Raw genomic sequence first — 1,040,241 nt, 5'->3', positions numbered from 1 at the left:
GCTTCCCATTGGATTATTTCCACCATAAAACTCATGAATCGCTGACATGGAGGGAAATAGGTTCACTTTGCCCCACATACTTACTAAGAAATTATGACCCAATGAGTCTGGGCTGAAATTTTCTTTCCTGTTCTGCAACAACCATATTCCTAACATGTATCTATAAAACATGGCTTTGGTTTAATAGTTTCAACGAAACACGTGATGCCACTTTCAAACTATTTCAAACAATGTTTTCCTCAAATAAATTATTTAAATAGTAGCACATGCAGCAAATGAGTGCGTTCCTCAAAATGGGTTTCACTTGGTTAAGGAAAATGAATGTAGGATCGGTCATACTTAGACGTTCCTGATAAGTTAGGTACTTACTTTTCACTCGAAGCAAAGAAGGTAACAGAAATAATGACCCCATGTCTTCACGTCCAAGTCTGATAGTCCATTGTCTTCAGATCTTCACAGGATAGAGAAAAGAATCCCTGTATCTATCAGGTCCATGACCATTTGAAATTCTGACTCTGCAATGAGCAGTGCTCCAAACTGCTTCATGTTGTAAAGAAATTGCATTAAGTGAGCTGCCTCAGTTGCTAGTGTGCTTGTCATGCAAGCATGCACACGTGAGTTTCTTCATTCCCCGCACTAATGTTACAATAGGGTACAAGAAATACCTGTGATTTCCGCATTGAGGAGTCCGTGACCACAGAGGATTCATGGAGCTTACTAACCAGCCTGTTGGGCTGCATTGCCAAGCTCTAAGTTTTCTGACAACTCTGTCTCAGAAAATAACGTGGAGTGTGACTGAGAAAGGCATTAAGCATTGACTTCTGACTTCCTTGTGCCTGTATACCCACATAAAGGAGCAAACCTGAAAAGATAAACATGAGAGCAAACACACCACACATACACACGCACACACAAAGGAGCAAACCCATAAAGATAAACAGGAGAGCACACACACATACACACATACAGAGGAGCATACCCATACAGATAAACATGAGAGCATGCATACACACACACACACACACACATAGAGAAGCAAACCCATACAGATAAACATGAGAGCATGCGCACATACATACACACACACACACACACACACACACACTTGGACTGTCTATAATTTGCTATGTCAGTAATTAATTAGTGAATAGTTCCAGCATAGAAAAAAGATAAGAGAACTAGAAAACTAGAAAGCAAACATTTTTAACGTTCTTTACCATGTTCTAAATCTAATCTCCATTTACAAACCCCAGTTCTTTTCAGACATGCATTCCTTTCTTGTCATCTACTACCACACCACCTGAACACTGAGTCTAACCTAACCTCTGACAACCTTCCTGTGCTCTGGGTATCTAAATCTGTTGCTTGCATCTCGTTTACACTGTTCTATAGACCATGGTTAGGCTAAGAACGTTTTATAGAAAGTTTGCTGCATTTCTTTCCATGTGCTCCTTTTAGCCACTGCATTTTCATTTACTAGTGCTATATTGCTATTCTATTCTTTTGCAGAGCAAAAATGCTCAGAGAATTCCTCAATGAGCATTTCCTCTGCTATTAAAAATGAATAAACATCAACCCGGTTCATATGCAGCCCTTGCAAAGCTTGAGAACACAGACCTCACAAACAACTCAGGAAATTCAGGTCATCTGCTCCATATGGTTGTAAGTAGCACCATGTAGAAGCAGGGAAGGTCTTGGGACACAAAAGGAAATTACTTACTATATCAGGAAACATTCACATTTTATTTTACCATTAAATATGAGTGGTAAACAATATTTTACTGGAAGTATGAATACAATTTTTCAGAAATATTTGCCATGGTTACTCTCTTTGCTAGGATATATGAGAGGCCAAGCTCATCTATAAAAAGGGACTTAGTTTGGCTATCTTGAAAACTGAAATTTACAACTCCAATTCTGCATTCCCTAGAGGCTCTGGATGGAATGGGAAGAAGGAAGTGCGGGGCTGCTGCTGACAGGGGTATATTGTCTCTGTGCATTTGTTGCCTGCCTTACATTCAGCCAATTTAATAATTTTGTTTTGTCCAGTTCTCTAATGGAAGGGAGGCTTTGAAATTTTCATAAAATAAAAGCTATTTTCCTAAGTCATTTTCAAATCATTGTTATTACCAATATCAATTAATAAAGTATCTTCAGGTTTGAAAGTGGTTGATTCCCTCACAACAAATTTTAACCAAATAAAATCTAAATGTAGGTAAATTTTTTCTCTTACTGCAATTTCACACACACACACACACACATACACACACACACACACACACACACACACACACATTGTGGATTGGTGGTACACACCTTTAATCCCAGCATTTGGGAGGCAGAGCCAGGCAGATGTCAGTGAGTTCAAGGCCAGCCTGGTTTACAAAGTGAGTTCTAGGACAGTTAGGACTGTTACATAGAGAAACCCTGTCACAAAAACAAAAACAAACAAGCAAAGCGATTCCATGCCATGCAGGCACAATTATTCCTGTGTTGTAAAGCTAACATGGTTTGGGTTTCACTTGTGTTTTCTGTGTTATTCACAGTGTTCCTGAGCAAAAACCTGGTTGTTTTCTTGAAATATCTTCCCAGTACCTCATATAATGCTACAATATAATTCACATGTGAGAAGATTAATAAACATTGATGCTCTCTTTACTTAAAACTGTACCCATAACCTGGGGTAAAACTGAAATTATCTCACTATTAGCAAAATTTCAAGATACTAATTACTAGCTAATCCAAAATTGAAAGAGGTACTATACAAAGCATGAGTGAGAGAAATTCTCTCCGATGAGCACCGAAATCCTTGATTACGCCCACAGAAGTCTATGTAGATGTGCAAAGCTGGAAGATGACCTCACAGGGAAGAAATCCTGCACAGAGCAGTGGTGATAAGTTGCCCACGGACAGAGCAGATGGCCCTTTCCTTTTCAAGCCTGGGGCAGCCCTGATCGTTCATGCTTTGAAGCTTGTTCGTCTCAGAAGACTTCTGATCATCCTATCTGCCACCAGCAAGGCCATGAGCTTCATTCATGAAGTAACTGCACTCAGTAGGCCGGAGAACACATTCCCTAACAGGAATCAGAAGTATTCCCACACTCACACTGGGTACCAGTGGAAGGCAATGACAACGAGGGCAGCATCACAGATGACGAAAGGGAAGAATCACGGGAAGTCCTAAGAAGCCCTTAGCTTTGACCTTTGCCTGATGAAAACAAGGCAGATGGGAGTATGACATTAGCAACACCCAACAAACCTGTTCCTGCCTCCTCCCTCCTGCTTCATAAGAGGTGAAAACCACAGAGCCATTTTAAAGCAAAGCTAATCCCTAGCAGACAACAATCTGTCTCTCTTGCTCTTTCTCTAACTTCCTTCCCCCAACTTTCTTCACCCCAACTTTCTTCAGCCCAGCTTTCTCCCCCAACTTCCTTCCCCCAACTTCCTTTTTCCAACTTTTTTCCCTCAACTCTCTTCCTCCAACTTCCTTCCTCCAACTTCCTTCCTCCAACTTCCTTCTCTCAACTTCCTTCATCCAACTTCCTTCCCTCAACTTCTTTCATCCAACTTCCTTCCCCCAACTTCCTTCCTCCAACTTCCTTCCCTCAACTTCCTTCCCTCAACTTCTTTCATCCAACTTCCTTCCCCCAACTTCCTTCCTCCAACTTCCTTCCCTCAACTTCCTTCTTCCAACTTCCTTCCTCCAACTTCCTTTCTTCCAATTCCCTTCCCCTCAAAACTGTCCCCAGAGAAACTGGAAAAATAGAAATTTCTAGAAATGGAGAAAATTTAACTTTTATAAACTTTATTTTTAACCATAAATACTGATACATTTTCAAAGAGAGAATAGTTTTTATAGCTATTGTGACAAAAGAAATTTTATTATTTAGAAAATAAAATGTCTAAAATCCACAGGTCAAGAAAGAAAGGGAGAGGGCTCTCCAGAGAGGAGATGCACAGAAGGAAAAGATGTTCTCTTTTGCTGTTGCAGTTTCTGTGTTTCTACAATATGACCTCATACAATGTGCAAATAGGGAAAATTAAATTCTTACAGAAATAGTTGACAATTTTAAGATCCAATGCTTAAACTTTGAGTAGGATAAATACCATACACTTTGATTTCCCAAATAACTGTAACATCCATAACAATTTATTCAAAAGTCCAAAAAGTATATACAATTATGTAAACTTGTCTAACATGAAATTGCTACTTTGGACATCTAGAGGACTGTATTAGTTCACTTATTTACTTATTTACTTTTTTTTCTCACTTAAAAAGAAAATTGTTTTGCAAATGGTTTACACGGCTAGCAGTGTGGGAAAGGTGAAGAGGTCTAATAGAATTTTCTTTTCTATTTCAGCATTTTCAAAAGGCTCAAAAGGAAATTAGACCAATCCAGAAATTCGTTCTTTCTCTCCAACTTTTCCTTTTCCCATATGAACAAAACCGGGAAGTGCCCAGAGCCATCAGGGAATGTTTCCACTGTGTGGGAGAAACATCTGCAGAGAGCTTGGCTTGGCGGACCACCACCAGAAGAAGACCAGAGGAAGCGTGAGGGGGCGGAGGCGGCAGACAATGAAAAGAAAAACTGGGCGCTGTTTGGGACCAAACATCCTGACTAGCTGCCTAACCTTCCGTTTACCTTTTGCATTATATAAAATGCGTAAGCATCCTAGCATGCATATTAAAGACAATCTTAGAATGGCGACAGAATAAAATCGAGGCCATGTTTTAGGATCTGTTCCTTCTGCGAGCGTGGGAAATGTTGGGCTGTGCAAGTCACACTTTACAAAGCCATACCCGGTGGTTAATATGAGCTTTCCTCCCTGGTTGTTCCCTGCAGCCATTTGTAAACGTGGCTATGGGGAAGACCAGGAGCTGCAAGCCTCCTGTCAACCCAGAGGGAAGCACAAGGACGATGGGGATAAACTCATTACAAAACATCAGGAACCCATGGGGTCCTGGAAATGCAAATGATTATCATTAGAAAGTAATATGCTACTACTGAAGAAACAGTTGAAGGAATAATGTGGTTTGCCAAACAATCCTACAATCTGCATTCAATCAAAACTGACCAAAAATGCTTGCAAGGATCCTTTGTGTTGTCTGGAGCCAAATGCTTTCTGGAACTCATGAAGAAAGCTTTGCACAGTGGCCTCTGAACAACAGAATATTATTGAAACAATAACCAGCCTTAGAGTTGACTTAGGGGAGCCAGTTCCAAGAGTTAGAGAGGAGGGAGGTGTATTCATATACCTGTCAAATGCACGTGGGCTTTGCACTGGTCTATAGAACCATGGCCCTCGCCATTCTGCAAAGTGCACAGCTCACGTAAGAAGTGATTTAAAATTAAGTGCGCAGATTTTCCAAAATCACATGAGCCTGATCTACACATAGAAGACTAGACAAAAAGGAAAAGGCTACCATGAACTTTTGGAACCTCCATAATTAACTTTTGATTTTGGACCAATTCAATAAGTCTCTTATGCACAATGGTAATGAAATTCTATTAACCTTACTCTCATAGAAAACAAGAGGTAAGGGCTTTGTAGATTACAGTTTGCACTGTTCACCTTCAGTTCAGAGCCTTAGTGAACCAGGCTTTGTCTCCAAGCCTAAAAGAAAGAAAAAGTGCCAAAAACTCTTTACAGCTAGTTAGCTGTATTAAATTTCAGGCACTCCACTTTTCTTTTTTCCTTATAATTCATTCCTGGCGTTCATGAGCAGCAACACTTTCTTAGGATGCTGGTTAGCAGGTCGAATTGCTTGCCACTGAACTGCACCTCGCTGACATCATCCACTAAAGAATTGCTACAGAGAATAAGTAATCCAAGTGCACGTTGTAGAAAATGTTGAAAGTACTCAGGAGTCTGTGGGTTCATTATTGACTGACAGAAGAAACAGTTGTAGTAGGTATCTTTTCCAAAATTCCATAATATTCAAATAAAATCAAGGCCAAGTGAGTTTGCTGACAATATCATTCATTTAAATATAAATATACATAAAACAATGACCTTAGACTTTCTAATTTAAATGTATCATACAATTAGCTCATATTTTTCTAAAAGAGAGACTAGTAAGATTAGTTAAAATTAATATATAAACACAAGGAAGAATTGAATAATAACAGTAAAAATGATACCCTGCCTGAGCACAGCGCATAAAAATATTTAATATATATACAAAAGAAATGTATTTTATGACTTTTTAGCCTTATAGAAACATATTTTTGTTATATTGTAGAGCAAGTTTTAAACAATGAATTTCTAGTTTACTTTCAATTCTAGCCTTAAATAGGAGAAAACGTGTTCATAAAATAAAAACAATTCTTTATTGCTTTGTTGTAGCTCAAATAATTTATCTAAATATCGGGCCCTCCCTCCCTCCCACCCCCTTTCCTTCGTGCCCCTATTTCTTTGCCTCCTTTGTTTCTTACTTTTCTTTCCTTCCCTCCCTTCTCCTTGTCTCTTTTCCTTTCAGCTCCTCTTTCTCCGAGTCTGTGATTCTGTTAGTCCTTTCTCTTTTTTTCCTGAGTGATACACCCTTTGGATTTCTTTTAACGTTTTAGAATTTCTATCCCAAAGTGGTACATAGTATTTGAAAAAAAAATAATAAACTCTTTGATACAAGGTATAGGATACTTTTAAGCTCATTCAGATTTGTGGGTGATGAGAATTAAATTTGAATATTGTTTTCACAGGAAATATTTCTAACAATACTTTTAAGCAGTTTATTAAAACTTGCTGGTGTTTTCTGCTTGGTTTAAAATGTGCTTAGAAATATCCACCACCTTGTGGGAAATGACTTCCACAGGAGCAGCTCTCCCATCTTTTGAGCTTAATAAGAAGGGACTGTGGAATCCCAGTTGCTTGTTGAAGGAGTAAAAAGAATCTATTTATGTAAATCTTCATTTGGGTATAACTGCTGAATGCTACAAGGAATAGTTTGATTTACTTTCATTGCAGTGCGGTCGGAAAATGGTTAATAGAATTTGTGGAGTGAATACTGTCAGTTCCTCAAATAGTCCATGGATCCCCAAATCACCCATTGCATTTCTCGAGGAGCCATTAACTCTATCTCACAGTTCAGGAAATTGGGCCTCACGGGGGATAGGGGAGCTATCTGAAAGTCTTATATTTGTTAAGTGTAAGAATCCGAAGGAAACCTACAGTGTGTGAATTTAGCATCTCCATACACTGAGCAGCACCCACAACCGCCAGCAGCAAAGGAGGGTGTTTACAGAAGAATGCTGTGGGTAAGAGCGTCCTATTGAGAGCCCCATGGAATCAAGGCTGTTTGTGTTGGAAAGAGAAGCTCCAGAATATTCTGACAGGGGATCCAAAGTAAATAGGAACTGGCAAGGCTCAAACATACATTTTGTTTGCTTTTGTATTTCTGAATCACAGTGCACAGTGGGCGCTAGTGAACGCATCTACTTGGTCGTCTTCCAATTGTGTGGGTTTTGAAACTGAGAAATAATTATTTTCTCTAAACTCAAAATTAAGCAAAAAACCCAAATATATGAAGATGGTAAATTACATACATGCACACTATCACACTAAATTGACTTACTGGATATTTGGGCAAAAGAGGTATCTTCTCCAGTTATTTGTCAAGTTTCTCCATGATAAAAATGCCTGAAAATCATTTGCCCTTTCAAACAGTTGTTAGAGCATACCACTATGCTATTAAACATAAATACGCTGTTATTGCAACCTCCATATCCAAGCCTTTTAAATCTGAAATGAAATCTTTCATCCACCAAGACGCCAGACTCCATTCCCCCAGGTTTCTAACCTGGCAATACCGTTTGTTTTCTGTATTGTGACTGTTGTTACTCTACCTTTTGCAAGTAGAACCCCACGACACCCTCCCCCTGTTAACTCAGTTTTATTATAGTTTCGAGAGTTTTCCATGTAACACGCGTCACCACCTCCTTCCCTATTGAGTCTGAATAATGAAACCTGCTGCATATTCTTCTCTATTTTGTTTGTCCTTTCGTTCAGCGACAAGCATTTGCGCTATTTCTACGAGTGGCCCGCATGAGTAATGCTGCTAGAAACGCGTGCAATACATTGAGATAGAATATAATGATCATAAATTTCACCAGGAAGTGGAAATAATGAGACTAACTACAAGTTATTGAATCAAAAACAGTAGAACTGAAATCAGAAGAGGATCCTTGTCTCGAAGGCGAGAATGTTTAGTGGGTGGGGATTTTTTGTTTGTTTCTTTTATGTATTCTGTCTTATGTATATAAATGGAAAAACTTATTTAAGGAAAGTAAGATACAAAGCAAAGGGGTTCATGAAAAAGAAATGATTAGATCTAGCCTTCCCTTTGTTAACTCTAATGGTAAGCTATTTTGTTTATTTTTGGCATTGTGTCAGTGGCATAAACTGCACCTCATTAAAAATGATGTCTGTAAGATTTTTGGAGAGAACAGATGGTTTCTTTCATCTGCAAAAGTAATCTGGATCCAACAGAACTGATTTAAAATCCTGGTTTTTCTACCGTGATTTTCAGAGTATTTTATAGGCTTTATCTTTCCATGAAGTGATTCATAGACACTGTCAGAGTCCACCTGCCCAGGTTCTGTGGTGCCAGGTTCAGGAGACTGGGAGGGGCCACTCTGGTAATCAGGCAGTGCTAAGGAATTAGAAACAGAATATTTCTGAAACTGGGCGAAGAAGACTCCACTTATGTTTGGATAGGTAGTGTCCAGCAGGTTTGGTCTGAAGCTTCTCATTTTAGTAGCATTAAGGGCACTTAGGGGTTGGTGAGAGCTCAGAGTGTAAAGGTATTTGCTCTGAAGGCTGACAACTTCAGTCAAATCCCAGGGACTAACCCAGTGGGAGAGAGCTAGCTCTAACTCCAAGTCACGTTGCCTATTGACCTCCACAGGCACGGGGTGGCATGTGTGTGTGCAGACACACACGGACATAAAATAAGGAGTGGTGGTGGGTTTTGCAGGTGCCTTGCAAGGGTTATGAACTTTACAGCTACAAAACTAGTAAAGTTTGGAGATTTAATGTACAGTAGTTTGATCGTAGCTAACATATTATTCAGTGTATTTTTCTTAGACAAACTTTTATCTATGGACTTGGCAACACATGCGTGTAGCAACCCATGACATTATAGTATGGAGTTGCCCCACACATGACTGTGTATGTAGCTATGTACCATAGGAATGTGTGGGTTAGCGTGATGGTGACAATCACCACACCACATGTCTCTATCATCACACAACACATTGTAAAGTGATCCTATTTGCTTATACTGATTTATTTGTTAAAATAAGTAGAGCCGTGCATAGCAAAGAGGGGCTTTCCAGAAAATCCGCCTTACCTATTCACTCCCTTTAGTCAGCATAACCAGCTTACACAAGTATGTGAACAGCTCCCACTGCAAACAGTACATGGTTTGTGTTTTTAAAACTGTTCTCCTTGCATGAGAAAAGAAATAAAGACGATTAAAGTCTCCATTACACTGAAAGATGGATTAAAAGGCTTCTTCTGTTTCCCTTTTTGATACTGACATCTATTGGAAAGCAGAAGAATATGTTTGTAGTTAAAAGGAAAATAAAAACGAAAGTGGAAAACCAACAACTTGAAAAATCATGAACGTAAACATAACAAATTAACTGTTTACATACCAATCTCTACTTGCTTAAAAATACATTTGCAACCTTGTGAAATATCTTGCCAAGCCAGTAGCTCCCCATATCCCCGGATGAAGAGATGCCTTTAAAATTTGACTACTGCAAATCAGGTTATGTGTTAGGCAAAGCCATTATTATGAAAACTAACAAGACATTAAAGATTTCTTTTTTCCGCTAGAACTTTTGTTGATGTAAAAAAATATCAAATGAGTGGTAAGAATAGTACTTTTCTTAAATTTTACTTTATTTTTATTTTATTTTACTTTTTTGATTAACTGTTAGGCTTAACATTGTGTAAGCACACGTGGCAAGATGACTTACTCTAAAATCCCAAGACTCAGGGCACAGCATCAGGGGATGGCTCTGGGTTCTAAACTACTTGGCACGGTTCAGACCATTTAGTCCTGCGCAAACAAAAATTAATAAAACAATATATGAGCAATTATAAATATGAATAATATAAAGAAAAAAGTGATAATTATTTCATATCTTTCCCGATATATTCCTATGTCTAAATATATATATATATACATACATACATATATGTATGTATATATATATTTATAGTGTGTATGAGAGAGGGAAATATACATTTTAAAATACAAATTTCCATGTCAGTGTCGAGTGACTGTTTGATTCTGAATTAAAGTGTCTTAAATTAGTAGAAAAAAATTAAAATACAAATTCAATATTTTTTAACAATATATTGATAATAGTTTACCTTCTTCCAACTCCTCACGAATCCTCTGCTCTTCCTACGTTTTTTGATATTTTCCATTGTAGCTTTTATTATTCACTCTTTTTCTGTAAATTTAATAATTTGAATATTATGCATGATGTGGAAATTCTCTTATGGTTCAGCTAGTTAGTGTGATGTGTGCTGATTGTACCTCAATAAGCATCTCCTTCTTTAAGTTAGGGAAATCTGGTTTTTGGGGTTTTTTTTTTTTGAGACAATGTTTCTCTGTAGCTTTGGTGCCTTTCCTAGAACTAGCTTTTGTAAACCAGGCTGGCCTCGAACTCACAGAGATCCGCCTGCCTCTGCCTCCTGAGTGCTGGGATAAAAGGCATGTGCCACCACTGCCCGGCTTAGGGAAATCTTCTATGATTTGTTGAAAATATTTTCTGTGCCTTTGACCTGGATTATGGTAGTTGAGACAAAGGAATCAAGGACACTTTCCCAAGGTCTCATTTTTAATTTTACATACTATCTGGTTTCTATTTAGTATGCTGCATAAGAAAACTTATAAAATAAAATCCATATAATCTGTCTTAAATTTTCATCAAATCAGAGTAATATTTGTTTTCTGAAAACTTCATAGAGCCAAAGAAAAGACTCTGACTCTCTAAAAGGAATGGTAATTATCTGGATGTCTTCACAGCAGCTACTATGAAAGTCAGCTCTCAACCAGGGATACTATTTTCAATGCACTGGCAAAACTACTAGTGTAGAATTAACTATCAACTAAACTCTTTCAAGGATAAAGGGAAATTTTAAAAGACCAATTTCTTTCTATTCTGTCCACAAAACCAATCTCTCTTTCACAGTCCTTTGGAACATTTATTTTATTTTATGTACTAAAATGTTGCTTAATTCCATAGCCAAAAATCAAAGCAATTAAAATCAATTGGTACAGAATATGGGAAAATAGACGTGAACACAAGCATTCCGCCACTAACAAGTCTTCCCTAGAGTAAACAGTAAGGTGTAGACTTTAGACAAAAGGAGATTAATCTCAGATAGAAGGATCAAGGCATAAGAAGAAATTGTTAGCAAACCTGTAAATTGTATTTAGAAGAGAATCATCATTACCTGTATTAAAAACACGATCAAAGCTAGTAGTTAGTGATTCATCTGAGTGCTAGGGCTCTCAGAGCAACTTTGATACATCAAGCAAAATTTCATTGCATTGCCGTGTTGAGAAACCCTAATCTTACTTGATTGCAGAATACTCTAAAACTGGTAGGTAAATTTGATGTTATATGGGTACCACATATTGAATAAGAGTAAAACCAGTAATTCTTATTCAGACACAGGTGCAAGAAAAACCATATCTCAATGTTGTTTGTGTCATTATAACATTCAGGTCTTGACTGAGAGTTCTGTAAATATGGCTACATCAGACATTACAGGGTTTCTCTTAGTCTCAGTCCTTTCTGATGACATAGAATTTCTTGTTTATAGCTAGGCATTCCTAGCATAGCTTATGTTTTTCACTTGCCCTAGTAGGTGGTTGTCACTCTGATACATGGTTCTTACCCAGGAAATAACATAAAAATGTAAAGATTATAATTTTCCAAAGAACCTCTGAAATGAATAAGTAAGCTATTGATTGACTATTTCTACTTCCTCAAGGCTGGACTAGGACTGTGGTATGAGCCTCCTTGAAACCTGGAAAGGAAGAAAGACCAAGCAACAAAAGACAGAGCCTTGACTTCATACTGCAGACGGTCCACTCCATTTCAGGGATATGGACTTTAAAAAAGATAGAAAGAAGCCGGGCGGTGGTGGCACACGCCTTTAATCCCAGCACTCGGGAGGCAGAGGCAGGCGGATCTCTGTGAGTTCGAGGCCAGCCTGGTCTACAAGAGCTAGTTCCAGGACAGGCACCAAAGCCACAGAGAAACCCTGTCTCGAAAAACCAAAAAAAAAAAAAAGATAGAAAGAATATTGTGTGTCTGCTCACAACTATCCTAGTCTATAAAGCAAAAAAAACCATATGTCTATAATATAAATAAATAAGACATAAAGGCAATTCAACAAAATGTATTGCAAAGACTAAATATTTACAGTCAAAATGCAACAGCTATTTGTATTGCTGTTAATGTTGCAGAGATTTTTCAAGGGTTAAGTTTCTCTCTTAGAAAGTCTTCAGGGAATGTTTTGTAGAGCAACACGTTCATCTGTGTTCTCCAGATAGAAAGTGTGGACCATTAAGAATAGGATTTTTTGTATCCTGACAAAAAGGATAGATCATGTAAAGTATGGGTATTGAGTTTGAATATAAATTTATGGAGACTCAGAACCTAGACAGATAACATACATAACTATTTAATTTTTAACACAGAGAACTAAGTCAGAAAATACAACAGCACTGTTTTCTTTGTCTAGAGAAAATCATTTTGTTAGACTGTATATAGATAAGCCTAGAAAATGATTGCACTGTATAATACTTTTGTTTTTATATAAAGTACCTAATTTGATCTTCTCTTAGGAACTCATTTGAGAACATATCAATTGAGCCACATGCTGGGCTTGACACTTAGTATGTAAGTCATTTGCCTTGTCTGTTTCACTTTCTAACATGACAAAGACCTATTTTTAAATCTATATATGTACACTTTGAAAACATACTGACTTATGATGATACCATAAACTAATATCAGTGGGTTGGTATTTTTTATTGTTTGTAATTTTCTTGAGACACTAGAGACTTAAACCTTTCTGGACAAGTGCCTCCTCCCCTCCATCAAAAGCCCACAATGAAAACATGTAGTGTTGAAATTTATTGGAAAAATTGGCAGAATACTGAAGAATTCAATATTTACATGTAAAGAGAAATGATAATTCTATTCGTAACATCCTCCAGCTATTTGATCACAAAAGGCTGTCAACATAAGGCCACTTTTAGATCCAAAAGTACTTGTCATAGAACTCTAAATATTTTATTATGAAGAAGATGGGGAGGAGTGGGGTGAAATGCTGTCAACCTGGCATGAGATGGCTGATGGACACATGAATTCACAACCATGGTTACTTACAACATGCCTGCAAAAATGAAGACAGTCAAAAACTCCAGCCTCGTTGGTTTAGGGATTCACAGATTCTTCCCACAGCTGAGAAGGTACCAGCAACTGATGGCTTCTGGGGGAGAAGAGTTATTATTGTTGAGGGGTGTGGCCACTGGCAAAGTACATTGTCTTTGCACTGGTGGAGAACCTCATACTCATGTTTATGGGCAGCACTAATTTGAGTTTATGGTTAAAACAATATGTAGATAAAGATTATATAAACAGGGAATGAACTTGAAAGAGATATGTGATGGGTAGTCCAGGAAAAGATGGGAAGGGGATTTGATTAAGCCTGTTTAAGAACAAGGTATATTGTATATGTGTATGAAACTTGTGAAGGATAAATACAAAGTAAAAGAAAAAGGGAATAAAAATAACAGTTCTAAGGTTTACAAGAAAAGAAACACTATAAGCAGTGTGAATGTATAAACATAGGAATGCAAGTTTCCTGAAAACATCACAGATATTTAAAATTCTGCAAACTGTCTGACAAGAACTTTATGAGAAGTTGGAAAGTTGCATGTGGAGACTAAAATTATTTTGAGCTATTTTTAGTGTTCTTACTACCTGATTATCACCTACTTCTATATCTGATCTATGATCTTCTGTTAATTCCAGGTAAACGTTTTATTGTATTCTTAGGATAGTATTAGCTTCTACAAATCAGGAGCTAAGAATACATTAAATAGCTTCTAAAATAATAGCAGAGATATCCATGCTTTTCTGCAACCTACCTACCTACAATCTGCACCAATATATTTGGCACATCTATTGACTTATGTCTTCTTTTTTCCCATTGTGAATATAAAGACATATTTAAGCCACTTCCATGGAGGAAGATGTAATTTGTATCAATTTGAATATTTGCTTCCAGTCTACAGTCACTGGTTATTTCTTGGAATAAGTTAACTCTTGCTTTCTGTGAAATTAGATCTGTGTTTTGAATTGCTATTTTGGAAATAGGGTATGGGACCTCAAAGATGATTCACTCTCACCAGAGGAAATTATGCATGTTGGAACTAGGTACCCACTGGGTTTGATTATCAACGTTTCCTCTTGGGATTAATGATGCGAGAGTTCTTTCTGTGGCCCAGATCTGCCCTTCAGTTTGATCAGTGGTTCATCAGTTTAGACTGTTGGGTATCTTCTTACCTGTTTCATTAGAGTATTTATCAAAACCTTCTGTAGTCTGTAGCTTTATTCTTTTGCCATTCCTCCAAGATCTATCTAGTTTGATGGACTTTCATCTGCCTCATTTCTCCTTGTTATTTCAGCCTTGCTCTTTTTAACTTTGAAAGCCTAGGTGTCCTCAATCATACAGATACTGATATGAGTCACTTTTCCTCCATCCCATCACAGTAGAAATACCAGAGAGAACTCCATAGAACATCCACAGCCTCACAGGGATGCCCAGGAAAACAATCTGTGTTTCCTTGTTGGAGTTAATCTTATTTTCTCTGCTAGGAAAAAAGGCATATATTTGATCAGTCAGTCGTGAGCACATTCATGTCCCCACATATGTACAGGATAAATTGTGACAAGATTGGGAGGGAACTACTCCCATGGAGTCCAAAGAAATCTGAGTCAAAAATCAAACCCCACCAGCACTCATGGAAGATTGCAATGTCCAGGAAAGAAAACATATTAACAAAGAAAAGGAAATTCAAAGGAAAAATTTGCCATATATTTCTAGATGGTTTTGATAATTTAAATTAATTCAAGTTATAAGCACTTGGAAAATGGGGAATGTTTGATATTTCTAAATTTTAGAGATATGTTAAAGTAAAAATAATAGGCAATAAAACTAAAGATGATAAGTAAGTAACTTAATCAGAATATGAAAGCATCTAATAGAAATTATCAATTTAAGAAAATTAAGTTCCGAAAATTCTAGAAAATTTTTAAGAAATATTCAAGAAAAGGAAGTTAAATAAGAAGTTTGAGAGCAGGGCAATAGTGGGCACACCTTTAATCTCAGCACTTAGAAGGTAGAGGCAGGTGGATCTCTCAGTTTGAGGCCAGCCTGGTAAACAGAGAGTTCCAGGACAGCCAGGGCTACACAATAAACCTTGTCTTGGAAAAAATTAATTTAGAGGTTGTTCTACAGTGATGATGGATTCTGAAGGACTGAATATTTCTCCATTCTTTCTTCCTGTCTGTCCTTCTCTGACAATACTCCTACTGTTTTACTCTTCCTCTACCTTCTCCAGAAATCCCCAAGAGAAGAAAAAGACTCTATGTTAAAGAAACTATTATTAAGGTTTCTTTTAAAACCATGTAGAAGAGGAGAAGAAATCTGGTGAAATTCACACTCCTCAGACAAAACCAGAGTTTTCTGACTTCTATTAATTAATTAGTAGTAGCATGTTCTTACTTACTAAGCTTTCTTCATAAAAGGGTATTATATTAGCCTATCTGCACTGTCAGACTTACCAGTCAATCTTTTCTACGTTCATTTGATCCCATTCCATATGAAGATTATACTCTGTGTCTGTGAGAAGCAAATGTCTCACCTTGATTCTCAAGGGTACACTCTGAATTTATAATTGTATTATTAATTCTTTGTTTCTTGCTAGTCTGTGTCTACATTAATTGTTGATTTCACATATTTCTTTACATATTGTTTCTATTTGTTGGTCTACTTGTTGGCCTATCTTTGAGCTTTAATGTTCTTATTTGTATGTATCTAAAACACATATTTTTGTCTTTTAGTTGTTTTTGTTTTGTTTTGTTTCTGCTTTTCATCTCTTAGGAAGAGGTTTGTCAAGGCTACTATCACAGATCCATCATGCCTAAAATACAAACATGAAAGTAATAGTTATCAAACTGGCTTATGACTAAAAAGAAAATGTAAAAATGGAACAAAACAAAAGGACATATTAAAATCTGGGCAAAAATGAGGAGGAAATTGAATTAAAACAATGACAAAAATTAGTTTTAGAGTTTGATAAAATACTAGAGTGATCTTAATTTATTTCACCTATTATAAATTTTTATGGTAAATTTTATTCCATTTACATACCAACTACAATTTTACCCAGGAGATCTTAACTATTTCCCTTTCTTTGGGCTCTCCATGTATATCCTTCTTACCATCCTCCATTTTACATAGCTTTTCTGCAGTTGTGGATTGTAGCCTGTTGATCCTTGGTTTTACATCTAGTATTCACTTGTCAGTAAGTACATACTGTATTTGTATTTCTGAATCTAGGCTACTTAAATTCAGGATGTTTTTTTTTTCCTAGTTTCATTCATTTGCCTGCAAATTTCAAGATTTGATTTTTTTTCTGTTTCATTGTGTAAATGTATCACGTTTTCATTATCCATTCTTTGGTTGAGGGGCAACTAGGTTTCTTCCAGGTTCTGGGTTTTATGAATAATGTTGCTATTAACATAGCTGAGCAAATATCCTTGTGGTATGATTGTGTATCCTTTGGGTATATGCCCAAGATGGGTCTTGAGGTAGATTGATTCCCATTTTTTTCTGAGAAACTGACATACTAATTTCCAAAGTAGCTGTACAAGTTTGCACTCGCACCAGTAGTGGAAGAACGCTCCCCTACTCCACAGCCTCTCAAGGCTAAACTAGAATCAATATTTTTGATCTTGGCCATTCTGACAGTTATAAGATGGTATCTCAGAGTTGTTTGGATTTGTATTTTCCTGAAGGATAGGACATTGAACAATTCCTTAAGTGCCTTTCAGCTATTTGAGATTTCTCTGTTGAGAATTCTCTTTATTGCTGTACCCCATTTTAATTTGATTATTTGGTTTTTGATGTCTGATGTGGGAGGTCCTTCTTTCTATGTGCTGCTTTTATTAGCTAATGAATAAAGAAACTGCCTTGGCCTGTTGATAAGGCAGATCTTAGGTAGGAGGGGAATACTAAACTGAATGCTGGGAGAAATAAAGGCAGAGTCAGAGAGAAGGCATGTAGCCCCCTCAGGAGACAGACACTGGGAACTTCACCCAGTAAGCTACAGCCGTGTGGTGATACAGAGATTAATGGAGATGGGTTAAATTAAGATGTAAGAATTAGCAAATAAAAAGCTAGAGCTAATGGGCCAAAGAGTAATTTAATTAATACAGTTCCTGTATTAATTAAATTATTATTATTATGTATTATGTATTAATTAATTAATTCAGGGCCAAGCGGCCTGAACAATCAAGCAGCCTTCCTCCCAACAGATGTCTAATTTCTTGAGTTCTTTCTATATTTTGGATATCAGTTCTCTGTCAGATGTGGGGTTGGTTAAGATCTTTTCCCATTCTTTAGGCTGCCATTTTGTCTTATTGAACTTGTTTTTTCCTTACAGAAGCTTCTCAAGTTCAAGAGGTCCTCTCAGTGTCTGTGTTACTGGTGTCATATTTATGAAGTGCTCCCCTGTGGCATTGTGCTCATGGTTACTTCCCACTTTCTTTTCTGTGATGTTCAGTGTGATTGGTTTTATGTTGAGGTCTTTGATCCACTAGGATTTCAGTTTTGTGCAACGTGATAGATATAGATCTATGTGCATCCTTCTTCATATTGACATCCTGTTATGCCAGCATTATTTATTCAAGATGCTTTCTTTTCTCCATTGTACAGTGTTGCCTTCATTGTCGAAAATCAAAACTTTGTAAGTGGGTGGATTAATGTCAGTGTCTTCAATTTGATTTCTTGGTACACATGTTTGGTTTTATGACATTATCAGGGTGTTTCTATTACTATAGCTCTATTGTAGAGCTTGAAGTCAGGGATTATGATGCCCCCAGAGTTCCTTTATTGTACAGGATTATTTTAGCTATCCTGTAATTTTTTAGTTTTTTTCATATGAAATTGAATATTGTTCTTTTGAGGTCTTTGAGGATTTATGCTGTAATTCTTATGAAGATTGCATTGAATCTATAGATTGTTTTTTTTTTGGTAAGATGTGTTTACCCAACCTATCTAAGAGCATGGGAGATCATTCCATTTTCTAATACCTTCTTCAATTTCTTTCTTCCAACACTTAAAGTTTTTGTCATACAGGTCTTTCACTTATTTTGTTAGAATTACTCCAAGATATTTTATATTATATATGGTTATTGTAAAGGGAATGCTTCTCTGATTTTTCTCAGCTTGTTTATCATTTCTAGATACAAGGATTACTATTTTTAATTAATATTTTATCTTACCACATTGCTGAATGTGTTTATCAGCTGTAAGTGTTTCCTGGTAGAATTTTTCAGGTTACGTAAGATGGGAGAGAGAGAGAGAGAGAGAGAGAGAGAGAGAGAGAGAGAGAGAGAGAGAGAGAGAGAGAGAGAGAGAGAGAGAGCCGCCATGGATCCACCAGAGACAGACACTGGGACGTTTACCTGGCAAGACACTGCCACATGGCGATACACAGATTAATAGAAATGGGTTAAATTAAAATGTAAGAATTAGCCAATAAGAAACTAGAGCTAATGGGACAAGCAGTGATTTAATTAATACAGTTTCTGTGTGGTTATTTCAGGGCTAAGCTAGCCAGGCAGCCAGGATGAATAAGTGGCCAGGCTCTCCTTGCAACACACTTATGTACACTATCATGTCATCTGCAAATAGCAATCCTTTGACTTCTTTCTTTCTGATTTGTATCTCCTTGATCTCCCTTGTAATCTTATTTGTCTAGCTAGAACCTTAAGCACTATATTGAATAGATATGGAGGGAGTGGACAGCCTTGTCTTGTTTCTGATTCTCTTGGAATCCCTTAGAATTTTTCTCCATTTAATCTGGTGTTGGTTGGCAGCTTAGTGTACACTGCCTTTATTATGCTTAGGTATGTTTCTTGTATACCTGATCTTTCCAAATATTTATCATGAGGGGGTATTGGATTTGTCAAAGGATTTTTTTTTTAGCATCTAATGAGATGGTCTTGTGGATGTTTTTTATTTCACTTTGTTTACATGGTAGATTACATTGATAGATTTTAGTACGTTGAACCATCCCTGCATCTCTAGGATGAAGCCTACTGGATCATAAGTGGATTTTTTAAATGTGTTTTTGGATTTGTTTTGAGATTACTGCTTTTGTTATTACTGCTTGCTTACCCAGACCCCTACTCTATATCTGCAAAATTTCAGATGTTTTTCTACCCTCACAAAAGAATCCTTTTATTATTCAGTAAGATTTAGATTTAAACAATTCTAGTTATGGACTGACAAAAACAAAGGTGTTAGCTCATCATAAAGGAACACCATTTCAAAGACACCTCTTCTTTATTTACAAAGTTCACATAACATAAATAAAATCTTATTAAATAAGAGGTGAGACAGTCAATGGTTTCAAACAATCAGGTTTGGGGGATGTTATTGATACTGAAATTATTAAGTTATCAATCTCTAGATACAATGATCAATCTGTTGTAGCTGTTTTTATTTTCCTTCACAGCACAACACATCCTGATGAATGTCTGCTTTTTAAATACAGTTGAATTCACTGCTACTTCAAACCTAACCACCCTAATAAACCACAATTTACAGCGAGCAACTTGATACACTCAAAATTGTCAAAGATGAAATCTCTCCATAAGGCATAGTTGACTGTGGGAAGACCAGTGGCACACACTCAGACTTCTCCCTACCTCAGAATGATTTTAACTCTATTGAGTTATTTTCAGGATATTCAAAGATTTGGGCTTGACAGTATTTACTGCTCAGAACCTACCCTTTGCAATAGCAGCAGAATCCATTGTGTTTTGTCAATTGGTCATAGAGCTATAGGTACTGGACAAAGAATTTTAAGACAGGCTGAGTTTTCTACATATATCCATATTTAAAAATATGTTTATTCAAACATAGAACATACAGAGAAAATATTATTGAAGAATTAGAGAAGACTTCTGGCCTAAAAGACACAATCTTATGAATGTATGCTCCAATTAAAGACTCTTCACAGTATACCTCGGTACAATCAGTTAGTGTATTACTTACTAGCCTTATTGTTGGCAAATATTTGAGCAAAGCAATATAAGGAAATCGGGGTTTGTACTGGCTTACACATTAGGATACAATCTATTGTGTTGGGGAAGTCACGGCACTTGGGGCTTATTGCAGCTGCTCTCACTGTATCTGCTGCCAGGAACAGACACTGCTGAACGGAATTACTCATTTCCCTTTCTTCATTTTATTTAGTCCAGGACTCCAGGCCATGGAATGCTGCCACCCATATTTAGGATCAATTTTCTCACTTCAATTAATCTAATCTAGTAAATCCACCAAGACATGCCCAAAGCTTGTTGTCATGGTAATCCTAAATCCCATCAGATTGATAATCAAGACTAACCATCGCAGACAGGATTGGAAAAATAGTAAATAACGCTCATATTTTCCTAATAGGAGGTAGATAGGCTGTATTACAAAATGACTCCTATTGGAGTCCCATTTTCTTTTGGACTGTAAAATCGAATAGCATTGAGTTATGGACATAAAAATTTGTAGAACCACATTTCTCACAAATTTCATCTCTTGTCTTTACCCCTATCATTAATAATATTTGGCATATAGTGAAAGGGTAATTTTATTGAGAAAAAAACTTGAAATGGTATCGTTATTATCTAATTTCCTCTATAATGCCACCATTTGTTTTCCAAACCTATAATCTGATCTAATACCAAAATAATAAGATAAATGAAATTATTCATCACAATATAAGTCACAATTATTTAGATGTTAGAAACCAATATTTTCTAAAGTTAGAACTAGCTACTCCATGTGAAGTTATAGCTCAAAAATAAATTTAATGGGAAAAGGGAGTTAAAAAGAGTGAATCACGTCAAATACTCCAAGCATCACTTTTCCATGGAGTGTAAGTGATTATAGACACAGGAAGGAAGCCAGTCAGTCTAGTGAAAGACTGTAATGACATGCACAGATGATAATTTCATTAATTAGGAAGCCTATTTTCCTTGTCTTCTTATTCCATAGGTTATGAATTATTCTTTGGGCTTAATGATTCTATCATTTCTAAATGAAAATTGTATGTCAAGTCTCGAGGGTGGGAAGAAAGAGAACTCAGACTTGAATTTTGGTAGTTGATAACAGTATAATTCAGGGACTTTTCTAAATAACTTTACCAAGTATTTCCCTCTCTTGAAGTCTAAATTTCTGCCCACCTATTTTTAATTTAATCACATCCTAACACTGAACCATCTCATTGCTTTCATGTGCACAAAACATAATGCTTAGCAGAGAGGTGTGAACTGAGATTTCCTGAAAAATTCATATCTACATTGAAGATTCTGCACCCTAATTGATCAACTGGCAGTTCCCTATTTCAGTGAGTTGGAAAGTTATAGATTGAAAGCCAAATTTATCTTGGGCTCTGTTTGGTGCCCTTAACAGTCATTTATCACCCACCTCTGCATCTGATCTAACATCCCTTTGGCTTTTAGGTAGAACCTGTGGGATATCTTTGTAATCGATCATCAACTTTCCCCAAACAAAAAGCTAAAAATTGCATTACTTAAATCTTCATCAAACAAGAGTTCTCATGGCTTGGCTGTTATCCATGGCCCTCATCAATGTGTTTGATACATCCATTGATTCATTACTGTCATTGACCTATGAATAAAAAGTTCCCGCAATGACTTTTATAATGTGATATGTCAGTCAAACTACCTGAATCTGTGTTCTTTGCATGTGGTCACTCATGGTAGAAGTCATAATAAACTCTCTTAGTTCTTGGATGTGAAGATTGTGTATTGCATCCACAAAAGTAGCTACACAGATAAAACATGGAAATAATTATGAATAGGTATGGGAGATGAAAATATGCACTAACCTTGTGAGTTGGCAGTCATATTTTAGAGAATTTATAAACAAAATCCAAGTTAAAATTACAGATCATCTGGAGGTGCATGGGATATTATTTCTGCATGGCAGTACATTTGTACTTTATTATTTTATTTTATTTTTTATTGATTTTATTGAGATACAATTTTTTCTCTGCTTCCCTCCCTTCTTCTCCCCTTCCCTTCTACCCTCTCCCATGGTCCCCATGCTCCTAATTTACTCAGGAGATCTTGTCTTTTTCTACTTCCCATGTAGTTTAGATCCATATACGTCTCTCTCTTAGGGACCTCATTGTTGTCTAGGTTCTCTGGGATTGTGAATTGTAGGCTTTTTTTTGCTTTATGTCTAAAAGCCACTTATGAATAAGGACATAAGGTATTTGTCCTTTTTTCTTGTATTTGTGCTTGGATTGCATGTATGATTATGTTTACATTATATTTGGGGTGATTGGGAAGACTTGTAGTTTTTATGTCTTCTGGCACCTGCTTTTATTTTCCCCTTCTTCTAATGTTTTAATTGATTTTTCTGTCTGCTTGTTATGTTTTATATCTACTTGCACTGTTGTACACTAATTGTTATTTCTACCTCAACAGAATGACCTCTGTGTCACTGCCATGATCTAAAACTACAATGGCATTTTCTGCAGGGGCTAAGGAATGTACTTGTAGTTAAGAGTTGGCTGCCTTTCCAGAGACTAGGATTTGTAGCACTCTGGCCATTTACAGCTATAATGCCAGTTCCAGGAGATCCAATTTCCTCTGGCCCCTGTGGGTACCTGACACACAACTAGTTCACAGATTACATGACTACATGTTTAATGCATGTAAAGAAAGAATCCATACATACAAAACTAAGATAAAATTTGAAATATTTTCCTATGTGTTTATATCTAAAATAGTTTTCTACAACTCAAAAACCTATTTCTCAAATGCTATCTACTATTATTCCTTTCTCCACTTCTTCTTCATTTTGTTACTTAAATACTAATTACTCCCTTTGCTTTTGTAAAGAAAAAAGAATCTAAGAATTGCATCTTCAAAATAGTACTCTGGCACCATTCTCTCTGAAGTAACAGGGGTACAAGTGAAATGCAAATAGTTTTCCACAGATAAGAAAATTCTAGATTGACATTGAATAAGTCAGGTTATCACCAGTGCATCCCCTCTCTAAAAAGTGCCAGAAAACACAATTTCTAGTAAATGATATAAAAGCATACACAAGCAATCAAATAAAATAGGAAAGGCAGCTGGGGAGGAGCTGTAAACACTTAGAACACACATCTATTCCAATAGACATATTAAACAAAACAAAGAAACACAAAGAAAGAACAACAAAGAAACAACACACTACCACCCATTCTTATCCTTCGTCTCCCTTTTATGGTAAGCCAAAACACAGAGAAAGCTAAATGTCTGAGAAAGAATTTAGAGTCCTACTTTTAAAATAATCAATGGCTACATAGAAAACTCAATCAAACAGTGAGTGAACTTAAGAAATATATTTCAAACCTTGACAAAAGTCTCTCCCCAGTCAACCCAGGTAGCAAATTAGAGAAGAAAATTCAGTGAATGATGGAAACACTGAGAAATAACTACTAGACAATTATAAAAATTAAAGAAGAAAGTCAATAAAATGTATTAGAGAGCCCCAACAGCAGATAAGACAATGCAAAAAATAAACTTCAGGGGCAGAAGACAGAGTGGAGATAACAATACTTCAGACATTTGTAAATTTTGATGAAATCAAGGAGCATGATAAATAAATACTTTCAATACATCTGAGACATATTCAAGAGTCTATGTACTAGAAGAATGAGCTGAAATAAAATCAAAAAAAGCAGGCATTATGTAATGGAATTACAGCAGAGATTTTAATAATGCACCTTGTAATAAACATTGGGTCACTGGAGAAATCAGAAAGGAAGATTAAAATAGCCTAAAAACAGATGTGAATGGCATCATTCCCCATCGGGCATGCTGGACTACAGCTACAGTTGTCCTAAGAAGAAAATTTATAGCTGTAAGAACTTGCAGAAAGGAAGACCTCAAATTAGAAAATTAATGATGTACTTTATGTCTTCTGAACAATAAAGCATAGATGACAAGAAATAAAAAAGACTGGGAGAGATTAATGAGGCAGAAACTAAAGCAAAGTACACAGAGTCTATCAAAGAATTGCTTCTTCAAAATAGGTGACAAGGTTGGTGAACCTTTAACCAAAGTAACAAAAAGAAAGGGAAAACCCAATTAAAATTAAAAATGAAGCGAGATTGTTATAACAGACCCCAGTAAAATTTAGAAGACCACGACAAAAAACTATAAAACTTTATTTTACAAAGCTTGATAAACTTGCTGAATAAAGAGAACTTCTGGAATCCTGTACTGAGAGAACTGACACTGAAAATATCGTGGCTGAATTATCAAAGGTCATCTATGTGTTCAGAATAAACCCCATCAAAATTCCCATCACCTTCCCATTTATCTTCTCTAGGATCACGAATTATAGGCTCCATGTCCTTTATTTATTGCTAGAAACCAATTATGAGTGAGTACATCCCATGTTCATCTTTTTGGGTCTGGGTTACCTCACTCAGAATAGTGTTTTTTATTTCCATCCATTTGCATGCAAAATTCAAGATGTCATTGTTTTTTATCGCTGAGTAGTACTCTAATATGTATATATTCCACACTTTCTTCATCCATTCTTCCACTGAAGGGCATCTAGGTTGAAATGGCCAGATCCTATAGCCATACTGATGAAAATCTTGCGTATCACCATAGAACCTTCATCTGGCGATGGATGGAGATAGAGACAGAGCCCCACATTGGAGCACCGGACTGAGCTCCCAAGGTCCAAATGAGGACCAGAAGGAGGGAGAACATGAACAAGGAAGTCAGGTCCAGGAGGGGTGCACCCACCCACAGAGATGGTGGGGCTGATCTAATCGGAGCTCACCAAGGCAAGCTCGACTGGGATTGAAAAAGCACGGGATAAAACCGGACTCCCTGAACATGGCGGACAATGAGGGCTGCTGAGAAGCCAAGGACAATGGCATTGGATTTTGATCCTACTACATATACTGGCTTTGCGGGGGGGGGGGGGAGGAGGGCTAGCCTGTTTGGATGCTCACCTTCCTAGACCTGGACTTCCCACAGGGCAGGGAACCCTTACTGCTCTTTGGACTGGAGAGGAAGGGAGAAGGGAGTGGGGGAGAGGGAGGGAAATGGGAGGTGGGGAGGAGGCGGGGAGGAGGTGGGGAGGAGGGGGAAATTTTTATAAAAAAAAATAAAAAAATTCCAATCACATTCTTTGTAAAATTAACTTATTTCATTTAAAAATTTCAAATTATATTTTGATCATATTATTTTCCCTCTCTTAACGTCTCCCAAATTCTTTGCTCTTCCCTACTCATCCAACTTCAGGTTCACTTAAAAAAAATAAAACCAAGTTATGCAAAAATTATCAAAACTTAAAAAAGCCCACTCAAAACATGTTGTTCATTTTCTGCTTGCTAATTTCTCCTTGTCATGTGGTCTGCACTTGAGTGTAGTTGATATACCCAATGGCGTTTTATTAAAAAAAAATCCATTTTCCACTTCCCATAAGCTATTAATTGCAAGCATTTTATTTTGATTATTCGAGGTAGAAAACAGCATCAACTTACCCTTCTCAGTGATGGAATATTGTCTGGTTTGAACCTGTATAGGCCTTCTGCATGTGATCCCATTCTGGGAGTTCAAATGTGCATCAGTCCTATAATGTTGGGAGGATCCTCTTTCCTTGGTGTCTTAGTCAGGTTTCCTATTGCTTTGTTGAAACACCAGGACCAAGAGCAACCTCGGCAGAAAGGAGTTTATTTGGGTTACATATCCTGAATTATAGTCTGCTGAGAAAGCAAAGGCAAGAGCTCAAACTGGGCAGGAACTTGCGGACAGGAACTGATACTGAGACCCTGAAGGCATATTGCTTACTGGTTTGTTCCTCATGGCTGCCTCAGTCTTCCTTTTTGTAGAACCCAAGACTACCATCCCAGAGGGTCCCACCCACAATGGGCTGGGCCCTTCCATATCTTCATAAACTAATTAAGAAGAATTTCTACAGGTCAGTCTTATGGAGGCATTTTTTCAGTTGAGGGTCTAACCACTCAGATGACTAAAACAAGCTTGCACAAAACTAGCAAGCATACTTGGAAACATCCATCGCCTCTGGCTCTTAGAATACTTCTCTCCTTTCCCCATAGATCTCCAAGCCTTGATGGGTGGGATTTGAAAAAGTTGTTCCATTTAGTCCTGAGTGCTCCAAAGATTCTAATTCTCTACATATTGTCTAATTATGGGTCTCTGTGGTAATTATCATTTACTGTAAGAAGAAGATTCTCTGGTAAGAAATGAGACATGTTTTGAACTATGGGTATAACAATATATCCTTAAGAGTCATTTTATAGCTATGTTCTTTTATAACAGCATAATTAGCAGGTTTTTCACTAGGACCCGTAAGTTATCTAGTCTCAAGTTCTTACCCAATTTAGCAGGGTCATATATGGGCTCTATATCATGGTGAGAGCATTAAATATAACAAAAAATGGTGATTATTCTCAGAATAATTCTGCCACTCTTGCTCTAGTATATATTCCAGGGAGGTCGCTGTTTTAGGTCACAGAATTTGTAGGTGAATGGCATTGATGATAATTGCTTTTTTCATCCAAGAGCATCCCAAGTACCTTTGGACCATGAATGCTATTCAGTAGGGATAAAGGTTCTAGATGAGCACAAGCTTTATTTCTTTATTTTCAATGACATAAGTAAGTGGTCTTTTTAGCTCAAGGGCCTTATCATCAGGTTGTGGAGAGTAACCAATAGCCTTAGCAAGAAGCTGTGATATTTGTGGGCCATATGGGACCTGGTTAGCTAACAACTCAACAAGTTGTAGCCTATTTCTCTCATAGGGAGCTTTGCTTAGTGGCATAAGCTGTCTAGTCAGAATTTCAAAACAGCCTACAACTGATGAGTGGATAATGTAACTTTGCTACATATCCTATTACTGTCTGTACTCTGCCTCTTTAAAGACTTTGTTTTATTTTTTTTCTGTATTCTTTTTCTTCTCTCGACCATGCCTACATATATTTATTCAACACTATGACCCATTTAGAGATCTTTTCTTCTGATTCTGTTTTACTGTGTATCTGTAATTCTTTACTGTCTAGGAGCACTTCTTAAAATGCTAAGTGCTTCTTAAAAACTTAAGCTGCACCATTGCTAGGGGAAATACAGAACTTCCTTCTTGCCCCACTCAGCCTAGTTTCTCCAAGAGCAATGCACAGTGCCCTATCTCTAGGCACAAAGCTGGTCCATGTTGCCAACAAGCAAACTATAGCACATTGCTAACAAACCCCATTCAAATGCTCAGTCTCCTGAAAGAGCCAGGGGTCATGCTGGCAGCACGGCCCAGAAAACTGGCATTTCAAAACAGTGTGGCTATTTTTCTGTTGCTGCTAAGTTAGGAAAATCTCTCTTAAAGGAGCTGAGGCACACTGCCAGCAAATAGCAAGAAGCTGTGTTAAAATCTGTATTTTTGTGTCTAGAATTCCTTTTCAAACTCTCTCAGGTTTTAAGTGGATTTTAGTTGTTGTTCCAACCACCTAGAAACAAAATAATCACACAGAAACTGTATTATTTAAATCACTGCTTGGCCCATTAGCTCTAGGATCTTATTAGCTAACTCTTACATATTAATTTAACCAATTTCTATTAATCTATATATCATTATGTGGCTGTGGCTTAATTGCTAAAGTTCCAGCATCTGTCTCTGGTGGGGATACATGGCTTCTCTTCACTCTGCCTCCTTTCTCCCAGCATTAAGCTTAGATTTCTCTGCCTACCTCTGCACAGGCCCAAAGCAGTCCTTTATTAACCAATTGTATTCCCAGCATACAGAGTGGAATCCTTTCTAGATTGTTATTCTTTCTTCTTTAGGCATCCAAATTTCCCGGGTTGCTTGACTTTTGAAGATGAGCATTTTCTTGTAAAGACAAGAACAGAACCCTGTCCCAACCATTATGATGTTTTCTTAACACTTGTATGATTGTCACCTCTGAGTATGAGCTGTCATTTCTCTTTCTCAAGAGGTTTATTTTTTCAAAATAAATCTTTATTAATTTTCATGGTATCCGTAGCTTTTCTTCTCCTGTGGAAACAAGAAAAAAAAACCCATTCTTTAATGTAGCACATCTCCTGGTTTCCATTGTGAGGTAAACACATTCTGAAAATACACCGGCTGATTTAATTCAGAAGTTTTTTTCTTTTATCCAATGTCTCTCTGCTACTGTTGTTCCTTTCTCATTAGCGTTAGAAAATTCAAGGTTGCTGGGTAGTTTTGCTGCATGTCTTTAATCCCAGCACTTGGGAGGCAGAGACAGGTAGGCCTTCATGAGTTTGAGGCCAGTCTGATCTACAAGAGCTAGTTCCAAGAACGTTAGGACTGCTATACAGAGAAACTGTCTCAAAATAATTCATAGTTAATAAAGAATTATGAGATCTCTTTCTGGGGGTACTTTCCATCCCTTTCTGTTTGTTTAGCATATCTTTTATAGCTCAGTTTGATCTTTCTATAACTGTAGGATTGTTTAGTATACCTGCATTACTCTTTATATTATAATAAGTAAAAACTGTTTCATTTTCTTAGAAGCATATGCTGGACCTTTTTCTGTTTCTATTTGTGCAGATATACCCATGATGGTCATAACTACTAATAAATGCTTGATTACAGAATCCACCTTTTCTGAGCTCAGGGCATGCCCATTAAAAACCTGAATAAGTGTTAATAGTATGGTGTACATATTTAGTTTTCCAAATTCTACAAAGTGGAACATATCTATCTGCCAAATGTTATTCCTTTGAGTACCATTTGGGTTACTCCCTGCAGGTAACAGTATTTGATTATGGAAAGAGCAAGTAGGACATCTCTTTCTAATCTCCTTAACTTGTTGTCATGTAATAGAAAACCTTTCTTTAAACCTTTGCTATTGAAATGATGTTTCTTATGAAATTCGGAGGCTTTCAGGGCTCTTCCAATCAATAATCAATCAATTTCTGCATTACCTTGAAATAGTGAACCTGGAAGATCCATAGGATATGTATTATTTATATGGAACAAATTCTTTTCTTGATCATGTCATGAACCTTAATGAATAATGAAGTAAATTCTTTAACATCTGGCATAAATTTAGGGGTTTTGATATTCAAGACAACTCTTTCTGCATATAGCAAATCAGTAACTATATTGAGTGGTTCTTTAAAATCCCTTAATACCACAAGAATAGATATAACTCTGCATTTTGGACAGAATTTAAAGGGCTTTGTTCTACTTTACATAATTCTTCTGATGTGTAACCTGCCTTTCCTCCTTTCTTTGGATCAGTGTAGAAAGTACAGCTTCCAGTTCTTGGTTTGTCATGTATAATTTGGTGAAGAATCCAAGTAGTTCTCTTTATAAGGTTAATTCTATCACCTTGGGGATAATTACTATTAATTTCTCCCAAAAATTAGCACAAGTTCTTTGCCATGGTTCATTGTTTTTCCATATTTTTATAATTTCATCAGTATTAAAAAGCACTATAATCTCTGCTGGGTCTATACCTTCTAGTTGATGAAGGCTCAATTTTCCTTTTATAATTAATTCAGAGATTTTTTTTTCCACATAAGTGTAAAATTTTTTTAAGTGTTTTACTTAGTTTACATGGAAATAAGATCCATTCTAAGATAATCTCTTCCCTCTGCATTAAAATTACTGTATGGGATATTCTGGAAGGCAGTACAAATGGAATACAATTCAGATTTGGATTCACCCTATCTACATGTCCCTCTGTAATTTCTCTTCAATGACCATTAATTATTTTTCCATTTCAGCTGTTGAGTCCCTGGGGCTATTTAAGTCTTTGTCACCAAGTTCCCACTCCATCCTCTCCTCGCATTTCCTCCATGCACCCTCCCATCTCATCCCCATTCAATCCTGAGAGATGATAAGGTACATTGCCTTGTGGAAGGTCAAAGGCCCTCACTACTATATCTAGGGTGAGCAAAGTATACATCCAAAGAGAATAGGATCCCAAAAAGCCAGTAAAAGCAGTGGGGATGAATCCCAGTACCACTGTCAGTGGCCTCTCAGTCTGCCCCAGCCATGCGACTGTCAAACATATTCAGAGGGACTAGTTTGGTCCTATGCTTGTTTCTTCCCAGTCTGGCTGGAGTTGGTGAGCTCCAATTAGCTCAGGTAAACTGTTTCAGTGGGTGAAGCCAACATGGTCTTGACCTCTTTGCTCATATTCTCATTCCTTCCACTCAACTGGACTTTGGGAGCTCAGTCCAGTGCTCCAATGTGGGTCTCTGCCTCTGTTTCTGTCAGTTGCCGGATGAAGGATCTATGGTGATATTTAACATAGTTGAGCAAATGCTTTTGTACTATGATTGAGCATCTTTTCTGTATGTGTCCAAGAGTGGTATTGCTGGATCCTGAAGTAAGTTGATTCCCAGTTTTCTGAGAAACCACCATACTGATTTCCAAAGTATTTCCAGCAGCGATGGATGAGTGTTCCCCTTACTCTACATTCTCTCCAGCATAGCTATCATTATTGTTTTTTATCTTAGCCATTCTGACAGGCATAAGATGGTATCTCAAAGTTGTTTTGATTTGCCTTTTCCTGATAACTAAACATATTGAACATTTCCTTAAATATCATTTGGCTATTTGAGATTCTTCTGTTGAGAATACAGAATTTTGTACCCCATTTTTAAATTGGATTATTTAGAATTTTAATGTCTAATTTCTTGAGTTCTTTATGTATTTTGGAGATCAGTACTTTGTCTGATGTGGGGTTGGTAAACATCTTTTCCCATTCAATAGGCTGCCTTTTTGTCTTATTGACTGTGCCCTTTGCTTTACAGAAGCTTCTCAGGTTCAGAAGGTCCCATTTATTTATTAGTGCTCTCAGTGTCTGTGCTACTGGGGTTATATTTAGGAAGTGGTCTCCTGTGCCCATGGATTGAAGACTATTTCCCACTTTGTCTTCTATCATGTTCAGTGTGGTCAGATTTATATTGAGGTCTTTTGTCTATTTGGTCTTGAGTTTTGTGCATGGCAATAGATATGGATCTATTTTCATTCTTCTACATTTTGACATCCAGTTATGCTAGAACCATTTGCTACATTTACTGAAGATGCTTTCTTTTTTCAATTTTATAATTTCCTTGATCTTTTGTGTTAAGAATTTGTTAGATTTAATGTTTCCTTTGACAAATGAGTATTTCCACTATAGTATCTTAAGCACCTGAGGTTCTTTCTTCTATCTCTTGTATTTTGTTGCTTATACTTGTCTCTGTAGTTCCTGTTCATTTACCCAGATTTTCCATATCCAGAATACCCTTGGTTTATGTTGGTCCCCTCCGTATTATTGCAAGCTCTCAGCTCTTAGATGGGGTATGGTTAGTAGCTTGGGATGTTTAGTGCATGGGCTTTGGTTTGGGAAGAGCCTAGCTACAGGATAATCTCTGGTGGCTGGCTAGAAAAGCAATGGGAGTTAGGGGAGGGGTTTGGAGTTCTGTCCCACTGTGAGGTCCTATAGAGTGGGGTGTCCCACTGTGTGGCTGTTCACTCAACTTTTAAGTCTACTCAATATTGGAGCAAGCTGTGTTTCAGAGTTCCACTGAGGAGTGCTTTATAAGTTTCCTAATTCATGTATGTGAGATACATAGTCATTTATATGAGTGATATTTGAAATGTGAAATTTGGCACTACTAATGTTTTAAAGAACTAAGTTAAAATTTTCAAGGTATCCGTCAAGAAGGTGTCTTAGAAAGTCAATGTTTCTGCAGCCAAGATTGACAAGACAACTTGTGCTTGAACCCTGAAAAGAAAGTGCCAGCTCACACGGGTGTTCTCTCTCTCTCTCTCTCTCTCTCTCTCTCTCTCTCTCTCTCTCTCTCTCTCTCTCTTTCTCTCCCTCCCTCTCTCTCTCTCACACACACACTATACACACACACACACACACACACACACACACACACACATATATATATATATATATATATATATATATATATATGAACTAAATCAGAGTACCAGCTCACACAGGTGTTCTCTCACTTCTGGTCACTCACGTGTGAACACACACACACACGTGTGTGTGTGTGTAAGAACTAAATCAGAGTACCAGTTCACACGGGTGTTCTCTTACCTTGGTCCCTCGTGTGTAAACACACAGATACACAGAGACCACAGACAGACAGATAGGCAGACACACACACACACACAGATACTATAAATGTAAGAACTAAATCAATTTATAATCTCTAAGAATTTACTTATACGTTCCTATATTGCATTCTATTTATTTTATTACTTATAAGCTCCATGAGTGTTTTGTTATTCCTCACACATATTTAAATTTCTGTCAGTCAATTTTATAGAGTTGATTGCTATTTTGCCCTTTCAACCTATAAATTATCTGTGGTAAGGTAAATATTGAAGCATTGATATTTATGTAATGGCTCCTTCTGTTCTTTCCTTCTTAATTGAAACCTGATTATATGCAAACTCATGCCTCAGGAAATCAAGTTACTATAAATGCTTTCTGGTTGATTTATGATTCCTCGGTTTTACAGAGAGTATACTTCTCATGTGGATAATTGGAATTTACTTTATAGCATTAAGCTTGATAAACACTTATTCAACAGCTCAAAATGCACACTATATTTGGAATGCAATGATTAAGCCTTAGCTTGCCCAAATGGTACAGTAAAATCCAATTACATGCTGTGTCTTTCACTCTGTTTAAATCATTTGGGAGGTCACTAAGACATTGGCTTATACAACATCTACTTTGTCCTTACTGCGCACTATCAGTTTTGCCGAGATATTTTTACCCAAAGAGTGAATAAAACAGAATGCCTATCTTTGGGACTTCATAGGAAATTGGTTCAGAATAAATAACAATAAATCCAGATGAGGGTTTTAATAATAGATATCCTGAAAATGGAAATAAGAGATTTTCATTCAATAGGGAAAGGTAATTCTGCTTTGGCTGGGACTGTAAGGCAAGGAATGAAGGAACTTGGGAGTTGAGGAAGAATTAAAATGAACGTAGCATTTGCAGGGTAAGAAGGAAAAGGACCTTAGAGGCCAACCTCTAACATAAGCAGAATGTCAAAACTATGTTGGGAACCAAGACTGAAGAGACTAGAGTTGTCAGAAAACAGAGAATAAAAAGCATAAAGCCTCTGTTTGCTTTGATCTTTCTTGCACCATTGCTTACTGTCTTCCCTCCTCAACTTTATCATATACAGACATGCACTCTCTTGTAGACACGTTCACATCATATACAGTCGCATGCTCCCCTGCAGACACATTCGCATCATATACAGATATATGCTGCCCAAATACTTTCAATCACAACATTCACCTGATTCAGAACACTTACTATCCCATTTTCACATGCTATTTTATAATAGTAAAACTACTTTTTTTTTTAGCTTGAACTACATCTGAGTATAAACTAATATTTGTTCCAAAGCGTCATCTTTAGTAATATCCTACTAAATACCCTTTTATATAAAAAAATAAGTTTTTACACTCTTCAAATTTTTCGGTCTGTTTGTTGCCTTGGCTTTTACGTGCCACCTCAAACGTACTGCACATATCTTTCCCCACCACTTTCAAAATATCCAAGTCCCGTTCCTCAAAAGCAGTCCAAAATCCCAGAGAAATGTTTTCTCCTTCACAGAAATTCTGTAAAACTCACTAAGTCCAAATACAGCTTCTTATACTTTTTCTTTTAAAATAAGATTTATTATTTTTATTTTATCTGGATGGGCGTTTTGCCTACCTGTGTATACCACACGCATGCAATTCCTATAGTGGCCAGGAGAGGGCAGGCCGATGTGAGCTGTAATGCAGGTTCTAGGACTCCAACCTGGGTCCTCCAGAATCTCAGCCCGTGCATTTATGCACTAAGTCACTGCTCTAGCTCCAGCGTACGTTTTCAAAGTAGAAAATTAAGAGCAGGGAAGAGGCAAAAACAAAAGAGAAATCTTCAAAGGTAAAGAACATAAGTCATCAAATGAAAAACATCTGTGGGCTTACTAGTAAAGTCTATAAAGCTAATTCTTCCAGTTGATGGTCTTGGTGGGCTGCCTGTGTATAGAGGACTATAAATGTTGAGGTCTTGGCTACAGAGTTCATTCAAGTCTAACCACGATGATGCCCTGAGACCTGGTTTGAAAATACAAAGTACGAATATGTCTTGGTGTATGCAGTTCAGTGGTATAATAGTAGGCTTGCATAACCAGGAGGACATAGGATAAATCCTGGGGAGAAAACCTTGCCTGTACTTTGAATTTTCTGAGTAACATATATAGAATGAAAATTAACCTTTTCTAGAAATAAGGCAAATTTCTAGAGAGCTAATGGACAAGAAAAATCACAAGCTCTGCATAGTTGAAAGCTATACAAAAAGCACATATCAATGGGAAATAATTTTCAGCCCACGACTTCATATCCAGTTGGCATAATTGGTAAGTGTAGAATATTAATAAATAAATCACCTCCAAGACTTGCAAAATCAAAGAATGTTTAAATTTCGTGGATTCTGTATGGTTGGTGTTTTCTGAAGATGTAATTTATCAAGCCAAGGAGTTAAACCAGAGGTGAGGGAGGCATGAAACACTCAAAACAGAGGCCTTACAGAGCAATTCCACTCTTCCAAGGTAACTCTAGTTTGTGTGAAATTGAGAAAGAAGATAACCAGCATGGTACTATCATGAAAGCACATTGATAAAAATACATATTTTGGACTATATATTGAGACACATAGTCATAACCATGGTACTTTTAGAAGTAGGGGAAGAAAGAAGCCAAATTCATGGAGAGACGACTTTAAAAATTGCAGAATATTTTATGTGTTGCTTAACTACATTACTTCTAAAGAAAAGCTCTGTATTTGTTACCTGTGTGAGTCTATTTTTGAATACTTAAGAATTTTCTACAAAGCCATGATATGGGGATATTTAATTTACTACAGCAATTGTTTTACTTGGGAAGAAAAATGTCTCTTAATATTGATGCTAGAAATCTAGAGAAATTATGGGAGTGGAGCCCTAGAACACCTGGGCAGGTCAGCGATTCTGCTCTGTTTTCATTTCTCTCTGCAACCTATTTGCACAGTGAGTCTTCAAAGTCTTTGTGAAATTCTCTGAACTGCTACACTGATTTTTTTAAAGGCAAACATATGGTCATTCCCACTAAGATAAACAATCTTTGATTATTGATATAAATTAGTAGGCTTTCTGTTAGTATAAGGAATCCTAAATAAATCAACGCATGAAAAAATAGTTTATGTAGGGATCATGGCTTCTGAGAGGTGCACTCCAGGCTCAGCTGGGAAGGCGGTATATCACAGCAGAAGTATATGGCACAGCAGGGGGCTGTCATGTGGCCACAGCAATATGAAAGAATCTAGATCCCCACTATCAGCTTTGAGCGCTGACCACTTCATGACCTGAAGCCCTTCCAAAAAAAACGCACCTCTTAAAGCTTGCAATACAAGTAGAGCCATTGATCAGAGCTCAAGACTTGAGCACATGATGGAAACATGCCAGATTCAGATGTCACTGCTTGCTATTTTCTTGAATAATTAAAAATCCACTTACACAAAGAGATCTTACTTCTTATTTGTATTTGAATTTTTATAATTTTATGATATAGTAAACATGAAACATTCACTGGAAATATCTGAACTTCGTTCATATGTAAACTAAAGTTTTCCACTATTGATTTAGTTAGATTGAATTCCCTAATCATGCTACGTTGGTTCTCAAGGATAGATATCTGCAGTGTTTCACAGAAAATGTTTCAATTACTTTCCAGGGCGGTTTGAATGAGAATGCCCCAATAGGATCATATATTTGAGTTCTTGTTTCCCAGTTGCAGGACTGTTTTGGGGGAGGGATTAGAAGGTGGGTGGTATTTGAGGTTTTCCAAGCCCAGACCAGGTCTGGCACCACCTGCCTAACTTGTGTGATGCTACCCACAATGGCGATCATGGGCTGAAACTGTAAGCAAGCATTCCAAACAAAGATTTTCTTTCATAAATGCCTTGGCCATGGTGTCTCTTGATAGCATCCGGAGAGGAATTAAGACAGTTTTTTTCCCCTCCACTTTCAAAAAAATCTGCCCCTTAGACAAAATAAAAACCTTTGGAGATTATTATTATATGCTCTTGACTGCTCTTCTCATCTTCCTCCTACACTCACATTCCCCGTTCCAGCAGAGGACTGTCATCTGTGAGTCTACCCCTAATAAATAACCTTTTACTATACTCAATTCTGAGCTAGTGTGGGATTTCTTTTTTAGAGTCCTTCATGTCAGTGGTAATGTTGTGGAATCTCAACCAGAAAGCTGGATCCCGACCCACACTAACTGAAAGATGATGAATATGCATTGTTTAAACTCACTATCTGTGTGGATCTGATTTTTAGACTTAGTAGAAAACAGGTAAAGCAAGTATAATTTTCTTAGAAATCTAGCTGCTTATCTGCCTTAGCTATGTACATTTGGGAAACCGTTGAATATGTACATTCATCCCCAACAATATTAAAAATTGCTTATACACATGTGGTAGCTTAGATAACTATAGGCCACATAGGGTCATATATTTGAGTGCTTAGTCTCCAGGGAGTAGCATTAATTGAGAAGGATTGGGAAGTCTGGCTTTGCTAGAGTATGTGTGACCCTGCTGGGGGAAGTGTGTCTCTGGGGCTTGGGTTTGAGGGAGGTTTCAAAAACCCAAGTCTCTGTCAGTGACTCTCCCTGCTGCCTGTGGCTCGTGATGTGGAGCTGTCAGCTACTTTACCAGCATCATGTCTGCCTGCCTTCCACCATGATCCTTACCGCAATAATAATGGACAAAACCTTTGAAACTGTAAGCCCCAAGTAAATATTTATTTTATAAGTGTTGCTGCAGACATGGTGTCTCTTCACAGAAAGAGAACAACACTGACACAGACAGAAGTTAGTGCCAGGAAGTGTGATATTGCTGTGATCAACCTGATACCTGACCCTGATCACCTTTTTTTTTTTTTTTTTTTTTTTTTTTTTTGAGGATTGTGGGTAGATTTTGAAACTTTGGGCTAGAAAAACCACTGAATATTAAGATCTCAGTAGAGCATTCTGTAGAAGCTCAGAAAATAAGAATGTTGAGAGCAGTGGAAAAATGGAGGCCTGCCTGGTTTCACAGGGAAGCAAGTAATCAACTGGGCGATTCGTATGAACAATCTGTGGTGTCTGCTCAGGTTGAGCTGGAGTCAGCCCCCAGCTAGTTCCTTGGGCAGCTGAGGAGAGGGAGCCCGAAAAGGCCAGTTCCTATAGCCACACTGATGAATTTCTTGCATATCACCATAGAACCTCCACCTGGCTATAGATGAAGAAAATGACTGAGCCCCACATTGGAGCACCGGACTGAGCTCCCAAGGTCCTGATGAGGAGCAGAAGGAGAGAGAACATGAGAAAGAAAGTCAGGACCGTGAGGGGTGTGTTCACCCATGGAGATGGTGGGACAGAACTAACGGGAGATCACCAACTCCAGTTGGAATGGGACTGATGGAACATGCGACCAAACCAGACTCTCTGAATGTGGCCGACGGTGGGGGCTGACTGAGAAGCCAAGGACAATGGTGATTCTTCTGCATGGACGGGCTCTGTCGGAGCCTTTTCAGCTTGGTTTCCTGGACCTGGGGGGAGTTGGGAGGACCTTGGTCTTAACATAGAGTAGGGAACCCTGATGGCTCCTTGGCCTGGAGAGGGAAGGGGAGTATGGGTGGAGGGGAGGAGATGGAAATTTTTTTTTTTTTTTGGTTTTTCGAGACAGGGTTTCTCTGTAGCTTTGGAGCCTGTCCTGGAACTAGCTCTTGTAGACCAGGCTGGTCTTGAACTCACAGAGATCCGCCTGCCTCTGCCTCCCGAGTGCTGGGATTAAAGGCATGCGCCACCGCCGCCCGGCGAGATGAAAATTTTTAAATATAAAAAAAAAAAAACCAAAAAAATAAAAAAATAAAAAAAAGAAACCTGAGGGCAGGGGTCGTACCCTTTAATCTTTGCACTTGGGAAGCAGAGACTTGGGGAGCTCTTTGAGTTCAAGGCCAGCCTGGAGCTCGAGTACAGTCAGGGCTATATAGAGAAATCCTAGGTTTGTGGTGGTAGTGCACTTCTTTAATCCTAGCAGTTGGAGGCAGAGGCAGGCAGAATCTCAGTGAGCTCAAGATCAGGTTAGTCTGCAAAGAGAGTTCCAGGATAGTCAAAGTTATTATATAGAGAAACTCTGTCTTGAAAATCCAAAGATTAATAGATAGGAGAGAGAGAGAGAGAGAGAGAGAGAGAGAGAGAGAGAGAGAGAGAGAGAGAGAGAGAGAGAGAGAGAGAGAGAGGGAGGGAGGGAGGGAGGGAGGGAGGGAGGGAGGGAGGGAGGGAGGGAGAGAGATAAAAGAAGGATAAAAGAAGAGACTTGAAGCACTAAAGTAAAACCTTTGCTTTCCTGGGACCGTGGATGCTAGCCAGCTAGGCCTGAAGAATAAGCTGTGGAAAGGAAGATACCAGCATCTTTAAGGTAAAGTCTTCTGGGAAGTGTTTCCTCAGGGTCAGGCACAGGAGCTGTGTTCCAGAAGTGGCCAAGGTTGTACCTCCTGTTGGCAGCCAAGCTTAGAAGAGCCACCCAGCTGGGTCTAGTTGTGAAGGCATGAAAAGCAGCTGAAGCTTGGCACTGTGAGAGCGCAACAGAGGCCACTGGGGAAGGAGCATCCTTCATAGCCACTGAAACTGCAGGACTGAAGGGATCATGGAGTTAATTTGAGGCTTGACATCATGAAAAGAACCTATGAGAGACTATTGATGGAAGTGCAGCCTTATTGCAGCAGAAGACTCCAGGACATTGAAGATGCCAGAAACATGAAATAGTCGCCAAGGGCATCAGAAGGTATAGAGTAGAGCCTGAACAAGCTTAGAAGACAAGCTGTGTATACTGGAGAGGACAGAACCAAACAAAAGACATCATGGAGGAGCCCAGAGATCATAAGTGAATCTCAGATACTGGACTTTGAATTATTTACACTGTTGTGGTATGGTTTTGCTTTATTCAGATTGGGACTGTGCCCTGGTTCTTCCCTCTTGAAATAAGAAAGTATTAAGCTTACTTTTGATTTTATGGGAACCCACGGTTGAGAGATTTTGAATTTTTAAAAGAGATTTTGAATTTTAAAAAAGACTTTATATTTTTATAGATTAAGTTTTTAAAGTCTTTGAATTGGTAAAGAACGAGAAAAATTTGTTTATAAAATCTTTTATATTGGTGGTATTTATTAATCTGAGGTCTAAGGATAAAGAATTAAAAAGGGAAACATTGTGCCTTAAAAAGTATTGCATATCAAGCTAACAAGAGGTCAGTCTTGGTGGCAGACAGGAGCTTATGCAGAGGACATGAAGGAGTGCTGCCTACTGGCTTGCTCAGTCTGCTTTCTTATAGGACCTAGGACCCCCAGCGATGGCACTAGCGCAATAATCTGGGCCCTCCCTCAGCAATCACTATTTAAGAAAATGCTCCACAGCCTGTCTACAACCTGATCTTGCTAAAGTGTATTATTAATTGTGATGGCCTATTTTGCGGAGGACTACCCATGTCCTGGTGTTTCTGAGTGGTTAGGGCCCACCTCCTCTATACTGCTAACCCTCTCTACGTCCTAAGATTTGAGAGTTGTGAAGATAATCATGCCAAGAAGAACAGCTGCTGCTGCTGCTGCTGCTGCTGCTGCTGCTGCATTCTCTTTCTTCATTGTGTCCTCAGTCTCTTTCTCGTGCCAATTGTCTTGGTTCTCTGTGCCCCACCTGAGCATCTGAGCATTGCTGCAGAAGCTTCCACAATAGGAAGAGCTGCTTCTGTTCTAAAATTACAGCGACAGCTCCTAATAGGCTTGCGGTGCTGCTTGTCAGTCATTCCCTTGCATTCTAATTCTCCCACTCCACTGCGGGATGATTTTACACCTACTTCTACCTCTTCAAACCTGCTCAAAACACTAAAGAGCTAATTTGTCACAAAACAATAGGGTCAAGAGATACATTACACAGGAATACCCAACTTCCCACACGTTTTAATCACCACATTGACTGTTTAAGTGGGGGAAATAATAGTTCTATCAAGGTATCAATGCTAAACTACATGTTAGGGCTCTTCTGGCACTAACTCTCATGTTCCCAAACACTGGGTCTTCTCCTTGTGCATGTTTCCTTCCCAACGATCAGTAAGTCTTTAGATGTGATCACCCTTACTAAGAGCTAAATGAACTCTAATAATGCTTGACGAAAAAGGAAATCTTAGTGAGGAAAAAAGAAAACAAATCTTTTTTGTCTGCGGTCTGTGATTGCTTCTCTATTTCATAGCTTTCTCTCATTAAAGGTTGTCCTTTCTACTGCCTCACTTTCTGTTCTATTTTTGACTCACTTCAGTTGATCTCTGGTCACAATCACTTCCCCAAGATTGCTTTTATTAAGGTCAACAGTTACCTCTGTGTTGTCAAGTTCACTTCCCAGGGCTTGGATTACATGACTTAGAGACAATTTTCTCTGTGTGTGTGGTAAGTGACAATTGCCCTTTAAAGCTGCCTTCTTTTAGATTCTATTACAGCACACTCCAGTCTGTCCTTTTATCTTCCAGACAGTCTCCTTTACTGATTGTTCCTTCCTCTATTCATTTATACTTAGAACATGTACCATATTGTTCCTTGTTCCAGAGTCAGGCCTTTACTGAGACAGAGAAGTACACTGAGTATTTCCCAAGCCTACAACTTAGTGCCATATGGCAATCAGCATTATTTGTTGAATGAATAGACATTTGTTTTTCTACTTGTCAATTTCTGTCATGGGCTGTGGTTTCAATTCTGCAACTGCTGAGAAATTTTAATATGATAAACACTAAGGTCAGTGAACACAATAAATGGAAGGTGGACCAGGTACTAGGGTTCAGACTGGTGTTTCGTGTTTCAGACCCAAGCTCACCGACCGACACCTTCTCTAAGATACTGCCATCGGCAATTGTATCTAAGAAGACTTCTAGCTCAAGTCACATCCAATTATTTTGTCCCAGTGCCTTTATACTCTTTAGTGGATATTACATGATTGCTGTTTCTTTTCCTCCACTCTATCTGTCTCTTGTGAACTCAGTTAAGACTTTCTGGGGAAGGCTGAATTCACCCTTGGTGTACAGTTTCATCCTCTTGACTCTGTCTTTGTCTCCTCTATGTCTTTCTCTCTCTCTCTCTCTTTTTCAAACTTATTTTTTATCTTCATAAACTCCTCTTCTTTCAAAAACAAGCTAAAAAGAACTGAATTCCAACTCTTAGAACACTGTATATAAGAGAAAAATGTTGCATATAAATATTAACAGACAGTTGTTCAATGAATACATGAATACTGAACATTAATTGCTTTTATTCTATGGAAAACAAAAACCACCAGGGCTGCCTACCTGTAATTTTGATTTGATGTCCTTCAGGGTTGTAAATCTCTTGCTGCATTGTATCTTCTACATGTTCCTTGAAATACAACCCTCTTTTCTTCTGTCATTCTGGGAGACTGGCCTGGAATGTAGCACCAGCAAGTACCTTATTGTTTGTTTTATGGTAATATTTGCCTAATTGGAAATATTACCAATTAAATATGGAAATATTAATTGAAAATAAATATACCGAAGGGTATATTGTGAGAAGGGTGAGCTCATGAGTTTTATTCCTACAAATCCTTCTCTGTGGACTAATTCTGGGCTCATTGTATTTCCTCAATTCAGAGTTCCTCTCTTAGAAGCCCCCCCCATAAATGTTCTTTTTTATTGCTATTTTTATAGTCTGTGCCTCAGTAGGATTTTTTTATCAAGTCATTCTCCAACTATCCAGTTTTGAATATATATATATATTCTACATTTTTCTAGAATTTCAAGATAAATGTAAAATTTTCTCCACGTGATCCCTTTCTATTCTCATCTGCATTGTGTATTATAGTCCAGTGCTAGTGACACTCAATTGTCTCCACATGTCCACACCACGGCTTCCATATCACTGATAGGAAACATCTTGTCGATTTGCACATTGTTAGAGAGAGAGCTAAATGGGTTGGCAGCTGCAGGTGTACTGTTCAAGAATTCCCAGAACTTTTCCCAGCTCTGGAGCTCAGGGTGTCTGAGGTGTATCTTCTCACCTCACACTCTGGGCTCTGACCCCTTTGTAAACTGTTCAGCCATGATTTGCCCTCTTACACACTGCTATACTCACTAGTGACAAAAAGTACTTTACAGTCAAATGGACCTCCAAATTTGGTATGAAAGCAGCATCTAAGCCAAGATTCCAATTAGGCTGAGAAAATAAATGTCTGACTATTGTGACCTCAGTTTTTCTTCAAGGAATCTTGACCCATCAACAAAAAATGACAGGGAAAGACAGACTTGATGCAAAATAATAGAAATATTGGCACTGGAAGACTAAGAGGTTTTAAAGCATAATAATTTTTATCTTTTGAAATTGATTTATATAAATCAAGGTTGTATGTTCAAAGAAGGTGATGATTCCAACTTTTAGAACATGATAATGGGGACCATTGTTCTCTTATGCTTCCATTCTGAGATGCACAGATACCCACACCCATGCATACATAAATGTACATATTTAGACATACAGAGACAAATACAAACACACACATGAACATTCACAGAAACACACAAATGCATATACATGCTTGATGCGTACTACTGAGTTAAATTTATTTCCTTGATAACAATGTACTTTCTCACCTATTTACTCTCAAATTAATACTTTAAATAAAAATTTTTCTAGTGTAAAGTCAATGGCCAAGGATACTTGTTCAATTAGCTATGTAAATTTTGAAGTGGATTATTAAGGCTGTAACCTTTTAACTTTTCAGTTCTTGTCAAATGGTTTCTAGAGCTAATCTGTTCTGGGAAGAGACAGAGAAAGAGTGGAATGGGAGTAGAGGAAGGTATTGAAGTATGATAACAACAGTAGTGAAAATGATGTTTCAGGAAACATAAAGCATGGTTTTTAAGGACTTCACTACATCCAGGGAAAATTATGGAAGGTATTTTTAAATTTTAAGGTAATCTTAATTTTAAACACAATAGAAGGGAGATAAAATAACAATTGAGATTCCTTGAAATGCAATTATCAGAATAAACTGGAAAATCATTGCCCTCAACAAGTCCATGTGGTCAAAAACTAATTTTAAATGCATTCTGTACTATTATAAATACTGTATGTGTCGCTTGGTTTTATTTTCAATAAGCTAACATTAAAATTGCAAACAAGGAAATCATTGTGTGTAGCATTTCACAATCTCCTATTCCTAGAACATATGTGCTAGACCTCTCTTCTTATCCAAGGCAGCTTTTGTGATTCTTATTTTAAATGGCACCTTGGGGACAACTCCTGCATGGCTGATACACGTAGATAATATCTGGCCTTCAATATGCGCTATGTGCCTTTGATTTGCCTGACAAGTGATAACAAGGTGGTATTGAGTTTAGTGCAGACACTATCACTAAATGAACATTTGCAGGACTTGACTGTGGTTATTGTCGCACAAGAACACAATTCCGACTCAATATCCTGTCTAGCAAGCAACCTCTAACAGATGCTTACAAAGAAGGAAACACCACCCATAATGCAGTTGGATGGATATACAACTTTATACCTCTGAGGGGAAACACTTCATTCTGGTCCCAGAGGGTGGGACACTCATATTCTGTTTGTATTCCTGTGAGAACTGATGTCTTAAAAATGTGTTAGTGTGGGATTTTCAGAAGGATAAAATTCAACTTTAAATAAAATATTAAATTGGTCGAAATGAATTATTTTCTGTATTCCATAAAATATGGAGTGCCAGATTCCTTCCTATATTTATTAATTTCTTCACATTATACATATGCACAAATAAATCATCTGATAAAATATGTAGTAGAAATAAAATCAGCTTGTGAGAAAAAAAAACATACATATAATTGAACAATGGGCAGGTAATGTCTAACAATCACATATCTACAACTAATTTAAGAAGCCAATATCAAGTTTATCAGCAGTTGATCAGGAATTAAAACCCGACTCCCATATCAGTAACAGCCAAAGTATTGACTTTTTAGAAAACTTCCAGTTCACCAATCTTGTCCTTTCCACGTCAAACTCACATTCAGGGTCAACTATGGGAAGCCGCTTAGGATTCTCTTGCTGTGAAGAGATACCATGGCTGTAGAAATGCTTATGACAGCAAACATTGAACTGGGACTGACTTCCTGTTTCAGAGGTGAAGCCCATTATTGTCATGGTGGGAAACATGGTGGCAGGCAGGCAGAAATGGGACAAGAGAAGTGGCTGAGAGTTCTACATCTTGATCCACAGACAGCAGAAGCAGACTGCTCTCCTAGGCCATACCTGCTCTAATAAGGTCATACCCCTGAATAGTGCCCCTCCCTATGACCAAGCATCCAGATGCAAGTCTATGTGGACTACTCCTATTCAAACCACCACAGAAGCCACATGCACTGCCCACATCAACACAGAAGGGGCTCAGTTTCTAGCCACTCTGCCTCCATCGTCCGCTCTCCATGACCTCCAATTACTCAGGCCTCGGACCTTTACCGTTTCTACTCTGAAGTTTCTGATCCTTGGAACTGCCTGGAAGAATCTGCCAAGTATGATAATGATTGACATTTTAGTTATAGCAAGTTATAAATAAATAGTCTCAATGTTATAAACATCTTACATATATTACTGTGCTGATATGGAACATTATTATTGTTTCTATGTGAGAAATCCATGTGAAGAATTTGTTGTTTTGTGGAAATATAGTTAGTATAATCTAAACCAGCACCCAAATCCAATTTCAACATGCTCATAACTATGCTATGTTATGCTACCCATGTCTCATCTAAAGGAGGGTTGTGTGCGCTGAGTTCCTGGCTCCACATCTCACCAAATACCTAAACCTAGTACTAATAATTCTGGAATCTAAACAACTTTATCCCTAGGAACCTCAGCTGAGATTCTGCCTTCCTGAGACATACCTGGAGTCAGGTCTATGGTGCATTTTCTTGTTTGATGAAGGATGTGATCTCACTGTTGGTAGTGCTAACCCCTGGGCTAGTGGTCCTTTATGCTATAAGAAAGCAGGCTGAGGCATCCATAGATTGCAAGTCAGTAAACAGCACTCATCCATAGTCTTGCATAAGCTCTTGTCTCCAGGTTTTGCCCTGTTTGAGTTTCTGCCCTGATTCCCTCAAGGATGAACTCTGTTATAGACAGAGAATAAGCCAAAATAAATATTTTCTTCCTTGAGATGTTTTGGATCATGGAGCTTTAAGGTACACAGCAGTAGAAACCTTAGTTGAGGCAGCCACCCAGCTGGCCTGTGCGTATCCACGTCAGCTGGATTTCATATCTCTTTCAAGATTTACTCCTGATTTTCTTGTTCATCTATAATACAGTCTTGGCTACTCAAGCAGTGATTGTTGATTTATTTATTATACCTGTTTTCTCTAAGAGAGCAAAATATATTCCTATTATCTGAAAGAAAATCACAAGACAACAATCATTATTTCCATAGAATTCTTAATAGAAACATTGCCAAATAAGAAATGGATCATAGCTGAGCAATCCATAGATGAGACTGAGGCCGAAGGAAATGTGGGAGAAAGCTAAAACAGGCCATTTCGGGTTTCCCCTTTTGTTATGTATTCCTTATGGCAAAGTCTATCCTGGCTTAGCAATAAGCTAAGAGCCTGCATTAATAGTTTAACCAGGTACTTAACTTGGTTGCATGTCAGTCCACAAACAGCTTGCTGGAATCTGTTCAGTGCCTCTTCTCAGCCAGTCTAGAAGCAGGGCACAGTAGGAGGAAAAGAGAGATACAGTTCTAGCCCCTATGCTCTGAGGACAAACTCAGGCACTTGGTTACATAGCAATCTTCCCAAGTCAGCAAGAAATTACTAAATGTGCTTTCAAAGAAATACATAATATAGAATGCTATCTTTATGGATTGTAGTCAAGAAAAGTCTAGTCTTATAAATGGAAGGATCTTATTCTGGTTATGATGAGAAATAGTCCCAGTAGATGGTTTCCAGACTAGCTGACTTTCTGGAGCTCTCCCCATTCTCCCCAAAAGACCTAACCTTTTATGTATTCCAGTAGCATTTTGTAATTTAACAAGTGATTGTGATGTTGTGTCATCATGACTGAGTTTCATGCTCCTTCTGTCTTTCAGGGACTTTTCATTATGTTCTTCTGGGCAATGGTTTCATTGTTATTGGCTCATATAAGGATTCAACTTCTACCAGAACTATAGGCTTTTTATAAGACACTGTTCTTAAGAACAGCCATTGAACATCCAAATATAGTAGCAGACAATAATATTATTTGGACAGCATTCTGAGAAGTGCTTCATAGTTCCTAAGTCTGAGGTAAAATTGGACAAAAATCCCAAGGATTGTGAAAAATAATTATCTTTAGACATATAACGAATGCCATTTGAAATACAATAAAAATTGACAAGACGTCAGCCCCAGTTTAGATCTCCTTTCAAAATTAGGACAGGAGATTGTGCCAGTGAACCGAATGTTTTTAAAATATAAAAATTCTTTATTGATTCAGCTAAGGGACTAAGCAAAGAAACACTGCAAATTGCTTCAGTTTCTTCTAGATTTACCTGTATCACGAATCATGCTTGGCTTAACACAGCACAGTACGTTGGTGGGAAATTCTATGGCCATGATTGACAATGTAAATGTCAAATTAAAAAAAAAATCTGGCTACATATTGCACAGAAAAGACCATAACGACAGAAACATTATGGCTACCACAGAGCTAAATGGCTCTGGTGAAAAGGCAGCGTGGGGAAAAACTAACGGGCCGCAAAGAGCAAAGCACAATGCAGTCAGCTGTTTTGCTGGTGGGAGATTAGGTTGTTTGGGATTTTATTATTATTTTTTGCCTGTCTTTTAGTGCCCTTCATCACATATAGGAGATAACACCTGCTCAGTTGGCCTCAGCCTTTTCTTCACTCATGTCGCTTTTCCTAAGTGTCCAACAAAAACACAGTGAAAACCATCAACTTCTAAGAGCATTCAGACTGTGCTATAAGTTACTGACTTGAGAAATCTCACAATACCTGTTTTTGTCATTGATACAGGTTTAATGGAAAAGGTATAAAAACAACCTAGATTAAAGAACTATCCTAACAGTGATGACATACACACTACTTCATCAGATATATAATTTTTTGGCTACTCATATTACGACTTCTCTGTGATACGTGAAATTTTCAATGCTTCATTAAAATCTAAATTTACTAAGTACAACTGTAGTGTGGGCTGCGGGCAGGCCTACTTTTCATCCCACCCGGCTCCTGGCCACCAGCTAGCTTTACACCCAAAATAACAACACACAGACTGTATTCTTTTAAACACTGCCTGGCCCATTATTTTCAGCCTTTTACTCACATCTTGACTAACCCATATCGAATAATCTGTGTAACACCACAAAGTGTTGTCTTACCAAGAAAGATTCAGCATGTCTGTCCTGGTGGCTGGCTCCATCACATCTCGTTGTAGAGGCAGGGCAATTGTCTGAGCCATCTACCTCACTTCCTTCTTCCTATTCTGTCTACTCCGCCCACCTATTTTCTAACCTATTAGGCCAAGCAGTTTTCTTTATTAGTTAACCAATGAAATCAACAGATTGATAGAAGACCCGCTTCCATCATACAACAAGAAATAAGATTATCATCTAGTTGGATATTAAGCATAAGGTGCAAACTCAACCTTACCCCATTATTACTAATTTATTTCTACATTTTTAGTTAAATTAGGAAATTTCAGGTGGAATACTGACCTTGAGGACTCACTGAAGTATGAGAATATCAGTTGCCTCACAGATCTGTTGTGAGAGCCAGTAGTGCAATATGTTATAAACACTGTACATTTTGAAGTTCTATGTAAATAGCAGAAGTTATATGATAATTTATTGATATGAAATATTCTCAAAGATTATATCTGCTAACTATAATTCTAGAAATTTAGGATTAAAAACCTAAATAAATAAATAAATTCTCAGACTTTACCTGCTTCTTCTCTAATTTAGTAAACAAATGTTAAAGATTAAAAACCAAATTGTGTTTTATGTTAGAAAACAGAGTTTCCATAGATAGCTTACAAGGACTGGTATAGGCACAAGACTCCAAAGACTAAGTTTTCAGCACAAAGAAGATTTATTTGCCTCTGAGAGACAAAGGGCAGGGACTAAGAGACAATGTCGGGAAATAGCAGAAAAGGGAAAAGACGAAATGAACCACAAAGACAACAAGCAGGGCCGCGACTAAGGACTGCCTCTGGATCGAGAGGAAACAAATAGAGCCCATGGGCAAGCCATCATTTTATCATCATCATTTATGCCCCAGCAATGCTTAAGCATGCATGGGCAGCCCAGTTATCCCCAGCTGTTTCTATCCTGGGCAGTTCTAGGTGCTTGCATTTTTGTCATACCCAAGGTTCCATAGTCTTCTTTTATGCTCTCTATCCAGTGCCTTTTTTGGGGGAGGGGGCTTTCTCTTTACCTTGTCCAATGAACACCTCCAAGCATTGCTATCTTTGAGTATCTGATATCATCCATTCTCATAACATGGCTAAAGTATCTTTAGCACCATTGCTGTATCCTGTAGTTTACTTCCTTCTGTAGATGGAGATGTTTCTTAATATCATCTTTGCACAGGCTATCTCTTCACGTGATGCCTAGTGTCCTCCTGGGACATGCCATCTCAAACACATTTCAGCTGCTGTTCTGAGGAGTGATTTGTTGTCCTGGTTTCAATGTTGTAAAAAAGGCAGCTCAAGACAAGCATCTCATATACTTAAGTATATGAGGCATAGGCAAATGGCAGTTTATAAAGGGAAAAAAAAGAAACCCTGTGTTAGGATGATTTGGTTGGTTTTGATTGGGTATGCACATCAGGGTAGCTAAAAAGGAGGTTCTGATTTCTGGGCTTCCGTACTTTGATAGCTAGAACTAAATGGTCAGACTCAGAGGGAGGAACTGGAGAAATAAAGGAACAGAACAGCCAGCTTTAGGACTGTAATGTAACAGGTTAGCAAAGCAGAGGGAATGGGGGAGCAGCCAGGCCTGCAAGAGCCATGGTTGCCATGTTGGGGCTTGATGAAAACCTTCACAAATAATGAGCACAGCAGGTAAGTGTTGGGAGCAATGAGACCCCAGATCTTGAATTTCTTGTAATCCCCTGATCTGAGTACCTACAGCTGCTCTGAGCACAAGACCTTCAGGAGTTCCTGATGGCAGGAGAGTGGTTTCTGGTGGGTTTGGCTGGGGTGTGGCTATCTCTATATAATTTGCCCCTGAACACAATAAAGGGGGCATTCTTGGGGAATTCAAGGATGACCTGTGTCACTGTCTCTCTGTCTGTGTGTGTCTGTGAATTTTAACCTCCTGCCCCTTGCCTGAAGCTCAGGAACTGGGTAATCATGCATAGAGTGCAGACACGGGGGCGCAGTGCATGGCAGGTAAGAGCAGAGACCCTGGGCATGAGAGTCAAGTCAAGAATGACATCATTGAGTAGGCTTGTATCTTGCTAAACTTTAGGGTTCTTAAAGTTGGTTCTCAGTATACTTAGGGAAAGGGCACATCCTATCCAATTCCCTGAAGCAAGAGCATGACTAATATGTTCTAGAAATGACAAATGGGGCAGCCTGACTGCAGACCTGAGAATGTTAACGGTGTTAATGATACATGGCTGGAGTCAGAAGGTCCCAGAGGGCCAGATCACATAGTGCCCTGTGGTGATCATAAAAATTCTATTTGTCATCAGCGAAATGCTTGGGAAAGAATGGTCTTGTCGTAGATGAGCTTAAGAGACACTGTGATTACTTAGGGTAGGACAGAAGTAAGGAGGACAATGAGCTGGGTGACAGACATGTTGATGACTCCTGTCAGAAGGAAGGCTATCTTTGCAAATTTTACTACAAATATAAAGGAAGGATGGTTATTTTGAGAGAGTGGAAGCACTGGAAAGGGTGGGAATAAGTGGCAGGCAGACTGGAAATGTAGCTGCACGCAGTGAGTCAATATTTTGAGGTCACAAACTGAGAAGAGATGAGTAGATTAGGAGCTTACACTGCAAAAGAGGATTTTGAGCCCAACACTTGCAGGTACTGATGTGGATGAACAGTTAAATGATTGAATTTGTCTTTTGGGAGACAAATTTGAGCAGGAAATGCTCACTTGCTGCCGTGTGTACACAGACAAAACTTAAAGCTAGGCCTCCTGATAAGACCAAGGAGATGGTGAGTGCAGACAGGGGAGTAGCTGGGAACAAGGCTGAGCCTGTGGGAAATAGGTAGGAAGGAACTGAGTCACTGGCAAAGCATTGGAGAGAACAAGTACATAGGAAGGAATTTGTTAGAATACGGTAAAAGTGATAACCCGGATGACAAAAGGAGATCAGATAGAGACAGAGAAGGAGGAAAGGGAGAAGGAGGGAGTAAAGCAAGGAAGAAGGGAGAAAGGGAGAATAGAGTAAGAACTGTATGATCTTAGTCACTTCAGATTGCTACAACAAGATATCATTGAGTACTCAAAATTACATGTATTTAATTCTCACAGTTCTGAATGCAGGGAAGTCCAATGCTGAAGAGCCAACTGAATTATAACCCAGTGAAGTCCAGTTTCTGTGGCTTGCAGTTGACATGTTTTGGCTTACCGACTTGAGAGAGAGTTCTGCTCTCTTTTGATTCATATCAGGACATTAATTTTACTAGGGAGCAACACTCTAAGATCTCATTTTAAACTAACCCTCTCCCTGCAAAGTCCTACTTGCCTTTATACTAAGAATTGAAATTTTAACATAAATTATGAGAAGACTTAATCATCCCATTCAGAATACACTAACATAAATTTAAGCAGAAAGAGTAATAATTTAGAGTCAAATACTGCTATATACCATGCATGACAAGTTCAAAGGACTGAGTATTGGATTCATCATAATTTAGAAATACTGGTGACTTCAGAATTTACTTTCAATAGAAAGATGTGATTTATAGACAATGTGAGATAGATGACTGAAGACAGGGACTGTGACCTTGCACAGAGCTCCAGAAGGAAATACAAAAGATAAACACAGAAGACAGAAAAAAGGGAAATATGTCACTTGGTTAGGGGCTGGATGAGTAGCTAGACACTTAGGAAAATGATCTAGTAAAAAGTTAATGTTCAAACATATGCATGAAAGGATGGCACAGCTGGAATCTTCTAAAGAAAGGGACCCAGAAGGCCTAGTGCAGAAGAGGACAGGCTGAGCAGGCAGGAGCTTGTATGATTTATATCTGGCAAAGGTGTAAGATAGCCTTTGGAAGACATGGTTTGAAGGTTGGTGGGTGGGAGATGGGAAAGTGGGCAAGTTTTCTTCTGCAAGGTAGGTAGGTAGATAGATAGATAGATAGATAGATGATAGGTGATAGATGATAGATAGGTGATTATAGATAGATAGATAGATGATAGATAGATAGATGATAGATAGATGATATATAGATAGATGATAGATAGATAGATGATAGATGATATATAGATAGATGATAGATAGATAGATAGATAGATAGATAGATAGATAGATAGATAGATGGTAGATAGATGGCAGATAGATGGCAGATAGATGGTAGATAGATGACAGACAGACAGACGGCTGTTACTGAAGCTGGGATAGAAAGTACCTTTCCAGATTATGTCTTGTTTGTTTGTTTATCTGTTTATGTGTTTGTTTTTTAGTTTTGTGACGCATGTGTGTGTTTTTTGTGTGTGTGTGTGTGTGTGTGTGTGTGTGTGTGTGTGTACAAAAATGCCATCAAGCCTAGGTAGAGTTCAAAGGAAAGCACTGGGGATTCAACTCTATCTTTTACCATGTGGGTTCCAGCAACACCTTTTCCTCAATAGCCTTAGTACACTGAGCCATGTTGTGGGCCCAGAAAAGACCTTTGAAAGAAAAGTTATAAAATATAGAATATAGAAACCCGTATGATTGGCTGGGAACAGGAAATATATCATAACTATGTAACACCAGTCAAAAGACTGTGATTTTTCTCTGGTCATATTATGTGGCATTTTTGCAGATTGTCCCATATCAGTCAAGGTGGTATCATAAAATAAAGGTGTACAAAGATTGAGGAGGTATAGAAGTTGTTTACGATAGCTGATGTTTAGAGCTAAGGAAATCAATGAGGCATCAGAAGATCAAGGTTAAAAGTTAATACAATAAAAATTCAACACTACAGAAATTAGGAGTACTTTGTCTGCATTAGTGTGCCTACTATTTTTATTAGTCCGTTTGACTTAAATATATATATATATATATATATATATATATCAGTTTTAACTTTCTCCACTATATAGTCTTTTTTTTCCAAAAAAAGTTTTTATACAATCCTAAATATATAGGTATAAATTTTGGGCATTAACTTATAATAATTTATAAAAATTATTGAAAATTTTAAGACACCGTTATTCTTGATAGTTTAGAACATTTATATAATGATTTTAGCATTTTTCAACCCCACCCATCTCTGTTTTATTCAACTGAAGACAATTATGTTCCTCTCCCAAAATTCATCAGTGCACCTGGGGATGGTGGGGCTTAAAGGGCACATGCAATGGTGCTTATGTCCTGACTTCCCTCTCCCTTAGATGTTTCCTGAGAGCGGGAGAGGGTGATCTTCTGCCCCATGCAGGGCTGAGCCCAAGGCTACCACATAGTATCATTATCAGCTCCCCAATCAAGTATACATTCTACATTCACTACTACCTGCTGCAGTAAGGAACTTCTCATATGAAGACTGGATACAACACTACTCTATGGCCTTAAGCATAAATATATAGGTGTTTTGATGACATAATAATTTAGCAAAATGATAGTAGTCATATTTTTAAGACAAATGTCAACTGAAGAAGGATGATACCAAGGGCCATGCCAACATGGACAGGGAAAGCCTACAGGCCCTCAACCCTAACGAAAGAACGATAGACATCTGAGGGAGGCTGGGTGCAGAAGCTGTTATCTTCTCCATAGAAGAGCACACTAATCGATTGTCCAGTGCCAAACGGTCAGAGCTCAAAACTAAAAAATAAAGTAATAAACCAAAACAACAGCAACAAAACAAACAAGAGCAGTAGGAAAAAGCAGTTTATCTAGATGGTCTGTCAAGAGCCGTAACCGCGGGATTTTGAGCAGGCTTATGGAATCAAGCACAAGTCCCCTCCAGTAGTGCAGGCCTCAAATCCAAGTAGAAAGTGATTTGTCAACCCCACAAGAGCCATGCCTCTGTTATCCTAGAAGACACAGCTCACCTAACAGATTGTTCTTGTGGCTTGTGAGATTCCCAGTTAGGTAAGACCACTGATGACTTTTCTGCACCGGTAGCTAACATAGAATCATCTGGCACTAGGAACACACCCCAGGAGGGACAGTGCTCCTAACTCAGCTCCAGCTTCATTTCTCTGTGTCCGATGGTAAAAGTATTGTTATCCTCAGCATAGTGCCTTTCCAACAAGCTCTGGTGTGAAGTCCAGAGGGTGCCCACAGCTGGTATTGTGGGAGCGGAGGGAATTTATGCAATTTCTTGGGGTAGATTTAATTTTCTATTTATTAAATATAAGTGAAAACTAATAAAGTAGATCCTTTTTTACTTTTTACATTAAATATTAAACATTTTCTGACTTTTTGATTCTGCAGAATATAGAATATTTATTCATTTTACTCTGTGGATCAAACTTTTATTTTATATTCATCAATATTGTGAACATTTTCCGTATAACTGTTTAGTAGCAAATATCAGAAATCTGTTTATTATTTCACAATTTTTTTGAAATTCATGTCTCTAAGAAAAAAAACCTATAGAATGATTGCTTATTAGACTCAAATCAGAAATTCAAAAGGTAAACTTTAAAATTCAAACATCCTAACACAGTCCAATCAAAAGATAGACTAATTTGACATATGCTAAAAATGGTAGCGGAAAAGATATTAACATATTAAGAAGATAGACTACATAGCCATGTCATTCTTGATGACCAGATCTCAATGCCACTATCTTAGCTGGGATTACTTTTGCTCTGATGAACCGCCCAAAGCAAGTTGAGGAGGAAATCGTTTATTAGGCTTACATTTCCAGTAGTCATGATTGAAGCAAATCAGGTCAGGAACTCACACAGGGCAGGAACTGAGAAACAGGAGCTGATGAGGAGTCCGTGGAGGAGTGCTGCTCACTGGCTTGCTCAGCATGGTCTGTTCAGCTTGTTTTGTTTTAGAGCACAGGCTCACCAGTCCCTGGGATGGCACCACCCACAATGACCACCACTCTCCCATTACTCACTGATTAAGAAATGCCCTTCAGCTGGATCGTATGGAGGCATTTTGTCTGTTAAGCCTCCTTCCTTTCAGATAACACCAGTCCGTTTCAAATTCGCAAAAGAAAAGCTGACATAGCCACATATTTCCACATATTTCAAATCAATGACTAATTTATTCATAAGATTAATACTCAAATATGTAAAAGGTGAAATTCCTAATTTACATTGGATTCAAGATTTAGTTTAATACAATGAGAGAATTATATGTTTTGTTTAGTGTCAATTCTATTTTTTTTTTACTTTCAAACTTTATTTGTTAATATTTCTGAGGTTTATATTGGGCCAATCTTGGTACTGATACATGTACACAGCATATAAACTTATTTTTTCTCAGAAATGTTGAATATGTCTACTGCCTGTTAACCCTGTGCAACTAAGCATCTCTCCTATCAGAGATAACCTTCTAAGTCAAGGTTCCATATAATCCAAAGGGGGATATTCGATTTGCAAAATAGCTGTACATAATGGCGATAGTAAAGATAGTTCTGCATGTTTTTTTTTTTCTTTTGTGTATCATAGATACCCACACCCTTTCATGGCTTATTCATTGCTCTTTTAGCAGGTGGGAGGAATCCGTTGACATTCACGTCAATCAATATTGTGTTCAATCATGTCCACATAAAGGTCAAAAGAGTAAAAAAAATAGCTTTGGCACCTTTCAAATGGCAGCAGAATCACTTTGTAAACTCTGAAAAAAATGCTGGAATTTTGGCTTTGTCTCAGACCTAAGCTGCAGTATCTGTAGTGAAATAATGGTGCTGGACTTCTCTCTGAGTTCCAGCTTTTCTGGTGACATGTGTAAGAAGTCAAGACTGTAAACTAATAGCTTGGAGAAAATACTTGTTTATCTAGTTAGACCAAGCAGTGCTTCCTTCAGAAGAAATAATCAGAGGTTAGCCAAAGCAAATTACAGTCATTATTTCCCTGGTACCTTAATTCAGAGTGCCTTTTGTAGCAGATACAAGAGAACAGTATTATATATGATGGAAACAATTTTTATCAAAAGCCAAAATAATTATGACATCTTGTTGTTTATTAGGAAAGAAAACTGATGCACCATGTGACAGAGCATACATTGAGGAAAAACATCATTCCTTTTTCTAGTCACCATCAATCAGTTACCAGTAACTCCTCAGCTCGGGGAGGTACTTCCTCATCATCTCCCCCTTTTAACTTTGCCTTTGTCCAGTCTGATCTTTGGCAGATATGATGCATTCTGAAACAACTGCTGGGATTATTAAGTTCAGTTTTCTTGGGTGTGAAGAAAGCAGGGTTTTTTATTTTTGTAATTATCTCCTTCCTCTGTAGTTATCAAGCATTGTTCAATGTGTACTTCCTGTTTTCTATGATGATCTCTTGGCCTTAGGGAGAGTACGTCCTTGTGTTAAATCAATATCTACTGATAAAATCTATAATGAGAGCTGAGCAATAGACTAATTTGTAGATATAGCAATAAATAATTATTAGCTGGTTTAATACTGTGTTCATTTAGCTGAATACTAGCATTAGGTTCTTCTGTTGAGCCTATGACATGTAGCCATGAGTTCCCTGATAACGATACCAAGAATGGGCTCATTTCTGTGAGGTGGACCTCACATCCAATCAAATAGTGGTGGTTACTGCTATGATATTTTGCCAGTGATACACCATGAGCATATCTTGCTGCCCTGCTAGTTGTAGCTCAATATTCACAGTGGGTAAGGTTAATTATTACTTTCTTCCTTCAGTAGTGTACACAGCACCTTCCAGCACTGTGAAAGCTAGCCAATAGGGATAAAGGTTCAGGGGGACTACAAGCTTGAACTATCCATGCTCTGTGACTGAAATGTCAGCAATAGGTCTTACAATCAAGGGTTGAATGGCAAGCAAGAACAATGGAAATAACCTGTAATGTTTGGATATCTTTGGGAACCCTTCTGATCAACAACTCAAAGTCAACTATTCTTGGCACTGGGCTTTTTAGGTGATAATTCATGGTATTTAGGATTATTGTTCCTTATTATATGATAATTCAATTTAAACTCATTTTTATATGTGTATTTTATTTTAGGAGGCTTCTTCAGTAGTGCATTTCTTTATGGCTTTTCCAAATGATTTTAGTATAAGTTATCCCTCCCTATACTCCCTCCTCTGCCCTGCCATCTCATTCTCTATCCCATTTTATCCATCCTGTTTTATTATTCCTCATTTTCTCTTTATGTATCCGACATTCTATCTCAATATATGAAATACCATGAAGTCCTCTGCTGGTGGAGGGTAACAGTGGGGATCAGGGGTCCATATCTGAAGTCTTTTCAGTATCTTTGCAATGACTTCTCAAAAATTAAAAATGTTTAATATCTATGATAACTGATGTTTTAATCTTTAATTCAAAGTTGCTAAAAAGAGGTTCTCTAATGATTCCTTCTAGTATTTTCACAATTTTCGGTCTGACATTACATTCTATAAGACATTTGAGCCAAGTGCGTGAATATAAATGAACTTCAGTTTTACTGTATAATAATTTATTGGATCTTCTTTTTCACAATATTTCCAGTATAATTTTTCTAAAGGTTTCTGTAGTAGTTTTCATAAATATATATGCTAACTATAACCAAAGTCACATTTATATCTTAATTTTGAAAATGTAAAACTCTTACTTTTCCTTAGTTAAATTGATGGTGATATTCAACACAATCCTTATTTGGAGTAGGAGGACAATATGCCCTTGTCCTTTCTGCCATCTGGAAGAGAAAAATCAGCCCCAACATTACACACAGCACATTAGTTGTCAGAGTGTCCTAGGTGCTATGAAGCTGAGAAAATTTCTAATATTTCCTAAATTGAGCGAGAGAGACATACAGATGGAGAGAAAGAGAGGGAACAGGAATATTTAAATGCTGTAGTTTTGTCTTTGCTCTGTCTATTAAAATGATGCATGAGTTTTCTCCTGTAGAAAATAACATTTCTCAAGATGAATTGAACATTGAAGCTGAACTTTCCTCACATTTCTATGACAGGAAGAATTTCTTGTAAATATTATCTTTATCATATCTTTCTATTTGTAGTTTAATTTACTATTTATGGCATGAATATTTATGTGCATAAACATTTATGTACCCTTATATATGAGGGATATTTTGCTGTAGCTTTCTTTCCTGCCTGTCTTCCTTCCTTCTCTTTATTTGTTTCTTTCTTTATTCATTCTTCACTCCTTCTTTCTTTTTCTTCCTTCCTTCCTTCTCCCTTTTCTTTCTTTCTTTCTTTCTTTCTTTCTTTTTCTTTCTTTCTTCCCTTCTTCTTTTAAATATCTATGTCAAGTTTTAGCTTTCAATTTAATAATGACTTTACTAGAAGATTCAGGAAGTTTCTTCCATATTCTGTTCACTGCAAGGTTTTCCTGTAACCACCATTTCATCTTCAAAACTTTATTGGAATTTGCCAGTAGTACTTTCCGAACACATATCTTAGAGTTTTTAGGACTGTAAAACATGAATTAAAAATATTTACTAGGCTTGTGATTTCACTTTCCAGGTCATTTATTTCCTTTTGAAACAATTTCGATTAGATAGTATTGAGGTTTTTCCCTATTAATCTGTTATTAGTTTATTAAAATAAATTATTCATAGAACTTCCTTTTTATCTTTTTAACATTGCTCTATGAGAGTTTAACTTCTATTGCTGATGTTGACATTTTATGTGATTGTTTATTTTTTGATTAACATGGCTGAATTAATATTATTTTTCTTTTAAAAAGCAACATTTTTTTTCTGGTTCTAATGTAACGGTATTTGTTCTTTTAAAAATTACTTGCTTTATCTTGCTGTTTGGATTTGGAATTTAATTTTTTCTTGTTTAGACAAATACTACCAGAGCAGAAGTCTGCCAATTCACACACCAGGAAGCAAATCATTTTAAAGTAATCACTGAAAGTGCAGATCAGGAGAATTTCACATTCTCACTGCTACCTTTCCAGACTAATGAACACTGGCAGAAGGAGATTGATACTCAGTACTGGACGCTTCTGTGGTGCAAATACAATACATGGACACCTTGCTCCATTTCTACTAGGGACTAAGATCTTGTTGACACAGTACATCACAGTCACCAACAATAGTAGTGGAGTGAATTTATTTACTTATTTTGTAGAATGTAGTATTTCTCAGATTTCTAAACTAGACCAAAAATGGTGTGTGTGTGTGTGTGTGTGTGTGTGTGTGTGTGTGTGTGTGTGTTTGTGTAGATAGATAGATAGATGCAGATGGAGGGAGGATTACTAGAATGATTTCTAAGCTGCAGTCCATCTAATTTAGCAATGACTACCTATGAACAGAAATTTCGTGAATCAAGAAGTTGTTCAATCCACCAGACTGAAAGTCTTAGCTGGTCTTCAGTGTTCACTGGAATCCTGAAGTAGTCACTAATGCCAGTGAAAGAATGGTCTTGCTGGCAAGGAAAGAGCTAGTAGACAAAAAACAAGAGCTTCTTCTGATTTAATTAATACAGTTTCTGTGTGATCATTTTGGGTCTGGGCAACTGGGAACAAACAAGCAGTCTCTGCCAACAAATTGGCATGCCAATGTGTGTCAGTTAAATCCACATAAAACCTGAGAAATCTTGGAAAGGAATTCTAGATGAAAAAAAAAAAAAACAGAGTTAAGCATGGTTTCTTGGTAGCTGGCATTTTGTTTTTTTGGATGGCCTCTGTTTGTTGGCAGTGAACAGAGGTGCCATGGCCCTTTAAAATGGTCTTTCTGATTCAACATTAGCAGAAAAAAAAACACATGGTTTTAAAATGGCAGCTTCCTGGTTCATGCTAGTTGCACAAACATATTTTAGGAGGCCAAATTTTTAAAAATTTAAATCAGGTCTGTGAGCAATGTGTGAAGTTGGAGCTAGGGCAATGGGGGTCTGTCTAGAGTAATTTGAATGAGGGATGAAGACATTTTGAATGTAGATAACACTGCAACACTAATTCAGACAAAAATTTGAGAGCAGGGGAGCAGGGGGTAGTAGGAATGGGAGAAAGGGGGTTGAGGAGAACTTGAGGGAATGGGATTGTTGAGAAGGAGGAAGAACAGATATGAGAGCAAGGAAAGAGATATCTTGATTAAGGGAGCCATTATGGGGTTAGCAAGAAACTTGGCTCTAAAATATGCCCAAGACCCCACAGGGATGACCCCAGCTAAGACCCTAAGCAATAGAGGAGAGGGTGTCTGAACTGGCCTTGCCCTGTAGTCAGACTGATGATTATCTTAAATATCACCATAGAACCTTCATCCAGCAACTGATGGAAACAGAGGCAGAGACCCATATCGGAGCACTGGACTGAGCTCCCAAGATCCAGTTGAAGAGTGGAAGGAGTGAGAATATGAGCAAGGAATTCAAGACCATGAGGGGTTCAGCCACTGAGACAGTTTGCTTGAGCTAATGGGAGCTCACCAATGCCAACAGGACTGGGAGTGAACGAGCATGGGAACAACCAAGACCTGTAAAGGGGGTTGACAGTTGGGGCAGACTAAGGGGCCACTGATAGTGACACTGGAATGTGCCTCTACTGCATACCCGGGCTTCGTGGGACCTATTCTCTTTGGATGTAAACCTTGCTCAACGTAGATGTAGTAGGGAGGGCTGTGGACTTTCCACAGCGTGTGGTGCATGGCGCTCCCTTAGGGTTGGAGGGGTGGAGTGGGAGGGTCTGTGTAGGGAGAGGGAGGGGACTGAGAGAAGGGGAGGGAATGGGAATTTTTAAGTAATAATAAAAAAAGAAAAAGTAGGTGGAACACCAGCATTTTTCTCTTTCTAGTACCTGCTGTGCACACAATATTACCAATCATTCAAACTTCTACTGCTGTGAGCCCCCCCATGATGGTCTGTGTCTCCCCAAATTGTGAGTCAAAATAAGCCCTCTTTCTTTAAGTTGGTGTTGTCAAGACTTTTTATTAATACATGGATATTTATTTTGATTACTGCTTGTCAGAGAAACTCCTAAGACTTGCTCAGCTTGGCACATTTGGATGGCATCTTGCTATTACACAATCTCTATGTTTTAATTCCAAGTTTATTTTTCATTCAAATTATAATGGATACTTGCAATGAAAAGCATAGGTTCAGAGTCAGCCATAGAAGGGAACTTTACAGGAATAAAAACAAACAATATTCACACCATTTGCTCATCTGAATAATTTGCAGCATTGTCTTGGATCTTCTACTACTGTGACAGAACACAGTGACCAAAAGCAATTTTGGTAAGAAGAGGTTTATTCATCTTGAAACTCTCAGCTCATTGTCCTTAACTGAGAGAACTCAGAACAGGAAATCAAACTGGGCAGGAATCTGGAGACAGGAACTGAAGAAGAGGCTGTGGAGGAGTCCTGTTTACTGACTTGCATCACCTGACGTGCTAAGCCTACCTTCTTATAACATCCAGGACCACAAGGCCAGGGGTAGGACCACCCTCAGTCAGCTGGGCACTCCAACATCAATCATTAATCAAGAAAATGTACCACAGGTTTGTCTACGGACCAATCTTATGGGGGATATTTTCTCTATTGTTGTAAGGAGGCCGCTTGTTTGTTTCCCAGCCACCCGGCAGCTCAGCCCCAAAATAATCACAGAGAGTTTATACTATTTAAAACACTGCTTGGCCAATTAGCTCTACCTTCTTCTTGGCTAACACATTGCTCTGCAAGCAGGCCTACCACTGAGCTCACTGAGGGACAGACATGACTTAAAACTTTATTGACCTTCCCACCTCTTACCCAGATGCCACAGGTAAGTTAGTTTTCAATATTTCATGTAGGTTCTGATTTATAATTCATGCTGGTTCTGATTTAGTAATCACCAATCCACAAGTCTATTGAAATGGCTAATGTTCTATTTAAGAAAAAAAATAATGAAAAATATAACATATGTGCTTTAAGCAGAGGATAAGCGACCTTTCCCAAGACAGTTGTACCATCCAATAAAACAGTTTACATTTTGAAATGTGATTTTGTTTTTGTAACTCAAGTCAATTTCCCACTAACTATACATAGAGATTTCTACTTCTGTTGGCTAAATCTTGGAATGAGCTCCTCATCAGTTTCAGTTTGAAGGGCACTATACCTAACTAGTAAATCATAAGTGTTTTGACAACTGACCATTACAAATGGTTGTCTGGAAATGCACCTGCTATATCACAAAAGACACATAGACAAGGAGTGAGGTTTTGAAGCAATGCTGCCCTGAGCTCTCGGGTAATAGGAGCTAATGTTTGTCAACCCAGAATTATAGATTTAGGGCTGAGAACTCGAGGTGAGTCTTCCAAAGCCAGACACCTGTAGCTGCTTGCTCAGAAGACCGTTTCTCTGGCCCTGCAGTGTCAGAGGCCCTGCAAAAGCAGTCAATGTTCTAACTCTGCAAAGTCTGTACCCTCACCTCCCAGCCCTTATTGGATTCCCGATACTCTCCCAGAGCCTAGAGACTGCAGTTCCACCCCCTTGTTTCAGCTTCCAACCTCAGTCCTTCCCATACCATAGTCTCCACTCAAGCTGTCCTAATGATTACAGCTCTAGGCATTCCTGGGAGTTGATAGTCTCAGAAGTCACACTCCAGATGGCTAAAGTCAGCTCAGCTCACTTTATATCCATAATAATGACTGGCAGCAGGTAGGAAGAGACCATATATGAAAGGTTTTTATTGAGGCCTAGGGTTACAGTACAAGGGAAGTGGTAAGCGGGAGAGAGAACACCTGGACTAACCTGAAGACAAGAAAAACAGGCTGTTTATGTATCCAGAATGGTATGTAGCTTATTTGAGTTAAACCTCTAATCTACTACTTGTAGAGTTTTTCTCTGAGTTGTTAATAGTTAACACCCCCATCAATGACTGAGTAAGACCGATTGCAATAAGGGTAGTGCCTTCTTCAAGAACTTGAGAAGAGGTCATATAAAGGTCACTAAAATTTGTTTTCATGGCCTACATGAGGTATTGTCAATACCATGCAAGGGTTGTTCTTTTCTCTTTAACAAATTTAAGTTCACCTTTTGGGCTACTTGAACATATGGCTTAAACACGAAAGAATAGAGAATGTGACTTATGAATAAGTCACAAATGAATGCATATTAGTTGGCAGCAGACAGCAGAAATTAGGGTAAGATGTTTGAGCCATTAGGGGCACTTCATGTTAACTTAGAACTTGTATATCCCCTAGAGTATTGCTGAGTTTATATTTTAGGCTAAAGGGAAATATGAACAGTTTTTTAATTTAAAATTTACTCTTGAAAAGTAATAATCTTGGATAATTAGAAATGTATCATCTCTACTAAGACTCATGGGCTGAAGAGTCAAGTTAAGAAAGAGGAAGGATGAGTAGGTGTAAATCAAAATGATGATTATGAAAATGATGCTGACGATAGTAATTCCAGTGTTGATGAGGAAATGGCATCACTGCTTCCACTGATGCTGATTGCAGGTGTTATCTTTGAACACTTAATGTTTGATAGGTACCATGAAAATTTTGTTACATAAACTATATAAAGTAATTCCTCTGAAATTCCTTTAAGATCAGGCCTTTTTAATTTTTTTCTTTGAAAGAAGAGGAAATTCATCCATAAAAAGTGAAAAGCAGAGTAATTTAATATTCAAGGTAACAGAAAGTGAAAGTTGAAGATGAAAAAGTTTTAAATAAATTTGTGTGGATTCTTCTTTAGGGTTGCCCCAATTTTTCACATCTCAATAAATATCCAGGAACTAGAAAAGTTTACTGGGTAGTGTGAGATAAGTAAAATTAGGGGAGAATTCTGGATTTGATCTTGATATTCTTACTTAGAAGAAAGGATAATACAATTACTATTGTCACTGAGAATGATGCTGGGGTGGTAGCTATTGGTAGTTATTAGGAAATTATCAGATGTGTGGAAAAAGGACTATAGTGAAATATGAACTAAAATATATTTTGGTTTCTCTTCCTAGAGAGATACATAATTTTTTAGAAGAAAATTATTTTACAAATTCCTTTAGCAGGGCCAGGTATTGACTATTATTACACTGAATGGAAAAATTTAGTGGTTCTTGCTAACGTTTTTGTCAGCATTATCTAAAGACGTTTTTAACTTTTGCTAATTTAATACATTAAAATATATCTAAGTAATTTTAAGCATTGATGTATGGGTAAAATAGAAGATTAAGGATGAAATGTTGTCAAAGTCAAACATACAGTTTCAAAAGATATATATCTTGAAAATATTTCAGAGTACAATGTAATGATTTACATTATATCAAAAATTCTACCAGAAACAAAGAGCCTATGTTGTTTCTAATCTCACTTCAAACCCACACCAACTATTCAATAGACAAACTACACTTGCATCATTTTTGATTTTTACAACTTTATTAGATCTCCAAGTATGCCCAGGTAGTCTGGGTTCCCAATTCTATAACTCCTTGTATGGCATCATGTTTCCAGTCAAAAATAAATACATAAATAAATAAATAGAATCATTTATAAAAACCACATAAGTCTTTAATTTGCTAAGCAGTATTGGTAGGATTAAAGCCGTGGCTTTGACGGCTAGATCCAGCCCATTCCTTAGCTTTTTGAAACCCCAGCCTCAGGTTTTGCTGGGTATAGTAATCTGATGTGGCATCTGTGATCTCTTAGAGTCTGTAGAACATCTTTCCAATCACTTCTGGCTTTTAGAGTATCCATTGACAAGTCAAATATTACACTAACAATTATGTGCTTATATGTTTGTTGCTAGGAGGCCATATGTTACTTGAGCTTTTTCTTTTGACGCTTTTATATTTTTATTTGTTTTGTACATATAGTGTTTGGATTATCATGTGCTGAGGGGAATTTCTTTTATGGCACAGTCTATTTGGTGTTCTGTATGATTTTTGTACTTTGATATGTACCTTCTTTTTTAGGTTAGGGGAATTTTCTTCCATGGTTTTATTAAAAATATTTTCTGTGCTTTTGGTCTGGGCTTCTTTTTACTACTGTGTTTCTGTTATTCTTAAACTTGGTATTTTCATGGTTTTTCAAATTTTCTCTATGTTTTATAGCAGGATTTTTTTTAGATTTAATATTATCTTTGGTTGTGGTATCTATTTCTTCTATATGTCCATTGTGTCTGGGACTCTTACTTCCGTCTCATGTATGGCTTGCCTCTGAGTTTCTTGTTTGAGTTCCTAATGTTTCCGCTTTCAGATATCCCTCCTTTTGAAACTTCTTTATCGATTCTACATCTGCTTTCAGGCTCAAACTGCCTTATTCATTTCTGTTCCCTGGCTGTGCTTTTATAGATTTCTTTATTTCTTCACTTTCTCTTTAAGAGTCATTATTGAATTTCATAAACACTATTTTTAAGGTCTTTTCTTGTGTTTCTGTGACATTGCAATTCTCAGGGTCTAATGTAGTAGGGTTTTTTAATTCTAATGAAGATATATTGTCCTCATTGCTACTGTGATTTTATGCTGGAGTAGACCATCTAAATTTGGAGCTTTTGTAATTCTAGATACTGATATCTTGTCTTGTCTTCTTAGATGGGGTTTTGTTTCTTGATTTCTGTTGTTCTCTCTGGTTCTTAGGAGGATGTGGTGGTTTTTTATTGCCTAGTTGGGAATTCTTCTTATATTCTATTCTATGTTGCCACTGACTGTTCCTTTTAAAATGTATTTCTAGGTATTGGCAGCTGACATGTATGAATGGGTTGGGATTGGGGGACTAATGGAGTCCACAGAATCGAGGAAGCAAGGTGTTCCACTAGGGTCTGCTTAGTTCCCTGGAATAGATGTAGAGAATGAGGAAAGGCCACAGAAGGTCGTCCTCTACAGAGCTGGGGACGGAACTGACAGATTGAATTTGGAGGAAAGGAAAGAAAGTGAAAATGTATGGTTTGCCTTCCTGTTGTGCTGCCTTTTTTGCTTCTCTGACAGGTTTGTCTGGAGGTTTCCCAGGAATTGCCTGTTACAAGAGTTGGGGGCTGGGATGAGTGGTGGGGAACACTGGAGAGGAAATCTCCCTGAACTATTGAAGATAGTAGTAGAGAGGTGAGGTAGGCAACAACAGTTTCTCTGCTACAGAATTGGGATGACAGGTGAGTGAACTTAACAGTGAGAGGAAAAATGAAGATGTGCAGTTAGCTCACCTGCTTCCTTGGCCTGAGTGGTCTCCCAGTTTCCCGAGAATGCCTTCTGCGGTTAGTGTCTGGGGTACAATGATGAGTGGGGGAGAGATCTCTGTGATCAGAGACAGGGAATGAAGGGACACTGTGACAGATGGTCTGCTACAGAGTTGAGGATGAGTTAGTTGGGTGATTGGATGTGGAGGAGTGGAAGGAGAGGTAAATATCTGCAGTTAGCATAAATGCAAGTTTTCTTATAACTAAACATGTTTAAGCATTTGCATTTGTCAAATTGCATAATGGTTATGGTGTAAAATACTAAATGCAGTGTTTCTCTCACCATTTCATCAAGGTAAATGCTTAAAGGAATTCATAACTGACATTACGAACTTCTGTAGGAAGAAGAGTACCTTTGAGGAATTGTTCAATTTGAGCAATGTGGAAAGAAGAAGAGGAAGAGGAGGGTGAGAAGGAGGAGGGGGAACATAAAGAGGAATATGTAGATCATTTTTTACTTTATTTTGGCTTTTTGGGGGGCCCACCACCCAGACTCCAAATAAATCAGAGATGGAGGTTTATTATTACTTAAGAATTCCCAGCCTTAGTTTGGCTTATTTCTTGACAGATTTTTCTTAATTTAAATTATCCTATCTACTTTTGCCGGTGAACATTTTTTCCTTTTCACTTCTGTATATCTTACTTTCCCTCTTACTCAGTGGCTTGCTGTATATTGCTGTATAGCTAGTGCCTGGTCCCTGACATCCTTCCCTTCCTTCTTGATCTCCCGTTTTCTCCTATTTATTCTTTCTGCCTGCCAGTGATGCCTATCCTTTCTCCTGCCTTGCTATTCAATGTTCAGCTCTGTATTAGAGCAATCAGGTGTTTCAAACAGGTAAAGTAACACAGCTTTACGAAGTTAAACAAATGCAGCATAAAATAATGCAGGACATCTTTGCATCATTAAACAAATGTTCCACATCACAAGCAAATGTAACATCTTAAAATATTCTACAAGAAGAAGAAGAAGAAGAAGGAGGAGGAGGAGGAGGAGGAGGAGGAGGAGGAGGAGGAGGAGGAGGAGGAGGGAGGAGGAGGAGGAGGAGGAGGAGGAGGGAGAAGGAGAAGGAGAAGGAGAAGGAGAAGGAGAAGGAGAGGGAGAAGAAGAAGAAGAAGAAGAAGAAGAAGAAGAAGAAGAAGAAGAAGAAGAAGAAGAAGAAGAAGAAGAAGAAGAAGAAGAAGAAGAAGAAGAAGAAGAAGAAGAAGAAGAAGAAGGAGAAGAAGAAGAATTCTGGTTGAGGAGAAGGAGTAGGATAAGAAGAAGGAAGAGGATAGGAGAAGGAATAGGAGAAGGAGGAGGAGAAGAGTGACCAGTGTATCCCTCTGAGTTGAATAATGACATTCAGTCCGCATAGAAGTTATAAGGTAAACCAGTTAAAAAGGAAAGCAAATCTTAGCCTAAACAGACAGCTAATGAAATACTAAAAGCTTGGCCCTGGAAACATATTTTGAAACAAGTACTATACAAGCTTGTTGAAGACTTGCAGTTCATTGATCTGTTTGTGCAGGTCCCTTAAAGCCATACCTCTTTCATTGCAAAATTATAAATGGAAAACACATTGGAGTCATAAGCAAGTACCCCTCAAGTAGTATCAGAGTCAGCAGTGCCATCAATAACATCCAAGTGTCTTCTGATTGATCAAAAGTAATTAAATATCTAATCAAATACTCATTTCTTCTCTAATGTTTATGCCACATCCAATGTTGATTGTCAGTAATTTTCTCTGAACAAATAGAGCCACATGTTTTACTGATGACATCACTGAACATCTTATTCACAAGTAATTTATCTGTGTCCAAGCAAAGTAAACAAAGAGGAACTGGGCAATTAAGGAAAGAACTTGTTTGGAATTAGTCAGATCCTATCAAGATATTTTCTCAATAATACCATTGACTCTCCATTTCCAGATTCTGTAAGTAAAACATAAAGTTAATACTTCTTTATTTTTGTATAGTATATGATCCTGTGTTTGAAAAGAGATCTCTTTATGGTGTTTTATTATTTGAGAACTTAATACATATTTATAATATATTTGGGGCATAAATATCCTTATTTCTCCACTCCAACTTGCCCCAGATAACTCCTTCAACATATCCCCTTTCCAACTCCATTTTCTATAGTTTTTCTTTTTTTATATTACACTGAGTCCAGTTAGTACTACCCATATACACAAAGGTGTGTAGTTATGCACAGGAGAATTATTGTCCCTTATCCTGAAGCCACTCACTGCCATCAGCTCCCTAGCTAAGGGCAGAACATTGTGAGCCCATCTCTGCCCCATGTTAGATTCTGACTGCTTGACTTTATACAAATCTGTGCATATAGCCACAGCAGTTTAGAGTTCACGAATGCAACAACTATAGCATGTCTGGAAACAGCATTTAAGGAGAAATTTTCATAAAGTATAGGAGAGTAGACATTGGTATGGAGACTTATAGGAGAAAACTGGTCACATTCAATACATATATGGTATTTAAGGGGGCTATATAAGAAAAACATCTCTGTGAGTCTGAATATGATACCTCCTGGTTCTCAACTAAGAGACAAACCTTTTGGCACAGCTGTGAAGGCTTCTTCTTCTGACTCTGCTAACTGAATTTGGAATGTTCACCCTAAGGGTGGATGGCGTCTTCTGTTGTTCTGGATATGGGAAGGTCACCAGTGGAAAGTCTTTGATGTTTACCCATTTGCCTCTGCATCTCACTGACAAGTCCATTACCCTGCAGCGAATATTCTCTCTGCAGTTGTCGCCCTCTAATGATGTGAGAACCAAGCTTCTCGGGCTTCGCACTGCAGACTGACCAGTGGCCTCAGGATTCCCCTAGGCCTTCAGATAGACACTGGGACTGCAGAGGCACCCAGCTTCACTGACTGAGCAACTGCTGTCTCAGTCTCTCCAGTGAGAACATCTTTCATCGCTAGACTATACAGAAAAGATTGTGTCAGGAAGTCTAGTGAATCTCACTTCGATAGAACTAATTCTATTCTTGATGCTTTTCTAGGAAACTCTAATGCCCATGTAAACACATGAAGAAGTCTGCCAGTTGGACTTCTTTTCCATATGCCTTGCTCTCTCTCTTATTTTTAATGCACGTTGTTCTGAAAAAAAAAGAAAGCTTCCTTATCCTGAAACTGTATTTTATGCAAATGTGTATTAATGACATTTTTCTATAGATAATACAATGAAGATTTTTTCCCCAGTGGCACAATATTGTATTTCAGCTTAATAAGCTAATTTTCCTTCACAAACAAATATGTTGTTTCTGTATCTCCTTTAACATTTTCCAATTTGTGAATTAGATGATCCACTTAACAATCACAAGTTTTTTATATTTTGGTTATTTTTATTCTTTTTCTCATGTACCATTTGATTTAATTCTTTGGTATGTAGCATATACATATGTACATGCCCATGTGAGTACATATATGCATTAGGATGCATGTCTATGTGTAGGAGAGAAGTTGATGTCATATGTCTTTTTCTATTGTTTTCTACCTTATATTATGAGATATGATTGTTCACTGAATCTGCAGCTTGCCAACTGGGCAGCACTAACTAGCCAGAGTGCTCAAGGAAGCCTCCTGTTTCTACCTCCTCAGCTCTAGGATTACAGGCACTGACATCTGGATTGTAATGCTGTTCCTGGAGATTCAAACCCAGATCCTCATGTTAGTGTGGTAAGCACTTCACTGAGCTCTTAAACCCTATGCTTGTTTTAACAATCTCTGTAGTATTTTATTTCACACTAATAATTTAATAATTTTTCTATACTAATAATTATTACCTTACATATTCTTTATTTTCATCTTTTATAATAATTTCAACACCCATATTTTCAGAGGTTTATACACCTTCATACTGTAACTTAGAGAATGAAAAAGAAGAAAAGGAAAAGCAGTATCTTAGTGCTAGCACAATTTGTCCTGCTTTTTTTCTTGTGCGTTTCATAGAAAACACAAATGATCATGATTTTTCTCTTCCAGTTTGCAAACCTTCACTATCATTTTTCTCAGAATGAATAACCCTAGATAGAATTATTCTGCTTTTCCATATTAATTTTCCTTTATCAGAAAAAAGAAAGCAAAATGCCAACTTCCATCAGTGACTCTTTTCCTGGTGAGGAATTAGGATTTTTTCTCTACATTGATTGCTGAGATAGCTAATTCTTCACTTTATATTAAAAGGCATTGATACAGTATTCTAAACATTGATGTGTTGGTTGAATGACAGCCATGCCAGTGTAGTTCTTATAGTATAAGTTATTGCTGGTTTCTTTTCACTGAGTATTAGTACATGTGTTATACATATATAAATAAATATATAACATCAAATTGACATTTTCTCATTAACAGTTTATTTCTTGCACAGATTTTCTTCTTTTGCCAGGAATAACATCAGTTTAGACCTTATTCTCAGACTTTACCAATAGTCTCTCATAAATATAATATGCATGTATTCAATGCATTAATGAGTATTTAATGTATGCCTACATTCTAAATGATCTTCGGACATTTTCATTCTTCATCTTTTCTCTAGTATTCCATAATTGTAAAAAATTAAACTTGCTGTGTTGGGAAGATTGTTGTCATGTTCTCAAAGCCATTGCTCTTGACTTCAGACTTTAACGTGAGGAATGAAACATAACGTAAAGCCTGCAGTGCTGAAAAAAACTTTTCAATATTTCAAAGTGAAATAAACCAATAACTTCACATCAGAAATTTAAACCAATATTTGATGATCCTTTTTCCAGGTCCACATTACTGTCTTTGGAAGGCTCAAGAAATTACTACTTTTCCTATTTCTTGTTTTCTTCACAGGACAATTACAATACTGCATGCGCAAAAACCAGAGGCCCCTCTAAAATGGCATTTAGAAATATAAATCTACACTTTCCATGATTGAATAAGTCTGACTATTTCCTCCTCCTGAACAGAGACTGTAATGCATTCCTGGTGTGCTCTGTAGCAAACCGGATCAACATCACACATGGAATATATTTGTAAAGAGACAGACAGAATTATGTCATACCCGGAGGGGAAAGGCCTACATTTGCTATATTAATCATATTTTTGTGACTAGACTAAGTGAAGTACAGAGTTGGCTATTAAACTCAGAGTGACTTCGTCCTCAATCTCCAATTTGAGGTTGCAGATCTGGTGACAAGTCTGTTCATGGGTTATTGCATAAGTAAGGTTAATAACGTCCAATACTAGCTTACTAGCTCAGGGGTATAGAAAGTAATTTTATGTGGTTGTAATTTGTGTGTGTGTGTGTGTGTGTGTGTGTGTGTGAGAGAGAGAGAGAGAGAGAGAGAGAGAGAGAGAGAGAGAGAGAGAGAGAGGAGAGAGAGAGTTCTAAAAAATTGTGATGTTTTGGTGTTACTGATTTTTTTTTTTTTTTTTTTTTTAGTTTTTTCGAGACAGGGTTTCTCTGCAGCTTTAGAGCCTGTCCTGGAGCTAGCCCTTGTAGACCAGGCTGGTCTTGAACTCACAGAGATCCGCCTGCCTCTACCTCCCGAGTGCTGGGATTAAAGGCATGTGCCACCACCGCCCGGCTTGGTGTTACTGATTTTTGTAGAAAAAAGTAGAATATATACTTTTCTACAAATAGAAATTTTATTATTTTGTAAAAAATATAATTTCTTTTATTTTACTTTATTTTCTAATTGTTTTATTGAGCTATATATTTTTCTCTGTTCCTATCCCTTTCTCCCACCTCTCCTTCTAACCTCTCCCATAATGCCTACGCTCTCAATTTTCTCTGAAGATCTTATCTTTTTCTACTTTCCATGTAGACTAGATCCATGTATGTCTCTCTTAGGGTCGTCTTTGCAGTCTAGGTTCTCTGGGGTTGTGAATGGTAGTCTGTTTTTTCTTTGATTCATTTCTAAAGCCAATATGAGTGAGTGCATACTGTATTTGTCTTTCTGGGTCTAGGTTACCTCACTCAATATGATGTTTTCTACATCCATCTATTTGCCCACAAATTTCAAGATGTAATTACTTTATTTCTTCTTTGTAATACTCCATTGTATGAATGTACCACATTTTTTTCTTATCCATTCTTTGGTCAAGGGGCATTTAGGTTGCTTCCAGGTTCTGACTATGACAAACAATGCTTCTATGAACATAATTGAGCACATGTCCTTTTGGTATGATTGAGCATCCTTTGGATATATATCCAAAAGTGGTATTGCTAGTTTTTGAGGTAGGTTGTTTATTAATTTTCAGAGAACTTTCCCTACTGATATCCAAAGAGTTTGTACCAGTTTGCACTCCAGCCAGCAATGGAGAAGTGTTCCCTTTACCCCCCCCCCCCATCCTCTCCAGCATAAGTTGTCATCAGTGGTTTTGATTCTGGCAATTCTTACAGATGTAAGATGGGATCTTAGAGATGCTTTGATTTGCATTTTTCTGCTGTCTAAGAATGTTGAGCATTTCCTTAAGTGTCTTTCAGCCATTTTAGGTTCTTCTGTTAAGATTTGTCTGTTTAGGTCTGTACCCCATTTTTTATTGGATTATTTGTTCTTTTGATGAGAAGTTTCTTAAGTTCTTTGTAATTTCTAAATCATAGATTTAGAGTTTTTACATTAGAAAAAAATGTTGGTATTAAGTCTACTGGGATTGGAGGGATGTAATAATGTAAAGGTTTCAAGTGTCTTATTTAAAATAAGAAATTATTGTTCCTGTAATTTAATAAAATTAGAAAGCATTATTTTTGATATTTGATAACTTAGTAGCTTTGGACATAACTTATCATCACATTAGAAATGAGCAAGATTTGCTGGGGTGGGTTTAATCCCAACACCCAGGTAATAGAGGCAGGAAGATCTCTGTGAGTCTGAGGCCAGAGTAGTATACAGTGCAAGTTTTAGGGCAGCAAGCGCTATACAGAGAAACCCTGTTTCAAAACAAACAGAAAACAAAAACCAAAAAAATTAGTAAGATTTAAAATCTGAAGTTTACTGAAGGCTTTTGGATGAATGAAATCATTTAATATATTTAAATTTTAAAATTGGTATAATAGCATGCATATACCATATGGAATATATTAATATAAGAATAAAGAGTATATATAATTATTTAGAGTAACTAAAAACATAAAAAATTAACAAATAAAAAAAATTTATTTATGAGGGTAAAATGTAGCAGTACTATTTATAGAATTGACTTTGATTTTCTATGTATTATTCATTAATATTTGCAGACAACTCAGTCTTAAATACTGTGGGAGAGTACCATTATTGATAACAATGGATTATTGTGATCAACATCATAAGCACTACACTAAAAGAATTAATTTCTACTTATTATTTTAGAATAATAATTCTTTCCATAACCTGTTGTTAATCCTCTAAAATGTTAGAAAAACCATGAATAAGGAGTGGTGGGAGACTTCCTATGATGAAGTAGCTAATTTCCTAAATGATATCTCGTGGGAAAGTATTCACACATGTCTGTCAGTGTCAATGTTGGTGGGGGGGAGTATGCAGGGTTGAGTGGAGCCTGTATTTTCCTTTAAATAAGAGAAGATAGAATTGAGAGCCATTTTTAACTTTTCTACCTAGGCATTTAATATACTAAAGAAATAATAATGCATTTTGGAGTTTAAATGCCACAATTTTATTCAGCAAAAGACATGATGATGATACTTCCATTTCTGCACTAAATGGCTGCCATGTATATAGAAAGCATTATAGAACTCTGAACCAAGAGACATAAATAAAAACATCTGCAGAGAAGTTTTGGAAGAGACTAATATTCTTGCCAGTAACAAGTAAAAGTAAAATATGTTTTGTTGGATGTTTTTGCTACACATGAAGCTTTGGCAGTCATTTGAGAACTTGAGTAGAGGAGGCATAGGAGTATAATTCAATATCTACATAGACAGAGGAAAACCACAGACAACATGAGTACTTATGGTATAACTTACTTCGTCAGCCAGTCATTCTGCCTCTCTTTTTATCATGAAATATTGAAATTCTATGTTGCCCAGTTATTTGTCTTTGACTCTTCCTTTACTTGAATAATAGTTATACTGTTACCTAATACATGAAGACAAGTGCTTGCAGGAGACATTCTATTACATTTGAGATGAACCTGGGAAAACTGAAAATCTGTCACTGGTACAGGTCTCAAAATAACCAGCATGCTTATGTCAATGCACAGCAAACATATTTAAAGTTAAGGCATGAGAATAGCTTTGATAAATTTATTTACCTCTCTTTCCAATCATTATTTTCCAGTGAATGTTCCGAGCTCCAGAAATATTAAATTAGTTGATTAAAGTGCCCACGTTTTCTATATTTAGTGTCGTATTAATACATTTGCTTTTATTTCTATTTCAGTTTTCATTCCATTATACTACATGTTTTCTAGAATTATAGAAATCAAGTCAAATATCTGATTTTAATTAGCACTTTAAAAGTCTTGTTATGCAGCTGACCTTTCTAAAACCTGTGGTATTTATAAATCGTCCAGATTAATTCCCAGACGTGGCTGAACAGTTGGTGCGAGTGAGTCACTGTCCATGGTACCATGACAGTGGCAGAAAAATAACTGCCCAATTATTATTTAACCTTTAAATTTGATAGTGAAAAATTATGTTCACATGGTATCGCTTAACTGTAAATTCATATTCTGAGTCTTGTCTACCTGTCAGTGAGTGTACGGACCATGCTTCCTCGTTGGTCTAGCTCAGTATCAACTTAACTTGTCAGATTCCCCGCTACATTTATCTCACTAGCAAAGAGACGAAGATTTTTCCTTCTTGAACACACTTTTCTCTTAATAACATTTCTTCCTCCATTTCCTTCCTTTTGGACAAAGTTCAAAAGCATCATCTGTAGCTGTTACTACTGACTTCTTTCCTACTAGTCCTTTTGTAATGCACTCTAGCTGAGCCTTACATCCAATCTATGCACCAAAGATGTTTACACTGTGAAATAGAATTCTAGTTCTCAGAATCTGTTTAATTTTTACCTATTAATAGCACTTCAGTAAACATAGGAATTATTAAGCACTTATCAGTGTTTAAACTTTGGTTAAAAAACTAAAATATTTTCTGGCTTATACAGCAAATATCTCAATTATTCATAAATCAGGTTGACCAGTTGCCCTTTACTTCCACTTGTTTTCTACATCCCAATCTTTTCTTCTCACAGCTCAGCCACCACAATTCTCAATGTGTTCTGTGCCTTCTATAAATACTGTCTGCATGCTGATTTAGTATAGCAGTACTGCAGAGGTAAGCTTTCAGATTCTTGTCTTCTGTTGGTAGTGACCACTTGATGATCTCACTTATTCTTATTATAATAAGTATCATTTTTTCCTAAATTTCACATGTGTACGTTCGGGTAGTACCTCTCTTGTAAACCTCAGGTTTCTACATATAACTGTCATTTAGTTTGGACAATAAGTAATCATGTTTAAAAATCATCTTAACATGTTTTCCACCCACCTTTACTACTTCAGTTGATGAAGATTCCATCCTTAATAATGATCAACTTCTTCATAGTCAAAATCAGTTCTTATCTAACTTATTGTTATAAGCTTTTAATATTCCTGATCTTCTTTTCTTTTTTTGAAAACAAGTTTTCAACAGAGTAGCCAGTGTGAATCTTGTAGAATGTAAATATAACAGGTTGTAAGCATTCCTGAAAACCCATCATAAACTTAGCATCCCATCATAGACAGCCACGATTTGTTGAGGACAGCAAGGCAGCACATGGTCTTGTCCTCCCCACTGCAGTCACATTAGTCCTCTATATGCTACCACAGTCAGTGCTTCTTGAGATTCCTGAAATAAGGGCAGCATGCTATCACTTGCAAGTTTAATTCCAGCTCCTTCTTCCTCAATTGCTCTTTTCCCAAGCTATCTGTGCGCTTCCTCTACCTACCTATCATATGGATTAAAACACCTTCTTCTCTCAAGGATAAACAAATTAGTAAAAAAAGTTAGTTTCACAGGTGGCAATATGATCCTAAGTTGACCATTCAATTAAAGACCCATTGAACCGTTACCAAAACCTCCAAATACATTTTCAGGATATTTGAATCATTCACCATAAGCTTTTTCTCATGGTACCTGGTGTGGGAGAATTGTCAGTATTCTGTCAATTATATTTTAAATAAACGCTGATTGGCTGATAGCCAGGCAGGAAGTATAGGTGGGAAAACAAGACAAGAAGTAGAGGTGGGGCAATGAGAACAGAAGTATTCTGGGGAAAAGGAAGCTCTTTCTGCAGTCCTGCCCACACCACCGAAGAAGCAGGATATGATCTGCCCCACTGAAAAAGGTACTGAGCCATGTGGCTAACATAGATAAGAATAATGGGTTAATATAAGCTACAAGAGCTAATAAGAAGCCTGGGCTAATGACCAATCAGTTTATGTCCAATGCAGACTCTCTGTGTTATTTCTTTGGGACTTGCCAGCTGTGGGAACTGGGCAGGACAGAAACCCCAACAAGCAGGCCCTCATGCTACAAGTAGCATCAGAGAACAGCTCTCTTTGGGATTCTGTTTGTCTCAACTTACTTAAAACTTTGGTATTGGCTTTTATTTATACAAGTTGATAGAAGAAAAATCTCCTCCACTAATTACAAATTAAAAGACTAAGTAAAATTGAAGTCACTTGACTTTTGAATGATAAAATTATGAAGGATTCATCTTTTAATTAATTAATTTTCAAATATCTACAATTTATCATATGAAGACTGTTTATAACAGGGTCCAGACAAATGGCATAGCATTGAGAGTTCTTACCACTCTTGCATAGGAACAGAGTTTATTCCAGCACCCATATCACAACCACAAGTAACTTCAGCTCCCGGGGATCCACTGCCCTCTTTAGGACCCAGGAAGTGCCCTTCCACATACACACTCATAACTAAACAAAAAAATACTTTAACGTGCATCAAAAGAATTTTTATAGAACCTGGAATGGTGGTTAACATTTACAGTCATTGTGACAGAGGCAATACAGGATTACAGAGTGAATTCCAGGCTAGCCTGGGCTCAGTCTGTGGTGAAAAGAAAGGGAAAGAGAGATGGGGAACACTTATATATCATTTAATGTCCTTTTCAATAAAAAATAAAGTTCAATTAACTTTAGACATTTTATTAGCTTTTTAAAGGTTTTTAAAGCCAAGATAAATTTTTATATACTTTTAATACATATACTTTTAATTTTTCTTCTTATTCTTATAAATCCTGGACTTCCTTGTTGAAATGCACTTTAATGTCATATAGATCCACAGAAATTAACTATTTTACCAAGGAATCTTGAGTCCCTCTGACATAATTTTCCCCTCCATTTTCAATTCTGAATAAGTTTCAGCTATAGATCTGTTTCTTCAGAATTTGAACAAAAATCATGTATAATATTTTATTCTGTAGAAATCTTTATGACATTTTTAACAATTCAGTAAATCAGAAACATCCTATTCTGGTGTGGCCTTCATGGATCCAATGAAGACTTGAGGCAATAAGGGAACTTTTAAGATTATAGTTATACCATAAAGAAGGAGATACATGTTTGGTCATTTTAGAAACTTTAAACGCCTTCAACTAACACAGTTTATTAATCCATGGCAAATTTGACTGTGGTTACTCAACATATCTCTTATGATAAGCATATTAACCCCTGCCCTCTACTGCTTTTGTCCAATTACATAGTGGACATTTTCATTTAATTCCTAAAATGAGCAATTTAAATTTCATTATTTTTAATATGTTTATTTTTATTGTGTGAATGATTTGGATGGTTGTATTCATATACTTTTTAACATTTGTGCCTGGTCCTGGTGGGGGTGCAAAAGAGAGTATCAGATCTCTTGGAACTTGAGTTATAGTTGGCTGCCATGTAGGGTGGGAATCAAACCTGGGTCCTCTGCAATAGAAGCTAGTACTCTGAACCACCTCTCCAGACCCCTGAGATGAATATTTCAAATTGAAAGAAAAATAAAGCAGAACATAAAGGAAAGAAATTTAAATTTTAAAATGGTTTCTATGGTACATGAAAGGAACAAGAGGGAAATAATGTGTTCACGTGGATTTTTATAAAAAAAAATGCCAGGAAACATTTGTAGATAAAAGTGTTTTTCCAAACCCTATCACAATTTTCTCTAGGTACAATTAACAGAAGTTTTCAGCATTCCCGCTTTCTTTGATACATCATCTTTGAAAAAAGCAATTATGTGCCAAATAAATGATCATGACCATGAACCGGATGACTGTGGCTTAATTATCCTGCCACAATTTATTTTGACACTTCATTCTACACTTGCCTGTTCTGCAGCCTCTTAACCTTCCTACTTCAATTTGTCTAAGTGGGTGAAGGCAAAATGTTTCCACCTGAAGAGACAATCCTGAAATGAAATGAAGCACTAGACACATGATACCATCAAGTAAATCCAACTCCTACCCGTTAAATTGCCTCAGTCTAAATGTGAAGAGGACAGAAGCTTGCTACAAAATAACAAATCAGGAAAGTCAGATTGAAAAATAAGCCCCATTAACCTTGCCACAGAAAGAAAATGGCTTCATTATGGGGACAAGATATTTATCACTGCACTGAAAATATCTACTTCTGTTTGGTTTCCTTGTCTATTCTCACCAGTACCAAAAAAAAAAAAAAAAAAGAAAAAAAAAAAAAAAAGAAAAAAATCTTGTTTTGATCCAAAGAACTGCATGTATTCATTTCACAACAACATATTTATTGAGGTCTGCTGAGACGGGTAATATTTCCAGCACCCTGTTGCATTGCTATACTATTTCTATGGGCAAGGAGTAAGTCACTGAGTGGAAACCCACAGTTTGTGAATGCTTCAATACCCATCACACCTGCATGTAAAATGTATCTTGTTTTATTTTCCCTTTGTTCTCCTCTTGCTTTTCTTATATTGATTGAGGGACACATTGTTATAGGAAATTGCTCTTGTCATTTCAGTTCTTATGTGCAGGAGTGTTCAGATACACTATTTTCAAGAAAAGTTATAGAACAAAATGACAGAGGAAGATTTGAAATTTGAGCCAAGCATCCTTCATGTGGCTTCTGAGTTATGGAAATGTATTCATTCCAAGTAGCTGCACTGGAATTCTTTCTCTGAAAAAAATAGAGAAGAAAACAGATAGAGTTAATTTGCTGAATTCAACATTTGCAATTTACCTTATGCTGACTGAATAAGGACACTACTAACATGGATTATTTCATTTAAATTTTTTGAAATTGAAACTTTGTGTTTTCAAGATTGCACCAAATCCCCTTTCCTGCTCTCCTCTAAGTTCTATATCCTCGAACCCTGTGCTCTTGAGCAACTAGAATCTTCAAGTCACAAGAGTGATGTTCTGTGAAGTTTCCTTTAAAATCAGTTTCTTGATACCTTTTGGTTTGTTTGTTTTTCTTTGATTTTCAAGACAGGGTTTATCTGGGCAGCTCTGCATGCCCTGAAGTTCACTATGTAGGCCAGGCTTAAGGCTAGCCTTGAGATTTACCTGCCTCTGCCTCTGCAGTGCTGGGATTAAAGGCATGTGCCACCACCACCAGGCTGATCTTTTTTGTGCATATACCCTGTTCTTTTCAGTCATGCTAAGTTTCTTACAAAACTTTAAATGCACAGACAATTTCTAGTCAGTAAGGTTCTTAAACATTCTGGTGTATGTAGGCCAGAGCACCGAAAGACTAGAGATTGCTAGATTAAAACTGAGAGACAAAAGCAGTCACCATGTGATGGTTATTTCTGCTCCACCATATTCATTGATTTTTCTCCCCTGAGTAATAAATAGAATGCATCTCTATCTACAAAGCATATCTTGTCTATATATGTGATAGTGTGTTATTAAAAGACTATTGAAAATAAATAATGATATTCAGCATTATGGCAGAATGTATATTGAAAATACATGAGAATCTCTTCTCATCATTTCGTGTGCTATAAAAATGAACATATACTTGTTATACTAGTAAGAGACAATATTTCTTACTAATACTCCTATCTGTAAATATATATTTTTTCTATGTGTATATTTACTTATAATATTTTCTTCAATGCCTTATGCATACATTATTGTTCATAAGTGATAATTAAAATGTATTTGTATATAAAAGTTAAAATAATATAAAGTATAAACAATAAAATGAAATAAAGTTTGTGCAACATACTAGTGTTGTTTAGGGCATATTTACAGATGCAGATGTAATTATCTTCTGTTGTAGTAGGGCCACTTGTTTGTTCCCAGCTGCTTAGTCCTGAAATAACCACACAGAAACTATATTAGTTGCAATACTGTTTGGCCAGTATCTTAAGCATATTTCTGGCTAACTCTTATATCTTAATTTAACTCATTTCCATTAATCTGTATATCTCCACGAGGCTGTGGCTTACAGGCAAAGTTTCAGCATGTCTGTCTCTGGAGGCAGCTCCATGGCTTTTCCCTGACTCTGCCTCTTTTCTCCCAGCATTCAGTTTAGTTTTCCCCACCTAACTCTACTCTACCCTATCAAGCCAAGCCAGTTTCTATATTAACCAATGGTATTCACAATATGCAGAGGGAAATCCCACATCATTATTCAGTGAATATAACTGTAACTGTGGCACTTGAAGCATAAGGGATGAAATATTTATACCGTGTGTATTTGGCACAAATCATACTTGTCTGAATCACCAGTTACTAACTTAAAAAATGGCTTATTTCCTACTATGTTTATTCATTTATTTAACTATAGTTTACCAAACCCTCATCTTCATTTTTGAATTCTATCTAAACAGTGATAGTCAAAATCAAACATAAATAATGTATTGCTTGAAATTGTGAATCGGGTTTCTTTTGACATTCCTGTTTTGAGAGCCACACACCTGCAGTCTCAGTAGCTTGCTGTCTTCTGTGGGCCAGCAGTGCAGTGAGCTGAACTGAACTTGATTATATTGACTGGAATCTGGACACCAAGCTACATGGGCTAAGGAAGGCTTTTCTTATCTGTTTGGTTCTCTGATTGACAAACTTGACTGTGCTCATAATATACAATAAAAACTGCCAACTCTTTTTTAATCCTCTGCTTCTGAAACAATTGTTATGCAGTGACTAAATAAGTAATAAATCTATATTTATTTGAAAAACATGGGGATAGGGATAGACAATGTACAGTCATGAAATAATCTCACACAGGCCCTGAATACACTGGATCTCATCAAGTAAGAAACTCCTCCATGGCCAGGTCTGCTGTATCTTTTTCTCTCCAACAATCTCATAAACTGATTCAGTGTATTCAAACCTCCATAGAGATGATCAAATTTACAATCTGATATAGAAAAAACTAAGGTAGCAAAAATAAAGACAGCACATATGGCAAGGTTGTGCCACTGCCCTCTAAAATTACGCTTGTGTTTCCGATACTGCCAAAACAGTTTAGAAAGTTTAAGCCATACACCAAAATTGAGGAGAGAGAAAGAAAGGAAGAAAGAAAGAAAGGAAGGAAGGAAGGAAGGAAGGAAGGAAGGAGGAGGAGGAATAGGAGGAGAAGGAGGAAGAGAAGGAAGGAAGGAAGGAAGGAAGGAAGGAAGGAAGGAAGGAAGGAAGGAAGAGAAGGAAGGAAGGAAGGAAGGAAGGAAGGAAGGAGGGAGGGAAGGAAGGAAGGAAGGAAGGAAGGAAGGAAGGAAGGAGGAGGAGGAATAGGAGGAGAAGGAGGAAGAGAAGGAAGGAAGGAAGGAAGGAAGGAAGGAAGGAAGGAAGGAAGGAAGAGAAGGAAGGAGGGAGGGAGGGAGGGAGGGAAGAAAGGAAGGAAGGAAGGAGGGAGGGAAGGAAGGAAGGAAGGAAGGAAGGCAGGAAGGAAGGAAGGAAGGAGGGAGGGAGGGAAGGAAGGAAGGAAGGAAGGAAGGAAGGAAGGAAGGAAGGAAGGAAGGAGGGCGGGCGGGCGGGAGGGAGGGAAGGAAGGAAGGAAGGAAGGAAGGAAGGAAGGAAGGAAGGAAGGAAGGAAGGAAGGAAGGAGGGAGGGAGGGAAGGAAGGAAGGAGGGAAGGAAGGAAGGAAGGAAGGCAGGAAGGAAGGAAGGAAGGAAGGAAGGAGGGAAGGAAGGAAGGAAGGAAGGAAGGAAGGAAGGAAGGAAGGAAGGAAGGCAGGCAGGCAGGCACGATACTGAAGTGACTGTGTTCCTTGGGTCTTCTGATTTAACCCTTCGTGGTTACCTTGCAGAACACAAAAGCCAAACAATGGTAAGCTGGGGTTCATTATGTCTTCATAGATTCCATGTTTTGTATTTTCACTCTGTCTATTACATACCTCATTTGTAGTCTACATTTTTCCCTTTGTCCAGATTTCCCATAGGATTGGCTTTCCTTCTCTGGCTCCTTCTTACTCAATGGTCAAGTTGAATAACTTAGCAGTGAGCTCTGACTCTAGCCCGCATGACAAAGCACTTTGGTCTCCAGTATTTTAGTGTTGTCGCAAACAATAAGAAGAAAGCACTGTCATCCACCTTTCTCACAGGACGTATTGCTTTCCTATAAATACCTTGGTATTCCAGAAAATACATCGCAGTGTGGAAATGAAACATATATATGAAAATTAACTCGCAACTACATGCACCATACTTCTATTGTTTTAACCTTTCAAATAAAAATATAGATATTTTTAAATCCTTTTTTCTCAATTTTTCAAATGCTCTTCATTGATCCATTTTCATTCTGATTCCTCATTAAGAAACTTCAACACTCATGAAAACTTAAGTTTGTTTGGAGGGACTGCAGACATTGCTTGGTATCAAATTACAATGAGATACTTTATTTGAAGAAGCAATTTAAAGGCAAAGTCCACCTAGTCATGGTCTGAGACTGGTTTCAGGAATTTTGGCCAGAGAAATTCCACAGAGGCGCCTGAGCCATGCTTCCTGGCTGTGCCTTACATCACCTTTTCTGACTCTATAGCCAAGAGCTTTAAGAGTTGGATGTTGATTGCCAGTATGATACTAATAAAATGTTAAGCCCTCAGATTTCTAAACCAGACATATTTGCAAAATGACATTGAACTTACTTCTCTTCCTGTATCAGCTATTCATCCTACACTCCTGAGGAGCTATGCATGACTTCATTCAGTATGGTCTATGCTTTAGGCTTAACAATTCAGGAATATTCATCAAGATTTGCCATTAATCAGTTAAAGATGTTCATAAACAAAGCCAATGAATAATTCATGTAAATTTGAGTAAGTGTGCTTCTAATGATGAATAATCATGAACTGATCTGGAATTTGTTAATGACTTATGAATATGTATCTCTAGATGGTACTCCTGTACAATTCACAATTCCATGAAAACTCCTTCCTTTTCCATTGCATCCTGTACATTCGCTGAAGATGCCTCTGGGACCTGTAAGTATCTTTGCTAGAGGTTTAAATGCAGTAAAATTTGTGGAAATGATGTCATCTGCAGACCTTGCTAAACCACTAAAGATACCTATTTATTTCCATAATCTCATTCTAATGGGTTTTTCTCAGGTAAGATTGTCTTTCAACATTTGATCTCCTTACCTATGACAGGAAGATTGCTATGCAAAACCCACTGAGAGAATGGGGGAAAAATTGAGAACTGAATGCCGGAAATAACATTTTCCTTATGCAGTCCCTAATCTTATGCCAGGTGCAGGATGGGCTGTTTCACCATGAATGTCTCAGTGTGCCCTCTGGCCACTTGCAAATTGGAAATTCCACAGTGACTATGGCCTGAGTATTTGTCTGAGAAGAGACACGTCAGTCCGGGGCTGTCATCAACTGGCCCTTTTCAGTATGAGGAGAATTAGCAAACAACCTTTTCTGAAAGCTGCGCGTCTTCCAAGTGCTTGGCAATCATTTAGCAACTAATCCGGTGAGGGAGGTCGGAGCTCTGCTTGGATTTTCACATGAAGAATTCCACACAGATGTGAAACAGTTTCTAAAAAGGTCATAGAGCAGCGAGTAGGGGGGCAATAAAAATAACAAGAGACAGACCCGAGAAAAATTAGGGGACAAAAAAATCTGTGTTGTTTGCTGCCCACCTGGATGATCTTTCCTAGGGCTTCCCATAAGAACACAATCCCTGTGGTTCACTGTGCTTTTGGAACGATTCTAAACCCTTCCATATTGCAGCGCATTTTCTCTTCAGTATTGTGCTAAAAAAATTAGTACTCTCATTTCCCCTGTTGCACAAAGAAGCTGCAGAACACATCGTTAAATCAGTTTTCCAGGATACAGCCAATGGGTGAGAGAATTGGGGCACACAAAACATTTATTATGGGTCCACGCTGCCTCTCTGAGCCCTGAATGTCCCTGCTGTTTCTTGTTTTCCTGAACCTGATCACCCCATCTTAATGTTCTCACCTAGCAATTATCTACAATGTACGTTTCTGATGACTCTACCCAACACAATTTGTTTTGTATCCAGTGACTTGCTGTTTTTTTTTGTTCTATAGGTAATGACTAAATTATACTTATTTAAAGGACCTGTATTAGCACAAGACACCCCAAGACCAAATTCTCAGCACAAAGGAGATTCTTTTGCCACCGCAGGAGAAAGGACTGAGAGAAAAGACCAATAAAAGGGAAAGAAGATGAGGGAGAGAGTCAAAGAAACAAGAGATAGGTGGAGGGGTATTAGTCCCAGTGGTGGGCCCACAGGAGAATGGAAGCGTATAAAGACAAGAGGGAAACCCCATGTGAGGATGGGGTTTTTCATTTTGATTTGGCCTGTTAGTTACGGTGGCCAAATGGGGGCTTTTAATTGCTGGACTTCAATACTTTTATAACTGGACATTGGTAGTCAGCCTCAGAAAGAGGAAGTAACCAAATATGGGAATAGACCTTGTAATATAACAGCTTTAACAAGGAAGAGGGACAGGGGAAGGGAGGATGAGGCCTACCGGAGCTGTGTTTGCCATACTGTGGCCTGCTAGAGTCCCTTCAATTACAGTGAGCCTGAATTTGATCACTAGAATTATTTTTTAAGAAAAGTCTGTCAAAGATATTTTTAAATATCATCTAAACTAACTCATATCACTTCCAACTAAAGACCTCCCTTACAGAGAAATACAGCGTTTTATGCCACTGTTTTCTGAAGATCTTGAAAATCACCAGCTCCCTCACAGAAGTAGCAAGCCTGTGCTAGTATTGCAAGAAAGGGCTCACAATAACACTGCACAGATGGTAAGGATTAGGATGGGATCAGTCAAAGCAGATCACATCTTTGTCTAGACATTTATCCACTGTACCATGATGCCTTCCCAAGTACAACACGATCTTCTACGAGTGTTAATCCGAATCTCTGTGAGCTAGTATATTCCACTGATGTCACACATTGAGTAGTTAAAATCCTCAATTTATTAGGAAAATTAAGGATTGCTATGAAGTCAGTTCCAGTTCGTAAAAACCACTGCATTTGTGGAACTAAAGAGGAGATCCGTGCAGTGTTATGTTCTCGAGTTTGGCCCTGTGGTCAAACTGTTTGCAGTGTTCCTTTTTAAACTAGAGTTTTCAGTACAGTTTGCACAATTTAAAACAAAAACCTTCACAAAGCCCACCTCACTCACTTCATTAAAAAGGTGATAGTACTTGAATAAACAAAAACAATATACAGATATTAATAGGCAAGAGGAATTAAATCTAGAGTTTCTCTTCAAAAGGCTACAACTGGACAATGATAAATAAAAAATGCAACAAAGAAACAAATCAAAGTGTATTTAAGGGTATAAACCAGAATAAAGTTATTGAAATGACAATGTTGAAATTACCCAAAATTTGCGTGGTCCCAGAAACTTTTATATCTCTATGTAGGATTAAGATTTTCATGCTAGTTCTTACTCTAAATGCCTATTAAATTACATGGAATATGCTTTCTACTTTTTTCCTTTTATTGAAAATAGGTTGGTTTCTCACATAATATATCCTGATTACAGTTTCCCCTTCCTCCAAGCTTTCCACTTACTCCCACATCCCCTCTATTCCATATCCACTCCCCTTTCTGTCTCTAATTCAAAAAGAACAAGATTCAAAGAGAAACAAACATACATGACAGAATAAAATATAATAAGATAAAGTAAAAACTATTGCATCATGGGGGTGACAAAACACATAATAGGAAAAAATGACAAGGAAATGGCACAAAACTCAGGAACCCACTCATTAGCACCCTCGGGAATCCCGTGAAAGAATAATCTAGAGGCTATAATATATACATCGAGGACTTGGTGCAGACTCAGGGAGACCTGTGCATACTGTCTCAGTCTCTGTGAGTTCGCAGGAGTTTTGATCATGTTGATATCGAGAACCTTGTTCCCTTGTCCTCTATCCCCTCTGTCTCTTAAACTCTTTCCACCTTCTCTTCTGCAAGATTCCCTAAACCCTCAGGGGAAGGACTTGGTGGAGACATCCCATTAAGTGATACTCATATTAAGCTCTTACTCTGCATAATGTCTGGCTGGGAGTTGCTGGGTATTTTCCTATCTGCTGCAGGAGGAAGTTTCTCTGGTGATGGCTGAGCAAGGCATTGATCTATGGAATCATTTTAGTAATATTTGGTTTTACACTAAGCTGTTGGGCTATCCCATCTCTGATTCTTAGCCACTCAAGCAAGGGTCTGGTGTGGGTTTCATTGCAGAATCAGACATTAATTTGTTGCCCCCACAAGCTTTCTCCCACCATTGTCCTAGGATATTTTGCTGTAAGACACCACTGTAATTCAAAGGTTAGACTCTGAAAAGAGGGGAATCTCAAGTGCTTTTATAAGATGCAGGTGTGGGGCATTTTCTTGATTACAGATTGATGGTGGAGGATGAAGCCCATTGTTTATGGTGCTATACTTGGGCTAGTGGTCCTAGGTTCTATAAGAAAGCAGTGTCAGCAAGCCTCGAGGAACAAGCCAGTAAACAGCACTCCAACCCCAACCCATGGCCTCTGTGTCAGCTCTTGCAACAAGAAACCTGCTGTTTGAGTTCCTACCCTGACTTTTTTTTTTTTTTTCAGTGATGGACTAGCGTGTGAAGTAGTAGCCAAATTTACCTTTCCTCCTCATGTTTTCTCTGGTCATGGGTTTCACTGAAGCAATAAAAACCCTAACTAAGACTTTTTAGTACTATGATTGTGGGGTATTGCTGAGACAGAACCACCAATCATGTTTTGGGGAGGCTTGGGGAAGGATTTTGGAACTTTGGGCCAGAAAGCCACTGACCGTTGCAATTTTAGTATCCTTTTCTGTAGGAGCTGGGGAGATGACAATGCTGAGTGCTGTGCTGATGCTGGAGGCTTGGATTCTGATGTTTCAGAAGGAAGCAGATACTCTGCTGGGATATTCTATTTGAGAATCCTTGCTTCTGGATAGGAGGGCTAAGGAATTGGCTGTGATTCAAGGAAACTTGAACCACTAAAGAGAAACCTTTGCTTTACTGGGACAAAGATCCCTGACAGCTGAGGCTGAAGAATCAACTGCAATTAAGGAGCAATTGGCGCCATTGAGCTAAAGTCTTTTGCAAAGTGTTTCATCCAGGTCAACCCAAAGAAGCTGTGCTCTAGAAGTGGCCAAGGTTGTATCTCCTATTGGGAGCTGAACTTGGGTAGTGTAAGAGTCACCCGAGTGGGACTGGTTTTGAGGTCATGAAGTGGTGTCTGAGAAGAGCTAAAGCTTGTCACTGTGTGACAAGTCAGGAGTCCCCAAAGAAAGCCAAGAGGGGCCTGATGAAAGTGTAGCTTAGCTGCAGCAAAAAGACCCTCCCTCAAGCATTTTGGAGATGCCTGTAAAATGGAATGGGTACCAAGTGGAGCCAAGCATGAGCCTAGAAGACAGTCTGCGTGCTGCAGAGGAGAGAACCATGGAAGTGACAAAAGCCCTTTAATGGAGACCAACGAATCGTGAGTGAATTCTGGATAACTATACATTAAGATATTTACACTTTTGGAGCTTGGTTGTGCTTTGTTTAGGTTGTGACTGTGTGCCTGGCTATTCCTTCTTGAATTAAGAAAGTATTTAACTTATTCTTTATTTTCTAGAAGCCCACACTTGATATACTGAATTTTAAAAGAGATTTTAAGTTTTAAAACATATTTGGATTTTTAAAGAGACTGAATTTTAAAGTGTTTGAATTTATAAAGAATGAGAAGATTGTACAACTTTTTATCTTGTGATGTTGATGTTAATGTCTGATACTTGAAATGAACAAGAGAGGTAAAGCTATGGTTTAACAGTGATATGTTTGTATGTCAAGCTGACAAAGAATCAGTTGTCCTGGCTAGTTTTGTGTCAACTCGGCATTAATTAGAGATTAGAGTGATCAGAAAGGAGGGAAGATCATTGAAAAAATGCCTCCAACTCTACAGTCTGGGTGCTGCTTTGTCAAATTACTATTCTTTGTCCTAGAGGAGTTTCTCAGTTTCATGAGATGAGATGAGATGCCATTTATTAATTGTTGTTCTTAGTGCCTATGCTAATAATGTTCTGTTCAGAAAGAATTTTCTCTGCTGATGAGGCTATTCCTCACTTTCTCTTCTATCAGAATATCTGATTCAATGTTGAGTGAAGCGTTTGGTTCATTTGGAGGTGAGACGTGCAGAGTGATGTGTATGGACCTCTTTGGATTCTTCTGTGCATAGGTATCTGGTTTGAACACCACCATTTATTGAATATGGTTTTTTCCAGTATATATTTCTTGTTCCTTTATCAAAAAGTCAGGTGTCAAATAGGTATGTGGACTTACATCTGGAGTTTCAATTTGAGTCCATTGATCAAAGTCTCTGGTTTTGTGCCAGTACCATGCTGTTTTATTTATTTATTTATTTATCTATTTATTTATTTATTTTTATTGAACTCTACATTTTTCTCTGCTCCCCTCCCTCTCTTTCCACTCTCCTTCAACCCTCCTCCAAGGTCCTCAAGCTCCCCATTTACTCAGGACATCTTGTCTTTTTCTACTTTCCATGTAGATTAGATCTATGTATGTCTCTCCTAGTGTCCTCGTGTTGTCTAGGTTCTCTGAGATTGTGATTTGTGGGCTTATTATTTGTTTGTTTGTTTTCTGTTTAAAATCCACTCATGTATGAGTACATGTGGTAATTGTCTTTCTAGGTCTGGGTTAATTCACTCAAAATGATGTTTTCTAGCTCTATCCATTTGCCTGCAAAATTCAAGATATTATTATTTTCTGTTATGTAGTACTCCATTGTGTAAATGTACCAAATTTTCCTTATCCATTCTTCGATCAAAGGGCATTTAGATTGTTTCCAGGTTCTGGCTATGACAAACAAAGCTGCTATAAACATACTTGAACACATGTCCTTGTGGCACAATTGAGCATCATTTGGATATATACCCAAAAGTGGTATTACTGGGTCTTGAGGTAGGTTGTTTACTAATTTTCTGAGAAATTGCCATACTGACATCCACAGCAGCTGTACCAGCTTGCATTCCCACCAGCACTGCAGGAGTGTTCCCTTTACCCCAAATCCTCTCCAATATAAGCTGTCATCAGGTGTAACACTATAATGTCTATTTTTCCAAATAATGCATGTATTTAAATTAGATGCCTTAAATATACTGACTGTCTTCGCCTTTCATATTCCCCTAAGTAGTTAGTGTTCTGGTGGAAGTTCCACCTCAAGCCCGTTCCTCCATCTCTCTCCAAACCCTGCTGCATCTCAAAAAGCATGCCAATAATGAGCCTTCTCTTGAGATACACAACGCCACTCCCACAGGGAATTTAAACTGCTCCCCCCCCAAAAAAAAAACAGACATGTGGTATTCCAGTCTCTTTTCTGTCTCCCCTCTGGGGGACTGGAAACTCATCTGTGAGTATTGTATCCATTAAACCCGGGCTTTTTTTCTAATTTGGTTTGATTTTGTCTGATTTGGATTGCTACATCTGCCAAGAGGCTTATCAAAGTATAGAAACTTTTCAGTTTGGAGAAAAATGAAATAAATGGGAGATGATCAAATACTCATTTATGTTGTTAGGAAAGTAAAGAGTTGAAGTATAGATTTTTTTTAATAGAGTGTGAATTCATAAGCAATACCCTTTCTTCCTTGTTAAGGATCCAGTGATGGGATTGTAGAGATTGTCAGTGGCACTGGCTACTCTTCCAGAGGACTCTGGTTCCATTCCTGGTACTCCCATGGCAACTTACAACAATCCATGTGTGCTGTTCCGGGAGATCTGAGTTCCTCTTCTGACCTCTGCAGGCTTTAGGCTCACATATGGTACACATGGGAGATCTGAATTCCTCTTCTGACCTCTGCAGGCTTCAGGCTCACATATGTTACACATCCATGTGGACAGGTCAGCACACTCACACTAATAAAAAGTACAATAAATAATAAAGAACTCTGAAAAGTGATTTACATTTCCAATAAGACTTTAAAGCATGTAACTAGGATGCCTTGTTAACTTGCAGTGAAGAAGACACTTTGACCATGGCAACGACTATAAAGGAAAACATGGAATTGGGACAGACTTACAGTTCAGAGGTTTAGTCCATTGTCCTCATAGCAGAAAGTACAGTGGCATGGAGGCAGGCATGGTGCTGGAAAATGTGCTGAGGTTTCTACATCCGATCAGCAGGTAGCAGCCAGAGAGCTGGAGTAAGATTCTGAAACCCAAAGTGCAGCCCCTGGTCACACACTTCCTGCAACAAAACCACAATGTTTGTAAACATTTGTAAAATGCACAAGGCCATGTATTTTACTGGTTACACTCGGTATGGACCAAGCATTCAAACACATGACTCTATGGGTTCCATTCCTATTCAGACCTCCATAATGCACTTTCTTTGCCATCGTGAGTGACCATTTTTCTTATAAACCCCAGATTCCTCAACTATAAAAGATATTATCACTAAATATCTACCTGCATACTATATAGTCATTGCTTTGTAATGTTTCAGAATTCATTATCAACTACTTTATACAAGATGATGATTTAGCTCACAGAATTTTCTTTCATTTCTTTCATTTGAGAACTCTGTATTTTCTATAGTGAGCTTCAGAAAACTTATCATCCCATTTTCTCATTAAATGAAAATTCAGTGTTTAAGTTTTTTATGGATTTGCCAATACTACCCTGTTGAGCCACTTATAGAACAATCACACTTTATTTTTAAACTGATGGGTCAGTGAGATAAAATGGCTTCACAACTAAAAGTGTTTGCTGCCAAGAAAGATAATGGGAGTTCAATTCTTGGAACCCACATGGTGCAAGTAAAAGAACAAATCTCACAAGTGAATTTCTGACCTCTACACATTTTCTTGCATATACACACATACATATCCACACACACACACATGCACACCACAAATATACAAATTCTCTCTCATGGCAATAACAATATTTTCAAACAATATGGCTAAATAGCTCATGAATACATTCTGGAATGTCTACTTCTCCCCCAGAAACATCTCTTCTGAACCTCTCTTCTCATCCTTGTTCCATCTGAACAAGTAGTTCACAAAGCCTACTGTGTGTCTTTCTTCAAACCTCACCCTTCCTTTAGCACACTGTGAATTTCCTCTCCCTTTCTTCTCTGCTTGATCTGCTTGTTTCGATTTTGTTATCTTTCTCTGTCGCACTTACTCCTCAAATATATACCACATACTCTCAAAGAACATGAGTTTAGTGCTTAGCAGCCTTATGTGACAGAGTGAAATTACTTCATCATTTCTTGGCATTAGACACAATATGCAAAACAATTCAGATATATTATTTACATAAAAGTAAGATTTGGACAGTTCTCTTTCGTTGGTACAACATTGTTTTATTTTGCTGTTCATTTTAGCGAGAGACTCTCAATGCAGACCAAAGTAATGGCACTTAGAGTACCTTCTAGTATTAATATTAGTGAATCTAGTCTCATATTAGCTTTCCGTTTAGAAAAATTCCCACCTTTATTTTCCAAGTAATTTTAATGAAATTAAGAGCAGTTTAATTGGATTCCCTGAAGACATCTGTTAAGTTAATCGTGAATGTTTCTTTCTCTGGGGTTATTTGGTTCTAACGTAGTGACTTTATAGTGAAAATTATTCTTTCATTACTAGTACTTTCATGTGTTTTCATAACTGTAACGAAGACATGTCAGATTATTTATGAGGAAAAAACACTTATTCTGCTCACCATTTTGGACTTCAAAGTTTAGAAAGCATGGCACTGGTTTTGACAGTCAAGTTAAGAGAGCCATACAGATGGTAGATGGTGAAGCAAAGCAGAAGGCAAACCATGTGTCAAGAGAGGAAGTGGAGACAGTGGGTTATCCAAACATACCACCAACAAGCTTCTTGACAAAAAATTACTAGAAAACCCCAGAATAACCACGGTCAAGGGCTCAGCTCCAGTGAGCCAATGTCACTCCTAAATACCCTATCATCACCTCACTAGTACCAATATAGGAAGAAGGACAAAGAAGATGCTTGCATGACACCCAAAGTATATCCAAGCTACCCCAAACAAGATCCATTTGTGTCCACCACAACACTTGCTGCAAACACTTAACAATGAAACAAGAGCACAATACCTGTATCTACCTTGTCATTCCTATATAGTTTTTTTGTTTGTTTGTTTGTTTTTTCGAGACAGGGTTTCCCTGTAGTTTCTAGAGCCTGTCCTGGAACTAGCTCTTGTAGACCAGGCTGGCCTCGAACTCAGAGATCTGCCTGCCTCTGCCTCCTGAGTGCTGGGATTAAAGGCGTGCGCCACCACCGCCCAGCTCCTATATAGTTTTTGAAACTCACACATGCTTACACATTATTATCTTAATCCACACATATGGGCCAAACAAAAGGAATAGTAACAGTACTGAATCGAAATAACCGACAATGATTGTGACTTATTAAATAGTTTTTTTTTTCTCTCTCTCTCTCTTATGTACATTCTTGGAGCATTTTAATTCAAAGCTTCCAAAGGTGAGGATATTAATAAAACACATAGAGATGTTATAGAGACTAAATGGCCAAATCTGTGAAGACAAAGAAGTTCTAGGAGCTGAAGAAATGGCTACGTAGGTAATGTTCTTGTTGTGCAAACCAGAGGCCTGACATACACCCTCCAGCAAGGCCACAGTTCTTCCAACATGGTCACAGCTCCTAACCATTTCCAAAACATTCCAATAACTGTGACCACACATTCACACATGTAAGCCTATGAGGGCCATTCTCATTCAAACCATCACAGCTGTTGGATATTACGCTGGTTTAGTAAAGTAGTGATTGTAAGTTCTCCCCCAGTGCCCACGATTTCACAAGTGCCAGGTAGTTAGCTAGGTTTCTCTGGTACAAGGCATCGATTCAATCTTATAAAGAATATTAAAAAGGATGACACTAATTACCATGTCAAAGTGGGTTGGCAAAAGCCCATGAGGCCTCAATCCTACAAAGAATTCCAGGAAACTAAGTCATGATGAAAATGGGGGGAAATAGTCTTCCCCATGGAAGACCATGCCTATTGGTTGTCTCATACCAAATGATCAGCCCTGAAAACATACGTACAAGTAACATTATATAAATTGAGCAGATTATATCGAGGTATATTTGTTTATACATAATATATGCATTCAATAACAATTAATGAAAAAGAGGCCATGAATTTGAAAGAGAGCAAGGAAGGTTACATTGGACTTTGTGACAGGAGGAAAGGAAAGAGGGAAAAATTTTATATATATATATATATATATATATATATATATATATATATATATATATATATATCAAATAGTCCCTAAAAATAGTCTTATTTCTGTTTTGAAAAGTAAGAAATCAGGCTGAGAAAGTACTGGAGGGTAGGTTAGTTAGGAGCAATGCCTCATGGTCTCTGCTTCAGTATCTTCTTCCATTCATGATGTGAGATCTTGCCTTGGTGCCTTTCAATAATGGGATGTAATCTCAAAGCCAATTTAATCCTTTCGTACCCACGTTGTGCTTATCACAGCAGCAGGACACAAACTAGGACCGTATTGCATTTTGAAAATATTGCATTTTACTCTTTCTAGTGGCATAGTCACAGTAAAGGAGGTGAGTCCTTTTTAGATGAGCATTGGCTTGTTAAATCTGATCTTATTTCAGGTGTCTCTTTTTGTTCATTTTCTGACAGATTATCTGTTATGCTCATATCGATGAATTAATTTTATATTTCAGTTTTCTGTATAGTATATATTTACAATAAGCTATTACTGTGCTCTCACTCTCCCATTTCCCAGTATTTTTTTCAAACAAAAAATTATTAAAAGAGAAGTCCTATCCATTCATACATATATGTGGGTATGTCCTACTCATATATATCATACTCTATTATTTTCTAAATTATATTATTCTCTAATGTATTGAAAAATGAAATGTTTTAGACAAGTTTTTTCATATATTAAATTTTTTTTCCTAGGGGATAGGCAACTTATAATTTTATTCTCACTGCATATTCTTTCTTTGATTTTTAGGGACAGGGATTTTATGTGTATTCACCCTAACTGTCCTGGAACTCACTCTGTATACCAGGCTGGACTTAAACTCACAGAGATCTTCCTGCCTCTGCCACTCAAGTGCTGGGATTAAGACATGTGCTACCACTGTCCAACTCCCACAGCATTTTTAAATCAATGACTTTTCATTTAATTCTAATTTTTATGGTTGTATGCATAGGTGTCTATCAAATGAAAAATATTCTAGTGATTCACTACAGGAGAACATATGCAGCTATTATTAAGTAAAAGTTTATTGGGATTTATGACCATGGTTTATGTCAACTACACAGGATTGACTCCTAGAATAAGGATGCTAAATTTCCACTAAGAAAGTCATCTAAGTAGACTCTTAGGTCTTTATGCACATATTCATACATATTTCACCACTGAAAATACTAGTGAGGGAATGGTGAGAAGGATAAAGTGGACTGATTTTATGAAATGAGTCAATAACTTTTGGAGAATATGATTTAATATAAAATATATTATATGAATTTCCTCAAATAATTAATTAAAACATTTGACTGTGAAGTCCTTCAGCATATGTGTTGCTTTTATCAGCTAATGAATAAAGAATATATACTTCGGCCTGTGATAAGGCAGAGTAGAGGTAGGTGGGAAACAAACGGAATTCTGGGAGGAAGAAGGCGGAGTCAGTGAGATGGTATGTTGCTGCCTGAGGAGAAAGAAGCCAGAACTTTGCCTGGTAAGCCACAGCCATGTGGCAATACACATTAATAGAAATTTGTTAATTTAAGATGTAAGAGCTAGCTAGAAAGACATTTAAGCTATTGGCCAATTAGCATTGTTCTATGAGGTTGCTTGTTTGTTCCCAGCTACTCAGACTCTCAAAATAACTTCACAAAAACTGTATTAATTAAATCACTGCTTTACCTAGCTTAACTCTAGCTTCTTATTGGCTAGCTTTTACATATTAATTTAACCCATCTCCATTAATCTGTGTATTACCAAGAGGCTGTGGCTTACCAGGTAAAGTTCTGGCATCTGTTTCTGGCTGGGCTACAGGGCTTCTCACTGGCTCCACCTTCTTTCTTCCAGTATTCATTTTAGTTTTTTCTATTCTACCCTGTGTAGGCCCAAGACAGTCATAGAGAGGGGAATCCCACATCACAGTATTGCAACTAATACAATTTCTGTGTGTTTATTTCAGGTCTGGGCAGCTAAGAAATGAATGAGCAACCTCTGCCAACAAATATTGTAAAATACCTTAAATGAAAAGTCATAATTAAATGAAATAATTTGCTCAGAACTGGAAGTGAGAACAAAGCATGGTAGAGAAATTCTGTCTCTAGTCTCATTATGATATTATTTTTGCAATTTTATTAAACTAAAGAGCTAAGATTTTCTGTTGATAGCAGTGAAGTAATTATACAACTGCTTTTTCTTTTCTTTGACTATTTTATGACTAGCAATTGAAGAACAAAATTAAATGTTTCTTTGAATTAATTTTCAAACTAAGTAAATACCTTAGTAGACATCTTTATTGCTTTATTTGCATAACTGGAAGTTTAATTTCAGTTAAGATATGTTCTCTGATGTACTAAAAGCCTTTCCCCCTGTGTTTTTGTATTAGATTCTAGGAGAAAAATATCATAAAAAATCTCAACATAAAGGTCTAGAGTGTATTGTGTAATAATCTAATCTAATATTTCTTATAATATAAAATTGCATTCATTTAAATTATGACAACTTCATCATCTTGAAAAAAGTATCCTTCCAGACGAAACTATGCACACACACACTCACACACACACACACACATACACGTGCGCATGCACGCACAGATGTGCATACATCTGCATTTAACTAGGAATTAGTTGAGTATGCCATGTGAGTCTCATTTAGTTTTTCAAAATTTTATATGCAAAGCATAAAACAGACCTGAGAATAGATTGCAATAATGACAGTCAATTTACCTATTTAAGTTGACTGAATTCAATTGGTTACATGGAGAAAACCATAACAAGATCATAATGCAAAGGACATATCTTCAGTTCATGTTTCAACCAAGAGAGAAACGTGATGTGAGAAATGGGTGATTTCTCTGGAAGTGATCAATGACAGCTGCTATCACTTGTCTTTAGAAGAGGTCACTGTGTCTCCTTATCAGCTTGTTTGCATTTGAGCCTCTAGGAAAGATGAAAATTTTTTTAACTTTTTGATATCTGTACTCTAAAATATCTGTGATAGTGCTCTGCCAGGAAGAAAGTTGTAAATGCCCAAGTGATTATGCCAATTTTGATATCTGTCATAAAGAAAACATTTTTGCATAGTTCATTCTGACATTTCTGACAGAATGAATAAAGGTTCTACCTTAGATTCTGTCCTTATTGCTGTGATAACATAGGTTTGACACAAACAACATAAAATAGAAGGGGTTTGTTTTGGCTTTTCTGGGGACAATATATCCTGACAGGGAAGCTGAGGCAACAGGACTTTGAAACAGCTGCTTATATTACATCCACAATCAGAGGAACAGAGAGCAAGCATTGCATGAACATTGATCCTTACTTTCTATTCTCCATTATGTCCTACAGGATATCTGGCCAGAGTATCATCCCACTCAGAATTATTATGAGTCTTTTCACATCAGTTATCATAATCAAGATAATCCTCCATAGATAAGTACAGAAAAGCCCATTTTTCTAGCTGATTCTAGAATCTGTCAATTTGACAATGGACACTAACCATACCATCACAAGAAGTTTTATCTGGTTAGCAATCAGGTCAACATATTTGAAATACTTTTAGATCATTGTGCCTTCATTCTGTAAATCTCTAAACAAGAAAATCCTAAATCTAAAAATGACTTCAGAAAATTTTAAGACTTTAGATCACACCAATTTCTTTGACATACTGTAACAAATTTTCATTTGTGTTCTGCAGAGTCAGTGAACAGAAATTGTCAGTCAGATGTGAACAATAGTGTCACTTCTGACCACTGCAAGTGAGTTTAAGAATACCTTCAAGTGTATCTGAGAGACTGGGTGCTCCTACCATTTCATGGTTCCACATCAGGCAACTCTTAGATGTATTGGGTACTTTTATTCCTCATTATTCTCTGAATACTGATTTAAATACAACAGAAAAATGAACATTAAACTTTTCTTACATGGAATTATACCATGAAACAGTATAACATATGCCCCAAAACTTGCTTTGCTCATTAAAAACAAAAAAAAGATTTTATTAATTCTGTATGTTGAGCTCTTAACATTCTTTTTCTGCATCAAGACAATATAAAATAAATATAAATTTCTTAATACTAAAATTGAGACATTAAATTACTTTTTTCATGATAGATATGTTTTTAAATACTGAAAAATTTGATTCTGATATATTTTTATGTATACAAGATGAACATATGTCAAAATTGTTTAATACATTGATGAAAGGATTTGTAAGATGTAGAAGTAGTCAACAATGTGATTTTTATAAGAATTTTATATGTTAGGATATTTTCCTTTTATACATATAAAATTAATAACGCCTCATAGAATAATAAAATCAGAGAGATCCTTCAGGCCTTTTTCTTTCTAGGAAATAGAAATCTTCAAGGCACCATGCTACTTCCTGGTTTAAGCTTTAATCACAAGTAAATAGAATTATCAGCCTCTGGAAATAGCTGAGCACAATTGTGAAAGAACATTACACATTTTTACTTTCTTATAAATTTTGGATCATTTTTATAGCTTCTCCATTTTTATATTCTATGAAGATGATTTGAATGCACAAAAAGCATTTTTTAAGATAAGGGAGAGATGAATTTACCATATATTTACAATGTATTCTTAGTTTTGGGGGCAAGGGTAGTGCCCTCCCCCTGAATTTATTTGTGAAAAGAGCCCCCAAAGGCGACGTTAGAGAGCGGGCCCTGAAGATGATGAATTGGTTATGGTCAGAAAGCTTTGGTGAATGTGATTTGTGTCCTGATGAGATAGATACTCTAGTGAGAGAGCCTCATTGATTTCAGCTTATGACATAGCAAGAAGACACCTGAGAGTCCAGAGTCGATCTTCAATCAGGCCCTGAGTCTGCTTGCACCTTGGTCTTGAGCTTCTCAGTCTCAGTGCTATGAGAAGTAATATTAATTTTCTTTTTTTTTTTTTTTTTGGTAAATCACTCCATCTCTGGTTTTTTGTTAAATTGGCCCCAAAACATAGTAAATCATGAAACACATAATTAGGAGCCATCACTAAATTTTTACCAGAGAAATAAGTCTGTGAAGAAATTCTTAGAAGAATTTTCACTCTTGATATTTATAATTTATTCGTTGATTTTCTCAGAAATTCATTTATTTATCCTGCAGTGCCATTGAATCCAGAGCCCTCAATATGCTTCACAGACTTTATTTTGACACTGATTTTGCCACTGATTTAACCCACAGATAACCTTACATTATTTTATCTAAATTTTTTATGTAAAAATACTGTCAGAATTCCAAACAAAGAAAGTCTTTCTTATAACTTGAGAAAATTTTGATCACATTGTGGTGTGTACAGGTTGCTACAGTCTGTGGTATCTCAAAAAGCCATGTTAACATCTGTTCCATTGAGACCTAGCATTGAGGATCAGTGTTGATGACTGTTAGTTTATCTGAGAGACTTTGATCAACGTTGGTGCTATGTATAGGTGTGTCTTCTGGTGTGGGTTTGCCATATTATGAAATTAGAAACATTCTCAATTTAATAGTCAAGGTACCATCTTGGAAGTCATGATCACTTTTCCTAATGATTGCTGAGTTAAAGGAAAACAGTGTTTGCAAATAATTATATTTGATTTATTAAAGAGAATTATTGAATTGGGTTGTTTGCTTCTGAAGTATGAGGTAACAAAGGAGCCTGATAACTTGAGAATTAGACTAGATAAAAGAGAGAACAAACAACAGAACACAGAACATGAAAATTAAATCACCATTATTGCAAATAGACACAATTTGATTTCCCTAATTAGTTTAGTCAGTCTAGTGTGACTATTTTTTTCTCTTATACAGGTCACCTGTCTGTTTTTAATCAAGTTTTCTGTCTCTAGTTTGACAAAGACCTTGAGTGTCTAGCCTCAGTCTGCGGGACATCATAACAGTTTGGATAATATTCACTTTGAGCTTTAAAGTAGTATACAAGTGTGATCCTTCAAGTTTCCACAGTTTACACTTTGGATACGTTGTTGTCCACAAGGCTGTGAGCAAATAAAACATAGCTTTCTTTATGCTGGCCAAAAATTTCTCAGTAAGATAACCTTCAGTTAGATCTAAGGTACAGGAGAGAACATCTACAGATAATATTGCATGGGTGTGGTTGATGTGTTCTATAGCCAAAGACCTCAGTATAAAGAGAGCGTTATTTATTGCATAGAGTAAATGACTAGATTTTTGCTTTTTTTTCTTTTTAGAGACAGGTCTTTCTACATTGCCTTGAACTTACTTTATATACCAGGCTGTCCTGAAACTTACAGAGACATCCCTGCCTGTCTCCACAGTGCTGGAATTAGGCATGCACACATGACACAATTGATTTACTAAGAGTTGTACCAGTGTCACCCCTGGGAAAATAGTAAGGACAAAGAACTATGGAAAATTTTGTGAGCTTTCCAATCTATTCAGGAAAACATAGAATTTCTACAATGTTCACACTGTAGAAATTCAGTTCACTCTCAAGTTACTTGAATAAAAGTACTAATTTTATGATATCTTTTTGTATTATATCTTTTGCACTAACGTGGTGCTAATTAAAAAATGGAAATTATATTAATCTAAACTTTTTCAAAGTATTCTTTTGACAAAGTGAAAAGGGCTGTTTGATTCTCCAGAAATATTTGAGAAACATAAATTTTATCTTCCAAGGCATAAATTTAGTGTCTGATTTGGTAGATGTATAAATTTAGTGTCTGATTTGGTAGATGACAACATATAAAAGATTGGAAGAGAATATTTGGCTATTTAGTTAAATATAAGGATATCTTTATAGAATTGGTCAATACGGCAAAATGATGTAGAAAATATACACAAAGCAAGAAATGGAATTGTTTGGAACTTCTGCTGTTTCTATTATGGAAAAAAATGTTTCTTCACTGTTTCAAACTCAAGAACATGATGAATGAAATGAAAGCAATTAATTATTCAGTTGTCCTCATAGATGTTGTATACTCAGCTACCTTGCCAAAGCCTTTTAACATTCCTTGTTAATAAAAGAAAAAAAAATTGGGCTGAAACAGTGAGTTAATGACTAAGAGCATTAGCTGATTTTCTAAAAGACCCTGGTTCAATTACAAGCTCCTACATGGTAGCTCCATAATCTGTTATCTCAACTCCAGGGGATCCAGTGCCTCCACAGAACTTTTAGTGGTACACAGACATTCATGGAGGCAAAACATTCTCAAACACACATAAAAACCAGAACAATAAAATATCAGAAATTTTTAATTAATGGACGGGCTCTGTGGGAGCCTTCTCAGCTTGGTCGATCACCTTCCTGGACCTGGGGGGAGTTGGGAGGACCTTGGTCTTAGCATAGAGTGGGGAACCCTGATGGCTCCTTGGCCTTGAGAGGGAGGGAGGGGAGGTATGGGTGGAGGGGAGGGGAGGGAAGGGGGAGAAGGAGGGGAGAGAAAGGGGAGAAGGAGGGGAGGGAGGGGGGAGGAGGAGGGAAGGAGATGGAAATTTTTAAATATAAAAAAAAATAAACCATGAGAAAAAAAAAAAAATTCTAATTCTAATGAATTCTAATTCATTAATAAAGGTACATAGACTCAAAGATTATTGAATTGGAAAACAAGATCTACCTTTCTACTGCATCCAGGAAATTTATCCCACCTCAGGGTGAAAGAATGGAAAAAGATATTTCAAGTAAATGGTCCAAAAAGCAATCAGGTGTATTTATTTTGATATCTGACCAAATAAGCTTCACACCAAAACTAATCCAAAGAAATGAGAAAGGACAGTACTTTCTCATTAAAGAAAAAAGATCAGCAAGCGATATTACAACCGGGCAGCGATGGCACATGCCTTTAATCCCAGTACTTGGGAAGCAGAGGCAGGCAGATATCTGTGAGTTCAAGACCAGCCTGATCTAGAAGAGCTAGTTCCAGGACAGGCTCCAAAGCTACAGAGAAACCCTGTCTAGAAAAAAACAAAAAAAAAAAGATGATATTACAATTCTAAACATGTGTGCACCAAATACCAGGGCACTGAATATAGTATAAGAAACACCACTATAGCTTACATCACATGCTGAAAATAACACAATGATAGTGAATGACTTCAGTACCCAACTCTTGCAAATTAATAAGTCATTGAAACAACTAAACAGAGACATACTACAGTTAAACAATGCCATAAATCAAATGGACCTAACAGATATCAACAGAGTATTCTACCAAAACACTAAAGAATATACATTCTTCTCAGTAGTCAATGGAACTTTATTAAAAATTGACCATCAATTAATATGAAAAATGTCTCAAAGTACATTTTTAAAGAATAATTTAAATTGCATGCTATAGCCAATATGGCCACAATAGAATAAAGCTAGATACCAACAGTAGAACCATAAGAAAGTATATAAATTCATTAAACCTGAAGAACTCACTTGTGATTGAAAACTTGGTCAAGGCAGAAATCAAGAAAGAAATTCACGACTTTCTATAACTGAATAAAAATAAAAATGCAACATATGCAAACCCCTGGGACACAGAAATAGCAAAGGCATGCTCAAGAGTTTAAGGGGCTGCTCATAGCCCTAGATTCTACAAGAACAAAAAAAATTCCTGGAGAAATCACTTAAATAACTTAATGACACACTCAGAGACTCTTAAGAAAAGAAAGAAAATAAGAGATAATACCCAAAGGGAGTGGAGGGAAAGAAATAAACTCTAGACTGGAATCAGTGAAACAGAAACAAAGGAATCAAGAGAAATTGCAATGAATCAATGCAACGAACGGTTGGTTTTTTGGGAAAATCAACAAGTTTGACAAAGTTTTATCCAAATTAACCAAAAGATGCACAGAAAAATCAGTTTACTTAGGGTAAACAAGTAGAAATTTCATTCAACTTGACACAGAATGCAGACACTCTCTATCATATTGAATAATCAATCCAGGAAGTAAAAATAAATAGAGGTTTATTTGTGTTATGGTTTGAATGCATCTCCCAAAATTTCCTGTACAATGCTGTGAAATCAGCTTGGAGGAGGAGGGATTATGATGAACTAACTTCTGTCTGTGTAATGTCTACCGCCATGTAGAGATCAGAGGGAACGTGTGGGATTTGGACATTTTCTCCTGCCATGTGGATTCTATGGTTCCTCAAGATGTCACACTTGTTCAGTACCTTTACCCATGGTAATCCTCTCCACTCCATTAATTCCTGAAATACCGGAGTACTTTAGTTTCAAGGTTTAAGATGCTTTTGTTCATCTAAGCACTCTTCAAGCCTCTAAAATTTTATTTACTAGTCTCCATAAATAAATAAAAACAACGTTTCTTCTCTTTAAAAAAATCATGATGTAGCTTATTGACTAACTCCAAGGAGTATATTACAAACTTACTTTAGGAGTTACATACAGGTTTTTCCTTTTAACAAATACAGATATAGCTGTGTTTGTAGACTTGCTTCTACTGAGTGACAAGTTAAGAAAAATTGCAGAATGGGCAGGCCGTGTAGCCCAATGGCTAAGCACATGTGTTCCTTGTACAAGGCCCTGAATTTAATTTCCAATACTAAACATTAATTTCACTCCAGGCAATAACCTTACTGACACTGATCTTAAGCTAGTTCTCTCTTTTATAGAGGGTACAGAATGTTCTCCACATTGCACTGAATTCTCCAGTAACAGAGAACACATGCACAATAGACACAAAAATAACCAACAATCAAATGTCCTTCAAGTAAAAAAAAAAGCACAGAGCCAGCCACATCATCATCTCCATGGTGACTGTCACAGGTTCAGATCGTAGCATTAAATCTGAACAAGAACCCAAGTAAATCTAAATTGAGAGGTATAGGCTGCAATTAGGACTATTTCTAAGAATCTGAAAGATTTATAACCAATTAGTGAGGAAATCAAGAATATAGTAAAGCTGATTCCAAAGCCCTCATAAGCTGTGTGCTTCTAGCAAGAGAAGAAGGAAGGCAGAATTAGGAGTAAGATCAATAGGTGAGGATTTGATTAACTAAACTATTATTCCAGTGGCTGTCCTACATGACAAAAATCAAAACATATGAAAAAAATATAACCTTGGGACTATTCTTTTCTATCTACTAGAAATTTACAAATTAATATGTAAAACCATGGTGTCTGCGCTACAGCAAATTACTAAATATGAAGTATAAGTCAAATACATAGTTCAGGGACTGGAAATGAAGTGGTACTGAAAAGGTAAATGGTGACATCAGATATGGAATATGCTGTCTCCTAGCATGTTTCTGTTCTGTTCCTTAAGGGCTCCTCATTATGATTGTCAGAGACATCTTCCTGCCCACTGTTTCTCTGCACATCCATGCTCCAGAATATCACATGGGTTCTCACAGTGTGCAGCCTAATGATGTCACATTGTTGCAGATATGTTATAACCTGTAGACTTATTATGTTGTATGGAGAGGGCCCTTTGTTGTCCCGGCTGCCTGGCTAGCTTACACCCGAAATAACCACGTAGAAACTGTATTAATTAAATTACTGCTTGTCCCATTAGCTCTAGTCTCTTAATGGCTAACTCTCACATCATATTTAACACATTTTTTATTAATCTGTATATCACCACAAGGTCGTGGCTTACTGGGAAAGATTCAGCATGTCTGACTTGCTTGCTCCATGACGGCTTTCTCTGACTCTGTTTTCTTCTTCCTAGAATTCAATTCTCTGTCTTCTCTGCCTACCTAAGTTCCACCCTATCAACTAGGCCAAGGCAGTTTCTTTATTCATTAACTAGTGAAAGCAACATATAGACAGAAGGAGTTCCTACACCATTATTAGTTCACTAAAATGCCCTACTAGGTTTAAATGTTTCTCATCATGTCCTAATATACTCCTCAGTTCTTAAAACTAAGATATTATGCCTAATATACATGGACAGTTTTAAAGCCAATTGTTTTCATTCATAAAAGGAAAAATCAGGAATATGAATAGATTTAATTTTTTGATAGTGATAAGGTAAATAAAGGCATGTCTTAGACTCTACTATGTGCCACATTCTACTTAGACATCTTCCTCAGTGGTGACTAGTGGGCAAATTCTTAATAAAGAATAATGTTTGAACCATATTCATACTCTCAAGGTAATGAAAAGAAAGCATATTTCTGTTTGCCAGGATTCTTCAGGGTTATGTGCACTCCCTCAAATAATAAACTTACTTCCTCATTCCAGTAAGAGAAGCTAGGGCTAAGTCATAAACCATTAGATTCTAGACATCCTACCTGGTGGCTTTCAGAAGCCCAAAAAGGTCTAGGTAATTTGAGGTTGTATATAGTTTCTTGACCTTAAAAAAGAAGTTTTGAGTGTTAGAAAAATATGTGAGATATAGAGTTAAAGAATTTTGGAAAATAAAAATTAATAAAATAATTTAGCAAACTATTATAAAAATCTTATGAAAAAACAAAACCTCCTAGATTTATCATCTCTAGTTCAATAAATATATTTGGATGTATGCAGTTATGATTTCAATCATACTTCAACATTTTTGAATTTCATTTTGTGAATAAGATTGTTTTTTTGTATGTCTATGTATGTCTCTCTTAGTGTCCTCATTGTTGTTTAAGTAATCTGGGATTCATACATAGATCTAATCTACACAGAAAATAGAGAAAGACAAGATCTCCTGAGTAAATTGGGAGCATGGGGACCTTGAGGAAGGGTTGAACGGGAGGGGAGAGGCAGGGAAGGGAGCAGAAAAAAAATGTAGAGCTCAATAAAAATCAAAGAAAAAGATTGTTTTATGTTTAGCCCTATTATCCTACAGAAAGAAAATAACCTTAACATAAAACATGGATTTTCATATCGTGTCCAGAGAATTAAATTAGCACAGTTATTTTCAACTTTTAGTATAAAAGTTGGCCTTTAGTGTTTCCAAAAACTGGGGAACTTCTAAATCGCTGTGACTTTTAAAGTTTTTCCTGTAAATTATGCACACGTTTCTTTCATGCCAGAGTGTATAATACAATAGTCTTCAGTTAAAATGTGCAAACTCTTGCCAAGTCATCAGGCTGTCCTCTAAACTGTTGGATGAGGATGATGCCGGTTCTCTGAGCCACTGACCTCCATCTTTAATGCCTCTGCTGATGTGAGATTAGACCTCCCATGCCAGGTGTTTTCCATTGCAGAAATCTATTATACTCCTAATTGGATTTCTACAAGCCTGTTTCCATTTGTTCTTCCAATTCTATCAAATAAATCCCAACATAAGTTCTAAATTTGAATAAAAATAATTTCCCTAAAAAGCTCTGCAGGAGCCTTCAAGTAATACAAACTGCAACCCATGCATCAACGTACACCTTTCGGCTTCTTTTTGTGATCTTTCATCCTCAATAAGCCCATTGCTGGATGCTGAATGTAGAGATAGAATTGTACAAACATTTCTGACTTTTAATATCGGTAACTTTACCTGGTAGAGCCAGAGACGTTATTTATTGTGGTTTAAATAAAGGTAGAAATGTGTGGGACATTCCCTATTTGTTCGTGGATTAGAAAAATAACATATATAATGTATATAACCTTTGAGTTGACACATTTAAATAAAAATGCAGCCACTTCATGCATGCTTGGGAACCTAGAGCTGACTGCTGCTTGGTGGACAAGTACCAGCATGCTCTCTCAGTACACAGCAAGCTGACTAAGCAATGATCATCAATAAGCATGACAAAGATTTGTTTTATTTATGTAACAGCAAATATTAACACTAATCTCTATTACTTCTAATCTTTATGGACATTATTTCCCATGTTCTTTGTTATAAGCTCAACATCTTTGTTACTATTAATGCATTCTTATGTCCTTAGGGTAAGGTGAAAAAGAAAGAGATCAAGGATTTTAAAGTGACTCTTTTGAGACTTAACAAAGTGAATGACTACTACCTATGAATATGCTTTTAGTTTCCTGAATAAACGTTGTAGACTTGGGAAAGCAGGATGACTCACTGGGCTAAGGTCCCTACGTCCAAAGCCAATGTCATGAGTTCACTCCCCAGACCAACGCCCTTGATGGAAGGAGAGAACCAAAAGAGCCAAACTGTCTAACTTTTCCCCATGACATCCACACAGATCACACACATGATTTACATGTAATAATAAAATTACATAAGGGAAATTTATCTCTTGGCAACTTTAGTATTTATGACTGAAAATGGAACTGTTGTCTGGATATTCCGGGCCACTATCTACTATGATATAAAATACATTGCCTGCTTAAATAAATGAGAATAGAAATTTTATTCTTCTTTTCATCCTCACACAGTGCATTTTATAAAATAAAAAATTATTGATTATTCTTTGTACAAGTACATTCTAGATCACTCTGAAAATATGCAGCAATTGTACTGCACAGCTGAACTTCACAGCAAAACAAATGGTATCTATTCGTAAAGCTACCTAAGGACAGGTCATAGCAACTAACTCTTGACATGTTTCATTGTGTAGGAATATAGGTGTTCTTTATATGAAGATAAGTTTCCAGTTACAAGACTTTCACTGAGATAGAACAATTGTAATAATTATAGCCTTAATAGTCAGATATATATTTTAATACATATGTAATTAAAGTTAATACTTTCTTTAAAAATATTAACAATCTCAGTGTTATTTGCTCACCATCCTCCTTCTCCTTCTATATTGACCTTCTTCCCTTCTTTCTAGTCATTCCATTTCCAATTTCTCATAACCTGTATTCCTGCTATTCTACTGCCAAAACTCATTCTCTATAGACCCTTTATATCAGTGGTTCTGAACATGTGGTTTGTAAACCCTTTGGGGATTGAATGACACTTTCACAGCAGTAGCCTAAGACCATTCATCAAATATTTACATTATGATTCATAATGGAAGCAAAATTACAGTTATAAGTATCAATGAAACCAATTTTATCAACGGGAGTCATGACAACATGAGGAACTGTAGTAAAAGGCCACATCAATAGGAAGGTTGAGAACCATTGCTCTTTACTTTCCTGGGTTTTGTGATTACTCCATGCTTTGACCTGAAAGTGAGGCAAAGTGGTCAGCCTTGAAGCCATATAACACCCACTACAGAGAGAGACTCAGCAGGTTGTATTTACATATATTTATACATGTGTACACACACATGCAAACACATACATTAAAAAAAGAGCCTGTCTACTTAAGAATGAGAGACTTGAGAGGGTTCAAGCAAGGGTAGCTGGAGGGGGCTAGACTGAGAAAAGGTAGAAGAAAAAGTAGTGTAATTTCCTTTCAACTAAATGTATGTAAATGCCAGGAGGTAGTAGCTTACACCTTTAATCTCAGCACTCAGGAAGCAGAGGCAGGGGGATCTCTGCGAGTTCAAGGCCAGCCTGGTCTGCAAGAGTTGTTTCCAGTACAGCTAGGACTGTCTACAGAGAAACCCTGTAATATATACATATATATATATATATATATATATATATATATATATATTAATATATACATACATATGTATTAAAAACAGTAAAATATTGCTAAGTAATAGATTAATTTTATTTCTCATATGAAATATACAAAATGTTTTAGCATTTTGTTATAAATTTAAGAATACAAATCCTCTATTCTGTATGGTAATTGTATGTGTAATCTCTATAATTGTTAACCCTTTGAATAAAGTGTGTTTCTTTTCAAAATACTCCAACCTTGACACCCTATAGCTTTTTTTTTTTTATTTTTGGTTTTTCGAGACAGAGTTTCTCTGTGGCTTTGGAGCCTGTCCTGGAACTAGCTCTTGTAGACCAGGCTGGCCTCGAACTCAGAGATCCGCCTGCCTCTGCCTCCTGAGTGCTGGGATTAAAGGCGTGCGCCACCACCGCCCGGCCTCATTTTTTATTTTTTATTGCTTATATTTCCATTTTCTGATCTCAGCTTTATTTTTCCCTTAACTATTTCTTTTTTTTTCTTGGCTTTATTTAAGGGGTTTTAGCATTTTTAATTTATTAAAGGCTTTCTTTAATAAATATTTATTTCCTTTAATTCTTGTTATTCTTTTCCTTTATCTGTTTAAGGGATTTAGTCATTTCCCCTTTAAGGTCCTCTGTCCTCTTCATTAAATTGGTTTTAAGTTCTTTTTCATGTGTTTCACCTGTATAGCAATATTCAAGGCTTGCATTAGTAGGAGAAATGGGTGCAGCTAGTGACATATTGCCTTGGCTATTTATAATTATCTTCTTATACTGTGTCCAGGAATCTGTGTTTAGAGTAATTATAGGTCTAGGTACAAATACTTCAGTTTGTTTTTGTTGGGTAAGTGTTTTTTCCTTTATTTCTCTTTCCATTATAGTCTTCTGACCAGTTTGGCCTCTGGTTGTGTAGAAAGATGTCTCCACCTGAATCGGGGGTTGGGGCATGAGGAGAAATGGGAAGGCTGGGGATAGTATCTCTTGATATGGGATGTCCTTCTGTATATGTGTTGCTTTTATTGGTTGATGAATGAAGCTGGTTTTGGTCAATGAAAGAGTCAGAGGGATGCCATATAACCACTAAAGGTGTCACATGCCGCACCAATAAGTCACAACCTTGTAGCAATAAGCAGATTAATAGAATGGGCTAATTTAATAGCTAGCCAATAAGAAGCCCAAGACATTAACCAAACAATTGTAACAGATAATAAGTATCAGAGTGGTTGTTTCATAAGCAGCTTCAAGAATAGGTGGGTGGAGAATAACCAGTCCAGGGGGACCAGCAGAACAGAGATTACTTCTAGCTAAAGCCTCTGATTGAACAGGTGGACTCTGCCCCAGCTGGAGGCTAGAACATGATGCTAAGGGGGGACTTGGGCTTCTCTTAGAAGTTTTGATATGCACCCTTTTATTTTCAATATAATAAGCAGATGTTACTTTGATGAAAAAAAGAGCTGTGTGTCATACTTCCTGTGTGGAAAGAGTAATGCAAAATTAGTGAGAAGAGCAGTCATGAATTCTTCAAAGTTTTCAAAGCTCTGAAATTAGTGAAGGTCTGGCCTCTGACATTAGGCACTGTGTTTGTCAGCACTTGGTAATTCTTCAGTAAAAATATCTTCTCACTGAGACAAAAATAGTATCAGCTCTACAAACCTCCACTTATGGCAGTGATAATAGCTATTCTTGTCACAAAAAAAAAGAACATCAGAGCCACTTTGGGATCTCGTGGCTGAGATTGAAATCGAGTGACATCATTTCAAGCTCTGCCCATCAATGTCAGCAGAAAGTAACAGTGTTGGCTATGCAGGAGACAAATAGAAAAGCATCTGAGTTGATGAAACATGTATAAACCCAAGAAAGCATCAAAACATTAGGGACAGAGTAACAGGCTCATTATGAGGAACACCATCAGAATTTCCGAGGTACAGAAAATCCTCAGTTCACCTGCTGTCTCAGTGAAAATGTATGGACGAGGCATCATCGGCATTAGACCCAGCGCCACAGAAGAGAAAGTGAGAGTATTGGTCAGACTTTAACTATAAGTTCCTTAGTGCTGGTAACTTAAGTGTTGCATTTGGAAGAGTAAAACATGCAACCTTTAAATAGACCCAAAGCCACAGCCAGCATCTGAACAGCGGTGAAATGCAGGTCTGCTGTGTACATTCACAGCTTCTGTCTGAGGCTGCAGTCATGACCTGAGATAAGGGAAAGTGTGAAACACAGTTTTGCAGCAAACAAACGGGGGTTGGGGGGAACATTTGAATGCAAGTGAGAACATCAACCTGACTCGTAGAAGCTGAAGGCTGATACAACGGATCTGAGAACCTGTTTGCTTCCATCAAAAAGGGGATTATCTCATAAAAAGTAGCTCAAGAAAGTATCGGTTGAGGTTTGACTTGGATACAGACATCTCAGTAAAGTAAGGAGAGAAAGAAAGTCGTAATAGACAAAATTTGGTTAATTTGGAGTTTGAAGTACACCTTTTCTAAAGGCCTCTGTGCTGTATGTAACCTAAGGTATAAAAGAGGGTCAGGGCAGTTCCTGTCCAGGGTCTCAGTACTCTCTCTCTCTCTCTCTCTCTCTCTCTCTCTCTCTCTCTCTCTCTCTCTCTCTCTCTCTCTCTCTCTCTCTCTTTCTTTCTCTCTCTCTCTTGACGGAGTTTCTCTGTGGAACAATTCTGAATGTTCTGGAACTCACTCTAAATATCAAACTGGGCTCAAACTCACAGCTGCATCTGTCTCGCAAGTGCTGGGATTACAGGTGTGCACCACTACTGCTGATTTAAAAAGCTTCCAAGTTTCTCTAGGTAATTTAATATATCTTATGATTGTAATATAACTTGTTCAAAACCCTCTTCATTCCCAAGGGGGAAAAAAGAACACATGGATTTGGCAGAGCTGATGTAATGTTTTCTTGCCTAAATCCAATGCACATCATATTTTCTTGTGCTTGCATTGTACTTATATTGTATGCTAAAATTTTCTTTACTCGTGTGCTTCACATATCCTATTAAGTTTGTGGCTAGGCCAAATTTAAAGTTATTAATAGATAAAATATTTAATAGTCTAAGCTATTGATTGCTTCCTCATTTTTCCCTTTCTTTCTTTCATTACACACTGGGTGTGGCCTTAGGAAAGAACACCATGTTTTGAAAGATGAACTGCAAGTGATCAATATGTTCTTCCCTTTTGTTTGAAATAATCAGTATAAGAAAGAATACAGCTCAGCAACAAAGAGAATTCTGATAGACAGCACCTTCCAACTGTCTCTCACAAACACAGACATACATGGTGACCCATTAAAATTAATCAGAAGCTGAGAGCTACGAAGATTTTGGGCTGCATTTCCTAGTGCTCACATATCTTGTAGTCTTATTTAAGACACAAGAAACATTTTTCTGCAGCAGTTTGAGGGGTTAGAAGTCTTGATGATGAGAAAAATATCAATTGCATGGTATAAACAGAGGAGCCGAAATTGTCACCCTGAACAAAACCATCCCTCCACATTCTTACATACTAAATGCATGGGCACTTAGCCCTACCACTAAGCCCTGCCCCTCCATGCTGTACCATTAAGTCCTCCAGCATATTCATTTAACCCAAGGCTCAGATGCAGTCCTTATGTTTGTGTTTGTTTTGTAACTATAGCATGGCTCTTTTCATTTCCTCATCTCTAAATACGTGATTATTTCTCCTCAATGACCAATGTCATTTTATATTAAATCTAGAAATATAATTTTTGATTTTTTTAAATTATTTAACTACTATACTTCATTTGTTTTCCATACTTTTTTTTTCTTAACATTAATCTATTTATTACCACACAAATTCCTGCTAAGAATTCATCTGGAATGTTCCTGAATGTCACCATAAAGTGAAGAATCAGTCTGTGAGAGGTAGATTGGATAATCAATTGTGCATGGTGATCCATTTTTCTTGTATTGTTTGAAAATTCTTGGATAACATGGAAATTAAGCCTGATACATAAAACATGTTCATAAAATCCAGAAACATTAAACCTTATAAAGAAAGAAATCCCTGCCCTTTCTCACAGCAAGGATGGCTTCGGGGCCATTGTCATTTGCCACCTTGAACAAAGACTGCCACTTCACAGGGCTACACACTAAGTCCATAGCCACCTAGCTTTACACAAAGCCCTGTTCCCCTACAACCATACTAATAAGTCAGCTACAGAAGGAAAATACTGCATGATTGCAGTTATAAAGGGTGTATTTAAACAGTCGAGCTCAGAGACACTAAGAATACTAGTGGCTGCTAAGAACTGACAGAGAGAAAATGGGCAACAGGTGAAAAGTTTGTTTCTAAACAAGGATAAGTCTTACAGCTCTGCCTTATAAGAGTCTGCCTATACAGAACAGTGCTGACTGAGGTTTCTGTCCTGCCAGGTCCCACAGCCATTCAGTCCCCCCAAAAAACACACAAGGGTTTTCTCTCCCCATCTCCCCTTGGCCCTGTCTCTCCCCACCCTCAAGTTCCCAATTTTTGCCCAGCGATCGTGTCTACTTCCAATATCCAGGAGGATTACTATATGTTTTTCTTTGGGTTCACCTTCTTATTATCTTCTCAAGGATCCCGAATTATAGGCTCGATGTCCTTTAATTATGGCTAGAAACCGATTATGAGTGAGTACATCCCATGTTCATCTTTTTGGGTCTGGGTTACCTCACTCAGAATAGTGTTTTCTATTTCCATCCATTAGCATGCAAAATTCAAGATGTCATTGTTTTTTACCGCTGAGTAGTATTATAACATGTATATATTCCACAGTTTCTTCATCTATTCTTCCACTGAAGGGCATCTAGGTTGTTTCCAGGATCTGGCTATTACAAATAATGCTGCTATGAACATAGTTGAGCAAATGCTTTTGTATTATGATTGGGCATCTCTTGGGTAGATTCCCAATAGTGGAATTGCTGGGTCCGGGGTAGGTTGATCCCGAATTTCCTGAGAAACCGCCACACTGCTTTCTAAAGTGGTTGCACAAGTGTGCATTCCCACCAGCAATGGATGAGGGTACCCCTTACCCCACAACCTCTCCAGCAAAGGTTATCATTGGGCTTTGATTCTTCTGCATGGACGGGCTCTGTGGGAGCCTTCTCAGCTGGCTTGATCACCTTCCTGGACCTGGGGGAGCTGGGAGGACCTTGGCCTTATAATAGAGTAGGGAACCCTGATGCCTCCTTGGCGTGGAGAGGGAGGGAGAGGGAGTATGGGTGGAGGGGAGGGGAGGAAAGGGGGAGGAGGAAGGGAGGAGATGGAAATATTTAAATATAAAAAAATAAACCATATAAAAAAAGAAATGTTCAGCCTTTCCTGAAAAAAAAAAAATAAAATGTATAGTAAAAAAATTTAAATAAAAGAAGTGAAGAAAAAAAACCACACAAAGGTCTACATTAATCATAAATTGAATGGCCTATTAACACAAATGTCTTATTAACTCTTACTTCCTACATTAACCCATAGTTATTGTATGCGTCAGCCACGTGGATTGGTACCTTTTTTCAGCAAGGCTTTCTCATCTTGCTTCCTCTGCATCTGGGTTACAACTGCAGACTGAGCCTTTCCTCTTCCCAGAATCCTTCGGTTCTTGTCACCCCACCTTTATTTCCTGCCTGGCTACTGGTCAATCAGCATTTTATTAAAGCAATACAAGTGACAAATCTTTACAAAATAAAAGACTATTGTCCCACAGCAGAACGGTGTGCTATTTAGTGCTTAAATTTTTAAGAGAATAGCTATCACATCAAGTATTCTTACTAAAAATGAAATAAATCAAGAGACCCAAAAGTATTTGGATGAGATGGGCATGTCAATCACGTTTAAACTAGTGATGTTTTAATGGCATCACTGTGTGTCCAAACTCATGAGATTCTAAAAGTTAATTATGAGCAGGTTTTCAGAGGGGTGTGGATCTAGAAAAGGATGGTGGTTTGTATAAAGACTACCCTTGAGAACAGAGAGAATACATTTACATTTGGACATCGAAGGTAAACCTATTTATACTCAACCTTATATGTAATGTGTCTACTAAAATTATAGATGTCTCAAAGCCTAAATCTGTAGGACTTCCAGCAATCATTACAGGCATGAATGCTTAAAAATTAGTGTGGTATGGAATAAGTTCAATTCAATCAGGAGCTTGTATTATGAAGCACAAAAAGTCATCAGGTCCTTTTACCCTTTCTCTTATATAAATTCTTGTAGCATATTTTGGGTTCCTATATAGGTCAACTTTTTGATTTTTAGTTCAATTTGGATTATTTTTTGTTTTTGTTTTTCTCTCTAAAACCAAGTCTCTTTCTCTCCTGCCTCCTTCCTTCAGTCTCTTTCTCTGCCATTTTTGTCTTTTTTCCTTCCAATTTTGTTTTTTGTTTGTTATCATATCAATTACTGTATATATGCACATATACATGTGTGTGTGTGTGTGTGCGTGTGTGCAAGTTCGTACATGTGTTTTGGTGTTTAAGGAGTCCTCTCTACATTGCTATGATTCATGTGTTTCCTATTTCAGAGACTTATATGTCACTATCTCTTGGCTTAGTGGTTCCTCCAAAGGTTATGGGTTGCCTTATTGGATTTAAGCATTAAACACACAACTCATGCACGAGCTAATGCCTTTGCTGTTTCATAGTTGCATATTAAGTTGAAAGCATTGAGTGCCACCACTTTTAAGGTGAGAGTTCATAATATCGCAAAAAGCACAAAATAGACCTGGCAATCTTGCTGGATGCTTTCACATTATGATGCCATGTAAACACGAAACATAAATATGCAATGGAGTGTTCTGAACAAGGAGTGTAAATATACTAGTTGGTGGGTTTTTGTTTGTTTGTTTCTTTACCACTTGTTGGTGTATTATTTAGTGTTACTAATTACTGTCATAAAACATAACAACCAAAGCAACTTGGGAAGAAAGTATTTATTTGGCTTACATTTTGATATCACTCTTCATCATCATCAAAGGAAGGCAGGAAAATAATTCAAACATGATAGGAACCTGGAGGCAGGAGCTGATGCAGATGTCAAGAAGGCGAGCTATTTACTGTCTTGCTTCTCATGGCTTGCTCAACCTGCTTTATTATAGAACTTAGGAGCACCAGCCCAGGGATGACACTACCCACCATGGCCTGGGCTCTCGCCCATCAAACACTAATTAAGAAAATACCCTACAGACTTGCCTACAGCCTGATCTTATCGATGCAGTTTAACAAGGCTCCCTACGCTCTGATGAGTGTGCCTTGTGTTATGTTGACAGAAAATTAACCAGCACAGTGGGGCTAGATATTTTTAGATTCTGGACCTGTTCTTTTTTCGTAGAATTAAAATGAAATCTCATAAAGATTACAAGCTATCAGAAAAGTTTATTCAAAACAAACAGTATAAATAACAAAGAAATATATTATCAAGCATGACAGTAGTGAAGAAGAAATGACACCTGGTAGTGTACAGATAATTGATGGAGGAGAGTTATCTATGTTTCTTTCATTGGTTAATTAATAAAGAAAACTGTTTTGGCCCTTTAAGAGACAGACAGAACAGAATTGTGGGAACAAGGAAGTAGAGTTGGGGAGACGCTTCAGGCAGTCTCCAGAGTGAGTCTCCATGCTGCTCCTCTCCGAGATGGACGCAGGTTAAGATCTCTCCTGGTAAGCCACACCTCGTGGTGCTACCCAGATTACTAAATATGGGTTAAAGGAAGATGTGAGAATTAGCCAATAAGAGGCTGAAACTATGGGCCAGGCAGTGTTTTAAAAGAATACAGTTTCCGTGTAATTATTTCGGGTGTAAAGCTAGCCGGCAGCCGGGTGGCGGGACTCAGCCCCGCCACTTCACACTACAGATAATATCCGTGGCAATTTACTAGTCATGTGTACCCAGAGACTTTGAGAGGAGGACACTGTCTGACATAGCAGGCAACACAGGCTTTACCCTGAGAACAGGATGTATTAGCAGGAGTGTGGGCGTAAGGAAAAGGAAACCTGCTATTCAGAAAGAAATGGGAATTATGCCTGTGTCTTTGTTGCAGGGCCTCTACAAAAGTGAGAGTGGGAGTATCGTTAGACCACTCAGGGTATCCTTTCTCTAGATGTCATAGAAGAGTAGAAGAGTGGATTTAATTTTAGACCTCACACCACAGGTGGAGTCTAATCATGTTGCTGAATATATTTGAAAGTACTATTGTAAGTCTTGTTAACATTTAAATTCACCGCTTCCTCTCAAAAACAAGTTGCTTTATATTAAAATTTGTATTAAATTTGAAAATCATAATCTGATAGAGGATGTGTGTCTAGACTATATCAAGATACAATTCATTATATGAAGATAAACTTGCAAATGAATAAAGAGTTTGAATAAGCATTACTTAAAAACAAGGGCTAGAAAATATTGTTTTATATGCACAAGAAAAATATCCTAAATGGAAGGTACATTTTATTCATCAGGTAAGTGCAAACAAAACCACACTGAGGTATTAATTCACAAAATGTACAGTGACTGACATCAAAATCCCAAAGGATTAGAAGGATAAATAGAAGCATTTGCAGTTTGATTCTTTGTATATTATTGAAGCCAGTACCCAAATTAGAGCCACACATGGCTGCTAAAAGAACCATCATTCAAAGCAATGAAATGATGTAGACATCCAATTATCTAACAGTTTATGAGTGGTTATATTCAGCATTGGATATCCATGCAATGAGATCATATTTTTTAATAAGAAGAATGAAGAACTAATACATGTTACCACAGAGATGGACCTTGCAAATGCCACGAAGAGTGTTATAAAGCCATTGTTCTTATTTATGCAGAATATTTTGAAGAAAGAAGTCTATATAATTGAGTTCTTGATGGTTTGGAAATAAACAGAAAGTGGCTTTTGCTGGTTCTAGAATTTCCTTGGTGGAGTACTTTTCTAATTTTATTGTAGTTAAGATTTCCTATTTTATGAACACAATAAAAATGAATTGATTTCATAGTTGAAATGAGTATATTGTGTGGCATGCTATGCATTAATAAAGCTGTTATATTAAGCAAAAATAAACATCTTCCTAGGGATCTGGAGAAATGGCTCATCAGTTAGGAATTCTTACTGTTCTTACAGAGGGCCAGAACTTTGTACTCAGAACCCACTTCAGGCAGCTCACTACCATTGATAAATCAGCTCCAGAGGTCCTGACATCCTCTTCTGGACTCTATGGGCACTTGCATGATGACACAAACACACACTTTTAAATAATTTAAAGCAAAATAAATCTTAAAAATATAAAAGTAAATATCTTTCTAGAAATAATATGTAAAGAACTTCATTGTTTCACCAAAGAACATGTTCTATAATTGCTTTGCAAAATATTTCTGAAGGTAGGAAAAAACCAATACTTTCTTGGTTTATTTTATAAATTCAATGTAACATTAGTATCAAAAACAATACACACTGAAAAAGAAGCTACAGCCCAATAGTTTTACATAAATGCTAAAAATTCCTTTAAAAATCCCAAATGGCTGGGAATGATTGTATGCAACTTTTATCCCAATACTTGAGCAGAGTTTTTGAGTCTGAGGACAGTCTATTATACATAGCAAATTACAGGCCAGATAGGGCTACATAGTGAGATCCTGTCTTCAAAATGCCCAAATTATGAAAAACATATATTAAATAAAAAATAGTATTTATTTCAGAAGTAAACACACAGATTTTTTTGGTCAAAAGTTTGCTTCAAGCATTACTGGAATGAAAATAACATGAATTCAGCAGTTTTATTAATGGCTACAGAGCAAATATTTGATAAATTTAGTAGTAAAACATGACTTTAGCAAAAAAAGCTTAATATTTTCAATATAGCACAGCATAGCTGTAAGTCTTAAAACTTCTTTCTTAGATCAGAAAAACCACCAAGATGCAGTCTCCTCCTGACAGCCACTTTTCTAAGAGTATGGATTAGTTCAATTAAACCAAAATGTAACATATGTTGCATAATGATACTAAAAGTGAAAATTGTCCAGTTATAAGTAGTAAAGCTTTATGAATTGAAAATCTAAAACAAAATCAGCCCATAACATTGTTGACCTGTTTATTAATTGAGATTATTAGACAGAAAGTGTATATAAGATTCTGTTGTAGTTCCAGACAATGCAACTAGTAGAAAATTATTTCAAGTGAATGTATTGAAATTACTATCAAAACAATAATTGTTTGAGCATGACTATAAAATACATGTGCAATTAAAAGTTTACAATTTATTATTGAAAGAATTAAAAGCCTAACTATGATGAGAGATACATTAAGTAATATTAGGTTAGAATGCTAATATTAATAGTATAACATAAGGATGTCGTTTTTCCTCAAATCTTTCTGTATTTTATAAAATTCACGCCAAAAAGGTTGGTTGACTACTTTACCAGGGATGTAAAAGATCAACCTAGAAATTATCTAAAACTGTAAAGACAGAATGATGACTGATTTACTTAGGTCCATTCTACTGCCTTACTTTCAAGTCCCTGTCCTCTTAGGCAGTGCTGCACTTCTACAAGCCCAATGCTTGTTTCTGTGATTTTCAGCAACAGAACACCTACATTTCACTTAAGATTCTGCACTACTTATGATAGCCTAGCAAAAACTAAAGACACCAATTAACTCTCAGAGAAATAAGTTAAGAATTTATTGGACTACTCATTATCAGACCCAAGGAAAGTTATGTCCTGTAGCACAGTAATAAAAGCCAGAGTCAGATATTGGGGTTCAACCTGCAAAGCAGAAAAGCAAAACAGCCAAGCCACTAGAGAAGTCTTACCTCCACCAAGGCTGGGTGACCACAGACTAAGACCACTATGCAGGCTAAACAGACTAAGCAGGCCAAAAAGATTGAGCCTCTCTCTCCTCCCATTTTATATTCCTTCTAGTGCTGGAATTGAAGGTGTATGAATCCCTAGTATTGGAATTAAAGGTGTGAGCCACCACTACTTGGATCTGTTTCTGCATTGATCTTTTGTAGCCCAGGGTAGCCTTGAACTCACAGAGATCCATCTGACTCTGTCTCCCAAATCCTGGGATTAAAGGTGTGTATCACCATTACTTGGCCTCTAGTGGCTTTAGCTTTTCCTCTGGTCTTGAGGAAAGATTTATTTATCAATACACAAATAATGTACCATTACAGTATTAATTTCCTGCATGATGTTGATTCCTTGAATGTGTCATAAGAACTATAAAGTCACTCCTATCTTTGCATTCCATTGAGTTACCAATTGTTCATTTATCTTGGTTCCCCTCTAACACTGACCAGTTAAGTTTATATTTCCCATTAGCTCTTTGATGATTTTGGATTCTGTGTCTCTGAAATAATTTTAGAGCACAAGTACAGATATATTTTGTTAATGTTTATATTTGGCATTTCATTGGGTTTTTCAAGAGGAATAAAAATACATGAATTTTTAATTTCTTATCTTGACCAAGATCTGCCATAACTCTGCTGGTGTTGCCTTTCAGTATAGACTATTCTCATGATTTTTAGAATCTTAAGGAGACTTATGTTGACCCACTGATGACTAAGTCAAAAGAATAAGAGAAAAAGCAAAATATCTAAAAATTTTAAAAATCATCTGTAATTCTAGTTATTTGTGAGTATAAGCATGATGCTATTTGGAAGTTTAGTTATTGTCTAATGAAATTTAGTAGCATTTTATATTTTCTAAAAGGATTGTATAGAACAAAGCCTTTGTTAAGAAATCAATAATCTATATACCTATTGATTTAAGTTCTAGGATGTGTTATTAATATAAGCAGATAAATGTGAGCAGGTTTTGAACACTGAGAAATAAATTTATGCCTTTTATGAATTGGGTTCTTATTCAGCTGGTAGCAAAGCTTCCATAAAATTAAATGTCTGAAAGAAATTAAAGGCCTGAAAGATTTTAATAGCAAATAGTCAACTTTCCATGTATTTATTACTGCTATTCCTCATTCTTGCTTTCTTGGCACTAAATAGCCTAGCCTGAGAGTGTATTGAATTGGGTAGCTTTGACGCAAATGGAAAATTGACATATTGTTTGTGAAAGGGAGCAGAGCAGTTATTAAAAAAACTATTGGACTGCCGTTCTTGTTAAATATAAACCCATACATGTCTTTTTCATGTGATATATTCTTGGCTCTCCATATCCACTTCTACTGACCTAATACAGACCAGTTTCCTTCCTGGACCCTTAGAAGACCTTCTTGCTCTGTTTATAGTCACCCTACCCTCATCCAGTTACTTTTCAGACAGGAGTCAGACAGTCAAATACTATGCAAAATAAATGTGCCATTTCCCTGGCCTAAAGATAATATCTTGTAATGTTCTGAATTCTTTTGCTCTCACTATTCCGCCAATTCTGATTCTCCTTTGGAATTTCATTTCATTTTCCCAGTCCCAAGGGATTTATTGGTAAATATGAGTTGGAAAATGTTATATATCTTATCTCTTCTATACAGCAGAATAAATAACTGTGCATAGGTGCCCATCAATAGTGCTGAACAGGACCCAGTTTTATCCACCCCTATTCATATACCTAGTCATGGGCACATGACTTATAGTCAATCAGTTTTTCTGGCTTGAACCGTATACTGATCTGCAGCTCAGTAGCGCTGATATGGGTGTTCTCCATAGCTACAAAGGAAGTTCATAATCTTGAAACAGAATCCTCTCTGTGTGAAACAGTCAAAAATTTTACTCATCTGGCCACGATCTTTATCATCTGACTTGGCAGCTGTGAGGATTCACTCAAGGTTGGCCTTGTAAGAGAAAGCTGTGGGGTCAGTGGTGCTTGTCTTTTAAACAAGTCTTCTACTGAGACAAGATCCTAATGTATTTTGCCAGCAACCACAGAAGTGAATTCGTTCCACTTCAACCAAAGGTCAGAAGTTCAAGCCTATCCTTGCTCCTTTAATGTTATGACAGGAGGATTGACCCAGGACTGGCTGCCTACAGGATGCTTGGCCTAAGGTGTGGTCACTGCATGTCCTGCCTAAACATTAATAGTTACTTGATGTCTCAGGTATTGAAGGGGTAATTACTCTGCTTGTTCCTTGTACCATGGTAAAGCAGTCCATTGCCTTCTCTTCCCCTTCTGGATTGGGGTGCACTAAACATATGAAAATAAAAAGTATTTTTTCAGTATTCACTGAGTTGCCCTCCCAATTCTATCCTGCGATTCTGTCTATTCTTTTGTATCTCTGTTTTTTTACCTGCCATTTCTTAATTCTCATGCTTACCTCAAGCATACTCTGGGTGGGATCCGGCTGATGCTATTGCCTAGATGTGGGATATGGCATATTTTTAATTTTTTTCACATAATGTTTTCTTTGCTTAAAACTCAACTACCTTTATTGAAGACGTATTCAACCAGTTAGCTAAAAATAACCACACCAGCTCAAAACAACAGATATAATTTAATAATTGAAAATGGGGAAACTCATGCAACCGGAGTACAAGTTCCAATGTCCAAACAGGTCAGGGGAACACAGTGCACAGAAAGTGAGCTCACTTGGATCTCCAGGTTTTCTTCCCTGGGGACAAGGTCACCACACCCAAGCAAAATGTGATTGGCTGAGCTTCCCCGTCATTTTATCAGCATTATAAGCAGATTATCATAGTGCTTATAGTCCACTTTATAAAGTGAGTTGACCATGTGCAGTTCCCAAGTACCTGTGATAACACTGATGAGTAACTTGAGAAATAATCCTGACCCTAATGCAACTACAGTCCAGGGACAAAAGTCAACATTCATCAGGTACTTGTGCAAGTTCACCCATGAACAGCATGTGTTACAAGAACATGTGATAAGCACATTATACAGAGTCGTCATCTAAGAAATAAGTCAGAGAAATTGCTCCGAAAGAATGCCGATAACTGAGCCGTGAATGAATTATCAGGTCATGAGACAAAGTGAAGAGAACAGTAGCAAAAGGACTGGAAATAAAAACATGGATTAAAATTCCTGAAAAAAGTTTGCTTTATATCCTAAACCATGCCTAGGTGTCTCTGCCCTCCGCCTGATCTCTTCTGTCTCTCAGTTAAGTTTCTATGTTAGGGCTGATTCCTGTTTGTTGCTTGGGAGGATGGATAGCTTCATGCAGACAGTGTCTGGAGTATAAAGTCCAGAAAAGAACACGAATGACCCTGACAGGTGACCACTTGGACATCATTGTTGGCTAGACAATGCTCACTGCTGTGACGCAGGGTCAATGTCTGTTAGCAGACTATAGCGCACAGGGAACAACTGTTCTAGACACCCACCCATGGTCATGAGAGTCCTCAACAATGCTTAAGCCTTCAAACAACCCACTGATTTTAGACTCATGCTTGGTTCTTCCGGACTACTACTCAGTTTGAAAGACTTTTTCAAATACTTAGAGAAAGGACACATTAAAGTAAAACACTAAAATCCATTCAAAAGTAGACTAATGTAAGCATTTTAAAATTATTTTCAAGTATGGTTTTCCACAGAAAGGTGTTATAAAAAGAACACTTGAAATCACATTAGAATTGAGAAGCATTTTACAACCACTAGAGAAAGAGGCAGTTTTAGGCTAGACTTTCTCAGTTGAGTCTTTTTCTACATGCACTCATAAAACAAAAACTAGTCACACTAATGTTTCCATTTATATTGCAAATTGCAGTTTCACCCATGAAATCCTTTAACATATGGTAAATTCTTCCATGGGGAAAATATTGAATTGATTATGGAAATTATCCACTATCCTCAATGCAATATAATATGGATAAAAATCTGAATAAAGAAGATAAATTGTTTATGGTTAAATGAACAGTTCTAGCTAGACACAGTAGGCATTAATTATGCTAGGTGCCAATCTACATTACTTGTCATAATAAATTTCAGAGAATAGATAGCATTTGCTTTATGCATTCAAAATCCCTAGGTCTCATTCAAGAGCACAAAAAATCCAAGATATCTATAGAAATATATTTTTCTACCATACTAAAACTGCATAGCTATAATTTCATACTTTTATTTTTTGAGATTATAATATAATTACATTTATCACAAATCTTTACTTCCTCCAAACCCTCTATTATATTTCTCTTTGCTCTGTTTCAGATTCATGGCCTCTTATTCTATTGTTATTGAATACATATATGTATAGGTATAGGTATGTACATATGTATTCTTAAATCTAACCTCTCTCTGAATGGTGTTACACATATACATTAGTGTTCATTAATGGGGTTGTGCTCTATCACTCTGCATTTTGATAGGTTGTGTTTCTCTGTAGTTGTCTCCATCTGTTGCAAAAAGAAGTTTCTTCTTTGAGACGTGAGGACTACTCTTACCTGAGGGTATAAAGTCAAAGACTTAGGCTGTTAGGGATTATGCTAGTTCAGTACAGTCATGATTGCAGGTTCCTCTCTAATATCCATTAATTTGTTAGCACTGATGTTAAGTTTCTAGAACCCTTTGTTGACTGGATCTTAAGTCCAATTAGAGAGTTGTTGATAACTGACGTGGTATGGATGGTACCCTCAGGATTACTGTTTCATCATGGCCATTGATGTGGTTCAAAACCTTCATAGGACTGTTGGTTGCCTCCTTTCTTTGGCATATGCCTTCTGGTATCATTCAAATCAGTTCTTAGGGATAGTACATTCATGTCTGTTCTGGCTCAGGGGTCTTAGGCCCTGTTTCTAATGCGCATGATGTCTTCAGCAATAGGAACTTAGCTTCCACCTCTGGGGGTGGAGAAGTAAGAAGGGCAGCAACCATAGACTATATGTATTGGGAGTCTCTTGCACACCCCTAGGCAGTCACTCAAAAAAAAGGGGTTTCTCATGCCTGGTATTGTTTTTTTGTTGTTGTTTTTGTTTTTGTTTTTGTTTTGTTGTTGTTTTTAACGTGTTCATTGACTCTTGTTGGGTAGCATTTTAAACTCAGGTGAGAAAAGTTCATTAAAACTATGTATTTATATTTCTATTCAGAAGTGCATATATTATAGAGTTTTAGGATAAATCGTTAATGATGCGATTTTTGATTTTTTTTTCTGGCATCCTTGTTATTTTATACTCCTCCTATACAGGCTTCCTTCCCACTTCCTCAGTGCCTCCCCTTTCTGATATCACCTATCAGATTACTTGTATCCTGTAATTCCTTGTGTCCCCCTTGTGTTTTTACTTCCTTCCCAGTTCTAAGACACCCATTCTATCTCACATTTCTCTGATCAACTGCCCCCATTAGTTCCTTTCTCTATTTCTCCCAGTGCCCTTAGGTTGGCAAAGACCCCATTTTAATTTCCTGGCTTCTGCTGTCAGTCCAGTCTTAGTACTCAAAACTAGTCACCTCCAATGAGAGATATCACGCAATGTTTGCCATTCTGTGCCTGGCTTACCTCACTCAATATGATCTTTTCTAGTTACACCCATTTACTAGCAAAGTTCATGATTTCAGGGGTTTCTTTTTCAGCAGTATAATACTTCCCTTAATGAAAGTATCCCAACACAAATTAGTAGAGCACTTAATCTATGTTCTGAGCTGTTCTGTACAATCTGGATATGTTAATAAATTATGTGAATGTTTCTGAACTCTTAGATATTATGTTCTTGAAGATTCCAGTATTTATATAGAAATTTCAAAACGATTTTCCAGTGATTAGAGCACTTGGCATACCATATCTATCTATTAATCCCCAGCAAATTTTCTATTGCCTTATAGAAGAAATCAGCTCAGTGCCTCATTGGGAAGACAATACAAAATGTGTTGTATGGTACACCATCTTTCTCAGAATGCAATTAGCAAAATTCATAGACATCAGCAAATACAACAAAATACTTACTTCTTGAGTTAATTGAAAATGGCTGAGATTGCTGTACAGAAACTGAACAACTAACTTTCTTTGTGGAGAAAAGTTAGAATGGAGCAAAATGCCTGCAGTGGCCATGTCAGAGGAGCAGCAGGTGGCAATTGAAGTTCAAGGTGTCAGGAGGATGGGTGAATCTCAGAAAAGTAAGCTCCACCCCAAGACCACAGACTCCCCAGTGTCTTTTGTTTCTTCTGTCCATTTACATGTTTGTTGCTGCTTGCTTTCTCTGAGATCTGGCATGGTGTGAATGGTTGTGGGGAAATACCTATTGCCTGTCATGTAGTGTGTTTATCTCATGCAGACATCCCATTCTACTGAGCAATTTTACCTGTGGATTATTATGAAGATGATTTCTTCCTAAGATGTACTGTCTAATTGATGATAATAATAATAATAATAGTTGGAAATTTATTTATCAAAATACAAATAATATACCACTACAATTAGTTTTAAAATCTTGATGATTAAAAATATAAGCAAAGAAGTGTTACACAGCTAGAACACATGAGTTAATGTTGAGGAGCCATACAGTCTGGCTTAGGTTAATGATTAAGAAAAAAAAAAAATTGTGTCCCAGTAGCCCAGCTAGTTTAAATTCTTTATCCTCAGTGTTGGAAGATGCACTCACAAGTTTCAGAGAGCATTGTAGCTGAAGAAAAACTTTGAAAATAATTTAAACTAAGATGTATTGTTAAATAGCTTTGAGGTAAAAATCCCAAGAAGACAATCTAAAGTTTTAGGAAGGCATGTAGTTGAATGCAGAGCTCGTTAAGGTCAGGGAACGAGAACAAAGTAGCCCAATTATCATTGGGTGACATACCTTTCTTGCTATGATTGGTTGATGACCAAAGGTTATGATGAATTCCTTATACACATTTCTGCCCTCTGTCTCCTGCTGTAAAAAAAAAAAAAAAAAAAAAAAAAAAAAAAAAAAAAAAAAAAAAAAAAACTATTGATGAGTGCATGTGTATGCTAAAGATTTAAAATACATCTTAATGATTTTTATTATAGATAAAAGTTTAGGTTTGTGATTCCTTTAAGATTCCTTGTAAGATTACCTTTCAAGGTAATAATAAGTAATTGGCCCTTTCTTTGTTACTGTAAAATCCAGCCTGCCAGTAAAAGACCTGACTGAGAAGGACATTTTGCTTGCCCACAAAGTTAATGTATAACAAATTGCTTGGGTATGGCTGTACATTCGTTCTTGCGATAATATTTTTCCCCTGTAATACGTAAAGTCTTTAAACATGTAAGGGATATGGAAAACATGCTGGTTTTTTTTTTTACTGTTAATTTTGTAATCACTGTAAACATTCATTTAGAAAACAGAATGTAACTACATTATAATTTCTATATTGATTGAAAAACTTTGTTGGGGTATATAATTTGTAGGGAAAAAATATACATTAGAAAGAACACAGAAGAATAGACAATAAAAAAAAAGAAACCACCAAGAGAATGTGTTATTGTCTTTTTCTGTAATCCCCTCAGCTAGAAAAGCCTCTGCGGATTCCCTTTGAGCCCTCTACTGCTGAAGGCTGGCTCCCCCAGGCAGCCGTAATAAAACTAAAGCTGTCATATTGCTTGTAAAACAGGACTACAACTAGGAATTAAAGGCAAGTTGCAAGTATTTCCAACATGAGGTTTTAAAAGATGCTTAGCTCCAAATTTTTGAGTGAAACATTTTTTGTCCTCTGACATCACTCGGCAGTACATACTGAGAGTGCATGCAGCAGACACTCATCATTCTCGGTGGTTGCTGGGGAAGGGAGGGAGTGTCCTGATTGTCTCATTAGGAACACAAGTTTTCCACCACCCTTCTCTCCCATCTACCATGCTGGGAAGTAAAAGGACAGAACGTGCCGAAAATAGTGAATTGCAGAGCTTTTGTCTCTTACTAGATGATCTCTTAGAAAATAGAAGGGTTAAACCAAAATTACACATCCCTCTGAAAATCCAGTTAAAAGATTCTAAATTTTGTATAGTTTCTAGCATTTTATGAATGTATAGACACACACATATGCATTTTAAATTTATTTGATATTTTGAAAAGCAGTCAGAATAATTTCACTGATTTGTTTTCTCCATGTTTAATAATATACATATTTTAGTTATTACTATTGCTTTTTTTCTTAACATTTTTTATTTTGTCTAGTGTCCTTATTTATTTTTAGAACTTAATATATAAACTTAAAATTCAGTTCTACAAGAAAAGAAAAATGAATGAGCATTCTGGAGTGGATAGCAAAGAAAGGACAATCATGTTTTAATGCTTCTCAAATATTAAAATTTGCAAAAATTGAATTTCACTGCCTTAGCTTATAAAGTTTCATACATTGTGATAAATTATGAAAGATGAAAAATCATAGTATATACATGGATTTTGAAGAGGTAATATGAAATTAGAGGTATGGTTTTGTGGGGGAGAGAACTTGCTATGAAATAATGAAGTCCTGAGTACAAATTCCCAGTATTCACATCAAAAGTTGCACTTAGCTAAGTGGAGGCTTGTAACCCCAGACATGTATGGGGTAGAAATAGGCAGATTACTGAGCTGGCTTGCAGCCAGTCTAACCCTGGTTTCCGTGAGAGAATAGTCTCAAGATCATATGGTGTCACCTTCCACTGGCCCCCACATATGTGCACACAATACACACTCACATATAACAAATATATATTTATAAATATATATATATATATATATATATATTGCAAAAAAAGAGAGAAGAAAAACATAAAGAGAAGAAAAATGTAACTAATTAGTAAAAATCTAGAGGTCAATATATTAGTAATATATTAAGTGGTAGTAATATATTAAGTAATATATTAAATGTTAATAACATTTAAATATTGAATACTGAATTTTTTAAATACAGTAAAAATTGATCAAAACAATAGAACCTAGTGCAATTTTCATATGTCTGCTGTCAGTTTTGCCTATCAGTGCTAATGCACTAGATACAACCTGTGTTGGGCTTGAGAGTGTCATGGATTCCATGCATCAAACTCAGTATGTCGTTATTTTGTTTAGTACCATAATTTTCATCTCACGTGCTGTCTTCTGAGATCCTATTTCCCACTGATGTTTGCATTTAGTTCACTTCCCACCACCTTCTCTCTGAGACTCAGCATTTGGTTTGTTCAGCTGCTCCATCAAAGCATTCTACCACATTAGCAAAGATTGAATGATAAGTACAGAAAAGTAAATCTTAATGGTTAGCTGTAGATATCCTATATGTTTCTTGGCATGGTCCATGGACCCCACACAATGTTCTGTAAGAACTGACATCTTCTGCTGTCTCACTGAGTCTCAGTCTCCTCTGTCATGGAAAACCCAATCTTCTTGAACATTTGATACTAAGTGTTTTCTGTTTTAAGGCATCTATATGGTGTAGTATAGCTTTCTCAATGTTCCTTTTATCATATCATTTTTAGGTGCATACAATAACTGATATGAGAATGGGCAGGATGCATGTCATTTCCAGGCCTGGTTGAATAATTCATTTAGAAGTTTATTGCTTTAGAAACATGTCATCCATTAAAAAACCCTGGGCATAGAAATAGAGACAGAATGCATTTCTTTTAAAATCAAAGTACTTTAGAATTCAGTCTCTTTCCTAGAGCTGTTTGACAGTGGGAAAATTTGTCTGGATTTGAAATGCTTTATTAAATTCTGAGACTGCACTTGAAGAAGGAAAGATAGACACAAAAATAATTATTTTGTAGTGTATGATAACCATGCAGGTGAACAAAATATAACTATGGATTACTAGAAGCACGTTATTTATATTGATTTCCCTATCTTAAATAGATGGTTATGTGCTCATTTTACTTTATTATTTTAAATGTGAAAAATAAAAAAACCTACAAAATGGAAATTTGTTCACAGAAATCTAACCATCCTGAGAACTGTTAGGATTTTTTGTTATTTCACTGTAGAGTATGAACATTGATGAATGTGTTTATTTTAGAATTATTTGGTTCCTTCCAAATACGTTAGAATTAAATCCAATTAAGTAATATGTGAAGTATTGCATCACCATTATCCCTACTATCCATTGGGTTCCATTTTACTTCTGTGAATAATTTCAATTTTCTTTCCCATCCGTAGCCCCCTACTTTCTTCCCTATGTTTTATACCGTTTTCCACAGCACAAGCTGTCAACTTCTATTTCACTTAGACAGCCAACATTCCTGCGTTGATGGTGGTGTTGGTGTTCTACTGGCTAAGGCTCCGTCTCTTGTGTCTGTGAAAGTTCTTTCGGGAGATTAACCAGAGAAGATATAATCCCAAGCCATGACAAACTGATGGGAAACCTCTTCAGGGTCTATAAAATGTAATCAGAGAAATGCCTTTCCATAAGTAATTCTTAATATTTTCATTACTCTGTTGGACTTGTTGACTGGTCCTCCCGTTGGAGCTCAACATTCTCCAGATGGTGCCTCATGTACGCTGATCCAGTACTTCACCGAATGAGGACCGCGTTACTCATGTAATAAAGAAACAGTTCTGTTAATTTCTGGTCCGTAGCAGAAGCAATCATAAGACTGCATACTACAGCATTACTCAATGTTCATTTACTCTTCCTGCTCAGTGCCATTGAAAGTGGGGAAGACTGAAAGAAGAACAAAGGATTTTCCATGTTGCATACCAGAGTCGAGGGAGAGCTAAACAAGCTATAGGTTTTAGCTTACTCTCTGCTTTCCATTGAAATAGAAACTCTTCTAAAAGAGCAAACTAGGAAATACATTCTCTCACATGTACAGTTCTGGGCTTATGATTGCCTTTAAATGATGGTTATGGTGAGAAAATAGATGTACAAATATATATTCTCCTCAACAGGAGGGAAGCCATGGATGGTGCTGTAACCTGTTTAAGGGCCCATGGTTCAGAAGATCATAGGCACTAGTGGAAGAGCTCACTAGTACTATTTTACTAAATGGGCATGTTATCAATGTATCTCCTAATAGTTTCATTAATACCTATAGATTAGTGCTACTTGTTGCAGCCTGAGAAGAGCTGCTAGCACTGCACCCAGAATGGAGAAAAGAACTTCTCCAAAGCAGTGAGGATTTTGGAGAAATTTCCTATCTATCTAGAGGGGAAAGACATACACAATCTGAGGGTCAGGCTTTTTTTATTTCTTTCTCTTCTTTTCCATTTCCTATTCTCTAGCTCTAATTCTCTCCAATCTTTAGTTCCAATTCTCTTGTTCTAATTTTTTCTTAATTCTCTCTTCACATAGGTTGTATACACATTTAACAAAAACTTTAGGCATTAAAAATACAAAGCTATTCATCATGGTCATAATGTATTACTTGAATAAATGATAAGGAGCAGAGCCATTTATCACAGCAATTCATAGGCAGGGGTGAAGAGTGTTGGGTATTTCAGCATTCTTTGACAAGGACTGGCATTAAAAAATACCACAAGTTTCAAGGCACATTTTCTTATCCTTCATGTTGGCTAAGAGCACAGGGAGGGAAGCTTGAAACTCTGATTCAAGGCTGCTTGGCCAAACCCTCTTCTTGGCCCTGGATGTCTGCGAAACTTTTCCCATGTAAAGCTCTCTCTGAACTTGATTAACTGATTGCTTGTTATTCTTGTTACCCATATAAATTTTAGTACTTAAACATAAACAGTTACTTAGCTGAGCCTTGAATTTTGCATCATATACTGAGGTTAGAAGTTGGTTCAGAGTGTTAATTGCTAAGGAATTTAGTAGGGACTAACCAATGGTCTGTTATTAGCAGGGCCTAGCTAAAGAAACTAGCAAGTGATCTTGGTCCCTCTATGTCTAAAAGACCTTGATTTAATAGACCAGACATTGACATCTCTGTTCCTGAGCATTATGTGTGAAAAGTCTAACTCATGACCCATACTCAGAGATTCTCTCTCTAGCTAATTTGCCCTGTCAGTTTAGCTGAGAACAGGTTTTTAAGTTTCTCAACATTTTGTGGAACAAATGCTGAATTATGAGGGCTTGTTTTATTCACCATGATTGCACAATGAGTAATCATTCTTCTGTTAGGACACAGGAACAATGGTGCCCCCAAAGTGAGAAACACACAGCCAAGGTTGTGGGACAAATTCCATGGCTATTTAAGGTGGCAGGGGATGGGGCAAGATCAGGGCATCATCGCATAAGAGTTACAGACAGAAACAGACAGCCTTGTTGAATGAGTTTAGCCTTCATTAGATAATGTTTCTGTCAGGTGGGTTGACTTTATAAATATCAGCTGTCATCTACTGCATATCTTGATGGACCCTGACAGCTCCTCTCAACTCTGAACAGAGAAGCTCACACTAATCTATTATCCCATCCAATTTAACTCCCCCTTTTAAAGTGATCCCTGAGCTTACATAATTTTCTTCCAACCCCCAACCCTATAACAATTATAATCAACCCTAAATGATGTCCCTAACCCTAGGACAAACTTTACTGGGAGAGGGGACATTGTTTTCTAGAATTACTTCCAGCTGTCATGGAGGTGATGCTCTTTCTATGGGATTCTGTAAAAGTAAAATGATGGTAGGGGTTTTCTGAGGCTCCTATTTGGAGTTCTGGCCAGAACATTGTAAAAACGTGCACCATTTCAACTAACAAAGTTGGAACCATCTTGAGCAGCTGGTACCCAAAACGGGTCTTATAGTAGCGCTATCAACATCATGGCTTCATATCAACCAGGTGGAGTTGTTGTGAGGCCCCATCTTCCTGGAAACTTCAAAGAGTACTGCAGAAAAATTCATGGCTCATTGAAGAAAACTTAAACATTATTTATACAGACATATATTCAATGAAAGGTATGATAGAGACAAAAATATGTATGAAGAAAATTAAAAGTTTTTTTTAATTCTTTTTTCTCTCTCCATGAGACAGAAATTCTGAATTTTTATTTTAACAACATGCTTGTATTTAGAGAACGATGGAGCCTTTGTACAACTCCAAAACCAACTTGTCAGCTCTACATATTCATGTGTGTGTGTGTGTATGTATGTATGTATGTATGTATGTATGTTTTGATTACCTGTCCTTATAAGTCATATTCTTTTTCATAATGATATTTATTGGATATTTTTCCCTATGTCAGCATCCAATCATCCAGGGTCTCTTGAATTTTTGAAGATGTGTATTTTCCTGTAAATACAGGATCAGAACCCTGCCCCAACCCTATACGTTTTCCTTACCACCTATATGGTTACCACCTCTGTGGATGAGCCATCATTTCTCTTTTGCAAGAGATTTCTCTTTTTCAAACCAAATCTTTATTAATTTTGATGATATCCATAACTTCTTCTTTGTTGAAACAAGAGCAAAACTCCTTCCCCAACATAGTACATCTCCTGGCTTCCACTGTGCTGTCAACACATCCTTGAAATACACCAGCAGAGTTAATTCAGAAGACTTTTCTATTATCCAATGTCTCTCTGCTGCTGTTGTCCCTTTCTCATTAATGTTAAGAAAATTCAAGGTCAATAAAGCATTATGTAATCTATTTCTTGGGGTATTTTCCATCTCTTTCTGTTTGTTTAACATATCCTTTATAGTTCCATTTGGGTTTTATATAACTGCCTGACCTGTAGGATCATATGGTATACCTGTAATATGTTTTATATTATAATAAGCAAAAAACTTTCATTTTCTTAGAGACATATGCTGAACCATTATCTGTCTGTATTTGTGCAGGTATACCCATGATGGCCATAACTTCTAATAAGTGTGTGATTACTGAATCAGCCTTTTTTGAGCTCAAAACAGTTGCCCATTTAAAACCTGAATAAGTGTCAATGGTGTGGTGTTTGTATTTTAATTTTTTTAAATTCTGCAAAGTAGAATACATCCATCTGCCAGATTTCATTCCTTTGGGTTAGTCCCTGCAGATAGTGGTGTTTGGTTACAGAAAGAGCAAGTAGGCATCTTTTTATAATTTCCTTAGCTTGTTGCCATGTAATGGAAAACTCTTTCTTTAAACCTTTGCTATTGACATGATGTTTCCTATGAAATTCTGAGGCCTTCAACACATTTCCAATCAGTAATCAATCAATTTCTGCATTACCTTGTGTGTGACCTGTGAACATGCAAGCAAGATAAAACTCCCATGAAGAGGGGGAAAACGTAAGAAGTCCTATCCCTATCTAAAGAGCTATTGCCAATTAATAGCTTAAACTGCTGGGTGGTGGTGGTGCACACCTTTAATTCCAGCACTTAGGAGGCAGAGGCAGAGGCAGGTGAATCTCTGTGAGTTCAAGGCCAACCTGGGGAACCTTGGGGCTCCCCTTCCCCCCAAAAAACGTTTCTGTTACTACTCTGTAAAAAGAGTTCCAGGATAGCCAAGGCTATTACACCCTATCTCAAAGAACAACAACAAATTAGCTTAAGGGACAGGGATATGTCGTTACCTTTAGGAGTGTGCCTTTTAAGAAAGTATGGTAAATAGACCGTACTCTGGTGGAAGACCATACACAGATGGGCAGCATAAATTGTACTTATTATTTTATAAAGGACAGGGCACAAAACTGGATGGGTAGGTAAGTGGAGATAGTCTTAGAGAGTTGGGGGTTGAACATGGCTAAAATATAGTAAAATTTGTTTTAAAAATAGACAAAAATTAATTTAAATGATTTTAGCAACTCTTAAATTGACTCAATGGATTATTTAAACTTTAAAAAGAAGTATGGATGTCAAGGGAGAGGAGGATGATAGGAAGAATATGATAGAAGGAGTCTGGTCGGGTAAAAGTGAGGATTATCTGGAGTGGATATGATCAATGTATATATTTTAAAATAATTAAAAGATGTATATCAAGCCGGGCGGTGGTGGTGCACGCCTTTAATCCCAGCACTCGGGAGGCAGAGGCAGGCGGATCTCTGAGTTCGAGGCCAGCCTGGTCTACAAGAGCTAGTTCCAGGACAAGCTCTAGAAACCACAGGGAAACCCTGTCTCGAAAAACCAAAAAAAAAAGATGTATATCATATATACATATATATGTGTATATTTAGATATGTATATACACACACACACACACACACACACACACACACACACACATAGTTGGAGGAAGCCACTTGTTGGTTCCTGGCTGCCCAGACTCCCAAAATAATCACACAAAACTGTATTATTTACATCACTGCCTGGTCCATTAGCCCTAGCTTCTTATTCGCTAACTCATATATTAATTTAATCCATCTCCATTAATCTGTGTATTGCCATATGGCAGTGGCTTACCAGCAAAGTTTCAGCATGTTTGTCTCTGGTGAAGGCACCACAGCTTCTCTCCAACTCCCCCCTCTTTCTCTCAGCACTCTCTTCAGTTTTCCCCACCTAGCTCTTTTTGCCCTGCTCTGTTGTAGTCTCAAAGCAGTCCTTTATTAACCAATGGTATTTACAGCATAAAGAGGGGAATCCCATATCACCTTACCTTTTCTGCTTAAATAAAAAGAAGGTTTTAACTGTAACATAGTAAAATTACATATAACAAAACAGTTATCAAGCAAGAATTACAGTTACAATATTTATTTCTACTTTATCCTTTATCATAACTAAGAAAAACTATAAATTTAACTTCTTCACCTCCATCAAAGACTCCAGAAAGCTATGATATTACCTAAGTAAAGAGGAAGTCCATTTTAAGCAAATTCTAAAACTCTATAATTGATAGAGCCATCTTGCTACCTGGACAGTCACCCAAAGTTCTTCTGTAACATCGGGGCATCCATCTTTATCTCCTCCTAACCCATAGTATTTGGCAGACTTTTCCACGAAGCAGGAAATTTCAAAGACAGTTCCACTTATATCAGCAGTTTGTCAGTCACTTTCTTCTGTGTCCTGTAGAATGTCTAGCAGAGTCTTTCATAAAGCAGGAACCCCGAAAGATTGTCTCACCTTTAGGCAAGTTCAGCAGTCATTTCTCTGCGGGCTTCATGTCCAGTTCATCAAGCAGTCCAGTCAAGAGTAATTTCTTGCCCAAATGGCTAAACAACTTCATAAAGAAGCTCTTCGATGCCCATCTTTCTCTTGAAGTAAATTGGTGCTGCCAGGAACAGATATGTCTCACTGTCATAAAAAGTCTTAATTTTTTTTTTTTTTTTGGTTTTTCAAGACAGGGCTTCTCTGTAGATTTGGAGCCTGTCCTGGAACTAGCTCTTGTAGACCAGGCTGGTCTCAAACTCACACAGATCTGCCTGCCTCTGACTCCTGAGGGCTGGGATTAAAGGCGTGCACCACCACCACCTGGAAAATTCTTAAAAATTTTAAATGCCCTATTTTGAAAGTCTTTGAAAGATTTGAACATTATATAGCTAACTGAAATATAATTCTGTACATCTATAAAAGCTAACATAACTACAAACTTGACTACTATAGATGATTTTCTATTAACTTATATTTCTTAATTTGCATTACATTTTAAGTGAGCTGTACAAAACAATACCTTAATCCAGACTCTCCATAAATTTTATATTTTTATGTGGCTTATTCCTTCTTTACTCCTTTTAATCTATGACTACCTGTACTCTGTCTCTTTAAAGACTTTACCTTTTTTGAAAAAAAAAACATTTGCTTCCTTAAAAACTGTCTATATTCTTTTTCTTCTCTCTCCCAAGCTTATGTACATTTATCTAACACTGTGACCCATTTAGAGATCTTTTATGTCTGAATCTGCACTACTGTGTATCTGTAATTCTTTACTGCGCTTCTTAAAATCCTAAGCACTTCTTTAAAAAATTTAAGTGGCACCATTGCTAGGGAAAATAAGGTATTTTCTGCTTGCCTCACTTAGTCCAGCATGGCATAACTGCTCCCTGCCTCTGAGAGCCATGCACAGTGCCCCATCTCTAGACACACAGCCATTCCATGTTGCTACCAAGCAAGCCATAGAACATTGGTCACAAAACCCATTCAAATGTTCAGTCTCCTGAAAGCCAGAGGTTGTGCTGGCAGCATGAGCCAAAGAGCCAGCATTTCAAAATGCTTTTTTTCTGCTATAGCTGAGTAAGGAAAACTTCTCTTATATGAGCTGTGGCATGCCACCAGCAAACAGCAAGAAGCTGTGCTAAATTCTGTAATTTTTTGTCTAGAATTCTGTATTAAACCCTCTCAGGTTTTAAGTGGATTTTAGTTGGTCATGTGGGCACCAGTTTGTTGGATGAGGCTGCTTGTTGGTTCCTGGCTACACAAACTCCCAAAAATAATAACACAACAACCTTATTATTTAAATCACTACTTAACCCATTGGCTCTGGCTTCTTATTGGCTAACTCTTGCATTAATGTAACTACCCTGTGTGGGAAATTATAATCTGTGTAGAGCATGTTTACACTTTTTTATGAAGGACTAGATTTATTCCTTTAGGTGTTTAGATTATATATTTAATTACTTAGTAATATAAGTATCTCAGATGTGATCCATTTAGGCCATAAAAATCTATAATTGTTCATCTGTTCTCATTCGAATTATTTTAATTTGAAACTGTTCTGAAATAGCTGACATCTAATGTATATGTTAAAAATTACCTGACTAATTGGCTCATTAAATACCTCTTAAGTTCAGCTTTGGGCTTCAAATGATCACTTGTGCATTTAATTGAGATTAAACATCAATTAATCACCAGCTGCCTAACTTACTTGTTTTTCAATCTTCATTTTGCTGGGTTTCTTTCAAACATCACCTTCTTTGTTTCTCACTACCCTCTGGTGGATGCTGCTGTCTAGCTTGTTTCTTAAGTCCTTCTCCAGCAAGTCCATCTCCCTATGTATGGGTCCACACAGGGGCCACACGTATTAGTTATCCCCTTCCCTGGGCACCTGTCATTCTAAATCAGATATAATTACATTGAGACTCATGAAATTCAATTTTCATCTTAGAGTACTAAGTCTGTGTGAATTTTGATAATAAACATAACTCCAGCTATATTATATTTATATTTTTTATGTAGGCAAGAAACCAGAAACAAGATCACAATGCTTTGTCTGAAATAGAAAGCAAATGTTTTTAGATCATGTGACAGTGAGTGTAAATAGAATATATCATTTTTATATATCATGAGTTTAAAACTAAAAGAGGTATAATATTTTGTGTTAAAGTTTGTTAATTGGTTAATAAAAAAGCAGATACTGGTATTGAAGAGATGATTCAGTACTTAAGGGCATGTACTACTTACAGAGGACTCAAGTTTAGTTTCCAGCACCCACATTGCAGAGCTCACAGCTGCATGGATCTGACTTCCTCTTCTGGACATGTGAGCACCTACACTTATATACATACATGCCGACACATAATTAAAATTACAAAATAAATCTTAAAAAAACAAGTTGTTAAATATATCATAAATGTTTAAATTATTGCCCAGGTTTTCTTGAAACATTTAAACTTTTGATATGGTTTTTATTCAATTGACTCTTGGTATGAGAAACGAAAAGGGAAAATGATGTGGGAAGTCCTTGGTATATATGTTGTCTTCATTGATTAATGAACAAAGAAGCTGCTTTTGGCCAATGGCTTAACAGAATATAGCCAGGCTGGAAGAGATAAATAGAGAGAGTGTAAGCAGGGAGAAGTCATGTAGCTGCCACTGGAGACAGACACCTATGATAGGGCCTGACAAATTTGGTGTCATTATTTCAGGTCAGGGCTACAGAAAATGAACTAGTCTCTCTGCCAACAAATTGCTGCAAATGTGGTCAACTCAATCCATTTAAAAACCTGAGAGAGCTTGAAAAGGAATTCTACACACACACACACACACACACACACACACACACACAGACAAAACAGAGTTTAGGCAGCAACTTGCTCTGTTTGCTGGCAAGCTGCAGCTTCTTTAAGACAGGTCTTCTTGATTCAGCCTGAGCAAGGAAGGCTGCAAAGCTTCTTTAGGAACAAGCTTTCTGGTTCGCCAGCACAAATGACTCTGACTCTTTCAGGAGATCTGGATACAGAGCATTTGAATGGGTTTTGTGAGCATCATGTTACAAACTACTTAATGGTGTGACATAGATCCACTGTATACCTGGAACTGGGGCAGTGTGCATGGCTCATAGAGTCAGTAAACATGCTTCCACCGTATAGAATTGGGCAGAGTCAAAAGAAAAATCAGCCTTAGTCTTAGCCACACTTCTTAGCAATTTAGGAATTCAGTCCTGGTCAGAATAGGACTACAGATATACAATAAAGACAAAATCAGATGAAAAAGACCTCTAGATGGGTCACGGTGAGTTTTTTAAAAAAAATCTATGTAGTGGAGAGAGAGAGAGAGAGAGAGAGAGAGAGAGAGAGAGAGAGAGGAGAATAAACAATTATAAAAGAGTACAGACAGTCATAGGTTGAAGGATTAAAGATAATAAAATCATTATCAAACTTGTAGAAAAAGTAAGAGTAAGAAAAACAAGCCACATAAAATGGACTATACACAGTGTCTGAATTATATAGACTATTATGCTTTCTTTTAATTTTTTATTGTGAAGGAGTTAAGTACAGAGAGACTTTTTTGTATGTTTGCTAAACTAAACCAACATATACATTTTAAAGGTATCTTGACTTCAAAATTTGCATCTAAGAATTTGTTGCTTTGGAAAAAAATCTGCTTTTGTGTCCACAGAAGATGAGAACCTGTGAATTCCTTCACAAAAATTTCAAATGGAGGTAAGGTGTACTAATTCCTTTTAAGACATGAAGAAATTTAAAGAGCATCTGTTTAATGATTTATAAGAAGGCATAAAGTAGAGAATAACTCTAACAGAACCAGTCACCAAGTGCTATGATGTCTCATGCAGAGCACTCCCCATTCCCACAAGAAATACCTTCATCCACATTAATTGTGAGAAGGGAAACAGTAAGAAATATTGAGAAAGTACAGCAGTATGTTTCACACTAAACTTTAATACAGATGAGCTATCATTAATACTATTAAAAATGTATTTCAAGTCTAATAGATTATGGTTAATTTAATTCAGAAAGATATTTTACTCAATTTCTCTTAATTCACTGCAGTCATTTAATTTGAAAAAGTGCATTAACTGAACCAAAAACAAAAGAATAAGTTATTCCATGAAATTTAGAACATCTGCAACTAGGTGCAATTTATGCATGCTTTTCTGCTTGACTATTAAAGAAAACAAATATAATCCTGCTAGAAAAATGTGTAGGAAAATTGAGTAAATTAAATTTGACTTACATTTTTGTATAAGGCTATATTTTTCTTCATAACTAAGATGCTAATTTTAGACTTAATTAGGCCAGAATCTGAACATGTTCTATATCCATAAGTTACCGAATGGTAAACCTTTAGTACCAACTCCCAGTGGTTATTCATCTTTGTCATTCCTTGGTATAAAAATGGTCTAAGAAAAAATGTTAATATAGGTCAATCATTTTAGTAGGCACACAACCTCCTTTCCTTGGTTTCTGTGCTCAACTTTCTATCTGTTTTGGTGTCTTTACAGTCTGGTTGCCATTCAAAATCCATTTAACCTAAATTGCAATCTCTAGTATGGTGAGGGCATAGTTGAAAATAAGATCTATTAATTGGTGGGCTTCCTTTTTCTTTTGAGTTCCACTCTGTGATTTCTATGATGAATCAATACATATGATTAGAATTGCTGTAAGGCTACTCAAATTTTTGTACCTCTGTCTGTATCTTGAAATACCTTCTAACAGTCGAAACCCTCACTTGACTTTCATAGCTTTAAAACAATAGTCTTTGTACCATGATTTGGTTTCAAGCAGAAAGCTCTTAGATTAAAGGTGTCCCCTAGAGCTGAACCACACCACAACTGGAAACAGGTTTTCCCTGTAAATAATACAATCTCAGGGTTCAGAGTGTGATCAAATATCCTGCAACAATCCTAATTCCCACTGAGGGTTGTTTGCATGTGCCTATGTGGGTGCAAGTGTGTGTGTTCAAATGAGAAAAGGTAAGCTAAGAAAATCTCTAAGGAAGAAGGAAAACACTTTAAGGCATTGTAAGTTTTTAAGTATGGGGTGAAAAAATAATAATGATATAATAATAATTCAGAGGGCATCATTTAAGCTACAGTACTCCTACTTAGACAGGGAGATCTAAAATCTAAAAGGTAGTAGTTTAGTTAGATGAAAGTATTCAACGAGTAACCATGACCCCCATGTTCTTAGAAGGAAGAATGACAGTCTTTTCAAACAAAATATTTTTAAAGGACATCACAACTCTGAATCTCTTCTCCTCCCATCCTCTGACCCCCCCCCCAAATGCACAGCACTTCATGTCAAGGAGAGATAAAGTTTCCTTTTGGTGCTCTGAAGAAACTATACCTTTATTTCCCATCATGCATGAAATACTTTAAAAGCAAATAAAACAACAAAATAAATCATCCATGCTAACTTAGGATTTCTGCCTCTCCTTGAAACAGTTTTATGGAAGTGAAACCAGATGGAACATTGTTTTCAAGGAGAAATGGGAAGGCTTCATGGGTATTCTTCAGAAACATATACACAGACGTGGGCGTGATTGTCTCTTGGTTCTTTTCTCCTTGGAAATGAAAGAAAGTTATGACTGAAAGGTCTGGGTTATAGCAGGCCTTCCTGTGGCCATACTGGGCATACGAGAGTGTCTCAAGAAGCTTGGAAACAGCAGTGCAAAGGTGGCCATCATTCACGAATGACAGCACCTCTATGCATGACTCCATTAAATATCAGCTGTTGCCATTCTCCCTGGGAAAAGAGGCTGACTGGCCTGACTTTGCATGTCGTTGTATGGCTCGGTTCTCAGAAGAACCTTAATAAATATTCAAGTAGAAGTTTTAAAATCATCCAGTGCTGCAGTTAAGTAAATACCTAAGAGAAAATATTGTGTATGTTCTTCAAAAATGTAGTGGGTACAAGGACATATATGACGATAGACATATTTTTACACATTCAGCCATCATCACTGCTATTTGCATATTTAGGTGGTTTAAATCATATTTCTGGTGCCTTTGATGTCCTTCAACTCAAAAAAATAAGCTGTTCTTCGATTGCCTTCTGGTTATTGTGGAAATGACTTACCTGTGGGACTTTTGCAGCCAACCATCGGATTGTTTCTAAGAAATCCCAGCCTGTAACATAGAACCAGACAGGAGGCAAAGGGGAAGAGCTGGGATTGAGTGTCTTGCAGCTCTTGTGGGCAGTGCCCTGGTGTGGGGAATGCTGAGATGTGAAAATGATTCTTCTTTCTGGAAGGCAACTGGCATGAAATTAGTGCTGTTCCTGGCACAGCTACTTGGTAATGGTGGCACTTCCTCTGTCTTCTGACTGTCAGTCATGTCCTTTATAATGTGGGGGTGGTAACTGCATGTGCCAGGTGAATTTTAATGATTAATCCCTTTTTAATCCCTTTTAAATGATAAGGGATTGTGCAAATAGTTGTTAGATAGTCATACTATAGTTATAATATATTAAGGATATGAAAGACAACAAGAATGCCACATTTCATACAACTTATTTTTTCTCCCCTGAGCATCTTTTTGGGTCATATTCTTCAACTGATATATGAAAAGGTAGAGATAGTTCTGTATGCACAAAATTGACAGTACCATCTCCATCTTCTTTCATTGGCCTGTGCGGGCAAACACCATATAGGTTAAGAGGATATGGGAAAACTCAGACTTTTGACAAGGAGAAGGATCCCATTGGGGAGTTTTGAATTTGAACTGACTTATTACCTTTAAGTGCATAAATTTCTTCTTTTTGGTATACATTTAAAATATGAACTCTTACTGCTCCTTACATAATAAACAGACATGTATGAACACTAAACATAGTTTGCTAAGGGCAGCTAGCACCTACCATTTAATCACCTAGAAATATTACTTGACATTTGTGCTCTCTTTTGTACCACTGACAACTTAAAATAGAATAATGACCCTCAGGTGCTGAAAGTGTATAAAATGCCAAGGAGGAGAACTTACAGTTTGTTTTAGAGAGGCTGTTCCAGGTCTAAAGAATAATTGAGGTTTGATGCCCCAGGCAGCCTGCTGATGAAAATGTTTTAAGACATGAGCGTTGCGGAAAGAGCTAAGTTCTCTGAGTAAGACCAGGCGTGTTTTTAAGAAAAGTGTGCAGATGCATCAGTGGGGTATGCACTATGTCACCTTTGGGGCTACAGCCACTCCAGTCCTCAGAAGAGTTCCCCATCGACTCCCAGTTTCCTCGCAGTGTCAGAAAGCAGGGGAATTCATTTTGCCTTCTCTTTTCACCAGTTTCCTTATTAGTATATCCCATGGCGACAGCGTGATCTTTGCATAGCGTTTGATAATCATAATAAATAAGGGGATCGAGGGGATTCGAATTGGAAAGGAAGAAGTTACACTTTCGTTATTTGCAGAAGATATGATAGTGTACATAAGCAACCCCAAAAACTCCACCACCAAAGAATTTTAAATGTTGATTTATGACCTTCTTTGTTCTGTTTCTATAAAAATGCCTTAAAATTGTTACCTTGTTGTAATTTGGAATTTGTGGTAGCCTGAATCTGTTGTGGTACCACATGAGTACTAGAATAAACTATACTTCATCCCCTTAGAGGTGAGAATTGTTTTTTTGTTGTTGTTGTTGTTGATAAATAATATGTTGATAAATGTTACTATCTGTACTGATGAGAAACAGAAACATTCAGAACTTTTATTAAACAAATTCTACTATAACATCTTCCAACTTGTAAAAGCTTATGACTACTTGGAAAGATTTAAAATGGAAATACTACTACACAGTACTAAACATATCTATGAGGAGAAGTGGACTTCATATTTCTACATCTCCTCTACCCCCTGACACTCACCTTCCTCTTGAGTTCCGGATTTGTATCCCACTGATCCTATGACATTTGTCACATATCTAAAACCCACTGGGGCCTGCCAGGTTTAATATACTCAGAAGATCCTCTAGTTCTTTCATAGTTTCCTGTCTCCAGAATGGCACCATTATGAACCATGCTGCACCATGACTTTCTGCTCATTACAATTTAATTTATCAGTAACTTTCAGATTTTTCAAGTGTAGAAAGAAAATATCTTTTTATCATGTCTTCAGGACCACTTAAAATCTTTACATCAGTTTCATTTTCTTCTATGTATCAACCCAGATGAGAATAATTTCTGCTTTACACTTTTTCCCTCTTAAACTATACCCATCAGCATAGAAGAATTACTTGATGACAGTAAAAAAAAAATCAACAGAAGCAAAATTAATTTATCCATAAAATCTTTCTGGAACTTTCATTGCAATTACAATAAATGCCATTTTCAAGGCACTAACCCTTGATAGCATTACTCTTTTAGCTTTGTCCCCTTGATAGCATTGGCCTTGAGTCATATTAGAATCCACTTGAACATTGGAGAAGCCAAGCTCTTGTCTATCTCAGAATGATGACATTTACTTCTTTCTAGAGGACTTGAATAGTTAGTTTTGTTTTCTTTTTTCATTCCATATTTTAGCCCAAGTGTCAACTCGGACAAGCATTACCTGAATGTTCTTTCCTCCCCACACCCCGCATCTCCCCCATTTGTTCAGACATGGTCTTATTATAAGAGCCAGGTGTTGCATTTACCTTTCCTGTGGAGACATGAACAAATAAAAGAACAGATCAAAGAGAAACAAATGAGTGTGTTGGGCTTGTTTAAATAATACAGCAAATGGATAGTTACAGGACCACGACTGAGCCGGCAAACAGCCTTATCGCTGCAAAACCCATTCCCTCCTGGATGACTGCCTTGTGGACGCTGTACCATGCAATCCCTTTAAAAATCAGCCTCTGCTTCCTGTATACTGGGATGTCTCCCAAGATCCCTTGCATCTGGGGGAGAGGATAATAGCTGGAATTTTAGGAGAGGCTCTCTTGATTGTTCCCAGGGGGTTCAATTGTTTCATTATCATCAACCCAGCTGTCATTCTATTGATCTGTTCTAGTTTCCATGGTTATGGAGATGGGGTCTTGGGAAGGAAAACTCCATCATATTATATATGGAATTAAAACAACAACAAAATCAAACCAAAACAAAGCTGCCATAAGGTCCTATGCTGTCCTGAAATTTGCTATATATCTCTGACTGTCTTTGAACTTTTGATTTGCCTGCCCTTATTAGTATTCTATAGTTTTAATGTGGTTTTACTCATTTTTTTTACAATGTCTGACACATAATACTTTAAAAATATGCATATTTGAGGCAAGTCGTTTGAAAAAGAAACAAATTTCTCACGAATATGTCAGTATTTTATGAAAACTCTGAAGTTCTAGATATATGAATCATCTTTATTTATTTATTTATTTATTTATTATACAATATATGCCTTCAGGCCAGAAGAAGGCACCCGACCTCATTACAGATGGTTGTGAGCCACCATGTGGTTGCAGGGAATTGAACTCAGGACCTTTGGGATAGCAGACAATGCTCTTAACCACTGAGCCATCTCTCCAGCCCTATCTGAATCATCTTGACCTGGCTACACTGGACAGTACCAATGGTCTTCTGCCTTTTGAACCAGCCCAACAACTTCTTCTTTCAGTTTCTCCACAGTTATAGTTCTGCCGTTGTCTTCTTGTTACCAGGGAAATAAAGGTTCTCTCTAATAGTTTCTTCGTCTCATGAATAAGACAATTTGTAAGCTCAACGAGAATTTATTAACATCTGAGGGAAAAGCAGCACACTGACAAGCTCTGAGTCTCAGCAGCTGTCCAGAACAGGGGTAGAGAGAAGCAGAAGAGGAAAGGCATGGTTTTTGTAGCGGAGGTTATCAAGCAGCAGTGTGGCAGAAAGTGTGGCTGGGGAGTAGAGCTTCAGAGGATGAGAAAGGGGGCCCAGAGTGTCAGGGACATCAGCCCAGGCTTTGGTCAGTATTCAAAGAAGGAAAATTAAGCTTTCCTGAGTCAGGACTCAGACAAGTAGGCAAACCTGTGTGCAGAGGTTCCAAGGCGCCGCCTGCTGGAAGCTCCATAGAGGCTGCACCAAGAGAGGGCTTCTGGGAAGGAAAAGGCACATTATCTCACTAGGGAGATAGTGGCCTCCTAGCGTGTTTACAAGTGACTTAGATTTCTAAGGGATGGGGGTGGGAAGATTCTGGGCCAAGTAAAAACTACTCCAAAAAGACACATATGCCTCACAGCCCAGCTATCATATTATTTAAAAGTAGATCCCGAAGAAACAGGAATTTCCCTGGAATCTCACTGCTCCCCCAGATGACGCCCCAAACAGATGACACCCCATTCTAAGTTACTCTCTTTTGTATAAAACTGGCTTTTCAGTCTGTGTCTTGCCCTAGGAAACTTCCTTTTCCAAGTTGCTGTTGATTTAATTGTAAGAAAGGTTAACTGGCTCCTGGGTGACTCAGAAGCTGTACTATCTGCCAGGCACCATCCATATATCACAAGCTATTAAGATGTACTAGGAATGACAAAGGAGCCATTCTCTAAGTTTATTGGGGGAGACTTGAAACTCTGGGGGAGGGTACATGGAACATTAAAATCATATCAGAGAAAGCACAACCAAGAACTTATTAGCCAGCCACACAAGACACTGAAATGGATGGCATAGTCCCATAGCATTATTTCATTTGATGCCTGGTGCATGTATGAGGCAAGGATCAGATTTGGTTCTGTCCCCAGCGTCCATTCAGCCTACTACTCAACAGCCTGCCTATCTGCTTGTCCAACAGTCTGGACCTGAACCTGACCCATTTCCTGCTCTCCTGGACCTACCTGCCTCAGACTTAATACCTTGAATTCTGCATCTCTGCTCTCAAAAAACCTGATATCAACAGTTTCCAGCAGCATCTTCCCCCTGATGCCAATCTGACTTCTTCTCAGATCATATTTGAAGTCTTGAGAGCCCTGCCACGGCCTCCTTAACTTGCATTCTTGTGTGTGTGTGTGTGTGTGTGTGTGTGTGTGTGTGTTGTGTTGTAAAATTGTGTGATATGAGTGCTGATATTAATAAATAAGATAGGAATAAAGGAGCCAACGTTCACCTGAACCAAGCTACTATGATAGCTGGAATTTATGACGAATGGCAGTCATTAAACCTGCTGAACCTTCTGAATTTGCCTACTAAATTCTGACACTGTAGTAAGAAAGTGCATGTTTGTTGGTTTGGAGAGTATCTGGACAGGTACACTGAGACAAGGGAGACTTATCTCAGGGGAGAGATGTCACATGATTCTGACCACTTTTCCAACTACCTCACAGGTGAGGGACTGCAGCCCAGGCAATGACAGGGTAGTGGCTGGTGGGGCCACACGTGCAGAGGGACTTCTCAGATCTTCATATCCTTCACCTTCTGTCTCAATTTCAGTATCATTTTAGGAAACCCCCCAAAAGACAGATTAAGAGGTCACTGGATTTCTTTGTTCTCCTTCCAAGTTTTCTCATATTGAATAAATAAATCTGCCTTTTCTGCTGTTAAATTGGCTCCTTAATTGGCTTACTGGCGATAGATGGTCAAACCTGGGAAAAGAAATCAGTATTTGTTGACAAGGGAATGCTTGTAGACTTGTGGTTGAGAAGTCCACCAACACAGAACTCACTTCTCTGCCATAGCTGCTCCCCGAGAATTCACAACAGAATTAACAGCAATCACTTAGCATGGCAGAAGTTCTCACCTTCAGGTATTAACGTAGGACTGCGATTCTATGAAGTGAGCTATAGTATTTCAGAGAAATCTTGGGGAAATTTGCAAGCATATTTGCGAGCTACTCCTGTTCAGCACTTGCTGGTTCATAGTCGCTCAATACATTGCCTTCTCCATAACCCTGAGCAGCAGATGCTGAGACGGGAGCTTGCAACTGTCCCCCAGTCTCTAAGTGAGACAGAGTTTATCTTCCATCCTTGGTACCATGTTCACCTCCAACATCACATCTGACAGCTGTTCTAGAAATGTTGAATATTTTAAACACGGGGGGACTCACGCTTCTGAGCCATATTTTTAAAAAGTAAGAAGATTCCAAGCTTTCTTGGACTGAACTTTGTAATAATCTTGCTCTAACAGACTGAAATTTTTTTCCAAGAATCTGACACTCTTTCTATGTTATATGTTCCTGGCCACCTCTCTTACAATCCAGGCCTGAATGAATGAGGTTTTTAGAGTGACACAAATTTAATGACTGTTTCCTATTTTCTTAAGACCAGCCTTTGTTTCTGAAAGCTGAAAGTTGGATGTGTTTCAATACACCAGTCTTAGGAGAATCATTTCCGTGTACACATAGATATCTGAGAAACATGTCTCACCTGTTTCTCAGATGTGACTGCCACTGAGAATCCCACAACTATTTACATTTTGTTTTAATGAGAAAATAAACCGAGAGCAGCCAAGAGCACGCTCATGACACACACACACACACACACACACACACACACACACTGCCTGAATCCAAGCATAATGAACTGCCCTCAGTTGCCACGCATTGCAGTTCTATGCAGGCAAAATATCCAGTATGGTTTTGGCTCCAGGTGGGGAGGGAATGGTATAGAGGACAAATTAGTAAAACAAACTCATAATGAAGTAGGCAATCTCAAGCAATGCCCCTCACTACCTGGCAAAGTGAGCAAGTTTTCTTATACAAATGACGGGGAATCAGTCCTGTGAAGTCAAAAACTAAGAACGATGAGTTATTTGCTCTTTGGGGTGAATACCTTCAAAATCTGTACATGTAGGCTGGGTATGGTGCCATACACCTTTAATCCCAGCACCCAGGAGGCAGAGGCAGGTAAATCTCTGAGTTCAAGGCCAATCTTATCTATGGAGGGAGTTACAGAATGGTCAGGTCACACAGAGAAACCCTGGTCTCGAAAAACAAAGCAAAATGAAACAAAATCTGTACATGGAACACACTTCACAGAAACAAACAAGCAAATATATCCCACTTTGGTAAATTAACCATAGATAATGAGCAAGAAAAGGACACTCGATTCTGTGCAGTCTAGACACAGAGAGCCTGCCCTCTTTTCATAGCTTTCCAGGAGCTCTGAGTCTTGGAGGGAGCCAGGGTTCAGGCTCTCAGTCATGCAGTGAGCCAGGGTTTGAGAAGGACAGAAGCACCAGGAGAGCCTTCAGAAGAGACACGTTGCTAGATGGAATTAATAGAAATCTTCCTCATAAGGAAATTAGTAGAGAAGGAACGATCTGTTATAGCAAACATTCAATCAAAGAGAATAAAAACCATAAAGAAAAATGTAGACTGAAGACTGCCATCTCACAGTACTGACTTAGGAAAATGGCTTAGTAGGGTTGCAAAATGAAGAGAAAGCAAAGACCTTGCTGAGAATAACCAATTCTAACAACGAACTCATGCAAATTAGTTTTGCAATGTTTAAATTTGCTGTATGATTCAAGGACAAAGTACAACACACATTAAATTCTCTTAATGTATTTTTAGCTATAGGCGAGAGCACTGAAAGATAACATTTCATGACAGTGGTTCGGGAATATGAGAAAACGATTTGCACAGTGAGTATGGATGTGTTTAAAGGATGCAGTCCAGGGAAAGCTTGTTGTAATTAAACGAAACGGCCACCAGGGGGAGGAAGGGAATGATTATCAAAGCCCGTTGTCCAGGCAGCTCTCCAACTCAAGAACATTGGATTCCATAGGAAATGGCTCAGTTTTTTATTTTATATTTTAAATGTTCTTCTTCGGCTGGTGGATCATTGTCACCCTGCAGTCATTATGGGATTTTTTTCCCAAAATTTATTTTCTCTGCTTTTTCGGCAGGTTTTCAGTTCTGTAAATCCATCCTGCGGTTGAGCTGCAATGTCACATTCAAGCAAGATCCAGCAGGGATGCATTTTCATACAGGGTTTCAAAAACATTGCACATTGATTTACAGGAGAGCCTCTCACCACCACGCTGACGGTAGCTCCCGAAGCACCATGGCTAGGAAAGGGGATAAAATTAGAAGAGGAGGAGACTCGCTTCTTAGGGAAGCTTTAGCGACTATTTAATGACTCAGAAAGAAACTGGAAAACCAGGCAGGTCAGCACAATAGAATGTAATTAGCAAATGCAATTAGCATCAGTATGTAAATCCCTCCCCCTTGACATTCTTTGTATTGCCTAGGCAACCCAGGCAGCCTGCTCCTTCCCCACTCCCTCCCCTTTTCAGCTGACTTCACCCTCCTTGGAATTGGTATTAACCAGGTTGCACCTGGATGAACTTGGGTGGGCGAGGAGAACCAGGGCAACGAAGGAAGTGTGCCGAGAATGCAAACCTGGGTAGTGCGGCTAGTACTTTTAAGTGTTGATGGTTCACACACGTATAGGGATAATAACGTTCATGCCTGTGTGAGGAAACCTTATGTTTTCTTGTGACCATCAGCTGACGTAAAATGGATTTTCTCATTTGCACATAGTACAACCTTTGGCAGATGAATAGAAGCACACCAAACCCGAGCGCTCTGCTACAGGCTCTCAGCACAGACATCTAAATCTTCATTAGAGGCAGCGTGTTGTGAAGCAAGCAATATTCCAACTCGTTTTTAAGTACCCAGTATCCAGGGGGAAAAAAGGTAGGGGGGAAAGCACATCCACGCATGTCATTTTCACCTCCCTTTCCCTGCTACAGTTCTCCCTGTGCCCCCAAACTCCAAGCTCCTTTTCTAATTCATGACCTCTTCTATAATTATTGATTCCTCCTACACACACAGAGTAGTTACATCCAAATGAGAAGTGAGGATGAAAGACGACTCCTTTTTTAATTGTGTTTATTTTTTAGTTGCCTATGGGTATGTTCACCTGAGTGAGGGACCATGGAGGCCAGAGGGCTCAAATCTTGAGGCACTGAAGTTACAGGCAGCAGAGAGCCTCGAAATGCTATAACTCCAGATCTTTTAATATGTTGTAATAGTTTTTATATTATTAATCAGAAACTTAATACTGTCTCACAGTGCCTGTGTAAGACACTAGTGGATTTTTTTTTTATTTTTGATATAACCAAGGGCTGGGGTGATGGCTCACTTGATAAAAGTGTTTGATACACATGCATGAGAACCTGAGTTCAATACACAGCCCAGCGAAAAGGGAAAAAAGTGTTAATACCAAAGATGTGAGGGAAAAGACCACTGACCCAAATCATCTTTGTCAAATTAATTTTAGCAATTAATTTTTTATCCATGTGCACATGGATACGGGGTGCCTCCCCGTAAGGTGTGGTTTGAAGGGTCAGCATTGGGCAAGAGGAGAACTTTTTATAGCTCAGGGGTAGGTAAGGAGTTTCCACAGGGGGATTTGGTGGGAAATAAATGGGATTATAGAAATGGAACATAAACTTAACAAGTTAGTCGTAATGACTTTCTTAAACAAAGACATGAAGGAAGGGGGGTCATAACAAGTAACGGTGGTCATAATAATCTTTAGAAACAAAGACATGGCTGCCATGCCTTGGGACAGGCAGTACAGAATGATTCATAGTTAAGTTTACAGGTACAGCACGACCCAATCCTTGAGATACAGAAGTTTATCATAGAAAGGAATGGAATTAGTTTCGCTTTATTATAAGATTCTCTTCAAGTGAAAGAGGAAGGAAGACCAGTTCATCAAAAGGAAAGCAAAATAAAATAAAAAAGGCGGGCCATAGAGTTTCCTGAGTATATTCCCAGACATGGAAATGGGGGGGAGGGATCCATGGAGCTGACCATCCAGTCTAGGCGAATAGCAAGCTCTAAAGTCAGTGAGAGCCACTGCCTCAAAGATAACAGAATGTGATAGAGGAAGACATTTAACACCTATCTTTCTGTTCTTGTTCATAGACAGGCGGGTGGGCGTGCGTGCACACACACAACTACATACGCACAGTCACAGCAGATATGAAAATAGCTAGACACAGGCACAATTCACATATGAAATTTGGGGCAGATAAAATCATTGCTGTAGCAGCATCCTGCTTGCACTTTTGTAGTTATTTGCATTTCCACCCTGAGTGATAGCTATAGGTTTCTTGGGGAAGGTCCTAGGTGTAGCCGTACTGCAACTTAGAACACGTTGCAGGGTCCTTCACAAACTGTGGTGTGTCTTGTCATCACAAGAAAACTAGGTCTCATAAACACAGACTAGAAGACCATAGATTAATCTCTTCAACTTTTTCAGATATTTTTCCTTAATAGGACTTTTTTTTTTTTTTGGCAAAGAACTCAATATCAAACATTGCCCACTTCAGTGTTAAACCTCGTCATCCTCATTGCAGACCCTACGAGGAAAAGAGATAGTTTTATGGAGTTCCACGAGATTCACTGACACCAGAAATCCTTCCACTGAACCCCAGGAATAGGAGTCTTTCCCTGAGCTATATTCAGATTGTAAACAATTAAATACCAAAGGGGGGGGGGGAGGAAATGCAAGTTTGAACATTTTATTCAGGAAAAGAATTTGGTTTTCCATCTCAGCTGACCAGTGTGTCACCTGACCAAGCATAGGCAGAGTCTGAAAGAAGGGAATTTGACCTGAGAAGCAGTCAACTTCTTGTCTCTGTGATAGACAGCTGCAGCACAGTTTAAGGAAAGGAAAGGCAAACTTAGGCTAGTGGTTATAAAGATTTCAGTCCCCTGTCCCTGAAATCTATTACCTGCTCATATTAACAGAGAAATTTTCTTCTCAAAAGAACCCTTTGAAATATTTTTATTGTATTCTTTTTAGGCAGGAAATCAGAGAAATAGATACAATCAGTCAAGTATTATTTATCAGAATAAATCTTCATATTATCCTTCTGCCTCTTATTCTTGAAACGCTAAGTCTCTCACTTCAGAGCACACAGGAGTCAGGGAGAGGAGAAGCAGAGGATAGGATATATCTTTCCTGGGCAGACTCTCTAGTGACTGACTTCCTCTAACTAGGCCCCATCTCCTCGTCCTCATTGCCCCATACCAGAATCATATTAAAATCTAGCAAAAGATAAATCCACCCCTTAGGTGAGAGCTCTCAGGTTTCAATCATTTCCCAAAAGCTAAGAACTAAGCCACAGTGTTGTAGGAGATGCTTGTTCATTTCCAGTCATCCCAGAATCCCGAAATAATTACACAGAAACCTTATTATTTAAATCACTGCTTGACTCATTCGCTCTAGCTTCTTATTGGCTAACGCTAACATCTTAATTTAGCCCATCTCCATTAATCTGTACATCACCACAAGGTCATGGCCTACCAGCAAAGTTACAGCGGGTCTGTCTCCCACAGTGGCTCCATGGCTTCTCCTTGACTCCGCCTTCTTCCTCCCAGTATTCAGCTTAGTTTTCCCCATCTAGCTAAGTTCTGCCCTGCTATAGGTCTAAAAGAAGTTTCTTTATTCATTAATGATAATCAGAAAAGATAGAGGGTATTCCACATCACCACAGGACTCTCTCCTTCCTTTCTTCCATCTCTCCTTCCTTCCTTCTTTCCTTCTTCCCTTCCCCTCTTACTATACCCCAGCACACACACATACATATGCACAAAAAGCCATCTATTTGGGTTAAATTGTAAGGAAGTATTAGCTTGCCTAAGAGCTGAATATTACTACCAAATAGAATGAAATAGGTATGGAACTATGGAATTATTTAAAAAAAAAAACTGAAAATGATGTTACTTACACCTAAAAGAAAATGCTTACTCAAAAATCTCAAAATTTAAGAAAATGCTATTTGTTAGTCTAAAGCCCTAGGAGATAAGTCATTCAGGGTGAGAAGCAATCAGAGGGGTGGTTAGAGAGGCAGTATGGAATGGCACCTTCCTCACCCTTCATTAATGCCCAGGTTTAAGTTTCATAGCAAAGAAAACAATAACACTTATTCACCTGATGTTTATATAATCGAAGGGTTTTCGGAATGAACCCTACAGACCCAGGTTAAACAGAATCTCTGTGAGTAGTGACGAATTGTGGACAACCATATAGAAATGCTATTGCACAAGAAAGGAGACAAGATTGAACATTACAGACTGAAAGGAAAATTCAGGAAGTCCTATCTGCTTTAACTCCTCTCAGGGTTTCTATTTGACTGGGCTTTTTCTAGGATGATCTACTGTCAAATGGGATAGGTCTGAAAGTTTTTTATGGGCAGATTTTACCCAAAATGGTGGAGTAAGAAAGGGTGATATGGTGTGATATTCCTAGGCCTTATGCAGGGCTTCACGGGACATTACTAGCTACTATGCTTCCTGTGGGGCAAAGAGAATTCTAATTTCTACAACCATATTAGAGAAGAAAGAGAGTCAGGAGACAGGCCATTCCAATGTCCTTCACAAAACTCGGCATGCCAAAGTGTCTATCTTTGGAGTTATCACTTTTGGAGCCCTGGATAATTAAAGTCAGAGTTCCTCATTGCTACACTCATCTGCCAGCTTCACATTGTTGGCTTCATTCCTTGGCTTTGTCGCCTGTGAACACAGCTTGATCTTGTGTTTCCAAGAATCACAACTTCAAGTTACAACACACAGTGTCCCAGAGTAAGGGCAGATGGCAGTGTAGAAAGAGTGTATCACCTTCTCTTGTAAAGTCAGGGCTCTTCCTGGATGCCATGTCATCTAATATGATGCTCACCTTCCAGAATTACTGGCCAGGAGAATGTCACTACCTCAAGTGTGATAGAATGACCAAGAAGTGGTTTATCTTGAAGGAATACACAACTATAGGACAGAAAAGTTTCTGTCAGCAAGGAAGAAGTAATAAATCTCAGGTATTATTATTTGCACAGGGATATATTCAGGCAGTGAGCATGCTCCAGAGACAACCTAAGAAATTAATTGGAAACTATCTTCTCTATCCTTACTCTTGCCTTTTACTCATGGACCATGAGTAATGTATTGGTAAACTCACTTCATTTTCCTATGGGTTTTCTAAGAGAGAATGTGGTAATTAAGAGACCATGGTGCTCAGAGTTATGGGGGACAACTGGAAATTGCAATGTCATCACAACTATATTTAAACTCACGAGGGAGGAAGACCCTGGAATCAGGAGACAGGGCCCCAGTATTTCCCAGGGATTGTGATTCTCTAATGATGAAATCTTTCCCTGAAAAATAGGCAGAAGGGGTTGCCATCCAACCCTGATGGTGGAATTGAAGTTTTTTACCATGGGCAGGTCACGTCATCTTTCTAGGTCACACTGTCTTCCCATTGTAAAGGTAAATGGAATCCTCCCAGTTATCTGAGCTTGACTTGAGAAGCAAGAAGTAGGCAACTCACTCTAAGATACTGAAGTTCAAGTATAAAAATACCACACACACACACACACACACACACACACGCATACACAAAATGCCAAAATTGTTTTCAAAAAAGTATAGGAGCCAGCAAGATGGCTAAATAGATAGTGTTGATAACATAAACATGATGACCTGATTTTGATCTTTACAACCAACATAGAAGAAAGAACAGGTGCCCCTGACCGCCTCACTTGTGCTGCAGCACACATGTCCACATAAACGCACACACACACACACACATACACACACACAGAGAGAGAGAGAGAGAACAAGAGAGAAACACACAATAATAATACATAAAATGAAAGAACAATTTTATTTTAGAAATTATTACAGAAGTATTTTAAAGCACTACAAGTCATAAATTGTATGAATGTATGGTAGTCCTGATACTGATTGTCTAAAAGTGTTTGTTTACAAATACAATAGTAAGGATGATGCATTTTCGAAAGTTTGAAAAAATTGTGATGTTTTCTTCTCTCTAGAGATGATTATCCTGTTGTTTTATGTAACCAAATTGCAAACTATCCTTTTGAAAAGATAAAGTTAATTAAAACCAAAGTCATAAACCCCTATGCTTCAAGAATTAGAAAACACCACAGCCCGTGAGAAGCATGACAAGATCCAAGTCCATAACATAACAATCAGTGCATGCAGTGGCATTCATTTCACAAATCGCTTACAGAGGGAAAGTTGCTGTGGCCAGGAGCAGTCTGCAGTGAGTCATTTTAAATACAAGACATTTTTATTCTTCTGTTGAAAATAGCCAATTTTAAATTGACTGAGATGATCTGAGATGTTGTCTTGATCATTCTCTAGGCTGGTTCTGTTAATTCTTTTGGCTACTTTTTCTTTCATCTCTCTCTATATATAATTATATATACACTAGGAGTAGTATATCATTCTAGGCACACATTTATGCACTGCAGATAGAGCTGTAAACAAGACCTTAGGTTTCAGAAAATTATCTACTCGTATTAATTTTTTATATATTAAATGGAATAATTTAGAAAGAAGTAGAATGTTTCGTGTGTTAAAGACAATCATGAAGTGAGCATTAAGCTTCCTGTGTTCAGATCCAGTAAATCTGCCCTTCCTCCTCCTTTCGCCGTCTGTAGACTTTCCTAGCTCTGATGAACTGTGTGGAATTTTAGACATCCTTTCATAAAGGGAAGACATTTTCAATGGCGTCAAGATTTTTTTCCTTTTTATCTCAATGACTCCAGGGATCACAGTTTGAGGTAAGCAAGGACTCAGACACATTCTTGGGAATAGTTCAGCTGAGGACTTCTACGTAAATAGACCCAACAATGGTGACTCTCAAAGTAATGTTAATCCCCTAGAAAAGAAGCTGACCTGATATTGTAATTATGTCCTAGTATGATAATGTCGAAGGCATTAGATCTACTTTAGGACTGAGAAACCAAGGACAATAGCAATGAACATGAACCCTACAGCATGGACGGGCTCACTGTGAGCCTTGTCAGTTTGGTTGCTCACCTTCCTGGACTTAGGGGGAGCTGGGAGGACCTTGGACTTAACATAGTGAAGGGAACCCTGATGGCTCTTTGTCTTTGGAGAGGGGTGGGGTGGGGGTATGGGTGAAAGGGAGGGGAGGGAAGGGGGAGGAGATGGAAATCTTGAATAAAAAAATGAGAAAAAAAAATTCACAGCTACACTTATTGTGAAAGTACAACTTGGTATACCTACATCAACACATTATTTTTAACTAACTTGTAAATTATCATCACAGCAATATGTGCCTTATGTAGCAGGATCAGGTAATGCAGCAGATGTCTCAAAATGCAGGGATTCTTTGAGATATTGTAAACTAGGTTATTAGCAAATTAACACACTCAAAACAGAGCAGTAACAACAAATATAAAAATATTTTTACCTTTGCCTTTCTAAGAAAATATTATCAAGATTTTTCATCTTAAAAAGATATATCTCATACATGAGCTGTGAGAATGCTTCTCTTTACAGTAACAAGTTACTCTTTGTAAATTCGGCTATGGAGACAAAAGCATCCTGCCCATAGTCCTGATTAACTCCCCAGGCTCTGTGAGGCCAATGACATCATAAAATCAGATGCCTACTGAAATTGTAGGATGTCAGCAGAGAATGGAACTTGAACAGAACTAAGTGAACATCTGGTTCTGGAGATAAGTCAAATGGGATTCTACCTATGCACCATCTATTTAAAGACTCTGGGGGCCAGAGAATAAATAATCGCCACAGTCTGTGAGACAAGAGACAGAGGCTACATAACAAGTGTGTGTCTCTATCCTCAAGCACAATATGCTGTTTTCCAACCTGACGTTTGCCTCACAGGGTCTTCCATAACATCCCATTTCTCACACCTTACTAAGAAATGTGTTTTACTTTAAAAATCATTTTAAATCTCTGCGAAGTATCATTTTACACTTACCCATTTAACATTTTTATTTGTGGTAAAACACAGAGACAAAACAAGAAAAAGTGATGCCCAAAATGTACGCATGTATTAAAGTGTATTAGAGCATATCAACTAGACTTTCTCATTAGGAAATAATTTACTACCTAGTCATTTGGTTCACAATTATACCATGATTCTTCAGAGTCTCTTGTCTTCTTCATGAAGTAATAGGCATCATCTTTATGAACCTGTAAACTACACTGCAGCAGCAAATATGCTGTTTAAGAGTAATGTGTATGTAATATTTAGAAACTGAATGAAGCAATAAAGAAAGTATAAAACTATCATACGTCACTGATTTATGTTTTATTAACTCGAATAAATCAAATGGCAACTGTTTTGTGTGAAAATCTAATATGTTGGTAGCTTCTGAACCGATACTGGATACACATCCACAAGGAACCTTTTAAAACTGCCCCTCCTTCTATGAAAAAGCAATTGCATACTCGATAGAAATTATTTAATGGCTGCTGCTTTTGCTATGCCACTTGTTTCAGACAGCTCTGCGCCAATTTTGAGGAAGCAAAAGAACAAAATTAGAGCTGAGCTGTTATGCCCTCGACAAAATAATAAGCAGGAACCCCATAAGCAAGGGAGAGATCTCAGAGACACAAGCTATCTAGTACAGAACTCACTTTTTCTGCATCACAGTGTAACCCAGTGCAATATTTCAAAAAAGTGACATGGACATATTTCAATTTTATTTTTCTAAATAATTATTTAACATTGTTAATAATGTCAGCCAAAAAGAAAAACAGCTAATATACGAGGGCGTGCCAAAGTGGATGAGCAAAACTCCATGAGAGTAGATACTGAAGCAGGCTGCCTCAGGACCAATGCAGCAGCATCTCAAGTGGCTAGCGGTTGCTGGGGTCACAGAAGAGCACTTCCTCAGTACTTACTCCCCAGCAAAGAGGAAGCACTCTACAGGTTCATGCTTCAGTTAGGGGAAACGCTAAGGAGCCTTGACGGTACATCCCAATACTCAGCTAAGTCCACCCATTTGCTCTCTCTGCTTATCCTGTTCTTCACACCGTGTCTGTGTCTGTTTCTCTCTGTTTCTCCCTCTCTCTCTCTTTCTCTCTCTCTTCCTTTCTCTCCCTCTTTTTACTCTCTCCTTTCTCTGTCTCCTAACTCCTCTCTGAAGAGCTTTAGCCAATACATCAACTCTCACTAAGTGTCTATCTCAGATTCAACCTCCTCGAGTGCCTGACCTTGACATCGGCATCCATCTTAATTAATTATATTTCAAGACTGCATGCATCATGACAGGAAATTGGAAATGCTATGCATTTGTTCATTACTTTATCATCATTTTATTAAAACATTGCCCATTTGTCTCAAATTTCCTCCAACTTTCCCTTTATTTCCAACTATATTTTTGATCAAATTCTGATCACATCAGGAGTACAGGAAACTGAGAATTTTTTCCTAGATGATAAAAATCATGATTTAATAAGGACAACGAAATTTGAAAGGTCACTGAATCCAATTCTAGATCTAGTTTCAAAAGCCAACAGACTATGAAAATTCTATTCAGTCCTCCAAATTAGCATTAGTCATCCCAATTCTTGACATTGCTGCCTGACAGAACACCCAGATTTATATTCCCAGACCTTGAGCCACTAGAAGATTAAATTTAGAAGAAATAAATTAAGATTTATTTCAGGAACATTACCTAATATTAATTACATACAAATGGTATGTTTTTCTCTGCTGCATATGAGCATGAATAAAACAAATAGTTTAACTAGGTATTGGTTAGATGGTGGCTGAGCTGAACTGATGGGTCCAAACTTGGATAAGTCACATGCTCTGTGGCAGAGTGGACAGGGCTGCACAGCTTGGCCCTGTGGGACTCCACTTATTTCCCTAGCAGGCTTCAGGTTTGCATCATAGAATGACCTTAGCCCAGAGGCTCAAGATGCCCATACTTTGTTAACTAAACACAAAATTAGAGAAGTTTTACTTTTGCCCATACCATCAACAAAAGTAGTCACAGGTCACCAAAATTGAAAAGGAAGTTTAAGGGACTCCCCCTCTTCAAAAGAACATTAAGGCCTTCATGACCATAATTTGGACAGGAATATGATATATTTAGGAAAGAATTTTAAATTTTATTTTGGCAACTTACATCAACCTTGGTTTTGAAGATAAACCAGATTGTTGAATAAGATTGTTTTAAGACAAGCTAGTTTTCTTCTGTTTAGTATTATTAATGCAAAGACATTTTAATTAAGCCTTAGAATCATGTTATGGATTGTAGAAAGGAAGCGGCGGGGCTGTGTCCCGCCACCCGGCCGCCTGCTAGCTTTACACCCGAAATAATTACACGGAAACTGTATTCTTTTAAAACACTGCCTGGCCCATAGTTTCAGCCTCTTATTGGCTAATTCTCACATCTTCCTTTAACCCATATTTAGTAATCTGTGTAGCACCATGAGGTGTGGCTTACCAGGAGAGATCTTAACCTGCATCCATCTCAGAGAGGAGAAGCATGGAGACTCACTATGGCGACTGCCTGAAGCGTCTCCCCAACTCTGCTTCCTTTTTCCCACAATTCTGTTCTGTCTACTCCGCCTACCTAATTTTCTGTCTCTTAAAGGGCCAAGGCAGTATCTTTATTAATAATGAAAGTAACACATAGACACTCCTCCATCAATGGATTAAGGCAGACATTAAAACAAAGTAATATATTTAAATGATTAAACTATTAGGCTCTTTTTAAAAATCTCTAAGTTATTAATGAAAACATCAATGTCATGTTCAACATTCTAAAACCCAGGAATTGAGAGTTACTGGTTTGTAAGCAAGTCATTTAGTTAAATAATCTTTTTATGAACTATGCAATTGAAACTATATTACAACTGAAGAATTTTAAGTTGAAAGTCACTGTTTCTTTAGGTAATTATTGTTGAGAGTTCATGGGTACAGCTTCTGCATCATATATGTAAGGTATTATCTTATGTCACACATCCTGGTTCTCTAATTCTTTCAGCCTCTCTTTCTCTTCTGTGAAGTTCTCTGAGCAATCAAGTTGACATGCAAACATGGATGAGGAAATCTCATGGAACCCCAACCCTAGATGAGAACTTTAGTCAATTAAAGGCTGCAGTGAAAGGGAGACTCAGTCCTCTCTAAGAACAAGCTCTGTCATAGATAATCCAATTCCAGTTCCTCAGCCTTAAATGCAGAAATGGGCTGAGGACATAGACTGCAAAAAGGGAAAGGGAAATGAATGCTAGTGTTCATTATCGTCTCTGTTTCTTGAAGAAGATTGCAAGAGGAACATTTTCTTTTAAGAGTTGCATAGCTAAGAGTCTTCGCTGGGTTCATTCTTGTATATTCTTAGGAGTTCCCCCCCTCTGTGTCAGGTTTGACCCTGAAATGCCCCTCCCATTCCAGTTGTTGTTGTTGTTTTTTTTTTTTTTTTTTTTTTTTTTTTTTTTTTTTTTTTTTTGGTTTTTCGAGACAGGGTTTCTCTGTGGCTTTGGAGCCTGTCCTGGAACTAGCTCTTGTAGACCAGGCTGGTCTCGAACTCACAGAGATCCGCCTGCCTCTGCCTCCCAAGTGCTGGGATTAAAGGCGTGCGCCACCACCGCCCGGCTCCAGTTGTTGTTTTTAATACTCTCCCCCTCCATCTATTTTAGCTACAAATATTCTCCATCCCTCTGGTCACAAGGACCTGGTTTTCTCCACTCACGTGTTCCCAAAGCAGCTTATAAAATAACTACTCAGAGGCTTAATATTAATTACACACTCTTTGGCCTATTAGCTCAGGCTTCTTGTAAACTAACTCTCATATCTTAAATTAACCCATTTTTACTATTTTATATTTTACTACAAAGCTTGCTGTTTGTTACTTCACATTTTGCTTCTTGGGCAGCTACATGTCATCTGCCTGACTTCACCTTCTTTTTCCCTCCATTCAATTCAGTTTTCATGCCTACCTATATTCTGCTCTGCCATAGGCCCAAAGCAGCATCTTTATTAACCAGTGGTAATAAAAAATATTCACAGCATAAAAAGGGGAATCCTTCATACAGAGGGGAATACCTCATTAATCTGTCCCCCAACCCAATCCCTCAATTTTCCACCCTCATCCCAACCCCCAGTTCAACCAGGAGATTTGTTGTATTTCTCTTCCCAGGGAGATCCATGCACCTTTTCCTTGGGTCCTACGTAGCCTGAACTTGCCATCTCCTGTGATCAGATTGTTGACTATGGCAGTTGTCATCAAAGCCTTCAATCCGTTGACTGATGGAAACAAATTCAGAGACCCATAACCAAACTTTAGGACAAGCTCTGGGAATCCTGCTGAAGAGAAAGAGAAAGAATTGTAGGAGCCAGGTGTGTCAAGGACATCACAAGAAAGCACACAGAAACAACCTAACTAACATGGCTTAGTTAGGAACTCACAGCCTTAATCAGTATCCATGGATCCTATATGGGACTGGCATAAGTCCTCTACATATCTGTGACAGTTGTATAGCTTGGTCTACTTGTGGGACACCTAACAATGGGAGCAGGGACTGTCCCTCATGCCTTAGATGGCTCCTGAGAACCTACTCCTCTCCTCGTACTGATTGTCTTGCATAGCTTTAATACAAATGGAGGTGCTTAGTCTTACTGTAACATGATATGCCATACTTTGGTGACAACTGTAGGAAGCCTGCCCCCTTTCTGAACCAAAACAGAGGGGGCGTAGATGGGGAAATCAGGGGAGAAAGGGGTGAGGAAATAGGAGGAGAGGAGGGAAGAAAAACTGAAAGTGCAGTCAGGATGTACAATAACTAACTAACTAAATGAATAAGGTTTTCATTTCATTTATTATTTATTTATTTATTTATTTATTTATTTATTTATTTATTTTTAGATTCCATGGTGCACATGTGAAGGTCAGAAGAAACTTGCAGTATTCAAAGCTGAGACATTAAAAATTCAGAAGTGTACATGAATGTATATGTGTGTAGGGGTGTGTGGGAGTGTGCTGCAAATATAATAATTATAGAAGGGGTCATGAATTAGAAAGATTCCCCTCTGTATGATTCCCCTCTGTATGCTGTGAAAACCATTGGTTAATAAAGGAACTGGCTTGACCTATAGCAAGGTAGAACTTAGGCAGGGAAAGCTAGGCTAAATGCTGAGAGAAGGAAGGTGGAGGCACAAGAAGCCATAGAGCTGTTGCTGGAGACGTGCTGAGACTTTACTGGTAGGCACCGACCTTGTAATGATGCAGAGATTAATGGAGATGGGTTAAATTAAGATGTAAGGGTTAGCCAATAAGAAGCTAGAGCTAATGGGCCAAGCAGTGACTTAAATAATAGAGTTCCTGTGTGATATTTTGGGGATGAGCAGCTGGGAACTAACAAGCAGTCTCTCTCCAAATCCCCCCAACACGGGGGCAAGGAATTGGGTTGAAAAGATGTGAGCTACAAGGTCTGCTACCAGGAAAGGGTGTGCCAACCTTGACCAGCCACAGCAACAGAAGTATTTATTCAGAATATTCCAGTAAGAACCCTTAAAGATTCATACATATGCCTTTAAAATACCCTTTATGAATGTTACCTTGAACAAGGACTTAAAAAGCCTGGGCTGTCAAAGTAATTGGAAAGTCTTTGATATTTTTCTTAAAAACTGACCTTTTTCTTTTCAGAGCAGAAGGCAGGAGAAAATACAAAACGATGCACTAGAGTGAGACCAATGTTCCTTTCCCTAGAAGCCTTTGAGCCATTTGACTGTCTTGGGTTTGGAAAGGGAGAATAAGTTTGAATGGAGTTTGAGACTAGGGCTCTGATTTTTGGCAGGAAGGTGCATCGAAGACACCGAACGAGTCATGACCAAAACGAAGTTGAAGTGTCTTACAGGCAATGAGATTTGCATGATGTGCAACGTGGGGGTGGGAAGGTTAAATAGCTGCTTCAGGTACAGGCACTTTCTGAACACATGCCCCTATGATGTAGCCCACACAGCGAAACAACTAATTTCTAAGATGTGGGATGGAAACACTGAGCTTTAAGATCAGAGCTTCCCTAAGAGAAATGCATGGATTGCCCAGGGAGGGGAACTAGATGAGATCTCCTGGGTAAACCGGGGTTGCTTGGGGCAGGAGAGGGGAGGGGACTGGGAATCAAAACATGAGGAAATGGGATGGCTGAGTTGGGGGTTGGATGGAGTGAGAGAGAAATGAAAGAGATATCTTGATATAGGAAGCCATTATTGGGTTAGGGAGAAACCTAGTGCTAGGGAAATTCCCAGGAATTCACAAGGATGACCCCAACTTGTATGTTTATGAATGTAAATGTAAGCTGCAAATAAATATCAAAGGTCTATTACTAAAATAGAGAGTTTGCATTTATCTGGTACAGTTTATCAAATTATTAGTCAAAGCACATATAATTATGTTTTAAATTATCCTTGGTCTATCAAATATTTTTAACACAGGAAGTTAAACTGTTTGGTCCTTTGCTATCTGCTAGCCATGGAAAAAAAAATTAGTCTACCTTCTGTAAAGCACCTCAAAATGTATAATGAAGAAAATCCTGTAATTAAAGTCACCTGCCACTGAAAGGACACACATCTGGCTTGCATTGGGAGTAGTCTGGAGCAGCAGGAGCGGGGGCACCTCATTGGATGACTGCACCTGCTCATCTTGGGTGGCTTCTCCTGTCAGAGTGCTTCTGCTGACCAGGCTTCTAGAGCCTGTACTGAGGTCCTGAAATTCTGGATGTCTTCAGAGATGAAAATCCTTTTCACCTAATGGGCAAGATCCTGGCTGGGCCTGGCTGACTCCACCTCACGCATACTTGCAAGCCTGTAAATACCATCTGCACTTAACTATGATGCATGAGGCAAAGCCTTCAGGGACCATCCCTCCGAATCATCTCACTGACTCACACTGGTGAGAAAGCCTTTCATTTGTGCAACTACAGTCTCTGATCAAAAATTGACCAAAAAAATCTAACTTGAAGAAATGCTTTTACATGAAAACATAAAGTCAGTTTTTTTTTTTTTTATAAATGAGATGTATGCAATGGCCAGGGCTGTAAAATGATGTCTAAAAACACTACCACATGAACACCCATCAACGCTGGAACCAGGGCATTTGCTTCACCCAGGGACAAGTCAGCACGGGAAGATCACAGGGAATGTAGAGGAACGCTCCTTCATGGCTAAACTGAAGAAGGAGCTTCAAAATAAGAGGGGGAAAATAATATGAACTATGTCTGGAAATATGCTAGTGCAAAGGTAAGTCAGCAACATATCTGAACTCATGTGTACACACACACACACACACACACACACACACACACACAGTACGTGGTGCTTGACATAGCATCGAAGTCAATCTCTTGATTCTCAGAAAAGCAAGAATAAGGATTATCCATGTCTGAAAATGGTCATTAACCTCTACGGATATCAGCAACCATAGCACACATCTCTAGCCAAATGACAAGTTGTCTTGTTTACAAACCTAAGTGTAATGAGCTCAGTTATTTTACAATGTATGTTTTTCACCGTCGGATCTTTGGCAGGAGAAAATGGCAGGGTCTTGACTGCCATGGGTGTCACAGGGGCTGTTGACAGAAGCAGGGTCACTAGACTCTATATAATAGAGGTGCCATAATTTCTTGGTTCCTACGTCAAATTTCCCAGTCTTTCTTGGGTCATAAGCCAGCACATCAAAAAATCAGAAAGGGTACTGACTGCTTCTTGATACAGGGCAGAGATAAACCTGGGCCTGTGTCATAATCTACTGGAGAAAGATGTGGCTAATTCTATCTTCAGACTCTCTAATGTTGTCACGTTTAAGACTCTTCAGGTGTTTGAGAACTATAGGATCATTTAAATATGCAGGAACGGGAGTAACAGATTGTCCAAACAGTGCTTCTTCCCATAGGCTGTGTAACTCAGTGAACTGTTGCCATTTCCACCCCTTTTGTCATGTCCACAATAAAAGACAGGACTTGAAGCCAGTGCCATTGGCCAAACTTCCATCTGCCATATTGTCCTTATGTGGTCTGCCTGGTGTATTGCTCATCTGCACGTTTTTATAAGTTTGATATCTTTATCTACGAGAAATTCCTTGAGTAATAAACTTTGTGAACCCCCTACATCACAGAGATCCAGAATATATAAGGCAATGTCACCTGTGTCCCTACATGCTGAGGTCACAGTACATGATTATGCTGGGATACCTTGTATCTGAAATTTTGTGAGTTTCAGACATTATCTCTCAAAACATGTGCTTCAATACTGAGAATTCCAACACTGGATTCATTAAAAGATACATTCAGTAGAAGCTTCGTCTGCCTAATAGAGCAGATAACTAGTTTAATGGGAAGGCCTAATGAACTTCTCAAAGAACTTTTACTTAAATTACAAAATAACTTTCTGGTTCCTCCAGTATTCTCTATCTTGCCCAAGAATTTTAAATCTCAAGGCTCTTTGGCTGACGCATGTCTCACAGAGATGTCACAAATATCCTCCTATTATATTTCCTACATTTAAAATGTATGTTCGGATGGGGCTACCTCACATATATGATCATAAAAGTTTATTACATATTTGGCCTATTAATAGTATGTCCTCCTGGGGATTTTACATTCTCTTTCCACTCTGTAAGCTACTATATCAGAAGTAAGGCAAGGATTCCTTTGGACCCATTAAGCAAGGATTTTCTCATGGTCTTGAATCTTGATCACCTGATATAGGAGCCATTTGAGATGAATCATTATCCAATCAAAATACCTTCTTCAATATTTAGGTTATAAGATGTATGTGGCTGATCCAGAGTTGCCTTGTAGGTCCTTTTCAGTAAACTAAAGTTACATTTAAAGGCCATTATATAGACATGATGGGCTATCAAGATATGAGGCAGAAAGCTCCACTTAACAAACGAAATAGAAGTAACATTCTGAGATAGTAATGAAGTTGACACTGTGTCCCTTAATGAGAGGAAGAGATAATGTTTGCTTAGTAAGCAAAATGCAGGATAATCAACACCGAAGAGCAGAGTCCTATCAAACTCAGCTGTGCACAAGCTGCTGGCTAATGGTTTTGCTATTGTTATACTGGACGCTCCTAACACTTTGCAGTGCAGAGGCTGCAAAGTTCCCGTGTCAGCCTTTGTTTCTGCATTGCAAACACACACCCTCACATTCCAGGGAATCTGGCAAGACCTTGCAACTAAAGGACCTCTCTGGGAAGCCAGTAATCGTAACAAGGGATTGTTCAGCTAAATTCATGGGGCTGTCCACAGGCTAGCACTGGTCTCCAGCCATGGGTGTTTTCCTCAGTAAATAATATAGCGTGTCACTGATGAGAAGAATCTTCCTCAGATCACATGGCTTGAATCCATTGCAGCAGGTGCTCTCTTATCACCCCTCTGAACAAAATCTTAGATAGTAGAGAGCTTTCAGGTTCAGCCACACATAAGTTATGCTTTGATTGTGTCACTGGGACTCTGAGCCATATTGTGCCTCTTTGGATCTGGTCATTGGTCAAATTAAAACAATACCAGAAATGCCAATGTCTCTTTTCTAAACTGTGCACCACATAAATCTTGACTTAAAAAAGAAACAAGAAAAAACACTAAACAGTCAAAAGTTTCTAGGCTCAGTTTTGCTATCAACATTTTCAAGAGGCTCAGTATCAGTAAAATACCTATAAACAGGACCCATACCAACTCTAATGTACATAGGCTTTCAAAGCTTTTCTGAGGGTCTGGGTGTGTGGCTCATCCAGTTAAGCACTTGCCTGGCATACGCAAGCCTGCAAACAAGGCCGGACTGTGCACAGCTGAACCACAGCACTGGGAAGACTGAGACAGTAGGATCAGAACTTTTAAGGGCATGTTCAGCTACTTACTGAGTTTGAAGCCAGCCTAAACTACATGAGAGCCCATTCTCAGCATTCTCCACATATGAAAAAAATATCACAGCTGTAAATTATGGCTACATGGACCTGAACAAGGGCGTTGCCTTGGAGACAACATCACTTCAGGTAATACCACACCACAGCAAGGTCTCACAATGAAAGATGTCTTTGTCTTCTGTTCTAGAGACAACTTCACTGCAAACCCTGTAACCACTCCAAAGTCAGCATCCTGGTGTCTCTTCTCTGATGCTTACAATTGGGGCAAAGGCATTGTTACCATGTTGGCTTTGATAGCAGGGATTTCTATTATCCTTTGCTGACTAAAAGAACATAGAAGGACTGTTACTTTCTGTGCTATTCTGAAAACTGAGGAACCTTAGCACACTGAATACTGGACCTCACACTTCTAAACTTTCTCCTACTCTTCCATTCATCTTGTCAATACCAACTTCTCCCCTTGTCTCCGACTGTGACAAAAACATATAGTTCTCCATGCTGAATACAGACAATGTGAGCAATCTTTATATAAGTCTAAATCAACTGTCTGTTCAAATCCTTCAACACTCAGCTTAGCACAAGGTATACAGCCACATAAGATCATGCTCCTCGAATCTCGTCACACTGAACATACTTAACAGCTTATCCGGAATGTTGCCTTTCTCGTTAACCATCAAGTATGCAGGTCATGTGGTTACAGGCGGGGTCTCCAAGGCACTTCATGCTTCTATGTGTTTGCTTCTTCTTTTCTCTGCATGTTCTGGGGAATGTGCCCTCTATTTTCCAAAACATTCCACTGGGGTTTGACCCTTAATTTTCTATATAATTGAACTTAAAACCAATGCCAAAACAACAGGGAGGTCAATACACACAGCTGTTTGTTGTGGTGGTGGGCTGATGTCGTCAGCTGTCTCCCTATTCTGAGATTATTCGTACTGCATCCTAATTTACCGCCCACCTGTACCTTGAACTTTATGCCTGCGCTGTTCCCTGGAACCACAAGTAGAGCAGTCCCTGTATCCACAGCCTGCAAACCACAAATAGCTTAGTCTCCAGGGGGAGATGGAACCTAGACAACTTTATTTCCTCCCCTTCTACTGCCTTGTGTTCCAGCGTGTACATTCCTGTGTGGCTACACATGACTGCCCGCTCTGTTTAACAGTTTCGTTATCTGTGTCTCTGTCAGTATTCCATGTCCTACTATAGGATGATTTCTCTTTACCCTTTACAAATGTTGGGCTAAGTTCTACTGTAAAGCAATTAGAAAAATGTCGTAGCCCTACCTGAATTTTCTAAACTGTTAGATTAGTCACAACTTGAAAGAATCACATTGTTAAAGAAAAGAAAGATAATATGACATTTCTACTTCAAAACATTCAAGTAACCTAAATGTCAAAAAAGGTTACGTTTCTTAGACATTGATTTATCAAATTTTTTTACCTTAGTATTTTACATTTTATTCTTGTTTAAATATGTCTTATCTGCTTCTTCAAACCTCATTATCTTTTTCCTTTTTTTTCTTACTCCTTTGGGAGTGTCTAGATGTGATGTATGTACGGACGGTACTGCATGTGTGGAAGTCAGAGGACAGCTTTCAATTTTTCCTTCTATTTTAAGGCTTGGGACTTGACCTGAGGTCCTCATGTTTGCATAGCAACCACATCTACTGAGGAATTGAGACCCATTTCCAGCACTTCCTCAATAGTTTTGTGAACTGAATTATTAACAGGAGATGGAATATAAACAATTTAATTGAAATAACTGAAAATTTCAATTAAATACTGAATTTTAAAATTAATTTTCTAGCTAAGGTTGGTAGTACTCCCCTAACCCCAGGTCCCAGGAGACAAGGACAGGAGAGCTCTGTGAGTCAGAGGTTAGCATGGTTGACACAGTGAGTTATAGATCAGCAAGAGCTGCAGAGTGAGATCCTGTCTCAAAGAAATTAGTTTCCTAGTCAGTGACACCTCAGTGTTTTTGTGCATAATGTAACTGCTTCCTGGATTCCTGGCCATTCAACAAAGATTGACTTCATAGCAGAAATTCTAACCACTCAGACTTCTAGAATGTGAGCTTAGAAATGTCCTCAGTTACTTCTAGCCTTGCATATTGGGAAGGGTTTTGTGTAGAGTATCATAAGCAATTTAGGGAAATACTGGTTAATTAATGAGACAGGACAGTCTGAGAAAAAGTCATGGAAAATAAGAATCAAAATATACTTACGAGTTTGTGCTGTTACTGAAGAGTAGGATATTTTCCTAGATTTTGTGAAGCTGGAATTTTAATATTCAGTATTGGAGACAGTTGACAGGGAAATTCTGGGAATAGGGGCAAGCATATAACTAGAAAAAAATTCATTTTCCTAATATAAAGAAGGTGGTTATATATTTATAATAAAAGACTTAGTGGCATTGGTATTTCTGAACCTCTGTATGTGGAGAGGGACTTGCGTGCACCAACAGTGCAGTGTATCTGCACATTTGCATGATCATGCTTGTGCACGAGTGGAGGTATTGCTGATCCTCTAGAGAGGACTTGCGTGCACCAACAGTGCAGTGTATCTGCACGTTTGTATGATCATGCTTGTGCATGAGTGGAGGTATTGCAGATCCCCTGGAGAGGACTTGCGTGCATCAGCAGTGCAATGTATCTGCACTTTTGCATGAACATGCTTACGCATGTGTGGAGGCTGGAGGTCAATGTCCGGTATCTTTTCATTCACTCTGCACCTCATTTTTTGAGACAAGTTTTTTGGTAGTACTTCTTGTTGAATATGCAGCTCATTGATTCAGCTAGCTTGGGTGACCAGCAGGCTCCAGGGATGCACATTATTCCACCTCCTTGGGATCACAGATGTTCACTACTAAACCTGGCATTTATATTGTCCTGGGGATACAGATATGGATTCTTGTGCTTGTGGAGAAAGCACTTCCATAGCAAAGCCCTTTCCTCAACACTCTGATTTTTTTGTTTTGACTTAGTTTTTACATTTATTTATTTTTCACCAGCAAAGATATTTAACCATGGATTTCACTTTCACTTTTCTGGATGGTATGCTTTTCCCTTAATAAATGTTTCCTAATACAAAAAAAAAATGTAACCAAAACAAACATCTGTTCCTCACAACATAGAAAAGCCTCATTGGATGTGACTAAAAATGTACATTGCAGAGTGAGCATGACAGTTGAGAAGCCCATCCTTGCTGACAGGACTTTGTGATGTGGTTTACCAAACTGAAATGTGGTAAAAATCCACTAGTCTAGAGACATGACCACAGGTATCATCCTTCAGTTCAACATGTTAGAATCTCATTTATAACATATGAGGAAAGCTTTTCAAAATGTTGTGGTACACACCTTTTATCCCAGCACTCCAGAGGCAGAAACAGGTCTGTCTCTGAGAACTCAAGGCCATCCTTGTCTACACAGCAACTTCCATGACAACCAGAGATACATAACAGAGAGATCATGTCTCAGCAGGAGAAGATGGAGGGGAAGAAAGAGGAGGAGGAGGAAAGAAAGTGAAAAAGACAGGAGACAGGAAGGAAGGAGGGAAGGAAGGAAGGAAGGCATTCAACACTGCCATTGAGGTAGCTGAGAGTGTTCAGTACTGAGATAGCCAAGGTGTTAGATCCTGGTGTGTTAGCTTCAAGTAGCATTGAACTAAGTCTGTGTACTACACAGCAATTTGTCGATTAATCAATCTTAAAGAATCATTCTTATATGACATAGATTATCTAACATATGCTTTACAGATATGAACTGTAACCATGTTTGCCAGTTAGTTATATAATACACCCTCCCTCTCCTTTTTGCTCTCTCTCTCCCCACCCTCCCACTTATGTGTGTCTATGTGTTGTGTCTCTCTACAATGGCACTGCTATAAGGAATTCGAAGCAGTTGTAACTTATATTGCAAGGAAATGTTCTAAGCCCTGCTCTCTAGAAATCAGTAACAGTACTCCACACTCTCACCCAAGTTCTCATAACAAAAGACAAAATGTCTTTAGATATTGTCAGTCTCTTCTTGGAGGTGTAGTCCTCTACAGTTGTGGAGCACCAGTGAACAGTAGTCATTTTAAAGGGAGACTGTGAAAGGTTTCATAATGGCAAGACACAATTGGAACAATGAATTAAAAGCTCAGTTTACTAAAGACTATGAAAACATGTCTTTGTTTGTGAAGGGGTAAGGTAATGACGTGCTGCAAGTGCCATTCTTAAATGTTGTCAGTTACCCAAGCCCATGGTTAACACACTGGTAAAACAGACTGTGTGGTCTTTAATTTTTTATTCTCATCCAGTCTTCTTCTGCATCATATACATGCAGAATTGTAGTTTATTAAAGGTCTTGGAACAGAAGAAATGGCTCAATAGTAAAGAGCACTTGCTGCTCTTGCATAGAACTGAAGATGATTCCAAGCATCTAAGTGAGGCAACTCACAACCACCTGTAACTCTGGTTTCTGGGAATCTGATGTCTCTCTCTGGCCTCTCTAAGTATCCATATACATGAACATATATCACATGCAGACACCAGATGCAAATAAATTGAAAAATAAAATAAAATCATTTCAAAGAAATCTTGCCTAAATCACATAATCTGTATACTACTTTACATAACTTAGATTCAGGAGACAAAACAATTTATTGCGTTCTTGTTACTGCTTTTCTAAGTTTGTATTTCATTCTTTTGCTGTGTTCACTCAGAGGTATGCCATGCAGATTTGGAGTTCTAGAATAGTGAAGCATCCATCTTCAGCCTACAGGACCATAATGTCAGTCAAAACTTTCAGTGAGGCAGGAAATTTGATGATCTCTTTTGCCTTGTACTAGCAAATTCAACAGTTGCTTTCTTCTATGTCCTGCATAGTGGCTGACAGTTCCTTCCATGAAGCAGGAACCTTTAGGCAATTTCAGCAGTCATTTTTCTATGGGTCCTGCATGTCCAGTTCATATAGCATAACATCAAGCAGTCCAGGCGAGAGCAGTTTCTTGTCCAAATATCTAGCAAACTCCATAAGGAGCCTCTTTCATGTCTATCATCCTCTTGAAATAGATTGGTGCTGCCAGGAGCAGATGAGTCTCCTTGTCATGCAAACTCCTAAGTTCTTAAAACATTTTAAATGCCATTTTCTGTAGATCTTTGAAGTATTGAAGATTATCTGTGTAACTGAAATATATCACTATATATCAAGAAAATCCAACATAACTGCAAGTTTGACTATTATAAATGACTACCTATTAAACTAAAAATTTTAATTATACATTACGTTTTAAATGAACTGTCTAAACATAATACTTTAAACCAAACAAAAATATACATAACAAAATTGACCTTAAATTTGTATCAATAGACTAAGATCCATACCAAAGCAGAGTATTCATCTCTATATTATATCTTCCTTATTTTTTTAAAAAGAGATTGACTGTGACTATTAATGATTTATATCCAATCCCTTTTAAATGAAAATAAACATTTATAAATGATCATTTGGGCAAATTTGGGCATAGTTTTCTCCAAACTGCTTCATGCTTTTTGTTGGGCAAAGTATCTTCAGGGTTCATGGAGAACTTTCAAGGAGTCTTGTTCCATCAAACCACATTAGCTTGCAAGGAATCCACAGGTTCACATTTTCTGTGGTAACTAAAATAGAGGCTCTTTTCAAAAGCAACATATCTTTAGACCCAAATTTTGAAATCAAGATGCTTTTAAAGTACACATGTTGGATTATATTAGCAACCCCCAGAATCAAATATTTCTCTGTACTTAGCTTATTCACAGTCAAAAAATTTAAAGAAAACAGTAATATACATAATTCTGACTTTCTGTGTATACTCCATCTTTACACGCCTTTTTTTTACTCCTTTAATCTATGACTGTCTGTTTTCTCTCTCTAAAGACTTTGCTTTATTTTTTAAAACTGTTTACTTCCTTTTATAACTGTCTATATTCTTTTCCTCTCTCTATGTTCATTTATCCAACACTGTGACCATTTAGAGTTCTTTTCCTTTTGAATTTGTCTTTATTTCATATCTGCAATAATTTTCTGACCAGGGACCCTTTTAAAATGGTAAGCAGCTTGGTTGCCTGGATGCTGGCTCTGCTTTTCTCAGCTTTCAATAAGGCAGACGTAGTTCCTGCCAGCTCTGGGACTGCCAAATGGAAGCTTTCCCTACCACCTCAACTCTGGGTAGTCCCATGCTACATATAATCCCGTTTTATCTGAGGAAAACTAAATTTGCCATGCAATACACTGTGCGACCTGGAAATATCTCTGTGTATGGTGGTGGGAATCTTCCGTGCTCTGCTGCCTGTGCACTTCTAGCACACCTGATCCTGCAGCCTGCCCAGGTGGGGAGCAGTGAGCTGCGGGTATGGTCTCAGCTACTTTCATCCCGACCCTGAGTGATCACACAGGTATCTGGACCTGAAGTGGGCAGTGGGCGTCAGCCCCAAACATTCATTAGGCACCATTCTGTAGGCAGAGGCTGCTTTTCGGTTCCCAGTTGCCCAGACCTAAAATAATCACACAGAAAACTATATTAATTGCAACACTGCTTGGCCAATGCCTCTAGTGCATTTCTGTTATTTTGTATTTTGTCACGAGGTTCATGGTTTACCAGTAGGTTCTGGCTGGTGGCTAGGTATCTTTCTCCTTTGGCAGCTACATGCATCTCTCTGACTCTGCCTTCTTTCTCCTCTATCTCTGCTTGGAAATCCTGCCTTGCTCTATTCTGCACTGCCATAGGCCCAAAACAGCTTCTTTATTAACCAATGGTAATAAAACATATTCACAGCATACAGAGGGGAATCTCACATCACTTCCTTCTTTTCTTCTTTTAATAACCCAGATCCAATTAGTATTATTCATAATCCCCTATGTGGATGGTGTCATTCACTGGTTCATGATCAGTCTACTTTGGGCCACACCACTTAAGAAAATAAAGTTTTTCATTTTTAATTTTTTTCCTAGCAAGTTCAGATATGTCATAGTTTGGTATTAAAAGAACTGGTTTTTAAATTAATCGCTTAAAGTATATAAACAAAGACCATATTTCTCTTCCATTCTTGAAGTGCTGGTGACATAATAAAATGGGGGATGCCTCCCGGAGAGATTCTGCCAGTGTTTTTTCATTGTTTATCATGATGCTGGCATGCACACCCAGAGTAAGTGGCAACTGAACCAAAGAGTACAGAATATTTGGCACTTCAGTAATAGCCTTCGGCATAAAGAGCGGTGACAGGAAGCATTTGCCTAAGTTGTGTAGGATGGAATCTAGCATGTGGAGCTATCACCGCAATATCATTCTAGAAGTCAAAAAATATTTAAAAGCATTTAGAAATAATTAAAATCAGCTCTTGTTGACAGGAAAACTTCAGTATTTGGCAAAGGGACTTGAGATTAAAATTCTCCTTTGCAACCAGGTAACCATGTTAACCATGATCTTTTGGCCATGCTCACCAGTAACTACATCATCGCTCCAGACACATGTGCCATACCCGCATTTCTAGATATATCTCTCCATCAATTAATCTAATGTCTCTGGCATTGTCTCCCATTCACTAGCAAATTAAATCACATATTTTACAGTGTTTCAAAAAGTATAATGCACCAGGAATCAGTGTTGACTATTTTTTTTTCTTTCAGATAAATCACCACACTGATTCCCATGAAGTCCACAGACACCACCGACACTATGACAGCATTATGACAGGGACTAGTTTTGGAAGCTGCCCAGTTGAAGGAAACGTCATCTGTATTTCTGAATAAAAAATGAGACACATAGGACCAGTGCTTTCATACCTACATTATTACATGAATGGAGAAGGAGAGTGAATCACCCCTGGGCAGAGAAACACCTCATGCTAATGCATCTCTTAAGTAAGACTTGGATAATTGAAGAAAGTACACTGGCGTTTTTTGGTCAGATAGGAATGAAAGTCTTGTTCTATCTTCATGATACAATGGGCTGCTTAGGCAGATAAACAGCTTTCCACAGCTTGTTTATGTGTGCTTTGTGTTTATGACCTACCACTCAGTGAGAGCCATAGCAGTTTACCTATGCAACCAAGCTCCAGAATCTACCGCAAGGTTCTTATGGGAAACAACATTTGATTCACTCTTTGTATTTTTAGTGCATTGCATAATTTTTAATTTTCAGCCTTTTAAGATAAAAGTGAGTCATCCGCTTGTACTGTTCCATTTTTAATTAAACAAGGACTTAAAGACTTTTTATAACTTTAAAAATAATTCTAATCTCAGGTGTTTTCTGCCCCTTCCTCTCAGGGATGTGGGAAGACTCTCCTAGTCTCCCCAACTCCGTTTATTTGCACATGAACTCTGCCAATATTCTTGGATCTCTTATGTTCCATGTTGTATGTGCTGAAGTTTGTACAGTAGCACGTCAGCCTTCTGACATTTGCTGTGTAAAGAACGGTATCACCCTATAATATGACACAGAGCAGTTGACAAGTGGCAATTTTCCCAGTTATATTTGCCTTTTGTTGGAGCTGAGGCAAACCTGGAACTCTCCTGGAATCCCTTCCTTGGAGTCTTTGCTGGGTCATAATGTAAATCACCTGTTTCCGTCCCAGCTTTCTAATCCTCCTTTGAGAAATTAAGAGATGACTACAGTCATATATGGATATAGGTTAGAATCACGACCATGGTACTTGAATCCTTTTCAACTTAGTAGCCCCATAAACATAATGTAAAGGTGATTTTCTTTCCTTCAAAATATATAAGTTGGCATTAGAGATACTGAAAGAAAACTATTCTTTCTGAAGAGTAAATTATTTTTGGTAGATTATCTAATACAAAAAGTCAAATATCTTTTCAGTTTTGGACAAATATACCCATAACAACTGAGAAAAAAATGTAAAATAAAAATTGGAGGACAGTTTAAATTCTTCCAGTCACTAATTAAATTAGGTACCTTACTATTCAATCCATGTTAGACTCTGTCATTCTGTTTTAAGACTCATCTAGGCCGGGCGATGGTGGCGCACGCCTTTAATCCCAGCACTCGGGAGGCAGAGGCAGGCGGATCTCTGTGAGTTTGAGACCAGCCTGGTCTACAAGAGCTAGTTCCAGGACAGGCTCTAACGCTGTAGAGAAACCCTGTCTCGAAAAACCAAAAAAAAAAAAAAAAAAAAAAAAAAGACTCATCTAGGCATAATGTGGCTATTTATTTCAATTAAACAGTATTTCTCATACCCTACCATCTATAAAAAGAGAAAAGTTTAATTTCTGTGAAGAATATTTTAAAAACATCTAAAGAGAATTTTCAGAAAAGGTTAAATATGAATAAGCATAGGTACAAACAAGGAAAAAAATAGTCAAATGTCTGCTGGCTATGTTGGAGCTTCAAGAAGGTTTCCGGACTTAGATTTTCAGAGAAAACATTTAAAAATCAATTACAGAGACATTTGTTTTTCTGAGGCATACTTTCCTTACAAGTCATAGCTTCAACACTAAAATAAGCCTTTAAGAGACCACATTGCATATCACACACACACACACACACACACACACACACACACACACACACACGCACATGCACACATGTGCATACACCAAATGCCTTTATTACCACCCACCTACCTATTTTGTAACCTCTATTATAAGTAATATTAATGATTAGAGTATGTATTTTAGAATGGCCTTGGCGATAGCTATGCCCCAATATGAAATGGCCTGAAGCGATGTCCCCCGAGTTGCATTGGAATTCTATTCAGGATACTGTAATGGGCAAGTTTAGACGTTGCTCTGAATTTAACAAGTAAATACATGAAAACTGGTCTATCCTGGGATCCCAACATGTACTAATGCATGTGCTGAGCTTAGTGTTAATGGCTGATTCTGTTCGTTCATGCTTTTCTCCCCAGTAAGCCTAATTGGCATCGGAAGTGTTTATTTTAAACCCGGTGGACTCTTTTAAACAGTAAATAATATGGAATATTGGCCAGCTATTTTTCTCAACTACAAATCTTGAACTAAATAATCATTTAAAAGTTACTATATTTAACACCCACAAAGAGTTCAATGTCTTGTAGTTAAAGTTTCCTGCCAAAAACCCACCACAAGCTCTGTGTGTCTCTTCCACAGGAGTGTAAAGGATGTAGGCGATGTGGATGAGCCCCTCCTGACCCTACTAATACCCCAGAGCTCAGGGAATCTAGGGGCACCTAGAAGTCTACTTATTTATGGTAATTGTTCTTTTGATGAGCACAGGCATTCTCCCACCTCTGAAATACACAGGTCCTATTTGCTTGCTATCACCATCTGTCAGAGTACATTTGAGCTGAACAAAGCCGCAAAAAGACTAATCCCACCTGCAGATGCTGTGCCACCGAGAAATTAATCCCAACAAAGAGAATCATCACAGGGCGAGCAAAGGCACAGTGCTCTTTTGATTGTGGCATAATGGTTTACCTCACTTGACTCCCTGGGAAAAGGAAAGAAATTTCTGATTATTTTCCAAGCAAATCTACATCTGAAACTGCACTGTAGGACCTTGCATAAAAAGAGTTGAAAATTCTTGTAGTATCTCCCCTCCCTTTTTCTAGCATTTGCTGTCTCTCTGAACTCCAGTCATGCCTAGTGTCCGTAGCCAGAGGGGATGGCAAACTTAACCTTTGAGAAGAAGGTCTCAGAAATGCTCTCTCTGTTCTTGGGCTCCAGACTGACACTGTCGTAAAAACAAGAGACACATGAAACCAGAACCTCTGTGTAGAGGCAAAGGCCAGGAAAACAGCCAAGCTGGAGGAGAGTACCCGGAAGTGTGAAGGCTATTCACCTGCCTTGCCTTTGTGGTTGATGAATTGACGGTGTTTCTAGGACGAGTCGTAACCTGCTTGCCTTCTTCTCCTGGAAGTCATTCATTCAACTTTCTCTTGAGCTATTAAGCTTTTATTTTCCTCTATACAGTGAGCCCACAGTTGTTGGTCATGATAGTTTTATGACTACCTTACCATTTCTCATTACCCTGTGCTATTTTTTTCAGCCTCTGTCATTAGTTGAACCTGCCCTGTTTGTTTGATACATTGTTCCTTTTCCTCCGAGGAGCCTGAATTGAGGGAGCAATGAACTGAGGGAGCAAAGGCGATTCAAGGATGCTTTCCTCTTGCCTAAGGGGTGGAAAGCAGGCTGAGATGCATGTGGAGGGTTAATCACCGGCAGCAACAACTAATTTTTACAAAATGCTATGATGTTTGATTAACAAATGAAAGAGTGAATGATTAAAGTCACACTGTGGAATTTATTTAAATTAATTGGACCCAGATTGTATCACATAATGATCTATTTCTTGCTTCCTCGACTTTCACTTGAAGTCAGCCCAGATTTTCCTAAAGCTAGAGGGTATTTGTCATAATTCCCCTCTCCCTAGGCACACACAGGCTAGAAAGAGATCACCGGCTCTGTTTGCAAGATCTGAAAATATTAAATGACTATTCCCCTACCTTTATTTTATGATACAAGAGGCTTGAGAGATTTCTGGTGTACCATTAGGGTTTAACATTTGGTATCTCTGGACTCATTACCTGCTGCTCTGAGGCTGTTTTGTAAGCTGTTTTATAAACAGCATGAAGCCAGGCAGGACAATTAACACTCAAAGTAATTTTTACAAACTGGAAAACGCATCAAGAGAAACAGCAAAAACTGTACAAAAATTACTGGAATCCTTTGTATTCAGAATTTTCAAAAATGCTAGTACCTACTAACACTCAAAGCAATAGTTTTAATACTAAAACAAAGCATACCATGGTACTTGCTTAATACAAATGTAAGGTAAATGTGATAAAAGAATGAAATTTCATGTACTTTAATAACCATAAACGTTGACCACAATCCAAGAGACATAATAAAATTTGCTTTCCCTTGGATAGAAGCAGCTCATTTGTTCCATGATTTGCTTGAGTAAAGCACTTACTGCTCACCATGGAAAATGTTTCAGTCAAAGACAAGGAAGCTGTCTCATTAAACTGGCTAAAAATTTTCTGCAGTGGGTCTTAGGGCTTAATGACAATTTGAACCCCTGGTAAGTCTAACTTCTGATTATCAGATAAAGTTCTCAAGAATTGAAGTTCTTAAAGTAGAAGTCCAAGAAGATGAGTCAGAAAATAAAAACAGCAACAAAAAACAAAAACAAGCAAACAAACAAAAAATGTAACACTCTTGACATTTCCTATCTTCAAGACAGAACCAAGGATATTTTCCCACTAAGAGTTTTTCTGAGAACTTTAAAATGTCATCCTTAAAACCTGCAGAAATTCGTGAATTATCTTCTCCATGGACACAGAAATGGCAGACGTAGCTTGATTCAAGTACTCACAAATTTCACTCAAGCTGGGCATAGTGACATACCCCCATTATCCCATCATTTGAAGGCCTAGGGAGAAAGATCACAAGCTCAAAACTAATCTGGACTGAAGAGCAAGATCCTATCTCAAAAGAAGAAACAATTCAAATAGAATATCTAAAAGCCTAAGGAAGTCATGTAAATTATTGCTCATGTGGGACCATGGTGAGTCCTGTTTGCTCTCAAAGAGTCCGTGCCCAGTTCTCAGTGCCCACGTGGTGCCCTCACAACTGCCTATAACTCCAGCCCCAGGAAATTGGACACCTTCCTCTGCCCTCTGCAGGTACTACACATACATCATACACAGATATACATGCAGGCAAAACACCCACACATATAAAATAAAATGCATATTTAAAATATTGCTCCCATTATGTATCAGGTTTTCTTTTGGACCACCAACCAGTTCCCAAATCATGTCAAAGAGACTTGGTATTAGTTATGAATGCCCAGCCTTATCTTAGGTTTGTCCCACTAGGTCTTATAATGTAACCTGTTTCTCTTCATCTATATTATACTTCGTGGTTTTCTTTTTTTAACCTTTCTTTCATCTGTGTTTCCTACTTTCATTGCTTGCTCTGTGTCTGTCTGCCTGTCTGGCCCCAGGAATCTCCCTCTCTTTCTTCCTCAATGATTTCCCCAAGGTTATATTCCTTCTCCTACTTACTCTGTCTGCCTGCCAGTCACATCTATCTCTTTCCTGCCTATTGGCTGTTCAGCTTTTTATTAGATCAATCAGGTGCCTTAGGCAGGCAAGGGGAAACAGTAACACACGTTTACATAATTAAACAAATGCAGCATAAACAAATGTAATTCACCCTTTCATAGCTAAAGTAAAATATTCCAAAGTACCATTCTATTTGATACTTTTTCGCTGAAAACAGGCTTAGAGTTTCTAGTGGAAAATGACTATAAGAAAATGGAAGTTTGTTTGCATTATTCTTATACTTGGTTACTATTTTAAAAAAGGAAAAAAAGATCAAATATGCAACATACAAAACAAATAGAAAGATAATTGTAGAGATGTCCATTGCTCCTTATTCCCTGTGCATTAAGCAGAGGAGGGCAGAAGTATTTTACAGTGGACAGTCCCAGCTGTGTGGAGAGATTACACTGTCACATCCTCTCTTCTTTACGTGCTGGCTGTGGATGTAGACAAAGCTCACAGTCCCCACTGGATGTTAGAATGGGATGAGGCTTTTGACCTCAGCTGTTTCTGCTCCACTCTCCCCTCTGGCTCTTTATGTCTTGTGATGTAATGGTTATCTCGGTAAATCCTTGCAGAAGAATTCATTAGTATAATAAACTTTCCTGGCTTTCTAGCATTTTAAACATGATTGCTTTCCAATAGGGTAAATTCAAGTTTCTTAAACCCCATTATTTAAAAAAAAAATCTAAAATTAAGTCAATCTAAAGGTCAGTTTTGGTTTTAATTACAGCAGCCATTCTTTAGAAAGCCGAGCTTGTGCTCTTAACGTGAGAGAATGCTTGTGACAGAGATGAAACGGCGTTTGTTTACATTATATAGGAGTTATTTTAATCCTTTTAGATTTTGTTCTCGCACACGGAGTAATTTTTCCTTTAAAAAAAAAAAGTGTTCTCAGCTTCCAGGTGAAAAATCAAATCTGTAGCAGACAGCTGAAGCTCCAGTCTAAAACTCAGTGTTAAAATTAATTCCGGGGCTTGAGTCAGCCACAGGGATCAGAAACACCACTGGATTGATTCATTTCAAATAATTGGCTCAATTTGGCAAAAGTTTAGAGTGAACAAAATGTGTCAGAATCTGCAGTGCAAAGCACAGTTTCTGCAAAATGGTCCCTTTTCAGGACAAATCTGGAGTCAAATATCAAGACTGCTCCTCCACGCAGTTTCTAAATGTTCAAAAATGGAAATTTTTGGTCATATATTTTAGTGAAATTCTTCTGTTAATGGGAGAATGCATTTTTGTCTCCTCTGATTCTAATTGCCTTCCCAGCATCTCTTGATTTTAATTGACAAGAAAGTAAGAAAGGAAGGAAGAAAGGCAGAAAGAGAGAGAGAGAGAGAGAGAGAGAGAGAGAGAGAGAGAGAGAGAGAGAGAAAGAAAGAAAATAGAAAGATAATTAGAGTGCTTGAGGATATTGTGGAATGGAGCCAAACAAAAATTCCAACTGTATTGGTCACCAGCCAGTCTGTTTCAGTGGAAGATACACAAGCTGGCAACAGACATCATCTAGTGAGTGTCTTCTTCAAAACACCAGCCGTGTCAGCCTTATTAAGCTCTTTCTTGAATAAGGAATATGATGACAACCCATTGCAATTTGCCTGTGGGGATTGCTAAAATTTATCTAGTAAGCATTTTCTATGTGATTTGGTATGTGTGGCATGGTGGTGACACATTAGAAAGCCTTTTAAGACCAAATCCTTCCAGCAAGGGTGTGCCCACTTGGGAGGCAATTTTAAAATTGCAATTGAATTTTACTTGTCATTTGTAGAAAACAGGAGGGAGCTGTCAGCATGGAAGGCCATACTAAAATGTTTCCAGAGGAAAGAGACTAAGGCCACCCCATAAGAATTGGTGAGGCAATAGCAGTGTTGGCAGAAATATGGAAGCTTGTGATGATGGGGACATTATAATCAAAAGAGGAACTGGGAATGGCTGTTGTGATATGTTTATATATAAGTTAGAAAAAGATTTCAGTACCTACATCTACTGCCAGATTGTGGAGAACATGGCAGGGTTGCATGTGATGTTGGATGAGAGACCATTTTTATGACATTTTATATTTTTCTTTATGTCGGGTCTACATAAACTTATCAAACCATGCCTAGTACAAATAACATCGCTCTGTTATATTCCATTTCTGTGACAAAAATAAATCACCACTTTTGTGTAATCAAGCGATAAATATTTTTATGCAGCTTATTTGTTTTATTTAATGTTTATTTTAATTTTTGGAGGAAATTTTTAAAAAATCATGCCATAAATAGTGCTCAAGTTTCTGTAAGCAATCTTCACAAGTTGTCTTTAAACAATAAATTCTTTCTACATGGCCTAAGTTTTTCATTTAAAATGGTGTTTTGAGCTGTAATTTACCATGATGCGTATCAGTCTGAACTCATATTTGAGGACTGAGTTTCACTACCTTCTTCCAACTGTTGCCTATATGCTTATTAGAATATATTTATTCTCACATATTACTGTCTCTTAAGTAGCTTCCACACTAACCCCAACAACTCTAAACTTACACAAATTCCTGCCGGGAAAGCTAAAAGTGTGGAATATGTGGATTCTGCTTCCCTAAAACCGGCTTAGCTCTCTGCAGACTCAATACTTACTTCCTAGTCCTCTCCATTTCCATTGCTCTGAAAAGAACAAACCTAATTATTAAAAAGGACGTGGCCTGAAACCACCCCTTCCTTTGCTATGCTACCCACTGCTTACAACCAACCAATCCATAGTCTCATTCTATGCATATATTGTCGGTGTCTTCCGGGTTGTAGCCATACTGAGATCACGTGATCCTTTTTGTTTGTCTAGGGTCTCTCACTTGCAACTAAAAGAATCTGAGTGCAAAAACAGCAAATCTTCAGCATGACAGATTTGTCTCAAAAAAGTATACTGCTTGGCTCCTATTTTATTTAATAAGTAATAATTTCTTGTTTATCTTTGCTACATCTTTGCCATTAAAAATCTCTTAAAAATGAAAATAAATTCTTTTCATTTCTTTGTAGATTAATTAGCTTCTATTTACCTAATTACATCTGAATTAGAACAAATGTCAATATTGTTTACATAAGATGCAAGTGTGTTTTTTTTTCTGATCTTGGCTAACCTGTATAAAAAAACTTACTCCTGTATTGCACTATTTATTCAAAATGCTTATAATTCTTCAAAATATCTTGTAGTTTTGTCAGTCTATGCCTCAACACTATATTCTCTTTGCCTTATTCTTATTTATAATCAATCACATTAATTTTCTCAAGTATTTATGAGGTATTTCATCCCAAATAAAATCTCTTCCTCAAATTTTTAGTTTTCTCCAAATATTTATTATTTTGTTGTTTAAATGTATCTTTATTAGAACAAATATTCATATGTGGGTATAATATACATTTATAATTTTATTTTTTAGCTTTGTGTCTCGCTGATTTTACTAAGTAGTATTCCAAGGCAATTATCCATTTCTGACACTGTTAAAACAGGAAGCAGAAGCTCAGACACAGATGCAGGAATCCCCTGCTGTTTTAATGATCTACAAATGTCCTCTGAACAAAAAGGATTGCAGGATTCCATTTGAGGAGCAAATGAAGTCCTGAGTGATGTATGTTATCAGTATAGATATGCCAAAGAACAATGCCTCAGGCCCATGGGAGTTACAAAGTGTTTGCCAGGTTGATCTCAGAGGGATGTCTAGTCTGAGTAAGGTTATTCATTGTATGTCCAGAAAATGTCCCCCAAAGCTTTCTCCCTTGGATGTTTAGAGTCTGAAGATGGCTCCCGTATAGGGACTGCTCCTACTGAGATTAGCTAAACCTGTCTCTTTGTTTATCTGTATGTAGTATTACTGCTTTCTTGTCCAGTTGTGTACCATCAAGCACATGTCCTTGTCCAGCTGTGTACCATCAAGAACACTTCCTTGTCCAGGTATGTACCATCAAGCACATGTCCTTGTCCAGCTGTGTACCATCAAGCACATGTCCTTGTCCAGCTGTATACCATCAAGCACACACTGTTGTCCAGCTAGGTACCATCAAGTACACATGCTTATCTAGCTGGGGGCAATAATGCCATCTCCCAGTTCAACTGCATACAGTAAACCTGCTAAGCTTCAGGAAGACTATAGTTTCCCATTTAATGAGCCCAGAGAACCAGATCACAGCTCTTTTTCTGTCCATTTATTTGTGTGTGCTGGTCCTTTATGCCCTCACTGCCCTCAGTCAGGGTTCTGGATCCTATCTGGGAAAGAAAACAGCATTACTCTCAAGTTCATAAACTGTGTCAATCTGAACAGGCAGGTCAGGTTCATAAATTTTCTCAGTTCTAGACATGAAAATTCATGGGTTTTGAGACTGAGATTACAAAAATATGTAAGTACATTGTCTGGCATTATAGCAAATACAAGTGGTTGTGTGCTCACACCATGGACAAACAATATTCTTAGTCTGTTATTTTTTGTTTTGGTGTTATCAGGAGATAAATTCTTTATTCTATGTAATTTAATACCCTATTACCCCATGTACAGGAGAGACTAGGGCTTAGGTTCAAAAGAGCTAGAAATTTTAATCTGTTCTTATCTTCTATTTAAAAGGGAGACATGGCAGAATAAACAGTTTTTATAGGAGAAACAATTCAGACTATAGATTGTTTGATAAAGCAAATTTGTGATCCCATCAGATAAACATGAAAGAACAATTGCCTTTCATGTAGAATTATGTATAGAGAAAGAACAGATGGAGTTTCGTCTCAGCTTAGCTTAGAAGCAGTGATGAGCTGGGTCCACTCACTGGAAACTCCCCTCCATACACTCTTCTTCACAGTGAAATGTCCTTACTGTAGCTCTATAATTTTGTTCCATGTTATATTTGAGACACATCAGACAAAGAAAAACAAGTGCATCTTGACCACTTGACAAAAATCACTGAGCCAGGGCCATTGAGAATAATCCTAAATGATTATATTTTAAAGTGTACAAGGTTTGCTTTTTATGAACCTTGGGTTCTACAGGGGAATATATTAGTAAAGATATATTTGGAAATTAATATTCTACCACCATACATTTCATTATTAATCTAACATAAACTTCATGCATGTAAATATTCAAAACAATGCAACCAAAGAGAAAATATTTTCAAAATACAGTAAAATTTAAGAAAAAGATGAAACAAAACAAATAAAAGCAAACTAGTGGATGTTGGTCAAAGAAAAAAAATGAAAGAATAAGAAAAGAGGCTAGAAAAAGTAAACTTTTGACTAGAATACATTTCAAAAAAATTTCATTGTCATTGATCGTAGGTATCAGGCATTGTCACGGTCCAGCCTCAATGGGGTTCACACATTCCAGGGTAGGGGCTTGTGGATTAGAAAAAATAAGTAGGAGGAACAGAGATATGAAAGAAAAACAGAGACAAAGAATAGAACCAGAAGGGTTCCAGTGAATACTGAATACATCCACATTTATGTTCTGTATGCTTCTATACACCAATCCAAAAGGGGGTTGGGAGGAAGAAGGCAAAGACTGATTTAACATGACACAAAGGACAAACAGAACAATTACTTCCTTCAGTATCTGAGACATCAAACCACTATTTCCTGAGTTAAATATTCTGATATTTTAGGCAGGACATGCAGTGACTACACCATAGACCAAGTATCCTGTAGGCAGCCACTCTCTGAGTCAAACCCCTTGTCTTACCCTTGAAGAAGCAAGAATAGGCTTGAATTCTTTGACAATGTGGAGAGGATCCACCTCTACAGAACATCTTAATATCCAGAACAGGAAGTAACCACACCCTAGGTCAGGATATCTTGTAGCCACTCCTTAAGTCAGACTTCTCATCTGACTTTGAAAGAGCAAGGGTAGGCTTTTAAGCTCTCTGACCTTCAGTCAAGGTGGAGCGGATCCATTTTGGTTGGCCCCCATAAGCATTTCAAGTCAAAACTTACAGTAAGATTAACATCACAAAGAGTGGAGCCTCTGGAATATACATGAGTCCAAGAAACTGCAATATTATAAACCTCTAAATTGGGATGCCTATGTTTATCTGTGTTTGTTCTGAGCTATTCTGTCTGAGATTCTAGGTAATGAAACATTTGTCAAGGACTCAAAGTGGCTTGACGTGACAGGCAAGAGGAATTGTGATAAGTTATAAAATCATGTAGAAAAGATAAATAGATTAATATTGCTATATAAAGAAATCCTATTGGCTTTAGGATGGATGCAGTGTCCTGTTGTGTGACCCTGGAAAATGAATCCCACAGATGGATGAAATGAATCACATGAAGTTTGGAGGGAAATTATTAATATCATTGCCAATCTCTTCCCTTATTAGATTTATTCCGACTTCATTATGTAAGACGCTTTTGTGGGATCATGTTCCTCAAATGGCAATATGTAGGTGTTTATTTATTTTCTACTTATTTTTGTCTTTCCTATAGTAATTCATAACAATATTTGTAAAATGTATGTTATTTGAAAAGGAAAAATTCTTATGTTAGTCTCAGAAAATACCCTGAAAATTAAGTCAGAAGTTTGTTTAAAGATGTAGTATATACAAACAGTTTTGATCCATTCTAAAATAACTTAAGACAAGTGCTGGTTTCTGTAATAACTGCAGTATATAAAAGTCTGAAGGTTAGGAATGCTCATGACCTTTCCAGAGGAACAGAGTTTAATATACAACATCCATATCAGGTGGCTCACAACTGCCTGTCCCTCCAGTTCCAGAGGATCCTACACTCCATTTATGGCTTTCACAGACACATGCACACACTCAGGCATACACATACACAGATACAGACGCATACACACACAGATACATAAGTGATATACATATCTTTTTAAAGAGTCTAAATTACAAATTAAACTGGAGAGTCATTAAAAAATATCATAGGCTGTAACTTTTTGTCTTTATACCAGCATTCTAATATATCATATAGTTTTCAAGCACTATCTTAAAGAGCAATGTAATAATGTACAAAGTTACTGAAATACTTTCAGTGCACAATATTCGAAAAGTTTTCCACATGGACCTTCAGAACTTATAGGAACAACTGAGGAAAATTTAAAGAAGTACGGTCTTCCTTAACATCAGGGAAGGTAAGGGATGAGGGGCTGGAGAAGAATTGGATTCAAAAAAAAAAAAAAAAAAAAAAAAAAAAGCAGCTTAAAGCTTCCAAAGGATAATTTCTGCAAGCAGTCTTCCAAAGTGCTTGTTATGAATTGGTTAAATAAAACTAGAATAGCTGCTCAGAGCCACAAATCTCAAGTAAACTGATGACAAAAATCGTGTTTTTGTAGCTTTTTTTCTGGTACAAAGTAAACAAAACGTCAACAGGTAAACTTATGGTCACAGATGTGGCTACCTATCTCCCATCTCGAACACCATGAGTGTTGAGCCACTCCACATTGTCACTTATTGAAAAGTTAATTTAGCAATAACTGAATGTGGTTAATTATTTCTTCCCCAGTTGACCTAAGTAGGGAAAGCACAGTTGTCATGCCCAAACATATTTCAGCCTGTCCAGGATGTCCTTCTAATGCCTATGTCAATCAAAGCCTCAGTGGACAACCTTGACACAGCTGGTTCCAGCTCTTGCCCAGGTTTTCATCTTCCAAGCTGTGATAGCCTCTTTTTACTTTGTTCTTTAAGATCTCTTTTGGTCTTTCTATTGTGAGGTGTTTTGATAAGAATGTGACACTCATAAGACTTGCCTAAATTGAAAGCTTGAATCAGGGCCAGAGACAGTGACAACCTGAACAGAATTGGCCATAATGAAGCCAACAATTTGGATAGAGAAGATGCACAGGAAGAAAAGGGTGGACACTTGAATTTGGCATTTCATTTTGATCCATGGACAAGAAAAGGGACATGTCTCTTGCAGTGTCTTTGGCCAAAAAACAAGGTAAGCTAGTTGCTAGTCAAACTTTCTGAGCTAGCAGGATTTCACCCCAGCCTTTGACTCCTGAGTCTTATTAATAAGTAAAATGATAGAGACTCAAGACCACAGGACAAGAAGACCTTCCAGGCTGAGGGTTCAGTGACCAGTGGGGCACTGACTTGGGGACCACGGGGGCACTAATGTTAATAAAATATTTGTAGATTCATGTGCACCTGCTAAGCTGACAGAAAAAAAACTTAATTTCTTGACCATCTTTGGCTCTTTTCCTAGGAAGGTGCCCTGACCTTATCTGCATCATCCAACCCAAATTATAGTCTCTTATATTTGTATTTAGAAAGCAAATTGGTCTCTAAGAAGCAGAGACAGGTAGATCTCCAACTTGTAGATCACACTTGTGGAAACAAATTTCCAGTGCTAAATTTTGTCTTCACTGTGATAAATATAGCCAAAAAAATGATCAGTTTGTGGAGAAGTTGTGAAGGGAAAAGTAAAAATCAATTCACTTTGCCTAAAAAAAATTCTGGATCATTTCTTAGTCAAATGACAAATATATATGTATACTTATTGACAAATTTTTATTCCCATAGTTATTTTCATATACAGTGGGAAATATTTTGGGTAAATAGCTTTAAAGTGAGGGGAAAGGTTAGAGCAAACTACTTTTCTTTCTCAATAAAAACAAATGCTATGCTGCATAGTTTTCCATTTCCCCCCAAGGAAGCACGACCTTTGCCTCTCCAGACCTAGAATGTTTAACTGCTCAGTTTACCAGTGCCATCTCCTAGTCTGACATGGAGCAGCTATTTAGCTAGCAGGACACCAGGGTGGTTACTAGGTTACAGATGAGTCATGCTGTCCTCAGCGAACTCAAGGGCTGTGACAACCCAATCAGTTTCCTCCTCCAAATCCCTTATTAAAAAAATATTTACTTCAAGAGCTAGAGCTGGAGGTGCAACATGGTTGTAGATCATGAGCGGAACACTCACAAGCTTGTGCTCCATATGTACAGTGTTCAGTCCACTGCAAAACAAGAAAGAGGGACAGAATAATGAAGGAAGGAAGGAAACTGAATCATAATGGCGGTCAGAATTCGAAAAAGCAATTAACTCATCTCTCAACACAAATAACCTAAAATAAGCCTTTCTCTCTCTCTTCCTCTCCCCCCTCTCTCACTCGCACACACACACACACACACACACACACACACACAACACATACAATGGTTTTCAAAAACCTATAAACATCTTATGTGTAATAAAATTCCTAATCTTGGTTTAAAATCAGTCTGTCTAGACCATTAGTTTTTATATAAACTAAAAACATGTAAATGAAATAAAGCTATAAAATACTTTAAAACTTAACACTAAGTATATTGATTTTATGGAAAAAACTACAACATTTTACTGAAAGCCATAAGATGTAAGCAGATCTGAAAATATTCAATCCTGCAAAGTGAGAAGATGTGTTGGTAAAGCTCTCGGGCTTCAGCTAGCTCTCCCTCTTGTTGATCTATAGTCAGTGAAATCCCAAATACAAGAAATTACAAAAGCAACATCAATGACTACTCAACCCCATCAGAAGGATGAATTATAAGAATTTCTACAATGGAACTGCGGGATTATGTGGTCAGATTTGTCTTTTGTTTCTGGTACCAATCTAGATGAATTGCTCAGTTAGCTTTGGGAAATTCTTTATGCATAGACCTTAAACCTTTCTAAAATTTCCTACTCCAGTTGTCAGTTTTCCATATGGATGAGCAAGGCTCCAAGAACAGGAAGAGATCACATCCTAGCTGCATCCAGCCATGGGCCCACTAGGTACCAGGATGCTGACCTGTGGAATGCAGTTATTTTCAGTGTGAGAATATGCATAAAATGGTTAAGAATGCGCATAATACTTCTGTGTATATAAATAATGACACTAGAAAGAATAAGACAATGGAAATATTGGCTAATTAAGGAAGTCATCCTGGGGCATCTGGTTACAAAACTAATTTATAATGGAAAAAATCAGTTATGGTTGGCTTAAATTACTGAAAATGAAATTTCTTGAAGCATATATTTCCTTCTTCCTTCCTTTCTTCACTTTTATTTTCCTTTTTGGTAATTTGTGACAGACAATGGTGTGAGAATGTGTGTGGGTGTACATAGAAAGACATCTATGCTTAAAGTGCGGAGAGGTGATGGATTTACCCAGTCAGGAAACCTAGCCCAATGCTATATGAACAGTTTCTTCCACCACCATGCTTTATGTAAATTATCTCAACAAGAGAGACAGTCCTCATGAGAGCAGGACAACTTTCTTAAGGTCCTCTCAGCTGCATGGAAGACGTCAACTGCTCAAAGGGAAGAGATACATACCATTTCTTGGATGCTACAGGTCTGGGCAATAATCTGAAGGATGCCAGATATGACTGGATGATTTAACTCCTTTGAGTGGATGCAGCCATAATTGTTTAAATAATAGAAGGAAAACATAGATCTTCTTTAAGGCCTTCTTACTAATTCATCTAAGGTCTGAGGAGAAAGCTCAGCAAGTAAAGTGCTTGTCTTCTAAGAATGATGACTGCTTTTTATCTCCACAATGAAAATCTAAAAACCCAGGCATGCTGCTGCCCACTTGCCATCTCAGGGCAGGGCACACAGATTCAGATGAGTCCTTGAGTCTCCCTGACCAGTCAGTCTGCCTTTGTTGTGAATACATGTTCTACAAGAGATGCTGTTGCAAAAAGAGAAGAAGGGATGTATGGATGTAAGGTGGCTGAAAAATGATCTGAAGCTGACCTCTGGCCTCTGTGTATTTACATGCTTCTTCACACACAGAAGCACATACACATATATACACACTTATGTATATGAAAGTATTGCCTTCAAATTATGTCTGGAACATAACAAATTTTACAGTGAAACACTGCATGCACATAATTATTAACTAAGTTTTATTTTGTACAAATAATTGTAAAGGAATACTTTTGAAGTATATGTTTTAGTAGGCTACAAAGTTGGAATTATAATTTACATTTTACTGTATGTTTATATTTTACTTACATGTGTCCATTAAAATTTCATAAAATAAACTATTGACTGTCTATTAATTGTCAATTATGTAATGATAGCCAACACATATATTAAGTTTGGAGCAAAGATTTAAAGTCTGCAATATAGACAGATAAGAACACAGTCTAATACAGTCTGTCAATTTTATGAAAAATAAGTGATTACAATGGAAAATGTATTATGATATGGAATATAAAGATTGGTTTAAATTCTTACATGATAATATTTACTTGGGAAATACATGCATATAGCACTGTTAGTTTTTCTAGACACTTTTCTGATAAGTCTTTCTTAACATTCCTGGTTAGAATTAATTTCAGTCATTTTCAAATACTTTTTTAAACAATAAGATCACATTTTATCCTATGATATATTTGCTTATACAAAAGATGACTCCAAAACTCAATCATATTATATTTCCCTATCATGGCAACACAACATAGATCTTTACATAGATTGATGTAACATTCTAAGTCTCTCTTCTTGGAATAGATTGTAGCTGGAGGGCTTTTCCCCATCTCTCTTGGTTCTAAGTCTCTCTTCTTGGAATAGATTGTAGCTGAAGGGCTTTTCTCCATCTCTCTTGGTTCCACTGGACCAGTTTCTCTCCACCCGTGAGATTTCTCTTGCTAGTTCCTGCAGCCCCTTATGAAATAACTACTCTAAGGCTTATTATCAGTTACAATTGTTTGACCAATGTCTTAGGCCTCCTACTGGCTAGCTCTAACTACTAAATTAACCCATTTCTCTAAACCTGTGATTTACTGGTGCCGCACACTACTCCCTTGGCAGCTACATAGCATCTCTTCGACTCCACCTACTCTTACTCTGTATCTTTGTTAGGACTTCCTGCCTAGCTTTACTCTGCTAAGCCATTGGCCAAAACAGCTTTATTCATCAACCAATAAAAGCAAATACATATACAGAAGGATATCCCACATCATCTCCCCTATTCTTCCTAATTAAAAAGGTTTTCATTTTAAAAAAGCAAAATTGCACATAACAGAGCAGTTGTCAACAAAGAATTATAGTTACAACATTCAGTCTATTTGTATTTAACAAATTAAAGAAAATACTCTATTATCTATTCTATTTTTGTGAGTGTAAAGTTTATATCTAATGTATCTTTTATCATAAATCTAAGGAAAACTATAATTATAACTACCTACTCTTTAGCTCCATCTAAGACACCAGAAGGATACAATATTATATAAGTAAATTGAAAGTAAATTGCAAGAAACTTCCAAAATTTTAGATATGACAGAGACCACAGATATTTATAGAAAACTCCAGAATTAGTCCTTTGACCTCCACATATTTGCTGTCTTAATGGTGTCTGCACTCACACACAATGCAACATACACACATGAACACAATAATAAAATAAAATATGTATATATTTTATTCATATCTTCTTTTATTTTATAGTAAACACATAAAGAATTATTGGTTCTTTTTATTACATGATATCCAAAAGCAAATGTACATCTATATGTTCTGTCATCATAAAACACAAGAAATAACATTCTTGCCTAAGCATTTGCAGCCTCCTGAGAGTCTCCTTTCATCGTTGTTGCTAATGGTTTATTCTCAGTTCAGTTGCTGCAGTCATTACTCAGCGTGCATATGGAGTCACACTGCTCTATGGCGAGCTCTATTTATAGCTTCCTTTGACAGAGTGCTCAGAATTGTGGCATTGCTTAGAAAGCTCTGCATGCTGTTTCTTTTTGTTTGTATCCTCATCTCATTTTTCTCTACTTGACTGTTAATGAAGAACTCTTACAGGGTTCTGCATCTCTGAGCTCACAGGCCCAAATGGTCTCTGTCTCCACCAAGAGACTATCCTTCAGGTCAAACCATAAGCATCAGTTGTCAAATTATTACAATTTGGATTCTTAGCATAAGATGAACAATTCAGAATGGGGGTGGGGAAGTCAGATGTGCAGTCACCATTGTTCATTGTGCATGAAACATGCTTTCTTGTCATTCCACATCTGAATAAATTCTGGAACTCATAATGCTTACAAGAAAACAATTCTCAAATTAGAGCAGAATTAAAATTGCATATAGGACATTCAGTAAAATGAAAACAATGGGCCGCACCAGGGTTATCTTATTTAGCAAGTCTGAAGCATAAATGAAGCGTTTGGATTCCTTATCAGTTTCCAGGTGAAGATGCTTCGGTGGGTCCAGGGACCACACTTGAAGAATCGGTGCTTTCAAGAATTTCACAGCAGAATTATGGGAGTTGGACTTAGACATGGGCAAATGTTAGAAACTATGAAGTAATTTCTGCTACCATTCAAGTTTGAGATGCTGTTTGCTGGGCCACATGTTGCCATCTCTTAGACCATTGAGTGTTGTTTAACTGGCTCATTAAAGTTACTAAGTGGCTATTTGATTATTTACCTCGTTTATATTTCTTTTATAAAGCTTTTAGTTTCATGAGAACAAGAATATTTTTAACACTTTTCTAAACTTCATGCAAAGATAGACATAAAAGGAATTTTTTGAGACAAGGTTCTCACTATATAACCTGGGGTGGACTGGAACTACACATACCAGGCCGGCCTTGAACTGACAGATATCCATCCACTTGCTTTTGACTCCCAAGATCTGAGATTACTGGCATGTGTCACCATGTCAGTCTTGGTAAACTTTCTTTTTTAGAATCACTGAAATCATAGAATATAAAAGAGGATGAATTTGTGAATTCGGAAGATTCAAATATTTAGTGTTCACAGATTACGTCCTTGTTAGACTTAGGCAGTCATTTTGTTGAAATAGGCGGGAGGTAGAATGGTGAAAACTGATTGAATGAGTGGAAAGTAGAGACAATAACTCAAGGCAAATTTCAAGGTCAAGTAATCCACAAGGCAACAAATAATGATGTTTGGAATTAAGTTTTCTTCTTGAAGGCAGTAATTTCATCTATGGTATGTACTGAATATAGGACTAGAAATGACATATACATTGAAACTATTGGCAAAACTATACTATGAGGTACTTATGCTATAGGAATGAAACTAAAGGCAGAAATAGGTTGACCTTGAAGGAATGAAAAGCTGTTTATTATTGGAACACACAGGCTGCAAGAGTCTTCAGTGCCAAGGTGAACTAATAATGTATAGATGAAAATGAAAAAAATTAGTTTCCAAAAGAGTTAGTTTTCTCTTTCACAATACTATGGTACCAAGAATTGGAGATAAAACCGCATATTTTTATATTTAATGAACTTCATTTTTATTAGTTTCATGTCTGTGAACATAAAGTCCCCACATACTCATTTGGCTCTTCTTCCCTCAAGTTCTGTGTCATCTGTATAGCCTGTTAGCATGGTACATTCCTCATAGATGATCAGATAACATTAACATTGCTGCATTATAAACCGAAGCACATGGTGCATCATGAAGTTTGCTCCGTGTTGTTCATTCTATGGGTTTTGACAGATGTATGATGACTCATATCTAGCATTACGATGTCTTATAGAATAGCTTTACTGTTCTAAAAATTCTCCGTTTCACCTACTCATCATCCTTCCCCCACCCCACCCTTAAGCATCTGGCATCCACTGTTATTTTCATTGTTTCCATAGTTTTGCCTTTTCTAGAATCCCATACAAATTGAATCATACAGTATGTGGCCTTTTTCTGATTGGTCTCTTTCTCTTGGCAATATGTTAATTTAAGGTTCTTCCATCATTTCGCATTTGAAATCTCATTTATTTTTGCCATAGCTTATCTATTTACCTTCCTAAGCACAAGAAATTTATTTCCAAGTATTGGCAACTGTGAATGAAGGGGCCATAAGCGGTTGTATATAATTTCTGAGTAGGGTAGAATTGGGGAGTACAGAAGACGTGTAACTTTTGTAAAGATTCACAGTCTTCAGAGAAGTTCATAACTCACTGGGTAACCTTCATGGTTTATTGTACCTAAAAAACAATCTCAGCTATTGTGAGAAAACATGTCTATAAAGCTATAGAATATACATCGTCTGGTGCTATCCTTTATTTCAGCCATTCACTGAGGTTATAGAATACATGCCTGTTGAGAGAGGGGTTAATAAGGAATCCAGACAAATCTTCACATCTTACACACACACACACACACACACACACACACCTCTTCAGTATTATTTGCTCATTTTAAGATATTAACATGTAAATTTGGAAAGATATTTTTATTCAAAGAGCATTATTTATATTCACTAATAATTATATAATTACCACACATTGACTATCAAGTTCTTAGTATTATCTCATTACTTTAATATAAGGGTTCCTGGTTAATATATAGATACATTCAATACATGTTTTACCGAGTTAAAGGAAAACAATCTTCAGAATCAAGTATACATGTTAACAATAATTCAACAAGAAAAGAATGGATGCCAGAAATATAAATTAATTAGAAGATTCATAAGAGAGCAGTTTTGTTTTTCCCATTTCTATATAAAGGACTTTGTTTTACAAGCAAAGTAACAAATGGCTTAAAACAATCTGCTTGTTGCTAGGCTCTTACATACCTAAACAGACCCTATGCTTTTTAAGTTTAAGCATGACAAACTGGAATGTTATAAAGATGCTTAGTGAAGTAAGAAGATGACTCATGACAAAAATGAGAGTGTCTCGTCCTTGGCACAAGCCCTTGATATTGTATATAACAGACATAACTTTGCCTTTTAGATTTCTTCCTCTCAACCTTTAAAGCAACAGCCTTATCATTACAATTGATCTTACACACACACACACACACACACACACACACTCAAACTCACACTAAATAAAAAATAAAATGTTTAAAACTGCATCACAAAAAGATGTCCTGTATTATAGATTATTATGCCTCTTATAAATAAATAAAATGTTTGTGAAATATGTTTTGATTATTCTGCCTGTCTGTTTTATATATATATATATACTTAAGCAATTATTTGAGTCATACAATCCATTTACTATAATGAAGGCAAATTTTCAATAAAAGATTTGGTTTAAAAGCAGGAGGCACATGGCTGATGGTGGAGGCTGACCGAGAAGCCAAGGACAATGGCGATGGGCTTGGTCTCTACGACAAGGACGGGCTCTGTGTGAGCCTTGTCAGTTTGGTTGCTCACCTTCCTGGACCTGGAGGGAGTTGGGAGGACCTTGGACTCAACATAGTATAGAGAACCCTGATGGCTCTTTGGCCTGGAGAGGGAGGAAGTGGGAGTATGGGTGGAGGGGAGGGGAGGGAAGGGGGAGGAGGAGGGGAGGAGATGGCAATTTTTAATAAAAAATAAATAAACTGGGAAAAAAAACTACAAGACAGAAATCACAAAGTAACTGAGAAATTAGCTTCATGATTACAAAAACTGAAATCAGAAAGGAAAGCTACAGTGGATGGCTGTATGCAATCGATGTAAGAAACGTATGGCTAAAACTGAAAAAAAAAAGCAGGAGGCATCAGAAAATGCAAACACCATGTACATTAAATGAGAAGGGAGCTTAAAACTGAAATTTCTGAATATCTGTGAGCTATTCCTGTTTCATTGTTTAGCAGCTGAGTTGGGGTAGTCACACCCACTTCACAGTTCCCATGCAAGGATGGAAGACAGACGAGTCTGATGCTCCTGCATGTGTATGAATGCCATTTGGAACTGCTGATGGAATAGTGTTATTGAATTATATTACATTTTTAAATGTACAATTTTAAATGTGGTTTTGCAATTTATATGTGGTATTTGTTTGTATTGTGTGGGGTGGGAAGTCAGTTATAACTGAAGATTCCTGTCATCTGGTTGTAGAGAAATGATGCTAGTATAAACGTGAGTAGAGCATTCACCTAAATAAGATCGTATTTAGGAAATAGAATCCATCAATTTTTCATTTATTGCATGCCCCTACACCCTGTCCATTGGTCTGTCTTTGCCATAAAATGTTGTTGGAGATCCCTTAGAAATAAGATAAATACTAATCAAGCTACACTGAGACTTGTCTCACCCTGATCAGATAAAAGTCATAAAGATAAGCAACAACATAAAACAAACAACAAGAGAGAGAAGGAATGTGTAGTTCTGTGAGTAGGGAGGTGGAGATGATCTAGGAGGAGATGAAGAATGGGAAATAATATAATCAAGTATATTGCATACAAATTAATTAAAAAGAACAAGTTTTAGTGACTGTGGGAGGAAGAAACCCTTATGTGTTGCAGGTGAGAATATAAAATAATACAAAAACTAAGGAAATCAAAGTGGAAGTCCCTTCAGAAAAATAAAAATATTGCTATTATATGAGCTAGCTACATCCTTGTTAGGTGAATATCCAAAAGAGATTAAGTTAGCATTTAAAAGAGAGACTTGGTAACTCATGTTTATTGTAGTACTATTTGCCATTTCTAGGTTATATAGTCACCCTAGCTATCTATGGACAGAAGAAAGGATACAAAAAAGTGTGTGTGTGTGTGTGTGTGTGTGTGTGTGTGTGTGTGCCAGAAATTGAATTTTCAGTCAAAAGGAAGATGAAATTATAGAATGTAATTTGCTGGAAAATGGATAGAACTGGAGACCATCATGTTATGTGAACTAAACCATACTCAGTAAAACAAATATCACAAATGTCTCATCACAAAATCTACACAAAATTAAAAACAAAAGTATCACTTAAAAGAAGAAAGTGGGGGCCACTTTGGAAGAGGAATGAGACGAGTGGGGAGTGAGGACAAGAGAGAATAATGAAGGTCTTGTGATCTGAATAAAATGGGCCTCCAAAACCCCTTAGTGCCGCCACTACTAGGGGTTGTGGCCTGATTGGAGTAGGTAGAACTTTGTAGGAGGAAATGTGTCTCTGGAGGTGGTCTTTGAGATCTCAGATGTGTAAGCCTCTGTCAAGTTCTCTCTTACTGCTGCCTACCAATCCAGAAGTGGAACTCTCAGTCCTTTTTAGAGCAATTTCTTCCTGCATGCAGCCATGTTTCTGCCATGATGGCAATGGATTAAACTTCTAAACTGTAAGCCAGCCCCCATTAAATGCTTTTCTATGTAAGATTTGTCATCGTCATATTATCTCTTCATAGCAATAGAAACTGTAACTAAGACAAGGGTGTAAATAGGAATAGAGTATAATTTATACACGCATGATGGTGTTTTGGCTACTTTTCTATTACTCTGATAAGACACTATGACATAGAAAATTTATAAAATAAGTTTTATTTTTGTCTCATGGTTTCAGAGAGTTAGTCTATAACCATCATGGCCAGATCATGGCAGGCAGTCATGGCACCGGAGTGGTAGCTGGGCGTTCCCATCTTGAGACACAATTAATTACAATACAGAGAAATCTAACTTGGAATGACGCCAGTCTTTTGAAACCTCAAAGCCCACACTCAGTGACATGTTTCATCCAAGTAGACCACACCTGCTTTTCCTAAACACTTCCAACAACTTGGGACCAAGTATTCAAATGCATAAGTCCATGAGAGTCATTATCATTCAAACTATCACGCAAAGTGATAATATTATCACTTTCTATCATTTCTTTAATTTATATAAGAAATAAGAAAAAGAAAGAAAAATCTGTTATAAGAAAAGATTAAAATCCACTTAAAATGTTAAGTAGGTTATTTTAAAAAAGAGAGTATATAACCCATAGAGAAGACTATAAAATAAACTGAGGAAAATAAACAGAATATACATACCATTTTAATAACTCATAATTTTAATAGATAGTATTTTAAATATCATGCTTGGAGTTGAGAACATTTTACTTAGCAGTATCTCATCATATACAAAATATTTAATGGATATTAAATTTGTTGTATATGCAATGAAAATATTTAACTTCTTAGCAGTTTGTAATATTAGATTAAATATTTACCCCATGAATTTCAAGATTTTGGCTATAGGTAATTACTAGAAGGGAAAACTAAAGAAGGATGTTGTAAGTTGCTGTTGTAAGCTGTTGACTTGATATATTGCTGTTTGACACTGCCTTGTCGTTCTGTCTTTGTGTTAGCCTGTACCCCAGGTCTTTAAAATAACCTTTAGCTCATCAGTTCAGTATATAATTTTAATTGAATTTAAGAATTTAATACTTGTGTAGATATTTTCATGTTTCTGGCTGATACAATTGCCATAGGCTACTTATTGAAAATGCTCATCTGTGTTAGAAACACCAGGCTGGCTAATAATTGAGTGCAATTTTGTCAATGTTTTTCATAAGACTGCCTGAAGGTGGCTTTGTCATGTGCTTCATGGCATATGGTTGGGAAATTGCCCACTGAACATCAGAGAAATTCAATATCAAAGCGCTAGATAGGAATATTCAGTCACTGCTTTTAGGTCCCTGTAATTAGATTGTTCTAGGACTGATCTGTAAGCTGGCTCTCAGGACAGCTCTGAGGTATGGTTCCTCACATGTCTCTCTGATGGCTGGAACACAGTCTCCTTCCCTTCTCTGCCAGTCTAGAAGAGAAGCGAAAGAAACCAGGTTTCATTCCTCCTTCTCCTTTCTCATTTGGACTAGAGGGAAAACTTCTGTTTGGGTTCAGAAGACAATTTGTTCCTGGCAATTAGGCACAGGACATTAGCCACTAAAGACATTCACAACTCAGAATCAAATGAATTTAACAAAACCAGCTTGATTAAACTTGTTTTTTGTCTATATAAGTTTTTCTTTAAATATTGGGTTGTGTTAGCAAAAAAAAGGGGTGGAGCACAATAGGCACACAATGGGAAATCAGGACAAGCCTTTTTCTTGTATGTTCTAAAGTGTTTCCATATTATCATCTTTACTTTTATTTCCTTTTGATACTGTATATAAAGATTTCGTTGTATGTGAAATGACAAGAAACCCCATGTAACAATATCTTACTATTAATCTTGGTAGTAAGAAAATGTTTTCAGGCCAATGGTGGTGCACGCACCTTTAATCCCAGCACTTGGGAGGTAGAGGCAGGCAGATCTCTGATTTCAGGCCAGGCTGGTCTACAAAGGGAGTTTTAGGACAAGCAGTACTACACAGAGAAACCCTGTCTCAAAAAAAAAAAAAAAAAAAAATGGATTCTTCTCCATTAAGATTTAATGCTTCCATAGATAATCTTCATCAAATTCAGTCTGTTTTTTTACAGATTGCTCAGTTTTCTCTATTCCTTTCTGTACAATCCTTCTCTCTGTGTGAACTCACTTGCCTCTGACAATGAAGTCTGTCAAACTTGCCTCTAAGGAGAAAATGAATCATGCTTGTTAACTGCCTCCACTAGACCATCTCTGATCCTCCTAATTGCTTTTTATTTAAAAATTTATACCATGTCTGTTATGCTCATTTACTCCTTCCTATTTATTACACAAGTTTTGGACTTCATTAAATAATCTGTGAATTGGCCGGGCGGTGGTGGCGCATGCCTTTAATCCCAGCACTCGGGAGGCAGAGGCAGGCGGATCTCTGTGAGTTCGAGGCCAGCCTGGTCTACAAGAGCTATTTCCAGGACAGGCTCTAAAAAAGCTGCAGAGAAACCCTGTCTCGAAAAACCAAAAAAAAAAAAAAAAAAAAAAAAAAAAAAAAAAAAAAAAAAAAAAAAGGAAAAAATAATCTGTGAATTGTTCAAGAACTCTCTTTTTAACAAGCAATTGAAATCATCTGGTATTTCTTTGTGCTGTCATGCTATCTGGAGTTTCTTCCAGAGTCTCCTCTAACCTTCCCTTGTCTCACTTCTCAGTCCTTTGATAACTGGTTGTTCTCCTAAGTCTGATATCTTCTTTTCTCTTTCATCCATAACATTTATCTGTTTCAAAATTATGAGTATCTGTAGGTAGAATGCTCTTTTCTGTCTACCTCAATCCCACTTGACCAGTTTTCTCCACCTACCAGTCCCCACAGCCACTTATCAAGATAACTTCTGAGGCTTATTATCAGTTACAATTGTTCAGCCAGTGGCTTAGGCTTCTTACTGACTAGCTTGTAACTTATAAATTCACAGATCATTTCTACTGATCTGTGAATCACCACATGGCCGTGGCATTACCTCTGTTCTGGCATGTCTCTTATTCGGGGACTACATGGCATCTCTCTGACTCCACCTTCTCTTTCCCTGTATCTTTTTTTTTTTGACTTCCTGCCTTCCTATATATTGTCTGTCCATTGGTCAAAGGTGCTTTATTCATCAACCAATAAAAGCAACACTCATAAAGAAGGACAGCCCAAATCATCTTCCATTTTCTGTCTAATTAAAAATGAAGATTTTAACTTTTATATAGTAAAACTACATATAACAAAACAGGTATCAAGGAAGAATTACAGTTGCATATTTAGTCTATTTGTATTAGACTATGCAATAATTTCATACTTAAAGAAAATACTCTACCATCTATCTTTGTGAGTCTAAAGTTTTATATCTAATTTATCTTTTATTGTAACTAAGGAAAACTCTAACTCTATCTATCTTCAAATGACCCCTGTTTACCTATGAAAACAGGATGAGCATTGTAACGAATTTCTAAAACTCTAGAACTGACAGAGATATCTTGCTGCCTGGACAGTTACCCAAAGATGTTTTGCAATGTTGGGGCAACAATTTTCAACCTATAAGTCCAAAGCATTTGGCAGATTTGACAATCTGTTCTGCCTTGTACTGGCAATGTTTGTCAGTTGCCTTTTTCTGTGTCCTGCAGAATGTATGTTAGTTTCCTCTGTGAAGCAAAAATCCTGAAAACTTGCCTATTGTATGGTATACATATTTTAATTTTCTAAATTCTGCAAAATGAAGCACATTCATTTGTCAAATTTTATTTCTTTGCATACCTTTAAGCTTACAGCTATACAGGCTATTTGAGAATTATAGGTTAATAGTCACCATGTTTGTCATACTTTTTAGTTATGTTAGTCAGGTTCTCTAGGTGCACAGAGATATACTCTGAATAGATAGGTAATCTTCAAACACTTCAAAGACCTGTAAAACAATGGCACTTAAATAACTCAAGATTCCTGATATGAGACATAATTGCTAATGGCAGCACTGATCTGTTCCCAAAAGAATGTTGGTCACCAAAGCTACTCCACATAGAGCTTGTTTTCTTCTTGGTAAAACTGGTCTTGTGGGCAAAGAACTGTCCTTATATTTACTTCTGGCAATGTGCATGCTGTCCAAACTGGACAAGCAGGATTCATTCAAAAGCAACTAATGAACCTTGCCAAGGCAGGGTAGGACAGTCTTTTGAATTTTCCTGCTTCTGAAAGTAGTCTGTCAGATACTCTAGGCTTCAGCCAATGTTGGTTGCCCCAATGTTGCAGATGACACTTTGGGAAAGTGTTCATGTAGTCAGCTGTTTCTCACATTTCTTGCACCTTTTAGAAGCCACTTGCTTGCACTTATTATTTACTCAGGTAACATTATTTTCCTTCTCGGGTCTTTTATGAGGCTGAAAACTAGTCACACATGGTAAGTTTTCTCATAACTTAGCTAAGACATTTTAGGTACAACACTTAGACTCCTCAGGATAGAACAACTATTTAAATAATCTCCATTATTTGCTAATTACTTATAGATAGGATATTTAATATGCATTTTATGCTTGATGTTGTTTATGTTTGTTGTAGTTCTATTTTTTGCACATGTTTTTACCTTTTATTTCTCCTGGACAATACTTGATATTTGATCTTATTGTTTATTGCTTTGTATTAGGTTTATAACCCCTTTCTTTATAAAAAAGGGGGAATTCTTGAGGGAATTCATTCAGCCAATAGCATTTGGGGTAGTGGCCCTTTGCGTGTGGTCTGAGGTGCTATGTGTGGACTGATAAGTGCAGAGAAGGAGCATGCTCACTCTCTGAGGAGAGCAGAGCCAAAGCCTACTTGTCCTATTGTTCACATCTCCCTGGGGCAGAGCAGTGGGATGTGGTGATTTTCACCTTGTTCAGGGTTCAGTGAGTCTGTGTTTTCCCCTTTGTATCCCATTTCTTTTGTATCCCCATAATAAAAACAGTTTTTGCAACTATTGCAATACCTCTCACATTATCTCCTATCCATTTTTCCTTTAACACATTGACTTCATGCTACTCTTTAGACACCTAGTAAGTATGTAAATATAAATCAGAATCTCTTCCTTACTCCAGACCCGTGTTTCTAGTGATTAGTTATAGACCCTAACCAATTCCAAGGTTAGTGATTCAATCATACCAACTCAGAACTAATGTTCCTTGGGAAACACTTTGATACACCTTTGTTTGTGTTTAAGAAATTGGCTTTCTGCTTATCAGAAATGTTTCAGCAATGTTAAAAAGACCAAGGACAACATAAACCAGCAGGAAATATTATTTTTTGTTTAAATTCAGAGTGATAAAAAGAGAACTCATCTCACTTTTTCCTTGCTTAGTCTTCTAGGAAGCATGTATAACAAGTATTTTTCTATGGAGTGTGATATGATCTTGTAGAGATAGGACAGTAGGAATAAAGTAGAGAGGAAGGAGAAGGAGAGAGAGAGGGGTGAGAGGGAAAACAGAGGGCTAGAATCACAAAAGGATATGAAAGAGGGCTAAGAAGATGCTGTGGAGAACAATAACAAAAAATATTTTCCTCTTGTTTACTCAGGTATATTAAGCTAAAGTATGTATTACGAAAAACAAGTATATTTGACATGGTGTATGCTTGGTGTGGTAATCAGCTGTTAGTTTGACACAACCTGGAAACCCAGTTTCTTTAAGGGATTTCCTAGAGTAGGTTGGCCAAGGAGCCTGTCTGTGGGAGATCATTGCCATTCTATTCACTGTCGTACAAAGACTCCTCCAGTGTCAGTGGTCATCTTCCCTAGGAAGAGAGCCCTACACTGCTTAATAATGGAGAAGGATGGTGAATATAGCCATTCATGCATTCATTGATGTCTTCATAAGGGATGTGGTATGACTAGGTCTCTCATCCTCCAGCCCTCATGGTCTCCCTGCTAGGATAGGTTGTAACCTAGAATTGTGAGTCAGACAAATTCCTTCTCTTCTAAGTTGCTGTAGTCAGAGTGTTTCATCATAGTAACAGGAAATGGAACTAATTCACAAATTTCCTTATTTTCCATTTTTAGATGGAATTCTTGCTGTTGTTTGGGGTTGGTATAACCTGGTAGTAGACAAACAATGGAAATATTCATCTAAAAGTTCTCCATAAAAATTGCATGGGATGAGTTCACTAAAACATTTTTACTTAATAGATATTCTGATTTCTGAGCTCCATCCTCGAGACTCATTGGGACTCTTTTTTTTTCTTTTTTAATTTTACTTTTAAAAAACTATCTTTTAAAATTTTTACATGTCAATCCCAGTTCCTTCTCTCTCCCCTCCTCCCACTCATCCTACCTTCTCTCCTTCCCATCTCCCCCATTCACTCCTCAGTGAGGGTAAGGCCTCTCAGGGGAGTCAACAAACCCTGGCACATCACTTTGAGGCAAGACTGAGCCTCTCTGCACTGTATCTAGTTAAGCAAGGTATCCCTCTATAGATCATGGACTCCAAAAAGCCAGTTCATTCACTAGGTATAAATTCTGATCCTACTACCAGTGGCCCCACAAACTGCCCAAGCCACAAAATTGTCTCCCACATTCAGGCAACCTAGTTCAGTACTATGGAGGTTCCCCAGCTGTCAGTCTAGAGTCAGTGAACTCCCACTAGCTCAGTTCAGCTGTTTCTGTGGGTTTTCTTGTATTAGTCTTTACCCCTTTGCTCATATTATTGGTCCTCCCTGTCTTCCACTGGACTTCAGGAGCTCGGACCAGTGCTTAGATTTGGATCTCTGCATATGTTCTATAAGTTATTGGATAAAGATTCTATGATGACTTTTAAGGTAGTCATCAATCTGATTACAGGGGAAGGCCAGTTCAAGCACCCTCTCCACTATTCCTTGGAGCCTTAGCTGGGGTCATCTTTGTGGATTCCTGGGAATTTCTCTAGCACCAGATTTCTCTGTAACCCCATAATGGCTCCATCTATCAAGATATCTCTTTCCTTGTTCTCCCTCTCTGCCCTCCATCAACTCAACCACTCCATTCCCTCATGTCCTCCTCCTCCCCTTTTATCCTCTCCACTTTCTCCAGCACTCCCAATTTACTCAGGAGATCTTGTCTATTTCCCCTTCCCAGGGGAACCCATGTGTGTTTCTCTTAGGATCCTCTTTGTTACCTAGTTTCTCTGGGGCTGTGGACTCTTGATTTGTTCAATTTTCTAGTTTGTTGTGCCTGTGCTGCTGTAAAACAATTTTTGATTTTTCTTCTCCATAAATAGCTTGCTGTGGCACTCACTAATATTAAGTATTTCCCAATAAACATTGTTTCTTTACTACTGAGTTCCCTTAAAAACAACCAGAGTTCTTTTAGCTGATCATCTTCCAAAGGCACTTTAAATTGGGATGCCATTTTCAGACTCATTAGAGCACACAAAAAGATGTAACAGGAACCTGCCACTCATCATCAGCTGGCACTCTGAAGAAATCACAGGCCCTTGAATGTTTTCCTGCCCATTAACACTCAAATTGGATCTAAGGCTTATCTCTGTGTCTCTAATGTGCTTTTAGAACCACAAATGTCCAGATGTAACATCAAACCGTAGGTAAAATTATAACTGAGAAGAAATTTATTTACATGGGCTTTTTCATGTTTATTTCACTCACTGGTAAAAACATATTGAATCCAAGCAGCAGCTGCAGAAATGTCAAATACAGATCAATATACCACATGGAGCTTTGAGACACATTAAGGAATTGATTGCAAAGGGCATCCCTTATTGTGATCACTTGGCTTTAACTGTCTTTCATCTGTTTGAGTGACTGTTAATTATGAAACATACCTTTTATTGCATAATAAATTTGCATGATAAAATTGATGCACTTTAACTAAAATATAATTACATCACGTCCTACTTTATTCCCTCCAGCCCCTTCAATATTCCCTCCCTCCAATTCTATCCACGTCTTCCTCCTGTTTTCAAAGTCATAGCCACCTTTTCATTGATTACTGCTTTATATGTGTGTGTATATATGTATGTATACATGTATGTATATGTGTTTGCACAAATATATAAATACAAGCTGTTAAATCCATTTTTGGTGGTGGAGTATATATAGTTTCAAGGTTAATCTTTTTTTGGATAACCAATTAGGAGGGTCATCTTTGGAAGAAGCTAATTCTTCCTCTTTCAACAGTCATTAGGTGTCTGTAGTTCTTTTTCTAGGGGTGAGGCGCTGTTAGTTTGTCACTGTTTGGGTTTTGATTACATAGCCATTTGCAGCAGACACAGTCTAATAGCAGACTTCCTGGTATTCTGTCTCTTACAGTCTTTCTACCCTACTCTTCCATGGTGTTCCCTGAGCCACAGATGCTGCTGCAGATGAACCCATTGGGGCTGCTGCAGATGAGCCCACTGGGGCTGCTGCAGATGTGCACATTGGGGGTGAGTTGTGCCCACTAAGAGGCTGGTGATATTTCCATTGTGTTGAGCTATGGTTTCTGGGGCTGTTTTCCACTTGCTATGAGGAGGAGCTTCTTTGATGAGTAGTGATTGCTTTACTTATCTATGGGTATATGGATGAGACTTAGAGTATAGTTAGGGATTGGTGCTTATCTATCAACATAATGGTAGTAGATTTGTTTCTAAGATCTATGACCTCACTAGTCCCAGTATGTTACCTAGCTTTCTAGTTCCAGACATGATTTCCATTCTGTTGAGTGGGCCTTCAGTCCAATTAGATACTTATTGCCATCATGTGAGTGCCCCTTATTGCACCTTTAGCGATATCTTGCCCTGCCAATCACTCTTGTGATTCATAGGTGTCACCACTGGGTAAGATGATTAATTGATTTCCTCTATAAGAAGCAGGCATGGTAATTTTTCCTGCTATGTAAGCTAGACCACAGAAATAAGGTTTTCAGGTTAGATCCAGCATGAATCATCTCAATCTTGTATCCTAACTGTGTAGTGTCTTCAGCAATAGGAGTGTACCCTCAACATCTGGAAGGAAGCTAAGGGTCACAGCAATGATCTATATTATTTTGTGAGTCACCTGAAGTATCCTATCCTATCCAGTCACTCAGAATTATTTTTCTTAGGCCTCGTACTGGAGTTTTGTTAATGTGGGTTCTTGTGGTGAGCCTTGTCAACCCAACTGGCATAACTTTATTTAATACCAATCTATAGACACATATATTAACAGGTGTATATAGTAATCTGTATATGTTCCGTTTTAGGTATACATAAAACAAGCATGCGTCCTTGAGGCTTCACCTAACAGCCTTGTGATTTGCCCTTCCTCCCTAATTTTTCTTCTGTATTGGTCTCCCTTCCCCTTCCCTAGTTGGATCTCTGCTCCAATTTTTTTATTCCACATTGCATATTGCCTGTATCCTGCTAGTTTCCTCTAAAACCCCCATGTTATTATCCCTTTATACTTTCTTGCCTTCTATAGCTATTCCATGTTGGACACTCGCATCGGAAGCTTTAGTGCAAGGTACCTCAGACTAGAGACAGCACTCAGTAATTGTCTTCTGGGTTTTGGTTAACTCTCTCAGTATGATCTTTTCTGGGCCCATTTACCTTCAAATTTCATCTCACTTTTCTTTACACCTACATAATATTCCATTGTGCATGTCTTTTTATTTCTTGACAGGCATTCAAATTGTTCCCATTTACTATTAATTGTGAAAAGGGCACAATGAACATTGTCAAGCAAATATTTGTGAAGTAGGATGTCAAAACCTTTGAGCATCTGCCAATGAGTGGTATAGTTGGGCCATATGGTAGATCTATTTCTAGCTGTTTTAGGAGTCTCATACTGATTCACAGAGAGGTATGTTTGCATTCCCACAAGAAGTGATCAAGGCTTCCCCCAAGCCTGGCCAGAATTTTTTGTCAGCTGTTTTGGTTAATCTACCAACTCTGAATGAAATTAGACCCATGTCTCTCACTCTGCACCTAACATTGGCTCTAAATGAATCAAAGAACTTGATTTGGAATCTTAAATGCTAAAATTATCAAAATAAAACATAGGCATTACCCTACAAAATATACATGTAGGAAAGGACTTTCTCAACAGGACTTCATTTGCCTAAGAATTGAGGCAAACCATTGACTTCATAAAACTAAAAAGTTGCTGTACAGAAAAGGAATCAACAATGGAGGGAAGAAGAAACCCAAAGAATGAAATGAATCTGCCAGCCATATATCTGACATGTGATTAATACCAGGAATTTGCTAATAATTATTATCAAAATTAGTATCAAATAACTCAAGGAATAATTAGTCAAAGAAGCAAATGGCCCAATTAAAAATTGGGCTAGGGATCTAAATAGAGAATTATCCAAAGGAGAAATAAAAATGGCTAAAAAATACCTCAAAAAGTGATCAAGATCCTCAGCAATTAGTCATAACTTTGTGTATTAGAAAGAATGCTATCAATATTTATGTAGGACCCAAACTTTGGGGAATACTGACAATAAGATCACTTAATTTAAAAATCAGTATTTAGTGATTTCCTACAATTGTTATCTTCTGAAATTTTTGTCTTCTTCTAATACATGCACAATCATTTAAGGCTTCACTTCAAAATGAAGATTCAGAGTAAATGAATAATACTGATTTGTAATTCAGTGAGTTCATGATTGGCAGCAGCAAGCTCAGCATTCATACTGAGAACCACATGACTTACCAGAGTCTTACTTGGTGCCAGGTCACAATTTTAGTTTTATAATATAAATGCTTACTCATAATATCAACACCCAAATAAATAAGATTTATCTTTAAATATTTAAGGTGACTTTTCTTTGATCATCTTATGAAACAGCTAATTTTAGATATTAGTGGCATCAAGGGATAATATTAGCTTTCTGATGATCAAAGAAAAATTGAGATTATTCTCGTCATTACTCATGAAGCATTCACCCCAGGTTATCAACCTATCAGTACCCCCGGAACTGATAGGTGATTCCACTGTGTCCTTTCTCCTGGGGCCTCTAGCCATCTGCAGATAACCGCAACAATGAATGCATATTTAGTTCCATAGATTTTTGCTATGCAATGGGAAAACATGACAGCTTGCAGGATGTCCCTTTTCTACAGATCCAGGAGAGATGCCAGAGAGCAACTACTGGGATATCGCGTAGGTGGAGAGACAGCTTTCACAGTTCTTGGCTTGCATGCCGTTATGATCATAAAGAAGTAAAACAAAAATGCCTTGTGATTTCTCCAACATCAACTGGACAGGGACGCTTCTGGAACTTTTGAGAGTTAGACACATTATAATCACTTAAATATTAATCATCACTGAAGAGCAGCAAGGCAGAAATTATAGAAGCTTAGAAATGTATATTCTGACAATGCTAATCCCTTGGCAATTCTAAAATTAAAATTCATGCATTCATAAGACCTGTATTATTTTTCTATCTTTGTATACATCCATTTAGGAAATTCTATCAATTAATGAACACTTAACACCTGGGACATGCAGACAATAGTGAGGTATCATTTCTAAACTAGAGGAACTTGTGGGTGGTACAATTAGCACAACGATAATTATATGAAAAAAGACGCAAACTGTTATGACCTTGAGAGAGAAATAAATGCAAATGGGAAATGAACTCCGTCCACTCTACACGTTAAGATATCATAGACCATATTCTAAGAGTCATGCAAAATGCAAGTATAAAGGAAAACATCTTTTCTAATTAAATTAGAAAGTGAAACTAAAAATTGATAGACGCACTTTCCAGTGGAAAGGAAGGAACAACCGTGCTCCAGAGCTGCAAAATCACTTGATGTGATCACCAAAATGGAAAATTTCAATGTGTTCTGGGGACAGAGGCAAATCCAGTAGAAAGCAATTGATGATGCTTGAGCAACAGATCAACCTAGAAGCTAAGGTTTATCCTGAGTGGAGGAAGCTGTTGTAGATAGTATGCCCCTGTGCTAGAAACACCAGTTTTATAATACACTCTTTGATACAGGGAATGAAAGTCTGCTACTCGTTCTATTAAGAGCATCTTATTTAAGGGTTAATGATGTGAGACTGTCGGGGTTCTCTCCTGTCTCCAGCTGCAGCATCACAACAGCAGAATGAGAGCAGCTGTTGTTTTCTAGACTGCGAACCAAGACGTAGCATTTGCTAGGTGACACAAGAATAACATTCTGATGACTTCTTCCCCACTGACTCTGCTCCACACCTCCAGCTGACATCACCCCTGATCCTACACCAACTATGCGGTCAACACAGGAGTTTCTACTAAGCTTCTACTTTCTTGTGATATGCCTAGCTCTGAAGCCTTGGATCCTGTAGGCAGTTTTTCTTGTTCGTTCTCATGTTACGTTTTGGTTTTGGTTAGCCTTTCTATTATGAGCTATTTTTGTGTTAAACGACTTGTGTTGGAAATTTCTGGCGTAGTTTCTTTTTTATTAAATGTACCTTGTCTGATAAAGAGTACAATGAGATTTGGTCCATAAGAGCGGCGTAATGTACTGTGCCTTACTAACTGTAATATTGTGATTTGCAGTACGAATACATGATAATCTGGAAGAATATTGCTCACTTGGAAAGTCTACTGTGATCCCTATCAAAAATATGATAAGGAAGCCGGGCCGTGGTGGCGCACGCCTTTAATCCCAGCACTCGGGAGGCAGAGGCAGGCGGATCTCTGTGAGTTCGAGACCAGCCTGGTCTACAAGAGCTAGCTCCAGGACAGGCTCTTAAAAAAAGCTGCAGAGAAACCCTGTCTCAAAAAACCAATATATATATATATATATATATATATATATATATATATATATATATATGATAAGGATTGGTTTTAATAATAGACAGACCATTGTTAATAGTTAAAAGAACAGCTCAGCATCTTATTTGTGTACACATCCAGATAACAATGGGTTGGAACACTCACAAAACTGTTAATAACTGTGTTAATCAGTGTGTAGAAAAGTCTGACTTTGAATGGGTGGGGAAATAATAGGAAGAAAGGGGATATACTCTGCTATACCTCAGTAGTAGAGACTTTGCCTAACATACACAAGGACCTGGGTTCAATTTCCAGCACTATAAAATGATGAATAGTAAATGTTTGGGATCAGATAATTATTTTCAGTTTGACACAGAAAATAACATATTCATCTGCTCATTATCATCTGCTTATTATTAGGAAATTCTAGTGGCTTAAGTAATCTGAGAATATTATTAACTTGAATATTAGGAATAATTGTAGGTATTTAGATAGCTAATGTTCTATTGTTATTGTGTTCTGTTTCTGATATTTTTTAGGTAAGTCTCATGTGTCTCAAGCTGTCCACAACATGATAAGTAGCTGAGATCAATCTTGAACTTCTCATCTTCCTACTTCATCTTGAGACTCATTATTTCATAATTTTATTTTCACCCAAGTCACCTATGCCCTTCAAGTAATAGTTCCCTACTATATATATGTTTAGTAAGGTAATAATCTACATATTATGTTGCCTACATTTTTATTAATAGTTATATAAAAAGATGATTTGAAATAGATATTTGGCCTCAAGTTGTAAGGACTTCTGCAAGAAATTCTTACTCATTGTTCAAATTTCAGGCTATTCTATTAGCTGTCCTTCTGGTGACATAGAGACCAAGAACTATGAGGAATTTATTTATAGGACCAATCCTGCTTTCACATAGACTAACTTAGAACTGACGATAAGATACCTCCAAAAATCTAGTCCACAGTCTCATTCTTGCAAATTGACTATGTACAGGGATCTCAATCTCAAGGATTTTATAGCAAATATTTTAAATATTTAGAAAAACATAAAATATAAAATGCAAACTGGCTACTGTTAGTTTATATATATTGAAAAACCTTGATTTTTTCTGTGTTTTCTCTATGAAAGAATACAGCTTGAGGAGAAAGAGGCATAATTAAGGCAAGGCATGCTATTTTTCTTCACACAAAGCTGGAGGGCAGCATATCCTTGTAAAAGAAGATAAAATATCATTTCAAAGTACTGTTTGAGTACTTCTTAACCTTGACATTTATGTTTAATTCTGCAAAATTTGTGTAGGAGTTTGCAATAATTCGTTATGGTTTAAAGTGTTTTCATCTAAAGAATTGAAGGAAAATAACCTAGCTGGCCTCCTTCCTGCACAGATTAGCTACATGTTAAAAGGTATGCACCTGGTACAGTGGGTTGGGTATTCTAATGCTCCTACTTTGGGAAAGTAAACAGAGTGTTAGATAAGTATTTCAACTTTGAAGTACTAAATTGGAAATAAGATTAGCTTTTAACGGCCCAAAGAAGAGAAGAAAAGCAGGAGCAGAGCCCTGCACAGGCTTTCCTGAGGGCATCTATCAAAGCAAATGGACATAATGTTTCTTCTAACCAGGATAAAGAAAGATACAGACAATGTAAAGAAACCACTGTGCTGTCCCTCCTTTCTTACAACAAGAACCCATGAAGTCTGAGTCAAAACTGAAAGGTAAAGGAGAAATATCTACCATCCAACCTCTCCAATTATGGGAAGGTGAAGAGCAATTTCCTGTCTTGAAACATGGTATTTTCTGGAGAGAGAAAAAAAAGGAGCATTGCTGTGAGTTTGCAATGCCCAACTTGCCGAGTGCCTCTGCAGGCAACATCCTCATTCCCTGAAAAATTTAAAACATAAAACGACAAACTAATCAAATCGATTTGGAAAATAATATACCAAGTAAAAACAAAACAAAACAAATAAAAAGACAGAAAAAATGAAATGGAACTTCAGGCATCATGACAATAATACAATACTGTAGTTATGGGTTCTCCTCCCACTCACAACTTACAAAACAAACAATAACAACACACCCTTCTCCCTACCCCCCCCCCATCTAAACATAATGAGAGAACAAGGGGGGAAGGAAGGGAAGTAGGGAGGGAGGGAGGGAGGGAGGGAGGGAGGGAGGGAGGGAGGGAGGGACAGAGAGAGAGAGAGAGAGAGAGAGAGAGAGAGAGAGAGAGAGAGAGAGAGAGAGAGAGAGAGAGAGAGATTGAGAGAAATTTGATGATTTGATTTGATTCGGGAATACCTGAAGAGCAGATGAAAAGAAAACAAGATGTCTAGTCACAAATATTCCAACATACAATCAAACATCACACATTTTATATAATAACTGGGTGAGAAAAGAAAGTCATTAATGCTTGTACCAAAACAACTAAATCTTCTAGATGCTCTGACTTGGGTGTAAAGGGTCCCTTAAACGGCTCGTGTGTCAAAGGCTTAGTCCTGTGGAGCAGCAGTTTGAGAGATGACTAGGCCACAAGAGTCCTCATCAACAGATGCATTCATTCACAGATGAATGCGCTATGCGGAAGTATTTTGGACACAGACCATGGAGGCTTGCCTGTGTGTGTGTGTGTGTGTGTGTGTGTGTGTGTGTGTGTTCTCTTGCTCCTTCTTCCTGTTTTGTGGCTGCAGTAAATCAGAATGATGCTTTTTTTTGGCATGGTGTTTTGCCTTACGAGATGCTAAAAACATGGAGCCATGTATCTATGGGCAAGAAGTTTTCTTAAAATGTTTATTTCTAGTATTTAGTGACAATTGACTGGCACAGATATGGTAATTTTCAGATTACATGTGTGTTATATCAGCTCTTGATAGGTTAAAGCAGGAAATATCAAAAGTTCTAGGCAGACCAGTCTTGCTTATAGAATGAACTTGAAACCATCCTGTGCTATCATACCCTACCTCAAACTGCCAATAACATTACATGACTGAGCAGGTTGTACTTACATATTTAGGAAAATGTATATATAACGATTAAAGAATAGGAGTCTATGATTTTACAGGAATCAAGAGAGGAGCATATGAAAATGTATGAAGAGAAGAAAGAGAAATAAAAAATGATGTTATATTTTAATTTCAAAAGTTAAAAGTGAAAATACTTTAAAATACAAAAATAAAATTAAAAATATGAAATCACTTGGAACCAGTGGGAGAACAATGTACGAAATATAATGCAGGGATCCCTTGAGTTTGAACTCAGCCTACAAGTACTATACGGCTCTTTTTCATCTTGATAAAGAGCACACACAAAGGCTTACAGCTCATGTATGTAGCGTTGAAACCCTAAATGTCCAGGATGAGGAAAAGGTTTTTTCTCTCACTCCTATTCAGCATGACATTGGAACTCCTAGACACTTCAGTGAAGTAAGGAAAAGACATAAAGTGTGTGCAGAATGAAAAAAATGAAAACTATTTCATTATGCAGAAAACATGAGTGGCTACAAGAAAAAAATATGAAATCTAAAACATAAACAAATACACAGAATTCTAGAGCAACAATATATTTTGCAAGTTTGCCTGAACTGAGATTAAAGTACAGTAACTTGCCTTTGTATGTGCTGGTAATGAACATGAGTGGAAATTAAAAGCAGCATGATTTGCAATTGTTCTATAAAATAGTTATAAAAATATTTTGTAATTATTTCTTCCACTCGTTTTTTTTCAAATTCTTTTCCTTATACTCAATCGTACACACACTCCTGTTTCCACTAAGCGTCATAGTGTGCACATCAACCAAAAAGAGCCCTTTAGTCTGCTTCCCCACGGGAGCATGTCTTCTGGAATAATGTGGCTTCATGCAAGTGAATAGTGTGGCATTTGGGGAACATTATTTTAAGGTGTGTTACTTTTGTTTATGCTTTATTTGTTTAACTCTGTAAGTCTGTGGTTCCTTGCCTGCCTAAAACACCTTATGATCCCAATGAAAAGCTGAATGGCCAATAGCGAGGCAAGAGAAAGGCTAGGTGGGGCTGGCAGGAAGAGACTATAAATAGAAGGAGAAATTTAGAAGGAGAGGGGGAAGAGGACCAAGGAGAGAACAAGGAGGTGAGTACATTAGGGGCCAGCCACCCAGCTACACAGCAGTCCACAAAGAAAGAAGAAAAGTATAGAGAAATAGAGAAAGATAAAAGCCCAGAGGCAAAGGTAGTTGGAATCAGATAAGGAAGGCTGGCTAGAAAGAAGCCAACCTAAGGCTTGGTATTCATAAGAAAGAATAAGTCTTCCTGCATGATTTATTTGGTGGCTGGGTGGTGAGCTTCCCAGAAAGCAAAAGAGCAAAAACATACCACAAATGGTGTGTGTTGTTTTAACAAACAGGAAAACAAAAATAGGGAACTCATGGGGGTTACTGTGAGTTCCATATTTTTTCCTGTTTGTAAATATTTTCCTTTATTTTTACAAACACATTGTGTCTGTGTCTATGTGCATGCATCCATAGTGCTCATAAGGAGATAAGAGCATAGCCTGCTGGAACTACTATGGGTTCTGGGGATGGATTTCAGATTGTCAGGGTTGGCATTAGGCATCCTTGCTCTTGAGTCAGTCCTAGAAAGGTTTAAAAAGTACTACCTTATTAAAAGTGACAAAATGGATATGTGTTAAGCAATTAGAACATGTTGAGGACTTAGGGCCCCGAGATTAAAATCAGTCATAGTATGCTGCTGTAAAAGTGACCTTTAAAAATGAAAATTTAAATATGGAAATTTATTTCAGTTATTCTCACAGTATTTACAATGTTTCATTTTTTTAAGTATGGTTGCTACAATTATCTGTGATTTAGTTTTTGGCTCCCATCCCTGGATTCCTCAATATAGTAGTCTAATATTTTCATAACCACTGAACTAAATATGTTAAATAGAGGCCAGATAATTTTTTTGTAAATGTTGTATTCAAAGTTATGGTAGTATCTGAACTTAACCCATTTATGCAAATGTCACTGCTTGTCCACCCCCTATGACAGCAAAGGCATCTTTAGGCTTTACAAATACAGTCTATGTCATAAAATAATCCTTTGTGATTTAAAAAAGCACTCTTTTATTTAGACATAAATTTAACATCTAGACCATGTTATCTTGTGTTTCTATCCTCAGTTTGAAATAGACATCCTGTTTCTTTATTGAACAACTACCTCAAAAGGTTGTGACCTTACAGAAAAATTGAGCAAATATCACGAAAGTTTTCACTTTGCTTTCCTTCAGCACACATTTCATATTAGGGTAATGCATGTCTTATATTCAATGGATCCATATTTGTCGATATAAACATTGCTGCATAAATCCTGCCCCAGTGGCCCATGGGCCTGAATTACAGGTGTGAGCCACCACTCCCAGCTTTCTCTATGTTTTCTTTCTGCCACTTCTGTTTCTTCTTTTACACAGTGTCTATTTGGGTCATTTTTCAATTTTTAGTTGTGTTATTTTCTTTTAATGAATTATAAGAGTTCTTTGTGGATTTTAAATTCAAGTGCTCTGCTGTGTGTCCTCAAAACATAAAATAGTTATGTTACTATTTTTACATATGTATGTGTGCATTTTCTGGGTGTATATATATATATATATATATATATATATATATATATATATGGGTATGTTGGTATGGGCATCAGCTGCATTGAAGGTGGAGTTACAGGCAATCTAAGTCACCTGGTGTAGGTCTTGGAAACCAAACTCCTGTCCTCAGGAAGAACAATGAGCATTCTTAACTGCTGATCCATCTCTCCTGCCCTGATAATTTCATTTCATTTCCCTAAGAATGTCTTTCAAAGAAGAATTTTAAAATCAGATTATGTTTTCCTTTCTTGGATCATTCTGTGATCAATATCTGTAAAAACTTGCAGCCCAGCATAAGTCACCTCGATTTTAATTTATTTTAGCTTCTACATATTTTATAATTTTGTGTTCCTTGTCTATGTGTTTTATTTATTTTGAATTAAATTTGTGATAGGTACAACGTGTGTCTAGATTTATATACAAATTCATGTGTGCATGTTTGCTTTGGCCACACTTTTGGGAATTATCTTTTATCCACTAAATTGTTTTTACCTTTTTCTTAAAGGGATACTGCCTGTATTTCAGTTAGCGCATTTCTGGATGCCCTATTTGATTTGATTGTTTCATTTTACTGATTTCTGTCATGCGTCTGAATACTCTAACTGTATAACGTCTTAAAATCACCCAATGCCAGCCTTCAATTATGTTCACCTTTACTCTTCTTTGGTAGTTTGCTTCTGCAATTTTCCTTTCATAAATACTTAAGAAACATCTCATCAGCAGCCACAGAATAACTTGTCAGAGCTTTCTTCATCATGACTTCAACTCTGGAAATACAATTGGGAAAAACTATTATATAAATACTGCCTTCCTTCCTCAAATGTATTTTCTTTTATAGACATTGTCTTTGACTTCATTTATTAGAGGTTTATAGTTTTCACAACTATCCTGATTAGTGTTTTAATTACTCACCTGAGAATTTGACTCAGTCATTTAAATGACATTGTTTTATAAAATTCCTATTCTAACTCTTGTATTGAATGTAAAGACAAAGCAAATATTTATTTCAATTTATTTTATATTTATGCATAATTATTGTACATAGATAGTTATATTTTAAATATAATTCATGTAGCATTCATTTTACATTTGTGTTTATTTATGTATATATATACAAAAACCTATGTCCTATAATTTGAGCTTGCTTGGTACACCTGCTTGTCTGTTCCAGAAGGATACATTTTGTCAATTTCTTTGAAATTTCTATCTAGACAAGTATGCAATTATGAAGAAAAATTTTAATTTATTGTCCAATTGGTTTATCTAGGAGCTTCAATAGTCTTGAATAGTGGTGATAACAGGAAATATCTATTTTCTCTCTACTAATTATGAAAAGGGATGATGTATTGAGTAGTTAAAGGTGCTCTCTATTCACAGTTGCAGATGTGTTTTTAATTTAAATTTTATTTTGTTTGCATTGATGTTTTACCTGCATGTATGTCTGTGTGAGGGTGTCAGATCTTGGAGTGACAGACTCTTAGGTGTTAAGTAGGTGTTTGGAATTAAACTCAGTTCCTCTCAAAGAGCAGTCAGTGCTCTTAACCACTAAACTATCTCTCAAGCCCTTAATTTTATTGTTACTCTAATTTCCAGGTTTCCTTTACTGGTTATTTCAGTTTTACATTGGCCTGCTTTACCTAGTATCTTAAGATGGAAGTTGAGATGACAAATTTTAGATCGATCTGCCTTTATGATGTATTGTGTCAGTGATATCACACTCTACCCACCAGCCCTCGTTTTTCTGTATCTCACAGACTTTGATCTAAGTTGTATCTGTTTTTTCATTTATCACTTAGAGGTTCTTTGAAGACTTTTTCATGTGTTATTTAAAGCTTGTGAGTTCAGTTGCTAATGGAATGTCTCCATCAGATCCCTCCTTTCTGTGCTCCAGGAAACCCGTGAAGGAGAAGACAGAAAGAGTTTGAAAGTCAGAAGAGATGGAAGAGAGGAGAACAAGGCGAATTGGATCAGCTAAGCTAGGCTCAAATGAACTCAGAGACTGGAGCAGCAAGCCAGGGACTGCACAGGTCCACACCATGTCCTCTGTGTGTTACTGCAGCTCTCAGCTTAGTGCCTTTATGGGGCTCCTGAGTGTGAATGAGCAGGCCTCTCACTCTTGTGCCTGTGCTTGAGGTCCTTTTCCTTCTGTTGGGATGCTTTGTCTAGACTCACTTGCTGGCTTTTGCTATGTCTTATTCTATTTTTATTATCATGGCTTTTCAAAATTACTTCTTAGAAATCTGTTCTTTTCTACTGAGCTACAGAAAGGGAATAAATCTGAAAAGGAAGAGATATGGGGAGGAACTGAGAAGAGTAGAGGAAAAGAAACTGTATTCATGATATATTGTATAAAAAGAATTTATTTTCAATAAAAGAAAAAATATAAAAAAGAAGTAAAAGAGTATGAGACAATTTCCCTGTATTTACAGATACTTTTGCAATATATTTCTACTTTTGTTTGTTTTTCACTGTAGTTTGAGAGCAAATATTGAATGATTTTTGTTATTTTATTTTTGTTTAATTGCTCAGGATTATCTTGGTGAATTTCACAGGTGATCATGAGAAGAATGCTTATTTTGTGATTTTGGACAAAGTCTGTTATAGATATCAATTGAATTTAGCTGATTGGTGGTAAGAATGAGGTCAGTTTGTGTTCCCAACTTTCTGCCTGTCAGCTCTGACAATGACTGTTAGGTGGGTGGGCAAAGCCTCATGCTCTGAACTGGTTTGCTAGTCTCCTTGTACTTCTTTATTGGCCTCATGAATTCTGTTAGGAGACACACAGGACTGTTGCATTTATTTGAAATATCATCCCCCCATCTTCCTGCAATATTATTTTCTTCTTTATTGATTCTGTTTATACCTATGAATAAACTCTGTTTTCTATGTGTAGCACTTTTTTATTCATTTTTACTTTATTTGGAATTTTTTGCTTCATTAATTTTTACTTGATTTTGATTTATAGATTTTTTTACTTTGGATTTTGGTTTTCTGTTTTGATTTTTTGTTTTTATTGGTTTGTTTTTAAGAAAGAAAAAGCATTAAGTTGGGTAGGTAGGGGAGAATTGAGAGGAGCAGTGGGAGAGGAAAGAATATTATAAAAATATTACCTGAAAACTTTGTAATAAAAATTTAAAAAGTATAATTAGGAAAAGGTTCAGTGAAAATAAGAGAAGAGGGTACAGGAAAAATGAATATATAGGAAGGTTAAAGACAAAACTTCAAAGTTAGAGTGAGTACATGAATAAGTAAATAACAGATATGGCTTGTGAACAAGAAGGCCTCTCTAGTATAAAGACTTGGGCTAATGAGTATAAAGAGAAAAGAACATTCCAGCAAATAACTAATCAGAGTAGAGCTAAATTAACTGTATCAGATTAAGACACAGTGCACTTCAAAGTGAAGAAATCCATAAAGTGAAAAAAAAATGCAATTGCTGTAACATAATCAGCTAGAAAATGATTTAGGGATGAAACAGAAAGGGCAAGATGAAATATTTGGTTTTACTATAACTGGAACACGAACATCAAGAGAATGAAAAAACAAACAAACATTCAACACCAAATGCAAACATTCTGTAATACCTGGATGTCTGTTTCTTTTTTTCTTGCTTGTTTTATGTTCAATTTCAAGTGAACTCTTCTGTAACATCTTTAAGCCTCTCAGTTCTCTTACCTCTGCTCATTCTACTGATGAAACTCTAGTAAATCGTCTTCCCCTGTCTTGCCACATTAAGGATTTAGTTTTCTAGAATCTTTTAACTTCCTTAGAGTCTGATTCTTTCTCTTTACATTTACATTCTTCTTAAATGCTTACTCTTAAATGCTTACTCTTAAATGCTTAAATTTTCACTCTCGCCTTTAACATTAATCATTGTATTATTTTTATTTAATAATTGGTTTGTTCTGTAAAACAAATATGGGATAGATTCCAGTGCCATGGATCTGTAATCCCATCTACTCTGGTGACTTAAGTAGGGAGAACTCAATCTGAAAGCAAGCCTAATGTATCAGTAATAACAGTAATCACTTTTCTTAAAATATGACGTAAAGTGGGGTATAGGGTTCTTGTCTAGCTTGAGTGCTGCTGAGCAACCAAGAAAGAGGAAGCAAGATTCTGAGTCTGATAAAACTGAGCTAGGCAGGTTTTAATGTCAGAATTTATGCAATATGGCTACATCCTGGCCATTATTGCAGCTGCTGGAGGATTCGGTTTCTGTATAACATTAAGAAGTTAGGTATTTGAATGGAAGTAATAAGGAGATCAATCATTTTTTTTAAATGGTGTCTTCCAAGGAATAGATATGAACCAAAGACACAATGAAATGTTGTTCTTTGCCAGGAAAAACAAGAAAGTGTCGTAAGACAGAAAAGCTACCATGAGTAAGATGTGACAGAAAATGACATACAGTTATAGAAGACTTGCTGATCCATGGTGCTCGAGACATTCCATTTGTGTGAGGCTGCAGGTGAGCAGGCCGTGTGAGATCACATTTCACTTTTTCCCCTTTCTTTCACTCTGGGACCCCAGCCCAGATGCTGTGGGCATACCCACCTCAGTTATCTCAGACTAGAAGCTCGATCATGGACATGCCATGAAGCTGAACTCCTCTGTGATTCTAAGTGCCATGACCATAATAATTGCTATTAACCATCAGGATACCCAGATAACCATTAGTCTGGAGGGAAATTGAATAATTTTTGGCTGACTATATATGACTATAACATTAAATATGTCTTATTTAATTCAAATAAAGCATTGACATCTCTTATAGTCTATTCAGCAACCTTTTACCCTGTTTTACTGGGTATCTCTCTTCTTTCTTCTGTTATATTACTAGATGAGCCACCCTAACCATTCAACCAATAGGTCCATTTTTCTTAGACAAACCAAATGGCCAGTTGTTACTAGGTAAAATTGCTAATGTTATTGCTTTCAAGTTGACTAGATTCATATTACTTAGTATACAATTTTATCGCTTAACAAACACAAAATAGCTGGAAGGTTAAAAGATATTTGATATATATTAGTCCCATTATAAGTTCTGCACAGAAATGTCTAAGGGTGGTTCTGCTATGTCCTATAGTGTTGATGCTCACAACATTTTTTTAGGGGGGAGGTTATTTGGGATTTTTGAGGCAGGGTTTCTCTCTATGTAGCTTTGGAGCCTATCCTGAAACTTGCTCTGCTGACCGCGCTGACCTTGTAATCACAGAAGTCTGCCCACCTCTGCTTCCCGAGTGCTGGAATGTGTTTTGATCTTAATTCAGATATTCAAGCTTAACTCAATCTTTTTCTTCTAGGATTTGTATACTGTTTACGTGAAATAGAATACGTTATTACCCAATTATGTAAAAATGGGGAAAATGCATATCAGAGATTTCTCTATCAATTTATCATCATTGTTCTTTCATTTGAGGTTGAATGACTCACAGTACTCCCGCCAATGGTTGCCTGCCTCTGTAACCAGTGGAGGGCTATATCTTCCTCACACAGTGTTTGGATAAAAATAAAAAAGAACAACAGATATACTAATTGTTCCTCAATTTGTTAGTTTAATTGAGACATTAATAATTGAAAGGTCATCCGTTAGATACTGATCTAAATATTGAGGAGCGAAAAGCGTCTCACACCCTGCCGTTTGTATGTCATACAGACTTGTGTGACTAACAATTGTCAAAGTGCATCAGCTTCATTATGTAGTTAACAATTCTCCCATGACCAGTGAAAGAAAAATTAAAATACAAATACTTTAGTTCCAACATTAGGTTATCAATTGTACACTCTTTTGGCTGAAATCTTTAGATACTTTCAACATTTGGACAGGGCCCAACAAAAGCAGGCTAATATTGTGGGCAATATTTCCTATCCCATGTTTTCTTCAGGTGTCCAGAAAGAAACAAAACATGGCCATTGATTGTACAATGAGTTAATAGTAAAACTGGAGAAAATCACAGATAAAGTGCTAAGAGTGCTAAGAATAATCATATTGTGTAATTTACTTGTTACCAAAATCTATATACAAGTTCAACAGAACTGCCATATATGAACTGCCCATGCATGCTATAGCATTGCCAGGACATAAATTTCAAATTATGTTTAAAATATTCATAATATAGGTATGCATTATAAATCAAACATAATTATTAAGATTAAAAGCCAATGCAGTTTCTTTAATTATTTAATTATTGATGTTATTTCTACATGGTTACTTCTTATTTTGAAAGGAACAATATTAGCTGCAAACTATGAATTGCAATTAATATATGTCTACTTGGAATAGATTAAAACAAGAAAAAAATGTAAGAAACTTTTAATAGGAGCTTAATAACGACAATAAGTTTTACTTAACTTTCCATATACCCAGAATGTACATGAAAACATGCATATGGCATACATGGTAATTTTAAATGGTCTTTTAGATTGTACCAAGAACTTTATATTATATGTTTTAAATCTAAAATAAATGTCTGAGTCACTTTCTTTTGTTCCTCTGATAAAATATCTTGACAAAAGCCAAAGAAAGAAAGATTATGTGGGTTCACAGTTTGCAGGAACAGTTTATCATGGTGGGGAAGTCCTGGAGGCAGGAACACCACAGTCAGGAGAAAGACAGTGATGGACTCTTGTGTTAAACTCACTTTCTCCTTTTCATTAATATGCATTCCAGGATTGCAGCTTATAGAATAGCACCATCTCTACTCTTCTGATTATCTCCTACCTATGTATTCTGAGTCCTGTCTCCTGATTTTAGATCTCAACAAGATGATAGGTTAGCCATCATAATAAATCATTGACAATCCAAGTGTTAGTAAGTTGTATATTGATTTAACACTGGTTAAACCAGTACATCTTATATTGCCTTAGACATTCTGATTTTAGATTCAAATTCTTAGGAGTTGAGTTGCTATCTGGCTCAGCTATTAGAATACCGCAACCAGATAATAGAGACCCAGTGTCTCTGGCTCATATGGAAATTTAAATAAAGTAGTTAAATCCTCTTATATTCTGTTTCTCTATTTGAAAATGGCTTTAGTATGTACTGTATAAGATAGCTGCATATTTAAATGATATGTTAATTGTTGGTTATATATTTCTTGGTTAAAGAGTACTATGAAAGTATTGGATTAATAAAAGTGAACAACTTTTGTTGGACAAAATTTGAACAGAAAGTAATCATACATTAAAATACTTTTCCAGTTTTTAAAAGCTCTTTTGGGGCCAGGAGTAGAGGAGTAAACATTTAACCCCAGCACTTAGGAGGCAGAGTCAGGCAGATCTCTGTGGGTTTGAGGTCAAACTGGTTTACATAGTGAGTTCCAAGACAGCCAGTACCCAACAAGAAAGAAAGAAAGAAAGAAAGAAAGAAAGAAAGAAAGAAAGAAAGAAAGAAAGAAAGAAAGAGAGAGAGAGAGAGAGAGAGAGAGAGAGAAAGAAAGAAAGAAAGAAAGAAAGAAAGAAAGAAAGAAAGAAGGAAAGAAAGAAGGAAAGAAAGAAAGAGAAAGATTTTTTGCAAGAACCTCTTGAAATAAAAATAATTTATTTACCACAGATATTAGTATGCATACATGAATTTATGCATTTATATGAAGCAATACTCATGGCAATACAGTGTAAGGAGATCCCATACTGACCCTACTGCAGTTTCCCAGTCCTGTGATCTCCACTGAGAGAATTTAGACAACACACACAAGACAAAGCATAGAACAAAGGGATTCTAAAGCGTAAGACAGGGCTTGTTCAAGGGACGGACAAGGTGAAAGAAAATGTTCTCAAGAGGTGAGAGTGCTTAATATAGAAGGAGAGCATTGTTTTGAACAGGGGTTACATACTTTCTTATGTGTGTAGAATGTACTGTCTCCTGGGGAGGGGGTATTTCTGCCCAGATAACTGGAATGCCTACTTAGATTAACCCTTAAGGTTATCAAGAATGGTATGACTTTCTTTACCATAAAACCTTAGTAGTTCTTTCAATATCTTTTGGGAAGATAAGAATAAAAAGACTATACATAGCATATAACAACAAATAATAGTAGAATATAACTGATAAACCCCCTTCATTCAAGCAATCTTGTTTATTCTGTTCTTTTAATGTCATTTTAAAGTTGGCTATAATACATTACAAAAATTATTCACTGTAGGATCAAATGAGTTGGTTTTAACAGACTGAGCCATGTGGGTCACATGGATAATTAAGCTTTTCCTTGGTCAACTATTGAGGCTGGAGGCAAAGAATTTCACAGTAAAAAACCATCACAAAGAACAGAAGTGATTTAATTGAGCCTAGAATAAGGTTTCCTTTTGGAAACACATTTTATTATCTTAATATCCATATTTATCTCCCAGCCAATAGAGACTAAGCAGGTTAATTGAAGAAATGTATTCTGTTTCTGCAAGTACCGTCAAGGACAAACACTGTGCAGATGGCTGAATTTTAGCAGCAAGGGCAGTGATAACAAATTCTGTTCTGAAATTCCCACAATCATACTGTGCCCATCTTTTCATCAATGTGCTATTAAATCTACCACCATACCAGACTGCTTGCCTATCTGTTTTCGATGCACATCACTTGTGGCTGTTAGGCCTTTTACATGTTTAGTCTCTTTTTTCAGCTCATCCATCTTTCTTGAAGTTAGTGGAATCTTTGTTTCAACTTAATAAAAAATTTTCAATAACTGTAAATGATACTACAAAACGCTGTTAAATGTCTGAGCTCAACAAAATTCTGCGTTTTCTTACAGTAATTTTTAAGATATGCACATTACTGATGAATGTAGTCATTTACAGAGCTTAAGACAAATGTGTTTATTTGATTTAAACTTATAGGTAGTGTTTTAATTTAGGTATTCACTAACCGGAAACAATCTGTTCTCTTAAAAAAAAATGACATTTAAAATTGTTATTTTTTTATTCCATTTCAGTGCAATTGAAATCCGAGTAACATCTGAAATGGAGCAGTAAACAAAGGAAATCTTATAGAGAAGCAGAAGCTTAGAGTGCTGGGGAGGGGAGGAGGGTCCCTTCAAGAGAACCAGCACAGGGCAGTTTGTAAAACTCACTGCTCCAATTTCTTAGAAAACAAGAAAGTCAGTTTAGAATATGTTTGCCTTGTCTTTGTTGCCAACCACTGAACTGAGCTCAGAAACAAAGTGGTGGCATGCAATATAAAATATGGGCATTTTCAGGAACTCTTTGTGGACGTCCATTGCTAAATCAATTATATTGTGCTCCACATCCATTAGGAGACAGCCAAATAAATGCTAGAATGCATTACAGCCTGCTAATTTCCCACAGAAGAGCAGAATTACAATTTCTCTGTCACAGGTTTCCCATTTCATGTTCTAAATCCTCTTTTGCTGCATTTTCTGCAATTTCTTAATTATGCACCTAGCTTAAGATTTCTCATATTGTGTGTACCTATGAAAGTTTGACTGGATGACTTCCTTATTAATTTGTGTAATTGATTCTTGCTTTCCCAGGAAACTTTGCAACTCTAGTTACCTTCATTGCTAATTATAGAAAAGTAATTCTTTTTGTCTCCAATTAAAAAAAATAACATGCATTTTGGCCATAAATGAATCATTTATATTTCTACTCAGTTATAAACTCATAAAAATTATCACTGAGTCAAGGACTCAAACATTTATCCTCAGAAATTAAGCTTTGAATGAAGAGATGGTGCACTTATCATGAATGCCACTATCCCTATGTGTATTAGTAAATGCATGTGTGTGTGTGTGTGTGTGTGTGTGTGTGTGTGTGTGTTTGTCATGATTTACATGTATTGTATTCCTTGAACTCCTCAGCTGTGATTTTATGGGGCACACACTGTGGTTATTCTGTTTGTAAGTTAACAAGTTAAAGAATGAAAAAGACAATTTTCTCAAGGCCACATCTCCTTGACCTAGTTGAGACGTGACATATCTGCTGTGAGGCAAAGACAGGAAGCACAGTGGGAAGATTGGCTTTCCAGCAGCGAGCAGTGGTCATCGACTTCATTGCCTTCCTCTGCTGTAAATGACGAGAATCTGATTAGAGGAGGTCTAAGGGCCCATTCGAATCTAATATGTGAAGGTTGTTCTTCTCTGTAAAAGGAACACAATAGAATTAAACGTTTTCTGTGTCCCTGCTCACCTTCCAACCTATATACAGTGTTCATAGATTCGAAACTAATGAAAAAGTTCTCAGGAGAGCATTTAATTTAGAAAGTAGTACCTCTCACAATTCAAGTCAGAGTTAATAAGAATTAAATCAAGTAATCAAGCATTTGAAGGATTTGAGTTTTCTGAAACATAAAACATTCAAATCTGCATGAAAGAATACATTTGTTTATGGAATCTCTATCTGTTAAAGGCTGACCCTATGGCCTGGTGAACTGTTTCTTCGTCCACTTTTTTAAAGATACAATGAACATGCCATGTGATTTCTAAGCATCGGCTTGTCTAAAGGGCTATGATTTCTTTTAAATAGTCTACTAAAAGTGGCATGATAACTGATTATGTAAGCAGCATTTCTTGTTTTGGTTAAGAATTATCAGACTGCTAGTGTTAATAGCTCAGTTAGAGCTCTTATCATTTGTGAACTCTTCTTTAGTCTCTCTAGTCCAGTCTCCTTAAGACTGCACACACCTTTCTAAGGCTATCGGTGAAGGATTCTTGGGACTAAGAACAGCTTGATGTTAGTTACTTGGTGGCCTGGGAACGTGAGATTCTAGAGGATTTATTAATTGTATCTGGTAAAGAGAATTTCATTCTTGAGTAGTCTTGGGGGAACAAATATTAATCATACTGTGCTATAGAGTTTGTGGGTGATAGACTTGAAAGGATACTTAGAGGCCATACCAAGGGATTCTCATAATTGTAGTGCTACATGTATGCAGTAGCAAAATAAAAACAGGAAGAGTTCAAACACCTGCATCTTGCTGTCACAAATGAATTTATTCTTTTGCTTTATTTATTCATAACCTACTGACTGTGGACGGCCATGCTGCAAACATTTTGACATATGTTGGCATGTATAAGTGGACTATACACACAATGTCTTTATTTATTCATAACCTACTGACTGTGGACGGCCATGCTGCAAACATTTTGACATATGTTGGCATGTATAAGTGGACTATACACACAATGTCTTTATTTATTCATAACCTACTGACTGTGGACGGCCATGCTGCAAACATTTTGACATATGTTGGCATGTATAAGTGGACTATACACACAATGTCTTTTGGATTTTTTCTTTTCTTTTTTTTTTTTTTTTTGTCACTATTGACCTTACAAGATTTTGGCTTTTCTGCAGGAAAGAAGTATTATTAAAGACTTTAGATTGAGATGTCACATGCTGATGGTGAAAGAAGCTTAGATGAAACCTAAGACTGCTTCATTCTAGCTGCTGAAGGGGCCGTGTCAACAAAATGTTTGCAACGCCAGCATAATGGACTGAGTTTAGGCCCCTTGGATCTATCCCAGAAGCTTAGTGAGGGTCATGCCCATTATCCCAGAAACAGGAGGACTCCTTGTCAACTGAGACAAAGCAGCCTGGTCAAGCCACTGAGCTCCAGGCTTCCGAGTGACTTGTCTCAGAGAACAAGGCTTAGAGTGATGGAGGAAAGCATTGAATGCTGACTCCTGACCTCCACCCTCATGTGCACATATTTGCATAAGCACTTACACACACACCCATACACACACACACACACACACACACATCCATACACACATATACATAAACACCTAAAAATCAGGGTTTCTTGATTGCTTTTTTTTAAAAAAAAATGAATATTTACAAGGCAGTTTTTATTTTCTCTCATCATTTTTAGATCTACTAATTACATAAAGACACTTGTGAATATTTCTCTTTTAGTCTAATCACAGGAACATGCTAGAGAAAGAAATCAAGTCCTGTGACGCAGTGGTTTGCAAGGTTTCTTACAAAATGGACAATCCTGTAGCTATAAGAGTCAGACCTGAGCATCTGTCGTCATCCCTCAGCTGAAGATTTCCTTCTTCTATTACCAAGATTTAAATGTTGCCAGAAGTGCTGCTTTTTGTTTCTACATCTCAGCAATGTTGCCTTCAACTTTTAAAAAGATCTACTTAGCTAGATTTTAATAGTCATTAGTTATTTCAATATCTGTGTCACTTCCATTTTGACCAAGACCAGATGTTAGCATTGAAATATCTAATAAATTATTTTTTTGAAGAAGTTCCATTGCTTTTCCTAAAATCTGGATTTCAAAATAAGAGTAAAAGCTAAGACGAAACTTCCAAGTGATAAGAAAGTAGTGGTGATAACTTTTGATTCCAGCCCTTTGTAGGCCAAAGTAGAAAGATCATGAGCTAGAAGAGAGACATGGGCTGGAAGACAGACATGAACTGGAAGGCAGACATGAGCCGGAAGACAGACATGAGCTGGAAGAGAGACATGAGCTGGAAGAGAGACATGAACTGGAAGAGAGATTATGAACTGGAAGACAGACATGAGCTGGAAGACAAACAGACATGAACTGAAAGACGGATATGAGCTGGAAGAGAGACATGAACTGGAAGAGAGACATGAGCTGGAAGAGAGACATGAGCCGGAAGACAGACATGAGCTGGAAGACAGACATGGGCTGGAAGAGAGACAAGAGCTTCAAGACCATTAGCTGGAAGAACACACACTGGAACTTTTCAAATGCTGGGAGTATTTGATTGACTGAGTGTGAAATTAAAAAGACTTTCTCGTCAGAAAGTGTTCCTCAGACGTTAAATTAATCCCCTTTCATTGTCTACATTGTCTGCACTACATGTGTGTGAAACTTTAGAATTTTTCTTTGCATTTAATGATTTATGTTTTATGAGATACCTAGTCCCTCCCCCCAAACACTTGAAATGGCAAAATTATTTGGTTTCATATTCTATTAAGTTTTTTATTCTTAAAATTTTTGGATATATCTCAGTGTATTGTGTAAGTTTTCACGTAAAGTATTGATATTTTATTTTAATTGTAATTATATTAAAGTTTGGTTTTTGTAAATTGATACCTATTAAATAATTGATAAATGCTTTGCCCATTAATTAGCCATTGTTTATTTAAAAGCTGTAATTGTTCTTACATGAACAAATCAAGAGAAAATAAGTTAGTAATTCTTCAGGCTTTTATTTTCCTTTTTTGGATTTGTTATATTTCTAGGGTTTGACTTTTTTTCATGTTTCTATCTATCTTGTATAACCTTGATTAAACAAGTCTTATGATTGGGTATAAATATGGCAGATAAGAAAAGTTATTCATAGCAAGGCAGAAATGATTAAGGACATGCATTACAAATAAAATTTACAATATTTTAAGTTATTTTTAGCTCAGACAACTGAAAGCTAAACATTAAAGGTGTGTGTGAGTGATTCACTATTTCCAGTCTATTATAAAACAGCACAAGCACAGCTGTTGCTAGATCAAATGATGTTAGACACTAAGATGCTGCTAATCATTTGAGAGGATGCGGGTATCTGTAACTCCTGCTGGTTAGCGGGTTTTCTGTACTCTATGTTGGAGATAAGTGGGGGCAGAGAGTGAGTAACCCACGGGAGGGAGTGTATCCACGGGAATAACAGGTGGGCTTGCTAGTTTGCATCTGACAAACAGGTGCCGCTATGTTGAAATCACAGTGGCTATCCTGTGAAGAGGCTGAGAACCTTTACAACACAGTCATCCTTATAACCTCACTGGAGGACCTGAACAGGCACCGTAATTGCTACCAGGTCTTGCACACACTGGGTCGCGTAACTTCACGTTATGTTTTTTATTACCCGATAAATTACTTTTAGCACATGACTCAAAAATTATTATCTGCGTCCTGATTGGTTACAACTGTTTACCATTATTCTTCCTCATCAACTGCCTTTGTAGTTGATCTTCACCCATCTCCCATTTACCTGCTCACAGTGACCCAGTAGGAATGAAGCAATAGAGAGCATTAAACGGTTAAGGGGAGTGGGCAACCACTGAGCAGCATTCAGAGTATATACTTTAGTAATAACGAGAGGGGAAATAGGCATCAGATTTCTGGTGGAGGGAAAAATATACAGGAGATGACAGTGATTGCAGCCAATCCAGCTAAAAGTCTTAATAACAACTACTAATGCCTGCATTGTCTCCCCCACTGTCTGATCATAACTCAGCCAGCAGTTAAACAGCTGGGAAGCCCTGTCTCCCTGTCTTATTTTCCCCCTGTGCACCAAACCGCTATAGTAGCAGCAGCAGCCTCAGCAGCCAGGCAGGGCTTTAAGCTTGCAGCCACGAGAACCGCCGCCTCACCACACACACACACACACACACACACACACACACACACACACACACACACACATTGCACACACTTCCCGAATCAACGCGTTCTCTCACAAATCCTGGACCAAGAGAGATGAGAGAAGAGCATTAGACACGGACAACAGGTATTTCCTCTCTGATAAATTCAGTTTCATTAATGATGGCTTAGTGGTTTCGTAAGGAAACAAGCCTTTGCAATACCTAGCCTGTGCGAAAGACCGGAGGACTGGAGGTGGCCTCGGCAAAGGAGGGTGAAGTGGGAGGAGTGAGATGTGGGGAAGAGGAGATGCCAAAATTGACTTTCAGGCTCCGGAAGCCTACAGCTCTCATCCTCCGCTGTTTTTGAGTTGCAAATGATCTGGGAGTGGTGGGTTGCAGGCAGCCCGTGACATTGCTGGAAGAAGACTTCCATCTTTCAGTCACTAGTTCCAACGGGCCGTGTGTTCTGGAAGGGGGTGGCAGTCGGGAGGAGGATGCTCTGAGCAGAGTTCTCGAAGCTCCGCTCCTGGGGGAAGCCGGGCTGTGTGGGAGCCTTCTGACGGAGCGGAGAGCGTGTGAATTGGAAAGGATCCTGAGAGCTGGCTGGTCCCAGTTCCTCTCCGGAAAAGCTGTCGCTCTCGCTTCAGAGATGCGCCTAGCCTTCGCCTGCATCACGCTGCAGTAAGTTCAACTCAGCACGGTTGGTTGGCAGTTTGAGTGGCCTCTGTACGGTATGTGGTGCGGGGGAAGGGAAGCTGAGAAGAAATGGCGAGGAAAGTTAGGGAAGCAGAGCTTCGGATTCTCCATACAAATCTGAAAGCATTTTGTTCCTCACTCCTGTGAGTTATTAGTCGCCTTACTGTTATCTGCAGCAGGGGACCTAATGTTAGGTGAGTCCGGGCAAAGTGCTCAGTTCATTGGGATTATAGGCAAGGAGACTAGCGAGCGAGTGTGATCCCCTGAAAGTTACTGATGAGATGGCAGGTTGCCTGTGGGGGCGGGTGGAGAGGAATCATAGAAGCCGGCTTCGATTTTTTAAATGCCCCAATTGCCCTAAATTTCATTTCAGATTCATTTGCTATTTTGTAAACAAACAAGCAAACAAAACAAGCGTGTCTTTTATTTACTTTTTGCAATATTAAAACTAAACGTGACATTGATCTATAGTTGGCTTCTTGGTGACCGTCTGGGCGACACTGATGATATGATAAACATTCAAATTCTTTCCAGTGGGTGGGGTGGAGTCTCCCAGGTTCTCACTGCCTACAATTATCTCCACTGCCTAACCAGTAGGGTTTGAAGTCTTCGTGATTTCAAAGGGATGATTTTCAAATAGATGCCATTGTACTTCGCTACTCAGCAGGACTGTGTTCACTGGCAGAAGGAAACCAAGGCTTAAGAACTTTCAAAAACAACTCCAGCCTGTTTGTTCAAACTGTAGATAACCAACTCTTAAAAATAGGTCAGCCAGGGCTAGCCCATTGTAAAGCAAATTACCAAGTAAACAAGATGTTGGCAGGACACGAAAGGTCTGTTCTAAAAGGGGAACTAGAAATAATTAATTTAGAACAGTTGGGATTATCTGGCCAGTTTCACTCTTACAGACCTCCCTCCCCAATTTTTAAACCACAGAAGCAATCAGAAAAGGGAAATAAAAGAATCTTTTAATTAGAAAGGATGCTGTAGACTTAGCTGGAGGATCACTGGAGAAACGACTGTTTCACTGTATTTTACTCTAAGGAAGATTACAGTTACGGCGGAAGTTGCCTAAAACAGGCTCCAGGAATTCAGGATCTTCGAATGAGCACTTGCACAAACACTATCACAGGTTTGACAGGTCAAAGTGGTTTCAAACTTTGGAGGCAAATTCTGTGGGCAGACGTGTTTACACCTGTCACCTTAACCGGTTCTGAAACAGGGGGATGGTTATAAATTTGAGGCTAGACAGAGTTACACAGGGAACTCTAGATTATGGCCTGAGACACTGTCTAAAAACGAGAAAGAGAGAAGACGTTAAGATTAACAATTGCTGTAAAATGCAATATAGTTCTGAAATCCTCTATCACACGAAAAGTGGAAATTCAGGACTGAATTTAGTCAGCCATTTTAGTTTAAAAATTTCTGACTGTGCCTAAGCTATCCAATCTACTCCAAACAAGACAAGACATGGAGGCACCGGAGTTGTTTTGCCTAATCGTCCACTCCTCTCGGAAATCTCTAGTTATAAAGGGTCACTTAGTGTTGGGGCCATTTTTGCTGTTGGGATACCTATTGATTTTAGGCAATCATTCTGCCTATAAAAAATTTGCCTGCATAATCCCCAACTGTAACTCTGTGAATCAGTGAGTCACATGTGATCTAGGGAATGTGTTTGTCATGTGAGGCTGGGTGAACATTTTACACAGTGATTAAAAAGTGGAGGGGGGCAGAGGAGAAAACATCCACACAGAAACTGTAAGAAGAGGCTGCTGTGAGTTCCACACAACTCTAGAGACAATGGGTACCTGAAGTCAGCCGTTCATCCAACTGAAGGGAAAACAGGCTAAGAACTCAGCTGTTTATCAAGAGTTCTTCAAAGATAGGAGTCAAGTTGTTTCCTTCAGACTTCATGGTGATGTCATATTGCAAGAAGTCTAGGTGCTGTGTCTGAGAAGAGGATTGTCTGATTACTTTGAAGCGAAGTTATTTTCATGTTTAAACCATTAGTGAAATTTGTTGGTACTATGTCTGAATTAGGCAAGGAGTTTGTGACTCATGATTTCCTTTGAATGCTATTGACAGAAATAGCCGTAGTCAGAAATCTCAAAGTTAGTAGCTGTTTACTGAATCTAAACCTATCTACTAATAATGACTGAGGTTTTGCACAGGATGAGAGAAGCCGTTCGAATATCATCCTTTCCTGACTGGCTTCAGGATCAGAGCTGTATTTGTATATGCATGCCAGCTACAGAATTCCGTTAGGAGTGTTACCTCTAGCCAAGTGCACCTGCCCACAGGAGGCTTTAGGCAGAGCTGGGAAGAAGATTCTCCCCATTCCTGTAGAATTTTTTTTTCTCTCATGAAACACTGACAGGAAATTTAACCCCGAGGAACAGTTCTGAGTACTTGTCCATCACTAGGTAGTAGAAGGAAGTAGACTCAAGTGCTTGAAAACCTCTTGGGTTATTACCAAATATGGTTTCCCACCACAGAAAGAATGAGCAATTGCCAATTATTACAAGTTTAGTAACTGCAAGTGAAGCCCTTTGAATACATTGTCTTATTTATGGTACAAAAGCTATAGGAGGAAGGTATTTTCTACTATTTACAATAAACATGACACAAGATTAAATTTAGAAACCTGTTCTCTTTGGATGGATAACTTCCTCAGCCTAGAAATAGTAGGGAGGGCCTTGGACCTTCCCCAAAGCAATGTGACTTACCCTCTCTGAGGAGTGGATAGGGGTGGGGTGGAGGTAGGTGAAGATTTGGAGGAGGGGAAGTAGGAACTGAGATTGGTATGTAGAATGAAAAAGATAGTTTGTTTGAGAGAGAGAGAGAGAGAGAGAGAGAGAGAGAGAGAGAGAGAGAGAGAATATATTCTAGAAAATATAGTTGGCAAATGGTAGCCTAGGGTAGCCTCGGGCTCCTAGTCACTTTGCTACCTGTTCTTTTAGGGTATTAATAGACCACCGTAGATCAGGTGGTCTAAGCGCATCATTTTCGTAGGCACTATTATTTGGAAGTACTTGAGAAATCACACTAGGTAAGAGAGATTGCCTTGCTCTCTTTCTAGTCAAGATAGAAATGATGAAAACTGGAATCTAAATTGACCCCAAGTCCAAAACTTGGCATAGATAGCCACTATTCCAATTTCTGGCTTTACAAACTCTGGAAACAAAACTGGGGTTGGTGCCAGGAGAAAAGATGATGGGTCTAATATGGAAGGAAATACTGCGAAGGTTCCGAGAAGAAAGGGACTCCATGGGTGGGGGGTGCTGTAAAATCATGCAAACCTCTTTGGTTCTGTGAGATTTGCAAATATAAGTTCTTTGAGTTGTCTTTGAGGTAGAGACCTTGAGTCAAGGTTAAAACAGAGACTCAAACATTTCCTATAAAGTTTGGTTATAAAATTAGATTAGGTTTACCCTTGTATGATCCTTACATATTTTTTTTTAAAAAAGAAAAAAATATAAAGAAATATGGTAGGGAAGAGATAAAGCCGTGCAAGGAAATACCACTGGTTCTTGCACAATCATTTCCTGAAATTTTGCCAGTAAAGCTAAAGACTTTAACTAGTGAGGTTTAAATCACAATGGTCCATTTAGGTACACTGTCAGGTGTGAACAAGCCTAAACTGATTAATGCCACTGATCTTCTTATTAATGAAGACAAACACTACCAAGAATAAAATAGTAACTTTATAGGCTTAGAGCCAAACAATATTTTAGAATTGGTATTTCTCAGCATGCTAAATTTAAACATCAGAATTTTATTTTTCTTTGAGGATTATCTGAGTCAACAACACGAAATAAAAGGGTTGCCCTTTAACAGGAAGTTTGCATTGCATTGCAAATTCAAAACACTGTGTTCTTGACTCAGTTATTTTTGACTGACAGCTGCTAATCATCAGCCAATCCCTCTAAATACAAGATAAAGGAATGTGCTCTAAAACGGGGCTGTGCTACAGAGCTGTTCTCATACACGTAAGTGATAAAGGAGGTGTGCAACACATATTTATACACGTATGTGATGAAGGTGGTAGGCAAACACATATTCTTAGTCTCAAGTCTTTCTCTCATCAGTTCTAACCTTTCTTGTTGGGGATGGAAGCAGAGCATTGAGGGTTGACTTTTAAATAATTGTTAACCTTAGCTCACTTCCTCATTGACTGACACTCTCTTATAGTTTAAAGATAATGCCATCAGAGTTTATGGAGTGTTTGCTAGATGACAGTGCTTTTACAAACATCATACATCTAATCTTGACAATTGCCTTGACTTGACCATCTTTCTCAAAGTCTTCCTTCCTGATATATAAAGGAGAAAACTGAAGAATGACAGGGTCAAGTGACTTTTTCCAAATTTATTAATTGACACCCAAACTCCTCCAGACTTTCCTGCACACTGAAGTGTTTCCCTTTAAGGTGTATCTTTATGCTGTGAATTTCTATTCTAGTATCAGCCATCTTGGGGACTCTTTCTGGTTCTAACCATTGGTCCTACCATCTGTGTGGTTATTCCAACTGGTGCTTTCCTTGATAGAAAAGGTGAACATTTTCTGGTTTCTGTACTTTGGATGGAAGCCAACACCTACTGGTTTAATTTTGAAATAGCAGTGCTTGCAGAACACAGTTTTGGAGTATAGTAAGTACTTGATCTGATCAAAGGAATTCAACCCCTTGAAAAACAGGGAGACTACTGTGATGATTAGAATCAACGTCCTTCTCAACAACGAAAGAAATTGTATTTCAAAAGCAAGTTTAAAGTCTTGAGCCAAAGTAATACTGAGATAGGTAGAACTCATAAAAATATTAAAAATTCATTCAAAACACATTTGCTACTCTCTATAGTTTAGGTTGTGCAAAATTCTTGGGACCAAAAATATGTTTTGGTTTTTTTTTTTTTTTTTTTTTGATTGGGGGTATTTCTTGACATCAGTATCTTGGGGGATAGGAGTCACATCAAAGCACAAAATTATTTTTTTATCTGAAATTTGGACAAGTAGCGTGAAGATTAGTTTACATGGTATTTTCTGTATGATTCTACTTTGACTTTTATGTGTTATTTGAAGTTAGCTGTGGAATTCTTTGTTTTATGTCTCTACTTAGAAAGATTTAATTTGGAGTATTTCACATTTCTGCAGGAGATACATTTAATATGAAAAATGTATGTATTATTTCCAAAACAAAAATATAGATATTCATTAATATCTTATTTTTAGGGTTGAAATATTAATTCATCTTTAGACAGAAAATAAAAACAAATGTCGGAATAAGATAAATGCCAAACATTCGTCGCTTGAACTAGAAAAAAAAAAAAACAATTCATGGTAATAGCATGTTAGAATTCATTCATTTGGAGAGAGGTTCTCAAATAGCCCAAGCTGGTCTCAAACTCATTATGTAGTTGATGATGACATTAAATGTCTGACATTCCTCACAATACTTTCTGCAACTTGGCATTTTATGTGTGTGCTACCATATCTAACTTGATTTGATGCTGGGAATCAAATTCAGGACTTCTTACAGAGTATCAAGCATTCTACTGATTCTACCTCTGCAGCTTGAAAAAATCCGTGAGAATGTTTTATATCTTATTTCTATTGAAGAAAAACCCTTTACAGAGATTTAATTTAACGATGACTACCTATGATTCAGTCATGTCTGCAAGTAACCTTTGTATTCTTCCTTATCGCCAAAGATGCACCATAGTTAACAGACAGAAAAATCAGTCTTCAATCTCCCTTCCAAAGAAGTGTGTTCAGTTCCTGTAATAATTTAACTTCTACTTTTAATGAGGTTATTGTAAGTTTTTCTCTACATTTTTCAATTTCATGAGTATGTGAATTGGCCATAGCATGTGACTTTTTGTTGCAAGGAGCAACTCGTTTTTCCCTGCTGCCCAGAACCGCAGAACAGAAATAATCTCTCACAGAAACTGTATTAATTAAATCACTGCTTGGCCCATTAGCTCTAGCTTCTTTTTGGCTAACTCTTACATCTTAATTTAACCCTTTTCTATTAATCTGTGCATCACCACAATGTCTTGACCTACCAGCCCAGCTTCAGCATGTCTGTCTCAGGCAGCAGATCCATGGTGTCTCCTGACTTCTCCCTTCTTTCTCCCAGCATTCATTCCAGTCCTCCCTGCCTACCTAAGTTCTGCCCTATCAACAGGCCAAGGCAGTTTCTTTACTCATTTATGGTAATCACAGCACACAGAGGGGACTCCCACATCAACTTTTCAAATAGAAAACTTGTTTAACAGTACCTTCTGAGGTCAAATCATTTATTTTATTCTTTCTTCTAATCCCCATAAATCAGTTATCACATAAGAATGTAAATCAGTAGGAGGACAACTGGGAAGAAAATTGTGTTAGCTATTTAAATTCTTTGGTGTTTTATTAACTGAGTAATCACAGCATGATGCTCCCCCAGCAAGGCAGCTGGACCTTGCTTCATAATTTATTCCTTTGCCTTTAGACAACTCCACATTTTGATTGTTCATGATGAGATAGAAATATAGATAGTGATTTGGAAAAATATCAACCGCACACAAAATTGTTCAATATGCAAAGACTCTAATTTGAATTTTGTTTCATTTACTTCTTATGTATTGTAAAATACTGCTAAAAGCTTTTATCTGCATTCAAAACACCTGCCAGGACTCTAATCCTTAATACTTGATTAAACTTTAGTCTATTATTTAAAATGTTGTGTCATAGATTTCTTATAAATAAGGCATAATGAAAACTAAAATCCATTTCATATAAATACATGCTCTAAACATATATATTGAGGTTTTAGAAAATAAAATTCCTAATAAATATTAAAAGATACGGTACTGTGGAGGTGTCTCGGGAGTGCTGTCATTTCAGCTCCAAGGCCTGAGTATGGACCCCCAAACACACATGTAAGCTAGCCCAGTGCTTTGGGTGCCAGAGACAGTAGGGTCAAGAGCTCACTGGCCAGGCATTCTAGCTGAATCACTTAGGTCTAGATTAAAAAAGAAAAAGAGAGTTGAAAAACAAAAAGGCGGAGAACTATAGAGGAAGACACCTGAGGTCATTTCTGGCTTTTATACCCACACAGATGTGCACACATCTGTACAAATACACAAGCATATACCACACAGATTTATAGCACACACACACACACATACACACACACACACACACACATATATATATATATATACACACACACATACCCTATACACATCCATACAGACACATGTGTGCACACATGCACACACGCACACATTCACACATTAACTACTTCTAGCACCAGATGACTTGGAACCTTATTTCATGTTTATTAAGAAAAATGTTCTGAGGGGACTCTAAATGTAGACAGTCCTTATTTTTGTTTTATATTAATGAAATTACTTAGTGACACTTATAAAGTTACTTATTATTTTAAGCTTTCTTGCTATATTATCTTCATTATTATTTTACCAAAACAGATTTTCTTGGATTGTTTAAAAAGAGGTAACTGCTCATATTGATAAATCAAAAATGAATTTAAAACTCTCCAAGAAAGGCAGATGACAAAATTAAACCTCAGAAAATTTTAACGTTTTCTATACCATTTCTAATACCACAATGAGAGGTCTTTCATTTTTCTTTCTGACACTCTGAAAACACAGTCGTAGCATCCATTTGTACTAATCAACATAGAGCAATACAGGTAGCATTCTGCTTTTCTCTGTTTTTGCCTATGTGTACCTCTTGGGTGAGGAAATCTATTGTAGCCTAGATAGTCAGCCTTTGAGTTATATGAACCACGAGGGATGGAGAAACCATCACAGAATCTTTTACCTGAAGACGGGACATGAACCAGGAAAGATGAGTTTGTGGTTTGTTCAGCAACTTGTTTTGCTGACACAGAGAACAAAAGGAAGTGCTTCTTCCTTGGCTTTTCACCAAGGCTTCCCTTTGCTGGCTAATGAAAAGAGCTAGAGCTGGAGAACTCTCACTTGTCGTGCCTTTCCTCAAGTGAAATTTGGATTCTATAACCAATAGCCAGATACGTGCGTGAAGTTTAAGTGTCATGAATATACAGTTAAGAGTGTCACCTCAAAAGACCAACTGCAGTGACTGGAATGATTTGAGGATAACATACCTAATAATGAGCCAACAAGTGATTTACTCTTATAGTCTTACTTTGATAGGAATCAAGGGTTAATACAACAGGAGAGCCAAGCTGCATGGAAGAACTGGTGCAGGAACCATTAGCCTCCCTCTCTCAGTCCCACTTGCCCTACTCTGTTTATTACAGCTCTAGTCTGTATAGTTCACCATGAGAACGGGAGGTAACTGAGTTCAGGGATTATACCTACCCTGATGCAATCTTTAGACCCAGGCTTATGGGCATGGTTAACCCCATTCTCAGAATGATTGAACACAATGCTTTCATTCAGTCAAAACCATGACTCCCACATTACCTTTTCTTTTCCCTTCATATTACAGAATAATTCAGCACTGGGCAGCTTTGAGAGAATAGAAAAACACAAGTACTTAATGTTGCTTATTAACTTCTCTCGTTTGTCATTTTGGGCTGCACATTAACAACTGTGGCTTCCCCACACTTGTCCCAAATTACTAGAATCAAGGCAGCGCACACAAGCTGATGAGTCAGTCACTCCGCTATCCTGTTGTTCTTAATAAGAGATCTGAATACCGGGATGGGTGTTCTATTGTTACATAAGGTTGTTTGTCACAACGTATGTTAGAACTTGCTCTTTGCCAAGGAGAAGCCCCCGCCAGTCACCTGTTAGCAAAGGCATAGCATAGAAGCTGTGCAGAGTTATTTGTTTAAAGGAGGTTTCTCAAACTGTGAGTCACATCCCCTCTGGGATAGAAGAACCCTTCTGCAGGGTTCACCTAAAACCACTGGAAAACACAGCTATGACATTAAATTCATAACAGTAGCAACGTTAGAGTTATGAAGATGCAATGAAACTCCACTGTTGGGGGACACAACAGCTTGAGAAACTGTGTTAAAAGGTCACAGCACTAGGAAAGTCTCTGGTGTGGAATGTGTGCTATACAAACCCAAAGACTCTTATTCCAGAAGCAACATGTGAAGGTTTGGATCTTCATTAGGAAATCTTCTATCTGTTGATGTGGTTTTCATACATACTATCTGGATGCCTACTTGGTGAAACGTTTGATACTTAACATACAGATTTTATCTGTACAAGGATACTTAAAATAAAATATTTTAAATTTGACTATAGTGTAATTATTTTATGATCTAATAAACGGCCTTTGATTCTTGACATTAGGGACAGTGTTAAACAAATCCAAGTATCTGTTATATTTGTTGCAGTTTTCATTCCTTAGCAGCACCACGTTGATCAGAATTTTTTTTCCAATAAGAAATACCAAAGGCACATTGAAATAGTTCTTCAGATACAGTATGCAGCCGAGGCTTAAAAAGAAACTTCCCCGGTGTTATTGAATCACAGACTATCCCATTCCGGGAACGTCTATTAAAATGTCTTTGAAATTGGAACACAGTTAGGAAGTACTGATCTATTACCATTCAATTATTCATTTAAAATATTTTAGCACCTACCATACGTCAGAATAGATGTCTCTGGAAACAAAATTGTAACTCTAACCTGACCTTGACACTATGGAGCTCCTATATCGGGATGTGGAAGGAGATGTATGGGTGTCGAAATGAGAATGCCTGAAGCCATGCGCAATGATGCGTCGGAGTCAAGGACAGAGAAAATTGACAAACTAGTCAGATTCTTATAATCTGAATTGGGTCTTGAGGTGGGACTATGAATTCATTTAAAATAGGACAAGGACACTTACAAAGAAAGGCTAGAGATCATGCTTCTCCTATTTCCCTGTGAATATCAGCGTTTCTGTCATTAAGGCAAGCATAACTCTTCAGTGAGTAGTGACCTTTAATAAACAAAGAGATGAGAATAGCAAACCACAACAGAGAAATTCATTTGTTTATGCGGTTGGTAATTGAAACATTTGGCAGAGATCAGAATATCTGGGAAGCTATTAGAGCGAATAAAAAAATATTAAGAAATAATTTGGTACATTTTAATATCTTTGTAGTAGGCTGTCTTGCAAAGAGTGAAAATGTGCTGTCCCAGGGATCAAAGGCCACACCAGAACTTAGTGGGATTAAAGGCCAGGTAGCAGTGACCTATCATAGTAGGGAAGTGATTGTCTCTGTTGGGTGTTATCGAGAGCTGGGTGAGCCAGGACTGAAAAAGTGCCAGTCAGATTTGAGCACAGTGTCTCCTGCTGATGTAGAGGTGTAAAGTCACGGGGTGGAAATCAAAGCCAGATGACATGTGCTGTGTGAGTAGGAGTCCAGGAGAAAGAAGCAGCATGAGTCATGCCGAAAGTCTATCCATGAAAGGCTGAAGAAAGACAGAGCTGTTTCTTGAGAAAAAGTGGGTTTGCAGAAACTTTTATCTTCCTGAAATGGAATCATTTTTAGTGTAGTTCATATCCACGATAAGATGAGCATGAAGGAAATCAATTAGAAGGGAGGGATGTTTCATGGCTGTCTAGGGTTATGGTATTGACTTTTTAAAACGAAGGCACACGGTTATTGTTTGTCTTTCACAAGGGGAAACCTTCCCTGTAAATAAAAGGCAGGTGCAGAGCATAATCAGGCATGCAAACGTGAAGGCGTTTTTGGAATTTTAATTTTTTTCGCTAGAGTTTTAATAAGTTTTGAATGGTTAGAGAAGACACACAGTGTGATCTCTGCCAAGTGGACACTATTGGAGGAGATGATCATGAATTTACAGTTGTAAGTTTATTCAGTGGGTAACTCAGTGCAGCCACTCAGGAGGAGGCATAGAAAATGTCAATGAGCTGATCTGGGCCGCTTTGTTCTATTTTTCTCTGAATTTACAATGTCCCACCTACCATGCAGTGTCACAGTCACCTTCCTTGTTTTTACTTTCTGATTTGGAAATCTAAATGACTGTGTTCTTTACCCACACCTCTTCCGGCCACAAGAAATGGTTAAATTGTACAGACTGGGAAGCTGTTCGCTTGGGCAGACATGATCTCCGCACCTGCATTGCTCGTCGTTGTGTGTTAACCACTGTCCAGCTGAGCACTCGGTACTGGAATCGGGAAAGAGAAGACAGTGTCCACTGTGTCCTCGTTTCCTTCTGCTTATCATCCAGACAAGACCCAGCACACAGCTTCAATTTCTCTCTTCCAAAATCTTCATTTCCTGTGCTCTTCTCCTTCCATTTCGCATTTGACCAAGCAAGCCTTCTCAACCGCGCATCCGAACATTCTGCATTTGCCTTTCACTCCTGTTATTGAATGCTGCCCCAAATCACGGAGCTGTGAAAACTGGGGTCCTAACAGATGTGGGGATCATTCTTCTCCCTTCAGTTCTTCTCGGCACCCACGCTGTGTTTTCTTTTCCATTCTCACCTGCAGCACCTGATAACCCCTGATAACCTGATAGCCCACACCTGAAGTTACTGCTTCACTGAAACAAAACGTATTTTAGCAGTGTTCGCTCTGTGCTATTTTCATTTTGTTTTTAACATTTGAGCAATAAATCTTATTATAACAGGAAAATTGCTATTATTCATGTAGTTTATTCCTCTTTTCTACTTGGCACCGTATTCTCTGAAACTTTTGCTGCTTGCAGCATCTTTGCTGTATGGTTTCTCTCATTTGATTTGCACTCCTACTGTTCTGCCAGTTTTTAAAAATACAAAGAAAAAAAAAACAAACCAAAACCAAACCAAAAACTTCTTCAATGATTAGAAAAGTACATGGCAAAAACTAGCCATCTAAAGAGTACTGAATTAAATGTTGTGTGAATTTGGATGCTCCCTTTATTGGCAGTGATTAAATTGTTGTCTCCCTCTGTAGACCAGGCTGGCCTCGAACACACAGATCCGCCTGCCTCTGCCTCACGAATGCTGGGATTAAAGGTGTGTGCCACCACCGCCTGAAATTGTTGTCTCTTAATCGTTGCTCTGGGGCCACAATTTTTTCCCATTTTATCTGCTTCTGAAAGTGTGTCACTTGTGTTGCTCACACTTGATACTATGTGTGTTGCTTGTTGTGGAGATCTCTGATCATGCTGCTCACCTTTGACCAAATGAGATTAAACTTAATTTGAATAAGTAGTGATTACAGCCATATTTCAACACTTTTAACGACTTAAGTTAGATGTGGTCATTAAGTTAGGTATGTGTGGGTATGGATGTGTGTGGGGTGTGTGTGTGTGTGTGTGTAAATACATGCATAAATGGGCACATGCACTTGTGTATACAAGTGAGTTCTGTTCCTAAGGAAAGCAGTCTACTTTGTGGTTTCATGTGGTTTCCCATTAGAACCTTGGGCTCAGAATTAGGCTCTTCTGGCTGGTCAGTGACCCCTAGAGATCCTCAGTCATTTCCTCTTCAGTGCTGGGATTTTAAGTGTATGCCACTGCTTCCTGCTTTTCTTTAGGGCTTCTGGGTGATCTAAGTCAGGTCTTCTTGCTTATGAATAACACTATATAGAATGTGCTTTCTCTAGACATGTGTTTGGGTGCATCTGTGTGTGGTTATGTGTATGTATGTATATGTGTGTGTGTGTGTGTGTGTGCGCGTGCACAACCACGCATTGGTGTTCAGATTGTAAACTTGGGTATAATAATATTCTTCTGTGTAACTTTGCCTAAATAATATAAATAAGGTTATCTGTGACCTAAAAAAGTATAATTAGTCATTTTTTTTCTGGAATGCAGTGTAGTATTGCCCTCATTATTTCATCTGTGATACTTAAAAAATATAATTTTACAAGGTAATGAAAACTACATGGAATGCAAAAATTGCCAGACTGCAATATCCTGTTAGATTTATCGTTTGGTAAATTATGATAAACTGATGTGAAGTGTGTGTGTGTGTGTCTGTGTCTGTATGTGTATGTGTCTGTAACTTTTTCTGTATTTGCTTTTAGGTATTACTGAGAGAGGTAGGTAAATGCATTTCAGTATGATATTTATGCTATGCTAAAGAGGACAAAGATGAAAATATAATTTTAAGCTTAGGTAAGTGACTTCCTTGATAGATGAGTTAAAGATTTCTTTTAATTTGGTCTGGCCACAATTCCGTGTCCTACGTTTTTCAGATTCATCTAATTTGATTGTTTTCCACCCTACAAGTAGAATTTTACTTCCTTATTTTAGAACTCTTTTCTTTCCATTTCTGTTTTAGTTGCTAAGTGATTGAATATAAATGATTATTTGATTCCTTTGAGGACTTGTTTTCTTTTCCCCCTGAATAATGGATAAAATATTGCTAGCCAAACATTGCCCAGGGAGTGCTTGTTCCTGGCTGGTGTGATGAGTAACCCAAGTTTCTAAATTCAGCACCAGTGTGTTCACTGAGCTGGCTCTTCTCTCTGTTTCTGTGGGGGTGACATAGCCATAGCCAGCCCCACTACACTGGAAACATGAAGAGGTAAGATCAGGGTGTTTTTATTTAGAACAACAGAGTTCCCCAAAAGGAAAGGTATCAGACATGACCTCCCATCCAGATGGTTCCAGACACTCCAACTGCCAACTTCTGCTTTGCGATGGCAAGGGGGATCCCAACCTCTGTGTGGGAGCCTGGTAACCCTGAACTATGGAAACAACCTCTCATGGAATAAGGCAAAGCCTCAGGCGGGATCTACTCACTTGCGTTCTTAATCTTATGTTTATTCTTTGAAAGGATTATTTGGTAATTTACAAGTAAATTAGACTGCGTGCTAAACCAGCTGAGTCATGGGCCTCATTCTTGCCAGTGCTAAAACCCAAATCAGCTTTCTGTTCCGACTGATTTAGAGAGTCAATGATAAGAAAGCCTTTTCTGGACCAGATCGCGGATTCATTGTGAGACCAGCGAGGCAGAGGCTATGCGCAGTGCCTGGCCCTAGTCTTGGGTGTTCCTATCTGCTAGCACTGTGCCCACTGGGGCACAAGCAGTCTAATCTCGCTAATCTTTCCCAGATCATCATGACAGGAAACATGCCTCCGAACTGGCCCTCGTACACATGTTTTTCCAAATTCCATGGATAAGTAAGAGGATCCACTCCACTGTCTACATGCAGGCAACTTTGAAGCTTAACTTCAAATGTTCTGCCTTCAGTTTTCAGGGGAATGAGGAGGAAGCAGCACAACTTGAAGAATCAACGTGCATTTTCTTTAGATTCCTCAGGTTTTTATCTTCATTCCAGCTTCAACTCCTATGAGGTCTATCAGTGACTTTTTTTTTATTTCTTATTTTCCTTGAACTAACTCATCAGAAAGACTGACATTTATAGTTTGACTGTAGCTGCTGAACAAAATGTAATGGATTATAAACAATGCTCTGCCCTTGCGTATTTCACAGGCAAGGCTCCTTAGTCACACAGGACTGAAAATGAATCCTTTAAGATTTAAGGCACTAAAAAAGAGGAGGGAACTTAATGGATGATATAGGAGATTCCAGCAGTAGTTTATACAAGTAAGAGAACTAACACGTTAGTAATTGCATTAGCTGTCTCATGATGACTTTGGGGTGTCTATTTTGTGTCTCCTACTCTTCTGTTAAATATAACCTACTTCTTAATGTTATTTTGGCCTAAATACATTCATAATTACTTAATTATCAAACATGCTTACCTATTATCAATTCTTCTAACTCACTGTTTTTGGGTAACTTTACTTCTTTTTGCCATTTTGAACTTCTTTGTTCTTGGTAGGCTTTTTTATATTATATTGCCAATATTGTTTTAGTCAAGCAGTCCAAAGTATTTAATAAAAAATCTTGAAGCTGTGAAAAAATGATTAATAAACACACAATTTGTCAGACTAAGGTTTCAGTTTAGTGAGAGTGACGAATATAATTATCTATGAACTAATTTAACAATGATTTTTTTTAAACAAGTACATGCATGAGTGTGGATGTTCTTGCCAGGTGTGCTGTTCAGGGCAGAGGAGAACTTGTCAAGTCTGCTTGCTCCTTCCATCTTGATTAGAGGGATTAAACCCAGTCAGCAAGTTGGAGAGGCAAGTGTCTTTACCCACTGTGCCAATTCACTAGGTCTCATAAAAGCATTCGGAAGATGCTCTCCGAATGCTTCTGTGTTTGTTCTAAGCAACAGAAATACCACTGAAATATTATTCTTACAAATTTTGGTTTCCTTGGAAGAGATAGAAATTTAAACTTTAAGAATGTTACAAGATTTTATATACACCTTCAGTTACGTGGCTCTGCAATGTAGACTTGATAAGATAAAGAAAAAAAGCAAGGAAGAAAATGTGAAAAAGTTATTTTAAATACACTTTCTTCTTTACTTTTTCGAGCTAGTCTACAAACGACTTACATAGGAAATGCCTCTGAGATTTTAAGTGGTGGCATTGAATAAGCAGTAGGGTATAAGGCTAAATAAGGGGATTTGTCAAAAATAGAATTGCATGTAGGCCTGGGAGCTGGAGCAATCACACAGGAACAGAGCAGAAATAGAGGAGTTCAGTTCTGAGGCCACTATAAGCCATCCCTAAATTAGCTAACTATGCGTGTGTTTGTGCATGTATCTATGGTGTGTCAGTGTGCACAGGCATGATATGTGTTAGAGACCAGAAGATGGCTATGAGACTTGGTTCAGACTCTATGCTGCTTGGATCTTTCTATTGCTTCTGACTTGATGTCGCGTGCTCTAGGCAAGCTGGCCTGTGGACTTCTGGTCAGTTTCCTGACTCAGCTCCTGTCTTGCCATAGAAGAACTGAAACTACACACATGTACCAATATGCCAGCTTTTCACATGGGCTTAAGGGATCAAACACATATTGCAGACTTTTGTTGCAACTGGTCTTACTTATTGAGCCATCTGCAAGATCTTTTCACAATAGAAAAGAGGCGGAGATGTGAAAAGAAGGTGAAAAGCAAGAAACAGCATGAGGATTCACTACCATCGATGCCAAGTCACGTTCAAAAAGGAAAACTGGGAGAATGTGTAGTTTGCTGCTTAGAAGACAAACGAAATGGCTGTGGGTCGGCCATGGGGTAGACAAAAATCTAGTCTTTACTGACCCGAAAGGACGGTTTCAGTGCCGTAGTGAAACAAGCAGTTGACGGAAACATTAATTCTCAATTAGGACTCCAGTGGAGAAAACACAAATAGGATAACCAGATAGGTAACATAGAAAGCATGCTGGAAATGTCCCCCTATAGCTACTACTCGATCTGGTCCAGAGAGTTTAAAGACTTGGAAGTAATCATAAAGTGAGCTCTGAAGATGTGCCGACATGTGTTAGCTAGGGAATAATGAACAGAGAAGTGTATAAAAGGAGGTCAGTACAAGATAAACTTGAGAGCTGAGGGGAGCCCATACTGGCTGGAGCGGACAGTTGCCATCGCAAGAGTAGTTGGGTGGTGGGTGTCAGGTATGCAAAGCTGCATTGACTTTGACCTTAGAGCATCATGTATGACTGAGGAACTAGGTGACCTTCTGATGTGGCCATACCATGCAGACTTGAGATGACACTAACCTCTGTGAGCAGAAGGACCTCTAGGTCAGCCAGATGGGAGCTGGAGACAGCGAGCCATCTCTGCGTTTAAGAGGAGTGATTACTTCTGTCTGGATTTCAGGAAAATCTGGGAAACAGAAAGATACAATAATAGTCAAGTTTATGAAGTGCAGTTTGACAGGGCTTACGGCAGTGAGTGTGTGTGTGTGTGTGTGTGCATGTACGTGTGCATGTACGTGTGCATGAGCATGCCTGGGCACATGCTCAAGTGTACTGCGGAGGCCAGAAGACGTCATCTCTATCCCCTTTCACCTTATTCCTTTACGACAGCATCCCTCACTAAACCCAGAACATCACTTGTGATCTGCTTATCTTCAATCCCTTGGTCCCTGGTCCCAGTGTTGGATTTACAGGTATCCAAGGAATGCTGGGGATTTGAACACAGATCCTCATTCTTTCTGTGCTTTCTGTGCTTTCTGTGCATTTCTTAGCCACTGAGCAATCTTTTCAGCTTCATTGTTTGTTCTAATTTTTGTGAGGCTAATGGATTTAATTTAAATATGTCTGAGAGACTTCTGAGCTCCTTCTAGATATTTCTGCCTATGTCGTCCTGATAAGCATTGGCTCAGAACTAAGATGATTAGGTCCCTCCAATTTCTTCTTCCAGTATGAGGGTACCACTCACCTAGGAATGCCTGCTCTTTCTGCATGCTCCCAGTCTCCAGAGCGCCTGACTCACATTCTGTCCCTTGCTTTTTCCTTTCTCTTCTCTGGCCCCTTTCTTTTCCCTTTGATCCTGTCATGGACAATTTTAGACACTGATTTCCCTCAAGTGTGCTCTTAAGTTCTACACTCTTCATTTCTGGCAGCCACATTTGCAAACCATTCTTTGCCTGATCCTTCTTTTTCTATTCTTAGTTCATCTTTCCAATGGGAGATTCTATTTCCTCTCTTCCCACTAAACAGTGTCGTCACTTTGGCCTGACAAATTAAGACACCCTTTCCCTGTGGGTTTCCGTTCACCTTGTCACAGCTGGCAGCAGAGTGCCCCCCAAAAATGTCCTAGCATCAGTGTATGCTGCTTGTATGACTTAGGTTGACTTATTCAATGACCATGTTCTCATTTTCATGCGAGATTAGGTAGAGCGATGCATTTACTGTGGCATTTTTAAGCCTAAACTCATAGACCTGTTTCCAAGTGCTACCTGGAATGACGCTGCTGTGAGTGGGTGTGTTTTCTGGTACTGTTCTGGTAGCCTCCTACTCTTCCCCATCCACGCACACGGTCTATTTGACTACCTGCTGAGCACACCGGATAGTTCTGTCTCCCACTCTTCCCCATCCACGCACACGGCTCTACTTGACTACATACTGAATATACCTGATAGTTGTGATCTTTACTTTCCTTCTCTGCATTCTACTGCTGAGGAGCAGTTCCATTTTTGGAGGACTTTCCTTACAACACAGTGTCTTCCATCTAAATTCTTTTCTGTTTCCAGGAATAGCTCCTCTCTCTCTGTCTGTCTCTCTGTCTCTCTGTATCTCTCTGTCTCTCTGTCTCTGTCTGTCTCTGTCCCCCCTTCTTCAGAAAAGAATTTTTGTTAACGTTTTCCACCCCCAAATCTAGATATTGCTATCGTAGTGTGATTCCTGTTGGCATATAGTTTATCAGTTCCATAATACACATTAGTGTGCCTGCAGTGCTCACTGGTTCTGGAGTTCCCTGAGTAGAAGGGATGCTCTATGTAGTATCAGTTACTCATGGTTGACAATGGCCATTGCCTGACAGCCGACTGCTCCTTCCCACACAGTCAGCTACTCTTTCTTTTCCCACACAGTTGGGTTTAGATTCTACTTTCGGTCAAGGGATATCAAGTGACCTGAACTACATCTTCTTTCTTAGCGACAGGTCTTTTCCGGTTAGGATTCTTCCACACTGAAGAGGGCTGAAGTCTTTTGTACCAGGCTCCCTGGAACTCCTAAGGGTTTTCTAACTAAGTCCCTTTGACTCAAATGTCACTGATTTTCTGTTCCAAGTCCTTGTGTTTTCCTTCCTTTCAATTTTCCATAATTACAAGAAAGCGTTTTAGGACAGGTGGTGAACTAGCAGCTTCATACTGTTCTGTGCAGAGATGCTCAATAATTGAATTCTTTAAAATGGCACAGAGAGGAATATTTAATATCTTTTCTGTTTTCTGCCTAATTTCCTCTAGTCTGAGTTCTCCTGAGCAATGGCCTTAAGGGCAAGAACTGCCTTTTTTCCCGAGGTTGTTCTGAAAGCATGAATCAGGATTGATCCTCATTTTATTCATGGCTATTCTCGATAATTTACAGATCCTGAGATGAGGGTTTATTTCTCCCCTCTGAAAGCTTCGGGATGTTATTGTCAGGATTTGGAGAATGTGCTCCAGGAGCAGGGTGATGAATTGAGTGCTGCCTCAGAAAAAGTCAGGCTGCCTCAGAACATATTTATCTCCGTCCAGGAAGCAGGGCAGCCTAAGTACAGATCTTTTAAAAAGCCGAGTGAGAAGTTCTAAGGTAAGGGAGGTCAACGTGACATGGCTTTCTATTTATTCATAGCTTATTGACTCCCTGGGCGTAAAGAGCACACTGAAGTCCATGGCCATCCAAACACAAGCTTTGCTTCTTTCTTGTCCTAGTGTGGTTATCAGAAAAGATGGACATTTCTGCCGGTCTTAATGGGACGTAAGATTCTGATGTGCTGTCCACAGAAAGCAATGATAGGGTTTGTCAAAGCATTACTGGTCTGTAGAAAAGATAAGCAGTCTTTTCTGTTAAGCCAGGTACCAAGTGCAAAAGAGGTTGGGCAGAGTTAGAAAGTGGGAATGAGAAATACGTTTCTTATAAAGCATCTTAAATTGGGATTACAATTGAAACATTCCACTCTAACAATATTTTCCTCCAAGAAAACCTATTTTTATGCTCCTAATAAGACATTTAATTTTCATGTGCTGAGGTGCTGGGCATCAAACCCCAGGCCTTAGGCATATCAGGTGAGGGTTACACCACTGAGCTCCATTCCTGCCTGGCTTCCACTTAATCCTTCTGCTCTTCATAAACCGTCAGCAGCAGGGCTGGTAAGATACCTCAGCAGGGGCTTGCCACCAAAGCTGATGATCTGAGGGAGCCTCTGAACACATGCGTTCCATGGGGAGAACTGATTCCTGTAAGTTGTCCTGTGACCTCTTCCATGAGGACTGAGGCATGCACATCCTGCTTCTACACCCACCTCCGACATAAAAACTAAATACATGTAGGAAATTAAAAAAAAAAAAAAACTTCAGCCATTATCATCCAACCAGCTCAGATACTTAAGGTCCATATTTTATGTGCCATATAGAAAGGGAATTTAAAATAGGAATATTCCCTTTTATCCAAGCCTGCTCTACCAACATCCTCTTATAACTGCTATTTTGAGAGGAAGATTTAGCCCTTCCGTAGAATATAAATCTTTAGAGAATATGAATCTTTTCGGAGCCTCATCAGTCTTTCCTTCTCACACTCTCTCCATCTCTCAAGACTGAGAATGCTGTCCACATTCTATTTATTCAAACCATACTTCTCTCTCTAAGAAGCCATACAACTTGAGATCATCCAAATCTCTTGCTCGGGACATGCCCAGTAAAGTAGATTTCAAAGAGCATCTGGGGAAGGAGTCAGAAAGCTGCCTGATCCGAGTTTGATGCCACTCCCCACATGGTGAAAGAGTAGGGATAAATCTTGCAAACTGTCCTCTGACCTGGACATGTGCCCTGTAGCAGCTGTGTGCCCACCCCAGATGTCCCCAGCCCTAAATCTAAATGCAAAAGAAAACCTGCATTTCAAATATATGATAAATTCAGTTCGTTGGAAAATTGGGTTCTTTTTTTTCCCTTCCCTACTTATTTAATAAAATAAGGTATCAATCAGTCAGCAAAGATTAACATGAAAGTAGAATGTGTGAGTTTAAGAGTTAGAAAACAGAGTCAAATTAGCCACCAGACATAGGAGTGGTGAATGTAACATAAGGTAGTGGATTCTGAACACTGAACAATGTAGAAGATCACACACACACACACACACACACACACACACACACACACACATTATACATACACATAACCCAGAAGTTATTTGATTTTCTTTTAGAAACAAATTATTTAAAATTCTCTCAGAAAATGAGAGAATATTTTTCATCTTCACTTTTCTGCCAGTTAACCCATTCCTCTATCAGACTTCGGCACAAGAGATCAATAGTAATTTAGAAGTGGGTCAGGATCCACATCCCTAGAATATGGGAGCATCTCCAGGCAGTATCTGCTATTCAGCAGCCAGTACTAGATGGAAGTCACACCCAGAGAGCCGCTGGCCTGTTTTCAAAGGTTAATAAATGTCTATGATTTTCTTGTTTGTACACCGAGCTGCCTGTCTACTCTCTAGAAACTGCAAGAACTTTATTTTGACAGTTTTTTCGTAGAATACTTGAAATTATTCTTAAGATTATTTTTTGATTTAAATTTTCTTTCACAAAATATATTTTGATTTTATCTCTGCCTTCTTCAAATCCTGTTACACCCATACGTATCCAACTCTATCTTCTTTCTCTCCTCCTCTCTTAAACACACACGCACACACACGCACATACACACACATGTGCACATACACACACAATGGAAATCAAGATAGAAACAAATAAACAAAAAAAATCTGTAAGATTAAAAACATATCAGAATTAAAAGCCCCCACAACAAAACAAAACTATGGAGTCCATTTTGTTTTGGTCAATCAATTCACACACACACACACACACACACAAAGATACAGGCTAACAGATTAAATTAGAAATCAGGATCCATCTTTCTGCTGCACCCCAAATGCATACCCCACAATCAAGGACAGATATTGCATTAGGGCAAAGGATAGAAAGAAGTATTCCAAAAAAAAAAAAAAAATGAAATCAAGCAAGCAGGGGTAGCTATTTTAATCTCTGAGAAAAAAAGACTTCAAACAAAGATGATATGAAGAGAGAGGGAAAGATACCTCATACCCATTAAAGGAAAAATCAGTCAAGAGAATGTTACAATTCTGTTCACCCACGAATTTCACGTGTGCCTAAGTTCATAAAAAAAAAAAAACACTATTAAGCTAAAATGACATATTAAGCCTCACACAGAAATAGTGGGAGACTTTAATACAGTGTTATTAATAGAAAGATTATCCAGACAAAAGTAAACAGAGAAATTCTTGAGTTAAATAATGACATCAATCAAACAAACCTTACGGACATCTATAGAACATTGCAACCAATTGCTAAAAATAGCTTTTCTTCTCAGCAGCTCATGGAACTTTCTCCAAAATCAGCCACATATTAGGACACAAAGCAAGTCTTAAGAGTTATAAAAAAAAAATTGAAGTGACGGCCTGCTTTCTATCTGAGCACCAAAGATTGAAGCTCGAAGTCAACAATCAGGTAACCAGCCTTGTATAAGGCTCATTATAAGATGCAGCTCCTTCTGGACATTTCTTTCACAAGACGAAATCTCAAGAGGATTCTTAGAAACATAAATATTGAAACAGAAACAAACAAAACTGGTGACTTATACAACTGAGAATTATCAAGTAATATGAAGGCTCTTGGTACTTTTTTTAGAAATGTTTTACTCTTATGAATTTGTGTGTGTGTGTGTGTGTACCCATGTGTTGGCACAAAAATCCCATGGCACATATAGGGAGGTCAGAGGACAGCTTGCAAGAGCTTCCACCACGTATGTCCTAGAGACCAAGCTCAGGTCATCAGGATTAGTGGCAAGTGACTTTAACCATCAGCCATATCCAGTGACCCAAAGAATCTGAATTATTTACACGATGAAGTAGATAATTATTCATCAACTGAAATTGCAGAAAAAATGAATCCTCTTATAAGAGAAAGCAAGGATCAGATGTACAGCCAGCTTGCATTGTTATTTTGAGTGCCTTGTGAGTTATTTCTTCTGTAAGGATTTCAACTTATCATATAAATGTCTTATACAGTGTGAGTATTTCAGTAGAGTTAATTTACTTGAGAAAAATTGGATATTATATTTGAATTTCTTTCAACTATAGGCACCATTAATATAGACATTTTATTTCATAAAATAATAGTTGCCCAGTTTTTTGACATACATCCGTGACATCATTGGGCGAGTGTTTAAGTTTTATATATTACTTATCCCAGATATTGATAAAAGTGCCAGTGTGACTAAAACATATCAAATATACAAATATTTACATAAACACGTATCAATTTATGAGATTCTGACATGCTAAGACCTAAAATATTTAAAGCGCTTGAAAGAAAAAAATAAATGCTTCAAGTTTCAAGACAATATCGCATATAAAGTGATGTAAACAAGGAATAAATATAGCTCTACCATGCAATACCAACTTTACTGTATCCATTTCCAGACACAGAATACAGTTCATATTCTGTTATTTCAATAGATATGCTTTGTCAAAAAACATATACATGCCAGCCAAACATAGACATGCCAGTCCCAGAGAAGAGACTCTGCATTTTAGCTGATAAATATTTTGAAAAATAATATTAAGACAGAACATTTTTATTTGCAATTCTTTAGGAATAATGAAAAATACCATTACTCTCAGTGGTGGGCTATCATTTCATATGCATTACTGTTTTGCTGAAACAGTATATCCAGAATCTGTGTGCCATTTTTTTTTCCTGACTGGTAATGTGAGGCCATTGGATTTTAATTTATTATCATGAAATAACTGCTTGGACTTTAAAGCACAAAGCTATAATTATTTACAGCATTTAAAGTAGAATCGAATTGGTTTTGCCAGCTAATGGAATGGTTGGGCTCTTTTGACTGGCACCCCTTTACTCATGTGAGACTCATCGGTTCAATAATAAGAAATCAGATTTAGTTTATAAAATATTTTAATATATCACACCATGAAAATCATAAATATCTGCTAATAGAACATTTTATGCCCCAGGAAAGACTAATGCTTAAGGATGTTCTATCAACCTAAGAATAGTTCAACACAATACATAGGTTGGTGACTGAAAGGCTTTGAGGGCTAAGGGGTGGACGTCAGAGCCTTAAGTGAGATTAATTAAAAGTAAATGATTTACTCTATATCCCATTTATAAAAAAAAGGCAATGAAGAAAAACGGTGGAAATGGAAATTTGGGGGGGTTGAGTTGCTATTAGCATGGCTTTTTTCTTGCAAATTTCAGATTTGTATGTGCAAAAAAGCATAAAGTTTTTTGACTATCTTTATTTGTGTATACCCACAGCTATTTTATCAACAATTTATTATTTTACTTCCTGTTTTGGGGTAATCACAAGTTTCAAGTTAGTTAGAATGAAAATCTATTGCCATTCTCTACAAATTCTGTTACAAATACAAATTCTGTTTTGAACAGAGACTCACATAAAAATATTATGATGGAAAATATACAAAATGGAAATAGCCCCTAAAAGCTAGGAGTTTGATTTAATTTTTCCCAAGGATGATTTAATCCTACAAGTAATATTTCCAAAAGCCTCAAAAGAATGTTGTCAGTAGAACTCTGCACTATGGAGAATCATTTAATCATTTCCTAGGAAAACTTTAAATTGTACAGCGAGCTTGGCGAATAAACATATGTGTTAAGCATCTGCTACAAGCTTGGTTCTCTGGGAACTTGTCAAAACAAAGCTTACATATACATTATAAACTACTACCATGCAAATCAGACAAGCCATGTACAGCAGCGATGGCAGTGTGAAGGTAGAGTGACTGCCCAGAGCATTGGAAAAGGAAATTGGACTTAAAATAAGACAGTAGAATTGTTCAAATTCCAAATTATAGCTGGCTATCACATAAGCCTCCTTGGAACATGGCACACAGTTCTGAAACTTCCTTAGCAGTATTAGCTAGCAAAGAACTTTAAAATTAACCATGGTCGCGTTGATTCTTTACATGAATGTATATTAGCCTAAAACTAACAAGTTTATTTGTAAGTATTTTTGTAGTCCTAAGCACAGTTCTTGGCACATAAAACAGGAAAGGGAAATTGCAAACATTGACGAGTTCTTTCCTAAACATGAAATTTGATGACTATCGTATGGTTAAATGGAACTCGGTGCATGAAAATGTAATTCAGAATAAAGTTAGAGACTGAACTGGCCATCTCCTGTGATCATATCGATGACTACCCCAATTGCCATCGGAAAGACTTATCAAGTCACTGATGGAAACATGCAGTCCCACAGCCAAATATTAGGTCAAGCTTGGGAAACCCTGCTAAAGACAAGGGAGGAAAGACTGGAAGAGCCAGAGAGGTCAAGGACATCACAAGAAAACCTATAAAAACAACTAACCTAGCTCAAAGGAACTCAGAGAATCTAAACTAGCAAGCCTGGATCCTTCATGGAACTGACCTAGAACCTCTACATATATGTAACTGTTGTGTAGCTTCATCTACTTGTGTGACTCCTAACAATGGGAGCAGGGACTGTCCCTAATGCTTTGGTTGGTTCTTGTGATCCTATTCCTCATCCTGGATTCTCTTGTTCAGCTTCCTACAAGGGGATGTCCTTAGTCTTTTCACAACTTGAGATGCCATCATCTGTTGGTACCCATTGGAGGCCTGCTCCTCTTTCTGAACAGAACCTGAAGAGGAGTGGATTCAGGGAGGGCAGGGGGGAGGTTGGGAAGGGACTGGGAGGAGAGGATGGAGGGAAACCTGCAGCAGTCAGCATGTAAAATAATTAAACAAAAATTAAAAGAATAAAATAGTGTTAGGTTTATAAATTGTGATTTATTTTCCTTGAATATTTACAAATATTTCTACTGCATATACAACAGGCTCAGTGAACTAACAATCGTGCATAAACTATGTGTATTGTTTGAGGAGACAACTGGAAACTCATGTCATTTAAAGACAATAAGGTGAATGATATGGCCTTAATATCATTTAAAAAATGAAAAAAAAATGGGAAGGCAAGGAAATTCTGTTGATTTGAACTGAAAGCATTCTGAGTGAAATATCAAACTAACATTAAGTAGGTGCAGCTAGGCAGGAAGCATTGAGGCCTGAGACCTGGGAAGGTAAACAGTTAAAGAGAGTTGATTGAATTCAAGTTTCACTTGCCTTAGCCAAACTGAGGCCAAAGTAGTTATATAACAATTATTATTTACTCAACAGATGCTTCTGGTATATTAGCAGGAAAAAGTTCTTATTTACCCTTACCTGACCTCTTCAAAGGACTCATGTGAATTGAACATACTTGGCGTGCAGGAAAAAAAATGGATTCATATGATTTCAAAAGATGTTTGTTTTCAACTGTTAACCAATTGGGATGATGGTGGTTTTAATAATTTCATGTTATTTACTTTAATCAACAAATAAATAAGTGAATAAATATGAAAATATAAGTTATATTAAATTCTATTTGACAGTATAATTTTTATTTGACCAGTCATGGCAGATTAATATGTTTCTTATAGGTAGTATGTGGGCACATATGAGCTGAGAAAGTCATGATGATTTCTACTAAAAATTCTAGATTTTAATCTCTGATCAGACATAGAAAGCAATCTTTCTCTTTTGAAATCAGGCGATAGTGTTTGGCCATCTTGAAGGATGCTGTAGAAGGCTCTACTCAGGCAGTTACCAGATGATCTGTTTCCGCTTGGGTTAGCAAACAAGGGAGGCGGTGCCCATTTATCTGCTCACTTTCCACTTAGTAAATAGAACTTTTTGAGGTTTTGTGGTTTGTTGAAAAATAGTCAAGGGTCTTGAGTGGTCTTTCTTCACATCTTTATTGATCCTCACTGCACATAACATTTCTATGACAAATAGTGTTCAAGTTTACTGTACATGAAGCTTGTAGGAGTAACTTAATTTCTTCATATTTGCAACCCTTAATATATGTCAATCAAGTCATTGTTACGATGGTTTTTATTTTATTTTTTTTTTAATTTTCCCATCTCCCCCTCAACCCAGTCTCATCCACTCCTGTTCATACCTGACCTCAGTCTACCCATACATACTATTCTATCTCCCTTTTACAGGGAGATCCATGGATTCCAAAGGACCCTTTCTCTTTACCTAACCTGAGGGTCAATGGGTTGTACCTTGTTTATAATTTACTTAATGGCTCATATTCACATATAAGTGAATACATATAAAATTTGTCTCTCTGGGTCTGGGTTACTTCATGATGAATTTCTCTGGAAATTTCTCTGGTTCTACCTATTTGCCAAAAAATTTTATGATATCATTTTTTCAACACTGAGTAATACTCTATTGTGTAAATGTACCACATTTTGTTTATTCATTCTTCTGTTGAGGAACATATAGGTTGTTTCCAGTTTCTGGATACTATGAATAAAACTACAATGAACATGATTGAGTAAGTGTCTTTATAGTAGAACAGAGCATAGTTTGTTATATGACCAAGAGTGGTATAACTGGGCCCTGAGTTAGATCAATTCCCGTCTTTCTGAAGAACCTCCGTATTGATTTCCATAGTGGCTGCATAAGATTGCCTTCCCACCTGCAGTGGAGCAGTGTTCCCCTTGCACCACATCCTCCCAGAATGAACTTTCACTTGTCTTATTGATCTTACCTGTAATGACACATGTTTAGGTAGCATGGAATCTCAAAGTCGTTTTGATTTGCACTTCCTTGATAAGTATGATGAGCATTTCTCTGACTGTTTCTCGGTCATTTGAGATTCCTCTATTGCTAATTCTCTGTTGACATCTGTAACGATTTTTTCATTGGATTATTTGGTTTGTTGATGCCTAGTTTCTTGAGATTTTTTTTTAAAAATACGTTTTGGATATTAATTTTTTTCCTCATTTTTTTTTATTGAAAATTTCCATCTCCTCCCCTCCTCCTCCCCCTTCCCTCCCCTCCCTTCCACCCATACCCCCACTCCGCCCCTCTCCAAGCCAAAGAGCCATCAGGGTTCCCTTCACTACGTTAAGTCCAAGGTCCTCCCAGCTCCCCCTAAGTCCAGGAAGGTGAGCAACCAAACTGACAAGGCTCACAGTGAGCCCGTCCATGCTGTAGAGTTCATGTTCATCGCCGTTGTCCTTGGTTTCTCAATCCTCCTCCACCGTCAGCCACATTCAGAGAGTCCGGTTTGGTCCCCTGTTCCATCAGTCCCATTCCAACTGGATTTGGTGGTCTCCCGTTAGATCTGTCCCACCGTCTCAATGGGTGAACGCACTCCTCGCGGTCCTGGCTTCCTTGCTCATGATCTCCCTCCTTTTGCTCCTCATCAGGATATTAATCTTTTGTTGGATGTGGAGTTGATAAAAATCATTCTGTAGGACGACATTTTGTCTGATTGTCACTTTCCTTTGCCTTCCAAAAGACTTACAGCTTTACGAGGCCCCATTTATAAATTGCTGTCCTCAGAGTCTATGCTATCTGTGTTCTGGACAGGAAGTTGTCTCCTGTGCCAATGCATTCAAGACTAATCCCCACTTTTTCTCCTATCAGGTTTAGTGTACATGCTTTTATGTTGAGGTCTTTGAGCCACTTATACTTGAGTCTTATGCAGGTTGATAAATACGGATGCAGCCTTCTCTGCATAGACATCCACTTTGACCAGTACCAATTAAGGGTGCTTTTTTTCCATTGCATAACTTTGGCACCTTTGTAGAAAATCAGGTATCCATATGTGTTTATATGCCTGGTTTTCAGTTTGATTTCATTGATATGCTTGTTTGTTTTTATGCCAGTACCATGTGTTTTTCATTGCTATACTTGAAATCAGGGGTTGTAGGTAACACCTCTCACTTGTATTGTTCAGGATTGTTTTTAGCTATTGTTGGTTTTTATTCTTCCATATGAAGTTGAGAGTTGTCCTTTCAAGGTCTGTAAAAAAAATGGTGTCAGGATTTTGATGGGGATTTCATTGAATCTGTAGATTTCTTTTGTTAGGATAATCATTCTTATTATGTTATTTCTACTGATCTATGATCTATATCCATCTTCTGATATCTTCTTCAATTTCTTTCTACAAAGACTTGAAGTTTATGTCATACAAGTCTTTCATGTACTTGATTAGACTTCTTCCAAGATATTTTATATCATTTGAGGCTATGTGAGAGGTTTTTTTTCACTGATTTCTTCCTCAGTCCGTTTGTCATTTAAATATAGGAGAGCTACTGATTTTTTGAGTTAATCTTGGATTTCACTGCTTCACTGAAAGTTTTTAACAGCTGTTGGAGTTCCCTGATGAAATGTTCCTTGTGTTTCTGTTTTGTGAAATAATTGGAGTAGAATTGACATTAATTCTTCTTTGAAAGTCTGGTATAATTCTGTTCAAATACCATCTAGCCCTGGGCTCTCTTTGCTTGGTAGACTTTAGTGTTTTTTCCATTTCACTGGGGATATATGCTTATTTAAACTGTTTAAATTGATTTAATTTTCATAAGTGGTGACTGTAGAGGTAATCATTCATTTCCTTTAGATTTTCCAATATGGTTTGATCTCGGCCTTCGGTTTGACTATTTCCTGTAATCTACTCCTCTTGGAGAGTGTACCTCTCATTTACTTCTTTTTGCTCTAGAGATTTCAGCTGTGCTGTAAAGTAGGTGGTGTGAGATGTCTCCATTTTTTTATGTAATCACTTAGTGCTATGTAGCTTCCCTTTAGCATCACTTTTACTGTGTCCCTTCGATTTGATTATGCATTGTTTGCACTCTCATTGAATTCTAGAAAGTCTTTAACTTCTTCCTTAACCCATTTGTCATTCAGCAGAGAGTTGTTCAATTTCCATGAGTTTGTAAACGTTCTGTTGTTGATATCTATTTTTAATCTTTGGTGAACTTACGTGATACAGAGCGTTATTTCAATTTTTTTGTATCTATTGAGACTTGCTTAATGTCCAAGTATGTGGTCAGTTTTGGAAAAAGTTCTGCGAGGTGCTGAAAATAAGATATTTTGTTTTTGTTTGGGGTGAAATTTTCTGTAAATATCTGTTAAGTCCATTTTGTTTATAATGTCGGTTAGCTCCATTATTGCTCAGTTTAGTTTTGTCAGACTGTTCATAGGTGAAAGTAGGGCATTGTATATTATGAAATGGGAGTGGTTTCACACAGGTCGGTGGAAAGACACAGAAGACCTTAACAACAAACTAGCCTTTCCTGGCTGCAGGGGGACTCAGCCTTTTGGGGACAGAGACCCAGGACAGAGATGCTATCTGTTAGCCTCTGGCTTCTTTGCTATTTTTCCATTTACACCTTTAGCAAGTTGATTTCATATTGCTAAAACATCCCAAGGAAGCTTCCAAGGGGACAAAGCCAAATGCAAATTCTCATTTAAGAAATATCACAGTGTGCAGGATTTTTACCAACCACATTTTGCATAGGTTTTATACCTTTGGGAATCTCTCAGGCAGGAATCACATAGAGGGCAACAAGAGAAACCAAAGGTAACTAACTGCTCAACAAGAGGTGCATGAAGGCTAGGTGCTAGAAGTCTGCAGCCAGACCAGGTTGCAGCTCAGTGGAAATTTCTCCCATCAACTGAAGCCTCCCGCTATCATGTGGGGAGGCCAAAATGTGATTTATGCTGTAATAGTGTTTCTTTTACAAAAGTAGGTGCCATGAGATTAGCGTATAGATGGTAAGGTTTGAAATTTTGCATTGGTAAACTCTCTTTTACATCGATGAACACTTAATGTCCTTCCCTGTGCATTTTGACTAGTTTGCATTTGAAATCTATTTTCTTAGATATTAAAATGGTTACACCCAGCTTGACTCATAGGTCCATTTGCTTGGTATATCTTTTTTCTAACCCTTTACTATGAGGTAATATCTATGCTGAATGTTGATGTGTGTTCCATGGAAGGATGTATCCTGTTTGTTCAACCATTCTATTAGTCTGTGTCTTTTTATTGGGGAGTTGAGAACATTGATATTGAGAGATCTCAATAAACGAGGCTAGCTGATTCCTGCTATTTTGTTGCTGTTGTTGTTGGTGGAGGTATTAATGGTGGCGGTATTGATGGTGGTGGTCCTGGTGCTGTGGGTGTCTTTTCCTTATTTTTGTTTTGCTGGTATGGAATTACTTATTTCCCATGTTTTCATGGTTGTAGTTAACCTTAAGTTGGAATTTTCCTCCTAACAATTTCTCTAAAGCTGGATGTGTAGATATTGTTTAAATTTTACTTCATCATGAAATATCTGATTCTTTTACATCTATGGTGACTGAAAGTATTCTCCTATACAGATTCTGGTTGTCATCTGTGGCTTAGAATCTGTAGTATGTCTTCCCAGGTTCTTCTGGCTTTTCGAGGATTTAGAGATGTGTAATTCTTACAGGTCTGCCTTTATATGTTTTCTTAGTCTTTTCCCCTTTGCAGCTTTTAATATTCTTTTTTGGTTTTGCATACTTAGTGTTTTGATTACTATGTGGTAGGGGGACTTTTTTCTGGTCCAATCTATTTGGGGTTTTGCAAGTTTTTTATACCTTTATAAGAATGTCCTTTCTTCGGTTAGGAAAATTTTCTTCTATGATTTTGTTGCAAGTGTTTTCAGGGCCTTTGGGTGGGGATTCTTTTCCTTCTTGTATTACTTTTATTCTTAGCTCTTGTCCTTTTATAATGTCCCACATTTCCTGGATGGTTGGTCAGGAACTTTTAAGATTTAACATTTTCTTTGTCTGATGCATCTATTCTTCTTTCATATATTCAATGAATGAGATTACCTCTTCCATTGCATGTATTATCATGGTTGAAGTTTGCCTCTGTAGTTTCTGTTTGAATTTTTCATCACCAGAATTCCTTCAGTCTGGGTTTTCTTTATGTTTCTCTTTCTCATCTTGGAGCATTTCATTCAACTCAACTCTTTGTTTTTGCTTAGCTTTTTTTAAAAATGAATTTATTCATTTCTTCCAACTGTTTCTTTGTGTTTTCCTTGATCTCTCTCTCTCTCTCTCTCTCTCTCTCTCTCTCTCTCTCTCTCTCTCTTTCTCTCTTTGGTTTTTCAAGACAGGGTTTCTCTGTAGCTTTGGAGCTTATCCTGGAACTTGCTTTGTACACAAGGCTGACCTCGAACTCTCAGAGTTCTCTTGAGTGCTAGGAATAAAAGTGTGTGCCACCACTACCCAGCTTCCTTGATTTCTTTAAGGTATTTATTCATTTCCTCTGTAAAGAACCTCTATCATCGACATATAATTGCTTTTAAAGTCTTTTTCTTGTGGTTCAGCTTTGTTGGAATATTCAGGGCCTATTGTGGTGGGATGGCTGAGCTCTAGTGAAGATATATTGTATTGCCCTGATGTTAGTGATTGTGCTCTTATGCTTGTGACTAGGCACCTGGGTTTGGGATGATTATAGGTTTAGGTGTTAATATCTGGGTTTGTCTTTGTTTCATGGGTGTCTCCCCACCCTCTTGGTTTCTGTTTCCCCTGTGGATTTTAAGAGAGCGTGATAGCAGTTGTGTTCAAAGGGAAAGCCTGCTGATGTTTGTGGCTGGGTTGCAGGGACCAGTGGGAGGAGGGAGATTAGGAGGGAACAGGCTGTGTGAGCCACAGGAGTTGTAGGCAGAGGGGAAGGGAGGCTGCCGCGGGTTGTCTGTGGCAGCACTGAGGAGGAGACTGAGGGGTGGGGGTTAGGGGAACACAGAGAAAGGAGAGCTTCTGCAGGCAGTCTATTTGGTTTTTTTTGTTTTGTTGTGTTGTGTTGTTTTGTGATATCTTATACCAAATACATAATATCTGTCTCTTAATGACTTCATCTTAATCTCATCCCATGTCACAGTTCAGCCAAAGAAAATGAGTATCATTTTCTTTTTCTTTCACCTTCTTTCTTTTTGTGTTGTTTTGATTTTAGTTTGTTTGTTTTTCAAGACAGGGTTTCCCTGTGTAACCATGGCTCTCCTGACAACCCAGGGATCCACCTGTGTCTGCCTCCTAAGTGCGGTGATTAAGGGTGTGCACCTCTGCAGCCAGGCTTTCTCTATAGCTTTCTAAGAGAAGAAAAGCCCCTTACTCTTTACAGATTCTGCAGGCTTATGCGAAAATAATCTAATCGTTGGATTATTTTTTCTTCCTTCCCTTAAAAGCCGGGAAAGAGAAGAAAGAATTGTGTAAGGTTAAATATTGCAAAGCTATTTTCTTTCCAGCTCCTTTGGAAAAACAACTTTAAAATGTACATGCAGGGGATTGTGTCATCCAAGGCTTCGCAAAGCATCTAATAATAAATCTATGTGGGGGGGCTGTAGAGCACTGCCTTGAAGCTCAAGGTACAATAAATTCTGCTACACTTGTTACCTTGGGAGTAGCTACTGAATTAAAAAAAGGAATATTTCAGATGGATTCAAGTTTTGGAGCAATATTTCTCTGCTCTCATCAGTTTCTCTGTGTATAGGCAGCCTATTAGCGATTCCATTGTCTGCGTGATTTATATAGAAACTCATTTATAGTGTAACTTACAGCACAGTATAAAACAATATGCTTTATTAATATTATCCGATTGTGAGATTTGGTACATAGAAAAATTGATATTCTCATGCTTTATTCATGGTTTATTCACCTGTGATTATTTTACTCTGTATGAATGAAAATGTATGTTATTATATTATTTCCTGGGTTTTTGGTTTGTGTGTGTGTGTGTGTGTGTGTGTGTGTGTGTGTGTGTGTGTGCGCGCGTGTGCATGCCTCTGCATTGCGTGGAATTCATAGAATAACTGCATCACATCAGGAGGTCCATGTTCTCTCATCATGTAAAATCTGGGGATGGAACTGGCTTGTCAGACTTGGTTTTAAGCATTTTTACCACTGAGCCACCTCTATGGTACTTTATTATTATTTATCTTAGTGAGCTTAAATTAAAATATGGACTCTTTACTGTCTCACTTGCTAAATTATTAACTAGCTTCTCTCCAGAGACTTTTATTATGGTAAATGTAAGTCTACTTGAATAAGTGAGGTCAACTGGGGCATAGCAAATCCTGAGTAAAGAGAAGTCTGAGGCAACCAAACAAAGAGCCTGAGATGCAGCACACAGGCGCACTAGGCTTTCACCCTGGAGCTGGTGGTGCAAACGCGGGCCTTCAAGCTTGCACAGCAGGCACTTTTTGATTGATTCATTTCCTCAGACCTCATGTTAAATTTTGCAAGAGAATCTCTCCCTAAACCTTGTGCTCCATGATTTGACTGACGGCTTAGCTGACATGTGGAAGGGATCATCTGTCTTTGCTTTCCTAGCTCTAAGACTACATGTATGAACTACCGTGCCATTTTTTTTAATGTGGGTGATAGGCATTGAAGTCAGGTCCTTAGTAAGTAATTTACCAATTCAATCATCTACCTAACCCCTCATTCTTGATAGATAAAATTATTATTTCATATTTAGAACAAACTCTGCAATGATTTATTAAAAGTTGTTTATAATAGTATATAAACAAACAATTACTAAATTATACATGTTATTTCTTTAAAATAAATTAAGAATATTTAAATAGTTGTCACTCAATTTAAAGATATAGTAATAGTGTATCTACATGTTAGAAGGTAATGTAACCTGGCTAGAAATATCAGAATTATAAATTAACTGTAAATTGTTGTACAGGCATATAATCCATAACAGAATATTTTATGTGACAATATGTAAATATAAGTAAATATAGTTATATATTAAAAAAATTTTAAAGATAATTTATATTAGGTTGGTTGTTTTTATATTTTTTTTCTTCCATGTAAATCTTTAAGTATCAGAATCCTGCTTGTACACCAGATTAGTGTACAGGCTTGTCATCCCAGCTGCTTGGGTGGCTTAGACCATGAGTGTAAAGCAAGCCTACATAAGACCTTATATCAAAATTTTAAGATAGTTTCTTTTAAAAAGAAGATTTTGGATACAACACACTAGTAGAATTGTGCTTGCCTAGCATGTGTTCCTAGATTCAAACTCTAGTACTTACCATCCCCCCAAAAAATAACCTAAAAAAAGGAATCCCTCCCATAAAATAAATATAATGTTAAATATATTTTTAAGTTGTTTGACCTTTTATTATATGCCGTAATAGCTGACTGACATTCCAATTATTATGCTTTCTGTGTTTGTCCTGCCTTGTTCATTTTCATTGAGATTGACATACAGAAAATGGAACTATGTCTCCCTTACATTCCCAGCATATACACAAAAATGCAAAATGTAGCCCTCCTCACACAGACACACAGAAATATAAATCCTTCATAGTTTACCGGCCACTTTGGAAGAGCCTGCTTCTCAGCTAAAATGTTTTTCTTGACATTCGGTTCTTATTTCTTTTATTCCTTTTTGAACATGATTCAGCCATTTGAATAGTTATAATTTCTACATTGGAATTAATACTTAATGATGTCAATAAACTAAGCAATACTTCAATTATGAACCAATAATTAGGAAATTATATGGTGCTACTAATTAGGTTATTAACTAGATTAAGAATTAATGTGACTGGGTAATGGTGGTGCAAACCTTTGGTCTCAGCAATCAGGAGGCAGAGACAGACAGATCTCTGTGAGTTAGAGGACAGCTTGATCTCCAAGGGAAGTTCCAGACAGGCTCCAAAGCTACACAGAGAAACCCTGTTTTGAAACCAAATGGGAAAAAAAAGAACCAATGTGAAAAATTTCTATTTGCCTTGCACCTGTTGAACAAGTACCCTTGGGCCTCATTGAGAGAGTGTTTGAATGGACAGCTACTGCAATAAAGAAAAGGGATGCTGACCATAATCCTTTGTGTACCAGAGTTCTTATCAAACAAGGACCAATGGGATAGCTCAGAGGGTAGAAGTACATGCCCTGCAGCCTGACAACCTAGTTCAATGCCTGAAACCAGTGGTAAGAGGAAAGAACCATCTCTAGAACGTTGCCATTGAAAACCACATGCATACTGTCATGAATACACATACAAAAACACACAGACACACACACAGTCACACACTCGACCCCACCTACACACACCACATATACCTCATACCACACACATAACACCCCAAGAACACCTCAGCATATTTCCCCTGCATTCCGAGCATATTCACAAAAATACACACTGCACCCCTCCACCCACAGACACACAGAAATATAAATTCTTCGTAGTTACTGGCCACTTTGGAAGAGCCTGACTCTAAGCTAAAATATTTTTCTTGTCATTCAGCTCTCATTTCTTTTATTCTTTTTTTTGGACATGATTCAGCTATTTGATTATTTATAACTTCTACATTGGAATTAATACATTATGATGTCAGAAAACTAGCCAATAAATACTAATGTTCTTGCTCATAACTATGAAATAAAATGGAGAATTATTACCTGTTTCATGATGGCTCACATATTTGAGAAATCAGGCATCCTTTCCAGAGAGCCATGAGTAAGACCAAAATAGCATCTTAGAGAAGGGAACCCGAAAATGACACAATCCTAAAGCTATCTAACATCAAGGAGATTAGGAAGTTGCAATTTCAGAATTTTGTAGCAACTTGATTTTTTTCCAGAAGTAGTAATGGTAATGCAGCTGTGCTGTGCAATTGTAATGCAAATGTACTCTGCAACTGTGCTGTGTAACTGCAATTGTGCTGTTCAACTGTGTTGTGCAACTCTAATGCATCTGTGCTGTTCAACTGTGCTGTGCAACTGTAATACATTTGTGCTGTTCAACTGTGCTGTGCAACTGTAATGCATCTGCGCTGTGCAACTGTAATGCATCTGTGCTGTGCAACTGTAATGCATCTGCGCTGTGCAACTGTAATGCATCTGCGCTGTGCAACTGTGCTGTGCAACTGTAATGCATCTGTGCTGTGCAACTGTAATGCATCTGTGCTGTGCAACTGTAATGCATCTGTGCTGTGCAACTGTAATGCATCCGCACTGTGCACATTTCCACTCACAGATTGTACTATTCACTCAGCCAACATTTATGTAGCTCCACTCCTAAGTCAGGAGTTGCACTGGGCATCGTGAGCACAGTATCTTGTGGCTGAACATTGCTGGCAGTTACATTCTGCAAAGTAAGTATTGATCAGTGGGTTTCATCACTTACATTGACATCAATCATTTATTAGTATTTACCTGAAGAGCTGTGTGGGAGGGATTCTGGAGCTGCTCCGGGGCTCAATGGCAAAATACCGCAGTCATTTATAACTATGATTGTGAGCGTGGCAGGCAGATAGATGCTAGTGGTATCCAGTACGATATTTGTTGGTTATTTTTTACTCTATATCACATGACTTTTTAGTTTCAAAGTAGCATTTTGTAAAGTGGTATATTTATGCAGAAATCAGTGTGATTGGACTCATGGCCAATTATGGGATATATAAAATCTAGAAATGAATTAATGAGTTAAAAAGGTTTGATTTTGTATCTACTGATCCATCACTCTGCCCTTTGCTTTGCAAAGAGCTTAGCGAGGCTCAGATTCTTGAGAGTTTCACTCCTGTCTCCATAATATCTCTTTTTTTTAAAAAAAAAATTAATCATCAGGTATCACGATTGAAACTTCCAAAGGTTAAATGTACAGAAAGTAATTGAATAAATATGAAATTTCATTTTGATAATAAGTAGTTAACATCTGTGTCATAAAATCTACCTTTACATCTACCCATATATGCCAAGTAGCATAAGAATTATGTTAATATTTTCATAAGATATTAACAGTGTGGACCTCATTAAATGCCTGATAAGAATCTGATGCATGAGTGAAAACATTCATGAGAAATAATAGTAATACTTCACAATTGATCTACATTCTAGGTGGCAATGGTATAACAAAAACCTAGGCATGTTAGCATGTCTCAAAAGTAATGAGAAGTCACAAATCAGTAATGAACTTAGCCTGTGATCATGGTACTAAAGGCTTCTCTGTTTCCCTTTTGTGGCTCTCCAGTTTGAGCCTCTGGCAACTCGGAAGCAGTTTCGGCTGCTCCATTGCACAGTGGAGGGACGACAATGAACAGCAATATGTTGGATACTACAACATTTCTTAAAGGGTGCATTTCAAATATTCTCATCCCAGAGAATATGGTAGGCACATGAAGTGAGGCATTTTCCTTATTGAACCATTTAACACATGAAATTCTACCCCATAAATATAGACAATTATTTTGTCAGCTTAAAACAAAAGAAATTTTATTAGAACAAGATCAGATTTGCTAGTCTTTACCAGGCTTGTAATTATTAGAGAAACAAGAAAATATATTTTTGCAGGTGATCGGGTGGTTATCTTAAGCAAAACTCGAAATTACTTTGTGAAGCATTGATTTATTAATTCCCGTTTTTATTCACTTTAATTTATTTGACTGTTGGTAAGTATTGTTCAAGTGCATGGCAATGCAAATTTCAGAAAGGCAATGAGATTAGAATGAGCAGAGGGAGGAGAACAGGAGAGGATACCTCATGTGGAGCATCTACTAGCTGGATAGATGAAGTCTGTCAGTTGGAATGCACTCTTGCACATGCAGCGAGACAATAACGTCAAGGAATATATGGAGGGTTTTTTGTTTTTCGGTGAGAGCAGAATCCATAGATGTGAATGACAACTCAAGGAAAAGGGTAATAAAATCTAAGGAAATGCTACATGGCAGTTAAGTTTAAATATTTAAGATATAAAGAAAGAAAATTTCCCTATAGGATAAACTTAAGTCAAGAATTATGAACAGATAATATCTTCTGAATCATATACTACACATACTAGATGGTTGGATATTAGTGATTAATATCTCCCTTATTGATTAGTTCTATCTATATATGTCTTAATGCATATATATATATAAAGCAATACTGCACAAACACACACATATATACATACACATACAGTATATAATTATTTGAAAGGATAAATTAGTTTGGAACAGAGAAATAGACAAAGGAGATTCCCAACATTGCAAGCTATTCCTATTGCCCTTGGTTCCCTGAAAGAGGGTGGAAGATAAGTCCTTAAAGCTAAGGAGACTACACATTTCAACACAGCACAGATATCCCTGAGCTAGATCTGACCTGAGATGCTCCCCACTGAGGACTAGCTTTCTCAGGTACTGGAAGGTAATTATACAAGGCTTCCAAAGCAGGGAAAAAACCAATATTCCTACCAATGAAATGATTTGTTTTTAGAAGAAAACTCTGAAAGTCATTCTCTGTCCCACCAACCATATCCCAAATAATGAGCTTATAACTAACTTATAATGAGACTTACAACAGTTTCCTAAAAACAAGACTTATTAGTTAATTATGAAAATTGGCCTATAGCTTAGGTTTGTACCTAAGAAATTCTTATAATTCAAATGAACCCATTCTATTAATATATGTTTTACCATGTGGCTTTTTACCTTTCTTTCATTCTGTAGGGCTGACTCCCTCCAAGTTTCATTGGTATCTCCCCTGCACCTTGGTTATCTACTACTACCTTTCTCTCAATTCTAGAAGTCCCAATCTAAAAGCTATTTTCCCAGTTATTGGCTGTTCAGCTTCAGCGCAAATTATCTTCACACAATGTATAAATAGCCAATAACTGAAAGCATGTTATGAGTTAAATATTTAAATACAACACCTAATAATGCTGTGATATGTCATAAAAGTTTCAATATTTTCCTCAAAAAATGATATCTCTTATACAAAAGGATAGATATTTAATTGTAATATTCTAGCAAATGATTATAATAGAAAAGAAACATTCAAAATTTAAAATTAAAAGAAATATCTGGGTAAGGTGGCATGCAATAGGTAATCCTTGCCACTTGAGGAGACTAAGCAGAATAATTTAACTTCCTGGCCAGTCGGAAATTTATAGAAAACTTGGTCTCAGTCAATCAGTCAACCAACAATTAAATCTAAGCAATCAAAAATATATAAAATTTAAATGTTTATTCTTATGGAACACAGGATCTCAAAATCTCCCAAGTTTTGTATAAAACATTGCTGTTTTAAGTTTTATTTTCTATGTACTGTATCTGTTGTTTAGATTTTTCTTCACTCATTGTGATGAGAAACACATTTTGTTTTCTTTTTTGTTTGTTTGTTTGTTTTACTTTTTTTTGTAGGTAATATTCTCTTTGGCACTCTGCTCATCCTTGCAGACTTGGTTATTTTAGACTCTGTCATGGTGGGGTCTAATTCTTCACATCTATTTGGTAAGAATTTGGCAACATTTAGATTATAATATCCAGAAGGGCCATCCGTACAGTTTGATAAAGATGTTCTATCTTTATCTCCAACACAAACAAGCATGAGGGTTTCTTCTCCCAAATGCCATTGGGGAACTGTTTTATGTCATCGTCTTCCCTGAGGAATTTGAAATTTGCATCCATGCAAGGAAGCAGGGAACTAAGAATTTAGTAACATGTCTCAAGCCTTAAATACACGAAAGGGGCTATTTTAGATTTCGAAACCTGTGACTGAGGGTCCTATTCTCCTTATACTATAGTTATAAGAGAAATTTACCTTGTCTTCAATCTCCAGAAAGAGTGAATGCATAATTGGAGAAACTGAAGGAGGGAAATTTGCTCATGAAAAGTAAGATGATGGTGAGAATTAACATGAAGGAGGAGAAAGGACTGGGAAAACCATAGAGTCAGAGTTAATTCAGACAGGTCTGTGAAGCGAGCCTAACGTGACAGGCTCAAGGTGAGCAAAGGGATGTTAGAAAGTACGTACCAGAGATGCTGCTTCTGTATGTGTCCAGAAAGGATTGCATAATGTTCGTACACCAGTGTGCCATTCCTCCAGGAGTCTCTTAGGTAGCTCAGAGCTAGAGGAAGTAGGATCAGTTATGTGGAGAGATGTTAGAAGCAAAGTATATACTGACCCAGGCCTCTAGACCTCATTGTTCTGTTACTGCATCCATCATGTACAGAATTTGAACTTAGCAGGAAGTCCGGTGGGTTACACTTGAAGAGGACTAGAGCATCCATGCCTGAATCTACGGCTGAACTTCTAATTTTACTGTTTTGTCAGATATTTCATTTATAATTAAACAACCATTAAAGGATCTATTCTTATTTTTGTTTTGATTCATTTTTTTTCTTGTGTGTTAAAGTCAGGAGTGTAATACAAGTGAGCTGTACTTCAACCCAGAGTGTTCCTTTATTTATTCTAAGTAGTTATTTTTCCTGTGCCCTTTCAGTATTATTTATAAAGATGATTCTCAAAGGAGTAAACAGCCTGAGTTAGTTCTATATTGTATTAAAAGCAGAAGAGAAAATATAATTCATAAGGGATCTGTATGTAGGTTATTTAATTTATTTTTTAATAATCTATAAATATTTAGAGTTTCTTATTACATCCATCAATATTTAGTGAATGATTTTGAAAAAAAATAATGTCCCAGTTTCAGAAAACACCAAGTGAGGTTTAAATTTAAGAAGTATTTTCATTTAAAGAAATAAATAAAATATATAACATATATAAACACGTATTAGACTAAAATATTTTATATGATGTTGAATATAAGGTCTTAAGGCACATGAATCATTAAATAGGTGATATTTTTAATTAGAAAACTGATGTTGTTTGAAACAATTCTTGAAAAATGCATTTGAGTGTGCTTAAGACCTGGACCACTTCCTTCAGATAAATAGATGACCTTGAGATAAAATCACCAGCACAATCCAACAAGCTTAATCATTTTAATAACTAGAAAGCGCTAGTATACAGTGCAGTGCTGTGTAATATTTTAAGCCTGATAATTGCTTTCTGTGAGGGCTGTGCTTACTCGGCTGGATGCTCAGCAGAACTCCATTCATGGTGCTATAGCTTCTCCGTCACCTACCCACTAAAATGACAAACTCTCTGAATATTGAAGCATGTCTCCTGGGAACAACTCTACTGAACTTCCTCAGACACATGCTATGCATTATTTTTTTTTCTTTTTTCTTTTTTTCTTTTTTTTCTTTTTTTTTTTTTTTTTTTTTTTGGTTTTTCGAGACAGGGTTTCTCTGCAGTTTTTTTAGAGCCCGTTATTTTATCATTCATATATGCTAACCATGATCATTAAAATCACTTGGATATCCCACGGTTTAGGAACCTGACTGGTGCAGCCAAAAATTTTAATGCTAGTCCATAATGCACTTTATCTTTGTCATCTAACAATATTATTAGTACTAACAAAGGATTAGAAATGATCTTATTTAGGGATAGTCTTCTGAAGATTTAAACTAGTGAGAAGCTGAGATGTCTTAGTAGGCTGAAATATATTTGATAATGATTACAGTCCTTTTGGCAGTCTCCAGAGAGGAAACACACTTTTAAAAATAAATGAAAGAGAAAAAAAAAAACTGTTCTTGAAAGTGATCAAACTTTAGTGCCTAATTCTTCATAGTGTTTTCCAGTTGTATTTGAAGGTCATCACCGATGGGCACTGTGAAATTCACTGCCAACTCTTCATTGACTTTCCAGAACAAAGTTCTTTGGTGCCAGTTCTCTTTTGCCAGTGTGTAATAGCTGACATTTAGTAGTATGTGTTTTTCCAAGGAAGAACAAAATAAACTGAAATATAATTGAAAACTTAGGAACCATCAATATTCCAAACTTGGATGGGCTTACTTCAAGTACCTGACATTAATTACATTCCTGCTTTTCTATGAGCTAGTTTCTGTAAGATAGTTAAGCTGTTCCTGACACTGTCAAAGGCTAACTGCTATCTGTAAACATAAAAGTTTTCTATATGCCAGAGGCTTATCATGAAACCTAGTTGTGGATGTGTTGACAGAGATTTCTGTCCCACCCAGGCCCACAGCCGTTCATTCCCAAAGAAATACACAAGGTGTACATTAATTATAAACCGGTTGGCTTAGTAGCTCACGCTTCTTATTTACTAAATCTTACTTCTTAAATTAGATCATTATTCTTGTCTATGATAGCTACTAATATATGGCTTGGTAACTTCATCAGCAAAACGTTCTCATCTTGCTTTATCTGAGACTGGGTGACGACAACAGATTGATTCTTTCCTTTTCTTAGAATTCTCCTGTTCTCATCACCCTGCCTCTACTTCCTGCCTGGTCACCCTGCCTATACTTCCTGTCTGGATAGTGCGTGTTTTCTGGCTGGTAGTGGGTTAATCAGCATTTTGTTAAAATACAAGTGACAGGGTACAGACCATTGTCTCACAGCATAGATGTAGAGCAATTTCTTCACTTCACGCACCTCACTATCTGTTTCTGGGTCCTAATGATTCCATTGGGGGGGGTGGGAAAGAGCAGTGTCAATGGCATAGACTCTGGGAGTCAGTTAAAAGGTAAACAACAGACTCATTTATTCAGCAATGGGGAGAACATTATATACCCACCTCCCAGCACCCATGCTGCATTTTGATCCATTAATATTACATTGTCACCCCTCATTGGCTTAGTACGATCAGGACCTCTGACAGTGCCTGCTACTAAGCCCTCAGGCAGACAACAGGTTGGCTCATCTCTCAGCCTTGTAGGCCTTATCTTCCTACATAGTCACCCTTTTTTATTTATGTAATGTAATGGAGGGATACTGAATAAGTAAATATTTGAGAAACAATGGCAGGATTTCTTTCAGTTAATGTCAAACCTCAGTATACACTCCTAGGAACATAAAGAAGAACTGCTAAAAATCAGAATTTCTGAACCAGCTAGAGGAACTTGAAAGAGGTCTCCAGTGGCCCAAGCTCATTGTGAGGCACAGCCAGGTGCTGGCAAAGCTTTCCACTCCCAAATCGACTACTCCATGAAAGGGCTGCTTGCTTGGGGACATCATTGCTGCATAGTCTTCAAAACAGTGGGAGCTGTATGGATACAAAGCCATTCTTGTTTGAACCTGTCTCCAGGAGGGAAGCTCATACGCTCTGTTTATTTCGAGTCTCTCACATGAGTTTAGTTTGGAGCAGTACAGATGGCTTCCAGGAAATATCACTATATGCAGTTACAGACTGTGACAGTACTCTTAAGTCATTCAAGAGCATTCTATACTTCAATCCAGTGCCTTCAGTGGGAACACCTTTATACTTTAAATGGAAATCATGGTCATAAAAACATTGTCCTCTGGTAAGAGCTCTTGATAAGAGAAAGCTCATTGAGCTGGAAAAAAATTTGTACCAAATAATAACTGAAATTCTTTGACTCATATGTGATGGAACTCTATTATGTGTGTATCGCAAAGAAAAATCATTTGGTATATCCTTTTTGTGAAGTGTTTCTTTTTTTGGTAATTCATTTGTTTTGATCATGTGTCAATTTCCATTCCTTATGCAGGCAAAAACAAACTCCTGAGACTATTATATGGATGTAGTAGAAAGGACAAACTGATAGTGACATCATTTACAGCCTTAATTATCTTTCTCTAGAAGTTTTGAAATGATGCTTGGTAGATGTGCTCTGCAGGATTAAAGAGACAAAGAAATTCAAATAATAGTTTTCCCCCTTGCTAATCACCACTTGCTTTCTCACCGGAAACATGACTGGAACTATTTCCAAACCTCATTGTATTGTACCCTTTATCTTAATGTAAATTGACAAGTCATAAGAAAATATTTCAAATCACGAAAAGATTGAATTTCCTTTGCAAATAATTCAAAATAAGAAGTACAGCATTCAAATCTAACAAGAAAGATGTTGCTCCTTTTCCTTTGCAAATTCTGGGTCTCTACAGAATGATTCAGTTTACAAAGGAATATTTCATGAAGATCAAGTCTCAGAGAAAGTCAAAGAAATACTTCTTTGATTACCTGGTAATTCAGAGCTGAGAAAGAAACAAAGGAAGAATGGATGAAAGGAAGAAAAGAAGAAAGGAAGGAAGGAAAGAAGGAGGGAAGGAAAGAAGGAAGGAAAGAAAGAAGAAAGAAAGAAAGATTACTAAGGGCAGGAAAAGGGGTAAAAGCCTATCTTACCCCTTTAGGAACATTCTTCTCCATCCAGCTCCACTTTATAAACCATGTCACACTAGTAGAATTAGATATTTAAAGTATTTCTGGAAGCCAAACAAGCAATTTAGAATATTTGTGTCCTGGCACCTGTTCTTCAAAAATGAAGGTGGGAAACAGTTAAAAGAAAATTAATACTTTCTCAAACAAACACACAAACTAAAAGGTTAGTTGAATTTGTTATTGATAGACATGTGCTCCAAGACTTGGTCCAGAAGGTCTTCTGACAGGAAAAGTCAATAATGTCAAAGAAGAATCTCAAAGAGCAGAGGTGAAGCTAAAAGACAAACTTGTGTTTTTACTGACTTGAAAGATAACACACTCAAAATATTAGCAATAGTAAACTTAATTATATGGACCGATTAATTTCATCACATACGCATAAACACATCTGCTTATTTATTAGTAAAATGAATAACAGCAATAATGAAAAGTATATAAAATAAAAGGCACTAACCAGAAGTAGTGTACCCAAAAGGGCAGAAGAAGTTAGGTTATTTTTTCATAAGTACTACTATCGCTTGTGACTTGTCATATTGACTTGGACCAATTGTAAATGCAAATGCCAGATCTTAATGCATCAATGAGGAAAAGTTTACCAAGTGTCATTGGTATGCAGAATCAAAACTGTCAGTTGGACTACAAGGGCAGTAGATGTTTGAAATTGCAAGCTGTTACAAAGAACAATAGCAGCAAATGGGAAAACGGAAGAGTGACATTAATCCTGTTATGTCAATAATCAGCTGACTTTCTTTCTCATGTTCTCTCATCCTTCTGCTTCCCTCATCAGGACCTTGGGAGCTCATCCGGTGCTCCAAGGTGGGGCTCGTCATTTTTCTTCATCTATCGTCAGGTGGAGGTTCTATGGTTGAATGCAAGAAATTCATCAGTATGGCTATAGGAACTGGCCTTTTCAGGCTCCCTCTCCTCAGCTGCCCAAGGATGAGGAGCAGAAGGAGCGAGAACCTGAGGGAGGAAGTCAGGAACGAGAGGTGGGTGCGTTCAGCTCATGGAGACGTGGGACAGAACTAATGGGAGATCAACCAACTCCAGTTGGAATGTGACTGATGATCCACTGCGACCAACCCGTCTCTCTGAGTGTGGCCAACAGCGGGGGAGCTTGTACTGAGAAGCAAAGTGACAATGGCCGGGCTATGATTTTCCTTCATGGACGGGCTCTGTGGGAGCCTTCTCAGCTTGGTCGATTCACCTTCCTGACCTGGGCGGGAGTTGGAGGACCTTGGGTCTAGGCATAAGAAGTGGGGAACCCATGATGGCTCCTTGGCTGCGAGCGGGCGGGCTGGGAGGTATGGGTGGAGGGCAGACGGCGGATCGGGAAGGGCCGAGAAGGAGGGAGGAGAAGGGGGAGAAGGGTGGGGAGGGAGGGGGGAGGAGGAGGGAAGGAGATGGAAATTTTTAAATATAAAAAAAAATAAACCATGAGAAAAAAAAATAATAATAATCAGCTTGAACATCTTTGGAAAACATGTAACATTGAAAACTCAGTAGGTATCATAGTTGTCAGAGTCTTGAGGCCAATTTTGCATTGTTTATGAAAACCCACTTTAAGTATAAAGGGATAGAAAAAGTAAAAGTAAATGTATAGAAAAACACACCACGCTAACAGTAATAAAAATACCATAGGAAACACTATGTCTACTTTGGAAACAGGAGACTTCAAGACAAGAAAAAATATGATATATAAAATAATTTATCAAACATAAAACGTTATCACACATTAAAAACTTCTTAATTGAAGGGTTTAACTCCCAATAAAAATTCATGCAGAGAACCAGGAAGGATGCAGCTGAACTCAACAACAACTTCATCAACTGTGCAGTCAGTAGCTACTTTACCCAACAGCAGCAAAAACACATCTTGTCAAGGTGACATGGAGCACTCAACAGGGTCAATCTTACTATGACTCAGAAAACAAACTTACACAAATTTCAGTGAATAAAAATTGCCACCAGGCTTTTCTCTTTGGGTAGCCAACCACTGCCCAAATCATGACAGAGAAATTAGTAGTGATAAATGTTGGTCTCGCCTAGGCTCATTTTTGGCTAGCTCTTTTAATTTAACCTGTTTCTCGTTATATAACTTTTGCCTTCGAGTGTTTTTACCCTTTATGTTTTGTTTCCTGCTTCCTCCTGTGTCTGACTGGATGACAGCTGCCTGGTTTTTTAGGCCTGGGCATATCTTCCTCTTTCTACCCCATTCTATTCTATTATGATAGAGAAGAATGTCCTCAAGGCGTTTAACTCTTTTCATTCCCTGAGTAATCTTGCTTTACTTTATTCTCTTTCCTTCCTTCGGCTTTCCTTCCCTCCATTCTTCCTTCATGCCTTCCCTTCCTCCTTCCTTCTTTTCTTTCTTTCATCCATTCTTCCTTTGTTTCTTTCTTTGCTCTGAATTACCAGGTAATCAAAGAAGCATTTGACTTTCTCTGAGACTTGATCTTCCACAGTCAGCTGGACTCCCCATAATCAATCTTTAATCAAGAAAATGCCCACACTGGCATGTCTACATGACAATCTGATAGAAGCAATTCTTCTATTAAGATTTGCTCTTCCCCAATATGATCTAGATGTGTCAATTTGACAAAACCTAAGAAGTACAAATAATATCAGGTTTCCTAAAGTCACAGAGGCAAAAGTAATGTGCTGGCATGTGGATATTAATGTTATCAAATTGACAGGCTCTCAAATAATCTAGGAGATAATTTCGTGGACATGTCTGTGAGGGTTTATTCTAATTAAGCTAATTAAGCAGGAAGATTCACATCAACTGTGTGCAGCATTGTCTCGTATGATGAAATACTGGACTGACTTCAAAGGAGAAAGTGAGCCAAGCACCAGCGTTCGTCATACCCAGCTTCCCTAGTGTGGGATCCATGACCACATGACCACATCCTGACTTCCCCCAGCTCTTGATACCAAGACTTCCTCATCATGATGGAACAGAACCTCACTCTGTGAGCCAAAATAAACTCTTTCTTCTTTAAATTGCTTTCGCCAGCATATTTCATTGCAGCCACAGGAAAAGAAACAGAGACAAGCATGTTGAGATTTTCTTTATGCAGCTTCTGGTGGTTGGTATGAAGCCATAAAGGTTAAGGTTAATTGTGGAGCCCTGGGACATCAGTAATGGTAGAAATGCAGGTTGCTTTTCAAGGACAGCCACAGACACTGACTGAGTGAAGCTAATCTAAAATAGCGGTCACGTGTGCCACCGGCTTCAGAGCTAGAGTGATGAGGAGCCTGTTGGAGCCCAAGTAATTTTATCAAAGGTTACAACTGCTGGACATAGAGCTTTTGGGTTCGCTATTTTCTGTCCTGAGTTTCAGTCTTACTTTGTTCTGATTTTCCCCTGCTATTTCTCATTCCTTCATTCTAGAATAGAAAACTTCTTTCTGCCATTGTGTATTGGAAGCATGACACTTGTATTTTGACTTTATAGATGCTCACAATTAAGAGAATGTCTTAAGTTTCAGAAGAAACGTAGGGAATTTGGACAGTATTGGTGTTGTTAAGGGTAGGGATGTTTTCAAATCGGAATGAATGGGTTTTTTTTGCATTATGAAAATGCCATTAGTTTATAGGAACCAGGACTGGGGTTAATTGCGGATTACAGTTATGTGTTTATACATTGGCAATTTGTGGACTTCTGAGTCTTAGTTTTGATTGCCCTGTTGACTACTTAATAATACCTATGGAATTAGTGAGACACTTCCCTGGGAGCAACTGTGAATGCATTTGTAGAAAAGACTGAAATTTTTAGAATTGGCTGAAAGTGGAAGACTAATCCTAAATGTGCACAGATAGGGTCCAGATCAAATGAAAGAGAAACAGGAAATTCAGCAGAGCACAGCTTTTCGTGCTCTCTGCTTCCTGATCTCCGTAGACGTAAAGATTTCCAGCTGCATGAATTCTGCCCTCCTCCCCTGACATCGTAAACTATATTTTCTTAAGCTGTGAGCCAAAACAAATCCTTCCCTTAAGAAAGAAAAAAAATGTAACCAAACAATATGCGCTATGTGGGGAGAGTTCAGGCATATTAGATGTTCCCAGTATAGTTTGCTATATCCATTTGACAGAGAAGCCAAGAAAAAGTGTTAGGAAAAGATGAAATTTGAGGATGGATAAATGTGGACTGACTCCCCAGATATCACTAATGTAACCTATTTTCCATTAAATTTACTCATCCTTAACCTGAACGCAAATCTATTTTTTCTAGAATCCCATTAACAGAATTGACATTTAGAGAAGCCATGTTCATTCTCCATTTAGTTAGCCAATAGGTCGTCAGGTCTTTCTAGCTTTAACTCTGGAAAACTTCCAAAACTGCCATTTCCTCCTCTTTACTGATGTGGCCTTTGAAAAACTGTCTTTTCTTGCGATAATTCTAATTACAGCCCCTGCGAAATGTACTTGCTAGCATCCTTGTCTTGCCCTTCCAAGTGCCAGTAGGTTTTCTGTGTTATAAATAAAATAATGCAATTTTATGATATTTTATTTAAATAGTTTGCTCTCACCTAAGAAATATAAGACATGAGCTTAGATTGTGACTTCGTTTTTCATCATCATCACCATATCATTGTTATAGCATCTGCTCTCTATGATTAATTTTCCCCTAATGTCTCCAGCTGTTAAACACTCTTTTGTCTTTATTGCATAGCATTTCGATAATTGGTTAATTTCTAATGCTTCTATAGCATTCCAATCAAATGACTATTTTCTCTGAAGTATCTGTCAGATGGCCACTTCTTAACATCTGAAAATAACTCATAATTCCATTTGGGTTCATCTCCCTGCATTTTAAATGTGTGTGCATATACCACATTCCAAATATTCCAATTTCTCAACCAGTGTTTTATTTTGCTGTGTTGCGCTAGAATATGGCCAGATGACGGGCTTATCTATTGTAGACTCCAAATCAATGCTTACTAATGAGGGAGGGCACAGTTCTAGTTTCTCACCTCCCTGGAACAATACTGCTGGGATGAGTGTGCTCCTCTGTGAACATGTATGTGTGACAGGTAGACTCTCTTTTTAGCGTGATTTAATGATCAGTGAAAATTTCTACAGTAATGCATCTATATAAAACACTGGGTTGAATTTAAATGGTCTACACTAACTCTGGAAGCAAACTAAATTGCTTGAAAAATCCTTAAATAATTTTAATTTTTCAGTCAGTGTCCTCCCATTAGACTTTCTTAAACTTGGCAAGTTCCAACTAAAACATACTATCACCACAAAAGTAAAAGTTGACACTAAAGTGTATACATTTATTTGTCTTCACTGAAACTCCCTATAATGTATTCAGAAATCAAAAATCTAATGTGTAACAAATATGTATGTATGTAATTAGTTACTCGTTCATAAAAATGCAACTACATTTAAATTCATGTTATAATATTCTATTTTTATTTATCCAATAAAAATGCTGTATATTTCCTTTCATTTGAGCTTGTAATGATCTTTTTTCCTCATACAACAGTTATTCATTTTAGATTAAGAAAAAAATAGTTTTCTATATTTTAAATAACTTCAATATAAATTTTATTGTTTTATATCTTATCACAATTAAAAATCTGACCAGAATCTTTTCAATTGTCAATAATAAAATATTTGTAAAATATTATATTCACACTATGAGGCACAAATGATGACTACTTAATATGAAACACTATGTTTAGAAAATTAGAAAATATAAAATCCAAGGGGAAAGATAGGCTGTGGTTTGAAGATACAAATCACACACACACAAACACGCACATGCACACACCACACTCACACACCACACACACACCACATATACACACAACATACCCATAGATGCATATAAACACACATGTGCACACACACATACTCATACACACACACATTGCAGACATTTATCACACATCCTGTATTATGGTTCTGGAAATTTAAGAATGTACTGTGCAACCATTTGTCATTCTGGACCATTAAAAAATACATTTAAAATTGTGAAAAATATTGAACATTTAGCCACCAGTAGCTCAGGTCAGCTGTTTCTGTGGGATTCCCCATCATGACTTTAACTACACTTGTTCATATAATCCCTTCTCCCTCTGCTAAATGACACTGGGAGCTCAGTCCAGTGAAGGTTCTATGATGACAATTAAGGTAGTCATCAGTCTGACTACAGGGGAAGGCCAGTTCAGGCATCCTCTCCACTATTGCTTGAGCCTTAACTGGGCTCACCTTTGTGGATTCCTGGGAATTCCCTAGAACCTGGTTTCTCCCTAGCCTCAAAATGACTCCCTCTATCAAGACATGTCTTTCCTTTTGCTCCTCCTCTGTCTCTCCCAGAGTTCAACCATTCTGTTCCCTCATCTCCCTAGCCTTTCCCTTCCCCTCTCCCCCAGACTCCCAATTTACTCAGGAGATCTCATTTTTTTTCTCCTTCCCTGGGACTTCCATCTATGTGTCTCTTAGTGTCTTCCTTGTTACCTAGTTCTCAGTGGTTATAGATTGTAGCCTGGATATCCTTTGCTTTACATCTAATATCCACTTATGAGTAACTATATACCATGCTTGTCTTTCTGGGTCTGGACTGACAGATAAGGAATCTGCATAGGACCTAACATGGTTGACACAATCCGAATGTGGGTGACAGTTCTGTGGCTTGGGTAGTTTCTGGGAACACTGGCAATGGAACCAGGATTTATCTCTACTGCATAAACTGACATTTTGGAGCCCATTCTATACCTTGCTCAGCCTTGATACAGAAAGCAGGAGCTTGGTCTTGCCTTAAGTTTATATGCCAGACTCGGTTGACTCCCCAGGGGAATCCTTACCCTTTCTGAGGAGTGACTGGAAGGTTGGGTGTAGGGAAAGTGAGGGAGGGCACAGAGGAGGAGAGGGAGAGGGAACTGTGGTTGATATGTATAATGAAAATATTTAAATAAATAAAATACTGAACAATTAACTTTTTCTCACATAGTAACTGAATCTGTTTTTATATTAACTGCTAAATTAAAAATATTTTTATAGTACTATGTACAATGAATTCAAGAGAAATTATAGGAAAAGTCAATTTAAAAGTCAATTAAATGTTTGTAATATGTAGAATATACTTTGTTCTGTAGGAAAAAATAATTGAAGAGGAATCTAAATATTCAGACAAGTCGAACTGAGGTAAAATTTCCTTGTTTAAGAAGACAATAAAACAAAGAAATGACTCACACAGCGACACAATACGGCCCCCTTTGTCTTCATTTTCACTTTTTCTTTTCTTTACTTTTTAAAGTCAAAATCTAGCATTTTAATGTAAACGTTAAACATTTAATCTATATAGAAAATTTCTATCAGAATGCTGTAGGTACAATTGATTTAGCATAGAGTAATAAATGTGCAGTGTGAGAATATTATATTGAACATATTTATTGTTTCCTTTTCAATATCCTTAACTTTTAAAATTGAATTACTATTAAATACAGAAAGTTGTTACAGCCACTACATAGACGTATACCTAAAGTACAGGCTGCACTTACAAGTTGTTAGCTCGGAGGGAAAAAGAGATGGTTCAGTGGGGATAAGGGTTTGCCCCACAACCCTGAGGAACAAAGTTCAAATCCCAGAACTTGTGCAAAGAGGTCAGCATGTCATTCTGCTCCTATATCTCTGAACACTGGGGGATGGCAACAGGAGCATCCTAGGGTTTTCTATCCCTTCACAGTAGCTGAAATGGTGACTTCCAGGTTAAGTCAGTGACCCTGACTAATAAAGCATAGATATAGTCATTGTGTCAACTGAAGCACTACGTTGTGCACCTTGAACGACTGATGACCATCCGCTGGGATCTTCACAGTGTTCACCCATATCCGCACAATCTTGTGCATGTGAAGATCTTCAAATCTCTTCCTCCCACTGTAAATTAGGGACAGTGTCCTAAAGAAAAGATCCAAGTGAGATCAGATTACGTAATTTTTTCAAAATAGCACAGGGCTGAAAAACTCATAAACAAGTGTAAAAGCATCCATTTAATTTTCCTCTACTTAATATTCTGTCTCTGACACACATTTTGAAAATTTTGTTATCCTATTTTGTATTGTTACAAAAAGAGAATTAAACAGTTTGTGGGAAAAATACATAATTTAACATTTTATAATGATTTCTTGTGCCAAATACATTTTTTTAAAGTAAAATTCACAAAATGACATACTGGCATTATGTACACATAAAAATAAATAGGTAATCAGAGGCATATAAATTAAATGACTTTTATTTGAGTTCAAATTTATTTTAAGAAGACTTTACAGTAAAAACAAATCAGGCATTGTAAAGAATGAAATTTATATCTTATAAAAATTGTTCCTTTTAGCCAAGAGGTGATGGTGCGCACCTTTAATCCCAGCACTCAGGATGCAGAGGCAGGTGGATCTCTGTGAGTTCGAGGTCAGCCTGGTCTACAAGAGCTAGTTTCAGGACAGGCTCCAAAGCTACAGAGAAACTCTGTCTTGGAAAGAAAAATGCTCCTTTATAGATCTGAAACTGAAGATGTTTGTAAAAAAAGGTATGCTTTGAGATAGCAGAAATTATAAAATGAAAGTAAATAGAGATGTATTTTAAATATAACTAAAAGTTGTTCTTTGCAGTAAAAATGTACACTTAACAAGAGAATATCAGACATATTGTTGCTAAAACATATCACTAAAGTACCAAAATACAAAATTTCACTTCCATTAATTCATTACTAAATGAAACGCTTTCTCATTTTCCTTTTATTGGTGGCAATGAAAAAATAACTAAGTCACATCAGATTGGTACTTTTAAATGTATTTGATCATATGCCTCAATTTGTGCTTCTAGGCATGAGGAACAATTTTGGCTGGTGCTGTGTCTAATACATCAGGTGCCCAATGTGTGTACTTTACATGGCCCAATAGCCAAGAGATCCTTGGCTTTGACACAGCTGTTGTGAGATGCCTGCCTTCTCCAGTTTAGGAAAGTTCATAATTGAAGTCCTTAAGGACACGCTGCCTTAAGAGAATATACTGTTCTTCTTCCACAGCCTGGTTTAAAAAAAATGAAGAAAGGAAATTATGCATTTTACTATCAGGATTGAAGATCAGAGAAAAGCACCACTTCTCAGCGTCTTTCATTCTCGGCGCCTCAGTTTACACTGTTGCTTTACTCTGTCCTATCCCTCATCTTCCTTGGTGTTCAGACCCCTTTATCACCGCTCACACTAAGTTCCCTGTACTCCAGCTCCCCGGGTGAAATGTAAGAGCTCAAGACTTTCCTTCTCTCTCATGAGTTATACAGTCTGCTTCTACGGAGTAAACTAATATGCGATGAAATAATGGTGAAATCCTGTGACTGCTTTCGCACACGATGAAGAAAGGCTGCTGATACTAATGGGGAGCACCCACCCTTCATTCTGCATCCCTTTTCTCTTTACCTTCTTTCATGCACCCCACTACCCTTCTCCGGGATCAATAATCTCTTTTCCCAGACTTGGGTTTCCTGCTCCTGACATCTACCAACAGCACGGACATTCCACCGGGATCAGTTCCTACTTACTGTTGCCTGGAATGACTTCATACATTTCGTCCCCAGGTGAACAAGTAGTTCAAGGTCAAACTCTTATTGAGTTCCCTTTCCTAGCTTTTCCTAATCTCCGCAGTAGGAATCACACCTCAGCACTGAGCTTCTGAAGTGCTGTATTTTTCATCAACTGCCTTCTGGAAAGATGAATGGGGGTTAAATCTGCCTTTGAGGAGGCGCTGAGATCATTGCAATCTGGACCACTGTTAATTATCTTGTTTGCCCCCCAGAGCTTCTGACAGAGTTAGCTACTTGCACTACACGAGCTCTCGATGGAGTGTTTTCTATCCTGTGTACGAGTGCTAGTTTTTATATATTGTCTGATGACTCCCTTTATTTATTTCTCCCTATATTGTTTAGATACTCTTCCTGTGTTTCGAACTAATTTTGTTCATTCTTTCTCTTTCCCTCAACACCTTCAGCTGCTGCCCTTCGACACCAGAGCAGAGTTACAGCCCACACGTTAACTGCGCTCTAATGAAAACACATATGCTCCAGGCCAGGAACGAATATCCCTTTAGAGGTTGTCATTCCATTTGACACATCATACTCATTTGAGCTCCACGGGGCGTATCCAATCTCTATAGAGCACACTCTTTCTGACTTATATCATCCACAGCTTTCATATATATAGTTGCTGTATGCATATTCGTTATCTTTTTCCAGGAGAATTAATTATCTAAACAAACACCAGGACATTATAATCAAACTTGTTCTTTGTGTATTGCCTTTGCTGTTTGAATCCTTTTATATACAGGAGTTTTGAACACGTTGAGGAAATATAGTTTAAGCAAGAAACATAAACAACTGCAATTCTAGCTGTTTATAGTGACAAAGAATCTTACAACAATCCAAAAGGCAAGCAAGTCCTGCAGTGTGGCCCCTGGCTACGTCTGTAGAGCAGGATTGATTATTGGAAGTCAGTTTTATTTTTACATGCCATTTTTTTCTCCAGAGTCCTGATGATTTATTTGCATTATGAAGGAAATATTGTTATATGACAGTGGTAAGAGCCTCAATTTTAACTAAGAACTGCTATAAATGCTAGTTGTAAAATGTTAACAGAGTTCAGCAGTCAATTCATATTAAACACATTTTCTAGCCAGGCATTCTTTTTTCATTTTCTTTTGTCAATATATTTTGAAATGAAGTATAATTAAGTGACATCACTCTTCCCTTTCCTCCGTCTAGCTTTTCCTATGTACCCTATACCTCACTCCCTGTCAAAATAACAGCCTCTTTCTCTTTACTATTACTGTTACATAAGCAATGGCTCTCTTTCCTTCTCTCCTTCCCACTTGCCATTCCTTCATCTCTCTTTCCTTCCATTTTCCTCCTCATTTCTTGAGACTGTGTCTCACTGTGTAGCACAGGCTACCTTAATGTTACTCATTTTACTCCTGAAAATGTTTACAGTAAAAATGATTAAATGAAGATTTTTGTGTGACAGAAGCAGAGGTCAGAAGGAATTATTTCTGACTTTCCAGATTTGCATATTCCTCATCTGTGAGTCAAATCAGCTCCAACCCATAACCTTTCAAAAAATAAAAAGAAATTGTGCAAATACCGATCATGTAGATTTTGTTGTTACTCCTTAAGAAATACAATATGATTATTTGTATTACATTTAAAGGTTATCAGTCTAAAGGTGAAGTAATTGCTCATGATAATTTGTATAGAACACATACAAACACTATACCGTTTTATTTAAAGAACTTGGGTATCAGTAAGTGGAGTAGCCACAGGGGATCATAGAACTAATCCTCTGCTGATACTGAGGATGATGGCATCTTTAAGGGAAATGTGAAAAGCAGGCACAGGTTCAGAATTACCTTAGCAGGCTATCTGAATATCTGGAGAGTACATTCAAAGGTTCTCAGTGTCCCAGAGGCTGAAATGTCCAAATAGAAAACAAAATTAAGGTGACGTGTGACAAGCACTGCAATAACCACTGTGTCAGTTTTCTAAATTCCTTGTAAATTACTACTGGGTTTTCAACGCCCAATAGCGTTTCTCACAATTTGTATGACCAGGAATCAGGCCATGGCTTTCTCTGTTCTCTTCTGAGGATCCCACAGCATGGAAATATCATAGGGCTGTGTTGTCACCCCTGGGTGCGACTGGAGAAATTTCCATTTTAAGTCCCATCAGGTGTCTTGATAGAATGTATTCTATTTTGATTTCAGAAGATGTAGAAGAGAGGAGGTGGGAAGAGAGAGAGGGAAGTAAGGAGGGGATGAAGGAGGCAGATTGTTGATTTGGGTTCTGACCTCTGTTTAAAAGACTCACCTAAGAGAGACATACATAAATCTACTTGGGAAGTAGAAAAAGACAAGATCTCCTGAGAGGAAATTGGGAGCATGGGACCTTGGGAGAGGGTTGAAGAGGAGGGGAGAGACAGGGAGGGGAGTAGAGAAAACATAGAGCTCAATAAAAGTCAATAAAAAATAAAAAAAATAAAAGACTCACCTGGTGAGAAGAAACCCTTTCAGGATATGTTTGGATGAAATAAAACAAACTGCAGAGAAAACTTTATTACACATGAAAATCTCTATCTGACATCAAGGATGAAGCTCAGTTGATAGAGAAGCTGCCTAGTATGCACACAGCTCTGGATTGGTTCCCAGCAGTTCATCAGCCTTGTATGGAGGTAGACACCTTTAATCAACTCTAGAGATGACCACAGAGGGATCAGGAGTTCAAGGTTATTAGCTACACAGAGTGTCATAGTCGTGTGTGTACCTTCTGAGACCTGTGTCAAAAACTTCTCAATGTCTTTGTCGTATAAGCTGATTAAAGGAGTTAAGCCCTATAGTTTGATCATGCTTTACTCTGACTAGGATCTTTTGTTTGGGAAAAATTCTTGTTTTCTCCCACAAGGGAGAAATGGAAGCATATGGCCAGAGATGCTCATCCTCGCACATCCTTACTTCTTGATTTTGCTCCGCTGGGTCCCTTCTGAACTTGCACTGGGAAAACCTGGCTTCTAGTTTGTAAGATTTTTCTCTTGTGTCTCATTATCTAGCTCAAACTCATGTAAAGCACCTGTCATTGTCTTTTCTATATCTATTGACTCATCCCCATGTATTGTTTGTATTAGAATATGGACCAATGCTCAAGTCACCCAGAACTGGAACACTTTCTCCTTGTATTTGAGCTTTTACTGTATTTTCTTCAATTTGATCCCATACTCTGGGATCTAGAGTATTTTTCTCTACCAAGAATTATATTCTGTTATTAAATCCCACTATTCTTGTAACTGGACTTTAGACATTGCAACACCACTCTTTTTTTTAAAGTTATAATCATTTTATTTTTTTATTTTCTTTTTTTCTTTTTTTGATTTCTTTTTTTTATTAAAAATTTCCATCTCCTCCCCTCCTCCTCCACTTTCCCTCCCCTCCCTTCCACCCATACCCCCACTCCACCCCTCTCCAAGACAAAGAGCCATCAGGGACCACTCTTTTTAAGGAAATGATGTATCAACTCAGTATATAGTGCTGGTTTTCCAGCCTTAGCCCCATATTAACCCTGATTTACCTCTTTCTGCAGGAGTCCTCATGTGCTTTGAGAGTTTTTCATTCAGATCCCTAATTTGAGGGCCATATGTCAACTTTTCCTCAATGTATGCAGATCTTATCTGCTAGACCTGGGATCTGAAGACCTGAAGGAATGGGGCCGAGTAGAGTCTAATGTTGTAGGGAGGTTTACTTCAGTTTCAGAGTCTTTAACACACGGATGAAACAAAGAAAGCCAAGATCCAAGGAAGGTTGTTGAGTGCAGAAAAACATGGCTAGAAAAACATGATCAGAAAATCATGCAAACAGACACCAGTGAGCACACTTTAAATAGTAACAGAGTAGCCCTTTCCCAGAATTTTCTCAGGGCAGACCACTTGAAACACAATTGCCTGGCATGTACTATAGATTTTATCTTAGAAAGCATAAAATCAAGACAGAAAGCCATATCCAGATTCAGGGTACACTGAGGACAGCACACCACATATCCTTTCATGAAACTCGGTTCTATAGCTCTGTTCTGACGTCCAACAAGAATAAACATGCTTTGTAAATTGAATGCAGTTAATTGTTGCAGGAGGTAGGAAATTCCATCTAAGAACAACCAGGGAAGAAAATGCCCCAGAGGAAAAAGATTGTGCCTTTTTCCATGGAGCCTCTCTCACAGTTCCTCAACACGCTGTTCATCACGCCCCATTCGTTTTTTCATGTTCCAACACAGGTTCTCATGCAGCCAGGCTAGACTCAGATGTAGTGTGTTGCTGAGGTTGACCTTAAACTTCTGGTCCTCTTGCTTTCTCCTATGCCTGTTAGGACTGCATGTACGCAACGTCCTGGAAAATAAACCCAGGCCTTCACTCACACTGGGCAAGCATCCTACTGATTGAGCTGCATCCCTAGCTCACATTGTTTATTTTTAATAATTACAATTTAGAGATAAAACTTAAATTTTCAGAAAGAAGGATTAGAATAAACTGAGTATGTCTGTACAATGAGTAAATTTATTTCACACTAGTGACAATCTCTGAGCCACAAATGAGTCACTGGTGCAGATATGGATCAATATAAGAAACTGAATACACAATAGAAGTGGTGGGAAAGTATGGCAGTGTAATATCAATTATGTAGTATTGAAATATACAAAAGTTACATGCTGTATTTATATTATATGTACACATAGCAATTAAAGGATAAGGACATACATAAGTAATAAATGCTAATGTTAACATCTGGAATTTAAAATTGCATATATTTGTGAATGTCAAAAAACATATGCTTACCTCATAGAAAAGGATAAATTATAACTGTATACCTTTAGTTTTGTATTTCAGTGAAAATTGTATTTCAAAAGACAATTTAGGATCTGTGTGTTTTCTGTTCCATTCAGACAGCTTATAAATTTTAATCTCAAGTTTTTCAACTCTTAGATAAAAGCCTCAAGGGACTTGTAAGGAATGGACCACAAGTTAAAATTAGTTCCTGGAGATATATGACTCAGTTGGTAATGTATTCAGCAAAAGAATGAACACACAAGTTTTGATCTCCCACGCCATGTAAAAGGCAAAGAAAGGAGTTGCATTCCTGCAACCCGATGTTAAGAAGACTTTCAGTCAAATGGATTTCTGGAGCTGACTGACTAGCCAGACTAGAAACCAGTAAGATCCAGGTTCAGTGAGATTCTCTCTGAAAAGTAAGGTAAAAGGTGATTGAGAAAGATAGGCAACATCAACTCCTCTCGTGTCCATGAGTGTGCTGTACTGTATCTACTTATTCTTGCTCATAGACACAAACACAAATAAAATATGTTTCTAAAATCTCTTACAGAAGTATTAAAATGCTATCAGAACATTGTCTACCTGATTAAGTCTGATTTTGTATGTGATTCAGTGTGTGGTAGATAATGTGGTCATAGAGTTAGGGAGATGTCAATCATTTTGTAGTCATTTGTAATGTGCCAAAGGATAATTGGCACTGTCACCATGTTTTAGTTTGCATAGCTCCCTCCATGAAAACTAGGTATAAATCATTTATCCCTTATCCCTCGGGATAACATTGTAAAGGTACCTGTACATCTTTCCTCATGAGCAAAAAGCAAGTTACAACCAAGTCCTATCAAGTTCACATAAGATCTTGATATTTAGGATCTAAACTGAGAGTAGAAAGGTAAGTTTGGAAGAATGACAGCTTCCTGGAAATAGATTCAGAATATTATTGTAAAGCAGCGTCTGAGACATAGAGCTTGGTCACTTACGGCTGGAAGATTGACTGCTGAACCAATTGTTGACTGATCTTACACACGTGTTTGTGTTTGCCTCTGTGTGTAGGTATGGTTATTTGTATTGGGGTAAGCTGTTTCTGTTGGTTATGGAAAGACAGTCCTACAATAGTATTTTTAGTTCCTCTTCCCTTTCTAGTAAACACTATATAATATATGTACATATTTTATACTAATGTTTTAACATAAAGACTATGCACCTTAGTGTAAACAGCCTACATCTTTTCCTCTCCTATACTGCACTAAATAAAATTATAAATTTGTTGGAAGTAAATCAAACAGCGTGGCTAAGGCCTTTCCTGGATTTCTAGGTATTGGAATATTTTGGTCATCAGCAGGTGAGACAAGGTGATTGTCAACCAAGCAGTCGCTCACCAGTGTTCCTTAGATAGACCTGGCTGATGACAGAGTGGCCGCCTCTAACACCTTGGGTTTTTGTTGCAAGAAGAAAATGACTTTCGTGTTATTTGAAAGAAAGAAAGTCGTGTGCGAACCTTTGTAATATGACTCAGCTTGACAGTCTTCTGTTCTTCCTGGGCATCCTTCAGGCTTTCTTCACTAAATTAAAACTCATCTTCTTCATATCCCAATTCACAATTTGATTCTTTTAAATCTATCTTACTGTATAATTTTTAAAAAAGTCTTTCTATAGGTCATTAACATGCAGCTGCCCAATTTTGTTAACCGAGTAGGTCTTTACCCACTACAGACCAGCTGCTTCCCAGAGCTTAAGAACGAATGCATCGGTAGTGAAAGCACTGTTTCCTTCTGTTCAGCTGCTGAATATCTAGTCTTTTCCTGGGGTGACAAAATATGTATGTCTACTCACCGCAGGCAGACAGCCGTGGACAGGCCAAAGCATGGTTACTACTGAAGCCCAAGCAGGAGAACTAGTAAGTTTCTTTGGGGTGTTTTTTTTACAGGAATATGCGTGAGGGGTTACAGGAGCAGAAATGACTCAAAGACAGCTGCATCATCAGAGCCCATACCGTCAGGTGTGAGAGTACACAAAATCTGGAACCCTGAAGCACACTGCAGAGCCTACAGACAGTCAGCAGGTCCAAGAGAGTCCTTTTCAATGACTTTGTTGTTCTAAATCTCCCCTAGGAAGATCAACTTATTCTGCTTCTTCCAGAAAATGGGTCTGGTCTCTGTGTCTTCTTTGCAGCTTGTCTTGCCTGAAAGTCTGTATTGCTTACCCTGGGAGGGAGGAGCATAGTGAATCTAAGTCAGCTTCAAGGACTTCTGAAGCTATTTTGTATTGTTTATCTTCTGACTTAAGGAGCTTCCCTGGATGTCAAAATATTTTGACGAGAGGAAAATTATCAGCCACGTTTTCTTTTTTAAGGTGAAGAATTAGTCTCAGTTTGGATCCCAGTTTTATTGTTAATGTTCAAAGCATCCTAAGAGCCAGAAGAACCTATGAGTATTTTTTTAGTCAGGCCTTATCAGGGCATTGCCTTTGATCCCATTAGTATCATAGAGTTTCTTACAGCCTATTGATCTGGTACTTATTCTACCCATCTCTTCTAATGGACATGGGGCTGCTGGCAGACACGTAGGCGTTAGATACTCACTCTTCTTTCTTCTTTTACACAGTGGCAGGTTAACACAGGGTATTTTTGTGTAGCTTTGGCTGTCCTGAAACTAACTCTGTAGCCCAGTCTACTCTCCAACTCAGAAACCTGCCTGCCTTTGCCTCCTGAGTGCTGGGGTTAAAATTAAAGGCCTGCACCACCACTGCCAGGTTGAGAGCCTTACTCTTTATGGTCCTTCCACCAAAGTTGAGAATCAGACGCAAAAGCATTACACAGTAAAGGAATATTGTATCAGGCCAAATTCAGCTCCAGAGTTACCTTACTAAAATATCCTACGCTTACCCTAATAACTGCAGAATCGACATTATTCTATTGGTAATCAAGAACCAGTAGAGGAAGTTAGATACAGGAATCACACATACTGATTTGCTGGTAGAAGTGACTCAGGGCCAATGGAGTGGTACAGTGGGAAAGAAAGACGTTGTCAGTCCTGACGTCCTCCTGAGTTTGGTTCGGGACCTACAAGGTGAGAATAGAAATGACTCCCACAGACTGTTCTCTGATGTCCATACCAGTGCTGTCGTACAAGTGCACAACATACACACACACACACACACACACACACACACACACGCACGCACAGCTGAAAAGGCAACTGGAATACAGTGTGGACAACAGAGTAAAGAGAGCTGTTACTAAAGCTGCCGAGAACTGTGTTAAGGATGTGGATGAATTGCCATGGCAAAGGAGCAGAGACTTTTTTAAAAATAGAATTTGTAATATGATACTATTTTTTATCTCAGCCACCATTTAAAAAAATTTTTTGAACAGCAATGACTATAATCCAAAACATTCTTAAGCTATTTTCTAAAAAAAAAAAAAAAAAGTATCAGTTAATGGCTGAAACGTCAGTACATCATTATTGTTGTGAAAAGCCTGGTGTTTAAGTGAGCAGTGGAAGGAAAGATTTATCTTCACTCCTTGTATCACTGGAGAAAGCAGCATTGTATGTGCTGCACAGTTGTGTGTGTGTGTAATGTGTATGTGTGTGTGTGTGTGTGTGTGTGTGTGTGAAGCAGGATGTGTGAGGCATATTCAAATCGGTGACATTTTAGGAAAAAAAAATAAGGCTATTTCCAGTCCAAATCCATGAGAGTTGTATGACTCTCACCCATGTGTTTATGCTGTATTGACTGCACCTCTGCTTTTATACTGTGGATTTACTATCAATGTGGCTTTCATCTCTGAACATGCGTCACATATCCCCAGTCTCTTCAGTGCTGACTGTCCTCAGGCAGTGAGTCTATACATCGAGTAACAGCCGTAGAGTTGAGCCGGGCGGTGGTGGCGCATGCCTTTAATCCAGCACTTAGGAGGCAGAGGCAGGCGGATCCCTGTGAGTTCGAGGCCAGCCTGGTCCACAAGAGTGAGCTCCAGGACAGGCTCCAAAGATACAGAGAAATCCTGTCTCAAAACAATCCAAAAAAAAAAGAGAAAAAGGGAAAAAAAAGAGAAAAAAACCTTAGAGTATGTTATTTTTCGAGGAATTAAAGATTTGAAAGATATTTTTTTATTGCCAGTAGTCGTCAATTTCCAGAAAATGTTTGGTACTTAATTTATTATTTATTAATTAATAGAACCAAGATGTATAACCAAATTTGTATAATAAAATAAAAGTGCATGTATATTCAGCATAAAATCTGAATTGGATAGGTATTGCATTCTAGATTTTTCTGGAAACGGGAATGGGATTAATACTTGGAGACTTCTTTTCAGTGTTTCTCCTTTCATTAGCTGATCATAGAATGGTGCTTCGATAAAGCCTTCAACTTTCAGTGACAATGTTCTAAGAAATGCCTGCTTCTGTTGTCAAGCCTCAGGTCAGACGGAAGAAGCCAGTGAACTGCAGTGTGTCTCCCTTGGTTGGCGCTCCATCCTGAGGGTGACAGGAACAGCTGTCCTTTAGTTCTTTCGGTTCCCTTTCCTATAGCTAAGCTTGTATTTATATTTGTAAAGTTTTATTTTCTAAAAGAGGTAGTGAAATAGACTTGTATTTCTAGGTTTAGAACTTTAGGTTTGTTTTGTTTTGTTTGGTTTTTTTGTTTTGTTTTTTTCCTAACCAGTGTGTTATGTCAAATTCCTGTTTTTTGTTCTCTTTCTCCTATCTTTATAGGGATTCACAACTGTGAAGTCAAAACCTAGGGGTGGGGGGAAGACAGGTTAAATGTGGACATTCTGTTCCCTGTTTGAGTCTCCGTCCTCAGCTCCAAGTAGTCTCTTCCTAGAGCTGGTGTGAACTTTCTTAGGGTTGGTTGGCTAACTCCTAAAAGTAAGAGACCAAGACAGGAAGACTGAGGTTGGACATTTGCATATTTCAACAAGGAAGTCATTTCCATCACTTCTCAACTGGCTGTTGTGGAGGTTTGGGGATGCACACAGTCAGTATCTCCATCCTTTGAACAGGAATAATCGACATAAAGGATAATATTGTGCCCGTTCTGTTCGTGGTCACTTGCTTGGGTCCATAAGTCTGCCAGTGTTTCTGTACTTTAAAAGAAATGACAAACAGAAACTAATAAAAACTGGATGTGTTTATAGTCTGGCTGTATCTTGGAAGGAAAATGTTCTTAGATTCTGTCTTTCCTTTAGCAGTATTATAATTTTGCTTTAAAAAAAAAAGTGAAATCACAGCCAGGAAATACGCATATGCCAGTCTGTCTGTGAAATAAGCCGTCAGAACATGAGGAGTGTCTTCCTGGGATCAACATTCCCACTTTGGCAACAGCTTTCTGTCCCCAGCCTGGGACTCCTGAAGAAACTTCCCTTCAGAAGGGTCTGCTGTTGTAGGGGGCCTATTTTAGTTCCGGGAACGTAGAGTCTGGCAGACCACTTTACACTTAGGATTTCGTGTTGAAAAATAGTCTACAATTATACAGATTCCTCATGTTCGCCCAGACTGTCCATATTATTCTAAAATGTGTGCCTCAAGTTGAAAGTGATATGCATGAAAATTTAAGGTTCATTTAAAGAGAAATTTTAAACAGGAAACACAATAACCATCCAAATTCAAGACTCTGACTTCAAAACTGTATACAACGCAAAGTTTATGTTTTCCTTTAGCATATCTGCAGATTTCTCTTGGTGTTTTTCCTTTAGACTTTTTTCTGCCAGCAGACTCCCAGAATAACTCAATTATGGATCTTTTATTAAGCCACCCACATAATCTTATAAAAGCTTTGCAGATTTTCAGTCTTTTACCCCCAGGATATATCCTGTAAATATGTCCAAATTCAATGCTACATCCTGTACCTGACATATATAAAAGCAATAAAATAATTGCCTTGATTGAGAACCTATTTGTCATATTGAACATGTATAATACCATTAAAAGCTAACACCTCTGCAAGATGGGAGTCTGTCACCCTCCTTTCCTGAGGCTAAAGTAGGCTAAGTGATTCACTTTAGGCATGAGGAGACCATGGTTCAGAATCTGAATGGAAATGTAGGTCGGTCTGATTAAAAATGGAAATAGTGTGGTTATTTGTCAGGTACAAATTTTGGGGTGGAAATTTATCATTTAAAATTTGTATGACTGTTACAGTTTGAAATGAATCAATCATGATAGTCAAATGGCTTTTAGCTTTGCCAAGCATCTTTACTAAATGACTTCATTGATACTACTTCCTCATCTTTTTGTGTATTTATTTTCATATTTTCCTGTTACTTCCTCCCCACTTATAACTTTATAACTCAATACTCTGCTGATTACTGGGACACATTGCTGAGAATACAGGAGTAATCACCTAGATATTTTTATTTCCTAAAAACAAAATCTGTAGAATGAGCCCGTACCCATCCTTAGGAATATTTTCATCACTGAATTGCTTTCTAGAATGAATCCTCTTGTTTCTTAGTGACTTTGACAAACTAGTGACTTCAGCTCTCTCCTAAAATTCAAGGATGATAATTAATAAACTTAAAATAATTTTTAAAATTTTATTTTGATAATTTCTATCAAAGTTATTAAATTAATAAATAAGTGAATAGAAGTCTTACTTGAATTTGAATTCTCCTGGCCTTGGATTTCTCTGTTAAGTAAGGGTTGTTGACATTTGCAGTCTTCAGATTAAACTCAGTTCCATTAATGCAACCTTTTGCTGTCTTACTTGTCTAGTGTCAAACAAATTATTATTGCTGAGGTCAATTGGACTCAACAAACAGCATTTTATTTAAATGAGCAACAGCTTTGGGAAAAAGTGACTTCTGCCCTCTCTTTGGAAGGTGCTTTCTTCCTTTTTGGTTTCTCCTTTTTGATACCATACTCTTCTAGCACTTGGTTAGAAGTGTGGCAGGCTGTGTTATGGAAGGGCCTTAGTTGTTGGTTAGTGGCATGGCAGGCTGTGTTGTGGGAGGCCTTAGTTGTTGGTTAGGGGCGTGGCAGGCTGTGTTGTGGGAGGCCTAACTTGGTGGTTAGAGGTGTGGTGGGCTGTGTTGTGGGAGGCCTTTATAACCACTGTCTTTATAATTGTGGTAACTCATTCTTAACAAGTTTATCCAGATCCATCTATTTGATACTCTTGCATAAGGGGAGCTGAATATTTCTTATTTGCCACTTTAATAACCCTACTTTCCTTTTCTCTTCTTGCTCTGTGCTTCAAGAGCCTGTTCTATGTTAAGACTAAACCAAAGATTTGTCTATGCCCTCTGGATTATGGTGAGATTTGATCTGTGTGATGGAATGAAGGAGACTGCTAACATAGCAAGATGAAGTCCAGAATTCATCACTCTGCTTCTAGCATGGCTAGATTATTGAGAGGGTCATACATTCTTTCTCAAAATCATGCTTCTTACCACCATTGTAGAGAGCTATAATAGGGTCTCTAAAGATGAGTCATTTAAAATAAATAGAAATTCATTTTTCCTACAATTCTATAAGGTAAGAAGTCCCTTATAGGGTTGCTGAGATAGCTCAGAGGGTAAAGGCACTGGTCAACAAGTCTGCTAACTTCAGTTTCATTTCTGAAACACATGTGGTAGAAGGATAGATCTGATTACTGTCTGTTGTCTTCTGACTTCTACACATATGCCATGCCACACACGTGACGTGTGTGCATGGGGACACACACACACACACACACACACACACACACACACACACACACACAGGACAAATAAGCAAAATATTTAAAAACAGAGATTCATGATGTGAATGTCATGGGTTTTCTTGTTGTGAAGATGTCATAGATCTTCATGTTGAAGGGTGTGTGTGTGTTAATCTGTTGGGAGCCACCTTGAATACTACCAGACTTCTTGCTGTGGTGGGTTTATACATTCAGGGTAGGGGCATGAGGATTAGAAATGTTAGATAGTAAGATCAAAGATAAGAATGAATTACAGAGACACAGGTTAGTAATGGGGGTCACCCAGTCTCCTCCATACTGAGTTCTGAGTTTTCCTGTGCTTATTTTTCCATACACTTTTATACCCCAATACCAAATGAGGGGGGGCAAAGGACTGACTGCTTTAACATGATACAAAGGATAACTGCAACTTCAATACTTAAAGACATCAAGCTTGAGACATAACTCTTGTGAAAAGCATTCTGTTGTTTAGGCAGTGAGCCCACTCTAGATCAATTATCCTGAAGGCAGTCACTCCGTAGGTCAAACCTCCTAATACAAAAGAAGTAGCAGAAGTATGCTTGAATTCTCTGACCTTTGATTAGGGTAGAGAGGATATGCATTTATGGGCCATCTTAATATCCAAAGCATCAAGTAACCACATTTTAGGTCAGGATGTGTAGCTAAAGTCATTGTCAACAGCTTTGAGCAACCTCAACCTTTCTGACCTTCAGATAAGGTGGAATAGGCCCACATTTTTGGTTCTCCACATATATCTCACACATAATTAGATAACTTATTTATAGCACATCATACAATTTTTAATAATATCTTCAATATCAGGCTTTTACTGTCATTCAAATATAACTCCTATGGTCTGGTAGTTTTTGGTTACCAGAGTCTAATATTATCATTTCTTTAGGAATATCTTAAAAATTCTGAAAATAGTTATTATTGCTGTGATAAAACACAATGACCAAAAGCAACTGGAGGGTTATTTTTACATTTCCACATCGCCGTTCACTATTGAAAGAAGTCAGGGCAGCAATCTAGAGGCAGGAGCTGATGCAGAGACCATGGGGAGGGGTGCTGCTTACTGGCTTGCTTCCCATGGCTTGTTCTGCCTGTTTTCCTTTAGAATCTAGGGCCATCAGCCAAGGGATGGCACTATTCACATTGACCTGGGCCTCCCTACATTAATGACTAATTAAGAAAATGCCCTCCAACCCTATCGTAAGGAAGCATTTACTCTATTGAAGCATCTTCATCTCCACTGACTCTAGCATGTGATAGGTTTTGTGAACAATTGTTAACCTTTATAATTTAGTTTAAATAATCCTTTTTTGCTTTATGAATTTTTCAAAATAAATAAAGCCATGTTTTTGCTCCCATATAGAATATTATTGCCTGCTTTTTAAAAATGTAGCTTCATAGTTTCTAATTATTTATTAATACAGTGGGTTTACTCAATTTAGGTCATTCGCCTAAAGAAATCTCAGAGTTCAAGTGTCATAGATAATTAGCATATTGTGGCCTTCTCAGTGTTTAGCATAGTGCCTACCTGCAATCAAGTTTCAAATTTATACTTCTCTGAGCCAAATGAATAAAGATTTGTAAATTATTGCATTGATATTCTACGTGACTTAACTTTGTTTCATGGGACCTCCTAAGGGAATGAGCTGCTCTTCCATCTTTACTCCTTTCTTTTGTTTTTCTTTCATTTTCCTTCAATTAAGGAATTTATGGTTCTTGATATCCTGGCAGTATCTTTTGTGCTCAAAACCCTTTAAATTTGTATGCACATGTTCTTCTTAAAATCCCCAGGGAGTCTTAATATCCACCAATTCTTATTCAGTGATTAGAATCACGACATGTGACGTTCATAGAATTGGCTGACAAACTGCAGGTCCTCTTATCCAGATATTACTAGATATTTTTTTTTTTTATCATGAGGACTTTGAGTCCTTCCCTTAATATGGAGAATGTTGTTCAGCCTAGGTACAATAGGCCAAATAGCTTTCTTCAGTGCTTCCAATGTAATTATTTCCTGCCACTAACTAAGCAAAGTGGCACATCTGTTGACTAGATGAGAAAGCCAGAATTAGACTGCTTTGCAAAAGCCAGCACAGTGGTTCCCTCCTGGCACTCATTTCATGTGCCTAAAGAAAGCCGTCTGCAGGGGAACGGAAATCTGCGAACACACCATGGGGATTCCCAATTGAATGTCGTCACGTTCTCTCTAACCGTTTGTGAAGAGGCAGCGACTGTGAGAAAGTGCTGTGTTATTTTCAACACCTTTTGCGGCATGAAGCGTAGCAGTGGCTCTGGATTTAATATTATACAAACTACATTTATCTTTTTATAGGCCTGATGTGTTGGCTCACCTAGTTACAAGTTTTAAATGAACAACATTTCTCTGCCTGCACCCCACTAATTAAAACTAAGAAACTAAAGCTTCAAGTAAGCCAGAAGCTGAGGTCCCTGCAGTATCTGCTCAGCATGGCCACACTAGTCATTCGGTCTGAAACTGCACATTTGCACAGTATTTGTTTGAATACACTGTTTCAAATATTGAACGTACATTATTTAATATTTGGCTTCTTATAACAGAATAGAGGTCAGCATGAATTGTATTGGGCCTTATAAGATATTAGACGTTAGAACTGATTAGTTACCATTTTAGCAATTTGTCAAACTGGAAACCTTTCAGTTCATTAATATCTAAGAACAACAAGGAATTTGGAAATTGTGGTAGAAAAAGGAGAAAACCTAAAGATCTAATTAGAAGCAATTTCACAGTGAATTGTTTGAAGATAATGATAGGTTTGTGTGTGTGTGTGTGTGTGTGTGTGTGTGTGTGTGTGTGTGTGTGTGGTTGTGTGTGGTTTTTTGAGACAGGGTTTCTCTGTAGCTTTGGAGCCTGTGCTGGAACTAGCTTTCGTAGACCAGGCTGTACTCAGACTCACAGAGATCCGCCGTCTCTGCCTCCTGAGTCCTGGGATTAAAGGCATGCACCACCACTGCCCTTCTTTCTTTCTTTCTTTCTTTTTAATGTAAGGTTAATGGTGTTTTCAGGGATTATGGGTTAGTCCTTAATTGTTTGTTGCAGTGTTTTGTATAATAAACATTATAATTCTTCAAAGAAAAAAACAGGCCTCTTGCTAGTTTCTTTATTGAACATGTCTCTGTTCTGATAAAACTTTATTCATAGAACAGACAATGGTTTGAATTTGTTCTGCTGTTTCTTATTTTTATAGCCCAGATTAATTTATTGAGCACACAGCTTCCACTCTAAACCTTTGCCCCCACAGTACAAGAAACTCTTCAGCATATAGCAAACATGTCACCTGATAGGAAGAACAGATGAAAAGGCTCGCCAGGACACTTACACACATTTTAGTCTAACAGAACTTTCCTGCATGCCTCAATGTAAATCTTCTTAAATTTCATTCTGATCCTTAATTCCGGATACCTGGTAACATAGTCATTTCAATGTATTCACCTTCAGTGGAGTTCTGTTACTAAGGATGTTAAGGAAGACTGTAGTGATGAGCTGTGGGCTGCATTCCCGCCGCCCGGCTTTCGGCCTCCTGGCTAGCTTATGCCCCAAAATAACAACACACAAACTGTATTCTTTTAAACACTGCCTGGCCATTAGTTCCAGCCTCTTACTCACATCTTGATTAACCCATATCTAATAATCTGTGTAGCACCACGAAGTGGTGCCTTACCGGGAAGTTTCTAGCATACGTCCATCTTGGGCTGGAGCTTCATCGCCTCTCTCTCCCTGAGCAGAGGCATGGCAGTCTGCCTAACTTAGGAGAGGCGTGGCATCTGTCTGAGCCATCTACCTCACTTCCTTCTTCCTGTTCTGTCTACTCCACCCACCTATTTTCTAACCTAGTAGGCCAAGCAGTTTTCTTTATTAATTAACCAATGAAATCAACAGATTGATAGAAGACCCGCCTCCATCAGAAGACAGAGAGTGGAGGGGCTACAGGTGCCGGACAGAGATGGTGTTGCAGCCCCATGATGCCAGTCACTGCCTGCCAACAGCCTCACTTGAAGAAAGTCAAAGGCACTATCAGAGCCTGTCTCACAGACCTGAAGTGGGAAGACTGCATGCTGTGCCACACACCATGTGACCAGTGCAGTCTCCTCGATAGCTGATTTACCTTCAGCATCAGCATTATTCCCGTCTTCTCCATGTATGACTCTTGGCTGTGTCTCCATTGACTACCATGTTGGGTAACAGGGATTCAACAAACCTTTTTAGAGTTAACTAATGAACTACCATCATCACAAGAGATTTAGATGTTATAGAGATCAGAAACTTGTTTGCTCAGTTTATCTGTGATTTTTTTAAAAAAATTAATGCATATTAATTGTACATATGTGTGATAGTCTTAATATGTCTTTACATTTAATTCTTTAATAAATGGGCATCATAGCTTGTGGAAGAGACAAGACAGCTGGTGAATCAGACTTTAATAGGAACATGGGTCCAACTACTTGGTAATGATTTGGTTATAGCCATTTTTACCCTGTCCTTCAACCACAGCACTCATTTAAAACCCTGGGGAAGAGCATGTGACGAGGCAAATGGGACTGAATCATCTGTCTCCTCTGGGTGAGGAGGACAGAGTGCACCATATCAGTGAGTCAGGGTGAAATCAGTGTGGATGATGAAACCAGCAAATGGAAACAGATGGAGACAAGGTGTATCCATTATGTGTGTCCTGATGAATTTCAAATAGCTTGGCCATTGGTTAACACATCCCAATCACTCTATTTTTCTCTCCAATGAGCAACCTACTGGTTTTCAAAAAAAAAAAAAAAAAAGATACCAAAAATTAAACATTGAATCTTTGTTTGCTTTAGGTTTCTTTGTTTTCTTCACAGTCATGCTGGAGGTATTGTGGCTTTAACAGGTTGTACCTCTTTCCATAAATCTTTCAATATGCAAATTTTAGAGATAAAGTCATTCTTCCCAAGCTTTTGTTTTTATGAAACTTCAAATGCCAGCCTGGTTGAGTACTGAGCCATTGATCACAGTCTCCGATAAAACACTGAAGCCAGATGGAGTTCACTTTTTGTCTTCATGAATTTGCCAGTGAATCTAAGCCTCTGACAACTTAGGGATTTATTTTAAAACATGATTCACAGTAGAGTCATCTACTCTCATTAAGGAAGTCTTTCACACATTTGGTATTACTTTGATTTGGCACATTTATTGAAAAATTTAAAGATTATAAGACTAAAAGTTTTCTCAATTTAATTGTAATATAGCAATTATATAAGACCCCTAATTGACTTGAATGATGATATGTGTGTGTGTGTGTGTTTTAGTGCTAAGTATCATTCAAGAACACAATTAGAAATCTAGTACATTAACAAATTGTATATGATTTCCAATTCCTTTAATATGTTGGGTCTGGATTTTGGGTTTGGTACTACTTAGATATTTTGAAAATGATGAGTTCAAATCATAAAAAAAATGATGTTCCTGTGTATACTTGGAATGTGGAGTTTATAAAATCGAACACAAATCTACTTTTGTCAGCATACTTTGATTAAGCAATGTTCTTCACATTTTGTACTCTTAGGTTTATTTATTTGTGTGATTTGTTGTTAGAGAAAGAACATGGAATACCATTAAAGAACAAAGAAGCAAGTAAAGGCTGAAAATATGCAAAATAAAATAAAACAATAATGTATTAGTTAGGACAGATAATTTTCTCACTATCATTTCCTTTGTTCAATATTGCTAACCTTTTTATCTTTGTGTTTTTCTTTTTACAGTATTTTAAGACAGTATTAAAACTACAAACATCCCCAGGAGTTTCATGTGGGTGGATTGGATGTTCTGAAAGCCTGAACTATTTCATCATGAAAAACACCGTGTAGACTCTTTGAAGCACAGAACTCTGCCCAACACCTGGATAAGAAACCCTTCCTTTGGTGTGTAAGGTGTTCTTCTCCTACATCATGACAAACCAGGAAAAATGGGCCCATCTCAGTCCCTCGGAATTTTCCCAGCTTCAGAAATATGCTGAGTGTAAGTATTCATTTTGAAGATGATCTAATTTGACATTTTTGTTAACAAGGTATGAATCATTACAAGAACAGATCATACCTCCTGTGTGTCTTGTGGACAGATGCAGGCATATCTTTTATATTCACAAGTAGGTCAACTTAAAACTGCCTTTTAAAAACATGAAAATTAAAAAAAAAAGAAGATATAAATTAAATCATGTATCAACTTTGAAAGAAACTGGGACATCAGATACAAAACTAAGCTTGGGAAACACTACTAGTAAAAGAAATAAAAGGAAGGATCCAAAAGGAAAGAGTTATTTTATTTTTGGTATTGTTTTCTCCCTTTCTTTTCATGTGAACATATCCAAAGGATTAAGAGAAGAGATCTTGGATACATTGTTTAACTGAAGCTTTCTCTCCTGTCTGCTAAATCCCAAATAACCATTCTGAGGCTTAATATTAATTACAAACTAGTTGATGGCTCAGGCTTCTTATTGGGTAGCTAACTCTACATATAAATTAACCAATTTCTATTAATCTATGATCTCCACGTGCTTCATGTCTTACTGGTAATGCTCTGGCATCTTACTCCTTTGGCGGTGGCTGGTGTCTCTCTGACTCCACATTCTTTCTCCCCATCTCTGCTTGGATTTCCCACCTCCCTATATTCTTCTCTGCCATAGACCAAAGAAGCTTCTTTATTAACCAATGGTAATAAAGCATATTCACAGCATAGGGAGGGACATCCTAAACCAGCATTGTATTCCATAGTAGTACCTAATCTCAACAATAAATTTTAAAGAGAAGACATGAAGAATTTAAACTAATACGCTTAATTAGTTATTCCTCAAATTATAGCTCAAGCACAGTGAGGTAGTTTAAGATTCATTATGTATGCACAGTAAGAGTTTATGTATAAGAATTTTATGAGATGACAAATTGATGGTTAATTGTAAGATCTGCAAAAAACTAGCTGAGAGTGTATGATCATCAAATTTATTGTTCTTTCTTAATCATCAAAATAACAAGAGAAATGGTATTTACTCTTTCAAAAGTTTCCCGGGTAATTAAGAAGCAAAGTATATCAAGATTAGAAAGCATTCTTGCATAATAAATTGTCACGGTCCACAGTGACTATAAGCATGCCCATCATGTGACGATTACATGTCATACCCCTTCTCTCTGCATTCAGTACACGCCATCAGCTTATTAGACATTTAGAGATCAGAATCTTCAGTTTAACGTTAGGAATGAACACTCCTCCACAGTCTATCAGAAAAGTAGCATATTGAACTAACTTTCTTGATAGTTATTTTTTTAATCTTTCAATAGCGTATTGTTGTTTTAAATGCATTATTGAGTCATTTTTACATAAGTTGTTGATCGTAGTCAAATTCATAACACACTAAGACTATGCATGTGAAATGTTAAATAAGTATTCTGTGTGCTTTGAGGGAGTAGAGTACAAGCTATAGGATACTTGAGAAGACCGAATGATTCCCCCAAATCATTCCCATAACAAAACTAAATCTAAATTAAACCCAGAGACTATTGTAAAGATCCTCTCATTCCTTACTTGATTGAGGAATCACTGCACATTGCTACAATAGAGCCTGTAACTATGACGGTTCTATAGACCTCTTGGCTGTTTTCAAAATGAACAAAGGATGGATAGGGAGAAACTTGGGTAGCATTCCTTGTAAGACAGCCAGTACACATGAATGTGTGTGTTGAAATCCTAATCCTGTGCCTGATATTGGATAACTTCCCTAACATCTCTGTTTACTAATGTTGCACCTATTAACAATAAAATGATGAAAATAAGAGAATTATTCATAATTACAAGTATCAAATTGAATAAGCTATATTAGAGAAGTAAGCAAAATGCCTGGAAAATTGTTACTGCTGATACTGTTTACAATTTCTATATTAACGTAGAGTAATTATGCGGCCGTGGCCCTTTGAATTGCAGCTAATCAAGTAGAAAAACACCACATTTGGGAGCATGAAGAATCAGTGTCCTCTTTTGCTGCTGTGAGTCTAGAGCCCCTTCACAAGGTAGATGCCTCCAGTGCAATTGGCTGCCTTCCTTCTATGCGTCCCCACGCATGCTGAAGGCAGCTAATGTAGAGCCTGCTGTGGCTGCCTGTAGCATACTGTGACCAGGCTTCTGTTTAGGTTTGCAGGCTGAGTCACTCCATGGGAAGCATTTTCATTGAGATGTGGGAGGGTAGTCTAATTTCTGTCTCCATGCTTTATATAAAGCCTTTGGAACTGTTGTTACAAGACAGACCGCTCTCTCTCCTGCTGGGTAGAGGATTGAGCTGATCTCATTATTGTTTGGTATGTGCTTCCTGCTGTGGTTTCAGGGCACAGCAAGAGTTAAGAGACTCCACATTTTGTCATGAGTGGGAACATCTTCTGAGTACGTGACACATGATGCTTTCAAATGGTTCAGTATCTTCAAGTTGTCGTTTTGAATTAGGCTTTTGTTTGTTTTGTTTGCAAGTGTGTCCTACTGTATGTGAGCTATTTTTAATAGGTACTGTCTTATGGAAAGAACTTTTCCAAACATTCATAAATTTCATACTGTTTATAGTAGCTGGCAGTGCAAACCCATGTAAAATTATGGTGAGTTGAAGACTGAGGTGCCTAATATTCAGGTTCAGGACATAATTTATTCCATTGGTGACAGGCATTCAGATTGATTCTGTGGGGAAAACCTTTGGCTTTTCAAGCAAAACTTTACTTTTTTTTTGAGGGTATCCGAGGCTGCCCTCAAATTCCACATATAGTAAAGAATAAAACTGAACTTCTGATCCTCTGTCCCCTACCTCCTGAATGCTGGAATTAAAAAAACTGTGCTACTATGACCATTTCAAAATATACTGGTGATGGAATCCAAAAATTTCTATATGGGAAGAAAGCACTCTATTAGCTAAGGTACATCTCCTGCCCCCAAACTAATATTTGATAGCATTAACTCCATCTTCTTAGGATCATTGCAACTGAATGAAATTCATTCCTATATTGGTGAACCTACAAAGGCAAAAGAAACATAGTCAAGGCATAAAAGAGTGGGAAAGATACATTATCTAAAGTAGCCAAGAATGCTATGTGAGTCCTTTCCTAAGCATTGCCTTCCTCAAACACATGGAACATGGGGGTTTTATTCAAAGAACTTAAATGTACAGGTCGATCCTTCCTGAGCATGCTCAGTTTAAGACTATGCAGATTCAAGTGATGGACAGGAATGCTTTGGGGTCTAGTCAACTTGCACCACAAAGTTTTAGCTGACAGCAAATGAAAGGCCAGTTTGAAGGTCTACTAAAATAAGAATCTGCCCTGCAGGTGCCTGCCCACTGTCTAAAGGTCACAAATATTTAAAAATGAATACTTTTGGTTCAATTTTATAGTAACACCATGACAGCTAGGAAGGTGGTGGGAGAATGAGAGAAGGAAAACGATATAGACAGACAACAGAAGATTGATAGAAGAAACACATGTGTGTGTGTGTGATAGATAAAAGATAGATAGATAAAAGATAGACAGATAGATAGATGATAGTTAGATAATAGATGATAGATAGATAGATAGGTGATAGATAGATGATAGATAGATAGATGATAGATAGATAGATAATAGATAGATGATAGATTGATTGATAGATTGATTGATAGCTAGGTAATAGATAGATAGCTAGACAGACAGACAGATAGAGAGATAGATAGATAGGTAATAAGTGGATAGATAGACAGATAGATAGACAGATAAATAGAGAGATAGATAGATAGGTAATAGGTGGATAGATAGATAGATAGACAGACAGATAGACAGATAGATAGACAGACAGACAGATAGATAGACAGACAGACAGATAGATCAGACCAAGAGACTGCCAAGAGAGAGAAAGCACTCTCATTTCCTTTTTTTTTATTCCATCCTAAATCCCAGTCTTGACAAAATTAATCATCACAGAATGTAACAAAATATAAGGTTTTCATCATTTTCAATTAAAAAGTCTTTAACCTCAGAATATTTTTATTGTGAAGCTTAATAAAGCATTGATCATCATAAATAATTGATATTTTCTGCCCTACTATAAACTAGTTATAAGTATTATCTCATTAAAGCTACAATAATCCTGAATGGAAAGTAAATTATCTTCCCTGAGGAATAAATCTTTCCAGCAAAGCAGCTGGTTTGGATCGTCAGGACGGTAAATGACAGGATTAAAACAGTAGTATCTTGTCTATATGTCTTATAAATAAAGTTGTAAAAAATAGACCAATCTAAAATACATTACTGGTCATTACCATCTACACCTTTTTCCCTCTTCTTTTTATTTTACATGCAGGACAGTGGTGGGGTGGGGGTGCAGCCACTCAGCAGAGGGCTGGCTCCAATGTTACCAGAATCTGAGGTTAGTGTTTGTCACTTGTGAGGAAACAGCCTGATGCCAGGCCAGTATTAAGGAAAATGAGAGAGATCTCCTCTTCCCAAATCTCCATTCTGAATGGCTCAAGAGATTTGAGTGGTTTTACAGGACACAGGGAGTTAGCGTGACAGGTACTTTCTAGGGTGGGCGAGCTATTCCTCCACTGAGCATCATCTTCTCTTCCTGAAAGATGGCCCAGGTCTTCACTTCCTGAAGCCAGGGTGTGCTTTTTCTTCTCAGGTAAACATGTTACTCTTCAGTAACTCACTCCTTATTTCATGAACATGATTCATCACAGCAGACCACTGATAATATTTTGGGGAAAGTCTAGTTTTGCAAGATTAGGGGAAAAATACTAGCTCCCATTTGCTCTAATCATTTCTCACAGCAACCTGTTCACTCCATTTCCTTGGAACCTGGGACCGCATTTCTTCCATCGCTTTAGGCTGATTGGAATTAAGGTGGAACCAGGAAAGTCTTTTTTCTTAAATCAAAGGATTTTTATTTGTTTGTTTTTTTGTTTTTAATAAAAGGTCTTGACATGGTGAGATATGTGTAGGTCAAGGGGGAAGTGGAAGAGGGGCCAAAAGTGTCTTCCCCCATGGTAACATAAAGATGGTCTTCTTAATCCTAGTTCATGGAAACCAAAAGGAGAACTTCAGTTCTGCAGAAAGAACTAGAGAATGGTTGAGAGACAAGCAAGGGAGTAGGAGATGAGAACAATTTAAAATGAATTTTTCTTTTACCAAGGTGCACAGGGTCCCCCATAGCAGGACCGTGGGATGGTCATTTGTGAATGTCGGTGTTTCTCTGTCTAATGAAGATATAGAGTTCAATACTTTACTCACACTCATTCATGATCGTCACCAAGTATCCCTCATTATTCCTTGATTATAAACACAGACGGCAAGGGGTAGGATGGTACGATGATTGTTAGCATGTTTGAGGCCCTCAGTTCAGTCCCCCAAGGCACACACAAAGAAAAGATAATGGAGAAGAAAGGAGATGTAAGGGAAGAATAGAGGGAGAAGGCAGATGAAGGAAAGGGGGTATGGGGTAAACAAAAATATGACAGGAAAGGAAATCAACAAGAAGAAAACCATGAGGCACACTCTACTAAAGACATATTTTTCTCATTTTAAGTGATGTATTCTTCTCCTTCCTATGACTTCCAGGTGACTATGAAGCACCTGGCATATTTCCTCACACTGAAGCCCCCAAATCCGTGTGATCCTAGGAAACAAACAAATAAAATTTCCCTCCTCTAACGGGAAACCTAATTGTGCCTTTTCAATATGTTTTGTGCTTTGTTCATACAAGATGAGATAAGGAACAAAGGAAAGAAGCCTGACAATGTATGTGTATGTGCACACACTCGTGCACTAGTGTGTGTGTGTGTGTGTGTGTTTGTGCTGAGTGCGTGTGCATGTGCATGCGTGTTCCCTGGCTGTGTATGTTTTTATTTCATTGCTAAACAAATTAGATCACATGCTAGTCCTCTTTCTAATTTATCATGCTGAGATTTGCTTTTACTTCTGTCTTATGCCCTGTGTTAGATCAGCTCTATTTTGGGAGGACAAGGCACTCACTGGTAATTACTCTCTTTATGCAAGTCGAAAGGATAAATGGCACAGTGCCAGCCAGCGTACTGTCTGAGAACACATAATTTGGTGTCAGATAAAGCTGGATTGGAGTCCTAGTGCAGTGGTGTGTGCTTTGCTTTCCTAGGATCACACGGATTTGGGGGCTTCATTGTGAGGAAATATGCCAGGTGCTTCATAGTCAATGTCCTTGTTATGATTGGCATCGTGGAGCTGGTGACTGAGGTCATTTAATTTCAGATGACTTGAACTTTCTGAACACACTGTCTTGGGTTACCCACAGGGTTTTGACTTCACTCTCACTATTGGCCTGAAATTTGCATTTGAGCACCTAGTTTAGATGCATCTTTCATTTCTGACCTTATTTCTTCTGATTCACATCGATGGACTTGCCAGCTCCTGGCCCTGACCCAGACTGTATTTCTGGAATGTATGTTGGCAGCGTAATGTCTTTTGTCTCATCTCTGGCTCTGTTTGATAAACGCTTCAGACTCAATTTCCTGCTTGCTTGTCTGCTTGTCTTTTGTGTATTTGCTACCTTCATTCTTCTATGCTTAAATCTTGCAGTAGTAAAAGAAAGGGATAAGTATATTTTCCTATTATTTTAGGACCAATAGACATGTAATTTTGATGAATTTTTAGCATTAATTTATTTAACATTTTTAGGCTGTCAAAAATTAATTCATTTCAATTTGTGTTCCAACAGACTAATATTGATGTATGACTTTTGTGGAATATTAGTAAAAATGAATCACTATCTGCTTTAAATAAAATGCTCATATTATTTCAGTATGTTGACAAGACATTGCTTTTGTTTCCTCTTCCCATTACATTAATAATTTAAAAAAATGATTTCTGATAAACTTTATTATATAAAGCATGGCAAATAAATAAAAATACAACACAACAAAATTAACCAGACTAAAGGTCTACATCGTTCATGAACTTTTATACAGTTAGAATTAATAAACAAAATAGAAGTTATGAAATGTCATGTTAAATTTTATACTTTCAGTAACAAATATGTTTATTTATACTGAATACAGGAAATAGACATGAGGTACAAAAGAGAATATAGCATAAACTGTTTTCCTAGTTCTAATTCTGTTATAGACTTTTGTTTTTGGTGTTAGATAACTACACAAAATATATCTTATTACATTTCTAAAAATCCGACCTAACATGAATTTGGTTCAATTTTGTATTCAACTGTAACCCCTGGTGTGATGAAGCTGTTATTATTGAAATTGGAAGAAGAAATAAAAAGTTCAGGAATTGGTTGCCCTCTCTAAGACTGTATCTCACTGGCAGGGACAGACTTACGTGTCTCTGGCCCAAGTTACTCAGACAACTCCATTGCACTTCCAGTCTAAGGAAGAGATCAATCATTCCTGTTCCCCATGTACAAACTTATGTGGTAAAATTCATTGCTATGACTAGTACCAGAGGAGTAAAATAGAGCTTACTGCTTATTGTAGACAGGAATCAAGAGGGTAAAAACAGCTTACTATTTAGCATAGAGAATTATATAAGTCAATCGCTTCAAATTTCCTTTTGACCATTTATTTAAAAAATGTGGTTCATTTACACAACGAAGTACTACACAGCAGAAAAATAATGACATTTTGAAAATTTCAGGCAGAAAACATCATATTGAGTGAGGGAATCCAGACCCAGAAAGACAAATATCATATGTATTCACTTATAAGTGGCTTTTAGACATTAAGCAAAGAAAACCAGCCTGTAATTCACAATCCCAGAGAACTAGACATCAATGAGGACCCTAAAAGAGTCATATATGGATTTAATCATGGATCTAAACATGGGAAGTAGAAAAAGACAAGATTTCCTGAGTAAATTGGGAGCATGGGGACCATGGGAGAGGGTTGAAGGGGAAGGTAGAAGAAGGGAGGAGAGCAGAGAAAAAGTATAGTATAACAAAATCAATAAAAAAGAAAATAAAAGAGAAAAAAACCAAAGTAATAATCTCCATTCTTGAAGTAATAATCATTCTGTTGCTTATAATAGTGCAACCAATTTAAACAAAAATATTCCTAAGGCTTGTGTATCTTTTTTTTTCCTCCTTTCAACATATTTTTGTATTGATACTTTAGGAATTTTACATAATGCATCTCAAGTCCACTTATTTCTCAGTCCCTCAGTATCAGCCCTTCACCCTAGTAATGTCCTCCCAAAACGAAAACCTTAGAAATATTAATTAAAAACAAAACAAACTGTCTTAGTTAGGGTTTCCATTGCTGTGAAGTGACATGGTGACCACAGCCACTCTCGTAGAGGGAAATCATTTAACTGGAGAAACTCGATTACAGTTCAGTGGATCAGTCCATTATCATGACAGGAGCATGGCAACATGTAGGCAGACACAGTGGTGGCTACAGTCGGAAAGTCCTATGTCTTGCAGACAACAGGGAATCATCTGAGACACTGGACAATATCCTAAGCATAGGAAACTTCAAGCCTACCCCACAGGGACAAACTTCCTCCAGCAAGGCCATACCTACTCCCACAAAGCCACACCTCCTAATAGTGACATTCCCTATGAGCTTATGGGGGCCAGTTTCATTCAAACTGTCACACAAACCAAACAAACAAGACGACTCCGTTGCTCCTCCATCTTTCCTGCCTCACCAACCCCCTCTTCGTTTGTCTTAGAGGCACTGGAAGCTGTGATGTGCCTCACAGTAGACCCTTTTGTTCACTCGGCTTTACTTGTAAATGTTCATTCATTATATACTATTGGTCAAGTGCAAGGATGAAAGAAAGTTGTTCATCAGGGATGAACCTGAAGTACTAGTGGGTGTGTATGCTATCAGTGTTTAGCACACATCTGTGTACACGGCTGGAGGGTAAGACCCGAGCACAGATGTGAGCAATTCAGCAATAATCACAAATGTGACTCATAAGTACTTTTGTAAAAAGTCATCTATTATCACTGAAAGACCCTAAGAATACTAATTTTGGGGATGGTGAAATAATATTACATTTTATACTGAAATATTACATTTTATACACAATGTGCTTGAAGAAAGAGTGAGCATTTGATATACAGAGTTACATGAAGGTTAATACATTGAAACAGAAAGGACACCTTCTGGAGGAAAATGAGCAAACGTACTCTCCTATTAAATTTGAGATGTAAGGAAGAGAGAGGAGGTATTTGAATTTGCACACCTAAGTTAATGTGATTCATCTAACACTGGAATGAAGTACAAGAAATGATATATTTAGAGAGAAAACAGAGTATTTTGATCTAGAATAATATAGCTATAGGATTTTATAGGGTTTCATGCTGATGTATAAATTAAATACTTTGGCATAAAGGTTTGAAGCTCAAGAAATAATTCAGATTCAGGGACATAGAGTGGTGTGCCGTGGTATAGTAAGTGGTTATCAAGTCAAGGGCATGTATGATATGGCCTAGGGAAGCCCACTGGGAAGAAGAGAAGGAAGGGGCAGAAACAGCAGGGAACACTGTGAGTGAAAGAACTAGAGGGTGAGTGTCTTCGTGAGAGTTTCTATTGCCCTGATGAAACACCATGACCAAAGCAACCTGGGGAGAAACAAGTTTGTCTGGCTTATACTACCATATTACTATTCCTTACCAAAGGAAATAAGAATAAGAATTCAAATGGAAGAAGGAGCTGATGCAGAGGTCATAAAAGGGTGTTGTTTACAGACTTGTTCTTCATTACGGGCTCAGCCTGTTTTCTTATAGAACCCAGGACTCCCAGCCCAGGGATGGTATTGCCCACAATAGGCTGGACCCTATCCAATTACCTCCTAATTAAGAAAATGCCCAACAGACTTGCCTACAACTCTATCTTATGGAGGCATTTTCTTAATTGAGATTCCTTCCTGTCAGATGACTTTAGCTTGTGTTGAGTTGAAATGAAACTAGCCAGCACTAGTTTTAGGAGAGACCCATGAAGATGGTAAAGCCACAGTAACTGGAAATAAAGGTGGAAATGGGTGGATGGACCGTTATTCCACAATCAAACGACAAAAGTATTCCATAAGGCCGGGTCTATTTGAACGCGCCGGTACACGCCTGTAATTGTAACACTCGAAAGACTGAGACAGAAGGATCACCACAGGAATAAGGACAGCCAGCTTGGTCTCCAGATGAAATCTAGGCCGGTCAGAGCGATACATTATGTCTCTGTCCCAAATACACAAAAGCAAACAAAAATAAAAAGACAAACGCTAAGGTCTAAGGATTACCACGATGTGTCCAGATTTTAAAACACTGGGGATTTGAGGGGATCGGAGGATCTTATTTAGTTATTTTGGTGTAGTAGGTGCAGTGAAATGAATGGAAAAGGAGGAGTGGGGAGAATACATATGAGCCCCTTCGCAGGATGAAATTTTTTAAAAAAGGCGTTCATAATTAAAGCAGAGGGCACATCTAAGAATTTTAATCTTTTTCATGTAAGAGAAATAAGGGTTACAGAGGCGCAAGACTGAACTGGATGATTCTTAAAATGAAGGGAATAGTTTGTGGCAAAATATTGTAAACCTATTGACAAATACTGCTTTCATTTTGGAGTTCATTTAATTTCCTTGGACCTATCTGCACTGTTTGTTTTCCAACCAGTAGTTTTGGGGTTTGGCAAGTGATATAACCTTCTTAAACTTTAATCTCCTCTGCTGTGTAATTAAGGAAATAAAGAAGCCTATCTCAAAGGAGTTTCATAAGACACAAACAAAATACTGGGTATGAAATTGTCTTGTAAACAGCAAGCTACCAAGTAAGTTAATTACCATTCTGTCGTTATTATAGAGTATTCTGAGTTTTGTTCAACTTTACGTTCCCTGGAGTTCAATATCTCTGCTTCCACCAAGTACATATTTCTATTTTTATTATTTGCTGAATAATGTAGTTTCCTTCATTGAGACTCCATGAGATATGGCCTTAGCTCAAAGAAGGTCTCATTTACCTCTTTTAGACAGTTTATCTTCTAATCCCACAGCTGCTTTATAACCTTCCCAGGCGTCTGAAGACCCCATTTCTCATTCCGCAAACCAGATTTTATATGGATGAATACTGCCAAGTTTGAGGATCTGAAAGTTTTCCCTGCTGATGATGTAATATGTTAGCATGCTGAGGACTCGTGGGTACTAGAAGACACAGCACTCGTGGGTCAGAGACGGGGCGCTACATTAGTCATGTCAGAGGGAGCTGATGCACCTCATGTGTGTAGAGGCTGCTTATCCCAAACCCATAGGAAAACAAGGAAAGGGGCAGGTCTCATTTGAACAGGCAGAGAATTAAGTTGTGAGACGAAAACTCTGAGTTAAGGAACTTTGCCTCATTTGCAATGGACAATAAAAATGCCTAATCTTTGCTCAAGATGGTTATAAAATATACGATATAAAAGATCCTTGAAATGATAAACAGGAATCCAGGCAGTTGGCTGGTATCTCTGCTTACAAAATCTACAGAACATGAAAGACACCCAGAGTGTCTTTCATTATGCAGAAGCTAATAGCAGCCATTAACACCATAGTGTCCAGAGGTGACAAACATGTATATTTTCCATTCTGGCTGCCTTTCAAAGTGAAGCATTGTTTGTTTCTGGTCTGTTTCATGCCCTCCCCACCCCTGCACTATGGCTCTTGGTGCATCCCATTTTTGACTTCCACTTTCAATGTAGGAAGTTCACCCACTTTTTATATTCATCCCAGGAACATGAAGCACAATGAAATTGTTGAGTATTTTTAGTTCAGACTCATGAAAAATGAGCTTAAATCTGTTTTATTTAAAGAAAAGATCTCCTCTTTCTTAACTCTCTTTTGGACCTCTCCTCTCTGTCTCTCTCTGTCCCTCTCTGTCTCTGTCTCTGTCTCTGTCTCTGTCTCTGTCTCTGTCTCTCTCTCTCTCTCTCTGTCTCTCTCTCTCTATCACACACACACACGCGCACACACACACAGACGAGTATTTTCTTTCAAGTATCAGTTACATTACCTGATTTTTAAATGTTCTATTATCAAGCACAGAAGGAGGGTGTGGGAAAAGACAACAAGTGGCCCCCATCTAGCCACATCCTCCCCTTTTCCAAAGGCTTTGAATGCCTAGCAAAGGAATGAGCTTTAGAATACTGCTGCCCTTTCTTCCAGTGTGGATGCTATGGGGCCTTTGCAGTGGTACTATTAGAGCTACTGTTGCTGCAGGAGGGCGAATGGCTTCCAGAAGCTATTCAGGGTAGTATTCCAGCTTTTCAAGAGAAGCAAGTCATTCCCATGTTGACAAACTTCAGTTAAGTGTCTATGGGTTATAGTTTTTATGGCTATTATAATTTAGTTATTGTATTTAAGAAATCAGTCCTCTTGAAATTCAGTCTTTAAAAATTGACTTCCCAGCTCTGCCTTAGTTACATGAAAAGAGTTATGGTTTTAAACACAGAACTCATTCTAATCATTGATGGGATATAATTTACTAAGACCAAATTCTCTAATTTTGGTGAGAGAGAGAGAGAGAGAGAGAGAGAGAGAGAGAGAGAGAGAGAGAGCGCCTGCACACAAGTGTTCTCGCATCTTCATCAGAAGTCATGGAAAAGGACATTACCTTTTCAATCCCCCTTCACTGTTCTTCTTCACAGGTGTAAATTTAAATAAAGATAAAACAGAAAGCATTAGATAACTTGGGGCTCCTTGGGCCAGAAACTATCCAGTTATTCCTAGTAACTGTTTTTCTAGGAGTCAAATGATCTCCACTGTCTTCTCTTCCTGGAACTTGAAAATGGTGGACACTTCTCTCAACATCTCTGGGAGCATTTCTGAAACAGCATCACCACCGCCTCTGTGCTGGAGCCCTTCTGCTCTACCAGGCTTTTTTCTTTTTCGGCTGCCATCCAGTTCTCTAGTCATGGCATGAAGACTTCTCATTAGTTTTGAATGCTCAACCAGGCTTTGGTGTGTTTTTTGGCTAGTTCTTTTAACTTAAATTAACCTGTTTCTCTTTGTCTACCTTTTGCCTAGGGGTTTTGTACTTTTCTGCCTTCTGAATATCTCACTCTCAGCTTCACTGCATCTTTTGTCTGGCTCTCTGGCGGCTGCCTGGTTTCCAGCCCCAGGTGTCTCCTTCCCCTCATTCCTCTTGAGCCTCGCTTTCTCCTATTTATTCTCTCTGCCTGACAGTCCATTGATCAATTTCCTGACTAGCTATTGGCCATCCAGTTCTTTATGAGACCAGTCAGATGCAATAGGCAGGTCAGGTGAAACAAATGCAACAGCTTTTGACATAATGAAACACACATTCTTACAATGTGAAACAGAGGTAGAATAAACAAGTATGCCACATCTTTACAGAGTTAAAGTACTATACAGCATAAACACAACTAACACATCTTTTTATAGTTAAGTATTCTACAATATTCTATATTTCTCCTTATTGTGCTGCTAGTACTAGTTTTGTAATGGTTTGGATCTGTAGTATCACCTTGGAAGAGGGAATATCAATTGAGAAAATACCCCCACCAAGTTTGCCTGTGGGCAAATCTATGGAGCATTTTCTTGAATACTCACTAACATGGATGGGTCCATCCTACAGCAAGCGAGAGGAGGGGTATCATGCCTATGTTCATAGTCCTGAGTTTTACAGGAAAGCAGGCTGAGCAATCCATATCAAAGCAGTATGCACCATTCTTCCATGGTCTCTGCTCGAATTTCTGCTTCCAGGTTCCTCTCTCAAGTTCTTCCCGATTTCCTTCAATGATGGACTGTATTGTGGCACTGCAAGTTAAAATAATCCTCTCCTCCCCAAGTTGGTCATGGTTATTATCCTAGGAACACTAAGACACACCTCTCAAAAGTGATAACCTCTGCCATTTATCAAAGCCTGTGAGAACTTTCAGCACTTGTTGTTCCCCTAAGGGCCACCATAATCACCATGCTGAGTGCTGTGCTAATTTTGTATGTTATTTTGTCTATCAGCATGATCAAGTGTACAGAAACTACAATGTAAGAATAATCACTTAAGCGATCTCTGAAAGCAGTCAGCATGGAAAAGCAAATTCATGAATTGACCACTGATAAAATTCTACTCAAGATGATATTAATTACATATTGCTCTACTGTCCCTGAGTCTAATTTTCAAATGAAATGAAAGTTCTTCTTTCTGTCTTGTTTCTTTTTCCTCTACCCTTTCAAGTGCTTGAGTAATGAAAAAAGTCTTAACTTGTGTGTTTTGGTGTTCACCAGAGTCTATAATCTGAGACATTTAAATATTACTGTGACAACTTCTGACATTACTGTGATCATACAACTTGACAGAAAAATATGGTAAGTTGCCATCCATCTCTCTCATAAGGTAGGGGGGAGAATAATGGCCAGTATTAGTATTAGCTACTTTCTACTGCTGTTTAAAATGTCTTCACCAAGACAACCTATAAAATAAAGCGTTTAATTGGGCATTTGGTTTGAGAGGATTAGAGCCCATGACAGTGAAGCAAATGCATGGTGGCAGGAACAGCTGAGATCTCGCATCTCTATCTATAATCCTGAGGCAGAGAGAACCACCTCGAAATTGAATACCTTTTAAAGCCTGAAAACCTATCCCCAGTGACATGCCTCCTCCAATAAGGACACATCTCCTAATCCCTTCCCAAACAGTTCCACCAACTGCGGACCAAATATTGAATCATATGAGTCTTGGAGGGCCATTTGCCTTCAAACTGACACACTATCTAAAACATTTTAGAACACAGACCAGTTAGCAAACGTTAGTCTGATTATAAGTTAGCGTTCTTTAAGCAACAAGTCTTTGGTCACCTCATTATTCTTTTAGCCACTTCAGGGTTCTTCGGTTCATATTCTTAGGTCAAAGAAACAAACAAACAAAACAAAAAAATATTTTTCCCTTGAAATCTAGAGATATATTCACATTCATGGTGGGGAAATGTGTATAATGTCCAGTGATAGGATGAATATTCTTCACCCTCAGACCTTCACCCAGAATCCCTTTTTTTTTTTAGACTAGTCACTATTAAGTCTTTGCTTTTATCTTAAGGTCTGCCAAAATCTCCAAAAGGACACTGTGATCAGCAACTTGGCCAAATCCAAGGCTCTGGAATCTTGTGGGTGTCCAGGAAAGTACATAATTTACTCACTTTTTGATCCTCAGTCTCACTCAGATCTTCCTTGTGTTGGAAGTTATCTTTTTAATGGAAATCCAATGAGCCTGATCGTGATACAACTCCTATAAATGCTAGATCACATTCTAACTGTCTGTTATGCCCACTCTAATCTCAGCTTTAAATCAAACATACCTCCTCTATTGATACATCATTCTTCCCTCTTGAATTAGTGTTATTTTCTTAGTTTCCCATAGACTCGGAATTTCTTTAGAGTTTTTGTTTGGATTTAATCAAAGTCACAGAAATGGAGTTTGATAAGTAATAGACGATTGTTGTAAGGAATCCACTTGTTTTTGTCCCAGCTGCCCAGACTCCCAAAATAAACACACAGAAACTGTATTAATTAAATCACTGCTTGGCCCATTAGCTCTAGCTTCTTATTGTCTAGCTCTTACATCTTAATTTAACCCATTATTATTAGTTTATATTTACCACGAGGCATCCTGGCCTACTGACAAAGTTCCGGCGTCTGTCTCCAGTGGAGCTACATGGCTTCTCCTTGGCTCAACCTTTTCTCTCTCAGCATTCAGTTTAGTTTTCCCCACCTAGTTCTACCCTGCCCTATCAACAGACCAAGGCAGTTTATTTGTTCAACAATGGTATTCTCATCAGACAGAGGGGAATCCCACATCACCTCCTCTGTTCCTGTTTAAATAAAAATGTTAACTTTAACATATGCAATACAGGTATACTATATGTGGCTGTAGCCAGCTTTTCATTAAAACTCAAGTAGCTCCCTTTTACGGTGTCTTTCTCTCTAGTTTCCTTTCTTTGTCTTTCACATATGACAAGATCTTTTTATGCCTTATATTCTCTTTCTAGAGTAGTCAAGAACTTATTCAAGTATTTTCTCACATTTTGAATATTTGCTTTTTAGTGTTTTAGCGCAGACCTCAAGAAACATCTCTCCCTGCATCTGCATCTCATCTGTGTACCAGGATCTATAGTTCTAATGTGTAATATGGCTTATTGTTGAGGAAAGCATTGCTTGTTCGTCTCAGCTGCCCAGCCATGAAATAACTACTCAGAAAACCATATTATTTGGAATACTGTTTGACCAATAGCTTATGAGTGTTTCTGCCTATACTCGTATCCTAAACTAACCCATCTCTATTATTCTGCATATCGCCACGTGGCTGTGGTTTACCAGCTAAAGTTCCCAGAGTCTGTCTCAGGTGGCAGATCCATGGTTTCCCTCTGACTCCACCCTTCTTCCTCTCAGCATTTAGTTTAGTTTTTCTCCACCTACCTAAGTTTTGCCCTACTATAGGTCCAATGCAGTTTCTTTATTTATTAATGGAAATCACAGTGTACAGAGGGAAATCCCAAATCAACTTATTAAAATTGTTATTTCCTAGAACTTTCTTAAAGTCTAATAAATATACTGAGATGTCAACACCTGATGAAATGTGATAAAATATATACAACTTACCACCAAGCACAGAGAGACTCAATGGATGCCTCAGCTAAATTAGTTCCCTCACAGGCCTTCTCCATAGAGACCTCAAAATTTTTTAAATACTTTGCATAATAAATATACAATATTTGTAGCAAGTTCCCTTACCAAAATTTTCATACAGAGCATTTTTTAAAAGATCATCCTGATAAATACACATAATACTGCTTGTTTCTGACTTTTAGAAGTTCATTGCGAGAGTCTCATTTTGTTGGTGTTTGTCTCACAAAGCTCTCTGCCTATCTCTTATCATTGTTATAAAAGCTTTCTGAAACTTCCAGAAAGATGCATGAATTTGGCACAAAGTGTAGAACATTCTTTAGCTTGGCTGAAAATCATGAGTAGTGACAGGACTTATGAGCTGTGCTTCAAGCTCATTGGCCTTTTGTTCCACAGAGCGTGGGACTTAAGCTATAGAAATCTAACATGTAAAACTAACTGGAGCATTACTGGTGCCAAGTTGAAGGTTTATTTCTCTGTGTCTTCAAGAGTAGACTATGGCTCTGGGCACTGAGATCTATTACTTCCAAACAAAGAAGTCTTCAAATTTACCAACCCTAGTGTTCAGTGCTTTGAATGTTAGTGATCATGCATGCAGCTGCAGGTAGGTTCTGGTAGGCTCAGCACCAGGTCTCAGCTCTTAACTCAGAGTGCTCAGTTAAACTTCTCAGTGGCTAGGATCCGCAGTTCTTATAATCAGCTCTTCCTTGTCTCTTCTTCTAGTCTTGGCTCTTCCTGGACTCTACTCTAATTGTTCTGGAGCACATTAGCTAGCTGCTGTCAACCAATGAGGTGAATGAGTTAATATAGCTCTGATATTCCCTAAAAACCTGAGGTACGGCACCTTCCAGTTGCTGGAGCTGAAAGCCTCACTTCTGTCTTCTCTGCAGGCACTCTACTTTAAACTTGTATACTCATGACTAAGTTCACAAGCAAGCATGAAAGACCATTTGATTGAAGTTTGGGAAGGGGGAATGATGATACAGTACAAGAAAGCATTGTGCAGGAATCCTTCTGGGTTGTACTCAAAAAGCTGAAAGAGCTCAGTCAAAGTGAAGCTACCAGGAACCAGTCCCAGCTGTTGTGTTTGTGATGAGGGAAAGGCTTCCTGTAACACAAGTTGGGGCTGAAGCCAAGGCTGGGTCACAGTGATCTCTGAGGATGGAGTTAAGGAGGTCTTCCCAATCTTTTTCTACACATACTTTAATTTTCTGAGATTATTATATGACTACACTATTTCTCACTTCCCTGCCTTCATTATACAATTTCCCACATACCCTTCCTTGATCTCTTTCAAATCCACGACTTCGGTTTTCATTGACGTTTTATACATATGTGTACATATATAAGTATGTACATATATTTCCAAATATATGTCCAGTCTTCATAATGTCGCAACACTTTTTGGTCTACAAAAGTTTTGTATTATTCTAGGTATATATAGGTGTATAAAATAGATAAAAAACAAGCAAACATGATAATAAATTTTGAAGTAATTTATTTTAGTACTATTCTCATAATGGCTATAATTTATAATTCATTAAAGACAAAAGCCAATTTTTATATTAATAAAATGAATAAAATTGTTTTTAAATAATGAATTTTTATTGAATATTTCATAAATTATGTATAGCATCTTCAATTCTTTTTGTGGTGACTAATATGATTTATAACTGTCAACATTGACAATGCCATATCATATGAACTGCATAGTAAAATATGGCAGAATTTTGTTTGAATTGAACTGAAAAATTATTGAAAATTCTTTTTCTGATTCTAAACCAAATTTACTTAAGAATTATTTTAAAACCCAAGTCAGCAACTCAAAAAGAATTTTTTATAAAATTAAAATTGAAAACTTTATTTTAAAAACTTTAAAAATATTTTATTATAACACAACCAAATAAATAAGCAGTAATTTGATAAGTAAATGCTGAAAGCTTACAGCAGAAAAGTTGATATCAAGTGCTGTTTGTCATTAAGCTGTTATGTTTTTGCAAGAATAGAAAACTTAACATACACAGTAGAAGTGCTGTAATACATAAGCTACTATAGAATCTTGGATCTGAACCAATGTACTTTAGACAACATTCCTTGGCATTGCAAGGTGTGACAGCATGCACAATATAAATGTGCATACTGTGTATTCAGAAACAAGATTGCATGGACACATACAACCAGAAAATTCCCGATCTCACTGCATGTTTAATTTTTTGAATTGGTGGTTCTATGTTCAGAGACCTCTTCCTCTTGCCAAATTTGTCATGACCCCTACATTCAGTTACTTGAATCCAAATCCACACTTAGGAAACTGGGGAGCAGCTTCCTCTGTAAATCTGAGGAGTGTTTAAAGCTCTTGGAATGCCATGAGGACAATGTGGCCATTTACTAAACAAAACTGGGCTTCTGGGCTCTCCTTGGGATGCTTAGCACAATGGAAGTGACGAGCAGCTGTCCATTAAGTGACTAAACCCCTAGGCCATGCAACTTTGTTTAACTATCAGCGAAAACATACCGAGATGCAAAAATAGAAACCTATGCTGCAATTCAGACAGTAGTTAGCAGTGCTTAGCTCCTACTCAACTAACCTTAAGAAGTTGAGAACATCTAATCTACCCATTTTCTGTATGGTCTTTGCACAAGTCAGAAATCCCAAGCAATGCTTTCCCCGGCATTTTCCTGATGATCATTATTACTGTGATCTCAAGGGAGTCTAAGTACAGTCTATATCACAAAAGGAGTAATATTGTAAGATTCTAATCAGAATTACACAGAGTCAAGGGGGAGGAGAGAATCTTTATTCTTTTTTCCTGCAAACTTATGGTTTCTTTTCTTTTCTTTTTGCAATAATTTGTAGCATTTTATGTAGTCAAAACTTTTCTCTGTCCCCCTCAGTTCTACTGGACCAGTTTCTTTCCCATCCACTGGACCCTGCAGTCACTTACAAAGTAATCATTCAGAGGTTTAATATTAAAAACGTTAATATTTAAATTAAATATTAAGCCTTAATATTAAAGCCTTCACCAATGGCTGAGGCTTATTTTGGGTTCATTTTTACATTTAAATTAACCCGTTTCTAGTAATCTATGTATCATTACGTGGCTTTGTGGTGTTCCTTGTTCTCTCATATATCTTGCTGTTCTGGTGGCTTCTTGGCTTCTTCCCCAACTCTGCCTTCTTTCTCTTTGTATCTCTGCTTGGATTTCCTACCTAGCTATATGCTGCCCTGCCATACACCAAAGAAGCATTGCACACCAACCAATAAAAGCGACACATTCACAATGTTCAGAAGGACATCCCACATCAATCCTATCACACACCACAGGAGACCTGTGAGGCTGAAGTTAGCAGGACTACTACTTTGTTGTCCTATATAGTATAGATCAGTTATCTAATAACCAGGGAGTCATTCTCTGGAAGTAAAAGGTATTACAGTATGTCTCTTTGACAGTAAAGTAGTTCATTTGTAAGAAAAATCAGCCACACAAAAGTGTTTATATGATGATATTTATTGTCATTCAAAGGATTAACCAAATACTTACAAAGATATATTAAGAGTGCTCACAGTGGGGTAGAGGTTGGGGTGAGGAACAATGAAATTGACACAGGTCAATGATATTTCTCCCCAAACCTGAAAACGAAAGGGTAAACATGACCATCATTCTCTGCTGAGTACTGTCCCTTTTTTTTTTTTCAACTCAGGTCCAGAGCTCTCCTGAGAAGTATAAACCAAGAAGCCAGTATTTTTAATACATCATTTGAGTAATCTTTAAGAAGAGGGCCCCACTGGCTTCTTATGTCTGCTCCCCAGATTTTAATCATGCTGTGTTCACATATGGGAAAATGCAGGTGGAGTTTTCTCTCTGATCTCCACATCCTCTGGTTGAGTCATGGGCTTTTACTTCTAGGCACGTCTGTCAAAGCATGTTTCCCAAAGGAGCATTATATGCCTATGAAATTAAAACACTTTCCCTCAAATCTAATATTTGTTTTAAAATGACATTTACTTAATTTTTATTAGTTTATGAACAGTAACATTATATACCTCTAGACTATGATGATTTTCCATAATATTGGGAACTATCAACTACAGTTCAATTATGCTTCAAAAATGTATTTTGGATACATGGCTTCTCATTGAATTTGCTAGATGTGCTATAGCTCATACAATTGTGCTTAATTAAATGAAAAGTAAAGTTTATAATAACACCATAGTTAAACTTATTTCTAAAAAGGCCATCACACCATAAATTATTTTTAGATGCAAACCATGAGACAATTTTAGTACCCATAGCCTCACTACCTTTTAGGTAGTTTTATTTAATTCACTTTTAAAAAGTGATTTTTATTGTAATAAAAGTTACTTAAGGATATTGAAACCTAAACTTCACTTTCCCTTTGTAATGGTGAAGATAGTAACCATGGATTGTAATTATTTATTTAATAAAATGCTATAGTAACTATGTTTTTATTCTCCAAAGGCTGATTTCTAATGATGTAAAAATAGCCTATATTTAGAATGCCTTAGGGATCATTTTTTTTTTAGTTGAGAGAAAAGTTTTTAAGCTAGTGACTTTAGTAATAAAAAATAATAATTGGGTAAATTAGAAATATGAGTTAAGAGAATTGATTAAAATTATATGTTCTTTCTTATCTCTGGGTCTCAATAGCCTTATCACAAATTTACTCGTTCTGTCTTCTGACTAATTTAGTTTCATTTCTACTGAAATTTCCCTGTTTCCTTAATTAGTGATTTTAAGCAGTTCTTTTACTTAATTTACCTTAATATGAAGATATATTGGACCTTATAATTGTGTCACACAAGACAATATGACATAAATTTATTCTAATATTTAAAACATATTCAATAAGAGTTTATCAATTGGTTTGAATCTTCATTGAATTCAGTTGAAATAAATTGCATATCCTATGGTAGTTAACATGCTGGATAGAAAATATGTTATATGAAGACATCTATGATTTATCACTATGAAAGAAAATTGTTTCTAGAAGTAGGCCTTCATCATTAAATAGCAGGCGATTCATTTGTGCTTTTGTGCTTGCTAGACTGATTGCCAGAGTCATTGACATGCACTGATGTTTTGTTAGCCTAGGCTTGTGGCTCCATAGGCTTTCTGAATTCCTCCTTCATTGGGTCGGAGGATCTTATCCATTCTCTAGTCCCTGTCTCCTTAGTTCTATTCTCATCTTTCTCTCAGTCCATATTAACTTGAGAACTGTTTGGTCAATCAAAAGAAGACTGGTCATGTGGGATATTCCATCCATCTGACTTGCTTCTGCAGTTAACAATATCCACAGCCATCACATCTATAATTTTATAGTCAAGGTTCTTGAGAAATTTTACATGACTACTTCTATTTGACGTGAATCACAATACTTCTCCCTTCCTTGGAAGTGTCTACCTTTGGCTTCTAGGCCCATGTTTTTAATTTTCTTCTCTTTATCTGGAGTAGTTTCTCCAACTTCCACTTCAAATTCTCTGTACAAACCCATGGCTCCTTTCTAGATTATAATCCTTTATAAAACTCCACATTCATATCCTGTGTGATCATCTGTTCTAAGATTTTAAATAGCACATATGTGACAGTGTCTCCCAAATTTACTTTTTTAAGTCAATCTTCTCTCAATCTCTGCTCTAAATGTGCAGCTGTCTAGTTGACATCCTCAACTTGATGGCTGATTGGATTTTCAAATTTAACTTCTCAAAATTGGATTTTTTATTCCATTTCTGCATCATGAATATAAAGTAACATTTAAAACATAACTAAGTTCCCTGTTAGCATCATATATTGAACTTATACTACTATCATTCCATAAATTGTAAAGAAATATCTTCAAAATGTTAGCAAATGCATTGTGGATTATTCTTATAAATTTGAGCATGGTCTTCTATTTTGTCTTCTGGCAGTACACACACTCAAACACACACACACACACATAGGTCTTATCTACATATACATACAGAAATGTAGAAAGATATTTGCTATCACAAAGGGCCTATTTTCTTTGTTAAAATGATACAAACTGATATTCTGCCAAATATGTTTTGCACTGTTTATTAAAGAGTAGTTGAATAGTAAAACAACATCCTAGTTAAATAATGAGATGAAGTCACTCTTTTTTCTCACTTATGTTGTGGGATATGTGTACACTGTATGAAAATGTGTCACTCTGACTTGTTGAATAAAGAGCTAAATGGCCAATAAGTAGGCAGGGAGAGGTTAGGCAGGACTTCCACAGACATAGAGGATTCTGGGAAGAAGAAAGGTAGGGACTCAAGGAGACTGAGAGCAACAGGAGATGCAAGATGAGAGAGCAGTAACATCATAATGGCAGAACATAGATTCATATGAATGGATTAATTTAAGTGATAAGAACAAGTGAGACAAGTCTAAGCTAAAGGCCAAACTTTCATAATTAATATAAGTCTCTGTCTTGTTACTTGGGAGCTGGCTGGCAGGACATAGAAAGACTCGTTATACACTTACAATGTTATCTTACCGTATATTGGGAGGAAATGTTATTCCTCAAAAATGACAGTCATTTAAGTATCAAAATAACTTCTAAGTTTTTTTTTTTAAATTTATGCATCTTTTACTGAAAACTCACCACCATCCCACTTTGAGAAACATCCTCTTTCTTGCGTGTCCCCCATCTCCTCTGCATCTCTGTGCTGCCAACATGCTTGTCTGTAAGACTCTAGGAAAACACTGAAAGACTTCAATCTTATTATGTCTTTCTCTGACACTGGTATGCAAAGAAAGGGCCACCATGCACCTTGCTGTGAAGCTCTGGGAATCCTCATCCTGTCTTTCACACCAGCTCACCACATTCTCTTTGGTGTGCCTGATTCAGCCACCCAGTCTTGTTCCTCACTATTCTAGCCATGTATTCTTTTCTGAAGTTTTACTCAGGCAGCTTCTTTCTGTCTTTCAAAACGTTAGCCTCTGCTGGCCACTTCACTTCTCTCATAGACCCTCTTCATTTCCTTCAACAGCTAATGCAGTTAGTATTTAGGCCTTAATCTTTATTGTTTCTTTATTTGATGTTAGTGAATTCTTTCAAAAAAAAAAACCTATAGTCATCTTAAGAATACAGCATCTACATAGCTGACATATTTTTCATTAACTAATACAATTAAAATGACAACTAGCAAAGGTAGGCATTGTTCGCTCTGATGTTTTTCTTCTTTGATTAATGACTTCTAGGCAATAGCTTGCTCTTTTTTGTGTGATAGAACTCTTTTGAGAAGGGACCATCATACAATCAAGATAAGAAAATACTGACTGACTCAACAAATAAAAACTATGTAAATTAAAAAAGTACAGCATCTAATAAGCAAATACCTAGTGAATATGGGTCACGCTTAAGGTAAGGTAAATATGAAAAATAGCTTTTGCCTTTTTCAGTAGCAAGGGGCACATTAGAGCTGGAAGGGGCTCTGATACTGATGAAGCTTTCTGACTTTACGTTTTCACTCTGTAGTCAGGGAGTATTACTGGCAATGACTTGGAAGTGAATATGCCCAAGCATTTTGGTGCTGCGGTGATTACAGAAGAGACGATCTTCCCGGAGTCCAGTCAAATACATCCACTAAGAGGACGTCTGGCTCATCCCTACTCTGGTCACCAGAACTGACTCTCAAAAGCTTATCTAAACTCATAAGCAGGAATTTGGAGTCAAAGTCTAGACACAACAGTTTTCCAGGTCTAGCTTGGCTTGGCCATCGTGCATTTCCTCAGTTTTAGCTCTAAGATGTTTTGGGTTAGAGCACCTTGCCTTAAGTTGAACAGAAGATTTATAGCAGGAAGAGCCATTGTTCTGTGTAGCATTTCATAAATAGTACACGCACAATGAGCATGTTTCTGCCACCTATTCCTTAACCCACACATTAGTTCAGAGTCCTCACTGCTTTCATGAAGTTATCACCCTCCAATAGGAAATGACTGAGAAGCGTCAATGAACTTAAGTAAGTAAAGGAGTAGGATGACCAGAAACCTTTATGGTAGGCATTCTGATTGTGTGTAGAATTAAGAACAGAATTGTTTCATTTGAAACTGTAAAATCTAAATCAGGCTCTGCAACCTACCAGTGAGAAGGTCTCACTAATATTTCATTGTTTGACAAGCTGTTCCATAAACTCTATGCTAAACTATTCTGTGATGCAAAAAGTTTGCAAGACAGTGAAAAACATCCCACTGCATGTAAGCTAATGCTCAATAATAAAAGATTATTTATCTCTTAAAATTAAGATATGCATATTTAAGAAGCAGGAAAGCAGACTCAGGAGGCAAGAAAGCTCTTGCTATTCTACTAGAGGATCCCAAATCAGTTCTTAGCCACTCACGTCAAACAGATCACAGCTGCCTATACCTCTAGCTCCAGGCAGTTCCAACTCCTCTGGGCTCTAGGTGCACTTGCACACACATCAATATATCCACACAAAACCACACACACTGAAAAATAAAACATATCTTTTTAAAAAGTAGGTGTCTTAAGAATCATGAAGTAAAATCTTGTGTAGAAGGGTTTTTTTGGTTGTTGTTGGCAGAATGTACTTTTTATTTAAAACTGACCAGTTTTATGCTGCAGCTGTAGAAAACCATTAGATAATTTAGTCATTGAATATTATGACTATTAAATATTCATGAGCTGTGATCAAGAATTATATTAAAAGAGAAGAAAAGCTATTGTGTTCCTATCATAGAGGTTTGAAAGAAAATGCTCCCCATGGGCACAAATATTTGAGTGTGTGGTCCCCTAGTTGGCGGGAATGTTTAGGAAGGATTAGGAGGTGTGGTGTTTTTAGAGCAGGCTTTGGATTTTCGAAAGCCCTTGCCATTCCAGTTATATCTCTCTCTACTCAGTGCTTAAGATGTGGGACCAAAGATACTGCTAAAGTGCCATGTCTGCCTGCCTGCCACACTCATCGCCAAGATAAGTTAACTCTGTAACCAGGACCCCCTATTGAAATGTAGGTATATAATTGCATATTCAAAGCATTCCTTTACTCCATCCATACATGTATGTACTTTCCATGTTTGGGGTTCTTGTTTTAAAAGATTTATGAAAAGAAATCAGAGAGTTATATTAAAGAATCATTAATTATTACAATTATTAGTTAATATATTCTATTTTGTAATAATGCATATTAATGCAGTTAAAATAATTATTATATTAAGGAATGCTTTGAATATGTAAAACTGTTCTAATTCCAATCTTTTCAGAATATGTTGACTTTTTGTTAGAATATTCACTTTAGATTTCCTTTAGTCTTATGACTTAATTTGATTAGTATGTTTATGTCATGTATATCATATGTAAATATCTAACTTTTAATTATGTGCAATGTAAAGGTTAAGGCCTTATAATTAAACTAACTAGTTTTAAATTTAAACTCAACAAGCTACAGTTTACGTCTGTTTCCTCATCTTTATGTCTTGGAATCCTTGACTTGTAAAATAAAAATATGATCACAAGAAAAGAAAAGCAGCAATTAATATTACCATTCAATATAATTCTTGGTCTAGAAAACAAATGTTCTGCCAAGTAAAGCACATGTGATGTGAAGACATTGTGTTAGGGTTCCATTTATGTCCAGGACTATATAGAGGTGCCATGTATGTATCATATGGACAGAGGATTTGGGGAACAAGAAATAGAATATGGAGAGACAGTGAGTCCTTGAAATTTATAAGGACAGAGTAGAGGTCAAGAGAAAGCAGGCAAAAAGGAGCTTGTAGGAAGAGTAGCACAAAGGTGAATGTGAACAGCCTCCATTAGACAACCTCAATTTCTAAAGTGAAAACTCAATATTTACTGTGTCATTCTTACTTTAAGGCTTTAGAACATGAAGTGTTTCTGTAGTAACCAGATGTCTGACATCAAGTCACCACATTTCTCCATAATGCTATCCTTTCTAGTCACCATTTTCTCCTCCCCTCCTCTTCCTTCCTCCTCTCTCCACCCTGCCCTCCCTTCCTCTTTATTTTCTTCTTCTGTGCTGATTTTTCACATCTGACCATTCCTACTGTAGAGATTTTGAACATCTAGCAATCCAAACACAGTCTTTAGTCTGTTTCTACACCTAATTGCACAGTAGCACAGAGTGGCATGTGCATTTGTTTCTCAGCTCTGGATTCCCAATGTTGCCTTGCAGTGCGTGCCCTCCTTGCTGGTGAAGAGTTGGAGGTTTTGCAAGATATTGCTGAGCACAGAAAAGCATAGACTATGCACTTTTCTCCTCTCCTCTTTGTTTCTGGAGTTACTGCTTTATTTATTATTCATACATTTTGAGGCAGGATCTCTCTGGTAAGACACCAAGGCCCTGAAATTTATTGTATTAGACTTGGCTGATTTTACATCTTGCAGCAACACTCCCGTGTCTGTCTTCCCATTGAAGGTTTTCCTGGTAGGCTTCAATAGCCTAGCTCTTTTGTTTGCTTGTTTCTTTTCTGTGGTGTTGAGAATCAAACTCTGTATATTATGCATGCTAAGCGGGTCCTCCCCCCATGACCTGTCTGCAGCCCCCTCCTCCTTTCTTCTAGAGTTACTGGTTCTCATCCTAATTGTCCCCTGGATTATGTTTTCTAGTCCTAATCACTCGCAGATACTCCATATCTAAACACCAGACAGCTTAAAATGCCATGCTCTTAAAACCTCACTTTAGGATTAACTATCCACACATGGACACAGCCAGACCACAGTATGTTTCAAAAGCAGTGAGCGTGTCATTGGTCTGGCCATTATATCTGTAGGCAGAAGACCAGCTTGTTCATGCCAGCCACTCAGCTAGCTTTAGACCTGAAATAATCACACAGAAACTGCATTATTTATTTCATAGCTTGGCCATTAGCTCTATATTCTTATTAGTTAACTCTTACATATTAATTTAACCCATTTTTATTCATCTGTGTATCACCATGAGGCCTACCAACAAAATTTTCAGCAAGTCTATCTCTGGCAGCTCCATGGTGTTCCTCCCTAACTCCATTTTCCTCCTCCTGTGCTATAAGCCAAGCCAGTTCTTTATTCATTAACCAATAAAAACAACATATAGACAGAAGGACCTCCCACACCACATGTCCTTCTCTGTGGCAAGAGAAAAAAGTTCCTGAATGTCCCAATAATCCTCAAGAAGTGATTTACTTCTTTATTCTTCTTTGTTGCCTACACTCCCAATGTTCCTGTTTCTGTTTCCTTTGTGTGATAGTTATTTTCACTGGTTCTTTCTTTGTGTCTTCTATTCAGAGTGTTCCCCAGAAGGCTTTGTGGCCTGGGGCAGGACATCAGGAGGCAGCAGGGAAAAGGCTACCCACATGCAGGTTTGTAGTGAGCTTTAAGTCATTGTTACTAGGAAACCCAGGGTCACCCAGCCAGGCTACTTACAGCTCCCTTTTATAGATGCATATTGGTATTCACCAACACTTGCTGGTTTGAGATTCTAGAACCAAAAGCATTATGGGGCATAGGGCTAAGTGATTGATTTAATAATGGATGGAAATCAGACCACCCCTGATGTCTCTATTTTACTTCTATTTCGGAAAAATACCTTTAAACTGTTTTCAATAGTTGCTTGTAGGAGGATTATACAATGGCCCAATTTCCCTTGATATTTTTCAAACAAATATGCTTAGCTGTTAAGTGCCCCCCTTGGGAGTGTGTATAGAGGCTTAAGGATCTTAAGAATTCATGTTCTAACCTTCTGGAACATTGGTATTATCACAGTTTCCTGGCAGAAATCACGATTTCTACACCCAAGGGAAAATCTGGAGTTTTTCCCAGTTGGTGGCTGAGTTGCATTTAGATCTATTAGCACATAGTCGAGAACTCAACATTAAGCTTGGCAGGTATTGGAGGTTGCTCCTGGTCTGTTTTTTGCTTTTGTTGTTTCTGGACTGATTCTTGCTACCATGCCATCCCATAATTTGTATGTTTTTGCATGTTCCTGTGCATTTGTGTCATTATATTTTAGTAGGAATGGATTAAAATAGACTTCTCTGTGTACTATATCATTATCAAGATCCTGGGCGGAAAATAAGAAGTATATACTAAAGATTCAATTAGTTTTGATATTATAATATAAATATTGTGTCATTTGTGCTTATTTTAGTTGAAAATGTCCATTCCCAGGAGGAAAAATATTAATTAAAACACCTGTGACTCAACATCCAAAAATAAATAAGTTTTACAGAAGTATAGATGTAAAAAAACTCAAAAAAATGAAAAAAAATCATCCAAATTGAAATTAAAATTTACTCACATTAAAGTTAACTTTGTTATCTTTTCTGAACTCTCTATGTTTCATTAGTTCATATCTTATGTATGTTTACCTTTATCTTGATTTTTATTTGATTCTTTAAATTTTCTAATTTCTGACTAGATCTCATTCTTTTATCTGCTAATCAAAACAAACTTTGACCCTGGGATTTTTGTAAACCATATTTTATTTTTGATATAGTCAGGTATATCTTATAATAGAAAAAGCAAAATTGTAACACCAAAAAACTCAGAGATGTGTTCTGAGGAAGACAAAAATCTTAAAATACTCCAGAGATATATAGTCATGCACATGTGGTGTGAATGCATGTGTGCATGTGGTGTGTGTGTGTGTGTTTGTGTGATGGCTGTGTGCATCTGTTTGTGATGTGTGCTGTTTCTGGGCATTTATATGTATTTTCGTGTGGTGTGTGTGTACATGTGTTGTGATACATATGGTCTATATATATGGGTACGTAGGTGTAGACATATACAGCATTTGATTTGTATGTGATGTATCTGGTGCACAGTGCATGCATATGATGCATGTGTGTGCATGAGCTGCATGGTATATATGATTTATATGATTAATGATGTGTCTGTGTAGTTTTGGGTGTAGATGATATGTGTTTGTGTGTGGGTGGTATATATGCTATGCATCTGTATGGCTGTGTATTTATGATATGTGTCTCTGTGGTTGGGTATATATGATGTGTGTCTCTGTAATCAGGGGTGTATACAATATCTGCCTATGTGGTCAGGGTGTGTATGATATGTGTCTCTGTGGGTGGGTATATATGTGTCTCTGTATTTGGGAGTGTGTATGATACATTTCTTATGTGGTTGGGAGTGTGTATAATATATGGCTTGTGCGGATGGTGTATATGGTATGTGCTATGTTTTGAGGATGTGTATGTTATGTGTCTATGTGGTTGAGGTGTATTTTATATGTATCTGTTTGTGGGTGGTGTAGTGGAAAATAAATGATATCAGAAGTGAAGTTCTAGGCAGACATAGGTAACTCAGCCTTTGATTATTTCTCAACACCCCCAAAAGAGTCTAAATTTTACTAGGGATTTGAAAAGGGCCGAGCAGTGAAATGTACACTGAAAGACACAGAAGCAGTAGTAACAACTTGAGTTTAATGTCTTCAGATGCCCTGTAGTTGGTGCAGAACACAGAATTAAAGTCTTATTTCTACGTAACACTGCCATTTGGCTCTGTACTTTGTTTCTAAGACCAAAGTAACCACAGAGAATGTAGCTGCCATCTGACCATATTAAACTATATGTACCAATGTGTAAAATATGCTGAGTTCTTCCTTCAAATTGTCATATTCAAATTATACATCAAGTTTGAAGAATAGTACTGATATTCCTATTTTCCTTAGCAAGAAGAAAATAGTGAGGTTGTGTACCATCAACAGACAGGCAGACACGAACCCTGACTCTCTGTGAACACCTTCCTGATGTTCTCATGAAGCTGTTGCTGAGATGAGTGGCTGTGAGCTTAAAAGAACTGGAGACTGAAACAATATCACAACAGCTTCCATAGCCCCTGAGCAGCAACATGGATAACATGAGAAAAACATGGTTAAAAAAGAAAGAAAAGTGGTCTTCTCTCAGACCAGCTGTGATATCTGAGCTTCTACTTAAAAAAAAAAAAATCTTAATTTGACAGAAGAAGGAAGTGGCGTTGGCTTCTGGGATGATAAAAATAGCCTAATATTATTAGGTTTCTCTTTTTTCAATCTCTATGTGGCTATTTCTGGCGCTGGTTTGACCTCACTCTGCTAGTTCTGTAGCTGTAGTATTTGCAGCCAATGCCCAGAAGTTGAAAAACACAATTTTTCTCATGGCTTTATTAGGAAAAAAAGATATTTTCTTCTGAAGCTCCTTAAAAGATGACATTCTCTCTTCTCTTGATGAATTTTGTTGGGCAGCTCAGTCATCCCTACCCCAGCCGCTCACAGTCTTGGAGAGTACATCCAAGAAAGCTCAGGAAAGACATTCACAGAGTCTACATTAGTCATCCAACAATTAAGTCCTAAAACCAAAATACAAACTTGAGGGAAGTCCATAACCAAAAAGATTAGAAACAATAACTAAAATAAAAGATTAATGAAATGTTTTATATAATTATTTGAAATGTATTGATGTGATAGATATTTTCAAAATTATTCTTCAAAAGCAAACATGTAACATAAAATATGAGCAGTTTTTAGTTCTTAAGCCGTGCCTACAAAGTCCCCAAGCAAGGCAATGAGTATATCACTGCGTAACAATGTAATGAGTGTGGCCTGTTTACATCACCATCAAAAGTCAATCAAAGAAAACATGAACTCAAAAGATATAAAGCAAGAAAGTTTGAAGCTGTGAAAGCAGATGACAAATGAAGCGATGAGAAAGTAAACAGGCTTAATCACGCTGTGAATCACACAACACCTCACTGTGATTTACCCATCCACCATGTAGAATAGACAAAGATAACCCAAGATGAACAGAAAGCTTAGATGATCAAGACAAGAGAGACTGTGCCATCGGGGGAAGGAGCTGTGGACAGCTCTGCTGTACCATGTGTCTCATCCTGGGCCCTGCAGGCCTCTCCTGCAAGTTGTAATCAGTGTCAGTCTTCCTGCCTCTCTTCTATATCACTGTTTATTCATGGGGGAGCTTGGCATTCCTAAGAACAGCACTGATTGCAGAAAGCTGGGGGGCTTTGCCTGATTGCTATAATAAGCTTGAGAATCCATTATTTGTTACATAAATATACTGTTTCAAACTCCTTATCCACCTCTTTCGTTCCCTTTAGATTTGCTAATGGAAATATTCAGGAGGGGACACTGTTAGAAAGGCAAACAGTGAAAGTCCTTGGAATAGTTGCACTTATTAATAAAACCATTATGTCTTTGAACATTAAATAGGGCATTGAAAGGCGAGGAAGCCGTCTGTGTGCTGTGAGTACTTGTTCTCGGGATTTCATGAGCTGTGACATGCTATTTTGGGACCAAATTCAGTACATCATAATGTTTACTTTCCTCTTTCCTTTGGACCACGTGTCCTCTAAAGCTGTATTTACTAAAGGGAAGAGATCACAATGCTGTACTAGCTGTGTGCTGGGGATAAAGAAGGCTAGAGGTGAAGGGGAGAAACCTGCTAGCTAATGCTAATGTACAGTCTCCCGGAGCTACTTTAACATAACAACCACACGTGGCATTTCAGTTGTTGAAAATATATTCAATTACAATGAGTTTTCAATACCAAAAATAGCTCATATGTGGGATCTGAGAGAAGAATGAAGAGAGTGAACAGAGCTGGAAGTTTGGAGACTGGGAAATTTGACAGGATAAATTCCAATAGAGAAAAAATGCAAGTAGTATAATTCATTTGAGGCCATGGAAGTTAGAGCTTCAGGATGTTCCTAAATTTCCTTCTGTTTTTAATTTTGAGAATTCAGTGCACTAACATATCTATGTGCAAAATGATTCATTAGGAAAAAAGTGAATCAGAAAATTGACTTCAAAAAGGGGAGGAACAAGTAGTCAGAACAAGGACATGAGAGTCAGAACAATTTCCAATATATCCGTGAGGCAATTATGTGCTAGCAGAGAGGAAAACTGCATGCTCTATCAATACAAAATGTAATACTCAGATCTATCTCATCCTAAAGGAACATATTTGCAGGCATTTTAATATACTGAAAATAGGACAGAGAAAAACATTTAGACTTTCAGGATTGTGTTTCTTTTTGCAGGAACATTTTTAATTAGAATAAGTCCTTTGTGTTTGTAGCATGCACAAGTTCCTTCCAGGCTCCAGGACTTAGGCAAATTTAAGGAGAAGAACCAGGTGGAGTCTTAATGATCTAAGGAGCGACTGAAGGACTTGTGTCTGCTTACCTCTGATTTGATTATGCACCAGATACAGTGCAAAGGAGAAAATATTTCAGTTCTAGATGCCTCCAGTTGGAAATCTACAGAGCTAATATCCTAAAGCAAGGGCATGCAAAAGTGTGCTACAATGTTGTGTCCTGTAACTGGTGTTTTTATAAAAGCAACACGTTTATGGCAGAAAGGAGGGAGGCTGTGAGACACGTTCAGAGCTCCTGTCTCAATGCCACCCTTTTCTACCGAATTCATGTCATTGTCAGTGATGCTGTCAGTGTGCGTTGATAGTGCGCTCAGCAGAGTTGTTAGCTAGTTTTGAAGTCCAATAGCTCAGCTCATCAGCATGATTTTCCATGTGATAAAATAGGAGAAAAATAATGCTTATTTTTTACATACTCAAGATAGGTTGTAGGAAGAGACTGCTAGTTAGTTCCCGGCTGCTTAGCCCCAAAATAATCACACAGAAACTATATTATGTAAAACACTGCTTGGCCCATTAGCTCTAGCTTCTTATTAGCTAACTTGTACATATTAATTTAACCCATTCCTATTAATCTGTGTATGGCCACATGGCTGTGGCTTACCAGGTAAGGTTCTGGCATCCATCCCCGGTGGTACATGACTTCTCTCTGACTTTCCCCTTCTTTCTCTCTGTATTTAGTCCAGTCCTCCCCACCCAGCTCTACTCCGCCCCACCCTGCTCTACTATAGGCTCAAAGCAGTTCTGTATTCATTAATGGTTATCACAGAATACAGAGGGAAATCCCACATCAATAGGTAACTCAGAATTATAGATTAAACTATTTGGTATTTTTAATTGGTAATGGTTACAATTATATGTGTCTTCGAAAATTAATGCTTATTTGGTCTTTCCTTTTTTTTAGTTGAATGACTTAACATTATAATAAGGACTGACAATAAAACAGCTAACAAACCACGGTTTGTTCTTTGATAAACATATATTATATTGTATATAATAGTTCCACAGAGAAGAGAATGGTTAGTTACAAAATATAGTCTGTGAAATAAATAAAAATTTCCCTTTAGTTAGCAACCCAACCTTAATTGTTTTCTATGGTAGAGAAGCAAAGAGAGAAATTATTATCTCAGTTAAAAAGTTTTATAGCTGTACAAGCCACAGGCATAGCTTCACGTACTTAAGATTTTGTCTTTCTCCCTCAGCTCTTATTCTCTCTCCATGGGTTTCATTTTCTTTAGTTTTATTAGCAGTGGTAGGGGATTCTACAGTTTGAAACCACTGGCTGGCAGCAGTAAGTCCTACAGTTTTATTTCTTGAGATCCCTAGGAATAATGATGTTCACAGAGCTATCAGCATACACACTCATTTCTGCAATGACTCTCATGGCGATGCCTGCCTGAGCTTACACTATTTGCTCATTCCCGGGATTATGAAGTAGGGAGACCTCTGAAACAACATGGTTTGATAATAAGTGGAAAGAGGCAGGAGGGATCCTTAAGCATACAGAAGAGTTATCTGAAATGGGAGGGTAACTTATGAGCACCAAACAGACAGCTATGTATTGTGGAAAAATACAGAGACATATGTCTGCAGAAATGTTACAATGTGTGAAGTAAGAGCATGTATCCATGTTGTAATATATATGTTCCTATATTCTAAACTAAAGTGGTACCAGCAATATTGAAATGTTTTAAAGAGTAGAGGCAAACTTTGAAGTACTCACTTACACCTCTTATTTCCTTTACTTGGAGTTAAAGTATTTGTTTCATTTTCAGTGAACTAATAGAAAAAGTTCTATGACTTTTAATAGATTTTAAAATAATTTTTATTTCGTTTAATTTTATATGCATTAGTTAGTGTTTTGTCTTCATGCATGTCTATATAAAGGTGTTGGATCCCTTGGAACTGGAGTTTCAGACAATTTTGAACTGCCATGTGGGTGCTAGAAATGGAACCCGTGTCTTTTGGAAGAGCAATCATTGATCTTGACCTCTGAGCCATCTGTGCAGTCCAATTGTTATATCTTAGTTAACTTTTAATATACATATATACTCTAGCTAAGATTATATCAGCATCCTCAGTATAGGTTTTAAATCATAATAATTGTTATATGCAGCATAATGCTAGTAATATTATTTAGAATTCTACAAATAACAATTGTTTAAGGCAGTTTTTATCTTTCTGACCTTTCCAGCTCTATGGAGTACAGTTACCACTTAATGAAAACTTCAGATTAAACTGGAGACTTCACAAGAAGGACAACTAAACTCCAATAAAAACTAATATTGAGATAATCAAGAAATATTGCATCAGTTTGAATATAGATTTGTTTTTAAGAACTTGTTTCTACTGTTTTTGAAGTAGACAAAGTGTGAAAAAAAAGAAAAAAAAGAAAAATAAAAATATATATATATATATTATAAAATAATAATCTTATTTAAAAGTAGTGACAAAATTAATTCTCTAAAACTTTTTAGATTCAGAACTAGTTTAAGTTGGAGTGATTTGAGTTGGTAGAATGGTGTCTTCTAAAACATATTTATAACTCTAACATGCTTTAGAGGAAGGATATAAATAAACTGCAGATTCAAATTCCATGAACATTTGCTTAAGATTCCTTTGGAAGGAAGATTTACAGATTAGGAAAGATATTTAGCCGAAAGGAAGCACAAGTATTATTTTCTTCGAATTCTTATGAAGCTGGAGTTTTAAGTCCACATACATTGAAAATCATTTGTTAACGTTGATAAATTAGGTATTGTAAGAATTGAAGAAAATAGTTTTTCTATAAAAGGAAATAGCCATCTCTACAGATTTGTAACTGTTGAGATACACTATACATGCAACAATATATTCTTTTGTAAGAATATATTCAATTGTTGTAAGATTTTGCTCTGTGTACAAAAAAATAGAGATAGTGAAACTTCATATCCTGTATACCAAAGGAAGCTGGAAGGAACTCAGACAGATGAGATCTCTGAAGTAAACTCAAAGGCAGAAACCCCATGCTATGGTAAATATATCCACACAGAATAAAAGAAGTACCAAAGTGATGTACCTATAACATTAAATGGCATATACAGACAGAAAAACAGAGAAGTAAATGGAGGTTTCTCTCCCACCCTCCAGTTTCCAAATAACTGATAAAAGACTTAATATTACTTATCAATATTTGACTGATGACTCAGACTTAATACTAAATAGCTCTTCCATTTAAATTAGTTCAATTTTAATAATCTGTGTATTTCCTCGTGGCTTTGACATTACCAGTCTGCTGGAATCTTTCTTCTTGGGTGGCTGGCTACTTGTATTTGTAACCTGGCTATATCTTGCCTTGCCATAGATCAAAGTATCTTTATTTATGAACCAATAAGAGCAATACATATTCACAGCATATGGAAAGACCATCCCATAACATATCTCTTATAGGCGGAGGCTACTTGTTCAATTCCTGGCTGCCTAGCCCATAATAATACACAGAACTGTATTATTATGACACTGCTTGGTCCATTAGCTCATGCTTCTTACTGGCTAGTTCTTATTTCTTAAATTAACCCACTTCTATTAATCTGTGTATCGCCATGTGGTTGTGGACTACTGGTAAGTTTCTGTCTGGCATCAAGCATGTCTCCTGCAGGGACTACATGGCTTCTCCTTGACTCTGCCTACTCTCTCCTCCTCCATGTACTTGGAATTCCTGCCTTGCCTGATTCTGCACTGCAATAGGCCCAAAGCAGCTTCTTTATTAACCAATGGCATTCACAGCATACAGAAGGCAATGCCACATCACTTCTCCCATATCTCAGCTTGGATCTCCCACCTGGCTATATCCTGCCTTGCCATAGGCCAAAGCAGCTTTATTTTTCAATCAGTGACAGCAACACATAGTCACAGCATACAGAAAGACTATCTCACAGCATTTTGCTTTTTCTGTATAATCAGAAAGAGAGGTTTTAACTTTAATGTTGTAGGCGGGGGTTGCTTGTTCATTCCCGACTGCCCAGATCATGAAATAATCATACAGAAACTATATTATTTGCAATACTGTTTGTCCAATAGTTTAAGTGTATTTCTGGCTTACTCTTATATCATAAATTATATTAATCTGCATATCGCCACATGGTGTGACTTACTGGCAAGTTTTCAGTGCATCTGTCCCCAGTAGCGGCTGCATGGTGTATCTTGACTCTGCCTTCTTTTTCTACAAGTATATCATTCAGCCTGGCTTAACTCTGTTAAGTCATTGGCTGAAAGCAGTTTCTTTATTAACCAATGGCAATAAAACATATTCTCAGCATACATCACCTCCCATATTACTTTAACATAGTAAAATGATATACAACACAAACAGTTATTAAGTAACAACCAGTTACAATAACCAGTCTATTTGCATTTGGAAAAATTAAAGAAAACACTCTTTCATTTACCCTTTGTGAGTCTAAAGTTCCATACCTAATTTATCTTTTATCATAAATACAAACTATAGTTATAACTATGTAGTCTTCAACTCCATCAAAGACCCCAGAAGGTCTTTATTCTAGTAAACAGGAAGAGTATTTCAAGCAACTTCCAAAACTCTAGAAATGACACAGACATCTGACTGCCTGATCAGTCAGCCAAAGTTCTTTTTTTTTTTTTTTTTAAATTTATTTATTTATTATGTATACAATATTCTGAGTGTATGTCTGCAGGCCAGAAGAGGGCACCAGACCTCATTACAGATGGCTGTGAGCCACCATGTGGTTGCTGGGAATTGAACTCAGGACCTTTAGAAGAGCAGGCAATGTTCTTAACCTCTGAGCCATCTCTCCAGCCCCCAAAGTTCTTCTATAACATTGGGGCATCCATCTTTAGCCTACAGGCCTAGACTGCAGGACAGAGTTTTCAGTGAAGCAGGAAGTTTGAAGGACTGTACCAATTATATTGACAAAGTTTATCAGTCTCTTTCCTTTGTGTCCCGTAGAATTTCTAGCAGTTTCTTCTCTGATGAAGAAACCTAAAGGACTACCCTGCTTTGTTTTTCTAAAGTTTAGCAGTCATTTTCCTGTGGATTCTACATGGCTAGTTTATACAACATACTATCAAGAAGTCCAGGAAAGAGAAACTTCTCATCCAAATTACTAGTCTTGCTACACTGAAAGCAAATTCCATAAGAGTTTCTTCAGTATGTATCATCCTCTTTGAACTAATTAGTGCTGCCAGGAGCAGATGTATCTCATTGTCATGAAAAACTGTAGTTTAATAAAGCATTTTAAATGCCATTTTCTGTAGGTTTTTAAAGTATTTGAAAACCATTTATCTAAAATATATCTCTATATGATCTTGAAAGCATACACAATATAACTATAAATTTGTTATAGATTAATAACTACTAACCTGTGTTTTTTGATTATCTTAAATAATTTAAATAACAGCATTCAAAAATTAGAACGTTATCTTATAGTTTAAATGAAGTACATAGGTACTCTAGTACAAAAGATAAAAATCCAGAGACAGATATTGGGGTTCAAGCTGAAGATCAGAAAGCAAAGAAGTCAAGCCACTAGAGAATTCTTACCTCTGTCAAGCTTCATACAAACAAAGGGGAGATACTGTCATCACCATGACTGCAGACTACAGTGTTCTCCACCAAAGCACAGACTACAATGAGCTCCTGTCTCCTCCTGCTTTATATACCCTCTCTCCATATAATCAAATCACTCCTGTCTCCACCTCCCTAGTGATGGGACTAAAAGTGTGTGACTCCTGAGTTCTGGAAGCACCTTTGTGTGAGTTCTATTTCAGATTCGATATCATGTAGCCCAGGGTCACTTTGTGTCCTGGGATCAACGGTGTGTTCTACCATTCCCTGACCTTTAGTGACTTAGTTCAACACTCTTATTTTCAGGCAAGTCTTATTTATTGAAACAAAAATAAAATATCACTACAAGGTACAATACCTTAAAGTAGATTAGAAACATATGTATAATGTGTTATAACAAAATAATCTTAAATTTGTATAATTACATAAAATCCTTTAAACAAGAATAAAAACATATATACAGTGTAACAAATCAACCTTAAATTTGTACCACTATAACAAAACCCACACTAATGCAAAATATCTGAGATTGATAGTTGTATTTTTATCCTATATTTCACTAAATATAGACAACATCCATAACACACCGAATAATCAAAGACCATTCATACGTTTCAACTCTTGGGAATGTGGATGTCATTTTCTCCAAACTGCTTTGTGCTGTTTGTGGAAGAAGTATCTTTAGGATCCCTCAGAAAATTTAAGATAATAGCCAAGTCCTGGGGAGATCAACTATAATCTCTGTTGATAGATATCACCTGTCAAGTTTCAGGAGGTCTCCTTTTTCAAATCTGGCTCATCTTAACCCAGAACAAATCCATAACCTATTATTTCCTGTGGAAAAAGAAACAAAACAGCATCTCCAAAGCAGCACATCTTTTAAGTTCCATTTTACAAGCATATTTTTGGCTTTTTTTAAAGTTAAAGCATTTTTTAAAGATTGAGGTCAGTATATTTTATCAGTCACTTTCAGTCCCATGTCTCCTAGCAGCTGTCTCTTGTTGACTAGCCATCAAAAAATTCAAAATTACCACAATGACATACAGGATCCAGACTTCCTGTGTATTTCCTGTCTTTATTGGCTTATTCTTTTTTATTATTTTACTTCTCCTCTTAAGGCTTTATTATATCATTTAAAACTATTTATTCCTTTCTATAACTGTGGATACTTTTTTAGGCCTACACACATTGTAAAACATATTGGAATTGGCTTAGAGGTTTTCTGTTTGGACTTGGTTTTCTGTGTATCTTTTAGCCTTTTTTTTGTCTTGTTATACCAAAAGCTAAATCCTTCACACAGCGTGTGGCTGATTAGCATCTCTGCAACAAGGCTTGTGTGAGACTGCAGAAACCAGCACACTGTTTTTCTTATCATGGTTGGTGACCAGCTACATCTTTTAGGAAACTGTTAGGAGCCACCTCTCTGCACTGGTGCTGGCATGAGACTGTGAGACTAGGAAGCCCAGTGCAACTCCATTTCTGTGCTTATTAAAGCTTTCTCAGGTTTTATGTGGATCCGCACCAGATGTTGGGTATTATATGTAAATGGCAGTTTCTCTCCCACCATGTAGTTCCTGAATCACCACTAAGAGGCTTACTATTATAAATATTTGCCTGATGCCTCGGGCTTATTACTAACTAGCTCTTACATTTAAATTAAAACATCCTATTAAGCTGTGTATTGCCATGTGACCATACCATCACTGGTCTACATGTAAGGCAGTTATATCATGCAAGACAGAAATAGGATTGTATTGTAATCTTTATTATCCAACTAATGTGACTTAAATGGTGTATATTGGTTCCAGATTGGCATGAGTCCTATTCATCTGTCATGGATCCCTATCCAGATAAAACTTGATCATTCAGTGTTGTAGTGAGGAGCAGCAGGCAGGTCTGCTTTTCATCCCGCCCTGCTCCAGGCAGCCTGCTAGTTTTACACCCGAAATAACAACATACAAACTGTATTCATTTAAACACTGCCTTGCCCATTAGTTTCAGCCTCTTACTCACATCTTGATTAACCCATATCGAATAATCTGTGTAGCACCACGAAGTGGTGCCTTACCGGGAAGATTCTAGCGTACGTCCATCTTGGGCTGGAGCTTCATCACGTCTGTCCCAGAGAGCAGAGGGATGGCGATTTGTTAACTTCCCTGCCCAGCATTCTATTCTGTCTACTCCGCCCACCTAAGGGCTGGCCAATCAAATGGACCAGGCAGTTTCTTTATTAACCAATAAAATCAACTCAAACAGAAGACCCTCACACATCACAATGTGTCTGAGAGATTTGCTGGTAATATTAAAGAATTAATGAAATGCTGAAGTGAGAGAGCATTCATTGATTGCAGACTTTTTAAGGGAAGGCAGGTTTTTTTCAACCTAATTCTCTCAAAAACGGAGGGACATGAGACAACTCCATCACATCCAAGGGTCCATGGCCACATTTCTTTCAGTGTATAGTGATATAACTGATTAGAAGCACAGCTGTAGACATTTATCACAGTAGTAGATAAGAGTTCTAAATTTCAGGGCAATAGATTTCAGAATGAATGATACTTTGAGCAATGAAGACAAGTTCATAATCAGCCAAATGCCTATTCTAGTAAAAAGAACAACATGGTCCCTTTGAAAATTAAAACATTATAATATAATCAAATAGCCATCAGATATCTGTCAAATCATCTCAGGGGTCTACTGGGGATTTGGCTTTGGACTCTTGTTAGCAGATTTTACACTCAGTTGTCTTGCTGCCATAGAAGTCCATGCTGCTAAACCATTCAACATTTCAGCCTTATTATGATGGATGCTTTGCTCATTGGCCTTTGAGTGACAAAATGGGTCACCAGAGAAAAGACTGACTCAATGTCATCCTATTCAAATAATCATGAATTCTCCTGTCCTATGACACTTTGATTGTTTTTCACACGAGACAGAGATAACTGCATGACTTTGTTTGTTCCTTTTGTATTTGCATACTCAAGAGTTTTTTTCACATACAAAATTCTCAAATTTGTTTGCCATCAATTTTCTAATATTATTTCCTTCAAATTCATGACTATCCAGCAAAGCCAATCTTTAGCCATAAAAATACATAACTTACCATGTATCTTCAAAAGAACCTCTTGACATACTTGAAGCCCTAAGAGTTACACTGAGATTCAAGGCCCCCAAAATATAGTTTGGTTTCCTTTACACCCACAACAGGCACATGAGTACCAATAACTGCAGAACATGTGAGATTTCTTACTCCCTAGGTCCACTTAGCAGAAAGTGATCAATGAGGAGTGTGATACAGATCCCTGCAAAGAAAGTTAAAACACAGGGCCAGGGAATCACAGTCCTCCTGAGAAAAGATGTGAGTCACTGGTCTTGTGAGCTGAAATAACCTGCTTCTGTTTGGTATTATGAATGAAGAATAGATAACTGAATGTACACAGTCAAGAGCTGTATACCAAATACCAGGGAAAGTATGAGTCTGCATGGGGGTAGAAGCTGCTGTTTGGATGAACACCTGCTGAAGTCTGTGTCAATATGCTCTCGCTCTCTCATCCCAAATTTCTGAATGCTCATACCCCAGTAGAGCATAGCTAGGGTATAGTAGACACAATAAAACCGTTGCCTTGTCTTATTGTATTTTCTTTTTTTTTTTTTTGACTTTTCTTTTTTTTTCTTTTTTTTTTTCATGGTTTATTTTTTTATATTTAAAAATTTCCATCTCCTCCCCTCCTCCTCCCCCTTCCCTCCCGTCCTTCTTCCCCTTCCCTCCCCTCCCCTCCACCCATACCTCCCCTCCCTCCCTCTCAAGGCCAAGGAGCCATCAGGGTTCCCCACTCTATGCTGAGACCAAGGTCCTCCCAACTCCCCCCAGGTCCAGGAAGGTGATCGACCAAGCTGAGAGGCTCCCACAGAGCCCGTCCATGTCTTATTGTATTTTCATTGGTTGTGTTCAGCATTGTCTTTTTAGACCTACTCTTTTCTGAGAGAAAATGGAGGACCTATGGGTCTGGGAGAAAAGAAGGTGATGAGGAGCTGGGAGGAGCAAAGGGCAGAGAAATTTGGTCGAGATGTACTGTTTGAGAGAAGAGTCTATTCATCTATTCTCTCTCTCTCTCACTCTCTCTCTCTCTCTTTCTGTGTGTGTATGTGCATGTGTGTATGTGTGTGTGTTTAAATATGAATGACATTATTATAATCCCTCTTCTTAATCTGAATCTCTCTAAAATGTGTATTATAATGTATTGTAGTCTTACTGAAGTCTCAGATATATATCCACAGCAGTGTATAGAGGCTTTCTTTAATAGCCTCATTGTTCCTTTTATAGCCTAATTGTTTTTGTAATACCCCTTTATTGAACCTGGGTAAGATTGTGTGTGTCTCTCTGTGTGTTACTAAGTAACCTACTTCTTTCTGTTATAACAGTTTTCAAATGTATCTCATATTTTTAAATAATTATATAGATAAAATCATTCAAGCTCAATATTACAAAGACTCTACGGAGTTATTGAAGGAAAGTCATTACAGACATGATGTGAAGCAACTAACATAATTAATAGATTTGTGATGGAATTATATGGTGTTAATTGTGTGGAAAGAAACCAAACCAGCAACTCCTCACACTCCCTGTTAACATTTGGGTTTTTAGAATCTGGATCTGATGACATCCTTAGTCCAATCAGTTGTTTAGTCTCTGATGTCTAATCTTTTCTACCATAAATGATGAAGAATATGAACCTCAGAAGACATTGATAAGTGAGTACTGGTCACACAGTAAATCTTACATATAGGAGGCACAATAATTGTGAGCTGTCTTTCCCTTCTACATTGTATTATTCTGGTTAATATTGCCTAAAGATGAATGTTTCTAGTTTTCTGTCCTCCTCATCTAATTAGTAGATTAAAATGAGTTGTGTTTCTTGGAATATGTCAATGAATGACACTGCTTGAATATTGAATATTAAATATAAACCTTGTATTCACTAATGTCATTTCCTTAATTTAAATGCAGAGAAAATTTTTATAACAATCATATATATAAGGTTAGAATGTAAGTATTGCATTTCAAAGTATACCATAGTCTCTTTTCCTCTGTTAGATCTCTTTCTTTTTGTACTTTAGGTTTCCAAGATTTTATAAAGTACTGTAAGGAATGAAAGACACCCACAGCTTTTAATCAGAGTGATAGATCTTCATGTTGCTTAGAAGGATAGCTTGAATTTGTGGACAGAGACTGCTCATTCATTTCCTGGCCACGCAGACCTGAAATAATCACACAGAAACTATCTTAATTAAAAGACTGTTTTACCTATTAGATTAGGATGCTTATTAACTAACTCTTACATCTAAGTTTTCCATTTCTACTAATCTTTGTATAACCACAAGACTGTGGCTTCCTGGGTAAAGTTCTGACATCTGTCTCCTTTGGCAACTACATGTCATCTCTTGAATCTGCCTACTCTCTCTCTGGATATCTTCCAGTACGGCAATATTCTGCCCTGCAATAGGCCGAAGCAGCTTCTTTATTCACAAATGGTAATAAAACATATTCATAGCATACAGAGCAGAATCCCACACCAGTTTGTGACAAGGTTGAATGTTAACTGGATTAAGGGATTAAGGTGGCATCAATGAACTTCATAGCTTCTGTGTTCTTATATTTTGTGAACATGAGAACTTATTGCTTAGGGAATACAAAGCAGGCAGTAGTTCTAAAACTATGTAAAATAATCAATTATAAGTCTATCAAGACTGATTCACATTTATACGCAAATCCACTTCCCAAACTGTAAGATCAACCCCTCCTCCTAGTTGACTATGACTATATAGTAAGCGTTATGGTACAAAAATTCTAAGAATAGTCTTTAGACAGTACAAACTAGTAATGGTCTTTCTAATCCTTATCACTTTGCCAGAGGAGCAGATTGTCTAGGAATACACATGTAGAAGTGTACAGAAAGTAACCCGACCTCCAGAACATGCAGTCACTCCAGATGCTTGTACTGCCTGGTGAAAGGAAGAAATGAGCCTCATTCAGACTTGCTTATGTTTTTATGAGCACCTTCATGTATGGCTACACTCAATATATCCCTAAAAGATGTCTTTAAATTTTTCTTTCCTTTTTTTCTTTCTGCTCTCCCTATCACCCATCCCTCATAGGATCTTCCACTGCAGACATATCTATTTTTGTCAATTTCATGTTATTACAGAATGTTTGAGATGGGTATTCAGAAATAACAAAATGATTTCTCATAAAACCAGAGCCTGGAAATATCAACATCAAGGTCAAAGGTCCCACATCTCCACATTTGGCAGGGGTTGCTGCTACATCATCCCACAGCAGAAACATGAAGGGCAATAGCATATGCAAAATGGAAACTCCCCAAATTATCCTTTTCTCAGAAATCTATTGACATGAGAACTCAGGATGTCTTGTGATAATAATGTCAGTCCAGTTTTTAGAACCATCATAGCTTAATCACCTCTGAGATGTCTACCTTTGCATATTGCTGTATCACTCATACCCATGTATTAAGGGATGAAATTACTGTGTCCTGAATCCTCCAAAACATTGATTTTTTTTTTTTTTTTTTTTTTTGGTTTTTCGAGACAGGGTTTCTCTGCAGCTTTTTTAGAGCCTGGCCTGGAACTAGCTCTTGTAGACCAGGCTGGCCTTGAACTCACAGAGATCCGCCTGCCTCTGCCTCCCGAGTGCTGGGATTAAAGGCGTGCGCCACCACCGCCCGGCCAACATTGATTTTTTTTTTAAATTTAATTTTGCCAAGTTTCTCTGAAATTTTTTCTCACTCGTGGAATTAAAAACAAAATTCTTTTTAATACTATTGTAATACATTCGTTCTGGCTAGAATACAGACCATGGATCAAAGTCTCAAATACTCTTGACATTTATAGCCTACAACCAAAATAGAACCAAGGACATTCCTGCAGCTACTACTTCTGTATTTTATGTTGGAGCTGCTGTCTCCCAACATTCTCCTCTTGGAAGTTATAGTGCTAACTGCCATTCAGGGAATCTGTCTTCTTCCTTCTTGGTGGTGGTGTCAGACCTGGTGGTAGTTTGCTACTCAATTGGGTCTATAGAAGATATAAAAGAGGGGAATGCTAGTTCTATTTGCATAACAGCCTGCTATATCACAGAAAACAAATTCTTGACTGGCATCTGGATGGAGATGTGAGTGACAAGAATCAAGCAAGAGTTATTAGCATTATAATTTCTGGACAGGATACAAGAGAGATCTGAACAAAGGATATTTAAAATGTCCAAATTTAAGTCCAACAAAATCCCTTGATAGGCCTACAAAGTACTGGCTTCTCTTATTAGAAAAGCTGGTTCCTGAACTCTCTAAAACAATACTTGAGATTGTGGAATCCAGGATTCAATTCTAGGCACTTAGGTGACAGTTGGGATGGCTAGAACAAAGTCTCCTAGCAGAAGGTTTTAATTTCCTAGACAAAAGAATAAAAGCTGTGTATGCTAGGAACATGGCATTGTCTGCTCATTAAAAGTAAATACTTCTTGACTGCTTTGTACAAAACATTCTACTAAATTTTTTTTTTTGGTTTTTCGAGACAGGGTTTCACTGCAGCTTTAGAGCCTATCCTGGTGCTAGCTCTTGTAGACCAGGCTGGTCTCGAACTCACAGAGATCCGCCTGCCTCTGCCTCCCAAGTGCTGGGATTAAAGGCGTGCACCACCACTGCCCGGCAACATTCTACTAAATTTTGTAGTAAGGAGCCTCTTGTTCATCCCCCACCCAGTCCAGCATGGTGGAGCTGCTGGCTGCCTCCAAGAGCCATGCACAATGTCCCATATCTAGGCACCTAGTGGGTTCATGTGGTCCATGTTGCCACCAAGGAAGCCATAGCACATTGTTCACAACCCCCATTCAAATGCTCAGTCTCCTGAATGAGCCAGAGGTTGCACTGGCAGCATGGCCCAGAAAAGCTGCCATTTCAAAACAGTGTGACTTTTTTTCTGCTAATGTTGAGTCAGGAAAACCTCTTAAAGGAGCCATGCCTCTGCTTGCTTCTAGCAAACAGAGCCCACCCAAGTAAATACTGCTACCAAACCATGCTTAACTCTCTTTGTGTGTGTGTGTGTGTGTGTGTGTGTGTGTGTGTGTGTGTCTAGGATTCCTTTTAAAGCTTTCTCTGGTTTTACATGGATTTAGTCCACCACGTTGGTCTGCCAATTTGTAGTAAGGAGGCTGCTAGTTGGTTCCTGGCTCCTTAGCCTCAAAATAATCACACAGAAACTAATTAATAAAATCACTGCTTTGCCCATTAGCTCTAGCTTCTTATTGGATAACTCATAAATATTAATTTAACCCATTTTTATTAATCTGTGTATTAATACATAGCTATGACTTACAGGCTAAAGTTCCAGCATCCATCTCTGGCAGGCTACATGGCTTCTCTTCACTCTACCTCCTTTCTCCAAGCATTCTGTTTAGTTTTCCCTACCTAGCTCTGTTCCCCTAAAGCTCTGCTATAGATCCAAAGCAGTTCCTTTACTAACCAATGGTATTATTCATGGCATACAGAAGGGAATCTCACATCAAATTTTCACACCCTGTCTTATCTTTTTACCAACCCACTTTCCCTTTTGCCCCTGGCCTAACTTCTTATTATTTTATTTTCATCAAATTCAATTCATGTTATATAAACTCTTGAGGGTGTAGAATTCCAATGGAATGTGATCTACCAACCAGGGGGCACATGCTTAAAGAAAGCTGACTCTCCCTCTCTTAGAAACTATCAGTTAATCAAAATCTTCTCAGCTAAGAATGTTTTGCTAGACCAGTCATTGTTTGCAGGGTTTGAGCTGGGTAATATTAATGATTAACTTTCTCCTCTGGTAGCAATCATAGTCCCTACCATTTGTACAGAAGGTAACCTGGAGGGATGAAGCTTCTGGGTGAATACAAGCTTGATTTCTCCATGCTCATTGACTTAAGTATGTGGTGTCACCATAGTGTCTTACCATCAAGTTCTGGAGGAAAATTATGATCATTGCTAATTGTATGTAATGTTGATGTTTATAGGATGTCCTTGTCGAATAACTCCAAAAAGAAACCTATTCCGGGCACTTGTTAGCCTAAGATATCTAGTAGGAACATTGCTACTCATTATAGGGTAACTCCATTTAAACTCATTTTACATGTGTTTAAGTATACATTTTAGGAAACTAATAAACTAGTAAGTTTTTTATTACTTTCAAGGAGGTCTTAAATGCTAATTATTTTTCCTTATAATCCCTTATTTTTCTAGCCCATCTATTTTCTAACTTTTTATTCCATCCTTTCCCTGTATACTGATACATTCTATCTCCTCTCCCTTTAAAGTCCTCGAGGGTGCCCAAACTGGCCTTGTCCTGTAGTCAGACTGATGATTATCTTAAATATCACCATAGAACCTTCATCCAACAAATGATGGAAACAGAGGCAAAGACACACATCAGAGCACTGGACTGGCAGTGGCACTGGGATTTATCTCTACTGCATTTACTGGCTTTTTTGGAATCCTGTTCTCTTTGAATGTACATCTTACTCAGCCTAGATGTAGTGCTTTGTGGACCTTCTAATCTCTTAGGATTAGAGGAGGTGGGGTGGAAGGGTGTGTGGAGGGAATGGAAGGAGGGGAGAGAGTGGGAATTTGAATTGGTATTTTTTGAAAACAAATCTAATAAATAAAAAAAGAAAGTCCCTCCTCGCTTCACCATACAAATTCATTGATCGCTATACATTTTCTAAATGAATTACAAACATCTGAAGATTCATAGCTAACATCCACAAAGCTAAGAAACATGTGATATTTGCTTACTGGGTGTGCATTACTTCACTCAGATTGTTTCCAACTGCACCCATTCATTTGTGAATTTGATAGTTTCATTTTTCTTGACATCTGAATATCATTCTATTCTGTGAACCAACATGCTGCATTATCCCTATATTAGGTGATAGACATTTAAGTTGTATCCATTCCCTGGTTATTATGAATAGAGTAGCAATGAATATGGATGAGCATATATGTCTATAATAGGACTGTAGGATGTAGAATAATTTTAGTACAATGGAGTAGATCTGCATATAGATTTTTGAGGGTTACCCTCCACCTATTTCAACAGTGTTTTTTAATTTCTTTCTTTCTGTCTTTCTTTCTTTCTTTCTTTCTTTCTTTCTTCTTTGTGTGTGTATGTATTTGCATTCTAAACAGGAGTGAAGAAGTTTTCCCCTTTCCTCACATCTATGGCAGCATTTGTCACCATTTGTTGTTTTGTTGTTGTTCTTTGTTTGTTTCTTGTTAGCCATTTTGACTGGGTTATGACCAAATCCCCAGGTAGTTTTGATTTAGATTTCCTTGATAGCTTAGAATTTTTAACTTTAAGAAAAGAAAAAAGTGTTTCCCAGAAAAAAAATGTCTATTTTTTCTTATTTCAAGATGCTAATGCCTCTTTTGTAATTTATCCATGTAATTTATTTATGTATTGATATTTATTTATATTTTATTATTTATTACTATTTATTAATTATGTATTTTTATTTATGTAATTTATCTATGTAATTTATTCATGCCCCATTTTGTAATTGCGTTTTTTGTTTGATGCTTAGTGTTTCCAGTTCTCTCTATAGTCTCTATAAGTTGTGTGTCCAGCAAAAATTTCCATAGAGTTTCTCTTCACTTGAATGAGGGTGTACTTCATATTACATGGGAACAGGGGTAGACCCCTGGGCACTACAGTGCTGTCCAGTTTATATTCCAAAGACAACTAAAGAAATATAATTAAAAATAATAAAAATGTCCCTTAAAGCAGAAATAAAAATACAAATACTATCTATTAATTTAAATGAAAGTACAATGGAGAAGATTATAAAACTTGGTATGTCCACAAAACAAACCAAAAAAGCACAAGGAAAATGTAAAAAAAAAAAAAAAAGCAGCAAAAGACAATTTCAGAGTAGTTGTGACAACGTCCACAAGACCTGTGTATGTTCAAGTCTGAAACAATTCCGAAATGGAGAGGGAAGGACTGGAGGTGAGCATAAATTCCCATCTTGAGTAAGGAGCTTCTGACTAAAGTGATGGTCAGGTGCATCACAACCAAAGCTGCAGGGACTGGTTTAATTCCTCAGCCAACCACCTGTGCATACCAATTTATGTCCTAGATTCTTTCCTTACTGCTGTGATTAAATACTCTAAAAGCAGCTCAGCAAAGACAGCGTTCATTGCCACTCACAGGTGTGGGTTATAATCCATCAGTGTGGGGAAGCCTTCCACTGTGTGGAAGGAACTTGACACAGCTGGAAACATCCCATCTACAATTAGGAGAACAAAGGGAGAAAGAATGCGCGTACTTGCCAGGGTCTCTCTTCTCTGTTCAGTCCAGGGTCCAGCCCATAAGACGGTGAGATTCCGAGTGGGTCTTCCCACCTTAATTAAGGAAATTCCTCACAGGCATCTCCACAGTCCAGCACAGTCCATACAGTTCCTAGTATCCCCACAGGCATTTTACAGCCTAGCACTGTCTATAGAGTTCCTAGTACCCTCATAGGCATCCCCACAGCCAGCATAGTCCATACAGTTCCTGGAACCCTCACAGGCATTTTACAGCCTAGCACTGTCTATAGAGTTCCTGGTACCCTCAGAGGCATCCCCACAGACCAGCACTGTCTATAGAGTTCCTAGTACCCTCACAGGCATCCCCACAGCCCAACACACTCCACATCGTTCCTGGTAGAGATGATTCTATTCTAGTTATTCGTGATCATGTTCACATGACACTTAAAAATGACCCATCATAAAACCTAGCAGATTTTAGTGGTGTTCATGATTAAAATGAATGAAAGCATAAGTGCATTTACTTGTCATTTTATCATTATGATAAATTTAGTTTTTATGCATATGAAACATATTTTAATAAAAATAAACAGTACCGAAGAGAGACATTGTTTTCATTCCCTAGTTGGAAGCCATGATTAGGTCATTGAAATTGTGATGACCTCAGTTTGTTCATTGGAAAATAAAATGTTGCATTACCTTCTTGTTATTTAAATTCCCCACTTTCTTTGTAAAATGTAAACTCTGTTTTTTTTTAAAGTACTTGAAATAAGAAATGATAAAATAAAAGCAGTGATGTTTGTATTTGCAAATTTTAATAGCAATTCTGGAGTTTTCAAATAAGCAGAATTTGTTATTTTGATATTAATATGCATAATGAATCCAACCAACAATTTCCTAATTATAAGCCGAGACACACACACACACACACACACACACACAGAGAGAGAGAGAGAGAGAGAGAGAGAGAGAGAGAGAGAGAGAGAGAGAGAGAGAAAGAGAGAGAAAACCAGGACCTATTAAGTAGAAATTAAGTATAAAGATAAGTCATATTGAAAAAGTGAATTAACATGTTCCCATCCATATACTTGTATCCAAACTCTCATAATTCCTTCTGTTATTTTGTGATCAACAATTCTGGAATACAGATCACACACACTTATCATATACATATATATGATGTTTGTATATATGCATATATATATTTATATATAAATTCTGTGTTTTTTCCTTGCGTGGAATAACAAATCAGTATAGAGATTAGAATTTTCCTAAAATTCTCTTGAGTTGCTTAGAGTTTAATTGCTGTGCTATTCATTTTTCAAGTACTGTTTACTATCGTCTACTTTTTACTGATACAAATACTTCCAGGGAAGGCAGAAGGAAGAACACATGTAATCTGACTCTTCAAATGGCTTTTAGAAGGGAAAAAATGCCTAGGAAAGATTTAATACCTATATGAGCATTAAAAAAAGATGACCACACAAAAACCTAATGAGGAAAAAGTCAAATGTGAGGCATTGATGATCCAGTCACAACCGCTTCTTCATTGTGTCATTGGGTCTTTCCAAGTCACGGGATCAAATTTGTCAGCCTGTTTGTGACTTCCCTTTTAAACTTCTCCCCCTCTCCAAAATGTTCACCGCTCTGAATGAATATGCCTTGTCTGCCTAATTAATCCATCCTCTGTCACACTCTCTGCCTTATCAGCTCTGTTTTCTAACATTAATTACTTCCTGGCTTAGCATTTATTTTTTTTTCCTCTTATTTGTTCTTCGTACATTTTGATTAAAGAGCAAATATGCCTGTGTTCAACTTATTTTTTTCCTTATGCTCAGCGGTAAGAAAAGGAATTGAAAACACTTTTTTTGAATCAACAACTCTACTCAGTGGCTAGGAACGATATCCAGAAATTGTCGCAATATTTAGCTGACAAATGATTGTTTTTTTCCAAGATGGGACCAGAATTTTAATATCTAGTAGTAGTGTCATCTTAGTATTATTTATTCAACTCACTCATTTAATGACTTAAATAACTACATAATCTTTTAAAGCCATTCACGAGGCCAAGTATTTGCTAAAGATTATGGGTTAAAGATGAACAAACCCTGGAACAATGAATGAATGAGTAATTAAAGGAAGGGATAGTATTTCCTGATTTCATTGCTTATGTTTATCATTCAAACACCAATCAAGTTTAAAAAAAGCAAAACAAAACAAAAAAAACAAAAATACTACAAAGAAATAAACAAGAAAAACACTTAATTGTTCAAAGTACTTGCAAAGATTTGCTTAGATGAATATAGAATCTTGATATATGATATGTAGAGCTATATACAGTACCACAAATGTCACATATAAGAATGGTTTATATGATACTGTGTGTGTTTTTTTTAAGAGGAATAGTATATTTGAACAACTATGTGCCCATTCCCACTTCCTGATTAAAAGTAAGTCTCTGGGTAATTTCTATTGTAATTTAAAAATAAATATAATTGGACACCAAAGAAAATGAAAAAAAAAACAATAAAAAGAAACTTGCTTAGGAAATGATGGTCCTAGTAAGCAATGGCTATAAACAGTGTCTCTGTTGGCAGGAGAGGTAAAATGTGGCGGTGGCATCAGAATGGTTGGCAGCTGCTGTGATGGTATGTTTCTTTCCTTTTCCATAGCCAGCATTTTCCAAGAGGGAAGCTTATCTAGAATTTGCAAACATTGGACTGTACCTAGTGAGGATCCAGGGTGGATTGGTGTAAGAGGCCGCTTGTTTGTTTCCGGTTGCTCAGCCCCGAAACAATCACACAGAAACCATATTATTTGCAATACTGTTTGACCAGTAGCTTAAACATATTTCTGGCTAACTCATATCTTAAATTAACCCATCTCCATTAATCTGTGTATCACCAGGAGGCTGTGGCTTACTGGGTAAAGTTATGGAATCTGTCTTTCATGTTGTTACATGACTTCTCTCTGACTCCGCCTCCTTTCTTCCAGCATTTGGTTTAGTTTTCCCTGGCAGCTCTGCTCTACCCTTTCAACAGGCCAACGCAGTTACTTTATTTACCAATGGTATTCACAGCATGCAGAGTGGAATCCCACATCAGTGGATATTTAGTTGGAAGATAAGCACGGATAGAAAAGTCCCATGCTGATATACTAGGACATTTTCTGTCTTTATTTGTTTCTACAATGGTCTAAGTAGCACACATTTTTCATGTGACAAAAGAGAAAGGGAAGAGAAAGATGGCTGAAGGCGCTGTTGATGTTTTCTAGCTCAGAGCTGGAAGAGAGCGCTTTTTTTCACTTTGTATCATTTCACACCCTTCCTGGTCTTTCCTCCAGAAAAAAAAACAAGAACAATGCCCCCACCCCTAGAAAGAAAGTGACATTAAGAAATGAGCATTAATCTACTTTTCAGATAATTTATGCCATATACAATAGATAGTCTGGAGCTGACAGACAAAAATAAGTTTTTAATGAAATAGTTATAAACTGTCAGTCATTTATATCATATAGGCAGTAAATTATAAATATCCTTGTGTATGTTTGAAGCATATTTCTGAACTTTTATATCAGGGAATCAATAATGTCTTACAAAAACTGAAATGGATAGTTGAACTATGGGGTTTTGAGTGCCTTTGATTACTTTCATAACTGAAAATAGAATAATAGCAAAAGAGAGTTGCTGTGTTTTCCAACGAATGATGGCAAGCCTTCCAACATTTCATTTCTGTTCATTTAAGGAGTCAACATAAGAATAAACACAGGGATTTCCCTCCTTCTACTAAGCTATTAGCATTTTACTTAAAATTACAAAGAATGAATAACTACATATACTTTCCTAAATTATCTAAGGGTAAAAATTAAAAGTTAATTGCCACTATTGGTGGAAAGCAAGAAATATGAAGCCAACTACTTCTTTGCTGAACATTTTCTTATTAATAACTTTTCGTGAGAACATAATTAACTTTTTCTTTTTACTTTGTGGAAAACAATTAGAAACTGGAAGAGTGGTTCTATTTGCCAAGAAATACAGCCAAATTGGTAGTAGAAAAATCATCAATTCTTATTTTACATTGTACGTGCCTATGAAATGAGCCTTGACTCCTAAGCTACTTAGTTTTCTAACTGACAGATTGCCTTTATTTTTATATGTTGTTAATGTAGAAAAATAAGGAAATAATTTTTATTGTTCTATTGACAGCATTTTAGAATTAAAATAGTTATATTATTACCTCTCCTACCTTTCTCTCTAATTCTGTTTCTTTAATTATTGTATATAATTATGCTGAGAGGTTCATGACCTCTCTCAATTAAGTTGTTGATTTCATTTTTTAGAAAAAATACAGTCAAAACTTCTACCTTTGTAAGGACCCAGGTCTATATTTATATGGTACCATGGTCTCCTGCTTCTGAACCTTCCTCCTTCTCTGTCCGTGTACTTGTCTTCCACGGTCATGCATAAATGAAGACTGCTCATTTGTTTCCTGCCTGCCCAGACCCAAATAATCGCAGAAACTATATTAACTATAGCACTATTTGGCCAATGACTAAGGTATATTTCCAGCTAGTTCTCACATCTTAAATTAACCTATTTCGTTTAATCTGTGTATTTCCACTAGGCTGTGGCTTACTAGCAAGGTTCTGGCATCCTTCACCTTTGGCACCTACAAGATATCTCTCTGATGCTGCCTTTTCTTTCTCTATATATCTCTGTTTGTATTTCCCAACTGACTTTACCATGCTAGGCTATTGGTCCAAACAGTTTTATTCAGCAACCAATAAAAGCAACACATATACAGAAAGACATCCCACATCAGGCACGTGTCTTCTTCAGTCCTGTCTGTAAGCTCATGATGCTTAGTGTTCATTATGCTATGAAGCCTAAACAGCATTTCTTAGTAATATCTAGGTCCATGTAGTTAATTCCCAGGGATTTAATTAACATGGTGTTTTATTAGTACATTTGATTGTTAATGGAAACAGATATATTCGTCTATAAATTATTTTCCGACAATGAGTACTGACTGATATGATATTACTGATGATGTTACTGACAATGGATAATGCTTCCATATTGCATTCTCTTATGAAAAAATAAACCAGTTCAAACTTGTTGAATATCAAGCTAGCAAGGCTGAAAAATCTGTCAACCTTTTGGTCTTATCTGTACTACTTTGAGGATTTTATAGTAATAATAAAAAGAAATATGTTCTCAAGACATGCAGGCAGACACCTAGACACACAGACTCTCACATACTTTCTTACAATTTCAATATTAATAAAAAATTTTTTGTAGTACTCTGGATCCTTAAAAATGAGTATGCTGGCCAATGAACTTATGACAAGGGTACCTGAAGAAGCAACATTTAACCATTCATAATGATAGTATCAAAATTTACATGATAACGTGGATATGGATATCTGTTTCAATAAACCCTGGAGTTTGATTTCCTAAGCTTTCATCTATTTAAAGAGCTTTTCCTCCACAAAATCTTCAACTTTGTAGAACTTCTTTCCTAGTTTTTCTCAGTCTCCTTCTTTCTACAGACAGCATTCAGAAGATTTCTGCAGGGAGCATATATATCTTCCCGAGAAATCATTCAGATTTCAACTGGCTTTCATTTATCTCTCACCCCTGTAAGTAAAGTCAAATAACTCCAATTATTTGAAAATATAATCAGGCAATTAATTGTCAGAAACCTGGCTACTGAAGCCTGCTTTCAGAAGCTGCACTCCTTAGCGATTCAGTTCTATTGCTTAAGAAATTGTTTTCATTGCAGTAAGGTTATGCAAATACTGACAAAGGTGAGTTCATGCAAATATATACATCTAATACACACCTTGATCATGTGCATGTAGGCTACTGAACCTATTTTTATTGGTTATTTAGCATTCTGGTGATCTCATCTTTTGTTCTGTGTGAAGATTCCCCTATGCTTTTTTGAAGAGCTTTTACTAAGTGGACAAAGCTTGATTCTATCTTGTTCTCATTATTACCACATCTCTCAAAAAACAGTGAGGCTATGTAGGCAGAACCTGATCGTTCATTTTCCAGCCACTCAGACACAAATAATCACACAGAAACTATATTAATTACAACAGAGCTTGATCAATGACTCAGGCATATTCCTAGCTAGCTCTTACATCTTAAATTAACCGATTTCTATTAATCTATGTATTGGCATGAGGCTGTGGCTTACTGGTAAGGATCTGGTGTTTGTCTTCTTTAGCAGCTAAATGGCATCTCCCTAACTCTGCCTATTCTTTCCTGTGTTTCTGTTCAGATTTCCTGCCTGATTTTTCTCTGCTAAGCTATTATCCAAAACAGCTTTATTCATCAACCAATAAAAGCAACACATACAGAAGAGCATCCCATGTCAAGAATATGTTCTATTCTTTAGAATAGTCAACACCTGTAACTATAGGTGGTCAATATCTAATCTGTTTGATTGAATTCTATGGGTGTTCTTTACTTTTTTTTTAAACAATGGATCACTTGCTTGCTTCCTTATCTTTCAATTACTTTTATTAACTGTAGAATTTTGATTTTGACTTATCAGTAGTGAAGTGTCTATTATTATCTAGATCAAGCACATTATTGAAAATATGTTGAATATTGATTTTCTTTAAGAAGAATTCTTTCACTATTGTTTCTAGTGGAAGAAAATCTATTATCCACTTAAGAAAACACTCAAGCCAAAATGTTCAACAAATAATGAATATTTAAATGTATGAAATTTACCAAAGACTTCTGTATACAGAAAGCACTAAGGTACCAATTACCTAATCTTTAGATATCTAATGATTTGGCACTTTGCGTGCCTATTATTGCATGGGTAAGAAGTACACAGTGGTTCTGTTCTGTATTTAGTGTAAATTATGTCTTATTTATAAACAGAAATGAAGACTAAATAGCATAACAGGTACTCTTAAACATAAAGAGAACAGACGATTATATAAAATGCCAGGTTTCTTCTTATTAAGATTTTGAAGACATCCTAGATGAAGATTCATAGTGACAACCAGAAGGTTGAAGATGAAGAGAGATGGGAAAAGAGTTGGTGAAGGCAGACATTGAAAGTAAATGTTTGCCCTGCTTAATGACAGAGAACCAGGTGATTTTCCTCCTCCCAGGAGCTGGGATTAAAGCTGTGTGGCATCACGGCTTGACCTTTGTGGTTAGCTCATGACTAACTCCACACTCTGTTCTTCAAACAAGCTTTATTTGTTAGAGCACAAACAAGATTATCACCACAGTGTACCTCTGCTCATAAAAACCTTGTCGTTAGTAACACCTAACAGGACCTGACCCTTGCTATGGCTTCATCAAACATGGTACCTTTCTGCTACAGGGTTATGTGTTTAATCCTCTATTAGAGCAAAGTCATTCACACCTGCAGCACATCATCAGATTGGCAATATTTCCCAGGGTAGTGCCCATGGCATTGAAAGACATGAAGATCACTCGGCCATCATCTCATAATCAGCAATGCCAAATTTCTCTGGAATACATTCAGATTCCCTGAAGACACAAAAAAGAACAATGTTTCAAGAGTTTTTTGATGTGGTATTTCCCTCTGTGATTACCATTAATGAATAAAAAACCGCTATGAGACTATAGCAGTGCAGGGTGGGATGGAGCCGAGCTAGGTGGGGGGTGGGGACTGGACTGAGTGCTGCGTGAAAGAAGGATGGAGTCAGAGAGAAGCCATGTAGCGGTCAAACAGGGACACCGGAGCTTTACCCGGTAAGCCACAGCCACGTGACTATATACAGATTGATAGAAATGGGTTAAATTAACACGTAAGCATTAGCCAATAAGAAGCTAGAGCTAATGGGCCAACCAGTGTTTTATATAATATAGTTACTGTGTGATTATTTCCATGCTAAGCTGCCGGGAACTGACTAGCGGCCTCCTCCTACACTTTTTTCTTCAACTGGAATTGTGGTAAATGTGGAAAGGAGATTTCTTACATGAGCTTTGGCTGGGTGCTCATTGTGAGGTATGATATAATGGGTTTGCTCCCGTGTTGATTCTGAAGCCAAGATTTTCCTGGACTACAACCAGATACTTATCCTGTCAAACGGTGGTGGTATATCAAACAATGACTTTTGTCAGGAGTTAATGTCTTCTGGGGAAATCCCCTGTAGTCAGAAGAGACATAAACCTACAGCACAGTCTGAAGTCCTGCTACCCAGGTTCATATTTTCTCGTCTCTCTTGCAAATGATTCACAGTTTAAAGGGCTTTATATGCCTTTTCTGTTGACATTTAGTAATAATTTTTTTTTTTTTTTGCTTTTTTCAGGGATGGATGTTTTTATTTGTTTGTGTGTGTATGTGTGCTTAAAAGGTCTTTCAAAGGACTTAAAATAACACTAAAAATCTAACCCTCATAAATTATAATTTATCCTTTGATTGTTAGATAAATGCATTTATAGGTTTTAGTTGAACATACATACCATTTAATCAAGATTTTTAACCTAAAACCAGTATCTGCTGACATAATAGTAGTTTGACAAAGAGACCTTCAAGTCATACATTCCATAAACTGACATCATTTTTACTTGGTGGGCTGTGGAGAGTGAGAGCATTACAAATTCATGGTAAGGCACCTCAAGAATAGTTTGTCTTATGTTTGGGATAGGGTAGTACTGAATCTAACAGTCAGTATTCTACAATTTGGAAAAAAGAAAGCCATCGAAACCATGTTTAAACAGGCAGAGATGGAGTGGTGGATCCACAATCTGAATCCAGTAAGAATTCTGACAGACACCTGTAGGTGTGGAAGCAGGAAAGGTGTTTTACCGGTTTCAGCATCAACCAGTCCCACTGTAGCCTTGATTCCACATCTCTGAGCTCCAGCTCTCTGAAAGATTCAGTATGTCTGGATTTCCTCCCCCTTCTCTTCCCCCTCCCCTTCTTCCCCATTCTTCTTCTTTTTAGGTATTTAAAAGTTTTTTTTTAAGTGGTGCATTGTTGGTCCTTGTAGATGAATATATGGGAAATAGTTGAGGTGCTCGTCAAGAACCACAAATGCACCTACAAACAACTTGATTAGCACTTTTTTCTGATAACATATTTTGGAAAAGTTTGTTTTCAGTTGCTATAAAGAGCAGTCTAGTATTAGAATAGACTCAAACACATCCCATTTTATGAAACCACCAGTGTATGTGTCTCTTCTAAGGATATGCCCACAGGATATTTGGGGGAGCTAAGGAACGCTGCATACACATAATGTACTCCTACAATCAACTTATCTGTTAAATTTCTTGAAAATACCAGGATTGATTGTCATGATATAGTAGAATTCAAAGAATAATGTAAACAACTCAACCTTTAAGCCAGCTCTATCAAGCTGATCACTTTTTAATATATGGAATATCATTCTGAATCTATTTCTAAAATAAAAATATTAATACTAAGGAAAGCAGAAATTCTGATACCATGGTGTTGTGGAATATTTGTTTAATTTGCAACGATATTAATGCATTTGTTTAACTATGTTGTTTTACTTTGCCTGCCTGAGGTATCTAATTGGTCTAATAAAAAGTTAAATGCCTAATAGCAAGGGAGGAGGTATAGATAAGACTCTAGGGCAAAGAGAGTAAATAGAATGAGAATTTTAGGCTTGGAAGAAAGAAAGAAAGAAAGAAAGAAAGAAAGAAAGAAAGAAAGAAAGAAAGAAAGAAAGAAAGAAAGAAAGAAAGAAAGAAGGGAAAAAGGTAAAAAGAAAGAAAGAAAGGAAAAAAAGGTAAAAAGAAAGAAAGAAAGATGCCAGAGAGATGCCACAGGCCAGCCAAACAGATATGGAGGAAGCAGAAAAGCAGGACCTATAGAATGAAAGAAAGGTAACAAGGCCTGAGGCAAAATGTAGATAAATGGAAGCAGGTTAAGTTAAGTTAAAGAACAACTCCTGGACAAGCTGAAGCTAAAGAATGTTCATAGTTAATAATATGCCTCCCTGTCTTTATTTGGGAGATGGTTGGCAGCCCAAGAAGATTCCAACTACCTCACTGGAGAATTTGACATATCAAAAAGTCAAGTTCCTTTTAGAACTGAATTTTTATCTTTATCTTTGATCAGCTTACACAGTAAACAGATTAGAATTTTCAAGTTCTTCAACAAAAATTTCCCTTTAAATAAAGCAATAATCATTGAGGGAAACTAAAAGTAGGCATGAAAACACCAGGGAGGAACTATTTAGAGCATCTGTAAATTCTTATTTCAGTATGATCTCTGAACATTGCAGATGCAAGATGCTGCCCCTGCTAATGTCCCCAACAGTGAGACAGAGGGCAGGACAGGACAGGGCAAGAAGTAAGTTTGTGAGAAAACAATTCTTTTGGTCATCCAAAGAACAAGACAAAGAAAGAATAAGTCTCTTTAATATATAATAAAATACATAAATATTATATATAATTACATTTAGATACAATATAAATTGAAAACATAATTTAAAATATGCACATACTTTATAGCCCTTTTTTTTACCCTCAATCCTTTACATCTCCCTGAGTTATGATGATAAGGTATAGTAAGTCAGGAGATTTTGATATTAAATCTTCTTGCCTTTCATTCGGCATGCCATGCATGATTTTGGGAGCTATCTCTCACAGCTGTCCTTTAGGTTTGGTTGAATAATTTATTAAGAAAACAGTAAGAAGCCAGGCGGTGGTGGTGCACGCCTTTAATCCCAGCACTCGGGAGGCAGAGGCAGGCGGATCTCTGTGAGTTCGAGGCCAGCCTGGTCTACAAGAGCTAGTTCCGGGACAGGCTCTAAAAAAGCTGCAGAGAAACCCTGTCTCGAAAAACCAAAAAAAAAAAAAAAAAAAAAAAAAAGAATACAGTAAGAAGAATTAAAAGAATGAATGCCACTAGTGGTTAAGTAGATTGACAGGGACAGAAAGAGCAGGACATAATGAGATTAGATGCTGAAATATCCAGTGGAAATGGCTGGGGACTCCTACTTGAATGGCAGCCAGAGACCATTCCTGTTGAGAGCCCAGGTAGAGTAGAATGTCTTCTCAAAAGAAGCATTCAAGTGAAAAACCAAATAGCAATGGAAAGGTAGCACCACCAAATCAAGTTTAAAAACAGTCACCAGATATCAGGGAGCTAAGGCAGTCAGTTGGAATTCCCAACTGAGTCCCCATGGCCGAACTTGCCATGACTGACTTCCTGATTCTCTTTCCCTATTGTAGGCATTTTTATGTCATGGAATAAATAAATAGTAGTAACTTCTGTTGAAAAACTAGTTCTTCTCAAGAACACAATGTCCTATTCTTGGGTCATTTGCTGTTCTCTCTTCTAGGGCACAGGATTAAGGGGAGCATTGTTTCTCAAGACAGCAACGTGCCTGGGAGGACTCAATGAAACAAATATTTTAGGGTTTGAAAAGGGAGAAAACGCAGCTCCATTTCCAGTCTTCTTTTCAGGGAACTCAGATAACATATGACAACTTAGAAATATTGTGTACATTTCACAGAGTCAGTATTTGGGTCAATATTTTGAAATTTTAAGTTCTTTAAAAATATGTGTGTGGATCCAGGGGTATGTCTCAGAAAGTAAATGCCCTTGCTGCCAAGGCAGAAAACCTGGGTGTAGTTCCTGCATCTCACATTTTAGAAAGAGTCAACTGACCCCTTCTGACCATACACGTACCATGATATAAATGCAGAGAAAGACACACACACACACACACACACACACACACACACACACTTCAGCCACACTAAATTTTTATGTGGGTACTGAAGATTTTAACTCAGGTTCTTCTCTGTGCACACAATGTACTCTTTCTCGCTGAACCATTTTCCTGACCCCAAATTATGTTGGTTTTTTTTTTCAGAATCAATAGACTTTGGTTTCTACATTTCACCAAAGATTGTGTCTATTTCTACATGTACAGAAAGCTGAAAATTGTGTTCAGAAACTAACTTCAAACTTGAGCATTTTGCATTGTTCTAAAACAGGATGTTATTAGCAGCGTGACTGGAGTATGCAACAATGTTGCCAGAATGTCTGATGTCTCACTAAATGTTTTGCAGCCCACATAAGAACTTTAAAAAAAACAAAAACAAAACTGTCATCCTCTGAACCAGTGTGGGCTTATTTTTTAATAATGTAGGGATTCAAAACAGTAACTCATAATTCTATTTCACTAAATGTTTTGATTTAACACATGTAATGACTGCACTTAATTCTATTGCCTTCCTAAATATTATTTTAGAACAGTTTATATTACATTCTTTTTCTTTGTTCAGAAAAGAAGCCGGAGGCAACGAGATGAAAAGTAAAATAATACTGAAGAAACTTGGTGATAATCTGTAATTCTCTGGTTATGAAAAAATTAAATGGCAGAGGTCATTGCAAGACTGGCAGCAAAGATAATAAGAGCATGTTTATTGTTCTGCACCAGATACTACTCCTAGCAAAAGCATAAAGTCAAAGTAATAATATTTCCCTTGTTTATCAGTACCCAAAACCTTAGTAAATATGGGAACCATAGCATGGTATCCATTGATAAAAGAGGACTAGACTACCAATGTAGTCTACTAATTATACGTTATTCATAAAAATTACAAATGCATTGAAAATGTTATGTAGACTTATTAATAGTTGAATTATTAATAGTTGAATATACCAGCCCCTTCTTATGACAGCTGTGTCTACTATCTAACAGATAAAACCACTGCCCTTGACGCATGCAGGGACACACACACATACATATACATACATACACACATACACACACACACACACACACACACACACACACACACACAAGAAACGTCCCAGTGGATGTGACAATCCCCTTATATTCCAGAGAAGAAGGAGAACCTGTAGTAAGGAGCTGCGGGCTGCGTTCCTGATCGCCTGGCTAGCTTTACACCCGAAATAACAACACACAAACTGCATTCATTTAAACACTGTCTGGCCCATTAGTTCCAGCCTCTTACTCACATCTTGATTAACCCATATCTAATAATCTGTGTAGCACCACAAAGTGGTGCCTTACCAGGAAGATTCTAGCGTACATCCATCTTGGGAGGGAGCTTCATGGAGTCTCTCTCCCTGAGGAGAGGCACAGCAGTCTGGCTCAGAGAGCAGAGGCATGGCGAATTATTAACTTCCCTTCCCAGCATTCTGTTCTGTCTACTCCGCCCACCTAAGGGCTGGCCAATCAAATGGGCCAGGCAGTTTCTTCATTAACCAATGAAATCAACTCAAACAGAAGACTCTCCCACATCAAGAACCCAATCTCAACTTCAAGTCTTCACAAATATACAAGCACACAGATATATATACACATGCTTGTGACCCTCCCCACAAATGTACATGAATACAAATATTGATTATGCATATGTTTTGTATGCATACACACAACACACATATTTTAGTTTTTTTCTCATTGAAAGGGTTTTTTTTTTTTTTTTAGTAAAAAAGAATCCTAAAAAAGCAATCTACAGATTCACTGCAATCTCCATCAAAATCCCCATTTTCACACACTTTAAAAGGGCAATGTTCAGCTTCATATAGAAATACACACACACACACACACACACACACACACACACACTAAAATAATAAAGGATAGCTAAATAAATCCTGAGTGATAAAGTAACAGCTGGCGGACTCGCCATTCCTGACTTCAATTGTAGTAGAAAGCTACAGTTAAGGAAAACAATGATATTGGCATAAAAACAGATCTGTTGATCAATGAAATCAAATTGAAGACCTAGAAATTTGCTAGGACAATGGTAGGAAGTGGCAATGGGTAACCATTGGAGTAACCTCCCAATATCCATCTGATTTGACTTAAGGGACATTTCGCCATATGTGACACTGCGTGCATGACTAAGAACCAGAGTCCAAATAGCTGAGAGACCTCGAGTAAAAAATCAATAATACTCGTGAATAAAAGAAAAGTAACCAGAAAACGGTTTCCCGTGTTAATCTGCAACACCTATTCAGCCATCATCAGAGAGGCTTCCTAGAGCGGCAGAGGGAAACAAGTAGAGAGACGCACAGTCAGACATCATGCAGAACGAGAGACCTTGGGATACAGAGCTCGAAGTGGGATGTCTCCATCAAATCTCTCCCCACAGGGCTCAGGGAACCATGGAAGAGACGACAGAAGGAGTAGGGGAGATGGAGGAAATGGAGGACATGAGGAGAACAAAGCTCGCCTAAAACAACTGATCAAGGCTCATTTGAACTCGTAGAGAATATAGCGGTGGCAGAAAGGCCCTAAGTGTCCGCACCAGGTCCTCTGCATATCTATGATAGCTCCCAGTGAGCACTGTTATGGGATTCCTGAGTATGTAAATAAGTGGATCTCTGACTCTTGTGAATTCTTTTTCAGCTCTTTTATTTTTCTGTTGGGTTGTCTTGTCCAACTTCAATACGATGAGTTTTCTTTTATCTTATCACATTTTATTTTATGTTTTGTTGTTATCTGTTAGAAGCTGGTCCTTTTCTAATGAGAGACAGAAAAGGAATGTGTCTCGATTGAAAGGAGATAGAAGGGAACAGGAATTATTAGAGGAGGGGAAACCTATTCAGATTATATCATATGAGAAAAGAAACTATGGTTAATAAAATGGGAGAAAGAAAATATCAAAGGGAAAATACAAAAAAATGAAATAAGACAAAAAGACAGGGAGAATGTTTTCCCAATGTCTCATGATGAAAAACTACATCAATGATTATTTATGTGGGAAACTATAACTTGATCAGTTGTTTACTGTTAAGTTTTCTAGACTTATTGAATTATATAGTCACCTGTATTCTTTCATTTTGGAGCAATAAAAATTCTTTCTGATAAACAAAATAGCCCCAAAGATGATGGGGGTGGGGTGGGTTTGAGGGGTGGGGTGTGGAAGGGTGTCACTTTATTTTTATTTAGTAAAAGAAAATGTTTTTTTCGCACAATGTATTCTGATTCCAGCTTACCCTCCCCCAACTGCTCCCATTTCCCCCCTACCTCTCCTGCCATACAGATCCCTAGCCTTTCTGTCTCATCTTAGAAAACAAACAGGCATCTAAGGAACACTAAAACAAAATAAGATAAAAACAAAAACAGACAAATTGGGATCTAACAGAACAAACGAAAGAAAACAGCCAAGAAATAAAGCACAAGAAACTCATTTTAAAGACTCAGAAAAATAATGGTTCTTACAGACTGGAATCTTACAAGAACACAAACCTGAAAATAAAAAATCATAATCTATCATTATATACATATATATGTATATATATATGATTATACACACATATGTATTTGCAAAGAACTTGTAAGCTAAAATGGCAAACAAACAAACAAAAAACAAAACAATAACAAAAAATAACATCTTCCCTAATTCAGCATTATGAGGAAGAAATTTCGGTCTCTTTTGACCCAATGTTTTGTGTCTTTGTTGCTGTTGTTATATACAACAAAAGCTAGAGTTGGCATTAACAAAATGAAAGGAGCGGTCCTCATGAGAGCTCATAGAAAGACATTCAGAAAATTAGCTCAATTAAATAACAACCATGGTGTGGTTATTTTATAATACACAACAGTACATACTGTCCAGCCTGCCCAGAGAACACAAGCATGTATCTAGGTAGTTAACTAAAGGGTATTGGTGAAAGCTGTCAAGGTTTGGAGGATTTGTGCTACCTCATGTTAAGTTTCAATATGTGGAAGTCTCTCTGGACAAGTACAGTTTCAATCTTGAAAAAACTAAGTCTAAGAACAAGAAGAAAAATAAAGTTTAAGTTTCAAACTATATTGTAAAATCAAGCTAAGGTCACAGGTGGTCTTCATGCCAACACATTTATACTGGAGTTTGAAAATTAGCAAAGGTAGGGGCTGATTAGGAGGCAAGTTTTCCTAATATGAATTCCTTTCTTCAATTGCCCAGAGCTAATATCATACTTGTGCCTATTTTGAGAAAACAAAATAATATGCATTAATAGTTCAGCTTTTAATGTATCACACTTCCTCCCTAGTAGGAATGACATAATGCAAACAGAGTGTCAAGTTATTAAAATCTGAAACAAGTAATTTGAAAAACATTTATAAATTATTGCTGAATGTGTTGCTTAATCCATGATCAAAAAACCCTCCAATCTCACAAAGAACGGTGTTCCAGAATGACAGCTTCAATACAGGTACGTGCCTCACTGACGGCACAGCCTGTTCTGCATCTGCCTTTATGAGCAAGAAATAAAAAGATTTGTGCACTGATTATAGCTCCTTATCATTTGCAAAGGATGAATTTGGAATAAGGTTTGTAAAAACATATAATCTAATCTCTGTACTAGCATATGTTTCTGACAAGATACATGTTGAAGCAATCAATGTCATTTCTGCAAAGTTAAGACCAATTTCATAGAAAGTAATTCTAGCTTTCCTAGTTTTTAGTGGTATTGATAGGTACTGAAAGTTAAGCTCGCAGGTATTAAGCAAGACCCACACCAGGCTTATGACTCCTTACTCTCAGCTATATCTTTCTGTTTATTTAATTTTATAACTTTAAGTTTATAATAAAATTGAAAATTGTGCATAAAAGGTAAATTCATATTTATTTCATAACAATTTGTATATCAGTGTCTGAGATGACAGCAAATCAAATCTGATCACAGACAGAATATGCTAGTAAAATACATACCAAAAAGAAAAACTCAGGAAGATGTACAGACTTCAAGCAAATAGACACTATAGGGGGTCTTGAGTACCAGCCTAATTACCCCCTCAGGGCTCAAAATTGGATGCCTATGGCAGGCAAGGATTTGAGGGTAAAAAATTAACTCAAATACATTACCTATGCATGTTTTTTATTTTTCGTGTGAGGGGGAGAAAGTGAAGATAAATGGGCATAGAGTAGGAGGAGGAGGAGGAGGAGGAGAAGAAGAAGAAGAAGAAGAGGAAGAAGAAGAAGAAGAAGAAGAAGAAGAAGAAGAAGAAGAAGAAGAAGAAGAAGAAGAAGAAGAAGAAGAAGAAGAAGAAGAAGAAGAAGAAGAAGAAGAAAAATAGGAGTAAGTGCTATTTCCACAAGGTTTCTAGTTTTCACAGATATAATTGGAAAATTCCACAGGCAAGGACAATGATGATTTGCCTATCAAAATCACAATAAAGAGCCAGTATTCAAGCTGAAGTGCCTGACATTCTAAACTATTAGACAAAGTTGCTAAGCATCCCCGAGTCCTGGATTCACCGTTCTCCTCATCTAATCTCTTTTGTGATAAACAGCTTTGGGGACACCCAGATTTGTTCATTAGCAAAGGTAGAGCATGCTACTTTCCTGCTCAGTGCCTGTCTTCTGTAGAAATTTCTATGTGATCTATTAGCAGGTAATTTTGTGGGACTGACTCTATGTAAATTTGACTGTTAGAACAAAGAAAGAATGTTATCTCTCTGAGGCCTTAGGGTGTGGGGGTATGGAGCAAGGCCACTCCATCGCCTGTGTAGAAGTCACACTGCTGAGGTGTTCTGGGAATGAATCTCTTTTCAAAGGAAAGAATGGCTTCACAAGGATTTTACAAATATGACACTGACTTTTCCAAAAGACAAGTTTTCCTGCAGGTCTGCAAAATAGGTTGCTCCATATGGATTTGTACATATGTATACACTTCCCGTGAATCTGCCCATTGGTCTGTCAGCTGTGCATTCACTGGATAGTCTTGTGGATTCCAACAAAAAAACATCCCCAGAGGACTTTAACAGCAAATATTCAAGCAACCCAGTTATAAGGGTCAAAAGACTTAAATAGATATTTCTATCATAAATATGTAAATGATCTAAGACTCACAAGGCTGATCAGTTGTTAAAGTACTTGCAAATATGAGAATCTTTGCTCAGTTCTGAGCCTTAGTATAAAAATTAAGTAAACAAGAAAGGGTCCATTAGTGGGCAGTGGGGGTTATAATATCAGGGGTGTTGTGGGATATTTGTAGATTATGTGAAGATATAATGCTGTTAGTGTTTTAATAAAGAGTTAAAAGGCCAATAACTGAATAGTAACTATAGGCAGGACTTCCATCCAGGCAGAGATAAAGTACAAGATGAGCAGAGGCATGCAAGATGCCATAGAGACACAGAATAGATAGGATACACAGAAGGGGAGAGAGGTAAAAGCCTTATGGTAGAATGTAGATCAATACAATTATGGGTTAATTTAAGTTATAACAGTTAGTGGGACAAGTCTAAGGCTGAGATTCCATAATTAATAATAAGTTTCTTTGTCATTATGTGTGAGCTAGCAGTCCAAAGGCAAGTCCAGTTACACTGGGAAGGCAAAGACAGAAGCATCTCTGGGGAATGAGACAGCCTAGCCAATTTAGAAAGCTTCAAGCCAAATGAAGGAACTTCTCGCACAACAAGGTGTATTCCTGAGGAGTGACATGTGCACCTGCTCATTTTTGCACCTTTCTACACACAAATAGTCCCACACATGCAAACACACACATGTGCACACATAAATGAAAAAATAAACAGCAATCACATGAAAATATGCATGGCATACATTAGCAAATGACTAAATAGACATATAGTAAAATATTGCCCAACCACAGATGACTAGGAAAGTGAGATTTGAAAATAAGAAGTGTTGAATCTGAATAGATGTTTGGATTTTACACCCTTTACTTACTGCTGTGAGACTATACAGTGGCGCTGCTCTTGTGAAAATCCTCAAGTCAGTTTTTCAAATTGTCAGACATGGATTGATTGAGCAAGGCTTCTTTTACCAAAGGGAATTGAAACGTGGTTTCTCTAAAGCTTACATGTTTTGTGTTGCAGCATTTTCCACGTTAGTACAGATGAATAACAAGTGAAATATGTGCATTTGCTGATTAAAAAAGTCAATGTACAGTGGAGTAGTAGCCAGGTGAAGAAAGGAATGTGTGCGCATGGACAGAGCCTGAAGACACTAAGATAGCGGAGTGAAACCAGACACAGAAGCAGTGTATGATGAGATGTCATTCCCCTCCCCCCAGACATGCTCAGAACAGGCAAATCCATAGAGAGAGAAAGCATTTTAATTGGGAAGGGGCTGGAGAGGAGAAAGAGGAATCAAAGATGTCATAGTTCCTGCTCGTGCTGGTGGGAGTGTGGTGGTCTGAGAAGTTGTGCTGGCTGCAGGTCGTGGAAGCAGAGAGACTGAGAAAGAGCTGCACTGCACACCCTGACTTCCGTCCCCGCACACAAGCCCACAGCAGTTACGGCGTAAAGGAAAGAAGCCATGCCTTTCAGGAGAAACAAAACATACGCAGAGTGCCTCATAGCCCCTAACAGGATGTGTCAAAGATTTATTGAAGGTTTTTGTATTTCTAAGTAAAAATATCTTATCTAATTGTTAGCAGCTCATGACCACCAAGTCTCAGGAAAGAATGAGGAGGGTTAGGGTTATGCTAAAATGCCTAAAAAACAATTACTCATGTCCTCTTCCATAACAAAAAAAAACCTGAAAAATTTTATTTCTCACATTCCAAATTCATATTTTTTACTCTCTATTATATAAATAACATGGAACATTTATGGAGATTTTCTTTGTCTTCTGTTATGCTTCTCCAACTTAAGTGAATAATAAATTTCTAATGGCTGGATCAGAAATCATAATTTATGAGAGGATTGTATTGGAGAAAATTTAATAACATTATTTATCAGCTTCTGAAAGTATTTTAATACAGGGTTACTTATCACTTCTCATTGTGAAAACCTCCAGTGGATTATTAGTTTTGGTCACAGAAAATCTGATCCATTTGAGTGTTCAAAACAGCGTTATTTAGATTAATCCAAACCAAGAAAAAAAATCAAATGAATATTTGCTGATCAAAATGTCAGACGGACATAGAATGTTTTTTTTGTTTTTGTTTTTTTTTTACAGCGGTTGAAAGATGTCATAATCCACCGCAGTGATATGAGAGCTGTAGGCTGCAGTTTGTAGGTTTATTATATTTAATAAGATAGCCCGTGATCTAAATACAGCAAGGAAACAAAAATCTCTTCACTTATCTGCTACTTCCTCATATATAATAGAGAGATGAATCTCAAAGAATATACTCAACCAAAGAAAATATTATTTTTGTTCCTTTCATGACATCCTCATTATCTTTGGTGCCTGAATGCAATTTGACACTGGGGATGTACTACGATGATAGAATGCTTGTCTAGTCTGTGCAGAGACCTGGGTTACTTCCTAGGCTTCCCCATCTAATCTAATGACATTTCATGTGTTTATTTTAAAACTGAGTTTCCACTGATGATTATTTATATACTATATTTTGTTTCTGAAGTGAACTACAAAAACACATTAGAATTATGTAAATGTTTTTCCCTTCTTCTTTTTTTTTCTTCTTGTCCTTGTAGATTCTACGAAGAAATTAAAGGATGTTCTCGAAGAATTCCATGGGAATGGCGTGCTTGCCAAGTATAATCCTGAAGGGGTAAAGCTTCTTTGTTTCTTTATCAGTTTAATGATGTGCTTGCTGGGTGAATTTTCTTCATGGAAAATTCTAGAGAAATATGTATATGTGTTTTTATAAATGCACACATACATATGCTTCTGTATATATATATTTCTATATATATATACGTATATACACTTACATGTATATATCTCACATACCATAAACCATTTAGCACATCCCAAACAATAAAGTCCATAATAAATTGGTATTTTGGAAGTCCATTAAATATAGTATATTTGCATACATTTATTGATGAAAATACTTCTAGTGTGTGTGTATTTGAAAAAATTAATATCATTAAATATATTGAGGCTTTTTCTAGAATTTAGGAAACAGGAATATAGAAGAAAGAAAGATACTCTTGATTCTTTTCCTATGATCTGCAGCTTTTAATCCAAGACTGACATGTAAGGGGAAGGGAGCAATCCCTTACAGGAAATGATCCTAAAGGAACACTCTTGAGGTGGATGTGACCCCAATGTCTCATGGAGCCAGCCAAAGGACAATTCAAATTCCCTTTTATCCTCTATATTTTTTGTTTATAAGAATTTTGCCTGATCCATCAATTTATTTTAAATGCCATGTTTTATAAAGTTTATTTCCAAATTATATGTTAAGTAGTTCTCCACTTATATCAGCTGAAATGTTGTATTTTGAAGGTCTGATCAAAATTACTCTTAGATCATTTGTTGTCTCACCAACTGAGATTTGACTATAGAGAATAAAACAAACAGATCTTTGCAAAAAACAAACGCAAAAAATGTTGAAATATGTCATCAATATAGATTTGCTTACATACTGAAACATGACTTTTTGGTTTTCCATATATACAAGAACGTAATTCCTAGCTATCTTTCAAGATCTTTTCCCTGTGGCATATGTAGTTCAATGTATGAATTACAACCTCAGAGTTTTCACAAAGTTTTATATTCCCATCTGTACCTCACCATGTAGCTCATGTTCTCAAACTTGCAAACTCTTGCCCCAGTTATCCACTTGTAAAGAATGCATACATGCATTACCACATATACCTTTACTTCATGTTTTCTTATTTTCTTGAAGTTATAACACTTAATTATACATTTCAAATGTAACCCAGGCTTACTTTCTTTTCTTAAAAAATGTGATTTTGGTGATTTCTAACAATGGAAACTAAAAGTGGTTTTGATGCCATTTCGTCTATTCTGTGCTAAGAAAAAACACATGTGTGGCTTGTGTTTCCCTGACATATATATTTTTTAATGTTGCAGAGTAAACAAGATAAAATTTATGGATGGATATATAAAAGAGAAAATCTCAAAGTCCAAGAAAATAGATAAGGGGAAGGAAAGAAGACAACATTACTGAATTGCTGTCAAACTATAAATGTCATTAATAGTCATTGCTCCAGTGACCCCTGAAAAAACACATTCTTGTATATATACTTGAAATATTTATCCTCTCTGAACATAAACTGGTCATCAATTGACTTAGAACTTGTATATAGCGATATTATTTACACTTTAATCCTTTACTCCTAGGGATTTTTTGTATAAAGTTCTCCAAAGCTCTCTTTATGACAATTATGTATTTCAGGATGATTAAAGGTCACCACAGGATTTAGAGGAGTAATTACTGGATGTGTTACTAAATAAAAATAATATCAGACTTTTCAATAATATGCTACTCCTCCATAAATATGCAATTTTTTTAAATCATTAAGATAATAATAGTTGAAAAACAGAAAGGTAGTTCTCATGACCCACTAACACCTCTAAATTAAGAGTAAGAAGAATAAATCTACACTCTAAACTAAATATTAATAAGAACTTCCCTTTAAGAGGAAAAATTAAAGCTAATATCACACTTTAAGAGGAGTTCTGTGTTTTATGAAAGCCACTAGAAAATAATTCGGAATACCTGTCTTTGACAAGGAAACCACTCAAGATTTTTTCCTAGAGCTCTCATCTGTTTTATTAATTATTAAACCAACACTATGAAACAATTCTTAGTCTCAAATCACATTGGAAGTTATTACTCTGTCATGGCTGGTCAGATTGCTTCAAAGTTATCTAGCATGATTAACTATTTATAAGTGTTAATTTATATAAGAAAAATAGGAAGGTGCTAAACAAAGCCTAGTGTTAGAATGGATAATAGATCTTTTATTTTAAAATAAGTATAATTTTCAATACTCCCATGAAATGTATTTTCAGGTTGAAGGCAAAGCAAAAAGCCCTTGAGCTTCACTTACTTCTGTAAATGAAGTTATTAAAATTCATTTTTGTTATAGTTGGCTAAAATTTTTAATATAAAAGTTTATATTGGAAACTTTTATCCAAAAATGTGATCTATTTAGAGTTATTTTAGTAGTGAATAAATGCTAGACAAAAGATATGGACATAATCAATTACAATTAATTTTTATATTTAACATCATTTGATAATCATTTCTACAAAAATTATGTAAGAAAACTCTAAATAAAATTTTAAATATTGTCTAAAAATTAAAATCTTAAAAGTCTTGATATTCTTAAATTAATAAAAGTAATGTTTTAAAATAAATTTATTTTCAGGAAGGTACAATGATGATGCTTCTCATGAAAATAGTGAACGTTGGTATATGAGAAAATTCAGCTTGTTTTTGCATGTTTCATTTTTTTGTTTGGTTTTTCTTAGCTGTAAAATTTGATTACGAAATATTTCAGTCTTTTAAGGCATGGGATATAAGTTTATATGTTTTACTAATGAAAAGAAACATTGTAAGAGAGGAATAAATAAACTCTAATATATTTTTATATACATATATTTATCACCCTCTCTGGAAGGTTTTAATTATAATTTGTTTTATTCATTATATTTGATTCACTTCAATAGGAACTATGGCCTCACATATACTCAAAGACTGGCCTAGCTCAATTTTCTGTTACTTCAGACTTAGAGAGGCCTACTTAAAGCATGGATTGTTGCCTGCCTTCTCTTTCTTCTAGATGCTCCTGAGTGTTTCTGGGGTTGGGCTCGTGATTTGTTTTCCTGACACTTTCTGAGTGTTATGTTGATGTTATTGTCTCGTAGCAACCCTTTGAGACTCATTTACACAGGAACCATTTTAAAATCAATACATAATCTTTAACTTTTAGTGAAAATATCAGCAAAATGAGTTAATGGGTAAAAATTCTCTTACATTAACACATGTATTCTTTCTTTCCCTGCATGCACAGAAACAAGATATTCTTAACCAAGTAAGACATTTTCTTTTCTATTGAAATCTGTCTTCTTATTTGAACTATGAATTCCTTGCCCATACCACTAAGCTATACCTATATACTAACTAGGCCCTCAGAGCATACTGGATCATCTACAATACATAAAGTTATAACTGAAAAATAGAGACTTTCCCAATTAATATCACTAGTAATCTGATCCTTTGGCAGGAGGAAAATGGGTTCAAAGTGTGGATCCTGGTTTTAGAGACTCTGGGGTTTAATTTTCTAATAAGGTGTAACCAAACGTATCAGCTTCAGGTAAGTTAATTTATTTAAAATTTAGTTAGTTAATTAGTTTACAGTGTATAATTGGAAAACTGAATCTAAATATAATGGTAAGGATTATATTTTATATTATGTTTCATTTTGTCTTCAATTCTGTGCTAACTTTGTGGAGGAAACAGAGTTAAAGGGCTACTGATATTTCCTTCCCGGGAGAAAGATAAGCAATCCATTGCTTCAATTTTGTGACAGTGAATTCAATTCTGAAAACAAAGCTCTGTTAGTTATGCAGTGAAGAGCACAGGATCTCTGTATTCTTTTGAGCACTCTAAGTATTCCCGACACAGCAGAAAGACTGGGCACAGCATCATTCTACTCAGAACTCAATCACACACCAGAGCTGTATGCGAGGATGTCTAACTTCTTTAACCCCAACCAACAAGGCATTCTTAAATTTCTAAAAGATTTATTTCTTCACATTCAATTTAAACAAAATATAATATTATCGTCCTTTCTGACACTCAGCCTGTCTATTTATGCATGCTAATAGAACCAAAAGGCATGCTATGTGCTTCTCAGCCAGGACATTCCCTCATGCAGTACTGAGACAGCAGTATTGATCCCTTGCAATTGCCAGATGCCAGGTCAGTCTGTATGCCAGGAACACAAGTGGACTTTGACTCAGCACTTCTGCCCCTTTTCCTTACCAGCATCAAAACAGTTGCCCTGAAGCCAGGTTGGAGCTTTGAATACACAGCAGCAGACTGGATAATGCACTATCTGCTCCACTCTGTCTGCTTCACTTAACATGGATGATTTTTTCTTAGAATATTTGAATTTCATTTTGATACATGGGCTCAGGATTTAATGTCAGATACTAGAAGAATTTATCTAGTAAAAGAAGAATTCTGATGCAGAGTCTTGAGATGGTATTTATATAGGCACTTATGAGACTGACTATATCTCAATGAAATTAAACTGATATGAACAACTTCTTGGAGATTTCTAATTTTTACTCTCAGAATCAAGGTTCTGCATTTACTAAGATTCACTATCTTATGACCTCTGGAAGCATTGAAAATTTGAGAGTGGATCATCTGCTATAACCATGTATCAAGATGTGACAAGTTTAGTAGCTATAAAAATCCTCATAAATGCTATTGAAACAAGAGAAATAGCTGTAGATAAATATGTATAATTCAGAAAATATTGTATTAATTGTGCTAGTTACTTTCTCAACAATGAGATTTGAAGGCAAGCTTGAATGGATTTGGAATGACTGTAACTTTTCTTACACTAATAGTAAGAGCCAAGTTCATGTGTAGATTTTCAATAGTCTAAAAGCGAACATTTCACCTGTCATTTCTTTAATGACACTCATTAGACAGGAGTTACAAGCCCTGTTAAAGTAAATAATGCCTTTGGAATATTTAAATGACCTATTGGCTCATTTTCAAAATATATTTTTTAAAGCTGCCTTGAAACACTGATTATTTTGGAAGATTTTTCTGATTTTTAATTTTATGTCACCACCACTAGGAATAGCACTCTTAGAAAACCACTGAAGACTCTTGCAGAAAGTTCATCAAAGTATTTTGGTGGGAAGTACTGGAGTATCTAAACTTTTTAAAAGAATTTTTAGGTAATTTTAATAGTTATAGAAAAGTATAAATAGTATTTTTTTTCAATGAAGGAGGTAAAGTTTTCACTTGTTTTTCCAAAGGTAGCATGCCCAACTGTCTTGTGTGGAAGAGCAGACACCAATTACTGACCCTGTGTGTAATGGCAATGTAGCCGTGCTGAAACTGTCCAGAGAGTTAAGCGTGTATGATACGGCCACACTCCAACACAGTAGGACACACTGGGGAGTCAAAGAAACAAAACAGTCACAGGCATCTTCAAAGTGTGCAATTGAGCACTCACTATTATTTTTATACTTTTTCATTTACATCTCTTACTTCTGAAACATCAGGCTTATTTACATATACCTATTGGTTTTATCATAAATGCTGGTTGCAAAACAGATAAAAGAGATTAGTAATCGTAGCATGAGGGAGGTGAAAATGGGAAGATCAGGAGTTCAAGGGTCTCAACTACATAGTAAGTTTCAGGATAGCCTTGGATACCTGCATCACTTTGTAAAGAAAAATAATGATAATAATGAATAAACAAATAAATAAATATAAAAGATTGCCAAGCATCTTACAGGATGTGCAAACACTGAAAATAAGTTCGTGAAAGTTTATTCTTCTCATTGAAGTTGGTAAAACTTTTAGGCTCATGGTCCTAACTAGAAGCATTGATAGCAAGCAATTTCATGCACTTTAAAAAGTTTGCTTGTCTTTTAGCAAAGTTAACACTTACCTCTGTATTTTGTAAGGATTCCATCAATATAAAAGATATGACATATATGTAGTATTTCGGTTACATATGATTAGCAGTCCCTTAAGCCTGTAATATTATCTTTCATTTTAAGGATAGAAAAGAAGGTAACCTTGACTCAGAGGAATAAAAATAAAGATCAGAGGCTTTCTGAAGAAATAAATCCCCCAACTCAACTTAGAGTTTTGAACACTAACTCTTATGTGCTGGCAGAATATTTTTATGGTTTTATTGCCTTTCTTAATTAAGTGCTTCTCTGAGTATGACTCTGGTATCTGGGTGAGTGATTGCACCTTTACCACAGTACCTGAGACCAAACCTGGCATGACCATTGGGAGCAACACACATAGAGGAGGCTGCCAAAGGAAAGGAATGATAAAGGGATGTGTGGTTTTATTCATTTTCATGCACTAGAATAAACATTAGCGTTACATCTTTAATGTTAAGGGGACTTTGTAGGCAAAGAGTCCACATGGTCAAATATAATAATGAACAGGACGGGTAAGTGTGTTTTGTATTCATACCAACTTGGCAGCAGCATCCAGAAGTCTGTGTTCTTTAGAGATTTTCTGTGATTGCTCTAATTAGTCCAGACTGTTTCATAAAATAAAAATGTTAAAATTAATTTAAAAAATTAAGCTTCATGTGTGTTAGAATAAATAGTCAACTTTAAATATTCAAGTCCCGTGCTGTTCGTTCCATTCATGTTTCCATTAATGTACACTGATGTGCATTATAAATGTCCTTATACTTTTTAAAAGTTTGAATTTTCCAAAACTAATGATGGTAGTAAAACTCACATATAAATTAGAAATTTCCCCACTATTAGATGTTGCAAAGAAACTATGTAAATTAAGTATACCATACATTTATTAAAATCTTATGATTTAAGCATAATTTTAGATGATATTTGAAATTGTTTTATAAAAATGTTATAGATAACTCAGAAAATAATGGAAAAATATTTACTTCATGACTGGGAATGGTAACATTTAGTCAGATAATTTTTGTCTATAAAATCATTTGGGTTTCACAACATTGTACCATATATAATATCAGTAGTTCAGTAGAAAGATTTGCCCCCAAGTATACCGTGAGGGTGACAGGAAACAGTGTACCATGAGGATGACAGGAAACAGTTGACCGTGAGGGTGACAGGAAACAGTGTACCACGAGGGTGACAGGAAACAGTGTACCATGAGGGTTACAGGAAACAGTGTACCATGAGAGTGACAGGAAACAGTATACCATGAGGGTGACAGGAAACAGTGGACCGTGAGGGTGACAAGAACACCTTCACCTCTCCCATAAACTCTTTAACTGTAGATCTTATGACATCATCTTCTAAAATTCACTGAAGAACAGAACTCTCCATTCTTCAGTCTGCAATGGACCTCTTTAAAACGTGAGATATTTTGATGAGTCTCCTAGCAGTGAGATCGGGACCTTTCTCTGACACCTTGCTGGAACCTGTTCCCCATGCTGGATGACCTCACCTAACCCCTCTCCAGGGGAAGGAGCTTGGTGCTACCTCAACTCGATGTGCCCTGCTTTGTTCAAGCTCATAGGAGACCTGTCCTTCCTGAATGGAGACAGAGGGGAGAGGATGGGAAGGGGGTAGATGGGACTCAGGGGGAGGGAGCGGCAGGAGAGGAGGGAAGGAGGAAGGGAGAGAAAACTCTGGTCAGTATGTAAAATAAATAAAAAAATTAAATTAAATAAAATTTAAATTAAAGAAGTGAGATATTTTGAGAAATTTTTCTCTCTGAAGTCAGTAATTTGAAAGTGTTGTCTAATTACAGAACCAAATGAAAAAGTGAAGTTTTGATTTAGGAGGAGACAGTGAATTCTATAATTTTTGAGCCAACAAATAGACTAATTAATATGCAAAATAACCCATGTATTTCCAAGATATAACTACCTTTTATATACAGTTTTATAATTTTAAATTTTTATTTATCTTTTAAACTGCACTTTTAAAATGTTATTTTTATTAGATGTGGTTTTTATTATATGTGGTTTCTTTTATTTTATTGAATTTATTGAGCTCCACATTACAATGAATATATCTAAGGTTTTCTTCAGACAACAACTGTGAAGTATTGATATCATACACAATTTTATGAAGAAATTACTAATAACAAAGTTAAAAAATGATTTTAATTACTTGAGATTACATTCAATAAAAATACAAATAATATATGCACACACACACATAACTTATTCAGTTCATTATCCATACTTGAAAGTTTTATGTTTTTGGTGATGTCTTAAAAAGGTAACCGTTTATTTTAAGTTTACCAAAAATAATAGCATGACATCAATATGCTCATAATGAATAACAAAATAGGAGGTATGTGTTCTCTCTCACTTTTCTCAAGATATTACCAGACAAACAAGATGGGAAGTTTTCCATTTAAAAAGAAATAGTTTAGAGAAAATGGAGAGCACTCAACCCCCAGGTTTCCCTGCCTTTTTGCTTCATCTCAGTGTCCGAACTCACCTTGGTGAGGGAAAGCCCCACCATCTTCCCCTGCACACTGTTGCTCCTCGCGGACCTGGTTTTATTCTGGCTTCTTCTCTGTAAGTCTTTAGGCTTCTCAGCTGATTAGTGCAATTCCCTGAGTCTTTCGTTGGTCTCCAACTGTACCTGTCTCCCGGAAATACTCCTTTAACACACTTGCTCAGTCACAGGAGTATTAGCTGCATGCTTTAGTCCCGAGTGCCCACAGTTGTCTCAGTTGCTCTGCAGCATCTCGTCTTCCCTGTTGCCCTTTGCTGCCAGAAGGCATGCGCACTGCGGACCCCTGTGCAGTCCATATGCAGCTCGAAGTGAGAGACTAGCTTCCTTCAGTAGCTCTTCAAGTGGACTTGGGGCTCTGGCTCTGAAATGACTGCTTTCCGATGAATATGGATTCGAGAAAGGGTGAAAGACCTTACAATATGCTCCATTGGAGGTTTGTGTGTAAAGTTATGGAATGTTTAATCAATTGATGTTGGTTTTGATTTGAAATGCTTGCTGATCACTTTTTAAATAATCACCATTATCACGATGAAAAGAGGGGATAGGTGCATCATTCTCTGTGTTTGCCATATAAAAATGTGACTCCATATTAACTTGTTCACACTAAATATCTGAGCTATTCAACACAAATCTGTGAGTTTGGAAATAACAGACCCAGTTGATGTGGAGGGGGGGAAGCAACTTCAAAGGGTAAAATTTGATGTCACATGGCATCCGTGAAGATAGAAACATCTAACTAGAAATCATGTTATCTTTGCTCTACACTATCAAAGGGGAGACACATATCTGCCACTGCCAATGATGGCGTAGAACCACCAAGCCTCGGATAACAATACTTAGATAGTAAACATCTCAGGTCATTTCTGTGGCTAATGCCTTGAACATGGTCTTGCTATCTCACTGGGTCTGACATCACAGATTTAAACTTGTTTTTCAGACCATAGATTTTGAAGGCTTCAAGCTGTTCATGAAGACCTTCCTGGAAGCCGAGCTCCCTGACGATTTCACAGCTCACCTTTTCATGTCGTTCAGCAACAAATTCCCCCATTCCAGCCCCAACGTCAAGAGCAAGCCCGCCCTCCTTGCAGGGGGTAAGTATGTTTTCTTAGAGCAGGTTTTTTGAAAGAGATGTGAGTATCACATCATCAAAGAAAGAATCTTACACTGAAGATTGTCTTCAGTGGAATTCATACTTGACATTGACTTTTAAAATATCTCCAGAACAATAAACAATACAGAAAATAGGATCATTATAACTTACCATTTCAAGTGGAAGTCCATGTTTCTGTAATGGTACTAAGAGGTATTTTCAACAAGTTATTGCAGCCCAGTAGCTAAGCTTGTCCTTGCTTCCACAGACTCATCTCTGATAGTGCGCCTCTTTAGACCTAAAGGACGTCCAGTTTGCATGTTGCAATGCAGTCGTAAAAGATCTTAGGAATATTCTAACTCAGGAAACATTTATTTGAGTGATATTTATTAATATTTGTTTCATTAAAGATGAGGCATCCTAGAAGTTAAAAAAATGAGCCTGATTGCATGATAACAAAATAACTCAATTTTAAAATAGTTGCTATCCTTAAATGCAAAACCAAAGTGATTTTTGAAGTATAATATCTTTTTCCCCGTTGAAACTCTCTGTGTATGACTTCCTGTTTTCAGCTGAATGCTCACACCTACAACTGTTTATATGTGTGCGGTGTATCGTGTGGTCTCTTACATATTTCAGCGTGCAATTCTAAGAAAGTGAGAATGAGAAAAACACTTAGTGTCATTGTGAAAATTATTCAAACATTTCAAATCCCTAAAGGCTCTCAGAGTCCTCAGGAGAGTCGGAGGTCTGGACTGCCGGCCACTGCACCATGGACTGCACTGTGGGGCAGATAGGGGAAGAAAGTAGTGTAGAGACGAGCAGTAACAGGAGTGTAATCCCTGCACGCTGAAATACAAATTAAAAACAACAGCATAGGTTGTAGAGCTGTCCACAGACCGCTAGTCAAGGCCTTCTGACAATGGCCCTGCACCTCAACAGCTTGTGGTGCTTCCACACATGCAGTACTAATCTTCTCAAGGGGAATCACCTGTGGTGCTGGCTTTCTAAAATCAAGCCTCCATGGGATGATGCCCCACAATATATGAAACCCGCGTTCTTGTCTTTATTGCCTTCTCAAAGCATGTTTAGCTATTTGATTATCACCCAACTGACAAAAGCTTGAGAAAGCTCTCCGAGCGTGCCCTTGCTTCTTTGTAACTCTTCGTAGTTAGAACTTCATAACCTTCTAGACTGAACATTTTTAGAGGAGACAGTTTCTATTTTGATGTGCAAGTAAAATTCACCCCTGCAACACTGCCCTTGGGTTCCAAGGAAACAAAATACATGTTTATCTGTATTCTACAAATGTATTTACTTGCATTAAACATGGGAAATAGGGAATGTTTCTAATGACTTAAAGTGGTTTTATAAAGAATTCTGATCCCAAACATCCTATTTTCTCCAACATCATACATTAGTACAAAATAGAAATGCAAAGATTAATAGGAATAGCAATCAAATTAGGCTTCAAAATACTGATAAATGAGCATTAGTCAGACTGTACCTCATTTGGGATAATTTCATGTCCTGTGTAGATCTCCTTGAAACAAAGATGTGCTGCTCAAATCCAATGTAACAATGATAAATCAATCCAAGTTCTTTTTCAAAGCGTGGCTCCTCACTGAGGTATTGAGTGTCCAGTGTCCTTCCTATGACTGCTTCTATCCATTTTTACTACAACACATTTGATAGTTTTTTTTTTCCTTAGGAACAAGGAACAATGGACACAATATAGAAGTTCAGGAATTGGGTATTATTGACTCTGAAATTGAAAACATAAATCCTTTTCTATTTCTAGGAAGCTGCTTTAAAATAGTCTGCTATACATACAGAATATGGTTGAATTTGGAAAACCTCAGGTTACTTCTGAACAGAAAGTTTCTGTAATGACTACAGTCACCCTCATGGGATTCTTCTTTACTTTGTTAAAACAACGTCAGCCTAAATAAGATATTCTGTGTGTGAACTGAAAAATAAGAACTCCTCAATAAAATAGAAATGAAAAAGGAATAAAGGTACTATCACCAATGTACTGCACGCAAATATAGTACATATAAAAATAAAGCATCCAATTTTCCTTGCATAAAAATGTTAACTATCATGTACAGTAACAATGTTTTTAAATATAAACTTGCATGTGCCTGGATACACTTTCTCAACAAAAGCCTAGTAATCTTTGTGGCATTTTGTGATATAAAGAAATTAGTTTTGTGAAAACCTTCATTGCAATTTCTTCCACATTATTTATTGAGAGTTATCTTTGTCTTTGGTTAGGTGAAGGCCCTGCTAAGGAGGTTGGGTAGCTCTCTCCTGCCACCTTTTCTTCCTCAAAGTGTCAGGTACTCAATGAGCATCTGCAATAACCAACTTCTGATTTCACTTCAATTCTAAGAAAATCTCTTAATTACAGACATTACACCATTCTTACAAACATTTTTAACCCCTCTGTTACTGAAAATGGCTCTCAGATCCTCAGTTTTACAGTGATCTTTATTGCAGCCACTACAGCTTTAGTACTGAGAGAAATATTATAAAAATGAGTATTGCTAACTTTCACATATGCATTCCCCAATATTTATATACACTTGGCACCTATTTATAGTTTTTGTTTGTTGGTTTTGTTTTGTTTGGGAAAAGGTTTCTCTGGCTGTCCTGTAACTAATTCCCTTTGTAGACCAGGTTGGCAGAATTCACCAAGAACTTCTCGTGTTTGCTTACCAAGTGCTGGAATTAATAGTATGAGTGACCATGCCTGGCCATGCCTCTTTAGTCTAAAATTCATCTGGAAAAAAATTATTTATTTTTATGATAGTCTCCTAATTCAGTTTCATTCTTAAACATGTTTTATTTAATTTTAATTCAATCTATTTATTTTACATCCCTACCATAGTTTCCCCTCTTTTCCCATTTCCTCCCCAGCTATCCGCTGCTCCCTCCATCCATCCAACCACCGCTCCTCTGTTTCTGTTCGGGAAAAAAAAGCAGGCCTGCCATGGTTTATCAACAAAGCAAGGTATATCAATTTGCAGTAAGACTAAGTGCCTCCCCTTGTATTAAGGCTGTTGAGAAGAATTCTTCTGTACCCCATTTTTTAATTGCATTATGTGGTATTTTGATGTCTAGTTTTTGAGTTCTTTTTATATTTTGTAAATCATGCCTCTGTCAGATGTGGGGTTGGTGAAGATCTTTTCCCATTCTGCAGGCTGCTGTTTTGTCCTGTTTCCCCCGCTCTTTGTCTTACAGCGGCTTTTTCACTTTCAGGAGGTCCCCTTTTATTAATTATTATTAATTATTATTAATTATTGATCTTAGTGTCTTTGCTACTTGTCTTCTAGTCAGGAAGTTGTCTCCATGCCAATGCATTCAAGGCTATTTCCCACTTTCTCTTCTATCAGGCTCAGTGTAACTGGATTTATGCTGAGATCTTTGATACACCTGGACTTGAGTTTTTGCAGGATGATAGACATGCATCTATTTGCATTCTTCTATATGCCAACGTCCAGTTACGCCAGCACCATTTGTTGAAGATATTTTATTTTTTCCATTGTACAATTTTAACTTCTTTGTCAAAAATTCAATTATCCATAGGTATGCAGATTTATGTCTAGGTCTTTGATTTGCTTTCATTGAGCCTTCTCTCTGTTTTTATTCTGATACCATGCAGTTTTATTATTATAGTAGAGCTTGTAATCAGGGGTGGTGGTATCTCCTAAAGTTCTTTTATTGGACAAGATTGTTTTAGCACTTTCATGATAGGCCTCCCCCAGTCACCCAAAGGCCTCTAGGTAACCCCAATGACTCTTAAATCCCTCAATAATCACTACCTCCTAAAGACTTACCATTTCTTAATAGCATCACTTGGTCTTTACCATATGCCTTTTGAGGGACAAGGGTCAAGGTCTAAACACAGAACAGTTTTAGCAGGAGAACAAACAAAGGGTAAATATACACAGATAGGAAAAGTGGGGACAGACAACAATGAGCAAGACAGGAGACAGACAGCAAAGGCAAAGGCTAAGATCATTAGGAGCTCTGACTTTCTCATGACTTAAGTGGAACTGAGTAAGGATTGCTAGGAATCAATACTGTCCATCCCAGAATGAATGATTGACTTTGACCTTGCAGGTGAGATAGGCAGATAAACCTTGGCAGGGCCACCATCCTGTGTTACAAGGAGGGGCCTGTTCATCCCATCTACCTGGCTAGCTTACACCTGAAATAATCACATAGAAACTGTATTCATTAAAACACTGCTTGGCTCATTAGCTCTAGTTTCTTATTGGCTAATTTCTACATCTTAATTTAACACATTTCTATTAATCTGTGTATCGCCACATGACTGTGGCTTATTGGCAAGATTCTAACCAGCATCCGTCTCAGGCGGAGGATCTCTCCCTCTGCTTTGTTGCTCCCACAATTCAGTTCTGTCATCTCTGCCTACCTAAGTTCTGCCCCTATCAGGCCAAGGCAGTTTCTTTATTCATTAACCAATAGAAACAACACATAGAAAGAAGGACCTCCTACACCAATCCTGAGGACTTTTTAAAAGTTTTGAGGAATGCAGAGATAGTAGGAGTAATGAGTGATCAGTGTCTGCCTGGACAGTGCTGATGAGCCTGGGAAGAACAGCAGGAGGGGAGCCAGCATTGAAACTAAGCCCAGGTGTGGAAGAGATTTGTTTGTCATGCTTAGTTATGACTGTCATTCCAATGAGCCTCGAGATCCATTGCAAGATTTTAAGCGTGAAAATGATCATGTTGCCAGTGATGTGAAAGATGTTGGAGGAACGATGAATCAGAAGAAATGAAAGGCTCAGAGGTTAGTTAATATTGAGAGAAATAACACATACACATTTGTTCATTTGAAAAGTTAACGTACCTTTTCTTTTCTAAGTATTTCCATTGCTCAGCTGGCCAAATGAAAGATGAGAATTTAGAAAACTGTATCTGGGACTTCTTATTTTCTTCCAAATATCTGTAGACTAAATAGTGCACCTCTTAGGTCCTTTACTGAGAGTCAAGGGACAGATATTCTCTCTCTCTCTCTCTCTCTCTCTCTCTCTCTCTCTCTCTCTCTCTCTCTCTCTCTGTCTCTCTCTCCCTCCCTCCTTCTTCTAATTCATCTCTCCTCCCTCTCTCCCTCTTTCTATTTATTCCATCAAACAAATATATTTAAAGTACACAGCTGCAATTCAGACACCTTTGAATTGTGCTTGTACAGTCTCTTGATCTCTGTTCTCTTAAATGGGAATAATGAATGTCTCTATTTTACTAGGTATAAAAAGTAAAAAAAAGCCGGGCGGTGGTGGCGCACACCTTTAATCCCAGCACTCGGGAGGCAGAGGCAGGCGGATCTCTGAGTTCAAGGCCAGCCTGGTCTACAAGAGCTAGTTCCAGGACAGGCTCTAGAAACTACAGGGAAACCCTGTCTCGAAAAAACCAAAAAAAAAAAAACATAATGTATAGAAATCTTTAAAATAAAATTGGATACACTGTATATGATCAATAAATGCCAGCATATCACCACTATACTTTGAACAGACTGTATTCTAATATTTTGGTTTGCCCACTTTATGATCAAATTTCACTTTCAATTTTATTTTTATATAATTTTATACATTCTGAAAGAGGAGTCATACGTTAAAAGGGTTGTATTAGAATTTGCAGGTTATGAGAAAATAGGAAGTATGCTCTCAAATGCATAGCAAATAGCAAGAAATGTGGCATCGAACTTAGTTTCTTTTGGGGGGGGCAGCTTCTCATTTTGTAGCTGTTACTCATGACCCTCTACTCAAGAGTTCTGATACTTCAGGTGGATACCCCCAGGTGGATACCCCCAGGTGAATACCCCCAGGTGGATACCCCCAGGTGGATACCCCCAGGTGGATACCCCCAGGTGGATACCCCCAGGTGGATACCCCTAGGTGGATACCCCCAGAACCAGCTCAGTCAGTTTTCAATTATCTCTGTGTTTTGCAAGTCATAGACAAAGACTCCTTTGGGCTTATTGGTCAAACAATATCTGAATCTTCAAACTCAAGATGAAGTGAGAGATCTTGTCTCAAAATATACAACAACGAATTTTTAGGAAAACATTGAATGTCACCCTCTGGCTTCTACATTCCTCCTGTAGATGGAAATATGCAATTTCATAGCTACTGACTACTGGTAACTACTCAATTTAAATTAAATAAAACAAAATGTCCATTTTCACTCAGCACATCGTATCATTTGAGAATCTCGATGCAGTTTATGCTGTTGAACCAAGGAGAGGAAAATTAGAGCAATTTCACCACCGTTGGTGCTTCATCGTGTTCTGTGTGAGACAGGGTCTCACGCGACTCAGGGTGGCTCTGAAACTTCCTTTGAAGCTGATGCTTGCCTGTTTCCAGCTCTCAAGTTCCCGCTGCAATGGCTGGACAGTAGTGCAGATAGATCTGGATTTTAATGCTTCTGAAGTAAGCCCGAAGTTCAGAATTACATGGCATGTCTTTGGGAGCTGACTCCCATGCAGCTTTGTGACATCACTCTCTGAATTTCCACCTTCTCATCTCCCAGATGGAACTATGGTTTGAATAAGACCACTATGAAAAAATATTGGACCCACCAGTCCAAGGTCTGTTAATACCATGCCTTCAAATGAACTCTGTGCTCCTTCCCACATGTGCCTACACTTCTTACTGTCTGTTGCTTAAGATCTATAATTGGTATTGCTTTCCTATGTTCATATAGATGATAGCAGAGCATATATCAGGGTTGGTTTAGCCCAAGACACTGGCCAGGGACTGTCCTTCTGTCTGTCCTCACTCATGAGAATTCATCATATATATATATATATATGTATATATATATATATATATATAGAGAGAGAGAGAGAGAGAGCCTCTGACTGCATATATGTCTGTGTGTGTGTTTGAGTTTAAGAGGTTAATTATAAGAATAATAAGGTATATGACTTTAATATGTCAAGTGTATTTATTTTTGTCTATCTAAGACACTCAATATGACCATCAGTATTGAAACAATAAATTGCTTTATCAGAAAGATGGATTTCTTATATTGACAGAATAAAAACAATAAAACTATAATTTTAATGTTTTGTTACCTTATAGATTTAGAAACATAAGTTATGATAGTACTGTTGCATATTTCCTTTGAAAAGCTGAAGAAAAGGCAGATACAATGGGGCCTCTGTCATTACCTAAAATTGAATTGCTTGAAAACAATACAAACTGAAGCAAAGGGACTTACTTAATGTTTATTAAAAATCCATGTGCTAACTGGGCCTGCTGTGGAAAGCCTGTGATCTCACTAATCACTTTAGAGTTAGAAAATGGAGTATCAGGATTTTCAGGCCTGTTTCAGAAATCCAGCAAGCTGGATAGCCAGCCTGAGTGGCATAAGATCTTGTCTTAAACAAAACAAAATGAAAGAATCAAATAAATAAAAATAGGCAAAAGGAACAAATCAAACAAAATTCATGTATTAAATACAGAACCTCGAGAGGCTAAGGAGATGGATCAGATTTTAAGTGCTTGCTCTGCAAGTGTGGGAATCTGAATTTGATCCCAAGTCCCCACATAAGTGATAGGCACTGGTGTGTTTGTAACCCCAATAGTGGAGAATCGGAGGGAGGAAGATCCTGAGAACTTGGCCCCTAGCCAGTCTAGCTGAATCTGTGAACTCCTGCTGTAGTGAGAATCTCTTTCCCTCAAAGGATACATTGGGAAAAATCAAAGAAGACACCTTATGCCAATTGCTGGATCCCACATGTATATAAACACATAAACATTTACATGTATACACAGACACAAATTCTGAGCCTTGACGTGAAATTAAATGTATTCATTAGGAGCACCATTTTGGTTTGGATGATAAGGTAAGTGGTAGGTGCTCACCTAGGATGTCTGAAGTTCTGAGTTCCTTGATCCTCAGCAAGAGAATGAAGAAGCAAGTTAAAAACACAAATCTTTTCAGCTTTTTCTAGAATGTGAAGGTGTCTAGATGAGAACACAATGGAATCCATATTATCGCAGACTGTAATAATAGACATAATTTAATTTTAATAATGCTGTTATAATTACAATTCTGAGGAAAATGTTCATAAGTATATAAACATATACATGTGTACATGATGATAATTATCATTGGAAAATATTCTGAAGTAAAAAATTGTTTATTCCTGATGAAATTAGTGAACTATAATTATGCTTATTATTTTTCTTTTTAGGTACTTTGTTGTGCATTACAATAAATATGCATACAGCAAAGTTGTGTAAGAATGTATGAATATGCATTGTATGTGTGTGCACTTGGCTCAATTTTCTAGTAAAGTCTTAAAAGTCTTAAAAGTGAGGCATGTGAGAGAAGCTGAAAATTGGTATCAATCACAGATATTTAAAGCTAAATGCAATCACTTGAGGCCAAAGAAAATAGCTTTTGCCCTACCTAACCTTCATGTCCACTCTCAAAGGAAAAAAAAAAACTGCACTATTTTTTTGGAGACAAAAATGTCATTGTTGATGGGAATTAGAATTTGGCCTTTGCCTCTTTGTCAGAGGACTCTACTTATGACACAAGCAAGGGTCCCTGGCCGAGGGAACAGCATTCTCGGTTGTCATCACTGTGTTCAACACTGCTTAATGGAAACTTCTTCCAATGACAGACCTTTGCGAAGTCGATGAAGCAGAAGGAAATCAGTAATAGGAAGTACCTTCAGCTAGATTAAGGGAAAGAGAGAAAGGTTAAAGGCTATGCTGCAAAAACATCCTCTGCGAAGAAAGACTGAGACACAATGCCCACTTTCAGACAGTGAAAATATGAAGAAGAAGGAAGATATTTTATTGCCTAAGCAAGAGTGTGCTGGTGTTATAGAGGTCTTGGGAATAAGAATAAGACTGTTTGATTAATCACTTTAATTTGTTTAACCACTATAAGTTTATTCAATTCTGAGATAGATAAATAAAGTTATTATCTAGGCAATGGAATGTTACTCAATGCAAAAAGAAAGAATTAACTCATAAAAAGACACAGAGGAAATTAAACTACATGTTATTAATTGAAAGAAGCTTGCTTGAAAAGCTAACTATCATACAATTCCTGCTAAATGATATCCAGTTATTATGCTCTAAAATATTTAAATGCCAAGATATTTGTTGAGACTTAGAAATGTTATTTTAACTTTAGCACAATGGCTATGGCTTGATCTACTGCCATTTCAGTTCTCAGCTGAAACTCTGCATTGATTCCATAATCAATCTAGGTAATAGAACGCCTGCACACTGTGTTAGTCAGTGTTTCTATTGTTTTGATGAAATATCATGGCCAAAAGGTAAACTGGGAAGAAAAGGGTTTATTTGGCTTAACTTCCATATCACTGTCTGTCACTGAAGGAAGCCTGGGCAGGAACTTAACAGGGCAGGAACCTGGAGGCAGGAACTGATACAAAGGCCATTGAGAGGAGCTGCTTGCTGGCTTGCTCCATGTGGCTTGCTCAGCCTGCTTTTTATAGAACCCAGGACCAGCAGGCCAGGGATGATATAACACCTACAGGGGGTCCTCCCTCCCCCGCAGATCATTAGTTAAGTAAATGACTTCCAGCTAGATGTTATGGAGGCATTTTCTCAGTTGAGTTTTTCTGGATAACTCTAGTTTTTGCATCCGGCTTGTATAAGACTAGTCAGTCCAGTGTTTGGCTATAATGACTGAAAGGCAATGTTCGTAGTGAGGATTTATGGTGAGGAAGGTATACAGGGTGAGAACTGAGACCTTTCTTCCTTTACAATAGTTTCCATTTAAAAAGCCTTCACAAATATACACTTAAACATTAATAATTTCTACTTTTTTTGTCAAGATGATTGTGAAAAATGTCTTTATCTGAAAAAGGTTTTTTATTTTATATGAGAGAGATTTCTTTCTCAGATAAACCTTATGCATCATTACAAAAATACATATTTTACCGCCCAAATTTGTTATAATTCGTATTTTGGAAACATTTTTTTAGTTTTTCAGTGTACAGATTGCATATGTGCCCATATTTTTGCACCTTAAAATATTTCAAATATAATGATGAGAATCAAATGCACAGTGAGGTTTTATGTACAAACTGTTATCAACACAAAGAGAGAAATATTTTCTTATCATCAAACCAACACAATAATTATATTTTTCTTCAAAAAGTGACGATAAAAATCTGTAGACACAGAAAGTGGATAAGTGGTTGTCTGGAACTGTGTAGATGGAGGCAAGGTAACAGGTATTGCTACAACAATAAAAATTTAATGATGACGATCAAAATTGTTGCCCAATTCTGTGAACAGGCTAATGCCTTTGAACTGCATATTTTAAATAAGAAGATTGCATAGGAAATTAAATTTATGTTTACCATAAAGCTGATATTTATCAAAAAGTGATGTGAAATGAAATGTTTATGTATAGAGACTTCCTCACAATATATACTGTACCCTGGGCAGACAAAAAGAAAATGATGTGGCCCTTATCATCTCCAATTTTTCCTTGAATCCAGCATTATGAAAGCAAGTAGTCAACTAATTGGACTTAACCTTCAAAACTATACAGCTAAACTTCCTTTCACATAAATGAGACAATGTTTCTTCCCTTCTCCCTTGTTCTATTTGAAAAATTTGTGTTAAAGAGTTAAGATAAATCGAGCTGATTACATCATCAGGACCCCAGCTGAGCATTTGGGAGGAGAGTTAACTCCCCAGCTGGATGACTCATGCTGTAGTTTATCACCATAATTCACTGCTATGTTCTGTGGGTCTTCAAGGGCCAGCACCACAGAGTCTTCTACCATAAGTCAGAAGTCCCGATTCCTGCAGCCAGATGAACTTTACTTGACCAGTTGTAATTATTGGGGAATAGTGAAGTCCTTTTAAAGCTCAATATTACCTTTGATATTCTGCTTCCTTTCAAGTAAAAAGGAATATCAGTTCATACTGGACATGCAGTGATCTTCGTATTACGAAGAAAAATTATTTAAAATGTATAACTCACTGAGAACCATGAACAAGAATAGGGTTGGCAGATAATGAAGAGCTGTATCACAGTGAGTAAAAACAGAGAGGAGACGAAGTGTGTCCCACAGATGGGGCGGTGATCCGGACGTGTGCTGGTCATCCAGTCAGGAGATTCTCTGATGATATTTTAAGTATGAGTTGAGAATAATCATGATAAGTTATCACAGAAAATACTTACGTTGTTATGACAGCCACAAATTGTGCTGTGTCTACGTTAAGGTGTAAATTTTTCCCCCTTATTTCCATTAGTGTCCTTAAAGGAAAATACTGCATAGGTTGGCAGGGTTGAATGAGGAAGATGGATGGGTATGGCTGGCAGTGAAACTCTAGGGCAGCCATTTGCAGAAGCCTGTTTCTCCTCTGTCAAATGAGGATAATACAATTGACCTCACAAGGTCAACTTGAGAGTTAAGCGAGATGGTGTGTGAAAGCCACTGTTAGTGATTCCTGCCTGATATTAGAAACACTCTAAATGATATTTATTATTAGGGACCTTATCAGTGATGCTAGACCTGTGTACTCTGGGTGTCTCAACGTTCTCAAATATCAAATGCAATCCCAGATGATATAAGAAGTACAGAAAGAGTCAGAGTTGCAAACAGTTCTGTCAGAAAGATGTGTGCCAAGGAACACAGCTGGCCAAACTACGTTTGCTTCAAAATACCCTTTTCCATAAGTGATGACAGATTCGGAATCCATGAGACACGCAGGCCCCCTAGTCACCCTGGTCAATACTTCTTGGCAATGTGCACCTTGGTTATAATTGAGATTAACTTCAGGGCTTTTCCGGAGCTCCTTATGTGGTTTCCAATGCTGCTCTGTGAGACGAAGCTTCTCTGTGAAGCAGCTCCTCTTGCATTGTTATCAGCAATTGTCAACACATATTTAATTTCTCCACTGCTGTCTTAGAACAGGACATTCTACAAGGTTTGTGGAAACAGGGGCCACTGAGATGGTAGCTCAGTACCTGAAAGTCCCTGCCGCTGAGCCTTATGATCTGAGTTCAGCTTTGGAACCTGCATGGAAAGAGGAAAGCAACACCCGAAAGTGGTTCTGTGATCTCCGCAAGTGTGTCATGACATGTGCACACACACACACACACTAAATCAATGAAATGTAGCTGAAATGTTTTTAACATGGAGATTTTTTAAAAGAGAGAGTCCCAATTTTAGATCCAGCTGACTTACAATTTACTATTCTCTTCATGAACTATATGCATCAAATGAAGGCTATATTGAAATCAAACTACAATTATATGCACAGCCTTTCCTCAAAATGCCCATCATCGTGGTCCTGATTCCTCTTTATACTGTGCTTATTCATACTCACGGATAATGTGGTGTCAGATGGATGTCTTACCTCTGGTGCTGGCATATCCTTGCATAAATTTGTATTTTGTGAAAGACTACTTACTCTCAATATATACATCATGACATGACTCACAGCCTTTTTTTAGTATCTTAAGAAAGGACAATTCTTGGTATCTTTCAAGTAAATTTTATTTGTCCTATCTGACAGAGACAGGAAAACAGGAAATAGTTTCCTTATATGGTCGCTCTTTACATCTTCTCACACTCCCTGGACAATGCTAAGTTGACTTTAACATCCCACAGTGGTAGACTCTGTCTTGTTTGCTCTGTTAACAGCACACATGGAATGATAATATATTGGTGTTTGAGTACATTTGATTATTTTGTCGTTAAGTTATATATATATATATACACATATATGAATGTTCATGATATCTAGTGTTCTTTCCTTTAGACATTTCATAATTTGGAGCACAGTGAACATTTTACATATATGAATATAAATATATTTTTCAGGTCTGAGAATGACTAAGGGCGCCATCACCCCTCCACGCTCCTCCCCAGCAAGCACATGCTCCCCAGAAGTCATCCACCTCAAAGACATTGTGTGCTATCTGTCTCTCCTTGAAAGAGGACGCCCCGAGGATAAGCTTGAGTGTATGTTCGGTAACTGTGTTTATTGAGGGACTGTGTGTTTGATGTAATTATTACTGCCTAAATTGTTTTTTCACCTAAATGAGCTCAGAAATGAAAAGAAATATTTTTTTCAGAGCCAAACAATCAAAAAGTTACTATTAAATTTAACTGAAAATGCATCTTAATTGAAATTCTGAAACATTGCATTTTGTTAAGAAATGTTGAAGTGTGGTTATTATGATGGGATATTCTATTTCTGATAATTTATTTTTTGGTAATTCCATTTGTTTCTATTGACTTTGTAAACATGTCTATTATATGGCTCCTAAGTGTTTTCTACTGGGCTTTTTTGAATTAGCAAGAAGCAACTGGAAACTTTGAACTGTTCACATGTTCTAGCAAATGCCGTATTCATGTTATCTGAGGAGGACTTCCCCACCCCTCTAATACATGTGTGTGTAAGGATGCACGTACATGTGCCTACACACACACACACACACACACACACACACACACACACACTCAAACACACACACGCCTTATACTCTTCTCCATGGTAACTCCCCTTCGACATCAGATTAACACACTCTTTGGCAGAGAACAGTTTCTCACATGCCTCATATATAGGACTTGGTTTATATACTATAAATAATTAAACAGTATAGTCATTTCTTTTACGATATGAGAGGTAGGCACTTCCTTTCTAAGCACCCAGTGAACACACTTTAATAAAGGCAGTGACTGAGCTCTCTCTGGTGGCGAAATGTACACAGTGCAATGAAAGTGCATACTCTTCAAACACTGACTTCTAATGGATCAGGTATAACCTGGTCTCTCTTCAGAGCTCACCACAACTAGAGAAGCTGATCTACACTCAGGTTAACTGGATTATATTAGAGATCATTAAAATTTTAGTACAGAAATGATAGTGAAGATAGTAAAACCAAACCAGTATTTCTTAATAATTTTAAAATACTGTAATGTATTAATATTATAGTTACAAAGCAGTTTAATTAAATTTAATGGTAACTTTTTGATATTTCTCACAAGTAAATCATTTATTATGTTTACTTAGGAGTCACACCAGCTTAGGATATGAATAAACCATATGAATAGTATTCTTTAAATGTGTATTTATTATTCATAAACATTGAATACTTGCATTTCAAGATTTATTTTGTATTCCTAAGAACATGTAGAAATCTCTTTCATTCCAAAGTAAACAGTGAATGTCTATTGAAGTGACAGCCAACAGGAAAGTTTGCTCAGGTGTTTTCATTGCCATGTGTGGGATGACGATGAAGAAAAATATTTTTTCCAGATCTGAAAATTAATGAAGGCACCATCCATCTCCCCCATAAAGGACTTTGGCACTGCCCTTGTATTATCTGTAAGCCAACTAGAAGAACATTGTTTTTCTTTTGGATCCACAAGAATCATGCTTCTTGGTTCAGTTCTTAATTCCAAATGTCCTTTGCTCACAATCACAGGCAGAACATCCACACATTCTGAAAATCTGATGAATCAACTAAAATGGTTCTGTGGTCCACTCGTCTTCTTTGAGTTTTCTAGCTCTTTTTTGAGACTACACCTGACTCAGCATCGTTTCCCTCATTTTCTAATGATGTCTTCAGACTTTGCTGCAAACTAACCCCCTGTTCCCTGGTGCTGTTACTTTTTTTTTTTTTTTTTTTTCAGACTAATCAAAGAACACGCTTGCTTTCTGACTTCCTGACTTTGGGGCAATCACTGTGAATATGTATCGACACAGTCAGGAATTTTGTGCTTTTACTTTTTCCTTTTAAATGCCTGATATTTTCCCATGTCAGTGAATCGAACCTACCCTTCATCCAGTTCCTTAGCATCTTATGGGTTGTAACCTGTCCTCATTTGCACATTTACAAATTCCTAATATCCTCCTACCGTTTTGGTTCCTAGAATTATTTACAATAAGATTTTCATCATAGTGTCTAACGAACTACATAGTTAATCCAAAAGAGTGATGCGTATTAAACATAGCATGAACCAGAACTCAAAAGTAGAAAAGGGAGTTAAGAAGGCCAGGAAGTGGATGTGACAAAGAAACAAAAATACTTACTTGTGAGGGAGAGAACTGAATTTGCATCTTCCTCTGAGGTAGCTCACCGAAATGGAATGTAGACACCTGGGTTTAGGTCAGATGTTTCCACACAATTACCCCAAAGAATCACTTGCAGGCCCTGTAGACACAGTTTACTGTGTACTCCAGGATGTAAAACCTGACAATTAGGTGATTATAGGAAACAAGCATGAGACGCTGCTGCTTTTAGCCCAGGATGGCCACTTAGGAGAGGAAAATAAGATGCGATTTATCCTCTACAGTAGCACCTCACCACCACCAATTTCCCTGTAGGATTGTTTCCTTGACCTTGGTATTTACAACTTTTTTTCCTGTTTGCTTTGGGTAGAGCAACCACATTTATTTTTCAAAATTCATGAAAGGAATGTGTCTTCTACCAAAGTGACAATTCTATTTACTGCATCTCACCTTGTCCTCCATATCAGTCTTTTGTGCCAGGCCTTTGTGCAAGAGTTAGCATAAAGACTACCCCATTAAAAAGAAGCAAGCGCAAATGCTGAAATTAACCATTTCTTCACCTGCCTTTCCTTATCCCAGTCCATGTGTCTGTTTGTCTGCCTACTCACTTCGAGTGTGTGCAACACAATGTGTATGTTAGGGTTGCAAGATAATCCCTGTTTTGCTCTCCTGGTAGCTATCATCATTTTGTTGACCAAATGGGTCAGCTGATCCATTAAAGGACACACATGGCACTTTGCACAGATATTGCCACCTTGTTCTCCACATTCACTGTCCTATGTCACAGTGTTTCTGACCCAGCCCTCTGCCTCTTGAGGTCCCTTTCACATTATAAACCCTCCTGCTGTCTCCTAATAGGGCAAATTCTGCTGGTCCTTATGCCTTATCAGTGACAAGCGAATACCAAGATAAATCAACAGGAAGACATTTAGGGAATGGATGGCTGTCATTAAGAATTGCCATGGTGCAGCTGTGTGTAATAGTAACCTGAAAAATTCTGAAATGGATTACTAAAAGGTCCTGATGGCCATCATTTGGCCAAATTTTCCCCTAACTTACAAATAGAAGTGACTACAGCCGCCAGTCCAGAGTCGAGTAAGTCTCATGACTTTTCAGTCACTGTAAGATCCATTTTTATTTGGAAAAGCCATTAATTACACTTCTATTGTTTTTATTACAGGAAATATGGAGAGAGTATTTTCCCATTATATTGGATTTCAAATTTTTCTAGGCAGTCATTTTTTTTTTTTAACTTCTGCCTTAAAACTTTAATACTGGGTATTGGAAAGTGGGTAACTGAAAATTGTATAATGAAGAAATTCCAAATTAAATACCCTTAAAATACATACTTTATGTCTAAGAAATTGAGCAGTATATATTTCATATCAGTAGCATATCATGGAAGGTACAAAGACATAGTTTGTGTTGTAAGACATTCAACGAAAAGCAAAGACAGACATTTTCAAAATTTTTGAAATTGGAAAAGTTTTAGAACAATAGAAATTTTCTCATCTTACATAACGTGACTCTGCTCTGACCTTCTATCTAAATTCAAGTGTGGGCACGTAAAGTAAAATGTCATGGTTGTAAGAAGAGAAACAAGTGGGCCAAGTTAGCGCAGAGATTCGTAGCAAGTCCCCACCCTTCAAATATATCAAAGTGACAGAATAATCCGAATACTGGGCTTATTTTATTCTGGCACGGAAACATCTGTCACTCTATACTGGTCTATCTTCACTTTAAAATATTAACAAGCAAGGGTATTACTAATATTTAAGGTTCAAGAGTTCTTTCACCATTATTCTTTAGAAAGATGATTTTGAAAGGGAAAATCTTCAAAAGACTTCATAGGCTGAATAAGTCCTGCTTTCCATGGAGCTAACGTCTGCATCACCCTTAGCTGATGAATTTTCTCGCTCCCTGTAATGTCACTTTTCAAATTCTCAATGGTTAAGTTTGTTTTAACACGTTTGATTTTCTTTACCTTTTCATTGACAACCCCTCCCCTTCCTGGATGATGCCTGCCACTCTCTCAGCAACCATTATTTGAATGTTGCACTTCGAAGGCAGCCTTTGCAATTCTTGATTGAATTTAGTTCCTTTTTTCACCTTTCCTTTTTTCATTCATTCCACATCTGCGATGCATTTTGAGAGACGTTTTCTCTTGTTTTTCTGATTTTTTTTTTTTTAAATTTCATACAGATTCTACTTACACTGAGGAGGAGTTTTCAATGCTCCTATTCTTATTCTTAGAGTGAAATTTTTCTTATTGGGTCTTTTTGGCTCATCTGCCACTGGTCAGAAAACAGCAACAAGTTTGAACCATTTGAGTTGGTTTCACAGACATTTTAAGCAAAGCTGAGGTGTCCCTACTGCTAAAGTAGAGCTGGACTTAGCTTGCCTCACCCATGTGTGTGACTCTTCTCTGGGTAGTCTGTGACTTCTTTTCACATATGAAAATATTTTTAGTATTTTCTACTATACTAGAAAATCTTAGATGCTCAGTGTATCTATCTTGTGGAAGGCCTTTTTTCCTTTAAATTTTACTATTTTATTCACAGTTGTTGGATATTTGAGGTAGATCAATATTTAACACAGTTAATTAATATAAAATTTAGCCAACCTCAGTTCAGTACACACACATTTCTTCCAGCTTTATACATTAAAGCTTGTTTTCCTATTATAAAAGAATACATATTTATAATTTGATGGTATTTGAAAACATATAGTGATGTACAGAGTAATTCTGCATCTTCTGTGCATTATGTCTTGGCGGCATTCTGTAACCAATAATGTCAAGAATAATTACAGTGATACACACACTCCAAGTTACCAATGTTGCTGTAAACATGCAGAACTCAGATATCAGATCCTTCAGGAAATTATGAACCTCAACATAAACCCTCATTTCCACTCCTCTGTTTCTACAGCTGTGTCCTTCCCCCGTGTGTTTACCTCAAGATGACACCTGCATCCTCTTCCATGGCCTCCTTGGAGTCTGTGATTTATACAAGGGAGACCTCAGGCCTTAGACTCCAGTTCTGCTTTTCATAGCTCACCAGGAGAGTCTGTGTTCTGAATATCTGTACTTGATTAGTTTAAAAATGAGGTACCAGTGAAGCCTGCCTGTATAGCCATCCCAAGATACCAAAATGGTCATGCTAATGCTGTGTGTTTAGGCACTGAGATCCCCCACCAGAAAGAATCTCTTATTATAAACTTCTGTCTGTTTCCTTTCTCACATGCTTTGTGGTAAATCATAATCGTGGCTTGGATTCACATGGTGGGCTCTAGCTTCTGGGATGCACCTATGAGTCCCATTTCTGTTGACTGTCACAGCAAATGTGAGCCCAATCAATGGCAGCCAATTCAAATGTTAGGCATGAGGAAATTGTTCCATGGATTCTAAATTTTAACTGATTTTATGAAATTCTAAATCAATTCTAAATTAGTTGTTTTTCCTTCTCAACACTGCCCTTCAGTAACCAGATGCTGAATATTTCAAATTCTCCTCATGTCTGAATTCACAACTAAGGCTCAAAAACTCATACTTAAGGAAATAATCTATTTATTCACTATAATATTTTCTCCAGATATGAACAAAATTTTGTAAACTTAATATCTGAGATCCAGTATTTTAATTTACCAATGAATTTATTTTTGTTTAGCAAAATCAAAGAAACAAAAAACTGAAAAATAAAGCCGTTGAGCAGGGAAACTGAAGGATTTGGGTTAAACAGAAACTTAATTTTGAGAAATGTACCTTGAACCAACATGACCTTTCTCATCGCTAATATTTCTTTTTTCTTCATGTTTTTTATTCTAGTCATGTTTCGTCTGTATGACACAGATGGAAATGGCTTCCTCGACAGCTCGGTAATTTCTTTTGAAACTTCTCTGAAAATTGCCAAATAGCTTTTGGTTTTGTTTAGAAATAAGTAAATTCATAGCTTTCACCAGAGAAGGTACACACCGTAGAACTGCTCACAGGGCAATTTTGTCACCTGAGCAGACAGGATTGTGGGCATTCCATTCAATGGCTTTGAAAACATATGACATTAGTTTTGCATTAATCTTAGTAAACAAAGAGAATTCCAGCCTTATGAACAAAACAGGCCAGAGCTGAAACTGTGACCTAGAAAAGGAGAAAAACGATCTGTAAGATTCACCATTAAGGAAAACAAGTATTGAGTAAGCATATAGAATTTAAATAAATTGTGAAACTGATTTATAACTTCCCTTAAAGTAATCTTACTCAAATGCAGTGACGCTAGCTTAGAGCTTGGTGTGAGAAATCTCTTTGACAAGGCCTCATCTAATTCTGTGTGAAGGTTTCATGCTATAGCTTAAGCCAGACAAAATAATGAAGGGGAAAGAGTCTGTATGAATGATAACCTGATAAGTGTAATGAAATGTTGATTTCATTTATAATATATATGGGAATCAGTGACAGTGCTCAGAGAAGTAGAAACGAGACACCCAGCGTGCACATCCGTAATAGCACTCAATTCTGTTCTACATTTGCTGATAATATAGTTTGTGTCTCCGGGAAAACTGCAAGCAGTAATAAAAGAATTAATGCTGGAGTCAGTTTAGACAATTCCATGTGTGTGGGAGCATCAGACTCTGTTCTTGTGGTGGTGCTGAAGCCTGAACCCAGGGAAGCACGGAATTACACATTCAGCTCTGACTTTGCGAGGGACATGCACATACGCTGATGGCATGGGTCATCAAAAGCTTCTTTGTGCATCTGACAGACCTTGCTGTGGCTCAGATAGACCTAGGTGTTTATTGAGGTTGCTTGTGTTTATGTTTATGATGCTACCGTGAGGGCGTAAAGTTCAAAGGACAGCTTGCAGGCTTTAGCTCTTTCTTCCACCAGTGGAGGTGGTCAGTCTGGGTGACAGAAGCCTTAACCTGCTGAACCACCTTGCCACATAGACTTTTACAAGGATATTGGTGATGTCAGACTCGTCTTTCTATAGCACTAAGCAGAACAATTGCATCCTTGTTTCTCCAGAGGGAAGGAGCTCCATCATGAATTGATGTTGTGATTCAGGGACATCTCAGGTTTAAAGCCCAGACTTCCCCTGTTCTTCTGTGTATTAATCTACACACAGAAAAACTGACACACAGAATGAGCTTGCTCATCTCTTCTGGTGCCACTTCACAGAAAGGCATTTAGATTTCTTGTAGATGTTTTAAAATATTTATTGTATCATTCGTGTCTGCAATGATGCAAATTATATTCTAATACATCTAATGCAGAGTTGTTTTATGCAATGTTTCTTTTTAATTAAATTGAAATGATATGTCTTAACTAGGCTTTTAGCCATGGGTTGGCAGCAGATTCGAAAATTCAGTCAAGTGCTTTTTTCCCCTGGATTTTGGCCATTTTAAGGGAACATATGTAGCGATTGCTGCAAACACTTTTAACTAGATGCCCAATATCAAACACTGCCTTGAGAATCAATGGATTTGTTCATGATTAGTTCTTAATTTTTATTCTTTTTTTTTTAAATTAAAGATCACACTATAATCCCCAGGGCTGTTTTTTTACTCAGTATACTATTTCCTTTAATAACTGCTTAAAATTTTGCTTTCATAATTTTACATTGATATATTAAAGAAATAACAGCTCACCTTTTAGAAACAGAAAAGAAAGAACATTGTTGAATTGAACGTTGACCATGTCTTATATGTTATTAATGTTTATTGATTATTTTCAACACTCTGACGATGTAATGAATGTATTTTCTATGACAGCACATGTTATCCTTATAGACCATTGTAGTAATGATGAATGTGGTTAGGTGAGGATGTCCATTTCCCTTGTTAGGAGACTATCTAAGAGAGAACGAATTATTTCTCTAACTTACATGCCGGTGACCTAGTCTGTGAACCACAGGTTCTGTTCATTGATCTGGAAGCCTTAACTCATCCACAGCCTTGAACAAAGGTGGAATGGGTGAGAAATTAGTAATTCCCACTGAATTGTTAGCAGGCGTTGGATGGTATCGATCTCTATATCAATTTACTTATATTGTATTTTCTGTGAAAACATTTCTCATATGACATATTTGTTAGTTATATTTTCTCTTGGAGTAGTGCTGCTCTCAGTCATTTCTCAGAGGATCTCTTTGGTCCCCATGAGATAACCTCCTCTTTCCATATTACTGTTTTTATCTCATGAACTGTGACCAAATGTGATAGATGTGATGGGATTTCAGCAGAAAAATCTTTGATTTTATATTTCAAGTTTCATCTTTATAAAATTTTATATTTCAAATTAAAACAAATGCAACTTTCTAAATAATATAATTTCTGTATTATAAATAATTATCTTACAAAATATGTAATTGTTTATCTGAAGATAGCTGAAAAAACAAACTTTAGGTATAGACATTTAAAAATAATTTAAACTCGTTTAGACAAGTCATCTGCATTCACTAGCAGTTCTTCAAAGAGCTGAGAATAAGACAGAATATGAAATTTTAAACTATAATTTGATCTTCTCAGCAAATAAACCCTGCATATGTTTAACCTCCAAACCTTGACCTCAAAACACACGTGTGAAGTATCCTAAGAGGCCATCACAGTCAATATATGCTCTCAGTGCATGAAAATAAAAATAAACCCCTCAGTTGTCTGCCCACCTTCCAGCCCTCAGGACTTCCGGTGTCTTAAAACACCCTGAGAAAACATACATGTTCCAACTTTCAGGAAAGCTTGGCTAGATGAAAGCCCTGTTTGGTATTGTGGCGCCCTCTCCTGGTGAAGGCTTCAACCACCAAGGATGGATTTTTAGGTTCCCTTTTCTGTACACGTTATAAGAATCTACAATAATTAATACAATTTAGACTTAGCTATTGTTTCCTATGTTGTTAAAAGATACCTAAATAACTTCTACATATGTGTATATGATTTTTGAAAAATTGGTCATTTAACCATTTCAACTTTTGTACTGACTGAAAAAAAATGTTCTACATCCAGGATTAACCAGTTCCTTTCTGTCTCCCCCATTCCCTCATGTGCTCCGTTCCCTCTCGCACCTAGGAATTGGAAAACATCATCAGCCAGATGATGCACGTGGCGGAGTACCTGGAATGGGATGTCACTGAACTTAACCCGGTAGGCATATGCATGACTGACGTGTTGACTAATTTGCGCACGGTCTCTTTCATTTTCAGTGTTTCTGAGGTCTGAATATAGTAATAACATTTGTTTATAAACTTTTGTGTTTCAATTATTATGTCTAACCAGAGGCTGATTCTGAATGGAATGATCGGTTGCACGTGATGTTCTGAAGCTGCAGGCAGTGACCTTGGCTTTTTTTCCTCACAGTTATTACGTTGGGATAGTGAGGTTACACACATGGGCTTAGTGGATGCTGCTGATGCGCACTGCCAAGGTCCGTGCTACACAAGAGGCCGATGCGTTTGGATCCCAGGTGCACATGGGATTTAGCGCCTGTAACTATTGGAAGCGCTGTTTTAGTTATTCCTTAGGTGGGGGAACGGAGACCCACATGTGTTGAAATTGCTTCCTCAAAATCTACAGTGAGTTAACAACACAGTCAGGAAGTTTCTACCAACTTGTTTGAAGAAATCATGTTAAAAAATGTTTCTAAGAACCTAAAGATGCCTTATTAGGTATTGATTTATACAAAACCACAGCATCATAAAAGGTATTGAAATTGTCCTTTAGGCCATTTAACTTTAGACATATATTTTGGGTGGGGAAATAGATGGGAGACAGTCGTCTGTTTTATTGTTGCAGCCCGGTAAGTTTATGAAGTGTCCATGAAGAAAACGATTCAGTTTTATTTAAAAGACCTGCACAGCATATGAATCAGAGACGCTCATATGTTAATCAGCGCTCACACTTATACAGCTACTGCCAAGATAAAGATAAGACAGAGGCCAAAGCTCGCACTGCCTTCCCATCTGTCTTAACCAAAGACGGGGCAGACCTCAGTCCTGTGCAAAACAGGGAACCATTCTTACCACGATTGAGACTCCTCCTGTTTGCATGCAACTGTATTTCAGTGCCATTTGCTTAGTGGTGGAAATTTGTTTCCTGTGTTCATTGCAAGTAACACTGTGGCTCTCAATTGAGTTTGTCTATGAAATTCAAGAAATGGGTAAACTGTGCATTTAATTTATTGAAGAATTTATCTTAATAGTCCACTGGAATCACAAGGTTCATTAGAAGTTCTGTTGTTCCATTTGATCAGAAAAAAAATAAAAAACTAAACTAGCATTTTCCTACCTGTTTAACTTTCTGTAAATGACAAATGTTCATCATCAGTGAAGTGTGCTTATTCTCACGGGAGCAAGTAGGGGGGGTCAGCGGAGGGGTGGAATCTGTTTCCTATCAATACCAACCTCCAAGACAACACAGGTTTTGGTGCCTATTCTGCACAAAAGTGAGATGTAGGTGTTTTGTTGTTGTTGTTGGTTTTTGGTGTTGTTTTGTTTTATTTTTGAGACAGGGTTTCTCTTTGTAGCCCTAGCTGTCTTGTAACTAGCTCTTGTAGAGCAGGTTGGCCTTGAACTCACAGAGATCCTCCTGCCTCTGCCTCACAATTGCTGGGATTAAAGGTGTGCACCACCACTGCCACCAGGCTGAGATATGGGTGTTTCAAAGGAGGCAACAAAACAGCTGGTGGCTGAACAGATGTATATGACTGATACCAACTACAGATTGCAAAGAACAACCACAGCAATGTTTATGCTCAGTAATCCTGATATGCTAGGCTCCCGCAGGGACAGCTCCAATAGTGGAGCGTTAGGGAAACAACCTTACTTTGACCAAGTGTTTGCGGCTAGAGCTCACCACCTTATCCTGCCTACATCCTCAACAGCAGCTCTTTTCCTTTTGACATTTATAGACGCTTTGTATTTCTGCACAAACAGAGAAAAGCGAACCAGAGGTTGGTAGAAACCAATAGGAAGACCATCTTGTCCTTGGATAGAACCTTTGTTAAATGAATCCAGGTCCTAACACTGGGTTTACTATGCATACATTATTAAAGTATGAGGCTGAGTATAGTGGTTAATCGTTTCAGTCCCATCACTCTGGTAGTGAAGAAGGTGACTCATTTGGCCAACTTGAGCTAATTACAGAGACCCTGCATTACACAGCAAAAAAAAAAAAAAAAACACCAAGACCAAAACACACACACACACACACACACACACAAGCAGGCCCAGGGTTTGTGAGACAGCTCTCACCGTGCTTTGTTCTTTCCTTGTTCATTGCTTTGACAGGATTAAGTAGAGCTTTTGGGGAGTCAGCCCCAATCCCCTCCCAGGGTTCAGAGAGGAAACCAGGGAAAGGCTCAGGATGTCTGAGGGTGAAGGAATCTCTCACTCCATGCTTCTCTGATTCAGTTCCTTTATTGTTCTGTCGTTCTGCAAAGTTTCCAGTTTATATACACACACAATCAGCAATTCTCTGGTAATAGTGAGGTTACAAGGCTTGAATTTCTCAGGGTAATAAAATAGATAAGAGCTGCTGTCAATTTTCTTTATGGCTCCAGGGAGGCGTGGCTTTTAAAACTACTAGGCAACACTAAGAGGCAGAAAGTTGATTTAGGGAGCTTTAAATTCTAAGAAGAGAAGAGGAGGGGAATTCGTATACTACATTCCTAAGTGTGATAAATTAGACTAGAGGTTTATGATTGATAAATGCAGACGAAGAGAGGGACACACCGCCAGAGCTGTGGCGCCTGGGATCACATCAGGGTAGCCACGGCGACTGGCATAAACTGGGGAAGAAGGCTCTCTAACCTGGTCCACGTTAACCTTTTTGCCAAGAAAACAAGCTAAAGGGACTCTCAGATGGACGAATTACATCCATTACCCTAAGTGGTTAGAACAAGGGGAACTTATGATCACGTAGTACAATATCCACGGCCTGATGATTTCAGGTTGATAGTGTCGAATGGCTGTATTTGTTCCAAAGCAGCCCATGTGAAAAGGATTACCTTCTCCGGAGCTGGCTAAATGATCAATGGCTTATTCCTGTTATCTCTCAGGGTTAAGAAACAGATTAGAATACTGTATCAATAAGCCAGGGTGAGTGTAGGCGCAGAGTGTTAATAGCCTTTTAGAGTCAGAGCAGGGGTTAACTGAGGTTGCATTTTCCCAAACAGGCTGCGAGTGAATTTGGGACACCCAGTAGCCTTATCAGGAAGGACTATGAATCAACAATCTTAGAAGTGCTGTATCCCTATCTTGGAAGGTCCCAAATGTGATCTGTTTGGAAGAGTCCTCTCGTGGCCAAATGTCCTGGCAATAAAGATAACTGCAGGGAGCTGACGTCTAAGTTTATCTCAGGGAATGGAGCAGAGATTTGACTGTGGGAACAAAGGTTTTTGACTGTGTGACTTTCTCACCTGGGTTCCACAGTGTGGGGAGAAGTTACCCACTATACATGGAAACATTGTGTGCACATGGGAAAAATGGTGCCCAATAGTTTAATACACTGCTGAATCTTTTGGGACAAGTCCCACTTAGAGAAAGCAAGTGCAATGGCTTCACAAGAATTTCGCGGCAAGAACAACTGCTTTTTAAAAGGTGGTAGCCCCAGCATCTGTGTCTGGGCCCGCCTCGATCATAATCCAGTCGTTCTGGTGGGCTGACCTAATCTGTCAACTGAAATCTCACTGCGTAATCCTGCAGACCACAGCACAGGATCTCCCAATTTACTCTAGTGTTGCCTCAAACTCCGTCTTCCTGCCCCCAGCCCCTGAGTGCTGCCCTCTCAGGTGTGACACAAGCTTGGTTCTCTTACTAGCTCATCTCTACTCAGCCCTTGACGTACCTCCATGAAGCACAACGTTTTAACCAGATCTTATGCCATTTTATCAAGTTCTAAATCTTTTGCCTTTTATTTTGAAGATATGAAATAATTATGGGGGTGTGGTCCTGCTCCCCAAAGTATTCTTCTCCATCCTTGTGTTGATCCTTGTGTTGTGAAGGTGAAAAGCAATCTGACAGGAGACACCAAGCAACCAAGCAGAATGCTAAGGACGTACGTACTCCTTAGACTTCCAAACAAGGATCACATTATAGCATCCTTTTACATCTTTCTTCTCAAGATGCTTGGATGTATTTTTCCAAACTGATTAAAATGCCCATATTAGATAAAGGCAATATATTTTTTATTTCTTCATGTTTCTACCTTATTTACCTTCCTAACTTTCCTAGGTTTAAAGCCTGTTGACTGATGTGGGAACTTCTTCACAGCAGACCAAAGAAAGCATAATTGGAACTTGTACATAATTTGTATTAATAATCACTCAAAAACCACATCAAACTTCCTGTGTACACCAGGGCTCTTTAATGTATAACACATCATCTCATTATATCTCTGCAGTTTTGAAATACCTTTGAAATAAGTATCCGCATTATCACCACACTGTAAAGAGGCCACTGTACTCCAGTCACACACTGTTGGACATTAGTTACAAGGTGTCTTCAAAGAACTCTCATCAAATATGATCAAGTCGTTAAGTTTGAGCTCTGTTAAATTGTTATAGGCAATTAAGAACAACTTAATTCCCTCACCCATTACTACTTAGCAAAGAATTATTCGAGCTCTTTGCCATGATGTTAATTTGTCCAGACACTTTCTGGCATATATATGAACTTAAAAAGTGATCTCAAGGAAGTAATCAGAGACTCTACTTTCATCCTTAAATTAAAAGTACCTTTTAATTTTCACTGTGCTGCTGTTCCTTTGAAAAAAAAGTTTAAAAGATGAACACTGTTCCTAAACAGTGATCATCGAGGAAAGTCTGGTTCTAGAAATCATAGTCAATTCAACTCTCTTCCCAATAAAAGGATTAATAGATTTACTTACAGACATATTTTCTCTACTCTCACTCAATTTCCAGTCACAAAATGATATAACCAATTGGAGGCAATTGTCTGTTGAAGTATAAGAATTTTAAAAATCAGTTCTTTGAATATTTTTCTATCTCCTTTTTCCAGATCCTCCATGAAATGATGGAGGAAATTGACTATGACCGCGATGGTACCGTGTCTCTGGAGGAGTGGATTCAAGGCGGAATGACCACTATCCCGCTTCTCGTCCTGTTGGGCTTGGAAAATGTAAGCCTTTTCACTGAGGAGGGTGTGTGGTAGGTGCTGAGGGGCGCTTCGGCAACATTTGATGATCAGTCAGCTGGGTTGTTTTCTACCACCCAGCGTGTAGTGAGTTTCTCAACTTCTAATAATTCCAGCATATGATTTTGTGCAGCACAAATCCATGTAAAATGTTGTGCATATGTGTGTAGGAAATATAAATGGGATTAGATTTTAGGAATATCTGCAGATGTAGGAAGACATAAATGGTCTTCAGCAGATTGGAATTTGTCTAGTTTCTGTTTTGATACCACAGTTCTTTTGCTGTCTCTCTCAATTTGTTCTTCAGAAGATCCATGAGTTCAGACATGGTCACAGGAAAGCTGAAATATATGTGGGAATTATCATTAGCATAGTTTATTAAAAGTAGATGGTATTGTTCACAATTTTTTTTATATATTTGCTGAGTTTGAGGGTTTAGGGATTACCTCAGTGATAAAGCCATTGCCTGGACCTAGTCTACTACATTGTGAATAAGGATAAAAATAACAGAAAGATGAAAAAAGAAAAAGAGAAACCCACACAAGGAATTAGCACATTCATTTACCTTGAAAATTGATATAGAAGTGTTTTTCTAATTTTGTATGCTATGCATAATCTCAAATTTTTAGTTGTAACCTGCCATTCATTGCATAGTATTATATAAGCATTATGAGGAAAGAATAACCAGTTAACAAGAAAAAACAATAAAATGGCAAAGTTTTAAGGTTTTCTGCAGTAAAGTGCAGCTGTCATGTCTTTTAAGTTAGTACCTTCCAAAAATGCCTCTTTCCCAGGAATGGACCTCACAAATTCAAAGTAAAAATTTGGATATTATAATTAGAATAATTAGAAGTGATCATACAGGAGGGAGGAGGAGAGGTGCGGGGTGTGTGAGGGATGTGTGGTGTCTGAGGCTAGTGCCGTCTTACAGTGGGACAGCACCCACCTAGCCCAGCCTCCAGATCTATCCTGTGCTCCACAGTGGGACAGCACCCACCTAGCCTAGCCTCCAGATCTATCCTGTGCCCTCACAGTGGGACAGCACCCACCTAGCCTAGCCTCCAGATCTATCCTGTGCTCTCACAGTGGGACAGCACCCACCTAGCCCAGCCTCCAGATCTATCCTGTGCTCCACAGAAAGAAAACTGAACAAGGCAAGGGATTAGCTAGCATGGAAAGACGAAAGAAAAGAAAAAGTGACAGAATAATTTTATTTTAAAGTAACTGTTTAGCAATTTGTAAATGTTATCGTACATAAATACTTTGTAAAATAATAAAAGGCAGCATTATTTAACTATAGATCTATAAAAAGTTAGATTGGTGTTAAAGCAACGGGATAACTCATTTTAGTGTGACAGTAGCTGTCTGGCAATCTCCTGATTTTAATATCACAGCAGTTAGTCATAAGTAGCTTATGTTATTACTGCATTTAAAAATTAGTGCTTTATGTTTTGCAAAAGGATTGTTTAGAATTTAACAGGAGAAACCTATTTGGGAATGGTTTTTGAAGTCGTCGAGACTGTGTTCCCAATTATAGCCACTAGGTGGCAGGGCGACATTGCTTAATACAAAAGGAGCTTTTTTTTTTTTTTTTTTTTTTTTTTTTTAATGTGGGATTGAATATATTTTCACTGTGAAGAACCGTTCTAAACGAGGAATTTTACTTCTTTTAATTTTTTATAAACAAACAATGCAACAATTTTAAATCGTCTTTAATAAAATAATAACCCCTGTAAAACGTAATCACCATAAACAGTATCTACTAATGAGAGATCACTCCTAAACAAAACCAGCAGATAGCTGAGTGATGAGAAAGATCCATTGCTTTTAGGAACTGAAACTTACTGCCTTGTTGTGGGTAGGTGGGTAGTTACAACGTTGTCACTCACAGAGGACTCGATTCATGACACTGTATGTCCCCTCCACATCTCATACCCCCACCCCCTGGTTTTAGGCTTTTAAATTGGGAATCTGGGTGCCTCAACTTGAAATTGGCCATTCATGTAAAGTCTGCTTTGTTAAATTGTCCTATATATCTGTGCATATTGTCAGCTATGGCCTGAGGGAGTAGATTCGAACTGACCGCGTGCTAAATGTCATCGTGTATTTGAAAGCGACTTCGGCGTGATAGCCAAACTCGCGTCCTGGGAGAGCACGGTTATAATGGAAAGCACAGCCCTCGACGATGGCATTGCACTTCGGTGTTTCTCTTCAGTCAGGGGCTTCCCCATTCTCCAGAGTCTCTGCTCTGCTTCCAAAACCAGAAACGTCCTTCCCCGGGACCTGATGTTCCCTAAATGACTAGAAAGCGGCTGCCCTTTCTTTTCCTGTCCAAGAGTTTCTACAAACTTCACAAAGTTCAAAATAAACTAACCAGAGAAGGACAAAGTATTGCAGTCTCACACATGGGAGGGAAAAGTAGGAGCTTTGTGAGTTCAATCACCACAAGGTATTTATGCCTGAGAGTTGTGCCCTCCTTCTTCATGATTCACACCATCGGATAACGTTTAGAGTTTTTGTTTGTTTGTTTAGTTTTGTTTTCTGGGGTAGCACTTTTGCTTAAATCGTATATAACTAAGCTTTAAAACACATCAAATAAAAACAAAACAAACAAATAAAAAAACCCTGATAGTCATGTCTTCCCAGGCCATTGGTATACAGGACTTGCCTGAAATAGTTAAGAATAAGTTTCATCTCCACTTTTTTTTTAACCTCAAATTTAGAAAACAAAGATCTATTCATTACATATGCCACTCTCTGTTATTAGTTACTGTGTCTTTAGTGACGAGGAACTGACTCTAAGGGACACTGCATCATTTAGATACCACAGATCTTTATCTAAGCTCCCCTTCATGACATAAGATGAAAAAAATCTTGTATAAATGATTGACCAAAGCTGTGGTTTAATAAAACTTCATTTCTAAAAGCAAATTGCTAGGCAGATTTAACCAGTGCCGAGGTTTGTCAGATTCTCATCTGTTCTGTCACTGTTCCGTTTGTTGACTTGTTCTTGTTTTTACTTGTAAGGTCTCACTCTGCAGTTCAGGCCTTCCTCAAACTTCAGAAGATCGTCTTCCCTCAGGCCCTTGAGTGCTAATGTATTACAGGTGTGCATCAGTACGCCTGTCACTCTGAGTTTACATCTTACAAACAGAAAGAACGTCAATTAACTTTCAATTAGTCCTGAGAAGTAGAGAAAGGTGTCCAAGTGTGAACACTGCAACAACCGGAACTACAGCGAGATGCCACAAGCCACAGGAAAGCCAGAAGAGCAGCAGGGCTACCTTCAGAGTGCCAGTCAACCTAGTTGTCATTAACTGAAAGCCTAGTTTGTGACAGGCAGTTAATCTCTCTAGAAATATGAAGAGAAACAGTCCTAACAGTCTGTTCTTTGCTGACACTTCAAAAGTTAAGCATCCAATCCTTCAGATGCAAGAGATAATAATGCTTCAATTCTGAAATCTATAGTCTTAACATTATAATAACATATACCTTTTAATCATGAAGAGTTTTCACTATCTTGTCATGCAACAGTACGACCTATCTAAACAGTTGTTTGCTTGAAATAAGAAACTTTAACTCCTCTTAAGAAATTATTTTGTTTTAGCCAGACGTGGTGGCACAGGCTTTTAACCCCAGCACTCAGAAGGCAGAGTGAGACCGTCAGTGAGTTTGAGTCCAGCCTGCTTTACATAGAGAGTTCCAGGTCAGGCAGGGCTATGTAGTGAGAGGCTGTCTCCCCCACAATAAACAAAAAACAGAAACAACCACAAACAAAAATAAAAACAGAATAAATGCATTTTATTTTAAATTTATTCTTTAAGAATTTCATACCTATATGCCACAAAAGGCGATCATATCCCTCCCCCTCTGCCACCCCCAGTTTTTACCTATGTTTCCACTTAGAGCAACCCACATATACACGGGTGTAGGGACACTCACTGGAGCATGGGTAACAAGCCAGTGGTCACAGTCCAGAAAAACGATTCTCTCTCCTTAGTACAGTGGTTCTCAACCTGTGGGTTATGACCTCTTTGTCATCCAAGACCATCGGATGACACACATAATTGCATTATGACTCATATCTGTAGCAAAATTACAGTAATGAAGTAGTAGTAAAAATAATTTTATGGCTGCATGTCACCACAGCATGAGGGACTGTATTAAAGGGTCACAGCATTAGGGAAGTTGAGAAGCATTGCCTTAGTAGGTCTCGGCTTGCAAGAGCATTCATTCCAGTTAAGGATGAGACTCATGAGCCTCCGTCTTTCATGCCTGGTTTTGGCTGACTTGACATGTGTGGATCTCGGGCAGATAACCACATGTGCTCTGAGTTTCTGAGCGCATTGTGCATATCATGTCCAGAAGACAGCATCCCCCAGCCTCATCCACCAGCTCCTACACTCTTTCCACTTCCTCTTCCTCACTGACGCTCGATGAGCCTTGGCACGGCAGGGATAAAGATGTCCCACCTGGGCCTGTGCACATTAGTCACTTATTCTGAACACTGACTGGTTATTAGTCTCTGCATCGGCTGCTGCCTACTTCGCAGTGTCTCTGACAGCGGTTTCAAGCAATCTTGCTGGACAGGTACGCACATAGATATTTAGAAGGCAGTCTCTCTACACGACCATTTAGCAAAATCGACCTAGAAGGAAGAGCCTCAACTTTCTGATTCTATAAGATGTGGCCACGTTTAACCTGAGTTGCATTTGAATGGAATGTTTCATCTCACTACATGGCTTCAAAGAAACACGGTGTTTAGTCTTTATATGTAATATATACTATGGATTAGATTAAGAATGTTTAAGGGCACATTTTCTTCATTCTTTTGCTTGAATGAATAGCAAAGAAGTGATTTCTTCCCTGGTGAGATTTATGAGTGACAGACAGTGATGTGCTTTGATTAAACTAAATCATATTTGGAAAAAAACCTGATGTTCACATTTCAATTAAAATTTTTAATTTTGTTAGGAATGTTTTTCCATTCTCTATACATGGATCAATATGTTAAGGAGTTGCAAAGCCAGACAAGATCCAGGATTCCATGACAGGTTATTAAAGAAAAACTATTATATTATTACACAGTTTGATATGGAACACACTTTGATTGGAGTCCTCTGGATGAATGGGCCCTGTTCTGACTACAGGAAGTACAGTCTAAAAACTAGCAACCAAATCTGACTCTACCCATATGTCAATATACCTTCTTGAGTTCTTTTCTCCCAGACTTAGTGAAGTCCAACTTTTTGACAAAGAGAACAGCTTTTATTATAGTAATATAACTTATAGATAGTGGACAAAATATACAAGACACTGTAATGTTCTCTATCTAACAATGGACGCAACTTGCAGCACACGCTCTTCTATGTATTCAGGGAACTTGGTGAGATGTGCGATTGGGGGAATCTGGCCTGGGATGTCTGTAAATATCTCTTTAGAGTCTTTTGAAAATTATTACCATTTAGAGCAGCCCTAATTCATTTGAACTGTGTCTATGTCCTGAGAAAAGCTGAGAAAAAAAAACACTAAAATTTTCAAGAACTATAGAACAAACAGGCAAATGACAGCAAAACCAAAGGGCATTCCTTTTTTTTTTTATTTTCCCCACATCTGTCTGAATTTTAGAGAACTCAAGGTTGAGCAATGTGCCGAGAGCCCTTCCTTTGGTGGACTTCTCCAGGGATCACAGTCATCATTGCCATAGGAGCAGAGCAGTCCTGTGTCTCGTATAGGGAAGAGGGGAGAAAAGCAATATTTTATGAAATAAAGTGCAGTGGACCTAGGAAGAGCCTTTTCAGTTATTTAGGCTGAAGCATTTGGATGTTATACAATTCAACCCTCTAATGATACTAATATGTGCGGTTTATATAACACCAGTCTTCAAGGAGCTAAATTAACTTCACAGGTATTGTATAATGAAACCTCACACTCTGGCCTGAGAAGGGAAAGTGGGTGCCCTCGTTTTGTTGGACGGGAAGTAGTAAGGAAAGGGAGACAGAATCTTCACACTTTCACTGTGGGCCAATTCAGGCATTTCAGATTCTCTGATCATTCTTTTTAAAAAAAAAATGCCAATTCTTTTCTTGATAATAAATATTTATTTGCTATAAAAGCATTCATAGGAATACATCCTTCTGATAGGATGAGATGGATTCTCTCTCAACTACCAAGTTTACAATCTAAATAAGACAAGACGAGACACGAAAATCCAGAGAGCTTGGGTGCAATTTGCACTACGACAAAGAGTTGGCTCTTGGTTCCAATTTCTTCTCTGAAAGAAGCCACATACATATTTCATCTCTGGCATATTGGGGCAGTGCATCGGGCTAAGAGTTGTAAAGCTATTTAATTTTTTTTTGGTAATTCATTTTATGCCCGGGTAATAGATTTGTGCATCACTTGCAGCCTGTAACATGGCTAAGTGTTCTGATTGACAGAACACCCACGTTCAGACTTGTTTATTTTTTGATAAGGAAAATGCCAGCTAACTTCGTCCATATGTGCTCTCCAACAGGATGAGGCTTATTCACATGGAATGGCCAGTCGCTTAAAATGAAATGACAGGGAGGACAAAAACAGCAAAATATATGAAAATTAGAATGTTTCCTCTCTCCTCTTACTTGAAAATGTCTTAAAGCAATGTGCTTCTACTTTCAAAGATTATCAAAAATCAACAGTCTCATAGCAATACTTTTAGATCAAGATGTCTGATTCTTTTAATGTGATGGAAATAAAAATACAGATCATAAAATATAGGAAAGATAAACAATTATCATCCCGTTTAGATTCTAGAGCTATTAAAATTATGATGACATATCCAAACCAGTCCTGGACTCAGAAATAACTGCGAAGCTTATTTTTTAAGTTGTGTAGGAAAATATTTAAAATTCTCTCTTCTGATGTGGTCTCCATGATAATCATCTACATCCTCTCAGTACTGCTTTCGTTGAGAGCTTCCCAGTCCCTTATCCAAAAGACAAATTTGAATATTGATGAGAAATTGGAAAAGGTCTGAGACTAGCCTGGTGGTGAAGGTAATGGATCAGCTCTCTACAGTTTTCCAGTACCAGAGAACAAGAGATTCCCTGAGCCAGACACAGTTGGCTTAATTACTTACAGAAAACCAAGGAATAGGCATTTCGCAGCTCAGTTGGCTTGCCGTTCTCCCTTCTTTTAAGGAGATTAAGGGATGTGAGCCAACTAAATGCTGTACTCAACTCAGAGCCTGGTCTCTTGGATTGGGAAACCAAGTCTCTATGTAGGACAGAAGTCTGTTCAGCCTGTCTTCATTAGCAAGGACTGGGCCTGTTCTCAGCTCTGGAGAGAGCTGCTTTTCTACTGTACAAGGTATTGGATAGTCACTTGTGTTTGAAAAGTCTTCCTGGGACAAAAACAAGGCAGTGCTTCTGCCTTCAAAAGTTGAAAATATTCAGTGGGCCCATCGACAAGTACCTACCAGGAAGCATTTTCATTAATGCTTCAACTTGTGAGGCAAATTTGACATTTCTCATTCTAATGTGAGAATTAGTTACTACAGATTTATGGATATTATAAATCAGTGTCCTAATTCTCACTGTGGTAAGAGAGAGTAGTTAGAAACATTACTAGTAATATTTTATTATTAATACAAATGCTTTTGTTATCTCTTTATAGATTCCCAATACAGTATACACACTTAGATATTAGTTGGGGACTTAGTGTAAGAAGTATGTATTCTTGATAACTTGAGAAATTATGAATTATGTCATTGTTTATAGAATATCTATCAATAATTCCAAAATTCAGTTTCATACAAATTGGAGAATTAGATATGAAGGATATGCAATAATAAACAAAATGATGGTAACATGATACTTTCAGGTAATATTTTTGTAGCTTTTGTAGGGACTTAAATATGGAGTAGCATCCTGTAAATTTGTGTTATTTTAATCTTGAGCAATATGGATGTAATAAATGTTATTAGTTATTAAAATGTTGTATACGTAGCATAGTAAAACAATATAGCAGTTTACTGAAATTGTGAATTAATGTAAACATGGGGTTTATTGTGACACGTAACTACCACGATTGTTATAAAAGTGATAATAATATTTATACTTTTACCATCTTTTATTATGGAAAAAATAAATCACTGTTTTACAAGACAGATAAAGAAATGGTTATATAATTACGCCTTTGTCCTCTTCATCAACATTAGTATTTAATGCAGAATATATTATAAAAGTTTACTTTAGGGAATGCAGAATACATTCTTTAAGATTACCTTAGAGATCTGCTGGTGAGGCCCTAGAATCACCATGTCTGATTTGTAAACGTTGCATTTTGTACCCCGTTTTTCATTCGTTACAAAACCTGATTTCATTCTGAATTCTGTTTTTCCCAACAAAAAGGTGAATTAACTGTCTCTACATGTTTCCACTTTCCGGGCTTGCACTAGATCTTTCTCTTTATTCGTTTGTTTGTAGAATTGGGTGCTAACTATGAGTTACTCAAAGGCAAAGCAGGCAGCCCTGTGTTCATGGAGAGCTGTCTTTGGTAGGTCATTGTGGTGGCGGCGGGAAACGCTGTTACGCTGCTGACATGAGACAAGATTTCATGGGTTGTTACACCATCTCAGAGTCGTTGGTGGTGTCTCATCGGACTAGAGCACACGTGTTTTCCCAGTGTCTCAGTGGCGATCTTGTAAAGTAGGGAGTAGAGAGGAGGGAACAGATTGTCTTCAGACGCCTCGGTCCCGTCTGAGCTTTATTGGCACTTGCAGATTCTGCTCTTTATTTCATTAAGTGGAAACTGTTTCTCTCACGTCCTGTGCAGAATGTGAAGGATGATGGACAGCATGTGTGGCGACTCAAGCACTTTAACAAGCCTGCCTACTGCAATCTCTGCCTGAACATGCTGATCGGTGTGGGGAAGCAGGGCCTCTGCTGCTCCTGTGAGTACTCGGGCTCTCCCTGGCGTCATCACCTTGTTTGAGGGAAAACTGAATGCCTGAAAGCGCCCTATTTGTGTGACATACCCCCGAGCCGTGGTGCTTATAATGTGTATTTCCCTATAGTTCCACAGTCCTTTCAGAAGGAATTAATGATACCTTCCAACTTCTCAGACATTCCTTTCTATTGTGGCTCAGTTGTCATGTTTCTCGTCTCTCCTTGGAATATTTCGACATCTTTCACTGGTTTCTCTTACTTACATCTTATTTATATTATATTTTATATGCACCCCATAAGTTAACCACTTTATTTTTAATTAGCTTTTCAAGGTGAGACAATTCATTCAGGTCTTAAAAGACTTAGATCAAATGAATAGAAATGGATTTTGTTCATTCAAGTTATCAAAAAAAATGCAGCTTCAAGTCTTGCATGTCTCTCTCTCTCTCTCTCTCTCTCTCTCTCTCTCTCTCTCTCTCTCTCTCTCTCTCTCTCTCTCTCTCTCTGTGTGTGTGTGTGTGTGTGTGTGTGTGTGTTTTCCCGTGTGTGAGCATGTGTTCATGTGGAAGTCCTCGTCTGACTTCCGCGGTTTCTTGAACCTTACATACTGACTCAGATTCTCCTAGTGACCCACATCTAGCTAGTCCAGCTAACAATTATGCTTCTGGGAGACTGTCTCCACCATTTGTGCTAGACAAATGGTCTTTTTAAAAGTGAATTCTTAGGGTCTGTACTCTAGTCTTTGTGTGGCAAGTCCTGCCCCCGGAGAACCATTTCCCCAACACGTTGACACATCATGTTTACATAAAGAAAACTCATCGTCTGCTTTCCATAGCTGTAGAAATAGAAGGCATCACAGTCATTTTTGTTTTAATTTCAGCTCCCTTGTCTGACAAGATTAATTTTATTCTAATAAGTCCACACAACCAGTTAGAGATTTGCTAAGAGGGTGGATGTGTGTATCAGTGTTAGTTAATTAATAAAATTGTCTATTATCTTTTTAATTTATTGCATTGTTACCTAAAAATAAAGTTGATATTCTCTGAGGTAGGAATGAAGTTCTCCATTGATCCAACAGTTCAGCCACATTCTTTTCTGTGTTGTATTGTGTTTCAGAATTTTATTTCTATAGGTGCATTATTTGACATTAAAAAAACCTACACGTAATTTTTAAATCACTAAGATTTTTTAAGTTTTCATAACACACTGTCACATATCACATATGAGAAACATTTCTGTTGGCCACTGTGGAAGATTCAGATATGCTAGAACTTTCTCCATGTTCACAAACAAAAACAAAACAAAAAAATCAAACAAAACCCCTGCTTTAGAACTTCTATAACTTTTTAAGGGCATAAACATTTTAGTACAGATTTGATTGCTTTAAACAAGACAACTTTCAAAGACGGAGTGTGGTATAATAGTAAAGGACAGTATGTGTTCCTCCTGGTTCTTGCACGAACATAACAGACAGGATGTTTTTGAGTATTATTATTATAAAATGCTATGAGCATTATAGGCATTTCATTCATAATCCAAGAAGGAGATTGTTAAAGTGATCACCTGTTTAGTTTTATAAATTTCTACATATTGATAAACTCTGGGCCATTAGTTTGAAAGTCAGCCTTCACCTTAAAGAACATCTATCTATCTATCTATCTATCTATCTATCTATCTATCTATCTATCATCTATCATCTATCTATCTACACACACACACACACACATGCATAATTTACTGGTATTTGTGCCTGTATATGTGTTTGCATATAAATACCAAGTTTTGTTTCCTAACACCATAGATTGCCTCATGAAGTTAGTTGCTTGGGAGAAACAATAGCATGATGAAAATGAAAAATAAACTTCCCTGGGTGCCTGGAATGGATGATGAGGTCTACTTTCTAGAAATAGAAAACTCTGTCCTTTCCCATAGAGATAAGTCAATGTACAAAACAGTATAAACGCACAGGCATTGGCGGCCATGCTTGCCAGCTGCTCCCATGCCTATGCTTTGTGAAATATAGATCTCTTCCTTCTAGCGAATGACACCAAGCCATTTGGCAGCCATCAATTTGTCTTTAATATTTTTGTCATCTGGGAATTATTGTGAAGGATTTGAGCGAGTACTGATTTAATTAAGCATTTCCTGCTATGCCATGATGGAGGAGCCTCGGTCTCTCATATGCATACTATTTCCTGTACTAATTGGCCTTTTTGTATTCCATGATAAAAACAGCCGACTTGGACTTTTTTCCTTGATGTGGCTGATTGGATTGATTAGGGAGCTGTGGATGTGAAATGAGGTTCTGTTAATGTCATTCTCCCTCATAAAACTGCAATCAGGACCAGGGTCAGCTCTGACACTGAGTACCTGTTTCCTTTCAGTCTGCAAGTACACAGTCCATGAGCGCTGTGTGGCCAGAGCCCCTCCCTCCTGCATCAAGACCTATGTGAAGTCCAAGAAGAACACGGATGTAAGTCTGGCAACACGGGCTTTCTAGATATGTCACCACGGGTACCTCCTCTTACCAACGTATTCTTCTTCTGTTCTAGGTCATGCACCATTATTGGGTTGAAGGCAACTGTCCAACCAAGTGTGATAAGTGCCACAAAACAGTTAAATGTTACCAGGGCCTGACAGGGCTGCACTGTGTTTGGTGTCAGATCACAGTGAGTAATGCATGACATCACTTCCCTGGAAGGCTTCAGGGTTAGACTAAATCAGCTGAAATCTTAGGGCTTCTTATATCATCTGTCCGGGGGTTAGGTTTGTCCCCACAGAAGCCAAGACTGTAGGACTAATCTTAGAGTTGGCATGTTTATATGGTTTTCACATATGGTCCCACAGAGTTCTAGAAGTTCCCAAGAAAGCAATCAGAAACCACAAGTGAAAAGTGGGCAAAGTGAGGGGGTTCATTTCTATTTGGGCATTGTTGCTTCTTGGGAAATCCAGCCATTCTCCCAAGCACATTGATTTCCCGTAGGTACATTGTGAATTGGGACCCAGAAGGTTTTGATATAGTAATAATTAAGGTCTTTTGTGAGAAGTTCTAGACTCTATCAAGTTTACTGTCAAAGAGCTTTAAAAATCTTTGGAATAAAAACAGTTATCAGATAATCCCACTATCTGTTTAATTTCTGAAATGTAGTGTAAACAAACTTTTCCCTTTTTTGAATGTTTATTAGCCTCGAGGGGTGTTTTGTTGTTCTTATTTGCTTTCCACAAAATAGCATATTGGTCTTTTCATTCTTAACAATCTTTCTTTATCAGAATAAACAGCAGAGGCCACTGGGATATTTACACAGGTTTTCTTTTTGGTAGAGCTATAAGGTTCTTCCCAAACCTACATGTTAAACTGTATTCTTAAACACACACACACACACACACACACACACACACACACACACACACAAAGAATAGTGAGGAAAACAGGGGTTGGCTTACATTTCAAATGTAATGAGTCTCCACTCATTTTTCAATGTCTCTGAGCAATTTTAGAAATTTAATTTTCAACAACAGTAAGAAAACTTTAATCAATTAATTCATCTTGTAGTTATCTGACAGAATATGTATTTAGTATTATTCATAGCTTTCCTTGAGATACTTTATGAAAATTTTACCCTAAGACTGCTCTCTCAAATAATGGGGTCTATTGAGAAAGATCTCTAAAGAGCTAAATGACACCTTCACTCTTTGGGAACCAGGAGAGCACAGGGACGTGGCGCTGTCCATCAGGGACTGTGTAAGGGCCACATGAGTGCATTGCATTAGGGACTCTCTATACATAGGACTGGAGGATGAAGCATGGCTGTTTCAAGATTTCTCCAAAAAGCCATTACATATTTTGTTTGACTTGAAATCATGACCTGAGAAAACCAGATTATTAAAATGAGCAATCGCTTGCAATCTTGCACAGTTGCAAACATTGTTTCCTTGTGCTGAGTCAGTGTGTTACAATATTCTACATTGTAACATGGAGTTGCAACACCTTTCTCATAAAATTGGCATAAGGATTAAGTGGGTCAAAGGTCAGGGTAGATGTAGTTACAATTGGAGCATATACTTAGCAAAGGCTTGGGAACTAAGTATCAACTCAGTGCAAAGTAGGAGAAATTTGGCGAGGGTGCTGAATACCAAACCTGGTGTCCATGGGACACCCCATGAGTGGGTTTCATGATATTTATGTCTCATCTTGAGAAGATTTATAACTGGAAACTGCTTAGGTAATTGTGTGGTTCCAAGCATCACTAATTTTCATGCCAAGGTCATAGACCTGCATTCTTAAGAGCAACCATTCAGCTCCTACGGGGCCACTTCTGCTGCCGATCACAGCATGGGCATCTCCTCACCGTGGTAGCTAGAAGCCAATTTTTCCTGGTCTTTCACATTATCTTCTTCACTGAGCCTGCTGCTAAGCCCTCACATTTCTTCCTTAAAATATCTCTCCCAGATCTGAGATTTTTGACTTCACATTCCCAACCTTAGCGCAAGCTCTCAGCACATCCCAGCTAGATCAGAGTAAGAATCTCTTGGCTCATTTCCCCAACAGAAGGTACTTCTCTGATGTAGGCTTCTGTACCACCACCAGAAACATCTTTGAAACTACTAATTTGCTATACTGCGCCCTCTTCAGCAATGTATAATAATTCCATGATAATACATGCAGCCTCCCCGCCACTTACCTCATTTTGACTTTGAGTCCCACAAAGCTCAGACTTAAGTTTGAAGCACAAGTTCCTTCATTCTCCTTCCCTACCAACTCCCCAATTAGAGCTGGGTTTCTGCTGAGAAACCCCTGGGAAGGCCGTGGTTAATTCCGCCTCTTATTTCATGCTTCCCATTCCTTGGACTGCACTATCTTAAATGCCTACTAGGAATCAACTTTAATTCTGTATTTCACTTGATAATTTCTTTGACGATAATATTTTCTTCTTCACATTTTTTAAACTTTATTTACAAATGAAAACTGGACAATTCTCCAGTCATTTCATTTCTTCAGGCCCACACTGCTGAGCTCCTATTTGCCTCCCGTGCTACAGGTTGATGGCCCACGTTGTTTTCTAGTCATTAGAGGTTCTTGATAGAGGTGGAGTTTTGAGGAAGTGCTCAGATCCACCAGAACTACTAATATGCTGGTCTTCTTAACGTTAGATACTGAGTTTCAAATGCACTTCCTCTTGGAATTTTGTTTCAAAATATTTTTGCAATTCTGGAATTGCGTCTGATAGTTTAGTAAAGTTTGAAAGATCAATGACCAAAGTTCACATCTGCATTTCTCAGTCAGTGAAACCTCACTGCGTTTGATACTTTGTTGCAGCCTACCATCTTGTAGATGTACATCTAAGTTCAAAGAATGGAGTTTTATGTCTTTTACAGCTCTTTGCTTAGCAAGGAAAATCAGTAAAGGCCTAGGGAAAAACAGTGAAAATCTATATCTCCCACATGAGCAAGCATTTTCTGTGCTTTCAGCTTTAGTCCTTTGAATCAGGAAAATACACACCTCTGTATTTTTGCTTATGTCCTGACGTTATTCAAAGCCCTCTTCCAAGCCTGTCACATCTGCTGAGGACGTTCCTGACATGGCGTTTACTCTGTTTGCTGAACTGTTCTTGGTGGGCACAACAATGCCTTGTCAGGCTGGAACCACTAAGATGTGAGGTTGATACAATTACTTGAGATTAATAAGAAAATTCCTATTTTATACATTCAAATGACTAACGATATAAGTAATTACTTTTAATGAAAAGATTGAGCTCTTGATTTGTAAGTTTTCCAAAGCATGGGAAGATTTTTTCTTTAGCAAATGCCATCATTCAGGAAGTACCCCAAATTTGTAAAATATTGATGTCATGGGGAAGTGTCAACTAATCAATAAAGTTCCTCAAGTTAGGCCACGGAGCTTTTGTTCATAAGGACTAACTTCATTCTTTTATGAATCTCTAGATTCTAATAGATATTTTTCCTTCCTTTCTTCCCTTTATCCACTATCCACTTCTCTCATTAGCTCAACTCCACTCCAAAACACACACACACACACACACACACCACACATGCACACACACCACACACACACCACACACCACATACACACACACACCACACACACACACACTCACACTCAAACTCAAACTCCTTTTTATCCAAACTTGAGACAGATTTTTCTAATAAACATAGAGCTGGCTCTAAATTAGGTGCTACTGTGAGCTGTCAGATTCTGAAATTATTTCCAAGTGTTTAACTCAAGTCCAAGAAAAGCTGGTTCACATTATATGACTTTCTTAAATGTAAGCCTGTATCTGTTATCCTGTAAGAGAGTTTCTGAGCACTTTTTAAAAAAACTTTATTTTTCTGTATCATCTTTAAAAAATAGACAAAGATAGTTGGAGACCACATTTTGAAAGGACTTTTAAGGTGGGAACTATTCTCTTTAGAAATGTCCCTCGAAGGGCAGGATGCATCTGTGCTCTGGTTTATTTATAACCTCATGGAGGACCTGAGGGTCTCTGCTCTTGCTTTCTTTTGGCCCGTGTCCTTGGAGACAGTCAACAATCCTTGGCATCTTGCTGACACTGGGTCTCTTTTGTACATTCTGGCCCATGGAATAACATGGCAACAAGTTGTTCTAATCCGATTGTATCGTTATCACACAATGCTACAACATAGATAATTTTCAATTAAAAGGGATCTGTCTCTTATATTCTGGAGGTTAAGGACTTCCAGAATGAGGGATATGTAATATTAAAAAAACTTCTCTGATTCATAACTTGACAGATGACATTATATGTCAAGACAAAATGAATATTTGCTATTCAGCTTTCTTCTGTTTTATTGTAGGGATGCTGATCTTTTCATACTCCCATTTAGTTCACATTAGTTGTCTAATATTGTCAACCTATGAATTTAGAGATGTCTCCTAGTATATGAATTGTAAACACTGTGTTTAAGAAACAGCACCAATGCCAGAAACTTGCTTTCGTTGGTGATAGATAGTAACAACCTCCCCTTTGTGTTTCTTCTGAAAAGACATATACACAGTGTTACCAGTAACCTATAGAGAATTTTGTTTGAATTCTACTATATTTTGTTGATACCTGTATTTTTAGTAGACTCTTTTTGTTTAGAGAATTTTAGCTTTACAAGAAACACAATTTTTTTATTTGCTAACCATGGTTTCCAGCTCTTTCTTGGTTTGCTTTCCTAGTTTCTGTTTCATCGTCAGGTACATTTCTGGGCAAGTGGATGCATCAATGCCATCTGCTACACAATTTGACTCTCAGCTCGTAAAAATGGTCAGTGCTTTTATATGTCACCCACAGCTTTGACCTTTCCCTCTATAAACAATATCATGCAATGAACAGCCATTAGATATTTTCGAGATGTCTGTTAATAGTTTTCTTTAAAACATAAGGTATTCCAGTACACTGTTAGCTAACACAGAGTTCTTTCTTTTAAGATAAGTTCTTGTTAGTACACATTTCTACATTACTGACAAGCAAGATACTTACTTAGTTATGGACCCTGCCACATGATGATGCTTTAAAACTGCTCCAAGTTGCCCAGAAAAACAATCAGAACAATAGGACATTATGGCAGTTAAACTTGAAAATACCATAGAGGGTTAGTTAGGTCTATAAAGGCAGTATCCCAAGGGAGCTGTGGGCAGCTGTTCCCTCACTCATCCTTGTCTCCTTATCTAATCTATTGATTATTTCTAAGTTCTTAGGTTTTTTTCCACTTAAGCCTTACTATAAAATTTGGGCACTAATTATTTGATTTACATTTTAGATTGGAAACACATAATTTGCAGGGCAAAGGAGTTGAGACTCAAATGATACCTGTGAGAGGTGCTCCTTTTTTCGTGAATATGTGTCATTTTAGAATATCACAAAGAGGAAGACTCCAATGCAGTCTCATCATGCACACAGGAGGATTGCCTTATCAGAATGTTCTGAGCTTCTGACCCTCAATTTTAAGGTTTTTTTTCACATTATCAGAGAGTAAAATTTTCATCTAAGTGGCAGGCCAGGATCCAGAGGAGCCTTAAGACACAGGATCTGCCTTGGGATTTTCATAGTGTCTATATTTCCATATAGAGCTCCTATAACAAAATGCCATAAGCTAGGTGGTTTAAGACAACGTACATCTGTTTTCTTATCTCCCGATAGACAATAATTCTGATGTAACAATTTTAGTAAGGCCATAGCCCACGGCAGGATTTGGGGAAGATTCTTTTGTTGTCTCCTAGTTTCTAACACTATCTGGAAGTCTGTGGTGTAGCTTATTTCCTGAAGACAGCCTGGCTTCTCACATGTAGGCTTCCCACCATGCTGGTATCTCCTGGTCCAGAGTCCTTCTGCCTAGAAGGCCTCCTATCAATGAATCTGGGCTAGACAAATCCAGCCTGAGCGTGTCTTAGCTAGTATATATTAACATAAACTCTATATGCAAAATAGCTTCACATTCACTGGTATCAGGATTCAGAGCATATCACGTTCACCTCCCACATGACAGCCATATTTATTTTATGAAATTAGTTTCCAATAAACTAACAATATATATTAGAGTTAATTTAAGGAAGCTGCACTTTTATTGCCCAAACGGAGCGTAGGTTTACTTAGTTTTACTGAACACAGGGATTCAGTTGCTTCTTTGTGTTTAGTGCCTCTTATCTCTTGGCAAAGGTCAGCAGTGCCTAAGATGCTTGCCCCACCTTTCTATGGAGCCATTTAGGTGCTACTGTGAGAAAGAGATGCCAAATGCAGATGGATGGGTAAAGATGTTCTGTTTCCTATGATACAGCCTAATGGGCGCTAATCACAGTACAACCACTTGAACTCTGTTTTAGAACATAGAGCAGAAGGAATCCTCCTCCAATGTAGCTCAGCCCATCACCAACAGTGGACCAACAATGAGCCTACACTCAGAGGCTAATTAACTGCTTATGGGGAAAGTTAATACAACTAAGGGCAAAAGGAGTGGCCTTCTGAAAAGAGTTGCCAAATTAAAAATCGCTGTGGTACTATTAAATATATATAATTTTATTGAAGTATGAATATTTTATACTAAATTGATATAAAGTGGTAAAGAAAGAAAATTCTAAATATTTTTGAACAAGAATTATTTTTTAATCAAATCTTTGACTGATCAAGACCATCATGTTGATTTAAAAGCATCAGTACTTAATACATTATGTTACATAAAAAAAACTTGAAATTAAACTGTGATCAGAGTTGATAAAAAATATCAGTGAAGGTTCATACATATTGTAAAATAAATATCACATTATATGATTACATGCTAACTGAATGTCGTTCTGGTAAATACAATATAAAGACACACTTTTATAATCATAATCATCTTCTTTTATTTATATCCTGCTCCTACTGAGATGAATCTCAGGTTACATTTACATATTGAATTACAAAGTTAAAACTAATGATGGGATCAATTATGCCCCATACTGAGCTGTGCACTTTGGAATGACTTTGAGAAAGCAGGAGGGTCAAAAAGAGAAAAAAATGCATGCACAGTGCACAGCGGTTTCAAGATTACGCTGAAAGATAAGCAGAGGAGCACTGCAACAGTCAGTAATTTGCGTTTGTCAAAGAAAGCAGAGTTGTAAGGTATAAATTTTGCAGTAAATTTTTGAGCCTCCTTGTTTGTACAATCGTGCAATACACTTTTAATGTATTATTGTACCTAAGTTACAGTTCGCTCTTGATATTATCCCTCTCTCCTTTCCTAGCTGCACAATAAATGTGCTTCTCACCTGAAGCCTGAATGTGACTGTGGACCTCTGAAGGACCATATTTTACCACCCACCACAATCTGTCCCGTGGTATTGGTGAGTTTGTTCTTATCATTTGGATGTCGCTTGTGGATATTGTGAATGACTGGAACACTATAGCACTAAGTATTTCTGGAAATATTTTTTTCATTAGTTAAGGCAATACTGTCAGTCTTACCCACATAATCCCTCCTGAGCAGAAGCCTCTGCTCACGGCTTTCTCTTGGTGTACAAACATGGTGGGGTCAAGCATGCACAAGCTGAAGCTGACGTGACGGTTGTCTCTTAGTCATGCTGGACTTACCAGAAATTATATGAGCAGAACGCTTCTACATTTTACATATCTTATAGACCTGGCTTCCCAGAATAATGAAGTTATTCTTGTGGGCATTTTGTAAGGAATGCACATTCTTTGTCTACACTGTTGAGTTTCTCCTTTAGGTCAGAAGCTACCTGAAGTGATGATACAGATCTTGAGCTACGTTATGCTTTCTCACTGTTTTTTAATATTAAACAATAATTTATATTACCCACTGATTAATTACCTAATTAAATAAATATAGAAATGAAAAATGAAGGGAATTCTGAGATTTTTAATAAGGATAAAAATAAACATTCAAAGACAATAATCACAATTTTCAGAATCTGAAATTGTTTCTAAATAGAAAACCATTTCAGAAAAAAGAACTACTTACATAACACACAGCCCATTTTCAAAAACAACACAGGAACTAAATGGCTGGAACTTTGATTTTATATAACAAAAATACAACAACTAAGAAATATTAGACAAATACTTTTGTAAAGGTCAACTGAGAAATTAATCAAATTACTCAATTCTCACCCACTTGTGATTCATTTTGTTATTATCTGCAAAATACTGATGGTGTTTTAAATGCCTTTACTTACAAAATCATTAGGAACTCTTTGTCAAATTACTAAAAGAAAAGAAAATAACCTCATATTGCAGAAGATAGTATTAACTAATTTCAGTTTCTTCTCTCAATATAACATTTGTTGAACATATGTAATAAATGCAGTTATTTATAAATATTGATTCATAAATACTTTAGATTTTAAGTTAATTTACTGTTATCTTTATCTTAAAGGGAGATTATAGAATTTTTACAATATTTTTCTTTTCTTTAAAGATATTGTGATTTCCTGACATAAATTCATCTTTGACATCAGGTTTTAATTCCAACGGAAAGCCTGATTTGTTTTTCTGTCATCAAGATTCGTGTGGGATCCCCAGCTCAGCGAGGGCTATTTTTGCCAGCCTGGGCACAGAATGTCAATCATGAGATTTAGTCTTGCTTTTCCACCACTCCTTTCTTTGGAAAATTGACGGTTTAGACGCATGTAGTACGTGAATATTCCTGCCTTCTAACAACCTAGACAAAGATTTTCATTGCTTTACTTGGATACTTCTGATTCTGAAAAGTTATTTTATATCATCAAATATTTGTAAGGTGCTTATCATGATTTGTATCTCAACATTGGTCATTGAATCATTACACTATGTCTATTCTGAAACCTGCTCCTCTCAGTGGAAAGCTTTTATCTACCATTAAATGACTTTTATTATGCCTCATCCTGTCCTTGGTTTTTCTGGGAACTCTTCCTTTGTCACCTTTCCAGGGGTTGTGATGTGATCTTGCCTAATATTGGTGCCATCACTTGTGTTTGGCTTTGTGCCAATGTTTTACACATTTATTATTCTTCCTAATGAGATCCTACATCTCTGGCTGATTTTACTTCTGTGTTGACCGTAACCTGGAAGTTCCATCCTGTATTCACACCGATACATCTAGTATATTATTGTTATTATCTAGTGTAGTAGCACTAGTTCCTGCTTACTGAGTTCACACACTATAGCAGATGCTGTGTCAAAAGTATTAATTTATTCAGCAAGCATCTATCGAGTTCTAAAGAATATTTTAGTGTAGAACCAGGTAGTAAAGAGGAAAACACAACACCATTGCCTTCGTGGATCAGTTGGGGGAAATCATGGTGAAGTGTAGCACAAATAAGTAGACAGTTTGGACTCTGGCTGTACTAAAACACATGGAAGGAGAGTGATGGTCACTAAGAGGTGGAGGAAGGAGAAGAAGGTTGTGCTGGCTAGTTATATGTCAACTTGACCCAAGCTAGAGTCATTGGAGAAGAAAGAACCTCAACTGGAAATACTTCTCTATAGGATAAAGCTGTGGGCAGGCCCATAGGGCCCTTTCTTAATTAGTGATTGATGCAGGAGGGCCCAGGCCGTTGTGGGTGGAGCCACCCATTGGACTGGTAGTCCTGGTAGTCCTGGATGTATAGGAAAGCAGGCTGGGCAAGCTATGTGGAACAAACCAGTAAACATTACTTATCCACTGGTAGTCCTGGATGTATAGGAAAGCAGGCTGGGCAAGCTATGTGGAACAAACCAGTAAACATTACTTTTCCATGGCCTCTACATCAGTCCTGCCTCCAAGCATTGGCCCTGTTTGAGTTTCTATCTTGACTTCACTTAATGATGCATTATGATACATGAGTAGAAACCAAATAAATCCTTTCTTTCCATCCATGCTACTGGTCATGGTTCCGTTGCACTAATAGTTGCCCTGACTAGGAAAAAGGGCTGTTGTCCAAAAATAGGAGAAATTCCAATGGCACAGTAGTTGTCAGTTTAGAAGTATAATTTGAAGCAAGATAGCTGTAAATAATAACACTGTCCAGGACACTGAAAAATTGCAAACAGACTAGATTCCAAGTGTTTTCACCACAAAGCCTAGAAGGATAGGTTGATTGTCACTAGTGTCGATGTGATCCAAGAATAAAAACACAGCAAAGTCATTATTTGCCTTTACTTGTGATTCATGAATCATGACATCCTCTTTCCAGTACAGTAGAATGAAGGTCCTAACTGAAGTACACAGTGGTATTTCTTGTAAGAAGAAGTAACACAATGATAAAAGAATAAAATATTAGCCACTATCATATTTTAAAATAAGCTTCAAAATAGAGGAACATTTCTCTTTGTACTGGCAGAGGCAGACTATTTTTAATTTTTAGAGAAAGGAGTCTCTTGGAATCTATTTACTTCCTTTAGGTTTTGCTTTGATCATAAAAATTTACCATGAATAACTCCAATTTTTGTATTTGGTCTGGACTTTTGGGATTAGTGAAAGACCTCAGTACAACATAATATTCTCCAATATATTTTATTGAATAATGTTGAAATGTTATTTTGAATATCTTATATACCCAATAAAATGCACATGATATTTTTAATGCAAAGAACAAAATAAAATCACAGAGAACAATTTCTAAATCTACATACAAGAAGGAGTAAACTGAAGAAAGGGATATGAATGAGACACCATATGGCTTACTGAGGAGAGAGCTTAGTAAAAGGCTAGTAAGGACATAATCTTTGAGGTAAGAGATGCTGTACATATCAGAAGGACAATGAGCGATATTAATGACTGGACCAGAGTGTGTAGAGGAACAATAGTACAAGTGAAGGACATTTTATATTGTACACAGTAGTTAGAATATTGTATGTTAGTTACATTTTATTCTGAATCACATGAGAATTCTTCAGAAGACTTTTTCCTAGATAAGGAGTGATATAATTTATAATTTGCAGTAAAAATCTGTCTGCTGTGATTGGACAAAGATACAGAATTTACATATTTGGAGAGAGGGAGCTAAATCTTTACTTGCAGATGGAGATGGTGTAAGACCAATAAAAAGTCTGAAGATTGACTAGAAATTAATTATGAAGTCACCTAGTAAGATGAAAACTAAAGGGCTAAAACACACCCAGTATAACTACCCAGGAGTGAGAGGCAACCTCTCTATTAACATCACTTAGAACTGGTTAGGATCCTAGAGTGAATGTGATTCTCTAGTCAAACCTTCCATCATATTATATTCTAGGTACGTTCCAATTCCAGGAATAGTCACGGTTCGGCATAAATGATACTGCCACATTATTCCATCTGAGGTGAACAGATAGAATCAGGGAGCTAGAAATGTCTGCACAGCCACAGTTATGCAGAAACAATAACCTTGGTTAAGCAGAGAAATGAGAGAGTGGTACATCGGAGGCAGTCATGGACTGGATATCTTAGAATAGGGTTAACGGTATGAAGAAGCAATGATGAAGGAGAGAGAAATAGAGATTATTAAAGAGTAGAGTTATTAGTAATGAGAAGCACAAACTTATTTAAAACTGACAGTGAGCCCATAATCTAAAGATAGTAATTGTTCTAAGTTTATACACAAGTAAATAAAAAAAGTGATAGAGATAGAAGGATGGCATAGGGGCAAAACTCAAGTATTAACACTGCATGGAATCCGTTTACCTTCCTCCAGATCCCAGTTCAGGCTCCTATTTGTCTTATCTCAACAGCTGGATCCTCTATAAAACACATTCACAAGTTCCAAATCTAAGTCTTATCTAATTGCAAGTTTATCACTGAGTCTGCTATTGTAACATTCATAATCTTGTTTCTTTGTATCCCATGCATCCTTGACAATTTTTCCCCTGGGATTATCTATCCCAGTGACATCCTTATAGAACTCATTCCTTTCCATATGTCTCTAGGGTGCTTTCTGAGTCTACATTCTAAAATGCAAATGTGAAATATTTCTTTCATGCATAAATTAATTGTACTTTATTTGAATTTCAAGCTCTCTTCTATGGTCAACAAAGTTTTTACCTGTATCAACACCCCCCCCCCAGTCTCTCTCTCTCTTTTTTTTTTTTTTTTTTTTTTTTTTGGTTTTTCGAGACAGGGTTTCTCTGTGGCTTTGGAACCTGTCCTGGAACTAGCTCTTGTAGACCAGGCTGGTCTCGAACTCACAGAGATCCGTCTGCCTCTGCCTCCCGAGTGCTGGGATTAAAGGCGTGCGCCACCACCGCCCGCCCCCCCCCCCCCAGTCTCTTACAACCCACATTAGATACTGGAAATCAAGGATAATTGAACTGCATGTAATTCTCAAGGAACAACTGTTCTCTCAAGCTTCTGCAGTCTTGTATATGATAATAAATCAGGTGAAATTACTTCACCTTAGAGTCCTCCTGCCTTGCTAAGCTGGAATTAAAGGTTATTTTTGTATAATGGAGTAAATACATTAAATATTACACCCATTAACTATTTAAAGATTCATCTTTTAAACAAAAATAATGTTCTGCTTAGAATATTTGTTAAACTGTTCAAACTAGTGGTTGCTGAGCTTTTTCTAATCTAGGATCCACACAACTGTCCCAGGAATGAATCTACACTGTTATACATAGTTTTAATATTTATTTAAGGAAAAGCAGTAGCCCTCACATAAAATGATAATGAACTAGGTGTTTTTGTTACTGTTGCTTTCTTTAGTTGATGTTTTATCCCTTGTAATCTCTATTAATTGGTTTTGGAGATAGTATTCACCATGAAGCCCAGAGGTATTGAGCTCAGTTATTACAAAATGATTATTCATGTCATCTTTATCAAACCATACAAAATGTAAAAGGAAAAATTAAGATACTAGTTCTATATTATTATTCCTTAGCTAGTTTGTTAAAAACAGCTTTATTGAAGTAGGATAGATGTACAGGCCTTCACATTTGCCCTCTTAATGGGCACATTCAATAATATTCAGTGTACTAAGAGGTATACACCACCGTTGCTCATATTGTGACACTGAGTATGCCTGTTTGGGGCTTGCCTTCATTTCTTTTTGGCATGCAAGAGTTGCACTGTGATAGAGATGCTGTTTCACATGAGTATTTGTCTTCAGAAGTGTCATCCCACATCCTTACCCCAATTGAAACTGTCAGTGTTTTCCACAGCTGTTCTGGTGACCAGGCAGTCTCCTATCATATTTAATCCCCCTTTTTCTTCAGCTCCCCAAGCAGAAAAGACATGCTACAAGACCAAGAATGACATTTTTCTTGTGAAGAAGTTAAATTTATTTAATATAAATGGTTGATTCATGATTAGTTTTGTTTGGTAAAATGAGAAGCTTGCTCTCTGTGTGACATTATATAAATTTAAGCATGAAGAGGAGATACCATTTTCCTGGTGTGGATCTGTGACAGGCACGATCAAACAACTCGTACAGCTTATCAGTAAGAGGAACCTGAAGAAGATTTTAACGCAGGGCAAAATTTTGGAATTAAGGTTATTCATATGATCTAGCATTAGTTCATATAACATTATTCATATGATAAGATATTATATCATATAACATAACATTAGTTAATATAACATTATATCATATAACATAACATTAGTTAATATGCTATGGAAATCTGCAGCCTTAGATCTGGGAGTACAATGTCTTTACTATGCACTTGAAAGTTAAGAAACTGTGAGAATAGTTTATTATAGTTTATTGGGTGCTGCTCCCAGTACTCCTCACCCTAGCTCCAAAGCCTTGTCCCGGTGATGACTTTACATCCATGATGGATGGGGGAGATGGTGGAAGTGTAAGATTCTGTTGGCTTCCATGTTAGTGCTGGAAGAATTTTGTTAGTTAGAAGTCAAAAGTCTTCTCTGCTGGAACTGTAGAACTACTCATGGCCGAGAACAGAGAACATTTTTTCAGGAGTGTTATAAGCAAGGCGACTGAAGAAGGAGATGCAGTGAGTTCATAGATAACAGGTCCCCCAGTGACATTTTTGCAAAAGAAAAGATTTGAAAGACTAAGGAGAGGGGGAAGGCATTTGGGCAATGGTACCAGGATCTCTAATAAGATGCTGGTATTTAAGTGTGAACCCTGGATATTAGAGAATGTCACTTCCTTCAGAAAGTTCCAGAATGACTGATTATACACACACACACACACACTCACACATATATACATATATATTAATTAAATATTGTCTAAATAATATAAAACCTTTACTAAGCAAACAACCCAATTCAAATGGCTGAAATACCTGAATAAGCACTTGAAATATATCTATAAACATTTGTAAGAAGGCATTCTCTTATCACTCATCAGGAAAATACATGATACAAATCATAGAATTGTAACACACACCCTGCTGCAATGTACAACAAGTTAAAAGCTTACCTTTCTTCTAAGGGTGTGACTGCTCCTCCACTGCAGGGGGAAGCGTGACTGGACCTTCCACTCAGACCCCACACGATGAGTGTTCCGCACCTGAGTCCTGACATGCACTACTTTATTAGGTCAGATTAGTTAACAACATTTCTCCCAACTTCTCTTGGGAAAAAGAAAGATGTGGTATTTAAAATATACCAACCATTAGAAAATGATTCATTTATATCATCTGTTACTATAAGGATTACACTTGAATTTAAAAACTAAGGTTTTTTCTCATTTTTTTATTAAAAATTTCCATCTCCTCCCCTCCTCCTCCCACTTCCCTCTTCTCTGCTCCACCCATACCCCACTCCCTCCCTCTCCAGGCCAAAGAGCCATCAGGGTTCCCTACTCCATGTTAAGTCCAAGTTCCTCCCAACTCCCCCCAGGTCCAGGAAGGTGAGCAACCAAGCTGACAATGTCCACACAGAGCCCGTCCACGCCATAGAATCCAAGCCCATCGCCATTGTCCTTGGCTTCTCAGTCAACCTCCACCGTCGGCCACATTCAGAGAGTCTGGTTTGGTCTCATGTTCCATCAGTCCCATTCCAACTCGACTTAGTGATCTCCCGTTAGTTCTGTCCCACCGTCTCCATGGGTGAACGCACCCCTCACGGTCCTGACTTTCTTGCTCATGTTCTCCCTCCTTCTGCTCCTCATCAGGACATTGGGAGCTCAGTCCGGTGCTCCAATGTGGGGCTCTGTCATTTTCTCCATCCATCGCCCCGTGGAGGTTCTATGGTGATATGCAAGAAATTCATCAGTATAACTATAGGATCTGGCCTTTTCCGGCTCCCTCTCCTCAGCTGCCCAAGGAACTAGCTGGGGGCATCTGCCTGGAAACCCGGGAACCCCTCTAGACTCAAGTCTCTTGACAATCCTCAGATGGCTCCCTTAATTAAGATATATGCTTCCCTGCTCCCATATCCACCCTTCCTATATCCCAAGCATCCCATTCCCCCGAGCTCTCCCCATCCTCCCCTTCACGCTTTTCTCTCCCTATCTCCCCTTGCCCCTGTCCCACCCCACCCCCAAGTTCCCAGTTTTTGCTCGGCAATCTTGTCTACTTCCAATATCCAGGAGGATTACTATATGTTTTTCTTTGGGTTCACCTTCTTATTATCTTCTCAAGGATCACGAATTATAGGCTCGATGTCCTTTAATTATGGCTAGAAACCGATTATGAGTGAGTACAAAAAACTAAGTTTTAAACTTTTATTGTAAAATAACAACATATTCATTAAACTCTAAAAAGACATAAATTTTAGGTCTTTAATTCAGTAAAGTAAACGAATCATATAATAAATAACTTCTTTGGTACTTAGATCATTTCCTTATGTTTCTGTAAGTTTCAATTAGCATGCCAAGTGACATGCTACCTTAATATTTAAGTCGATATAATTAAATATATTTTCATGTCTTGTGAATTATGAGAAATGGCTACATAATTTCTCTAATCTAGCACATATGAAGTATGCACTGTTTGTGGCTACCACCTTTTCCATTCCATATTCCTTATTTTTGTGAAAGTGACCCTTTTAGTGGGACTTCCTCAGGAAGAACACACTCTTCTGACATCTAACCCCCAATACAAAGTATCAGTGCCACATCCTGTTTTGTTCTATAAATGGATATAATTGACAGAGACTTAGGATCTCTGTACTACAAACACATCGGCAACAAAAGACACCTTGTATTGACCGAAATAATAAATTTTAAATTTTAAGTTATCATCAAATGATTATCACATCTCCATTTAAACTTCGATATTTCACTGGGAGGTGTAATCAAAGCAGCATCTCTCAACAAGAGATTACTTGTTAAAAAAATTGATATATTAAGTATTTTGTCTCCTTTTGGGCAATTAAGGCATTCTTTCTGGGATAATTTCTCATGTCATAGTATCTTATTAAGTTTGGGTAATGGAGTTTATCCTAATGCCAATCAGATAAATAGCAAAACTTCTCAGATCACAGAAAGGGAAACAAAATTATTTTGGAAATTTGGATCTATGAATATTCTTCAGCTTTGAGTCAAATGGTCTCGATTCTACCTCTCTTTCCTCTCCACTGTTGAGTCTGTAATGTGGCCAATTATGGTGTTACTGCAGCAGCTCTCTACGTAGTCCTACGTATAACACCCTCAGAGAACCATATGCCGTATTAACTTCTCCTCTTCCGATCGCTCTTACTCTTCCACAATTTTAAGAATTCTAAATTATACATTGTAAATATGGTGATTACATCTTAAATAGCAGAGGGTATGTGACGCCTTCCCTGGAGCATGTGTTAAACTAAGTCACTCCTCCCCAGAATGTCAGAAGGTCTGTTAGGGAATGAATATGATCTGCGAGTCTTCTTCACAGCTCAGCTATTATGGGATCCTTTTGCGTCTACCTATCACTTACCTCGCGCAAGTGAGAATTAATAACGACAAGCCCAATGCTGAGCATCAGCCAATGATGGGAGGAGGTATGCATCCGAATCCCCTACAGTTCTGAGACTTGCGAACTGTCTGGAACTTTCCTCCCGCTGCGAGTTCGTGAGCTTCCATAGATACAGCCTGTGGCGGGGAGGTGTGAGCCCTTGAATGACGCTGGAGCTTGCCGCTCTGAGTATCACATTTTAGCTTTATACTATTTTGGTTGTTCCATTCTTCTTTTCCATTTACCCCTTTCACCTTCAGCAACAGCTACTGAACTCACGTGTCTCCTTGAAATATTTTGCACAACCTACCTACGATTTGTACCCATACAGTTTTCTTCTTCATCTTTTCTTTTGTCAAAAGAATGGGGATAAAGTACATTGTCAGTTCTCAATAAATGTTTCATCAGTGTCATTACTTAATATTCATTTAATTAATATTCATTATAGGTCAATTCATAATTGTCATCATGGTAATGATAGGCAAAAGGAATCTCATTTTTTCTATATTTTGAAACTCTAAAAGATTCAGGTTCATGGTATTATTCATAGGGAATGTTGCTTTATATTTATTTAATTTTTAGGATGGGTGGCATTAAATTGGAGCATTCCAATCCCAGCAGTTCATAGCACTGGAAGATTAAGGCATATATAAATTACACCTACATTTGTTTCCACCTTGGCATATTCCTCATATACAACACTAAAACCTGCATCATAGAAAAGGGGGCAACACAGCATTATTATGTGAACATTACATCATCTAAGCTGTGAGATGAAGCATAATTCTTTATATTGTTCTGGTTAGGTTAACATTGCTATCTTTTAAGGAAACCATCTGTATGCTGATGTGAGATAACACACACACATACACACATACACTCCCCCCACACACACACATACATGAGGCAATTTCTTAAGAAAAAGGTCATTATGTTATGTTTGTTTCTACCTAAAATCATACTTATATTTTTTGTTTATTTTTAATAAGACTATGTCAATATTTCTGTAAGTTTCTGTGATAGTTTCGACTTAAAACATAGTTGTGAATAGAGCAAGTTATAACTCTTTTGAAGAAAACAAACTGTGCCGTGGAAAGTTTATCGCAATTCGTAGGAATGCCAAAGCACAGCGCCAGTAAAAATACGATTTGGAAGTTTGATGAAGTTAAAATCTAATGGAAATCAAAAATCTGTACCCATACATAAACATCTCAAAGGGATTTACAACCATAACAAGATGGAACACTTAAAGTACGTTCAAACGAAACAAAACACTCACGTACGTTTGCGATTCAAAAGTAAGGATGGGTGTGGGATTGCGTACCAATGATGAATGAGGCTTTCCTACAAGTAATTGCCAACAATGCTTATGGGAGGTCACAGAAAAACGCAGTACGCAGCCAAAACGTCAGTGAACCCATACCAAAATTAAGAGAACAAGAAATTTATGTCAGAAAATATTAACAATTTGACAGTGGCAGTTTGAATTTTTCTAGCCTCTGATTTGAGTAGTTTTAAGAAGAAATGAAAGATCCACACTTGATAGTGTTCATCTAGAGAAACACTTTAGAGGATTATTTTCATGCAACCACAAGCTCAATATATGGCAGTGTTAGGCATTGCCTTGCATCTCCTTAATATCTCAACAGAGAGTGCAATGTGAAAGTCTTGTTCCTGCAATTTTGCTCTGCATTTTATAACAATAGCTAATATATAGACATGTATATATATATATGTGTATAAGTACATATACACACATATGTATATATGTATACACACATACACACATGTGGTTTATGACTAAAGTTAATTTTAGTTTTGCCAAAGTAGTAATAATTCTGCAACTACAGAACAAGGAAGGGGCCTATCCCATAGAGTTTCCATAGATCGCATGCCAGAAGATTCACTGTTTAAAATGAAGGTACTAGTAATTTTGATTTTAGTTGGCAAAGGATATTACTGCAGACATCTACTCAAAGTTAACAGAGTTGAAACACGTGAATCGAGGATTGAAGGATAAAGAGGGAATAGAGGAGAGAAGCAATAAAGCAGAGTTCACCAGTATCAGGGTGATGTAGATTCAAATGGAGGGCAACTGATCCTCCTCTCATACATAGGAGTACTAAGACAGTGCCCTGGATTCCTCCCCCAATGCATAGGGGTACTAAGAGAGTGCCTTGGATACCAGGAGGATGTTATCAAGGGGAAGGCAACATGCTATTCTTAAAAATAGGAAATAAAATTGAAGGATTTTCTTGATTTTAAGTATACTGAGAATAAATTCTAACTGAGCAAAAAGAATCTGTGTCTTCAATTTGACTGATCTCCTTTGGGCAATTCCTATACAATTCTTTTTTGCTTCAAGAAGTTATTCCAGATTTGCCTAAAAAGGAAAATGTACTCAAGCACATAAGATTTAAAAGAACAAAGAGGAAGACCTGTTCTAAGAGCCTTAGCAATATTTCTGTCTTGTTAAAGGTGCCCTGATGACATAATGTGGACGTGGCACTATATGTTAATAACAGGTGGAAAGTATCAAGAATCATGCAGAATAATGAAATATCAGATACAATCTCATGTTACATTTGCTAGAACATCAGCCATGTTGAGATTACTTTTTAAAATAAAATATGGAAGACTGGAAAGAAAATTAAATTCCATGTCATGTGTTACCTCAAATAGTCCACATAAACTAAATATTTAATTTTCTGATAAACCCACTATTAAAGGCTCTTTTTCCTAAAAAGAAAATGTTAAAAATGTTGGACAACTTATAAAAGAAATTTGTTTTAAATAGGAAATATTAAAATTTTCAAATCAGGGTAAAAACTTACTTTGGTAGACTATATAAAACTCATATAATTGCTAGACTTGCCCATTGTCGTTAGAAATGTATCAAACTGGCTAAAACCCTGACAAGGCAAACTTGCCACAAATTGTGATGTGATTGTGTCCAGACAAGTTTCTGCTTGTTTCCTTGGATGATTGTAGTGGGTAGGACTGACATCCAGACCTAATAACATTAAACGTTAGTACTTTGTGTTACTCTTATCTCCTAAGTTTAAGATGTTGAATGGAGCTCAAACAAGACTGTCTGAAAGCCCTTAGACATAAGGACAGATTCCATCTAGCAAACATAATCTGTAGATTTAATGTTTCTTATTGAAATAGGGGAGATCATACACGAACCATGTCCATGTTCATGCCTTCTTCCGCTGTTCAGTTTCTGTTTTTTTTTTTTTGCTTGAAACCAAAGACTTGTATATGAAAGTTGTTGCATACACCTTTTTCATATAGTCCAGGGATCTCTAGCTCACTCCTGTTTTTGTTGCCTAGATCAAACTGTGTAGCTGTTTACCCAGGAAGTACGGCAATTCTGTTGGGTCCTCTAGGCCCCCTTCTTGAGGTCAAATCTAGATGATAAAACCTGGTACTTGAAGGTCTCCCTTCTCTGCCTCATCTTTTTCCTGTTGAGTTGGTGTTAGTTTGTTCCTTTAGCTTCCTGTTTCCAGTTGACAAGAGCTAGCTAGGGTTATTTGGGAAGATACAGCCTCAAATGAGATCTCCCCATCAGTATGGCCTGTGGGAAAGCCTGTGGCGTATTTTCTTAATTAGGGATTGCTATGGGAGGGCCCAGTCCACAGGGGTGGTCCGTAGTCGTGTAAGAAAGCAGGCTAAGCAGCCATGAGGAACAAGGCAACATGCTGAGCTCTTCTGTGGTCTCTGTTTCAGTTCTTGACCCAAGTTTAGGCTTGGAGTTCCTGTTCTGGCTTCCTTCAGAGATGGGATGTGTCACGAGAGTTGTAAACTGAAGTGACCCTTGTCCTCCCCTAGCCTCTTTTTGTCATGGTGGTTACCATGCTAAGAGAAACCCCAAGATACCCTCTCAAGAGTTGTGGCATCTCTAGCTTCATTTACCTGCGTTACACAAACCCTGAAGGAAGGCTGCACACACACATTCTCTGATTGTTTATGGTATGTTTATTGCATACCATCCACAAGTGGTTTTCAAATTATTTCCTCTGATTATTGTTCTTCCATACTCCTGGATTTTGCTGTGACCATGAGCCTCCCTTTTCTCATTCTAGAGTTCTCTGCCTTCTCTCTTTCTGTGACTAATTATTTTTTTCTGGTATTTTTACACCTATTATAATTTTTCTTTTATTTACACTGTAATTTGAAAGAGAAATAAACCAAAACCATTAGTTATTCAACTTTCTTATCAGTTCCATTGTGTGCTTGAGAGTCTTCCCTGGAAGAACAGCTATTGTATCCTGTGTGCAGAGGAGTCTCCTGTGTTTGCACAGTAATCTGTCTCTTGACCACTGCTTTAAGCATTCTCAGATGTTTAGAACCTCAAATGTTTGTCTTTCTTCCATCTCAGTCCACATTTTTCTTCCTACTTACTTTGAAAATTCTTGTGATTCTCATTAAATCAAGTTCAATTGTGGAGGTAGGGTGGCAGAGGAGTTTAACGTGAAACAGGGATCTGGCTGTACGTGATTATCGAGATTATGGATGAATGGAAATACCTTCAGAGGGAAAGAAAAAAAAAAACATGGCCTAAAGTTATCTGGAATGTGCTCTGAGGGAAAATCAGCCCTCCTAGAACTCCACTAGGGATTTTGGGATAAAAAGCCACATCACTGACTTACTCTCAACTGCCTGAAGTTCAGGGTCAACCCATTCTGACTATTTCAATACATCACGGACGTGATCTCTGAAACCAGAGGCCTATCGGGGAGAATCTGTTCCTTTAAACAAAGGCTGATTCTCCAGAAAACTGGGAAGGGAGCTCTCGGTGGCTTCCCTGCTAGGTGTAGGTGTTTCCTGGAGGGAGCCACAGATCTGCACTGGGCTACCAGGGGGCTTTACTAGACATCCTTTCTAACACCCCTGTGGAGTCTGACATTTTAGAAAGACTCTTCTTCCACGCTCCATCTGGATCATTCACCATATTCCTTTCATTTTAATTTTTCTTCTCCAAACATGCTATGAAAAAAATATGGTTGCATGCACATTGCATTATTGAAATACTAAAAACAACTTTCATGTTAAAAACTAGAACATGCCTCTACCTGCTTGTGTATGGAGTTGTTCCGTCATCCATTTCATTATTTATTTTCCAACAAGATGTATCTAATGTCTGGGTGTAGCATAAGCTAGAATATAAGCAAAGCATGGATTCCTAACACACATATGCATACACATACACATAAATACACAATACATTGTTATGGAATAAATATTCTTGAAAAATAAAGTGAGCATTTTCAAACTGATTAGAGTTTACTCCTACAAAGAATATGGAAAATAGTATTTTATCCTAGTTTTAAAAAATTTCCACTCGAAAGCAGTGTATGTCTGTTTTTCAAGAATGAAGGTCAAATTCTAATAACAAAACTAAGTTTTACAAAATCTATTTCTAAGTACAATTTTTAAGGTATAAAAGCTTGAAAAATGAATATATTAATTTGAATATGTATAATATAGATCTTTGAAATGTTCCAATATATGTCATTGTATATAAGGATCATTCATTTATTTTCCACATTTTTATTGAATTGGACCTTAATCCATCTATTAGTCAAATAAGAACAAATAGGTTGTAGGTAGATTATTTTCATAGGAATTCACATTTTTTTTTGTGGGAAGAATCACATGTCCCTCAGTTTCCTTATGCATTTACTATTTTTTACCATGTTTTATATAATCTGAATGTGTGGTATGATATAATATGCATCGTTTAAAAAGGAATATATTCTTAGGTGGATACATATGTTCAGCTTAAAGAAAATATGGTACTGAAATAGCTTAAGCTAGGTTAAGTGGTTTGGGGTATTTTATTAAAAGACAAAAATAGTTTGTACTTTTCTAAGTCTGGTAATTTTCATTTATATCATAAGATTTACAAGTCCAAATATTTATTTGAATATCCATATTTGTAAATGGGTATGGGGTAAAAACTAGTTTCCTAGATGCTTTAAAATTAAAATGATTTTGTGCACCGTATATACTCAGGTTCATGCTAACACCTTGATGGAATTTTCAGGAGACAATGGTGTAATTAGCGACTTACCCAAACTTTAAAAATATTTTAGGTACTGCCTATAAATGCTTTTCAAACACAAAGATACACACGCATTTCTTTAGTCAGCTTTCATTGTACAGTGCTTGTAGCTCAGACTACATGCCAAAGTTCCTCCTCATACTAAATGGGTTTGCACATAAACTGTGCATGCAGATCTCAAGTGGTAGTCTCTTAATAGATGCCAGCCACTCTTTATTGCTACCCTCTTTTATTTCAGTAACATTTTAATTAATTCACACTGATTGAATAAATGTACATTGAGACTTATTTCCTAATGAGGGCGCATTTAGAGGAAAGGTTCCGCATCATCCTGATATCCTGTGGGTAATTATATTCTAATTATATGGTCAGGGGAAAAGAGGCTATAACTCAGGACTGATATTGTTCGCTGGGCCCAATTAATTACAAGCACATAATGAAAGTTCATGATAAGGTTGACTGGCAGTCAGTGTAAATTTTTGACTCAATTCAATTGTACCTAAAGTGAATACAGAGCTAGACTTTAACCTGGTTAGAAAATGTTCTGGCATGAGATCAGTGGATGTTCAGATGGACAAAAGATCAGAACGAATTCTATCATATGCTCTGCCTCCAAGGTTTTCCACGGATGATGAAAAGGCAAACTAAGCTCTGACTGTAAATATTATTATCAATATTCTTTCATTATCTGTACTGACCCTGGAAAGCAGTGTTAAACTGAATATAAAGGGAGAGAATTTTAGAACTAGCCATGATTTTTGAAGAGGAACAGCAGACATAACAGACAACATTATAGCTATATTATAGGTAACATGTATAGGTATTAATCTGTTATGTTAGCTTTCGGAAGGTGGATTCCCTTCTCTCTCTTCTTGCTTTGAGTTATTCATTCTTTCTCTTCCAGTATACTCAGTTTTTATACATGTATATGTTTACATCAAACATAAATGTGCTGCGTTTATATACTTATTAATAGAGGAAATATTGAAGTGATCACTGTCAAAGCCATTTCTCTCTATCTGTGTATGTAGTGTGTGTTGGTACAAATGTGTTTTGGGGAGTCTTTTTAAATTAAAATTTTATTAGAATATTTCAAGATACATGGTGAGAGCATAGAACAATGAAAGACACTGAGATCAAAATAAAATGAAACTCAATTAAGAGTAAAATATGTAAAAATAATTTTTCATTTTTAAAAGAATAACGTTGTAATTTATCATTACTCCTTTGCTTTCCCTCCCTTCAAACCCTCTTAAGTACTCCTGCCATTCTCCTTCAATACACAGTCTGTCTGTTAGTGTCTGCATGCATGAACATGTATACGAAGATACGTTCCTAAATACCATCAGTTCAGTTCATATAATGTTACTTGTGTCCTGCTTTTAGGGAGAAATATTTTTTAAGGCAAAGTCTTTACTTGCCTAGAGATTGCCAAGTATGCTAGGCCACTTCGTCAGTGAAGCCTGGGCATTTTCCTGTCTCCACTACACTGGGGCTGAGATTAAAATCATATGTTACCATTCCAGCTATTTTATGTGGATTCCAGGGATGGAGTTTAGATCCATAAATTTGCAGGACAAGGTTTTCTTCCAACTGATGTCCCCAGCACAAGTTAATGACAATAATGTTGTCGTTAAATTTCTGTTAATACAAGCTTATGAAATCAACTTTGGTAGAGAGTGATTGTGCTAGAGACTCTCTCTTTGCTAGTGGCTCTGTCGAGTTTGCCAGTGGCATTGCACGGGTTATACAAACCCATGCCCAGCAGTCGTTGCCAACAAGCAACAAGCTCATTGGCATTTTTTGTGGATTTTTTTTGTCTTATAATGCATGTCCAGGGATTTTTTTATTTTAACCTTACAATCATTGTGAGTATATGTTGTTTTCCAACTTATGTGTGTTTATCAGATTTGTGTGTATGCAAATGTAGTGGTTCTGCACCTGTATCTGTTCCTTGTGCTTTTTCTTTGGCTCTTTTCTTTTTCTTTTTTCTTTTGTCCTATTCCCATTTGCTTTTGTTTTATATCTGTCATTGTTCTTTAGTTGCCTGTTTGTTTTCAAACAAGAGAGAGAAAGAAGGGATGTAGGTATGGATGGAAGGGAGCTGGAGAGAAACTGAGAGGAGCAGAAGGAGGGGAATCTATAATCAGGATATATGAAAAAAATCTACTTTAAATAGAAGGAAAAAACTCTACTATTTATGAATTCTAAAGGCTTTGGTTTTGATGCTTACATTTTCATTGGCTGTAACAGTATTTATAGAGAATAAAAAATAATTTATTGTATTTTGGGCTCAGATGGTACATTGACCTGGATGTTACTAAAGGCACTAGTGGCAATAGAACAACCTTTTAAAAAATAGTGTTTATGGGTGTGTGTCTGAGTCTACATACGAAGAGCCCACAAAATTATAAAGCTTAAATTATGAAACTGGAATAAGAAAAGAAAGTTCATGAAAAACTAAAATGTATTTGTTTATTATAACCTAGCTCTCTAGCTCTGCCTCATTATGTTTCATTCCAATTGGTTTTTTTTTTTTTTTTTTTTTTTTTGGTTTTTCGAGACAGGGTTTCCCTGTAGTTTCTAGAGTCTGTCCTGGAACTAGCTCTTGTAGACCAGGCTGGCCTTGAACTCACAGAGATCTGCCTGCCTCTGGCTCCCGAGTGCTGGGATTAAAGGTGTGCGCCACCACCGCCCGGCTCATTCTAACTGTTAAGTAAAACATAAGTCGACCCTTTAGCTAAGACTGTGCACCCCTTTAGCTAAGACTGTGCACCCCTTTAGGAGCAAAATTTTTTCTTTATACTGATTTTCCTTTTCTTTTATATTTTTACTTTTCCTTTTATTAAAAACACTCTTATCACTAACTTTTAATGCCATTGATATATGCTTGCATATAAAAGAAAGCACACAGTTTAAAATAGTTTGTGTGTGTGTGTGTGTGTGTGTGTGTGTGTGTGTGTACTTTCAGAATACCACTGCAGGAAAAAGTCTGTTGAATTCATCCGTATTGACCTTTAACAGTGCTTTATTTGGTTTTCCTTCAATTTTGAATTCTTCATTAACATTTAAAGATATTTTATTTTTGATCATGCAGAAAGTAGACACTTATTTACAAAAGTAATCTTATGTGTATGTTTCTCTTTCTGTCACTCTTTGTGTGTGTTTATGTGTACGTGTGTTTGTCTCTGTCATTCTCTCTCATCTTTTTGTGTATGTGGGTGTGCGTGTGTGTACACACATGTGAGTGCACGTGCACATTTGTGTGCATGCGTGTGTGTATGTGTGTGTGCATGCATGTGTGAGTCCATGAGTGTGCACTTGCATGTGTGTGCGCTTGCATGTGCGTGTTTGTGCGTTCGTGTCCAAGAGTGTGTGAGCATGCATGTGCGTGTGTGTGCATGTATTCACATGCATGCATGTGTACTGTACTGAGAACCAAACCTAGAACTTAGTGTGCAAGGCAGCTTCATGACCACTGAGCTATATCTTAAGCTCCAATGTCGTAAAATTATTTTTCTGTTATTTGAATACTGAGAGCATTGGCTGGCAAAATGAGTTTCTAACTCTTAATTTTGGATGCTAATCATTTAATTTTATTTTAAACTGTTGCTCATAATCTGAAAATAGGTTAGCTTGGTTCAGTAAGAGAGGAAAATGAGATTTCAAATGTAAAAGCACCTTCCTAAAATTATGAATTTTCATACGTAAGTGTAGGCCTAATTTTGATAATTTTACTGTAGCCTTGAAATAAATGATGAATCTTAAATGTGAGTACTGCGTCCCTATAATATTAACTGAAACCTCCAATAATCTCCACTAAAGATTTCTCTTTGTTCTGTGACAATTTGGATTAAATTGTCAATTTAAAATGATTACATATTAGAAAATACAAAGGCAAGAAATATCCTAATACATACTTAAGAATAATAGGATTTTAAAATTTCTTCAATATTAAATTGAACTTAATAAGTGCCCTGAAGGCAAATGCATCTTTTAAACTAATTATCTGTTCTGTGTATTCTATTTAATATTAAAAAGATACTGATTAAATAAAATCAATCACATTCCTCTGTAGTCACATCTCTCATTGATTAAATAAAAATATACAGTTCCTGTATTAATTCTAATTAAAAATATATTACACTGAGAATTATATACTCAAGATAATTTTCAAAACTAAAACATTTATTCTTTTCATCTTCAATATTTAAAAGTATGTACAGAAGAGAGGAAAAGCAGTAATGTGATATCTGAATTTGTGTTTTGAGAAGTAGCAACTGATTTTTTTTTCTGCCTGAGGCCTTAATGTAATTCAAGAAGAGGTGGCTAGTGACATGATAATTTAATAGCCACCCTCTACCTATTTATTCTGGTTGGAAGGATGCTCACAGATGGGGAATTTTCATCTTTTTTCTTTCTTCAACAAATGTCTCTCAGGAGGCAGAGTACCACCTGGGAAAGTCCTCAGGGCTGGTGGCTTCCGGTCTAGGTATAGATGCCATCTGACCCGAGGTAGGCCTCAGTTTTGTCTGTTCCTTTCTCATCCTTGGTTACTCTATCCCAGCTCAGAGAGGTTCAACAGCTTCCTCAGTGTCTCCACCTCCCCATCTCGCTGCCCAGCCTACACACTGAGTCCAGAGCAGTGATGATTGCCTAACAACCCTGCAGCTCTGAGGAAGCAAAAGCCCCCGTATTGATATCCATAAAATACTAATTCTGGACAAGTGGCAGCGAAGTGACAGAAAGGTTTGAGTCCCTTGTACAATAATTGTTTTGCTTGCTTTTATGCCTTAACTATTATTTTTTACGAATGCGGTATATAGCTTTGGTGGTTTACTTTTGATCTTAGATTATTTTTTCCCTCACACCTGTGCTTTCTTGTGGTACCTGTAGGTTGTTGCATACAGACCCCTGTGAGGTCACCTACCCTGTTGTGTTTCTTAAGTCTCAGCACTGGCAAGGCATCAGCACAATGGGGGAAGTGCCTGTGTAGGCTCTACCTCATCCAAATCTAGTTCATTTGTCTCTCTCCACCACCAACTCTCTCTGCATTTCTTTTCCAGTGGTCTACTTCCCTGTATTTCCCCATTTGGGGTTTAGAACTTTAAGTCACCATGAAAACAATGCTCAATATTTCTTTTCCCTTTGTATACAGCCATTTCTTTTTCCAAACCTAAAAGCTTCATTGCTTTGACCAGAATAATGTACACATTTTAATTTTCATATCACTGAAGAAAAAAATCTTACATATTTTTAAATTTTATAATAGAAATGTAGCACATACCTTATTTTCTCCCAACCATACAATACTTACCAAACACACTACATTGAAGCCTATCTAATGTATAACTTAGCTCAACCACTGCTATTATTTTTGTTACATATTTGTGTTTCTTCATATGTAAGGCTGTATAGATTCAAATGAATTCATCTCATATGATTGCAATGCACTTACATGTGTAAATAACACATACTGAATACATAAGATAAACTATGCATACATATATACATAATCTATTTTCCTTATGAATTTGCAGTTTTACAGTAAATCACATCCATTGTGATACAAAACCCCTAAATATTTCAGTGAGTATCTTCTACTAATGAGCAAAATTTTCTTTTTTTAAAGATTTTATTTATTATGCATACAATACAGTGTGCTGCCTCCATGTATGACTGCATGCCAGAAGAGGGCACCAGATCTCATTGTAGATGGTTGTTAGGCACCATGTGGTTGCTGGGAATTGAACTCAGGACCTCTGGAAGAACAGTTAGCGTCCTTAACCTCTGAGCCATCTCTCCAGCCCTCTAAGCAAAATTTTCTTCATAATGAAATTACTATACTTATACAAAAGAAAATAATCAGAAATTCCATATTATCACTGTCCTCCTATTCATATTTAAGTGCATGTGAGTATCTGAAACTAATGCTTAATTGTTTTTATTTGTTTATTTAGCCATTAAAGGTTTCATTTTAGACCCTTTCATTGTATTTGGTTGTAATCCTGAACAACTTATAGAACCACAATCATCTCATTTAGTTTTCTAACAAGTTCCTTCCTCATATAATATAAAATGCTTTTCTAACTTAGAAACCTCTTGAGATTCTTCCTGTCCAGGGTCCTTGAGAAAGGTCTCCCTTTGGTTGCTCAAAAGCTTCACAGTTCCCTGGGTCATGGCATAAAACTGTAGAAAGATCAGTAGGAGACAGACAGGGAATGTGGCTGACAGAGAGCTTTGAACTGGATTTGGTAGAAATGAGCACATTTTGCCCATCACTCATTGGCCTACCTGTTCCAAACATTGAGTAGATCAGAAGTCAGGATGATTATTAAAATCAAGAATCTCTCAGTGAAAACTCCTCCAAGTGTCTTGTCCATATATTCTTGTATATATTCTGGCTTCTGATTTTATGTTTTTATTGGATTCCTGAGTGTGCATATGAGTGTGTCCCTTGTGTCTAAATCTGTTTTATGCCTTTGCGTGACCTTTTTTACTTCTGTTTAATTGCTTTGTCTTCTTCTGATGTGTTTGATTTTGTTTTGTTTTTAGTTTTATTATTATTATTTCCTAAGAAACCTGATTGCTTCCTAATAAGAAAGGAGGGGGATGTGGATGGAAGGGGATGTGGGGAGACACTGGGAAGAGTAGAGGAGCAGAAACTGTAATAAGAATATATTATATGAAAAAATCTGTTTTAATAAATTTAATGATTAAGGTAATAATAAATTGATATTAATAAAATTATAACTGCAAAATTATATGTATATGCACAAAGTAAGTAGAAGTGTGTATAGTTGGCAGGAATGTTCATCAATGTAGTCTGAATAAATAAAAACATCCTTTGGGTAGTTACTTCATATCTAACATATTTTTGCTTTGAGTATTCCTTGCTTGAGAAAAAGATGTCCATTTATTTAATCTAGAAAAAGAAATAAAATCCATGAAGAGACTGTAGTTCCAGTTCATGGAGCCCACAAATGTATGGTGTGTGGTGATAATATAGGTGTTCTATTCCCAGATATCTGGTGTGTGGTGACATCATAGGTATTCTATTCCCAGATATATGGTGTGTGGTGATATCATAGGTGCTCTATTTCCAGTTTTGGTTTTTCGGTTTTTATATAAACTTCTCTTTTTCAACAGACTATGCCCACGGCAGGAGTTTCTGTTCCTGAGGTATGTAAGGAAATTTTACAACTGGTACAACTGAAAGTCATGATCATCTTATATGGATGTAAGGGATATTGTCACTGATTCCAAATATTATATGATATTACCACTTTAAAATTAATGCAATAATGTTAATTCTATATTTGTCAACATTTCAATATTGGAAGTAAAATTCATTGTACTTTTAACTATGGGATAGTCTTAAATACTTTTCAATTTCTATTTGTGACAAAATTAGGAATATAAAAATTATATGTCCTAATACATTTAGCAAAAGCTTAAAAGTTACTTTGCAAAGAATATGACTACTGTGATTTGTATTCACATGTGAAATTCTCAATATCAACAGGAAGACATGGCAAAAAGTAGAAATTATTTCAACTCTTTGAGAACATTATTCCATAGCATTTGACAATGATGTGCTGAGAATCCTTTGCTCCCTTAGGAGCAGCCATCACTTCAAAACAAAGTCTAAGCAAGTTTTATGCAGCATATGGCTTTGCACACAACTTCATTAGAATAGTGTGTAGTCAAAAGTAAATCCCTTTATCCCTGCCTTGCTGTAGGTCTAGCAATTGACAACAAACCGAAGTCTTCTTCATATGGTTTTGTTTATCTAAAACGTACCCACCCATATTTGCCACAACTTGTAATTCAGGCTAGGCTCCCACAAAGCCAGTACATGCAGTAAAATAAAAACCCAGTGCCATTGTCCTTGGCTTCTCAGCAGGCCTCATTGTCTGCCATGTTCAGGGAGTCCAGTTTTATCCCATGCTTTTTCAGACCCAGTCCTGTAGTGAGGAGCTGCAGGCAGGCCTGCTTTTCGTCCCGCCCGGCTCCTGGCTGCCTGGCTAGCTTGTGCCCCGAAATAAAAACACATAAACTGTATTCATTTAAACACCTGATATGATAATTCATTTAAATAAAACCTTGGATGGTGAAAAAGACTTAAACAGTCCCAGAGAACTAACAGCTGAAGCAGAAAAGGAACTGATAATGATTGAGGAGAAATTACAAGAGGCACATGTGGACAGGGTGAATCCAGAGCTCAGTTGTATTCTCGTCATATTGCCTTCCAAAATTTCTCCTAAAGGAATTTTAATGCAGAGAGATGATATTATCTTAGAATGGACCTTATTTTTACCACAAAAAGCAAGTAAGAAAATAAAAACTTATGTGGAAAAAGTCTCTGAATTAATTATAAAAGGCAAATTGACACACACACATACATTATATATATATATATATATATATGTATATAGGAAAATCACTCATACACATAAAATTAAAGAAATAAACCTAAAATTAAGAATTTAATAAGAGATTGATATCATTAGACTTTATACCATTCCTTTAATTTGTGCTTTTGTAATTAATTTTAATTCCAATCAACTAAATTTTGCTAGAACTTCCCAGGATTCCTGATAGATTTCAAGGCTTTGTCTTTGGAGGTAATCCTGGCCAGTAAAATATTTAACCTGTAGAGTAGGTTTCTCACAAAGCTGGGTGCAGCTGTGGTGTTCTTTTTTGGAACTGATTAGTGTCTCCAAGCTGTTAAATTTGTGAACCCAGATGTTTGGAGAGGAGTCCTTAAATACCTTAAACGCTCATATGCAAAGATGGATTAGACCACTGCTTTTCTGGGTGACTTTTTATGGCCTTGCTGCAGTCTCCAAAGGGGCCATAACCCCATGCAGACTATTTGCATTGTGGCAAGGTCTGAGACCCAAGTCATGGCTGCTCCTAACTGCAGACTGCTCCTCTTTGTGGCTTTGTATGAAGCCAAGTGAAGTGCGGTTGCCTGTCTTTCATGCTGAGATTGCACAGAAAGGAGAGACTCCCGCACTGGTGATAATCATCCCTCACTACTCATAGCTGTGGAGCAATCAATAGCAGCGGGCTTGGGTATTGTCATGAACATCTCTTTTCACCCAGGTACAAACACTTCGCCTCTTAGAATCAGCAAGGGACAGAAGAGGCATGTTTGTAGAGCATATATTTAAAGCAAGGTCTTTTTTTTTCATTTATTCCAACGTTTTGTTTTCTGTGAGTGTTACCTGGTTTTTCGACTCTGCTTATTATGATGATTATTTTCCGGGAATTCGAATACAATGCATTCCCACGCTAAGATTTGTTTTGTGACTGGAGTCTGAGAACCACAAAACATTGAATTCTGTGTTTCAAATGTCTGCATAGCAAACACAGGTAGTTGATATTTGAAAATGCTCAAATATCAATAACTTTATTTTCCACATTGTGCTTAAATGTTCTATATTCTTTCATGGACTTTTAGAGTACTTCTATTCAATGTTTGAATAATTTCTATTGACTAAAGCAGTAATTTTACCACACTTTATTATCTAGGAGAATTTATCTGACAGAAGGAAATTTGTCTTAATTTATGATTTACAGCTCAAAAAGCTGAAAAAAATGAAACTGCAGCTTAAAAGTCAAACCCAGTCTTTGTCAGATATGGGGTTGGTGAAGATTTTTTCCCATTCACTAGTCTGCCTTTTTGTCTTATTGACTGTGTCCTTTGCTATACAGAAGCTTCTCAGTTTCAGGACGTCCCATTTATTTATTGTTTCTCTCAGTGCCTGTGCTACTGGGGTTATATTTAGAAAGTGGTCTCCTGTGCCCATGCATTGAAGGCTACTTCCCACTTTCTCTTCTCTCAGATTTAGCATAGTCAGATTTATATTAAGGTCTTTAAAACCATTTGGACTTTTAAAAAGCAATACCAGTGTGCTCCTGAAGGGGAAGCACACCATCTTAATTTATTTTTACTTTGAGTTTTTAGGGCACGTACTCTAAGTACAGTACTCAAGAATTTACAGACTTTTTTCATAGTAAATCTAGACAACTCGGGGTGACGCTATCCTGGTTCTGTATAGGAGCTCAGGATGATGTGATGTCTAAGCAGCAGAGGAGTAATTCTACCCACGCTTCCCAATTTCTAATCTTACCCCATAATGGAGTCTTCGTACACACTGTATTTTTGAGAACTACCTATGGTTAAATCTGTAACTTTTAAGCTTTGGAAAGAAATTTACAAAAGTAATCAGAATTATTGTAACTTTCACAGAAGTTATGCTTATAAAAATACCAGCATTTTCATTACATGAAAAGGCAGCATAAGAATTTGAATGAGAGGAATCATAATACCCCATCCACTTTTAGCCATACCAGAAATACACTCAGTCAATTTTCAAGATAAGTTAACTATATTGATTAGTATTTTAATGCAAAAAAATCTAATATATATTCTAATATATTCTAATACAAGTACAAATATATATCCTTTATTTACTTCAAAGATAAAAAGAACATTGCATTTAAAGCTACATAAGAATGCCTTTCCAAATTACTAAAAGTAAAATCCCACATTAGCAAGTATCTAGAGCTAATATGGCATATACATGGGAAAGTAATAGAAGGTACATGGGCAGTCAACCCGTAAAGTTCCCATGGCCAGACATTGCTTATCAATTAGCAGATTGTTACTTATTGAAACTAGATATTGCCCAAGAATTCTAAACGCACTGTTTAATAAACTTTAGAAACTTTAGTGTTTAAATCTTATTTGTTACTCAGTTCTTTATCTGTTTATCTTGGTTATTATCAGACAGTGATTAAAATCTGTGTTTATCAGTAGGAAAATGTTCTCTTCTATATGGGACTTTGATTAAAAACTTGACAACGATGAAATTAGCATTGAAACAAAACTTAAAGAAATAGGGAAGCCTCTTTACCATCAGGCCTAAGACCAGAATGCTGAGGCTATTCAAAGTCATTTTTTTTCCACAGAGTGAAAAGCAGTTGCAGAAGTCGTGAATTAGAAGGGTGGTTACTGTTAACCAGGAACAACAAGGATTGCTATGCCACTGCATAGAGCAGAAAAGGGTGTGTCAGACTGTGTCTTGACTATGGGAAGACAAGGATAAAAGGATGTTGATCCACTAGGTGATAATTACAAAAAATAGGAGAAAACAATGATACTGAGAGTATTTTATTTGTTTAAGCCCTTGATGAGTAGTGCATAGTTGCTCGAGGAATGCTAAGTGTTTTAGGTACATGCAGAGAGATACTGAAAGGACACTTGAGTATAAGAGCTAATATTTGGGATGCCACATGATTTGAAGTTGTGCTTTTAGACATCTTCATAAAAGTGAGGTTGAAAGGCTTGGGATGGAATGAAGTTACTTTGGAAACAAATATATGCTGTCAAGATGACTAGGCCAAGGGAGGGATTTATTAGAGATGTCAAAGAGAATAAAGAATAAGCAAATGATACTGGGACAACACATAGTGAAGTCTTGAAAGATAGGACGATCGGTGTCCTCAAAGCAGAGTGGGGCATGAGTTCAGAAAGTCAGAAGACATTCATTCTGTCACAGCTGTTGGTTTACGTAGAGGAGAACGTCATTCAATGTATCAGTGAGAAGCTTATTGATGATTTGAATAAAAGCTGAGTGGGGGAAAATTACTGATTGGTTTTAAAAGAATAAAAAGAGAGATCACAGGAAAGAAACAAGCAATTCCTATTCTGTATACACATTCGCACATACGTTGTGTGTGTGTATGTGTGTATGTGTGTTTGTGTGTGTGTGTGTACTTGTCATTTGAATTTGTTATGGTAACAAAGGAAGTAGAAGGAACAGAAACTGAATTTCCTAATACATACAGTCTTTAATGTACATAGTAGCTTCAAAATCCATCATTATTTAGAAATCATTTTCAATGTTCGATGTATTTATAAGTACTATTTTAATACTTATAAGTCTTTAAATTTTAATCTTTTCTACAGCTAATGAAATAATAAATTCTCAAATATTATAATAGTTCTCACATACTTCTGATATTGAGTATCTCTGCATCATTACAATTTTCATTTCTTCCCCATGTTTCTTTAACAATGATATAATATTTTGATCATATTGCTATGGAATATATTGATTTGGTTGAAAGAAAAAGTTTTTGTACTTTTCACAACACATTTCAGGTTAGTTTTTGGGTTCAAGTTTATAATCACGGTTTTTTAAAAGACTCCCTTTATCAAACCATTTCTGCCTTTTAATTTTTAATATAATTTATCAAATATGTTTTATATTTTTTTCTTTTTAACAGGAAAGGCAGTCAACAGCTAAAAAGGAAAAGGGCAGCTCTCAGCAGCCAAATAAAGTGACTGACAAGAATAAAATGCAAAGAGCTAACTCTGTTACTATGGATGGACAAGGTTTGCAGGTAAGGGTTTCAAAAGTCCAAATTACGGTAACAGTCATATTTGTTACTTTCATATTCTGAGAAGGGCATATGTTCAGTTATCAACACATTCTTTCATCATGTATATTATCTCAGTAGACTTCTTTAGAAAGCTCATTACTAATTTATCAAAATGTCAGTCTTGTACTTGATTGACAGAATGGCATTCTGGATAGATTAATCATTTATAATGCTATCTCCACTTAAAATAAAATTGGCAAGAAATCTGTGAATCTGAAAGTTAGAACTAATATATAAATTTAGTTTGTACATGTGTTATTTACACATATTATATGTCTCTATCCAGTTATAATCACACACACACCACACACGCACACACACACATGCATATGTATACACACATACACATATGTTGTATGAGTATGATTTTTGAAGAGCTGATTGTGAAGTTATGCCTTTAGGACAGAAGATATACATTCTGTGTGCAATTTTTCTTTTAAATAAAATAATAAAAATGAGGGTATTAAGTGCATATACCTGTATTTCTACATCTTAAATTAAACTCAAAGTACATACATATTTCTAGTTTAAACAAAGAGAAGTTGTTGACATATTTTACAAATTTATAAATTATAGCTATGTCCTCAGACATGAAAAACTCATTCTATCCACCAACATTTTAATCTTTGGAACTGTGTGGTTATTTCATTTTTTCACCTATATGCTTCTCTGAATTATATTTTCTTCTTTTCTTGATGTACTGTATATTTCAGGCTTGTTGGCAACTGCTGACCTCATGGATGACCATGGCATACATTTGCATACAACACTTGTGATTCTAATACATATGAATTTTAATCAGATTTAATTAATGATAGTATCTTTTATAATTGTTAATTTATCTATGATACTAAGTATCACATACTTCATATCTCTTAAGTAGCACAGTTAAGAGAAAGCATAATATGTGTAATAATTGCTTGAATTAGAATGTCGAAAAGTTCACGACACTTAATCATTGCTTACCTATTGACAATGAGTTAGTTTTTGCAATCTAATAAGATATATTACAAATAAGAACTTTCCTGAGTAATTAAATGTAAATGTAAAAGGAAATTTTAAACAAAAGTTGTTATATTCATGTATATAATATTCAATCATGAAAGACTATGTCTGAGAGTTATTTTTGGAAATCATATCCATGTGTTTAATAATATCTCATGTGACTCATTTCAAATTTGAAATCTGTCTACAATTTTGATAGCAGATTTTTACTGTGTGATCCCATAGGTTTTTGCCAAGCACAAATAAAACTCAAATCTAATATAAAATTTTTAGACTGATTAGTTTAAATTTTTAATCATTCTGGGTTTCTGTGTGAAATCTCAGTTTGCTAATTTAAGTGTATTTAATGCATGTTTATGTACATATTTCTCCTCATAAAAAACAAGCATGGATCATTTGCTAATGTTTAAAAGAACACAAGAACTAGGGCACTATTTTACATATATTTGCATAGTTTAAACCTATTTCATAATTCTCTCAATTATCATGAACATGGTGCCATCATAATAGTTGTTGCCATTTTATAAACTATTGTTTTCATGCTCTGAATTGGAAAACTTCCCCAAGTCCCTGCCAATAGTTAGTGATAGGGCCAGGTCTAACTGCAGAATTCTTTGCTGAGATTCTGTGTGTTCTACTCCGATAAGTAGGTGGTGAACGTCTGAGCACTGCACTCTTTCATGCACTATTATTCTGTTTTAAAGCTGACAAAAGTAACTTCTTCACTAGAACAATGATGTCTGTGCTCTCTGGTGAAACAGTCAAATTTGAACAGTCTCATAAAGCAAGAATTCCATGGAGTGTGCTGCATTCTAGGTTTATATGATGCAGTGATATACTATATTTTAATGTTTATTTACTATACTAAATATTTTATGTGTAATTAATATATTATATATTATTTATATAATATAAGCTATATTATAATATTTATTTGAGACAAATCTGAAGTATTTAACCTTCAACCTTCTATGACAGGGATAATCATATTAAAACACAGATGATCAACATTTTTACACTTGCTTCTAAGACAATAATAACTCTTCATAATAATGATGACATGTGAAATTATCAGTCCAAGTTGTAACTTGGTAAATGCAGGCATGAATTTAGACAAAACAGTTGCAAATAAATAAAACTGCATGTTTCAAAAATATTTTAGTTTGAATTCGTGTATTATCCTGTTTATAACTGAGTTCTTCTTGGATGTAGGAACTCACATGGTTTTAAAGAGAATGGAAAAATGGAAGAAAACCTTAATTATTTTATGTAAAACAGAAAGTATATTGTGGTGACTTATCATTTTTGAAACAATATAATTATTGTTTTTGAGATAAGGTAAAATATATACCAGAAAATTAATTTTCTGCAAGCTTTAAAAAGCCTATGCCATGGAGAAGCATTGAGTTGCAGCCCAGTTTGCAGGTAACTCATTGACAGGGGAGATCTACACTGCGTAAAGAAGATTAATCATAGTTAGGCACATTCATCTTCCTCCTTTTCAGCTAACCAGTATAATGATCAGGATTATTATTTCTAATTAGAGGAAGTAATAGATCATGCATAACCCTAGGATGAGTCTCATTAATTAACCCAAGTCCTAGGGGACTTCCAATAGCAGTGGCTTGGCAGTCTGTCTTTGTCATTGCCACACCATAGGTTTACTCTTCAAACACAATATCAAATGCAAGGGAAAGGCCAGTTTTTGACACACAAGAACTGTAATAATAATTAGGATAATCCAATGTGTGAACAAATAAGTAAAAACAACAATTGGTTAAACTTTATTATGAAAACTTATCTTGATCTTAAATATTATGTAAATTTCTGAATAAAAGCATGACTGGAGAATGAAAGAATCCAGCTTTTAAGATTTCAAATCTGTGACAAAGAGACCTTAATATTTAATATCTAAATTCCAACTGGTGTGTTCTTCCAGGCAATTCATTTACCGTGTTAACTTTCTAACTTTATGCTTCATAATGACAAACTAAACATGAACACGTGTACTATGACACTACTTAGCGTGTATACAAAGGCAGTTCATTTCTTTGATCAGGGTGTATAATGCCCTAATCTCACTGACTGTTACTGGTTCTTTATAGTCATTCTAATTCCCTGTTTATGTACAAGGTTATTGTTCTATAGTTTTAAGAACTACAACTTTTCATCAGGTTTCAGGGCAACAGTGGCATATGCCTTTAATCCCAGCATCAGGAGGCAGAGGTAGGTAGCTCTCTGAGTTCAAGGCTAGCCTCTTTTACAGTGAGTTCCAGGACAGCTAGGACTATGAAGAGACATCCTATCTTGGAAAAAAAACTGTAACTTTTTAACTGAGTTCATCTCTCCCTACATATGTTATGTTATAAATAATACATAAGACAGAGCTAAGTAAGATGAATATCAGATCAAAAATTTGGAGTTGTATATAGTTAAAGAAAAGAGCCAGAAGTAAATATATAAATAACTAATTCAAATTTGCAAGATCATTATTCATTTGGATCTATGAGAAATGGACATTTCTAGGCACTGTGAAGAATATGTCTACTAAGCTTTAGAACAAAAACAACCTGAAGGCTAGAGAGAGAGCAGTCAACACAGAACGTTGTAGACAGTACTTCAGAGAAGTAACAGGCACTAGGTGTTCTAAGTCCTGTAAAACTTTCATGAGCATGTTGCCTTTGGATGTGAGCAGAAATGATGTGACTTTACAGTATATTTTAAAAGGCTCACTCCTGTTAAGATTAGTTTATTAGAGAATTGGCCAGCCAATGCTCAACCACCAGGAGCAATGAAACACTGCAGGATTCTAGACTCACCACAGAGCTTTGTAGGTAGAGAATGTTTTGAGAACAGAATCAATCTGGTAAAATGAGGACTAAAGGGATAGTTTATATGGAACTGGTAGTGACTAAAATTGCAAAGTTGACATCAGCTGAGATGTTGAAAGACCTTGGGTGATTGTGGTTGATGAGCAATTCCTGATGCCAAAGAATATAAACCAAATAAATAGACCAACAGGGAAACCGATAAGTTGGGGAAAAGAAAGTATGGATTTTGGAGTAATACATGTCTGACGGTACTCAGGAAGATCAAATATAATATGATCGCTGAAGGCAGGGGCCTCTGTAGGGAGGTGCTGAACTGGACCTGCAACCAATTTAACTCCAGGGAAAATTGCTAAAGAAGAGGTAGGAGAAGGTTAGAAACAAGTGGATTACATGGTTTTCTTTGAGATTGTGTTGTCTCCCTAATGACAATAGGTACACCTATAGCATGCCACTAACATGATAGCCTGCAGTATGTGCTGAATAGGGACAATAACAATAGGCATTTGAAAATTCATGACAGAAGGCCCAGGGGCCTCAACCCTACACAAACTCTTTTTTGGAACTAAGGAATGCTGACAGTGGGAGAAATAGTCTTCCCTAGGGAAGAGCACACTGATTGGCTATCTGATACAAATTGATGAGACCTGAAAATAAACATACAAGTAACGCTGAACAGACTGAGCAGGTTGCATTTAGGATATATATGTATGTTCATATATAGTAATGCTTATAAAAACAGTTAATAAAAAAGAGGCTATGGCCGGGCGGTGGTGGCGCACGCCTTTAATCCCAGCACTCGGGAGGCAGAGGCAGGCGGATCTCTGTGAGTTCGAGACCAGTCTGGTCTACAAGAGCTAGTTCCAGGACAGGCTCCAAAGCCACAGAGAAACTCTGTCTCGAAAAAAACCAAAAAAAAAAAAAAATTCTAAATTTAAGTACAATTTAAATGAGATATTTTCATAAAACTTTTTTCATATGTGTCAGTCATATCAAGCTGTAGAATCAGTACATATGATGTACTTTACAGTACAAGTCAGTTGCTTTAGACTGAGTTTTGTGATTAAAGAAACATAATTTCACTGGACAGATGTCTGGAAATCAGGATGCAGAATTTGAGTTAATGAAAGAGGTGAAATATCGCATCTAATGATACTTTCATGTCTCCTTTTTATCTCCGACAATCTAAGCTATAAAGCAGGGAAATGAAAACTAGTATGCCCATAATGTTGACTGACAGGGGCACAATAGAAGATAAAATAGAGATTCTTCCAGAGTTTTGCTATCAAGTTTTTAATTTCTTTTTCTTAGCGAGCAGGTGTAATATTACATTTGATAAAAAAAAATGAAGTGTGCATGGGGCTTGTCTTTCACTTAGAGTATGCAGCATATAATAAAGTTAAAAAATGAGAAACAAGGCAGTGGCATAGCCAAGATCACTCTCACTGTTTTTGTCCCACTTAATTGGAGTGCAGGGTAGGGTATAGGAACAGCTCCACGTTTTTATCAGGAGTAGTGCTCAGTGTGTGGCATCTTCAAAGTCACCGTTAGGTCTTCTCAATTTCCAAGTCCCATGCTGGATAGGAAAGAGAGGGTCGGTCCTTTCTTCCTTTAGAGAGCACACGCTCCACCAATTCTGGACTTGAATCCTGGGTCTGCAATGACGTAATGCTGCAGACAGCTATGGCTTATACTTGAGACTTTTTTCTCCCACAGTTCGAGCTTTGAGATATCCAAGAGCATGGCTCAGGCAAACTTGTTGATTATGAGGTCTCTTCTTTGAGTTTGGAGGCAGCAAGCAGCTCACTGTATGCTCACATGTACTCTCTGTGTGCTGGGAAAATTGGGGACAGGCGACGCAGTCATAGCAGCTGCCAGCATACTTCACCAGAGGAGACATTAGCATACTTGTTATTTATTCTCTTACCTGACAAGACATTGGAAGCTCAGTATCTTAAACACTCATCTATATTTGTACACGCATGTATTTGAATACAGTCGTGTTCCGAAAGCACCAGAAGCCACTAAGATGAAAATAAGATAGGGAAGATCATTCAACACTATTCTCACCATTCCTTTTCTCAGAGCAAAAAAAAAAAAAAAAAAAACCATTTTAACTTGTCAAACTTGACAAAGACTAGACAGCCCTGCAGGTCTTTGGCTCTCAAAACTAAGACTTCTGTCTACTTAGCACCCACTTTTACTCAAGCAGATAGGCCTTCTTTTTATAGAAGCAAAGGTTAACACAATTTTAAAGCTTTCTCTCTGAGCCTAGAAAAATATGCCAGATTTGCCTGGAATAGCTTTTCTGGTCTGGCAAACGTTCTATGTTCCCTTAACACCTGAGCCCCACAGCCACTATTTTGCCACTGCCAGCACTGAGGGGAGAGGAGATACCGGGTTCGCCGGCCTTCATCAAAGGAGCCCAGACCCACAGTAACTGATGGAACAGCAACACAGTGGTGTAGGGAGGAATGGTGTAGCCAAGCGGACGACTTCTGTAATTGCATCTTGGCCATTTTACTCTCTTGATTGTGAAGAGAGTAATGGCATGACCAAACTTATTACTTCTGTATTTGCATCTTGGGCATTTTACTCTCTTGAATGTGAAATATCGTCATTCTTCAAAATTCTTCAAGTTCTCTTATATTTCTCTAAGTCATTTTACTGATTTATCCACCTACCTTGTCTCAAAAATCGTGTTATTTTACAGAACACCATTTATTGTATTATCTATTCTGTGATATCTTTCTTAGTTCATAATTGTATTGAAAAATGGAACCAAATTTTTAACAGTCTTGCCTATAATTTACAATTATTCTTTTTTTTTTTTTTTTTTTTTTTTTGGTTTTTCGAGACAGGGTTTCTCTGCGGCTTTGGAGCCTGTCCTGGAACTAGCTCTTGTAGACCAGGCTGGTCTCTAACTCACAGAGATCCGCCTGCCTCTGCCTCCCAAGTGCTGGGATTAAAGGCGTGCGCCACCACCGCCCGGCTGTACAATTATTCTTGTAAATATTTCACTAACTATCTGAGAAATGCATTTCAAAATATTTCAAAAGAATTATTAACACCAGTGAATTTAAAATATAATCTGGTATAATAATTAACTGTGTAATTTTGGGAAAGAAAAAAATCATCATAAATATTTGAATTTTTATTATTTTGCTCAAAATCCTCATTTATGAGAATAGAGATGCCTCCTGAAATAGAAAGCAGCTGCGACACAAGAATAAGGGCCTGAATTCAATTCCCCAGTATCCATTTAGAACATACGAGAAGAGCACTGTACTCTTTTAATATGAATAATTTGGGGACAGAGACAGAAAGATTCCAGATCTTAACAGTCAATGAACTACAGACTCTTAGAGATTTAGTCTCAAACAATAAGGTAGAGAAGTGTTTGAAGAAGACATTTAACAAACACATAAACATACATTCATATACATATGTTCATATGTCTACATAAACACATGTGTACGTACATGTACACATACACACACATATGCAATCTTGTTTTGAATGCTTATGTCTAAAACTAATGAATATTAATTCAAAAGAAACTTAAAATAAAATAAAATGTATGTATATTATTATTCCTTTTTTACATAAGATAATTTTAAGAGTTCCAGTTTTGCAATATGAAGGAACATAAAGGAATTTGTATGCAAGTCTTCAAAGAGAGGTTTTTTTCTTTGATGTTTCTACATTGTAGTTTTTGATGGTAAAACTGACAGTTATTTCATGCCATCAGGACCAAGGCTTCATGGTAGTGGCCACTTCATTCACATTAACTGAGCACAGTTGTTGCAGGGAAGAATAGGAAGGAACTACAGACCCTACAGCTCTCCTGTCCTTGATGAACCCGTTAGCAGTAAAATGGGACAGAAGCATCTTCATGCTCTTTGTTAGGGAAAGTAAAACTCAGGCAAATACAAAAGCTGAGTTCAGAATTAGTTGTTTTAGAGTAGAAAAATTAAGACTATCTGATTCATTTCCCACATTTAGCCAATGTGAAGCTTTTAACATTTCTCCTTGCCCAAACTCATTAGGAAGATGCCATTTAACTGAAGAATTGGAGGAAGGAATATTTAAACTGGTACCATTAAAACAGACAGCAAGAAAGGGCATGATGTAATGAAATGATTGCTTTCAATTGTCACATTAAATATTTAAGAATCATCTCTAGGGGAGAAAAAACACTACATCAAGAATAACCTAATCTACTTCCTATCTTAATATTTAACATATCCTATTGGTTTCATAATCTTTGCTAAAATAGTCTTAATTTTTGTTCTCAGCTCCATTTAAGCATGATCTCAATATTCTTTGAATAACAGTGTTTCTACCAAGTATACTTTTATTGGTGTCTACCTAACAACAGTGAAATCAGGAACAGGATTTCTTTGCCACTCTACCTAAAACAATGATCCCATGTTATCACGGTTACCAGCACAGCACCCGTATTGTTTGACTTCCTGGCCCACCTCTCTACAGGGCCCATATTTTTCCATGTACTTGTGTTGTTAATCTGTACCTGCTTGTTAAATTAAAATTCGGTCAGGAAGCGCTTTCCTTTTGGATCCACAGCAGAATGTTGATGAAAACAGCGCGCAATCGGAGAAAACAGCATAATCGGAGATCACTGCCCACCCCGTTAATAAGGGGAGAGCAACAGATAGTGGACCCCTGCTTAGCAAATAGGCACGGCCCATAGGGACTCTGTTTACAAAACAAGAAAAAAGTACTGAGGTGAGATGGTGTGGGTGGCAGTACCAGGTGCGAAGGAGGCCCGAAAAGAGACGGATTCCGTGTGGAATACCAGCTCTAAGTGAGGGAAATTCTACGTAAGGAAGCTTTTCTGCGTGTAACTGGATTCTTGTTTCTCTTACAGTGACTAACTGTTGATAGATTACAGAATTTTCCACCAGCAGCAGCTTTTGGTTTTCTTTTCTTGCCTGTTCTTCTTTCTTTAAAGGAAGGTTCATGTGTGAGCCCCCTTTTCCATGGCGAGAGACAACAGCCATCCTCGTCCTGTGCCATATCCTAATGATTTTTCGTTTTTTCTTCTAGATCACTCCTGTTCCTGGCACACATCCACTTCTAGTTTTCGTCAACCCAAAAAGTGGTGGGAAGCAAGGGGAACGGTAGGTTTTAAACGTCATGTCTGTTTTTCTATTTTATAAAAGTGAAAAGATGAACTACTTTTATGATGTAAACATCACTGCTTCTCAAAGGATAATAAGCCTAATGATGCAAGCTAACACCTATATGTGACAGACTGATATCAATTCACTTCTCTTTTATATTCGAAATTTTCATGTAATGTCCTTTTGTAAGCATTTTAGCTATCAAATGTCACATGTTGTCTACCACACCTATAATCTTGCCTCTTAGCAAAGAGCTTGGTGTATGACAAGGATTCACAAACAATGTTAAAGGGAAGTTGGTTTTCCAAGCGATGAGCAGGTAGAACCTAGGCAAATCACAGTCAATACCAAGGAAGAAAATTCATGTGAAACTTTATTCAAATATATCATGGTGATTTTCTGCCTACATTTTAGAATTCATGATTGTGTTTGTAGGTAAGGACAGTAAATCTACTATGAATAAAAAGCAGGCTACAATCTCAGACATATTAGTATTTATTCAAGTCAAAAATACTAAATTTTACTCTTGTAATGAATTAATAATTAAGTCATAATTTGCAACAATAATATGAAAAGAAAACCACTGAAGAGTGTATTCAAGTATAGATATGACTCACACAGTCAAGTACCCTGCATTAACATTGTTGGGATGTCATTTTTAATCTTATATATGAACACAAGTCAAAGCAAACTCCGTAACTGTACATTAGAGTCCATTGTTGTTTACAACAAATCAGAAATATTTCCATCCCAAAGTAGTATTTTGAAAATTACTTTTTCTGATGTCATTTAGCTTTTGAGTTGTTTTGATTAAATGACACTTATTTTTTCATTGAATGAAATATTATTAACTTTTACTTTTCATAGCATATAGCCATGTTTTACTCTGATAAATATATACTGTAATAATAACTCAAAACTTTAAAGCTCCACAAATTTCATTAAAGAGATCAGTTGCCTCACTCATGAAAGTAGAAATTAAGTAATGTTGCAAAAGTACTTTTTTTTTGGGAAAATCTTAATTTATTACATGCACCTTTGAAATTCAATTTATTTCAGAAATAATAAAAGGATGGAAATGGTAAATATTAATAGGCTTTCTTGTGGTATTTTTAATACATTGTTTATTATATAACCAGGCTAAACATATCTCCTCAAATGTTTATCAAGCTGAAAATTCTTTTTTCTGGCATAATGAAGTTGTCCATTATCTCTTGTTGTTTAGCTGGGCACTAGCGCGTCGAGACATTTTGCTCCTGTGAACCTAACCTTAGTGCCCATTTACCGACCTTTCCACAACCGCCCTCTTTCTGTAATCATTACGGCCTTTGATAACTTACAACGAACTCTCACCTCCGAGATCATCGTGTTTCTGTCCCACAAGTGTACTCATGCTGCTCTTATCTATTTTTGCACGGTTCGTTGCACTTAACTAGCATCTATGTATATACATGTGGTGACCAAAATTACAGGTCATTCACAGTTCAGTCTGTACCACGTGTCTGCTCCTAAAATGGTGGACATCTTGGTTGTTCCTGGTCTTGGCTGTCGTGAGCTATAATGCAGTGGGCTGGGGTGCAGGTGCTTCTCTAACAACATTATTTTATTTTAATGACTTTTGATACATATCCATTAGTGAATCAAACAGTACTTCAGTCTTTAAGATTTGTAAGTATGCCACTACTCTTTCCAATGAGAACTACGTCACTGAGACCTACAGGTAAAGGATACGTTCATCCACATCCACATCATCCTATGGCCAGTTTAAATAATAGCCGTTCTATTGAGGTCCAGTCATCTCTCACTGTAGTTTTCACTTGCTTTTCCCTAAAAGTTTGTTGCAGTGATGGGCTTTGTTGTGTTTTGTTGTATATCCTATTGGCCATTCTTAAGTCTTCTTTTGAGAATATATATTTAGCTATATTTCTGATTTTAGTTAGAATTTTTCAAATTTTTATATTCTCATGAATGCTGTCAGCTCCTTATAAGTTGCATATTTTGAAAATTCTTTCTCCCATCCCATGGATTATGTTCCTTTGTTGCAGGGATATTTTTATCCATTTTTATCTTGTCAATAAGTGCAGAAGATTTTTGTAGTTGGATTTTTCTTTGGGCTTCTAGCTCACAAATAATGGCATAGAGATTTGTTCTTAATTACAAGAACTTGGCCTATAGCTTAGGCTTGTTCCTAAGTCTTTTAACTTAAATTAACTCATATTTTTATTAATATACGTGGCTATTACCTCTATCCCATTCTGTGTTTCCAAATAATTTCATATCTAGCTGACTTTGCTCTCTCCCTTCTTACCAGAATTCTCCATGCCTGTAAGTTCCATAAATTCCTCCTGCCTAGCTAATGGCCATGCAGCTCTTTATTAAACTAATCAGAAGGTGCCTTGGCAAAGACACATCTTCACAGCATACAAAAAGATTATTCCCCAGCAAGACTTTGCACACAATAAAAAAGTTGAAGAAATTTGATATAGAAGAAATGTGCATAGTACAATGTCATTCATTAAAACCTCACTAATATGATAAAATTCATATCATCTCACTGGAAGAAAAAGGAAGGAGAAAGAGAGAGAATCAAGGACAACAGCATAGCCAAGGACAAAATTCAGAGGAATTAAACACCCGGAATGCAAAATCTACCACACAGTTCTAATTATCCAACTGGTGTTGAGCTGACATAGACACACATAGCAGCATGAAATGGAACAACGTGTTTACAAATACATCTCTGCCTGGAGGGCCATCTGTTTTGGACAAAGGTACAAGGATGTCCATTGGAGAAAGGACAGCCTTTCCAATAAGCAGCACTGGGACAATTCAGCACCCAGAGGCAGAAGACTAAACCAGTTTTTACACCCTTTACCTGTTATAACAATTAACCAAATCAGATTGAAGACTTCACAAAATATGAAACTGATAAAGGAAAATATCTCGGCATGTTATCCTTAGTAAGGGATTTTTGGATAAGATACCTCAAAACACAGGAAATGAAAACAACAAAAACATCATGACTATCTTGAATGCAAAATGTAATCTGTCCATAAAGAATTAGATAAGAATTAACTCTTTTATGGACATGAAAAATAAAGACTTAGTAGAAAACAATACAAAATATGTTTTAAAAGAAAACTATATCGTTCTACATTTATTTTGAGAAACCCTACATCATTTAAAGTAATCCTTAGCTTAATATGTTCCCAAAAATTTGATACATATTTTCTTTAAAGCAAATCATGTGGAAGTACTTTGATGTCAGAAAGATGTTAGTGAGGACAGCTATGCTATGAGTACTCTTATTTTATTCACGTGTCTTTGCTATTTATATATTGACCTTGACCATTAAAGGTCAAATTACAGGGCCTTGAGAGCTTGTTTGGTGACGGTGAAAAGGAAACCTAACTACTGCTCTACTCCTGACTGAAGACCAGTTTTCTGCCAGGCCGGGCTTTCCTCTTTCACAATGGGCACAGCCAAGGAATGAATGAATGTGGAGTGGTAAGGGAAGAAAGGGACACCCTCCTAAACAGCCAGATCAGCTGTGTGAGCCCTGGTAACATTGGGTTGACCACTAAAGCATGGGGAAGATTCTGGGAAATTCTGCCTCCTGAGCATGATACAACTTTTCATTCATAAGCTTATACTAGCTGTTTTATCTGCAGAAGACCCTAGCAAGATCAGCCGGCTTCAATTTCAATATAGATGGTGGAAGGGCTTTGAGAACACTCTGAGTAGCTATTATCAGCTGACAGCTGCTGGCGGTTGGGTATCATTATCTTGAGGCTGCGCTACCTGATTTCTTGCACATGATCCAGTGGACGACTCCATAGCCATGCACAGATGGGGAGTACCAAATGAAGTTTTTACCAAACAATAAGAGCGACTGAAGAGGAGGCAGATGCATGGATGAGGCTGTCCTTGTAGACCCCAAAGTCTGAGTCAGCAGATCCAGCTGGTTAAGGAGCCCGTTTGTTCCTTGCCACTGAGCTCATTCCTTCTGAGACTGCTCAGACTAAAGAGGAAAACCTGGCCTGTGAGAGCAGAAACGGTGTTTACTGCACTCAAGAGCACGGCAGTAGCTAAGCCCTCTGTTAGAAATTCCAAAGAGGCTCTCAGGGCCACCCACATTTCTGTTTAATGGTCAAATTCAACATTTAAATGACAAGCCACGTGCATATCCTTAGGAACAGTGGAAGCAGAGCTGCCCTCACGAATGAAAGCAGTGCGTGGAAACAGGTGGGGATCAGGACGTTTATGTTTCATTTTACACACGTGTATAATTCTCAAAAGAGTAAAAGATTTGACAAATAATGTGAAAAGGTGTGTTAAAAGATACCTGTTCAGAACGTGGACAGTTTTCCTGCGACAGGAACGTCAAGACTAGGACTCCATAGAGGTGTCTCCCTTTTTTTTTTTTTTTTTTTTTATTTTTGCCATTTTTTACTTTGATGGTTGGATAAATTGCAATATGTCACAGAATTATATATCCACACAAAATTTCCTTTAATAGCCAACAGGTGTGAAATTTTTCACTTATCCTTTATTCAGACGGCTCCTGCTGGTCACATCCAAACCCCACTTGCACCTTTACCACCAGGGTCAAAGACATAACGTTTGTGACGGAGGACATGTCAACACGCATTTTGCAAAACTACATGAAGAGTGTTAACACAGAAAGGTTTAAAATACGTTGCCATGGAAGTTCAGAGGAGGAAATATCCATGAAAACTGAGAAATCTCAGAATAAGTACTCCTGTGTTGGGTGTTACATAAATAGATGTTCACCAGACGAGTGAAGGAGAAAGCAGATTCGTGAAAGGGCATAGTGTCGACCAGAAGCATCTCAACACGGATAGAGTTAAGGGGAACGTTAAGAGATGAGCTGTTGGCTCACAAGGAAGGGGTTTGAGTAGTACCAGGTGACTGATTAGGTACTAGTGGGTACGAACATCCCGAGCTGAGAGACACCTCTCTCTTAAAGGCAAAGGACTGGTCTTACCTTTCTGGTCACAGAGTAGGAAAAGGAACTAACAGGGAATGACTCAAGTCACTATATAACATAATAAATTAAGGTAAAAAAGGTTTCTTTTTTTCTCTCTTTTTTTTTTTTTGCAGATTTAGAGATGGGGAAAAATATTAGTTTCTTTCAGAAAGTAAAGCTTTAAAATTTACCTGTTAGATTAATTTGGCGATTTGTAAGTTGAAATGTTCATGTAGAGCCACTAGACTATGTTATTTCCTTCCAGGAAGGTATATTATAAAGTATATAACCCTACTTTGCATATGGGATAATTTTTAATCTTTATTAGTTAAGTCCAATATTGAGATCTGTGGAGAGAAGCTTATACTCCACATAGCCATCTATCAAGAGAATATAATTAAAAGTTTTATACTGAAATATTTTTAAAATGTTTTGCTTAGCAGTTGCTGCATTATAGCAGTGTGACCATCATTCCTGACTTCCAAGCTGTATTACCTTCGTGTCTGTTTCCTTTCTTTTGAGGCCCACTAGCTCTTTGAGTGCTATATATCTGATATTATAAAGTATGGATTTATCAATACCATTAAATACTAACCTGCACACTTGCGGCACTAGGTCTGTAATGTTTCTGAAAAATCACGATTGGTCTTTACTAAATCCCCCGCCTTCCATGTTTTCACATTTACAGCATTTACAGAAAATTCCAGTATCTACTAAACCCTCGCCAGGTTTACAGCCTTTCTGGAAATGGACCAATGCCAGGGTAAGTGAGCATGAGGATAACCTCATTGTCATTGACTCACTTAATAGCTACTAATTAAATAACCTGTGTGATGTGTCCAGAAAGGTCATTTAACTTCCGCGGAGCGTTCAGCATGTGAAAAAAAAAAAAAAAAAAAAAAAAAAAAAAAAAAAAAAAAAAAAAAAAAAAAAAAGATGGTACCTACATCAAAAGAGCAAAAACACAAGATGTTCTTCAAAATAGCTAACACCACACCAGATTTGTATCATTTTCTAGTGTAAGCAGTACTAACAATATCACACACACTCACACACAGACACATGTTCATCACGCACTCACACACAGACACACAAACACACACAAACACAAAGCAAGATTTACAGCTGCTGACCCTTGTTTGAGGAACTGCTGTCTTTTACTGGTTTAGTATTAAGAACAGATTTGTTGCAGACTGAAACAAGAAACTAATTAACAAAGACTAGAAGTCATAATACAATTTTCTCGTTTATTATCTGAAGCATCTAATGAATACCACTCTCTTATAATATAGTTTCTTATTACTAGGTAAGGCATAGTGGAATAAAATTATATTTTCAATGTGAAACATGTACTTTTGATGAAATAAATATAGACTGAACTAAATTATCATTAATTTGGTTTCATTAAGTTATTAACGTCATCCTCTTGCGGTGACCTCCTTTCTCTCTATCAGCATGGCGGTAAACATTAGACCCACACAGAGCAGAGAGGAGTTGAATAAGCTTTTGTGTTTCCTGTAAAAAAACAAAACAAAAATGAGTAGAGTTTAAAATAAGTCCTGTAGGCTGTTTCCCAAGAGCTATAGATTAAGTACCAAAATGGTTTGTTCTCTTATAAAATTTGTACCATAACAGTATATGTAAACTAGTGTTAATAAAGCACGGTTATCATACTCTCCACAATTGTAACAGTCATTTTCTTATATCCCTTACTGCTTGCTATCCGGGACAGGTTTCTAAACATGGAGCCTCTTTGCCATCGGTGGCAGGCTTGTCGAGTAATATACCTTGCCAGCTAGAAAGGTTCACAACTGGTCACAGGCATCAAGTCTTGACGAACAGCATCAAGGCCTGGACAAGTCAGGAGGCAAACTCAGATGCGCTCTTGAGAGCATGCTTTTCTTTGCTCTCGAATATTCTCTGTACTTCACAGAAATAGCATATTATGACCAGTTGAGGAAAACCCTTTGAAATGTTGATTCAGTCAACCTAGCTGGATCCTGGACAGCCTAGCCTCTGGGTGCCTTCCCTGTCTAACCTACATAGAGACGAATGACTGACTTCCCAGGAGAGCTGTGACATTAACTGGGCCAGTGCTTCCAGACACCTCACTGTGCAGCATGGCTTTAATAAATACACTCATCTGCAGTACTCTGGGTGGCAATATTAACTGAGAATAGCAATAATATGCTTATTTTTTATGGATCACTGTAATAATCATGATTTTTGTAAGGTTTTGTCATTTCAATTCTTTTCCACTACTTGAAGTATTACATGCTTGGTTTTCCTTTTTACATTTTATATATCCTGATACCCTCCATTCCTTTTTTATAGTAAATAAATAAACTATATGTGTGTGTGTGTGTGTGTGTGTGTGTGTGTGTGTGTGTGTATAATACACCCTTGCTACAAACATTACCATTTAGGAAAAAAGTTACATCCCTTCTACTTCAGCTCCTCCATAGTTTATCTTCCTGACCAATCTACTGTAGATACCCATTAAAGAACTTATCTATATATCTCCCTGTGACGTTCAAACATCTACATGTTTATATTACATAAACATATTTATGTAAGTTCAAATATAAACTTTATTTGCTATATAAATTATAATTCTCATATTGACCCTTGAAAGAAAATAGGAGGGCAATTTTTCATTTGTGTAGATATTTGTATTCAGTTTTTATAAGGGATGAATAACAATCCATAAGATTATTAGTAATTTCAATATTGATGATCAATTAGACTGTCTTAAATTTAAGTTATCAAACATTACCAAATCTACATTAAGAGAATGTGCCTATGAACTTATGTTTGTTTTTGAAAGTGGGTTGAAATAGTTTCATAGAATAAGTCACAACAGGTAAAATGTCTTGTTTGATAGTATTGTCAGTTTTAATGTTATTTCCTCAAAATTTACATAAAAAGTTTGAATCAATATATATTTCCAATGAAAGCATATAATGTGTTTCTCTCAATACATTTTAATATGATGATCTTCTGCAGTTCTTACTTTTTTGTAATTTGGTAGGTGAAAATACGTTATAATCATTTCACTGTGCACGTCTGATCAACTATATAGTTTTCTCTTTCCTGTGCCTGATTTGCTAGCAACAGGTACACAACCTCCTTGTTATAGGAAACCATGGAAAAATTGTGAAGTTGTTTACTGAATTGGGGAAAAATGTTTACTGAATTGGGGAATGCAGGAGTTTGAGAATGGATAGGAGACAGAACAGTGAAAGAAATCAACAGCATAGGGGTAACAATTGTCCTGGGGATCACTGCTCAAGCAGCTGCATCTGATTGGTCTTGTTGCTCTCTGAAAAAACAAAAGCAAGCCCCCTAGCAACATCTATCTTGCTATAGTCTGGTCTAGTATGCAGTGGGGAATCTTGGCTACAGTTCTATTAGCTGTAGAAGTAGATTGTTTCTTCAAAGACAGGGAAAGAGAAATGTTGGTAGTCAAAGAAACTGCATGCCTACAACAGTGACAAGCACAATCACAAAGGCTCTAAGTGTTCTCTGGGAAACTGTGAGGGCAATTCCTTTTCCTTCCTTTCCACTGAGTCTCATTTTAGACAGACCAAGCAGAAAAGTGTAAGCACACCTCCAATTACAAATTTATATGTAAGTGATATTTTATTTTAAGAAAATGCATTTTCTATAGCACATTAAAAAGATGTTTAGTAAAACTATAATAGAACAATGTATTGTAATTTTAAGCAGAAAATAAAAGAGAAAATTTTTAGGTTATAGAAAATTTTTGGGATGATTTTGAGGGTGTAAAGGAAAGGGGAAGATGATTTATTCAAAAGATAAAATAATAATGAACTTCTTTTTTTCTTTTCTTTGGAGCCTGTCCTGGAACTAGCTCTTGTAGACCAGGCTGGTCTCGAACTCACAGAGATCCGCCTGCCTCTGCCTCCCGTGTACTGGGATTAAAGGCATGCACCACCACCGCCTGGCTTAATAAACTTCTTTTTGTCAAATTGGTCAATGTAACAAATATATGAGTTATTGTTCATTGCATTAGTGGTCAGTGTAATTCAAAGAAACCCATTTCACAATCACTCTGTCAAGGAAAGAACACATACTGTGCTTTTGTTTCTTTTAAAATGCAAAAAGGCTTTGTGCTATTTCAGAACACAGAACATTGATCCACTTTTCCACCAAATTTTATCACTTATGTGTCCCTTTATCTACACTGTGTCTGTCATCCTCTTTAGTCTCTCTCTCTCTCTCTCTCTCTCTCTCTCTCTCTCTCTCTCACACACACACACACACACACACACAAACACATTTTAGGCTATGTGATTTTGTTTGTTTCTCTCTTTTTTTATATGCTTGCTTGTTACCTAATAGTAAGAAAGTGACCTTATTTAGTATTGTACTTTCCAGGGATATCTATTTTCCTGGAAATTTCATTTTTATTTATTTCTTTACAACCAAATGATATTACATTGTGTTATTTCCTGTCTATTGTGAATAAAGCAGCAATAAACAATGGTGTTCAAGTTTTCCTGTGGGAGGATATGGAGTTCAGGTGTAATTTTATATATATGGAATCCCAAACTGGTGTCCATAAGGGCAGTAGTATTTTGCTATCCTACCAGCACTGAATGATGGTTTCTCTTTGTTCATACTCTCCTCAGCATCTGTGATCTGATACCTTGAGGACGTCCATGAGGTGTTTTCCATCCCAGCTGTAGAGCAGAAAGCTACATAACCTAGGCAAATATGTACTAGTGACAGCAGCCAGTGTCAGATCTAAGTCTGTGCCTGAGTTAAGTGCCATTTACAAACAGTCTGACAATGTCAAGGTGGTGGTTTCAGCATTCAATTCAGAACACATTATTATAATACAAAGTGGCTTGTCCTTTTCAGCTGTTGATATTTCAAAACTCCTAAACTTGTTTGTGCTGTGGAGACTAAGAGAATAAGCAACATTTTCCTGCTCACGGATTGATATCAACAAGCTTGCAGTCAATGCTAAAGAGGCAGAGGCAGGGGGGTTGCTGCAAGTTTGGAGCCAATCTGGTGTATATAGTGAGTTCCAGGATAGTGAGGGCTGCATAGCAAGACCCTGTCATAAAGTCACCATACCCCAAACAAACAAAAGGGTGAATGGCACTGAAGCCACATTACTAACATCGAAGTATTGTGAGCTGTCACTTGAACATCTTCAAAGCTTCCCAGATGGTGTGGGGAGGCACCGAGTTAGCAAACACTTTGTTCTCTGGATGTCACAATACGACAGACCTACTGTCACCTTCCAAATAATGTACTAGTTATTTTCAACTGTTACAAAGTGATGATCTTTTATTATTTCAGTCGACTGCCGAATTACCACAAGTCAGCAGACCATGTTGATCTTGTATCTTTCTGTCAAAGACACAAGGACAAAAGAAAATACCTTATGGCCCAGCCTTTGTTCAAATGACTGGTCTCTTACACACACTGCAGTTCATGTTTGTTTGGAAAATGTATGAAACTCTTAGCAGTCTTATGAGCTGCTGAAGTCAAGTAAGGACTAAACTAAAGATACTTCAAACATGGACCCTTTCCTCACATACACGTACAAATATTTTCTGTTTCTCACCTAGAATATGGATTCTTTCCTCTTCTCAATTTCCTTTTATCATCTTAATGTGTATTTAAATATATAGTCTCATAAATATTAATGTACTAATTAAGAATTATTCAAATTTGTTCTTTGTGATTTCAGTTTATAGTTTTTTATCTCTTTTGCCCATATACACATTGATTGTTTAGTAACTAATTCTATACTAAATGAATTCCCAATATTTTATAATTTGTAGGCTACTCTTATATGTAAGACTGGATTATTAAAATATTCTTCCATTTTACTTATATATTGCTAAAACTTTAACAGTGTATTTGGTATGCATATGCTGGTTCATTATGACAGTGTCATAACTGTGACTTATGTGAGTTATCAGCTCTCATTGCACTTACCATCTCCCGTATCACTTCCCCCGTGCTTTTTAGGCACTTTTAATTTTATATTTAACCTTTTTTTAAAAAAAAAAACTCTTTAATTCTTTAAAGAGGTTCATTAGAAAATGGATGAGGCAGGCACCAAGCAAATGTTTCCTAGATTGAAATCAAATAGATTCTCCAGAAGCTGTTCATTAGTCCCATTTCATGAGGATGTTCTGTGTGCTAGGCCACTGATAACCATCCCGCACCGAGTCTCAGATACAGGCCTGCACTTCAGCATGAAACTGTCCTCCACACTATGCCAGGACAAGCTCTGTGTGGTTGTTTTTTCCCACTCTCTTTTTCTTTCCGCCCCATGACTAGTGTCTCATTCCACCCGTTCTAGCTGTGTTCTAGTTTATAGGTCAGTCCCTCTGCAGGGTTCCTCTTTGTGTACATTACTTTGAAGTGTTCTAATACATAGAATCTCTTGGGTAATCTAATGTTCTTTGTAATTTCTGAATTTCAACAGTATCACTTTTCTGGTCTATTTTCCCCCCAATGCTTGCTTCAATAGGTTTGTGTGAGTGTGTGTGTGTGTGTGTGTGTGTGTGTGTGTAGCATCTCCTTCCAAGGGTTTTTGCTTTGGTTCTATTATTTTTGAAGCACCTGAAGTTTGAATGTTTTATACAAGTGGACTCTTTTCTTATAATGATATAATGAGCTGAATAGAAGATTAATAAGAAATGTTAGTTGGAAAAAAGTTATGTGAAGAATGTTGCTCTCTGGTCAACTGATGTCTGTGCTTAGAGTACTTCAGGCTTAAACAGGAACCTCATCACAAATGCAAGTTTATCCTAGGCTACATAGTGAGTTTAAGTCCAGTCTAAGCTAGAGCGAGATCTTACCTAAAAAATCAATTGTTGTGCACTATCAATGCAGTGGCAACACAAGAACAATCACTAACTGTGAATCCTCCCTGAATTACAAGGCAGCTATGAAGTCATACAATATTGTGATTTTGAGAAAAATATGAAGGTGAATACATGCAACTGTGAATATGAATTGAGCATAGTAATAAGACAGGAGCATGCTGTTTATGATGTGAAATTCTAGAGTCAGAAGTGGTAATTTTTGAGACATTCTCCTGAAGTACATTTTGTGCTGAAGAGAAAGAGGAAAAATGACAGTTGGTGACATGATAATGCCATTTGTGAGCTTTAGTCTCATAGTCATTCAATGCAAGGAACACAAACAGGTAATAAAATAAATTAGTGCTGTCAAAATATTTACTTCCCTCTTAGTATAAATAATGTCTAATATATACACTGCCTAATAGCATACACTTGTTTGCTCTGTATGTTCAGTCTGGTTCATGAACATATGTTCACACACACACCAATCTCTATGTTTTCTGATTAATAAATTTTCACCATAGAATCAAAATGAATACATGAATTTTCTTAATAAATTTCATTATCACACACTTCTAAAATTATAGTGTATGGACTGGAAACATTTTTCTTTCTTAAAACATTTCTCATATGTGTTTTTAAAATACTGCATCTATTCCGTCTCAACATTAAAAGGAATGTGAGCTTATTAGAGAAAGTGTGACCATCTCACTGATATGTTATTCTTGAGTCCAGAATACTTACAAGATTTGTCTTCCCAACTGTGTTTTAAATGCGCACTATCATGTTGTTAACTATAGGAAGATTGTTGTACAGCAGAAGTCCAGAATGCATTCCTGTTGAATAACTAGAACTATACAACTTGCTCTAGGGTGGCTGTTGAACATTTACAGTGGAGCTACTGAGCTCAATTATTAGCATGAGATTGCTTTCAAATGTAACAATTGTAGATAAAGTCTCTAGGGAAACCAGTGATACTGTGGACTACACTGGAAATTCAATAATAATTAATATTCATAATCTACTTGAAGTTTAACTTTAAAATATGCACTAAATAACCTATACAGACTCAAGTACAGACCAAGATAATTTCCTTGTAAAGTAATTATACCCATTGATCTTCTAGATAAAATAATTTCAACTGATAGATGGGAAGTGTAGCATACACTACTAAACTTTCCACGGAGGCATCCTTCTAAAATCTTCTCATTCCCTCATCCATTAATGACTAGAAAGAAAAATAGGAAGCAGGCATTCTTGACTGTTGTCCTGGGTTAAAAGAAGTATTGTGAGACTTTGAATTTTGACTCTTGACAAATTTATTGAATTGATGCAATTCCATGGCTGCACCTTCTAGTATGATTGCTATGGGCATACTTTCCTAATGTCCACTGGTTCCTGTTTCCAACTGTAGGCAGAACTATTCTGACCAAATTGAGCCTGAACTTTGAGTTCTAGATAATTGTCTTTGTGGATTCATTCTTTGCTTCAACATAATAGGCAAGAAATTTGGAGAAATACAGGAGTATTCTTGGCCTAAAAATACAGAGAGAAAGAGAGGGAGACACACACACACACGAGGAAAGAGAGAGAGAGAGAGAGAGAGAGAGAGAGAGAGAGAGAGAGAGAGAGACACAGAGAGAGACAGAGAGAGAGAAAGAGAATGCCTATTGAGAGTATAATGTATAATCTTTTAAATTATTTGCCTATATGTAAAAAGCACAGGAAAGCAGGAGCTGACAATTCTATTTTAATGGTAAGCAGAAGGAATTTGACACTAAGAATGACTACAGGATTTTCCTAGTCTCTTGTTCTTATGGAAAAATCACATGGATGGAGTGGATTAAGAAATTGAGTTAAAAAGCCAAATTTTCAGTCCATTCAGTAACCCATTTACATAAGCTAAGCTGACCTGACAGTTGCATGGGATTGATGTTCGGGGTAGACACTGCTAAAGAACAAATGATAAGAATTTTAAAAAAGAACATGCCTGAATTACAGATGAAGCAGCACCCTGGAACAGAAGGACAGTGGTGAGTTCCCATGGGCAGGCATCAGTTCAGTCTGTGACAACCGCTCCTGCTGGCCTGCTTTGAAAGCTCAAGTGGGGTGAAAGGGATGGAGTGGGAGAGCAATAAAAGAGAGATCTTCATCGAGAGAGCCACTCCGGGGTTAGGGAGAAGCCTGGTACTAGGGAAATTCCAAGAATCTGCAAGGATGGCCCCAGCTAAGACTCCTAGCATTAGTGGAGAGTGTGCCTGCATATGCCACTATCACCATAGAGCCTTCATCCAGTAACCGATGGAATCAGATGCAGAGATCCACAACCAGGCATCAGGTCGAGCTTCGGGAATCCAATCGAAAGAGATGGAGGATGGGCTATATGAGCAAGGCAGCTCAATATCAGGATGGAGGAATCTACAGAGACAGTTGAACCAAGCTCATGAAAAGTCATGAACTCTAAACTGACAGCTGAGGAGTCGCCATGGGACCCAACTAGGCCCTCCATATGTGTGAGACAGTGGTGACGATTGGACTATGTGAGAGGCCCCTGCCAGCAGGACCAGGATCGATCACTTGTGGGTGAGCTAGCTTATTGGATGGTGGGATGCCATTCTTATCCTGTATCCAGGGGGAGGGGCTTGTACCTGCCCCAACTTAATGTGCCAGACTTTGATGACTACTTAGCTTTTGGGAGGAGCTGATGGGGTGGGGGGGGGGAGGAGTGAGGGGTGGAGAATTGTGTTTAGAATGTAAAATGAAATTTAAAAAAATACATGTGATTAATAGAAACAAAAGAAAGCTTCCTCAGCCTCCAGTGCCAGTGTATTCAGAAATGTAGAGAGGGATCATAATCTGCTACAGAATTGTAACTAGAAAAACCTAAGTTAGGAAGAATTACAAGTAAACATTTTCAATAATATTCCTTATATTTAATAATGCTTCAATAATTATTAAAGGAATTTAAGCATTATTTAGAACCCTTTATTTAAAAGGAATCACCAGAAATTGCTTTTATCCAAATGTCACCAGACTTAAGAAACTTACAAAATAATATATATTTTTCAAAAGTGTTGGAAATCATAGTGTATTCTAAAACTTATATTTTATTTAGCAATATAAATATGGCAAAATTTTTAATTGAAAGGAGAAGAAAAATGAGATTAGTACATAGGCACTCACCACTTTGTGCATAGTGCAGGTATAACAAGTTGAGAAGGAGTGAAGGAAAATATTTGCTACAGATTCAAGAGAGGGGAAATATACACATTATAATACCCAAAGAACTGAAAGATACATCCGTGTTAAATATCTGTGTATTTTATTACCATATGGTGGGCTCAGTTAAATTGTATGCATTTTCTCATATAATTATATAATGTTTCTATAGCTTTGAGCAATATCTTTAAATGAATTTCATTTAAGTGTAAATTATCACTCATAATATGAAAATGTTTGTTAAATAACATTAACACTCAGTTGAAGAAATTCTCAAAGTTGGATAGTACTGTTCATGGGAAAGGCCACATGTCACCAAGATACATATGGGAATGCTTAACTGTGCTAAAGAGACATTACATTACACACACAATCAAACCGGTGTTTAAACTCTCAAAAGCCATGTTGTAATATTCAAATGTTCTTACTATTCAAGGGTTTCAAGGAATTGGACACTCTCCACTCTGGGAGTCATTAAGAGCAATAAAGCAAATGTAGCAGAACATTGTACTCTAAAACAGCCTTCACACACATGCAAATTTTCATACAAATGCAACTCAAATGGTAACTAAAATAGTAATTTTTATAATAGTGAAAGAAACAGGCTCTGAAAATTTATGTTACTGGGGACTTAGCTCAGCACCTCACACATGCCAAGCAAGTAATTTTCCCACTGAGTCACTTCTCCAGCCTGTAATAATGAAATGCCAGACACAGTTTAAAGGTCATAAAAGCAAATTATTTAATGCTGGAATCCATTTGTTCCTGTGACAACCACTGTAATGCACGATTTCATCCTGAATCTATATGGATTTTCATAAATAACAAAATCCATGAAGAATCCTATATATCTGCAGGTAGTAGAAATACAGACAGATCTCTCTGTAATGTTTTAAGCTAAGAAATTTTTCTTACATGTGTATATATATTACAGTCTCATGGATGTTTAATATGGGTAGTGATGGCTTAGTCAATGAAGAGAAGTTGATGAAGTGATTTAAGAGTACCTGCTGCCCTATGAGGGACCAGACCTTGGTTCCCACCATCCACATCACCCTTTCCACTGTGTCTAACTGGGTCCTAACCTATTTTAGCTTTCCTTGCCATTCACACAGGTAAGCACCACCCCACTTCTCCTTCACCCTTCCTCCCTTTCTTCCTCAGCTTCCCTCTCACTTTCTCATACATAAAATTTTTAAGTGAATAGAATGTATAGGATGCATAATGAAGCTTTCTAGATGGCTGTTTGTATATGAATATCCAACGTAGAAAAAATGATGTGGGTGGTTCCATACCACATTGTTCTCAACGCTGATATGTGGGGCAGGGGGAGAGAGGGTGCACCAGCTTCTCCTCTGCTTCCAAGTTTCATTTGCTGAAAAATAGCAAGGAGGAATTTAAGGTGGGATACATTGCCTGCTTTCTGACTCTCCTTCCTGTAGGCATGTTAATGAGTGCACCGCATGCAGTAGGACCAGGAGCCGTGGGTATTTAGCACAGCTGACCCAGCAATTAAGCTGATGACCCCTGGGTAGTAAATCTGTTGACCAGGTCAGAGACAAGGTGAATCAAGTTTGGCTCCTCTATCGGCAGACTGAAAATGCTAAGGAAATTCTGAAAGCTAACATTCTAACTGCAGGCTGACCAATGTCTCCCGGTAATGGAGAAAGAAAAGTGTGAACATGTTGGAGTGACTGACATGGTAATCATGCCTAAATAACTTTTCAAAAGACAATGGATGATTGACAAAACTTATTAAAGAAATTGTATTGCATATACTATTCTGGATTATGTGTGCTTTGATTACATTTGGGGGGATGTCCTTATGAATGATATAATTTAGTCTCTTATATTTTTTTGAATTTGGCTGTTTATAAAAATAAATTACATTTCCTATAGAACCTTGAATAAATAAATTTAAACAAATTTTAAGCACAGAATCTGGAATATGTATTCACAAATGATATTCGATAGATATGTAAGGTAGCAATATTTAAATTTTTTGAAAGTTAAAAATGTAAGTTACTTGAGAAAAAGCTAAGAATAATAAAAATACATAAGGAGGTTCTGAAACGTAAATGATGTGCAGTAAAATCCTTATTTTTCAGGTTGCACTTTTTCCGGGATGTCCCTGACTTCAGAGTGTTGGCGTGCGGTGGAGATGGGACAGTGGGCTGGATTTTGGATTGCATAGGTAATCAAGTCCTGTGTTTAATGAGCTTGGGTGGGACTAGTAACCTTACCTTCTGTTCATTTTCTGTCACCTCTTAGTCTTTCTGTCTACCAAGTATCAAGTATCAGGATGAATGAATTCTGAAAATTCTTGCAGTTTTCTTTTCAGATGTGTCCCCTTTTAAAACACATTCATAGTTTGAAATATATAATGTCTTGATATTCAAAAGTTGATACATTTTAAGAATTTTAAGAATTTTCTTTCAATTCTTTTAGTCTCTGAGTTCAGTATTTTTTATTATCTACAGGTCATTTCCAAATCAATATTAATTCGAAGAAAGTTTGTTCTCTACAAATACAAATTTTTTTTTTTGCTTTTAAAGATTGAAAATCTGAACATTCTGTCTTCTTAATTACTGAAAAACATCTCAAATTGAAAACGTCCTGGTGGGAATGCCAGTCACTAGTGTCAGCCTGGAGGAATCCCTCCTATCCCCAAGCTGCCTGTGTGCAGATAATCAAAGAAAGAACATGACATCATCAGCACTTTTCCTACACATCTAGCAATGTAATTCACTAGTGTTGCATGGAAATACACAGTAAAAATTCTGGTATTGGAATTCTAATGAAAGACAGAAAATATTTGTAAATGATTCCTATGAAAAAGCTAAGATTTGATAATTATAAAAATTGTTCGGCAAAGGTATAAGTGGTTATACATCAGCAACGGTTTTAAAAATGAAAACACTGTGAATTTTTGGCTCATTGTATACTCCAAATTCAGTGGTATTACACTGTGTTTTATCTGCAAGTCATCTTGTCAACTGATCTATATACACATCCACACACTGACTTCATGAACTTAGGAAGGAAAGGGAAAGAAAATAAAAATTTTTGAAAGTCAAATATATTTGTCATGGTTCAAATAAAAGCACGTGGAATTTTGGTGACAGATCTATACTGCTTGGAACATAAAATACTATTAAATGTAAAGGTAAATCTAAATAAACTATAAGCTAACAAGCCTGATGCTCTCAGGTTATCCAGCAGTAATGCTTTATTCATTTGATTTGAAATATTGCAATACTATGGATAGAAACAATTGATCAGCAATACTCAGAATAATTTATTTCTTTTAGAATTTACTATTCTCAATTAAAATAGAGTGTCACTAGAGTTGATGTTGCAGGAAATTTATAGGTTTCAAGAGGTATAGATCCCATGGTGACATGTGTTCCTATGCTTCATGTACCTGCTTCATGTACACACCACACACACACACACACACACACACACACACACACACACACTTTTGAGTTAAGTCAAGATATTTAAGCAGTTTTCCTCCTATGGGATCTATGAAGAATCTCCACTACTTTATAAATTATATATATATATATATATATATATATATATATATATATATATATATCTCCAGTTACCAAAACTACATAGACATTGTCAGTTGTAATTGTATTTGTAAAAATTAACTTGTTTCTATTTGCATGTGCTTTGTCAAATTATTTATTCAATGTAAGTTCGTTTCCTAATTACTGTTGTTCAATTTGATTTAAAATTGTTATTCTCACTGTCCAATTCCACAGAAAAAGCCAATGTAGTCAAGCACCCTCCAGTTGCTATTCTGCCTCTTGGGACTGGCAATGATCTAGCAAGATGCCTGCGGTGGGGTGGAGGTAAGTCAGCTGCAAATAATTCATCTGAAAGGAGGAGAATGCCTTTACTGCATAATGGTTACCATGTGGTTGTAGTAAATACATAAGGTGATCTTTGTTTACTAAAGCATTTTAAACAATAATAAAGAGTTTGGAAGGACAAAATAAGCTGGAGAGTTTAGATTGGGTGATGGCTCTAATTAAATATTAATTACAGATTTGGTCTTCAAAGGACAAGTTCTCAAGCATCTCTGACTTGACTTTTTCTTGCTTAGAAAATAAGATACAAGAAACAAACTCTAAGTCAATATTCAGACTTTTAATTCGCTATTATTATCTTCTAGTGAAGAAACTAGATAGAAGTGATTACATCCTAAAGTGAAGGATGCTCAAGGAGTGTGAGTGGACAACACACAAGGAGATCATTTTCTAGACTGGCTTTATTACCAATATGATAAAAACAATTCCTTTCCCAGGAATGAATACCCTAAGCACTGTTATTTTAGATTTACATCGTGGTAACCCTTGGGTTCTATACTTGACAAGAGGAAGGAAAAAAAATCATTAAAATTCTACTCATATGAAGTCGTGTGTAACACTTAAGACTTTCTAAAACCAGTGAAATGATTCCAATAAAGAAAAACCCTCTCAATCAGAGAGGACACTAATGGGATCATAATGACAACATCTCATAAAACTGGGTGTGGACAGACGGGACGAAGTTCAGTGTTCAAGGAATCAAAAGTAGTAAGAAACCCTCTTTTACTTATGAAACTGATAGTGGGATGGAGAATCAAGCAGAGTGCAAATGGAGGCAACATTTCAGCGTTGAGTCTGAAATATTTTGATGGGTCATTATAATCATCTATAGATTATTAGTTAATCCCGAATGTGCAAAATAAGAAATAATTAAATTGTAAGTATTTTATTTATTTTTCTTCTTTACGTCTGTTAAATTTAGACTGAAGTTTTCCCAACCTCCACTACTCCCTGTCTTCTCCCTCCTGCCTTCTCCCTTAGACCTACTCCTTACATTTTCTTAGAAAAAAAAAGCAGAGTAGGCCTGCCAGGTATATGAATGAAATATGGCATAACAAATTACAATAAGGTTAAGCAGAAGCCTTGATATCGTTAGTGGACAAGGCAACCCACTAGGAGGAAAAGATTAACAAGTAAAGGTAAAAACATCAGTGATACCTCCCACACCCACTCTTTGTTTTCCCACAAGAACACCAAAATAGACCACCATAATGGCTATGCAGAGGACTTAGCTCAGGCCCACGCAGGGTCAGTGATGCCTCTTCAGTCTCGTTGAGTCTCAATGGGCCTTCCTTGGTTGATTCTGTAGGTCATGTTCTTATGGTGTCCTCTACTCCTCTGGTTCCTAGTATCCTTCCTCCCTGTCTTCTACAGCTTCTCTGAGACTTCACCTAGTGTTTGGATGTTGGTCTCTCTGGACAGTTGCTGGACAATGTTGTTCTGATGACAGTTGCACTAGGCATTGATCTATAAGTAGAGCACAGTATCATTAGAGATCGTGTCATTGACTTTTCTTCCAATTTAACTTGGTTCTATCCTGGGTCTTGGCTGTGCAGCTTCTGATTCCTGGCTCTCCACATAGTTTCAGGTGTGGGTTAGAAAAGCTTTTCAGTTTCATGAGGTCACATTTATTGATTATTGTTCTTAGTATGTGTGCTATCAGGTACTCTTCAGGAAGTTCTTTTCTGTGCTTATGCTGTGATTCTTCTATTCCTATTTTATAGGTTGGTTCTTTTCATAGTGTCCCAGATTTTCTGGATATTTTGTGTCAGGAGTATTTTAGATTTAACATTTTATTTGGCCATTTCTTCTATCATGTCTTCAACACCTGAGAGTCTCTCTTCCATCTTTTGTATTCTGGTGGTGATGCATGCATCTGTAGCTGTTTTCACTTTCCTAGATTTTGCATTTCCAGTGGGCTTCTGTGGGCAAATTCTAAATATTTTCTAAATATTTTTTAATCTAAACACACTATGAGAAGTTTGAAAGAGTCTCCAAAGAAAGAAACCCTTGGGAGCTTGTTAAAAATAAATGGTTTGACTCTATCCTCAATACGCTGAATAAAAATCCCTTGGGCTGTGACTCTGGCAGACATCTGTCATTTGAAAAAGAAAGGAAAAATGATCTCCCTGAGCAACTGTGATTTACAACAAAGTTGAGAACTTTTGTTCCATATGTATACATTCAACTTTGTATTTGTTGCATACACAGAATTGGAAGCTAAGTAAAATACTTAGCATATATTGTATTTGGAATTTTCAAAAGGATGTTATAGTAAAATGAAATTAGTATTCAGTTAACGACCATGAAGCTGTAAGATAAAGACATAATCATTACAAGATGCTCATGTCCACTAATTTTCAGATACGTGTATTTATTGGAGAATGGGAACTATGAGTGTGTCTTATTGTAGTCTTTTGGTATATGTATTTGATCTTTTCAAATGTTTGAGCTTTGAAAATTTAGTACATTATTTTCTTGTTTTCGTATTATCAAGTGAATTAAATCTCAAATTGAATAAAGAATTCCATATTCATACAGGTGAGATTCATACAAAACTACATAAATACTCTTGGTGAATGAAATGAGGGTTACATTGTGTGTCAAAGATCGGATTAAAGATGAATTCTCAAAGTGCTTACTGTATTCTGGCCCAGGAGAGGGGAAATAAATAAGTGACTCTTATCCTTTTAGAGAGTAAATCTTTGTTAAGTAACATCAGCTATAAATCTGTGAAAAATAATATGAGTTCAGCAAAGCTCAGAGCTATGGAAGAGTGAATTATGAAGACTACATTAGCCAGATGGTCTACAAGGCCCTGCTAAGGCTGTCACATTTCACTGAACTGTGAAGACAGAAGCATAGTTTCTAGCATTGCAATGACTAAAGAAAGCCTGGTGGTATTGTCATGGTACTTACTGCTTAGGTGGTGAGTATTAGAGTTGGAGAGTAGGGGCTACAGTGTTTAGTTATATCCCCTAAACTAGTAGAGAAGCTGGATGTACAATTTCAGCCTTAAAATTACTGTACTTGCCAGAAAACTGGAAAGGCTTCTAAGAGAATCATGGCACCAACATTCCTAAGCAGCATCACCACGGAAATGGAACAACTATTAGTTAGAATTTATTTACAAAGAAAAAAAATTATTTATTTACAGCATGTGCAAGCAGAACTGTTTCTCACCAGATGTGTAACACTGAACATGTTGGTCAAGTACTGTGAGGTCAGGAAACATGTACACTAATATCATCCATGACACTCCTCAGTCCTCACTGCATAGTGTGCACTTATAGGTACATTGAAAAGAATATAATATTGAATCAACACAGGGTATCTATATTAACTATCTATAGCTCAGCCATTAAAAACATGGACTTGGCAATTTGGCAAGGGATGCCTTCAGTATTAAAAACAAACATTTATTGCAGTGTACTTATTCTAAGAGAAGGGCACTCTTGAACATGGGTTGAAGTTTAAACAAGATGTCCAACGAATGCCTTATGTTGGGAGGCGGCTGCCAAAACACGTGTCCTCATCTAGAAAGTATAGGTGCACTATGAGTAGATAAATTATGAAATAGATTGAAATATGCCCAGAATGAGCAGCTTATTTTCTTTAAATTTATTTCTTTGCCACTAGAAGGAAAGGCAAAGATATATGACAGATGGAAAATCTAACATTGCAACTAGGTCCACAGTTTCAGAAGTAAGGTGGAAGATGGCATTTTATGTAAAGCATGCTTACAGAATATAGAACTGAAAATTAATTACATTTTAATGCGTTAGTACACAAGTGTCAAGGATGTGTGGTAGAAACACTGTTCAGCATTTGGGTAAACTGAGAATTTATATTACAAGGAAGGAATATTTGTTGGAAGCAAAAACTAATCCTGAAATCTTGGTCTAAGTGTCAGACTAAGGTCAATTCTTAATGTACATCAAAATTAGCAGTAAAATATGTTATTTGGCTTCAAATAATTCTTATAATTAAGCAGCGATAATTATCCTTCTACGTGTAACTCCTTCGGCTGGTTTATATTTTATCTTACTGTAACACTTTTTATTAGGCTATGAAGGTGAGAATCTGATGAAAATCCTAAAGGACATCGAGAGCAGCACAGAAATCATGCTGGACAGGTGGAAGTTTGAAGTCATACCCAATGACAAGGACGAGAAAGGAGACCCTGTGCCTTACAGCATCATCAACAACTACTTCTCCATTGGCGTGGTAAGATTGCCCACTAAACCTTACTTTTTATACCCGTCTTTAATACTCAATGAAATGTCTTAATCTATGAAAATTTACTGATCATAAAAAAATTATGTTAGCATTTTTTTTTTTTTTAGGAAATACCCTTTTCCTCTTCTTTCAGAATTTACTTACCTATGTGCTAGAGTTTTCTAAATGCATGTATATCTGTGTACTACATGTGTGCCTGGTCACATGGAGCCAGAAGAGGGTGTGGAACCTTGGGATGAACTGGAGTTACAGATAGAGCAACCATGAGGTGATGGGAAATGAATGTGTGTCCTCTAGAAGAGCATCCAGTGCTCTTAATTGCTGAGTCAGTTTGCCCTTTAGGAAAGATTAGGGCACCGAGAAAGTGGAACCAGACAAGACAAAACAAGATACAATAAGACAAGGTAAAAGCTGTTTATTCAACCAATTAGGTCTTTTAGGCTTGTAAAATAGCACGGCTTCACAAAGTTACAGAAATGACACATAAAAGAATGCAGTGCATCTTTGCATCATTAAGCAAATACTCCACAGTGTTAACAAATGTAACACATATTAAAATAATATTTCATGACAGTAGGCAGTACAAATAAAAGATGAAGAAAAGAAAAAGAAAAAGAATTTAAAGATGTTCACTTCAAAATTAAGGTCCACTAGACTCAAACACTATACCAACGTTCTCTAAATAGTTTCTGTCACGTTGGTATCCTTGAATCCAACTGATGCTGAAACCTACCTAGCACACCCATGTGCTGGGTTTGGGTATTATGTTAGGTTAGCAGATGTACTTATTGCAGTAATTGTTCCCACATGGACTGAGCACACATGAATATCCTCAGGACTAAGACCTGACCTGCAGCAGATCTATGCAATCAAAAGCTGAAAATGTCTGTGGATCTTATAGAACTGGGACTAATGTTTTCTGCCTCTCTGGTCGCACTTAGCCACCGTCTGAATAAAGTCTATTATATTTTTTTTACAATTTGAAAAACTTAAAAAAAACTATTGAGAAACTTACATTTTTTGGGCAAATAGCTGTTGTTTTTGTTTTTAGTTCATTTGTTTGGGGAGTATCTGTGAAAAATTTATTAAAAATCAGTCACAGTTGGCCATAAAGAACATCAATTGTATAAAATGTAAAAATCTTCAAATAAAAATCATCTGCAATAATTCATCCAACTCAAAAACACATAAAAGGTGATTTGCAGTGGCCAACACACCTAACATTTGAAACTTTTACAACACGTTTGTAGATAATTCTTGGAAATGAAAATGAAATTAAGAAGGGCAACGGGAAATCAACATAGAAAACCAAAGACAATATTCTTTTGTACTTTCAAATTTCATTTCCAGAAGTTACTAAAAAGAAAATAAAAAACTTGGTATTAATTCTTAGATAAAATGATAACATGGATTAGATGACAATTAATAGCATAGTTATAATAATATTTACCCAAAGAACAGAAATTTTACAGAGAAGTATAAACATGTTATTCATAGATATTGTGCATATTTTTTAATTATATGTATAAATGAATTCAAGAATTAAATATTGAAAGGTGCTTATGGATAATTATATATATATTTGTGTGCATGCATGTGATTGTAATTTTATTTTATATATATAATGTTATATACACATATATGCATATGTATGTATGTATAATCCACACATGTGTAGAAAGAATCTCTTTTGCATTCATCTGGGTCCCCCTGGACCATTTTCTCTCTTGTTCACCTGCAGCTGCTTATAAAATAACTACTCAGAGGCTAATATATTAAATATAATTGTTTGCACAATGACTCAGGCAATTATTGGCCAGCTTTCTCTTATAAACTAACCCATTTCTATTGAGCTGTGTATCACTACATAGTCATAGCCTGGACTCTGTTCTGGATCTTTTCTTTAGGCTACTGCTGGCATCTCACTTCTTGTGTCTTCTTGACTCTGTCTACCCTCTCTCTCTCTATCTCTGTTCAGATTTCCTTCCTGGCTTTACTCTGCTAAGCCATTGGTCAAAACAGTTTTATTCATTAACCAGCCAAAACAGCACATATACAGAAGAACATTCTACCACACATAAGCATTGCTCAGTCAATTTAATGTTGCTTGTTTGTATATGGTTTTTAGGCTCTTGGTGTTGGATAACTGACTAGGAATTACAATCTTTCTGACCTCTTTGGAAACGCTTCCTGAGACTTAGGTATTGTGTATTGTGTTTGTACATATGTGTGTAAGGGAAAAAATATCTATCTATCTATCTATCTATCTATCTATCTATCTATCTATCTATCTATCTATCTATCTATTTAAAAAGAGTTGCAAACAGACAAGAAAGTTTGAGCACAGTTAACAATGAAATTAAAATGACACACAAAACTTAGTGTCCTTCTTCACATGATTAATGAAATATGTGAACTACTGGCTAAGATTGTTTTAAGGAAAGAAAGATAGACATGGGGAGAGGAGGAGAGAGAGGGAGGAGGCATATGCTATAGTAGATATTTACATGATTTTAAACGTGTCAACTGTGTTTTCAAGTCAGTCTGAGAAATGGAACGTTTTCCTTGACCACGTAAAGAGCTGATGTTTCCTGGGGAGGGAGGGAATCTTCCTGTGCCCGTCCTCAAGTCAAAGGCAGAATAAACAGGATTTGTTCAAATGCAGCTGCATAGCAAATTTCAGCACTCAATGTTTTTCTCTCAGTGGATCTGAGATGACTCCACCATTTCTCATGTCTAAGATGATTCTGATTGAATGCATGTCTCTTATTTGTTATCAAGTTTTTAAGAACCATTAATCTCCATATATAACTGAAGATAACTCTGTGCATGTGTGTGTGTGTCTGTGTGTGTCTACTAGAGCTGGTGACAATTCAACATGCTCTAAAGCTGGGGACAATTAAACTTACTTTTTCTTTGAGAATAAATCTTCTAGCTGGAGAGATAGCTAAGGTATTAAGAGTACTGGTTGCTCTTCCAGAGGTCTTGAGTTCAATTTCCAGCAACGACATGGGGGCTCACAACCATCCATAATGTGATCTGGTGCCCTCTTCTGGCCTTCAGGTGTACATGCAGGCAGAACACTACACACAATAAATCTCTCTTTTTTTTTTTAAATCCTCAAAATTTTAAGATATTTAAGAGTGATAGTTAGGAAGAGTTGCTGGTTTATATTCCACAGCTAGCAAAACTCACCATCCTAAATATAACTACCCCCAAATAATATTTGCCTATAGATGCAAATGGCAAAGTTGCAAATAAATAAATCAACAGAGCTAGTAATACAAGGCCCTGGAATCAAATCTCCAGCCCTGCAGAGGAAAAACAACTGAGAACACAGCATAATGACTGATAGTTTTTTTCATTGCCGAGATGAACCAGAATCATCACAGTTCATTAAAGAGAAGCAACTGCTGGTAGCTTTTATCACTAAAAAATCCATTGCTACTATTATCTTCATTGGGGATTGTAGCACTGTTACAACTAAAATCAAAAAGAAGAAAATTATTCTTCGATTATTTTTTTAGTCCACTGTTAGAAGCAAATTAATTTAGTCTCAAGAAATTTATATATGCATATATATATATAATGTTTTTTTGTTATTTTAAGGTTATATACAGTTACAGCAAAAGTATATTAATTAAAAATAAGTCCAGAAACTAAATTAAGTTAAACTATTGAATAGAAACTTTTATTTAGAAGCAATAACCATATATTAATCATGTATTATATATAATTAATAAATAAAAAAGATAGTGTGCATGGATGAAGAAAACAGTATAAAGTTATAAATTAAGGCCTTAATATTATTTTATGGAAAAATTTAATGTTACACAAAATTCAGTGTTTCAGCAAAATTAATTTACACATTTCGATAATTGCTGCTGAGAATTGTAATGGGATTAGTGGTCTGATTAATAAAGTGCAGTTTGTAATTGGATGAATGCCATTGTACTTTTCTGTAATAATGTACCTACAATGGTCAATGTTCTTGCCATATGCTAAATATTGATAAGAAACTATAGCTAATATACTATGATAAAAACAAATAGAATTGAGTAGAAAGTGAAACAAAACAAGAGGACCAGCAAATGCGTAGACAATATGCTATATAGCAGATGCTGAATTCCCAGATCCCTGGATAAAAGTGAAGGAAGCAATAACTGACAGGATGGTGCTATTTATTCATTTGAAGAAAAATAAATTTATAATTCATCATCCTGTTCATGTGTGATATGCATCATGTATATAGTTATTTCATCTTTCTGTTCATGTGTGATATGCATCATGTATATAGCTGTCATTTATGTAGGAAAAAAATTGCCTCAGGAAGGAAAAAAAATCTCAAATGTTTAAAGGGGAAATATTTTACATTTTTTTATAATTTTTCTCATTTTAAATGCATGTTAGTACCTCTTATAAGTAAATGCCACAAAATACTTCTAGATATTTATAACATAAGATTAATAAACTAAGTTTGCAGCATTTTATAATCAAAGCATGAGAGGTCCTGGAGAGATGGCTCTTTGGTTAAGGGCACATGTTGCTCTTGCAGAGGCCTGGGTTGGCTTTCCATTCCCAGCTCCTGTACCGTGACTCACAACAGTCTCTAACTCCAGGTCCAGACGTTTGTCACCCTCCTCTGATCTCCATGCATGTACATGGTGCAATACATACATGCAGTTAAGATATACATACTCATAAAACAAAGTAAATAAATGCACCCCCCAATATGAGAATCTAATAGCAGATTTCATGACATGTACGTGAAATCCCAGTACTCAGGGCAGTGATTTTGGGTGACAGTAAGTTCTGTTCATGCTGCAAGGCTGACACAAAATACAAAAGCAAAGTGATAACTAGATACAGGATCTAATGCAAAGGTTCTCAGCCCCTTTGGGAGTCCAGCAGTCCTTTAACAGTTATCGTATATCAGATATCCTGCATATCAGGTATTTACATCATAATCCATAGTATCAAAATTAGAGTTATGAAGTAGGAACAAAAGTAAGTTTTGGTTCCAGGTCACAACAACATGAGGAAGCGTATTAAAGGGTCACAGCATGAGGAGGTTGAGAACCATTGATCTGATGGAAATATAGGAAAGGACAGAGAAAATGGAAAATAGTCAAAAAGAACAGATGAAAAGAGTTTTCATGAACAGCGAAATGTAATGTTATGCAATGCATTACCATATTGTGTAAATTACAAAGGTTACCATATACTATTTCTAAGATTAAAGATTAAAAACGGGCACCTTTTTCCTTTAATAATTCTTCTTCTTCTTCTCTTCTTCTTCTTCTTCTTCTTCTTCTTCTTCTTCTTCTTCTTCTTCTTCTTCTTCTTCTTCTTCTTCTTCTTCTTCTTCTTCTTCTTCTTCTTCTTCCTCTTCCTCCTCCTCCTCCTCCTCCTCCTCCTCTACCTCCTCCTCCTCTTCCTCCTCCTTCTTTTTTTTGTTTTTTGAGACAGGATTTCTCTGTAGCTTTGGAGCCTGTCCTGGAACTAGCTCTTGTAGACCAGGCTGGCATCAAACTCACAGAGATCTGCCTGTCTCTGCCTCTGGAGTGCTCGGATTAAAGGATTATGACACCAATGCCCAGCTAAAAGTGGGCACCTTTATATGGTGTGATAAGCTTATGAATTTATAAAGGATGGAAGATAATTTGATGATATGTTTAATAAATATTAAAAGCATGAATATTTTGTAAGCCATTATATTCTTATTTGTTAAAATCTAAACCACAAGAGAAAAATAACACAAACTGAGGGTGCAAATTTTATCAGACATCATTGAGAGGAAACAAAGTGTTTCTAAATCCAAAAGCCATATCACTATATCGCATTTATTTCTCTTTAAATGAGAAAAGCAACTTGTCCATGAGTAAAAACTCCTACTCTTGCCAAAGCAAACGGAAGAGGCCATCATAGAAACTACTTGAAGGTCATAATAAGGATTAAATGATTGAAGTGTGCCTAAAGCTACTACTGAAATGGGAGCAATGAGAACAGTGGCAATCAAATTTCTAAGACTTTATAAAACTGTTTCTCTAATATCATGCTTTAAAAGCCCTAAAATGTAATAAGATGTTAACAAAGATATCACCCAGCACATGGAAATATAGAGATAAATGAACATTTATTTCTTACATTAATGTGATTTAAAACTAAGTGAGACCATAGATGACTTTCTTACTGTCACCTTATTAATCGAATAACTTTAAAGTGCATAAGCAAACACCACAATACTGAATTCTCAATGCAATACTAACTTTTAATCTTATTTGCATCCTTGCCTGCTATTAACATGAGATATGATGCTGTCTTAGTTGCCTAAAGTTAATGGTCACTGCTGGACTAGTTCTTTCATTCATGGATGCAACTTCGCTGTTTATTTGTTTAGGTATGTGAGTAGTCCTACATTGCTAGTGACTTTAAATACTGGAAAGAAGAGAGGAACCAGTGCTCCAAGGTGTATGAGCAACCCAGTTCCTCTCATTGAGTCTTATTGTAGGTTTCCAGTAGGCGATACAATAAACCAGTGCATTTTAAATGATCAGAGTTCAGATCTAAGACTGCATCTAGCTTGTGCTGCTCTGATAGAAATAAGAAAGTTAGATTCACGTGCCATCAGGCTGTTATTCTCCTGCTCAATGGAAGTTTGCTTTTTGTGTCTTATATCATTATCAATGCATTGCAACACAGGGAGTTCGCCTATGTTATGTCTTCAGTCAATAATAATCTAGATTCTTCAATTGTTGTTTTCTTTTTGTCATTTGTTTCTTTTTTAATATTTATTTATTTATTATGCATACAATATTCTATCTGTGTGTATGCCCTTGGGCAGAAGAGGGCACCAGCCCTCATTACAGATGGTTGTGAGCCACCATGTGGTTGCTGGGAATTAAACTCAGGACTTTGGTAGAGCAGGCAATGCTCTTAACCTCTGAGCCATCTCTCCAGCCCTGTCATTTGTTTCTTAAGGTTCATCTCTCCTCACCTATTTCTCTGCAGGGATTTACATGTGAGCTACCCTAAAAGTGTCAAATCTGCTGAGTCATTAATGTTAAATTCCTACATTCTGATTCTGTTGACAGTTGTGGCTTCTCCAGCTATAACCAGACCAAGTTTGCTCTGACAAGCCATGTTCTCACCTTTGTGGTTTTGAGCTGGAAGATCAAATTCAAAAGGACAAGAAGCCTATGGATGTAGGAACTTTAAAATTCATATTCCATGGGAGCTCCCTGTGCAAAAGAATTCAATTTTCCAAGCTACACAAGAATGAAAATAGTTTTTCACACTTTCTGCAGTATATAATGGTTGATACCAATTTAATGGGAGCTGCTTCATCAAGACGTAATTTGAAGTCACTTCTTGTATCATCTTTATTCTCTACTTTAGCACATTTTTACTCCGGCAACATACACTAAATCACCTGCTTCACTATAAACTATTAATGTATTTATCTTACTGTTTATTTAATGCTAAGTTATAAAGCACATTTAGCTTTCTAAAAATAAATACATCAGGTTTTAGGTCAATTGTTATCAACTATGTCTTTCTATAATTAGATTATTGCATTGAGATTTTTAAATAAGTTTAGAACACTGGCATTATCATTCAAATTGATTGGTTGACCATAAATTTTGTCTCATTTAAACAGATATTATATTAGTAATTTTAATAGGGCTTCATGTTTTAATTGTAATAAATTGTAAAATAGTGAAAAATTTCAGCAAAACTGAACTACCTCCTTTTTATGGTAAGTTAGTGTGACTACTGGGATTAAAGTGTGTGTTATTGCTGCCTGCTCTGTAAGGCTGATCATTGTGGCTGTTATACGTTTCTGATCTTCAGGCAAGCTTTATTTATTAAAATATAAATGAAATACCACTACAAAGTCTATTTTTTACTATGTCTAGTGGTGATTGTCTTTGCAACTGAATGTATATGTGTGCTTGCACATGTTTGTGTACGTAAATTAAACATGTGTGATATGTGAGTGCATGTATGTGTGTATGTGTGTTTAAATGAGAGCTGTAAATTATCTCATATCCCCTAGATCTCTGAGGCCAAGTCAAGGAAAGTACATGGATCATATCCATTAGAAATTGTAACTACTATAAATATAAATTTTTGTCTTGCTAACATAATTACATACACAACTGCAAGACAATGCCCATGAAGACTATACTAGACCAATTCTGTTTTCCCTGCACTAATATTTATTTTGTAACTGCTGTTAATCATACCAGAAAGTACTTCTTCAGAATCTCTTCAAAATAGAAGTCAGCTAGTAGACAGGGAGAGGCAAGTCAGTAAGGAACCCGACTTCTGCAATGGTACTCCTGTTTTGTAGAAAAATTTCAGAATGCATTTGTATCGTACATAGTAAAACATGCCGTGGCGGGAGCATGAAAAGGAAACCTTTATCCACATTAGTCTTCCTGAACAGTCACTCTGGAGGTATTCTCCTCAACTAGGAAAAATCTGACAAAGTGGGCTTTTACTGTACCATGTAGATTACTACTCGAATGTCCTATCAAATAGATATTTTCATAGCTATGATTTAATGTCCTTCTGCCTTAGTCAGTCAGTAAGAGCCCCTTATTCTGCCAACATGGGAAAAAATATGACTACATAATTTTCACTGGCATAAATTCCAGGATAGTGGAGCCCCTACTGATGAGGTATCTTCAGCTTTCAGCCCCTTCTCAGAGTGTGTAGTGTTCCTGGTAATGTACTGGAAATTTCTTTCTGTAGTTTAAAAGTGGTCACTGACTCACTTCGAAGGCAAAAGTATTTGATTTGGTCTGAAGGCCAATAAAATTGTCCTCTGAACGTGATCACCTTTTAGTCCAATCATTTTGTCTGCTCATCTTACAAACGTCTTTACTGTGAATGGATAATAACTCCATGGAGAAGTATTTACTATAGTGTGTGCACTTGCCTAGTGTGTTCAAGTTCCTGAGTTTGATTGCCAAGACTGAGGAACAAATAAACACACAAGTAATTCTTAAACTGCTGCTATCTTGTAGCACTTAAATTAATTTTTTGATCACATTCCATCAGTATAATTTTATTGTCTGTTAATTTGATAATCGTTTGCTACTCATGATAATTTAAAAATGGACACATTAAATTATTTTCTGTTTATGTTTACATATGTTCACATGGGTGAAGGTCAGAGGACAACACTTGGAGTTGGCACCTCTCTCTTCCTACTGTGTAGGTTTAAGACCTATCTCAGGTCATCAGGATTTAAGGCAAGTGTCTTTATCTAATGAATTATCTTGCCAATCTCTAATTAATACTTCATATAGAACATAAATAAATTTAGACATTGCAGTTAAGAAACTGAAATGCTTTGAGTCATAATACTAATGAATTTAAATGTTAAGACATTCTCTAAAATATTTGATAGTTTTCTGAGTCCCATTTTATTTATTATAAGAAATGTAGGCTTTCTGTTGTTGTTGATATCCATATTTAATCTTTGTTGATATGATAGGATATGTGGGACTATTTAGTTTTTCTATATCTGTTGGGACTTGCTTTGTGATCAAGTTAAGGTCAATTCTGGGGAATATTCCATGAGGTGCTTAGAAAAAAAGTATATCATTTTGTGTTTGGGTAAAATGTTCTATAGATATCTGCTAGGTCATTTTGATTCATACTGTTCCTATTTCTCTGTTGAATTTGTTTATGTACGAACTCTCCAGTGGTGGGTGTGGGAGAATGAAGTCTCTATAGTGTGTGGGATGACTTCAAACTAATGGAAGCTGAACAAGTTTCTACTGAACAAATACTGGGTTGGGGCAGAAAAAAGAATGAAATTAAAGACACCACAGAATTCAATAAAAATGAATTCACAACATACCTTCATTTATGAGACACAATGGAAGCTGTTCAAAGAGGAGAGTTCATAGCACTAAATGACTTCATAAAGAAAATGTAGAGACTGTAACATAACAGTATACCTGTAAGCTCTAGAACTGAAAGAAGCAAGCACATCCAAGAGTAGACTGCAAGATATTATCTAACTTGGGGCTGAAACCAATAAAATAGAAAGGAATAAGAAAGAAAGAAAGAAAGAAAGAAAGAAAGAAAGAAAGAAAGAAAGAAAGAAAGAAAGAAAGAAAGAAAGAGGAAGAAAGAGGAAGGAAGGAAGGAAGGAAGGAAGGAAGGAAGGAAGGAAGGAAGAGAAAGAAAGAAAGACAAAGAATCAAAGAACAAAGAGTTGGTTCTTTGAGAAAATCAACAAGATAGAAACATCCTTATCCAAGCTAACTAAAACTCTGAGAGAGAATCAACAAATCAACAAAATCAGAAACAAAAACAGAAAAAAACTGCAACAGTAACCAAGAAACCCCAAAGAATAATTAGGACATGCTTTAACTCAATAAAATCAGAAAATTTAAATGAAATGAACAATTTTCTCAATACCATTTACCTATGTTAAATTAAGATCACGCAAATAATTTAAACAGATTTATAACACCTAAGGAAATAGAAATATTCATTAAAAGTCCCCCAACATCAACAACAAATGAAAAACGGGATTAGAAGAGTTTAGTAAAGATTTCTACCAGACTTTCAAAAAAGAACTACTTCCAATACTCCTAAAATTATTTTAATAAGTAGAAACAGAAAGAACATTACCAAATTCATTTTATGAGGCCACAGTCACCTGGATACCTAAACCACACAAAGATTCAAGAAAGAAAGAGAATTATAGATTAATTTAGCTTTAGAATATGGATGCAAAATAGTCAAGAAAATACTCAGAAACTGAAATCAAGAACACCTCAAAAAGACTATGTATCTATCATGATCAAGTATGCTTCATCCCAGAGATGCAAGTATGATTCCACATATGAAAATCTGTCACTGTAATCCACCACACAAACAAACTGAAAGAAAAAAGTAAACACATGATCATCTCATTAGATACTGAAAAAAGCCTGTGACAAAATCCAACACCCCTTCATGATAAAGGTTTTGGAGAGATCAGAGGTGCAGGAGACATACCTAAGCATAATATGGGCAATGTATAGCAAGGCAATAGCCAAAATCAAATTAAATGGAGAGATACAAAGGAATTCACCTAAAATCAGGAACGACACAAGGCTGTTAACTCTCTCCCTATTTATTCAATATAGTACTGCAAATTATGGCTACAGCAAGAAGGCAAGAAAAGTAGACCAAGGGGATACAATTTGGAAAGGAAAAAGTCAATATGTGGCTATTACCAGATGATAAGATAGTATACATAAGCGACCCAAACAAATTTTACCAGGGGAAAAGTTTTCTACTGCTGGTGGGAGTGAAAACTTGTACAGTCACCTTTGGGAATCAATGGTGGTTTCACTAAAAATTGGAAATTAATCTCCCTCAAGACCCAGCTATACCACTTTTGGGCATATGCCTAATGGATGATCCAGCCTATCACAAGGACATTTTCTCAACTACATTTATAGATGTTTTATTCTTAATAGCGAGAAACTGGAAGCAACCTAGATGTCCCCTTACTGAAGAATGGATAAGGAAAATGTGGTATATTTTATGCAATGGAGAATTACTAAACTGTTAAAAATCAATGACATCATGAAATCTGAAGGCAAATTGTTGCCATCTGCAAGAATACATAGTAGATGACAGCTGATATTCATGAGGTTAACTCTTATCTGATGAAGGATTAACTCATAAACAAGGTTTATGAAATCATTGCCTATGAATAATGACTGCTTCTGTCTGTATGTCTCTGGTGTGCTACCACCCCATCGCCTAAAATGGGCATGGGATTCTTCTCACAATTGTTGGCAGTGTGTTCCTCATTTATTTGGCACTGTTCCTCTGAATCGATAGAAGGATGACTTTTTTCTATACTGAGTAACTTTGGTGTATAAAATACGCCTTTACTGTTAAGTCTTTGTTCCACAAATGGTGAGAAACTTAGAAGCCCACTTTCCATTACTAGCTAGCAGACAAAGCAATTAAGTACAATTAACTCGTGAACAGATCGTAAGTTAAGCTTTCACAGGTGATGCTCAAGAATAGAAGAGCAGGTGTTTGCTTTATTGAAACAAAGTCTTTTAGATACAAAAGCAACCTAAAACTGCTATGCCAGCCTCTCTTGCCAGGTGTAGCTGATAATGCAGACTGAGGGCACTCCCGGCTCCCTAAGCAACTACTATGTACAAACCTCTAACCTCGGTTTATGGTACAAGAGATTAGGTTCATCTGGCTAACTGTTTATATTTAGGTCCTGAAAATTATGTGAGTAACAGGAGAAAGCGTTCACCACTTAACCAAGTCCAGAGAGAAAATGTTTTATGCCCAGATAACCGTGGGAAAGGCTAAGGAGGATGAATCTGGAGGACATAGGAGGTATCCGGCAGAGACTGGCAGGAGGAGAGGGAGGGAAAACTCGGGTCAGGATGTAATATATGAGAGATTAAAAAAATAAATGTAAATAAAAGTCAGTAATTATATGAAAATTTAAAAAAATCTATAATGATATGAAATGATTTAACTCCCTGGTTTTGTTGGGAGATTTTAATAGGACTTTGTCTTATGAAACAGGAGAATATATATATATATATATATGTGTGTGTGTGTGTGTGTGTGTGTGTGTGTGTGTGTAAATATAGTCCACTTAGTCCTTATGACGTTACTTGTAGGCATGTTTTCAGGTCTAAGCAGTTGGCATTGACAAGCAATTTACATCCTCTTCCCCAAGGATCATCCCTTCCCCTACTCAGGTTTTTTCTTCTGATGACTGTTGTTTTCTGCAGAGGGTTGAGGACTTTGTGGACTCGGCTTTTGTAAATGCCCCCAACTCAAACACACACACTTTGACAAGGTCCTTGTTCAGCTTACATTTGGGTAGACATATTAGTGAGACTTTATGGGTACTTCTTCTGATATACTAGGAGATACAGGCAACACCCTGATCTTCTGGTTCTTTATTTTTGAGAGAGGGCCTCTCTCTCTCCTCTCTCTCTCTCTCTCTCTCTTTCTCTCTCTCTCTCTCTCTCTCTCTCTCTCTCTCTCTCTCTTTATCTTTAAGATTTATTTGTGTGCTTATAGTATTCTACCTGCATGCATGCCTACAGCCCAGAAGGGAGCACCAGATCTCATTACAGATGGTTGTAAGCCATCATATGGTTGCTGGGAATTGAACTCATGACTTTTAGAAAAGCAGGCAGCGCTCTTAACCATTGAGCCATCTCTCCAGCCCTGATCTTCTGGTTCTTACAGTCCTTTTGCTCTTCTCAAGCAATGTTTCCTGAGTCTTAAGTGTGAACTATTTTTTTGGATGTATCCATTGGGACGGGGATCCACAACTTCACAATTTGATTGGCTGTTGGTGTCTGTAGTTATTTCTGTCTGTTGCAAAAATACTTTTTCTTTATTGGGAGACAAGGAATAGACTACACTTGGTCTAAAGACAAATGTGTATAAATTATTGTTAATAATTATACTGTTTTAGAAAATTAGCAGTTGTAGATTCTCCTCTAATAACCATGACTTCACCAGCACTGAGTAGTTAACTAGATTTCCAGTACCAGTCATGAATTCCCTTTTGTTGGGAAGATCTTAAATGCAGGTAGAGAGATGCTTGTTACAGCTAAGGTGTGTGTGCCACTGCTTCACCCTTAGGGTTATTATGCCATGTTGAACATTGAGGTGACTCATCCCATCATAGCTGAGTAGGAATTTTGGTAGCTGGGCCGCATTCTTAAGTGTGTGACACCAGATGAGTAGCTCCAGTGGCAGTGGCATCACATGCACCGATCAGCAGTACTATCTGCTTTACAACGTGCCAGCTTTCTCTGCCTGTCTTTATTTTCTTTCTCTTGTTTCTCTGACCATCCCACTCAGAGTGTCATCTTCAAAGGGTTTTGAATAAGAAATTACTTTGCTCTTTAATTTCTTATGCCCATAGCAAATGTGTTTCCGTTTTAAACACTTCCCTCTCTGCATCTGTATGGGTGGTTTTAATTTTGAGGATTTAGAAGTCAGTTATGAAGATATCTGTCAATGGTATTCATTCATCTAAATCATTTCTCTATTAACCAAATAAAAGGGTGGATATTGTCTCGGCCTCTTCTCTATATACTTCCCTTGTAGTTTTCTAAAGGCCAAGAAACAAAGATTCTCCTGAGTTTTCACTTCTACTACTACCATTCCTGAGTGGTCCCATAGTTTCCATTCTTCATTCTCAGGGTAACGTTCTTTCTGGTAGGTCAAGCCTTCTGGACCCACTTTTTTCTGCTGATGTCGCTAGATTCTACGTTTTGTGTGAGATCTGGGCTTGGTTCACATCGACAAGCTGCTCACAGTTTCTGAGATTCAGCGTCTTGACACTGTTCTTTTGCTGGCGTCCACAGTACTGTGAGCGACTAGTTTGCCACCCACTGTCATTGAGTATACCCACTCTTTCCTCATTTACAGGATATGTTGCACTCTTGCCCATCTCTGACTAATCATCTTGGACCTCACTTTTGTCTCAATGCCTTTTCCATAACTGTACCATGCTCTCCACATTTTATCTCATACTAACTGCATCTCACATCTTACACATGGCTTTAACATATCTCCTGGTTTATACTCCCTTGAACCTGAGAGTCTTAAAAACAACATTATTGTATTTATGTATTTACTATTTCTCTCTCTCTCTCTCTCTCTCTCTCTCTCTCTCTCTCTCTCTCTCTCTCTCTCTCTCTGTGTGTGTGTGTGTGTTTGTGTGAGAGAGAGAGCAGGGGCGAATTTCATATGCCAAAGCATTCATGTGGAAGTCAGATGACAACTTCTGGGGCTAGTTCTCTCCTTCTACCATGTGGGTTTTGAGGAATCCCCATAGTTTGGTGGTCTTCTTAGTGCGTACCATTACCTATGGAACCATCTCTTATGTTTAAACCTGAGATTCAAGGATTTAGGTTATTCAGGAGTGCCTAGTCTTATGAACTTTGGATATACCTCATAGCAAGGAAGCTTATACTGGAAACTTAAGACTCTTGGGTTAATTCCCAGTATATAAAAAGAACTCAAAAATATATCTAATCTTTGCAAGCATGTCAGCGTATAGCATTTACCAAATTGGTGTTAAGTGACCATTCTACTATATTTAAAGCTACCAGCTTCCTTGTTTCTTCCTTATGCTGGTCTTTAATTGCACTTTCATTGGAAGCTGAAATACCACAGTTCAAATTTCTCCACATAGTTAAAACTATTCTTATAAATATATACACAATAAAATTGTATGTGAATGCAGTAAAGTACACTACCTTTTCAATATTTCTAATGTCACTTAGGGATTAACATATGTTCAGAAATTCATAATTTTCTGTACATTCCCTTACATTTATTTCAGAGTGTGAAATTTTCCTTTAAAATGCTATAAAATCTAATAACAACTTCAAAGTGACTTGAATGATTGCATCAGAGTCTTTTATTTTCTTACCATCATTTAATTTCTGAGACATGAGCTTTCCTAATGCTCCATAGCTAATTTAATCCTGCCTGGTTTTAGCTGTCATATGCTTTTAATGACCAAACTTGCAAAGTGTTTCACAACTAAGGATCCTTTAACATTCGACATGTCCCTGTCCTCCTGCTAAGAGCTGTAAAGCTGCAAGAGACAGTGATAAATGAGAGTGTTCTCCTGAAGATGTAATTAATCTGAAACAGGGTCAGAACAGCTCCTTAGGTAAATGAAACTAAATCAGCTGTATAGTCTATAATTAACTTACAAGGTATTAGCCCAAGTGTAATGTTATTAATTATATACGTACGTTATTATTTTCTCCATATGAAAGTTATAATTTGCTAAGTAATGATTAACAATTCATCTTAATTCTTTAGCCATATTATCAGAATATAATTGTCATACATTTTCATTTTATTCCATTTACTGTTTTTATCTGAAACAAAGAAGTAAGTGTGCATCTTTCCTTGTAAAGACAGAAATGAAAATTTCAAATATTTAAATACTCATATCCTATGATTAAATTAGTTTCAGCTGGCTTATTTTTGTGTGAGGAATCTTTGAGGATTTGAAGGATAGTGTAGTACGTGTAGAGTCAAAACTAAGTGTATAGCAATCAGCCTATTCCGAGGATTTGTTAACAAGCAACTTTTGTCATTTCCCATCCTATACATACTTTATTTTATATTGGTCCTTCTATATTATTATTTTATTCCCCCTCCCCGTCAATGGGCTTTCCAGTATCCTGGATTCTATACATAATCCAAATTAATGTAAATCTCAAGATTCAATGATAAGACCAACATGAAAGTGATAATGTTATGATTTTTGTTTTTCTGGATACAGTATATAGCATAATGTTCACCAGCTCCTACTTTTACCTGCAAATTTCACTTTTTACAGCTAAATGAAATTCATTACCATAACGATCCTACTTACTCATTGTCCTTTTGTCAATTCATAGACATGTAGGTCACTTCAACGTACTGGTGACCATGAGTAGAGCCTCTGTGATCATAGATGAACATGGGTCTCTGTAGTATCAAACAGTGGTCTGCATGAGTCAGTTCATATGACAGATGTATTTCTTATTTTTCATAAACACCATGCTGATTCCTATGGTGGCTGTACCAATCTACATTCCTACCAGCAGTGCCAGAATACTCTCTCTCTTCCACACATCCTCATTGCTTTGTTATCTTTTGTTTTGTAACCTTAGCCATTCTGACTAGGGTAAGTTGAAATATCAAAGTCTTAGTGAGTAAAGGAACCACACAGTATTGTCTACACTAATACATTAGCATGCATGCAAAGAAGAAAGGAAGAACAGCATTAGTAATCAAGTTGTATATGGGAAGGACTGGGGTGTACAGATGAATGGGAATATCTTCTGCAAAGGGAAAGATGGAGAGAATACGTGGGAAGTTTGGTTAATGGCAAACTAAAAAGAGGAAGGAAAGAAATGTGCCCAGATATTGTAAACCAGGTAACTTTTGGGGATTTGCATGATATAACGGTAGGAGAGAGGGCTATGTGGAAAGAGAGAGGAAGGCAGAAAATAAGAAGAAAAAAGAAAAGGGAAACAAACACAAATGGTTAAGATGGGAACAGTAGGGGATAGTGTCAGCCTGCTACAATCCTCCCAATGTAATTTGTCAATAAAAAGTAGCTGTAGGAGGTGAGTGGGAAGCACAATGGGGTCACAGGCCTGAATGCTAATTTCAGTCCTTGGTTGACCCACAGCTTTGTGCTTCTTGTCCTGATTTAGGTTGTACACTGTTGACTTGTTCTGCTCTCCTTCCCCTCCAGAGGCTTCTCTGCTTCCTTGTGTGTTGAATTTTCCTGGCTTTTCTGTGAACTGTAGATTTCCCTGGAAAATCCATCCAGGTGCCCTTGCTTGTGTTTAGCTCCCACAGCTTTGCCTTCCAAGTTGAAGCTCTGATAATGGCCTGTCAGCACTCTCTGAGAAGCCTTTGTATAAAATCCCTGTTGGTGACACTTTTGTAGATTTCCTCATAGGAGGCTATTCACCTGGTTTACCTGCGATAAAATGCTTTGGCAGCACCAAGTACAATCAGATGCTTTTTGTTTTTAAGTTTCTGATTCTGATTGTAGAAGAGATTTCTTGGGGTATTAATTAGATTAATTCTGAAATTAGAGAAGTAAGTCAATGGAGTGATAAAGTATTATTTCCTTTATTTACACAACTATTCAGCTGGTGTCTTAGTTAAGGTTTATGTTGCAATGATAAGACACCGTAACAAAAATCAAGTTGCGGGACGATGGGTTTATATTATTATACAGCATATATTTCGTCATCCAGAGAAGTCAGTACAGGAAGTCAAGGTAGGATCCAGAAGTCAAATAATGAGGCAGAGACCATGGAAGAATACTGCTTAATATCTTCCTCATGAAGATAATATGTTTCCCATGACTTGCTTATCGAACTCAGGATCACTTCCCTACACAGTCATGGACTTACCCTGGGGAAGGGGCTCAGTGACATTAATCATTAACCACTAAAATATCTCAGAGGCCAGTCTGATGGAGACATTTTCTCAATTGAGGATCTCTCTTTCCAAATGAATCCAGCTCATGTCAAGTTGATAAAACCTATCCAGACTGCTAGCTTCTAGTCTAGCATCTTGTCCATTATTCACCTGGGGTAGCTGATACTTCAGTTCATTCTGTATGCTTCCACAAGTGGTTATTACCCTCCTTGTTCACAAACCCTCACATAGATGTGCATCTCTATAACTTCATGTACATTGTATGCCTTCTCTGAATGGTATTTGATAGGCATTATTTTGTTTTAGATTTATTTTTTCTCATGAAATTACTTAAATGGCCACTCTTGACTCCCGATGACACCCAAAAGAAGGTAAATGAAATAGATTTAGACAATTCTAATAATCATAGCACAGGAAATAACAGAAGAGGAAACTGATAAGTTGCTATACAAACCACCAAATTTTCAATTTATAAGTATGTGACTTAATTTAGACATCCTCCTTGTTAAAGAATAGTAACTCCAACTGTGATGTGGGACTTCCCTCTATGTGTTGTGATTACCATTAGTGAATAAAGAAACTGCCTTGGCCTGTTGATAGGGCAGAACTTAGGTAGGCCGGGAAAACTGGACTGAATGCTTGGAGGAAGAAGGTGGAACCAGGGAAATGCCATGAAGCTGCCACCACCAGAGATAGAAGTGCTAAAACTTTGCTGGTAGGCCACGACCTCATGGTGATACAGAGATTAATGGAGATGGGTTAAATTAATATAATTGTTAGCCAATAAGAAGCTAGAGCTAATGTGCCAAACACTGTTTCTGTGTGATTATTTCAATTCTGGGTGGCTAGGATGAACAAGCCACTCCTTGCAACACAACTGTTTTTCATTATATACTGAGTTTTATTTGGCATATATGGAACAGTAAAAACTTATAAGATAGGTTATTGACATTTGTATACTAAAATAATGTGAGTTTAAATAAATATTAATAATTTTTAATTTTAATGATACAAATGTTACATTATTTGAATATTTCTTTATTCAATTTACCTAGCAATAAATCTACACTTCCTGCCTGACTACTGGACAATCAACATTTTATTAAACTCATATCAGTGACAAATCTTTACAGTGTATAAGAGGATTATTCCACAGCATTTCCTCTTTTATTTTCAAAATAAGAACCATGAATCTGATTGCATTTGTTTAGCCTTTTTCCTGACCATTATTCATAACAACTTTTAACCAACACTCTAAACAAAGGAAAACTTCCATAATCCATTTTTTTGGGGGAATGTGGACATTGTTTTCTAGACAACTTCCTGCTGATTGGAGGTACTGATTATCTTATGGAGACCCAAAGAAAATTTATGATTATGATAGTCATGACTGGAGCATTCTGTGAGGCTGGACCATCTCAGCCAGCAGTCTTGAAGCTGTTCTGGATATAGAATAGAACTCAGAAAAGACTGCAACAGCAATACTCTGAAACGTTAGACTGTGTGGAATATCTCTTTCTATTGTAGATTTTTCAGGGAATCTTTCTCAATCAAAACTTATTTTTCTTAACCAAGAACAAGTCTACAGCCTCTCATTTCCTGTGGAAACATAAGCAAAACCTCTTCTCCAAAATAACATATTTTTTACTTAAATTTTGAAGTCAAGGCATTTTTTTTAAAAATATGTAGGTTGGATTAATCCAGAAGTGTTTATAATCAAATGTCTTTTAACCACTGTTGCTCCTTCCCCAGCAGTCAAACAATTCAAATATAACATGATAGCACACAGTATCCAGATTCTCTGCATATTTCCATCTTTATGTAGCTTTTTAAAACTCTATTTCTCTTATTTTTATTTTTAATTTTTGTTTTGTTTTGTTTTTGTTTCTGTTTTTGATACAGTGTTTCTCTGTTTAACTTTGGCTGTCCTGGAACTCACTCTGTAGACCAGGCTGACCTCAAACTCACAGAGATCTGCCTGCCTCTAGGTCCCAAGTTCTGGGTTAAAGGCGTGTGCCACCATACCCAACTACTCTATTTCTTTTTTTTTTATAAGGACTTTATCATTTTTCTTTTCTTTCCAAAGCCTACATATATTTTTAAACATACTGTAAACCATTTAGAGAGATTTTTGTCTGAATCTGTCTTTACTGTTTATCTCTGTTTTTTTCTAACCACAAGTCTTTAATCTGCTGCGCGGTATGACTAGGATAAAAGCTGTGGCTTCGTTGGTCAGATCCTCCCCATCCTTAGCTTCATGGTAGAGATACTGGCAATGTTTATTTCCACAACTCTGTGGAGTTTCAAGGTCATGCCACCACTAAGAAGCCTATTGCTGGCTGCTCATTAACACCATTTAAGTGTTTGGTGGCAGAGCCTCTTGAAAGAGCTGCAAGGTTTATATCACTAATGCTGAGTTAGGAAGCCTTTCTTAAATGAGCAGCACCTATACTTTCTGCTTGGCTACTGGTAATTCAGCATTTTATTAATTTAATGCGAGTGATAAATATTTGCAGTGTACAAGAGCATTGTCTCACAGCAGCAAGCTCCACAGAAAATGGGCTGAGATGCCTGCAGAGGTGTTTAAAGTATTGTGGGAATATGTGATTTTAAAAATAGGGCATTTTCTTTTTGTGTCAACACATGGAATTCACCCAAGTTCACTGAAGTCAATTAGTACCCAAGATGAAAATTGACAGCCCAGGAAGATGCACGTATCACAGTGCTTCCCAATGGAGAAATTGGGTTATGAGCTCCTACCTCTAGCAGGCAAAATCATGACTTCCAAGTCTGAATGGTAGATTTATTTGCCTTTTCAGAGGAGGGCAGCTAAATTGATTCAGGTAGCCAGGTAAAGTGGTAAAGTGAGCAACTGGAAAATTTATACAGAATATCTCCAGAGTTCTCTACGTAAGTGTAGGTGTTAAATCAGAAAAATAAGGTGGTAGCTGTTGGCAGCTTAGACTTACAGAGGGTCATTCAGGAGAGATGGTCGTGAGAGAGCTGAGGAAGAGTGTAGGAGTCCGAGCAAAGCACTAGAAAGAGTCCCTACGGAGACCAAAGGTGTCAGAAAGCCAGCAAACATGGGTCCTCAGAACTAAACTCTCACTGTAGCATTTCTCAAGGAGAAAACCCTGGACAGCTTGTGAAACTGCTATATTTAGAATGTCTATAAGCTGATCTGTGGATTTATATGAAATTACAGTTAGGTCAATTGGTCAGGTGTACACTTTTTTTTTTTCAAATTTGTTACCACTTTCACAGAGAGAGTCTTATTGTACTAAGCCCTGCATTGGAAGTCTTTTACCAGGGCTGGATGACAACACTATTCAGGATGGTATGCTATGTTTATCTTCAGCTAAGATTTTGTGTTTAGCATTGTTACTATTGTTTGGATTGATACATTCTAATTCATTAAAAAATGAATTAGAAGCTAGAAATAAGTCATCAGAGTAGAAAAATAAGAGAAAACCACCCATCAATTAGTAACTGAAACAGTGAGTGAACCAAACTACACTACAAAACTGTGAACGGTAAATCTGTACATCACCGTATCAGCTAACTGTCAGCTGTGATGAGCCTGTACAGGCAGAACAGACAGGAGCATACACTGGGAATTATGAAGACAGAAATCTTTTGAAATGAAATTTTATTGAATTGACGACTTTTGTAACTTCCCCTAGAGCCTTTTAGGTTAGAGATCTCAGCTAATTTGGGTCATGAACTTTTGCTTAATTTTTTGACAAAGCACAGTTGCTTCTCTTCTAAACCAATCGAGTTATTTCGGGACAATTGTCATACGATGCTTGCAAAACAAATTACTATGGCTTTTGCCAAAGGCAAGGAAGAGTCCAGCCCTTTTAAGTTATCATTAAAATTTTATTTTCATAGCAAGTCCATGCATGTTGGCTGGGAGCATCATAGCTACAATGGCAAGGTTAACAGCTAACACTCTACCTAAAAATGAAACAAATATATTGATGTATGGGAAAAATTCATTAAAGTGTTACCATTGACTATGTCACAAAATCAATTGAGGATACATTGAAAGACCAAATGTAGGGACCTTCTGAATGTATTTCACGTCAGTGAAACCCACAAATGGGTCGTGGAAGAGAGGGGCATATTCAGTTCCCTTCGTGTGATTTTTAACATTTGTACTATAGGCAGTTGGTCAAAACAATTTTTTACAAGTTTTATTGATAATTAAAATAGTGTATTATGATCATTAATGCAGACGTAAAGAGTATTATACTCTGGAGTAGATACCTTTAAAAACCAGTCATGTTCTGTGAGTCACCGTTTGGTCGCGGTGTGCACATTCTACCTTGCAGAAGTGTTGTAGCAAATCAATAGCGTGGAGGTGAACGAAGGACGTGTACTGAGTAAAAAGCTTTTTAGTGCACTGGAGGAGGAGCTGGGCAGCATCTTCAGCCAAGCTTTGCAGTACTGAATTACTGCTGCTGTCGAGAAGACCATTTATTATATGAGTTTTGCCATCACAAATGAGATAGTTTTCAAAGCCTGACAGACAAAGGTGATAAGTAACCTGCTCAAGTTTCTGCCTCAGCAATATCCTTAAAAACAGGCTTTGGAAACATAATTCACGCACACTACAGTTAGCCTTTAGAAGGATATAGTTCAGTGACTTAGCGTATTTAAATTCCCATGAGGTTGTTATGCTTTTGCCTTATTTGTTAAGCATTATTAATTAATAACTATATATACCTCCTACATCTTATTTAATGCCATAGATCAAAGAAAATACTGCAATGTCGAGTTTGACTCCCTCCCTCTTGCTTTAATTGAGGTATAATTGGTTATACAATGAAACTATGTGATGTTGACTCCCTATAACGGTGTGAGCATGCATTTGTATATATACTCTTGATATTGTCAGTATATGTAACAGATATATTGCACACTTTTAAAAATATACTCATTTCCTTAGTTCTGGATTTAGTTTTGTGTTGCAATAAGAGTACATAATTGAAGAGTTACCATATTGAATTTGAAGTGCACTGAACTCGATACCTCCAGAAATCACTTTATATAGCAGATTTCTGGAACTTAGTCACTTCAAAACCATTGATGATCCCCATATCATTCTCTTCCCCACCCCAACACCCATACCTACTAAGTTCTTTTTATTCTATATACGTACTCCACAAGAGAAATCACACGGGACTACAATAGCACTGGCTAGTTTATTTCATTTGGCATATAGCCAGCTCACCCCCACAGTATCAAAATACTGTGTAAAATGTAGGATTTTCTTTTCTGAGGACAAATAATATGCCAATATGCCGAAATATCATATTTTATTATCCATTCATATGTCAATGGATATTTGTTGTATTTTGTTTCTGTCTCAGCTTCTGTGGATAAGATACCTTTGTGAGATTCTGTGTTCTGCTTTTTGGGATTTGTAAACAGAAGTGGGACTGTTAAGTCATATCATGCCTAGTTTTGATTATTTGTGCAAAACTTCTATGGTATTTTTCATAGTAGATCTACTGAGTTACATTCCCACTAACAGCACACAAAAGGAAAGTGTTTTTTGTTGTTTTTTTGTTTTGTTTTCTAAATCACCCAAACTCATTTTCTTCCATGGTAGCAATCCTCATAGCTTTAAAATGCTAATTCATTGTGTTTAGCTGATGTTACACAGTGCTCAATATGTTACTCATCTTTTCTGTGGATAATGTCTACTGAAGATTCATATTTTTAACTATTTTTATTTTTATGCTTTATAGTTGTGGTGATTTCCTGTAAAGTCGGAAATTAACCGGTTATTAAATTTATGATTTATAAAAACTGAAGACATTGTTTTGTTGATTGTTTCATGCTAGCGAGATACATTTTAGTAGAATGTGATTCCACATCTTTATTTCTGGTTTTTTTTTTTTTTTTTTTTTTTTTTTGTCTGCCCTTTTGGTGGAGCATTCAAGAAAGTAGTTCAAGAGCAAGGAGGTTTTTGTTTTTCTTCTGAAATATTTAGTTTCTTATGCTTCTTTTGAATCTATTTTGAAATAATCTTTTGTGATATAAGATAATTTTCTAATTTTATTCTTTGGATTCAGATAACCAGTCTTCCTAAAAACGTTTGAACACAGTTTCCTTTTCTAGGGTATAGACTTGGCACTTCTTTTAAAGTTCTGTTGGCTACATATGTGCAGATTAATTTCTGGGCTTCCCATTCTGTTCCATTGGTCTCTGTACCTGCCTTGTTGTGCGGTCTTGATTGCTGTAGGAAGTGTGAAGTCTCAGCTTTGTTCAAAGTTGTTCTGCTAATTTATGTATTTTTTGTGATCCCATATGTATTTTAGAATTGTTTATTTCTCTTTCTATAAAAACACGCTTGAGATTATAATAAAAATGTCACTGAATATGCAAATTTTGTTTAAGTGCTCTGGACATTTTAATGTCTTTAAGTGTTTTAATCAGTGATCATAAGAAATTATCTGTTTGTTTTATTTTAAATTTTTATCAGACTTTTTTTAGAATTTTAGAAAAAGTCTTCTGAATAAAATTTTCCGTGTAATTGTTTTTTGGTGCTGTTGGAAATGAAACTAATTACTTAGTTTTATTTTTTAATATGTCATTGTTGGTTTATAGAAACATTTATTTTCGTGTTGACTATCATGTTAGCCAAACACACTTGAGAGGAAGGAACTTCAATTAAGAAATTGCTTCTATCAGATAGGCATGTAGGTAGGACATTTCTTTGACTGACGACAGATGTGAGTTCAGTCCACTGTTGGCCAGTGGTGGCAGTGCTACTCTGGGTTGGATGAATCAGCTGACCGAGAGTAAGTAAGTAGGCAGTGTTCCCCCCCATAGTCTTCCTTCAGTTCCTGCCTCCAGGTTCCTCACTGAGTGATGAACTTGACTTCTCTCAAAGATGGGCTGAAACCTTTAAGACAAATAAATCTTCCCTCCTCCAAGTTTGTTTCAGTCCCTGTTCATCCACGGGGTACACAAACTAAGACACTTATCTATTCTGTGTATTTATTGAATCTGCTAGGTTTTTTTTCTTGAGTTTTATTCTATAGATCATGTCATCAAGCAGAAGAGTTTTCTTCTGCATCTGTAATTTGGTAATTTGGACAACTTCCATTCCTTTTCCTTTTCCTAATTGTTTTCAGTATTGGTTAAAAGCCTTGGCTGAGACTTCCCCTTGTTTGATCAATGAAAATGGTAGCACTGAGCATCCCGGCTATTTGTAAAAGTCTTTTATTTCCTCTCATTCCCTGTAATCCCATGCATATCCCAAAATGTAAAATGAGTCTCTTGCAGAACATCTTTTGGGACACTGGAGCCGGGCTTCTTTCTCTTCTGTCCTAGGTTGAAGATTTTAATTCATTGACTTTTAGGCACTTTATTAATTTGTGTCTGTTTCATAGAACTTTATTCCTGTGTGTGTCTCTTTTTCTCTTTGATGGATTTCATTTTTTACTGTTTATATTCTTTTCCATTTATCTTTGTTTATCAGAGTAGGTTTTATTTTATGTTTTGAGACAATGTTGACTCTGTTATGTTTTTGTGGGGCAGGTGATGAGGGTTTTTTATTTAATATGGCAACATTTTAATTTTACTCCCTACCATACAAAGGTGCATTTTAAGTTATCGTCAAAAATAGCTTATTCTTAGTTTGTGCAACTTTTAAAGTTTGCAGTCATAATTATTATCACTGTTTACCTTTTAACTTTTATGCTAGAATTAAAAATTGTTTCTATGCATTTCAATATTACATTATTCTACATATATTTATATATTTATCTTTGTGGGTGAAATATGCTTTCTTGCTGCTGACAGCTATATATTCCTTTCAACTATAACAAATTTTATAGGTCATCCTGTAGGCTACATCTACTAGCAACATTTTTCCCCCGTTTTTGTTATTCTGAGAAAACCTTTCATTATTGAAGAATACATGGGCAGGTGTGGTTTCTTTGGTTGACAGTCCGGTTTGTTTTAGTTGTTTTAACCTAGTACTCCACTGTTTCCTAGCCACAGGCTTTGTGCTGCTCAGTCTTTAGATAGTTGTAGATATTGTCTTCTTGGTGATAAGATATTATCTTCAAAATTCTCTCTTTTTTTCTTTTCTTTTTTTTATTTTTTTTAATTTTTTTAAAATTTTTTATATTTTTTTCCAGTTTATAATTAACCCAATTAAAAAATGGGGCGATGAACTGAACAGAGAATTCTCAACAGAAGAAGTTCGAATGGCCAAAAGACACATAAGGTCATGCTCAACCTCCCTAGCTATCAGGGAAATGCAAATCAAAACAACTTTGAGATATCATCTTACACCTGTCAGATTGGCTAAAATCCAAAACACCAATAATAACCTTTGCTGGAGAGGTTGTGGGGTAAGGGGCACACTCATCCATTGCTGGTGGGAATGCAAACTTGTGCAACCACTTTGGAAAGCAGTGTGGCGGTTTCTCAGGAAATTCGGGATCAACCTACCCCAGGACCCAGCAATTCCACTATTGGGAATCTACCCAAGAGATGCCCAATCATACAACAAAAGCATATGCTCATCTATGTTCATAGCAGCATTATTTGTAATAGCCAGATCCTGGAGACAGCCTAGATGCCCTTCAGTGGAAGAATGGATGAAGAAACTGTGGAATATATACATGCTAGAATACTACTCAGCGGTAAAAAACAATGACATCTTGAATTTTGCAGGCAAATGGATGGAAATAGAAAACACTATTCTGAGTGAGGTAACCCAGACCCATAAAGATGAACATGGGATGTACTCACTCATATTCGGTTTCTAGCCATGATTAAAGGACATCGAGCCTATAAGTTTGGGATCCTTGAGAAGATAATAAGAAGAACCTCCACCTGACGATAGATGAAGAAAATGACAGAGCCCCACCTTGGAGCACCGGACTGAGCTCCCAAGGTCCTGATGAGGAGCAGAAGGAGAGAGAACATGAGAAAGAAAGTCAGGACCGTGAGGGAACCTCCAGCTGGCGACAGATGGGGAAGGTGACTGAGCCCCACATTGGAGCACTGGACTGAGCTCCCAAGGTCCCGATGAGGAGCAGAAGGAGCGAGAACATGAGGGAGAAAGTCAGGAACGAGAGGGGTGCGTTCACTCATGGAGACGGTGGGACAGAACTAATGGGAGATCACCAACTCCAGTTGGAATGGGACTGATGGATCATGCGACCAAACCCGTCTCTCTGAGTGTGGCCAACAGCGGGGGCTGACTGAGAAGCAAAGGACAATGGCTCTGGGCTCTGATTGTTCTTCATGGACGGGCTCTGTGGGAGCCTTCTCAGCTTGGTCGATCACCTTCCTGGACCTGGGGGGAGTTGGGAGGACCTTGGTCTTAGCATAGAGTGGGGAACCCTGATGGCTCCTTGGCCTTGAGAGGGAGGGAGGGGAGGTATGGGTGGAGGGGAGGGGAGGGAAGGGGGAGAAGGAGGGGAGGGAAGGGGGAGGAGGAGGGGAGGGAGGGGGGAGGAGGAGGGAAGGAGATGGAAATTTTTAAATATATATATAAAAAAAATAAACCATGAGAAAAAAAAAATTGCCATCTCCTCCTCTCCTCCTCCCCCTTCCCTCCCCTCCCCTCCACCCACACCCCCACTCCCTCCCTCTTGAGGCCAAACAGCCATCAGGGTTCTCTACACTATGTTGAGTCCAAGGTCCTCCCAACTCCCCCCAGGTCCAGGAAGGTGAGCAACCAAACTGACAAGGCTCACACAGAGCCCGTTTTGTGCTTACTTTTAAAAACTAGTTTATAATGTGTTGTGAAGGATGGCTCTGTACTTAACATTTTTCAGTTTCGGAAGGCTTCTCGGATCTTGATATCTACCTCCCTCCCCAGCTTTAGTAACTTCTGAGTCATTATTTCTTTTAAATTAGATAACTGCCTCTTTCATACAGCTTGCTTTTTCTAAACTCCAATAATAAACACACATAGTTTTACAAAGTGGTATTTCATATTTGTTCAATGCATTTATTTATATTATTTTGTCTTTTCTAGATGGTTACTTGAAAATGACCAGTTTTCCAGCTCCATATATATTCATGTGGATAGAGTATTCTATTGTGTTTTTTACATCAAGTACCGCCCTCTTCAGCTGGAGGATTTCCTTATCGATTTTTGGTTTATGATCAGCTTCTCATCTTAGTGTATTCTGTTGTTCAGTTGTCTATCGCTGTCTTCCCACAGATCACTGAGTTTATTTGTGAGAATCTCATTTAATTCATTGTCTGTCAACCTGTTGAAATCCATTCCCGTAGGGTCAGTTATACACCCTGTTAGTATCCATTGGTTGTTCCTGTTTCCTTTTATATTCCTAGCGATGGTATTTGTACTTTTGAAGAACTGACTGTCTCACTCTTCACAGATTGTCTTTGTTAAAAACAATCTGACCACTTAGCTTTTTCTTCAGTTCTGACCAAGAAGTAGATCCTGTATAGGAGGCTTCCTTTGCTGATGTAGAACGTGGAAATACACTTGGCTTGGCTCAATAATTGGCTAGAGCTGTCTCACATTACTCTGCCATGAGATAAAATATTTTGTGTTTGCATGCTGTTTGCTAAAAATTTCGCTTACTTTCATATGTTTCTATGCAAATTTTCCCCTTGTACTCTCTGATGGAGAACAGAACTAATCATTTCATATTTCTCTGAAATGTGAAGGCAGCTGACCAAAATCATTAAGTCTCTTTTTCCCTTGTAAAAGAAATTTGTAATGTATTATCATGGGATGAGGAACAAACAAATCTCTCTCTCTCCTCTCTCTCTCTCTCTCTCTCTCTCTCTCTCTCTCTCTCTCTCTCTCTCTCCTCTCTCCTCTCTCTCTCTTTCTCTCTCTCTGTCTGTCTCTACCTCCCTCCCTCCCTTTCTCCTTCCTTCCCTCCCTCCCTCACCCTTCATTCTTTAAATAATAAGCCTCTCTAAAGTTGCTGTTGCTTCTCCCTTGATTCTAGAATTATTTCCATTCTTTTCTCTCTCCCTATTTGGAAGCAGACCCTTCTCCAATTTGTATGCCAGGAAAATGCCTATCTCAACTCTCTACACATTTATCTCCTCAGAATTTTCAAATTAAAGAACCATACAATGTAAAACTGTTTTTATCAAAGTTCTACAGAATGCATAAGTAATTGTTATTTATTGCTGAGCAATTTTTGTTGTATATGCAAGCATACAAAATTGTTAATCCTTACATTAGTTAACACACATGGAAACCTTTTCAGTTTTTACCTAGTGAGATTAATGCACTCACATGTAAATTTTACATCATTGTATATTTACTATAGGGTGGATGCATTGGAGAAGTATTTTGGGTAAATATATGTCAAACTTAAAAAAATTGATTTAAAAAGCTTTTGTGACTCTACCATTTGATATTTATATCATAAATGTGTGATGGTTTTCATTTTGTTCACAAATTATTAACTTGTACCTTTATCATTTTGGTATTCGTGTGTGTGTGTGTGTGTGTGTGTTTGTGCGTGTGCGGTGTGTGCATGTGTGTGTGCTTGTGTGCGTGGTATTTCTATGGATTTCCCTGTTGTCTGATGGTTTTACTTTTTCATGTGCTGTGTGATGAATAGACGGATAGAAAGATGTGAGACAGTGAGATAGATATATGAAGGATAGATGACACACAGATGTTAGATAAATAGCTGATTAACAGATAGGTGATATAGAAACATGATTGATAGAGATAGATAGATGTTAGATAAAAGATGGGTAGTTGCTAGATAGATGACATAGAGTCCATAGATGGCAGATAGATGGTTGAAGGATAGTGAAAGACGTGTTTCTCGATTTCTTTCATCAGTGTATGGAAATTTTCATTGTAGATGTATTTCACTCCCTTTGTTAGGTTCATTCCAAGATATTTTTTTATTTTGTGTGAATAACATGGACAGGATTATTTTCCTAATTTCTCTCTACTAAGTTTATCCTTGGTTTGATAGACTACTGATTTGGGTATGTTAATTTTGTAACCTGTCACTGTGCTGAAAGTGTTTCAGTCCTAGGAGTTTTGTGGTGTAGTCTTTGGGATCTTTTATGTACAGAATAAGATCATTTGCAAAAAAAGCCCCCTTCAACGTATTCTTATTCATATCCTTATCCCATCCCATATTAATGCTTTTGCTAATACTTCAAGCACTGTAGGATTGTAGCAAGAGAGCAGTTTAGATTGTGACAGATCTTAGTGGCCATTGTTTACCCAAATCAGTCCACACATACATTTCCTTTACACGATTTTGTCCAATGGTCTGACATTATGTTTCTTATTCTTCACTTTCTGTTTTATTTATTTTTACTAAGTGCTTTTTCAGTATTATTTTTAAGTCTTGGAACTTTTAGAATAACAGAGGTATAATTTATAAAGTCTAAAATTTACCCATTATAAGTTAGTAAGTCAATAGTTTTGTAGTCTTCATTTTTCCGTTAGTATGAATTTAAATCGTTATTCTCTACCACTGACGTATTTATGTCTCTACACATTAGAGACTATCATTTTTTAAGTGGTATAAAGATTTCATTTTACTTTGTTTGTGATAGAATTTATATATTTGTGAGCACGAGGGTAAGACAGAGGACAACTTGAGTAGTTGGTTATCCCCTTCCACGATGTGAGTCTCAGGGAATAAACTCAATCTGTCAGGCTTAGAAGCAAGTGCCTTAATCTTCTAGTCATTTCTTCCTCCTGAATCATAGTTTTTTACTGTTGGACCATATTCTTCCATGTCAATATATAAACTAGAGTATATGTATATATACATGTATATATTCCTTTTATTGAAAATAAATTTTTATCTCACATGATATATCGTAATTACAATTTCACATCCCTCTACTCCTCTCAGCTCCTTCACACCTCCCCTCCCATCTGCATCCACTCCTCTTCTATCTCTTGCTAGAAAAGAACAGACTTCTAAAAGATATTAAGAAAATATAACAAAATGAAATATAGGATAAAACAAAAGCAATCTCTCTGGAGTTGGACAAGACAAAGAAACAGGAGGAAAATAACTCAGGAAAAGAAACAAGAATGAGAGACCCACTTGTCCCCATACTCTGAATGCCCGTAGGAACACACTAAACTGTAGGCCATAATACATATGTAGAAGACCTGGTACAGACACACTGAGGCCCCAAGCATGCTGCTTCAGTCTTCACGTATGTTTAGCTGTGTCGATTTAGAAGGGCTCTCTTTCCTGGTTCCCTCCAGTTCCACTGGCTCCACACTGTTTCTGCCTCCTCTTCTGACAGGCTCTCTGAGCCCTGAGGGGAGAGATTTCATGTACACATCACATTTAGGACTGAATGTTGTTCCACAATCTATCACTCTTTGTATAATATCTAGCTGTAGGCCTCTGTATTTGTCCCCATCTATTAAGGAGGAAGTTTCTCTGATGGTGGCTGAGGAACAAGCTGATATCTGAGTATAGCAGAATGTCTTTAGGAGTCAATTTATCAATGTACTTTTGATAATTTTTAAGACTAGTAGTATTTGGTTTTACACTAGGTCCCTGGGCTGTCTGGTTGCTGATCTTGGTCACCCAAGCTCTACCGAGTGTGAATTATGCCTTGCAGTGTGGGCCTTAAGTTAAATCAGATATTGGTTGGTTACGTCTAGGAGTTTTATGCCACCATTCCCTGTTTAATTAGTGTCTATTAGATTACTTTCAGCTTGAAGAATTATAAACAGCATACTTTTATATGCATGTTTTGTATATGTATAACTCCTTTTTGAATAGAGTCCTAAGAATAGATTTTCTGTGTTACATAGTAAATATTTGTTAAACATCTCTAGAAACCAAAGCAAATGCAAATAATATTTGCAATTTTTAAATTTTTATCAGTGATGAATAAACATTCAAGTTTCTCCACATAGTGTCCAGCTTTTATAGGCTATCTTCTTGGCAGCCACTATATAATCACAGGCACTGTTTGTGAGATACGATTGTATCACATCTCATATTATCATTGTATTGATCATCTGTGGACATGGCTATAAACTTGCTATCTTCACTTTAAAAATCTATCTAAAATATGAATAAATAATATATTATTTATATTTATAAAATAAAATAAAATGTCTTTGTTCTGTTTGTCAAACAGATCAAATGGCTATCAATATTAACTATATATTTTGGATGCAACAATTTTCAGATGTTTAATTTGAAAATGTAATGGTTTTGATTGTTTAATAGTATCTTTTGATGTAAAATAGTTTCAATTGTAATGAAGTAAAAATTTTTTAGTGTTAGTATTTTTAATGCCATACTTAAAATATTTTTCAAAGTCCAAAGTTCAGGAAGATGTGCTCTTTTTGCAGAAGTATTATTTTCTTACTTCATTTAGTTAAATTGTCTAACATACCGACAATGATATTTTTAGTTTATTTGTATTTAAAATTATGTATATTTGTGTGGGGAGGGGAACATATGTGTACATGTGAATTAGGTGCCCACCGAGTTTAGAGGAGAACACTGAAAGTTTTAATATGTAGTTTAAAATGACTGCAATTTTGCATATATATATTTTACATATCATAATACATACTATAATCTCTTCATGATCCTTATTTTAGGGCTTGATTTACAATTTTTTCTGGTCACCTTTCTTTAAAGAAAGATATTTAATTAGAGTTTTATAATTGTTAACTTAAATCACAAATATACACACAGTGGTTAATATTGTGTCTTAGAACAAACACATACAAACAGCGTAAATTTCTCTCCTTTTGTTGCTCAATTGTGCCACTGCTAATTCTCTGTTTCTTTTGTCGTTTCTATATTTGATATAGTTAAAGTTGATAGTTAAGCAATATTTTTGATGAACATCCTGAATGTGACACCAATTTGAATCTTATGCAATTACTAATGAAATTAAGATACACTCTCTTTTATTATGTATTTTCAAGAAAGCACCTTGCTATAGAGTTTAGGCTAGACTCAAACCTGCAAGCTTCTTCTCTAAGCTTTCACAGGTCCTTGTGCTGGTTAGAGTGGTAAGCCATTAAACCTAGGATAAACTGTACTATTAATTTAGGTTTCACCATGACATCAAGTGTTCAAACTCCTTTTCTATCACTGCCCTAGTTGTTTATACTGTCCTTTTTAAAAATAATATGCAAAGGAAAACTGTTAAAAGGCATAATGGTACATTGAAAACTTTTTTGCCTTTTGCCTTTTGTGAGAATTTTGTACATGTGTATAATGTATTTTGGTCAAATCCACCGCATTTCCATCCCCCTCACATGCCTTCTCTACCACCTTTTCTTTCTAACTTCAAGCTCTTTTTAAAATCTGCCTCTATCTCTGGCACCCTGTCTCAATCTGTCTGTCTGTCTGTCTGTCTCTCTAGTTTTAAAGGCTTCAGAGTACACTTATTGTTGTCTCTTAGGAATATGGGTAAGGAACAGCTGTTGCAGATGGGCAACCATTCAGGACTGCAAACCTGAGGAAAATCCACTCTTATCTGTCAGAGGCTATCAACTGTCAGTAACTTCTCAGCTAGGAGTCAGGAATCATGCCCCTCCCTACCCATGATACTCTTCTGATGGGTTATTCTTGTACATGAAATCAGTCTACAATGTGATCAACAAGGAACTTCTCTATTTTACATGTAAGTTATAGCCAGCCATATTTAAAATATTTATTAATTTTCTTATAAGATACATATCATAATTCTGTAGTGTTGCTTCTAATTAGTCTTAATAATAAAAACATGGGGTCAGATATTGTGGTAAATGTTAAAAGATCAGAGAAGTGAAGAGTCAGCCACTATAGAGACTTTTTACACTTACCAAACCCTCAGACCGAAGGGAGCAAGATCCTGTGTCCATGAATCCTTAGACTGAATGGGGTATCCTGTTTCTACAAGGCCTCAGACTGAAACCTTGATCTCCTCTCTACCCCTCCATACATTCGTTCCTCTCTCCTCCCTGTCATATCCCTTTCCATCCAAGGCCATAACCCATCTCCACCTCCCTAGTGCTGGAATTAAATGTGTGTGACTCCCAAATACTGGGATTAAAGGTGGGATCCATCACCACCTGGTTCTGTATAGCACAGAGTGGCCTTGAAGTCACAGAAATCATCTGCTTCTGCCTTCTGAGTTATGGGATTAAAGATGCTTGCCACCACTGCCTGGCCTCTATGGCTATCTAGTGACTAGCTCTGCACTCTGATCTTCAGACAAGATTTGTTAGATCACATGTATGTAATTAGTTAGGACTTGTGCTTTATTAGCATAATATAGAGATAAAATTTCCTGTGATTATGTCTTAAAATGAGTATCATGTCTAGTCTGCCATCACTAGTCTGGAGGATTACAATACAAATACATTTTCTACAGGTTATTTCAAGTTACCGTGGAGTTCAGTGACTAATCACCATGTTACTTACAATTTTTATATCTTGTAAGCCTGCAGTTTAAAAGACAGAAATAATCAGATAATTAGTCTTTGATTACATAGTACTCACCCTGCTCTTAAGTGTACTTAAATGGTCAATAATTACCATGTAATTACACAGCAATTATTGCCGTACATTCACACCACCATATGTAAGGCACGGTTAGTGATTCCATTCTCTGTGTTTAGGAATTTGTGACTCAGTCCTCGTAAGTTGACTACCGGATTCGATGCAGTAAAAGCTGTCTGAGAGAGCAGGGAGTTCTGGAGAGGAGAAGCAATTTTCAGTGCAATGGAGAAGTCTGCTCAGAGAAGGGTGTGGTGCCTGAATTGTGAAATTTAGGACAGTCAGATTTACAAACCAAAACCAAAAGATAACAAGGCCATTACACCAGCTATTAAAACATTTTTGAAATATATAAATCTGTTCCTTTCATTAAGTCTATTTCACTAAGGTTTTTTTTAAAACTCTATACAAAGATGCTAATAGATTCCTTAGTTTAAGTAGTAAAAATTTCACAAACTAATTTTTTATCTCATTTCTATATAACAAGAATATTTCTGTTCTAACACCTGGCACCTCAGCAAAATATTATAGAACTATTTTTTTGAGATGTTGAATGGTGAGATTTGATAGATTCCCACTCTGGGAGTTAAATAAGTTTGCCTCTATGAAATAAATCTCAATATTGTGTCCTCCTATCAAACTACATTATTCATTAATTGTATAATGTTTTACTATAAACATTGCTTTTTTTTATTTCAGTCACATTTCTTTGAAGAAGTGAGATTATTTCTGTCAGCAAAAAATAAAACCTTAAGTTCAGACAAAATCACAGCATTTTAGAACAAAATAAAACAGGCCCTTTCTTGACGCTTCAACAATGATTTGTATGTGAGCAAGTATATAGAAGATTTCTTGGAACTAAATTGAGTTGAAATTTTGGTAATCTTATTCTTCAGCAATATTTAGAAAGTTTCTAGTTCATCACCTATTTGATTATTCATTTAATTATCTTATTATTGTTCAGCACCCTTTTTTGTAGTCCCTCCTAAATTAAAAGTGAATGACCACAAAATCAGATAGCTCTTAAATATTTTATTCACTCATACTTTAATCAGAACCCATCAACAAATCATTATATTTCAGATCACTCTAGAAATATATAGTTTAAACTATGTTTTAGTAAATAACAGTAGTTTATAATACAAATAATAATACATAAATTAATTGTAGTATATATGGAAAGAGTACTATATTTAAGCATAGAAAAGTAATGATCGGACCTCCACCCACATTCACTATTTACACATGGGAAGGCAGACACTGTCCTAGGAGTCCCTGGGCACATACCCACACATGAGTGCAAACATAAAGGAAAGCACTAGGCACCTATGACCTCTTAAGTCACTATTGTATCTTTCTACTTACATCTAAATAACAATTCCACGCTAAGAACTCATGGCGATCCACCGTACTTAGTATAACACCCTGTTTTATTTTATTAATGTTATGTCTTATTACTTGCCAAATGTTTTCTATTTTATTATTTTAGATGTGGTAGATTTAACAAAGGGATTATAAAAAATCCTGCCAATACAGTTAAGGCAGCTCCTAGAACAGTACTTCAAAACATTTGATTGCTCAATAAAATTTGATGTTAAAGACATCACCAAATAATTTTCATTTGTTAATTTATATGCATATATAATATCATATATATAACAATCTGCATAGCACATTAATAATGTGAAACTCAGTTCTATTTCTTTTTATTTTTATTGAAAATAGCTTTTTTCTTCTGCATAATATATTCTGATCATGGTTTTCCTCCCTCCACTCCTCCCAGTTCCTTTCCACATCACCTCTTATCTGCATCCACTTTAATTAAAAAACTAACAGGCTTCTAAGTGATAAAAATAAAATAAAATACTACTATAAAATAAAAGCAAACAAATAATGCCAGGAAAAAAACAGAAAGGGAGAAAGAAAGAAGAAAGAAAAAAGAAAGAAAGAAAGAAAAAAGAACGAAAGAAAGAAAGAAGAGAACATAAGAAAAGGCACAAGAAACAATGTAGATTATAGAGGCTGACAAATTGGCATATTCTAAAATCCCTTTAAAACTCTAAACTAAAAGCCATAGTATAAAATCAAAGGACTGTAGCATAATTAAAAGAGGTCCACAAGATCCTGTAACAAAGGATAACAAATGCTTATTGGGGAACACTCATGTAAGAGAGACGATGTGTTCCTATACTCTGTGGGTGCTGGGAGCTGAGAAGGGAACTCTGAAAAACATGCCAAGCAAAAAGGGAAAAAAAACCAAGCATGCGTCCTGCCTGTGCTTATAGTACCTCAGACCATGTCCTAATCAGCTGGTATCCAAAAGGCTATTGGCTGAATGTATTTCCACAATACCTCTTACTTTTGTTTAAATAAGGGGGTTATAAACCTAAAACTAAACTATATGCAATAAGAAAAATTATCAATTATTGTCAAGGACAAAGAAAATGCAAAAACATACACAAAAATACAACTCCAACCGACATGAACAGCATCGAGCAAGAAATACATGCTAAATCTCTAGTCTAAGGTGATTAGCACTTAACAGAGGTTGTTTCAATAACTGTTCTATCCTGAGTAGTCTGTCTTATACTAAAGCGTCTTAGCTATTTATGAGAAGAAAGTAGCTATGAGTAGCTAGTCTCTATGCAGAAGCTATTGGCTGAATGAATTCTCACAACAAAGGGCATTCTCTGTCTCTTCCTCAGTTTTCCCTGAGCACGGAGGGGAGGAATTTGATGGCGACTTCATATTTAGCGCTGCCTGTTCCAGTCTCTCACTGTTTGCATAATGTCTGTGGTTCTCTGCCTTTGTTCTCATCTGCTGCAAGAGGAAGTGTCTCTGACGATGACTATTGCTGAGCAAGGCACTGAATTATGAGTATTGCAGAATATCAGCATGATTCATTTTATTGCCATTTTTTAAAATAGTAGTATTTGGTTTTATCCTAGGTCCCTGAGCTATCTAGTCTTGATCTTGGTCACCCAAGCAGTTTCAGGTATGGGTTTCAAGTAGGCCTCTAATTGAACCAGATATTGGTTGGGCCCTCCCCAAGCCTTGTGCTACGATGGCACTAGAGTATCTTTCAGGCAAGACAGCACTAAGTTTTGTGCTGGTGTTGGTGTTTATTTGTCTAGTTTGATAGTATGCTGAGTACCTTCCTGTACCAAAGAAAACAGACAGCAGGGGCTAAAACTCTCTGTTGGCACCAAATGGACTTCTCCATGTTAAATGAGTTGTGTAGACATTATCTTCAGTAATGGGTACTTGCCTTCAGTTTGTGGAAAGCAACCTATTGTCTTAGCCATAGCATGATTGGTTTGGGGATTGCATTGAACCCCCTTTGGCCAACAATTCAACTAGATGTAACCAAGTACAAGCACTGGAAGCTTCATTTGGAGGCAAGAGATGTCTAACTGGGGCTTTGATTCCCCCGTTACTTGGTAATTTTTTTAGCTTGCTTTCATATTTGTATGTATTTTAAAAAGTTTCTACTATATTAGGGTTTTATATTACCCTTCAAATATCCTTTAATATTAGCTGTACTTCTCCATATTCCCTCCACTAGGCCTTGCTTCCATCCCACTTGATCCTCCTGATCAACTCTCACCTCCCCACCCATCCTTAACTATCTATTCTATTTCCCTTTCCTCGGGATACCTATCTGTCCTGCCAGTCTCTTGATCTTCTCAAATGCTTCTTAAGGTTTACTGCAAACGGAATTCTGTTCTGACTGAAGCAGAAAGTGCTAAAGGATGCCATGCTGGTTAAACAATCCTCTCCCTTTCCACTTATGACTGAGTGCATGTCTTTCAAGGGTCAGCTAAGTAATCTGTTCTAATGTCATTTAAGCTAGAGACATAACACTATTAATGTCAGGCAAGGTATAGCTATGGTTCTACAGGGAAAATCAAGCTACCTGAGATCAATACTAAGTTGAGAGTTAGACAAGCTTTAACTACAGTTGCTGAAGAATATTTACAATGAGATAATGTTCGCTAAGCTAAATTAACGACTGAAAATATTCATACTTGCAAGATTCATAAGTAAACCGTATGAACTCTATTAGCTATTGAAATTGCAAAATGTGAAATTATTGTTGTGAAAAAAGAATTATACATTATAAGAAAGAAAGAGAAAGGAAGGAAAGAAAAAAGAAAGAACAAAAGAAAGAAAGAAGCCGGGAGGAAAGAAGAAAGGAAGGAAGAAAAAAAGAAGGAAGGAAGCAAGGAAGGAAGGAAGAAAGGAAGAAGACAGAAATAATGAAGCCCCTGAGAGAAGTGTATTTATTCATATAAAAGAGTACTGAAGTATTTATGTATTCAATTTTAGTTGCTCTCTTTGAAGAATTGAATTAATCTTTCCTCTTAGATGAACTGCATTTGATAAAATGTAAATCTGCTGAAATGAACTGCTCTGTATGTTAACAGTATTTAGACTGTGCTGGGAATTTGTTTTTTAAAACACTGGTTCACTTAACTCTCACAGGGATTTTCACATTCAACAAGTGATGCTTAAAATTATTTTGTTTATTTAATTTATGAAATATTTTCAATAGATACACACCTATAATCCAAGCATGCTAGAGAAGAAGGCCAGATTAAAACTTTGGACTTCTCTAAACTACACAGTCAGAGTATAATTTGATACACCATTTTGAAAGTTGCTTTAACAAAAAGATTTATTCATTCACTAATTTTTTCTGGACTCATTACTTAATTGCAGTCCTTTGTGAAACAGTTGGTATCAGACAGGTTTTAAGTAAGTTTCATCATTTTAAAGCTTCTGTTCATGATAGAGGGGGTTGGCCTTCAAAGACACCAGCAGTAATTTTGGTTGTTGTGATATTGGAGGTGGCAAAGGTGTGTATAGAGTGACCAGGGATGATGCTAAGTGTTAACATAATACAGTGCCTTGTTGTACGACCCTCCAAATCAAAAACTGGCCAGCTCTGAAGGTCAATAGTGCTGACATTTAAAAGTCCCACTCTGAAAGAGTAAAAATATATACTACTTGGTAATGTCTAGTTGATTACATGGCTTTATAAAAAATGCATTTTAAGTCAAGTTCAAGATCTCTCATCAAAGCGAAGACAAGCATTCAGTTAAATTTCTAGTTTTAGTATCGCAAAAAGTATAAAGTAAAATTTAGTCTTCATGACTTTAGGGGAGTAGCAACTTACTTTTAGCATTTGTAAAAAGTCATTCTAAATTATTTTTCTTAATTTTTTAAAATTCTAGATTTTTTTCCTTTCTGGGTTCATTATACTTTTCAAATACCATTTCTGCACAATTTAATTTTATAAACTCGACTGGATAACATCTGCACATTAAGTTGTTATAGATGATGTTTTAAAGTAGTGAGAGCAATCTAAAACTTAAAATATATTTTTTCTACTGAACAAATAAAATGATTTCACTTTCTGTACTGACTTTTTCAAAATCTGTATCCGTTGTGTGATAATTGGGCCATCACATCTTGCCTACTATCAATAGCATTATGTGTCTAATTTAAAGGTCATTAGACCCAGTCACATAAGTGACCTGCCAAGGACATGCACCCGATTATTAGACTAACAGAAGAGTATCCCTTATTGAGCAGAATGATTTTTTTTTTCTGCCGCTTAATGAAGACAACTTGATAACACTGTTCACGAGGCAGGGTGCGATGCTGCAAGAGTATAATTTCCAGAGCAGCCGCGACTCGGCTGGAAGAGTCAGGCTGCAGCACACAGTCTTCTTACTCACCAGGGACTGAAGTCACGCAGGCGCTCTTCAGCTTCCCTGGAAGAAACGAAGATGAAGACAACGCTTTAACTGGAATGGCTGGAATGTCAGCAGGTTCAAGGCAGCAGAGGGATAAATGAAGAAAAAGTGACTTGTGTGTCTTAGCATTGATTGTGCTGTCTGCATCCACAAGGCCACAAAGCAAGGAGGTAAATGTAGTCATGATTCTAAAAATTCAATAGTTTTGAAAAATTCTGGAATCACTCAACTATATTAAAAGGAAGAGCAGCATTAGCATTTGGCATCTGTCTTCTTGTAACCAGTAACTTTCAACATCTGGGCAGTTTTCCCTCTCACTCTGTTTTTTTCTGTGTAACACTATTTACTTTTAATTATACTATAATTACATCATTCTCCCTCATTCTCTCTCTGATCCCTCTCATAGCATTTCTGACTACATTTCAAATTCATGGCCTCATATTCATTAATTGCTGATGTTACACATATATACATATACCACATATACGCATGTACACATACACACACACACACACACACACACACACACACACACACACACACACACACTCCCGAATGTAACCTCCTGAGTTCCTTTAGTGTCACACATCCGTGTGTTTCCCAGGATGACTACTTGGGATTGGATAACTGTTTAGGGCAATCAACTCTTAGGAAGGCTAATTCTCTGTGCTTCAGCACATTTTCCAATCTCAAAAAATGTTGTCATTCAATATATATTTATCGAATATATCTTTCCCATCATTAAAGTCATCCTGTTTATTATGAAAATATTAGTTCTCATTATACCAAATAATGTTAATAGACATCCCTGTAAAGCTATCTCTCAATAATTTTGTAAGTAAATAACATATTTAAACTGGAACTATCTCTTTTGAAGCAGTGTATGATGTACAGACTATTTCTCCATGAACATGGAAGTGTTAGACAGACAGACAAGAAATAGGATGAGGGCAGGGCATGCTTATCACCAGGGAACAGTCACCTTAACTACTTAGACCTTCTGCAGCAAGACTAGGAATGTTTATATGATCCCAGAGGCAGGAGGCACTGAAGTCAATTCAACATGGATACTGTCTTGCCAGAGTAGTAGGGATTTTGTTTTTCAAATTTAATATTAAAAAATGCATTTTCTAACACAGTTGAGAATATGATTCACACCTATATTTTAATGTAGCAAGATAGCTATATGATACAAATATTTAATACAGTTTATTTCTCAGCTTTGTTTTTTTTCTTGTTTTGAAACTATCTTTTTCATTTTACACACCAATCCCAGTTCCCTCTTTTTCTCCTCCTACTCTGCACTTCCCTCCCACCCCACTATGCATCCATTTCTCAGAGAGTGTGAGGGCTCCCATGTGGAGTCAACAAAGTCTGTCACATCGCATTGAGGCAAGACCAAGCACTCCCTCATATCTAGACTGAGCACGGTATCCCTCCACAGGAATGGGCTCCAAAAAGCTGGTCTATGCATTAGCAATATGTCCAGGTCCCACTACCTGTGGCCCACAGATTGCCGCAAAACTGTCACCTGCATTCAAAGGGCCTAGTTCAGACCTATGCAGGTTCCCCAGCTGTCAATCTGGAGTCAGTGAGCTCCCACCAGTTTGGATCAGCTGTTTCTGTGGGTTTCCGCATCATAGTCTTGAACCCTTTGCTCATATTACAACTCCTCCCTCTCTTTGGACTTCAGGAGCTCAGCCCAGTAGTTAGCTGTGGATCTCTACATCTGTTGCTATAGATTATTATATGAAAGTTCTATGGTGACAATTAGGGTAGTCATGTGTCTTATTACAAGGGATGACCAGTCAGGTACCTTCTAGTATTGCTTAGAGTCTTAGCTGAGATCATTTTGTGTATTCGTGGGAATTATCCCAGTGCCAGGTTTTTCACTACACCATAATGGCTCCCCATCTCTTTTCTTTCTCTCCCTCTGTCTCTTTTCCCCCAACTCAAACATCCTGTTCCCTCATGCTGTCATCCCCACTCCAATTTTCCTCTCCCCTTCCACTTCAACCCTCCTCCCTATACTCCCAGATCCTAATTTACTGCGGAAATCTTGTCTATTTCCCCTTCCCAGGGGAATCCATGTATGTCTCTCTTCGGGTCCTCCTTGCTACGTAGTTACTATGGGGTTATGGAATGTAGGCTGGCTGTCCTTTGCTTTATCTCTAATATTCACTTATGAGTGAATACATACCATGTTTGTTTTTCTGGGTCTGGGTTGCCTCACTCAGGATATTTTTTTTTTATTTTCATCCATTTGCCTGAAAATTTCAAGATGTCATTGTATTTTTACCGCTGAGTAATACTTCATTATGTAAATGTACCATATTTTCTTTATACATTCTTCAGTAGAAGGGCATCTAGGATGTTGCCAGGTTCTAGATATTATGACTAATGCTACTATGAACATAGTCGAGCACATGTCCTCAGGGTATGAGTGTGCATCTTTTGCGTATATGCCCAAGAGTAGTACTGCTGCGTCTTGAGATAGACTGAGTACCAGTTTTCTGAAAAATCATAATGCTCATTTCCAAAGAGGTTGTAAAAGTTTCTACTTCCACCAGCAATGAACTTAAGGAGTGTTCTCCTTAATGGACCTCCTCTCCAGTGGAAGTTGTCATCGATATTTTTGACAGTAGCCTTTTTGACAGGAGTAAGATAGTGTCTCAGATTTTTTTGATTTGCATTTACCTGATCACTAAGATGTGTCTTTTGTCCATTTGAGATTTCTCTGTGAATATTCTGTGTTTAGATCTATGCCCCATTTTAAATTGTATTATTTAATATTTAATGTTTAGTTTCTTAAGTTTTTTGTATATTTTAGAGATCATTCTTCTGTCAGATGTGGGGTTGGTGAAGATCTTTTCCCATTCTGTAGGCTGCCATTTTGTCTTGCTGACCTGTCTGTTGCCTTACAAAAGTTTCTCAGTTTCAAGAGGTCAAATTTATTATTTCTCTCAGTGTTTGTGCTACTGGTGTTATATTTAGGAAGTGGTCTCCTGTGCCATTGTGTTCTACAATTAGTATTACTATTGGATTCTAACTTTAAGTCATGGTGATCCAATATTGAAGTTATTGAAGTCTTTTTGTATCTGTTGAGGTTTGTTTTGTTACTGAGTATGTGATCAGTTTTAGAGAAAGTTCCATGCAGTGCAGAGGGAAGGTATATTCTTTTTATATTCTTTTGTGCTTGGATGGAATGCTCTATAGATGCCTGGTAAGTGCATTTGTGAACAAGTACTGTTTAAGTCTGTTTAAGTCTGGTGTGTGTGTGTGTGTGTGTGTGTGTGTGTGTGTGTGTGTGTGTGTGTGTGTAATATCTTGTTTTGCCTAACTTTGTTGATTGAAATTTTTGCTGGGTATAGTAGTCTGGGCTGGCATCTCTGGTGTCATATTGTCTATAGAACACCTGTCCAGGACCTTCTGACTTAGAGTTTCCATTGAGAAGTGTAATTCTGAGATATTTGCCTTTATATGTTACTTGGCATTTTTCCGTTGCAGCTCTTAATAGTTTTCTTTCAATCTATATATTTAATGTTTTCATTTTTATGTGGTGAGGGGACTTTTTTTGGTCCAGTATATATTTTTTGTGTTCGGTAAGCTTTTTGTACTTCCATAGGTATGTCATTCTTTAAGTTGGAAAAGTTCTTTTTAATGATTTTGATGAATACATTTTCTGTGCCTTTGAGCTGAGAGTCTTCTCCTTCTACACCTTTTAGTTTTTGGTTTGATATTTTTATGGTGTTCGAGACACCATGGATAATTTTTGTTAAGAATTTTTCGGATTTAACATCTTTTTTGACCAATGAATCTATTTTCTCTATTGTGTCTTCAATGCCTGAGATTCTCTCTTCCATCTCTTGTATTGTTGGTTACGCTTGCATCTGTAGTTCCTGTTCATTTACCCACATATTTCATTCCCAGAATTCCCTGTCTGTGTTTTCCCTATTGCCTCTGTTTCAGTTTCAAGTCTTTTGCCATTTCCTTCAGCTGCCTGATTGCTTTTTCTTGTCTTTAAGGAATTTGTTGATTTCTTCCAATTGTTTGTTTGTGGTTTCCTCCATTTCTTAAAGGAATTTCATTTCCTTTTTAAGAGTTTCAATCATCTTCATAAAGTTATTTTTAAGATCATTTTCTTCTGCTTTATCTGTGTTGGGATGTTCACGTCTTGCTGTTGTGAAACCACCAGATTTTGGTGGTGCTGTGTTGCTCTTTACGTTGTTGAGTGCATTATTAACGCTGTCATCTACCCATCTCTTCCTACAATTGGTGCAGGTGAGGCCTGAGCTTCAGGGGATTCCTTTTTCTCCTGTTGGTACAGTTGGGGCTCAGGTGGTTGCTCCTCCAGGTGCAGGCGGGGTTATGGCTCCAGCGATTGCTGATGAAGGGGCTAATGACTGGGGGATACGCGAAGGTTGCTGTCAGGTCCTGGGAATTTAGCAGGTGGGAGTGGGCTTGGGATGTACTGCCAATACCTAGGGCCTAGACAGTAGGGCTATCCATTCAGGAGCCCAGACACTCACTCTCAGCTTTAATTAAGCAGATGACACAAATACTATCTAATATGTCAGTATGAGGAAATACAAAAGTCCCAGCTTATTTAATATATCTATATCCATCCCTACAGAGCTAGGACTCATAGAGACGATGATTTACAGGTGAATACAATGTAGAAGAGATTTAATAGCTAATTAACAAGACGAGTATAAAGCACAAAGTTGCTAAATAGCAGTGTATCATGTAGCTAGTATGTAGTGCAGTTGAGATTCAACAGTCATGTATCCAAGTTCAACACTCAAGGTCATTTGACTGCAACAAATATTATTTGATATAAATGCATTCAGAAGTGTCTTATTAGCAAAATTGACTGTATATCAGTCTCATAAAATATGTTCAGAAACAGCTCAATATATGTATGCTTCCATTGTTTATTGAATGCATATGTTGAAATATACACCATAGGTATTTATTAATATTAGTTATACTACAATGGATCATAGTGCAAATATTAATGTTTATATGTGACCTTTATTTTCATTATAATTTTAGTAAAAACATCACTCAGAGATTCTGAGCTTTCTCTATGAAAAGCTATGCTGTGGTCTGGCTATTGAAGTATATAAAGACAAGGCTCCCTGCTATAGGTCATGTTTAGTCAGTTAAGAAAATGACTAACTGAAAACTTATTCTTGAATTAGGTGAAGATTACAGATGAAATTCTAGCTATACAGGTTAAAAATATTAAAAAGGAAATTACTTACCAAAATTCATAAATATAGTTACTAAAATTAGAATATTTCTAAATAAAATGTGAAAAAAATGTACTTTTTATTTTAAAAAACAACTTAGACACAATAGTAATAGTAAGGCCCTTGTATTTAAAAATGATATATCATAGTCTGATAAAATTAAAACACTTCTTTAAAATACTCCAAATAAGAAAATAAAAATATAATCCATAATGAATCTTTTAAATTTCTCTATATACTAATATATAGATTTTTTAACTTGAAGAAATAATTATTTTTTCTAAAGATTTATTATTATTTTAAATTATGTATATATGTGTATGCCTAGGTATGTGTGTTTGCACATGCTTTATGGTTGGTGTCTGTGAAGGCCAATAGTGTCAAATTGCCTGAGCTGGAATTACACATAGTTGTGAGATTGTGAAATGGGTGCTGAGCTGTTTCCCCAGTACTTATAAACAATTTAACTGTCTATTAGTATAGCTATAATATCTATAACATAGATTTATACCTATATCGATTAATATAGCAATGACAAACAATCAAATCTGAAGTGCAAAAATAATGTGAAATGATATTTTACTAGTGTAGGCATTTCTGAAATGTGCATGCTCATCAAATAATGAATAATATTAGTTATTATTAATATACCTTATAATTACAATAGAAATCTCCATGTGATGGTTTATGCTTATAATATCAGGACTTGTAAAGTCAGTGGCCAAATGTGACATAAATGACAAAGTGGCCTTAATAAAACTGATCAAAAAGTTAATGGATGTCTATGATATGTTCAATTTAATCAAAAGGAAAAACCCAGCCTGTGGTTGGTGCATTCCAAGCAGTGGTCCATCCATGGGAATTTGCTAGACATAGAGAATATCAGACTCTACTCCACCCTATGAGGACATCTGGGCACTAGGGCAGATGGTACATTTTAACTAGCTATCTGGGAGATCTTAACACAAGTTACATGTGACAGTCACAAAATCTATTAATTCTTATAGGCACACAAGTCTCTCTTTTCTTTTACCCCAAACTTCCCAATTTCCTGATACCAAAAGGAATTTATAAAATTTTAACATATAGAATTAATATGTATTTTAAATAAAAATTGTACACACACAATGTGTAATTTCACAATTCCAGTGTTAACTTGTGCGTCCTACTGGTGGGACAGAGCTGGGCCACAGCATTAGATAACCCTGGAGTACCATGGGTTCTCGGCAGTCCTTGGAAACACACAGTGTCTCTTCCCAATCTTTGTGTCTCCTTCTAGACCTCAATTGCTTCTTATTGTGTATTTCTTATAGGTTAGTTTTCTGCTTCTTATGCTGAGAATTTCATCAATAGATTTTGGGAGTAATAGATTATTTCATTCACTTATGTTGACTAGTTTTCTTTATTCTTTTGTTTGTTTTATCAACTTGACACAAACTGGAGACAATTGGGAAGAGAAAACCATCAGCTGAGGAATTACGCTTCATCAGAGTGACCTGTGGGCGAGTCTGTAGGGCATTTTCTTGTTTTTCTATTGATGGAGGCAGATCCTGGAAAGGTGCTCACCAATTGTATAATATAGTTGGCAAACATGCTTGGAAGCAATCCAGTAAGCAGAGCTCCTCCCTTGTGTCTGCTCCAGATCTTGCCTAAAGATTTCTGCCTTGAGTTCCTCCCCAAATTCCTTCTATGATGAACTATGTTGAGAAAGCATAAGCCAAAATCTTTCTCCTCCCTACTTGGTTTCAGCTGGTGTTTAATCACAGCAACCGAAAGTACACCAGTACACTCAGGTTCTGAAGCAGTGTTTTTCCTCATAAATGTAGCCTACCTCTTCCACACCAGCAATTCCTACCAAGAGATCATTGCACAGTTCTGAAAAATTCTGTTATTCATGCATAGTTCCTAGAAGATTTCAGAAAATGATGGTGGAGATTTTTCCAATAATGTAGTGATAATCGAGGGATTTGTCGGATGGAATTTAGCAATATTGTTTGGTCACTTTAATACAGGATGTTTGAAACGTATTAGGTTTCCCTCTTCCTGGTATGAAGATTGCTGGATAACATATCTAAATCATTTACTTAATTAGTGGCTTCAACTTTTAGTAGATAAATACAGTTTAATAAATTTTAATTAGTAGGCCATTTAGATTGTTTGATTCTCTTTTTTATATATCCCGAATAGCAGGGAAAATGAGTTTGGTCTGCCTGTCGCCAACACCAGCAGCACTACCCATCGAAAAGCAAACAACTTGGCTCCGTACCATAGGACCTCGACGACAGTCATCACTGACTCGATTATTTTCCTGGCAAATAATCACAAAACCTGCTATAACCAATTTCATCAGAGACTTGGAAGAATTACCCTCCAACAGCTGACCGATCCAAAATAATTAAACAATAGTATATATTATGCTATGTTTACAGTTGTATCGGGTGATTGTTTGTCTTGAGGTTCAAGAGTTGAGTCTTTCAAAAATTGATACAGATGTATGTAAACTTTTTTAACCCTCTAAATTTTAGAGATTTTTTTTCTAGGCAATGCTTAGAGTTAAAAGAATGGCCCAGCTCTGAGAGCAGGTCTTGAGGTTACTAATCCTGCCTCTCTTGAGGTTATTAATTCTGCCTCTCTTCCCCCTTTCTCCTACAGCCTGCCCCACTTTTTAATCACATATCACTAGTATCTTTCTTATTAGGCTCTGTTAGCATTAACTGAAAACATTCATTTTGCTGCTATGTATAATACTGCATAAGGTTAAAAAATACATTTATTGTTGATAAAAGATGATTTCATAAGTTAATCAATTTCTTTATGATTCCGGAATGCAAATGTTAGTCTAATTGCAGAGACATTTCCCCCTAGCTGTGGTGTGGTATAGTGGTGAACACACCTTCCTTCCAGAAACAAAGTCGCTTAGGACTTTTATTTCTGCTCTTCTTCTGGAGATTATAATTTAATTAAACCTTTCCCCTTCCTTCTCCTCCCTCCAAACATATCCATACATCACTCCCCTCTCTGCTTAAATTTCAAGGCCTCACATGCATGTATGTATTTTATATACATATATAATTATAAATTAAGTCATTGAGTCCATAAAATGCTTCTAGTATATATGTTTTCAGGACTGACTTTTTGGTATAATTAGGTTAACAACTTATAATAAGGAAGGTCACATTTAAATCTGTAAATAAGAGTTGTACCTATAATTCATTTCTATATATGTAGCAGTTATGGATACTTTCACATTCCCTAAAAGATACAGTTGGTAATGCTGAGTTCTTCTAGAGAGTAACAGTTGAGAGAGTCACCTGAGGCTAGAGGAGTCCAGCAACAGCTCCATCCGATCCCACGTGGCTGGGGCAGGTCGGAATCAACCAAATGCAACTTCACACTGTCCAGGAGCCCACCCAATGGAAAGAGGCAGTTGGGCACTATCACGATCTCTTTATGATGAGGAACCATGGTCGTGTCCAGTTTCACGATGGTCTGAGTAGGACAAAGAGAAACACATACAGGCATAGTGTGATTTGCCCGAGGCTGTGCTGAGCAGATGGGCACTATTGCAGTGAGCAAATGTGTGGTGTGGTATGGCAAAGAGAGAGACAGAATGGTTCATGTCCAGTAGACAGAGTCATGTCTGAAGAAGCAAAAGAGATGACGAGTGGGCTGAGATGGGTAGCTGATTGCTACCCAAGGCCTGGGCAGCTGCTGCGACACGTTTCTGGGTTCATGGTTCTGATGTAGCTGCAGTCTTACCCGTGGCTTCTGATACTGCCGAAGGCCTAGAGGATAGGGCTATTCAGAGTTTGTCCTGCCCCTCATTGACTGCAATACTAGGGAGAACTGGTCCTACCCCTCACAGCCTGAAGCACTCGGGAGAAAGTGTCCTACACCTCACCTGGGCAGCACAAGAGAGTTGACCGTGTTCACAGGGGCACGAGCGAGCTGGATCTGATGGTGGGAAAATGGAATACTGGGTCACAACCCTCTTGTACGTTATGTGGTGGCATGGCTGAGGGAACTGTGCCATCCTTCCCTTGTCCATCGCCACCTACAGCTGGTGGGGGACCTGAACCAAGCCCTCCCCAGCTGCAGCACTCGGGAGAACAGGCCCTGTACCTTAGCTGGGCAGCACAGTAGAGTTAAGACTGTAGACAGTGGCTACCGTGAGCCAGCCCTGAGAGATGAGAGACGCATGGTAATGGGAGCAAGGGAAAGATGCCGTCCTGCCCCACTTCCTCCAGTTGGTGAGGGAGCTGACTCCTCCCCGTTACCAGATGCAACAGGGAAGTGAGTCCTAAACCTCACCTGGGAAACACAGTGGTAAAGCCCTCTATGCCTGAGGCAGGTGGGGAAGCTGGTCCTGAGGTCATAAGAGCTGTAGAGATGATCCTGCCCCTCACCAACTGTAGCACTTGAAAGAGCAGGCCCTGCTCCTCACCTGGGCAGCACAGTAGAACCAGGCCGGTTGGTGGAGATGTGGGTGAGACAACACCAAATTTGTAAGCATGGGAGAGCAGCGTGTACTATTTTCAGTTATTCGCCACTATGGGTAAGAGAGAGATGCCCCTTGACACCTTGCCCCTTGCCACCTGCAGCAGACAAGGGAGCCGACCCTCCCACTTACCAGCTGTAGCAGTCAGGACGAGTGGGCTCTGCTTCTCACCCAAACAGTACAACAGACTTGACCCTGTTGGCAGAGGCTCCGGAGAACTGGCACTGGGGGGGATGAGTGTGTGATAGCTTGCCACACCCCTTCATCTGCCATGTTCTAGGGAGGGCAAGGAAGAGATTTCTTCACCCCTTGCCCCTGCCACCTGAAGTGGGTGAGGGAGCCGACTCTCCCCCTTCCAGGCGGACATGAGCCCTGCACCTCTCCTGGGCAGCACAGTAGAGCTGACCCTGTTGGCAGGGGCACTGGTGAACAGGCTCCGAGGACATGAACATTGGAAATCGGGTCTTCCTCCTCATCTGTCTTGTGGTGGTGTGGGTCGGGGAGAGCTGTCCTCACCTGTGACAGGTGGGAGAGCTGGCCCTAAGGTCATAAGAGTAGGACCTGTTCCTGCCCCTCAAGAGCTGCAGCACGTGGGAGAGTAGCCCCTAAACCTCACCTGGGCAGCACGGTATTGCTGGCCTGAAATGACCTAAAAGCAATGTAGCCACCTCTCAAGTTAATCAGTACAACTGTTATTGATATTTCTAGATATCTAATGTTTATTTTTCCATGGATGTTTAAGGTTTTAATTAGTACTGATTAAAAGAGAATCAGGTTACTTTGGAGGTATTTAAGTACCTAGAAATCCCCATAGAAGAAAAGCAGTACCAACAAATTCTTGGCACAAACTAAAAACTAAACCATATTAGGAGTTAGTAAGTATCAGAATCAAAAAAGTAAACTGAATATTATTATTCAGTTGTTTATGCATTTCTTTTCATCTAACTTTATCCTTTTTTTAACTAAGCTAAACATTATGCCCTAGAGTCTAAGCAGGGAGGAAGGACTATTAGATACCCACAAATATGGGAGGGATCTAGTAATTTGTATTTCAAAAAGCAAATTTTTCAGTTTTCTTGTGAGAAAAACATTACCCTTTGAGTGTAGTGCCTGTGTATCAATATGCATATTGAAAATAATTTTGATATTTAAAATTGTTTTGTTACTATAATTTGAAAATAAGCAGCTCATAGTTATTTGAGTCCTTATTGCTCCTGGAATTAAAGCATTTAACTCTATCAAAGTTCAATGAGTATACTCTCAAAAGCCTTTTTTTCGTAATGCTCACCAACTAATTCATTTTACTAGGGAAACAAATGAGAAGCACATAAAAAATTACCCATAATAAAGACACATTTAACTGTTACTTAAATATGTTAGTTAAATATGGTTGTTCCACATGGACATAAATAACTGCAATGTCCAATATGGATTAAAAAACTTTTTAGTTTTATTCTTAATTATGCATAATACCGCCAAATGTGGTCAAACATATTTAATACATGTAGAAGATAGAATAATAAAGTATGGATTCTGTCTTAATCACTCTGTTCTATTAAATATTAAGAGGCTGTTATTAATAGCACTGGTATAATGGATGTCATTTTCTACCTCAAATGAAAACTCCATCTCCTTCCATGTGTTCATTGCTGAGGTTATGTAATCTGTTCAGTTCTGAATCTTGTATCACGGAGAACTTCTATTTTGGATACATGCCATACCTTCTTTGTATCTGCCCAAGTTCCTAATGTGTAGTAAATTTTTACCAATTATGTAGTGAGGGATCCAATGGCCACATGATTGAAGGAGAGCACAGAAACATAAAATGCCATTAAGTATGTAATGTCAGAAACTCCTTTGTTTAGTCTAAATAAGCTTTTGCAGCTTCGAGTGTATAAACTTTGGCTATAGAGTAGAAATTATAAGATATTATGTTTCAAAAACCTTAGTAATTGTTAGCTACATCATAACTGAGCCCTAAAACACAATGAAATAAAAGAGAAAATAAAAGAGAAAATGATAAAAAATATTTTGGAATTTTCAAGATTCAGTTAGTAAAACTGCATAGTATTATACTATCTCCTTTGGATCTGATTACAGGGTACTTTTGATAACACCTGAGCTACTCATGGAGTTGTTGCTTGAAGACACACATAAAGGAGAGAGAGATATCAGGAAGACTTTTTTCAAAGGTTTAAAATAAACTAAGGCCATACATTCTCCTTCAAAAGGAAGACTACTTCTTCCTAGCACATTAAGTACACACAAAAAAATATTTTCTGGGCAGTTATTGGCTAGACCTCTTGAGATCATATTTCTCGAGAATCGAAATAGGCCAAATGATTTCATCTGATAAGTAAAGCAAGGAAAGTATTGAACACTCGGGCATCAGCTTTTGTGATTGTTTCCTGTTTTGCAACCTGACCCTGTGGATATTGTTTTGAAGCTTAAACTCTGCCCTTGCTAACCAAGGAAAGTGTCACTGACACAGACTGACCAGGAATCAAGGCAGAAATGATAGCATGCTGTCCTCTGATTGAAGAGACTGAAACGTCTGTGTCTGCCAACTGTTACTGAATGCGGCAGGGCTTCACCACTTGAAAAGGATACAGTATTTTCTCCATGTTAAACAAAAGCCCTGTGTTACTGTGACTAATGTCAAGTAGACCTCCCTGGGAAAGTGAATGCGTTATCCCTGCTTGCATCTTAACGTAAACGAATAATTATGATTCTGTATCCTGACATGACAGGATAGTTGTAAAACACTGTGCACATGGAGTAAAAAAGACCAGATTAAAATAAATAGCTCACTGACTGTTTGCCCAATAGGTTCTCTTGGTCACAGTTTAATCCTTAACGTGTTGGCAACGTTGCCTTTAGGATGTCTCCATCAACCACTCTCAGCGATACTGTAGGTGAAGTGCCTCTCCTAATGGGGAATATCCCTAAAGCTGATTTATCCTTATCCCTGGGAGAGCTCTACTGAAGTGTTCCTGGGATTCTTCCACAATGAGTCAAAGGTGCTCTTCCTGTAAAGATTTCACTCCATCCTGTCTAAATCAAGCTTGACTTCTCCTATGTAAATACAGTTTTCTTAAAAGAAGAACTTTAATGAGATACAGTAGCGTAGGTGGCAAGAAGTTAAGAAATTTCAGGCAAATTACTAAAACAGCAGGGTCGGGACCTGCAAATGACTGGAGACAGTCCAGTGTGCTCACAGGCCAAGGGCTGGTAGTAAAGCCCACTGTCTCTCAAAAAAATTAAAAGGTTCTTTTTCAAGAACAGGCAGGGTCCAAGATGAGCGTTTGCTATCCACAGTGGAATGTCACTGTGCTCTTGATGTTTGGTTTTAGAACTTACTTTACTGACATTGTCCCAATCCTGCTGCTTGCTAAGTACTCACAATGCATTTGTTTTCCTGTTTTTCACGTTCTAAGTAACTGTAATATTTTTTATATGTTCCTCGGTTGTCATTTGAGGGATCACCTGGGTAAACCGAAAACCCTGAACAGCCCCCTTCTCAGAATCACTGCCTGCTTGTTAGCTGTCTTCAGGAGCCATCGGTGGCTTTAAAAATATTTTTAAAAATTAACCTAACAGTGGTAGATTACTGTTGGCAAATCTGCTTATCTGTAAGTATGTGCTATAAGCTTAGGGTGGGCAAGTGTTTGGACTTCCATGCCTGGGAATCATGCCATCAATACCCACAGTTGATTCTCATGTTTTTTTGGCACTTTCCCCCTGTGCCATCTGTGTGCTTGGCTTTGTGCCTCCTTGTGAGTTGGTCAGACTTGTGCCAACATAATGGAATTTCTATGGGTGGTTCATAGAATGCTATAAGATGTAGCATTCTAAAGAAGAAACTCTGCTATAGGAAGTACCACACTGGTTCAGCATATGGCCTTGCATGTTTACCTGAAGAGGCAGGGTGGTTATGGAAATCACATAAATGCTCAAATGGCAATGCAAAAAAAACAATCTATGTAAGATACAAAATAAAAATATCTTCTAACACTTTTATGGATTAACATTAAATATACGTGGTGTGTGTGTGTGTGTGTGTGTGTGTGTGTGTGTGTGTGTGTGTGTGTGAATTCTCCATAATAATCTTGGTCAGCGAGAGACCATTGAAATTTTTACGTAGCACATTCAATATTTCAGAATCATCACTTACTATTCTCAGAGAATATACTTCATTTGAATTAGAAATATGCTCTAGGAAACTATTACATCCTGGATACTATTCCAAAGTCTTGAGGGCCAGTTAATGAGGTCCTAGGTTTCAAAGTAAAAATTATATAGGTGGAATAAAAACATAGTGACACACACCTACAAGCTCAGTACTTTGGAGATAAAGATAGGAGAATCAAGATTGTAAGGCTTGAATTTTGGCTACATAGCAAATTTGACACCAAAGTAGGACATGTAATACCCATCTCAAAAGGAAGGATAAGGGTTGGAGAGAAGGCTTCATGAGTAAGAACACTTGCTGCTCTTGCAAAGGAGCAGATTTGTTTCCCAGAATCCATGGTGGCTCACAACAGCCTGTGACTCCAGTTTCAGGAGATCTTATATCTCTCCTCTTCTCCCCAGACACTTGCACACATGTAGTGCACATATTATTTGTTTTTATACTCAGGTTCACAGAAATAAAATAAAATAATATAAATCCTTAGAAAAATAATAGAAAGGCATGTTACAGTTTCAGTCAGTGAGTGAAGAGTTTAATAGTGTACAGTTGATTAGATTAAACACACGAGGCTATGTTTTGCAACAGGTAATAAACAGTAATAAACTGGCCTCTAGATCTCCCTTGTGTCATGCAATGGAGCCATATTTATTCCGCTGCTCAGGACATTCCTTCCAGTCACCCAGAAACCAGGTTCCAGAAGAATGTTTCTGTCATATTATCAGTTTGGCATCATCCAAGCTACAGATGGAATGGGGAAGATGGAAAAGAATGAACTTGGAATATGTAATCACTCCAGACCAGAAATGGTGCTTTCCTCTTGTGAACTGCTGATCATCACTAGGCCGTGGTCATCTGCTAGAGAACGCACAGAGATTAGGAGGTCAACGTTAGTGACTTTCACCATAGCAGATAGCCATGGCAAACGTTCTTCTTTAAATGTAGTAAAAATATAAAGAATTTTTTTTTTTACTGTTCACATAGTTCTAGAGTTTGGGGGTAAAAGTGATCAAAAAACTCCCAGATATGAGCACCCTAGAACAGCATTTCTCTCCAATTTAACATTCCCTATTGCCTCCAAGAATCCATGATATATTTTGTTTTTGAATGAAAGAATATTTAGAGTGAAATTCCAATTTTACTCACCAGATATAAAGAGGTTAAGGCCTGCCTGAATCCACAGAGATAGTGAGGTCTTTCGACTTCCTCTGTAGCTCTGTGAAAATCCAGGAAACGTTTATTTGCATCTAATTTACCATTTCATATAAATGTTTTGAAGCTACTTGGTCTGTTCTTCCAAAAATAAAAGCTTGAGAATGACAACTACAAAATGGCTTTCAAATACAAGAGTAGTCTAGCTAGCTTCCCTCCAATTTCTAGCGTACACCACAACAAAGACTTCCCTGGCCTATCTCAAGTGAATCAAAAACTTCTATGACATCAGTGAGTTGAATTCCATTGGTTTAGAAAAGTTCTGGAATTTTATTCCCCAATCAAAGAATTCTACCAGAATATTCTGACTTCCCAGGAAAGCTGGTTAGTCATGGTGTGCTGTATTTTTATGGACCACAGTGTAAATCAGACATTACACATATTAGAAATTAATTATGTCATAGAACTTAGGTCATTTAAAAAGATTAGGAAGACCTACAGAAATGCCTGGACATCCTGAAAATGATGGCATTTTAAAGTACACATTGTCATCGGAAGAGTAGTCTCTGTAGAAACAACAGGAAGCAGATCTGGGCAGTAAACATGTGTAACATTATGCAAAGACAACATTTACATAAATTGGGAAAGATACAAACCCACTATATATTTTAATGTCTTTATTTATATTTGACTTTTGCTCCACCTGAGCAATATCTACTTCCATTTCTTCTTGAAGTCTCTTGAATTGTGTTTGCTGTTTGGAGATGAGTTAAAAGGGCATAGAGTCATAATTTAAAACAAATAGTTATATACATATATATAACATGTATGCTAGATATATATGCATTTTTATATATCTAGCATACATGTTGTTAATTGATATTTAGAAGCAAAAGATGTGTTGATTGAACATTCTCAGATATTTCCAGGATTGTCTGTGAGATAAGATAGGAAAAATGAAGTCAGGTGATCTTGAAAGAAAACAAAAGGAAAATTTAAAATCACAGTTCAAAAGGATTAGACAGCCAAAGATGGAACCGTGTACCCCAGTGCTGTGCCTTTGAGTCTGACATGGGGTCTACAACTGGCTTCAAGAGCTGTGTCATAGCTGTAGACATTGTCAACTTCTGACCTAACAAGAATCGAGTCCTTATTCTTATCGCTTTGTGGATTTAGAATATTTTAGCATATAATGAACAACACCAGCTACATCATGACACACCACAACACATTTTTAATTTAATTTAATATTGTTTTAATTATTTTAAACTAAGTTTTGATAACTTAATATAATTTCTCATTTATTTACCTATGCTGTGTGTAGGGGAGGGGTTATATACAGGTCACAGTACAAGTACCGTGCTCAAAGGAAAAGCAGGAGTCTGCTCTCTCATTCTATTAAGTCACTCTCAGGATCTAAGTCGAGTTGTCAGGTTTGGTGCCAAGTGCCTTTCCTGGCTGAAGCATCAATCTATTTTTAATATTTTTTATTTTATACATCAAAATTTTTGTTTAAAGACTTACTTCAGAACACTTATTCATCTTAAAACTCTATACAATGCTTAAACTTTACAATGCATTAGCAATCACATAGCTCGAGGAGATGAATGATATTCTTTGAATTACAAGGAAAAACTAGAGGGGGAAACTAACAAGTTCAATTGTAGATATATCTTTGTTGTAAACCTCGAGCCACATTTCATTCTTCAATACTGAACTTTAATGAGTCCGGATAAGAAGCCAGTCAATGGATACCCATTTAGCTAGTGATAATATGAACCCCAGCTGATTGTCCTAGCAGCTGTGTGACTTCATTACCATTAGAAAGGCGTGCAGCCAAGCCAGCTGGTATCCAAACCAACTACTCCATGCACAGAGCATATCTATTTGTTAGTTTACACATCAGAATTACACAGGCTCCATGAAAAGTTTGGAGCATAAAATAGAATCTGCATAAAGATTTAATTTAAAGGGTTTATCATTACTATGCCAAGTGCAGCTAGTTTGTTTTGCTTTTGTTATGATATAGTATATTGTGGTTGTTTTCGGTTCTTCCATAAATGCAGCCTACATGCAAAATTTGCATTTAGATACCAAACATAACTGCATATCATAATTTCCCAGTTAAGAAAACCTCTTTTTTGGTTGTGTTTATTTTAGTGCTTACAACAGTGCATTTTCATTTTCTAAGGGAACTTTAATAGAAAGCAGTTTGGGGAACTTCTTAATAGCTAGTGCAGCTCACATCTGTCCCCTGCTCTGCACTTCCAATGCCACTCACCGCCTAGATTAGGCCTCTGCTAGCACTGCTTTGGACTTCTGAATCATTTCCTAACAGGACTTAGTTCTCTACTCTCTTGCTTCTGATTCTACATGACAATAATCTTGAACCTCACTCCAGTTCTCGACAGCAATGCTTTCTAGTGTGGTCGAGCTACATTGCCTTCATTAGAAACAGTGGGAACTAGAGGCAGGTGGAAGCAGAATCTAAGCTCCATCCATCACAGTGGATCCAAATATGTTTAGGAGCTAATGTTAGTCACACTACGCTTTTCAAACCACTTTTGTAAGAAGGATACCATGTGTCTTTGTCTTCTTTTTTGCCTCAAGAATTCAATTTCCAGTTTAAGGAAAGGATTAATACTTTGAGATAAGTGCAAATGAATCAAACTATCGATTACTATTTAAGTGTCTCTATATGTCAAGACCACCTAAGTCATCAAGTTGTGGTAAACAGTGAGCTAAAGGTGTAATTCATAGTCATAGGGGAAGACTGGGGCAAGTACTAGTGGAGGTGGGAGGAGACTCCCGGGTGATGGAGAAGTCCTAGCTGTGACCTTTGTTTGTTTTCTAGAAAGGGAGGGATTATGTTGAAATTTGAATGAATAAAATAAGCAGTAAGATGGGTTTGTAGTTATTTGATATTATAGCTGAAATCATAAAACTTAAGACAAATTAAAAATTCACCAGCATAGCGAATTATCAACCTAGTCAAAATTACAATTTGTTATACTTTTGTAAACTATATTCAAAGTTTCAATATCCGTACGCAGCCTTTTACTACAAGAAAAAATACAATAGTATTTCAATAGTATTTCAAAATTGTGAACGAATACCAAAGTGGCAATACAGTTGAGTTTCTTTCGTTTAATTATATCATCTGTCATGTGGTATACAACATCAAAGGCAATGGATTAAAAGGGCCACTCTATTTTGTTCACAATTTTAGATCGTAAGAATTTTGAAAAAGCTCAATTTGATGTTTTGTTTAAATCATGACCATTATTCCTGGTTGTTGCAGTTTAGAGAATTTATTCTCAAAATAGTTTCTTCACCAGCATGTCTGGATATCTGGGCTAATTTCTCTAGTATGTGGATCTCTCTCTCTCTCTCTCTCTCTCTCTCTCTCTCTCTCTCTCTCTCTCTCTCTCTCTCTCTCTCTTATAACTCAGAAGGTTATGGGAATTCTAAAGTGAAAGCTAGCTTCTAACAACTTCAGTTAAAAGCTTCAAGGCCTAGAAAGTGACTTTGCTAAATTATTTTAGTGCAGCCCAGATTAAGGGAAAATAAATTCTGTTCCAGTGACGTCTGGCAGTGTGATTATGTATGGAAAGAAAGAGTCGCAGATAATACTCAACTAGTGTACAGCAACCACACTCTTGCCACAAAATTTATTGCCATCATATATGCAAAATATGTGACCGCTCCAGTTCCATCTTAAGCTAACTCTTTTCTCTGAGGCTGGAATCCTATTACATAAATCACATCTAGGCATGAGTGGGGCTCCTGAGTGTACTAATGTAAGTATAGCTCTGTATGAATCAACCAGAAATAAAGACCAAATGATTAAGATGATGAATTATCTATATTCCAAATATACACCCACAATGAACTAGCATAGTAGCATACTAGCAAGAAATATTTCCATTTTAATTGTGGGAACACGTGATTTCTGGTTTGCAGCCATTCTTCTATCTATATTAGTATATGTTGATTGTACCCAGAATATTTACAAAAACAATATAAGCAGGAATATATTACTTTTTTGCATGGTTTTAGAGAGATTGGTTAATGTTCCCATTGTCCCATGAGTTTAGCCTCCTAAGGCGAGAGGTGGATAAAGCTAGTCATGTTGTAGCCAACCATGAAGCAATAGAGAATATACTAGCTATTTTCTTGCTCCCCCTTCATTACGTCTGGGCCCCAAGTCTATGGGATGAGTATTCCCTACAGAATGTAATCGTCTATAGAAATGCTCTTATGATCCCACCCAGATGTGCACCTCATTAGTATTTTAGGTAATTCTTTATTCAGTCAAGTTGGCTAATCATTAGCCAGAATGACAAATATTGACAGATGGTTTTGTCATAGTTGTTGATTTAGCAATCCGGTGTGTTTTTCTTGAAACCATTCTTTAAACTTGTGGTTCTACTACATGAGTCATTACATCATTGGTAGAAAACAAAACAAACAAATAGAAAAAAATATTAATTTCCTTAACGACTTCCCTCCCTGGTATCTTCCTGTAATGGGCTGTGATTTGTACAACCTGTCTTCATTTTATTTTATCTCTACACTATTCAGTCAAGCCAGAAGAGATTCTTTGAAAGTATGTGTGCTTCCTGTGTGAAACTATGAATAATATCATTAGACAATAGCTATACCATTTATCATTTCCCAATGGAAGTTCCTCTATTTGTGGTGCCTGTGAGGCTCTTGTGGGAAATTTCCCTGACCATTCTTAAAAAAAAAAAACATAGAAAGAAAAGCAAAAATGGTTCACTAATGGTGAGAGAGCCAGCCCTGTCGTGACAGTTTTCCTTGTATGCATAAGAACATGAGTTCCTCATCCAGACACCACTGTGTGTTTTAGACAGTCCTTGACTAAATTTGAGCCCTTTACAAAACACTTTATGTTTATAGCCTCTTTCCTTTCTGCCCCTCTTAGTTCCTATGTAATTGGGATGCACTATGTAGTTCCTTTTCTGAACTTTGATTTTATCTTAAGGAGTCCTTGCTGTGGGAGAACTGGGAAAGGAATATAATTTTATCCACTAGATGATGAAACACTGGATCAATAATATTTCTCTAGGTTGTACATTAAAACCTGAGAGTCATTTTGATTCTCTTCAATCAGTGAGTGAATGCATTTCTACTTCACACTTCCATTAGATATGAGGCTCCATGATCACACTTCTATTAGATATGAGGTGTCATGATTATACCACCATTTTGTGTGAGGCACCATAAACATTCCCATTAGATAGCTTGCCTTTAAGATCTTGTGTACTATTTTAAAATGTTGATACCTTAATTGTGGTACAAGAATTTAAAAGATGAAACTTTTCCAAATATATGAAAATGTTACTTGAAATATAACTTGTACGTACAGTTATTCTACTTGAGGGAAGACAATAGCTAAAAGAGAGAAAGAGAAAGAGAGAGAAGAGAAGAAAGGAAGAAGAGGAAGAAGAAGAAGAAGAAGAAGAAGAAGAAGAAGAAGAAGAAGAAGAAGAAGAAGAAGAAGAAGAAGAAGAAATAATAATTTATGCTTAAAATCAGACCAGAGCCTGGAGAAACGTCCATCTGTTCTGAGCTCTTACTTCTCTTAAGGAACACTCTGGTTTGAGTCACAGCACTAACATCAGGCAGCTCACAAAAGTCTACATATTGTAGGTCCAGAGAATCTGGTTCTATCTCTGTCTACAATGGGCACATGTGTGGCATACACCACATAATTTTTTTAATCTTAAAAAAGTCTAATGCTCAACATATAACAATTGTCTAATGAATAAATAAATGAATAATAAGAAAATGAGCAATTTTAAGTGCTAATGATATGAATATAAAATTTAGTTGGAATTTTAATAAGTGCAATATGAAAAACTTTCAATTTTTTATTAAAACAATAACATTTCAAAGAGCTTATAAACTAGGTAAATGCAGTTAGATGATAACATATTAATAAATTTTAAAATAACCCTGTCTCGAAACACACACACACACACACACACACACACACACACACACACACACTAAAACAAAACAAAAAAGCCAGTGTTAATTTATAGCAAATAAAAGTGTACTCTCAAGATTTTAAGGTATGAACTATTTAAGATAAGGACAAAGAGAAGTGATATTTTTGATTGTGAGTAATCATCCAAGGGTCAGCAGAATGCTTGAGTGACACAATTTTAACGAAATGCATTTAATTTTCAGGCCTCCAGAGGTAACCTATGGAAGAAGAAACATCTTCCATCCATTGTCATGAGCCCTAGATCTGAGTTAACATGACATCACTTATGGTTTTAGCATACAGAAAATAAAAAATCATTCTGGCCTTTGTCCTACTATCCTGGGACAGGATTTGAACAGCTTCTAGCATTTGCTTTCCAAAGCCATGGTTTTCTTTACTGCTTACGGTGTGCTGAAGATATAGTTTTCCATGTTCATCTCCACGGGACCCACTTCTGTTTCCCCCACCAATTACAAGCTTTCCCGTACATATGGACCAAAGAACCCTTAATGTGAGTTAAGAAACTGTACCACAATATAAATTATAAGTAAATTTTGTCTATAGGAATTAATATTGTTTCATACAGTTCTGGATTAGATTGGCTTTCTTTTATTAAAGATTTATTAGTGTATAAAAAGCTCTAACATATAATTGATAGAATGGTGTACATTTTTGGAAAATACCCATTAAGCTGACAATTCCTGAAAATTGCTTTTAATGGGCCTCAACAAAAAGTTATTGTCATATATAAAAAGATGCCTTAACCTTAAATAAGAAAGCATCCATTCTGCTCTGGGTTCCACTGGAACTCTGGGCAAGTTACTTCATTTTTCAGTCTATAAACTTGAGTTTTTAATTACTTTTCAAGTTTTTCAAATTCCATGGTTTATTATTTATCCTATTGTAAAAAAAATGTATTGGTATGATGATATAACACTATATGTTAATTAAGTTGGCTGTACTCATGTACCCTTAAAAGAGCAATTTAAGAAATGGGGCACTTGCATTTATGACTATACGCTAATGAGACCTAAACACATTTCAGCAGTGTCAGCAGCGTTAGTCAAGGTTATTAAGGGAAATGTGTAAGAAGATAAACTTGCTTATCCAAAACAATAGTTATTTGCTATAAAAGGTACTTGTCTAAAATTAAGGTGAAACTACTATTCTATCCAAAGCTAGGAAAAGGGTATGTATTTATCACATATTTTTAAACTAGAAGACGTTAATGAGAAAAGTGATCCAAAACATCTAAATAGTTATAGGCTTCTTAAACATATGTTAATATTCATTGAGAGGAATACACAACATATATTATGCTTAACAGCATTTCATATTCATGTATTTATTTCTGTACATCTTTATTGGGAGGGTGTGCATTCCATGACACACATACATAGAACAGAGGATAACAATGTATGGATCTCTTTTCCATTTCTACTATGTGTGTCTCAGGGATTGAACTCAGGTCATGGTACTTTAGCAAGCACCTTTACCTGGTAAGCCATCCTGGCAGGTTCTGTTTAGGTTTTGACAGTATTAGAGTACCAATGGTCTTTCTAAGAATGACAGTCCATAAATGAAGTCAATTTTTAGCATCCCAATAGTATTATGCAAATAATGTCATCCATCAAGATTAGTGAGGGGCAATAGAACTGTTCAGACTACCAACTGATTTTGCACTATTGCACGATTTACCCAACACTGATGGGCTCAGTCTTGTCAAAAAATGAATAGTAATAAAATCCTTCAGGAAGCTGGTGAGTGATTACTCTTCAGGGTGACATGGGAAAGCTCTACTCCCGGTCTAGGATTTTCTACCAGGTTGTACTCTCTGTCACACAGTGGGTCCTCTGATGGTTTCTGTTGCCTGGCTGCTCTGTACCGAGCACTGTATTGATCCACTCCATCAATGACTATTGAAAGAACTCAGGAGTATAATAAAGCTACCTAAAAAGTGTCTCTCTGGTAAAAAGGAAAATGGAGTTTTAGAATCTCGTGTAGCATTATCTACAAAGTCCAACAATCTTAGTTTAAGGCTAGTAATGAAACTGAGGGTCTTCACTTTCTTACCATGTGCCTTCTGAAATTTATTTGGAAGCTTCCTCACGTATGTTTAGAAATGCATTCCTACTAATGGGTTGACTTCATTCTCTGCATACAGACCTGAAAAATAACCAAAACAACGCACTAGTCATCAAATTATTATGAATATTTGAAGGAACTCTACTCTTTTCTTCAGTTTTCACTATTAATGTGAAAGAAAACAATTACAGGGTAACATCCACGCTCTGGAAGAATATCTGATTCTTCCCATAAGTTTTATGAAAGCTAAATTATTAAAGAGATGAGAGCTTTATAAGTGTAACTTTCCTATGTACAGATGTAGATTAGAATTAATTTTATCTAATTTATTTAAGAATCTAATTTGATGTGCGACATGGCAGGTGGTTATTAAACATTCTTTAAGAAATAACCTTAAAGTAAGTTTGATAAAAATAACCATATATAATAATTGTGCCTTTATAGAAACTGCTATATAAATTATATATAATATAATATACCTATATATTATATTAGATATTACTTAATATTTTGTGTGAAGGCAACCCAAAAAACATTTTGGTGTGGAAATAGAAGGCCTTTTGTTCTCTTCCATATCTTCCCTTGTTTTCTATGTTACTAGATTGATCTTTGTTCATAAATCTATACACAAACTGCTCCAAGCACTTATTAAACATTTGGCCATATGGACATTGCTTTTACAATTTACATTGTAAATAGAGAAAGAAACAGCATGTACATGTTTGATAAAACCCAAGCTCTGCATTTAAAGTAAAGACAAGAAAACGCTACTTCAGGAAAATTTTTAAAAGCATACGTGTCGTTAGGTTAAATATTAATTTGAGTGTCAGCAATAATGGGTACCCACGTTATTTAAGGAAGTTATTAGTTCACTGTGTAGTCAATAAACATATTGATTAGAATTAATTCACTCCAAAAAGTCTCCAATAATTTTTAACCTCAGTTTTTCCCTTTAATGACTCCAAACTGTTTTAGCCCTGGAAGAGGGGTCTTTAGTAACAAATTTGCAGTGGTTCATTTTCCGATTGCAGAGATTAGGTATGTCAATGTCATGTGGTTCACATGGTTCAAAGCATTTTTCTCTGAGCTTCACTGTTCTTGTCTGGAGACTGTTTTCTCTCGCTCTGTCTCTAAGGTCTTTAGTAGCTGTTTTAAAGAGACACTGCAGGCTGCTCAGAGGGTATTAATGACGATATGTCCTAACTTTCTTTTGGCATTATAATATTTGGACATCTGTTCTGACTCCTTATATGTGAAATAAAACTCATACCAGATAGTAGAATAAATGAAGGGGTTCATTATCCTAAATGTCATAACATTTGTTTGAATTATCACGTGCATGTTTTAAATGCTGAGATTGTCATCTTGGTTCTGTTTCATCTATTTGCAGCCCTTTGAGAAGACCATAGCCTGAACAAGTCTCTTTTCTACTGCATTAATAATTCAGGAGAAATAATTTACAATTTATATGTAATAAAAGTGAAATTGTTGTAGGTGAGCTATATAGTCTGGTAATTTCTAGAAGCATAAATATTTTACTGAGAAACATACCCTTTTAAAGCACAAAAGGTTGCTTGTTATAATGGCTTCTACTTAGTGACAAATAATGCATTTTAAAAAGCCATGTGTTGACCATTATTGTGGTTCTCTTTGTGTAATGGTATTATAGATTCTTATGTGTTCATTTATTAACGTGCCCCATTGTGTGTCTCAGGAAGAATTTGTTTCTGAATTCCATGGTGCCAGTGATTAGTGAACCTTTGAGGTCATAGAGACCTTTGGGGTCAGCGTGAAACACACAAGGATATAATTGTTGAGGTTTTCTTTTAGAATATAAAGAACCGATAATTTGATTGTGATGATGTCAACAATGTCAATCAGTTTAATTTAAAATATTCATCATTAGCTCTGCTTTTGCCAGAAGTTTGGAGGAGTATTACTGATCAAGTGTAACTAATGTTGAATATAATATCATGAATCACACACCCATTAGGCTTGCAGATGCTAGTGATATTGAATGTTGCTTCTCAATGTTTTCCCTTCTTCAATACTAGAGGAAAAGAACAGCAGAGAGTTTACTGGTAAAAACTGGTTTAACTAAGTCTCATGGAAGCAAGGTAGTGCTTTAGAAATGTGCTGTTCTGAAAATCTGCAAACGTCAAAGGAGCTCTCAGCTTTCTGCTTGCTTTACATATTTGGTAGAAAGGGAATGGTGTTTTGTCTGGCAAAACATTTCAATCCAACACACCTCTTAATACTTTGTTTGTAAAGCCAGTTCCCTTTGTAAGGGACTCCATTACGTTAGGGGTATTGCTAATTTGACAAATGTAAAAGATGAATGCTTAGTTTACTTTTGCATTGTTATATGTGTAAAAATGGGTTTATTTTTTATCACTGGGGCAGTGTGAGCTTCAATTCAATCATCAAATGTCAGACAATAGACTACATTTCAAAAATTAAAAGGAGATTGTTTCAAGTTGTTCATATGCCTTGAGTAAAATATCAGATGTCTGATTCATTTATAAAATAATAAATGAATAGATGATAAATTGATATAATGAAAAATATATCTTAAAGGCAAAATTTAAAGGCCACCATATTTTATTTGTGTACCAGTCCAACAAGGAGGAATATTTCCTTATAACTTTATCTAAAGCAATTTAATACATTTAAACCTTCAGAGAGTTTAAACAATTAAACTGAGCCTTTTGTTCTAAAATAACTTTTTAGCTATACACAGGTTTACACATATGATATTAGATGATGGAATGGGTCTAAGGTGAAAATTCAGTTTAGTTCCTCTGGGTTACAGGTTGACATGAGGTGAAACTGATATTTTTGCTTCCTCTTAGCTTTGTTTTGTATGAACTTTCCATGATTGAAGACATCATAATTGTAAAAGACTTTGTATTTTTAGAATGTATTGATATATCAAGTTTGGATTACTATCTTTTCCTTTTGTCTTCAAATGGAAATATAGAGCCTGAAAGTCCATTTACAATTCATAATTTATTTAAACAAATAAAATTTTATACATATTTGGAATTCAATCCTAGAAATACTTTGCAAAATCTAATCTAAAACTTTTGTTCAGAGTTGCTAAATATGCCCCTCAAAGTGTGCATAAAATAAACATTCTAAATGTATTTGTTAAAAATGATCATGACTACATCAATGCACAAAGTTCTAATTTTCTCAAATTTGACTATGGTTAACACAACATACTACAATATGCAAAACTAAAATTATATTTTCAACTTCATTCAAGTTTGACTCTGGCATTGTGCTCTGAAAAAATTTTTTATATACTGCTATTGAATATAGACTATCAAAATAATTTTCTCATGTTGGCAACTATTCCAACTTTTTGTGGGGAACATTGATTCTTATTTTGGGGTTACTAGTAGGAGCAGTTTAATATTAAATCACTTAGATATTCATCAATCAGAAATAAGGTATTATGAAATAAAAGTAAGAAAACACGATCTAAACATGTTTATATGTGACTAGACTTCTAGAAGTATATTTAAAGAAGAGAAGAATGATGGGATGGTGAAGAGTTTTCCATACCAAACTTTGAGTGTAAAATTTTGTGGCATGGATTAATTACCATAGAGTTTATTTATGTGTCATGACCAGGACAAGTCTATGGGTATAAACATAAACATTTAGAAAGCAATTTGACAAGCTAACTCTCTAGCTAAATAATAACCTAAAAGATTCCCTATCATCATCTCAGCCATGACATGGTAGAGGCATGAAATTCCTTCCTGTCAGCCCTGTGTGAAATACTCTTAGTCAATAAAGATTCAAAATTCAAGTCAGACATGGGAAAGTAATCAGGCTTAGAGAGTCTTTGAAAGTGTAGTTTATCTCTTGGACTTTCAAGAATAACCAAATATCTGTCAAGAGAAGAATAGACAATCAACACCAAGATAAAACCGAATACCTACTCATATGTGTGTGTGTGTGTGCATTGAGTGTGTTGTATGTGTGATCATAATTTTAAGAAAACACATGTCTGTACAGATGTACATACATTCACACATAAGCAGAGGCTTATGTTCTGATGGGTGTTTTATCTGATTATGAATAGCAAGATGGATGGAAGGAAGGTCCACATTTTTAGTATTTAAAACAATTTTTATTTGAAGATTTGATGAAACTGTACAACACATTTGCAGTTATTACCAGATTAAGTGATTCAGTATTAGCCAAATTCAGACATAAATGTAATTCATGGATCCATTACTTAGACGTGAACTGAAAAAAATACCAAGATCATTTCAGATTGATACGAGAAAACACTGAAACATACATCAGTGATGGAATAAGAAAGGATAATTTCAAATACATGATTCTGACCTAACATTTATTAATTCAAGATCTCAGGCAAGTAGTGCGATTACAGATTACAGTATTTCAGCTATTTAAATTCAATGATTGTATTTTTTTAATTTCTCATATTTACACCTTGACGCAGTTTTCACTCACACCAACCCTCCTATTCCCTCCTACCTCCCTTCTATCCCCATATCCATGATTCCCTAGTTTCCCTTAAAAAAATAGTAGGTCTCCAGGGATATCCATCGAAAATGGCCTAAAAAATTACAATAAGTCTAGGCACAAACCCTCAAATCAAGGCTGAACACGGAAATCCAGTAGGAGGAAAAGTGTTCCACATGTAGGCAAAAGAGACAAAGACACCCCAATTCCCACTGTTGTGAGTCTCACAACAACACCAAGCAAACAACCATAAGGTATATGCAGAGGATGTAGATCAGACCCATACAGGATCCATGTTCATCATTTCAATCTGAGTGAGCCCCTATGAGCCTCTCTTAGCCACATCTTCTTTATTTGTTCTTCCATGGAGGGGCATTTAGGTTGTTTCCAGGTTTTGGCTATGACAACTAATACTGCTATGAACATAGTTGAGCACATGCCCTTGTAGTATGATTGAGAATCCTTTGAGTATATACACGAAAGTGGTATTGTTAGGTCTTGAGGTAGGTCGTTTCATAATTTTCTCATAAAATGACACACTGATATTCAAAGCAGATATAAAAGTTTGCATTCCCACCAAGTTACATATAATTCTTATTTCCAATGTAAGTGCCACTTTGTTCTATAACATGATCACAGAAAAATCACATGACTGTGACAAACTTCACTGAACTGCTCTAAATTGTGGAAAATCACAAAATTAAAAATAGTGAAACGCTAATAGCAGTTTGCCATCATACTATACAAAATTGTCTCTCAGTTAGGGTAATTTGATTGTAACAATATAGAAACAGAAATAACATTGTAGAAGAACATCAAGGAAAGAGTAACTAAGATAGACATGGTTAGAAGCTGAATATGCATTCATATACAAAAATTCTTTTATTTAATATGTACTTATACATGGATAACTACATCCATCCAAAAAGCAAACTGAAACTACTGCTTAAATAAAACTGAACAGTAAATGTATTTTGCTTTAATGGAATTGATATATTTACTTTTACTTCTTAAATTTAGCTTAAAATAAAATTAACTTAAAATTAAACTTTTTAAGTTAAGGAAATAATGAAATCAACTTAAAAGACAGAAAATGTATACTTAAAAATTATGCAATATAATAAGCATGCTTTAGCATCAAATTTACTGTCAGCAATGTTCTAGCATGTTCATGAATCACAGGAGCATCCTGACTAAACAAAATTTGCTGTGTGGAATCACTGAATTTCATCTCCAGCACAACAGAGTAAATGTATTTCCTCTAAACTTAAGGTAGCTGTGGCTCTAGATACAAAACCAATTTGTTGAAAGACACAATGACCTGGAAATCAAAACCTGCTTTGAGTTCAGTTATCTGAGGTCAAAAGGTGAAGTGAAGCTGATTTGACTTGTTCCCTCAACATGGGGGCAGAATGGGTAAAATTAAAATGCCATGTTTGCATTTACTTATTTCTCATTAGAGAGTCATACGTATCTCTAAAATAATGGCTGCTGAGCAAGTTGGCGGCAGCTGGCAGTATTCCTTTAGGCCCGTTGGGGCAGTGCCAGAGGTTCAGAGTCTCTAGCAAATTTGGGCTGAATTCTCATCCAAATGAACACCTGCTGCCCTTGTCCAGTACCAGCCTTGCCCTCCACAAGGCCAGCTCTCTTTGTGGTGGAATCCATTCAAAGGGAAAAAGCCTGCCAGTGTTCCACACTTATTTTTATTTCCCTCTCCTTTTACTAAGTGGTCAATTGCCTGAGTATCTTGGATATGGAGCTAATACTAAGTTTTTCTTTGGCTCGTTGACATGATAATCTTCTACATTAGGAGTTTACTCAATTATGTTCCTGCCTATTTAAATATTCTTTAGCTTCCTTCTCTTCTTATTTCTCTTTATTTACCAAGCTTAAGTTGCTTTTTGAGGGCAAGATTTTTATTGCAAAGGTACTTACTTTACAGAAAATCACTCTACATGATTTGCAACAGGAAAAAAAAATAATTCAAATAAAAACGAATTCAATGATGTTCTCCCAATGGGCCAGAAGTTTCAACCATTCACTCTCTTAGTCCTTGATTTCTATTCTTTTGCTTTTGTGTAATTATTTGCTGGATTTTTGCAGTTAGTTGGTTCTTCAAGGTCATTTTACATTTAAGTAGGAATAAAGTTAAGACACACGCTTTTTAAAAACAATTACTCATCAAAGTGCATACATATCACAGATAGCCAAGTTTAGGTTTCCATATAACTTTGTAACACCATAAGATAGATACGTAACCCAAAATGTTACTAAGACATATTAGTATTTATAAAATTGCTATAAAATATGCAAACTTTACGTTTAAAATGTTAACTATGCTGTCCATGTTTTATTTTTGTTTTAAAATTACATGTTAGGAAATCAATCTATAGAGTATGTTCTCAGTAATTTTTTTTTGTAAATATTCTTTCAATACTCATCTATCTACAATTTTATACCCCTTTTCCTTGTAAATTAAATTCAGTTATTTGACAATTGCTAAAGTGTAAGATGTATCCAAATAGCTGCAGCTTGCTCTGTCTTGCAGAGAGAGCCTCCCTGCCATCTGCAGCCCTTGGTCCCTCTTGTTGGGCCTTGTGCTTTGTTATGCATGAGCAAACACATTCGCCTTTTCATTTCGTTCATTAGACTTTTAATCCTTGATTAGTGTTCTCAAGATTTCCTCAAATACACAACTTCTTTATTTCTCTTGTGTTAGTTTTCTTTTTCTTTTGTCTTCACTCTGAAGCAAACTTAGAATTGAATCACAAAAGCTCTTTTCTATTGAAAAGATTGGTAAATATATTAGTTTCTCATTTGGGTGATTTATTATGTGTAGCTGGAGAATGGCAAAGTATCTCCTTACTTGGAATAATAGGACTGTTTAATACGGGCCTAAATGGTCTGTACTCCAAAACTTGGGTTCCAGCCCTCCGCCAGTCTCATACATCCAGTGTGACTCTTGTCTTAGAGAGAATGAATGGCTGGATTACCAAAAAGAAAGTGGTACCCATTAGGGCTCAGAACTGTTGTATTTAGCATCTGAGAGATGAGTTAGAATTGTCAAGATTTCTTTGTGTCCTTCTCTTTGCTGGCTTTCTCCATTACAGGAGATGGGTCAGAAGGCTATGTGCGTTATGACCAGTTATCAATCAGACATCTTGGGCATGCTGAGTAAACTTGGAAACTAAAGATTCCATTGCTTCACTGGGTCCCCACAACTGATCTCCAAGGGGCAGAAACTTCTCTGCTGGATCATTTTCCCACTGGAGTCTTTCTTACTCCTGTTTAGAGATACTTTCCACTGCTCTCTGACCTTATGACAAAATGTATGACTTTAAGCAGAATCTAAGCATGGAGCAAAAACCAGAAATTAAAAGATACATAAATTCAAAAAATTAATTTTATATATAAATATAAGAAATGTCTAGCTTTGACATGTTTTTATAATCATTCTTTCTTGGACTTCACATGGGTTGTGCATCTTTCATTAATTTCAGAATATCTTCTTGTAAATAGCATTGTAAAAGCAGAATTGATGAAAAAGTCTTGTTTATTACTTTACAGTTTTGCAAGATTATAAAATCACAACTATCCCTCCCCCATTTCTTCTTTTAGGATGCTTCCATTGCACACAGATTCCATATCATGAGAGAAAAACACCCAGAGAAATTCAACAGTCGGTAAGGCAACAACTGATGGATTTTTAATTTTGATTGTTGTTGGTAATTATGTCATTATAGAAGATCACTACGTGGTGTAAACCCTTTACATGAAAGGGTTGGATAAAGTTCAGTTTAGGTGTTCACATTTAGACAGAAGTAAACTTGAATGTATTTTTCTTTTTTTGTTTTTCATGGCGCTATAATGCAGAATGCAGTGGGTATCATGTCTATTTCAATTTCATGTGCTTTAAAGTAAATACTTAAAGTATGTTGAAAGTGAAAATAACACATACTACAAGCCTTTGCATGGCTCAGTATGTGGAGCTGCTCATCCTCCATCCCACGGGAAAACAGTTCTGGTTTGATAATTTTATAACTTTGAGTGATCTTATATACACTGGTGTCTCAGGTTGCTACCCTTTGAGCCACCATCCCTTATTTGCTTCACGTAAATGCCAGTAAAAAATCACCTTTCCAACAACATCAACAGGAGAAATGTAGACAGCGACCTTTGTCCTTAATCAGAGAAACAGGAAAAACTTGGCCTCCCTAGCTTTTATTCTTAGGGGGAAATATAGCCTTAACCCTAGAAAAATGGGGAAAAGTATTAAATTGCCTCTGTTCTTATTATCCTCATTGTTACCTGGTATTTCATAATGTGAGAAGACCATAATCTTTATATCTGTATGGACATTATATGAATTTATATATTGGTATTCAAAGCCAAGAACTCTGTACTATGTATTGACTAAGCGGATCCTTAGCCATGAATACTTCATGTAAATTAGTCAATACATATCTAAATGCTAATTTCACCATAACTAGTACTTGACATAATTTTCTTATGTGAAAACAAATTTATAAAAATAAATGCTATAAATATATATTTCAAAAGTTAAGTCTTTCTTAACTATAGACTTGAGGGTACAATTTACTGAATAATCTTAATAAAAAGGTCTCATGATTTGTCATATCCTAATTTTTCATAGATTCGTTTAAGGACTTTAGTAAACCAAATGTTTTTAATACCTCTAGTGCCTTGAGTTGTTTCTTAGACTACAAATAATAAATTTTTGAGCATATAACAATTTGTTTCTTCTCTCTTGGGTCAGAAAGCTGTAAGATTGTCTATGGTCTTCTTTTGTTGTGGTATGCTTATCCGGTTGTGTGCTAAGGAAGTACTAGCTTAGTAAACAAGTTTGGTAGTGTTTCTTCCATGTTTGGAGAAGCAGTTTGAGAAGTATTGGTATGAACACTTTTTGGTGTTTTAGAGGAATTCTGTAATACATCCATCTGAAATGATTATAGTACTGCCTCAATCTCATTGCTTATTATGGATCTTTTCAAGTATTTATATCTCTTTGATTTAATTTTGGGAAGTTATATGTTTCTGGAAATATATTCATTTAATCTAAACTTTTAAAATTTGAATGTAAGTTTTAAAAGTACCTTTTACTTAAAAGATCTAAATGACTCCATCTGAAAACATAGATTTAATAAAGTAGCAGGATAAATAAAAATATCATACAACAATCTACCCTTTGAACCACCATCCCTTATTAGCTACAAGTAAAGGCTTCTAAAAACAAAAATAAGCTAGGCAAGAAGGAAATCAGAGAGGAAATTAGCACTCATGGTGGTTTCAAAATAAATAAATAAATCCCTAGGAAATCTCTAACTGATGATGTGAATGTCTTCTAAACACTAGAGAGAGAAAATGAGAAGCCACTAGATGGTGAAAAGAGCTCCGACATTCACGGATCGGAAAAAATCGGTATTTTAAAAGTATCTACATTACCTAACATTACCTACAAATTAAGTGCAATATCCATCAAAATTACAAGACTGTTTCTACAGAATCAGGAGAAACAATCTGAAAATTCATATTGCAGCATCAAAGATCTCAACCTGCCAAAACAATCCTGGGAAGGAACAGCAAAGTTGAAGGCACAGAGACGCCTGATCTCTAACTATATTCTAGAGGTATATTTACAAAGCCAGCACAAATAATGAATAGTGAACAAGCAAAAACAAATGAACAGATATAAAAGAAAAACAGGAGCTCACAGAGTCTGAACCAACAACCTGAGAGCCTGCATGTGACCAACGTAGGCCGTCTATACACACACACACAGACACACAACACACACACACACACACACACACACATTTGACAGTTGTATAGCTTTGTCTACTTGTGGGACTTTTAACAATGGAATCAGGGACTGTTCCTAAAGCTTTGACTGGCTTTTGAGAATCTAATCCTCACACTGGGTTGTTTTTCCTAGCCACACTACAAGGAAAGGTACTTATTCTTACTGAGACTTGATATTCCATGCTTCATTGATGCCCATGAAAGGCCTGAGATTCTGAACAGAAATAGAAATTGAGTGGATGGGCAAGGGTAGGCAACGGGGGAGGGAAAATGCAGTAGGGATATAAAAAAATAATTAAGCAAAAAGGTGACTATAAGAAATAGTAAAATAACATAGTTAATTTTTGAAAACAAAAACAAAACTTTATTGGAAAAAAAGTCTTCAACAAACGTTACTGGTAAGACTGGACTTCTGCCCAAAGAACACTGATGCTAGTTCATAAGTCTCACTCTGCCCTCGGGTCAGCACGTCTATCATTGGAAGAACAAAGGATGAGAATGCTGGGAACGATGTAGAGAACGACAAAATATTATTCACTGCTTATGAGAGCATAAACTGGAACAACCACTGTGGAAATTCATATGACTTGTCTTCACCAGTCTAAAATTACAACTGCCATATGACTCAGCTGTACCATTTTTGAGAGTATATCAGAAAACTTCTGTGCTAACACAACATGTGACATACTTGTACATCTCTGCGTATCGCTGAGTTGTTCATAGTGGCTAAGGAATGAAATCTGCATGGATGCCTATCAAGACATACATGGATAAAGATCATGTGATGCATATATACAATAGGAGTCTGTTCAGGCATACAAAAAACTAACTCGTGACATTTTCAGGAAAATAGATATAACTGGAGATCCTTATGTTAAACAAAGTAGGTTAAAGCAAAAAAAGACAAATATCATGTGTTTTCTTATGTAAAGAAGATTCTGAATTTAGATGTGTATGTGTGTACAGGACAGATGAATAAATACAAACAAAGTAAAATGACATATATGTATACACACAGATATACATATATATATATATATATGGAGATGCCATTATGAAACCCATTCTTTGTATGCTAACTTCACAACAATAAAGAAAGTAAAGCAAAACAACAACAAAAAATACCAAAAGAAACCAAAAGGAAACAACTACTCTACGAAAACAAACAAATAACCACGAAGCTCATGTTATGTTGCCTAACTCTTCCTGGGAATGTGACCAGCCCTGGAAGGTGTTTGAAAGCTTCCACCCAATAACCTTTTGCTCGGTATGTTCAAGAGTCACTCCCGGTGCAGTGTGCATCAGCATGTCATTCCATTTCATTGTCAAGGATATTAGATTGTATATGAGGGTTCGAGTCTCTCCACATCTTTGTCAGCATCCTTAGTTTGTTATTTAACAATTTTAACATGCAAAGTGGTATTTTATCAAAGCATTTGTCCTTTCCTCAAGACTGGACTGTTGAATATGTTTTTTCACATATATATATGAGCAACTCATATCCTGTTTGAGATCTAGCATCTTCATTTTTCTTTTGTCTATGTTAAATTTTTAGTGTAGAATCATAAAATGTTTTTTTTAATCTTACATGTGAGGCATTAACAAATACATTTTTTCCAAATTTAAAGAAAAATCACACTGTGGGTTTTACCACTTGATAATATATTTTGCATATTCTGAAAACAATCCTAGACGCTACTGTAGGGAAAACTACTTCCCAAGACAGAGTATGTTTTCCTAAATGTCAGTCCTGAGATGATTTATGAGTTTATAATGATATATTAAAAGAGGTATTGAATAGGCTTCAAAAAACCTCCTTAAAGATGGAGCATGCTCTACATTCCCTTCAATGCTCCATGCAGAAAAAAAACCATTAAAGGATTAGAAAGACATTAGAACAGTGTATAGCATTATATAAGACATTGATTCCACAGATACACTCAGGAAGGAGAACCAGAATGACGGTGTGAGGAAATATTATATGTGTAGAGTAACATCAGAGTGTTCATATTGAAATCAAATTTGATAGTCCATAGGTAAGACTTTCAACATTTATGATCCCCTCAAGTGTCAGGGTACAATGAATTACTTTTTGAAGAATAATTTTATTCTTATTAATAACAAAGGTTTGTATTAATCATTTGTTTAAATTTTATTACAAATACAACTAATAATTTATGACATTCATTATCAAATATGTGGTTAGATACTGCTTTCTTGTTGGAATGCCCTGATGATACTTTCAGAGGGGAAACTTTATGGAAACTTCCTTGGAAATTTATGACATTAATAGTCTTATTTATAAATATATTCTAAGGTTTAGGCTACTTGAAGAATTTTGATTATAGACAGGAAAATTTGGAGGTAGAGTCCAACCCCAAATGAAAGTTTAGAACCCACCAAATGTTATCTGCCCTCATAGACACTTGACCACTTCCTGAGTGTTCTCACCTTCCTGGAGACTTCTGCTTCAAAAGGGATTGGAGGAGGGAGCAGGTGTTTTGTTTAAGAGTTCTAGTTCAAATAAGAACAAACATGAGAAGGTTGAGGAAGAAAAAAAAGGAGGGGCTCTATTTAATATCTTTCCTAGTTTTACAAACTTTTAGTCTGAAATCCTTTAGCCACTTTTGTGCACTACAAAAAAATGTAGTTTTCATCTTATTTTTCCTCAGCATCTGGAACCATACGACGTTTCTTGCTAGGTGTGTGATAAGAACAGATATTTTGATTACTAAGGCTCGTTTTCTCTAATGGTAAATGATGAAAAGGATATTAAACTGTTCTTGGCCCATCATGTATACCACATCGGATTCCTTCTGGAGTTCATTTGCCTTGTGCTCAATTCCTTCTCCTCCCACAATGCTCAGATCTGAAGGCAGTGCTCACATCTGAAGGCAGTGCTCACATCTGAAGGCAATGCTCAGATCTGAAGGCAGTGTTCCATCAGAGGACATGGAACCTTTTCACTCATAGCTGCTAGCAAATAGCATTCCCTGAGAATTGTTACTTAGGAAGCATAATTTCACCAATGGGAAATAAGAAACAGGTAGAAATCAAAAATCAGGCAAAGAAATCTGCCTTTCCCTCAATTGCTGAAAGGCACCATTCCCACAGAACTTGGCAGTCTGGGAAGGTTTTCTTCCATGTGTCTATTGGACACCTCCCCAAGACTTCTCATGAAGTAGTTCTCAACCTGGACATGTGTCACTTTGTACTGCCTCTCTTTCTTCCCGCCCCAATTCCATTTCACTGCACTTTGATGCATAGGATTTGTGTGTCCCAAATGAACATCTGTAGTTAGTGTTTGTTTTAACCTCTGCCTTTTAGGTGACTTGGAATGGAAAGAAGAGAGAATATTAGACTTGGGAAGAAAGGGATGACCTCTTCTACCTTCTTCTTACATTCCATCCTTTATAATAAATAATGAGTTATTGTAGACTGGGGAGGTGGCTGAGTCAGTAAATGCTTTCCGTGATCACATGGGAACCTGAGTTCAGATCCCCAGCAGTGAAGTGTCTAAGCAACTAAGAGAAACTAAGCAATATTCTTAGTTTTTCTTCTCATATGAAAACATCAGCTACCAAGTACTATATATTAAAGGGCCTTCACTATCTTGCTCTCTTCACAAAGTGTTGAGGGCATAATTCGCATTCTGGCAAGCCAACATAGATGTTTAGAACTTCAAGTCTGGACACAGTAAGCAATTTTATTGCGACTAATAAATAGGAAAGCATGTAACCACTTTATGAAGTGATAAACTTAATTGGGATCTGTCTGGTGCTAGTATCTGCTCCCTGGTTAATGATGTTACTTTCACCTGTTACCTAAACCCAGCCCCATAGCGCTCACCTCCAGAAATGGCCACAAATGTGTTTGCTCTGGGTCCATTGCTCAAGACACTCTGCAAGCAGGGAGGCTCAGATGGCATCTGTATTATGAGAAGAGGAGCTACTAAAGAGAAAGATCAAAGGGGATTTACTGTGGTGAGTAACCCTTGAGTCTAGTGGTAGAGAGACAATTGAATAGTAATCAAATAATCATAAATGCTGAAATAAACAGGGCAGGTGAACACAGAGGGAAGGGTACTATAGGCAGAGAGAACAGGAGAAACCTGCAACCAGAGGAGAGTTAGCATGTACGTTGCTTTGTTTAAAGCTAGGATTTTTAGAGTTTGTTATATAAAGAACACCACAGTTGTGGTGATGAAAGATAGGAAAACAGAGGCACAACCAAAAAATGTGTCAAAGAGGGATCTCATGAGGAGGTTTTAGGCAAGACACAAGGTACTCAAAAGTATTAGCTATATGTCCAGCTTTCTGGACACATATCCTTAACCTGTAGTGGATATTAAAGTTTCATGGCTACATGAAGTAACTCCACCTGTGTTGAGGAGTTGAAGGATAGTGATCAGAATTCTGAATTTGTTAATGCTGTCAAGGAGAAAAGCTGGGCATCTTCAGGTTTAGCCTTACTCTGGACCTTGAGAAAGCACAACTCTCATTCCTTGAGAATGGGACATTTTTCCCATTCTCTCTCGGACTGCATTTCCCATGACTGTTTTGTTCTGTGCTCCTTGTGGCACCACTGTATGGATTTGCTGTGTATCCCTATGTTCTTCACACAATGTCAGTCAAGTGTGTTGACAGGATAAGAAAACACAGAGTCATGGGGACTTAGTGTGGCCTGGGTACTGCCTCCGGAGACCGAGCTCTCTATTTTCCCCCAACTTCTCTCTTCCATCACACTCTACCTTATTATTATTATTAAAAATTTCTGCCTCCTCCCCACCTCCCATTTCCCTCCCCCTCCCCCACACCCCTCCTCCTCCCTCTCCAGTCCAAAGAGCAGGCAGGGTTCCCTGCCCCGCGGGAAGTCCAAGGTTCTCCCCCCTCCATCCAGGTCCAGGAAGATGAACATCTAAACAGACTAGGCTCCCCCGAAGCCGGTAAATGCAGTAGGATCAAAACCCAGTGCCATTGTCCTTGGCTTCTCAGTCAGCCCTCATTGTCCGCCACGTTCAGAGAGTCCGGTTTGATCCCATGCTTTTTCAGTCCCAATGGAGCTGGCCTTGGTGAGCTACCATTAGATCAGCCCCACCGTCTCAGTGGGTGGGCGCAACCCTCGCGGTCCTTACTTCCTTGCTCATGTTCTCCCTTCTTCAGCTCCTCATTTGGGCCTTGGGAACTCAGTCCAGCGCTCCAATGTGGGTCTCTGTCTCTATCTCCATTCATCGCCAGATGAAGCTTCTATGGTGATATGCAAGCTATTCATCAGTATGGCTATAGGAAAGGGCCATTTCAGGCTCCCTCTCCTCAGCTGCCCAAGGAACTAGCTGGGGACATCTTAGGGTTAGCAAGAGACTTCACTCTAGAGGGGTTCCCAGGTATCTTGGGACATGTCTACCTTATTTTTTATTTATTTTTAAAGACTTCAGTGTTTCTCACCTAACCTGGGGATCACCATTGGCTAGGCTGGCTGCACAGTCAGTTTACTGAATGCTTGACTTTATTGCCCCCAGTGCAACAGACAATGCCACAGTCCCCATCCTTTCCCCTTCATATCATAGCTGGCCATCTGCACTCAAGCATCACAGGAAGCATTTACTGCCTCAGCGACATCTCCAGTCTATGAACACTCATCGTTTATCTTAAAGGATGGCCTGTAAGGGGAAACCAGAAGGTTCAGATTTGCTACTTGTGTGCTGCCCGAGGTAGTGACTAAATGTGCTCTTGCCTCTAAGGGATTCATGGACGACACTGTTTTTAAGAACTCCACAGTGCTGTGAGAATAAGGGGCAGGCACTCCTGTCACAGACAGAGGAGCGAAACATGAGCTTTGGAATTTTCATTGCTAGCTTTTCCTTTTTTAAATATTCATTTTCTAACACATATATCTACTCTTAAGAAGACTGCTTTTTCTGTACTTTCAAAATTTTTTATTTGTGTATTTATTTCAGTTTCATTAGATTTCTTCAATCCAAAGATCAAAATTTTGAAAAATGTTGGCAAGTCCTAAATGTATAGATCTGCACATACAATTAATAAATGCTTTAAGATAGAAGCCATCTCTCTAGCTTCAGTCAATAAAGTATGCGCATTCCTGCCTATAATTCTGTAGGTGGCTTTCACTTAAAGCATTTAGGTGATTCTCTAAGTTCTATTACAAAAATTCAAAATATGAATGTCTTCGTAGAAGTTTTTGTGAGGAAGCAAATTATACATAAAACAATTGGATTTGCCAGGGAAGACATGGATTTCAACACTGTGGCAAGCTCAGTCATAGTTACTGACATATTTTCAAGAACTTGCAAATGAGTTCTTAGAAATGATGCTAGTGACAGTGTCTCTGGTCAGAGCTCACGTCACAAGGACTCGCCTGCCACTAATGCCATGCTCCGGCATGAACACTTTGAAAGATATATATACATGTATCTATCGTAGATAACACTAGATTTCTAAAATTAACTTAAGGAAATTAATTGCCTATATATATATATATATATATATATATATATATATATATATATACACACACACTCCTGCTCCCTATGTGTCTTACAGTAGGAATGGAAAGAATTTGGAAAGATAATGATTTTCTGTTGCTTAAAAAGCACTCTTTGCAAGACTCATATCTTATTCTTTCCAAGTTCCTGGAGAGATCTAAGTTAACTGTTAAAATGTAACACACTCTCTGTCTCCTGAAACTTTAAAATAAAACTGAAAGTATATAAAGACTTCTCAGATTTAGACTCAAGGAAAAATACTGTTTGAAGTACACATGTTAATACAATTTAAAACCATATGTTACATAATATTGGTATTTGAAATATAAATATAACTTGTCTGTGAGTGTCTACAATCATTTTCAAGCTGTTGTGATTTTGCATATAGTTCATCTCTTCTGGTTATATTTAGAGTACTTTAAGTTCTTGTTTTTAAGGAAAGAACATTAATAATTGTTCACTAGCCACTCTAATGTGTGTTTCTAAATATCTGATAATTGTGCAGCCCTATTTTTTTAAAGAAAAAATTTAAATGCTAGGAGAAAAGATGACTGAATATTGAAAGAAATTACAAGTTGGGTGAAATCATCTTTGCCAAAAGTTTTGGTTATATTTCAGGTGTTTTCATTCACTTCAGTTGATGGAATTAATTCACCTTCTTAATGCACTGTATCTAAAACCTCTTTCTTGGTGTGAACTAAACAGATAAGCCAGGAAATACTAAGATAACTGAATATAATTGTTTCAGATCCACACTGAACCTTGTATGTATTTGGTCTCTAATTTCATTGATGAGACATAGTTTTTGTCACTTGACAGGAACTAGAGTCACTTGAAGGACAAATCTCTCAGCATATCTGCAGAGATTTTCTAGACCAGGTTAATGAAGGTACAGGATTCATACATAAATGTAAGTGGCAGCATTCCAAGGGGTGTGCTCCCAGATTACTTACAAGGGAGAAAGCTGGTCAACACCAACTTTCATCTCTCTCTGCTTCTCAGTGTAGACTCAGTGTGACCAGCTCCCTCTCCTTTTGCCCCATCTTCCTGTGTCTTAAAGGACCACGTCCTGTGAGCTATGAATCAAAATCAGTCCTTCCTCCTTCAATTGCTTCTTGGCAGGTATTCAGTTGCTTTAATGAAGAAAGTAAATACTATGAAAAAGGGATAATGGGAATGAAACTGTTGCTGGATTGAACCTGATCATATTGTTTTTAAGATTTTGGAACTGGCTTGAGGGAGGAAAGCCGAAGATTTTGCAGCTTCAGGCAGGCTAAAGAAGCCTTACAATGCTGTGAATAGAAAGAACTTAGGAGGGAGACTGGAGAAGGCAAGCATGATGAAGGAAATGTGACCATGAAGGCCTGACTCCTGCCAATCAGAGACAAGCAGGAATTTGGGGGGGGGGGGGGCAGGCATAGAGGATATTCTATTTATTTACTTATTCATTTATTTAAATCTTTCTTAATTTTACATACCAATTCCAGTTCTCTCTCCGTCCTCCAGCTTCCCCACCTGCCTCCCACCCCACCACCCATTTATTCCTCAAAGAGGGTAAAGGGTCCCATGGAGAGTCAACAAAGTCTGTTGAATCACTTGAGGCAAGACCAAGGCCCTTCTCCCTGTTTCTAGACTGAGCAATGTATTCCTCCATCGGGAATGAGCTCCAAAACATGGAACAAAACAAGGCTGCCCACTCACTCTCTCAAATCAGTCTCTATTTCATACAGTATTCAAAGTTCCAGCTAGAGCAATAAGACAACAAACAGAGATCAAGGGAATTCAGATTGGAAAAGAAGAACTCAAAATTTGATTCTTTGTAGATGATATGATAGTACTCCTAAGTGACCTGAAAAGTTCTACAGGGAAACTCCTACAGCTGATAAACACCTTCAATAATGTGTCAGGATATAAGATCCACTCAAAAACATCAGTAGTCTTCAGGTGGTAAACAGGCAGAGGACAATTTGTATAAATTGTGACAAAGAATCTAGTTGCATTCTGCCTCTGTCTGCAGACCATGAATGAGGCTGAATCCAAAAGTAATGGCCTAATTTGTTTGCTGGAAAAGTTTCAAGATGAGAGGGCATTCAGGTTTAGGCAAAGTTGTTGCCTACTGCTGCCATCCAGGTCTACAGGGAGAGACTGCTGCCTCCAGGTCTACAGGGAGAGACTGCTGCCTCCAGGTCTACAGGGAGAGACTGCTGCCTCCAGGTCTACAGGGAGAGACTGCTGCCTCCAGGTCTACAGGGAGAGACTGCTGCCATCCAGGTCTACAGGGAGAGACTGCTGCCTCCAGGTCTACAGGGAGAGACTGCTGCCTCCAGGTCTACAGGGAGAGACTGCTGCCTCCAGGTCTACAGGGAGAGACTGCTGCCTCCAGGTCTACAGGGAGAGACTGCTGCCTCCAGGTCTACAGGGAGAGACTGCTGCCTCCAGGTCTACAGTGAAAGAGTGCAAAGGTCAGTAGAAAGAGATGAAAAATGCGCAGCTCGGCAAGGAAAGTGTTTGAGCTACCCAAGAGGTGGCCTTTAAAGCCGCTGTAATTGTTAAAGAACTTAGCACCACTGAAGGGATAGCTGGAGCTCTGTCCTGTGACAGCGAGAAAGATGTGCTGAGGAGAAGACCTAAACCCTGGAAGCCTGCATCTTGTGATATTCCAAGCTCTGTGAAAGGAGAGAACCTAAACCAAGAACACCATTGCAGGGGTTCTCTAGAGAAACTACCCAGAGCAGCATTTCCCAGAGGTTGATTCAACTTTGGTCTAGTGGGGCCAGGCTACGCTGCAAGCTGGCAGAAGAATTCATTAACGTAATGCATGTATACTGCTTTTGCAGGCATCAAATATAAAAGGATCATAGGGCCTTTCTCCGTGATTTCAGAGAGGCACTAACACTGGACAATGAGTGGCGCGGTTAGAATCCTTACACCGAAGACCCGAGAGATCACTGACTAGAACACTGAAAGGAATTTGACCTTTGACCTGGGATTTGCAGAACACTCACGGGACAGAGATCATCACAGCTGCTAAGGAAACTTACAAGCACAGACTGATGGACCCCAAGAGATAGGCTATGTATGCTTTAGGCAACGAAGATAGTAATGTGGGCTACCTAAGTCCTTTGGAGTCCAGACAATTCCATCATGAGTCCCAGGTACCTGACTGAGAGCTCCAAGCATTTTTTTATTTCAAAGTTGGGTTTCCACCTTGCTTTGGTCTAATCTTTTCTTCATATATATACTTCTTTTTTGGGATGAGGATGTTTTACTTCGTGCATCTGTATTTTGAAAAATTGAAACCAACTTTTTATTGCTCAGGAACTCAGTGAAGAGATTGCCTGAGTCTCAGAAGACACTCTGTGTTTCAATTTTAATGGTGATGGAATTCTTTATGGATATTTGAGGTAGAACTGGAGAGAGTTTGCTTTAGGAAATACCTATGAGGCTATGGTTGACACTTAGAGCTTAAAGGTCATACAGGGAAGTATCAGGTTGACAATATCATAGGCTCATTGATATGATATTGACTATCAATTTGATGAGAACTGCAATCAACTTGGAGACAAATCTCTGGGAATATCTGTGAAGGATTTTTACATTAGTTAAGTGAAGAGGGTAGACTAAGCTTAGGTAGCTTGATTCCACAGGTGAAGCTGTCAGACTGTAGAAAACAGAGGAAGACATCTGAGCGTGAGCCCCGAGTACTTTCTGCTTCCTGACTCAGTACGACCAGCTGTATTACCTTCTCGCTGATAGGCCAGCCCTGCCTTGAAAGACTGGATTCCCTTGTAGTGTAAACTAAAGAAACTTTCTCCCTTAATTTGCTCTTGCCAGGAATTATGTCACAGCATCAAGGGGAGGAGCTACTATACATTTATAAATTAGTTTGGCCTTTTTATTTTCCAATTAGTTGGCTAGCCATGTGTAATTATCACCCACATACTAAGCTTTACTTGGTACTATATCCATGTACAAAGTATCATCCCCTATATGTCATACATATACATCTATGTATGTTTATATTTTCATTTTGTAAATTGAATAGCATGCGGTATTCATTTATTTCTTAAAGTCAGCCAAATTCATCTCTAAATAAATGTTGTCTGTTTGAAAAGATATATTATTGAAACAGTATTTTATTAGCCAAAGTAAATAGCTCATAAATCATACTTATTGATTTTTAAAATGCCAACAGCCACACATTTTTTGAACTGTGTGGATAATGTTTATCTAGTCTTAACTGAGAATGGACATTATTCTGTATATTCTATATTCCATTAAATATGGGAAATTATAATGTACAAGATAAAGAGAAGCAAAAATCTATCCATCCATTCTTAAACTTTCTTCTTTGCTGTAATAGTAAAAGTAGAAAGAAGAAAATAATAAAATAGATGATATTGTTTATTTTTCTCTAATTAATCAATACATTTTCCCATCCCCACACTTCCCCTCCCTCCTCTCCTTTCAGTCCCTCCATCTAATCCCTCACATCTACTCTCTCCCTTCCCTTTAGAAAAGTTCAATCCTCCCCTGTATATCAGGCAGCCACAGCATATCAAGCGGCAGCAAAACTAGGCACCTCCTCTGTTATTAAGGCTGGGAAAGGCAGTAGGAGGATAGGGTCCCAAGAGCAGGCAACAGAATCAGAGACAGCCCCAGATCCCTCGAGCAGAAGTCCCGCAAGAGGACCAAACCATAGAGGCAACACGTGTAGAGGGCCCTGTTCAAAAGCCTTGAATGTGTTATTACTTATCTAAACAGAAAAAAAATCTAATTGAGACTTTCTGATGAAATATGAAGTTGAAAGTAAAGGAAAGCTTCAGTGAGTTGGGGAATGACTCCGAGTTACAGTGTGCTTGCCCAGTATGTACACGGATAGCATTAACATTTCATACATCACACTAGAAAAACATTAGTCATGACAGTATCATGTAGCACAATCAAGCAATTCTATTCTAGGAAGCACCACTGAGAAGTTGTTTGTCTGACTTGAATTAATTAAATTTTGAAGCACCAAAGAAATATTCAAGTTTTTCATTAATATCATGGTTCTATCTTTATATATTTAGAATTGAGTTTTGCATTGCTATATGTGCACTATATTCAAAATAAAGGAAGTGAGAATAAAAAGGAATCTATTTCTTATGTGTTTTGTAAAGTATTTTGTGTCTACGTTTTCTCCCTACTGGAACCCACTTATGTTCTTTAAAAATATACATACTCATTTTCCACCTGATTGGGCATGAGTGCTTAATTTTATCCTCCGTACAACATTCATTGAACATGTCTCTGAAAAAGCATTATTATCAAATCAGTTTTTCTAGATGCATCATATCTTGTTTGCAATCAGCAATGAATACCTTAGTAGATACATAAATGATTAATTTATACAGTGATATGGGCATATAATGCTACATGGATGTGTATTTTCCATGCATATATTTCCTAAGAAATTCTACTTTCATACCATTGTACTTATGCAATAATTATCATGATTATTCTACTTCTAATATAATAGTCTTAGGATAGCTTATAAACTATGCCATTCTCCTCATAGGTTTTCATTTGTGTATTAAAAGTACAGATATAGTGTTTGAATTGAACAAATAAATATATGAGTGGATCAATGAGTAGAGCCCTGCACACAAAGGTCAGTGGATTCTGCTTCTCCTGTGGTCCTCATTATTATTTGCTGAAGTCATTACCTAAACTCGATCTTCACCTTTTAGGTGTTGAAAAACTTGTTTGAGAGGTAGCTGCTTTGATAGAGCCTGTGAGCTCTCGGGGATGAGTAAGGATGCAATTTAGTAATTTTTCATCCTTCTTTGTTTCTTGTCTGAAATACTCTTTTCCCCATTCACTCCTTTCTTCTTGTCACCAAAGTACACCAAGAAAGATGAGTGAATGTTCTGGATTTAGATGATACATTGCTGTTGGTTGTCATCCAACTAGATGGTGAGTCTGGAGACTCCCCACGTAAATGGGAATCTGAGCTTAAGGTTATGGAGAGAAATTTGTCAGAGATTCCAAGAAAGAAAATAACCATAGGTGACCCTACATTGGCACTGTACAGAAGAAAGCTAGGTTGTGAACTCCCAAGTTTAGGTGCCCAGAGAGAACTAAGGGATATATATTAAAGTGAGGGTTGTATATACTTCTAATACATCCTCCAATTGAGATAAAAAATTATTTCTGGTTTCTGTTTACAAGATACTTAGATTTTATTTGTATGGTTTCTATACAAATATTTTAAATATTTTTCCTTGATTTTTGTGTACTATTCTTAGGGTTTATGTTTGATTTTACATGATTTCCATGTGATATATTCAAATATTTTATGTTTACACTTCCTAAGAAAATTAAACATGGATACAAGTTTAAAAAACAGAAATAGCTAATTCAGAGACCTCCTTCTAAAGTCCACAAAAATTATCTAAGTATTTCCTTATAAGGAAGGTGCCTAACTACTAAAAGTAGTTTTTGAAAAACAAATCTACTTGGTAGCATAGCTTCTATACCTAAGATGTAATTTTTGAAAAAATATTTATAAAATGAAAACACAAAGTAAACACAAATTGTTCCTAACAGTCTGACAGAAAACATATGTAAAATATATATAAAATCATATGCTATAAATATAAAGTTCATCCTTAAATATAAATTATTTTGTAGTAAATTAGTATTTCTTGCACTAAAGTCACAGAACTCTGTCCTTGTGGTCTGACCTACCCTGTTGGTTAGCATCAGCTGAGTTCTAACAAGATCAGATGATGTTCTTGGGATGCAAGAGATTCTCTAAACTAATATACAAGGAACAACTGGCTCTGGGAAATGAGCATACTTCTGTGATTGATGTCAATAGCATTATTGTTCTCTTTTCTTGTTCACGGGTAATCTAGAGGCAGCACTTACGATTTAATTGATTAGAGTTCATTTCTTATTTTCTTAAAGTATATAATCTTGGTGTTATTGCAGTAAGTTGATTTGACATGAAGTGCACCTAATTTCTCATGTCTAGATGCATGGGGATTCGTAATATATTCAATAATATAATGAAAGTGTCTTGTAACTTTTCAGAAATAAGACCAATCGATACTTCATAGAAATTATCCCAGGGAACAATGTGAAGACCCCTCCTGTAATGTTTCTTTCCAGGGTATATTAAATATAAAATAAGTCTACCTTGAACTATTTCCAAAGAGGTTAATCACCTCATTATAAGGTAATCTTACCTAGAAAGTAATCCCCTGCCATGGTTAATTGGAACTAATTAGGTGCTCTTGGCTGCTTCTGGCTGCACCTAGACACTAATTACTAATAGCTTTCTGTTGGAGAAAATGTGGTTATGTGGGCATGTTCAGCATCACTTTCTCTCTGCACAAAAATAATTCTAAAATATTAACTTTGAATGGATGCTTTTCTTTTAGAAAAAGGGAGATTCCCTCACTGAAATTGTTCTTTGAAAAGAAAAGTACTCACTTGTAGAGCATTTTCAAGCTGCATTTTCTTCTCTGGATTTTACATCAACAACATGTACATTAAGTAGAGGATCTAACCCAGGCAACCCTGATGCTTCTCTGGACTGAGAGTAATTAGTTCGAAAACGTAAAGAAGACATTTTTGTAGTGGGCCAAGTGTCTGGAAAGATTAAGAAAGCAATAACTATAAAGCTTCAACTTGCCATGTCATTTTCCAGATCCTCAGAGCTGCCTTCCAACTCTGCCCTTCGGTAACAACGTTTAAGTAGTGATTACCAAATATGAAATGGCCAATATGTTTTAGCAATCACTGTTTATGACCTTACTCGCTTCAAACTAAAGCTTAAAACTAAACTTAAAACTTCTGCCATGTAACTCATCCGTTATATTCTCAGGACACTCAAATTCACCCAGACTTTCTCTTTCTCCTTTGATTGTCACTTGAGAACTTGAGTTAGTCTCCAGGGCCACACTTGTAGTCATGATAGACTGTAAGAAGTAGAAACTCAGATAGGGATAGGGCCACAGCCCCTGCTCAGAAACTGACCCCTGGGCACTCATGCCCAGGTGCTTGAAGCCCTGTAGGTCCGTCTTATCCTGCAGTGGCAAAAGAGCTAAAGGAGACAGCAAATATTTATTTTTGCCTTGGGTATATCACAAATGATGGCTTGGGGTGTTGCTCAATGGATAGAGACTCTGGTTAGCAGGCAAAAAGCCATGAATGTGATCTTTATCCACCAAATAAAACTAAGTGTGATAGTACAGATGTGTAATCTCTCAACTTGGGAGTTGAAAGCAGGGGGATCATAGATCAAGCTCCTACTCAACTACACAAGAATTCAAGCCTAAACTGACTGTGTGTGTGTGTTTGTGTGTGTGTGCTTAGATAGATAGATAGATAGATAGATAGATAGATAGATAGATAGATAGATAGATCGATCGATAGATGAGATAGATAGAGATAGAGATAGATAGATGATAGATAGATAGATAGATAGATAGATAGATAGATAGATAGATGGATGATAGATAGATGATAGATAGATAGATAGATAGATGATAGATAGATAGATAGAGAGAGAGATAGATAGATGATAGATAGATAGATAGAGAGAGATAGATAGATGATAGATAGATAGATAGATAGATAGATAGATAGATAGATAGATAGATGATAGATAGATAGATAGATAGATAGATGATAGATAGATAGATGATAGATAGATAGATAGAGAGAGAGAGAGATAGATAGATGATAGATAGATGATATGCCTTTGTTCATTGAGTCATATGAAACTGCAGATTTTATGCATTAAGGATAAGGAAATACATCCGTGGAAGAAAAAAGTGCCTATTGTTGCCTTGCTTAGCAACTGATGAGAGCACAGATTTTAAAGGCAGGAGAATGGACATGGAAGCATGGCCATGCAGGGCAGATGAAAGCAGTGCCAACCAATAGGTCAAAACAGGGGAAAGGTTGCACTTGGGGTGTAGAGGATGATGAGGAGTCAAAGTGCATGTCTGTTGATTCTGAGATGGGGGGCACCATCCAGGCCAATGCTGTGGACCCCAGAACTTATTGAACAGCCATTAGGTGACCTGCCTGCTGTAGCCGATCGGGTGCTGCCATAAAGGGCTCACTTTGGTTCCATTATTTGCAAACTTGGAATGACTCCAAGCAGCATGGCCCCACTTACTTAACTGAACTTGGTTATTTAAAATGCAATAAATGTATTTCATTTGAGAAACCAATTTAAAATCATTGCCAAATTATATTATATATATTTTCAGGAAAATTAAACATACTTTGTGATTGTTCATTTTTAATATATCAAAAACAATGTATTTGAATTGTTTGGTTATAATGTATTTAACAGAATTTCTATTAATAAAGAATACAAATTTATCATTTTTCTGTTATTTTAATATAAGTAATTTTATTGTGGTCTCCAAGGTGTATTTGTGCATAAATTTTGGAGCTCAATGTAAAATATATATTATTAGTAAGTTTTCCAATATATGAAAGGGGGATAAGGAGGAAATTAGGAAAGAAGGAAGGAAGAAGAGAAGAGAGGGGGAAAGGAGGAAGGGAGAGAGCGAGAGAGAAAGAGAGAGAGAAAGAGAGAGAGAGGAAGGGCGGAAGGAAGAAAAAAGAAAGGGAGGACAAAAGGAAGGAAAGAAGGAAGGGAGGGAGGGAGGGAGGGAGGGAGGGAGGGAGGGAGGGAGGGAGGGAAAAATAATTCACTTTTTCTAAATCTAAAAGATTTTTGAATACATTGAAGAAGTTATAGAATCCAGCCAGCAGAGGGCGAGAGCGCACTCATCCTTGCTGCAGCTCTGCATTCTAGAGAAGGTTGGATGAGTCCTTGCTGAATATGTTCACTGCCAAAGTCATTGTTTGGTTGTTGCGTTGCCAGGATTTAGATTATTTACATCAGTAGTGCTTCTCATGTGGAAGCATGCATCACTTCTAACGACGTGTAATCTGAGTTGTGTTTGAATGGCAGCCAGTGCGCTCGGGCGTCTGTATAAAGGGCTGAGGCCTAAGCAGTGTGCAGCGGGAGGTCAAAGGACATCAGTGCGCCTCATCCCACTGACTAATTAAAAGCTTTGATCACCCTGGATGAACAAACCCAGCCGTAACCCTATATGTGGAAGGGCCTTTGCTGCAGTCAAACTAAAAGTTGCAGGGTTGATACATTACTAACTAAAGACAAGCCAAAATGTCTAAGATTATTTTTTTAATGGGAATGGAGGGTTTTCTTTAAAAATGTTTCTTCTTTTTATAAGTAAATACATGGAGAAAGTAAATATATCATGGCATTCCTGTGACACACTACACAGATAATTTTGTTTGTAAACATCCAGCATAAATCTGATTTTAGAAATATGTGAAGATCTTGAAAAATAATAGTTTACATATTTCAACCCTATAAGCAATGCTTTCTTTTGTTTAAACACGTTTTGACTGAAATTTTGTGTATTTTAGATATGTTCATTATTACAGTCCTTCTTGTATGGCAAAAACATTAACACACAAGCAAGCTACTAACACACAGAAGCCGCTGGCTGCTATCAATCTGAGGTAGCTAAAATACCAAGTTCTTGACAACGTGGCTCATTTTCCTCCTGTTTGGCAGTGTGCTCTGATCTCCCCTTCCTATGGCATGCAGCAGGCTTTTCACTTGTGTGCAGACACACATATGAAGTGAAGTGTCTATACGGTATATGAAAACTGCTTACTTTTAAGAGCTGATGGGGAGCACGTTTGGTTTATCATCTACATTGCCAATGCTGTCACTTTTGCATGCATGATCCAGACCAGTGAACTTGTAGTAAACAGTTTAAAAACCTGTGGGAAGCCAATTGTTATATGTAACAATGTGTGTGTGTGTGGGCGGGGGGAGTCCATTTCTCTTCTTCATCCAACGAAGCTTATAACAATTTTTTTTTTGCAAAGATGACTATTATTTCAGAAGTGACAAACTGTCCCACTGATAAGATATATTAGTTGCTTCTAAAGCTGTTCCTTGTCTCCTATAACAAGGTGATAATTGGGTTTTCAGATTAGAATAAAACAATCATGTCACTTATGGAGAAGCCTGTTAAAATATATTCCACCCTCATAGACATTTGAAACAATTAAAAGCTGTAAAATATATTTCTCTGTGAACTCTTCAAGTGATTGGAGCCTTTAGACCAAGTGAATTTGAGACTGGTGTGGCTCTCTTTGGAAAACTAACAGTTGGAGAAACAAAGGAAGCCACAGTTCATGTTTCAAGACGAGCACCCATATGGAGTTTCGCTAGAATATCCAGTGTATGGTATTTTAATATGAACTGTGAAAATCCAGTTTATAAAGCAAAACCACTCATAGCTTCCCAGAGGCAGACCTTTTAAACCAGCCTGGGTTCGATGAGCCCGTAGTGACTTAAGGCCCTCAGCCCAATCTTCTGTCTTTAAATAACCAAAGGTAATTTCCTCTTCTTAAAATTCACGGGGTATTAAAAAATTCCCTAAATCTATTTCCTGTACCCAAATGGAGACTGTTCAGTGCACATTCATTTCAGATACCTTTAAGTGTTCTGACTCAATTACATTTAATAGGGTGCAGAATGTTTGGTGTGGTTTTGAGTGCACAGCCTGAAAGGCTGAGGTTTGAGTTAGAAAACATAGAAAATTAGTTCCTGTGCGAAGGTGATCTCTGGAGAAATAGGAGCCACCACAACACTCCACGGAACACCCTTGTGGGCATTCCAATGCTAGGTACTTTCCCTGCGTTCTTATGTGCAGAATTATGACTTAAATGAAGTTATGGTAAGATGCTGGCAACATGAAAACAGAAAAGATTTTGTTGATAATACACAAAATGCCACATCTGTTTTTATTCACGCTGTGCTCATTTCTTTGCAAGAGCATTTATACAGCTGTGAAAAGCTGGGGAGTTTTGTAGAAAACAATTTTGACAAATGTTCATGATTCCATACCAGGGAAACGCATTTAAATTTCATTCAGAGTCTTCTGAGCACTGTGGCACGTAGACAGCGAGGCCACTCTCACTGAAGTGATTGCTGAGGGTTTTAACTTCCCTGTTCAATTTGTGCGACCAAGCTGCCCTGATGCTCACTGAGAAATGCACGGAATTCTAATCGAGATGATATTGATGGTTTAGAACTGTGAACGCAATATTTGGTTTCATGGATAACTTGACCTTGAAACACTTCATAATGTCATATAAAAACCACAAGCTTTTAATCTGTCTCTTTGAGCAGCTGATTCTGCTTCTTTACAGCTGTGAACATTTGGGTAAATTATTTGCTATTTAGGAGCCCACACTTTGCTACCTAGAACAATGAAGTAGCAATTCTTAATGCTTGCTGTGATTAAGTTAAATTGAATATTATATGTGATAAAGCTAGTACCCTTCCTTTTAATTTCCATCAGAATTTGATATGTTAACCACCATTTGCTGTGGTTTCTCAAACCCATAATCCTAGGAATCAGGAGGCAGAGGTGGGAAAGTCAGGAATTCAAGGCTGTTCGAAGTTGTATAGGGAATTTCAGGCAAGACTGTATTACATCAAAACTTGTCTCAAATACAGAACAGACAAGGAAAAGTCTGTCAGCTGACTCCAGTGAGTGAGGGAAAGAAAGAACTCGGGGCCATTAAAACCTCGTTTCTCAACTTGTGGGTCCCGAACCCATGGGGTCCTATATCAGTCTTTTGCATCATGACCCATAACAGTAGCAACATTAAAGTTAGGAAGTAGCAAGAAAATAACTTTATGGTTGCTGGTCAGCACAACATGTGGAACGGCATCAGAGGGTCGCAGCCCCAGGAAGGTCGAGAAGCACTGCTCTGAAGCACAGGAAGGGGTGTCTGAAAGAATGTCTAGATTTACTCTGCTCTGGAACACAGGAAGGGATGTCTGAAAGCCTGACTAGATTTAAGAGCATGAAAATGGTGTAGGGAGTCTCTGAAAACTTTAGAAATTAAGGCTTTTCATACCTCTGGTAGTAATCCCCCATGATGTTTCTATGCAACACAAAGGCTGTTGTTATCTAATAAGAAAGCAGGCAATTGCAAGGAAGAAGTAGTATATTTTCTCATTGTGAAGGTCATATCCTTTGTACATTGGAAAGTTGTTTCTGTTTGTTGGTTGTTTGTTTTGAGACAGGGTTTCTCTGTGTAGCCCTGGCTGTGCAAAGACAACTCATGGGCTATTTTGAAGACTAAACTCAATAGTTTAGTGAAATACAGGATCCTTAAGGATTGACTTAAGATGGTTGTTCAACCAAAGTCATGATGAAGATGAAAACACCACTTTGGGAGACACACGGGGATGTCATGTGATTAACTAGGCTTTCTAAGTATGGAATTAATTTTCAACTAGTTGTATTCCCTCCTAAAAGGCAGAACAAAATAGTAACTCCATGCATTGCAAAAACAGGTCAGGAGTCAGCAAAGGAAGCTGCACATGCTAGTTCCAGGCCTCTGTTTTGGTTACATAAAGTTTTCTTGACACATAGCCACGGTTACTGATTTCTTCGTTGTATGGCCATACAGAGCTGAGTTATGACAGAGACCATATGACCCACAAGGCTGAAAATATATTTTTACCAGAGAACGTGTGTCACCCTCTTAACAGATGGGATTCTCTACTGTGAGGGAAAGTATTCAGACTGAGGAGGGTTCTCAGGGCTGAGGAGGAGAATGGGAGCTGCAGGTTCTATGATGTGTTATTGGTCCAGTCGTCATGGGGAAGGAAGGCAGCACATGAGTAATACAAGTTAAATCTCATTCTGCAACATGTGGGAACTCCCAGCAGTCACAGGAGGGACTTCATCAAATACAACATATTCTGGTTCCATTCCACACAGGCTGCATACAAGCACAAAGCAGATTCCCTAATGTTCTTTAGTACTGCTTGTTCATGAGTTAGAAAAAAGAACATGGATCACAACTGAGAAGTTATTGTCCATCAGAGACAGTGCATTCTCTGCCTCCTTCAAGCCAAAGTATCCCTTCAGGCGCCTTTGCCAATGGGCAGGGTGGCCCTCACGCATTCTACTTGGAAAATGTCACAGGAATAGCTCTTTACCTACAAGCAGTGGCTTTTAACCTTCCTAATGCTCCGACCCTTTAATTCCATTCCTCCTTCTGAGGTGACCTCACAGCCATAAAATTATTTTCGTTGCTACTCCATAAGTGTGATTTCACTACCACTATGAATAGTAATATAAACATCTGTGTTTTCCAATGACCTTAGGCAACCCCTGTGTAAGGGTCCTTTGACCACCCTAAGTGGTTGCAACCCCTAGGTTGAGAACAGCTGCTGCAGAGTATAAGTGGACAAATGGGTCAGAAGCTGAGAAAGGTGCCTGGGAGGTAACAATCCCCACAATGTGTGAGCCACAGTATTGTTCTCTGCACAGGCAGTTGTGTTAGCTCATGTTAGCTTTTTCACTTTCCGATAATAACTAGGTAGGCACTTGCCCATGTGTTATGAAGGCATGCCGTCTCACTTTGTCATTTGTATTTACAGAGTTCTACACCAAATTCTTCTCAGAGAATTTTATTCACAAATTTCAGGGAAGAAATGTCCTTATCATGATAGGCCTCCCCTATCAGCGATTGCCAAATGGTAGACATCAAACCCTGATCCCTGTGTGTGTGTGACTTCTGTGCTGAGCGATAAAAGGAAGGGTCATTCCTTCCCAAACCAGGGGAAATTCAAATCCTAGGCTCATAGACGGCTTCTTAATTTCAAAACAGATAGCATGTTGAAGATGATTTTGAATGGTTTGGAATTCATATAAGAACATTGTTAACAGAGAAGGTAATTGCCTTGTTGTTTTTACATTCTAAGAAGGCTGTTGACCTTTAGCATTGTTGAATAAATAAAGAAACAGTATATGCATACTGATTTACTGCTTTGGATTTTCACCGATGTAAAATATGTCATGTGATCTTGGAATGTTTACGCCCAGAGATGTATGCCATGCCTGCTCTTTTCTATTTGGCAGGAAATATTGCAAGCATATTGATGGTGATAATTAATATTTTCTAAACAGTCAAAAACAGGTGTACCTTTCCAAATAAAATTCAAAGCAAATTTGTTGAATGACTTATTTTAAAGAGGGTGAAGAGAAATGATCTTAGAAGTTTCAGATCAGAATTCTTGGCATCGATTCTTAGGTTAAGCTTTTAAAGGCACAGTAAGAATGCTGTGGCCTCCAAACTTGGATCCCCATTGTCTGCTGTGTATTGTGGGTAGTAGCAGTCCATAGTCATTAAATGATATATAGCTAAATATTATGGTGATTTTATGATCTACGTGTTTGTGAAATAGAGCTAAAGCTAATAATCGCCAAGTTAATTACATATATTTTGAAATAACTATGTTGATACAAACATTTAGATATACAGCACTCATATGTTTATGTAAAGGACTGGTTTTCTTTAACTTCTCCAACTGACTTTTCACCTTGAGTCTCCAGTCCCACTAACAGAGTAACAACTAATCCAGCAGCCACCCAGCTGTCTTCCTCTCTTCACTGGCTTTGCCCCTGTTGCCCTCACTTTCTCTGTGATTCTCAGGGAAAAAGGAAGTACGTTTCCTCCTCACGAGGTACAATGGGGTCTTTCAAAGAAACAGTGCTGATTAGAGAAAATGCACAATCACCATGTATTTCTCCTAAGCATCAGCTCTTCCTATTAGACTCTCAGCACTCTTAAGTACTCATTGTGGGGAGGCCTAAAGTGGATGCCATCGGGCTATTGCCTTCCTTGGATCCACTGGACAGTGAACCAGTTTGAGCAATTGCTGTCTTACTTCTCTTGTGTAATTAATAAAGTTATTAAAGCAGCATTGTCTTCCAGGGACAAGGTTTCTTCCATGACTTCCTGCTTCTCTTTCATAGCCTCTTTTTACTCCATACTTTTCTTTTCCATTTGGACTTGATGAATGAGAAAACCAATGTCTGCTAATAAACTCTTAGTTTATATATATATATTGATTTTGGCTGCATCCTGTCCCCTATTATGCCTACATGGATGTTTGCTTCCTTACCTGGGAGATGTCTTCCACAGTGTCTCCTTAGTGTGTGGGATCAGCCCTCGGTCTCTTGTATCTGCCTCATGGTCATCAACCCCTACTGAGAAAATACAAAACAAAAGTCCATGACATTTACATGAGTCAAAACAGATGATTTAGCCTCTGGCTAGTGGGAGCCTTTGTGAAGACAAGCATGTTGTTGACACGGAGGCGAATCCCAGAGTTTCAAGATGGTCTGTTATCCAGAATCATTATACATAACTTTGTAATCTGAAAAGATCAGTTTTCCATCATTGCCTTTCTTTTTTCATGATAAAACAACTTGCATTTTACTGTATTCTTCCATAGAATAATTCATCAAAATATCATGAGATCAAAAATAATTTTTATTTCCTAGCAAGTTACTTGCAATATAATTTGAAGTTTAAAATATGTTCATTATAAAACAATGCATTTCACTGTTTACATTATACAAGATAGTATATTCACAAAATCCAATTAGATGGTCTCAGCAAAAAAAAAAATCCATTAGAATTTGACACAAAACACTAATCAGAATACCTACTGATTTGGAGAAAATCCTGTTCCAAGTCAATGTTTAGTCTCTTGGTATTTAGAGGCTCTTATTTCCTATTCTGTCATGGGAAGAAAGCTTGCAGGAATGTGCTATTATTCTGGGAGGATAAATACCACTATATGGTATTTAGAAAATATCTTATGGATTTTGTGATGGTGAACTCTGTAAGCAATGCTCAGAAAATGATGTAGATATTACAGGCAATGGAAAGGAGGAGGTGGTTATTGTAGCTGGAAAGCCTCCCAGAGCAGATGGGTTTTTTGGAGTTTTTGAAGGAGAAGAGCAAGGTGGCCTGCCTGGCATGTATTAATTGGGTGTCTGTTCCAAGTGTAGGGGGTGGTGGAAGAATGTGTGATGTCTTGAGTGGGCGAACGATACAAACAGGCACAACTTCAAAATAACCTGGAATATATGTTTCGGATACTCACGACAATTCACAAAGCCACAGTTCTGTCTGTAAGGGATAAGTAAGATGCAGCAGGACATAAACAGAGTCAACACCATGTAAACGATGAATATAGCAACCCAGGTTCCTCGTTCTTCAATTTCATATTTGATTATACTCACCCCCCATAGAAATAAATTATTTACAAATTAGGAAAAACATTACTGAATCTGTTTGAAGTGTTTCTGCTTACATGTGATAGACTTTGCGCGGTGGATACACATCTGTGATCCTAGCTACTCAGGTAACGGAGGTGAGAGGAAAAATTTGGAGGCCAGTCTAAGTAAAGTTAGCAATATCTTGTCTCAAAATAGAAACATTTGGGAGGGGGCATGTTTGGGGTATTATGAGGGAATTTTAAAGGCATATATGATCATATTTCCATTGTATACAATATATGCCTTTAACATTTTCAAAAATTAAACCAAAATGATTAATGTTCACCCAGGAGTAAGGTACTCCGCAATGTGTGATACCCTGTGATTAGTACAAATTTCTAATTAATTAACAAACAGATATGATCTAGCACTCACAAAATGATTATGAAATTCTAAAATCTCCTACGTTTTGATGGGTATTCCTTTTTTGAGAAATAACAATTTTCACTTAGTAGTCATGTTGCATATTTTATCAAAATTTATTTTTTACTGATACATAAAACATAAGAATCATTTATACATATTTAGAGAGTTCCATATGATATTTTTCATGCATGTGTCATTGTGTACCGTTTCAATCAGGTTAAATATAACTGTCTCCTCAAATATTCATTTTTTTTTTAGGTAAAGATATTCAAATTCATTTCTCCTCGTTGCCTGACGTATGTGGAACACATTTGACATCCCTAGTCAACTTGCCCCACAGTAGCAAATCAGAACTTCTTGCTGTTACCTGGCTGATACAGCACCTGCTGACTGACCCCTGTCCTTTTCCTTCCCTACCTCTGGACTCTGTAGCCTCTGCTGTCCACTATTCCACTCTCGATTCTCAGCAGAACACTGCTTTTAGATTTCATGCACCATTGAGACCACAGGTGTCTGTTCTTCTGGAAGTGGCTTAATCCACTTAACATAATGGGGCTGAGCACTGCCTGATGCTGTCATGCCTGACAATGTTGGATTCTTTATGGCAGATTAATATCTCGTAGCATGTATGTTCCACATGTTTTTCTCATTAATCACTGAAGGACAGTTCCATTGTTCCCTTGTCTTGGCACTTTTAATAGCTCTGCGACAAACATGGGTATACAGCTGTGACTTCGCAAAGCTGGTTTCTCCGCATTTGCATACTCACCCAATAAGTAGATCATCTGGTAGAACATGTCTGCTTTCATGTGATGTGCTTCTGGGGACTTGTTCACTGTGTCTCTTCTCTATTTCCTTTAGCTATTTTCATAGCATGATGTTTCATTTTATGTCTTGAATTCCACCAGTTTTATTTTTCTGGATGATAGGAGATAGGGATCTACTTTCATTCATGTGTATATTTGTATCCAGTTTTTCAAGCACAGTATATTCAAAACCCCACTTTTCCTGTGAATATACTTTGAATACATCTTTGCTGAAAAATTGTCGGCTGTAGAGGCATGGACTGATTCTAGACTATCTCTTCTGAGCCACTAGACTTTCCATATTGTTTTGATTATGACATATTTGAGGCATAGCTTGAATTAAGACAGTATCATTCTCTATGCCATCCCCTGTACGTGGGAACGCTTCAGTGATTTAGGCATTTGCTGTTCTGTTTTTCTGTAATTAATGCATTCTGCAATTTTGATGAACTCATTTATAAGATGTAGTATTATTTTATGGTGGATTCCATTGCTTGCCACCTGTAAGATCACTTTACCTGTGAACACGGACAATTTGACTTCTTGCATTCCAATTGAGATGTCTTTTATCACTTATCTTCAGTGACTGGGCTGTCAAAGATATCCAGCCTAGTGCAGAATAAAAATTAAGATGCAGGTACCCTTGTCCACTTCATGTAGAGAAAACCTTTTGTATGTCTCCTGTGCACTATGATGTTTGCTGTTGGGTTTTTATGATAGATTTTTATTATGCTGAGGTATGTTCTTTCTCTATCTAGTTTCTCCAGAGTTGTTATGATGAGGAAATGTTGGATCCTATTAAATGACTTTCTGAGTCTGTTTCAATGCTGAAATGGTATTTATCTTTCATTCAGTTGGCATATAAACCAGTATTCTCATTATGCCTTGTCTTATTCAATAAACCATATTGAGATTTCATAGTTCCACTTTCTCTTCTGTGACTAGAAAACACTATCAGCAGTTATCCTTGGTCTCCAACTCTTACTGTCTTTCTGCCCGCTCACCACAACAATGCCCACAACAATGACTTCTGGATCTTGATGTAGATTGATTCCCATCTTCTTGAGGTGCTGCCACAATGATTTACATAGTAGCTGTACCACTCTTGGACAATACCCAAGGGATGCTTCATTGTGCTACAGAGATACTTGCTTAAAAATGTTCGTTGCTGCTCTATTTATAATAGTCAGAAACTGGGAGGAAATCTGGGTATCCATTAGCGTATTAATGAATAAGGAAAATGGGATACATTTACACAGTAGAATACTACTGTGTTGTTTTTAAAAAGTGAAATCGTGAAATTCACAGGTAGATGGAACTAGAAAAAAAAGCATCCTGAATGAGTTATCTCAGAAAAACAAATGTGGTATGTATTTGCTTTTAAGTGGATATTAGCTGTTAGATAAAAGATAAGCAAGCTACAATCATAAAACTATGAAGGTTAGGTATAGAGTCAGGGACTAGTGAAAGTGGGTAGATATACAAAGAAGAGGAAATAGAATAGTTATGAGTGGACAGTGTGTGTGTGTGTGTGTGTGTGTGTGTGTGTGTGTGTGTGCACAGGCAGGGATGCAATGGGAGGATGAGGATGCGGTGGTGGGGGAACACAGACTAGGGAGGGCATACTGGGAGTGACAGTTAAAATCAACCACCCTTTGAATGGTAATGGTTCTTTGTGTTATTCACCACTATTGCAAATCTATCTATAGCTATAACAATAAGTAATTTGGCCATATTTAAAACTATATCCATTTAGCAGCAGTTAGATTCTCCTTTAAAGACTATGTCTTATCTAGGAATGTGTTCTTGGCCTAACAATGGTGCTGGTATATGTTTTATCTTGTGGAGTCAGAATTAAACACACTCAAAAAAATAGTTGTTTACTCCCATGATAGGTATGCCACTATTGCATCAGTGGGCGCATTTTGCTGGAGCAGCCATTATTGTAATATACATGATTCACCCCTGGTAGCACAGATAACTTTACATTCTGGTAGCTATCATAGCACTTTCTAGCAATGTCAAAGCTAGCCAGCATGAATGAAGACTTTAGGACTGCAATAGCTTCACTCCATCTGGTTTAATAATTCAAGTGTATGGTATTTTCAGCAACAAGGTCTTATCATTTTGTTTTTGTAGAATTCTCACAGAAAATAATTTACCCACAACTGTCCAAGGCAATGGCATGATTTATATTTCAACATGAATTGTAGTCACCTTACTCTGTTATCTACAGTAAAGCTGTAAAATGGGGTGTGGTAATAAATTTAGTAAGAGCATCTTTCATTAGTAAGAAAAAGACTGAGGCACATCTGTCATCCACGATACATTTATTTTATAAACCCAAATGTAACAACCACAAAACAAAGCAGATTTCATAAAAATGTTAATCATCCTCAAGTCTTAAAATTAGCTAATGCTTTCATACACTTCAGAGATCTGCACAAACACGGAGAAAGCATAAGTTCATAGACATAATAGAGGAGAGAGGAGGAAACTTCACTTTGATTATTGCCTCTGACCTGGTCTTTTTTATACGTTCATCACTCCATGAAATATCTAGAACATTTTATAGTATTTTATCTCAATAATAATGAAAATATTTTACTGCCATTATATTGACATATTCCTGTAATAGGTAATCACAAATGGAAGGAGGATTTCTATTATTTTAACTGGAATTCACATGGAGACTACATCTCTTTTATCAGAAGAGAAGGCAGTGCTAAAAAATTGTAAAGGGGAGAGCAGTTAGGAGAGAATCCCTTGGGAATCAAGGCAGCCCTTCCACTAAAGTTCCTCCTCCTTGATATTCTTCCTCATTCCCTCTTAAAGACATGTTCATAAGTACCCCTTCTATGTGACTCTCTGTGAAACTCAGGCATTCTTGCCTTGAAAAGGACTGAAAATACAAATTTTCAAAAAATTATATCTGGAGATGGATGGAGATAGAGACAGAGACCCACATTGGAGCACTGGACTGAGCTTCCAAGGCCCAGTTGAAGAGCAGAAGGAGGGAGAACATGAGCAAGGAAGTCAGGACCATGAGGGGTGCATCCACCCATGGAGACAGTGGGACTGATCTAATTGGAGCTCACCAAGGCCAGCTGGACTGGGATTGATGGAGCATGTTATCAAACCAGACTCTCTGAATGTGGCTGACAATGAGGACAGACTGAGAAGCCAATGATAATAACACCGATTTTGATTTTACTGCATGTACTGGCTTTTTGGGAGCCTAGTCTGTTTGGATGCACACCTTCCTAGACCTGGATGGAGGGGGGAAGGGCCTTGGACTTCCCACAGGGCAGGGCACCCTGACTTCTCTTAGGACTGGAGAGCAAGGGGTAGAGGGAGGGGGAGGGAGGAAAGGGGAAAGGAAATGGGAGGATGGGAGGAGGTGGAAATTTGTAATAAATAAAATAAAAAATTAAATCTTCTCTGTCATTGCATAATTTTCATACAGAACTTGAAATGTAAACAACAACAAAATAGAAACTTACACTAGGAGGCTGCCCAGCTCCCTACATTTTTTTTTCTGTTACTGGGATTTTAAAACTTGGATTTTAGAACTTGCGTGTGTTAACCTTTCAAAACATATAGGCTTAGGTGATACTTAAGTATCTTTGTTTTTTTTTTTTAAGATAATTGTGCTGGATTGAAACATATTTTGCCACCAGCATTCCCTGAGACTACTCTCAGGATGACTTACTTTATAACATCTAGCTCTAATTTGAGATAAGATAATGTTCTAACTATGCTGTTATTGATAATTCACAGCCACTCATAACTGTGGTTTCTTGAAATCTCACCAGCACTCCAACCTCTGTCGTTCAGCAAGGAAGATTCACAGCACTTTTCTTTTGTTTATATTGAATTTTTTTGTGTTAACAATACAGGGGATTAGGGGAGCAAATCGTTCTCAACAAACACCTATTTGAAGTTTGGCTTAATAATATTCCTTTAACAAGAGAGGATCTGTGCTTAATTTCATTATTTTTCCTTTTTATAACAGGAGAACAAAAAATAACCAAGTGTTTCTGGGCCTTTCTCTAGAGTTTTTCTTCAAATGTCACAGGCTTTGAAGAATGGTTTAAAAATCCAGCTTGCTTTTTGCTCTTTTGGCCAGCTAATGCAACTCTAACAAGTGCAAAGAAAAACAGTGACAGCCTACAAACTGATGAGAAAGAAAACCCCAGTTCTAGTGTACTGTGGGACAATGATCTTTTAACCTTGAAAAGATTTGTCACTTGTATTGGTTTAATAAAATGCTGATTGGTCAGTAGCCAGGCAGGAAGTAGAGGTGGGGCAACCAGAACTGGAGAATTCTGGGAAGAGGAAAGGTTCAGTCTGCAGTCATCACCCAGCCACAGAGGAAGCAAGATGAGAACACCTCATTGATAAAAGGTACCAAGCCATGTGGCTAACACAGACAAAAATTATGGGTTAAATTAAGATGTAAATGTTAGTTAATAAGAAGCCTGGGCTAATAGGCCAACCAGTTTATAACTGATGTAGGCCTCTGTGTGTTTCTTTGGGACTGCTCCACCAGTACTAGTATCTTTTTTTTTTTTTTTTTTGCATTCCACTGACAAAATAGGCCAACCAGTTTATAATTGATGTAGGCCTCTGTGTGTTTTTTTTGGGACTGCTCCACCAGTACTAGTATCTTTTTTTTTTTTTTGCATTCCACTGACAATGTAGATCAACCATCTGTCAAATTAATTCGTCCCAGGCCTCCTGAGTTTTTACTTTGTATAGGTAGATTGGGATGGGGAGTGTTTAAAATTCCCCAAAATTCAATTAAGTAAAAACACTTATCTGTTCAGGTGTTGTAATAAACTAATGGTTTGGGGCACTTGGCAAGCCACAAGTAAAAAAAGATCCATTGACTGATTGATTCTGTAGTTGGTCATTGGTAGGCTTAGGGGGAAAGTAGTAACTTTTTATTTATTTTTGATTTTTCAGTTACTTAAAAAGCAAAAAATGTCATTTAGCGCCCCCTTCCTAGGAGGGCTTAAGTCAAACCTTGTCGGCAAATTTGGGGGTTGTAGAGTGAATAAAGAATTCAGTTTTCAAATCTCATAATAAATCATTGACAAAAATTTTAAATCGCTAAAGACTAAAAGTGAGGAAATTATGTCTGGAAAGATTCCCTTCCAAAATACAAATTAACAGAATTCTTTTTTAGGAGGTATGCAATTAAAATAACAATTCGGCCATAATCCCAACACTCGGGAGGCAGAGACAGGCAGATCTCTGTGAGTTTGAGACCAGCCAGGACTACAGAGTGAGTTTCAAGACTGGCTCCAAAGCTACACAGAGAAATTATGTCCCAAAATGTCAAAATGAATGAAGGAATTATTAATTAATTAGTTAATTAATAAAATAATAACTCCTTAAATAAAGCTGGACCATGTAATCATATGGAGTAGGTGTACAATCCCTAAAGAGATACTTAAAGGAATATGTGCAGCATACTTTAAAAGCACACATTCTCAATGGATTCAACAATACACCACTTTGAAGTTGTACTATTATAACACAGAGACAAATAGACAAAGCATTTAGGAAATTCAGTATAAAAGTAAAAATTTTTAAATACAAATCATGTTATATTTTAAACAATCAAAATAATTTTACTTTAATTATCCTTTATGTAATGCAGAAAATGTTGAAACTGGAACTGAACTTTTGGAACTGGTTACTGAGCAGTAAGATGCAGTTAATTTTTAATTATTATGGTAATTTTCTAAACCTACATTTCTCTTACTACTTTTGAGTTCCTCCATATATTTAAATATGAAGTGCATCTTCATAAATCATTAAGTCTTAGTTTCCAGAAATAAGTTTTGTGTATAAAAAAATAAAATGTATGGTTTGCTGAGTTTGCACTTTTTCTTGCTAAAAGACACAAATAAGCAAAAAGAAGCCCCCAAAAGAAAGAAAAGTACAAATGTCAATTCAGGTAATTTCACTTAAAAAGGGAAATTAATTGAGTTAATTAGTGAATACTATGAAATCAAGTTAGTACTGGGACAGTTTTTAACAGCTCACCCAAGCTTCATAGTTTCACCCTGTTTCGTTAAAATGTTTGTGAAGGTGATGCTTGCTCTGTGAAATTCCAGGGCTTTTTCTCCTAAAACACTGCAACTCTGCTAATTAAAACAAAGGTCAGCCTCGTATAATCGGAGCTACGTCTGGGCCAGCTTTAATGAATTCTGTGGTTAGAAACACCTGGGCATCTTGTTCGTGAATCAGTAGGAAATCACTGAGAGTTAAATGAACAAGAAAGTAGAATTCAGTAGCATTTAATAGCCTAAATAACACATTTAGATTTAAAACAAGATAGAAAACCAAAGTAGTAGGAAAAATCAGGTGTGGGGGCTCACATCTCTTAGCACCTAGGAGACTGAGCATGGAAACACAACCACTGGTTTGATACCAGCCTGGACAACAGAGTAATCTCTTTGACACCGGGAATAATAAGTATTATAGGTAATTAAATTTTAAGTAAAATTCTACAACTTATTTTAATTTGTTTTCTGTCATGGTGAAATATGGCATGAGATTGGTCCTCAATGAATGAATGCAAGACATTATTGATAATTATATGCACACTCTTGAACTTCTATGCATAATTGAGCTGTGTACTTTCTTAGTAAATATTCCAATACAAGCAGTAGTTTAAGAAAATAGGCATTGAATACCCTTTGGAACATTTTGTTCCAGTAGAAATACTTTCTGCTGAACTTTCCTTTGATGCTGTCCTAGTTTCATTTCTGTACCTCTGATGAAAAGCAACACAGAGAAGCAAAGGGATTGTTTGCTTTATAATTCCAGACTACATCATTGTGTGGTAGTCAAGGCAGGAACTTGTGTACACAGTCATGAGCAAGGAGAGAACCAGTGTGTGATCCTTGTTTGCTTTTTTAGTACTCAGCTAACTCTCTCTACGCTTCTTCAGTCCAGGAACCAGTGCATGAAATAGTTATGCCCAAAATGGCAGGAATCTTATATCAATTAACAATGAAGACAATCTCCTTTAACACACCCACAAACCAAGCTGAGCTTCATAATTTCTCATTAAAACTCTTGGCCTATAATTCCAGGTTGTGTCAACCAGACAGGCAGTGCTAGCCAGTACAGATATTATTGTAAATCATAATCTATTAGAAAGACACTGGAACCATACAATTGAGAGAAATAGGTTATATAGTACATGCCAAAAGTGAAGCATAATAAATAATCATTGGGCTATCAGAAATAGCTTTTATAAATAACAACTCAAAATACCTATTCAGACAAAACATAGGTAAGATATTTAGATACTTTCAATGAAAGTCAAAGTTATGAAGTCAACTTTTTTGGTTTTTTTGTAATATGAGGAAGCAAACTATTTTATAAGAGACAAGAACAAAATACCCACTGAAAGTGATATGACATTGAATATGTTAGAAGCTTACTCAGAACTTTGTTATATCCTTTTCTTTTAATAAAAACATTAAATAACATTTATTGATAGATATTTTTCTTACCAGAGTTCCTCATGTTCCTTTAGTATAACCACATCACCATGCTTTAAGTGCTGGTTAAGGCAGTCTTGTTTGCCTAGATCATATAACTGAGAATTGATTAATTTCCCAATATCACACATTGAACAAAATGGGAGTTAGCTGTTGAATTCAAGCTTTGTAGTGATCATAAGGGTCTTAGGGATGCCTTTAAGAAATTACGGAGATTAGGTTAGTCTCTAGGCATGCCTGTAAGGGTTTTATAAAAATACCTACCTCAACTTCAGGTGGCACTGGCTGGAGGCAGTGATCCTGAAATAAATGCGGAACTAAATGTACTAAATATACTCAATTTGTTTATATCTCTACTTTATCCTTATCCCAAACTTTGTCATATGTCAAAAATTAAGGATTTGTTTTAGTATTTTTTTTTGGTTTTTCGAGACAGGGTTTCTCTGCAGCTTTAGAGCCTGTCCTGGAGCTAGCTCTTGTAGACCAGGCTGGTCTCGAACTCACAGAGATCCGCCTGCCTCTGCCTCCCGAGTGCTGGGATTAAAGGTGTGCGCCACTACCGCCCGGCCTAGTGTGATTTTTTTTAGTTATAATCACAATAGTGACTACGTCTATATTTAAAATAAATAAGAAACAGGAGTTTGAGGGTAAATAACAGTTTTGTGGGGCCGGGCGGTGGTGGCGCACGCCTTTAATCCCAGCACTCGGGAGGCAGAGGCAGGCGGATCTCTGTGAGTTCGAGACCAGCCTGGTCTACAAGAGCTAGTTCCAGGACAGGCTCCAAAGCCACAGAGAAACCCTGTCTCGAAAAACCAAAAAAAATAAAAAAAAAAAAAAATAACAGTTTTGTGGGTGTGCTTTTGGAGAATTTTGGTTACTTTTTTCTGAGGCAGGGTTTCTCTGTGTAATAGTTGTCCTGGAACTAGCCCTGTAGACCAGATTGGCCTTGAACTCACAGAGACCAGCCTGCCTCTGTTTTCCAATTGCTGGGATTAAAGATATATGTCACCAACACCCAGTTTCAAAGATAGGTAACAGTTTAATTGCAGTAATCTAACTTCCTGTGGCTTTTTTTCTCAAAAATCTCTCTAAATTTGGGCGAAACATTTTGCTATTGTTTTGAGATGGCTTTTCTGGGAGTAGGGTAAAACATTATTACTAATACTTACTTCAGTAATTAAAAGTGCTCATTTTTATGTTTGCTGATAGAGTATTGCTCTGATTAATCACCAAAACTTCTATTCATCATCATTAATTCATGCCCAATTACACGATAGCATCAGTGACTTACTGCAGATGTCACCAGGTGATATCTCTTCTCTGTCCTGCTCTTGTGTAAATGCTGAAGCACACCAAAGTGCTTACTCACCTAAAATTCTATGTTGCTTTTGTAATCAGTATCCACTTCAGCTGGCTGGTGGTGTTTGCCTTTAATCCCAGCACTCGGCAGGCAAAGATATCTGTGAGTTTGAGGCCAGCCTTATCTATAAAGTGAGTTCCAAAATAGCCAGAGCTACACAGAGACACTCTCAAGAAACAGAAACAATGACCTCCTGTTTAATATTGATTTGAATTATGGCTTCTAGTTTATATATTTATATGTTCGATATGGATAGACCAGTGTAGTTTGATATTCAATTGTTTTTGTTCTAAAGTCCTTTGTGTCAGGATTATTTTTGATTCAAATATATCTGTGGCACTTTTCAGCTGTAAGTTATTAATTGCTTTAAATCTCTACAAGCTGTTGTCTTTATACAACAAATCTATATTTAAACACATCTTTACCTTTCTCTAAATATGTACACAGTAAATATGAGGTTTTATTTATCATGACTTCGGTATAAAGTACAGTGCAAAACATCTAAATGAATATGCTTTATATTATAATTGTAATATATTTAAGATATGTTCTACCTATTGTTTGAGGGAGATTTTAATTCAGAGAACAAGCTTGGATAACAAACAAATGGAAGTTTAGCATCATGAAAAGGTGTAAGCGTTAGAATTAAAATACAGAAAAACCATTGGAAAGTATATAAATATCAGGTTTAACTGAAGTTACTTCTAGCCTAGTGTATTTCTAGGTAATGTTATCCTATGTATAATTTATTCATAGGTATTTATTAGGTAAGAAATAATTATTGGTTTATTATGGCTTGATGACCGAGTAAAACCAAAGTCCTAACACATGCACGGAACGACAGATGCTCCTGTGGTACGGGGTGTCAGCTCTTGCTCAGTGAGAATCAGAAGATTTGAGCAACCAGTTACCACTTTCCCTTCCTTGCTGTGTTCTTAGTCATGACCGTAAACCCTTCAGTCACATAATTCCTATTCAAAACTGTGAAGAGACGTTTACTGAAAAAAATCAAGGGCTGAAATATCTGGAAAGCTAGTAAGAATTTAGAAATTAGTAAAACATATTTCAAAAGAATTTCTTTGAAGATAGCAACATATTAAAGGCAATGCATTTAGCAGAATGATATATTACCAGTTTAACAAAGGGTCCAGAAAATGGCATGGATAGCTCGTTTTTCTTGTGTGGTGAGAGATGTTTTGTTATATGATATGTGAATACATTGAAAATGAAAAGATGTGATTGACAGAATGTTGGAGCAACTATATTTTGAATGGGAAATAGAATAAGCATGATGTCTCAGGGCTTGATCTATGTATCCAAAGCAGAAGCAGTCCTAAATATGGTATTGGCTATGTTAGTATATACCTGAAGGCCTTGCACCTAAGCAGGAAGAACATAAGTTTAAGGCCACTCTGAGATATATAGGAACTAGTCACAAAAACTAAAACAGGTACAGGAATGTAATGACTGAAAGAAAATGGGGCATGCAGAATGAGAGTGTTGGAAGCAGAAGTCCTGGTCACCCATGACTTCAGGAGAGATGGTGGAGAAAGATACTATGAAGTGCTAGGATCCAGCAGAATGTGCAGGGCGCTGCCTCAGTGCTTCAGTGAATGAGCATAACAAGGAAGAAGTGGTACCAGTTAGGACTCAGTTGCCCACATCTAGGAAAGAAATGATACTGGCTTCAACAAACAGATGGCGGAAAGAATGAAGAAAGATGACTGAATTCTGGACACATTTTGAAATTAATATTGATGGGATTCAATGATTGATTTTATGTGGGATGTAAGAGCAATTTAAATAATAAAATGCCGAAGATTTAGATCTGGGCAACAAGAGAGGTAGTTTACTGAAAGGAACAGAGCATGGGGAAGATTGATGGAAGGGTGCTTGGGAGTTTCAGTTTCAATATATTGCCACACACCAAACTGAAAGGTTAGCTTCGTTCTAAATGTTAACTGTGAGTCAATAGTTTTAATGTAATCATCATTGTGTTAAATGTCAATGATTTCAGTTAATTTTTTTTCATGTAGAAATGCTCCTGTTTCAAATTTTTATGTAACTTTATATGGAATCACAGTTTCATGAGTTCAGGGTGGTGAAATCATTGCCAAGCCTTTTAAACGACATCAAAACCAATTTTATGTACTGGTAAGCAGTAATTATGCAGTTAAATAAAAAAAAATCCATCGTAACTAGATTCACTGGCTGTTTTAATACTAATTACAGGCCAGATGATATTTGGAAACCTGTTTTTTAAAGACTAGAGGTATCTTTTACTGTTGAGGAGACTACTTAAAACTTCTTAAATGTCAGATGATTTTGTTAGTTTTTATGTAATTAATATTCCATTGAGGATTTCAAAAGATAAATACCATTATTCTTTTTTGAGAGTTATTTTAAAGATAGGTAAAAATATTTTATCCTACATTGCCCAATTAAGGTGTGTAGCAAATTTCAGAACACACTTCTAGTATATCAAAGATACATTCTGAATTTAAAAATGCATAATGCATACAACAGGTATATTTGCTTATTCTTTCCACTCTCCAGCAACATGGCAATCTCAATTGTGCAGTCCTCCATCTATAGCTTCAATCCTGTATTCTGTTACTGTTAGAAAATTTAATTTACCCGAATCACGATAGTTTCCTCTAAAGTAGAGAGATACTTAGAGCTTGTTTATGAGATACAATCATCCTAATCAGAGAAGAATTAGGATCCAGCACCACCAATAGTTAGCTGTGGAGCATTTTAGCAGGCTTTTCTTCCTGGATTAGCATTTCCCATTGGGATATGATAAACCTCAGGGTCTATTGCTGGGAATGTACTTGATGATATATGCAAGCAACTAGGGCCACTCCGAAGAGGCAGGGAACACTCAAGCAATTGTTCGTGTTCTTTACCTGTGTACTTACTTGTATTGCCATGATGACTATTAACCTTGATGAACATGTTCTACCTGTCGTGATTTTAAAAGTGAAAATCAATTTAGTGATCTGTGACAATCACAAGACTAAGTATGAAAATGTCTTAATAAAGAGAATTTTTAATTAGAATCTTTAAAAAAAATGCCAATACAAATTCCCACTCCCTCCCCTCCTCCCGTTCCCTACACCTACCCTCCTACCCCACCCCCTCTAATCCTAAGAAAGGGTAAGGCACTTTGCTTTGTGGAAGGCCCAAGGCAAAGGCTATAACAAAACATAATTATCCTGTGACAGATGGAATCTTCAAACCTTGGTATCAAGTAAAATACAACAGACTTAAGTTTCGGGTGACACAGAAAAATTAGGAATTTATGGCCAGTCTGGGTTACACAGAAAGATCTGTCTCAGGATAAAAGTAAAGGAAACAAAACAAAAATATTTCTTTTCTAGTGAGTACCTTAATATTTGAGGTTAGTAAAGTTGGGATGACTTTATGTTCTTTTGATGCTGTGTATGGTTAACTGGGGTAAATTGCGTGGTCTTTATTAGGTGACCATAGACTTCTAACCTTCTTGGTAATAAAGAAGACATCAGACACAATATGCATATTCCTTACTCAGTCTACTCTTTGATTTGGTAAGAGGGTTTTTGATTGTACTCAATTATTTTTGTTATAGACATTCCCAATAATAAGGATACAAAAAATCAACTTCAAAAGAATGTATATATATACTTTTATTCTTGTTGGCAGGGACACGAGCCCCTGTAACATTAGAGAGATGAACAAGCAACTCAAAGTACAGTGATATTTGTTGAAACTAGATGAATCATATTTAGAAACAATTGAAATGAATTGGATTTAGTTGTTATTTTCCTTTTAGGTTAATGGAACTGAGAAAGGTAATATGATTCAGCAAATTGACAAAGAAGATTAGTCATCTCAAGTGCACTCTTAAAAATAGGTGAACATGATACATCAATATTTTATATAAAGTTTCTATAAATATGGCTTATTGTTTTCCTGGGGGGCTGTAATAGCTTTTCTGGATGGTAAGGACTGCCTGAAGTAAATTTTTATGACCTACTTATAAACTCTAAAAGAAGGGTTTAGAATGGAAAGATGATGAGACATTTAATATCAGCACTTAAATAGGTCCTTCTGAGTCTCATATTTGTTTGAAAATAGTAACAGCAGTTAGGGTTTCTCCCAGAGGTGTATTTTCTTTAGCTAATTCCAACAATACTCTGAATGCCTGCTCAATGTCAGTACTAAACACTGCTCTCCATTGTCCTCCTATTTCTTATTGAGAACTTTGAAGAGCTCCACCCATTAAAACGTCTGTAGAAATTGTATTTTGGGATTGAGTGGAAGTTTTCCATTGATTAAGGCTGTAAGACAACACATTACCTTTTTCTGAAAAGTGAAACTCTAGAAGTGGCCAAAGGCATTGACTTATTTTAGAGCAAATGTTATCTGCCTTATCTAAGCATGAAATTAACTAGAATAAGCAAATATATTAGTATAATATCACATTGGTTACTATGTGTTCTCTAAATGAGTTAGTTTAATTCTCAGCAAAATTGTGAGTTGCGGGGTCTTTATGATTCTCACTCTTTCCCGATTATAAATGTTGAAAGTTGTTTTGTTTGTAGTAACACCTGGTAAATGGTGAGTACGTGGCATGGCTGTTCAAAATACAAACCCTCTGTTCTTTAGAGCAGCAGGAACCTTTTAAGACACAATGCAACCGCTCCATGAGTGAATTCTGCAATCACTTTAAACACTAAAATGAGCAAATTTGTGAAGTAAGATCCTGATTTTTTTTTTAATTTCTCATCAGTCGGAGAATATTTACGCTTAATGTTTCAATTAAGTGAATCTGCAGCTCAGTGTTGGTTTCAGGTTTAAAATCAGTGAAGCTGAGTAGCAGCCCATGTCTGCCTTGCTGTCTAAAAGAACCAAAGCTTCTGGCTTAATATCCTGAGGCCAGTAGGAGACGAAGTAGAGATAGGGTCCCTTTCTCTTTCAAATAAACATTTCTCAGTGCAGAATCAAGACAAAATAGCCCCAAGAGATACTTTGTTGAGTGTGGCATAAAGTCAAGATGCTTCTTAACATACCAGTGAGCAGGGGCTACACGCCAACTTTTCTCTACAGTGATTTTCTGGAAGTGGTGTTGACAGATAAATGGAAACAAATTGAAAATTCTTCTGTAGATTATCGTTAAAGACTGAAGACCAAGAAGAGCTGTAAGATCAGAACATACATTTAGCAATGCCATGGCAATGGCACTACCATCTAAACTCATATCTAATCAATATCTCAGCATATTTATCCCAATGCAATCTTATAAAGTCCTGTATTTTCATTTATTCTATTAAAATATAGCCCTTTAAAATACTAGTTTTCCATGTGTAGACCTTCATTTTAGTTAGATTTTTTTCTAAATACTAAGATAAAGAATGAGATTGATATTTGGCCTTGATGATTCAAGTTTGATGTCTTTAAAGACAGATACACCTGACAAATAAAACTCAAAACCCACTGATATTACTGGAGAAGTCATAGCCCAATCCCAACCCCAATCACCAACCAGATGTCCAGTTTGTTCTTTGACATATGACCAAATATGTTTCTCTTCATAACTTAATGGAACACAATGAGGAACACAGATCTCACAAAGTGAGGTAAAGGCTTTGTTTGATATTTATATCTCTTTCTTGTCACATATTTTATAGCTTTTTAGTGAGCATCATGTAGAGCTAACTGAGATATTGGATGTCTGCATTCTAAAAAAAACTGCTTACTGTTTTTTTTTTTCCTGCTCACAATTGCATTACTCTCTGCTGGAGACCTTGACTTTCATTTTGATACATTTCTTTTCTGTGTAAGATATTTTTTGAAAATTTCATACATGTGTATGCGTTTGCACCATGTCTATCACGAACTCCTCTGCTCCAGTTCTCAATTCTTCCCCTGCCTTCCCACCACTTCCTGTCAAATTCAGGATCTCTTTAAATATCTGTACATACATGTACATATGCGTATATATTTTAGTCCCACTGAATCTATTGTCTTGCTCATGTGTTTATGTGTTTAGGGCTGACCACTTATTATTACGTAACTCTATCAGGGTGCCAGTCACTGGAGACAACATTTTTCCTTTCCAGAAACTCTTAATTGGTCCAGCTTTTTATCCAGGAGCGGAGCCTTGTGAGATATAAATCATTATTGTTGTTTTGACAACTGATGTTGTTTATGCAGATCTTGTTTAGGTGAACAAGCTCGTCGGATTTCACTAGTATGGTTCATGCGTCATACATAGAAGACATTATCTCAAAGCAAATGTCCCAGTCTGATACTTACAATCTTTCTGTTTTCCTCTTCTGAGCAGGAGGTGTAGTTGAATTGTAAAATGTACCATTGAGGTTGTGCACCCATGACTTGTTAATCTCTACTTTGATCAGTTGTGTGTGTGTGTGTTTAATAGTCTTTATGTACTGTAAAAAGAAGCATCCTCTGTAAGAGGTGAGAGCTTCAAAAACTAAATATTTAGAGTATTAGAAACTATATGGGTTGAGGAAAGATACAGAAGTCAGTTCTCTAGGTTCCATGACCTCACCAGCTGTAGGCTAGGCTTATCATACTAGGCATGAGTTCCCTCCTATTGAGCACACCTAACTGAAGCTCTTCAACCTTGAATAATTTAAATGGAGTTTCAACGCTAATGTGGAACCCACCTAGAACAGCCATTCAGACAAGAGACTCCATCCAAAGTGCCAGATAAAAATTTTCTCTGTGGTGCACTTTTAATTATCTACTAGAATTAATACCAAGATAAGTATGCTGTCCAGAAATTTAAAAGTAAGATATCAGCAGAAACAAGTTATGATACACCCCAATATTCTTACTATGGTTCAAACATTCAAGCAAAATCAAACTGGAAATTAGGATTTGGAAGATTCTTTTATTTGTGTAAAAAACCTATAATCATTTTAAATGGTGTTTACTAATGTTTTCTGCTTATGTTCTAGAATAATTTTCACAGGAGAGATTAAAATGAAATTATTTGGGATATTGGTACAGGGCTATATTCTGAATCAGATGATTCCTTTTGAACATTAAAAATTCTTATTTAATTTTTCACACTTTATTTCCTATTCTTCTGGGGTATATGTATATAGAATCTTGAGGCAACTTTAAAACAAAATCTGTAAAACTGTGGAATTAGTTGCAACTCTAATATATTTAAAATGGAGAGCCCTAACATGTCCAAGGAAATGAAGTTTAGTAACAGTTACAGCTGGAACATAGCAGGCAGAGGGAAATGAAACATCTTCCTCAAGATCACAACGTAATTGGTTAGAAAAGAGCATTGTAATATCATTTTTGTTTATTTTTTTCCATTGGATAAATATATCCATAGATCAGCAAGAAACACATGAGCTGTTAGAACTCGGAAGCATCAGGGCACCTATCTCAGCAAGAAAAGTGTCCAAGAAGTGATGTCTGATGAGGGGGTGGTCTTACCCATTGAAATCACTGGATTTGAGAGTGTATCATTGGGTCGCCAAACAAAGGATATGTTGAAAAGTTGCACTTGGTGTGCATGCTAAAGCAGAACCAAAGCTCCTGCTGAGCTGTCAGACGAGGGTTTGGTCTCATCTCTGCCAAGCACCCAGGAGAGTGTCAGCAGTTATCAGAGGCTGTACTTACATGTTATGCACATAAGCATTTCCTATATTATCTGTAAGTCTCTAACAGTATGAAAAGATGTGAAGTAAGAGAAAAATGGCTTAGTCTAAGTGTCTAAGGCATGATGTTACCAGTGCTTTTTCCTATAGCTCTCTACATAATGGACAAGATCTTCAGATACTCCTTGAATGACTACTTGTACAAATAAACTTAATGGAGGGTTTTCAAGCCAGGGTATACTTGTGTCCGGGATCTGTAACAGGAAGAACTTTCGGAGGCATCTATTTTACACACTGTTTATACTTTGCAAAGTGGAGGGGCAGTGATATTTCTTACCTTCTCAAAGTCAGAGTTTATCTCCATAATACAAAACATGTCTGAGAAGCAGCACCATAGACTTTTAACTACTTAGATGAAATAAAATCAAGCAAAGCATAATTAAAAATACATGTATGTCATTTGAATCAAGGTTAATCATTGCTCCGATGTATAACACCAAGCTAATTTCAATATATACCAGAAGTAGTTTTATTTAAAGGGATCAGAAGTATCTTTAAATATATTCACTTTGTATATTATATATTACTAATTTATGTGCATTTTAGCCTATTTGTTTTTACAATTATGCATTTGAATTCTAGATCTATTATTCTTTATTGACACTTAATATTTTCTTTAAGCATAGATGACACTAAAAAGTCTCAAAATCATTATTCAGTTTCATCAAAGTGTTTACATTTTATACAGCTGTTAGAAATTACGGCTGCAAAAGATAAGGTTTTAATAGAGAAGTTGCACAGGAGATAATGTCAGCTGATTCGGCTTGTCAGAAATGTTAAGTGGCCTTCACACATCCCCATGGCTGTAGGATGTCATTTCACACCCCTGCCAATCCACTTAGTAGTCAGTCAAGCAATGTGTGGCACTTTTATCCCATTTACAGAAACCTGCAATAAAACGTCCTGACAGCGCCATGTTAAACAGACACTGAAGGTTAAATCAATATACATCTTTTCCCTTCTTGATATCTTTCATCTTCCTTTGGAAATCTACAGAATTTTCATGTTTAAAGAGCCTTACATGTACGACAAGGAAGTTCTTTAAATACACACTGTACAAGACTAAAATACGAGTGAATTAAACAGCACTCCACTTTATTACTGGCAGAGATAATACCCAACCCTCTGACTGCTCGGAGGGCTCTTTTTAAAGCCACCATATTACAACATCTCTGGGACAATTGGGGTACCCATGTAATATTTAAATAATGTCCTCAATGCCATGGGGCTCTTTTCTTCTAAGGGTGGAATATTTTCATTGTTCAAATAAATTTTTACATCACCCTAAAGCCAACTTGATAACCTTTGTTAAACCTCTCCTACTGACTTCAGCTTTCATACTCACCTGTCTTTGCCTGTCTCATCATCCCTTAGTAAGTACTCACGGTCTGAGCTCTAGGCATGGAGAGAGGATGCTTATTTTACTCTAATTCACTTACTTCCTCTTTTTATTGTTATGCAATCAATATACCTTCATATCTCTTATCGGAAATCACTTGCCCTTTCTCTATAGAGTTTAGCTATTATTTTTGACAATTTTAGCCCTGTATAGAATGCACTCTGTTCATACCCTCCCAAGCCCTCTTATCCCTCTGTATTCCGTCTGTACCCCCATCTCCACACAAGTTCCTTCCTATTTCCCGTCTGATTCATTTTTGATTTTCATTTGAGATCATTGGGTTTACTCAGACTTGTGAGTATGGGCAAAGCTTCATCCACCAGACCACAAAGCTGGTGACTCCTCCCCCAAGATTTATCCACAGTCCCTAGTTCTCCAAAGAGTCCCTTCCCATCAAAGATGGCAAGGAAAAGTTTGCATGCCTTCTTCTATTCAGTCCCAGCACAGGCAACCGCAGTTGCTTTGAGTTCAGAATTGTAGTGGTCGTGCCTGATCTGTAAGACAGTGTTCTATAGCTTCCCTCACCACCATCTATTTCTTAGTATTCTTGCCTCATTCTTTCCCACAATATTCCCAAACTTTAGAGGGCTTAATTTAGGTTTTCCCTGTAGAATTTATCACTGAACTGTCATTTATTATCAGCACCTTAGAGAGCATTAAAATTCTTAATTAAGTATCACTCAGTATAAAATTTTTCTGATCAACGCTGAGGGTATCTTCTCTATGAATATAAACATATTTAGAAGGACTTTCGACAATAATTTCATTTAAGTAACAACAGTAAGGTAAGTTTCCTCCTATACATGGGCTTTTGACCAGGTTTCAATTCACTACTGATCATGAATCCCTTCCTATCAGTGGTAACTCCCATAACAGTGGTGTCCCTGTGGCACGAGTGGGCACACCTTTCCTGGAATGCTGGTAGTGTAGGATGGAAGGTCCTTTGCTGGATGAGGCTGCACCTAACTGTTCTCCCCACCTACTGCACAATGCCTTTTGCCATGTTGAGAACTATGTCTCAAGGATGAGACTCCAGCCCATGTCCAGCTTGATTTCTCTATATCCCACAACAAAAGTGTATGCTGTCTTCAACAACAGGCCCCTAACATCATGTTCCGGTGGGCTACCAACTTCTTCTCTACTGAATGGACCCAGAGAGACCATAAACCTACAAATCTAGAGAATGTCTGGTAAGCTGACAATGGACTGACTGTGTTTAAAATAAATACGGGGATCTTTAAAACATTGAATTAGATTAATATAGAGTTAGGCTTTAACGTCTGAATTGAAATCCCTGTTCTTCACATGTTCATTGAATTTCCAGTAAAAGCAATCTCTTACTTATCTTACATGTGCCTTCTTTCTGAGTTCAGTCTGTCTTTATCTTTAGCAGAGAAGCCTGATATGACCTCCTTTTCAGAGAAAGTCCCTAATCATCTTCTTTTCCATCACATTTTCCTTTTGTAGATTTTTTTCTGTTTATAGTTTGAAATCAAATGTTGAGGTTATTCTACCATTGTCTCCTTTTCTGTACATTGCTAGCTTCATACCAAGTCTTTTTCTCTTTTCATTCTTGCTACTGACAAATGTTAATACAGCAACATTATAGTGGGAATTTATGAAGCGTAGTTGAATTGTTCAATGCTTATAGATTTCTGCTTTCTCTCTTTCTCCACCCCTGTGTGTGCGTGTTGCATGCATGTATCTGTTCTCTGTGTGCATGTTATGTGTATGTGTATGCTATCACATATGAGTGCATACACTATCAGGCATATTCTCAGGCATGACATAGATACATAAATGCCTACCTTTATACCTGGTCCTTCCATATATACATGTAAACAAAATTGTGTCAATAAAACACACATTTTTATATGACCAAATTGACTTGGAATATCAGTACTTGCTGAACATATTCACTAAATAATTTAATTCATGTTTCTTCACCATTGCCACCTATTCTTTCATTACTTGAGTTGTACCCTCTTATTTAACTTCTAGAATTAATATTTGGTTAACAACTTCAACACTAAAATCATTATTTATATTATAACCATTCCAAGAAGAAGAGAGAGATGAGTAAGGAGAAAGATGACTAAGCAGATCTCATCTACAGAGAAGGGATTGTGAGACAGAAATCATGCTAAGGTAAGAATGAACTGTTGTGTTTGTTCTGCAGGAGTCTAGTGAGGTGCCTATTCTGATTCCCTCTGTAGAAAAAGATGAAGATTCATAATTCAAAGTTCTGAGATTATGATAACAAAGCAAGCGATGGATTAACAATTTGAACCTCATTCTCTGATCACAAAAGGACTTATAAAATATTAGTCCTTAGGCATAATTAGTGTTCTCAAGTGTTCTGTGATGATTTTGTAATAATTTATGACTCTCTATGAACATCACAATTACAATAAATGAGGAATACTACCTTTATAATTTGAACATATACTTATTTTAGTAAATTTATGTATATTTGAGCAAAAGTAAAATTTTATTTATTTTTATTTTTTTCAGTTCTTTAGCCTTTGGTTTTGCAAAGTTTACAGGTATAATTTCCTTAATTTGATTAATAACAACTTTTGTTCTTAGGACGTACAGCAGGTGCCTGTTTTGTTTTAAATATTTATTATTCTAGAATCTGTTCTTGTGTTGCTTTGCATTGTTTCATTTGTTAACACTTATGCGTACACTTTTAGTATCATAAACACTTAACCCTTATTTGTACCATGCTCACTCAATCACAATTTTTACCATGTGAGACTTAACTTCTGGAAGCATTTTAATGATGGATAAATGTTAACTAATTCTTGAAGAAATGTGCTTGCAAATATAAACATAGTTGGTTATATAAGTGAATGTAAATGGAATCTATTTTAGATGTTCCTTACTGCATAAAAATGTCTTAGAGATAGGAATAGCTAAAGGTTTGGAAATAGAATGAATGTACACATGAAAGGAATTTGGAACAAAATGAATAGAAAGTTATATAGAACTAGACTTTATAAAAATATACAGTCTTATAATAAATTTTAAAATATGTCAATTATTCTGAAAGAAAAGTATACAAAGATTTTATATATGTAAACAATAATGATAAAAAGAAAAGTTAGAAAATTGGTGGAAGAAAATCAGAGACAAGTATTTATAGCTAAGAAGCTTTGACACTCAAGGCACGATAGTGGTTTTCTTTTTAACTTTATTTTTGTTACTCTTAATGTTTTATATTCAAGAATTATTGAATATCAAAAAATAATAAATTTAAACCCTTAAATTTTAAATATTAAGAAAACACTGAATTAGAAAATTGTTATTATGAAATAGGTTAGGTTTAGTAATTTTTCAATGAATTTGGAAATATTCTTTAAGGATATTTGTTCTCATCTCAATATGAGAATTATTCAAATACCTTTCATTCACTCAAAACCGAAGCAATGTTAATACTGTAACCAGTTTCATCTGATCAAAATGACTGTTTTCTCCCAGGATCCTTTCATAATCATCCTTTCTAACTTCAGCTCTGCTATGTAACAGCGCAGAATCACCTAACTGTTTGCTTATTAATCTAAGGTGCTTCTTCTGTCTCTCTGATTCTGTCCATGATCGTTAGCCCAGCAGTCACCTCTCCTGAGCTGATATGAATGCCACTCTGTGAAGAGCACCCTTTAGTCATTCTGTTTCAGACCCTCAGAGACTCAGATTTCAGCTAAGTAGCGGCTTACCACATGCTGAAAGGGGGTTCTGCTTGAATTTCCAGGAAGCATCTGTCATTTCTTCACACTTTTGTGCCTGTGGTAGAGTGTGCTTTCTTGGGTCAACCTCTTTCAACTGAGTTTTCTGGGCTTTTAGGGGTATGAAAAGCGGCTTTTATTTTTGTGAAAGCCTTGCAGCCCTATCTAGACTGCTTCCTTTGTGGACTCGGGAGTGGAATCCCATTGTCTCTGATGTTTAGTGCATCATCCTATCTACCTGTTTCTCCTGGTTACCCCTGTTTGTTGACCTCCGACTCATTACGCAGAGTCACAAAGCGCCACTGAGGCTTTACAGCATTTATCATAATTATTTCTATCATTACTTGAATTCTTCACTATATATGCTTAATCACAGATATTGCTATAATACTGAGCAATTATGTTAAAAATATTATGTTAAAATATTCTGTTAAGAATATCTAAATGTCTGATATCAGTTTGAGTCATACAATTCATTTTGGCCGGTGGCAACACATAAAAATGTGTTGCACATTTGATTTAACAGTGTGCCTAGACTTGCCCCTTCAGTTCTTGTCATTCACAATATTATATACTTAAGAATGTAAATGTAACTACATAGACATATATAAATACATACACATATACATGCACATATACATAACATACACATATTATATAATGGCTATTAATAAAAAAAGAGGTCATGGATTTGAAAGAGAACAAGGAGGGATATTTGGGAGAGTTTGGAGGGAGGAAAGGGAAGGGAGAATTAATCTAATTATGTTTTTATCTCACAAAGTAAAAGAAATATCTTTTTATAAAAGAAAATAGTCCCAAATAGTTTTATATTTACCTCGCCAAGCCTAGCTTCTAAGAGAAAGCACATATGATAGAAGTCTGTCCTGGACCCAGGTCCCTCTGTGCAGCAATCACAGGGGAGCAGCTCAAGAGAGCTGTCCTCTAACCAATCATGAGCATAGCCAAACCAGAGACCCACGACAGTATCTCAGGTCACTTAAATCATTGTTCAAGAGGTCAGTTAGCTTAATTAAAGGAAACAGATGCTTTTTTGATCTTCTCTCACTTTGCCAGTCTCCCAACATGCCTAGGGTTAGGTAGCCCCACAGTCCCAAGGAGAGTCAGTTTACTTCATTCGAAAACGTGTGCCTTTGTTTGCTTGGCAGGGAGCAAGGGACAATCTTGGCATTTCTTTCTGGTTTTGTACATGCAATGAGAAATTCTACCAAAAGTCTGAAAATATGGAATATGGTATTGACAAGGGCAGCACACAGATCCACTACTTTCATCTGGTCTCTCTAACACTTTGTGTCAGGGCCCAATCGTATATAAATGCATTTGACTAAAAATACACATCTAAATTTATTTGAATGTATTTCACATTGATATTACTTGACAAAGTTTTAAAAGTTTTAGTCTTTAATGATCTCAGCTATTATTTTAATCAAACCTGAGCCCTGATAAAAAAAATCTTTCTCCTTTGCTCTCCTTAGTGAGTTTGCTGAGGTGTGTGGGTGTTTCCCAGTAGCCTTTTCTTCTCCTATTACAGCTGACACCTGAGTCCAGGTACTCATGGAGATTCCATCTGTTTCTCTTCTATCCTTTTCTCTGAGGCAGGGTTTCTGATAGCAGGTGGATCTCTTCAGAGAATCGGTCCTCTCTTGAATGCACCAACTAAAATTCTGTCTCACAGTGGATGACATTGCCTCTAGAAAGTAGCAGTAAGGCACAGTATCTCCTCCTTACTGTGATCCTTCAAGCAATATGGGGTGGTGACTTCCTGAGGTGACTGATCTTACAAGCCTTCACCAGTCTCAGTTTGGACTCATTGCTCTTTTCTTAATTAATTTTTTATTTTCTTCCACTTTCCCTACATCTCCCCATGCAATCCCCCATAAATTCCCGAGTGGAGGGCAAGGTCTCCCTTGGGAAGTCAATAATGTCTGGTCTTCCAAGTTGAGGTAGGGCCATACCCTTCCACACTGTATCAAGGCTGTTAACCATAAGGTGTCCCACCATAGAGAATGGGTTTCAAAAAGCCTGTTCACGCACCAGGGATAAGTTCTGGTCCCATTGCCAGTCCCCCAACAACAGAACAGGCCACAGGACTATCACCAACATTCAGAGGGCATAGTTCGGTCCTATGTAGGTTTCCCAGCTCTGAGTTGAGAGCTTCTACTAGCTCTGGTCAGCTGCCTCTGTGGTTTTCCCCATCATGATCTTGACCACCCCACCTTGCTCACATGATTTCTTCTTTCTCTCTTCAACCGAACTCCAGGAGTTCTGCCCACTACTTGGCTGTGGATCACTGCATCTGCTTCCATCAGTTACTGGATGTAGTTTCTATGATATCAGTTAGAATAGTCCTCAATCTGATTACAGGAAAAGACCAGTTCAGGCACCCTCTCCACAAACTGCTAGGAGTCGTAGCTGGGGTCTTTCTTGAAGATTCCTGGAAATTTTCCTAGCATCAGGATTCTTCTTAGCCTCATAATGACTGTCTCCCTCTCCATCTCCCCTCCATCTCAATCCCTTAGGCTCCCATCCCCCATACCTTTCCTCCTACCCTCCCCAGGTTTACCCAGGAGATCTTAACTATGTTCCCTTCCTATGGCCCTCCATGTATTCCTCTTATAGTCCTCCTTTGTTATTGATTTTATCGAGCTATTCATTGTTCTCTGCTCTCCTCCCTTCCCTCCTCTCCCCTTCAGCCCTCTCCCACGATCCCCATGCTTCCAATTTACTCAGGAGTTCTTGCCTTTTTCTACTTTCCATGTAGATTAGATCCATGTATGTCTCTCCTAGGGTCCTCATTGTTGTTGGATATCAGTATGGCGATATCTCAGAAAAATTAGAAAACAACCTTTTGGGTTTATACCCAAAGGATGCTCAACAGTACCACAAAGAAATGTGCTCAACTATGTTCATAGCAGCTTTGTTTGTCATAGCCAGAACCTGGTCCTCCTTTTTACCTAGCTTCTCTGGGATTGTGGGTTGTAGCCTGGTTATCCTCTGCTTTACATTTGGAGTCCTATCTATTCCTGAATGACAATAATGTCTTAATTCCTTTGTCTTACTAGGTGCCTCTGAATTTGGTCTTTCCTCGTCTTTTTTGCAGGAGGGGCCCCTTCTCTTTCATGTCTTTTCCCAGTCATCTTCTACAAAATTCTCCCTCATTTGCACACTCTCCCATATATGAAACCCTAATCAAAGGTTCCTGACTGTTGTGTTGTACAGATGTTTCTCCAACTTGATTGTAGCTCCCCAGTGAATGGCACCTTACCTTCTTGATTACTGCTGTTATCCTCAGCACCTGGAGAGAGACGTTTGAAACTTCCGATGCATATTTTCTTTGTGAGTGAAAGAATAAATGAAGGCATTCTGGAGACAACCTTTAGAAAACAACTTCATGTAATTCTTCTTATAAGCTTATGTCATAAGTACAATAATCCAAACTTAAGCTGTGAAAGGAGTAACTTTATAGAGATGGACTGGCATGTATAAGGTAAATTCTCAGAAGTCATAATAGCATAACAAATTAATAAATTTTAGAAATGCATTTTTAAAGTCATATTTTGTGATTCCTACTGATATTGATAAGGTCATATAGTAAAAACTTTTCCCATTTGTTTGTATATGTATTGTCTTAGTTATCCAGATCTTACAATAATGATTAAGGTTACTAGTTTCAGAAGCCTGGGATGAAGTGGATTTGAAATCAAGTACTGGGTTTTAACAAGTATATGTGAGGTCCAAATATATTCACTTGCTCACAATTAGAACTTTAGATATTAACAGGGGAGAGACAGGGTCTTATGGTTCCCCTGGTCTCAGAGTTGTGTAAGATGATTCCAGGCAAGACTGGAGAGTTAAGCTTGGGTCTCTCTAGTGTCAATTGGCCACAGGAGAAGGGAGAATGAATGAGAGAGGCAGAGAAGGACCAGCCAGTGGAAAGTCAGATGTGCAGGAAGGAATGATTCTCTCAAATAAAAATGATGAAGGCACTGAACGATAAGATTAGAGCAGAAGAAAGCAGCCGTGATATGGTGGGAGATCTCGGGAAGAGAAAAATTGAGCCAGCTGTGCTAAAATAATGTATGAGGGTCCAGATCCCATAGGGCTGCAGTTAGCTTTCCTTCGAAGACACAGGCTCACCTTCCAGCACACAGTCAAGTCCTTAACAAGAGTTAATTTCACGCACCTGCATAAAATTAAATGCAAAATTAAAAGGTGCTTTTGAAGACACTGTAGGGTGAGTATTTGAATGCTATCTTTTCTGTTGGTAGAACAGACAATAAGAAGTCCACTTGTAGATCTGCGCTTTAATCATTTGGTTCCCCTCAGAGAGTAGAAGATGTGGGTAAAATGCTGCTCCGGCAGTTGATACAAAGAAGTTAAGTAATTTCCTGTTTCATGTCGGAAGAGAAAGACTAGCACTTCTTCCAAAAGAAACAGTTTCAACTGAGCTAGCTGAGATGTTTGTGTGATGGATCTCAGAATGTTTACTTTCTGTTCTTAACCTACTCTGCTCCGAGACTCTTCAGGTGTCTGTGATTGTAAGAGGGGAATAGCTGTTCAGCCTCCTTAGTAAGTGGCAAGTTTTGCATGTCTCACTAAGCATGCTGCTTTTTCTGTGACATGATGAATTTCATTGAATTCCTAAAACTACTTTTCTTTTCAAAAGAACTTTCAGTTGTATTTTGGTTGGATGTTTAATCTGTTGTCTAATGGACTGAAAGTATAGTCGGTGGAAAACTGGCATAATGTAATCTGGCCTTAATATAAAAGGGAAGTGCAGCACTAACTGTGGAGTGAGCTAGCCCAGTTTAGATGCAATCCCAATCCCAGGGAATGATTTCTGAGGACCCTCAGCTTGATTCCATAGTTCGGAAAGGTCCCTGGTTTCAGGAAGAGCCCTTATGAAAGGGGAAAGTATGCTAGTGCAGTGGGAAGATAAAGTACTAGAGCAACATGCAAATCGTTTCCAGTGTCTTTACTTGAGAAGTTTGCTTCCTTTCTGAAAACTAATGGATACGGTGGGACACTAATTATGGTTCCCTAAGAGTTCTCCAAGAGGAGTCATGGGGACTTGATCCAGATTGGCAGAAAGCAGCATAAATTGATTTGATCGCTAAAAGGCCTTGCATTTGGGGCTGTTTTGAAAGTGGAAAATAGTTCCCCAAAGAAAATATATATCACAGGAGAATGAGAGGAAGAGAAGATAAAGAAAATTGAATGTCCGTCACTGATCAATTATTCAGAATCAATTATGGTTTGCTAGGGAAAGCATGCTGTGCCAAACCAAACTCAAGTAAGCATGAGGATTAATTACTCTCCTGCTTGCACTGGACTGGAGGAAGGGGGAGACAGGATCTGCCAGAAAAATTGCATTGCTCTCTGAGAGCAGAAAATCATTCTGACCCAAGGAGGGAGAAGATGTTCCTTCTGCCAGGCCTCTTGTTAGCAAAGAAGGGGCTCTGGATTCAATTGTTAAGAGAAGTATATCAGGGTATATGATTTCTTCGAACAAACACTACCTGCATTAATCAAGGTCTCCAGAAAAGCAAAATCAGGGGATGCACACAGAATCATCCTCATCCGCAGACTTCACATCTAGTAGACTGGAATCCAAAACTCCTTAGAAAATAACATGTGCCAGAGGCTTCGGGAGATACCCACATTGCTGAAGTTCTTACCAGGCTGTCATGAGAGCCTGATTTCCGTCCTCAAACCTACATTTTAAAAAGTCAGATGCGGAGACGTGTGCATGTAATGTCAGTGCTGGAAAGGCAGAGATGGGTAGAGCCTTGGGGCTCCCTGGCCAGTCATAGAGATTATTGACAGAGACCATGCCTAAGAGAGTGAAGGGCATTCATGTACACCTACACACACATATGCACGTGCACACATAGTGTTCACACATGCAGCTGTGGTAAATATGTACAAGCTTTTAAAATTTTTATTTATAAGATAACATCATTATATTTCCACCATGTTATGCATTATTATTAGTACAGAGATTATTTAAAGTACATAGGTGATTGGCCACATAGTATTGGGTGAATGGGTACATGCAGATGCAATGCCATTTTGTATAGAACTTAATTATAGAAAGATTTTGCTATTGACCTGGTATTCTATACACAATCCATCGATATGTGGAGGACTACTATTTATATGGACTATTATCTTTACTCTTTCTACTGAACGATTTATCAAGTATATAAAACACTATCTTCACACAAAGTGTAGTCCCATGTTTGGACAAAAACCAAGACCTCTTATGTTTATTAACTTATAATAAACCATCCATTTTTTTTTTTTTTTGGTTTTTCGAGACAGGGTTTCCCTGTAGTTTCCAGAGCCTGTCCTGGAACTAGCTTTCGTAGACCAGGCTGGCCTCGAACTCAGAGATCCGCCTGCCTCTGCTTCCCGAGTGCTGGGATTAAAGGCGTGTGGCACCACCTCCCCACCCATCCATACTTCTTGTACCTGTTTAGGGCCTAGGTCTAAGGCTATGGATAAGACCTCTCACATTTTGATGAATATTTTACACAATTTTTACTGCAATTATATTAATGAGGAAACTGAATTAGCAAAAGTGTAGTTCCTGAGGACACAATCAGGAACACTTACCGCTGAGCTAAAAATGAAGTAATGACTAATTCTTAAATTGTGTCTTGTAGCCTATATCCAATGCCATAGACAATTAATTAAAAGTAAGTACAATCTTCAAAAACAAACTTAATGAGATAGTATGGTCATGGAATTAGATATTAATATTATGAAGGGGCATACATTTTATCAATAAATTAGAGTTATTAAATGGTTTTGGAATAGTAGTTTTAATTTATCTTGAAATGTTTCCTTTTAGAGAAATAACAATGGTAAGCTATTTTAATCACAAGAATAGCACTGATTTTTATTTGGGACAGTAGACATTGACTATTATATAAGAAGCTAATGGGATGTAAATGTTTGCAGAATCTAGGTTGGTTAAGGAGACACAACCAGTGATTATCAGTTCTTTCCAAATAATCAGTGGTACCTTCTCATGAAGGGAGATTTAAAAGTATTCCTCCCATATTTACCTTCAGTCGGTAAGGACAATAATTCTTACTAGTTGAAAAGTGTGTGTGTGTGTGTGTGTGTGTGTGTGTGTGCGTGTAGGGATGTGTGTGTGCATGTATACATTGTGTTATTTCTTAACAGAATCTATGCCCCTATAGGAAAACATTTTATGCATAGAATCATACATAAGGAAACAAAAGCACATGGGACTTTCTCGAGAGCAAATTGGTTAACTATAATACAAAAGAGGACAGTGGTGTCAACTATTAGAAAGACTAAAAAAAAACTAGCCGATTGCACACGTGATTAGGCATGAGTTAATGAAGCACCAACTCCCCCAAGATAGATGAGTAAAGGAAAGAAAGATCTTTTGCCAATAAAAATCTCGTCAGGCGATGGCCTTGACAGAACATCCCACCATCCCTGTCAGCCAGAGCTGTTGTAAACAAGCCGCTGATGGGACAATGACAATAATTAACGCAGTGTTAATGGGATATGGAGCCTCACAGTTATTTTTTCAGCTACAGTGAACTGAATGAATGCCAAGCAGTGCACATGGCTTAACCTCATAACAGGTTTCTTTTTCAGTTCACTGTGGTGATGTTGGCTCTCTAGAGTTAGAAATCACAGATAAGTTCAGGTTCATGAGATACTCAACCCTGGAGATCCAATGGTGACATTCTCGTTACTATAAAATTATATAAGCAAAAAAAAATTAGCTTAGTCTGAACATTGTTTAGATAATACTATGGATTTTTAGAATTGCACTGTGAAAGACATTTTGGGTGATAACTGTAATTCCTGGGGAGATTTGAACCCATAGTTAAAATCATCAGAGACAAAGCACTTCATTAGAAATGCTATTGTTGCCAAAATCAGGCCATTAATGTCTTAAGAAGTTCCGGCCACTGCAGCTCTGTAAGTGAGCATATTTCCAAAATAAAAGATCACATCTCTGGTGCAGGATAGCAGATTGAATTGGGAGGCAATCAGGGACAGGTTGGGGCATAGATTCCTGGAAATGCTCTCCACACTGTATATCTCTGTAGCTCATTCTAACTTCTTAGAGGCTGCTGTCTATGGCTGTCCAGGCCATACTCTTGTCTCTCTTAGCTTTTCCACTTCTCAATGAGATGTTTATAGAGCATACAAATTCTTCCTTAAGACGCATTTCAGACTTAATAAATTACTTCTTACAAAAGGAACAAACATGGTATGTCTAGACAAAATTCTTTTTTTGCTTCAACTTCTCTGCTTGAACTCAAATCAAAGGAAATAACTCCACTACATAAAACGCTTTCACTTGTGGAAAGGGAAATGTTTTGATCTCTATTAAATACTAGAAATAAAAAAAAAAGTTTGAATGTACTCTGAAAAAGTGGGATTATTTTTACCATCCTGAATGACAAATCTTTCTGAACAGGCTTTCCAGCAATTAGTCTTGCTCTAATGCTATTTCTACACTGGCAGGATGAAGGTGGTTCCTTGCCAGATCTCTAGAGAATATGGTGCTTTCCGTACATGCACTAGTATCTGTCCAAATGGCAGAGTATATGCTTGTACTTGGCGAGGGCAGAAGCAGCAGCAGAGCCCTGCAATACTCAGCTTGGATTTCTTGGGTGATTTCTCTAAGGAGTCACCAGTTAACTTCTCTACAGGTCAAAATTGTTAATGCTTGCATGGAGCCTGTGCGTTTTTCTGTGTACTGCAGGACGATGGCAGAGTCAGCTCCACAGGAGACCAGAGAGGGTGTTTCCACCTCACACGCTGTTTAATGAAGTGTCTCATGTGCAACTTTAAAATGAAATTACCCAAAGTGTCTTTCCACATTTTTTTTTGTGATAGCTTGATAACTCACTGATAGGACTTCCTTTAAAAATAAATTACATTTTTCTTGCCAAAATTCATGGTGGTTTTCATAATAATCTACAAATATCATTAATATAATTCCTCATGAATGTTTTTGTTCAAAACAGAAGTATCTGGCAGGCTATGAAGATTATTTTTTAAAAGTCTTTCCTTTTTATTAGATCCAAAGCTTAAGAATCTTCTGTGTCCATTCTATTTTGAGAACTTCAAGAGAAATGACTTTTTCAAAGAACACCCTGTTGAAGTAGAGTCTCCTTGCCAATCTAGAAACAAAATTTGGATGCTGTCCCATGCTCTGTCTCAATCTCAGCCCTATCAGCTCTGTGTTTTCTTTAATCATCAGCCAGCTTCAAAATTCATTTTTCATGGAAGTAAATCTATCAGATAGTCATTGTTTATGATAGTCAATTCTCTCTTTTCTCAAACTTGAAGATGTAGTTAATAAAATAATTTAAAAGTTATGTGATTGAGTGTAGATACCACTTTTGCCTAACTGAAGATCTTTGGAGTAATTAAGTCATAATGTTATTTTCCTTAAATTAATATAAAGTTAATTAAGTGTTCCTAATTAATATTTAGATTTTACCATATTAATATTGAGCTACAGACTGCTGAAAACTCACAAATGGTAAATTATTTTTCATATACAAGGTAGATCTATAAACAAAAATTCATGGTCCTAACTACGGAGCAGTCTCTCTTGCCTCCCAGTCAAATACTTGAGACCACTGCTGCTGTAGGGGTGATGATATTAGTATTTTGCCAAAGAGCAGCTGAGATAAGGGAGCTAAAGCATTAGCTCATATTTTGTAATGTATAAGTTTCAGAGAAAACTCCTGGGCATGTTTCCTTACCTTTCGCGTGACTGTCTAACTTCCCCATCCATTTCCCTTCAGTGCACCGAAAATAAATGTGAGCCACATAGCTTGGCTGCATTTGGGGGCCTAACTTATGTCAAAATAGCAAGTTTGCACTTGAGAAGCCTGCCCACTTTTCTTGCATTGAGCTAGCCTCCATAAACTTGATCAACTTGAGAAACTTAGTGACCTTTAAAATAGTGGTCCCCTAAAGACCACGGTTATGTCTCCCTCTGTTGTATGATTCTTTATTCAACAAAAGTGCATGTAGCATCTTGAGCTCCATGTTTCTCCAACAATGTCTCTGAGTAACAAACGAGGCACAATTCTCTCTAATTCCATTCCCATGCTGTGCTTCTCGATGTCATCAGAGTACACTCTCATCACTGTGACCATCAGACTATAATGCTCACTATGAATTTTACTTCTGTAGAGGACTTGCTCATTTGAGAAAAGCAAAATGATAATAAAAACAACTTAAGCGTTTACCTTGGCATGGGCCAGCCTGGATTCCATTTTTGTGAAAGTAGGATTTAGTAGCTTTTCCTCACTGTTGATTTTCAAAATGGTACTGTGAATTTGTCAAAATCATAGTATACATTTGTGCTTAAAGTTTTTATCAGTTACTCAGGCTCTTAAGAGGATGATACCTTTGATACAACATACCCCTCATACCAGTGTGTATTATAAGATGTCCATATTCATAATTTTCTTTTTTATTACAAGGACATATTTGAGGCCTCTGCTACAGAAAATTTAGGTACTGTTTATGTATGTTTAAATGTATTTTGACACAAATCTTAAAATGGATGCTACATAATGTGGTGTTTCCTCACAATTCCCATCTATATCTTTTAACGGTCATTACCATTGATCAAAATCATTCAGGAAGATGAGATCAAAGTAAACATTTTGGTAACTGCAGTAGGTGAGCATTTGTGCTGCTTATGTCACATTTTCGGCAACGCAGAAGGCATCCTTTGAAGTTGTTCCAATGTTTATTCTAAGGCTAAATTTTCAGAGACAGCAGTAAACTTGGCCATTTAAAGCCAGCTGCATTCATCTTGAAAGAAAACAAGCATGAAAGAAGGCTTCCAAGTCTATGACAACAAAGTCGAATTGATGATCGCTCGGGAGCCATTAATTACTCCACCAGAGGCAGAAGATTCCAAGGTTAAATCTGTTATAAGCAAGCACACGTGCATTAGATGCTAGAATCCGTTGACAGGAACAAGGCACAGGAAATCAACATGCAGCAAGCCATGATCAAATCAAAGGGAAAGAAAGGATGACTAAGGAAAATAGAGATATCACAGAATAGGTGAGTCCCATGGAGAACCAAGTTAGTTGAGGTGGTGATTCTATAGTGCTGAAGAAAGGAATGAGGAAGAGACAGAGCAGAAAAGGAACAGAGCAGTACTGGCGTCCCAATAGGTTTCAACTGCAAAACTAAGCTACCCATTGACAGTTCTGGGTGCCAAGACAGCAAAAGGCTGAATGAGAAGAGAACCAAAAGAGTGGATAATGGAAATGTGTAGAGTTCCAAATGTGAAGTAGTGTTTCGAGCACCCCTACAATGCACTGCGTGTTAGAAGCAGGTCAACCGTACTAATGACCAGTGTACATATGAGTTTTAGACTATGCTCATTTCTATATCAATAAAGCTCTCATTTGGAATTTTAGTTATTTTTACAGACAAGTGTAGCTTATCATCAAATCTCTTGCTAAGAAAACTTAAAATGTATTTGTCTATCTATGAAAATTTGTAATAATTCCCAAATTCATAGAACTACATGATCTATGAATTCATGCCCAAACTTTCTGTTGTCTACCTCCCTCTTTTCTTCTCACCGTCCTCCCTTCCATCCCTTTCTCTGCCTCTGTCTCTGTCTTTCTCTGTCTTCTGTAACACACACACACACATTCATGAGCAGGGCACACATACACACTGTCAGAATATTTTTAAAGATTTATTTGTATTAATTTAAATTGTGAGTACGTTCATACATTACATATGTTGAAGGTGTCAGAGGATTTTTCATGGTATCAGATTCCCTACAGCTGGAGTAACAGGAATTTTTGAATCACTTGACTTATGGGCTGGAACCAAAGTCAGGTCTTCTGCAAGAACAATATGCTCCTAACCAAGCAATCTCCCCAGTCCCTCTTGTCAAGAATAATCTATCTCTTTATTATTTTTGTATAGTAGATTTTATAACAAACAATTATGCAAATGATTTATCAAGCATGTTCTCCACCCTAGCTTATTGTCTGGAACCAGGAAAATGGGGAGAATGGGATAAACACATTAGGAAATACTTTACTCACTGAAAGCGTATGTGTACATCCACATGGCCCTATTCTATAGAGTTTAATTATTCTATAACTCAGTGGATGGTTGTATGACAGAATGGGCTTAGCTATGGGAAAAAGTGGATTTGGATGGGAGCATGCTATTTACCTAATAAGAAGAATGTCCGGAAGTCCTTTAAGCACAGAGCCTGGGACATGTTTTCTGTAAATGTGATCATTTGTGTACATGGGTGCACAACTATGCAGGTGTTTTCAGAGGCCAGAGAACAGCAAGTGTCCTCCTCTATCATTCTCCAGCTCATCCCATTGAGCATGAGTAGCAAGCTCCTGAGAATGCGTCCTTCCACGCTGGGAGGAGAGGCAAGCATGTATGGCCACACCGAGATTTAAGTATGTTTTAGGGACTCAGCACAGGAAGCACTCTTCCTTCCTGAGCCATGTCCCCAACACAAGTGTGAAGCAGCTGGAACATAAAATGCAGATTGTGTTTAAACAGACTGTCTGCACATACACTCACTGTTGTTGAATATTATGTTTTTTGTATCAGATGCAGCCTCAGATATAGATGTCTTTTTGTTCATTTGGATGAACATGAACATTATCTTTGCATTAAATCCCAAAATACAAAGCTGGCAAAAAAAAAATGCCTATAAATCAAACACTAATGAGTGTTCTTGATGGTGATCCAGAGTATCTTTCTAATAAATATATTGTTTTGGTAATTAAATGCTCTAATGTATTTGTTTCATGTGAGGTTTTGATAATCAACTGCAAAATACATTTTGCTGCTCTTTGTTTCCTATAAGACATTTTAGTTTTACTAATTGTCTTTTTCAATAAAAATAATCTTCTCAATTTTTTTAAATACTATTTCTCTGGTAGAAATTGCAGACAGACTAGACTTGGTTCATTTGCATTATCACATTTAGGAAGTATATTTAAAATATATTGTTTTCTAACCAATAAATTTCTTTCATAAAGGAAGAAATCAAATCCTAACCGACATGTGAGGTTGACCTGGTCTGCCATCCTCCAGTGACATAGTCACATAATTACAATCCAAGGGAGCAAACTTTAGTCTGCACATTGATGACTCACAATGGGAAAAGTTATATTGAAGGCACTTCTTCCAATGCATATTTTATAACCAATGCATTTTACTTATTGCAGTGAGCTATAGAGTAGCAGGTTGAAACATTTTTAGGTGAAAAAATATTTTCCTTTTTCTTTGAGAGATCAGTAATCATACAGGTAACATGTAGAGACAAGAATTTCATTTATTTTAAATTCACTGAGTTTTTCTTCTTAAATAATTTATTTCTTAATTTACTAAAGATAAACTGATTGACAAACTTCAATGGAAAATAATAACAATATTAATAGATAAAATATTTTAGAATCTAAAATATTACATGCTTGGTATCTATACAATTAAATATGTTTTGTTAAGGTACATATTCAGACAAAGTTATTTCTAAAATATTTTGCTTCCTGAATTTAATAACATTATAATTCTTGTTTAGATCTCATCTCTGTATGGCACAATTGAGAATCAACTTAGAATGAACTATGGTAGATTTTTACTCACATCTTTACCCATAATTTTCTTAGAAATAGTCTCAAAATAATATATAAAACTTATCCATTGAACATAAAAACATAGTAATAAAATTAGGGGAAAATATTTTTAACCAAAGTTATCTTTCAATTGCAAAGATTATGCCAAGGATTTTTTAATACATAGGCAAGTATAGCAGCAGAAAGTAGAAAGGAAATAAGTGATAGGAGTAAACATATTTCATCAATTTATTCATAACCATAAATCAAGGCCCTGCTAGATTTGCCTTTATGTTTAGAAGAACAAGCATTTTATTGACTGTCGTTCATAATTAATAGCATTTACTCTTTAAATCAAATTAGTCCACTTTTCCTATTAAAGGCTTAGTGTAAGATCATTTTTTAAAGTACAAAGTGACCTTGACAAAAATGAAGGGTCGATAATATGTTGATTAGGAGACTATTTGCTCTAATAGAAAATGTTTTTTTGCTGTTAGTTCCTGTTGCAGCACTCTCGGAGGTCAGAGTTCATTGCTATCTCCTGGCAGTGGTCTGCTCTACCCAAGAAAATGTTGATCCCACTGAAGAAAAACACTGATGGATTGACTTAGTCATCTGTATAGATTTTCTTAATACTTCTTTAATCAGCTCATTTTTGAATTCATGGTTATCTTAAAGGATATCCATCAACTGGGCAGGAAGAGAACCGTGCTGTTGAACCTAGCATCTTCAGAACTTCTTGAGTTAAACAGAATCAATGAGGGTATGAGAGACATTCTTTACTGCAGAAAAAGATAGGCTTAATGTGACTGAGGTTTTTAGAAAATAAAAATATATGAGTATCGATGGGAAAATTGATAGCAGGAAGAAAGTTAATATATAATATCAATTTATGTGAGAGTTCATGGTTTAAAACACTGAATGATTTAGCTAAAAAATGTTTGTAAAACTTACTAAGTCCTTATTTGAATGCAAAAATAAGCCCTATGAAATAAGCTTATTTTTATTACAGGAATTTCTTCTAGCTGTTGTCAAACCTGAGCCGAGGAATACAAATATTTAAACAATGATATATAATAAATAGTACTCATTAATGATATAACTTTCATCAATAATATATGTGGATGATCTGAACTAAAATAAATCTAGTCAAGCAAGAGTTTGCATTGGGTAGCCAAGGGGAATGAAGGACAAATGAGATGCAATTAAGCAGAGAACAATTTAGTATAACTCTAATGGCAAAGTCTTTAATGATGCTTTGCCGTAGATGAATTTGATTTAGAAATATCTTCCATGTTAAGCTGTAGGAAGCCATCTCTTTAGCCACTTCAATTTGGACAGGCCCAAGTTAATATACTGACTGAGAAAACTGGGGCTTCGTGAAGGAGCTAAATGATGCAATTGATCTTCTCTACAACCACTGATTTTCAGATACTTGCATGAATAAAATTTTATAAAGTATTTCTTTAACTATTTAAGATAATAACAAATAAACTAAACATATAAGTGCATACCTTGCTTTCAATTTACTACATGGCTGAATGGCTGAGTCTATAGTTCATCTGGGTTTGGCCTGTGTCTTTAAGTTCATGATGTTCTGATCAAAGGTTCCAGGGAAGTGGAGGTAAGCGTCCTGACACACACCTCAGGATTGAGTGTTCCCTTAGTTATTATCTAAGTGGGCGTGGAGTCTCTCGTCCTGGTATAGAGACTAAGAAATCATCAAATCTATGAAAGTATTACCCTTGCCAGTTCCATTATCAGGACTGGCTGATTACTAATAGTGGGAGTTAGGAATGGAAGATAAAGCCCAAAGACATAGGGTTGGCTGTTTCCAAGGTAAACATCTTGATCCCTGAGAATAGTGTGTGTGTATTAGCAGGATTTTTTTCAAAGCCAAAAAGAAAAAAATATGATGCATGGAAGCCATCTTGCAAAACTGATGATATCGTATAGATTACTATACTGCAAGTAAGAAATTAAGTTTTGCATCATATGTAGAAATTTTGTAAAATTTAATGCCTGTGGGTGTTCCCGTGAGACCCGGATATCCTGCTGCTAAATGATCTCAAGACTTTACTGCAGAAACCAAGCAGAAAATTCAATTTATGAACATAAATGCTGGTTTACTGATTTACTATTTTATTCATTTTTAACAATCATGTTTTGAAATATGTAAACCAAAATGCATGTACCATTTGTTGATAATTAGAGGTCACAGGATATATGTCACAAATACATTCATTATAGAGGTGATTACATTATGATACTAACTTGATAGACAATAGACAATGCTGATTAGCTTTTTGTCAGCTTGATACAAGCCAGGATCTTCTGAGAAGAGAGGACTTCAGTTGAGGAAATATCTCCATCAGACTGACCTGTAAGCAAATCTGTGGGGGCATTTTCTTGACTAATGATTGATGTGGGAGAGCCCGGATCACTCTGAGTGGTGCAATCCCAAGGCAGGTTGTCTGGAATGTTTTTAAACAGGCAGATGAGCAAGTCATGGGCAGCGAATTTGTAAGTACCATGTGTCCACATCCCTGCCCTGAGGCTTCCGTGACTTCTCTTCCTGGTGGACTGTAAGCTGTACGGTGAGGTGAACCCTTTTCTACCCAAGTTTCTTTTGGTTTCTGTCTTTATCACAGTAAAACAAGCAAATATCCAGATGGCTAGACTCTTGTTTGTATCTGTGTCCTTATTGAATGGGGAATATTCTTAGGAAAATCTGTAGCCTTAAATCCTTAAAGCATTTTGGTCTGGTAAGTTCAACACTAATGACAGTGTTCCTTGCTATGAATTAATATTTTTTTAAATATTAGAAAAATATGCAGAAATAAAAATTGATAAAAGTAATATACATTTAAATTTCTAAAGTTAGTAGGGGTCGGATATTTCTTGACTAACAAAATAGTCAAGTACCAGCAGGATATATGGATTATATTGTTTCCCAGAAACACACTGATTTTATAAATTTACTCAAAGTCATCAGTTTTATGTAAAAATTTGAATAATTTGTCAACTTATTTTCAGATATAAGATTAATGTTTCGAACTTTAGTAGCAATATTCAAGAAAAACAGAGTAAGAACATCAACTAAGTTTGGCAAATAAATTCCATTACTTTGGTCTAACTCTCATATCACATAATTAATAGAGTCTCTCAATATGTTTTTTTTTTTTAACCAAAGTTCAGAATTAGGACCATAGTTAACACCTAGCACCCATTTTATTATGAGATATATATTCGGTATGCTAAATAGTAAAGAAAAGAATACTACTTTCATGTATTAATATGCCATATCTAAGGAGCTATTTCCCACTACCTTTCTGCCTTCTAGATGCTCTGTCCTCTGGTAGGCACAAATACAAAGGTGATGTAGATCAGAAGGCTTGACCATCCTCAAGGGACTATACCTAACATAGGCATCATCTCACCACGGGATTCTTCAAAATATAGTGGAAAACAAAACAGAGAAATCATATTTCCATACAAAGTTAGTTGTAGCTTAAACTCTCAAAAGCAAATTAATTCTTTACGGATCTATTTTTAACTCACCAAAGAACTCTAACTGGTTAGTAGAAATAATAAATAGGTCAAGCTGAATACACGCAAATTTCTTATTGATTTTAATGTATTTTTCTTTATAGCAGATGGCCACATAATTTAATGTTTTCTATGAAACAATTTATATAATGAAGAGTAAAAAAACAGTTATAATAAATTCTATTAGTTGAAAAAAAGAATTGGCAAATAGTGTGTCATAACAAAAGTCACTGCTGTAACTGTCAGTAAAGCCATCCTGTCCTAAATGAGTACCTTTGCACACATGGTCTAGTTCTAAAGTACTAGATGAATGTTTTATTTACAATAATTCTATTTACCTTTATCTGTGCTGTTACAATAATTTTAATTAATCACACCCAAAAGAGATTCTAACTGAAATGTTGACCAAGATATAACGATATTCCCCAGCAACCCTCGATATGCAATGTGGCCTCTTTTTTTTTTTTTATTCTCATAGGGGTTGTTTTGATGATGAAACTCAGGCTTTGCAAATACATAAATTTAAACTTTTTCTATGATTATGGCTGTGATCAGGAAAGTAACACCTTTTGTGAAGATTATCTATATAGAATATTTTAAATGAATTGTTCCAACTTTATCATAACCTCCCAATAAACCAAGAAACACAAATGGCATCTGTAGGAGGGTACAGCCCAACACACTGAGCTAGCAAATGAAATCAGTTTCTTTAAATAATTACTTGCCCCTGAACAGTCTCATTCTAAGTTCCCTCCTCAAGTTGTCTCAGCAACAATTATTAAAAATTATTGCAATTAAGTTATTTAAACCCTGACCCCCCTTTCGTGTGTTCCTGAGGAGTGAGGGTGATATCAGTTTAGCGCTATCAGAAAGGGAGATATTAAGTCCCTACTGACATTCTGAGTCATGTGAGTATTGGAATGTACTTAAGATGGTAGAGTCCAAATCCTAAATGGTCTGAAGCCTAGTGTGTGTAGCCCAGGCTATCCAGGGGGGATCTAGTAGCATATCTTGTCTTGAATTGACAATACTGTATACCTCCTCATATCCAAATAATTGTCTCACCCCATGTAGCGGTCTTATGTTGTTTGCCAACCAGCAGAACTCTGAGCTATAATTTTTCCCCTCTGATGAAAGTGATTCAGCGTAGAGTGGGTTCAAAGGGTGCCCTCATGTTTTTAACTTTAACAGGGACTGCTGATGGATGTGGTCCATTTAAATGGACAACAGAGAGCCGAACTAGATAACGAACTTATGATTTTTCTCGGAGGATTATAGGTTAGTCCCAAGGGAGTGCAGTAAGCCACAGCAAATCCATATCTACTGGCTAAACAATAGCCAGAAGGCTGACTAGAAATATTGATTTACTTTCTGGGCCATTTAGGCCTTAATGGCGGGGAAAAGCTGAAGTGCTGTTTACTTTTCTGCCAGAATCGACCAAACAACCAGTCCATTTTTTACAGGTTTTGTGATTGATTTCGCTTAGAGGAATTAGAGGTGATTTATTTTTAAGCTGAAAGCAAGTTGTAAATATCTCCAACGGCACAGGTTCCCTGAGAGGAAATGTTAAGTGGACGTACTGAGGGGGACTCTGTTGCAGATCAATATGAACAGGTACCAGGCTTCGCTGAGAGCCATCAGGTGTCACCCACCTTTCCAGAGACCTGTCAGGACTATAATCTCGTGGCTTCAACTACTCTTCTTTTGAAAGCTCTCAAGTTCACCAGGCTTGAATAAATTTAATCGCCTGACTGAATTTCAGCCAGATGCACCCTGCTGACTTTCAGCAGGTCCTAGATGGGACAGCATAATGGTGTGTGAGCCTCGTAGCGAGCATTTTCGATGTTTGATGGGTGAAAACAGTAATTTATCACACAAGTGGCAATTTTCCATGATTCTTCAATCCCACACACAGAAAATGTGTAACTCCAACAAAGGCATGAAGCAGACATACAAAAGAGGGCTCATACAAAGTGCCGTGGGGGACGAGTCTGATTTTACAAACTCATCCAAAATGCTGCGTGCTTGTCTGACGTTTACAAACACATCAACGCTTAAAATGGCGCTGGTACTGAAAGATATCCTTCAATAATGATGCTAAAGTGACTTGTGATGTACTCTTCAAACTGCAAGGTGTGAGGAGGCCACGAGGAAAGGGCAAGCCGTGTTTCCTGTGATCTTTCCCGGTGTGCTTGCCTTCATGCTCAGGATGAGTTAACAAAGGGGGGAAAAGGCCTCTAGCTATTCTGTGTAAAAGCCCTGCTTCCATGTTGGCAGGCAAGGGCAGAAGTGAGTTCAACAAGCTCCTGGTTTCATCTTTGTATTTTTCTATTTTCACTGTTTTGTCTATCCTCTTCGGGTTTGTCTTCTTCTTCTTTTAAATGTTATTACTTGGGGAATCATCTTCTCACCTATCATACCAAAATAATTATAATCCATTTTTATTAATAAAAACTAATTCAGGACCTCAGCGTTCATCAATTTATTTATTCATAGAATTTTAGAAGATATTCAGTCATCTTTGTGTCATAAGAATTTTTCTTGGATAGAAAAGAGTCCCATAGTTGCATATTGGAAGACTACTTCAATAATACTTCAAATTTTACACCCTAAAAACATACCCATAAATCCCTTCCACCTAGAAGAACAGTTTGCCTTCTTGGTATTATTCCTTTTGTTTTTCTTCTGTTGGGTATTTGCGTATATTGGCTTAGTCTTAAAAATAAAACAGAAAGTGATGGGATAATTTTGAGATGTTCCTGTCGTCCCCGCATTCAGGGAAGACCAGCCTGAGCTGCGAAGTGAAAATGAAGAAGAGCACCTCAGCTTGCGCACTCACTCTCTTGCTCAACGTTGTACACGCACATTTGCCTAATCCGCAAAGGAGAGTCTGCCACCATATCTTGGTAATGGCACTTCCTAACAGGGAGAATTTTGCAGCTTACTTCAGCTGGCAATGTGAATCTATAAAACGGGAATAAAAGCAAAGGACTTTCTTGCTAGGAGGGTTGAGAGGGTGGAAACACAACATGTCAATCTATATCAAGATCAATGGTCAATAATTTGCGAATTTAGCCCCAAGACTGCTTTCCCTACGCCCATGTATTTTGGTTTCGTGGTATGTCCTGTTTTCTTCCTATTTTTATAGCAATTGACTAGTATTAAAATAGAAAGCAGAAATCAATCATAAAGTGGAAGGTTTCTATTAAATAGATCAAATAATGGATGTTGATGTTCATAATCTGTTTTTGTTTTCATTTTCTTGGTTTCTTTTGTCCTTGTCCCCCTCCAAATGCTAGTTCTCATGGGGCGGCAGTGCACACATCTGTGCTGGTAAATGCCAAAGCCCGGGGACTGCTTCCGTGGACACCTTTGCCTGCAGTTCTGCAGGGTCCCTGTAAACCAGAGACTAAGAACCTGCCGGCTGATGGTTTCCTTCTTTCCTCACTCACTCTTTTCACTAAAATCTGTGCTTGTGTCTTGAGTCCTGTGACCAGAGCCGCCCTTCCACCACAGGCCCCGGTGGGTAAATGAGAGCGTTTATTTAATTAGAAGGAATTAGCCTGGATGCAGGCAGGCATCATACGTTAGGGCCAAAGGCCACAAGCAGCCTAGATTCTCCCTGCATGTGGAGGAGGTGTGAGACAAATCATTTTCTTCTTATCTTGGGAATTTAAATAGAGATACTTGCTAAGAAAAAGTATGAAATTTGAAGAAATTCTTTAAAAAATCATATCTGAAAGTGAAATACACCAGTAAAGCAAACAACAGCTGTCACTGTGGAATTGAGCTGGGTTTGCAACGCGAGCTTAAGACAATGATTAGAAATGCAATATTGCCTCATCACAGGCTTCCAGACCTGCAGCAGCTCAGAGAAAATTCCCCACATGCCATGTGGAACCATAGTTCGGAAATAGAGTAAAGTTCATATGTTCCAATAAGTTCAACTACGTGCCATACCTCTCACTTTCGAAATTCACAGTGAGCTTAGTACTTTCGCAAGCTCGGCTATCTTGTTTTCTTTCAGACCTTAGTTTTTATTTCAGTAAAATTTACTGTTTTCTTCTATTTGAATGATGATAATGAGATTCAGTACCATTAGCGCTATTTGGAACTTTCTCCCTAATAAAAATGCCAGATGTTTTGAGAACACATTCCTGTTCCTGCAAGTGTCGTGAAATACAGTTTATACTCATTGCTCTTTCTGTGTATGCTCTCATAAACAAATGGCATGTTTTCAAAAAGCATCAATACAAAAGCGAATTTTTATCTGGCCATCAACAGGTTATGCCAAGGGACACACTCAATACCATTCTTTCATTTTTATTTACAGTTTGAACCCTGATTTTAGTGCCGTGGGATGAACGCATTTCCTAGCCTCTTCCACAGCTTCACATATCCACGGGGCTAAGTTATGGCTGAGGAGAAAAGCAGTGTTGTGGGGTACATGGAGAAACACACTGGTAAGAATGGGGCTTCCTTTTTTGCCCCTCAGACATTCCTTCACCTGGATTGGTGGCCTAATATAAGGATGTCTGAAGCACAATTAATAAAAGCTAAGGGTCAGAATTGGAGTTCACCCTGATGAGCCACTGGCTCTTACCTCAGAAGGAGATGCATCTGAGAGCTGTCTTTCCCCATTCTATATTCCTCTCTAGGGCTGGGAGTAAAGGCGTGCACCACTGAGATCAAAGACATGCACCACCCAGTTTCTTGGACAACTAGCGTGGCTATTGAGATTAGAGGTGTGTGTCAATATAACTACTGGAATTAAAGGTGTGTGTTACCATAATCAAATCTGTAAGGCTGACCAGTGGGACTATTTTACTCTCAGATCTTCAGGAAGTCTTTATTTATTAAAATACAGATGAAATGCATTTCATATGTCAAAATGGAAGATCAGCTAAACATCTCACATGATGACACTGAGAAAAATCATATAGTACATATTCTAATTTTGTCCTAAATGAAAACTCTAATCTGCTTATGTAATATGGCTTAGAAATATATTTTTTCTATGGCTAAATGAGATCAAAACCAAATTACCCCTACACTGGAAACTGATCCTAGCCCCCACTTGATGGATGATCAGGGGAAAGCTTGTCTTCCTTAGGTGTGGCTGCTGGTACTGGTACCTCAGAGAACCAAAGCAATGATTTCCCCAGAAAAGAAGTAAGAATGATATTCACGGACGCTATGATGTTGTGGGTTATTTTACCCTTAGCTCTTACTCTTTTGGCTATTTTGGGGGACCCACCACCCTGCTCCTATATAAATCACATATGGGAACTTATTCTTAGTTATGAAGGTCCAGCTTTAGATAGGCCTGTTTCTTGCCAGCTTTTCTTAATTTAAACTATCCCATCTATGTTTGACCTCATTGTTTGTATTTTTCTCTATTCCTGTGTACCTTTTCTTTTCTTTACTACATGTCTATTTGTGTAGCAGGGAGGCTGGCCCCTGAAGTTCTCCACCTTCCTCTCTCATTCCCAGATCCCCTTTTCTGCCCTGATTTCTCCTTATATTCCCTTTGCCTGCTGTTCCACTATTTCTCTTTCCTGCCTCACCATTGGCCATTCATCTCTTTATCGGCCCATCAGGTGTTTTAGACATGCACAGTAACACAGCTCCACAGAATTTAACAAATGTAGCATAAACAAAAGTAGCACACCTTACAATAATATCCCCTAACACTATGATCTCAAACAATCATCCTCAAGAGTGGAATGGGGAGGCATATACAGGAACAACAATTATTAAAATTATATAATTATTATTATTATTAAAATTATATTAAATGCCTGTTGAACCACAATCAGGGCAGGATTCTCTGCAGTGTGCTCCACAACAAAAAAGAAAGCTCTGATTGCCCTACTGACAAATGAGCTGGCAGTCAGAACTAGTGATGGCAGTGTTCAGCTCTTCACTAGCTGGGACACTGGTACCCTGATTTTATTCTATTTTCACTTCCCTGGAGAAAACTAAGTGGGGAACTACCACCTAAGTCAAGGCTCAGAAATGTCCTATCAGGCAAGTCTTCGTTTGAACCCCTGGATGGATAACTTCTGTTATTTTTTCTCTGAATTTGTAAGTACAAGGGAAAGCTGAGCTTATGAAATCTCATAAGCTTTATGGTCCTTCATGTCACAAATGTTTCTTTTCTAAAAGGCATCAAGTTGGGTCACTAAATGTTTAATTTCCCAAAAGTTGCTATATTGTCCTTAATAAAGTGGTAAGAATTCCTGACTGGTCAAGCCTAATAATAGGAATATTATAACTGTCCCTGGGGGAATAATCAGGCTCTTCCACCTATGAGACAAACTACAGGTTAGCCCTTTGGATGTATGTGTACACGTGTGCAGTGCACAAGGCATGAGTGTGCACATGTGTGCTCACACACAAATTTTAATAGGATCACTGGGAAAGGAGTGCTTTCCAAAAATCTGACATTTTAGCAAATATCTGAAATAATGAACTGATCAAAAGAAGGAGCTGGTTTTGGTCCCAGGTTCTGCCCCATTATCAGACAGACCTAATGATTTTAGGCCTTTTTAATGGACTTCTGAGTAGCATGAGAGACAAAAATCTGTTCACTCAAGACATAAGCTGAAGGTTGCTTCAGATCCCATGGACCCATTCAAGACCTTACCCGCCTCCCACAATTGTCTAAAGACTTCCCACTGTATTTATCTCCTACAGCTCCCAGCATGGCCCAGTGTATGTAAGCTGAAGACAAATCACCAATCCAGAAGCTTTCGGGGATATTCCAGATCCACACTGTAGTAAATAGCTAAGAAATACAAAAAGAAACATAGTATATTTGCATGAATGAAAGATGTCTTCTTCTCTGCATCATCTAAGCCTTGTCAATAAATCATTTGAAGGAAAAATGCTACCTTCTATGTATCAGTGCACAGGATAATTACAGACAAGGAAGTCGGGGACTGCACCCCTTCTGGTCCCTGCGTATGCAGCCCTCACCCTCCTTACCAGATGCATGCAGGCAAGCTTGACTAGACTAACAGTGGAGAGATGTGGGATGAACTTGGTTTGTATTCCCAAAACTGAATTTTTTGGTATCCATAAAGCAGAAAGGGACAGAAACTATTTTGAACCCACAGGAAAATGCATACACTATGACTCAGAGAAGGGAATTCTGAAAAAATTAAAATGAGCACATGATTGCAAAACGTTTGAAGAATAAACAACCAGCATTCTGGGTTGCTGTATTTGAGTGTTATTATACTTTGAACGCTAAAAGATTCCAGACATGTGGCCCAAAGCATCATTATGCTTCTAGCCTAATGTCAGTCAGTAAGATGTTGATATTAAAATATAACTAAAAAAGAAAGGGAAAACTGGGAATGCCTACATTCCCACAAGGAGCAAAGGATTCCTGTCAAATCTATGTGACTAAGGGGAGAACTAATGGGAACCATTTTACTCCTGAGATTTTATTTTTTTATCTGCAATATGTGTATAGAAGCTGTTCACGCTCCCAGGTTGGCCCGCGGAATTGAATGCAGTAGTGCATGCTGGGCTTTCTACAGGGCATCTCAGTCACAGAGTACGGTGAGTCTGAGCGGCTTATGTCATCAGCAGAGTTACACCTGCGATTTTCAAGTTCTAAAAGACAACACAAATGCAGGCCCACTAATCAATTTATATCATGGCTTAAGATGAGCTATCTGTAATGATCACAGTACAACACAGGGCAGGGTCTGGGGGGGAGAGCAAAGTCGCAACACACAGGTCTTACCTGAGGATGGCAGTGTAGAGAGAAGCAGCCTGAATCCCCAGCCTGTGACTTCCTCTTTTTCCCCAATCTCCTCTTTAGACTCTCCAAAGAGCTTTCCTGTCAACCTCTAGGTTGCCCAGTCTGCAGATGAATAGCTTTTGGCCACCCTTGCTGCTAACTGCACAGCTCACATCTGCCTCATGGAGGCAGGGGGCCTGGACTCTAGCTCCAGCGGTCCAGCTGGACAGAGGCGCATAGGCTGCATGCTACTTGTAGCATAGTCTGGGAGGTTGGGAAGCACAGGACTTTGAGGCTAATAAAAACTTTATTCTAGAAATGAGGACAGTTTGAGGGTTATGAGAGAACACTGAGTAAAGTCTTAAGAAAAGACGAAATCACAAGGGGACCTCTTCCTCAGATGAGAGCCAGTAACTAAAATAGAACACAATCCTCTGCGGGGTTAGAAAATCAAGTCCTTAATGGTATATGGCTTTTAATTCTCCTTACTTAACACACATAAATTAGTCACAATGAACACCTTTCTTCGTAGGTTGCATAAATATGTAATAAAAACTAAATAAAAAGTGATCTTAAAAAAACCTAAAGGAAAAGATGAACCCTTCAGTGAGTCTAGTGTGTGTTAATATATATATATATATATATATATATATATATATATATATATATATATAAATTTATTCCCTTGTTTTCATTATTTAGTGAAAACTGTGGTAACAACTGCTAGGACAGAGTATTACCAGCTCAGAAAGTTGAATCTACATAAAATCCATGTGTATTCGCTCAGTTTTTGTAAGTCGATTGTCTCGGTAGACTCGCCTGACCTTTATGACCTAGGTTTGCCCACTGCCGGTCTTCTCAGGAGTTTCTGAGAAGAGTATATATCATGTTCATGCAGGGGCTACCGAGTGATGACCGCTTGGGCTGTAGGACCCAGGCACCCATTGCCATGCTGGCACCATCTTTCTCTCCTTGTAATCTCTGGCCCATGCTCTGTTTCAGCCTCTGCATGGCAGGAACAAGAAAGCTGTGGGGTTTCCTGATTACAGTCTTTACGCCTCTTTAGTGCCCATCCCTGAAGCTCTATGATTCAAACACCTGCACTCAAAAGACTTCTCTTCTGAAGTCCTTAAGCCGAATTATAGCTTCAAGGTCCCTTTGGCCGTGTCGCAGACTTACAAGTTCAGAGACTGCATTTTGCTGATCAATCCAGCACAATGTGATCGGAATGGTCTGAGGAAGAAGAAAACAGCAAGTTTTTTAAAATGGAGGAATAGAAACAGTACGGTAATACAGCACTTTCTGCCCAATTTCTGTGCTCAGAAAATTACATTAAGTCAACATATGGTAGAAGCAGCAGCTAACCCTCTTAAATTTTTCCTTTATTTTGTTTTCTTTTCTTTATTTTATTTTTTTTTTCCGGTACATTGAGTTGAACCTACAGATTCCCTTGTGTTCTACCACAGCAACAAATAATCACAGCCTTGTTTTAACTTTCTGTTTACAGACAGGATTTTACTAAGTTACCAGGGATGTCTTAACCCCCTTGGTAGCTCCATACTGAACTTAAACATGAGACCCTTCTACCAAAGCATCCCAGGTATCTGGGATTACAAACAGCAGGTCTGGCTTGAACTTCTCTTTTGTACTAATCATACAATGTTTTAAGGTAGCAGTGATACCTACACTTTAATCCGTAACCATGAGACTACACAGATCAGTGATTTATTGAAATACAAGCCCCACTCCTGGTAGAGTACGCAAAGGCATGTCAAAAAGAAGAAGCAGGTACTTCCACCATTCAATACATTTTTACAAATTTTACTTTGAAATAATTTTAGGTTCCAAGAATGTTTACCAAGATGGTACAGAAAATTCCTGTGTATGTTTTATCTATGTCTCCCTAAAGTTCGTATCTTATGGAATCATGATATACTTGCCAAACTAAGAAATGAATATTCAAAGCAAGAAACTAACCTCACACTGTGTTTTGTTTTGTTCTGTTTTATGTTGTTTTACTACTTGGTCAAATGGATTGGACTGTCATTTTTCTTCTTCTGGAAATAACTGGACCTCTAAATCAATGTTCTTATTATTTCTACTTCAAAATTCACAGGATAGAGAAAGAACCTTGAAGCCTAGAATCAAATTTCCTTAGCTGCTGTTGTGGTGAGCCTTCCTAGAAGCCGTCATCTGAATGGTCACAGACTCAAACAGTCTGGGCTGTATTACCTATACAGTCAAATAATATTAAGAGTTTCTTATACAGGAACTCAGAATCATGAAGTTATGGAGTCCTTTTAGCTTCAGAAATCTAAACAATTCACATTCTAAGATCAGGGGTTGGAGAGATAGAGATCTCACATATTATCAAAGAAGCATTACATCAAGAAGGAAAGAACAGAATTACATTGTCTACAACAATCCTGCAAGAGACAGTCTCAAGACAGGCCTGGGAAGGAGTCCCTACAGACAAGGTGAGAGTGACTTCGTAAGACTCCCAGGTGATCTCGGAGTGATACTGCAGGGGTGAGACCAGGCACAGGAGCAAAGGAGGCACCCGTTGTTCCTCAAAAAAGTAGGACTCTGCCTATGGCTATTGTTTTGACATTTACTGTTTCAATAGCCCTCATTGGAGGCCTCATTTGTTACTAAGTTATCAGTATACTTTTATTCTTTTCATTTATGTCAAACACATTGGAACATGTCCTACAAAGATAAGAATAGGCACTGGGTAGTTTTAAAACAAAGACAAAGGCATGACCTCAAAAGAAAGTCTATACTTTAAACCATAAAGCAGATCAAAGGAGTTTAGCAAGACTACCTGTAATGTAATTTTTCATTTTCATTTTAAATTAAATCATGGGATTAAAACAATTTTCCTTTTTCTTCCTCTTTTAACAGCTTAGTACATTATAATAGCTATGACATTGAGTGATTGCTACATTAATGAGACCATTGTTAGAGTTCTCTACAAGTTTTGAGCTAGATTTATAAAAGGTACATTTGGCTGCCTGACTGCAAGACCCTATTTTTGTTCCTTTTGCTTTGAAACAGCCTTATCAGGAAACATTTCCACACAGTGGGCCAAAAGATGAAATTCCTTGAAACAAAAACTCAAAATAACATAGCACAAAATGACCTCAAAGTCAGGGGTTTTTAGAATCCAGAGCCTTGATCCTGTAATCTATGCGCTGTAACATCATGGGTCTTGAGTCTATGAAATGCCCACGCTATTGTACTTAAATGTCTCAGAAACTGAAATTGCCAAGTTTACTAAACGGTCTTGCCTTTTGGTCTCTAGTAAAACTTTCTCCTTAATTCAGAATCTAGTAAATTATACAAATAAAAATAAAATAAATGAATAAAATAAAATAGAAAATCTAATTCCAAATTTGATTATTTATAGGAATTTCCTATCTGCCTCTTAAAATTAAGATTTCATTTGAGTGTTTTCTCTCCTGCCAGCCTTGAGGCACACAGCTTTAATCCCATCACTAGGGAGGCAGAGGAAGGAAGATTGCTGTGAGTTCAAGACCAGCCTGGTCTACAAAGTGAATTCCAGGACAGTGAGGGCTACAGAGTGAGATCCCATCTTTAAAAAACTCAAAGCTAAACTAACAGACAAATATTTGTGCTGACTAATCTGCACCAGTAGAAATGTTGAGATGCCCCAGTCAACCTACAGTAAACCCGAATCATTTACTCCGCAGAACTCATACAGTGACTAAATCTGAGTGTAGTACTAAAGAAAGCAATGTCAAAGGAAGAGCCTGAGGTGGGAGGGTCAGCATTTCATAGGGCTTCTGCTTCACTTCTAGTCTCTGAAATTTAAAGCTCTGTTAGGCTCTCATTAATATGCAAATCATTCAGTGTCATCTCTGCTATAAAGCATTGGACTTTTAATGGGTTTAGGGAGAAAAGAAAATTATTCCTATGGTTTAATTTAAAATGAAAAATTACATTTAGTAACTGTTAATTTTGGGAAAGAGTCTGGGGAAAAATTTATCCGATATAAGATTATCTTTGATGATGAGAATGCATATGTTTTCATTACTTTTGAGTAAAGAAGGATGGGCAATGTATCTAAGATAGTACACTAGATTTAAGTTACTTGGGCAAGCGAAAGAGCATGTGGAGAAATGCAGAGCTGGGGATTGATTGCCTCAGCAGGGGATGCCAGCGCATCTTGGCAGTTTTCTAGGCTCTTCTGACTTTTATTGCTCTGCTGTAGATGGTTCCCCCTTTCAGACTCATCCTGGGTGGGCAGCCCCCACCACAATATCAAGTAGGATGTTTGTCTGCATTCAGCCTCAGGGCCTTCCTTTCCCTTTCTGATTTTCTCAAGCAAAGTCCACCAAGGAAGTAAGAACCTGGATGTCCCAACTGTCAACCATGTTCAGAGGGACTAGTTTGATCCCATTCTGACAGAGGGGTCACTGACAGTGACACCTGCATTTGTCTCTACCTCATGTATTGGCTTCTTGGGATCCTATTCTCTTTGGATATATACCTTGATCAACCTAGATGTAGTAGGGAGGTCCTTGGACTTGCCACATGGCAGGATGCCTTGTCCTCTCTTAGGATTGGAGGGTGTGGGAAGGGAGTCAGAGGAGGAGAGGGAGTGGGAATTTGGATTGATATTTTTTAAAAGTAATAAAATAATTTAAAATAAAAGAACCTGGATGTCAACTTGCAAGGCTCAAATGCTGTCACATTTTTGTCCTTTGCAAATGTAAAGTTAGGCCTAGTGGGTAATTCTTTTTCACAGACTGAATGTATTGTTCCTGTTAGTCACATGGAACACATTCAATACATACACTTCTTACTTCACTCAAGTCTAGGTAGATCTTACCTGCCCAGTGCTGCACAGCCTAGAGTCTTGAATTTTCCTGAGGCTTCATCTGCATTATCAAAGACCTCCTTTCTGTATTCTGACCTAGTATGTAACAATCACCATAGACTCAAGACTCAAAAAGTATCTCTGTTGGGGAGGAAGGAGGAGGAATATTGAAAGCAACTGACAATTCATGAAAAGATAATATTAAAGGTGTCCTGTCACAAGAACTCCTTTCATTCTAGAAGTGTCCTAGGGCTAAGTATGGCTTGGGACATTCTAAGAGAAGAAAGGGAAAGAGAAACTTCTAGAAAGAAGGAAAAAGACATGATAAATGGACAATATACCTCTTCTTCATTGGCCATTTTGAGATAATTGATTGTGATAACGAAGTGGGCTTACCAGTTGCATCTCAGTGAAAAACACAAGCATGCTGTCAAACCACCCAGTGACCCTTGTAAGAAAGAATTATAAAGAAATATTGCTCTTTATCGTGTGGATATTTATTGAAGAGAATTAATTCATGGAAGACAAATAAAGGAATATCTGTGTGATCTCCTCTTATTACCACAAAACTGTTTAAAAAGGCAGGATCTAGATCGTGGAGGATTTGCAGATTCAATTAGATTGTATCCCCAATTCACAATAGTTCACCAAAGGATTTTAGTCAGGATGTTGGTGTGGAAGAAAGTGGGGGCTTGAAGGACACGTGGAGATGACAAGAGTTAATTTTTATTTGAGACATAGTATTTTAATGGTAGTTTCAGATGAAGTAAAGTTCAAAGACTAGTGTTAATATAAAACCAATTAAATAACTGACCGAGTAGTTTACTGCTCCAACACTACAAAAGAGTACCTTCCATCATTCCTTGGAGACTGAAAAGGTTGTTTCTTTTTTTTTTTTAATTAATCTCTGCGAGAAGAACTGCATCAACTCCAAATTTTCAATAGAATAATTTCTTGCTAACCTGTCCTAAATATAAATCAAAGGAAAACTTCTAAAGTGTTTGCCTGGAATTGTCAACATGTGCTTGTATGTCATTATATATGAGCACAGTCAAGAATGAGATGCTATTGCCAGTAGAGCACTTTAGATTGAGAAGCTTGTGGTTCTGGGTTTAACAGGATGAATCATGCAAGAGAGGGGTGGGGCTATACACTAATTAAGGATAGTCTGGGGTCCTTCTGAAAGGTCAATAGAGTGGGCCAAACAGGTTTCAGATTAAGATTTTCCAAAAAAAAGTAGAAAATATCAAAATAAACCTGGTTCAGTGACACTCCATTTGACCACATTAGGTAAATATAGTTGAGATCTCCCCTATTAGGGTAAAAAGTAGACTGTAGTTTAGGCAAAAAATTCTGAAACAGGAAAGCAAAAACCAAAAGGGAAATATTAAAAAACAAAAACAAACACAACAGCCTTCCACCATCATGTAAATCAAGACCACCTATACTGATGATCTGACCGCTCACACTATGCTGTCTATGCTGATGCCCTGACCGCTCACACTATGCTCCCTATACTGATGACCTGACTGCTCACACTATGCTCCCTATACTGATGACCTGACTGCTCACACTATGCTCCCTATGCTGATGCCCTGACCGCTCACTCTGTGCTCCCTATACTGATGCCCTGACCGCTCACTCTGTGCTCCCTATACTGATGACCTGACTTCTCACTCTGTGCTCCCTATACTGATGATCTGACTGCTCACTCTGTGCTCCCTATATTGATGACCTGACTGCTCACACTATGCTCCCTATATTGATGACCTGACTGCTCACACTATGCTCCCTATATTGATGACCTGACTGCTCACACTATGCTTTTTATGCTGATGCCCTGACTGCTCACTCTGTGCTCCCTATGCTGATGACCTGACCGCTCACTCTGTGCTCCCTATACTGATGACCTGACCGCTCACACTATGCTACAAGTCCTCTGAGATGATGAATAAGAGGGCATAGATAATAAAATGGTGAAACACCGGGGACGCAAGGAGAGGGACTATTGCCTCTCTTCTCATCCTGTCAGTGAACTTACTTCTCCCACTAGCAAAGGGGTGATGAAGCCTCCACAGGAGGAGATTTAAAAAAATTTTCACTTTCGTTTTTAAACTGAAACCTGATTTGGGGCAAAGAAGTAGCCCTACTAAATACATTTGAAAATAAATTTCAAAATGTGTTTACTTATGATTGAAATTTTAATTCATTTTTATTTAATTCTATAGTTTGCTTAACTGATTTAAAGAAGCAAACTACATTCTTCTGTAAATGTGTCTTTGGGGAAATGGTCTAAAGCTCCTTTTGAACACCAGAAGTTTTACGCTAAGGCAATAAGCCACCTTGGAAGAACAGTGACTCAGACCTTCCAAGGACCACTATCCATTATGCTCTTTAGGGGAGTTGATCATCTTTGTGTATGATGTTGACAAAGGGTTCAACTAAGCAGTACAGCCACTAACCTTAACCTTGCCACTCAATACAAAGGAGAAAAACACTTCTGAAGGACCTCACTTTAAAAGATAAGTATTCCAATTTAGAAATGAGTACATCATAGTTGATATTATCTTTTGTAATAAGAGTGAGCTGAAGGTCTGTCCCTGTCAGAAAAGAACCAAGAAATAAAATTCCACTGGAGAAGGAAGATTTTCCAAATTGCACTGATGGAATAATAAAGGCAAGCAATGATACTGGCATTGATTAAAATTTAAAAAAAAAGAAAAGAAAGAAGGAGGGAAGGAAGGAAAGAGGGAAGAAAGAAAGAAAAAAGAAAAATGGATGTGGACAAATAATTGGACATATTAAATGAGCTTTGTTGAATACATGTTTCTAAAGGGAAAGATTTTGGAAAAATACACCCATTTATAGTATTTATGCTTTCTAAGAAAGTACATGCACCCCTAAAACAATGTTGGTAAGTGTAGTAGATTAATAAATATGAATCTAATTTACATTTAGAAGCTATTAATTCCTCTGAGAAGTCACCATTATTCATAGTTAGTTGCATTATGTATGACTACCATTAAAGCAAAAATATCACCAGACAAGCAAAACCACGGCCCAGTGATACTGAGTCTTGCTGTGGCAGCCTTTGGCAGATTTTCTGTCTCATCTGCTACATGTTGCCATAAGTTACGATATGCTTGTATTTAAAGCTATCTGACAAATTGCAACTTCCTTCACAGTTGGTCTTCAAGGAATTTTCTACAGTCTTTAACACAATACGTTATGCAAATGAAAGCTTATTCCTTCACAGAAAAAAATCTCTGAAGAAAACATCAAGACTGTTAATTTTTACTAGAATTCAACTTATAATCATTTCTTTTATAAAAATGTTCAATCACATACCAATATAAGGTACCATAAAATACCTCTCAAGTGCTGTTGTCTACTGAAATGAGAGAAGAATGGATTTGGCTCTAAGGAAAGTAGTCTAAATTATGAAATAAAGACTTTTCAATTCTTTGTCATGCATTAAAATAAATGAAGGAGAAGAAAGGCAGTAATTTTGAAAATAGCATGTTGTAAAACACATATACAAATGGTCAGTCATTTCAGTGAATGGAATCTTTAAAGGACAAATGCCGGTATTTGGAAAAGAGGTGTATTTGCCTGAAGAAGAGATGGACTCAGAAGCTCTGAACAGTTAAAACTCACTCATCACAAGTTAGGAAACTTCTTGTAAGGACTGAGGAGCATTCTTGGCATACAGTCTGCATACACTGCCATGTGGACATGTTACATACTAACATCTGACTGTCTTCCAGCCTTCGTTTTAACATGGATGGTACATATATAAAATTGAAAATTGTGTTTGTCATCCTAACATGATAAACCCTGGAATCAAGTAATTGTTTTGAGTTAGGGTCTTCTCCCCAGTTTTATTTGTTTGTTTTATTTGGTTTTGGAATGTTTGCTTTGTTTTGCTTTGCTGTTTTATTTTGTTGGGAGAGTGGTCTCAAATTTTCTATGTATCTGAAAGGAACTTGAATTTCTACCCTCTTCCCTCCATCTCCCAAGTGCTGGGATTACAAGTGTGCACAAAAATACTGGTATATTTGGTAGTTTTAAAGACCCAGTCTTGCTATGTAGCCTTCATCATACCTAATAATGGGATTACAATCCTGTGTAACCACACCTAACTGTGTAAGGGATACATCTGAATGAAAAATAAAGTCTGTATCTTAAATGCATGCTACATAAGAGCGATGTCAAACTCTGCCTTGTTCCGATACACCAGAACATTAGAACATCGACCTGAATTTACAGAGTCCTAGTTACAGAATAGAAGTCAAGCCTCTCAGACTCCAGGGACTGAAATGTAATCCTGTACTTGTACTTCATGTGTGGATATCAGGAAGGAAGAATAGCACCTCTCATCAAATTCACTGTGTATCCATGACCCAAGGGCAGGCACTGCCCTAAGCACTCACCTTATGGAACTTTTAGCGCTATTTATAGACTAACCAACCTCAGGAACTATGTTTCCTTTTAAAGTATTTTTTTTTTATAAAAGTGAGAGAAAAGGCTTACTGGAATTTTTCTGTGATTTCTGTGTACATGGAAATGGGTGGAGAAAATAAGGTGAAGGAAAGCTAGGGTGGGGAATGTGGACTCAACTCTGGTTTAAGTCTTCTTCTTCTTCTTCTTCTTCTTCTTCTTCTTCTTCTTCTTCTTCTTCTTCTTCTTCTTCTTCTTCTTCTTCTTCTCCTCCTCCTCCTCCTCCTCCTCCTCCTCCTCCTCCTTTTTCTTTTTTGGTTTTTCGAGACAAGGTTTTCCTGTGTAACAGTCCTTGCTGGAACTGGCTCTTGTAGACCAGGCTGGCCTCGAACTCACAGGGACTCACCTGCCTCTGCATCCCGAGTGCTGGGATTAAAGGAATGGGCCACCATGGCCTGGCCTAAATGTTCTTTTGAATGAGACCACCGGCACTATTTTGCTTATAATTTTAGGTCCTTACTTCTGTGTTATTTGAAAACAACTAACAATGTAACCACAAATAATGACAAATATAGTTTTTTTGCACTAGAATTTAGAGATTGCTACATATATTGTTAAGCTCGCTTTAGAGACATGTGGTTTGACTTACCATTGTATGTTTGTGGCCTCAGGATTTCTCCGTACTTCTATTCTAACGCCTACTATGCATATCATCCCAACTATGCTGAGAAATGCATAAAGCTAAGGGTTTTGATTACTAAGGGACAAGCCTCTGAAAAGCTACATCCTATTGATTGAGTCTCAGGAGACAGTACTTGAGTCTTTATTAAAACAGAAGACCCTCCCACATCATTCCCTGTCTGGTGCTTATTCTTCCCAGGCTAGATGCTGCTTTTCCCTATCTACTGAAGGAGAAAGATGAATTCTGCAGTTCTTCCCAGCTCGAGAGTAGGGTTCCCTAATAAGATGTTTTTCATTCTCATCACTATGCTGCAAATAATGAGTGAATTAAATGTAGTGCACTGTGGAAGAGATAAAAGTATACTGACTTGAAGAGTCCTTACCCTCAAGATGTTGCCTGTCTAAAAGTTGACGTGAAACCATAAATGATCATAATATTTAAAAGTGAAGAGCTTCGAAGTAATGTAAAGATTTGATGTTTACAGCCACTGTCATAATGTGCCATTATAACTACCAAATTTATTCATTTATGTGACACACTTACAGATGGTGACCTTCTATATGATAATCCTGGTACATTCCCTCAGAAAATTCTGTTTCTCTGAGGTCTGTTGCTCCATGACTTTTGGTTCCTATGATTTATGCTCCTGTGCAGTATGGGTCTGGCCTTCATTAGCACCTGATTTACCAGGAGTGCAGATGGTTGTTGGAAGTAAAAAGTCAGCCATTTCCTATGATTAAATCCCTCATGGGCGGCATCTCACTCACAGCTACTTCCTCACGATTACATGTGATTCATTCCCAAGCAGAACAGTGATTATTATATGATTGTTAAATCTAAAGTGGAAAGGAAAGTAGAATATTAGGAAAAGTCTAGTAGCTTATTAATATATATTATGTGCTACAATGAAAATGATTTTACATAAGTATTAGCAAAATGATAGATTTATGGAGGATGAGAGAAAATTACTCTATTGTGACAATTGAATGTAACAAAAAGAATCCAGAATTTTTCTCCTTTCTCTGTCTTTAGCTCTTATGCACTTGCCTGTTTGAAGAGCTTATTACTTAAAATAACAACCTCCCCTCCAAATGCATCCTTATGTGGGTCAGTTGAAAAGACTAGAGGTCGTTTATTTTATTGTGAGCCTATAAAGCAAAGGGAGGAAAATAGGATTGTTAGTTGCTTTGCCCAAATTCTTAGATCTTAGACATAAGCAAGACTCTTTTACCACTAGAAATAATGCAAAGACAGTCTCCATTAGCTTCTTGTCTTTTCTGTGGAACAATGATAGAATCTGAGACATTTCATCAACCCATGGATTTTCTGCTATGTCAAGTTGGTAGAGTTGTTAACACATAGAACAGCAACTATCCTGACCATAGTCTCTTTTCTTTGCATGAATCCAGTACTCTTTTTGACTACCTGCCATAGTTAGTGCGAAGGTCTAACTAATTGCTCCATTGAGAGACAGCTGTACCCAGAGCTGGCCTCTCTAACTCGTGTTCATCTTCTGGTTGCATTAGGTGACTTAGTCTTTTTTTTTTTTTTTTTTTTTTTTTTTTTTTGGTTTTTCGAGACAGGGTTTCTCTGTGGCTTTAGAGCCTGTCCTGGAACTAGCTCTTGTAGACCAGGCTGGTCTCGAACTCACAGAGATCCGCCTGCCTCTGCCTCCCGAGTGCTGGGATTAAAGGCATTAAAGGCGTGCGCCACCATCGCCCGGCATAGGTGACTTAGTCTTAACTGAGCTTTTCTCTGCAAATGTCTAATGATGACTTTAAGCAGCATTGTCACTGCTGGCTTTTAGGGGATACTTTACTACCATTTTGCAGAAAGTGTATGCAGCAACAACACAAAGGAAAAGCAAAATTTACCTTTAGAAGATAAATGACATTTACGATGAAGCAAAACTGCTGTGTGTTTTTTCACATAAGCACTGCTCTGAACCCTTTCTTCCACAAGAAGCTGTGAAACCGATCTCATGTCTGTCCCTGGCCTGTCAGCTTGTTCTTATCTCCCATTGCAATAACACTATTCCAAGCTCACAGGTTTTTGCCTAGCTGGCTTTAGAAATCTCCTCCTTTCTGCCACAGGGCCTTAGTACTTACAGTCATCTGTGAAAGGAATGCATTTCCTTCCCAGGAACTATAATTTCTTCATGATCTCTGCTAATTTCTTCTGCATTTACATAGTGCCATAGTAATTTTGCAATGCTCTAAACTCTAGGGTAGTGACTTTATAGGTTGAACTTACAGAAGTCATGTTGCTATTAATATAGGCTTTCCACACAGTATCTGCCATATAACACATTTTCATATCTTTTATTTATAATTACACGCCACATCACCCATGCAAAACAGTTGCTCAAAGCAGGAATAAATTGGTACCCGTGTCTGTGGTTAGCTGAGTATGAACTGGGAGATGAACTGAAAGCAGCAGTCTGGGATTCATCACCAAACTAGTTTCTCTTGTGAGTTTTCATCATGTAAGTATCTACAATGTTCCAAGAGGGAGAACCTGACATTAGCAATCCTGGAGCCCCTGGGACATCATTTCTGCATCATATCATTGATGGAGTTAAACCATGAGACTATACTAGATTCCAGGGGATAGAGAGACTTCTGCCTCTGGAAGAAGAAGTAGGACCGTCCCACTGCACAGAGCCAAGCATCCAAGCAAGGACCAATCTGAGTTCTTGAAATATTCCTCTCATATATTCAGTAACAATGCAATAATTGCAAATATGATTGGCACTTATTATAATAAGCATTCTGGGAGTTGGTTGAATTGCCTGTCATGTTTCATGAACTTTGGGAGGGTAGTCTACTGCATATTCAACCTGCTATAAGCACGAGGAATAGTTCATTCATTTTGAGTGTTAATATGTGATTAATCATTGTGTTTAAATGAGTATCGGCTAAAAGCAATATGATGGAAAAATTATTTATTTTGATCATTCACAAATTGTTAGCACTATACCAGGGCCTGGATCAGAAAGAGAGTTTATCCAAAACTCGCTGAATGAACAGATGAATGAACACTGATTAAGTTTTCTTTACTTGGTATTCTCTTTCATTTTCCTAAGGATATTGCATTAATTGTCATGTGCTTCAAGTGTCTAGAAATAAACTCATAATAATATGGCTATGTAGAAAAAAGACCCTGCTCACATGTATAGCTCTGGGGATTTCTATAGGGATTTCAGCAAGATTTTTAGACATTAAAATATTCTATAAATGAGAATATTATGAATGTTTTATTTTGTAACTATTAAACATGGTTCATGACAAAAGAGCCTCTGGAATTTTATTTTCTTACTGATGGGCTCAAAATGCCAGTGTATCCCTACACACCCTGACCAGTTAGGAAGAATCTTTGGGTGAATCATTAGTCAAAAGGGATAACTAGAAATAAATAGATAATAAATTTCAGATTGTGATGACTTCAAATCTTCATCTAGATACAGGTCTCAGGACATCTTTGGACCCAAGGTTTCCAACTCGTTCTGACCCTATAGAAAAACAGATGACGTTTTACTTGTGGAAAGCCATGCAACATGCTGTTGTGTCTTAATATAGGAAAAGAAATTACAGTTTGGTGATTTGCTGTCATGCATAATGAAAACAGCTTTTTCTTTAACTAAATGATTTCCACCAGAATTGACCCCCATTTGCTATTCGCTTATGGGCATAATTTTAACAGGCGAAAAATTATACTGGCTAGGAATGTTAAAACAAAACAATAGAAAACTTGAAACAGGAAAAACAAAGAAAGGTTTCCTTCATGTTTGTCTTAGAATCATGTCACGTATGTTTGAATGTGTGGTTGACACGTGATTAATCCCAAAATGAGAATGAAGACATCTGTCAATTAGTTTATGTACAAGGAAGCCTGAATACTTCTGATAAATTATAGCTTCATGATGGAAACAGAAACAGAACATGATATTCAGGGAGTTATCTGGGTCCCTTATGATCTAAATCAGTGACAAAAATGCAATCGAAGCCATAATGGCTGCACTGATTCATATGTTGGTTTGCTTAATTCTTCAATTTGATTTAAAATATCAATATTTTCAGTATACCTCAAGTGATATGATCCCTATACCTTATCACTTTGTGAGATAATTAATGTTTATATAACTACTCTTCGTGGCACCATAGGAGAATTGTCCTCTCTTTTAGTTCTAGTGTCAGAAAAATTTTAAAAATCACAGCATTTTCAAACTGCAGAACTGTGCTTCTTCTTGCCAGGGAGCCTGGAAAAGACTGCCAATGTGTAAAACAAAAGGTGAAACACTTCGCTAATTGTTAGAGAATAGAAACGAGTTTTATTAGATGTATTTTTTTTTAAGTTGAGAAGCTGCAGTAGTCCTCACAGAATACAGGGAAGGGAAATAACGCGTGAAGGGGGCAGAGAGGTGTGATTTTGTTGCCTGACTTTGTTTTATGAAATTTAACATCTAAAATTTGGTTAGAAGAGACATGAAAATATAACAAAATGCAGTAAAATAGATTATAGAATTAAAATAATTCAGAGTAATAGAAATATATTGGTTTTCCAGTGACGAAAGCAAGTGTGTTTGTCTGTCTGTCTGGATGGATGGATCGATGAATGATGTGTGCGTGTATCTTTTTTGAATATAAATGCATATAGTTGCATTATGTGAATGTGTTCCTGTATGTACTGTGTGTATATAAATGCATACACGCACCTTTATTTTGAATATAAATGCATATAGTTGCATGTATGTGAACGTGTTCCTGTATGTACTGTGTGTATATAAATGCATACACGCACCTTTATTTTGAATATAAATGCATATAGTTGCATGTATGTGAACGTGTTCCTGTATGTACTGTGTGTATATAAATGCATACACGCACCTTTATTTTGAATATAAATGCATATAGTTGCATGTATGTGAACGTGTTCCTGTATGTACTGTGTGTATATAAATGCATACACGCACCTTTATTTTGAATATAAATGCATATAGTTGCATGTATGTGAACGTGTTCCAGTATGTACTGTGTGTATATAAATGCATACACGTACCTTTATTTTGTCATGGTTAATTTGCTATGTTGTCACCACCCAGCCAACTTGATTCAAGTGAGTTTCAAATTTGAACAGGCTAAGCATTTGCTATTAAGCAAAGTTATTTTGTTTAATAATAGTGAGCGCCTTCATATACTTGTTGCAAATAAAGTCTCACATCAATTTGAATTCTAGTAGTGAAGTTGTTTATGACTGAGGTAGGAAATCTTACTGGTTAATTGAAACATGTACGCTTAACTCATTTCTCTGAAACTTAGTAGTGCCTAGTAAATATCTGTTGAACTGTATTTTTGTAAAACTGAACATCTTTTATGCATGGTAATTGACAGTGAATTGTTGAATAACAGAAAACAGAGGGTGAAGCAAGCTGTGATTTCCTTCTCTAGCTCAGCATTTTCCATCACAATCAGCCATCTATGGCCTGCTGCCGAAGACGGCTGTTGTGCTCCCTGGAGGTTCTGCTGAGACCGTGTCTCCGTGATGCGATCCTGCGTCTGCTTCTTACTAAATACATATATGCAATTGAGTCCTGGAGCCTAAAAGGGATCAGAGTCCCTTTCATTCATTTTCTCAGTTTTACTGACTGAAGTTTAAATACCACTTAAAATAGAGGGGAGATGGTAATAGCCCAAATGCACAATTCCAAAATTCAAGCAACTACCTTCAAAATCCATACAAAGCCAAACTAACGTTCATATTGCTTGGTGACTACAAAATCAGAGCAAAGAGATAGGAAGAATGGAGGAAGTCTGTTACATAGAACCTTTGGAAAGCCTCTTCAGGCTTGGTCCACAGGGAAGTCTTTCCTTTTATCATGTCCAAATTCATAGCTTCTCACTAGAATTTATCACAATTCACTAAAAGTAAGTTAAGATGCCTTTGGAGCACAGTTAATAAAAACTGGTTGTGTTCTCTGAGTTTTTATCAATCATATTACACCTCTTTCTTCATAAAATGTGTGTACTGTTTCAGATAAAGACCTATCCTACTATGTACACTAATGCAGTTTTGATGTCTTCACATTTGCAGTAGGAAGTCCAAATATCACACAAGTGAATTCTTATCTCATCAAAACATGAGCACATTCATGTCTCTTGATGTCCAGATTAAAACCAGACATACTAATTGCTGCATTCATAATGCCCTCTCCTTTGGTTTTAAATATGTTAAACAAAAATTTTATGATAGATACTTTCCATTTAGGACTATTATGATCCTTTCGATAATCTATCCGTGTTTCCTACTTGTGACACAAATAATTTTATATTTTTATTTAAGTAATTTATTTTACAACAGGGCTTCAGTTTCCCCTACCTCCTCTCCTCCTAGTCAAACCCTATGCCCCTCTGTTCTCAGCCCTCCAATCCACTCCTCCTCTGATTCTGTTTATGAAACAGCAGGTTTCCAATGAGTATCCACAGAAAATGGCATATCAAGTTGCAGAATGAAGAAGCACCTCCCCATGTATAGAGCAACATGACCCAGTATGAAAAACAGGGTCTGGAAAGGCAGTAGAAGAGTTGGAAATAGTCCTTATTGCCACTGTGAGGAGTACCACAAGAAGGCCAATCTACACAACTGTCATGTGTATGTAAAGGACCTTGGTCAGTCCCCCCTGCGGGCTCCCTGGCTGTCAGTTAAGTCTCTCAGAGCACCTATGAGCCCGGGTTAGTTGATTCTGTGATTTTCCTGTGGTGTCTTTGACCCCTCTGGCTGCTACAATCTAACCCCCCTAGTGGATTCTCTGAGCTCCACCTAATGTTTGTCCATGGAGCTGCCTCTGTTTCCATCAGCGACTAGGTGAAGCCTCTTGGATGACGATTACGCTAGGCATCATCTGTGAGGATAACAGAATACCATTAGCAATCACTACACTGACCTTTCCCTTCCAGTCCTGTTTGGTTCGATCCTAGGTCTCTGGACCATCCAGCCTGTGTGTCCTGCTGCTCCAGGCAGCGGGGCTTACGTTTCCGGCATTTGTTTTAGGCTAGACTGCTCATTGGCTGGCAACTCCCTCAATTTCTATGTTATTCTTACTCCAGCACTTCCCATAGTCAGAACAGACTGTAGGTCAAATGTTGTGTATCTGGGTCAGTTTCTTACTCCCTCCACATCAAGTTTGCCTGGTCACAGGAGATGTCCCGTTCAGGCTATGTATTTAGTAGTGTTAGGAGTCTTATCTGGGCTCATCCTTGAAGATTCTGGGAGATTTGCTTGTGCCAGGTTTTTGTCTGACCTAGAAATGCCCAAGATAACTAGGGGCTGGAGAGATGGCTAGAGAGGTTGAGAGCACCGACTCTTCTTCCAGAGGTCCTAAGTTCAATTAACTGTAACCACATGGTGTGGCTCACAGCTGTCTCTAATGAGATCTGATGTCCTCCTCTGGTGCGCTTCAAGACCAAGCACTCACATACATAAAATATACAATTATGTTTTAATTGCATTTCCTAATCAATTTTAGGTAGAGTGTATAAGTTCCTGTTTTGATTTATAACAGATAACTTAAATGTCTCTATGAAAATTTCAGATTTCTCCTAATACTTCATTAGTGCAAATATTACAAGGTCGTTCTCTTTCTAGATCGCTAGCAGGGTGTGAGCAGGTACAATAGGGATCATCCTTTACTACAGTACTACAGCAGTTAGTCTTTACTAATGCTTACTAGTCTACAATGGGCTCACTGGCTACAATCAAAACACCAGAGGCAAATTGGGGATACATCAAAAATGGGTGTTTTATGTCCACAAGTGGAAATAATGCTAAAATAATTTGAGAATGCAGAAAATGAGGTGAGGAAAGTAGATTCGGTGCTCATTGCATGTCCACTCAGGATGTAAATGCAGCGAAATGTGGTGAGCACTAGTCCTTCACTTTAGCTCTGTTCGTTCAGTCACTGCTGAATTTCACAGTTAGAAAAATGGCGTCGTATGCCAATAACACCACTTCACTGGGTTTTGCAAAAGTCTCGTTGAAAGCGACACACATACATATATGTATTACCTTTCAAACTATAGTACACATTATGCAAGTGTTCTTTTGATAAAAGAAAGAATCCACATAAAAGTAAATGGCCTCTTTCTATACCTCCCATACATAGAAATCCAGCAACATGCATGGCTTCACGGTGGCTGATTAAGTATATCAGGAGTCCTAGGTCAATACATCTGAATTTTCCTGGCTTTCCTCTTTGTAGGGAAAAGATAGGAGCCATTCTGTCTCCTTACAATTACATCCTCCTCTGAAGACTCACTAGAACATGAAGGAAGAGGCAGAACCTTCATGTGTGTGTCAGTTGTACCGGGAAGAAAGACTTTTCTAGAGAATCCACAGTATACCTTTATGCGGTTCCGCCAACCACTCTAGACCAATGTCAAATTCACATTTTTGTTTCAGGAGACAGAAAGAAAATCACCTAAGGAAATAAATGATGCCCAAGTGTCATTCAGAAGAGACCTGTGTCTCCTATGTTCTTTACAGCTCGGGAAACGTTTCCAGGTGGCGCTAAACTTGCTATTGTATTCGAGGAGAAATATTTTCAGAAGGGAAAAGAGAACTATGGAATTTCTGAAGTAAGATGTTGGTACTTTCCATGACATGTTGAGAGTCTCTTCTACACCTCACTGGGTTCCGTGAGATGGTGCTGTGCTCAGAAAGAAAGACAACTGTCCCTCTCATCAAATTATGTTTACTCTTCCTAACTAGTTTCAGAAATTCATGCTAATAATGGGAAATCATTGTTTTAAATGTAAATGTTCTAGATATGTCTGGTCATTGATTAAACATGTTATGTAATAAGTTTCAAGTAATTGCAATATTTTCAGCATTGACTGTGTGATGCACCTCCCTGGTGATTCTGTAATGTCACAGCTTTGAATGGTTTTAATTTTGCTTTACTCACTAAATCTGATATGTGACAAGAAGCCAACAAAAAGATTACATAGAGGAGCATTAAGTTTTTAGCATTGTAAGCAGAAAATTTTATACACACACTGTTACATAACCATCAATTTTAGAGAGAATTCCTAAAACACTAAAATCCCTTATTTCTGAGGCATATTTTTCATACATTCACATGAGATAGTGTGTTGAGTCTTGTAAGAGTAATTCAAGTTGAAAATTACATTTTTATAACATCTATCTTTTTTATAAGCAAGATGGAGTACTATGTGAATCTGCCTGAAGTTTCTATAGCTTGTTTCATTGTCTCCCTGGGACTTAACAAGCACATCTTATGAATGACATGGAAGTATTTTTATAAATAGTTTCCTAAAACCATATTTCTACCTGTTGTCTGAAAACATGAGACTTGTTTGCTTTCTTCAGGTGTGACTATAAAATGTCCCAGCTGTAGTCCTAACGGTGTTTCTTTCTAAGGACTACTACCAATATTATTCTCTCATTGAAAGGACCATAAATTGCTGTAAGGAAAAAAATTAAATCTGAGTATCTAAGTAAGACAGATTTTTTTTCACAATTTAGAACGATAGAGGATACATCACCTGTACCACTGCTATGTTCATATGGGTAGCAATTTCAGTGATATATTATCATCAAATACTTAAGTATTAACACTATAATTTTTATATTTTGGAGTAAAAGTCCCATTTCATTATGATTTTCATAAAAATAATGACATTTGTAAAATTATTTATTAGTAAATTTATTTAACCAATTAAAAAAGAACAAAGGCCTATTTCATTCGAGTGAGTAAGGGTTTAGTTATTAACACACATCTGTATTTTGCTGAAGTCCTATATGCAACACTGGGTTTCCCTGGAGACTTCAAAAAGTGAGCAAACCCATGCTCCATTTGGTGGTCCTATATCCATGCCCAAAGGAGTAGAACTAAATTTACTTGGTTGGGGGATGGAAGAAAGGGGTATTTTGTAGACAGAACCTGTGCATTCGTTTCCTGGGCACCCAGACCCAAATAGTAACACAGAAACTATATTAATTACAATAGTATTTGGCCTATTAGTTCAGGCTTCTTATTAACTAAGTCTTATATCTTAAATTAACCCATTTTTATTAATCTGTTTATCACTACAAGGCTGTGGCCTACCGGTAAGGTTTCAGTGACATCTTTCTCCTTTGGTAGCTGCATGGTGTCTCCTCAACTCTGCTGCTTTATCTATATCTCTGGTCAAGTTTCCTGCCTGTCTTTACTCTGCTAAGCCACTGGCCAACACAACTTCTTTTTTATTGGTTAATGGTAATAAAACATATTCACAGCATACAGAGGGGAATCCCACATCAGGATTTGGGAGAGGAAGTGGTAGAGGAGTTAGAAAGGAATTAAAGGGGTCAATTTGGTGTAGATTTGATCAAAACATATATGTATGTGTGAATGTTGAATAAAATACTTTTTAATTGCTGCAACAAAGCACCATGAACAAGGAAACTTATAGAAGAGATCACTGTGGTGTCCACAGTGACCTTTTATGTCAAGAAGTGCGGGAGCAGACAGTTAGACATGGTGATGGAGTAGTAGCTAAGGACTTACATCTTGAGATACAGCTACAAGACTAAGAGAGGTAACTGGGAATGGTGTGGGCTTTAGAAGTCTCAGAGCCTGTCCCCAATGACAAAGGCCATACCCTCTAATCCTTCCAAACAGTCCTATTAAATAGGGATCAAGTGTTCAAATATATGAACCTATGTGGGCCATTGGTGTCCAATCCAGCACAAATTCTTGTGTGTCTCTTTATTGGCCCTATCTAGGGTTATTGCACTAACGAGATCTAGAGCCCTGCAGACATACAACTAATGTTCTGGCTTGCACTCGCTTCTTCAAATGGTCCTTTTAAACACTTCATTCACCATTAAAGGAGGCTCTAATGGGTGCTTCCATCTGACTCATGGTATATTTTTTTAAGTAATTGCTTGATTTGCTTGAGAATATATGAGTAATTCTGTAGCTGATGTTTAGTGTGATGTTTCCTGACAGCTAAAGCAAATAAAAGCAATTCGATTCCCTGATTTCCCCACCACTTTAAGCCTTTGCCATGTTACTGTAAGTCAATCGAGTTCTCTGTGTCTTCACCAGCATTGTCAGCCAAGTCCAGGTTTTTCAGGCTGTGGGGTGGCTTTGGAAGACGAGATCTTAGGATACTAATAAGGTTTTTAACTGTTAAAACCCTTGCCCTCCACATGAGTGTCTCTTCTGCATTTAAAATGATTGCTGGAAGACTTTAGGAAGAGGAAGAAAGGAGTGACAAATTGATAGGAATGATATGAATTTTCCGGACACCTTTGATTTCATTCCATGTGAAAACTAAGTTACGAAGGACATTATGTTTCTGTGTATTTTAGCTTCAAAGATCAAGAAGGATTTCAATTTGCATCAGGTGAATAGTTTTAACAGCCTTGCAAAGTGTACAAGTGCCTCTGGGAACACTTTTGGATTCTTATATTGTAAACGGTGTTCTTGTACTTTCTGTATTCCCATCGAACACATAACAATTACACCTGGAAGATCCAAACATGACCTTTTAGGGTAATCTTACAGAATTGGGCTTTCTGTATATTTATGAGTCATATTTCTGCATAAGATAAACGAAATGCTTGTACCCCCCACCTTTACTATACAGCCTGGTTAGAAACAGCCTCCACACATGGTTAGGCACTTCTGTACTTTTTCTGCAGAAGTGCTCTGGTACTTCATATTTTATTTGGTTTTGTGTGTTTGGAGCATTTATGTGACTTAGCAACTGAACAAAAGAAGAGAGAAAGAAAGAAAAAAGAAAGAAAGAAAGAAAGAAAGAAAGAAAGAAAGAAAGAAAGAAAGAAAGAAAGGGGAGGGAGGGATGGAAAGAGGAGGAGAGAAGAAAGAAAGAAAGAAAGAAAGGAAGGAAGGAAGGAAGGAAGGATGTAAAAGAGATGAAACCTAGGAAAATTCCAAAGAAAATATATTGCTAGATGTTAAATTACCTAGTTGAAAGTTGAAAGCTTGTGAAGTTAAATATTAACTAAATTTCATAATGACAAAGATAAATTTGTTTCAACAAAATATTGCATATTCCATATTTCTCTGACAATATGTAAAAGATAAAATCACTCCTAGTGAGAAAATGCCTGTAAATGGGAGTTTGTTTTTATCTGAAAATCTGGTAACCAGCAGTTTAAATATTAATTTCAGATTTACAATTAAATTCATAGGAAAGAAGACTTCATACATTAATTAAGTTATAATTGCATTCCTAACTTTTGCGTGTGGACATGGTAGGACATATGCCATCTTTCTTAGTATTATAAACTTTGTCTGAAAGTACAATAAATTTGATTCTATGTGAATATTTCACAATGACTGAAGTCCAGTTCCCATATTCTCAAGTCCAAAGTGATGTGATTTCTCTCACCAATCCGAGTCTGAATTATTCAAATCATTTTCTATTGTGAGCCATAAAAACATGCCGAAATGTGCCTCTTTTGCATTTCTACAACCTGAGCACCAGTTTGGTTTAAAAAATAAAATTTAACAGCCTTTAATTTGTCATGTGGATCTGATTCTATGTGTTCTTTATTGCCTCCATATATTTATCGAAATGAAACATAAAGTGGCTGTAATAATGGGGAATTTAAAGTAGTTTTTGCACATGAGCAGTAATGCTAACTAATATGGAGAATAAAGGCTGAATGTAAATTCCCAGGATTTCTGTTTCTCATGAAGCTTTTGTGATAAGTGAGGGTTGTTTGTGGCTTGGAACAATAGTCACATGAAAGTAGGGTGAACCTGATAGGCAGAACGGAAACAAAAGAGAACTGTCATTTGCATGTGACCCTAATCCTTGTATGTTTATTTAACTTTCAAGCTGCCATATAATATTTAGATCATAAAACTTGCAACGTTTGAGCCGTGGACTTTTCATGCTCAAATATACCCACTCAGAGCTAACTCAAGTTTCTACAATAGAAACGTATCATTTGCTGTGGATCCCTTTCCTTCCATGTCTTTTGAATTTTGTCTCTCTTCCTTTCTCCTGGACACTGGGCTTAAGTCTCCACTGGCACTGTTCAGCCATGGTACTTCCAGCAGTACATGTCCTCCAGCCCATGGCTTCATTCCTAGACTAACCTGCCCGGAAAATAAAGCTGCCCATGTCACTGCACTGATCATAAACGTCTCTCAGCTTCTTGTCGATCTTAACCTTTAACTGTGACATATATGTATTGAAATAGGCCCCACCCAACTGGTAGTCCAATTTCAGCATGTTTCTATGACCTACTGAACTGCCACCGAAAGCCAGAACCCAACTCTTTGTTTCCAATGTTTTCTATGAATTATCCATTAATATGTTACCTCTTTTCAAGCCTTTTGGATTCATTGAAGCAAAATTAGTTGAGTCATTTAAGAACTCTCACACAATACTTCAATTTAATTAGATAACATTATAATTATTATTTTATATGCCCACCTGTACTTTTGCAACATTCTTCGTAGTTTGGATGTAATATAATATGGACAATTGCACTTGCTTGGTTAGAACGTAACCCAGTAGCATGTGGAGGTTAATGGTCCTATGGAATACTTGTTAAGTGAATGAAAAACATAATGGTTGAATCCTGAAACATCTAGAGAAAGAGCTGATAAAAGTATGCTATCCCTGCCAATTGTAGAAAACTAATTCCAAAATGTAATGACACAGATCTCATGATCAAAATACATTCTATGTATGTGTAAAATTATCAAGGAATTAGCACAAATATTATGTTCTTAAAGGGTTGTCTTGAGGGTGTCTTGCTGCCGGAGCTCCTGCTCTTCCAGCCAATAGCCGCTGAGCTACCAGCCCACTGGGGCGTGGTCTCTCTCTCTTAAAAAAAAAAAAAAAAAAAAAAACAGCGGCAGACCTCCTCTTCCTCCTCTTGCTCTTGCTCTCTTGCTCCGCTTCCGGCTACTAAACTCCTTTCCTGATTGGCAGAGGGCAGTTGTCTGGGACGGTGATCTGTAAGTTTTTCTCTTTTAAATAAATAACTATTCTACTAATCAGAATTCCAAACTGGTGTGGGATTGTTTGTGACTTATGCCTTCAGTGTATTATATAAGCCAATATTTTCTTTTCATAAGTCAGGTGGTAATTTTATCAGAATGAGTCAACAGGGAAATACTTCAAATTTTACATAACTTCAGGCAGGGTTACCGTGAACTGGAACATAGACACAAGTCCGCAGGTTTCAAAAGACTACTCGTTCTTCTTTACATTTTTTCACATATGTGATACCAGTCCATAAATTATAAAAATGTTCTCTGGGGAAAAGGAAGAGTTTATGGTACCAAGATCTTATGAAATAGGACTGCAACTTTGTTCTTCCACTTACTGGCTTGCATGTGGTTGGTACAAGAGAAAAGCTTATGTAAATTTGGTGAGCAAATAAAACCTATGATATTTCTGAGTATGTCTAGACAATGTAAGATTATTTTCATATTCTGTAACTTTGTGTGGGAGATATTATTTCAATAGACCATAATAATAAGCTGAACATTAACTTTCATGTCACATTTCAAAGTAAGGACTATTCAATAAATTAGTCACACCTTTGCAGAATATTGTCTGTCAAAGTGCTTTGCAATCTAACAAAAAGGTAGCATATCAATATTTATAAGAAAAACAGGAGAAATTCATGTATAAATATATTCACATACTATATCAAAATTTCAATATTGCTTTGATATGTGAAAATATAAACATTTTATCTATATTTTCTTCTCATTAAAGACATATTCCTTATCAGAAATATGAATAATTAAAAATTGAATTAATTCATAAGAAAGAATTTTAATGTTTTTTTAGATAATATAAAAATCTAGTGAAACTCTGTAATGTTACAGTAAGTGCTCATGAATTTAATTACTTGGCACAAAGAGTCAAATATATAATCATTGAATGACAGAAGAGAAAATATAATATTACTTTAAGAATTGATACAGAGTTTTTAATATCTTTCTTTTAGCTTCTGGAAATGATCTTTCTTGCTTAGTGTTTTCAGACTGTATTGTGATTTCCAACTACTGCTCATATGAGAAAATATATGATCTGTTAAAACAATAATTCTTCTTGTAAATTTTCGCTTTATGTTAGTGAGTAGGTTTTCTTTATCATGCTCTTAATTGTTTCCATTTGTAAAGAACACCTATATAAATGTTCAAATCAGGTCAGATTGATCTCTTTCCTGCCATGAAAATTTCAGAGCATTGCTACTTTTTTCTCCCTGTGGTTATAGAGTTGATAGTTCAATGTCAAGTTGCTTAAGATACAAATAATATAAGTATTAAATCCATCAATCAACTAGCATATGCAAAAGTCAAGACTATACATGGCTCTGTAAAATCAGCACATTCCTGCAATCCCTACAGAAACTGTTAGGCAATTTGTCACTAACAAATAAACTTTGAAATTATGTGATCATCCATTGTGTTTTTGATACCACATGTCCTCAAATGTTGCCTCTTTTTGATAAGATTCAAATGTTGTTTAGTTTTATGTCAAGTTGACACAAGCTAGAGTTATCTGAGAAGATGAGCTCTCAATTGAGAATCTCAATAAGATATGCCTAGAAGCAAGTCTGTAGCAAATTTTCTTAAACTGTGATTAATGTGGGAGGGCTCCAACCACCGTACGTGGTGTCACCCCCCAGTAAAGTCGTCCTGTGGGATAAAAGAAAGCAGGCTGACCAAGACAGAGAGAGCAAGCCAGTAAGTCAGTTCCTGCCTCCCACATTGAGTTCCTGTCCTGACTTCCTTCAGTGATGAAGTCTGAAGGGGGAGTGTATGCATAAAAAATCCTTTCTTCCTTAACCTGTTTATAGTCCAGGTGCTCTGTTACAGCACTAGAAACCCTAACAAAGATAAAAGGCAAGGTAGCATTAGATTAATTTTCCAATCCCTTCGAATATGATGATTCTAAGCTGCTTCTTTCCTTTTGCAGAATGAAGAACAAATTTTGGTATTTTGAGTTTGGCACATCTGAAACCTTCTCAGCCACCTGCAAGAAGCTACATGAATCTGTAGAAATAGAAGTAAGAAAAAAATGTATTCACTTTTTGTAACAGTAAAAGCTGTCTTGTGTTTGCTTTCTTGGTGTTGTGCTATGACCCCTATTAAGAAATATACTTTTAGCAATATATATAGATTTACTTCAGATTCTAAAATATGACATTTGTTACTCCTAAGGAACGTATCACTGTCTGATTCACTCATTATGTATCATGTCATATAAAAAAAGATATATAATGCAACTTTGGAAATCAGAGTTTACTGTGCATAGCAAGAAGAAAATGATGAAAGAATAAAAATATAGTTAAAGAAAATGAAAAAAAATTGCAAAAAAATCCCACTTACATTTTCAGAAATGATTATCTTATAACTTTAAGGTTTAGTGCACTAATAGTCTCCTGAGTTTCACAGACAGATGTTAAAATATATCCTTTCCCATTCCATTGCAATCACTAGCTAGCTTCCTCCGTTCTCAGGTTGCTATTCCCATTACAGATAAATGATGTGAAAGCCCCAAGAAAGAGAGCAAAGATAAGAAAAAAATACTTCAGAAAGACCTGAAACAAATAGGTCTACCAAAAATATCTAGATATTGCAGCATTCAAATATTTTAAGACATACTCTAAATGGAAATGATCCTAATGAGAGATTCTTAGAAATTAAAGAAAAGTTTTGTTTTGTATGAATAGTGAAGACAAAACAAAGAAACAGAATTGTGGTACAAATCCTTAATAATTTGCTGATGTAAATACAAAAATACTGGCTTCGCCACTTTTCATTTATAAAACAAATATACAAAATCTCCTATTACCAATCTTATAAGTGGTACATTTGCAGGTAACAATTGTGAACCGAAGTGAAATTGTCTAAGACACAATTCATACCTGCACTGAACTTTTTATTCTTCTTTTTTTGGTTTGTCAAGAGAGGGTCTCTCTGTGTGCCTCTTGCTGTCCTGAAACTAGCTTCGTAGATCAGGCTGGCTGAAAACACAGAGCTCTGCCTGCCTCTTCCTTCCAAGCACTGGTATTAAAGGTGTTTTTTCTGTACTTAATTTCTAATAGTTCTACTTTATGAGTGACAAATACTATGTTTTAGACTCTTAGGTAAATTCTGTATTTACACCTTCATAATGTCCCGGCTAGGCTCTACAAAAACCAATTTTGTAATTTTCTGTTGGTGACAATACTAATTATGATATTCTCAATATAATATTTTTTGTGTTTATTTCTCATCATGATTAGAGAATGAGAGTAAGTATTAGAAGTAGACTAAATAGTTAAGGAAAAGGGAAACTTCACAATTGTATTAAATCATAACAATCACAGAAGGTTAGAATTGAGGTCTGTCCTATATGTTATGTGCTTCTGTGTACATTTATATATTATCTGTGTGTATTATATGTATGTAATCAGGAGTATATCTAATATAGAATATATTATTAATAATGCATGCTATTTTTAATCATATGTAGTGTAATAGTATATATAGCTTTACTGTTTTGTATGTATGTTATGTATGTATATGTGTTCATGTATATGTGTACAAAAATCAGAGGTTATCATAGAGAGTCTTCCTCTATCACTGTCCATCATATTTTATTGAGAAGGAGTCTATCTTATTTTATTGAGAAAGAGTCCCACTTGCAGCCCAACAAGCTTTAGAACTCTGCCTGTCTTCGCCACCACAGCCCTGGAATAAAAGTAAACACGGTGCATGCAGCTTATCCCATGCATGCAGGAACAGAAACTCCAGGACTCATGCTCATGCAGCAAGTACTCTACCCCCTGAGCCATCGCTTCATTCCCTAACGAATCATTAGATATATCGTCATTATTTATGTACACATAAATTTATTTTTAGATTATACTATCACTTTAATTTCAAACCCAACAATTCATAAAACTGCTTTATATTGTGGATGCTAAATATTTTTGCTCTCAAAAATGAATCTCTGCTCAAAGGAAATCTGTTGCAGAGACCAGACTAAGGCTTTCTGTAGTGTAACTGGAGGCCCTAGCCTTCCTGTGTCTCTGCTGCTTTGTGCCTCTCCCTGAGCACAGAAAGAAAGTTTTCAATCCATAGGGCAACACTCTGTGTGTTGTCACAAATCACAAAATTTTCTAAAAGATTTCATTAAATAGCAATGAGAATGTCAATGATAATAATTGTAGAAAACATTAATTTTTAAAGTTCTAAATACAGCTAAAATTAGTGTTATTCTTTCATGATGCTTTACATTTTATCAGGACAGTGACTGTTCAGGATACTCAAGAAATCTGAACCAGAACTAATTTACTTAGCTTTGCATCCTGCTTTTCCATGTTTGCCTAGTCTGGCTTCTGGTTCTGAATTTCTGGCTTATTCAAGGAACCACTACTATAGCATTTATAAATTGGAGTCAGTACTGTGTGTTCTCTACCTTATACCATTGTATACCATGTGTGCGTATGCGTTTGTGTGTGTGTGTGTGAGAGAGAGAGAGAGAGAGAGACTAACCATGCCAAGCGTGCCTTTCTGCTCACATTTTAATGAATCCAGTCTATCATATTAGCAGAATATGACTTTCTACCCTCAAGGTTACTTCATAATTAAATATAAGAAATCAGCAGTTCGGAAATTTGATTCTGCTTGCTATTGCTTCCTATGTGGCCTAAAATCACACCAACTATGGTTTGAAAAATGTCTAATGAGGAATAAACCATAGTAGTAACAACAGATCCTCAAGCCATGGTTATATGTTTTACTGGCAGCTCCTTCAGAAACAAGTCATTTGCTGTGTGAATGTTTACAGCACTATGCTCTTCCTGCAGAGAGCTCCTTCCGAACGGAGTAAATGTTTAGGATGGAATAAATATCCTTGGAAAGTGCTTCATAACAACTTGTAAAATACATGTATTATTAAAGTTTATCTCATGTCTGGTACTAAACAATGCACCTGCATCATCTGGTTCAATCTTTATACACATAGTATGAATCAAAGATTTACTATAAAATCTTCATTGCATACTTAAATATTTAAACAATTTAGAAGAAAAATAATTACATTATTGCCAGAGTAATTAAATATATGGAAACAAATCAGTGCTATATTCATGTAAATGTAGAGGGTGAGATACTGATTTAAAAAATGGTAGTCTCAATTTTAAAAATCTCAATCATCTTCTAACTTTATTACAAAAGGCAAAACTATAAATAAAATGACAACTTGCAAAATTGTCAAGAAAAATGTCAAACGCAAAGTTTGCATTGCTGTGTTTTGGAGGAGGGATAAAGGGTGTTCCAAAACCTCAGTCGGTGCCTGAGATTAGAACCAGCAGGCACATAGGTTTGCTCTTTTATCCATGTACCAAAGTCAAGGAGAGAATGAGAATACCCAGTCTATAGGACATTCAATCTTGTTGGGAGTGTTAGTGAGACTAGGAAGATAGTAAATGTTAAGGTCAAGAATTTGGTTTTATCCCCCAATACTGAGATTTTTCAAAAAGAATTCAGTAATATCAAGACTTAACAAATGCAAGAGCTTCATGGATACAAAGTCAACAATGGAACTTGTTCATTAAGCTGGAAAACAAGGTTTAAAATCATTAAGCCATTGCCTATGGAAATCTCAGTCACCCTGTCCTGGCAGTAAGACTTCCTGTCAATATTTCATGCTTCGTTGAGTAAAATTATTAATAACTTTAACTGACACCGGCATAAAAGCTGACTCACTAGAGAAAAAATAAAGCCAATCTTTGATTATATCTTATAATATTTAAAAGCTGTTCTTTCAGCTCTCTGGGGTTTATTAACTAAGGTTAAACACATATTGGCAGGAAAAATATAATTCTTCTTTTAGGTACTGTGTGTTGGAAATAAAATCTCTACAGTGGCTTCACCGTGACACTCTACATGTGTCCTCGCTACAGTCAATGCTAATACCTTGTCATGCTTAACAAAAATATTCAGAACTCGCTAGCTGGAGGCTCTTGGCTTTTAAACTTCTACTTTTTTTTCCCCCTCTGCACCTCCTTTTTTTTTCCCCAAAAACTCATAAATCTCCAATGCGCATGAGACCATTACCCTGCAAGAACTCTTTCCTTGTGTACATTCATTGCCTTGACCTCAGATTTATTTTCTTAAGCCCAAGTGGTAACATAGAAAGGTGGCCTGGGATGGAGAAGTAGAGAAACTAAACCACTCATAGACACCAATTTACTTCAACACAGCGCCCTGCACTTGGAGGAACAACTGTGCTCTCCGTCACCCCTTGTTCTCCAGGACTCCTTGACAGTTGCGGGTTGCTTGTGTCCTTTCCCCTCCTGTCAGAGAATGACCAACCCATCTCCTTCAAACCACACGTTGTGATGACTGCGAAGGGGGAAACGCGCATGGTAGTCCATGCTCTTGTGTCTCCATTGTCTCACCTAACTCCACGAGTTCAATTAGGCAGAAGAAAGACCTTGCAGCGCACGCTCCCCTTTTCTGCAGATGAACAAAGGAATCTTCCTTCACTAATTCTGAAAGTAACTTGTCACAGCAGGGTCCTAAGGCCTAGTCACATAATTGTCTTAGTGTACTACCTGCTGAGTTCAATATCGAGTGGAAATGGAAGCCAGGCCCCGGCTCCAGCTTTATTTCACAATTCTTCTGTTATTTAAATGATTTTAGTCAGTTTGGGGGAAGCCAGACCTTTATAAATTAACAGCAGGGAAATACCAAAGGTGTCAGATTGCATATTTATCATCTTTTTCGTGTAATACTTAAATATGTATTAAGAAATGACTGACATAAATTAGGCGGTTTTCAGAAGCCACAGGCCGTGGCTTGTTGAGGACCCCCTTCTGCTTGACATTTCATCCTTGTCAAAGATCAAATTATTTTAATTTAGGCTGCAAATTATAAGGAATGAAGACTTCTTTGTGGGAATTCCCTGTGGTAATCTGACTTTTGTTGTTACTGCTGCTTGTCAGTGTGCAAAAGATATAATATGCATGCAAATAAGGTTAAAAAATATGTACTATCTAATTATCCAGCCAGTGCGTTCCACTTGAAGACAGTGGGAGGCCTGACACACAGTATGTGTTTGATTCATTGAGGCCTGCAGGGTATTTACACAAGATTACTTTTAATTATGAAATTAATATCTGTTTATCTAGAATATATAGCGGTGAGCGAGTATACACAGGAGCAGAATTCTTTAGTAAAAAGAAATGATCTTAATTTAATACATAAAAAGGAAGGAAAGGACCTTGTTTCTGGAAAAAGTGAATTATGTTATCCAGAGCGGGGTCCTCTTCAGTGAAACAAACTAAATATGAATTTAACTCTTTTTCCAGAATTGTTTCTTCCACAGCAGAGTGGGCTCAAGGTGTAACGCTTTATCTCATTGCTTTGTTACTTTGGTGAACATGATGCAGACCTGGCTTCAGAAAGATGAGGCAAATGTGGGAAGAGACAGGATTCAGTTTGTTTTGTTGTGGCTTCTGTGACATCATAATTTCCATGAGAATTAAAGCTGGTGTTTAAGTTGCTGACGACTTAATTATAGTAGGTGACTGTAGTAACCCTTTGATGAGATATTGTTAGACAAGTGAAATGCTTATTCCTAAGAGGGTGCTTTGAAAGAATTTCAAATGTTATCTCTTGGGCTAGAGAGATGGCTCAGAGGTTAAGAGCATTGCTTGCTCTTCCAAAGGTCCTGAGTTCAATTCCCAGCAACCACATGGTGGCTCACAACCATCTGTAATGGAGTCTGGTGCCCTCTTCTGGCCTGCAGGCATACACACAGACAGAATATTGTATATATAATACATAAATAAATTTAAAAAATGTTATCTCTTCCCTTATACTTATAATAGAAAATGGGGGAATAATCTTTGAGATAATTATAATGTTTATCATTTTGGAAAATCTAAAGCAAAAAAATATAAGCAAGTTGTCCCTTAAACACTGCAGAAGAGGGCGTTGGAAACATGGTTCAGTGGTTAAAACACTTACTGCTCTTCCAGATACCCCGAGTCAGATTTCCAGTGCCCACGTTACTCAGGTCAGAGTACCAGGAACTCTGGCACATATGCTGGGCCCCATGGACACCCGCATTCACACAGCAATACGTATGTTCAGGCAATAGACTAACCTCACAATCCTCCACATATATCTATCAACAATTAAGTTTAAAAATTCTAAAACCTCACTTTGACTATCCAAATTACAGTTGGTGTCCACAGTTACTTTTTATATGTAACATGGTTACTTATTACAAGGCAAAAAATAAAATAAAATAAAATAAAATAAAAATAAAAATCTGTCATGTTTCCTTAGTTGGCTGGAGAAAGTGCTTCGCCTCCCATCTCCCTCACTCAAATTTGTCCATCTTCCACATTTTTCTGGGCAGCTGAGCCTTTCTTCACTTCTGATGAGCTTAGAAGCTAAGCTCATCGCTTTCTCCAAAGCAACAGGGCTCTCTGTGATCACTTTTTGCTACTGACTTCATTTTTCCTTCATAAATGTCTCTATCAAGCCATTTCACTGTTTGACGAAGAAGAAGAAGAAGGAGAAGGAGACGGAGAAGGAGAAGGAAAAGAAAAAGAAAAAAAGAAAGGAAAGAAAACCAAACTAAACCAAGCCAGGTGTAGAGGCATGAAGATCAGGAGCTCAAATTCAAATCCATTATTCAAAAGAGGCAATGATCACAAAATGTCCCCATTCCTAAACCTGACCTCCTTGGCTCACAATTTGCATATTGGAGTTAAAGAAACATGAGGATGTTTCTCTGCCAAAGGTTTCCTATAAAGCTGATGAGGTTTGTCCATTTTTAATAATTATGAATGGTACCAAGTTAATATTCCTGCATTTTTCTTCTCTGTATTGACGTGAATTTAAATAGCTTGATTAAAAGACAAGGAAGTAAATAAGCAATCAAAATAAATTCTCTCTCTCTCTCTCTCTCTCTCTCTCTCTCTCTCTCTCTCTCTTTCTCTCTCTCTCTCCTTCCCCAGTGTGATGGAGTACAGATAGATTTAATAAACATCTCTCTGGAAGGAATTGCAATTTTGAATATACCGAGCATGCATGGAGGGTCTAATCTTTGGGGAGAATCTAAAAAAAAGAGAAGCCATCGACGGATCGAGAAAAAAGGATCTGACAAAAGACCCACACTCACAGATGCCAAAGAGCTGAAGTTTGCAAGTCAAGGTAAGCTTCCCTAAGATTGTATGCTAAGCTGCTTATTACTCTTCCTCTAAAGGCTGGCTACCTTAACCAAAAGCCTACAGATAACTATATAGGATTAAATTACCATGGATCTAAAAATCATATCTATTATTTATGTTTTACTTTTTTCCTCATCTTTCTTTGGTGAGAGATTTTTCCCACAGAAAAGAAAATGTAAAAGTAAAATAGAAAATACCTTACACTGAGCTCTTCTGGAATTGGTTCGTTCTTGTTGATGGTTAAGTGGTTGTACCAAGGACCCAGCTGATTGTCAAAGACTTTGTTCTTGTCTCTTTAGTCCAGATATAATACTGAAATCATCTTGTATTAAGTTGCCATTCCAAGTTAGATAGATAGATATATAGATAGATAGATAGATAGATAGATAGGCTTTCTGTCACACAACATATTTTTACCTGCTGCTGCTGTCAGAAAGTTTACATCAAACATTAAAAGACCCAAGAAAGAGGAAGCAAGGATTACCAAGACAGGATCCATGGCTATAGAATATATTTTTAACTACATTATAATATTTACTTACAAAGTAAATATTTATTTACTTTGTGACATGGCAACTGTTCGTGATAAATGTTATAATCAAAGACACAAAAGTGGAGCTAATCATCATAGTTCACGTAGAAGAGCCTATAATATTTTAAAAACATGCCTAATATTATTAACAGCACTAAAGAACATTAAAGCATAAAGAACATTAGTTACTACATGCATGAGTACTACCCAACTTCCAAAATTCTGCAACTCTGGGTAGCTAAGGAAGGAGGAGTAACATGAATTTGAACCCACCATTGGCTGAATAATGGGTTCTATAGAGTCAGAATCCATCAAATAAATAATACATAAATATAAATTCTACTGTCTCAGTATTGTGAAAGCAAACTATGAAGAGGTTATAGCATTAAAGCCTCAAAAGAAGATCCATAATATATGAAATGGTTGGTAGATTTGTTATTCTCTTCTGTACCTGGCTCTAGTTTAAGCTTTGGGCAATGACTTCTGCTAAAGAAAACAGTATCACAAAGTGGCAGAGGTTGAGGGAAAGAGTGTCATGCTCCTCCACAAGACAAACCATAACCTGCTGGTGACAGGAAGTTTGAACAACAAACCAATTAAAGCATTCTATAATAAGAATTCAGTACAACCATAACAGATGACATAAAATGGAATTTCAGAGAATAAATAAACAGAAAAATCTGCAGTTTTTCTCCATGAATGTGTAGGAAATATGTACAAATATTATTTTGTATAAATGTTGGTATGAATATTGCATCTATACCAAATACCAATTCAAATATGAGTAGACTTTTAAGATTGATGGTAAAATTTCTAATTATTAAATTATCTGAGGATCTCAGTAAGAGCAAACTAAAAAAATTCTTTAATTATATAAATTCCATTTTATCATAAAGTACAATGTACTCATTGTTTCTTAAGTTAGAAATACTTTTGTTACGCATATATATTTTATACATGTGGGGATTTTTCAGGCTTCTTGTCTAGTCTGTTATTATAGTCCAGTACATAGTGTGCTCTCCACACCTCTCTGTTTCTGAAACCCAAGCTGATTTCAGGACTCAGCTGACTCCATTCACTGCTGAGCTCAGAGTTCCGAGGCTCCCAACCATGCTCTCCCCCAGGCAGGTGTGTGGAAAGGCAACCCTCTAGCTCCTCATAGAACTCTTAGACACGTACTGCTTGCTTGGCCTCAGAGGTGCCCTCCAGAAGGTTTTACTTCAAGATTGTGTGCTTGTAAAAAAGCCACAAGACACCGGCCACAAACATTCTCACAGACTGTGAGGAAGAGAAGATTCTCTTATTCCTCTTTCTCCATTCCCACTGTGGAGCGGTCAGAGCCAGGTTCCCAAACACAAGGAGAAAGGAGTGTGTGGGAACACGTGGAGGTAATTTATCTGGCTTGAGCTCTGTCAGGCCTTTTTCACTGTCTACAGTCGCTGTGAATTCATTTCTGTCTGAAAAACGTTGTTTCTTTGTAGTCATCCACCAACTTTGGTTCTAGTGGCTTCTGTCCCATCACCCGCAAGGATCTCTGACACGAAGAAAGAAGAGAGTGGGAGACAGTTGTTCCATTCAGGGTCTAGGGCTCTGTAATCACTTTTTCTCTCCTCCTTGGCCAGCTGTGGTTCTCTGTGTTGGTCACAATTTACTGTAAAAATAAGCTTCTGCACTGAGGTTTGAAAGATACGGTGACTTATGGATAGAAGTCCGCGTTGTCTTTCGGATAACTGTGGTGACATTTTGAACCCAGATCAACAATTTCTATACCTAAGTGAAGCGGTGGAAACGTGATGGCTCTGACATTTTCAGCTGGGAAACAGTTCATTATAAAGTGCTCGAACGCTTCTTACAGCTTCCGCTCTGTGCAAACCGACGAGAAGCATCAGCCGGATTTCTCCTGTGGTTTTTGGAAGTGATACTTGTTTTTCTTAACTTTAGAAAGAGTTTTGAATGCCAGGAGGCATGAAGAAGTATATCACTACGTTCATATAATAGAAAGAAATTACTTCTTGATAAAAAGAGTTGAGAAAAAGCTTGCATGTATTCAAAACATATTTAAAGAACTATCATAAAATCAAAGTGCAAGGCTGGGCTTGGTGCATGAACCCTGAGTTATTCTTCCCGACTGCCCATGATGGGAAACTCCAGGCAGTTCCCTGGCTTGCAGTCTTTGAGAGCACTCATGGGATCAAAATATTTTCTGTCAGTGTTTTGGTTGGGAATTCTGCTGCTGACTTAATTCAGAGTTGAACAAAATTATAAGTAATTTGCTTAATTATATTATCATTCCATCGAGACACAGTGAACTATTTGGATACAATTCTGAAACATGCACTCACATTCCCCTCATTAAGCAGACATTTTCTTTATGTGTGTTTATAAATACAAATGAACGCATTAAACACAGACGGCATTGCCTATAAGCGAAACTATAAAGCAGGCCACGCTATCGTCCATGCGCCTGTCCTTAATACTTAATCTTCTCATGTCTCTGCAGCTGCTGAGTTCATCTGCACCATCCCCTCTTCTAAATTAACCTGAGAGAGATGTCTAATAAATTCACTCACATTAATGTATAAATGACTGATTGCAGACAAAGGGAGAGGTATTTGCATTTTAAAAGACATAAAGGCCTTCAGCTAAAACATTATTTTTCATCCTGCGTTCTACTGAGTTATGGCTGTGATTCTTCAGCAGTTCTTAAAGACTTAGTTCAATACCATTGCGGTATTTTGGAACAAATAAAAAGCAAACTTTAATAGAAATAAAGTACATTATTTCTATTCAAAATTGTTTTCCGTGTTAACTATTCTCCAATTATGAACCGACAGATGCTTTGCATGGTCTTCCTATTCTTTCTTTTATTTCTTGCCTTCCCCATCAGAATAAATAAGCAGGTTGACTGAAGAAGAGTTAGATTCACAGAGAGAAACACGTGATTCCTCCCGCATACTAATTTACATGTGCACACACATAAATAAATGACAAAACTTTGAAGAATCTATTTTGCAGAGATCATTTAAAAATAATATGTCTCTGAATATTTATTGGAGGAAATGTAAATATCTGCTACACACTATCACCACAGGACATGCATAGGAATCACCTGCAATCAGAAAACCACATATTCTGAAACTTTTGTTTGTCACAAGATCCAAATGATGCAAAGCTATCAGTGGAAGCAAAAACAGACACCACCAGTACTTAAAGGAAAGAGAAGATCAGTTGGTAATAGCCCTTGGGCTGGTAAAAAAAAATGTGTTATTTAACTATTTCCAAAAAATAATAAGCTTATTCTCCTTCATATACCAAATATATGACCATCAGAGTGGATTTGATTTAAACATATTCACCGTTAAATTTCTTTTAAAGAGCCTGGCATAAAACTGAAAAACATTAATTTAGAGCACAGTGAAACAAAACTGAGCAAACTGAACCAGGAGTGAAAGTCTGAACCAGGCAGCAAGTTGCATTCCGTACATCTGTACAGACAGAGTTGAAAAACAATCTTGTTTTATGGCTGTCTTTGGTGGGAACATGAGAAGGGGTAGGTTATGGCAAACACTCTTAAGTACCTGCAAAGGTATTCAGACAGTATATAGCTGAAAATATATCAAAAGGCATCCTTGAAAAGCATTTGTAACCAAAGTGTGAGAGACCTCACAAGGAACTGAGTTATTTTAGTTCTGTTATATTTATTTGAATGGACAGAGTTAGTCATGCCTTTACCAGGAAGGGAATGGTAATTACAGATGGCTAAGGATCAACAAGGAAAGTTTTTGTTCCTTCATTACATATCTGCACATCAGGACACTCTCAATATCATACCAACAAATAAAATATTAAAAGTGATGTGGTAGGCCCCTCTGTGTTCTGTTATTACCTTTAATAAACAAATAAACTTCTTTGGACTTATAGCAGGGCAAAATGTAGGTAGGCAAGGAAAGCTAGGCTGAATGCTGGGAGAAAGAAGGCCAGAGTCAGAGAGAAGCCATGGAGCTGCAGCTGGAGACACACATGCTGCAGCTTTGCTAGTGGACCACGACCTCATGGTGATGCACAGATAAAATTAACTTTTTTGGAAACTGGTTATATTAAGCTGTTGTAGATCCCTTCCCCTCTAGCATTTTGTGCAACTATGTATGTGAGTGGTAAGTGTGAACATTATTTTATTTGTCAGTATCTTCCTACATAAAATATACTATATGCGAATATCTTCAAGAATAAGCAATTCTGTAATATAATACTTTTAGTCTCCTTTGACTCCTATATACATTATAGAGCTGTGGAAGAAAAACAGAAGCCATGGATCTTTTGCGTGCCAAAAGACAGACAGTATATATTCTGATTGGCTGTTTAGGAGTGCCCCCATATCATATGGCTTTATTGTCAGTTTTATTATAAATTGTAGAAATTAGGAAGAGAAAGAGGGAAAGCGTGCAACATAAACCACGTGTATCAAAGAGAACACATTGGAAAATGCCTGCGAAACTTTGGCAAAATTTGACATCTTTTGCTTCTGAAGACGATAATTATGTTTTCATCTTCTAAGTGAGGATATGTGCTCTGATACATGATTCTAATGTATATATACTGTACATTGTGTTACAAAGAAAACTGCAAAGATAGGAATGAAGTAGGAAGACTGTTACTGTCTCTGCCATGTACAAATCATACATAGCAGCAAGTCAACGCTGAGGATATTTGTCAACCATTATTACCCATTCTCGAAACATTTCTGCAGGTTATTTAGGGTAATTTAGAAGGCAGTGTTGCCATGCCTAAATATAAAAGCAATGTTCATCTTAGATCTGTGATGCTGTATTTGGCATTCAAACCCAGGCAAGCAGAACAACTTCCAAACATTTAAATTCAGTGATTAAGTCAATTAAATTTAGAAACAAGAAAGGATTTCATGCTATACAATTATACCTAGATGTTAAAATTGTTGAAAAAAAAGATCATGGCATTTGAAAGGTTTCATTTCACACACACACACAGAAAATGCATATAACAATATCATGAAAATTTCATTGGCTGAAAACAGATAGATCCAAACATTTGCTGTTTAGTAACCTTTAAAAGAGATGTCTCAAAATGAGTTCTTACTTGTATGCTTTTAAACCACCTCCTTTGAAATATATCAGCATTGGGAAATGAAATAATTATACATACTTAATAAAGCTACCTAAATACCAGAATTGAAATTTAAGTTTACATAATATATACCGGGGTATCTTAAAGTGATAGCACTTTGATATAATTTTATGATGCACATATGTGCATGCATTCATGTACATATGCATGTTGTATGTACACAGGTATGCATATGGACATAGAGGACTGAACAGAACCTCAATTGTCGTTCTCAGAAACAACCACACCCTTTTGAAATAAGGTTTTCCACTGCATGGAATTTACTATGTAGGCTAGATTGGTTGACTACCAAGCCCATGGGTTTCTCTCATATTTGTCTTCATAACACTAGGATTTTAATTGAGCAACAGCACATCTGGCTTCATACACATATGTATAAACACACATACATGTATACATATATGTATACATAAACACAAACATACACACACACACACACATGGATTCTGAAAATCAACTCAAGGGTCATTTTACCGAGAAAAACTATCCGAGAGACCATCATCAGAGTATATACTTTTAGTGCAGATTCAATCCCAGATGAAAGCAAGCCATAGTAGAAAAAACAAGTCTAGGAAAGCTGCAGAAAAATAAATTTTTGGTAGCAGTTTTGTTTTGAAAAACAAGTCCTTGTCTTAGGAATCAATATAATGGTATCACGAGATGATAGAAAGAAATTTGTCTCCTGGGGGTTCTTAATTAAGGCTCATGATGAACATCTTCCCTGACTCTGGAGACTAAACACTTTAGTTGCAAAGTGGTGATTTGGGTCTTGATCCCTTCTGCATTCCTGCTCACTGATTTGAGAAATTTCCATCATCAGAGAAAGATGAAAAGTATAAACAATGCAACACATCACATTTTGCGGATGATGTTGTATGATAGTCATAATACAATTACCATTTTCTTTATCCCTGTGACATGTGTCCAGTCCTGAGTCTACAAAAGGTAATATCAAGGTTTTATCCAGGTTAAGAGTGTGTGTCACTACAACTAGATTTCAGTTTTTCAGTGACTGAAATTTAAAAAACAAAGTTTAAGTGAAAACAGTGCAAAGAATATATGTAGTAACTAATTAACAACCTGAAGAGAGTGCATTGTAGAGTGTGCGTGTACAGAGGAGTCTTGTGAAGTTTCACATCCCAACTATGAAGCCTCCATTCAGGCTTCCTCAAAAGAAAGTGCTGAAGCAATCTTGTCTTTTCAGAGTGATAGATACTTTGCAGCTGTGGTGATAAATGTCCCTCAAATTACGTATAATGACTTTTCCTACAGGGGTTGTGGAAGTAAGAAGTAACAACAAATTAGAAAGGATTTTTAAATATTGTGAACATGAGAAAACTATCACAGAGACATGGGATCACTCCATTGGGGGAAACTGGGTTCTGACTCTGAACCCCTCGCTGCTTTTAAGGCACTCCCTCTCTTTTCTATCAGGATGGAAAATACTGACTAGGAAAATTTGTAAACCAATTCAGATGTAAACTTCAACTGTACTGCCTTGTGGAATGACATCTCCCTTGAAGACTTCAGCACTGGAGGGATATTGAACTTTTATGCTTACTTCATTTTTAGATTTGTTTCTGATAGCTGCTTTGGTGTGATTAAATGGACACAGTCTAGCTCTTGGTTCTCCTTGCATACACTTATATAACTCCAATAAATGCTGGCGTGTCTAAAAGAGAACAAAGAAACCTGTTTCTTGAACAAACCGAATCCTACCATCTACTTATCTTTAAATAACAAATTTGGGTTAACCAAAGAAACTTGCCACTAAAATTCCATGGCCATGAATTTGGTTTCCATGAATATAGTCTTTTATTCTAAAGACCTAATAAGCATATGAATAGTGGCTTCTTGGACAGTATCCAACCCATTCCATTTTTGTGGAAACTGATAGAGACCCATGTAGCTCACAGTCCCTCTGCACCGAATAACAGAAACAGTTTCATTGTTCTCTGTTTAGTCAGCTATGAATTTATAAAACCAAGCGTTCTTTTTAAATGTATGTTTCAGACAAGGTCTTTTTGATGGCTGTACATTATCTGCAATTAATCAGATTAAGCTAAGTATTGGGGCTCAAATGTTATAAAGTAGCAGATATCTGAAATAAGGCTAAAAATCTCCATGGATAAACATGGCTAATTTAAATGAGCCCTAGGGAGCTTTTTTGAGAAAGTTGAAATAAATGCCTGATAAATTCCACACTGTTACTCTAATTATCCCATAACAAGGCACAAAATAACAATCTCATTTCGTCCTCGTATTTACAAAGCCATTCCCATTATCCTTATATTTCACCTGCTCAAGTGCTGAAGAATTGCTTCTCATTGAGAGATTCATTAAAAGAGAATAATTATATTATATTTCATAGATTGGCAGAGAGAAAATGTGTCTTAGAACAATTCCATTTCCCCGAAGAGTTGTTCATTTCAGAATTGGAGACAGGTCTATTAAGTATTTTCTACCCTTTTTAAATATGTCAAAGCTAACCATTAATACTGAAAGTAGTAATCTGGTTCCTATTTAATGAAAGAGTTCACTGTTATTTGTAAAATACATTTTTGTGAATGAACACAACGGTAACCACATTTTTAAAAAAGGATTTAAAAACAAAGTCACAAGAATCTTCCTTTGCAGAACGATTTAAACTCATGGTTCTTCTCATCAAATTTTTAGAATCCCAATTTTTTCCTGCACTAATGTTTTTTCATAAAAAGTCTATATAAAACACACTTCTCACAAAATCTGTAGAATTAATGTTTTCAGAGTATCTTGTCAGAATATTAGTAAGAAAATTCATGTAATACCAATCAACTTCATTTTTAGATTTCCTGAAAAACAAGATTACAGAATTGTGTTTAGAGGTTTTTCATATTTTAAAAACTCATGAAAATAATATACCACCAGGGAAAAAGAGTCCCAAGATGCATCGTTTCATATCAAAAAACATTGGTGTTAAAAAGTGAGTTAACTGTGGCCAAATTCAAAAGTACAGACTCTAATATCCTTGTAAGGAATCAACAATAAACAAAATGCTAACCAGTGGCACTTTCAGAGCTTCTGGAATTCTAAACGACAATCCCAACTCTGACAGGTCTGGTTTATGAGAGGTATGTAAAGGAAAGCAGCTTGGGTCTGGCTAGTCATTACTTCAGACTTTATATCTGAACCAGCAAGTGCCTATTTTCTCCAGGAACTCACTTGAACAAGCAAGCAATCTGGCTTGCATTAAGCTAACAGGGCCAGCCTGGTTTTGTCTTGAGTTGATTACTCCCATAGTGGAGGCCAATCCCAACATGGACTACCTACATGACTTGTTCATAGAACTGAAAATATTGATGCTATTCACAGTGTCTTTAGTCTTGAAGGGAGAGTGTAGGGTTAAGGAGAGAGGTTAGGTAAAGACTCATCAACCTTGTTATTATTTACTCTTTGTCACCTACTCTGTGAGTCTCTTGACTATGCAAAGTCTTACACGAATCTGACCCATAGTTAAGGTAGCAAAGAAGACAGTTATGAGTCTCAAATAGTGGTTTTAGTCAGAGATTTTAGCAAATGGCGCCTCTGAACCTTCAGTGTTTTCCAAACTTTCTGTACTTGGTGATAATAGGTACTTCCAGGAGTGTTTCTCTTTACACCATTCTATCTAGATCACCAATACCAAGCAGCAGAAAATATCCTGAGCATCACGAGCACAGTGAGAAACAGAGTCAGTGCATTTTTTTTTTTTAGCATTTCTAGCCAAGAGAAGGATACTCTTTATAGGATCTCAGGCCCACCCACCCCCCAAAACAGTGATGTTTTCAAATTTCGACAGTAATTTATTTATGAGAAGCAGCTGCATTTTTCTTCCATTTAAGCTCTGCTCTGATGACATGTTAACAATGGGGCTGTGAACCAGAAGCTGGATTTCAAGTCAGTCATTTCTGTCATCCTACATCCTTTTAACATTCTTAAGAAACTATTTTCTGTCTTTTTTATTATTATTAATGAAGGCTTTAACCCAATACACGTCAATATTTTTAAATACTGTGTTTTAGATTTTCATTTTAGTTCTGCAGATTTTGATTTCTGCTGTTCTGTTTCTGAGTATTTTCTATATGTTATCTTTGTAAACATTACTCCTCATCCAAATGTTCATGTAAAAGTCAGCAATCAACAAGCAACTGTAACAGGTGTTTTTAATCTTGAGGAAGTGAATGAATACCATGTTTATGATAGATACTGAAATTTAATTTCCTTTGCAAATCTAGAAATCACTCTATGATCCAAAGCATTGGAAACAAACAAAAATGAAATGAAATCATTTTAGAGCTAAAGAAAAATTAAATAATTAAATTAAATATTAAACTAAGAAAAATTTCACATAAAATACCCTGAAGGGTAGACTTGCATGCATAAGACTAATTACTAATCATGCTCAGATAAAAGCCTTACAAAGGTGTTGCTGATTTTTGGTGTGTGTGTGTGTGTGTGTGTTGTCTGTGTGTATGTGTGTGTGTGTGCTTGAAATGAATCACAGAATGACATCATTTGATAAATAATTATCCAAGGCCTTGATCATAGTTCAAGGCATTGGTTTTAACAGGATGATGAGGTAGAAGTGGGGAGAGGCAAGCAGAAACATGGTATAAGTTTTGATTTCATTTTGAAACTTGAGTAAGAGAGGAAAAAGTGTTCTCTAAGATACAAAGTATTAAAGCATTGTCCCCATTTACCAAAAATGGGTAAAAGGAGTAAATATATTTATTTATTTATTTATTTATATTTATATTTATTTGTTTGTCTGTTTATATTGCTTTATCTTATTGTCTGACTGCATCTGTTCCTTTGGGAACAATGGGTTCTTCAAGTATTACCATTGTTCTTGTTTGGAAAGAAAACCCCAGGGAGATGCCAATCATGCCAGCTGAGCAGTCTATTCCCTTGATTGACTTGAAATAGCTACACTTAAAGGGACCAATTGGAAAACAGCATCTTCTGAATTTGTAGGAAAACTCATTTTACTATGTCATTGACTTTCATTCATTTAGGTTTCAATTTTAGAATTTCCCAGGATGTATATGATGAAAAATTATCATTATACTTAGAGATAAGAAAATAGAAAATTCACATACAATCAATTAGGTTATTTCACACAGGATTCATACCCAGGCTGACTTCATCCTGCCATTTTCAAGTCAGCAGACCCTGATATCAGCATTTTTAAAACAGGTCTTTGAATGCTGAATATCTTTCATATGAGCACTAACTTTTAGATTGCTGGATTATAAGGGTGTGATTGAAAATTATTTGATTAAATAGAACTCTGTGGCCTTAGAATAATTAGCTTGGCCAAGTTTGTTTCATAAGTTTAAAAGAATAACTTACTATGAAAATGTAAAGTGGTCTTATTCTTGTTCAATAATTTAAAATATCTAAAAGACTTTTGCTCTAGAATTTTTGGAAGCACTTCCAATATTCTGCTCATATATGTAAAAGATGAGGCAGACGCTCAGGTCTCTCCTCAGCTATAGAACCAACAGTCCTTCCAGGAATTAATCCTGAGCCTCAGGAAGATGAAAATAGCATTCCTATTTCAGTTCCCAGGCAGTTTCCCCCTTTCTGAGAATGTATACTGTAATTAACATAGTGATATCTTGAAGTCTTAACATCCTTACATGTGATATAATTATGAATGTGATTCTGCCCTGACAAGATGGCTCAGTGTAACACACTTGCTACCAAGTCCAATGACATGAGTCCAATCTCCAGAATTCACATAGGAGAACAAAAGAACCGACTGCCACATGTTTGTCCTCTGACCTCCACAGGAATGGCAGGCACACCTTCCCCAATCAGCCAGTAAGTGTAAAACAAAACAGAAAAAAACTAAAAATAATGGAATCAGAACAATTTCTGATCTACCTTTGCTGGATAAATTTGTAGTATTTATCCATCTCTTCAAAATAAGGGATCTGTTCACATTGCAGTATTTGCCCCAATAAAAATCAGCTACAGTGCAGTTCACTCATTGGAAGTATTAAGAATACTTGTAGTATTACTTTTCCCAGGATATTTCTTGGTGTCTTGTCTACTTATTTATTGCTTTCCCCTCAGATTTAAAAAAGAAAAAAATCTTGGCACATATTTCTTGTCTTTATTCCCTTTGATATGCCATCTCTAATTTTCTTAAAATTGTGGTAGACACAAGACTGATTCCCTGACACCCACACAAGCAGGTCACCATGACCACCACCTTCACGACAACGAGCTTACAATAGTCTATCTTTAGCAACCGGTCCAGTTTGTATCTGCTGTGCTTGAGTTTTAGAAGCCCCTCCGGGAAGAGCACTGCATCACTGGTAAAGCCCGTGTTTACTAGCCTTCTCAGAACTAGGTTTTATGGAGAATGAAGGCTGTCATTGTGAGGCACTGCCTGCTGCCCTGAGAATACAATGTAGGAGAAGACAGGGCACACACAATGGGCCTTAGCTATGCTGCAAAACCCTTTTCAAGCTGCTGCCAAGGGTGGGCCAACAGATGTGGCAGTAACTGTCCACAAAATTTACTGCACTTTAGCTTAGCTGCACTCAGAGGGCAACACAGGAGTGGGCCTTTTGCTTCACATCTAGAGCACCTGCTTTGGTAACCACTTGGCCCAGGTCCAGGGTCACTAGCAAATCTCTGGGGAACTGGGTGTGCCCTAACAACTTCAGTATGCATTGTGTTGGCCTTGCATCTGTTGCTCTTAATGTTGGCGATGGGCATGGTGCTTCTTTTAAATTAAGAATACAAGGCTCTCACAGGTTGGTAATATTTATTGCTAGGTTCTCAAAATAAAGTACCATCAGTGTTACTATCATTTGGCCACTTGATAATGAGCTCCAGTCAACTTCAATGCCATTGGTCTGTTAGTTGGTATTTCATGCGTAGCCCTGGATAATGCTGTTCTCAGAGTCAAGCAAACCTTTCAAGAGTGGTTTCCCTTGTGCAGACTCCTGTTCCTACTGCCTTACCTATGAATTTCCATTTACCCAAATCTCTCTTTATCCCCTCACACGTGCCCATGTAAAACATATTCATACAGCTTTTCCCATAAACGACAACAAATAAACAGAATATGCTTTTATTAACACTTTTTTCTCAACTTAATTATTTTCTTGATTAACGGATGTTTTCTGTCTTCATTAGGAACTGTGTGGGATGGACAAAACTTTAAATGAAACGATACTCGGCTTTTAAATTGAACAAACTGACTGCATTTTATTTATGTTAAATTTGTTTTAGTTTTAAGGTTAGTAGATGTGTTTTGTGAAATATCATTTTGCCATATGCCATATATCTTTAATAGGAAAAATTTACAGGACAAAATAATTACATTAAGACTGAAAATGTCAGTGGGCACTTAAGTCAAGTCGTTCCCTCTGTAGTTTAATGTCTATTCAGTTTGTTAGTGCAGATGTACCGTTTACTGCTGTGCGCAGTCTCATGTACACACTGAAGAAAGAACACTTCTGGGCTGTTGAGAATGTTTGACAGCGAGAGCTGTAGAAGTGCTGGGACCTCCAGGTAGTGGAGCACAGTGTGCTTTGATCTGAGTGGGCACTGACCTTATAAGCAATTAAGGTACATCTTTCAAGAAACATGAATTCGTTTGAGAGACAATTGGTTGTCATAAAAGCCAGAGCCTGGCCCTGATTGGGCTGCTGTCTCCCTGTCTCCTCCCATAGATGCCTCTACCTTTATAGTCCTGTCCACCATGACGCCATTCATTGTAGCTAATCTGGTTAACATACTATGTCCTTGAAGCTTCCTAACTTCTTAGTAAAACAATTTTCTCTGTAAAGATTCTCCCCTATTGTTGCATTATAAGAATGGAAAGAAGATAAAGTAGCTCTAACAAAAACTAGGTTATATGGGGCTTATATACTCACATGATGATTGTATCACATGGTATATATAGTCACATGATGATCGTATCCCATGGTAGACATAGTCTAATAGTTTATCTTTACAAATTCTTAAGAACATACTCAGTTTTAATTTCCAGTTTACTTAAAATTTTCTTCTGTCATAGTCGTAGCTTTGATCAAAAATTCTCGGAGCTAAATCACAATGCCTTTATTGGGTCTTTTTATTAAAGAACATACAACACGTTTGCCGAACACTCAGGTACCTAGTGCTCTGACTTACATGTCTAGGCTACATGTGTCTTTGTCTGAACTACTGAAGATTCATGTCACGTTTATATCCACCACAAAGCTTCATTCTTTCCGTTTCCAAATCAAGGGTGCAGACCAGCTGTTACAATAAAGAAATAGGCTACTTCTAAATTCTAGAAAGACATCAGTATGGCAGTTCTTTCTCAGTGCTAGGAAATGCACCCAGATATAGGTTTTTGTGTTGCTTTTTACTTTGGAGAATATGTCCTGGTGTACAGCAGACCACTAGACAATGAGATAAGGAAGTCAGGCAAAAGTTCATAAGAGTTGTTCTGACTATATTCTTGAAAATCATTGCTAAAATCTCAATACGATGTATTGTTATTCTTCTCACTTAGCACAAATGATGTTATTCTCAATTTTTTTTTTGTCTCAGAACCTACTTATAACCTTAAATAATATTGTAGGCCTCTAAGGACTGTTGATTATATAACCCATGTTTGCTGTGATATACAATTCTTAAAATTAAAGCTGAGAAATCAGTTTAAATAAAATTTAAACGTAATGATAAGTCTGCTATAATCTAATATGACATCCACTTTTAAATATTATAAAAAAAACTCGTGATTTGAACAGTACTAAATTGACTTTTTATAAATTCCTCTACTGCATGATATATTATTTCTGCTTCTCCTATCTGCTTCTCTATGAACCTGTTGTACATTTTAGTGCATGAAGACAAGCAAGCCTAGCAAAGATATGCAGTTAGAAGAGGGTTTGTGCTAACAGTCTTCTCAAATATTTTTGATATATTTTTCTATATGAAAATTGAACAAGAATTAGGCTCTTAAAGGTTATTTGAAATGTGGAATGTGAAACCTCTAATTTTTTTACCATTGTATAAAATCTGCAGTTGTATATTGAACTTTGAATGGGTTTCTAAACTCCATATGATTCTAAAAACACTGAGAATTAATCATTTGGAAAAGTACCTGCTTTCCGTAAGATTTTAAATATCAATACACTTCATTAGATAGTATAAAATAGTGTTTTTGATATCTCTCATTGTTAAATATAAACCTTTTGAAATTCATCATCTTTATTTTATTTTGCTTTCTTATATAGGATGTCATCTAACCCAGGTTGACCTCAAACTCACCATACAGATGATGAGGGCCTTAAACTTCTGAGGCTTTGCCTTCATTCTGATTACTGGGATTGGAGGTGTACACTTTCATACCTGGATTTCTGTATCTGGGTTATGCAACCCAGAGTTTTTTGAATGCTAGGTGAGCAATCTGCCATCTAAGCTGCCTCCCCACTCTGCTGATTTTGAACCAATAGTATTGTGTGTGTGTACATGTTCATAAAACACGTCTTCAAAATAACCATAGTTTCACTCTCTGTATCCATTGAAGGTATCGCATGAGAACCAGTGGTTGGTTCAGCACACACTACTACCAAGTCACAAATGCTCTTCTTCCAGCAAGTACCATTGATAAGTATATATCTGAAGTGCATTATATATTTCCTAATTCACCACAAATAATATTAAAAAGATGTATTCAGAAAGAAAGACTTAGTATAAGTTTTAATCATTTACCTGGGAAATCTTAAGGTTTTTAAAAGTCTGATTGTTTGTTGGCAGAGACTGCTCATTCATTTCCCTGCCACCCAGAACTGAAATAATCACACAGAACTGTATCAATTAGCTACTGCTTAGCCAATCACTTAGGTGTATTGCTAGCAGCTAGCATTCAACAACACCTTCAGGTGATGCTCATTTAAATAGTCTATTGAGCGTCTAATTTCTTCTCTTATTTTACCATAGGCTCTCTATTTAACAGTCTATCTTTCTGTTTCTTGCAATAATTACATGTACATTTTTATGTCCACCAAGGATCATTTCTTGGTATCTATTACTTGGAAATTCTGTATTTTTCAAATTTTCCCCAGAAATAAACGCTGTACAGTGTGGTCTTCAAGAAGATTCTGCAAAGAAAAGACAGCTTTCCCTAGGTTCTCAGTGACACTCCTCCCTCCTTCAGAAATGCAGCTCTTACTGTTTGGTAAACAGTGTTCCATGGATAACCATATGAATTAAATTCATCTGGTAAATTCTCTACCATATTTTTAGAATATATTTTTCTTGGTTTATAATCACTATACTCAGTCTTCAACTCTTAAAGGAAAATATGGGATGTCTGCCTCACTTATCATGGGACATAAATTTTTCCAAGCTTGACATAACTATTCTCGTAGAGTCCCAGATAAAACACCACCTCTTGAGGTGCCAAACTTTTAAGCCAAAGACAACTGACTGCTTCCGTGTCAGTTAAATTGCACATGCAAACATACACTGTGTCCATTGCAAGGGACCCTAGGATCCACGCCATGATCACTCTCTCAGCTGTGATGATGGGGCTTTCCTAGGAGTTCTACAGCACTCTGTTCTGTGCTCTTGCTGCTCAGGTATCTGGCTCTCAGCACGGGCCTAGTTTTCCAGAATGTGAAATAAGTTCATTCTCAAAGGGATGCTTCCTCCCCCCACACAGCACACTCCCAAGAACCTAAAACTTTCAAATTCTGAATTACATTTCTTTAGATAATCCACACAACATATTATAACTATCATATTTCTCATCATGAGAAGTAGATGGGGCACTTAAAAATTCTTTTGCTCGTCTCATTGAGATCTTGGCTTGGCCTTCTATTCTTGCAGAATTGGCAGTACAGAAAACCAGACTTTCTTAAATCTTTCATAAAAGACCCATTAGTTTTACTTTTGGCTTTAGCTGACTCTTTATCATTGTGCTATTTGCTTTCCCAAATTTTCTGTAGGAAGAGTTTTCCTGAGCTGGCAGCTGTTCCCAAATAATCACTCAGAAACTTAATGTTAACACTAAATGCTTGGCTGATAGCTTATGCTTAGTACTAGCTAACTCTTACACAAATTAACCCACATTTCCTCATCTATGCTTTGCCACATGGCTTGTTCCCTTCTCTTGGCATGGCATGCCCATCTTGCTTCTCCCTGTGTCTGCTGGTAACTTTTCAGACTCTGTCCTTAGTCATCCCACCATCCCCAGTTTGGTTATCCTGCCTATACTTCCTGCCTCACTATCAGCCAGTCAGCTTTAAAACAACTCGAGTGACAAACCTTTACAGAATATAGAAGGTTCTTCCACAGAAATGATCTACTACAAAATCGAGAATAAATGCCATGGAATAGTGTGCCTTACTTTGGGTGTTATTTTAAGACCTTGCTCTAATTCTAGCAGTATTTAGAATTCCTTGTCTTAAACTTTCCACCAGGTTGAATAGTGTTGAGACTCTCTGTCTGTAATAGATTCTGTGTATTTTCATACCTATGGCTTCACAATTGATTTTAAGCTAGCTGTTGACAAAAATAAAGTTAGACCTTTATTTTAGTGCTCTTGTTCATGTCATTAATTCCATAAACCTTCCTACCCGTAGTAGATATTAAAGTAGACATACTACCTTTTCTATTCAATTATAAGATTTGCCAAAGGAGTGTAAATAAAAATAAAACTCCATTTGTATTTTTACTAGCTATTAGACACATTTTTTACTGTTAAGCAATGCAATAATCTTAGAAATATCCTCTATGAAGGATATTTAAATCCTTTAGTGATTATCATAAAAGAACTCTACTAAATACAGAATATAATTTGTATACAAGTATTTTCATTGAATGTAGGGAAATAATATATTTATTTTTATTGATTAATACTATTAAATTAATCAGAGTATAGTTTAAATTTGGGGGTGTTGTTTGTTTGGGGGGTTGTTGCTGTTTGTTTTGTTTGTTTCCAAACAGATTTCTCTGGGTAGCCCTGGTTGTACTGGAACTCACCTTGTAGAACAAGCTGATCTTGAACTCACAGAGATCAGCCTTCCTCTGGCTCTCGAGTGCAGGGATTAGTGTCATGTGCAACACAGCCCAACTAATCATGGTATAGTTATGAAGACAGATTGAGAAAAGTTATGAATCTGGAAAAGAATTCATAGATGGAGAAGGGATTAATAGGAAAATATGGGTGAGAGAGTAATGCATATGCACATGTATGTATATATGTGTATATAACTTTCAAATTGCATAATTCATGAAAACCAATCATAAGTATAGGATTTAGGGACATAATTTAGTGTATGGCACTTACCTGGTATACATGAGTTTCTGTGTTCAGGTCTGCAAAACCAAAACTAAGTGAAAATCCTGGTCATGACCTGGAAATACACTAAGGGGTTTGAGGGCTTGCTTAGCCTGCTTAAGATTGTGATATCAATCCATGGCACTAAAGAAAGAAAAATGGAGCTGAAATATTAAAAAAAAATTCAGTAACATTTGAGAATGTCCCTAATGTATAAGTACATGAAGAAAGTTTAGTATGAAGCCACAGAGGGTATTAATATTATTTTAATTTTAATAAACACATGTAACTAAATTTAAAATGAAAAGCAATGACTTTTGATATAAAAATTAATATGTTCATTATTACTCATGAATTGAGGTAATAGAAGCATCTATATATTATGCTGTATCAATCCTTAAATGGCAGAAAACAGTTTATATAAAATTTTAAGTAGACATAATCTTAAAAGAAAAAAATTAGAGTTAATGGCACAATACCTTGCTTAGAACAAAGCACAGTGTACATAGTTGGCAATGGAAAACTGAACTAAATCACTTGCTTCAAATTGGCCATTATTGCTCTTAATACAAGTTAACTACCAATATTAAATTTTCTTTTCTAATTAGAGCACTTATGGGTTGCTATTTACTACTATACTTGATTAAGATAGGTATTTTGTTTGTGTTCATCTAAGCCCATTTCTCTAATCTTAAGAGGAGCTCCAGCTCGTCCTTCCCATATGCATGCACAGCAGCCAGAGGCTCATCTTTCATTGAGAATATCTTCTAGTCTTTAACCTTTACTGTTATTTGACTCTACCCAATTAATATGCCCAGTCATACATTAGAAATATGTTAAAACTAGAATTAAATGTCTGAGATGAAAGCTTATAATACCACATCGTTTTCTGGGAAAGACTTTAATTAATTGAAGTACGAAAATATTAAATGCCTATGAGCATTTTCTATACTATTAAAAGTCTTTTCCTCTTACAGATGAGTAGGAAGTACAGTTTGAGATCGTGACAACAGTTGTAAGTGCCTTGATTCAAATACCCTCCAAATACAAAGTTAATCATATCCTTTAATTATTTAATCTATTTTCTATTAATACTGTAATAGTGGATATCAAGAAATAAGGTAAATTTAAGGAAAAGGGGGGAAAGAAAGTTAAACCAGTAATTGGAATAATGCATATAGGTAACGTATGTTGAGAAGTTCTGGTGATAAAGACAAATGAGCTACAGTCAAATCTTGCTGAAAATACGAAGTGAGTTAAGTATGAATTACAAAGAGACCTGCTGCATGACAATGAACCGGTTAGTCAAAGAAGGTATATGGTTAGAATATTCCAAGCAAACACAAGACAATGGGGCATATTTGCAAAGAGAGCACAGTATGAAATCAAGAGAAAGTAGCTTGGCAATATTGCTTTTGCTTATAACTTTCTCAGACCCTTCAAGGACAAGAAACATCTTACTTTGCTGCAATTGTGCTCACAGGATTTAGCTACAAACAGTGCGACAGCCCAGTAAGTTTGTGGGGTAATGGTTGAGGATTGGGGACTGGGAGGCTGAGGGAAAACTCAGGTATATCCTAGAGATACACTTGGGCTTATTTCATAAACCCAAACCTTTCACAGTTGAGGGAGCTAATGCTATGTAAGCTCATTTGGACACAAAGCTATGTAGGGGTGAAAACACCGCTTTAGTCAATGTTTTCGTGATTCTCCATAAAGCATGCTGGTTCTTAAGAAGAACAGATATTCCTAATTACAACTTCATCTGTCTGTATTAGTTTACTTCTGTGTTTGTTTTCAGGGATGATCCTTTGGTATTGGATTGCCTTTAGTGTGCTCTAACCTGCAGAAGACTATTTCTCCCACTCCCAACATCCCTTAGTTGCCTGCAGTTGTTTGGGTAGGGTTGAAGCCTAGCACTCTTTCCATCCTGTATTGTAGCATGTCTAATGCTTGTTCGCTTCTTGTTTAGGCAGTCATGCTGTTGAGACCTTATGAATGTAGCTTCCTATATTCCTGGAAGATACAATCTCATAGCAAATTCCCTCATTGTCTGGCTCTAACAATCTTTTCACCCTCTCCTCTGCAACATTCCTTAAGCCTAAGTTGGAGGAGTTTTATTGTAGATATACCCATTGAGACTGAGCTCCACAACTCTGCATTAATTGACTGCTGCTGTCTAAATGGCCTTTGTCCATTGCAAAGACAATTATCTTTGACGAGGAGTGAAAACTACATTTAAACTGTGAGTATAATTACACCCAGAATGCAGCTAGCGATAATGCTGTTATTATTAAAGTGGTGCTTGTAGGTTGTCTCCAAGATCCATGACATCACTGTCTCAGGGTAGCTGGTTAGGTTATAGTATCAGGCATAATTTGTTTCTTGGTTGAGAAGGTCTACAGAACTGATGGTTAATGCAAAAGTATACATGCCATGCTGGGTTATCATATCAGGTTGGTTGGTCCATTTGTGACCATCATAGGTGGGTATGATGTTCATTGTTTCCCTCCTTTGGGAACTTGCATGGTGCCTTAAGATACCATGCTAGCTGGTTCTAGGGATGAGGTATCAAGTCAGTTGCCCACTTAAGTGTCTTAAGTGCATGGTTTCTTCAACTTAGGAAGGACTTATTGTCTACTTCTTGGGAGCAAATAAGGATAATAGCAATAATCTATAATGTTTTGGGAGTCTTTGAACTTCCATAATCAACAACTCAAAAGATGACTATTACGTCTGGTGAGAATTTGTCTATTATAAGAAGCATTGTCAGCTCAGATGAGAATTTTTAATTTAAACTATATATGTGTGTGTGTGTGTATGCATATATATGTATACATATATGTATGTGTGTGTGTATGTATATGCAGATTATAAGCAATACAAGGTATTTTTAGGTAGACAACTAATAGTATTTTACCCCTCCTTCTTCTATATTTAACTCTCTCCCCTACCTCATCAGACCTGTCCTTTTTTCCCCATTTCCCCAATCAGTTCCCTGTATCCTGCTATTCTCCTCTCTATCCTCACCCACGCACCCACTGTCCAGATTAGTCATGGTCCTCTTTTAATCTCCTAGTTTCTGTTGTGTCATCAGGATATGTCCTCGCATCCGAGGTATGAAGCAATGCCTATTTTTCTGGCCTTGAGTTACCTCACACAATGTGGTCTTTTCTGGTTACATCATTTTACTGAAAAGTTCATGATTTCATCTCTCTCTCTCTCTCTCGCTCTCTCTGTCTCCTTCCTTCCTTTCTTTCTTTCTAGAAATAGTTTCTTTTTCTCATACCATATATCCTATTATAGTTTCCCACTTTTTGCAGCTGAATTGTATTATATAGTGAGTATGCACCACATTTTCCATTTATCAGTGGAAGAACATTTAGGTTGATTTGGTTCCTATTAAACATTGAGAAAGCAATGAACATGACTGAGAAACATATATTTATATAACAACAATTAGTAAAAAAAAAATAGGTCATGGACTTCTCAGAGAGCCAGAAGGACTACATAGAAAGGTATGGAGGAAAAGAAGTGAAAGATAAAACAATGTAATTATATTATAATCTCAAAAAATAAAAAAAATATTTTTGGAATGGAATGGAAGGTCAGATATGCCCAGCCCACTTTGATTCTGACACAAAGTCAAAGGACAGAGGGAATCTACTTAAGCTTTGTTTTGTCTTTTCATTTCTCTGCCAGTTTGGGTTGCCTACTCTCCTGAAAAAACTCCTATGACTTTGAAAACGCTTCCAAAATAAGCATATGATAAGCAAAGGGTGCCTTATATCCTATTAATTATAGTTAATATTGGTCAGTAAATAACAGCTAGTGCTCAAATTTTAACTAAATTCTTTTTTTTTTTTTTTTTTTTTTTTTTGGTTTTTCGAGACAGGGTTTCTCTGCAGCTTTTAGAGCCTGTCCTGGAACTAGCTCTTGTAGACCAGGCTGGTCTCGAACTCACAGAGATCCGCCTGCCTCTGCCTCCCGAGTGCTGGGATTAAAGGCGTGCGCCACCATCGCCCGGCCTAAATTCTTTTTTTTTAACTAAATTCTTATAAAATTAATTATCAGAACTGTATTAGTCAAAGGTAGAATAATTTGTTCCTTCTTTAAATTGTTGATTTTTATTTGGTTTGCTTGTTTACTTGTGTGCCTATGTGTATTTGTTTGTGTGTGTGTGTTTATGTACTTATTTGATAGCATTGAGATAAAACCAAATAATTCCAAATGAGTAAATAGTTACTAAGTTATTAGCTTCTTTAGGATAAACCTCAAAAATTCTATTTGGGGGGCAGAGGGATGGCTCTGTGAGTAAAACCCCCGAGTTTGACCCCTGGAAATTCACATAAAGGTGAAGGGAGAGAATTAACTACCCAAAATTGTCCTTTTTGACTTTTATTACATGCATTATGGCATATGTATCTACACACACACACACACACACAACACACACGCACGCACACACACACGCACACACACATGCATGCACACACACACACTCACACATACACACACTAATAAAAGGTTTAATTACTTATCTAGTTGGGCTGATGATAATATTATCTCTAAGAAGGAGAAGAGGAAGTATCTAACTTGAATATTTCAGGCACAGTAGGGTGAATAAAATCCCATAGTAAGCTCAAGAATTAATCTAGGTTTCAGTCTCTTTTATTTTCCTTAAATATTAGCCTGGTTTTACCATCTGCTTATCCACCTAAATCAACATTAATATTCAGGAAATTATTAAATATAAGACTCTGGAAAAATAATCTCTAGCAGACCAATGAACTTTTTGGTAAGACTCAGGCAAACAGCTGAAGTTCAGTGGGGGAGCATTTATCTGGGATGTGCAGAGTCCTGAATGTCATGTTCTGCCCAACAAAACTGAGAAAGTTAAGGCATTAAGGTGAAGCCTTCTTCTCTCTACCATCTATCTTACAACGAGGGAAATCTAAGGGGACTACGACAAGCACCACCATGAAGATGTTGCAAGTGGGAACTTGAAATTCCAGTCAAACAAGTGAAACCTCTGTTAAGAACAGGATGCAGTCCCTGAGATTAGTACAATCATGTCATCCCGCGAGTAACAAACCAGCAGGCCAGTAGATCATCGTACTTTTGACATGTTTAGAAATCTTGAAGATCACCATTGAATAGTAACTCTGAACGTTCATATCCATAAACAAGGGTGCTTTCTTTGGCTTTTGGTCAGGTTAATCATAACTATCATGTTTTCCTTCATGTCCACCTTAGACACAGTTTCCAGAGATTAGCACTGCTTCATAACATCAAATAATGAGAAGATGAGCACAAACAGTATTTTATACAATGTGTATGCATTGTGATTCAGTGAAAGACCTAGAAAATATAGAGAATTTGTGTAAACTCGACTCCAACGCTGGGATGTGCCTTTATTGGAATCACTCTGTACTGTTGCTGAAATAGTTTCTGTTAATAATAAACTCCTTTAATAGCTTTCATTAAGTTGAAAATGGACCTACTGAGCCATTAATGAATTTTTTTACTTATTACTTTAAAAATTCCACAGAATTTCCATTAAAATTCATAGTATTTGAAAGAAACATTTTATTTTTCAGCTTAAAAAATCAAAAAAGTCAATGAATTTATGAGCTAAAAGCTCAGTAGTGGACATTACATTGGCAATACTTGCCTAGCAGGGGAAATATGTGTGAACTGAGCATTGGTCAGCAATTGCAGCAAAAACAATCTGTTTGGGCGGTAATGTGAGAAACTAAACCAGCAATTTCTTTTTCTGAAGCTCATCTCATTACCTGGCCTTCTGAGGCAGAAAACTAGTTGGAAGTGAACGGTCTAAGGCTGAGCACTAAGCGGGACTATGGAATGTTATGTATTATGACAAGAAAATCTTGGAATATTGCAGAAATCAAAGTACTCTTAACAGTGCAATAAAAAAATCTATAAAACACTTCAATATAAAGATAAGCTGTCTCACATTAACTAGATAGAAGGATGCCAAATGTGACACACCAGCAATCTAGGAATGGCTCAAAAAAAAAACCATAAAATATACGTGAGAAGATAATTCAACTGAAAGTAATAATTCTAACTAGAAATATATGCACAAAACTTTACTGTAGTGTGAAGAACTGCAAGATTATATATAGTATATAGTATATATACATATCTATAACTATATATTTTAAGGGTTGTTGTGTTGTCTTAATTCTGTAAAAATAAAGCTAAGTTCAATAGCAGACAAGACAAAACTATAAACAAGTACAATGTCTAGTTCAGGATCTTATTAAATACTAAATTATGTGTACATATATCAATTATTCTCTCGTCCAATACAGAAACTTTTCAAACTTGATTGTTTACATGATAGAAAAAGAAACTTCTGGAAGCAGTGCACGTGAAAGCCCCGCAGCCAGCCTGGACCACTACCTCTGAGAAAACAGCAGGTCTCACCTAACCATGCCTTTCACTAAAATAACAGCCACGTATCCAAAGCCAGTGTGGCAGGGTACACGGCGTAGCACTTTGGAAACTTACCTTGCTCCAGCTGGCTGACAATGATGCTTGGGAGGTGATAGCCAGGCCCCCTTGACATGTTAGATGTATTTGAACTTGAGCAAAATGTGTTGCAAAAGACTGATCTGAGCAAAGAAACAAGCATCTAACAGTAAAGATGACTTTGAAAAATAATCAAAAATTCAAATAGATATAGTGTGAAGTTTTTCTTATTTCATAAAGTATAAGGATGAGCTTGTGTCAAACATATCACTAATTCATAAAATTAAAGTGTATCAAGTTAAAGATCAACCATTTATCTTATAGTAAGGTAAATACAGTTTCCCAAGAAGTACATAAAATTTAGTATTAGCCAAAACACAAAGTTCAACAAAGAGAATACATAATTTTTTCTGAAATAAAAGTAAAATTTAAAAATTGCTATTCCAGAGCTAAATTTCTTTTTTTATATTTATTTACTTATTATGTATACAATATTCTATCTGTGTGTATGCCTTCAGGCCAGAAGAGGGCACCAGACCCCATTAGAGATGGTTGTGAGCCACCATGTGGTTGCTGGGAATTGAACTCAGGACCTTTGGAAGAACAGGCAATGCTCTTAACCTCTGAGCCATCTCTCCAGCCCCCAGAGCTAAATTTCTGTATTACTGATTTGCAACTCTTGGTAAAAGGTTTGATAAAGCTACTTAGTGAAGGAAAGAGGGGCTGCAGGGTGACTGAGTGTTTAGACATGCGTGCTGCTATTCCATGGGACAGGGTTCTGTTCCCAGACTTCATGTGGTGATTCACATGAAGTTCTAACCTCAGTGTCAGGAGAACTGGCTCTGTCTTCTGGCTTTTACAACACCACCCACACACCACACACACATATATCATACAAACCACACACACACACACACACCACACACCACACACGCACACATATACACACACCACTCACACACAGTGCATATACATTCATGCAGGCAAACAAGCACAAACATAAAATAAAAATAAATGTTTCTTTAAAGGAGAAAAGATTAATTTTGACTTATGGATTCAGAAGGTTTCTAGGACTGCTTGAACCTGGTTTCTTCTTTTTAGTGTGTACTGCATATATAGGTAAATACTATATATTATTCTGTAGGTTTAAATGAAATCATTTAGTTTCTCTTCCTTTTTTTCAGTTGTATTACTTTGTATCACACGTGTTAAGTCTGTTCCTGTCATGTGTTCAGCTTGCATTGTTCTTATTCATTACAAAGGTGGAGAAAATCTGGGCGTAGCTGCAGTTATTGTGAGAGTCTGAGCCTGCTGTGCTTTTATGGCTAAAGCATTGCTATTTGCCTCTCATCCAAGACTGGAGACATTCTCTGAAGCTCCTCTCTGATAGAACTCAGAGTCTTAATTCTATGAGTCTGACAAAAGTATTGTAGACTTTACTGTGAGCACCCTCCTGGAATGAATGAAATCAATAGTGCAAAAGGAGCCTGTATTCGGTATTCCAGATCTCTATCTTTAGCCAGAGGGTAAACCAAATAAACGTTCGCTTCAATACTTACTTTGCAAGATTTAAGACAGTGTATATCAGTGTGTGTGTGTGCTACCCATGCACCTATACACACGGGCACTTGTGTGTGTCTGTGAATGTGTATTGTAGTAAGTATGAACATCATGAAAGAGTACTACTATTCTTTTTATTAATAAAAATTTCAATCTCCTCCCCTCCTCCTCCCCCTTCCCTCCCCTCCCCTCCCCCCATACCTCCACTCCCTCCCTCTCCAGGCCATGGAGCCATCAGGGTTCCCTACTCTATATTAAGTCCAAGGTCCTTCCAACTCCCCCCAGGTCCAGGAAGGTGAGCAACCAAGCTGACAAGGCCCACACAGAGCCCGTCTATGCCGTAGAATCCAATCCCATCGCCATTTTCCTTGGCTTCTCAGTCAGCCTCCACCATCGGCCATATTCAGAGAGTCCAGTTTGGTCGCATGTTCCATCAGTCCCATTCCAACTGGAGTTGGTGATCTCCCGTTAGTTCTGTCCCACCGTCTCCATGGGTGAACACACCCCTCACGGTCCTGACTTTCTTTCTCATGTTCTCCCTACTTCTGCTCCTCATCAGGACCTTGGGAGCTCAGTCCGGTGCTCCAGCGTGGGGCTCTGTCATTTTCTCCATCCATCGCCCCGTGGAGGTTCTATGGTGATATGCAAGAAATTCATCAGTATGGCTATAGGATCTGGCCTTTTCCGGCTCCCTCTCCTCAGCTGCCCAAGGAACTAGCTGGGGGCATCTCCCTGGAAACCTGGGAACCCCTCTAGAGTCAAGTCTCTTGACAACCCTCAGATGGCTCCCTTAATTAAGATATATGCTTCCCTGCTCCCATATCCACCCTTCCTATATCCCAAGCATCCCATTCCCCTGAGCTCTCCCCATTCTCCCCTTCACGCTTTTCTCTCCCCATCTCCCCTTGGCCCCGACCCACCCAACCCCCAAGTTCCCAATTTTTACCTGGCGATCTTGTCTACTTCCAATATCCAGAAGGATTACTATATGTTTTTCTTTGGGTTCACCATCTTATTATCTTCTCAAGGATCCTGAATTATAGGCTCGATGTCCTTGTACAACCACTTTGGAAAGCAGTGTGGTGGTTTCTCAGGAAATTAGGGATCAACCTACCCCAGAATCCAGTAATTCCACTCTTGGGAATTTACCCAAGAGATGCCCAATTATACTACGAAAGCATCTGCTCAACTATATTCATAGCAGCATTATTTGTAATAGCCAGATCTTGGAAACAACCTAGATGCCCTTCAGTGGAAGAATGGATGAAGAAACTGTGGAATATATACATGTTAGAATACTACTCAGCAGTAAAAAACAATGACATCTTGACTTTTGCATGAAAATGGATAGAAATAGAAAACACTATTCTGAGTGAGGTAACCCAGACCCAAAAAGATGAACATGGGATGTACTCACTCATAATCGGTTTCTAGCCATAATTAAAGGACATCGAGCCTATAATTCGGGATCCTTGAGAGTACTACTATTCTTATTGTCAAGATCAGGCCAAATTTCTCGCCTGTATTACAATAAATAATGTCATCTAATTGCCCAAAGGTTTGATGACTAATGTTTTTGAGAGCTAACTGAATCAATAAAATCTGAAAATATGATTTAAAATATAATGAATTCTACTCTTGTGTATACCATAGATGGTACTGTTTCTCTAAGAACAGTGTTTGTATAAGAGGTTTGTTTTTCTCTTTTAGGTAGGTATCTGAAGACTTGATAATCATTAAGATATTTGGAATGTGGCAGATGTGAGAGGGGAGGCAAAGACAGATTGTGAAAACAATAAGATCTAGGATGAAGTGTTCCTGTTCTGTTGTTCCTAAATACTATGGCCAAATTAAAATTTTCTTCTCTGCTGCTATTTAACATTCAGTTTTAATATTTATCCTAAGAATTTAGCCCTGAAATATTTTGGTAAGAAAGGAAAAGTGCAATCTTTTATATTTAAAACTTTGGCTATTAAAAGTATGTTAAACATACACAAATATGTTGGAAGGTATGTGTGCCCTGTGAAATAGTGAGGCCTAATGGTGTAGGAAACCATATCTGCATGCCAGGAAAGAATTTTCCCAAGAAAATCCATCTAGGTCAAAACAAATGTCATGTTTGACTGATATACCAATTGTGTAATAAATTTCTATGCTGAGTCCAGTCATTACTCCAGTTGGAATGATGTACTTTAAAGTTCATTGTTAATGATTTAAGAGAAAAAAAAGACTGGCAGACAACAAAATGAATAAGAGTTTATCTGTCAATTTACTCATACTTATCAGACAGGTAGGTACTTTAAATAGGTATGTGGTTCTATCTGCAAAAAATAAGTATCTTCCAGAAGAGGGATGTGGGTTAAACTGGAAGATTTTAATAGTATGTATCAAGCCACAAATAATGTGTTTTAGGACCTGAGAAAAGTAGGAACAGAGAAGTAAGAACAAAGAAATAAAACAGGCGGAATAAAGAACAGCTTGCAGCTGTGTACTCACACTCAAAATGATGATCACTTCTGAAATAAATCAAACTTTATTGGGTTAACCTTGTAGAAAGTTATATAGAAAGTCATGGGGACTGAGAATATCACTGAGGGAAAATGATGGTGCCCTGTGCCCTGTATTTGAGGAACCTGTGCATTTTCAAGTATTTTAGTCTTTTTTACATTTAGGATGTTGTGGGGATTTTTGTTTGTTTCTTGTTTTTGCTAAAAATAGACATAAGCAGTACACATGATTAACTGTAGTTCCCTAGTTGTCTCTCGGTACAATAAATATTTGTCCTTGTGTTTTGTCTCCCTTTAAACTTTCCAAGACTTCTCTCTCATGTACACTTCCCTGGCAGGTCAAACCATGAGACACTATTTTTTGTCACCAAAATAGTGGTTATGGTGGGGAGATTAAGACATCTGAAATGAAGAACAGGGTTTTAATTTACTACAGTTTTTATTTAAATGAAGCAGCCTTATATTAAGTCCATGTAGCTCTCTCTGCTACAACAGATCTGATTATAGTCCATAAGACCTCTTCAATGTATTTCATAATTCATCTACTGGCTCATCCAAAAAACAAGTTCTTAAAGTTTGTTTGATGCTGTTTTATAACTTTGTAGCATGTTGCTGCAATGGTTTCAGGTATAGAATTATAATTTGATGGATTTATAGGCCTTTTGACATAGCTATTTCCCATTCGCATTTCCTAAGAAAATTATGCATTTAAAATCAACATAAAACATTTATAAAATGATTCTTCCTTTTTCTGTTTTTTATTTTCCTCCAACATTTCAAATATCCTGCTACCTCTCTATATGTTGTGATAGATTTGAAGCAGAGTTAAAAGAATTAGTGTTAGAGAAAGAAATATAAAGGTATTCAAGTAAGAGGTAATGGGAATTAAAAATTGAGATGTGTGTCAGAAAGCATGAATAACATTTAAATTTTAAGATAGTTAATGGATATAAATCAACCCAATAAACCTTACAGGTACAATAATGGTGAGATTTCTAGATCCAAGTTACAAGTTTTAGCTTTGGAAAACTATAAACCTGGCGTATTTTGTGTACCTGAATTGTCTGTAAGCAAAGCTAGAAACCAATGTTTTTGATTCTGCAACCAGAGCGGTCTGCTTGAGAAACATTAACTAGAGAATGAGTTTCAGATCAGGTCTAATGGTGATGCATCATCAAACAAGACATTTATGAATGAAGGCAAACTGTATGTGTAGCATCAATACACTCATTCTTTTCTTCAGCAGGGATGGGAGAGAGCATGCTGTTTGTCAAGATCTAGATCTGTATGCTGGAGAAACAGTGGTGGATATTCTCTATTTAGTGAACAAAGAAAACAAAGATATAGTCACTGCAGGTGTCTTTAATTAGTACATCTCCATTTGAAAAACGTGCACCCTCCGTACTCTAGACTGCATTTGGGAGACCCTTTCTGGTTAATCTCTTTTGATAGCCAATGAAACCCCCACAACCTGCACTATAATATTCCTCCACTGTATTAAAGATGGAACCTGATTTCCATTAAACTGCTGATCTACTTGAAGGCCGTCGCTCAACACTGAATATTTAGAGTCTTCCCATTTAAGATATTCAGTAATCATTGAGTATTAGGATGACAGACAGTCACCAAAAATATTCTAAAAGAAATGTATAAAAGGGAAATATGAACATAAAGTCTATGTCTAGTGAGCACAGTAAACTGATATTATGGACTCTAGTTCATTGAAATTGTAAGCCCAAATAAATATAATATTTTACAAATTGCTTTGGCCATGGTATTTTACCACAGCAATAGAAAAGTCATTAAAACAAGTCCCTAGGGGGAAATGCTGCCTGGTAACACTTTGATTTTGATCAACAAGGCTTGCTTTATATTTTTCAAATCTTAAATTTAGAGATGTTTTAATGTGTTTTGTAAGTTATTAAATTCATATAATTGGTTTTGAGAACGGGATGTGACTAAGGGAGAAGACAGAAAAGTCAGGGTGTGCAAGTCAGAAAAAGTAGTTTTTAAATTTGTTCAAGAATACTTCAAGGACTTGGAAGTTTATTTAAAGTGAAAGAGGATTGTCACTGCTTGATTCTAAACTTGTGAATTTTGCCAAATACAAAGCCATCAACTGAGGGCCTGGGGTAGATTATAGACATACCTGGAGGAACAGCACCTAGAAAAACATGAAGATAGAGAAGATAAGAGAGAGTTGTTCAAATGAATATATATTTTTATGGTTATTAAGAGAAAAACAATCAATGAAAACATGTAAAGAATAAGTGAGCTGTAGATTTATGGTGGTGTTTCCCATCCTGTAAAGAGCCAATGCTGGGGACTGTAGTCATGGTTAATTTTGTAAATGCCTCTTGTGCAAGCGTGGGAACTTGAGCTCACATCCCTCCCCCTAACCAACATAAAAAAGGAGGACACAGTAGCGACTACCTCTAACCTCAGCCCTGAGAGTAAAAGGTGGAGACAGAGGTGGATCCTTGAAGCTCATTGACAACCAGACTAACTGAATTGATGTCCTTTGGGTTTAGTGAGAAACCCTGTCTCAAAAAATAAAGGTGATGAGCTGATTTTAACTGTTAAAACCACTTCTTACACTATCACCTCACTTGTGCACTCACACATATATAACACATATATGCACATACCCACATGAACAAATATATATATATATATATATATATATACCATATACTCAAATACAGTGTGCACATACACAAAAATGCCTGCATGCATGCACAAATGTGCACACAAAGTGAGCTGACCTAAGAATGGCATGGAAAACTGATACCAAATTATGATTTCCATAAACAACCCAAAATGTTTACAAAAAGAATAATACATGAGTTAAATTGATTATATTCATATACAAAAACAACCACATCACTGAGAAAACCAAAATAATTTTTAAATTAATATTTAAGGGCATATCTATTGGTGTTTTTCCTTTCCCCCCAACTTCTCTTTCTGCTCCTAAAAATGGATTGAATACATTCATTTGGGGTTTCTCAGTCTCTTAGTTGTACATCCAGAAGACCCGGAATGTCTGGGCTCTCCTTTTGCACGGCAGTTTATATCATGCACAGATGGCCTAACTTGACATCAGAAGTATGCAAAAGCTGTGTTTCTTTCTCTTGTTGTATTTGTTCTTTAGTAAAGCACTAGTCATTGTCAGAATCAGCAGTTTTAATAAATCTGATTTCAAAACAGTAATTTCTCATTTTATGGCTTAAATCAGACAGCAGGTACTCAGAGGCATTTTCTAAGAACAGATAGGTTAAATAGTTGTCCTGGTGTAGCGATAGAATTCATCCATAAGTACAACCTCCCCAGGGTCTGAATTAGAATGAGCCACTTAGAAAAACATAGCCTCACCTGCTGGGTTAAGGATTGAGAGTTCCAACTAGGGAATGGTATAGATTTGTCTAAAATTTGTTTTCCTATTTGGGAGCTCTGAAACAGTACTAAAATATTTTTTTTCATTTTTGTGGCAATTGATAAAGAAACAAATACCCAGGTTTGAATTGCAGTCAATCTGGGATACGAATATGACAGACACTGTCCAGCTGACACAGAAGGGGAGTGTCACTAAGACGGCTTTCACAGCGTGAGCACACAGAGCAGCAGGAGGAAGGCAGCCTCACCATTTTCCCAGGGAAGACCCTGCAGAAGGGAGAAGGGACAATGTAAATGAATCATTTCATACCCACTAGAAATGAAAGAGCAGCGAATGAGAGAACTTCTCAACAACCAGGTCTTTAAATGCAAACATTATAATTAATACCTTCCCAGAAGGTATGCACAATTATTTTTTTAAACTTCAAAAATATTAGACCAATATGATACATCACAGATAAAACAAACAAACTGCTGTAGTTCCCACAGCTTTCCGTAGTGGAGATCAACAATGGTCACGATTTACAAGTGAGCATTTGTCTTTCCGAGATTGTGCATCTTTTGTAGGAAAATTGAAAAGGAGCTATGAAGTAGATGCAAACAATGTTCAGGCAGGAGTTACCCCATCTGAAACTCCTGAGATTAGAGTCTGCTTTTCCATGTGGGTGTCTGCTTTGTTGTCTAAAATGACAATGTGCTTAGGAAAGCAAAATGTTTAGGGAACAAGACTTTTGTTGTATACTTTTAGGGTATGTGGTTTTCACTAGTAATGGCACAATTTTCTGCTGACCTGGAACAAACAATTCACCTGGATGTATTCTTAAGATTTACTAGAGGAAGCTTGTAATTTTTTTCAGTCAGTAAAATCTTAAAACTGAGACTTTCATCAGAATTTCTTCAAAATGATTGTATTGAAAAATTTCCCTTGAAATAAATAAAATTTCTGAAACAAAGAGCCTTAACCTTCTTATATAGATCAAGTCGTGAGGACCCAACAAACTTTAGACTCCCCCCCGACCCCAGATGCAAGATTCGGTAAACCAGCCTGGTCTACAAGAGCTAGTTCCAGGACAGGCTCCAAAGCCACAGAGAAACCCTGTCTCGAAAAACCAAAAAAAAAAAAAAAAAAAAAAAAAAAAAAAAAAAAAAAAAAAAAAAAGATTCCTGAAGCAAAACCATTCTGAGTTTGCCTAAAAAAGAGCCAAATACTAAGAAGGTATTTTAGAGCCAATCTTAATAAAAGCACAGTATAATGGCTATATGAGGCATTTATGGAATTCTAACTAAAGTGAGAGGATAGAAAATGTCTTAAAACCTTGTATTTATAGGTGAGAAGACTTTTTGGTTCATCTTATTGCTAACGGTGGGCAACCTTTGGCTACTTTTAGACAGCACAATTCTTTGGTCTTACCATCAGCTTCTTCCAAGGTGGCTTCCTGGATCTGTAATTTGTAGTCACTTTGCTTAGCTGTAAATCATGGTTATCTGAGTACCACTAACCCAGCATTCCCCACTTTGGGTCTGCAGATTTGAGATTTCCTCTTCCTTATCCCTGGAATATAATCTTTCTGATGTACCTGTCCTCAGCTATTCTAATGTCCACAAAGATTTCTCCTGATAGCAGGAGTTTCCTTGTCCCCAGTTGACCGCCACAAAAGTGTCAAGTATCCCCTTCATGCAGAAGTTTAAAACCAATTATGTTGTCCAAGTGTCTCCTCCATGTTGACATAACAACCTCCCTGGCCCAGGGAATGTGCACCCTAACAGCCTGGGTCTTGTGGAAGGAAGGATGCAGAGTGCTTACAGTGTATTGCTGGACATAGTGTGCTAGAAACCCAGGAAGGCACTGACATTCTTTGTGTGAGAGCATGAGCCAGCCTTACACAGCTGATCCAACCTTCAGCTGTCAGAGTTCTCCAGCCAAAGGAAAGCCTCACAAGTAATCCTTATTCTTGATGTTAAAAATTAGAGAAAATGAAAAAAAATCCATTTCAGTCAGTCTTTGGAATTGAATGTTACAGAGGATATGAGATTTCCTTTCTAACCTTCTATTTTCTAGATTTTTTTCTTTTCTTAAATTTTTAAAATTTTATTAAAATATAATCATTTAATTTCCTCTATTCCATCTCTTCATTCTATCCCATGTTCACTCCTTCAAACTCCTCCCATCCCACCACACTGACTCTTCAAATTCATGGCCTCTTTTTCTTTGATTATTACGGTTGTGTACATATATACACATAAACACACACACACAAATACACACACAAATGTATACTGCTGATTCTGTTTAGTATTGCAGACATGGACAAGAGCTGACAACTTGATATTGAACAGCCAATTAAGGGCCTTAACCCTGGGGAAAACTAATTCTCTCTCTCTCTCTCAACAGCCTTTGGGTACAACTAGTTCTTTGTCTAGGAAATAAGGCCCACCTGAGGGCTTCTTCTTCAAAATCAGTATGTCTATTTTTTGCCATTGTTTGGGTCTTGTTTAGGTAGCAGTATTGTTAAGAAACCATGCATGTAGCTTGCTTGTCCCTTCTAGCAGACAATCTCACAGCAGACTTCCTATTCCTTTGGTTCTTCCCATCTTCCAGTGCCATCTTCTGTTATATTCCCTGAGCCATGGAGGAGCACTTTTGTTTTAGGGTATGTGGTTGAGGCTGAGCACCCCATGGTTTTCTTTTGCATTTTGACCAGCTTTGCTTTTCTGTGAGTGCTATTATTGCTCACTTATAGATATCTTTCTGTGCTAGCCATTCTTGTGGCTCACGTGTGCCATAGCCAGGTAGGACTTTTTGGCTGCTTTCTTCCCTTGGCAGCTTTCCTAGTGTCTTCCAGTTCTGGGAAAGCTAATCCTCTGGAAGGATATTTTCATGTCAGACCTAGCTCTGTGTCTGAAGAACATAGTGAGCCAGCAATAGGGACTTAACTTCAATGTCTGGAAAGCAACCAAGGGCAATAACCTGTATTGAATTAGTAGTTTGGGGGACTCCTCTGATCAACAACTAGATGAGGTCTCTCATGCTTGATGCTGTGGTGTTTATTAGATCGTGGTATTTTGCTTTTGGGGGAGTACTGTCAGCCAAAGTGACATAAATTCACTTAAGAATATATACATACATATATGCATTATATGTAACTAGAGGTAAATGTAATGTTTCCTTAAGACTTTTTCAAACAAATTTAGTTGTTTCAAAACAACGAAGTTTTTCAAACTAAGTAAAGTAAGTTGTGACTTATTCATCCGCCCTCCCCTTTCTTCTGTATTGCACTTGTCCCCCCTGCAGTTAAAGCCCCCCACATTTTCCACTTATAGAAATGAATAGGATGAAAATATGGACTTTGCGAGGAAGGAGACACACAGCTTAGACCCAGAACCTGGATCAGTGTCTTGAGTCATCCTCAACCATCACCCTCACACAGTCCCTTTTGTGACTGGGAGTATTTTTTGTCCAGCTGGTACCCCTGGACTGGTTTTTCCTCCACCCACTGGGTCCTGCTCACTTGTTCCCACAACCATTTATGAAATGACCACTCTGAGGCTTATTATCAGTTACAGTTGTCTAGCCAATGTCTTATGCTTTTTATTGTCTAACTCTAACTATTAAATGAATCCATTTTTACTAATCTATGTATTCCCATGAGTCTGTAGCTTACTGGCAAGGTTCTTGCATCTTTTTCTTTGGCAGTTCCATGGCATCTCTTCGACTACTCCTACTCTCTATCTCTGTTTGGATTTTTTTGTCTGACTTTATTTTGCTAAGCCATTGACCAAAACAGCCTTATTCATCAACCGATGAAAGCAACACATATACATAAGGACATCCCACATCACCCTTTGTTGCTTATCACCTCATCCCAGGGATGAGGAGTCACCTCTGAAAGCTAGAGTTGGTGGTAGTAGGTTGTCCATGATGTCGGCCAAATCTAGAGCACTGGCGTGGACATTCCAAGATGGGTGAATGCATTTGATTTGACACAAGCATTAGAAGGAATCAACATTTTTCTCTTCTGGTTTAACATTCTCATGTTATACATTTAAAAGACAAAAATGCTTTCTCTCTCCTTAGAAATCATACCAAACTTGTCAAATCTCACCTGTATTATGAAGGGATTTTCTGGGGAGACTAAAGAAACCTCTTTCAACCTCATTACTTGTACAGAAATGCTTTTGTTTGAAGACTGAAATGGCTTTTCCTTATACATTTTACTTTATTTTTATACTACATTGATAAGGAAATAAAAGGGTTTTTAAGCTGATAGTCATGTAGTAACTTCTTAATGGTGCTATCCTTTAAGAAAAGACATTTCCTGAGTGTGCCTGGGTTTTTAGCCCACATTAGCCATATTCAAAGTAGAATGTGTAGAGGTTATTAAGAAATTGTGTCTTAGCAGTATAGACTGAAATGTAACTATGTACTGAGGCAATATATTTTTCTTGTTCCAAAGCAGTTGGTAAAATACATCCACATGTATTTCTTTCTCTATAAAGCACTTTAATAGTGTTACCTCTCTGCTTAAACACAAGGATAAATGTATTCAAGCTATTGGTAAAATTAACATATACACATCCTGAAAAGAATATTTAAAAATTGGGGGTTTTGTCCCCCAAACATGAGTCTCTGTTACAAGCTTCCAAAATAATTTTTCAGAAAGTCTCCAATACCAAGTTTAACAGTAAAGCTACCAATTGCTTTTGAATCTCTCATCATTTTGAATGACTGATTCTGTACTAAACAATCATCTTAGGGAGCCTAGCAGAGCCTGTTCTTGCTTTCTGAAGAAGTATGCCAAGAAACAGCATGTCACACACAGTGTTCCAAATCGCTGTCGCATCATGTCTCCGCCTCACTGTATGTGAGGAGGGCTGAGTTTTGGCTGAGACCCAGGCCGTGCGGATGCTCCTGCAAGCCGTCCGTACAGGAGCAACAGTGCATATGGGTGTAGGCTGTTCTTTCTGGTAGCAGAACCACACTGACCCAAAACAACATGTCGAGGGTCTGCCTGTTTGGATGTGTCTATCTCCGGGGATGTTTCCAGCTGGTCTATTGGCTATACATTTGGTTGCTTTCACGAAAACAGCGACAATATTGAGGGAATTACCCATGGCGTCTGACTAACAACCCAAGGCTGACTTTGGCTACTCTACAAGGACCCAGCGCTAAAGCAAAGGAGGGAGGGGAAGGGGCCATGAGTAAGGTTAGTGGCTAAAACGCGGGAAAAGGAAAATCAGGGACAAAATTGCCAGGAAGAAAATAATAGGTCATCATTGAGATGCAAGGAAAACCTTTTCTCTAACTCTATAAAATGACAGCAGAGCTAATGAGTGACTCAGCAAAGCGGAGGCCTGAGTGTGATCCCCAGATTCCAGTGACAAGAAAGACCTGGCTCCCAAGAGTTGTCTCTGACCTCCACATATGTTCTGTGATACACATGCCTGAGCTCACATGCATATATGGATATGGGTATACATGGTACACACACACACACACACACACACACACACACACACACTAAAAAAAGAAAGAAAGAAAAACAGAAAGAGAAGAAAGAAAAAGAAAAGGAAGAAAGAAATAAAGGGAGGGAGGGAGGGAGGGAAGGAAGGAGGAAGAAGAAAGAAAGAAAGAAAGAAAGAAAGAAAGAAAGAAAGAAAGAAAGAGAAAGAAAGATGCTAGACAGATAAAAAAGAAAGACAGAGAGAGGGGAAGAAAGAAAGAAAAAAAGGAAAGAAGGAAGAAAAGAAGATGATAGATGACAGGTAATTTTAAAAATGAAAGGCAGCAATTGTCAGTTGGAACTAACTCTTGGAAATACATCCTGGTAATCAATACCTGAATGATTTCTATTCAACTTAAGAATTTAAATTGAATGTATGAAATATACCTCAGGCACTAGAAAGGACTTTAAAATAAACATAGTAGGTGCTACAGAGATAGCTTAGTAGTTAAAGTCTCCTCTTCCAGAAGACTAGAGTTCGGTTTCAAGCACTCAAGTTTTGGGGTATCTGATTTCCTCTTCTGGCCTCCACATAAACCTGCTCCCACTATTGCACACACACACACACACACACACACACACACACACACACACAAGTAAAATTTGAAATGAATAACCATGTTCTGATGGTCACCTTCTAGGCCGTAGCAAACTAAAGATACAAGAGCCAAGAAATATGAATCTCAGGAATAGACCTCAGAAATTGTCAAGGAGCTAAGTAATACACTCATGCTCAAAATTTTAGGTAATTTTTCCATGAGCAGCTTCTTACATGCTTCCTGGCTTTGATGTTTGCCATTACCCCTGTTCCTAATCCTGATAGTGTAGGAAGTATGAAGGTTTTCAGGCACCTGCCTAGAGGGAAGCAGATGTGGCTGTGCTGTGACTGCCTGTTACATGCTCTAGATAATTCCAAAACGGTTGATGAGGAAATAAATGAGTCCATGCCAGGGATAAAATCATGTTTCAAATTCCAGTCTTTCACCGTGCCATATATAAGGTCAGCTTGTCCTTCTAGGAATTAAAAATTGTATCCAGGCATATCACAGAGTAATGGATAACATCATTTAAATACCCCTATTTGAGGCTAGGATCACCTTTCTCTATTCCAGCCCCATAGTTCTCATGAGGTGTAAGGATGCACTGATCAAAGGCTAGGAGTTGCCATATCCCTGCCAAAGACCCAGTGAGGCAGGCATACTGCTTTCTTGATTTCATTATCTGTCCTCTAAGATACGCAGTGAAGGTAGGTGAAAGATAGCAGCAGGAAAATAGATACCTACTAAACCAACAAGACTGTTTTGCTTGGCCACCAAATGCCAAACATGATCACCTCAGCATCCACAACTCAGACATTCCTGCAAAGTCCCACTAAACATTTTGCACTCGCAAAATAGTGACATTAAGCCCTATGAAATTTCCCCCTGCCCTCAAAAGAGGGAAATCTTGAAGCATAGAACACAAAAGTTTCTAAAATACTCACAAAAACTAATATGAAAGAAACTGATGATATTTTGGCATCTCTTATATTCCTCAAATTCAACATTTAAAAAATAATATTTGAGTTTTTGAATCTGTGAAGCTTGATATTCCATGCTACCTTCCTAAGAATTAATGGACCTATTTTTCTATTGGGAAGCATAGTCACGGAATCTGAATGCTGAGTTGGTCCAGATTACATGGTTCTATTTTCCCTCCACCCCAACACATACCAAAAATAAACATGTTTTTCAGAAGTCCATATGTGTATATATCACTTTACTTAAGAAAGTGTGACCAATAGGAAAAGTAATGGAAGTGGCCAATGTGTTGGTTGCAGGTGGGAAAAAATGGTGCCATTAGTGCCGTTCTGTCCATTGAATTGCTTTTCTAAAATTGTCTAAGGTTTTTGGCACGTAGTTTTTATTTCTAAAAATAACCAAAATATGTTAAGTTATAATATGCTTATATATTTATAACCACAGTTATTGAAACAGTCTGGAATCTCAGAATTTATCCAGACATTAAATGTTCAGTGAATTTACAAAAGTTTTATACAGAAAGATCTGGGGAAAAATTAAAGTTTTGTGTTTTAGAACAGAGCTCAGGAAATGCAAAATGAGAATTTAGGGCAATGAGTACAAATAAGGTCAGTTGTAAATAAATAGGCAAACTTTTCTATCATGTGAACATTTACCCAATTCCTCTTCCAACTCCCTCCTCATTTTTAAAATAGAATAGTTGGCATAAAATACTGAGCAATTGAATTGCAAATTTTGCTTTCTCTCATATTCTTCAGGGCAAGGCTTTGGAACCCAAGTAACACCTTCTCTGTATTCTGTTACTATTCAAAGTCGACATGCCAAAATATGGAGGTTGCTACCATGCTGACAAATGAAGCTACACAATCTCGCAAGTTTCCCTAGTTATAAGAATCCAGAAATTCCAAAGAACGACGCTCACGGCACTCGGGGATGGGAAGTGAGACCACATAGCCCTGTGCCAGACTAGTTCCCAGGTGCTGTGTGCAATCTAAAACACAGATTTCTGAAAAGGCTTCCCTGGTGGTGATAGAGAATACTGGCACTGAGTATAAATAATTATTTCTGACATTGAAACTTTGTGGGTCAGTGGCCAAAACACTTTCCAGCTTCTCACTGCTGTCATTTTCTAAAGGGAATTAGAAAATAACATAAACTCATAGTGCATCTATTGATGCCTTTGTAATATGTAACAGTTTTAGGTAATATAGCAAAAGCAAAAGGTACCTTCTAGAGACAGGTACCTTTAAAAATATTTAAAATATAAAGAAGATATTGGGCATTTCAGCATTCAAATTTATTGCAAAAAACTATTAAAACACTGCTTTAAACTTTTCAAATACACTAAGTGAAGATTTAACTAATAAATATATTTTCTCCTTTTAATAATGTGTAATAATAACTCTACATATAGATATAATACTTAAAATATGCATCATAATTGTTTTAAAGTATAGAAAAATTAATGTTGGGCTTCTCATCCATATCTCTGTGTGATTAATACACAATATGAATTACCAGGTGCAGTTTGGCATAAACATCAGTGAAATAGATGTTTCACCCATGAAATGATCCATGAGCCTTGGTTCTCAGACTAACATTTCCCTGGCTCCAGGAAACATCTATGCATTTAATTTTGGCTCTTTGTCTTTACTCTGCTATACTCAATATGCCTTGGAAAAAAATGAATGTGATGGACAGCTTCACTACCCAGGAGGAAGGGAATCTTCTCTGAGACACTTGCTATATTCTTCCAAATGCTTTACCCCAGTAACAATATGAAGCCGCCCTGCTGAAGAGTAATTGTGATGCAGTCAGTCAGTGACCCGACTCTCAACAAGCTAGTAGATTTCTTGCCCTCTTCAACTTGGCAGCGTTCAGGCAACAGCTGTATAGTTTAGAAGCTCCATTCTGAAAGAGTATACATATATCAAATCAATAAGAAACATCTAGAGTACCTCAGTAAAATTAAGCTATCTGCATTCAATATAAAAAGTCTTCATTGCTAAGATTTCTAAGAATATACAGTAAGAAAGTATACTTAGTAATATTTAGGAATGAAAAAAATGTGTTGTTATGAAGCCGCTTGTTGGTTCCCAGCTGCTCAGCCCCAAAATAATCACATAGAAACTATATTATTAAATCACTGCTTGGCCCATTAGCTCCAACTTCTCATCAACTAACTCTTACATATTAATTTAACCTATCTCCATTAATCTGTGCATCACCATGAGGTCGTGGCCTTCCACTAAATTTTCAGCATGTCTGTCTCCAGCAGAGGCCCCATAGTTTCTCTCTGACACTGCCTCCTTTCTCCTAACATTCAGCTTAGATTTTCCTGCCTAGCTCTTTTCCCCTATAGTTCTGCTATAAGCCCAAAGCAGTTCCTTTATTTATTAATGGTGGTCATAGCATACAGAAGAAAATTCCACATCAAAAATGCATGGTTTTGTTTGTTTGTTTGTTTGGTTGGTTGGTTGGCTTGTTTTTGGAAAAGATCTCATTTGTAACCTTGGCTAGCTTATAGCTTTCTATGTAGACCAGGCTGTCCTTGAACTCACAAAGATCTGTCTCCCCCTGGGATTAAAGGTATGTGCCATCCCACTCAGACCTATTTATTGTTTTAACAATAAAGATCAATAAAGATAAACTTGTATCCATTGAATTGATCATCTGTTTTGTGTAGCAGCAAGCTGTCTGAGCAACCTGACTATTTCTGACTACTAACCTTTAGACTTGGCAAATGCTGTCTCCCATTGCAGCCCATCCCCTCACTCTGTTGATTATACGCTTGCCTAAGTACCAGCTTTGATACTCAGTGCAAGCCCACTTGCAATTTTCTGGTCTTTCTTGAGTGTGAGGGTCAGATCTAAAGCCTCACTGCAGACAGAAGTCCTGGACTATGGTTTCTATGTCGAGTTGCAGTAGTTTTAGAGTTTAAGGGGATTTATATTTAAATTCCTTTAATGTCTGCCCATAGTGTGAGACAAGGAGCAAATTTTATTCTCCTTCCTCTGCATTCACTTTCCCAGTGTGGTCTTTGAAGAGGCTGTGCTTTCCTCTGGGGGAGGGGGGGAATTAGACATATTAACCGAGAATCAATCGACCTGATTGTCTCCAGCCCTTGTGTCGTGCACTCCATTGGCTAAAGTATCAATTTTTATTCCTGTTCCATTCTCTGTTGCCTGCACTCCACTACACTTTAACGTCAGACACTGTTATGCCTCCAGCTTTCAATACTGTGTGCGATGCTTGGGGCCTTGTATTTTCATATGGACTTGAAAACGGCTTTTGTTTCTTATAAAAACAACAATGCCTTTGGACTTTTGGCAGTGATTATTAGTATCTGTACACATTTCCCAAAAGAAAGGACACAAGCGATGATAGACTCATAAGGAAACAGTGGCTATCACTGCTCATCTGAGAATTGCAAATTAATGTTGAACTCATAGAAATTCAAAATATAGTGGTAGTACCAAGAGACTGGGAAGGTTGAGGGAAAGGAAATCAGCTGGTCTAACTGTGCAGAGTTTCATTTGGAGGGAATACTAAAAACCAGGGTGATTATAGTCAATCATAGTTAATTTTATTTTAAAAATAACAAAAAATCCAAATTCTTTATCACAAAAAATGTATTGATATTTTAGCAAAATCATAAATGTCAAGCAGTCATTTCTAGAATGCTCATAAGCACCAAAGAATACTAAAAATTTTTCAGAATATTACAATATAGGCATTATCTTTCTAATATTTTTGTGTCTATGTATAACAAAATATATTCTGAATAATCTTTCATACCATATATACATATATATATATATATATATTTCTTAAAGCATAAGAATATTAACTTCATAATTTCCTATCATGTAGTAATAAGACATGTATTTTATTAAATACTTTTACAATGAACAATAAAAGGGGGATATAAGAGAAAATTAATTGTATTATTGACTTTTCTCCTTCTTTAATTGAGGAAAGATCTAGGACCTCATGCAAGGTAGCCAAAAATTTCATAGTGAAACTCTGTCCCGAGCCTGGAACCCTGTCATCCTGAAGCTCTAGTGATAAAGGCGAATATGTTAGTTGGTCTTTCTATTACGCGAATGGAAGGGATTAGGTATGCAGGGGATCATGAGAGACTTCTGAAGTCTTATCACATCCAAATTACATAAAACCATATCTAGTTAGATATTCTAAGCTTCAGCTCTTTATATCACTGGATATCAAATTTTATGTCATGTAAGTTTAGAAATTAAAAAAAAAAAAAAAAAAAAACTTCTGTGTTATACCAAGCATATCACTAGAGTTCATGGAGGTTAGAGATCTACGAGAATAACAAAATTTATTTAATTCTCGAATTTAATTTCTTTGGCTTTTTTTCTGAATTAAGTATTAACCAGCAACCTACTGTAAAAAGTCCCAACTGAAAGGCAGCTTACTGCATCATTCACCAAGTGCATTGTTCTAAAATTTGCCTGCATTTATCCAGATACTCCGGCACGATCTAAGTTGATATTGAGGATGTCTCGTAACATCTTTTTTTTATTATTATTAAGAATTTCTGCCTCTTCCCCGCCTCCCATTTCCCTCCCTCTCCCCCCATTCCTCTCCCCACTTCCTCTCCAGCCTGAAGAGCAGTAAGGGTTCCGTGCCCTGCGGGAAGTCCACGGTCCTCCCCCCTCCATCCAGGTCTAGGAAGGTGCGCATCTACACAGACTAGGCCCCTCCAAAGCCAGTATGTGCAGTAGCATCAAAACCCAGTGTCATTGTCCTTGGCTTCTCAGCAGCTCTCGTTGTCTGCCATGTTCAGGGAGTCCGGTTTTATCCCATGCTTTTTCAGTAACATCTTGACTTCTCTTACTGGCAGGAATCACTGGCAAGGTACAGTCGTTAAATCAAGGCGACTAGGAATTTCTGGTTGGTTTTGTAAAAAATACACTATTTTTTTCAGCAGTTCTTGTCATCTTCCACCGGGAGAGGAAGCAAGGTCTTTCCAGCAGCCAGAGACCTTTGTGAATCGGAGCTCATTAAAGGTTGCCCCACATGGTACAGCATTTGACTCACGGATCCCACACATGCCCGCATTAAGGGCCTGCTAAAACGCTGCTCTCCTCTCCCCAAATGCAAAGCAATTAGAGGGGAAAGGCTGAAAGACCTTAAGTGTAAGCCTGGTTTTACCAAAGAGATAGATTTCGTGTCAGATTAGGAGCAAGGAACTGTGTGTTTCATTTGCTGAAATAAAATGCCCTTCTCAAACATTTTATTTATTTTTCTTTTTTATAGCTTTTTAAAATTTTATTTTTATTATTAAAAATTTCCACCTCCTCCCCCACCTCCCATTTCCCTCCCCTTCCCTTAACTCCCTCCCCCCTCCCTTGCACAGTCCAAGGAGCAGTCAGGGTTCCCTGCCCTGCTGGAAATCCAAGATCCAACCCACTCCATCTGGGTCCAGGAAGGTGCGCATCTAAACAGACTAGGCTCCCCAAAAGCCAGCAAGCGGTAGGATCAAAACCCAGTGCCATTGTTCTTGGCTTCTCAGTCAGCCTTCATTGTCCGACTCGTTCAGAGAGGTCCGGTTTGATCCCATGTTTTTTCAGTCCAGGTCATGCTGGCCTTGGTGAGCTCCCATTAGACTAGCTCCACAGTCTCAGTGGTGGGGCGCACTCCTCCTGACTTTCCTTGCTCATGTTTCTCCCTTCGTAAACATTTTGAAATGTCGTCACTACAGAGGATTTTCACTTGGTGACTATCCCCTGCCAGTATGTATGGAGACTGAGGCAGCTATGAAGAGAGATGAGATTTGGCACCTGCATAAAATCAGAAAATTTAAATTTCAGTGCCATTAAAATAATAAAATAAAGCAAAGCTACATCTAACGCCAGTAATCTTAATAGTTATATATGTTCAAAGCAATGTGCTACCAAGGAAGTATTAATTATCTCTGCTCAAAGGTGACAGGGGGACATTTCAGAGATGGTGATATTTAATGAGTTAATGTATACAAATGAGCAAGGCCACTTCAAACTAAATAAAAGGCATTTGTAACAAGTTATTACACATGCATGGTCATGAATAAAGTTTGTGTTTCCTAAATACACCTGAGTAAGGTCTTGACATTAGAGCCCTGGTGATTGTACTGGGTTTGGGCATTTGTGTGTAAAATAAAGAAACCCAAACCTTCTTCTATGAAGCCAGGTGAAGAACCTACAGGAAGACAACAGCTACAAACCAGGAAAGAGGTTCTCCACAGAGATGGAATCTACTTTCACCTTGAGCTTGAACCTCCCAGATTTCTAGTCTGGGAAAGGCACGTTGCTTTTTCAGTCATCTGGGTATTTTACTACCAGCCATCTCAACTGAAGCACATATAGAGAGAAACCAATAGAGAGTGAGAATGGAAACTGGAAAACTTGAAAGTCGCCGAGGAGGAAAGCAGTCCAGGTAAAAAGATTTCAGGCAGGACAACAACTAGGTGGAGTCAGTGCATACGAGTCTTTTCATGCTGGATAATAACTGTGAATCTGTGATAACAATGAATCATTGACTATTACTTGGAGGAAATGATGTGGTGGAATGAGTCTGCATTTTGTTAGGAAAACTGTGGCTGGTTCTAATAAGTGAATCATTTGTTGTTCAGAAGCAAAGCAAGATCCTTGGAGTCTACTCAACAAACAACAGAGGTTATCCCTTGGCCTCATCTTCTGGCATCCTCCTGGAAGTGATGCTGAAAGCCATAAGGTTGACACGTCCTTTTTTCTGATGAGTGATTTCCCAGCAGTTAAGGTCACATGAGCAAACACATTCTATTATAAACTGTGGAACAGTCACACAAAAGCCAGGCAACCGTGGTGCTCTCAGTGTTGGCCCAAGTCCGCCATGCTTTTCAGAAAGGGACATTATGCTCAGTTCTAGGACAAGCTTTCTCAAAACAAGAAACATTAAAAAACCTGTAAAAAGTAATTCCTGAGTTCAGTCTTATAGGATTACTGAGGGATAGTGTCCTATTATTGTCTGTCTGTCTATCTATCTATCTATCTATCTATCTATATATCCTCTACTATCTATCTATTTTCTATATACATACATTTATCTCTATATATGTGGATAGATAGTAGATAGATAGATAGATAGATAGATAGATAGATAGATAGATAGATCAACAGATAATACTTAAATGGGACTTTTTTCAATGACACACATATATTCAACTCTCATCTTAGGAACTAATAGGAAATTATGAATTAAAATTTAGTTAGTTACTCATTAGGTGTGTATATATATATATATTATATATATATATATGTTACTAATAGCCTATAGTAGGTATTGTACCCCTTTAGAAGATCCCTTTCAAAAGGACTGTTTTGAGCATAACAAGACATAACAAAGTGATCACTTCAATCATGAAGTGTTTTGGAATATTATTACTTGAAGGACTCAGAAATATTCCAAAACATTCTTAAAACTAAGCACTACTGCCTGTTATCTCTAAAGCATGGTCAATACAAGCTAACCCTATAGTCATGAACTGAGTCCATAAGTTACCGCTGCACATATATCCTCTTTGTATTGTTAGCCCTGATATGAGATGGCTGAATTATCCTATGTCCTGTTAGCACTCCCAGCCTGCTGATGAAGCCAGAACAATGAGGCTGGGGCTCATGCTGAGCTATATTCTTTTCATTTCCTCATTCGGGTATATCAGATACTATGATTATTATCCAAAATTGCTCAAGGATTTAATGTACTCTCCAAAACCAGGCTTTTGATTTTCAGTTCTGAAAACTGATAAGACAAATAATCTCTTTCCCTTTCAAAAACTGGGAGGATTCAGAAAGATTTTTATTGAATTTTTTGTTTTTGTTTCAATATGCTGAGTTAGCCAGGCCCACTAGTACAGAGCCATGATTCAGCTACTTGTGATTCTGAGTAGGAGAACACTTGCCTTATAGTACTGCAGAGTTCAAGGTCACCCTGGGAAACTCAGCAGAGGCTCTGTTTCTTACATAAAGGTTTTTAAAAAGGCAGAAACAGGTTTGGCTCTGTGGTAGACATTGTCCCTAGCATTAGTGACTGTGGCCACTGTGAACATAGGAGGAAGTGCTAAAGCTGTTTAATAGTTAAAAACCAGCAATATTTAAACCGTTCTTTGCTTCCTGTAAGGTTTACTTTGTTAACATGGGAATACCAAAATGAACCCCTTTGTGGGTGACATCTGACTTAGAGAACATTGGCCGTAGTTAGGAAGTGCTCAGAGGCACCAGATGAAGATCATGACTGCGCAATGCGAGCTTCCAGTGACCCTGTACAGAACTCTGTCCAAGGCAGAAGATTGGCAGACAAATGATCATAAGGTGTGGTTTCTCTGAACACAAATAATGAATGTTTTTTAGATGTTGTGATCATCTGTGCAGGTCTGTAATGTGTTTTTCATCAATTTCTTTCAACTGATAATGTACATAGATCTATATGGTATCTAGCATCTGTGTAGAATTCTACAAAAACCTTTAGTCCTAAGAATCTAAGAACAGTCATTCTGTCCACCTGAGTATTGTACTAAAAGGTTTGTTCGCGTCTATGTTTATAATGCTTTAAATGCACAGGCTGTGAATTTATTTTGTTCTCCAAATAGCAGTGCATTTCCATACCATGTATTCATGAGAGACAGTGGGGCAAAAAAACAATTAGAAAAATTATTTTTTAATCTCATTTTTTCCTTTTACTCAGGACTAGTCATGGATCTTCCATAAACTTACTGCATGCCTACCAGCACATTCCAAGAAAGTAGAAGACAAAAGCGTCCCACTTATCAGCACACGAATGAAGGGGTTTTTATATTAGTATGTGCTCTTTCTAGAACCAAAATGGGAAAGAACATAGCAATATCTCCACTGCTTTCTTTGTCCAGGTTAGCAAGATGTAGAAGTACATTGTCACCAGAAAATAGTTGACATTGAGAAGTTGCTTTGCCTTTACCACTTACCCCCTGAACGATAATAATATACACACACAGGGACACACCCACATACACACAAACTCAGGGACATAGACACAGACAGGGACAACAGTGAACCCAATTTATAGGGAACTGTTTCTGTTTCTTTGGGTCCCCACTAAAAGCCTTTGTGCTTGGTGTATTTAAGCCAAGAATACCTTTCCTGTTGGGCTTTCTTTCTCTCCGAGCACTCAGGCCTTGTGCGTGCCATTATTTTAGAATGGTCATGCTTTCCTTTTAGATGCCTCTTGCTTTGCCCCTCAAAGGCCCCATTGTCTGCCCAGGATCCTCAGTTTGGTTGCTTTTAGCTTCTGATAAATTAGTAATGGAACAGAGTCAGGAGGCTCTGCGGCCTCCGTGCCCTGTTATTAAACTGTGGTTTGATGCTAAAATGTGTGCGTCCACCGCAGCCTCTGTAATGACAGGTAAGCGTTAGACCGATCGGACAAAACGCAAGAGAAAAGCCCTAGAGCTAACCAATCTTTCAGATCTGCTGGTGCAATTATCTAAAGTTCAAAGGGAGACTAAGACCTTGAGAAGTAGGAGGCACATAGGAAATCATCTAAAGTTTGCAACACTGCTTCTCCTGCTTCTTGTCGTTTGTGCTCGAAATAGAATTTCAAATTTTGCTAAAACCTTAGGGGAAAGTAAACTTTCATTTTACCACAACCTTTTCTTTTACAAATTAGATGCCTTTGTGAAATCACTAAACATGTGCTGTGTTCTCAATTACTAAGTTATTCTTTAATACATAAAAGGCAGTATTCCTGTAGAGCTATGTTCTCAAAAACATGTACTGATAGCTTTGCCCCTTTAAAACTTCAAATTCTCATATCCCTTTATAGATTATACCAGTTATGAATATTATACCAATATTATTAGGTAGGTAAGATGCCATTATCTTCACTTTACTTCATTCAATCTATCTGAACTATAAACAAGCATGGTGTTTAAGTGTTCTCTATTCAGAAAAAGTTAATTTTTCATATCCACAGTTATGTATTTGCTTGTATGAAGTATTGCTCACTAAAAAGTTTTGAAGGCACAAGGCCTTCTGAAGTATCCCTGGGAATTCTCCAAATCCCAGGTCATGTCTTCACAGGCAGCAAGTTCCCAGTATATGTCTAATAAGTAAATGACCAGATGAATGTCTCACTGATCAACGAGAAAACATATCTACCAATGGTGTCTCGAGGTCATGTAAAAATGAACATAAGAGATTAGAATAAAAGTTTGTTTGAACTGGAATTACACAGCCAAAAGGCTTCATTACCCACAATTCATTCTGAAGGAACACACTTGCGCACACACAGCCCAGGTATAGTGGTCCACACCAGAGTTTAGGAGACAGAGGCAGGCAGATCTCTGTGAGTCTGAGGGCAAGCCTGATCTTCATAGAGAGCTCCCAGACAGCCAGGGATACACACAAAAACCCGTCTCAAAAAATAAAGAGGCTGCAGCACTTGCTAGGAACCCATGGGATCCCAGGCTTTTGCACAGCTTTGTGGCTACAGAGTTTAAGATGCTGATTCCGTTTCTCATCAGTGGCTTTAACACTGAGGGTTGGGGGCATAGAGAGGCACAGGAGGGTTTAGGGCAGGGTAGAGAGGCACAGGAGGGTTGGGGCATAGAGAGGCACAGGAGGGTTGGGGGCATAGGAGGCACAGGAGTGTTGGGGCATAGAGAGGCACAGGAGGGTTTGGGCATAGAGAGGCACAGCAGAACTGCAGTTGTCTGTGCCCGCTGTGCGGAGAAGAGACAGAGGATGTGAGGAGGAACTTGTTACCCGGTGAGGAAGAGAGAATATAACATTGTCCAGGGAAAGTGGAAGGCAAGGCAGATGTGTGGGTCAGTGCTACACAACTTGCCTAGACTGTACAAGGCTCTGAGTTCCAGCATTAAAGCTACAAAAAAAATTAGTGGGGTGACTATCTTGAGAGGCATCCATGACCTCTGAGGGGGTATATTAAGGTTAGAGCCCAATAAATTTTGACATTATCATGCCACAACCATGCGCCATACATTGAAAATGAAATATTTCTACTGTTAAATAACTTCAAGAATGTCTTTCCTTACAGCAGCAAAATATAAATCTTAAGCTACCTATAAGTGACAGGCAGAGAAAATCGATGATACTTGATTTAGAAAGTTCAGTATCTTGCATGTTGCTCTCTGGCCTTCTTATTGGTTTTCCATCTTATTGTTGTGCTACAAGATTTTAAGTGAAAATAATCAATAGTCACCTACTTAAAAAGTCATAAAACTGCCCATATGCACTTGATTTCAATATTTATTTTGAACTGAGATCACATTATAATGTTTTTCAAGAGTGAAAGCACCATTTCCCTACAAATATAATAATGGGGATAAATAGGCTGTGCAGAAACTAGCGTGTTTTCTGGATCGTGGACTGCAGCTCATCGTAGTGTGCTCGCAGCCTTGAATGCTTTTTTTCCCATCTAAGCAATCACCTTGACCCAGGATGCCCCAACTCTGTCCGAATATGAGGTTGGCATCCTGGGACCATCTATTTGATTTTTGTGAGACTCAGAAGGGGGAGTAAGAGAAATGGTGAACTTAGAGAGCACCCCTGAGAAAATAGAGCTTCAAAACCATACTGTGCCTATGGCTCACAGCAGTGAAATGCCCACCACTCACACTGCCCCTCCAAGTCAACACCAAACAAACCAATGAAAGAGCCTCTTGGCAATTCTGTGCGTTTGCTAGAGTTGCTTTAAATGTGTTTAGGAACTGCTTGAGACGACTTCTGCTAAAGGTAGAGCTTAGTTCCCTCCCACTGAACGTGCTATAAACCTGCTAGTTCACTCCTAACAGAGTGGTGGCCGAGGCCTTCGGAGGGGAGGTGGAAAGAGCCTCCTCAGTTTCCATCTTTCTCCTTTGTTCTGAGGGATGCCTACTGCTGTCTCCGCCCTATGGAGTGGTTCACATACAACGAGACTGAGGCTTCCTACCAGCACCCATGTGAGGAAAACCATCGTGGCAGCTGATCAGGCATTGAGATTTTTAATAGTACACCAAGGAAAATCTGGAACAGAATCACCCACTTCTCACAGAGATATCAGGACAATATGTACCTAGTTTTGTAGTATTAAAATAATTTCCTAACATACAAGTTCCTATCAGAAGTGAAATATAAAATATGCTTGAAATGTTCACTGTATGTTCAAGTATGTCAGTGTGGTGAATTCCTTCTCTAATTTTAAAATTATAACATGTATGAATGTTTTGTTCACCTGTGTGTCTGTGCACCATGTGCATGCAGTGCCCAGGGGAGTCCAGGAGAGGGTGCTGGATCCTCCAGGACTGGAATAAAGATTGGTTAGCTGCTATGTTGTCCTTTAGAAAAGCGCAGCCAGGGCTCGTTTTTTATTAAAAATTTCTGCCTCCTCCCCACCTCCTCCCCGCCTCCCACTCTCCTCCCTCTCCCTCTCCAGTCTGAAGAGCAGTAAGGGTTCCACGCCCTGTGGGAAGTCCACAGTCCTCCCCCCTCCATCCAGGTCTAGGGGCACTGAACTGAACAGAGAATTCTCAACAGAAGAAGTTCAAATGGCAAAAGACACTTAAGGTCATGCTCAACTTCCTTAGCGATCAGGGAAAAGCAAATCAAAACAACTTTGAGATACCATCTTACACCTATCAGATGGCTAAAATCAAAAACACCAAATGATAGCCTTTGCTGGAGAAGTTGTAGAGTAAGGGGTACACTCATCCATTGCATGTGGGAATGCAAACTTGTGCAACCACTTTGGAAACCAGTGTGGCGGTTTCTCAGGCAATTCGGGATCAACCTACCCCAGGACCCAGCAATACCACTCTTGGGAATATATCCAAGAGATGCCCTGCCATATTACAAAAGCATTTGTTCAACTATGTTCATAGCAGCATTATTTGTAATAGCCAGAACTTGGAAACAACCTAGATGCCCTTCAATGGAAGAATGGATGAAGAAAGTATGGAATATATACATATTAGAGTACTACTCAGCAGTAAAAAACAATGACATCTTGAATTTTGCATGCAAATGGATGGAAATAGAAAACACTATCCTGAGTGAGGCAACCCAGACCCAAAAAGATGAAAATGGGATGTACTCACACAGAATTGGTTTCTAGCCATAAATAAAGGACATTGAGCCTATAATTCATGATTCTAGAGAAGCTAAATAAGAAGGTGAACCCAAAGAAAAACATATAGTTATCCTCCTGGATATTGGAAGGAGACAAGATTGCTGGGCAGCCAGGGCTCTTAAATGCAGAACTAGATCCCCAGACCTGTGTGTTCTCTTCTTAGAGGAAAACAAGATTAACTTACTTCAAAGCCACTTAACAGCACGAAGAAGCCATTAGAAAAGGTACATCTTCTGTCATAGCCCTTTCTTTCTTCAGTCGTACTAGTTGGTTTCTAAATTTCAGAACGAAACTGGGTGAAGAGAACTGTTTGTGTATTTTACACTCTTCTTCAAGAAAACTTTGTGTAGCTCTTCCTGTTGAATGCTAACCTTCTTGCAGTTGTGTGTGTGTGCATGTGTGTGCTTGCTTTACTTATCTATAACAGATAGCAAATTTAATGATGTTTAGTTTGCAACAGTCTGATCTTTGTCCATAGCCCTAAAATTAATATTTCAATGATTTGAATTCATATACTTTCTGAAAATTTCTCTACACTTTAATTTTAACTACTTGTAAATTAGCTCAAGAGTTGTAAAATTCATATACAAAAATGCCAGATAATATTTAAACAAACAAACAAACAAGCAGTAAGTGAGAGTGGCAGGTATTTCTTCCAACTCCTCGCTTCAGCCACTCTGGTCAGTACCTTTTCTGTTCAAGATGGTATGACATGGACATTTGGTTGTTTTGATTGCTTTGTCAGCTTGTGAGGGTCAAGGATTGCCTACCTTTTCCTTTCTATGTAAATTCACCACCTGTCCATGTGCTTTCTCTGGCAGAAGGGTTAGACTTCGTGTTTCTGGCCCCAAGGACAGGGGTTGAGACAGGAGTTGGCTACCAGAAACCATCAGCCATCACTTCCTGCTGTCTGATCCAAGGATTGGCACAATTCTCCTCGGTTTTATTCTGTCTGGAGTTTGTGGTTTGGGTTTTTTGTTTTGCTGTTGTCATCATTGCTATTTTGTTATTGTTGGTTGAAGTAACCATAAGACCTTCTAAAATGTGTTAAGAAAAGCATCAACTAATTCATGATAACCTTACTCTAGAGCACCATAGAAGACCTCAGTGGCATCTACTTCCACATCAATGTCTCTCAGGTTGCAAATATTCATAGATACAAACTGGCTTGTCCATCTTGTATGGCAAGGAAGTCAAAAGGAAACCGTCTACTCCTACTAAAGCGGGTCATGTTCCTTTCATTCTAATTGCCTTAGTCTTGGCAATGAATTGAAGAGCTCAGAACAGCTCAGATGTAGCACAGGGATACAGAGCTTGTCTAGCACTCTCAAAGACCTTAATTCAGTCTTGATGAACTAGAGAAAGAGCATTTTAAGTTATAAAACTGGGTTAAAGTGAGCAGTATTATCCACTTAGTTAAGCCAATGTACATTCTGTAGTGTATTAAATAACAACCATACTTTCAAATTAAGCAGTAAAAGCACATAAGCATATGAACCGATTGCCCTTAATATTGTCCCCCTTTTTTTTTCAGCCTTGTTGGGTAAATAGTGCTGTCTGGCTTAGCACACTGACATTCAGAATCTCAATAGCAATACTATAAGTCCAGACCCACAGAACTCCTTTCCTGCTGCAACAAAATGACGTCATTTCTAGTTCTCAGAGCGGCATACATTTTTTTCCAGACACAGCAGTTTATGGATGTTCATCTAAAACTTAGTCAATATATTAGCTTTCTTTAAAGCATACAGCAGAGCAGCCAGCCACGCGTATTTGGTCTCACTGATTTGCTGTGAGTTCTAGGAGCTATGGATTTTTGAGATATTTGGCTGAAAATCAAAATGAAAAATCATTTCAAGAAATAGAAAAGCATTTTATTCTTTAAAAATGATAAAAAAAAAGTATACATAATACAAAATGTCATGGTTTGGATGTAATAGCAAAATTCTTAGAATCAATCAGTCAAAAATAACTGTTATTTAGACATAATTTAAAGGCATAAAAAAACAGATTTATAAAGCCATCTTTAAGAGACTGATAGCTTCCACATACACTGATAGCTACTTGCCTTGTAAAGATAATAATCGAATGAATGGAGAATGGATTACTCTTTGGGTGAAAGCTACTTTTTATATAGCACTAACATAGACACAAGAGCATTTTCCTACTTTGTCTGGAGTAGAAAAAAAAGAAACTCTTTTAACTACCCCAGCTGCCTTGTTTATTACTGTTCTCACTGTATGTCTCATAAAAGAAGCAAGCCACAAACCAAAACTGGCAAAGGCACCCCAGGATCAGGCCAAGGAGTCAGAGATACATCTTCTCCTGCTATTAAGATTCCCACAAACATCCCAAGCTAAACGTTCCACAGCATGTATACAGAGGAACTAGTGCAGTCCCATGCAGACTCCATGACTGAGTTTCAGTCTCTGTGAGTCCACATGATCCCTGCTTAGTGGATTTAATGGACCATGTTCTCCTGGTATTCGCACCTCTCTGACACCCAGTCTTTAATACCCTGCTCCAAAAAAAGGGACCCAATGGAGGCCTGTAATTTAGACTCTCGGAATAATGTCTGGCTGTGGATCTCTGCACCTAATCCCATGTGGTACTGGAGGAAGCCCGTGATGACGACTGGGCAAGGCACCAATCCAAGGTCTGTGGTCTACCCAGTCCAGTTCCTGGCCATCCACACAGCAAAAAATAATTTTCAGTATACACAATCCTGTTCTCAGAGCTTTTAAAAGTTATTAATTGTGGAGCTTTATACAGGACACTTTATTTCTGCTTTCTATTCTCAGTGCCATTTAATGGTGATTGCTTTTCAAGAAAGAACATCTGATTAAGTTTTAAAATCAGACCAGCAAGGATAATGAATGTTGGAGTTCAAAATTAAAAGCACCATAAGCTGTATTTGCACAGCATACACTTTTGTTTATATTTTATATTTTTAAAAGCTAACAGTGTATGTTGTTTAGTCCTGAATTTTTCAAGTATACAACACACATTCAATTGATTGTGTATTCAATGAGTTTAGATACAATACCCACCACATGGAGGATATGAAGTGAAAAAACAAAAGTATCAACTCAACTCTCAGGGGTTTTTTGTTTGTTTGTTTGTTTGTTTGCTCGCTTGCTTGTTTGTTTTCTTGAATGTTCAAATCTTCTACTCCTTAGCCTTCATCATAGGACAGCAATATTACCAGACATGCACTTGGGTGTTTCTACATGAAAATAGGAACAGACTGTTAATACATTTTTTTATTATTGACTGAAAAGCAAAAAAGTCAACCTGGAACAGCTATGCTGTTTTCTTTCTACAGTGCTTAAACATTTATATTTTGACATTTTAATTCAAAGAATAGTTTCATTTTAATATTCTTTGAAATGACTTTGTCATGGGATAACGCAATATAATGGAAAAAAAAAAACCCTGAAAGTACTGAATAGTTTAAAGCAGTGAAAGCAAGGGTAAGAGCATCCACAAGTGTCCAACTCATTTACTTTTATTTGATACAAGAAAATGCTGCCATTCTGAAGAGGTTGTTCCATTTATTTCATTAATCTAATCGAGCAAACCATTGGATACAATTGGTATACAAAAGCCCCAGGTTTATTTTATTTTATTTCTAACGATTTCCATGCCTTTTTTTTTTTATTTCACTAAGGGTATAATTGACAATATTCTACTTTACTTTGGATCATGTAGACGAAACGTTAATGAGCAAGAAATCATCACTCTGGGGACCCAGAGCCAGTTCTAATCACAGCCTTGCCCAAGGTAAATGTTAACATTTAGGTTAGCAGCAAGGTTCACTAGAAGTGAAATGTTACTATAATTTCTTGGTATTAAGTGGCCACATTTAAGCCAGAGTTACTAAAATTAACTAAAAATGCCTTGCTGCCTGACCTTTCATAAGCTGAAGCCTCACTCTTAATTATATTGGTAGAAAGTTCCTAACCTAACTGATTTAGTAGGCAGTGAGGGTTGGAGACACTCCACGTTGTACAAGTTGTGATGATGGCTGTTATTCGAATGAAGAGAAATGCACCAGTTTATGAACAGAGATGAACATGGTGACAACAGCCTCATCAGCTGAGCTTCCTGGCTAGATGGATGATCACCAGCAAGGTTTAATTTTAAACTTGCAAACAAAATAGTAACTGGAAAGCAATTTGTTTGACTTTTTTTCTCAGTAAAATTATGATGAAAACTGTTCACCTGGGAAAATCCAAATTCATATCATAAACATAATGCTACTTATGAGGAGTCCTAATGATATACTTTATGAATTTTAATTTCTGTTTGGAAGTCAGCAAGTGTGCATTCTATAAATGTAAACCATCTGTTGGCACCTTCTAAAGACTAGATTTCAGTCCATCTCAACATGAATTATTTATTTTGATAGATTTCTTTCCTAAGCAAATTCCAGGATGTGTGTGTGTGTGTGTGTGTGTGTGTGTGTGTGTGTGTGTGGTGTATGGATGGATGGATGTGTGTGTTTATATGTCTTTAATGTGAAATAATGTTTCAAAGGAGGACATGTGTAATTGAAAACTTAGGCGGTAAAAATGTTCAATAATTTGAAATGTGCTCATTTTAAATGTAAAAAGTATTTGCAAAATTAAAAAATACCATTTAATATTGGATCACATACAAAAGGGAGATGGAAAGTAAATAATAAAACATATCTATAATTTTGATTTTTTTCAATGAAAGGAGAAGAAATTCTTATTACTTACTAGAAAAAAGAAGCACATAGCTGTGTGCTGGAGATTGTAGATGCACTGTAAAGATAGGCATGGACAGAGACAATGGATATTTTAACTACTTGGACCTGATGGATAAGAAATTGACAGCATTTTTAATAAACACATAGAAATTAATTGAAATAAACAGATCTTGTTATAACACCAACACTGCAATACAGAAACAATCGTTGATAAATATATGAAACTATATCTTGTAATGTCAATGATCAACACACAAAATTTCACTTTATCCTGTTGGTTATTTAATGTCTGCCTTTATGAAAAATTGTACTATGTAGGACAGAGCCATGCTGCTTTACCAACTGTACTTATTCCAGGAGGGAAGAGGGATGCTCAGAGGTTTGTAGTTCTTTAAGCCCTGTGAAGCAGGGAGTCAGACAGAGTTTTAAAATATATAGGTTATAAAATAGCTGCTGTGAGACTCTTGAGTGAGTTTTACCCAAGGAAATGAATCCAAATCTATATTACAAATTAGAGCACAATTTAAATCCAAGTTTAAGAATCAAAACTTTCTTGGCTTAAAATAACCATCTCCCAATAATAATGTAAACGCTGTTGGTTTTCTAGGCATGCTCGTGTGCTGGTGGCTTGCTGTGGGGTGCGGGGAGGGCAGGTGGCTGTACTAGAAAGAGCACACTTACCTTAGGGCTATGGGTTCCTTTTTTATATTCCTTTATGTGCTCGCCACTCCATTTTACAACATGGGAAAATCAAATCAGCTGTGAAAAGTCTATTCCTTTTAGTGCCAAAGACTGAGTTCCTGCCGTCCATAGACCTGATTGTGCCGACGTGTATTTCCATAACACTTGTTGCTATTGGAGAACCACAGCTGCTGTTGCCATCTCCAGGGCTGCCCCTCCCATCCCTTTCACCCTTGAGCAATTCTTGTTCTCTTCCATTCAGGCACATTTGAGCTGATTAAATGTTGTTGAATTATGCAGGAGAACCAGAGAACCAGTGGCAGAGAGCCCTTTTACACTTGCCCCTAATTTCAGTCATCATTAAATACTGTTGGTCATCTTTGAAAGTTGCTTTTAGGAACTCCTCCATTAACAAATCTTAAACGCAATCCAGACTAACTACTAATGGTTACTCTAAAAATTTCCATAATGTCTTAACAAGAATGATCAATAGCATTTATCAAAATTTCTTTGCCAAGAATGATTCCCCCACACACATTTAACACGGGAAGTCTTCCTATACTGATTATTTATAAAAATTCTAGATAAAAATATTATAAATATTTCTGAATTCTGAAACAGTGGGTGTCAAATAGTACTTACACTACGTCTTTTACAAAAAAAATCCTATTACTATTTGGTGTTATTGTCTACTGTTTGTTCAGCCATCCCATCTGAGACACTTGCCAATAAAGAAGGAATACGATTCTTGTATGTTTCTACAGAATTACACCACAAAGTCTGCTATCTAGGATATATCCGTGTGGAAACTCAAATGCAAATTTGATCCTGCATCGTTTGATCTTTGCTAAATTATTATTTGTCTAGGTAATGTTCAGAATATCGGGTTTCATAATGTCAAGCTAATAAAAATATTTTATGTGCATTTAGTAGTTGAAGGTAGAAATAACAAGTGAAGTTGAGAGTCTAGATAATTGAAATTCCAGGTTTATTATGAGTACTTCTTATTATTTAATTACAACAGATACATCCAGAAAAAACAACACAAACATAATCACATATCATGATTAGTATTTCCTCATGTTTTTCTTAATTTTTAATCATGAGCCTTTGCTTTGCCCACGATGCTTGTTGTAAATGTATTTGTTTTTAGTCTTTAGTGTGCCATCTAATAAAGCCACGATCTCCTTTCCCTAAACACTAACATCAACTTGTCTCCCAAAATCCTCTCTGGCTCTCATTTACTCTCAACAAAACAGGCATCTCATTGAAGAATACAGCAGGTGATTTCATTCTTTCACATATTTTCTTTAAGTTCCATGACTGTTAAAGTATTGATATGATTTAGAAATTTTAAAACATCAAAAACAGAAGGTGATAATGGAATTAAATATTACACATTCTATAGAGGAAACGTATCAAATATTATTTAGAGGGAAGAGACATAAATATTAAGAAAGAAGAAACAATAAAAATGATTTTAAAATGTAGCCAAAGTCTTTGAAAGGAAGAAAGACAAAAGCGATAGCAAATTAAGACATGAGTAGTCAAATGTGGTAGTCCCAAAAAGAAGAAAGACAGAACTTGATGAGCTCAGAGATCAGCTTAGGAAGTCAGAAAATTGATGAAGTATACACAAAATGAGAAAAAGAGTAAAATGCCATTAAATCAAAAATAAAAGGGAGGGCCAACAAGATGGCTTAGTGGGCAAAAGCAGTTGCTGCCAAACTCACAACCCGAGTTCTATTCAAGAACCCTTATGGAAGAAGAGAATCTGGTGCTATAAGCATTCTCTGACCCTTCTGTATGTATACCTAGGCCTGTGTGCACCTCCTCCCTAGAGAAATTGGGGGAAAATCATTTAAGGAAACAAAAATGGACAAAACCTCTGCCAAAATTTATGAAACAATTAAGAGTGGGGAAAGCTATAAAAATATTATCAAACGGAAATAAAGCTGCAGAGCTGTCTAAACTTCAGAAAAGTCAAGAAAATAGAAGTAAAGCAGAGAAAGCAGCTGTTACAGGCAGTAGGACATCAGAGTCAATAAAAAGAAGCCTGGAGTGGGCACCCTCAGCAGCGCTCTGGGGGTGCGGATGTCTTGGCAGTGACACTCAGTTCTCTCGACTGATTCTGGTGTTTGCTCCTGAGTAAGCATTATCAAATAATCTTCACATATATCTCTTATTTTACAGTTTTCTGAAAAGATCTCAAGAAATCTTTGTTCTTTTATCTTGTTTCTCACTTAATTAGAGGCCAAGGGAGCTGCTTTGAGTAGAGTGAAATATTGTTAATTGAATTCAGTGTCATGGTCTTTATCACCATAAGAGTATACTGTATTGACTTTGCTGATTGCATTATGTGTAGTAGCAATAGGAGGGTGATTAATATTAAAATGTTTTAATCATTAAGATGCTTCTAATTAAATTATTTTAGTTTTGCCAAGTATTAAAATGGGAACGCTTTAATTTTTGTTTGCAAGTTGTATCTGTCTTTTGAAGGCTGTTACTTACAAATAATTGCAGGCCAGGCAATGACAAAGAAAGGGAAATTAATTGGATTTGCCTCCACATCTCAAGTTATCCTTCATGTCTTCTTTCCTGTCATAACCTTCTTTCTTTCCATAGCTCATTATTTACATGAAAATTGGTATGTTTTTAATGGTACTTTAATGAACCAAATATAGAACTTCCGTCATCGTGTGTTCAATAGCCTAACAAGTCTAAATGCTAAAACCTGGTGAGATTGCATGGCATTGTTCATTCTACGGAGATCAATGTTGTTTTAAAATACCCACAATAAAAATTTCTTAGAGATACTGGTCAAAAGAGTATGTATGAGTCATAAAAGGCAATAACATCTCAGTCAGCTTTTGTTTTTATTTTTCTTGCTTTGGGAATAAATCAGACCTCATATTGTAGTGATTGCTCTGGAGGCAGAGTAGGAAAGCCAAGCACAAAGACAACTATAGGTCTTAAGAGACTTTTAAAATATTTAGACAAGCTCACAACAATGATTAACATCTACAAAATACTTTGATGTTGCTCAGACATGGAGCAGAACTTTCTTGTATAGTGCTATGACAGCTTAAAAATTAATGAAGAGTGATTATAAAACCAATTATGAGTAAACTGAGGTTCATTCCATTCCTGAGTAATCTAAGTAGTATATTCTTGTTTTAAAATTGAAATTCAAATCTGAATCCACATTTCCTGGCCCTCTTTTGTTTACAACTTTAAACACTTGAATGACAAGTTTCCTAATGACATTTTAGTATATGCATATCCTTTTATTTTGCTGTTATTTGTGCTTCCTTCAGTGTTGTTCCTTCCTCCGGTGCCTTTCGGTAGCACTCTTCTCATCATGGCTGATGCCCACGCTCTCCTATAATTTTACGATCAATGCAACAGAGTTCTGTGTCCAGTAACTCACGAGCTGCTTGTATATTTCCACATCCTCAGCAAATAGCCACCTACCTCCTGCAAGACTGTATTGAAAGCAGAGGAATCCTCCTTAAAATAATCTGAAATCAATTTTGGGATATTGATGTAGGATGTCCTTCTGTATATGTGTTGCTCTGTTAATGAATAGAGCTACTTTGGCCTATGGCAGGACAGAATATAGCCAGGCTAGAAGATATATAGAGAGAGTAGGCAAAGTCTAAGAAACACCATGTAGCTGCTGAAGGAGGCAGATGCCATGTAGCTGCTCAAGAAGCAAGAGGTAATAAACCATGAGTCTCATGGTAAAATACAAAATAATTGAAATGGGTTAATGTAAGATAAAAGTTAGCTAGAAATATGCCTGAGCTGTTGGTCATATGGTGTTGTAATTAATATAGTTTCTGTGTGATTGTTTGGATCTGGGCAGCTGGGAACAAGGAGTCTCTACTTACAGGGTACAGTATCATATCTTCCACTCCAGTCTAGATTCTTCCTCTTAGCAGTTCCATAACCTCAGATAAATTGTGCTGTCTCTAGACAACTAGTTTTCATATATAAAACACAGTTGGATTTATATTTTCCCTGTGTATTTATCCTCATGAGTTTATATAAATGAAGTACACATAGTATTTTTTCTAGGTAACAATATTAGCAAATTGTTTAATGATTACAATAGAAAAATAGCTCAAAAGCTTCCTGCTCATAGCCTTCACAAACTGGACGGCCATTCTTTGTTTTTGAACATAGCTACCATTTGTCTTAATGAGATCCTATGCATCTGTTCATAACTTATTATGACTATCACTGGTGTTAAAATCAACAGTTTGCACTTTTATACTATATATATATATATATATATATATATATATATATATATATATATGACTAATGGCCAAAGATATATCTAATAAAAGCATAATACCCAATAGAGGTGCTCCATTTCAGAAGGAATCTAATAGATCCAAGTGCCTCTTTTTCCTTGGGCAGTTGGAAAGTGAGAGGAAAGAAGACAAAAGATATTTTAAAAGCTGAGTCATAAATATTATAGTTAAATAACACAGAGAGCGTAGATACATACTTCAAAAGGATAACAAATAATGAGGAGGTCCTTTCAATATCCAAGCAGAACACATATTAACGGAGATATTTAAAGTTTTCATTATTAAAACACTGCCCAAAACTAATTCAGCTGGATGCTAGGGAGATTTCAGATGGAGCAGTAAGAATAGAAAGATGAGAAATGGAAGGTTTGGGGGGAGTTAATAATAATTTATTAGGGTTATTCACTAGTTGTCTCAAGAAAATGTTGGACAGTCCAGCAATAATGTTGAGGCAGACAAGTGAAGATGAAGACACAAAAATTAAGAGACTTCTTGAGTGAGCTCAGCACCATTGCACAATAGGAATCTTTATCATTTAGCTTTTCATAGGAATATCAGTTCCAATAATCATCTGCTTATAAATCTACTTTCTTCACAAGAGTACAGCAATCCAGTTGACAGTTTAAAATAACTAGGAGGAATACAGACAAAAAATGATTCATTGAAGAGCACAGGAAGCCTATTTCTTATTTCCCATGATGCCTTTCTTATAGTTTATCCAGCATATAATGAGGTGCCATCACTCTACCTAAAGAAGTACATAACTTCCCATGGACCCTAGAAACAGACTTAATCCAGTAAAATGTGGCTCCAGGCTTCCAAGATAGTTTTTGTAGACCCAAATCATCACCTGCCCCATTGTTAGGAGGTCCCACAGAAGCAGATTCGAGGATGCCTGCTATCATCAGTATTGCCAAGCTTGCTTTTGTGTACACAACTATCTGGTAGATAATTAAGGATCAGGTCCTAGGCTGCCCACTCACTGACCTTGGGCAGCAGGTAATTCTATTGAGTGCCTACTTGGCACCAAATTTGCTGACACGATAGTTTACTTGAAATCTCTTGAGTGTGTTAGTGTGAGGAAAATTTTTCTTGTCAAAGTGTCTGTAAAGAAGATGAGAAATGGCATCCTTAAATATAGGACATCAAAGCAAGACTTCAAGCATCATAGCATATCAGGAAAACAAGACACAGTCATAGTAACATCATAGGCAGGTAACTAATACTAAGGAAACCAAGAAGAATAAACAGCCTGAAAAAAGTTCTTCTTGTTGTTGTTATTGTTTTGTTTTCTTTCTTTCTTTCTTTTCTTCTTCTTTCTTTCTTTCTTTCTTTCTTTCTTTCTTTCTTTCTTTCTTTCTTTCTTTCTTTCTTTTGATACAGGGTTTCTTTGTATAGCCCTTGCTGTCCTGGAACTCACACTATAAACTAGTCTGGCCTTGAACAGTATTCATCTTTTTAATTAATTTATTTTGTTTTTCATATGGGGATGTTTGCCTGCATGTATGTCCATTTACCATTACCCAAGAAGCCGGAAGAGGGTGACTGATCTCCCAGAACTGGAGTTACTTATGGTTGTGAAAGGCTATGTAAATGCTGAGAATTAAGCTCAGGTCCTTTAGAATAGCAGCCAGTGTTCTTAATTGCTGAATCATCTCCCCAGTCCTCAATTCTTAAAGAAGCTCGGTAAGCAAGAATTTAAAAGAGCAATTGATCAACCAGAAGAGAATACTCATCGACTTCAAAGAACCATCATCTGTGTGAGAAAAAAAAATAAAACAATAAGAAGATCTTTTAAAAGCTTATAGGAACATAACACACACAACAAACACACATTAGGAGAGTTTAATAGAGACATACAGCAGGAAAAGGACATGAGAATTATTTATCACAATGGCAGAAAACTTTGCAAGTGGAATCCATGAAGACCAAAGATCCACAAATAAGTTACACCATAAAAAAAAAAAAAATAAATAAAACCCTCCACTGGCTAGACAGTAGTGGAACCTGCTTCCAATTCAAGTATTCAGGGAGGCAGACAGGAGGCTCTCTGTTATTTCAAAGCCAGCCTGATCTACAGAGTGAGTTCTAGGAAAGCCAGAGCTACACGGAGAAACCTTGTCTTGAAATACCAAAATCACATCATAAACAAACGTCAATGACAAAAACTTTGAAAGCGACAACAGAGAAGTAAGTTATTCCAGGCTAGGAAATCCCCCAAAAACTATTCATAGATTTCTAAATGGAAACTTTTTGGTCTGAAAGAGAAACAACCAAGACATTAAAAGTCATGAAAGGAAGATCTTCCCAACAAAATATAGCAACCTGCAATGTAGACCTTCAAAAGAAAGAAGGAATGATAAAGCCTTTCCTACAAATGAGAGCTGAGGGAACTTACTGCCACAAAGTCTGCCATATAAGAAATGCTAAGAAGAGCTATTTAAAGCTTCTAAGTATGCTAATAGCTAATAAAAGACACCATACGGGAATACATAGAAAACCACTGAAAAACCAAGAATGCAGTTAAATTTGACCCAGAGAAGAGGCTGCTATTCAGAATAGCTCCAAACTTATCAACAAGTAAGCAAAGAAGTCACTTCTTAAAAAGGGAAATGAAAAGCAAAAGAAAAAAATTGTGCCAGGTGTGAATAATCTGAACATAGAAAAAAAAATGATGCGGGATCTTGCTTGTTTGTGGCATTAAGCATGTCCTAATATCTAAAATCAGAAATGAGAATGGTTCAAGCCAGTTGCTAGGGAACGGTCAGGGAAGGGCAGAATGTTAATCCAACAGTACAGTCATTCCACTTTGGAATGAGAAAGTTTTGAAAATCATTGTGGTCCACAAGCATTACAGAAAAAGTAACAATTTACATAAATATAATTAATGATAGTTTCATAGATTTGAACCTTTCTAGAGAAAATTTTTTGCTTACATTCATCCCATGAATGATGATGTTGGCGAAGGGCCGCTTGTTGGTTCCTGGCTGCCCAGCCCCGAAATAATCTCACAGAAACTGTATTAATTAAATCACTGCTTGGCCCATTAGCTCTAGCTTCTTTTTGGCTACGTCTTACATTAATTTAAGCCATTTCTATTAATCTGTATATCACCACAAGGTCATGGCCTACCAGCAAATTTTCAGCACATCTGTTTCCTGAGAAGGCTCCATGGCATCTCTCTCTCTGCCTTCCTTTTCTCAGCCTTCAGTCCAGTTCTCCCCACCTACCTAAGTTCTGCTCTATCAACAGGCCAAGGCAGTTTCTTTATTCATTAACCAATAAAAGCAACATATAGACAGAAGGACATCCCATATCAATGATACTATGAGAAAAGACATGTTAGTTAACTTGACTGTGAAACCATCTTGTAATGTAAAGATGTATACAAATAGATATACAAATACACATTAAAATGCATGCATTGTAACCCAAGTACATACAATTTTTATTATCTTGGTGTACCTCAATAAGGATGGGGGAGGGAGCAGCGTAAAGGATTAATTTCTGAACCACATCTCCTAAATTACCTTGGATTCTTCAGCTGGAAAAGATCGAAAAAATAATTTCCAATTTTATTGAATGTCTTTTTTGAAACTTATTACATGAGAGATGAATGGTGAATTATACAACATTCGCAAACCCCGAATTTAGGCTTAGTCATTTTCAACATAGTCCTAGGGATTGCCTCAATGATTGAAAGGTGGCTCATACATATACATTAATGTCATCTTGCTTGGAATCCACTTACTATGTGTCATTCCAGCACCTTAGTATCCTTCACCATCAAAGGCATTTACTTTAAAATGCATAGCATATGGTTATTGTCAAGATAATACAAGAAGCACTTAAAGCAACATCTTTCAACTAATCATCACCTACTAGATAGTGGCCTTTATACTGAAATATTGTTTTATAAATTATGCTGATATATAAAACCCATTTAGACAGAATTACTTACCAATCCTTAGGCTGATGGAAGTTCATGTATTACAGAAGACAAGTTTAAGATATCCTCTACAAAGCATCTTTCCAGCAGGGCTGTGGGTGGCACATGCCTTTAATCCCAGCACTCAGGAGGCAGGGGCAGGCAGATCTCTGTGAGTTCAAGGCCAGCCTGGCAAACAAGAGCTGGTTCCAGGACAGGCTCAAAAGCTCCAAACCTTGTCTTGAAAAACCAAAACAAACAAACAAACAAACAAACAAAAAGCTTCTTTCAATTCACTTTCCATTGAAAAAGTGAATTTGTAGACAGCCTGCCACTGCCATCCTGTTCTGAGTCCTTTTCCCAACAGTGTTTATTGTAGATAAGCATACTTCCCAGTTATGTGTATTTCTTTCCTCCAGGACATACCTAATCTTACCAAATATCACCACCAACTGGGGACCAAATGTTTAAATGTCTAAACCCAGGGGGGACATTTCTCTTTAAATTATCACAATTTCTATGCCAGTATTCCGGTTTACTCAATGGCATTCAAGGTCATATCTTCCTTACCTGACAATACTGTTCTCCAACCCAAATGAGAGTTTAGGACATCAACAACATTCTCAACAGGATATTTACTGCTCAGTATTTACAGTGTCTATGATACATCAATAAGTATGCAGACATGTATGTGTTGCTCTAATAAAAATAAATCTGAAGACTAAAGGACTTTCAAATTTGGGGATACCTTTTCAGATTCTCCCTAAAAATTCTCTTTACACTGTAAAACTTATCCATGTGTCTCTTTTTCCATCTGAGATATAAAAAATATAATCAATGAGAGTCTTGTCATAACTGAATAATAAACGAAGAGTTTATCATTGTTTTATTTCCTAGACCATTGTTGTTCTTTTTCTTGAAATACTACAAGGGACAGAGAAAATTCTCTTTTATAAAGACTCTAATTCCACTCAAGAAAACTCTATGCTCATAATCAAATTGCATCCCAAAAGATGTCACTGCCTACTGACTTTACCCTGAAAGTTAGAACTGAGCACATGTATTTAGTTGGAGAGTTGGGAACATGCAAACATTTGATGAAGGTCAGTAGTGTTATGCTAAGGCATTTTCAGAAAATTAATTATGGGAAAGTTTTTTATAGCAACAGTAGTCACAAAATCAATTTCACTACCTTCAACTACCATGCTAACATTCCATTCATTTTACAAGGTTTCATTAATAAGCGAAGATGTCTCAAAAAATAGTTGCTATGACTCTTGTCTAGTTTTCAAAGTGCAATATTAGTTGTAGAAAATCGGCTTGTATTCAGTCTTCTTTTTTTCTGTTTCCTTTTGATTTAAATAGATTTGCTATGTCGTCCATGCTGACATGAAGTGCGCCATATCCTACATTAGCCTCCTTGGGAGGTGGAATTCTAGGTGGAAGCCACCCAATTGGGCTGATAATCATTTTAGTTAAGATTTGACATCTTCTGAATTCATTCAGTGCAGAGGCAAGAATCAAGATCTCAGACATACTGGGAGAATGACAATAATATTAAGAAGAGAACTTTTTTTCATTTATAAGATAATAAATTGAGTGGAAATATTTCATTTCTGAATGAAATGTTTGGAAAACATTTGCCAATGATTCAAAAGATGTTCTTGAACATATTTGTTTTACAGCAAGTGTTCTCAACCTTCCTAATGCTGCTACCCTTTAATACAGTTCCTCATGTTGTAGTGACCACCAACCATCAAATTATTTTTATTGCTACTTTATAATTATAACCTTGCTACTGTTATGAATTGTAATGTAAATATCTGTGTTCTCTAATTGCCTTTATTGACCACTGTTAAAGGGTCATTCCTAGGTTGAAAAACCAACCAATAGTCATCGTCAGCATAAAACCTACAAAGAACAATGAGTAGCCCAACGAGATAAGGCCACTGTCATAGTGAGGTACTTTTAGCTGGGTGATAAACAATAGTTTTCTAGTTGGACCTAACACTGGCTTAGTAAGAGTGTATTTATGCCTGATCTCATAAACATATCCAACTTACTATGACTGGATAGGCCACAGACCCTAGGGGAGAACCTGCTATTGCCTCGTCACTAAGTTGTATTGTTCCCAACTGCACTCTAAATAGTTACTCTTATACACAGAGATAAGTGTAGCTCTCACCCATCATCAAGAAGTTTCTTACTGGAGCAGATAGCACTATTATAAAGATACACAACTGGTCATAATGCAAAAAATAGGTGACCAACAGATGTCCAACCTCAGATGATACATCTATAACACAGCCCCTACAACTAAGGCTCAGAGGAAATCATAAAATAGAACACAATGTTTGTAAGAGCCAGGAAATCACAGTGCTTGCTGTGATATAGTGTCTTGTCAAGATTGTGAAAAAGTTGTACCCATGAAATCTCAAAAATATAGCTGCTTAAATAAGGCTGGCATTATGATGACACCAGTTGACATGCCTGTGTGGACTGGGGGCCTTTACAAAACCTCATATGTAAGTGAAGATCTCCAGGCAATCTGTGGCTGTTGAAAGAGGGAAAATTAGTTTTCTCCAGGAAAACTACTCCTAATAGCTTATCCAACTCTATGTTCAGACCTAAGCCCAAATACATAGGAACAAAGCTATATAGACTCAGAAGAGATATGTGTGTATGTGTGTGCACATGTGTGTGTAGTATGTTTCTAATAATCATTAAAGAAGAAGTTGTTATGAAGTTGAGAGGGAGTGGAGGGGCATAAGGCAATTTGCAAGGGAAGAGGGAATGGAAATGATATAAATATAGTACTTGTATGAAAATCTTAAAAATATAAAATCTAAGTGAAGTATAAAAGCAAGTCTTGTGCTGTCTCTCCAGCTCTAGGCATTCTAAAATATCTCTGGATATCTGCCCCTCACCTAAGCATTGTAAAGCATCTCTGAATATCTGACCCTCACCTAGGCATTCAAAAATATCTCTGAATATCTGCCTCTCACCTAGGCATTCTAAAATATCACTTAATATCTGCACCTCACCTAGGCATTCTAAAGTATCTCTGAATATCTGCCCCTCACCTAGGCATTCTAAAATATCTCTGAATAACTGCCCCTCACCTAGGCATTCTAAAGTATCTCTGAATATCTGCCCCTCACCAACAGTTCTGTCCCATACTCAGCTTCTTTGATTCCCCTGCCTTAAAGAATATAGAAATTGCAAGTTCTGTTTCACTCACTAAATCAACCAGCTTCAGCCTTGGGCTGGGAGTCACGGGGAAATACTACATTAATGTCAGCTCCGTTTCTGTCACTTTAACAGGCACTGGGCACAATTCTGGCAACATTTATACAACCTTACAGCAATAAGCAAAATTTCACTTAAAAATCTCTTTAGTTTTTTTTTTTCTTACCACTCAAACTCTGATGAAAGGTAAATCAACTAAAGTCATTCTAGCTGAAATTGCCTGTAGATTGTTTTAACCTATTTACATTTAATTTCTAGATCCACTTTCTAAAAGATTATCCTCTTCATCATATCCTTTCCTTCTGTAGTCTTCAATCTGTCACCTCTAAATGTTGTGCATATGCTGACCATTTTCATACTCTAAATCCCAGACATTTGCAATATTTCAAGGAGACTCAGAAGACTTCGTGCACTTCCTTAAAAAATAATAATAATAAAGCTTTCATATACTTGGCTGTGGCTCATATATATTAACTGCTGCTGACACCTCTATTGAACATCATCTTCAGTTATTATTATTGACTTGGAGGTTAGGAAGGATACAGTTGAATTTAAGAACTATGACCCTGCTCTGGGGTCACCAATTAAATTTTATGACTTACCTTATGAAAAGCTGCAGTCAAAAGTGGGATAGAATAACTTTTTCTCCTTTCGGGTTGCAATATAATTTATGAACAACCATGAGGATTTGCTCAAAGAATTGCCACAATGTGGGAGACTGCTTGAAAGGCCTGGGCAGCCGTGCTGGAAGAAATGTGACCTAGTTTTGTAAGAGAAGCAGGTCTCCCAGCTCTGTGCTCCTTCCGAGACAGTGATCTGATTCTCAAGCACAGAAAGTAGTCAAGATGTGTGACCTTCCTGTGAATGACATACAATAATCATAGGAGGCAGGAGAATTGCCTGGCACCTTACAGCTCTTGAGGCTACCTTCAGGACAATGTAAGGACAGGTGCGCTCCTGCCTCCTTGCTGGTAGGCCTTTCTTTCTATGTGATTAATCCATCCAGCATACACTCTGCTCCAATAACTCAGAGACCACCCTCCACTGGAGGAAATCAAGACTGGTAACCACCAGAAACTGGCTGTTGTGAATGAGAATTGGCAGGTGACTGTAGGGCAGGGACTGTGGTAACCAGATAAATACCTGTCAAGGTTCTTCCCGCATCAGATATCATCTGTCTAGCAATCAGAAAACAAATGATGATCATTTGCTCCATATGGGCTTCCTTATGATAATGTGATGATGGATTTAAATTACTGCAGGTTATCTCATATCCGTTGCCCCTAAAAATAATTCGTTGCAATGTGTCTTCTTTTATTAAACATTAACTTGTAACATTTTAATATATTTGCAGGACTGTGGGTATTTCTCAGTATCTTTCCTTGCACATTATATGATTTTTCTCTACCATTCTCCTTTCTTCTGTGATTTGGATGTGTTCCCAGTATATTCATATACTCTTGTAAGTCCAGACAAATATATTTTACTTGTTTGTTTTCATTATTTTCCTGTCTTCATGGCAAACTCCCTTTCTTAAAACAAGAAGAACTTTTTTAATTCAATTAAATAAAGAATGACTTTCAGACTTGTGATATTTCCTATTCTCACAGGCTACTTTAAAGTCAACTTGTATGTTGAGACTTTTGTGACACACATGAGTGTAAAGCAGTGGTATTCATGTGTCCTTTTCACACAAAGCGCTATGATTCGAATTTAGGGACATATTTACATAGTAAGTTTATATAGAATCCTGCTACACATGGCCCAAGTAGCTCAGAATTTTAATAACGTCCATAGAATTGTGGCTAAACATAAGGGGAAAATGAAAGGTAACCGTCTTCTCATGAGCGTTGGAAAGCTGGCTCAGCAGTGAAGAGTACTGGCAGGGAAGCTGAGGTTGGTGCCCAGCATTCACATTTGTGGCTTACAATGTCTTTAATTTCAGCTCGATAGAACCCAGTACCCTCTTCTGGCCTCTGAGGATACTGCACACAGTGGCATAGGCACACACACACACACACACACACACACACACACACACACACACACACACCACACACACACACACACACACACACACACACACACACACACGTATGCCCATTTTTAAATGTTAGGTAGGGAAAATCATGTTTGATATACTAAATAAAAACTGTACTGATGGTTGCTTTTGGTAGAAATAGTATACAATATATCATATGCAAATTCCAGGCTTTTCTGAATGCTCCGAGACAGATGCTAGAGGAAAGGTCCATATATTTAATGTTCAGGAAGGCTGATTCTAGGCAAGAAGGCAGTCTAAGTGACTTCCAGAATATTCCTTGATAACACTTGACTTTCTAATCACCAGAGGACATCTACAAGTAAGAGTCAGACAAGACCACTGAACTCAGTGGATAGCTGGATTTTGTCTATGACCACAGTTATTTCAACAGGTAGAGAGCCTCTCTCTAAAAGGTTCTTGATCAGGTTAGTCTTCAGCCTCTGCAGATTCATGAAGAGGCATATAAAAACACTATCAAAGACCCCTAAGACTGACTATGCAAGCATTATTCTGCCTAACTTTTAGTGTATCTTGGCTTATTAAGTTAATGAATAAGCACATTAAATAGTAAAATGTAATGAAAGTAGCCTCCTGTAGCCAGGTTTGTTTTTTTTCTCTCTCTCTCTCCTGCTATTGGCAAACAATAAACATAAATAGCAGAGGTTTGAGGCTTTTCACTGAATATCTTTCTCCTTTGGAGAGGGGATGGTGGGCAATGAAGTTTTCCATATGGAGAAAGTTGAAAGAGCGACCTTAGGAGTCCTTATCCACCCTAGTGATGGCAGCCACAACTCCAATAAGGAAGCTAGAGTACAGAGTTGGAGAACTGTTTGTCATTTGATGATAACTGAGTGATTGCAAAGATAACTTTCCAAACCTTTGTGTATTTGGAAACACACTGGAATCAGCTGGAATCTGAGATAGGAACTAACACACAAGTGCTGCTTTACCTTCCTGAAGGTGGCTACATTTTGAACTGCTAACAAGCCTCTAAGGTAGGAGCCTGTTCCGGAATCTGTTCCCCCAAACAATGGCTCTCTTGCTGCTACTAAAGATAGTTCTAACTAAATCCCTATTATTTTAACAAAACTAGAGATTGGAAGGCAAGGGTAAAATCCTGAAAGCTCAGAAGTTAGCATAACAACTGGCTAACTTTCTCTCTTTGCTGGCATCCAGGGAAGCACAGCTTGAAAAAGAAAAGAAAAGAAAAGAAAAGAAAAAAAATGCTAAGCTCCTCTCTGCTACTTCCTGTCAACTGTTGATAACTAAGCCTCTCCAAGGCCAGGTTAATTTTATTCAGTTAAGGCAAATGCAACACAACTTTCTTCACATAGTTAACAAAGGCAGTGTACACAAATGTAACAAACCTTCACATAGTTAAAGTAATATCTCCCAGCAGAAACAAATCTAACAGATTTTAGCCCAGTTGAAACAATATCCCACAAAACCCAAGTAAAAGAAAGCTCCCTGTTTGGGCATCTAATACTAGCACCAGTAGACAAAGACAGGCAGCTCTTTGGGCTGCTTGGTCATCTAGCCTCGTCCACTGTGAGAGAATTTATCTCAGAATTAAAAGTAGATGTCACCTGAGGAATGACACCTATATTGTCCTCTGGGCTCCGCACCATGTACACAGACTTTCTTGTGCCTACCCACATATAAAACACATGCATACACACTTAAACCATGATTGTGCTATTGTTTAATATTAGGATTTCTTGATTACTTCGGTCAAATGAGATACTGCATAGTTAATTCAGAAAATTTTACATGTGACCCAGACACTGGGAAATTGAATGTTTTGATTTTTTTTGTTGTTGTTATTATAATTGTTCTTGTTGTTTTGTTTTGTTTGGTAAGTTAGAAACTGTGGGAGGAAATTGTGAGAAGCATATTAATGAAAGGTATTTGGTAAACACGATTTCTGGTTAGAAAGCAAGTATCTTTGTTTGCATGTAATTGTAAAGGAAAAATATAGAATGAACATGTACCCACAGAAAAAGTTGGGATGCCTCTAAGAAGAGACTGTAAATGGTACCATGGTAAGATGCATATCTTTACAAACTTTTCCTTGAATTCGGATCACTTTTACTAAGAATAGATTCATTTCCCTTACAATATAACCTAATTATAGTTCCCCTTCTCTCCATTCTTCCCAGTTTCTCCCCCTTTCCTCTCCTCTGGGTCCACTTTCTGCCTTGCATTATACAAGAGCAGACTTTCAAGAAATAATGATCAAACAAAAATATAATAAAATGAAGCAAAATTTCTCATATTGAAGTGAAACATGGCAATGCAACAGGAGGAAAAGAGCACCAAGACCACATAACGGGATACTCAATCTCTCTGACAACTGATTTTCAAACCTATAGTAATTAGTGAGCGTCAAGGATAGTACCATTGCCATTATTTTGACTCAGTATTGTTTTCAAAGACATAGCCTATCTCAAATGGCTTACTTGCCATTTAATAAAAGAATTAGTGATATATGAAATCTTAGAAATCTTTTAGGTATTCCAAAAACAGTAAAACATTTTAGCACCAGTCATTTAGAATTCTCTGTCTATTTATGATATTTTCAACAATGTAAACTTAACAAAGACTAAACTAGTAAATTATGATCTTTGTGTCATTTTTTGTTATTCTAATTCATTTATTAAAATGTGATGTATTTTGCATTTTTATATTAGCTGACACTGGAATTTAAAAAGAGGAGAATACAGTTACTTTTGTGTGGATTCTTCATGTTTTTCGTAGTTAAGAGGCTTACTGAAAAGTTAACAACTATCTGAAAAATGACGACAACAATTACTTTAGCTATTTAAAGTTTTACAAAAAAAAATCCAGAAAAACCAATTTAAATACAAGAAAGCATACACATGTCTTGGTTTTGATGCTTTGAGTTACCTTTACATTACCTTAATTGGCTTGCAGAAACTAAACTACAAAGAACTTTGAGCATAATCTAACACGTTGCGTTGATTCTTAAGGAACAACCTGGTTTGATGACACAAGGATAATGACTGTCTGGTGTATACAGAGGACATCATAGAGGTAGGAGCTTCCTAATATAGAAGAAAAGGTTTTTAGGCTAGAACACTGAAGTTTAATTATCAACGTTGCTTTATTGGGTTTGGGAGGCAAAGCTGACATACAACCACATACCAAGTTATGCCCAAGAGATCCAAGTTCCCCAAAATATATCTTAGTTCTTTGACCTCAGAAAGCCTAGCACAGCTTCATTTGGTGAGGTTTCTCCTGGCACACACAAGGCTAGGAACCTATCAAGTAAATATAGCTGTAGGCTCAGAGATTCATTGACCTTTTGACCTAGCAAGTCATTCAATTTACTTTCTCTCTTTTTTGTTAAAATGTAAAATGAAAACTCTAATTATCTTCTCTGAAAGATGAGAGGATATAATGAATGAGCAAGCATGATAAAATTGTGAAGTGTTTTATAAAGGTGAGGCATCACCATGACTGCATCGCTTGAAATTCTGGTATTAAAATGTGCAGCAAACAGAAAATTGCACATGGTAATTTACCACATAAAGACTGAATGGTAGTGAGCCGTTTTAGAAAACACTGCTTAGATTCCATTCACCCAAAGTTTCAAATTCATCATACCTATAAGCTTCAAAGTTTCCTGAATGCATGCTAGCATTTTAAAACCTTTTGAAACAAGCAATAATGTTCCAAGAAATGCAAAACCATGATGTTCTGACTGCAGTGTTTTCATAAGCTCTGTACCCCTCTACTAGTTTTATTGCCAAAACAACCCATGGGATGGAAAGTTGCAGAAAAGATATGAAAGGAAGGAATGGCTGCTGAGCAGTTATCATGTAGATGAATAATAGACAAGGATATAAACAGATGCGAGCAAAGCACCTATGCAAACGGAATGAGAGGAAGCACACAGAAAAAGCAGCTAGAGTTACTTACTAGGTGTTCATCACTACCCCTTGGAAGATGTTTAGTTATTTGCAAAGCAATGTCTTTCTTGGCCATAAGGACTGTGCTTTAGGCCTTCCATAGTCTCATGACAAATAAAGGCACAATAATTAACACCTATTCAAAGCAAAGTTTAAGCCTAAAATTGAGACCAAACATGCTAATTTTCAGAGTATATTACTTAGATATTTCAACAAGTATAAAATACAATGACCAAGTGCAATAAAACTAATATATAGTATCTCAGCTCCTGCTGTGTTGTTTTCTAAGAGTTTCATGTGTGATGAGCTGAATTCATTCAATCAATATTTACTTTTTGAGATTAACAGCCATCTTCACAGTAGAGATTGCTGAATGCCTACTGTGTACATTTCACATGGATTCTTGTTCATGAGTACAAGTCCTTTGGCTAGCTAATAGTTTAAGAGCTGTTAAACTTAACCCAATATGAATGTACAGTATTTCATTTCATTACATTTTCAAATTATACAGTAAAATATATAAATGTAGCATAATTGAAAAGTCTTTAAATCAAAATCAGAAAGACAAAAGTGATTGAGTAAAAACAAGAGTAATAAAGACTATTCGTTTGTTTCCAGGTCACCCAGCCAGAATAATTAATTATAACACTATTTGGCCTATTAGCTCATGCTTCTTATTAACTAACTCTTATATCTTAAATTAACCCATTTCTATTCATCTGTGTATCACCACAAGGCTGTGGCCTACTAATTAGGTTCTGGCCACAATGTTATTCTCCTTCTGCAGTTACATGGTGTATCTCCAACTCTGCCTGCTCTCTCTCTGCATCTCTCCACCCTGGATATATTCTGCCCTGCTATAGGCTGAAGCAGCTTCTTTATTAACCAATGTCAATAAAACATATTCACGGCATACAGAGGGAACTCCCACAGCATCTTCCCTTTTATGCTTAAATTTTTAAAAAGTGATGGTGAATCTTTGTCAACCAATTATCTTTAAGAGGTGGGACCAAGTTAGGGTGTGGCTTTCTGGGACAGAGAGAAAAACGGTGCACAGTCCAGGTGCACTCTTTCTGTGTGGTTCCCTCTCAACACAGCTTAGCTTGGATATCTTGTTCCTGTTTTGTGAATTTGTTCCTAATAATAAATAAATATATAATTGTTTTATCTTTTAGCTAGACTGGCTATTTTACAAACCAAGATAATTCAACAAAGAAGGTTAAAACTTTAGCATAGTAAAATTACTTATACAAAACAGTTGTCAAGCAAGAACTATATTTATAATATTTAGTCCATTTACATCAGACAAAGAAAAAATGCTCTATCATTTATCCTATCTTTTCAAGTCTGATATTATATATCTAATTTATCTTTTACCATAACTAATGAAAACTATAACTATCTGTATTCAACTGTTTAACGGCACCAGAAGGAAAGTTCATTGTAAACAGCTTCTAAAACTTTAGAATTGACAGAAACATTTCATTGACTGGACAGTCACCCAAAGTTCTTCTATAACATTGGGCTATTCATCTTCAGCCAACAGGACCATAGTATCTGGCAGAATTTTCCATGAAGCAGGAAAATTGAAAGGTTGTTTTGCATATATTGGCAGTTTGTCAGTCACTTTCTTTTGTATCCTAAAGAATGTCTGCAGACTCTTTCAGGAAGCAGGAACCATGAAGACCATCTCTTCTTTTGTAGCAGCCATTTTTATGTGTGTCCTGTATCTCCAGTTTATACAGCATATCATCAAGCATCCAGGAAACAGTAGTTTCTTGCCCAAATGGCTAGCCTTGTCATATTGAAGACAAATTACATAACAAGTTACTTCAGTGCCCATGAACCCCTCCAAAGAATTGGTGCTGCCAGAAGCATACATGCCTCACTGTTGAGAAAAGTTTAAATTCTTAAAACCTTTTAAATGCCATATTCTGTAAGTCTTTGGAGTGCTGAAGATTATCTATCTAACTGAAATATACCTCTATATATCTAGAAAATTTTACTAACAAAAATTCAGTTAAAACAGATGACTATCTATTAATTTATACTTTACAGTTTTAAATGAGATGCACAAACACAGTACCTTAAACAAGCACAGAAATGCACACACAGTGCAACAAAAATGTTCTTAAATCTGTATCAATAGAACAAGATTCATACCAATGAAAAGTATTCATCTCTATAATGTATCTCCCTTATTTTTTAAAAGAAATTAATTGTGACCATTAACAATTTGTACCCAACACCTTTTAAACAAAAACAACCATTTATAAACAATCATTTTGAAAATTTGGGCATAGTTTTTTCCAATCTGCTTCCTGCTTTTTTTGGGTTAAGTATTTTTAGGGTTTTCCACCAGTTGTCGGACTTCTGGATGGGAGCTGTGCTCACCACCTCAACTCTGGGAAGCACCATGCAATACATAAACCCCTTCTCTATGAATCAAAGCCAAATCTTCAATACAGTGTGCTGTGTGTCTCTATATATGATGGCAGGAATCCACCATGCTTTCCTGTCTGTGCACACCTAGCAGACTTGATCCAGCTGCTTGCCCAGGTTGGGTTGCTAAGAAGCAGGCTCTCAGCTACTTTCCACCTAACCCTGAGTTGGCATACAAGCACCTGGACCTGAAGTGTGTGACTGGCCATGCAGGTCAGCCCTAAACATATGGGTATTGTTTTGTAGGTGGAGACTGCTCGTTTGTTTCCCAGTCTGAATAAACACACAGATATAGATCAATAAGATCAATAAAGAAAGAAAAAAATATTTTAAAATTTACACAAAAACTATATGAATTGTAACTCTGTTTGGCCTATTAGCTCATGCTTCTTATTAATTCTTAAATTTAAATTAACCCATTTATATTAAACTGTGTATTGCCATTAGGCTATGGCCTACCAGTAAGATTCCAGCAGAAGCCTCTTTTTTCTTTGGCAGCTACATGGCTTATCTCTGACTCTGCCTACTCTCTATATATATCTCTTTCAACCTGGCTATATTCTGCCCTGATACAGACCAAAGCAGCTTCTTTATTAACCAATGAAAATAAAATATATTCCTAACATAGAGTGGGGAATCCCACATTAGACAAGAGAAATTTCACTGGAGTTTTGCCATAACAGAATGAAAATGTAAGGTTGTATCACTATGAAGTTAATAAAATGACTTTCAGTGCCACTGTACCAATCTGGGAGATTTACCTGGTGGAATCAATACCCTTCTTTCTAGCATCTCAACTATTAAACTATTTAGAAAAAATGTCCCTTCCAGCATCAAGCTCTGTCGGGATATTAAAGTTTGTAGCTTACTTGGACTTTTAGATCAGCAACAAGGATGCCAAGAGTACACTCACTTGCCCAGGGAGAAATATTCAGGAGATTCACAGTCTAGATACTCACCATTGGGAACACTACTGAAAGATCCCCTTTGTAGTTAAACTTTGCTGGCCCTACCTTCTGCACACAGAATACAAAACCTGTAACTCTGCACTAATTTGAAAATGGTACTTTGTTGTAATGATAGTGGTTTCCTTTGTACCAAGAAGAGGAAATCCTAGGAAACTTGTGACAGTTAAACTCTAAACTCCAAACTAAGTTCTGAGATGCCTGAGTACCACAGTAGGAATAAAAGTCTTACCTCATCCTTATTGCTAATGAAAAGAAATTTATGAAATATTAAACCTTTGAAAGGTATTTGTAATATGGCTATTGATAGAGAAGATGTTGACTAATTGGATATATATTAAAGAAAAACAGATGAATCTTCAAAGAGAGAGAGCAAGATTAACCATAAATAATATTTGAAACCTTATAGTACAAATTTAATATCAGCTTAGTAAACCTCACTGATTTGTTTGTTTCCCACCACCTCGCCAAGAAATTTAAAAAATGAGGGGTTAAAATATGGCTGAAAGAAGCAAATAAATGAAAAGTGATCATGATAAAAAAAAACTAATAATTAACTCTCAGTGTCCTCACAGATTTAACTCCTTATGTCACATGTATATGTATCTATAGATAGATAGATAAATACATATATATGTGTATATACATATGTGTGTATATTTATATATGTGTGATTATGTATATGTGTGTGTGTGTGTTCCCCTTCCCAAACTGCTCTGAGATTCTCCCCTCCCTTATCCCAACCAAATCCACACCCTTTCTTTTTCTCCTTAAAAAAGGCATCTAAATAATAATAATAAATAAAATAAGATCAAACAAAACCAAACAAAAAAACGGAAAAAAAAAAACAGGACAAAACAAGGCAACAGAAGTACTCAGGAGGCCAAGACATGCTGATCTCTGTGAGCTTGAGGCCACCTGGTCTACAAAGCGAGTTCCATTACAGGCTCCAAAGTTACAGAGAAACCCTGTCTAAAAAAACGAAAACCAAAAAAAAAAAACAGGAAAAAAATATCAAAAACAACAACAAAAACCCACAAGAAACATATGAGCATATGGATTCAGACACATACATTTACATACACAAAAATACCATAAAAACCCAAACTAGAAGCCATAACACATATTCAAAGGACTCATAACGTTTAAAAACACCCTGACAAAATATTGTGAGACAATGAACCTCCAAAGATGCCACTGAGTTTGTTTTATGTTGGCCAACTACAGCTGCACATGGGCCCTGACCTTGATCATAGTTTGTATCCCCAGAGCCATTCCCTCTGGCTCTTAAATTCTTTCTTTCTTTTTTTCTGCATAGTTTCCAGAGCCTTCAGAGAAAGGATTTGAAGGATACGTGCTATTTAGGACTGAGGGTTCCAAGCTCTCTGATTCTCTCAACACTGACTGGTCGTGCATCTATGTTTTTGTTTCTGTCTATTGCAGGAGGAAGCTTCTCAGATGATGACTGAACAGAGAGATGATCTATGAGTATAATAAAATGAGCCCTTTTAATAGTTCATTCATTTAGCAGAACACTGGTATTTGGTTTCTCTTTGATCCCTAGCCTAGCTAGTCTCAGGTTCTTAGCAGCAATAAGAATGGGTTCCATTTCTTGAAGTGGGCCTTAAAATTCAAATCCTGAAAGCTTTGTACTAGTTTTCTATTAGCACATCTTACAGTCAAATAACCATGGTAGATTAAAGGGTTTTTAGCTAGGGTCTTTACCTTTTCCTTTGACAGTATATAGAGTACGTTCTCTATATACTGTTTGCCATGAACTGTTTACCAATAAGGTAAACAGTCTAGGTAGGCAACCCCTCTACTTCAATGAGTTGTGTAGGTTTTGTCTTTTTCAGTGGGGCTTGTCAGTTTGTAGAAAGCAACCAATTTCCTTGACAATAGCCTTGGTTGTTGGGGGTTCCCTTGGTGACCTTTGATTTGATAACAAGATACAGGCCAGGTGAGGTATTATCTTCCCGTTATTTTGTAATTTTATTTATATCAAATTCATACACACACACACACACACACACACACACATGTATTTATGGAAGTTTCCCATTTAGTCCTCCCATTCCAGTGTCCCAGCTCACCCATCCATAACTGTCCAATCTATTTTCTCTTCTTAAGGAGATCTATTCTTTCTCCCTATGTTGGGAGCAGTGAGACCCCAGATCCTGAATTTCTTGTAATCCCCTGATCTGAGTGCCTACAGCTGCTCTGAGCACGAGACCTTCAGGAGTTCCTGATGGCAGGAGAGTGGTTTCTGGTGGGTTTGGCTGGGGCGTGGCTATCTCTATATAATCTGCCCCCTGAACACAATAAAGGGAGCATTCTTGGGGAATTCAAGGATGACCCGTGTTGTTGTCTCTCTGTCCGTGTGTGTCTGTGTATTTTAATCTCCAGCCCCTTACCCGAAGCTCGGTAACTGGGTAATAGCGCACCAAGTGCAGACACGGGGGCACAGTGCACGGCATCCCTAGACTCTTACTCTATACTTAACTACTGTGCATGTGTGGATTGTTGCTTGCTTATCAAAGGCAGTTACCACACACATATAATTGAATACATAACATATTTGTCTTCCTGGGTCTGAGTTACCTCACTCATGATGATTTTTTCTCTACCTTCATCCATTTCCTAAAATTTTAGCTTTTTTTTTCATTTTGTTAACATTTTAAGTTAACCATCTCTTTATTTTATTTTTATTGAATTTACTTTTTTTACATTCTGACCACAGTTCACCCTCTCTCCCCATTCCTTCTCTCAACTGTAGTGATATTTTATTTGTGTTTTAATAAATAAAGCTTGCCTGAAGATCAGAGAGTAAAACAGCCCCTCTGGTTAGCCTTATAAACGGGGCAGTGGCGACGCACACCTTTAATCCCAGTAGTCACACTAGTTGTCTTAGAAACTGGTCAGTAGGTACATGGCTTTCATCCCAGCCCTAGAAGGGGAATGTAAGACTGTAAAGAGATAGGAGACAACTCTCAGTCTCAGCCTCATTCTGAGAATTCCTGGTGGCAGGACTGCCATTTTAGACCGAGGTAGAGGTAAGAGCCAGTGTTTGGCTGTTTTCTTTCCTGGACTTCAGGTTGAACCCCAGTATTTGTCTCTTGGTTTTCATTAATTGTGCTATATCCCACCTCCCTTCTGCTACCCTTAAGCCGTTCCTCCTCCATTTCTGTTGAGAAAAGGGTAGGCCTGCAATAGTCATAAACAAAACACAGCATATCAAGTTGCAATAGGAATAAGCATCTTTCCTTATATTAAGACCGGCATCATTTCAGTTTTTAGTGGTTGAGTACTATTCTGCTGTGTAAATGCACCATATTGTCTTTATATATTCATCTGTTGGGGGACATCCACCCAGGTTGTTTCCAGTTTCTGACTATTATGAATAGAGCAGGAATTAAGATGGTTGAGCATCTCTGTTGTAGGATGAAGTGTCCCTTGAGATTATTACCAAGGGTGGTGCAACTGGATCTTAAGGTAGATATATTTCCATCTTCCTGAGGACTCAGCACACTGGTTTCGAGAGTGGCTGGACAGGTTTGCATTTCCACCAGCAGTGGATGAATGAATAATTCCCTTCCTTCACATCCTCACCAAGTTCGCTGCCATTTGCTTTATTGATTTTGACCATTCTGATTGATGTAATATAAAATCTCTAAGTAGCTTGAATTTGCATTTTCCCCATGACTGTGGATGCTGAATACTTCTTCAAGTACCCCTTTGCCATTTTGTAATTGCTATTTTGAAAATTCTATGTTTAGATCTGTACCCTATTTTTAGTTGGGCTATTTAGATTTTGAAGTCTAGTTTTTTTAGTTCATTGTATATTTTGAAAATTAACCTTCTTTCAGATGTATAGTTGATAAAGAATCTTTTTCCATTCTGTAACCTGGCACTTTGTTAAAAATAATAGCGTCCTTTGCCATTTAGAAGCTTCAGCTTCATGAGGTTTCATTAATTAATTATAGATCTTAGTGCCTGTGTTACTGGTGTTCCTTTCAGAAAGTCTTCCTGTGCCAATGAGTTCAAGGCTATGCCCCACATTCTCTTCTACCAGATTTAGTGTACTTGGCCTTATGTTGAGGTCTTTGATCCTTTTGTAGTTGAGTTTTGTGATTCAATTAATTGCCAGTATTACTGCAATCAGAACTGAACTGACCTGCATGTGATATCATTAGCTTTTAGGTTTTATGACTGTGTAAGAAAAGATAAATTCATAATTAATTATTCTTTCCTGTTATGTAATTCATAGCTGGCAAGCAGGTAATATCCTTGAGTCTTAGAAAATAGCTGAGTTATTATTCTGTTTCTTTCATATAAGGATATCCCACCATATCTAATCCCTTGACTAATATGATAGTACTGGGTTATATTATCAGGTGTATGAAAACTTGGTTCTCTTGGAAACAAAGCCATGAAACAGAATTCTGTTTCATTTCTTTCATTTTTCCCTGAGTGCCACTGGGACAAACTCTAGGTTCTGCATAATGTTAACATAAAGGGTCACAGTTCTCCTAACTGCTGCTGTTCCCCAATTTCAGAAGAGATAAGTTTACTAGGATTTTTCCCTTCTGTAATTGACCTTTATTTTCATTTTCCTATGAAATTTGGGCTGATTTTGCTGCCAGTTTCAGAAGCAGAAGCTGCCTCTCCTGTTGATGACTTTCTGGGTTGGTGTTTGGTTAGATCACAATTTTTATATTATTTAATTAGTGGGTTTTAATATTAAACAAGACCTATAATTTAAAAAGGCTAATTGACTGACAGACATTTCATTTTTAAAATTATGATTAAAATGAGTATTGTACAATAGTATCTGACAAGACATTATATAAGTTTAGTGACAACTAATATTTTTATTGCTTTTGAAACTTCAGTTTCTAGTAACATAACCTGGAATTTGTATATAAGTTTGGGCGTCTGTAGGCATGCATGTGTGTGTGTGTACAGGTGTGAATGTAGATGTGTGAGGTGTTTGTGTGTGTGTATGTATGTTAGTGTTGTGCGTGTATGAATATATGTGCTTTATGTGCATGCGTGTATGTGTCTCTCTCTCTCTGTGTGTGTGTGTGTACAGTCTGTCCATGTACACATGTAGGAGGTAAGAAGACACTCCAGAAGTGTGGATTACTATTTATGAATATCTCTTATGTTGTCACAGTTTTTATAGCCTCACATAACAGCCAAATTATCTTCAGGAAGCTAAGCATTAATACGCAAACTTTTAAATATGCAAAAATAGATTCACTTTTTAGCGAAGTTAAAGCAGGCTTAGATGAAGAAAATTTGTCTCTATTTTCAAGAACCCTTACCTGTTCGGTGGGATTGATTTTACATTGTGTGTTTCCTGCTTGCAGTTTCAGCAAATGCCATACACCGTATCCTGTGCTAATCTATACTTACAAAATTTTATTATGAAAGTATATGAGCTGCTGATTCCCAGAGCAATAGTGATCAAATACTGGCATTTTGCATTATGGACAAAATTTGATACCATTGATATCCAGTTTTATACCCTGAAATAAGGTCCTATTAACGAAGTCCTACTCTGTTGTATGGAATGACAGTTTAGTTTCTTAATATCAAATTCTTTCGCTTGTTCCAAGCAAAACAGATGGTTAGGATAATTATGATAGAAATGGCATGCTGAGAAAACTGTTGAGCGACCATTCATCCCTGGATTTTTCCTTTTCCTCATGTTAAATATAGTGAACAACACTGTGGCAGGAGAGAATCAGGCACAGGAGTCTGTTGTTTTGTTTTGTTTTGGGGACTTTTAGGCTTTCTCTGGGAGATGATCTATGGAATTCAGATGAGTTAGGTAACAGTATGTTCTCAGTTTCTTGTGTAAAATCAAGAGATCGGGGGGCTTGTTTACTGTGGAGACTGTGTCCCCAGGTACTCAGGTAGATGGAAAATGGAGAGGATTCCCAGAAGAGGAAAAGTCAGCCTGAGGAAAAGAAAATGGGGTTCAAGAAAAATCAAACCCAAGTTACTTTTCTGTTGACCAAAAGAATTTTTATGCAAAAGGCATTTCAAATTAGTTTAAAACAGAGAGCAGAAACGAATCTGAAATGCCTACCGTATGCTTTTTCAGCACTTTCTAGCAATTATGACAATTTAGGTGGTTATGTAAATTACACAATTCTTGCAAAATGATATAATTATGAAATGTTGGGGCAGAAACAGAAAAGGAGTACATTGCTTTAAAGTGAATACTCAAAGTATACAAGATGGGGACTCTATCCCTCCCCCTCAGTCACCTTTGAGAAGTCCCTGGAGATTCTACTCTTCCTACAGAAAATGTCAGCATAACACAGCTGTCTGTGGAAGGAGCTGGATTAAAACCCAGATGAGAAGGCAAAACATAATGAGAATACTCTGAGTATTTTATTATGATGATTTGTATTAAGATCATTAAATCTACGTGTTCAAATATAACAGCTTTATTAAATTATTTTCCACAAATATTATCCTCATCCTTAGTAATTGATTCTGCATGTGGAAAAGTAAACCCTTGGAGAAACACTTCCATTCTCAGTTTCTTATGTAAAATCAAGAGATGGGGGCTTGTTTACATGAAGCATTGGGTGCTTCATGTTTTCAAGCATCTGGATTTCGGGAGGGGACAATATTTCATGGCAGAGATTGACTCTAGGGTTTAGGAATAGTTAATATTCTTATGTCTTTTCAAACCCTTATAATCACTTTTGTGGAAAAGTATATAAAACCTCTTTTCCTTAGAAATCTACCATGGTTGCCTTACCCCCTCCCCACCAGCCCTCCAGCTAAGGAGGAACACTAATAATCTGTGCATGGAGCTGTGTTTGTGCAGAAGAATGGAAAATTCTTTTCTCATTTCTATTTGGGAAAACATGTTAGGGACCTGACTTTTTCTCCACTCAGGGTTTTTTTTTTTCACCTGAAAGAGACACAAAAGGAAAGCACAAAGGCAAAGGTTTGTAGCTTGCAGATGCTGCTGCTGGCCTGCCAAAGAGCACCATAAAGAAAACAATACAGTCTAGGCCTTTGGGGTCCTTTGGGGGGAGGGGGGATGTTGAAAGGTATGCTCATCACCCTAATTCATAGTTTTCATTGCCTTTGCCAGGCTTCTGCAGTGTGTACCTGGGAAGCAGGTGGCCACAGAAGCCTTATTTCCAGCTTGCTTCCCCTCGCTATTGAGTGAGGTACAGTACTCACCCTGCATTCCACTTCCAAAAGAACCAGTTGGCATTTACTTCTTAAGAATGTAAATAATTTTAGTCTTGTAGGACCCCTGCTCCTTCTGCAAACACAGCTCATACTAATGTTCTTAGTGTGTATACTCATGAGAGACCATAGACAGTTTATAGAAGTGCCTATAATACCTATTTCAATATGCACAGATGTATCCCTGCTTCTAGTTCACTTGTATGACTTCATCACTGCTCCTCCCAGTGGCAGAAGTCTTATTATTATATATTGTGGACCTCCTGATAGGAAATATTTTTCCCTCCTCTCCAGTCTAACCTCAGACTTGCTGTGAAACCAAAAAACAAAATTCTGAAACTCAATCTAAGGACAAGAACAAAGGGCAATGGCACAAAATCTACCTCACAAAACATCCAACATAAGCATCCTCCCTTGGCTAACGTATAAAGCACACTATGAAGAATAAGTACTTTTATAGGTTTGTCACTGAGTGCTTCTTCAGTCATTCTCATTGGTCACAGGCTCACCAGACAAGAGAACAGAATTGTCTGAAATCTCAGTTCCCCACCCCTTCCTTTCTGTGTCCCTACTCTTCTTTCTTTGCCTAAATGTAGCTTCAGGCAGTCTTGTTTTTACACATAAGCTTGTATTATCTTGAGGACTCTTCATGTGTTCCCTGCCCTCCAGCTCTTGTCAAGACACCTCAAGCAATGGCTCTTCTGTGGCCATTAAGTCAAAATAACAAGCATGGAAATAAGCTTGAATTGTCTTTGTGTTGCAAAAACAAAATATCATTTTAAAGCGGCCAACAGATACTTCCTGCTCATCTGGCTGTGGTCTAGATCTTAACATCATTAGAGCTTTGGAAACTGCCATGTTAGGGCTTGGAAAGAGGTCTTGCTAGTGGGGTGGGGCCTGAAATTGGTCCTTAGAACAGGCACTCCCTTTACTATGACAGATGCCAATTTAGTGAACATATTTCAATCGTACAAATACCTCTTTGTTGTTCAGGGACTGATAAAAAAAACTAAACTAATTGAATAATCAGACAACTTACATTTAATCGTAAATATCCTAACTAACACATTCTTGGTGTTTCTATACTAAATATACACACTTCAAAACCTTGGTTCTGTGACTACCAATTAAAAAAACTGGTTTGTGCGATGGTGGCACACGTCTTTAATCCCAGCACTTGGGAGGCAGAGGCAGGATGATCTCTGTGAGTTCGAGACCAGCCTGGTCTACAAGAGCTAGTTCCAGGACAGGCTCCAAAGCCACAGAGAAACCCTGTCTCGAAAAACCAAAAAAAAAAAAAAAAAAAAAAAAAAAAAAAAAAAAAAAAAAAAAAAAAAAAAAAACAACAAAAAAAAAAACTGGTTTGTTCAATGTTGGTGTTGGTTCCATCTGGGCAGAAACGATGGGATCACACAAGCATTTGTCTACTCTAATGATTCTCTTGCGCTTGCCTCCAGAGTCTAGAACCAACATGTAGTTCTGGTAACCCTTAGAATTCAGGTAGTAGTGGGGAGATGTACTCCTTAAGGGATTAAAATTTTATTCTGTGTCTCTTGAACTTTTCCCAATATTGATAGTAAGGAATTTTGAGAGTTTTCCGTGTCATATTTGCTTGATACCTAGAAGTATCGAAGAGCTTAGAAGACAGAGGACCAGTAGGTGGGGGTCCTGACAAGGCCTGACTCTAGGGCTCTAGTGCCTTCCTCCATCCAGCTTGTATTATTTTAAAGCTTTCTTCTTCTTCTTTCACTCTTAGATCTTTGATTACTTTTCTTAAACATATAAGGAGACATGGCAAAAGATGCAGGAAGACAGGAAAATAGGAAGAGGAATTAAACAAACTAGGATAGAAAAAAATAAAATTCTGGGGACCTGTCTACAGGATGTGTCTCCCAGGAAGATTTCAACAGCATAAACGTATTTCTAAACATTCTGAAACTAATAGAAAAACTCAGTAAATCATACCAGGTTTCATAGCATGGTGATTATACATTGTTGAACACTATAAAGAATCTTAGTAACATTTGTATATTTAAACTGTGTTATAGATACACTTCAAATTCAATGTGTTTTTTCATTTAGATGTGTTAAAATTGTATATCAACAAGACTTTGTTTCCTCTTTTTTAAAACAAGAAAAGTTGATCATCTTTTAAGGATTATTAGAAAATGCAACACACTAATTAGCTTTAACTATTTTTGTAGATGGTATAAGATGTTCCTTCTCAATAAGAAATTGTGTGCCCACATGCATATACTTGTGAATTGCTTATAAACGTGCAATAATACAAGCACTTGCTAACATACACAACTTAGTACAAAATAAGCGAGCTGCAGTACATCACAAGCCTGGCTTAATTTTTCCGCTTCATGTTTGCCCTCTTGCAGAAGACCTCTCATGCTTTCCTGATAGATTTATTTCTTCAGAATGCTAATAAGCTATTTTCATTGAGGGGTTTTATTCTTCATGGAATGTTGCCAGTACACGCAGAACTTCTTGAGAGTTGTTAAAAACTGTGCTGTACTCCAACCTTAGTAAGTCCAGTCTGTTAGCCAGCAATGAACACTGGATACTTAACCCTAAACTCTTGGGCTCCTGCAGGCTGCAGCATGGTTTTCAAGATTCAGATAAGAGCAATTACATAACTGCTGTGAGAGCATGAGTGATAGACTTAAATGCTAGGAGCACTCACCTGGCAGAAGAGGGTAAGCTATTTTAAAGAGGAAGCAGTGTGCAGAAGGGGCTTTCCAGACAGAGGCGTAGCTGGCAGTCTGAACAGAAGGTGATTGTTTTTTGATGGTAACTGAAATAAGAGTAGACATCAAAGGGAGAGGAACTAAACTGGTGAGGACGACTGTCCAGTGTCACAACATGAGTCTGACGTTGAAGCCAACATGCTCAGTGCTTTGGGAACTGCAAGCTACAAGAGGACCTGGTGGCATTGCTTGTATTATAGTATCTCTTTGCTCCTGGAAGTTTTCCTCTGGAACCTGTAGCCATTTGTAGACAGAGACTTCTGTCTTGAAGCTGTTCAGTCCCAAAGAAACACACAGAGGCTTATATTAATTAGAAACTGCTTGACCAGTTAGTTCAGGTTCATTATTAGGTAGCTCTTACAACTTAAATTATCCTATAATTCTCATCAATTTTTAGCCATGTAGCTTGTTACTTTTTATTAGTGAGGCATTCCCATTTTGCTTCCTCTGCATCTGACTGGTGACTGCATCTCTGTCTTTCCTCCTTCCAGAATTCTCCTAGCCTGGTCACCCTGCCTATGTGTCCTGCCTGGCTACTGACCAATCAGTGTTTTATTAAACCAATGAGAGTGACCAATCTTTACAGTGTACAAGAGCATTGTCCCACATCAGCCATTGCTCATCTTATCTTGAAGTCATTAAATTTTTACGTCTTGTTAATTTAATAAAGATTCTGACTTTACAGATTTCACCCAATCAGACCTTAGTTGATGGCATTTCACTATCAAACCTTTAAAGATATATATCATTTTTTTTCAAACAAGACTTCCTTTTTCTCAGGGTAATAATTTTCTCTCAAGAATTCTGCAAAGCAAGTAAGCCATATTGTTATTGACAGTAGGGTTTGGGACAAAACTGCACTTACCCATTTGTCTGAAGTCACATTTTCTCAAAAAAGAGAAATTATGTGGAATGAGTTGTAGATCCAATTTTGGAGAGAATGAAGGAAAAACATCTTGAGAGTATGTCAGAGTATTGCACACAAACTCTATTTATCTTTGTGTTGAGGCACTTGAGTTAATATTCACTTTGCCCTAATAGCATAAGCTCAGGCTTATGACAAAACGAAATACTCAAACTAAACTAAAGGTAGTTTTTAGGTAGTGCAATAGAATATAGTGTTATGAAGACATAAATAAGAAATTAGTACAGGTGTGTTAATTGGAGTGAGTGGAAAAAAGACGGAGGGGCAAAGACAGCAAATACTGAAGGCCTTTTTTAAAGGCTGCATGAAAAGCTACTACAGAGAAGATGCCTAAAGTTTATATAGATATAAAAAGAGTTTAAGTGAAGTGACTATATGATGTGGAAAACAATATCCCACCTCAACATCCTGTGCTACCAAATAAAAACCCAGTACTAGGAATGAGTTACATAATTTTGAGTTACTGGTTCATGGAGCCGCATAGACACCCCTGAACATTGCAGGTTATTACCAGTGCTTTTGGTTACTGCCAGCATCTTGACAATATGATCCCCTTTGCTGAAGACACCTCATACTAATGTGTTTATTATTTTATATCACTGAAATTATTTAGCTATCTTGGCATGAGGTAGAATATAACAATTTGTTATAGCAAAATTAAGTTAAAATTTTAACAATATCTTATTTAGAGACAAGTTTCTTAGGAAGACTCAGAGTCATGAAGCAAATACAGAATACATCTCTTATGAAGAAGTTGATCTGCTGATTTTTATATATAAAATAATTAAATTATTTATGCAATGTGAAATTTGCATTGCCCTTGTTTATCACAATATACTGTCACAACAATGGCCTGTCTCTTCTGCTTTTTGGAATATAAGGGTTACATAATATATTCACCAGTTTTCTTCTGGATTTCTATTACCCTGCATATAATCACATCATTATGGGTATACACTTTGTCAGCCTGTGTGTCATTTGAGCATATGTACCAGTTCGTAATGATATGTGTATGATCAAATCCACTGTGATATGTCAATTCTTTATAGTAAAATATTTTAATGTTTTATTGATTCTTTGTGGGTTTCACTTCACGCATCATCTCTCCATTCCTTCTTATCTGCTCTCTAACCTTGCAAAACCCCCCAAATATAATAAAATTTAAAAGAAAAAAATCTCATTGTGGAAGTTATAGTATGACATGGTGATCCACAGAGTGCCCATTCATTCATACATCTTGAAAGTGTTCTTTGAAATGAGTCATTGGTCTAGTCCTAGGCCTTGACTTCTACTCACTATTTCTGGGCTCTCACTGGGACTTTTCTTGTACATCCTGTTGTTGCCCTGTGTCCTGGAGAGCCCTGCAGCTTTGTGTGCAACATGATTAATAAAATCACAGAAATTGGGGTTCAACTTGAAGGTGAGAAAAGAAAACAGCCAGCCACTGACTCTTATCTCTACCTCATTCCAAAATGGCAATCCTGCTTCCAGGGATCTCAGCATGAGATTGTGTCTGAGAGCTGTCTCCTTCCATCTTGTATTCCTCTCCAGTACTGGGATTAAAGATGTGCACCACTACCACCCGGTTTCTATGTCAAATTGGTGTGACTATTGGGATTAAAGGTGTGTGTCACCACTGCCTGTTTCTGTGAGGCTGATCAGTGCAGCTGCTTTACTCTCTGATCTTCAGGCAAGCTTTATTTATTAAAATATAGATAAAATGCCTCTACACATAATAAAAGAGACAATGATATGCTAGGTAAATTACAGTTAGCTGTCTTTAATGAGCTAAAGAAACAGAACAAAGTAATATTTTATAAGAATGAAGATTTCTCTGTGAGTGGTACTATCGTGTCCTCTCCAGAGCAGAGCTGGATCTTATGAGTTCCTTTATGGATGTGCACATGCGAACACACAGCTTGTTGACAGACCCATTAGTATATAGTCTAGGTTTAGATGGATACACTTGTGTGAGGTTCATGATTAAAGCGGATGTGTCATGTCAAGGAGATGGCTTTCCTAGGCTTTTCTCCCAGCTTCTGGCAGCTTGAACAGACATGAGTGTCGCCATTACTCACATTTTACTACAAACAGAGGGTTCTCTGGTTAAGGCTGAAAGTGGCATTTATTTGTAGATATAAGTATAAAAGATTATAAGGTAATTTGACGCTATGTCAAATTATCTAAAGATTAATAGGTTCCTACCTACAGTTCATTACTTTCCATTTCAAAGGATTTTTTTTTTTTACTTGAATTTCCATGAAAGACAATATTGCACAATTGGGGACGTCTTGTCTGCAGGTTGGCTTTGTATTCTATAGAGTAACAGCTGGGTAAGAACGTGGGCCCTTTCTCTTCTCCAGCAGCCTACATGGTGCAGGGAGAAAGCCTCGGTCTCACATGCTGCTAGGTCTCTGTGTATCTTCCAAATGTTGGGAACGTCTTTTCTAGTTCTAGTGGATGATAAAGAGAAATGGCAGGAGCCTTTACTGTCTGTGGAATGTTCTGGGTCTACCTGACCAGCAAGTCAGAGGAGGTAACTCATAATTGACACTGGGGTTTTTGTTTAATAACTCACATGGTATTCGGCTAGATATTTGATCTTGTATTCCAGAGATCAAAGAAGGCAGATAAAATGTTAAAATTTCTAGTGCCCTTTTATTTTTCTTCCTGAGTTTTGCCTTAATGACACAGACATTATCATATGGTTTGTGACAAAGCTACCACAATTACACAACTTGTATCCATGATTTCAGTATCTGCATATTTATTCTTTTTTCTATAGGACAATGAAAGAAATTGGACCAATCAGTGAGGTTTCCATATCCTCCAGCTGCCTTCTTTTCTCATGTGTAATTTAACCAAGATCAAAGCAAACAAAGCACAGTTACTATACTTTTGAAACAAAAATTTAGTTGACTCATTTCTAGCTATTCAACCAATCTTGGTAAATCTTTTCTGGCTACATCTCTGTGGGTTTGTGCCCATATGCAAGGTGTCTGAAGGGCACAGAACATGGAATCCCCTGGAGCTGGAGGTACTGGCATTTGTAGGTGGGTACTAGAAAGTGAGCTCAGTCCTCTACAAGAACAGTATGGTCTCTTGAACACCGAATCTCCTCTTCAGTCCTTTGGTTACTTGGTTTACTGTTACTTTCTCCTTTTGCATGGGGTGGTTTTGTCACAGTTTGGCTTTTGTCCATAGATATCTGTATAATCTTGGTAGTTTAAAATGTAAACATTTAACCACTATAGATGTTTTCTAAAAGAAGTTAGTCAAAGAAAATTGTTGTCCATGTGAGTTTAGTTCTGTGTCCAGGGGTCCTTGTTCTGGTGGCAGAGGGAGCAGTGTGTGTCTTTCAGGCCTTGTGAAGTGAACATTTCTAGACTGAAGCTCATTAGGAATATGAAGATAGCATTGTGTAGGATGCAGGGTATAATTGACTATAGGGTATATGGTCACGGAATCTGTAGTGTAACCCCAGGACTCTCAGCAAATAGCACACTTCCGGTGCCTTTTTATGCATTTCTGGAGGTCACCTTTCTTACTTATTTTTTTTAAAAAACTTTTCTGTTTATTTTTCTTTTTGATTGTTCTTAAGATGGAGTCTGTTTGTTCTTAAAATAGAGTCTCACTACACAATTCTAGCTGGACTGGGTCCCACTATATAGCCTGTTCTGGCCCGGAACCCATAGAGATCTGTCAGTCTCTGGCTCCCCAGTGCTAGGATTAACAGCATGAGTCACCTGGCTACAAAATTCCTTTCTTAACTTGAGCTAATAGCTTCAGAAAATAGATTTGAAAGTTTATGATTTTATGTAAATGAAAAGTTAGAAATTCTGATCTTCAACAATCACAAACATTTATTTTATTTTATTTAAAAATGTCACAGTTTTTGTATGATTGATTCAATCCATGTATTATAAGTAAAATGGAACTGGAAACTGAAACATTTCATCGTTATCTTAAAAACTTAGATAATATGGACATCCTGAGCTGTAAGATTTAGTTTCATATATGTATGTATCAAAATTATAAAAACTAATGAATATTCTCTCTATAAAAATCTGAATTTGTAATCTTTCTTTAAAGAAATACTCACAAACCCACAAAATTAAAATGTTTAAAAATACCAATAAAAATAGCTAATTATCAAAGCTGTGTATCATTGTTTTACTTTTTAAAAAAATAAATATCAAACCCATTTTTTCTTTATCAGTTTGTTTTTTTCACATTTCAAACCTAAATAATGTGCATGCCTTTAAAAAGTCTTAGAGTTAGAAGGAGCAAAAATATCTATTTTTCTTACATATAATCCTCTTAACATGAACATGCCAGATGGTGTTTCATATCAGGTCAGAAATAATGAAGGAATCTGGCTTTAAATCTAAGAATCAGGGTGTGGGGGGAGGGCTGAGGAACTAAAGATTACATATTTATAATATCATTTTCCCCCTGAAACTCAACCATTTGTAAGAATTTCCGACGTGCTCCTGTCTGAGTCTGTGGATTTATTTTTACTCACTTCATGTCTATCATCTCACATTTGGGGATTCTGAAAGGTTGTTTATGATGTGCTTGGATTGTTTTTTTCAGGTCTTAGGTAACCATGGCCAAGTAATCATCCAACTTACAGATATTGCAAACTGAAACAGATCAAGTAGCCACTCAAGGAAAGGGAGAAAGAAAAATTCGGTCAACTGTAGAAGAGACTCATGTTTGCCGATTGGTTTAAGAGAGAACTAATTATAAGGTTAAAATCTGAACACTTGACTAAGAAATAAATTTTGTCTTGGTAACAAAATAGCATAATTTATAGTCATAAACATGGTTTATCATATTTAGAAAATAAAAGATTTTGTATGTTGTAGAGAAAGTAAAAAGTAAAAAATTAATACAACAAATTGTTCTTATTGCCTCCATTTCTAAGTATTATCATGTTCTTCCTAATACATCACATGATTGTCCATGTTATTTGTTGAGCTAATCAAAAATAATAATTGACAATATTCTATTGTTCGGTCTCTTTTAAATTTTTATATACAGTGATAGCTGGATACCATTTTCTTGACTGCTTCCAAGCTATACAAAAGGACAGGTATCTCCTGAATATGTATAGCAAGATCATTTGAACCTTGTGCTCTACTCCCCAATGGAAGAAGGAAAATGTTCATCTTTTGTCATGATTTGTTAAGATGTATAATAGAATGTATAGATGGAATGTTAAAAACATAAACACATAGTCAGAATGTTAAAATATGTATTTAAATTATACATACCAAAATCTCCACAAAGTGTCATTGATGGCACATATAAATTATATGATGATAAATATTTACTCAAGAAGGTCTGTGAAAGCCACTGGGTCCCTCCACTCACAAACCATCCTGCACCTAAGGTCTGGGGTGTTATTCAGAGAGAAGACTGCTACTGTCCCCAGCCCAGCTCCATTGCTGTCATTATATATTTTGGCAGTAGGATAAATAGGATAAATGATGCTGAACAACAGACAGCTTCATACATCTTTCCACATAGTTAACTGTATTTGTAGCAGAGTTCAAACCTAAGGAGAAACGAAATGAGAAGGATGTCAGTAGATTCACTGGGATACAAGCCAAACTACAGGCTTTCTTAAAGGGAACAGAGGATAGAGAGCTGAGAAGTACCATTCTGGACACTGAGCATATGTCAAACACTGACTTCATGAGCTGTCTCTTCAAGTGGTACTGTCATAATAAATCTGCCAGTCAAGCAATTTATGTCCTAAAAATGCAACAAGAGTATGACAGGCTAGCAAGTAGTGAGATGGGATGGCCAGAAAACGAGGTAGTGAAGGTGAGTCCTGCAAATACCACTATTGTTGCCATAGGCATGACTAGGCACATTTCAAGGGTACATTCCCTGGGGATCAATGCTAGAGGCTTCAGCAAGGGCAAAAGTGAGGGTTACTGTGGGAAGAAATATATTTCATCAATAATCCATCTAGACACTAAACAAAGAAGAAAACTGCAATATTCTTGGGCAGAGCAAGTATTCAAAATAGCTATGATTTATTGTCTGCAGTATCAAGTATTCAACAAAAATATTTGAGTCCTGAAAGGATGAAGGAAAATCTAATTCATTCACAGAACAGGGTGTAGATGGGAAACAGACAAGAGAAGCTGCCTAGCATTGCAAGCAAAAGACAAAGTCCACAAAACAGCCATCAAGACTATGTCCAATGAAATGACAGAAGTCAGGAGCACAATAGCATATCAGATCAGCAACATTGGTATAATAAGGAAATCTAGTTCTATAAAGAGAAATTCTCTAAGAGGAACTAGGTTAAGCTTGAGTAGGATTGAACTGGAAGAGGAAAACACCATTGTTGGTAAAATGGATTGTGGAATCCAACTAATAAAGAGGAAAAGAAATGAAATTTTAAGTCAGAGAAGCAAGAGACATCATAGAATAAGCAAGTATTTGCACAATGTTCTATCAGAAGGAAAAGAGAAGACAAAGCAACAGAACATTTTAAGAAAATTAGGACCAAAGCCCAACTTTATCGAAAACCATTAGGCTACACACTCAGCAAACTAAGCTGTTTCCAAGGACAATAAGCACAAGGACATTTCAGCACAGACACTACACTAAAAATATTGACAACTCAAAAGAGAAAAAAATCTTGAAAGCAGCAAGACATTAAAAAAAGAAGGAAAAGAAACAACAACAAACTACTGTCCATGTACGTTTTAGTATTCCAATTTCAAGACAAGACATTGAACTTGAAAACAACCATGCAATGGAATCACGTACATTCTCTCTCTCTCAGAGCGAGGATCGCAAGAGGAGAGAAGAAGTAGCGCGTATCGAGCGCGAGCGCGAGATAAGATATACCCCTCCCCCTAGAACACGCAAAATCTCCCTCTCCCTCTCTCTCTCTCTTTCTCTCTCTCTCTTTCTCTCTCTCTCTCTCTCTCTCTCTCTTTCTCTCTCTTTCTTTCTCTCTTTCTCTCACGCACACACACACACACACATACATGCATACAAACACACTGCTGGGGAAAAAGTTGCATGTGCACAGGTTGGACATAATTTTGGATTTACAAGTTAATTCAAATAAGATCAACAAATGATTTTCATCAGAAACAATAAAGGCCAGCAGTACTAGGATGACAGGCCTCAATAAATGAAAACTTTAACAAGTAATTGCACACTAAACAGGATATTCTTTCATAAATAAATAGAGCATAATTATATTCTCAAATAAGTATAAATTAAGAAAACATGTTACAAAAGCAAGTGCTCACAAAAATCCTTCTTTTTCTTTTTTACAGAAAATACTTTAAAAAATATTCTTACTGAAATCAAGTTAGTCCAGAATGTATCTTTCGTTCACAATAAAAAGCAGTAATAGAGATCATTATGTAATAATAAAATTAATTCAAGTGCAAGTTTCTTCTTTTTTCTCTTAACTCAAAAACTTACTGGAGAAATGATCACATTATATGTACAAAATGCATGATTAGACCCGTGATGCAGAAATGTAATGCATTTGGCAATAATAGCACTATGGAATTAGGAGCAATCAAAACAGTATTGGCTGAGAGGAATTGACGCCAACTTGTAATGCAATGTACAATAACCAATGAAAAGATCTAATCACTGTAAACAAATTAATCAGCAAAAGCACGAACATGCACTCCCTTTTCTTCTTTCAGTTTCAAGAAAAGATACTAATTACAAATTTAATAATTGTAATGTGCATTTGTAACATTTAAACATATAGTAATTAGAAGAATGAAAATAGAAAAACGTGGCAGGAGAATGGAGCTATGGAAAAGTGAAATTTATTTGGCATGAACTAGAGGGCTTAGAGCCACTTTTAGGGGTGTTAACAAAATATAACAAAAATCATGAAAGTCAAAGAAATTATGAAGAAGGAGAGTTTCACTTAATATAAAAGAAAGCAGTGGGAGGGTTTCAAGTAAGATATGATACATCTGAAAATCAAACAGGAAAATAAATGGTAGGCATGGGTCTAGTTATATAAAGAATGCCATCAATTGGAAGTTGACTGAAAAATTCAACCAGTCAGAGATAATCACAATGGTAAAGACAAAAACTAACATGTCAGTACATGTTGACTATAAAGTACTTCATAATCAAACATAAAATTACACTGAAAGTAAGTGATTAAGAAAATAGCTCTTATTCCAATAACAATGACAGACAAATTTATGTGCATGTGTGTTCTTGTTTGTGAATGCATATATGTGTAGATCTGTGTGGAAATCAGAGGATGATATCATCCGTTATTTCTGACCACCTGCCTTCTTTTTTCTTCCTAAGACTGGAAGTCTCACTGGCTTGGAAATTAACTATGAACTAGACCAGGGTGGATGTCCAGAGTGTTCTAGGGCTCTTTCTGCCTCGACCTCCTCAGAGCTGAGATGACAAGCACATATATTTTGTATGCAGGCTACAGGGATGAAATCCATGTCCTCCTGTTTGCAGTTTACCAACGGAGCTATCTCCTCAGCCCCAGGAACTGCATGTCCAATTGACTTTAAAGAATGACACTACTGATTTACAAGGGTGAGGGGCACTGTAAAAACCAAGTGTCAGTCTTTCCGTGGTGTATTTGCATTATAAATACATGTCTTAATCACATAATATCAACATGAAGGAAAAACCAAGGATACAAAAAAGAGAAATATACAATTCAGGACTCCATCATAAATGATCCAGAGAAAGGAAAGCATACAGTCACACAAAGACATGCGATGAGTGTTTATATAAACATCATTCATAACAGATGTAGTTTTGCATCATTGGGACAGAGAACCTGAGGGAAATCAACTTAAAGGAAGAAAGGTTTATTTTGGCTCTTGGTTTAGAGGCTTCAGTCGGCTATTGCCTGGTTCCTTTGCCATTAGGCCCGTTGTGAGACCAAGAACAGTAGCCACTCAGGGTTAGAGAAATGCTTACTTAATTGTGACCAGGAAACAGGAAGAAATGACTGACTTTTCATAACAAGCCCCCCAAAACCTTACAAATCAATCATTGGATGAATCCACTAATGTTACAATCTCCTTCATTAGGTTCTATCTGAGCTGCAGTGATAACCATTGAGCAGGTAAAGGCACCTGTTATTAAGCCCAGGTGGCCTGAGTTTGATTCACTGGTTGGAGCCCAGGTAGAAGGACAGACTGACTCCTGCAAGTTGACATCCACACACATGCTGTGTCGCATGGTTGCTTACACATATACTACACACACATAAAACATGAAAAACTAAAACAAATCAATGAATTAAGCAGGAGAGAATGGGTTCTTTTTCAGACTCTTACTTTTGAACACCATTAGAACAAGAGGTCAAGTTTTCAACACATGTACGTTTGGGGCACTTAAGATTCAAACTGTAGCAATAGCAAATGGCTAAAAGAAATTGAAATGGGAGTCAGTGGCATACCCATGATGCTAGGCAATTTGGGATTTTAGATGGGAAGGTCAAGAGTTCTACTCAGTAGTACCCTGTCCCCTCACCCCCAAATAGTGAAACAGTGGATGAATGTATAAGAGGAATAAGTTATATTAACACAGTGGAATCATCCATGAATAGGCTAGAAGGGAACAAAGTCCTGATGCCTGCTATAACTTGGAGTAATTTAAGAAACAGTATAAAATAGAAAAATTATAAAAGGCCACATTAAGCTTGCTTTTGTGAAAACTATTTGTGATGACCCGATTTATAGAGTTCATCATTAGTTTCCCAGTAGATAGAGGAACTCACAGTCTATCAGAGAATAAGCAAACATAGAATAAGCAAGCCTAGAGGATGTAAGCTTTTTTTCTGGGATTATGAAAATAACTTGATCTCTACTGTGATGATGGCTGCACATATCTTTCAATTTGCAAAAATTAATGAAATTTAAGTGGTAAATTTTATATTACATGAATCATATCTTAATAAAGCTATTCTTAAAATCTCTGTTACAAGAATAGTAGTTCAGCATTTTTCTCAAAGGATATTATGTATTATTTTAGCTTAGAAAGTCCATAAATGGACATAATTATGATCAGTCTCTCTTTATCTTCCTTTAAGCCATCTCTTATTCATCATGGGCAAGAGCCACTTCCAAAACAGATCAGGCCTTCGTTTCCATTAGCATTTGGCCTTTAGTCAACTCTGAGCACAAAAAGAGCTTTTGTTGGCAGATGTCTTAGACCACCAACACACTCACCTACAAGGCTGAGCAAATATCATTGTGGTTTTCACTTATTTTTCTTCATCAGACTGATATTTTTATTTAACTATTGAATGGGTTTGTGAGGTGATTTCAGTGTTGAGACACATTCATCTGGATTAAGATTTATAAATTTAAGTGATGGCATAGAAAATATGATTTCAAGTGTCATGGTTAAGTGAGGATGAGTTCAAACTTCTCCGCTTGTGAAAGATTTCCAGTCCCTTCTGCATTTTCTCCAAGCAGAGCAGCACTTTTCCTTCCGTCTTCTCTGTTTTTGAACACATTAATACGGCAGCTTCTCATTCTTTGTTCTTAACTTGCACATTATCTGAGCTCTCTCAAGACTATAATCCCATCAACACAAACACTGGAAAATGTGTCTCTGTTTATATGAATCCATCATACAAAGTAAAGCTTAGTTTACTTTAAAACCAAATACAAACTAACCTTTGCTTATCAGTGAGGGTACAAAGATGAAGTGATCAGGATAACTTTGGAAGGTGTGTTTACAAAGGCATGTATTACAAAGGAATTAGCAATATATTGGGGTCACAGGAATGGAGTTGTTGTCACCCATATCTAAATGGGCAAAAAGAAAAAACAAAAGAAGTGCCCTGAAGGGTAGAGAAACAACTGCCTTGAGAGAAGCATTACTACTTTTCTGTGGAGTGACGGTAAACCCGCAAAGTGCTTGGTGAGCCTTTATGGAATAAGGGAAGAGACAGTTTATGGAGCATGATTGATAGGTCTTTATATGAAGGTGTTTTGGTTCCTTTTCTTACATTCACTATTTTGCTTGATTTTATAATATGCATTCTGTCCTTGCCTATTTATGTCCTTAAAGTTCTTGTAGGGTTTTAGCATGGCAGGTCACCAGAGAATTTAAAGGCACAGGTTGTTAAGAGAACCAGAGTTGTGAATAAGACTCTGCAAATATAGAGTATAGTAAAAAGGGGACTCGGAACAAAAGCCTCACAATTCTGCTCTTTCTTAAGTAGGGAAAGAAAAGAAAGCTGAAGAATCTAAAAAGAAATTATCAGTGTTGTAGGAGGAAGGATTGAGAATACATGGAAAGGAATGTCAAGGAGTAGAGGAGCGCAGGAGAAATGAATGGCCTCGGAAACACTGTAGACATCTCCAGTGAAATGCTGGAGACACTAGAGTTTAGCAACTTGAAGGAACCCGATTTACAAACTTAACCTGAGGGAGTTTAATAAGTGGAAGCACAAAGCCAGATTTAAGTTGTCTGAGAAGCGAGGAGAACACATCCATGAGATTCGTAAAGATGTTTGATTGTGAGGAACACTGAGAGGGCAATTGCAAGAATACACAGACCCAAGAGACTCTTCCTAAGGGAAAAGCCTGAGTGAATGCTTCATATGACAGTGATCTGAGGGGAAGATCAGAGGCCGATGGGCTGCAGAGCAGGAAGCAAAGGGAGTGCTTCATAATGTAAAAGCAGAGTCCATGGACGGGAAGCAAAGGGGCTCACTGGGGTCTGACCCATGCAATAAAGGGCTGAAGCAGTGGCTGCCTTATAAGTTCTCTTCCTCGCCATAGATGGGGTGCTCATTTCTTGGGGATGGGGAGATGTGATGACTTGAGACGTGGGGTGTAATCTTCACAAGGTCAGAGTGATTGGGGACTAACGGGAGGAAGATCTCTGCCATTGCTTTGCCTTCCACACGAACTCATTGTGAAAATCAGATATATGTTGAGACTTTGAGCCAAGTCACATTGAAGCTCTGTTACAGCTCTGGCAACACACAAAAACCCTTTTCTTTTCCTGGCAATCATATCTAGAAGCAGACATTTAAACTGAAGGGACAAATGTCTCCAGATTGCACATGTGGTGATGTAAGGAAACCAACCAGGACAAAGCAGTCCTCATGCTGAGTGCTACGTGCTCAGCAGCCTTGCAGAGCTGGCTGGGTGCCTGTCGGCCTGAAAAGAATCCCTACTTGCCTTTGTGTTGAATTAAAGAGTCAGGCATTTGCCCCCTGAAATGAAACCAAGGCATTGGCCCTTCTTGTTTGGCCACAGCACCACCAGATGTATCCCATAAATACCCGCACGGATACTGGTGGACTGCGAACACAGGCGATAATCTGACGCCGGCAGATGCTAGCAGTCAAGATTACTCAAGCTGTATTGAGATTTCCTTTGCACCTGGCACTGGAGGTGTTAGCCATGCCAGTTCAGTCCCCTCAACACAGATGTTCTTGTTGTACTACTTTGCATGTGTAACGTTTAGGTTTCTGCTCGGTTTTGCCATAGCTCACATAAATACAGTAATCCAAAGGCCACCCGTTTATTAGTGCACCTGCGTCTCAGTATCCTCATTGAATCGTCAATATTTAAAAAAAAAAAAAGACAGCAGTGAGTTGAAAAGCATTTTAATATGTTAGGTTGCTTCACAAAAATAAAGATAATGACAAAAATAACAATATTCACCACCTTCTCAAAGCAATGTTACTAAAGTGTGGGATTAAAGTGAACCTTCTTTAAGGAAAAATATTTTATTATCTTCTCATGGGTTTTTCTTTATTCCTCAGTATCAAAGAGATAGAATGTATAAATGGTTTATTTTCTAAAGATAAACTCTCATTTCATCAAATGAGAAACTGGTAGAGTTTACCTGACAAAGGACAGGTTTTGTTATGTGGACCTCTGACACCCCCATTTTAAATTAATAGGAGTGGAGCACAGTGCAGCTGAAGGCTGACTATGACCTCCCGAATGCAGGATCAAAAGCCTTCAGAGACAGACAAGATCATTACTCCAGAGAATAGCTTCATGCAGTTGCTGTCCTACTGAAGGGGGAAAGAACACCAAAATGTTTTGATCTTGTTTCTACTGTTGCACACAGTGTCTGTATCTTTCCAAATGCCTAACTTTATCAGATGTCTATGAAAAGGAATTTCAGTGATACTTAATTTTGGTTTGTAGAGAGATGGGACCGTCTTCCATTATTCAGTAGAAGCAAATAAATGTTTAACCAAGAGATTCATTTTAAAAATTGATGAGTGGTGATTTTTTAATATATATATATATATATATATATATATATATATATATATGTATATATATAATGAGTAGTGATAGTTCTTCAGGTTTGACCCCCCATGTCCTCAGTTTATATACAGCTTATTTCCTGAGCAGCATGTAATTGTTTGAGGTATGCATTGTCTATCACTAGACTTATATCCCTCCAGAAATTGAGTGAATTGTTTCGTAAAATAGACAGGCTCCTAGAAGCCAAGTACTTCAGACACAAAGAAGGATGAAGAGAAAAACATAAAGAAAGTATGAAAAAGCAAAGGGAAAGATGAAGAAATAAGTATACCAAGAGGTCACGAGTTCCCCTTTGTTTGTATATAACAAACCTTGGAGACCTGGGATGGGGGCAATAAACTGGGGCAGTGTTTGCAGCCAGCGCAAATCCAACTAGCTTTAGAGAGAATATGATGATTCCTGGGCTCCAGATGTGAAGAGATAAAGCAGAAACAAGAGAGGGGACCAGTAACAGCTGGCTGCTTCAAATCCTCTAAAATTAATATAACTAGTTTTATTTTGAACTCTTCTCTTCAATAGACATATGAAGATAGCATATGTGTACACCAACATAGAGAAACCTCAAGCCATAAGAAAAAGAAAGGAGGAGAGAGAAAATAGGGAGATGCTGAGGTTATCTGGCAAGCCATGACTTCTAGTCAAGGGCAACGGTGCTCAAAGTGGAATATGAGTGCCCAATAACCCTTCCCATCTCCTACTTCAAACATGAAGCTTGGGTAAAATATTTATATTTTCTTACACCAGTCTTCATTCTCATCAAGATTTTAAAGTTCTGAATAGAGCACAGAACAGTTCGTGAGTCCTGAGTCCCAGTTCCTGTCAGCTTTCAAGTTTGTCTAATTGATTTTTACTGTTACCTGTACTAACAGCAAACACAAATGGCCCGGCTTATGCCCATCATGCTACTATGTATGTGGAATATACTCGCCAAATGACTATTTGATTTCATTTAACAAATGAGAGCAGCAGTGGTTAGAAATATTAGATAAAATTTTCAAGGTCACACAACCGATAACTTTAAGAAACAATAATCTTCAGCAGAACGTGTATCATGAAGCTTGCACGTTGAGTCATGTTAACCTACTCCAGACAGGCTGAGATAGAGCTTTACAAATACAGAGAGAAATATTCAGTTAGCTAAGAACTTCAATACTGATGCATCTGAGTTAAGTATTTTACTTGACTTTAAGACATAATATCTTCAAGCGTTTCTTTCTGAATGTTCCATGTACAGCATCACCCTTGCTGGGTGACCTCATGACTCCCAAGTGTAATAAAGGACTGAAAAAGAAAAGAGAGAAACTTTAACATATACATCTTTTGAGACTTGCAAATAATACAATCCACTCCTTTTCAGGTAAGATGAAAAGTGAAGTCCTTTATTATTACTTACCCCAAAGATTCTCTAAAGAACAGCGAACAGGGATTGAGCGCTACAGAGGTAGAAACCGCTCGTAAATACCATATCTTGCTTTTGCCTAGGGAACCTTTCTCTTTCACCTGTTCAAGGGTCTATGTGAAAGCAGAGATGCTAAACAAGGACACTATCCCAACAGACTCTGACTCTTGAACCTCAAAAACTGGTGATATACAGATTAATAGAAATGGGTTAAATTAAGATGTAAGATTTAGTTAATAAGAAGCCTGAGCTCTAACAACCCCAGTTTGGGGTTTTGATTGATGTTCAAAGAATTGTTGGCCTATGTGGGTTCTCTATACCTTCTCTCTTATAGCACCTGCAATCTCTGTGAAGACATATACCGTATATATCTCCATGACTGGAGAGCAAAACTATCTCCAGAGATTGTTTACTTTTCTCCTTGAGTGGATTCACGTGAGCATATTCTCCTCTCCCATACCCATATCCTTTGTTCTATGGGAAGTAACTTTTGCTGTATTGTGACAACATAGGTCTTGTATATTTTGGAACATTCTAGAAATGTATGGAATTACTTCTTAATCAGTCACTTATGTGTGTGAACCACTAAGTTCTTTTGGGAAAAGAACCAATGAAAAGTTATAAGACGTCAACAGGTCACAGGAACCACACATAAAATCAAAAAACCTTATATTTTCTCAGCAGTCTTAGTTTTCCCACCTTAAAATATGTGAGGAGAGGTGATTTCCTCGAGTGGACTAAATTATAGCTGGTGTATAGTGATATTTCATTTGCATTTTAGTAAACAAAGCTTGTCTGAAGATCAGAGAGTAAAACAGCCCTACTGGTCATTCTTACTGATCAAGCAGTAGTGACCCACACCTTTAATCTTAGTAGGCACACCAGTTTGTCATAGAAACCAAGCAATAGTGGTGCACGCCTTTAATCCCAGCCCTAAAGAGCTCTCAGTCTCATTCTGAGGATTCCTGGAGGCAGGATCACCATTTCAGACTGAGATAATTATAAGAGCCAGTGGCTGGCTGTTTGGTTTTTCTGACCTTCAGGCTTCAGGTTTCACACCCCAATACCTGTCTCTGGGTTTTATCTCTGGGTTTTATTAAGAGTGCTACACTGGTGATTTAACCAGAGTCCCGTGGTCATCATTGTCTCAACAGAGACGCATAGGGAAGCTCTGTTCACCAGGACTATTCATAGAACACTGCAGAAGAGCTGCAGACCATCAAAACAGTTGAAGTTTGAGTCACATCTAAGCTGAACATGGATGCATATATGAAGGGTCCCTTGTACATAAGTTTTCATGTGTAAGTTTAATTACTATACTGTCCTTTCATATCCTCCAATCACATTCTTCCTGTCAGTCAGTACCATCTCTGGGCATCTATGTTTTTTTTATTAGAAGACACTGGGAATTTAGTAGGACACGGAGCAAAGTGTCCTGTAGCTGACTGGGGAGAACAGGATCAGGTCAACACTTCACCCACCCCTTACTAATGATGAGAAGCTCCAGGGTGACTAAATGTTACAGACCACCAATCAGTATCAGAGTCTTGGCCTCACACCCTGATATGGGATTCCCCTCTGTATGCTGTGAATACCATTGGTTAATAAAGAACTGCTTTAGACCTATAGCTGGGCAGAACTTAGCTAGGCAGAGAAAACTAAAGTGAATTCTGGGGAAAGAAGGGCAGAGTCAGAGAGAAGCCAAGTAGCCCCATCAGAGACACATGTTAAAACCTTGCCAGTAGGCCATGAGCCTCATGGTAAAATATAAAATAATGGAAATGGGTTAAATTAATATATAAGAGCTATCCAATAAGAATCTAGAGCTAATGGGCCAAGCAGTGATTTAAATAATATAGTTTCTGTGTGATTATTTTGAAAGTCTGGAAGGCTGGGAAAGGAACAAGTGGCCTTCCTCCTCATAACAACACCCACTGAAGCAGAGGAGGACTAGACATCTTTCCAACAGTAACTAAAATATGCCTTGGGAAATTCTAATGATCCCATCTGAACTAATTTCACATGTCTCACAGACTTCTGTTGTTTCCAGGATACCCTTGCAGGAAATCATACAGGGTTCATTACATGATGTTTGAAGAGCTTCACTTAGATAAGAATAAGAACTCTTAGGGTCATACACAACACAACCAGATGCCTGCATGTACAAGGACTTGTATAACCTGAAACTCATCTTTCTGTTACTACATCCCTGATGATTCTTATTTCAAAGGTTTTATGGTAAATACTCTGATTATGCATATGGAATCTCTAAATGTTTTTCATGCCTATGGATTCTCATACTACCTTGAAATTTATTTATGATTGCAATAGAGAAATGCACACATATAATATATGTGACATTTATATATTCATCTCTACATCTAGCATTGATTTTGTAGTTTATTATTTATTGTTCAACCAAATTTATTATTGGTTAATCCAATCATTATCAGTGTGTGTGTGTGTGTGTGTTGTGTGTGTGTGTGTGTTGTGTGTGTGTGTGTGTTGTGTGTGTGTGTATCTTTTAATTAAAGTGCAGTTTTCTTTGAGGACAGAAAGAATAAATGTTAGAATATTTTTTCTGTATATACTGTTCTTTTTGGTACTGGCCCTCAAGCAAAGATGATTCGCACATCTGTTGACTTTTTTTTACGTTGCACACATTTGCACCTTTTTTTAAATGTTGACTGAATCGCTTAATTGTAGACAAGCATTCATTTTAATGTAAATCTTACAGTATTACATGAGTGAATGTATGAAAATAGCTTGGAACAGTTTAAATTGGGCAGAATTCTGCTTTGATCATAATGTGCCTCTTCAGCATTAAAATAAACTTGCAACATATGCTGAAAAACATGTGTAATAAGTAAGTGCCTCTTGCTGGTGACTTATTTGGGAAAGAAGTCATCATTTAATAGAAGTCAAAATCCACAACACATGGCCAGCATCCAGTACTGTGTTGATGCGGTTAGCGTCCTATATTGACAAATAGGTACCTCTTTCTCCTTCCAAAGAAAGAACTTTTAGCCTTAAAATGTTATAAAGTTTAGGCAGATCTTTTAAATATTTTAAAACTTATAATCATTTAGAAGATTGTTATTTAACACTTTATTGCTTCAGAGTTATTCCTAACGTATGCTATTCAAAGTCAAATGTGGCAAACTGACTTCAATTTTTAAAGTGGTCAGTAAAAGTAAAGAAGATATCAGTATTCTTGAGTCATGATAAGGATTGATAAATGTTAGTAAGGCCAGGAAAACTGCAAGTGTGGGGACCAGATAGTATTCTTAGTGTCTGAGCGTGCTGGGAAAGATGATACTAATGTTGCCAGTCAAAGACTGTCTGTCCATAACCTTGAGCTACTGCTCCAAGTTCATGGGCCTAGACCTTTAGGTGTCAAAAAGAATCTACCTTCTCTGATTTTAATCCTTTTGTGGACCTGGATCAGTGAGGAACGTTTCTAGTTACAGGTAAGAACAGTACAATAGCAACAGCTTACACATAAGATAAAAACATTGTATGCTCATATTAAATATGCAAATGTGAGAAACTAGACAGAACTGGATAAATCTAAGAAAACATCATATAAAAGATTGGCTCTTTTATATGATGTAGAAAGTGTGGTAGTCTCATATCTACCATTTGCGCATTTCAGAGGTGGAAGGATCAGGAATTCACATAACTTCTGATACTTAGCAAGTTTGAGGTCAGTCTAGACAACAGAAGACCATGTCAACAAATAGGAAATTACCAAAATTAACAGCAACAAGAAGAAAACAAAAGCAACACCTAAAATAAAAAAAAAAATGCCCAAACAAATTGATGATTACCTTTAATCCAATCTTCTGGTCACAGTTTGGTTATCTGTCACTTCAAGAAGTTTTCTTTAAGGTCCTGAACCATCACTTCCCTGGTGGTATTCATTGGAAATTAAATCGGAAGGTGAATCTTTCTTTTAGTGGTAGTGTAGTGACTATCAAGGAGAGTGCACATATCCTTAATTCTGCAAAGGTTTATTGATGGTCCCTGCACCAGATAGTACATTTGAGAATCTAAACACAAACCAAGAAACACAATGTATCATTCTCACCCAGAAAGATTTTAACTTAATTTGAAAATAATGTTCATTCTCTGAGCAGTCTTCTCTGTAGAGTGCTGTATACGAATGCTCACCACAGCCACCCACTTGTCAGTACAACTGAAAATACATTTACCTGATCTTCTACTCCCACCCACTTTTCCCTTAACTTTTCCTGCTGTGGTTGGTGGCATCAGCACTGGAACTGAACCTGGGTATCCTAATCTCTCTTTCAAAATCCCTACCTCCCTGCCAGTTTAGTTATCTGTTGTGTCCCTGGGACAATATTCATTTTTATACAGGGATGCAACATTGATTGATTCCTGGTCATCCTTCATGAGGAGTACATAAGGGCTTCTCTAAATGATCACCCTGCTTCTTGCCGTGAACCCAGTTGCAATGGATTGCATGTCTATTCCTACCCCAGTCCTCCAATTCCTATGTTGTTATCTTAACCACAGAGGGAATGATATTGGAAGGTGAGGCTTTGGGAGGTGATTAGATCCCAATGTTGTCATCACTAAGATTAGTGTCCTTATTTAAAAGGCAGTAGAGCGCTCCCTTCTCAATTCTACTTTGTAAGAGTGGACAGATAAACAACAGCCCCTCACCAGACACTGCTGGCATTCTGTTGCTGGTTTCAGACAGTCACCCCAAGAAGATATTGTCATCTCCAACTCCTTAAATAGTCTTTCAAAAATTCAATCCATGGACTGGCAAGATATTTCAGGGATTAACGGTATTGGAGAAGGTGACTGAAAGAGAGCAAGGTAGAGGGAACATGGAGGAGGTGCTTAGTGGGGAGAAAAGGAAAGACAATATGTAACTGCACCCACATAAACTATACAAACATTTCCAATTTCTAGGCACCAAACATATTGTCTTTTATGGTTGACTCCAATTCTGGACTTTCCAATACTATTCCTATCATTACATTCATTCCCAGTTGCTCAGACATGAAATAACCACATAAAAAACTGTATTAATTAGATAACTTTTGGCCTATTTGATCTAGCTTCTTATTGGCTAGCTCTTACATCTTAAATTAACCAATTCCTATTAATCTGTGTATCATCACATGGCTGTGGCTTGCGGGCAAGGTTCTGGCGAGTCTGTCTCTGGTGGAGGCTACATGACTTCTCTCTGACTCTGCATAATCTCTCTATATATCTCTCTCAGCCTGTCTTTTCTGTATTAAGCCATTGGCAAAAAGCAGCTTCTTTATTAACCAATGGCAATGAAACATATTCACAGCATACGTCACATCCCACATCACTCTGTTCTCCAAGAACCTCCTGTTTGTGGAGTTAAACAGCCTCCTTTCTCCATGACACTATTCAGGATTGCCACACTTGTCACACACATCCACATTTTGGTATATTGTTCCTACTGGTGTGCAATGTAATTTTGTTGGATGAAGTAAATAGATAAACCAAAAAAGAAATTTCATGTACAATTATGAAACAAAATGAATAATATAGCAAAATAAACTTGAAACAACCCAGGAAAGTTAAAATTCTTGCCCAATTCCCCATGAAGAAAAGACAACAGAGAAAAGTTGACACTATTATCTGTATAAAACTGGGGATTCTGTTCATGGGGAGTGTGGAAGGACAGTGAGGATTAGGCTAAAGTATTTGTGAGTACCATTCCCAACAACAAGGCCTAAAGCATGTTCTCCTAGATGGTGAAATTAACTGCTGAGAAAGAAGATTGAGCCCAGGTCCTGAACACTGGAACCCATACCACAGATCTTTATTTCTCTGATTACTGCTTCACAGTATAGGTTAATTGGCAAGGGAATGAAAAAGGCTGAGGTTTTAGAGCCTTTATAGGACTTTTGACACAGAGAGGAACATATGTAATCAACACAGGCCCAGAGGACTTTCAGCATCCTAATAGGGGAGGAGCTGAAGCTTCCTGTACTTCACAAAGTGGCATCAAGCTTCTTGAGAGAATTTGAGATTGCATTAGGGGCAAGGCCTTGGAATTTGCGGAGAGAAATATGAGAATTAAGGTGAAGACTATAGAAGGTTGGATGTCAACGTTTCTGTTCTTCCTAGAACTCAGAACGATGAAACGTTCCAATGATGGAAAAGAGCTCCACTCAAGTCTACCAAGGACATGTCACTTGGTGTCATTCAGTCATGACACAGATCCAACTGGACTGATTAAACAAATTAGACTCTTTGTCAAGTTAAATATGAACATTTAGAAGGCCACAAAGTGAATGCATTGGCTCATTTGAGTGAAACCTCTAGGACTAGGTTTGAGAACGGCTGAGCACAGGTACTCCCCACCCCCCCCCCGCTTGTAACCAGAATGAGTTTTCTCACAAACAGGCAGCCTGGACTCCCACTGTGAAGAAGTTGATTGACAGATCTGAGCCTGCTGCTTCCCAGCTTGTATAGAATAGGCCCCTTTTATTCCTTGCTCTCTACTTATTGCACACCAACCCCAGCTAGGCTGACATGTGTAATTTTAATATGCTTCTTTATTTTTTGCGTGTGTTGATACAGGTTTCTATGATGCCTATGACTCTAATAAACTTATGGAAAATAACAAATGTCTTTTTGTGTAATACTGATATCCAGAGAGCAAAGAAATTGTACATGTTGTGAATACTACCAGTTTTATTGAAGAAATCATAAAGCAATAGTATAGTGAAATCTTGGTATTCATGTGATCGCCCAACACAGAGTTTTATTGTACTGGGGCATGACCCACACTGCTTTAGGGAACTTTGTTCTCCTTTACAGTAGAGTCCAATTGCCTCTTAAATTCTACTTTATACCTAGAACGTATCTAGAGTGCCATCTCTCTGTTCCCATTCCTTGTAGCAATAACACCAGTCTGAGTCTCATTTCTGGTCCAAGTTCACAGTAAACCCACAATGCTGTCCCTTGCCGCCTGCAGTGTGTTGGCCTACTTAATCTATCCGTTATTTGACTTCATGGTAGGAACGCCCATGCTCTGGTTTTCTCAAGAGGCATCCAGACTAATTGCATTTCACACTGATCTACCCCAGGGGACTTTTCCAGCTCATACATTTCTTGTTGCTCTTTCCCTCTCCCGGTTCTGCGTCCCACCGCCCCTTCGCTGTCTGCAGTCACATGTCTTCCACATGACTCACACAGACTTAATTAGTTTACCTCCAATATTTTTTCAAGCCACTCTCAAGGAAATGTTGATCCATCAAAAGTGTAGCAGTCACAGAATTCATAATTGCATCACTTAGGCATAAAGTATATTTAGTCTGGTGGATAAAGAAAGAGAATAAGCAAGGAAATTGCTGTGGGGTTGATTGAAACAAGAGAGTTAATCACAAGGTAAAGCATGCATCACTCCTCTTTTAGAGATCTGGTAGCTTACCCAGAAATATTAAACCATTCGCCTGAGATTACCTTTGTAGCTAAAGCAGAAGTTTGGACTTGAAATCAGAACTTCTAAGACATGTCTCAGTTTAGTACCTTCCACTTGAATCTGGTGTTCAGTACAACTGCATCAAATGTTAAATTAGAGAATCATTTCAATGCAACTGCCTGTGACCTTCAAAGTTTGAGCTAATCCCTCTCTGTGACCTTTTAGGAACCAAACCGTCAGGGTGTGGTCCACTTCAAGTCTCTCATGCCTTTTCACATCCTGAAATATTTTACATCTTCCTTATTTCAATACCAAGCTGGTAGCCATTCATCCTCGATAAGAGAAGCATTTCAACTCTGTTTGCATTTTGGTAAAAGTCCAATAGGGTTATGCCTATTTTTAAAAATTCAAGTTGAGCATGGTCGTACATGCCTGTAATACCAGAATTCAAGAAGCTAAGGAAGAAGAGCTAATTAGTTCTACACACCAAGTACCAAGCCAGTTGATGCTGTGTCAGGAAACTTTGTATTAAGAGAGGCTCCAAAAGCAATGCTCTTGTTTGACTCCCAAAAGCAGAAGGTAGATTCCCTATTTGTTAAAGATACCAAACACTCCTGACACAATCCTCAGAGAGTTGAGTTGTATCTGACCCCAAAACATCCTCCCTTAGGATTAGCTTTTATTGTAGCAGAAGATGCTACACAATATACCAAGGCAGGAAGACAGTCAACGTGCAGCAGAGATGCCTAGGAACCACAGCAATGACCAGCATGATAAAATAGACCTAAAGCTGTAACAGTGGCCTTCACATCCTGGCAGCAACTAACAGCTATGTAATTGGACTTTATGATCATTCAACAGAGTGGGAATGCTGTTTATTGCTTAAAAACTTCGCCAGCTAAGGAGGTTTGTGAGGACATGGATCGTGAAGGGAAACCCACTACTGCACATTTTCTAAACCATTACAATTCCTATTGCACTCCAAACACTTATCCTTGTACTCACAGAGAAATGTAGCGCTCACTCCTGAACAAGAAGTTTCTCTGTGCAGAAGACAGAGACCATTATGGAAAGCCATGGCTGGACGACAGGCAAAGAACAATTGCTGCCATAAGGTACAGACCCAACTGTTACATACGTAACACAACCCCCACACCCAGATATCGCACGAATTCTAATTGCTCTTAATAACTAAAGAAACAGAGTCACATATTAGGGGATGAAGCTGAGAAATCAGGGAAACAGTGCAGACAGCCACTAGAGAGACCTTTTACCTCTACTGAATCCTCAGAACAAAAGGGCAATCCTCTCCTCAGACTGCCGCCTCAGACTGCATCCTCTGACTGTAATGAGCTCCTGTCTCCTCTGGTCTTATATTCCTCTCTTCCCAGCCATAGCACTCTTGTCTCCACCGCCCTAGTGCTGGGGCTAAAGGCGTGGGATCCCAAGTGCTCAGCTGACCTTGGTGTGAGCTTCTGTTTCTCTTTTAGATCAGATAGCCAAGGGTGACCTTGAACTAACAGAGATCCACCTGCCTCTGTCTCCGGAGTCCTGGGATTAAAGGTGTGTGCCACCATTGCCTGGCATCTATGACTAACTAATGATTTAACTCTGCACTCTGCTCTTCAGGCAAGCTTTATTTGTTAAAGCAAAATATCACCGCACCAAAGAGTCAGGAATCATCTTGGAAGAAGGAACAAAAAGATTCTAACATTCAGAGAACCTAGAAGTCTGTTACGATATTTGTGTCTCCTATAAATGACAAAAATGCTATATCCATGAAATTTCAATGATAGGGTTGTCTAAGCAATACACAAATAATAATAACACTAGTTGACATGCCAATATGGATGGAGGAATCTCATGGGTGTGACCCATACATGGAGAACTACAGACAATAGTGACTGTTAAGAAAGGGGGAGATTATGCTCTCCAGGGAAAGAACCACTACTTGGTTTTCTAATACCAAGTGTTCATCCCCAAATATACTAAACAAAGTTGGCATGTACTCATGCTCTTCTTCGTATATATTAGTAATGATGAAAGAAAGCGAGACTGCTAATTTGAACTGAAGCAGGTGCGTACACGAAAGACATTGGAGGCCTTAAAGGGAGGGAAATTGTGTGATTCTACTTTAAATAAAATAAAAAACAAATTGAGTTTGTTAATAATAATGTTCTATCTTCAATAACACATCTTATACTATGTATATGGGAATGTGTCTTTGGATCTCGCCTTCTTTGTGAGACTTTGAGGTCACGGGACTACAGTGAATAAATACACTCTGCCTACTGCTACTGCTATGGGTCTTTACCCAAAGAGACCTCTATCAATCTCTACAAAAGTTAAGACATTAGCTTTCAAGCAATGTCAATTCTCAGGTCTTAAACACCTTGGCAGAAGGTGTGTAGTTTCCTAATGAAAGCTTCTGTTCACACCTAGGCCAACTTCAGCTTTCTAATTCTTCCTCATGACCTCTGTTCTCTGAATTAAAAAGATATATATATATATATATATATATATATATATATATATATATATCCATGCAGAACAAATTACTTTTACTTTTGCTGGGAACACAAATTAGCACTCCTCTGTGAATCTGTTTAATCTCAAACACTGGCTTCAGTTCTTTGTTGAAGAAAAAGGGAAAAACTGAATAGGTGTGGAGGTCAACTCTGAAACACCACTAGGTAATTCATTCTTTTGACTCAATATCCACACATTTTGAGCCTAATGTTATTGAATTTATCATAATTCCAAAAGACTCATTTGGGTTTGGGGGCAGACTAGCTCTATGCTAGATTCAGTGACCTCAGGAGGAAGATGTAGTGACCCACTTAAACACCTGCTTAGTAGTTCCCACCTTGTCGGATGGGTGCCTGTAAGTGTCAAACAAAGCTGTTAGTAGGTTCTCTTTGAAATGTGCATTTCAGCTCTACAATCTCTATCTGAGGAACAGACCATTCTAATAATATTTTTTTTCCAATAAAGTCAATACTTATTCTGTAGTTTTACCTGAGAGAGAAAAATAAAAGAATAATAGAGAAGCTTTCACAGGGCCTTTAAACTAGCGAGGAAAAGTGGCGATCAGTGCAAACACATTAAAATTCTATTTTCCTTTACAAGTGTTTGGTGCAGATGACCCCCACTGATCTTAAATATATTTCTGTATCTCTAACTGAATAGAGGTTTTCCGTACAGCATGTTCTAATGGCACTCTGGCCTTTAGCCAACAAGGCACTGAATAAGGCTATTTTTAAAATACAGAAGCTGGGAACAGCTGCAGCAATCAAATTTGATAAAAACAGAGAGGAACTTTGCTTTTTTTCCCCTTCTAACGGTTTGTCCAAGTTTAGTCTTCTTTCATAGAACTGCCTTTGTCCTGTTGTGTGAGGAGCTACAAGACCAATACAGTGGAGGCCTTTTAAACAAATCACTCGAGAAGAATACAGCTAAAAAGAATCATTTTTCTTTGTACCAAGGGTATCAATGCAATGGTGTTTTGAAAATTTTTTTTAAAGTTACATGTCTTGTATGAGTAGGCAGAGGAAAAGTGAAATGCATGGGTCTAATCCGAAAAAGGTTTGGCTTCCTCAATCCCCCAAAACAGCACCTTATAAGGGAATAGAAAGCCCTCTGTTTCATAGTGTTAAGAATCTGAAAGTTGGCCTTTGACCCTCTCTTACCATCCCCAGCATTGGCGAGGAAGACAGTTCCAGAGGCTGGGAGGGGGAGACGTTCACCAGCACGGGGAGGGGAACAAGACACTTCTCAGGGGCTCACTCTGACTTTCACATCACTGTTTGTCAGCAGATGCTGAACTTTTCCAAACCCTGCATTCATGTCAGGGCACAACTTTTTGGAAATGCATGCTCTTTGGAAACTTGCAGCCCACAAGTAATAAAAACCACGAGATGGTGGATACTGAGAATCCCTGCAGTGCTAGGCGGCTCGTGCCCTCTTCGAGGTGATGTCTGTGTGGAATGAATTTCTCTGCTAACGCTACAATTGACATGGCAAAGGATATTGTATTTCTTTTAAGTATTTACAAATGGAATTAATTTAAAATCCCATTCAAATAAAACTACTTGTGTCAACATTAATTCAATTTACTAATCCTGGACAATAGTACAATTCTTTTCCTGTAGACATAAGGTCATGAAATAAAATTACCTTCCAGCACTGGAAATAGGAGGGGAAGCGAGCTACAAAATAGGAGCCAGGTGTCCACCAGGCTATTCTGACTTGTTCATAGGAGGCACATCAGACGGGACAGCCCATCTGTCACCAATCTGTTATAAGCTTTCAAGCAAATAAGACAAACTCAGCAGAGGCTTCCCTGACTGGCGTATTTGTTTTCCTAGAGGCAAGGATGAGTCAAGAACTGTTCATCTTTGTATAGCAAGGTGATGCAGCTAGGGAGGGGAGTCTGTGTTTGAGGAAACAGGTAGCAGTTCTCATCAGGGTTCATGAGGAGAGATTCACAGTCTCTCAGTAAAGCAAAACTAACGCGCGTGCGCACACACACACATACCACACCACACACACACACACACACACACACACACACACACACACACACAGTTTCAAATAGGAGCAATTATGTTCTTAGTGCACAGAGCCTCAAAATCAGCAGACTTTCAAGGGATCTCCTGCAAGACACCAGACTTCAGGTTATAATTCTCCACGATTTTGGCACTTAATGGTTCCAAATAAGAATTGTTGATACTTAATTCTGCTTGGCTCTGTAGCCTTTTCTGTGAAGACAAACAGCCAGGAGAGTGAGATTTACTTCTGACCAGCGATGCTTTTATGCACAACAACCCAAGCTATAATCAAGTCTCTCAATCTCTAGCTAGAACGTGCAGTATTTATATGTAAGCAGGATAGATTAAATACCAAAACAGCTCTGATATACAGGGAAACACTCAACATAAATCACTGTTTTTCATCATTATATTTTGTCTTTATTTGAATTCTCATCATTGGGTTTATGAGTTTAAGAGCACTATGATTTTAAGATTTTGGTTGTTGCTTTCTTTTCCCCATAATTCTTTGATGTTGAAATTAAGGAACAGCAGAGGCATCTCTCTATGCTCTGCATTTCAAGAAAATAACAGATGTCCATCGTTCTTCTAGAGAGAATTAGAAAACCCGGATAGCTGCAAGGAAAGGGCCACTGGCTGTGTCCACATTAGGTTGAGATTTTAAATATTTTTTGTTGTTGTTATTTTGCTTTGTTTGTTTGTTTGGTGGGTTGGTTTTTGTTTTGGTTTTTTGGAAAGTAAGGATAGGTGATATCTCTGCTGATTCTGCTCCTTCTCGGGCCACAGTGTTAGGGTGCAGATGCCCCTCCAAAAGCTGTTCAGAATTTGCTGACATCTGCCTTCATTCATGAGCCTTTGCTTTGTTCAGTGATGGCACTAATATGAGGAGACACTTGAAGTAGCTTAGTTTATAGAGGAGGGCAGAGGAGGCAATGCACTGTGGAAACATTCCCACGCTAATGGCTCATTCACTCAGAAAACAAGTGAGAGCCTTCAGCCCCTCCACAAAACTCAGAGAGAGCAAGCTGTCTCCAGGACCCAGAAGCAGTGGTATTCAGTTCAGTACTCTCTCTAACACACACACTTTGCTTAGCTTTCCTGATCTACACTCTGCGAGTTGAAGCCGTGGACAACTGTGGGAAATCTTTAAACTGGTTCTCTGTGGGCCTTGTCAGTGGAGTGATTTCTTGGGTTGAGTGTCCTGTGATGAAGATTACATTTCAAGTGAGCTATAATCAAGCAATTTGTCACAATGCTCTGGTCACAATGGGGAGGTTGTTGACAATACAACTTTTTCTTTTTAGGAAGGTTTAGAATTTTAAAATGAAAACCCATAAAGTAATAGTCTTCTCTGTCCAGTTGTTTAAAAAAATATTACTTTAAATGAGACAATCAGATGTATTATTTAAAAGTCATTTTAAAGGCATGTGATACCTACGTGTGTGTATTAATCCTTTACACACTTTTTAGATTTTATAACATTTACTAAATTTTTCTCTTTCTTAATTTCTTTTAAAAATAATTTTTGGATAGAAATATAAGCTCAAAAGTTTTTTGGAATTTCTTAGTTTTTACACAGAGATTTTTCAGAGCACACGTGACTTGGCACAGTCTTCATTAGTAGAATTTTCTGTATTTTATTGTAGTAATGATATTTAAAATAATTAGTATTGTTAATAGAATGACATGAATATGCAGGATTTTGCAGCTTTCATTCTTTTTTTCCCTCAGTACCTGCAACAACATGAAGTAGGGGCCAAGCAGACCTCATTGAAAACACAGTTTTCCATCAGATGTAAAGGCTTACACACATGTTCTGTTTCTTATCAGCCAAATAAGGAGAATAGTATTAACCTCAAAGGATGCTGGGAGTGTTAGGTTTGTTTGTTTTCTTGCTTGCTTTTTGTTTTTGTTTTGAGTGTCGCAAGTTTTAACTAAGAGAATGCCTGCAAAGCCCTTAGTAGAGAATTTGTTCCTAGCAAGTGTGTGTGTGTGTATATATAAAATGTGCTTATATTTGTGTGTATATATGTATGTATGCATGTATATGTATGTATACATATATGTATATATGTTTATGTATAGATATTGCAACTCTTCCTTTCCCTCTGTCAATTGTTGGTGCTGCACAGCCACATCAGGGTCTTGAACACCTGCCACTGTAGTTATAAATGGTGCAATACAGACCATGTGATATGAAATTTTCACTAAAGTCAGCCCAGCATCAGCCTCCTTCTAACGCTGCACCCTGTCTGCAACAACAGCAGGACAAAGGACCACGACGGGTAAATTGAAAACCAGCGTGCAGTGGATGCAGGCGCTGACAACGAATCTTTGAGTTGTTCTCATTCGTGGATGCATTTGTAAATGTTTGCTCAGGGAATTTGGGTTGCAGCTCATTTAGAATGTATGCTTGGCCAAACAGACACTAAGACAATCAAGAATTAGTTTTCTCCAGTAGGAACATAAACTGGACCTTCACCCACATCTCCCACAGTAGGACGGCAAGTTGCTGGGTTCCATCCACATGGGTTTTCCTACTCTGCTCCACACCTCCCTCCTCTTCCCTCAGGACACTCTCTTCTATGACACGCTACAACCCACACTCAGCCTGTGTTTGCAGCGCATCTTCTTCTGTTCTCTCACATATGGCAGTCTGAAACAATTATATAATGAGACACATTACCAGGGCCTGGCTGTCAAGATGAAGAGATGATGAATAAATATCACCCACTTATTAGCTCCACTGCTCCTGTGCTCACTGAGCTAGCTGTGCCTCTGACATTCAGATTTTCCTTTCATACCCCTGGCTTCTTGTATAATAAAACAATGCAGCATTAACAATATCCAGGAGAAACTTTGAAAAGTCAAAGGTAGGACTGGGTGGGACTGGGACTAGACACAGAGCACTGCCTGTACCATGTGAGGACCTGGGGTCTGTCTGTCCACTGTAGCACGCACACACACATACACACACACACACACACACACACACACACACATACACACACACACACACACACACGTCACTATTCTCCTGGAATGTGTTGACTCTTCCAAGGCTAATGTTGAGCCACCCACTCTTTCCTGTTTCATAAGTATTATCCCCATTGAAGTTAAAGAAGAGTACGATCTTCCTCAGGAGGGGAACACACACCCTTTTGTAGTGGCAACTCAGTTATATTTTAATAAATAAAGCTTGCCTGGGGATCAGAAAAGTAAAACAGCCACAATAGCCAACCTTCAGATCAGACAATAATGACACACACCTTTAATCCCAGTAGCCACACTAGCTTGCCATAGAAACCAGGTGGTAGTGGTGCACACCCTTAATCCCAGCACTAGAGAGGAGAATAAGATGGGAGGAGACAGCTCTCAGTCTCAGTCTCATTCTGAGATCCATGGAGGCAGGATTGCAATTTTTGGACCGAGGAGAAGTAAGAGCCTGTGGCAGGCTGCTTTATTTCTTTGACCTTCCAGTTGTACCCCAATTTCTGTCTCTTAGTTTTTATTGTGTTACACCCTATGCCAGGATTGTTTTCATTTGTCTTTTTGGCATGTGTGTGCATACCTGTCACAGCTCATATGTGGAGGTCAGAGGACACTCTGCATTAGTCTGTCCTTCCCCGCACCAAATGGATTCAAGGTTTCCAACTCAGGTCACTAGGCCTGGCCAGGCTTGGCGAGTGCCTCTACTCTCCGAGCCATGTCTCCAGCCATTGGGATTACTTGATGCCCAACAGGTGACTTTGGGAAGAAGTGCCTCACCTAGATATGTAGGTCTGACCACAATTTTCCCATCCTCTTTGTGAGCCCAATTCTATTTTTCACACTCAAGAAAGTGAACAAGAATTTAATGACTGAGCACAAAAGAGAATGTTAGGCTGTCCTGATTCTTCTGATGTAGATTGGAAGCACTGCTGTTTTATGATATGTCTATATTCAAAAAACGGATCATGGAAAGCTTTATTGCATGTGAGTGCAGTGAGACACCATGGTTTGAAACAGCTGAGAACCACATGGATATGCGCACGGACGTGTGCATCCAGATACTGACTTCCAGGCTACCGTGGTGTCGTTTCTGTCTGTAACAGCAAATTAAAGTGAAAACCTCTCTGATCTGAGAGAACTAATGTTTCTCTTAAATAGAAATGGACAGTCATTTTTGTAAAGGCTCACACAAAGAACATTTTAGACTTTTGGAATCCTCATGGTTCCCCGACACAGGATCCACACCGTCATTGGAGCCTGCTAGTCATAGAACTGAAGAATGAAAACAAACTTATTAATAATGAAATTGGAAATACCACATGGTTCTCATGTCACTGTATATTATTTTGGCTAAATTTATCCCACTTGTTCAATATATGAAAATCAGTCTCATCTCCTATCTCATGGAAAAACGGACAATGCAGGGGATTTTGGGCCATGAGCTACAGTTCGCTACAACTCTTCTAAATATCCAATCAGCTCCCAGGGATCACACCAATTTATTAAGTGAATGTTGCCAGTCAGTGCTTTGTGGGATGGCTGCACTTAACATTTGACTGGGTGTGAAATGAAGAAGTCTTGAATGTTTTTAAAGGTACAGACAGAAAGAAGTTCACCAATACATAGATAGCAGTTATGTATCCAAAGTCATTTGGGATCCTGCTCTCAGGAACTGCGGACAGATGTGTGGACACTGTATCAAAAGACCAACATATTATGGGAGCCTGTTTGCACATTCGACTGTAGGGTTGTTTGGGTTTTAGCTTTTCCTTTGCTTTCCTCCTAACACCTAATTAAAAGGAATATGGTATTTATTTACCCTTGCTCATATTCTTCAATATTATGCCATTTCTAGAGAATTCTTTTCATGCAAGGGCATGAAAGTCCAAAAGTCTAAGTCTTCTGGATTCATGAGGTGTTATCTTCTTTACCGATTATTAACCTTAGAATTGATTTGCAGGGTATTTTTTTTTTCATGGAGAAGAAGACAAATTAAAGATAAAAATCAGCAGGAGGGTGGTAGACAGTAGCAATATGGTGTGGGTGTAGACAAATCCCTGTGATTCCCAGAAAAGTTAGGGCTCACAGATCAACTCTGTTGTGAGAAATGGTTTCACTTGGAGAAGAGTTCCCAGCCTCAGATCATTAGGGGAAAAAAATCACATAAAATCTCACCTATTTAGGATCTGAGCAGTAGAAAACCATAACCCCAAATACGTGCTCCATCACTGGGGTGTACCTTGTGACTATTACCTTGCACGTAGCTGGGCCCTCAGCATCTGCCACGGTACCACTTTCTGGTTGACATATACCTAAGAAATGTGAACATTAGCACCCAGACTAGAGAGCCAAGCACATTTGAGTGCCGGCTCCAGCTGAAAGAATATGTTTCTATTCCTTGTCCATCTGTTCTTGGCAGCAGAATTTTAAGCTAAAAACAGAGAATAAGCTTCTGAGAAACAAGTCTAAATAGGGTGAAAGCAGCAAGATGTCTTCTCTAGAGCTTCAAGTCCCAGCCACAGCTCGGTAGCACTGGTTTATGGCTGAATGGTTGTTTCTATTTGGGACTACTTCCTGTTATGACTACAGTGCAAAAAAATTAGAATAATATTCTTTTATCAGTCAGTTTAACACTTATTCTTTTGGCCTTACATTCTGTTTGAAGAGCTTATGTTACATTTTCTAATGATCCTGATCCTAATGAACTTTTGGGAGTTTTAAAGAGCTGTTCACTACAGTTGTATCTATTGAACATGGATCATTAACATCTCTGAACTCTGAGCTATTACACATTCCCAAGTAATTAGTGAAAGCTTCCTGTCCAACATGGAGCCCACACATTCACATTTGCTTATCCCGAAGTCCAACATTGATGGTGCAGAAGGACTACGTGTTGATCTACTTTTATTGCTGTGGCTTCCCTCTGTGCGCTACCCACTCCAGACATTTTTTTTTGTCACTAACAGAGTATTAAGTTTATCTACACTTGAAAATGCAGCAAAAAAAAAACATTGCAAGAATACCACACTGGGCTAGGTAGTGTGTGCCTTTAAGTCCAGCAGAGGCAGGTGGATCTCTGTGTTCCAAGTCAGCCTGGTCTGATACCAAGTTCAAAGCCAGCCATGGTTACACATTGCGACTCTGTCTCCAGAAAACAAAAGACATAACAAAGAACACCACAAAAGAAAAGGACATGTGTGGTCACCATGCTTTTTGCCTCCTATTAAGACCTCAGCATCCTGTGTCCTATAAATGAGCAAGTCCACTGTCAACATGTGGGGGTAGGTTCCCCTGAGAGTCAGCTGCTGGGATGGTACCCCCTGCTTTCTGCAGAAGTGATAGCCCGTGAAAAGAGCTGGTAGCTCACAACGTACACCTTATGCAAGAAATGTCTCTGGTTTTGAAGTATCTACTTTGCATATAATTAGTGCATGTGGTTTGTGCTTCAAAGTGAGTGGGCTCAGCTTTATCATGTCCTTGGTGTGTAGAAATTTAATACGCGATCCCTAACTTTCAACTTCTTTGCATTGGCTTAGGATGTCTAGCAGTGAGGTTCGTACTGTGACATGTGCTTAGTAAATACTTAACAGGTGGTACCAGCCCCCTTCCGGTGTTTCTGTTAATAATAATAAGATGGTGTGTGCAAAGTACTAATTATCTCATCTACTCCTCAATGTCACTTTGGTCAAGTATATATTGCTTAACCTAAGGAAAATGATTCCAGAAACTTGTATCATTTCTTGAACTTCTACACAGTTACCCTGTGTTCAAACCGCTCGATGAAATAGGACTTAGTCTTGATAACCTATGAAATAAACAGCTTCAACTCCATGATCTCCAGGGTTTCTTGTTTGAGTAATTTAACAAAATCACGTCTGACAGTAGATCTGTATGCTTTATTTATAGTGATGAAATGTGTATTTGCTGCCAAATGTCTGATGTGGGCTGTATAGCTCTTCCATGTATACATGTGGAATAACATTAAGTTTGTTGATGTTAAAAACTACTGGTAGGGTTTTTTTTTCTTTCTTTTATTTTTTTGGTATTATTTGGCTCTGAATTTGTTCTTCCCACTTGCTTTAGAGTAAGCTGAGAGCGAATAGTTTTCCATACAGCTTCAAGGATTAGTTATACTAAGACTTACAGAAATACTGGATTTTTTTTCATTACTTTTGATTTTTGACACAGACATTTTGTGTAGTGGCTTTTGTGACTTCCATAAGATACAGTGGCATTACTGCAGACATGCATGTTCACTGTGACTGACAAGGGATCTATTTTCTTTCAGATCTGAGTGACCAGCTGCTAGAGGTTGTTGGCTTGGAAGGCGCAATGGAAATGGGCCAAATATACACAGGGCTGAAAAGTGCTGGCCGGCGGCTGGCTCAGTGCTCCTCTGTGCTTATCAGGTAGATCTCTGACTATAACCGACAGTGTGCGTTGACATGACATAATCCCAAATTAACTGAAAGGGTGTAAGATTTATGATAATGATACCTGTCTTATTTTTGTTTCAGCTGATCAGTGATTAAAGCTTACATATTCGAAAATGGTGGAAAGGAACAGATTTTATAGGTTCAGTAGCTACTTCTTATCACATTCTTCAGAATCGAATCTTATTTACTACCTTGGTGTTTTGGTTACATTTCTACAACTGTGACCAAAATGAGGGGAAAATATCTTAAAGTACAGAGGGCTTATTTTGCACAGAGTTGATAAGTATCAGCCCAGCATGTGGCAAAAGTGTGACAGAGCAGGTGGGGGCAACTTGGTAGCCAGGAAACAGCAAAGACAAAGACCAGGGACAACATAGTCTCAAGAACTTATTTCTGGGGATCAGCTTGTTCAAACAGGGATCCACGTATTGACATTTCTAGACTCCAAAGTTTCCAAAGTAGGGCTACCAGCTAGGGACCTAAGCTTTAACATATTAGTCCATGGGAGATTTTACAAATTCAAATCATGTGGAAGCCCCAATCAATCTGCAGGTTTAATATATCTCTGTGTTCAATCCCACTCATGCTCTCAAAGCACCAAAGTATTTACTGAACAAATCATCCCAAGAAAAAAAAGCAACTGCAGTCCTATTAAGTTACATTTCCTCATGGGCTAACATGCAGCAGTGATTTTGTAAATCTAAAATTAAAAGTCAGTATATGGTAAAGTTTCCAAAGTTTGAATTTTTCACATTTTTTCACCTGTAGAAAAACATGAGATTTTGACCTCAAAGTAAAACCACATACTGTAGTGCAGACACAAGAGGTATGGTTTTATGAATGTGCTGGTTTGAGAAAGTCCTTGATACCCCACATGTTTTTGTTATGGTTTGCATACATGTTTGGTTGTGGTGGTGGAAACACGTGTGCCAGGAAAAAAATCAGTTTGGTCTTAGGAATTTAGATCGTGTCTTTGAACACAAATCCTGGTTTCTTCTTCTGGCCTGCAGAAATATTATGTCACCACATCTACCAGGAAGCTTTTAACATTATTGTAACCAAGAAACCTTTCAAAGTGTTCATTAATAGTTAATGCATTAATAGTTAATGAACCCCCCTTTCAGAAGAGGTCAGCAGTGATCATATTTGCCTTTTTTGGACTTATTGTCTTGTGCTTTACAGATAATTTCTTAGATTAAATATTTTTGCATTATAGTTACAGTGAAATACTTTTTTTTTCCAGGACGAGCAAGTCACTGCCAATGCAGATTGATGGGGAGCCATGGATGCAGACCCCGTGCACAGTGAGTACTAAGTGATCGGTGATCATTACCAGTATTACCTTTGCCTTCCGGAGATCATTAGCATTTCTATTGCTAAATTGCCACAAAATCTCATCTTTTGTCCTGTCTTCTCTATGTGGAATATTCTTTTTTTACACTTATTTAGGTGGAGAAGCTATTGCATTTAGGCTGAAAGCACTGTCCACTCTTGTCAATGACTTAGCTTTTGAATATATGTTTGAGTCTAACTTCAGATACCAAAGACCAGCTATAAATTCTGGAACAGAGAGCAAAAACTGAGAAAGTTTCTTTTAATTCTCTTGTTTAATTTCCAAGCACCTAATTTAAAAATTGGTTATGGGACCTTGACACATATGAAGAAAAAAACTCCTCATGCAGTGTTAAGTTGAATCTTTGTTGTGTCTGGAACATTTCTTATAGTTACTAGAGTTCACTACATTTTTAGTAAAACAGAAAAAACTTTTTTTCCCCAATAACTGCCATTCTGGTGGAGATGAGACAGAATCTTGATGTTTTTGATTTGCATTTACTTGATGGACAGTGGTTAGACACTTTTTTAAAGTTTATTACCTCTCAATATTTTATCTTTTGAGAAGTCTTTTCATCTCATTAACATGTTTAATTTGTTGGTGTTTAGTATTCTTAATTCCTTGTGTATTCTAGATGGTACTTGTAAGTTATATAGCTAACAAAAATTTTCTCACATTTTGTAGGCTGTCTCTTCATTTCTTTGGCTAATTTTTTGATGTTCAGAATCTTTTAAAATTCATGAATTCCCATTTGCTGATTGTTGACATTATTTCCCAAATAATTATTGCCTGTCCTACTCACAGGGCTTTTCCCTAACCCTATATATCAAAGTGCTTTCCCTACCTTCTCTTCTGTCAGTTTCAGAGCTTCGGGTCTTCCAATAACTTCTTTGGTTCATTTAGAATTGATTTCTCTATAAGGTGAGAGGCAGGGATCTCCTTTTACATATCCACCTATAGATATGCCGGTTCCTTTTAACTTTCTGATGCAGAGGTGTGGACAGGTTCTGTTCAGTTGTTTTCTGCTCTCTTGCTGTAAATTACAAATATTCTTTCAGTTTTTCTTTCACTTACTAGATTTTATTCATTTGTGTTTTCTCTGGTGGTCTTTAGACTCTCTGAATGGGACTGTCATATTAACTTTATAGTCTCACAGATGTTAAGTATTGCCATTGTTAGAGTTAGGGTTGCCTTGGTTAGGGTTACTATTGTTGTGACAAAGCATGACCTAAACCAACTTGGGAAGGAAAGGCTTTATTTGGCTTACATATCCTGAATCATAGCCCATTGAAGAAAACTGAGACAGAAACTCAAACCGAGCAAGAACTCTGCCTCCTCCAGAGACAGGAGCTTATGCAGAAGCAATGGAGGGGTGCTGCTTACCATGGTTTTCCAAGACTGCTTTCTTACAAACCTAGGACCACCAGGTCACAATTGGCTCTGCCCTCTACCATCAGTCACTAATTAAGAAAACACCCACAGTCGTACATTGTGGAGACATTTTCTCAATTGAGGCTTTATCCTCTCTGATGACTCTAGCTTGTGTCAAGTTGGCATAAAACTAGACAGTACACTAACGGTGGCAGTAATTGTACTGTTAGGGATGGTAGTGATGTTTCCAATGCTCGTGGTAGCAATAATAGAAATGATGATAATGGTGATGATATTATGGATGTGCTAAATAACACCAGAAAAAGTAATAGTGATTATGATGGTTATAGTATGAATTGTGGTAAACTTATAGTCATGGTGGTGATCATTTTTCTGATGTAGGACAGCAAGGATCATGGAAATACCAGTACTAGTCTGAACACCAATGCTGTTCACCCAAGTTCACAAGCGAATAACAAAAATAAAACAAAAAGAGTAGTACCCAAGATCTTCATTGAGGGCTCTGCATTCTTGCAGATGCTGCAGGGTCTTGAGTAAAGAAGCAAGTAATGACAGTGCTAATACTTTACACTTGCTAAGATACTTACATGTACACACATCAAACTACTTGCTCTGTATTGACACGTGCAATTCACACACACACACATTACATTTAGCTCCACTGTATGGAATCAACACACTAAAGAAGGGGAAGCCAAAAACTTTTGTCATATTCTACACAGCTAAAGTAGTACCTAAAGTCCATGCAACAGGATCTGGGGCCTGCATTCTTCCTCACTGATCCCACTGTCATCCCAAGACGGCAAAGTCCTGGGTGCCTTGAGAGCTCTCTTGGGCCAGGCCTTGGGCAAATCACTAGCTGCAGTTTTCCACTTCTGAAGGACTAGATCAATGGATATTTAATTGAAATTTTAGATAGGTTGAACTGATTCAACATCAGCCCTTTGACACTGATTTTAGAGTTTTTTATTTTTCAGTTAGTAGCACGATACTCATATTACCTATGAATTATTATAATCTAGAATTGCCGAATTAATAATTTTATGTAATTTAAATTTAGATATATTTTCCTGAAAAAAACATGTATTATAACCTTCAGTGAGCCAAGAACTATATGAAACTAAGGCTTATTATTATTAATTTAAATTTTGGAATATTCTACTTTTCCTAGAATCACATGGTACTTTGAACTTTAAATTTAACTGAAGAGAATATTTAATATTCTTAGCAGTGGTATAGTTTAACTAGAGAGAGGGGTTTTTTCCTTCAATAAAATAGCACAATGTTTTTCTTACAGAGCATAAGAATTTGTAGAATGTTAAAATTCTTTGCTAAATTTAAATATCCATAAGCTGATATTCGATTTATGAAAGAGTTTCTCCAGTCATAATTTTAGAGGAAACCAGAAGGTCTGCTTTCTTTCAACTGAATAGATGGTGGAGAAGGGCAAGAAATGCATATGTCTTGATTCTTAAATCAATTAATGCTATTTAAAAAATCAAGATAATATAGTTTCTTGAGATGGATTATAGTGGTGGTTGCTTAATATTGTAAATCTTAACAACACTGAAGTTGAAAGCATTAAAATGGATTGTATCATTTATCAGAATATCAAGAAAATAGTCAGTCATGTTTATTTATAAATTTCACCAAATCTTGTCACAAATATCAAGAAAAGCAAAAGCTGAAGAGGTTTTAAATCATCCTTTACAATTCCTTTCATGACTTTCTAAATCCTCCCACTAAAGACAATCAGCAGATAATTGTTAAATAGTCCTGTTATCACAGTATATCAGTACTCACAGCATTGATAAAGTGGATTTTAACCTCGGAACTCTTTCTTCATAATTTTAATAAGCTTATTTAAACGAGAAGACTATGGATTCTAGAAGACACATTGACATGGATGGTTTGGAAAAGCTGTCTGTAAGCTGAACTCTAGAACCTCATTTGATTTTCTAACTTGTTCCTCCTGAGCACACAGCACAGATTGACCTTATTAGCATGCTTTTATGTAATGCGAAGGGCTGCCTGAAAGGGGGAAGGAAATGAAGCATGATTAATAATAACCCAGAGACAGAAATCGGGGTTCAACGTGAAGGTCAGAAAAGCAAAGCAGCCAGCCACTCCCTCTTACTTCTACCTCAGACCGAAAATGGTAATCCTGCCCCCAAGAATCTCAGAATGAGACTGAGACTGAGAGCTGTCTCTCCTATTTTATAATATTCTCAATTTCTGGGATTAAGGGAATGTGCACCACTACAGCCTGGTTTCTATGGCAAGCTTGTGTGGCTACTGGGATTAAAGGTATGTGTCATTGCTGCCTGGTCTGTAAGGCTGGCCAGTGTAGTTGTTTTACTTTTCTGCTTTTCAGGTGAGCTTTATTTATTAACATGCAAATGAAATGCCACCTAGAACATTTAGAACAATAGGATAGGGCAGGACACAGACCACATCAGATTTCACCTCATATTTGTGCACCCAGAAATCCCCACTTCTGCAGTATATAGACTAATGATGGAGTTGATGTCAGTAAGAAGTGACAACACAGAGAAACCCTCTCGATAAACCACACAAAAAGAAGTGGCTACAAAACTTGAAGCACCTGCTTTCCTGCATGACCTCCCTTACAAGTACAGAGGATTCTAGTTCTTCTTCATATTATTTTAAACATTCCTCCCCAAGTGTTTTCAGAGCTGGAAATTGGAGTCATCCTAGACTACATTCCACACCCCCAAACCAATAAATACTACCACTTAATTACATTGTTCATTTCTGCAGTCCTTTTCCTCCAACACTACTGCCATCATCCTAGACTTGTCCCATTGCACTTCTGGCTTCTGGAGAAAAGACTAAACATGTTCCCATATCCAGTGTTGTTCCATTTAGCATCATCACTGTGAACTCTAATTCTACCATAATACTCTCTACTTAGACTCTTTTCTGTGTGAACACAGGTCAAGTTTGCTGCTTTAACAGTATCTTTTTCTACTTCTTCCTTCGCATAATCCATTACTTCCTAAGAGTCTGGAAAATCTTTCCTCCTTTACTGCTGAGGGGCGCAGCTCATTCTTTGGGATGGTCCTTGCTGCTTCACCTCCACAGAGCCTTCTGTAGGCATTGCCATTTCTGTCCTGTCTTCCACCCCACTAACCTCCACCTCACTCCCGTGTCCGCTGCTTGTGATAGCGCCAACCAGGGCACACTGAAAGTCCAGCCATTTCCCATCCCTGTAGGCATCAGTTCCCAGAAGTCAAGGACCATCATTGTGATCTTCACTGAGTTCTCAGAACACACAACTGTTCCTCCTCCATAATGTGGTTGCCAATACCAAGTACACTTTGAATTTATAAGTTTCTTAAATACTTCTTGGGGTATTATAGCATTTTAAAAAACATGCTTTCTCCTAAAATCTTCTCTCACTGAACATAATGTAGTTTGGCTAGCAATTCATTCACATATTTTTCATATCTAAATACATATAAAAGTTATTTTGAGTTATCCTTATTCATTATATTCTCAAAGCAAAGAGCTTGAATGTATCATGGAAGGAATACTTTTGCAATCTCCAAAGATTAAATCCTTCTGTTTCCTGTTTTGGTGTAACTAAATTTCTCTGGCTACTTCTGTGTTATTAGTTGTGTATTTATTGGACACATCCAGGACTCTAGAAATGACTTGACATCTTGGTAGCCAGTAGCTGTGCATTAGTCACTGCCTGTGACACCTTCTCAAAGAATGATGCCCATGGAATTCTACCATGAGCTCAGTGATTAAGAAAAAGAGAATTCTTGAAGCTTTCCTCCATATGGCTAAAGCCAAAACAGATCATAACTAAGTGGTAAAATGACCGCAGTTAAAATATGAAGGTTTCTCGGAGTGGTAGCTGACATTGAGCTGACTTCTTAGCAGCAATTATATGCGTATGTTCTCCCTAGCCCTCTATGCTCATCCTCAGGATTTTAAGTTGTTTACTCTGTGATCACTTGGTAAATACAATTTTTCTCAGACCTTTAGCACCCAAAACAGAAATTTTATACATTTGAGTTTCCCACATACAGCAATTTAGTGTCGTGAGTTTCAAGGCAAATAGACTTTTCTAAACATTTGAAATACCATGAGATATTCAGAGAGAATCATGATGATACCTAACACTTATTAAGCAAATACTTATTAGTATTCATTAAATGTTTATGTTCAATGTATTCACATTCAATTAAGTTACTAGCCAAGGTGGCCCAATGGCAATCCCCAAATTCTGAAGGCTTTTGCTAAAACAAAAGTTTGCTCACCACAGACTGAGAGTGGAGCCCCATTGTCTTGTCAAGCACAATACCCACACAACTCATTGACTGTGGTTTATTATTATGCTTTAAGATCAATATAATATAATCTTGATATTATTTATAAATAAAAATATTATTCTATTATTATCATTATTAGTATTATACTGATTTTATTTTGAGACAGGGTCTTTCTACATATCCCTGGATGTCCAGTAACTCACTGTGTGAACCAGGCTGGCCTTGAACTCCCAGAGATCTTCAAGGCAGAAATTAAAGGGATGTGCCACCACACCTGGCTTGAATTATTTGATCCTTTTAGAATATGTGTTTTTATTTTGAGACAGGGTATCACTGGATAGTCCTGGATGGCTTGGAACTTGATATGAAAACCAGGCTGGCCTCGAGCTTACAGAGATCTACTTGTATTTGCCTCCCAAGTGCTACAATTAAAGGCATATGCCACCATGTCCAGCAAGGATAATAACCCTAACCCTAATATATTTTATAGGTTTTCTAAAAAGCTTCCTGGATTGCAAGGGGATTTAAATACTAATACAATAGAATGCACAAGCAAACAAAAAGCCTTTTCGTGCCAAGCTTAAAGACAATCTTCTCAGAAATCTGTTTTACCTCTCATCTGTCTGAAATACTTGCTTTTTATTCTTTTTATGATAGCACCATTGACTTGCTTTAAGCATTTTGAGATTCTTCTTTCATAGTGTAGGGTGTCAAGTTCATGGTGACTGGGGGACAACTTTCACAGTTTCCTTCTTTGTCTGGTTCTCAGAAGTTTGAGAATCTGATTGTAGAGTTCTCTGACCATATCCTGTTTCAGGCACACTGGTTTTGAGAATCTGTAAATTTAAGTCATACATTACAATATACATTATGTCATGCATTACTCATTTATGTTATACATTTTGTTATATATTGGTGGGTTTTTCTTCAATTCTTGATTTTCACCAGTTTTTGTCTTCCAGAACACCAATGGTATATATGTAAGAATATCATTTCATAGTTCCCAGTCTATTCATTTTCCCCTTTTTCTTGACATTATTCCAACTGAACGATAAATATTCATCCTAGTCAACTTCACTCATGTTTTTCCTTATTTCTATTCTATTCTTCAACCCTTCCAATTGATGTCTTTGTTTTGATCACAGTATTTCTAAGTCATAAAATTTCAGATGAAGATTCACACAGCCATAATCTCAGCATTTTGGGAGTTAGAGGAAGGAAGATTAGGAATTCAAGATCATCCTTGACAATAAAGCAGTTTCCAAGCCAACTGTGGTTATATAAGAAACGACCTCAAAACAACAAAAACAAAAACAATCTCAATTGATTGCTATCTTACTATTATTTCATGAATTTTTCTACTGCTTCTTAGAGCATAGGTATAATAACTACTAAATCTTTGTTAAAGAAAATTAATTTTTTTATCATCTCAGATTTTGAATCACTGACTATCTTTTCCCTATAGCTTTTTTGAGATTTTTCTGATTATTTATGTACTCAGACATATTGTGTTATATTCTGAGGACCTGAAATATCATGGTATGAGTTGTGATTTGTTTTGTTTTTTAATATGATTTTTTTGTTCAATTTCTACGGAGAATATCTGTTTGTTGCCATTGTTCTCATTGTAACAGGGAACTGAAAAAGGCACAAGTGTGAGTCTGTCTTCTTTGTTTCCCAGATGAGTTCAGCTTTCAGTCTTGACAATACTGTTCTGATTTCATCTTATATGTCGAAGCCCTATAATGCTGTCTGGAAACCCAGTGGTGTCCTTCTCTCATTCAGTTGTCAAGCATCACTGTGTCCTTGAAAGTCATTCCTGCTGATTTACCTCAAGGGTTAACACAGGAGAATCACAAAAATTTAAACAAATTTTATTAAAATATAATTATATCTCTCCTTCTCTTTTCTCCCTCCATCACATCCCATGCTCTCCTACTCCCTCTCAAATTTATGCTCTTTTTTGTTTGACTATTATTGCTATATATATTATACATATATTATGTATATATTATACACACACACACACACACACACACACACACACACAATCTGCTGAGCCCATTCAGTATTGTGTGTATATGATTTCAGTGCAGACTATGGGATTTTGAATAACTAAACTGAGTTGTTCATCCCTGGGAAAGACTAATTATTCTTCTCTTAGCAGTCATTAGTTATCTGTAGTTCTTTGTGTAGGGTAGGGCACTGTGAAATGCTTCCCTTCTATGGTGGCATATCTCTTGGTGGTGTCATTGTACAGATCTTGTTTAAGCCATGTTTGAGAGACTTTATGAGTATGACTTCCTTATCATTTCTAGGAGATGCAATCTCACAGCAAATTTATCAGTCCTCTTGGTCTTATAATCTTGTTGTCTCATCTTCTAATGTTTCCTGAGCCTTGGGTATAGGAATTGAATAGTAGATGTACCCATTAGTCTTAAGCACCTTACAATCAGTTCATTTCTGTACTGGTTGTCTATAATGGGCTCTGTCTACAGCAAAGGGAGGGTTCTTGGATGAGGGTGAAAGCTACATTTCTGTGCAGGTATGATGACAATTATTTAGAAACCAACTGGGAACGTAGCAGTAGTGGATTGTCCTCTGAGATCAATGATCTCACTATCCACCTGAAACTGGCTAGGTTTTCAGGACAGCTGATGGGGAAACTATCAACCAATCACATCTAATTAGGGTGTGGCTACCTGGGGCCCAAGTAGAAATACTGGGAGATCCAGGTGTGCTGCTCTCTCTGCGTGGGGCCGCTGGACCTGCTAGATTTCGGACCTCCCATGCCAGGGACTGGGGATTTGTTAATCTTTGATTCTTGTGGGAATAATGACAACCCAGTAATCCACATATATTCATTGAATAGTTCCTTAAATCCCCCCTCCTTGATTTCTGCCACACTTGACTTTTATAGTTCTTGAGTTGCTTTTCCACCTACAAACTTAAGGTTTTAGTTTTATGGATCAACCTCGTAGTTATATATACTGTAGGATATATCTATCTATATAGAGAGATATATTACATATGCATATAATATATAGCATATTACAGTATATATACATATATATATAGTATATTCTTTTTTTTTTTTTTTTTTTTTTTGGTTTTTTCGAGACAGGGTTTCTCTGCAGCTTTTTTAGAGCCTGTCCTGGAACTAGCTCTTGTAGACCAGGCTGGCCTCGTATATTCTGATCAAGATCATCTCCTCTCAAATCCTCCCTACCATCCCACCCATCTACCCATCCAACTCCACACTTTTTCTCTCTTTCTTTAGAAAATGAACAGGCCAAAAAAATGAACTCTTAAAATGGAGCTCACTCTGACGAGTTGGAGGATAGAAGCAGACAGGCTCTCCTTTGTCCTTCTCAAGTCAAATTTCTCTATCAGAGGAGCCTTCTCCTCTTCTGAGTTTTAGGCACCTGTCTCGGTCATGAAATTGAGAAGGGGACAGGGTGGAGGGCGTCAGAGTGTGGGAGAAGCAGCAGTCACTTCACTACTCTCTAATGTGAAGGGTCTTTATTTCCTACTCCTTGAATAAGAAAAGTACAATTTCTCTTTGGCCTTTGTATAAGGGCTCAGTATTCACGTCTTCCATAAATAAAATAGTTGTCTTTAAATGCAAGCCAGGAAGTGCAAGAAAGATGGGGTGGGATTCCCAAACCTTGTGCTTCGTTTGGTCCATTTCATGATCTGAATTCTGCCCTAATCTGCCCGGCTGGCTTTTCAGCCTCTCTGATAGCAGCTGCAAGCTGTTTTCCCAGGGTCTGCAGTACTTTCAGAGATGGTGCTGTGCCTCTGACTCAGTTTTTAGTTAAAGAGGAACCCTGCCCCTCTGCGTCAGGTTTGATTGCCTTGGGCTGTTTTGAGATCTGCTTGAATTCCCTCCATCAAGCCAGCATATTGTCCTTCACAAGTGCCCATCTGCTGACTTGGAAATTTCACAATATATTTTCCACTTCCATATCTCTTTCAAAACTACTAAACAAGTCTTATAAATGCCCTAAAACTTGACTGCTAAAAATCTTAGCCACTTGGAAATTTTCATTCATTTTTTTTTTGCCATACCTTAGCTCTGTATTTAGGCAGTTTAAGACAGTGCCTACCTTGTTTGAATGAAAATGATTGACATTAACAGTTTAAGCTCTCTCACTTAGCTATGAAGATAACATTAGTAGTTCAGGGATTTCTGCGTATCAATAATGATTTGAGTAAGTGCAGAGAATTTTTCTTTGAAGACTCTTTGGTATGTGGACACATTTCCATGACTGTGGATTACGAGAAGGGGAGTTTTAGACTGTGGAGTTCGGGCTAAGCGTGACCCTAGGTCATGAGGCAGACTAACCTGTTTTCTATTGCTGCTCCTGTCATCTGTTCCTTACGCTTGTTTGCCAAAGGATAGACGTTTCAGAAAATAGCAGGCTCTGGAAGTTTTCTGAATACAGCTGAGAAGGAAAGAACTGTGGCTGTACACTAGCCAGTTGGTCCAGGAAGATGCCTTGCCACACACTCTTCACCCTGCCCAGGGAGCTGGTACTCAGGAAGCCAGTTTAAGAAGGTGTTGGTTTTTTTGTATATTTTGGAGATCAGATCAGACCTCTGTCTGATGTGGGGTTAGTGAAGATCTTTTCCCATTCTGTAGGCTGTCGTTTTGTCTTATTGACCGTGTCCTTTGCTTTACAGAAGATTTTCAGTTTCAGGAGGTCCTATTTACTAATTGTTTCTCTCAGTGTCTGTGCTACTGGGGTTATATTTAGGAAGTGGTCTCCTGTGCCAATGCATTCAAGTGTACTTCCCACTTTCTCTTCTATGAGGTTCAGTGTGGCTGGCTTTATGTTTTAATGGCCTTTTAAAAGGCCCGTGCAGAGCTGGAAGGCACAAACTTGCTCTCTATTTGGAAATATCATATAAATAGGCATTTTGTATATTATATTAGAAAACATAATAGTACCTGTTTTATGTCCTTATATTGCTTTTGGTTTCTTTCTTTTTACATAGCCAAAGTGTTATGTAACCATAGCCAGGCTTGAATTCAACTGTCTGTGTAGCTAAGACTGACCTTGCATTTATATTTCTTCTTCACTGCCAGTCAACAGCTGAGAGTCCAGCAGTGTGCTACTAAGCTCAGATTTATACAGTGTGGGGCATCAAACCCAAGGCTTCATGAATCCTAAACAATCATTTTAGCAACTGAGCCACATTTCTAACTCTTTGGGATTTTTTAGGAAGCAACAAACATTTTTAAAGTGAACTTCGACATGGAGCAGTTTTCTCCAAGTAGCTACTTCAGTCAAAATCATAATAGCCCGGGAAAATTTAGGAGAGAATGGGACAAATCTGAGCAGTAATAACACAGCTACATATGTCCTTTAAAAAAAAAAAAAAAAAAACAGCATTTGGGTTTCCTTATATTTACTTTTTAAGTCACTGACCCCCAAGCCTGAGGACTAAGGAGAAATACGAAATTCTAAGACCTTGCCACCCTGTTGGACGGACTCACAGCCATCTTGCTAGCAACTTCCTTTCATCAGTTTTTATTTAAAAATCTTTCTAGGTTTTACGATTTTAAATGTTATTTTGAGCAAGCTGGCATCTGCAACTGAAATAGTCAACTTTCCTTGCACTTTAGCAGAAATTGCATGCAGTCAGAAGTTAAAAATATTTTTCACTCCTTGAAAGCAATGTTTTATGGAATTTCTGTCAGGAGGGAGGGAGAAACTACTTAGGAAGTTAAGTACCTCTCTCCATCCCAGTGGAGGAAAAACAAAGGCAGACAGACTGGAGCAGAGTTTCCATGTCCTCTGAACTCCAGAACTACTTGTGCTTCTTTCGAAGACTGTCTTACTGATGTCAACTACTACACATCACAACAGAATAATGATAGATTGCTGAGATTATTGCTGATTGTATTTAGTAACAAAAGAAAGGAACAACAAATTTTATGGTATAAATTTAATATTTAATGCAGTTGAAATTTCTTCCTGAGGTTTTTGCTTGTGGGTTTTTTTTTTTTTTTGTTGTTAGTTATTTTGGAGGGGGAGAGTAGGAGTTGTTCCTTTGCTGTTTGTTTTGTTTTTTTTTTTTTTTTTTTGATTTCTTTGATTTTGTTTGTGGTTTTGTTCCTGTTTTTTGAGAGACAATCTCTTTATACAGCTTTGACTATTCTGGAACTATGTAGAACCAGACTGGCCTTGAGCTCACTGAGATCTGCTACCTGAGTGCTGGACTTAGAGGTGTGTGCCACATGCCTGACTTCTTCCTGGTTTATAGTTAGAGAAGCTTCGCCATCATCTTTGAGGGATTGGAAAGAAGAGATAAACCCTTATGACTTATGATGGGAAAAAAGTCTGACCTAGGTTTAGGATTTAGCTAGTGTTTTATAAGAGGAGAGACAGTGACTTTTATTGTTTCCCACTAGAATATGCAGATGAACTCACAGAAAAATGATGGCATATCACCACAATATAGAATATGTTTAATAATCATCTGAAAAAAAATTAGATCAGAATTTATTTCAAATAGATTAATGTTATGAAAATTATCAGTAAACTTTACTAACTTTAGGTCCTTACACTAAATTGATTAACTTTAGATATTATTAAATAATGTTTGAAACACAAGGTTGATCTTTCTAGTAACTAGTGTTCAGGGAGTCTGATATTAATATTATTTTCTCATTGAAAGTTACATAGCTACTGTAACTTAACACTCATTCCCTGTAGCTTTAGAGAATCTTGTGGTGTTCAATAGCTTTCTTTAGAAGGGTGTGGAAGGGATCCAGCAAGGGGCAAATGTATATGAAAATGAGTAATCCATAAATTATAAGTAGATAAATGCAAATAGTGAATTTTTGGTGTGGCTAGAAATTGGACTGGGTCTACACACATTTCCCTGACTACTGACAGTCAATAGCAGCAGGAGGAAGACATGTCACAATGATGTAGCCACTGATACATGGAACATTGCATATTGCTCAGTAAAGGACCTTCCCACCCATGGTATTAAATAATCCTAATTGAACTCCATAGGACACACAAACATACACATGCACACACAAGACAAGAAAGAAGAAGAGAGACTTGCTAGAAAAAAAGGATTTTAGCAGAAGGAGGGAGCATGAGACAGGATGATGGGGTGAAAAGTCATTATGTACATTTATGAAGCTGTCAAGGAATAAATTAAATAAATAAATGAATAATAAATAGCAAAGGCACAAAAGAAATGACATTGGGCTTAATACTTAAATATGGAAAAGTGATAATTCCCTACTGAAGGAAATATAACATTTTGTTATTTAATGAGCATCACTCTTCCTATTTGTACGAATATAGAATTAACATGAAATACACTTCAGCAAGCGAGGTGCTGCTTCTACGGGGGCACAATATGGTCGAGAGTGAGAACAGAAATAATGCCACAAACGTGGTTAGATAAAACACAGTGCATGCATCCTTTACCTAAGTCTTAATTGGTAAATATTTTGCATAAATTTACATTTCTAAACTTTAATTTTTTCCCAAAGACTGACAAGTTAGTGTTTAGCTAGGCATTATTTTATGTCTTCCCTTTTACTTGTGCATTAATTAGTTCTGTTTACCTGTACCTAATTTTTCCTAATTTCACGACAGTTGTTGTTTTCTGTAATTGACAGCGCAATTTACTGCCTGTGTGCGTTCTGGCCCCCAAACAAGAACGGCAAGGCAGAAACCTCCAGTCTCTTCATTTCAGGTTGTTAAAGGGAAAAAAGCATTGGTTGTGACTAATTTCCAATTAATTTGCTGCGGTTACAGGGGACAAAACAATTGCACCTCCTAATTAAGATTTAAAATATTCCACGGTGTCATCTTTAGGTGTTTCTGGAATATATAATTTCCATTTTGGTTCATGGCCTGACAACTCTATTAATTTAAAAGCCCAGTAATACCTATTAGTATAAAACATGAAAAAAATATCATTTATCATTGATTTTAATTTTGCAACTCTGTCATTTTCTCAGTATGCTTTAAGATGACGATGACACCACAGTGTGCAGAATTCGAGCTGGATGAAGGGGAAATGGATCACACTACTTAGAAAAGATACTGAAGTATGTTATTAGAGCTTAATTAATGCCAAACTTATTAAATTTGATTGCAGTTCAAGCAAAATATTTTTTTTCAAGTTCAGGTCTTTTTTTTTTTCTCATGGTTTATTTTTTTTTATATTTAAAAATTTCCATCTCCTTCCCTCCTCCTCCCCCCTCCCTCCGCTCCTCCTCCCCCTTCCCGCCCCTCCTTCTCCCCCTTCCCTCCCCTTCCCTCCACCCATACCTCCCCTCCCTCCCTCTCAAGGCCAAGGAGCCATCAGGGTTCCCCACTCTATGCTAAGTCCAAGGTCCTCCCAACTCCCCCCAGGTCCAGGAAGGTGATCGACCAAGCTGAGAAGGCTCCCACAGAGCCCGTCCATGCAGAAGAATCAGAGCCCAGCGCCATTGTCCTTTGCTTCTCAGTCAGCCCCCGCTGTTGGCCACATTCAGAGAGACGGGTTTGGTCGCATGATCCATCAGTCCCATTCCAACTGGAGTTGGTGATCTCCCTTTAGTTCTGTCCCACCGTCTCCATGAGTGAACGCACCCCTCACGTTCCTGACTTTCTCCCTCATGTTCTCGCTCCTTCTGCTCCTCATCAGGACCTTGGGAGCTCAGTCCTCGAGCAAAATATTTTAAAGAATTTTTATTGCCTTATTACATTTTTTAAAGTTATCCCAAATGCTATGTTTATAATTAGACTTACCTGTCTATAGTTCTTCACCTTAAAACATTTAGTTTAAATGTTGTGAATAAAACTTGCATATCACCATAGAACCTCCACCTGATGATAGATGAAGAAAATGACAGAGCCCCACATTGGAGCACCGGACTGAGCTCCCAAGGTCCTGATGAGGAGCAGAAGGAGGGAGAACATGAGAAAGAAAGTCAGGACCGTGAGGGAACCTCCAGCTGGCGACAGATGGGGAAGGTGACTGAGCCCCACATTGGAGCACTGGACTGAGCTCCCAAGGTCCTGATGAGGAGCAGAAGGAGCGAGAACATGAGGGAGAAAGTCAGGAACGTGAGGGGTGCGTTCACTCATGGAGACGGTGGGACAGAACTAAAGGGAGATCACCAACTCCAGTTGGAATGGGACTGATGGATCATGCGACCAAACCTGTCTCTCTGAATGTGGCCAACAGCGGGGGCTGACTGAGAAGCAAAGGACATTGGCGCTGGGCTCTGATTCTTCTGCATGGACGGGCTCTGTGGGAGCCTTCTCAGCTTGGTCGATCACCTTCCTGGACCTGGGGGGAGTTGGGAGGACCTTGGACTTAGCATAGAGTGGGGAACCCTGATGGCTCCTTGGCCTTGAGAGGGAGGGAGGGGAGGTATGGATGGAGGGAAGGGGAGGGAAGGGGGAGGAGGAGCGGAGGGAGGGGGAGGAGGAGGGAAGGAGATGGAAATTTTTAAATATCAAAAAAAAATAAACCATGAGAATGAAAAAAAAAAACTAAAATGGTCTTTTATTCCTGATTTTGAAAGCGTTGTTGGTTTCAATTTTGAAAATTAATTTTATTTTGATAAAAATAATAAGCTCACATATTGGAGCTTTTCAATAAAAATCCCAAAACCAACTGGACACAGAATGTAAGAACATGATACATAATGAGAAGCGTGCCGTTATGCGGCACCTTATGCACTTAGAGTGTTGCGACGCAGGACCGCAAAGGAGAGAAGCCTGCGTGCGGCTAACAGAGTTCAGGACACAGCAGACAGTGCACAGAGAAGGGAGAGAGGAATGAAGCATTAGCTTTCAAAAGCACCAAAACATGCACCCAGACCAAATTCTAGCATCTTCTCGAATGGGTCAGATTAGAAGCGTAGCCTCGCTGATGCGCATCCTTAGACTAACGCGCAGGATTGAGTTCTGTCAGTAATTAAAGATCATCCTCAGGTGGATCACTACGCCTGAGCCTGGCTGTTGTCTCACATTTGCTTGTGCCCGTTTCATTGTTGATCCATTTGCTTTGACTTCATGCATTAACATTAGTAATTAAGCTAATACACTGTAAGCTTTTTATAAAGAGGTAAGAAACTGTATTGAGACGGTTAGTATTCAGGCAACTGCACTGGCCTGCCCTTAGGGTCCTGACAGGTTCCATCCCAGCTGCAGCCACTAAGAGCTTATCCTGTGCACATTCCCTGCGTTACCTTTTAAAAGGTGGGTCTTGCCCACCTACTGTCATTTTCTCTTTCTCTTTTTCTTTCTTTCTTTCTTTCTTTCTTTCTTTCTTTCTTTCTTTCTTTCTTTCTTTCTTTCTTTCTTTCTTCTCTCTCTGTCTCTCCCTCCCTCCCTCCCTCCCTCCCCAAGCACTCTTGTCTCCAAGAACTGGTCTTTGCCCTTTCTCTGCCTCCGTTTCTGCCCCTTCAATCTGGGCTAACTAGAGTGTGTTCACTCATCAACGCACCAGACACATTGCTGATAAGGTCAACTATCATGACATCATTCAACTGTCGTTCTGTAACAGATGGGATGTCAAAATTGTATTACCTCGAAGAGCCTTAACATTGAAGGCTGAGATTTTCTTATCATTCCCATCATGGGCTAGGGCATGACTGAGTTTAGGAACTGGAAACTGTTGGTTCAAAAAATAAGTGCTTTTAATAATTAGCCGGTTCCCCACAGTTGTGTTTTTCTCGTATTCCTTTTGCATAAGGTGAACTAGTACGTGGCAGGTGTAGCCCCCAGACACCAGAATGAAAACAGATAAACATATACTATGCAGTGTCTCAGTGACAGCTAAGGAATATGGATATTTTTATCCTTGAAAGGTTGTCAGAATGTGTTTTTCACTGGAAAACAAATGATTACATTAAAAGTATTAATAAATTGCTGCTGAAAATAATAGCTACTATTATTTAATCATATAGACAACATCTATAGCACCATATGATACTTGCTGGTTACCTTCGAGCTTCCTGTGACCAGAATCCAAAAACTGGTTGGATCCAGTGACCAAGGCAAGCTCAGACTTTGCTTTATGTCTTTGAGTCCATGTTGTTTGTTGGTTGATTGGTTTGTGTGCTTGCTTTTCTTTGTTTTTCTAGATGATAAGGATCATACAGGAAATTTGAGATGAAATATATTCATGAGAAATGAATTGTGAATGTATTTTTATTACAGTCAGGAGAGGGAAGTTTTCTGCTACTTTTTTCTATCCTGTTGTTAGTAGTGTTTTCTCATAAGAATATGGATTTGAAGATTCCTGGAATAAATGTCAATATAATTCTCACTAGTGACACTGGAATAATAAACATGCTTTAAAAATATCTTTGACCTTCCTGGAAACCAATTAAAGTTATAAAATATTTTTGAATGATGAACTAAATTTATATCATAAAAGAGATTTCAAATCCAGGTATGAAATATGTAACTATCTCTCCTTGAGCTCATTGTCATCAGAAAAATGACTCTTTTTCATATATATTTTAAAATTTCTGTGAATTACATTAAAAAGGAAGACCCTCAACTTCATTTTTGAGAATTTTTGTTTTAAATTTTTGCACTGACTTTTTTGAATATGATGCTATTAAAGAGAACATTAAATTTGGAAATTGTCATCATTCCAGAAAATGAAAGCATGAGGAAGCTAGGAAGATATTTTAGAAAGTTGTTGTTTCATTGCTTTGTCTCTCCCGCCATCCCTCCCTCAATCTTTCTGTCTGTCTGTCTGTCTGTCTGTCTTTCTATCTTCTCTCTTTTGCCATCTATGGGCCTGGAAATTTGACAGGCACTTCCTCACCTCTGTCATGTGGCTTTGTTGAACGCTTGAATTCAAAACAGTTTCCATATTTGGAAGGATACAATCTTATTCCAAAATCAAACTCAGTAACTTTCAATGTGTCAGATAATTGAGAAATTAAGCTCTCCCAACAGCTATTTTATGTTATTTTCTTTGCTTTGGACACTCCATTCATTTCTAAGGCAGAGCAATAAACTCAGTGATAATAAATTCCTAAAGAGATGAAACAAGGAAAGAAACTTTTGACTAGGCTTGGCGAGAATATTTATAAAGGAAACTGCTGTCTGCTGAGCTCCATCTTAAGAACCACGGTACTATTAAGTTTAACCTAGTACAGAGCCATGAGCATCAATTAAAGACGTTATTCATTGAAACCAAGCATAATCAATGTGTATATTATCAAACTTGAGTACTGCTAGCATACATTCCAATTGAAAATTTTTCACTAAAGAAATTCTGAATGGTGGCACTTAGTACAGCAAAGGTAAACCACTAAAAATTATTTTCATCATACAACTATTGATCATTTTATACAACATATTTTTAAATTTAAAAATGTTTCACTTTATAACTCATAGTTCAGCATTGGTTTTTTTTTCAGCCGAGAACTTAATTGCATCAAAGGTCACCAAATTATGCCTATGTTTAATATAGCTGCCTATAAGAATGGTTCTCAAATCTTTAAATGGTAAGGGAAAAAATCAAAAAGAGTAATGTTTCATAATGTGAAATTTTTATGAAATTTAAATTTTAGTTTCCATAAATAAATTTTTATTGGAGCAGTCATACTCATTGATTTTCACATAGTCCAAAAACGACGCTGAGCTACAGCAGCAATGTTGAGTGGAACAGATGAAGACCACAGAGCTCACAAAGCCAAAAGCACCATGTAGCCCTTCACAGAAGCATGGGCATTTGCCAACCTCACAATTGTGTGGACATCTGCTTAAACATCCTGCAACATACAACTCTCAAGCAGAATTTGAATATTTCAAATTAGGTTAAACATTTTACTAGCTTACATATATTATACACAGACCATTGTAAGGAATTTCAGCATGCAAGCCCTTCAAGCACATGTGCTTTGGAAGTTATGTACTATGTACCAAATAAGGACGAGCTCACACTGAAGGCAGATTAGAATAGGATCACACTTCCTTTTAGTGTTTACTCCTCCTTCTCCTGTGTATTGTAGTTACGTCTGTCACAGGATGGCGTTCTCTTGCTTCAATCTGAAATGCCAATACTAACCTGTTAAAAAAAAAACATATATACATATTTCACACTTGCTACGTTGTCAGGAATCTATTCTCACATTATTATGGGCACATTAAATTTACATATTCCTTCTGAACTCCATACCCACAAATCCAAAGACATTGAACCTCTCCTTCAGAGTGTCATACTCAACACTGACATCACCAACTTCCCAGCTGTCACCGATGCCACAAGTACCTCTCTTTCTATAATGTCACGCATAGCAATTCGAGGTTAGAGGCACAGAAGATTTAAAAGTATTCTCCTTTTCCAAAGACCAGAACAACCAAATCACCATGTAGCATAGGCTATGCCTCCTCCTCATCTGTTGACTCTGCCCTGCCAAGTTCAGTTTGGCACTCCCATAACTAAAGTCTAGATTAATTCTTGAATGGATCACTATCTTGCCCAGCCTTCTGATTGTCCTGCCTCAACTCTGCTACCCAATCCTTAACTATGTTCATATAAATGAAATGCGGATTCCACCATGACAAATTGTTTCCTGAGAGCATCTCTGCAGCCCAATGCACAACACACATGCAACCCTCTGCTGTTGCACATTTGCAATTGTTGTCAGAAGGGAGGAGCTTTCCAGGAATGTAGCTGGTAGAAAGGGAAAGAGGGGGTAAATAGTAAGGTGAAATCAGGAAGGATCAGTCCTCAAACTCTGCTCTTGAACTTAGAAATAAATGTGTTATTCAGATTACGAAAACCAAGTTTATTTGGCCTTTAACAAAAAAAAAATGTTGATACATCCATCTTAGGATGGATGGGAAAATAAAATCAGAAAAAGGAAATAGTAAAATCACAGAAAGAATTAGTCTTCTCAAAGTAGGTATGCTAACCAGCTTTCTTTCCGGTTAAGAGAAATAATACATTGATAGGAAAGGTTTACAGCTTCAGAAGCTGTAGTACAAAGTTCTATGGTCCAATTGTTGAGTCTGTGATAGCACAGAACAGAATGGAGCTAACGCCTGGAAGAGAAAGCAGGCCTTAAACAAAAGAGAGAGAAAGGATCATGTTTCAATATCAACTCAAGAACACACCCTCAATGACCTAGCTTCCTCCTACAAGACCCCACCTCCAAAAGTTCCACTGCATCCCAACATCACCACATGTTACTGAGCAAACGTTTAATGCCTTTCGAGATGTTCAAGATTGAAGCTATAGCAATCTGAGAGTTCCTTTAAGAAATGAAGCCATTCTCTCTTCCAGTCTTAGCAGAATGCTTTAAGAATATAGATAAATAGATAAAAGAGACATATGTGGATCTAAATAAGAAGTAGAAAAAGACAAGATTTTCTGAGTAAATTGGGGATGGTATATAACATGGGAGAGAGTAGAAGGGGAGGAGGAGGAAGAGAAGAGAGTGGAGAAAAACATGTAGCTCAATAAAAACAGTTTAAAAAGAATTTAGATAAACAGATATGCCTCAAAGCAAAGTGTGTTGAGTAGCCTGTGTTCCGACCACAAAAACAAGGTAAATTCTACCTATCATAACAATGGTAGGTGAAAATATTTGATGCTGGGTGACAGGAAACCAGGTAAGTACTTAACAAAGGCCTGAGCCAAATGATATTTGGAAATAAATTTAAAACAGAACACTCCTGTCTGTTCTCTATTATTGTAGTTGGGTAGCAGTAAATTTTTTAAAAACGCACCAATGCCTAAGGTAAAGAGACTTCGTTTGCCTTGGGCTCTGAACACAGGAATGTATAAACTTCTTATTCTGTCACCTTTATGAAATAATTCTTCAATTCTCTACTTTTCCATAACATTGCTTATTTGCATATGAATGACTTAGGTCAACTCAAAGAGGTGAATGAACCAAGTAGCATTCAACAGCGTTGTGCAAAGCACTACACAGAAAACCTGCCACAATAAATCTCAGCAAATCTTTATGCATTTTTGCCAATGTGCTGTAAAAATTTTCTCGCCATGTAGAAACTATGTACGTATGTGCTGCTATTCTAAATTTATGACTCATTTATGTGAGGACTTATCAAGTTCTGGAAGGTGGCCCAAAAGAATGGCAGTATCTTATAATATTTGCAGGGGGTGTGGTTGTCTGGGAACCCTGGTCAATAATAAAAAGAAAAAACCCATTTCTGATACTGTGGCTTTCATTTTCTAGCAAGTGGTATTCAGTAGGGATGTTGTTTCCAGTTACAGAGTAACTGCGTTTGAACTCTTTCCCTCTCCTTCTCCCTCTCCCACTCCATCTCCTCCTACCTCCAAGTTTCCATATTTTTGTTGTGTGAGACTGGTTCTAGCAGGCTGTCTTCTTGTCTCAGCCTCCTGAGGGCTGGAATTACAGGCATATTCTACCACCACCATCATACTCAAATCAGTGGAAATGGCTTTCTTGTTTGTTGGTTGGTCAGTTGGTTGATTGGTTGCTTTGGTTTGGTTTGGCTTTTGCTGTCTATTTGAGACTCAGCCTCTTTGGTGTGACTATTATAGGCATGTACTATGCCCAGCTGAGTAGAAACATCTTTCTTCTCCCACCATAGCTTTCTAGAAGAGTAGAAGAATGCCTGGCTATTGAGGACAATATTTATCACCTTGCACATTCTATTGTAATGCTCTTCTGTCTTTGTGCACCTACATCCTTAATGGGATGGTTTTGACTTCAGATAAGTACAAAGACATATTTATCCAATGAGATAATTATAATATCTCATTGTATAATAACAGCTTGAATGTATTTCAGGGAGTATATGAGCACAGCTTTTTTTCCTTGTTACATACTCTGGCCAAAAGGAAAGGAAAACTAATTGTTTCTCATTTTGTTTTTATAGAAATAATCTTATACTTTAATAATATAATAGTGTACATTGACCACAGGAAAGATCAAACAACCAGAGAACAGGTTATAGATAATTGCGGAAACAAAACTGGCTAATGTATTTATAGGTGCAATGTCTGAAGTAGAGTAAAAGTAGAATAATTTCTACTAAGTGAATAAATGAGTAATGGAGCCTTAAGAAATCCCATCAGAAATATTCAGAGTAAAAAATCGTTTTGTGGCTGAGACGTTAAGCAGTAAGCCAGCGATGGAAGAGGAGTGTCTTGCCAACAAGATAGCCAGTGGTAATCCAGCCACCCAGAGAAGAAGCTGTCTTAGTGGTGGAACTCCTGATGAGTTGTCTGTGCTCCAGAACTTAGCATAACACCTACATCTTCATGCATGGCCCTTGTTAAACCACTAGGTCACATAGCAACAAGAAGACAGGACAGCAGGAAGAGGACTTGCTGAAGGAAAAAGTTAATTGGCCGGGATGAAAATAAGAGATGGATGAATGAAACTGTCAAAGAATCATTTAATAAGAAAAAGTAAATCAATTTCTTAAGATCCGCTGTGATAGGTTGTTAAAATAATGATATCATGAAATTTGCAGGCAAGTCAATGGAACTAGAATAATAATCCGGAGAGAGGTAACCCAGAGCCAGAAAGACAAACATGTATGTACTCACTCATATGTGGGCACTAGTTGTAAATAAAGGATAACCATGATACAGAGAGGCTAGGTAACATGAAAGCCTCAAAAAGGACACCAGATCTCCATGGGAAGGGGAAATAGAAGAGATTTTTTGAGTGAACTGAGTGCGGGTAGGGATGGGAGCAAGTGATCAGGTTGGGAGGAGCAAACTGGGCTGGAGAGTACTGAAAAGGCCTACTGAAAGGGGGAGGGCATCTCAGGGTCAGGTCAAAACCTGGCTAGCAAGGGAATCTTCCAGAAATCTATAAGGATGGCCCCAACTATAACCTGAACTGACCATCTCCAGTGACCAGGAAATACTTCAAGTGGAGGGAGTGAGAAATCAATCCTGCTACATGACTTTCTACCTATAGTCTTTCCTGCTTATGGGATGTGCTGGGATAGGGGTGGCCTAGACATTGAAGGAGTGACTTACAAATGGCCTGTCCAGCCTAAAACCAGTGCCACCCCTGACACTGCCTAGAGTACAGGTCCCATAAGCTGGATGATCCAGAGACCTAGGATAGAACCAAACAGCACTGGAGGGGAAAAAAGTCAATGTAATGATGCCTATTGATATTGTGCTATACACATAGATTTGTGCCTAGCCCAGCTGTCTTCAGAAAGGCTTCATCCAGTAACTGACTGAAACAGGTGCAGACCCACAGCCAAACTTTAGGTGGAGACTGGAGAATCCTGCGGAAGAGGGGAGAATGGATTGTAAGAGCCAGAGGGAGCAAGGACACCACAAGAAATCTCACAGAATCAACTAACCTGAGATCACAGGGAATCCCAGAGAATAAACTGATAACTAGGGAGCCGACATGGAACTAACATGTGATAATTGTGACACTTAGTCCTCTTGGGAGACTCCTAACAGTAGGAATAGGGGATGTGTTCTACTCTCTTACTGGTTTTTGGGACCCTAGTCTTCATCCTGGGTCAATTTGCCCAGCCTTAATACACGGGGAGGTACTTAGTCATACTGCAATTTGATATGCATGTATTGTCATGTATTGCCATGTATGCCATGTATTGTTATGTATGCCATGTTGATATTCATGGGAGACCTCCCTATCGTAAACAGAAATAGAGGAGGAATAGATTGGTGGGTGTGAACAGAGGGAAGGTAGGGGGACCAGGGAGAAGAGGGAGGAAGGGAAATGGTGGTCGGGATGTAAAATAGGTAGATAGAATGATTGACAGATAGATGATAGATAGATAGATAGATAGATAGATAGATAGATAGATAGATAGATAGATAGATAAATGGATGGATGATACATACATACATACATACATACATGACTAGAGACAACTAATTTAAAAAAATGATTCAGTGTGGTAGAAATCTGAAATAGGGAAAGTTTGGTAGAGATAATTTGAAATCTACACATGTAGTAGGAATATTGACATATGAACTGATGGCAATCAATTTCTCATTTTATAACAAATAACAAAATAAAATGGAGTTAGCATCCAGAGGGTTTTGGCCTTGCTTAGTCTATTGGCCTTTACAACTACTATAATTAAAATAGTTGTATTTTTCCAGCAAAGTCTGCTTCCAACACGTTTAAAGTTTTTTGTTCATTCAGTTTTTTTAAGTATCTTTCTAGAATGTGAATTTTCATTTCCCCAAAGTCCTAATGCTGATTTAATGATGTGATTCCCATGACAAACATCTATTTTCTTTGCTTCACTGCTATTAGTGAATGGCAAGTTAAGGAGATTTATTTTAACCTGAAAATGTCAGGTATGCACTTTTGGAGATATATTTTTTTCAGCTTTTAATGAGGTGCTGTTTCTTTTTGAAAGGAATACTCATCTCTGGTGCGGATGCTGCGCAGGTGACAACTGATATTTAATAAGTGATGGCTCTTGTATTAGTCGCAGTTCGCTAAAGAAAATGTCTCAGATTGCTTTTGAAAAACTCGTAGCGTCAGTAGCCCAAAGGCAAGATGTGACCTTTTTATTACATAATGAGAATCATTTATTATCTTACAATGTATCTTAAAGTCACAGACAAAATGCCACTTTGATAATTGCTTTCAATTAGCTTTGAGCATAGCATATATTCATAAAATGTCTTCTCTAATTTAGAGTTGAATTAGAGAAAATTGCAGACATAATCTACTTTAAGGTTGTCTCATTTAAGGTGATTCGTAGTTTCATATCACAGAAATCAACATGAGTCGCTTTAGAACAGTGCCTCTGAGTGTCTGCGGCTTCTCGGCGTCTGATTCTATTGTATTACCAATTAATTAACAAATTAGAAAGATCATTTCTGACCTTTCATGCATGTTAACTTTTGACTTTCATTTCTAATGATTGTTTGGAAATGAAGCCTTGCAGCTCGTGTTGAAAGAGAGAAACAATCTGATTAAAAAGATAAATAAGGTTTGCCTAATGTTAAGCAGCTCCTATTGCTGGGCCATGGTCGGGACTCTTGATGCAGTAATGGCGTATCTTTTCCTGTTTCAATAACACATGACTAATGTTCAAGAAACGACACTGGGGAATCCTGCAGTCTGAAGCAAAAGCTCTGGGAGACTGTAGGACATGTGAGGTTAGATGTAAGACCGTATTGAAATCGTGACTTCAGCTAATTTTTACTTTGGGTTGGCATTTGGGTATCACTGAAATGTATATCCTAGTCTTCCTTAAAATATCTTTGAAATCTTGAAACTCTGAAACTGAGTTTTAACCTTGTGTTATTTTTGTTTCTCCTAAAGTATAGCTTGCAGAGTATCCCAGAACTTGGCATTTTATCCTCATAACACTCTTCCTCTGTCTTCCTCTTTCCTAGATAAGAATTACACACAAGAACCAAGCCCCAATGCTGATGGGCCCTCCCCCCAAAACTGGGTTGTTCTGCTCACTCATCAAAAGGAGAAGAAACCGAAGCAAGGAGTAGCCCTCTATCGAGAGAAATTTCAATAGTACAGGCCATGGAACACTTTGAATCACTTCAAGTCTCCTGCTCTGACCATGGAATTAACAGTTTCTGCTGAGTTGATGTAAAATTTGGCTATTAGAAAACTTATTGTCTCTGTTTTTATAGGCACCTCTGCATGAACAAGTGGGAGTTTATATGATGTGAGACTGCATACTTTAGTTGCATGCATTCCCATAGGTTTTTCTGTCTCCCACTCACATCTTAGCCCCTTCCCATTTACAAATTGTGAGGGAAAACCTGTGAGAGATTAAAGAAATATGATGGAAAATAATGATTCTTGATGTAGTTGCTGTCGTTGGCAAGCACTAATACGTAAGGCTGCAGTGATCCAATGTGCAAAACTGCCATCCCTTGCCCTGCTATAATTAGTGTATCCATGGTATTAGACCTGTGACTCAAGGAGAAGCTTAAATCAGAGATTTTATTATGTAGTTGCTATGATACCATGCTGCATTTAAATACTCATTCTTCAACATCTTTACTCTTCTGAATGGACGTTAAAATATCAGGCATAAGATTTTTCATGTACTAAAAAATAGAGAATTTTCTTTTGTTTAGCTTTGTTTTGAATTCCAATAAAATGAGTGAAAATACATTACTGGCAGTAACTGTGATAATATAAAAAGCCTTAGTCATTTCTGCATGAGAATCTAGACACAGATGTATAATCACACTAAGTAGCCAAATAGATGTTTAAAACTATGTGCCTAATGAATCTGTTTCCCACCAAAGAATCAGAAAATAGTAGTTCTTATGAGTTTGTGAAAAGCAAAATGTTTGAAGAGAGTGAGTTACCCACTTGTTGTTTTTAAAATGCTCACCATTCAAAAACAGTAAATTAGACAACATGAACAAAGCTCAATAGCCAATTTCATGGCTATTTGGTCCCTCTGCCAAATACGACTCTGATTTTTAATGGGTCTGCTAAGTATACTTCAAGAAGGTAAATGACTGCATCAGTTTCCTTCTAGGGTAAATTGGAACCTGCAATGCTGTTGAGCTCCTGGAAGCAAATCATGCATGCAATTAGCCCCTTACTACTCGCTCACTCCAATCACATCTCTATGACATTTCAAATGTTGGAAAGAATGGCCCAGATCACTCTTTAAGGTGTTCATGGCATGGTTTGGGTCTCTGGTTGTTTAAAGAAATTGTGGAACTATTACTTTCCGTAGTGTTTATTTGAGGCTCTCTTATGAAATGAAATACTTCTGACAGCCTCATTGTAGTTCAGTCACACTGACCTGTGTCTCACCACAGCACGTTTACGTTGTCAAACACACCATCAGGGAAACATGTGCTTGAAATGCATGATTTATCAGCTTTCCTCTCTGCTCTGCATTAAAGTGCTAATGATTTATCAGTTCTATTTTTCTATTGATTCATTCTTCTTTGAATAACAAATAACAGTTAGTGATTCTGTTGAACATAACCCTGTGCATGGATTTATTGATTTCAAGTGAAATTGCTGTAATTTTAGTTCTTTGGTTTGAAAACTCAAGTGAATGCTGTTGTATCAAATAGCTGCTCTCAAGCAATGTTCTGTAATGGAAGATTATGTATAAAGTGTATTCCTTTAGTATTCCAGGAACATTGGATGCTAAATACCAATCAACAATAACTTTAATTGCTTTAAAAAATAAAAAGCTTTTGAATAGAATACAGACATAATTTAGCTTTCCCAGGAAAATGATGATTAAAATTACAAATTCAGTACCGCAATCAGTTGTCCTAGTATAGTAATAATAAAATAGTTATTCAGCAGAACAGTAATCTAGACCAAAAGAATGCTCAAAGCAACCGCAAACGCATTGCTGCCCTAATGTCACATAACTCACCCATGCTGCTGTGCATCTATTACAGGGAACAAACACTTTCACACAGATTGTTGGGTTTTTCTATAAATGGCCAAGCAGACCTTGTGCCAAAATCTAATTCTGAATCCACAGAACACTTTATGTTCAGAAGGACACTCGGCAGCAGCAGTTTCTCAACCATTTGCAGCATCTTTACACTGGGAAACGACTGTAGAGAATTATAAGAATGGCCTGTATGCTTTTAGGATCTGAAAGAGTGGGCTCTGCCACCTTCAGCCTAGGGGCGTGGTAACAGCTTGTGCTAACAGGCTCTATATTTCAGCGCATTGGATTCATGGGTAACACTGATCAATCTTCAGAGTGAATCAAATTTGCCTTTTCTAAACTCATTTATTTTTTTTTTTTAGATAAAATGATGTGCTTGCCCTTTGAGTACACTACTCCTGGGGTTTGGAAAGTAATTTTTAAAAATCTACTTTGATGATTTTGAAATAAGAGAAGATATTCTCTTCTTTTTTATGACAGCTTCATGAGAAGAATATATATTTTAGGGAAAATTCTAAATGGAAAGCTCTATGGCATATTAAAATAATGAATAATGAGTGTTAGCTTTACAAAATGGAAGCTTTTCTTCCAGGCGCGTGGGTGTTGGAGGTGTTGGGTCAACCTCTTTTAACTATAGTAGGCATAGTAGTGGTAAGGTTTTAAGTGGGGTGGTGTGAAAACGAATACCTGCACTAACTTACAAGGGTCAGAGGATCTCACGAATGGAGCTTCATCCCCGGCTAAACACTGCCATATACCAAGTTGTTAATGAAAGAAGACAGATCCTAGCATTAACCTAGAAATGCACTCTTTCAGGAAACAGGAAGGGTGCCACCTATATGGAACCAGAATTTCAAAGGTCGTATGTGTATTTTCTCACTTCCTACCATGTGTGTATCATATGTAATTGATGTGAAAAGTGACAATCAGGTTTTTGTAATAGAGGGAAATCTTTTTACTTTGAATGGGTCATGAGACTGTGTTCATTCTAATATAATCGATTAGCTATTCAACCTAAGACAGTCTCCTGAAGGCAAACATGTAAAATAGTGAGCTCTAAGGAGTCATGCACGCATAGCACAGTTTGCTCAATTGTCTGCTTTCAGGGACTGGGGGCAAGTACAATTTTCAGGGCAGAATCTGATTGAGTCTGAGACTGTCTATGCTACTCAAACAACACAGGACTTTCTGGTGGTTCCTTTCCTTTCTCTGCTAGTGTTACTTGGTTTCTGTTGGTTCTAAAAAGAAAAGTGCACTGTTTATGGCACAAATAACCCTTGAAGAATTAATCAATGCTAACTTATATTCCACATTAAGAGATATACTTGTGAAGTATATCAAGGCTGTGGAATTTAATAAAACTTAATATATAAATCTGAGAAAAGTCTTCATTCTGTGAAAGACAGAGAAATCACACCCTTAAACCAGCCAATTGAACTGCATTGTGTTTGAAAATTTGAGTAAATTCTCATTTGAACCTTTCTATATATTCTTATAGTGTCTAAAACATAGGGTTTGTTTAATTAAAGTATCTTAATTATTTTCTCAGAAAGTGTTATGTACAAATCTTGGTTTTTGAAATAAAAGTGTTAACCATTCACTTGCGTATCATTCATTCTGCACCAGACGCTCTCTTCATTTGAAAGCTCCGTGAGAACATTCTCATTTGCTTTCCATTAGAGGACCTGGATCAGCAGCCCTGCCTTTGTTGGGAGCAAGACCTTTGTACCTAGGGATCCAATTATGTGTTGTCATACTGAAGGTTTCTATTGCTCTAGGAGACATCATGACCACAGCAACTCCGATAAAGTAAACATTTAATAGAGGTGGTAGCTAACTGAGTTCACCACTCCCTATATTCCATGTCTTAATCCTCTTACTGCTTGAACACAGGACTTCTTTCCATTCCAATTCTTGATCCTCATTGTCTCCTCAAAACTTACACTTTACAATTTACCCAGCTTAGTTTGCTCATTGTCGTTATAAGTCTTTATAAGTATGAACACCAGTAACCACATGACAGTCTATCCTAGGCTGTTTTGAGATTTCCTCTGCCATTAGAATTAATCCAAAAGTCTTTACTTTTAGCCTCAGACAGTTTCTGTGGACAAGGGCAAAAGGCAGCCAAATTCGTCACCAAAATATTACAAGAACAACCTCTAGGCAACATCCTAAAATTCTTCCCCCTGAAACATCTTGAATGAGCACCCCACAGTTCATAAAATCACACCCTGCACCATTGGCTTCCATGCTCTTATTAGTATGTCCGGCTAAACAGCACTTAAAATATTCAACTGCTTTTCTAATTCACAGTCCCAAAGTCCATATTACTACTAATAAAAATATGGTCAGACTTATCACAGCAATACCCCAGTGCCTTTTACAAATTTCGGTGGGTTTTAATACTGTGAAGAGACACCATGACCATGGCAACTCTTATAAATTGAGGTGGCTCACTTTCAGTTTCAGAGGTTCAGTTCTTTAACATCATGATGGGGAGGATGGTGGCACGCATGCTGATGTGGTGCTATAGCTGAGAGTCCTCTATCTTGCATGCAACAGGAAGCCAACTGAAACCCTGGGCAGTATCCTGAGCTTAGGAAACTTCTAATCCTTCCCCCACAGTGACCCACTACCTCTGACTAGGCCATACCAACTCCCACAAAGCTATACCTTCTAATAGTGCTACTCTCTATGAGATTATGGTAACCAACTGCATTCAAATTAACATAATTTGTGATTCTTTTTGCCCTAAATTGTTTCTGTGATTGTATAGTATTTTCACTGATCCCCAAAAAGCCACAAAATGGAAGAAAGATTGCAAAAAGAATGAATTTCAAGATGAAATTAATTCCTAAATTTATTCTATAACAGGCCCTTAGCTAAAACTGTGCATTAGCTGACGAAAACATTTTTCATAGGATCTGCAACTATCATGAAATATCTCTCAAGGACCCATTCTTTTCCCTAAATATTTACAACTGCTAGAAGAGCTGACTATTTTAACAACTACCTTACATGATTAAATTCTGCAAAATAAGTATGATTTATTTCTAAGGGAAATGGTGGCTCTGTGGAGACATTTGAGACAACCTCAATAAAAGTTAAATCTGCAAAGGACATTTTTGAACACCTAGAATTTTACAAAAAGAAATAAATATAATTAAGAAGATTCAGAGTAAAAGGGTATGAGCACAAGGGACAAAAATAAAGAAATCAAGTCTCATATGCTCTGTTACCTTGATTCATTCAAAGAAGCTGTGTTGGCCTATGACAGCGTAGAATAAAACTAGGTGAGAAGACTAAACTGAATGCAGGGAGAAAGAAAGCAGAGTCAGGCAGATTCTATGCAGCCACTCAAAAAACAAGATGTGAAGTACACGTCTCAAGGTAAAATACAAAGTAATAGAAATGTGTTAATTTAAAATGTAAGAGTTAGTTAATAAGAACCCTGAGTTAGTAGGACAAAGAGTATCTAATTAATATTAAGCCTCAGAGTGGTTATTTTATAAACAGCTTTGGGAATAGGCAAGCAGAGAAAACAGTGGGATGGAAAATATTTCTAGCAACAAAAAATGCTGTAGGATGCTTCCAGCTCCTCACTGATAGAGCTACTGAATGCATTTGGGGAAAGGATCCTGTGCTGAACAAAGCAAATTATTTAAAGTTCAGAGAAATGTGAGTCTTTGTGTGTGACAATGTACCATATTCCTTTGTATTACATTAAGCTATTTTGAGAGAGTAAGAGCAAGAATAATGAAAATACACATAAATTACGTTTTTATCAACAGCAGAGCTCTGAGTTAATTAGAAGAATGCAGACATATTTAGCTTTTATCATGATACCAAAAAGGTACTGTATTTGGATAATGGCCTAGAAGGTTCTTCCAGTGCAACTCAAAGGTCTCCAAGGAATTTCTAGATCACTGCCTGCATATTCTCTTTATTCTCTTCTGTCCTCGCAACTTTAGAAAATGAATTCCTTCAGTATCTAATTGTTACATGAAAAAGTTGCCAGAACACCCACAGCTTGCTGCACCACACACCTAGCCATTAAACACACTGTGACTTATACTGAAATTTGTGTAGAAATAATGAATAAACGGAGTTCTGTGTACTTAGCCATATATAAGAGCTACAGATGAACTAAATAATATTTTCAAAATATTTATACATGTTTGTAACTCTTTCTGCACTCTTTAGTCAGTACATGCTGTGATCTTCTCCTGCACATCTGTGAAGAGTTAGTTGGCTTTGACTTGTAATATTTTAGATCACCTTAACATATGTGTCTCTTTTGAGGTTGTTATGTCATAGGTTCTTTTTCTTAGTCTCAACGTATATGTTCTATCACTGGAGACATCTTTAGAGAAAAACACGAATTTTTCTAACATTTATTCCCATAAATATCTCACACACAAATCGGTCCATTTAGTTAACAACGCAAAGGAGCACAGTTGTATATCATCTATATTAATTGCAAGTCACTGAAATGAATGGTAACAGTAAAAACCTTTAATGATATTGAAAATGCTCCATCTTGCTCCTCTAGATCTCTGTTTTACAGCTCACACCAGCAAAGCCAACTTCCAATTTGTCCATGCCCCCAAATTCTCAGGAGTAGCTCTCTGGTAAGCATGTTATGGGGTCTAGTAAATATACAATTTAAGGTTTCATTGGGAAACCTTCTATTTACAAATAATTTGACTCTTTTTTACACTCATATTTCCAGTCATCAATATTTGTAAATTCAAGAAAAAAATCCTTAACTGCTTTAAAATCTTTTACTGGATTTGAGATATGTCCATAGTTTATCCATGGGTTTAAACCACCTGTCAGCACAAAGCAAACATTTGAAATCTAGCAACAAGAATAGCAAGTGAATCCCTCTTCCTTAATCTCCTATAGACTGTTTTATTTTATTTTTCTTGTCATTGTTTTAATTTTGTTGGCTATTTCTAGAAATATTTTAATTAAAGTGGGGATGTGGAAGTCAAAGAACTACTTGGAGAAACCAGTTTTCTCCGTTCTCCATGAAGGTTTCAAGATTAGAACTCAGGTTGTCAGGCTGTGAGGTGAGTGTCTTTACCCACTGAGCCACATCTTGAGCCATGTCTTTGTATTTTTACTAGATTTTTTCTTTAAAAGTTTTGTGCGTATGTGTAATAGGTTGGGATTACTGTCTCTCTTACTGACTAAACTCTCTTACCTTCCTTACATTCCCACCAGGCCTCCATCCATCTTAAAAGGTACTTTCCCATATTGTATTCATAGCTTTCTTTGTCTTGCTGTGGGACCCCACTCTCCGAGTTTAACCAGTGCTATTTGTGTGACCATGGGTTTGAAACTATCCATAGGTGGATTCCTCAGTGTCTACACAACTGAAGAGAGCAACTTCTTCTCCCTAGAATCCCTCAATAGCCAGAAGTTCAGTAGGGGAAGGTGGGGCCCATTGAGTTCCTCTCTAAACCATGATGAACTGTTTCCAGGCCTAATCTTGTATAGGCCCAGTACAGTCAGTCATGTGACCTTTATTATCATAGATGCAATAGCTGTGATGTCCTTTAGACATTTTACAGATGTTTCTCGATATATGACATTCCTTCTACCTCTCCCTCCACAATGTCCCTGGAACTTTAGAGGGTGTGGTTCACCCTCTAAATGTTCTGTTTGGAGCTAAGCACACAGCAATCATGTGTTCTCAGCACCTGTACCAATCATAATCTTCTGCACTCACCACCATTCATTGCAAAGAGAAGCTTCTTCAATACAGGCTGAGAGTACAGTTTGTCTAGGGGTATAAACCTAAGTATTTAGAAGGCAGCTTGATGCTATGCCAATTGGTGAAATTGCAATAGTCTTCAAAATTATTTTATTTTAGGGATCTTTTCCGGATTGTAGACTTCATTGGGAATATTCTATTCGACTCTCCTCTCATTAGCTTTCATCTTTCAAGGGGTTGGGATCCCTTATAAGTATTTCCACTGCCTTCTCCTTATTTCCTGAGACCAGTGCAGAAGAGCAAAAGCTCCAGGAAATATAATTTCTATTATTAATTGAGAGATTTTGTCAAGTCCCTCAATAGATTTTTCACCACCTCCATCTCCTGTCCTTTGCATTCTATACTCATTCCCGTACTTACGTATATTTTTATAGGTACTACAAATAAATAAAGACATTCTGCCTATTCTAGTGCCCATTCAACACCAGGATCACCAGAATATGTATCCAGGTATGGTCTGCATCAAAATTACAAAGTCTGCAAATTATATCTCCTCTCATAATGTTCTTCCTCACAATCTCCTTGCCAATGCAAACTATTGATTTCGATTTATACAAACGTGGTGAATGTTTCTCCTTGAAAAAGATTTTACTGTTTCAAGGAAAAAAAAAGTGAAGATCTTACCCACGATAACTCAGAATATTTATAACCACTATATACGTGAATATATATTCATATATATATATATGAATAGATATGTGAGTTATCTTCACACATGCTTCCTTTAAGAATTACTTAAGGTAACAGAATGTTTGTTGTGCTAGCAACGAAACAGGCTTAGTTCCAAAATCCTGATAAAATGAAAGGTAAGAAAGGAAAGAATAAGTGAGTGACAAGGGAAGAAAGAAGTAAAGCTGTTCTACGCTCACAGTTATGATTGTATTTGGACAGCCCAGCCTGGAAACGGAAGTGAATGATCTAGTGTTTATGTTTAAACACAGTGTGCCACAGAAAGCATGAATTTGAGAGAATTTAAGTTTACGTAATGAAATACTGAATTTTTGAAAAGTCTATGCAGTGAAATAATAAAAGGAATTCCTGAGAAAAATATTTTGACTCATACCTTATTAAAAGGTCAATCTGTTCTACTACAAACCAGATGTTATAAGAAGCCATACTTGTGAGGAGTTTTATTACTGAATTTGATGAAAGGAAGCATCACCTGTGAGCACTTTCTTCCATGAATAAGGCCATCCAAGGCCTTGGGATTCAAGCCCATGCTGTTTTAAATGAAAATTCCAAGTAAAATCAGGCAACTCTCAGAAGCGCAGGATAACTATGGCACACACAGAGGAAAGTTAGATGCATTAAATGAAACAGAAAACAAGAGTTCTTTTTCATAAACTTCAATAAGCTTGGAAATACATAATAACTTCCTCAAAGTGGTTTGTCCAGGGAGGGCTTTACTTTAAGTTAACTTTTTTGAAATTGGTAGTTTTCTTGAATATATTAAAATGTACTTGCATTTATTTTACTGACAGATACGTGTTTGTACACACACCTAGTTTTCCAGCCTTCCTGTGTGAGTTAATTTATTGTCCTGGGGATGAAATCTTGTATTTCATAGGTAGCTGTCATCATTAGATAATATGAAAATAAGAGTGCCAATTTATCAATCATTCATATTTTGCATTATTGCCAATTTTAAACAGTTAGCTTGGTCATTTGCTATTTTTTTAACCAATTTTTCAACTAGAATTATAACTATTCTTTAGGAATTAATTCAAGATAAATAAATTGTCATCAGACCCAGGTTTTGGTAGCCCAAGTGTTAAAGTTAGCAAATACCACAGTCTGCTTTTCCTGTTATTTACTAAGTGTCTCCTGTGTCATAAATAATTTAAAGTTCAAAGTAAACTATGCTTCTAAGCACTAGAAATAATCAAATCACGTTTATTTCTTTTGCTAATGTTTTCTTCATATAACCAAAACCTGAAACCACTCCACTTGCCCTTTTCTTATAAATGAGAGCCCTCATAGAGGGCCAGCCGCATGGATTCTGAAAAGGATTAGAAAAGTAAACTAAATATGAAATGTAAATTGATTATAGAACAATTTTCACATGTGTTATTACTAAAGCCCACATGATTTTACATGTAATTAATACAGGAAAATCTACATTTAGCATGGCCATTGCAAATCAAGATCCAAAGGCAATCAGTATGGGTTTATTTAGAAAGGATTTTACTGATATCTAAAATTCAACAACAGCATCTAAATGAAAAAAATTAAAATCTGTATGTAATTTGAGTTAACATTGATATAGCTAGCCTGTTGTTATTCAAAGAAAAAATTGTCAATTTAATTGTATAGTTCTTAAAATAGTATCCTAAGTATAACTAAAAATATCTATGTTAGAAGGCTGAGAAGATGATGCAACCCATCTCAGTGGGGAGGGACATTTTTTTCTATTTTATCGTGATTGTGCCCTCACAGAGAGAAGCATATACAAATGCTATCTTACTTTAAGTTTTGAAGTCTGAACACATTTTAGAATGAGGATGGATCTAAAGAAATATTCAGTCCCTATTCTGATTTCCACAATTGATTCAGAAAGATGAGTTCAAATCTTTTTCATTTTGCCAGAGTTACAAAGTTAGACTGCAGTAGATTTGTGGTTAATACTCCAGGGTTCTGGTGGGAAGATCTCCCTTCAGCTTCTTCCGATTGATTTAGGACTTTCCATGGCTCTAAAAAACAGATAGTACAAATCAGTGTGGGATATCATTATTAAGATGTAACTACGAAAATAAAAAGAATGGCTTCTTTTCGGTAATGCAGTGGTTTTAAGTACTTACTTGAAGCCAAAATATGAGTGATTGTTAGGTTTTTCCTGTGGCTTAGGTCATGTTGGGAAACTGTCAGTTTGAGAAAATAAACTGAAACTTGCCTACCTGTTCATCAACTGTGTCTGCTTTTCTTCATCTCCAGTCTGTATTGAAAGAATATTTAGTACAACCTCCCCCCCCAAAAAAAGAGACCATAACTAAATATTTCTACATTTGTTTCTTCATCTAAAACATGGTTTTTATTACTAATACTGTACAAAAAGAATTTACCTAACACATAAGAAGAGTTCAGCAAACAGGTTTTTAATTACTCCTACTAATGAGAAGTCTTACTGACTCATGATCTTTTTCTAATAGCTTCTGGTTGAACTGCTTTCTAGTTTACATGAAGTTTATTTTTCCATGAACTTGTTAGGGGACACAGCTCACTCAATTAACTAGTACCTCTGTAACTAGTGAAGGGAAGGAGATTAACATAGTATTCTGGTTGCAGTAACCCAAATGCTGCCACGGATATATCCATTGTGACTTTCCTAAGAATCTCATAACGTAGCTATTAAAACTTGATATTTTCTAAGACTGAAGACTTGGTCATAGACTGATTACTAAAATTATATTACAAGAAACTGGAAGCCATTTTGGGAAGTGAAACAAACCAGACATTGAAGACAGGTACCATACTATGCCATCTCAACCAATGGTCAAAAAAAATAAACACTGACTTTATTCAAGCTGAGAGAGGAACAGTTGTCTTTAGACTCTGGAAAGAATAGCAGTAAGAAAGGATACAGAAATGTTTAACAGATACTAAGTCATAGGCAAAACACAAAAATCCCTGGTGTTCTGTTTCATAGCACAGTGAATGAAGACGATGGTACAGCATTTCATTATCAGAGAAGGAGAATCCTACCAGGAAGATGTTGTCACCATAGGGATGTGTTATTTTAAATATATATGATGTTACCCTAATTTGAGAGTTCTATAGTGTATACATGCATTAAAAAGCATAACATGCCCCTATATTATTGTACTATCAGTTAAAGTGTTAAAGGAAGGGTTGGCAAGATGGTGCAGCAGGTAAAAAGGCTTGCTGCCAAGCCTCATGACCTGAGTTCGATCCCTGAGCTCTACATAAGGGAAGCACAGAACTGACTCCAAGTTGGCCTAAAACCACAACGTTTGTACTATAGCACGCCTGTCCACATGCACAGACAAATAAATATTATAAAATTGTGAATATACACATAATTTGTTAAACTCTTTATCAATGGGAAATATGCTGAATTCAACTTCCACTGTGCTAGCTTTTTAAGTCAGTCAATTTTCCACTCCAACAGCAAGTTGCAAAATCCAAATGGTGAGGTAACTTGATTTTTTAAAGTGTTTTAGAAACTACTTGGCAGAAAAACATCATTGCAGTTGCACATAATGGTTAGAATTCGGTTGTGCTCCTGACTGTAGTAAGAGATTTACAGAAAACTGGTAAAGATACTTCTGGGTGTCTACAGAGGTTTCGCCAGAGATGTTTGGCATGTATGTTAAAGCAACAAAACAGAATGGGGAAGATCCACCCAGAATGCGGATGGAATCATCTAGCAACTCCAGGAACCAGAGGGATCACAGAGCAGAGAAGGAAGCCACATGTCTGGCATCTGCTCTAGTTTTTAAAGGGCTTTTTTTTTGTCCCCACTACTGTCACTCGTGGATTTAAAATTCCAGATTCTTATGCATTTCAGTGTAGACTTGTTCATCAGGAACTCTCTAGGAGCTTCACAGCCCTCAACCTCTGGCAGCCTCTCTTACTCTAAGAATTCCGACTCTAGGCTGAACAGCTACCAATTTCCCCAGCTCTCTAGACTTCCCGCAGCCATTGCAGGATTATCTAGCCTTTAATCATGTAAATCAGTTGAAAATAATCCCCTCTGAATGCTATATATAGATCCTATTGGTTCTTTGGTTCTATCCCTTTGAAGAGCCCGACTGACAAAACACCTGAGAATCAATTTCTAAACACTATTCCCATTCTACTGCGCACTGAAAGCTGAGGCGCTCTTGGAGTCTTGGTGCGTCCAGAGTCGTCTTGGGCATGACTTCAGATGCTTTGGCACTGTTTTCCTTTCAATCACATGCCAGATGCAAACACTCTACCACCCACTGGACACAAACTGGTGGCCTTAGAATGATTTTCTCCCCTAGAAGTTTGAACCAGTACTTAGACGTCGTTCTGAGATTGTGAAAAATCTTATGGTTGGTTTCATGGCCACCTGTCTCCAGTCTGTGTTCTGCTTTACATGACTATACACCATAACCTAGGAACCTCTCAAGTCCCTGTTACAGCCAGATTTGGAGATGCAAGATGACCTCCCAGATGCTTTCTGAAGTCTTTCCTAACCTGGAAAATCAATCCTTTGTTTCCATAGGTTTAAAAATCAATTCATGGTAATTTTCTTCAGTTTTAATAAAAACGTATGGCTGTATTCTTTAAGCTATGTGTTTTGGTTAATATGCTAAATACTTAACACATATGATAGTTACATGTGTTGCAATATATAGCAATTAGAATAACTATCTGCACCTGATGCTATTCTGCATTCATGTCTCTATTTTTCAAAGTATAACCTCAGTGAGGTGAAGAAAATTTCTAAAGAAACTACCAAAGCAACAAGTTCAAGAATCCAGTGAGGACGGCTGCTTCCAGGGTCTATCAGCCTTATACTTTACACCAGATAAACAGATGCCTGAGCAAAGCAGACTTCAGAGGAGGATTGTCACCTTAGGGAATCTCCATCATATGCAGAGGATCTATTTCCTCTTACCTTCCTTCCCCACACTTCTCAACAAGATAATAGAGAATTACCCTCTCAAACCTGACTATGTTGAAAATGTGAACATGTTGCATGATATGGTCAACTTTATACAACTTTTAGGTCAAGGGAATTTTATATGCCAACATCTCTAATGAGTAATGGATCCTTCATTTTATAAAAAGAAAAATAACAACAACAAAAAAAACCAACTAAACCAAAGAAACAAACAAAACCCTGTTACCATTTAACGGCTACCCTCTGAAACCCAACGTTTATAGAAAACAAAAGAAATAAAAATCTCCACAAACTTTCTAAAAATGCCCTAAATTTACTATGCATACTGTCAAACACTTCCCAACTGGTTATATAAAAACCTTTCAAAGTTTAGTAGAATGCATGTTGCTGAGGACGTTTTTGGACTCATTCAGTTAACGCTCAGATGGCTGTAATGGATCCAGCTGCTGGGAGACTTGGCAAATGTACAAATGAAGTTAGAAACGCACGTGTTTATCTCTTAGAAGCCACCTACACCTACTGTTCTTTACCAGGAAGTAACAATTACATACTTTATAGGCAACTGTCGTTCTTACTTTTTGTCCCAGAGTCTTACCAAAATTCAATAGTTTATTTTAGTGAAAACCACCTTGCTGCACTCAGCATCTTGCCTCAGCAAACTTCCCTAAAATAAAATGAGCAGCAGCAATGAGAACAGAGCCAACACGATCACGAGCCCGGTCTTTTCCAAATGAGCTCATTACTATTAATTTCTACTGTCCTTAGAGAATATTTGAAACAGCAAGTTCATCAGCAAAGCAAAATGTAAAAAAAAAAAAAGTTGGTAAAAATATCACTTCCCTTTAAAGTTGTTTCCAAAGTGAGGCAATCCTATAGAACAATAACTCTTAGTGGCACAGGGCATGAATAGCTATGATAACTAATTAGCAATGAAGGATTCTGCAAGCACACATGGAAGTTTTTACACAGACTTTAAACAGAAACCAACTGTTTATAAATCACCTCAGCAAACATACATCACTCAGATTCCTCTCCCAGGAAACCTCTGACTTTCCCTACTTGAAAATCTTAAAAAATTCATAAAATAGGGAGAAATAAAGTCATAGAAATAAAAAGGCATAAATACATTTAAAGGCTTATCTTCAGTGGATCAGAGTTTCTGGTTATCCTTATTCCAATGAAATAGAGGACATTACTGTGCATGACAGAAACATATGGATAGAGAGCATACCCTGCTAATGATGGCCAAAGTGCACAGCATTTCAATTCAATGATCCCATCACAAAGAACCCTTTACAACCCTAGCTTACTTGCTTTCCAACTATGTGACATTAGGCGGCTAAGCCTTAGTACTTCAAACTAATATCTAAAAAATGAAGATTGTAGTGCTTCTTAGACCAAAAGGAATAAAATACTATATACAAAGAACTTAGAACAGTGCTTCATAGAGACAAAGTCAAACAATGATTATGGATTTAAGACGATCCCATGGTCTCCCTTCCTATCTTTCCTCCCACATGAAGACATGTGTGGTGTGGGAAGTCCTTCTGCCTATGTTCTGCTTTTATTGGATAATGAATAAAGCTGTTTTAATCAATTGCTCAGCAGAATAGGACAAGGTGGGAGTTCCAAGCAGATAGAGGAGGAGAGAGCAGGTACAGTCAGAAGAAGCCATGTAGCCACCACCACAGACAAACATGACAAAACCTTGCTGGTAAGCCGCAGCCATGTGGCAATACACAGATTAATGGAGATGGGTTACTTTAGGATGTAAGAGCTAGTCAATAAAAAAAATTAGAGCTAATAGGCCAAACAGTAGTTTAATTAATACAGTTTCGGTGTTGTTATTTCGGTTCTGGGCAACCAGGAATGAACAAGTGACCTCCCTCAACAAACATGCTAGGACAAATGAAGACTTTTTTTTTCTGCCCTTGTAAAGGTTCATAGGTTTAGGTGGGTTTGGGAGACTCAGAGACAACACAGTTTGTTAAAAGAGAAGGACTCTGTTTCTTTCTATGGGTGAAATTTCTCAAGTGTCCTCAACAATAAAGTAGATTAGTCCATTTTCTGCTCTAAGATGAAAAGGAGGAAAAAAGATAAGGTAGACTGTTTGGCTTGGTTTCAACTGAAATTTAAGGTTAAAAATCAAAAGAACCTTCTGGCTCTTACAAAGTACAACCTATTTCAGTAAGATGAAAGCGAGAGCAAACCAAGTTCTGGGGTCATTTGTACCAATCACTACTGTACCCTTTTCTTGCAAACTTATGATGCTAGAAAGCCACAAATACTGGACATTTGGAATTATTGTTGTTGCCTAAATGATAACACCTTAAAATATCTCCCTTTCTTACTGTATTTCCACCTATCTAAATATCTAAAATATCCACATATCTAAATGGTTATTTTTCCCAGCAAAGAGAATTTTTATCAAAATTTCCTCTGGCTTTTTTACCTGGTGAAGTCACTTAACCACATACCAGCTCCAACCTGAGTATGCAAAGCTGTCTCTGAATAGTGCCCACAATAATTCCACTTTTCATACATTCACAAAAGATAGGAAATGGAGTCACCCTAGATGTTTATTAATAGACAACTGGATAAGGAAAATGTGGTGCTCAATCACAATAGAATGTTGCTTAGCATTAAAGTCAAATGAAATCATGAAATTTTCAGGTAGATGGGTGAAACTGTAAGATAGTACACGGAGTGAGAAAACTCAAGCCCAGAAAGATACATGCTGTAGCCTCTCTCTTATGTGTAGAGTCAGGCTTTAAATCTTTTGCTTTATGTCTTGAAGACACAGGTAGAAGCCATGGAACTAGAAAGGGTTTGTGGGGGCGCATGTTTAAGGGGGTGGGAATAACAGGTTCTAGGCAAGTTAAAGTAGTAATGGGGAGTATGGGGCAGAAATGTTTAAGCAGGGTTCAGAGTGGGACTCTGGAAAAAAAAACAGGATGTAAAGGGGAAGGCTAACCCAAAGGAAAAGTTATGAGAATCCTCAAAGACATTTATCATCTCAAAACCATCTTTTCAAAAGTAACTTGAATGATAGAACACATGTAAAATGAAAGGAGATGGGAAATATTGAAGTTTAAAATCTTCAGTGGGAACTGGGGTGGGAAAATAGAAAGGAGGATGGAGGGGCAGCCAGTGAGTTAACTATAGTTCAGTATTTAAGGAAACCTACTACTGAGCCCATTCAATGCACAACTTAAATAAATAAATAAATATATATAAATAAATAAATAAATAAATAAATAATAAATCAAGTTTCACCAGAACTGCCCTGTTATATTCAGTCAAGGTCAATACCTGAAGATCTAGGTTGTTACATGGAAATCACAGTAGAAGACAGAGGATATGTCACTACACGAGTTTTTGGTTAGGGATCTCCCAGAGGCCTCAAAAACAATGCAGCCTTGTCCCAGTTACCCATCCTAGCTATATGGTAAGACCTTATTGCTGAAGATACTACACACTTTGGCCACAGGACATAGAAAAATCAATCTCAAACTGACAAGGAAACTTCCCTTCTGGAAACTTGCTTTACTAATGCTCAGAAGTACTGTGCAGGCTGCTGGGCGAGAAAAGAGAGCAATGGTATTACCCAGTACTAGCTCTTGTAAGCTGTAATATTGAACTGCCAGGCAAGACATGCAAATTGGTACAATAATTGCACAATGTTATTGGTTAATTAACTATTTTCTGCTTTCTGATTGGATTTGCTCCCTGCTAACCAGGAAGGAATTTCTTGGCTGGTACAGTAATCATGGTCAAAAAAAAAAATGTCTGGGGAGGTCATAGGCCCCAGGGCAGAACCTGCTACTTTGCTAAGTGACCATGTTGTCAAATTACCTTCTCACTACTATAACTATGTTTAAACTATAGACTTGACTGTTCTCAGCTTTGTTCAGAGAAGCATCTTTTAGCAGTAAACAACAGTGGAATGCCACCAACAAAGGGGCAGAATGGATGTAGGAGAGGAAAGATGGATAGGATGACTGTCAAATGTTGTTTTACAGCATAGGACATGGCTAACACATTCATGAACTCATATACAGCATGCAAGATCAACCCCTGCCAAAGTCCTGACATAGATGGAGTAGATCATCTCCAGCACCCGCCCCTTACAGAGGAGCTATTGGGGATGGGTAGGTACTGGGAAAGGTTAGAATGTGGCCACTAGTAAGTTTCCCATGCTCCAGTAGACGGTCCACTACACATACACATATGGGCACTATTAACTGGTTTTCGGGCATTATCAAAATAAAAGAAAACAAAACAAGGAGACAAGAACAACAACAACAAAAATACATGAAGTTGAGAAAGTGCCTGTTTGGGGGGTCTTTTATATGGAGGAGGCTGGGGGTGGGGTAAATGAGAGGTAGATAGGATCATATTTCACTATTAATGTATGAAAGTCTCAGAAATTGGGAGACTCTTTTGAAAAAGAATAAGAACGTGCTTGTCAAAGAAATGGTTGCTTACCTTCATTGGCATTCAAGTTGTAAACAGAATGGAAATACAGAGTGAGAACTGTATTACCACAGTTAGATGCTAGGGACATCTCAGTAATAAGGGAGTTGACCGATGGAGGGCACCTTCCTGCCCAAATCGAAGGGAGAATAATGAGTACAGCTAATTGTGACCTCCAGAGCTTACACTAGTACTTAAAATGAATCACTGACATATGAGTTTCAAAGTAAAACAAACGTTTTCCACCAATGATAGGTTATCTTTGAAAGTATATGCTTAGTTTCACTTAATAAGAGTAATATTTTCCAAGTTACAATCTTTCTAAATACCATCTGACAGATATTGCGTGATCATAATAAAGATGCTAGGCCAGAAGTAAAAGCTTCCATCTATGCTGCATATTTCACCACCTCTGCTGTGCTTTCTAACGGAAGCCATGAAGAATACCTTGCAGGAAAAGGTTTTGCTCCGTATCAACCAAAATATAGAGAAGGTTTGAATAATTTATCTAAGGCTGTCAATTTATATGCCCTAATGTACTCTTTCAACACAAATGCCCTGCAAGGTGAAAGATTCAACCCAGGGTTTTTGTCAGATTCCAACGTTTTAGCACTGGAAAATATCCAAACAGTAAGCCAAAATGCCTTTTATGAAGGAGAAAATCAGAGTCTTTTAATAATCAAAATTTTCAAAAAAAATAAATAAATTAAAAGGATGTACCTAATGAGCCGGCCTCCAACTGTAACTTGGTTTGTTTGACCTTAGGCATCAAGCAAATTCATAATACTGGACCAATTTTGTAATTGAATATTTAAACCCTTAGGGTTTAATTCTTTCCTAATTCAGTTCATTGTTCACATTCTATTTGTTTGGGCTTATAAAAAGTCTATTCCAAGATGTAACCATTGCTATTTACTATGAGAAAAGTCCAATAAATGGAATGGCTTTTTCCAGCTTTTCTGGGAAAACCATACTCCAATCAAAAGCTATTTGTACGTTATTCAAAAATAGTTAGACTACAGTTACTGACTTATAAATGTTAGAAGAAAGATATTAGAGTACTGAGAATCTTCTTTGTATGCTTCTGCTTATTAGAGACAGGTTAGTACAAGATTATCACCGAGAAAGTAAGAAATGTCTGAGATAGAGATGGGAATGTCAAAGTGTGAACAATATCTGCCAAAAAAGGACAGTGTGGTACTGAGGACCTTTGAACCTCCTTGACTACATGGAATCATGTATGTACATGCACATGCAGTTAAATGCAGGCATGCAAGAGAATTTACAAAGCACAATTTGATTAAATGCTGCCATTATTACACGGCATATATTCTAGTGCTTCCTTTTATTTCAACCCTTCCTACTCTATCTTGTTTCTCTGGTGTTGGGGCAGCCTTGGTACTCTTAAATACTGAGCATGGTTTTTCTTACATGCACAGGTATTAGGATTAACTTCACTTCTGTCTAGTGTTTCTAGCTTTCTTCTACTCAACTGCAATTTCTTGGGTCTATATGAGAATAGCATCAACCATCCTGATAAATGTACAACCATCAAAGCATGAAGTGGATATCATGTTTGAAGGTAATCATTGCATATTAGGGGACTGGAGCCAGTGGAGAAAATTCTCTCTCACTTTCTTCTAAGGTACTTCACATCCACATTTGCAGGAATAACCCAGTGGGTTATCATCATCTCTGATGTCGACAGTAATGGTGAGAGTAATACATGAGCCCATTGGGTTTGTCTTTTTGTTTACTTGCTTTTTGCTTGCTTGCTTGCTTGCTTGCTACTCTTAAAGTTAAGTACTAAATAAAATGATGTGAACATATCATCTGGTCTAAATATCTACATTTCAGAGAAACCAAAGATATTACTTGTTTTAAGAAAAACAGCACTGGTTGTAGATAGATTCTGTGAGTCATTAACTTTAATTTGGAAACCTGGGATCTTTGAGAAGGAGAATAACTCTGGAGGAAAGAATGGCTTGCTATTTCCGATAGAAATGAAGACTACTATCCCATTCCCCCAAGCTCTTCCCATCCTCCACTTCACACTTTTCTCTCCCCATCCTCCCATCCCCCCATCCCACCCCACCCCCAAGTTCCCATTTTTTGTCCGGCAATCTTGTCTACTTCCAATATCCAGGAGGATAACTATATGTTTTTCTTTGGATTCACCTTCTTATTTAGCTTGTCTAGGATTTTTTTTTTTTTACGAATTATAGGCCTTGTCAGTTTGGTTGCTCACCTTCCTGGACTTAGGGGGAGTTGGGAGGACCTTGGACTTAACATAGTGAAGGGAACCCTGATGGCTCTTTGGCTTGGAGAGGGAGGGAGTGGGGGTATGGGTGGAGGGAGGGGAGGGAAGGGGGAGGAGGAAGGGAGGAGATGGAAATTTTTAATAAAAAAAATGAGGAAAAAAAGAAATGAAGACTACTCATATAAAGTGGAGAAGCTAGGAAATGACCCATTAGTGAAGGCTATCAAGAGGCCAAGTGTATTGAACATAATGAGAATGTATTTGTTAGTCCCACTCCCTGTGCTCTGCCTTTGTGATTTCCTGGGAAAACTAAATGTAAGCCTTATATTCCAATCCCATTTAACAAACATTTGTTGAGTTTCTATAAATATTCTAGAATATTTCTAAATAGTTATGCTCTGGGGAGATGACTTGGTTGGTAAAGTGTACGCCATACAAGCATGAGGAACTGAGTTTAGGTCCCTAGCACCAACTTTAAAGGCTAGGTATGGTGGCACATACTAGTGATTACAGAGCTGGGGAGGAAGAGAGAGGAGGGCTCGGAGCTCTCTAGCCAATGGTGAATTGGTGAGTTCCATGTTCAGAGAGAGATCCTGTCTTATCAAATAAGGAATAAAATAGTAAAGGAAGAAATGTGATGTAGATCTCTGGTCTTAAAAATGTCCATGCAAACACACATGCATACTTTCAAGCACAAATGCACACGTACACATCTATTGCACAAACACAAAACAGACACACACACACAGAGATGAAATATATAATATTTCATGACAAGAAATTGGAATTTATATGGACATTTCCTATGCTTCAAGCATTTTATTTGAAGAAACGAGGAGCCTGAAGAAAAATAAAGAAATTAGAAATGAAAAGATACGAAGATAAGGACCTTATCTTGTTTTAATTTAGCAACAATCAAAACAGTTTTTACCTACTTATATCTATGTTGCTCTATGTGCTCAATGCTGACTTACATGGAGAGAACCCCTGCAGGTGTCAACACAGGCAGTGACCTGTGACGGGGTCAGAACAGAAACTCAGTTCCAATTGACTTAGGCAACCTGGATCAGACTTTGGGGAGTCTAATACCAGGTGGTTCACTGTCAGTATATTTAAAAGACAGTATAATTTGGGAACAGATTTCAAGGAAACTTGCATTCTGATCCAGGTTTCCAGGCAACAGTCATCCGATTTCAGGTGCACAATAAAACTTAAGGTGTGACTACATAGACATTCTTTTACAAAGTACATGTGACTTTGAAGGTGGATTCTATAGCCAAAAGCCTGAAATCTAATGTGGTGTCTGACTGATATAAAATAGAGGTCAGCAGGCCATAAAGTACAAGTGACATGTTACCTAAGCATGGATAATGGTCTAGGAAGAGGAGAATCTGGGATAATCATTCTGGGGAACTAGAGTGAGTTCTGCCTCTATAACAAAAGGTGGGTAAGGTCTGCCTCCACAGATAACACGATGGTCACTATTTCATTAATGAAATTTTGCAGCCATCTGAGTGAGAAGAAAGGTATTTTTTCATCATCATTGAGAAGAGGCTCCTGTGCATTTAATATTCCCAATTTATGTAGTGATCTGTTGGCACAAGGACCTTTCTGCCATCAACAGTACAAATACCCAAAATATGACTTTCAGTCTCAAAATGTTTTGTCTATTCTTCTATCTATACCTGTTCTGTTTTGCGACTCTGTGAATCAAACCCAGAGCCTCAGATACGATAGGAAAGAATATCACCACTTAGCTACATCCTCATCCTAAAAAGAATACCAAAAAGGGTAGAGAACAAAAACAGCTGCAAAATTAAAATCAACAAAAAACATATGAAGTCACACAATGTCAGTGTTCAGGGAACACAGCGGAAGTGGTAGCTACCTCACTTAAGACTGTTCAATCAACTCTTGGGAAATTTTAGTGGTTATATTAAGAATTACCAGAGAAAGGCCTCAGAACCTAGTCTGAACTGGACTCAGACGTTCTCAGATGTGTACAGTAAACCTGATAGTGTAAACACCAACTGAGCCTGAAACCACAGTACATAACATGACTGTATCATCAAGAACATTTTAGCTTACACAACATGGAATCAGTAGCGGCCAAGCTCAAGTTGCATTCTGTTCATACATTAGGCTTGGATGCTGGCAGTAACCCATATTTTATAACAAAGGTTGACAAACTGTGGCCCGTGGATCAAATCCAGCTCACTGTCTGTTTTCACAAGTAAAGTTGTACTGAGGTCTACACACATTTATTAATTTATCTATTAAGTGACTGCTTTGGTACTACTAAGTCAATTGTATACCACTGTAGAAGGCCTTGTGGCCGAGAAATCTAAAATATTGAGTTTGCTGTTCATCACTGACTTGCTGTTTGTCTACATGTGCAGGTATTGGCTATCTGGAACGGGAGGATGTTGGCTTAAATGTTGTACTATATGATTTTAAACCTCATGCTGCCTGAAATTATAATTGCATTTTATAGTTCATCTAATAATAGTTTTATGAATGCTGCAACTATATTGTTACTTGTTAATAAAACAACATTAACTCATTAAAAGTTACACATTTCTCAGAGTGATCCACCCCCCATTCGGCTGCCTCCGGTTTATTGGTAACCTCTAAATATCACATTGTAAATCTACAGATTGCTCGGCCTTTACTGCTATTTCCGCTCAAAACTGCACTTACATTGATTAGAAGGCAATTGAACTGATAGTGCTGTAACAATAGGGCCTATATAATGAGGTAATGTTTGCTGGATATTTAATGTTAAATTAATGAGGATTATACAACCATTACTTCTCAGAGAGTGCCAGTAAGGGGCATTTATTCTGTGAGGTGAGAGATTCCATCTTTGCATGTAGCTGATGGATCTTACCAATGTTCCTGGAGAATTAACTACTGAGCTGTACTTTGAATGCAAACACGAAATCAGGAATTAGAAACCTATTTTAGAACACAAATAACTGAGGTATATCACTATTTTTATAGCAGTTGAAAGACCATTGCATTAGCATTCGGGAATATTCTTTCAAAGTTAATAATGCCCAAAGCTAGAAATGTGGTGATTGGTTTCTTTATCTAATCCATCTTCACAAGGGCTTTCGAAGGTCTTTTTCCCTTGCATCCATGCCTTTGTGCTGTGTTCTTCCACTACTTGCATAATCTGAAAATGTTATGGAAATGATACACACAATGTCTACTGTTGGGACATAAAAGATATTGAGACTTGTACTTTTCGCTCTGGAGCAGTACTGTGGGAAAGCCAGCTGTTACTGCCTAAGAGCTTTCAGGAACCTTTATGGACAAGGAATTTGGTAAGAAAATGTGACTTCTTGCCAAGAACCAGCAACAGATGTCCAGGTATGTAACAGCAATCTAAGAAGCTGATCAAATGATGTCTCTGTAGTTAAAATGGTTGCTGCACAGCAATGAAGACCTGAACTTAAATATCCAACAACCACATAAAAAGTCAGAGGTAGCACCATAACATCCATAATCCTAATGATGGACAAGAGAAACGGGGATCTGTGGAGCTTGTTGGGCCATCCGTCTAGATGATCAGCGAGATGCAAGTTCAGAATGAGACTTGTCTCGAAAGATGAAGGTGGTGGAGCTGAAGAGATGATTCAGTTGAGCACTTGCTATTCTTATGGAAGATACACTTCTCGGCATCCACATGTTGGTTGACAAATCGTCGGTAACTCTAGTTCCTGGGGATCTGGAGCTCTCTTCCAATTTCTGCAGATCCCAGACTTCCACGTAGTGAACAGACATATGCGCAGCTAAACACTCATGAAAATAGACTAAATAAATATAAAAAAGGATTAAGAAAGAATTGTAGAAGGTATCCAGTACCTACACTAATCTCTGCATGCATGCATTCCACATGAAAATACACCTACATGTATGAATACACACACACACACACACACACACACACACACACACCTTCAAAATAGTAAATGAGAAAGAGAAGCAACATATTCATCAGTAGGGACTTGTTGAGCCAAAGCACAGTGGTTTGAACTCTCTTCCCTAGAGCTGTGCACTGGTGTTGGGGGGGGGGTGGATAAAAGGAAAGGCTTGGAGTCAGATCAGCTCCAAGCTTTTATACTTTCTCTTTATGGTACACCTTCATATTCTACTTTTTTATTTTTAATTATTTGCATGTGCTTGTGTTGCCCATATGAATTGAGGTACCCCAAGAGTGCAGAAGAGTCTGCTGGATCCCCTCGAGTTGGAGTTAGAGACAACCTGGAACTGTGCCCACTGAAAGCTAAGCAATGGGTCCTCTACAAGAGCAGCACATGCTTTTCAACGCTGAGTTCTAGTAGCCCAGCCGTGTGGAAAGCGAAAGAATGACTTCAGATGTGGGAAATGTGATAGTATCTTTGGTATCAAAGTAAACTTGACAAGATGGTAATTATATACTCAAAACAGCAAATTGGGAAAATTGAAAGAACTCTTCACTAGTCTGGAATCCCTTTGCTGTTAGCCACACCCACTGCCCCACCTTTGTGGACTGTGACTATCTATCCTGCATACAGACTAAGAGCGCAATGTCAGATAAATCCTAAATTTTTTGGCTACAAAGTTATAAAGTTCTAACTTTACTAAAAAGACAAATAATCAAGTTATTTCTCACACAACAACTTTCAGATTCTTCTCCTTTGAGGTATTATTTGAAAACTGCTTCCTTTGCCTCATTGAAAACATAAATCTAAAGCTTCCTCCCACAGCTGATGGAAACAGATAGAGAGACCCACAGTCAGACATACAGACAGTGAGAGTCTTGGAACACTCAGCTCTAAATGGGATGTCTCCATTAAATCCCTCCACTCAGAGCTCAGTGAACTCTGTGGAAGAAGAGGTGGAAAGAATGCAAGAGCCAGCAGAGATGGGGATGACCAGGAGAACAAGACCCTTTAAATTAGCATGAGTAAACCGCACATCAATTCACAGAGACTGGAGCAGAAAGCACCAAGCACAGAGCCTGCCCACGTTTGCACCCATGTCTTTGAGAATATATTAGGACTTTTATTTTAGCATTTTTTATGGGATTCCTGAGTGTGTGAACAACTAGATCCCTAATTCTTGTGTCTTCTCTTGGGCTCTGTTCTTTCTTTGAGTTTGTCCTGTGAAACCTCAATATGATAGTTTTTGGTTTATCTTATATTTTGAGTTAGATTTAAAAAGAACAAATTTGCACTCACCATGTGTAAACAAAGAAAAAGAAAATTGTAATGCCAATCAAATATTAAATAAGCATTTGTGTTTTGCTGTAGAACACAAATGTGAATCCCACAATAAATAAATGAATATACAAAACAATATTAGTGATAAAAAATATATTGTTTTCTCAAGTCCCAAGTAAAGAGCAGCATGTTTCTATTTATTTCTACCCCTAGCCATTCCCAAGAACTTGATCATTCAGAACTATACTTGATTTTCTGTTAATTTTTAACCAAAATAAGTCCTCCAATGAAGAGTGATAAGCATTAGTATGGATAATATAACGAAAGATAGAACAACATCACATAAGGTTGGAAAAAATATTTTTAAAACCTTAACTCAGTCCTGGTTATATTGAACCTGGAGGATTCTATCTTTCATCTGCCAAAGGTCCAAGCACAGCATAAATCCTGCTTGAAGGGCCATGTATAGAATCAACATGTTAATATTTGCTTTGATTAGACACATTTTTATTTTTGAATATTGAGGGTTTCTGTATGTGTGTGCATGCTGTGTGTATGTGTAAAGTGTGCATCTCAGCGGACATGTGGAGGTCAGAGGACAACCGTGTAAAGTCAGTTCTGTCCACCTTCAGTTGGGTGACATGGACCGGACATAGGGTGACAAGCCTGGATAGTAAGCAACCTTCCTGGCCGAGCCAACCCCTTGGTTCCAATTTTTCATTCTTTCCTTATATTCTCAGAGAAAAAGTAAAAGAAGCAAGTTTGCAGTAGAGGAAATATAAAAGAATAAATACTTTCCCCTCTTTTTAACTCCAAGACAGTGGGGTAGAAAATTAAAATTTTTAACATTTTATCTAAGTATTATTATTTAAATATATTTATTACTTCAAAACATTACTATTTCCAGACCACTTTCCATTTTTATATCTCACACTTTCCATGGATCACAAACTCAGAAGCTGGGTGGTTGGAAAATTCTACCTTGGAATTTCCCGTGATGTCTGCTCCATTGATAACCTCAGTTCTCTGAGAGAGTGACAGAGACAGCCTGAACGTTTCGTAAGAGGTTACCTAACAAAATTCATAGCTCCCTCTACCTTTTCTTGATGATGGGTTTGCTCATATTTTTTTTTAGGTATTTTTAAACAAACCACCAAAGCCAACAGCTCTCTTGAGCTTTGTGATGTAAACACGAGGTGAAAGGAGCTTCAGAGTCTTGTGAAGGTGAGACAGATGCTGGGGTAAGGGGATTTATAAAAACTCAAAATGACAAGGTCGCAGAGAGAGGATTTTCAGCCACACAGGACATGTTTGCGGTGTGATGTGGGAAAGAGTGGAACTGGTGACCGGGCAATGCACACTACAGACCTTGCGTGCACTTCTGCAGGAACAAAAGTTATTTTTTCTTTTATTTCTTATTTATTTTCATTAATAATAAATGATGGTGACCTCAGCACTGTAGCATCACAGGCTCCAATCCTCTCATTTTCTATCTGCAGCACCGAGATGTGGCTCCGCTGTCAATACAGGCGGTGGCATCTGTTACATAAAAACCGAAGCCATTTTTAGTACGGCTAACTTTTTGAATTACTCCACAACCAAAGAGAGTGTATAGTCTGTGCTGAGAAATGACGTCATTCAACAACTTCTCAGGGACACAAGGATGAGTGGACCTAGCAGGCAGAAACTAGGATTAAGTCATTTCTGTACTAAAAACAGAAAAAGCAAATGAAAGATATTACTTCAATCTCTCGTAGCATATTAAAATATATATACAGTTACCTACTAAAAATTATATATCAGCTGCCTCTTATAAATAGCATTGCATGATTAGTGTATTTCAAAATTAATTTCTAGAACTTAAAGTTTTCTGTTTTACTTCCTTTTGTTTTACTTTTTAAATAATTTTAGTTGTCGTGTAAAGTATTAGCTATCATATTGGCACTTTCTAACGAAGTGTGATTTGGTGGATTCTTCTTTCTCATCTCCCTATACCTACCTGCTCCGCGGCTTCCTCCCTCCGTCTTCCCTCTGCTTTCATGCCTTCTATGTCATTTTGTCTCTGACTTCCTCAGCACCTCGTTTGACTCTCCGTGTCCTTTCTAACATTTCAGATCTTATCCACATTTGCACTCATACATTAGAACGAAAATCCCCGAATGACACTTCTGCTCTACTCTTTCTAGCACCTCAGTTAGTTTTACACTGTCTATATGTATTCCTTTTTCTGAAATGTTCATAGCTTCATTTTTTTTTAGTTTTGAGTGGTATCCACTATGTACATGAGCCACATTTCCATTATAATTCATCTGTTGATGGAGATCTAGACTGGTTCTGGCTCCTTCCTCTTTGACTATGACGGCAGCAAATTTGTGCAAGTGTCTCTGCGGTAGGACGTGGAGTCCTTTAGGTATATGCTCAGGAATGCTGTAGCTAGGATACATGCTACTTCTATTTTTAATTTACAAGCTAGTTTGTTGGTTTTCTTGTTTAACCAAAGCTAAAGTAAATTTCCAAATACGTAAATGTCCTTGCCATTCTGAAGACAGACTTATGCTGGAGTTCCCAACTGGATTATAATATAGAGTGGTCAAAAATTGGTTTCAGGAGATTTTTCACTGACACTAAGCGTCAGAAACTTCAAAAACAGTCAAGGGCAAAAAGAAGAACAGAAAAGGACCATTCAATTATGTTAGTGCTCAGTGTTCATCCAGAGAGCTGAGTCACTTCCCATGGGTTAGTTGTTAAATAGACATTCTAACTTAGTGGGGAATTTTTTATGAAAAGTAGTTTTAAACTCATCTGCTAAAAGGTAATATAATTATTGATGTGTATTTTATACAATTTGCAAAAGAATCAGACTGTCTTAATTATAACCCTGACTTCTCTTTTTATTTTAGAGAATATTCTAATATCAGACAGTCATAAAATTGTTTCATGACTTAAGAAACGAAGATATTAGCTAAAAATTTATTCCTAAGTTTATCAAGAGATTTGCAAAGCATTGGGAAATAGTGAGAGGGCTAATTTATGTATTTGTGAATGATAAACTAATCAAGAGGGCATGGTAATATTTGCCTGTAATCCCAGCAATGAAAATGTGAAAGATGAAGGTTCAAGGTCATCCTTGACTGAATACAGAATTTGAGTCTAACCTGAGGTACATCACGAAATATTGTCTCAAAGAAAGTAAAGGAGGAAAGAAGAAAGGAAGGAAGAGAGGGAGGGAGGGAAGGAAGGAGGAAGGGAGGCAGGAAGGGAGGGAGGGAGGGAGGAAGGGAGGGAGGGAGGGAGGGAGGGAGGGAGGGAGGGAGGGAGGGAGGAAGGAATTCACTTGGTTGATAATAGGACAAGAACCAATCACGAATAATCCTTTGTCCTTAAGTTTAGCTCTAACACTTTCCAGAAAAAAAAGGTTTAGTAATGTGGAATTTCATAGGAGAAAGAATAATTAAATTAATTGGTAATTTAAACACACAGAAAAAATATTTTAGAGTTAAAAGTAGGCATAGAAGCTAGAGATGATCTCTCTAAAACTCTTGAAGAAACATATAATTATCTTGAAAAATCTAATACGATATAAGACACATCAGACTAGTAAGAGTGAACGTTTGCTCTAACAATACACTGCTTCCTGCTGTTATTTATTTTTAAAGATATAGCAGACCCAGCTATGAAAAAATATGAACATTTGTTTAAATTAATACATTTTGATTGTGAGGCTAAGTAGAAGCACATGCTAGATTCAGTCAGCCCATGGAAAACGGGACTGGAAAGAGTTAACTGGAAAATTCCGTGCTGTTTCAGGAGGACTGGAGAATGGAGGTGCTGTTTGATATTGCAATTCAAGAAGTATCAAAGACGGTACAGGGTCAAAGTCTAGCGAAAAGCTTCTCTCTTTCATCTAAAAGGCAGGTCAGACCATCCTATTTCCTCTCATTTTTTTAGAGAAGCATAGAGGAAAGAAGCAAAGAAAATACTCAAAGTGAAGAAGTAGACAGGCACAGGGAGAGGACCTTCAGCTCGCCAAGGGTGAGAGACAGGAGCATGTTGCAAAGTTGACATGATAAATGGGGGTGATTTCACAGTTCTGAGAGTATCCTGAGCAGAGAGAAACACAAACATACAAGAGTTAGTTTCACTCTGCAACATTGCAGAAATAAGCTACTCTGAATAGTCCTGAGGAGCAACAACAAAGTAAATAACATATAGGGCAGGATTTTTTGCAAATTTGTGATCGTTATATAGATTTTTCTGGATATTTTTATTTCATATATATCCAGAGATTGAAATGATAAAGGGTGGTTTTTATTCTAACAGGTTTTCTTTGTTTTTAGCCCTATTTCTTGGTAAGTTTGTTATTACATTATATTTTTTCTCAGAGGACCAGAAAGATCTTCTCCCTCTGAGATATCAACTAATCATTATCTAGATTTCAAATAGATGATAGGTAGGTAGACAGATAGATAGATAGATAGATAGATAGATGATAGATTGATAGAAAGAAAAAAGGACAGATGACAGATTGATTGACAATAGGTAGGTAGTAGACATATAGATGTAGCCAGAAAAATGACTAATAAAAAGAATTACAGATTAATAAGTTAGAAAATATATAGGTGATAGATGGGCAAATAGGTAGAAGATAAAAGTAGATAGCTAATATGTAGAAGATATATAGATGATCATTAGACTAATGATAGGTAGGAGATTGATTACAGTGTTGATTAGTTTTATGTCAACTTGACACAAACTACAATCATTTGGGAAGGATTCTCATTTAAGATGTTCCATAAGAATAACTTATAGAAAAGTCTATAGTGAATTTTAATAAATAGTGATTATTATAGAAGTGCCCAACCTATTGTGGGTGGTGCTACCCTGTGGGGTAGATGATTCGGGTATAAAAGAAAGCAGACTGAACAACCAATAAAGAGCAAGCCAATAAGCAGCACTCCTCTGTGGCTTCTGCTTCAATTCCTTCCTTCAGTTTCCTGCCTTGAGTTCCTGCCCTGACTTCCTTCATTGCTCTGTGATGTGGAAATGTAAGCAAAATGAAGCCTTCCCTCCCCAAATTGCATTTGGTCACTGTTTTATCACAGCTACAGAAACCCTAATTAAGACACAATTTTTAAGAAACCTTGCAGAAATGTCCAGCAGCTCTTCAACTTGAACAGGAGTAAAGCTAGGATGCAGCTGATGGCATCGTCCATGCTAACAAAGCAGTTACAGAAGAGATTAGTGTCATTTCTTGAGTAACAACAGACTCAGCCACTATGTTCTTCCAGCCTGAGTGACAAGGGAAGCAGGGCATCCATGAAGCCAGGTTTCTATCATGGTACTGGAGAGTAGTGGGTTATAAATGAGTCTTGAAGAGACATAATTTTCTTAACATAAAGAAGAAGAGGTCATCCCTGTCTTAAGCCAGGACATGACTAAGCTGTGATTTAATGTCCAAATCTTCCTCTGTGTTCTTAGTTTCAAGACCTCAAAGATCCTCATAGTAACAACGCTGAGTGAAACTTAAGTTGCTTTTCTATTTATAATAATTCAATATAATCTTCTGAATAATAAGGAAAATGACTATTATGTATACAAAGTAATTTTGGTATTCTGTGTATCTTAAGTATAACATGAAGATTATTTTCACATGAAATTCATCTTAAGACTTTAAAAATATGAAATGGAAAATCCAAGCTTTCCTCATTTAAGACGAAAGAATTCAAAACAAACAAGACCATGAATAATTGGGAAATATAGAAAGAGTGTACACTAGAGCTTTTTAAAATATATATGTGAACTGGTATAGAATAACTCAAAATAACACTCCCAAGACAATTGCCCTTCTCACTGAAGGTACCTCAGCCCATGGAGCTTCTTGATGGTGGTTTACTGTGCTGTACACATCAGGTTTGTTGGACCCAAACTCAGAAGACATGACTTTTTTTCTTTCTCTTATCTGTGGTCTCCATCCCAGCCATTGCTAGGGTGTATAGTTTGCCTGACAATGGTGTGTCTTTCAAACTCTAATAAAACTGTCCTTTCTCTTTGAGTCCACACCACCAACACACACCACAGAGGTATATATGGTGCATCTGATGAAGAGCTAACAGTCTGTTGATGAGAATGATCTGAAAAACTTCAGATTATAAAGAAATAAGAAATGTAGCACATAACATTAGTGGTGAGTCATGAAACAGATTGACAACCAACAGTGAAAGTTAATATGTATTAACATTCATAAATATGTAATTCATGCAGGAATTTTTGTAGATATTTAACTCAGCTTAGGGTCTATATCAAGAGTACCCTTCAGATGAGACTCAAATAAAAATCACTGACTTGCAAAGCCCCAATGTCTTATGAAAACTGGTGATGTGAATGAACAAATAATAAAGACAACCCCACAATCAAGAGCAACAAATGTCTTTTTAAATAAAGAACATGAAGTTGTGTTTGTAAGGAAGTAGGGTTAATCAAGAAGGAGTTAGAAGAGAGAGATCGACTTGATCAAAATACATTGTATGACATTTTCAGAGAATTGATAAAAACATTATTTAAAACATAAATTGAAATTAAGGTATAATTAAATTTTATAATGATGTTAGATAAGTACTTAAAGTTTTATTCATACTACTTAGCTGAAAGAATGTGCTCTTAACATGAATAAGTAACATACAGGAGGTAAATGAGGCGGTACAAATGTAAAATTATTTAAGAGGTAAAATAGTTATTTACAATTGATTATAAGCAACAAGTTTCTGGTTTAAACAAAGAATGGCATTGATGCCATCATAAAACACAGAAATCAGTCAAAGGGGGTCAAAGAGAGTATGGCCTCAATTTTAAAGCATTACATTTGAGAAGGGAAAGAATCAGAGATTTGAATGGATATGTTGATTCAAATGTCTGCAGCTGAAAACAATTTCAGAGAACTTTCTGGGGTATGGATTGGAGACCATACCATTTACAGGGTGGGGAGGAGTTGAAGGATTGTGCCAGGTGAGGGATCCTCCACTACTCACGCCAAGTTCAAGACAATCAGCAGCTCAAGGTCACCTTTGTCTACACAAGGTCACAAGGTTGACACCAGTTGTGCTCCAGGAGATTTTGGAACTGCCTTCCTGAAATCAAAAAAAAAAAAAAAAAAAAAAAAAAGGAAAAGAGAGGCAAGGAAGGTAGGAGGGGGGCTACTACTTGGGAAGAAGAAGTGGGTCAGCCAGAGTAAGGGGAGCTTAGATGAAATTCTGGATGTAATTTATTCATTATATACAAGGGTTCTATTGTCAAATATTTATATTCTTAATTGATTTTTAAATCAAACAATAAAAAATGAACCTTAAAAATGAGAAAATTATAAAACATTTCAAAAAATCCATTATGTAATTATAGTATAAACTCAGAGAATAAAAGCAAGTATAATTTTAAAGTAATAATTTAATGTTGATTAATTAAAATACTAAAAAGAAACAACCAGGACCCTATGAGAAATAACCCTCAGTGACTTGTATTTTATGTCTCAGGAGATGAGAGGAAAATGTCGATAGGCTAGAAAGAATCTAGCGGTAAATGACAAAGACTTTTAAAAGACACCTCATTTTTACAGTATGGGGACACATTGATAATCAGAGTTTTATAGAATGACACTCACTAGTTTTTCAGATTTTTCTAGAACATGAAATGTGTCTATTGTATTGATGTTTATTTTAATTTCTCAATATACTCACTATCTCTTAAGAAAACTCTTGTTGATTTGTGATGCAGTCGCTGAAATAGCGTGATCCTTAGGTGTTCCATCTCAGTGTAGTTGTTGAATAATGAATGAGCCGGTCTCACTGCGGGTGCCATCGTCACTGCAGGAGCCAGTTCAGACTTGAGAATATTCTAAATACTCTCCCATAGTGCACAGCAATTTGTAAAGTGTAAAAATCCATCACAAATATCTTTGTGCAGCACATTTTCTATATGAAATACCGTATCTATAAAAAAAAACTTAATACATAGCTCTCTGGATTGATAATATAAATTTAAATTCTCTAATGTAAAATTCAATTTATGTATACAAAATGTACAACTGACTATTGTTTCAGAAGACAAAACAAGCAAATAAGGTTTTTCTGTGTAGCTCTGACTGTACCGGAACTCACTTTGCAGACCAAGCTGGCCTCGAACAGCCTGCCTTTGCCTCCCGAGTCCTGGAACTAAAGGAATGCCCCACTCCTCGACCAGTATATCGGGTTTTAGGTTGAGGTACTTGATCCACTTGGTCTTGCGTTTTGCACATTGTGATAAATATGGATCTACTGGTATTTTTTTTTTACATACTGATATCCAGATATACCAGCATCGTTTGTTAAAGATGCTTTTTTTTTCTGTTGTAATTTCTGGCTTCTATTTCAAAAACTGGGTGTCCATAGGTGTGTGGATTTATGGCAGCGTATTTAATTCAGTTCCATTGATCAACCTGTCTGTTTTTCTGTGACAATTTTGTGCATTTTTTGATTACTATCACCCTAGAGTGCAGTTTGAAATCAGGGATAGTAAAACCGCCAGAGGTTCTTTATTGTACAGGAATGTTTTGGCTATACTGGGTGTTTGTTCTTTTATATGAAGATGAGTATTGTCCTTTCATGGTTTGTTGTAATGATGCTGGAATCATTATGGGGATTAACTTAATCTTAGGACAGTCATTTTTACTATGTTGATTCTACTGATTCATGAGTATGAGAGGTCTTTCCATCTTCTGATATCTTCTTCAATTTCTTTCTTCAAAGAATTGAAGTTTATACAGGTCTTCACTTGCTTAGTTAGAGTTACCTCTAAGATATTTTATATTATTTGTGGCTAATGTTAAGGGTGTTATTTCTCTGACTGATTTCTTTCTCAACCCATTTGTCATGTATATATTAAAAGGCTACTGATTTTGTTGTTGTTGTTGTAAATCTAGCCACTTTGCTAAAGCTGTAGGAGTTCTGTGCTAGAATTTTTGGGATTGTTTATATATATATATATATATATATATATATATATATATATATATATATATATATATGCTATTATATAATCTGTGAATAACAATGATTTACTCTTTCCTTCCCAATTTGCATCCCCTCAGTTTCCTTCAGTTATTCTATAATTCCTTCTAGAGTTCCAAGTACTATATTGAATAGATGGAGAGTGTGAACAGCCTTGTGCTCTTCCTGATTTTAGTGTAATTGCTTTGAGTTTCTCTCCATTGAATTAGATGTTGCTATAAACTTGCTGTAAATTGCCTTTATTATGTTTATTAATGTCCCTTGTATTCCAAGAAAGGGTGTTAGGTTTTGTCAAGGATTTATAAGTATCTAAGGAGATGCTTTTGTGGTTTTTTTTTAAAATTTTGTTTATATGGTGAATTACATTGACTGATTATCATATGCCAAACTATCCCTGCATCTCTAAGATGAAACCCACTTGATTGTGGTGGATGATGTTTTTGATGTGTACTTGGATTCAGTTTGTGAGTATTTTAATGAATATTTTTACATCAATGTTCATGAGAAAAACTGATCTGTCATTCTCTTTCTTTCTTGAATCTTTGTGTTGTTTGCATATGATGGTAGTAGCTGTGGTATCATAAAATGAATTTGGCAGTATCCCTTCTGTTTCTACCTGGTGGAATAAATTGAAGAATATTGGCATTCACTTTTCTTTAAAAATCTGGTAGAATTCTGCATGATAACTGTCTGGCTCTGGATTTTTTGGTTGAGAGACTTTTAACGACTGCTTTTATTTCCTTATTGTCATAAGTCTATTTAAATTGTCTCTATGATCTTGATTTAACTTTGGTAAGAGGTACCTATCAAGAAATTAGTGCACTTCTATTAGATTTTCCAATTTTATGGTGTACAGAATTATAAGTATGGCCTGTTGGTTTTTTGGATTTCCTTGGTGTCTATTGTTGTTTCCCTTCATTTCCAATGTTGTTAACTTGGATATTCTCTCTCAGCTTTTAGTTAGTCTGGACAAGGCTTTGTTAATTTTCTTAAAGAACCAACTCTTCCTTTCATTGATTGTGTGTACTGTTCTCTTTGTCCCAGTTTTATTGATTTCAGTCCTCATTTTGATTATTTCCTACGGTCTACTCCTTTTGGGTATAGATGCTGCTTTTTGTTCTAGAGCTTTTAGGTGTGCTGTCAAATTGCCAGTATAATATTTCTCCAACTTCTTTATGTAGGCAATTAGTTTTTTATGTAGGCACTTAGTGCTATAAACTTTCCTCTTAGAACCACTTTCATTGTGTCCCAATGTGTTTGGATATGCTGTGCATCCATTAACTGACTTCTAGGAAGCATTTAATTTCTTTCTTTATTTCTGACATGAACCTGTAATCATTCAGTAGAGAGCGGTTCTGTTTCCATGAGTTTGCATGTTTTCTGTGGTTGAAATCCAGTTTTAATCTGTGGTGGTCTGATAGGTTGCAGATTTTATTATTTTCTTGTATTTGTTGAAACTTTAGTGTGAGTGAGTTTGTGATCGTTTTTTGAAAATATTCTGAGAGGTGCTGAGAAGAAGAAATATTCTTTTGTGTTTGGATGAAATGATTTGTAGATATCTTTTAGGTCCATTTCATTCATAATCTCCTTTAGCTCCAGCACTTTTGGTTTTTGTCGGGATGGCATGTCTATTTGGTGAGAGTGCAGTATGAAAGTCCCACTATCAATACATGAGGTTCGTGGTGTGATTTAAGTTTAGTAGTGTTACCTTTACAAAATTGTGTGTTCTTGCATTTGGTGTATAGATGTCAAGAATTAAAAGATCATCTTGGTAGATTTTTTCCTTTGATGAGTAGCATGTGTCCTTCTTTCTTTTTCGTTTTGAAGTCTATTTTGTTAGATACTAGATACCAACTTGTTTCATAGGTCCATGTGCTTGGAGATTATCTTTGATGTTGAGGTGTGTTTCTTGTATACAACAGAAAGAGCTATCCTGTTTTCACATCTGTTCTGTTGGTCTATGTCTTTTATTGGTGAATTAAGTTCATTGATATTGAGACATATCAATGACCAAAGATTTTTACCTATTGGGTTTTGGTGGTGGTAGGTGTGGTGTGGTGTGTGTGTGTGTGTTTGTGTGTGTGTGTGTGTTTTCTTTCTTTCTGTTTTGGTGGTATAAAATTATTTACTTTCTACATTTCCATGGGTAGTTAATGCCTTGGGTTGGTGTTTTCCTTCTAGTACCTTCTCTAGGGCTGAATTTGTGGGTAACTAGTGTCTTATTTGACATTATCATGAAATATTGTTTTTTTTTCTCCAGCAATGGTGATGGAAAGTTTTGCTTCATATTACAGTCTGGGCTGGCATCTGTGTCCTATGAGAGTCTGTAAGACATCTGCTGAGGTCTTCTGGCTCTTAGAGTCTCCATTGAGAAGCTAGGTATAATTCTAACAGGTCTGTTTTTATTTGTTACTTGGCCATTTTCTCTTGCTGCCTTTTAAAATATTTTTTCTTTGTTCTATATGTTAAGTACTTTGAACATTATGTGTTGAGGGGACTTTTTTCTGGTTTAATATATTTGCTGTTCGGCAAGCTTCTAGTATCTTTATAGGCATATCCTTTCTTGGGATAGAAAATTTTTCTTCTGTATTTTGTTGAAAATATTTTCTGAATCTTTGAGCTGGAATTCTTCTATTTCCTTAATTCCTATTATTCTTAGGTTTGGTCTTTTCATAATATTCCAGATTTCCTGGATGCTTAATGTCAGAAAATTTTTACATTTAACATTTTCTTTGACAGATGAATCTGTTTCTTCGATTGCATCTTCAATGCCTGTGATTTTCTTTTACAGGTCTTGTATTCTGTTGGTTATGCTTGCATCTGTAGTTCCTATTTTGTTCCCTAGATTTTCCATTTTCAGAATTCTTTCAGTTTGTGTTTTCTTTATTGCTTCTATTTCCATTTTCAAGTCTTGAATATATTTGTTTTCTTCATCTGTTTGTTTCTTCTTGGCTTTCTTTAAGGGATTTATTTTTGTTTGTGTTTTCTTCAATTTCTTTAAGGGATTTATTCATTTTCTCTTTAGGATTCTCTACTCTCTCCATAAAGTCAGTTTTAAGGTGATTTTTTTTTGTTTGTTTTTCGGCTATGTTGGCATATCCAGGACTTTCTGTTTAGGGTGAGTTCTAGGTTGAGTTCTTACACTGATGTCTAGGCATCTGGATTTGAAGTGATTACATGTCTAGGTACCAGTTTCTGAGTTTATCTTTGTTGGATGAGTGTTTTGTTCTTTGCACTTTGTTTCCTGTCTAGTCTTTGGGCTGGTGTGGTCTTTGGTTGACTAGATGGTCTCTACTTGAGTTGGAGGCTGGACTTCTGATATTGAGGGTGGCCTCTGGTCAAGAATGGAGTTTCAGCCCTGGTTGCTGGAGTTCTGACTCTTGGTACATAGTCTCTGATCTAGCAGGGGGAATCCTCTGCCAAAGGAGTGATTTTGGTGGTGTGAATGGCTCTGGTGGACTTGAAGCCTTCAGCCAAGTTGTGGCCTGGGGTTCTGGCAGTGGCATGACCCCTGATGGTGTAGGGGGCTGTTACAGGAATTCTGTTTATGTCGTGGTCAGTTATCCATTTGAAAAGAACATTTAGTCTGAGAGGCGAAACTCACATTAAGCTGGCCAGAAGGAATAAACAAGTCCTTGGCAAACCCTAAAAAAAAAAAAAAAGAGGAAGTGTGGTTCTTGGGAGAATAGGTGGGGCCAGAATTTTGCTCAGTCCTTTCAGAGCCAGAATGCAATATGGCAGGTATATCACAGCCATAGTAATTGTCTTGGGCTCTTGTATTTGCCCTCAAGTTTTATAATTAACAAGCACTGAAAGAAATCAATTTCGGGGCCTTCTTTCAGAGTTGTGAGCTCTGAATTCTTCTAAAACATGTGCTTTAGTTATGGGTGGAGGGGAGGGGAGGGAAGGGGGAGAAGGAGGGGAGAGAAAGGGGAGAAGGAGGGGAGGGAGGGGGGAGGAGGAGGGAAGGAGATGGAAATTTTTAAATATAAAAAAAAATAAACCATGAGAAAAAAAAAATCTGCTTCCACTGAACCAGAAACATCTCTGTTAGCTTTTCACCACTCTGACCAAATAACTTGAAAGAAGGAAATGGTTGTTTTATCTCATGATTTTAAGGGTTTCAATTCATGGCAGGGCTAATTTTGGGGACACCATGGTAAAACAAAACATCATAGTGGCAGGAACATGTGGCAGAAAAGGACATTCATTTCCAAGTAGACAGGACACAGAAATAGATAGATGATAGATAGATGATAGATAGATAGAAAGATAGATAGATAGATGATAGATAGATAGATAGATAGATAGATAGATAATAAATGAGAGAATTGATGAATAGATAGATAGACAGACAGACAGACAGACAGACAGACAGACAGACAGATAGATAGATAGATGTATATATTGGTGAATGAATATATGGATAGAGGAGGGAAGGATGGAAGAAAGGAAGAAAAGAAAGAAGGAAGAAAGGAAAGAAAAAAGGAAGAAAGGAAAAGTTGGCAGCTGGGTACAAACCACAGCTTTCAGGGCAGGCTCTACCCTAATACCTATCTCGTCAAACTAGTGCCTAATTCATAGTGTTTCTGCCATCTCCCAAGTTTTGAACTCATAAGTAGACTGAGAGGTCATAGGACACACTCATTCACCAAGACCTCATCTCTGAGCACTGATAAATTAAGTGCCAAGCATTCAACTCAGTTTTATGAAAAATACGTCAATCAACTATACGGTAAAAAAGAAGCATGAAGTCAAGGTTAATAACATGAATAACAGAAAAAACATGGTATGTACTTTCATTGAAACGACCTATGCCTGACTGAAGAAATTGCTTAGATGTTTTATACCTTCATTCCTCTATACATAAATAGGCATTAAAACAGCATCTTTCACATATGGTATGTTATGGACTAAAATCAATGGTGTATGTAAAGAACATAGAGTCTGCCGTTAATATGCTCTATCTAAATATTAGCTAGAATAAACGCTAGCTAGAATAATTTTCTCCAGTTTTTAAAAAGGCAAATTCAATTGCTCTTAAAATTTGGTGATTAATTTGTTGGACAAAACTCAACCATCATCTGTTACAGATCTGACAAAAAAATAAAATCTTCCAGAGACAACTAAACTGTGGAGTGTGGGACTCGTGCGCGCATTAAGTCGCAGTTTTACATGCCTTCTATGTAAGAGGTGACACTGAGGTTTATGTCTAAAAATAGTCTTTTCTCAAGGGCTTCTCCATGATATTTGCAATCATGTAACATGATAAATTACATTGAAAAGTAATAAGCAATAGAAACTATATGTGTAAGTGGCTGGGAGTTGGGGTGGGGGCTGCTGTCAATCATGCCTACTCACTGGGTCAGAAGGGATTCATAAGGATTCAGCCATAAGAAAGTTCTAGAAGCCTCACTGAAAGATCCAGCCTGTTTCAGAATAAATACAACTTTACCATGAACCGGCATGAAAAAAACAATGTCCTCTCAAAGCAGATCAATGATGGAGCTTTTCCTTGGCAACTGTTTTCAGATTTTACGTGGACAACACTCAGAAAGCAGAGGCCAGATCCTGAGATTTCCAGGCCAACAGTGGATCTAGAGTCTCAGCTTATTCTCGGTTCCCTGGAGTATAAGTGACTTACACTGCCTAACCTCTCTTTCCCATTTCACTTGTCTTGACAGATAACAGGAAATGACAGAAACATTATTCCCAAGATATAAGAATGGAGAAGGCAGTTACAGAAATATTTGAATACCAAAATGCATTGAGATGGCAGAATCCCATCAATGAGCACTCATCTAAAGGATAAATGGAACCATAGGCAGCCACAATAGCTTCTAGCTTTTTCTGCATTTTGGGGCTAATGTACAAATCCAGTTTCATCAAGTTTGAGTTGGCAGAAGCATCCCACTCAATATGAAGGCTTGTGACAGAGGGAAGATAAGCCAATCAGCTTGCACAAGTGAGGGACCTCAAGTCCTTACCTCCTCACAGCTTAAATCCTCTCCCAATTCACAGCACTGCCAGCAAAGAGAAAGGAAGAGCTAGAGAGGGTAGCTCTCATCTGGAAAGCAGAGATGAGTGTCAGAATAGAAGAGAACACAGGGCACCTGTAAAAGTAAAAAAAGACAGGGTCTTAACTGAGGGAAGAGCAAATGGGCTGCCCCCAAATTCCTGATCCAATAGGTAGGAAGACGATTTAGCATTACCACATCCTAGATTCTTCCTGGTGGCTATAAGTGAAATAAAGCTCACCTTTCAAATTACGGCAGGAAGATTTTTGATACATCCCAAAATCCAAGAACCCTGAGTTAATTCCTTCAAATGCAAAGGACCAGAAATGAAAACGTCAATGATACCTTCAGAATTTCTGCATTTCTGGATAATATGGGCCCGCAGTTTATTTACTCAGCTATTAAAATAAATCTCTTCCAAGCACGTTTCCTTCTAACATCAAACTTCACATTTACAACTTAATTGCCTTTTCAGATTTTACTGAAGTTTTATCTCTCACAATAAGAGCAAATTCGGGGCTATTTAGAACATTTGCTGAATCAGCTTCACAAATCACATTTTCTTGTTTCCACTACAGCTTATGTTGGGCTTGACAATGGCAAATTTCCAAGTTCACATATAATGTCACAACCCATACTTTATTTATGAGTTTCTAGGTAGGACCACTAATCGTTTGAAGGGATCTCCACGGTGACCACCTAGATTTCTGTACAGAGCTTTCTCATAGAGAAACACAGTTGTGCAGGGCTCAACTAATGTGAGAGGAGACCACAAGTCGAGCATAGCATGAGGCTGCTGAGTGATCGCTTCACCAGAAGCCCAATGACACCTCTAGCTTTGTATTGTGTAACGCTCACACTCTTAGATAGTATAATTAGAGACTGCTACATAAGACAGGCCTCTGCACTACGGAACCCACGTAAACCAATGTATTAATCTACATTGTCAAGAGCAAGTCTTACTGGGTCCACTGCTGCTCTGTCGGTTAGAATGCAGATATTATCCTCCTGGAATTGGCATGCCATGTGGTTCTCTAGGATGAACATTTCCATAGTCACAAAGGTCTCCCAAGCCAACACAGTCGGTTACATAACAAAACCTTTTTTTTCTCCCACTTTCAACTAACGAACTTTAAACTGTAGATTTGAGTCCCCTCTGAAGAAGCCCTTCAGTGATGTATTTAAAGCATTTTTATGGTCCTCAAAATTTCAGAAAGCTCATTCCCAGAGGAGAAAGCTCATTTCTGTGATCTCCTCCTGAAGTTCACTCTTTGCCATTTCTCCTTCTATCGCCGGGACTTTGATCCTGTCTCCAAACACAATTTTTGTGGCTAGGTCAGAAGTCTGCTCTTTAGTTGCTTATACAATTGGCCAGGTACATGATGACCTTCATGATTCTGTCTTCTACTCCTTTTGGCAACTATCTTTTTGCACTAGAAATATCTCTTTTCAATAGGCTAGCTTCCTATTCTCTGCTAATACAATCTAATCAATAATTCTGCTGATATTTTTGAGTTTGGGTAATTTCTTAACTTGGTTGTGTATGCACGTCATCATATAAAATAGTATAGTTTTGCAACTGACACAATCTATTTAGTTTATAAGAACCCAATGTTTCTAAGAACTAAGAACATATGGGTTAGTCATAGATTAAAAACTAGTTCTTATAACTTATAGTCTGTATTTCATTCTACCATTCTATATGCAGTCAGGAATGCACTTCCAAATATACATAATATAATAATAGGTAACATTTTGCATTTTCAGTTTACTCTCTCCTTTGTGTCTCACAAAAGAATGCAAAAGCTTCTTGGCAATATCAAAAAATACCAAAGACAGAATATAGAGATTTTAGTTATATGGAAAAAATGATAGCTATTTGAAACAGAAACATTTCCTATGAAAAATTTGATTGAGAAAAATGATTGATTTTATATGGTCCAAAATTTTATTAGACATTTACCTTGCTGTTTGAAATAAGAGGAAAACAAGTTTTTTTTCATTGAAGTGTGTTGTGATTGGCATGTATGTACTTGATAATTCTTTTTAAATGGACTTTAGTGTGTAATGTAGACCAAACTAGTGAGGTCATTCTCTGAAATGTGGGTTTCCATTGTGTCAGAGCATAAAAGGCATATTTAGGGACTGGGAAGATGGTGAATTAGAGGACTTGATGCTCTTGCAGAGGACCTGGGTTTAATTCCAAGCACCCACATGATATCTCACTACTGTTCGAAACACTAGTTTCACGGGATCTGGTGCCCTCTTCTGGCCTCTGTTTACTGTAGGTACCAGACATGCATGTATTAGACAGATATACTTGCAGACACATCACCTATAGACAAATATAATTTTTAAGGGTGTTCTCAGGAACTATGTGTCTAATCCTTAGAACAGACAGATCTCAACACTTTTGGCAAACCTGTACCCCTGATGGAGGAGTGTCTATGTGTTACTTTCATTATTAATAAAGATACTGCCTTGGCCCTTTAAGAGAACAGAAAATTAGGTAGGCGGAATAGACAGAACAGAATTCTGGGAGAGTTGGGGAGACAATACAGGCAGTCGCCATAGTGAGTCGCCATGATTCTCCTCTCTGAGATGGACGCAGGTTAAGATCTCTCCTGGTAAGCCACACCTCGTGGTGCTACACGGTTTACTAAATATGGGTTAAAGGAAGATGTGAGAATTAGCCAATAAGAGGCTGAAAGTATGGGCCAGGCAGTGTTTTAAAAGAATACAGTTTCCGTGTAATTATTTCGGGTGTAAAGCTAGCCTGCGGCCGGGTGGCGGGTCGCAGCCCCGCTGCTTCATTCTACATACCCCCCAAAAATATTTAGATTATGATTCTTAACAGTAGCAAATGAAAACGAAAAGAAGCAATGAAAATAATTTTACAGTTGGGGGTCACTACAACCATGAGGAACTATATTAAAGGATCCTAGCATTAGAAAGTTTGAGAATCACTGCCTTTGAAGATAAAAGTAACAACAAATGGATTGACACATTTTTTTAATGAGGAACCAAAGTTGGGTGAGTGTGGAGACAACGTTAGGTGGGTCTTCAAGTCTTCAGACATAAGTGAAGTCTTCATACATCATCGAAAAAGCTTCTCCGTATAATAATAGACAGAGACCACTACAGTAAGTAAAAGCCAGTCACAATTCAGGACTCTGAATCCCAGTCCCAGTGGATAGATTTTCAGGACCCTCCCACATCTAACACTCAGGGAACATTCACACCTAAAGCTCAGGGACACCATTACAGAAGAGGGGAGAGAAAGACTGTAAGAGCCAGAGGACTGGAAAAATTTACTGTGAGATTGTGTCTTCTAGTATATCCTTAAAGTCTCACCAACATGGCCACCCAAATGTGAGCTGAGCAAGGTTGACTCCAATGAACATGGCCAGAGTTGAATGCAAAAAGCCCACAAGACTTCAACCCAACACAAAGGATTATGGGTAACTGAGTAAAGCTGAAAGCAGGAAAGAAGGTTGTTCCCAGAGAATAGTATATCAATTGGTTGTCCAGTACCAAATGATCAGTCTTTAAAACACACATACAAGTAACATTAAAATGACTCAACACACTGTATTTAAAAATATATAAGTGTACACATATATGTATAAAATAGCAATTGTTTTTAGAAAGAGGGCAGGGATTTGAAGGAGAGTAGGAGGGAAGTGTATGGCAAGGCTTGAAGGGGAGAAATGTTGTGGTTCAGTTATAATCTCAAAAATAAACAAAAATTGATGATAAATTTTTTTGAAAATAAGAAAACAAAGGTTGATCTGGAAAAGATGGAGAGGGGGTCAAATATGCTCAAAACACAATGTATAAAATTCTCAAAAAATAATAAAATTAATTCTAAATTAAAAAGAAGAAAATAAAGGAGACAGAAAATAAAGGACAATAGAGAAGGAAATGGAATATGAAAAGACATAATAAAATATTAAGCATAGATAGCTGCCAGCTTATTTTCAGTACTAAATCTAGAATTTCATAATACTGAATATACTAGGTAAAACTCCTACAGTTCAAGATAAAAGCACAAAAGGAAGAATATAATTATAAGAAAAACTTCTAAGAGTATTCCAAGAATAATACTTAATTGGCCTTTTAAAGTTAAAATTAACATTAGATTTCTCATCTGAAAATGAAAAAAAAATACATTTTGTCATTAAAGTACTTCGAATCTTGTATAGACAGAATAATATTTAAATATATAATGAAAATGCAGATCTTCCCAGATGTACATGATATATAGATAAGTATTCCCCTTTAAAGACATGTTTCTCAAACTAGTTAATGAAACAGATGAGAAAAAAAAATTAAGTGATGTTTTGGTCTCAGTTCCCTAAGAAGCAGACCTTGAAGCAACTATTGAAGTATTGGCTTTCAGACTGCTGTTTTCTCACGTGTACAATAAAAGGGCAACAGAGTGGAGAAACAGGGATGGCAAAAGGGAGAAAAGACAAGACAGAGAAACAACTACTAGAAGATACCTTTCAAAATTCATCCTTGCTTGGGATTGAGGCCAGCCGACTGGTGTTTCACATAAACAACGTTTCAAAAGTCTAGTCGTGGAGCTGGAGAGATGACACCATGATTCAGAGCACTTGCTGCTCCTGAAGAAAAGCCAGGTTTGATTCTCAGCACAAACTAGCAGGTTAACAAGTGCCTATAACTCCAGTTCCTAGGGTTCTGACACTTCTTCTGGCTTCTGCAGGCTCCTTATACACATGGCACATATGAACTCATGGAGACACATACACGGATAAACAGTAAAAGAAAATCTCAAAAAGTCTAATGTGAGAGAAAAGCGAAGCAATCATTTCTTCACAGACTCCAGAGTTCCACTTGCTTGGGAGCTACCACCCTCAAAGTCCTGACTTTCAAGCTATTATCTTGAAATGGCTATTATCTCTTAACATCATCAAGAAAGAGGCAATGAAATCTGAGATGAGAGCTTAAGAAAGCCAGAGAAGCAGCACATACAATAACTCCAATGAATCCTCACAAGTTTCCAACTGCATTCAAGCCTTTCCGTGGTTTTTACTAATATGTGCAGACAGAGAAAGACTCCTATTTTTATTAGAGTTACAAAGCTATAGAAATTTATTAAATGTTTTTTTTATTAAAGATATAGCAAAACAGATTGATTATTTATCAAAACAAAGCAGTAGGGTGTATGGTCTCTCAATAGTGGGCTTTGATAAGGTTTATAGTATGAGACATAAAATCCCTTCTGTGGAATAGCCATATAGCCAATTTCAAGGCACTTGGTCACCCTCGTAACTATCATGCCACTGCTGTATCAGTAAGAATATTTTGGTTGCAGGAGTGGGAGGTGCTAAGAGAATTTGAAGGGAGGTAGTGATGGTTGGATATTATCAAAACATACATAAATGTATAAAATTTTCAAAGACTAAAAATGTATTATTTTGAAAGGATATGGCAATATTCTGCATGGTTGGAATGTCCTTTGAAAGAATAAGGAACTATAGAAGAATATTAACAAAGAACTATGTGCCTTTATCAGAAAACTATTGTACTTATTTAAGAAATCACTAAATTAAAGCTCTGTCTTTGACTTCTTAAATTTCACAGTAGTAAGAGAGGGTTAGTATATATGTTATTACCCTAGATACACAATATAGTGAGTTGCACTTTCGCAGATAAAGCTGAACTGGAGGTTTCGTTTCTTAGAGCATCTTCCACGTGTTCCCATCACTACAATTTTTTGAATAGCCTCTCATTTATGATAACTTCCTATTTTTCAAACTCCAAAATAGGTTCTTTTCTGATCTTTGCTTTGTTTCTGACAGTTTTCCATGCTGTCTGAGAGCTCTCAGTTATTTAAACATCTGGAAATAAAACCTTGCAATTAGCAGTCACGTGTTCACCGTTTTATCCCTGGGAGTCAGCTAGCGTGTGAGCGTCTTTGCTCGTGCCTTTCTACTAGGTGTGTTGAGGAACTGTACCAGCTGGGCCTAAGGAAACAGACGTGAAAATGGCTTCCAAACACTCTCGGCCGAGTTCCCCAAGGCATACCCTAGTCCTCTTTCAACGAGGCATTTCTTTTATCTTTCTGGATGTTGAGATTGTTTGTTTGTTTGTTTGTTGGATTGCATATTGTTTGGGTTAAGGCTCCACCGCAGGCCCTGGCATCCATATATCCAGAAAGTCGGGAATGTTTGGGTGCAAAGTTCCATCCCAAGCCCCTCCTCTGGAAGTTGCCTAAGACCAGACTCCACCCCCCAAGAAAGCCTGCCAAAAGGTGGCCCCTTCTCAGAGAGGCTCAAGACACTTTATACTCATAACAGGAAAAATCCTTCAGAATGAAGTCTCAATCCTGAATATCTATGCCCCTAATATAAAAGCTCCCACTTATGTAAAAGAAACACTTCTAGAACTCAAGGCAGCCATCAAACCACACACACTAATAGTTGGAGACTTCAACACTCCTCTCTCACCAATGGACAGGTCAATCAGACAGAAACCTAACAGAGAATTGAAAGACTTAATGGAGGTAATGAACCAAATGGACTTAACAGACATCTATAGAACATTCCACCCAAATAGGAAAGAATATACCTTCTTCTCTGCGGCTCATGGAACCTTTTCGAAAATTGACCATATACTTGGTAACAAAGCAAACTTCCACAGTTACAAAAAAATATTAGTAACCACCTGTGTCTTATCGGATCACCATGGATTAAAATTAGAATTCAACAACAATGCTACCCCCAGAAGGCCCACAAACTCATGGAAACTGAACAGTCAACTACTGACCCACACCTGGGTCAAGGAAGAAATAAAGAAAGAAATTAAAGTCTTTCTTGAATTTAATGAAAACAAAGACACAACATACTCAAACCTATGGGACACAATGAAAGCAGTGCTAAGAGGAAAGTTCATAGCACTAAGTGCCCACTTAAAGAAAACGGAGAAAGCAATCATTGGTGACTTAACAGCACACCTGAAAGCTCTGGAAAAAAAAGAAGCAGACTCACCTAGGAGAAGTAGAAGACTGGAAATAATCAAACTGAGGGCAGAAATCAACAAAATAGAAACACAGAAAACAATCCAAAGAATCAATGAAACAAGAAGCTGGTTCTTGGAGAAAATCAACAAGATTGACAAACCCTTAGCCAATCTAATCAAACGGCAGAGGGAGAACACGCAAATTAACAAGATCAGAAATGAAAAGGGGGACATAACCACAGACACAGAGGAAATTCAGAAAATCATTAGATCTTACTACAAAAGCCTGTATGCCACAAAATTGGAAAATGTAAAAGAAATGGACAGTTTTTTAGATAAATACCATATACCAAAGTTAAACCAGGACCAGGTAAATGCTCTAAATCGTCCTGTTAGTCGCGAAGAATTAGAAACTGTTATCAGAAACCTCCCTACCAAAAAGAGCCCAGGACCAGATGGTTTCAATGCGGAATTCTACCAGAACTTCCAAGAAGACCTAATACCTATACTCCTTAAGGTATTTCATAATATAGAAACACAAGAGTCACTGCCAAATTCCTTCTATGAAGCTACAGTTACCCTGATACCTAAACCACACAAAGACTCAACCAAGAAAGAGAATTACAGGCCAATCTCACTCATGAACATGGATGCAAAAATTCTCAATAAAATACTGGCAAACCGAATCCAAGAACACATTAGAAAAATTATCCATTACGATCAAGTAGGCTTCATCCCAGAGATGCAGGGCTGGTTCAACATACGAAAATCTATTAATGTAATCCATCATATAAACAAACTGAAGGAAAAAAACCATATGGTCATCTCATTAGATGCTGAAAAAGCATTTGACAAAATTCAGCACCCTTTTATGATAAAGGTCTTGGAGAGATTAGGGATACAAGGGTCATTCCTAAATATAATAAAAGCTATTTACAGCAAACCGACAGCTAACATCAAATTAAACGGAGAGAAACTCAAGGCTATCCCACTAAATTCAGGAACACGACAAGGCTGTCCACTCTCTCCTTATCTCTTCAATATAGAGCTTGAAGTTCTAGCAATAGCAATAAGACAACATAAGGGAATCAAGGGGATCCAATTTGGAAAGGAAGAAGTTAAACTTTCATTATTTGCAGATGATATGATAGTATACATAAGCGACCCCAAAAACTCCACCAAAGAACTCCTACAGCTGATAAACTCCTTCAGTAACGTGGCAGGATACAAGATCAACTCCAAAAAATCAGTCGCCCTCCTATACACAAAGGATAAGGAAGCAGAGAGGGAAATCAGAGAAGTATCACCTTTCACAATAGCCACAAATAGCATAAGATATCTGGGAATATCGCTAACCAAGGAAGTGAAGGATTTATATGACAAGAACTTTAAGTCTTTGAAGAAAGAAATTGAAGAGGATACCAGAAAATGGAAGGATCTCCCCTGCTCGTGGATTGGGAGGATCAACATAGTAAAAATGGCAATTCTACCAAAAGCAATCTATAGATTCAATGCAATCCCAATCAAGGTCCCATTAAAATTCTTCACAGAGATTGAGAAGACAATAATCAACTTTATATGGAAAAACAAGAAACCCAGGATAGCCAAAAAAATCTTATACAATAAAGGTACTTCTGGAGGCATTACCATCCCTGACTTCAAACTCTATTACAGAGCTACAGTATTGAAAACGGCTTGGTATTGGCATAAGAACAGAGAAGTTGACCAATGGAATCGTATAGAAGACCCGGATCTTAAACCACAAACCTATGAACACCTGATTTTTGATAAAGGAGCCAAAAGTACACAATGGAAAAAAGAGGGCATCTTCAACAAATGGTGCTGGCATAACTGGATGTCAACCTGTAGAAGAATGAAAGTAGATCCATATCTATCACCATGCACAAAACTCAAGTCCAAATGGATTAAAGACCTCAATATTAATTTGAACACATTGAGATTGATAGAGGAGAAAGTGGGAAGTACTCTACAACAAATGGGCACAGGGAACCGTTTCCTATGCATAACCCCAGCTGCACAGACTTTAAGGGCAACATTGAATAAATGGGACCTCCTGAAGTTGAGCAGCTTCTGTAAAGCAAAGGACATTGTCACTAAGACACAAAGGCAGCCTACTGACTGGGAAAAGATCTTCACCAACCCTGCAACTGACAAAGGTCTGATCTCTAAAATATATAAGGAACTCAAGAGACTAGACGGTAAAATGCCAATTAACCCAATTAAAAAATGGGGCGATGAACTGAACAGAGAATTCTCAACAGAAGAAGTTCGAATGGCCAAAAGACACTTAAGGTCATGCTCAACCTCCCTAGCTATCAGGGAAATGCAAATCAAAACAACTTTGAGATATCATCTCACACCTGTCAGATTGGCTAAAATCCAAAACACCAATAATAACCTTTGCTGGAGAGGTTGTGGGGTAAGGGGCACACTCATCCATTGCTGGTGGGAATGCAAACTTGTGCAACCACTTTGGAAAGCAGTGTGGCGGTTTCTCAGGAAATTCGGGATCAACCTACCCCAGGACCCAGCAATTCCACTATTGGGAATCTACCCAAGAGATGCCCAATCATACAACAAAAGCATATGCTCATCTATGTTCATAGCAGCATTATTTGTAATAGCCAGATCCTGGAGACAGCCTAGATGCCCTTCAGTGGAAGAATGGATGAAGAAACTGTGGAATATATACATGCTAGAATACTACTCAGCGGTAAAAAACAATGACATCTTGAACTTTGCAGGCAAATGGATGGAAATAGAAAACACTATTCTGAGTGAGGTAACCCAGACCCATAAAGATGAACATGGGATGTACTCACTCATATTCGGTTTCTAGCCATGATTATAGGACATCGAGCCTATAAGTTTGGGATCCTTGAGAAGATAATAAGAAGGTGAACTCCCAAAAAAGATATAGTAATCCTCCTGGATATTGGAAGTAGACACGATTGCCAGGCAAAATTGGGAACTTGAGGGTTGGGCAAGACTGGGCCAAGGGAAGATGGGGAGAGAAAAGTGTGAAGGGGAGAGCGGGGGGAGCTCGGAGGAATGGGGTGCTTGGGATATAGGAAGGGTGGATATGAGAGCAGGGAAGCATATATCTGAATTTAAGGAGCTACCTGAGGGTTGTCAAGAGACTTGACCCTAGAGGGGTTCCCAGGTTTCCAGGGAGACGCCCCCAGTTAGTTCCTTGGGCAGCTGAGGAGAGGGAGCCTGAAAAGGCCAGTTCCTATAGCCATACTGATGAATTTCTTGCATATCACCATAGAACCTCCACCTGACGATAGATGAAGAAAATGACAGAGCCCCACCTTGGAGCACCGGACTGAGCTCCCAAGGTCCTGATGAGGAGCAGAAGGAGAGAGAACATGAGAAAGAAAGTCAGGACCGTGAGGGAACCTCCAGCTGGCGACAGATGGGGAAGGTGACTGAGCCCCACATTGGAGCACTGGACTGAGCCCCCAAGGTCCCGATGAGGAGCAGAAGGAGCGAGAACATGAGGGAGAAAGTCAGGAACGAGAGGGGTGCGTTCACTCATGGAGACGGTGGGACAGAACTAATGGGAGATCACCAACTCCAGTTGGAATGGGACTGATGGATCATGCGACCAAACCCGTCTCTCTGAGTGTGGCCAACAGCGGGGGCTGACTGAGAAGCAAAGGACAATGGCTCTGGGCTCTGATTCTTCTTCATGGACGGGCTCTGTGGGAGCCTTCTCAGCTTGGTCGATCACCTTCCTGGACCTGGGGGGAGTTGGGAGGACCTTGGTCTTAGCATAGAGTGGGGAACCCTGATGGCTCCTTGGCCTTGAGAGGGAGGGAGGGGAGGTATGGGTGGAGGGGAGGGGAGGGAAGGGGGAGATGGAGGGGAGAGAAAGGGGAGAAGGAGGGGAGGGAGGGGGGAGGAGGAGGGAAGGAGATGGAAATTTTTAAATATAAAAAAAATAAACCATGAGGAAAAAAAAAAAAAAAAAAAAAAAAAAAAAAAAAAAAAAAAAAAAAAAAAAAAGACTACTCCCACAGGCTATTTAAACCCCACCCCCAGAAAGTGAACAAGTGGACTTCCCGGTCTTTCTTTCCCCTCAGTGGTTTTCCTGGTCTTCTGTCCCCACCTTCTCTCTGAGGGCCTGGAAGGCCACCTGGGAGTGCTGGCATCCATTGAACCGGGGCTTTTACTAATTCAGTTTGATTTGGTCTGATGCAGAATATTCCATCAGCAGAGAGGTTTGTTGGGCCACAAAAACTTTTCATCTGGAGGTTCCACCGAGTGGGCTGTTTTTCTCCCTGGCCCAGGGCTGCATGTTGGGAAAACACCTTTCTCACCCTCACCTGCTCTATGCCAGGTTAAGATAGGCTTCATCTGTGTAAGTTCCCTGTTACAAGCTACTGCCTTAGGGTTCAGAGCCCCATAAGTGTGTTGGGCACTCTGTTGAAGTCACAGGTTATGCTAGGTGCCAACCCGACCTCACTGGTCAAGGACCTGACTTGCTCCGGAGGATGGGGGAGAAAGGATCTGCCGCGCCCCTGTGAGGTTCCTCAGGTAGGAGACGTCCTTCCAAAGAATTTCCCACACCCCTCTGTTTTTTGACTCAAGAGTCTATCACAGCGGATGTTTTGAGCTAGGCTTTGAGTCCCGAGTGTCAGCATAGACTTGCAAGATGGGCACCTACAATACAAAGTCAGATCCCCAAATGTCCTTGGGCTGCTTTTTACAAAAAAATCCTTTTAAATCGGGGCTATCTGACACCTTACATCCCTTAACGCCAAAAATTTTTTGCTGACATAAAAAAAAAAAAACCCACCCATATGTTCATGGTTTCTGGATGCCGTACTCCCGCTCCCCCTTTCTCTAGCTGTTTATTGTTTGTCTGCATTCCTGGCATTAATCTGGTCACACTGGGATGCTCTCTACAATGGACCTGTTTCCCCGTCCTCCCACTCTAAGCTGCATAGGTGTTTCATCCTTACGTTTCTGTTCTCCCTTATAGCTTCTGCTGACCTGGTCCTTAATGGAATCACCTGTGTGCTTCCCTGGCTTCTGCCGACTACACCAGGATTGGCCAGTTTTCACAGGGTCCCCCCCCCCAAAAAAAGTTTTGTTTGTCTGTCTGTTGATTTATATGTGTAAATAATGTGACCGCTGTATGGTTGTCTTATGTCTCTCTCTGTGTGTGCATGCTTGTTTTAAACTCTATAAAACTTATAACCCCGGGTTACAACAACTCTGGAAAAATACAAACACGGGGATGGCTGCCATTTTGACTTCAGTGCCATCTTTGGTAAGAGTACCCAGGTGTGCTGGACTTACCAAAGAGACATTCTACCTCCAAAATTCTTTGACTTACTAAAATATTCCTTCTAATCTTCTTACATTTACTTGCTTTGGCAAGCTGTAACTGACTGGGTAAACTACATGTCTAAATTTAACTTACATGTCTAATTTGGACACACCTGGCACGTAATGGTACCTCTTTTCAAGTGCCTTTGCAGAACTGAGAGAATGGCAAACAGAAGAGCTTCTCGTGACCCAGACATGCAAGCTCCTGCAGCAACCTCTAGCTCCTCCAAGAAGATACATAGTTATAGAAGATCTTCCACCTGGAGGCTTGCCTTTGGGTATGGCAGTGCCACCCACACAGCAAAAAGCTGCCTTCCACCTCACCAGTTTCCTAGACACTATACACGGGGGATGAATTGTCTCATCTTGCCAAGACAGGTAGACCAAACCCTCCTTCAAGGGAAAATCTTCGGGGCTCCTGGACTCAGCATCTAAAGGCAAGTACTAAGGCTAGTGTTCGCCAAAGACTAGTATAGAGAAACTTAGGATTACCTGTGTAGCTAAAAGAATTATCTCATTTCTGCTCACTTATCCCTCTTAGATTGGTCTAATGGCATTTGAAGACTCAAGGTAGTGGTAGTCCATTAGTCTTTTCATTTGTTAAGTTTTCTGCTAAAAATACAGACAGGTGTGTCTCACAGGCTTCATAGTCCAGGATTAACAGGTTTCAGATGTGTCTTCAGAGATCCAGGGTTTCCAATTCCCTTCAATTGTCTTCTGAAATGTCCATGCCTTTAAACCTAAAGCAATAGCCTTTCTCTATGACACCAAGATATAAATCTTTCCAGTTGTCTTACAGATACCTGCAGGTTCCTGGAAAAAGTTCTGCTGCTTTACCAAGAAATCTGGATTGAATGAGGTAACCCAGACCCAGAAAGACAATTATCATATGCACTCACTCATAAGTGACTTTTAAACATAAAGCAAAGAAAACCAGCCTAAAAGTCACAATTCCAGAGAACCTAGACAACAATGAGGACCCTAAGAGAGACATACATGGATCTAATTTACATGGGAAGTAATAAAAGACAAGATCTCCTGAGTACGGGAGCATGGGGACCATGGGAGAGGGTTGAAGGAGAGGGGAGAGGTGGGGAGGGTGCTGGTGCCAAACTCAGGCCCTCTTGATTGCATGGCAAGCATTTTGCCAAATAAGTCACCTCCCTACCATCGTTTGCTTTATTTTTATGTCACTTTGCCCTTAAGGTTTGCCAGGACAACACACAGGAGACCTTTTATTTAATTCCTTTAAGTGATTAATTAGAAATTCTCTAGAGTGTTGACTAGGCTTTTAGGGGGATTGTTTAAATGTAAATCAAGTTTTCTACTTAGAAATTTGGGTCAGTAAATAAAATTGGAAATTGTTGATTCCACAGTTTTGTTTTGTTTTTAATTGCGCTAAATGAACTTCTAGCAATTTAAAAGCCTTTTTAGACACAGATTTCATGGAAACAAGAGTATGGCGACTGTAAATGACTGAGTAAATAGTGTTCCTGTGAGACAGGGTCCTTATCGGACAAGTTTGACTCCCATCTCTTTTTCACATTAAGTTTTTTTTTAATGACTTGATTTGAGTAAGTGTTTCATGACTAAGAAAATTAATTAAACCTCAATGTTGTGCCAGGCCTAGTGGTACATGCTTTTTATGCCAGCACTAGGAAGGCAGAGCCAAGCTTTTCTCTGTGAGTTCAATTCCAAGCTGATCTACAAAGAGTCATAGACCATCAGGGCCACACAGTGAGACCATGTCTCAAATATTTATATAAATTATTTATTATTATAGCAGTGATAAATAAATCCAATTAATAAATAAAGTAAAGCAATCAAAGAAAATAACTGACAGCTTTGGCAGGTATGGGAGGTTTAAGGTCAAATATCTGCTCAGGCCACCCAAAGACCAAGTTCTCAGCAAAAAGGAGATTTATTTACTCCAGAGAGACAGAGGGCAGTGAATAAGAGGCAAAGTATGAGAAAAAAGATGAGGGAGAAAGGGAAGGGAACAAGGGAGAGGGGGTGGGGCAAAGAACTGCCTCTGGATAGAGAGGAGAAAGACATGGCCCACAGCCAAATAGTGCTCTATAAAGAAAAAAGGGAAACCTTGTGCTAGGGTGAGGTGTTTAATTTTAATTAAGTGTGTTAATTAGGTGAGCCAAAAGAGGGCTTTTGATTGCTGGACTTCAATACTTTGATAGTCGGGCCTCAGTATTCACCTTCAGGAGGAGGAAGTGGCCAAATAAGGAAACAGACCTTGGTGACTGTAATCTAACAGTGTAGCAAGGTAGACAGAATGGGGGAAGGGCGAGGCCTGCCAGAGCCATGTTTGACATGTTGGAGCTGGCTAGAGTCCCTTCAGGGGGTCTTGGTGAGAGGAAAACAGGGAGAGACTAGAGGGAGAAAAGGGAAGGAAGGAATGATATAATTTTATTTCAATTTTTTAAAAAAAATTTGAAAGCTCAGTGCTATCATTAGTATGTATATGCAGCAGAGGTGAATTCACAGCTATCTCATAAGTACTTTGCAAACTTGCTGCCTTATTTTATGATTTAAAACTTGGAGCAAGTGAGGGACTATGTAAAATATACAACCAGGCAAAGAGTCCAAAAGAAGAAATCATTCATCGTATCATTTAAATTATATCATTTAAAAGATTTACAGCCTTTTAAATAGCATGTAGGTTTGAAGAGCAGATTGGCTGACCACTGTAGACTATTATCCCTGCCCTCTAACTTATCACTGTAGGTAAACATGTACCCTGAAAAAATCATCACTAGAGATGGAGAAAGAACCTTAAAGAGGTGTGCACTAAGGGAGGCCCTTGTTCATCAGGAGTTTGTTCTTTCTTCCTGATTCAAAGAGGAGCCATCTGTTCCTTTATATACTCTTGCTATGATGGAACACAGTGATAGACAGGAGTATTACCAATATTAACCTTGAAATTCCAAAACTGTATGCTAGATAATCACCTTTTCTTCATAACTAGCCTGCCTCAGGTACTTCATTATAAAAAGAAAAGGCTTCATATTATTATGACTCCATAGTCTTTAAAACTAGCTGAATAACTACATATACATTAGACTAGCTCAAATCTTTATCATTCTTTTGTGTGCATATATGTGTGTGAGTGTATTTGTGTGTGTGAGAGAGAGGAGGGTTGTAAAACAGAAATCAATGTGGAATGTCTTTATCGGTCAACTCTCCAAATTAGTTTTGTCTGTTTTAATAGAGAGACTCAGTCTGTAACCCTGGAAGACCTGAAATCAGAGAGATCTTAGAGCTTCTGACTCCTGAGTGGAGGAATTGAAGAGATGCATCATCATGACTACCTCCATTGTAGTTTTTAAAACAGGTTCTCTCAGTGAACCTGGAGCTCACTGATTTTGTTAACCTAGCTGGTCTAGCCTGGGATCACATACCTATGGTGCCATCCTTGGCTTTCTGTGGGGGTGATGGAGATAGAACTCAGGATCTTGTATGACAAAGTCTTATCAACTGAGCTATCACCCCAGCTCCTTGCTGTATCTTTTACTGAAAACATCATTTTTCCTCAAAAGTATTCTGAAAATTCTATCCTCTACAAATGCAATATCCTGCAATGGATATCCACTGTTCCCTGTGATCTTAGCTATTCTAATTTGTCATCTTCTTCAAAAGCATAAAGGCTGATGAACAGAGGACTCCTTAAGTGACAGCATAATATTCTATTATTATTTCACCTTTGAAGTCATAAATACTTCAAAGTATGAGTGGAAAGAAATCTCAGATTTTTGTAAATGTCATATAGATGTTTTAATCATTGAGTGTAAAAAAAAGTAATAAACCTTTCACCCACATTCCATAAGTCTGTTAAGCAAACTCATCAGCACTCACTGTGTTTAAAAGGAAGACTGGAATTCCCAAGCAGAAATCCCTGTGGAAAATGAGACAACAAATGACTCCTGAATTTTCATCACTCAAAGACCATTCTGATAGGGCTAGAGAGATGATCCCTCAGTGGTGAAGAGCTCAGGCTGCTCTGCCAGAGGACCCAGGTTCAGTTCCTCGCACCCTCATGATAACTCACAACCATCTGTCACTCCAGTTTCAGAGAATCTGATACCCTCGTCCAGCCACTGACAGCATCAGATATTGCATGGTACACAGACAAACATGCAAGAAAAACACTCCTAAACATAAAAACAAGTAAATAAAAATGTTAAAGTCAAACAAACAAGCAAACAAAAACTCACTATCTTTAGTAGACAGAGTTTTGCATCCAACCAAAAGCTTTGTGTTGCATCTCTCTCTATTCTCAGTGTCATAGTATTTAGGTTCAGGGCATAAGGGGTAGTTAGGACCTTCCTTAATCAGGCTCACTGACTAAATGGAAAAGACCAGAGAGTTAGCTGGGGATTTTTTTTTTAATCACAAGAGCGTACACATTAAGTCAGCAAGTTGTAACAGACTGAATGGCTTTACTATATGCATGCTGGCACAGTTCAAACTTTTGCCCTTTAGAAACATAAGAAGGAAAGATTTTCTGGAGTTTTACTTTTGACACAGAGTCTCGTGTTGCCTGGGTAAAGCTGGCCTTGAACTTCCGATCCTTTCTCTAGCTCCACTGCCACACCTACCCAGCCAGGTCTCCTTTGCTGAAGACACTTCTTCTGTAGCAATTTGTTATAGGAGACATGGTAATAAGACTTTAAATTTAAAATACCAAGAATGCAGTTTGGCTCCAGTGTGCACTGATTCTGGTGAAGTTACAAATTCAGGAATACAATGGTTCTGTTGATAATAACCTATTTGTTTTGTAGCATTCCATGGTCAGATCAATAACTAAAATATACCTGCAGATCACATTTTTGTTTAAACAGAAATGACTGCTGAACTTGCTTACTGTTGTGAGGAGGCCACTAGCTACTTTTCAACCACCTGGAAGCTAAGTGGATTTTAGTTGGCCATGTGGGTGCCAATTTGTTTTTAAAAGGCCATTAGTTTGTTTCCTGGATGCCCAGCAGCTCAGACTCTAAATAATCACACAGAAGCTCTATTATTTAAAACACTGGCTTGGCCTGATATGGTAGAATGGAGCTAGGTGGGGAAAACTAAACTGAATGCTGAGAGAAAGGAGGCAGATTTGGAGAGAAGCCACGTAGCCCCACTGGAGACAGATGCTGGGAACTTTACCCAGTAAGCCACAGCAACGTGGTGATACACAGATTACTATAAATGAGTTAAATAAAGATATAAATGTTAGCCAAAAAGAAGCTAAAGTTAATGGACCAAGCAGAGAGACAGATGTGCTGAGAAACTGCCTTGGCCTGTTGATATGGCAGAACTTAGGTAGATGGGGAAAACTAAACTGAATGCTGGGAGAAAGAAGGGCAGAGTGAGAAGAGACAGACACCAAAACATTACCTGCCAAACCACAGCCATATGGCAATACACAGAAATCGATTAAATTAAGGTATAACTGTTAGCCAAAAATAAGCTAGAGTTAATGGGCCAAGGGGTGTTTTAAATAATATAGTTTTGGTGTGATTATTTCTGGTCTGAGCTGCCATGTGGCCAGGAACCAAACTAATGACCTTTTACAACAGCCTGCAGGTAAAACAGTCCTTGAGGGTTCCTACTTCATGAAAGAGTCTGCCAGACATTCTACAGGAAGAAGAAGAAAATGACTGACAAACTGCCAATAGTCAAAAGAGTCTTTCAGATTTTCTGATTCATGGAAAAGTTTGCCAGATACTATGGGCCTGTAGGCTGAAGATGGATGCCCCAACATTACAGAAGAACACTGGGTGATGGTACAGACAGAAAGATAGCTCTGTCAATTCTAGAACTTTGGTAGTTGCTTGCAATGCACTTTCTATTTAATTAGGTAATATTGCATCTTTATGGGGTCTTTGAAGAGTTAAAGACAGAGTTATAGTTTTTTCCTTAGTTATGATAAAAATAAATTAGATGTGAAACTTTCCAGATATAGATTAAATATTGTAGGTGTAATTCTTGCTTGATACCTGTTTTGTTATATGTAATTTTGCTATGTTAAAGTTAAAACCTTTCTTTTTATTTAGACAGAAAAGGGAAGATGTTGTAGAATGTCCTTTTGTATATGTGTTGCTCTTATGAATAAAGCTAGTGAATAAAGCTGCTTTGGCCTATGGTAGGGCAGAATATAACCAGGTACCAGGTTGGAAGAGATATAGAGAAAGTAGGTGGAGTCAATAAGATGCCTTGTAGCTGCCAAAGGAGAAGGACCCAGAACTGTTGCAAGAGAAGGAGCTGCTTGTTTGTCCCGGCTGCCTGGCTAGCTTAGCCCTGAAATAACCACACAGTTAACTGTATTAATTAAATCACTGTTTGGTCCATTAGCTCTAGCTTCTTATTGGATAACTCTTAAATCTTAATTTAACCCATTTCTATTAATCTGTATATCACCATAAGGTGGTTTTCTACCAGCAAAGTTTCAGCATGTCTACCTCTGGCTTCGAATCTATGGCGTCTCCCTGACTACACCTTCTTCCTCCTAGCTCTGTTTCCCTATTGCTCTGCTATAGGCCCAAAGAAGTTCCTTTATTTATTAACCAATCAAAACAACACATAGATAGAAGGACCTCCTACACCTCAGAACCTTTCCAGTGAACTACATCCTCATGGCAATACACAGATTAATAGAAATGGGTTAATTCAAGGTGTAAGAGCTAGCTGGAAATATGCCTGAGTCATTGACTGAATAGTGTTGTAATTAATACAGTTTCTGTGTGGGTTTTTGGGTCTGGGCAGTCAGGAAATGAATGAGCAATCTCCAGTTACAATAACAAATGGAACAACCAGCATGTATTCTTCTACTATAGTAGCACTTATTTGTTTAACCATTTGTTTAGTTATAATAGCCACACAATTATCATTCAGAATCCTGTGCATCTGTGCTCCCTGAACTTCAATAAATATTCCCTCTAAGCTTTTACTCTCCATGAGTCCTTCTTAACAGATTCACACTGGTAAGCGGGAACCTAAAAACATAGTCGTATAAATGTTGTTTGATTCAGTGATCATCATAGCTCCCCTTACTGCACCCACTGGGGACATGCTTATTTATTAACATTCACAAATGTCTGTGTATTGTGATGACTGCTGCTCCCATGACTTTAGTTCTTCAGAAGAGCATGAGTTCTTAGCATACCGCCTCACCCCTAGAGCATCTGAAGCAACACTAAAGGAACTCTTATATTCTTGCCACAAACCACCGTCAGGGAGAAAGTATATTAGTATATTAGCATTTTCCTTTCATAACACTTTTAACTCACTGTGCAGTCTCAATAACTATCTCACCTTCCTCCCATCTTTTATTAAATACAAAATTTTCTCACTGAGATGACACAGGCTAGAGATTCTCTACTTTACTCCAGTCCCAATGATATCAAGTTTCTCTGAGGATACAGAAGTGGGATCATATCGACTAGGAACAAAATATTTGCTGTTGTCATACCCAACTTGTGGAGACCTGGAGAATTCATCCACTTTACTGAACTCTTTGGAATTCTTTCAGTTAAGTTCAGGTTATTAATAAACATTGTTTGTTTGTTTGTTTATGTTTGCCTCATCAACCTTCAGAAAAGTATCTATAGTCTAGGGACCATTGAGTCCAGCATTGAAAAGAAAATGATTACATAAAAGATTATATGTGTGTGTGTGTGCGTGTGTGTTTACGTGTGTGCATATATATATACATACATATATGTGTATATGTATACGTATGTGTGTGTCTGTCTCTGAATCACAGCATTTCTCCTGTTACCAACTTCAACACAAACCCATAACAATGTGTCTAATGGAAACTACTTGTCAGTCCTTGAGTGTTTATCATAAAACATAAGTTTAGAATGCAGACTTACAGTCCCATGTGACTTGCATCTTTTAAAACAGCTATTGTCATTTCTCATGTCAATTTCTATTAGCCTACTTCTATTAGGGTAATGAGAAATATAAAAACTTTGTTGAGAGTGATGTTTCTGTTTCTTCAGCTATGGATGCAAGTTAGTACTTTGTTCTGATGAAATTCAGTTGGGAGGATCAAACTGATTCTATATACTTTATCCAAGAAAACTGACAGCATTAGTGGCCCTAGCTACAGCTGGTAAGCATTGGAATTTAAACCAAAAATATGTATTAAGTCTTGTCAAGAGCCATTTAAGACTTTTAGTTTTTTCTACTTCCCCCAGCAAAGGTAAAAAGCTTTGGCAAGAGTGACATGCCTACTCTGTCTTTTCTTTTAGCACACTAGCTCATTCTTATGAACAGTTTGGGCTTTGGGGGAAGCCTCTACTGTATACTGTCATTTGACACATCATTGAATGATTTGAATTCTGTTATGTTCATTCATGTTACAGACCAAAGTCACCACCACTTTGAGAATCAACTAGAAAATTCGTTTCTTAAATTTCAACACCTCAGACATTGGCCTAAGCTTGCCTTGCTGTGCACCACGAAGCCTTTGATTTTTCTCTCAGAATTCCCATAGAGATTTTCAAAGAGATGTACACCCATGTAGGGTCCCTTTATGCTCTATTTAGCTCCTTTACTAAAATAAATGAGAAGTCTAAGAGACGGTACCGATTCAAATATGGTTATTGGTCTCTAGTTTTATTGGTGTAAGGAAAACAGACCAAAATTTATCATTTCTACGAATATTTTACTATGAACTGGATATAGAATAACTGATTGTCACACCAAGTTTTGACTCTTGCTTCTGTAACTGCCCTGTGATTTAGGCCAATTATAAGGCATTCTTAAGCAATTGTTCAAAAACAATGCTTATTTAGTTATAGTAGTAAGAAACTCCGGAGAAAGTGCTACTGTGGTCATAAAAAGGAAAGATTTTTATTCATTAACACAACCCCTTGTTTCCAAATGTCCTTTGGAGGCTGCTGATATATGCATATCTACATATATAAATGTGTTTGTGTGCGTGTGTGGTGTGTGTGTGTGTGTGTGTGTGTGTGTGTGTGTGTGTGTGTGTGTGTGTGTGTGTGTCTTCTGGCTGTAGTATAGACTAGTTCTCTGGTATTAACATGTTTTCCCTAACTCATATGTTGAAATCAATGCAGTAAGATCATTGTCCAATGTGGTAGCACCCTCACCAGACTCGTGAAAGGAAGATCACTTGTGGCTTGCACTATTAGTGTATATAGCATTTATGTTGCTGCCAATATAGAGATTCAGCAAAGTCTCTCTTGGGAGCAGGGAGCAAGCTCTTAACAGAAGACAGTTCTACAGAACTTTACTATAGATATTTCCAGCCTTCAGAACCTGAGAAGTAAATTTTTATTGTTTTATAAATGTCCAGATGTAGACTGTTTTGTTATAGCAGCAGCGATTGGCTCAAACAGATTACTTAACTTTGTTTCGGGCAGCAAGCACAGACCTAAGCATTCATGATGAAAGGGCAGCCTGACCCATGTACTCTGCTTCTCTTTCTGTCTTTTGTTCTTTGTTCAACCCCAACACCCCGAGATTTAATTTTAAATCACTGCTTTTCTGTTTGAATGAATATCAATACCACGATGTCTTAGGTTTTCTTTTTTCTGAGGATGTTTTCTCCCCTTTTAATCTGAAGGTTAATTTTTCTGAATATGCAGTACACAGTTGACAACTTTTTTTCCCAGTGACATACTACACGACTAACTCTGACCTTCATGGTAACAGGTGGAAAGAAAGTCCTTGAAATACGTTAATCTCCCTCTGGCTGTTTTAAAGGTTAATTATGGTTGTCTTTGTATGTATTGCTTCCATTTTATGTTTGTTGAAGTTCACTTCAGTTCTTTGATCTGAGGGTTTGGGTCTCTTCCCCTGATTGGAAAATTTCAATTCATTAATTCTTTGAGAACTCGTTCAGTCTCATTGTCTTTCTCCTGCTCTGGGATTTCAGCAAAGTGAATATCATGTTTTTCTTCACACATATATGTCTCTGACATTCTGTTCATTTCCCCAGTTCTCTTCCTTCCTTCTTGTTGTTCAAAGGAACAAACTTCCCTGATTAGTATCCAGGTCACTGACTCTAGTCTCTCATCTCTAATCTGATATCAAGATAATTTAGCAAGTTTTAAATTCTGTCATTATATTTTTTAGATGTTTTCCCCAAGTTCTCTCTCTGGTTCTTTTGTGCTAATTCCATTGCCTTCAAACGTTTATTTCCTTCTTGACAAACAGATTTAGTTTCAGAAAATCCAAAAGTCATATTGTCCAATGCGGCTCAGAAGAGAAGACTTGTCCTAAAGTACTTACTGTAGCAAGAGCATAACAATGACTCTGATGTGTTGGAGCCCCTTGGGCCCATATTGGAAATGAGAAAATATCGCTGCCAGGTAAGCATTTTGCCAATGTCATAGAGGCTTGGAAAAGGGAAAAATGATGCAGGTATCTTTATAAATAAACTTAGCCATGGAAAAGATACTCTCAAATAAAAGTGCATGCTATGAAAAATAGTTGATGTGCAATGTAACAGGGTACTGATTTTAAATGGACTGCTCAAAGCAGCATCTACAGAAGGCAACACCAGAACTGAGATATGAATGATGAGCTAGAGCTGGTCATCTGAAGCTTAGGGAAGCCCCCCCCCCCAGCAGACTAATTATGCTTTGCTTCTCTCACCCTCCCTCTTGCATGGAAAGTCAACATCAAGAACCGTATCTACTGATTGATATGCCTAATTGGGAATGGAAATCAATATTTCTGATTAAAGAATCACAAGGTGGAAATTTTGAGTGTAAACGTGCCTTGAAAAACTTTTTAGAACTGACTCTGAAATACTGGAAAATTTAAAAGTTTTCTTGAGCCAGGTGGATAGAGGAAACAGGCGCAGCAGAGATGAGTCTCTCAGGAGAAACCCGTGGAATGCAAGCTGGTAGGAACAGTGAAGGGGCTCAACTAAGTATGAAGACTGAGAGAATCCAGATCCAACCATTTCTGAAGGCCTAATCATCAGGGATCAGTCATATGTTTTGAGTATTTAGTAAACTTACATAAAATGTTAAAATATAACTCAATCTGGTAGGTATAAGTAACCCAAAAAGTTACAATAATAATTATGATCGTCAATGATGCCCACCATACCTTAATGAATATTGTTGAAAGTTTACTAAATAGACAAAATTCCAGTCTAATTCCAGTTAGGGTGATGAGTCAAGCACTTCCTACATGCTGACTTGATCCTCACATAATCCTATGAGATAAACGTTGCTTCTTCCTTTTATAAACGGTAACTGCGGTGCAGCAAGCTAAGAGAATCATCCAAGTCACTGCTGGCAATGAGACTTGGAGCACAGTGGAAGCATATCTTCAGTCCATGCTGCCTGATGTGCTATGAAGACATGGGTTCTTGTGCTTAGAACAAAAATGGGAGTAGATGACATTTGAATTAATTAATTAATTAATTGTGTTTCAATTTTTGGCCCAATATTCCTAAGGAATAACTGAATTCTTTTAACACTATCGACTGGTTATAGAAATATAGAGGAACTTTATTATTAATAAATGCAAGGCATAATAATGTCAGTGGGTCTTCATTTTGTTCTTATTACTTAAAACAGGGTCCTGTACAGCAAAGGGTAGCCATCACATTCTCTGTGTAGGTGAAGATGACATTGAACTCCTGATCCTCCAGATTCCAATCACTGAGGACTGGGATTACAAACATTCAGCACTATGCCTGGTTTTATTTCTTGTAGGAGATTAAGCCAGGGCTTCCTGTATGCTAGTAAGCATCCTGCCAACTGCTACATTACTAACCAAGACATCACTTTGACGTATGTATTCTTGTGCTGTTCCCAGAAGTTTCTTTATGTAGGCCCTGTGTTAGATGTTAGAATTTTCTCCTGGCATCTTTTGTTAACCTCCACTTTTCACTGAAAATCTATGAGGAACTTTCATACTTTCTTTTTTCTTCACTTTGACTGAACTGTTGGGATTTTAAACTCCTGTAGCTGGTACTTTAATTGTATCGTTGTACTTAGAAATAATGTGTTGAAAATAATGTAAATGTTCATAAAATACGGCTGTAAGAGCATTTTGTTAGAATTAGCATAGTTTTAGAAAATCATTAAGCCATCTAGAGAACACAGTTGAAAACTATTGACTTAATACAGGAGAAAACATTTCTGTGGTCACCCAAATTGGTTCCCCACTTCTCCCGACCAAAATCACTCAGGCCATCACTCTTCTCACCTCCACATAATGCCTTTTCAAGAATATGTTTCAGTCATTTTAAAAGATATACTCATATTTAATTATTTGTTCACAATCTGGTCTTATAATTTTTAACTATAAAAGGAGAAAATTACTAATCTGTATTTTTGTATATCTGTCTCCATTCAAAGATCTCTAACGGGGCATGATCTAGCCACATTTTCTTGAGGTGGTTAATATTTAGCTACTAATTTCTGATGACCTGTAAATACTATATTGATTCCTTTCTATGCTATTTAATCAGCTCTTCTAAGCCTAGCTCCTCTTCATCTCTATTTTCTGCAAGACGCTTATCTGTAAAGAGTCAGCTACAGAAAATTATTGTGCTCGGCTCTTCCGGTATTGCAACATAATTATTGATTGTCAGACTGCATTTAATTCTTTGTTGTTAATACAACCTGCATAATTTAAAATTTTATTATATTAAAATTTCCCTGATGTAGTCCATTATGTCCTTTTAAAAAAGAAAAGTGTATTTTGAAGATGCCATTGGTGTGCTTCATGAATGGGAACTTTTACATATGTAATAGAAAAGGGGTATAATACTTTCATGCATACTTCCCATGTTTTATACTGTTTGATACTAAAATAGTCTGATTTCCATGACTGACTCTGCAGAATTTGTTGGACATTCTTTTTAACAGAATCAGTAACTGAATAAACACAAATGCTATTTTGTGACATTTTTTCCTAAGAAACTGAATAACATTCCCAGATTATATGCTGTACACAAGAAAAATAGCAAGTTTTCCAGATGCATAGGTTATCCTGCAAGACTAAAAATTCCTTAAGCCAAACAGCCAAATCTTATTTAAAAATGCATTCCTTTACATACCTTTGCCCAAGCTCATTGATTCATGAGCTTGAACAAAGCTAAAATAGAAATTAAGTTTCTCTGAGTCAGTTCTTCCATGTACCCTTAACCTTAATTATCTTGGTTTGCCCTTCTCCTGTGGCTGCTAAACGTTATACTATGCAAAACTATTCCTGGGATTATTGACAAATATGTCAAATCTTGTGCGCATCAAAACTGATCTAAGTGTCCTTCATCTTGGCATATGCAGGCAGTTGTAGACCTTTACGTTAGTTTCACCAAGATCTGAGGGGAACGATAAGCTCAGAAACACCAGAATCTGAATAAAGGAAATATTTAGATGCACCCTACCTCTGTGAAGCTAGCTCTTATGACCAAGGGCAACATATTTATCCAAACTAATGTGGAAGAAATCTCACTCATAAACAGAATATATCCATCTGAACCAAAACAAAAGGAGAAAGAAACTACAGTGATATGAACAAGAAAACTGTAATAGGAAGATTTACTAAATGGTGATCAAGGTGTAGCTATAAGCATGAAGAGGGAGCTCCACAGGTTTACCATGCCCGGTAGAAAGTACATAGTGAAAAGAAGGATTGAAAGCAGGTCCTATTGCTGATGAAGATGAAGTTGCACTTCCCTAGGTATCTCAGGTTAGAACTAGTCAATGATGGTTGAGCAGAGAGGAAATAGGTTGCAAGAAGCCAAGGTCCACATGTGGGTGTCCAAACGGGGACTGGAAAAAACACGGTACATAGGTTGAAAGGATCACAGGAAGAAGCTTTTCTAATTACACAGATGACTCCTTCTTGCTTCCTCTGTGTCACTCTGCCCACACTACTGACCTGATTTTAACTCTGCTCATTGTAATGGGAAAGCTTGCTCCAGATGCTATGTGATTATCATCTATTATCCCAGTGCAGGTGACGTTGAGTAAAGTTAGAACGTAGCATCGGTAACATAGGTTTCACCTGTTAGAATGGGTAGACCTGATATATCAGTTATAAGGAATTAAATCACAGAGACAAAGCAGCCCTCATTTTCAGCTGCCCTCTCTAGAACATAAATATTCTCTCCAGACATCTCTCTGGTAGTGTATCCCTCTGTCCTTATTCCTCACATCCTTTGTGCTTTTGACTTGTTCATGAGCAACTTGGTCTCTCAGATGACTTTCTGTGTGAGATATTTATCAATAGTTTTTAAAGCTTCAAGTTCATAAAAGAGAAAATCTGTTTAATGAAATATATTGCTGGGCTGGAGGAATGGCTCACAAGCAGAGCACACATGATTTCTACTACTACAGTGATACACAACAAAATGAAGGGGCCAGGGAAATGACTCCAAAGACAAAATGCTTGCTACACAGCACGAGGACATGAGTTAAAATCCTGAGCACCCACATAACATCTGGTCACTGGAGTGTGCATCTATAGCTACACTGGAGAAGGACTGAGATAGGCAGTTCCCAGGGGCTTCCCAGTTCCTGTTTCAGTGAGAGACCTATCTCAAAATAGAAGGTAGAGAGCAGCAGAACACACCCACTGTCTGCCTCTGGCTTCCACACATACACAAAGGAGTGAGTGCAGTCCTCCATGCCTTGTGCACATCTATGCATACACTACACACACACAGACACACACACAGACACACACACACACACACACATCAGAAGAGCATAGAAACAGTCCAAGATCAGAAAGTGGATCCCTGTGAATATGTGATCAGGGCAGCCCCAGCATTAAGGTCCTTCACTGGTAAAAGAAAACCAAAACTCCTTGTTCTGCACCAGAACTCAAGAGAGTTCCACCACAGATTAATTCCTGATCACCCTGCTCAAAATGCTTTTGCAACCGAAAGTGAAAATTTGGGTATCAAAGAGCACCTGAGAGATTTTCTTCAGTAGGGTACACACTTGAAAAGATCCATTTGAGAGAGTTAGGAGGTGTGTGTGTGTGTGTGTGTGTGTGTGTGTGTGTACCCACAAGTGCTGAAGCCTACCTAATGACTGTTGGCCTCCAAAATTTCATACAAAGAAATCCTACCCATCAAGTTGTTGTGGTTGGAATTGAGATTTGGTGGAGGTAATTCTATCATTATGGTTGGGCACTCTTGAATGGCATTAACATCATTGTGAAGGAGACTCTCCCAACATGAAAGGACAGAGAGAGGAAGTACCATGTTTGAGAAAGAGACACCTCACCAGGTACTTGCTTGCATCTACATCTTGAACATCCTAGGCCTCACACCTGTGGGAAATGAGTTTCTGTTGTCTGAAGTTCCTTAATTTGTGGTATTTGCTCATACTATCCCCAGTGGACTAAAACATTTCATCTGTCTGTCTACCTACCTATCTGTCTGTCTGTCTATCATATATCTATCTTATGAACTTTATTCATTAAGAGAAAAACCTCCCACCACTTTCCCACTTTGCCCCTTCTGTGCATGCTCGAACTTCATTCATGTGATCCTCTTTCCACCCCATGAAACAGTTTGCTGTTATTCTCACTGGATCACTTTCAGATTTTTTTCCTAAGTTCTCTTTTCAGTGTGCCAGCATCAAAACGGATTTAAAGTAAGCCAAAACAAACCATTTCTCTCTATGAAAAAATAAACCTAAAAAAAATTTTGTAGCGGAAGAATTGTCTCCTGGTTCTTTATTTAAATCATCTTTATGTGCTACTGAAGACCGTCATAGCTCTGAGTAAAAGAAGTGCAGCTCAAACAACTTAAGAAGGAAAAGGAGGTCACTAGTCATGCACATGCAAACCTTCCAGTCACCTGGAGACTTTTGGGCTCAAGTGCTCCAGGCATCCCGTTTCGTTCTCCAGACACCCATCTCTCCACACGTTCTTCTCTATACATGTGAACTGTGTGACTTTTTTTAACCAAAAGAGCAACTAATTTAGAGATAAATGTACTTTGTAATTTTTTGTAAGCTAGATGTGGAATTTACATGACGTTAGTTAAAATGGGAAAATATCTTGTACTCTCTTTCTCGTTGTCAACTCTTGTAAAGTATCCATGCATCAGTATCTCTCCATCAATGACCCCACGTGGGGCACTTGTCATATCTGGAGACATTTTGGCATTATGCAACTGTGTTTATTATAATCATACCATCCAAAAGCAAAGGCCTGTGGTTCTGCTAAATATCATAAAATACACAGAACAGCCAACTGATGTGGGATTCCCCTCCGTGTGCTGTGAATACCATTGGTTAATAAAGAAGCTGTTTTGGGCCTGTGATACGGTAGAGCAGAAATAGGCAGGGAAAACTAAACTAAATGCTGAGTGGAAGAAGTTGGAGTTAGGGAGAAGCCATGAAGCCTCTGCTGGAGACAGATGCACTGAAACTTTGCTGGTAGGCTACAACCTCATGGTGATGCACATATTAATGGACATTGGTTCAATTAAGGTGTAAGAGTGAGCCAATAAGAAGCTAGAGACAGATATACTGGAACCGAGCTGGTAGGCCATGAGCCTCATGGTAAAATATAAAATAGTGGAAATGGGTTAAATTAAGTTGTAAAAGCTAACCAATAAGAAGTTAGAGCTAATAGGACAAGCAGTGATTTAATTAATACAGTTTCTGTGTGGTTATTTTGGGAGTCTGGATAGCCAGGAACACACAAGCAGCCTCCTACAGCAGCCAAAAAACTATGAAATTCTGACTCTAAATGTAGATTTCACCAGAGCTTGAAGCTCTATTCTACACAACTCAACTTATTTCCCCCTCCATAAAATCATTTGACTCAACACAGTGTCCCAGACAGCCAGTACCGGTAGGGATTGTACTTGGCATTTAGAACAAAATCTGGTTTCTCTGTAGAGATTCTTGGGGAAAACAGCAATTATATTAGGCTTCACTCCTTTGATTACAACAGATGGAGGCCCAATTTCATCCCATAACCAGTGGGACATGACGTAACTGGAGTGAAGTGGAAATGTTGTTAGGCTCTCCTGTCTGGAATGCAGTGGGCACTGCCTTCAGTCCCTGTGACTGGAATGCAATGAATGGATGGTTTTACTAACTTGAGAAATGCACACCACAGTGTTTATGTCATGTGATGCTATTGCAGGAATGTGGGGTGTTCTGCGTGTGTAGTTAACTGCTCTAATTAGGGTAGATACCTGCTTCCAGAGCTCCTTTGAGAAGTACATAAGTCAGGCTTCTGTTGTGCTGCCCATTGAGCAACCATGTATGATGATTAAGAGTTGTGTATGTAACACAGCCAAATCCCTACCAAGTCTTCTTTAAGGTAGTTAAGAAAAAAGCTCACTTTTTACAATAATGATGAGATTGATATGCTAATGACCAAACATATTTTGTTTATTTTATTGTGTTTCTCTGATGAAGGAAAACTTTGGAAAGGAAAAAGCCAATACACAGAAGAATTAATAGGTTAATCGCCAATTAAGATGATCAAGCACAGATTTATACAAGGTCTTGTTAATGAGATGCTGTTAATTGTTTAATGCATAGATTAAAGCAATTTAGGGGAGGAAATATTTCCTCACTGTGTTATGCTTCTTGTCTCATCAGATAAGCACTGGATGCAGACTACATTTGTAACACTCTGCTGTTACTGAAGATAGAGAATGGATATATTTCTAGATGATTTCATGAACCCATTATGCTAGATTACCTGTTGCTCAAACTCCCTCTAACAAGAATCATTTTTCCCACTGATTTTAGCCAAGAATCTTATCAACTGAAGGTGTAGACTTCAATTCCTCCCCCAAACTGTGCCAGCCTTCTGCTTGTTTGTAGTCATAGCCTCCACGCCAGTCTACCTAATGACTGGTAGACATAAGACACTGGTGGATGGCCTAATGTCTGCCTCAATTGGTACTACATGGTTGTTCCCATCATTCATAACAGATATGTCCCAAGAAGGTGCCTGAAACTCCTGATAGTACTTCAATCTCCCTGCCTCTTCTTTCCCATATGTGTGTATGATATATATATATATGTGTGTGTGTGTGTGTGTGTGTGTGTGTGTGTGTGTGTGTGTGCAAATATATATGGATATATGGCTACACGCATATAAATCCTTATTCCTTGTTTAACTTCTGGTTATTCCTTGTTTAACTTCTGGTACCTCCTTTACATTGCTATTCATTCACTTTAGGATCATTTTTAGGTAAAGTAAGTGTTTCATTAACCATCACCTTGACACTAATAGAGCCAGTATGATAGAAAGGGTGAGTACTATGCAACTAATAAGTAGATAGTATATCTGGTGCAGTCTCCTGGTAAAAGAGAGTGAGGTGATAGAAATATTCATCATATCAGCCAAAAATCATGAAAGGGGGCATGGTGGTTCCCAGTTTTAATTCTGGAAGTAAGAAAGTCAAGGCAGGTGGATCTCTGTGAGTTCTAAGCCAACCTGATCTACACAGTGAGCTCCAAGTTTCAGATGGTGACAGCCAGGACTATCTCAAAAAACAAAACAAGCATCACCAGCATGAGAAAACTTACATGATATGTGTAATCTCAGCATTCAGGAGAGTAATCAGGAATATCATGGATTCAAGGACAGTAGGAGCCACATAGGGTAACCCTGTCTCAAAAAAATAAATAAACAAGCTGCTTCTCTAACCAGCAGTTGAGGACTAAGATTAGCAGCCACAGCACCTTCTTCGGAGGATTCCTCAGTAGGCATGGGGGCTGCAGCTGTAGTAGAGGCCTTAGATGTGGTCTAGACTTGTGGTAATGTTGAAGACCAAGAGTTGATCTCCATCACTGAGCTTGAGCCCCTGGTAAAGGACATGAAGATCAAGTCCATATGTTGTTACTGCCCATAATGAAATCTAAGATTATTGATTTGTCTTGGAACCAAAAGATGAGGTTCTAAAGATCATACCAGTGCAGAAACAAACATGGACTGCCTAGTAGACCAGGTTCATGACATGTGCTGCTATTGGGGACTGTAAGAGTCATGTTAGTTTTTGTGTAACATATACCAAAGAAGTAACCACTGTCACTCAAGAGTTACTGTCTTTCCCAAATTTTCCAACATCTCTGTGAGGAGAGGCTACTGGGAAAACAAGATTGCCAAGCCCCACAATGCTCCATGCAAAGTGACTGACCACTGTGGTTCTGTACTGAATTATGTCATCCCTGCCCCCAGAGGCACTGGCATCATCTCTGCTCCTGTGCCCAAGAAGTATTGATGATCATTACACATCAGCTATGGTTGCACTGCTACCCTGGGCAACTTCATCAAAGCCACCTTTGATGCCATCTCTAAGACCTACAGCTACTTAACTCCTGACCTCTGGAAAGAGATTGTGTTCACCAAGTTTCCTCACTATGAATTCATTGACCATCTTGTGAAAACCTGCACCAGAGTTTCTGTTCAGAGGACCCAGGCTCCAGATGTGAATTAAAACTATTAGAAAAGAAAAAAAAGAAGCAGACATAAACATTTGAGGTAAAACTTATCAAGACATTTTTTGTGAACTTGAGATTTGATTTACATATAGCAGTTAACTGCACACAGAGAATGGTTAATCAAACCATGTTCGAGGATAGTTCAATTTTCAGAATGCCATCTATCTTTTAGAAGTTTACTTTCTCTACCTATCATCTCTCCATTATCAATCTATCACCTATCATCTATCATCTATCACTTATTATCTTTCTATTATCTATCACCTACTTATCTATTACCTATCAATATATCTATCATCAATATAGCAATCATTTATCTATCATGTAACTATAATCTATGTTTATCATCTATCTATCTATCTATCTATCTATCCTTTATTTGTTGGTTTTATGAGATAGAATCTCACTCTGTAACCCTAACTGTTCTCAAAATTTCATAGTATAAGAAAGGTTTAATGTTAAATGTTTGTGTGTTACAATGTTAAATCTCGCTAGTTCTCAAGGGGAAAAGCACATTAGAAACACACTTTTTACTATTCATACTATCTTACCAATAAAATGGAAAGGATCTGAGAAAAGTTACTCTGGCAAAAATACACTGACCTCTGAAGATTCTAATAAACTTTCAGTGGCAACATTAATTGGTGTAATTGCTTTTTAAAGCAATTTGACATCATTGTGAAAAGCTAAAGTTGGCAAATATATTGAAGCAAGTCCATTCCTAGGCTCCAACAGTCTGAATGTTCATACTACGTTACAGGAGATGCATTATTCTTAAGAACTGTCCATTCTAAAAAAGACTAGAACCCGCTATCCATTAGTAAAACAGGCAAACAATGAAAGCATTCTGGAAAAGATTATATAGCAGTAAAAAGGAGCTTACTGCAGCCACACCAACAATATGGATGAACTTTAGATGCATTATGTTGAGGGAAAAGGAAGCAGAACACATTATGTGTTATTTTTCTAAAGCTTCAAAACAAGCAAAAGTAAACAACATATTGTTTAAGGACACGTGCATATGTGGTAAAACTGTATTTAAAAAATAAGAAAAAAAAGCAAGAGAATAATAAGTACAAAGCCAGTGTGGCGTTAGCTTTTCACAGAAAAACCACATGAATTGGACAGGGGCAGCAAGAAGATAGACCTGCAGGGCGTGGCAACTCAGACCCAAATCCATATATTCAAGATGTCAGGGCAGGAAGATGGATTCAAGTTCATGATTATCAAGTTACAAAGTCAGTTCCTGAAAACCATTGAGATGCTATTCTCAATGACCCTTTCCTGTGAGTCATTTTCTTCAGAGGTGCAGCCACTGGAAAGTTGCCCACATTCCTGTAAATATTCTCACTCATGCTCGCCCAAGCACCCAGGACTACACACAGTGGGGCACAAAATGAAAACAAAATGAAAATATTTGGGAGGTTTGTCGGGAGGAATCAGGGATCAACAGGATGAAATAGTGAGGGAGGCTGAGAAGGGGGGAAATGACCAAAATACATTATAAGCATGCCCAAAAATTGTCAAAGAGTAAAGGAAAAAATTTAGAAGAATCTTCTCTCAAGAAAAAACAAAAACAAAAAATGAGAAACACTAAACAAAACAACCAAACCACAACAACAAAACCAAAGCAGGTGAATTGCCAGCACTGATCAGTTTCAGCTCTGGAGTTGTGCTTATGGGTGCCAGTATTTCTTTATAATTGTGCCTCGTGTCTTTCATATATTCTATGTCTCTTTCTATGTGCTCTACAGCATATAACAAGCTTTAAAAAAAGAATTGGCTGTGTAATTTGGCCATTAATTCCTACAAACATACAAAAATATTAGGACATATGGGAGACAGGAACTCTAAGTAACATTCAATAATGTTACAGGATTATTAATTTTAGTATGTATGTCATTATGGCTGTGGTGTTTTAAACCTCTTGTTTGAAGACATCTACTAAAATGCTTACAGAGTAAACAGAGAATGACTGGATTCATCCTTAATATTATCCAAAAGTTAAAAAGAAATGGATGTATCTCTGATGAAACAAGACTGATAATTGTAGTAATAATAGTATTAATAATAACAACAACAACAACAACAACAACAATAATAATAGAGGAATTTATTTACAAATAATGTTTTTATTAAATAACTTTAAACTCTTCCATTGAGTGATTTATTCTGTTTTTACAAAGCACATCCTACAGGAGGAGCTGACAAGCCTGGCTCTCTACCTAAGGAGTTATTGACAGTTGATGGTTTCCAAAGAAGGACTGTGAGCTTAAAGAAATGGGCTGATAATGCTTCATTAAATGGCTCCATACCCATGACGACACAGCCAGCACAAATTAGACTCTGGGTAGGTAGGGAAGGAAACAGACTGGGAGACTGGGTCAAGGAAAGGAGATCTGGAAAGAATTAGTGGGAGGGGTGAGCAAAATACATTGTACGGATGAATGAATTGCTTAAGCAATTAACAAAAATTGTATATTTAATTTAAAATGCCTCCTCAATAGAACAGACAAAATCATCTTCCCTGTTTGACTTCCCATTTTGATCAATAATTTTATCTGCTCTTAACCAGTTCAACCCAAAATTGCTAGAAATTATGTATTTTGTATTAACATTTAATAAATCAGCCAAGCCTAACCTGCTAAATGTCTTTTATCAAAATATATTTTGTTTGCCTCAACTTTTTTTACTTTCTTCCTTTTAGTTTTATACTGTCAATTCATCTTAAATTTCTATGAATTCAGAAACGTCTCATCTCTAAAGTCTAGAGGCTCTCATTAGTTGCAGGAAAAAAAAGACCATGAACATCTTTGATTAGCCTTGATGTCACCTCTAGTTGAACATTTTGGGCCTTTTAAATGTTTGTCTTACTATCTTTTCAAACTAGTCCACATAAAATAACCCCAATATGCTTTAGCACTTCTTTTCCAGGTTCAAAAAGATGTTGTAATTATTCGCCAATAAGTAGTTTCATGGTTGTTTCTTTCTGCTCTAAAATTTGTTCACATTTCCAAGTAACTTTTCCTCAACTGATTTCCCTTAACATCCTACCTCATCCTCTGTACCGTCCTCCTTTTAGAAACACGTTCTTTCCTTGGCATCTACTTAGAGTCACAGAACTCCTCTGCCTGGCAGGTACTCTTCTCTAATATTCTTCTCTGCTCCCTTCCTACTCCTACCTCACTCACCACCCTCTTTCCCTCAGTCGCTCACCTCCCTTGGTTCGAATCTCCAGGACTCTCTTATTTCTCATCACTCTCTACGGAGAACCACCCTGCCTCATTCTGATACTTTTTTTTCTTTTTTTCTTTTTTTTTTTGTAGCCTAGTTCAAATTCTTTTTTATTTTCTTTATTAAAAATTTCTGCCTCCTCCCCGCCTCCCAGTTACCTCCCCCTCCCCCGTCTATTCCCCCTCCCTCTCCTGTCTGAAGAGCAATAAGGGTTCCCTGGCCTATGGGAAGTCCAAGTACCTCCCCACCTCCATCCAGGTCTAGGAAGGTGAGCATCCAATCAGGCTAGGCCCCCCCAAAGCCAGAATACGTAGTAGGAGCCAAATCCAGTGCCATTGTCCTTGGTTTCTCAGCAGCCCTCCTCGTCCACCACATTCAGGCAGTCCGGTTTTATCCTGTGCTTTTTCAGTCCCAGTCCAGCTGGCCTTGGTAAGCTCCAATTAGATCATCCCCACCAACTTGGTGGGTGGGAGCACCCCTTGCAGTCCTGACTTCCTTGCTCATGTTCTCCCTCCTTCTGCTCCTCATTTGGACCTTGGGTGCTCAGTCCAGTGCACCAATGTGTGGCTCTGTCTCTATCTCCATCCATCGCCAGATGAAGGTTCTATGGTGATATGCAAGATATTCATCAGTAGGATCTGGCCTTTTCCGGCTCCCTCTCCTCAGCTGCCCAAGGAACTAGCTGGGGGCATCTGATACTTTTTTTTAATCTGACCACTAATGGCTCTAAGAATTTCTATCTCCAACCTCAATGATCTCTCTACCCCTTTGCTCTCTCCTCTGTGTCTCAGTACTCCATTGCTGTGAAGAGACACCATGGCAATGGTAACTCTTTTGAAAGAAACCATTCAATTGGAGCTGGCAGAAATTTTTGTTCCAAAAATTTAGTGTATTATCATGGAAGGGAGCATGGCAGTAAGCATCTTATACGCTGGTGTGTTCTACTTGGTAATTAATATTGTTGCATATCTGGCTGCTCAAAGCTAATTTTAATAACAATGTCTCTTACATGTGTGCTCATGTGTGTACATATGTATATGGTTCACATGCATGCATGTGTGTGGAGGCCAGAGGTCAACCTCAGATATCATCCCTCCAGCTCCATAGCACACTATAAGTTTATCATCATGAGCACCTGAATTCACATGCATATACTTGCATGAAGACACAGCCCCATGCATGTAACTAAAAACAGTTGTAAAGAAATTTTTCTGTTTTGTTTTGTTTGTTTCTAAGACAGGATCATTCTCTGTGGCCCTGGGTGTACTGGAATTTATTATGTAGACCACACTGGTCTCGAACTTGGAAACAACAGAATCTGCCTGCTTCTTTAACCTGAGATTAAAGATGTGAACCACCATGCTTAGCATAAATCCTTTTTCATGTAAATTCGGTAATATTGTTTCTCCATTTAAGAATTTTCTGAGCAGTCATTCATCACCCCACCTAGGTTAAAACCCATGGCTGTCACTGCAGTTTAGTTCTCTGGAAATGTTTACCACTGTAGTTAGTGCCAGGATCCCGGGAAAGCAGGGTCTAAAAATGAGGCAGACTACATCTTCTGCAACAGTCAACTTTATTCAGAGCTCCAGGCATTTCTACTCTGAAGGTTAAGAAGAATAACAGGAGTAAGGTGTTCAGTCACAAGGACAAGCTACAGGTGGCAAAAGCCTGTTTTCCATGGAGGCCCATGAATAACAACAGCTGAGGTAAACTCACTCCTCCCATATACCTGGGAGAAGCATTGCAAGACAGTTCTGTGTTTTAAAGAAACTGAGGTCGCAAGACCCTGGTTCTTGTTTTCTTGGAATTTTCTCACAAGCACTGAGAATTCTCACGAAACTCCATTCTTGGACTGTGTTCCAAGAAATAAATACCCTCTGCACAATAGCCAGTATCCTGTAACCACATATTATGTTTATGCAAGTTCTCACAATTACTGAAGTAACCTGTATTGTGTGCTTCAAATATTCACTTACTAATATTATTCTTTCATGCTTGCCTCAGTAATACCCATCTAGGAGTGACTGTCTTTCCCAACCAAAAAGAGCACCTGGCATCTAATTTTAATTGTGCCTATGACACTTATTCTGCTATGAGAGTTTCTTTTTATATATATATTCTCTTTCAAGTTTACTGCTAGAAATTAGCTTGTTTATTGTGTTCTTTTCTGTGACATTGCTCAATCAATGTGTAGAAAATGAGTGGTCACCTTACTGTGCAATATGATAATTGTGATATTTCTCATATCACTGTGCTCTACTCAATACAGCAATATTGATGCCATAATTTGCCCACGACTCTAATTAGTCATGTCTTGCTGGTGGACTACTAAACTGTAGTCCAGTCCATAGGAACCATTATGTCATGCATGAGACGCTACTGGCAGTTCACAGATGGTGTGATGGGTGTATGCCTGAAGACAGCCAAGTCTTAGACTAGCCAATCAGCTCAGCTGTGAAAATGTTCACTAAAGAAGATGCTATCTCATATCATTTCCATGTAAGGAAACAAAAGCAGAGAGTGGCAAGAACTGAAGCTCAGAGTTCATGCAAGGCAGAAGCAAGAGTGCAGAGCAAACCCTAGAGGGTGAGTCCAAGTGTGAGACATAGAGATAACAATCCAGAAAAGGCAGATGGCACAGACTGAGTGGCATAAAGCACAAGACCCACCAGATTTGCTAAGTTTAGTTGATGGCTTGTATTCATACAGCCCACATCTCTGACTGATAAAGGCCCCTGCACCAACTTGAAGTTACAATGGTATAAATCTCAAATTTCTTATTTTCCTACTTATGTATTCCTAATTGCTTCCTAACAGCTGAGTTTCCTTTCCATGAGAAAATGACTCTCACTGCACAGATTATGTCTCTCATGTTTATATTTGTGACCTGACATGATTATTTTAGCCATGCCACATTTTAAGCAATGTCCTAAGTTTCAAAGTGGTGGATATATGCTGCACATAAACTAAAAATTAAAAAATCTTAAGTAGAGAAGGGAGGTTTGGAGAGACTGTTCAGTGCTTAGGAACACTTTCTGGTCTTCCAGGGAACCAAAGATCATTTCTAGGCACCTAAATCTGATGATGATTGACAACCACCTATAAGTCTACCTCCAGTGGATCTGACACCAACTTTTGAACTCCACAGCACACACACACACACACACACACACACACACACACACACACACACACAGAGAGAGAGAGAGAGAGAGAGAGAGAGAGAGAGAGAGAAGCAAACATTATTAAAAATAAAATAAATCCTTAGAAATTAAAGGAAAAGAAACAGTAATATGTGCCTTATCTGAGGTAGAATTTACATTTTACACCCAGAAGAGAATAAAAAGTTAATTATGTAGTTAAGGGACAGGTTCAATGCCTCACTTCACCAGATGAGACAGAAAGCACTCTGATTTAAAATATGGAGAAAGATTTGAACCCTCTGCTCACTGTTTTTCTAGAAAACTGATGTTTGCTTCATTTTGCTGGTTTACTGCTTTTACATAGTTGCTTGTAAACCTAAAAAAGTCAAGCAAAACACTTCAAAAATTTCAGAAAAACTACACGAGGGGCAAAAGGTCTGGTGTAGAGCATAGCGCCTACAGACAATAGCACTGTGTACTACATTTCAGAGATCCAAAAGGGGTTTGAAAAATGGTTCAGCAGTTAAGAGAACATGCTGCTCTTCCACAGGACCCAGATTCATTTCCCAGTGCCCACAGGGCAGCTCACAACCATCTGCAACTTCAGTCCCAGGATGTCTGACTTCCTCTTTTCGCCTCCTTTACCAACATCCATGAAAGTAGTGTGCAGGTACTATTTTTTTAAAAGATTTGCTTTGTTTACTAAAAGAAACAAAGACATGATTCTTTAAGAGAAGGCTTCCTGCCTCAGTGGTAGCAACAAAACTTTAAGAAGGCTGCTAGTTTCACAAACAGCTCTGGATCTTTCAGAAGGCCAAGCACTTGAATGGATCCTACAAATTATTCCATGGCAACATGGGCCAACTGCTTCCCAGAGTTGTGGTGGTGAGCAAGGCTCCCTCCCAGCAGTTATAGAACTGGAGGCAAACTTACCTTGGCCATATTAAAAGGCAGAGAAAATGGAGCCAGCATCCAGGGGCCCCGTAATGAAGCTGTCTACCATTTTAAATGCTTCTGGCCATGCAGTGATGGCATAAACCTTTAATCCTAGTCTTCGGGAGGCAGAGGCAGGTGGGTCTCTGTGAGTTTGAGGACAACCTGGAGTACAAGAGTTAGTTCCAGAACTGACTCGAAAGCAACAGAAAAACATTGTCTTGTAAAAACAACAACAACAACAAAAGTGCTTCGCACAGAATATGATTTGAAATATGCAGTAAAAACAGATTCAGACTGCTTGTTGGTATGCTGTATAAACTGGACAAGCAGGAACCAGGACAAGCAGAAAAATGACTGCTGAAGTTGCCTAAAAAAGATGAGACCATCCGTCAGAGTTCCTGCTTCATGAAAGAGTCTGCCAGACATTCTGCAGGACATAGAATAAAATGACTAACTAACTGCCAATAGAGGCTGAACAGTCTTTCAAATTCTCTGCTTTATGGAAAAATCTACCAGATACTATGGGCCTGAAGATGGATATCCCAATGTTACAAAATAACTTTGGATGACTGTCCAGGCAGGAAGTTGTCTCTGTCAATCCTAAAGTTTGGGAAGATGCTTACAATGCACTTTCTTTAAACTTAGGTAATATCACATCCTTCTGGGGTCTTTGATGGAGTTGAAGAATAGATAGTTATAATTTTCCTTAGTTATGATAAAAGATAAAGTAGATACAAATATTGTAACTATAATTTTTGCTTGAAACCTGTTTTGTTAAATGTAATTTTACTATGTTAAAGTTAAAACCTTCCTTTTTATTTAGACAAAAAAGGGGAGATGACATGGGATACCCCTTTGTATGCCATAAATATGTTTCATTACCATTAGTTAATAAAGAAGCTTCTTTGACCTATAGCACAGCAGAATATAGCCAGGCTAGAAGAGATGTACAAAGAGAGTAAGTGGAGTCAAAGAGACACCATGTAGCTTCCAAAGTAGACAGACGCCAGACACCAGCCAAAATCTTACCAGTGGGATACAGCCTTGTGATGATACACAGATTAATAGAAATGGGTTAATTTAAGATGTAAGAGTTAGCTAAAAATATGCTTAAGCTATTGACCAAAGAGTCTTGTTATTAATATTAATATAGTATTTATGTGATTATTGGGACTGAGCAGTTCGGAAGCAAATGTGCAGTCTCTGTCTATAGGTACCTATGCAGACAAAACACCCACACACATTAAAACAAAACAAAACAAAAGAATCTAAAAGAACAAATTCCTAAGATTTTTGACATAAAGAAATGAAAAACTCTTTGAAGTGATCAATATCTTTAATCTGATTTAGACATTGCACAATGCGCTCATACAGCCAACATTATACAACAGCTCCTGTATATACAAGCTCTATGTGTCTATGCAGCAGTTAATATTAAAAGTACATTTTTTAATGTATGTCAGTATATGCCTGTTATTCCAGCACTCTGGAAATGAAGACATTAGAATTAAGAGCCTCAGCTGAGTTCATGTTACACAGTGAGTTAAAGGTCAGTTGGTGCTATTTCAAAGACCCAGGCTCAAGACATTCTTCACAAAAAAAAAAAGCCTGTAAGTTCTGAGTTGTTAAACTGTGGGATCTTGGGAGCCATGTTTTCCTGGGCTAGGCTCTCACTGAATAGTAGAGTGTTTCCCTATGACCTACTAGGTCCTAGGTTTGATTCTCAGCACCAATACAGTCACATCTTCTATTGAGTGCTAGCTACAAGCATAGGATCTTTTCTCCATGCCTCTACGTGAGCCATTGTCAACTTTGATGAACTCTGATTTTATTGCCAGCTGTGTATCTTATGATTTCATTTCATCAAAATGAAAGAACAAATATAAACTGGAAGGTCATTTAATATATGTAGCTTTATACCTTCTAAATATATTTGCTCTATTTTTGAAAGCCTCTTTATTTTTAGTTTATTTAAAATGTACCTTTAAGAGAAATCCCCATGGAGAAATTGAAGGGCATGATAATACCTATTTTAGTAAATAGATTGTGGTTAGAGAGAAGTGGCATCTACTGTACCATAAATTTTTCAGGCAAGATTAAAGGGCACCTTTTAAAATATCTCCTCCTCATCCCTTCTCTCCTCCTTATGCCTTTGCCTATGCTATAAGTTCAGGAAAGATAAACACAAGGAAAAAGAAACCTGAAGAGCCTGGGACCATCATGCCCAACACTTAACCTACACGCAAATGACTGTCCAAGAACCCAACTACAGAAGGCACTCAGACTATTTCTAGATCATTGTAAAATTTAGGTTGATGATTTCTTGAGCTCTGGTTGGTAGTGGTGGACTTATTTTTGTTTTCCTACATTTCACTTTGATTTTCATACCCCCATGTGGTAATTTCATAATCCCTATGAAGCATTTTAAAATACAATAGTTAAAAAAAAAAAAAGCCTGTCTTTGCATCCCGAATTACAGCTTTGCCCAGTGAGGCAGCTCAGAACACCAAGGAACCTGCAGCTCTGTGTGATGTCCTGGGTTTGATTTTAGGGATTCGCCACGGAAAAATAAAGATAAAAATTTATACAAAATCAAAAACTTGAAGAAAGAAATAGTACTTCAATAATTCCTTAAGAAAGAATGTGAATTTTTTTCCAGTTACTTTTTTTTCTAAAAGTAAAGACAATATCTTGAAACATAGAAATCAATACAGATAGGATATCCAAGGGCCTCAAATCCAGTGTAAATTTTACCATTTTTCTTAAGATTTCTAAAAAAATCACAGAAGCAAAGTTATCTAGGACATTTCTTAGCAAAGGTACCATGAAGTACGGAGGTTAAAATTGGAAAAGGGCTCTAATCTTGCCCTGGGAAACCGCTGCACATATAACTTCAAAGGCGACGTGAAGTCTCACTGTCTCTCCTCACCAGGCCCACATCCAGACTGCAGGACATGGTTCTCCTTTCTTGTCTTCAGTTTCTGAGACAGACCGTCCGTCCCTACCTGGCTCAGGTTGACCTTGAACTCAGAATTTTCACCTTCAGCCTCCATGGTCCCGAGATTAGAGGTGTATGGCGCCATGTCCAACCCCTTTTTTCCTGCCCGGGGAGCAGCATTCAGGACTGTGCTGCTACACCTGAGTGGGAGAGAGTTGCTTTACCTTATAACTTAATTTATATTCCTTTCAATCATCTATTTTTCAGTTGATCTCTGTTTAAATGTCTTTCCCTGCTGCTGTGATAAACACTATTTCAAAAGCAGCTTCCGGGATTTGTCTGGCTCACGGTTTCTGGTTCCCGTTCATCGTGGCAGGGAAATCATAGGGGCAGGAGTCTGAGATAGCTGCTCACATTCCATCCCTGGTCAAAGAGCAGAATTCCCGAGTGCAGCAAGGCTCACTGGGAAAACATTTGCTATAGAGCCTTTCATGTGAATTCCAGTCCTGGAACCCACATAAAGGAACAAGAAGAAAACTGACTCCGAAGTTCTTTGAGGTCTACCACGACACACATAAACACACTCACACTAATAAATTGTTTTTAAACAATGTACGTTTGTGCTCAACTCCACTCTCCTTTTCGTTACAGCGTCAGCATTCAAAATGTCCCGTCCAAGGTTAAGATGGGGTTTCCCACATCAATCAACCTGATCAAGGCACTCCCCCACAGACGCACGCCCCGCAGGAAAGCCTAAAGGCCTCTACCCCGCAAGAGTCTAGGTCCCGTCAAAGCAGACATTAACTTAAGCATCGCAAACGTGTTGCAATGTTAGTTTTAGGGTATTCAAGAAACTGCCTCCAAAACTAATTTTGTCTTGTCCTTTAAATTGCCTTTTAAAAAATAAATCTTACCAAAACAAAATGACTTCTTGCAAAACACAAAACTGTCAGATTCTTAAGTGATTTTTTATGCAATGGACCTTTTGGAATACTTACTCTATTACAGAATAAAATTTCAGAAAAATATTTTGAAATGCACAAAACAAGATACATGTGTTTATAAATGAAACTAATTATAAAGAAATGTGGATGCTGATGACATTTTCCATTGCAAGCTCTATTAACTCATTGGATATCAACATCTACCATTCTTTGAAATAACCAGCATGGACCATCCACAGTCAGTTGTGACTCCACTAACAAGAATAACTTTGCGGTTCTTCTGATAAATTACAGTTAGTACTTTTACGTTGCCACCCACATTTGTATTTGTAAGAAACACTAGCTTTATATTGGAAGTTAATCAGGATAAAGCTTTAACTTTCTCTGTTGAAGTTCACAAAACCCTAGAAACTGATTATGGATCCTCGGTTTGATATACCTCAGATATTAACATTCTAATATAGAATTTCATATTTAACAACAAATGCTTTCTTTACAGTATCTTTTATTAGTTATTTTTCCATCATTTTACAACCGTCTGTAACAAACAAAGAAGAATCCTGGCTCACCGTTTGCAAGGTACAGTCTGCAGCTAGTTGGTCATCTGTGAGGTGACATAATATGCCCTGGCAAGATTCCCTTAACTTCACAGTAGCTGTAAGTCAACAAAGAAAAGGAGGGCAAGGCCCCAATATCCCCTTTAGTCACATGCCCAACAGTTTGACTTCTTTCCACTAGCCTTTCCTCATAAGGACCCTAACTTCCCCCAGCATATCACTATGTGGCAATCAAGCTGTCAGCAGATGGACCTTTGGGGGCCACTGGACCCCACCCAAGATAAAAATGCAGTCTGAAGCATCAACCTCATGCTCACTTAGCTTTGTCTTTTTTGTTTGTTTGCTTGTTTGGATTTCTTTTATAGTGAATGCTACTTTGGTTTCTTCCTCCTCTTTCTTCATTCCTTTAGCTAATAATATACTTTATTCAAATGAAATAATCTCCAAATATTAGTAGCTTAGAAAATTAAAAAGGAATTAAAAATGAAAAACAAGATCACTCCTCCACCACTTTCTTCTTCATGTTATGTGGCATGACCAGACACAGGCTAAATGAAGTAATGCCAACGTGACTTTCCTGCTGTGCCCAAGCTGATACAACTCAATGTAGACAACTTTCACTGCAGGAAGTTCAACAACTTCCCTGGCCAGTCTGGGCCATAGAATTCCCCTTTTATAAACAGGGCTGAAGCCTGCCGTGCATGAGACCTTGCTTGTAGGCATGATGAATAAGGCTCTCTACTTCGATTTTCTTGATGAACTGCTTTGAAGATAGTAATAAGAAAGCTGAAATGCTAAGCGTTTAAGTCATTTAGAACTGAATTACAATTATTATGCAGTTAAACCTCAATCTGATTATCTGAGATTCAGCTGAGGGGCTCTTCTGCTCAGTCATTTATACAAAAGGTTTTCTAAAATATTTCCCAAGCATAAATGTTTTAACAAAAATGTGCATTTTTCTTTTCTGGCAAGATACTGGTATTTATCATCTACTTGGTATTTTAAAAACTAGTTTATTGTGATTTCCATTTGTTCATTTTAAAAATTCATAATGATCCACAAAGACTATAATCTTATCTTTCGTTCTGCGTAACTTGTGTACTATGACCCTTTTTAAATGATATGCAGCACTTTTAACATCCTTCAGTGTTTAGAGGTGTTCAAGATGCAAGACTTTTTTCCAGAACGGACTTGAACATGCCCATTCTTTGATTATGCCACACAAGTAAATTGTAGAATGTTGAAAATTGAAAACCCCGAATGAAAGAGAGGAATGGGATGAAAACATTTAAGAGCAGAAAAATAAGCTGGGCAGTAGTGGTGCAATCTTTCACTCCCAGCACTCAGAAAAGAGGCAGGTCAGTCTGGTCTACGGGGTGAGTTCCAGGATAGCCATAGCTACATAGTAAAACCATGTCAGGAAAAAGAAAAAGAGTAGAAAAATAAAACACTAAATTCATAATGAATATTTTAAAGGCAGCCTGTCACTTCACATAGTCAGACAGAACCTATTTTGACGTTTCTACAACTTACTCATGATAAAAGCCATCATATGAATGCCAATTCAAAAGATAATGTCTGATATCTGTTGTGTGACACTGTTACCAGGAACACATGAACAAATGTCTACTCATTATTAGACAGGGAACCAATGTCATACAAAACTATGGGCATCACCAAAGTCCAAATAGTCAAGCTATAAGTATTATATAGGAATATGTATGAGGGATAACTTACAGAAGCAGAAATGAACATTAGACATTTGCATCACAAAAACCCACCCTACTATCTGTGACAGTGCAGGAAAGCCAGAACCTGGAGCACACTGCACAACCTAAAGAAAGCTCAGTGGGTTGACAGATATCCTTTCCCAGTGATTGGTTGATCTGAGTCTCTCACAGGAAGCTCAACTGGTCTCTGTTTCTTCTGGGCAGTTCAGCTCGCTCCGCTTCTTTCTAGCTGCTTCTTCAGAGCATCATCTAAGCAACTCAATGTGTTTGAGAGGCCACTTTGCAACTTGTCTTGTCAGAGAGTCTTTGCAGCTCTGCTTGCCCCTGAGTCTTCTTTACCTTGTCTGAGAGTGCCTTTCAGCACTCTCTATTGTTTATAGAAGAGGCAGGCTCCTAATGAATCTCAGTTTCAGGAACTTCCTGAGGCCATTTTGTTCACTTCCTATCTCAATGAGCTTCCCTAAAAAATGAAATGTTTTACCTCATTTTTGCATCCAGTTGTTTCATCTTCCCGTAAACATTTTGTCTTAAAATATCCTGTGCTACTGCTCCTTGGACTGGAGAGGGAAGGAGAGAGAAGTGGGGGGAGAGGGGGGGAAATGGGAGGCAGGGAAAGAGGCAGAAATTTTTAATAAAAAAATAAATTAATTCAAAAAAATATCCTGTGCTTTCACCTCCCTTTTACAATACTGGTCTTAAGAAGTTTTGTCAGAAGATGGAGGGGTTTTTTTTTTTTTTAGCTCAGAGGAAACTGTTACACAACAGTGAGCCAATATTATAGATAATTAGTAGTGTAAAATGTAATATAAAATGTTGTCTATCATTTACAAACTTAAAATGATTGATTGACTCATTTATTTAGCAGTAACTTTAGCACGCGCATTATGAGAGTTTTCTTAAAGCAGAGATTATAGAATTTTCTCATTCTTCTCTAAGAAGCTGCACCCAAGCACAGAAACAGATTACAAATAGGCAATGAATGCATAGTATTGAGTGTTAAAATGTGCCATGAAAATTACCATCAGTAAAGAGGATGAGGAATTAAAGAAGTGGGGTTCTACTAGGATGGACTTGTGCTGGTCGGTTTTCACCAATTTGACACCAATTTGAGTCACCTTAGTAGAGGAGACCTCAACTGAATAATTGCCTGTCAGATTGGATTTATGGAAAGACTGTCAGGGATTTTCTTGACTGATGATTTACATTGGAGACCCCAGCTCTCTTAGGGCAGTACCAGCCCTGGGCAGATTGTCCTGGGTTGTATTATAAAGCAAGCTAAGTTAACCAAGGGGAGTGTCATGCACAACAAGCCAATAGGCGGCATTCCTGCACAGTCAGCTTCAGATTCTACTTCCGAGTGCCTGCCTTAAATTCCTACCCTGACTTCACTCAGTCAGGGATTATGACCTGGGGGTCATGAAATGAAATACAACCTTTCTTTGTCTCATTGGTTTTGGACACTGCTTTATTACTGGATTGGCAAGCCAACTAGGACAGCACGCCTCTGAAAAAGTAGTGTGTATATAGTGACTTTTGAAGAGGAGCCTTCGATTCTGCCTGTGGAGGGTGTGAAGGCTATAGCAACAGCATCAAAAGGCCTGGAGATAGGAGTGTGCTTCCATGAAGAAGGACCAAGACCTTTTCTACTGAGCTACATGAAAGAAGCTGGAATGGAAAATGAGGTCAGGAACGTGTGCCTTTGTTGAGGATGCTCAGTTTAACGAGAGTGTGTCCAGCACTCTTAGACGTTGTTAAGCTTGGTTTATTGGCTTTTTCTCAGGTGCATACTTGTGTGTGTTAAACACTGAAGAAAACAATTTTTCACGAGTTATGGTGCATCTGCCTACTGTATACAGATTTAAGCCCATGGTTGATAAAAACAAAACATAGGATAAGTTCTAATAAAAGTGGAGGATGAACTGGAGCTATATATAGGCACCTCAGAGGCTAAAAGCAATGGCTACTCTTGCAGAGGACCAGGATTTCATTCCCAGAACCTACGTGGCGGCTCACAAAGGTCTGTAACTCACTTTCAGGGAATCTGAATCTTTTCCAAGACATCAGGCAAATTGTGTTAGTACTTTATATGGCCACATTCTGTTACTTCAAATGTCCTACCTCCAAGTATAGCTACATTTGGGATTACTGAGAATAAACAGCTCCACATATGAACCCTCAAGGGCCCAAGGTCAGTTCTCCATGGCAGGAAAAGCCATCAAACGCTTGCGTGACAATCATCATCTTTGTGGCTGGTGCTCAGGCAAACTAACTAGATTATAAAATCATCACAAGGATCTTGTAAGATGAACCCAAGTAGTGCCTGCAACTTCACATAGAAAAATTAATATGTATCTAGACATGGAGGCCCAACAGCTTTTTATTCTGTCATTGGGAAGGCAGAGAGAAGTAGGTGGATCTCTGAATTTGAGGTCAGCCTTGTCTACAGAACATGTTCCAGAACAACAAGGGCTGAACAGAGAAATCCTGTCTCAAACACAAAAATAAAAATGAAAGCAAAACATTTTTGAAACTTAGAAAATTTGTTCAAGATAACAACTGCACCTATTTTCAAATTAAATAGGATGAGCAACAACATTATAAATAGATATAGACTTGGATGGAGGGTAATTTTTTCATCCTAGAAAACATGTGGGCACTTTAAGGTTGGTACTGAGATGCCACATTGTATGATTCACATGATAGAAGAACAGAACCAAATTCTACAGTGTGTCTTCTGACCTCCACACTTGTGCCAGGGAATTTACCTACACATACACAGGTACATGTAAGTGCACATACATAGAGACCCAATAGATAGTTGATATAGGTAGAGAGACAGACAATGATAAGATAGAGAGACAGACAATGATAGATGGACAGACAGAAAGATATAGGCAGATGATATAGATAGATGATAGAGAGATAACTAGATAGATAGACAGACAGATTTTGAAAAGTGTTACTTCACAGGAAATGGGACAGAAGGAATGTCAGGTCAAGGCAATATGAACGTGTGTTGGTAAATAAATCTGCTGGACAAGACATGGCTTTTGTACTTATAACTCACAGTACCTCTTGTTACCCATACAAGGTCTGTACAAGTCGACATTTCATAATGGATGTGGGAGAGGGACTTGTGATCCATAAGGGGTTATTAGAAGTTAAAGGTTGCTGGGGGATGGTGATCATTTCCTTCAGTCCAGTAGCTACTGGTAAATTTCCCTTGCTCCAGAAGATAATTTTCAACCCCCACTTGGAAAAACAACCCTACTTAAACTCAATCACTTTCTCTATCATCTCTCTCTCTCTTGCTCTCTTTCTCTATCTCTCTTTCACACACACACACACACACACAAACATACAAACATACATGCAGACACAGCACATACACATGAAAGAGAGAAAGAGACAAAGAGAGATGGAGAGATTGGTAGTGATACAGAAAAAAAGATCAAATATAAGTACTGTCATATTTTAAATCATAGACTTTGATGAACTTACATAAGCTGTTGATGCTTACAAACGTCTTTTTTTCAGAGTGAGGTTGAAGATTTATTCAGGAGGTTATGCAGGGGGAAGGGAGAAGGGGGAGAGAGACAGAGAGAGAGAGAGAGAGTAGAGGAGAGAGAGAGAGAGAGAGAGGAGAGGAGAGAGAGGAGAGGAGAGAGAGACAGAGAGAGAGAAAGGAGAGGAGAGAGGAGAGAGGAGAGAGGAGAGAGAGAGTAGAGGAGAGAGACACGGAGAGAGAGGAGAGGAGAGAGGAGAGAGAGAGAGAAAGAGAGAGAGAGAGAGAGAGGGGAGAGAGAGAGAGAGGAGAGAGAGAGAGAGTAGAGGAGAGAGGAGAGAGAGACGGGGGAAGCAGAGAAGTGGGGGAAGATCCGAGAGGAAGATGGAAAAGCGCGCTTACAAATGTCTTTATTGGTCTCAGTTCATTGTTACAGATACAGATCATTGTAAGGGGAAATTGATGGAACTTTTTTTTCCAAAGAAAGTACCAAAAGCTGAAAGAATATATTTGCTTCATATTATATAGGAAAATTATTTTACAGCAAAGTCCATCTTAGCCTACCCACTTTCACAAGAGAATTGCACGAATCAAAAAAAGTAGCACTTAAATTAACTTTCAGTTAGTAAAAATTAAAATTAATTCAGGTCAGTGGCATTTATGAAAGTGATTCATACCCTCAGAGACAAAATTTTAGTACAACATATTTCAATTGAATTACTTCTTTATAGAAATATATTTATACTTCTTAAATACAGAAATATCAGTACTTTTTTATAAAGTACTTTTAGTATCTCATCTCAAATACAATCTATGAACTATAAGAAGAAGCAGATTACTTATTACTGCTTTGCAGCACATTTGTGCCAATGTTATGGGGATACCAGAAAAATTTGCAGGTGGCTACAGCTGACTAACTCTTTACAGCGCACAAAGGCAGAAGAGGCACACACTCTCTTGCTCGCTGGTGATGATGTATGCTCAGATCAATAATATAGCGCAAGAATATTAAGCAATTTTGTTTCATAATAGGTTGTGGAAAGTGACCACACTTTGCATTTCCTGACTTTGTGGTGGTTTGGAGCTTTCAGTGGCTCCATCAACATAAAGAAAATGAGAGTCTAGTGATCTTTACATTTGCATCACTGTAAAAATACTTGGAAAATGTGATGATCAGGAGGAAGCAGACAGATCTATAGGGCAGTTCAGCTTTCAACCCCACATACACTTGCATGCTATTTCAAACTTCTAGGCAGTTCATGCCAAACTATCAGTCCTTGAATATATTAGGTTTCTTACAATTAATGATGTGGTACTTTCTTTGAGCAGAGGGAATGTTCTTTAGAATTCAGTTAGTCAAACTAAGTTCACCAAGGCTCACTGTTTTACCGACGATGATCATTTACTATCACTGAACTAGCTTTATTTTTGAGGTGAAGTGAAGTTCAGAATTAAGAATCTTAAGATTTCATCTTATCCTTCTGGAAAAAAAGTTGAACCGATACAGTCAGAATGCAGCTGATTATTTAATATGTTAATACTCTAACATTTTGAGAAAATCAAAAGAACTGCCAGGTGTGCCATCATGATAGAACATGTATTCAAGGCCAACCTGGCCTGCATATCAAGATCCAGGTCAGTCAGGGATACATACAAGGCCCTGTTTCAAAATGTAAATTAGATTCCTCTGTAGAAAGTTCTCTGATTAGGTCTGTATACTATTTTTTTTGTTGTTGTTGAATTATTTGTTCTTCTGATGACTGAAAGACAATTAAGGAAATGCTCAACATCATTAGCCATCAGAGAAATGCAAATCAAAAGAACTCTGAGATTCCATCTTACACCTGTAAGAATAGCTAAATACAAAAACACTGGTGACAATTTATGCTGGAGAGGATGTGGGGTAAAGGGAACACTCTTCCATGGCTGGTGGGAGTGCAAACTGGTACAGCCACTTTGGATATCAGTATGGCAATGCCTCAGAAAATTAGGAAACAGCCTATCTCAAGACCCAGCAATACCACTACTCCTTCTGTATATGTGTGGCTTTCATTGGTTAATGAATAAAGCTGTTTTGACTAGTGACTTAGCAGAATAGAACAAGGCAGGAATTTCAAGCAGATAGAGGAGGAAAGAAGGCGGAGTCAGTAAGACAGTGAGACATCATGTATCCATAGCAGGAGAGAGACACCATATGGATCCCTGCCCGTAGGCTACGTGGTGATGCACAGATTAATAGACATGGGTTAATTTAAGATATTAGAGCTAACTAGCAATACACGTAAGCTATTGGCCAAGCAGTATTTTAACTAATATAATTTCTATGTAATTATTTTGGGTCTGTCTGGGAGACTAGGAAATGAATGGGCAGTCTTCATCTACAGATGCTCAATCATTCCACAAGGATATGTGTTCAACTATGTTCATAGCAGCATTATTTTTCATAGCCCAGAACTAGAAATAACCTAAATGCCCCTCGAGCAAAGAATAGATAAGGAAAATGTAATATGTTTACACAATGGAGCACTACACAATGGAAAAAATGACATCTTGAAATTTGCAGGCAAATGGATAAATCTAGAAAACATCATATTTAGTGAGGTAACACAGACCCAGAAAAACAAATATCATATGTATTCACTCATAAGTGTCTTTTAGAAATAAAGCAAAAACCAGCCTAAAATTCAAAATCCCAGAGAACCTAGACACCAAAGAGGACCCGAAGAGAGACATACATGGATCTAATCTCCATGTGAAGTAGAAAAAGACAAAATCTCCTGTGTAAATTGTGAACATGAGGACCATAGGAGAGGGTAGAAGCAGAGAGAAGAGGAAGGGAGGGGAGTGGAGAAAAATATATAGTTCAATAAAAATAATTTTAAAAATGTTTTCTTTTGTAAAGAAATGTAAATTAATATATTTTATATAGTCTGCAGTTAAGGATAAGCAATTAAATATAATATTTGTAAAAGAATGAAACACATAGCATTTAATGTTAAGACAGTGAATATGCTGACTTTTCTTACAAGACAAAGTAATAAAACAACCTTGTACTTGATCTCCAGCTTACTGATAAAGTCTCTAACAAAAGAAATCCTGAAATATATCAGAATAAGAACAATAGAAGTGAAGGAAATACATGTGCAGGGCATGAAACAGAAAGACAAAAGGCAGTAAGGAGCACTTCAGGACCCTTGGGATGAATATGTTATAAAACCCCATGTCTGAGAATATACTGGAGTTGGAGTCTTTGGTGCAGAAATAGATAGATAGATAGATAGATAGATAGATAGATAGATAGATAGATAGATAGATAGATAGATGATAGATAGATAGATAGATAGATAGATAGATAGATAGATAGATAGACAGACAACAGACAGCAGCAGACAGGTAGGTAAGTAGATAGATCAACAAACAAATACATAAATTTTTCCTGATTATTTATGTATTTATTGCCTGACTAATCTAGAGACTTATTAGCAATGACTGACAAAACAATATCTACCCAAATTTTGATTTAAAAACAGATGATGAACACCAATGAAAATAGCAGGGAATTTAGGTCATCCTTGAACATAACTTGCTAGGGACAAAATCTTCACACATACTCATAGAAAACCAAGGTAACACACAATTTTTTATTTCCTGGTGACGTATGTTATTATGGTGATATAAACATTCTTACATGCATTCTCCTAATAAATTTTGGAATCTATTGGAATTAATATGGCCCCTGTTGAACTTTAAACATGACCTTTGCTTTACACAGAACACAAGCAATGAAAGAATCTATTTCAATCTGTTTTAATTTTATTTATGATTACATCCCAGTAGGTTTAAAATATATTTAAATGCCTGATGTAAAAAACCCTATATTATTTTGATTAATATGTTGGCAGTTTTACAAAAATGTTTGTTTTTAATTACCAAAAAGAACCATCTATATTAAAAATTAAGTGGTTGCATAAAAAAAGAAAAGAAAAACTCTGGCTGCTTATTAAGCTAGAGTTAACCATAAAAACATTTTTGGCTCCCCTACAGCAAGAGAAAGATTTATCTAAGCTATGCTATTAAAAAATCCATTTGGGCTGTCAACAAGTATGTCAAATATCAACCAAATATGATTTAAAGATTCAAAGCCATAAAAGAAAAATATTACTCAGATTCTTGTAGAATCTTCATAGTTTCAAAGAACTGGGGAGAAGTCCAAGCTGGCACTAAGACTGAGGAAGAAAGACAGCTGTTTGGGTAACAGAGCCAGGGACTCAGCCAGTCTTCGTGTGTGCCTGCATCCTAGCCCAGTGCTGCTGCGACCTCTGCTTCCTGAGTTCGGATGCTTCTGTGTACAAATTCCTGTGCCGGGTCTGCCATTCACCTTTACAATTACAGCTTTACTAGTCCCATTTCAACTGTCTTTTGGACTGTAATTACATTTCCTTTCCCCCAAGGGTCACTTTACATCCATCAGATGCATAGGCATTGATCATTTACCACAATTTTTAAGGATGAAAAGTGACAATAACTTCATTGTTGCCCTTGGGGAGCTCATAATATTGCAATCATCTGGTAAAACCTTTAAGGGAAAACTAGACTATGAACTTTTCAAATTCATTTTATCCCTGAGCTCTTCTAAATGGTTGACTTAATCCTCACAATCTTTCTTTTCATAGGTAAAAATGATTAGTATCATAAACACATAGCAACACAGCAACCTGGTTTTCAACCTACTGTTATGTCCATTAAATAAGTAGCTATAGTATAACACATGTGAGCGGATTTTTTTAACAAGTGACATTCTTTAACTTCTGGGTGAACCTAATGGTTGATTTTATTTCCTTTTAACTGCACTCCAATATAATTTTAAGAGTCATACTTTTATTATGGTTGCCTTAAGAACAAAACAGACCAATGGAATTTATAAAATAAAAGTGAATGACACTGTTTAGTAAAAATATTTGGGGGGATAATTTACTCATACAACTGATAAACTGTTATTACCCCCCAAATACACAGAGACCCCAAGCAACTCAATAGCAAAATAATAAACAAATAAATAACCCAAATAAAAAATAGGACAATGACCTTAAAATATGTATGATGAAGACATGCAAATGTGTGGCAGGTATCTGAAAAACATTCAACATCAGTAGTCACCAGGGAGATGCAAACCAAAACTGCAATAGGCTATTGCCTCGTAGGTGCCCCACAGGTGTCTAAATAGCTAGAATCAAAGGGTGGTAAATGTTGGTGAACCTGTGGCAAAAGGCAACCTTTGTATATCATTGATTAGAACATGAAACAGTATAAGGGTGCTTCAGAAAAAAATGCAACTGAATATGACCTGGAAATCCCACAATGGGGTAGGTGACCCAAAGAAGTAAAGTGATTGTTTTAAAAGACACCAACATCCTGATGTTCATTTCATCACTATTCACATTAGATAAGATACAAAACAAACCTGCATGACTATAGCGGGCAGATGGAAGAAGAAAATGTGTTATGGACTTGTAGTGGGACGCCATTCATTCTTAAGAAAGAAAGAAATGTTGCTTTTCCTATAGAATACATGAACCGAGAGAACACACAGCAAAGTGAAATCAACCAGGCTTAAAACTTCAATACATAGAAAAACCAGCCCACAAACCACAATCCCAGAGAATTTAGACAACAACGAGGACACTAAGAGAGACTTACATAAATCTAATCTACATTGGAAGTAGAAAGTAGAAAAAGACAAGATCTCCTGAGTAAATCGGAAGCATAGGGACCTTGGGGGAGGGGAGAGGCAGGGAGGGGAGCAGAGAAAAAAATGCAGAACTCAATTAAAATCAATTAAAAAAAAAACCTTTAAATACCACATGGTTTCATTTACCTGCGGAACTTACAGAAGTTAAACTCTGCAGCAAAGGATACAGTAGTTAACCAGAAACAAACATAGAAGTGGGGCAGAATGGAGAGAGACTGTTCAAAGGGCCAAACATCTCAGTTAGACAAAAGAATGTATGTTTGAAACTCATGAGACAACGCAGTGACTATGCTCACTAATATGTGTGTTTAAAAGATTAAGAAAGGAGTGGAGGTGCACCTCAATAGGAAAGCACTTGCCTGGTTGGAGGTATATATAGCTCAGAGTTAAGAACAGGCTTCCATATATGAGCCCTGGGATCAGTCCTCAGTGACAAAGGAGTTGATGGAGCAAGGAATACAGAAAACAAGCAGTAGAATCCCAGTCTTAGAGAGTTAAAGGTGATCAAGATTCAATATTGTATTTAGTTTCATGGGTATGAATAAGATTCAGGGGATTCTGATTGTTGGTAACTAAGGATAAAGACCAAGGTTCAGCAAACTTAAAAAGGAACATGAAGCTGGGAGGTAATCACACATGCCTTTAATCTCAGCACTCTGGAGACAGAGGCAGGTGGATCTCTTTGAGTTCAAGGCCAGCCTGGTCTACAAGAGCTAGTTCCAGGACAGCTAGGTCTGTTACACAGAGCAACTCTGTCTCGAAAAACAAACAAACAAACAAAAGTAAAATATGAGTGTCAATCATAAAAGATCTGTTGTGACTTTCCAAAACCTCCTAAGATATGGGAAAGAAAAACAATCTTATTTCCATCCAAATTTTGTCATCATAAAATTCTCATGTAACTTGGAAATAAGACTGGGAATTCCTTAGAAAGCCAGATAGAATGGAGTAATTCTACTAGGGGTACAGGAGACTAGACATCTCTATTAACTAAGATGCCTCAAGAAAATAGTGTCAACTATGAAACTCAAAGAATCTTCATGTAGAAAAATGTCAACACTATCCACGGACATTGCTGCATCATGGCTTAGTGATGTCTGAGGAATGCATGAGAATCAGCCAAACCATCCTGCCAAAGACCGACAAGTTTCCTCTTCACTTCAACTTCTCAATTCAAGCCATATCTACATATATTCTACACTTTATTAGAGAAGAAATTCTACTAGGGACCTATTTGATCTTAAGTTCTGTTTGTACTGAATCTTTCTGTTTTGAGTTGAGCCTGCAGTCTGTTTGACTCCATTTGAAAATTTCTTTCTAAAGGTAACCTGTAAAGCCACATCTGGTAGAACATGCCTTTAATTTCAGCACTTAGGAAGTAGATAGAGGCAGGTGGATCTCTGTGAGTTTGAGGTCATCCTGGTCTACAAAGAGAGTTCCAGGATAACCAGGACTGCTACACAGAGAAACCCTGTCTCAGAAAAAAAAAAAAAATCCTCATCTTTAATTGTCAGTTTGATATTTATTCTCTTTGTAGACTGCATACTAAATTTATCATACAAAGTTATTGTTTTGTGCAAACAGGGAAACATTTGTAGGAATGTAGGTGTCTCTTTATTAAGAACCTTTATCATTATCATACTGGAGTTGGCCCCAGGTAAAAGCTAAATAGAGAGGGGGAGTCCAAAGATTCCCTTGAGAATTGTCTACCTTGGTTATTGGGCCTGGATTTTCGCCTTTATCCTGCCACTAATGTATAGTTGGATTAGGTAATGCAGCGTTCTCCTGGTTGCTTTGTCATATTTCTCTCTAAAGTGCCTGAACATACACTCAGTTAAAAATGCAGGAGGGTGAAGTAACTAGATTTTAAACCCACAGCTGCGGTGATTTATCCTCTCAGGAAAGATATACTAGTTTGGATGCTATTATAGATGGAAAACTCGGGGGCCTTTGAGCCCCCATAACTCTGACCAAGTAATAAGTTCACAAATAAGAATTCCAGGTGAAAAAGATTTACAAGTCAGAGAGGAATGGGGTAAGACGGGTATTCTAAATGAAGAATCACATTTTCCATGCATAGCTAAGTGCTGAGGTGGCCCATGTAAAATCAGTGACTCCGGGTTTCTTTCCATTCCTCTGTTGTTCCTTTGCTAGACTCTGCTTCTTATTTCTTTTCCAGGGTCTCAAATCTCTCTAAGGTTCTGATCTCCCTGTCTTGTCTTTTACTCTGTTGTCATTATAAGCTGGTAGTTGAGGTAGTCATTCATTCTCAGGCCCATCCCAAACACGATACTGGATCCTGGCCCCTGACTTACACTCTCAAAGAATTATGTAGATACATGGAGATTCAGGACTGGAAGACATAATACAGCCCTGCTAAACTCCTTCCATGCTTACAATCTTTCAACATGCCCACAGGAAATTTGCTTCAACACATACCTAATGCCTCCCAGGACTGCAAATCTCGCCATTATTATAAAGACTTCCTCTTTATGTTGGGTATAAATTAACTCTTTGAAGTCTCCTTCATATTTTATTTGGCTTGGAGGAATAGGAAATACAATGTCACTCCACACTGTCAAAGAAAGTGTCTACCATAGCTTCTTTGCTGTTGTTTACAGATTAATCAAGCCTTTTTTTTAAATCAAAAGTTCTTCATAAGACATAGTTTGAGGGTAGCAATACAATAGACTGTACAATAATAGTCATATTCTCTCATTCTTTGTTTATGTGTATTTATATAGTGTTCCAAGAATAAGGAGATATAGTTCAGCGATGTAAAACAGTTTTGAATATGGGTTGGTCTTGTGGCTTGTTTTGACCAGGGGACATATCAGAGATGACTTTTCTTAGCGTTTTAAATTTGAGCTTGTAGTGACATTGTCATTCTCTTGATACATAAGAAACTGAAACTAACATTTTCATGGTGACTATAACTCAACTGTCACTCAGCACTAAACTAGAGGAGGCATCCAGCACCAGACTGATTAGCTGACAGCAGTTGTTTAAGCAAATCAAAACAAGACCAGCAGAGTGGCTCAGCTGACCACAACCCACACTGAGATTTCCTAAAGATGGTGACTTTGCGGGGAGAGAAGAGGATCAGAGAGAGTAGAGAAATGAATGTGACCAGAATATGTTATATACATGTATGAGATTACCAAATGATAAATTCTAAAAACAATTCATGCTTCTGCATACAGAAATCAACTGTCTACTATTTATTGACTTGTGAGGTATCAACTACATAATGGTGAATTTCCCATTCACTTTCTCCCTGTCTTTCTGAACTTCCTCTCCAACTTCTACCCTCCCTCAGCCCTATCAGCTTGCATGCTTATGATTAGGAAGGACTAGTCAGCTTGTTGGTCCTGATTATGGTTACACCTCAGGAATAGACAAGTAATGTTGTTATTAAGTGAGAAATAAATCAAATAAAGTAAATAATCAAAGGTAAGAATGAATGAGTTGAAAATTCTGGTATCCTGAGATAAGAAATATTTTTTTTTTTTTTTTTTTTTTTTTTTTTTTTTTTTTTTTTTTTTGGTTTTTCGAGACAGGGTTTCTCTGTGGCTTTGGAGCCTGTCCTGGAACTAGCTCTTGTAGACCAGGCTGGCCTCGAACTCACAGAGATCCGTCTGCCTCTGCCTCCCGAGTGCTGGGATTAAAGGCGTGCGCCACCACCACCCGGCTAAGAAATATTTTTAATGTTGTTATTTAAGTGTAAAGGTGAATGAGAGTGTCTAGGATGCACTATATTTGGAGCTCGTTAAACCCAGATTCTCTTGTAACAAAACCCCTTGTTTCATTGTTTGACTACATAAAGCAACAGTGGACCTGGGAGTTTGATATAATTTCTTTACCATCACCTCAGAAGACATAGCGGTGTATTAAAAAAAAAAACAAACATAAAACAGACAGACACTTGCGTTTGTTTCCAGTCTGTACTGTTTACAAACACCAAACCCTTGGGCAAATCCTGAATCCCCTGGATTTCAGTTCCCTTCTCCGCTGAGGCAATGTGTTAAACTGCACCGGATTGCACTGACTATGATCCTGTAAGGTTACAGACAGCAGGTAACAGTGTCTCCTCTCCTGTGCGAGGTGATCCCATGTTCTACTTATTTTAATATTTAACAGAAAAGCATCAGCCATTAAACTGAGGAATCCTGAAACTGTGGCTGTGTTATGTGCCTATTCTTTATTTGGATTGCCTTAGGAAAATCATTTATGCAATTCCATGCTCTAGTTTCCTTTTCTCTAAAGCAGCAATAACAGTGTTTGTGTCTTTAGTGTATCAAGATATACTATTCCTTTGGCAAAGCTATTTGGAATGATTTGAACCAAAAAAAAATGCATAAATACTAAATTTTTGTTTCAAAATTAATTTTAGGTTATTACAATAATTCAAAAAATACTTAACCCTGCCCTTTAGAATTCTGTACAGAAAATGCAAATTAAATGCTAAATTCTACATAGTCCTTACTCATGTGTGAAAAAATTAGATATTCTGCATCGTAGACAACTCTTCTGAAATAATGTCACCATGTAATATCACTGTTAGCTTTCCCAGCTGAGAAATGCTGTTTTCATGAATAGTGATAAGAAAGGAATTTGAATGGAATTTTACATTCTCTTGCCTTGTTACATAAAATTGTCAGCCAGGACTATAAATTTTATCCTTTTTATACCAAATATAAACTATCAATTTCAAATGTATAGTATAGGTTTAAATGCATTTCTTTCCATTTAATTTTTAAATGTCAGGTAAATACTGTTGAGTAAAAAGAACTTACAATGTGATTAGCAAGCATTAGATATATTAAATAAAACCATGACCCCATCTATTAATATATTAAAATCCTTGCTGTTTTGTAATGCATAGCAATTGAGAATGTTTGCCTTAATAATCCAACTTACAGTAACATTTTTAATGTGAATTTTTTTAAAGGTCTGGACCTTTTAAAATGGGATAAAATTACTTCTTTTTAAATATTCATCCTTAACATTTGATATTTATGCTGTTAATTAAAGTACTCAAAATTATGTTGATATTTCATCAGAAAATGTGATTATCTATAATATGAGCTATGCATGTTTGTAAGAGATTGTAAATTAATTTTAAAAAAGTACTTTAAATAAACATACTTCTAAATCAATTTTTTAAAATGCATTTATCTGTATATAATGTAATGATCGGGAAAGTGTAGGGCTTTGGTTGAAGATCCTGTCATTGTTTGCTGAGTCGAAATTGATTATTTAATATTTATGAAGCATCTATGAAGTTCACTGGAACCCATAAAGCCTGATCTTTGTCTGAAGAAGTGTATGCTAACATAAACAACCTTTAAAAGGGGCTTGCTAATGAGAAAGCAGAGAGAACAAATACCTTATCAAAATAGACTCCTGACAACATTTTCCTCCTTTAGACCTCAGCTTCTGTTGACATTCCATCAAAAGAAACTATTGTTTTAATGTGACAATTCAGAGGCATATCTTTGTCTTTTCTTTCTTAGTAACGGTGTATCTTACCTGTGCCGTTTAAGTTAAGCTTCGAGCATCATTTGTAAAGTGTGTGTGTGTGTGTGTGTGTGTGTGTGTGTGTGTGTGTGTGTGTGTCTGTTTGTTTACTTTGTTTCCTGAGACCTTGCCTCATGTTCCCCAAACTGGCTTCACATTCACTGTGCATCTGTGAATGGCCTTGGACTCTCAGGTCTCATCCCAGACACAGGGATCACACTCATGCGTTGCCACCTACAGCCATTTGTAAAGCATCCCCAGGGGGTGTGTGGTCCTTGCTACAAATTCCTGTGAAACTCAATCTAGGTAGCTTTTGCAGTTCTTACATTTTCCTCTTTTAAAAATGTGCAGCTATACATATTATAAATTCTTTCTGAGTTTGTACTTTAATGTCTATGTAGTACTTCCCCTTTGATCAGTCTAGCACTGTGGCCACCATGACATTTTAACTTAAGCAATGAACAAGTCTGGAGACAATTGAGATAACTTCCCACCCATTAATACAGTTATAACTAGACCGAAGCACCCGCCAGCCAGTTCCTTCTAACTCAGACGTCTTTTCCTTTGTGCACAATGGTGAAGACTCTCAGTAATGCCCTGAAGACCCTTCTCTCGGCAACAGCTTTAAACACATTACTGACTTCAAGACAACAGACTCCTCTGACATTCCCATGAGGTCACTTCCATCCCAGAGACTTCAGATACCTTCAACTTGGGTGTAACTTTGAAAAATCGAAAGTTACTTCTCCTGTTTAGCCCAAGTTTTGTGGAAGGGTATGACTCACATATGGAAAAACAAAGCAGCTGGTGAAATGGAAGCCCAGAGACCAAGTAGAAGGTGATGAGAGGAAATAAAGTCAGATATGTAATGGGAAAGGGGGGAAATTTTATGGTAAGTAGCTTTTCTTATGGCTCTTGATGTCACCTGCCTCGTGGCCTTAATGTTTTGACTCAACACCACTCTTGAGTGATGCTGACAGACTGGAACCCAGGGAAATGTTCTGAGAAAAAGTCACTCCTCAGATTCCTTTGTAAAAATGACTGGTTCGTGTTTATACCTTCTCTGACCATTTGCCCACAATTTCTGACTGAAGTCAGCAGCCACAATGTGAGCTGACCTACAGAGATGCCCATCAAAAGAACCGAGTTCCCCATTCAATGACCAGCAGGCAACTGGAGACACCTACAAACCATGTTAGAAGTATCAAAAAGGACCTTCCACAACTGGATCCTTCTATCAGACAACCCCAGTTGACACTTTGTACAAAACCCTAAGCCAGAGGAACTAGTTAGTATGCATCCAGATCCTGGCCCAGAAATAAACTATGTTACACAAATGTTTCTTGTCTGAAATCATGTGGTTATAGGGCAAATTATTATAGAACATGTGAATATACGTGCTTCCATATGTGACAGTATACAGTCCTTTGGATTTTGCATTGCACTGTGGTGGGTTTCATTCATCTTTCTGGATGAAAGGAAAAACCGTTGGATGATGAGGGAAATGGAAATGAAGAGCATTTTGAAATGATCTTGAGGCAGGGTCTACACACCTGCAAAGCCCGCACTCAACAGGCTGACATAGGATCATGAGTACAGACTAAACCTGAACTTCACAGAACCTGCATCAAAACAGGAGGGGAAAGGAGATTGCTGCTGCTCTCGTACTGTCGCACAGGCAGGCACATCTTCAAGAGCACAAAGGCACATTAAGAAGCCATTGCCCTAGTTCCAGTGATAGATGATTCAGGGCTGAACTAAAGCAGAAGCTGTGAAAATGAGAAAGGACCGGAATCTAAGACACTTGGAGAATGAGCCAAGAGACATTGATAATGTAATACAGTAAGACAAGAGAAAGAAGGAAGAACTCAAAAGTGTTTTCAAAATAGTCAAAGAGACTGCAGTCTCAGAGTCGGTGAAAGATGCAGAGTAGCTTGGTGTGAAGGCTGTTCCGTTTATGTAAGATATCCTTGTGAAGTTCCAAGTGATTAGCTCATGTATGAGTCAAGGGCTCAGGGCAGAGGTCCAAACTGTAAATATGACTTTAGAAATATTCAGAATATAGGAAGTGTTTAAAGTCTTGAGCTGAGTCTGTGAGACCATTAGAGCAACACACCAATAGAAGAATACAAGCATCAGACCAGGAGACACCCTAAAGACTGGAGTTCAGAGGTATCCTTAAGCTGGGCACTGATAAACAGTAGTTATAAATAACTAAGAAGATAAGAAAAGTACATGCCCTAGAAATCAAGAGAAAGTAAAAACCAATATGTATGTGCTCAGTCCAGGGCTGCTAATAGATTAAATGGAAGTAGGAAAGAAAATGCAACATTTACTTCATCAACATGGAAATTGTTTGTGGCAATAGGATGCACCAGGGTGGAGCATCAGTGGAATTAAAGGAACAATGGATAGATGGAAAAACACTTAAGTAGGTGTTGACAAATATCCAATAGAGTTCTACTGTAAAGAAGAAATTGGGGGGGGGGGGAATTATTAGCATAAGGAATACATGAAAAAGGATTTTTTAAACTGGTAAAAATGAAGAGTACAGTTGAAGAGAGAGTGGAAAAATTATATGAGCCAGCGGGATCAAGATCATGACAGGGAAATCCACAAAGCTAATGGGAGCTCATAGACTCTGGACCTACAACTAGGGAGCCTGCATGGAATTGACCTAGGCATATGGGTGACAGTTATAATGCTTGGTCTGTTTGTGGGACTCCTAGCAGTGGAATCAGGACCTGTCCCTGGTGCATGAGCTGGCTTTTTGGAATCTATTCCCCATGCAGGGATGCCTCACCCAGCCTTTGGAGGGGAAAGAACATGGTCCTGCCTCAACTTAATATGACATGCTTTATTGACTCCTTTGAGAGGCCTGCCCTTTCTGAATGGAGGAGGAATGGATGGGGGTGTAGATGGGTTGTGTGCAAACGGAATGGGAAGAGAGGAGGGAGGGGGAATGGTTGATATATAAAATAAATGAAAAATAATAATAAAAAAGAAAAACAGAAGGTTTGCATGCTGATAATTCATTTAAAGAATATAAATAGTTGTCAGAAAATGAAGCAAAAGTTGGAAGGAGGAAGTCATTTTAGCAAAAAATAACACACACACAAATTTCAAGGAAGAAACTAGTCTGTCATAATTATTTTTTAGGCTAAAAGAACAGATTTTTTGAATTCTCCTCATAGTGTGGAATGAGAAACAATTCAAGCAGGAACACAGCCTGATTAAAAAAAAAAAAGAAAAGAAAACTCTTTATTCTTAAGCCCCTGTCCTTTCTCCCTGTCTTTCTCTCTCCTCCCTTACCTTTCTCCCTCTACCATCTCTTTCTTTTAAAATATATTCATGAAACATATTTTATTTGATAGTTGTTTAACAAATGCTGTTATTCTTCATTATTCAGTTTGTGCAAAGGATGCTATTTTTCATTTTCTATAATCTATAATTCTGTGGCATGGCTTAGTGCTTTTGATTTTCTAGATTTGTTTTTTGTTTGTTTGTTTGTTTTCTCTTTTATAGCTGTAGAGATCTAGTGGAGAGGGGCAGGGGAGATAAAAGATGCTGGAAAGCTGGTCCACACTGAAAACTGATCGTCCACAAGTCCTGAAAGGGATTCAATAGGCGTGGTATGGTTCCAAAGAATATGCGAGTTTAATCCAGTGTCCAAGTGGTGAGCATTACGTAAACATGGATAAGTTTGATGAGAATTCCAGATGCAGTTAGACTCATCAATATAGGTCTTTAAGTTGAAGAGGCCACATTTGTGCAGACTGAATGCATGGCTAAGAACTAGATGGCCAAGTGTACTGTTGAAAATGGCTCTCACTTCTTCAGACTTAGACAACACATGAAAACATGTGCACATTTTATATACCAGTTCACTGTTTCTTTGACTTATTTAGTATATCCACTGAACACCAAGAAATATTAACTAGCTGGGTCTTAACTAAAACTAGAGAATTACTAGTGGGACTTCAATTTGTGTCTTGAGCCTAAATAAATAGGAACTATCTTTGCCAATAGAAGTTTAAAATACTTTGTGATACCATAAATGTTTACTCTTAGTAAGTGGAGGTTCATTAGTGTTTAGTAGGTGATTTGCAAATGTTCAGAACAACTTGCCCGATTTGTACAATGCCCACATTCCTTTCATCTCCTATACATTTTATGCACGGTAAGTCAACTTAGCTTGAAGCAAAGGTACAAATACAGAAAGCATGAAAGCAAACTGCCCAAGATCAAACATTTACAATCCTTTTTGGTTTATATTTTCAGAACTGAATATTATGAAGAGGAGAATACAGTTGGTCTTGCAGAAATGAGCATGTAATCAGCATTTGTCAAGTAGAATTATACTGGTTTATCATGTGGGGACCTTCAATAGATATAAACACCTCATCAGTGACAAGTGGGAAGGAGCAAGACAGCAACAACAAAAGTTACTGGCATGATTTGTCTGGAGGTGCCGTGCCAGGAACATAGAATAATAGAGCATGTGTCTTCAAACAGAGTTCACACTCTTTGTAAACTATGTACCTAGAGCTAAAAATTCCATCTGCTATATGATTTGCTAAGTGCGGTACTGGAGCAGCACACGACAGTCTGGGGAAAATTAGGGAGGAAACCAGCTTATCCTAAGGTGTAAATTGAGAAAGCTTCTTTGAGATTAGAACCTTGATTCTATAAAATGTCCTCCACAGGCTCACATATTTAATACTTGGTTGTCTATTAGTTATGCAAATTTTGGAATCTTTAGGTGATTGAACCTCATTGGAGCAAGTACATCACCAAGCACAGAGCAGGCTGTGAAGGTTTGTATCCTCTCCTCTCTCTCTCTCTCTCTCCAAATCCAACACATGAAAACTTTTCATTTTTTCTGAAGTTTTATGGGGAAAATATTCAGCAATATCCCCCCTGCTCCAGGAATGATAGCTCAAATTTTCCTCCAACTTGGTATGGCCAAGAATGACCTTGAATGACCTTCTGCCTTCATTTGGGAACTTTTGGTGTCGTAGCTACCACATTTGGCTGTTATGGTGTAAATTAGGGAAGCACTCTGGTGACTAAGTCTTCTCTAGCCTCATTATTACCTCTGTAAGCCTGGTTCTTCATATGGACAGAGTTAGCATCTGTAGTAGGTTCAGTGGACTTTGAATATAACCCAAAGCTTCTTTTATATCTTTCCTTTTTATCAAGGAGCATAAGTTATCCCTGCTTCCAATGTCATAGGAAATGGAGGTGTCTTGTCCATCTAAAACAATATAGCTGTTTTGGCCAAGAAGTAGTTGGGAAAAATAAAGTTAAATCTGACTGTAATTATGTTTTATTACAGACCATTCCTTTAGACAATTAGTACTTAGGCTTCATGATCATGGATTTATTTTGAGATGTCAATTTTGAGACAGAGTGAAAAAAAATGTGTTCAAGGCAATGATAATGTCCCACTTTAAAGTTCTTATGTTTTTGCTTAAATGGTTATAATAACACATGCTGTGGAAGTTTTCTATATTTATTTTGGAATTACTGCTATGTGCATATGTATTATTCTTGGTAGGATGGGCATCTTCATATCTAGGGCATCCCACTATGATGGCTGATTATGTTCCAGCTGGTCTTTCTCTACTTAGGAATGAAATTTTTTACTGGAGTAAATTTAATCAGGCAATCTTGTTAAATGTGGCACTGGGCCCAATCAGTTGAAACTTTTGAAAAGAGGAAGACAAGAGGAAAGACAAAAGCTACAGCTTTTAATATCATGGATTTCTCCAGTGTGAATTCTGAAGTCAGATTGTCTTTGTTTCTACTCTGATTGTGCCCTACACAGACATTGGGATTGCTTCATCTCCCTACCTTAGGCTCTCACTAAACTGGAAAATAATATCAATAACTAAAACTGAAGGTACTGTATGAAGGAGATAATAAATGTGTGCTTAACAAGCATCAGATAAATGGGAAGTGGGCAAACAGTGTTTCCCTTTATGGTTGCTGTTATAATCCCCAGCCAGGGCCAAAGTCTGATCTATAGACCACCAACTTTCTTATCACACAAGAAACTTAATAAACTATAGCTTACTGGATATTTTTCAACAGTCATTGCTTTAAATTCCTTAAGGTTGAATCCTGGACATCTGTAGCTTTCGCAAGAACCCCAGGTGATTCTTATGCACATTAAAATTCCATGGCCCAATTAGACACCCTCATTTCATCTTTAAAATACTGTCTTATAGTCTCACAGCATTAGGAAGCTTCTTCCTCATAGATGCATCATGTTCCATTATCGAAATTATGCCTCCCAGAAGAAAATGGATCACATTGCTGGAGTCTGTGCATAAATGTTTGCACTGTTCCATGTGAGCTCCGGGCCTGGCAAAAGTGTCTTCATCATCCAAGCTCCTAATTCTTTCTTTACCCTGCACATGAGTAGTGGATCCTCCCCAAAATAGATTTTAGGAACTCTTCAGAATCTTACAGCAGTCATTCCTGAATTTAAAAAATAAAAATAAAAACAGTCTCTGATGCAGAATATCCCACCAAAATAGAAAATCTTCCTTTCCTCTTTAAATAAGTAGATTTGCCCCTACTTCTATGTTCTTTCTGCAGGCAACAAATGCTGAACGGAGAAGCCCATGAGAGTTATGAGAGAAACCTATGATGACCCCAAGGTCTAGAGGCCAGTGTAAGAAGAAGAAAACAACAGTCAGAGCAATACGGCAACATCCAGACCCTAGCTGTACTGCTTTAGCAAGCTCTGGATATCCCAACACTGCTGAAGCACAAGAAAATGACCTTAAAACAACTTGTATGAAGATAATAGAAGTTCTTAAAGAGGAAATTAATAAACCTCTTAAAGAAATCCAGGAAAACACAAACAATTGGAGAAAATGAATAAATACTTAAAGTCAGGAAAAAAACAAATAAGCAGATGAAGGAAATTAATAAAACTGTTCAAGACATGAAAATAGAACTAGAAGCAATAAAGAAAATACAAACTGAGGGAATTTTGGAAATGTAAAATATAGGTGTGCTAACAGGAACTACAGATGCAAGCACTACCAATAGAGTACAACAGATGGAAGTGACCTCAGGTGTAGAAGACACAATAAAGAAACTGATACATCTGTCAAAGAAAATGTTAAATCTTAAACGTTGCTGACAGAAAACATCCAGAAATCTGAGACACTATGAAAAGACCAATCCTATGAATAATAAGGACAGAAGAAGAAATTGCCAGTTCAAAGGCCCAGAAAGTATTTCAACAAAATCATAGAAGAAAATTTTCCTAACCTTAAGAGAGAGATCCCCTTAAAAATACAAGACGCGGTAGGACCAAAACCCAGTACCATTGTTCTTGGCCTGGGTTTTGATCCTACCGCATGTACTGGCTTTTGGGGAGCCTAGTCTGTTTAGATGCTCACCTTCCTGGACCCAGATGGAGTGGATTGGACCTTGGACTTACCGCAGGGCAGGGAACCCTGACTGCTCCTTGGACTAGCAAGGGAGTGGGAGGGGAGTTAAGGGAAGGGAAGGGAAATGGGAGGTGGGGAGGAGGTGGAAATTTTTAATAATAAAAAAAATAAAAAAATTTAAAAAAATACAAGATGCTTACAGAACACTGAATAGAGTGGACCAGAAAAGAAAGTCCCCATGCCACATAATCAAAACACTAAACAAAGAAAGAATTTTAAAAGCTGAAATGGGAAAAGTCCAAGGAACATCTAAAAACCGAGCTATTAGAATCTCACATCCCAATAGAGACTATGAAAGCCAGGACCCGGACAGATATCTTGCAGACTCTAAGAAATCACAGATGTCAGCTCCAACCACTATATCCAGCAAAACTTTCAATCACCACAGATGGAGAAAATAAAATAATCCATGACATAGCTGTTGCTCTTTTGATTTTGGTCTGGTTTTGGTTTTGTTTTTGTTTTTTTTTATTTGTTTGTTTGTTTGTTTTCTCGTTGGGGCCTGTCACCCAGCTCCCAAATAGACACATTCTTGTTTATGAATACCAAACCTTAGCTTGGCTTGTTTCTAGCCAGCTTTTCTAACATAAATTGTGCCATTTATCTTTAACTATGTTTTGCCTCCTGGATTTTTACCTTTCTTTGTTCTGTATATTTTTTCTTTTCTTCTTACTCTATGACTGGTTGTGTGACTGGGTGTCTGACCCCTGGCATCTTACCCTTCTTCTCTTCTTGCTTCTCACTCTTCTATTCATTCTCTCTGTGTGCCAGCTCTGCCTATCCTCTCTCCTGCCTAGCTATTGGCCAATCAGTTCTTTATTAGAGCAACCAGGTGTGTTAGACATGTAAAGTAACACAGCTTCACACAGTTAAACAAATGAAGCATAAAAATGCCTCATTAAACAAATAAATGAAAGTAACACATCTTAAACCAATATCCTACAACGCTATGTCAAAATCAAATTTAAACAATATCTATCAGCAAACCCAGCCCTATAGAAGGCACTAAAAGGAAAACTCCATCCCAAGGAGGCTAATTAAACCCATGAAAATGCAGCAAATAATCTGACACCAGCAAAATCAAAAGAATGGAAACACACACACACATACACACACAAACTACCAATAAGAAAATAATAGGAATTGACAATCATTGGTCATTGATATCTTCAATGTAAATGGTCTCAATTCAATAAAAATATACAGACTAACAAAAAGGATTGAAAACAGAATCCTTCTGCTGCATCCAAGAAACATACCTCAATATCAATATCAAAAATAATACTACCTTAGAGTAAAGGGTTAGAAAAATATTTTCCAAGAAAATGGGCCAAAAAAGCAAGGTGTTGTAGTCATTCTAATAGATAACAAAATAAACTTCCAACCAAAATTAATCAAAGATACTGAGGAAGACCCTTCATATTTATAAAATTCTCAATTATGAAAAATCTATGCCCCAAACGTAAGGACACCCACATTTGTAAAACAAACATTAATAAACATTAATAAATCTTAAATCACACAATGAACCACAATAGTACTAGTGTGTGCTAGGACTCTGAGAAAACTGCCCTCCCTCTAAGCATATTTTCTGAAACAGGAAAGACAATTTAATAAAACAACAACAAAAAAAAATTCGGGTATCATTACTCACAAACCTAATGCCAAACCTTTGAGGAGCTAAAGCAAGAGGATTGTTTATAGTTAATGATCTGCCAACGCTACACGGTATGGGGTCCTGTCTCAAAAAAGCAATAAATAAATCTGATTTTTGAGGGAGCTCAAGTTATGCTATGAAACTCTTGAGTTTTGGTCTAGTCTTAGCAAGGAGATGGGTGTTAGCTAAATGATGGAGTTTGGCTCTCTTACTAGACAATCAAGATGTGGCTTAGAGTCAGATTCACTTTGATTTAATAACACAAAATAGGGTAATATTTCTGTAAACTAAAAAGTAATATAATGACTGAAGTAAATGAGCAATAAAATATCCATTGAGCATATAGTATAAATATACATCTAAATGAACAAAATTAAAATGTTGTGTATTGTAAGCCATAAATGACAAAGTTCAAGATGATACAGTGTATCAAATAAACATACACATTCCATTAGGATGGGAAGAGTGACCCATGTTGTGAGAATAGATTCATGGCTATTCTGTAGGAAATTGTCTTCCAGAAGTTCTCAGTGTATTGAAAGCTTAAAGCTCTTGTGCTAGTTAGATTTTGCCACAGTGACCAAAATCATTTCGAGGAGAAAGAACTTATTTAGGTCTCTATGGCTACCTGCAGAAAATTATGGTGGAAGGAGGCGCTCCATTTTGCAGTGGACAGCAACATGAAGAGGATATGCGAAGAGGCAGGGTGAGCAGTATGGCCCGCAAGAACACACGTTCAGGAAGCTACCTCCTAACTATGGCCCACCTGTATGTTTCACTTCTTACTGATAATACTGCCATAGTATAAGTACACCATGTAGTGATCCATCTGTTAGGTCAGAGCCCTTACTGGCTCTGAAAACTAAATAAAAACCAGACACAGAGATGTAGATTCTAGTCTTCTAGGTTTTCCCTTCCTATCTTTTCCTTTAACTTTGCACAATTGCCCCACTCCTGTAGTTTTAGTTTGTTTGATTGATTTTATAATTCTTGTTCTTTAACAGGTTTATTTATTGTGTGTCTATACTTGTGCCTATGTGGGCCATATGTGTGATGACACCTGTATGTTGGATTCCCGGGAGGAGGAGTTACCGGCAATTGTAACCTATCCAAACGAACTTGGGTCTTCTGGAAGTGGTTTGTTTTTCAGTATCTATATGTAAGGGGTCCGTGTGTGTGTTACATGTGTAAGCTCCTGCATGTGTATGTGGAGGTGGACATTGCACATGTGTGCACATACATGTGGAGGCCCACGGCTAACAGTGGTGTCTCCACAGATTGTTCTCTTGCTGAACCTGGGACTTGTCGTTGCTGCTGGCCCAGCTGACCAGCTTCTCCAGAAAGAGGAAAAGCAAATAGCTTTTCCTCTTGTGCACTAGGCAGAGCCTCCACAGTAAACTCATTGTGTTTGCGTCTATTTTTCCACATTATTCTTTATCAACAGGAAACAAAACATAGTTTAATGAATAAAATTGAGACATGCACTTGAACTACAAATATTTGAATTTGGCCAAATTCTAGGACAGTAAAGAAAACAGAAAAATGCAGCAAGTTCGAGTCATAGTTAAGGAAATTGAAGGATAGGTATTGACATCTGTTAACTAGTGGAGTAGGCAATATTAAATTTAGAACACAGAGAATCATATATCAGTTCATTTCAAAATAATAGACATTACTTGTAAAGTCAGATGGATTAATTTTTCAGTATATCTTTCTGGTCATATTACTTATTAAAGTTCAAGACTACTTTCAGCTCTAGACTATTTCACATATTTTTAATCCAGCATTGAGAAGGTCAAAGCAAGTAGATCTTTGGGTTCAAGGCAGGATAAAGAGAGTTCCAGGAAGCCAGGAGTACATAAAGGAGCCCTGTCTCAAAACAGGAGTGGATGGAGCAGGAACGAGGGGAGAGGTTGAGGGAGGGAAAAAGAGGAGAAGAAGGAGAGGAAACTGAGGTGGGAAACTGAAGTGTAAAATAAATAAAATTTAATTAATAATACCAATAATAAACAATTACATAAAAGTAAAAAAGAAAAGAAACCCTGTCTCAAAATAAATTTTAAAAAATAGAATATCTGACCAATAAAGTAAGGTTTCTCCCAGTCTATAAAGAAATAAACTTATGAAGAACTAATGTGGAATCACTCAGTGGAAGAATACTTGCCTAGCAATGAGATAAGTTACATGTTTGGTCCCTAGCATTCCCAAAGGGGACAAAGTTAATGTCAAGGTGAGGGAAAGACTGAAGGGAGGGCATACTGCTCTGACAGAGGACATACATGTGTTTGGTTCTCAGCACTGACTTCAGACAGCTCGTACCTCCCTGTAACTCTCGCTCCAGGGTGTTCTGATGCCTCTGTCCTCCATGGACACCTGCTACCATATGCATAGACCTCCACACAAACACACACTCATTTTCAGAAAGATAACACTGAAGAAGTTTGCAGCACGTCGTATGGAAACATCTAGGCATTTTTCATCTCTAACCGATGAAGGAATTGGATCTTCTGTTTACTCTTGAACATAAGCCAGGTTGTCAAACTCTACTAAATTCTTTATGATGACGGTGTTCATGAACGTATTTCCTCTCTCCTCTTTATACTTAAAAAGATATATGTGTGTGTGCATAAAATAAAGTTCTCAGTTCTTTCTGTTATAGACCCAGAAAGTGTAGGCTCACACTCATATATGGGTGTCTGTATGTGTATATGTATATTTACACATATGTATGTAAGTATATATACATATATCTATAATTTAAATCAGAAAGAATATCTTTTGTTATACTGTATTAAGCTGTCTCCTAGTAATATTAGTAAATGTTCCTTAAATTATATAAACTGTATCCATTTTACCAAATAGGAAACACACATTCTTTTTTGTGATTCTCCCATTACATACATGCCACATTTTTGAACAAGAGCCAGCTATTATGAGATTATGCACACAAAATATAGGCAGATATAATCCACCAATCTTGATTATTAAAAATGTGGGAGGGAATCAACCAATGGTGGTACACTCCTTTAATTCCAGCACTCTGGAGACAGAGGCAAGTAGATCTCTGTGAGTTTGAGGTCAGCCTGGTCTACAAGAGCTGGTTCCAGGAGAGGCTCCAAAACTACAGCAAAACTCTCTCTTGAAAAACCAAAAAAAAAAAAAGTGGGAGGGTAGAAGAGAATTCTGATGTATTTAAGCAGCTTTGCCCATACATTACAGTCAGTGGAACCCATTGCTCTCCTTAGGTTCACATGCTCTTCACAAAGAAACACAACCACAATATTATTAAGATTTGGGGTTTATTTATTTTCAGTAATGAAGGTGTATTGATGGAGGGAGGGCCTGCTTTTTGTCCCAGCTGCCCGGCTAGCTTACACCCGAAATAATCACACAAAACATTGTATTAATTAAAACACTACTTGCCCATTAGCTCTAGCTTCCTGTTGGCTAACTCTCACATCTTGATTTAACCCATTTCTATTAATCTGTGTTCACCACAAGGTCTGAGAAAGATTCGTCATGTCTGACCTGGCGGCTCCATGGCGGCTCTCTCACTCTGCCTTCTTCCTCCCAGCATTCAGTTCCGTCTCCCCACCTAAGTTCTGCCCTATCACCAGGCCCAAAGCAGTTTCTTTGTTAACTAATGAAAGCAACACAAATACAAAAGGACCTCCTACACCAAAAGTGTTTTCAATTTTCTCAGAAACTAGGTAATTCGGAAGTTTGAAAGACTACTGAGTAAATTATAAAGAAAATAAACAAAAAAATTGCAAGATAGTAATTTGGTTGGCCTGCATACTGTGTGTGTGAATGCCTACTCATAGAGAGTTTGAGCTCTTACAACTTAAATTAACCCATTTTTTTTTATCTACTCTCATCTGTCATGTGGCAGTACCTTCTTTCAGCATGGCATGTTCATCTTGTTTCTCTACCCTTCTTCCCCGACTCAAGTCACACCTTAGCTCCACCTGTTCAGCTATTGGCCAGTCAGCTCTTTTATTAAACAATGAAAGTAACACATATTTTCAGTGTACAATGATAATTCTGCAGCAGACATCAAACTCTTTCCATGTCTTAAGATAAAATAGCTTTCCTGGGGGGGGGGGGTAGTCCTTTTGCAGGTGACTGACCTGCCCAATAGTATTAACTCTTAACAGAATAGACAAAGTCATGCCTGGACCATGGATAGAGTATAGGCTTTTGACCAAAAGTAATAGCTTCCCCTTAATGGGTATGGTGGTTTAAATGTAATTGGCCCCCATAAGCTCATAGAGAGTGGCGGTATTGGGAGGTGTGGTCTTGTTGCAGGATGTGTGTCACTGTGGGGGCAGGCTTAGAGGTCTCTGATTAAGCTTCACCCAGTGTCACAGTTAACTTCCTATTGGCCTTCTGATCAAGATGGTGCACCAAGCCCCCCGTGTCTGTGTTCGGTGCGCTTGAACCCTGTTACTGAGCTACGGGCAAGGGGGCTGGAGGTTAAAATACACAGACACACACACAGACAGAGAGACAACGACACGGGTCATCCTTGAATTCCCCAAGAATGCCCCCTTTATTGTGTTCAGGGGCAGATTATATAGAGATAGCCACGCCTCAGCCAAACCCACCAGAAACCACTCTCCTGCCATCAGGAACTCCTGAAGGTCTCGTGCTCAGAGCAGCTGTAGGCACTCAGATCAGGGGATTACAAGAAATTCAGGATCTGGTGTCTCACTGCTCCCAACATCTGCCCCCTAAATTTTTTATAAAACAGTGTCTGATATTAAGTATTCGGGGGGATGAGGGGTCAGTATCTTCAGGTAACATGTACTTCTGGCACTTCTGTGGCATCTGCCAGGCTAGGCACCGACTGGGCTGAGGCAATGTGCCTTCCACCACAGCCACCTAGCAAAGCTCTGTTCCAGCTGCCTTCTAGCCCCAGCTGCATTCGTTCTGGGTCCAAACTGGTGTATGAAGTGGAGCAGAACTCAGGGAAGCAGGCTTGCTGCTCTGCAACCACTGAAGGGGCCCCACTTAGGGAATTCGAGCGTTGTCAATCTGTCTGGCTACTTCCTGCTGAGCGGGGACGCTGCATTCTTAGGGGTATTTACTGCAATTCACTGCCATTTTCCAGTCACGCTCAGACGCGGGTCGCCGTCCTGCTGTGCTTCTGCACCCTGAGGCCCACACTGGAAGCGGCCTAGCGTTCTTGCCTCGTTGGTCCTCGAGGCAGGTCCTGGGGTTTGCAAGCGTCGCAGCCCCTCAGCACTGGGCCTGGAGTCGCTTGGCCTTGGAGTCGCCGCAACTCACACTCCACTGCAACATTTCAGGAGGTCTCCGGGATTCAAACCACATGAATCTCGAATAAATCTTTAGGCTCTTATCGTCTGTGGAGACAAAAACAGAACCTCCTTTCCAAAACATCAAATTCTTAAGCCCATATTTTAAAGTGAAGATACCTTTCTTAGCAGTTCCTAGAATCAAATGTCTTTCTACAGTCCAGAACACAAAAGACAACACAATCAACATATCATTTATCTGTACACATTTATCTCTTTTTTAAGCTATATACATTCTAGCTTTTCCCAATATATATGTCCACTTCGGCCAGGGACAACCCTGTTCGTTTACCCCTCTTTCTCGGCTGGAGTTCCACTTGCTGCCAAACCGATGGAAGGACGTCAGGATTAACACATATACCCCAATCCACCCTCACCTTCTGAGGGCGACCTCTCAGCATTCCCTAATTCCTGATATCTCAGCTGGGACCTCCAATTGCCCATATCTCAGTGGGGACCTCCAAATGTCGCTCACCGCACCCCCGTGTCTGCATGTCTGCGTTCGGCGCGATTGAACCCTGTTCGCGAGATTCAGGCAAGGGGGCTGGAGGTTAAAATACAGAGACACACACAGACAGAGAGAGAACGACATGGGTCATCCTTGAATTCCCCAAGAATGCCCCCTTTATTGTGTTCAGGGGCAGATTATATAGAGATAGCCACGCCTCAGCCAAACCCACCAGAAACCACTCTCCTGCCATCAGGAACTCCTGAAGGTCTCGTGCTCAGAGCAGCTGTAGGCACTCAGATCAGGGGATTACAAGAAATTCAGGATCTGGGGTCTCACTGCTCCCAACAGTAACCAGCACCATGTCTTCCTGTATGCCATCATGTTCCCTGTCACGATGATAATGGGCTAAACCTCCGAAACTGTAAGATGCCACCTCAGTTAAAAGTTTTCCTTTATAAGAGTTGCCATGGTTATCTGCAGACTCAAAGCTGTAGAACCTCTACAACACAGGGCGCCAACAGGATGTCCAAGAAGAGTCCTAGTGGGGGCCCAGCATTGAATGTGTAGTGGAGACCAGGGATCTCAAACCAGACCAATGACTCTTTGCAATGAACCCTTGCAAGTAGAGATGCATGCCTTGTTGGGTGTCAATGCAGATTCCATGGAGATATTTCTAATTCCTTCTCCCATCTCATTTTTCCCTCATTTTTTCCTTTTGTGATTTGTTTTATTGGGGAGGATCTCAGGAGTAGAGGGTAGATGTGAAGGAGTGAGGAATGAATGGAATCAAGGCACATGATGAGAAAAACACATAGAGTAGAATTTTATTTTAGATTAAAAAGAAAAAAGAGTTGCCATGGTCATAGTGTCTCTTCACAACAGTAGAAACCCTAAGACAATGGACTTTCCATGGCACTAACTCTTGTATAATGACCACTAGCAGTTACAGCTTCCTTTGGCCTTTATCGTAGTCAAGTAGGTTGGTATATACAAAAAAGCATATGAAGGACTTGACAATGAGTCACTTCTAAGGTAAGGTTTAAAAGACTCCATTCTGAGCTCTCTCTTTGGACTCACACAGGGGGGCAAGTGATGCACAGCCTTACAAAGAAACCCACATTCAAAAAGCTGAGATTATTGCACAGTGTACACCCAAGTGTGCTTTTTTCTGTGGTTACCCTGGCCTTGATTCTGTGCTAGAGTAAATCCTCTTCTTTTCCTCTGCAATGAGAGGGTACTGTGTCCTTTTAAATGTGTTCAGAAAATCAGCATATCAAACTTCAAACAAGCAAAAAAAAAAAGCTGAAATTATATGACCAACAGTCAGTAAGAAATTGAGACTTGTCAATTACCATGAGTGAGCTGACTGGACAAGTTCCTAGCCTTAGATGATGACAACCCAAAAGTCTAACGATTTAATTCAGTTTAGGAGAAACAGGGTTTGAAGAAAAGAGAAACAGATTTTACCTTGCCTTGAACATGCTAAGGTCTCTAGTGACCTACATAGATTGTGACAGAATGTCTGTGTTAGGAGTGTTGCCTTAATTAAAGTTTACATTGTTGTGAAGAGACACCATGAACATGCTAACTCTTATTAAGAAAAACTTTTAATTGGTGTTCCTTACAGGTTTAGTGGTTCAGTCCATTATCATCATGGTAGAACCTGATGGCATGCAGGCAGACATGGTTCTGGAGAAGGAGCTGAGATTTCTACATCTTGATTCAAAGGCAACAGGAAGTAAACTAGGCCACTGGGAGTAGCTTGAGCACAGGAGACCTCAAAGCCTACCCCACAGTGACACACTTATTTCAGCAAGGCTATACCTACTCCAACAAAGCCATACCTCCTAATAGTGCCACTCCCTATGGGATGATTTTGTTTCAAACTGGCACAAATATTAATGGACAAAACTTCACCAATTTAGATATGGATGCTTTAATTGGCTTTTTATTTACTATTCACAAACCCAGTAATATCCAAATCTTCTATGTGGAAAAGGACTTCAGTGAGTTGAATCCTATAGGCAACTTTTAGGAGCAGGGAAAGAAAATGAACAAATAAGTGGGCCACTGACAGCAGACTGGTCACTTTCCAATGGGGACACAAAAGACTCATTGCTGGAGAGGTGCTCTAGTGATCTTCTTTATACCTCATGAAATTATATCTTAGAAATAAGCAACATGCAGTTTGGTAAAAGATGGGGGCCTCAGCACAAGCGAGCCCAACGTCTTTTAAGTCCATTGTCTTTTCCATGACAAGGAAACATGACAGATATCTTGGTAGCTCCTCCGAAAGGCATTTTTCTGGTTTATGTCTCTATTCTTACTTTAGGGTTCTGTCTGATGACATATGTTATAGTAATATATGTCAGAGAGGGTGCTTCAGGATTCTTTAGTCAAAGTAATGTGATAATAATGAGTGTAGATTGATTTGAGTTTCTAAAGTTCATACTAACTTGACTCAAAAGTAGATAATTATTAACATTTGTCTTTCCAGTGCAGATAATTTGAAAATCAATAACTTAGAGTATTTTCAACTAGTGATCAGGTACAGAAAGCTTACATAAAATAGACAAAATATTGCTGAGTATGAACCCATCTGCTAAAGATAACAGTAATTATGCCATTGATGATGCTGATAACAAACTGGGTGAATGAATGATGTGTCTTCTTTTTGTGAGACTGAATCATATAACAAATATCCCACATTACATTAGGAAAGAACCATTTATAGCTATTTAATAAATGCCATGACTTTTTCTTCCATTTTAACTAATAACACGTTATTTTTAAGAACCATACAGGGTATGGTGATACATGGCTATAATCTCAGCACTTAGGAGGTGGAGTTAAGAGGAACAGGAGTTCAGGACCAACCTCTATGACATAGGGAATTCAGTGTCAGCTTGGGCTACACCATAAATATCTTTTTTAAGAAATAAAATGAATTTTTAAAAAAAGACGGTTGAAAAAAAACAGGCAGGGGGAGGGAGAGGGAAGGAAGAGGAAGGAGTGAGGAAGGAGGAAAACAGGAGTGGGAGGTAGGAAAGGGGAGGGTTGGGGGAAGGGAGAGGGAGATAGAGCTAAGATGTCCGTAGGAATGGCTAACAATGTGTGCAAGCTCAAAGCATAATATCCATGTTATAACTTGAAAAGTAAATTCCTGAAGCAATGGGATTCCTTCTGGAAGACCATTCTGATAATACTGCCTTCCTTTATGATTCCAAATGGTGCCGGAAGTATCACATGTAAATCTTCTCTCAGGAAAATAAGGCTTCATTTATAAACAGCATTTTTCTAAGTAGACTATGTCGCTCCCAGATGCATATGATAAACCGACGAGCACCGATATTATTTGACACCCTGGCTACAAGGCGTAATTGCAGTCTGCAATCTAAAACTGAACCAAGAACAAAACCCTGAGCTTTATTTAGAGTGTGTCACACAGATACGAGGAAGATTTGCTGCATCCTTTGATGTGCTCACATGAAATGCCTGTAGTCAAACGGCTATTTTTAAACTTGAGAAGAAACTCGGGACAAAAGGAACATTTTAAATATAAAAGGGAATTCGGGAAGATCACAAAGAAGTAAAATCACTATTACAAAGTTCAAAGACACATTGTTCTTCAAATATCAGGACGCTGACTTAAATATCACTGGTGAGCCTTATTCAGTGGAGACTTTCTAGGATTTAAGGAAGTGATAGACACAAGGCCACTCTTTGCCCCCTTTTAGAAACTCCCTCGGTTTGGACCACTATTTTGTTTTACTTTCTTGCAGCCAAGCCTTCTGTTGTGTCAGACTTTTGAACTTAGGAAGGAGATCTTAACTGCAAGATAATTGATGTGTTGTGACAGGCACCAAGTCAGCTAGCCACCAGAGAGATGGAGAGGACTCTAAAGTGTCAATCCTCTGAACAGTAGACAATCTTTCATCTCTGTTAGGGATCAAGAATTGGCCCCGGAATGAATGGGGTCCAGAGCTTTGTTTTCAGAGTGACTGGAAGGCAGGCAGCTTCTTGTGTCAAGGATAGGGCTGCAAACCTTCCATAAGATTGTATGGGCCGATCTCAAGGAAGACTTGCCAAGAGGAGAGATCACCATTGACTGTTAGAATGTACATGGATGGCAACTTGTGTGAAACTCCTTTTCTGCTAGGCAATTCAGTTTATTGGTTTATTTCATCCTTACAGAAATTTTGGAAAATAATCTCTAGGTGCAATTTGCAAATCTGCAAGCTGACTCTTGGAGAGAAGTAATCTGACCTGTACCGGAGCTAAACTTCCTTTCTGCCAATGATTTGTGAATGCTGTCTTTCCATTACTCTGGTGGAGGTGTGGTGTGGTGTGGTGTGGTGTGGTGTGTGTGTGTGTGTGTGTGTGTGTGTGTGTGTGTTTCATTTCCTCCATACTGGCATGCTCAGCAAAGTCATTTATAAGGAATATAAAAATCTTGGAACTGATTTGATCCTATGCTGGTTCCTTCCCTGTCTGACTAGAGTTAGTGAGCTCGCACTAGCACAGGTAAACTGTTTCAGTGGGTGTCCTGATCAAGGTCTTGATCACTTTGCTCACAAGCTCACTCCTTCCCCTCTTCGACTGGACCTTGGGAGTTCAGCCCAGTCAGTGCTCCTCTGTGGGTCCTTGCCTCTGTTTCCATCAGTTGCTGGATGAAGGTTTTATTGTGACATTTAAGATATTCATTAGTATGACTACAAGACAAGCCCAGTTCAGGCTTCCTCTCTTCTATTGCTGACCCTCTGAATGTGGGTGACAGTTGTATGGCTGGGTCAGACTGTGGGGCCACTGGCTTTGGCACCAGGATTTATCCCTACTACTTGTACTGACTCTTTGGAATCCATTCTCTTTGGATAGATACCTTGCTCAGCCTAGATAAAGTAGAGAGGGCCTTGGACCTTCCCCATAGTAATGTGTCTTATCCTCTCTGAGAAGTGGATAGGGGGTAGGGCAGGTAGAGGAAATGGAAAGAGGGAAGGAAGTGGGAACTAGGATTTATATGTAAAATGAAAAAAGACAGTTTGTTTTCTTTTTTAAAAAAAAATTTAAAAAGGCAAAAAAATACTACAAAGTGCTGGGAAGATTAAAAAATCAAGGCACTGCTTTAATGGGGGTTCAAGAACATCTATCACAAGTCTTTTATTTAATAAATAAGAAGTAGAAAGAGGCCCTAGTGCAGCTGAGACTGTGAATCTCTGCTCCAGACTCTTGTCACACATGTCAATACCACAGCTCTGGAAATTCCAGAGAACGCATGTTTCTGCAACAAAAAGAGAAAAGGAGATAAACCTGTCCATTTGGAGAAATACATTAAGCTCTGCTTCACTTCTAAATCATCATTTTATAATTCTTTGAGCAAGGTTTTGTTTCCCAGCTTTGTTGAAGTGAGATTACAAACGATGCATTCATGAATTTTGCTTTCAATATTATAATATTATAATATTATGGTTGAAACTTGGGACTTAATACATATTAGCCAAGTGTCTCCCATTGAAGCATATTCTCAGCCTCTCTCTTCCTCCTCCTCTTCCTCCTCTCCCTTCTTCTTTATTATTTTCAACATTTTATTCATTTATTATTATTATTATTATTATTATTATTATTATCATTATCATTATTATTATCATCATTATTTGAGACAAGGTTTATCTGTGTAGCCCTGATTGTCCTGTAACTAACTTTGTAGATCAGGGTGACTTTGAACTTGGAGATCCACCTTCCTCTGCCTCACAAGTGTTGAGATTAAAGGTGTACGCTATTGGGGAATATTAAAGTATATGATTTTTGTTTATGCTTCCTTTGTTCAGTTCTGTGAAGTTGTGATTCTTTGCCTATCTAAAACACCTGATGGCCCTAATAAAGAACTGAATAGCCAACAGCAAGGCAGGAGCAAGGATAGGCAGGGCTGGCAGGCAAAGGCTATACATAGGAGAAATCTGAAGGAGAGGGAGGAGGAGAGAGGAAACAAGGAGAGGAGGACACTAGAGGCCAGCCACCCAGCCAGCCAAGGATTAAGAAAGAAATAAGGTGTAGTAAGAAGGCCGCTTGTTGGTTCCCGGCTGCTTAGCACTGAAATAATCACACAGAAACTATGTTATTTAAATCACTGCATCTTATTGGCTAACTCTTACATTTTAATTTAACCCATCCATTAATCTGTGTATCACCATATGGCTGTGGCTTACTGGGTAAAGTTCCCAGCATCTGTTTCTGGAAGGCTACATGTCTTCTCTCTGACTCTACCTCCTTTCTCCCGGAATTCCATTTAGTTTTCTCCACCTAGCTCTCTTTCCCTACAGCTATGCTATAGGCCCAAAGCAGTTCCTTTATTTATCAATAAGATACACAGAAGAAAAAGATAAAAGCCTGTAAGCAAAAGGTAGTCAGGATAATTTAAGAAAAGCTGTCAAGAAACAAGCCAAGCTAAGGCTAGGCATTCCTAACTAAGAACAAGCCCCCTCCATGTGAGTTATTTGGGAGCTGGGTGGTGCCCCCCCAACAGATGGAAGTGTAAAACTTCACACAACAGTACAGCACCATGCCTGGCCCAACTTATGAATCAGTCTTTCTAAGTTGCCCAGGGTAGCCTTGAAATTGTGATCTTCCTGCCTCAGTTCCCAAGTATTCAGGATTACAGGTCTGCTAAATGAGATGAAATTAACAGTTTTGATAGATATGTACACTATGAAATGATTGTTACAATCAAACTACACAGCCATTAACTCATACAGCTGTAATACACACATGAATGTATGTATCCCTTCATGTTGGGACCATTTGAAATCTACTGTGAAAATCAAGGACAGCATTGTTTTTCTTGACAGAGTTAACTGTCTATGTAGTCCGACAGGTCTGGAACTCATGCCTGCAATAACAAACTTTTACCTTAGGCAATTTTCTGTGCAGATATCTTCTTAGTTCTCTAATGGACAGTTCTGGATTTTATATTTTCTTGTCTTGTGTGCTTTCAAAACACCATCACCCACACAAGGTTTGGACTGTGTGTCCCTTGTTATTTTGTTGTTGTTGTTGTTTTGTTGTTGTTGTTTTGTTGTTGTTTTCAACTTGACTCAAGCTAAGGTCATTTTCAGGAAGAAGGACATAGCAGGTTAAGATTTCTCTTGTGCATTCAAAAAACAATACAGATATACAGTAAAGACAGATTTAGACAGGAAAGACCTCTAAATGGGTACAGTGTGTTTAAACATATACATAGGCTTGGGAGAGAGTAGAGGAAGAGTATATACAGTCTTAGATTAAAAAATAAAGTTTTAAAATAACAAAGTCCTTAAAAAGTGAATAAAGTAATATAAATTTAAAATGCCATGTTGACTGAGGTTTTCAGTCCCACCAGGTCCCACAGCCATTTAGCCCCCCCCCCACCAAATCACACAGAGGTCTACATTAGTTATAAATTGATTGGCCCATTAGCTCAGGCTTCTTATTAACTAATTCTTATAACTTATATTAGCCCATAATTCTTGTCTGCGTTAGCCATGTGGCTTGGTACCTTTTTTGGTGAGGCAGTCACATCCTCTGAGGCTGGGTCACAACTGAAGACAGAGCTTTCCTCTTCCCAGAATTCTCCTGTTCTCATCGCCCAGCCTCTACTTCCTGCATGGTTGTCCCACCTATACTTCCTGTCTGGCTACTGACCAATCAGTGTTCATTTAAAATATAAGTGATAGGGTACAGATCATTGTCCCACAGCAAGCCATATAAAGATGGGAAATACACAGAGAACCTGGATTCTGCATGCTATTGTGTTTTCTTTGAATGTTTTGGCTGCAGAGACACTGAATTATGAAAACTGCTAGAGTCAACCAACCTATATATTTAGAAATATCTTGACTTCATAATTTAAGTCAAAAGATGTGCTACTTTGGGGCTGGAGAGATGGCTCAGTAGTTAAGAGCATTGCCTGCTCTTCTAAAGGTCCTGAGTTCAATTCCCAGCAACCATATGGTGGCTCACAACCATCTGCAATGAGGTCTGGTGCCCTCTTCTGGCCTTCAGGCATACACACAGACAGAATATTGTATATATAATAAAAAAATAAATATTTTAAAAAAGATGTGCTACTTTATGGGAGAGGCTCAGCTAGTTGCTCCTCCACTGCTTTCTTGATCTATCAGGTTTTTACGTCTCAATATCTGACTTCTGAGTTTTACTCACAATAGGACAGTCCAGGTAAATGCTTGAGTTCTGAGGAATTTATCAGTGGATAGACTGTGACAAACATTAGCACAGAACACAGAGCTCAGAGAAGAGAGTGCAGATCTCTCCAATGCTCTCATGGTGTTCAGAACAAGATCTAGAAAAAATGTTTCAGAAAATGTGTCCCGTACACAGAAACATCTGCCTTTACTCACACTGTCTTCTTTTAAAAGAAACAAAAAATGAGATATGTGATACCATAGATTGTTTGTTTTCTTTGCTATCAGAAGTAAGTCACAAAGATACTTGAAAACATAGACATGCACACACACAGCTAAAATCACGGGTGGCATATTGTAATAGGACATTTCCTGTCCCTACCACCATGTCTCAAATGCCTGGCAGCCACTTCCCATGTAATTGACTCAGAGGCTTAATAATATTTGTAAATTATCAGCCAATAGCTCAGGCTTATTATCAGCTAACTCTTATGCCTAAATTAACCCATATTTCTATTTGTGCTCTGCCATATGACAGTACCTTTATTAGCATGGCACATTCATCTCCTGCTCCCTCTGTGTCTGATTGGTGACTCCTGACTCCTCCCTTTTCCTTCCCATCATCCTTAGTTTGGTTCCCCATATATACCCTACCTGGCTACTGGCTAATCAGCATTTTATTAAAACAATTCGAGTGATAAATCTTTTCAGTGTACAAGAAAATTATTCTACAGCAACACTTCAAAGTCAGTAAGGAGGTGTAAGAGGCAAAGGAAACAAGACAAATAGAAATTACAAAAGTGCAGAAGGGCAAAACTGAGAGCCCATGTCCCTTCCCAAGGAATGTTAGCTTTTTTAAATATCACTGCCTGTTGGTAGTTTCTGCCCCTAAACAAGCTATTTTCTGTAGGTGGAAGTTTTTGTCCCATAGGTCACTTTCAATTAACTGACAGGGAGACTCAATATTAATCATAAATGCTCAGGCAAAAGCTCGGGCTTGTTACTAGGTAGCTTACATGTTAAATTGTACCATAGTTCTTATCTATGCTTTGCCAAGAGCTTGGTCCCTCTTCTCAGTATGGCATGTTTCTCTTGTTTCTTCTGTGTCTGCTTGATACTCGCGAGACTCCACCCTTCTACCCAGTATTCTCAGTTTGGTTATCCTATCTAACCTTATCCTGTCGGGCTATTGGCCAGTCAGCTTCTTTCTTAAACCACTCTCAGTGATATATATTCATATATATTCGTGCAGTGTAAAGGACTATTCCACAATTTTCCTTTGCAATACAACACAATCAGGAATTCTCACCTGTTAACTTGCAAACCTGAGACAAAAGGCTGAGGTACCTAGTTAACACATCAAAGAAACCTGGCGTCCAGGTTCTTCTAGCATCCCTCAGTCCCTACCTGTTACTGAGTGGCTGTCACACCCTACCCTCTACCCTAAACTCCCCAGGCCAGGGGCTAGGCTGCCCTTCCCAAAGGCTCTTCTCTATATAGTCCAGACATTTTGGTTACCGACCCCTTTTTGTACCTTTGGCCTCCTTGTTGCTGGATGTGGTCTCCTCTTTCCTGTCTCTATTTCCCTCGCCTTCTCCCCACAGGGACCAGATAAGTCAGCTCTTGTCCACTCTGGACTAAACCAGATGTTCCTCCATCTAGCTATGCTTTCCCACATATGTGTAATAAACTTTCTCCTCCTCCACACCTATAGTCAGCCATGTCTTTTCCTTTCTTTTCTATTCCTTTTTTCTTTTAAATTCATGACCCAGTGTTACCAGTCTTTTATTTTTTGCAGGCATGCTGGTATAAGTTGTTGGAAATACTTTGAATTTTAAGTGTTGTCTGTGAAGGTCAACGTAGAGGTCAAGTAAAATATGTCTGACTGGCACACGCTGAGAGCATTTCCTTGAACTCTTGTAGAAATTAGCCCAGGGTTCAGATCCCTGCAGCTTAGCTCCAGCCCACGGTGCCCAAGACCGAACGCATCTAGGAACCTGAATTCTTAGGGCATTTCTTAAGTGATTTCATTTGATAATCAGGAAAATCACATAGTTAGGAAAAGGAAAAGAAAAGAAAAGAGGTACATAATCGCAATTGAATTCTGAAGCAGTGTAATTCATTAACCCTGTTGCTTTATTGGTGGTGGGATTGGATTGAATCTAGAGTTTTTCTTCTAATAAAAATTTTGTGGCTTTTGTGGGATTTTTCAAGTCAGGATTATTGGCTCTAACTTTGAGTTTAGGAGGAGGTTTCCACGTCATACCAGGAGATAATGTCATACCCCACCCTCCACCTTGAACTCACTGACCTTAACTTCCAAATTGCAGTGTCTGTGAATTACTACAGTCTACTACCCACATTTCTGGGTATTACTAGCCACTTTTCGACTTCAATACGAACAGACTTCCTCTAGATGATAGAGGCAGTGCCACTGGTAGGGATGAGAATGTTGCCTATTCTGTCTCTTCTTTGATAATTTTAATCGTCACCTCAATGCCCTGCTTCCCTTGTCAAGGACATCCGCATGAGGCTATCAGCTATCTGTCAGCATGCAGGTGAGACACCATATTTCCCCTTGAGTTATGTTTGTATTGCTCATAATCCTGGATAATGGTATATCTTATCATGATTATTATATATAGTGCTATGGAGGGGGGACATTAGTTCATCATCAGTTCACTTATATAGTATTTTTAGTAAAACAAAAAAATTGTTAGTTTATTTAATCATACAATTTTGAGAATAATTTAATTTTGCTTACTTTTTTTTCCTCTCAGAGTGGGGATATGTGTCTTTCTGTATCCTTAACTGGAACTTGCTTCATAGACAAGAGCAGCTTCAAGCCTGCAGCCATTCTCTTGTTTCTGTCTCCCGAGTGCCAGTAGTACAGGCATGGGCTCCCTACCTGTTGTATTAACCATTTTTAAAAAGTGGGAAGACATTAGTTTGTATTTTTCTGGACAACTTTTAGAAATTAAGTTACTTAACATGCATTTTCAATGTCATAAAGTCAACTGCAGGAAAACCTCTAATGTATATCGTTTAACTCACAAAATAGCCACAAAGGAACTATAAAGCTTTAAATAGCTTTATATGCAAGTTAAAAAAAAAATTTCAGAAAGAAGCAGTGGTGGGGAGAGGGTATGTTCCTTCAAGAGCTCTTATTTCAAAACCCAAATGGGATTTCAAAATACAAGTAAATAAATGTCAAAGCCTCTTGGCCTCTTCACTGCCATTCTATGTTTGAAATCGTGCCAAAATGAAATTTTCCATTCACGAAGGACTGAAATGTACTAAACTGATTTAAAAAGACAGTCTCCAAAAGTGGTGGAAATTTGGGCGACTCCAGACCGCCCTTCCTATGCGTGCATCTGTGTCTGTAGCTGCTTTTCATCTCCGTAACACTACTGAAAATTAAATCCTCAACCCCTCTGTTACCTTCTGCTATGGGATCTCTTGTTCTTTTTCTCAGTGACAAGGGTAGACCAGAGCTAGGTTCCAGGCTAGATGCTAGTATTTCATGAATAACCAGAAGCAGGACAATTAAGAGAGGAAATGTCTCAATGACTAAGAAGCCAGAGAAAGAGAAAGCTGAAGTGAAGGGATTCTGGTTCGGATAGCCATCTGGTCACAAAAAAACACACATTTAGTTCAGCAGTTTAGGCTGCTTAGAAGAGCTCGAGAGAGAATGGCGGTTTAGTCATAGAAGAAAACCAGTTTCAACACTGTGAGACTCAGGGCTGGAGAGCGGAAATGCGGAGCCCAGCAGCACGATGACCGTCAGAGAAGAAGGGGCCTTGGAGGGCTGATGGACTTTGGAAGCCGGAACTAAAATGGTCAGCCAATGAAAACTTTCACTGAAAGAACCTGGAGAGAAAACGACACTGGGATAACAAGAGAGCTTCAGAAGAGAACTTTCTCCTTTCTATAGAGATGGCTGGCACTTTAAAACAGCTTCTTGCTGAAGAGCAAGCAAGAGTTTCTAGCCCTTTCTAAGCTCTCTCCCCACTCTCAGGTCTCTGTTCTTTGGCAGGATTTTCTCCGAGGCAGGGCACCCTGGAGTTAAATCATCCTCTGTGAGCGGTCCTTTAACCGGGACTTCGTTCCTGACTCTCTACCCCTGCTCAGATAAAAGGTACTTTCTCTCATCTACTGTCTAGGGTGCATAAGGGAGCTAGCGACGAATATAAACTTTTAGTGGTTTTAGGAACTTGGGTCTTTGTTGTGTCTTTTTTTTTTTTTCTTCTCCCGCCACGCCCCCAACCACGTGACCCAGAGAGGTTGGGATTTTGTGAATGGAGCTGAAAGGTGGTTCGGGGGGGGGGGGGGGGGGCACGGGCAACGCCCCCTGTTCATAAACAGCCAATCCGGTGGCGGAGCGCTGCGGGGTCAGCAATAAACAACAATGGACTGGGAATCTACGGTTCCTCATTGGCTGCAGGGACAGGCTCGCGGGGCCTTTGGAGAAGCTCCGCCCTTTCCCGGTTGCCCTGGATACCTGTCTGGTTCTGGCCTCTGAGAAGGGCTTTGGAAACTGTTGCTGTCTTGTCCCGGGGTTTGCAGGTCGGCTGGGCACCCGCGCTATTGTCCCCTGTCCTGGGTGCACCCTCACACAACACTGCAGAGCTCCCCGACTCCAGCTTTGCGGCGCCGCGAACGCAGCCCTCGCCCAGGCTCTCCTGCAGTTCTCTGCGAAGGGGGACGCGCGCGGTGCTCTGACCAGTCTCGGAGCGAGCATTGTGTGTGCCCTCCAAGACCACACTTCCCTCGGGGTGAAATGCAGAGTGTTTTTGTCATAGACCTTGCTCTTCCTTGGCGGGTCTGGAGGGCCTGGCGCGCACGCTGCTCCCATGTTAATGTCCCCACCATTTAAGGGGAGAAACTTTCAAATAGAAATGAGCACGTTGCTCTACGAGAGAAGCAGCTGCTGGAAAAGTCCTTTAGTCACCAGCCCTAGTCCGTCTCAAGTGACTTTCGTACCCTGAAGCTCCTGGTCCCCTCCTCCCAGCCTCCCATCCCGGGTAGGATAGCGGCTACGAGGGGGACATCTGAACCAAGCCCCAGGGGCAGGCAGCTTCGGTGACGTCCTCGCTGCCAAACGTCCCATCATTGTCCTTGTAACCCGAGCTTTCCCTGCTCTTCCCTCCCCTCCCTGGTGGAGGAAGTGAAATCCTCAAGTACAGTAAGTGACACTCTCCGCCTCTCTGTATACATAACAAAAGCTCCGGAAACGGCGTGTGTGTGTGTGTGTGTGTGTGTGTGTGTGTGTGTGTGTGTGTGTGTGTGTGTGTTAGGGCGGGGGGCATCTGAACCACCCAGTCCTCCCCAGCCCCTCTGTGGCCCGCAGGGGGTTTCTGTTCCTTCAGCACTCGCTGGGGTGAATCTGATTTTTATACTTTTCCTCGCCTTCTCGCTCCGTACTCGTTTCGGGTCCTTCCCTCCCGGTGCCACCTCTCCTAAGAAGCAGCTTCTCCTGCTTGCTTTCCTAAGAGTATTTTTAAATCCCACGGACAAAAGGAGATCGTTTGAATTGACGATGTATTTTTTTTTAAAGGTCCAATAAGCCCTATAGTGTTGGTTAGTGTCGAAAAAAATGAGAAAATTGCTAGGGCCGAAAGCTGGTGGGGAGTGAGCCTGGAGCGTGCGGTGGGCTCGGGGTCAGACGTAAAGAGGTATTGGTGACAACCGCTTTGTAGCTCTGTACCTGAACCTCGCCGCGGGGCTTTAAGGACATCTGTCTAATAATGAATCAAACACGCTAGGAATGAGAACTAGTAGACTCGGTGCTCTAGGTTTCAGTATCCCCCGGGTCTTGGCCCAAACTGCGAGTTAGGAAGCTTTCCTTGGTGCCTTTCCTGGGTGCGGACTCTGCGCCTCCCCGTAGAGCAGTCGTGTAGGCAAGAGGGGCGCAAGAGACCCAAGGGAAGGGGCCGAAAGCCGCCTGATTGACAGCCCGAAATCTGATCTTGTGAAAGAGACGTGGAGCCAATGGGAGGCAGCGATCCATCAGTTTGGATTGGAGGCCCCTGGAGGAGAAGTAGAGGAAAAACCACCGAATTGAGCTCTGTCAGAGGCGCTTTCGGCTTCCAAGGGGAAGTGCTGGGCAATAATTAATGTTTTTATTAAATCTGGAGGGAATTTTTTGCAGCCGTTCGCCTAGCGTGGCCTTCAGGTGGGTCTTTCCAACAACTTTTTATGTCTCTCCAGATAATTGCATGGTTGTGGGTTGCAAAAACTATCCTTATGAAAGAGGTGTCTCCTTCTCTTTAGTCCCGTTAGGTGAAAAGCAAGTCTCGTTGATCGCCATTGCTAGTTTTGCACACGTTTGCGAATCAGAGCTGCCTGTGGTACACTGAGCGAACGGGGAACGTCCAGAGTGTAAATAAATACACTGCCTCTTGTTAGGATTTTTGATACGACCGAAAATATGTAAATTGTGAACTCTCTTAGCTCTCTTGGATCCAGGTGAAGAAGGCGGCATAGGGGAGGGTTATTTTTTGTGAATGGGACTGTCGAGGGTAATTAGCTATGCAAATGCAAGAGCTTCATTCATGTTTTTTTTTTTTTTTTTTTAGTCTAAAAGCCATCTTGTTCCCCTCTAGGTTGATAGAAGTCCAGACCCCGAGGAAATCTCCAGCTAAATGCTCAAAATATAAACCACTGAGCTAATATTTGCGAAGAGCAGCAGAATGGATGGATTTTATGACCAGCAAGTGCCTTACGTGGTCACCAACGTGAGTGATCAGTTCGAAAGTTGCTGTTTATAAAGTTGGCTCGGACAGGGGTGGGGAGAGCGAGAGATGCAGAGGGAGGGGGCAGGGGGTTGGGACTGGAGACACTTTTTCTGCTTTGTTGCCACTGTAGGGCGACTCTGCTTCTCGAAGACCCATCTACGAAATGAGCTTACCTCTGAGTGATTTGGAGAAGGCATAGATTTGTTTTAAGACCCCTTCTGGTTAAAGTGTCCACCATGAGTGGAACAGGAGACGGAGGGCAGCTGCAGCTGCAGTCAAAGTTTGTGGCTGGGTTTGTCTGCCACACTGAAAAGAACGAAGTTGAGACAAAGGCTGACACTTTTTATTTACATGGGTGTCTTGGGGGGGGTGGTGGTGGTGCTGTTTTTCCTCCTTCATTTTCTCGCTTTTTCCATTTTTCCACTCCTTTGGCTTCTCTTACTGCGGGTGGGGGTGTTGTCTGAATAGAATGGAATCAGTGTTTTAATCTAGAGATTTAGTAAAACAAACAAACAAAAAAAACATTAAGTGTTTTATCTTAATGTTTTGCTGCTGAGATCACGTGAGCTATGAATAAACAAGAGTGTAAGGCTCTGGGAAGTCACTCTCTCTTGCTGTTGAACTCTCAGTGTGAGCTTTCGCTGTCATGTCAGACAATACATATTGGAGTTCTCCTGTGAACTTTTATTTTTTTCCAACTCAGAGAGAGGATCCAGTAGGCTCAGTAGGCTTTTGTTATGTATGCATGTTTTTTTTTTAATGTGTGACATCTGAGGTTTCCGTTCTTTTAAAGGATTTTATCTTTCCCTTTTGTAGAGTCAGCGTGGGAGAAATTGTAACGAGAAACCAACAAATGTCAGGAAAAGAAAAGTCATTAACAGAGATCTGGCTCATGATTCAGAAGGTGAGGTTTGACTCTGAGCTGAACCCCTCTTCCTGACATCCTCTAACCTCCAAAGAAGGGGTCCATCTCAAGCTCATCTAAAAAAATAATAAACATTGGGACTCTTGAACTTAACATGGACTTTACATGCACCCATTCCCACGGAGTTTGCCTTGGAGACTATTTTACGGCCTTGTCACTTACTAATGAAAGGAGTAAATTAACACCTAACAGTGACCTTCTTCTTTTAAACATTATTTCATGTTTATTCTTGTCCATATGGCATATAACAAATTCCCTACACCGAGCTAACAATTTAAAACTATCTAACACCCTTGAACAAAGCAAGTAGTTATTCACACTGCTTACGTTTTTCTTTCAACTTTATTACAAGTTAAACAATATAAATGAAGCCATATACTACTGTTGAAATTTTATGAGTGAGTTTGATGACTGTATTGTGAAGTCATAACATCTTGTTAATAGGCCTTGAAGTGTTCACAAGATCAAACTCCAGGCTTAATGAGTAGTTATATATTATTTGGTAAATGAGGCTGCAGATTCTTCTATAAACTGTTGGTAAAAAGTCAATAAATTAGGAATTATTTCAACCTGTGGGGCATTCATAATGGACAGAAGAAACTTAGGCTCAGTTACCAAAGTTGAGTTTGAATTTAAATTAAATGTACTGAATTCTACAGCTTCATCACATTTTCATTCTCCTCCCTGCACCCCATGCCAGAATACAGTTTGAAATTGCTAATAAACCAAAACCAGGGTACTATCTGTCTTTGACTTTTATAAGTGTGCTAACGTAGAAGTTTTTCTCTAAATTCCTGTTTGTGAAGTCGCCCCTGTTAGTGTTGAGGTATTTGACTGAAAATTACAACTTGGAAGTTAATTCAAGTTCTGTTGGTATTTTGTGTCTAAACTTAGAAGATGTAGTGTTTTGTCTTTCTATTCTTTGCCCTGGTCCGATTTTAGCAGGAGTTAAGTGTACTGAGAAAAGATTTCTGTATGCATGATCTTTAGTTCAGCACCACAGTGAATTTCAATGCATGCATGTTTTCCATTCTCTCTGAGCTTACCTCTTAATTATGTGCTAAAACAGAAAAAGATGATAACTGATACTTATTTGTCTAAAGAAATCTCACAAAGTGTCATCTAACTGATGTTATACGTAAGCAGGATTATTCAGATACATCGGAGGTGCATACTGTATTTACTTGATGCTAAGTTAAAATCAAGCTGAATGCCAGCATCATGACAAACATTTTCAGTTCATGAAGACTGCAGACAGTTGAGTCTGATGTTTGTGTCTTTGACTCGCTTTTCAGAACTCTTTCAAGATCTGAGTCAGTTACAAGAAACATGGCTTGCTGAAGGTAAGGCAAAAAGAAAAAAAATGGCTTTGAAGGGGAAAAGCAACTCTAGAAGGGGGTGGAGGGAGTCCTGAACTTGCTGTCTTAATGTTCAACCCAATTAATTGAGCTCTAAAAGAGCCACCTCATGTGTCATGCATACATTAGAGCCTCTGATGAGCTTGTCTTTGGGGACTCTGGGGCTGCACTACCCAGTGTCATCACAAATTACCAGGAGAAATTGCTTCCAGCTCACAATCACATCTGCTTTTGGCAAGAGCTAATGCACCAAGACTTCAGGTTCTAAGTCTCTGTTTGGATTTTAATTGCAATTGATCAGGTTTATATTATTGTACCTCGGGAGACCTTGAGCCAGAACCGGCTGGCTTGCTGTTTCCTTTTGAGCAGTGCATCTGATTATTTGGCGTTCTGGTGGGGGACTTTCTGATGGCAGAAATTAGTTTCTCTGGGCTCATCAGTACGGGATGCTTCAAGATTTAAGTGCAGGGGTCTTCTTTCCTCCTTGCTCACAACACAGAACATTAGGTGTGTATCTCACAGCTAGGAAATCGGGGGGATTTAAAGTAAATCTTTTACTGGGAGTGAAGATTTTAAAATTGTTTTGTGTGTTATGATGCATGTAATGGTTGTTGAAGTTTGACTTTTGACATCTTATCACTTTTATTAGAATTTAATGTGGAGACATTTAATGGCATTTTGGAATCCTTAAAAAACTTTATGCTACAACCTATTATATCCTTTATTTTGTGCAACTTTGTTTATAGAAACAATGAGATGTAGCTTCGGCAAAGCTTGACATATGTTCAGATATGCTTAAGGTGGAAGGTTTTTTTTTTTTTTGTTGATATCTACAATTTCAAATTTTGCAATATTGGTGAGACGTTATTTTACAATTGTGGTGTGTGTGTGTGTGTGTGTGTGTGTGTTTGTGTGACATGAGAAATTTGCTGATATTTAAATATTTAGCATGTTTTGTTAAATATTTAGTATATTATATACTATATATATTTATGTTTATATGTATATATGTATATTTGCTTTCTGAGGGGAGTTTGATTCTGGTTAAAAGTGAAGGGAGGGTCTGCAAGTGGAACCCAGGGCTGCTGTAGCAGCACTGTAGTGGACAGATGAGCTAGTTTTAGCTGTGGTCTTGTATGCACTTGATCAAGTTGCTGTCAGCATGTAAACAAGTTTCTTTGTCTTGCTGATAACTCTAGTTCTTCAAAAGGCTTTTACAATCTTAAATGATTCAAAATCATTTAAGTTAAATAGCTCTTAATTATCCTTTGAAAGGGTGGATTGCATTTATATGTTAATGAATGGTAAGTATTAGTGAAAGTTTTGTTTTTTTTTTTAAAAATGTAAGGTCATTTTTTTTCTCGTCGCTAAATGAAACTTACTGCAATAGATTACTTATTATTGCAACATAAACCATATTTTCAAATAGCTTTTTCATAAAGAATTGGAGAGGCTCTTGCATTAACTTTTATCTCTCGGTTTTGCCAAGTTGAAGGTTATGTGGAATTTTTGTCTATTCAAGAGTTTACTCCTTTATCCAAAATAAGTTACCATACTTACCTTAATTGTTGCGGAGGGTTTATTGGTTCTTGCGATGTTTAGATTTGAAAACTGAATCCAAGTCAGTGCACTGGCTGGCAGATTTTGAGTGTGCATAGCAGCTGTTTCTAGAATTTTAAAATGTGGATCTGGGGCAGACTTTTATCATCTTCAGTACATTTTCTTTCTCTCACTTTTCATTTTCCCCTTATTTTATTTGTGTTGTATGCCTCAGATAAGAGAGTTGAATAATTTATCCGAGTTTGCCTTCTACAACAGTATGAAATATTCTTATCTCTTCACTACCTGTAAATCAGCCCTGAGATTTATCGTTACATAAAGTAAACCTAGATAATGTATTTGGAGGGACACCGGCTTTTACTTAGAAAAGAATTCATTAGCTTGGTGAAATTCAGAAATTAAGCTGGAGATCTCTATTGAATGTCCAGGTGTGTTACTATTTACACGTTGCACTTTAGAATTATATAAACATTTCCAAAGTAGTTACATTAATTTATCCAGTTATGCAATAAGCAAAATTTATTAAGATGATTAAAAAAATCTAATAGTAAGGCAGTTTTTTATGGTAACAGACTACACATTTAATTTTCATCCTTAGCAATTAAATATAAGTACTGTGCTTATATTTTTAAATTTGACTTATCTTATGACATGAACAATAAGAGACTCTCAAAACTAGACCACTTAATGTGTTGCTCGTTTTGTTCATTTCTGTTATAATAGACAAGCAGAAATGAATGGATTGCTAAACTGGCAAGCTATGAATTTAACCTTTTTCTTAGTGCTCTATAGTCAAGAAAATGACTATAGGATTTTGAGGCAGTTTGATCTTTTAAAAAGATATCATTGACAATTTATCAAGTTTCTCCTGTGAGCTAGAATCCCTCTAGGAAGTATAACAGGTCTCTAATGATCTTTTCAGATCTGAGAATCAAGTTTGCTACAAAGTGTCACATGATAGTCACATTAGAAAAAAGAAAATCCTCAAAATCCCTAAATAGAAATGATGCCTCTTGGAATTTTAAATGTTTTTCTATAAATTTTTTATAAATTACATCAAGTACAGCATGTTGATTAGTCATGAGTAAATTATTGTGGGTTATGAAATAGGTTTGATCTCCAAAAGGCAGTTGAGTTAGATAAGGCAGAACTCTTGGGGGGGGGGTAATCATAGAGTTCCTGTATTCAATCTGCTAAAGTCCCCCCTGAGCACACATGATTGCACTCTTCCCTACAGCCTTATCCACACACACAGATGTAAAACATGTCTGTTGAATGCAACTTCACATTAGAAGCACTTTCCAAGCAATAATGCTGCAATTTAAAGGCTTATAACAAACATGCCACAATATAAAGTCATCTCATTCTGAAGAGAAGTTTAAAGCTAATGTTTTCAGTGACTACAGTACCAGGTGAAAGGAAGAGTCTATGTTTATTTTAAATGTTACCATAGCAGTTTTATACTGATCGTCACTGTGGACAATTCTTTATTGATCCTCAGTCCTTTGAATTAGATTGCTACTGACAGGCAATTGGAATTATTTGATCCCTTGAAATAACTAGTTCAAATGTCACTCCTATCAGCGTTGTAGCAACTTTTTGTTCTTAACTTGTTTCAAAAGCTATATATAGTAAGTGCTGCTCCAAAGTTCTTATTTTGGGGGGACAGAAATAAAAAAGGGTAAGAAATGAAGTCAAGAAAGCATTGCGTTTTTCTAAAAGTGCTCTATCAACATTTACCTACTAGTACAGCTTATAGGACAAGAATTTATTTCCGTATACATCTCGTGTGAAACATGACAACTTTTGTCCTATGTTGTTGTGGTCTGGGTGTCTTGACGCTCTCTGTTGTCCTATGTTGTTGTGGTCTGGGTGTCTTGACGCTCTCTGTGATGAATGAGCTTGAGGAGAAAGTCACTAATGGTGATTGGCCACCACCAGGGTAAAAAGGTTTTCTGTGACAGTGAAGTCAAATTTCAGGACGCAGCCACAGCTACACCTTAGAGGTTTATCACCAAGAACAATGTTCTACACCAAACTTCATTATTATTATCATATCAATAAGGAGACTGCCTTTTGGTTTTATGAAATTGTCAAATAATGGCCATGTTGGCCTAGAAATAGAGATGTTACTACATTTTTCTCAGTTTGCTTCTGGTACACAATTCATGTCCAAATTATGTTTTGATGATACTGATTGGGAATATGAGCTGCTGTTGTTCTCCACAGTGACCTCACCTCCGGTATACACAGTGCTCTTGGGGCACTCATTGTGATTGCTCAAGCACTCTACTTTAAAAAGAAAATAGAACATGTGTTGGCACTGGATGTGCTCATACTTCTTTTTCTTATTGGTACACTTTTTTATAACTGCAGTACTTTATATGGTTATATAAAATAAGGTCTGATGGTTCAGCATTAAGAATGTCCAGAGAGGTCCTTAGAATTAGATGGGAGATGATTCGTGTGTGTGTGTGTGTGTGTGTGTGTGTGTGTGTGGTGTACTGGAGTAGTGGCTGCTACCATCCCATTTTTGTTGTATCAGATGTGAAAGGGCCCGCCTTTGGAGTAAAGGTAGTAGGTAGAACACATCTATCTTACTTTTAAATGCAAGTGTAACTCAGCTGTGATCTACTTCCAAAAGAAGAGATATTATGTTTAAATAGAAAAAGTGGATGTGGTGGAGCAGAGAGTAGTTTTCTCAGCATGCCGACAAGTAAAATGCTGCTGAACTTTTGCAGTCGAGTTACAGAGAATGTGTAATCTCTTGCATGTTGCAGTGCAACTTTATATCTTTGATTTGTGCACAACTTTGTAATTAAAAATAATAAGAATAATGATAGAGCCAGGCCTCTCTAGAAGCAGAGGGAGAAAAATCTGGCCGCAGACGGCTGCTGCCGGCTCTGGGCTTCCCTTTTAAGTTTTCAAGTCACTGCAGGTCAGTTTAGTTAGAAACCGAAGCTGACTTGAGACCTTCCTGTTTTCTGCTTTTCCTGCATACACAAAGAGTGTGTCCAGCATTAAAGGCCTTCTGTCTAGGGAAGTCCCCTCCCCTTTCTACTTAAATATGTTTATATTTCTGCACTAATTAATGCTTTTACTTTGCAATCATTTTAATGTTAAAACCGGATGCGGTATAAAACTAGGCTTAGTGAGCTCATGATTATTTTGTTCCATGGACTGAAGTCTCATTTTAGGATTAGAAGGAGTACCACAGTGCAAATGTTGATTTTCCTGTTTTACTTGAAATAAAATTTAGATTTCCTCAGGTAAAGAATGATCCCTGTGCTACAAACCTCAGCAATAATATGTTACATTTTTATGACTCAAAACTTGAGTGATAGACAAGCGAAAAAGGCCATCTGTTTATTTTATAACTAGTATTATTTTGCTGCTGGGAATCTAACTTAGGGATTCTCACAAGCTCAGCCTGTGCTCTGTCACTTTAGGCAGACGCTACCCCATTTTGTGGCCCTTCCTTCTCCCCATCCCCCTCCTCTGTTCTCCTCTCCTCTCCTCTCCTTTTTCTTTCTTCCTTCTTTCGTCACCTTTCCTTATTTTCCACTTCCTTTCTTAAATTCTGTACCTCCGTGGCTTTGGGACAAAGTTCTCTGTAAAATATGACGGATTAAATATGCATTTGTACATCTTGCTTTGCTTTCTCCTTCTCCCGCTCCCACCTCCTCTCTCTATGTCATTTATTTTCATGTGTTTCTTAGTGGGTTTGTTTGAGACAGAGCAATAAAACTGGCGTGTTTACCCCGCGAGTTCGGCTTACTTGCCTTAGTTCTCTGGAAGGGTGTGACACCAAGAGATTGCGGTTGGGCCACATGGCTCGTGCTGGACTGTGTTTTTGTGAATGGAGGCAGAAATCCAGTTCTGCCTGCTTGTCTTGAGGAAATGCTGAGGAGATCAGCTGTCTCATTCACGGGTAGAAAGAATGAGTCATACATCTTCCGCCTTGTTTGGCTCCAGGTCATTGTTACAGTGGATAGAACTGGTTTTAATTAAATATTAACCCCTTTAATACTTGACATTTGTTTCATTTGTAGTTTTCCCACTCCCTCCGCCCCCCTTTGCTTAAAAAAAAAAAAAACTCATCAGACAGCTGTTTGTAAGAATAAGAGGGTTTTTTTCTTGCCTGCAGCTAAATTTGAAAAATATTTTAAATGTTCATCACTTCTTAAGTAATGAATATTGTTTTATTTAAAAGCTGGAAACCAGCATAAAGCCAAAGCAAGCTGTATTTAAAGCTACCCTTTCCCAAGGCACTGATGTTTAGGAACCGATACTAAAGTTTAAAAATGGGCATTGATTCTGTGACATTTTGGTTGCTCTGAATGCTTTTATGAATTTTTTCCCCACAATGCTGCTATTTCCTAGCAGGGAAGAGTATTAAAGCAGCCTTGGATAGGACACTAGATAAAGCCAGAAGTGGAGAGAGTGGCTGTTAGCCCTTTAAAGCAAAGATTCGGAGACTCAGTTGCAACTGGTCTATTAATGTGCAATGAACTGATTCCGCTATTACCAGTCAAATCTACACACTCAGTGTTCATGCCAGCCTTTTCCTGGTCTTTGGTATATATTTTCTCTCCTCCTCCATTCCTTTTTTCCTTCCTCTTTCAATACATTGTGTAGAGAAACAATTTTATTCCCCAAAGATAATCACTTGAAGCATATTTTAGAGTAGACAGTAATGTAATAAAAAAAATTAAAATTAGGTTGACTTATATTGTTAATTTTCAAATTGGGGGGGGGTGGTGGTATGGCTTGCAACAATGTTTCCGGCAGCTGTACTCGGCTCCTTCATAGGATTTTTGTGAATTAAGGAAGAAAACGCATGTTACAAGTGTGATGAGACTGTGTCGTAATTTCTTTCCCAAATGCAAGTTGTGTTTTTGGTTAAATGCTTTCCTTTTACTCCAACTTGAAGTTAGGGGTAGGCTTAAGCCTTTGTCTATTTAAATAGCGTGCTGCCTTGTTCAGCCTATTCAGCTTCTTAAGAGTAGCTTCTGCGAAAATGTGAGTCATATGTTTTTTGTTAAAATTCTGTAATATGTTCAAGCATAAGTGTGAAGTACTTATTCAGTATGTTAAGGAGTTAGAACAGAAATAGCATCCTCCATCCATACTCTTTTTACAAATTGTTAGTTTGGAGCTATTTTCTCTGTACTTGTAAGGTCTACCTTCTAGATTCTTCGGCCCCTTAAGTATTTGCCCCACCTCCACACACAGGCCAACATCCAGTGCATGCCACATCCCCAGTGGAGCCTTGGATGCTGTTCCTTGTATCATGTGTTCTATGAAGATGCAGGTCTGTCTTATGAAACTAAGGGAAAGGTCTGGTCAAGCATATCCGTGCAAGCGTATTAAGTCGCAAATAACTCACTACCTGTTTTCAGCCATTCCTATAAACAAGCATTACATCTTCATTAGATTATTGCAAATGATACTTTATTTTATTTTATTTTATTTTATTTGTCACCTTTGTGCCACAACACTGGAATGAAGGGTGACTTTAAATAAAAGATTATTTCATGGGTATGAATACTTTGACTGCAAGTATGTCTGTGCGCCATGTGTGCACCTAGTTCCCATGGAGAGCAGATCCCCTGGAACTGGAACTGCAGATAGTATGAGCCACCATTTTGGCTGCTATGTGCTGGCGATTGAACCTGGGTCCTCTGAAAGAGCAGAAAGTGGTCTTAACTACTGAGCCATCTCTGCAGTCCCAAGTGCTGCCTTTAAAACAGCATATTTATACCTCAATTGTTTTATCTGTTTAGCTTTTTTGTTTTTGGTTACCCTGTGTAGCCCAGGATTTCCTGGAACTCACTCTGTAGACCAACATGCCCGCAAGCTCAGAAATCAACCTGCCATTGTCTCTCAGGTGCTAGGAGTAAAGGCCACACCTGGCCAGTATCTGTTTAGAGGGAAAAGTAAAATATGCATGTGCTTTTTAGAAGTCCAGGATTTAATTATTTGTTACATTAAATATGTATTAGAGCATTTTAAATTATTTTAGATCTAAAAACACATTATAAAGTACATTTCTTCATGTGTGATTCATCAGTCGGAGCAGAAAATCAAAAACTATGTTGTCAATAGCAAAAATACATTGTCAAAAGCTAAGAGAATGCGAACTCATCCCCACTTTTCCTGCCTCCAGTCGTTTTTTTTTCTTTCTCTGAGACAGGGTTTTTCTGTGTAGCTCTGGCTGTCTTGGAGTCCGCTATGTAGACCAGGCTGATCTCAAATTCCCAAAGATCTGCCTGCCTCTGCCTCCCGAGTGCTGGAGTCAGAGTTGTGCACCCTACCCACCCATCGTGTCCAGTTATGTTTGTTAGATGTAAAATTGCAAAAACACTGAGCTGGCCGCAATAATGCTCCTAAGTGTATTTGTGTGTGCCTTTTAGGAAGCAGGTGGTAGACAGTTGTAAAGGAAAACATATCCAACTATCTGGGATTGTGCTTAGACTACTTGATTTATTGGTTTTAAGAATTCCCTTATTATTGCATTAAGTTTCAATGAAGGAGGCTGTGGGTAGCATTTAAGGAAATTAAATAACTTACCTATAAGTGGCAAGTTATGGGTCTGTGAGGTGAAATTTGTCGGCCTTGAAAGTAGTTAAACCCAGTATCAAACACTGGTGGAATAAGAAAACAAACTTGCTTCTCGTACAAGCTGATCAAATTGGTACCAGTTATGACCTAGAATTACTACTGGTTAATCTTCTCTCTTTGGTAGTAGTGAGTGGTCTGTCTTCCATAAATTATTGGTATGAAGGAAAATCATTAGAGAACAACTCTGTGATAAATACATTTTAATCCCAGGCAAGACTGTCCTGGGATAGTTATATTCTTGACTAAGGTAATGTATGCTTTACTCACGAAAATGTTTCCATTTGCAAAGATAAACACAGAAAAGAAAAGCCCACTGAGGCTGTCTTTTTTTTTCTTTTTCTTCTTCTTCTTCTTCTTCTTATTATTATTATTATTATTAAAAATTTCCACCTCCTCCCCACCTCCCATTTCCTTCCCCTTCCCCCCACTCCCCTCCCCCCTCTCCAGTCCAAGGAGCAGTCAGGGTTCCCTGCCCTGCTGAAGTCCAAGGTCCTCCCCTCTCCATCCAGGTCCAGGAAGGTGCGCATCTAAACAGACTAGGCTTGTCTTCTGTTTTTATATGGAATTATATCATGAAATTCTTCTTCTTTTTTTTGATATGGATTTTTTTCTTAATTCACTCATCAGCATGAACCATTTTTTGGGGGGCGGGGGTTTCAAGACAGGGTTTCCCTGTAGTTTCTAGAGCCTGTCCTGGATCTAGCTCTTGTAGACCAGGCTGGCCTCGAACTCAGAGATCCGCCTACCTCTGCCTGCCGAGTGCTGGGATTAAAGGCGTGCACCACCACCGCCCGGCAGCATGAACCATTTTAACGGGGAGTGATTGGTATTGTTATTGTTGGTGTTGGTGTTGTTGATATTTGATTTTTGAGACAGTGTCCCAGCTTGCAGCCTCGACTAGCCTGGAGCTCCCTGTGTGCCTCATGCTAGCCTCAGCCTTCCAAATGCAGGAATTACATGCCTGGCTCAGGCCGATAATTTCAATTAACATTCCCCACACAGAATAAGTTCATTCAAAAGAAATCTGATTGACATCTGCTTTAATGAGACTTGATCGGATAAAATTTTACAGTATTATACAATATTAGTAAGGTAATTCTAGCTAATGAGATCACAATGAAAGTTAATAAGGATGACGACAGTTTATTATATGCTCACCGAGTTACAAGTAGCCTGATGTATGTTTTGTGTGTTTGTTTACACAAAAGGTATGCATATCTGTTTGTGTTTGAAAACTGAGTAATACCCAGCGAGACTGAGTAGGGTTATTTCGATGTCCACATCAAAGGTAATAAACATTTCAAGGTGAAAGGATGGACTTAGCTTCAGCTGGAGCCAAATGCTTTACAGCCTCCCAGTGAGTCGTCCTCCTCTAACAAAGCCGGAAGTCAGTCAACCTGACAAATGGTGAAACTTTTTCCTCGGTGCTGACTAGCATGGCCAGGAAAATATTTTGCATGAGAAGATGACATTTGTTTTATTGTTTATTTTTATTAAGAATACAATTATTGTTAAGATAGATTGCTTTGTTGCACGTAGCATGAGTCAATGGTGTTTCTTTCATTCTTAAAGCTGTATGGCTTGCTTTGAATAAACTTAGGACAAATGTTTTCAATTATGGTAGTCTTATTTGCAGGAGACAGCATTTACCCGAAGAAGTCATTTCAAAAAAATGTAGGGGATTTGTGTGATAGCTACACATTGCGTAAAAAAAGAAAAATCCTTGTAGTTCACCGTGAGGTCTTAAGCACCAGCAGTGGGTGAACAGGCATGCCTTTAGCACAGCTTCTGCAAGATGCATCCTTGCAGGACGTAGGAACCCTGTACCTTTTATTCGCCATCTCTTTAATCTCCATCTGGCAGGTGGAATTCAGAGGGATCCCACCTGCTACTGCGCTATTTCTGACACACTCATGTTTTGTTTTCCAGTTCCATCAATGGACCTCTTCATTTCCTTTCCTAGGCTGTCAAGTCTGTTTTACAGGAGGTTATTGGCAAATAATCACAGGACTGAGCTCCCTCAAAATAGGCCTTGCTTGTCACGTCTGACTTGACATTCCTTATGCCTTGGCAGTTCCTCTCTTAATTTTCAAATCTTTCTCTTTTCTTCTTCAGCTCAGGTACCTGACAATGACGAGCAGTCTGTGCCAGACTATCAGGCTGAAAGCGGTAAGTACGGCATGCCTCATCTCTCCGTTTGTGCCAGACTCTTAGGCTGAAAGTGGTAAGTACAGCATGCCCCATCTCTCACGTTTCCCTACGTCTGTCCTGTCTCTTTCATTCATTCTCCTTGGTTGGTTTCAACTTCTAGAGCCTGTCTTCGCCATGCCAGTGCTGTATTTGGCTTCTAGTCGTGAGGTGTTTTGGTTTGTCAGGTCGTGACATCAGCAGAATCTGTGCACGAGCTGGACAAAGCTTCCAGAGGTGGGCGAGGAAAGCTGAAGTGTTGAAATGCTGGCCCCGTACTCCATACTTAGTACATTTCCTTGGAGAGGAAACAGGGTGTGTTGTGCGAATGTGCAATTGTTTACTTCAGTTTTGCCAAAGACTTCACAAGGAAGTGTCCGGAGGCTGACGGGAGGCAGAGTGAAAACCCACGTGAAATTAGTTATCCCATAACTTGTAAAAAGATCTTGGCTCGGACATGTGTTGGTTAATTGTATTACTCTATGTTCCTACACTTTATCCCGCTTTGATTTAATTCTTAGCCTGAAGTTTTCAGCTTCTAGGTTGTAGCAGCACCAATGGAAGTAGCCATTGGCTTCTTGCAGCATCGCTTTGCTTTTGGGTTCCTACCCCGGAGCCTTGCTCCAGGGCCCTTCAGAACGCAGGAAGAGTGATTCATGGATGCCTGCCCTCCCTTAATTGCAGAGTGAGCATTTTGCCTGCACAAACATACTTGCCCCAGGGTTTACTGCTGATATTTATACTCTGCAATTCTAGCGTTAACCGAAGCTACTGACCGGTGAAGTAAATCCGAAGAAGAAACATAGTTACTCCTCATCCCCCAGGGACATGTTTCAGTCTAGCTGGTGGATTCATGTCTCCAAGGAGAGCCTTGGATCTTGTATTCTAGAAGCTGTTTTCTCATTATACATACATGTATACATACATGAGAAAGCTTAGTTTATATATTAGTCACAGCAAGAAATCAACAGTGGTAATAATAAGCTAGAACAATCCTAACAAAGCTCTATCATTAAGGCTGTTTAAGATGAATTCTTTCTTGAACTTTCCTTTGAATACCTGGCCTGTGGCAGGCCACAGTCAACTACGTTTGTAGAAAGTGAAAGAGACTCTCAACGACGCTGCAGTCTGAAACATGTCTGGTGCATTCTCTTTCCTCTAAGTGCTGTTTGAAGCACTAACCTGTTTTGTGCGTTCAGACTGTTGATCGTATCAGATGAGTGGACGTGGACAGGGACAAGAGCTTCTTACCAGCGTGCACCTCATGAAACCCATGCTGTAGACCTTGGTCTCCCACACACCTATGTTACCTTAACTAACAGATGTTTGTTGCAGATGTCTGTTTTCAGTGTCTGTTATCCTTAACTTCCCAGGCATAGAGGGTAGCTAGAACTTTCTCAAGAATCAAAGCCACCTAAGAGGTCAAAAGAAGAAAAGGTGTAAGAACGTGCCCTCCAGATGGGGGTTGGGCCCTGATGGCTGGCAGAATTTGCACCAGTTTCTTCGTATGTGAAATGACTCAGCGAAGTTTCATCCACCAGATGACAAATTTCACTTGTAGGAAAAAATAATTCAAATTCTTCATAGTATAGCTTTGATGTTTAAAAGCCTTGTAGTAAAATGTACCTAAAACAAATTCTATCATTTTAAATTATCTTACATATAGTTTTCAATGGCATTAAGGACTTTCTGATTGCCAGACCATCATCAAAGCATTCAGAGTTGCCAATTAGGCCGGAAACCCTATACTCACAAAGCAACAGCCTCTGTCTCCCCAGCCCTGCAAACATTGTTCGGTCTCCTTCATTTTGATCAAAGAAGAGAGCATGATGTGCTGTTTGGTTTCTGGGTACAAGTATTCCACGTATCTCTGAAACATAGTCCTGAGATTTCAACTAGAGACCTTCAGAACTTCCAGAAGGACGGTGACTCAGGGCCAGAGCTATGCGAGGCCCACACTTACTGATCAAAGCATGGGAAGGGAAGAGTCATATCCACTCTTTCCTTTCCTGTGAAGGTACTTCATTTTTTTTTTTGCACTACAAGCTCAGCCTGTCCTCTTAGAGAATGAATGGAGCCTTGTTGAGTCTTTTCACATCCGACTACGTTGGCGAGACCTCTGGTACTAGGTATTACTGCTCTGGCTGTCAGGGTAGCAAACAACACTCCATGGTGATTTTTACTTCTCTTCTTATTCACTATCTTTATCAACTTTTCTGCTCCAGTGTTTCACCCCCCAGCCCAGACTCTTGAGTCACAGCAGTGTGACCCTACTTCTCTGTTTCCCCCACTCTGATTCCCCTTCTGACTCCACCAACTGTCCGTCTATTAAGCTGATGATATGTGGTTAACGGGACCACAGAAATGAAGTTTTGCTTTCAGTTAAATTTGATTCCTATCATGGGAGACTCACGCGAGTGATGGTTATTTTCTGACCAGCAGGGCTCTGAGCAGCCATACCCACCGTGCTGTTATTTCCGTCTTTGGTCTCTTCTCTGCTGTCTCCTCCATCTTCTTCCCTAACGTCCCCATCCCACAAGGGATCCTCTGGAGGATACCTCTGGAATCTCCCAGCACCCTCCACTGTGTGATGGAGTAAAAGAGCATTTAGAGTTTCAGCCTGAAACTTTTATCGAGAATTCACATCAAAAAGACCAATATTTTTCCAGATCGACAGTTGTTTCGTTTTTCTTTATATTTTTGTGGTGGGTCTTATAAATTTCCAAGCTGGCCTCAAACTCATCATCATAGATGATCACAAATGATCTCAAACTTCTCATTTTTCCTTCACCTCCCAAATGCTGGGATTACAGGCATGCACCAATGTGCCTGGTGGAAGCAAATTCCGTCTCTTAGGTTCTGCTGTCCTTCTGAATGAAGACCTTGCTGACCCAGCTGGAAATCCCCGATTTACACTGTCTCTTCAGCTCTTTGCAAAAGCCTGCACTTACTGAGTTGTTCATTCTGCCTCTCAGAAGCATCTCAAATTTCTGACCTGTTCCATCCCTGTCCCATTCTGTTCCTGCCTCCTCAGGCTGCTGGTTTTGAGGTTGGTTTTCTTGCCTGTGATCCTTTCTCCTTCCAGTCTGCCTTTTGCATCCACACAGTTTTCTGGCCTTATTAATTTTCTCCTTGCTTCTCTTGCTGGACAAAGTCCTTATGCTTGAGCTGTGCAGAAAATTGTTCTGTAACCCAGGCCTTAACCTTCTCTTCAACTCAACTGTTTGACTTTTATGCCTCTGGTACTCCGTCCCTTCCAGCTGTTTCTATACCTTAGTCTTTTTCACTTTTCAATTCTTCAAGCATGGCACACTTTTTATTGCTTTAAAAGATTTTACTGTGACCTTTTGGCAGTCTTATTCCACACTCGGTTCAGACTACATCTTGTTCGTCTTTCTTGGCTTTTTCTTGCTGCCCCATCTTACAGAGTTACCCTTACAGCATCGTATTTATATTATCTATTGTATTAGAGAATTATAGATTTCTTTTCTTTCTTTCTTTTCTTTTTCTTTTTCTTTCTTTCTTTTTTTTTGAGACATTGTCTCTCTAGTCAGCCTGTACTGGCTGGAAACTCAGTATGTAGACCAGACTATTTTCAGACTCAAGAGAGTGTGCATCTATCTTCTTTGCCGTCCTTGTGCTGGCAGGAAAGGGGTGAATCCTCATACCTGGCCCAGAGACTGTGACTGTATCAAGAGTGAGGGTCACACCACATTCAACACACTGGCCTGTTACAGATGCACCGGAAGTAAGACAGTAATCCTAATCATCGTAATGTCATTTTCACCACCGAGTATTGACAAGTTAACGAGACCTTGAGACTTATAAGTGAAATATCTTTCTTTATATAAAAAAGCATAAACAAAGGGTAAGCATAATTCTAAAATGGTCTCATAAAACTCGTTTAAGGCATAGCTTGTTTCAAGTTTTATCTGCCTTACCAAACTATTCAGGTGATGCTGCCCTGCTACTTTCACTTGGTACTGTTGTAAGGAGGTCGCTGGTTTGTTTCCCCGACTGCTCAGGCCCGAAATAATCACAGGGAAGGCATATTATTTGTGATACTGTCTGGGAAAAAGCTTGAGCGTATTTCTGGGTACTCGTTTCCTAAACTAGCTCATCTATACCAATCTGTGTATCGTCAAGTGGCTGTGGCTTACCGGGTAAAGATTTCCAATGGGGGCTCCATGGCTTCTCTCTAACTCCTCCTTCTTTCTCCCAGCATTCAGTTTAGTTTCTCCCTTTCCTGTATTTCCTGTGCAGGCCCAAGACAGTTCCTTTATTAACCAGTGGTATTCACACAAAAGAGGGGACTCCTACGTCATAGTACTAAGGAGAGAATAAAAGAAAGATTTGAAGAAAGTGGTAGAGTGTTTGGGCTGGGAGTGAAGGAAGGCTTTCTTCATGAAGCAGCTCTCAGAATCTAGACTGGAGAGGTAAGGTGGTTTCTGAAGGGCTTTTTGTCTGGGGATGCTTAGTAGGACAGAAGGATTTTGCTGTTAGGGAAAGGAAGAAACTGTTCTCCCCAAATGCGGCCAATCATTTCTACATTTCCCCAAGAAAATACATAGATAATTGTATTTCCTTACAGACTGCCACGAAACAAGGCATTTCCATATATCTTTATTGCTACAGTCCTTTGGTAAAGCAAAATTAGCGAAGTTAACAGCAAAACTTCTTTCAACACTTTAGTCAAACTCAGAGAACCTATGGATCTCTGCCGTACTTAAGGGCATTTCAAAACTGAACAGACATAAAACTATAACACCTGGGAATTTATAAAATAGTTTCTTAACATTTCTCTTTTCTTTCATTTTTATTTTCTTTATTGGTTTTTCGATGAGACAAGGTTTTCCCTAGCTGTCCCGGAACTCACTTTGTAGACCAGACTGGCCTTGAACTCACAGAAATCTGTCTGAATCTGCTTCCCAAATTCTAGGATTAAAGGCATGTGCCACCACTGCCCAGCCAACATTTCTTATTTTTATTGAAAAACTATTTGAATTAAAAATCTGGAATGCAATGTTATACTATTGCTGGCTAATTTTTGAGAATTTCTAAATTTTGAATCAAGGCTAGGCAAAATAAAACAAATAACGGCAAATAACTTTTAATTCATTCATTCCAAGAAACAAATGGTTTGTACACATTGTTTGTCTTGTGCCTATACATTTTCATAACTTAGACATATTGTAGAAACAATCACTTTATGATATATTGTAACTTTAGTGAGGAACTAACAGAGTATCTCTTTAGAAAAGGGACTTCAAAGGTCATTTTAACATGGGAATGTATGGTTGGCAAGATGTCTCAGTGTATGAAGACACTTGCTACCTGGTCTGATGTCCTGAATTCTATTCTCAGGATACTCACAGTGGAAGGAGAGAACTGACTTCTAAAAGGACCTCCACACGCACGCACACATGTGCACACACAGAGAGAGAGAGAGAGAGAGAGAGAGAGAGAGAGAGAGAGAGAGAGAGAGAGAGAGAGAGAGAGAGAGAGAGAGAGGAGAGAGAGAGGAGAGAAAGGGAGAGAAAATATCATGGGCGGTGGCACAGTACAGCTTCAACTCCAGTACTCGGGAGGCAGAGGCAGGCGGATCTCTGTGAGTTCAAGGCTAGCCTGGTCTACAAAGCAAGTTCCAGGAGTAAAATGGTAAATGAACTGAATTTTATATATATATATATATATATATATATATATATATATATATGGATTTAAAATTTTATCAATCATTTATCAATTAACGTTTTAAATGCAGTCATATCACAATAGTCTTAAAATCCCTCCTTAATTTTGTTCTTCCTACAGCTATACATTATCTTCATAGCTATCTTTTTTCTTTAGGCTGTTTAGTCACTTTGGTCTTTCTCTGTAGGAATCCCCAGGATGGTCAATGTCCATGGGCATGTTCTGAGTTCAGGATGTTTTCAGGAGCCCTGCAGCATTCCCAGCAGGGCACACCTTGGAGCTCTACCCTGTCTTTCCCTCAAAGGGACAGTGGACTGCAAAGCAGTTAGAATGACGGCCTTGGAGGAATAACCTCACGTGTTTACTAAGCTGATTATTTCCAAACGCTTCACTTTATCTGACACGCATAATACAGTACTAGTGGAGCATCTATTATTAGTCAAGACAAGCCAGTGTGTAGGGAATGGGTCTTTTAAAAGCAGTTACTACGTGTTGGTGCCTTTGAGTCAATAAAAGCCAGAATGAAATTCTCTTAAGTTTTATTTTTGTTCTGTTTGTTTTGTTTTTTTTAATTAGGAACAACACCTACATGGAATATTTGGGCAGTTGAGGAGGTACACTTAAAAGTTCCTGTAAGAAATCTGATTCTTGTCCGGTCTTTTCTTGAAGGGCAGATACTGGGGACTAGCCAGGGCCTTGCATAAGCTGAGCTCACACTTTTTCACAGACCTGTGTTGTATGCCCTGTAGATCTATTTTGTAAAGGTTCTATGCAGGCTTTCACTACCTAAGTTATTTTGGAAAACTCTACTTGTGGTTTGTACTGACTTTTTCTTAACTTTTCACCTTTCTAGTAAGCTACATCTTCCGGCACCTGTTTCTTTCTAGTACAGTGTGAGACCTTGTTGAAAGCTTGGTTCTCAGTGTTAGTCTTAACACCTTCTCCCTAGACTAAATCTGGGGATTTGATTGGCCAAGAGGACTTTGTAGTCTTCTTTCTCTTCTTTTGGTCAGAGAGAGGGAGCATTCCCAGAGCAGTTCCATTGCTACCATTGTAGACCATGAGTTTGTTAGTATGCTGTTGGTGTTTCCTCTCCTTTCTTTCTAACCCCGCTTCTTTCCCCTTTCTCTACCCCATTCCTTTCTCAAAATGTTATTGTTGGGAAGGGACAGCATCTCATTATGTAGCTCTGCCTGAGCTAGAACTTTCTGTGTAGACCAGCAGAGTTTTGAACTCAATGAGATCTTACCATCTTTGCCTTTCTCAAATTTTTGAGGCAACATTAAGCATACTGCCCTAGTAAGACTCATTTTCATAGACTTGTCTTTCTTCACATGAGACTCCACGTCTGAGGTCGGAATCCCAGCCTTCTGGAGAAGTCTGCCTCCTCTTTATCTATGGTTTGTTGCTGTTCGTTGGTTATTGCCATTGCTTCCTTTTTTCTTTTTCATAGTTCAAATGTTTTACTAAGGCAATAGGCAAAATATACACAGTGTTGGGCATACATAAAACCATTCTCTGCCCTATAGTTCCTTATCTCAAGTCCTTTCTAGAGATAAACATGCATCTCTCCCCTTTCTAGCTGTCTCAAATTGCTGATTATAAGCAGATATTGCCTTCTCCACTTAACCACATTTGATCATAGTTCTCATTTTCTTTTTAAAATTTTATGTCTAGTGTTTTACCTGCATGTCTGTCTGTGCACCCATGTGTGTGCCTGTTGTGGTCAAAAGAGGGCATTGGATCGCCTGGGATTGGAGTTACAGATGATTGTGAGAAGCCATGTGGGTGCTGGGAATTGAACCTGGGTCCTTTGGAAAACCAGGGAGTGCTTTTAACTCTCTAGACATTGTTTCAGCTCCCAACTCCCTTTTATACTTTCCTGTTTTGATGGAGGGGTGTTTTATGTTGGTTTATAGTTTTGAGATGGCATAGTTTGCTGTGGTAGGGAAGGTAGGATGGATGGAGCAGGGAGCTGCTGATCCTTTCTGAGCACATCGAGAACTAGAGAAGAATGCTGACCCTCATCTAGGTCCATCTCTTCCCTTTCTTTTTTTTTTTCAAATTCTTTTTTAAGAGTTTGAGACAGGATCTTATGTAGCCCATGCTGGACTCAAACTTGCTATGTAGTCAAAGAAGACCTTAAAATCATAAACCCCCACCTCTACCTTCCCACTGCTAGGATTAGAGACATTAACTACCATGGGCAATTGTAGATTTCATCTCTCACTTTTGATGATACAGACAAAGAGGTGTTTTGGCTAAATTTTAACGATTTTATCTTGTAGAAGCTAGAAAATCAAAAATCCTAGAAGTAGGCTTCAGAATCTCTAAGGGTTGTTAGGTGATTCCCATGTATGCCTACCCTGCCATTTGCTTATTCAGAGTAAAGACAGCAGCGGCAGTCTCTGAAGAGCTGATGGTACCTGATTCTAGATTGTGTGTGTATCTAGACATTATTATCCAAAAACATGACCAGTTTCTAACAATATTATCTAAATGTAGCATCCTTTTATTACTTAAGCATATAAGGGAGGTACAAAATGAAGTCTGTTTAAAATGGTTTTCTTGTTTGTTTGTTTGTTTGTAGTCGGAGACTGCTAGTTCGTTACCCAAAATAATCACACAGCAACTATGGTAACTGCAACACTGCTTGACCAATGACTCTACCATATTTCTAACTAGCTCTTACATCTTGAATTAACCCATTTCTATTATTCTGTGTATCACCACAAGGCTGTGCTTTGCCAGGTTAAAGTTCCAGCGTCTATCTCCTTCATCAGCTACATGGCATCTCCCTGACCCTGCCTTATTTCTCCCAGCTTTCAGTTTTTCTACCTAGCTCTCTATTCTGCCCTGCTATAGGCCAAAGCGGCTTTATCCATTAACCAATACAAGCAATGCATATACAGAAGAACATCCCACATCAGCTTTTCAAGACAGGGTTTCTCTGAACTAGGCTGGCCTTGAACTCACAGAGATCCTCCTACCTAACAGGTTTCTCTCTTGAAATCTTTGCTACAGTTAATATTTACTTTCCAATCCCAAAGCCTATTTTCTAATTTTGCTTTGAGTCTTGAGAGTCATTGCTGATCGAGTACAGAACCATGAGTAGTTGAACAGTGAGCACTCTGTATTGCTTAGAGAGGAGCAAGGCATTGCCGTCTCCACCCGGATGCGAGCTTTTCTAGCCAGGATTCTCATCCATAAAAGTTCTGTCAGCTGTCTGTGTAGGTGTGTCCTGCATCTGTCTCTACAGACAGCCCACCTGGCACATGTGGAAGAAGGCAGAGATCTTAGTTTAGTACTTGATGGTTTCACAAGAACTGCGTTTTCTAATCAAGGTAGAAACCCAATGACAGATCTCCAGACAGAGCATTGTGATGCTGGCGCCTTATCTCCTCCACTCTCGGAACCTAAGCTAGGCTGGGCCGAGTACTTAGATGGCGGGAAAGTCTAACACAAACTCTGCCTTGCTAGCATTTTTGTTTTAAGTGATATCGAAATTCACAGAGTCCAAGCGTAGAAATAAAAGTCAGCTACCTACCTTGAGCACGTCACTCCAACTTGGTTTAACGGCGGGATGGGATAGAGCTGGCTTAGGCACAGGCCACGTTCTCTTCCTGTCAGTTTTTCCATGCTAAAGGACAAGAGAAAGGCTAACACCTAAATATGGAGAAATGCAAGCCTGAATTTAAAGGTAGACTTTAGGGGAAAAATAGATATGTGATTACTATAGGAAAAGAAATTACTACAAAGGGCTATGTATTTATAACTAGAAAATTTCTGTAGCCTTGGTTTTAATGCATTCTCTCTAGACTTCAGCAAAAAACATTTGATTTTTTTTATCAGTGTCTTCTTACTAGGGTAGGTAAATCAGACATAATCCCAAGGGAACAGCCGAAAAGCAAAGCAAGACTATTAGCCTAACAGCCCTAAGGTTTGCTATACCAATATAGCTAAAGGTTGAAAGTGCTTATTTCAAGCCAAGGGGTTAGCTTTGTCTTTCCCAGTGCTCTGTTCCTTCAGCTTGCCCTGATGCAGCAGCAGCCCTGGAAACTTACTTCTAAAACATGTTCAAAAGAAGTGTGGTAACAAGTGCTTTCCATGCTTCCTGCCTACAATTAGTAACGCATTACTTTAAGATGAGTGAGCTGTGCCCTCTTTGGTTGAAGTCCACTCAGTATTAAATAGCCAGGTTGTTATGCACTAACTGGACTTACTAAGGATGTGGAGGGAGAGGGTGGAAACTGACAGCAGTCCTTGCCCCAGAGTTTCATCGTGTACACACAGTATCCTCTGCAGTCCTATTCACTGTTTGGTCCAGGATATGACAGTTATTAGTATTTGTAAACATACATAATCATGAAATCAGATATCGTGGACACATTTTTGCAGTTTCGTGCACGTGCTGTTTCTTAAGGAGTTTTATGTCTGCATTTCTGGCCCTTGCTTCCATTAGACCCATGGCTCATTACTTGCTTTTGTCTGTTATTGAGGTTTTTTTTTTTTTAAACTGAGACTTTGTGCTGTGTCTCATGAAGTTAGAATGTTAGTTTAATATTGTCGCTTTTTAAAATATAACAAGCTTTACTCCTGCAAGTATGATTTGCATTTGGCAATAGCAGGGGGTACTATTAGTTATTGATATAATTACTCGTAAAATATTGTAAATGACTAAAGAAAACCTCCTGTTTGTCTGGTGAAATTTTTAACAGAAATAAATGCTCAGGTGAAATGGTTTTGAGTACAAGCTTTCAAATACTCTTTTATTTTATTGATACCAAATCTCCCTCTGTAGTCCTGGTTGTCTCGGAGCTCGCTGGGTAGATCTGGAAGTCACATAGATCCACCTGCCTCTGCTTCCCAAGAGCTAACATTAGAGGCGTTAATAAAGGATGTGATAAAGGGATTAATGCCACCATGCCTTGCTCAACTATCATTTAAAAACTGGTTTAACAAAAACCCCTTTTATGCTGTAGATGGCACATCAGGCCGTTTAAACAACATGGATTTCACAGCTGCCACAGTTATACTTTTCAACTGTGGCACAAATGATTTTGAATCCTGTATAAATATTTATATTTTTATAAATATTATTTTATAAACATAAGCATTATATCTATATATTTATATTTGACATTGTTATCTTCCTGAAGTTTGAGCTTGGCGTCTTATGCATGCTAGCAAACAGTCCCCTCTGAACTTCAGAGCAGAATCTGTGCCTGTATTTCTCTTAGTAATATCGAGATGATTACGTTCTTACAAGAGCAGTCTGTGTTCATAGTCTGTCGTCCTGCGACTTTACAATAGGAATAATACATTTTAATAGTGAAACAATTCTCAAATTTCTTGTTAGAATGCCGTGTAGCCGGTCTGACTTTGAATTTGATATGTAGCTGAGGATGACCTTGAAACTGAGGATAGTCTTGTCACGTTCATCTCCCAAATGCTAGTTCTGGGATTAAAGTCAAACTGGATAAATATGTCAGTTTAGTCTTCTTGAGAGAATTGGGAATGCTTCGGAACATGCAACAAGAACAACTGAGCGCAGGCCTCACCACCCTGTTAACGTTACTTGTATTGTATGCCTGTACAGTCAATACAGAAGTACAATCAGTTTATAAGACTGCAAACTTAGTTATGCAGCAAACATGATTGGAAGCCCTATTCCATGCCTGGTATGTGGTAAGCAACCAGACAAAAGATCTCAGCAATCAGCACGTCCAATCTTGCTGTACCTTGTAGACAAACGTGGATCTGACCAAGTCCCGTTTGTCTTAAGTCCTGTGAGGGGAACTGCCTATCTGTGCACAATCATTATTATATATTTGAATTTGGTTCTATTACTATATGCAGAAAATAGTGGCTAAGTCTTGTCCCTTCAATTTTACATTTATTTCCACAAGGTATACCTTGCAGATGGGTGTACTCACTGGGTCTCCCAGCCAACAGCTCAGTGTTTGTAATCCTACCTCTCTTTGTCTCACACCAGTCATTATCCTGTGGGCTTTTAAAGATTATACGCTGTAGTTTGTTGTTTATGGCTTTTTGTTTGGGGGTAGTTTTGTTCTGCAGTGATGGACATCAGACTGAGACCTTGTGCATGCTGTATGCTTGGCAAATGTTTTCCCCGTGAGCTACACCCCAGCTCTCTGTTTAAATGTTAATTATTGCCATGTACAGAATTCTCTTCTCTGTGCTTTGAGACCATAATTGTTTTTCTTTTGATCCACTTCAGATAGCACTTATTCATTAATGTCTTAGACTTAGTAGCTCCTGTGTGTCGATGTGGGTTCGTCTACTCCCTGATTCAATACCTCTCTTTCAATTGGCTTTCAATGGGTCATGTCCCATTCATCTTTGTCTGAATCACACGCGGTAGGTCTTCCCTGGGTATCGAGTGATTGAATGACTAACGTCTTGGGTAGGTAGAATTATTTTTTAAAACCTTCACGCATAGGTGGTTTTGTCAGAAAGCTAATGTAAACATCTGCTTTGTTTCAGTTTCCTTTGAGGAATTACGGAGACTGCAAGCATGCAGCATCAGAACTAGACCTAGTTATCAAATTGGAGCCCTCTAGTAAATATTAATTTATACTTCTATTTTTAAATATGTTTCTGAGTGATCTCTATCTAGTACAATACTGAGAAACTATTTGCCGTTGTTCTTGTTTTATTGAAAGAGAAATTCAGAGAATATAATATAACCAAAGGAGTAAAGCATGAGATGCATGATGTCATGCAGTTTGGCTCTTGGCTCCCAGTTGCTTAGTTTGTGGTAATCTTCCTTCTTGGACAACCTGTCCTTAGACCACCTACAAACATCAAAATTATTTCTACCTTGAGAAAAAAGAAAACAAAACAAAGGCTGTGAAAATTGATCAATGGTAGCGTAAGATGCATGTATCTTTGAGTTCTGGCAAAACACACACACACACACACACACAACAAGTCATTTATGATTAATAAAGATTGTTTATATAGGGCACTGATACTTTTGAAAATTCTCATTAAGGTCTGAAGAATTAAAAGAGACTTAGGTAAGGCAAAGCAAATCTTCTAGCAAGTGATGGGCTCTGGAAATATTGACTGGGAAACTCATTTGGTTGAATTGTGCACAAGCTCCAGCTATCATCAGGGGAGGTGTGCTCAGCTTTCACTGTACTGAAGATTTGTTTTCTTGTTTATTTAAATGCAAAGGATGTTTATGAAGGCCCTGTGCATTTGTCTGCTCCTAATGCAGAGGTATTTGTTTTTGGAACTCAGGAGACCTGGGTGGGCCATGGATGTATCGGCCACAGCAGCAGAGGCATTAAGCAGGAGTGTTAGAGGACACAGGGTTGTGATTCTAACTATTGTGGAAGCTGAGGCAGGAGGACCACAAGTTCAAGACTACTCTGTGTTTATGTTTTGGCAAGACCCTGAATCAGAAGTAAACAAGCAAGACTCCAACACAGGAAGTGAGAGAGAGAGAGAAGGCAGGGAGAGAGACCAGCAAGCCTATGACAGCAGATGAGTTCCTAGTATGCAGTCAATCCATTTTCACTGGAGCCCAGAGCTTTGGTTCAAAATGATACTGCAAGTGAATGACACCCACTTTGTAAAGTTAAAAAAGAAGTACTGAAACCCAAAAGTGTTCTTGGGTTTTCTCTGGTTTTACAAGAAGATTGTATGCAGGGAAAATAGAAAATTAAAAAAAAAAACCCTGCAATCCAAAATAAAAAAAAATATAAAACTTTTTAAAATCAAAATTGTCTGTTTGTAATATTAGAATATGATAGTGTACATTTGCTTGTTTAAAATTTATTTTTATATTCTTTTGCCTTATGAACACAAAAATAGAATAAATGAAAAAGATGAATCAATGCAGTTTATGCTATGCTCAACTTTTTTCATCACTTCAATTCTATATCTATCTATATATTATATATAAAACATATAGACATATACGTAATTCTTATTTTACTGTTATTTAGATGGTTTACATTAGCTGCCATCAAGGATCTATAAAGCTGTAGATAAACTTGGATTAGAAGCATGCATCCCCTTTTCTCCACTTTTTGCACTGAACTTTTCGACACTGACGTTTAGTGTTGAAGCTTAAGAAGCTGTTTTGAGAATTTCCTCTAGCTGTAGACTTGCTAGCAAAAGTTCTGTCAAACACTATCAAGACTGTAGGGCTCCCTTACAATGGCCCCTTCCTAGAAGATGTATGAGGAGCACTGAAGTCAGCAGGGTTCGCTGTTCTTTTCAAACAGTGGTCCTGTTGTGACGTGAACTTTTATCTCTGGTAGAGGTTGTTTTCCTCTGTCTTCATGGACACAGCAGCCTCTCTATGTTGATTTCATTTGACTACTTTCTATTCGTTGGCACGGGGCCAGAGCGTCAGGTGATGCAGTTGTCCCAGGTCTACTCAGAAAGCCAAGGAACTGGAGAACATGGCTGTGTTTTTCTGGATGTTTCTGCCAGCCTCAGATGTCTTTTGCGGTGCTTTCTTTCAGGATAGTCAGACAGTGTTTTCCTTTCCAAAAGCTCTGCTTTCACTCACTGTTGTATTGCAGATTAAAGGATGGTGCATTAGAAGGTTATCAGTTAATCAATAAGCTTCAGTCATGCCATTCTGTGATGAAGGTATCCACTGATCAAAGTGCAAATTTAGGCCCTGGGCTTTTAAATGGCAATTTCAGAAAGTTAAGAGAGAACGCTTGTGGGACATATAGGCCTATCCCAGTCTTTATGCATAGAAGTTGGCCTGAATTTATGCATGTGTATAACATATACAAACCTGTATATAAATGCCTCTACCTGTATGCTACATAAAATTATACGTTTGTTAATTATTAATCATCACCAACTCTTTGAATGTATAAGTGTGTGTGCATGTGTGTGTGTCTGTGTGTGTTTGCAGAGCAAGAGGAGGAAGAAAAATGGGAGGAGGAAGGGGAAAGGAGAGATAGAGAGAGAGGAAGACGCAAAACCTTCACATACATACAGGAGCACAACAATATTGTTTGTATTTAATTGTAGTATTGTAATATCTTCTAAGCCTACAGCGATCACAAAATTTGAAGATATGCTTTTGCTCACGAAAATTAGATCATTAAGTGAACGTGGATTTTAACAAACTTTATCATCTTTGCTTTGACCATATTCACTTTATCCTTTTAATTCCATCTGTACTGTGGCTTTTGTGTAAAGAGAATCAACTTAAGCCAATGTCCCTTCACGGTGCCAGGAGTTGAGCTAGGTGCTAGGAACTAAATACTGTACTAGTAGTTAACACTGATCTTTGGCATCTCCTTGGAATCGTCGACCATTTTCCCATTTCACACCTGATTTTCTTAGCAGCATGACCTTGGTAGGTAGGCATACCTTTCAAGACTCACACAAGTTCAATGGCTCTCAGAGTTTCATGGGTATATGTATGACATCATCAAGACGCACCTTGTAGCATTTTCTGTTCTGTTCTTTGCAGCAAATTGCTAGAATGACATTCACTGAGCTGTTACTGTTTAAGGGAGTGGGTTCTATGTAAGCATTTTTGACACATGCACGTGTGTATGTATACATTAACATGCTCATAAAATGCAGTAAAGGAAATGGAAAACAAAATATGCATTTTCTTATTTATAGGATTCATCTAATTTGTCCCGAATGGACAAAACAATGCATAGACAGAAAGCAAGGGTGGAGTGGGCAGCATCCTAAGTTCCTTATTAACCTATGGAAATGTCAGTCCTTGTGCTTTGACTTGGAGAAATGTGGTTAAGTCCTGTGTATACATGACTTCAGCTTCAGGAATCCTGAATGTTTGCTTAACAAAATAATGATGCTCCCAAAGGAAATTTTAACATTTTAGTTTGGGCACTGTTTATCTTTGGGCAATGTATAATGACGACAAAATGTTTGCTAATATCTGCTGAAATTAATTGAATGCCTCATTTGTTATCATATTTTATCTGATACTGCTTTAAAAAAACCCCTTTCTGCTACATGTAGTGACGATGCTGCAGATTTTTACTGGGGCTATGTACTATAATCGTTACGGTTTTCACCCGAGGATCCGAATGCAGTGTCCTGTACCTGCAAAACTAAGTTCAAATCGCTCTGTTTGACTAGATATGTGACCTGATGTGAGCAGGTTAAGATCATGGTGACTTAATTATCCCATGCGTACAAAGGACTAGATACTAACTACCATATGGTGTTTGGCCTAGGTATAACATGAGAATGTTATATGATGTTGTATTTGCAAAAACTGTCTCAAGCTTACTATTCACATTATTAAGTGAGTTCGTTGAGATCCACTTACCACTTTGCGTCATATAATTTGCTTGTTTGCTGGGCCATGTGCTCGGCACTTGCACGTACAACTCCTAACCTTTGGGTCACACACATACACATACTGTAAAATGGTGGCCAGAACAGGGACCCTTTCAGTTGATCACACCAAGTACCTCAGGGGACAGTCACAGGGACCCTGAGAGGAAACTCAGAAATACTGTTTCAAGCCTGTTGACACACAGATCCTGGGACTGCGTGAATAGAAAGTTCAGGTAGACTGTTCGGATTCTTGTAATACAGACACCGTTATAAGCTCTGCTAGCATCTTATGCATCAGGTTATGAACCTTGGTTGATCAAGAACATGCTAATTTGTGAGTCTAGTAAAATTGCCCACATCTTCAGTATTTTTGTTGCTTTTGAAGTTGATGTATTCATTGAGGGGAAAAAGTGTGATTTTTCAATTAAAATGTAACCTTTCCAATGCAATGTATAATAATTATAGTATTCACTCAGCCTGAAGAAAAAAAAATTTACCAGTTAAATAGTAATAATCAGGATGAGAACTATACCAGAAGGGTGGTAATTCTATAGTTATCTCTATTTAAATAATGAAATTCCCACAGGACCTTTGCTGTTGGTGCTATTCCATTGGGGTGGCTGGAACTCCACTTTACATGCAGGCTCCACGAAACCCTCTTTAAGCAATTGGCTGCTGACATTGTGGGTGGCCAAAGATCACCCATGCAAGATAGATACTTTCTAGCTGCGAAAGAGGCACTGTGCTCCAACAGGACTAGAGGAGTTTGACCAAAATTGTCAGTGAGGGTTCTTAACTGTCAGGAACGCCAATCACAGAAAGGCCACTTAGACTGGCATTCTAACTGTTAGTTGACACCACCATGCTGAACATATTTAGGAGTAGATGCTAGGTTTCCTTCCCACTGAATGGAAGGCTAGCATTCGAGGACTATTTAGCATTGAAGGAAGATCTTGAAACACCTTCCAGCTTAGAAGGCAACACTAAAGCTGTCAGTACTGCATGCACACACCCTGCACACCTGGCAGTACTGCATGCACACACCCTGCACACCTGGCAGTACTGCATGCACACACCCTGCTCACCTGGCAGTATAGCATTCACATACCTAGCACACCTGTCAATACAGCATGCACACCTTGCACACCTGGAAGTACTGCATGCACACACTCTTCACACCTGGCAGTAAAGCATGCACACACCTGCACACCTGGCTATACAGCATGCACAAACCCTGCACATCTGTCAGTACAGCTTACATCTGGACTTGCCACTTTTTTTTTCCAGTTTTCTAAATAAACGTTGAAGGGAGTTGGTTGGCTATAATGTGTGAAGGAGCTGTATTTTGTCAAGATTTTAACACCTAGTCTGGAAAAACTCAGCAGCTCTGTGCAAATTTGATGATATCAGTATCCCAGAGAAGCTTATAAGATAAGTGAATAGGAATGAAACACCAATAGTATAGTTGGAAAAAAAAAATGAGCCGGGCGGTGGTGGCGCACGCCTTTAATCCCAGCACTCAGGAGGCAGAGGCAGGCGGATCTCTGTGAGTTCGAGGCCAGCCTGGTCTACAAGAGCTAGTTCCAGGGTAGGCTCTAAAAAAAGCTGCAGAGAAACCCTGTCTTGAAAAGAACCAAAAAAGAAAAAAGAAAAAAAAAAAGAAAAAAATGTGAGGTGACTGTATTTGATTCATGTAGCAATCAAAGACAAGGTTTAGTGATGTCATTCCTGATACACATGTAAGAAGCATGTATTCCTAGGTTGTTGCAGTTCTCATTAGAGAGCAGTCCCGCTGTCCGTGAAGGGGAACAAGCACTACAGGTCTAACAAGTACATTCCAAATTTATGGAAGCCTGTACTTGTCCTCTGATTTGTGCAGCAGTGTTTTCTGAGCACAGTGTTATAAGTGTTTTCTTTCCTAAATTCACGGTTGCCAAATGAATAGCAACAACAACAACCATTTTGTTTCCTTAAGAGCTCACCATTTTAAAGCTAATTTTAAGTCATTGTATTTTAGAAGGTTTTGGTTTTACTTGTATGATTAGAATGTCAAGATAATGGCTATTTATTTACTAGTTCTTATGTAAAAAATTGATTCTTGCCTTCAGAAAGAATTCTGAGAAGCTTGGAGAAAGAAGGGAGGCGTGTTCAAAATATTTAAATAATGGTAAGGTATGATAAGTTCAGAGAGCTGTGAAGTCCTGCACGTCAGGCTCAATTTCCCATCTACTACTTTCTCTTTTTGTCTGTGTGTATGTGTACATGTGTGGGTGTACCTTGACTCACAAATGGAGTTTAGAGGGCGTCAGTTTTTGTCTCTGTTATGTTGGTTATAAAGACTGAACTCAGTTTTTCAGACATGGGAGCAAGCTAAGCCTTCGTATCAATCTCCTTCCATTAACTATAACCTTGGCAAGTCACTAACTACTCCATTGCTTCCATTTCTGTATCTTCCAAAGGGTTAGGATAGCAAAGATAGAATGATGATAATTTTGTCCAAAGCATTTATTATTAGCATAATCTCTATGATATTCACAATAAAACCCAAGGACAGATTGCTGGCGTACACCCTAAATTCTCTACTTGCTTGATTTTTGTTTCTCCTTGTCAAGATAAGTTGGAGTAATTGAAAAAAGCTGCATGAAGAAATTGAAGCATGCTCTTCAACTACAAACCAGGCTTATAGACAATTAAAGATGACATGAACCTAGAAATTTCTCAACATTATGTCCGTGCTTTGCAGGACCCTAACAGTTCTTGCCTAGGGTTCACGGGGTGCCGCAACTTCTTCTAAGCAAACTATATCTTAAGACATCTGATTTTTCACGACAACCTAATTTAGTAGAAACTACCATGTCCTTTTGTATTTTATGTTTTATCGAGGGATAAAATTATGTTCCAGAGAATTTAAGTATGGGCTCGCTATGACCAACTACAGATAGAGTTCCTCAAGAATTGCTTGTAACCAGTGCCCATCAGGTGGAGCTGTGCCAAAACTGAGGGGTTTTTTTCCTCACTTTTTTATTAAAAATTTCCATCTCCTCCCCTCCCCCTCCCCTCCCCTCCCTTCCACCCACACCCCCACTCCCTCCCTCTCCAGGCCAAAGAGCCATCAGGGTTCCCTTCACTATGTTAAGTCCAAGGTCCTCCCAACTCCCCCTAAGTCCAGGAAGGTGAGCAACCAAACTGACAAGGCTCACAGTGAGCCCGTCCATGCCGTAGAGTCCAAGCCAGGACTGAGTTTTTTTTTTTTAAGTAATCAGTTTGGGCAGAGTGGTAGTGACAAAAGTGGACCAAAGTAGCTAAATAGCGGCAGACTTCTCTGGGCAAAGAATTTCCCAAATATTTGTGTTGGCCACTCATTTTGTTAATGAAGGGTAGGTCTGCGGGGTGGATGAAGCCCAGGTGTTAATGCTGCTGATCGGCAAGTGCACTTGTTGCATTTCAGAGAGATTCGGTCCAGTGTCCGAATCCAGAGATGGACATTAGACAATAGGGCTTTCACTTTTCCCAGGTGTAAGGTTCGTAGGTGGAAACTAGTCAAATTCTGTGGACTAGTGAAAGTACATCAGATGTACTTAGAACTTATCTGGTGAACAAGTGAACCTGGAAATTTCTCAGGGTGAAGTTAGCTAACACTGCGTTGAGAAAGAGAAAGAGGAAAGATAAAAACCAAAGAGTTTGTTTCAAGTGTATATTTTAGCATATCAGCACACTTGTAATCAATTAACCATACTTAGAAAAATACGTATTAAATAATGAATATACTTTGGGAATTTTATAATTTCTTTTGGAGTCTGATGTGTAGTGGGGGAAGAGGAGAACCAGGTCCATCGTCTGCACACCCTCAATTTACAAAGCTCTGTTTACCTCAAAGGGGCCAGGAGGAGAATGCAAACCAGCCTATTATGATTGTGATCCTGTGATCGTTTTTGCAGTTGGTACCCATGTGCTTTTTCCAAGCTTATCAGTCCATCCTTTTTAGCACACTTAGAAGCAGATCAGCATGCTTTCATCTTATATTTTTTGAGTTTCTTGGAACTATCAATCACAACAAGGGCTATAACACACACACACACACACACAGACACACACACACACACACACACATACACCTTTAAATGCTAGTATAAGTTGCTGGATCTGTCACCTGCTTCTAGCATTTAATGTGTCTCATGGCCCCTTACATCTGGGGACAGCAAAGGATTCGGCAAAGTATGAGATTATGATTCTGGGGGAAAACCGAAAGGGAAATGTGGGGGGAAATCCATTCCATCGCAACCTCCTATATTGTGTAAACAAGAAGGCTAATTGTCACTGTCACTCTTTGGCATGTGACATGCCTGGAGTCATGACCTGCTTTCGTCATTATTCTGTCTCATCTAGTGTAGAAGAATCCCAAAAGGACAAATTTAAGTAGGTCAACATAGCAATAAATAAAATTTCGACAGTTTTAAAGAAAGCAGCTAGACATTAAAATACTTTATTGCCTAGATATGCCCTTAGACCTTCTCGAATAACAAACACATCTTTGCATTTAAAAATTTAGAAGCTATTGGTAACTAATATTTATTTGAGTGAACATTTTGTAAAACAATAACGCCAAATATAGAAGTTACTTTCCGGTTAGTTTCCCTGTGTACACTGAATAACAGAAAATCTTGCTCTGTAGAAGGATTACTGCTATGTGTGTTTTCATGTTCCCACAAAATGTGCCAATCAAAATCAAAGCAAAAATATTGATAATATTTAAATATCATTGTATCTGTGGTATGATTTCCCATTTCCCACAGTTCCTGGACACCATGGTTACATTGCTGTGCTCTATGCTCTGCCGTTTGTGTCATATGCTGTAGTTTAATCTATTCTGCTTTGTAGTTAGCAAGTCAGTGTAAAAAATCTCCACTGGAGTGTTGCCATGACACTTTTGCTGTGGAGTTAAATGAGTGGCAGGTGAGATGCTTCTGTTCCCCTTGGATCTGTCTCCATTCCTGCTGGATCTTACTTTGTGGTGTTGTCCCATACTGAAGCCTTAGGAGATTTGTGGGTATTGTGGCAGGAAGGCTCTAGAGAAGAAGAGAAGGGGCAGGGATCCTTTGACCTGGCTATTGAGAACCTTATTATTATTTATTATCAATAAAGAATAATACAGTTCTAAAAGTGATTTTCTATACATTTTGTAGAAGACTTCCTTAGTCTATGAGCAGAGCAAGAACTGAGAATATCTCATAGGTCATAAGCATAGGCAATAATGAGCATTTGGATAACTATTGATTATAAATTCCAGCTGTTCCAACTACCATATCATCTCAGTCAAATATAATTATAATTTTGTATAAATGCCTTGTTATTGATTGCTGTAAGGTAATGAAATCTGATTTAACAAGCTATATATCTGTGTCTAGAGGGCTTAGTAACTGTTCATTCTCAAGATCGTGAAGGTGAATGAGAGTTCCCTCTTAAATCCCCCCTGTAATGTGACCTGGCTCATTTATGATCGTAACTCTCAACTTTAAAATGAGAGATTTGTTCTTGCAGAAAAATAAATAATAAATAAATAGATAGATAGATAGATAGATAGATGATAGATAGATAGATAGATAGATAGATAGATAGATAGATAGATAGTGTATATGTCAAAGCAGTTGTAAAAGCTGCTTACAAAAATGTAAGAGAGTTCTGAAATTATCTATTTAAGTATCAGTTTTCTTGGAGTCTAATGTGTCCTTTAGCTATGGAAATGTGAGCTGCATTTTGCAGTTTGTTCTTACAATGCTTGCAAAGTCAAATTCTTATGTAAGTGTCTTACCACAGTGTCTGCCTACTGCTGATCTTCTGGTTATGGCTAAGCAGATCTAAGTCTTTCTTGTTTGATTTTCTTTATCATTGTGTTTGGCTTGTTTGCTTCCTGCTTCATTTGCATAGCCTGGACTTGTCAGTAGAGACTTAAACTTAGTATTTTGGTGTCACTCTTGTACAGTAGATGATATTGTATCTGATTAAAAAATGACAAAATGTGCAATGTGGCTGGCTTTATGTTGAGGTGTTTGATCCATTTGGACTTGAGTTTTGTACATGGTGATAGATACAGATCTATTTTCATTCTTCTACATATTGATATTAAGTTATGCTAGCACCATTTGTTAAATATGCTTTCTTTTTTCCATTTTATATATTTTTTGCTTTTTTTGTCAAAAATCGTGTGTTTGTAGGTTTGTGGATTATCCTATGTACTCACTTATAAGTGTTTTTTAAACATAAAGCAAAGAAAACAAGCCTACAAATCACAATCAGACAACAATGAAGACCCTAAGAGAGACATACATGTATCTAATCTATATGGGAGGTAGAAAAAGACAAGATCCCCTGAGTAAATTGGGCACGTGTGGACCATGGGGAAGGGTTGAAAAGGAGAGGAGAGGAAAGGAGGGGAGCAGAGAAAAATGTAGAGCTCAATAAAATCAGTAATAAAAATATTTTAATTGTAAATCTTGCTTGATACCTGTTTGTTATATGTAATTTTACTATGTTAAAGTTAAAACAGTCCTTTTTATTTAGACAGAAAAGGGGAGATGATGTGGGATTCCCCTGTTTGCTGTGAATATGTTTTATTACCATTTGTTAATAAAAAAAAAAGACTACAAAGAATGTGGCCCTCCCAACCCTTCTATTTTTTTTTTTTTTTACCTGTCTCTTATTTCTCCTATTTTTGTGAAACTACTCTCTATAGCTGTGCTGGCCTCAGACACTCAGCCCTGCTGTTTTAGCTTTGGTAGGGGTGGGGAAGAGGGGTGGAGGTGTGTGGGAAAAGATTATAACAGTGCATGCCACCTGTCCAGGTTTTCTTTAAATTGATTTTGATAGATCTCTACATTTTTCTCTGCTCCTCTCCCTGCCTCTCCCCTCCCTTTCAACCCTCTCCCAAAGTCCCCTTGTTCCCAATTTACTCAGGAGATCTTGTCTTTTTCTACTTCCTATGTAGATTAGATCTATGTCTGTTTCTCTTAGGGTCCTCATTGTTGTCTAGGTTCTCTGGAATTGTGATTTATAGGTTGGTTTTCTTTGCTTTATGTTTAAAAACTACCTATGAGTGAGTACATGTGATAATTGTCTTTCTAGGTCTGGGTTACCTCACTCAAAATGATGTTTTCTAGCTCCATCCATTTGCCTGCAAAATTCAAGATGGCATTATTTTTATCTGCTGTGTAGTACTCAATTGTGTGAATGTACCACATTTTCCTTATCCATTCTTCTGTTGAGGGGCATTTAGGTTGTTTCCAGGTTCTGGCTACGACAAACAATGCTGCTATGAACATAGTTGAACACATGTCCTTGTGGCATGATTGAGCATCCCTTGAATATATATACCCAAAAGTGGTATTGCTGGGTCTTGAGGAATGCCGTTTCCTAATTTCCTGAGAAATCACCATACTGATATCTAAAAGGGCTGTATCAGCTTACACTTCCACCAGCAATTCAGGAGTGTTCCCTTTTTACCCCACAACCTCTCCAGCATAAGTTCTTATCAGTGTTTTTGATCTTGGCCATTCTTACAGGTGTAAGATGAAATCTCAGAGTTGTTTCGATTTGCATTTCTCTGATGACTAAGGATGTTGAGCATTTCCTTAAGTGTTGTTCAGCCATTTTAGATTCCTCTGTTGAGAGTTCTCTTTTTAGGTCTGTACTCCATTTATTTTATTGGATTGTTTGTTCTTTTGATGACCAATTTCTTGAGTTCGTTGTTTATTTTGGAGATCAGACCTCTGTCTGATGTGGGGTTAGTGAAGCTCTTTTCCCATTCTGTACACTGTCGTTTTGTCTTGTTGACCGTGTCCTTTGCTTTACAGAAGCTTTTCAGTTTCATTTTCATTTTCCATTTATTAATTGTTTATCTCAGTGTCTGTGCTACTGGGGTTATATTTAGGATGTGGTCTCTTGTGTCAATGAGTTCAAGTGTACTTCCCACTCTCTTCTTTGAGTGTTCATTTTTTTAAAGATTTATTTTATTTTGTGTGTGTGAATGTTTTCTGTACATGGATGTCTGTGTTCTACATGCATACGTGATGTCTGTAGGGATCAGAAGAAGAGCGTGAGAACCCATGGAATCAAAGTTACAGGAAGTTGTGAGCACTGTCTGAGTGCTGGGATCCAAACCCAGGTCCTCTCCTAGGGCAGCCAGTGTGTGGAAATGCTAAGCCACCTCTGTAACCCTGCTGGGCAGTTCTCAGTCTGATAAAGTGCATGGAGATTTTCAAGGTGCTAACTACTTCCTGTAAAAGCAGTTCTCTAAGAGCCGTGACTCACCGCCACACTCAGGCAGCAGCGCCTTAAACATTATGAAGCATTGTATTTTATTCACTCTTATTGTTCCTGTTATTTAATGTGTGCGCATGTGTATGCCATGGCACGTGTGTGGAGGTCAGAAGTCAGTCTTCTCCTTTCACTCCCCGGCCCCCTACAGCACAGAGATCATCAGCCCTGGTGCAAGGAGCCTTTATCAGCTGAGCCATCCGATCCATCCCATTACAGTGCATTCAGAAGGACCTTTCTCAAATTTATTTTAGGATACAAATTATACATACGTTATGTTAAATAAAATTCACTTAGAGTATTTACCTGAGTTGGCATTAACAGCTGTAATATGGCAGGGTGACAGGCCGTGTCTGAAGAAGGTGTTTCTCGTCAGGGAAATCGCTGAGTTTCCTTTGTGATCACTGTATCTTTGTTATTTTGGCAGCCTGTAAAGTTTTATTGGTATTTACTGAAAGGTACTTTTTTTTTTTTTTTTTTTTTTTTTTTTTTTTTTTTTTTTTTTTTTTTTTTTTTTCTCTAGCCAGCTGGCTTTCTTTTTTTCCGGGCAAACTTTCCTAGCTCTGGTATTGAGAACATGTTTCCAGCTTTGATTGTCTACTGTCGGGGTCTTTTTGAACACGGTGCCAAGTGGCTAATAATGTTTGAATTGATGTCAATCATGCCCTTTGTAGGGTCACGCAGAAATGCGGCAGGTGTGCTGTTGCCCTATGGGACCTGCTCCGTACTTACGCTATTATTTTGGTGCTGAAACGGTCAATTTAAGACTATGCAAATTGTGGGCTTTATTTTTCCCCCAAACAGATGAAAAGTATGTGAAATTATTAATCAAACACAAGGATTCAGTAGCTTACAAGGAAGTGGAATTATGCAAGTAGCAATGAGTTACCAAGTAACCAAAAGATCATTTTGAGGAGGTACATAAGGAAACAGTGCAAAAATCATCGTCTAAAGTAGCAGAATAATAAAGACTTGTTAGACTTGAATATGTTATATATTATAGAGTGAAATGCCAGCACACTAGTCCAGTTTTCTCCCTAGTCACCTCCCCCTCCCTGGGCCATATACCTTGTCTCTTTCCCCTGTGTGTATTTGAGGCTTGGTCCAAGTCATGCTAATATATGTAAGATAACTTCTAAAATCACAATCGTATTGCTCTACTTCTGAAAACTTAACTTAGTGAATTCTGTCAAACATATTTGTTCCACTAATTACTGAATTTAAAATTGAAAACTAGTTTGCTTTCCTTCATTAAAAAAATTGAGTGCCTGTTAAACATTTTTAACACATATTTATTCATTTGTGTATGTGTGTGTGTGTGTGTGTGAGAGAGAGAGAGAGAGAGAGAGAGAGAGAGAGAGAGAGAGAGAGAGTGCACCCATGCCACTGCATGCATGTGCTCTGCTCTTTGTGAGTCTTGGGGCTTGAACTCAGATCCTCAGGCTTGGTGGTAGGAGCCTTTGAGAACTGGGTCATCTTGCTCAGCCTGAGTTCTTGTTTTTATGTGAGCAAAACTTACGAGCCATAATGACTGTTGTTTGGTGTTTATTCCACAGGGACAGGCATGTTCGTATTTGGCAGGCTTTTGAAGCAATGTAATTTTGTCTTAATTTTGTTTTGCATATTACTATGGCCGATAGTTAAAGTAATTACCATGAAACTTTGGGTTTGATTTTCCGTGCTCATGAGCTAATTAAAAAGGAAAATTGAAGGTCATCCTTGTATCTTGTCACTTTTAAGTAACACAGTTTTGATGATATCATTTGCATTTAGTGTTTTCGTTGTTTATGATCTGCTTTCTTTTTTCTCTTCTTTCCTTCCCTTATTTTCTCCCTTCCTCACTCCTTTCTTTCTTTCTTTTTTTTTTTCAGCAGTGTATTTTGAAGAACAAATTTACGTTTCTTGAGCTATTTGTTAGAGATCTGTCCTCATCACCTTCTGAGGGCAGCACCCTATGATTTGTTCTGGATGCTAGAGGAGGTTGGAGTGCTGGCTTCCTTCTATGCAAGGAGGTGGTCTTCATGCTTCAGGCCCATGTGCTATATGACATTCCTCAGGGATTCTTCACGTAGGATTAAGGGACACCAACAAGTATCAGAGTCTGCCTGGCTATGCCCAGCTAGAAGTGATAACTTTCTTCCTAGTCAATTCCTTATACCTGGTAGCCATCATTTGACACAGATGAGGGTGGAAAGAAGTCATCTTTCTTTTGGGGATTTTCCAGGTCTTAAAGAGTACCTGTATCAATGCACAGTGAGACAGATAGATTCATTAGGAGAGTAGGTTCTGGGCTCAGAAAGGCCAGGGTTAGGACTTCATTAAATAGGACAGCTCTAGGGAGATATGGATTTGGATGGATTTTCTCATTTGGGAACTTCATTTCGATTGATTAGATCTGTTTCTCAAATAGCTGCAGCTTGTTCTGTTTTGTTCTTGCCAGTTGGATGTGGAGTGTGGAATGTTTGGGCTCACGGCACAGAATTTGTTTCCAAAAAAAAGTGTCGTGCTGCTTTCCATCTACTGGACCAGTAGGGGTAGGAAGATCTGTCTTGAAGCCAAGGCAAAATGCAAACGTGATTCAATTTGGATCATTCCTCCATTAGAACTTCGTTTCCCTGTTCCTGCCCTTTTCCAGAAAGAAGAACCCGTTCCTCCCAGCGTGCTCTTATTGACGATTAGCCCGGGAAAGTGAGGAGCATTTAGTACTACTAAGCTGAACAGCCATTATATGAAACCTGGACTTTAGTTTAGAGAAGTGAATCCACACATTGTGCATCCAGTCTCTTTATTTTTCAATTGATGATGCTTTTAAAATTAGGATAATAACTTTCTGTTTTTGGTATTGCTTTTTGTTTTATTAATATACTAATATCATCCTTTCCCATATCAACTAGGAAGTAGGTGGTCCCTGTAATCGAATTTAAAAGAGATTTAAAACACCTTTTAAAGCAGTGAGTGCCTTAAAATGTCAACCATATTGCCTGCACAGCTTTTTAATGTGCATTATGTGCCCTCCTTGCTTTAATACGGTATTTATACCATTTATACCTGATTTTACTTTTTCATAATGATTAAGGGTCATTGCAAATGTGAGTTACTATGATTTCCACAGTGCCAAAGTGCCTGGAGTGGAGTTCAATGTCTATTTTCACAATATAGGCCCTGAAGCATGTGCCCCAAAGTCTTATATCAGATCTTTGCCTTTCTTCTCTTATGTCTATTCAGTAGTAACTCTGCGTCTTGTCACTGTTGCCTGAGATAGGCCTTATAGATGTAAGACATCAATATAGCATTTATGATTAGAGTTTCTGTGTGTGTGTATGTGTGAATAAGACAGCAATATAGATAGAGATGAGTGGATGATAGATAGCTGAGAGAGAGAGAGAGAAAGAGAGAGAGAGGGAGGGAGAGGAGTGGACATGTACACTCATGCCTACATGTGGCGACAGGATCACTATGTTATATAAGGGGCAAGGCACTCACATTCCTAGCAGATAATCGCTTAAGTGACATCAGTGCAGATTTTGCTAGAGATTGGGATGGAGGCAGAAGACAATATGTCAAATATGAAAACCCAAGTCTTGGTTAGAGGGGACAGCCGATCATGGCTCAGTCAACCATTGACCTGTATTTCATGATGGAATGTTGACCACATCCAGTGACATTGCTTTGTTGCTATCATTCCTTTCTTGAGAATTCTTAAATCTGAATCTTTAAAGAATCAAATTAATTTGAATCTGATACATGAAAATTATCACAAGTAAGCAAATGTAGTTGAAGCCAATGAAATGCTGGCAACCTCTGATCAATATCATCAGAGCTGATGGGAAAAGTCAAGCGAGAGAAGTCACTTTGATCCCCACTGCCTTATGAGGAGAGGGATGACACACTAAACCCAGAACGCATATCCACTGTATTGGATTATGATGTTATAATGGTGTTTTGTAATGTACCCAGAGTCACAACTCCACCAAGAGTTGCAGACTGTAAGGACTCTGGGTTTCTGGTTCAGCTTTGCCTTCAGGTGCCAAGTCTGTGGACAAGTGAGGCTAGATGCTGATGTGAGTTCCAGGGTCACTGTCACCTCCAGAATCTTTTCACATGTGATCTCCCCTTTGTTGAGGTGTGCCTCTGACAGAATTATTCTGAAATCCGAGCAGGAGAGAGCATACTCACTGTTACTGCCAGGAGTCTTTGGGGGGCTTAGGTTCCTCTCTTAGGAAATGCATGATTCCACTAAAGTTCCTTGGGAACAGCTGATGTCTGGTGTCCCCAAGTTGCCCTGCTTTCCTCCAGCGCTCTTTTAGTATTTCTGTATTCAGAGTGTTCTAAAGATTAAAACCAACACTAGCTCAGTCTCAAAACTTTGACTATATGTAACAACATCTTGAATCAAAAAATTTTGAGGTCCAGAAAACAATGGTTGTTTCTCTTAATGACTCAAAAGCCTTTTAAGTCGTGAAACATCAAGGGATCCTCTACACAGCGGATTTCTGTGCAGCAGCCAGCAGCATCCCCTTCACATTTCTGTGGCATCTTCCTTAGCATGCCTTAAAGAATCTTACCGAAGAACGAAATGCGTATCGTGTTGCCGTGTGAGGCTCTGAATTTCTGCCTCAGAGATATTATAGGGGAATATACGTCCAGATGCTGCAAACAATGGAAAAATCATGAAAACTCAAATCAGGGTTCCTGCCCTTCGCTGTGTTTCAGTTTGCATTTTGATAGCGGTTTAGAAATGTTATCGCTTGCTTTGTCACAGACATATTCTCATCTTTCTTCAGGCACTGTAAACAAGAGAAATGGCTTAATGGCCCCATAAAGGCACTCTGCTGATAGCTGAGATTAGGCTCTTTAGTAATGGCTGTCAGTGTGTGTGTGTGTGTGTGTGTGTATGTGTGTGTGTGTGTGTGTGTGTGTGCGCGCGCGCGTGCGCACGCGCGCCGGGAGGGTGGGAAGAGCTTGAAGTAAAGGTACTGAAAAAGAATCTTTGGAGAGCCACAGATGGAGCTTGAGGAAGCTCTGGGCTTCTCTGCCTTGCAAAGTGTATTTACATTATTGTCCTTACTTGTACACAAGCCTTCCCCTTTGCTTCTGAAATTTAACGGAGCACTAATTGAGGCTGTTGCCATCCATTTATCACCTGAACTTGAAGTGATACCAATTGAAAGTGAGTGCTTCATCTACTGAGTGTACTCTTAACTACATAGATTTGTATAAAAGGCTGCATGCATTTTTCATGGTGTGGTCTTAAATAATCTAATTTATGTATACCATTTATTTTTTCACCTTTTACAGAGGTTTTACCTCTTCCAAACCACTTCTACAGCCAAGCATTTTTTTCATAAGCACTTTAATGTCCACAACATGATTTGTTTTTATTTTGACTTTTTTGGTTATATTTTCTAGAAAGGTGTAGAAAATTCTCCATGTTATATGTCCCCTCTGGTCCAAGTAAGTGCTTTGAAATTCCTTATGCCTCATAAATTTGCAGCGTTTGAGTCTCAATTTTGTGCCATTTTTCACCAGCTTGTTTGTATAGCACTGTGAACCGATTATGTGAGGATGCTGGTGGCCTTTGTTGACTGGGTTAACAGTGGACATGAGCGCACGTCACCCTGCCAGCTTCTCTTGTGTTTGCTTTCTCCCTTATCACTATAGATCATGATCTGAGACGAGGGTCAGCAAGCTGTTCGCTGGAAAGAGTCAGATGGTAAATGTTTAGGCTTTGGAGGCCCTCTGGTCAGGACTACTCAAGTTCGCCACCATGGTTCAAACTAGCCCCAGACTGTCCACCAAGGAATGGGATGGGAAAGAGTTTTTTTTAAAAAAGGCAGGTGGATCTCTATGAATTCGAGGCCAGCCTGGTCTACACAGTTTTTCAAGACATCTAAGGCTGTTACACAGAAAAACCCCAACTTAAAAAAAAACAAACCAAAACCAACAACAACAACAAAAAGCAATAAATAAATAAATAAAACAAAACCCAAGCAACCAATCAATCAAACAAACAAAACCCCACATTTATAAAAACAGGTGGCTACAGCCTCTCATTTAAGAACTCAAGAACCATACAGTAGATTATCCTAAACATCTTGTTTGGGTTTGGGTTTTATTTTTTTTAGTAGGCCAGAAATCTCAGTACCAATGTAAGGATACTTCTATGGGAAGTCTGCTGAAGCTCTTGAAAATTGTAGATTTGTTTCAAAGACTTGCTTGTCCTTTCAGAAGAACCAAAAATAAAGGGCAAATGTTTTGTATTCATAGAAATTTAGTATTCTGTTTCACTCTTAGAATAATTAAGGAGTAAACAAAAGGGAAAGGTCTGAGTCAAGCCAAATACTGCTTACTTACATTCTGTATCCACGTCTAGAAGACTCGTCTGTCGCTTGGGATGTTTTGGTTGTCCCAGGGCAGGGCAAGCTTACCTTGTGGGAGAGTACCACCTTTGCTCCAATGCGAAGTGAGCAGTGCGAAGTTTTCAATGTCTTCGGTCTCAGGAATAAACAGAAAGAAGGCAGAATGCCCAAAACAAACACAAATGCTCTGATAACTTTTTTCATTTCGATATAAGTGCCAGGAATATGTTAGTAAGGTCATGCATACAGCTGTGTGTATCACACACACATGAATTAATCAAGCGTAAGGCATAGAGAACAGGCTAAGATCTTTACTAGAGGAAATGTATTTTAGAAATCTAAATAAAACTCTGGTTGGACCCATATATGCGCTTGATGCTATGAAGTCATCTCATTCAGCACCTGCACTGAGTAGCTCAATATTGCTTTCTAGTTCTCGGCACCAACTATCGCATCTGGGGCCCGGTAGATGCAGTCATTACTGAAGAAATGAAAGTTTTGGAAATACCTCATGTGATTTTATATAATGTTATAACATATGTGTGAACAAGAAACATTGTAAATGAAAGTATAAACAAATTTGAATTTTATTGCAACCCAAATCCCGTGGTTCTTTAAAACAATTATTTGTTATCATTTGTAAAACAGGGTCTCTTGCAGCCCAGGCTGGCCTTGAATAACTTAAACATCTGATCTTTCGCTTCTACTTCCCAGTGCTGGGATTAGGCATATAATAATAGCTAAATTTTTAAATTAGATTTATTCATTGTGATTTATGTGTGAATATTGTGCCTCCGATTATGTCTGTGAACAAAGATGCTTGGTGCCCGGGAAGGTCAGAAGAGGACGTGTGATCCACTGCAAATGGTCATGAAAGACGCTGTAGATGGCGGGAATCAAACCCAGGTTCCCTAAGATTAACAGGTTCTCTTCATCACTGAGTCATCTCTCCAGCACAAGACTCTAAGTCTTAACTCTTTGCCGTGGAGTCTTAGATCTTTACCGAGACGGCTTGCTTAGCTTCTTTACAACAATGTTAGCTTTCCATTTCTGTGACTAAATACCCAATAAAATCAACTTAAAAAGTAGAAAGATTTATTTTGGCTAATGGCTTGAGAGACTTTAGGCAGCTGGCTATGATTCTCTTATTTGCGGTGCACAATGCATCATGTCACAGAGACTTCTTACATGTTGGAAGAAGAAGCACCAGTGCCTTGAAGTCCCGCTCCAGCAACCCTTCCACCATGCCTCACCACCTAAAGGCTCCCTCCCTTTACCATAATACCTCAAACTGGGCACCCGGCCTTCACCATCTGAGCACTCCCAAACTTAAAACAACAACAGCAACCAAATCTACCAAACCAGAATGGCCCTAGTAGAATCTGTAGTGGTTCCTTGAAGAGCGTAAAATACTACATAAAATTAAGTTATTTTCAAACGTGGATGCTGCTTCCCATCAGGATTCTAAAGTGAGCCGTCCACATTAACTCCGTCTATTTGTGGATGAGCATTTAGTCAATAACTATAACACACACCGTCTGTTCTCCGCGGAAGGTTACGAGAATGTCCTACTGTCCTGATTAGGAAAGTACTCTCCTGAGATAATTTAATCCACTCTCTCTACCGCCATGACATTTTATATTGTGTTTTTGCACACAGTTTTTTTTTTTTTTTTTTTTTTTTTTTGAGCCTGTCCTGGAACTAGCTCTTGTAGACCAGGCTGGCCTCGAACTCAGAGATCCGCCTGCCTCTGCCTCCCGAGTGCTGGGATTAAAGGCGTGTGCCACCACCGCCCGGCTTTTGCACACATTTTTAAAGTGGTATTCCCACACGTGCTACTTCTTTAGTGTTGTGATTGAATTGTTTGCCTTTCTAAGATGTAGGTAGAAAATAAAAGGAAGTAAGCCTTGTTTCACAGTTCACACTTCTAAAATGAAAACAATTTCTAAATTACCAGTCACTTACTAACGAATACCACAACCCCTGGTAAACTGTCAGATTAAGAAGTAGTTAAATTTATTTTAGAAGTGTGTATTTTTAAGTTCCGATATTTTGGAACTCTTAAAATGAGCCATCAGACAAACTCAGCCATCATTAGTCAGACTTAAGATGTGGTTTCAAAGGTCAAACTTCCATCAAACAGAGAATGCAAGGCTCATCTCTAGAGTGTTCTGGCTGCCTCTCCCTAGAAGAACTGATTGCTAGAGCTGTGGGGCTTCATGGGAACCGGGTTTGAGTAACAGCCGAGGTGAGCTGTGAATTTCAGACCTAGATCAATGACTGGACCTCTATGAAGTCAGGAAATAAAGTATCATTTTGAAGCATCATTTCTTTGTCAATGAAATGAAGAGGCTAACTCGCTTGATTTAATTCACTTGAAAAAGGAAAGATTCACTTTAATTAAACTACAAACAATGCCGATGCCTGCAGGTCTGTGTTCCAGACCCAGGGAGGACCGCACTGCAAGCGGAATGTAAGCAGTCTTAGCAGCAGGCTGGAGCCGAGTTCAGCGAAAGTAATTTAATTAGTGTTGATCATGACTCCAGATGATGGTGATTTGATAAGGAATAATTTAGTACTTAACAGCCTTTTACATGCACCGACTCCATGTGGGAAGGTACAGCAAATTGCACGAAATGAATGTGCTGCTTTCTCTTGCGCTGGTGCCAATGATCTGGAAAAACCTCCTATTAGCAGACGCGAAGCCTCTAGTCCTGTGATGAAATATCCCTAGCCAGCTTCTAGCTCAGCCCTCTCTATTGGGAGTCTCTACCTCTCTCCAGGCAAAGGTAAATTAAAAAAAAAATTGTGTACATGAAGTCATAGATGGGATCCCCAGTAGGCAGGCAGGCAAGCTAAAGTGAAGAACTTAAGGGAAACCCCATGCTCCTGCGCAGAAAACTGAAGGCTTCGGTTTGGCTTTAAGTTTTATTCTTCACCTGCAGAAATTAAAAGGACAAAAACAAAACAAACAAACAAAAAACAAAACAAGCGTAACCAACCAAACAAAAATTCTTGGGCACCTTAGATCTCTCTCATTAGTCATTTGGCATATGACTAGTAAAGACAAAATTAATTCCTGGTTCATAATAATTAACAGCTCCACACACATAAAATTAAGCCTTAAAGAGAGTTGGCATTGAAGCCCTCCACTGCTAGAGTTGACCTACAGCGGATTTCTCAAGTGCTGGATCTATTTGAATGCAGTGTACTCTGGTGTTGCCAAGGCTCACGTTGGAGTCAGTATTTGTCCAGTGATGATAATACCATAGAAATTTTTGTAACATAAAATCATTACAGAGCCAGCTTGCTTACAAAAATTGCTGGGAATGGGGCAGTAATTTGGTTGGACTGTAAAAACAAAAAGCCATGTATTGTGTGACTTAAAGGCAGGTATGACTTCTCTTGATTTTCGGAGGCTACAGAGCCAGAGAGAGATGTGGAAAGAGTTTTGAGAAATAAAGGAAAGGATCCATGCCACCATTCTTCCCCTAATCTCTGTCACTTTCTTACAAGTCTTTGACATTTCTTAGTTTGCAAAATCCTCAACTTGATCTCTGCCTTCACATGTTGTTCTCCCAAACCCATATGTCTTGTCCACTTCTCCCCTTTGGGTGAAGATGCTAGCCATGGAGTTACAGATCACCTTAGAGACGTAATTTAGCTGAGCCTCTGAACAAAACCACACACTAAACACGAAAGCAAACCTTTCCCCTCTCAGTTAGCTTTGTTTTGGAAATTACAGGGCTTAACTCCATAGCTGTGAGAGCATCTGTGTTTGTGGACCCGATGGAAGGTACTTGATTCCCTGCTATTTCAGAATGTTCTTTCCCTGCAGATGCCATACGTTACTGACTTACCTCCACCAGTGAATATTTAAAGCATTTTTAGTTTTCTTTTCATGAATAAAACTTCCACAAACATTCCTACATACGTATTTTGGGGGAACACATGCACTTTTTTCTTCTACCACACATATGAGAATATTTACTAGTGTAATTACCAGATCATAAGGTATATTCATGTTGAACCTTAGCAGGTAGTCACACCCTTTTCTGAGATGCTTGTACCAACCCACCTCCTTAGCAGCATGAATGGGAGTTCCCATTATTTTCTTTATTTCAAAATCAGTATTGTCAACTTTCATAGTTTAGATTTTCTAATGAGTATCTGGTGATAATTTGTGGTTTTATTAGCAATTTCCTGCTGAGAAATATTTGATTACATTTTCAATTGTTTGTTACCACTCCTGTGTGTGTGTGTGTGTAACACTTGTCCACATCTTTTGTCCATTCCGGTTAGAGATTTTTATTGCTAAGCAACGATTCCTTTCATGTAAAATGAGCATTATTCGTCAGATCTTTCTGGTGTGAGCCTCATGGAGCTCATGGCTTTTCCTTCATTCTTCTAATGTTGCCTTTAAAGAGACAGTTTTAATTTTAGTAAAACTTAATTTGTTATTTTTTTCTTTTTGGGTTAAGTGTATTTTGTAAGCTGATTACTATTTTTTCATACCTTTTGTACAAAAATGTAGAAATATAATATCTTAGGTCTTCACAATTTTTTTCATGGAGATTAAATCTGAGCTCCCAGATCCTCGCATTACTTCTTTGAGGGCAAATTGATTTGAGAACAGGTAAAACATTGGTTTTAATTCACAGTGTTAGAAACTGAGTGCCTACATTTTCTATCTGTGTTCAAAGAACTAGTAAATAATTAAAAAGTTTTGCCATGGTTCCAATGAATATTTTGCGACACACATATTTGTTATTCCATGGATTAGTGAAATGGTGAGCACACATATATCACCCATGTATACTGGATGAATATGTGAGTGCTTCTGTGGTATTTTTCCCCATGTATCAGAATTTTTATTGTGGACATTTAATAGTGAAATAATTATATAGTGAACCCTTGAGTGCTCATCAAACTTTGGAAAGTACAGTGAAATTTATTAGTTTGTTTTATACATATCGATTTCTTATGGTGTGTATTTTATGGCATAATCTATATTAAATTAAGCACAAATAAATGCATATGAACTGTAACCTTCCTTAAACATAGCTACACACTAAATTATATGAAAAAGGAGAGCATCATTTGACGGAGAGTAACTTTTATTGAGGAGTTCATGCAATAAAGAACTTCCATGTATCATATTTTAATCTTCATAGTTTTGGTAAATAGATAAGCAGGTACTTTAGTTTCTATTTTAAAAAAAAAACCACCAATCTTAAATAGGTTGATTTTCATCTTCTCTGTACTATTATGGCTTTCCTTTGGACTTACACCTGGATTTTCTTTGTCATGCACCATGAAATCCTGGATACTGAAGCACTGTTACTGAATACAGCCTAACGCTGTGCTCCAGCCTTGACTAAGAGTTGCATTCCTCCCCGCCCCTATATAGCCACTGTAAATCTTTATGACATGTTTTCAAAGCTTCCTTTATGAAAACTGACCTTCTAGGATTGTTAATATCAGCAAAGTGAATTACTACTGATTTGATTTACTTTAAGCAGAGAAAAATTTCAGGCGTGCATTTTGTTACACACTACAAGTAGAAAAGGAGGTAGCAGAGCCCAGAAAAACCCCCAGAATCCTTTATGCCTCATGGATTATCAAATTCCACTATTCTTGCAAGCATAAGTTACTATGAAATGTTAATAATACTTTAAATAAGAGAAGTAAAAGAGACTGGTAGACTTAATTCCTAATGGAATTGAATCTTGACAGATACTTTTGTTCTGTTTTTAGTGGCTTTTCATGGACTACCACTGAAAATCAAGAAAGAACCCCACAGCCCCTGTTCAGAGCTCGGGTCTGCCTGCAGTCAAGAGCAACCTTTTAAATTCAGCTATGGAGAAAAGTGCCTGTACAGCATCAGGTAAGCAGAGGTGTTCTCAGGGAGAGCAGAGACATACTGTGCAGACAGAAAGCATAAAATGATCCAACAATCTCCAGCCAGCCTTATGGGTTGCATCTTTATGATATAATAAGCTAATTAGGTAATGTATGCAGCAGAACTCTGAAGGCCCATTTGCCATGCCATCACACACTTTAGCATCATTTTAAAGTAATAATTCTCATCTCAGTCATCAGTTGTTTTCCCACTGTATTGATGCATCTTGGGTTTGAAAAGAGGGTCTTATTTGGCACAAGCAGCTTTTGAAGGTTCCCATCCGAATGAATGCATTATTTACTTTAGGTAAAGAGTTTATAAAAAAAAAAAACTACAACATTTGGCAAGCAAAAGCAGTACATTAGTTATCTGATAGGCCTTACTGATGATCTATAAGATACATTCATGGACAATTGCAATAAAACTAGAATTTCATAAGGCCTAACCAAAGCAATTATCTATTAAAAAGCCAGTTGTTCTTAAAATGATAATAAAGGGTGGTGCATTCTAAGTACATTGTTCATTTACTAGAAAATTTGATAACACATATGTTCATTAAAAACTCTTTGCAGTGAATTGCATGCTTTTACTCTTCATCTTGGCCTCTAATTGCATTCTAAAATGTTGGCTCTGGCTATTGACTATTACACTTGATTACAGTAGAAACTTAGTTCCTAAAGGGAGGTGGTGTGAGAATGTTTGAAAAAATGATTCCAAATATGTGCAATCCTTTATAAGGTGTGTCAGCTCAAGCTCATAGTGCACTGGGATCCTGAGGAATCCTGTGTGGCTGCAAATATGTCCACTACGCGCCCTCTTTTGCATCTATGGGGTCTAAGACTCAAGAAAATTAAATTGTACCATCTCATGGCAACTGACCAATGTTAGAGTTCTTTATTCCTGTTTCTTCTTGAAATATATTGTTTTATATCTTACTTCCTAAGAGACTCATGGGAGCCTGAACCGAGGGGACAGCTCAGTTGAGCTACAGAGTTTTATAAAGCAGATCTATTGTAAAAGTGAACTATGACCAAATAATGAATTCACTTAAGACACGAATGCATGTTTGGAAATTTGGTTGTGTTGTTTGTATTTTCTTCTTAAGTCGTGCATCCCCATCACAGTTATTTTGACATTGGATGATTCCCAGTCACTGAACAGGTTAGATATAGGATTCTCTTTGCAATTCATCCCTGATTATTACAGTGACCATAAAAACAGTGTGTCTCTGACCCACAAATTAACAGTTGAAGAGTTAGCCAACAATTTGGAGAAGTTTTCTGGAAACAAACATCTTCCAGCATATATGGTGTATACCAAACATTCTAGTACTTGCGTCTCTGTCTAAATAATAAGATTTAATAAAACACCTTACGGGAGATGAAAGCGGTATCTTAGGTTAAGTAGTCATTTGTTTCTTTTTTTATGGGAAAGACTAGACCAAACCACTTTAAGAAAGAGTATGTTTTTGTTCAGAAATATCAATAAAAACACTCATAGAACTCAACACATAGGAATTTCATGCACGTATATAATATATTCGATTACCTCTATTTCCCTATTCCCTCCCTTCCAGTTCTTCTCTTTTCTCCTCCACAATTTCTGTTCACAGTGTTCTTTATATGAGTTCAGATTGCTTTAAAGCTGGTCTACATGTACATAGCACATGCCCCTGCCCTTCTGGAAAGGGTATTTAAACTTGGATATAATTCTATTATACTAATAGAGAAACTGGAAGTTATTATACATTAATGTGACTAGAAGTATTCCTTTCAAAATGTCTACCACTGATACCACTGAGATATATGTGTGTGTGTGTGTGTGTGTGTGTGTGTGTGTGAGAGAGAGAGAGAGAGAGAGAGAGAGAGAGAGAGAGAGAGAGAGAGAGAGAGGTGTATATGAGATGGGATCTCATGGGGTAGCATTGACTAGGTTGTGCACCACAGTCTGGTTGGCTCACAGCGGACTGCCTGACTCTGCTGTGGTTAAAGGCACACACTGCCTTACTCAGCTCACATCAGTTTTTATATTTGAAGAGTAAATCTAGATACTTTACATGGAAATCTGTTTTAGTTGTCATTCAGAAAGTAAAACCTGATTTCAGTGAGACATTTTCTAGATTGGAAACAGTAGTTCAGTCATATTCCAGAAAGCCACACATTGGGAAGCAATTTAAGTTCATAATATAAAACAAACAGCTTACTTTTTTTTGCTTTTGTAATTGAGAGTGGAAGTTAGTCTAAGATAATAGGATTTTATTCTTAATAATTTTATTTTGCACCCATAATCAAAGAAAGTTTAAATATATCCAAGACATTTTAATTTGCCCCATTAATCTTTATTATCCCACGTGAGGAATTCAAGGCCAAACATCATTTATTTAATATAAAACATCTACAAAGGCAATAGCATTGCCTGAAAATTCTAACACAAATAAAAGCAAATCCAATATGGTCTCCCTTATAAAACTAATATTAGGACTTATTTTAAAAATAGTATAGAGGGAGAATCATGATCAGGTGCTTAGTTATGTGGGAAGGATCTGCCCAGCTTACTGAAAGCTGTTTGCTGAGAACAGATGGAGGTGATGATGTCTCTCGGTCATAGGGTCTTCCTTAAGTTGTCTGTATACGAAAAATCTATGTTACAAATGTTCATGTCATCTATGATTTCATATTCTAATTCCTGTTTAATGGCATAGGTACTTTGAAGTTTATAAGTCATAGAATTAAAAAACGAAATCCAAAAGTTTTTGCTCCCTTATCACTTATGCTTAAGATACGTTTTCTTTCTGAGGACGGGAATCTTTAAAAATTACTCCAAAGTAATTACTTGCTCTTGTTCTCTGGGTAGTGCCTATGATCAGAAGCCACACGTGGGAATGAGGCCCTCCAACCCCCCAACACCATCCAGTACTCCAGTGTCTCCACTACATCATGCATCTCCAAATACAGCTCATACTCCGAAACCTGACCGGGCCTTCCCAGCTCACCTCCCTCCTTCTCAGTCCATACCAGACAGCACCTACCCCATGGACCACAGGTAAGCTGAAGATGCCATTTCAGACAAAACTAACCCAAACAAACCTCTTCTAGTTACGGCTTTTGTGGAGGACATCACTCGTAGGTGTTCTGAAGATCTACAGTGTTTTTAGACAAACCTTTTAATTTTGCACATCTATACAGAATAATTCCAGTAAGGCTTGCTCTGTCTGTCTAAAAATAATCCATGGAGATCACCCGCAAACATTTCTTTTTATAAACATTTAAAGGGGCTGCTAAAATGGAAAACCCACCTGTAGACTGACATTTGAACATTTCTCCTTCACTTCTTCAAGGGCACTTCTCCCTGAGCACATGCGTGCACTTGCTCCCCGCAAAGGTAGCAGGTGAGCACATGTGTGTTGCTCCCCACAAAGTTAGCAGGCTCATTTTAGTAGGTGATTTATGAAATTAGATTCATTATCTTACACTGAATTATTCGGTCTTGCATAGTCTTACGGAGTATAACTTATTTGATTAATCTCTTTGCTTTCCTTTCCAATGACCATTAACAGCACACCCATGACATGTGCTTCAACAGCTACAACAGCTGGCAAATGATGTTCACTTAGAAATGAACACGGGAAGAACATGTGTGTAGCACGAGTGAGGGGGCTGTGGTAGAAAATCACTGACTGGTAGAGACGAAATCCATCTTATCAATACAATACTGGGGAACTACTGTCTTAGTAAGTGATTTAGAACGCATGGTCCCGCTCACCAGCTAAGTTCCTATTCCTCCCTCTACCCCCTACCCCTATAACCAGTGTTGTCCTGGAAAATCTTTAACAATAGTCTCCCCGTGGGAGAAAAAGACTTTATCTGAAGTGTGCCCTGAGTTGGTGGCAAAATGTGGCTGCGTGTGTGACTATCTCTAAGAGAACCCTGAATCTGAACTGAGAAGAAATGCACATCACACTCCATTGTGCGGCGTGTGTAGCCTGCATTTGTCCAAGACCACAAGGAGGAGGAAGAGGAGGAGGAGGAGGAGGAGGAGGAGGAGGAGGAGGAGGAGGAGGAGGAGGAGGAGGAGGAGGAGGAGGAGGAGGAGGAGGAGGAAATCATTAGGGGATTCAGAGAGCACAGTTTCTATTGCCTTTCTGTTTTCAATCTGCCTTTTAATTGAAAAGTTGTATAATTAAATTCTTAATATAGGATTACATAAACAATCAGACTCCCCGAAATGCCAAGCATTATACACGAGCTACAACCATAGCTGGAGGAGAAACATCACTGTGAAAATCGTTGGTCGAAAGGACACCTGGATAACAGAGGAAGCAGGTGTGCCACAGGCAAATCTGGGTACATAGAGGCGCACTTTACGTCCCAGCCACAAATCCAGTCCCTCCTAGCTTTAAAGGAATAGGATGAAATCCTATTTTTCCCAATGAAACTGAGTCATATCTTCTACCTTTGCTCCCATCACCCAGTTCTGCCACGCTTTAGCAACTGAATGCCACCTATTGTCTTTCCCTTCTCACCCCATAGACTTGAGGCTTATTTAGAGTAGAATGTTGCCTGCTTCTGTGTAAACAGTTTTGAAAATACCGACGGAAAGAATGCCTATTGCAGGGTGGGCCATTAAACAGAAGCACATTGCGCAGGACCAGAAAGAAAAAGCAGGGGCAATAAAACACTCTCAGGGTTGCTTTCCTTCACTTCTGCAGCCTTTCCCTAATTTTTCACACACATACCCCCCATCCCGTCCCCAACCCGCAATTCAAATGAGCACTGGATTATGGGTTATGTCGTGTGCCTTCCGCGCAGGCGCAGGTTGGCTATTTCTAAGGCAAGGTGACTGCTGAGTAAGTGGTGTGCTTGTTTTTAGATGACCTAACTGGAGATGCTTTAGCCAAATCCATTTTGGTATCTCTACTTGAAGTCAAGTACTTGAGACTGAGAACAGCCGGCCCGGAACTACAGGAGGGAAGCTCGGGGTCTTTTCCCACTGCCCTCCGACTGAGTTTTGAGGATCGCACCAGCTGGCCAGTCCCAGGAAAATCTCTGAAACCTTATGTTTCTGATGAGGATTTCTTAGAGGGCTCGGGCCAACAAATGGCAGTCCCTTGGTTATAAATGGCAAATTTGCTGTGGGAACAGATCCCTCCCCCAGATAGCCACCCCCAGCCCCGGCACCCCACCTCACTCTGGGAACAGTTTGTGGCCAGCTGGCCTGGGCTCCACTTCCTTCCCTCGGCCTCCCGGCACACCTCAGGCCAGCCCATTGGCACTTTGTCTTGAACCCGCTGTGCAAGAGACCTGTCTATTTTCCTCAGCGGTGCCCCAAATGCCTACCTGGATCCTTTTACCCACGGGTGCATTAGCATACTGTCCTCGGCCACCAAACTCTTTTGTCCATTGCTTTCCCTTTCCCATTGGTCAGTGGCTAACCAGAATGACACCGAGACCATGCATCTTGCAGGGCAGCTTGTCACTGCCACGTAAGTGGCCTCCAGCAAGAAGAAGTACAAATCAGGTTGACTCGTAAAAGCAAATGACTTGCTTCCTTACAAAGCTTTCAGCGCAGGCATTATTAGTTTCCTTTTAAGGCTTCACAAGTGAGCCAGCTTCTTATTTTATCTTCAAGTTACAATTTTCTGATTCACTCCTTGACAGTTCTTAATGATAATTTCTGTTTCTTTTTTTGGCTAATGAAATAAGCAAGAGAAGGGAAATGAATGCAGTGCCAGCCAGCCTAGCTGTTTCACAATATCCGAGTTTCTAAGTTTATTTTGTGCAGGTGTAAGTGGAATTTCCACACTTTCCATGGAAGCCCACTGGTACACCCAGAGTTAAGCCCTGGCATGGAGTATGCTTCGAAATGCTAAAGCAATCGCTTTGCCATGCCTTGGCGTTTTAGCTTATTTTCATTTAACATTGCTGAAATTAAATGCTAACTTTTAAAATTAAAGGCTTAGGAATGTTTTAGTTGGGGAAGGTTAATAGGCTAATATTTGCTTATGGATATGTTTTATAGGTTATTTTTTAAGAACTCCTGGAGCATTTTTAAAGCACTTTTAAATCTTTAATTAGTCCACATCTTTGTGGTGGGTCAATGAAATTACAGATGAGATACACAGAACAGAACAATTATGTGATTAGCCAATCGTTACCAAGAATGAAGGAGCATGGGCCTCACTTGTATTCTTGGCCTAGACCCCAAGCTTCCTGACACTCTCCCAGCCTTCCTGGCTGACCCCAGACCTGCGCATCCTCTTTATAACAGTATCATCATCTTCTGTGGCCGACTGTGTACATATGCTTAGTGTTCAATGAACTCAATAGTTTGGAGCTCATGAAAGCAGGTGTGTGTCCTGTGGTGCTGTTTGACAGGACAGAGGTAGTCTTTAGAAAAAGAAACATAAACCCCAGAATGCCAAAATTTGCTACAAGAACATGTGGTTAATTTAGACACTGCTGAAGAATTTAAGGGCATGCTGATTTTGAGAAGATTCGTCTTCTCATGCTCCATGCATTACTGATGGCTGTGGAAGTAAAGCCAGTAAGTAGGTTTTCGTCTGGCTGCTGATTAGTTTGGTGATAGACTCTAAAGAGAAAGAATGCCATTTGAGATCACATCCTGTTGTTCCTGCTTTTTCTTGTATGTAAGTATTTGAGAAACTTTTCTTCCAGAAGTTATGTAAATGATCCAATTAGCTTAAAATTGGTCATTTTAGCTGTTAGGGCTCATATTTATTCAAAACAGTTCATTGTTCTCCAGCTACTGGCAGTACACCTTTAATTGCATCATCTGCTGAAGTGTTTGCATTGGATGGATTAAAAGGGGAGCACACGTCATCATGCGATTTAAAAAATCATAGCACTACTGTTCTAAGAAGGAGAATTCTCAGGTTCATTAGATCTGTGCACATTAGGCCGGTTGGTATTAAACTCCTACAGTTAGGCATCATATCCGTCCTTTAAAGCAGTTTTGTGTTACCATCTCATCTGAAACACTCCTCTCTTCTCCAGGTTTCGTCGCCAGCTTTCTGAACCCTGTAATTCTTTTCCTCCTCTGCCGACATTGCCAAGGGAAGGGCGTCCTATGTACCAACGCCAGATGTCTGAGCCAAACATCCCCTTCCCACCACAAGGCTTTAAGCAGGAGTACCATGACCCAGTCTATGAACACAACACCATGGTTGGAGGTGCAGCCAGCCAAAGCTTCCCCCCTCCTTTGATGATCAAACAGGAACCCAGAGATTTTGCATATGATTCAGGTAGGCCTATCCTCTGATAGAACTATATGTAAATCATCTTCTATCCTCCCTTGTTGATTTGATTAGTGTCGTCAGACTGGGCGGCTTCTGACCATTGATTTGTAAGTGGCATCTTTCTGATTTTTATCCCATATGGTTATCAAATGATTTAGTCATGTGACGGTGATCAAAATCATGTCTGAAAATGAAACCAGTTCAAAGAGAGTGCAATGTATAAAATGACACATACTCAACCTAGAGTAACAAATTATAATTTCCTTCTTAGTCCTGTGTTTTTATTTTTGCTTTTATATGTTAGTGTTATTTAGAAACAATGCTTACAAAGTAATAGTCCTTTATGGTGGCATTTATACTTGGTAACTTACAAAAATTGTTGGGGTTAATACTTCAGTGGACCTAAAGTAAGAATTCTTACCTAGAAAGGAAACATTTAAGAAAAGCAGATTTAAGCTTCTTTCATAGAGTTTAGCTTTGTCTCAGAGAGCTAGAAAATTCTACATATCATCTTTCAGAGGAAAGTGGTCATCCTGAAATTAAAAGAAGCTTAAAATTGATTTTAAATGTTACTCCCAAATTTGACCAACATTTAGTTTTAAAACTCAGTTACCAAAACTTATCTCTATTGAGTTTTTCCTGCTATCCATCTCTGAAATTAGGACATAAGCTTTTTATATTTTTAGGTATTTGAAAGAACATGTGAAGTAAAGGGTAATTTTTATAAGGAGGACATGACACACCTGTAAATTTTTATTACTAACATTATTGTAGCTGTTAGATGTGGAGATACTTGAGTATGCTGCATTTTCCTTCCACCTGGATGCAAGGGTATGGACATCCTTTATGAACGAACTATTGCACCTCTGCTAATAACTGCTCAGTTCTGCTCAGGGGGACAGAAAACTGCTTCCAGGTTTTAAGTTGAATAAATATGAATGTCCCTCAGAGTGTAACACAAGGCAACCCTGTGAATTAGAGGTTCTCCCTCAGCCTCTATCCTCAAAGGACAGGAAGATAAAGAGCCGAGGGCACTGGCCACTCTAAAGCATGCTCAGCATTCTGAAAAACAAAGTAATTTCCCAACAACACTGAGTTGCCTGTCCAAGTGACCCTCCTAGGTCTTGAGTAGATTCATCCAAGTCTTGGTTTCTCGAGGGCAGAGCATCTGTTTGGGACCCCACCTAGGTCCAGAGGTTCTCCCAGGGTTGGATGGTTAAGAGGGCAAAGGATCAGAATGAGAAGGTTCCTTAAGTCTGTATGTCAAGCCTTCTAGGTCTGGGGAAACATTAGGTTGAGGGATAGTAGGAAGGTGGGTGGGTTAGTCTCAGTAGAAACATTGGTGGCTCCATTCTATTCCAGAACTAAGAGGCTTTATTGATAGCTAAATTTGATCTGGACTTTTGGATTGTTTTCCAGATATATTTTCAAAGAAGAGAAAATAATAGATATCTATTTTGTATGGTTTACAATTTAGAAAAATAGTCTGTTGAGTGAGGGCGGGCATCTTGGGAACTTGAAATTCTTCCTAGTGATTTGAGTTTAGAAACGGTTCACATCTGCCAGTGAATCTCCATAATTAAATACTTTGCAAGCCAATGGACTTTACTGTAGGTAGGAAACATTTTCTCTCCGTGAATATCAAATTCTCTTAACTGCTATTAAGCTTATCTCTAACTGTATTTCATTTGCTGCAGTACAGTTGAATTCATCACTGAATTTTTTAAAAGTACAGATGGAAATTATATAAATTAGCTCAAATAGCCAATCAATGGGACTTGTGCAATATGTTGAAAATTTTGTGGTTTTGTTATGTGTTTTTAAATCTATAGTGCCCAAAATGAGAATCATCAAACCTTCTGTGATTCGTTCCACATGTGTCTCCTTATGTTTATATTACAAACACATGTATGCATAGGGTGACATTGATCATTTACACTATATGAACCAAGCAGGAAGGAATTTAAGGATTCTAATGAATCAAAACTTTAATGGGTGGGTCTGTAAGAGACAGCAGCATCACCTGTGGGTCAAATATGGATGCTAGTTGGCCACTGTGTGTGCCTCACAAGAACAGTGTTTGCCCCTCATAGGTTCCACATCAGTTCCAGCATCCTGTCATAACTGTGGGTGTCTCTCCTAGGTATGCCTTGTTTCTTGCCATTGGCTTATAAAATGCTACTTAACATCTGAGAAGCCATTAATTTTATGCTACCCCCAGTTACATTTTAAATCGACACAGTTATACAACATTTCTTAATTCTAATTTCAGTTCTGCCTGTAAGGTTCAACTTTATTTGAATATTTACACAATAAAGATTGGGCTGTTGAGTGTAATTTAAAAGAAAGCACTATAGGATATGATTTAGAAGAAAATCACTAATCTGTTGGTATCAAAGTGCATTTTGCTGGTATGAAGTTGATCCATTGTGTATGTCGTATGTTGCAACCAACAGGGGTGATCTCTGGATATTCTGTTTGTTGTCATTAGCCCATTCATCTTTCCCAAGAGCACATTAAACAACCCTTTAGGAACTCTAATGTATTTATCATTGAATCTCTCTTTTTCATATTGGGCTTAATCCAGTAGCACATCAGGAAACACATCACATGGGATTTTCAAACAACACAAGCAGTGAGGTTTTCTCAGCAAGTAAACTGGAATTTGTGATAGAAAGTTTCCCCTTCAGAGGAATTCTAGGGTACTTTGTTGGTTAATTCAATGTACTATAAATGTTGTGACAATAAAAGATGTCTTCAAAGAGAAAAGACAGCATGATTGTGCTCTAATAAAACCTGACATTAATTATGACATGGGAAATGGAAGGTCTATTAGTTATAATTATAATTACAGGAATGCAATTTCAACTGCCGAATATTTAAGATAAAAATTCAAAATATTATGTTATTAGAGGAGAAATCTTTATTCAAGGGATGAGAGGGGGGACAATCTTGGATCAGAAGACAGGGAAAAGAACTAGCTATTCAAGGAGCCAGTTTGTTAGGCAGTTACACCATGGTACTGTGTTCGGAAGCTAACACAATGTTGACTCTGCTGATTTGTTCCTGTCCTCTAGCCAGTTAGTGCTGTGTAGAGCACCATACAGATTTTTATTAGTCAGTTGCCCTCTAAAATTCAGTGTATGCGCAGCTCATTGGCCGAGCTAGGACGTGTGGAGTGCCCCGTCTGGAGCATGTAAAGCATTTACCTTAGGCAGTGTCCCACTTGTATGAGCTCCTTTGCCTGTGTTTAACCTTAGAAGGCCAATGGTACAGGTACTTTATTATTCACTGTCTATTTATATTTTTGTGATGGTTTTGCTATGTAACTCCAGTTGGCCTGTTTCTCACTGTGTTGACAAAGTAAACCTTGGAGTTTTCAGAATCTCTCCTGCTCAGCCTCTGCACTTGCTACTCTTGGTGCATGACTACCAAACCTAGATATACAGCAAATGTATACAGATATACATCCACTTATGTATATAACCTCTGCAGAAGCATTGGTTCCATCCTAAACCAGGGCATATATAAGAATTTTATTTGTAGTTCTTAGCTTACTGCTCAACCCATGGTCTTTCATTGTATTTGTTCAGAATAAAGGGGAGTGTGCCACAGATTTTTGCATGTACTATTATATTTTTCCTCCTTCTGGATTAAGAATCTGTACAGCTGAAGGCTCTCTATGAGGTCCAGGGGCTCAAATAGCATCAAATGCTTTCAGCTTTTGGCGGCGAGCTTCCCTAATTTAGGGAAGAGTGTAGCTCACATGGGCCTGTGGTCAAATTTTGTTTCAATTTTAGGTGCTCACTGCTTTGAGGGAACAAATTGTCAGGCCTCAAACCCTGTACAAGATTAGATTACTCTTTTTGTTCCTTTTTATTTCTAGCAAATTTCTTTCAAACTTCCTGTTTCCTTTTGAGACCGGTCCTCACGGTGTAGCTCTACCTTGTTTGGAGTTCACTATGTAGACCTAGCAGTCAGTGAATTTACGGATATCTCTGTTCAGATTGCTAGGATTAAAGGCACACGCCACCTTGCCTAGCTCTTCAAACATTTTTACCAACTGAGTTTCTCAGTGGCTGGAGAGATGGCTCAGCTGTTCAGAGTGCTCTGGCAGAGAACCTGAATTTGATTCCTAGCACCTACGTGACAGTTCACAATTGTCTGTAGCTCCAGTTCTAGGGGACCTAAGGTTGGTTGCTGAGCGCTGTTGTTACCAGGTGCACATGTGGTAAATGTACAAACATGGAGGCAAATCCTCCTACACATGAAATACAAACAAGTCTTGAAGAAAAATAACTGAGTTTATCAAAGAGGTGGTTCTTTATAAAGTTCTTCTGGCAAAAGTTCAATAATAATTAGAAGAAAGAGAAGCAAATGGACAGCCCACTAGCTACAAGTCCATTGTATGAGATGGGTTCTCTTACCAGACTTCACACTTTCATTAGAAAATCCTGATGTGTGATGCATACCCTTAAACCAGAGCAGAAGACTCGCAACTTCCATCAGCTGTGTTCACTTTACTTGCGGAAGCTTGTGAGGTACTGCGGCACCTAAAACAGATGCAAGGAAGCTCTTAGCAGAATTGCACGTCCCTCTTTTCACTCTTCATTGCAAAGCATTGTTCAGTCCATCCATTTTTCACATTGGCAACCTCTCATTTCTCTACATGGATTTCTTTTATCACCCTAGAAAAATGTAAAGACTTAGATTTTCTGTCATTAGCTAGTAAAAATATGATATGTAGGCAGAGAAATGGGAAAATAAATACTTCCAAAATATTTACCTCATGTTAAATATGTTAAAACTAAAGTATGTTTTAACTAGAATTTCTACTGTCAGAGGTGATGGATATGTCTGCTATTCCCATGGGCCTTGGTCAACACTTTAATAAGAGTTCTGAGTTCTTTTCAGTTTCAGAAGTGCATCTAGTGGAATATTCCAATATTATAAGTACTGTTCTTTGTTTTTCCGTTTTGGGGGACCATGATCCTAAACATCTAGATCAGTGGTCCTCGACCTTCCTAATGCTATGACCTTTACTACAGTTCCTCATCGTGTGGTGAACCCCCCAACCATAAAATTATTTTTCGTTGCTAGTTCAAAACATAACAGTTTCCTTTTTACTGTTCTGAATAGACCTGTTGAACTCTTCAGAAAAAATTATAGAGCACCTTCATGGATGACGAAATCATACTTCTTAATACATTTAGAAAATATACATAAAACATGTTTAATATGTTTAACTTTCATAGCAGTGTTACTTAAGAGTAGTACACTCTTATAGTTTGTCTGTCTTTGTGGTCATGTGACTGAGAAGGACCTGTAGTAAACTACCACTGCCCAAGTGTGGAAATGACCAGACTTCAAATTTTGAATTGCAGCTTCTACTGAATGCATACTGCTCTTGTGCCATCACCAAGTTAAAGTTAAGTAGGAGGCTATCTGCATTTCAGTACCAGAACAGAATCTAAATCACCAATCAACAAGGAAATATTTTAATATCCATCCTCAAATTGTTGCTAGGCTATATTCCATGGGCTGTTCAGTCAGGTTTTGAATGTATTGAGTCATAGAGGTTATATAGCATATTAAATTATTAAAATATATGAGATAATGTTGGCACTGGTGGCACATGCCTCTAATTCCAGCACTCTGGAGGCAAAGGCAAGCACAACTTCATGTGTTTGAGACCAGCTTGGTCTATAAAAGAAATCTCAGGCCAACAAAGGATACATAGTGAGATCCTGTCTTTTAAACAAACACCACATAAAATGGCTTATATTTATCTGCCTTATATTTATATTTATATTTATATTTATATTTATATTTATATTGATAGTGGTGCCTTATATGGTGGGTTACCACTCCTCTTCCCATGTGACTTCTTCAATTATTTAAATTTAGAGCATGCAAGATAAGGCTGTAATGTTTCCTAGCATTGATTTGCTGATGCTGGAGGTTGTTATTTAAATGCTGAACTGCCATCATGCCATGGTGGAAACAGATTTAAAACACCCTGCACTTTACTGCTTCTGACTTTCTCCTCTGAGCTCCCTGGGCATGGCATGCTTCCCCAGCTAACTGCCCAGGTGTGAACTAGGGGCCTGTTGATTGCAGCTATGTTCCCACGTGGCCTCAAGTCACCAGAGGATAGCTATGCTTTCTTCCCTCAATAGGCAAAGCCCAAGTTACAGATTGCACATAAAACCATGTAACACTGTTTGGGTTAGCACTGGCCCTTTCCAGTTCATCCCTGTGATTGCTTAGATTAGATAATTTTGAACATTGCCATTTTTGGTAATTTCTGTTATAACTACAATTATGGTTCCATGAACTCTGGCTTTTTGTACCTGAGATGTAACACTCCCACAGGCTGAGCTCTGGCCCTGATCCATATGAAATATTCTCACTTAAGGCCACATTTTATTTCATATAAGGATGTGGCTCATTTTTCCCTCTTTCTTAACTTTTAACATTGTTGCTTGAAGAAATGCAAGTTGAGAATCACTTGGGAATTTTAAAGAATGAGCTATTGACTCTGTGTGAGATGCTAACCTCCTATCTGTTTCTCTAGCATCCAAAGAGAATTTTCTCTCACTCATCCAGAGATTTGTGGACAAGCAGGATGATGTTTTAGGTACTTCAACTGTGAAAACTGACAGTGGTATTTATCTAATTGATCTCATTGTTATAATTGTTGTCAGGGGTCAGCCTCACCATTTGACTGCTTTTAATTGTCTACCTTCCTTATGTGGGTTTCTGGTTAAAATAGCAGTTCTGCCAAGCCAGGATACTGCTTTATGCTATCAGTTTTTCTAAGAAATGCTTCAGTATGCTTTAAATCTACAGTTACTGTAAGTGGCCTTGGCGAGTGATTTGATTTGAGAATTGAGACTACAGTCTGGATTTACTCTTTATGCATTAACACAGGTCAAATGGACAGGGACTGCATTTTAAGTCAGTAATGGAAGGCTGAAGGCTGTCTTAAACCAATCATATCAGTTTTGCCCATGACTGATTGATCCCTGGGGGCAGAGCCTTGTAAGCATTTCTCTTCCATGAATGGACTCCATAGAGCCTGGAGTTTCATTCATAAAATGGAGACTGAAAGGAAACACACACACATGCACACACACACACACACACACACACACACACACACACACACAGCCTGGCTCTCTGGAATGTCATTTATACAGAGCTGGAGGGTGTAGTGTTCCATCAGCTGCTGCTTTTGCCAGTTGACTGGAAGTAATGATTAATGCTCATTGGTCCTGCCTGTGTGTAACCTGACACTGCTTATGGCCTTCCAGAGTCCATAATGTATGGTGAAAGAGAAGACAACATTCTCAAATCAGAAACATAAACAGGAACTGGTGGGTCTGAATTCCATTCAAATATGTCATCTCAGCCCGACTGTGTTTGTCTAACTTGGATTTTACAGGCAGGAAAGGGGGAAGGGAAGGGATAATGTGCTTGTTAGTTGAACCAGCTTGGAAAAGGGGGTGGAGTACACTTTCATAGTGTGTAATTTATGGTTTCTTTTCAAGCAAAACAACCAGGACACTGGCTTTCAGTTGCTTACCCCAAGTGGGTGAAATGAGCCTGTAACTGTTCTTATAAGTGGAGCTGAGATTTGAAATTAAGTGAAACACTTTAAAGACCACTGACTGTCTCTCTGTGTCTAGCAAAGATGAACAAAAGAGGCAAAGAAATGATTACCTTCTTTTCAAAACTCTGTCATCTATCTATCTATCTATCTATCTATCTATCTATCTATCTATCTATCTATCTATCATCTATCTATCTCTCTGTATGTGTGCATGCGTGCATGCCTGTGCATGCTTATTGGAGTGAATATTTTTGGATTTTAAATATTCTTATAAAATATTTTGTCACTCAAGGAGTTTCATATTCAAATGCCAGTATGGAAGGGAAGAGGTAAGAGCTAGGCAAGAGGAGGAATGGGTTTCATAAATATTTCTTCTAGGTAGGATGCAAATAACTTGAAATATTTGTCAAACAATTTGTATTGGGTTAATCAGATGCTTACCATTTTCACTATGTGTGTGAATATCTCTATTTAATTGATTTTAATAGTGCCCATGACATTGTATAAGGTATTTCAAATACATAGAAAAATAACCACAAAGCAACCAGAGACTGAAAAGTCAGCAGTCCTATGATTGTGATGATTTCACAGACCTCTTTAACTCTGAGTTTTGAACTCTGACTCCTCTTTGTGTGTGAACCTTGATAATTTATTGCTTTATCTACATAATCTGCTTTTTATTTATGCCCAGCAATAAACAATAAAACCACCTAGCTGCTCTGACATTCAAAAAATACCAACTCCTGGACCTGATATCTGTTTATCATTTGTTTCAGATAGAGCAAACTTTGTGATTTCCTTTGGCTCTCAATTTACTTCTTTATAAGGGGAGGGTGGTGTTTTTGTAAAGATGAAATATGGTAAAGGCTCAGAAGTGCCTAACACAGTGGCTGACACATATGAAGGGCCCCACAATAATGCTGTCCACTCATTGGCGTGATTTTATCATGATTTCTGCCGATTCCTTCAAAGATTATGAGCCCTTTAACAAAGTGTCAAACTCATATTTAGGTTAGAGGATAAGACGAAGTATCTGAAATATTCTACTGAAGTCAACATATGCAAATCTAGTATGCTATGTCTGACCCAGTTCATGCTAGATTTCATTACTAGTTTCATTTTTGTTGGAGGCAAGCAGAACAAGTTATATGCATATTATATTACAGCAGAATAAGGTAAGAATCACAGGAAAGATGAAACCAAGTATACTTTCCTTTCAAATCACAGATTTCAACAGGAAACACATTAGGATAGACTGGGTGCCCAGCACTATATCCTCCACTGCAAAATGCTGCTGTGACAATGGGGTCAGCTAATGGCATTGGTTCTGTCTCAACTGCCAGGGCATGGTGATTCCTAATAGATATCCAAGGTCACGATAATGCCTGTACCTTCTGCTATTTGAACTTTATTTTTTATTCTAGTTTAATCAAAATCACCAGCTTGTGAAACGTATGGTATCCTTAGTTCAGAATGTCCATATACTGTTTAGGCCTGCTCATGTTTTGTGGGTGATACTGTCCACAATGTATCTCAGAAGCTTATGAGTGAGATTTTTGGTTTCAGAGGGGAAATTATGTGCTATTGTTTGTCACTATGCTGCCGTTATGTCTCAGAAATACTGAATCCACTTAACTGCATTACTTCCCTCTTTCTTTCCTGGTTCAACATAGTGTACATTTACTCTGTTTCCCTCCATTTGCTGAGAAATATCCCAAGTATGGAAGAAGCAATACCAAATTCATCACCCCCTTCTCAAAACTTAAGCCATGTCCAAATCCATAACTTTCTCTTTTCGGGTGTATTTATTTTATAATATGTGCATGGATGTTTTGTTTTTGTGTATGTTTGTGCACCACGTGTGTTGCCGGGTGCCCAGGGAGATCAGAAGCGGAAGCTGGGTCCCCTAAAATAGAATTATGGGAGTTGTGAGCCTCCATGTGCATACTGAGAATGGAACCTTGGTCCTCCAAAAGAACAAAATGTGCTCTTTAACTGTCCACCGAGACGTCCCTTCAGCCCTTCCACCACAGACCTCTGTGCCTGAGAACCAGTGGTTCATAGAACTTCTCTGTCTTAACTCCTTGTTTGTCATCTTTCTCATGAGAGTCTGACATACAATTGATGGAACTTATTTTGGACTTAATAACTTGCAGATTTCTCCAATATGGAGTACATTATGGGTACAAAAACATCTTTTCCATGACTTGTGTCTTTTAGGAAACTGTAAATGTAGTTTTTCTGATTAACTGGAACCAAGTGCACTCATGCGTCAAATGTAAAAACGGAGTTAAAGGGGAGCGTGGGTGTTTCTGTGTTTGTACTTATTCCCATCGTCATCACTCTTGTGTTGTTGATGCCCTAGACACCCCTTGGGTTTTCGCTATAACCTGTGAGATTAGGAGTGAGAGGAAGCCAACAAATCTAACCTAGTGAAGCCAGGACTCGAGGAGCTGAAGGGATTGAAAACAAAAATGTTCTAATATTTATCTTTTTTCTAACGTTGGTGTCATTACTTGTTAAAAGAGCTCATGCCAGGATTTATTTATTTATTTACTTATTTACTTACTTACTTACTTTTGGTGCTTAGTCTTAACCAACTACTTCCTGCGTTCTAAGCAAGCACTCTACCACTGTGTATATCCCCAGCTACATCAGGATTTAATACATACATTTTCAGAAGTTTGTTGAATAGTATTACTAACAAAAAGTGAGTAAATCTCCCAGGTTTGCATTATGCACGTGCGTGCATACACACACACACACACACACACACACACACACCCCTTACAAAGTACATGCTACTTTCAGATGCATGTTTTACAGAATCCATTATTTTGACTCTGTATATTTAGCATTTTAAAATTTCTTCCATTATCCAAATGTACTGAACACAGCTTAGCATGGTGGTTCATGCTCATGGTCCCAGTAATGGGTATAGTCAGTCAAAAACACAATGAGCCCTATCTTAAAAGTGAATGAACGAATGAACGAGTACCTCCATGTGGATTTTACTTAGTCCCATCGCTCCTACAAGGAGTCAAAGTGTACAGCCAGTCAACTTCTGCATTCTAATTCAAATGTAAGCAAAGGCACCATCTTGAGCTACTTTTCTACTTTCCTGGGATTTCTCATTTACCTTAAGACATTTGAAAGCTGAATTAAGTTATACATTGATTATTACTGCAGAAATCCAGCCAGGAGCATCAAATGAAGGAGAGACTTCCTTTTTAGATTATTATATGAGATAATCCTGGGTTTACACACTACTTGGTAACAAAGTAGTTTCAACAACCACTAAAAATACCCTAGCCAATCATGACTAATCTTTCCTCTCTGGGTCAGGCGTGGCTTTTGGAAGCTTACACAAATGATACCCTAAAGGGGAATTTTCATTTTGTACAACTGAGCAGCAAATATGCAAATCAAAGGAGTGCCTGGCATATTAGCTGTGCAAATTCAAAGCTGCATTTTGTGCTAAAACTTTTGGAAAACCTCACGTCATCACTGTGTTTTCCAGGCAGAGAGGGATGAAGCAGTGTTTTTTCTTAAGTTTCTTGCACATGTATCTTGATATGAAGTGATACTTTCTGAATCACACCCAAATCTGATTCCTTCAGTAGTGATCTCCCAAGAAGCCCAGCCCAAGCGGGCAGGTTGGAGACTCGTCAGTGCTTAGTTCTTGATTCCACCTCCATGCATGGAAGCCTGGAGAGGCCAGCAGCACTTCGCTGCTTTGAATTTTTACAGCCTATTAGATCAGCTTTCATCACCACAAGAGCTCATCTGTAACAAATTACAGGCGCTGTGATTTCTGTGCGTTGATTTGGTCAGCACTAATATCGAGTTTTAGAACGCTTTGATCCACAAGTTTCTACATCAATAAAAAACCCTTTGTCCTAAATTCAATTTACATAATCCAATTTATAGACTGACTTTTAAACTTCTTAAGCCAGTGTGATTTAAGAACAAACAACAGGGGCTAATATGGCAAAAAATATGAGGTTCAAAGATGGGTCCTCAAGTATTCAAAATATCTGGGGGAAATTCTGGCTTAATCATAAATTCATGACTGGTCATCAATATATTTTTAGATATCATCGATTAAGAGATAGATTTACACGGTCTACTCCAGAATAACTACACCAGTAAGCAACAAATCAACAAGTTCATGGAATTTAAGGACACAAAATAAATACATACAAGTAAATTATTGAAAGAGGTCTTAAATTCCTTCTGTCTGAATATGTTAGTGGAAATATGACATACAACTTATTCCATATGTGCCTCTTAGCTACAGTTTTAAAAGTATCAATAGCACTTCCGTTTAATAAGAGGAGAGGGTTGAGGATAGAGCCGTTAACTAACCTGCTGAAAGCCATACTCCTGTAAAATGGAAAACCTTAGAATTTGTGCCTGATAGGTGACAAAGTAGCTGTCAGCCATCACTGTGCTGTGCTGGTCATCCTAAAATTATAGCCAGAGGATACCAGATAGGATAGCGTATCCAGAGGACGTCTGTGCAGCCGTCCTGCACGCTTGCGATGGCCAAGCTGCAGTGGGCTGTCTGTCGCTTCCACAGGAAAGGGAAGTCTTCCTAGTGACACCTCCACTCCCCGACACCAGACACTGGCCTTTGAAGTTACTGCTTGGGTGAAGCCCAGCTTGGGTCTTCGCTGGCCATTTAGCAAAAGTTCAAATGGAATGCCAGATCTCACCAGTTGGACTTTTTTTTTTTTTTTTATTAGATAAGGTAGAAATGAAAGCAGCAGGCAATTTAATTAGCGGTAATTTTTCTGGGCAAGTCATTACTTTGATGAACTTCAGAGCAATGTTTACGGCCCCTAATTAACCATGTTAGTCGTTTGATTGAATAATCACTTTGGAAATGTTTCTACAATTTGATTAGAGTCTGACCCACTCTGATAGTCATAAATTAACTGATATCACTTTAGAATAACATGACTTTCATATTCTATGTGAATAAACCTCCTATCCCTTTCTTTTATTTAATTTTTTTCTGTTTTCTCTCCACTTTATAAATGACATCCATTTTAAGGGCAGACTGGATTTTAAAATGATAGCCAAGGCCTTGTTTTTAAAAACTAGTTGCTAATTTGATTTACTCTCATGTAATAAATGGCAGGAATTGGAAAAGCACAATTCTCTCCATAAATTGTTACCCATTGTCTTCCTAAGAATGTAAATCACATATTACTCTGTTGAAAACTGTAATGAAAATTCTGGCTTGAGTCTTATTATGTGCCACTGATATTTTAATAAACTTCAGAACAATCTATTTTAATTATTTAGAGAGACCTAGAATTTTCAAGGAACAATACAGTATAAGAACAACACTAGAGACATCAGCTGTTTTGCTCAATGCAGAATTAGACAAATTGTGCACAAAGGTCTCTGATGCTGTGTCTAGATTTCCAGGGCTACACTAATTTGACACCACAGTAGAACACTTTCTCTAAGTGTCCTTAAGCCTTGTATACTGAGTTCCTCAGAAATACTTGCGTTTCTCCCACCTTGGGATGGGAAGCGCATTTAGTCACACTTATATGTAATAAACGTCACCCTCTGCCTTTTCCTCCAGCAGCCTCCGAGCCCGCCAGCTGTTCTTACAGCCGTACTCCAGGTGTGCAGCAGTCAGTAAGAGTATTTTTGTGGCATGGTGTCAACATGGGTACAGCAAAATGCTTGCCTCCGAGCAGCTGTTACCCTGACTGCAGTCATTAACACTGTCCCTTCCAGGCCCAGCTGTTTTGAGGGACCTTCTGCCTGGCAATAAATCAGAACAACATTAAAAATTAATTTCAAGGGTCGCCATTTGTTTAAGGTTGGAATAAAGAGATTGGTGACTATTTGGCCTATTATCAATACTGTCAGGAAAGAATCTCTCTACCTTCATAGACTCAGAATTATGCACTATGTAATAAATTATTCCAATCATGTTATAGAAAAATGTGTGAATGCAAATTTTCCACTGTCTTCAGCACAAAGACTATGCCTTCTTATATACTTTTTTCTCAGATAAGTGCTAAATTTTATTTTTCTAGCAGTGGAAATTTTGCCTACGGCCGGGTTGTACTACTGAACTACATTCCCAGTCTCTTACATCCTTGGCTTTGTGTTTTTGTTGTTGTTGTTTTGTTTTTGTTTTTGAGAGACTGTCTCTGTGTAACACTGAATGATTTTAAATCTACAATCTTTCTTCCTCGAGCCTCTTGAATATTGGGATTACAGGCATGTGCCACCAAAACTATACTTTTAAAATGTTGTTAGAATTATGGCTTACTGTTGCAATGCTTTAGATTAGAACCATATGGGTTAAAATATTTTTATGTTAAAAATTGCTCATTTTTGTTGACATTAATCATTAGGCCAAAAAAAAATATCGCTTGTCATCAGACCAAACAAAGAAAGAAACAAACAGAAAGTATTGACTTTGAAAATGAAAACTTTTACATCAAGGATAAAACCAGGCCAGATATAGGGTATAGCTTATCTGTTGTTACCACAAGTGTCTAGATGGGTAGATCTGAAGAGACTAGACTTTGAGACTCATTTGTTAAGGGTGGTATATTTGAATTACTAGTGGTGGAAAGGAAGTTTTTTTTTTTGTATTATTGCATTTGTGGTACACATTTAGTTTTCTTTTTTATAATGTGCTTTCAGGAAAAAAAAAGCTAGTAAAATGTACATAGGATCTAATTGTCTTGAGCAAGTGTTTATGCATTCAAGGGTAGGATCTGTCTGGGAGATCTGAAACTTGTCTTTTGAGGAAGTAATTTTAAGAAAAATAAATAAAAGTAAAGTATTAAATAGCTAATAGGTAGGGTTCAGAAGGGACTCCAAAAATACAGGAAGGTACTTAATTTTGGGGGCCGCCATGCATCGGTCTCTGAATTCTGAGTGAATCTTCCCTCAGCACGGGGAACTGGTGAACTGTAATAGGTTTCAGAGATCATCTCTCAACACTTTATTTTATAGAAATGCAGGCTAAGAAAGGTTTGTCCAAAGCTAAGTAGTTTACATAGTAATAAGGTCTTAAATTTAGATATGTCTCCTGAGCCATGTTTATTTTCTTCTCCGTATCAAAATCATCGAACATGTTCAGTTCTGAGTTAACACTGTGAAGCAGCCTTCATGGTTAGCCATGTTGCTTTCTCTTCCAGACCCCTTGGCCCTATAGGTGGGGCTTTTTCTTAGCACAGTCATTATAAAACTCTTTATTGCACATTGCTTCTTCATTTGCTTTGAGCATAATCTATAAATTCTTAATAAAAATAAAAAACTAGATATACTGTTACCTGAGAAAAACAGCTAAAAACCTTAAAAGGTTCAAGATAGCACATGAGATTTAATTTTTCTATCTTTTCTTAGTAATTCCTGTTCAGTATTTGTGAGGTCATCTGTAACTAAGCCTTTGAGTTTTGCAGTGCACAAAGACAGAATAATGTGGAGTATATCAATTAATTCCAGTCACCTTTAGACATACGGGTGTGGCATCAGTGTCGTATTGCTGAGCTGCAGCAAAGCTGAGTCGGTAAAACTGTGTTCACCTCTGACAGAAGAGCGCCAGCCTTCCCTGCCATCCATCGAGCTTTTGTTTCTGGAGGCCCGCTGGCAAGGCCCACTGTGTGCCAACAGGCTCGCTCAAGTGGGCTCTTGGCGACCCTGTTCATTTCTATCCCCCCTCCACCCGTCCTGCCCTATTAACCTGCCTCTCTCTGACAAGTTTTGCTTCTTCTTTCAGAAGTGCCTAGCTGCCACTCCATCTACATGAGGCAAGAAGGCTTCCTGGCTCACCCAAGCAGAACAGAAGTTAAGTTCTTCATTTTCAAGTTCCTAATAAATAACATTAAAAATAGCCACACATTCCAAATTCGGATCGACTTAGTCATTGTGTGCTTTGAGAAAACACATTATGTTTCTAAAACGTTATTTTAAAAATTACCCTTTGGGGGCAGGGGATGATCAGTGGCAGAGTGCTTGGCCAATATTCTCAAGGCCTTAGGTTCAGTCCCTAGCAATGCGAAATAAACACAAACACGCTCTAGCTTCTCAAAATGAAAGGCTAGTCTCTGGCATCGTGGTAGCTTGTACTGGGTTGTTAGCATGAGTCTTGTCCACACAAACAGTTGTATTCTTTTCTCCCAACACCTGACACTCTTTAACTAGAAATTGCTCCTTAACGATTGCGCACCTGACTTCACTCTACCGACATATATCATGGAGAATATCCGTCTACGACCTCATAAACTTAAATCACAGTTTTGTAGCAAAACATGGTGGGATGACTTTGCCTTTCAATGTCCTCGATTTTGTACCTTTTGGGAAAGTAGTTATGCAGAATGGATTCACATAAGCAGTGTAGAGAATGAGTTATTTCAGGTAGCTATGGTGGAACTCTCCTGCTCTAATAGATTTGACATCTACAAAGTACTAGACAAGAAATGATTTTATCTGGATATTATCTCCACTGAAGGATTCCTGGAACTATGATTTAAACAACATGTTTGTTCTGTAAAATTTGCTTAGATACAACCTTTTCAGTTAGGATTAACTTGGTTTTATGTGAATAATATTAATAGACGTTTAAATGACAGCAGAAGACAGTAAAATCTTAAATACTTGAGAGCAAAACATATAATTACTATTGCTAGTGTTATTAATATTATAAACCTACCATAGAGAACGTTATATTTGAGAAACAAAGCTATGTTTAAAATGTATGAGATTTCTTACTATAATTAAAGGTGACAATTAGGTAAAGTCAAGTATACATGAGAGATAAAAAGGTTATTAAAAGATATCAGTTTATTTTTTTATTTTTTCTGTGAGCTGAGTTAGTATAGCACAAAACTAAAAACAACAACAAAACCCCCTTTCTTACTCTCTTGAGTATTCGTGAAGAGGAGGAGTGGGTGAGCCAGATGGCACGGTGAATGAAGATTCTTGCTGCCAAACCTGGAGAGCCAAGTTCAGTCCCCAAATCCATATAGCAGAAGGAGAAAGCCCACTACCACACATGCTCCTCTAACCTTCAGGTCCAGCTGTGATGTGTACACACCACACACCACACACACACACGCATATATATAGAGAGACACACACACACACAATCGAATACAATGGTTTTAAAGTGAGATGGTTAGCCTCCCAAGATGTTTCGACAAGGAAGTGAAAGGTAAACTAACTCAGTTCAGAGAGCCAGGCACACCAGAAATCAAGGACAATTCCGGAAATTCATTTTGCTGTCTTTCTCTAAGTAATAAAACAAAGAAGAAGCCAGACCATAAAACAATACACTGTAAAGCCTGGGTCTGCCAGTACTTTGGTAAGATCTACAATTCGGTCAGAAGCAATAAATCTCTGATGGTTCCACATTGCTGTGCTATGGCGCCCATCTAAATTGGAGTGCATGTAAGTCATTCGTTCCTCACAAGAGCTCTATTGCTCTCATTCCCATTTGATGAAAGATGGGGAAACTGAGGCAAAGAGCCAAACTAATGCATCCAGCATCGAACAGCTGGAAAGTGGCAGAGTCGTTTTCAAAGAATCTCATTATGTCAGCCATTAAAGCACTTGGGAGCTTGATTTTATATTCTATCCTTAATAACCATGTCCTGCTCTCCCCCCACAGGCTGCATGTTTGAAAAGGGCCCCAGGCAGTTCTACGACGACACCTGTGTTGTCCCAGAGAAGTTCGATGGTAGGTCTCTCTCCGTTTCATTATTTGATTTTTATGAGTGCAGATTGCATTTTCCTTTGCAGTTAACATTTGCACTTCCAGGTGTCTGTGCACATCCTGTATCACCCACTACGGGACCAGTGAGGTTACTGAGTGTTCCCTTTGCTTCCCCCTCCCTCTGTCACTCTCTTCTCTTCGGTTCCAAGAAATTCCTTTTCTGGAGACCGGACAGAAGAACGTCATTGTTACTCCACTTCGCGCAGAGTGAGGCATCTTTCCATTGCCCTGCTGAGCGCATGCAGCTTGTTATTTGAGATTTACTGAAAGCTGATCCTGTAATTAACAAAGCAGAAGAGAAAGCATGCTGCTGGGGGTGCACTGATGACTAATGCAGCCTCCTCTCTTTTTATTGTTCATGAAGAGATGCATTACGGAGCACAGGAGCAACATAACTGCCCATTGAGTTTACTGATTGCTTGCCCCCCACACTCCCACCAAGGAAGATGTACATTGCTAATGTAGCATTATGTTGTAATTGCTTAAAAGGAAGTTAGGAAAGCATTACCTTTTAAATATCTCTCGATAGTACAATGAAAGGGTCCCAGATATTAGAAGAGAGCGTCAAACCAGATAGAATCTTCTGTTCTTGACATGCGCGGTGGCAAAAACTGACATTTACAAGGAAGCTGGGAGGAAAAGTGAACGGTTAATTCATTTACTGGTTCTTCGGAGTGGTCTCCATATTTCCTGCTTTGATTGTCAAACAGGAAATGAGCAGGGGCCCTCTGATTAGCTGATTGCAAAAACTTTGGGGATGTTGGCTGTAATGACTTGGGTGCTCTCAGAGTTTTTAATTGTCATTATTTAAACAGCGAAGTGTATGCTCAGATTGCTGCTCAGTCTATTATAATTAGTTACTTGAGGGCTTAACTGCCAAGCTTCTTGCTGTTCTTGTAGTTTTTGGAAAGGATGGGGAATTTTAGGAAGATCTATTTCCTCGGCCTCCCTTAAGATGGCTAAATTATTAAAGGTCATGGAGTTGAAACCCCAAAGGGAAGCACTGCTTCAGCTTTCTTCTGTAGTGGATAGTTATACCTCTATTTCAGAACTGCGAGCTGTCTTAACTACCCCTATGAGCATGACATCACAATCCTTAAATTTTGCTTTTTCTGTTGACCTGGGGCTTAAAATTTGCTTTTTGGGATGTCCTTTTTTTTTGTTTGTTATTTCCATTTATTGCAAGCTTCACATTTTAAATAATCTCAAAATTAGTAAAGGTATATAAGAAGGGAAATTATCTTAAACTATGGGAAAAATAAGAAGTTGGTGCTTTGGGAACTTGCTGTCCTAGTTTGATTTCTTTGACTTTAATACTGTAATTATAGAGAACAAAATTACATCAGAGAGGATTATTTTTTGCATGTAGCTAATTGAATAAGTCACATTTGTAGATGGCAATACCAAAGAAGCTGCATTTCACAAAGTTTCACTGTCTGTATGACTGCACACTTGTCTCCACAAAAAAATGGAAATATTAGAAGGAAAAATCTGAGATAAATAATACTGACTTTGAAATAAAGATAAATGTGCCAGGATAAAGAAAAAAGAATGTCATTATTCTTTAGTGGCTGTTGAACTGGATAGTTGTGTGTGTTGTGTTGTTATTTGAGTATGATTTTTTTGTTTGTTTTGTTTTGTTTCTGATCATGTGAGGAGGTGTAGTTCTACTTCCTACCAGAAATCTCTAGAGGGCTTGTGATTTAGTTCATTATGCAGTTCACACTTAGTGTGAATAGAGCTACTTAACTGTATTGTTTCTTTAACAAAGAAGATATCTGATCCATCTGCAGGCGTTAGACAGGCAGTGTGAGTCACGCCAGCTCAGAAAGTTCTGAGATGTGTGGCTGGAGCTAGAAGGAAAGGATTATTGGTCACAACGCTAAGTGTCCTGGTTTGGATTTTGCTTTGAAAAGCCAAGTTGTATAGCAAAAGCACCGTTAACACTTTGGCTCCTCAGATTGTTTTATGCTTTCCCATACCAGGGAAATATAGCTCACATTTTATTTTCTTAAAATGTTTATTTCACAGAATGTTATGGTATACATTTTTTTTGGTATTATTAATTCTTCTCTCACAAATACATCCTGACTGCCATCTCCTCTCCCTCTACTCCTCCCAGTCCTCCCCATTCAGTTTCACTGCCCCTCCATTTCCCTTCCCTTCAGAAAAGAGCAGATATCAACCAAACATGACATAACAAGATAAATAAAACTAAGCAAAATCCCTCATATCAAGGATGGAGACAACCCAGTAGGAGGAAAGGAGTCCCAGGAGCAAGTAAAAGAGTCAGAGACACCCCTACTCCCACTGTTTGAGTCCAATAAAAATTCCAAAGCTCAACTTATCCACACCATTTCTGCAAAGAACCTAGTATAGACCTATACTATATGCTCACGCTCTGTGAGCCGTTATGAGCCCTGCTTATTTGATTCTGTGGACCTTGTTCTCTCAGTGCTCTGTGGGACCTCTCTGGCTCCTACAATTCCGGCACTCAGATAGCAGAAGCAGATAGATGTTTTAGTTCCAGGCCAGCCTGGTCTACAGAGTGAGTTCCAGGACAGCCAGGGGTACATAGAAAAACTCTTGTCTTGAAAAACACAACAAAAGACCAAGAAACTAAATTAAATTAACAAAATGCAGGTAGCTGTATCCATCAAGAACGTTGTTTCCTTTGTTGCTCAGTAAAAAGCAGTGGCTTCCAGAGGCAGGCACATTAGGTGGAATGACAGAGCTGCCGACTCCTCTAACTCACTGTGAGTTCCCCAATTCATTGAAAGTGCAGGTCACTTAGACTTCACAGTATGACTAAATTTACCTCGAAATATGTGCTCTGAGTTTTTCAGTAGTCTGTCGTGTATGGGTCAATAAGGCATTTACAAATTACAGTTTGTAGAAATTAATTTATACAAGTAAAACGCCTGGAGCTTAAAGCTGATTATGTCTTCAGAGTCACAATGAAAAGAAGTGTGATTAGGTACGATGGTTTGTAAAGATGTGAATGAAAGATAGATAATTGTATGAGGTTTTTATAAATAAATGATGTTTATGAATTTACTCCTTACTGGTGTACATTTATATTAATGAGAATACATACAGTATTATAATAATAATTATAATAATAACATACAGTCTGTAGATTGTTGATTTCCATTTAAACATTTGATTATTTTAAATCTGTATTTAATGGCACTGTTAGAAAACCCATGAAGTAACTGTGTTTAAGTGTTTTCACGGTTGATTTGGTATAAATTGTATGCAAATGGAACAATATTGCTGATAATAGCTTATTTTTTTAAATTTAGGGGACATTAAGCAAGAGCCAGGAATGTATCGGGAAGGACCCACGTACCAGAGACGAGGGTCTCTTCAGCTTTGGCAGTTTTTGGTAGCTCTTCTGGATGACCCTTCAAATTCTCATTTCATTGCCTGGACTGGACGAGGCATGGAATTCAAGTTGATTGAGCCCGAAGAGGTTAGTCCAGTAGATTTCAAATAGGAAGCCAAAATTTCCTATAAGTGGACCTGGTTAATATGCTGAAAAGGTATATAAAAGTTTTAAAACTGTATAGACATATCCTAAATTTGAAAGTAGGTCAAAACAACGTGAAAGTATGGATTTGCTTCACGGTGTTAAGCCGTGGAATGCAGTAGTCTCTCCCAGTTTGCAACAGTTTACATCTGTTCAGAGGGCTGCTTTTGCAGTAGAGTCCTGGCTTCACACCAAACACACACGGAGGACTCAGAAGTGGGAAATACCATTGCTAAACGTTTAGGTGTTTAAATCTGTAGTGTATTTAAAGCTCCATTTGGCTATAAAGAAACTTTGGCTTTCTGTTGATGTACTTAAATGATATAAGTGAAGAACCACCAAAATATGGTGCGGGCTAAAAAGACTAAAGATGCCTAACCGGATAATCTCAGAGCGCTTTACCATGACAGGAATGTGTGCTCTCCCTCATGGAAGGTTTTAATAATCAAAGCAAGAGTTGGACTGGGGAAGTTCAACAGGGATTTATGTCAGTTAAACAGCCATTTCCCTCCACCTGTGATTAAAATAAACCGAGCAGAAACAGAACATTTTTCTTCTGTCATATTTGTTAAGACAGGAGACATTACTAAATGATGTCAGGAACATTTGAGCCACTCTGAAGAGCCCACAATTCTACAAGTGATTAAGTTTCTCATACAACAACCCGTGGCATTTAGACATTTGAATCTGAATAAAACAATGGAAGATCTGACTGGCTGGCCACTTAGTGCCATCATCTTGAGTTTTCATGATTAATTAAATGCAAGGGAGATACGCAATCATGTGTTTCACACAGCTGATGTTTCAATGACTTTGCTGTCACAGGTGCATGAAGTCAAAAGCAGGACCCAGCAATGCAGCCAGTTGACTCTTTCCAAATGGTAACAAGCTCAGTGGGAATTGTGTAATAGGTACTACATGTCTCCGAAGCTTTTGTTCAACATCCTTTCCTAGGGGCCTCAGAGGACAGCTCAGTAGATAATACGCTTTTGCACAAGCATGAAGGTTTGATTTCTGTTCTCAGTAGCCATGCTAACAGCCAGGTGTAGCAGCATATACCTTTAAACACAGTGCTCTGAAGGCAGTCACAGCAAGATCCTAGGGACACACTTGCTAGCTAGTCTAGCTGAATGGGCATATTCCAGGTTTTTGGGGAGGCCCTGTCTCAAAAGGGGAGGTCTAGAGTAATTGTGGAAGACACTATCATCAAACACACACACACACACACACACACACACACACACACACACACACACACCACACACACACCAAAAGAAAAAAGAAAAAGAAATTTAAAATTTTTAAATGATATGTCTTATTTCTGATTATTGCCTAGCTCACACTTAGAATCATATCCACCAGACAATTACTGTGTTGTCTTCTTGGATTTCTTGTTTGGAAAGGGTCTGTGAATTGTTTCCTTCTCTGTGGCCCACAGTCTCTCTCTAAAACTCTGCTACATACAAACCTTTCCGTGTTGACCCCCTGCAGTCAGTGAATGATGTCTTGGAAGCCACCATATTATGCTGCTCATAGGTTTTATTCTCTCATGTTTCATCTTAGTTGAAAATGATAGTGAATGAACATCTAATTCTTGCCTGCTTATGTGCTCAGTGTGCTTGGATAACGTTAGCAACCATAACTCTCTCAGGTATCTGAGATAATGGCATATTATTTCCAAATTTATCAGTTATTATAGGGAGTTATTCCCAGAAAAATTCTTTAATATAGCAAGACACCTACAAGATTCCATGCCAACAACTTGATGATGCTCAAGCTAGTTGAATACCAGGAAGTTGGATATCCAGACCCTGATTCTAGAGTCGCTGTCCCATATTCACGTATTACCTTCCAAAGTTGGTGGACTGGATGATATAAGTTAATGATACAGTGCTTGCCTGGCACACACAGGGCCTTGAGTTTCAGCACACAACACCCAAGACACATTTACTAATATCATAAAAGAGATGAAGTTATGATTAAACTACTACATTGACTCACTTAGTGTACTTAACAGTAAGGGTGAATGCCATGTTGCTACACTCCTTATGCTCCTTCCTAACAGGGTAAGTGCTCACTTCAAAGTACTTCCTGAGAAAGTTATTGGAAGTCTTGGCCTAATCTCTGATACTTCATGTTGGCAATCGTGCCTTGGCTTTGAGTGCTGCCCTGTATAACATCAGTGCTTATGGGGATCAAGTTGACTTTCCCAGGTTTTGGGTGGCCCAAAATTTATTTATGCTTTCTGTTAATTTTAGACCCTTTTGTCTACAATGTATAGGTATATTGTTGGTGTTTTCCCCCTTAACTTTATGCCAGTTATGACCAGAATAAGTTTAAAGGCATACCTTTTAAGTCCTAGACTACTAATCCATAGTGGTGAGAATTACTCGGCACTATAGGTTGTAAACTCTTACAAGCCCCTCTTACATGATTTGCATCTATCACTTAGCTCTCTCAGAAATGCCTATGCTGCCTTAAAGTTTGTTGCATTTTAATTTTGAAGTGAACTCTGGTAAGAATCTAGAAAAGACTCATTTGTAAAGGAGTGTTTTCAGGAATTGTTGCTTAGCAACACTTTTCGCATTTCCCAAGATTGGCATGCTGTGTAGTTGTGTCTCTATTGAGCCACTGATAGCCAGTTTCAGGTTTAAAAGATTTTATTTTAAAAACAAAACCAAGACTCATCCTCCCTCCCTCCCTCTTCTCCTTCCCTCCCTTCCTCCCTCCCTCCCTCTCTTCTTCTCTCATTCCCTCTCTTTTCTCCTTTGCTTGCCCCTCCTCTCCATTCTCTTTGACATTTCAGGGTTTCATAGCCCAGGGTGATCTGGAACTCTTGATTCTCCTGTCATAACCCCAATCTTATACTCAGATCCCAGGTGCTAGAATTAACAGCATGTCTCACCATGCCTGGCTTGTATTTATTTCGAATTGCCACCTTTCCCTGCTCTATTCACTATTAGAATATTTACTGCCAAGTTGGTGGAAAATTAAGATGTCTCTGCCGCCGTGGCTGCTGGTTGAATTGTCCGTCTGTTCATTCACTTTATGACTCTATCATGTCACTTTATATGGTTATGATCTTACAAATAAAGTTTGCCTGAAGATCCCAAAAGCAAAGCAGCCAACCACTAGGGAGCTCTTACCTCTACGAAATCTTCAGACTGAAAAGAGAGTGAGTTCCTGTCTCATACTCCTCTCTAGTGCTGGTATTTTTTTTAATGCTTTATTGTATTTTATTGAGCTATATATTTTCCCCACTGCCTTTCACCTTCATCCCCCCCTCCCCATTCCCCACACTCCCACTTTACTCATGAGATCTTGTCATTTTCTCCTTTCTAGGTGGTTCCATGTATTTTTCTCTTAAGGCCTTCTTTGTTGTCTAGGTTTGCTGGGTTGTGGACTGTAGGCTGATTATTTACTACTTTATGTCTAAAAGTCACTTATGAGTAAATACATATCATATTTGTCTTTCTGGGTCTAGGTTACCTCACTCAATATTTTTTATATACATCCATTCATTTGCCTGCAAATTTTAAGATGTCTTTATTTTTTTTACCGCTGTGTAGTACTCCATTGTGTAAATGTACCACATTTTTTTTTATCCATTCTTCAAGTGAGGAGCATCTAGGTTGTTTCCAGGTTCTGACTATTATGAATAATGCTGCTATGAACATGGATGAGCAAATGTCCTTGTGGTATAATTGAACATCCTTTGGGTGTATGCCTAAGAGTGGTATTGCCGGGTCTTGAGGTCGATTGATTCCTAATTTTCTGAGAAATTGCTGTGCTGATTTCCAAACGGGCTGTACAAATTTGCCCTCCTACCAGCAATGGGGAGTGTCCTGCTTACTCCACATCCTCTCCAGCATAAACTGTCATTAATGTTTTTGATCTTGGCCCTTCTGACAGGTATGAGATGGCATCTCAGACATGTTTTGATTTTTGTATTTCCCTGATGGCTTAAGTGTCTTTTGTCCATTTGAGATTCATCTCTTAAGAGTTCTCCATTTAGGTCTGTACCCCATTTTTTATTAGATGATTTCTTCTTTTGATGTCTAGTTTCTTGAGTTCTTTGTATATTTTTCAGATTAGTCCTCTGTCAGATGTTATATTGAAGGCGTGCACCACCACCGCTTGGCTTCTATGGCTAACTAGTATGGGGTTAAAGTGTGTGCCACCACTGCCTGACCTGTATGACAGACTAGTATGGCTACTTTTGCAGTCTGGTCTTCAAGAAAGCTTTATTTGTTAGATCATAAAAAATATCACCACAACTTTACTCACAAAATAGTAAACCAACTGATATGATTAAAGACCATTATATGTTCATTCCAAGAATACAAATTAATGATAGAAAGAATAGTAAGGATCATTGGTTTTGAAAGGGACGGGGGGACAACAAGAAGGCTGTGGCTAATGAAGAGAAGAGGAGCAGAGAGATGGCTTGGAGGACTTTTTTATTGTATGGGACACAACAACTTGTAATTTCATGGAAACAATAGATCACGGTCTGTTAGAAAATGCTCTCGTGAACTTGCTTAGGCTGTGCATGGTTTCTTTCACTCAGCCTACGAAAGAGTGTGGATTAATGAGTTCATGACTTCTACTGCAGTCAAAGATGCAGGCTTCTCTCTGAATATGCCTCTATCAGTCCAGTGTGACATGGAGGTGGAATGGCACCACCATTGGGAAGAAGTGCTTCCAAAGCTCTGCTGAGAGCTCTGCCTTGGCCAGACCCAGGGGTCCACCATGGCAACACATTAAACACTTCCAAGATCTTTACTAAACACTGGACACTATGCTAAAAAAAAAAAAAAAGAAAGAAAGAAGGAAGGAAGGGAGGAAAGAAGGAAGGAAGGAAAGAAAGAAAGAAGAAAGAAAGAAAGAGGAAAGAAAGAAAAGAGAGAGAGAGACTCTCTCACATATATGGTATTTTTCCACTTCCACATTATTTTTAGTGTCCAATTAACGTTTCCTAAACGAGTTTAATTTTCCAGTTTGGAGTTGGCTCTAGTTTTCTTCAGAGGCCACTTTCGGCAATAACAATTATTTGTAGTTTAGGTTAATAATCGGCATACTGTTTCCTCGGCAGCCACACTACCAAGCTGTTCTTTCTTCTGCACAATTTGAGCAGGGGTTTCTTCTTTCTTTCTTTCTTTCTTTCTTTCTTTCTTTCTTTCTTTCTTTCTTTCTTTCTTTTCTTCTTCTTCTTCTTCTTCTTCTTCTTCTTCTTCTTCTTCTTCTTCTTCTTCTTCTTCTTCTTCTTCTTCTTCTTCTTTCTTGACACAAATGCAGTAAAATACCTTTACCAAGGAATTATTAAGCAGTTCTTAATTTGGAATTTTTGTCTGAAAATTCAGGAAGGAAAAGCCTGATGGTGTATTGCAGAAGGGAGAATATGCCTTGTTTTGGTCAATTGCAGCCTGTTCTTTCCTGACGTAAACACATTCCCTTATTTCCATTTAACTTCCGCTCAAAACAATGGTGACAAAGAATTCTGTTGTGATGTTTAAGAAAGAGGACTGCATGCTTGGTTTAAAGCAGGACCCAGGAAACTAAGATCATGGAGGAGGCTCTTTTACTTATGCCTTGGATTTGGACATGGTTTTGTGGGTTGAAAAGTCATACATTTATAAGTGTGTGTGTGTGTGTGTGTGTGTGTGTGTGTGTGTGTATGCGCGCGCGCTCATGTGCCACTAACCCTGAACTATGTGACTGATGAAGGCTAAACACTAACAATGTGATCTTGTTTTGATGGCAGGTGGCCCGGCGTTGGGGCATTCAGAAGAACAGACCAGCTATGAACTATGACAAACTTAGCCGTTCTCTCCGCTATTACTATGAGAAGGGAATCATGCAGAAGGTGAGATAATATTACGTTCAAACTCACTGTGATGTGCCTACCACCAGTCTCTAAGTCAGTTCTTAAAATCACAGTAGTGCTGCCTTACTCCAGCCAGGCTTCCACCTGTAGATGCTTGACTCCTGCTTGGAGCATTACAGGTCTGTTTGAAAAGTCAGAGACACTGCAGATAAATGTATAGTTGTATCTATCAAGGGGCAGGTTTTCTGAAGTTTCCACTTTATTACACGTGGTAATAAAAAGTTATTTCAGTATCAATAGTAGATCTCCATGTCTCTAGAAGCTGTAATTTTACTGTGCCCCACAGTAACACATTTTTAAATGCTTGTCTCTTTATTTTTTTTATTTTTGTTCTGATTCTTAAAACATCTCTTGTTCTTATTAGAAAAAGAAGCAAAACACTTTTTTTTCTTGCTCCATATCTTGCCTGATTTCATCACTTGACAGTTTAATATCCCAAACCACTTACTTGTAATAAATGTTTCATCTCATTTGGTTAGTAGAACAAAGTTCAATATATTTTAATTCAAATGAGCTTCTTTTAATATTTAAAAGTTGTTTGGTGTAAAAGACAAAAACATGGATAAAGATAAAATGTTCTTAATATATAACATTTATAAAGGAGGCCATGAATAAATGAATATATAAAGATAAAACATTTGAATATTTGTTATTATTTCCTTCAGCCTTGGGTGCTTTACAGCTCATCTATCATGAACGCTCCACAGAATAAACTCTTTGGATGCCACTGTTTGGCACATGAAAGGCAGATTGTGTACCACACACGCATGTGGAGATTGGACTCTGCATATAGGCAGCAACCAACCAGGGTTCCTTATCATGTTAGCAAGTACTAAAATTCAAACATGTACAGTCATTTCCCCACTGTTCCAAGAGCCACTTCTCATGCTTAAGTACATTGTAGCATAGTTTATTCAGAAGAACTCTATGACTCCCCTCCTTATTACACACAAACACATAATGGGGAATTCCAAGTTTGTATGATGATATTTATTCACTGGCTTAAAATTTTAATTAGGCCTTTGTGATGTATGTAAAGAACAATTAAGCTAGAAGTCTGGAAAATAAAATACAAATAACTGAAAGCGTTAATACAAGTAAAACATTTTAACTGGTAATTAATTTCACTAATTATGAAACAGAAATGTTGTGTTGGAAAAATTCTTGTAGTTCATAGATAAAATATCTGCACATCTAGTTAAAACTGTAACAATACTTATAAAAATATTTACTAATGTAATGTTTATATTCTCCATGATATAACTATATTTGCTTCTCTTTGCTTTACCATTTACATTTGCAATTTTGTTTATTTTATTTAATAATCATATACGGAGATACTTTGTTTGGGTCAAATATGCCCCCATTCCCTCTCCTTCAAATTTTGAAAAATTATTATGTTTCCTGTGTGTTTTTGTGTGTGTACCATCAGTATATGTGTGCAAGTCAGATGACATCTTGCAGTCCTCAGGTCTGGCTTGCGCCTCTGTGGGTCCCAGGGATTGAACTCAAGTTGTCAGACTTGGAGGCAAGTGCCTTTACTTGCTGAGCTATCTTAAAAATTTAAAAATTGAAGTGTAATTTAAATATGTCTCTAGGCTTTGACAACAGACCCACCTCCCCATTTACTTCTGATCCATCCCTTCACAGAATTCCTGTGCTTTTCTATCTCACTGTTACATTTAGATTTTACCTCATATGCAGGATTCCTCACCCTGTAGTTGTACCCCTAACAAAGGTAGGCGTCATTTACTTCGTCTGTGTGTCAGCTCCTATTTCAACCTCAGCAATATCTAACAGTGCGATAAATACAGTAGTAGCACTAAAAATGTTTATTCAGAGAAAACTAGAAGGAAGCGGAGACAGAAGTCCCTAGGAGATTTTATAATTTCGATGGCATCTTGTGCATTTAAAGTCCACATGATGAAATGCTTCTCATTTATTACATTGCTTCCCCGTAAAGACAACCTCAACACATCGGGCAAAATGACAGGTCCAGTACCCCAGGCAAACAATTCTTTTTTTTTTTTTTTTTTTTTTTTTTGCAGCCCCAAACTAAACACAGTGGGATATAAAACACTCAGAGGTATGCAGAATAAAGCATTTATTTTACTTTCATTTCCTGAAAATACTTTGACAAATAAAGAGAAAAGGAAACAATTCTACGATGTGTCTTCTTCCAGCTTTTGTTTGGTGCTGCCGGGTTTTCAGTTTTGCCCTCATTTCATTAGTTCACCTTTTGTCTTTTGAATTTGTAGTGAAGACTAAAGGAAGAGCATTAGGCTCCATGCCTCCTTCTGCTTGGCGCTGTGCTAGAGACGCCCTCCATGGGCCACAGCTGGCTTTCCAGGGAGCCCTTCCTGTCTCCGTTTCACAAGACAAGGAACTGAAGGGCAGTTTAAGAAACATGTCCAGATTCGTAAACACTGCTTCGTGTCAGCTCTTTCAAACCTCTGGATAGCCAGATTATGTGGACACTGATGTGGATCCTTTCACTTAAATTCAGAGCAGCAGATATTCTAACTCCGAGTCCAGAGCAGCAGAGATCCTTGGCAGCCATTCCCCCTCTCCCAAACACGGACAGAGAATTTATAAACTGTGAGCACACTGTTTCCCCATGTCACAAATCAACTAGCAAGACCTTTGGACATAGAAACATAAGACAGTCAATACTTTTCAGCTTTCTGAAATTGTGAACCACACACACACACACACACACACACACCAAAGTTAGCACAAGGAACTGCCTTTGTTCCCCACTGCATCTGCGTCTTGAGTTCCTCAACATTGTCTATTAGTGGCAGGTACATCTGTCTCCTTCAGTTGTTTCTCATTTTCCACAGAAGCATTACTCTTCAAAACTGAAGTTTGGGGCATGTCTTTCTCTACAGATTATGCTACGTCTCCTTTATTTCAGGCAGTTGTCACATTTCCTTTTCTCATTTCCTCCCTTCCCAGTGTGTATTTTAGACTCCTTTCACTTTTTTTTTACGCCTCTTACTTCAATTTGACACTTTACACACATCCTTAAGCTTCATCTAATGTATCTTGCCTTCATTTTAAAAAGTGATGTGCTCAGGATAATGTCCTCTTGCTCCATCCTTCATTTAAATAAGGCTATGTATCTTTGGGGTTTTTTTCAGATGAGACGACACGGTGCCAGGGGAAAGATGGAGGAGAAAGAAGCAGTGCATCTTGGGGATTAGGGATCACTAGTCTCATCTTATTAGGATAAAGCACATTTTCCTTTTAAAACCTGCAAGTTGTAGAAATATAATAGGGGAAGATAAACCTTAAAGACATTTTCAAAAGCAAAGATGTTCCCTTTAAAACAAACACTTGGATGTGAATTGCTTGCATCACATCGATTTTCTTCCCCAAACGGCAGTGTAAGTACCCCTTTATTTAGAAAGGAAAAAGCAAACTGCTGAGTTTCCTAGCTATTTATGGAGTAGATTAATCATTACTCTGGGTCAACATTTCGTGTTTCCCTTGATTGAACCACGGCTTACTTCACAAAGTTAAAACGTTTCCCCATGAAAATGTAATCTGTTATTTAGTCAAATGTTCTCTTTTGCCCTCCATCCCTGCTGTTGTCTTAATCTGTGTTTGTTTCTCTCTCTCCCCTATCCACGTGGGGACGGTGACACTGGGCTTTCCCATGCTATTCTCAGGTGGCTGGAGAGAGATATGTCTACAAATTTGTGTGTGACCCGGAAGCCCTTTTCTCCATGGCCTTTCCGGATAACCAGCGCCCACTGCTGAAGACGGACATGGAACGTCACATCAACGAGGAGGACACGGTGCCTCTGTCTCACTTTGACGAAAGCATGGCCTACATGCCAGAAGGGGGCTGCTGCAACCCCCACCCCTACAACGAAGGCTACGTGTACTGAAACGAGAGACAGTCAAGCAGGGCACCCCGCGCTTCGCCTGTTTTGTTTTTCAAGATAGAGAGAATCACCGAATTCTCTTCAATCTTTGTTTTATTTTTGTTGTTTGTATTTTATTTTTAAAATAATAATACAAAAAGGGGCTTTTCCTGTTGCATTATTCTATGGTCTGCCATGGACTGCGCACTTTATTTGAGGGTGGGTGGGAATAATTTAGACATTCATTCTTTGTTAGTGGAAGATGGTGGGTGAGCGGGCAGAGGGAACTGGGGATTCCTTTTTACTTAGACTTGGGATGGGGTCCTACGGGTTTTCTGTATGATGAAGCTATATCATGTTTGTTCGATTTCATAATTACGTAAGATAATTTTCTCGGTATCTACGGTACATTTGATTTCACATATGTAAATATCTACTTGGAGACCATTTGCCTTGGGCATTTTCCCATCGTTACTGAAGTCTTTGCAGGTGTACAAAAAAAAAATCTACTGTAAATGGCAGTTCAATGTTAGAAATGACTGTTTTGCAGCTCTTGTAAAAAAAAAAAAGCAAAGTATTTAGCAATTACATTTGCTGTTCTTTCTGTTCCGTTTTGCTTTACACATGACTTGTGAAGGGTAAGCATATATTTGGGCAATTCTTTCTGAATCTGAGTAATCACCGTTACTGTCAATGAGTGGCACAATTTTGGACTCTGGCTCCAATTGAGTCATAGGCCAGGAGCATTACATGTATCCGGTGCCGTCTTGCTGTTTCAGTGGCAATACTGTCTTTTAAATATGTCAATGCCCATTTCAGTTAAATAATAACATCTCATGATCCTTTGGAATCTTCATTTAAGTGTTAAATCTGGGATCACAATGAAGCAAAAAGAGAAAAAAAAATACCTGTCTCCTTTCACTGTCTTCAGTACATAAATAAATTATTTAATCAATAAGAATTAACTGTACTAAATCACATATTATGCTGTTCTAGTTACAGCAAGCACTCTTTAAGAAAAATATCCACTACACTAAATAGGTACTATAGTAATTTTTAGACATGGTACCCATTGATATGCATTTAAATGTTTCACGGCTGTGTTCTGTTGATAACATATATAAATATTAGATAATGCTAATGCTTCTGCTGCTGTCTTTTCTGTAATATTCTCTTTCATGCTGAATTTACTATGACCATTTATAAGCAATGCAGTTAACTACAGATAGCATTTCAGGACAAAATAGATGACTCAAACCATTTATTGCTTAAGAAATAGCTTACACCATGCCTTGCTATAAGCAGCTTTTATGCACATTGACAAATGAAGAGTGAGCTTCAGCTTGCTAAGGGAAACTCTGGGAACTTGTGTAGCTTTTGGCGATTTGGAGCACTGCTTATGAACGGTTAAAGGATACGTGAAGTTGCTGTGTGACAGAGCTGATGCAGTCCATCGTCTCCTGGACACGCCTGTAAATGTGATCAGATTGTATGAAAGAAGATTCAAAGATCTAAAGTTTCAGAGTTGTTGCCTTTGTTGTCATTTTGTTTGGTTTTACATTTAAAAACAATAGCATCGAAGGTGTGCTGTGTTGTTCGTTCACTCTGAAAACCATAAGGAAGTGGTGTCTTATTAACCCTGAGTAGCTGCTTTCAAGATCCAAGCAAAGGAAATGAGTTGTGTTCCATCTCTGACTATTCTGGAGAATAACTTTGTAAAGAATATATAGGAAAATAATTATTTTTTAGAAAACCCTTAAACACAGAGCCCAAATAAGCCTAGGAAAGCATTTCTGAGCACAAGAAAGACCTTGTGAAGATGAGCCCACGGTACCCATTTTCCCATGCCCCACAGACCAGAGTACTTTCTTTAAAGTGACAGTTAACTCTATTCTGCACACAGCCAACCCAGTACTATCCACATCCTCCAGGAACGTTTCGTTATCTATGTATGTGTACACATGATTTCATTGACTGTGTTGCATGTGTACCATGTGGCCCTTCACAGGGCGATAAATACGCCTTAAGAATTAGGACACCACCATGATCATGTAGCCATTACAGCACTTAGAACAGAGACTGACTTTCTAAATAACCAGTGAAATATTCACTGGACAGACAGCTGAGGTTTGTGATTGGGCTACTTGGTAAAATAGAAGGAATTTCTAAATGCATCTTTAAATGTAAATCATATTGAGGAGTCTTCTTTTTCCATTGTTTTTTTTTTCCTTTTTAATATTCTTGTTCTAGTCAGTCAGGGACGATGAACTGGACCCTGAGCTGTTTCAAAGGATGACAAGAATAAAGGTATTTTCATATCTAAGAACAACTACATGTTTTGTTGTCATAGGTAGTGACTAAATTAGCTAAATAAGTCATCAACAAACATTAAGTGTGTTCTTAATTCGGAAACATTTAAACTATAGCTTCATAAACTTAAGCAAAATGGAAGTTTTTATATTTTTATTTTTTGTGGTCTTTTGTTTTCTGCTTCTTTTTCCTTTCAGATAGATAATAAACCTAGTAGCTGACTTCTGCAAGATTCTTGCATTTTGTGTTTCAACAGCATTGGCTACCAAACATACCAATTAGTAAAGTGAAGTTTTTCTTCAACTTAGTAAAAGAAATGAAAAGTTATATTCACTAGTGATTGAAGTCTCTTATTGAAGATTGCACATATTCAACAATTTCTTAAAACAAAAATATTACCTTCAAATAATCAGTGAAAAATTATTTTATTCGGGGGTGCTTCAAAATGAAACTTTGCAAACCTGGGTGTGTATTTCCTCAAATCACAGAAGCCTTGCTTCCTGTAGATGTTATAACAAATGACTTAGACTTTAGTACCAACAGAAATTTATCTTCCTGCAGTTCTGGAGGTTAGAATTTCAAAGTCAGCCTTAAAGGGCTAAAGCCAAGACATTAGGAGGGGCATCGTTTTTTTTTGTTTGTTTGTTTGTTTGTTTTTGTTTTTGTTTTTGTTTTGTTTTTTGTTTTCCAGTTTCTGGGCTGCCAGCATTTCCTGACTACTAGTTATATTTCAGTTTTTTTCTCCGGGTCGCATCTCTTCCTCTCCATTGTTACTCAGCCGGACTTCTTTTAAGGGCCTTGTGATTCTATTTATGGTTTACCTAGAAAAGCCGGGCTGGTCTTGCTTTCTCAGTCTCACCAACCCTGTGCCACGTCCCTGTTGACAGATGAACAGTTCTTAGGTTCCTAGGATTATGATGCAAGCCTGGGAGAGACGGTTCATTCAACTTTACTGAGTTTCCCACACAAAGACCCCAGAGAGCAAACCCCTACTTGATTTATTCATGAACAAAAAGTTCATTGAGATCGCTAAGATGAGTGTATACTAAGGAATATTGTTATTTACCCTTCAGATTATCACCCCTCATTTTGCATAAATACTTTTGAAAAAAAAATCTCTGTATCAAAGTTCACCTGTTGTAGTAAATTGTCAGGGTTACATCAAGCCTTTGTATGACTTAAAGATCCCGTGTGTCCTAGTTAAGCACACTATGATAGAAAAGATAACTAAGCTGTGATAATAACGGCAGTAGCACAGTTAAATCTGATGCTCGTGCCATATTAGGTTTTGAAAAAAAAATTTTAGTATCAGTAATCAGTTGATTCCTTTTGATTTTCACATCTGCAAAATGACAACAGCTAGTCCAATAAAAGCGATAAACAATATGTCTCTGCTAATTGAAGGGACAGAACTTCTAAAAACGGAGTCTACTTCTCTGCATATGACAATGAGGGGCATTTTCCTGCCTAATGTCACGAATTTGGACCGGATTAGAGTGTTCTAAAATGAATCATGTTTTTATCATGCAGCCCTTTCCAGATTATATAATCATAAAACATGAAAAAAAAAAACAGTTGAATGCCTATTTGAGTCCCTAAAATTTTTTAAGATCAGTAACAAATAGGATCTTTTCCAGGAAGTTTGATATGGGGAAAAAAAAAAAAACGTTAAAAGTAGGCAGAATAAGTGGAGGAATCAACTTAATGCCAGATGATATATATGTTAGACAGTTGCAACAAGAATTATGTAGGAGGCAAGTTTCATAAAAGCATTTGTGTCACGTTTAATTTTAAAGATTTGGGTGAGTGCTGACCTAGGAAGATGGTGAGGGGGCTACTGCTTCCTGGGTTCTTTGGAAAGCTGACCAAACTTAGAGAGAATTCAACTAGTAGTTTTAGGGCTTGATATTTTTTTTTAAGTAAGACTGGCTTAGACACTTTATTTATAAAAAAGGCATTTTATGGAAAAGTAAAGTTTAAGAGGAAACTGTGGTTAGACTAGCGGGTGCCTTTATGGAACTATTAACGGTTTTGGAATGTTTAATAAAAATGTATATATAATAGTTGTGGTTTAAGAATTCATATATAAGGTAGGTTTCTTTTCACATATAAACACCAATATTCTTACTTAGTTCCATTCAAAAGGTATGTTTCTATGGGGGAGATTTTTTTTTAAATTTGCTTGGTTGTATTAAGCTTATAATTACAGTTTGAGAAATCATTATGAAATTCATGTGGTGATAAAAAATTAAGTATGCTCAAAATTTAAGTCAAAAATAAAAGCCCAGAAATTGAAAATATTGGATTGTTGTTGATCACTTGGAATGCTGGTACACCCACATCCTATAGTCGGTGGTTGACTGCCTCTTAACTAGCTACAGCTTGAACCATTTAAGACTGAACTGTAGTATTCTTTGCTGGTGCCATCATTCCTTTCAGTTTCTGAAGGACTTAGGTACCATGACACTTAGTACACTTTCCAGTTATGTTCCAACTTCTTCAGTTACATTTGACTAGATCCTAATAAATGTATTGAGGGGAAAAAAAACAGAACTTTGGGGACTCAACAAGGATAGGAAACTTGCCTACACTGCCTCTGTCATGACTAGGTTTGTCTAATGAGCTAGGGAAACATGGCTCTGCTGAGATGTCAGGATAGCACAAGCAGATTCATAGCTTGGACTTAACTATATTCTCATTTTAACTTCTTTTGACATGAATGTCTATTACAATTACGTTTGGCTGAAACAGTTATTGATTGCTTACTCAGTCTTACCTTTTGAACAATCCTTGTAGGAAAGCTAAAAAGTAAATCAAACATCATTTAAGACAACAGCAAAGACAAATGAAAATGACTGAAGTATCCTTCGATTCTTTTCTGTTGCAGACGATCCCAGACTAACGTTAACCAAGGAAGCACATATACACACTGCACTATTCAGTAAGCTCTACACACCACAAGAGCATATGAACATTGCACTCTTCAGAAAGCTGTACGCACCGCACTGTTAGTCAAAGAGGGAAAAAAAAAGTCTTCAGAAAACTTTTGAAGCACAAAAAAGATGAGTCACATGATTTAGAAGAAACAAGAGTGATTTAAGAGCAGAACAGAACCAAACAGGAAGTGTTACATAAGCACAACTCAGTTGGGATGTCCCACTTCTGCAAAGGGGCAACAACAGTATCATATACAGGG

General features: G+C 37.6%; 2 protein-coding genes and 1 non-coding gene across 8 annotated transcripts; all 3 read left to right on the top strand.

The window, feature by feature from the left end:
- Positions 1–303,068: 303,068 nt before the first annotated feature.
- Positions 303,069–817,419, top strand: Dgkb (diacylglycerol kinase beta). Of its 6 annotated transcripts, XM_038336844.1 has the most exons (26): positions 303,069–303,138; positions 373,211–373,287; positions 376,511–376,531; positions 382,621–382,774; positions 395,641–395,781; positions 401,664–401,713; positions 404,894–404,968; positions 409,840–409,959; positions 418,792–418,909; positions 421,289–421,377; positions 421,457–421,573; positions 428,650–428,748; positions 439,262–439,264; positions 451,428–451,460; positions 456,582–456,698; positions 465,641–465,714; positions 471,396–471,470; positions 482,892–482,977; positions 484,560–484,649; positions 488,734–488,894; positions 560,475–560,539; positions 660,191–660,281; positions 667,242–667,437; positions 790,773–790,893; positions 792,164–792,224; positions 817,312–817,419. In XM_038336844.1, the coding sequence occupies exons 1-26, from the start codon at positions 303,069–303,071 to the stop codon at positions 817,417–817,419; spliced, it is 2,412 nt and encodes an 803-aa protein (XP_038192772.1). The 6 variants fall into 6 exon arrangements, with proteins under 6 accessions (XP_038192772.1, XP_038192774.1, XP_038192770.1 ...); XM_038336846.1 differs by lacking the exon at positions 376,511–376,531; XM_038336842.1 differs by lacking the exon at positions 439,262–439,264.
- Positions 817,420–933,795: 116,376 nt separating this feature from the next.
- Positions 933,796–933,934, top strand: LOC119820129. Its single transcript, XR_005286398.1, has one exon. It is a non-coding gene; the product is annotated as a small nucleolar RNA SNORA22 (small nucleolar RNA).
- A 12,944-nt stretch (positions 933,935–946,878) lies between these two features.
- Positions 946,879–1,039,197, top strand: Etv1 (ETS variant transcription factor 1). Its single transcript, XM_038336442.1, has 13 exons — positions 946,879–947,007; positions 947,438–947,569; positions 948,386–948,473; positions 949,790–949,837; positions 960,152–960,205; positions 996,670–996,799; positions 999,668–999,856; positions 1,003,828–1,004,075; positions 1,019,450–1,019,518; positions 1,021,340–1,021,408; positions 1,024,750–1,024,919; positions 1,030,741–1,030,842; positions 1,034,538–1,039,197. Exons 2-13 carry the CDS (start codon positions 947,525–947,527, stop codon positions 1,034,757–1,034,759), a joined length of 1,434 nt encoding a protein of 477 aa, XP_038192370.1. The 5' UTR covers positions 946,879–947,007; positions 947,438–947,524; the 3' UTR covers positions 1,034,760–1,039,197.
- Positions 1,039,198–1,040,241: the final 1,044 nt, after the last annotated feature.

This window comes from Arvicola amphibius, chromosome 7, assembly GCF_903992535.2.
Source record: "Arvicola amphibius chromosome 7, mArvAmp1.2, whole genome shotgun sequence".
In the NCBI taxonomy this organism is placed as follows: domain Eukaryota; kingdom Metazoa; phylum Chordata; class Mammalia; order Rodentia; family Cricetidae; genus Arvicola; species Arvicola amphibius.
Note: the sequence above shows the minus strand (reverse complement) of the source record. Positions and strands in the feature narration are given on the sequence as shown.

Bases quoted from the DNA above. Each gene is read 5' to 3' on its own strand.
- Dgkb (XM_038336844.1), top strand. From the start codon at position 303,069: ATGACAAACCAGGAAAAATGGGCCCATCTCAGTCCCTCGGAATTTTCC. The intron at 376,532-382,620 runs GTAAGACATTTT...CTTGTTTTTCAG, and splicing joins AACAAGATATTCTTAACCAA to ACCATAGATTTTGAAGGCTT. The intron at 560,540-660,190 runs GTAAGGCAACAA...TTCCTTTTGCAG, and splicing joins CCAGAGAAATTCAACAGTCG to AATGAAGAACAAATTTTGGT.
- Etv1 (XM_038336442.1), top strand. From the start codon at position 947,525: ATGGATGGATTTTATGACCAGCAAGTGCCTTACGTGGTCACCAAC. The intron at 1,021,409-1,024,749 runs GTAGGTCTCTCT...TTTTAAATTTAG, and splicing joins TGTCCCAGAGAAGTTCGATG to GGGACATTAAGCAAGAGCCA. The intron at 1,024,920-1,030,740 runs GTTAGTCCAGTA...TTTTGATGGCAG, and splicing joins AGTTGATTGAGCCCGAAGAG to GTGGCCCGGCGTTGGGGCAT.